Here is a 1,096,836-nt window from a genome sequence, read left to right on the forward strand (position 1 = left end):
GTGGAGAGCCTAGGCCACTGAGAGTCCCAACTCCAGGGGTAAGCCTTCCTATTCAATCCCCTTCTGACTTCCCCCAAGCTACTTCCACTCAATAAAACCTTGCACTCATTCTCCAAGCCCGGGTGTGATTCCGATTTTTCCAGTACACCAAGGCAAGAACCCAGCATACAGAAAGCCCTCTGTCCTTGCACCAAGGTAGAGGATTTAACTGAGCTGGGTAACATAAGCCATCTATAGATGGCAAAACTAAAAGAGCAAAACTGAAAGAGTACCCTGTAATACACTCCCACTGGGGCTTTAGGAGCTGTAAATATTCACCCCTAGATACTGCCATGAGGTCGGAGCCCCATAGCCTGCCCGTCTGAATGCTCCCCTAGAGGTTTAAGCAGCGGGGCAACTTTTCCCATCTCAACTGGGGACGCATCCAGGATCTCAGAAGGTGAGTGTGAGTGAATGCGAAACTGTCGGGTTTGCCTTTCTTCCGAAACCCTGCCACGTCTCTCTCTTTCCTATGAGTAGGAGGCTCTCTTTTCTTTTCTCTTCTTTTCTCTTCTCTTTTCTTTTTTTCTTTTCTTTTTTGAGACAGGATCCTACTCTGTCACCCAGGCTGGAGTGCTCCTCTTGGCTCACCTCTTCCCCTCCCAGGTTCGAGCACTTCTCCTGCCTCAGTCTTCCAAGTAGCTGGGTTTACAGGCACACACCCCCATTCTCGGCTAATTTTTTTTTTTTTTTTTTTTTTTTTTTGGTAGAGACAGGGTTTCGCCATGTTGGTCAGGCTGATCTCAAACTCCGGACCTCAGGTGATCCACCCACCTCAGCCTCCCAAAATGCTGGGATTACAGGTGGAGCCACCACACCCGGCAAGCCTCTGTTGTCTTTTTGTCACTTTTTCTCTCTCACACAGTTTGAAATGGCTCTCATCTCTTTCTTTACAATGTTAAGTGTTTTGCTACAGGCTGTGTCAATGTTACTAAGTAAAATGAGTATTTGGCCCAGCCACCAAAGGTGCAAATCAGACCAACTGTTCCTAGAGGTGCCAGGTATGCCTCCACCTTGACAGCCACAGTCATGCATGGCTCAGGGCACGTCTCCTTACCCTTTCCCCTCTCAGCGCGGGTGCCTAGGCATGCCTGCAGCAGGCAAAGACTGAGTCCCAGGGGGGTGGGGGGGGGGTGGGGGAGGCAGGAGAAAACAGGTGATAGCCAGGACCCTACAGGATGCTTCTTGCCTGCCATGCCAACAGAACCTCCCCTTGCCAGGGAATTCAACCTGGTCTGAACTGGGGGAAGGATGGGAAAGTTATAAGGATTAAAAGAGCCCACTTGCACTAAGCAAGGGGTTCTTCTCCCAGTATCCCCCTTTTTTTGCCCCTTTTACCATTTTCCTCTTTTTTTCCTTTTCCAAGTGAGAGGGCTCCCCATGCCCCCCACATATTTCTGATAGGGAAGTTAACAGAGGAGCGACCCTTGCTGGCTGATAACTGCAAATTCAGCAGGGCACATAGGAGATACTCTAAACAGATACAAACAGCCTCTAAAATACCTTTTTGGTCCCAAACTCCATTTAAGCTTCGGACTGAGGCCCAAGAAAGAAAAACTGGGCCTGAGGAATCCAAAGCCGGGTGACAGACACAGTGTAAATGGGCAGAACCAATTCCCGCCAACTAAAACCCACCCCACGGAAGGAGGCCATGGATCATGGAATAAACAGGCCCAGGGAACTCAAAAGTTTGCCAATAGCAGGGAGAAAGGGAGGCATAGGTGAGGGCAGTTAATTCCTATTCTCTATGTTTTTCCTGCCTCATGGGTACATACCTCATTGGTACTTACGGCTGGCACCTGCCAAGGTCTCTGGAGCTCAGGGATAAGGGGTGGAGAGTGGAGGGAGGATGCTCGCTTTCTCTCTCCAACACACCCTGAGTTTTTCACTGAAAGAAGGAAGGGAAGCCTGGGTGTGGTGACTCACGCCTGTAATCCCAGCATTTTGGGAGGCTGAGGCAGGCAGATCACCTGAGGTCAGGAGTTTGAGACCAGCCTGGCCAACATGGTGAAACCCCATGTCTACTAAAAATACAAAAAATTAGTTGGGCATGGTGGGGCTTGCCTGTAGACCCAGCTACTTGGGAGGCGGAAGCAGGAGAATTGCTGGAACACAGGAGGCGGAGGCTGCAGGGAACCAAGATCATGCCATTGCAATCCGGCCTGGGTGACAGAGCAAAACTCTATCTCAAAAAAAAAAGAAAAGAAAAAAGAAAAAAAAAAGGAAGAAAAGAAAAAATAGAAGGGAAATGAGGGATGCCTCTATTCCCTGTCTTTCAGAATGGGCAACCAGTTCTCTTCACTACCCCCAACTTATACTCCTCTGGAGTATATCCTAAGCCACTGGGACTACTTTGACCCTCAGAATCTGGAGGAAAAATGCCTCATAGCCCTCTGCACAAAGGTTTATGCAAATTATGATTTACAGGAAGGACTGGCTTGGCCTCAGGAAGGGACCATTCATTTAAATATCATCTGGCAATTTGAACTTTTCTGTAGACTTGAGGACAGATGGTCTGAGGCCCCATATGTGCAAACTTTCTATACCTTGCAAGGTAATCCAGACCTTTGCCGACAATGTAGGATTGCTTCAGCCCTTCTGTTTCCTGTCTCAGGAAGGCTGCAAGGGGCAAGCCCAGCAAATTAAAGATACGAGTCCCAGAGGCACCCACAGCAAAGGAGCCAATTCCCTCAAGCTCTGCTCTTCTGGGTCCACCCCGACCTCCCTATCCAGCTTCAGCCTCTCACTTGCCCCCTCCTAGAAATCCTCACCCTAAACAAACCCCAGTCTTACTCTTGCCTCTCCAATTTATGCCCAGTGAATTTGGGCCCAGTAAGGTCCAGGTCGTCTTCTCCCTACAGGACTTAAAGCAAATGAAGGGGGACCTTGGCAAGTTTTCAGATGACCCTGGGAGATATATAGAGGCTTTCCAGAATTTCACCGAAATATTTGAACTTCTCCTGGAGAGATGTTATGTTACTTTTGAATCAGACCCTGACAGACACTGAGAAACACGCTGTTCAGCAAGCGCAGAGAGATTCGGGGATAAGCTTTGTATCACATATAGTGTCAGGGAAGGGGGCAAACATTATCCAACTAGAAGAGAAGCAGTACCAATGGATGACCCTAAATGGGATCCCAATGATGAGATGGGCAACTGGAAGAGGAGACACTTTCAGGTGTGCATAATAGAGTGCTTATGTAGGACAGGAATTTGATGAAAATCCCACTGCCTTCCTGGAGAGGCCTTTGTAAAGCACACCTCTCTATCTCCTGATTCAGTCAGGGGGCAACTAATCCTAAAGGATAAATTTATTACTCAGGCAGCTCCTCACATCAGGAGGAACTTGAAGAAATGGGCCCTGGGAGCAGATAGTACATTAGAGGACCTCCTGAAAATGGCCACCTTGGTCTTTTAAAATAGAGACAGGGAGGTCCAGGAAAGAGAGAGGAAATACAGGAAAAAAACAGAAGTTTTAGTGGCCACCAGGCAAGCTCACAAACCCCAGAATTCCCAGGGTGCACCTGTTAACTGCTAAGGATACGGCAACAACAGTTATCACCCTTCTAAAATTTAACTGCTCCCATACAAGGTTTAATTTCCTTCACCAGGCTGAAACAGCTCAGGGTACAATGTTGTTGTTGTTGTTGTTGTTGTTGTTGTTAGTATATTTCATTTCTTATCTCTGTAGTCTTTGGCACTAAATTCTTTCCCTGTGTAATACACATGTTTAACCCATGCATACTTAATCTTATAGAACTTGTTTTTTTTTTCTCTCCCATGCCTAAAAGCCATCAAATTCCAAACAATCAGGCAACCGGAGCCTCGGACAATGGCTCTCCTTTGCTAGGAACCCTTAGATAGACCTCTGGGAGGAGTCTGACTGCCATTTTTACCAAAACAATGCCCCCTGTCAGTAGGAAGCAGCTAAAACCAGTCATTGTCCATATTCTAAAGGCAGTTAGTTGTACCTCTTCAGAGGGGATAAATGATACGGAAGTGCTGGAAAGGGAAGAGCATGGTCCCTTTAAACGATACAGAAAGGGGAAACGGAAGTGCTGGGTAAAGGAGGGTGTGATCGAGAGCTAGGGTTTTACCCTCATGGACCTAGGTGAGGACAAGCATTGCCTGCCAAATGTTGCATTTCCCAAGACCACCGTAGCCTGTCATGCCCCAAACCTGTGCCTATAAAAACCTCCAAGACCCCAGCAGACAGATACAGAGGCAGTTGGACTCGAGAGGAGCACATCAGTAGAACACATAGGCGGCTGGACATCGAGAGGAACACACCAAAAGGCACCAGCACGCTGGCAGGCCACTCTCTGGCAGAAGTAGAACGTCGCAGCGTTTGGTTGGGGCAGTTGAGGGGAGCCCAGGCCGCTGAGTGGTCTGACTCCAGGGGAAAACCTTCCCACTCATCCCCTTCTGACTTCCCCTGAGCTACCTCCACTCAATAAAAGCTTGCACTCATTCTCCAAGCCCAGGTGTGATCCGATTCTTCCAGTACACCAAGGCAAGAACCTGGGATACAGAAAACCCTCTGTCCTGTGACAATGTAGAGGGTCTAATTGAGCTTGTTAAGACAGGCCACCTATAGACGGCAAAACTAAAAGATCACCCTGTAACACATGCCCACTGAGGCTTCGGAAGCTATAAACATCCACCCCCAGACACTGCCATGGGTCGGAGCCCCACAGCCTGCCCATCTGCATGCTCCCCTAGAGGTTTGAGCAGTGCAGCACTGAAGAAGCGAGCCACTGCCCCATCACACAACCTGACAGGGAGACAAGGGAACTTTACTCATTTCAATATGAGCAGAGGTGATATAAAAATATTTAACAATTTCTATGGGATGGATATTAAGCAATTAGAATAGCCGCTCCCAACTCAAAATGGACACAGACTGGGACATCTAACCCAAACCTCACTACTAGCTAAATGTCAATCATGATTGCAAGATAAAGACAATGGTAGTCTAGTTACATTTGACTGTAGTTTGCTCTTAAGCATTTATTTTAAAATAAAACAATTACAATCTAGCCTTTAAGGTAAAAGTACTGTTTTAACAAAAACATTTGCAGTTAACTGTTTTTGAAAAGACTTTAAGCTATGGAAGGAGTACTTGAAAAATGAATGTTCCAAAACTTATCTATTGATATGTGACTTCCATTTTTTGCCAAAACTACTATGTAGAAAACTTTTTATATGTAAAAGCTTAAAACCAGAATTTTAATTGAATTAGGGAAAGTGATTAGGAAATTATTATCAAGATTAAGTGAACTTAGCCAGAAATTTTTTCTATTTTAGGATTACTACTATTTTTGAAATAAAAAGCTATGGCAATATCCTTTTAATAAACTTTCCTGCTAAATCAGCCTATCAGTTTCAGTTAAATGGCTGAAAGTCTTGCTTAAAGTCTCAGTTAAATGACTAGCTACTATATAGTGTTAATATGTACATGTATATATATTATATATGTAACTAAATTCTTTCCTTTATATATTGTGCATTCTTTGAAGACTAGCACCGCACCATCTCTTCTTTGTTTTTTATATAAGCATAGTGTGTTGGAGTCACATATTGGGCACATAAACATGCCAGACTGGTGCTACTGTAACACGCTAGCACCAATTGTTATGACATGGTACTGGAATCTTTCCATTTTACAACTGATGTATTTGAGGTGATTTTTCGAAGCACAGCAATTAAGAAATAGTATTGAGATGTGAACCCAGACAGCCTGAACTCAGAGTCTCTGTGCTTAACCATACCCCACACTGCCAGGTTAAGAGAATCTAACACTTCAAATTACACAAAGCAAGCTCATTATTGATACAAATGAGCAAACAAGTAAAGGAACAGAACAACAATTCCAGGGTTTCTCACTAAACTTAAATTATTGTCATTTTCTTTGAAAAAGACATTACTGCTACGCATGGTCGTTAAATTGTAGTAGCAGCTATTATTGTTACTACTTTTTGAAAACTCAAATGAAAAGTTGCATAACAATGGGAAAATACATAGTTCAGCAGGATCTCCTAACTCAAAAGAGAAAGGAAAAAGAAACTTACATTTGGAAACTGGTGAAGAGGATTAAAATGAAACCTCTTAGAAGAAACTTGACAGAGGAAAACAATTAATTACTCAAGTGAAAAACAGAAAATAAACTAAATCATGATGCAAAAAATATAGATGAAAAAAGGATACATTGTGAGAGACTGTGTCTTGGCTTTTGTTTCCTTAACCTCCTTTCTCCAAAAAGGGTCCTATCAAGACCATGGGAGATTCCTAAAAAAGAAGTCCCTCCCACCCACGCCTAATCCTCATCACTCAGACCTCATCCAGCAGAGTGACTCCTACTTGTGAGAAAATATGAATTGCTATTGTTGGGTACTATGTGATGCTCATAGGGTTAGATGAGGATGACTATTAGGGAAATCAACCTGTGAAATTGTAATATACATTATTATCTAGATTTACTATGGTCTTCATGGCATTTATCCTTACATAGCACATTGTGCATTTTTTAGCCATTACTAATCATCTATCTTCCCACTCCCATTAGAATGTGAACTCCATAAAAGTAGGAACTTTGTTAATTTTATTAACTGCACCTAGATCAGTGCTGGTCATGTAATAGATACCTAATAAACATATTTTAAATGACTGGATGATATAATGAATGACATAATTTGAATGCCAAATATTTAAATATCTTTGGTTTAAATGTTTGGTGTTTGTGAAAAGGTCAAATACCAAACATTTGATCCTTTCTCTTCCAGAGCAACAATTAAGTGGTATGAAGAAAATAACATTAACTGGTTCCCTGTATTCAGTCAGCAACCCCTTCTCATTCCCCCATGTTTGAAACCAAGAAACGGAAGGATAAGTGCCAGGAAAAAGGATGTTTTTTGGTTGGTTAGTTTGTGCTTTAACATGTTGAATAAAACCCACTGGCAGCTGGAGGATAGGAGTATGTTTTTGCAATAGCCCTAAAAGATATTTTCATAGACCCAATACTTAAAATTAATAATTTGAGTACTTTTGTAGAAATATCTAATTGGATTATCCTCTATCTGGGCACAAGGTCAACTCCCAAAATTAAGTGAAAAAGGAGTAGGGTTCTGTGAAGAAACAGAAAAGAACAGTATAAATCAGGCCTACCTGCAAGTCCAAGGTTTCATTTACTTCAACTTTCAGTGTATTTGACATTATGCCAGCCACTGGGGTCAACTCAAATACAACTCCCAGGAGAGATATCATCAAGGTCCCACTACCTGTGAGTAGTGTACTAGTTACTGTGTAAATATATCCCTTCTTCAAGCAGCTTACAATCCTTCAGGGGTAGAAAAGGTCTTGCTACATAAGATAATTAGAGAATAAAATAGGACACCTTGCCATAAAGTGCTCATTTGGATATTTTGTATGCCCTTAGTCAACACTCACCAAGACTCTATACTTCTATTATCCAGTTCAAAGCACTATCAGGTTTTCCTGGTCTACACAGACTTTATTGAATGTACTGTGCTAACAGATTATTTTTCCTAAATATGTCTCTTTGATAGCCTGAATGATCTCTCCATCCTTTATATAATTCTGGACCATGAGGTTCTAGTTATGGCGTGTATGTGCCTACCACCCACAGTCACACGTGACTACAGAATGCCTCCTAAATGAGAAGTAACCTTAAGGACTCACATTCATGTGGCTTCTGTACCAAAATGAAGCTGCCATTTTTCAGTGTGAATATGTTTTTTTTCTCTCATGACATAGACAAATGTTGATGTTTACTACAAGTTGGTACATTAGTTGCTAATTAAGTTCCTAGCTGCTCCAGCCAAAACTTGCTGTATTGAATCCAAGAAAAGAATGGCAGCTATATCAAAAATAAGTTGTTGGGGGATTTTTTTGTTTTGTTTTATTAAAGGAAAGTTGTATATTAAAGAATATAGGGAACTTACAAGCTGGAATCTAGGAAGCCTTCAGTCTTGACTTCCGTATAAGCTGAGTTGGTGGTTCAAGGCCATCCACATCTGTTACCAGGTTCTGGTCAAAGCTGCATAAATACCAGCAATCTAAATATGAGGCAGTAAAGTTAACTGTTTATTGTTACTCACTTTTTCGTACCCAGCTGCAAATTCCCAGGGAAACAAGTTAGTGTCTGGGAACCCACGGGAGGTCAGGTTTATTTTAGGGAGGGCACAGAGGTGACTTCCTCCTGGCTTCTCCACATCTCTGCAAAGATGTCTTCTGAGCTTCATCTCTCACCTGTCCCTCGCAGTCTCACCAACCTCAGCCAGGCCTGCCTTGCTGCATTCACCAGCCGAGGGTAACTCCCTGTTCACGGCCGGGTCTGTGGCAGTTTCTGTTCACTTCCCCATTGGAAAGTCCCAAATCACAGGCTTCTATGCACTGCACGTTTTGACCTACAAAGGACCTGATTGTTAAGGCAGAACCCCGCTGGGAAAACAAAATAACCGCAGGAGGAGCTTTGCTAGAGTGTTGGTCTTGGTGCCAGAGAGAATTCGCTTTCCTTTTCTGTTTCCCGCGGTGTCCTTGACCAAAGGCCTCCCGTCTTCACCCGCCCCGACCAAAAGGTGGCGCCTCCCTGAGGAAACTCCCTCCCCTCTAGGCCGATTACGTTTGCAAAGTCCTGAAAAGAGAATCGAAACAGAAACCAAAGTCTGGGAAACTCTTTAAAAACTGCCTGACAGAAAGCTAGACTCGAAGCTCCTACCAGTCTGTGCAGCCGGATCGACCCGGTTCGGGACCCGGGGTGCACACCGCAGAGTCCAAAGTGCCGCGCCCGCGGCCCCGCGCGCCTCCCCGCTGCCCACCTGCCCACCTGCCCAGGTGCGACCGCAGCCCCGCGAGCCGGCCGGAGGGCTCTGCGGGCAACCTGGTCGTTGTCAGGCACAGAGAGGTAGACCCTTCTCCTCCAAGTGGGCAGCGGACAGCGGCACGCACATCTCACCTGTCCCGCAAAGAACAGCACCATCTGCTTGGGAGAACCCTCTCCCTTCTCTGAGAAAGAAAGATGTCGAATGGGTATTCCACAGACGAGAATTTCCGCTATCTCATCTCGTGCTTCAGGGCCAGGGTGAAAATGTACATCCAGGTGGAGCCTGTGCTGGACTACCTGACCTTTCTGCCTGCAGAGGTGAAGGAGCAGATTCAGAGGACGGTCGCCACCTCCGGGAACATGCAGGCAGTTGAACTGCTCCTGAGCACCTTGGAGAAGGGAGTCTGGCACCTTGGTTGGACTCGGGAATTCGTGGAGGCCCTCCGAAGAGCGGGCAGCCCTCTGGCCGCCCGCTACATGAACCCTGAGCTCACTGACTTGCCCTCTCCATCGTTTGAGAACGCTCATGATGAATGTCTCCAACTGCTGAACCTCCTTCAGCCCACTCTGGTGGACAAGCTTCTAGTTCGAGACGTCTTGGATAAGTGCATGGAGGAGGAACTGTTGACAATTGAAGACAGAAACCGGGTAGGTGTCTGTTCAGACGGAGCTAGCCTTTTAGGCAGATTTTGCAAAGCAGGTTTCCTTGTGCGTTTGCCCCTTTCCAAATGTGCATGACATCTTTGGGCACATCTAGTTTCTTCCTTTGAGAAGACAACATCTAGGCACTTTAAGACAATGTTGAAAATTTAAACACAAAAGAACTACTTTTCTAATCTTTTCACTGAACTAAAAAGGAGTTAACTTTAGAATTGTAATGTATATTAACAGGTAACATGTATTGAACACTTACTATGTGCACTTGGTATCATTTTCAAAATGTATTACTACAGTTCATGTTCAGAGTAACCCACTGAGGCTCCTAATGTTATTAACTCCATTTTGCAGATGAGAAAACCTGAGGCAGATTAAATAATTTGCCCAAAGTGTTGAATGTTTTTCTTATTTAATGTAGTTGCACGGAGCAGGGGTCAGCAAACTACGGCCCACGGGCTAAATCCAGCCTGCTACTGTTTTTTTCAGGCCCACAGGCTAAGGACGGTCTCTAGATTTTTCAATTTTTAATTTTCAGTGTTCATAAAGTTTTATTGGAACACAGTCATGTTCGTTTGTTTACATATTGTTTGTGGCTGCCTTTCTACTCCAAAGGCAATTGGATGGAGACTATGTGCCCTTAAAGCCGAAAATATGTATTATCTGGCATTTTAGAGAAAAAGTTTTCCAATCTTTGCCCCACATTACATATTGTGCCATTTATTCTTAGCCCAAATGGGTAAATTGCAATCACACACACACACACACACACACACACACACACACCCTTTTCTCTTTCTTTAATCAAAGTTTCTACATTTTCTGAGAATCAAAATTTAAAAACAATTCATTGAAAGAATGTGTTGCTAATTTCAGTTTTTCATATTAGTGAAGAAACTGGATTTTTCTTAAGGTGGCATTTTGACAGGGCGAATTTTACTGGTGACTTTACATTAAATGTGATATGAATTGTTTTTTGATAAGTGAAGATGTACTGAGGTGTGTATAAATGCTGACCTGTTTGCATTTGACTTACTCAGGCTCGTAAGTCAAAAGTCTTGTTTTGGAAGACATGTAGACGAATAAAGCCATGACTAAAAGTCAAAGGCTTTGTCTACACCACTGTATGATTTTCACATTTTTTTCCTCTCTTTTTGGTTCATCCATTGTTTGTGTATTCATTACTAACTTCTGGGCATTTGATTGATTGGCTATAGCCTATGATGTAATTTAGTCTTTAGTGAATAAAGTTAGTGATCTTTTGTAGACTTGACAGACACAGGGCCTGTCCAAAGACCCAAACATGCATCTAATTTTGATGGCCAGTTTTCCCAACAAGTAAATTACTTTGCACTGTTGTCTGTAATGTTTATGTCGTTTTGTGTATTGAGAACAAGCTAGAACGCATTATAGTAGTCCAGCTGGATATGACAAATGTGTACATCACTGTGGCAGAATCTTAATTTGGAAGAAAGTATGCAGCCTTCAAGCCAGCTGGAGATGGAAGATGGCATTTCCAGCCACAGTAGCTGTTAGAAGTCCAGAAGCAACAGAGTCCAGTAACACCACAAAGCTGTTTATGTTTGGTGGGTATGATGTCCCGATTGCCAGCGAAACAGCACTTCTCCCTATTTACTCTAAATACTTCTGCCTATCAGCATCACTTTTGTCTTGCCTGGATTGAATTTCCGCCAGCTAGATTTTATCCAAGTTCTTGATTCTGGCAAGCTTGGAGGCAGCTAGCAGTAATGCAAGGGATTTGACACAAAGAAGATATAGAGTAAAGGGACTTTCTTGTACTAGTAGCAGTTAAGGCCAAAGCAACCCAAATTCTCCCTCTGATTCACATTTCAAAGGAGGCCCCGAAAGACTAAGCAGCTATACATTTCAGGCTCTCTAGGAAGTAATAGTATCTCTGTGAGAGTCTGGAATAATTGTTGTGTGCATCATTTTACATATATTATCAGTTCCAAAAATAAGCTATGGTGGACAATGAGAAGCAAGCATTATGTTTGGAAGAATAATCTATATTGAGGTGGTGGTCATTGATGAAGGTTTATCTTACAGCAGCAAAGTGTGATAAGACTGTAGAAGGGGAACACATGGATCTGAGGTCTATCTTGGCTTCTTACTGTATGTGTTACTTCGGGCCAAATTATTTAAGTTCCCTGATGCTACATTTACCTGTGAAAATGGACATCATAAAATTTCTCACAGTATTTTATTCAACATCAAATCAGAAATAGTGTTTATGAAAAAGCTTATAAATCAGAGCTATTTGATATGATAATGGTGTTGACTTTTATTACTATTCATCAGATTACATTTCCTTGTAAATTTAAGTTTGAGAGATTTAGGTAAATTCCCCATGTTGCAATTGAGATATACTTCTTAAAGTCCCTAGATTATACTGATTTGAAAAAGAAATTACCTCTTTCATCCCAGAACCTAACCAGGATTAGGTATAGGGTTGGTGTTTAATAAGCATTGATTACTTGATTGATAGACTGATTGAATTTATTTCTGAAAGTGTCTGGAATAAGTATTGAAAACACATGATGTATTGAATTGTGTTGCTAGGCATTAAAGAATGGATGAATGATGAAAATAAGATTTCCAAATTTGCTTTTTTGATGGTTTAAAATAAGTAATCAAGACTTCCATAAAATGGTCTGGTATTTTTGTTCTTTTTCTGTTTTACCATAGACATTTTCTACTTGATCTATTATTTCAGTTTAGGATTCCCACCCCATTTCCTAGCCCCTGCCCCTGATTCCAGCAGGCCTTCTGAAAATGACTTTAGACATAGGTTTGTGTCCAGCAAGTACCCAAAAACTTATTCATTCATTCATTCATTCAGTTTGAATTTATTGAGTGGCATCTTTGTGCCAGATGCCATGCTAGTGGTGAAAAGACAGGAGAAAAACACAGAGACTGTTTTGTCCTTTCTTGAAGTTGTGTTATAGTGTTCATCAGTGTTGATGAAAGAATGTCTACTGTAGGCCGGGCACGGTGGCTCACACCTGTAATCCCAGCACCTTGAGAGGCTGAGGAGGGCGGACCACGAGGTCAGGAGATCCAGACCATCCGGGCTAACACAGTAAAACTCAGTCTCTACTAAAAATACAAAAAAATTAGCCGGGCTTGGTGGTGGGAGCCTGTAGTCCCAGCTACTCGGGAGGCTGAGGCAGGAGAATGGTGTGAACCCGCGAGGCAGAGCTTGCAGTGAGCCAAGATCGCACCACTCCACTCCAGCCTGGGCGACAGAGCAAGACTCTGTAAGAAAGAAAGAAAGAAGGAAAGAAGGAAAGAAAGAATGAAAGGAAGGAAGGAAGGAAGGGAGGGAGGGAGGGAGGGAGGGAGGGAGGGAAGGAAGGAAAGAAGAATGTCTACTGTATACAAGGGACTATTCTAAATACCAGAGATTCAGCAGTAATATATATGCCATTTTATCAATCATTATAATAAAGCGATCCTTGTACTGCCTTGCTCCTCTTTTAGGATGCTAAGTTACAACTTGGCATTGTTACAACTTGGCACACCCATCAACTTAGGCAGTCATGAACTCTGGGAACTGAAGTGATCATATAAACATTTCCATAGTGTCTTAATAATCAAGCTGAACAGCTAAAGAGAGGTGCATGTTTCATCCCTGGCCAGTTCAGAACACAAAGCATTTGTAGTCCTGGAGACTCCACACCCCTTTCTTTTACACAGGAGAACCAGAGATGCCATGACTAGTCCAGCTGAAAACAGTCCAGTTCTCCCAACATCAAGTTGAGTACCCAAGTCAATCTCCCCAAGAATATTGTATTGTCTGGCAAATTAGGAAGGATAAGAATTTCATTTGAAAAAAAAAAAAGTATGACTAAGAAATTAGCTATGTCAATGTGACAATAAATATTCATTGGGTTAAGATATTAACTTTTTGTGGGAAACTGGTTCTTTAAAATTCTTTATTTTTAACATACAGGTTTTGCTTCTTGATTTACTTTTATCTGAGAGTTGAACTCTGCTGGGTTAAAAAAATCACCATCATATTTAAATAGCTATCTAAGATTATTATAAAAGGAAGAAAACATTTGCATTAAACTGTACAATTGTGTTGGCAAGCCAGTGCTTTATGGAAATGTCATTGGTTTCTTCACTGATTTCTGTTGGAAAGAAAAAACATATCAAATAATTTAGAATATGAAAGCATTGAATTGTATTATCCCCAAATTAATTTTGTTTTATATTTCATAGTTTAGTTAACAATGTGTTAATAGACTACATAGTCATGATAACATCCATCCATTTTTAACTTCATAGAGAAAACTTCGAGTGGAGTAGGGGCATGGGTGACAATCGTTTTATGACTTGTTGCAGTCTCAAATCTAAATATTTGCCTTCCACGAATTTCTGTAATTGTGTTTACATATTGGGATCTAATATCTTTACAATGTTTTAGGAGAACAGATTAAATTTTTAAAATTACATAATTGCGTCAAAGGGAGTTGATGTACTTTCCAGCACCAAAACTGAGAAGATTTCTTAAAAATTCAGCATCTTGATGAGGCTGCTAAAATTGCACAGATATATGTAGTTCCACATTCAAATTGTAAGAATATGTTTAGGAAATAATGACATCATGATCCTTACATGCTTGGACTCAATAAAGGCAAAGAAAGCTTGACAAATATGATTCCACAGTAAAAGTTGACTTAATAGATTAGTAGTTGAAGAAACTTTTGTGGATAGAATATGCTTAGGGATTTTTTAATAACAGTATTTGTTACAGTGCCTCACTGGTTCTTTTTAAGGAAATCCTTCCTGATTGCTTCTTTCAAATGTATTTAAAGCTGATTAAAGGATGGGGTAATAAAATATGAGAATGGCTGAGTTAAAAGAAGGCACTGAAACTAGTCTTATTTACATCTATAGCAATTACTTGTTAAATTAGCAGATGATAATAAAGATGTTACAACACCAGGGAAGCCAAAGAATTTCCACTAGGAGACTAAGAGAGTTAGAAAAAAAATGGTAAAAAATGAGCAAAAATCTGCTTAGAAAATGTTGTGGATGACATGGACTGAATTCACTTGAAATTTACTGAGTTCAAATAGTTATTTTTAACCACTTCTTGCCAGAAAATGAACTAAAATTGGAGAAAATTATAAGCTATAATTATAGTTCAAGAAGGCAGGATTCAACCTCTAAATTCAATTGCCTGGGATCGAATTCTAATTCTGCCACTTACTGGCTTTGTGACCTCAGAGAGATAACTAAACATCTCTGTGCCTTGGATTTCTGATCTGTAAATGAGTTAATATTGGTACCTACTTCTGGGCTGCTGGATTAATACAAGTCCCCTAGAACAGCATTCTTAACTACTAGATATTAAGACGGAAATATCCCTTGGGTAGAGACCATGCAGCATGTGCTTGTGCAGGTGAGGTGTTTGTAACAATGACTCTTCCCAGTCATCCATAATAATTCTAACACTGAATTAGTGCCAGACATTGTTCCAAAAACATTAACAAATTGCTGACATAAAAGGTTATGGAATATATTTATAGGACTAGAAAATACATAAATTTGTAGGAAAGAACTAAACAATCCAAATTTTACATGTGGAAGATTGGCAAATGTTGAGAAGGACCTTTGATAATATCAAAGGCAATATTTCTTATCTGGGAGGTTGATAGAATCACATAAGATGCTTTAATTTTTCTTTAATATCTGAGTTCCTAACATAGATAAAATAAATCAGTATCTTTTAGGGGTGTTTCCTAGGCATCAGTATTTTTTAAAGCTCTACGATTGTTTCTAATGTGCAGCTAAGATATAGAAACTCCGAAATTTCTTTTCAGCTGCCTTGTTTTCCACATATTGTAATCGAGGTCTAGGAAGATGAAGTAAATTGCTAAATGCCACAGAAAGCTAACGATGTCCTGCCTAACTTCTTTCATGTCTAAACATGGCTTGAGTTCATCTTTCCTCCAAATCCTTATTGCTGTATTATGACCTAAGAAGATGCGCTGTAACAATGATTACACAAATGATCCACATTTAAAAAGAATTTACTAGATTAACCTAAAAGAGAAAATAAATGAAGTCTAAAGACTCTAATGAATGGATATAAAAATAATTCTGCCCCATATTTCTAAAAAAAGATATAAAAACAAATTTCCCATAACATTAAATAAACACAAATTTGAGAAAAATTGATTATAGTAATAATCAACTGTGCAAATATTGAATAGGAAAGAACATAAATCTGCAGTAGCAATTACTTATTTCATAATGGTAATCATGAAGAAAGAAGAATTACATAAGAAATGTTTGATTTCCTATTTACAGACTCCATAGATTGAAAAAATATAGCCAGTCCTAGATATACAGAAAGAAATTGGTGAAAACAGATATAACATGGCTACAAACTAAAGATGCTTTCTCTTCTACCCTTTATTCGGGAATGGCTGAGGTAAAATTTATTTTGTAGGTGTCAGGTTTGAATAATTCAATAGAGTTAAAAAAATGGTTCATATTTAAAAGGACACTTGGTCCAGAGAATTTTTTTTTTTTTTTTGTCCAGAGACTTTTTTTTATCCCTGCCAACTTCAGAATTGCTACAGGTAACATAGCTATTTTCTTCAATGTTTCAATGTAAGCCTTTATTTATACTTATGCTTAATTGCTCAGTTTTTCTAAATGGTATTTCCTGTTTAAGGTTATTCAGAAGATGTTTGATCTTACTTAATTCTAATTTTCTCTTACAACAGATTGCTGCTGCAGAAAACAACGGAAATGAATCAGGTGTAAGAGAACTACTAAAAAGGATTGTGCAGAAAGAAAACTGGTTCTCTGCATTTCTGGATGTTCTTCGTCAAACAGGAAACGATGAACTTGTCCAAGAGTTAACAGGCACTGATTGCTCAGAAAGCAATGCAGGTAATTTTACCTAGGAAGATTTTTCCAATTCTGCCTAGTGATTGAGAGTTCAATAAAGCAGACAGACACAATGCTAAACACCAAGATTTTTAGAATCAAAATTTTAAGAGTGGAACATATGTGATATATCATCATTGTAAAGGTGATCTATTTTATCACCTTTACAAATGAGGAAATTGATGCCTGGGAAAAAATCAACTGATCAAAGACCATTTTTAGTTCAACCAACACTCTTTCTACTACCTTATTTTAGAAATGATATGACTACCAGAAATTTTTATCAAGATTATTTAACATTGAATATACACAAATACCTTGGAAGAAAGTATTTTAGTGGTTATAAAAAATCTGCTGCATATTATTCTGAACATTTTATACATTTTTAAGCAATGTATTAAGCATTTGATAAAAGGATTGTTTTGTCAATATATCTCAACATTACCTAATGTGAGATTTTAAAAAGCATTCAACGACGGTAATAACATAACATTTTATAGCTCCTTCTCATACATTATTTGTAAACCTCACTTAAACTGCTCTCTTATTTTTCTTTTCGTAGTATGCATCCTATGTTTCCAAAAATATCATATGAAAGACAAATTGAAAGTTAACTATTAATTAATTATAATCATTGCAGTTTTGTTCTGGTGACCCAAACTAATGAAAACTTTGGTATAAAAAGTAGGGTGCTGCTGTAACAAATACCTAAACATGTAGAAGTGGCTTTGGAACTGGGTAATTGATAGAGACTTTAAGAGTTTTTGGTAAATGGTAGAAATATGGGTGTTAAGGGTGATTCTGGTGAGGTCACAGAAAGAAATGAGAAAAATGTCATTGGAAACTGGAAGAAAGGTGATCCTTTTATAAAATGGCATAAAACTTGATCTCACAAGTGATGGATTTGGATATTTGGCTGAGAAAATTTCTTAGTAAAATGTTTAAGGAGCATCTTGGTTTCTCCTGACTGCTTATAGTAAAATGCAAAAGAAGAGAAGTTAATTGAAGGAGTTGTTACGAAAAAAGGAACCAAAATTTAAATATTTGGAAAATCCTCAGCCTATTCATATTGCAAAAAATGAGAAACTGTGTTATAAAGAGAACACCAAGGGTGTGGCTGAACAACCAATTGATAACAAGATCATGGGTGCCACTCATGGACTTAATCAGTCATTTCAGCAGAAGGTAGGAATAGAGATACATTATACCAGCAAATACACTTTCAGTTTGAACTGAAGGAGACAGAGAAGGCAGGGAAGAATGAGAAAAGGATACTGGACTTTCTGGATTCTACAGAACCAGACCGTAGAGCTATTTGGCTGTGAATGTGTGCTGTTCTTCAAGGAAAGGAAAGAATGCCCCAAAAAGTGATTCAGAAGTCATCAGGGTTGCTACTTCCACCACAGGCCCAGGGGCCAAGGCAGTTTCCTTTTTGGTTTCAAAGGGCAAGCCTGTCTCTCAGGTTTTAGTGAGCCCTGCCCAGTGGGCAGGATGACCCTGCCCAGTGTCTTAGAAGCAGAGCTATCATCACAGAAAGCTGTGTGGATGGAGCCCTTAGAGAGAGCAGGCTGTCTTGCAGAGCCCTAGAAGTGAACCTGCCATTTCCATGGACCTGGAAGGCAGTGCATCAAACCAAACAGAGCTTTTCTCAAGCCTTATAAGTCTTAAGATACGATGGAATTTACCTTAGTAAGTTTTGGATTTGCTTGGGACCCATCACCCTTTCTTTCTTTCCTATATCTCCTTTTTGGAATAGGATGTCCATCCTATGCCTGTCCCACCATTGTATTATGGAAAAGAAACGTGTAGCTCCTCTGGTTTCACGGGTTCACAGCTGGTGATGAATTTGCCTCATCATGAATCACATCTCCAGTCTCATCCATGTCTGATTTAGACAATGTTTAGGTGAGACTTTGGCTTTAAACTTAGAGTTCATGCTGCAGTGAGTTAAGGCACTTGGGCTGATGAGAAGAGATGAATGTATTTTGCATGTAGTAAAGATACGAATTTTGGGAAGCCAATGGTAAAATGCTATGGATGGAATTTTGTCCTCCCGTTATTCATATGTTGGAGCCTAATATGACTCTATCTGGAGATAGTGATAGTAGGAGATAATTAAGATTAAATGAGCCAGACCAGGCATGGTGGCTCACACCTGTAATCCCAACACTTTGGGAGGCCAAGTGGGCGGATCACCTGAGGTCAGGAGTTTGAGACCAGCCTGGCCAACCTGGCGAAACTGCATCTCTACTAAAAATACAAAAATTAGCCAGGCATGGTGGCATGCAGCTGTAATCCCGCTGCTCGGGAGGCTGAGGCAAAAGAATCGCTCAACCCAGGATGGGGAGGTTGCAGTGAGCCAAGATTGTGCCACTGCACTCTGGCCTGGGTGTCAGAGCAAGACTCTGTCTCAAAAAAAAAAAAATTTAAATGAGTCATAAGAATATAAGAACAGGACCTTAATCTGATAGAATTGTGGCCTTTTAAGAAGAGGGAAAAAGAGAAACATCTGTCTCTTTCTCTCTCTCTCTTAACCATGTGAGGACGCAGGGAGAATATGTCCATCTGCAAATCAAGGAGAGAGCCCTCATCAGACATTGACCCTGCTGTCACTTTGATCTTGGACTTCCAGTGCCCAGAACTGTGAGAAAAGAAGTGTCTGTTGTTTAAGCCACTCAGTTGATGGTGTTTTGTTATGGCAGCACAAACAGACTAATAGGAGCTCAGACTCTGGGTCCTGTTGTTATGGCAGCACAAACAGACTAATGTAGGAGCTTAGACTCTGGGTCCTGATACATACCGGATCCTGATGCTTATCAAATCCTGGCTCCTTCCTTGAATGTGTGACCTTTGGCCAGGTTCTTGACTTCTCTGTGCCTCAGTTTACTCCTCAATAAAATGGAGATAATATTACTTATCACCTCAGTAAAATGCAGACAATAATATTACTTACCATGTAGGTTTATTTTGAAAATTAAATAACTTAATATATGTAAAATGTTTATATGGTGAGTTCAAAATAATTAACTAATATAATAGTCCCTAACATACTTAATATCTAACTGCAAACATTGCCAAGTTTTCTTCTTGTCCAAAGTCACAACAGTTTTCTTTAGGAAATTTTCCATACAAAGTGGGGCACATTTTCCCTGTGTTCTTTAAGATGAGATAATAAAAAAATGATATGTTAGAAATTTTTCCTTATGGCATCAGTCTTTGACAGATTGCAACTTCATAAAGGCAAAAACTCTTGATTTTCTTTTTAACCCACATAAGCCCTTAATAAAATACCCATTACATACAGTTGAAGTAGGAAAAGCTGGAAGGGAGGAATGGAGGAAAGAAGAAAGGAAGGACACAGAATATTTCATTAAGTTTTAAAAATCCCCAGAAATTCAGAATACATGAATATAGGCTGACATTAAAGCAGATGTACGTCTCGTGCAGAACACACAGTGAGGAAACAAAATGGCAAGAGCAAAGCTAAAGAAAACTACCAAATTTGCATTTTCATTAATTCAGCCTTAAATGTAACTTTGTGTCACTGAATAAGTAACTTACTTCCTAAACGTGATGGTCAGACAGGAAATCACTTTTCTTGTCATTAGCATAATCGTTACCTTTTTTTCTTAGCTACAGTCTAATCATTACAAAGAACTACTCATCGTGTTCATATTACAATTAAAAATACTGTACCATAACAGAAGCACGTTCAAAGCCTTTCGAAATATCAACATATTACAATATATTAAAGCAAATCTCTATTGGGGGCTTTCCATTTTGTTTTCAAAATAACAATAACAGCTATTTATATTGTATAAAATCTTCCATTGTAATACAATTTACATTCTGTTTAGAACTTCAAAGTATTTAAATATATTCAGGCAACCTCTATTAGGAACCTCCGGTTTGTTTTCAAAATAACAATAACAGTTATGTATGCTCTACAAAAACTTGTGTTGCCCTATGATTTGCATTCTAATATTGTTATTCACAGAGATTGAGAATTTATCACAAGATGATGGTCCTCAAGTGGAAGAGCAACTTCTTTCAACCACAGTTCAGCCAAATCTGGAGAAGGAGGTCTGGGGCATGGAGAATAACTCATCAGAATCATCTTTTGCAGATTCTTCTGTAGTTTCAGGTACTTGAAACACATACATACTTTAATACAGTAATTACTACTTCCAGAAAAACCAACTGGGCAGAACCTATTAATCAGAGGGAGAAAATGTGGGCACTAAGGTTAGTAAACTTTTATATTAAAATAATATTTTTAGAGGAGATTAAAATAAAATAATTCTTGGCCAAAATGCTTTCTAAAACTAATCCAATATCAAGGTGGTATAAATATGAACACAACTGCATCTAATTTTAATTTATAAGAAATCCATAGTCATTGTAAGATAAATATCATAAGAATGCCCTATATTTCATGGGTTTCAAAGTACTTTCAAATAGATCAGTCAATTTAATTCACCCAAAACCCTGAAAATAAAACAGAGCCATTACTTTTTTTCTCTGGTTTAAACTGGGATGGCTCAGAGAGATTCAACTGGATTGTAAAAATTAAAATCAAAGCTATAAAAAGGAAGATGAACAGATGCAGAACTAGGGTTTGGCTTGAATTGCCTTAACTAATCAGTGAGGACTGAAGACCACCATGTCCACCTTTTTGATACTGAAACAGCCCTGGTAGAAATAAATTACTTAATTATTTTTTCCCTTTCTAATCTGCTCTTAATAGGATAATCCACCTCTCCCCTTCACTGCCAAAAGGCCTTATTCTGTTTTCACAAGAAATAGTTGCTTAAAGCCTGTGGTGTGCTAGTAAATGTAACACGTAGCTCTCTGGGGAAAAGAAAAAGCCCTAGTTTGTAGCATTTGCCAGTCTCTGTGGTTTGAATGTTCTCGTTCAGGTTTATTTCAAGCCTCCAACATAAGCTCACTGAAAACAAAGCTGGGAAGAGCTGTGCAGTGGCACAGCATTGTACAGCTTTCCCACCATACAGATGCAAAAGACGGAGATAGCCTCCAGATCAAAGATGACAGTTAAATGATTAAGTGATGAGTTTTAAATACCTTATTACCTTTGCTTGGAAATAATTTCTTTAATCGTAAGTTTATATAATGTAATATAATTTAATTTTTGTAATGGCTATGGTTAAAAACTCAGAAAATTCCTGAAAAGTTACCAGTTAGCTCCTGTGAGCCCATATACACTAACTCTAGCACACCACTGCAAAGTTTATTATTTTTATATTTTATTTTGTTTTTGGAGTTGGAGTCTCACTCTGTCACCCAGGCTGGAGTGCAGTGGCATGATCTTGGCTCACTGCATCCTCCACCTCCCGGGTTCAAGCGATTCTCCTGCCTCAGCCTCCCAAGTAACTGGGATTACAGGCACCTGCCACCATGCCTGGCTAATTTTTGTATTTTTAGTAGAGACAGGGTTTCACCATGTTGGCCAGGATGGTCTCGAACTCCTGACCTCAGGTGATCCGCCCACTTGGCCTCCCAAAGTGCTGGGATTACAGGTATGAGCCACTGCGCCTGGCCTTGTTATTTTGTACTTAGATAAGTAATATGCATGCATTGCAAGAAATCTGTAATATACAGAAACACACAAAGAAGTCACCAATATTCCCAGAGTATGGATATTACACTTAACATTTGGTTATGTGTGCTTCTGGGCTTTTAAAATACCTGAACGTGTATATATAGTGTCATTTCTCTTATGTTCATTAAATATTCTTCTACAGCCTGATTTTTAATGACTAAATAATGGTCCCACCATTTGGATGCAGTATAATTAATTGACCAATTGTTGAACATTTAAATAATGCCTCGATAGCTCTCTTTGTACTTATGTCACAGTTTGCTTCTTAAAAACATATTATATAATTGGAATTTCTGGGTCAAATGATTTATACAATTTTAACACATTTGATACTTAATGTCAAATCTCACTCCAGGAACTTGTACCAATTTACATGTTCTCCAACAGTATGGGATACGAGTGCTTATTTCCCTGAATTCTCTTCTATGAGAACGAATAATATTATCATGTTCAATCTTTTTCAATTTGGCTGCTATTAAAAATGGTATTTTGTTATTTGAATTTACATTTTCTTATTTCTGCTGAAAAAGAATTTCACAACTTCATTCTCTTTGTTTCGTTAATTATCAATACTTTCAAAATTCATTTTTCTATTGGAGTATTCATCTTTTTGTTGGCTTATATGAGCTTCCTAAGTATTGCAAGATATCAATTCATTGTCATAAATAGCACCAATTGTTTTCACGGTTGGCTTGCTTTTTAGCCTGATTGTGGATTTTTCTCTTTTTCTTTTTTTTTGCGGGGGAGGGGGGCGGGCAGGGACAGGGTCTTGCTGTCTCTCTGTCGCCCAGGCTGGAGTACAGTGGCACGAACACAGCTCACTGAAGCCTTGACCTCCCAGACTCAAGTAATCCTCCCACCTCAGTCTCCCAAGCAGCTGGCATCACAGGCATATGCCACCATACCCAGCTAATTTTTGTATTTTTTATGGAGAATGGAGTTTCACTATATTGTCCAGGCTTGTCTGGAAACTCCTGGGCTCAAGGAATCCTCCTGCCTTGGCCTCCCAACGTGCTGGGATTATAGACTTGAGCTGCTGTTTGTTTTTTAATGTAATGCGATTCCACCTTTCTCAGAAACTCTGGTGATGCTGCTGCTGCTAATAGCAAAGCTTATACAGGATAGTTTTGTTGTTGTTGTTCTTGTTGTTCTTGTTGCTGCTGTTGTTGTTTTGCTTTTCATTTGAACAGCTGCACTTTCCTTTAGAAATCATGATTCTATAGGAATGCCAAAATCCACTATCTGAGTGTGGAGTTTTCATGTTTTAATAAATGTCCTTTACAGGCTACCCGACATCTCTATGAGTTACTGCCCATTTTCTGTAAATCCACACTAGAAAGAAGTGAAGATGGAGCTAATGCTGAGAGATGACGCTGCATCTTAAATGAGGGTTTATCATCAAAGATTACCAGACTAATGCATTGCATTAGCTTGTAGTTAATCTACTCTGAATTTTGAGTGAACAAAATTAAAGGCAAAAGTTTTAAAATTTTTTAAATTTTTACTTCTTAGTATAAAACTTAAAGATGCATCTTGTGAAAAAAATCTTAATAATGATATTAGACATTATATCAGAATATATATGACAGAAAAGGGACAGAAAAGGTTTTTATTTATTTTTTTCCTCTTGTGTTCCTTTCTCTCTATCTCCCTCCTTCCTTTCAGAAGGAAGTTTATTATTTTAGAAGTTTCACTCTAACTTCCTTCCCTCTCTTCCTTTCACTTCTTTAATTTAGCAACTATTTTCCAATCTCCTGTCATGTGCCAGGCACCTTGTTGTGTACTGTGAACTCAGGAACATAATAGAAATGGCTTCATGGCCACAGAGCCTAATATGACTTTATCTGGAGATTGTGATGGTAAGAGATAATTAAGAGTAAATGAGTCAGGCCAGGCGTGGTGGCTCACACCTGTAACCCCAGCACTTTGGGAGGACGAGGTGGGTGGATCACCTGAGGTCAGGAGTTCAAGACCAGCCTGACCAACATGGTGAAGCCCTGTCTCTACTAAAAATACAAAAACTTAGTTGGGCATGATGGCAGGTGCCTGTAATCCCAGCTACTCGGGAGGTTGAGGCAAGAGAATTGCTTGAACCCAGGAGGCAGAGGTTGCAGTGAGCTGAGATTGCGTCATTGCACTCCAGCCTGAGCAACAAGAGCAAAAAAACTCTGTCTCAAAAAAAAAAAAAAAAAAAAAAAAAAAAAATGGCTTCAGCCCCCATGGAACTTTCCACTGAGGGAGGTGTTGGCCCAGCAATAGTAACTGTATAACTACACTTGCAGTATGTGCCATGAAAGAATAGTACAGGGTATTAAAATATATAATAGTCTGAGAGCATGTAAGAGTATACAGTAAACCGCACAGTAATCCGAGGAACCATCCAATTCACAAACATCTTAACGGTCTTCTAGTCCTTAGATTCCTTATGGTATATGGATTTCGCATGTGGATTTGAGAGCAGGTTAGTTTAATCCATTCTGGCCCTTTCCAGAGCACTAGCAAAGGGTCACTTATTTATGAAAATGTAGTACTTTGCTTCAGACCTTTGCTTTAGAGACCGCTGCTGGCATTCCAAGTGTCTGTTTGTTTCCTTGTGATCTTCAGGACTAAGAATTACTGATATTAGTAACTTATAAAGTACCATTAGTCCAGAGAAATTATTGGAGTTCTTTTGATTGAAGTTTTTCTTGCAGAATTTACTATGGAAGGGTTTTGCCTGCATAAGCATTTTCTGACAGAAGTAACAATCGAGGTAACTGTGGAGGTACTCCATAGCTTCTAATAGGCATTTGTGCAGTTTTGTTTTGTGTATCTTCTTGATATTGATAATGTTTAGTCTTTATTTTGAATTCCATTGTATTAGGTTAAAGTTTCAAATAGTTTCCAAGATAGCATTGAAAAAAACTTGTCCCTTAAGCTGCACACAGTCTGTAAATATGATTTTTATATGTGTAAAAAGACTCAAATTATTTGTAATTTTAAATTAAGATATTTATAATTATTATTTCTGAACCAGTTTCTCAAATATTTTCTCAGTGCATAGTAGTCTTAGTGCTATGCAAATGTTGTTAATTATTTATAGCTTTAATGCAAAGATTATGTGTGTGTGTGTGTGTGTGTGTGTAACACATCTGATGGATAAGACACACCACCATCAGTAACAGTGGCCCACCTTGAAACTAATTTTAAACACATATCTCTTTGGCACTAGAGGTCATATCAGAGTTCTCTAGTGGATTGTTCTAGAGAGTGATTTCGTCATATCTCCAAACTTGGGGGTTGATATGTGTCCTTTTTCCTCCTCCCACCTCTGTTTACAATCAATTGCTTCTCATTACAAAAGTGGTTAGTAATTAAGATATATCAATTTTTTTATTTGCCCTTTTCCAAATTAACAAAATTTCTAAACAACATTTGAACAGTTCTCAGACTATTAATGGGAATTTAATGCTGGATGCTATAGTTCTGCTTTCTGAAGTCACCGGTCGTCTTATAACAAGAAGATAACTGCAAAACTTTGGTGTTTCTCTAGACCAGATTTCCCTAGGAAACATCAGAGGGACACAAAGCCTGCTTTCATTTTCTATTAAAAGCATTTTAATTATAGCAAATAATTGACTGGATTATTTGACCTCTATAAGTTTACAGTAAAATTAGTTGTGCAATCAGTCTTTAATTGTCTGCTACTGTTGCTTTGTCAAAACAAGTGAGTAGTTACTTCACATTAACCTTTTTTCATTATACTATTTTAGGAATTAATGCATTACAATAAAATCAAAGAAAATTAAGTGACATAAAACTAAATTAACTTTATTGCATTTGATATAAACTTTTATGCAGAGTGGAGCAGAAAATCCCCCTAAACTTCTTTAATCATTGTGTTAGAGCTGCCCTATTGTGAAAACTAGAAAATGCAAATGCCTCAGATTGGTCAGCAGAGGGCGCCTTTACATTTATAAAGCCAATGGAATTTCACTGTTTCAGCGTGAAAGATTATAATGTAACTGTAGAGTGTGCCATGTGTGAATATACAGTGCGCATGACTGTGATTGCATGTGTGTATTTTGATTTATATATTCGTTCACGTGAAGATTTTAAAATTCCACCCCAGCTAATGAGCTTACCAACCTGCTTGTTTTCAGACTTTAATACCTTCTTTCTCATATTTCCCCATATGTTCCACTCCTTAGGTTTATCCGGTGACATTATGCTTTGGAATATATTGTGGATATATTTTGCATAGATCATGTTCTGTAGGAGGGGTTTAAAAATTGACCTTTATAAAACAGCCTTCTTCTCCCTGGCCCAATCTGTTATAGCACTTTTTTTTGTTGTTGTTTTGTTTTGCCTTTTTATAGACTGAAGTCCAATCTTAGATTTGGTCTATACTAATTTCTGTAAAAGTGCCACAAAATTTATCCTTGCACTTGAGGACCAGAATAATGTTCTGTAGCACTAACCTCTAGAAATCTAGAGATTTTTAGAATCTCTAGAAATAAAACCATAGCATTTGAAACCTAAGTGGAAAAAAATAATTGATACAGTAGTTTACAATAAGACTGTTTCAGAATCACTCATGCTATATCAGAACTTGTTTGAAGTAAGATAGCACACTCCTTTACTTTTTTATTATTCTAAATTTAGTTATCATTGATTATTGAGAACTAGCAGTACTACTGAGGCAATCCAAAAGACAGATATTAATTTGAGCTGAGAGAAAGAGAGGGATGCTGATGCTGATACTGATATTGGTACTTGTTAAAGGATTATGTAAGTTTGTGTTTTATTTGCAACCTAGCATGAGGTATCTGGGTCAGTTATATGGCTTACAGTTGCATAATAGTTCTAGGAGGATTACCATTCATACCTCAGGAATGGGGACATAGATATTATGACAGAAAGACAGAAAGAAATCTCCCTAGTGTGCAGTTAATACGTGTTGGATTTATTTTCATGATACCCGTTTATGACTACAAACGTAAAGCTTTTTTTTTAGCAGAGTTTTAACAAAAGCAGTGATTTTAATTTAGACCATCAGATCTTCCCTTCACAATTTTAGGATGCGAATTAAGTCAGAAGCCAGAGAAATAGGAAGAAGGAGGTGAGTTGGTCAGATAATACAGTCTCATTGAGAGAACCAAGCACTGAGGAATTGCTCAAAAAGTTTATACTCTAATGCAGGAAAGCAAGTGACATGCCTCCACAAAGAAACCGTAATCTAGCCATGGTAAAAGAGATGCAAGATCTGTATTACAGGATGAAGAGACAAGATCTGTGAAAGAAGGAAGACTGATGAGAAAGCTTACCAGATGAGGAATATCAGATATTTCATCTGAGCCTTGAGAGCACTATGCTGGATTTGTAAACAGAGGCAGCAGGCAACATTTCAGGTTTCAGAAACATCATGAGCAAAAGCACAGGCACAAGAAAGCTCAAAATGTGTTCAGAGGAACAGTTTGATGAGAGAGAGCATTTGTGGAGAGGGCAGTAGGATTTAAGACTTCTAAGATCACTGGAAGTTAGTGAATTTCTCAGCAATTTTTACAATACTTTTCTTCACACACACACTTTTAAAAGTATACCATTAATCATTTGGATAATTATAAAATACCAGCACAATGTATGTGTGTACAAGCATCATCTTAGATGATGATTGTAGGGAAGTCCTTAGGTAGAGGAATATATCTAGCAGAATGCTGGAACTGGATCTTACTGGCTTGTAAGAGCCCAGCATGCACATCTCTTTCCAGCTCCACTCAGGATATCATGCTGGAAACTGGCCACAGTGCGAATATTTACACCATGGAAATTGACAAACCTTTTAAAAATCATATCTCCCTCCACCAAAGAGCCAGTTGTTGAACATTTACCTGGGCACCCTTAATGTAATCATATCTCCCTCCATCCTTTCATGTCTACTTAAATTTGCTTAACTCCTATAGCCTTTCCTGAAAGGTGCTTACCAGCCAAAGAGGTTTCTAATTCACATTCTACCTTGCCGTCTCCAAACCTTGTTATTGCCAAGATTTACTTCCCATGTGGTTATCTGGCTCCTCACTCTTAACTGACTCTACTCTAGGACTTTCTGCCTCCATTACTGACTGGCAGTGAATGAATGGGTCATTCTGGTGGGGGTTGTTATCCTTGAAACCTGTGCTTTAAAAACTACCTTTCTTTATTAGAACCTAAGTGCAAAGGCTAAAGGGCATCAATGATACAATCTAAGCCAACCTCATTACACACAATTCAAATTTAATTCTGTTAGAAACATTTCAGCAGTAGAAATTCTATAAACAGGAGCAGAGGAGCTCCATGGATAGCCATGTGGGCCTGTGGCTCTAGGAGAGTGATTTTTCTCTTTGGGGAACTCATTTCCTAGAAGCTTGGATCCAGGAGAGAATATGCAAGGTGGGTGGAGGTGGCTTCTCTCCATTCTGCGGGAACACATGTTCCCTGGCACGGAGAGGAAAATCTGACAGACCAAAATGTGAGTGTGTGTGTGTGTGCGCGCGTGCGTGTGTGTGTAGATCCATATACATAGAGCTGAAAATAAAAGTGATCTATTTCCTCTCAAAAAAGATTAAGTTATTTCAAAAGAAAAGGAAATATATATTATTAGCAGTATGAGTGTAAGCCCACTTGAGAAGCCCATGCAGTCTTTGTGTGTGTATGCCCAAACGTGCTCACATGTTTCAAGCTTTCAGGGTAGCTTGGACCTTCCAGGCATGAGGATTATGAAACTGGAGGGAAGGTGGGGATAGCTGCAAAGGTGAAGCTAAAATGCATCACAAGGTCAGAACTAGAATGAACATGAAATTATCATGAAAAGTGAAAGTGGACTAAAGACCTTGTCACCACTGACTCGCAGAACAGGAGCAGTTGGTGCTGTTCTTTCTCAATATGCACAGAGGCCCTTTCCCCTCACGTTTCCTGCTGTAATGCAAAACCACTTTTCGGGAAAAATAGTGTGTGACTGACTGAGGCCAGGGGAAAGAAAGGAAAGATATTCTGTGGGGTGATAAATGCCTCTAGGCCAAAAGTAGGAGAGGCACTACCTGGTAGGAATAGAAGCAAGAATCAATTTGAATTTTACCTAATGAAGCTTAGCTCGTTGAGTAAAGAATACCTACTTGTCCACTACTTGCTATGTTAGCTTTCTCCAGCAGAGGGCAGACTTTACATTGAAATAGATCTAAAAAGGCCTTCAACCTCTTGGTTTTTCTTTTTTTTTTTTTTCGGTTTGAATTTTTTTTAACTTCAATATTTTTGGTTTCTAAATTATTTTAAAACATTTTAAAGTATTTAAGGTCTAGAGTATGTTAAATAAGAAATTTCTTGGATTTCAGTTAATATTTCTGCCTTATTAGCAAAATACTCAAGATGTGATTGCAAAATAAGGCGTTTTTTTTTTTTCCATGGCTTTTGGGCTGGTCTTAGGCACTTTCTGTCATTGTAGGCAAAGCTGTTCTTCTTTGTGTTGTTTACAAAATTGCTAAAGAAAATCCTGTCTCTTAACTGGATAGTTATAATTTTCGTTCATTCCAATAGCTTTTGATATGAATAACTGCTTTTCCTTAACAGTTCAATTACTATCATCTTCTAATCTGTTTCATAGCTAGCTTTGATATTTTCCCTAGAGGAAATGACACCTACATAAAACTTAACTAAACTTATTATACAATATAACTTCAATATTCAAAGCTCCTCTAATGAGAATTTAAAATTTGTTTCTCTTCAAGTTTCATTTTTTTGGTCTAACCGAATCATTCTCACAATAAGTGAGAAAATAGAGACTACTACCTCTCTATATATATTTTTTAAAACAGGAGGTTAATTCGCTTGTAAGTAGTGGCTAAGTTCAGATCTGGAGACTGATCTGTTGGACTCCAAAGCACAAATTCTTTTCACGGCAAGGCCTGCCTCCAATTGACTCCATACGATCTACTTGTAAAATCATAAACGCAGGACTTTATTCATTAGGAGTTAAATCCAGACTGACATAGTCTGAAAAATACAAAGAACAAAACAAGATAAACCTAAATAAATCAATTTCAGAAATTCTTGGCATTTAAACTCAATAGGTTGGTTTAATTTTGGCTTCACGCAAGCACTTTCTTGATCTTGCTTTTTTGGGAGTGCGTGTATGTTTGTGTGTAATATACTTTTTAAAGTGAATGCAGGAGGAAGATCTCTGGGGAAGGCGTTCTCCCTATTGTAAGAAATACATTATATTTTCTTTTATTATTAAATTTTACTTACATTTCTATGAAAGCAAAAACATATCAAAATGCATAAGAATTTGCTGCCTAGGAAAAAATATTATTTTTATGTGGAGAAACTGAAGATTTATATACCCTTAAAATGACAAAGAAATCGAGCTCTATATATTCGCTTTCATTTTCATAATAATCTCTACAGGATTACTGCAATTAATTTTATGTAACAAGAACAGAGGTGTTCTTTTTATTTGAGTGCAGAAAAAAGTTTAAAAAGAAGTGTGGACGCTTAAATGTAAAGTTAGTGAAAATCTATCAACGAAACCAGAAATGTTAGCAAAGTAAAATCGTCTCTCTAAGTTCTTTTCTTGGAAAGATAAGCTCTGTTTCAAGATGGATAGAAAATGTGACAATACAATGAAAATGTCTCTTGCTGTTAAAAAACAACAACACCACAGCTCTTAACACTGTGTTGACAAAACTTCACCCAAATCATCAGCCATGCTTAGTGTTAGGGGAAAAAGCACTGGAACACTGGACTTAGATGCAGAAATAAGGATTCTGCCCCACTGTAGCTGTGTGATCTGGATATACCACTTAACCTCTCAGAGCCTTGGTTTCTCACCTATGAAACAGGAGATAATGGGTATCTACCACATAGAATGTTGAGAGATTAAAATGAAATTTACATTACATCTGTGAAATATCTGAGTTCAGTGTCTTCCTGACACATTGCAGATTGGTTTGTTAGATCAAAATAATCCAGATAATAGACTTTATTAATAATACCCTATTTTGGGTAGCAACTTTTAAAACAATTCATCAATTATTCGTGCACATTGCATAAATAGCTCCTTCCCAAAACTTATGGATGTTAAAACAAAGCTTGGGAGAAATCTTGACTCTACATGTAGATGAAGTAGGTTTAAGATTAAAGTTTAACTGATAGCGATTAGAAAATGAAGCGGAAATCAAATATAATTTTTATTTCTATTATACTTGGAAAATTTAATGATACAGTCTTAGATTTTAGATAATTGTTAGTATTTTTTCAGTAATTTTTATATTCTCTTCAGTTCTCAATATTACATTTAAAACAGCAAATGAAAAGCATGTCAAAATTCACTTTTTTGCCTCAAAAATCTTAGCCTATATTTCTAGATCTAGAATTATTCTTACGATGACATTTTCCCCATCTCATTTTACACCTTGCCTTTTGCTTACAAATCATACTCTCTTTTCATCAGTATATCTGCCCAAAACGCTGTTCTACTTGACAGTTCTATCCTACACTCGCCTCTGAGCTTCTAACAAGACATACCTCTGGGAATTGCAAAGTGCCATATTTTAAATCTCTCAGTGAGATATGCAGGTTTTCCCGTGTGATCATAAGGGATTCCTCAAATCTGAGTTTTAGAACTAATCTGTGACAACTGATAAGCACAGTATTTTCACATTAGTATATTTATGTTGTGCTAATATACTTAAACAGTATGTGTGTCCATTGAGAATTTTTCTACAAATTTCTTATCAGCTTACTTTTAATTTTTAAGAAAGATATCTTACATATTTGATTGGCATTGGCTATAATTCTGTTATAGCTCTTAAACTAAATAGGCTCATCCAAATTGGATGGGAGATGTAAATGTCACAGATTCTCAGTGGAATACTAGTCAGCAATAAAAAGGAACAAATTAGTAATACACACAACAACATAGATGAATCACAATTATTATAAACTAAGTTTAAAAAGACAGACATAAAGGCTACACATTGCGTGAATCCATTCATATGACATTCTGGAAAAGGAAAAACTATTGGAACAGAAACCAGATCAGATAACCAGAGGGATTTACTACAAAAAGGCTTGAGGAGACTTTTGGGGTGCTGGAAATATCTTAATTATGATGGTAGTTGCATAACTGTATACATATGTCAAACTCTTTAAAGTTGCAAAACTGTATACATTTGTCAAACTTCTCAAACTATAAACATAAAAAGAGTACTCTTTCTAGTAAGTAAATTATACCTTAATATGGCTGACTTGAAAAAATTAACTAGTTAAGGAAAAAGGAAATATTTGCAGTTTTGAGTATTATATCATCTCTTTTCAGAGAAGTTTATTAAAACACACTATGTGTCTATTTTTTCATCCATTTTTATTTCCAGCCCTAAATATGACACTCAAACTAGTTTTAAATAGCTAAGAGCTACCTCATTGGTCTGTTAAGGGGCTTTAGGATGAAATATTATCTAAGCATAAATATTATAAAATATTTTTAATTATAAGAAGAACATTAATGGAACTCCTATCCTAGGAATATATCATTTCTTGATTTTTATTTCATTTTCTAATCACCAGCAATTAAAGTCCTGTGCCAAGAGCTTATTGTACCTAATATTACTCAAAGGTTATCAAGGGCTGTGAAGTAAGTGGGATTAGCCTCATTTTAAAATAAGGGGAACTTGTTAGGTTCAGAACAAAGTGGATAGCAAATTTTGCAAGTCCTTCTGATTCCAAAGCCGATATTAGTAACCACCATTGCTTTATTTTTACCAGTTTAATGGTAGTTCTGGTGCTTGAGAATGAGATTGTGTTAAGTGTTTGGAAATAAACTGTAAGAAAAGAATTCTTCCCTTGAGGGAAAGAAGGTTTTCAAAAAGAATTGATCCTGAGTTCTGAAAACAGAATGTCGGGATTCATAAATGAAGGATGTGCACTGCCATCCATCCATATTAACCATAACTCTTTGATAGAGGCTTAGTCTAATTATAGTAAAGAAAAACAGTTATTTCCAACCTCACATGAGCTTCTAGTACAACTGTGATGCCAGACTTTAGTGATATTCTTTTTGAACAAATTCTCTTTAAGATTTTACATTTATGTTATTGCCAAACAATCATTTTCATAACTGATCAGTAGATCCAGGTACTTTATTACTTTTTTGTACTTCATCAATTCCCTATCATTTTGAATCAAAAGAGCTCAAAGGTTTCTATGTATTACTTTTGTTTAGAAGACATATCAAACCTAAATATTGTTTTCTTGGGCAACATTTACATGTAGCAGGACAACAAAAGTTATAAACCCTTAGGAATTTGCTTTAGCTCTCATATTGGATGTGTAGTACTTTAAGTAGGTAATATGTATTTGAATCACTACCCAGCAGCTGCTCATCCATAGTGGATTTTTTTTAATGTAGCCTGCCAGAAGCGCTTACCTTTTATTCATAATTGTCTGGGTGTGCCTTCCCCACTTGAATTGAACTGTATGTACTGTGTGCTGTAGAGGTGTGCAGTTAAAATACGTTTATTCTCAGAAATATTTTAAAAATATTTTAAAATGTTTTCCTTTGCAGAATCAGACACAAGTTTGGCAGAAGGAAGTGTCAGCTGCTTAGATGAAAGTCTTGGACATAACAGCAACATGGGCAGTGATTCAGGCACCATGGGAAGTGATTCAGGTACTGCCTAACTGTTGTGTAAACCTTAAAAAGTGTGAAATAAGACGCCATATAGTGGAAGCATGGGGGCTGTTCATACCCTCCCTAATGTATTTATGCAATTAAAGCAATTCTTTTCTACAGTGAAATAGTTTTGGAACTTTGCCATTCACTTTCTTTAAAAGTGTAACTTACAAAAGTCTTAGAACCAAACTCTCTAATTTTGATCCAGTACGTATCTTTTTGATCTGGCATATGCCACATTCCATAGAGTCATGTCATCTATTTTATTTATGAGATCTGTTTCAATTAATTTGACTGCATTTAAATAGACTGTATTCAATTTGGTACATTTATTTACTTCCAAACTCTACTTTTTAAATAAAAGTGCATTTTTAATAAAAAATTGATACTATCGATATGAGAAGTATGACTAACTAGAAATTACATATATAAGTAAAAGAAGTCAAATTATATAAATATCTTTTGATATTAGGCAAAATATTTCGGTCACCAAATGAAAATTTTACCAGGTTTTTCCCAAATTACTCTCCATATCAGTTGTATATTCTACCAGCAATAAATGAGTGCGCCTCTTCCTAATTCCCCACACCTTCATTAGTACTTTCTGTTATCAGTTTTCCTGATTTGTTAGTCTGATAGATTTCAAATTGTTTCTTTCTTTTCTTTGAGTGTGTATTTCCATGATGACTACTAAGCTAAAATGTTAACATTATTAAATGTAGCGATGGGTTAGTGGGTGTCTATTATATACCTTTCTATATTTGTCTAAGTGTTTGAAGTATTTCACAATTAAAATGAACAAATCACAAACAAAAAGAAAACGCTTTGCAAGGGGCCAGCTAAGAAGCATTGGAAAAATGATAAATTAAGAAACAGATTACTTTATTCTTCATTTGTGATTGAGTTGTTTCCCCTAAGAATATATTATATAATTCAGATTATCCTGCCTTGTCAGAAGAATTATAAAAATTGATATCCACAAGAGGCCTAAGGCGGCAAAATAGTTTATAGAAAGATGGTCATCAATCCTAAATGTTTTCCAAATTAGATTGTAGCACCTCTTTTTTCATATATCCTTTTATCACAATGACACTCCCAAATCCCTTAGAACGAATTAGTTTGAGGAAACCCAATTCATCAAATGTCATTCACAACTTTAATCTTCATTTAAAAGGGTGAATTCATTTTCTGTTCAATTCAGTCAGTGTTTATTGAGTTCTTGCCATGTGCTTATTTCTTTGGATTATATTTGTTTTTTCTATCCTTGTCATAAAATTGTTCAATTTAATAATTAACATTTCTATTACATGCTATGCTAGAACTCAAAATAGATACTCTAGCTAATATTTAACATCTTTATAGGTTGTTTAAAGTTTTTGGAGATCATGCTAATTTTCATTCGTCTAAGTAAGGGCTTTTCAACAATGTCCATTCATTCAATAAATATTTAATGTGTACCTTCTATGTGCAGGGCATCTTGCCTATTTAGAGCTGTTAACAAATGTATTTGCTGATTTTTAGTCCTCAATGTGGCATGAAACACATGATAAATCTGAACGCAATCTACTTTTGAAAAGCAAATACATTTTCAAGGCAAATACATTTTTGAAGACAAACACATTTGAAAGAACACCACTTGAAGTTCTAGATGGATCAGTACTTAGGAGCAAAGAATTACTTTGCCTAGTGGGTAGTCAATCTCTGAAATGGTAAAATTATGAAATTCCTTGCCCACAAGTGCCTGGAATAAGCTAAAGTAGGAATCAATTCAAAAGGAGGTTTGGATAAATTGGTGAACTGTTAAACACATATTGAGGCACTGAAAAATATTACAGAATCTGCAACTGTGCTTTAATCTTTGAAGCTGACATCAAAAGGGACTTTATTCTATATGTCCTTCCTCCTCCTCCAGAGGTCATATATGGGCCATAAGGTGTGACCTAAAGCAATCACGTTCTATTCCTTTGTGGAAGTGTTATGCCATAGTAAACATAATTACCGGTACTTTTAAAGTACAAATTTTCTAATTATATTATGAAAGGTTTTTTTTCTGTTTCCCATTTTCAGAAAGATATACTGCCTCTCAAAAAGTGGCAATATTTTTGGCAATACACATTGGCCTGATATGTAGAAAGTGTTTCCTTACTATTTCAAGATAATGCCTATTAATATTTGTCCAGCTGGAATGGTGTATTTTTCTGTGGTTACATACTATAGGTAAAGGAATACTTTGTAGATTTCAAACACATGCAGTGACAGACCTTTTCTCTCCAAGAATAACTCAGCTGTCAAAATCAATGTGAGAATGAAATTTGCCACATGGTGTAGTTCCAATAGAATATTATTATTTAAGCCTTATTTGATTTTCTTTTTTGACCATTTATATGGTATAATATAATTTTAAGTCTTTAATCAATACTTGTTGTAGAGGGAGGGCACAGTGTTATTCAAGCTTGTGCATATTTTAAATGCTATTTTCATTTAATTGATTATGCTTTTCAGAGAAAGCCAAAAACAAACAAACAACAAACAAACAAAAACCCAAACATTTATTTTATAAAGGAAATTGGCTCCTGGCTCATTGATACCAGCCCAGTTCTCTCCTTCTGGTGACAGAGAAGAGAAAACTCTCTTTTCATTGCTTCTGTGGATAAATTCTTCCATCCCTATGTCAGAGGATGTGATAAGGCAAGAATCAGGCTGAATATTTAGCACTCGCCCAGCTTTTATTCTTTGGATGCTAGTCTCACATTGAATCCAACTCTAATTTTTTCTGTATCCACACTGTGCTTCTTTTTAAACTTAGGGCCACCTATCAAATCTCCTAGTCTTAAATCAAAAATATGGAAGATTATTGAGCTATCTGTCTAACCAGGTATTTTTATATATGTAACAGCGGTATAGTGCCCCACACTCTGAAGTCCTTCAAGACAACAACTATATTATTGGGAGTGCCTGGCACATAATAGGTGTCCAGTCAATGTTGACTGAAGAATAAATTTGTGGTACATGCCTACTTAAGTAGCAGTAAAACCCCATGACTTCGGTTCTGAAGTTAAATTGTAAACACAATAGTCCTTTTAACATTCTAACTCTTCTTAAATGTATCAGCATAATAAATGTTTAGAATGCATGAGTAATATTAATATTTTACTCATTTGATTTGGTTCTATATTCTCGGGAAAGAGACTTAGGAAATCACTATATGTTTCTCTTGTTAATATTTCTTATCCAAGGATATAGTCGTAAGCATGAAAAATGGGGGAAATCATTATTAAAATGTACTCTTTTAATAGTTTACTCTGCTACTATTATGAAGGAAGCATCATTTTATTAGTATTCTTAAAATCTATGCAAAAATGTACCTTAGATGAAATTAAACAAAGAGGATTTATTGATATATTTAACAAACTTCCTAGATCAAATAAAAATTTAGCGGTAGTAAATTTCTGAGTCTTTGTTTAGACACTTTATAGTGCATCTTCCTTTGCAAATATACTGGCTCTTTTGGAAAAGTTAGGTGATAAATGATCTTAATAGAGGTGAAATATCAGGGTTTTGATAATCTATAAAAGCTACAGAGGGGTAACATTGTTCTTAAATAAATCAGAGCCTTACATAAATATAATACAAGATGACTTATTGTAAATAATGTAGAGTTCAAAACAAGCATGCAAACTTATAAAAGTATATTTTAAATGCTGGTGATTTTAAATGAGTTTTTCATAAAAATCATATTGAATGAATCAGCAGATGATCTAATGATAGCTTAAATGTATTGCATCTGCTTTTACTCATCCATACAGAAGGCAAATTTCCTGCCAGATTAGCAGATGATCCTAAGTGGAATTTGGTGTGAATTTTCCTACCTGTTCAGATAGTACTATCACAACAAGTTAAAACCCACTCAAATAGAATTATCCAGGGGCTGAAATGGAGCCATCAGCAAGTTTTTTTGAAGTTAATGGGACTATGTTAGTTTAGTTTTATTGCAATCATTGATAAGAAAAAGAAGTTATTTCATGTGTGATGAAATACTGGTAAATACTGTTATTCATTTTTTCTTGTGATTATATAAGGCATAAGATGGGCTTTTAAATTGGTGTAATATTTATTTTACTTCATTTCACATTATAAGCTATGCATTTTTAGATCTTTTTCCCTTGGTAATATAGGTTAAATATGGTCACTTCTAAATAAAATATATTCTAGCTAAAACAAGATACATTATAATAATTTTATTTTAATATTCATAAAGTTTATGTTAGAACTTACTTTATCAGTATTTTAAATTTAAAATCCATGTTAATTTAAAATATTTTCAATATATTATACTTTGGATTTTAGAAAAAGTAGGAATATCTGGAGCCATAAACATAAGAAAGTAATAAAGATCACAATTCACAACTAAATGGCAAAATTAGTCATAATTTAGTTTAAACCAACACAATTATATTTTACCTTTTAAGGGAAACCTACCAATTAAAGGCTAGCATAGGAAGAGTTTTTTCCCCTACTCTCTAAATATCACTTCTGTACAACGTAGTTGCCTCAGATGGAAAAAGGAACTTGAGATAGATAGGGTGTCTGTGTGTGTGTGTGTGTGTGTGTGTGTGTGTTTGTGTGTATGTGTGCTTTTTGGTATTTGATTGTCAGATAAAGTTTCCACAAATGAAAGAAAGTAGTATCAGCCGTAATACCTTCTTTGCAATAAAAAATAAGGGGAAATAAGGAACTGGGAGGACTAATGATTCCTACTTTCTCAGCTCCTCTTGATTTTGTAGGTGGAAGGGCTAGGTGAAACAAGCAGGGCATAATGGCTCCACAAAGAAATGGGAAGCCTGATGCCTTAACAACCATACCTGCCAATCCCGCACCACAGCCCTTTCTACAGATTTGCCTTGGCTTCACCCACTCTGCAAAAACACTCCCCCATGTTGCTCCTTCCCAGTCCTCTAATCAGTTGACTCCCTTTGCACCCCCACACCCCCCGACTCCTTCTGTGAGAGGGATCCTGGGTTGTATTCTGCAAATGTAGAGAGCAGACATTCATTGGTACAGAAAAGAGAAAATGAATTGGTTTGGACCACACGTGAAAAGGAGTTTAAAGCAGAAGAAGCCTACGTTCAGTTTCAGGCTTCCTAAGCTCTGTTATTTTGTTGTCCCTTCTCTTATTTTTCTTTTCGATCTTCTTCAGATGAAGAGAATGTGGCAGCAAGAGCATCCCCAGAGCCAGAACTCCAGCTCAGGCCTTACCAAATGGAAGTTGCCCAACCAGCCTTGGAAGGGAAGAATATCATCATCTGCCTTCCTACAGGGAGTGGAAAAACCAGAGTGGCTGTTTACATTGCCAAGGATCACTTAGACAAGAAGAAAAAAGCATCTGAGCCTGGAAAAGTTATAGTCCTTGTCAATAAGGTATTCAAAGAACATATAACATTAGTTGTTCATTTTCATTGTATTATTCTGAAACTTTTATATGATGGCATTTTTGGCATTGACTCACACATGTTCAGTTTACTTAAAAGTAATGTCAAAATAAGCTCTTTATTTTATTTTTAATCCTTTTTTAGGCATATGTAATATCTAAGTGATGAACCTAAACATAGAAATTTTCCAATAAAACTAGGACATTATACCAAATAACTATAACTTATGTAGCCCCAAAACCTGGGAGTTAGTTTTGATTCATCTGCTTCCTTTATTTCCCTTATCTGGTCACAGGTTATATTAACCCAGATATACTTTAAGGTTAACTGGCTAATTTATCATTGCAAATGAACATGAATGACCCCAAAATATCACTGGAATCAAGGATCAAATATTGTTTTTTACTTTCTCTTTAGCTGTTGACTCTTAGTCAAAGATGGCAAGTCCTCTTTATCCAGAATACATATAATGCGGTTTGGAGATAAAATTAAGTGAATGTTTGATGTCTAAATCAAGTTAAATAGATTTTAAAATGCTCAAGAAGTATATATATACACACACACACACACACGTATATACATATATATACACACACATATTACATTAAATGTAACTGAAGTTTTCCTTCAATAATTTATATCTTAGGGTATTTGAAGGCCATCTTCCTAAGTAAATATGTCTGCTTCCCTGTAAAACAAAATCTAGTTATTTGAGCTTTATTCAGATAAATGAGTTTATTAATTTATAAATATATGAACTGGGGATATGAATATTTACTATTTTATGGAACAAAAATGAGTATACTTTTCCGCCATCAGAAAGTCTTTTTTTCATTCTTATCTATTCCTTTATAAAAAAAAGCAGTAGACTGTAAAATATTCTATTTTTTATTTCTATTATGCCAAAAGTTTTAGTTACATCCTGTTTTTCAGTACTTAGAATCCATGATTTGAATGATTTCTATCATGTAGTTCCAAATGCATTTTGTGTGCATCTGCTAAGTCCAAAGAGCTCTCCTTTATACTTGTATACTCACTATTAAAACACTTTTATTTCTTTTGCTAGTAATGGTGACACATTCAAATTTGTTTGCCAATAGCCTTGCATATATTCCCTTTGTACAGGATTTTTTTTTTAATGAAATAGGTTTGAATCCTATTTCTACCTACCGGTAGTTTGAATTAGACAAATTAGTGACTTCTCTAACTTTGATTTCTTAATCTGTAAAATGAACGAAATAATAACTACCCTGCTCTGAAATTTCAGTTGGATTATATATGGCCTAGTAATGACTCTTTCTTTCACTCTGAAATACTAGCTTTCTCCTGCTCCTTTCTCTTCACCTTCATAACTCATGAAACTGAGTAACATAATCAGAGAGGCTCTTAAATGCCAAGTCCAGAGAAAAGAACCACGTTAACTGGATTCAAAGCTACTTAAACTGATAATTTTGAAACCATTTGAGCATCTGCCATTTTCTCAAACTCAGCCTCACCATCTACCCTCCCAAAGGCTCTTCTTCCCCATTTACCTGTCTCTTTGTTAGTAATACCACCTCCTCCAAAGCATGCAGCCCCCACACCTAGGAGTTAGTTTTAATTCAACTACTTCCTTTATTTCCCTTATTTGGTCACGGGGTCATAGGCTACTAGAGTTGAAAAGGGGCTTCGAGATTCAGTTTTCTTCCTTTGCAGAATGGTTCTCTCACTTCTACAGGGTAACTTCCTAATATCACGGAGGTCCGCCTTCTAACAAGACAGCCATTCTTTGAACAACTGACACTGTTAGAAAGCCCTATTTGTATTCATCCAAATCTGTTTCTCTGGAATCCCACAATCACCGGTTAGAGTTACTTCCTCTGCAACCACACGAAGTCTTAATTTTCCAGCCTAATGACAGCCCTTCACATCGAGAAGGCAGTATCATGTGGCTCCTAAGTTACTTTTTTTTTTTTTTTTTTGTCCCTTGGAATAAATGTCCACAGTTCCTTTAACTATTTTCCATATAACATGGTTTCTAAACCTGTCATCATTCCTAGTGCTCATACTCCTTCAGACATTTTTCTAGGACACTCTTAAATGCGGTGTCCAGAGTTGCACAAAATACTACAGATAAGATCTTACCAGTACAGAGCGTAGGACAGATGAGATGTGACACTCAGCTTATGACCGTGTTTGCCTCTGGCATCCACAGACTTATCTGGACCTTGTCATAAATTCAAAATCTGCAGTTCTTTTTTATTTGAAAATCTCTTAAAGTAGAACATTCTTAATTTATTTTTGTGCAGTCAGTTTTTGAGCCTAAATTCAAATACTTAGGTTTATTTCTTTAACTATTGATCTTTTCAAGTCTCATATTTTTGTATGTGTCTAATGCATCTTTCCTTCTATAATATTCCCTTCTCCTCTCAATGCTATATTCTAGCCAGGAATCTTTCATTGCATTGGATCTAGGTGATTCTTAGGAATGCACATTTATGGCTATGTGTAAATGTTAATTGATCCTCATTAATTATTCACATTCACTGCATTGTTGTGTGGACACCTGGGGACTTGACTCTAATTCCTTATCGCTTTTCTATTGTTTTTCTCCTTAGAATTACTAGAAATCCCTCCACTAATTCTTCCATCTATGTCATAATTGTTTACTATACCATCTTTTTGAATTTTAAATTAATTTCAGTTTTAATTCTTTTTGATTGAGTCAGAACACCTCTGGCCCAATAAGTCTACGTAACCTGAATCCTGTGTTTGCCCCAACAACAAGATATTGTTACCCTTGATCTAGAAAAGAGAAATCCTTTTCTTTAAAACCATTTACTTTCATCTCCCTTCCTCCGTCCTTTCCAAAGTTATAGCCTTCGAATGCAGGGAGAAATGAAAACACCACCTGTGTTCCCAGACTTTCCATTTCCTATCTAGGGCTTCAACATCATGAGAGATAAATCCCAGGTTCCTTCAGATGCTGCAATGCAGCCCCATATGATTCAGCAGAAGTGGGTAGCAGTTGGGTTTGATTAGTCTTGGCAGGCACTCTGTCACATCTCAGGAAAAGGCTCCAAGAGGACCACACACCTCCCAATTAGCCATGTCAGACTTGCATCTGGCTTTCTCTGTGTCCTTCAGTAGGAAGTCAACACCACCCAGAGCAAGTATCAGGATTTCCAGCACCTGCTCTCTCCTGTGACAACTTATTTTTGTTCTGTACATCAGAAGGTGCTGCTTCTTTTGAAGATTTTTGACTTACCTTTTATGGGCAGAATTTTGTGGTGCGATGTCACTCCATAATACAGAGATTCTTAATTAAATCATTCAGCATGAGTGTATTTAAAGACAAATCAAATGCAGATCTTGTCCTCAAGGAATATAGTCTAGAAGAGAGATGAGAGATATATGTTGATAATATGATAATTAATATTTTATTGTACTTTATAAAGCACTCTCAAATATATTATCTTATTAAATCTACACAGCGACCCCATAAGGTAGTCTTTATTATTCTCATTTTTTCCTATCAGAAAACTGAAGTTCCAAGACTTTAATCGGCAATTCAGGGATCATCCAGCCAAGAAACAGCAGAAATGAGATATGAACTTTTATCTTCTGAGTCGACTGGTCTTCCTTTGCCACTGCACCCTCCTAGAATAAAAGGATGGGTGAAATATCAGGGAAATTTTAGTACTGACAATATGGCACCCTCTATTTCATTTAATTTTCACAACCCTATAATAGGTTAACATTATCCTCATTTTATTAATCTGGAAAATGAGAGCATTGAGATGATTCAGACCTTGTCCAAGGTATACAAGAAGTAAGTGGCTAGAGTAGCTGTTTTCAGGGCTTTCTTCCTTCTGCATCATGCTACCTCTTTCCACTAAACTTAATTTCCATTCTTTTCCTCAGAAGTCTTCTGTCTTGCGTAAGTGGAATGGAAAGAATACTTCCAGAAAATGATTCAGGAATGGCTTTGTGGAAGAGAGAGAGAAGAGCAGAACCATGGCTCTCAAATTTTAAAGGCTTAAAAGTCATTAAAGTGAAGGTTTCAAGCCTCTGTCCCCATAGATGGTCCCTAGATTCAGTAATTCTTTAGTGGGACTTAGGAGTCAGCATTTTCCAAACTTCTCAAGTGTTTTTGTAACAGGTAGGTCAGAGAGACTTTACTTTGGAAAAAAAAAAAAGAAAGAAAGAAACGAACGAAGTGAAAGTTTTTCTTCTTACTCTTTCTGCCCTTTCCACCTTGTGGTTAGGTAATGTTCTTTTCCACTCACCAACTTAATTACTGATTTTAAGTCCACTTTGCTTCATTAGAATTTATGGATTTCATTTTAACTCTTCCCCACCCCTTCTTCTAGCCCCCCAGACATCTACTTTTGGAAGCCTCCATCATTTCCACTAAATAACAATGTAAACCAGTGTTCTTTATAAGGTGTTCCCCTGAGCCAGGGGGATCAACCATTCCTTATTTAACACCGAAGTGGGGCTTACCTCAAGTAAAAAGATGAATAACACAAACCCTACAGACTAGGAGAAAGGTAACCACTGATTGCATTTCCAGTAGAAATATGGAGAGTGAAGAATATAATGGGCATTCTTCAAAGCTTGCCCTTGAAACTCTTCCTGCCAACTCTCCGTTTGCCATATTGTACACTGCTGGGCTTCCATTGCATACATCTTTCTAGGATATTACCTTCAAGATGGCCTTGTATTTTTTCCCCTAATCCAGAAGGTATTTTGAGTGACTAGTAATGTGTAGCATTGAGGTATCAACCCAGCTACCTTTAGCAGATGCTACAATATACGGAATCAGCTGAAAAGGACCACAAGTTTCCACTTCTTTTGCCAAGTCTACTTGTGGGTTTGTTCTTGCTCAGCCACCACAGCTATTTCAGCAGCTCATTTCTTCACTTCACATCTGTTCTCCTAGTCAATGCCCTAATTCCTCACTTGTGGTTCCCTGATTCTTCCAGTCCTGTGGGCCTGTTGCTTCTGGTCTAATCCAAAACAAACAACAGGAATAAATCACTTCAACAGTACAACTTGTAGGGATCCTGTAAACTGCTATACTACATGTAAAATACTCTGCTTGATGTTTGCAGCCCTTTATAACCTGGCCCTGCTCTACAAATTTAAAAATGTATTTCTTATTCAACCTTAGCTTCAGTTTATCTTTTCACTTACTTGAATCATGGCTTACTAGATTCAAATTCCTTCAAATTCCCCTTTTTTGAGTGGTCAGTTGCTTCTTCTCTTAACTGTCACTTTGTGTGTGTTTCTAGGGGTGCATTATTACCTCGTGTTGTAATAATTTGTCTTGCTTTGTCTAGTCTTGGTCTGTATGCTCAGCTAGACAGAGTTCCTCAAAGTTGTCAACCATATCTTAAACATCTTTATGTCCCAGACATAAATGCCTATACCTAACAAGGGTATAATAAATACTTATTGACAGATGAATGAAAGGAATGATGAGAAAGTTGTTATGCCTGATTCACCGGTGATGTAAATACCTCTTTTATTGCTGGACGCCAAACAGGCCTCTGATCAACACTCCTTTGGCTTTGACTAACTTTCTCTCTTTTAAAAAAATCTTCGCACTTTTTTTTAAGGTACTGTTAGTTGAACAGCTCTTCCGCAAGGAGTTCAAACCATTTTTGAAGAAATGGTATCGTGTTATTGGATTAAGTGGTGATACCCAACTGAAAATATCATTTCCAGAAGTTGTCAAGTCGTGTGATATTATTATCAGTACTGCTCAAATCCTTGAAAATTCCCTCTTAAACTTGGAAAATGGAGAAGATGCTGGTGTTCAATTGTCAGGTCAGTTTAAGTGTTTATTTTTTTAAAAAAAATTAATAGTAATATTAATGATAACAAGTCTATATTTGTTAATTTTTTTAATGTTTATAAAAATTAACTTTGGTTTAAATTGCTTTTTATTGCTTATGGTTTTATTAAAATCCTTCTACTTCCTGGAGGAAACAAAAAAAGTAAGTTTTTAATTAGACCACTTTATTCTGCATAAGAATACCATTATTAAGGCAAGCACTTGCTGGATTTTCCATTTATTCTGACAAGTTCCTTTTTTTGCTAGTGAATGTTGTTAGATCTGCTTCCCGGAAACCTAGAATAAAAATACAAATCTTGTGTTTTGTGGGGTATAGGATGAGAACATAGGATAAAGAATGGGAAAAAAGTAAAAATAATTTATAGTAACTAAATGCAATGTTAAAACAAGGCAAAATTTTCCCTCTTTAAATAGTGTGGTTTTCACTTGATGTAATAAAAATAAAATTCACTAACCTAAAATTAAATATTTTATTAAAGAACAAAAGTATAATCCTGAGATTTGTTTTATAATAAGCCAGGATGTGAATTCCACATCTAGTGCTTTTTAGCTCTGCAAACTTTCTGAATCGTATCTATTAAAGAAGGAGAATGCCTAACAGGGAGTTTCATGATTAGTATATATGAACTTGTATGTGTACAGGTGCTAGTGTAGTTGGATCTCCCTCCTGAAAACTGGAAGTGGATTACTCTTGTGTCCTGCCCAAGAGAAGGCATCCCCAAGGCAGCTCAATTACTGGTCTAAAGTTATTTTCTCACTGTAGTGTGCTGGTATGGAGAAATGAACTCTTTGAATTTTCTTTGAAGACTTTTCCCTCATTATCATTGATGAATGTCATCACACCAACAAAGAAGCAGTGTATAATAACATCATGAGGCGTTATTTGATGCAGAAGTTGAAAAACAATAGACTCAAGAAAGAAAACAAGCCAGTGATTCCTCTTCCTCAGATGCTGGGACTAACAGCTTCACCTGGTGTTGGAGGGGCCACAAAGCAAGCTAAAGCCGAAGAACACATTTTAAAAGTAAGTCATAATTTTATGTATAACCAATGAAAGCAAAGCTAAAACAAACGCCAGGACTTCTTGGTCTTGTTCAATAAGGTTGAGTTCAAGTGTTGTGATCATCAGTTAAGTGAAATCTGTTTGCTTTAGTACAATAAATATACTCAGTCTTCTATAAAATACGAATATGCCTTAATAAATATCAATAACACAAAACAATATCATAAAAATGATGGAGAGTGATATAATTAATGCAAAGTTGAGACAAATAGAATGCCTTCTTTGCATCTACTCTTATAGTTAAACTTAATGATCTACTTGATATAGAAATATGCATAAACTGTGAAAGTTTCTCGTTGTCACACATGATAAAGTCTTGCTCCAAGAGTTTCAAAACTACATGTTTTCTGTGTTTCTTATGTGATTCTAGGAACCGAGGTAATTCAAATCAAAGGGAAATAGGGATATGAAGATCTTTAAAGATGAGCTTGTCAGCGGCCCCAAAATGGTAACACCGCGTACAGTGCTACTGTTAAGCTTGAGTGTTACATAAATCATAGTAGCCCAAGAAGTATTTTGGTACCAAGGCAATTGCATTTGAATTTTAAGTCCCTTACTTCAAGTTGAATTCAATACAAATTATGTAGAGTAGACACAACATTCAGAGATGCAATTATAGACTCCAAAATATAATTTATTACTGGGATTAAGGACTAATTCCAGTCTAATAATCCAGGAACATGGCTAAGGATGCTCCCAGCTTTGCATCGCCTGCTTTATGTGTAGAAGAAGGTGGTAGTATGATTCATGGATGTCAAGATGACTTTCGACATGCCTCATGTAACATGGTTATCTCAAAATCATTCTCTGTCAATGATGGTAAATTGTTATACTCTTTCCATGTCAGTTTTCCACCTGGAAAATGCAATTTAAGAACTGAATATCAATACACCTTTTTCTCTGGGATTATCCACCAACTTGATTTAGAAGCTCCTATTTCCTATATTAGGACAAATGTTACTGATGGTTGGTTAGTGAGATCCATAATAAAACAATGTTAAAATGCTATATTTAGCAAGCAATGCTACATATTACTTGCATGAAATTTTATACTACATATTTATACTACAATTTAATGCTACATATTTTTTACATGAAAAATAATTCTACACTGAATAAAGTGAACGGGAAAAATAATTGCATAAATATTTAAAAATGTCTCTTTTCCAGCTATGTGCCAATCTTGATGCATTTACTATTAAAACTGTTAAAGAAAACCTTGATCAACTGAAAAACCAAATACAGGAGCCATGCAAGAAGTTTGCAATTGCAGATGACACCAGAGAAGTATGTGCTTAACGTTTTATATCTATTTGATTGGCAATACCACATTCAGTTGAAAGATGGCAAAGACTATTTTATACTGACCATCTGAACAATATTGTTTAAAAATTTAAGCAAACAAGTTTCAGGTTTTTTTTTTTTTAATTGATGTTAGGCAGTGAAGCACTACATAGAATTCTCCCCTCTAGTCCTCTTTTAGTTTTCTAGTTTACATGAGGAATAGCTCATTCATTGTTTGCTACATATGAGTTATGAGGGACAGTGGGGGGCAATGACCAGGGGGATGTATAACTAAGCTGGAGGGGTTATGACAGTTCGTTTTAGCCTTTTTAATTTTCTTGGTGAATTCCAGGATTGATTTTCTGATATGCCACAGAGCCATTTTGTTGCTATCAAATTACATTTGGCAATGATAATGGGAATCCTACCTAATTTGCATACTTGCATATTTACTTTCTTAGGAAAACAGTGCAGTGGTAAACAAGTGAAATATTTACTGTAATGATGCCTTTCTGATGAATTTTTCAGGAATTATAAAAATAAACTGAGAGTCAATTTGGACATTATGGCCAGTAAATTATGTCAATACTTTGTTTTGTAAAATTTAGAAAGCGTTACAAATTCTGGCCATATGTACTTGATAATATCATTGAAAATAAGAATGTTGGGATCAAATGATATGATATATGAATAGTAGATAAAACAAAGATTGAAATATAGTAGGCACTAAACCAATGTTAGTAACTAGCCTCCGTATATCTCTTTTTTTTTAATTCTGAAAAAGACTGCTATCTACTCCAGCTGTACTATTACAGTTGAATATATTTTATTCACTTTCCCTTTTTTGTTACTTATTTGGTTTTACTTGATAATTTTAAATGCATAGTTCTACTCATTAAGATTTTCAAAACTACATTTCTCAGGTACATTTTTAAAAGAATTTGCCATTTTTTAAACTTACTTTAATTTTTTATATACTTTGAAGCATAACATACATACAGAAAAGTACAAATTCATATGTGTACTGATCGCTGAATTTTTGTAAACTGAATACACATATGTAAACAAAATCCACATCAAGAGATGGCACATTGCCAGTATCCCAAAAGCTCCTGGTTCCCCCTTCCAGTCACCATGCCCCAGGAATCACTACTATCTTGACTTCTCAAACAAAAATGAGTTTTCACTGATTCTGAACTTTATATAAATGGAATCATATAACATGCACTCCTTTATTTCTGGCTTTTATTCAGACTGTACTTCAACTTTTTATTTTGGTCGAAATAATACTGAAACCAGTTTTACAAAAGGGGAATGTTTCTTAAATTACATTGTAAGCTTTCTAAATAATTGTGGCATTAATGCAATATGTGTTTTCTAAGTTACCTTTAACATACAAGGTTTATATCATTCATTAACTTTACTTTCATTAACTTTTTAAGTTGGAGATTATGGCAGAGGTAACAGGGTGTTGGTGTGGGTGTGGCTTGATGGCAGACTTAAAAGAGAAGCTGACAAAAATAAATGTACAGACAAGTGATGGGACACTAACCTGTTACTTTGTCTAAACAAAGATTCCAAATCAGATTTCTTATAACCTAGAAATTATTTTAACAAAAGTAATGTTATTCTTTTAACAATAAGAATACGTAAGAATAAGTTTGTACTTTATTTTTAGGATCCATTTAAAGAGAAACTTCTAGAAATAATGACAAGGATTCAAACTTATTGTCAAATGAGTCCAATGTCAGATTTTGGAACTCAACCCTATGAACAATGGGCCATTCAAATGGAAAAAAAAGGTAATTTAGGTTTGGACCTAACACTTAGTTTATCCCATGTTTATGCCAAGATTTCAGATGACTATATCACAGATTCCCCCAAGAAATTAAAAGCAAAAGTAGTTCCAAATAGAATTTTTGTGTTTTGTGTAGGACAAGTATAATAAACATGTTCTAATTCCTTTTCTAAGAAAAGAGATTCCAATACTATCCAATTTTCTCTTTGTCTCCAGTCTTATATTTATTGTATATTTAAAGTATTGAGATAAATATTAATAGCTCTGTCTCCAAAGGCAAACTCAACTAATATATTTTCATGCCATTCCTCTGTGCATCAGCTACATGTTTTTGCTCAGGCAGAACTCAAGCAGCAAGTCTAGGAGTTGGAAAACTTGCCCTGTTTCAGAGCTCAGGACACATTTTGAGCCTTAACTTGCCCATTTTAAAACCAAGCCAGTTTTGGAGTTAGTAACATAAATATATTTAAGTCCATGGCACAATTTTAGGGGGTTTATATGCTTATTATTTCACTTACATAATATATTTTTTCACAGCTGCAAAAGAAGGAAATCGCAAAGACCGTGTTTGTGCAGAACATTTGAGGAAGTACAATGAGGCCTTACAAATTAATGACACAATTCGAATGATAGATGCATATAATCATCTTGAAACTTTCTATAATGAAGAGAAAGATAAGAAGTTTGCAGTCATAGAAGATGATAGTGATGAGGGTGGTGATGATGAGTATTGTGATGGTGATGAAGATGAGGATGATTTAAAGAAACCTTTGAAACTGGATGAAACAGATAGATTTCTCATGACTTTATTTTTTGGTAAGATTCAAAGTAGCATATACTGGTCTCATTCATTTACCTTTTCAACATGAAGTTACTGCTTCTCATAAGCTCTCCAAAAAGAGAAACATGTTTTGAAAGAAGAAATCCCACTCAGATTGGAACTATTTCTAATTATATGACCAGATTAACTACCAGTTATATGATCACAGTCAGTCATTTGGTCATTCAGTTTTATTGTCAAAACAATTGTAATGAATTTATTTATTAAACCATCCTAATTATTAGATATAGTGCAAGATTGGAGATGAGCCACAATTCATGAAACCTTCTAGTATAATTTGTTGTATGCTTTACTAAACTTTTCTGTCAAGTAGTTTTAAAATTAATTAATTTTTAATCAACAAAACTGAATATTTTTTGGTGTACAAAATGTTTGATATATCTATACCTTGTGGAATGGCTAAATAAAGCTTGTTAACATATCAACTGTAATTATTTCTTCAAGAAAACAATAAAATGTTGAAAAAACTGGCTGAAAACCCAGAATATGAAAATGAAAAGCTGACCAAATTAAGAAATACCATAATGGAGCAATATACTAGGACTGAGGAATCAGCACGAGGAATAATCTTTACAAAAACACGGCAGAGTGCATATGCACTTTCCCAGTGGATTACTGAAAATGAAAAATTTGCTGAAGTAGGAGTCAAAGCCCACCATCTGATAGGAGCTGGACACAGCAGTGAGTTCAAACCCATGACACAGGTATAAATATCCTTTTGGACTTCTTTTCTTTTCTTTCTCTTCTTTTCTTCTTCTCTTCTCTTCTCTTCTCTTATCCTCTTCTCTTCTCCTCTTCTTCTTTTCTTTCAGACGAGGTCTCCCTCTGTCACTCAGGCTGAGGAGCAGTGGCATAATCAAGACTCACTGCACCCTTGACCTCCTAGGCTCAAACAATCCTCCAGCCCCAGCCTCCCAAACAGCTGGGACTCTAGGTGTGCACCACCACACCCAACCAATTTTTTTATCTTTTTTGTAAAAAAGGGGTCCCACTATCTTGCCCTGGCTTGTCTTAAACTCCTGGGCTCAAGCCATCCTTCTGCCTCTGCATTCCAACGTATTGGGATTATAGGCATAAGCCACTGCGCTCAGCCTGAACTTCTTTTCTTATGCTGTTATTACTCTTCTCAAATTGTTTTTAGTCTTTTCCTACCAATCCTCTCACTATCCACAAATACATTTACAGGATAAAACATGTGTTCTTGAAATAAAATCTAAGTCTAATAGCAACCAAATCTGTGGTTTTTGAGAGGTTACGTGTTGTTTTAGGAGTCATTTTTCCCACATAGTAATTGGAAGAACTTTCTAAGTTTCCCTTGCAAAAATGAGTGACAGGTAAACTTAATAACAAAGTTCAGAAATGATTGCAATATAGTATCAAGTGGAAAATTCAAACTCCCACAAAAATGTGTGCGTTATAACTAGAACTATGCAAAATATGTTTACATAGAATGAGACCTATAGGGAAACTTGGAAAAATTAAAGAATTTGATACATTAGAGATTTGGGTTTCTGATAAGTAGGTTTTCTGTTCCTTTTTAAGGTGTTTTGTTTTATTTTGTTTACATGCTGCTTACTGAGAGCATAGTAAAAAACACTTGGGTAAGAAAAAAAGGCACTTGTAGACATAACAAGCATGCATAAAGCAATGATGTCTTGTTAGAGTAAAATATTCTTCTGAGGGATAAGGTCATATTGACCCTGAGTCTTTCTGGACAAATGGATATTTCCTTTCTATTACAGTTATCACTATTCAAGCCAATGGAGCAAATTAATTCTGTTTCAGTGTTTGCTGGGGAAAAAATTCTTGAAATGGTTCACTATAACTCTTTATATACCCTCTACGTGCACTCTTGTGAGCGCTGCCAATAAAATTAATGCCAGAGAAAGTACTGTTTTCCTTGGGTAACAAGTTTGCTTCCTTCTTTTTGATGAGATGTAGTTTGCTTAATATGTTTTTCTTTTTGCCTTAGCTTCCAGAAAGCTAGCAGGCAAAATTCAAGTTCAGTCTCACAGCGTCTGTGTTGATTCTTATGAGTCCTGTTTTTAAATTTCTTTTATATTAGCTTTAGCATTATGACTTTCATTGTAAGACGGCTAAGCTTCTCTTTAAAAAGAGGTAGAGTGCAAATGAAAAGCCTAGTTCAATCTACTTTCTGCTCCTTATTCATTTCAAACCTAGGGGCTGTATGCCAAAATTCAGAACATATTCCCTTCTTTCCCCACTCCTTGCATCCTCACCTTGTAAACTGGGGTGGATAAACTCCTTAGCAATGGTGTTAGGCATCTACGTGATGTGACTTGAAGATCTGACACTGTCTGGAATTTTTGTTATTAAAGTTACTCCTTCAAATTAAGACACAGGCATCTTCCACTAAAACCCAAGGACATGTAAGTTTTTATCGGGAGATGTGAGGGCAGGAGGGAGAAATTTTCAGAGAAGACTCAAAAGAGGCCTTTCTACAGGGTTCTCCAACAGTTAGGAGTCAAATAAGGACTCACGCTCCTCTGAGAAGAAAGGGAAGGGGATGGAAGAACATAGTTTTGGTCTGGCAGCTTTATTTTTGTTTAGTGTATGGGGACAAAACACAGTGTGGATGTGCACCAAATGCCCACTGGACCAACAGCTTTGATGAGAGTGGTTATGAAAATAAAACCACATTGTCCATATCAAGCTAGGTTTGTGCTCACTCATTTCTCCCATGTAAGGATAAGAGGGCATATTTTAATTTATTTATATTGACTTTAAAAATTCAGAGATTTTTCATTTGAAAATAGTTTTAATTACAGTTGTATAACCTCTTCTTTTATTTTTATTTATATTATCCCTTTGAATCAAAAATATATTTACCTCATCCAAAATTAATAAAGCACAAGGCATACCACTGACTTCTAGTCTTCCAGCTCCCCTCCCCAGATGCAGCCAATGTTTTCAGTTTCTCTTGTGTCCTTTTAGGAATATTCCATAGCTTCTCACTCAAATGGTTCTTAAAGTGACCAAATGCATATACAGTGTGCATTTTCTCTGTGACTGAAAACAATATATCAAAGCATCTCTGCATCTTATCCTCTAAATATTAAAGATTCTGAAGTTAATGTAGTGGGGGAAAAGCCCATTTTAGTTTCTGATTGTCATATCCTCTTCTCAACCGACAGCTCCTCCTTTCTTCCTCTGGAGTCACCCATCAGTTTATTTCCTTGGCATAAAATATGGTCTTCCCACCTCCAGACTGGATGATGGAAATATTTTTGTTATTGTGTGGTAATCCCAGATTGGAAATCAAATGTTGTCTCACCATTATGTCTTTGTTCAATGCCAAAAACAGATGGCAACAAATCCATGTATGATCTAATCCTTTGATTTACACTGACCAGTTGCAATTTATTATTTCTTCCTCTAATTAGAAGATTTTAATGTGTTTAGCATCACAAAATTTAATTTATTAAAATGTTTCTACAGAATGAACAAAAAGAAGTAATTAGTAAATTTCGCACTGGAAAAATAAATCTGCTTATCGCTACCACAGTGGCAGAAGAAGGTCTGGATATTAAAGAATGTAACATTGTTATCCGTTATGGTCTTGTCACCAATGAAATAGCCATGGTCCAGGTACATTCAAATACCTTTACTTACTGTGTTAATTTTTATTTGTGTGTTCCTATTTTAATTGCTTTCTTTTAGTTAAACAGCACAAAACATCTTTTTAGTTTTTAAAACAAAGCCCTTTTCCTGTTAAAAGAGCATTTTTTAAATGCTGTGCACTGTTGCCTTTCATATTGCTGTCAATTCATATGATAACCAGATACCTGTTGTATGTTTAAACAACAACTCCTCTTTGGCTATTTCTGTACCCTAAGGCTTTCCAGGACCATGACACCAGCCCCATTTGTAAGAGTCAAAAGCAGCCTCCTCATTCCTAGGATGTCTGTGAGCCCCCGGCTGGACCGGGAATCTAAAGTACGCTGTCCCACAATTGTCTGATGAAGTAACATGCCCAAACCTGAGGGAGCCCTGCTGTTTCTGCATTTTACTCCCTTATCCTTTCCAATTTTCTGTATGTTTAGAAGTTTTCATGATAAAATGTTGGTTGGGGGCAGACTTATAAATGCAAAAATAAATAAAAGAGTGAGGTGTTCTGTTTTCATTCAGATTTCACATTATCTCTTACCCACCTGTGTTAATGGAATTATTGTAACCTTCTGTTGAGTAGGCATAGGTTTATGCTGATTAATATACTATTCTTCCTATAAAATTAACTGAAGGGTTTTCAAAATAATTTAAATTGCATCCTTGAATAAAAGGCAAGTCATAGAAGACTAAGATAACCAGACTGCCATCAAATTAGCAAATAATTTTATTTCAGGAGTTTATTTGTAAGTCAGTGATAAACTTAGTAATAAAACTTAGAATACATTTTTCCTTGAGAATAATTTTATAGTTGATAGGCTCCTGGGCCAGGCCACAGAAGTTTCTATTAGTCAAAATATAGCTGAATATCAAGAAAGTTATCACCATGTTAAATATATTCCCATGGGAAAATGTGCTAAGAATGTAACGTAGGATGCCAGAAACTGACCTGCCTTCTTACCAGCCCTGGTGTCAAGGTCAGAGATGACCCTTCTCTCCATTCATTCCTCCCAGCTTCCTACCAAGAAAGACGACTCCTCAGTCCACGTCATTGATCATGGTTCTCATAGTTTGAGAGAGAATTTCTGAGAGCAAAAAGGCTGGACAGGATGATATTATGTCATTGAGGCCTAATCATCATCACTGTAGAACACCGTTTCTGTATTAAAGCTTATTTTAAGTTTCAAAGAGCTGACTTACAAGGATGGATTAATAACTAACTTTACCCATTTAAAGACTGGCATGCTGAACAACCCAATATCATTTCATTCTGAGCAATGAATATCATTCCCAGAAAAAACCAGGAAGATTTGTATCACAGCGTACCCTTTCATTTACTTGATTTATTTGTGTTTTCAGGCCCGTGGTCGAGCCAGAGCTGATGAGAGCACCTATGTCCTGGTTGCTCACAGCGGTTCAGGAGTTATCGAACGTGAGACAGTTAATGATTTCCGAGAGAAGATGATGTATAAAGCTATACACTGTGTTCAAAATATGAAACCAGAGGATTATGCTCATAAGGTATTGTTGGCTACCTCTGAATTTGATTTTTATTTAAAAATGGCCACATGTGGTTGCCATTGATATCTCTGTGGCTCATTCTCCAGAAAAAAATTGTGCTGAATTATAAGTTTCTGTTTAGTGAACTGTGCTTAATCCGGATTCACATGCAGAGAATCGAGATCCATAGTGGGCAGGAAATTATCGGGGAGCCGTTGCTCCTCCCAGTGAAACCAACCATAAATTTTGATAATATAAATTTACGCTGCCTTGTTCCAGAAAGACTGCTGCAACTCACTGATTCAATCCAACATGGTAATTTTGGTTTGACCCAATTTGTTTGTAAAGGCACCATTTTTTAATTTCAGAAATGTAGATGAAATGCTTACTGTGTGCCAGGTAACATTATAGGAATAGCCAACAGAGGCAAACAAAACACATAAGACTCCTGCTGCATGAAGTTTATATTTCTAGTGTGAGCCTGGTGAGATTTGGAGGACAGAAACGGTAAACAAACATTAAAAAACAAGAAATATAACATATCAAGATAAGTAAAGAGAATTAGAATAGGATGATATGAAACAACTGACTAGATGGATACTTTCTCTTTTTTTTGTAGTTTTTGAAATTCTTTTTTTTTATTTATTATGTTTTATGTTCTAGGGTACATGTGCACAACGTGCAGGTTTGTTACATATGTATACATGTGCCATGTTGGTGTGCTGCACCCATTAACTCGTCATTTACATTAGGTATATCTCCTAATGCTATCCCTCCCCTCTCCCCCGACCCCACGACAGGCCCTGGTGTGTGATGTTCCCCGCCCTGTGTCCAAGTGTTCTCATTGTTCAATTCCCACCTATGAGTGAGAACATGCAGTGTTTGGTTTTCTGTCCTTGCGATAGTTTGCTCAGAATGATGGTTTTCAGTTTCATCCATTTCCCTACAAAGGACATGAATTCATCCTTTTTTATGGCTGCATAGACTAGATGGATACTTTCAACTGGGTGGTTGAGGAAGGTCTCTTAGAAGGAGTGACACTGAAGCTGCATCTGAATGAAAAGAAAATACAGAATATGTCATATAGCTACATCTCAATTTACTAACGCACAGTTATTTGAGTTGTGCAAAGGAATGCAGTGAAGAAAGAATGTATTTCTATAGTATTTCAGGAAATCCCCCATACCACTGAATTAAAGACTGTAACTACTATAATAGCAAACAATCCATTTAGAAGAAAATTCACACCCTTGCATATGGGTGTGAATGTTAGTTTCTTAACATTGGAATTGGCTCTACCTTAAATAGAGTTTCACTAAAGGAATGCTTTCAAATTGGTGTGCATTGCTATTACCAACTCCAAGGTTTCCTGACCAGGTTTCTGCACAAACCTTTATTTTAAAACTGCTTTAAATACAAGGCAAAGCAAACATTTTAGAGTATCAAATCAAACTTTTGTCACCAAGTTATGCCACTGGAAAGTTACTGCCTCCCAGTTAATATCCTAAGAGAATTAATCAAGTAGATGTTTACAAAGACTGATATTTTAAGAGTAGTTGTTTGGGGGTCCACACTAGGACAATCTCTGGAGTTTAAGGGTTAAACTCTTCCAGACATTCTTTAGAGTAAGACACTGTCCCTTTGGAGGCCCCAGAATGGACTGTATTTTTAGGTCTCCTTTGGCCAAGAAACCTGCCCTCCTAAAACGACTTCAGGTAGATGAACTGAAAGTAGGAGTGGCAATGGGGAAGGAGGGGTACACGCCACCAGTAACCTGTTCAAAGCCTGTAGAAAACATTGCTACTGGGAAGATGTTTACTTTCTTCTAATTTGAGCATCCTTCTCAACACAATCTTCAGGCAACCACTAATGAATAATGAGAATTGACAGATAAGATGAAATATTTTTTCCATGTCATAAACACAGTTTATACATAACAGAGCTTCTTAAAATTAAATCAGACTTATAGGAGCAAGTTGATCATCATAAATGTTTTTCTCTAGCATTGATTCAATTTTTGCTACATTATTACACTCTATTTGGACTTAGGCTGATTGTAGCTCTGCCTCGTGTATATTTATTATGAGTTATTTTGTTTGTTTGTTTGCCCCTCTAGTTACTTCAAATTCCTTTGCTATTTTAGAGTTAGTCTTTTAGCTTCTGATGTCCTGATTACAAATCCATACACTTACCTTGGCTTTATTTTTTTCTGACTCATTCATACACATTTCTTAATTCCCACATGTATGTGATCCTATAATTACCTTATCAGCTCACTGAACTGTAAATGTCTTATAAAAGTAACCTATTTTAACTTTTAGGGAAAAATATTTCAATGTATTTTTCTATAATTTACATGGAAAATTCATCTTGGTACTTTTCTGATTAACCTATTATATAGCCTCCGAGCTTGCTTGCAAGGTTTTATTCTCTTTTCTATGCTATATGTGGCTGCCTTGAAGGGAGATCTAAAATGTAGAGTTAGGAGCCAAAGAGATGGGCTTTGTTCATCTGCACTGATGACTTACTTCTACTGAAAATTTCCCCTCGGTCTTAAAGAAAACAATTACTTCCTCCATAATTTAATATAAATATTTCATCTATGACAGGTCAGTTTGGAGGTAAATTATTCAAGAACCAGATTTTTCTACCATGAAGTTGTGTTAGTATAAACACTGGTCAGTCCCTATGTCAACTTTCATGTGTTACATAAACTAGATTATTTCTGTTATAAAATAAGTGCTGCTGCTAGTCACAGAGCCTAGAATAAAGATGTTTATGGGCATATTCTCTCACATAAGGAATCTAGGCAGTATTGGCTCCATGATGTTATGAGGAATCCAGGCCTTTTCTCTCTCTTTTATGCCATTATAGCATTGGGCTTTCATTCTCATGGTCGAAGATGGCTTTTAGAATTTCAGCTGCCACATCCTCATTCTAGGCAGGAAGTAAGAAGAAAATGGAAAGAGCGAAAGGTACACATGCCAGCTATCTACTTTTTGAGAAGATTTTCTGAAAATTCCACTCAACAGCTTTTTACATGTCATTGACTGCTGGTTTGGAAATGTAGTCATTTAGCTAGCGTATTTCCACCCAGAATAAAATTATGACTCTGTTAGGGAAAATGGACACTGAGGGCAAAACTAGCAGTTTCTGCCACAAATGTGTAAACAGTAGACTGATTAAGATGGTGAAGGGTCTGAAAATTGTAAAGGATGAAAAAAGATTAAAGGAATTTAGGTGCTTAGCATAGATTAGAGAAGACGTTGGTAATGTAATAACAGTGTTTAGTAAAGAGATTCCATGTGGGAGGAAGTTTAGACCTATTTTATGGAACAGAATTAAAGCAAATGGGTAGGCCGGTGCAGTGGCTCACGCCTGTAATCCCAGCACTTTGGGAGGCTGAGGCAGGTGGATCACTGAGATCAAGAGTTTGAGACCAGCCTGGGCAACATGGCAAAACTCCATCTCTACTAAAAATACAAAAATTAGCTGAGCATGGTGGCAGGTGCCTGGAATCCAAGCTACTCGGGAGGCTAAGGCAGAAGAATCGCTTGAACCCAGGAGATGGAGGTTGCAGTGACCCAAGATAGTACCACCACAATCCAGCCTGGGCAGCAGAGCAAGACTCCATCTAAATAAATAAATAAATAAATAAATAAAACAAATGGGTAGGCTACACAGAGAATTTTTGTTGAATATTGCTAAGGACTTTCTCACAATAGAACTTTTCTGAAATGGAATGGGCTACTTTTTGAATACCTAAAGATTGCATATTTTCATAGTTACAGGAGATTATTATGTACCAAGTTCTTTGCGGGGAGGGTTATTACCTCATTATTTTCATTTCCTAGACCATGAGCTAACTGTATATTTTCACAACTAAGACCTCCAAATTTCAGGAGACTTACTTCTATGAAACTGAGAAAAGAAAACAAACCTGAAACCACTAACTATTCCTTTCTCTGTCCAGATTTTGGAATTACAGATGCAAAGTATAATGGAAAAGAAAATGAAAACCAAGAGAAGTATTGCCAAGCATTACAAGAATAACCCATCACTAATAACTTTCCTTTGCAAAAACTGCAGCGTGCTAGCCTGCTCTGGGGAAGATATCCACGTAATTGAGAAAATGCATCATGTCAATATGACCTCAGAATTCAAGTGAGTCCAGAAAGACCTATCTTTAAAATTTTCCACAAGGGGTGAGGCAGGTTGCATTGTAAATGTTCTTTCAAAATAGTGCAAATGAGAATCATTTATTTTACAACTTCCTCTCCTTTAGCCTCTCAATTATATTCCTATTTTAAATGTCTATGTTTTAAATAAACTGCACTGGTGCAGGAAAAGAGAAGTGTAAGAACCAAAGCCATTTTGATCCAAGGCATGTATTTTTGTATGCTCATCATTTGTTCTCAAATTTTTGAACAACTAAAGTCAAGTTAATATAACCAACAGACTTGAAAGAAGTTACAAAAGGTAACATGCCCCTTGAGAGGTATGTGTAGAAGAGAAGCATTGCCTTAGTTGCCATAACAAGCCTGGCAAGCAGGAGGGAAGGAAGGAATGCCATGTATACTGCAGGCATGTGGTTGAGCTCCAGGTCCAAAAACCCATGAACTACACATTGGTATTTTGTCAGTTCTCTGTGATGATTCTTTCCCTTTGATACTTACAGGGAACTTTACATTGTAAGAGAAAATAAAGCCCTGCAAAAGAAGTGTGCTGACTATCAAACAAATGGTGAAATCATCTGCAAATGTGGCCAGGTGAGTAAATTGCTGTGGGCCTGATTTTACTTTAGCCAAAAGGAATGTTTAATTGCATGTGCATTTAATTTTCCTCTTGCTCTCTCTTTTGTTTTTCAGGCTTGGGGAACAATGATGGTGCACAAAGGCTTAGATTTGCCTTGTCTCAAAATAAGGAATTTTGTAGTGGTTTTCAAAAATAATTCAACAAAGAAACAATACAAAAAGTGGGTTGAATTACCTATCACATTTCCCAATCTTGACTATTCGGAATGCTGTTTATTTAGTGATGAGGATTAACACTTGACTCAAGATTCTTTTAAAATACTATCAGTTAAACATTTAATAAGATTATGATTAATGTATTCATTATGCTACAGAACTGACATAAGAATCAATAAAATGATTGTTTTACTCTGCATTGAACTTTTTAAGAACACAATATATTATGCATGATCCATCTTGTTGGTGGGCAGGGGTAAGGAAAATCTCCCAATAATTCTCATTAGTGTAGAGCATTACAGTCCTGTGGAAAGAATGCTGAAGTACAAATGAAAATTCAAGGTATCAGTCTCAGGTCTGTCACTAATTTTCAGAATACAATTAGGAAAATCAGTTCATCTTTCGGAACCAGTCTCCTTATTGATGAAATGGTCATAACATTCCGTGGTTTTGCTTTTTATTAATTTTGTATTGCTTTATAACCAGTTGCCACAAATGTAGTGGCTTAAAACAACACTTATTAATTATAACACATATCCTGTTGGTCAGAAGGGCAGGGTTCTCTGCTCAGGGTCTCACAAAATTGAAATTGAGGTGTCAGCCAGACTGTGTTCTCATCTGGAGGCACTGGGGAAAGAATCCACTTCCAAGTTCATTCAGAGTTTTGGCAGAGTTTGTTTCCTTGCAGCTGTCTGACTAGGATGGCTGTTTTGCTGTCTGTCCATTGGGGATCGCTCTCAGCTCCAGCAATGCCCCTACCACACAGCATGCTCAAGGCTCTTTCCCAGCACAGATATTTGCTTCTTCAGGGTCAGAAGAAGAATCTCTCTTTCAAGTCTGCTCAGATAGAGTCTTAAATAGGTTAACTGTAAACATAGAAGTGACTGTCTCATCATATCTGTAGGTTCTGCTTACACTCACCGCAAGGGGATTATTCAGGGAGTCACCCCAGCCAGTGGAAATCATGGAGACCATCTTAGAGCTTTGCCTCCTACATCACTTGCCCAGTCTTTGCAACTAAATGATATCATAGGAAAGCACTTTAAAAACTATGAAATACCATCAAAGACCGGTTAAGAAGCAGCATCAAGTAGCTTAAGGCTTCCTTCCTAGATCTTCCCTTCCACGAACATAGCACTATGCTGCAGAACTACCTAACGACAGAGTAGTGGCTAAATTCAGGCTGACCATTAATGCCAACAAGATTACTCGTGTCCCTGGACAGCCATTCACCTTCCACTCTAGGATTCACACTGGAGTTAGCAGGGAGTAGATGCTGAGTGTTATTAGAGAATAAAGAGAAAAATGTCTGCCTCTGCCCCTCCCAGAACACTGCGGACAATTCTCCCAGTAGAAAATCAGCCTCTTTTGACAAGGAAGAGCCGCATGATTCAGACAGAAGCCACAATTGACCATTTTAACCAAAACTTAGCAAGTCTCACAGATGGCTTGCTCCAAGGGAACAGTTACCTCCTGTGACTAAGGAGAAACAAAATGTTGGAGGGTGTGAAAAGAACATTCTTCTGAAGCTTTGATGGATTAATTGAGTTGATATTACAGTAGTTTTGAATCTTTCCTTGATAACGCCTAAGCAGAGATCAATATTAACCAATGAGATCTCTTGGGTATACAGGAGGACAAAAGAAGACACACATAATTGATAGTTTTCTTAAAATACTTTTTAAAACTCCAGCTGACTCCATTTAAAGTATTGCTGTCTTCTAGAATGTTTTGGAAACTATGCAAGAAACCAAATGCATAAAATAGCTAAATGTACTACTGTAACATATGTAGACTGTTTTTGAGGTGTCAACAAATATCAGGTTTTTTCATCTATGTTTTTCAGTAACTTTTTTCAATTAAAAAAGTGTTATTTCTACTTTAAAGTTTTAAAATACATGTTTCAAATAGTGTGAAACTTAATATGTGATGGTACCTGAAAACTTGAACTATGGTGCATATGTTTCATTCAAAAAATAATGATGATTATTGTAGCATTTCAGCTGATTGTCACTGAACAGTTCAATACTCGTGATATTTTAGGGTCACTTACAGAATATGTTAGACATCAGCCTGTGAGAATGCCTGAGTTTTAGTTTCCATAAGACTTTCGGCCAGGCCCAGAGGCTCACGCCTAGAATCCCAACACTTGGGGAGGCCGAGACAATGGATCACTTGAAGTTGGGAGTTCAACATCAGCTGGCCAACATGGTGAAAAGCCATCTCTACTAAAATACAAAAATTAGTGGTAGCAGGCACCTGTAAACCCAGCTAACCAGGAGGCTGAGGCAGGAGAATCGCTTGAACCTAGGAGGCGGAGATGGTGGTGAGCCAAGATCGTGCCACCGCACTCCAGCCTGGGCGAAAGAGGGAGACTCTGCCTCACAAAATAAAACCAAAGAAAAGACCACCTTCAACCGGTGGGTAACTTTGAACAACCTTAGTTCGCAGTATTCTCTCCCCTGGAAAATGAGAGATTGGATTAGATAATATCAAAGGACCCTTACAACTATAGCATCCTCATAGTTCCATGCTTCTGGCTCACTTCCTGCTTTCAGTTTAAGACCTTGTCCATTCATTAAGACCTTGATATTACTTGTAGTAATATCAACCGAGGCTAAATACCTGCTCAGTATAATACATATTGAAATGTAGCTCATGTATGTTACAAGGCATTGTAAGGATCTCACAGAACAGGTACCCTGTCTGGAGTCACGTGTCTTAGGGCAGTTTCGAAAGGCCCACAAGTGCCAGGAAATTATAGAACAAGTATTTTCAAACCAACAGATTATTGACAGACCTGGTTGATAAGAAATATAAAGCATAATATTTCAGACCACATGAAATTAAAATACAGCAACTTAGAGTTTATGTAAATATCTTGAATGTAAGGCGTTGATTATGGCAACACAAACATAAATAAGATACGATTTTCCAAAGGATGATTAATTAGTGCATGTCACAAGTAATTGTGAAAGTGCATAATGCTATAGATTCCTCTCTGCAGTCTAATAGTCCCTATAGCAGAGTGGTATGCCTTAGAGAAAAGAATTCTGGTGTTTTCAATTCAGTTGACCATAAAGCCAAAGAGGGTTGGAGTTTCTCTTATCATTGTTGCTTTTAAGATTTAAGAGACTCAAACACACATATGTGCCAATGGGGAAGAATAATAGAGAGTGATAAAATATTAGCATTGTCCGACTCCAAAATAAATTGCTTATTGGGTATTATTGATACATTCTACCAAATGCTCTTGCTATAGTCTTTTCTGGTCTCCCTTATCCTTTCTCAAATGAGTGCCTCTGCACGTGGTTAGAAGTTGTTCTTTGCCAACTCTTCAGCAGATACCCTTTATGGTCTTCAAACACAAAACCCAAATGTCACTTCCCAGAATCTAGCACGTTCACATTTTCTAAACTGGAATGGAGAAAAATGTATGGAAGGTATCTCTCCCTCCTCCTGAGCGTGATAAAACGCTCACTCCCAAAATCTGGCTAACAATTATGTGAGTCATAACAATAAAGAAATAAGAAAATTAGTTTTTTCCTTCTAAGACTTATGAAGTTTATTTGAAATTTCTTCTGCATTCTTCAGTTTGTGCATTTCTACTTAGTCTTACTAGATAGATGATTTTATATATTTTATAGGGACAGCCTTTTTATAGGGACAGCACAGAGTGAGACAAACTTGGGTTTGGATCCTCACTGGCTTTGTGATTGGGCAAGCCACTTAATCTCTCTGAGACCATAGGGAACTATAATAATATCAACCTTGAGGGACTCTAATGAAAATTTGGATATTTCATGGAGCATGTTTAGTTGTTGTCACCTCATAGGAATTAATGTATAGAATATAGGAGCAGGAGTTGCCCGAAGAATACCAGCAATTGTAGTAGCCTCAGCTACTACTATGAAAAACATAGATGAAAAAACCTGATATTTGTTGACACCTCAAAAACAGTCTACATAAGTTGCAGTAGTACAAAATAGAAGCAAAAAGAGCAGTTAGATGACACTAGGCAAGTCTACTGTGTGGATAGGGTAACGGTATAGCATACTAATAGTGAATTTTAGATCTATGTTTAACATTTAAGTAGGATATAAACAAGATTGGAGCCCTCTCCCTTTCATCAATGGTTAGCTCAAAAGACTCATCCCAAAAAAGTAAGTAGTATCTGTAATGAAATATCGTTGCTATGAATATGCTATTCAGTGTAGCCGGGGGACAATTTAATGTCCAGATCTTCTATGGACATAACAAAAAGATACATATCATCAATATATACACATAAGTGTTACTTTCCAAAAATGGTCTTCTTCCCATAGCCCCATCTACCATCTGGGCTTTAACTTGGATTTAAAAGTTATGAATTAATAAATAAGGCTCAGCACTTTCCAATCTCATCTTCAAGTAGATCTGCAATGCTTTAAAATGTTGTGATCAGTGTAACCCAGTTGAAGCTGGGCCTCTTCGTGGTTTCTCTCAGCAGGGAGTTGTATTTAGAAGAAACTCAACAACAGTGTCTAAATTAATATAAAACCAACTTAAAGGTTTATTCCTGACATGCAAATGAAAAAGTTCCAAAAAAAAATTATATATTATACAATATTTTAAAAAATTATTTTAACTCTGTATTTCCCAAAGAACCATTTAGTATAGCATGAACACTACTTCTTAGTGTACTTCTCCTTAAAATTATGTTCCTAAAATCATCATGTGTAGCTGTTTATCTCCCTGGCCCCTTCTCCCAAGGTCTCCCTGGTTGCTTCCTTCATAATGTAAATCAATATGGTTTTACTATGTTTATTTCTTTGCCTCACTCTGTTCAGTATCCCAGACTTGATGGATGCCTGAACCACAAATGGTTTTTATATCTTAGAAATGGGAATGGGGGAGGGGGAATTCTGTGAATATTCATATTAATATTTTTAGTCCCTACAATATCAGAAAACAACAGTGCCAGTTATCAATTTGTTGACTTTTATCTCCAAATTCAACCTTTTTGTCAGGTCTCTGAAAATGCATCTGGGCCCTTTAAATATTTTTTCTTTGCCTCCTGGCAAGATATTAGGCTTTGCAAGTGGGAGGGACTGGAGAGACATTGCAGGAAAAAAGGGTTGGGTTTTGCTTCCTGCTTCTTGTGTGCTTGCTTAGCCAGCTCCTGCAGTGTGGGTGGCTTCTCTAGCATCCAGTTCCTGTAGTCTATGTGGCTTTCTCCAGCAGCAAGGTCTTACAGTGCACTGCAGCCAGCAGTGTTCAGTGGCCAGCAACTCTGCTGGCACCTCCTCAGGCAGTTTTGTGTTGAGTGCCTCAAGTGACACCTCTTATGAACAGCTTTCCCTAGCCCCCTAGGGGGAACATTTCCAGCAAGTTCCATTGGCACCACAGCAACTTCTCCACCATTCAGTGACCCACACCCATAACTGCCTTCTCCAGTAACGCCTTGATTTCAGCCTTGCATACTCTCTCTCAGGTCTAACAGTGGTGGCTGCTTCATATATCTGCTATTTCTATGTCCTTTATAATTAGTTTTACTTCTTATTAGGTAATCCTCTGTTACTTCAATACTGATATAGTTCATAATTATTTATATCAAATTTTATCTGTTCATATTACTATGTGGTTTCTCTCTTCAGACTGGACTCATACTGATTCAATCATAACTAACGAAATATGAGAATTACTTCATAAGAAGTTATAATTTCCAAAGAGCCAATTGCTCTTATGTATGAGCATTCAATTTCACACAGGAAATGACTCAAGTACATCTGACCAATTCTCTAACCAAATAATTTAGAAACATCACAGAATGGATTTTATAACAAGATAGTTTAATTTTCTCAATCCAAACACCCCTTTTGCAATACTAGTAATGGAAACAAAAATTTCTATCTCCTATAAAAGACAATGTTACTGAACTTCTTGTTTTTTAAAAATTGTATTTAATTTTTTTTTTAAGTTCCAGGATACATGTGTGGGATGTGCAGGTTTGTTACATAGGTAAACGTGTGCCATGGTGGTCTGCTGCACCTATCAACCCATCACCTAGGTATTAAGCCCAGCATGTATTAGCCACTTACCTGGACGCTCTCCCTCCCCTGGCCCCCTGTTACCAAACTTCTGTACCTGCTCCTGTTCAAAACATGCAGGTTACAACTGATAAAGGTAAAATAAAACTATAGAGGATATTGAATTCTCAAACCATGATTAGTGGAAAAGGAACCAATTTTTACTAAATATACCATATGTGCCAGGCACTATCTGTAGTGTTGTACACAAATTATTCATTTAAGGATTCCTTATTTTTATGAGACATATTAATGTTCCCTTTAGAATCCCAAAGCAAGCATTGCGTCTCTTATAAAGAATCACTGTATTGTGACTTTGAGGACAGAAATCCCTTAGGGATCTCTGACTTGACCAATATAGCCAGTTCTTTAAAATGACACTTTTCTTTTTATAAAATCTGCCTATTTACATGCAATACAGGTGTTTAGAATCTTATGAGCTAAGTAAAAAATGGAGCTTAAAAAAAGCAGGAAGAGTTTTTTTTTAATTTTTATTTTTTAAGAACACCAGAACCCATATTTGTACATGAAATTTTTTCCCCCTTGGGAGGTGTATTCAAATTCCAGTTACGCTGAACTCCCTCACTAAGTCTTGGAATGTCGTCAGTTGTAAGCCCTTCTGAGCACACTATTGACATATTAAATAGATTAACATATTGAATAGATAGTTAGATACAAAGGCAGATAGATGGAAAACTAGCTAGATATAGATAAAGATATTAATATAATTAGAGTGAGGTATTACATTTGACCCTAGATATGAGTAATAGCATATCACCATTTCATTCACTGGGTTTGGCTCTACATAACTTTTGTCTATTTTCAAAAATGACATTAACGCAAAAGAGCAGAAATTTGCTAGAGGAAATAAATGAGAAAAAAATTGAAGAAAAAAATGCGTATCATACTCTCTGGGCCATTTCATAGGAAATATTCAAAAATCTTTTGAGCAACAATGACAGCATTAGACTGTGAAATTTCTACCACACTTTAAAAAAAAAATCAATCACTAGGCCGGACGTGGTGGCTCACGCCTGTAATCCCAGCACTTTGGGAGGCTGAGGCAGGCAGATCACGAGGTCAAGAGACAGAGACCATCCTGGCCAACATGGTGAAACCCCGTCTCTACTAAAAATACAAAAATTAGCTGGGCATGGTGGTCCATGCCTGTAGTCCCAGCTACTCGGGAAGCTGAGGCAGGAGAATCACTTGAACCTGGGAGATGGAGGTTGCAGTGAGCCGAGATCGTGCCACTGCACTCCAACTTGGTGACAGGGAGAGACTCCGTCAAAAAAAAAAAAAATCAATTACTAACATAAATTTACAATTGCTATATGAACATGTCACTTTCTGTGTCCATCAAAAATTGACCCCACATTATTATTATTATTACCTTCCAGCATAACCTCTCTGATCCTATCAAGTTAGATCTCTTACAGTTTCCCTCTATGCATAAAAATTTCCTCCAGTACAAAACCATGCAGTATTTCACAACAAAGTCTCCCAACCTCCAATAAATCATCTCTGAGTAAGCCCCATGTTAATCTTCTCTCTTTTATTTTAGCTTCCCTCACACATCATGCTTTTAAACTGTACACACTGACATTTTTTACATATTACCTTAGACTTGTTTTCTAGTCATTGTATGTACTTTTGCTTTATGTCTCCAATGGATCTAGTAGTCATTGCACTTATTTATCTGTTCAATATCATCTGTTTTATATACCCATTCTCCAGTGGATCTACTCACCATTTATTTATCCATCTATTACATAAGAAACAGAGATGGCATGTAATGAATATAAAGGTTAAGGGAGGACTCGGAATGGAGGTGACATTTTAGAGGGTGACTTGGAAAACAAGAAGAGGAAAACAAGAAAAGGACCACCTTAAAGGGTGGAGGGAAGAGGCTTCCCAGACAAAAACAACTGCATAGGCTGAGTCCCACGTGAAGAAAACCTGGAATGTTCAAGGAACTGCAACAGGGCCAGGGTGGTTGAAGAGTGATGAGTAACGAGAATGACCTAAAATGAGGTTGGAAAAAAGGGCAGAGCCAGCTCACACAGGGCCCCGCTGGCCACTGTCTAGAGCTGGATTTCAGTCTGAGGATAATCAGAAGCCGGTGGAGATTTTCATCCAGAGAGTGACAAGAAGTGATATACACTCCAGCTACTCTGACAAGTTGGTTGAAAGGGACAAAATAGAAGCCGAGAGAGCAGTTAGATGGTACTAGGCAAGTCTATTGTGTGGAATGGGGGATAGTGATGGAATGGACTAGAAAAGAGGCATACTGGTGGCAAATTTGTTGATAAACAGGATATGAGGAAATTAAACAAAAGGAGAAATTGAGGGTAAGTCTTATAAAAGTACTGACCTCCCCTTCAGATCTCCATGAATTTAATATACACAATTAAGTTACATTAAGTACCTGTTGGGGAAGCCAAGTGAGGGCGACAAGGGAAGGACAATAATGCTTTCCCTAACAAAGCAAAGAATGGAACACGAGACCCTGGCAGCCAGAGCAAGGACTTCAGTAACATTAGTCACCATCCGAGTGACCACAGAAGATCACTTAATCTCTTATGTCTGCTTCCTTCTCTGTGGGCCAGGACAGCAACATCAAGGGTTTGGGCTCTGGAATCAGACTGCCTAGGTTTTTATTCCAGCTCTTTCGCTTACTCTTAGACAAAGTGCTTATCTTCACTCCAAGTCTGTAAAATGTGAATAATAACAATACCTGTGTCTTGTGTTTATAGTGCAGGTTAAATGAAATAATATGAATAATGCACTTAGAATAGTGCCTGGTGCATAGTAAGCATTAAATGTGTATCACTAGCTGCTGTGAAATGGATTGTTGGGAGGATTAAATGAGAAAATGTTTGCATAGTAATTTTTAAAAAATTATAGCTTGCAAAAAACTAAACTGCCTTTGTTTTAGGGAGAGAAAGAGAGAGACAGAAAGAGAAACTGTCTTTGCTTTAGAAACCCCCTAACAGGCGAATTTATTTTTTAAGATGAGACCTTGTTGTGACTCTACTGTGAATGAATCAAAGAAATAGCTTACCTGTTTTGCACAAAACAGGATCATTTAGAAGGAGATAGAAAGGAAGCAAGAAAATGTTGAAGAAAGACAAAGTCCTTGGAACAGGCAGGAGTCTGGAACCCAAGTAGAAGAAATAAGTAGTGGAAATTCCAGCATCATTGTCCTAAAACACTAGTAAACTTGCTACTTACTTGGTTTGCTGTTATTTGGCATGAGTAGTCAGGGCTGTCTGGCAGGGCAATGTGGAAATGATGAAGGGAGAGCATGCACACACACAAAAACGTGGACTCAGAGAATTCTGAATAACAAATGTTGAACGTTTTACAGTTACTGGCACAGAGGAGGCATTCAACAAATATTAATTTCCTTTTCTGATTTGAGATATAAAATGTAATCTCTGACCTGGGAGAGTTAACAAATTGGTTGAGAGGCCAATGATTATAGGTATAAAATTATTAGAAAAAATATAGGCATACAACAACAACATGGGATACAAATTATAGGCACTGTAGAGTTTATAAAAGTCAGGGATCAATCAAGAGAAGTTCTAGATTATTTTAGAAAAGATTCTGAATTAGAATAAATAAATAATTCAAATGATGAGGTGTTAGATCCATATTTAATATAATTTAAAGATAGGAAAGGAGTAAGAAGTGTTTTCCAAAAAGAGATAAAGAACAAGAAAGAAGAAGAAAGCCTAACACATTTTGCTTGTGTACTAGAATGCTATACTGTATCTGGGTTTGATTGGTAACCAATATGAAGTTATTCTTGAGCAGGAAAATGGCATGTTTTAGAAAAGATGACCCACAAGGAGTTAACAGGCTAAATCAAAGATTGAAGAAAAAAAGTGGAAGGAAAAAGATCAAGGAAAAATCTGGTTGCATTCATTCTAGCTGAGGTTAACAAAAATCTGGATTTGGTCATTGGCAGTGGGAGGGGGAATGGGAGGAATGAGTGGTTCTGGATGACGTTCAAATAAAATCATGAGCTGGGGAAAGGAGGCTAGCATGACATTGATGGCAATAAATAAAATAAATATGAAAGTATAGCACAGTTGGTGATAGAAACAAATGCAAGTAATTTATTTGCATCACCTTATTTTTGCCCTAAATATGACTCATAGTTCTGCTTGGTCATCAACTAGTGCCAAATGTAGTCATATTCCTGGCATGTGGAATAACTATTTTATTGTACCCAAAAACTTGCTCACTGGGCTCCAGCTGTTTCATAGTCTATCCACACTGAGCCATGGCAGATATAATTCTCTTGTCCTGAGGAAAATGTTTAAAGCAAGTCAGAATCTCTTTTGAATAGGAATAGAGCAAACGTTTTTACTTCCCAGAGATTCTGTTTCCCTAGAAGAGTGACATAATGAGTCTTGAGTACTTACTATGTTCATTGCCGCTCTATCAATGGGGGTAAACTAGTGGCATGACCTAGGTGCTATCTTGGTCTCTGTTTTGAACTGAATTTTTTTTATGAACTCCAAATTCATATACTGAAGTCTTGACTCCCACTGTGATGGTATTTGGAGATGAGTCCTTTGAGAGTTAATTAGGTTTAGATGAGGTAATGAGGTGTGGCCCTTATGATGGGATTAGTGCCCTTGCAAAAGAAGAAACCAGAGAGCTCCTCCTGCTCCCCCATCCTTCTGCCTTGTGATTATATAGTAGGAAGGTGGCTATCTGCAGGCCAGGAAGAGAGCTCTCACCAGAACCTGACCATGCTGACACCCTGATCTTAGACTTACAGTCTCCAGAACTGTGAGGAGAAAATTAATTTCTGTTGTTCAGGCCACCCAGTCTTTGGCATTTTGCATGGCAGCTTGAGCTAATACAGCCTCTCAATAGCCAAATGAGGACCCCAAAAGGTTACCAATTTAGAAAGGCCAGGGAAATGTGTTACTGAGAATGTTGTGTAACGAGAATGTCCATTATGTTGCTTTTTCCATTTTTACTCTGCTATAGTCTGTGGCCTGAGATAACAACTTTATCAGACTTTAAGGTTATCCTGGACAAGCTCTGTCCAATAAAACTATGGTGGGATACACATAACTAATTTAAATTTTTTAATAGCTACATTTTAAAAAGTCACAAGAAGTAGGTAAAATTAAATTTAATAACTCATTTAATTCAATATAGTCAAAATATTATAGACATGCTACCAATATAAAAATTATTAATAAGATAGTTCACTTTTTTTCCTACCAAGTCTTTAAAAATTGTTGTGATGTGCTATTTTACACTTATAGCACATCTCAATTTGTACATGCCACATTTCAAGTGCTCAATAGATACATGTGGCTAGTGGCTACTGTACCAGATAGTGCAGTTCTAGACATTTCATTTTTTTAAGAAAGACATAGACACAGTTTGTTTAAATATGAAGTCCTAGTTTTCTTCTTGAGGGTTATTAGCCGGCTTTAAAGTCCCTTATTTTTCTCCTAACTCCTTGAAGTCTTCTCTTTCTGGTTGCGCCCATCTTTATATCATAAAACAATTAATCGTAAGACTACATAATGGACACTGTGGTCCTGCTATGGTTTGAAAGTGTGTGTCCCCTAAAGATTTACATGTTGGAACCTAAGACCCAATGTGATAGTATTAAGAAGGGTCTGTAGGAGGTGATCAGACTATGAGGGCTCTGTCCTTATGAGTGGAATTAATGCCCTTATAAAAAGGCTTATGGGAGTGAGCTTTTAGGCTCCTTTTGCCCTTCCACTCTTTGTCATATGAAGACACAGCAAGAAGGCCCTCACCAGACACCCAAATGCCAATGCTTTAATCTTGGGCTTTGTATCATTTAGAACTGTGAGAAATAAATTGCTATTGTTTATAAATTACCCAGTCTCAGGTATTTTGTTATAGCAGAGGAATGGACCAAGACAGATTTTTTGTGAAGATTCCCTCTTCAGGGTCAAGGTACTCACCTTCCTGGGGCTACGAATATGGCTGCTGACAGTTCACAGCTGCCTCTCTTGATGGGAATTGTCGTAGGCTGTGGGGAACTACTTTCCCTCAGGCTATGCCCTCTGGAGGGTAGCCTGAAGCCAAATAATGACTGATGAGGGGCATAAGTCTGTTTCATTTACTCCACTTGAGACAACTCTGAAGGGACAGTCCAAATCCTGAAGTCTCTAAAGGGTTGACGGAGGCCTCCTTTGCCACTGTACTGCAGTTCAGCTTTTCATTCTGCCCCATCCTGTTTCCTTCACTTTCCTACAGGTGTCTCTTGTAAGAGCAACCCCCCCTTACTCCTTCCAAAAAAATAAACTAACTCTGTTTGCATCTCTTCATCTCAAAATCTGTTTCCAGGAAACTCAGTTTAAAAGAGAATATAAAGTAGTCTCTTTTTTACCAAGGCAAGATCATTAGCAGTGTTTGAGGTAGGGGAGGAAAAGCAGAACAAGGCTCTGATTCATTTTTATGTCTTATACTTCCCCACATGCAAGCAAGGCTAGGACATACTCTGACCCTCTGGCTCTTCATGTCTGCTCACTCCCATTGCCTTTCTTTCCCTATATTTTTCCCAAAGATCAAAGTGACAACTGAGTAAAGGGCATGGTCAAAACTGAATTTCAGCAACAGCATTGGGTCAAAGCATGAGAAATATATCCCCAAATGAAAAAGATATCAATGGCACAATATGGTAGCCCATACATGTATTGACACCACCAGAGTACTGTCTTGTCTTTACTTTTCCTGACTCTCCAGGGTTGATCTGCATGGGTAGAGATGCAGAGCAGTTTTGCCATTGACATTAGTAGCTTCATCTTTTAATGCAATCATTGCCTTCATTTTCTTTCTTCTTCCTCAGGGAAATTCCACCCTTCTAGCCTTTATATTTATGACCCCATGCTGGTGTCTGTGGGTCCCTGCTTTCCCAAAACACTCTCTTCACTGCCTTAGACTGGTAGTCTAGTCCTGTCTGGTAGTCTTTTAACACTTTAAAAGATGGTGTGTAGGGAGATCAAATCCTCTTTGTCTTAAAACTTGGGCTTGTCTGCTACACAAAGTCCTGCCCTTGGTAGTGGCAGTCACATAATAGGACAGTAAATTAATGCCTGAACAGATTGTGCAGTTCCAGAGAGTCCACCTTCCCCGGCTTTCCTTTCTCCTGCCTACTGCTTCCTCCATCCTTCTTCACAACTCCCTCCCCTGTGACGCTTTCTTCCAGAGGATGAGTCTGGAGGAGGAGGCAGCATGAAAGGGAGAACTTGCTGCATCAGAGTTTGTGCCAATTGGAGGGAAAGCTCAATCCCTCAGCAGCCTGATGGTCCAGATGGCCCCATAGGCTTTGCAGAGCTCAGAGGCCCCCAGACAACTCCTTGTCTACATTAGCTTAGCATTGCTACTAAAATTGATGTTATACCAAGTCATCCCCCAAGAGCATGGTAAATCACTTGTTAAAAAAAGAGTTCCACAGTTTTGGCACATGAACCTGACAAGGATTTTTTGAGATTTCTAGCATTTCCAGAATTTAATCAAATGATTGTTATTATAATTAATTATAGTATTCTAGTACTACCGTATATTTTTATATAAACTACAAATTGCTGAAAAGAATCACATTGGATCACAGTATTATTAGATTATACATTCATTCAAATTTCACTAATTAAAATGTCAAAAGGAAGTAGACATGGAGTTCAACTAATTCTCACTTTACTAATCCATGAAACAGATACTTCCCATAAATAGCTGGTAATCTTTCCTCAGTTCTCAGGAAAAATAACTGAATAGCTGCAGTAAACTCTCCTATTACTAGTTCTCCACATTACAATTTTTTTAAAACCTGCAATTTATCTTGAAAGGCACCCTGAAGCAGTAGCACAAGGATTAAATGACCATTTTTAGATAATAATGGTTAACATCTAATCATTTAATTAAAAAAAGGAGCTTGACCCTTTCCTGGTCACACTTGGAAGTGCTCCCTCTTGGTGTCATCTAGCTTGGGCCACAGAGGGCTGCAGGACAGCTCCGTATCCTCTCTGTCCTTCATTCATTCATTCATTCATTCATTCAGGCAACAATACTGATTAAATACTTATTTTATGCCAAGCATTGTTCCTCAGCTCTTGGGATATATGAGCAAAACAAACAAAAGTACTTGCCCTCATGGAGCTCCATGCAGGGAAAAGAGGCAATAAGCAATAAAAATAATAAATGTTATAAGATGTTGGATGGTAGTAAGATATATTGGGGGGAAAAAAGTAAGATCAGAAAAATGGGAAGCTAAGGGGAGCTGATTTTAAATGGGGAATTGGGCCTAATTTAGAAGGTAACATTTGAGCAAGGACTTAGCCCATTTTGGTAATGTCTTTATTATTTTTTCATCCATAAATCTTAAGTTCCTATCATTCTCTTTTTCTTTCTCAGGGCCTTCTACCAGACCCATAAGAAATATTATGTATGTATGGGCTTAAAACTACACAGACCTTGAGTCAGGGCCAGTTAATTTTTTTATGATAGTATCTCATTTATATCTGGAAAACCTGAGGCCTGGCCTTACTCATGGTAACTGTATGATATGATGATATGATATAAGATGTGCTACACAAATTTCTGTCTCCTCCTTTCCCAGACTCTTTACTGCCTTAAAATCTACTTCCTGAAATAGTTACATAACTTTCCTATCAGCCAGCCATGCTGCCTGAATTCACCACTGTTAAGATATTCATTACTTTAGATTAAAGCATGGCATTTTTAGTGATTCTCTTTTAAAATTCAAACTTGCCACGGGAATAAGACTTTTAAAAAAATCATTCAAGCTCATGAAAGAAAAAGGCTGCATTTGTGGCATGGCCGGCAGGTTTGTGGAGAGTGGACCCCAGGCTCCCTCTGATGGGCCAGGGGCCAAACTGGAGGACAGGGAGTCCAGGAAGTCCACATGGCAGACCAGGCAAGGACTGGAAGGTCCTAAACTTGACCTGGTATTTTTTACTTACACAAAGAAATATGTTCTATAACTTTCTTGATCAGCTCGCCCTCTTACCTAATTTTATTTTCTCACTAGGATACATATTTTTGACCTCTGATAGATTAGCACACCAAGGAAGGGGTACAGTAGGAGCAGAGTCATCTGCCTCAGCAGGAAAAAGTGTTCTATCTTGAAAATAGTTTAGAATTTCTGGACATGGTGATAATAAACAGAAGACCAACTTTTAGTGATATTTACTACTATTTATAAATATACCGTAGGCATTGCACCGCTTTTCTTATCTGCTTCCAGGACGCACCATGGCACCAAGCCCCACCTTGGTCCTCATGGCTCTGAGACATGTATGTCTAGAGTTTCCACTATGTACACAGATACATAAATATTTCCTTCTTCCCCTCCACAAAAATAAAGTCATATTGTATATACTAAGCAACAGATTTTAGACATTTTCCATGTCAACCAATTTAGACCTGTATCCTTCATTTTTATGTGTTACATAATTTATTTGTCTAATTTTGTCTGGATGAATTCTCAAATAGTTTTAATTTCTGGATACTGTAAACAGAGTTTCAAAAAATATTCTTGAATTTGCATCTTTGTACACTTATCCATGTTAACCTTAAAGCACATTCCTAGAGTTAGGTTTGCTATACCAAAAAATATGTGTAATTTTGACGTTTACTCCTAAATTTCCCTCCAGAAAGTTTTCAGTCCTTCTTCTACCACCAGCTGAGTATGAAAGTGCCAGCTTCTCTACAGCCTTGCTACCAGTAGGGTTCTCTAGTCTTTTTAATCTCTGATAATCCAAATTAAAATGATCCTATTTTGAAATATTTAACATTTTTAATTTTATATTTTCACCTTTTGTGAATGTGTGGATTTGCCTGCATGAACTGCCTGCTTTGGTCCTTTACCCATTTTTATTATTATTATTTTTTTTTTTACTGCGCTGTGGAGCAAATGTTCCTAAAAAGGGAAAAAGATGCCAAGCACAAATTTCATCTATAGTATAAGACTAGTTAGGAATAGACCTAATATCCATCACATGAGTTTGTAGACTTATTTTTGAAGTTCTGAAATTACATTTAAAAATCTTGTGGCTTCTGTATTTCTATGAATGTATTTCCCTTCCTACAATGTGTTCTCAACACCATTTGGTGATATCATGGCAGGGACTGTTATGTGTGCCTCCAATTCTTATTCTGGTCTTCACAGGTGAGATCTCTTCACTATCTGCTTTGGGAGATGAGGACATGGGCTTTCCTGCCCTCTGTCTTCCTTACCTACCTTTCTTCACTCTCTTTCACTTCCCAACTTTGGTTACATGTACATTTACTTTTATACTTCTTAAGATTGACAATTTCTCTGACTATAAAGGTCTCAGTGACTTCTAAAAATTTTAAATCAATAAACAGTTTAAATTACTATGACTACTTAAGCACTGCTCTTGAGCTAACTGGTTTGGTAGGATCACATTTCTTTCTCTGTGGCACCAATTCCCATGCTGTTCATCGAAGAAGGTACTTAGAGATTCTGCTTTTACAGTCCATCTAGTATCTCCAAACATTATTGTGACTACCAGGACTCTTGGTTCCAAATGGTATGAAAAACAACACAAACTTAGAAAAAAATTACTTACTCAAGAAAGTAGATCTGACTTCAGAAGTGGCTGGAGATAGGAAGTCACACAACGTTTGTTGTTAGCATCTGGTCTCGTCATTTGCTCTCTGAGTGATGGCTCTAGTACTTTACTTCTTTATTTTGCTGAAATACACCCTTGAGTTCCTTTCTACAAAAGAATGCTCGGAGTATAAACTCTGATTTATCACACATCTGAAAATCTTTTATTTTGTCCTCATGTTTAACAGTGTCTTAGTTAAGTAGATTCTAGTTTGATTAGTATTTTATTTCAGAACTTTGAAAAAATAGATCCATTGTTTCGCAGAATCTGACTGGCAGTGACAAGTGTGTGGTCAGTCCAATTCTTGATTCTTTCACATGATACTTATTTTTTTTCCTAAGGAAGAATATAAAATTTTATCTTTATAATCAATATCATAGAATTTCACAATTATGTGTTTAGGTATAAGTCTTTTATCATATTTTGTGCTGGATATTTTGTGGGCCCTGAAAAACATATTTTCTTCTACAGTTTGGGGAAATTCCCTTGTATTCATCCTGTAATAACCTCTTCCCCTCTGCCTTCTTTGCCCTTTATTCCTCAAACTTCCTGAGTTTATATTTTATGTCTCTTAACTTTCCATTATATTATCCAACTTTGCCTTTCTGTTCTGAGGGGCTTCCTCGATTTTATTTCACAAAACCTATTTTGATTTAAATAAACTTTGGTGATCATATTTTCAATACCTTAGAGCATATTCATCAAGATTCTTCAGAGAAATGAACTAATGGGAGATAGATAGATAGATAGATAGATAGATAGATAGATAGATAGATGATAGATAGATGTTAGATAGGTAGATAAGAGGAGACTTATTATGGGTAGCCTTATGCAATTATAGAGGTTAAAAGTGGGGAAAGGCCCTGGTGTAAGTTTCAGAGTCAGAAGGTCTGAGAACCAGGATCTTAGAGCAGGACAAGATTGATGTTCCAGCTCAAGAACAGAGAGAGAATCATCTTTCCTTTGCCCTTTTGTTCAATCTAGACCTTCAGTAGATTGGGAGATTTCCACCCACACTGTTAAGGACTGATCTTCTTTTCTCGATACTGATTCAAATGCTAATTTCTTCAAGGAACACCCTCAAAGATAAACTCAGAAATAATGTTTTACCTGCTATCTGGGCATTCCTTATCCTGGCAAGTTGACACATAAACTTATCTATTATCCCAGTAAGTTGACACATAAACTTATCTATCATAAGAAGTTTTTTCGAATGTTACATTTTTTAAACTTGGTCTCTAAATTGTGGCAATATCTTGTTGAATCTCACTGAGAATGCTAATTCAAACATTTTAAAAGGCCTCTGTTCCCAGAATTATCTCTATGGTCATTTTCAAAATTTATTCATCTTGCTTAAAAAATTGTTTTTTCTTTCATGTTTTGGGGTTTTGATTCTTTTTCTTTTTTCTTTTTTAAAAATATTATTCTTGTCTACTGATTCTTATTTTTGTTGCAGATTAAGAATGAGGTGAGACTGGAGAGATCCTGGTATACAATTGGTGGGTTTAAGGATAAAGGTCAGAAAGCCATTAAACTGGAGGACTGGATTGACTTTGGTGCACTGACTCCTATACATGCTCCTAGGATAAATGCTTAGCTGCAGATTTTTTTTTTTTTCACCCAGAGGTGAAGAGTCCATGTATGGATTTCCAAACAGTCCTCTTTTTTCAGCCCCCATCTCCCTTTCTTACCCTCAGTGGTAAATGCCATCTCAAATATGGAACTGTTTCATGCTTCTGCCAGGCAAAAGGATTCCTTTCTAGGCGTGGTCCAGGCAGCTGCTATTTCTGTTTTGCTTTATCCATTGATGATACTTCTTCAGTCTCTTCATTGTCATGTCAGTATCCTTTTCGTCCTTTACAATCAGCTTAATGGAGTTTCCAAAGGCAAAGAGATCAATGTATATGTTCAATATGGCATCTTAAACTGGAAATCTCTCCATCCATTTTATACAGAATTGGGGATATAACTCAGGGCATTTCTCTGCTGCCCTTAATTATCGACATAATTTGAGGTGAATTAAGTTCCCAGATGAACATCCCAAAGGATACCTTAGCCTCTCACTGCTTTGCCAACTGTATCTCTAAGGACCTTCACTTCTTTCTTCTATCTCAGCTACTTACTTCTGTGACCATACCTTAGGTCTCGTTGTAACTTGAACTGAAATCTTAAATACAACCTGCAGCTATCTGGTAAAAAATCTCTTTTATTTCCTATCCTACTGCTAGTTACTACTAGGACTCATACTTTGAACTCATCAAAATGTCCAGTTTTTTAGCCCATGTATTTTTTCCTTCCATCTTCATCTCTTCCTAGTTCCAGCTGGATCATACATCCCAATCACTGTACCAATATATACCCTCCTCTGAGAGCCCTAAGCATGGGTCAATCCAATTGTGTTATAATGTGAGACTATCTGGGTTTATCCCATCCCTACCACTCATAAGTTGTGGGACTTCGGGGAAGTTATTTAGATTTTCTGTGCATCCGTGTCCTCATGTGTAAAATGAGGATAATAATAGTATGAATGTTCTGGGGATGAAAGGAGATAGCACATGCAAAGTGCTGAGAAGAAACGTCATGATCAATAAAAGTATTCAATAGACATTAACTAGTAGTAGTAATATTCTTTAACCTGAAAATGCTAGTGAAAAAGCAATATGTGTTAATAAGTTATGTTAAAGTCTATAGGTGCTTAAACATTCTATTTATACTGTTTAAATAGTCTTCTTGTAAGTTAACCACTTCTAAAGAGATGTAGTATTTCCCTGTTTAAATGACAATGAAGCACTGATTTCTCTTCTGAGTCTTTGTACCCTCAGCACTCAAAAAAATGGGTTGTGTCTCTGTTCTGTTTCTTTTCTAATCCCATTTTGATAGTTAATCCTTTGGGTCTCCAAGGAGCCCTTGCCCTAATTATGATAGGATAATGAAACACTGACATCTAATTACAACTTTTATGAAGGTAGCAGATACCAATTACAAACTGGGAGTCATGTGGCTTTATATTCTTCCTTATGTAACACTGTGGTTTTAGAAAAGAGATCAGATTCAAAAAATAGTTTGAGCTATATCATTTCCCACTGATGCTATATTATGCCATTTCTTCCAGATCTATAACTATGTAATAGTTATTTTGAGCTTTGAAGACCTCAGGACTCTTTCTAGCTTGGAACTCAAAAATCTCTTTGTTGATGGGTATTTTGATCAATCCTTTGATTTAAGCAAGTCCCTGGAGGAAGAGCTTTTAACCCAGGCACTGTATAAATAATTATCTGATTACTAGACCCCAATTTCAAGAAAACTCTAAACAAATTAATATTTTGAACACAGTCCTTGTAGAGTGAAATTGTGTTCTTTTGAGACATATGTAACAAGGTACTTTCAGGATGTGAAGATCATTAATATTTTAGCCTTAATTATTTTACCCTCACAACCTTAAGGTGTCCCCCAATAGCAAATTGGTGAAATGTCAATTATAATTTTAAAACATATATGTTTATCACTTTGGAATAAAATTTTAGGAAGTATCACAAAGAAGCAATGTAAGATAGCAACACTGGATCCTGTTAAAATCTTCGGCAAGTTATCCAGTTTTTCTAGGCTGTTTCCTAATCAGCAAAATGAGTTTTGGTATGGATCAAATGAAATAATGCATTAAATCACTTTGTAGATAACAGTAAACAGTAAATGTTCATTGAATCTGAGGAATCAAATGGGTAGGATGTTAGGAGCTTTTAGGTTTTCTAGAAGCAAATTTTTACTTTAGAGTATAAAATCAGGCTTATGTTTACTGCACTTCTATCATTATTCCCCTTACTTGTAACTTGTCTTTAAAATAATTTGTCATGGCTTTTGGTTAATAAACACATCTCTCTTTCATCTCCCCACCATAAAATAAAAAGATAACATCCTTATGCTCTCAGCATGGTCTTACCTTCAGACTCTAGAAATACACAGCTGAATGTGTTTTCTGGGAAAACATATAAATTAAAATCACTTTTGGCAGACATACATTGGCTATTAATAAACTGTTCTAGTAAGCTCTCCTCCTTATAACCTAAGGATTTATGTTATAGCTCATTTATCCAGCAGGCTTACCAGAATGCAGTCATATTCCAAAGTCAGTCTTACAAGGTCCCTCTCTGGAAAGAACTCAATTGATGAGCCTCTACTCTCCTAATTGCTGGCCTTACCTTTGTACATGCCAAATCATCATCCTTTCTGCTTTTGTAGCATTTTTATAGACCCAGAATTGCTTTCTGAGAAAAGTCTCAGTCCTAACAAAGGTTACACTTGAACTGAGGATTACATGCATGTGATATGTGTCCTTTCCAGTCCTCTTCCCAGGTCCATGCAGAAATCACCAACCAGTGAGAACACTCCTACAAAACACAAACTCAGCTTCAGGCTATTTCTGAACAAGAGCTTTAGGAAGCAAAAGGAAGCAAGTATGTAAGAATGGACCTGCCATATTTGTACTAGGATGTAAGTTCCTTAAGGGCACATACTGTGCCTGATTCCTTTTTGTTTTCTCAACAAAAATGTTGATTGGGTGTTAACTAATTGTATAAAGTAGGAATAAGAGTCAGTTTCCTAAATGTTTTTAAAAAGTTAACAAAAGCATTTTCACTTTGACTCCAAAATTTTAAAAAAGCTAATAAAGATGTTATAATATTTTAAAAATCCAAATTTTATGGGAGTTCTTGTCTGGATGAAAATTAGAACACATTCACATTGTCTCAAACGAACGAACATGTGTAACTCTATAAAAACAATACCTCCCTAAAGCATGAAATCAGATGGAAAAACTCGACATCTTTATTTCTGCAGTCAGTCTCATTTTTCTTAAAACAGTTCAAACTAGTAAGAATTTTCCAGAAGTTACAGCTTGACTCACCCAACCTTCCAAGGAAAAAACAAAAAAACTTAAACAGACATTGTTTCACTCTCATCATTTCCCCCCCTTACTAATAGTTGCAACTTAAATGTGTTTTAAAGCACTCCAACTTCTTCATAATGCCTGTTAAATAAGTATCCTGTGGACCCCCACACACAGTCATAGAATCCTAAGTGGTGCTCAGACCAGTCACATGTCAGTGCATTCTTAATTGCTACAGCTAATATGCTCTCAGCATGGTCTGTTAATTACACCCTAATAATTTATTATAGTTTCTTTCTACAATGTAAAGTCTTGGAAATCACCCACTAAAAAGTACCTGTGTACTCTGGGGCTTTGGCAGGCTAGGACAGAACTTCTGAGAACACGGTGTGTTCCAGAGAAGATAATCTGAGAGGACTTACAGAGAAACACTTCATTCAGGACCTGGCTGCTGGCTTTTATCTCAGATCTGAGGATTTCACAATCACTTGGAGATACCTACAAGTGTATAGCACACCTTGGATATTACTCTTAATGATTACTTCAGTTTGTAAAGAGGTGACTCCACCAACAGCAAAGGAGAGGGCCCAGCCCCAAGCCACGAGGAACACAGTTCTCTGCCAGTAAGTGCCTAATGACTCATTTTCCTCAACAGAAGTTTCATAAGGCTGGAATTCAGGGAGGGATGTCTGGAGAATGTCTGAAAGGAAGTTCACAAGCCACTGTCCTGCTCTTTGCTGGAGAAACTGTCCCATGGTAGCCAGACAAGTTGACGAAGGCAAACAGCAACATGTTTTGGTAACATTTCCCCATTACCTTTCATGTACAATCCAAGAAAGGTTGCCATGAAGTGTTTTAATCAGGTTGGGAACATTATAAACTTCCAAAAAAGAAAACCATTAGTGGAAAAATTAAGGACACAGTAGATTTAACAACTGTGTTTACGTGGAACCACAAAATCTATCCAAGTGAATTGCATTAAAACAGACAGAACACTCCAAGAAACTGTTGTATGTGTATTTTTTTTAATTCAGTCAACCATTTTACTAATCTGTCAAGATGACCAATTTCTTTGGAATTATGTAGATTTAGCCCAAACGAAATTGTACATAAGATTTACTTCTCTTTTCAGATGCTTTTTTATTTATTTTTAAATCTTTATAATTACTAAATGTTCTCTCTCTCAGAAGATATTCTGAGAGGAAAGCAAAAATACCACTCTTGTAAAGCCATTTCCATTCTTCCAAAGGTCTGCTGGTAAATTATTCTTACTGATCTTTCCATCTTTCTAGCCTGTGCATACACACCTAACCCATACTAAATTTCACCAGATGGCATTTTATTTCTTTAAAGTAAAGCAGCCGTGGGTTTAGACAGTTGAATTTTTAAACTTCTGTATTTACTGAAAGTGCATATGGTGCTATATGGACAAAGAAATTGTGCTGAAAGAAAAACATTTCTGTCTGCAATACCTCAGAATCTTCCAGAGGAAAAAAAAGTGCAGTTATATGGTGCATTTCTCACAAAATCTTATGTGGCTTCAATGTTCTTCCTCTGTTAAAAAGTAGATATATGTTTAATGTACAGACCTGCAAGTTTCATTATTTTAAATTCATCTTTTAGTGGCAAATAAAAATGTTATAGGAAACTCAATGACTTGCTAAAGCGATCTCTCAGTGAATTCTAGAAGAAAATGCAACATAAACCTGTACTTGTAAAAAAGAAAAAATAAAAACCTCTGTATGTCAACGTAAGCAGATGTTGGTGTAGAATTTACAAGGATGAGAAGGCTATAAAACCTTCCCTGAGTCACTCACAGTTCATTTGAGGGCCAAGAACGCCCCCAAAATCTGTTTCTAATTTTACAGAAATCTTTTGAAACTTGGCACGGTATTCGAAAGTCCGTGGAAAGAAAAAAACCTTGTCCTGGCTTCAGCTTCCAACTACAAAGACAGACTTGGTCCTTTTCAACGGTTTTCACAGATCCAGTGACCCACGCTCTGAAGCAGAATTAGCTAACTTTCAAAAACATCTGGAAAAATGAAGGTTAGTATAAGCAACCTCAAGTATCGTTAAAAAAATTAAGGTTGGCTGGATTGAACGTGATCAGAGTTTTCTATTGTTTAAAAGGTGAGGATTTGTACATAAGTATTTACTTCCTGAATGGGTTGGGATTGGAAAATTGTTCAAATATACTATAGAAACATTTGTCCTTGCAGAGCTGGAAGAATTCCAGCAATTATAGCCGGATCAGTGGAAGACAATCAAAAGCTTCGTGGGGCGAGAGAAATAGGATTTAGGTGTAAACAAAATCTTGCCATTTCTACTATTTAGCAGGAACTATGTGTATGCCTAATTCTCTTTATTTTATGTAGACTTGGGTAAAAATCGTATTTGGAGTTGCCACCTCTGCTGTGCTTGCCTTATTGGTGATGTGCATTGTCTTACGCCCTTCAAGAGGTAAGAACTTTCTCTGATTTGCTCTATCTGCCTAGAATAGCTTGGAAAATGTACTAATGCAAGATCACAAGTGGCTGAACATTTCCTAAGTGCTTATGTTCCAAAGTAAGTCTGTTATTTCTAAGAAGACATATAAGCTCACAGATATGTTGTTGTGCAAGACCAGAAATACTGAGGAATTTAAGGCATGGGTAGGAAGAGATTTACAGTGTTATTTCAGCAATAGAAAAACCTAAGAACTATGCTGCATCACCCCCACAACCCCCAAAAATATATGCTAAATACAAGCTTTGACAGGCCTTTAGAGACAACATTTTTAACTAACATTGCTTTTCATTATTAGGTTTGTCTCGTGGAAAGTAAAAATGAGTAAGAATGGAAAAGTTAAAACAGAATCTATGGACTTTTTTTATTACTAAATAGTCTTTCCAAAAATTTAGGGAGGAAGTTGAGAATACAGATCTCAGGAATAGCTGTATAGAAAAAGCGAAGTTGTTGTTTTAGATGTAGTAGCACTGCACATCAAATTAGAAAACTAAACATTGTTAAGCAAGCATTATGATCAGTCATAAATTGTATCCTTTTACAAAAAAGGCTTAGATTGACATTGATCTCACTTTACTAAAAATTGGAAGGTACTATGGGCTGATACCAGAGCTAGTTTAAATATAAAGTAGGACTATGTTGATAGATAATCCAGTGATATTAGGGGAATAGCTTTTTATGAAAATATTTATGAAGAGAAACTCAAGCTTCTAAAATAGAAAAAAAAATCCAGTAATAACAGATCTTATGTCTTTGTGTCTAGGAAAAGGGGAAAAATTTGTACTGATAAATACTAAAAGTTTATGATAACAAATGTGGGAAATATCTTGGTTAAAAGTTAACTGATAGTAAAGGAAGATCAATAAAATAACTTCAGCTAAAGAATGTATGAGTCCTGAACGACTATTGCTATTAAAAAGAACATAGAAAAATGTTTTGGAAAATTGAAAATAATCATGAGATTTTCACAGAATTACAAAATAGAATAGGTGAATCCATAAGATGAAGTCAGCTTATATCTTCAGTGTTCATTTCAGTCTTTGTTTCTGTTCTCTGCCAGCACAAGATTCTTCTTAGGCAGTTGAGAGGTATGTTGTGCGTGTACATATCTTTCATAAATTTTCATGTTAAAATTATTTTCAGACCCATCTCTCAACTCAGTGGTCTTGGGGCCACATTTCCCTCATACCAGCAGTTATCAGGTAGTGGATTAGGTCATATAGATCCTTTGAATGTTAATTCATTAAAAATTAGCTCCTGATTTTAAAAGAAACTCAATCTTGAAATTGATACTCTGCACTCTCAGAAATAAACGTTCTTGGAACAAAAGTTTGTTAATTTTATAGGGCACTTGCCACCATGTCCACAGGGAAGGACGAATTTCACTATGGAATTCAAGCTATAATTTCTAATAAGAAATACGTTATATTTACATATTTACAAATGATGTATAGAGATACACATACACAGATATTTGTGTGATCACAAATAATCTCAATCCTACCCTCTTTCCAAGTTTAGTTATGTATAGCTTACATATAAATATATGTTGTAAACTATATACAGTATAAAAGTCCTATGTAATTTATAATACAATTATCTGTTTTCAACTAATAGGAAAATTCTAAGAATAAAGTGATTTCTTGATAGGGTGAAATAATCAAATTAAACTCGAGTACTCAATGAAATTTGAGTACTCATTCAGAAATAGAAAAATCATAACTAAGGTGAGAACTGCTGTTTTTTGATCCACTATATCATTCTCCTTCTGTTCTAAATTTGCTTAATAACTTCTTAGAATGTCAGCTAAACAGCTTGTGAATGGCACCAGTCATTCCCCTACTTTCCTGAGCAGGACCCGGGCAAGTCAGTGCCACGGGCAGCCCTGAAGTTAGGCGTGGTGGCCTCCTCCTGACTTTCCTCCTTTCTTCTCACATCTCACTCGTCAATCATCTCCCATCTGGAGTGCCAGGTCCAGTCCTCACTCTCACATCTGCCCAGTGCCTATGAGAATAGGATCTGAGATGGCAAGGCAGGAAAGGGAAGGAGGAAGGGGTAAAAAGAACAGAGAATTCAAAGCCAAGTGAACTCCTACTTAGCCTCCTTCTCACACTTCATCAGAAATCCCATTACCTCAGATTTGCCTTAGGTGCCCTCGTATCCTCAGCCCAGAATTTCATCAACCAGTGTATGAACAGTCTTCTGAGAAACTTAAAGCCACACTCAGGAAACATTCATTCACTCATTTACATATTAGTGTATTAGTCCTACTAACTTCCTGCCCATCATCATGCCAGTTGCTGAGGATATGGAGGTACAGCAGTCTAGAATTTCCTCTGCAAGTTGGGGAGTAAGAATCCAGTGCTTTCTGCACCCAAAGATGCATGGTCAACACCACAGATACCTGAGAAGGATTTCTGTTAGTTCACACCAGGTCTAAAGGAAAAAAAAAAGAGAAAGGCTCTTCCATCCCAGGAGAACCAGCCTCAGGATTAAAAGCGTTTAGGAATAATTAAACTGGATTGTAGGAACAAATATGAAATGTAGTAGTGAAATGAGAAAATCCATTTAGCTCACTTACAAAATATTAACTATAAGGAAAAACTTTCTTCGAAACTTATAAAATATTCCCTTTTTGGTTTTGCCAAAGTGTGAAAAACACATGAGTTTCTACCCCTTATTCCCAGGTTGTCTTCAGCTTACACCCCTTCAACTGACTCCTTTCCTCTCTCTTACCTCCAATCACTTTTTCTTTTGAGGTTCTTCTTCACAAGCATCACTTCTCTTCCTGTGTGAATATGCAACAAGGCTGAGAGTGGAAACTAAGGCTCCCCTTATTTTTGTTCACCCCAAAGACAAACATACATACTTTCTTGTTTCAAGAGATTTAACAGATGTTACAAAAGCAAAAAACTGGAAGTGAAAAGTTACAGAGGTTGCGGAATTTTGCAGGTAAATTCCACACAAACTTGATTCATGATTTATATTTTCTGAATACCTGGACCAGTCCTCCATGGCTTACAGAAAGAAATTGTAGGAGCTATTTGACCTCGTTTGAGATTATTTTCAGTATAGAGTTCCCCACATGGTGATGAACAAATACTCAAATGTTAGTTACTAGTTTTCTAAAATTTCTAACATGTAGTAAATGATAGCTAGCATTTGTGTCTGTGTTCTCCATGTTGAGAATATATACTTATACACTCAACAATAGCAACTATTCCATTCTGTGTGATGTATTTCAATTTCAAAAATGTCTTAATTCTGAGAGTAGAGAGCCTTTATCCCAGAATATCATCCCCGTTCCTATCCCCAACTTTTTTTTTTTTAACCAAAAACAACAAATGTTTCAGAAACTTTTGTGTCTGAAGAACTCATACAGAACATTGATGGCTGTAGGGCAAAAGCAAAACAAAAGGAAAGAAGAAAGATATAAGAAGTTGAAGGGTGGAGGAATGGAGAATAAGGCTAAGTGAGAGTAAAAAAGGAAAGGGTGGGTGGCTGTGTTGGCTTATGGCTGTAATCCCAGCACTTCAGCAGGCCAAGATGGGAGGATTCCTTGAGCCCAGGAGTTTAAGAACAGGCTGGGCAACATGGTGAAACCCTTTCTCTATTTAAAAAAAAAATACAAAAATTGGCTGGGCGTGGTGGCATGCACCTGTAGTCCCAGCTATTTAGGAGACTGCATATCAGAAAAGTGTTTGGGAAGTTCAGGAAACCAAAAGGAAACTGATAGAGCATGACGCCAAAATTATTTAAACAAATGAACAAAGAGAATATGTATATGCATATGTAATTGTGATTCTACATACATACACACACATATATACAATATGTAGTAATTATTTAGCTGAGTCCTGCCTTTTATAATGCATTGAAGAAAATATGTGAAGGCCACAGACAATTTGGATAGAACAGAGATCAATATTTTTTAAGAAGAAATATCATTTGGGAAGTCTGAATTTTAGTCAGAAATTCATTGTTGTTGTTATTATTACCATTACTATTCTGTTACTACTATAACTTCAACAATCACCTTTGGTAAAATAAGATATAAGTGAGATAAAATCATCTTCAAAGGAGATATAAATATGTAAGTTGTAAGGTTAAAATATTTTCCCAGGACCAACATTCAGTCTGTGAAACAGATTCCCTCAAACATCTTAAGAATTTTAAGTTTATTTTTTCACTATTCTTCTGGAGAAAATATGGGAAAGTCTAAAAGGTTAAGGAGAAGTTTCAGAAAGTTTATGAATATAAAAGAGTTTTTAAGTCAAGATAAAGAAATCAAGTTTGCAGTTTATAATTCTCTAATTTGCACGTGAATTTTAAAATCACAGATGAATCTTGGCAAACTCCGTTTGAGTTTTGCCAAATTCTAAATAATTTAAAAAGAAATCCAAATCTTTGTATGATTCTCATAATGGAGAGGCGTTTACCTGTCTGAGATTTCCAAAGCAAACTGAGTTACAACTTCAACGAGAACATCCAGTCATAGATATACCTTGAAAACCAGATTCAAAAGTTTGAGCCAGAGGTGTGGAATCAGGACTTAAGAACCAGAGACAGTCAAACTGAGCCATAAAATACAGCAATAGTTGACAAATGCAATCTAATTTAACTAAAGAGCTTCTGCACAGCAAGAGAAACTAGCATTAGAGTGAACAGGCAACCAACAGAATGGGAGAAAAATTTTTCCAATCTCTCCACCTGACAAAGGGCTAATATCCAGAATCTACAAAGAACTTAAACAAATTTACAAGGAAAAAAAAAAAACAACAACAATCCCATCAAAAAGTGGGCAAAGGACATGAACAGACACTTCTCAAAGGAAGACATTTATGCGACCAAAAAACATGTGAAAAAAAGCTCATCATCACTGGTCATTAGAGAAATGCAAATCAAAACCACAATGAGATACCATCTCACACCAGTTAGAATGGCAATCATTAAAAAGTCAGGAAACAACAGATGCTGGAGAGAATGTGGAGAAATAGGAATGCTTTCACACTGTTGGTGGGAGTGTAAATTAGTTTAACCATTGTGGAAGACAGGGTGGTGATTCCTAAAGGATCCAGAACCAGAAATACCATTTGACCCAGCAATCCCATTACTGGGTATATACCCAAAGGATTATAAATCATTCTACTATAAAGACACATGCATATGTATGTTTATTGCAGCACTGTTCACAATAGCAAATACTTGGAAGCAATCCAAATGCCCATTAATGATAGACTGGATAAAGAAAATGTGCCCCATATACACCATGGAATACTATGCAGTCATAAAAAAGGATGAGTTCATGTCCTTTGCAGGGACATGGATGAAGCTGGAAACCATCATTCTCAGCAAACTATCACAGAAACGGAAAACCGAACACTGCATGTTCTCACTCATAAGTGGGAGTTGAACAATGAGAACATATGGACACAGAGAGGGGAACATCACACATAGGGGCCTGTTGGGGGTTGGGGGGACTAGGGGAGGGATAGCATTAGGAGAAATACCTAGTGTAGATGACGGGTTGATGGGTGCAGCAAACCACAATGGCACATATAATATCTATGTAACAAACCTGCATGTTCGCAAATGTATCCTAGAACTTGAAGTATAATAAAAAAAAAGCAATAATTAATACAGTAGGCATGTAATAAAACGATCTTCTCATAGAACAGTTAATCAAATACTAATCAGTCTCTTTTTTAAATTTTGTTTTATTATTATTATACTTTAAGTTCTAGGGTACATGTGCACAACATGCAGGTTTGTGACATATGTACACTTGTGCCGTGTTGGTGTGCTGCACTTACCAACTCGTCAGCACCCATCAACTGATCATTTACATCAGGTATAACTCCCAATGCCATCCCTCCCCCCTCCCCGCAATCAGTCTCTTTTTATTTTATTTCTCGTGTATAGAGAACCAAGAACTTATTTTTCATTTCCAGTATCCTTCTTAATTGACTAATATTATGCAGTAAGAACAGAATAACGTATAATATTTATTAATATTTATTCCCATTAATAATAAAAATAGTATTACTTAGTATCTAAATTAAAATTTTGAATACAGGTTATGATTTATACTTGGTGGAAAAACAGATATGTTAGGACTTTTTAAGGAACAGGACATAACAATTGTATGTTAAAAAAGAAAACATCAGATAACAGGCCAGGCGTAGTGGTAATCGCAGCACTTTGGGAGGCCAAGACGAAGGATCACTTAAGGCCAGGAGTTCAAGACCAGCCTAGCCAACATGGAGAAACTCCCTCCCTACAAAAACACAAAAATTAGCAGTGGTAGCAGACACCTGTAATCTCTGCTACTCAGGAGGCTGAGGCAGAATTGCTTGAACCTGCGAGACAGAGGTTACAGTGAGCTGAGATCGTGCCATTGCACTCCAGCCTGGGCAACAGAGCAAGACTCTGTCTCCCCACCCCCCACCAAAAACAAAACAAAATCAGATAACAAATGAAATAAGCAGATAGAAATAGACACATAGAAAGATGCTAACTACCAATACTTAAGAAGAAACAGAAAACATGAATGGTGCTATAACACCAAAAAAGATTGAATTAGTAATTTTAAAACTTCCAACCAAAAAAAAAAAACTTCCTAAGCTCAAATGGCTTCACTGACAAATTCTACCAAACACTTAAAGAAGAATTATTACAAATTCTTCACAAATGTTTTCAAAAAATGAAAGAAAATATTTCCCCACTCATTCTATAAGGCCAGTATTACCCACATTGCTATAATGCCAAAACCAAAGATGTCACAAGAAGAGAAAATTATAAATCAATATCTCTTATGAATATAGATGCAAAATTTTTCCACAAAATACTAGCATGCCAAATCCAGCAATATATAAAAAGGATTACACACCATGACAAATTAGGATTTAGCTAGAGAATACAAGGTTGGTTTATCGTTTGAAAATCAATTAATACAATAAATTTCATTAATAGAAAAAAGGACACAAACCTCATAGTCATTATAATAGATACAGAAAAAGGATTTGACGAAATGCCACCCTTTCATGATAAAATCACTTAATAGATTAGGAGTAGGAGGAATTCCTCAACCTTATCAGAGACACCTACAAAAAAAAATAAAAAAACATAGCTAATATCACACTTACAGATGAAAGCTAATGTCACACTGTTTTCCTGCTAAGATCATTAACAGGACTTGATGTCCTCTCTCATCACTTCTATTCAACATTTTATCAGTGGTTCTAGCCAAGGCAATTAGGCAAGAAAAAAATATATAAAGTATCCAGATTTGAAAGGAAGAAGTAAAACTCTTTGTACTAACAGATAACACAATCTTGTTTGTAGAAATCCTAAGGAATTCACTAAAAAGCTATTAGAACTAACAATAAAGTTCAGCAGGGTTGCAGGATACAAGATCCACGTATAAAGACCAATAGTATTTCTATACACTCCCAATGAGCAATCCAAAAAGATCTAAATAAGTGGAAAGACATCCCATGTTTATGGATCATAAAACTCAATATTTTTAAGATGGCAATACTGCCTAAATTTATCAACAGATTAAATGTAATCTCTATCCAAATCCTGCATAGTTTTCTTTTTTTGCAGGAAGTGATGAGCTGATCCTAAAATTCATACAAAAATGCAAGGCACCCAAAATAGCTAAAACAATATTGAAAAAGAATAATAAACTTGGAGGAATCACACTTCCTTATTTTAAAACTTATTTTAAAACTTACTACAAAGCTCCGTAATCAAGACAGTGTGTTACTGGCATAAGGATAGATATATAGATCAATGGAATAGAATTGAGTGTCCAGAAATAAAGCCTTATACTTAGTTAATTGATTTGTGATGAGGATGCCAAGACAATTCAACAGGAAAAGTCTTTTCAACAAATGATGGTGAAACAATTGGATATCTATGTGCAAAAAAAAAGATGTTGGACCCAATTCCTCACACCATACACAAAAATTAACTCAAAATGGATCAAAGACTTAAATGTAAGAGCTAAAAACTATAAAACTCTTAAAACATATGGATACATTTTTATGTTTTTGAGTTAGGTAAATTTTCTAAGATATGACCAAAAATGCAAGAAACAAAAGAAAACATACATAAATTGGACTTCATCAAAATTTAACATTTTAGGATGGCCAAGAATACCATTTAAAGAGTGAAAAAACTACCTACAAAATGAGAAAAAATATTTGCAAATATATATCCAATAAATAACTCCATTAAAAAATGGACAAAGGACAGACATTTTGCTAAAGAAGATATGCAAATGACTAATAAGCACATGAATGATGCACAATGCCATTAGACATTGCAAAATGCAAAACAAAACCACAACAAAATGCCAGGAATGAAATTGCAGAGGAGCAATTAGGCATCCATTAAAGCCTACCGATTGTGAAATGGCTTGTCCCTGGGGTGCAGTAGAAATAGAGACAAGCAGTAGACAGGGTTGGCAGGCCTGGGAGCTGGTTAAGGAAGAGGAAGGTCAAGGATCACACCAAAATATTTGTATTGAGAAACTACATGAATGGTAGGTGGTGCCATTTACTTGGATAAATTTGGAAGAGAAGCATGGAATTTTTTTCTTAGCATTAAACATACTGATTTTGAAGTGCTTGTGAGATATATAGTGGGGATTTTAAAGAGGAAGTGTAATAGACATGTCTGGAGATAAAAAGACAATCCAGTGAAAGTCAGGTGTGGTAGTGGGGTCAGGGGGTGGTTCAGCCCAGGGGTATGTAGTAGAAACCCTGGGAGAATGAAATGACCTGGGAAAGTTGCTCTTTCTCCAGCCCCATGTAGCAGCAGAAACAGCCATGACAAAATGTCAAATAGAGATTAGAGGAAAATGAGCTGGCAAAGGAGACTGAGGTCTTCAAAAATAAACAAGGCTTGCTTTCATCTTCAGGGTCACCAGAGGGTCATTTACCATTCATGTTCTTACACATTATGTTGATTATATCTTAGGATCTTTGAAAGCCTTAGTTATCCTGAAAAATAAATGAACCCTAATTAAAATAATGTAACACAACAGTAAAATAACACACAAATGGGCTATTTTTAAAAGCCCAGCAAATCCTTTGAATAACTTATGTTATTCAGTGTTGTTCATAGAGAAAACCATGGAAAATTGCTATTAGAGCTGAGACATTCTTCAAGTAGACAGCAATAATAGTAGCAGTAAGTAGCTTTATAATAGCTAGCAACCTATTTGCTTTGAAAAAGCTCAAATTGCCTCACTTTCTCTTAACCTAAGTTTTGAGGTGTAATTATTCTACCCCTTTGTTTGTTGCTTGGTTCTTGCCTATTTTTGTGTTTGGTGTATGTTGTTGTATGTGTACACTTACATTTTAATTATAGTATAGTGGCAAAGTATCTAAAACCAGATACAACTGAATTTAAACCCCAGCTTTTCTCTGCATTAGGCAAGTTAGCTCACCTTGCTAATTTTCATTTCCTCATCTGTAAAATGGTGTCCACAAAAGTATTTACCTCAGATGGTTGCTGTGAGGATTTAACTCTACACTCTACATGTAGAGTGCTTGGTACGTACAATAACTTATAAATTATAACACTTTCTATTACTCCTTTAAAGCCTCCTCATGTACTTGTTTTTCAAAGTTGTCAGTCTTGTTCCAATTTGATCATATTAGCTTGTAAATAGTATCTTTCCTGCCCTAATATTTACTGTCCTTGCCCCTGTGGTACGCACTCCAGAAACAAACAAAACCCAGTGTGATGATTGGAGATGATACCTCCCCATAGGTAGCACCTCTGCAGAGCCATCAGGATGTGTTTTCCCTGGGAGCCCTAGTTCCTTTCCTTGGTATGACCTCATATGCATCAATTACAAATCAAGTGCAAAAGTGAGAACAAAAGGATCTGCCAGCCATTTGTATGCCCACTTAATTTTCTGATTTGGTTTATGCTGAACGTTAGAACTAACATCCAATGTCTCTGCTCTGACATCCATTCCTAATTTTTCAGTACTAGAAAATCACATGGCAGAAACAGACACAGAAACCTAATAGAAGCACAACATTTTAAGAAAGAATTAAGAGAATAGTAAATCATTACTTGCTTGTGAATCATTTCTGTGAATTGTAATTTCTTGGATTCATAATTGAAATAATTTTCAGCTTTGCTTTAATAAGTTGAAAATGCAAATAATTAAAGTATAGTTAATTAGAGTGTTTAAGCAATGTATGAGTAACTATGCTAAAGATGGGCCAAAACGAAGTTAAGAGCACTGGCAAAACTTAAGAGCTAATCAAGTAAGTGTTAACATATACAGAGGAGAGATATGCTTTCAGAATTCATGTTTACTTTTGTTCAATAACTAGAATTTAAAAATTGTAGATGTCAAAGCTAACCTTCCAAAATCATCAAATAATTACATTTAATATTAAAACATTATTTGGAAGGGGACATGAAAATTCATTTATTCATCCAATAATTATTAATGGAATATTTTCTGGGTGACTAGAACATTTAGTGTATTTGGTGCTATGGAGATATATTTTATACTGATTTACACACAGACACACACATACACACATTCCAAACATTAGACAATAATGACCCCAGTGCTTTTTCTATAATCTTACTTAAGTCTAGTCTAGGGCAGAATCAGTCCCCTTGCCTTTTGTCCACTTTTCCGGGTCTGGGAAAGGGAATATACTTAAAAAGGAGAGCATTTGAAGGCAATGAGCAAGGTCATTGAACAGGGGAACAAACATTAAAGTAGGCCATTTACATTCCTTGAAAGCCATGGTCAACACTCAGTTATGTGGAATCTCTTCTCCATGACATGTGGATTGCTTCACAGGCCAGCCTCACCCACCTACAATGAGTTTGTAGTCAAGGAATGATTCCTATTGATAGGCACAGGAGTGCATTGAGCAAAATAGATTCAGTGAAATCATTAAACTGAGATTCTGAACCTTTGCAGAAGAATCATCAAAGAGGCTGGGTAAAAACTAAAACTACCAGGATCCCACCCCCAGAGATCTGGATTCAGTAGGTTTGAGATAAGTACTAGGAATCTGTTTTTTATATAAGCACACTCCAAGGGGCTCCAAGGACCAAGTTTTTATAATATTTAAATGAAGGCAAAAGAGTCTACACATGAAATTTACAACTTGTAATAGAGGGTAGAAAGTAAGGGCAGATATATTCTCGGAGGAATTATCCAAAACGAGTGAACACAAAATCTGTCAAGTTGGTTTATTTTTTTATTCAGCAAATATTTATTGAGCCCCCGTGCTATGTCAAGGACTGTCCTAGCAGCTGAACATATAATAGTGAGAAAAATCAATCACTGCTTCTACTTTTATGGGTGGAGACCTATGTCTTATACAATTCTTTGCCACACAGAGATGAAAAAAAATTCATGTTCAATAAATTTGGATAAATGTTGAGAAAGCAAAATCCCATATGTACAAAGAATCAAAGTTTGGATTGAAAATTCTAAGTAATCTTTATGTTTTATTCTTATTCTAACATGTGACACATTACTGCACTGTGTTTATGAATACGTGGTCATGTTTAGCAGGAAGAATGCCTAATTAAATTTCTCTGATTATATTGGGGATGAACTTAATGTACCCAGCCTGACATCAACATAATTACACTTTCTAAGCCCTGGATACATGACATATGATATGGTTTACAAAGCTAACATGAGGTTAGGAGTAATCATCCCAGCCCAATCTGTGCCTGAAATCCATTCCCACATACATGTAGCTGGCTCATCTGGATATGTTATTCATACATCCACTCATCACTTCCTGGGGGATGGTGAGGATTATTCTCATTATGGCAATCAGTAGTACAATTAGTACATGTTTAAAATTGCTTTACAGATATTTTGAGTCATATGCTAAGTTATCTATATTGATTGTTGCCATTTATAGCTACTGTGCACTCATATAAAATTAATTGCTAACTAGGAAGTAATATAAAATATAGTATCAAGTCCAACCTTCCTGAATAAACAAAATTAGAGGTTTAAAGGAATAAATAATTAATTCTTAGAATCTTTTTGAGAAATCTGATAAGATCAAAATGCTTTTTAATGATACGAAAAGGAAAATGAGTAGGTATTTAAAAAGCAATTTGAAACTCTTGTTTTTTATGTTTTATTTATTCATTGTACAATATTAGTACTAATTACACTTATGATTTTAATTGTAACAGTTCAGTTATGGAGCTAGGCAATAGACAAAATGTTCATGCATAACTGATGAATTTCGTTAAACTAAAATAAAAGTAAAGCTTAATTGTATATACTAATAGCTTTGTCTGGAACTGTGTTTCTCAAACTGTGGTTTTAGTAGATATTCAGAAGCAAAAATCCCAGTGGACAAATCTGTTTGGGAAACACTGATCTAAAATATTTATTTGAAAAATACTGATGAGTTACAATAATGCGAAAAGGTAACATGTATTGACTGCTACCATGTGCCACACATAGAGCTAGATGTTTTAGTTGAATTATCTCACTTAATTTAGCCTTCTATGAAAACGAAGATTAATTACAGCTATAAATGTCTCAATTAAGCATAATACAAGGAAAATTATATGCAAAGATGCTTCAATAGGGAAAACTATGTCACCAGCCATAACTGAAGCATTATTTATACTTTCTAAAAACTTACTAAGGTTATATTCATTTATTGAATTAATATCAAAAACATTCTTTGAAAAAAAATGGTGATCTTGGTATTCACAGTAAAATGACTTAATACATTTTTAAATTTTCCATCTAGATATTCAGGATTGTGTAGGCACAAACTAAGTGTGTTTCAAATGGAAAATAAGTTCCACTATAAATAGTGTTATAATTTTCCCTTTATTACATTAGAAATGGATTGCAACTTGTTCTTAGGAAAATTAAATAAAATTGCATTAAATACAATACTTGGCAATTATTCTAATGCTATTGTAGTAAACGGTCTTTTATTCACTGAATGAGAATTAAAAAATCAATGGTACGAATTCTACATAAGACCATTTCATTAAACAGAAGATATTTCATTACAAATAAATGTATAGTGTACACAACCTTGTTTATGATGCACAGATAATACAGAAAGATAATTATTTAAAAAATAGAATAACAATTCTATTAAGTATTCAGTGTCTAGTTGCAAAGGGGCTCACCAGCCACTATTTTTACAGCCATGGAATAAGTTGCCGCAAATTAAGGAAAGAAATAAACTCCTGGTCCTAATCAAATGTGTGGCGCATACATGCATCAGTATAAATCAGTTAAAACAACAGAAGATATTATTATTCCACTTTATTATTTTGATCTTACTACATACATAGCAGAACATTAATGTAACTACAAGGTTAATAGAGCAGGTTGAGTTTCAGATTTCAAAATCTAGCATGGCATAGCTGAAAGAGATTGCCAACACCTTTTAGTCCAGTACCTCGTAATACTGGTGAGCAAGCCAAAGCACCAGAGATCTTCTTACCAAAAACCATGCAGGGAATTCAGAAAAGGCACACATCTCATCCAGCCAGCCAACCAATCAGCCATCCAGCCATCCAGCCATCCAGCCAGTCTTCATTTCATGCATTCATTCGTTCAACAACTATTTATTAGATGCCTGTATGTGCTAGAAGTTTGGAGTGTGCTATGAGAAAAACAAAACATGATTCCTGGCCTTATGGTAACTTTGGGAAAACATTAATCAAATAATCACTCAAATATACACACGATTACAAACCAAGACAAGTGTTCTAAAAGCAAGGAACATGGTATATGGGAATGTGTAAAAGGAAACCTGATCTAAACCAGGGGGTCAGAAAGGGCTTCTCAGAGGACGTATATAGCTTTTGGACTGAGTAGTAAAGGTGAGAGACTAGAAAAGGCTGTAGACACCTTACAGAAAGAGTATTTGAGGAAAAGAAAGCCTGGCTTGTTAGTGTCTAGAAAGTAATGAGAGAGGAGCGAGAAGAGCTGACAGGGTAGACTGCCCCACACCAGCAAGTGCCTGTAGTCCATCCAGATCATCATTTGTGATCTTTACCGGAAGAGTCATGGAGGGCTACGAAAGAGTTTTATAGCAGGATAAAGTTACAACTCCCATCTTTGACAGTTTTGTTTTCACCTGGGCAAATGCCAGATTCATAAATGGCATTCAAGGTATAGGAACTTCCTGTAAGTTTTAGTGGCCTGTGGAAGGGGTAAGGTGGGAGAGATGGAGAATGGCAATATGGATATAAAAGGGCATTGGAATTTGGTTGCCTTATTATCTGCCTGGTGTATCTGACTGCTTCAGGGCTCTGTAATGAATATTTGTTCTGAGAATAAGATCATGTTTGAAAAACACAATGGTTTTGAAGGATTCAAATATAGATTGAATTTGTTTGTGGTTTGTGAGCTACATTAGATTAGCTTTTCTACAGAAAACCCTCTACTCTTGGGACTTCTAAGATATTTTGTATAGATCAAGGGGTTTTCTTTCCTTTCTGTCTGCTTTCCTTTTCCTCAAAGTCCATAGTATGAGAAAATAGCCTATATTCATAATACCTCTCTTGAGATTTCTGAAGGCAAGGGTTCTGGCCAATCTCATTTGACCAACTGGGATGCTAAAATACATCATTGATAAATCAGTTGAAATCTGAACCAAACCTATGTGAGGAAGTACAGTGAATTGCATAAGAGAGTGAGATTTTAGCCAAACCTACCTGGTCTGTAACCCCAGCTCTGCAAAGACTAGAGTTGTTGGAACCTCATCTCATCTTCCTTCTGGAAAACCTTGACAACTCTTCACTGCCTGAAGAACCATGCTCTGCATGGCCTTCCTTTGTAATCTTCATCTTCCCCTACAGTTTCCAGCCAGTTTTCCCTTCCAGGCAGTGAAACTACCTCCCTAATTCTTACTTATCCTATCTACAAAAAAGGAGATACTATTATTAATAATTAATAGTTATTATGAAAGGAGTTCAACAATCACTTAGCAAATAGCAGATATTATTATATTAGAAAGAACAGATGAAGGCCAGGCTTAGCATTTATTTGAGTTGTTAACCTTCTTTTTAATAAGGATGTGTTTGCTCTTCCCCCAAAGTTCATAACTCTGAAGAAAATACAATGAGAGCACTCACACTGAAGGATATTTTAAATGGGACATTTTCTTATAAAACATTTTTTCCAAACTGGATTTCAGGTAAGTGCATTATTTATCTTTAGGGGTTTTTTAAAATGTATTTTGTTTGGTTTTTATTTCAGTGCCAATGCATCTCTATAGTAACTGAAGCCGTATCAGTTGAAATGTACAAAAGAACAATTATCTGAATGGTTCAAGTGCTCAAAAAAGCGCTTTTGACGAAACCATTCATACTGGATTTGCCCCATAGTAATGAGGCCAATAGAGTTTTAAATAGAAAAAGAAAAGTTGAAAAAGTATTGTTGAAATAATTTGAACGTCTGTAATCACTTTTCAGAATGGTAGATATATTTTTATTTAGGAGAAGCCACAAAAATTTTACCAAAAGAGAAATTCCATTATTAATCTGGATAATCTGGAGAACAGGCAAATCTCAATCTGACAATGAACCCTTTAAGGGTCATGAAATCGGTATTTTCATATAGCTTTTCAAAATAGGATGTTATAAAACAAATCTAATCAAATAAATAGTGAGATCAACTAAATAGTCTATGAAGTTTTAGTTGCATATCTTAAGTGTCACTGAACAAAATGGAATATTTTAATTTTTTCTCTTAAGAAAATAAAACTAATGCAAAGTGAGTTTTAAGTTGAACCAAACACAATCTAAATGTAATTTATGTTTATTATTGCAAAAGAAATGTACATTTCAAACTAGTTTATCCCCTTTGTAACCCAGAGAAAACAAAATTGTGTTCCTAAGCACCCTGAATCAGCTAAAATAGGGCTGCTGTTTGCAAATGTGGCATCTTCGTGTGAAGTAGAAGAAAGCATTCTACCTTCTTCCTTCTACCACCAACCTACGATTTTACATCTCACAAAGCAATGTGTACTGGACAGAGAGGAAAAACAAAGTAGGTCTGTGAAATAGGAGAGGTTTCTTTTGTTAGGAATGCATTTCCTGTTAAGAGAGATCATTTAAATTTTGTTTTCTTTCTTGTTTAAAGGACAAGAATATCTTCATCAATCTGCAGATAACAATATAGTACTTTATAATATTGAAACAGGACAATCATATACCATTTTGAGTAACAGAACCATGGTATGTATCCAACATCATCTTCCCCCTCAGAAACCTTTGCCAGCTCTTCATTGACCAAGAAACAGAGTTCAAAGTCTTAGCACCTGATCTGGACACAACTTGCCTTCCCAGCTCCATACTCCACTAGAGTCTTCCAGTTCTGTCTGCTAATCCTATTAGACTACTGTCTTTGGCTTCTTCTAAATCACCTAACATCTTTACATCTTTCCTCCTTTTTGAATATAGTATAGCATAAGATAGGAGTTAAGAACTCAGTCCTTAGTGTCAGGCCAATTGAGGTTCAAATCCTGGCTCAGTCCCTTACTGGTCGTGAAACCTTGGGTAAAGGGTTTTACTACACCAATCTTATTATGCCTCAGTGTTTTCCTTGGTAAAGTGGGAATAATAATGCCTCTTTTGTTTAATAAAAGAATTAAATGAAATAACATTTGCAAGTGCGTAGGGCAGTGCCTAACATAGAATAAGTGCTTAATAAGTGGTAGCTATAAAGTATGGGCACTTAACTGTTCTGTCCCTCGGGCTGCCAGTCCTCCAACTTTCTCCACTCTGAAAAACCTACTAATCTTTTAAAACCAAGTTTAGATCATACTCTCTTTCTCTTTGCAATCAATAATCCTCTGATTTGAGTTTAATCATTTCTTTCTTAATAATTTTGCAATGCTATATTGAATCTTTTATAGGACATTCTAATTTGTAGTATGATACTCCTTAACAAGTTCATAAGTTTCTTGAAATCACAAAGTATATATTATCTCTTGCATCCTTCTCCCACAGTATCTAGCAAATTTCTTTGAATTATAGTTTAGTTCCACAAAATATTTTTTTCAATTGCATTGAAAGCCTATGTATGTAGGAGTATGTTAATAATATAATATTCTTTTAAAACTACAAATTTACATGGCTCTTTGTTATCTTTTCTGTATTCTAATCAACCTCTTCATTATTTCAGAAAAGTGTGAATGCTTCAAATTATGGCTTATCACCTGATCGGCAATTTGTATATCTAGAAAGTGATTATTCAAAGGTATCAACTATTTAATTTGATTATATCCAATTATATCTCCTACTAATCCACAAGGTGGTTTAAAAAAGTGAGAGAAAGCAAGAGTCTGTCTTTACCTCTAAATGGTCACCAATAATCTTCAGCAAGACACGTTTCAATCTTATGGAGCTTGTTTAAGTGTGAAAGTGCTTTAAGGAACAGAGTCCAAAATAATACTTGCATCATTCATTAACAACAGCACAAACATACTTAACAAGAAAATGAAGAGCTTTGTTCACGAAGAATTATAAGCCAAATATTCTTATTCATTTGTTTCAATTATTATTTTTAAAACTATACTCAAAGAAAGGCAAGCATTTTGCAGCAAAAATACATGTTGAATGAAATTCTCTTTACCCAATTTTAAGGGGTATAATTAGAATGAATTACCCAGGTGCAGGGTATTCCTTATGGACTGTGGAAATCATTGTGGTTTTACTTCAATACAGGTAAAACATGAAGGGAAAATTTCTGGGATAGAGTATGCAAAGATAAGCTTTTTATGTTAGGAAATTTCTTTGGGTATGCTTTTTATGGAGTGAGGGTTGAATCACTGCTGAGATTAGTTCTGGAACTTGCACAAACGGCACAAAAGTCCACAGTAAGACTCTTTAAATGAAGACTCATTTGGAATTGAAACATATTCTTCCTTGTGCCTTGTGAAAGTAGTCCTTTTATAATTCTGAACTTTGAATTGGATGATATATGATTATACATTATTGATGTAAGCTTTCTAACAATTGCAATTTGTTTTTTTGTCTTTCTTCTTTCTGACAGCTTTGGAGATACTCTTACACAGCAACATATTACATCTATGACCTTAGCAATGGGTAAATCACCTCTGTTTATCAATACTACTTAAATCTAATACCTAGAATGTTTTCATTCCAAACTCTGATTTGGTGTTAAGAAGACTTTATCTTCTTACTGATCATTGTTTCTTACTTTTTAGTAATACAGTATATATGTACCCAAAAAGCTTACAAAATTCAAGAAAATACTTATATGGGATACTCACCTCTTTATTTGACTAATGTTTTGTATTTTTATTCACAATATTGTTTTGGATTTTCTGTTTTTGAAGATCAAATTAAACATGTGCTATTTATGAAAAAAACATATATAGGAAAGCACAAAAACATTCTTGGGAATGAGACACTATTTTTAGGAGAGCGGCTATTTCACTGATGGGAGGAGGAAGGGAGGGAGAGAGATGCAGCATTAGTTGTGTCTGAACACATACTCCATTAATTGTTTTAAAATTAATTATTATAAAAATGACAAAATATTAAAATTATTTTTAAAATGGAAAGATATTTGACATGTAAACTACTAAATGTTCTTTTGAATTAATTTAGTTGGTAGATAAATTGTCAAATACCATTTTCCATATATATATATATATATATATATATATATATATATGTTAACTGTTTGAAGCATTTACCGTTTAAAAGAAAAAATTAAATGGATGTGCAGATAGGCGAAGGATTGACGAAGAGAATTTCTGGCAGCAAGAAGAATATGTAAAGGCCTAAAAGGGGGAGGGAGAGCATTGTGCTTTTGGGAAATGCAAAGTAGGTCAATTTGTTTGAAATTGAGGGAGGGGCCTGCTGACTAGTAGGAGGTGGTGTAAGGTTGGGGAATAGCCAAGCCAGGAAGCATAGGCCAATTAATAATGAGGAAATCATTAAAATGAGTTTAGATCTTTCTTTCTGATGACAATAAGGATTCATTCAAGGGTTTTAAATGGAAAATGACATGATCAGATTTGCACTTTAGAAAAATCACCCTGGCTAAGTTTGGACAATGAATTGCCTTAGCTACTCACCTTAATGTGATATCCTCTTTGCTGTTATATAAAAGGGGAAATAATTATATGGCTTGAAGAGGTATTGAAAAAAAACTTCTGGTCTATTTCCCCTTTTGTCTAGCAAGAGCACAATTTTTTTTTAAAAAAATTATCTATCTGCTTCTTTCAAATGTTCAGAGAATTACTCTGATCTACTTAAACTGTCAAATTAAGAAATAGCAACTGCTTCTTAAAGTAGAATCTCAAATCCATCTAATGCATTCCGAGTCCTTCTTGCCTCTGAATCCATATCATCACCAAATTTTAAAAATATTTATTGAGCCCCTTCTATGTGAAACACATATAACAATGAGATGCAAATGAGCTTGGGGCACCAGCCCTACCTACTCTTAAGATCTCTTTCTATTAGTGAGTGGGGAATCTTAGTCTTTCAGTCCAGTTTCTCAAGGCTCTCATCATGTCTTTGTTTTTCTTTTAATCATTTTGAAATTCTTTTGTTGAGGCTCGCCAAGTTGAACAGCATTCAAAAAAATGATAATCTTAATATTTTAATCATGAATTAGATAAGCTTTATGGCCTAAAATCGCATTAAATATTTAGTTTCTCTGCAGTGAATTTAATCAAATCACTATTTTTGTTTGTTTGTTTCTTTGTTTTCTGCACAACTATCTGGTATTTCAGATTTGGGGAGGGGGCGGTCAGGTAAATACAGCATAACTTAGGAAGTGAAGGATGGATGGCAAACTTGTTTGAGATTCCAGGCCTCCCTGAATACCACTAATTTCAAGTCTTTTTTATGCCTTTGAAGACTCTATAAAAATCTAGCATAGAGAAAATAAGACAGTACTGGTTTCAAGCTAGGTAGGCAAAACTGAGGAGATTAACGCCTTTGTAAAGCATCCTCCCTCGCCTTTTCTCATACCTTTACTGACTTAGAAAACAGAAAATGGCAGCTGTGGTGGCTTGAGACATGCGCTGAGATTTTTAGCTTAGTGCTGCCTGTGTGATTGCATAGATGATTCCACTGCATACAGAAAACTGAGACAATGTTACAGTATCAAAGGTAACAGGAGCTTGAGAACAAATTGTGAACCAGGTGAAGAACGTCTTCTTCTTTTGTTTGAGACAGGGTCTCACTCTGTCGCCCAGGCTGGAGTGCAGTGGTGTGATCTCGGCTTACCACAACGTCCTCCTCCCGAGGTTAAGCAATTCTCCTGCCTCAGCCTCCTAAGTAGCTGGGATTACAGGCTTGTGCCACCACTGCTAATTTTTGTGTTTTTGTAGGTACGGGGTTTCTCCATATTGGCCAGACTGGTCTCGAACTTCTGGCCTTAAGTAATCCGCCGCCCAAAGTGCTGGGATTACCGGCGTGAGCGAGCGGGCCAGGCCTGGGTCAATCTTTTAACCCGGCTCTCGCATCCCTTTCAACGTATTCCCGATCACCCAGGTGCCTGGTGCTCATGTACTGCCCTCTGGCGGCCAAGACTCTCATTGCAGAGCCAATGGTCACTTTCCACGGGAATCACTTTCCCCACTCAAAACTATGCCATGTTCCCTTGTTACTTGCTAGGTCTCATGCAAGCACCTAAAAAGTTACATCAAGGCAGTGTGTGTTACAGATCTTCACAATTGTCCAAACATTAAAAGAATGGGAAAGGCAGAAATGTCAGGCACATATTAGGTCCAGGTTGGAGAGCTTTTTTTGGAGAGGTTGGGCTTTTTTGAGTCTCTTTTTTTTTTGGAGAGGTTGGGTCTTTTTTGAGGCTCTTCAAATTGTGCTTTGGCGGCAGGTCTTGCTTTGCTTTCCCATGAAGGCAGTCTTGATGAAACTGTTAATCCAATCTTCAAGATGACAAAAATCAAAAAGTAAGCATGACATCCTATGACTCTGTAACAGTTATAAAAATCTGAATGCATTCTTGCTGAAGAACTACAAAAGCTCCACAATGCAAGTCACTTAACTGAATACTTGCAGAGTGACTCTAAGCATCAAAGTGAGAGTTTTGGCCAATAGACTATTTGAAATTTCCCCATGGGTGGAGGACTTTACAAGCTTAAGGCATACTGCCCAGTATACAATCCGTTTTTCAGTTTAGCTTGAGATCAGATGTTCCTTTCCTTTTCTGATTTCAAGTCAGATCCCTGGGGAGATTGTCAAATGGCATCTTATTTTCAAAAATTTGAAATGCATATGCATTCACAGAGATGGGGGTTGTGAATGAGAATGTAGAAGAGCACATACTAAACTTCAGCACAATTATAGAATTTCAGAGCTGGAAGGCACTTCAGTGACCATTTCAGTCTAGTGTGTGCAAATTTTACAATCCCAGGGGTTAAAAGGACTTGAGTTTATTTCAAGGTCTGCCAAGAACTAGCAATGTGGTCTGAAAAAGTTCTATCAGCTCTCTAAGCCTCATATTTACTTTCTATAAAATGAAAGGATTGTATTAGATAATTTCTAGAGATGTTCTCCACTTTGACAGTCTGTAAGTATTTAATCCATTCACCTCACGATAAAGGTCAGAAAACTGACACCCAGAAAAGTTAAGTGACTCTTAAGTAACTACTGGAAGAACAGAAATCAACACCTATGTCTCCAGTTCTTCATTCCTGTATTCTTTTCATTAGGTTTGTAGGTGCAGAGGGAATGAGCCTTAATTTTAATTGTTTGTTTATTTTTTCTGTTTATACAGATTATTAATTTTTTTGCATTAAACAGCAAGATTTGTTGTTTTTCTTTCTTTCTTTCTTTCCTTCTAGAGAATTTGTAAGAGGAAATGAGCTTCCTCGTCCAATTCAGTATTTATGCTGGTCGCCTGTTGGGAGTAAATTAGTAAGTGTTTAAATTTTTGAAGTGTTTAATCATGTAAATAAAAGAGGAGCCATTTGATTTTGGCCTTTGTTAAATTTCCCTGCCTGAAAGAAAAAAAAAAAAATACATTCATGACTATTTTAGTGGTTAAAAACGGGAAGAGTTTTGATAAATTGAAACCCATCTGAGAATTCCGCAAAATCTCAAGCTCATGGATAGACTTCTTTAAATATAGCAGTCAAAAACTTTATCCTTATACTCAGCCAGAATGCGTTGTGCCAGAAAGCTCAGGAAAAATATGGTTTTCACAAGTTTCCCAGACTAGCTTCAGACAACATGAAATTTGGTCCAAGCTCTTATTTAAGGACTCTAAATAAAGATTAGATCTGGCTAGCTATTAATATTCAGAGATTTATTCGACTTTCTGTCAATATACATAATTATTTATTTGGGGGTAATGAAACAAGTAAGAAAATAATAGGCTTTACTTTTTATTTCATTCAGACTTTAAAATTTATAATTGATGTTAATGTAAGGTGGTTGGATTTTTTTACCTATTAAAATGATATTTTAGTTGTGAATCTTTTTCGTATCTTTATTACCACTCTGTTTAAAGGTATTAGAGGAATAACTAAAACAAATATACAGCCTTCATTTAATTTGTTGGGGAATTTCCCCTTACCACCACTTCTAGGCATATGTCTATCAAAACAATATCTATTTGAAACAAAGACCAGGAGATCCACCTTTTCAAATAACATTTAATGGAAGAGAAAATAAAATATTTAATGGAATCCCAGACTGGGTTTATGAAGGTAAGCTGTATTCCTTTTCTACTGTTAATGCTTTAGGCTTTTAGTTTAAAATAATTTCATATATTTAGTAAGATTTAGATGAGTAGTATCTTATTTCCATGAAGGGTAGCATTGCTGAAAATTGTCTGTAGGTTACAAATAGGGCATACGTATTTTAAAAGAACAAATTGTGGTTATCAGAAGACTGGTAGAATTGATTTTCATTAACATTACTATGAAGTAGTAGTAATGATTTATAATCCAAAAACGTATATGGTCCTCAGGTGCTGCATTAGTACATTTTTTCATGTTTACTTTTTCTTTAGAAAAACAATTTTTTTTTCAAAACTAAACAACTGTCTATATTATCTTATGGGAAAATATTTTTACTTTCTGATACTCTGTTGATTTTGTTCTCATTCTTGGTAATGTAGAATTCAGGAATTAACTGGACTTTAAAAAGACTTCTAGTCTCTATCTATCTATCTATCTATCTATCTATCTATCTATCTATCTATCTATTTATCTAAACTAACTCTGTTTTTTTGCTTTTTTTTTAATTCCTAGGAGGGAAATGTAACTTTCAATGTTTATGCCACTCTCTAGTACAATTACAGTTCTTTCTGTTTTGGCTGTTTTAGGTGACTAAAAAACCTGAAGCTGCCCTGAAAGAAAAAATTAATTATTGCCGATGTGTTTATTATTCATTTAAAAAATTACATTTCTGATTAATGTCATTTTCTAACAAGGCTAATTGATGTTTGACATAGAGTAAAAGGTTAAACTATTCCTCTTAACTCAGATTATGTAATTTTTTAATAACCAAAGTATGACATATGTCACATCCACATTAAATAAATTATTTCAGTTGATAAATAGCTATTCAGAAGTATTTACAATGATTTTAAGAGTAAGATGTAATTATAGTTAATATCCTAGTACTTATTTTTCAGAGGAAATGCTTGCTACAAAATATGCTCTCTGGTGGTCTCCTAATGGAAAATTTTTGGCATATGCGGAATTTAATGATACAGATATACCAGTTATTGCCTATTCCTATTATGGCGATGAACAATATCCCAGAACAATAAATATTCCATACCCAAAGGTATGTTGAATACTTTCAGCAGATGCTTTCATTTTCCTAGTATCAAAATGAGCAATGATTTACCATGAGTGAAGGTGGGATCAACAAGTTTGGAGAGCTTCTTATCCTTGTGCATTGTAAGGCAAACATTGTACTGTGCTCTATTATTTATGTGGACATCTGTTGCTTTGGACATCTGGTTGTGCTGGATGAAGTAGTCTTTGCAAAATCTATTGCAGAATCTTTGAAAAACATATGGTCTTGATCATGGAGGAAAAACAAGCTTAACTTAATTTTAATTTTTTTTCATATTTCATGCTCCAAATTCAGGGTAAAGTTCTGTTTTGCAATTCTCTCTTGAATTCTCATGTAAATGCAAACTAGAATAAGAAATACAAATGTTGAATTTGATGTTTCTGTCAGGTAGAAGCAGGCATGGGTTATGATCTTTTCAGGATATACAAGATAGGTTAAATTTGCAAGTCTCAATTTCTCCCTTGAAGGAATTAGATATGGTGTGAGCCCATAGTTTTTTGAATATTTAACATTGTAGAGTTGTTATACATTCTTTTTATCCAGTCTTACGTCTGGAGGGAGGAGACCTCAGTGTGCAGTAGGAGAATGGGTTATGTCTCAGTGAAGAAGCATTATATCCTAATTTCAATGTAAAAATGGTATCAGAAAAAATGGAATCAAAGTACAAATTCACCTCTTGCACAAGGAATCGGATGCGATTTTAGAATTACTTCTTTGTTCTTTGGATGCTATTCCTTTTACTCGCCAAGAGGAACATTGTCATGGATGGACACAGTGGGTCCCTGTGTGACAAAGATGGATGGATGTGGCATACACACAAATGAATTCTAAGCAAGCCAAAGTGGCCATAGAGAAAGAAATAGAATTGCAGACAGTCTAATATTTATGTTAAAAGTCTAAAAGCTGTGTAAAAACGCTAAAAGCTGGAGATGTTTGGGAGAGGCCTAGCATTTTGGGGGGACCCAAGATGTAAAAGAACTCAGATCTTTGGGAGGACCTAAGGGAGCAGGAAGAGATGGGGAACCCAGAACCGAAAAGTGACTGGCACTGATTGGGAAGTTGGGACCCACATTCTCATATTTCCTTGAGGCTTAAAGTTGCTAAAACATCTGGCATTAGGTGGAGATGTGGGACAATTCCAAAAAACTAAGGGAGCCCCTGATAAACTTGGGAGTGAAACAGGGAGGTCTTAAGGGAGATTGAATGGTTCTTTGGATGAATTCAAACAGCACTGAGTCATTAAATACTGTGTACCTACATTTCATAAATTTAAGTTTTATTACAACTGCAAGATTCTCTCTTTCTACGGTAAAATAACAGAGAAACTCTAAGAAACTGTCTAGGTATGAGCTATACTGTCATGTAAATTTTAAGTATGCAGTAGTATAGAAAGCACAAAACAAGAAAAGTGTAAATCTCATGGATACTTCATTTGGAGGTGAAATTTCCCTAATCTTTTGGAGATGGTGGCGGTAATAATACAAGCAGGTAGGAGACTGAGCATTTGGTGATTGTCCTAGACCAAATCATATGGCAAAAGCAAAAAATGTCTTTCATTTATTTTTTCTTTCTGTTCTCCTCTCAAATTAATCCCCCTCTGAACTCTCCTTGGTATACAGAGATATGATTATTATTATAATTATCCCAACAATAAAAATGAGAGAGCTCTGTCTTGGAAATCAGAAAAGAGAATATGGTTCACAGAACTGCACTTTCATATCCAAAATGATTTTCCCTATAAATTAAAGCTCTCTCATTAGGCATTTAAAACACCTATTTTCACTCTGGTTGACGCAACATTTGTAATTGCCCTGCAGGTAAAATTGAAATGAAATTCTTGTCATGTTATAAATAGAATGTATTCCACAGTGATATACATAAGATTATTCACTTAGAAAAATGTGTCTAAATTCCTACAATTTATTTAAAATGTTGGTGATAATTGGAATTTTAGGAGGTTATATATCTCAATTTTTTTGGCAGGCCGGAGCTAAGAATCCTTTTGTTCGGATATTTATTATCGATACCACTTACCCTGCATATGTAGGTCCCCAGGAAGTGCCTGTTCCAGCAATGATAGCCTCAAGGTAATTCATCTCAGATCCCTCCCATCTTTCTATCCTACATTCTAGTGAGTTTATGCTGTGCATGCTAGAAGCAAAAACAAATAAGTAAATAAGAGTTGCACACAAAGCTAAAGACATACAAAATTAAAGGTGACAAATAAGTTTCCTTAATTGGTTTTACAAAATTAGCCCTTTTACACATATAAATGTGACCTCAGTGATCAATCTAAGTGAAACCTTCCTCAGATGTACAGATGTGAACTTGGGACAAGCAAGCAGATAGTAAAATTATGCATGCCCTTACCCTGGCTTCTTTCAAGTTTGGCTGACTTTATCTCAAGCCAGGATTTGGGGATCTATGTGGATCACATGTGTACGGTAAATAAGAGAAGATAAGCTGACCCTCTCCAAAAATTAGCATTTTTCGCTATGAAGCAGGATATTCTCATTTATCTGGTTTTAGAGTTGTCTAGAGATGAACTGTAGGCAGGCAGAGACGTGAAGAGTTCTCACTTCCCTAGCATGATGCCCTATGTCTCATTGTCTGATTAGTCCAGATTACAGCAAACTTCAGTCAGTCCTCTGTGGTCTTTCTGGTTGAAGTGGCTAAGGGGAAGAGGTGCCCAGGCCCTGCCTGTTGGGCTTTCTTAACACTTCCCAATGCCTAGCGGGCCAAGCTTGGGTCTTCTCCTTCTGCCTTATGAAGAATAGCCAAGATCAAGTGACTGATCATTAATAGGGTTTAAAAGAACCCCATGAGAGGCTTCCACTGGGCCTTGCTGAGTCCACTCATGTATAATCAAACGTGACTTTACATTTTTTAATTATCTGCTCTTCCCCACCCTGATCGAGTGGATAAAAACTTAACTCAATACATCATTTTTTTAAAAGTGTCATTCTCCATAGGTGGCAAATGAGCAAAATACAAGGATTCCAGAGGCTTGTTTGAACAGCTGTAAGATACTAACAATAAAATAGTAGTAGCAAACATATTCTGAACACTCATCATGTAGCAGACATAGTTCTTAAGTGGTTTAAGCCCTGTCAGCTAATATTTACAGCAATCTTTAAAACAGGTAATATTATTATTCTGATGTTATATAAAAATAGAATAGTTAAGTAACTGGCCTAAAGGTATATAACTATTAGGACACAAAGCCCAGATTTGAGCCTGAAGCCCCTTGCAGCTCTATGATTTCCTTTACATCAATTTTCCAGAAGTTTGTGATTCATTTTATGTTGATGTTCTCTACCTACTAGTTCATCCTCAGAGTCATGGAATCATTGCTGCCATTCACTGACATCTAGTATGTGCCAAACACTATTTGAGTTGTTTCGCATACATCATCTGTGATTTATTCCACAAGCCTGAATTTCAATACCTGACCATAGTCACAGCTAAAACAGCTTCCAACATGAATCCGCCAGGAGACAAAGATTATCCTTTTATCACACTTGTCTCTCTCTCAACTAATTATAAGGTGAAAAATTGAGTTTACTTGTGCAAAATGCCAGTTTAATGCTTTTTTTCCCCTCTAGATTGATCAGTAGCTTTGGCATTATGTTTTAAATTCTTTTCTAAGATGTTAAAATCCAGAAACGGGGAGAAAACTCACATATGAAATGATTTCATTAGATGAAGAAACTCTCATAGAAATTTTTTAAGTAGAGCTATTTAAACTTTCTCTCCAGAGAAAGGAATGTTTTTTCTTCCTTAGCTATTAAATAAGTATTGTATCTTAATGACATATATTCTTCAGAAAACAAAAATTAAGAAATTATTGTTTGTGTGAAACTGGTTTATGGTTGTGACTCCCTGTTTCTATTTTATTTGCAGTGATTATTATTTCAGTTGGCTCACGTGGGTTACTGATGAACGAGTATGTTTGCAGTGGCTAAAAAGAGTCCAGAATGTTTCGGTCTTGTCTATATGTGATTTCAGGGAAGACTGGCAGACATGGGATTGTCCAAAGGTACGGTATATTAAGATCACAGATACATATTTCTGAAGATCAAGGCACAATAGTGGGGATTCATCTACAGCTAACATTTTATGTTGTAAAGCCAGGATTACTGCATTCAACTATCAACTGCTTTGCAAAAAAGCACTCAGTATTCACGGGTCCATCTTTTTATTAAATAAATAGGATGCCTTTTATTTTCTTGAATGACTTAAACCTTGAAATTGAATAGCCAAAAATTAAAAATGGGACAACATGACATTGGGAAAATCAGATATCTGGTTCTCAATTATGATGGTAAACCAGCCTTTTGACATTATAACATTGGCAGTCCAATAAACAGCAAAATAATGCAGATGAAACCATAACATGGGTCTACTAGGTAAATATATATGTTTTAAACAAAAGAACCAGAGAAGAAATGCAAATGGGGCATGCATGTTCTATTCAATATGAAAAATGAAAAATTATAAAGGAAATGGATATTATCAAAGGAAATCCAGATATTCTGATTTCTTTTTTTTTTTTTTTTTTTTTTTTTTTTTTTTTTGAGATGGAGTCTCACTCTGTCGCCAGGCTGGAGTGTAGTGGGCGATCTGGCCTCACTGCAACCTCCATCTTCCAGGTTCAAGTGATTCTCCTGCCTCAGCCTCCTGAGTAGCTGGGACTACAAGCATGCACCACCACGCCCAGCTAATTTTTTAATTTTTAGTAGACATGGGGCTTCACCATGTTGGCCAGGATGGTCTCGATCTCTTGACCTCATGATCCGCCCACCTCAGCCTCCCAAAGTACTGGGATTACAGGTGTGGGCCACCACACCCCACCCAAATATTTTGATTTTAAAATCAAATGAGAATTACTGAGAATGTGACATAAGATATTAGACCAAATTATTCTGTTATCAGGTTATCTTAGGACAGTACCCGATATCTACTAATTTTGGGCAAGAAAAGCCTTGAAAACTAAGCACAGATTTATTGTTGAGTTTTAATTGTTTCTATTGCTCAAATTCAAACATAATCTGTTGAATTAATGAGTCAGAAAAACTGCTTAACCAATGTATAAACTTTAAAATAAGCCTGTTCTTAATTACTCACATTAGAGTCTAAGAGATACAAAATGTTTTCTTTAAATAGGATATTTGATGGGTACATTTTATGAGGCTTCTAATTATGAAGAAATGTTTCATTAAAGCAAATATAGAATAATCATATTTTATAAAGTAAAAAGAAAAGCACAGAACAATCAAAGTAAATCACTAAATTTCATCTAGAAATTAGGACATTATGTTTTGCAAGAAAAAAGTCATATGAGTCTGTTTGGAAATATATCAGGACTATAATAGTCAACATTACTCAGGCTAAAAATATTTTTTTAAATCACTACTGTGTCTGTGAGAGGCTTGACTAATTTTGATGGAATATGCTAGAAGCGTATTTTTATCTTATATATATTTTGATATACAAAGCAGGAAGATTTTGGCTTTAATGCAGTATCATAGGCAAAGAAAGGATAGACTAATCTTGATTATGCTAGTTAATTAGAAACAATTGGTCTGATTAGTCAGCTTTGGGTGACTATATCTTTAAACTTTTCAATGAATCTAGGTATTAGGGACTATTGCTTTAATTTTATTAGTTTGAACATGATGAGATTTATAATTTAGACACAATTTTTAGCTTCTAAAACTAGGAATTTTAAAACTGTGATTGCTTTGAAATCTGAAATTCTAATTTATCAAAATCTGAGACAACTTTAATCCAAACTGACAGAACATTTAAGATGCTCATTCAATGAGGTGTGGAAGTCCCTGGAATATAAACTTTAGTTTTGCAGCCAGAAAACAGTGCTTAAATTTAGAATATCATGTTTGAATAACCTTAGAATTTCTAAACACCTCTGTTTCAAAATAGTTTGATAAATACATGCAACACATTTTGAGATTTGAGAACAACAGTGTTGAATTTCCCAGAAACCATCCTCATGACTGATGTGTGTGTATGTGTGTGTCTGTGTGTGTGTGTGCACGCACTATGAAAACAATATTTAAGGTTAAGTGACCCAGCAACGTTTTATTCATGCTGAGAGTCACGCCCAAAACAAAGAGGCAAAGAAAACTGATAACAATGACTTGTAATAAATTCTAATAGTGAGATTTATTAAGAAGTTTGTAGTTAGGGGAAGAAACATCTTTTATATTATGCTTCCTCCTCTGAAAAGGGAATTAAAATTAATTTTACTTTTATGGCTAAAAATAATAAATCCAAAAAGTTTCACTATTTTTTCCAAGTCTTATCTTACTTGTTCTCTCTGAGGCATTGGCCTATCCCTATAAGAGAAAATCCAGACTGTGTTCTTAAAATTTGTTATTCCCCTGCCTTTTATGACAGTACACCCTCTCATGGTTCTCCTTCTGCTTCATTGACTGTTCTTTTCCTTTCCAGCTCTTCTTCTGACTTCTCTAGAAATCTTATTATTCTCCAAGTTAATGTATTTGCAAGGTAGGCTAACTGCTGTAACAACAACAATAAAAACCTCCAATCATTCAGTTGGTTAATACAGTAGAAATTTATTGCACATTCATGTAACCATCCAATAGTGAGTCCAGGTAAGTGGGGTATGGTGGGGGTTGGGGAATGGTGTACTCTGCTCCATATAGTCATTCAGGAACCCAGGTGATGGCATTTCTGCTAACTGGCTTCCAACACTATTCCAAAGTTGGTCAAACATGAGCATCAACATCCAGTTGAGGGATGGAGAAAAGAATGAAGGATAATGTAAGAGAGGCTTTTATGGGTTAGGCCCAAAAGCAACCCATTTCTGTTCACACACCATTGACTAGAACTTATCAAATAACCACAGTCAACTGAAGGAAGGCTGAGAAATACATTTCCTACCCGTATCCCTAGCAAAAAGAGGAAATGGTCTGCTGATTATCCTCCTGTCTGTCTCAACTCTGTACTTATTCACTTTGGGTAATTTTAATCTATACCAGAGTTTTTTGGTATACTTGCCAATAACTCTCAGACTCATTTCTGAGGATTTGAACTTTTCAATATGCATGGCTTCATTTTCTCTGTTCCATTCTCACTGCCTTGAGCTTGATTAGAGTCTTTATCATTCTTTTCCCAAACATTACAATAGCCTTCCAGTTGGTCTCTCTACCTCCTTCCCTCTTACCCACTTTTAGTTTATCTTCTGCATCATGTTCATAATTTTATTTTCCAAATTGTGAATTGGAAGACCTTCAAAAGATTTACCAAACAGGAGAAATTGAAACTTTTTAGGGTGCCATAAAGTTTCTCCAAGATCTTGCTCATAAACATGCATTCTCCTTCATCTTCTAACTCTTTCCTGTAGTCACTCTCCACTCAGCCATACTGAACCATCTGTTGGGTGACTAAGCTGGTCTGGTCTCTATGCTATTTATTTTACCTAGAATGTTCTTCTTTTTCTAATTATTTGTCTAGAAAAGTCTAGTCATTCTTTTAGGATTACTAAATGTTTGTTCAGTAAATAATCAATTACATTATGTTAAAATATAACCCAAAATAAGATTCAGTGCAAATTTTAAAATTTTAGCTACTTCATGGGACCCAGAAAAGAAAGAATTTAACCTAAACTCCACTGTTTTACCTACACCACATCAAGTGGATTGTGCTGGGCCTCCATAGATGTTGTGATAATTCCAAGTCACTGCCTCATGGAAGGTTTAGGCATAATTATTAAGGATCTGCAATAAAATTACCCATGTATATACAACAGTGCTGTTATATGAGAGTTTTAATATTATCCTTTTAAACTCAAATAAGTTAGTTGACTAGTAATGGTACACTCTGATCAGGCAGCTTAACTGTTTCCAAATGTCCAGATTATATTTAGGAAAAAAATGTTCTCCTAATACTGTGTTCGATGTGATCTTTTGTCTTTTAGACCCAGGAGCATATAGAAGAAAGCAGAACTGGATGGGCTGGTGGAGTATGATTTTGCTATCTTTTTCTTATGTAAATTTCAAATGAAATTTGACAGATTCTCAGCTATCAAAGGACTATTTGCAATGTACCCAAACTGGCACTACTTATTTTCATAGAAAAAATAGCAAGGTATAAAACATATAGGTAGTGATCTCTTGAGTGATTTTGTGCCAGACAATTTCAATGTCCATCTTTTTAGAATTCTATTGAAAATAACTCATACTCCTCATGTTCCAATTTTAAGTTTGTCAACTGAATCCTTGATATCTAGAACTAATATTACTTTTTAAACAAATACAATATAGATCATTTTTCAAAAGTAAACAAAATCCCTGATCTGTTAAAATAATCTTAATAATTACTAGCCATCTGAATCTAAAAAAAATAAATACATTGGGTATCCTTGTAATTTAAAGACAATCTACCTCTTATTAAATTTCATATAACATGTACTAAATTTCATATATGTATACTCCTTCCAGTATTTAATGATTTGGTAACAAACAGGAAAACGTGTGTTTTGTTTTTTGTGATCATTTATATTTGGAAGTTTAGGATAGATTTATTCAATAATTGATGAGGATTTTTAAGGTAAAAATGATGCTTGAGGTAAATACCAATTGTATTTTATATCATATATGAAGAATAAAAATTAAGACAAGAGAATAAGTGAAGGTTAGTAGATGCTGCCACTTACCACAAACATGAAATTCAATTCAATTAGTATTTGAAGACGAAAGGCTACTTCTCTAAGATTTGGACGCATTATGCAATGAAAAAGGAAACTCTTAAGACCTGGTTTAACACATTAGCTCATGATCCAAGGACAAAAAAAAGGTCAGAAATCAATTATAAGAGGATAAATTATATAAAAATTTAAACTTAAATTGGCTGGGAAAAAGATAAATTATAAAGTGATAATCTTCAAATATTAAAAACTCTTAATTGTACACTTTTCTGGATCCAGTTGATTTTGGCTTACATGCTGTTTAATTTATACTCTGTGTTTAATTAAAGATACTGCAGTTTTATTCATTAACTAGGGAATAGTTACTTTATTTATTATATACAGTAAATGTAAATTACATTCTGTGGTAAAAAGATAATAAAGATAAGTATGTAATTCAGAAAAAAAAAACCACTCCTATTTGAACTCACTTTTTCTACTGTGCTAAATATCACAGGAAAAAAGAGTAGTATTCAGTGAAAGAAAAGTAGTCTCTCAATTTTATGGATTCTTAATCAATCTGAATCTCTGACTCTCACCTTTCAGAAAGGTAATTCTTAGATCGGTATTTGAAATTTTGAGGAAAAAAAGTTAATCTACCAATCCATTCCCATTACAAATATTTCTAGTAAAGAATGAAGAGAAGAAATAATGCTTGAAAATATTCTTTAGTCATGTTCTCCAAGATGATAATATAACTAGATTTACTATACAGTTATATGAATAATGTAATTTTATAATTATATCAGCAATGATACCAACAACCCTTTCAAAGACATTATCTTGAGCGTCTATACACATTTATTTTGAAAATGCTGCAGTGTTCAAAACACTCTGAAACACTTTAGAATGCATCTTTTGAAAGTTCATATTTATAAGCATCTTCAGCATCTTATATTTAAAAATCTGTATTGCACTAACCTTGCATTCTCATCAAATTGAGCTGAATGAATGAATGAATTGCCTGCAAAGCTTTAAAACTTTTTTTTTCCCTCCCGCGACGGAGTCTCACTCTGTCGCCAGGCTGGAGTGCAGGGGCGTGATCTCCGCTCACTGCAAGCTCCGCCTCCCGGGTTCAAGCGATTCTCCTGCCTCAGCCTCCCGAGTAGCCGGGATTGCAGGCGCCCGCCACCACGCCCAGCTAATTTTTGTATTTTTAGTAGAGACGGGGTTTCACCGTGTTAGCCAGGATGGTTTCAATCTCTTGACCTCGTGATCCGCCCGCCTCGGCCTTCCAAAGTGTTGGGATTACAGGCATAAGCCACCGCCCCCAGCCCAGCTGTAGAACTTTTTAAAAAAATACCCTCAGTGTCAGGAGATCGAGACCGTCCTGGCTAACACGGTGAAACCCAGTCTCTACTAAAAATACAAAAGAAATAGTCGGGCATGGTGATGGGCGCCTGTAGTCCCACTACTCTGGAGGCTGAGGCAGGAGAATGGCGTGAACCCGGGAGGCGGAGCTTGCAGTGAGCCCAGATCGCGCCACTGCACTCCAGCCTGGGCGACAGAGCGAGACTCCACCTCAAAATCAATCAAACAAACAAACAAACAAAATACCCTCAGTGGAGGCACATATGCCTCCTTTGAGAGAAGATGAGGTCCTTACACTAAATCAAAAGTCATTCCCAACTAAATGGCATGAGCCACCGTGCCCAGTCCAGCTGAAGAACTTTTTAAAAAAAATACCCTCAGTGCGGGCGCATACCTCTCCTTTGGGAGAAGATGAGGTCCTCGTATTAAATCAAAAGTCATTCCCAACTAAATCTACAGAGTAAATGAGTTACTTATCTGGGACTTGTGATTTTTGTGCCAGATCATTTTAATATTCATAGTTTTATAATTCTATTGGGAGCAACTTATTTTTATATACTAATCTCAATCTCTTCACATGTATTCAGTAGTCAGTAAAACTTCTAAATTCCAGAAGACAAATTATCAAAAATTATTTGCAATGATTGTTTTCAAGAGTTTAAGTTTACACTCTCCCAAGACACCTGCTTTAAATAGATTATTAATTAGCTTTTGTAAGTTCTGACATGCCTTTTGAAAAAGTCTGGCCACAATTTTGTATAGCCATAACTCATATGTAATAATGTATTGTATATTTAATAGCTTCCTTTGACCTATAATGAAACTAGTGGCTTAATAAAATTAACCAGAAAAAAACTAGAAATGTGTATGTATTTCAGACATTCGTTCAAGTAACATTTATAGGGTCTTTAGATAAAGTATACATGCTAGTCATATTAATATAAATTTTAAAAGCTATTTTTGATATGTGGTTTCTTTTGAACTTGTCAGAGATATTTAAAATGGAAGAAGACTCTCAGAAATCACCTAATGAATTAGAAAAGGGAGATTAAATGTCTAGTTAAAAGTAACTGGTCTGTTAGTTGCAGGCACAGAACTAGCAAATAGGTTTGCTGAGAACTTTACTTACCACTTTTTCCCTCCAGCACTGGCACATCCAGTCTCTTAATTTAGGATTAAAAACCTAACTTCTTTTTTGGTATTTAATCAGGAAAAATAACAACAAACTTGCTTTTGAAACATTTTTTGTTTTGTTTTGTTTTGTTTTTTTGCTCTGTAGAGAACAGACAGAAAAGTGAAGAGTTAATCAAAGGAACCTAGTGCTTAGTTCCTTAAATTTGGAGAACAAGCACTGAAGGCATTATGCTTAGACTGCAAAGTCACACCAATTATTTTAAAATAATTTAAGCAACACACTACACCTTCTTTAGGCAGCTGGCAAAATCCCTTGGTTCAAAAAAAATGAATTTTCTTCTTGATGCTTGAAAGCTTGTGCTTTTGATTGAATGTGCACTCAGTTTAGGGCATCCGCTTTAGGTCATTTAACAGCTATGGCAAGATATTACATGGCAGTAAATAATCTCACCTTCCAGGTAAAATATTTTAAATGGCTTTGCACTTCATATAGAGATGAGTAATCTATCAAAAAATCTAAGCATGATAAAGAAACCAGTGTAAGGGCCTCATTAAAACTGAGGACAACTTAATGTGGGTGCTTATCTAGGGTCCAGGTATGACTTGCAAGAAGCACTTAACTCGGAACACTTTATGGGCCTAGCTCTAGCAAAATGAATGTGGACATATTTCACACTCTCTTTACCTCACCCAAGTTACCTGTTCATCTAAAGCAGCTGTCTTCAATGTATGCAATGAAAGGGGAGAAGATAACAGTCCTTGCTTATCAGAAATATTCTTCCTGTTTGCCTGATTCTAATATCTTAAAACATAATGCTCTGCCCTGTTTTTTTTTTATTTTCAATAAAAATGAGATGTTAAGTTTTAATCTAGAACAAAGCTCCTTCAAAAGTCCTTTACTAACTGACTGCAGGCTTGCAGACAATTTTTCTTTTTACTGTGGTACCTTAAAAAATGTTGTGACTCAGGTTTCATTTTAGTAATTAAGGCAATGTAGAACCAAATTTTGTGTTTCACAACGAGGAATAAGAAGGAGACATAGGCTGGGTGCAGTGGCTCACACCTGTAATCCCAGCACTTTGGGAGGCCAAGGTGGGTGGATCACCTGAGGTCAGCCTGACCAACTATAAATTAGCTGGGCATGGTGGTGCATGCCTGTAATCCTAGCTACTTGGGAGGCTGAGGCAGGAGAATCACTTGCACCCGCGAGATGGAGATTGTGATGAGCCAAGACCATGCTCTTTGCACTCCAGCCTGGGCAACAAGAATGAAACTCCATTAAAAAAACAGAGGAGACATTGAAAGAGGTTACTAGTATGTATATTATCATTTAGATAAGAGGGTGAAATTTCATTCTGAAATGAAAGAAGGATTTTGTCAAACACTTATAGTAATAAAATTCTACCTACAAAATTGCTAATCAGAGTTTTCTATTCCTGGGCCTCTTGGTTATAAATTTCACTTGGAAGCATTAGTCTCAATATGCAAAAGCCTACCAAAGTTGGTCTTATTATTAATGAAACTAACGCAGGAATCATGTAAGGAGGCAGCTGTTTCTCGTTATTGCATTTTTTCATTTTAAAGAAAAACTTTAGACAAGTTAAAAGTAGTAGAGTTTATTTGAACACAAACAATTCATAAATCAGGCAGCACTCAGAACCAGAAGAGGTTCTGAGAGTTCTGTCCAGCAATGTGAGCTGCCACCTTTTATAGGCCAAACACAGAAGCAAGGTAGATAAATCACTGGTTGGCTACACTAGGAATCAGCCTTATTGGGTCATAGAGCCATGAGGCATCTACCTTATTTGGATGTGGTGTGATATGATGGCTGCCTATGATTGGCTGAAACCCTTTTGCTGGACTTGTAGTTAGGTTTTGGATTGTATACGTACTAAGGTTGTGTTTCATTATATAGGAACTCAAATTATAGAGACAGCCTCAGGTTAATGGCCTTTTGCTTATTTGATTTAACTGATTTATTGATTCTAGGTAAATGTGGTAAGACTTAGGGTACTGTATTTGTTTCCTAGGGCTGCTATAAGTTATGGCAAACTTTGTGGCTTAAAACAACAGAAATTTATTCTCTCGTCATTCTGAAAGCTGGAAGTCAGAAATCATGGTGTCAGCAGAGCCATGCTCCCTAGGAAGGCTCAAGAGAAGAATCCTCCCTGTCTCTTCTGGCTTCTCATGGCTCCTAGAAATCCCTGGGCATTCTTTGGTTCACAGCTGTGTCACTTTAATCCCTACTTCTGTCTTCACATAGCCTTCTTCCCTGTATCTCTCAGTGTCTCTTTGTGTCTTCCCCTCCTATGAGGACACCAGTCGTTAGAGTTAGGGCCCACTTTAATCCAGTATGAGCACATCTTCAATTTCTTCCTTGATCACATCTGCAAAGACCCCATTTCCAAAATGGTCACATTCTGTGGCTCCACGTGGACATGAATTTTGGGGGAACTTAGTCCATTACAGACATCACATCAAATAAGTTGTATTTTAATGTCACATGATTATAATTATTTCATGAGAAATAATGATCAGTTGTATCAAAAAGGCATCAAATATGGGATCATCATTAAAGGAGCCTACAGTGACTTCCCCCGCTCTCTTCTTGCTCCACAATGGGTCTCACGTTAGGTCTCACCAGGATAGGTATTTTAGCTAAAAGATACTGGTAGCTTTTTGTTGCTGTTGCTTGATGCAGTTCTCATGTGGAGGGATACCAACTAGAGCGAGCTGGCTTTAAATTTGCTCTGCATGATGTAGAGTAGCTCTTTCCTCATGTAATTCTCTTAATGATTTGCCATCATTTCACCAAACAATGACCAATGGAGAAAGAAAAGTCAGCAAATGTAAGACAAGCCAATTAATTTTTTAATGGGAAATGTATGAAACTATTTTCAAAAATTTAGTGTAAGAACATTTGCAGAATTTCAGTTATCTCTATCATTTAGAATGTTGAAGTGTGACTTGTTCTGTTTCAAGGCACACTAAAGAGCCTAGCGTGCCTTAGGTAGTTAAGTGGTTCCCAGCAAGTTCTGTGTGGGGTTACCTGTTAGAGGTCAAACTAGGGCATTGAGGACAGTCTGCAGTCTGCTTCTTGTGCTCAAGGAGTAAACCTCTCCCAACGTAGGCAACCTTTTTCTCTCAAGTCCAGAAGCCCCTCCTCACCATTAAAAACTGTGGCTGGCAAGTCATGATCTTTTCATCTTCAAAATGTCTTCATTGAATGATTGGTATTAGGTGCTTGGCATCAGACAAATCAAGAATTAAAAGAGGTATAAGTCTTAACGAGCATCAGACTGTGGTCAAATACCTCATTTGAAGTTTGGGTTGGTTAAATATCAACATTCGTTTGTGATTCTTCCAACTCCGTTTCAAACCACATAACCTTCGACTTAGAAATTTAATCAAATTAAGCATCATGAATCCAGGGGTATGCAGTAGCAGCCAAGCAGTGGTTGGGATGTTCAAGTGCCTGTTAGAATCACTACAGAAGCTGTTTATCTGAAAGAATGAGATTCCAGATGTGAATGACAGAAGACAGAGGAGGCAAGACATTCTGATTCCTCTAACTATGACCATACATTGCTTTTATATATTAAAACAAAATCTATGGTTTTAGTTTGGTTTGTCTTTTGAACATAACCTCTGTTAATTTTTTTCAGTTCTTTGTTTCAACACCAGTTTTCAGCTATGATGCCATTTCATACTACAAAATATTTAGTGACAAGGATGGCTACAAACATATTCACTATATCAAAGACACTGTGGTACGTTCCTTCCAAGATTTATCTCCTCAAAGATCATTCACTTGAGGTTGCTCAAATAACGCTCGGTTTCACACAACATAATGTTTGTCTTTTTATAGGAAAATGCTATTCAAATTACAAGTGGCAAGTGGGAGGCCATAAATATATTCAGAGTAACACAGGATTCACTGTAAGTATTGCACGAAGCGCGATGCACCATTCAGGTTTTAATTGGCACCGATGGACGTAAATGATACTGTACCAACTCTCTTAGTTAAGAAGATTTTTGTTACTCTATAATTCAGACAGTTGTGAGTTCATTTACAATTGTACATTTTAAATAACTAGTCAAAATGATTTTCTTTTGGAAAAAAGTCTTCAGTAGGTGATAATTTCTCTTCTGATATTTGGTAGGTAATTATATAAAAAGTATACAAATTTTAAGATAATAACTGGTTCTAAAGGCAAATTTTACCCTTCAGCACTTGAAGCAATGAGCAAGTTTCAAAATTCCCTGGAGGGCAGCCCATAGATATGGAGCATCTTTTGTAGTGATTCATTGTTATATAAGTTGAACATTATTATTTATAACAGCTATCATTTATGGAGCAATTACTGTGTACCAGATACTGTAAAGTAGAAATGGTTATCCTAAGTTTGCAGATGAGAAAAGGGATACTCATAAAATTTAATTAACTTGGCCAAAGGCCACAGTTAGTTAGTAGCAGACTAAGATTCAATCCTAAAGCATTAAATCTAAGGCTGTTATTGTTAACCTGAACATAGGACTGCTTTCTTACAGTTCTTTCCTCTTCAGTCCATTCTGCTTACTATTTAAATAAACCATCTTCAAATAATCATTTATGATAAAACTGCTCTAATCACAAAAGTATACTTTCTTTCTATAATTTCTAATACAATCTGCATCTAGGGATCCTCTCTTAGTGCTGAAAATCTGCCCGCTATTAGCTGAAATTCTAGGAGCAAAAAGGTGAGGACCATTAGTCCAGGCTCATGGAATAAAAGCCTGTCAGAAATCTATTATCAATCTTTGGAATTCTTTGAAAGGAGGGTAAAGGTGTTTGGACTTTCTTTGGAGCAGCCATTAAAATCACTAGAGTAAAGGGAAGGGACATGCTCAAAACTGGTGGGAGATTCGTTTCAGACATGATGTGTTGAGGAGGTGGGGAAAAACTGAAGGCGGAGAGCCCTAGCTCTGGTCATAAGAGACTTGGACTAGAATAGTGGCAATGCAGTAGATGCACTGAGGACAAAACTGCACCTCCTTCTTTGTTTGCGTCCTTAGCACTTAGCACAGCGCCTGACACAGAGGAGTTCAACACACATTATCTAAATGGAAGAGAGAACAGAATAGACAGTAAAGACAGATGGAGGCTAAACAGGACTGGCGAAGGGAGACTGTCTGGGAAAACAGAGAGAAAAGAGACAAACTGGACCCAGCTGCAAAGGTTAGAGAGGGAGACAATCAGGGAAGCTTCCACATAACAAGGAAGCGGCAGGGGGCTGCTGGGGAAAGATCCTGAGTCCTTTATTCACAGATTGTTTGAGATTATGTGGGGAGGGCAAGGGAAAGGGATGATGGGAGTCACGCAAAGTTACTAAAGATGCATAGAAAGGTGTTAGTTTGGGAGATAAATTTGGTGCTATAAACAAGTTGTATTCCATTGCTTTTTTCTTCTACTTGGTGCTAATAAGATTTTCAAGATACCTAGGACAGAGTGAGAACTGGACTGCCTAATTGTCCTGAGAATTAAATCAAATTTCAGTTATCCCAAACTTTTCACATTCGTGGGGGGAGAATAATGACAGTTTCTGATACTCAGATGAACATACAGCAGAGTGAAAACCACGTCACAAAACTGAATTTCCCACTTCATGGCTATTTTAAGACGGTTAGAATCAGAACCTGGATACTTAAGTAACAAGCATGTTCTCTTCTGACTTGTTTTACATTTGGCTAAATTTACATGCCCTGTGTGTGGTATCCAGTGTGATATCCTCAATTTGTAGCAAACCTATCTATTGACAGGGTTTCTATAAAATAAATTCAAGGTATGTTCAGAATCACAGATAAAATTAAATAACATAGTACAGAGAAACAGGTAAACTGTTCTTAATCATGGAAAAGGCAAAGTATGATATTAATACAATTTCCTAGTTAATTTGCATGGCTCATAATGAATCAGAATATAATATACCTGTAATAAAAACAGTATTCAGCATAATTGAATCTTCCTCTGATGATTTGGAAGTCAGAATAAACATGCAAAGTTCAGGTTATTAACAGCAGTTATTTGTGTACCTAAGCACCAATTAATAAATAGTTTCATTAGATGAATGCTTACCTATATTGATACTATATTAGTATTAATACTAACAATTCTATTATCACTTATTTATCAATACTTAATAATTTCTGAATATATTTTCAGGTTTTATTCTAGCAATGAATTTGAAGATTACCCTGGAAGAAGAAACATCTACAGGTAATTTATGTCCATTCATTCTGTTATTTCTGTATATTGACATTTTAACATAAAAAGTCATCATCTCCAGGAGATGGAAAATATTTTTAAATTGTGGCACGTAATAAAAATTATTTATGAATTGAGAGAAAACATTTGGAGAATGTTGTATACTACATCAGTATAAAAAACACACACTCTCAAAATGTTAGCCAATTCAAAGTATTTGTTTTCAAAAGGAAAAAACAAGAAATTCTAATGCTCATATAAATACTAAATACTATTTTGGTACTAAACACTTTAACTACATATAGTTAAATTGAGGACATTTCTTTATTTAACACACATTTGCTGAATACCCAGTATGAACCAGGCATTGTTTTTATTCTGATAATATGTGATTTCCTTCACTCTGGCTCACTTTGGCACCACCCATCCCTGTCCCTATATTAGTGCTTAAATTCAGTCCAGTTGTCCCCTTGATGACTGAAATGGTGCCCTCGACAGCCCTTTCTGGATGTGGAAAGGAAAGCGATAGTTACTACATGCCAGTAGTCTATTATATGCCAGGCACCTTTTAATCTGACTGACATATGTAATTTCATTTAATTCCTACAGCACTATGAGGCAGGTAATGTTGTTGGAGCCAGGATTTGTACCTGGGCATGCTGATCTCTGAGCCCTTGCTGTTAACTGCCTGCCTAATGTTTCCAAGGTCACACCCAAATAGGGACATACGCTAACATACTAACCCTAACAGAGGAAATAAATTTGCCCTCTGTCATATTTCTCTGTTCCCTCCTGGATCGTGATCTTACTTTATGCGTGAAGAAGAATCACTCTCTGGGTCCAGCAATGTCTCTGGCCTGGCCACTCTCTGCCATGCCCAAGGCAAAGTCAGGGACAGCAGCAGAAGAAACTCAGAGGTGGCACAGGAGACCCTGACAGCCACCATGGGGTCCTGACCTGTCCAGACCCTGGCATGACATCATCTAAACTCCTCCACATGGAATTCTGATTCTGAGGGTGTAGGATAAGGTCCCTGAGTTTGTGTATTGAAGCCAATCGCTCTGTTCAGGAACCACACAGATGACTCTGCAGAGTGAGTGTGGGGGCAATGTGGGCAGGACAGATTGGCTTGTGTAGACTGTGTGGAGGGGGCATTCCTAGCCTGAGCTTCCACGAGCCCAAATTTCCTGCTGAAAGGAATGAAGGCACAGGAGGCACTTAGAATTGTCATTTCTTATTTCTAATTTGCCTATTATTAATTTACCCTTCCTGATATATGGTAAGAACAGGGACTCTTTCTTGATAATACTGCCAGATTTTCCTTCTATGTTTTGCCATGGGGTGGAAACAGAGAGATAGGAAGATGAAGAACTATGCATTCCCAAGCACTTTGTAAAGTGTAAAAGATGAATGGTTATGGGAAATGACTACCTCACTGCCATTTGAGGTGTTAGATATTTCTCCCACTCCAGGGAAACCACATAGGGCTTCTTCTTCAAGGTTTGTGCCTATTAAGGCAAAGATGGATCAAAAATCAAGCTACATCAAAATACTGTGATTCCCCTTTACTTTAAATGATATTGGCAACAGAAAAATAGAGTGGGTTTGATGTCAATATGTAAATTAGTCACTTTACATGGAGTAGTACATTTTGATAAATACAATCTCAAAATTTCAGCTTAGTTTTATTTTCATTTCCCTCTAGAATTAGCATTGGAAGCTATCCTCCAAGCAAGAAGTGTGTTACTTGCCATCTAAGGAAAGAAAGGTGCCAATATTACACAGCAAGTTTCAGCGACTACGCCAAGTACTATGCACTTGTCTGCTATGGTAGGTAACGGACCTCACACAAGCACACCATCCCCACGGGCATTGTTGTCATCCTCCTCACCTCTATCTGATCAATTCTTAGCTACAGTTAATGAGCACTTGTTATATGTAAGAATCTTATCTTGTGTTTATAGAAAAAGAAATGAAAGGAGGATAGGAGGGTATTATTACCTTCACTTTTTTGCAGCTGAGGAAACAGAGCTCGGGGAAACAGAGTAACTTGCCAAAGGTCCACACTGCGGCTAAGCATCAGCCAGGATTGAAGCAAGGGTCTGTTGCCTCTAAGTCCCATGCTCTCAACCACCGCATTCCACAGCACTAAGATTGCATGCAGAGGCAACCTATCAGCTAGGCTTCACAGGATTTGAGCAATAGCAATAAAAGAAATGTTCTCTGATAAAATGGTTGCTGGACTCTCTGCCCCCTTCTCCCAGAGAAATATCAAACTCTCATAGCCGGGGGAATGGACAAAGGCTTAGAAACCTGAGATCCCCACCTCGGAGGTCAATCATTCCTCAAACTGTAATTTCAATGGGGATAGAAAATGAACCTTTGTCACTCAAGATGTCCTTTCTAAATTTGGAAAACATCGTGAGTAATACATTCAAATATAACAAGCCATAAGTAAGAAAATCTACGAAACATTTCCTGATTGTTTAGGACATACGTACATTTAATGAATAATTTCTACCCATACAATTTTATTTTATGCACAACCTTTTATCTATATCTTGAGCATGTGGCAAACAATAAAACAGGTTAGGTTAAGAGGCCAATATAGATCAATGAAATATATTGGTGTCTAAGTCATTATGGAGATTTGGAAAACTGACTTGGGAATCTCTAATTCTCCAATCTCTGTCACCTCCCCCAGCTTATTCCTAATTTGGAGCTGGGAGTTAGAGTACTTGGAAAAAGGTATTACAAAATGTATACTACCCTCCTATTTTAGTATCAGCTCCCCTGGTGGGGGTATGTGGCTTAAAGAACAAATGGAATCTTTGGCTGCTTGATATCCCGGTTTAGTTGCAGAGGCCCTGAAGATCCCATAAAGGGAACCAGAGTGAAGGCTACCCTAACATGCCACTTCCCTCAGTCCAGCCACCTGGCCCCTGAACCTGAGCTGCAGCTCATTTGACTATGTGGACATGAATAAGCATTTTAACCCAAATGCTCCCTTCAAGATAGCACAAAGATGTCAGTTTGAAATAACACTTTCATAAAATGTTTGGTCAGTGGCATCTTTGAAATGTCAAGAGATTGTTGTTCATGACCATATGTGCTGATTGTGGTTACTGACATTTAAAGGTATGCATTAAACGTCCCTCTCAAGTTCTATGCAACATTTTTCAACCTAAGCTATGTATTTATGCAACATAGATTGAAAGCTTACATGCCAGGCACATAGTATCATTGAGCTAACCATACTGAGTCATCTGTTTATCTATCTTTTTCTTCTGGAAGGCAGGGGCTACTTTCTTTTAATCTTTGTATTTCTAAGACCAAGAAGAATGTCTAATACATAATAGACATTCAATGCTTGTGGAATTAACATAGATATGAGGTAATATTGCCGTCCCTTGCAAAGTCTACCAAAAAACTGGTTTTATACTGATGTATTTGCTGATGAATGCATCAGTGACACTACATTTACATCCATGCATTTATATGTGTATGCATTCTGCATTTCTATAATGCTTTAATGTTTTTGGAAGGCACTATCTCACATTTTATATTAGTTTGTCTTCCTAATATATACTTGAGCCTGTGTGCCCACTGAAGAGATGAAGAATAAAAGCCTAAGCTCTCATCAAAAGTTGGTGGAAGAGTCCTTTCTAGAACTTGAATCGCCTGACTTTTCCACCACTCACTCTTCCTCGGCAGTATGGTAATTTCCCATTTAGCAAAAAATATACTGTGTGGGAAGCATCACATCGTCTGGTGTTTTTGAAGCTCCAGTAAAATGAGTCACTGCGCCATCATAGGAAAAACCTTGAAATCTTTCCCTTCAGGACTAAGAGTAAAGCCTCATTATGTAACTTCAAACTCTCCCGAGGGATGGTTAGTAAGTCCCAGATGATAGGATCAAAACAGGTAAAATCATATCGATGATGCTGATGGAACAAAAGCATGCAAGGTAGGCTTCTCAAGGATTGATGTTTAGGCCACTAGGATCACACCTTCCGTCCAGTGTCAAATGCAGTCAGTCATTTATTTATCTCATTTTTTAGGCAAAAAAAAAAAAATGTGCAAGTTTCCGTTATTGAAACTACACACCCACGAAAATTCCACAGGGTAGATGCTGGTTGATTAGACTCTAGAAATTTATATTCATGTCTCATTTCTTTGCACTCTGGCTGAAAATATAATATGTGTGTTTGTCCTTTTTCATAACTTTGATGAAAAACTGGCCAAAATGAAAATCTCTGCAATAACATTCTATAAAATTCTGAGATTCCACACAGGAACTTTTGGGTCTTGAGGGAGCCTAATAAATACTATCCTTTTTCCTCATTTCCAAATTAGACTAGGATTCAAGCAGGAAACCAAAATATTATCTTTATTACTTGTAAAGGCTAGTTGGAAAATGTGGTAAAGCTGTGTGGTTTCCCAATATTGCATCCCAGAATTATATTTACACAAATACGGGTATGACAGGGCAGCCACCATCTTCCTCCATGGGGCTTGGCACTGGCACAGGTACAGCACCGAGGAACAGATCAAAAGCATGTTCTCTGCAGGCAGAAAGATGCCAGAGGCAAGACAGAAGGAGCTACTCATACCCAAGTCTTCTCAGAACTCTACAAAAAATTCATTTCTCCTCTGCTTTGCATGGGCCAAGCATGCTACTCTAATGGGTTCCCTCCACATAGAAGGTAGCATCCTCACCCTATCTTGGGGGGGGGCAAATGAACATGTACCTCCAACCTCCACATTTGTTGCTTTTAACCTACTGACGGAGCAAATTTATGCTTAAAAGATTTATTTCCAGACATTATTTGATCCTGTATTTCAAGTAAGGAATAATTCGTTTTTAATTATTTGTATATCTTGCTAAAAATGGCCAGTTTCTGCATAGAGAAGCTGAATGCATGTTGGAATATGTAGTGGACACTGGTGTGCCAGCCAGATCCCTTCATCCCCATCTTCAGGACTGACTCAGTCATTTCTTCAGCTATGAGAGTGCTAGTGGCTGACAGCTTACAGCTGAACAGCCCCCTAACCCTAACTCTCCCCAACACACTGGAGTTTTCTCTTCTCCCAGGCCACATCCAATGACTGCTCCATGCTAGGGGGTAAAGGCCGGCCTTGTTGCCACATTGGAGACAATTCTACAAGCCATCTAGGAGTCTCTATGTGACAGCAGTGACATCTACCTTCCTCCCCTGCCCCATTCTTCCTCCTCTTCCCCCACAAGTGTGTATCCCAATACCACCCCCACAAACCTCCTTCCAGGACTGCTTCCCAGGGACCTGCCACAGCATATTTTAAAAGGAAGTGTATCTCATATAGATTTCTGCATGTATTACCACATGGAAGAAATACTAGATTTTACCCATCTCAATAAGCTGAACATTGAACCAAGAAACCAGATTGAAAATACAATCTGGGTACTGGTGAAGGTTGTTTGTTAATAAAGACACAGCCAAAACTGGCCTAATACAGCATGACATCTTCCCAGAAGGCCATTTGTCACTGCAGCTTCTGGGGTGCATTTGTGTAATTAGATATTAACGATTCAGGATTAGTCTTGGAAAAGTGCACAGGCGAGGCCTCTCTCACAGCTGTTCTTTGAGTGGGCTTTGATCTCATGTATTGTTTAAATGTAACTTAAAAGTGATGTTTTCTTCTCTATGGGGAAAAAAATAGCTGCAGAATTAAAAGATGTACTGGCACTTGACACTAATCACAAATACTACCAGCAGCCCGTCTTGAAAACAAAGTGTTATTTTAACACTAAGCCATGATTTTGTTTTCATCCTGCACACAGGCCCAGGCATCCCCATTTCCACCCTTCATGACGGACGCACTGATCAAGGTACTCTCTCTTGCATGCTATTTATCTTGTCTCAAGTAATCCTGAACTCTCTGCGATGCTCCGCAAGAGAAAGCAGGACAGTTTCTCCACACCACCAAGGGAACTGCGGTGGAATCCTGTTATCACACCACTTATTATTGCACAGATTTGGATATTATTTGCGTCAAACAAGATCCTTTGAAATTTAATAATTCTTTGCAGTGAGAACCTGGCATAACACAGATGAGTTATATCAGAGGGTTTAATTCTATCTTCTCCAATCAGCCTTATAAAAAGCACAGATTAGAATTGGGAAAAAACTTAGCACATTCAGTACGATCTTCCTTCCAAAATAGAATTTCTAGTTTTTTTTTTTTTTTTTTTTTTTTTTGCTCAGGGGGTTGGGGGTAGGGGGTTGTTTGTGTGTGTGTGTGTGTGTGGTAACATCCCAAACCGGAAACAAATTCTACGTGTAACTTCTTCAATTCAGAGCAGAGGGTGACTGTCACGCCAGCTTTTTTTGTTTTAACAGCTACATCACATTGTTGCCACGTATGAACGCCCTGAAATTTGGAGGCTCTTTCCATTTTCAACTGCTATCAAGACAGTCCTCCTCTATCCTGTATTTGTGATATTGGTTCAAAATAGTTCACATCTCAAAGACGACTGGTTTTGCTCTCAACAGAGTTGTCCGAGTGTCTAATTGCTCTGATACTCTCCTGCTGGCTCTCCATTATCTTTTGATTTACTATTAAACAACATTATAGGGTTGGAGTTGTTGGAGGCCAGGGACAATGAGGCAGATGCCACTTTCTTCAGCACTCATGCCTGCGATTGCTCCTGGACAGCTTTGGTGACAAGTCAGGAGACTGCCTTGGGATTAGTTTGGCTGTCAGCTCAATGGCTCAAGTATAGGTGAAAATAATGAGAAAAAAAACCAGAATCAATTTGGGAACTCTGGACAGGACAGGCATTGTGATAATGGGACTGTGAATTTAGTTTCATTTTAAGATTTTTTTTAAACCTTGTGTCTAATAAGGAAATACTTGTAAGAATAACGATTATGTTTCTTAATTTGACCATCTCAGTCAGTGAAATGGATTTCAAGTCGACAACGTTTTGTTTTAATAGAAATCACCATCAGTGTATAATTCCCATTTTATCAAGACTCAAAATAATAGCCAGCCTTTCTTTTTCCATAGCATGGATTTCTACTTTCTTGAGATCCTTCTTAGATTCCTGGCAGGTCTCTGTACTGATTTTGAAGTTCCTTTATTTCACTCACTATTTACAAAATAGGTACATCCTCAGATATGTCAGATGTAATTAAATAAGTGCTAACTGAAAAAATAGAATTCAAATTCTTTCAGAGCACAGTTCCACAACTTACCTAATGTGAAATTATTCTCCTATGTTCATTATAAATACAGATTCCTAGGCCTTCCCCAAAGATTTTAATATGGTATATCTTAAGTTATGCTTGGAAGTTTGTATTTTTGATAGTAAATGTTCAACTGCTGTTTTGGAGCAGATGCTGTGTCTCTTGTTTACATCGCATTTGGTGTCAGCAATCTCATTTAAAAATATGTATGGAACTTCTACCACATTAAGCCAGGCACTGTGCTAGGTCCTGGATCTATCTATAAAATAAAGAGATACTGGGTTAGATGATGTCCTTGTCCTCAAGGAGGTTATAGATGAGTAGGGAATATGAACATGGAAATGAGCAGTTACAATACAGTGGGGTAAGTTCTAAGATAGGGGAACTACAGAAAGCCTGGAAGCCCACAGGAAGAGCAGCTCATCTGAGTTTGGGGGATTAGGAAATGTTTACTAAAGATAGCTACCACAAGCCCAAGACTTATGAATATGAAGTAGGTGTTGATGCTGTTTGGATGATTGGCTTGATAATGGTTTTTTACTGAGATAGAGGATTCACTGTGGAGATCAGGTTTTGGGAGGATGATGAATTTTGTTTTAAATGTTGAGCTTGAGGCACTGATGGGATGTCTAAGTGGAGCTGCTCTGTAATGACATCATTTTGGATCTGGATGTCAGAAGATCAGTTTGGACTGAAGATACTGATGAAACTCATTAGTTTATGGAGCATGTGGTAACTAAGGCCTTGGAAGTGGATGGCATGAGCAGAGTGACAATACAAGAGTGGATAGGGTTAGCGGGGAGTGAGCCTACAACAAAACTGTGTGGAACATCAACGCTTGAAAAATGGAAGGAGAAAAATGAGCCTGGAGAGGAGACCAAGAAGGAACAGAAGGAGGGGAATAAACTTGAGAGTATGGTATTGTGGAAAGCAGGGGAGGAGAAGAACTCAAGGAGGAGGAAATAATCATCCGTGCCAGATGCTGCAGAGAGTGAAGGAAGACTTGCTCTAAATTAATGGACTTAGCAAGAGGGAGATTGACATTAGCTTGGTCAGAGCCATTTCAGTGGAGCAGTGGAGGTGGAAGCCAGATTAAAGCAAAATTAGGTCTGCATAAGTAAGTTAAAAAAAAAAAAAAAAGCAGTATTTCCAGTTGGCCTGAGTGTGATGAGAAGAGGGGATCGGTGGGATGATGGCTGTAAAAAGTTGATGTAGGTTTAATTTTGGTTTTGAAAGAGGATAAACATTTGATTATGAGTGAATGTTGATAGAGGAAATCAGGAGAAAAAATGGAATGAAAACATAGAGGAGGGAGGTCCCTAAGAAGTTGAGAAAGGATGAAGATCAGAGACAGATAAGAGGATTAATCTCTTGTGATGTGATGGGAGAGAATAAAGAAATTGTTGGTATAATTGTATGAAAGTTGGAACACAGTGAAATGGCTTCCTTTTCCCTGCAAAGAGGGGGAGGGTTATTTGAACATAGCGGGTAGTACTTGAACCAGATTCTGTGGGAATCCAGAAGAGCTGGAATTGACAGGGAGGGCCCAGTTAAAGCTTAGTTGCTTTCGGCACAGAAAATGCTCATTAAAATTAACTAATTCATGACAGGCCCTTATTAATCAGCCTTTCCATGGATTCTTCCCATAATTAAATTAATGAGCAATGTGGGATTTTAAAATGATTCAAACAGAAATCAAGTATAAGGTCCATCGCTGTTATAACTCAATTTCATCACAATGAAGAGCCTACAAATACATGTGGAGCAGATACTACATGCCAGATACTAGGTGCTGTGTGTGCTTGGTACTGAGTATACAGTGATGGATGAAAGAAAGTAAAAGGTATAGTCTGACCTGTACTCCCCTTGCTAGGTTATAGGTTTTTAATTCACAGCCTTACTGAGAAGCCCACCTGTCAACTCTCACTCTCCCCACTGCCCCCTGTGAGATTCTGTTTGTGCTCCAAGAGGTGGAAAAATTGCCCACTCACTATCCATAAAAATGCAACTCTGAACCCTAAAAGCATTTAGATTAAATTTGGCATTTCATTAAGCCATGTATCAGAAAAGTTCAGGAGCTAAGAACAGAACAGAGAAAGAGTCAAAGCCATAAGCACGTGACAACACCCGGATACTGTCTCCCACTTCCAGTGCTTGTGGTAAAATAATACAAATAGTAATCAGTCAATCAATCAGCCACTCTGTGCGCTTGATCCACACAGGAGTCTATTTATCCATGGCAGCTCCACACATAGAATCCACGCAAGAATGAAGGGTTGGCTCTACTGTACTTAGAATTGTGTATTCATTTTACTTTTTTGGTTTTAACTTTTAAGGTGTCACAAGTATCTCTTCCCTGATGGATTACCCAAAGTTAATGTGAAATTCATTATGTATCTTATACAAATCATACCCAAAACATCTATACTTGTGCTAAGATTAAATATAACATGTTGGAGCAAAATGCCATGAGTATATGAAAACTGAGAGTTACAAGAGAAGTGGTTTGGCAAACTTAGTATAGTTACAAGCACTCCTCCAGCTCTCTCTCTTCAGAGACCACTCTTTCAAAAAGGCATAAAAACAAGAAGTCCATGGACATCTTTTGTAGCAATAAATATACCTCACAAGTCATCCAGCCCCTCTTTTAAAATATAAAGCTAAAACTCCACATACTATTTGAAAGACTAACTTTTCCCTAGAAAATGCTGATGTCAATCCCAAGTTCAAAATAAAGTCTATAAAAAGCCCTCTATTGCTAGAAACCTATTTGCATGTATTACCAATCTACAGATTCAAGAGATCAATGGATTTCTTCCTTTTCAAATATTAAAGTGTGAAATATAACTGAGCTGAAGTATAAATAGCAGGTTTTAGATTTTTTAAAGATTTAAGACAGAGAAAGAGCATAGTGTGTGTGTGTATACACAATATATATTGTTGTCTTACTCAGATATATCACTACCTTGAGAGAAAGGATCTGAAAGAATAGCATACACAATAATTCAATTTCCAAAAAAAGGAGAATGTCCTATATTAATCAAGTACAACAGGAAAGTGTAAGAAAGAAAGATTTTAAAAATCACAGAAATAATATTCAACTTTACACATTAAAAATTAAAAAACAAATTTTGAAATTACACAATTAATTATTTTAAATTTGAGGCCCCAGTAATCCAGATTGTATTTCCACTACATTTTTTTTAGTATATGATAAAATAAATATCACGTGCTTAGGTCATGGCTTTAAACTTAAAAACAAAACAGTTTTAGATGGGAAAACGTGATTGAATAAACATTGTTGCTCCTGTGATCTTGCTCAAAATGTGTTTTGATGCTGTTAGAATTAGTTAAAGACACAGTGATTATAATGTGATGTCCTTCCTAAAGGCTGATTATGGTCTAAAGGCTGATTATAAATACATTTGTCAATATGAAACGTCACTTCTTAAGCAAGCTTTTCACAGTTTCAGTTTCACCCATATTGAAGTCAAAGGAATTTAAGGGAAAAAATTGTTTATGGAAATACTATTGATTAAAAATGAACATTTAACTTTTTTTCAGAAATTAAAATCCTGGAAGAAAACAAGGAATTGGAAAATGCTTTGAAAAATATCCAGCTGCCTAAAGAGGAAATTAAGAAACTTGAAGTAGATGAAATTAGTAAGATCTTTTAAAAACTTCTCGTTTATAGATATGAAGCTGAGCAATTTTCTTGCTTTTAAAAAAGCATAGGGTGAACGTTACAGTGCAAATTCTGTGATCTATTAATATTACAGGATTTCATTTAAAATAATGTTATGGTAACAATTTTTAGTTTTACTAAATATCTTTAATATGTTTGTAAACATGGTTGATCTTATACATTTTCAATAGCTTCCTTTCCACATTGACATTTTTCAAAAAGAGCTTATCTAATTTTAATTTTAAAATGTGTCCTTCTAGAACAAATAGTAATTCAAGATTTCTAGTCATTTATACATTTAACACAAAAATTTAATAAAAGTTACTTTCAATATATCCTCAATTCTTAACAATTTAGTAGTTGAAAATTGATTTTATGGCATATATTGCTATTAAAGATAATAAATGATGCTATGAGTACTGTGGAATGAAGATTTTTCTCCTTTTTTTTTCCTCAAAGCTTTATGGTACAAGATGATTCTTCCTCCTCAATTTGACAGATCAAAGAAGTATCCCTTGCTAATTCAAGTGTATGTAATATTTTCTTTGGTGTAAAAACTATTTACTGAAAATATGTTAGATGAAATACACATTTATGAAATAGAATGAACCATTCTCCTTGGTAACAGTTCCTATTGATGCTGTTTTTATATATTCTTCAACTAATCAGAGTAAATAAAATATGGCTATTTAAAATAGATTGAGGAAGTTTTGAGATTTTAGCTGGACTTGCTTGCATTGGCTGTGTTAAATTTCCTTTGTATGGCAATTTGCCGAATGTGTCAGAATACCTTGGAGATAGAGAAATTGCAGCCAAAAAAATATTGTAAATCATCTTCACATCTTATGTAATTGAGTTAGAAATGAAATAAAGGAATAGAATACATTTAGTGGAATCACACCCAAAATCAGTGCTGACCTACACACAATTTGCTTAAAACACCATGCATTTTTTTTAGTATATCTTATGTCTGCTTTTAGCAAGTGGCAGGTGGCAGAAATGACGAAAAACCCACACATATTCCTTGAAATGCCAACCCTAGATGTATCCGTTTTGGGGAATAGGAGAGGCTGTGTCCCAAAACAACTTCCTTGTAGCAAACCTCTGGGAAAAGCCTGGACTCCTCTTGATTTTGAGCCAGTTCTAACGCCATTGTTATTTTATCACATAATTGTACTGGAATTACTAGAAGCAATGCTTGGCCAGGATGGGAAATAGAGTTTTACAAAGAAATCAAAGATTCTTTTTTTTTTTTTCCTTTAGGTATGGTGGTCCCTGCAGTCAGAGTGTAAGGTCTGTATTTGCTGTTAATTGGATATCTTATCTTGCAAGTAAGGAAGGGATGGTCATTGCCTTGGTGGATGGTCGAGGAACAGCTTTCCAAGGTGACAAACTCCTGTATGCAGTGTATCGAAAGCTGGGTGTTTATGAAGTTGAAGACCAGATTACAGCTGTCAGGTGAGCACCTTCTCATTCAAGCAGATGTCAACATGCAACAAAAGTCATGCAATCACTATTGTGTTTCTCCATTCTTCATGACTTAATTCTTTTTTTTTTTTCTTTTTCTAACTTAGTCTAAAATTATTACTAATCTTACAGGGGTATTTTTGCCAAATGTGAAAAAAAAAAAGTATTCATGGAAGAGCACTGATAAATGTGTAGAAAAATGATTTCAAGCGCTAAATCACAAATACCCTCTTTTGAAGAGTTGTCATTCATTCTAATATCTTTTAATTTAGTTCCATTTCTTACAATTGATAGAAAAACTTTGAACTCTAATGATGATCTTCAGGGAAACAAATATCTGAATTTGCTCAAGCATTGTGGATTCTACCTCATAAGTTTAGAAATAGCTCAAGATTTTATCAGCACTACATGCTTTTAGATGTCAGGCATTCATTTGGGGTTAAACTTGCTATCAGTCAGCCATTGTAGCATGAAAGTGTTTGCCTATTTTCATTTGACAAAAACAAAGTCATTTTACACACAGAAATTATATTATGAAAACATTTAGGGGAAAGACAGATTCATAATCTGATTTCTTCTTCTCAACTACATATATTTTCAACCATGATTTATGGTTCAATCATCTTTTCCTGAAACAGGACTACATAGGCACCAAAATTGTGGCTTTTTTAGAAACACTGTGCAAATAATTCTTGCAATGTCTCTATAGTTGTTGAATTTCTGTTATTATGTTATGAGTAGGTGAAGCTAGAGAATAATAGTTCGTAAATCTAAAAGGTAGCAGGCTACTTGCACTCTCAGTCATGAATATATACGCATGTGCGGATCTAAAGGTCAAACACTGTTTCACAGGCAAAGAGCAATTTAGAAATTTCTTTAGTACATTTTTTATCTCCTTAATGTCCTTAATACTTAATGAGTTCACTGCAACATGCAGAACAAAGATTGTATTTAACAGCCAGGAGCCAGGCCTAGACAACACTTTTTTGTAATTTTGTCTCTAATCAAAGCAGAAGAGTTTAGACTCACAAGTAATTATTTTTAAAAATAGAAAGGTGTCCATAACCCATACATTTTCAAGTGCTTCTTTCATTCTGGGAACACACAAAATGCTCAATAAAAAACAAAGTCTATCTGAGTACGATATAACAAATTAGTAAGTAGGTTACTAACACTAAAATCTGTAGCTATCACTCAATTTCTGGAAGCTCCCTCTTTCTTACGGATTCAGACTTTGGCCTTTCAACTATTCACTTGTTTGGAGGAGATAGTTCAAAGAAAAACCCCACTGAGGTATCAGTTTCTCATATAAAGACTGTAGTGTGCCTTAATGAGAATATTAACGCCATCCTCAGAATTATAGCCTAATTCCATGAGGGACTTATTTTTAGCACCATGGCTTACATCTATTTGCATTTAAACCATGCAATAAACATCAAGGACATGTAATCCTGGTACTACATGAAAACAGAGATAAAAATATGCCTCATCTATAATTTATTTAGATCTTTTCCAAAGCTAAAAGAGCTAAAAAGTGGTTTATTTTGGCATTGGTTAAAAAATCATTGTCTTCATCATCATTATCATCACAACCCATCAGTAACAACAAAATATGTCATTATACTTTTATGCATTTATTTACCACCACAAATGCACCATTTGAACCTAAGAAGAAATAACTTCTTAATATTTTCCTTGTATGAAATGAAATTTTAAACCTGAGCCATGATGTTCAACACAAAGGACACAAAGCCATAAATTCTACCTTCTACTGATTTTCGCAGTAATACCAATTTGTCTTTGGCATTTAGAATTGAAGACGGACTAGAGGTGGTAATTGGATACCTTTACTTTCTCTGAGCCATTTTTAGGATGGAATCTGAAGAAAGTCTTCCTGCTGTAGGGAAAACATATGTTCACCCATATACTCAGCCATTTAACAACATATCAAATATTAATGTTAATACATGCCATTGCAGTACATTTTGTATAAAATTGTGCAATTTGCAATCTCTGTTTTCAATGTGCTTACAATCTGGTAAAAGTAAATAAGCCACCTACACTCTGAAGGGACAACATTGTCGTTAGATCAAACTTTTAGTAAACACCCCAGAGAGTATGGGCAGCTGCGTGGACCCATGCAAAGCCTATAAACAACAGTGGAGATGACAGCCAGAGCTGGCCTTGGTTTTTGCTTGAAATCATTCTTATGCAACTGTGAAAAGGAAGCCTTATAATCCAATGCTTTGAGAAAACAAAAGCAAAATAGAATTGATTTAGAATAATAATCCTGGGGATGATTCAATATACCTCCTAAGGAAGTGTTTCAGGAATCAGACACCAAATGCCTGACCTGGGAAATTGAGATTACAATCCTTCTACTGTAGCCCTTAAATTGTCTCTCAGAGAATAAAATTTGTCCCCTGAATCTTTTATAAAATGCAGTCTGGCTAAGCTTTTGACATACCAAAAGAAAATCGTACGTACATATTTGGAAACAACAGTAAATACTACTCAAGGGCAGCAAATAGATTTAAACAAAGCAAAGTAGGGGAAAAAAAGAAGTCATATCATCTTATAACTTCTGTCTATATGAAAGAAAATGCTTCAGAAGAGATGCTTGTGAAGCTACAGACATAAGGGAGACTGGAACCTGCTTTCTTTAGGTTTCTCTTCAAATAGTACATATGTGAGACCCTTAAAACTTTGGTGGTTATAAGGGCAACTTTGCTCATTTGGAGTATATTTGGCGTTTTTGATACTCCCACAACTTTAAAATTTGATATAGCTTGAGGGTTAGTGGTGGGGAAGAATTACATGAGATGAAATTTTCTATCATGCTTTTATAGATGGTATGAATAAGAATATTTATAAAATAGGATAATAATTGATCACTAGGATTCCAAGTTTACCTTGGCCTCGGGCCATCTTTATGAGAGAAAAGTTATAAAGTTCATCCAGCCTCCAAAATTAGAAAAACATCCTTTTCATTTGTTACTGACATTTTGTTGATATAACCACATTATCAACAGTATTTACAACCCTCTGGGAAACTCTTCATAATTTGAAGGTGAATTTTATAGTGCCTCATTGGTCTGGAAGTGCTGAGATTATCTAGCTAACCTTTAACCTAGTCCTGCCACATTCAGTGTTAATGTTTCATTTCCATGTTAACTATTGCACTACCCTTTCCTGTAAATGTCATCCTTTCAGAATAAACCTAGGAAGAGAGCTGTTAAGAGTTTCCTGTTCCCATGTATCACCTGTTATTTGCTTTTTACCCCAGATGTAAGGCGGTATGATTGCTAGCTTCTGGGAGATCATAAAATCACAATTGACTTTATTTCTCAGAACTGTCTTCAAGCCCTAGTAGCAAGATTTTTTTTTTTTTAACGAGAAAGTGAACCTTCTCTTCTTTCATTTGGTTTTTGAAGTTTGTGCAAGAATTGCTCAAGTGTCACAATTTGCTGCACATTTTCTCTTCCATACCATGAGCAGCATCCACACAGGTAGCAACTTTCCATTTGCTACTGCATTTCTTCTCTGTAGACTCCTCAGTGTCCTTCAGAATCAGTGTCGGGTAAGCTGTGACTAACGGGGCCTCTTCCCATCTGTTTGTCCCGGGCATTTGCCCAACTCCTCTGTGCATCGGAAACGTGCATGTTGAATCAATGCAAGAGCGAAATGGTTGCTGTGAAATCCCTTTAAGAAACTACATTATTCAAGTAATGAAAATCACTCAGTTCTACTTCCAGAGAAGAACTGATGAGGAAGGTCATTAACAGTACTTGAATGGAACAAGAAGATAGTATTTTTCTGGGACTATATGTCTCCCTTTGGTCTTCTCCCCTCCTTCCTGTTACTGTTGCATACAGTGTTTACTGCAATGGCTGATACAGTTTGCTACATTCCACTCCGGCTTCTGTTTCTCTGAGATTTTCTTGAGTTTTTATGAAATCAATCCGCAGATAAATCACAATTGCTCTAGAACACTAGCCCTCAGGGGAGCATGTTAGAAATTAGCTTGAAACCCTCAATTTTGAGGGTTTCCCATGACTTTTTAAAGGTTGTCCTTCAGTGTAGCCCCTTGCTCCTAAGGAAAGAGTTATTATCAAAATAGTTTTCAAATGAATGTTCTTCTGGGATGGAGCTACAAAGGAATTATTTCCATATTCTAAAAGACACATGTAATGACCCCATGCAAGATGAATTGAGGATGCCTAAATATGAAATGGAAGAGAGTTGTGTATTTCTCTCAAGTGTCACTCAAAATGAAGTGGTGATTATCAGTAACAACTCAACAAACAATATGATAAGAAATTAATATAATTTAAAGCAGCAAGAACAAAATCCTTCTTTCCGATGGCTGGGGATTTGGAAATTTGGTCCTGCTCGATGGTACTGCTACTTCTTGTGTCACTATGACCCCGTATCTTGGCCTCTCTGAGTCTCAGGTATGCCCCCACGATTAGAATACAAGGCCTTATCGCTCTGAGATTACCACTCAATAACTGTACGATAGAGTGTAAGAGAATCCTTTTATCTCTTAGCAGAAAACATGATAATATTATTTTAATTATTTGTAAATGCAGCCTTATTATGCATGTGTTTAAACAAAGAAAATGTAGCGTTTCTATTAAATCTTTGGATTAAATATGCTTGTGTAATGAAGTAAATGTCATGTGTACACACTTAACATTCTAAAAATTTGTTTCTTTTACTTTAGAAAATTCATAGAAATGGGTTTCATTGATGAAAAAAGAATAGCCATATGGGGCTGGGTGAGTTGTTTTATATTTTTTTATGCCTGTTATTCAGTTCAGCAATCATCATTTTCTAAAGTGTTCGTTTAGAAGGTTTCTCATGAAATGTTAATGTTGCAACATAATTTAATCTGTCAATGGAAACAGTCAGTTTGGATAATCTGGGCTTCAAAATGGTGGTTTTAAGTGTTTGTTCCTTTTCTTTCTGTACAGTAAGTTAACTCATAATTAACATATTTTTACTTAAGTCTTTGTTACTAGATTATAGCATACTGAACTGAACCATATCCATCAGAGGGTGAATTTCCTTCGTTATTTTAAAGTTAAATATATATCTTTTATTTTATATTTCTATTTTATAAAAATCGGAGCTACAATTTGAAATCACAGGGACTTTCAGAATATAAATTCCTTAGTACCTAGCCTAGCAGTCATATCTTAGCTGTTTAATTTTGTTTCTTTTTATTTGGCAATCAAATTATTTTACTAGACCGAATGCTCATTTGTACTAACTGGAGAAAAGTACTATTTAGTTTCTTAATTATAGGTCATGAAGATAACTTTTCACATTTGAGGAGCTGTACATATTTTGAAAATACACATTTCAAGGAAGTGGCAAAACTTATCACTTACGGGCAATGAAGTCACTGGAAAGTTTAGAGAAATATTGGAAAGAGTTTAAATTTGCCCATTATAAATTATGATAATTACCCTTCAAAGAAGATTTCCTGTTTCACTTTTTGGTCTGAATTTGTACATTTGCAAGTCAATTTGCAGCCATTTGTGCCTGGGTTGTTTTTCTTGGCTGTTTTCTCTGAGAGCGGCCTGCACGAGAAGAAGGGAATGAAACCCAATATTGAAGGGAATCTGCAGGATTCAGCTCCACTCAGCTCAGTGACCAGATGAAGAGCTGTTAGGAATTTGAAGAAAGTTGTTACTTCATGCCATTTGGTCCTTCTTAAAACTATCAAATGTTAAATATCTAAACAGAATGAAATTCAAATGAGTAGAAATAAATGAAATATTTCTATAGTGAAATATTCCAGATAATACCTTCCCTATCATCCATTTTTATAAATGGTTTCCTAAAGCAAATCCTTGAAAGATTCTAATTTTAAGTTGAACATGTACATATAATCATTAACATTTCTCTTAGAGTTGGACTTTGCTTTTGCTGCAGGCTTTGAAATAACCATAAAGTAGAACTTTTTATTTTATTTATAGAACATTCTAGGTATTAGTTTGGTAGAAAACCATCTACGTGGGATGATTTTCTAAAAACCCACTCATCACCCAAAAATATATCCCTATCAGCCTGAAATTCTTCAATAATAGATTCTCACTGCATCTAGTTGGGCAAATGCCACTGAAATAGTACATTAAAACCCCCACCCCTCAATTGCTTACTTTCCAACATGGTGATGACTATAAGGTCGACTCTGAGAGCAAGTCTGAGCAAAGAAAGTAAGAAATGGGCTGCCACGTGATATAACATCTGAGCAGAAGGAACTAGTGTGTGGATAAAGACATTAATACTATACTGGGTTTTAAAATCAGCTGTTCAGGTTTAAGACATGTTTATTAATCCATCTGTCTAATCACTGACTTGTTCATTCTTTCATCTACATAGTACATTTTTTACAAGGTCTTCTACTAGGTTCCTTAAGGGATGAAAAGATGAGTAAGTCATAGTCCTGGCCCTCTTGTGGGGGAAACAGACAACAAAATAAGCAATGGCTCAGCAATGTTCCAAGTGTTAAGAGAGATGCAACTTGCTGTGGAGTACAGGGGGACAAGAGTGGATAATTATGGCTGTGGGAGCTAAGGGAGGATTCCAAAATAAGTTAGCATTTGAGATTGGTGAAGATAGCTGAGGAACGGAGCATTCCAGGCAGAGTGAAAACCACATTGCCCAGGACCTGAGTTAAAGAGCATGGTGCACACGGGGAGACTGAGCTGGCCAGGGATGCCTGAAACTTTGAAAGTCTAAAGTATCTTGAGGAAATTACAGGAAATGAGTCTGAATAAGTAAGTACACAGACAATACACAGTCTCTTAGGCCACCTAAAGGAGAGGGGGCTTTGTGCATGCCTGTGACACCTTTCTCTTTGTTCTTCTGTGCCTCTATGGTTGTTATACCTTTTTTTTTTTTTCCTTTTTTCGTTTTTGAGACGGAATTGCTCTCTGTTGTCCAGGCTGGAGTGCAGTGGTGCGATCTCGGCTCACTGCAACCTCTACCTCCCAGGTTCAAGCGATTCTCCTGCCTCAGCCTCCCGAGTAGCTGGGATTACAGGCACATGCCACCACATCTGGCTGATACTCCTTTTTTCGTTTTTGAGACAAGGTTTTGTCATGTTGCCCAGGCTGGTCTTAAATCCCTAGGCTCAAGCAATTCACCCACCTTGGCCTCCCAAAATGCTTTGATTACAGGCATGAGCTATGGCACCAGCCTCCATTTATTATTTAAATATTGGTGTTTTTCTGGGTCTGGATCTCACCTTGACCCTCATTAGTCTTCCTTTCCTTCTGCAAACGCTTGTGGTGTCAAAGATGATGACGACTTCCAGATCCCTGGCACCAGCACACACCTCTCTTCTGTGCTTCGTGTTTCAAATGCCTGCTGATTATCTCTCCCACATGTCTCATATGGTCCTCAACTTATGCCTAAGGTAAACTTGTTAAGGCCTATTTTAAAACAAGTCTTAATCTTCATTAAGGCTTCTCCACACACTTATTCACCCAAATTAGAAACCTCAGAGCTGTTTTCAACCTCCCCCTGTTCCTGACTTCAACATTCCATTGATTAATAAGTTCTGTCAATTCTACCTTTAAACATCAAAGTCTGTTCTCATCATCCCTACTGACACTGCCTTAGTTTGAGTTTCTTCATTTGTAATTTAAGCCAGAAATTCTCAAACGTTAGCTTGCACAAACATCACCTGGAGAGCTTGTTAAGACACTAGAGATTCTGAGTCTGTGCTTCTGGGGTGGGGTCCGAGAGTCTGCGTTTCCAGCAAGACCCCAGGTGATGCTGATGTTTGGGTCCATGGAGCACAGGTTGCATGCTTCAATTTAACTATTCTAATTGCTTCTTACCTGTCTTCCTGCTTTGGCCTCACAAGCTCCAATGTGGTTAATGAAGTTATCATTCCAAAATAATTTTTACTGTGTGGCTTTTCTGCTTATGTATTTTATAGGACTCTGCATTGCCTGCAACACAAAGCCCAGATACCTTTCATGGCATGCAAGGCCTTTGGCAATCTGACTCCAGCTTATCTTCCAATCTCATCTCGTGCTGCTTTTCCCTGTACCTTAAGTAATTTAAATTATGGCTGGGAGCGGTGGCTCATGCCTGTAATCCCAGTACTTTGTGAGGCCGAGGCAGGTGGATCATGAGATCAGGAGTTCGAGACCAGCCTGACAAACATGGTGAAACCTCGTCTCTACTAAAAATACAAAAATTAGTCAGTTGTGGTAGCATGCACCTGTAATCCCAGCTACTCAGGAGGCTGAGGCAGGAGAATTACTTGAACCCAGGAGGTAGAGGTTGCAGTGAGCCGAGATCGTACCATTGCACTCCAGCCTGGGCAACAGAGCACGACTCCATTTCAAAAAAAAAAAGAAAAATTATATCCGTGCTTCCTCGTTCCCACATTTTGTACATGCTGTTTCTCGCATCTGTAGTGTCCATTCTTGTCTTCCATTCCCCACGTTTTCCTCACTCCCAAATGGATAACTCACGCTTGCTCTTTAAGATTCAACTCAGATATTATTTTCTTTGTGTTCCAGAAGCTCTTTGTATTTCTCTTACAGGAATTACTATGTTGTATCTTGTCTGTCTGTTCGTTTCTCCCATAAGAATGTAAGTTCATCAAAGGAATGGACTGTGTCTCATTTTTGCTTTCTTTCTGAGCGCAGAGTTAGAATTGTGCTTGTTTAGCACAATGCCTGGCCACATCAAGCATCTATGATGTTGTTTAAACTGACTTTAATCCTATAAATCAATGTCTCCCCTCAAATGTATCCCACTAGTACCAGGAGATTTTTCAGGAAAATGTTCTATAGTCTAATACTTTGGCAAATCATGAATTCTATGTAACAGTGTATATAGGCTCTAGAAAAACTAGTAAAAAATACTGTCAAGTTTTGTTTAACACAGTATTACCAAAAAGTATTTGATTCCATAATTCCTTATTCCTCCACCATCCCAGAACACATATTGACAATGTTTTCTATGGACATCAACTTTTTAAGTGCTCTTGAAGTCAATAGGGCGAGGTATTGGTGCCTTAGAAAGATAATCTTGGCTGCAAAGTGGAGGATAATCTGAGATGTGGGAAGAGGATGGGCCAAGGGGCTAGAAGAGCAGTAATACCAGGGACAGGTATTAAAGGCCTAAATTAGTCAGTGAAGTAGCAGTTGGAAGAGGTTATATCTCTGTGTGCTCTTATACAATATAATAAGCAGGGACCTATGGCAAATTGGAGATGGAAAGGAGAAAGACATTGAAAACTACCGTAAGGGTTACTTAGCTCTTACTGCGTTTTGTATTAGGGAAGAATATATGTGTTTCTGTGAAGTATTAGACAGTATAGTGGTTTGGGAAATACGTCATACCCAACAATATTTTTTGAAGTCGATTGATCAATAAGCTCCAAATCCCACATTACTCTCCATTATCGAGTTCAAGAAATGGGGAAGAAACCTTTTTATCTTTCCCTTTCATTTTCTGGCTCGCATAAAACAAAGCCCACTAGCCCTGGTTTTAGCTCCTTGATAAATATTCACTATGTGCCCACCACAGTGCCTAAGAAGTATCAGTTTATGACAGTGGTTGTTAACCAGGACGATTTTGCTCCTTGGGACATTTGACAACGTCTGGAGGCATTTTTAATTGTCACGCGGGGGGAGTGCTACTGGCATCTAGTGGGTAGAGGCCAGGGATGCTGTTAAACATCCCACAATACACAGGACAGCCCCCTATAACAAAGAATTATCCATCCCAAACTGTCAATAGTGTCAGAGTTGCAAAACCCTGATATGCAGTGAAAACTCAACACAATTATTCTGACAATTGAAGAGCAGCGAGGGTTTTGCCTAAATTATTAGAATAACAGCCTCATTTCTGGGCTTCGCTTTGTTAATATAGGCCTAGCCAGGTGGTGTTGAATAAGCATTAGTTCATGATTTAATCTTAGTTCCTTTCTCTCCCAGTGACTAATTATAAGTAATTTGAATTGCTATGTGTGATCAACGATGTAAAAGTAGGACAAATGCACCTCTAATGAGACTATATTAGACTCTGAACTTACAGTTTCCCCAAAAGAGGTTGCCCTAAGTATAGGGATACAGAGGAAGGGGCATGGGTTGGTGAGTCAAGTGTCCTGGGTTTGAGTCCCAGCTCTGCTGCTTACTGACTCCATAGCCACTATAAGTTTACTCTGAGCCTCAGTTTCCTCATTGTGAAATGCAGCAGTAATTTCCTCACCAAGACACTGTGAGGATTAGACATAGTAATAGCAAAGTCATATACTCAACAAATATTTATTCCATTCCTATTGTGTGTCAGGCTATATTTTCAGTGCCAAGCATACATTCATTGACAAGACAGACAAAAATATCTACCCTTACAGAGTTGGGAATGGTTGGGGAGTAAGACAATAAACAAGATAAATATGTAAAATATAGAGAGTGTTTAATGGCATTAAGCGCTATGGAAAAAGACAAAACAAGAAAGAGGAATGGTGCAAGTTGGTACAATTTTAAATCAAAACGGCAAAGAAGGCTCATTTGAGGTGACATTTGACTTTGAAGAGGAGAGGAAGTGAGGCATGCCAGTGTCTGTGGAAAGAACATTCCAGGCAGAAGGTCACAGCATTTGCAAACGTCCTGAGGCCAGAGCATGCTTGGAGAGTTCAAAGAACATCAAGAGAGCCAGTGAGCAAGGGGAAGGGAAAGGAAGGGGAGAAATGAGGTGGGAGAAGGGAGACAGATTGTGTGAGACCATAAAGGCCATTGCAATAACCCTGACCACATAAATGTTAGCGAGTTATTATTATTGCCTATAGGTAAAATGTTCCAGTGTGCATTATGCCTCAAATAAGAGTATTTCGTAAACCTTCCTTCAAAATCCTGTGCCCTTCTAAGAATGTTTTTAAAGATATCCTTCATTTAAACAAAATGGCAAGGCGTCTAAGTGCAAAGGACAAAATTCCAGAATTCTCATGGCCAATCTGCTCTGTGGGTTCTTTTCTTGCAACAGCCACCCACTCTGCCTGGGAGCCCCACTCATGGAGGGGGGGCAGGAAAAAGTCAACTCGGGTTTTCTTTTTTCCCCCTCTTCCTTTCTACAATAGGAATAGCTTTTCCAAGCTGCCCGAGAATTTAAAGTACACCTTCTTTTGTTGTGCTGCTGATACAGTCGCTTTTGCTCTTACAAATTCCCAGAGAAAATTTGTATTCATTCTGAAAACAGGAAAGTTTTGTTTAAATACAACACTCTCACCCAATCACTGAATAGATACAGATTAATAATTCCTAAGATTTTCAACAGAAATATTCAAAAACCTTTTCATGATATGCAAAGGCTTTTATTTTAATCTCAGGTCTCACTTTATTTCCTGCTCTGGGGCATAGGAAAGGAGAAGCAGGAACCAGTATTTTTATTTGCAGTAAACACACTTTGCCAATAAAACCATAAATGATAATACTTTTTTTCTAAAGGTCTCTGGCTTACTCTGCTCTCATTTGAACTTGAAATTAAGAAGGAAGGAAAGCCCTCCCATTTCAGCAGGAGTTGCTCCAAACCTGCTAATCAAAACAAGTCATTTTTAAAATTATAAGTGAAAGTTTAAACCAGACAGAGAATTTTCACTTGCAATAAGGATTTTCAAACCCAAATGTATCTTCTGTTTTTAAAATATACTTTTTCCCTGTTAAAACATGGTTCAATTCTCCTCCAAGTATAATGAAAAGAGGCCATGGTACAATCGGAGCTCCCTCTTTTATTCTGTGTTTTGTAGCTAAAGGTCTTCAATAAAATTCCCCAGAGCTAAAAACATAAAACTGTAAATTAGTTTGAGAATTCTTCATTTAACTGTTAGATTCAGCAAGATTGTTTAGCTGATTCTCCCATTCCATGCATTTCATGAATCAAAAATAGACCCCTACCACTGACCTATTACCAGCACCATGTCTGTCTACATCTCTCTCTCTCACACACACACACTCACTCATTCTCCCTATCTAAAGAATGACTTTCTCTGGTAAAGATGATATGATCTGTCCTGATCTGAGGGAAGTGATTCCCAGAAATCTGTGGTCATAAGGTCCTAAAAACGCGGTTTGGCTTTAGCTGGAGAGTCACGCTGTCCCCTTATGATTTTTAGAGACGTTCTTGCATCAGGGCAAGAATAAACACAGAGAATCACTTCCTCATCTAGTGCACACATTTTTTTTTGGTCCATGTCCCAGACAACTGCTTAGTCCACGTTCCCAGGAGAAGCACCTCTCTCACAGCATGTTTGTACAGACCAAATTTGCTTCTCACGAGGCAATGCAACTTTATTTGGATGCCCTGTTCATTTCTTCATATTTAAGAAAATGTTCAAATTTCCAAATGACATGGTCAGAGATCTCTTTCTCTTAACAGGATCCCATTTCTGAATCACCTCTTGATTCCTTGGAGAAGGAAATCTATGAGAGCTAAACCTACTCCTGACTCTGCAAATTGCATCCTGCTTTGTATTTATTTCCTTTTCCTTAAATTTGCAGGAAGAAGTATAAGGTTTTTAAAGACACCGATGACTTTTCCTCCTTTGAGCTGCTGTGTCAGAAATCCTTAAAACAGAATATGTACCACTACGTCATACACAAACTATGGCCATGTCTTAAATTATCCAAAAAGTTCTTATGGCCTTCCTTTGGTATTCTGTTGTGAAAATAAATAAGTAAATACATAGATACATGTTCTGCCTCACAGGACTTTTGCAAACTGCAAGGACGTATCTTACATTTAAATTTTGGTAATTTTTTTTTCTGTGCATCTCTTTCAAGTCATCTCTTTCAAGTAAAATCCTGTTTTTGTTCCAGCACAGTCCTAGTTGGAAAGATATAGAGAAAAAAAGAAGTTTTTTGCAAAAAAAAAAATTGAAATTCTATCTCTTAAACTGCTCCTACCATGTTTTAAGAGGGTCTGTTATGATCAGCACACCAAGTATTTCTAATGCATTAGGGATGAAACGATCATTATGTCTGGTCATTTATCTGGAGCTTGCTGCTGAGGATGCAAGATAGACGTGTAATCCACCCTTAGCCACATTCTCCAGCTCCCTTCAGTCCGGATTGTGAGTAGAGTTGCTATAAACACATGGAGGAAAGCTTATGAAAGTAAATCTGAGTCTGACTCATAACAATGTCTCTACAGTCCTATGGAGGATACGTTTCATCACTGGCCCTTGCATCTGGAACTGGTCTTTTCAAATGTGGGATAGCAGTGGCTCCAGTCTCCAGCTGGGAATATTACGGTATGGAAACATTCATGAATGTTACCGTGAAAGCATTTAACACGTAATTACTGTACATTTGATGTTGCTAGAAAAATGGATTATGCAGTAAAATTCACCCCAGCATCACTGGGGAAAATATAATTTATAAACAAAGTTGTTTATATCATTTATATAAACATACTGTAACAATTGAAGAAACCTCAAGAGTGAGGAAAAGCTCTTCTTCCATAATCCACTATATCTTATTTTCTCCCAGAAACCTTGAGCCCCTGCCGAACCAAATCTTTAAAATCAGAGCTAACTCTGTTTTTGCAGGCACACAGCTACAGCATAATTGACTTTTAAGCACATCTTCTGCACAGTCAGGCCAGAGGCCAAGCAATTCACCTCCATGCCACAGTTAGCAATTGCCAGCTCTGTTGCCCCAGAAATCAAAGAAACAAAAAGTTTGTTGGAGAAATACTCCTGTGTGCTCCTATTTTTATCATTACATCAATGCAGGATGATTATTTGGAAGGAACTCTAATAATTATACAAAAATTAGCTTCATCGGATTCTCTCCTCTGTATTGGGGTAGATATAAAACAATTGTGACTTGTAGGGGATCTTGATTAAGAAAAAAAGTGTGTGCATCTATGTATGTGTATAGGGGGGATGGATTTGGGGAACATATTTTCATTCCAGATGAAATAAGACACCAGTAAAAGTCCTAAAGATGGCTTGTTTTGTGATTTCCTTTAAAATATATTGAGACCATTCTACAGGTCATTCCTACTTCAACATTCTTCCTAGGAGGATAGAAGTGAAAAATATTAAGACTAGTCATAGAAAGAAAATATTTAGATGCTCCTGTTTCCATAATCTCTTCCTTCGTACTTCTCCAGCTCTGTTGAGGCAAATTGCAGAGATTATACATATTCTTTGAGACCAACCATTACAGCCAAGTAAAGCAAGAATTTACCTCAAGAGCTCAGGATGGGAAAATTGAGAAACAGTTATTAAACTAGAAGGTCTTGTTGGTTAATGAAATGACATGCATCACATGCAAACAATGTATATTCTTATATATTTTATAGCGTCTGTCTACACAGAAAGATTCATGGGTCTTCCCACAAAGGATGATAATCTTGAGCACTACAAAGTAAGTGTTTCCATTTTATTTAGGTTATTAATTAATTTCTAATATGCTAAATAATTTAAAAGCCGTAGTTCAGAGTTTAGAGTTTTAATTCTGGGTCCCCAAGCAAATATAATCTTTTGTTAATTGCAAAACCCTTCATTAGAAAGGGTTTTACTCCTTTTGGATTCTGTTCTTGCTTTTCCCATCCTCCCTTCCCTAACCTCTCTTTTCTCAATCTTCCTCCCCACCCCCAACCCCTACACAGCTTGAGCGGGCATCATTTATGCCTAAGGTCTCACTCATATGTAACATATGACACATAAACTTTCAGTTTTTCAAACTAAGAATCAGATGGAAGTAATGCAAATGATGATGAAAATGTGTTGCTCTGACTCTTAAATATTTATCAAGCAAAGCAATACATAATTTCAGTATTGGTGCTAAGTCCATTGCACAATGATTTAGCTAGTTTTCTATTAGAACTTGCAGCAACTAAAATGTTAATTTTTTTCTCTTTTCCAGAATTCAACTGTGATGGCAAGAGCAGAATATTTCAGAAATGTAGACTATCTTCTCATCCACGGAACAGCAGATGGTGAGGTTTAAGCAAGACTCTTACACATAAAAATACTGAGCCAGCATCACTTTGTTTAAGAAACATTAAGCATCCTCCTATGCCTATGCTCAGGGTCAGTACCTAAGAGTCAGGGACATTTCCATATCTGAGTGTGATTCCTCACTGCTGACAATGTCAAATGCATGACTAGATAATTGTTGGTGTTCATTTCCAGGCAGTACATTGTCACTCTATGCTTTCTGGTATTTAGCCGCACTTTAACTCTCTCTCTTTGTTGCAGATAATGTGCACTTTCAAAACTCAGCACAGATTGCTAAAGCTCTGGTTAATGCACAAGTGGATTTCCAGGCAATGGTACATAATTTTGTTTTACTCTTGTTCATGGCCTTAGACCCTCAAGCTAAAAGGAGGGGTTCATATTTTTATTTTTTTTAACTTTTAAAGTAAAATCTGACAAAGAGACTGCAGGATAGAGTAGGCAGAACATTAGCAAATGAATCTTGGATCTTTCTTTAACTCCTGAAGGACCCAAGGCAAACCAGATCACCTCTCGTGTTCCCAGTTGAGTCATGTAAAATAAAGGAGTTCACAAGATTAAATGATCTTCTAGTTCAAACATTCAGTAGTTCTGAAATCCTATGTGAATAAGCAGCTATATGTTTAGAGTCCCTGCAAAACCTGAGCATCCTTAAGCAGCTAAAAGATGCTGTTTGTTCAGGAAGAAGCAGCTGCAGAATGTCATCACAAACCTACAAGGCTCCCTGAAATCATATGGCTCCATTTGGGGTTAGAGGACTTTTCACCTATGTATTCTCATCCCCTGGCATACACCTGGCCTATCACAGATGCTCAGCTTCTTACTGAGTGAATGAATGAATGAGCTAAATGTAAAATCCAGGTTTCATGAGGAATGAAAAATGGAACCAGAAAAGAAAATAAGGTGAAAGCCAAAGTTGGGGGAGGGGGCATTCTTGGTAGCTACCTTTTCCTCTCACAAATGCTCCCTCAGTTGCTTGAGTTGAACAAGAACCCCGAAAAGGAAACCCCCATCTTTTCAACATTTGTTTAAAAAAATGTACTGGCTAGGAAGGAAATGGGGGAGGGGGTATAAGGAGAAGGCGGTTGAGGGGTACAAAAGACAGTTAGATAGAAAAAAATAAGTTCTAGTATTTGAAAGTTCAGTAGGGAAATTATGGTCAATCATAATTGATTGTATAATTCAAAATAGCTGGAAGAGAAGAATTATAATTTTCCCAACATAAACAAAATTTGTTTGAGGTGATGGGTATTTCAGTTATCGTGATTTGATCATTACACATTGTATTCAGCTATCAAAATATCACTGTACACCCAAAAGATAATACAACTATTATATATCAAATGTTTAAAAACATACAAAGAGTGAGGTGAGTTTTTTCTGACCTTTTTTATTGTGATCCCCAAAGTAAATTCAACTTAGTAAATATATATGTTATTACATGGTGACCACTGCTACCTTTATTCAGTGAAAGCAATAATGTTAGTGGCATCTCTCCAAGAGTGAAGTTTAAAGTTATAATACTATCTTTCACTTTTTAAAATGCTATTTTTAACTCCTATAAATGGTATTTATGGCTATATGTGAATACATTATATTGTGGATTTTCTGCAACAGAGACGAATTAGATTCACAAGTTGAAAGCCTCATGGAATTTTTGAGCTACAAGGAATCTTAGGGAAAATCAGCTCCAACCCCTTTGTTTTTCAAATGAAGAAACCAAACTCCAAAGAAGCAAAGTAACAGACTCAGTGCATCACTTCTGGTAACTCTGATTCCTGATCCTGATCTTCCAGGATGCTGGATGATGTGAGATCTCAGCCACTGAGATCTAAAATATGTTTAAAGCATGTGAAACAGTAGTGGAGGTTAACGAAAGCTCTTCCTGCTGTAAATATTTACATGTAAGCTATTTTATTTATTCGAGTGTTCTTAGATAGAATTTCCCCATAATAGAAAGATTATCAGGTCCTAAGAACACAAAAAAGTCCAAGCTAAATGCATTTTGTGACTGCAAGAATAAAACAAGATTCTTTCTTTGTGTTTCAGTGGTACTCTGACCAGAACCACGGCTTATCCGGCCTGTCCACGAACCACTTATACACCCACATGACCCACTTTCTAAAGCAGTGTTTTTCTTTGTCGGACTAAAAACGATGCAGATGCAAGCCTGTATCAGAATCTGAAAACTTTATATAAATCCCTCAGACGATTTGCTTGTTTTATTTTTTATGTTGTAAAATGCTGGTATAAACAAATGAATGCTGTTCTGAAGGCTGGTAAAAAAATGATGAGGACTAAAAAGTTCATGATAAATATTGTTTACATTTTCTGGTACTCTGTGAAAGAAAAGGGAGTCATGCATTTTGCTTTGGACACAGTGTTTTATCACCTGTTCATTTAAAGAAAAATAATAAAGTCAGAAGTTCAAGGGCTATTGTGCTGTCTGTATTCACTGATTTCAGGTTCCAGGTTCTATCACAGAAAGAAGTGTTTGTGCAAAGCAAGGGCATGAATATTAGGGTGGTCGTGGAGGAGAAGAATCTAGAAGCAGTTCTGGATTTCTGTCATGAGAACTCCAAATACTGGAACCAACAGCTCAGAGTAGGCAAAAGCATTGTTCAGAAAATGCAAGTGAATCACGTTTGAGATGTTTGCACTCTATGCTGTCCCTCCAAGAAATGTTTATTTCATTTCTCCCAGAAGATTTCTTCAACATTGCCAAAAGCATTTGATAAAGATAAAGTCAGACTTTTGAATTCAGGCTCCTTTTAAAAAAATGCTTCTAATTTGGAAGTGTTCCTATTTTGAATCCATTTTTAGAATTAGTAATGGTAACTGCTTTCAGATTGCTAACCCATAACCAAATCAAACCAAACAAAAATCAATCAATCAATCAATAAAATGGACATCAATGGCTAGAGAGGAAAATTTTATATCTATGAGGTTTTTCTGGGGTTTTAGTTCTACATTATAAAGTTCATATTGAAAAAAAATAGCTGTAATGCCTACAGTCCTAAAGCAACGCATTGCCAATTACTACCACCTACATTTAGAAACTACCAGTGACCTGCCATCTCTGTGACTGCCTCAGAATTAAAAGATCCATACCAGGTCACCAGAAGATATTTATTGAATGAATGTTGGAAGTATCCACCACACTGCTGTCTAAGGGACTTTTCATTGTGTGATCCCCAGCACTGGATTGCCCTGGGTAATTTCTCCCCATCCCTAGCTTGATACTTTCTTTCCAGTTGCAGGTTGAATCCCCTCATGCCTTATAGCCAGAAGAATCAATCCTGGCCTGGAACATTGCAGCAGGAAGACCACAAAGAGCACAAACAGTCTTCTCTAGAGTTTTCTGACTTTTCCCAATCTAGCATTCTTTCCACTTCAGCTTTCTGAAACCATTGCCCCCAACTCAGGCCACATAGCTCCACCTCACACATCAGGAAGGGACGTTTTGTGGTGGTCAGGAATTCTGGACAACACCTTCCCAGGTTCACGACTGGCCACAGCCCCTCTTTTCTTCCTCCATGCAATGGCTGTTGCCCTCAGGATCAGAGTAAGCTACCACCTCCCTCTCTGTTCTGCACAGAGCAGCCTCTGAAGCAAGCCCAAGAGATTTTCTCATAGTTTTCTCATCATTCACTCTCTCCATCTAGGGAGAGAAAAACAACCAGTCATTGTCTAATACTCTATCTAGGGATACCACACGGTCATTGCAAATAGAAAGAACAAAAATCCTATTTCTCCAACTTATTTTCTGCCTTTGTGAACTTTGCAAAACTGGATTCTAATATCAATGTGCAGTAAGTGGTCTCCAGTCTCAGGCCTTTGCTCCCACTGCCACAGAGGGAACTGCTGAGACAAAATTAATAGTGCCATTTTCCCACTTAGAACCCTTTGGTGATTCTCCATTGTCTACAAAACAATATTCAAAATCAGCGTGACAGAGAGAGCCCTTGACAATCTGTCCCCATGCATGTTTTCCAAACCCTTCTCCTGACACCAGCTTCTATAGACTGTTAGATTAAAATTAGATAAAACTACAGTTCATCTCTTCAGTCCCACTTGCCACATTTCCCTGCTCAGTAGCCACATGGTTAGTCAGCACTATACTGGACAATGTCAATGTAGAACATTTTCATCATCACAGAAAGTGCTGCTGAACACCTTAGTGCTACCTTAGAGAAAATCTTCCTAATGCTACCCTGGAGAAATCTTCACCGCCCTTGTCTTGAAATGTGGCATATCACAGAAAGTCACCAATTGTTGAATTAATGAAAGACTTTGTGTTCATGGATGATTCAGGTTTTCTACTTACTGTTGATGAAGCCTTCCCTGACCCCCTCAGGTAGAATCTCCCAGGACTTCCTCAAAACTCTAAATATGTTTTCAGTTATTTATTCATTCATTCATTCAACAAACATTTACTGAGTCTGACTGTATATCAAACACTGTGCAAGACTTTGAGGATGTAGTAAGAGCAAGGCAGCAACTTGCATGGCAATCTTTTAAGTGTTCATCTTTCATGCAGCTTTATTAGATTCTTATTTTGGCTAGAAAGATAAAAGGTACATGAAGTACAAAAGGGAGAGATTTTAAGTAGAAAATGCCAAACTAAAAGAAAGATTTAAAAATATCTTGCCTTTTCTGTCTATAAGAGGCTGGAGTATAATAATAATTATCATTTACCACATTTTATTCTTGGATATGACACATGGGAAAGGGGGTATCCCAATAACCTAATTAAAGCTGCAAAGTATAATCATCCTTCACATTCGACAAACAAGATTTTCATTCATTCATTCATTCATTCATTCATTCGGTGACTGCAATTGCAGGCCACTATTTTAGGTACTGTAGGTAAGAACTCTCCCCCAAAAAAAATCTAGTGCAAGAGGGAAGTCATAAAACAATTAATTTCTAAACATTATTTCATTTTTTAGTCCCATAAGGCTGGCCTGAGGGCTATTTTTAAAGGTTTCAAAATTCTAGATGAGCATCTAATATTTCTTAGAGTAAATAAGATAAAAAGGAGCAAGCAATTGAGTATTTGGTTAAATTTAACACAAATGAGAGAACTTTTATTGGAGTTTTAAATGTTTTTTTTTTTAAAAAAAAAAAAAAAAAAACCTTCCCTTATTTATAAGATGCATTACTTATTTCCTTAAGAAAACATTTATTGACTACCTATGCTGTGCACAGTAGTATTCTGGGTACTTCAGGGGTTACAAAGATGAATATATATGACAGTTTCTCCATTTCTAGACTGTTTCAGTAAAGGCGACTTAACGAATCTGATTTTCCCAACATTTGAGCATTTTTCAGAAACTGACAGATCTTTATGCAAATGTTGTTGCCAAGCTGTTTGTAATGGTGAAATTATACTTTGACAGTAACTCTTTAAAATATATTAAACCCAGCTAAGGTTTTTTTGGAAATGTTGCCAATTAAGTGACTTTAATGAGCTTCTTGATGGTAATGTAATTAAAATTCAGATGTTCTAATTGTAAAAAAAAAAATAGTTCTGGGAAAGTTAACAGTAAAATAAGCAAATGTAAAATGAATTGGGGCTAATTTAAATGGTGATAATGTGGTCTTCTGAGAAGATTCTACCAAAACAATGCTTTCAATTATGCTGTTTGTAAAGAAGAAAGAAGGCACCTAACAGAGATTTTGAATTTATCCAATAAAGCAGATATTTTGAGTTTATCCAATAAAACAGATTGAAAAATTCTGAACGCAGTAAATCATTCTCAGTCTGTGAAGGGGAACTGCTAAAACACTTCCTTGGCATTATGGACAGGTACCTTGGCAATTTGAAGTGGAATAATTTTTAATTCAGGAAGAAATAAGTGCTTAGACCTTACCAAGCTATTCATGGGGAAAACGATCTGGCTTCTAGCATAAGCCTCTAATGACCACCTGCTCAGATTACTGGCATGCAATACTAACATGCTGGTCATAAACACTTCTTTTGACACACAGGTAACATCTTTGGCAAGCTAGAGCAGTCTGATTTTATTCCATTGGTTTCTAATTAATACTCCATTTTTTACTTACTTAAAACATTGTATTGACAGTATATGTTTTAACAGATACTCGTTGGTATAGCACTCCATCCTTTGCTCTGTGGTTATAGAGAATCAGTATTGTGTGAACAAGAGAGAGGTACAATCAAGGTAAGGTCATGCCACGATGGCTTGACAACTCATCTTCCTTCTTTCATATGTACTATCTGTTGACAAACAAAGATAGGAACATCTTTGCTAGCCATTAATTTTTAGGGCCAGGAACTTTTGTCAATGCTACAGAAGGTGAATTTTTGAAATAAGTGTCATAATGAAACAGTAGAATATTAAGAAGTGATTTGTATGTTAAAAAACTACTACCCATTTGGAAAATTAGGCTTCTTATTGAAACATCCTTTTAGATATCCATGAACACAACAGAACATTATAGATATGTGATGAAATTTCCTTATACCCCACTGGTACTACACGAAATTTCCAAATTTGAGAAATGATCATTAAAAAGTGAAGATGCTTTAACATATATACAAGTGCTTTGTACACCCACAGGAAACAATGCTGCTCTCTAATTTCCTTCGGAAGATTAAGGCAATACTTTGCAATGTTATAAATCTCTTTCTTTCAAATGAAACACAACATAGCTCACTTGTCAATCTTGTAAACAGAACATGTTCACGACAGCGCATTTTAGGGACAGCACTGTAGTGGGTAAGGGAATGGAGGTTAAAGTGAATCTATCTGGTTTGAATCCCAGTTCAGTAATACATAAGCTATGCAACTTTGATAAATTTTCATAAATTCTCTCTGTTTCAGTTTCCTCATATGTAAAATTGAGATAATAACAGTTCTTACCCCATGGAATTGATTGTTGTTTTCAAATAGTTATCATTTGTAGAGCAGTATCTGACACATAGTAGGTCTTTTGTAGGTGTTTGTTAGATGCATAAAATGAACTACTTTTTAATGGTTATTTTCAATGAACTAATTCTCAAGAAATTAATAGCCTCAGTCAGAAGCCAATAGTTTCTTTCCCATACCAGAGAATGTAGTATAAGTGTCCTTGATCATTTATACATGAATCTTTATTTTATGTTTTTTATGAGTCTTTATTTCTAAAACAAGGTCGCCTTTTAGGAATAACCAATATTGAAGTCGTGCATATCCAAGGAAGCTCATCTTCCTTGGTACTTATCTTAAATGAGTTGTTCATCCTTGTATCTCACTCAACACCTGTCTAAGGAGTCTAATATTTGATAGCAGTGATTGAAACACCTTTGAGAAAGACAAACAGCCAGGGTAATGTGTAGTTGAAGGACATGGGCAGTAAATTTACCCACCTTCCTGTGAAGACTGCAAAGCACCACAGTGGCCGTCCTCTCTGGCCCTGTCTCCACTGCTCTCTCATCACCTACAAAACTCCAGTCACCCTGGTCTCCTCTGTGGATTTTGTGTGGACCAAACTTATTTCTGTGCCAGGGTCTAGAACATCTTTTCTCAGTTTTTCACTTGGCTGTCTCCTTCTCATTTGGTTTCAGCTCAGGTGTCATTGTCTCAGGGGGAATTTCCCTGATCATTGGATTTCATATTGCTTCTGCCACAGTCAGAGACTTCCAATCACATTATTTAATCTTGTTTCCTTGACAGCACTTAGAAGCATCAGAAATTCTTTGATTTATGTTTATGCTGGTTGTTCCGATTCTCCATTCATGTACAAGCCCCCTCTGAGCAGAGAGCTTGTCTATTTTTTTTTCACCTCTCTGTCTCCTAGACAGTACCTGGAATAACGTAGGAGGACCTAAGTCAGTATTTGCTGAATGTATCCTCACATTCTGTGGATGAGAGAGCCCATGAAACTGGAATCCTGATGTGCAATCTGACAGTGGGTACAGATCATGCCCTTTCTGGAACTTAGTATATAATAGGAACTTGCTGTTGTCCTCCTCAAAGCAAAGAGAAAGAAAAATCCCTGAGCAGCAGGTGTCCCGGTCAGGAGAATAAGGTTAGGGAGGACATGAATTTTAGCCAGAGATCTAAAAGAAGTTAGTCTTTGAAACAAAAATAATTTGGATTAGGAAATGGAAACACAGCCTACTTCACTGTCCTAACTTAGATACTTGCTGCCTCTAGATGAATCACCACCGGGACACTGCAGGCTGAGGAAGTTTGGCACAAATGTTCAGGCTGGAAAATGACAAATAAATATCTGGAATGTGATTGATTACTCTAGCAGCTTTTATTTAAAAAACAGCACTAGTTTTTAAAAATATATTTTACTTAATAAGTATGTTTCAAGTACTAGTGATTTTTTTTACATTATAAAACAAGGATACCCATGCTTATTCTGTTTCTGTCTCATGATCAAATTATATGTTCAAACCCTGAAAGTCTGGTTGGTTTGAAAAGTTGGTTCTTTTAAATTCAGATTGTAAACTTGGAGTCATGAAAAATAAATCAGTGAAATGTCTCTTGTAAAGGTTGTGCATTTTAGATCATATTTTTTAGTTGATCATTCAACATGGGTGAACTGAACTTCCTAGTATCCCATTGATGCAACTGAATGTAGTCCTGTGTGCCTGCAAAGTTGCCAAACAGATTCAAGAGAACTGAGTTCTAATTCTTGTAATTCGGGCAAGCTCCTTCTCTTCCTGAGATTCAATTACTCCCTGTATACCACAGATACTGGGCTAGATCTATGGCTTTCAAATCACATTTTGCAAGCCCTAAGAATTCTTCTCTGTCCCTTTAGGGCATACTGCAAAACAATTCCTGATCCCTAAATCATCTTCCACAACTGGAGGCCTGTCAGTTAAATAATAGGAGTCAGTCCTGTGTTTTCATTTACTATTTTCTCTCCTGGATCTCAACATCCACTGGGATTACAGTGGTTTCTCTCAATATGGAGGTCTCATGGGTCTCTTTTTAGGCCATATTTATGGGGTTGGAGTGGGAAATATTTGGTTGGATGGCAACCATAGATCCCTTAGAAACACTGAGGTTGGAGTGTGGTCTCTAACTACTTAGGCAGTAAAAGTGAGGGCAGGGACCCACCATGGCATCTTGTTTGATGGTCATATGATAAAATTTTATTTTATTTTATTTTATTTTATTTTTGAGACAGAGTTTTGCTCTCATCACCCAGGCTGGAGTGAAATGGCACGATCTCGGCGCACTGCAACCTCCGCCTCCCAGGTTCAAGCAATTCTCCTGCCTCAGCCTCCCAAGTAGCTGGGATTACAGGCACCCACCACCACGGCAAGCTAATTTTTGTATTTTTAGTAGAGACGGGGTTTCACCACGTTGGCCAGGATGGTTTTGATCTCCTGACCTCAAATGAGCCACCTGCCTCAGCCTCCAAAGTGCTGGGATTACAGGAGTGAGCTACCATGCCCGGCAATAACATTTTCAAAGGGATTGCCATCACCATCACCATCCAACATCTTATTTCATAAAACTTATTTTATATGAGTTAAGTTGATAGCTGAAAATCTTGTATTGGATAAATGTAACAGGAGTCTTGGAGTAGAGTTTCCAATCTCAAGAACTACTGAGTTCAGGCAGGTGATCAGAACAAATGAAGCAAACCAAGAAAGGGGTCAAGGAGGTTCCTGGTAAAATAAGGCTGGGACTCTAATGAGCTGGTGACTGCACTAAAGGGATAACAACTACTGACTCAAACTGCTGCCATTGGAAATATGGTGTTGCCAGACATTGTGATTTTTGTCGAGAGAAACCGGAAAACTGGAGTTTTAAATGTAAATTCCCTCTCAATTTTGAACCCTTGACAACTAATTTATGAGTAAAGGAAACTCATCTGCGTGCCAGATTTGGGCTTTGGGTATCAATTTCTATTTTAAGGAATAATTTGATTGCTTTCTTTTGGATGTGAATTGTATACCGGTGCTCCGTATATATTCTTCCATTTAATTTTTGAAACTCTGTAAATTAGAAATTAAAATATATGTATTTCTGACTAGGAAAATAAGGTGTAAGTTATAGTACTCACCTAAGATTCCATAGATCCAGGTCAATTCAATTACTCCCTGTATGCCAATTGAATTGGCATACAGTTTCTGTACCACAGTGGCAGTGTCTCTTCTTAGGTATTCTAGAAGAAATATGTGGAATGCCTTTTCAGATAGCTTTTTTGCCTATTAATGTCATTATTCAAATAATGAATATATAATGGAGTATCAATAAACACGACCCTAATAGCAGGCCCTTATAAGCCATTATTAGAATTTAAGCACACATAATGAAATCACCATTAAGTGACTGCTAAACAAACATTTGAAGGTTGCTTTTGAAACTGAAGTTTTGTGCCTCCGTCTATAACTTAATAACTTCTACAGGGTCTACATCTTGTTTCTGGCCTCAGCAAAATTGTGTGTATGTCCAAACAAGTCAATCAATATGCAAATCCAATTCATGACTGAACTCTAAATGGCGTTGGCTTTCCAGTCTTCCCATGGCCTCTCCTCCACGCGTCGCTGCTGCTTGATGATGTCTTCTCACCAATGTCACCTCTGCACTGTGTCTTCCCACACTTGCTCTCCTGCCAACTTCCACACCATGACTGTGGAACTATAGATGGGTCAGGGTGGTGGGGGACACTTGCAAGATATCACCCAGGGATGGTCCCCAAATTGGCATTGAGTGTGTCATGCCAACTGCACCCAGGCCGCCAAAGCAGAGGCTCCAGAAATAAGGAACAATGCGTGTATAAACCTGAGGCTTTATTCCTCTAGATTAAGTTTTTAGAAGAACAAAAAGGTACAATTTAGAAGATTACAGGTAAAATGTCTTTTATGGCCAGGCACGGTGGCTCATGCCTGTAATCCCAGCACTTTGGGAGGCCAAGGCAGGTGGATCACTTGAGGTCAGGAGTTCAAGACCAGCCTGGACAACATGGTGAAACCCCATCTCTACTAAAAATACAAAAATTAGCCGGGCATGGTGGCACATGCCTGTAATCCCAGCTACTCGGGAGACTGAGGCAGAAGAATCGCTTGAACCCGGGAGGCGGAGGTTGTAGTAAGCTGAGATCACTCCATTGCACTCCAGCCTGGGCCACAGAGCGAGATTCCGTCTCAAAAAAAAAAAAAAAAAAAAAAAGCCTTTTATGTCTCCCCGCCATTTTTAGTTAGTGGCTATCAATTTATGATTTCAAAGGGTCACACACGTACCTCCAGGTTGCAAAAGTACTCCCAACATATCCGGAATACTTTTGCTATTTACTTTTTCAAGTTACAGTATCAGGAGTCATAAAATATTGTTGACATAATCTTCTTTGATGAAAAAGCCGTGCTCAATGAAACCTGCTAGAGGAAATCCTATCAGTTTCTTGATGTAAACTTAGAGCCTTCTGCATGTGTTTTTCTCTTAACAAAAATTAGGAATCTATCACTATCAAAGTATTACAATTTTATAATAAACTTTATAAATAGCAACTCAATATTCAAATCATCTTTGTGTCATATTTTCCAGAAAGTAAGTAAAGTCATGGAAACTATGAATGTAATTATTAAAAATGTATAATTTTTATCATTAAAATTTTATTCATTTTTTATAAAGAACTTATACATTATATATATATTTGTATGTATGTCTCATAGCTATATATACTTACATATTTACATATATACAAATATAACTTTATTTGTAGGGTTCAGTATCCAGAATATATTAAAAACACATACAATTCAACAATAAGAAAAGAGACAGCACAATTTTAACATGGGCAAAGGATTTGAGGAGACATCTCCCCAAACAAAACATACAAATGTCCAACAAGCACATGAAAAGATGCTCAGCATCCTTGGTCATGAGAATAATACCAATCAAAACCACAGTGAGGTATATTTATGCCAACAAAAAAGGCTATAACTATTCCAGAAAAAAACAAAAAATAAATATTGGCAAGAATGTGGAGAAACTGGAACTCTTGCGCATCGCAGGTGGGAATGTAAAATACTTCAGCCACTGTGGGAAACACTTTAGCAGCTCCTTAAAAAGTTAAACATAGAATTACCATATAACTCAGCAATTCCACTCCTACATATATATATATACACACATATATATATATATATATATATACTCAAAAGAATTGAAAAGAGGTACTCAAACAAATGCATGTACAAACATGTTCACAGCAGTATTATTCACCATATTCAAAGAGCGGAAATAGCCCAAATGTCCATCAATGGGTGAATGGATGAACAAATTGTAGTATATACATACAGCAGAATATTATTGCACCACGCATGTAATGAAGTACTGACATATACTACCACATGGATGAATCTCTAATGCATTGACACAAAAAGCTATTGTATGATTCAATTTATCCGACATGTTCAGAATACGTAAACCCATAGTGACAGAATTCAATGTGGTGGCTGCCACTGGATGTGGGGAGAGAGATGTAAGGAGAAACTTCTTATTGAATATGGGTTTTTATTTTGAAATTACGGAATTGTTTTGGTACCTAATAGAAGTGGCGGTTGCACACATTATGAATGTACTAAATGTCACTTAATTGTTCACTTTAAAAGGATTTATTTTGTTATGTAAATGTCACCTCAATAATTTTTTTAAAACTTCTTTTAAAAATTTTATTTATAATAATTTTCAGTATAAGTAATCTATAATAATTATTGCATTATTCCTGGATCATAGACTAAAGCTTCTGTTATAAGAGAATAGACTAGTCCAGGAAATTAGGCTCTTAGGTGCTTTAGAAAAATCTATTGTGATCCATTGTTGTTGCCAATAACAGGAATATTTTTATTCTCAATGAAAGAAAAAAATTAAAATTTCAGTTACACTTGTTTTACCCAGTTGCCACTCACACCACTATGTCTCTGTACAAAGCACAAAGGAAACCACAGGATTTACCCCACCCCCGCCACTTATTCCAGATCTACATTTTACAGCCCATGAGCACTCAAAATGCTTAAACCTATCATATAAGAAAATCCCTTTTCTGACCCCTACATTTTCATCTTTCAGTTTTCTGCTTAACTGCACTCTGCAGAGCAGCTCTTCCAAGGAGACTTTTTCCAACATCCAGCCTCATCTTGCCTCCTTCTCATTGACGCTCCAATTCAGTCTAGAGGAAACAAAAGCAAAGTCTCTCCTCCTTACCAAGACCTGCCCCACCACTGACCTCTCGATCTTATGCTCCTTTATTGTCCTCATTGAAATCTGTAGCTGTTGAAAAGGACGAAAAAGTCCATCGTTTGACATATCCAAAATTCGTGGATCTGATTCTTAAAAAACAGAATCTCCACTGTCGCTTTGGAAAGCAGTTGGCAGTTCCTCAAAAAGTTAAACATAGAGTTAGCATATAAGCCAGCGATTCTACTCCTAGGTATTTACCCAAGAGAATTAAAAACATAGCCCAGACAAAAATTTGTGCATGAATGTTCACAGCAGCATTATGCATAATAGCCCCAAAGTGGAAACCATCCAGATGTCCATTACTGATAGATGGGTAAACTAGATGTGGTAAATACATACAATGGAATCATTTCAATCATAAAAAGGAATGAAGTACTGATTCCTTCTACAACATGGATGAACCTTGAGAATATTATGCTAAATAAAAGACATCAGACAAAAAAGATTATATGTTGAGTGATTCCATTTATATAAAATACACAGAACAGGCAAATGTGTATACAGAAAAAGTAGATCAGTAGTCAAGAGCTGGAAAAGAGGGCAAGGGGGAGTGACTGCTGATGAGTATGGGGTTTCTTTTATGGGTGATGAAAAGTTCTGAAATTAGATAATAGTAATGGTGACACAGCATTCTGAACATACTAAAAACTATTGAATCATACATTTTTAAAAAACTAAGCCCGGCCGGGCGCGGTGGCTCAAGCCTGTAATCCCAGCACTTTGGGAGGCCGAGACGGGCGGATCACGAGGTCAGGAGATCGAGACCATGCTGGTTAACACGGTGAAACCCCGTCTCTACTAAAAAATACAAAAAATTAGCCGGGTGAGGTGGCGGGCGCCTGTAGTCCCAGCTACTCGGGAGGCTGAGGCAGGAGAATGGCGTGAACCCGGGAGGCGGAGCTTGCAGTGAGCTGAGATCCGGCCACTGCACTCCAGCCTGGGTGACAGCGCGAGACTCCATCTCAAAAAAAAAAAAAAAAAAAAACTAAGCCCCAAAATACCTCAATCACCAATTGTTTAGCATTTAGGTGTCTTGCTATCTTAGCTATCTGGAAGTTCTGAATAGATTTAGACAGCAGTCAACTCTGATTTGAGGAGATTTTGCATGTGCTTCCAGGACTACTTTGCAAAGCCTTACTCTAGAAAGGTTACAAAGTAGTGGGGTCCTGTATTCGGACCCAGATATGGCTTTAAGCAATTTGGTTGCCTGTTCTAAGCCCTTGTCCTGTTATTTGTAAAATGAAGCCAAAAATATTAAACTCGTTATGTATTTCGAGTATTAGACAATAATATACTCAGCTTTGCCTTTAGTACATATTCAGGAAATGGTAGTTACTTCTATTCTTAGAGTGCTTGATCCTCATTTCTCAATTGTAAAAAATACTGGTGCTCATATTATTCTTCTTAAATCTGTTGCTTACAGTTAAATCTCCATATAAATTCCAGATGAGAAATCAAAAAAGTAATAAGCTAATCAGCTGGTTGAAGTTATGTGCTAACCAATGGAAGGAATGACTATTACACTTTACCCCTGGTGTTTAGTCAAATAGTCAAATGTATCTCTGAATTTATAATTTTTACTTGATTCTTTGCATCAATGTCAAGAGTCTTCAACAATACACTTATTAGGACAAGTGTCCATAAAAACATTAGATGCAAATTGATGTTTAATAAATCAAATAATTTTTTAAGATATTATTTGCATCACCTTTTTTTCCACTATGAGTTTTGCCTATTATTTCTGGGGAAAGAATGCAAACAAATTGGGAGGCCGAGGCGGGCGGATCACCAGGTCAGGAGATGGAGACCGTCCTGGCTAACATGGTGAAACCCCGCCTCTACTAAAAATACAAAAAAAATTTAGCCGGGCATGGTGGCAGGTGCCTGTAGTCCCAGCTACTCCGGAGGCTGAGGGAGGAGAATGGCGTGAACTCGGGAGGTGGAGCTTGCAGTGAGCTGAGATCGTGCCCCTGCACTCCAGCCTGGGCAACAGAGCGAGACTCCGTCTCAAAAAAAAAAAAAAAAAAAGAAAGAAAGAAAAAAAAAAAGAATGCAAACAAAGGTATAAAAGCCATGGTCTTCAACCTCTAGAGTTTGGTTCATAAGTATTTATGGAGGAGAATGCTGGCAATCATGGACTAGACATATAAGAAACAAAGGGAGATTCTTTCTTCAGCCTTAGAAAGGACTTGTGGTTAGTCGACTGTGCTTTATGAGGAGAAAAGAATTTTTATTAAAACGGACGTGAAAAGTCAGCTTTTACATCTTCTGACAACATGGCAACAAAGAAATGATTTACCTTTCAGTAAGAGCCAGGACTAGAACACAGATATGAAATACTTTTGGCCATAGAAATGTTTCTAACTGCAGAAATAAATTATTTTGGTCATTTCTTGCAAAATGGAAATGTAGAAATTTATTCTCCAGGTTTGAAGAATAAAATAGCCAAACAATGAATTGTAACAAATTAAATAAAGCTCTGCTTTAAAATAGGGTAATAGCCTAGATGGCTTTAAGAATTTTCCTCCCTTCTATGATTATATCATTTCAATTTCACCAGAAAACTGGGCATATCTTGATAATACATGTGATAAAATACAAATTGGCAATACTGAGTAGGTTTCAGGCAGGGGGCAAATCTTACTACAAGGTATAATGAACAAGAAAAAGTCTTTATAACTTAGGTTTGCATTCTCTGCATTTTCTTACTATACAGACTTCAAATTTTAAATTTTCTAATGGCTGAAGTTACTTCCTTTTACAGAAGACTTTAAAAAATTGCAATGTTTTAATTGGTTCACATTAAAGACTCTTAGAAGCTTGAAGAAAAAAAGTCTTTCCAGATGAGCAAGAGGTTGGATAAATGTAATGACATATGGTTTGTTTTTTATAGCTACAATATGCGAAAAATAGTAGCATAACACATGTATTCAATGATATATATGTATTTATACATATAAATATATATTCTGCTTGTAAATTATGAGATAAGATTCTTTTGTACAAATATGATTTTGTTTTCTTTCTCTTTCTTGTTCCCTTTAGGAATAAAAATAACAACTGAAACTTAGAACAATTTTAAACATCTCATTATACCAGAGATCTTGCAAAAGATAAAATCAACGAATGCAAAGCCATGATGCCACAAAGTCCCCTACACAGACTTGTGAGCGGGCTGTCTGCAGGGTCTCGGAGCCTCAGGGCAGGAAGACTGTCCGTTGATCTTATTACTGAATCTTCCCTCCACCCCAGCAGGCTTCCTCAGAATCCTTCCAGATGGATGGGTCATGAACTGATTTTTAAATATCTCTCAGGAAGGGTATTTCTCACATCCTCTGGCAAACTCAGAACTTCCCCTGAAAGTTCTTCTTTTATTACCCCTGGATCCCTGAGCCTATTAAGTCACCCATAGAGATGTGAAGGACATCTGATTATTATATTGTATGTACTTAATTTTTAGCTTTTCAAATGCTCTTGTTAAGTGGCTCTTGATCCTTTTATCTTCAAAGTTAAAACTAATCAATAAAATTTTTTCCTCAAATGCTATACATAATTTTTCTTTGATCTTTTGAAGGTTCACACCTATTTTCAGAAGACCCTTGTTATGGACCCTTGGATGGTATCTAAATGCGTTGTGCTCTTCTAGGTTAGAGCACAGGGTATTAAAATACTGTCCAAGAATCAAAAACAAACCTCAAGCATATCAGGAAAGCTTGACTGGTCGCTACTACAGTTTTATCAAACAGAGCTGGGCAAATCCTAGGGATGGGTGTTGAATAACATTGAGAAGAAGGGAGCAGTGATTTTGATTCCATTACCTCTGAGTGGTATCTTCCTCTCTCTGCCTTCATTGCAGTTGTTTTTCCATTACCTTCGCCCTGTCCTATGCTACTGTTTTCCATCCAGGCTCTGTTGCCACCATGTGTCTGTGAAGTTCACTTATTTTACCTAGCTAATCCTTAGTCACTGAAAAGTCTAACTCTTTGACTTCCAAAGTGATAAATAACCAATTAGTACTAATGCTCCATCCCCACAATCATTCTATTATGGCTTTAACTTTTTAATATGGGAAATTTCAAACATAAAGTAAGCAGAATCGCACAATGAACCCTGTTTATACATGAGCCAGCTTCAACAATTATCAGTATTTTGCCATGGTTGTGTCATCTGTACCTCCACCCACACCTCAGACTTCTTCTTTTTGTAACTATTCTTTTTTTTTCCTTTTAGGTAAAATTTACATAAATTAAAAATCACGAATCTTAGCTGTACTATTTTGATAATCGGATAAACCTGGTAACACATACCCATAATATAGAATATTTCCATCTCCCAGAAAGTTCTCTCTTAGGCAATCCTCTCCCATCCTCTTCCAAGAAACAACCACAGTTCTGAGTTTTTTTAACTTCAGTTTTGCCTGTTCTTGAACTTCTATAAATGGATTCATACAGTATATAGTTGTTCATGTCCATCTTCTTTTATGCAGCATAATGTCTGCAAAATTCTTCCACATTGCTGCCTGAGTCAGCTGTTGCTTAACTTTTGTTGCCGTATGAATTCCGTATCACAATTTGTTTATTCTTTCTCTTGTTGATGGATAGTTCAGTTGTTTCCAGTTTTTAAGTATTGTAAATAAAGCTTATTTGAACACTTTTTTACAAGTCATTTTGTGGACATATGCTTTATTTCTCTTGGATAAAATACCCAGGAGTGGATTGCTAGGTCAAAGCGTAATTGTACATTTAGCTCTAAAGTTTTACCTTTTTCCAAAGTAGTTGTACTGTCACTCCTTTTTAAATTACATTTTGTTGGTTTGTTTTGAATGGATAATTCAATCAAATGGTCAAACAATCCAAACCACATAGCAGGTATATATAAAGAAGTATTCTTTGCATCCTGTCCCTGTCCACATGCACCTCACTTATCCACACTGCCCCCTACAGGTAAGCACTTTCATCAGCTTCTTGTTTTTTCTAATTTTTTGACGCAATTACGAAAAATAAACATGTATTTCTGCCCCTCTACCTTCTAAAACAAAAGGTAGCCTACTACATACCCCTTCTGCACTTTCCTGTTTTCAACTAACAGCATATCTTGGAGTCTTTCCATATTGGTAAATAGACAGCATCCTCATTTTTTTTCTAAACAGTGCTCTATTGCTGACCCCTTGGATTAGTTCCCACCTGTTACTATTGTACTCAACCTTGTACCTAATCATTACATATCTACATAGCAATATGTACGGGATAAATGTTCAGAATAGTGCTTTAGCTTTACTGGGCCAAGAACTATAGGTATTTGTCACTTTGATAAGTATTACCAAACTGCCTTTCAATGGAGTTAATATTTTGTACTCCAATCAGCAACGTCTGAGAGTTCTCCCTGACCATAGACTTCCCACCACAGCTCACTGTGAACCTGGATCTCTACCATACTCAAATATTCCTAAGTATTCTGAGCAGCTACAGAAAATAAACATACAATAACCCCACAAGGCATGGTTTTGTGTAAATTATTAAGAATTTCAAGATGGTAAAAGCATTAAGGCAAGCATGAGGTCCTGCATGCAGCCTCATGCAACTGGACAGATTGCAAATCTGTGGAAATTGTCCTTAGGACTAAACATCATAAAGAAATCATATACGACACTAGTCATAGAAATACAGGGCTGCCACTTTCCTTGCCTCACATCTAAATCAATGAATAACTGTATTGATGGGAATAGGCCAAGTAGAGGCTCATGCTGGAACAGTCATTGAAAGAAGATCTGCAAGTCCAAATTGCACTTGGGTTCTGTCTTAATTTCTGACAGTGCGGTGTCCATGAAGAAGCCTGATTGCCCCTCCTAGAGAGGAGAGCAGGGCACAGTGCAGTGGGGTTCTTATTGCTTATACATCTTCAGAATGCTTACCCTTATGACACTGGGAGCCCCAAGAAGCAATGTCAGTGGGCTGGAGATAAAGTCACAGGAAATTTTCTGAAACAACTAGGGATAGTCACTTCTAGAATAATGGAAGCAAGTAGAGTGGAGGGAAAGAAAAATGTTTGGTAGTTAAATACCGGAAAAGGATAGTTACTGCAAGACCAGTGCTTTCTTGAAAGTTTTATATACATGATCTGCAGATCTTCTTTCTTAGGGCTGCTCCATAAACAAGTACAGTCTGAAAAGGAAAGAGGGAGACAGAGACAGAGACAGAAAGAAACATTTACTTAAATAGACAAATAGACAACAGGAAAAACAGAACTGAATCTGCCAAAACAATTAAAACTATAGCTAATAGCTATGTGAAGATTTTAGCCAAACAGAAAGACAAGCTAATCATACATTAAATCAATCCACTCTTTCAAACTATTACCGTATTTATAAGTGTTACTCTCTAGACTGACCTGGGGCGTGACACCTTTCTCTGCTCTTTCACCCCCTCTGCTGGTAGTGCCAAGAAACCGGTCTCAGATCAAGACACCAGCAGTACCAACGAGGAGATAAAGTGAGAAGGATATTTTATATAGCTGTGTTTCTCAAATTTTAATACGAACACAGATTTCCTTAGGATTTTGTTAAAATACAGATTCTGATGGGCATGAGATTCTGCATGACTAGCAAGCTCCCAAATGATGCTAGTCCTTGGACCACACTTTGCAAAGCAAGGCTTTCTAGCATCAATAATCACCAGCACAAAAACCCCTCAATGAGGTCTTCCAGTCTGACTTGAAACTGATCTCTATGGCCTTTAAGTAGCTCTACATTCCAACGTTGGTCTCATGCACAAATTGAACAGTTAAGTTCATTTGGAATATTTCTCCAGTTGCCTCAATGATTTACCTCCATGCAAGTCATCAGTTACATCATGCGGTTGGTTATATTAGAATATTGGAATCTAGTTAGGAAACATTGTGATGAGTTTGCAATATGGAATAAACTTTTTTATTTTAGAAAAGACATTTGCCAACCCCTCTCATTTTACAAATAAGGAGGGAGAGACACAAAGAGAATGTGTGACTTGACCAAGGTCACACAGCTGGTCAATAACAGGAAAACTAAAATCGAATTATGCTGACACTACGTCTTATGCTCTCTGTCCAGACTGTTTACCATTTTTCTATTTCTCTACAGTGACCAGAACAATTTCTGCTAAATCTTACAGATCATTAAAGGCCTATGTGGTCGGTCACAAAACTCAGGAAACATGACAACATGCATCTCATCTCAACAGTTTTCCTCATCTCATTCTTCTGTAACTTAGTACCCCACTCTCTTATCAGTAAAATTAGATTTTAAATGTACATTAGAAGGGAAAAAATGCCAGATAATTTCCTATTAGCATCAGCTATCTTGGATGTTTAATCTTCATTTGGCTCCATCCTTTCTGCCTGAATTCCATTTATTAAAACAGGACACATTGGGATTTAATCAATATCCTTAAATTTTCCATAAACACAACATAAATAAACTCCATGTAGTGAGGGAGAGGATTTTTAATACTTACCTGTTGAATGAATGATCATTTTTTGGATAGAAGAATGACTGAAGTGATTGTTATATTCAGGTAAATTCATCATGGCTAGGTAGCAAACCAAAAGACTTACAAGAACCTCAAATGAGGCCATGCACAAAACAGGGCTGGCCATGGGCTATGTAATTTCAAGGTCTTTTGTCTTCAACATCAAAATTCACTTTAGAGAACTTAAGTGGTTTTCATGCGTGACTGAAAGTGCAAGGTGAATTTCCAAGCTGCTCTTCCCATTCCCAACCAAAAAAAAAAAAAAAAAAAAAAGACACAAGAGTGCATAAAAAGTTTCCAGGTCTCTGAGGTTTGTCACCCAATGTAAGCGTAGAATGCAGATGAGCAAAGTGAGTGGGCGAGGGAAGTCATTTGTAACAAAAACTCATTATTTACAGATGAGAAATTTATATTGTCAGCGTAATATCTGTGAGGCTAAACAGAGCTGGAGAGTATATAAAAGCAGTGCGCCTTGGTGCAGAAGTGCAGAGCTTAGGACACAGAGCACATCAAAAGTTCCCAAAGAGGGCTTGCTCTCTCTTCACCTGCTCTGTTCTACAGCACACTACCGGAAGGTAAGATGATTATAAAATTGTAAATCCTGTTTGGGGGACAGTTAAGTGTTTTTAAGGGATCAAAGTATTACAAATTAAAATGTTGTTCTTTCATCTTAGACTTTATTACTAATAGCAGACAGAGAGGAACGGAGATGAAAAGGTTATATCAAATGCATTTACGTGTACTTTAATATAGCGAAGTTGCAAAGCGAGTTGGAAAAATAATTCCACGCAAAAATATAAAATAGAAAGAAAAAAAAAGATTCAAATCAATGCACTTGTTATAATACTTAACTGTTATAAGAATTGTATTTTAAAATAATTGGTAACATTTTGAAGAATAAATATTTTTCTTGGACTTGATAGATGTGTACACTACTTTGAACAGAAGGCGCCTTTTAAAGTAAGCAGAAATGTGTCCATTAGGGAGCCTATAACAGAAATTGCTTTTTACCAATTAAAATCTCTAGTTTTCCAAAAGAGCAAATTAAATATCATCTTTCAAATATTCAAATTTCAGACATCTATCAGAAAGCCAAAGTCCGTGAAATCTACTCTTTGTAAATAAAACATAGCATACTTGGTGCGGAGAACAAGTATCTATTTGGGGGTTTTCTTTGGATGGATCTGAGTGAAGTCATAGTTAATAACTATTTACTATGTATTGAGGACAAATAGTAATAAAATCTAAAATAGCTACCCTCTGGAATAAAATTTTAATTTGTCTTTTTAGATTAAGCTCCTAAAGACAAAACACAAATTTACAAAGATCTTCAATGGAGTAAATGATTAAGTGGTGTATTTTTCCATACATACTGAAGACCTATTACATAAAATGAGCTAACCAGTTTAAAAAAGGATTTATGTGGACTACAATGCCAATATATTTGGGGATAGAATATAATGTCTTCTTTTTTAGGTCTAAGATTAATCTTTCTCTAAGACTTCCTACTTATTATTGTTACCACACTTTCCTTTAAATTTAAGTGGAAATTTGTAGTTCTTACAAAACTGTAGCCTCTCTTTAGACTACCTAAAGAGGGGGAAATTTGGAAATTATTTTCTTATCGAATAAGATTTTGATACTAAAATAACATAAATATTTACTTTCTCAGCAATTGTATTCAAACAATTAACTCTATTCTTATTTTTTCCCACAATTTGGTAGACTTTCACAAACAAATAAGTGAGATTTCTAAAGCCAGGTCTTTCTTCAGAAGAAGCCATTTAATGTTGGTAATATTATAAGATACAGAACGCTCACTTCTTTATGTTGTTTATGGTTGTTCTTTCTTCCATCGGTTCCTGAAGTGGCAGGATACCTTCTGCTCTAAATCTGCCTCAATGGAACATAATAGGAGATGTTGCAAAATGCTTAGGACTTTGGGTGGAATGAGTATTTTTTCAGTCTTGTGAAAGACTAAAGCTTTTACAAGAAACTTTCCAACAGTGGTATAATTGTAAAAAGAAGTGCTTACTTTAATATTTAAATATTCCTGAAAGCATGGATATAACAATTGAGAGTTATAATCAGAAGACACTACCTAAATATATGGCAAGGTTTCCAACGTCTGCCAACTGGTGAAACTGAAACATAGCAAAATGTCAAATGGTAATTTGATGTTGATGAATGAAGAAGGGTGAATATATCATTCCTACTATGTTCCTTTGTCTAATCGTCCATTCAGTCTACAAAAATACTTAATATTTCAAAGAAAAAAGTTACTGCTGCAGGTATTACAGTGTCTATCTTTTATTGCCAGTGATAGCAAATACAGCTAAGATGTTAAGGAAAAGATTGATAGTTTAAAAATGATAATATTTGTGAAATCCTTATTCCAAACAAATGTCATTTGCTAAAAATACTCATTCAAATTATTTGTGGATAAGCATAGTCAAACTTGGATTGAAATGCCCACTTCTCAAAGGAAACACCATTGGGTTTCAAAGTAGCAGAGATCCATAACAAATACTGGACTTGATGTCCCCATTCAGAAAATTGAAGAGCTTGCTCTGTGGGGACACTCTGTCCCACATTCATGTTGGTCCCAGTCCCCATCCACACTGCATCATCATGTCCTTAACATACTATGGCTTCACAGGGCATCCGCTTGTGACACAAGGACAAGCAATTAGGTGTATCCTATAACCAAGTCTATGGTGTCACTAGCAGTGAATAACATGTCCTCATCTAAGTCCAATTAGAAAACAACCTGGGGACTTTTATGACTTTAGAAGTAAGCTCTAATTTTCTTTTAGATAGTAATCTCTTAGTTTTTTAGTTGTGATTGTTCACGTTGCCAGAAGCATTAGTTCTTGCTGCAAATTGCTTGTCTTTAAAATGATTTTTTCCCTTTAATTTAGAACAGGTCAAAGCACCCTAAAATACCTCAAATCTGTTGGCCGCTTTATAATTACAAAGTCTAGACCAAGTTACACTATTTAAAATATAAATGAATAATACATCTGAACCGACAGCTGGTATGCCAAGTTGTAGCCTGAGGCTGCTTTAAGATAGTTGAAATGCAGTATAATGTAAATGCTTGGAAGTGAAGGACTATTAATTGAAAGCCAGACTGATAGTGAGGGGGGTGGCATGATGGATAAGGTGCCATTCAGGCTAACCATATGTAGCATATCATCTACAGTGGGTATTTTAAATGTTGATTGTGGACATTTTAATTTCCAGTCTGGAAATGAGCCTTCTAATTATTAAACAGAAGTGTCCCTACATTAATGAAAAAGCTTAATGGTGGAACACATCTTTTGTGTCCTTTTTTGCCTCCAAAAAATCTGGGGGAAAATCATAATCCACTATTTAAAATTAAGCTGAAAATATAATCAGAATAAAACTGATAACACTAGCTTTTTCTTTCTACTTACGATATTTATCTAGTCGAATCTAACTAATTTAGCCTAACGTGTTTAAAAATGCTTGCCTGCCCCCCTTACCCTACCCCCATTCTGTGTTCTGACAGACAGCAGAAATGAAAAGCATTTACTTTGTGGCTGGATTGTTTGTAATGCTGGTACAAGGCAGCTGGCAACGTTCCCTTCAAGACACAGAGGAGAAATCCAGGTATTAAATCCATAGTCTTGAACTAACGTATCAATATGGTTGGAATAAAGCCTGTGAAAACTATGATTAGTGAATAGGGTCTCAGTAATTTAGAGTAAATGTTCTGCACAATGATCAAATGTTTAAAGTATCCTTGTGATAAAAGCAGACTTTGTTGGAATGTAGATCAGAGTATGTGTTTTTTATAATCAAAGGAGAGAGAAATGTTGAAAAACATGTTACATGGGAAATTATAGCTCTTTGAAATCTACAGATGATTCTATCTGTCAATTCATTACTCACACACTGCATAATAGATTATTTCAATTATTCACACCAACCCTTTTCTCTTTTTTCCTCCTTTAAAAAATAACATTATTTCTTCCTAAATGTAAAAGCCATACATGTTCATGATGGAAAGTATGAAAAGTATGCAAAAAATACTAAGTACTCAAAATTCCACTGTCCAAAGAAAGCTGTTCAAAGTAAACAAATTTGGTGTATTACTTTCCTGTGTTTTATGTAAACCGTACATAAATATCTCTTGGCTCATTATATGGCTTTGTATCATGCTTGATATCTTAATGTAGTATTATTATATAATTTTACTGTATTATTAAAAATATCTATTAAACATATGATATTTAATGGCTGCATACTATGTCATCCCATAAATGTACAATATTTGTTTAGCTATTTATTTGGGAAGCTTAAGAGGTCTTCAGATTTCTTCCATGAAGAATGTTGCAAACAACATTTTATATACACACTTTCCTACATTTCTTACTATTTTTTGTACATAGGTTTATAGTTGTAAAAATACTATATCAAAGGGTCTGAATGAGTTTAAACCTTTTATAATATCTTGCCAACTTGCTTTCCAGAAAGTTCATATACATGCACACTCTCATCAGCAGTGTAGAAATACTCCTCATAATATCCTCCTCAGCATTCAATGTTTGCTAATTTCATAGGTAAAAATAGTATCTCATTTCTGAGTATTAATTACATTGACTATTTCTCCGTGTATTTACCATGCCAACCAACTGTTGATTAGTGGCATATGGATTATTCATGATACAGTTTCAAATTAGAAAGTGTCCTTTTTCTTGCCTTTCTTTGAACTTTTAATTGTCTTCTTTCCACTATTAGCCACCATATAACTAGATAATTGTGCTGTTTTCATATTAATATATGCAAAACAAAACTGGGAACATAAATCTGCTGCTCAAAGAAATGATTTGGGATTCTTCACTCTTTTAAAACATTCAAGTCAATACTCTCTTCTGTCACTATTAGCATAATCATGGGTAGATTAATTAGTAGAAAAAGATTTGTTTAATCCTATTTCAGGAAAAAAGAGGTCAGTTGAGAAACATGTTACTAGAATTCAGAATAATAGCGTATGCAACTATACGAAAACAATGGGATCTCATGACAAGCTGAGGAAGATCTCTCTAAACTACCTATTGAAATACTCTAGATGCCTGCCTTACTGTTTTATATGGTCTTGTATTTTTGTAGTGAAGATGCTTCTCAAGTGAGTCTACTCTTGAAGAGAGATTTATGTTGTACCAATCACTGTTCTTCACAGATCAGTCTCAGCTTCCCAGACAGACCCACTCGGTGATCCTGATCAGATGAATGAGGACAAGCGCCATTCACAGGGCACATTCACCAGTGACTACAGCAAGTATCTGGACTCCAGGCGTGCCCAAGATTTTGTGCAGTGGTTGATGAATACCAAGAGGAACAGGTAAGAGTCTAAACCTGGTTCAAACTTGCACATAAATGTATTAAATAGGTCTAAAATTTCTATTGACATTATTAAGTTCTTATGCTCGTCAAATAGTGCCCATAAGCTCTGATCATTTTGAAGATATTTAGGGTTGTGGATGCTCTCCTTTGTATTATGCCTCCGAATGTCTTAACCCGCACCCCTCTAAACCACTTACCCAACCTCCAGTGTGACATAGACTTTAAATTATTTTCCCAGTGGTAGTCCTAGCAATATTTACTTGCTTACTCACTTTCCCTTAAAGTGAAAATTTACTTTTGTGGACCTACGAGGTTACCAATCTAATTTCTACCGAAAGATAGAGCAAATGTAACATTCTTTTGTGGGGTTCAAACCCAACATTAAAATTATCCCCCAGCCAAGGGTAAGGACTGGAAACAGATGCATTCTTTTTCTTGTAGAATAAAATCCAAGACATGCATTTAAAATTACAGCCTAGCTGCACAGCATAGAGAGAGAAGGCAGCAAATAAGAACACAAGCCTATCGGAAGGCATACATTTTAATGTTGGATTTTCTTTGACGAGTGTTGGGTTTTTTGCTGCATCTAGGCTACTGGAGGAAATTATCCGCAAGGGTTTCACAGAGATGGTGGAATTTCACAATTTTTTTGGAGGGTGGCCCACAAGGGGAAGGGAGTTATGCATAGAAAGTAGCTGAAGAAATCAAAAAAAATCAGGAAAAGGACATAGATTTGTCTGGATAGAATGGAGAAGAGAGAGAGAGAGAGTAAGAAAGGGAGAGAGAGAGACAGAGAGAGAGGGAGAGAGAACAAGCAAGCAGGAGGAATAGGAGAAATAGAGTTGCTAACCAAAGGTTCTTAAAATAGAGGGTACAACCACAGGAAGATGGCTATCATGGTCAGAGCAGACACTGGGAGAGGTCCCTGTTAAGGACTACAGTGAAAGGTGAGAAATCACAAATTTATAAAAATGCAAACAACTGTCCTCATTTTGTAGAATGGGAATGCCACAACTTGGTAAATTGATGTAAAGCAATCCTCACACTCAAGCAGGGTTGGCTACATGTTTAAGATGAGGTGATATGGCATAATATGTGCCAGGGAGACTGACAGCAGCTGACGGCTCACCTCCACGGTGCTCTGCACATACTTGATGTTGATATGGGGTCATCTTCTTTGCTTTCCTTGTTGCTAGCAGATCACACATTTTCTTTAATCCATTATCAAGTGGTCCTTTTGGTGACAATTCAAGATGGTCCTTTGCTTTCCCTCAAATCAATTAACTAACTCTGACCCCATACTTACTAATAATAAACAGCTGCCTTGCTTGCAAGTCACATAGCACAGTGAATAGCCTGTATTCATTGAGGCTAACGTCAAAGGTAAGGCAGCTTTAATAACCAATGGCATACACAAGCAGGGGATTGCAGATGGGTATGCTGGGAAGGGAGGGGGAGCTTTAGCCCACCGATTGTTAGTAGCCCTCTTCCACCAGTTTCAATCCAGAACATTAACGTAGCTTCATGACAAATCCCCTAGCAACCCTCATCGCCTAAACTCCCTAAGCCCCTTCTATATAGAATCCTGAACCCAAAGTTGCCACTGCTTATAGGTGAGAACCATATTGCCAAAGAGACAGATCTTCAATTTAACTTTCACATTTCTTTCAGGAATAACATTGCCAAACGTCACGATGAATTTGAGAGACATGCTGAAGGGACCTTTACCAGTGATGTAAGTTCTTATTTGGAAGGCCAAGCTGCCAAGGAATTCATTGCTTGGCTGGTGAAAGGCCGAGGAAGGCGAGAGTAAGTCTGTACATTCTTATTTGACATTTTTTGCCTTGATGCAGAAAATTTAAGACTACAGTTATCTATATATGGATCTGGATTACAGAAGCAATTAGTAGTCTTGCAAAGTAAGGAAATAATTCCTATTGATGAGAAACAGTATACAAAAGTTGAGTCCATTTTGTTTTTGGTACTAAGTATTAATAATAGAGCCAAACAAGTTACATTTTTATCCCCCTTGTAGTTACATTATAATTAGGTATTAAATCTTTGGCCAAACCAGGCCACCTCTGAGAGTAAATAGGGTGTTTTTAATAACTACACTGAGACAAGTTGAAACTAGGACTGTTCCAGGGGAGCTAGAGATAAGGAAAAAGAAGAAATGGTGCTGAAAACTTCCAATGTTTAAAGAAAACATGTAATATTTAAAGCTTAACTTTAAATATTTACATATGTGATCAACATATATTTATATGTTAATAAACATTCAGATAAAAATTTGATGAAGATTGAAAGTGACCAAACATAAAATGTTGATAAAATGATATTCAAAGTACAAACAGGTAAAAACATCCATATATTTAACTACATATCCAATTTTGTATGGGGCTGTCATATAGATATCTATTAAACAATCAAAGTTGAAAAACAACCAAGACCATTCATTACTTGCTTGGATCTTAACACAACCAAACAGACCCGTGAACCATCTCATTTTCTCCTGATTTTTTTGGAGAGATGAAATATGAGAGACAGAGAATATATGTTCAACTCTGATTTTTAAATTAGATTTAAAACAAGCTTACTGAAATTTAAAGAGATCTCAAGATGAAAGAGAACTAGCATAATGGTTGGTTTTTAAAACATTAATAATTAAACTTATAAAACCAGTGGTAACATAGTTTCTTACTCTTGACGGTATTTTGTAGTGTTTTAAAGGGATAGCAAAAATTCTGCAATTGTAAACCAGTGAAAGAGAAAAATCTAATATAGATGAAGCTTTAACCTCTTAATACTGCATTTTGTAATGCTGTTTCAGCAATCTCTGATTTTATAGGATATGCTATATTTTGTTGAACTACAGACAAATTAATAATCTCAACAATAGTTCCTGTGTTGTCAATATACTAAAATCTTCAAAACAACCTGGAAGATTGAAAGGGGCATGAAATTATGCAGGCTTGGTATTAGATCTCAGCTCTACTACTTTCTCTTTCAGGCAGTTACTGGTCTACGTGAGTTTTTATCAGGTGTTTCATAATATGCCCTTTAAAAACAGAATCCTTTCCTGTTTCCTCAAGACACTTGTGCATGTTACCAGTGGTAGACAATCTATGATCATTTATTTAAAATGTCTAATCAAACGCTAATTTTAACCCTTATTTTCTTAGTTTCCCAGAAGAGGTCGCCATTGTTGAAGAACTTGGCCGCAGACATGCTGATGGTTCTTTCTCTGATGAGATGAACACGGTTCTTGATAATCTTGCCACCAGGGACTTTATAAACTGGTTGATTCAGACCAAAATCACTGACAGGTGATTGCTTTTTAGTTAATTCTGAAAACCATCAAACTTTCATAAGTACTGATTGCCATACTGCTACAAGCTATTCCCCATGTAGGGGGAAAGTCTGTAATCTCTCGTTATATAAGAAATAATTATGCGCGTTTAAGTCATATAAGAGTACATCGTTATGTTTGTTTTGTATCATTACAGTTTGTATACATTTATTCATTTATTCCAGAAACATTTACTGAGTGTCTATTAGAGTCAAGAAGCTAGAAACACAGATAGAAATGAAACATTGGAAATATTACATCATTCACATATTGTCGCATTGAAAATTGCTATGTATGCTGAAATTTTAGCACAATGGTGAAATGCAGCATATACAATATTACATGCTTAATAAGAAGAGTAGTGAGAACTGGACACCAAAAAATACTTATCTTGATGAATTTTTATTTTTTAATAATTATTAATAATTGATAGCTTTGATGGGCAGATTTTAGGATAAATAATCTTTAAATGGAAATATTTTAAGACTCCAAAGGATGGAGAGATTTACAGGCAAAGGGATTAATAAACAACTTTTATCAAAATAAATCATTGAAATACTTTCTGGATAAGTTAACCATATCATCTTCTCATTGTAATTATGTTAAATCATTTTCTTTTTTCAATCTCTAGGAAATAACTATATCACTATTCAAGATCATCTTCACAACATCACCTGCCAGTCACGTGGGATGTTTGAAACGTTAAGTCCTGTAAATTTAAGAGGTGTATTCTGAGGCCATATTGCTTTGCATGCCAATAAATAAATTTTCTTTTAGTGTTGTGTAGCCAAAAATTGTAAATGGAATAAAGTTTTGTGAAAATATTGCTAAAATATCAGCTATAAAATATGAAAGTGCTAGATTCTGTTATTTTCTTCTTATTTTGGATGAAGTACCCCAACCTGTTTACATTTAGTGATAAAATTATTTTTCTATGATATAATTTATAAATGTAAATTATTCCAATCATGACATATCTGCATTATAATAATAGGAGAAGAGAAGAACTGGTAGCCACAGTGGTGAAACTGGAAAGATAACTTTCTTCTTGAAACCTTTGTCTTAAAAAATAATCAGCTTTCAATGTATCAAAGATACAATTAAATAAAATTTTCAAGCTTCTTTATCATTGTCTGTTTGCTTTTTATGTCCCCCTTTTTCATGCCCCACTCCTTCCAAGCACCCCTGTTTTCTAAGCTGCAGTCCACAAGTCAAATCTGGTGCACAGGCATGACTTCATGCTTCAAATGGCTGCACAGAACTTTTAACATTTTGAGCCAACATTGAAAAATCAGGGTCTTTCATGGAAAACTATTGATTTGTAGCATCTCCTGAAAATGTAGGTCATCAGGCAATATTAGACCCAAAAGGCAAGTCTATCCTGTAACTAAGTAGCAGCTGCCTCTTACTAAAGGATCAGGTGCTCCCCGGCTTGTGTAGGTCCCCAGCACCTGCCCATGCATGCTCCCACACCTCACCTACATAATGGAGACATCAAGGAACTTACCTCTGGCCCACTTCACTTGCATACTGCACTTGCAGGCATTTGAGTTTTCCCATCATGCCTTGTACCCTGTTCTCCTTGTCCTGCAATGGCCAATATCTTGGGACAGTCTGACAGTGATTGCCAAGCCTGAGACTTTTCTTTGCTGTATTTAGCATTGCCAACTCTCTTTCTCTATCTCTATAGTGCTCCCACAGGGTAGACTTACCCACCAATAAGATTCTAACGTTTACAAATTACTTATATATTTTGATCAGCAGTAGTGAATTTGAACTAATACCTGTAATGATCACTCTTATTTGTTGACATAGTGATGAGCTTTTCCCGAAATGGATAGAAATCTTAAGACCAGAATTGTCTAATTAAGGCTACTGCTAGCTGTAGGATCCTGAGCAAGTCACATAAACTCTCTGGAACTAAGTTCCTCATGTGAAAATATAAAGTTAAAATTGTCCAATCACCATCATTTCTTAAAGAAGTCTTCGATTATAACTGATTTTTTGCCTTACAATGAGGTTTCAGTAAAAATAGCATCCTGAAGTATTCATCCTAAAATGGTGGTCATGGAGCAGATCAGGGCAGAAGTTACCACTGTATGTGTCAAAATTATGTCTGTCAGCTTCTCCAGAACCCAAACCATCATATCTTCCTCCAAAACACCTCAATGAGGGAGGCTCACAGGCTACAAAAGCATATTCACACATAGGGTTTTTGTTTGTTCATTTTCTTATTTTTTAGGTAGAAGATGGCTATGTTGATTGTTAAAGTATTCAATTGGTAAGATCAAAGTATAGTATTTTTCACAGTTCTCACTGAAGGAGCTCAAGGCAACTTTCAGATGTTCACTATGTTTTCTTTTATGCAAAGTGTTATATTTACCACCCCTACACCAATTATCCACAGGTGACCTAAAATGTCCCATTTATAACTAAAATTTGATTTGGAAACTGAATATATACCTCTGTGTGCGTGTATGCATGCATGCATGTGTGTATGTGTGTGTTTTCATGAAACCAAAGTCAAAATCTTGAGAACACCTCAGGACACACGCAGTGAGGCATCATCCTTCAGAAAAAGACTCACACAAAGGAGAGGAGGTAGTCCACAAAGAAAACTGGCACGTAGTAGAGGTAAATGGAAGGGAGACCATAAGATAGTGAGTGTGAGTCAAGCCCAAAAGAGTGCCAAGGGTCAAAAATAGAAAAGATAAGTCTGTCCTGAATTTCAAGAGGCAAACGAAGGGATGTCATTGAAAAAGGAAGCTAAGGAAGTGAGTGAGGAGTCATTCAAGTGTAGAAATTAAGTGAAATATATCAGTTAGGTGTTATGTTTGACTGTGTGTAATATAAATCTAGCCACAGAGACTAAACTGATAAAAGGGTTATATGTTTCGCAAAATCAGAAGCCCAGAGGCAAGAAGATCAAAGGTAAACATGTCAGGGATAGCTTGTGGTCTTTTTCTTTCTGCTCTGCCATCTCTAACAAACGGCTTTCCTCCCATGGTAGCTCCAGATTGAAATGTGGCTGCTCCATCTTCAGCTCTTATCTACTTTCCACGGAAGACACAAAAGGAAAAGGAGAAGGAGAAGAAGGAGAAAGAGGAAGAAGATAAAGACAAAAAAGAGAAGAAATGTAGGCAAGGAGAATTGATAATCAGGATGGTGATGTACCAATTTAGAGAAAGCAAAACACTCCCAAAAAATACCCAACAGATTTTCAATTATGTCTTGTTGGCCAAAAATGGGTCCCATGACCCATCCTGGCTACAAGGGAGGCTGGGAAATGTCTCTCAGCTGGATATATTGGATCCCATAGAAAATTCAGGATTCTATTGTAAGAACAAGGGAAAGAATAAATATTATACAGACAATTAAAATTAAAGGGCATATTTCCACAGTCAGAGTTGAAATACCCAGGGCTCACTTTACTGTCATGTTTGTAGTGTGGGGATGTGTTGGCCTGATTTAAGTTCAAGCAGGTTTCCGGAACCTTGGACTCCCTCAGAATGGAATAAAAGTAAAGCATCCAACAAAGAATTATTGAAGAGGCGGGGCGTGGTGGCTCACGCCTGTAATCCCAGCACTTTAGGAGGTGGAGGTGGGTGGATCATTTGAGGTCAGGAGTTCAAGAACAGCCTGGCCAACATGGTGAAACACTGTCTCTACTGAAAATACAAAAATTAGCTGGGCGTGATGGTGGGCACCTGTAATCCCAGCTACTCAGGAGACTGAGGCAGGAGCATCGCTTGAACCTGGGAGGCGGAGGTTGCAGTGAGCTGAGATCACCCCATTGAACTCCTCCAGCCTGGGTGACAGGAGAGAAACTCTGTCTCAAAAAACAAAACAAAACAAAAGAAAACAAATTATTGAAGAATATTCAGCATAAAACTTTTACAGCATTTTATATCCTTAATTATAGGCAGATTAAATAATGAGCATGAAGGAGTAAATGAATCAAGTTGAATGAACATATAATATTTTGTTAATAGAAAATGAGGAGGTAGATACATTCAAAAATATTCAAAATATATTTTTGAATATAAAATGTCATAGGATTCTTGCTGGAGATGTCCTCAAAGTATTTCCATGTGAGTTTAATATGAGACCACAGCCTTGATCCTCAAAGAGTGGACCACACAGCAGGTCAGATACATCAATATCCACAGGGAAACAGTTACAAAATGCAGAATGTCTGGACCCATCCTAGAAGCCCCATATCAGAATCTACATTTGAACAAGATCCCCAGTTGAATCATATACGCGTTGAGGTTGGACATATTCTGGACAGAATAGCCTCTCAACCTCCCCAGTGTTAACATTTTTGCTACATAGTTTTTGTGCTGTGGGGTGACCTGCTCATTGCAGGCTGTTGGTCAGCATCCTTGGATTATTTCTCATAATCACATGAAAAAAATAATATTATTTGACAGGTCAAATTAGGAATACTCAAGAGTTTTAAATTGCAATTATTCCCTTTCTGCTGAGACTGAGTATACAGTATTTGCTGGTTTGTCACGCTTTTACTTTCTCTATTGCAAATTTTGCAAGTTTTTTGCTTTTATGTTCTAGAATCTGAGTGTTTTTATTCTTTTGATTGCATTGTTTCAAATAAAGAATTAGAGATTTTTCGCTAAAAAAAGAAAAGAAAAGAAAATCTGCTTTTCCACATAATCTTTCCCCACGTAACACTTAACAGGTATTTTAAAAATTCTTCTGCAGCCTCCTGATATGCAGAAGCTCCCTCATTCACCTGCAAGTTTAACACTTTTCATGCTGTATCACCTTTTGAAATATACAAGCCAGGACTACCTAAAAAGCATTTAACGCCGGGCGCCGTCGCTCACGCCTGTAATCCCAGCACTTTGGGAGGCCAAGGCGGGCGGATCACGAGGTCAGGAGATCCAGACCATCCTGGTTAACACGGTGAAACTCCGTCTCTACTAAGAATACAAAAAATTAGCCAGGCGCGGTGGCGGGCGCTTGTAGTCCCAGCTACTTGGGAGGCTGAGGCAGAAGAATGGAGTGAATCCAGGAGATGGAGCTTGCAGTAAGCCGAGATCGTGCCACTGCACTCCAGCCTGGGCAACAGAGTGAGACTCCGTCTCAAAAAAAAAAAAAAAAAAAAAAAAAAAAGAAAAAAAAGGATTTAACATTTTCTTGACGTTGGGTAATGTGACTACACAATTCTTTAGCTTTCAACCTTACAGCAGTGCTGTCCATTATGATTTTATAAATTAGCAGTCATTTTATGAATCCACAAATTCAGCTCCTTCTTGCAGTTACAGACACTAGACGGCACTTCAGCACTACATTTGGGAGCCTTTTTATTTTTTTTCTTGAGACAGGGTCTTGCTCTGTTACCCAGGCTGGAGTGCAGTGGCATAATCATGGCTCACTGCAGCCTTAACTTTCTAGGCCCAAGCAATCCTCCCACCCTAGCCTCTCAAGTAGCTGGGACTACAGGTGTGCACTACCATGCCCAGCTAACTTGTGTAGTTTTTGTATTTCGCCATGTTGCCCTGGCTCGTCTCAAACTCCTGGATTCAAGTGATCTGCCTGCCTCAACCTTCCAAAGTGCTGGGATTACAGGCGAAAGCCACAGCAACCAGCCAGGAGCCATTTTTAAACACAGAAATCACCAAAGAAAGTACAAAAATGTGAAAAAGTGGTACTGAACTGACTGCTCAAAGGACACTTGTTTATTGCCTGAGAGCTGAAACAATAAGGCAGAGTGTCACCTTTTTTCTAATTCAGCTGGGATTGTGTGCATGGAGGGACTTAAGTTTTCACCACTGTGTACATGCCTGTGAGTAAACATGAAAGTGCTCTGAGTATTGATTGGGGGTTACAAATAAATTTTAGAGAGTAGGTGAGTTTGCAAATATGGTGTCTGTAAATAATGAGAATCAACTGTAGTTCAAACAGAAACCAGAGCAAGGTGGCAGATATAATCCAAAATACAATAAAACTAAACATACTTTGTTGTAAACTAAATATAAGAGGATTAAATACTCAAATTGAAGACAAAGGTCATCAACTGAGTACAAACATTCAACCAACAATTAAAAGAAATATATTATATATATACAAAAACATAAAAGGATTTTTATTAAAATCAATTCATTAAAATAAAAAGGTTTTAAAATTTATAACATGCAAATACTAACACAAGAAAGTGTATGTGGATATATTAATATCAGAAAGTAGACTTTTTAAAAACTAGCATTCTACAGATAAAGAGGAGAATTTAAAAATGATAGAAGAATCAATTCACCAGTAATAAATAATCATTCTAAATATTTATGCAACAAATAACATAGTTTTAAAAATAGATGAGGTTTAAAATGGCTGAATTGTTTAAAGCTGACGAATCTGTAATTATAGTGGAAGACTTAAACAACTTGTTTAATAGCTGACAGAGAAAACAGAAAAGTCTGTAAGATTCAATAACACAATCAACAAGGTAAACAATATTTATAAATATCATACCCAATAACAACAAAACAAACATTTTTTTCAATGTGCACAAATAATGTTTACCAAGATTGACTTTATGCTGGATTTTAAAATTTCAACGAATTTCAAAGACTGAAATCACTCAGACTATGCTCTCTAACCACCATGGGATTAAGCTAGAAATCAATAACAAGATATCTTAAAATTCGCAACTGCTTAAAATTAGACAATCACTTCTAAATAACCCATGGGTCAAAGGAGAACTCATAAAGAAAATGTTAAAAAATACTTCTGTACTGTCTGCTAATGAAGATGCAATAAAATTCAAACTTGAAATGCAACTAATGCAATTTTTAAGGGAAAAGTATTGCTTTACATGCAATGGTAAGAAAGAAAAAATTTTGAAAATCAATAGCAAAACTTCTATCTCAAAAGTTTGGAAAAAAAAGGGACAGAAAATCTCAGAAAGTAAAACAAAGAAAATAAAAAAAGAGGAGAAAATAAAGTAGGGAAAATCTATCATAAAAATAAAAAACTGTAAGTTAGTTCTTTGAATAGATTAACAAAATTAATAAGTTCCTAGCAAGACTAGTAAAGAAAAAAAAAAAGAAGAAAAATGTCACTACGTAATAAAGGTGGCATCTCTAAAAATCTTATGGACAATAAAAGGGCAATAAAAATATATTACATACCAATCATATGCCTGATAAATTTGACAGTTAGATGAAATGAAAAAATTATTTTAACAATGTTACTGAAACAGATTAAAAAATAGAAAAATTTTAATAGTCCTCTATCTATTATGGAAATAGTATCTGTTATTTAAAAAATATCTCTGCAAAAAGAGTTCCAAGGCCAGATGGCTTTCCAGGTGAATTCTTCTAAACATTTTGGAAAAAAAAATACCAATATTACATAAACTCTTCAAGGCATGGGAGGAAGAAAGGGAATACTTCTCAGCTTATAAAACCAGGATAACCTTAATACAAAAATCTGACAGATTTTACAAGAAAGAAAAACAACAGACCAATCTAACTCATGAGAATAAATGAAAAATCCTATATAAACATCAAAGAATCAAATCCAGCAATATATAAAAGAAATAATACAGTAAAGACAAACAAGGTATATTCCAGAAATTCTGGGCTGATTTGTAATTTGCAAAGCAATTGATGTAATTAACGGAAATAGAAATGATAAAATTATATGATTGTCTTAATAAGTGAAGTAAACAGATTTGTTGAAATTCAAAACCTATTTATGATTTTTAAAACTCTCAGAAGGAAATAATAAAAGTAAAAAAATAGGTTGAAAACAAAACAAAAACAATAGTGCTAATAAATCAAGATAATTCTCTGAAGAGAAACAATAAAAGAGAAAATTACTAGTCAACCTAAGCAAGGAAAAAAGAAACCAACAATACTTAAAATAAAATGAATTGAGAAACAACCATTGAAACAGAAAAAATCAAAACAAATGGACTATTAAAAATGTTGAACAAATGTACTTGAAAATCTGGAAGAAATAGGTAAAATATTTTACAAAATGTAATTTTTGAAAATTGAACTTTGGGGCCGGGCGCGGTGGCTCAAGCCTGTAATCCCAGCACTTTGGGAGGCCGAGACGGGCGGATCACAAGGTCAGGAGATCGAGACCATCCTGGCTAACATGGTGAAACCCCGTCTCTACTTAAAAAAATACAAAAAAATTAGCCGGTCGTGGTGGCAGGTGCCTGTAGTCCCAGCTACTCGGGAAGCTGAGGCAGAATGGCATGAACCTGGGAGGCGGAGCTTGCAGTGAGCCGAGATCGCGCCACTGCACTCCAGCCTGGGCAACAGAGCGAGACTGTCTCAAAAAAAAAAAAAAATTGATACCAGTGGAAAGTGAAAAGTAAACCAATTTACATAGAAGAAATGGAGAAAAGAACCAAAGAGCTATCTCATAAATAGGCACTAGGTCCAGATGGTTTCCCATGTAACCTCTACCGAACTCATAAAGAATGGATAATTATGCTATATAAATTGTTCCAGAGGCCAGAACAAAAAAAAAGTCGTAACTCTTTTTATAAAATGAGTATAACATTGATGCCTAAACTTGATAAAGAAAAATGGATTAATTTCACTTATGAATATTGATTTTTAAATCTTTTAAAATTCAGAAAAAAAGAATTTAATAGCATATTAAAATTTTTAATAATCCACTATGACCAAATGTAATGTATTCTAAAATTGTCAAGGGTACCTCAATATTAGAAAATCTATTAATGTAATCTATCATATTAAGAGATCTAAACAGAAATTTTTATCATGAACTTCACACGTACTGCATAGACCTCTGACAAAAATCAACACCTATTCCTCATTAAAGTGTCAGTAAACAGAATTAATGCATTATATACTTATATCAAATCTGCATAAGGCACCAGACTAAATGGTGTCAAGAATGTAGAATAACTGGAAGTGTCATATACTCCTGGTGATGGTATAAAATTGGACAACTGCTTAGGAAAATTGACAATTTCTTATACAGTTAAACATACACCTATCTTGTATATATAAACAAATAGAAATATATAAACATCCTAAATTGCCATCTGTAAGATAGATACTGGTTGAATAAATCAAGTTACATCAACAAAATTGAGGAATACATAGTCATTAAATGATTTGAATAAGAATGTTCTCAGTGGCCTTCATAACAGCCAAAAAATTAGAAACAACCCAAATGTCCATCAATAGAAGAATGGGTAGAAAAGATTGTACATATAAAGTTTAAGAACAGGACAGACTAAGCAATGGTGGTAGAATAGTTTAATGGTTGCCTCTGGGAGAAGGAAGTGTGGAACTGAGTAGAAATGAGAATAAAAGAGTTTTCTGGAGTGATGGAAATGTTCTATTTCTTGATTGGGGTGTGGATAACCTGGGCAACCCCATACATTTATCAAAAGGCAACAAAATTAATGCTTAAGACCTGTGCATTTCACAATCGATAACTAAACTATGCCTTAATAAATAAATTTAAATACGCAAACCCTATATAAATAAAATGAAATAAAACTACAATGAGTTAGTATTTCTAATTCGAAAACCTAACAATACTTTCTGTTGACAAGTCTGTGAGTACACAGAGCCTTCCAAACAGTGAAGACTACCATGCAAAATGTAATCATTGCTCAGGGAGGGGAATTTGACTGTGTCTGCCAAAACTACCCAGCAGCCTCAGTTCTAGAAATTCACCCTAAAGATGCACATCCAAACATTCAAAACTACATATGCACAAGGTTATTCTTTGTGGGTATTGATCATTCATTGTGAAAACTGAGAAACCATCAAAACTGCCATCCATAGGATACTAATTGAATGAATCAAGATATGTTCACAAAATGGGGAACTATGTAACCATTAAAAAAAAAAAGGATGAGTATCAGTTCATAAAGATAGGTTTGGTTTTTACTAGTGTTATTGATACACTAATTCTGAAACTCCTCCTTCATGTGTGGTGGATGAGAGAACAAATGAGTAAATATATTGAGTTTGTTAGGAAGGGAGAAGAGAGAAACATACATGGAATAAAAAAGGTGAGAGTAAGTGCTATGTGGATTTGAATTGGTGATATTAATATAAATGTATATTCATGAATATATGTGTATTTGTGTACATACATATACATGAATATATGTCTGTAGATGTGTGTGTATGAATAAATATGTAAGTGTATATGTACATATGTGTATACACACGTACACACGAATACACACACACTAATTCTGGTTTCAAAACCCTCTAAAAAATCCAAGTCTCCTTAAAGAAATGCTTGTATCCTCCAAGATATGTAAAGTGCAAGGTGAGTTTGGAATATCTTGTGGTGCCAGAAAACATGGAAGCACTCAAAGGCCAATGGAGGAAGAGGTATTAATGTGACAATGCTACTAATTGGTGTACCTGGAATGTGAATAGCATATAAATGTTCATTATACTATTCTTTCAACTTTTCTTCAGGTTTAATTTTTTTCTATAAAAACTTTTATATTTGTATTTATTTATTTATTTATTGAGACGAAGTTTCACTCTTGTCGCCCAGGCTCGAGTGCAATGGTGTGATCTTGGCTCACTGCAACCATCGCCTCCTGAGTTCAAGTGATTCTCCTGCCTCAGCCTCCTGAGTAGCTGGGTTTACAGGCACCCACCACCACCCCCAGCTAATTTTTGTATTTTTAATGGAGATGGGGTTTCGCCACATTGGTCAGGCTTTGGAACTCCTGAGCTCAGGTGATCCACCCACCTGGGCCTCCCAACATGCTGGGATTACAGGTGTGAGCCACCATGACTGGCCTATAAAAGCTCTTTTAAAAACTATTTATTACCATTAATGATTGCTGAGATACCAACTCATTACTCTAAAAAATTATAGATATAGGAAAAGAGAGAGGAATTTGTTATACTTTTTCTGCACCAGTTATTATTCAGAGTAACTAAAAAGTTGGCGAGAGAAAGATTTTTGTATAGAAATGCAGCTAAAAAATAGAAAATAAAATTATAGAATTAGAAAAATACCATAAATACCATTTTGCAATCTCAAAAAAAAAAAAAAACTGAATCCAGATCATGAGAAGATACTAAAACTATTAGGTGAAAAACTGATGTGGAACTGGGTAGTGCATGGATCAAGCTAGCCATATGTGAACCTACTAATTACGATGTGATGTGATAGAACACACCACCCTGAGCTAGTGCTGCCTAAAGACTTAAACTTGAATCTAATGGAAACTCTTAATCTAAATATCAGTTAATAAAGAATATCGAGGAAGCTGTGAACTAAATGCAAAATGTGTAATACTCTACAGGACACATTATTGAGTTTATCAAATAATTGTAAAAAAAAGAAAAAGGAAAGAATCTGTTACAGAAACAAGAGACGGTAAAAATATAGCAAACAAAGGCTGTAGAAAGGCACTGTGTTAAAATTTGGGAAATTTGAAAATAATTTGGGTGTTAAATAATATTATGGAATAATCATTAATTTCTTAATGAGTAATAATCTCCTGATATAGACTTAATTTAGAGATGAATATTAAGAATTTGAACGAAATAATATAGAAATTTTTTTCAATTACTCCAGCTCCTTTCCCTCTAGTAACAAAAAAAAAAGCAGGGAGTGGAGAATAAATAAAACAATACTGGCAAAATGTTGGTAATTATTGAAGTTGGGTAATGGATGTACAGGAGTTTATTATGCTATCCTCTCTATTATTGTCTGTATTTGAAACTTCTTAATTTAAGAAAAACAAAAAAGAAAAAGCTAATAATGGTTTGGCCAAGGATGTAGCAATAGATTTGAGATCAATGGGCAGAATTGAAATACAATCAGGGAGATAACCAACAGAACTAATTGGATGTGGAAGACGAGCAGTGGGCAGTACTGTGCAGGTAAGACCTTTCTCCTGGGAGGGTCAAGGAAGATCCCTGATTTGTAGTATTTGTCAATTTCCATGATGTAACTACTCCCACCATGGTGATCTCAAACTGAACGTGGATTTAGGAAGAGATGTGCACAACTGCCTCCCCTCAGTAGGCAAGCTCAGTGCCAACACACCCAAGAATTTAAAAAAAAAAGTGATTAAACAAGAATTAGGCCTAAGTTTCTGCTTTCAACGGATGGGTAGAGTAGCTGAGATCCTACATTAGGTAAGTGAGAGCCCTTGTAAATAGGGGCATTAAAAGTAAATATACATGAGAAGGAGAAAGAAGTCAAATTTCAGAATCGGGGGAGTGCAGGGGAGAAGGGGGCACTGGGCACAGGTGCTCCAATCATTACTGTATTTGGAATTTTATATTTTAAGGTTGGTGGTAAGTAAATGGGTGTTCACTTAATCATTCTTTATCTTTATTTGTTTAATTTTTTGAGAGAGGGTCTCACTCTGGTACTCTGATGCCCAGGCTGGAATACAGTGGCATGGTCTCAGCTCACTGCAACCTCCACCTCCGAGGTTCAAGCGATTCTCCCACCTCAGCCTCCCTGGTAACTGGGACTACAGGCATGCACCACCATGCCCAGCTAATTTTTCTATTTTTTCGCAGAGATGAGATTTCACCATGTTGTCCAGGCTGGTCTTGAACTCCTGACCTCAAGTGACCTGCCTGCTTTGACCTCCCAAAGTGCTGGGATTACAGGCATGAGCACCGTGCCTGGCTTAATAATTCTTTATATATTTTTGAGTGTCATAAGTGTATCATAATAAATTACAAATGAAATAAAAATAAAGAGAAAAAGTAAAAAAGCTATCATGTTCCAAGTTAGTAATAAAATACCCATGAAGACAAAATAATGATAATATTGAGTAATAATAACTCATTATTTTGAAGCCATAGCTGGTGATTCCAGTTACAATTCTAAAAACTCAGCTCTTTTCACCACCACAAGCATTCATGGAATAATATATGCTCACATAGACTACATTTTATCTACCAGTGTTCAATTATAGCATAATATTCTGAGAGGTGAGTGTTTAGGAGCCCACTAGTCCACATATGTTTCAAAGCTGTCCCCTACATTTCCATGTCTTCAGTCTCATTTCAATTTCTCTGACCATTAAAAATAAAATTCTTGGCTGGACGCAGTGGCTCACACCTGTAATCCTAGCACTTTGGGAGGCCGAGGCGGGTGGATCACCTGAGGTTGAAAGTTCGAGACCAGCCTGGCCAACATGATGAAACCCTGTCTCTACTAAAAATACAAAACATTAGCTGGGCATTGTGGCGGGCGCCTGTAATCCCAGTTACTCAGAAGGCTGAAGCAGGAGAATTGCTTGAACCTGGGGGCAGAGGTTGCAGTGAGCCAAGATCACACCATTGCACTCCAGCCTGGGCAACAAGAGTGAAACTCCATCTCAAAATAATAATAATAAGTGTAGTAATAAAATTCTTCCTTTGGCCATCTTAATAGCATAGGTGCCTTTTGCTTTGAACATATATATCTAGTCACCTCCACCTAAGAAGTTCCCATTGGTTTCATAAAAACAACAACAGCAACAACAATAACAACAACAAAACTTAAAAATTAAAGGAAAGTAGCAGTTTGGGGAGTGTTTCAGTAATTTAGCTGAAAAATGATAAAGACTATTGAAGAGGACACCAAAAAGTGGAAAGATATTCCATGTTTATGGATTGGAAGAATAAATATTGTTAAAATTTCCATACTACCCAAACCAATCTACAAATTCAATGTAATCTCTCAAAATACCAAAGACATCCTTCACAGAAATAGAAAAAAATCTAAAATTTATATGGAACTGCAAAAGACCCAGAATAGCCAAAGCTATAATAAGCAAAAAGAGCAAAACTGGAAAAATCATCTTATCTGACTTCAAATTATACTACAGAGCTGTAGTAACCAAAACAGCATGGTATTGGCTTAAAAATAGACACATAAACCAGTGGAACAGAAAAGAGAATCCAGAAACAAATCCAAACATCTACAGTGAACTCATTTTTAGCAAGGGTGCCAAGAACATACATTTGGGAAAAGATAGTCTTTTCAATAAATGGTGCTGGGAAAACTGTACATCTGTATGCAAAAGAATGAAACTAGATGTCTATATCCCACCAAGTACAAAAACGAAATCAAAATGCATTAAGAACTTAAATCTAAGACCAGAAACTATGAAAATACTAAAAGAAAACATTGGGGAAACTCTTCAAAACATTGGTCTGGGCAATGATTTTCTGAGTAATACTCCACAAGCACAGGCAACCAAAGCAAAAATGGACAAATGAGATCACATCGAGTTAAAAAGCTTCTTCACAGCAAAGGAAACAATCAACAAGGTTTAGCGATAACCCACAGAATAGGAGAAGATATTTGTAAATATTAATCCCATCTGACAAGGGATTAATAACCAAAATATATGAGGACCCCAAACAATTATCTAGTAAAAAAGTCTAGTAATCTGATTTTTAAACAGGCAAAAGATCTGAATAGACATTTCTCAAAAGAAGACACGAAAATGGCAAACAGGTGTATGAAAAGGTGCCCAACATCACTGATCATCAGAGAAATGCAGATCAAAACTACAAAGAGATATCATTTCACCCCAGTTAAAATGGCTTTTAACCAAAAGACAGGCAATAACAAATGCTACAGAGGATATAGAGAAAAGAGACCCTTGTACACTGGTGGTGGAAATGTAAATTAGTACAAGCACTATGGAGAACAGTTTGGAGGTTCCTCAAAAAACTAAAAATAGAGCTACCATATGATCCAGCAATCCCACTGATGGGTACATACTCAAAAGAAAGGAAATGAGTATATCAAAGAGATTCTGCACTCCCATGTTTAATGCAGCATTGTTCATAATAGCCAAGATTTGGAAGCAACCTAAGCGTCCATCAACAGATGAATGGATAAAGGAAATGTGGTACATATACACAGAGTACTATTCACCTGTAAAAACGAATGAGATCCTGTCATTTGCAACAATATGGATAGAACTGGAGGTCATTATGTTAAGAGAAATAAACCAGGCACAGAAAGACAAACTTCACATGTTCTCACTTATTTTTGTGTGCTAAAAATTGAAACAATTGAACTTATGGGGATAGAGAGTAAAAGGAAGGTTATCAGAGGCTGGGAAGGGCAGTGGAGGAAAGAGAGGGGAAGTGGGTTAATGGGTACCAAAAAAAATAGAAAGAATGAATAAGGCCTAGTAATTGAGAGTGAAACAGAGTTACTATAGTCAAAAATAATTTAACTGCACATTTAAAAATAGCCAGAAGAATATAATTGAATTGCTTGCAGTTCAAAGGATAAATGAGGTGACAGATATCTCATTTATCCTAATGTGTTTCAAAATATCTCATGTACCCCATAAATATACACACCTATAATGTACCCACAAAACTAATTTTTTTTTAAAGATGAAGGGTTGAATTAAAAAACCAAGAGTGAGCAGAAGGAGGTAAGTGAAATTACTTTTTTTTTTTTTGAGACAGGGTCTCGCTCTGCTGTTGCCCAGGCTGGAGTACAATGGCACAATCTTGGCTCACTGCAACCTCCACCTCCCAGGCTCAAGCCATCCCCAACCTCAGTCTCCCAAGTAGCTGGGAATATGGGTGCATGCCACCATGCCCAGCTAATTTTTCTATTTAATGTAGAGACGAGGTCTCACTATGTTGCACAGGCTGTTCTTGAACTCCTGGGCTCAAGCGATCCTCCCATCTCAGCCTCCCAAAGTGCTGGGATTACAGGTATAAGCCCCTGTGCCTGACCTAGAATCACTTCTTTTAAGGTAATGAAGATGACATAGATAAAAGAAAGCAGTATAGGGTTACATCCTAGATTTCTGGCTTGACTTCAAAATTGTGTCATTCACTGAAAGGTAAAAACAGGTCAAAGAGTGAGTTTTAGAGGCTGAAGGGGAAACAAGAGGTTTAGCTTGGGACACATAAAAGATACCAAGTTGACATCTACTCCCACTGCCACCCACAAGAACCCAAGTTTTTGTGAGACAAGTTTCATGGTCTCACAAAGGAATCATGGGGCAGAGTGAATTACAGTACAGTAAGAAGAGACAAGGAAGTAAGGGATGCAGATAACAGTATAGATCATTGTGGTCTTTTAAGATTTGCCAGGAGGTACAAGAGGGAGGGAAGCTGTCAGATTTATGTATCAGGGACATAGGTGCAGCAGTGTGGTTGGAAGAGAGGCCGAAATTGAAGCTGTATCTGCATAGTGTTTACTATGATATTAAGAAAATGTACTAATTGGTCAGTAAAAAGGGAGAGGGAGAGGGATAATTAGCAGAACCAAGGGGAGGTTGTTGGCTGATTAAATATTTGCTGGTCAGTTTAAAATAAGATGACTTGAAAACAAATGTATATATGCTCCCAGCCTCAGCAGACCACATGGAAAGCGTCGTTGGAAAAGGTTAGTATTAAAAATAAAGTTGCACTCTCCTCGCTCCCAAACAGAGAGAACCGAGAAAAGGAAGAGGATCATGGAAGCAAAATAGCATCCCTCCTTGTCTCACATGTCAAATTATGTAGGCAACAAAATTCAACTGAAGAATAACACGATGTCAGAAACTTTCATAGGACAGAAGATTTAAAGCATACTTTGCTGAAAACTAATTCAGAAGTTTTGCTCCTTAGAAATGATATTTCCCCAGGGAAATTATAGATTCCTGCCAAGACAGAGAGAGCTTTTGCTTTCCCCACTAATGTTTTTGAGTGATCCCTCTCACTTTTCAACAATTATAATTTTGGTTTTGGTGTTTGAAATCATTTCAATCTGACATCTGGAATAATTACATAGCGTTTCTAGGAAACCAGTTTTTTTTTCCCCAAGAAAATTACATATAGTAACACATCTTCCTTGAAAATTCAACGCTTCAGATTCTTCACAATTTTACACTCCACTAGAGAAAGTGAGCACAGCACAGTGGCAGGTCATCATGGTAGAGAGAAGATAGACTTTAAAATCAACAGACTGGAGCTTGACCATCAGCTCGTCAGCAACTAGCTGCTCTGCTGCACCGCTCCACGCCCCAGGAGAACGGGGCTCGGATAATAATCTCTGCCTCGTGGTTTTGTTGTCACGCTTAAGTGAGATAGCACATTCCAAGCTCAAATACGTGGTACATAGAACCTGTTCAATAAATGGAATCATCTAGTACATAAATTACTTTAAAACAGTTGATAAGAAGTTCAGGTTATCAATAGTCTAGTAAATACCCACTCATTTTGATGTGGTTTTGGATGATGAGAACACAGTATCAAGAAAACCTCTATAAATCAAAAAATGCTCTGTTGAATAAGACCATGAAGTTCAAGACAAGCACAGATCATTACATTAGTTAATTGTATGTTTCTTATTGCTGTTTTAACAAATCACCACAAACTTAGCTGCTTAAGACAACACGAATGTATTGCTTTACAGCTTCGCAAATCAGAAACCCAAACAGGTTTCAATGGGCTGCGATCAAGGTGTGGGCAAGTCAGGGCCATGCTTCTCCATGGAAGTTCCAGGGGAAAGTCCATTTCCTTGCCTTTTCCAGCTCCTGCAGCTGCATTGCTTGGCTTGTGTCACCTTCCTCCATCCTCAAACCCATCACTCTCATCTCTGCCGCCATCTTTTCTCTCCTACCCAGATCCTCCTGGCCTCCACTTGATAAGGACCCCTGTGATTACACTGGGCCCACCTGAATAATTCCGGATACTCTCCCCATCTCAAGGTCCTTACTCACATCTGCAAAGTCCCTTTTGGCAGGCAAGGTAACATATTCACAGTCCTGGGGACCAGGACACAGACATCTTTGGGGTGGGGAAGCATTACTCAGTCTATCAAGAAAACAAAGGCAAATGACGCAGATATGGCATGTAGAAAGTAGCAGTTTGACAGTAAAAGGCTCGAGGTTTATTGTGGAACCTAATCTACACCACAAACAAAAAGAAAGTGCTGTGATCTAAACAGCAAATATGATACTAGAGTAAGTAAGACGCAAGCTTTGCTGTTTATTTACAGCTGATTAGGACTTGAGGAGAGCTGGTATTACTAGTTTTATATAATGAGCTATGGGACAGACTCTAAGGAGAAAAAGTATAAATTACAAAAGTAATTGAGGAGGAAAAAATAAGTCTTGTGAAAAAATTAAGGAATTGCAACTGTGTAGCTTGGAAGGGGGAAAATAGCACAAATCCTAATAATTAATTGCAAGGGTACAGGTGTGGGCCAGAGGTAATTAGCAGGAAAGATTGGTCATGTGTTCTCCATGTTCACAGAGAGCTGAAAAAAAGAGGAAATGAGCCAAACTGCAGTGAGGAGCTGGGCTTTTAAAAAAGGAAGTTCTTGACCATGAAGATCAGACTACCAAGGGAAGCTGTGTAATCTCCATCCCTAAAGAGCTTTAAAAATAGTATAAACAGCCATCTGCACAAGATGATTTATGCATTGACCTTCAGGAGGCGGGCCCAGATCATCTCATGAAGTCCCTTCCAAGTGTGGGATTCTATGATTTAATCAGTATGTGATTTTTCTCAGCTCTACATTTTGTGAGATAACCAGCAGATGGAAGCCACAAATTCCCCAACATCATACCAAAATCATGGTTCCTCACACTGGTAGGGCCCAGTCAAGCTTGCCAAATTGGCATCCGTTGTAAAAATCATTGAAGGACCCACCTCAAACATTTATTTATCTCCTTGTGGGTGTCTGGACCACCCATGTCCACAAAATGCAGATAATCCTTATATCGATTCATGTGCATTTCACTCTGATTTTGCATAAGAGAAAGTTGCATACATTAAAAGCATTTGTCTGGTTGTGAAGCCTGAGAGAGCAGCCCTCAAAAATGTTATCAGAGATTTACAGACCCTAGTCTAAGCAGAAATGAGGCTGATTGGACACTTCCCTGAAAAAAAGTTTACAGCACACTTGGGCCTCAGTTGTTCTCACTTAGATAGCAGACATGGTTCTCTGTATATATTTGTTTGTTTATTGAACAAATATTTGGGCGCAAACTGTATTCTAGGTAAAGTACAGAGCATTGCAGCGGGGGTGGGGGATTCAATAATGAGGCAAATACTGTCCTTCCCTTACAGAACTTAGTGTCTCCTCCAAATAAACAGGCCATTTTGATGCCAAGCAATAAAAACTATAACACAGTCACGAACAAGGTGCTACGGGATAACATATGATGAGCAACCAACCCCGTTTTCGGGGACCTAAGAAGATTTGGGAGGAAATAATGCCTAAGCTGGGATCTGAAGGACGAATCAGTGCTTCTGGGGGAGCAGGAGTGGTGGAAAAGTATTTCATGGAGAGGGAACAGTGTGGTGAGAAGCTGGCAGAATGCAGCAGTATGGGAGGTGAGAGGCATCGGGGTATGGCTGGAGCATGGAGAACGGACAGGGAGGAGAGAGTGGGGCTGGGAGAAGGGAGAAAGCAAGGGCAAGTCAGAGATGAGGCTTCAGAGGTCATGAGAGGCCTCAAAGGCCATGCTAAAGAACTTGCACTTGATGTGCAGGTAATGAGCAGCTGTTGAATGATACAGATCAGATTTGTCCTTTCAAAAGATTTATTAGCACACTTTTGAATGTAGAGGCAAGAAAAAAATCGTTTACATTTGCTTCAGAAAATGGAAAGGCTTATCTGAGGAATACTGGGAATCCAAGGAATCCAAGGAGAAACTGAGCATCCAAAAGGAGCGAAGCAACAGAGCTGGGGAGGGGGAGCACAGTGGTGCTGCCTCGTTCATCGCCCGCTGCTGCTGCTTTGGGCTTCATCCTCTCCACTTGCTCTTTCTGTTTCTCCAGCTTACACTAATGGACACCCAAAGCTTCTGGGTTTTAAGCTCCCAGTCTTGACAATCCAGAGATAGACTGGCCCAATTCTCTTGTTTCCAAATTCAAAACTCCAAGGAAGAGGACTTATAGGCCCAACTTTAGTCTAGGAGCTCATCTCTGGACCAAGGAGCTGGGGCCAGGAAGCTCTGTGCATTCCAACAGGGCAGCTGGTGCTGCAGCCACTGAATGGGAAGGAGAGTGCGTTCCCAGCGATGGAAGGCAGGGCTGCTTTCTAGATGAGCCATGTGTCCTTGCAGCAGCCTCCATGGATTGACGGATGGGAAGACTGGAGGCATAGAACCAGTGTAGAGATGGTTGCGTGTGTACAGCTTGTGCCTAAGGCCAAAAGGGAGATGTGCGGTCTCCACTGACGCCAGAACTACCCAACCGCACTGGCCACTGGCCCAGGGCAAGCTCTGGCCCTCCATTCGTCCCCATGGGCCAGAGGATAGGTTGCTCCCCTGGTGTTCTTTATTCAAAACTATAACTGCTGGAAGGCTCTGCTCTCATGTATGAATTTCCAGTCAGCATGCTTTTACTCAAATTGTTCTTTTGTTTCATTGTGTTACTAAAAAAAGTCTGACAGGTTGGCATGCTTGTTTATGTGAATGTCTGGAACTGCAATTTCTTGTATGTTCATGCGGGATCACTATATAGGCTACCGTTTATAATATTCTCAGAAACAGTCAGTATTTAAAAATGTTTTCTTAAATTAGTGCTGAAGTGTGAGATGTAAACCTTTTTATTAATGAATAATTTACCTCCCTTCAAGTCTCCATCAGGTTTAAATTTCTGCCATTAGACTCCACGTAGAACAATATGTATGCAATTACATGTTTAACCACTAGATGGCACCATACATCTTTTATTCTAATTATCTCAGTCACTTAAACGGGATTTGCGTTTTTGTTTTTGTTTATTGCTTTCCACAGAGTTAATGATATTTTCGCACTAGTTATTGAATATTCATTAGTGTCACTACTTATTTGTGATACTGCCTTTAATCATATACTAAATTTTTAAATATGCTAGACAATATTTCCTAGGAATTTCCTTCCTTTATCTGTCAATCCTTACTATAAAACCATGCTGTTTTAATTATTTTTGTTTTACAATACCTTCTAAAACCTGCTGTCACCACTATTCATTTTCAATTATGTCTTCATTTTCAAAATATTTTTTAATCCATTAATTTATCCAAATGAAATTTAGGTTTATTTAATCAGTTTTTTTTAAAAAATCTACAATGGCACTTGTACTGGAATTGCTAGTAAATTTAACAATAGCAATAACAATAAATATAAGTCAGTTTGGAAGGAAGTTCCAACTTTGCAGTATTTATTTCCTTCAGCAAAATGAATGCTTTGAACCAGTGATGTAGACAACTGCATATACATAGTTTTTGGCGTGTGTGTGTGTGTGTGTGTGTGTGTGTGTACATGTGCAGAATAAAGTAATATATAGAGATATAGAGAGAAGCATATTCAAGCATACATTATAACAGATGAAAAAAATGGAGGGGAACCTTTTCACATCTAACTAACTATAGGTAGATTGACTAAATTTGTTATTATATAATTCAAATGGGATATTTTGCTCCATTAAACATAATGATTTCAAATTATATATACAGCATGATAACATATTTGTTTAAAAAAGAGAGACAGAAGAAAACAGGTAGTAAGCTAACTCATTCTCTCTGGGAGGTAAAATTATAACTAACTCCTATTCTCTTAATGCTTTTCAGAATTTTCTACATTTTAGACAGTGACTTATATTGCTTTCATAATCAAAAAAGAAAAGCAAACTTCTAAACCTTTAAAACAATTGAGCTTTATTGAAATTTCAAAGATATACCATTGTCTTATACAGATTGATTTATTGCTCAATTTTTCATAACAATTACTAATTCATTAAATATGTCTAATGATATTCAAAGTAAGGAGAACTTCCATAGCTAGGAGAGACACTTTATGACTTGTGCATGTCCCCTGCTAGAGCCTCAGGGAGGTGATGTTATAACATGTTGCAGGTCACAGTGGTTAGAAGTGCTCATGCAGGACTCTTCACCTCCATTTCTCTAGATACGTCCAACCTCTCAGCCTTCCCAGTCTTTGCCTTCTAGTAAGTGACAAAAATCAGAGTTTCTTAAACTCTCTGGTCTCAGGCCCCTTTTAAAAATTGGCTATCCCCAAAGGACTTTTGTCTATTCAGGTTATATCTATTAACATTTAACATATCCAAAATTAAACAGAAAGTCCTAAATATTCATTTTATTCATTTAAGTTAAAAGAATAGTTCCATTACAAGTTAACATAAATAATAATTTTTATGAAAAAGATTGTGTTTTCCAAAACAGAAAAAATATCAAGAAAAATGGCATCGTTTTACATTTTTTGAAATCTCTAATTGCTGACTTAATAGAAGACAGGTAGATTCTCATGTTTGCTTCTGTACTCAGTTTTTATCATATTTTGCTATCATATGTTATCTAGCCTCTGGAAAACTTCACTGTACACTCCCAAGACAGAAAAAGCAAAACCAGCAAATGACATCTTAGTTTCATTAGGAGAATAGTTATGATCCGAAAAAAGGTCTTAGGGAACCCCAGGAGTTCCCAAAACTTTGAAATTAATTACTGAGCTGGATTAAACTAACTGAATTATCATCACTCCACATTCTTTCCTTTTTTCTTTCTTCTCTATTATTCACGAGATTCACGAGCTCAATTAAAACTGAAAAAAGAATAATGGCGAGAATAAGGACACTAGCATGAAACAATGGCCCCTCATTACCCACTTGCTTGTGTGGAATGACCAGAACATTTTTTTTTTTTAGACGGAGTTTCGCCCTGTCACCCAGGCTGGAGTGTAGTGGCGCGATCTCGGCTCACTGCAAGATCCGCCTCCCGGGTTCACGCCATTGTCCTGCCTCAGCCTCCCGAGTAGCTGGGACTACAGGTGCCCGCCACCATGCCTGGCTAATTTTTTGTATTTTTAGTAGAGACGAGATTTCACTGCGTTAGCCAGGATGGTCTCGATCTCCTGACCTCGTGATCCGCTGGCCTCAGCCTCCCCAAGTGCTGGGATTACAGGCGTGAGCCACGGCGCCTGACCTGACCAGAACTTTTTAAGCCAGATCTGTATGCATTCTGGAAGTGACTGGGTTTGTTGAGGTCATCCCTAACCTCGTGCCGCCATTATCACCAGCACTTCCTGGTTACTCCTTGTTAGTCTTTGGAGATAATTAACTTATGATTCATTCTGTCTTCCTCTAATTCTCTTCTACTTATTAGTGAGCTCAATATCCCTATAGATGATCATTTCCAATGTCTGTTCTCTCAGTTCCTTGGCCTCCCCACTTCTAGAGATCTTGTTCTCCTCTTTACCTTGGCCACTGATTCCCATGGATAAACTCTTGTGCTTTTACCATAACTGCAAACCCTCCATAATATCAATTATGAGCAGCTTACTATTCTGGTCAATAACTGCTATTTTTTCAACACATTTCCTGAACCCCAATTCCAATAGTCGGCCAGCCTCACAAACATCTACAATCTGCCTGGAGCTCTCTTCCCTGATTAGTCACTTGGCTAAATCCATCCTGCCATCTTCTGTCTATTGATCCTGTTGGTTTTCCTTGCAGCCTCCCTCACTTCCTCATTATCTTGCTTACATTTCATGGTCTGTCGTTATAATCACTCCCTTAAATTTGCCCCCAATTTCTCTACCTTACTCTTGTTCATCAAACTCTCTTGGATAAAGCCAAACCCTAGTTAAATTTGACATTCTGCCTACACTGTGACTACACTCACACAAATGAACATATCTAGAGTAAAATCCACTAATGACATCAATATAGATTAATGATCATTAACATTACGAGAGTGATTAACACTGCCTAGCAATTGTACTGTATATCCCTAGATAATTTACTGTTCTACTCTCCTATGTGGTTATTTCTTACCTTCCCTCTTCTCAGATTCCAACACCTCCTCCTCCATCCTCATTCCCAGCTGATGGCTTTGCTTCCTGTGTAACTAAGAAAACTGAAGCCATCAGAAGACACCCTCCATGTCCTCCCCTGATGCATGTGTGTACACATGTTCCAGCTCTCTTCCTGTGATATAGTTGAGCCATCTGCATTTCAGAAGGCCAGCCCCTCCAGTATGGCTCTAACCTACTCAAGTCATTGTTCCAGCAATTTTCTTCTCTCCTGTCTTATCAATGTATCCCTCTTTTTTGTCTGTATTGTCTGGTAAAACCTTTCATCATCCTATTGTCTTTCCAGCTATTGCCCATTCTTTTCCTTATCTTAAGAAAAAAAGTAACAAAACAAAACACAGTTCTTTGGAAGAGCTGTTTATCATTGCCTCTAATTTAGTTCTTCCTGCTCTCTGTTGAATCTACTCTAATTGAAATTTATTTCATTTTTTCCCCCAATTTGCTCCTATCAAGCTCACCAGTAACTTCCACATTGCTAAATTCAATGCTCAATTCTCAGGCTTCACCTTCCTTGAAAAGAATTTGACATTCGACAGAATTTTTCACTCTCTCCCTCTTAAAAATCTCTCCTCACCTGGCTTCCAGAACATGTTGCTGTCTTGGGTTTTCTCTGTGTGACAGCTATGAAGGAAGAAAAGAGCAGAGTGTTGGTTGAACTGGAATTGCACAGATCTCCATATTCATTAGGACATTAGGTCAGAAAGAAAAGTAGTTGAAGAGAGAAGGCTCAGGTGGCTCACCTGGGACTGAAAGAGAGTGAGAAAATGACCTTTGCATGAAGCGATAAGAAGACATTGAGCCTGGTAAGATCATCTCAGTGAACGGATGGATATTGACATTCAGCACATCAGGTCCTGAAGATCAAGGATCTAAGCAAAAAGCCAAGAGATGCAGTAATGACAGGGAAGGGTAAAGATAAGGGTAATAATATCAAAAATCCCAACTCCAGTGTGGTAACCAGATTGTACTAATGCATACATATGTACTACCATGCATATATTTACTGTCTAACTTTTACAAAGTGTTTTCACATCTATTGATTTCTTCACAGTATCCCTAAGCAATACAACTATTTTTATCTTAATTGTATAGATGAAGAAACTGAGGCTTGCAGAGGTTAAAACAACTGTCTAAGATTATACTGGAATTTTAACAGAGTTGGGACTAGAAGCCTGATCCAGAAAAATCAAGAAGAAGTTCCCAGGCAGTTCCTTTCTAACACAGAAATCCTGGGCAACTGAGTCAGAATCACCTGATGGCTTGGTCGAGAGAGATCAGAGAATCAGCATCAGATCTTGAGACTGTATGCCAGATATGGATGGCACAGGGCTGGGTGAAAATAAGTAGCAACACTGACAAGCCAGCATCTGTGAAAGGGGCACTTTATGAGGGTCAGGACCGCAGTAGAAGCAGATGAGCTGAGCTGAGCTGAAACAGGTAGCTGCAGCAGGTGGGTTCACCTGATTGAGGGGGTACGGTGGAGGTAGAGGAAAACAAGTAATAGCTGACAGTCATCCCAAAGAATAAATGATCCCACAATTCTCTGTGGAAAATCTGATATTTAGTTCCTGGAGTTGTTAGGCCTCCAGCCTAGGGAAGAAGAAAATATTTGATGTTTAATAGCTGTTGGAGACTGAGCGAGAGACGGGAAAGATGGATTTCTTTCCCTCTTTAACTTAAATTCATTATTTGAGGAATTTTAAACAGTCCATGGAAAGTGCATAATCTTTACAAAGTAGAGGAACAAACAAGTTATTTCCTTGACCTGTCATTTGTCACTTCACATTGGAGCAGGATTTTTGAAATTTCAAGTATAAGAAGTATGTTGAACGAGGACAGCCCATCGTGAAATCACAGCACTCCCCTTCATGTGTTCAGTAGAGTTAAGCTTCCCTTGCCCCTACTTGAACATTCAGGTGCATCCCAGGACTTTTCTAGATACTCTTGGATGTGTATATGAGGACAAGAACATCCTACAATCCCTTTAGTAACAAGTGAGTGGAATTCAGTAATCAGAACATCTTACATAACCAGAAACTGAAACTGATTTAGCACTAAACCTTTTCCTGTCCCTGTACCTCAGCTGCTCCACTGTGGATGGCTTATGCTTTATTCTCCACCTAGTGCTTTCCCTCCTCCCTTCTGATGCCCTCCCGCAGCTTGCTAGCCAGTTTCTGGGTTAATGCCAGAGCCAGAAGAGAGACATGGTAAAGGGCCAGGAAATGTCCTTCTTGTGCTGGCTTTGGGCTTTCCAGGCCTGGCAAACGTTTGCAGATGAGTCTTTCTTTCATGGGCGCTTTCACGGGCATCCTGTAGGGTCCCTGGTGGGCCCCTGCCCTGCAGTCCTGTCCTGGGCTAATGCATCTTATTATGGGTGGTCCAAGGTAGGTAGGGTGACCATCCATCCCAGCTTGTCCAGGAATATTCCCATTCTAGCCTAAAGGTCCCACATCTTGTGAAACTTCTGAGATCTGGGCAAACCAGAATGGTTAGTCAGGGGTTACTCATGAGTCCTTCTGCAGCCCTCAATTATCTGATATTAACTTCAACTTCTGGCTTCTGGCCCTTCAACCATCTAGGGCCCTTGGACAAATTCATAAAAAACCCACACTGTCTCACTTGCCCAATCACCCCACACAGAGCTAGTCCACAGAAAATATTCCTTTACCCTTTGGAATCTGAAGGTATAAGCTCTCCATTCTGCCTGGATTCAATGTTTGTGAAGGTCATCTCCATGTGCATAGGCAAAGCAGCTCCCTGGCCGCCCTTCCACTTTTCTGGAGAGGATTCAGGATTGTCCTGGGCCCATTAGAACAGATTCCTTCCCATCACCTCTGAGAAGGCTTGGCAATGGCCTAGGGACCTCAAGGGGTGCCTAGTCTGGACTTCTTGGAAAGATGAGTATTTTTTGTAGATGTGGTCAAATCTGCTATCACCTTTATGTTGTATCAGCTGAGCCTACAAATTACCTTCCCTAACCATGGAGGCCCCTATCTGGGTCTGTTTTATATGGTGATAATAAATACCTTACTGATTAAATCACCTTGTAAAAACACTGATTTTAAGCTGGGCACAGTGGCTCATACCTGTAATCCCAGCGATTTGGGAAGCCAAGGTGGGCAGATCACTTGAGGTCAGGAGTTCGAGACCAGCCTGGCCAACATGGTGACAACCTCGTCTTTACTAAAAATACAAAAAAAAAAAATTAGCTGGGCGTAGTGGTGCTCACTTGTAATTCCAGCTATTCAGGAGGCTGAGGCAGGAGAATCAATCACTTCCCAGAGAAGGAAGTTGCAGTGAGCCAAGATCGTGCCACTGCACTCGAAGCTGGACAACAGAGCAAAAACTCTGTCTCAAAAAATAAAGAAAGAAAGAAAAAAATGCTAATTTTAATAAAATAAAGCTGTGAATTTAAATGAAAAAATAAATACAAACTTTTAATAACATACAAGATTTTTAATAAAAAATAAAGATAATGCCTTATCCTCTTGCCTTTACCCTTTTTGACTTTTTACAGCTTAAGTTGCTTCTAGCTTTAAGGAAGGTGATTCAGAACTTTCCAAATGAACTCCTGGAGGTCTCCGTTACTAAACATGGGGTAAACCTGAATGGAGCAACTGATCTTTCCAAATAAGTCATTTCAAAATTCTCCTCCACGTCAACTCTTTCCATTCTGAAAGTGGTTGAGGGGATTCAAGTCATGGAATGTAAATTTCACACACTGTGATCTGGCTTTGGAATATCACATCAATTCTATCTTGGTGTCTCAGTCTCTAACTTTAATTTTAACACTCTATTACACAAGAAACAAAATAAAAACTACCCCAGTAGGTGGCACCTGCAGAAATATATGCAGAGCATTTGTGGCAGATTGTATTTTCCAAAAATGGCCATAGCAATATTTATGTTCCCACATACTCTCCCAGAACCTTGACATCCTTCCATCAAGCAGTGGAATCTATTATCTCCCCTTTGAATATGGGACACCTCAATGACTTGCTTCTAACAAATACAATGTAGTAGACATGATGCTGCCTGACTTCCTAGATGAAGTAAAAGAAGGCAATATAGCTTTTGACTAGTTCCTCTCCCCGACCCCTTCTATTTTTCTCCTCTCTCTCTCTCTCTCTCTCTCTCTCTCTGTCTGTCTTAATCTGGACCAGTGATGAAATTTGTGGAACCCAGGAGAAAATGAAAATGAGCAGCCTCTTATTCAAAATTAAGACTTCCAAAAGAGTGGCAAGCACAGAGCCCTCTTCTGTGTGTTAGCCTTGTGTAACTACACAGGACACAAACCCATGAAGCCATCCCTGTTTAAGATGCTTATCTTTGAAAACCAGCCACCATGTTGAGAGGAAGCCCATCCCAAATGGAGGAGTTATGTGTAGCCATTCCACTTGACAGCTGCTTAGTCAACTTGGACGGCTCTAAATACCATAAACTGGGTGTTTCAAACAACAAACATTTATTCCTACAGTTCTGGAGGCTGAAATTCCAAGATCATGGTGCTAGCAGGGTCAGGTTCTAGTGAGGGATCTCTTATTGGTTTACAGACAGCCACGTTTGGCTATGTCCTCAGATGGTGGAAGGAGAATGAGCTGGCTCTCTGGCCTCTTCTTATAAGGGCACTAACTCCATTATTGAGTTTTCCTTGCTCCTGACCTAATGACATGCCAGGGGCTCCACCTCCAAATGTCATCCCACTGTGGATTAGATTTGAACATACACATCTGTGGGAAACACGAACATTTAGTCCACAGCAATAGTCCTAGAAATACCCTCAGCAACAGCCAGAAGCACCCCCAGACATGTGAGTGAGCAAGCATTCAGATGATTCCAGCCCCAGCCTTTGAGTCTTCTGGATATGGCTCCTGGCCTCATAGAAAAAAACTGCCCTCGCAGTCCCCTGTCCAAAGAATCCATGAACATGATAAAAGTTTGTTTTCCACCTCTAGATTTGGGGTCATTTGTTACTCAGCCGAGTAACCAGAATAGCATGACTTAGAGACAGGACTTATGAAGGATATGCAGCCCAGTCACACCTGCCCTGTCTCTGACATGGCAGCATCTCCCACAAGCATGTCTTCTAATACCATCCGAGTCTTCCCTAGTGTTGCTCCAAGTCTCTGGACTACAACTACCACAACACCCTAGCAACAGAACCCAAAACTCTCCCTCTGCAGCCGTCTGCTGCCTGAAGCAGCTGCTGCCTTTGACACCTTTTCCAGAATCGAACCTTTGTGATCCTCCACACGAGGCTGCGCAGCTCCCTTCACAGGGCTTCAGCCTCAGGACATGAGGACCACGGAGACCACTCACTCAATACTACAAACAACCCTTCAAGTACAGTCATCACCAATGAGACAAGTCCCCAACTTCAGACTTGGGGTTACCCTTCCAGCAACCATACCCATTAAATTGGGAATTTACGTGTCATTTACATCAGGGTTTCTATGAAAATGAGTCTGAGACTCTAACTTCGTAGTTTTGAAACTCAACCTTTGCCTTGGTTCAGAACGACAATCCAAGCTGTGATCACATACGCTCCATTTGACTTAAATAACTGCTGGGATTCAATGACTCTGTCCTTTCTGCCTGCTTATTTGAGTGCCTTTGGAAGCCATATCTGTTGGAATTTAAAACACTCAATCCATAGCAAATTAATATGTCATAGCATAGAATTTTGTACTTCTAAAAGAAGTACAAAAATAAAAACTAACTAGAAGGTTAGACATTTTTTAGGTTTTACAAATTATGAAACCATGACCACTAAAAGAAACTCATCCATTATACAAAATGATGTTATGAGTTATTTTGAAAAATATAGGAATGTTCTCAAAGTAAATGGTGTTTTTACCATAGTAAATTTATTCCATGCAACAACTAACTGAATTATTTGCTTTGCTCTTGTTAGTTCCCAAATTCAGCTGTTCCTAAGTGAAGATGCCTTTTTCTCTAAGTTTTCCTTTCAGTCATACATTAGTGCCTGTACCATTTCAAAGCCATGTAAACATTAACTTACATAATACATACTTTTTAAGAACCAAAATGTTCTCAAATTTTGAAAATATTTCTTACATTTGTCTTTGGTATCCAATTGCCAAACAAAGTTAAATTCAAATTTCTATCAAACTTGTTTTCTGTATCCAAACCACTCTAATTAAACACACCAAGCATAATAAAAACTAAAATAAAAAATTAAAATAAAATAGCATTGCATCCTTAAAGGATTATGTTGAATTATTAAAAAAAAAATCTGCAGTGTTGCTTTTTCTGTTTTTTTTTTCTCTTTTCTTTTTCCTGAATCATGTCCAAATTAAACCAAGCGTGACCATAAAGAAAGGTTATCAAAATACTCACAGTTCAGGCTCCCTACAGGACCGTTCATAGTGCTATAGTATTACAAAGTAGTAATATAAGTATGTTATGAGGAAATGTGAATTCCTAGCTGGAAAATCTAAAAACAGGATGTTAGAGAACAATGGAAAGCCACCCTGCCTAGTGGTGTATGTACAGTTAGAGAAATTGGCCAACCAAATTCTATTATAAAATAAAGAGAAACGATATCATTTTTAAAGCGCTTTGGAATATTTGTACAGTATTTGCCTCCAAGTAGACACTCAATTATATATTTGCTAAATAAAATAATACAGATTATCTCATTGTTTTACTCCTCAACAACCTTGCAAAAAGGATAATACTATCACTACTACTCAGGAGAAGTTCTGGAGTTCTACAGCTACCATTGTGGTCATTGCTCTTCCAATATTACACATCTGACACCACATTCACTCATTCATTCATTCATCCATCCATCCATTCATGAACTCTTCAAAGCCAAACTTGTGATTAGTGTATTCAAGGAGAACAGGAGAAAGAAATGCAGTGGGGGAGCAGACATCTAACCACAGCACTGCATTGCACAATAGTGGTATAATAGAGATAAACTGCTCTGGGTCAGATAAGGCTCCCTGGAGCAACTGACACTCAGCTGAATCTTTAAAGTGGAGACTAAAGATATTGTTTCAATCCATTTTGTCTAAATCAACACTTCTCAAACTACACATGAAGGAACACTAATATGAGGCTTAATAACAATAAATATTCTGTGGATGATAGAGTATGCCTATAGCAGCAGTTGCTCTGGGCTTTGACCTGGTTCGTCATTCATTGCAAATGATTCATGTTGGCCCACTGTTCCACCAAGGGGCCTGCTGGGTTTGACCATTCAGAACTAGCCTGTCATGATCTGGCCCTTTTTTTTTTCTCTCTTTTCTTTTTCCTGAATCATGTCCAAATTAAACCAAGCATGACCATAAAGAAAGGTTATCAAAATACTCACAGTTCAGGCTCCCTACAAGACGTTCATACTGCTATAGTATTACAAAGTAGTAATAAAAGTATGTTACGAGGAAATGTGAATTACTGCATGCAGTAAGACTCCGTAGGTGGCCAGTTAACTGAATATTCTGCATTTTAAGACTAAGGGACAAGACTCTGGAGCAGAGGGGACCCTGAAAGACATTGCATCACACCACAAGTCTCACCCTTGCTGCAGCTAATAACTTGGGTGACTTTTCTTAATTGTTTAAAGAGAACTTAAACTTTCTTTAGATGGATTTGAAGGTGTGATAAAGGAAGAATTTATTTTAAAAACAAACTGGAAGTGATAATAAGCTGGATTGCTCTATATTTAAGTAAGAAGCCAAAACAACTTATCAAAGGGCCTTTTGAAGTTGTACAAGGCAAAGTCTTCTCCGCTTCAGGGTGAGACCAAGTAGCGCATATTATGGAAAGCCACTCAGCTTCCACAGTTTCTGGGAGAACAGAGAAGAAAGCCCATGGGTTGCCCGTTTAAAGTGAATAATCTGAGCACTGAAATGTTGAAAGCTGAAATCAGAATTAGATTAGTTAGAAAAAAAGTTAAAGTGAGAAGGAGCCTCTCCAGGCATCTCCCATTGTACACAGCAAGTGGCCAGGACTCCATAACAACCCTGAGAAGAGTGCAAAACTTTGTGAATTAGAAATTTGGCAGAAACCTAGGTAGGCCCACCTTTTCCAATGTGTTTCATGTCGTTTTTATAGAAGTCTCAAGTTGGTGCTTGTAATTTCTACTAAAATTTTCCCTCGGAATGAGATTTGTGTTTATGGGAATTGTTTGTGGGAGTTCTAAGGTTTGCTTATGCTTGCCACATTTCTCAATGGTTGGGGCAAGATGGTACAAGTTCAGAGTGGAAGGGGTGCCCTCTCATACATGACAGAGCCCATCTCAGGGCCTGCGCTAACATCTAAAGAGACTTTGATATTGAGTGGCATAGAATGTTCTTTATTTTAGGTGATGCTTCAGATGTGCAGAAATCTCCCTGGAAGTTGTAGAGTGTGGTTGTGCGAACACTGAGGCTCCTGCAACCAGGAGTCTGAACAACAAGAAATGGTAATACTTGCTGAGCCTTTGCTCTCCACTGGGCCATCCTGTAACACATTGCCTATCTCATCAAAGAAGTGGGACTCTGAAGAAAGGAAAAATTTCAGCCATTTATGACATTTGGCTCTACTGTGTTTGTACAAACACCAACTCAATGTTTATTGACCCAGTCAGTCCAGTGGAAAATGAAACTGAGAAAAACAAGAAATAACAAAATAGAAAGTGAGTTATTTTCTTAGCCTTTAATTATAAGGAAATTTCATAATTATACACATATTATTTGTGTGTGCAAGTAATCTTGTAAGCTTATTTACTCATGTAACAAATGTTTTTGAAGTGTTTACAATACACCAAGTACTCCAGCCTCATGCCAGGTGCTGAAGACATAGAAGTGAAGCAGTGTTTTGATTTTCTGTTTCTGTGTAACAAACTGCCTCAGAACTCAATGCCTTAAAACTACAATTCATTATGCTCTTTCAGTGAATTCACTGGACTCAGCTGGACAGTTCCCACTTGGCATTGCTCATGTAGTGACAAAGATATAGTGGTTGGGGCTAGAGGCATATGAAGGCTTGACTGGTCTGGACATCCAAGTTGTTTTGTGTGCCCGCAGCTGAGATGGCTAGAAACATCTGGAGCTGTCTAGACCATTCTCTCTCTCTCTCTCTCTCTCTCTCTGTCTGTCTCTCTATCTCTCTCTCTCTCTCTCTCTCCCCCTTCTTCTCTCCCTCCCTCTCTCCCTCTCTCTCTCTCTCTCTCTCTCTCTCTCTCTGTGCATATGGCCTATGCACCTGGCCAACGTGGGCTTCCTTAAGCAAGGCAACCTCAGGTAGTCAGATGTCTTCCAAGTTTTTCTGGAGCACAGAGACCAAGCCAGAAGCTGTAAGGCTTCTTACAACCTAGCCCAAAGTCATGCACCCTCCCTTCCACTGAATTCTATCGACTATCCAGGACAAGCCCAGATTCACTGTGGGAGAAGATGACCCAAGACTATGAATGTAAGTGTGGTTAGTTAAGGGACCGTCTTTAGTGAGTAACCAGGACAAACAAGCATCATACCTAGCCTCAAGTATTTATAATAGTTAAATAAACATTGGATTCAGAGCTGTAGTCCTGACTACTAGCTTAGGCTTCGCCATGTGATTGTCAAAGTGATTACGCATTTAAAAATAAAATAACAAAAGGATTTATAAATGTTGTGTACAACTAAGTACTTGGCAGCAATTAAAAACTATGCTTTCAGCCAGTCATGGTGACTCACACCTGTAAGCCTAGCACTTTGGGAGGCCAAGGAAAGAGGGACATTTGAGCTCAAGAGTTCGAGACCAGCCTGAGCAAAATAGTGAGACCATGTACCTAAAAAACAATCAACAACAAAAACAAAACTATGCTTTCAAAGAATCTTTGTAAATGGAAAGTATTCGAGTTAAGTAAACAGCAGACCACGTAACCAGTGTATGTAGAGCATCCCCAATCTTTGTTAAAATACACATGCCTATACACACACAGGTACATATATAAATACACTCACAGAAACAAGACTAGAAAGAATCCCATGAACATAGTTAAGATGGTTGGGATGTGGGTGATTTTTCCTTCCTTATGTTTTTCCAAATTTACTGTAATGAACATGTATTGCTTTTATAACAAAAATTATGGTATATCATATAACTAACATCCTGAGAAAAAAGGAAAGTGAAGAGTTAATCTTTATACCTATTTCTGGAACTTAAGCTGTCCAAAACTCTACCATAGGAAGATGTCAAATAAGCATGGAATCCTAGTATGATACTTGGTAAAAATTGAGACTTTAAGGTAGTCTGTAGATTCTAGCTGCTTGTCCTCAATTTAGAAGACATAATTTACATTGGTGCTGAAGTTGGAAGAGTCCTATCTGGACAATAAACTAAGTTAAAGCTGATGAATATGTTTTAGCATGTGAAATGTACTAAGTTAGTGATAATAACATTGTTTTGCTTGCTTTAGAGCTTTATATAAATAATATCATAATATCTCATTTTGTTTTCTGCCTTTCTACTTATTTTCTCCATAGCACTATTTTATTATCTTTTAAAATGTAATATTTGATGCCTACAAAATAACATATTTTTTTTCTTTTGAGATGGAGTCTCACCCTGTCACCAGGCTGGAGGGCAGTGGCATGATCTCAGCTCACTGCAAGCTCTGGCCTCCTGGGTTCAAGCGATTCTCCTGCCTCAGCCTCCCTAGTACCTGGGACTACAGGGGCCCGCCACCAAGCCCAGCTAATTTTTGTATTTTTAGTAGAGACGAGGTTTCACCATACTGGTCAGGCTGCTCTCAAACTCCTGACCATAGGAGTTTATATATAAAAACTATAAAGAATACCAATAAAATAAACCCTTATGAAGTCCACCACCAACTTCAGAATTAAAAGATTTTAAATACCTGTCCTCTTCCTCATAGCATCCCTGACATATATACCATGACAATATTCACAATGATATGCACAATTATAACACAAAACTGAAACCAATACAAATATCCATCAACTAAAGAATAGTCAGGGCTGGGGCAGTGGTCATGCCTGTAATCCCAGCACTTTGGGAGGCCAAGGTGGGTGGATCACCTGAGATTAGGAGTTCAAGACCAGCCTGACCAACATGGAGAAACTCCGTCTCTACTAAAAATACAAAATTAGCCGGGCGTGGTGGCACATGCCTGTAATCCCAGCTACTCGAGATGCTGAGGCAGGAGAATCGCTTGAACCTGGGAGGCAGAAGTTGCAGTGAGCTGAGATCGTGCCATTGCACTCCAGCCTGGGCAACAAGAGTAAAACTCTGTCCAAAAAAAAAAAGAAGAAGAAGAATAAGAAGAAGAATAGATATATTCACCCAATAGAAGACACATCAGGGAAATGAGTGAACTACAGCTATACACAGCTGACTACAGATAAATCTTAGAAACATAAGTGGAACAATTAAGCCCCTGAAGACCGTACATTCAACCTTTGCTCTGTGCTGGCCTCTTCACGTTACTTATTGCCTTTCTTAGAAAAGTGGGATTCTCTGATTCCAAAGAACCAAAACTTTGATGGCCATGCCTGAAAATTTGTCCCCACCGCACCTGACCCAGGACACAGTAGGAACCTGCCTCTTGTGCCTCAGCCAGTCCCACAGTTCTTTTCTACAACTCACCTTTCCATTTCAGTGTATTTAGAGTGTCTTTCTCTCTGTTATCTAGGAGATTGTTTTTGTTTGGTGTTTATTTCAATGATGAACTTCAAATCAATAAAATATGCACATAATTAGTTTATCAAGCAGTCTGAACTGGAAACATTCAAACCTAAAACAGTTTTTTTTTTTTCTTTTTCTCCTCCAATTTGCTGCATTCAATTGTGCTAGGATAAACCTTCCTTATCAGGTACTTTTAGGTTACTTCCAGCCTAATTTATTTTAATCCAGTTAAATCATTATTCTCATAGAGTTCCCTCCTCTGCCCAGAGCTCATGCTGCTTGACCCATGGCCTGAAACCTGAAGGACATAAAAGGTGTGGTCCTTACTTTCTTTTGGTGTCCCCACTGTCTAGGTGACTGGGTGGGTGGAGGAATAGGAGTTATATAAAGGGATAATTGAGTCCTGCTTAATAAATGCTGTCATATGGTTCTCTCTGGGCTACACTTTCTTGATGTGGTAGAAGTCCAGACACTAGCTCTTTGGGGGGACACAGTGCAAATTCACTTTGGGGCACAGTGTGTTCTTGTGGGAGAACCCACTCACCTCATTGTTTTGGGTATAGGATAGCTGTCCTGATTCCACTTATTCCAATCTCTTTATCCAGTTATACACTAAAGTTGGCTCCTATCAGCCAATTGTTAAATTTTCAGGAATTTTGTGAGCTGGTTGTTAATCCATTGGTAGCTTGAAATCGACCATGGTGAGAAAATTTACACTACAGAAATCAGCAAAAATTACAACTCTAGTCTACTTTCTTTTTTCTCTTGGAAAGTCAAACATATACTAGCACTTACTGGAATGTCCATGGCTTTCACCTCCTTTCCCGAGTGACCTACCCCACAGTCTCTTGCAGCTTCATCCAGAGGACAGCCCTTTGGGAAAGGGGTGCTGGCAAGATGACTGAAGCTTGATTATTGCATAAAGCATTTGAGTGGCTCAGGAAAACCATGCACCCTTCCCACATCAATGAACAGGAGTGCCCACAATTGCATTGTTGGCTCTTCACACCACCCTGTCATTTCTCTTCGAATTTCTGCTCTTTCTGCTCGGATTAGCATAGTAGCAGTTCAGCAATCAACTACATAAGCAGGCATGTGCTCAGGAAAGAAATATTGCCTCCCCTTCTTCTTCCCTTTAGAGTACCCTCAATCTCTGGAAGCAATTGTCTCAGAGGCCCCTCCCACTCAGAGAGAGAGTCTCATACAAACAGCACTCCAAGGTCTTCTCTCTTTCTTGATTGTCTCGAGGCAGCAGTTCTCAAACTTTTTGGTTTCAGGACTTCTTTGCCATCCTAAGAAATACTGAAGATCTCAAAGAGTGTTTGTTTATGTGGACCATGTCTATTGAGATCTACTGTATTAGCAATTAAAACAGAAACTTTAAAAACATAGCCATCATCTCATTTCATGTAAGCCTCTAAAAATCTCCACTGTAAATTCATGAAAGAATGAAAGTGAAAACTGAAAATAATATTTTAGCATAATTATAAAAGTTTTGGCCTAATAGGGTCCCCATGTAAAGGTCTCCTGGACCTTCAGAGATCCCCATCAACTGTTGGGATATAATTCTCCATTAATCTCTCATGTTTCTGTGTGCCTTTCAGCATAGGCGCCAACTGTTTTTGATGGAGACTATCTTTTCAAGGATGTTTATATAGTGAACAATCTTGGGAATATAGACAATATTTACCTCCAGAGCAAAGGGCAGGTTTGTTTACTGTCAAATAAAAATAGAGAGAATGTCTCCCTCTGTGACAAAGTTTATTTTATTTTTTTTTAATTTTAATTTTTTTTTTTTTTGAGGCGGAGTCTTCACTCTGTCGCCCAGGCTGGAGTGCAGTGGCACCATCTCGGCTCACTGCAAGCTCCGCCTCCCAGGTTCGCGCCATTCTCCTGCCTCAGCCTCCCGAGTAGCTGGGACTACAGGCGCCCGCCACCGCGCCCGGCTAATTTTTGTATTTTAGTAGAGATGGGGTTTCACCGTGTTAGCCAGGATGGTCTCGATCTCCTGACCTCGTGATCCGCCCGCCTTGGCCTCCCAAAGTGCAGGGATTACAGGTGTGAGCCACCGCGCCCGGCCCCAAAGTTTATTTAAAAAAAGACTAATACCCGTTATAAAAGATTTTGTTTCCCACAGCTTGGAGTTCCTCTCTTAAAACACAGTCCATTGCATGTGGAGATATCACCTGATACTTTTCATGTTGCTATGTTGGAAATGGGCTTTCATGAACTTAGTGCAAAACTGATGGTACTCTGGCTACTGCTATGGTTGTGAATAATAGACTGTTGTCTCTGATACAGGAATCTCATGGCTGCTGCCAGCATCTGTGACTGTGCCAGGCTGACCTACTAGCTTGAAGTAAGATTAAATCTCAGATACTTCATAGTTCTTGACATCTACGTTTTGAAAACCGTGTCCTAGAGATTTTTCAATATCTCATAAACATATAAAATGATATTAGTTGTGGGCACGTCATGAATGAACCTGAAGGTTTTCTGGGGACTGGTACAAAATTTATTACATTATTTTTATATTATACCATTATATCATGATAAAACACAATACAATGCATGAGAGAGGATACCAAATATTGAATTTTTGTAAAACTTCCAAATGAAATTTTTTCAAAATATTCAGTAAGAAGTGAAGGGAGTTTGCTTCTTTGAACAGAGTCTTTATACCAGATTTTTTGAAATGAAGTGCCTCCATGTACTTTCTTTTTTTTTTTTTTTTTTTTTTTTTTTTTTTGAGATGGAGTCTCGGTCTGTCGCCCAGGCTGGAGTGCAGTGGCCTGGATCTCAGCTCACTGCAAGCTCCACCTCCTGGGTTTACGCCATTCTCCTGCCTCAGCCTCCCGGAGTAGCTGGGACTACAGGCGCCCGCCACCTCACCCAGCTAGTTTTTTGTATTTTTTAGTAGAGACGGGGTTTCACCGGATTAGCCAGGATAGTCTCGATCTCCTGACCTTGTGATTCGCCCGTCTCGGCCTCCCAAAGTGCTGGGATTACAGGCTTGAGCCACCGTGCCCGGCCTCTCCATGTACTTTCTAAACATGGCTTTTCTAGTAATAACTATTAGAATGATAAGTTTCTATACATGCCACATTAATATACTAATGTTTTAAAATAAATTATTTTGTTATGAAAGAATAATGTGCATACAGGAACGGTGAGTAAACCTACTCTGAAGGTCATCGTTCCTGTCACAATTTTCATTTCTATGCATATCTTTCATTGTTTGATAGAACCATGATTTTTTTTTTTTTTTTTTGAGACGGAGTCTCGCTCTGTGGCCCAGGCTGGAGTGCAGTGGCGCGATCTCGGCTCACTGCAAGCTCCGCCTCCCGGGTTCACGCCATTCTCCTGGCTCAGCCTCCCGAGTAGCTGGGACTACAGGCGCCCACAACCGCGCCCGGCTAATTTTTTGTATTTTTAGTAGAGACGGGGTTTCACCATGGTCTCGATCTCCTGACCTTGTGATCCGCCCGCCTCGGCCTCCCAAAGTGCTGGGATTACAGGCGTGAGCCACCGCGCCCGGCCTAGAACCATGATTTTTATGTACTCCTATACACATCACTGAGAACTAGGATTTGCATAATGCCATTTTGTCTTTTTTGTGTATTTTTTAAAGGTAAAACTTATTGAAGTATAATAATCATACAGAAGAGGAGGTAAATTGTAAGTACCTAATAATTTTCACAGAATGAATACATCCATGTTGCCAGCAGCCAGATATTTTATAAAGCTCTCTAGCTGGGCATGGAGGTATGTGCCTGTAATCCCAGCTACTTGGGAGACTGAGGAACGAGAATAGCTTGAACCCAGGAGGCGGAGGTCCCAGGGAGCTGAGATCATGCCACTCACTGCACCCCAGCCTCCAGCCTGTGTGACAGAGAGGGAGTCTGTCTCAAAAATAAAATAAATAAAATAAAATAAAACTCTCATCAGAGCCCACTTGGTGCTTCCTTAGTCACTTCTCCCCTCCACAGGGAATCCATTTTCCTGACTTCTAACTTCAGATTACTTATGCCTGAATAAGGTTTTTTAACAGCTTTATTGAGATATAATTCATATGATATATAATTTGTCCATTTAAGTTGTGTACTTCAGTGGTTTTTAATACAAGTTTGATATCACAGAGTTATGTAGCCCTAACCACAATCTAATTTTAGGGCATTTTCACCATCCCCAAAAGAAAACCCATACTCATTGGCACTCACTCCCTGTTCTCCCTCACTGCCCTCCATCAGCCCAGAATAAGATTTTTATTTTTTTTCTAAGACAGAGTCTCACTCAGTTGCCCAGGCTAGAGAGCAATGGTGCACTCATAGCTCACTGCAGCCTTGAACTCCCCAGCTCAAGTAATCCTCCCACCTCAGCCTTGTGAATAGCTAGGACTACAGGCATGTACCACCATGCCTAGCCTAGCTAACTTTAAACAAAAATTTTTTTGTGGGGATGGGGTCTCATTATGTTTCCTAGACTGGTCTTGAACTCCTGGCCTTAAGGGATTCTCCCTCTTTACCATCCCAAAGCACTAGTATTGCAGGTGTAAACCACTATGCCAGGCCCAGAATAAGATTTTACAATCTCTCTTTATATTTTTTGGAATTTGGCATCAATAAAAACTTTATTCTTCTAAGTAGGTAAAAACGTAAATTCATTTATTTACAACTCATCAAATATTTCTGACAGCTAAAATTATAATATAGAATCTGAGAATCTAAAGAATCTAAAAGTCATTTCTTCCTTAATAAATCTAGTATTAAAATTTCCTATGAAAATGTAAATAGACTTTTAAATATTAATAAACTTTTCCATTTTGTATTATCTATTGCTGGGTAACAAGTCATCCCACAATTTAATGGCTTACAACAACCATAAAAAACAAAATAATAAAACAAACCAATATAACAAACAACAAAAGAATACAAACTTTGTATCATCTCACAAAGTTTCTGTGGATCAGGATTTTAGGAATGGCTTAGCTGGGCATTTTTGCAGTCCAGCTGTCAGCAGAGGCTGCAAATCATCTGAAGGCTTGGGTGGTGACGGTAGGTCTGCCTCCAAGGTGGTTCACTCTCATAGTTGGTGTGGTAGACTGAATAACGGCCACATCAAAGATGTCCCTGTCCTAATCCCCAAAAATTTGTTAATACGTTAAAAGGGTTTTTGCAGGTGTGATTATATTAAGATCTTGAGGTGTGATTATATTAAGATCTTGAGGTGGAAGATTATACTGAACTATCCATGTGGGCCCAATGTAATCATAGGGATCCTTTTAAGAGAGAAGCAAGAGGAGTAGGGTGAGTAGTAGAAGATGTGAAGACAGAAGCAAGAGGTTGGAGTGATACAAGGGAAGATTCATGAGCCATGGAATGAAGGTAGCCTCAAAAAACTGAGAAAGGCAAGAAAACACATTCTCCCCTAAGAGTCTCCAGAAGCCCTGCCAACCCCTTCACTAGCCTTGTAAGACTGATTTTAGACTTCTGATCCCCAAAACTGTAAGATAATAAATCTGTGTTGTTTTAAGCCACTGAGTTTGTGTAATTCATTATAGTAGCAATAGAAAACTAACACAGCTGGTAGGTTGTTGCTGGCTGTGGGCAGGAGGCCTTGGTTTTTTGCCACATGGACATCTCCACAGGGCTTCTTGAATGTTCTCATGACTTAGCAGCTGGTTTTTCCAGAGCAAGGGATTCGAGAGAGCAAGGTGGAGGCTACAGTATTCTTCATGACCTAGTCTTGAATAGAACACTTGATGTTGTTTCTGCAATATCCTACTGATTAGTCAGTGAGCCTTATCCACTGTGGAAGGGGACTGTAGGGCATGACTTTGAGGAGACAAGAACCATTAGAGTCCACCTTGGAAGGAAATTACCACACATATTAATTATTTTAAATCATATTGAAGTTCTAGTTTACAGAATACATTTATGCCTTACAGAGTAGCCACCTTGTCTAGTTTCCATGCCACTAATGAGCACATCAGCCAGAAACGGACAGATATGCAGTACAGGTGAAGACAGAGACTGGGGCCTTAAGGTCACAGGAGCCCCAGCCTAGCTCTCCTGGCACCCTCTCTTTCCCCTCACTGCTGGTCTTGAGTTGGAGCCATGTTCCTTGAGCACCTATAATATGAATTCCCACCTGCAGCTGCAGCTCCAGCTCCATGGACTTTAGCATAGTCTGGATCTCAGAAAGAAGACCCTGAAATAAAGGCTTGCATGTGGGTAGTTTATCTGGGAAATGAGTCCGGAGTGCAGGGGTTAGAACCTGGGAGAGTGAAACAAGAGAAAGGGAAAATCAATCAAAGGGTGTGTTTACAAACTGGCTGCCATTATGGGTGACTGATGTTCAATCCACAGGACCTTCTGGGGATTCTTCTGAAATGTATCTTAGAATGCTGCCACGCAATAAAAAGGGAAAGCATTGATTCGTCAGTTTCCAGCTCCTGCATCAGACATGGCTTTGTAGGCGTTCATTTCCGCACACCTCCAGGCTGTGCATGCATGAGTGCCAAGCTGGTCCTCACTGGAACCCAAAGCCATGGCACCTGAGAAGTGTGGGGCAGGAAGCAAGAGGCACATGGGAGGAAAGCTGTCTCAAGGAAAGCTGCTGTCTGGTGGTACCTGAGGGAAGCTACTAAGTCTGCGTGGAACTGTTCACCACAACAGTGGCTGAAGAGGTAGACTGAGGGGATTTGAAGTGATTCGCAAGTGCTGTTCAGTATCGGCCCTTGGCCAGAATAAGTGGTTTGCAACTGGCTGGTGAAGGAGATTGATGTCCAGATGGCAGAGTGCCACCTTGGTCACGTGACCATGCAGTGTGGTTTGCAGAATAGCAAGCACTATATGTTTCTCCATGCAGACCTCATTGTACTCTCTTTTCCATGAGAAAGGAGAAAACTGTCATTTTGCTACTTCTTATGTCCTAAATGGTGTACTTAATGCCTAATGATGAGCCCTTTAAAGTGGGAAATACTTACCACCACATTTGTCCTCAGCTTTTGGTCTTAATGACCATTTTTAAAGTTTAAGGAAAAATTCCCAACTATGATACTGTTAATGAGTATAAGCATCTGGGTCATTCAGATGGTCACCACATTACCAACAAAACAAAACAAAACAAAAAATATGCTTTTTAAGTGTCCTAAATCTGTATTGGTGTCTAACAAGATCAATTATCACAGACTGTGATAGTTTTATAAAGTAGCAAAAAAGCCTTTGACCATTTTCTCATCAAGAAACTGAGAGGTGGTCAGTGCCCCCTCACTCTAAATCTGGGTAGTTGTGGCTTGCTGTAACCAGTAGAATACAGCGGAAGTAACATCCTGTGACTTCTGAAGCAAGAATGGAAGACATGAGGAGACTTCTACTTTGTGAACCGCGACATTTGGAAGCCAAGTCTGGCTACCCTGAGGGTATGATGCTGAGGAAGGTGATGCTTCATGGAAAGGCAAGTGTACAGGCTTCTGCAACAGTTGCAGCTGAGGTCCCTGGTGACAGTCAAGATCAAAGCACCTGTCTTCCCAGCTAAACCCCAGGTATCATGGAGCAAAGACAAGCCATTCCCACTGCTCTCAGTCTGAATTCCTGACTCACAGAATCCATAAGCATCATATAGTCGTTGTTTAAGCAGCTAACTTTTGAGGGAGACAATAAATTAAATGAAGGTCAAATGACATCACAGCACATTGTACAGATGGAAGACACACAAAAGTTGCAGCAGTGAAAAGACTGGATAGAAGAAGTGAATCATCCTAAAACACAAGATATTACAGGCGCATTAAACTCCTTTACGAATAATGAACTCAATCATTTTTTCACACATTTATTTCAGCAAAACATCATCCTTTGCATGAAGTTAACATTAACTTGGATTTTAGAGTTTATATGGTTTTGTTTTTATCTTTTATGTAAGTTGATTTTGGTTCTTCAGCTGTGTAAAAATTATAAGGAAAATGAATTTATATATAACTAGTTAAAACCGACACATACAGGATACACGTTACAATAAAAACAATGTAAGTCAATCCTGAAAATGTCCACGAAAATATTTTCATTGAAAGGATTAACATAATAATTATATTTGAGAAACACCACTTTTTACTATTATCAGTTACCTTCTGCTTAAAAATTCACCAAAATACCCTATTGCATATATTCTTTATATTAAGTCTAAACAGTCCTTCCAATCCACACCCAAAATCATCTTAGTTTTTTTCTTTCTTTCATGTACCTGCCCTCTGCTCAAGTCCCTGGAGCTTCTCCCCTGTGCCCTCAGGAACTCCTACTCCTCCATAAAGACCCAGCTCAAGTGCTGCTTCCTCTGTGAAGTCTTTCTGGAATTCCTGCAGGATTTATTAGTATCAGTATCAGTCAGGGCCTTGCAGGAAACACATGGCACATTCCAATGAGTAATTGAAGGACATTACTAGAAAGGCATTGTGACTTCTGAGAAACAGATATAGGTTGTGGAAGAAGCTAAGGACACACTCAGTAACCCACCTCACACTTTTCCTTTCCTTTTATCTGCTACCAGGGTCCCCATTGGCTGAACCCAACTAGCAGCCAAAGGGCAAAGAAATTGTGATGGTTAATTTTATGTGTCAACTTGACTGGGCTAAGGGAGGCCCACATAGCTGGTAAAACATTATTTCTCACTGTTTTACCAGAAACAGAATAAGAATGTTTCTGGAAGAGATGAGTATTTGAATCAGTAAACTGAATAGAAAAGGTCACCTTCACCAGTGCAGCCGGGCATCATCTAACCTGTTGAAGGCCACAATAGAACAAAAAAGCAGAGGAAGAAAGATTTTGCTTTCTGCTTGAGCTGGGACTTGCATCTTCTCTTGCCCTTGGACATTGCACTCCTGGTCTTAGGCCTTCAGAACTTGGACTAGGACTTACTCTCAGAGTTCTCGGGCCTTCGTGTATATATGTGTATATGTGTGTGTGTGTGTGTGTGTGTGTGTGTGTGTGTGTGTGTGAAAGAGAGAGAGAGAGATTATACATTGGTTTTTTCCATAAAAGTTACGCTGAGTTTGTCTGCCTTCCCGCCTTTTCTTCTACCTCCTCCACCTCTTCTTCTGCCTCTGCCACCTCTGAGACAGCAAGACCAGCTCTTCTTCTTCCTCTTCCTCCTCAGCCAACTCAACCTGAAGGCAACAAGGATGAAGACCTTCATGATGATCCACTTCCACTTAATGAATAGTAAGTACGTTTTTTCTTCCTTATGATTTTCTTAATAACACTTCAATTTCTCTGGCTTACTTTATCATGAGAATACAGTATATAATACATATAACACACAACATGTGTAAATTGACTGTTTCTGTTGTGTGAAGTCTTCCAGTCAACAGCAGGCTATTAGTTAAGGTTTTGGGGAGTCAAAAGTTATACATGGATTTTTGACTGTGCAGAGGGTCAGTGCCCCTAAGCCCTGCATTCAGGGGTCAACTGCATATCCTATTGGTTCTGTTTTTCTAAAGAACTCTGACTAACACAAGAACCCACTGATACAGTCATATAAATCAGCCTCCCCAAGGAAAAGCGCAAAGATAAGAAGGATAGAGAGTGGATACAGGGATGTGAGAGAAAAAAGTATCCAGACTTTTAACTCATATTTCAATGACATTCTATTGCTATGACCTGTTTTCATGAGTATTTTTCCACTGGACCATGACCCTGACATTGTTATCTCCCTATTCTCTGCACTTGGCAATGGGTTTGGACTTTTAATTTAGGTCTCCTAAATTAAGGTCTCTTAATTAGTGTTTGTTGAGTTAACGAATTAAGTTAATGAATTAGCAAGAGAATGACATGGATATGCAAAGACATGTCCTTGAATGTTGCTCAATTTTTATTATAATGACTTTTCCTTATAGTTGGTTTATTTCTGTTGAAATCAAATTCTTTTTTTTTCTGTATTAAGTTCTTGTGATATTTTTTCTAAGCAAAGCAGTTGTTTATACTGTAATTTTATTTGTTTAAATCTTGTTAATGAGATTTTAGTTATTAGGCCAGCTAGAATCACATTTTAAAACAAAGTTTGTTTTAATCTGTTTTATTTTTGCATACATGATTGTGGAGCAATTTAATTTATAAGATAGGACACGTTTATGGCACATAGTTTTAAATTTTCCCTTCAGTTTTGTACTGATTTTCTAAATTCCTTTACACTATTTGTATGGATCTTGTCAATCAAATCTACTCTGTATAAGAGATTAATAGAGGAATGCTACATTATAAGCTTTCCAGTTTCCTTGAATGATTTTTAGTATTCTGTAACACTTTTTTGTAATTAAGATTTAAATACCCAATCCCTCAAGACTTGCCATACAGAGAGCTGTCAATCAAGAAATTGGCAGGCTCTATGAACTGCATGATGAAGTCTTTATCCCTACTCTCTGATGCCTTCAAGACCAGCTTTTGCGAGCTGATCCTTCATTTCACATGTCTTAGAACTCACTCACACTTCTTATGCTTGGAAATGTAACACACAAAGTGACAACGTAATCCACAGCTAATAAGTTAGCGGCTATAAAAATGAACATCCACATTAACTTGCCAAGCATGGAGAATAGAGGTGTTACACTGCACTCGTGTATATATGTCTGCCAGGGCAATAGTACATATGCCTTTGGAGATGCTTCTAAGTTATGCAGAGAAGCCGACAATAATTCTTGAACTTTGTTGTCAGGATCCAGTTTCATTTAAGAGCCAAACCAACAGCATCAAAACACTTGGCCATGATTAGCCACAATCCAGCCGGTGAGAAAAGCATGCAAAACTAGCCACTGGGTTGTAAATTTTGTGGAAATAAAGCTATCTCAGTACACTCTGTTGTGTCCTGGTTTAGGGTATATACTTTCACTGGGAAAATAATAGTAATGAAGAAGTTCTATCTTTTTTCTGTGTGTCTCTTAATTCATTACATAGTGAAATAAAGCAAATAGTTACTACCATTATTTAGAGAAAAAATGTAGTCTAAAATTTATATCATTAGTTACCATGTTTAAAAAGACAACTCCAATTTATATATTTTATTTCCATTGAAAATATAAAATTGTAAGAGTATTTTTTAGTTACAATGATATTTAAAATAATGCACTGTAAAATTAAGTAGCAGCATGGCCGGGCGCGGTGGCTCAAGCCTGTAATCCCAGCACTTTGGGAGGCCGAGGCGGGCGGATCACAAGGTCAGGAGATCGAGACCACAGTGAAACCCCGTCTCTACTAAAAATACAAAAAATTAGCCGGGCGCGGTGGCAGGCGCCTGTAGTCCCAGCTACTCAGGAGGCTGAGGCAGGAGAATGGCGGGAACCCGGGAGGCGGAGCTTGCAGTGAGCCGAGATCGCGCCACTGCACTCCAGCCTGGGCAACAGCGTGAGACTCCGTCTCAAAAGAAGAAGAAAAAAAAAAAAAATTAAGTAGCAGCCTAAAATTTGACCCTACATCATAGAACTGAGCTCTGCGTATTGAAATATTTTTTTTTGATGGGGGGAGGGCAGGCAGGGACTGAGTCTTACTCTGTTGCCCAGGCTGGAGTGCAATGACATAATCTCAGCTCACTGCAACCTCCACCCCCCAGGTTCAAGCGATTCTCCTGCCTCAATTTCTCGAGTAGCTGGGATTACAGGCGTGTGCCACCATGCCCGGCTAATTTTTGTAATTTCAGTAGAGACGTGGTTTCACCACGTTAGCCAGGCAGGTCTTGAACTCCTGACCTCAGGTGGTCCGCCCGCCTTGACCTTCCAAATTACTGAGATTACAGGCATGAGCCACCGCACCCGGACTTGAAATCTAATTTTAAGTTTACTTATCCTGTTCAACAGGGTATGACATTTGACACACAATGCTTTAAACATTTATAAGTTATTGATCTATGCATGTAATTTTAATGTATTACGGGTATCAATATTGTTTTTAATAAATATAAATTATCTTAATTTTTTCTTCAGTATGATTTTTAAAATTACGTAGGCTCGTGGTCACATAAATGATGGAGGAGCATCTCAAGTTCACTGACATGGTGAGCAAGGATGTGAGTTAAGTGGAAGCAGAGCTGGGCATTGGAGAGGGGAGGAGCCAGCATCTTTGAGCGCCTATTATGGCACACGTTTAACAGTGCTTACTTTAGTGCTCACAAGAACCCCACAGGAGGACATCTTTTATCCCTGCACTGATTTATATTTTGAGATTCAGGAAGATTTGGATAAATTACTCAAATTGACAGGACTGGCAAATTATAAAGCCAGGTCTAATTAAAAAGTTATTCTTTTTATTATTCCACATAATCATCCAATATACAGAAAGTAAAGCAGACTGTAATCTCTTCAAAAATAGAAGCTCTGCTCAAAGCACTATTGTGTATTTTCTAGGCCTGTCCTTATTCATTCATTCATTCATTCATTTGCTCATTCAACAAGCCTGCATTCAGTGACTACTGTGAGCTAGGCACTGTGCTAGGCCCTCGGAATACAATAGTGATATTTGCAGACTGCAGAGGATTGCAGAAAAGCAAAAAGACAATAAAATACAGTGCAGTTAGTGCTCTAGGAGGAAGGAGCTACAGGTAGCAGGGACACTCAGATTTTCCAGATCCAGGAAGGCAACTTGGAGGAAGCAGCACCCAAGCAGAAGCTTTACAAACAAACAGGGACTATACAGGTGCAGGCAACTGGGAGTGCTCTCAGGGATAGCGTTCCTGAAAGAGGATCCTGAATAAGCAAATGCCTGGGATGAAGGAAAGGTCAGGAAAAAGAAGGTGGCAGGGAGTGGAGGCGATATTGCAGAGGAATTTACAGACATGTTTAAGGGATTGGAAACAATAGGATCCCACTTGCATTTGAGGACAGTCTCACGGAGCAGAGTAGAGAGAATTGATGGAGCAGTAGGAAATGAGGTGGGCAAGAATCCTGGAGTCAGCAGGCCAGCTAAGAGAAGTGCTGGTAACCTGCAGTCCTAAGTGGCACTAGGGACTGGGATGTGGGAAGGCCGAGTCTGGCGACTGGATGTGATGGAAGGAGAACACACTGTAGGCTACTAGGAAGGTTGGTTGCGTTCCTCAGAAATATTGCAGGGAAAACACTGAGACAACTGATACAGCTCAAATCCCATCACACAGAACTCCACATGGAAACAATTCTGTTTTGTTTTTTTCTTGAGATGGAGTCTCCCTCTGTCACCCAGGCTGGAATACAGTGGTGTGATCTCATTTCGCTGCAACGTCCGTCTCCCAGGTTCAAGCGATTCTCCTGCCTCAGCCTCTCGAGTAGCTGGGATTACAAGTGTACATCACCAAACCTGGCTAATTTTTGTATTTTTAGTAGAGACGGGGTTTCACCATGTTGGCCAGGCTGGTCTTGAACTCCTGACCTTAAGTGATCTGCCCACCTTGGCCTCCCAAAGTGCTAGGATTACAGGTGTGAGTCACCCCGCCCAGCCATGGAAACAATTCTAAATGACCACTCCCCAGTGATTAAAGTAAAGATTTCTCATAAGTGCTAAAGTATAACTCTTCCATTGAAAAAATAAAAACAAAAACTGCAGCATCCAGAGGGAAAATCTCTAGTAATGAAGTAATCAAGTGTTTTAAGATATTTATCTTTGAAGGGATTGGGGAGTTTCAATCTGGCACCCTGGGATTGACAGAGGGGAAGTCCATTTTTTCTCTCGGATGAAGATGCAGTCATTCTATGATTTTGCATTTTCTTGCCTCCCACAGGATGCGATTTACCCCTAGATTAGTGAGCCTGTTAGGTGTCTCCTTATGTTTATGCTGCACCATGCCATCAGCTACTAATTAGTTCCTTTATTAATAAGACTGTCTATGAGATGCACACAGACTGAAGAAGAGCATTCACTGTTTTGGATAATTCAGAGTTGTAAATTATTACTGTACCTGGGACCAAAATATAAACAGGGGAGGGATTACTTTTGGACATTAGCCAGAACCTTTTCAAAACAAAAATATTTCATATATTGCTTGGAGTTCTTATTATAACAGTCAACCCAAATTATTATCAGCCATATTTCATTAATTTTACATGTTAGTACATTTTATTCATGTGCAGGGTAGTTTTAATTTTCTTACAGTATTTCTCATTGAAATATTACAGTGGACTAAATGTCTGTGTTCCCCAAAATTTATGTTGAGACTCTCATCTCAATGTGCTGGTATTTGGAGATGGAACAGTTAGGAGGAGAATAGGTCATGAAGGGGGAGACTCATGAATGGGATTAGTGCCCTTCCAAGAAGAAGCCAGAGAGCTAACCTGCTCCATGACTGCCACATGATGATCCAAAGAGTCCTAGCCTGCAGTTTTAAAGAGGACTGTCATCAGAGCTGAAGCATGTGGGCACCCTGACTTCAGATTTCCAGCTTCCAGAACTGTGAGAAATAAATTTCTGTAGTTTATAAGCCACCTGGTACATGGTACTTTGCTGTAACAGCCGGAACTGACTAAGACAAATGTATAGTCTCCGGGGAGATAAAGGAAGAGTTCCTAAACCTCGTAGAACACAGTTAAGAGTTGTTTCATAAAATGTTATTGACTCCAAGGCTTATGGTAAACTAATATAAATACATTCATTTATATCAGTTACCATAATTATAAGGCTTCTATTTAATTACTGGGTACAAAAAGCCATAATTTTGTCATCAATGACTGGTTTATTACGGCATTTTATAGCTGTATTTAAAACAGTTTCGAGCTTATCTTCTTAAGTGTACTATGCCACTATTCCAATGTCAATTTTATACTTGACATAATATAGACTGTATTGTTTTATGAACAAACCTTAACATATTAGGTTGTATTACATTAAATATTTATTTTTGTAGGTCAAAAAAGGTCAAGGATCACCAGTTTTGTATGGCTCAAATCTAATATTTCCATGCATTTTTAAAATCCCTTTCCATTATCAGGAACCACTGTCTGATAATCATTAAGTAAAATAACTAAAGCAAGTAACATCCGTATAGTAATACATCCCATATGTTAACCCCAATATCATTTTTTAACTCTCGTTAAAAGTAGTTCACCAATCCCTAAGAATTAACTTCACACAGGGGTGCCTGGGTAGATTCGAGGTCCAGAAATATGATTGTGTATATGCTTAAGAGTTTATGATTTTCACTAAAATAATAAAGACTGGTCTGTTTTACAGTAAATTCTGTGTTTGAATAAAATCTCAAAGGGCAATTGCTGAACAGAAATGTCCTAGTTACTAATCAATGCCTTTCAAAACAAATAGAAGAAAATGCTACTGAAAATTGTCCACCAGCAATGCCTTCAATGGAGTATACGAAAAAGAAAAAAAAAAAAAGGCTCTTCTTGGGAAAATAGGAAGATCCATGAATTTTAATTTGAGAACCTGGTTTGTCCAGGTTTTATTTCACTACCCCCAAAAGTGAGAATACTTTGGTCACTTCTCTCTCAAAGCAGCTGGAAGGCCTGGAGAGGACAACAGGACCTCAGAGGTAGATATGCTGGCACACTGGACCCTTGCACTGCTGAGATCCAAGAAAGCAGTCACATCTGCTGAGGACAGAGGTCTCTGAAGGGCTAAGGGATGCCATAATTTGCCACTGTAGCCAGAATACCAGGTGTTTCACAAAATCTTTGGGTAGAAACTCTTGCCGTTTATACCTTTTATGAATTATATTTATATGAAACTCTATACTTGTTTAGCAATAGAAGTAGCTTGAATTTCTAGATTTGTTCTATCCATATGTGCATTCTCAGTCCTTGAAAGCCCTGAGAAAGAAAAAAGAAAGTTTATAAATACAAATTAGACGAGGTAGTCCTTGCCCATAAAGGGTGTATATTCTACTTGGACAGAAAAGATGAATATACATGAAAGAATTACAGAATACATCTCCTTACACAATTCCCCTCTTCCCTAAGGGCATTCATTATTACAATACACTTATATAGCACCTCCTTTCCAATAGCCCAAACACCGGCTGTGGAACAAACTGTTGAATAAATACTTGTCACAATCCCCTTTTAACAAGTGAGTCCATCTGGAAAAACAATTCAGGTCCTTCATTCTAATCAAGAACTCTTCTGATTTTGGGATCTACTTTAATCTTTTTATGATAGGGCAATACTTCAGAAATTAAGAAAATAAAGCTGCTAAAAAATTATACTAATGACAACTTCATTCTCGTTCATTAAGCATATCATGTGCCCTTGAGGTAGTGTTTTAGATATTCTCTATACCTCTTTAGTATTTACAAAGCTATTTGCAAAGTGTTGCTCAAAAAAGACACTGAAGTAGAGCCTGAAGCAGCAACTTCCCTAGGTTACAGAACAGTAGGGGCCTCAAGTCCATGTTCCATCTACTACACCAACGTATCTCTCAAATGCCAATTGCTAGAGAAGCCAGAGAATGGAACATAAGAATTGTTTGCATATCCATGAAAGCCTGACCCACCCTTCCCACCCAAAGTTTTCAGTTTCTAGAAAAAAATCTACAACAAAATTGTTTAATCTACAGGGAATTGTAAGTGCTCATTTAGAAAAGAAAAATGCACAATACACCAATCCCCCAAGATTTACCATCACTCCTCCCTCTGCCTGGGTCACATGGAACCGAGGATACTCTTTTATAATGTTTTGCTGAAGCTCAGACTGTCTTGTTCCTGGTAAAGTTGTCCTCTTCCCCTTGTCTCAGATCCTCAGAGGGCCTCTAGGCCCTGTTGCACATCCCTCTTCTCTGTGAGGCCGGTGACCATTGGCTCACCATCCTTCGAACCAAAGCCCATTCATACACAGCCATTTGGGCCACTGGAGTGTTGACACCCAGTCTTTTCCTCTTCAAACTCAATTGCAATATATTTTTAGTTGTGTGGATCATATTTTTCAACACTTGAGTCATTTTTTGTGTCTCTGCTTATTTTCCTCCTATTTCTCCATGTTGTGTAATATTCCTTTGAGTTATCTTTTCCCAAGGAACTCAAAGAACTTGATGATTCAGCCCTCCACCCACACACCGCGTGAGGCAGGAGACTCTCCCCCTTGCTTTTCTGAGGTACAAAACTGGCTCAGGTACAGCTCTATTTTTCCAGCTGTCAAGCAGCAGCTGACCAGATTTTTTTCTACGCACTAAAAATTGACACACAGCAAAGTGTGCTGTGGTGTGGGAGGGTGAATACGGGGTCTCAGAAGAGCACAAAGGCAAAACAGAATCATGGATCTCACAGAGTAGCAAAGACCCTATGCAGACAGACAAACTTAACAATTTTCATATGTCCAGGATTCAAGCTAGCTGCTAGAAATAAATGGAATAAAGTCTAATCTCTGCCCATCAGGAAGGAAATGACACATTGAGTCAGCATTTGTTCACTCAGTGAGTCAGCAAACACTTAATAAGCAATTATTATTATGCCAGACATTATTCTAGGCTCTAGGAGTCCATCAGTGAACAATAGAGACAAAATCCTTGAATATTACTAGATAATAGTAGATAATTATACAGCTCTGGAGTCAGGCCTCATGGGTTCAAATACTTGCTGTGTAATACTGAGAAGAGGATGTACCTCTCTGCTCCTCAATTTCCTCATCTGCAAAGCAGGGATGATAAAGATACCTATTGCATGGGGCTGTTATGAGGATTAAATGAACTATTACAAGTAAAGAGCTTAGGGGAATATTCAGCACCTAGCATGGAGTCCTGAATCTTAAAAATTATTACATTAGATAATTGCATTACAGAGTGATGAGTGCTTTGTTAAAAAGCAGTGAGGCACAAGGCTGTTGGAGAGCACAGAAGCCATGTACCTTGCTAGGGCAGTGGGTGGGCAAAGCTTCTTGGATGAGATGGCACTGGAGTTGCAGTCATTGACTAGGACCTTAGCCACATGAAAAACAAAGGGAATGAACTCCAGGTGGAGGGAACGTTGTGTTTGAAGTTCCAAAAGCAAAAGAGAGAGCAAAACAGAGATTGCATTTCAATTCTTAGAAATGAATGCATGTAGCTTAGTGTGTAGGTGGCGGGACGCTGGGGAGGAGCCATGAGAAGGAAGGCTAAGCGGAGACCAGAACAGGATAAGGGATTTGGATTTGATCCTGCAGCAGGGGAAGCCACTAGTTTTAAGCAGGAAAGTAATAAAGGCTGCCATGGAGAGAAATGACAAGAGGAGAGCCAGTTAGATGGGCTGGGCAATGAACTGATCTGGAAGAGAGGAAGGCCTGAGCAAAGGTGCAAGAGAGACCACAGAGAGATGTGGACAAAGAGAAGGGAAATTAGAGAGGTCTGCGTGTGGGATAAGGAGTGAGCAGGCATCAAGGAGGACTCCTGGATTTCTGGCTTGGGCCATGTGGTGGTGATACTCTCATGGAGGAAGAGCATGATGGAGAAGGACCTAATTTGGTGACTAGTGGGTAGGGGAGTAGTGTTGGTAATTATTAACCCACTTTGGCTAAATTAGATTAATAGGCCTATGAGTCATCCAGGTGGGGAACTTCCGGAGGCTCAGACTCCAGAAGAGAGATCCCAGCTAGAGAAATACAAGCAGAAACCATCAGCATAGAGATATATTTGAAGGCTTGGGAGTAACTGAGATGACTAAGTTCTTATCTCATTAAATCTCTGCAACTCTGGGAAGAAGCTTTTTAAAAGACAGTCAAGGGCACATAAAGGTTTTTTAAAAACCGCCAAGGGCATATAATTGGATTGCAGACCCAGGCTTGTCTAACCATGAAGTCCTCGCTCGTTTCTCTTCTCCCCACGGCCTTGCAGGTGGCCTGGTGAGTGACTCCTAGGAGCAGCTGTTTCCGTGTTGCCAGCTTTGGCACATGGCTAAGTTTACTCTAGCCCAGCACTGGTGTAGTTTCTAGAAATACAAACAATAGAGCATGGCTGCCACACTGAAAGCAAGGTCAGAAAGACAGAAACTTAACAGATCATTTTAATAAAATATGCTCAAGGCAGTGAAGGAGATGTGAGCAGGGCACACATTTGGGACAACTTTTGAGAATCGGGAAGGGCCTCTCAGTCTCAAAAGTCCTGATAAAATGCATATGTCAATCCTATCAACCTCCATCAAGTCTGTATATCAGAATAGATGGTTTTCTTTTTTAATAAATTTTATTATGTATATAAAAGGTATACAATATAAGATATATACATATAGTAAAATGGTTACTATAGTGGAACAAATTAACATATCCTTTCATCTTACATAGTTACCAATCCCCATCATGGCAAGAGCAGCTATATCTAATCCTTCAGCAAAAATCCTGAATGCAATACACCAGTATTAACTAGCGGTCTTATGTTGTATATGAAATCTTTCAACTTGTTCATCCTACATTTGCTACTTTATATCCTTTGACCTACACCTCCCCATTTTCTCCCCATCCCCAACCCTGGTCACCACTGTTTTAGTCTCTATCTCTATATTTTGCATGCTGTCATTTATATATGAAATCTTAAAAAAATGAAATAGGTTAGAATATGAAGTTTGATAGCAGAGAAAGGGAGGAAGAGGTTGGGCCTTTGGAGGGGGACTGGTTGGAAGGAAATACTACAGAAGGGGATTCTTGGCATAAAAGAGACATTGAAAAAGAGATGGCAGGACCTAGGAGGGAAACAGGGCACTTACAGGATGGAGCCAGGAGGACCACTTCACTCTGAACATCAGATCCATAGCCCAGTGGATTAATGTGGCCTCCAGGAATTCTAATCTCCTCCCTCCGCTTCCTCTGAAAAATGCTTATGTGGGGTTGGGGTTGGGGGCAGTAAAGCCTAGTTATCTTGGACTTAGTTTTGTGTTGTTTTGCTAGCAAGCTCAGATGGATTAACAACTGTAAACTGGTTTGTAAACTGTAATCCTGGAGATGCTCCTGATTTGTTCAGCTTAACATTCCCAAGTCATTTCCTGGCACAGTAATTTCTCAATAAGTATGAGTCATCCTTCGGCTTCTCCTGAGACCACTTTTAGTTTATCTGCCAACATACTAATCCTAATACTCTGGTGGATATATCAGAAAGTCTTAAATATAAATATACAAATATTTCTAATGAAATCCTCAAAAAGTAGACATTTGAGCATGGGTGTTTTCTCTGGTCACCATCAAAGTAAAGCATTCAACCAGCTCAGTAGTAGGGTTTTTATGTGTAGGATTTCTTTTGAAAGACTTTGACTAGGTCTTTTACCAACTTCCTGCATTTCCAAGCACCTTTGACTATTACGGCTACTGTAGTCAAATAGCAGAGACACATCATCTGAATTATTAAAATACTGTGGCTGAAAAGGGTGAGATAAATAATGGTAACACAGTAGGGGTGGTTGAAAACAACGGAGACCAATGAATGAGACATGTTTGTTGCCAAAACACTGGAGTGTAACAATTATTATCAATGGTGTCTTAAATGTGTGAGACCTTGCATGGCTGCATCCCCATTTTGCATTGTGGAAATAAATGAAAACCACCCAAATGAGAACAAACAGGGTTACTTTTTCAATGTTTACTGTAGCAAGGGAGTCAGTCACCATCACTTAGCAGGTGGCAGAGATGCAAAGGCAGGAAGGGCAGGGGGAAAGATTTATAGAGAAAACAGGAAAGGGTTCAGGTGTGCGCTGATCAAAGCCTGTTGGCATAAGAAACAGGAGGTAGGCTAACTAAAAACAGGACATCTGACGAGATTGGTGTGGGGAGCATAGAAATCTTTTTCTGGTTGGTCCTGAGTTAGAATGTGGGGAGCATAGAAATCTTTTTCTGGTTAGTCCTGAGTTAGAAGCAAAGTTTATAATCCTGACTATTCTGGGCTGATTGCAATAGAGGTTGTGGGGCAGAGTCCAGTTGTCAGGTACAGTCTGACCACTGACTCTTTGCATATTCAGTCTCTCAGCATTAAGATTTCAGAGATGAGGCCAGGTGTGGTGGCTCGTGCCTTTAATCCCAACACTTTCGGAGGCCAAGGCGGGTGGATCACTTAAGGTCAAGAGTTCGAGACCAGCCTGGTCAACACGGTGAAACCCTGTCTCTACTAAATATATAAAAATTAGCTGGGTGTGGTGGCAGATGCCTGTAATCCTAGTTACTCGGGAGGCAGAGGCAAAAGAATCACTTGAACCTGGGAGGTGGAGGTTGCAATCAGCCAAGGTCACACCACTGCACTCCAGCCTGGGCAGCAGAGAGAAACTCCATCTCAAACAAACAAGCGAACAAACCAAAAAAGGTTTCAGAGATGAGCTTTCCCAGAATGAATTCAGTATTTCTATCATGTGCTAGAAGCAGCAGTGATACTCAGCTGATCCTGAGTCACTGACACGTTCGTGCTGGAAGCGCATGTGTCTCCAGAGCATGCATTCTGAATGAGGGCAACATTGCCCCCAAGGAATGAAAATTGGTTATTGAGGGCAAAAGCATCACTCTCCCTATAAGTGAAGCATAGAATAAATATAAATATATATGTATATATGTATGTGTGTGTGTGTGTGTATATATATATGTATTCCAGATAGTGCATAAACATAAATACAATAGAGTATATCTGTGCTATTAAAATTTCATGGAGGATGAGCAGGAGAAAAAAAAAGTCTAAAAAATGCTTGGGTCTGTAATCCCAGCACTTTGGGAGGCCGAGGTGGGTGGATCACGAGGTCAGGAGATCAAGACCATCCTGGCTAAAATGGTGAAACCCTGTCTCTACTAAAAATATAAAAAATTAGCTGGGTGTGTTGGCAGGCGCCTGTAGTCCCAGCTACTTGGGAGGCTGAGGCAGGAGAATGGTATGAACCCGGTGGCAGAGGTTGCAGTGAGCCGAGATCGCACGCTGCACTCCAGCCTGGGTGACAGAGCGAGACTCTGTCTCAAAAAAATAAAAAACAAAAATGCTTGGGTCAGGGAGGTTAGTGTAGAGACTAAATTAAAAACAAAACAAACAAACAAACGAAACAAAACCAACCAACCAAACAAGCAAAAAAAAAAAAAAACACTGAAACGCGGGCGCGGTGGCTCACTCCTGTAATCCCAGCACTTTGGGAGGCCAAGGCGGGCGGATCACGAGGTCAGGAGATCGAGACCATCCTGGCTAACACGGTGAAACCCCGTCTCTAGTAAAAATATAAAAAATTAGCCGGGCGTGGTGGTGCGCGCCTGTAGTCCCAGCTACTGGCAGGCTGAGGCAGGAGAATGGCGTGAACCCTGGAGGCAGAGCTTGCAGTGAGCCGAGATGCGCCACTGCACTCCAGCTGGACAAAGCAAGACTCCGTCTCAAAAAAAAAAAAAAAAAAAGAAAAAGAAAAAGAAAAAAACACTGAGAAACAGTCTGCAGAACCTAAGTAAATACTTCCACCCAAAACTGTAGTTTTCAGCTGGGATGCCAAACAGCATCTGACCATTCCCATTGGACTGCATTTGCCTTGTAATTTCTGGCTCTCCAAACATCTTTCCAATTGGTACTGTTTCTATTTGAAAGACTACAACTATTGTCATTTCTCCTCTCAAAACATGAGGAATCTCACCAGAATAAAGGTATTTGCATACACTGTAGAAAAGCTACTATGCGGTGTCACTAGGAAGACCCAACTTCCCATGTATTTATCATTTTCCCTCTTATATTTCCTTTATAAAGAGCAACTCAAGCAGCAGAAACAAGATGCCAGTTCAAAAGAGATATGATGTGAGTAGTTAAGTCATACTCTGCCATCTTGCCAAGAAAAAGGGGAGTCCTAGATGAATAATTTTAAGCTCTATGTTTAATTCACTAAAATTACATTATAAGCTTTAGATTGCTTTCATTAAAAAAAAACTGTACACTGTAAAACGGTTAAGATGGTAAATGTTATGTGTATTTCACCACTAATTTTTTTTAAAAAGAAATGGATGACAGACATTTTTCACTCTAATCCAATAATAAGCACGAACTCTCATTCCTTGATTATTGTTATTCACAAATCAGCACACATAAAAATTAGGAGGCCCTCTTATATACGGTTTTCTGATTATGTGATCCACCACTCAAGAAAGAATAAGTGTTCCCTGGCTTGGCAAATTAGCTGTCTCTTTTTAGTATAGTTTGAGGCCTGCCCCCAGCCCTGTTCTGGTCCTTGCTACTGGTCCTTGCAACTTCTTTCCCTAAATCATGGCAACTACAGTGCAGCTCCACCACTCCACCCTGATCCCAATCCCTGTCTTACAAACACATGCTACTGAACGAGTGAAGGATGTGCACACTGGCAAAAGGAACAATGCCAGTATCCACACAGACTCCACATATGCTCTCAGAGTCTGCCATGCTGTTGGCACAACCTGGCCACTCTGTGAACTGCTAACCTATGCTGGTACACCTATTGCCAGTGAACATACACTTGCTGCCTTATGACAGGCTATTCATCTTCCTGCTAAAATGGCCAGTGTTCATTGTCCAGCCCACAAAGGAGACTGATAGTGTATCTTAAGGAGATGATAGGGCAGACAAGGCTGTTAACTGTGCAGCCAAAAACAGGCCCCCTGATTCTTTTTCCACCCAGTTTGTAAACTTGCCTTCATCTTTGGCTGATATTAATGATCTTCAGATGGGAGATATATATATATATATATGTGTGTATATATATATATGATGATTTAGGTTCTAAAAGATAATTGGGATCTATAATTGCCCTGGGAGCTACAAAATTTCTGACCAAATTACTTTCTAGTGCATTACTTGTAACTCTCACCACATCTCTGGAAGAAACCAACATTCCTGAGCAAGTTCTCCAAGGCGCACACTTCCCTTGCAGAACTCCAGATAGACTTTATAGATTCACTTCCAGCTTTAGGCTTTTCTCACGGTTTGGTTATTGTCTGTATGTGTAGTGGGTGGACTGCATGCCATTGGACTAGACATGCTAACACCACAACAATGGTGAAGAAATGAGTAACAGATTATTCCTTGCTTTCACATCATTTTATGGATTTTAAGGAACTCATTTTATAGCAGAGATAAACCACTTGCTTGCAAAAACTCTGGGGTATTCACTAAAATTTCATACCCCATACTATCCCCAATCCTGAAGGCAAATCTAGACATTAAATGGACTTTAGAAAAAGATTTTAGAGAAATTGGACTTAAATTGCCAGAAGCATTACCTCTGGCCCTTATAAAAAGGCAAAATACTCCAAATAGAAAATATGGATTAACCTCTTTTGAAATAGTGTTTGGCTACCCTATGCCTACTGGCATCTCTAAACCTTCCATTCCTAGACTGAATAGACTGTATGTGGATTTAAGTAAACAATGTGATGTTATGTCTAGCTATGTACAGGCACTCACTGATATACTTGGAGCATATCACCATCAGGTAAAAAGGATGTGGCCTCTGCCAAATGACAGGCCTTGCTATTCTTTTCAACCAGGAGACGGAGAGTCGATCAACATTTTTAGAGAAAAGCACACACTGTCATTTCACTGGGAAGGCCCTTATGAGGTACAGCTGACTATCCATGCTGCCATTAAAAGAAAAACCCTCCTGAGTTCACAAAACAAGTGACCCCAAGCTAGATCCTGATCAGCACATCCAAGTCAATTGAAAGATCACCGCTACAGGTGACCTTAAAGTAAGGATTTCAAGGGCTAATTCTCAGGCCCCAGAAGCAGATGGCACTTTTTTGAAGTAGACAGCTTTTCCCAAGACCAGGGATGAAGAAATTTTACTCCCACCTATTTTCTCCCCCCTTTTAAGTCTCCCTAATACTCTTCCTTAAAACAAACAAGCAAACATAAAAAAATCTCTTCTTTAGTGACAAATGCTTCCCACCCCCATTTATCGATAGCCTACTTCAAAAGCTGACTGAAAACTGTCTCCCTCTACCTATCCTCCCTCTGCTCCTCCACTACCACCTTTCTTCAAACTGTGTCTCGCTCTCATTAGCCCTCACTATTTTTCCAATAGGCCAGGCATAGATGCAGCAGCTCATTGTACCAGTCTTCCAAACACTGGCTACGATAACTAATCAGTCTGACTATTGATTATGTCAACATCCAGATTATGCGGAGAAAAACCCTGAACTTATTTTTGTTCCTGACAATGCAAGTGTCCAGTGGATCAAGTTTGGAGAATGAATGTATGTCAAGGTATGGCATTCACCACCTAAACAACAACAACACATTATTTTTCCTTTCAGTGAGTCAGTTGGACACAGAGGAATCTCTGTAAGAGCTCAAAGACTGTCCTTGCTCTAATAAAGTCATTAGAAAGGAATTTTTCCCTCTGCAATATAAGCAGGGATAATGCTGGACTTTCCTTAAGTAACATACCAATGAGGCATGGCAGTCAAAGCCTGTGATTTGATTCCGCCCATGGCACCCTTCAGCCTTTCATGAAGGTCATAAGCAGCTCTGACACTGACTCTTATGATGCAAACACTTGCCAAATCAACAGATGTTATAAAAACTTCCAAAGTCAGCCCTGTGTAACTTGGGGAAACTCATTAGGCTAGCAGACACCAAAGATTACAAATAAATTGATCAAAATTCTAGACTGACTTGGCTTAATAAAATTAAGCCTTATAGCTGCCAAAACTGAACTAACAGCCTTCTATATCAGATATTTCACAACCTTTTGCATTCCTATGGACTGACAGAATTCATGGAGGATAGACATGAGCAGATGTCAATATGCTAGAAAACAAGGTGCAATAAACCCCAACCTGTGGTGTCACATATTCCACTCTGACCTTATTTGTGAACAATACTGGTCTTTTTTCTTGTGTGGTAACAAGGTATATGAAGGATTCCCACCTAGATGGTCCAGGCAATGTGGACTCATATATTTAACACCTCTGTCTCCAGGTACCCTACTTTAAATGCTAGCCAAATTACAAACTTGGGCTCTTTTGTTTATAAAGTGGTACCACACAAATGTACTAGATGTACTACTCAAAACTCACTTTTATGTCACAATTCTAAGTTCTTTTCAATATTGAGAGCTTCTTTCCCAAGCACTGGAGTTTATGAGATTAAAAAACCAATTCTAAATCTTTCCATAGTTATAGAATCAGAGCTCAGTATTTCTATGCAAGCATTGAAAGCACTCCAGTCAGAAGCTGATATTTAGCCATTGCTGTATTTCCCCATGTCCTTGATGCATTGACGAACACTGGAGAAGAACACTGCTTCTATGTAAATCCCTGGGGACAAATAGAGCCTAATCTGTACCATTTAAAAGACAAGACAAATACTCTTCGTCAAATAAATAAGGCTAAACCATTTTATTGGATAGAACTTTTCCCAGGATTAGGAGGCTGGTTTAATGGAGTGTGGGGAACAATGCTTAGATTGGTTGATTTCTGGTTTTGAAATCCTTATGACACAGTTACTAACTTGTCATTTCTTTCCACAACCATCACCTCAGCTTTTAATGTTGGAAACGTCTAGTGAAGTTTCAGACAGGGGAAATGGAGGAGTGAAGGATATGTCATCTCAAAGTATGTCAAATTGGTATATTGATTATTTCAAGTTGAAAGCATTGGGAGAATTGTAGCATCAGAAAGGGCTAGTTGACCTGTCTTTTCCTGCTTGTGGCAAGCCGTAGATTCCTCTGGAAGGAATATTTCTTGCTGGAGCAAGAAAATAGAAATATTTCTTACAGTGTGTTAGGAATATTTTCTTACTGGAGCAAGAAAATAACCCTTGTCAACAGAGACTGGGGATCGGAGGCTGCAATGAACCTGAATAAATATACTTAATGAAGTAGCCCTTATCTTCCAGTAGGTTTACATCCTCCCCTCATGTATCTCCTAGTGACTCCCCTAGAAATGTACTGCTCTTAGTCAGATTCCCTTTGTCCTGTGATTTCTTCTCAGATTTGTTATTCTTTGTCTAAAAAGTACGAAAGTATCTTGCTTTGGCCACTTCAGACTTCAATCTCTTGTGAAGATCCCCATGTACATGAAAAACCAATAACACCTGTTTGCTTTTCTCTTGTTAATCTGCCTGATATCAGTTTGGTTTCTAGATTCAGTTCTATGGCTGAATCTAGAAGAGCAACGTAAGAGCTACAGGGGGGTTGGAGGTGATCTCTGGCTCCCCTATCCTGCCACCACATCTAGCCCATGTTCACAGTTTGGAGAACACTAAGGAGGAGACATCATTAGAGCTACAGACACTTTGTGGAATCAGGCTCCACGAGTTTTAAACACGTTCTCTTCATTAAGTCATATTTTTTTCCATAAGTCAGGGGCTAATATAAGCAAATTCTTCAAATTACAAAACCCACAGACTATCCAAAGGATACCATCCAAAGAGGAGCACAAAGTGCCCTTACCCCTTGACTGGGTTCTAGTCTAAAAGGTAGAAAAAGCACTTCTTTATGGAGTGCTGTTAGAAGAACCCCTCATTTGGTATTACGGATAATTGGGGCAAGGAAAACACCATGACCATAGCTGAGAAACAGCTTTTAGAGTCATATTTCAACAAGAATAAATAAGCATGGTTTACATGCTTGTACAACAAACTTTGCAGAGAGGCACTTACCCAATTAATTTTCTAACACCAAGAGTTTATACTGATTCTCACCCCAATTTAAGTTCTTCCCTTTCTCATTCCATTCAACAGACACTATTGCCTGGTTTGTTTGTTTGTTTGTTTGTTTGTTTGCTTGCTTTTATCTAAAGTATAAGTCTCATTGGGTTTCTTTTCCAGGTAAAGCTTCAGTGACGGCCGGGCGCAGTGGCTCACGCCTGTAATCCCAGCACTTTGGGAGGCCGAGGCGGGCGGATCACGAGGTCAGGAGACCAAGACCATCCTGGCTAACACGGTGAAACTCCGTCTCTACTAAAAATACAAAAAAATTAGCTGGGCGAGATGGTGGGCGCCTGTAGTCCCACCTACTCAGGAGGCTGAGGCAGGAGAATGGCGTGAACCCGGGAGGCGGAGCTTGCAGGGAGCCGAGATCGCGCCACTACACTCCAGCCTGGGCGACAGAGCGAGACTGTCTGAAAAAAAAAAGAAAAGAAAAGAAAACAAAAGAAAAGAAAAAAAATTCAGTGGCTCCTTGGTACATAGTGAATATTGAACTTAAGACAAGAATATGTCCATGACCAACTTTCATTTCCCAATACTTTTTTGAATACTCTATATCCTGGCAAAATGAAAGTAATACATATTCCCTAAAAATCTTCCAGCTTTCTTACTCAAGCCCTTATTTGTGTTATCCCTTGGGCCTGAAACTTCCTTTCATCTATCAAAATCCATAGAATGATCTAGCTAGCTAGTTGCCATCTATTAATACATATCTCTTGGTAGAAATAAATTTTGTTAAAGGTTGCTTCAACCTGGAACACAAGCAGCGTAATCTTCCCGAGTATGGTTGGTAGGGAAAATAAAACAAAAACAGATGGTGAAGATAACATGGAAGATGTGAGACTTGATCTTCAGTCCAAAGGAGCTGAAATGTGGGGTTTGGCACTAAGGCTGCAGGAAGTCATTCCCACACAGGTAGAGCAGCGTTCTCTGATTAGGTGGAGGGCAAATATTCACTGATCAAAGGAACAATTAATTAAGTACCTTTGTATTGTCCTTTACTAATCCTTCAGAGCTGAGGGCAAGAAGTAAATCTGTTCCTTTCCCTCCCTGTTCCCCACCACACCTCACCTCCCCACCCTCCACCCTGCCATCTCTCCACATATGAGATCCTATTTCTTTCTGTCTTCTAGTTCCAGCCCCCAAGAACACAGAGAAGGATTTGATCTTAACTTTTCTTCGGTTATCATTTCATTTTTTAATTTATTTAACCAACAGTTACTGACCACTAATATATTTCAGGCACTTTATTAGGCACTGGAGAGAATGACGGATGAGAAGACAAAGGAATAAAGGGAACATTTCCAGTCCCCATAAGGAGACAGTTTAGCAAATAATAAGTACTATATGGAGTTGCCTGGTTATGTGGCTCTTTTTCAAGTTCCCCCTCCCTCTATCCACTCTCCACCCTTCTCTTCCCTGCATTGCACAGCCTTGCAGGGTTGATCCCTGAATATACATTCTCTATTAGCCAGGCTCCTTAGCCCTCTGTCTTTATTGGGCTCAACAGATGGGAAGCACCAGCAAGATACTGAAAGGAGAGAAGAGAAAGAGACTGAGGTATTTACTCCTTAAGCTTTTTATCTGCTTTGTTGTGCTGCAATCTGGCAGTGGCTGTATCCCTCCAAGGCTACAGTTCACCCTAGGTAACCCCAACTCCAAGACTCAGGTTCTCAAAAGGGGATATTGCCATAAACGGTGGCAGGAACAATATGATAATCAGGGCACTTGACTTCTATGGTGGTGGCTCATTTATCATGAGATACTTAAGAATGAAGTCAGTAGGTAGCATTCTAAATTATAGCTTGATTTAAATAATCAAAATAATTCTAGGTGTGATGGGCAGAAATTTGACTTAAGTTTTCACAGTAGTAATAAACGGCCTCTCACCAAGTTCTCAGACTCAAACCAGTTAATAGACCCAGAAAGCCTTGTTTGAAATGGAGGTCAGATCTTTTTCAGGAGGGACTCTGAAATGCTGTCACAGTATACACCTGACATATGACTTATAGCCAAGTTTGAAAATGCCCCATGAAAAGGGACATTCTCAGACCTCCCTGGAGTTTTTAAATATGAGCCCTGGGTTTATGCCAGTTTTTTTGGAGTTAAAAACATCACTGTTGTCCTTCTTTATGTTAGGTTTCCAATTGCTGCGGTAACAAGTTACCGTAAACTGAGTGGCTTACAATAATATAAATCTATTAACTTACAGCTCTAGGAGTCAGAGTGTGAAATAGGTCTTCCTGGGCTAAAATCAAGGCATCACCAAGGCTCTGTTCCTTCTGCAGGCTCTAGGGGAGAATCTATTTATTTGCTTTTTCCAGCTCTTAGAGCCTTCCTACTTTTCTTTGCTCATTTATCCCCTGACCCAAGAAGGGACATTAAGGTAGGAAAGACCAAGTGGAAGACCCTGGTACTGCCCCTGCACAACAATGTGGAAAACTAAAAGTAATACTGCATCCCTAAGTGCAGAAATTAGTGCCACTATGTAAAAATCTGAAAGATGCAGAGGTGCTGTTTCCCCCATCCCATACTTAATTAACTTTCACATTTAGCTTGTGCAAAACTAGGATGGATTATGGAAAATAACTCAGTTGTCATTTCAGATGAGTAACTTTGCTGAATCAAACAACATGGACATCTGAGCTGTTCAGCTGCAAACACTTTTTTCCTTGAGTCAAATAAGTAAGAAGTATTTAAAATAATTTGCCTTTACCTGGGAGGAAGAGCAGTGTATTTTCACCATCTTATTCCAGGGCTGTGACAACTCTTGCTTTCTGTCATATTAAAATCTCCAAAGACCTTGATCATCTTGCCATCCCACAGACCCACATTAGTCCACTACATTGATGACTATGCTACATGGACCTGAGGAACAAGAAGTAGCAAGTTCCTTACATTCTTGAGTAAGACAAATGTGGACAGAGGGTAGAGAATAAAATCCATGGAAAATTTGCGAAGTTTCAACAGCTTCAGTGGTCTAGAACATGTCAAGGTATCCTTTCTAATGTGAAAGACAAGTCACTACACCTTGTACATCCACCGTGAAGAGGAGCACTATTTGCCAGAACTCTTTGTATTTTGGAGACACCATATACTATGCTTGGTTATACTTCTCCAATCATTTACTCAGCAACTTGTGAGGCTGTCGGTTTTGAATGGATCCTGGAGCAAAAAAAGGGCTCTGCATGTTTAAGCTATAGTGCAAGTGGTACTTGGATCTTATGACCTAACAAGCACAATACTTATTTAAAATGTATGTGGCAGTCGGAGACACTGTATGAAGCCTCTGGCAAGCCCCAGTGGGAGAATCACAGAAGATATATGACTCTTAGAGCAAAGTCATATACTCTTTGCCAATTTATTAGCTACCTATTGTTGCATAACAAATTACTTCCAAAACTTTAGGGGCCATCTTGGAGGCTGCCTACAATAACCAACGACAATTCACTACTTAAAAAGCAGCAACTCTCTTGCTACTGGGCTCCTGTAGAGACTACATGATCATGGATCTAGTATATTCATTCGTTCACTAGGACTGCTATAACAAAGTGCCACAAACTGGGTGGCTTAAACAACAGAAATTTGTTATCTCTCACTTCTAGGAGCTATAAATTCAAAATCGATAGATCACAGGATTGATTCCTTTTGAGGACTATGAGACACAGAAAGATTCACTGTGATATGGTTTGGCTGAGATTTGTCCTCACCCAAATCTCATCTTGAATTGTAGCTCCCATAATTCCCACATGTTGTGGGAGTGACCCAGTGGGAGGTAATTGAATCATGGGGGACAGGTCTTTCCCATGTTGTTCTCATGATGGTGAATAAGTCTCACGAGATCTGATGGTTTTATAAAGGGGAGTTCCCCTACACAAGCTCTCTTGCCTACCACCACGTAAGGCATGACTTTGCCCCTCATTTGCCTTCAGCCAGGATTGTGAGACCTCCCCAGACATGTGGAACTGTGAGTCAATTAAGCCTCTTTCCTTTATAGATTACCCAGTCTTGGTTATGTCTTTATTAGCAGTGTTGAGAACAGACTCATACAGTAAACTGGTACCAGGAGTGGAGTTCTACTGTAAAGATACCCAAAAATGTGGAAGAGACTTTGGAACCAGGTAACAGGCAAAGGTTGGAACAGTTTGAAGGGCTCAGAAGAAGACAGGAAGATGTGGGAAAGTTTGGAACTTCCTAGAAACTTGTCGAATGGCTTTGGCCAAAATGCTGTTAGTGATATGGACAATAAAGTCCAGGCTGAGGTGGTCTCATGCAGGTGAGGAACTTGTTAAGAACAGGAGCAGTGGCGACTCTTGCTATGTTTTAGCAAAGAGACTGGTGATATTTTGCCTCTGCCCTAGAGATTTGTGGAACTTTGAACTAGAGAGAGATTATTTACGGCATCTGGCAAAAATTTCTAAGCAGCAAAGCATTCAAAAGGTGACTTGGGTACAGTTAAAAGCATTCAGTTTTATGCATTCACAAAGATATGGTGTGGAATTGGAACTTATGTTTAAAAGCGAAGCAGAGAATAAAAGTTTGGAAAATTCGCAGCCTGATGATGCAATTAAAATGAAAACCCCATTTTCTGAGGAGAAATTCAAGCTGCCTGCAGAAACGAGGAGCCAAATGTTAATCGCTAAAACAATGGGAAAAATGTCTCCATGGCAAGTCAGGTCTTCACACAGCCCCTCCCATCATGAGCCAGGAGGCCTAGGAAACAAAAACGGTTTCATGGGCTAGGCCCAGGGCCTTGCTGCTTTGTGCAGCCTTGGGACTTGGTGCCCTGTGTCCCAGCTGTGGTTAAAAGGGGCCAATGTAGAGCTCAAGCCATTGCTTCAGAGAAGCAAGCCCCATGCCTTGGCAGCTTACATGTAGTGTTGGGCATGTGGGTACACAGAAGTCAAGAATTGAGGTTTGGGAACCTATGCCTAGATTTCAGAGGATGAATGTAAACTCCCAGATGCCCAGGCAGAGGTGTACTGTAGGAGCAGAACCATCACAGAGAACCTCTACTAGGGCAGTGCAGAAGGGAAATGTGGGATATGAGCCCCCACACAGAGTCCCCTCTGGGTCACTGCCTAATGGAGCTGTGAGAAGAGGGACACCGTCCTCCAGACCCAGAAAGGTAGATCCAGGAACAGCTTGTTCCATGTACCTGGAAAAGCCACATATACTCAACGCCAGCCTGTGAAAGCAGCCAGGAGGGGGCCTGAACCCTGCAAAACCACAGGAGCAGAGCTGCCCAAGACAATGGGAACCCACTTCTTGCATCAGCATGACTTGGATGTGAGACATGAAGTCAAAGGAGATCATTTTGGAGCTTTAAGATTTGACTGCCTCGCTGGATTTTGGATTTGCATGGCACCTGTAGCCCCTTCATTTTGACCAGTTTCTCCAATTTGGAATGGTTGTATTTACCCAATGCCTATAATCCCATTATATCTAGGAAGTAACTAACTTGCTTTTGATTTTACAGAGTCATAGGCGGAAGGAACTTGCCTTGTCTCAGATGAAACTTTGGACTGTGGACTTTTGAGTCAATGCTGAAATGAGTTAAGACTTGGGGGACTGTTAGCATGGCATGATTGGTTTTGAAATGTGAGGACATGAGATTTGGGAGGGACCAGGGGTGGAATGATATGGTTTGGCGGTGTCCTCACCCAAATCTCATCTTGAATTGTAGCTCCCATGATTCCCATGTATTGTGGGAGGGACCTAGTAGGAGGTAAATGAATTATGAGAGTAGGTCTTTCCTGTGCTGTTCTTGTGATAGTGAATAAGTCTCATAAGATCTGAGGATTTTATAAAGGGGAGTTCCCCTACACAAGCTCTCTTGACTGCCATCATGTAAGACACGACTTTGCTCCTCATTCGCCTTCAGCCATGATTGTGACTCCCCAGCATGTGGAAGTGTGAGTCAATTAACTCTTTCTTTTATAAATTACCCAGTCTCAGGTATGTCTTTATTAGCAGCATGAGAACAGATGAATACATACTGCAAGCTTCTCCTTGGCTTATAGCTGCCATGTTTTCCTGTGTTTCTTCACATCGTCTTCACTCTGTCTCTCTCTGTATCCAAATCTCTCCTTTTTATAAGATTATCAGTCATATTGGATTGGGGCCCACCCTAGTGACTTCATTTTAAATTGATTAACTCTGTAAAAACCCTATATTCAAATAATGTCACACTCTGAAGTCCTAAAGGTTAGGATTCTAATATATCTTCTGGGGAGTCACAATTCAATCCATAACACCATAACACCAAAGTAACTGCACAACCTAGCTACCCTGATGAACTGAGTGTCGCCTAACACACCACATGATAAAATTGGGCATTTGCAGGAGCATTCTATTATTAAGTGAAAATGGTATCTACATGATAAAGGAGATAAGCCCACCAGGTCCACAAGACACAAGAAACTCAGACTAGCAGAAAACTTAGACTCTATGATGCCTTCTCCCACTGCCTCAATGTCTCTCAGTGCACACCTATAGCTTCACAAGGAGGTTCCTGTAACCAGGCAACAGATGAGGGAAAGGAGTCAACGTTACGCAAAGTAAGCTGGCACTAGCAATAAGTAGATGGCTGCTGCATCAGAGTCCCTCCCAGGGATGTCCTGAAACACAGCAGAAGGGGAAATCTTACTAACAAACAGAATTCTGAGCAGAACATCTGCTTTTCTATTTTGCAAGGAAAAAGAGATGGCCTGATGTAAGATCTACACTGACTCATCTTCGGTGGCTAATGTGTTGGCCAGCTGCTACCTTAAGGATTTGGAATAAACAAGATTGAAAGAGTGGTGACACAGAGGTCAAGGTGGGGGAGGCATGTGAAAGAGTCTCTTGAAATGGGCACAGGGTGTGAAGATATTTGCGTCTCATGGAGTGCCCTCCAGAGAACAAATTGACCTGTCCCGTAGATGTCAGCCAGCCTCCTGTCAGCTTCCTTGGAGCTTGCTGAATGTACAGTGAGTGCCATGGTGCTGGCATGGAGGTGAAGCACAGGCTCAACTCTCCGGACTTCCTTCACCGAGGCTGATGTGGCTACCACCAATGCTGAGTGAGCAAAATGCTGAGAGCAAAGGGCAGCACTGAGGCCCCTGTGGCACCATTCCCCGTAGTCCGTGTTAGATGGCCTCTCTTCACAGCATCGGCTCACAGGTCCAGTAACACCATTGACTCACCTTCATCAGCAGTTGGAAAAGGGAGGAGGAGAGTCAGTTTCAGCCTCTGGAGTTGGGGGTGGGTGAGGATGCGGATGTACCACAAGCAACTAGTGGGCAAGGGGGAAAAGATGACTGAGTTCAAAAGCTATGTCTGGATTGGAAATAAAAGATGGAAAATTGCATTAATTCATAATCATGTGGTAATGCCCCATAGGACTCTGCATTCTTAATCTTTTACCTCTACTGACAGAGAGGCTTTGCTTTTCACCTGCAGCGAACAAGCTGAAGAGGCCTGATCCTCTTATCTGCAAGAGTAGAAGGAATCAAGGAGGGGGCCCTAAAGGCAAATGTTTACCTGTGTATTTTATGGTGAAAGTGCCAAGGGTCCAGACCTCACCTCTCTTGTCCCACTTTATCTCCAGTACCTGGAAGGGAGGCTGGCACATTGTAACCTCTCAAACATCTGTGGATGAGTGGAATAAATGGGAGGATGCAGGAATGAATGAACGAATGAATAACCCTTCAGGGAATAACAGGGAGCTGGGGGAGGGAGAAGCCATACCTGATCTTTTATTCTTCTCCAAAACCCTTGAAAAGACTGAACGAGGAGAGGCCGCATAGACTAGCCATTAAGACCTTGAACTCCTAATTGAGGATCTACAACTTCCTAGCTGAATAGCTTGGCCAAGTTATTTATTCTCTGTGCACAGGCTTCCTTCCTGTAAAACAAACACAGTAAATGCTTAGAGCAGCACCTGGGAAAAAGTCAAGTTCCACATAAGTGTTACTGTCATTATTTTTGGCATTTTGATGAGTGTGTAAGCCTGCAAGACAATCGGGAAATTCTCTGGGGAGGGTGAATCCAGATACTCAGCTTCCAAGGGCCATTCATGAGGGAACAATCACCTTTTCTCTTTGCCTTTCATACAGCTTTAGACACCTGACTGCCTCCTAACATAACTTTCACTGGCAAGAGACAGAGGCCTGGGTTTTAGTTTCAGTTGCCAGCGGTGAGCTGTGTGAGTTTACCAAAGCCCTCTGCCCTCTCTGGGCCTCGGTCCCTCGCCTGTCCACGCGAGGTTGGAGGAGCTGAACGCCGACGTCCTTTTCAGCTAAGAGGGAGCAGGGTCCTCGCGTCGCCGACCCAGGGTCTGCGCATCTGAGGCCGCGCGCCCTTTCCCCTCCCCCACGGCTCCTCTGGGCCTCGCACCCAGCGCCCCGGCTGCCGCCCAGCGCCCCGCACCGCCCTCAGGGGGCCCTCGCGGCCCCCCCCAGGCCGGAATGCCCGTGCCCCGCGCCCCGCGCGCCTGCTCCGGCGCCGCCTGTCCAGCAGCCTACCCGCGGCGCCTTTATACCCTGCGGGCTGGGCGCTCACTAATGTTTAACTCTGGGCCGAAACTTGCCAGCGGCGAGTGACTCCACCGCCCGGAGCAGTGGAGCAGGACGCGCCTCTCCGCCGCCGGCTGTGACTTCTGCCTGCGCTCCTTCACTGAACGCACACTTCCGAGGAGACGCCGACGATGAAGGTGAGTTCCACGCCATGCACTTCCCCAGCCCACGGGGCGAGCTGTGGGGACCTCTTCGCCAAACTCCCCAAATGGCCCCAAAGCTGGCGAAACCGGAGCAGGGACTCCCCTTAGGCAGAAGCCCCAAGGCTACCCTCTGACAGGTGAAGGGACGTCCCAGAGCTGTCTCTTAGCTCTCGGACTCTGGTTTCTGCTAGGACCCTGGCGTCCAGCTTTAAATGTCCCGGAAAGCCACCCACAGATCGCACGCCTAAACTCGGGCAGGGGTAAAGAAACCAACACTAATGTGCTCTGAAGGCACAAGTTCAAGGGCACCCGCCTTAGAGAACTCCGACTGGCGCACTCCAGACGCCACCCCCACCCCCAGTCCACAGTGTCCCTCTTGTAACGCACTCCCACCTGCAAATCCTGCTGCCTCTGGAGCAGCTCCGACCCTCCTACGGAAACTGGGGCCACACGCTTCCCTCTAATTGGACTTGATCTGCCCGGCTTGCAGACAGCGTGGAAGGTTCTCCTGGGACTGCTGGGTGCTGCTGCGCTTGTCACCATCATCACCGTGCCCGTGGTTCTGCTGAACAAAGGCAGTAAGTTTGAAACATTTGAAACAGATAGGACAGTTGGAGCTCAGGTCAGCCTCCGTCTTACCATGCGAAGGGAAACGAGGGATTTTGCGGGAGGTTGGACCAGTGCCCCGAGATGTAGCTGAGAAGGCTTCCCAGGCGTTGTTGCTGCTTGCAGAGCGGCAGCTGGATTCACTTCGCGGGGTCTTCAGTGTTTAGGCTGCAACTCTTGCCGCTTTCACGTCTTGTTATGTATGATAAATGCATGCTTCCTGAAATTAGGGAGAGTCGGGATTTTAAAAATTTCAATTTTAAATTTACTTTGTAAAGTTTTAGATTTACATATAATTTTTAAGAAAAGTTTTTGGGTGTGATCTGCAAAGGAAAAAAGGCAGTGTTTAAAGAACCCAAAGACAGCAGTAAGGATATCTGAAGTGGATAGGAAAAATGAGAAAGCAAGCCCCAAAATACAGTTTAGAGAAAAGTCGTTGCACGGGGAACCCAGATTGTTTTCCCTCAGGGTGGTGAGAATTGAGTTGGAGGGTGGGGAGGCAGGGAAGTAATTATTTGACCAATTTAGTGGTATTGCAGAGCTAAATCATATAAAGCTGGTATACATGATAATATTTCAGAAGGGGCTGGAATCAGTGATGTTTTGGTGGATTCTTTTACTTAAAGACTTTCATGTCTTTTTAGCTTGCCTAAATATATAACACTCAGATAATGGAATACTCACTGTAGGATGCAAGCAAGTGAGAATTACTAGTTTCAGTCTCCCCTGGCCTTACTTTCCTTTTAAACACTTGCTTTCATTTCAGGATTACACACAATAAATTAGCCAGTTAAAGGATTCTCTCTGGATGGTTTAGCCAACTGAGGAATGTAGAGTCTGTGCTTGCATACTCACGGTATCTTATCTAGATTTCAGGATGACAGTTCAGAATTAGTTTGTGGAGCTATGAAAACCATACTTGCTGTGCAATTCAAGGCCAGGGCAAAGGTGCCAAAGGTTAAATAACTGAATGGGTTGACCTACTGCTGGTGAAATTTGAAGAAACCAGTGGTTGCTACTATTTTATACCATTAAATGACAGTCCACTTAAGCTTGACTCTTTTTTGTGGACTGTTAAAATATAATTATTTTCATAAAGCAACACTTTGTATAAACCATACATGCAAAGCCTCGTGGGAGAAGAATGTGCTAGTCGTACAATCGATAAATATAGGGCTTACAGGCTTACATTATGTTCCAGGCACTGTGTTAGTTGCTGCAGATACAAAGATTAAATTTTGTAAATATAAATATAAAGGCCCCTGACCTCAAGAACTGTATAAGCTGGTGGGAATATGCAAACAAATACGACTTGTTTTACGTATATATGTATGTATGTGTATGTGTGGATACACACATATATATAAATAGAAATAATCTGTATAGCCTGTTTGTCTCCAAAACATAAATGAGGCATCACAGCATTGCTGGAAGTTTGGGTAAAACTGTAATTATCAGAACTTCCGTTAAAGCAAGTTGAAAGGAATACTGTATTTTGATTAGCCACTTGAGATGGCCAGTGAAATGCCCTAGGGATCTGAGGCTTGCTGCAGTTAACTCTGAGGATTTTGTTTTGCTAGGTAGGGTATACAGGCCAGGGAGAGCTGTTTTGCCATTTCTGCTAAACAGCACCTGCTGTCTTCTCCAAATGAAATTTGAACACATTTCAAGAATGGTCTCTTGAGGAGGACTTCCTGAGACACTCACTTGTTTCCATATAACTACTCTTATGACTCAAAAGGATAACTTAGAGGTGTTTGAGCAAACTGCTCTGTAGGTTAGAAGGAACACTTCTGGGAAAGTCTCCGCCTCCCGGGTTCCTGCCTCAGCCTCCTGAGTAGCTGGGACTACAGGCACGCACCACCATGCCCGGCTTATTTTTTGTATTTTAGTAGAGATGGGGTTTTACCATGTTGGCCAGGATGGTCTCTATCTCCTGACCTCATGATCCGTCCACCTTGGCCTCCCAAAGTGCTGGAATTACAGGTGTAAGCCACTGCACCCAGCCAAGAGACTTCTTATAAGAGGTTTCTTTTGTGGAGAAGCTTGAATAGTTAACATCAGTTTCTGGATAACATCAGTTTCTGAAGATAGGATATTCCAGAAAATGTGAATGTCTTGCATTTCAACACAGAGGCATGAGATCACATCCCGTGTTAGGGGTTATGAAAGGATCCAGAGCCCCAGAGGAGGGTGGGAAACAGGCAAAAGAGTTTGATTCGAAGCTGGAGATGATGCAGTGAATGAGGTTTTGAGCACGCCGGAACTGTTGGCCATGACAGTGGGAAGGTGAGTTGCAATGGAGCAACACTGAAGGGGGAAGTGAGGGAAATGGCCCAGGGCACTTACAGTACAGATCAGAATATGGAGGCTCCAGAGCTACTCAGAAATGTGAATGACTGAACTTCAGTAACTGGTTAAACAGAGGGAGGTGAAGGAGAGTGTAGCTAAGGATAACTCTTGGACAACCAGGTGGAGATGTTGTTTCATGGTGGCTTTATTTATTTACCACTCTAGTTATTTCTTGTCTGTATTTCTTAATTTGTAGGTATGTTTGTTTAAGGAAAAAAGGGAAGTCATCTTGTTAACACTTCTGCCTTATCATAGGAATAAAGATAAAAGCTCAAGAATGCAGCATATTCACTAAATCAGCAATACCTTTCCTGGGCTGTGCCACAATAAAGGTCAGCATTCCTTACAAAAAACTCAAAGTCATCACCCAAGAAATGCCCTCTATGTTGTCAATCAAGCTTTCAAGTAAACAAATACAGAGAAGGAAGAAAGGAAGGAAGTAGGGAGAAAGGAAATATGAAGGGAAAGGAAAGGAAGAAGGAAAGAAGGATAGGAATTTGATAGAAAAACAAAGCAAATACCTAAATTACGGGAAAACTAAAGAATTAAACAGCCAAAAGGAAGGAGGAAGCAAACCCAAGTTCATCTCCTGAGAGGTTGATTTAAGAGGTCAAGTGTTTCCATATGAAATGCATACTTTAGCAAAACTAGACACACCCAGAACAGGAGGAGGGCTAGTGAGTGGGGAGCCAGAAAGAGAGAGAGAGAGCGCGAAAGAGAGAGAGACAGAGAGAGAGAGAGGCTTAATACTGGACTATTGCCATATATTTAAGAATAAAAACTCCTTGAATTCAGATTATTCATTTCACCAAGCACAATTAAAAGTTCACTCTCTTCTGTGTATATAATAAATGATTGTATGTTTTAAAATTTTCTCAATCCTCCTACTATAGGAGGATATTGCATATGTAAGCATTCAGTTTTTTCAAGAATCAGTGAGAAATATATAAAAATACTTGTATGGAATTGTAGAACTCTTCATGGCTTAGTGGTAATAAAATTCTCACGCAGCATTTATGATTTCTTTATTTTTTCTTTTACATTATATTATATGCTGAAATTGGAAATATTTGGTTATCTGTCAAATAATTTTATTATTATTGAATTTTATTATGGAATAGAATTATATCTCTTCTTTTGCTCTTTTCACTGCTTTAGTAGTACATTTCCTCTACACCTTCTTTCGGTGGAAAGGAAATTTGACTGCTCACCCATCAGTATCCTTCAGTAATAAGAGAAAACCCAAATGTGAAGGAGACAGGAATAATCAGAGAGAAAAGATAGCATCTATGAGGTTTGCCTGAGAAAGTCCAGGATCTCTTCCAGGTTTAAAAGCACAGAAACGAGCCTGAATGAAAGCTTTGTACATTTCAGGGGACAATTTCTAAACAGTATGCTCTATAAAAACTGGAGTTGACTCCAGCTTGCTCAGTTAACTATTGTCAACCTTTTCGGAATGCTCATGAGGTCAGCAGGTTAGTCTTTTTCAGGCCAGTTATTTTGGCTTTTCTCTAGCCATAACATATGCCTTAAGTTTCTCTCTCTTAGAAATATCTGCCTATCTTTTCAAAGGGGATCAGAAAGAGAGAGAAAATGAAGACTATTTATCCAGTTGATGGTCAGAGAAAGATAATATAAAAAGAGTGGAGCTGGATCGCGTCTTTCAAATTTTATGACTTAAGAAAGTACTGAGGCCCATGGAGAACGTGGCTGTAAATAACACGCAGGAGCGCCTTACTTGAGGAAGAGAAGGCATGCAAGCATACAATAATAGCGAATATGCATTTACTTTTACTAAGTGTTAAATTTGGGGCTGAGGGCTTTCAATGTATTTTTCATTTAATCTGAAGAACAACTCTTTGAATGAAAGGTACTATTACCCTCTCCATTCATACAGAAGATTTATCAGAACTTCGAGAGGGTACTTTAGTTATCTATAATTGCATAATGAATCACCTCAGAACTTAAAACAATAAATATTTGTTATCTCATAGTTTCTGTGTATAAGGAATTTTGGAGTGGCTTAGTTGGGTGGTTTTGCCGCAGGGTCTCTCATGAGGTTGTAATCAAGATGTTATCTGAAAGCCTAAACCTGACTGCAGCTGAAGGATCCCCTTCCAAGTTCACTTATGTGGCTGTTAGCTAGAGGCTTCAGTTCCCTAGTGTATGGGCCCCAGTTCCCCACCATGTGGGAATTATATTATAATTTCATGACTTCTAATCTCTGTGTGCTAAATGTTCTGAAGAAGAGCCTACTGCTGATGCCTTCATTCCTATATAAAGCCGCATATAGGCAATGACTGACATCTCAAGCTTTTGAATGGTTCTGTTTAATAGTATTAGTAGTAATAATAGGTCCAGATTTACTTACTTACACGAAATTATACTTAGGATAATATGGTAGCTACTTTCCCTTAGAATGAAGGGTCCAAGAGAGGAACTAAGCAGGAGGCTGAGTTGCCTTTTATGATCTAGCCTCAGAAGTGGCAGGTATACCATTCCTTCTGCTGTGTACTATTGGTCACACAGACCAACCCTGATACAATGTGGGAGGGCACTACACAAGTGCATAAATACCAGGAGGTGGAGATCGTTGGGAACCATGATGGAGGCTGGCTCCAATGACTATCAAAGAAGTTAAGGAACTTGCTTAAAGTTCCACAAAGTTGGGATTCATACTCAGGCAATGTGACTTTACAGCTGATACTCAGTACTGTTCAACTGCATATCATTCTGTCAGCTTGTAATCAAGTATAAAATCAACTTGGCCATATTGGCACAATTGTTATAACTTCTCATTTGCATAGCTATATTATCATTTCATGGCTTCTAATCTGTGGGGAAAAGAAAGATCAGACTGTTACTGTGTCTATATAGAAAGAAGGAGACATAAGAGACTCCATTTTGTTCTGTATTTGAGATGCTGTTAATCTGTGACCCTACCCCCAACCTTGTCCTTGCAAGAGACATGTGCTGTGGTGACTCAAAGTTTAATGGATTTTGGGCTGTGCAGGGTGTGCTTTGTTAAACAAGTGCCTGAAGCCAGTATGCTTGTGAAAAGTCATCACCATTCTCTTAATCTCAAGTACCCAGGGACACGTACACTGCCAAAGGTCACAGGGACCTCTGCCTAGGGAAGCTAGGTATTGTCCAAGGTTTCTCCCCATGTGATAGTCTGAAATATGGCCTCGTGGGAAGGGAAAGACCTGATCATCCCCCAGCCTGACACCCGTGAAGGGTCTGTGCTCAGGAGGACTAGTATAAGAGGAAATAAGCCTCTTGGCAGTTGAGATAGAGAAAAGCATCTGTCTCCTGCCCGTCCCTGGGCAATGGAACATCTCGGTGTAAAACCCGATTGTATGTTCTATTTACTGAGAAAGGAGAAAACCGCCTTAGGGCGAAAGGTGGGACGTGCTAGCACTACGCTGCTCTTCATGCACTAAAAAGGTTTATGGAGATATTTGCATATGCATATCAAGGCACAGCACTTAAACTTATGTCACAGAGATCTTTATTCATATGTCTTACTGCTGACCTTCTCCCTACGATGATCCTATTATCCTGCCACTTCCCTTTTTCTTTGATGGTAAAGATAATGATCAATGAATACTGAGGGAACTCAGAGACCGGTGCCGGCGTGGGTCTGCTGTATGCTGAGCGCCGGTCCCCTGGGCCCACTTTTTCTTTCTCTATACTTTGTCTCTGTGTCTCATTTCTTTTCTCAAGTCTCTGGTTCCACCTAACAAGAAACGCCCACAGGTGTGGAGGGGCAGGCCACCCCTTCATAATCTCTATGTGTTCAGTATCCTGAGGAAGAGCCTACCTCTGCTGTCTTCATTCTCATATAAAGCTGTATGTATATAGGCAATGACTGACATCTCAAGCTTTTGAATGGTTTTGATTTTTAGTATTAGTGGTAATAATAGATTCAGATTTACCTACTTACACTAAATTACACTTGCTTTGCTTCTGATGTAAGTTAAATTATTTCATTTGATCTTCACAGAGAAGTTCATGTTAGAGAGATATATTAATATCCTGACTTTTTACATGTGAAAGTTTAGGGGTTTGCAAGTAAGTACTGGATCTTGGGAATCCAAACTTTTTGGCTACCAACCTTCCCTGAGCCTGCTGGTTCCCATGAATGGCTAATTTATAGAAATGCCTTGGTGAGAGTTTTTCGGAGTTAATGTTTAATCATTACTTTATGGTTGGATGCTGATCCTTTCATTGCTGTAAATCAATATCTTGTAAATATTTTTACCTTTAGTCTTCACAGTTCCATTATGACCTCCAAAAGAGGGTGTGTCTCTCAATTTGAGAGTAACCTGAAACCATGAAATTAGAACTTCTGAGTAAACTGTTTTATTATTTGCCGAACATTGTATTGTTTTATATTGTTTCTCAAAATTGTAACTTCCTAGGAAGCTTTTAAATTTTGAAGATAAACTATGTGCTTTCTTCAACTGGGGGCATTAATGTGCACATTTCTTAATTATTTGGTTCAGTGAGGAAGCAAGTAGACCTATGAGTTCAAGTTACATAATTCAACATCTAAGGCCCTAGAAGAGGAGGTAAGGTAAGACAGAGCCAAAGCCACCAGATATTTTATTAATGGCACTCAGGAGCCATGGTGGGTCAGGATATATAATTGAGGTAGAGCGAGTAGGAGAGGTGAGTATCAAGCAGGTCTTATCATCCACCCTTTCCCTGACTTCTTAAAACTGGGGACCCCAAAACTGAGCTTAGTGGCCCCTGGGGCCCTAATGCCATTTCTGTGGAACCCTCTTTTCTTGTTTTCCTCAGTTGTTCTAAAGCCCACCCTGCTCAAACTCATCTCCATAAGTGTCATGGATGACTCTTATTTCTCTATTATATTCTTCCATTATTTGATTACAGGCATAAAACTCTTTTAGTATGAGATTTAAAACCTCTTCAGGGCCAAGGTCCTACAGTGGCCAGAGACAATATTTTTCAATTCAAAAACATATGTTGAATGCTTACTGCATGTCAAGTGTTACTGAAGGTATGGGAGTAGGGGGATATGGCTATTGAAGGCTTACTGCATGTCAAGTGTTATTGAAGGTATGGGGGATATGGCCTGCTATGACTGCATATTTGTCCCTTCCAAATGTCATGTTGAAATTTGATTTCCAGTGTTGGAGGTGAGGCCTAATGGGAGATATTTGCATAATGGGATCAGAGCCCTCTCACAGGGGTGAGTGAGTTCTTGTTCTATTAGTTTCCATAACAGCTGATTATTAAAAATAGCCTGGCACCTCCCTCTTTCTTGCTTTCTTTCTCATCATGTGATCTCAGCACATGCCAGCTTCCCCTTTAACTTCTGCTATGAGTAGAAGCAGCGTGAGACCATCATTAGATGCAAATGCCCAATCTTGAACTTTCCAGCCACCAGAATCATGATCCAAATAATCCTTTCAAAAGAAATAAACTACTAGCTTCAGATATTCCTTTATAGCAACACAAAATGAGCTAAGATCTGGCCCTAAGCAGTATAGATAATGTCCCTGTTCCACTGGACCTTTACAATCCATAGAGCAGGCAAATTATAGGCAAGTGCAAAAATAATTTCAGATGGTAACAAATGCTATGACAAAAATAAAGTGGGATAGAGAGGACTGACAGACACAGAAAGGAGTTTCTCTCTTATTCCAAGCATGATTTTGAGCTCCTGGAGGATTTCAACATGAGTGTGACATGATCTTTTCACATTTCAAGAATATGCTCTGACTCTTGTGTGGACAGTAGTTTGGGGTTGGTGTGGTTTGTCCAGGTGATCGATGATGGTGGCTTGGACAAGGATGATAGCACTGCAGGTGAAATTAAGTTGTTTTTTTTTTTTTTTTAAAGAAATGTAGGATGTATTTTGGAGTAAGACAGTGGGCAGGCATGCGAAGAGTGAGGGAAGGAGAGAAGGTAAGGATGGCTCCTTGGACAGCTGGCTAGATAGCTTAAGTGAAGAATTTCTCTTGCCTCCTGGCTGTTTCCTTTTTGTAAGAGCTTGTCTGCAGAGGTTCCTCTGGTTTAACTCCCCTTTCCTATGGGATCAGGCTTGCCCTTTCAAGGATGTGCTCAGGAACACCTCTTACTTCATATTTACCCAGCACAGACTTGTTGACAGAAGGTAATTCTCCAACTTGGCAAATATTTATTGAGGATTTTCTACATGCCAGGTACTTTGTGGGTCGTTAGGGATAGAAAGACAATAGATATGGCCTTTGTCCTCAAATTATTGACAGCATTAAAGGACGCATAAACATTAACTATAATCAGAGCTAAGTGCCCTTCTAGTAAATGATCAAAGTGCTATGGAAGCACTAGTGACCAAATGATAAATGCTGCCCCGGGAAGTTTCTACATAACCAACCGAGCATAAAGCGTTAATAATTAGTGGGTCTTAATACAATCCTTCCAATCCTTCAGCCACCAAACTGGCTCTGAGGCATGCAGTGCACCTCCATGTCGGTCCTCACTGACTTACAGTCCCCTGATGCTGTAAGAGGATTGTATCAGGATGTTTTGGGCTTCAAGGAACCCAATACCTGGCCAAAAATTATTTGAATGATAGCGTTTTATTATTGTGTTGTCATTAGCATCTTTTAAAATTGGAAGTGCAGAAGTAAAGTGGTTCTTGAGTTTGTTAATGTAATGGCCTGAACACATCAAGAACACGGGGTCTTTCCACCTTTCAGCTCTGCCATCCTTGGAGTTTTGTCTTTTGACCTCCAGTATGTCATCTCATGGTGGAGCATGGCTTCTGCAGCTCAGCCCAGCACTTGCTCATACAGCCCTTTCACAGGGCAAAAGAGGATGCTCTTCCTCATTCATGTTCTGCTGTATCAGGGAGGAAAGCCGTTTCCATAAGTCCTCTGACTGGACACAAACTTTCAGGTCTTACTGGCTACATTTGTGTCACTTGTCCATATCTAAACCAATCACTGGCAAGGAGAAAGAATTGCCGTGATTGAACTAGACTAATCAAGACTCACCTTTCTAGGACTGGAGAGTATCTTCCTTTGCTAGCACATGGAAGGAGAAGGGCAAATACCTAAGCTGAATTGAAAATTCTGAAAGACAGAAATTGGGGGGACGGCCTATGTAGGCATATTGTGTATTTGGTTATTACTCTCTTTTCATTACATTAGAAAGATTTAATTTTTCAACAAAAGAGGACAGATATCAAGCCAGCTCTGATCTCCAAAAATCTGGAGCGGCAATTCTCTCCTTTCCTTCTCACTTTCTTTCCTAACTGGGTTTATTGCAAACCAGTGTGCTTTGTTGCTGCCTTTCTGATCTCAAGGACATTTTGACCTCAGCCCTTTCTTTCTCTTGGCATCCAAAGTGACCAAGAGGAGGAAGTAATTGAATTGCAATATTAAAATATAAATCTGAGACAATAGAGCAGGTCAGAAATATCTGAGGGGAATTACTCACAATTTACCCCTAGAAAATCCACATAAACTGTCATATTTAATCCAGTTCGTAATAGCAGAAAGTGGCAGAAATAGTCAACATAAAATAAGATGGGCAAAGTTTTTAAAAAATGCTAAAACTTAGATCTGCGAAAGTCAACCCAGGAAAGTAGGACTTAAAATAATTAATAACCATAAAAATAAATAAATAAATAAATAAATAAATAAATAACAGAAGCAAACAAAATAACCTCACAAGGTCTAAAAGCTATAATTTAATCTAACAAGGGCAAAAAAAAATCTACTTGATGACTCAAATCTTTGTTTTAAAATTTCCAGGGAAAAAATTACTCTGCATGGTAATAATTTTCTTAAAATGAGAAGGGTTTGGCTGTACTGAAAGGAGAACCAAGAACCCAGCAGCCAGTGGACCTTTATTTCTTCCTGGCAATCCGGACCTATTTTCCCTGTCTGCTCACTCACTTGCTCTTCTGGTGAACTATTCCAGGTATCTCCTCTCCTCTCAAATTTCCAACATCTCCACCCTATGCAAATTCATAGCTAAAGACCTGGCTTCCTGGTTTGATAAGAAAACTGAAACCATTAGAAGAGAACTTCAATTCTCACCGGTTCATCAATGCATTCACCTGCATGGGCTCCCCTCCTAAGTTAGGGGAATGAATGCTCAGGCTTCTATCCAAGACCAAGCCCTCTGTTTGTGCCCTGGGTCCCATCCCTTTTGCTTACTGAAAGATTAGACTCTAGCTATCCCTTTGCATGTGGCATCATCATTTTTTCCATCCCTATTTGATCATGAACAGGCAATAGTGTCTCATATTCTTACAAAAAAAATAAGAAGGCAAGTATCTTTTTCCACCCTCATCCCTGCCAACCTACCACTTCCTTTCTCTGCTCTCTTTACCACAAAACTTCTTAAAGAGTTTCTATTATCACCATCTGTTACCCCTCTTCTTTTTTTTTTTTTTTCCTCTTAAGCCCCGTGGAATAAGGGTTATCCCCACCACACCACTAAAACAGCTCAGTTCTTGTCAAGGTCCCTAATCTCTGTGTTGCCGATCTGGAGTTGCTTCTCAGTCTGCGTCTCATGTGCCTGTCAATTAGTCATCCTTCTTCTCCACCTCCCCTCGGGGCTCTCACTCTCTCCTGGTTGTCCTTCTACCTCACTGTGCAGTCCTTCCCAGCCTTCTTAGGTACTCTTCCTGATATCTTCAACTTCTCACCTTGGACTACTCTGGGGCTCCCTTGGCAACTTTCCAATTTTATCTGCAAACCAGACCTTTTACTGAGCTCTAGGTGCAGTATACAACTGCTTACTGGACATCTCCATTCGGAGGTGATATTGGCATCTCGTACTGACATCTTCCAAAACTCTTTGTCTTCCCTTAGTACATTTTATCTCAGCAAGTGGCAATTCCATTTTGTAGCTACTGAGGCCAATATCCACGCAAGTTCTCCCCAACCCCTCTCTTTCATTCACAAGTCACATCCAATGTGTCAGCAGTTTTATCATCTGTATCTTCATATTCTCTCAGAGTTTGACCATATCTCACCACCTCATCTCCTACTACCCTGGTCAAAGACACAATTGTCCTTCCCCTAAATGATTGCCAACATCTCTCTTTCTTTTTCTTACTTCCCCCTGTGGTGTATTCTCAACACAACAGATAAGGTGATTGTGGTAGGCAGAATTCTAAGATGACCCCCAGGAACCCCCACCTCCCCTCCTGTGTACTAATCTCTGAGATTGTGGATATGATGGATTTTCTTCCTGTAGTTAAGTTTCATTATAATGCACAGTCAGCTTTAAGAAGGGGAGATTACCTGCTTGGGCCTGACTGAATCACATGAACCGTTTAAAAGCAGAGTTTCTCTGACTCGTCACAGAACAGGCAGTCAGGAATCCCAGGCATGAGAAGGATTTGACATGCCATTGCTGACTTGGAAGATGGAGGGGCCATATGACCAGGAATGTGGGTCATCTCTAGGAGGTGAGAACAGCCTGGCTTGTAGTCAACAAGTAAATGAGAACTTCACTCTCACAACCTCAATGAACTGAATTTTGCCAACAACCTGTGTGAGCCTGGAAGCAGGTAATTTTTCCCCAGAGCCTCCAGCTGACAACTCATTCCAGCCAAAACTTTGATTTTAACCTCACAATACTTTGGACAGAGAACTCAGCAAAATGGGCTGGACTGCTGACTTATAGAACCCTGAACTGATACATGTGTGCTGTATTAAGTCACTAAGTTTGTAGTGATTTGTTACATAGCAATAGAAAACTATTAATAATATAGTGATCAAATTGTTTTAATTTATTATTTATTTAATTTATTATTTATTTATTTATTTTGAGACAGAGTCTTGCTCTGTCACCCAGGCTGGACTGCATTGATGCAGTCTTGGCTCATTGCAACCACCACCTCCCGGGTTCAAGTGATTCTCCCGCCTCAGCCTCCCGAATAGCTGGTACTATAGGCATGCACCACCACACCGGCTAATTTTTTTTTTTTTTTTGTATTTTTAGTAGAGATGGGGTTTTGCCATGTTGGCCAGGCTGGTCTCATCCTCCTGACCTCAGGTGATCCACCTGTCTTAGCCTCCCAAAGTGCTGGGATTATAGGTGTAAGCCACCGTGCCTAGGCTGGTGATCGTATTTAAACATAAGTCAAATCATGTCCTTCTCTGCTTAACCCCGGTCATTGGCTTTCCATTGTGAAGGCTCCATGGCACTTGTTACCACCTAACATATGGCATTGCTTACTCATTGTCTGTTCATATGTCTCCCCCAGTTAAAATATAAGCTTCATAAGGGCAGGAGTTTTTCATGCTTTATTCACTGTGATGTCTCTGATGCCCAGAACACTGAATAACACAGTAAGTGCTAAGTAAATGTTTGGTGAATTAAAGAAGTTATCTTGGAGCTCAGGCAAGAAAAAATTTTTTAATGAATATTTATTAATGTTGCTGTAATTCTGATTAAAATTCTTATATTTATAAACCACTCAGTACTAAATTGTATATACCTACAATTTGTAAGTGCTAGCAACTGTTTGAAAAAAGATACAATACGTTCATGGCTCATGGCTTATTAATAGTTTAGTTAAGAAAAAACTGTTAAAGTAAGTACCTAAATAGATATAAAATTACTTGATTAATTGGCAAAATATGTGGTACAGAAAATAAGATGAGGAGAGAGAATGCAGAGGAATAGTAGGAAAATGAAGGCTATGAATGTAGATTGTTTGGTTGAGAAGTTTGTCCAGATGGCTTGAGGATGCAGCAAGATCAGGTAAGTATTTCTTTAAGATCGGTACACACCCTGCATGCTTAACCATAGAGCAGAAGTGAGCAGTGGAAAGAAACTGAAGATGCAGCTGGGCACAGTGGCTCACACATGTAATCCTAGGTCTTTGGGAGGCCCAGGAGTTCGTTCAAGGCTTTAGTGAGCCATGATAGTGCCACTGCACTCTAGCCTGGGTGACAGAGTGAGACCCTGTCTCAAGTAAGAAAGAGAGAGAGAGATGAAGGAAGGAAGGAAGGAAAGGAGGAAAGAAGGAAGGAAGGAAGGAAGGAAGGAAGGAAGGAAGGAAGGAAGGAAGGAAGGAAGGAAGGGAGGAAGGGAGGGAGGGAGGGAGGGAGGGAAGGAAAGAAGGAAGCTAGGAAAGAAGAACTCTAGGAAGGAAGGAAGCTAGGGAGGGAGAGAGGGAGGGAAAAAGGAAGGAAGGAAGGAAGGAAGGAAGGAAGGAAGGAAGGAAGGAAGGGTGTTTTAGAGGGAAAAGGTAAGATTAAAAAAATCCCTTGGGAACAAGAAGACAAGCATCTGAGTCACAGATTGGGGTGTGGAAGGATCGAGAAGGAAGCTCACCTCTCCTTCAGAGTTCTAAGGAAAGAGTTAAACAATGGCAGGAGGGACAGATACCAGAGAACTGATGAGCTTGGTAGAAAATAAGCTTCTTATGGTAGCTTTTGCTGTAAAGGAGGAATCATTGAATTTTTTTGTTGGCGAATTTTATAATTTTTTCAAAATGTATACTGCAGGACCTGAGTTGTTCAACGTTGTATAATATTTAAAATCTAGGAAACATGAAAAAAAGGGAAGAAAAGAACCCTGTTTTAAAGCTTACATGACTACTTTTTTATGAGTTCAGAAAAAGATGATAAAAGTTATTAGGTGTTCCCATGGAAAAGAGAATAGAGATGGTATAACTTCCTTTCTAGGAAGCCATAGTGTTGCCATCCTTCTTACTGTCCAGAGCAAACATTCTAGAGTTTTCTGAGAGAATTTGCACTCTTTTGACTTTGAAGCAGAACAAATTAAGTTTCAGCTGACCCAAGTCCTCATGATACTACCAACCTGCTTATTTTTTTTATTTTATTACTTTATTGCAACTGCTTAAATAGTTGCAAACACTGAATTTAAACATTCCATAAAGCCTAATTCATCTCCACCAATTCACAAAAAATGCCAAGAAAGCATTTACTACATGCAATCACTGTCCCAAAGATTTAGAGAGGTTTGGAAGAGTGATTGTAACCACAGGCTTTGGCACCATATTGCCTGGTCCAAATGTGGCTTTGGTGCATACAAATCACAGGATTTTAGTCTAGTTACTGGCTGTGCCTGTCTGTGCCTCAGTCTCCTTATTTGTAAAATGGGAATGAGCATAAGAAGAATAAATGAGTTGAAAGTCTGCATTGCCTAGAACAACCCAGCAAACTAGAAGAACACCGTAAGAATGTGTAATTATTATTCTTTATATATTTATAACATTTTTTGTTTGTTTGTTTTAACAGCTCCTGAATGTTTTGCCTGGCAAATACTGGGAATGGGGCAATTCCTGTCGCAGTTTTGTTTTCCAGTGATTGTTTTTTCTTATATCGGGGATGACAAATGCTTGTCACAAAGAATAGCCTTGTTGATTACACTTATAAATCTTCGAGAGACTTCAATGAGTCAGTGTTAGAGCTTTCAGTTTCCATAAATACAGATTTCCTTTACTCAGTTTTCTTTCAAACATGATCTGATCTTTCTTAGTTTGCACTCTAATACCCTCCACTGAAGTCCCACTACAACTGCTTTTATGTATATGTCAAGAGAAACTAGCCCTTTGCTAAAATAGTTGCATGTTTCATGGGCCTGTGGGTCATTTAGTCATACACTTAAGAACTTTGCACCTTTTAAGTGTTTATCATCACCTCGGATTACACAGCCTAATGCCAGTCAACTTCATGGGGCATAAAAGCCCTGTACATAATAGTTTGGGCCATTATTGTATCAGTCTTGTTTATTCCCAGAAAAGTTCTATCAAGAAAAGAGGGAGTGACTATAATCAGAAAAAAAAAAAACAATTTCATTTCACAAAGGGATAAAGCAGTCCTGCCACCTTGCTTAGTGCTGGCTGCCTGTGTGTGTAGAGCTTCCTGACCCTGCTGTGATAGCAGAGGGAACCAGGCAATGTAATCGGGCTTAGTTCAGTCTTAGCTTTGCATTTCTTTACCAACATGTTCATATTTGGGTTAAGATGAAAATAGATATCTGATGCTTGAATACTGAGGCATAAATATTCTGCCCACTTTCACTTTTCTGCTACATATATTGGACTTGTATACTGATACTGTTTCAGGGTAACTGGAGTTTCAATCTCAACATCTGTCTTTCAAATCCAGTCCTGTGAGAAGTTTTTGTTTTTGTTTTAATGTCACTCACAATTTTGAGGAATGTCTAGATGAGGTTGTCAAACTATAGTCAGGACTGGCCACCTGATGTTGTAAAAGTAAAGTTTGATGGGAACACAGCTGTGCCCACTCACTCACAGACTGGCTGTGGCTGCTTGTGAGTTACAATGGCAGACTTGAGTAACTACAACAGAGACTAAAGACTGTAAGGCCTACAAAGCCTACACTATTGACCAACCAGCCATTTAAGAAAATGTTTGCCAACTCCAGGTCTAGATGTTGTATTCTTACCACTTAAAAATACTTTCTTTATAATGTCTAACTTAAATAACAAGATTCAGAAAAATGATTAAGTGTAGAGTTTATTCAAGTGCAAAGCTTGAGGATGACCTCTCAGAAAACATACTCCAGACAAATGGGGTTAGCATTACAAAGTGAGGAATTGAAAGTTTCACTCATATAGGCAGTTAGCAGGGTTGCAACATTTTCCATACAAGGTCAGTATGTATATTATAGTGATTTTATTGGTGACAGATTGGTATATTCCAACTAAAATTCCTTTAACTTTCCATGAGCAGGGGTGATGATCTGAGGGGTTCCTACCTCTGGCACCACAAGGTCTTTTCTGGTCATTTACGGGAAAAAGCAGAAGTTACAGCTACATGATATGTGACTCAGGCCACATACCTCTCAAGGCTCAAAATAACCTAAAGTTCCAACAGCTTTAAGTTCTATTTAATTTCATCACAATAGGTAAGATGAATAAGTTCTTATGTCAGTTAGGGAAATCACACTAGAGGTCAGGCATGGTGGCTCAGGCCTGTAATCCCAGCACTTTGGGAGGCTGAGGCAGGCAGATCATCTGAGGCCAAGAGTTCAAGACCAGCCTGCCCAACATGGTGAAACCCCATCCCTACTAAAAATACAAAAATTAGCCAAATGTGGTGGCACACACCTGAAGTTGCAGCTACTTGGGAGACTGAAACGGGAAAATCACTTGAATCAGGAAGGCAGCAGTTGCAGTGAGCCGAGATTGCACCACTGCACTCCAGCCTGGGTGACAGAGTGAGACTCTGTCTCAAAAAAAAAAAAAAAAGAAATCCCACTACATATTTCAGCAGAGAGATTTAATATGAAAATTCGTTACACAGATAAAAGAGCAAAAGAGGAACTCTGAGGTAACTGAGAAAGAGTAACTGCAGGAAGGAGTCACCTCTAGGGCTTGGGAACAAAGAGGAAGAAGAGGATCACAGAAGATCTCAGATCAAAGCTCTAAAGTTTATAACACCCCCAGCTGCTACTGGTACCTCTGAGAGGCATGATGAAGCAGATTCTGGATATTACAAAGGAAGTTAAAGGCTAGAGCAGGTGCTACTGCTGGGTGCATACTGTCAGCAAGAAAGGAAAGGAGGAGCCCCTCCTCTAATTGCCATCTAATTTTTTCTCTCTTTTCCCCTATTAACAGAATCTAGCAAGAATCCTGCAGATGAGGCTTCTTGGAAATACAGCTTTAAAACCCTTCCCCAGAATTACTGAGCAAGGAAGGATATGTATATTTGGAGGTGAAAGCCAGTAGGTGACTGGCTTAGGCTTACAGAAGTGTGCTGACCTAACAGTAGCTAGTAGTGGTCTAGAACCTGAGTTGTAATAGCCTGACAGATTCTTCCTGCCTGCTGCACAGATAAAACCAATTCACTGTGACAGTGATATTGCAATAGAGAATTTCATAATCACAGGACCAGCCAAGTGAAAGGACAGGAGACAGTTCTCAAGTTGCCTCCCTCAAAGCTTGGAGGCTAGGGTTTTTAAGGATGATTTTGTAGGCAGGAGGCTAGGGAATGGGTGCTGTTGATTGTTTGGGGATGAAATCATAGGAGTGTCCAAAATGGTCTTTGTGCACTAAGTCATTTTCTGGGTGAGGGTCACAAGACTGCTGGATTTAGTTCCTTGGTATGAGTCACAGGTCCAGGTGGAGTCAGCAGGTCCACCTGAATGCAAAAGTCTGAAAAATATCTCAAAGACCAATCTTAGGTCTTGACAACTTGACAATAGTGATGTTATCTATAAGAGTAGTTGGGAAAGTTACAAATCTTCTGACCTCTGGAATGATGGCTGGTTATCATTTAACTACTAGCCTACATCTTGGCAGAATTCAGGCCCTTCCTGTAATCCTCAGTTGTGGCTTTTTCTTAGTCTTAGAAAGGCAGTCTCAGTCCTCAGAGTGGGCCAGTTGGGGGAGGGACTATTATCATCCTTGCTTCAAAGTTAAACTATAAACTAAATTTCTTCCATAGTTTGCGTGGCCTACACCCGGTAATGAGCAAAGGTAGTTAGCTTGTGAGGTTAGAAGCAAGATGGAGTCAATTAGTTTAGATTTCTCTCACTGTCATAATTTTTGCAAAGGCTGTTTCAGAGGCTCCTGTGCTCAATGTGTCTAGTCCTGTCTGGCTAAGATTACTCCTCTTCCTACACTACAGCCACTTGGAGTTCACATATTGTGTTTGGAGCTGTTGGTTCTTATTTTCAGATTGTCTGACTTTTATGTTTTCATTCAACAACTATTGAGTGCTTACTGTGCACCAGGCACTGTTCTAGGCTGCAGTAATATAATAGTAAACAGAATGAAACAAAATAAAATCAGTGCCCTCATGGAGCTTACCTCCAATTAAGGGATGCAGAGAGTGAACAATATAAAAAAGTAAAATGTATAATAAGTTAGATGGTATCATTGCTAAGGAAAAAATGACTAATGCTGGAAAGAGTAGTAGAGAATACCCTGGGGGAGAAGGCTGCAGTGCCAGTCCAGGGAAGGAGTGCAGCATTTGAATAAACACCTGAAGGAGGTGAGGAAGCAAGCCCTGGCCATATCTGGGGGCAGAACATTACAGGAAGAGCATATAGCAAGTGCAAAGTCCCTGAGGCAGGCATGAGCCTGGTGTGTCTGGCCACTGGGTGGCCAGTGTGGATGAAGTGGAAAGGCAAAAGAGGAGGAGGAGGAGGTGGAGGAGGAGGAGGAGGAGGTAAAGGAGGAGGAGATGGAGGAGGAGGGGTGCTAAAACCCATTAAAATGTTTTATTTTTTTCAAAGTGTTGCTATTTGGGGAAATGTGCATTGTACTATTTCAGGTGAACACATTGGAACGTGATTATGTCCCTAACCAAAGTTTGGTCACCTGACAGTCCCAACATTCTACAGCCTCCAGCTAGATGGCAATGCATTTATCATATGCCCCTGGATGTACCATGGTGTTCTTTTTTTTTTTTTTTTTTTTTTTTTTTTGAGACAGAGTTTCACTTTGTTGCCCAGGCTGGAGTGCAGTGGCATAGTCTCGGCTCACTGCAACCTCTCGTGCTTCAGTCTCCTGCGTAGCTGGGATTACAGGTGCCCACCACCACGCCTGGATGACTTTTATTTTTGTATTTTAGTGGAGACGGGGTTTCACCATGTTGCCCAGGCTGGTCTCGAACTCCTAAGCTCAGGCAATCCACCCATCTCAGCCTCCCAAAGTGCTAGGATTACAGGCATGAGCCGCTGCACCCAGCTGTACCACAGTGTCTTTTGTTGAGAAGGTAAATCTGCTATTGTGATTGTATTCTAATGTCTCTTATGTAATGAGAGAAATATCAGTCTTCAGACATCCTCTAATTCCATTAGCTCCAATGTTTTCCCTTCATACTCAAAACTGCTGACTTCCAATATGGATGCTATGGATGGTGTTAGGCATGTATTAATAGAAGGGAGAAAGTGATATGCGTTGGCCCTTAGGAAATAATTAGATTGCACTTATCCTAAATATTTTTCTCAATGTAATTATCTCATGCTTTTTTATTAGGATCAGTTTTCATTATGAACATAGTGAAACCTAACTGGCTCTTATTTTACTGTGGTTAAATTCTTAATCTCACTCTTAGGTGCTCCAGAGGAAAGACTCTTTTATATTCTTTTTTGTATTCTGGTTGCCTAGCATATGCTTGGAACAAAACAGTAATGCATAGTGTAAATACCTACAGGTGCTTCCTAAGTTCTAAGTCCTGAGCTAAGCATATAACATACGTTATCTCGTTTAATCATTGAAAATCTCCATGGGCTATTAGTCTCGTGTTATAGATTTTTAAAATGAAACTTTAAAAGATGTCTTAGTTTGTGCTGGTGTAACAAAATACCACAGACTAGGTAATTTATAAGCAACAGAAATTTATTTTCTCACAGTTCTGGAGATGGGAGGTTTCATATCAAGGCATTGGCATTTGGTGTCTGGTGAGGGCCTTCTTGCTGCATTCTCACACGGCAGAAGAGTAGAAAGGCAAAAAGGCTTAGGCTAGTTCCCTCCACCCCTTTTATAAGGCACCTAACCATTCATGAGTGGGGAGCCCTCACGACTTAATCACTTCAAATGGTCCCAACTGTTAATATCACAACAGAGATTTAGCTTCAAGACTTGAATTTTGGGGTACACTCGACCATAGCATTCGCCCTTGAATCCCAAACTTCATGTCCTTTTCATATGCAAAATGCATTCGTTCCATCCTAATAGCCTCCCAACTCTTAACTTTTTGTAGCATCAACTCAGAAGGCTAGAGGCCGGAGTCTCATCTAAATTAGTTTTCACCTAAATTAGGTGAAACCCAAGGTAAGCTTCACCCTGAGGCAAATTGCTCTCCAGCTGTGAATCTGTGAAATCAAACAAGTTGTGTGCTTCCAAAATACAACAGTGGGGTAGGCATAGGATAGATATTTCCATTCCAAATGGGAGAAATAACAAGAAACGGTTAACAAGTTCCAAATAAATCTAAAGCCCAACAGGGTAAGCAACATTACATCTTGAGGTTTAAAAATAATCTTTGACTCCATGTCCCATGTTTCAGACATACTAGGGTGGGGACTGGGTTCCCAAGGCCTCAGAGGACCACCCACGGCCCCAATATGGCTTTGCTGGGCACGGCCCATGGTGTAGCTCTCATGGATTGAAGTCTTGTGCCTGTGGCTCCCCCAGGCTGACATTGCATGCTGGTGACTACAGTTCTGGGGCCTCAAGGGTGGCCTTGCCCAGCAGCTCCATTAAGCATTGCCCTAGTTAGGACTCTGCAGTAGCTCCTGTGGCAGTTCTCTGCGTGGGCCACTAGCCTTTCAGAGGAATCTTTTGAAATTTAGGAGGAGGTCGCCATGCCCCCATGCTTGTGTACTCTATGCTCCTGCAAAATTAGCACCACATGGGTGCTGCCAAGGTTTATAGCCTGTACATGCTAGAGCGGCAGCTGAGCCTGCTTGAGTCACATATGTGGCAGCTGAAGAGTGCTGCACCAGAAAGCTGAGAGCAGAGACAAGGAGGTGCAGGGGAGTCAATGATGGGGTCCATGGGTGCCCAAGGCTCCTTTTCTTGACATAGTTCTTTCCCCTAGGCCAAGCTTGTCCAACCTGTGGCCTACGGGTGGCATGTGGCCGGACAGCTTTGAATGCAGCCCAACACAAATTTGTAAACTTTCTTAAAACATTCTGAGTTATTTTTGTGATTTTCTTTTTTTAAGTTATTCAGGTATCATTAGTGTTCGTGTATTTTATGTGTGGCCCAAGACAATTTTATGTGTGGCCACAATCCCTTGTGGCCCAGGGAAACCAAAATATTGGACACCCCTGCCCTAGGCCGTGGCACTCTGGGCCTGTGATGGGAGGGGCAGTAGCAATAATCTCCAAACTGCCTTCAGGGTCATTGTTCCATTGTCCTGATGAATAGCATCTGGCTTCCTATTCTCCATACTAATCTCCTTATTAAACTTAAACATTGCTTGGCCACACCCTTGGTATTCTCTCTGAACTTGCGGTTTTTGTCTTTCCAACCTGAGCAGGATCAGGCCAGGCTGAGACTTTTCCAAATCTTCCCTTATGATTATGAATTTTGTCTTTAATTTGTTTCTCTCTTCTCACGTTTTCCTATAGGATGTCAGGAGAAACCATTCAGCACCCTGAACGTGTTTTTTTCTTCTGCCAGACATCCTTGTTTATCCTCTAATTCTGCCTTCCAGAAGGGCACAGACACAATGCAGCCAACTACCACTTTCTGGCATGAATGACCATTTCTCCAGTTCTAATGAGATCTTTATTTCTGTCTGAGATCTCATCAAAAGGGTCCTTTACTGCCGTATTTCTACCAGCATTCTGATCACAATCACTTAGATAATTTCTAAGAAGACCGAGGCTCTATCCACAGCTCTCCTCTTCTGAGCCCTCGCCAGAATTGTGTTTAACACTCTGTAGATGTAATCTAGGCTTTTTCTGGCCTGCTCTTCAAAACTATTCCAGCCTCACCCATTACCCAGTTCCAAGCCACTTCCACATTTTTAGGCATCTGTAACAGCAACACTCCATTTCTCTGGTACCAGTTTCTTTCTAGGTCCATTTGTCTTGTTATAACAAAATACCTAAGAATGGGTAACCTTTAAAGAACAGAAATGTATTTCTCACAGTTCTGGAGGCTGAGAAGTCAGAGATTAAAGTGCAGGCAGGTCAGTGTCTGGTGAGATCCCACCCCATCGATGGCATTGTCTCTCGAGGCAGCATCCCTACATGGTGAAAGGTAGAAGGCCACAAAGGCAGCAGCGAGTTCCCTCGCTTTTTTTTTTTTTTTTTTTTTGAGACGGAGTTTCGCTCTTATTGCCCAGGCTGGAGTGCAACGGCGCTATCTCGGCTCACCAATACTCCGCCTCCCGGGTTCAAGCAATCTTCCTGCCTCAGCCTCCTGAGTAGCTGGGATTACAGATATGTGCCACCACACCCTGCCAATTTTGTATTGTTAGTAGAGACAGGGTTTCTCCATGTTGGTCAGTCTGGTCTCGAACTTCTAACCTCAGGTTATCTGCCCACCTCGGCCTCCCAAGTGCTAGGATTACGGGCGTGAACTGCAGCACCTGGCCTCCCTTCAGCCCTTTTATGAAGCACTAATCACTTCCCAAAGAGGCTCCACCTCTTAACACTACCACAATGGAGATTAAGTTTCAACGTGAGTTTTGGAAGGGACACCATCTTTCAAATCATAGCAAAGATTCAATAATTTTCCCAAGGCCCCAAGGCAAGAAATGGACCTGGTTTCAAATCCAGGCTCTCTGATTCAAAGCAACCAGCTGCTGAACCCCTTGACTGGTGTTTGTTGAATCTATGGAGATGGGTGGCAGCCTGCATGTGCTGCTGGAGGATATAGCCACAGGATGAGGGGACATTCAGTCAGTTTCTTCTTTTACCTCCTTGATTTTTCTTCTACCACCCCTGTGTCAAGGCTGTTAATTTGCTAGAGCAAATTTTGAAGTAACCACTCGTTTTATTTCTTTATACCCATCATGGATACAAGCATCAGTATGGAATGTTAGCTGATTACCATATGGAACACAGGAACTTTATAACCAGATATCTCTTTTGCCTGTTTTTAACAACTTTACACAGTTATGCGCCGTAACAAGCACATTTCTTTTTAGATGTATTTCATTAGCCATTTATTTACCAAAACAGTTTATTTTTGTGGAGTGGAAACATTATATGTTAATTTAATATAGACAAAAAAGTTTAGTATGAATGGATGACAATATTCAAAATATCTTGTAATCATACAGAAGCAATTGATCAAAGCAAGGATATCCCATGGAACTGTACCACTCTCTTATTTGGATTTTATCATTCTGGAATTATTGTTTTTCAGAAATAATTTTGACACTACAGCAAGGATTCATTAAGATACCTTAACACTTTGATAAGAATTTATTATTAGACTGAGCCATTTTAAATGCCGCTATTCTACCTTTTTTAACTAACAAAAATGGTATTTTCATATGGTTCAAGTTAATAGGTGCTTTAGCTAAAGAAGAAAAGTATAAAATTATAAATCTATATTTTTATTTTTAAATTAAAGATTTGAAACTCGAGTTTCTGTATAAACTGATGGGTAACATATGATTAAGTGCTTTACTTGGCTGCACAATGCTTTGAACTGATAAGTCAAATGAACATGTCCCAGGCCGAACTAAGAAGAAAACCATGCAAGCAGCCAAAGACCTTCATCTGCTGCCGCAGCAGTGCCCTGTCAGTGAGCAAGTAGACAAGGAAGACGAATCATGAGCATGTCTTATAAGAGTTTGACAAAATAGGTTGTAACTTGGCAGCAAACTATGAACTTGCTAAAGGTCAAAACCTGGAGTTGGCACTCTTGTCTCACAGAACTCGCGTATCTTGATGTTTCAAAACCGTCTTCCAATGTGCCCTGCTTATCAAACAGCAAGGCGAAAAACAAGGAACATTTGTGTTGCTCTGCTTGCTCCAATTTAGCCGCACTGCTCTTGGACTGGCAGCTAATATGTGGAAACTGGGTTGCAGGGTTATTCTAAAGCAGCTGAGTGAGCCTGACACAGACCAGGGTAAGCCTAGGGCTTGCAGGAATGTCCTAAGCTCTAGTAAGTGTGCCATCAGAGTTCATATCTGGAAAATATGCCTATGGATCCAACTCACAGGAAGCCATCATGAGCAGAAGGGAACCTGAATGTGATAGAGATGATGGGTTTTCAAACTGTGGACTAGGCCAGGTGCAGCGGCTCACGCCTGTAATCCCAGCATTTTGGGAGGCCAAGGTGGGAGAATTGCTTGAGCCCAGGAAATGGAGACCAGCCTGGGCAACATGGCAACAACCTGTCTCTACTAATAATACAAAAATTAGCCTGGTGTGTGCCTGTAGTCCCAGCTATTCAGGAGGCTGAGGTGGGAGACTCACTTGGGACTGGCAGGTCGAGGCTGTAGTGAGCCGTGATTGTGCCACTGCACTCCACCTTGTACAACATGAGCGAGATCCTGTCAAAAAAAAAAAAGCTATGGAGTTGTGAGAGAATGAACTGGACTTCTGAGAGATCGAACCCAGCAAGGTCTGAGGAGGGCAGGCAAGTTAAGTGCACAGAGAAGAGCACATCATGAATTCAAGATGAAGCACCCTGGGCAGCAGGCGCTGTCAAAGGAATTTTGCCTCAATTATTTCAACATTCCCAATGTAACTGTGTTACCTGAAAAACCTGGGTAAATACCTTTAAGTGAGATGCATTTAAATGAGATAATACTATATGTGATCTTTTATAGGTATTAAGTTAATTCCTTTCTTACAAAATCAAGAATTAATGATAGATGTTCCATGTTGATATATCTATTTTTTTATATATACATATATGTGTGTGTGCAGATCTGTCTAGATATCTACATCAGCAGACTATCAGGATTGTGGATGTCAATAATCATCTGTATTTCAAATTACACTAATTTGGGGTGTGTTTATGTACATTTTAAACTAATACCTCTTGATAACAGAGTATAACTCCTTAATAGTATTTTTCAAATAGTACTCACTTTTTAACTATTTGATGCATGAAAGAATAGTCGGATGAATACAAGCAATTGAGAGCATTTTGTGAACAAATCCAGTTCCTATTCCCAATATGAGTTTCAAATATTTTCTGTAGCATAAGGCTTTACTTCTTGTTTGAAGGTTGGCAAATTCAAGGACTGATTTTACCTGCTTGCTATATTTCTACTAGCAAACACGAATCTTCTACTAACTTTTAGGGATGAAATGCAGGAATAAATTGACCAAAAAAAAAATAGTTTGCTTTTTTAAAGCTCTCTTTAACTTATAAACTAAGAAGGTTTAAATAAAATCAATAAAGTAATAAAGTGAAATGTAGCATTTTTATTTCTTGAAACAAAGTTGTTTTAGGCAGACACAAAGTTATTATCAGATAAGATCTGAAGAAATAAAATCTTTTTTTAACCTTCAACTTGACCTGTATTTTCTTTATTATCTTTACTTATAATGATGAAAACGGAAAGCTTTGTCATTTTTAACCGAGGGAATGGCCCACCTCAGAAGTCTTCTTATCTTTTTTCTTTTTTTCTTTCAACTTTTATTTTAAGTTCCAGGGTACATGTGCAGGATGTACAGGTTTGTTGTATAGGTAAACATGTGCCATGGTGGTTTGCAACACAGATCAACCCATCGCCTTCGTATTAAGCCCAGAGTCCGTTAGCTAGTCTTCCTGATGCTCTCCCTCTCCCTACCCCCACCCCCACCCCCAACAGGCCCCAGTGTTGGTTGTTCCTCACCGTGTGTCCATGTGTTCTCATTGTTCACCTCCTACTTATAAGTGAGAACACGTAGCATTTGGTTTTCTGTTCCTGTGTTACTTTGCTGAGAATAATGACTTCCAGCTTCATTCACGTCCCTGAAAGGACACAATCTTTTTCCTTTTTATGGCTGCATAGTATTCCATGGTGTATGTGTACCAGATTTGAAGAAATAAAATTTTAAGAACATTGTTTGAAAGAGCATTTTCTGTAAGAAAATTACAAGGGAGGCATTTCCTGCAAGAAAATTAACAAGAGACAGGGCTGCTGGCTTCCTAGTCCCACAAATTGTAAGAACTGCAGCTATAGGAATTTTATAATGGTGGCTGATTATGTGAGTGTATGTTTGTGTATATGTGGAAAAAGTAGAGGATTTGAGAAAAAATACTTTAAGCTCTTTCATCGGTGGACAGACTCTGGGATTGGAGAAGAGGAATCACATTGGCTTGATTATGCTTCTAGGATGATATCTTACATCAACCAATAAAACCTCTCTGAGTATGTGCCTACTATGGAATTGAACTGTGTTAGCTGCTAAAGGTTGATGTAAAAATTAAAACGAACAAGCAACAAGGCCTTGTCTTCAAAGACTACATGGCCTAACTGAGGACACCACATGGGTAGACAGAGCAAAAGAGCTGTCAACTATTTTGTCATTAAATGACAAGAGCCAAATTAGTAGCGTTGGGGCAAAAGTCAGAGGGGGCAGAACTAAAGTCTTCATGAAAGAGATGGGGATTGGAGGGTAGTGATTCTGACAACCAGGAAAGCAGGGAAGACACTGCAGAGAAGTGGTTTAGAAAAAGGAGCAGAGGTGGAGAAGCCCAAGAAGATCTTCTGGGTTCAGTGTGTCGGTCATAAGAGTGAATGAGATGGTCCCTGCAAGGAGAGAGTGACATAAGACACTCTTGTGTCAATTGTGGAGGGCTGTGTCAGGCTAAGGAGTGTTAATCTTCTTCCTGTAGGCAATGAGGAAACATTGAAAAGTTTTGGAGAAGGGATCGCCAGAATGAAAGTAGTGGTTTAGAAAAATTATTCTAGTGCTGGTGCAGAGAATGGATAGAATTGGGAGAATCTAATGGCAGGGATACCTGAAAAAAAAGTTTCCAGGAATAATCAAGAAGGTCAGTTAGATGGGCATGGTGGAAAAACAGACAGGTATCAAAAATGATTTTCAGACTTTGAATTTGGGTCACCAGTAGTAGAATACAGAACCACACAAATTCTGTTAAGTTCAAAGAAAAGTGATGATATTGATGAAGATCCCTGAATTGGGTGATCAGCAGGTCCTAAGGGTCTCTGAGAAGCAGGAGGGCCTGAAACTGGGCCCCAAAGTGTCCGAAAAGGATGATCTATCTCCAGGCCATCCACCACAGTAGTCGTTGAACATGTGGTCACATGTAACTATTAACTTAAAATGTACCTAGTCAGATTGAGATATGCTGTAAGTATAAACTACATACCAGATTTGAGAGTTAGAATGAAAAAAAGAACACGAAAGTTCTCATAACATTTAAATATTCGTTACATGGCAAAATGATATTTTGGATGTATTGCGCTAAATAAAATATGCTACTAAAATTAATTTTACCTTAAGATTGTGTTTCTTATATAGCTACTAGAAAATATACTTACATTGTATTTCTATAGGACATTGCTGATCTAGACCTTCACAGTAAAGCGCACTAGTATAGCACAATACAGCACAGTGAAACAAACACACACACACACTTCATAGTTCAATGATTTTTACTCTATGTATTCAGTCTGAAGTCTTTTAAAATGTGTCTTGCATTTTGTGAGGGTATTTCTGAATTTTGTGAGCAGGGTTTATTGTAGTGATCCATTTGTTTATTTTATCCAAAACTTAGGTTATTCCATCTTACTGAACATTTGGCTCTTTTTCTCAACCAGCAGATGATGCTACAGCTGACAGTCGCAAAACTTACACTCTAACTGATTACTTAAAAAATACTTATAGACTGAAGTTGTACTCCTTACGATGGATTTCAGGTAAGAATTTTTTGGGTAGGGCAGATTTTATGCTTACGTTCATTCTAGTTAGGTTGAGATGTAGGGTGCTTTTATGGCACTCAGAAGAGGTAATCTTTGTTTTTAAAAAGTCTATGGAGAGTTTTTGATTTTTGTTTTTTGTTTTCTACTTGAAGTGCAAAGAGAGAAAGACTGAAAGAAACCCAAGTATTTCTTTGACATGTACAATAAAAAATTAAATGTGAATTGAAACCTTGACAATAATGATGAAAAAATGAATGAATGTTAGTATAATATCATTCATGTTTTCTCATCTTAGAAATGCCTATTTGGTATTTGTGAACTTAAATTGTATTCTATAATTTTCAGCTTATGAAGATGTTTAGTAACAACTTGAAATTTTGATCTGGTTGTTTTCTCTCTTTAGATCATGAATATCTCTACAAACAAGAAAATAATATCTTGGTATTCAATGCTGAATATGGAAACAGCTCGGTTTTCTTGGAGAACAGTACATTTGTATGTTTAATCACATAATTAATTCACGCATAGAATTCTGGGGATTTTTTTCATTACCTTTGAAATCACGAGTACTGTCATTTCTCAACCTGTTGGACTATTTCTACAGCATATGGCAAAGTGGATCTTTCTCTCCTTCTTGAAATGCTCCCTGCCTTGACTACTTTTTAGTCTCCTTTGACGATTCCTCTTCCTCTGCCCATATTTTTAAATGTAAGTGTTCCTTGGGGCTCTGTCTTCATTTGCCTCCCTCTTCACTTTGCATGCTCTCCTTTGGTGAATTTCATGCAACCCCACAGCATTACTGCCCTCCTCTCTGGCTTGACTCTCATATACACTCACTTAACACTAACCTTCTCCCAGATCTCAACTTTAATTTCTAATAGACTGCTGGCTCCTACATGTGGATTTCAAACTCAAAATCCCAAGCTAAACTGGTTATCTTTCCTCAGCTGTCCTAGCACACTGAAAGCATCTTATTCTTTTTCGTGAGTTCCCAGTATTGGTAAAAGTTACTTAATTCTCCTCCAAGCCACTTAAGCTAGAAATCTCAGAATCATCATTGACTCATGTCATCCCCCACAGTAGGTGACAACAGACCCTGTCAATTCTCCATCTGCACATCAGGTATATCGCAGTTTCCATTTCCACTGGACAGTCCTTGCTGAAACCCTCGTTTAATCTTGTGGTAGTGAGTGCTCTAACTTGTGTCCCTATCGCATTCTGCACTCCCCACATCCAGGCTGATATCAGCCCTCCGTCCTTCCCTCTCATTTCAGCCACTGTGTCACCAGAGTATCTTTGTAAAAGATAGATATGATTCTATCACTTGCAAAAACATAGGTCTAGTTCCACATCTTATATTTAGGTCCCAACTCTTTTTCTAATTTGTTGTCCTCTCACCTTCCACTGTCTGACACCAGCGCCCCCACAAACTATATTCAGGTTACACATGACCCTTAAGGAGTCTCTAAACATGATGTCCTTTCCCATGCCTGGCATTTGCTCTTCCCACTGTTGAGAAAGTTCTCTTTTCCTCATCCTAACTCTCGCAGGCATCTTTCCTCTTCGGATTAATCCTTCCCTTTCTGGCTTTCTAACACTGATCACCACCCACCTGGCATCACGGTCATTTGTGTGGGTGGATATGCCACCTCTGCTAGATTAGGAACTCCCAAGGCAAAAGCCACATGTCTAGAACAATACCCCCTATGAAGTAAGTGCACAGTGATGGCAGTGAAATGGAATTGTTCAATTTTTCTTTGTTCTTCTTGTTTGACAGGATGAGTTTGGACATTCTATAAATGATTATTCAATATCTCCTGATGGGCAGTTTATTCTCTTAGAATACAACTATGTGAAGGTAAAAGAAATGCTTTCTTACTGTAACATTTAAATAATCCAAGAGTATGCTATGTTATAACCAATTTCAAGTGTATGGATACTTAAAATTAACATCTAAGTAATGTAATGGGCACTAAAACTCATTAATTCAGAATCAGAGTCATTCTCATTCTTAAAGACAAGTCCAATATTTTAAAAGAAATTCATTTTTAGTGCTTTCAAATACTAAAAAGCACAGTTAATATTGTATTGTACTTATATATACTAATAACATAAGTCAATAAAAATTTTTCCTTATACACATATTTAAAAGTAAGTTTACATGTCTGATTTGTACACCTAATGGCAGAACCCTTTATTTCCTTTGTCACAGCTTTATGTGTAGTAAGATCCTCTATAAATATGTGTTTTTAAAAGAGTTAAAGTTGGGCATGGTGGCATGCACCTGTAGTCCCCTACTTAGAAGGGGAAGCTGAAGCAGGAGGATTGCTTGAGCCCACGAGTTGGAAGCTACAGTTAGCTATACTGTGCCACTGCATTACAGTCTAGGAGACAGAGTGAGATCCCGTCTAAAAAAAAAAAAAAAGAAAAAGAAAGAATTAAACTTTCCATCCTCCAGAAAAGATTCCACAAGATGGCCCAGACCGTCTCCTAACCTTCGGCCCCACCATATGCAAACTATTCTAAGGAGGAGAGCCTCACCACAGATCATAAAGATTCCACCATGAGCACTCAGCTTCCCCCAGTCACCCAGCCCCACTCCACATCCTAACACGTTCAGGAAAGGTTACAGCTTAATCATACATCCTCTTCATGTTTAGGATGGATGTGGATTGCCATAACTTTAATGGCAGCTTTTTGGTTACTCATGGATTTGACAACAGTTGTTCAAGTATAGGAAGTTTTGAGACATATAGTGAAGATTAAAAATTTGTAGAGATACCCTGTATTGCAAGCAAAATACAAAGCTGGGGATTCCCACCCTTGACCTTTCTTTTCCAGGATAAATTATATTGAGGACACACCAACACTCACACACCAACTCTGCTGTGCTCAGGCCAAGCAAACCATTCCCTACTGCATTGACCATCTCAGGATGGTGACTCTCAATCATAACATTTACCCTGGATTTGCTGGGCGGGGCTCCCTTTCCTGGACATGAAGACTCTATGTTCAGTTAAACTTAACTGTAAGTGAATCAGAATCTTGTACCAACTTTAACACATCTGTTGCCAATTAATGGATTATTGTTTGTTTAATGAAGTGCTTCTTATTACTATCTATAGAATACATCACTTAATCTACTTGAGAAACTTTTAAAACTTCCCAGTGTCCAGGTTCAATCCCCAGATCAGTAAACAGAAGTTTCTGGGGTAATGCCAGAATCAGTACTTTTTTCTTTTTTTGAGACAAGGTCTCGTTCTGTCACTCAGGCTAGAGTGCAGTGGTGTGATCATGGATCACTGTAGCCTCAACATTTTGGGCTTGACTAATCCTCCTACCTCAGCCTCCTGAGTAACTCAGACTACAGTTGTGCACCACCATGCCCTGCTGTGCCCTGCTAATTTTCAATTTTTTTTTTTTTTTAGAGATAGGGTCTCACTATGTTCCCTAGGCTGGTCTCAAACTCCTGTCCTCAAACGATTCTCCCACCTCAGTTTCCCCAAGTGCTAGGATTACAGGCATGAGCCACTGTGCCTGGTGAGCATCAGTATATTTTCAACTGTCATAGGTGATTGTAATGGCAACCAGGGTTGAGAACCACTGAATAACAGTTGTCCATGTTAAAGACTAACATATGAAGGTAAGGTAGAAAGAGAAAGATAATTCCAGCTCATCTTACTATATAGCCCAGTTCAGCAAAAGCCATTTGATGGGCACTAATGCGTGTATTCCCCTGGTGACCCTTAGTTGGCCAGCCAGGGTTGGAGATTTGTATTTGTTGTGTCACTGGAATTTACCCGTGTATTTAACTGGCTTTTGCTTTTTACACTCTGTCCCCTTCCCCCTGCCATCTGTACTTCAAACAGTATCCAAAGTACTACTTTTAAATTCTAAATTAGTTTATGCCACACCTATGCCACTTACAGTGGCTTCCCATCACACTCAAAATAAAACACCAGCTCTAACCCTGGCATCCTGAGTCCTGTGTGATTGAACACAGTCTGCCTGACTGAACACATCTACCCGCTTCTCCTGCACTCTGCATGCTTGGCCAGTGCTTCTCGCCTCACCTTCACCTGAGGAACACTTGAGGAGCTTTTGAAAAAACATATCTGTGGCCTACCCTAAAGCAACTAAATCAGCATAGCTGTGGGCCTCTGGAGATTCCACGGTGCTGAGTTGAGAACCTGTAAGTGCACAGCTCTTTCTTTTTCTCAAGCATCACCCTCATTCCCATCTAAGGGCCAAAGCACTTGCTATTGCTTCCTCATGGAAGCTTCTCCATCATCTTATGCTTCTCTCTCTTTATTAACTCAGGTCCATATTTGTTGGGTCACTTTGTCAAACATTGCCCGCTGCCACGCTCTTCCAGCCACACCCCACTAATCAGTCTCTGTCACGTTAACTCATTTTAGTTTCATCACAACATTTTGTGATATTTTGTCATTGATTTATTTGCTTATTTGTTGCCTGCCTTATTTCGTGCCATTTTCCCTGTGATTTATTCACTGCCACACCTCTGTGCCTAGGACAGGGCCCCGTAGCAGTTGCTGAAGATCATTGATAAATGAATACATGTTTTATTGCAAAGTGCTAAATGATAAAGCTATTGAAAGTAGGGATCTATATCTTCAACATTTTTTCCTTTTTTTTTCAAGAGGGTCCAATAGAATTTTCTGTACAGCATATATATTTTGACTAAGTGACTCTTATGAAACGTATCTAGAAAAAATAAAAGTCTAATTTGATTACATTTCCTTGGAGGTCTACCTTTTAGTGTTTTTTAGATCCTACTATGTGACTTCTCCATGACTGAGTTAGTGCTATCGCTTCTAAGTTGTGGCTACAAATAAATAAACAAGCAAGTGAGTGAGTGAGTGGATAAGTACCCCCACAGTCTGGTATGAATGCTCTCCTAGCATCTCTGCTCATTACCTAGTGCTCTGAAAATCCTGATAATAGTTGTCATCGATTCCATGTTGACAATGTTCCACAACCCTGCTAAGTGCTTCCCATGAATTCTCATGCATCTGAGATTGTTGCTGGCATTATCCTCATTTGTCTAAAAAGAAAATTGAAGCTTAGAGAGAAGCTTGCTTCACATTACACAGTGAAACCTTGAATCCAGGTTAGAAGACTCCAAAGCTTGTGCTCTTAAATGTGATCTTTTCTATCTTTGCATTCAGCTTCTCTTTGCTATGATGCTCTTTTACTCTTTCCCAGCCACCCTCTGTCACTAACCTCAGCCAAAGAATCTCTTTTCCATAATCCTCTCTGCCTCTCCAAGGCCTAATTTATGATTCCTGCGTCTCCCACCCACCTCCATGATATCTCTTGGCACATCCTATCGTGATTCTTTTATTGTCATTTACTATTGCATATCCTCCATTCCACTATAAGCTCCTCCACGGGAGGGACCCTGTGTTATTCAGTAATGTCTGATAGATGATAGCTGCCAGTGTTTATAGACTAAATAGAATAATGAATCTGTTTCAAAAGATGAAGTGAACATACCGAACATCATGGCTTTTCTTTTACAACCCGTGATGGTTTGTCATGCTCAATAATCTCAGTCCATCTTAATATTTTTAGCTGGTACCACACCTTTTGGCTTTAGTGAATATTTTGCTTGAGGTTGCCCAGAAACAAGCATGGGGTGTGTCAAAATAATCCAGGATTCAGGAAAGGAATGTATGACTAGCAAAAAGTAGAACTTAATAAATATTTGTTGACATGAGAGGATAGGAGGGTGAGAAGTGATAAACAGTGAAGGTTAGGAACTCTGACTTTGTGTCTCAGCTCTGCTGTTATATAGCTGGGTGTCCTTGGGATACCTGTTTCATCCATCTCATCCTCATTGGTACAATTTGAATTTTCCTGTAATTTGGTGTATTTCTTGAACACTCACTATGTGACTTGCACTAGAATAGATTCCAAGCATCCAAAGATAAATAAGATACAATTTCTTACCTCTAGGAGTATGGTAGAGAGGGCAGACATACAGACAAGTACCTTATTTGAAAATATCTTTAATTTATATATGCATCTATATTCAGACATAATTTTTCATAAATGCAAATATGTGATCATATACATTTTTATCTTCGGTCTTATTTTTTCCCTTTTTCACTTGGCTCTCTAAAGTCTAATATATATCTCTACATATTTTTATATTTTTCTTCTTGTTCATATAACTCTATGAAAATATATAGGATGTTTTTAGTTATTGCTTGGTCTATAAAAATAAAATCCTATACTTTTTTGTAAATTGCATTTCTCACTCAATGATACCATGTGAAACTCCTTCCAAGTCATCTGGTTAGCTCTGATTCATTTTTTAAAAATTAATATCACTTTATTTTTCAGAACAGCTTTAGGTTTATAGAAAATAAGCAGAGAGTTCCCACATACTCCCTTATCCTCCCTCCCCCACTTGCCCCTATTATTAATGTCTTGCATGAGTGTGGTCCATTTGTTACAACTGATGAGCCAATATTAATATATCATTATCAATTTAAGTCCATAGTTTACATTAGGCTTGACTCTTTGTGGGTTTTGACAAACATATGTCATGTATCTACCATTATAGTGGTGGATTCTGACAAACCTATGGCTCTTAACAAACGTATAATGACATGTATCACCATTATAGTATCATACAGATGACTTTGACTATGCTAAAAATCACCTGTGATTCCCCTATTCATCTCTTCCTTCCCCCAGACTCCAAGCAACCACTAATTTCTTTACTCTCTCCATAGTTTTACCTTTTCCAGAAACTCATATTGTTGGAATCGTACAATATGTAACCTTTCCATGTTGGCTTATTTCACTTAGCAATATGTGTTTGAGACTCCTCCATGTCTTTTTGTGGCTTAATAGCTCATTCTTCTTATCTCTAAATGAGGTTCCATTGTATGGATCTACTACAGCTTGTTTATTCACTCACCTGTTGAATGACATCTTAGTTGCCTCCCAGTTTTGGCAATTATAAATAAAGCTGCTATAAACATTTGTGTGTAGATTTTTGTGTGGGCATAAATTCTCAACTCATTTGAATAAATAACTAGGAGTTTGCTGGTAAAGGTATTTTGCCTTGGACTTTTCTCTATGTAAAGCTTCTTATATCTGCATTCAATTTGTTTATTAAATATAAGACTATTCAGAATTTTTCTCACTTTTGAGAAATTATTTTTTAAGAAATTTTTTCTTTATCTCTAATTTTTAAAATGTATTGGCAAAAAAATGTTTATAATAGTCTCTTATGATCTTTTAATGTCTGTGGAGTCTGTTGTAATGTCCCATTTTTCCTTCCTGATACCAGTCATTTGTGCTGTTTTACCCCTAAGTTTTACCACATTTGCAATTTTACTAGTCTTCTCAATGACTTGAGTTTTGGCTTTGTTGATTTTTTCTATTGTTTGTTTTCTACTTTATCAATGCTTTTACCTTTATTATTTCATTTCTTCTAATTACTTTGGATTTAGTTTGATTTCCTTTTTTTAAAAAATTTTATTTCCCTATGCTTCTGCAGTCACTGAAAGTTTGACTTTCATCTCTAGCTTTTTGAGATGGTTGTTAAAATATTGATGATACATGTATTTTAATTTTAATATGTCTTGCCAGGGGGCTTTCAAAAAATTTATAACACTTTACATTTCATCATCAGCGTATGAAGTTAAACATTTCTTCACATCACCATCAGCAATAGCATCATGTATCTTTGAAATCTTTTGCTGATAAGATAGGTGAAAAGTGAAAATTTACATTTTTCTAAGTAGGCAATCTTAGCATACTATGGTGAGTGCTAGGGATAATGTTTGTACAAAATGACATTTTTGGTGCACTGTGGTACTGGGAAGGCTCCTTGGAGGAGGTGGTGCCAGAGCTAGGTTGTAGATGAACTCCAGAGGAGTTTGTATGAGATGATCTCCAGGATACTTTTGAGTCCCAAAATTCTCAGAAGAAATGATAAGATATGAAAACATGTGAGAATTATACAATCATATATTGCCAAATCTATCGTTTTGGTCTCCTATAGTGAGTGGCCAAATTATCAAGAATCACAGAAGCCTGAAATGTCTGTTTTCTTTCATAGCAATGGAGGCATTCCTACACAGCTTCATATGACATTTATGATTTAAATAAAAGGTCAGTGACTTCCCAATAAAATCTATTAGGCTTTTCTACTGTCATATTTTTAAGGAAACCCCAATGTGAGTTATTCTTTTTGGTAATGTTTCCTTTCATCTTCTTTCCAGGCAGCTGATTACAGAAGAGAGGATTCCAAACAACACACAGTGGGTCACATGGTCACCAGTGGGTCATAAATTGGTTAGTGAGTCTCTCCAGTTGTCAGAAAAATATTGGCTAAATTTTTCATAGGCAGAAGTTACTAACCCTGATACAAAGCAGTCATCTTAGGAAGTCAATACTTCACTCTAGAATATAGTGTTATTGCCCAAGATAATATTTTACTAGCTTAACAAAATAAATATAATTCCTGAAAGTATCCATTGGGAATATTTATTCACGGGAAAATGCATATTGAACTCTTAAGTTCTAGTTATCTATTGTACTTAGATATTTTCTGAGTCACACCTGCTTTCTGCTAGTTCTGTGTTCTTCTGTGTTACTATAGATATACCTTTAGGTTCTATAGTGCTAGGAGAATGTCAGAAGTCCAAAAGAATCTTAACAAGAGGATCTAATGTTTGTCTGCAGTTGAACTTCTCTCTTCCAGAATGCAACTGCCTTCCCTCTACTCACTCTCCCAATAAAGAAATATACAAGCATATATCATCCTGTAGAAGTGGTCAGCCTTCTCGGTCTTCGCATATACTTTAGCATTCAAATAGTGATGGTTGTGTGCTTCTTATTTTTAACACATTATTAATAGTTTTAGGATTATTTTGGGTTTATAGGCTGTATACTTGTAATTTAAGAAAGAGAGGGAAGGAGTAAATGACTCTTCCTGTTTGAATGGAATATTTGACTATGGTAATCCTTACATTTGCAATAGATAAGTGTTTCTAAAACTCCAGGATAAAAATATAACATGTTATTATAGATATCAATGCTTGTTTTTTTCCTTCTAGGCATATGTTTGGAACAATGACATTTATGTTAAAATTGAACCAAATTTACCAAGTCACAGAATCACATCGACTGGGAAAGAAGATATGATATATAATGGAATAACTGACTGGGTTTATGAAGGTAGAAACTTTAAAGCTTTTTCAAATCAGAAAATCTATAAGCTTTTAAAATAGTTAAGTGTTTCTTTTGCAATGGGAAAATTTAAATGAGATTCAAAATAAGTTGCATTGTTTAAAACGGCATCAAACTTCTCTTAGAACTCACAGCACCAGGTGTCTCCTAGACCAAGAACTTAACTATTCCTAGCACTCCTCTGTCCTGACAATACTCCTTTTGTCTCTGGTTTATTGATACAAAGGGCTTTTCTGTGTAGATAGACCTTTTCTGCCTTTACTGGAACATAAAAGCCTCCAGAATAACATCAGATATTTCGCTAACTAGGCCTATCTAACCCAGAAGTTACTAAGGAAAGCTAAATAATCCCATCACATTGAGAAGATGATAAAATAATATCTACAGGTTGGAGAGAAAATGCCTATTTCATAGAGGATTTGTATTTATTTGAACTTGGACAAATTATGATTTCCTGTTTTTAAGAATGAAAAAGCAATTAGAAAGGCTTAGGAAAAAGTGACTAATAAAACTAAAAAAGTTAAAAAGGAATATTCTCCCTTTCAGGATACAGAGTTGTAGAAACTATTAGGAACACATTTTAGAAACTTAGAAAATATTAGAAAAACATTTTTTATGTCTGTATTTGCCAAGATAAAAGGCATTCTGGGGCTGTTCCAAACTGTTCACAAGGTTCCCTCATACTTATTAGAAAGACTCATCTATATTTCATCGTAATATTTTTTTCTTCTTTGTAGTTTAAAAAAATAGTTTTTCTTCATGACTTAATTGTAGTTCTTACCAAGTCCAAGTCAAGTTTGACTCATTATAACAGCAACAACAAATCACACTGAAAGAAAGATAAATTTTCATGTCCTAGAAATAAGTCCTTGACTAAAACTTACAGTGAAATTTACTAACACTAGCTACTTAGAGATTCTTTAACCCTTGGACAGCACAAACCAGTCTCCAGGATCATTGACAAGAGTGGCCTCTTTCCAAAGCTCTGACCCTCCCTCAGAAACAGCTGGCCCTGTGGAAGATAAGAGGGCAGCTAACACTTTCATTCTTTCTAAAGTAGATGATCGCTGGAGGGAGACTTTTGCATGTTCATGACGAGGCCATTCTCATGCAGAACAGCTTCACAGTTCCAACTTGGGCCTCTCTAATAGCTTCAGTTCCTAGAAGGAAATTACGATATTGTCAACACAGAAAAACATGTCCTGCATTCCAAATAACCACTAATTCAAGACAAAGATCACTACCTGCTACTTACACTTACAAGTAATTCTAAAAACCAAAATCTTGGTCTGATTATATTGATTTTATGTAACTGCAGCTGTGTTATAGACCGCAGTCAATGGGTAAAAGTTACAAAGAACGATAAGTCAACTCAGTATGAACAAGTTCTTAGTATAATAGCAACCATGACTTGGAGTCATAAGGGCTGGGTTCTAGTTCTTGTCTCAGGCAATTCACTGGATCACTCCATGCCTCAGTTTCCTTCTCTGTGCAATGAGCTATGAATCATCACTCAGAGATCTTTGTGGAGACTAAGTGTGATATGTTTTGTAAATTCTAAATTGCTACATAAGCGTGTATAGATCAATGATACAGATATGAGACAGTCAAAGGAAGAATAGGCTGCTTTACCCGGTAGTAGGTTTTCTGTTACTGGAAATACTAAAATAGAGGCAGGAAAGGGCAATATAGCACGGAGATGAAAAGCATGAGTCAAAGGAGATTTTGGTTGATTTTTGATTCTACCAATTCTTAGCCATGTGATCCTAGACAAATTTCTGATCCTCTTCAAGCTTGTCTCACTTTATCAATACAGTGGGTTATTGTGAGCCTTATGTCAATTGCTTATCAATACCTGGTGCATAGTTAGCACTCATTGAATGTTAGCTGCTCATCACAATAATTATTATTACATTTATTACAGTAATTATTTTTGCTATTATTCTTGTTGTTGAAAAAAAGCATTTGGAAATAACTTGTAAGGAAGTATCAGGCATCTGAAAACTGATTAGAATGCATGATTTTCCAACCCTAAGATTCTAGTTTCTATGCTTTTGCTTTTACATTTACACTTACATGAGACTTGTGGAATATATAGGAGTCTCCACTCAGTCTACTTAACTCCTCCCTTCCCGGTTGGTAAAGGAGTTTTCAACATATTAAGAGCCAGTGATTAAATGTCCCATGTGTAGATGCCATAATAATCATAGGGACGAGCTATCTTTCCCAGAGATTGAGAAGAAGCCCAACAATGTACTGGAAAGCAAGATCCTGTCGTTTATTTGCCTCCCTCTTTGATCCTCTTCTCTTACCCATCATGTATAAGACCTTCTTCTCTTATACACCAGAGCAGTGTGTTAATCTAAGGGAGTTTTCAGTTTCTGGGCTGGGCAAGGAGATGTTTCTCAGTAGGGGTCTCAATGGAGCTCCTTGCCGTTCTAAATCCATCCTTCCCACACCTTGTTTGTGCCAAGAGTAGTAAACTCTGGGCACCATATTGGTTTGATAGCCTGGAGCTACACACCACCCACCAGTACCCTGCGGGCTCAGTACAAACTGAGCCCAGTTGGGGAGAGTATGCTGGCATGTTGACTGTTTGAAAATTAGAAAGGAGAATCAGCCTCCTGTGTGAAATTTACTTTTAGTATGTTTTGAGGCATAAATTTAGAGGATTATAAGATAAAGAAAAAAATGTAGAGCTTATATTAAATATTGCATGCTAAAATATTCTAAAATGGTCCAACGGGTTACTTATTTTTACAATCCAGATATATCCTTGAAGATTTTATTTTTATTCATTTGTATTACTCTGATTTTGGAAGCCCAGCAAATGCAAAGTGGTTCATTAGTTGAACTCTACTGTAATTACTAAAGCTAATGAGAACAATATTTTGAATGCCAAAGCCAATTTATCAGCTACTTCTTGTAACAGAACAATTTATGTCTTTTTTCAGAGGAAGTCTTCAGTGCCTACTCTGCTCTGTGGTGGTCTCCAAACGGCACTTTTTTAGCATATGCCCAATTTAACGACACAGAAGTCCCACTTATTGAATACTCCTTCTACTCTGATGAGTCACTGCAGTACCCAAAGACTGTACAGGTTCCATATCCAAAGGTCTGTGCTCCCGTTCGTACAGTGGTTCCATGATTTGATGGGAAGAGAATGGTTTCATTTAATCCCTTCCTGCTAATGAAAATATTGTCAGTCTCTCTTCAACAGCTTGCTGTGATTACTCTTGCTGAAGTCAACAGCATCTGGCAATTTTAAAGTATTTTTATTATCCCAGGAAAGAGTGTGATTTAAGGTTTTGTAATTTCTCCAAAAACTTTGAGGAATGACAAGCAGAAAAAATGGGGAAAATGCTTTTGAAAGAGATAAGGGGAATGAAAATGTTTGAATGGAGGAAAAGAGAGGCTATAATTGAATCAGAAGCTCATCTCATTTGTAGAAGTTGGATTGTGCCCTAGACGAAGTTGCAAAGCTCGGTTATATATCAGATTGTATTACTAATTAACGGGATACATGACTAGTTTTAGTGGTTCTATTATAGATTTGGCACTAATGTAAATTTTTCATGTCCTACATTTGGAATAATAGTGTCACGTCTTGGTTTTCAAAGCTGTTCTCCCCCTCAGGGTTGCGTGTTTACTAAAATTGAAGAGCCTTGTTAAGCAGTGTAAGCCAGGGAAGATGGAGTTTAGAAGGGAACCAGGGATTCTTCACTAGTACCGTAATAATAATGGCTACAGTATTGTCTGCCGGAAAATCTAATAGTAAAGTGTTTTTTCTGTAAGAAATTTGGAAAAGGGGATTTTTATTTTTACCAACTCACTCAATTTGCTTTATGAAGAGCTGCCATTTTAGGAAGACAGAGGAAGTTAAAAGAAAAAAAAAGATCAGAGACTAAATATGGAGATGTGTTTTCAGTGGAATGTTATTTTTTGATGAGCGAAACTGGCACACACAAAAAAACTCCATGAAGTGTTCTCACTAAAAATATCATATTATTTCTAACTAATCTGTCAATCGAAGATCTATGTGTATATTTAAAAAGGTTTTATAGGTTTCAGTCATAATATTGATTGTAAAGCTCCATCATAGTGAACCTGAATTTAGAGTGGAAATGATGGCTTCCTAATTGACATCGTTGGCTCAGGTAAACTGATTTTTCTGGTGGATGGTGTCTTTGGCAGAACCCAAGGTGTTCTTCATACTGACAGGCGTCAAAGACTTTTGGTCTCAGGGAGACAGGGTATATTTGCAAATAATAGAGTTGATTTTAAGAGGTTTATCTTTGCTTTCTCAAAGTGATAAATTATAAAGGTATAAGCATTCATTATTTAAACAGAAGTGCTTTGGACCTTCCGGTTTTATATATATACTCGGTGTGTGTGTGTGTATTGTGTGTGTATATATATATATACACGTATTCTGTTTCTGCCTGACCATGAAAAGGTTGCATTTCATGACTCTCCCTTATGTTCATTTTATTTATATTAAATTGTTGGAATGTGTCTGATTGTGATAATTTTATGGCCATAATGCAGACATTTTGTGCTGTTTTAAAATGTGTGCAATGATGTTACTTTTTTTTTTTTTTGTCAATACCAATTCTGTGATTGTTTTTTCCTAGGCAGGAGCTGTGAATCCAACTGTAAAGTTCTTTGTTGTAAATACAGACTCTCTCAGCTCAGCCACCAATGCAACTTCCATACAAATCACTGCGCCTGCTTCTATGTTGATAGGGTAAGACTCTTGTCCTGAATGCTTGGCTTGTAAACAGTTTTACACTTTCTAGGGAGAACTTTTCAAAAGTGAATGGCAGAGTGGATCACAGCTGTGTCATGCCCACTGACAGTCATTCATTCTTCCCTTCAGCGACTCTTTCTTGAGCATCTTCACGTCTTCAGGCTGGGCACAACTCTAGAGATGAGGATGACGATGGACAGAGCAGCCGGTCCCTGGTGTCATGTAGCCTACATTCAAATTGAGGGAGACAGACAAAAACCAGATAAACAAAGAACAGTGTAAAATGCCAGTAGTGATAAATGTGGTGAAGAAAACCTGAGCAGAGCAAAACGGATGGGGCTGATGAGGGAGGGTCAGGGAAGCCTCATGGATAAAATGACCTGTGGCAGTGATGTGAAGAGCAGGAGGGCTCCATCCCCACCGATAGCAGGGGGCAGAGGAAGAGCAAGTGCAGAGGAGATGTGCTTGGGGTGTTGGAGGAACCGCGAGGAGGCTGGGGTGACTGGAGCCTTTTCAGTGAACAAGAGAGTGGAGCGGACAAGGTCAGGTCCCACAGAGCCTCGTAAGGCCTAGAGAAAATACAGGAAATCTGTGGGTTAAGTTTAGGGAGCTCCAAGGTCATTTTGTGCTCCAAGACTTCACTTGCTGGAATCATGTCAGTGGTTTGAAATTCCACCAGGGAGCACCTTCAGCCCCTTGTTTATTTTCCTGTAAAGGAACCAATGTACTGGGTACAATTTATGGCTGGCTGATAGCTCCATATTCACTCATTTCTGTTATTTATTTGGTCTTGTTGCTGTTTTTTTTTTGTTGTTGTTGTTGTTGTTGTTGTTTTTGAGACGGAGTCTCGCTCTGTTGCCCAGGCTGGAGTGTAGTGGTGCCATCTCGGCTCACTGCAAGCTCCGCCTCCCGGGTTCAAGCCATTCTCCTGCCTCAGCCTCCTGAGTACACCTGGGATTATAGGTATGTGCCTGGCTCATTTCTGTATTTTTAGTAGAGACGAGGTTTCACCACGTTGGTCAGGCTGGTCTTGAACTCCTGACCTCATGATCCACCTGCCTTGACCTCCCAAAGTGCTGGGATTACAGGCGAGAGCCACCGTGCCCGGCCTGTTGCTGTTTTTAAATAACAACTAGCATACATTGAGTACTCACCATGTGCCAGACACAGGGATTATCACATGCTTTATCTTAGGACTCTTCAAAGTCACTCTGTCTTTCCAACAACTATCATCGTGTGCCTGTTCACAGATAAGAAAATGAGGCCTACAGATTAAGAAAATGACGAAGTAGGAATCTGTATTCAAACCTGACTTTCTGGCTTGAAAGAACAAGCTATCAGACACTGCTTCGTGTCTCTCTCTGGGTGATTACGGCTGGTGCCCTAAGATTCCCGAAGGCACCGTCACAGCAGGGTGGAAGCATCCATTTTCTCTGGGGTTGCATTAACTACATCAGGAAGGCTGTGGGCTGTGCTCTGTGGTTAGTAATGCATTATTTTGGTTAGAAATATCTATAGTAACCCATTCATTTGGGGGAAAATCAATTAGTAAGTTTTTAAAAAATTTTCTGGGTTTGTCCAATGGAGTAAAATTTTACCCAAAGGTTTCACAGTTTGCCTTTTGGTTCCATCCAGTCACCTCTTTAATCATCATTGATGGGCAGCCTCTGTTTCTACTGCCAAATGTCCATAGAAAGCCTGTGCCCTTGTAGCGCTTATCATCAGTAGATGATAGAAAACATTCAGATAAATGCCCCCAGGAGTGATAGGAGACGTATGAGCAATAGAATGGAGGCATTCTGAGGAGAAGAACATGGGCTTTTCATGACCCCAGGACCAAAGAATGCCCCCTGGAGAATGTGCCGATTGAGCAGGCTGGCTTCCAGCAGGGCGCAGTGAGGAGGAAGGACACTGAGGTGGAAAAAACAGCATGGAAAAGTCAGGGCTTCCCAGGAGAAGACCAGTAGAGCCTGGTGTTGCCTTTTGGTCTGTCACCAATATCTGCCTGTAGGGAGGATGAGCCATGAGCACCTGCTCTGAAAAAGATTCCATCTGGAAGGGGCTTTAGACCTTATCAATGGTTTACAAACTTTTTAAGGACCTGGAACCCTTTGTTCAAGTGAGATATAATACAGAAGTGTATGGCCAGAAAGCAAATGGGAGATTGCTTCTCAGTTTTGGCAGGCCTAGTCCTTGTCCTCCCTCCTTCGCCCAACAGTCCTGGGAGCTTAGATAGAATCTGGAGTGGTTCCAGGACACAGTCACAACACCATTGTGAGGCACAGGTGAGAGAACTTCCCACTTTACCGAGAGAGGTAAAGTCATTTGCTCAAGGTCACACAGCAAATGAGTGTGGAAGCTGGGAAAAGGACCGAGGCCTATGCCTGCTGGACCAAAATATTTGAATAATTTAGTTAAAAATGTATTGAGTCCTTCTCATGGGCTGGGACTGTGCTCAGTGCTCTGCTCTTGCTGTCTCATTTATTCTCCAAAGAGACGAAGTCTTTCCCACTTAGAGATCCCTTTCCAAGGCACAGCTGTGTGAAGTGCTGGGCTCAAGAAACAAGCAATTCTCAGGACGGATTTTTGGCCTTATGTGAATTCGTCAATAAGTTCTTGTTCTCAGTAGTTCTTTAAGTCACACTTAAGCCTCACTATGGAGATTTTGTGTGGAATGTATATTACCAGAGAATATTGTTTTTTGGAAATGCCACAGGAACGTGTTTTTTAGGGAATTTAAAATATAGCTCTGGTCTCCGTTAACACTGGTAAGGTTGTGGTTTTTCTAGAACTAGACTCTAGATGCTCTCTGGAAAAAATGTGCTAGTACATGATGATGCACCGTTTTCTGGCCTCATGCAAAGATCCAGCAGGGCCAAGTAAATCCAGGTGAGTTATGCCTCTTATAACCTGCCCAGCCTGTTACCCGGTGATTTACTAGTTCCTGGAGTGGAAAGCCTGGCCAGGATCAGTGCCTCTCCTCCTTTCTCTGCCCATGTTTCCCTCATTAGTTTTCCTGTTAGGCCGTATGTCTTCACCACAGAGCCTGCAGCAAGTGATATCCACAGGAGTATGAGGCTGGTTTGTGATTTTGTTAGGAATTAGCAGAAATGGGTGGAAGCCCTGCTTCTCTGATAACAAGTGAGAAGGGCAGACAGGCTGCGTTTCCAACAACCAAGGCCTGAACTTGAACCAGGGTGAGTCTCCCTGCTACCTGCATTGATTTAGTGCTAAAGTTTAGATTTGCTATGCTTTAGATTTGTTATGCTGCTAATTTGTGTTCATTGTTCATAATGAGAACTGGAAAGCTCAAAAAGTTGAAGGAAAACAGCACATAATGTAAAATCATAAATCTCCTAACTTTTATCTAGAGCAGTACATTCATTGTTGACTGAAGTAAGACAGGTTCTATGCGGTAGAGGCCAATCTTACAATCCAGTGTGTAGCAGGGTGCCTGCGACATAGCACATGCCCAACCAATATTTGTAGAATAATAGATAAGCAGAGGATGGATGGATGGGTGGATGGATGAATGGATGAGTAAGTTATCTAGGTGACTGTGTGTGTGTATAATAGTGGTTCACGCTGCCAGCACCATGGATAGACTTCAAAATGACCTTGCATAGAAATCCCTCCTTTTTATCTCCTCTCTGCAAAATGTTGTGACCTGAATCTAGACGATTGGAGAGGGCATGTTCTACTGCGGTAACCCCACCCAACATCTGTTGAATGGCTCTCGGGCTCATCACACGCAGCTCATGACATACCCCGTCCCTTCTCTCTCTGCTCCTGAATGACACAATAGATATAAAGTCTTGCTATGCCTTCTCTGAACTGTTATGACCCTGGCCTATAAAGCTGCAACATCAAAGCCTCAGATTGTCACACAGGAGAAAAAGAAACTGGAAGCTAGTGACACCTGCAAGAGGCACATTAGGACTGGCATGCTACGAATGTGCGGGTGTACGGGTGCTGCAGCACTCAGATCTGCTTCATCTCATCCCACCCATTCCTCTCTTGAGGGATTTGTCAGCGAACCTGGGAGGGTTGGCATCCCCATCAGAGCAGAGGGTGGCATGGAGCCTGCGGCCAGCACTGGCAGTACGCCCGCTTCTTCGGGTGATTCACTGAATTAATCATTCCACGGTCGCAGTTGCTCTTGGTAGCATTTTTCCCTCCAGTATTATTTCCAGTTGGTAATAAATTCCTTATTTTAAGTATCCTTAATGCACCAAAAGAAACATTTACACAAATTAAGGGAATTAATAGTACCTAACAGACATTTATTAAATGCCTACTGTTTGCAAAGAATTATGCTGGGACAGGTGGTCACTTTACAAGGGGATTCTCTGTTGTGTGATTTTTAACAAGTCTTTCTCAGTGCATTCACATATAATTTGCCTTATAGAATTTAGTTTACACACAGCTCTCTAGGAATAGATTTCTTTAAGTGAGGAACTTTATGCTGAAAAGAAGCAAGAAGGTGAAGCTAGCTAGCAACATTTCCCAAATGGATGGGTGGAGGTTTCATAGAGGGAACGAGTATGAACAGGGAATCTGAAGCCAACAGCTTGAATTGAATCCCGGCTCCAACACTTCCCAGTTGGGTGATAGTGGGGAAGTTCCTTAAATCCTCTGCTGTTATATTTCCTTGTCTGCAGACAATGAACTGCAATACTCACCTTATAGGGTGGTCATGAGCTTATGTCAAGCACTTAGAACTGTTCCTGGCACATAGTAGACTCCACAGGGGTGTGGACTCATTATTTTACATCCAAAAATTACTCCATCATTTTAGTATTAAAATCAACCGTATTCCCGTTGGACTAATCCAGCTGCAGAAGGTAGAAGAGCTTGCTGGCTCATATGTCTAACCTTGGTAAGTTGTCCAGGCTCTGAGGAAGGCCTGGACTGCAGGGGCGGTCCCTCTTCCACCCCACCAAAATCATTACATAAGAAAACTACTCAATACTGGCCTGTTTTTGCAGAATAAAAGCAGCATGCAGTGTGCAAACATAGATGATAATACTGCTGGCTGGATTTTTCTGGTTTTAAGTGGGACTTAAACTTTTCAGTAAAAAGGACAATTGAGCCATTGGCTTTATTTATTTATTTATCTATTTATTTTGAGACCGGGTCTTGCTGTGTCGCCCAGGCTGGGGTGCAATGGCATGATCTCAGCTCAATGCAACCTCTGTCTCCCAGGTTCAATTAGTTCTCCTGCCTCAGCCTCCTGAGTGGCTGTGATTACAGATGCGCCCTACCACGCCTGACTAATTTTTGTATTTTTAGTAGACACAGGGGATCACCATGTTGGCCAGGCTAGTCTCGAACTCCTGACCTCAAATGATCCACCTGCGTTGGCCTCCCTAAGTGCTGCTGTTACAGGCATGAGTCACTACCCCCGGCAGGTTTTTTTTTTTTTTTTTTAAATGATTCTTTGACATCTCAGACTGGCATAATCTTGGCTCAGGGCTGCCACTGAAGAAAAGTATGTTTATAAGAAAATTCAAAAATTCCTGTCTGCGCCAGGGGTGAACTGCCTTGCTGAGCATGCACAGGGTGCAGAGTACACCTGGGGTCATGGAGAGTAACCCAGGCCATGCAGGGTCCAGGACCATGAACCTTTGATCTGAAAATGGGCAGGGAGGATGATTGATGCACGTGAGTTTCCTGGCTGACTTCCCAAATTCCATTACTCAATGTTTTCAAATGGGGAAAAGTTGCTTTTATATTGCTGATTTCTGAACGTGACATTTAACTTATGACTTTTAGTAGATAAAACTATTTAGTACTGGGTGATCCACTAATTATTGTTAAAAGTTTTTTCCCCCCATCACCTAACACTTCGCTTAACCAGAACACTTTAAAAAAAGAAGAATATTTCTGGAGCCTAAATTCCTCATCTATGCCCATGGAATTTTCAGATGTTGTATATATAACGGTGGAGAGGCTTTTCCCACCTAGAGGGAGGTACATCAGTTTCATCAGATTGTCCAAAGGGTTTTTGGCCTGAAAAGATAAGAACTACTGATATGGGACAGGGGTTAGCACACCAGGGTTTATGGGCCAAATGCAGTCCACTGCCTATTTCTCTGTGGTCCACAAGTAAAAATGGTTTTTACTTTTTTTTTTTTTATTGAGACAGAGTCTCACTCTTGCCCAGGCTAGAGTGCAATGGCTCGATGTTGGCTCACCACAACCTCTGTCTCCTGGGTTCAAGCAATTCTCCTGCCTCAGCCTCCTGAGTAGCTGAGGTTACAGGTGTGTGCCACCATGCCTGGCTAATTTTTGTATTTTTAGTACAGGCAAGGTTTCGCCATGTTGGCCAGGCTGGCCTTGAACTCCTGACCTCAGGTGATCTGCCCAGGTTTTACATTTTTAAGTGGCTGGGAACAAAAATCAAAAGAGTAATAATATTTCGTGATATGTGAAAATTTAATGAAATTCAAATTTTAGCTTTTCAGTGGAACACTAAATGAACTCATTCATTTAATTATGGTCTCTGGGTGCATTTGTGCTACAAAGGCAGAGTGGAGTAGTGACAGAGAAGATGTGGACCACAAAGCTTAAAATATTCACTCTCTGACTCTTAACTGAAAAACTTTTCCAACCTCTGGTCTAAAAAACTAATTTCAGAAAGCTTCGTTTTCTGTTGTGCTTTTCATACTTCCATTCTCTTTTCACGGATTTATTGCCTGTCTTGGGTAAAGTGTATTCGCCCTTCCGTGTTCTCATTTAGCTCCCCTGCATTGGGCAGACGCAGAAGCATCAGACTGGATGAGATGTCTGTATTCCCCAGCATGGAAAGAGGCGGTTGCACTCGCAGCCCCTGCAGCCTGGCGGTTTGTGATGAGTGCAGTGAGACCTGGGAGAGTGGTGTGGGAGAAGGAGGTTTCCAAGAAGACATCGTGAATGAGGGGACATTTAGGCCAAGACCTAAGGAAGTTAGAGCTTGGCAGCCACTTCAGGCTGAAGAGCAAGACTGAACAAAGAGGGAGCAACTGGGGAACCTCATGGTGTGTTGTGAGAATACTAGCCACCCAGACTCGGTAGTATATAGGTTCTCCAGAAGCAAGAAAACAGACTGAAATGAAAAGGGACCCCTATTTACGGAAATGCGGTGCTCTGCTGCTGAGTGAAGGGGTTCGGTCTTGTTTCAGTACCTGCGGCTTGCAGCAGGGTAGCATGGAAGCCCGTTATCACTAGGCACATTCGCACATTAAGTGTTCCCAGCTGTAAAATGGGGATGATGAAGCTGTGAGGGGCTTAAAGGGCTTTACCCAGCACCTGACCCATCCCAAGTGCCCAGTAAATGTTTGTTGTGTGATTAGGTGTCTGCGAAGGGAGTGGAGATGGGAACTGATCTATGAATTCCGAGGAAGGACAAAGCTATAGTCCTTCAGTATGACAATATGACAGTTCCCACAGGTCAGCAGAGGGCTTTCCTTTCTTCAGTGCTGCATTCCATGGACATATAATTAGTGCCTGTTTTGAGTCAGGCATTCTGCTAGGCCCTGGGGACACCCTGTAAAGAACTTGCAGTCAAGCAAGGAGAAGGGCAGGCCCAGTCTGTAAAGGAGAGAGCAAGTGGATCTTGTGAGAGCATCTGGGATGGGGACGAGATGCGGCCACCAGACCAGGCAGGAAGAGGGGGATGAACACACTCATTTGGAACCCTCTGACAAAAAAGAGCAAAGCTGCAATCAGACACTTGAGAGCAGGGATTTGTGAATAGTCATCCAAAACCACACTGGGGGAGGAGGAGGGAGCAAAAAACATAAAGCATCCATTGCCAATAATGTGAGGGAGGCCAGCAGAAAAGTAAATGATGAATTCCATGCACTTCACTATAAATCAGAAGGTGGTTCCAAAATTTTTTTTTCAGTATGTGTTGGGGAGGATGTACTGCTAGAGATACCTCTGTTTACATAAATTTATGTGAACATACCGCAGGGTTCTTTCATTTCTTTTCAGGGTTCATGGTTTGACTTTTGAGAAATGTCTTTTTACAGTATACTTTGATTTTCAAAGTTTGTGGAGGTGTGAGTCAATTTTTTCCCCTTTGAAAATGAAGTTGAGAAAAGGGTCAGCTGTAGTTTCACCCTAATAGAAAGAATTTTCTGGAGAAGCACGTAAAATGCCAGAAATACTCAAATCTTAGCCAGTGTCCATGGCCTCACTTCCCTCATGACAGCAGAAAGGAGATGCAAAACCACCACCCTTGAGTCCCTGGCACCACCAGCGGCCAAGTTGAGGACTTGATAAATCCTGAGCTCGTGGTTTGAGTCACGCGTGTTAAGCCACTGTAGAATACTGTTGCTGCTTTTCCTGTTGGATATATTTTAATTTTCATCCCAAATTAAATTGCACTTTAAGCTTTAAGAAAAGGTGAAATATTATATTAAATGGTTTCATTAACCATTTATAATTCTACTTCCCATTAAGATTGATTTCTTTTCACTGAATAAAATATCTATTTGTACCAAGGTCTGGCAATAGTCATATTCATTCTCTCGCTCTGTTCTTCCTTTCTTTCTTCCTTCCAGGGATCACTACTTGTGTGATGTGACATGGGCAACACAAGAAAGAATTTCTTTGCAGTGGCTCAGGAGGATTCAGAACTATTCGGTCATGGATATTTGTGATTATGATGAGTCCAGTGGAAGATGGAACTGCTTAGTGGTGAGACTGAATGGGGATGTTCGGCTTCTAAAGCAACATGTGATCAGAGGGTCTGTGCAGTCGGGGAGAGTGAAGGCTGGGACTCAGGAAATGAGGTTTGAGTTTCTCTTCTTTCTGACTCTGTCTGATCCTGAGGTAATAAAATCTTAAATAAAACTCCTAGATAACCTGCCATCCCGGGGTGCTTCTATTTCTCCTACACTGACTAGTCATATGTTTTAGTTATGGATACTATCACTCGGGAAGGGAGAGGGGGTGACTGGCCACAAGATAGAATCTGATGTCAATATTTTAAAAACCAAAGAGGGCCAGCAGCTGCAAGCTCAACAAAGTGTGTTTTAATAAAGATAATATAGGGAATGGGGAATAATTGGCTGAGTGTGTGTGAAACAAAACAAATACATGAGGCCACAAACCCATTACCATACTGTCACTGTCTTTAAGCAGGAAACAGCTTTAGAATGCAAATAAATAACTGCCAGTCTGAGAGGGTGGCAATCCTGAGGCCAACTCTGTTCATCCAACCTTGAGGTGCTGGGAGGCTTCTAGCCAGGAGACCACGAGGTCCAATTAAGATGATGGTCAAAGTTAAAGTCCCTCTGGGAGCCCACAGGCTCGGAGGGGTGGATCCTGGAAGAGGTTTGCTGGCATATGCCAAGGACACCTCCCCAATCCCCCTTATCTAGTCACAGACCCTGTGCCTACACACCTACCCTTCCTACTGCCATCCTGGCTAGGCTCAGGGTATATTCTCACCTCCCAGAACTGGAGCCCCACATAACTTGATTCACTTATTTATTTATGTAACAAACATAGAATTCCTGTTATGTTCCAAGCTCTGTGCTAAGCTATGGATTTTTTTCTAAAGTGAATTAGTTAGCATGCCTGCCCCCAAAAAGTTTCTGTTCTAGTTGGGAATATTATCAAAATAAATAATAAAAACTGCCACTTACAGTATACCAGGCATTGTGGAAGCTGAGGATCAATGTTTGAGGAGCTGGCTCAGGTCACAGGACACAGTCAGAATTCAAACTGCAAAACCCAAGCTCTTTGCTTGCTGCCAGTGAAATCCTCATAATACCAAGGTTGTACCATAAAAAGGGTTCAACCAAGTACCACAGAAGGAATAGAGGGCAAAAGAAGATGATCAGCTCTACTGAGGGCAGGCGGGGTGGGGAAGGAGATGATGTGGGAGAGCTATAGAGTAGCCTGGGATAAGTTGCCATGTGCTGAGCAGATAAGGACAGAAGGCCGTATGAGCAGAGGGCTGTGCAAAGGCATCCAATGTGAATAGCTTGGATGATGCAGGAACTAAGGACTGGGGGAGAGGCATAGTGGGGAGCACTGAGGCTAGAGATATAGGCAAAGGCTAAGGTGCCATTCTGGGAGTTTGGACTTATCTCGTAAGAAATGGGGAGCTGTTTCAAGGTTTTAAACAAAAGAGTATCACAATGGGACAGGCCTATCTATTGCTAACTAATGTAGCAGAGAAGAGTAGCAGGATCTCCAACAAGGAGATTCTGGCAACAGACCCCAGGCAACCTGCTGAGGACATGAACAAAGTCCTTAGCTGTAGAGAAGGACAGTGAAGTCAAAGAACTAGGTGACAGGGGCTGAAGGAGGTGACTATGAGGAGGGCAAGAATCTAGAATGACCCCCGGGTCTCCAGCTTGGGTGAATAGGTGCCACTAACTAGAAGAAGAATGAAGGAGTAGAACAGGTTGGTGGGACAGAGGAAAACAAATGAAATTCTCTTTAGTTCTGTGCATTCTGGATTTAAAGCACCAGCGGAGCTTCCAGAGGGACCCAGGATATAACTTTTGGCAAGAGAGGCAAATGATCTAATGTAAAGACTTGAAAAATACTAACATAAATAGAAATATATGAATGGATATAGTTTTCAATTATTATAAGTACAGTTCTATTTATATTACCACAAATTATGGCTATAGATTTCATCTTATTTCTCTTTGAAACGCTGTCATTGTGTCTTTCCCTTCCTAGGCACGGCAACACATTGAAACGAGTACTACTGGCTGGGTTGGAAGAGTAAGTATTATAAGTTGTGGGGTTTTATGGATGAGTCAGCTACTCAGCTATTTGATATGCAGTTATTCAAAACTAGGGCTCTAAGTGATACGTTATTAATAGCAATATTAGTTAACTTACTTCTCAAAATTTGTAAATGCTCCCTATAAAGATATCTTTTTGTAGAGAATATATAACACACACAGTTGGAAAAAGTAAGGGGACAAGTGAAAAATCAAAATCAGAGCAGACAAAGCGTAACGCACTCCCGGCAAATTGTAGCTCCCAGTGAGTTAAAGGGTAACCATGGCTGAAAGTCGGCCAAGGTGTCCAATGTGGTCGTTGACCTCACATTTGAAGTTATGTGCTTTAAAGACAGAAAACATACGTTCTGTCCCCATTGTGCACAGATGCCTAAGGAGAGGTGACTACAACCAGCAAAAAAATTCAGCAGCAACCACACACTGCCCACTAAGCACCTCTCTTTGGAGGAAATAATACTCGTGGGCTTATGCTTTATTAGGCATCCAGATGCAGAGCTTTGTCCAGGAAAGTGTGGTGACCCTTAGGGACTTGTCATGCTTCTCAGTCCCACTGAGTTATATACTCCTTGTACAGAATTACCACCCAGATTGCGATGACCATGGAATATAATGAGTTGATGAAGGAACTCCATTCATCATGTCGCCTTGCATAGTAGATGAGGAATGAATCTCACTTAATTTTTATGATCACTTCGATTAAGCCCCCTTTAAGAGGGAAATAAAGTGACCCCCAAAATGTAAAGATTTTACACCTCTTGGATCATAGAGGTGAGGTCCCCAGTCCAAGAAGACAACCCCTTCCAGCTGGGCTTGGAGCTCCGGCAGCATTCACACGTCCTTTTTCTTCAGGCATTGATTGGGCAGAGGGGAGAGGTTTGCCAACATGAAAAGTGGTTTCCTCCATGGCAAGAGACACGCTACACTTCCTCACGACTCTTTGAAAAAAATATGTTTTTTCCTCTCTGTATTTAACCAGACAGATGCCACTTTTCACACATTTCTACTAGGCACAACTCCATCCAGGGGAAACAGGGAAATGTATTAAAAAGATAAGGCTGTGAACACAGGTCTAGAGAGGGGAATGTGTTTCAAAGCTCTGTAATGAGAACACCAAGTGTACCGCACGCCTCAGCTTGCTCCATAAATGAATTCGCTTTGAATCACTAAATAGAAGAGGGAAGCAATTTTCTTCCTTCCCAAAATGGGAGCTGATGAGAGAGGAAACATCGAGGGCGAAGTGAACCAACAATTTTAAAAGACCATCTCCTACCTGCTCTCAAATGTAGCTAGGAAATCAAAATCGTAAACCAACATATTCCTTTCAGGCTGGGATAGACTCTCTTCTACTTAAACTGCATTATGTTCTGAGTACTGTATTTTATTGAACTGTAAAAAAACGGAAATTTGTTCTATATTTCTATACAAATATTTTTTGTAAATTGTTGATCATATTTAACAAAATGAAAAGGCTTATAATAAAAATATACGAATTTTTTCCTATGAAATATACAACAGACATTCCTTATAGTATGTAGTCCAGAAATGGTTAAATACTAAGTCTGACTTTCGAAAAGAAATATGTGTAAAAACAGGAAAGAAAAATATCCCCAAATTACAAACCACCCCCAACCTGAAACAATAAAAAATAATATGTCTGTTTCAAGAGAGCACATTTGTGACATTGAGGAAATTTACTGCTCCAAACTGAAAGGTTAATGCTATTTTCCAGGTGCTTGCAACCAGAAGTCATAGTTATCATCCATAGAGAAAAGATGTCTCCAAATCAGCAACAACTTCTATTTATTGTTTTCTACAAGCCTCTTTATATGCATTCTCTCATTTACTGCTCACAAAAATTATCTATGAGTATGGTGTTTTTGTTCACATTTTATAGAAAGAGAATTTTCTTTTTGAGGCACTTTAATTTAATTTTAATTTGGCGTATAAATGGAGCATGGATTTTTCAGCATAGGTATTGGAGAGGACTTTCTAAAACTAAAGTTGGTACTGAGATGAGACCTGTGCTTTAATGTTCTTTTGTTTTCTATTATTTTCTAGTTTAGGCCTTCGGAACCTCATTTTACCTCTGATGGTAATAGCTTCTACAAGATCATCAGCAATGAAGAAGGTTACAGACACATTTGTTATTTTCAAATAAATAAAAAAGTGAGTATTCTTACATAATTTTTATTTCATGTTGACCTCTGGTTTTTTTTTTTTTTTTTTTTTTTTTGGAAACCAATTTGATGTGGAAATCTTTTGGTAAGGCGGATCAATGTGTATAAAAATCAGATTAATTTAAACTCCTCAGTGATGTATTGTGTAATGTGGAACGAGGTGGGGAAACCCAACAAGAAAATCCAAGGTTATTTGAATTCCTGATATAAATGATTTAATCCTCCACTTTGAACAGAGAGAGTGTCGAATCAATCTTTTTTTTTTTTTTCCAAAAAAAAAACAAAACACATTAGAACTGCACATTTATTACAAAAGGAGCCTGGGAAGTCATCGGGATAGAAGCTCTAACCAGCGATTATCTGTGAGTATTGTAACAATTGACAGGGTATAAACCTACTTGTCATAATCGTGCCCTCTTTGCCCAGAAGTAGGAAAAAAATCTCCTACAAATAAAGAGTAGTCTTTTTGGAATGTGTTCAATACTTTTTTTCTTTTTAACATACGGAAGCCTTAATGATTTTCACATATGCTTAGCAGATTTGATACCATGCCACCAGACAGCTCTACCTCTTGCTCTTACCTGCTTTACATTACAAGAGCTGTATCCTCTTTTACTTGAACGTCGTGGAACGCTGAACTAGCAGTCAGGGGCGTATTGTTAAATTTCAACTGGCAGTGATTTTTTGGAAGGCTTGGAAAGGCAATTTTATCTGTCCATGTCCCGTCCTTACTCTCTGCAAAATGAAAAGCTTTGCAGAGGCTGTCAACTGCTATATATGAGTTGGTAGAAAAGGGGGTGTTATTTTTCATTAGAATCTTAGGCCCTTTTATGATTCTTTATTGGTCTAATCGCGGAGGAATTTGGCCGCCGCCCGAAGTAGCTTTTGAAGGCCTTCTTCAGCAGTGGCTCTGCCTCTCAGGAACGTGGGGCTCCTGCTGTCTAGTAGCTTATGTTATAAGACAGAAAATAAAGCAATCGGGATCAATGAGTGGGGTCTCAATTTCAGGTTAACTGTCCAGTCCTATTTTTTGACAGAAGCCTTCTTTTGAATTTTTACTTGTCACTCTAATTAAGGAAGAAATCCCTGGTTTTACATATTTTAGTCTCTTAAGAACAAGACCTTTCCGTGTAGAGATGACGGAGAAAAATGGCTTCTGGGGGGTGAGGGCCGGGGAAGCAATGGCGGAGGGCGGCGGGCACCCGTGCGCGTGCTCGGTGCACACTTAGGCTTGGGGTCTGAGTGTGGTGGATTGCCTCTGACTTCTTATAAAACATAATTAATATATATTTCATTTTTTTCTCTTCCCAGATACTACATTAGTAATGAATATAAAGGAATGCCAGGAGGAAGGAATCTTTATAAGTAAGAGCTTGACTTGAGTCATTTTAGCTGACGAACAATTTCTGAACTCCATTTTTATTTTTTGCCTTGTCCTAACTAATATTAACCTGGTAATGCTATTGAGCACTTTTTATTCCTTCATAAGTCAATCTGCATGTCCACAAAAGAGAATGGCTTTATTCAATGTTTTGCGATATTTCCAAACAATGGGAGGTTTGAGATTACTATTAATTCATGTATTTATTTCAAGTTAAAAAAAAAAAAAAAAAAAAAAGAGTCCTGAAGATTGCGTTGGCATTCTGCTGTCTTTGAAACTAGAATATGGCTTTATTCAGTTCCTTCTTTTCACTTATCTTTTCTTCAAGCACTTAATTTCCATTGTTGGTTTTACAGAATCCAACTTAGTGACTATACAAAAGTGACATGCCTTAGTTGTGAGCTGAATCCGGAAAGGTGTCAGTACTATTCTGTGTCATTCAGTAAAGAGGCGAAGTATTATCAGCTGAGATGTTCCGGTAAGTCTGAGCTCCCTGGGAGGGAGGGCAGTCGCCGCTGTTACTCACTTCCAAGCAGCTCCCTCTGTTCCTTTTGAATCTGAGGAGCTCTTGAAATCACCTAAGTCCCCTTCTCTCCACTCACATTTAAGTAGTGAGCATAAACAATCTTTTCTTCGCCTTATCACTGACAGACTTGCATAGCTTGCTTTAGACCGAACACACACACACACATGCACACACACCCTTGTGTATAACAGAAGCACTTCAGTCTTAAACACATACATATTGTGGGGTTTTAGATGATTATTTTATGCACTCGTCCCTTTCAGTGAGAAAATATATGTGGCTGGTGCATGTCACTCAACATGCTCACTGCTCCATCTTCTGTTGCTGTTGCTATTATTAATTACAAATGAAGAAACCCAGGCAAGGAGTGGCCAAGTGACTTATGCAGGTGGTCACACAGCGAGTTACAGGCACAGCAGGATTCAAAACAGGCCTCTGCCTTCCTAGCACTTCCTTTTAAACAGTATGCCCGGTTACTTCTCAAAATGAGAGAAAGGATCTGGATATTCTGAAAAGAACTGTCCATAGCACAAAAATAAATAAATGTTTTCAAACCAGTTATCTGAGTCTTCCCTCACTAGTATATTTTATTATTATGCTTTTCTTTATGGTTCTTTACTATGACTGTTTTTAGCAATTATTTCTTGGGCATGCACTTTATTCTAAGCACTGTGCTAAAAGCTTTATATTCAAGATCTTGTTTAATCTTTAAGAAATCTCTATCAAGTAGATATTATTATCCTCATTTCCTCATATGAGGAAATCAAAGCACAGCTCTGCTGTCCTAAGTCACAGAGCCAGTGAGCCAGGATTCATCCCCAGGTATGGAAAGTGCCTTCACTGTGTTTCTAACCCAGTATAAAAATTAATATTATCATCCAAACGCATAAAATTAAAGAGCTCACAAAGTAGCTTTTCTATACATTACCTTCCACTCTGCAACTACCACAGTTGGGATAAATAGTGACGATATGGGCTTGTGAGAAAAACACTTTTGCATGCCAGAAAGGAATCGCTTATCCAAGTCAGGCACTGTGCAGATGTGCCGCCTGGCTCTGGGACTCCGTGGGAGTGGGGGCAGCGGGGGGAAACCCATTCCTCGCTAGGGAGGCTGGCTCCAGAGCTCTGCAGCCCACCTGGGCAGAGCCTGAAAAACCCTGAGAGATCACGGATTTACAGTGGGGAAGGACGTCAGCTCACATTTTACTTTGCGGATGAATATATTAAGTTCGGAGATGATAATGTGCCCAAGTTGCCTAGCAGGGCACAGATTCATTTCCTACTTCATTCTACTGAGCCCTGTGCCTTTCCAGTAATACTTCTTACTCTCAAATTGCAACTATTTTAAAGAGGGAGGGAGGAGAAACAGCTAATATGTATTAAACTTCTTATCCATTGTAATATTTATATGTTCCATCAAAGTCAAATGGTAACAAATGATATTTTTGAAAAGTCATGTATACTGTCTTTTCCAAAGAAGTATTCATCCAAAACATTTTTCTCCTGATTGTGTTAACAGGTCCTGGTCTGCCCCTCTATACTCTACACAGCAGTGTGAATGATAAAGGTATTTTTTCATACTTTACTCTTCATTCGTTTTTAAGAAAATGTGTTCAATAAGACCATCATGTACTTAGCATTGTGTGATTTTCTTTGGCTTTGTGTCTTGACAGTGAGTTGAACACAAACCTTATAACCTGAAGTATGTGTAGTCCGTCAGTGAATTTCATGTTTGCTCATTATTGCACTGTATAATCCACATTTTTCACATTGTAATGAATGACTGCTGTCTCCTGTGTTTCTTTAGGGCCGAGAGTCCTGGAAGATAATTCAGCTTTGGATAAAATGCTGCAGAATGTCCAGATGCCCTCCAAAACACTGGACTTCATTATTTTGAATGAAACAAGTAAGTTAAATTCCTTTGAAACAGTACTTTTCATGGAAACACCAATGCACTCTAACTATAGTAATTTGATCTGAAAATATGTATTTTGTTATATATAAATCTAATTTAGAAGGTTATTTCTCCATGAAATGTCTTGTCAAAAGAAATACTAGTTTTATATCCTTTTGTCTTAAAATACAATACCATTCTACATAAAACTTATTCTGTCAAAAGGGAAATGATTTGGAGAACATAGTTAGTTCACTTTTATCCCATTAGCGACTCTATTATTCTACTAGTATTAATTGTATGTTTAACTTAATGACATCCTAACGTATTTCACCTTTAACCCAAAGAGATCAAGGATATCTGAGATGGTTGTATAAAACAATTCGTGTTTGCTATAAAATATTGAAACTTCAGTCTCAGAAGAGAAATTTTGAATTTTTCCAAACCCTCCTGACCTCCCATAGTGTGGTCCCCGGCCTGGTTGTGTAATCATGGATTATATTCAGAGACCAGTAAGAACAATGAGGTTCTTTGAGTAGAAAATCTTGTTATTTATTGTTTGTTTTTTTTTTTATTTTTTCCACTCAAGGCTAACAGCTTATATGAGAAGGAGGAATCAGTTATATTAGGATTGATTCATTTTAGGCTTTAAAAAAATTTAGGATACTAGAAAAGATTCAACACATCTAATTTTAAATATCAGGAAAAGCACAGGAAAGTATAGCATCCTCATGAAGAACAGTTTAGAGCAGTGCCACTCAAACTGAATGTGCATGTGAGTCACCTGGGACCTTGTTAACAAGGACATTCTGACCCAGCGGGTTAAGGAAGGTCCAGGATTCTGCATTTGTAATAAGCTTCTAGGTGATGCTAGTGCTACTGACCCTTGAGCCACATGTGAGGGGCAAGAGCTTAGAGTTTTCCAGAGCTAACATTGACAGCCTGGTACAGAAGGCACTGAATACTGAGATGTGACATTCTATTTCAGTCATGAACACTGGGGAACCCCTGCAGGTTTTCAGGTCAGGGAAGCCACATTAGTAGACGGATGACTTGAGACAGGATGTAGGATGGAGCTGTGGGGATGGGGATGTCCCATTGGGAGGTGGTTATAGCCATTCAAAGAACAGAAAGGAAGGATGAAAGGTAGGTCAGGGAGGAGGGAGCTGGGAAGGCGTGACTCTGAATAGAAAGAACCCCCCAAACTAAAGAGTGTACATCTCCAAAAAAGTGGGACTAAAACACCTTCCCATCAACTAATGCCAATTCAAACAAAGCAGAGATCAAATGATGTATTTTGCATATTCATTAAAAGTATCATGGTCAACTGATAGTTTGGTGTTCTACTGCAATTATAATAGAGACTTAAATTTTGCTCTTATAAGCACATTTAATCAGAAGGCATGACAATAGTCAGCAAAATATAAATTGAAGATAAATCTATCTATGTATTTTACTCCCAAATCTTTTTTTCTTTTCAAGTAAAATAATTGTAACAAACATAAACAAAAAGGAAGATAAATGTTAGATAAAAATAGCTCTAGAGATAAGAATTTTTTGCCTACAGTTTAAATCTCCTGAATCTGGAATAATTTTATTTAAATGTGGAAAAACACTTTTATAACTCATCTTTTATTTGGGAGCAAAGGAAACTGACTCATTATTTAGGGACAAATTTTATTAAACTGATGTTAAATCAAGCACAGAATGAAACAGACCCGTGGGAGATCATACAGAACGTACGCAACAGTTTGCTCCATATAAACCCGATCTCATTCTGTGAAACGCAGAGCTGAAAATGGGAACTCAGATTTGCGGTCTGGGATGGCAATAAGAATTACAAAAATGTTATTAAATCAGAATTCTAAAATAGAGTTGGGGCCAACTAAAAATCCTAAACAGCTTCAAGGAAATTCAAGAAGAGGAAAACATTTTGGAGGAAAACTTAGAACATAAGCCATAAACAAACTAGATCAGTAGATCGGATGCCAAAGAACAGAATCATAAAAACAAAACATTAGAAATTCTAAGATGCACTTTTATTTTACTAGGCACCAATGTATTTAATAGATACATTAGAAACAACTTTATGTTTTAACATTAACTAGTATTTTAACCTGAAAGAAAATGTTGTAATATCTTAAAAATGTGCTGAATCCAAGCAGTTCATTTTCCTTTTCTACTCTCATTTAACAAATTGTTAAACTCTAGAAATGACTTGCTACTGAGGGAGATGAGGAACAAAATCCTGTACTAATAATTTTTCTTACCTCACTAATTAATCTTTCTGTTTGTTTAGAATTTTGGTATCAGATGATCTTGCCTCCCCATTTTGATAAATCCAAGAAATATCCTCTACTATTAGATGTGTAAGTATTCAAGAGAAGGGAGTAACTTAGAAATATTGAGTCATATATATTTTTCTCAGTGCAGCTTACTGAAAAATGGAGCCAAATGCATCCTTTCCCTCTTCCTGAATCACTGTTTACTATTTCCTCCTTTCATTGTACAGCCACTAAACTCAACCTGTGTTTTCTCACATCTTCTTAATACAGAAGAGAGAGACTCCTTTTCTGTCATAATGGCATATAGATTTTCTTTTGTTTTGCTTCTCTGAACTCCAAGGGAATTTCAAAGGATTTCTTAAGTCTGCATTTTCATCCTTAACCTCGTGGACATTTTAACAAGCAAGAGATGGCCATTAACAGTCTTTACAGTTCCCTTACCCCAGCTCCCACTGGCTGCCTCATGTTTCTCTTCCTTTAGTTCCTGAAATATTACTGCCGGCTATTTTCTATTCCTTTTTTTGGTGAAGAGAAGTGATAGAGGAGAATGTTCATTATAAAAACTTTAAGTCTGTGAGAAAGTTATGAAGTCACAGGTCTTTGAACAGTGAATGTGAACTCATATGAATTCCAAATATGACAGCTTTGTAAAATATTTTTTATAATCATTAGGAATACACCCTACTTTAATTTTTCTAAAATTGCCCTACGGTCACCCATGATGCCATAATGTCAGACTCTTCCTGTCCTGGCTTGCATCATTTCCTATATCAAAAACAAAATGAAACAACGCTTGTGCAGGGAACTGCTGAATGCCGGGTGCTTGGCATCATTTGCCTTATTCACACAACAAGCCCATGTAGTAAGTTCTGTTGTTCCATTATACGGAAAAGACATTGAAGCTCAGGGACATAATGTCTCTGTTGTTACTAGTAAGAAAAAAAAAGTGGGGAGAGGAAGGGAGGACACAGATACTAGTATCAGACACAGCTTTGATGCACTATATTCACAGTTTCATGAAAACCAAACATAAAGAAAGGAAAAGACAGGTATTTTAAAATTCCAGTTGCACTATCTGATTTTTTTTCAAGTAAAATAATTGTAGCAAATAAAGTCAGTTCATTCGTGACACTAATTTGTTTTAGGCTTCAGCTCCAATGCTAAAAAAGCGTCCTTTAGAGTGATATTTTTATCTTCTTTGACTTCCTAGTAAGTAATGATTTGATCTCCATTAGAAAAGGTTTTTAAAAATGCTAACTTTAATACATATTTCTTTTCAGTTATTTTCCTTTTCCTCTTTTAAGGTCTATATATTTTTTTCTACTTTAAAAAATAATCTTGTTTAATCTTGGGGTTAGGGAATTTGATATATACCTAATATTAAGGCAAACTCTTAATCTACCAAATTTAATATAATTGAGAGGAGCAAGACATTTCACATGTTGTGAAAAAATGTTTGCTTGCTCAAGAAATGCATGAATGCATTTTCCTGTTTAAAGTTAGAATGTTATAGTATTTTGTTTAAAACTAAAGTTCTTTTGACTGACATCTCTAAGTAGAAGGAAAACACTAGCAAAGGTATGTAAGCAGGACTTGTCCTATCCTGTGTGGGGGACAGTGAGCAGATGAGTGAAGAGATGGGCTGGGGAGGGAATAAGCTATTGGAGAGTATCCATGTCCAGGAGTCGTGTAGATGGTGCAAAGATGACATATTTAAATGAATTGAAATGAGCTATAAGGAGCTCCTCTTGATTAACAAGCAGAAAAGAGAGCACTTCACGAGCTTTACAGAGATTGTGCACACAGCTCTGTGTACGGTAGTTGTAACCTGTGAAGACGGCAGATACAAGGGAGTTAAACTTGCTAGTAAATAGAATGCCCAATGACATGCCCGTTTTCCAATGCAACCTGTTTCTTCCTCTGAAGTTTTAAATATTAGCATTCATTCTTACTGCAATCCATTCCACAATGATTTACAGTCATTGTGAGCAAGACTGTGCTGGGTGCTATGGGATGGGAAATGCAAAGTATATGATGCAGAAGTCAAGTCCTAAAAGAAGGAAATAAACTTGTAGTCCAGGAGTATTTGTAAGCTGAGATGGAAAGATATCCAAAGCTGCATTTATTGTTGTCATCATCATTTTTTTTTTATAACACAACTCCCCTTTCTTAACTATTAGAGAAATTATTTCTTTAATTTCCAAGATTATGTTTACTTTTTAAATATTGGCCTATGAAGTCTGTGTTTGATAACTATCTTCAAAGACAAAACTGACAAGTATCTTTGAAGGAAATACACAACCATGGTAGTTGTATTGCTAAGTTTTAGAGGACTCATTCTGGACACCCCATAGGCTGGCACAGTTTCAGGCTCATGATTGGGAAGAATGCACAATTCTTGTTCACGGGGAAGAGAAATGTAAGCATTCCTCATTTGATTCAGGAAAACCATGAAAGCTAACAATTTGGTATTTTTCATAGGTATGCAGGCCCGTGTAGTCAAAAAGCAGACGCTGTCTTCAGACTCAACTGGGCCACTTACCTTGCAAGCACAGAAAACATTATAGTAGCTAGCTTTGATGGCAGAGGAAGTGGTTACCAAGGAGATAAGATCATGCATGCAATCAACAGAAGACTGGGAACATTTGAAGTTGAAGATCAAATTGAAGCAGCCAGGTGAGTGACTAGGAGATGAAGTCAAAGGTCATCTGATTTTTTTTCCCCTTTAAAATTTACATTTTAAAGCTGTAAAGTGTAAATAATTTAAAGTGTTCTGGGATGAATTTGTAATCTTTTATCTTTACGGTAGGTTTTAGTGAAGATGTTATGTTTAGATAAAAATATATTACATTATAGATTTATATGAAGTTAAAAAAAAAAAAGCATTTCCTAAATTCATCTCTGTATGAGACTCTAGAAAGGGAGTTGGCATATGTCCTACCACCTTCTAAGAACAGAAACTCAAAATTCATCAGACTCGGGGACAAACTGAGGGATAAATGTACCCTAGTAAACATCTGACTAAACAAGCCAAGCCCATTCCTTCACAGTCAAGAATAAAGAGAGGACTTCAGTGTACATTTACATCACAGGCAGTGACAACTATGAAGTCCTAGGAGTAGCTCCTACAGTCTGGATGAGGGTGACTCTGCTATTTTGGGAAAATTGTGGAGCATAGCCATCATCGGTCCTATGTATAAGGGCTCTGATAAGTATGAACCACATCTCATTCTTGTGCTCTTCACTTATGGGACTATAAACAGATGTGATCTGACTCAAGAGATGTTAACAATGAATGATGGTTACTCATAATATGCATGTTACATGGGAAGTGCTTTACCTACAGGCATTGTCGCTGAAGCCCTGAAAGGTGGGTTTTCTTACCCCATATTTTAATTAAATAAATGGAGACTATTAGGTTAGGTACCTTGCTAAGGTGAATCAGGATTTGAAGCCAGTCTCATTCCAACTCTTATATTTAATTACATTCAACTGGTATGTGGGAAATGTAACTTTGAGTTTCTACAACCAACAGCATGGATGTCTGGGGAAGCATAATTGGGAGGGTGGTTGAAAATGATGTTATGAAATCATAGACTAGGAAATGCAGAAGGATCCATGAATGATTAAGTAGATGGAGAGAGGAGATGACAATTTATTAGGGATTCCTGAGTGAAAGAAATTCTCTTTCACTAAAGTTAATGATTAGCTATTTTCCTTAACAATTAAAAAATAGAGATTTAGAATAAATGGGATACGTTTGTTCAAGAGTGAGGCTTTGATATTTTAAAAATAGACATGTATCTATCCAGATTGCTCCCCTGTGAGAGAGGGCATAGTTTCCAGGGCCTCTCAAATCTGACTAACGAAAGTCCTAAAATTACAAAATTGAGGATCTACTATATACAACCCCAGTTAAATAAGTAATGAGAAGTAGTGTGTTTATACAGTGGAACACACTATTGCAGCAACTAAAAAGAGTTAAGCATATAACAACATGGATGAATCGCATATACTGTTGAATGATTACAAGATCCAATTTATATAAAGATAAAAACCAGGCAAAAAAGTTCAGTGAAATTTTTATGGAATTCAATAAAAGAAAAACGTTTCCTTTTGTCCCTTTGCAAAGAGAGAAATGCCTTAGAGGCTTCTGATAACATGCACAGGCCATGATTTCAAGGATACGTTCACTTTGTAAAGGTTGATCAATTTATACACGAATGATCTGGTGCACGTTGCTGTATGTCTGCCTCCTTCAATTTTACAAAGTTTACATGGAAAAGATGAGTTGGAAACGGTTTTAATTTTTTTTCTAACACTGCTTAACTTAGGGCAACCTAGGACATATATCATTATGTGAAAACACAAAGACTCTCAAAATCAAGATAGGTTAATGCAAAGGTCTGCAACCATCCACAATGCTAAAAATTTGAGTTTCATTTATCAGGTATTTTTAAGTAAAAAAAAAAAAATTTCTTTTGATGTCAGGCTAATATTAAGAAATAGGTGCATAAAACATTTTTCTTATTTCTTTACCTGGATTCCAATTCTGAACACAGTTTAGTGGCAAAGAAGACTTCTTAATCCATCAAGGAAAAATTTATTTTTATTGAGTGCATGGTGCTGAGCTAACTAATCAACACCCAGCATAAGAAGGGATTTATTTAGAGAATGGTGTTTCAGTTCTCAGGTAGGGGGCCCAGAGACATTTCTAAGCCCTACTCAGAAGTTTTTCATGCCCTTATCTTTCTCCATTGCAGGGGCAGACTCTCCCAAACTGAAAAACATCTGGAGAGATTTACATTCAATTATGTAAAGAAAAGTGCATCTGGGCTGCAAATTTTTGTATAAAGCTGTGAAAAAAACTGCCAGGATTTGTTTTCTGTGAATCGTACACACACACACACACACACACACACACACACACAATTTTTATGAACAACGAAAGTAAACCATGTTCATCTGGATCTTAGGTTAAAATGATAGATATTTATCTTGGGTGTTTATTTGATTACTGGCAGCAATTTTTAGTCTCAAATAGAATGAAGCAGAGAACAAATGGCAGAGTTTCACATTTGTGCCTTATCTAAGTTTTCTATACACAATGCAGTACTGATCTGTGGACTTTTTCCATGTGTTTTAGACAATTTTCAAAAATGGGATTTGTGGACAACAAACGAATTGCAATTTGGGGCTGGGTGAGTAGTTGACTGATGAATCTGTATGCATTCGTTAGTGAATATCACTCAGAGTAGGTTAATTTATCTTTCGTATATACATATTTGGAGGTGAAAATCACATGTATCAAGTTTTAGGTCTCTGGGCAGTAACCCTACAGAATCTCCACTGAGTCAGGCTTACACCTTTGTTTATTATGATGAGCGAGTGAGGTGAGGTACAAAGAGCAAGAAGGAAGGAGTGAAAGGGAGGGAAGAGGGAAGGGAAAAAAGGAGGGAGACTTTTTCTTATGCATCAGTCAGTAAAGATTTCGTGTTATTGTTTTTAAATATTCTATAATTGGTACCACCCAGTCACTAGGGTCAGCAAATTTTCCATATTTTCCCCCGTATACCTACCAAGAAAGGGATCAGGGCTCTGAAAGTGTAGTCTTTAAAGATACTGTCCAATTAAGGCCAATTTAAGCCTCCTATACCATGCTTTTTATCTCTAAAGAGGCACAGTATATAAAGATGTGAGAAATGTGGAAACTGCGATTCGCTTACCATATGTCCTTATTCTTTTACCTCCATAAAAATAACTGTTTCCATTCCTTAGTCATATGGAGGGTACGTAACCTCAATGGTCCTGGGATCGGGAAGCGGCGTGTTCAAGTGTGGAATAGCCGTGGCGCCTGTATCCCGGTGGGAGTACTATGGTATGTAATTGCTGCCAGGTACAAAGAGATACGGAGTGTTGACCTCAAAATGCCAGTAACAAAGCCATTCCTTTCTGAGTTTCAGTGTTTTTACAGCGAATAATAGGCTGATTCATCTTAGAGGTTCTTTTTGGATACCTATAATAAGATGATCTCATTTATTCTGCTATTGTGCAAAGCTGGGTGGTATATTTTATTACACATTTGGTTTTTTATCAACAAATTCTGTTTTCCAAATTTCAAAACAGCCCCAATGCTACATTTCTACAGATAAATCGTTCCTTATCTTTACTCTAATTTGATTCTTGGGTTTCACATATTAGCAGAGTGAGAGAAGTGTGTATCTCTTTCCCTTCAATTAAATGTCAAATATAAGTAGGGCTTTGGATGGGAAGAGGAGAGGAGAAACAGTGGAAATACCTATCGGAGGGTTGGTTTCTTTTTTTCACTATCTCTTAATAGGTGAAAGCTACTCTAGAATATGCTCTTGGTCATTAAGAGACTATTATTTTGCAAGGCATCGTACACCTCTAAGACTGCAATTCTCAAAGGGGAGGGAGTAAGCGATGGAAGATGAGGGAGGAGGGAAGAGTCAGGGGTGGTAAGGAGATGAATGATTTTCCTGCACCTCTTCTGACCCCATCTGAAGTCTTCTGTCTAGTGTAAGAAAAGAATGGTTGATGATGAATAGCTCATTAAATATTTTATATCCAGAAATATGGTAGTACCCAGAGGAAAGACTCTTAAAGTCTCTCCCAGTCAAGATAAACCAATGTAGAAATATATTTCTATCTTTCTGTTAAGAAAATTGGAGGGCATAGTTATAATTTGATCTACACACAATGAATTTGTTTTCATAATATTTCTCTGCTTGATATTAATTGTTCTGTTGGATGGCTTGTTTTTGGAGACCTCTAGTGGTCAATAAAATAATGGAGTAAATCTTTGTAAGTTTAAAAATATGAAATGAGAAGAAAACTTCATTTAATGTATATAGACCAACATAATACATAGGAATTGTCTAGAGTTCTTACATATGTGTAAATTTAAACAATTTTATTCAAAGATGGGACAAAAGGAATACGTAAATGGTATTTTAAGGCATATTTTTAAAAAGTTTACAATTGCATTGTGCAGTATTTTTTAAATGTTATTTTTAAAATTTCAGATCTACTTATACACGTAAAGCTGGTTAGCATAAATAAGAAAGGAGTATTGTGTTCTATGACAAGCAGAATTAAAGTCTGCAGCTACCTGGAGGAAAATGTGTTTTGCCCTTTAAGGTCATTTTCCCCCATCTAACATACAGCCTGAGATATTAATATTTAAATACTAAAGTTAAAAAAGATACGAGCATTTCACGAAGATCTTATATTTCAAAGTATCTTTAAAAATATTCTATTTTTATATTAGTGTCCTTTAAGTACATAAAATTACATATAGTCGGTTTTCATGTTAATCAAAATGATAAAATATCACTGTTAGTAATTTTGGAGGAAAATATTTTGACTTTCATAGAAATGGCATAAAGTATACATATGGAGCAACTAACACTCATTAGTGTAGTTTCTAATCTACAATACCAGTCATTCAAAAAGTGTTAGAATGTTGAATTTAGATAATATACCCACTTTTAAAATTAATGGAATTGGCTTTGAAATACTTGTAAATTATAGTGAAATTCAAGCCACTAACCTATACAGCACAATGGCAAGATAAAATTCTTAGACTTTTTAGCTGTAATCTGGTCACTTAAGGAGGCAGTTTTCAAAGCAGTTATGTCAGGTTTTTAAAGTTTATTGCGATTTGGTCTCAATAATTTTTTTTTTTACTGATATTTTAGGCCAAATATATATAATGTATCATTTAATTTTTTTTAAATCAGGCAAAATATGTTTAACTATCCAAAATAACCAAACCAATTATGCAACCTGTTTTTCAACCATATTTATAGATAAAAAAGCTTATGTCATTTCAGCAGACAGATATTAATGTAATCTGTTTCACAATGCTCAACTGTTATACCACAAAAATTGAGGCTTCACCACAAAATGAGAGAAAACAAATGTTTAACTTCCATTATGATGGAGTAGCTGAGCCAATGTGAGGATATATAGCAAATAAATGATAACTGAATTATTTCTTTTTATTATAGTGAATTCCAGCCTGACCCCCAAAATAAAATATGATTTAAATCAGCAACTAGTAATTGAACATTATTAGGGGTCTCCAAAAGGAAATAGATGATCATAAATCAGGGCACATACTTGTATTATAACCAAAAAATTTCAACACAATTGAGGCATTAAGTGACTTCCTAACTAAAATTCTTTGAGAGGGTCATATGATAATGTTAAGATCCCTTACCCCTTAGCACTTCACATATGACTTTCCTGTAGGTGGATTATTGATTGGATTTTAGATCATCTGGTTTGATCTCCCTTTGCCCCACTGTAAGGGGAAAGTGAGAATGGGTTAGGGCTGAGTGTGGAAAGGTATGAGTATGCAGGGAGCTGGGAATTAGCATCTCTGGCTATATGAGCAAGGCAAGTAAAAAATTACCTCCCATAAGCTGCTTTAGCCACCCTTTTCCTTGTTCATAACCACACAGAGATACTTCTGAGAGTAACTCTATATTCCTATACATGAGTGAAGACATATGGAAACACTGAAGTGGCCCATTAAAAGCAAGAAAAGTTGTTATTGTATGAATTAAACTTTTTTTTTCTTTCACAGATTCAGTGTACACAGAACGTTACATGGGTCTCCCAACTCCAGAAGACAACCTTGACCATTACAGGGTAAGAGATGAGGACCTATGCCTATTTTATAACCTATTTATAAGTGGTTTAAGAACCTTCTTAAGTGTATCTATTCTAGAAAATATATATTTTTATTTCCAACAAAATTCTTGTTAAAAAGAAATAACACAGGTGGTTTAGAGATACTCCAATAGCTTCCCCTACTATATTCTGCATAATTACAGTCTTTATCGTATGCTATATAGGTCACAATATGCATTCATTTAGAAATACAAAGCAACATCAGATAATTACTTTAATTATAAAATTTCAGTTTAGAAAACCTATTAGAAATTCAACGTATTCCTTTAGAGCCCAGAAGACTCTCTAAACCTTTAGCTATATATTGAAATTTCTTACAGTATTATCATAAGATGTATATATGAGACTATAATTTTCTTACTCATAGCCAATTATGTACGGTTTTGTTCACACAAGATTTAAGTAAAGCAGGTGAGAGGTAGGTACAGTTGGGCAGTACCCTTAAAAAGCCCTAAACCTAAATCACTGAATAGCATCCAACAGGCTGGTTGCCTGATGGGAGAACCAGTGGGCAGGTTGCTCTGCAGATGGGCTATAGCATTTAAAATATGGTGTGGGTGCAACTATCATTGACAGCCCCCATGTGCTAGTGTAGATGCCACGGCAAAGCCAGAGCATTGTCTTTGGTGCCACATTGATGCAGCTGGAAGTGCTAGCATAAGTACTAGGGACCCTTCTGGCACTTTGATCATTCCAAAACTTTGCTGATTCTGTTTGTCATGTTAGGTTGGAAAAAAATTGTTTTAAAACCCTGAAACTTACAGCTGACAAGGTAAATCATCTATGATGTTTACATTTTCCAAAGAATGTTCACAATTTTTTCCAAGACAGTGAATTAAAGAGAAAGAAAAACAGTAAGAATAACTTAAGAACACAATTTCTTCTCATCTGTGTCATGACTTCATATTAATACATTGCTCCGAGCAATATCCTTATGTTTTTGTAAGATGTCATCACTATTACTATGGATGCTGAAGTCATCTGATCAAAACACAGTAAAACTCAAAAGTTTCTAGTTTTGCAAGACAAGTATAGACAATTTAGTTTTACCAATTACTTTCAGCTTAATGAGTAAGGGGTGTGTATGTGTGTGTGTGTCTGTGTGTGTGTGCGTGTGTGCAGGGAGCTGTGATAGCAATGTTTTTGTGTTAGTGGCTATATGACGGTTTTCCTGTCTGTTTATCAGTTAAGATAGAAAAGTAACAATCTGCAAAGTGAGATGCACAGATCATCTACCCCTACAAAAAAGTCCCATAATTACATTGTCCCCATTTCTGCTAAGGGTCGCATTTAATACTTAGGGCTCAATTCTTCCCATTCTTTCTCCTCCACCTCCCATAAGCTGCTTTAGACACTCATTTCCTTCTTTGTAACCACATTGCTATTGTCATATAACCTATCTCCTTTTATAACAATAACCCGATTTGTCTCCCCTTATCCTGTCTTCTCACACTCCAGTCTACTGCGCACAGAGCTGGGAGATTGACTCCCACCCACAACATGTTCATGGTTCCTTCTTGTGTACTCGACTAAGCCCAGTCCTCACTCTTTACCAGGTGTTCGGCGCCCTTCCTACAGTAGCCCACTTTGTCTGGAATGCTTGCTGTTCTCTGAATGTTTCCGTGGCTCTCCCTTTTGTGCCTTTGCCCTCTGCTCCTTCCACCTGGAGTGTCATTTCCCCTCCATCTCCACCCACTCAGAAACGTATACAGCCCTCTCAGTGGAGTAGCATTGTCTTTTGAATCCCCTTTTGATAGTTTCCTTGTATATCTCTGAATCCTCAATTTTATTCCACCTTGAACTGATAGGTATCTTGTACTGAATTTTCCCCTCTTCAGTACTGTTAGCTCTTCAAGGTGTACAAGCTATTCAACATTGTATTCTTTGCCTTCCCCTTTAGGGAGTATAAATCCCCAAACCTTTCCTGATTTAATTTAAACACTTTTTGAAGGGAAACATTGTTATACAAGAATTTCTCCATTGCCGCTTTCATTTTCCAGTTCAAATTTTCTTGTTAACGACCCAACCAGACTACTTAAATTTGATTGTCAAAGAGTTTTCTCCTAGAAAATACTGAAAGTTCCTGAAACATTAGAGGTGTAACTGCCTCGGATCCCAATCCCTCACTTGAACATGGTGGATGATGAATCCAAAACGTTCTTTTAAAAACTTATATTCTAAAAAGTGGAGGCTGGAAGCACAAGATCAAGCCCTAACCCTCACATCTAAGGAGGTTCATGGCACCTACCCTACTTCCTCAAAGAACATCAGCCAATGGGGTATTTCCCCTTCAACCAGCCCTCCCTATATAATGAGATAGGATAATTGGCTGTGGTCTGCCATTTCAACCTGCATACATTTCCAGTCTTTCCTATAGACTCCTCGTTCCCACATAGATCCCCCTCTTCTCCAGCTCTACCCCCCACTGCGGTGGCCATTTCCATCTCCCCCTTTAGGTGTTCGCTGCATGAGGTAGTTATGTAAATAGAAGTCACTTCCTCCTGCCAATGGCAACACACGCACACTGGGTGCACAAAGTCACTCTTTCACTTCACTGCACAGATGGCACCCGAGGACTGTTTAATCCTTCCACGCCAGGAGTCGGGTTTTCTTGGCACAAAATTCATTGCTGGCAATGGACACATTAAAACTGCCAGTACCAGGGAGCTAAAGGTTCTCAATGTGTTACTAAGAGGAATTATTTGGGAGGGCGATAGTTAAGGTGGGCAGGATACAAGTGAGGCAAATGCACTAACTGAATTGTCTCCACCGTGGTAAGTTGCTTCCTCCGAAATGTGGAGAACTGAATCTATGTGGAGAACTGAATCTAAGTGCCTATTTTTGGTGCACAGCAGGCTTTAGAATAAAGCTGCCCTCCTTTGTTTTTTAAATGAGCCTGTGCTTTTGTCTCTGGCAGGAATACATTCAAAGATTCTATTTTCCTCCAAGGCCCCAGCTGCCCCTCTGGACCCCATCTTTTACTTTTCTTTCCCAGGTTGTTTTTCTTTTCTCCTCTCTCTCTCACTCACTCTCTCTCTCTCTCCCTCTCTCTCCTTCTCTCCCTTTCTGTCTTCCTCCCATCCTTTTTGAAAAGACAAAGGAGACAATTCCTTAGAGGATTTCACCACCCTGTGCATTTCAGTGGATCAGAAGGAAATATTTTTAAAGCGGTTCACATTTAGTCTGGATCAGTGACTCTTTTCAGTACACTGAGGATTAGGAATGACCAAAGTGTGTAACAAGTAAGGCCTTGATCTTTGTCCATGTTTTCAGCTAAATAGCCACTGATACGGTGGCCAGAATTATAGCCTCTGGAAGAAAATGCAGTTTTTAATAAAACTCAAATAAGAAAAGGATTTATTATTAGGTGATTGTTGGTCTGGATTTGGAAGAATTTAGAGAAATCCACATCACCAAGAGAAGCACATCACGTGAAATCAAAGTCCCTCTCACCATTGAGGAAAGGGAATTAGAAGAGCCATTTGCATACATGAACGGAACAGGCGGGGATGCCATGTGCAGTTGTTCAGCCTGTGCCCTGCTGAAAGCCAGACCACACTCCATTTTCTAAGGCACACACCTCCAAGGCTGTGTCAAACCAGATGGAGCACCCTTTCCTATTCTTTCAAAGCTGCCATGTGGATTAGGGGACCCTGAGACTAAGGCTTAGACCCAATGCAGTGACACAAACAGTGACTCCATAAGACTCTTTTTGGAGATAATCATCCATCTACTGGCAAGAGGCAAGGGAGAAGCACTTTCAAAGGATATCCAGACCTCAAAGAGGAAAGGAGATGTTCATCCCCCCTTATCTCAAGGAGCTGATACCAGAAGCTCTAAATGGGCAGCTAAAGTGGAGGGGTGACAAATCTGAGCTAAAGGGCAGTATAGCTCTATGGAAACATCTTTTCTGCAATGTGTCTCAGTCCACAGCAGACAGATATGGTGACAGGTTTGAGCAAAGGAACCAGATCCAAAGAGGCAACCCTCACAACCAATGTCAATCAGCAGACAGCAGCTGTAGCCACACCTTGCGGAGTGGCCTCCTAACAGTGAGGAATGGTCTCTCATGTGGTCAGTCACAGGTCTTTTAGTCAAACTTGTAAAAAATGTTAACATGTGGTAGACTTTCATTCACCCATTCAAGGTGCCTGGCGTTTTAATCATTCAGAAGTTTATTCTTTGTCAGTTAGAGAAAACAGTATTTTGGGAGAGAAATAAAAGACAGTAGGAAATAAAAGATGAATTTGAATATGACAAAGTAGCCAATATGTATGAAAAAGACTTGTGGTTTTCCAGTTGTGACTATGAAGCCCCAGGAATTCTATACCTTAGGAGCATGTAGGAAGGGGAAGGGGAGTAGCCGAGAAGTTAGGGTTTCCCCTTCTCCACTCCCTAGCCAGAGGGGATCTAGTTTCACTTATTTCATTCATGTTTTCATTCATTTATTAAGTGCTTCTATGGCAAGTCATCATTGTAAGCTCTTTACATGGGTTATCAGGTTTAATTTTCCTCCCGATCCTCCGAGGTAAGTACTGTGTTTCTATTTTACTGACACAGAAACTGAGGCACAAAGATGTTATGCAACATATTGATATTGAGGGTTAGAAAAGGGAGAGAGGGCACTAATCTGAATCATTAGAGAAAGATTTCAGAAGATGGGGAGGATGAGCATGATGTTCTCAATAGGTTACACATTGGGGGGAGGCAGATCAGCACAGTAGACAAATGAATAGCAGGAAGAGTGGTTTTCTGGTGATGTGTGAAGCAGGTCCAATGAACTGAGGGATAACAGAAGAAGGGCTCTGAGAAGAGCAAGCCAAATGCTGGCCAAGAAGGCAGGACATAAGCCTGGGGAGGGGATGGATTTATGAATACACACAGAAGTATCAGATCAAGGGCAAGGGAAATAGGACCCAAGTCCTGAGCCTTGTTGCCAAGAGAAGAGGGCAGCCTGGAACACACAGAAGGGACTGATTTAACTTGTAGAGGAGATTTATTTTGCATTTTGCTCAAAATTTGATAGGCTTTTGGCAAGTGTATGAAACAGTCATAGATTTGGCAGTCTTCTGCTAGCAGATTTGAAATGTTCAATCCTTAAGAACTGCTGCATCGTTAGGTTATGCAAAACAGGGTGCAATTTTGTAAATATGCCATCTTGTACTGATTTGACATTTGTTCTATTATCCCAGAATATGCCAAAGGGAGAGAGACCTTCAGATTTAAGCCAAACCTTAACTTGTTTGTTGAGTGCTGATAAAATGTTGACTGCTGTGTGATCTTTAAAGAAGCCAGTGTTGCTTGGTGAGGCCTGAGGTAGAGCCCCCTGTCTGGGGTTGATGGGAGCTCTCCTTGGCATCCCATGAGTACAGTTGTTTGATAGATGTAAACAAGTAAAACATCTGATTTAGTGAGTTGAGTTCATTCTTTTCTTAAACATTTTCTGTGGCCCCTGTTGTGGCATTAATGGTGCTTCCCCAAATGGCATCATTTAATATTAATTATGGAGCTTTGGTTACGAGTAGGAGAATGCACAGAGCAAGCCGCTAAACCCAAGGTCATATCTTACTGAAGTGCTGGGTTGCTGTCCATTAGACCCAATGACTGTGTGCTCTTTCTATAAGATCTTATAAATGGGAGGAGTTGTTTGGTTGTGATGTCAAGTGCCAATAGAATATGACAGTAAGGGACATGGGCTTTTGGGATTAGGCCAACATGTCCTCAATTTCTGTGTCAACCACTTACCAGCAGTATGAGCTTGAGGAGGCTACTTAACCTCGCTGAATCTCAGTTTCCTCATCTGGATAATGGGATAATCAGACCTACCTCACAGGGTTATTGAAATCATTAAATGAGATGCCTGTGCCTGCCATGAAGGAAGCTTTCAAAACATGGCAGCTGCCACCACTATTATCTCCAGGAAGCAAAATGTCCTTATGGTTCCTAGATGGCACTAGGGGTAGTTTAAAAATTGTTATACCTTCTGTTTCTCATAGTACTCTCCTCCTCTTATCAGCTCTCTCTTTTAATTCAAAAATACAAAGATTTATTTGTTGGAAGGTAACTGAAGAACCAGCATGATCCAACGAGCAGCTACAGATGGTTCTTCTTGGGGACTGAAGGAAAAGCTCCTCAGAGATGCTGTGGAGTCGGCACTGCCACTGGACCGATCCTTCCCACTTCTCCTTGCCAGGCTGTTGCTGGCAGCGGGGCTCTCCGGAAGTTTCTAGCCTCAGGAGAGTGCCAACTGCACCACCATTGCATCCTTGCCCATTTATCACTCTGAGTTTCCTTTTTAGTAGTTGGTGATAGACTATTCGGCTTCTAACTTAGTCATCCATTTCCTTTTTTATTTCTGTTTCCATGGATAGGCAAAGAGGGATTATCCTCTTTTGGTAGGTTAAAATAGCACAATTAATTTTTTTCTAATCATTAATCATACCTTAAATTCATGCCGGTATTTCCTTTTCTGGCTTTGTGTGTTACCTTTACAGCTTCAAGTGTGCCATACAGTGGACTGTAAAGGGTGTTAATTGAGAAGCCAGGGTGCACAGTTGAGTAGGGAATGATCAATGGTTCCAGAGGCAAGGTGACACAGCTGCCTTTTTCTGGGGGAAAAATGTTCTGTGTAGCCTCAGAGCCTTAAAGTGGGTGTATGTCTCTCGGCTGCCTCTCTCCCTGTCACAGAGAGGTCCCTCTGGAGGCTTCTCCCAGTGAGCAGGGGAAGTGCGCATTTGAAATGGCACACTTATCTTGCAGTTGCAGGGGAAGCTTTTGTTTTATTTTTCTCTTGCTGCATTAAAGTATTTGTCTTTCTTTCTTTGTAGTGTAATATTGTTAATGTAAAACAATTTGCATCATGACACTTTTATCACAGTTTTCGTCTTTTTCTCAGTATGTTGCATTTCTCACCATGTCTAGTTCATCACAGCTACAGTGTGTACATCACAACATTTATCTTAGGCTCAGGGTTTTACTTGTTTATAAAAATTGTCTTCTTTCAGCCTGTATTCACTCCATTTAAGAAAAAAAAAGGCAGCCAGAAACTGTTTTGGTCCAAACTCCAGTAGTTATCACATTCCTTGCTAACTGTCCTGCGTATTTATATGTCTCCTAACTATTACTCTATGTTTCAATGACATTTCTCAGTTTCATGGCTCGGGGAGGTTGTAGGAGCAGCTTTTGCTTTTCAAGCTGCCAAGCAAGGCAGGCCGATGAGGCTTTTGGAGGTGAGGTGAGGTGGCACAGTTGTATATTTGGGTCAGGTCTGAGTGTTAAAGTTGACTGTCTTCTGCGAGCAAAGAGCTAAATTTAATTTGGAGAGAAACAAGGAGGCAGGAAGTCAGTGCAGGCTGAGAGCATGGCTAACGGAAAGGATCACCAAAGAGGACTCACACGAGGGCACCTGGACCTGCAATTCAGGCGATTAATGTTCACAGTCAGTACTCAAGCCTCAGCCTTTCTTGTCTCCAGCTTTGAATGCTGCACAAAACTGTCTTTTAGGGAGATTTATTTTGACCTATTCCTCTCTGAAGGACAGAGAATTGCTCAGAGTTCTATTGCCCCATTAGGCTATACGTCACTTGCGTAGTCACAGAATATGCCTCCCAAATCACCCAGGGCTGTGCAGAGCAATCTCTCTTCTGATTAGCGCAATCTGAGAAGGCATGGGGTCTTAGGAGGATCTCAAAGGATACCCACTATTATTGTGCACTTCAGATTCCAGGACTGTTAATTAACATTTTATTTCACACTGTTTCTTTGCCAGAAGATCACATCATAAACAGCTTGGAATTTTAGTAGAGACGCAGCGCAATGTAGGAAGTAAAAAGGACTTGCTGTCAGACTTTGTCCAGCTCTGACACTTGCTGTAGTTGTGACCTGGTGCAGGTTACTCACCTTCTGAGTCTCGGTGCCTCCATCTAGAAAGCAGAATTGGTCTAGACCTATTTTAAGTGAATATTGCAAGGATTAGATATAACAGTGCTTTTATAAACCCTTATTTATATGTGATGCTTAACACAGTGACAGGCACAGAGTAAATGCTCAATTGAGTGTTAGCTATTATCATGAATGGCATGGTGTATGGATTGAAAGTGGGCAAAACATATCTCAATACATTTCAGAATGAGCATATTTTATTCTGCCTACCACAGCTGATAACACTTGATTCTGCAAAACTAGGACCAAATATAGTGGACACTGCAAGTGCTTGATAATTTATTTCATTTACTCATTTAATTGATAAATATTTAGCATTCTCTTAGTTGTTAAGAGTAATGCACAATGTAGACAAATCTTTTTTCTTATGGATCTTATCATTTAGTGGAGTACATAATAAGTAAATGTTGATTGACTAGATGAAAAATGAATGGAGGGATGAATGGTGATGTTGGGATGGATGGACCGATGGATTTATATTTAGATTTATTTATCTGAGACATCTTACCAGACAAAAAAGTTTCTCAAAAATAAAAGGAGTCTCACTCAGGTTTTTATTCTGAGAGTTCATGAGTAAAATTCTCAGTTTGGGTGAGAAATGGAATATGGTCAGAACAAGTAGGAACTAGCCTGCACAGAAGAGGAAGCGCATTTGTTTGAAGCCTACAGGCCAGGATGACCTTGGGACATTCAGTCAACTGAAACATTTTGGGTGGCTCTGTCCTGAAAGTCATAGATAAAATGTCTTTTTTCCAGAAACACTGTTAAAGAATTCTCACATCAGCATCAGAAATTTAACCCCCAAAAATGCTTTTGCCATGCCTCTTGGTTCCTATAATTGTGACAGAGTAAGAGGAGTTACAGGAGCCCACCCTTATTTAAGGTGAATACATTCCAAGACCCCCAGTGGATGCCAAAACTGTAGATAGTACCGAGCCCTCTATACATTATGGTTTTTTTCCTCTACATATATACATACCTATGATAAAGTTTATAAATTAGGCATTATAAGAGATTAACAATAGTTAATAATAAAATAGAACAATTATAATGATAAACTGTAATAAAAGTTAATTGAGTATAGTCTCTATTTCTCAAAATATCTTATTGTACTATACTGCAGGTAACTGAAACCATAGAAAGCAAAACTGCCAATAAGGGGGGACTACTCAATTCCAATTTTATTGAAATCAAAGCTCAAAGAGCAGCGTATCTCCAGTTGCATAGTTCACTGATATTGAAACTGGAACTTGAATACAAACACGGTTACTTTAGCCCCATTCCCTTCCTGCCAGGCCACCAAGGTTCCCATCAAAAATATAAGCTGATATGAGCTACAGAGATATCTGTGAAATATAAACCTTGGCTTTCATAAAGTTGAATTTGATTCACCAAGGTGCTGCAGGACCAGCTGGCTGCTTTTAAACCCATGGAGATGCTGCTGCCCCTTTCCTGCCCAATCCATAACAGGACCATCAAAGTGGACTCTAGCTCACCCCCTCCCAAAGGCACTACAGTATTTTGTGGCATTTTTACCTTCATCCCAACTTTGGTAAATATCCTCAAAATTGGATGACCAGCTCTAGATGCTTTCAATGGCTTTTTCATTCAAAACTCCTGACCCTCATTATAGGAGCCCTGGCTCAGGCCACATAGCAGTCTCAAAAAGCTGAGTTCCCAATTTTTTTTTAATCCTATTTCCTTGACTAATTTGGGTATGACTTGATCTAATAGTATCTCCTCTAATACACAGAATGAGGCAGACAACAACAACCCACTGATTTTCTAAGGCCATTTTTGATCTTTTTTACCCTCTTCCCCTCCCATATGTTACATTTGCCTAGGTTTTTAACATCTGTTCCCAAAGAGGTAATATTTGCTTTTCATTCAGAGCTTAGCAATGTGGACCAAAGTTCACATGACATATTGCAGAGTATGTTTAGTTGCAAATGCTATGTACAGGCTCTTTGAAATGTAGCATGTATGGCACCATGTGACACATGGTTGCCATGGCAATACACTTTTTGGCTGAACTACAGCAGAAGCCCATGGAACATACATTGCTAATATGAGACTCTGCCCTGTGCTAATGCATAGGACACAGCCAATCTGGGATCTGGGACTCAAGGGGTTTTGCATGCAGGCTGGGTGGCAGGTGCCCTCTTCCTGCATGTTCAGGGAAGATGTGGCATCCTCCCTTCCAGTCCTGTCTCCTAGGCACAGGGCATGCTGTGCATTCTGCCATGCATGGAGACAGCATTTGCTTGAATATCGGTTTGCTATATTTTGTATCAAAGGGGGCCCCAGCTGAAAACATTTTATTTTGTAAACTGAAGTGAAAAATCAGTTTATGGCAGATCCTTTTTTGAATAATGACATTCTTTTTCCCAATTCCAGAATTCAACAGTCATGAGCAGAGCTGAAAATTTTAAACAAGTTGAGTACCTCCTTATTCATGGAACAGCAGATGGTGAGTTTCAGTTAATTAGACTTTTTAGTATCACAGACAGGTTTGCAATTTCACTACTGACAAAACAAAAGCATGAGGGGCAAGACTGTTACATTTACTTCAATAAAACAGTGTTGCTTTCCACAAGTCACTTGTCTTGGGCTAAATGGGATGCTGAGTCCTAGAACTTCAAACGGTCCCTTTCTTCTTGTGCCTTTCCCACCCCTTGGTACCAGAAAACTGGAGCGGCTATTAGCTACTTTATGTTTCCTTTCTCTCCCTGCAGATAACGTTCACTTTCAGCAGTCAGCTCAGATCTCCAAAGCCCTGGTCGATGCTGGAGTGGATTTCCAGGCAATGGTATAGAAAAACTTTGTGCAAGGGGAGGGAAGTTGCTGGTGGGGTATAGTTTCCTCTTTCTGGGCCAATTCTCTTAGCAGTGCCAGAGACAGGACAGAATAAAAACATTAAAACAATTTTTTTTTTCAACGTGAAGTCAGAAGAGTGGTATCCTTGAGCCATGCACAGAGTGATGTTCAATAATATTAGTGAGTTTGTGGTTAAGAAGCACAATATTGCATATCCTGGGAGTATCAAGACACTGCTCTCCTGTTCATGTGATTGTTCAGTCTCTCCCTATTTTGATTCAGAAGTAATCACTTATTCAGTAAATGTGTGGCAGAGTAATTCTAAAGTGAAACCAGCATGATAATAGCTCAGCTCAAATATGAAAATCCATTTCTGTCTGGTACGTATTACTAGCCATTTGAACAACAGTGGGATCTTAATAATCAGCATGCTTCAGTTTTTGCAATTGCAAGGTGATCTTTTGTTAAATAACCACAGTTTATTTATTAAACAATTAGGATTGTTTTATAAAGTCAGAAATGGCTAGAGCTGTTGTTGTCTATGCAGAGGATATTTCTGGTTATTATGTCAAATTCATTTTCTGCATTAGAGATTTTCAGATGAAGGAAAAAATACGTATTTTTATGTATGTATGTATGTATGTATGTATGTATGTATATGTATTTATGTGTCCTCTAACGCACGTGATCTGCTATGTGCTCAGTTCAAATGGTGCCCAATGCATAGGAGTGGGACAGTTACTTGATACTGAGAAAAACTGGCTATCTTTTGGGTCAGTGCTTTATAACAGTTTGAAGTTTATTTTTCTACTATTAAAAGGAAAAACACATGCTACTTAAATTAAGCTTTTTTTTTTTTAAGTTAACTTATGTCTCCGTAATTTATGTTTGCCCAGTAATGACTTCCCAATTATTTAATAAGGTATGAATTGATAAATTTTTGCCCCAGATCATAAATTCCTTTTACATAAATGTCAAATATACAGATTTTTAAAATACCAGTTTAAAATCTTAAGTGTTTGCAAATAATACATCTGACTTTTGACTTCACTTCTATTAAACACACATATGTAATATTGAAATAGATTTTTTTCTAGTTTCTTGGTGCTATATATTAGGCAACATTGCTTTTAAAAATCATTTATTTTAATACAGTTTATCTTACTAGAGTATACAGAAATTTAACACTTGATAACACTCTAATTAAAACAAGTGGGCTTAATGGGATAAGCATTCCTTCCTATGCATGGTGTATTTCTAAGTGACCTTTGAGTCAAATTTGGAAATGGATTGAGTGTTTTAATTAAAATTTACATATCTTTAAAGCACTATTCAATAAAGCCAAATTCACAGTGAGTTCTCTCAGCACCTGCAAAAGAGGATCAGAGACTTTGCAGGACAGAACAACATGCCCTGGAAAAGCTCTGGGGGAAAATTAGACACCCTCCTTGACCCTGTTTCAGTTCATAAACTGCTTCAGGAATTAAAACACTAACACTCTGTTTTATACCATGTATGCTCGTGAGAACTCATTTGAATTTACGTTTTTTTTTTTTTTTTTTTTTAAAGAAGACAACTAACTTCCTAATTCTAACTTTTTTTCTTTCTCTCTCTAGTGGTATACTGATGAAGACCATGGAATCGCTAGCAGCACAGCACACCAACACATATACACCCACATGAGCCACTTCATAAAACAATGTTTCTCTTTACCTTAGCACCTCAAAACACCATGCCATTTAAAGCTTATTAAAAGTCATTTTTGTTTTCATTATCTCAAAACTGCACTGTCAAGATGATGATCTTAAAAATATACACTCAAATCAAGAAACTTAAGGTTACCTTTGTTCCCAAATTTCATACCTATCATCTTAAGTAGGGACTTCTGTCTTCACAACAGATTATTACCTTACAGAAGTTTGAATTATCCAGTCGAGTTTTATTGTTTAAAATCATTTCCGCATCAGCTGCTGAAACAACAAATAGGAATTGTTTTTATGGAAGCTTTGCATAGATTCCCTGAGCAGGATTTTAATCTTTTTCTAACTGGACTGGTTCAAATGTTGTTCTCTTCTTTAAAAGGATGGCAAGATGTGGGCAGTGATGTCACTAGGGCAGGGACAGGATAAGAGGGATTAGGGAGAGAAGATAGCAGGGCATGGCTGGGAACCCAAGTCCAAGCATACCAACACGAGCAGGCTACTGTCAGCTCCCCTCGGAGAAGATCTGTTCACAGCCAGACTGGCACAGTTTTCTGAGAAAGACTATTCAAACAGTCTCAGGAAATCAAATATGCAAAGCACTGACTTCTAAGTAAAACCACAGCAGTTGAAAAGACTCCAAAGAAATGTAAGGGAAACTGCCAGCAATGCAGGCCCCCAGGTGCCAGTTATGGCTATAGGTGCTACAAAAACACAGCAAGGGTGATGGGAAAGCATTGTAAATGTGCTTTAAAAAAAAAACATACTGATGTTCCTAGTGAAAGAGGCAGCTTGAAACTGAGATGTGAACACATCAGCTTGCCCTGTTAAAAGATGAAAATATTTGTATTGCAAATCTTAACTTGAAGGAGTCCTTGCCTCAATTTTTCTTATTTCATTTCTTTGAGTGTCTTCATTAAAAGAATACTTTAACTTCCTTGGACTCATTTTAAAAAATGGAACATAAAATAGAATGTTATGTATTATTATTCCCATTCTACATACTATGGAATTTCTCCTGGTCATTTAATAAATGTGCCTTCATTTTTTCAGAAGTAATGACTTGTGTCTTGAATCAGACCTAAACCACACTGGCATATGGACACATTTATCTAGAAAGACTCTTGTTTATTTTGTTAGTAATCCCTTGTAAACATGGAAATAGTCCAGCTTTGGTAAAAAATTAGATATATAAAAATGTGTTAAGCTAAATAGTTCATAGGTTTTTGCCTAATAATATGCAATTCTCTTATCATAAATACATATAGCTTTTGAGAAATCAAATATTTTAGTTATTTATATCATACACAATTTATAATTTTATTGCAGGGAACTATGATGAGGCTCATATAAGAACAAATACGATCAGAAATATCATTCTGGCAGTTCTTATGGCTCAGGAGAAGTAGTCAAGTCAATTACTTAAGTGGTTGACTAATTATTTGTGGTTGACATTAGTATAAAAATAAAAGCATAATTTTTTTTTTTTTGAGACGGAGTCTTGCTCTATTGCTCAGGCTGAAGTGTAGTGGCATGATCTCAGCTCACTGCAACCTCCACCTCCTGGGTTCAAATGATTCTTCTGTCTCAGCCTCCCAAGTAGCTGGGATTACAGGTGCATGCCACCACACCTGGCTAATTTTTGTATTTTTAGTAGAGACGGGTTTTTACCATGTTGACTAGGCTGCTATGTTGACTTTTGACCTCAGGTGATCCGCCCGCCTTGGCCTTTCAAAGTGCTGGGATTACAGGCGTGAGCCACCATATCCGACTGAAAGCATAAACTTTAAATGCTGAATTTGGCCTAGCAAAGCAATGTCTAGATAACAGAAAACGTCATTTTTTTTCCAATTATTTGCAAAACAGCCTCATTTTAAAAAATTTGACTTTGTGAGTTTAAACTTAGCTTCAGACCATTTGCTAGACAAAGTTTTCCCAGACAGGGTGAGCTACAGCATAAAAACCTAAAAATGGAAGAAATGGAAAAAAGAAATCTATCAATTCAACATAAGACTGATGAGTCATGCATAGGCATGGACAGTGGATTGTGAAATCCGTCTTCAACTACAGCTTCAGAGTGTGCCATTGAGTAGCTTCACCTTAATTAAATCTCAACTCCCACTCCTCCACTGGAACCACAAACTGACCTTCCAGTCTGTAGGGCTCTTGTCAAAATTCTGCTCCTTAATACAGTTCAATCATTGTGAGTAGCTGGACCAATATTTGCAGAATTGTATATCAAGAAGCAGTAGTAATATATGTTCACATCCTGGACAGCATTAATGTTGACTAGGCTGCTATGTTGACTTTTGACCTCAGGTGATCCGCCCGCCTTGGCCTTTCAAAGTGCTGGGATTACAGGCGTGAGCCACCATATCCGACTGAAAGCATAAACTTTAAATGCTGAATTTGGCCTAGCAAAGCATATTAGCAAATTAAATAGATATTCTTCTTTTATCTTAATTGAAGCCAGACATTGTACATTGTCAGATATTGTACAACATCAGATATTATACAAGCCAGATATTATAATCATAATATCTAAGTCAGATACTATTTAATATTTGTACAATATCAAAATAATATAGATTAATATTCCTTTAGTTTCTAAGCATGAGTATTTTCTCTGGAGCGAGGTAATCCCAGCACATATTTTTCAGGCATTGAAGGCTGCAAAAGGTAATGATGTGAGTAAAGTCAAAGTAGTTTTCATTTGACCCTCATAGGACAAGTTTTCTTTTCCAATGAGAGTTTTAAATTAGCTTATGGAAAAAGAAGAAAATGGACAAATAAATTAGAGATAATCTGAGAATAAGTTTAAAACATACAGGAACCAGTCATATCACTAAGATGTGCAGACTTGTCTTGATATTCATAGCTGCAGCCTCTGCAGACACAGGAATGGCTAAGACTCCTTTCATAAACAACCTGTGAGAGTACACCAGGGCCCAGAGGCACATACCCGAAAAGAAGGGAGAAATGGCTTACATCTCTTCTATGGGTACAGGGTTTGTTTTTTAAGTTTCTATCAAGATTTTTAGAAAATGACTAGGAATTATTTTAACATGTTTTGTTGGAAATTTTGCTAAATATGATTACATACCTTCATACTTTCTTAAATATCAGGCACAGAATATAATTCAATGCATCCTTGATAACTCAGAGCCACTACCATATAAGTTAATGAACGTATTGGGCTTTGTGTCATTCTGCATACTTTGTTTCTTTTCTTATACGCAGGTAGTCACTGAGGCTACCGGTTCCACTTCTTGGCATTTGTTACTTTTGCTCAAAGTTGATGTGAGAATACTGATTTGTAAGACTACTAGATTTGCACAATATTTACAATTCAATAAACTCTAAATAAAAAACATACCAAAACGCAAGCATGGCTTTTTTTCCATAAGGTAAGAGGATTTTGTTGGTGCACTCTGTGGCAGTTATTTCAGTGGTGTCCAGGAACCCTCTAGTGTACATCCTGAGTGACCTAGAGTGTGTATTCAGGATGTCTGAGGGATACAGATGATTGAGAATGACAGACAAGTGGGAGTTATAAAGTATAACATCACAGCTGGGTGCAGTGGTGGCTCACGCCTGTACTCACAGCACTTTGGGAGGCCGAGGTGGGTGGATTGCCTGATATCAGGAGTTCGAGACCAACTTGGGCAATATGGTGAAACCCTGTCTCTACTGAAATACAAAAAAGCAGTCGGGCATGGCAGTGTGCTCCTGTAATCCCAGCTACTCGGGAGTCTGAGACAGGAGAATCACTTGAACCCAGGAGGCAGAAGTTGCAGTTAGCCGAGATCACACCATTGTACTCCAGCCTGGGAGATAGAGAGAGACTCCATCTCAAAATAAATAAATAAATAAATAAATAAATAAAGTATAACATCACTATCTCATGAGGAAAGCTCACAGCATGGTATGAATGAACCAATGTTATGCTCTGTAGAAATGTATCATCTTTCTGCACGGTCTTCTTTCTGTTACAATATTAACATTTACAATCAAGAATTTGAATTAATAGATAACTTCCTTACTTGAGAGAATAACATTTTTTTTTGGTTGCTTGCAGGCTTTAAGCCTCAACAAACTCGATAAATTCTTATTCTATATAGCCTTTGATCTGAACCAACTCTTTCAATTATTTAAAAAGCATGTGTGATTATGGAGTGAAGTGTGACCATCCAACAATCAAAACCCTTATTTATTGTTTAAGCTTCTTCTATCCAAAGTCCTGATATTTGTGACTCACGAGCAAAAAAGGTGTTGCATTGGGTAAGTTTGGTTTCCAATGTTAATAACAGAAAGATTGGTGGCAAAGAAAATGTAACACATTAAGCAGAAATATTAATCATCATAACCTGATTCTGGTTCCATGAGCCAGAATGAATAACCTGATAAGGAGGAAAGCGGTCACATCTCACCTCCTGCTGGAGACACAGTGCACTGCAGCTGAGGTCAGATGGACCTGGGTTAGAGTCTCAGTACCACTACTCACTAGTGGGAAACATTTAAAGAACAATACTTAGCCTCTTTGAACTCCAGTGTCTTCATTTGTAAAAAGTACAAAAAGACCTACCTTACAGAACTGTAGCATTGCTATGAAGATTTACATAGATACAATGCCTGACACCTTCCTTTCACCTTTTCCCTCCTCCTAGTAATAACCATTTAGCTGCTGCTTCTTGATGGCTCCATAGATTACACAGATTCTCGCCTTGGTCTTCTGTGTCCTCGGGTGCTGGGCACTTGAAGGTACTCATTAAGCACTTGCTGTGTTCCAATATTGACATGTCAGTGACAATTCCTTTTGGATTTGTAATCACTCTTAATAAACTGAGCAGCAGAATCTCCTGGTATATTTCACTTATTACATCAAGAGCCTTTGCTGGCTGGGTAAACAGCAGAGCACAGATCTGGGCTCTGGAGAGTTACAAAAGAGGGACAAAACACCAAACACCATCTCTACCTTCAAGGGGCTTATAAATAAATGGAAAAAAGAAGTCACATGAAAAAAATGTGTAACTCTACACACACCAGAAGGCAAGAGGCTCCAGACAGAAAGCTGAGTCCAGGGTGAGAATGTAGGGTAGGATTCAAGGGTGAGCATAGAGAAGGTGGTTTCTGGATTATTATGAAGCAGTCATTGTCTGAACTGTGTACCATGCTTAGGTTTAACAGTCTCAGGCTTGCTGTGGACACTGTGCTTTTCAGAACACTTTGTTTTTTTTCAACTACAACTATATACACAAATATGTGTAATATATATATATAGTCTCCATATATAAGGGAATGCACTACATAAAAGTAATTACAATAAAGCTATTGTGTCTGGAGTTACTTGTTAGGTGCCTAAGGAGTATACTTGAGCCTGTTTCATTTCTACCCTAATACAAATTTATACATCACTCATGAAAACTTAGTTTTGTCATCTGAGAGTCATCCTGGAAGGGAAATTCCTAAGGAGACGATTCCACTGTTTCCCCACTATATTCTCTACTGTGCTGCTCTATTAATCATTTCAAAATTCATTACTCAAAACTCTTAATGGGTAAAATTCCAACAATTCTAGGATAGAACTTAACATCATTTGTAATGTCTCTGACTTGTGTTTCTATCTTTTCCTACAAGTCTTCACTACCCTTCTAACACTCCACCATATTGGGCTGTTTGCTGGGTTCCAAATATGCCATACATAAAATATGCCAGGCTCTAGTTATGCCATATAGCTTTACTTTTAAATTTCATCTTTATTTCAATACTGACATAGGTTTGAGAATCTTTGCAGTTCCGGTGTTGCTGGAAAAGGGGTCCTGATCCAGACCCCAAAAATGGGTCCTTGGATCTTGCAAAGGAAAGAATTCAAGGAAAGCCACGGCATAGTGGAAGAAGCAAGTTTTTCAGAAACTGCTTCGTTACAGTGTGGGGTATTCTCAGGAAGCAAAAGGAGGAATGCCCTGTCCTTTGTCAGTGCCTCCACTTTTATAAGGAGTTACAAAGAGCTACAATGAAACTTGGAATATGCCTACATGCTCACTGAAGGCAGGGGCCTTCGGTGCGACTGATATTACATGACACTTAATCTTTTAACCTAAGCTTGCTCATTAATGTTACCTCTAAGTAAAGAGGGCTGAATTCTTAGGACATTGGGACATTCTGCAGGCATGGTGGGAGATGCTCTGTATGGTCATAAGTATTCTGTAATAATAGGTTGTAGCCAGCTTGGAAAGTGGCTGTTTTCAGACCATAAACATTAACCTTATAGGTGCCTTAAGAGCATTCTAGCTCTTCACTTCAAGATGGAATCATTCTGGTCATACTTCGTTAGACCAGAGGCCTAGTGGGCAGGGGTTCCTTCAATATCTGGAGTATATTTCCTTCCCCATTTCCATTCTAATTCATGTGCTACCTCTTCTATAATGTTTTCCTCAAAGTCTGCCCTATTCAAAAAATGGCTTTACTCATATGACCAACTCAGCACATGTCACATTATTTATAGCTATGTATCCACCCTGTCCTTAGAAGCAAGGATCATAGTCCTATTTCAAAGTACCAGCAGAAAGGATAGTATCCAGTACACCAACAGGAACTGAACTGGTGTGACAGTTGTATCAGTTAGCCACAGCTTTCCACAGAGAACATTAAAGGAGATCTCTAAAGTAAAAGTATTACCAGTAATCTTTGATTATTAGGCCTCTTCAAGGGGACTAAATATAATTAGCTTCTCAATGTAGACATTTAGAGAACCATCATATTATCCAAATGACTCTCATAAAACTTTCAAATGCCTGTAATCTCATTTCATTTCATTTCATTATGTGAATATATGAGATAGATACTAATATATTAGAAAAATTAGAACGCAATCTTGCAATGACAGTAAAATAGACAAGTGCCCAGGAGCAAATAGGCTAAAGTTAAGCCAAAACAGAGGTAGGTCAGTGCCATAGAAAACAGAATAAGTCACAATTTTAAAAGTCAAAAATCCTAAAAGATCTAGCAATCATGTTGAAATACAAGTTGCTTTTGGATCATTAGTGGAGAGTTTCTATCAAACTCTGGGTTTAAACTATATCAAGGAGACATTCAGATTATATGTTTCTATATTACATTATACAGGAAAAAACTTCCCAATATTGTAGGCTGTGAAACAGGAGCAATTACAAAGTAAACTCAGTAGTCAAGAGAAAAATACCAAGCAGTAGGTTAGATAGAATTCTGAATGCAATTATCTCCACAACACACTGCCAGATGGCTCCAAAAGAATAATGGTCCCATCTGACTTTTGTAAGAAACAGGGAGGAGACAAATTTTAGGAAATGCTTTCCCCATGGAAGTTAAAAACAGAAGTCTAAATAGAGTTCTAATAATGAGGAATACTACTAACGACCTTGGAGGTTTTTCCTAACATAAGAAACAATGTCATCTGCACCCATTTCTGGAAAAATGAGTAAATATATCCTTATATAGTTCTCATAATCTTCTGTTCATAAAGTTCAAATTGTTTACTCTTGAAACACACTCTTAAATTGTTTATATCACCAAGAGTTCTTAGCTTTGGGGGTGTCTAAATTTAAATATTATATTCAAACAATCAAAATGTTTTACACTGATTTACTAATTAAAACAAAGAAAAAAGACAAGACACTTTGTATCACAATTTAAAATGTGCAAGGAAATTAGTTAGGATAAATATTTATTTCCACATAACATTTCTTAATTGTGAAAAACACAATATCCTAGTCACATTTACACATTACTTAAACTTTTCGCTAAATTACATTCAAGATATTCAGTAATTTTGACCAGGAATCTGAAATTAGAAGTAAATATATAATACTACATTTTTCTTATATTTTATATGATTTCAAAATATTAGGATTAACATAGGGATAGCTTTAAAATTCACACAAGAACAAATTGACTATAAAAATACTCAGAAATACAGAATTTCATTGGATATGATTGCTTATTCAAATAGGTGATCATGTGAAGATTTAAATTCACTATGATCATTTTCAACAGAACAGTTATTAATATATTAAAACACTAAGAGACTGCTTTGGGGAATCACTGGCTAAATCATAAAACAATGAAAATGTTTACAATGTATCTGTATTATAAAATACACAAAGGCAACACATTTGGAACAGAAAGTTTCTGTATTTTTTCAGCACTTATAAATATGAACTTCATTAACTTAAAATTCTTCTTTCTATAAATTTTAGGCTCATGTTCCATAAAAAGGGGGGCTCCTTAAAGAATTGTGAGGGGAATTTTTAAAAGGTATCAAAATGTAGAACTTAATGGAGGCTTTGTTGATTTTATTTCCTCTCATTAGTTTAATCACAAGAGGAACTTTTCCTCACTTTTCATGTGCACTTCCAAGCAGAGTACATAATTAACAGTCTGTAAAAGCCACAGGGCTCTGAATTATTGTAACGGAATATTGGAGTATTATAAAGTTGATGATTACTGCTCATTCTTAGGAAGCAAGAGCATTATGAGATTTAGTTTTATTAACTTCACATTCATTGAAAGTGAAATGAAATACTGTATTTTTAGTAATGTCCAAAACTTAACTTTCTCTCTCCTTATATAAGTTTAGTAGAGATGTATTATTTTATATGGACTGAAATATCTACAGAACCTTCTCAAATAGAATCTGAAATTTTCTTTTAAAAGACTGTTTTTCCACAACATGCATTTAATTTAAAAGTGGAAAAAAAACTGCAGAAAAAAATGACAATTGGACACCTGTTGGTCTAACATGAGAACATGATTCAGGATCAGCATTAAGCAGTGCATGACCATTAGCCGCAGAGTAACTGTACAGGAGTGGAATTTCACATACAATGATTCACCATGTGGCATTCCACAAGTATATGTTTATTTGGAAAACATCTGTTGTCAGTGGGAGACAAACTTAGCATATTTCTGATAAAGGTTTATATTGAAAAATCCCACAAAACCGTTACAAAGTTTTTCTAAAGCATTTCGTACAAGCCTAGTATTTGATCATTAGTCACAACTTGAATTTTAAGCAAATACTACTTAACTCTGCATTATGTCTGATTCTCCTTAACAAGTTGTAAATAGGTTTCTATATAGTTTTTCAAGTGACTTTAAGTTTTAGTTACATACAAATTGTTAAGTATTAAATGTATCATATTAAATCAAGGAAATGCATAAATACAATTATTAAAAAATGCTTTCAAACTAACTTTTTGATTTGGGTCTTTTGAAATAAGTCACTAACACTAAGCTATAAAAACTAAAAAGAAGTAAGACAACCTTTCAAAAATTCTTCTGAATGAAATTATCAGGCATCTTCAGGTCACTAAAGTAGGAAAATACAAACTAGGTAAATATGACTTATCTCTTTAAGGAAGCTATTGCTCTCATAAAACTGACAATCAGAATCCAGTTTACAAATGTCTAAGGTACAGCAAGGAAAACACAGATTCTTGCCTTGGCTATTGTATCTGCTCGCAGGGGTGTCTCACTGCTCAGAAGTTTAAACACAGAAATGAAACAAGTATTGCACTACTTACAGTGTGAAGGTGTATTTGGGTTGAGGGACAGAATTTACACTACATGATCAAAGCAGTTTTATTAATAATTGTGACACTCTTCTCATATATATGTAAAAAATAAATTGAAGATCGAGTCATAGACAAGTCTCCCTGTCAACACCTTTCCCTGAGTCAGCTTTCTTCTCTTTTCGGCTTTCAATGCTACAGAAGGAAAAAAAGGAGACATTTATTACTGCAATCCAGCATGGCTACAATGAGATCTGCTTGCTCAGACTTAAAACCCATCAACCCCAAAGCACCACAAGAGCCCTTAGGCATTGCTCTCTCATGCTGCGAAGCACAGATAGACAGCAACAATTAAAATCCTCTGCACTCAGTGAGATAGAAACCAAGAACTGCAGAGAAGGGGATATTCAAAAACAGACAATAAACAACAAAAATCAGACATTTTTTAAACAGCTCCAGAAACATGCAAGATTAATACCATGGTCCTCATTTGGGCAAGTGACTCACTGATGATTGTTGGAAATGTCAGCCATGCCCCCAACTTAAGACAGCGCCAACTCTAGTAAATGACACAAACAAGATGTCGCAGGAGGCATTTCTGGGCTCTGCTGCAAATGGCTCCTCTCTTGTGCATGGACTGGATCTTGACCTTTGATGAAGACTGTACCTTGACCAGGTTAGACAGACAGCTCCACTGGCCTGGAGGACAGGGTACCATGCACGCTGCTCTCCAGACACCTGTGCTATCTTTTTACAGACAAACCTTTACCCTGTACATCAGAGGAATGATGCTTCTCATAAAACTCATTCATTCTCAGATAAACTCATTCCCAAATGGCTTCTGTTTAATCTCACCCTCTCATTAACTTTACCAATGAGCAAACTGGTCATGTGACTCTACCATTTTTGTCTATTTGTCTATTTGTCCATTTGGTTTTTCCATTGTATAGTTTTCTTACTCTCATGCTGACAGTTTTCATGGAAAATTCAAATAATGTCATTACAGGGATGAAGTTCACACCATGTTCCAGAGAGGGCAGAAATGCTTTCTCTCTGATACTTGCAGCGCACAGCAAAACCCTCCTCATCTGAGGCTTCTATGTGATCCTCCCCACTACTGACACAAAGGGCAGCCCATAGCCAGCTACTAAGGCCCTGGGCTGGACAAATCCATACATTTTTACTATTAACTTCGGCCCTTAATATAAATTTATGAAACACTTGATGATGGGCCGCACCCTTGGTTTTATAACTCTTCTCCAAGTAATAAAGTAATAAAACTCCATTTTTCTATTGGGACTCCCGTGCAGCTTTCTAAGTGGTCAATAACTTAGACACATTCTAAGAGTATGTTTTTTAAATTGTTTTTCCTCCAATTCAAGCTAGAAACAGCCCTTCTCAGTTGTCACCACCACCCGGCACCATCAGGTAAGAAGTGCCGGAGCTTCTGCCATCTGTGGCACGCTGCCAGCTCTGAGAGCTGGTGTGAGCACGTGTCTATGGCGCCCGGGTTTGTGCCTGCCACACTTCTCAGCACATACTACTTACAGGTCAGAGCAAAGCAACTTTTCTCCCTTTTCTTTTCTCCTTCCATGAGAAAAGATGACAGTGTGCACATGATGTGTTGAGAGCCTTAACTCGTATTTTTAACTCCTCTATCTGTATGACTCACTTTCTTCTACTTTAAGTTCCTTTTATATGACAAGTGTCTGCTCTCCTGCTTTCCAAATTAACTTTTCCTTAAGCTCTACCTGCCTTCCAGTCTCTTCTGCCAAACAAAGTCAATGAAAAAGGGCAGCACTGGGCTGGGTGTTGGAAGATCTAGGTTCAGTTTTCAGAAGCTCAGAATGAGCTGCATGACCTTGGACTAGTTTTTTAATCTCTCTGAGACTTGGTTTCTTCATCTGTAAAACTGGTTTTGGACTAGATGGCTTCTAGCTTCTCTTGTAGTGTGAATTCCAGAATTCTGAGCTGGTATTCCCAATTCCAATGAACTCTTATTTTTTTTTTTGAAAGATAGAATAACGGATCCTATCTGTAGGAGATTATAGGACAGAAACATACTGGTCTCTATACATGTGCAATTATTGTGTGCACAATACTTTGAAACGTAGGAGGTGTTCCACAACCTTTTGATAAATGAATGTGTTCCAAGTGGCACTATTAGTCACCAAGCCGTAAATAAAAATATTCATAATATCAATTTGATCCACAGATGTGCTTCCTCCTGATTCCTTGCTTTGGTGGTTTGGTTACAAAACGATAACCTATTAAAAGACTGGGGTTTTTTTTTCCCTCTTCATCATAACCATAGTTTTGGTATCAGATTAGATTTCACAAACTATGAAGCAGAAATTTTATAACCAGCTCAAGACCTCTAGGATCTATTGTTCTGAATTACTTGTTATGTTCACTTTTGTGGAGGTCAATCAATTTTAAGCTTTCATTGTAACAGGCATGTATTATGCATCTGTTATCTGTCATCGTAATAAACATACATTGCATATCTATTATATGCCAGGAACTCCACAATGACCTAGGAATACAAGATAGATAAGAGTGTCCCTGCCTTTGCGGAGTTAAAATTTAAAATATAAGGAAGTAATATTTTAAGAGAGGGCAAAAAGTGACGTGGTGCTAAGTAAACTATGAAACTATTACTTTTTAACGTCACTAAAATAGTGTTTTTTTGTTTGTTTTTGTTTCATTTGTTTGTTTTTGAGACAGAGTTTTGCTCTGTTGCCCAGGTTGGAGTGCAGTGGCACAATCTTGGCTCACTGCAACCTCCGCCTCACAGATTCAAGTGATTCTCCTGCCTTCGCCTCCTGAGTAGGTGGGATTACAGGTGTGCACCACCATACCCAACTAATTTTTGTATTTTTAGTAGAGATGGGGTTTCACCATGTTGGTCAGGCTGGTCTTCAACTCCTGAGCTCAAGTGATCCGCTAGCCTCGGCCTCCCAAAGTGCTGAGATTATAGGTGTGAGCCACCACACCCAGCCTAAAGTCGTTTTTATGAATAATATTTCCAAGAAGTCATGAGAGAGCCCAAGCCTAGGCAATCATTGCAAAGAAAGAGAATCTGGGATAGAAAAAGGTGGTGGGGGAGTGCAGGAGTGGGTGTTGGGGGGTAGAGCAGATAGTCCCAGAGACTAGCCTCTGTCACCAAGGCAAAGCTAAGTGCTGCTTTTCCTCACATTGCCAAGGACCTTCTCCAGACACGCTGATCTTGGGTATGGGTTTTATCAAATGGATCAGTTGTTAACCTGTTCTGATGCAATTTGGTCATTAATGAGCCCTATTTTCACCAGCCCATTGAATATGCTGCAGAGGCTCTTGTCACACATATGTATGACATCACGATCAAAATTAGACATCCTCCAGATAAGACAGAATTTGCAGTTAGTTCTCAGATTCTACTGTCAGTTAAACTAGATAAAATATTTTTGACAACAAAAAGTGAATGATATAATTGAGAAAATATAACTTGGATTCAAAATTCCATGAAAACAGGTTTCTAGGCTTCTCTGACACATATTATAGCACAGGATGGAAAACAACTCAGAACGGGGGGTGTCAAAGGTTGCATGGATGCCAGCTCAGGACTCAGGAGATACAGACCCTAGTAACCTGCTCTTTGGGCCTCTTTTTGCCAATGGATACTCTACCAGTTACTCTACTAAAATTTACTCTACTAAATTTTCACAGCTCCTGGTCATGATGTTTTAAAGCCTTTAACAGATACCATGAAAAGGAAGTGGCTTTGGGAGCCTTATTAGTATCAGTGGTTTTAGAATTCTGTAAGTCATACACTTTCTGCCAGAGTTTCTACTGTAATGAAGATAAAAGAGATTAACTACCTACCAAGGATGTTTCTCACATGGAAAACCACAAATGCGATCACATCAAAACGTAAGGAAAGCTGGATAAACTTTCATTCTACAATAGTTTGAATCTCACATTAGTGAAAATACATTTAAATAATAAGAAACAAGTAGTTCCATCTAAAGATAAAGGATAGTCTATTGAAAATTGGACCTCCTTTAAAGCACATTATATTGTTCACTAGAGTCAACCCATTGTATAAAGTCATCTAGATACATATTTTTAAAACAAAAAGATTTTTCTGGTGAAGAGTATCAATTGACTTTAAGGAGTAGTTAAAATATCATGTCACAAGACTTTTGCTAGAACCAAAGAAAAATAGAGGAAAAGTTTGGACTTTGAATCCATTTAATACAGGAAGAAAAAATTTTACAGGTTTGATTGTTTCAAATTTTCCACGTATTGACCATCAAGTGCATTTTATTTTGAGCTCATCAGCCTGGATTTAACCTTTTTTTTAAAAATCAGAAAAATGTCATATTTTTCACGTGACAAGTACACATTGCAATGGGCTTGAGAAACTGCCCTTATCATAATTCTGATTTTCTTCAAAAGTACTAGCAAAACAGAGAATTACTATGAGAAATATTTATCAGAACTGTAGCAAGGATCTTTGAGAAAAGAAGTTATAGCATGTTTTAGAATAAAATGTTACTTTGTCCTGAGCCAAGCAAAGAAATACATGAAAGTTTTAAAGTCCTATTAAGACAGAAAACACCAACCAAAAGCCTTTGAGAGGGAGCCCATTGAGTTATTTATTAATATATTATCTTCATTTGTAGTAAATATTAAAGGTGGTTGAGAGAGAGAGACAGAGAGAGAACTAATTCCCAGCTTCTGGGATGAAGAGTCTATACACCTGCTGTTTGTCTTGTCTTGTTCATACTGTTTGGTATAGAGATGACACTGAAGCAGCATGCCATTTTGGGGTGACAAAAACCAGCAATAAGAGATATATTCTCCAAGTCTAATGTAGCCTCTTTCTCTTGCCCCTGTTTCCAGTGATGTCTCATGAAGTAAGATACAGCTTGCCAGTTTGGAGGCATGGTGGTACATAATGGAGGCTCTCAGCTTTGTAATTTCTCTCTCTCTTTTTTTTTTTTGACAGAGTCTCTATTGCCCAGACTGGAGTCAGTGGCACAGTCTCAGCTCACTGAAACCTCTGCCTCCTGGGCTCAGGCGATCCTCCTGCCTCAGCCTCCCAAATAGCTGGGATTACAGGCATCCGCCACCATGCCTAGCTATTTTTTTTTTTTTTTTTTATTTTTAGTACAGAGGAGATTTCACCATGTTGGCCAAGCTTGTCTTGAACTCCTGACCTCAAGTGATCCGCCCACCTTGACATCCCAAAATGCTGGGATTACAGGCATGAGCCACTGCACCCAGTGAGCTTTTCAATCTCTTAAAGGGACAAATTTAATTTTCCCTATCCATAAATTTGATGCCATTACTAACTATAGTTCTGTGAAACTTTTTGATTATACATGATGCATCTGTATAAATCAAGGAAGGAATAAAGTTTATTCAAGTTTCAGACTAACTTAAAGAGCTGAGTCGTTACAGAAATACCATCAAACTTAGTCTGCTACTGGACCTGAGCCCAACACTCTCCATGCCTTTTGCCTCCCCAAAACTCACACAGAGGACATAGACTGACCAGGTTTCTAGAAGACACCATTTAACATAAGGAAATGCAACCAAGGAATAGGTTTGAGGGAGAGGGTCTTACCTTTGGGGAATCAGCTTCTAGAGTGATTAGGAAGGGGAGCTTATGACAAAAATGTAATATAAAAATTAAGTAGAAAAAGTTAATTTAAGGTTACGAAAATAAAGGAACTTAATAATTATAGTAAACACTGCCCCAAATCCCTCAATCACTCTCTAACAAAAAGAGATATTAGCAAAACATACAAATTCCTTTTTCTTCAGATCAGCATCTAAGAAGACTGGGTGATTTGAACTCTTATTTATAAATCCTGGAAAACTCAGCTGGAAATCCTATGATGACTGTTGATATTTAGGGACACACTCTTCCCCCAGCATGCACTTAAAACTACCATCCACAACTGCAGGAGTTGTTTGTACGTTTACACACAGAGAAGTAAGAATGGATAGAACTTTTAGGAGTTGAAAGTTTTGGGATAAGAAGTTTAGGGAAGACTTTTCAGGGGGTTGGAATCAGGACTAGGGCTACACTAAATATAAACATTTATGCATATTTATAAAATATAAATATAAAAACACACACAATGCATATCAGTCTAAAAAAGGGAAAATAAGGGAGTGCAAAATGTGGCCAGACATCTAAAGGGGTCCTGGGGGAAGTGAGTGATGAGGGAATAAAATAAAATCATACTGAAAAATAGTAGGCCAAGATGAATGTCCAAAAATGTCATGCACTGTGACTCATTTCTAGCACAGTTCCCCCACCACAGTAATAGCTTTGGAGTAAGTTATTAATTTGAAAAGGAGATGTTGAAAAACATACCAACATTTGAAATAATTACAATTTATATCCACTTTCAGAAAGAATTTTCTGGAATATTTTAGATCTAAATTTGATGGAAACCAATATTATTCTTTTGCTTATGGTTTATGTCAAAAAACAACTGGAATTAGTATAAATTCTTATTATTTTAAAATCCAAACCTTTTAGAAGGAAAGCTTGACTCCTTATCTTTTGAGTTATCGGCAGTGATCAGAAGGTTCCTCCACAAGGCAGTCTTTGACATTTCATCAGATATATTGATCACAGATGGATCATCTCTAGACAGGAGTTTCCCCAAATGAAATAATAAGCATTACATAGTAACTGCAGTTTTTCAATGACAGAAACTAAATATAAGAAAATCATGTATCTATGAAGAGCATTTTTCCCAATTTTTAAATTGTGGCAAAATACACACAACATAAAATGTACTACCTTAACTATTTTTAAAAGTACATTTCAGGGTTATTAAATACATTCATAATGTTGTGCAACCATCACCACCGTCCATCTCCAGAACTCTTTTTATCCTATAAAACTGGAACTCCGTACCCATTAAACCATAACTCTCCATTTCCTCTTCCTTCCAGTCCCTGGCAACCACCATTCCACTTTCTGTCTCTAGGTTTCTGACTTCTTTAAGTGCCTCATATAAGCAGAATCATACAGTATGTGTCTTTTTGTGACTGGCTTATTTCATTTAGTATAATATCCTCAAGGTTCATCCGTGTTGTAGCATATGTCAGAATTTCCTCCTTTTTAAACCCGGATAATGTTCCATTGTATGTATATGCCCCAATTTGTTTATTGTACAGTATTTTTGATAATTAAAAATGAAGAAGTATTGAATATTTCTCTTAATTATTGAAAACAATCTGTGAAAAATAAAAAAATCTAAAGAAAATATGCTAGTTGTATGGATACTGATTTGGCCTGTGGTATTCTTAATTCATTTCAAATTACAGAGAATGGGTTCCACATGTCCATTGCTTAAACTCTTGCCCCTAACATCATAAAATCCAGATTACTTCCCTCCTTTGCTCAGACCTTGCAGTGGCTCCCAGTCACTCAGAGTCAATGCCAAGTCCTTATAATGGCCTAAAGGCTCTGTCCCCACCTCACTCTGATTTCACCTCCTGCCACTGCACCCCTGCTCATTCCTTTCCACCACCAATGCAGTAGCCTCCTGACTGTTTAGGAACACAATGGGCATGGTGCTCCCTGGGGGCCTTGTCCTTGCTCTTCCCTCTTTTCATCATGTCCCTTCACATGAAGCAACTCTGCCCCTTCTTTGTTCAAATGCCACCTTTTCATATGACCCTGATTGGTGATAGGTCACAAGAGAGGAACAAATGCAACTTTTCAGAGGAGCAAAACCTTGGGTCTCCCTCTCTTGCCCAATCTGGAAATGTGTTCTTCAGTTCCTCTAAACCCTCCAACTGTTTTGGTCTTCATAGAAAGATAGTTTCCTGGTAATTCAAAGCATCAGATTGACTACTTTCTTAAAAAAAGCATCAAGTGGAATAGACATTTTTCATGATATTATGTGAGGAAGAGTCTTCTGAGCGAAAGATTTTTAAAAATACTTGATTGAAGGCAGCTATACAATTTTTTTAAATGCAGCACTACTTAGATTGTTTCATATGCTAATATGCATTGTGAATCTTCAAACTGGAGTGCAGTTTGGAACATTTTTTTCAAATTTATTTAACCACACAGCCCTTTTGAGAGTGGTACCACATGAGACTAGGTTTCTATTGAATACACTTGGAAATATGCTGGTTCAACTAAACAATCAACAGGATTTTAAAATTTAAATGTTGTAAAAAAGAAAAAAAACGGTAAAACATCTTATACTTGTGCTCCCTCTTAAGTGGGAGATGATTATTTTTTTTTTAAGTTCTAGGGAATATGATTTTAGAGTCAAACCCTAAAGATCCAGAAAATTCTCTCCTATTTTGGTTTTTAACACCATGACAAATTCCCTTCTCAGAAAAAGTCTCTGCATTTTTATTGGCATAACCTGAAATTATTCATAAAGACTTTGAGACTGTAAAATTCGGCACTAATTGATACTTAGAATTGTACAAGAAAACTATTTAAACTAAACTATATTGAGAGGGAGACAGAGAAGAGAGAGAGAGGGGAGAATTTTGGGCCAAATGTTTGCAAATGTTTTCTTTATAACTTCAGTAGTTTGCTTTCTTTTGCTATGTCTTTGTACATAAAGATGAGCAAATTTTGGAGAATTGCATAAATATTTCCTAAAATGACTGATATGACTGAATCATTTAACTTAAGAAATAGATTATCTTTTTGGAAATTCCTTTTTTTAGGGGCAAATTCCCAGAGATAAAACATTTAATTGTGATCAACTTAGTGAATACCTAGGTCATTTATACCAGAAATGACCCTTGATCTGTCTTCTGGTGCTACTTTCTGAGAATATGAAAGGGATCTTCCATACACATTATAAAACAGGAGAAGGAAAGACTTCAGACAACAGCTTCCTGCTTCACTTCATGTAATGCAATTTGATTATAGTCACACACCTATTATTGGCAAAACTTAGTAGTAGGACCCAGGTTATCTAACTCTTAGTTCTTTCTACTCTAATACAAATTCAAGAAACCTCTCTGAGGATCTACACAGTATGAAATTCTTAAATAAATTATATAACAATGCATTACTTAAATTGATGTGTTTTTAAATTTATGTCTTACCTATAGTGTCCTTCCAATGGGAGTTGTACTGTGCCCTCATCTTCCATAGCTAGCATACTTTGTTCTTCCTGAAAAGACAAATGTAAAGTGTATAAAGTGAACCTGATGAGTCTCCATTTTACATTAAAGAAGAAACACAGATTAATGTTTCATTATCTCATTAACCTCAAGACCTTCCACTCTGTTTGCATTTATTAATGTTAGCATAGGTCCTTTCAATAAAGTATCAGCTACCAAGAACATAAGTAATTAATGAGAGTCTCATAACACAAAGTAATTTAAATGCTAACAACAATCTCCTTCATGTCACTCAATAAAAAACATGTTAATTTCTAAGCATACTTTAAAAAAATTAATCTAATTTTCATAAGAAAAAAGTATGGGTGATATAATCAGTTTTATTGTTATAAAGGTGAAATTATATTCCTGGAATGTTCTATGAGGAGGGGTTGACGGATGTACTCAGAACAGTGGTTCTCAAACTTCAGTTTACATCGGAATTCCCTGGTGGGCTTGTTAGCAATATTCCCCAGAAGATCTGACTCCATAAGTCTGGAGTATAGAGGTCATAAGAAGTTCTAGTTCTAACAAGTTTCCAGGTGATGTTGATTATGCTGGTCTGGTGACCATATTTAAAGAACCACTACTTTAGAGAGTTGGAAGGAGACAGTAAAAGATATTAATATCTTCCTGTATGGATCAAAACACAGATGTGTCTTGAGAGAGGAGGAAATGGAAGGTTTGACTCCATTTGGATGTGTTTTAGGCTTTTGTTTCACACTTCAACTTTCTTCTTATAATGACAATATTCCATCTTTCCTCAAAGGGTGGAAATGATTTTTATATTCATACATGCATTTCTTCATACATAGCATTTTAAAACTAAATCTTTGGGATGAAGATAATCTTACGGCTACCATACCAAAAAATTCTGGTTTCGTTTTCAAATAATGTTATCATCAAAATTTTTCCATGAACCAAAAAAAGACAGTTATTCATAGATTATAGCTTTTATTTAATACATTTATTTAAAAATGGGTCAGTTCAGATAATTACTTCAGGCCATTTAAAATGTTAGAACTACTGGTTTGAACTCCAGAAATGGAATTTTAAGATCTATAAACATAAAAAATGAGTTGACCCGCTGCCCAAATAGAAACTGATGAAAGAAAATAGGGATGACCCCAAAGGCTCATTTCCTCTTTCAGTAGCTTAGCAGAGCTAAGCCGGCCTGAACCAGCTTCCGGAGACACCTTGATCTTTGGCTGATTTTATTATTCCCGGCATGCAAGACTTTTCCTAGTGTCCTTGGTAATCAGACCTTGATCCCCTCTCGGATATCCCATAGTCTGAATATTCCATGCCATATTTCTTGTTACCTAAAGAAACAAGTGTTTTCTAGTGCCTCTTCAGCTAACCTATGAACATACAATGCAATGTGGGAGCAGATCTCATTTCTCTCTTGGAGTACTCTCCCATGCTGGTCAAGGAAAGCCCCTCTCTCCTGGGACTTTGACTGTGGTGCATATGGAGTCTCTATGCCCGCTCTATGCTTCAGGATAATGGAGATGCCAGAGACTGCATGAGCTCTGCTACTTCCATGCTTAGAAGCTTTCCCCAGAAACCCTATGTTGTATTTGTTCTCTGTGAAGCTAATGGCATGTGCATTACCCTTTTTGGTAACTAATTTTATTTTCTCTCTTTGCTGTTCTTCAAGGAGAAAGTTTTCTTTTATGGCCTATCAAATGTATTCTACTTGTATATTGTGCCTATTCTCCTTGTCATTTGGCCACACTATCAGAACTAAGTCAAGGTGAACGGAGATTACCATTGGTTTGAAATCATCCATTCAGGCATTTTAGCAGAGCTGATCTGCAGCCTAGATTGAGGCTTGCCTTCAACTGAGTTAGTCATAATATATGAAATATATTACATACATAATATATCTTGTAGGCACATCCTGGCAGTCATGGGCAGAGCATATGTATCAGTTCAGGTAGAAAAGGTTCCTTTATCTATAGCAAAGGTTATCTTAAGATACATGGAGGGACATAAAAAGTAGACACTCAGTGATACCAAAGGCTACATAAGCAAAGACAAGATGCAATTCTTTCCTTGGTTGTCCACTGAAAGGTGAAGCCTGGTATATGATAACATTTCTGGCTCATCAAGAGTAAAATGTCAAGAAGCAAGGTAGAATGGTTTAAGAAAGAGTAAAATGCAAAAAAAGCTGAAGAGAAGAACAGTGCTGTTGGTGCTTAGGTTACCTGGCAGCAGAAAACAAATGTTCAAGATTCAATCTAACAGCAAAAAATTGGACCAAAGCTTTGGGAACAATTTTGGTTTTTCTTCAGATGATTTTCCACTTTTCTCTCAAATTGCTTTCAATAATTATTTTGCACTCTGTGGCTTGTTAGCATGTGTGGGCTTTATACTAGTCATAATTCTATCCAAACAAAAACTCATCACCTCTAAAGATAGCTTTTCCAAGCCATGCTTATCTGAAGAGAAGGGTGGCAGAGCAGCCGCTGCCTTCAGTGCCAGAAGGAAGCTGGGTGGGCCCCGGAGCGCGGGGATGGAGGGCCGGCTGCATCCCGGCAGCACTGTGAGAAAGCCAAAAATTGAGGCTTTCTGAGGAGGAGCAGTCAAATCAGGCAGTAGCCGTCACGACAGCCACAACCTAGGTTATCTCAATCAGATCAGAAAAGAAAGAGACAGTGAGAGCACAAAGCTGAGTAGTTGACAGCTTAGAAGTCAGAAAAGTACCTTAAAACAAGTTCCATTCAGCTCTTAATTGTTCTCTGTGAAGCTACAACATGGGGAAGATGTTAAGGGGATGATGATGAAAGTTTACCCAAGAACCTTTGAGAGAGTTCACCAATTTAACTAGGGGGGTGTTTATGCTATGATTTAAATGTCATCTTTTAATTAAGACAGTCAAAGCAGTTTTCAGATATAAAATAAGTGAAGGACAATTAATGCTACATCCAGTACAGGGCAAGAAAACTGAGGCTTAGAAAAACAAGTCTACTCCAGAACAGTCAAATATTTATTGAGCATGTATTATGTGCTATGCACATAGTTAACAAGAATAATCATCCAGGGGCTATTAATTCATTCAAGGGCAGGTAGTCTGTTAGGTACTGGGTGTATAACAATGAAAAGAAAGCTATAAACTCGACTCTCAGAAAATTTAAGGGATCATTATGAAAAGTACCAAAGTCAAGGTTGTAGCAAGGAAGAAACTCTAGGTGGGAGGAAACAATGTAGGCCAACCCTAAAAGTGAGGAATAAATAAGATGTGTTTGCATGACAGTGAACAACGAGCCTGGTTGGAGCCAAAAGTCTGTGCTGAGTAGAGGCGGAAGAGATAAATTGAAGTCAAATCCTGGTGTGGTCTGATAGTAGGGTGTTATGTATCGAATTACATCATGAATTCGAATTGTATTTAGTGATAGCATTAAAATTATGATTCATATATCATGATACCTAACAAATAACAAAGATAGTTATCTTTTAATTACCTTTAGTGAAATAGGTTACATTTACAGCTACATCCATTTTCAGACACAGTGTGTATCTATGTAGGAGCCCTCAAATATTTTAAAGTACAAACAACGGCAGCAGAGACCAATATTCACAAGTATGCTTAGAGTGTTAGAGAGGGAAAATATTCAGCAATTTTAGAATTCACATCCTAAGAAATGGAAGATTCTTCAGAAATTGAGCTCAACCCTTTTATTTTGCCCAAGAGTAAAACAAAGTCTACAGAACATAGAAGTGTCAAACCATTTTCTTCCTCAGCTACTAATAGAATAGACAATGCTGCAAACATTACATAAACATATAATCTTTGAAAACCTCAAGTATTATTTTTATAACAGGTATTACTTATGATTTCCAATGGATAGAAGAGCCAATACATAAGACTAACAATGAAAGTGGAAAAGGAAAAATGGAGGGCCCATATAGAGTTTATATCAATACATAAATGTGACATATATTTTTCATCAGAATATTTGATCCTGTCTCTCTAAGTAATTACGTAAATTACTGTTAAGTAAAAAATTCTGATAGAGTATTCTTGTATTTAGAAGATTATATTTGATTCTGTGGTTTTAGGAAAGGACTTATCTCAAACTTTAGCACCAGAATCACCTGGAGGTCTTATTAACAGAGATGGTTGGCCCCATCCCCAGAGTTTTGATTCAATAGGTCTGAAGTAACGCCCAAGAATTTGCATTCTAGGTTGCCAGGTGTTGGCTGATGTGACAGTGGTTCTGGAACCACACTTTGGGCAACCACTGCTTATGGAAGAAGAATATGCTTGCCCCACCCTAAGATTCAATTAGAAATGGCATTTCTCTGTGTAATAATTTGGCCATGCTTTCCATATCCATAACCAATTCTGATCTATCTTAGCAGTAAGACATCCTCTGTAATTTGTTTGGTTGCACTTGTTTTTGATTGCTTTTATGTTTTCTTGGCCTTTTTCATGATCCTGCATTGGGATCACAGGTTCCCATTTGCCCTCTTCTTGTTTTCCCCTATAGTGTATATGTTAGAGTGAACCCCCAGTAAATCAAGAAGTATCACTATCATGATCACTTCCACAGAGTAGAATTTCTAGGATTTATCCAACACTAACCCTCTTTCCTCCTACCCAGGAGCAAACATTCTGCTGGGATTTTCTGCCTTTAACAGTAAGTAGCCTTTTGTCAAATGTGTACAATGGCCTAGAGAATATTTAAGTAGGAAGGAAGGCATGTTGGTACTCTGAGCACATTTGGACATCCAGAATTTGATTCTGCAGTCTTCCCTTTACACAGAGCAATGTGCAAAATGTCAGGGTTCCAATATTCATTTCTACCCTGATTATAATCCTTTCTTTCTAAAAACTGAAGCATATGCATATGCATATGCATGAAGTACATGAAAATTTGGAACAGAAGCTCTGCGACCTTGGACTGGCCTGTGTAGCTATTTATTCTGCTTAACTCATTATTGAATTTTAAGGTCAAATGAATGTTTTCTCAGTGCCATAAGACCAGAAATGGGCTACTGATAGGAAAACCCTGGAGGCTAAAGGTACAAGCTTGTATCTATCATCAAAAGGACAAGAGGTGAGCCTACTTTAAATTCAAGTCTCAGGGAGCTGAGACATTTCTGCTATTTACCATCTTGCCAGTTCATGATCAAAGTTACTCAATTAATTTGAGCAATTGCAGAAATGCAACATTTCTGGAGAACTTGTCCATTTACCACCTTAACACACAATCTCCTAGAAGACTGGGCCTTAGTATAAGATGCCACGGTAAGATCACATCCTTCCACCGAGTCTGTAAGCCTCAAGAAAATAGAATACCAAGATCTGGGCAAACAAGTAGAAAATCAACCAGGAATTGAACTTTTAGTATAGTTCTTCCTAAATCTTCCTACTGTCTTTACTGACCATACTCTTTGAATACTAATTCTAAGCTAGAAAGTGAACCTCTTTAAACTTCCTTTTTTCTCTGCTGTTCGATGAAGAATTAGCTGTCTTTGCACTAGTCAGAGCTGTATTTTATTGTTCAATTATAGATTATTTATTGACTGTATTATTGGTTTTCTTGTTTCTTTCCACGTACTGAGGATCACATGAAAGTATCATCATATTAATCCATTTGAGATTTTAAAGATCTATAAACCTGCCTAGTTAATGTACTATGAGGCTTTTCCCTCTAACTTGGATATGAAGGATTTAGCAGTAAAATTGCCCAGTAAATCTTTAATCTATTTTTGTGTCTTTTCAGAAAGCATGAGTTCTAGGAAATTTACTAATATTTAGTTACTTCTAAAATCTTTATCTTCATAATCAGAGAACAGTAAATGCCCATTAAAGTACAGTGGGTATATAACATAAAAACATTAGACACTGATTACATATGTTCTCTGCCCTATGAGATTCATAAATTCCAAAATGGGCATATGGCACACACACATATAAGTACCATACATGCATAGCTATGTGAGTGGTTCTGGGAAGTGGGAATGGCAAATTCTAATAAATTCACAATTATTATTAAACTTGTTCTCTCCTATTTCACAGAAGAATAAAAGGAGAATCTGAAATTTTCTTTGAATTACAATCAGAAAAATATTAAACATTACATAACAGATTACATATCATTTTTCATTTTGTGAACTTCTAAAAGGCAAGAATATTTCACGGTATGAGTATGATCTAAGGAGAATACTGTGAAAGAGATGACTATATGTCTGGGGCTGTGTTCTTTTTTTTTTCCAGAAGCAATAAAAACAGTTAACAAAAAAAGCAGAAAAATGAAGCAAAATTACATATGTAAGTTACTGTTTGAGTATAATTAATAGTATAGTAAGTGCTCACATAAAGTTGTTGATAGCTTCCTGGAGACTGTGACATTAAGTAAAGAACAAATAAAATCAATTTTACCATAGGCTAATTGATATAAACAAGAGTTAAATTCCTATGGCAATTTCTGGTGACAAAAACATCACCAAACTTCTAACTAAAGACCCAAAATGTTTTTAATATTAAACATTGAAATAAATGTGAGCTATACAAACGTAAGAAAAATTAATAAAAGCACGTAAGATATTGAATTAACAAATTTCTGGTGAGTCAGTGAATGACTGAGGTCATAGTGGGGATGGATCAAATCAAGGAATAAATGTTTGCAAAGTGAAAATTGTAAGGAGCACAACCTACCACCAAGCACTTCAAAAACAATAGCAATATGGCTGTGTTCACTGAGCATTTTCATACCAAATTGTTCTTGTACATTTGTGTGATTTTCGTATACTTGATGAATTTTTATTTTACAGTCATTTATATTCATTTATTCATTCCTTTTCCAACTCACTTATTCCAGTTCAAGGTCGAGGGTGGCTGGAGCCTATCTTGGCAGCTCAGGGTACAAGATGAGAACTAAGACTGGCCAAGACGTTATTCCCTTGCAGCACACACTCACACACACACCCACATTCACTCACACTGAGCCAATGTAGGCACGCCAATGAACCTAATGGGCACATTTTGGGGATGTGGGAGGAAACTGAAGTGTCCAGAGAAAACCCACACAGATATGAGGAGAATGTGCAAACTCCATACAGACAGTGGCCCTGGCCAGGGATTTTTTTTTTCATCAACATTATTAAAAATGCTGTATTATTCAAGGGTCTGCTGTACTGACATTATCAAAAAGACTGGAAGGGAAGCTCATAGCCAAGAGCTTTTTCATCAAAATTAAATTAATTTAAACCTTCTTGGGTATTGTGTTTGATGTCAATAATTTTATTTACATCAAATACGGATAATTTAAGGTTTTAGTATTTCTGTGTTCTAGTGTCCATTTTATTTAAATTTAACTTGTGCCAAATTATACTATATTTTTCTTGAAGAGTATCTGAGGATGAAAGCAAACATTTACTAAAGCCCTAAAAAGAAATAGAGACTATCAAAATATCCTAGTCAAAGTTCTTTTTTTTGAGACGGAGTCTCGCTCTGTCACCAGGCTTACTTCTGCCTCCAGTTCAAGTGATTCTCCTGCCTCAGCCCCCTGAGTAGCTGAGACTACAGGTGTGCGCCACCATGCCCAGCTAATTTTCGTATTTTTAGTGGACATGGGGTTTCACCATGTTGGGTCTTATCTCCTGAGCTCGTGATCTGCCTGCCTCAGCCTCCCAAACTGCTGGCATTACAGGCATGAGCCACCGCGCCTGACTCAAAGTATTATTTTTTTTAAAAAGCACTAATATCTAAATAAGAATATATCAAATAGAAACAAGTAATAACAATTGTATAATATGATCTTTAGTGTTAACATTAATATTACTAGAAGTATGATTCTAAGTATTGCCGTCTACAATATTTGGAAAAATTGAAATATTCTTACAGAATTAAGACACATCATGATGATGATGAATCTATCTGTGGGAATCCATTGTCAGTGATAGAACACCATGTAGAGTAAGGGAATTACCAATCACACATTATGTAGCCATATTGGTAGAAATTTCTGAGAAAAAAACCTCATCTGATTTATGGCCTGATCTGACCTCACTAAATGACTAAGACCTCCGAAACATCTGCAAATGAATTTCCCAAAGGAAATAGGAGATATATCTATGGTTTGAGCAAATAGAAAGTTGATACATTTACTGACTACTTATAGAGAAAAATAGCGTAATTCTCATTGAATATTTTATTTCAATTTCATTTCTATTTATGTGAAAATTTTGTTGTGTTTTACATTGTATGGGCTCTTATTTTCCCCTCATTTACACTCTTTGTAATTTTTATACACTTAAAAAAATGTTGATTAAGTAGCTTTCAAAATAGACTCAGGCTTAGATATAAACTTTAGATATGCCATGAAACTTAAAATACATTGTTATACCATATAAAATAGAATAAAATAAATAAGTAGCCTGTAAAAATAAATTCCAGAAGTTTCTCCAACATCTACTCAATCTTAAATCACTTCAAAAGCAAATCAGATCAACATTTTTCCTAGTAAACATTTCACCTATTTCAAGAATAAATAATTCTTCATTAGAATATTTTGATTAAAACTCTGTTCCCTAGGAAAATGCCAACAGTAATAATGTCTCTTCTTTTTGTTCTCACATATGTAACAACGAAACAATGACTGCACGATCATAATTTGGAAATAGTTAAGTATCAGCAAGTTTCTGCCATCCATGGGGGAGGAATCAGAAAAATGAGCCTTACAATTTGGAGGGTTAGTACAAGGTATTTCTGTATTTCATTAGGATTTGGTTTCCTCCTGTAAGATCTTCTTTCTCTCTCTGTTCACATCTTTATGATTTTAAACATTAAACTTCCAAACTAGTCTACTTGTGGTTATTAGTGATCACTGTCTAAAGACACAACTGTATAGATATAAAAACAATAATTTAGTTTTGCAAAGAAATATTACTATGTTCCTTTTTTCTTTCTTTACGAAACATTGATTTTGCTCTTACTTCTTTTTCAGCATCTTCCAGTTTCTTTTTCTTACTCTCGGGCATTAAATCATCCAACCAGCTGAGTTCCCGCTTCGTGAACAACAAGTCCATCAACTTTCTTACAAATACCAGGGCTAACACCTGAAGTGAATAACAAACTAGTTTAAAGTGGAAAAATAATTAAAGCGAGTGGTGTAGATTTGCCGGTATGGTTTCTGGTAGAAACAATTTCTATTAGGCCTGAGATTAAAGTAAAAATTAAAGAGATATATATGTATAAAACATTATCTAGTCTTCTGCTTCCTTCATTTTCTTTTCTTACTACATCCCCAAAATAATGACTATGATTTTACCCAATATGAGAGTCAATTAAATAAGCTATTTAAAAAATATATATAACATGAATTTGACTATGTTTCCTTAAATACATGTAGTTAATAGTTTATACTATATTAAATTAACACTAGAACATTTTTATCTATATTAATAATTACAAAATTATTTAGTCATTCAAATTCACTATAGTTTTTGAAGTATTTGAAACTTGCCTGAAACATTTAATACAACGTTATTTTAAAAATCCTCCTAATTTTTCACATTTGCTAGTATCTTTAATGTTAAATTTTGGAAGGATGCATTTTTCCATCCAGCTTCAATTAATTCAGACAATCACAAACATTCAGAGTGATAGAGACAAAAATAAGAATCACTGAAATTCATAGGCATTCTCAAACCCTATCTTAGTCAATACTTTTAGTGCCAAAAGTTATATTTTCCAATAATTGTTCAAAATGACTCAGTTGTTCCAATTTCAGTTCATGTGTTTGTTTCCAAAGAGACCAGCAAATCAGAGAAAGAGAAAAAGAGTTGACAGAAGTTTCATACCATCATGGGAAAGACAATAGCAGCTCTTGAAACTTTTATTATCCACAAAAGGCCAAGGCAACTCATCTGAATAATCGTGAAGAGATGCACTTTTCGAAGTGGTACATGCCTTAGGTATATAAAATCTGGTTGATGTTTTGCAGGCATCCAGAAGAGCTTTATCCTATCAAAGAACTAAAAGATTAAACAGACTAAATTGTTTTTAGGTGTAAGACAACAATAAAAGTAGGACAAGTTGATGTTTAATATGGTTCAAAATTTTAGGTTAAATGACATACCTGGATAACACTAAGTTGATACCTGGGCATCAGGACAATGGGATTGTTACGCTTACCCTCTGAAACACTACAATTTCAGTTTAATAATAGCCCACATTTTCTTGAATATGGAGACGGGTTACAATTTAGAAGAGTTTAAAAATAGAAAGCCAATGTTAAATATTGCTACCTTGAAGAGTGGAGCCCTGTGAAGCAAAACATAACTACCATCTTCTTTTTCCTTGCCACATCACAAACTCTTCCTTTATTTGCCCCTCAATATTGGGATTTCTGGACTTGCATTCTCTGTCTTCTTTTCTCCTGGAATAGTTCATCCATACCCATGGCTTTGACCTTCACATACTTGCTAATGATTCACAGACCTACATCTCTGCCTGAGCTCTCTCTTGGGTTCTAGACCCTTAACCAGCTGCTAAGTATGGTATTTTAACCTCCTTATTTTGACTCTGCTGTTTTGACTTTGCCCGCTTAATCCCCAACAAAAGTTTAGATGCTGTCTTTATGAACACAAACATCTTAACCATAAAGATTTAACCTAAATAAATTTTTGTTAATAAAGTATGTTCCAGAGCAAATTTTGTTAACTCTATTTTTTCTTGATTAACTTTATATGCAGCACTGTCATTTGTATATTTTCAGTTGTATTTTATTAAAATAACTTTCATCTCAATCAATGTTATTTCTGTTTCAATCTTGCCATAAAGATAGTACATAGTATTACATAAAACTATTGTTATAGTACTGCATACTATTATGTTACAGCTTTGACTTTGAGGGCTTTTTTTAATCAAGCAAACCAATTTTTCTCAATTTGAATTTTATAAATTAAATGCACACAGGAAGGTTAAATCTTTAATCACAGTTTATTTATTAACAAATCATACTACATGATAGTTTTATTTTATGTAGATTGTTTGGTTTATTGTTCTTCGGCCAAGTTTTGCAGTTTTCAGTGTTTCCAACTAGAGGCGATTATTTAGAAAATAATGGTTTCAATCACTGTCAGTCACTGTTTTATTTCATGCCATCTCTACAGTAATATCTATTACGCATTTTCAAAAAGTAATATTAGATTTTATTTTTTAACTAATTTATTTTAAAAACTGTAGGCAATTCTCATCAAATATGTCAAATTAATATGCAAAGGAACAGTTGTCCATTGAGTTAAAATGTTAGAGTCAAAACACCCTGTTTTACCAGGACCTGCTTGTATATATAGTAAGAATCTCAAACTCAACATAAACCTATCTTCCCTTCTGTGTTCTATGTCTTACGGCATGACACGGCCTTCCTTCCCTCAGTTATCTAAATAAGAATCGTACATACATTAGTTCAGTCCCCGACCATTCATTTGTTCATATTTATTTATATATTCCAAAAACATTATTGAAACATTATATGCAGACTACTAAGTGTTGAACTCATTCCTGACTAATCTCTCTCCATTCTGTCCATGTATGTGTCATTAGGTTTTAAAATTTCTATTTCCTAAATATTATTTAAACTTAAAAGTCATTAAATAAACAAAAACTTGGTGCATGGTAGAGGTAGGAATAGGAAAGAAGTAAAATAAAATCTTCTGGCTTACAATGGAATATTTCCTTTTCTATAGAACTAGTTTTTCCCAGCCACCATTTCTCCATTTGTGAAGCTATGTTATTGCATAAGTGTACTTCAGTGTGTGGGTGCTTCAATTGTTATTGTTTAAATGGCACATTTGCTTTACTTTGGATTCCTGCAGTGTTGGAATGAATATAGATGTGGGTATATATCTGAATACAGAAACAGCATTCATGAGAACACTGTGATCTGTTTTTTCTGCCATGTTTCACAGTGAGAAGCTCAGATAATAAGTTTCTTAATATTGCCAAACAAGCAGGTAACATAGATTCCTTCAATAGGGTAAGAGAGTAACATGCTCCTGGAACTGTTGATATTCAGTATATGTTTAAATAATAATCATCATCATGACAAATGTATTCTGAGTTTTACATTTGGTTTTTATTATATCCTAGAATCAATATCACATTTCCCCACCCAGTTAGCTACAATTCCAAATAGGAATTTCAACTTCCTGGGCTTGGGGTCACTTACATTTTCACAAACCCTGTTTCTCAGTGTGAGACCCTGTTCGTCAACATGTGCCTCAGCTTGCTGTTTCATTTGTGTTCTTTAAAACTCATTATATTTAACTCGTGGGCCTTTCATAATGTTTTCTTCAATTTTCATTTAAAAGATTCACATCCCAAATAACTCCAAAACTTGACATTCTTGTTTAATTCTAAACCTCATGGGTATAAAATCATGTGGAATTAGAGGGAAAAATCTGTTGAAACCTATCATCAAAATGATTTTACTTTGTTTCTTAAACTTCTGCTGCTGTATTTATGTGAGCCTGGGGCCTAATAATAAATACTTTTCACTTACAGATGAGATTAGTACTCATGGAACTTTTGCCAAAGGCAAAAAAAAAAAACAAAAAAAGGAAAAAAGAAAAACAAACATAACAAAACCTCTTCAGTATTCTTCTCTAATGCCTTACAAAACCAATTCTATCAAACTACACTTTCCATACATGAAATTTTAAATGAGCAAATTAAATCTAATTTGAGTAAAATTAAAACACATAACATGGCTCAACCATCTCCCTCTCCCAGTTAATTGTTTCCCAGTGTCAGGATGAAGAGTCAGTCATACTATCAATTTTGGGTGTTCCGTGACCTGCAATGACTTCAAACTTAAGTTTGCCTCAGACTGGCACCCAGTACCGTCTTAAGGCCTAAGTGCTGCTGCTTCTTCCAAAGTCACAAGCTGGTTAGTTATTTGCTCAGGAACAGAGATCCTGTGCTGCCTGTCCTGCAGGTTAACTATCCTCTTACATGCTATGAACAGCAGTGAGTCTAGCTGTGTCACAGAAAAAGCCGCAATTTATTTTTGCTTTTCAGTTGACAAAATACTATATGATAAATAAGCCTCTAGTCTCTTTTTCAAGAACATTGGAGCGTTGGGCTAAATAATGTTAAATTATAAAACAAGATTATTCAAGGGACAATTTAAGTAGAAATCTATTAGTTTGCTAGGACCGTCCTAAAAAATTACCACAACTTGGTGGCTTAAATCAATAGAAATATATTCTTTCACACTTGTGGAGGCCAGAAGCCTAAAGCAAGATATTGGCAGGGCCACACTCCCTTTGAAGGTCTTAGGGGAGAAAACTTCCTTGCGCCTTCCAGCTCCAGGTGGCTCCTGGCACCCTTGATTAATGGCAGCAAAACTCTAATCTCTTTCTCCTTTTTTTTTTTTTTTTTTTTTTTTTTTGTGAGACAGAGTCTCCCTCTGTCATCTAGGCTGGAGTGCAGTAGTGTGCTGGGTTGAAGTGATTCTCCTATCTCAACCTCCTGAGTAGTTGGGATTGCAGGCATGCGCCACCACACCCATATAATTTTTGTATTTTTAGTAGAGACTAGGTTTTGCTCTGTTGGTCAGGCTGGTCTCAAACTCCTGACCTCAGGTGATCCACCCACTTTGGCCTCCCAAAGTGCTGGGATTAGAAGTGTGAGCCAACTATGCTCGGCCTTCCTACATCTTCATATGGCCTTCTTCCCTGTGTCTCTCTGTGTCCTCTCCTCTTCTTCTTCTTCTTCTTTTTTTTTTTTTTGAGACAGAGTCTTGCTCTGTTGCTCAGGCTGGAATGCAGTGGTGTGATTTCCGCTCACTGCAACCTCCACCTCCTGGGTTTAAGCAATTTTCCTGCTTTAGCCTCCCGAGTGGCTAGGACTATAGGCATCTGCCACCACGTCCAGCTAATTTTTATGTTTCCAGTAGAGATGGGGTTTCACCAGGTTGGCCAGGATGGTCTTGATCTCTTGACCTCATGATCCGCCCACCTTGGCTTCCCAAAGTGCTGGGATTACAGGCGTGAGCCATACCACACCCAACCCCTCTCCTCTTCTTATAAGGACCACAGTCATTAGATTTAGGGCCCACCCTAAAACCATGATTATCTTATCTTCAAATCCGTATCTAATTACATAGGCAAATAGTCTATTTCCAAATAAGGTCACATTTTGAGACGCCAGGTGGACATAAATTTTCAGGAAACACTCACTATTCAACCAATAACAGTATCATAAAAGAAATATGTGGGAAGAATTTGCCTACAGCTTCTGTAAACATTTAGAATACACTTGTGGAGGTTCTAAAATGTGTCCACAAATTCTTTGATACTCTTCTCTTCAAGAGATAGAGTCTCCCTTTTCCCTTCACTTGGGTGCAAGCTGGACTTAGTGGATAGCCTCTAACAAATAGAAAACGTGGAAATGACCATGTATGACTTTGAAGACTAAATCAAAAAGCACTTTTCATCCTTTCTCTCTCATTCTCTTCTCCTTCTTTCTCCTCTCTCTCTTTCTCACTCTCTTTCTTTCTCTCTCTCTCTCTTTCAAATTGCTCAGTCTGAAGGAGTTACATTCCATGTTTTGAAGACACACTAAGTATTCCATGGAGAGGCTACTGTGGCAAAAGACTGAGTCATCCTACCAACAGGTAGAAAGGAACTGATGCCCTCATGCCCACAGTTGTGGAATAGACATTTTGGAAGCAGATCCTCCAGCACTATCAAACCTTCAGATGCTGTGGACCTTGTCCACACCCTGACAGTGACCACATGGGACATCTTGAACCAGAACCATCTGGCTGATCTGTTGCCAAATTCATGCCTAAAATATTTATTTAACCAATACTTACTTAAATAATGTACAAAGTTCCCCTTATACTTGAAACTGCCTATATCTTTATTTTAGTCTAATTTTAAAATAATCCTATAAATATAACAGTAAAACAAACAAAACAAGGTGTAAAAACCCCAGGATATCACTATCTCAACAAATTGTTTTTATTTCTACACCTTCCTTTACAACCCATCTCAAACTCATGGCTTTATAAACCTATGGTCAGTAGTTTCTTACTGTGTATTATGTCATAAGCATTTTTGCCGTTACTTTTGTAGTTCCTAAAAGTACATTGGAACTTTAACTGATACAAAATTATCAATTTTCAGTGAATATACCATAGGTTACTTAATTATTTTATTGCTGTTAGAGAATTGGGTTGTTTCCAATATTATAACAGTATGTGTTAAAATGAACATCTTTGTACATAAAGATTTTTCCTATTCTTACCAACAGATGTCCATACACAAGATTAAAGTGTCAAATATTATAAATATTTGGATATGTATTGAAATATATTACTATGATTTTTCTAAAAATGCTGTAAAATCTAAGCCTCTTACAGTTTTAATATACTTACGATAAATAAAATACCATAAGTTTATGAACCTTAGATGCTGGAGAGTATCTTCTTTAACTTTTGTAACTCTTCAAACAAGTTTTGAAGAAAAACAAGTTTGAAGAAATTTAATTGTGGTCTAAAAGCTGTTCCTCAGGTGGCATCATTTTCTTAGCTGTCACATGACTTATCAGTAGATCTTAAGATAAGTCATCACAGATATGCCTGTAGTACTGTAAGTAATTTACCTGAATTCCCTTTAGAGATGAAGCACCCATATAAAGAAACACTCCATATAGCACTGGCATGGGAATAAACTGTAAAAGAACAATTGGAGAAAAGGTACAAATCATTTTCAAATATATTGTGGTTTTGCATTTATCAAAGAAAAAATGGAGAAAAAAGGCATTTTTAAGTAGAAACAGTATAGTACAGATTCAGAAGACATGGATTCAAGTTCCAGCTCTAGCACTGTTTAGCTGTGTAACCTTAGGGAAGTTACTTAAGCTCTCTGTGCCTTAGTTTCCAATATCTAAAAGGGGATGATAACAATAGGGCTGTTATAATTATTTAATAAGTCAAAATCTGTTTTTAAAAACCATGTAGTATATAATGAACAATAATACTATTATTATGCCACTTTAGAGACAATTTGAATTTTGTTTTACAAAGATAAGATATTTGGATTAAAGGTAAAGAAGGAAGCTAACATTTAGATGTGTTTCCTGCATTATGCCAGGTATTTGTAAATATATGGATTACTCAGATTTTCTCTTTTTATTGGAATAGTTCACCATCATCTTATGTCTATAAGATAATTACTTACATAACATAATTACTTACATAATTCTTGCAAAGGTACTTGTGTTAATGATCAAATACTAGTAAACTAGTAAATGATTAAATAATTTAATTAAAATGTCAAATTATTGGCAAATAAAATGTGTTGTAATTTATAGCACAATTAACACACCTTGGATATATCTGGCAAAATTACATGACAAAATAATTACTAGTTAATCCCCTTTAAAATAGATTTCAAGTTTTCTGTGGGAAAAAAATCAGTATATGCAAAGATGATGTCCAGACAGTGGTTTCATAGAGCACTTAAAATGGACCAGGCTCATTCCTTCACCTCTATATTTTATTAATAGTAAGTAATATTAACTGCTAATATATTTATCCATTGACAAGAAAATAGAATCTTTATGAATGCCTGTAATGAATTCAGGTCACAAGTCAGTCAGAAACAATGAGTGACTTTTTCCCATAGCTTGATCACCATTTCAAAATTGTTACAATAATTTACTCATCAAATTTTACTTTGCCAGACTAAATTTTTATGTATTTAACGGTTTTAAAATATAGGACATAATTTCCCTCCCTTAGGTTATGAAGAATTATATAAACATGGTTAAGAAATTCATCACTTTCATCACATGCCACACAATATTTGCAAATTTATGGCTCAGATTCAAATGAAAATATTAAATTATGATAAATATATTCTTCTTTCACTCAAGTTCATAAAGACAGATTTCGTTACCTTCAGAATACTGGTCATAAAGACTGATGAACCCATAAGAATAAAAATCATAAGCCCTGTAACCCTTTGCTCCCGAATGCCGAGAAATTTGGGTTGTTCTCCTGGAGCTGAACATTCTGATTCCAGTTTTAGGCTATTGACATGAGTGATGGAGAGGACTGTGGCAGCCACAAACCATGGCAGGCCCATGATGGAGCATACACCGAGCATGACAGCCACCATTAATAGGTCCAGATGGTACCCACAACCTTTCTGTTTAAAAAAGAAAGAAAGAGAGAAAGAAACTGTGTCAACAACAGGGCTAAGGATGGCCTGATTGCGAATAGAAACCACTTCCTGATGATACTCAACAAGCCCTTCATATCAGATCTCCTGGAGTAAACTCTTAAACAAACATTCAGTTTCCAATTGCCCTCTTTTGTCTCATTGGGTGACTTTTATTAGAAAAAAATAATATCATGGAGCCTAAGCTCCCCTGTATAGTCATTTTTTTCCTTAATATAGTGCTATCTTGTTCTAAATTGTTTAAGTTTCAACACTAGACAAATTAAGCCCCTCCTTAGAAATCACAGTTTTTTGTTTTCTATTTCCTCTGTTATGCTACTCCACTGTCAATAACCTCCAGGTGTTGCAAACTAAGTGCTTCCTAGGCCCAGGTAGGAAATGTAAAGGAGGAAAAATAGGTGCAGTGGGGTGTGTGGAAACTGCCCTCTTGCACAGACAGGGTGCTCTCGGAAGAGGGAAATCAAAGATCGGGAAGAGCACTCCCTCCATACCCTGTAGGAACCAAAAGTGTAGAGCCACAGAAGCAGCCAAAGGTTTGGCCTACTTTATGTTCCACCTTTCCTTTTTAATTTTTAGTGACTGCTTCATGAGAGGCAGTATAATAAAGTGGTTAAGAATATAAGTTCTGGAGTCAGACTGCCTGGAATGAAATGCTAGCTCAACCAATAAATCACTTAAGCTCTTGTGTCTCTTTTTCCCTATCTGAAAAATGATGATGATGATGACAGTAGAAGGCACCTCACTGGACCGTTGTGATAACTAAATTAGTTAATGTTGTAAATAATTTAGAATAATATCTGTTCAATAGAAAGCGACCAGAAAATGTTAGGTACTATTATATTCTAATGGTTAAGCAATAAATGTTTCTTTTGTACTCATTAGGTTTCAAGGCTCCTTAATAAAACTATTAATATGTTTCTTAAGAGCAGATAACTTACATAACTTCTCAGCATTTCCTCTTGTTTTTAGCACAATCATTGGCACACAATAAGCAATCAATAAAAGTTACAAATTGACTTTTTTGAAAATAAAATATGCATCAAACTTTTCAGAATCAAATTTAGTAAGTGTAATTTTAAAATAAATACAGCAGTTAAATTTGTTATTATGATCATGAGCAGAAATTACCAATTCTTCTAGGAGAATAATAGTCTGATTTTTAGCGGTAGTTTTATATAACTTCAAGCAGTTTGCAGTTAATATGAAAGCTCTTATAGCCTGGAGTGTGAAACACACTGTTGCATTTTGTCATGGTAGTCTTTCTCTGTGATTTTGTTTTCTTAGTAACAAGATTCTTAAACTCAGTTGTACTTTCTTTCCTTTCTGCTCATCCCTTCCAAATTATAAAAGTGCAAGAGATGATAGTGAGGAGAAAATGAGAGTTATGTACCTAAGGACCGGTTCCTCCTATGTTGGCACCAAAGCAGTGGTACCCTTCATTGGCTCAGCTTACTGGGGCAATGCTACAATTCACCAAAATGTCTAACTCAATTTCCTGAATGAATATGACTCTGGAAACTTTTCTTTGCAAGTAACTCAAGAAAGAATTTGATTAGTAAGAGCTGAAGAGTAGGAAGAGAAACTGCCTGGTGTCAGCATAATCAAAAAAGCATAGAAAAAAGCTTTGCCAGGACCGTAATATTGTACCTTGGCCTTTTGTAAAACATTTTGGAAGGTGTAATTCCGTAGAATAGAACTCAGATTTTGGTCCCTTTAAAGGACAACGTCTTAAGCAGCTTGAGAAGTGTTTTGTCCTATCAACTCTGGAGGGAGAAGGATGTAGAACAGTGAAGGACCTCATACTTAAGCCTCTGCCTCTAAGGGAGTACAATGTGAATGCTGCTCCCTTGGAGTTGTTTTGCAAAATTGTGGTACTGCTAAGAGAAAACGAAAGATGTAAGAGGAGCTAGTGGCTGTGAGATGAACATCAGAGGAGGGCAGAAGACAGGGGGCCTTGAGAGTCAGGCTTGTACTTTTTAGCACACCTGGACTTTCTCAGAGTCCACATTCACTACAGCTCAATAATATGAGGGAGACCTTCATCATGATAGTGATTTCCAATAGCTCTTATTGAATGTTTAAAAAATATGATACAAATGTAAACAGTGGGATTCTGAATTGCAGGAAGTGGGCAAAATAATTCTTTCAGAGGAAATAATTTCTTTTCTAAATTCATAAAGCTAGCTTTGTAATGTATAAATATATAACAAAAACAAAAATATAATTTCCCCTAATTATGCTGTACAACAATGGGAGCATCTCGATTCAATGTAAACCAAAGGAAATAAATAAAGCACTTCTTGCTCTTCCCCTAACTAACCAGTATCCTTCTTGCCTTTCATTTAAAATGTCTTTAAAAACTTGGACTTTGTAACAAAATTATTAGCTGATAGGCATGCCAGCCAAAGAGAAGTACCCCTTTGTCAGAGAGAGAACTCTACACCTTCTAACATATTTCTGTAGATTTTTTTTCTCAAATAAAGACAGAGCTAGAGCTTTTATTCTCACATTCATCCATGAATCACAGGAAATGGACATATGGGAGGAAAAGGGAGCATAGCAACAGGTGATGCTACACCAGACCCCACTAAAACCAACATGCAGCAAGACAAGAGGCCAGCCAAGAGGACCATCTGATACCCAGATGCCACTGCTGAAAAAATTCATTTCAAAGCTTGGCAGCAATTTCCTGCATCTGTCAAGTTAACCACATAAAAGACTATAGATTGACATGAAGAACCAGGCTGACAAAGAGGGCAAAAAAGAACATATCAAATGCCATAATCATCAAGAGAATATGGTGCCAAATGAATGTTGCAAATGCATTCATTTACTCAAGTGATCCGGGATTGTATTGCTGTTTATTAAAAATGATGTCAAAAGAAGCCTGAACTGTCTACAGAAACATGTAGAAAAGCCCACAGTTGTATCTTAACAGAAACTTTCTTTTTTATAAGATTATATCTCTCTTTTCACATTTAGAGAATGTGCTTTAAAAAACCCAAGTAGATATTTTTAATGCTTTTCAAAGGGATTCAGTTAACTTATGCCTAATCCACTTCTCCAAGGGAGAAACAAACAAACAAACAAACAAACAAATGCTAGAGAGAGTATGGATTTATATGTACATTTATGTATAATATACATGATACTTCACATTCTCAAATTTTTATATTTGCCTCTTCTTTCACTCTGGAGCCATCCGAAGGATAACAGAATGCAATGAGTTCGAGTTTTACTAATTTTGAGCTCCCGCATTCTTTGGGAGTAGTAAGTCACCAATACAGTGCAACACAGCTTTATTGTGTACATAGTGACACTCATGAAATGATAAAAACAGTTTTTTTTTTTTTTTTTTTTTTTTTTTTGAGACAGAGTCTCACCCTGTCGCCCAGGCTGGAGTGCAATGGTGCAATCTCAACTCACTGCAACCTCTGTCTCCTGGATTCAAATGATTCTCCTGCCTCAGCCTCCCGAGTAGCTGGGATTACAGGTGCCCACCACCACGCCCAGCTAATGTTTGTATTTTTAGTAGATATGGGGTTTCACCATGTTGGCTAGGCTGGTCTCTTAACTCCTGACCTCGTGACCTGCCTGCCTCGACCTCCCAAAGTGCTGAGATTATGGCGTGAACCACTGTGCCTGGCCAATAAAAACATTTTTATCAGCATGAGAAATATCGTCCAAAAGAAAACCAGCTACTAGTTCTGGCAATAGAGGTGAAGAAAAAGTAAAAAGATCTAAAATATGTTTGGGAGAGATAAAGAATGAAAAGAGGAATTCTGAGTTGATTTGGGTGTATGTAGACTTAGATACATGATGTGGAGTCTACCAAGTGTTTGATACACAAACTACAAAACATGATTCATTAAACAATTTCGGGGAATGCTCCAACTAAGGCAAAAATGGGTTTCTCAAAGTGAGAAAAGAAAATTAGTAAAAGCTGAAAATGCTTTCACAAGTGGTTAGCTTGTGGTCTGGTGATATACTCAAGAAACACATCTTTTAGTGAAAATGTGGTTCAAGTCAAAGCCAGGAGACTGCAAACATTTCAGTGAAGCGGGGAGAAGTACTATGGAACAAACCGTTACTCTGAGTAAATAACATTCTGAGAAGGTGATTTTGTTGTTGTTAACGGGAAACCCAGTAGCATCAGACCACACTCTACAGAAGCTTAAGGAGATAAGAGTTGTAGGCCCAATAGGGATTCAATGTAGACAAAATACATCTTCACTGGAAGAAATTTGCTTTTAAAGTATTCATATCTAAGGAGGAGGATGGAGAGTTCCGATTCGCAGTGGCCAAGAACGGGCTGACTCTTCTGCCTGTGGCCATATAGCAGAGTTTATGATTAGCCAGATTTGCTATATCACTTACTAAATCCAGAGTAGTAAGGGGCAAAAATATGAAACTTTTGACTACATAATCATTTCTTTGCACAATAAAACAGATTTAGTAATGTAGCCTTAGGTTTATTTCAGTGACAAAAATAGTTCTAGTTCTGCATTTAATTCTATAAATGCAAGTACTTGAAAGGACCACTTGAAGAATGCTTTATTACATTTTTGTTATTCCACAGTGTATGTGAAGGGGGAAATTAGTGTATTTGTCAATGTGGAGCTTTGGAAAGGCTATGAATGTCAAGGGCTCATGAAGAACATGGAGTAAGAGCAAGTGCCATGTGATTTATAAGGTTGAGGGCCCAGGAAAGGGCAAAGATTCAGAATGGCCAGGAAGGTAATAACAATCTCAGCACACATTTCACTTCCACACTTTGTTTTAATATGATTCCACTTACAACAAGAAAAAAATGCTGCCTGAATCCATTTAACTGATGGCCCTTACAAAGGATAATTTTTTCAGTGGACTCACTAGAATTTCTGCCTAACTATGAAGGCTAAAAAAATCTTTTTTGAAAGGCAAATAATAATTATATGGCTTGCTTTCTTCCTAAAACAGTTTTTTAGTTGATTTTTAAAAATGTGTCATTTAATAAAATACATAAAGTTGTGAGAATTCTGAAGTTACATTCTACAAAGAGAATGAAGAATGTCCTTTGCTTTCAGACACACATTCTCTCCATCATATACTCAAAATTCCTTCTTCATAAGATTTATTGCAAATAAGTGTGCCTTCTTACATTTATGTTATTATTGTTATTAAAAGCAATGGCAAAAACCACAATTACTTTTGCACTAACGTAATATATTGCATCAGAGTTTAATCAGAGATTTTTTTCATCTTTCTAACATTCTTACAAAAGAAATCCTATAAAGCATGATTTCTTTATAGAAATCTGACAATGATTTTTTTCTCCTAGAGTTTAAAGGGTATGTGAAAATAGCTGGCAATTTCTCCATGATACCAAAACAAAAACAAGATTGTGCATGTTCTGTTTTTACAAGGTTTGATGCAGATTATTTTTAACCATTTAATGATTTCATTGACTTTATTTAACATATTCCTGAAAGTAAGTGATAGTGCTTACATTACAAATCTCAGGCAAATTGCATACCAGTGAACAATTTTGATTATTCACAACTGCAAAATGGCAAGGTCAGAATGTAACCAAGACACATCTATATTTACTTATTCTTTTTATAAAAGAGACAGTGAAATCTGCAATAAAACTCAAAGATGTCACTTCCAAACTGTGACGTTTATGTCTGGATTTTGTTGTTATAGGCAGAAAGAAAAATAATTAAAGAAAATAAGAAATAGTTGAAGTTGTAATTTATTCTGATAATGAATTAAATGTAATAGATACACTTAGGGTTAAATAGAGGAATAGAGGAATCTCAGATGTAAGACAAGTTGGTATGGTTGTACTTCACCAGAACAGATTGTTATTTCACTAAAATATGCTAAATATGGTAAAGTTAGAACTTTGACAATGTTTTTTTATTTTATGCCTTGGAGGTGAGTTCTCAGACTTGAGCTCAGCCAAGTGCTACAAATAAGTAAATTCTCAAAGCATTGTAAGACCAAGTATCTTGTAAGACAATAAAAATTATACATCTGAAAATGTTATTTTATGTATTTCACTGTACAAATGAATAAGAATACAGGAGAAGTCAAATGAACATCAGTTAATATCAGTTAAGTCATAATGATTTACATTAAAATGAATGCTAAAATATACCTTTAGCTTATGCTCTTTTCTGTTGATGATGACAGCTGTAATCTGTTGGTCCATAAAAATTAGGATAGTACAAAGCAGAGCTGGAATTATAGCAGCTATTACTGTCCACCATGGGTTTGGACCTAAAGGTGTAACAAACCAGCCACGATCATCTCTGGTGGGCTGTATAAAGTAAAGGATGTGCATAGTTATGAACTGGATTAATGAATACTTGATCAAATTAAGTCTTACAGATGCTACCAGGAAAGCCCTAATTATAAACAGAGGAGCTGAGTGGGCTACAATAAATAATAATAATACTCATAAAGCACTTAAAACCATTTTAAGTGCTTTAAATATTTTAACTCATTTTTTTTCTTCACAGCACTCTAAAGATGACACAGAAAAGAAAATTGAGGCATAGAGAGATCCAGTAACTTGCCCAAGATCTCAAAGCTAGTACGTGGTAGAGATGGGATTTAAACTCTGACAGACTTGTTGAAAAATCTGTGTTCTTAATCAATACCTGTATTAAATAAAATAATATCAATATTTACCATTAACTATTGGAAAATGTATTGAAATTTACAAATAGCACATTGACACATAGAACACTGTGCTAGAACTGAGATACAAAGATAAATCAGAGGCTTCTTTCAGTCTAGAATCAGAGACAGACATCTAAACAGAATACATCATTATGGTATTGTAACTGTTATTTTTGATGTGCAGAGGCTATTGAGTGAAAATGGAAAAAAAGATACTTGGTCAGAGCAGAGGCTCAGGGAAGGGTTCCAAACATGACTGCTGTCTGAGATGATTCTCAAAATTTCATCTGACAAGAGTCCTATATAGAAGTCCCCAGCCCTGTTTGACAGAGAAAACAAAGGGGCACTCCTAATCTGAAAAGCTGAAATCTGAAATGATCCAAAATCTGAAACTTTTGAGCACTCACATGATGCCACAAGTGGAAAATTCACACCTCACTTCATGTGATAGGTCACATATATTATTAAGAATAGTGTATAAAATTACTTTCAGGTTATATGTATAAGGTATATAGGAAACAAAAATAAATTTTGTGTTTAGACTTGGGTCCCACCCCCAACATACCTCATTATGTGTTTGCAAATATTTCAAAATTTGAAAAAAAAAAAAAAAAGAACTCTGAAACACTTCTCATCCCAAGCACTTTGGATAAGGAATGTTCAAACTGTACCTCATTAGTAACACGGTCAGAATTCTATTTCCAATCTATTTTTATCTGTTTTTCAAGCCTTGTTCACTGTACAATTCTGCCAAGATAATCCTTTTCTCTTAGTTTCAAATGCTTCCTTATCTTTTAAGAATGTTATATATATATATATATATTTCAACTGTCAGAATTGACAGGAAATTTTTTCAAGCAATTTTTATATTTATAATTATTTATATTTTGTAATTCTTATTTTTTTAAACATTAGACCCCAATTTTAGCCATGCTGTGTGCATTTCATTTACTGCTCTTCTAATCTAAATTCTTTATATTTTCATGAAAATCCTAAGTACTAGGGTTATAGGTATCATCTAAATGAAGATTAGACTGAGAGAGATGGGGAGAGGGAGAGAGATAGTAAGTGCTATGATAAATTCACCTTGAAAACACTTGGTACTTGTAGTTTTGGAGATGGGATCCCAATGGCATAGTCAATTAAAACCATACACAGAATTGTAAGAAAGACAGCAAAGTCACTCACTATGGATCGAACCTAAAAATAATGAAAACACTTGTCACTTAAAGTAGCTATAAATATCAAGGAATACTCAGGAACATAATCTAGAGTCACACTTTATAAACACTTTATGACATAATATCATAATATTATATTTTATGCAAACTATAAGATTACCATTAGCTCTGTCAGAACCTGAATATATATTTATGTATCACTGTCGTTAAGATTGGTACACACTCAACCTTTCCAGAATGAGGCATTATGGAATAGCTACATCGTGGTTGAGTTGTTTTCAATGTTTATTTAAAATCTAACTTTATGATGAACCCATGCATGTGAATATTCAGAACACAGAATAAGGTAGCATGGGCAGAATTTGGCGGGTTTTAGGGATCTCTTTCACACAGGTAACATTTTAATATGATAAACTTGAAGCATCATAAAATAAAATTATCTGTTTTTATCAAAGAAACATAATGTTTTAGTTTATCTAGAATATAAGCATGACAGTTGGGAATGTACACAACAGAGTGGGCAAATTTAAAATTTATTCTATGTGAGCCAATTTTTAAAGCCATTTCTCATTTATAAAGCCAATTCTGAGCAAATATTCACATACAATTATTATCCAGATCTAGTCTATTTTAAGATGCCTTTATGACATACACACAAGCATACACAAAATGCTTAAGATTATTGTTTCAGCTTATAAAAATGTTTTTGTATTAATCAGAGTAAGTTTTTTGGGGAAATAAATGAATCTTCCACTTTAGGGAAGAAAGTGGTGACAAAAAAGAAGCTCCTTTCGGAAGGAACAGTTCTTGAAATATTTTCCCAGAGTGGAATTTTGATCATAATCTATAGCTCATCCCTAAGAAGCTTGTTTCCTTGTTTCTTTTCCTTTTTTTAAAATTTTTTTTGGCGGAATCAGACATTATAGGTGTTACTTTGCAGTGTTAAATATTGAACTAAGCTGTTTCTCTGTTTACTTTCCTTTCCAAATATGCAGATGCAAACGTAGTGGGTTAGGGGGAGGGACTGACGGTTTAAACACTGAAAAAGAGAATATTGTTCCAATGAGTCTTGCGGGGGCTTCCCCAATTAGAGAATGTAATATAGGCTCCTCTGAGGTATCTGTCAGGCTGGAATAGTTCCCACTGTTCACTGGGCAAAAAAGTGACAATCAGTAATGCAGTGTGTGCTGTGAATTTCCAAAAACGTCGGTAGGAAAGTAGGAGTTGATCCGCGGGGTTTGCAGTTAGGAGAGAAGCCTGCATATGCACTCCCAGCACCTGCATCACAAAATTCTTTCTCTTCAGCCCCTCATCTCACCCCACAACTAACCTGGCAGCTCACTCACACAAAAGCCTTTCAGTGGCTCCCTTTATTACACCAATTACTCTTTCTTTTGTCCTATGTTATTTTACACTTAGATCAAGAAAATTATAGTCTAAGTACCTTGGTTGGAAAATATCTGCTAGTCTTGAACTGCTTCAGGGTGGCTGACAGAGTAACTGTGGAAAAGAACAGGATCACCGACCAAAATAGAACATCTGGAACATATGGGTGATCATGGCCACAGGCCCGTCCAACATACTCTCCATGCAATGATTTGCATTCCTGCCAGAGGAAGTAAAACAAATGGAGCTACTAAGAAAAAACCAGACACATTTCTTGCAGAAAACTAACACCTTCTGATCAATTGTAGTTCAGATGCTGAGGCTTTTCCTTTATGGCTCTCGCAATGATTTAACAGGCATTACATTACGACTTTCAAGTTCAACTTGGATGGGTGGTGAGAAATATCAAAGGTTTATGAAAAATTTGAACATGAACCACTTTTTAAATTTAAATGTACAAGACTAATTGATTTACCAATTAATTAATGTGCATTAAATCTAATACCTACTAAGTTCCTAACACCAGATGTATTGAAAATATGACATACGTAATAGTGATTGGTTACTAAGGTCAGACACTATGCCCAGCTATTTAAATACATCATTTAAATTACTTTTCACAACAATCCCATAAAATAGGTTCATGTTATTATTTATATTCCATGTCTGAGGAAACTGAGGCATAGAGGGGTTAAATAATTTGTTGTGGCCTCACCACTGGGGGGCAGCCGCAGAGCTGTGATACAAACACGACTTCTGCAGTGAGATTATTATTGCTTATTGACGGACAACAATGTTTTGTAGAATTATCTAGTCCAAAAGCTGCCAAGAAAGATGAGAAAGGCAACAAGAAAACTATGACATACAATGACTGAAATGAAATTGTAAGTCAAAGATGGGACTATCGAACTTGGATTAAAGAACAAATGAGATAAAATTACTACATGAGCAAGGCAAAGCTCATATTTACTATGACTTCTCCATGGGTTATTTTTTCTTCTGTAAGAGCCTGAAGAATTATTTCTAATTACTGCCTTAGCCATGAGGTGGCAGCAAAGTCAAAAAAATTTTTTTTCTCCAGGAAAAACAGCATTTCAAACAAATATTTTGAAAGAAAAAAATTATTTTAAACTTACTTTGGTTTATCTTTCTAAAAATTAGATTACTAAAGTATTTTTACATTTCAAAACAGGAAATAATAGTTTAAACGATCCAGTGATCTCATTAGTCCTTGAGATATTCTTGCCCTGAACATAAATTGAATTGCAGAGAGATCTTGGAGAAAAATATGAACTCATAGATTGACCACAAACACAGAGTCTGCCTAACTTCAGGCCTGAAATCCTTGTAGAGCAAAAAGTAAATACATTCCAAAGATTGTAGAATAAATCACAAATAGCTACCCTGTCATCTGAAAACAAACAACTAGTAAAATCTACTTGGAGTTGCTAGTTACCCTAAGCCTGAGAGTCTTGAGAAATATAGTTAATATACCTTATCATTGTCTTAAAGAATCTGTCCCCTTTTCTAATTTAACTGCAAACATCTTCCTTGATAGGCAAAGTTAAATTCCAGTTATTCATGTTAAGCTAATGCAGAGCACAGCAACTTGGCTAATTGAAAAACCACAGAAAAATCCCCCAGGCCTTAATTAAAGTTTTAATTTTCCTTCTTTCAAAATGCCGTAAAAATAGATAAGGTGGCAAAAATGAATCCTTGTGTTTTTCTTCCTCTTCTGCACCTGTCCAGAAATGCTAGCAGAGCAATTATTAAGCAATATAATGGGTAGCAAAATGGTTACATAGAAAAAGGAGCTAAAAGTTCCATGATAAACACATTATCTATAAATTTGTGAGCATCTTTTGTCATTTCTACAGGTATAAAAGTCATTTGGCGGGATCTTGTTCTCAATTCTTAAGAACATAGATGACATTTAAAGGATCCCTTAGCTGTCTTACACTCTATAATTTGCCAATGGCCTGCCTAGTTACATTAATTTAAAGCATATTTGAAAATGTTATTTATTTTCTCTTTAGGAGTAAACAAAATGCTAACTTTAAAAAAGAAAAATTGTGACCTGCTAAATTCTACATTTATTTTCAGTTTTATACGAATTGTATCCCAAACACACACACGGAGGCACACACGCATGCACACATACATACATGCACACATACACACAGAGTAAGTCCTGAAATTTAGAAATGAAAACCAAATCCAAATCCTGCTCTCTTCTTTTGAGTCTAACATATGGTTTCAGTTACAATGGGTACTCAAAAAATGCTTGTTGACAAACTGATTTCTACTAATTACTCTTCAAACACATTCTAAGTTTCAGCAATTCTATAAGTTGGCAAAAATTAAGTTAGATAAAATAAGAAATTAAAGTTGGCATTAGTGTCCTGCCCCTTATATATGTACAAGCTAAATATGTAATTCAGGCAACAAAACACCAAACGCTGGTTAACTGCTTATGAATATTTTAAATCGTGCCTAAGGATTTCTTATAAAGGCTGATTTTTGAGATCATATATATACACACTTAAGTACTCTAGCTTGCCATAAATATTTGCATTAAATAGTAAGATGAAACTGTTTCAAAACAGACATTAAGTACTTTTATCAAATGATTAACACTTACTATGCATAGAGCAGTTTGGGAGAATCAAAGAAAGCTAAAGTTCTTTGCCCTTGCTGAGTTGGCAAGGTATAAATTATAATTCATGAGATATGTAACAACTCAATGAAACATTACAGGACCTGCCAAATAAATAATATGTAAATTAAATGTTATATCACTATTTTAACAAAATTAGTTATAAAAGCCACTAGTTCAGTGCTTTATTAATAAAATATTTTTGATGACAGTATGAACATATTGAGGAAAAAGTCAGCATAAAAATTAGACAAAAATTTTAATGGTCTTTTTTTTTACTTAAACATTACAAGATTGTTTTCCTTATATAGTATTCCCTCTGGTGATAAAGACTGTTTCTGGTCAAGATTAGCAATTATCCATTGCAAAAACTGCTTTTAACTAATGAAAAATAATATGAAAATTTCTGCCTGAATGTTAGCACCTAGTACAAAACTTTTTAAAATGACAAAAAAAGATAAAAACCCAACAACCCCACAATGCTGTGTTTGCTTCAATTGTAAAATATTTTTCACTATTCTACTTGACCTTAAAACTTACGGTATCTAACTCACAGCTAGCCTGATAACTGTGCTGTATGTCTGCTTCTTAGAACTCTAAAAATTCAGAAGTTTCTAATACATAGAATGAATATTATTATTTAGTATTAAATTATTCACATAATACAAAATACATATAGAATAAACTATCATGTTATATAACTTAGAGATGGGATCATTTGGGTTTTCATATTGAAGAAGACATCAAGAGGCTCTGTAAACATAATATAGTCTACCAAAGAAAATGTAGACAGAAGACCCACTACTGATTTCATTAATCATGACCCCATGTCTAAATTCTGAATAACTATAGCATTTTTTTTCTTGATCAGCTCATCAACTCTTTTATTGTTCAGTTAAAATGGCTCTTTGAGTGGAAGCAGCCTGGCGATGTTATTTTTCTAGGAAAAAATAGGTGGAACTGAATAAATGTTAACAATAACAAAACAACAAGAGTAACTGAAGGCTTATTCTACAGAATACAATTAGGGTAAGAATAGAAGTAGTAAAATATAGGACAAGATAGAATTTTAAATAAAGAGTAAGTAATTTGATTTCAATTTTGAAAGAACATGTTCAATAGAGAAAATCAAGAAAATAGTCAATAGATCATATGCTCTTTACAAGAATCATGTTTAGAGTTTTATAATATCTGTACAAAAAAAAAGATTTCTATGTTCCCTAACTGGACCATTTACTAAAATAGTATGCATTTGATCAAATGAACTAGAACTCATATAGTTTTTTGCTGATAGTCATAATAAAATTTGAGCCTATATGGGCAGGTAAAGTGGCAGAAGGTTTGAACCTGTAATGTTTATAACTGGGAAGAGTAGAAAAGAAAGTAGGGCTACTCAGATTTTAATACTTATTAAAAGCAGAATACATTTTCAAATTACAAGATTTTATTGAACCAGAAGTATAGAATGCAAATATTGATAGGTAAAGAGGCACAGAAATTATAATAGATTCAGAAAAATAGAGAAATGCAGGTATGAAAAGAAAGAAATTACAAAGCAGAGAAATGTCAAAGGAAATAAGACAATGGCACAGGATTTAACTGTTATAGGTGAAAAATATGTTGCCATGCCCTTTCTTGAGTGGGAGATAACAACAAAATGGAAAAAAGAAATATCTTGTTGAGGGAGGTGCCAGAATTTTGTGAAGAAAAGTGATATTTGTTCCTCCCAAAGACTTTAGTATTGACACTAGAATATTAGAAACATCCCCTTCCCCCCAGCAGATCCGGAACAGCTGGAGCAGCATTACAGAGTAAAGTAAGAGCATTCTGAGTTCTTTACACAGAAGGCAGACTTAGTTCTGCCATATGGTTTCATTTAGGTCAACACCACTCATATTTAATGTGCTTTCAGTCCATCTCAGTCACATAATTCTGTATAAATGAGCTTTTTGAGCAATTCTGGTCTTCTACTAGAACAACCTTAATAATGAAAGATAACCCCAGTTTACTGATGAGCATCTGAAATGATGAAATTAAAATTCAAACACAACTATTAGTTTTATAATATTATGCATTCAAACAAATTTTACTGTAATGGCAATAATTGAGTCACAATGTCAACAAAAGCTCTTAGGTATGACTTAATTTTCAATGTTTTACTTACTGACACAGTTAGATTCTCCCATATTATGTCAGAGGCAGAAATATTGGATTCCCTCCATTCCTTCAATGTATCATTGCTGGGATTATGCGGTTCCACACAGTTACAGCTGAAAAGGCAAAATAGTGTCTTTTGTGAAATAAGTAGCTTTTTGTGACTGTACCAAAGAATAATGTATAATGGCTCCATTTTCTCCAGTCACAGCATTCCTCTATTTGACAGACAAGTAGTTAGGTTATCCTAAACTACTCCACAACAGACTATTTTCAAAAATCAAGAAGGATGGACTGTTAGGATACTAGACTACTCTACAGTGTTTCCTGGAATGAGAGCTCCTTATGATACCCATTTGGCCCTAAATTATAAGTCAAATAGAAAAATGATAAATATCCAAATCTACTGTCACTATGTAGTTAATATTGTAAAATCGTATCAATTAAAATTAAAGGGGGTATTTAATTCATATTCTGAAGATCATTTATAACTGGCATATAATTCAAAATTAAGGTTGGCTGAAGGGAGAACTCTAGGTACCTGAGGATATATCAATGAGAAGAAGATATAGACAAAGATACCCACAAATTAATAGCCTTAGAAGTGAACTTTAATTTACAATTTGTTTTCCAAAAATTCATTTGTAAACTTGCTATTTGCCCTTCAGAAAGCATTTTTGTATAGAAGAATTTAATAAATGGTGGTTGGTCTCCCAGATTAACCCACATACACCACATAACTTGTAAGTTCATTGGACCGTTCTTTTAGTGATATTAATTGTACTATAGAACCGAATTGCCATTTCTAAGGTTATTACTACAGAAAAATATCATATAGTTTCTACTTGGTCTGCCTAAGCAACAGTCTTCTGCCTTCTACATCAGGAACTTAGTCTGTTTCACTTTACCACCACTTATTCATTCTTTAAATAGTTATTGTCTATTACAGCAAACAAACAAACAAACCTGAATTGGGCAGTACAGATAGATATGGTTCTTGCTCTCACTAGGGAAATTGGAGGATTCCCCAGGGAGGCTCACTTGGAGACCCCAGAGAAACCTTAAAAACTGAGCTCCTGACCATGACGGAACAGTAGGTCAGCCACACCCAGTTACACCCCCTACCTTGCTAACCACCAGTAGGCTTTCATTCCTAAGGGTTAAACAGAAACAAGCTCTTCTGAAAGACTTGCTCCATGGCTGATTTCAACCAACCATTTTACACTGCCCCTTGCTTTTTGTAGTTTCGACACAGCAACTGGCTAGCATTCCTTCCTGATAAGAGACCACTGAACATGGAGTGGTTCTGGCCAGTTTACGGAGACTGCATGCTGAGTCCCTTCATGTCCTCTGCTTCACCTTTTGACATATAGAGCTTAATTTTAGTACATTTAAATGTTGTTTCCACCACGAAGTGAACATGGGACATATGTAACAGACATGTTAGCTTACTACACGTGTGCCCCTTCATGAATATTCATAGCTCCTCCTATAGTCGATTGAATATGTATGCTAAACCAATCCATTCAGTATGAATTCCTGTTTCATTTTTCCTCCTTCGAAGCACCTGCTTTTCAGTTTTAACCAGAGGCTCCATTTCCCACTTGCAGGTTGTGATACCCCCTTTCAGAAATAAAGCTCTCCTCCGTAGATTTTGCTACTTTTTCAGTAGACATTATAAAAAGAAAAAAAAATTAAAAGTGGAATGATTTTGAGCCACTGGTGAAATGTTGAAAAGGAGAATTCATTTGATTGTGAAGTTAGGAACATTGTTGTTTTCTTTCCTTCACTATGTATTTTTCGAGTTATTTTCTTAGTGGTTGCTCTAAGGCTTATCACATATATCCAGCTATTCTGTTCTAGATTGTTCTGTTGTTTTTTACAATGTCCTGGGACATAAATTGCTCTGGGGGTCTGCTCCAATTAAATTCCAGCCTGTTTGCTGCAGTAGCCTTTTGTTTTTTATTTTTAAAATATAGACAGGGTCTTGTTATGTTACCCAGCCTAATCTCAAACTCCTGCGCTCAAGTAATCCTCCCACCTCAGCCTCCCAAAGTGCTGGGATTACAGGTGTAAGCCACGGTGCCCTGCCTGCTGTGGTCAGTGCTTGAGGTTTGTTCTGACCCAGGAGGGCTCTTCTTAGCTATCTCTTTTCCTGATTCTCTCTCATACACTAGCTGATCTGGTTTAGCTTTTCTTTCATGAAGCTACCAACCTCCTCTTAATTGCTTTCCACCAGAACTTACATTATTTGTGAGAATACCTTTATCTTGAACTTCCTTTTACTCTGCTTCAAATAAAGTTAGTTCCTTTGCAAAGAGCTTCAGTGTTTCCACTGGGGAAAATCTCGGATGCATGGCTTCAGAACTAGGGATGGGGACAGCATTGTGTTCCTCTGTAAGTGACTCCCCTGCTTTAGGAGCAGGGAGCTGAGCATGGGCAATAATCAGAGCCTCATTAATAATTGAGAACCCATACTATTCTCAGTGTCCCAGGCCTGAGGTTGAACCGCCACCCTACGGGTAGGAGCTGGGTGAGAGAAGGAAGCCCCAATCTCTTGGATTCATCTAGCCAGAATTTAGCTTCTGGAGGGGAAGGGTGAAGAGAGACAAGAAATGCTGTCAGCCTTCTCCTCTTGGGAACATACAGTTGGCCTCAACTGGAAGCTGAGGAAGCCCTGTGTTCTTGGCCAAAGTTGCCCAGAGTTAAGCTTCTGTCATGCTGAGCTGGGAGGAGAGGAAGGGAAGTGGGTTGTGACTCAAGTGCCTGGGACTCATTGTTCTTACCAAGATTTAGTACACTTTTTGGAATAAATGTTTCTTCATTTGCTGTATACCCTTAAGAAAATTTCCAGACTTTTCATGATTGCCTTTTAAAATTACTTTAACCAGTACAGTTGTTTCACTGGGGAGAGGGTCTGCCGAGCTTCTTATACCACCATTCTGGAAGTATATACTCATAACATTATTTGTAAAGTGCTACAGAAGTCATGACACTGGAGCCATGGAGAGGGAAGCACTGCACATTAACTTGGTTCTACAGTAAATAATACTTACATAATTATAATTACATAAAGATTTCTACATTTTTAAATTTTTTAGAATCAATCTTTAGGCAAATTACTTAACACTTACCCATGGTTACAAAATAACATATGTTAATAGCCATTACAATAGAGCCGGGGGTGGGGATGTAGAAGGCGAAGAGAATATTGGGAGGAAAAGTGAGAATTATTCATCTCCTCTTACAAAGTAGATTGTAAAGAGAGTTACCTATGGCTGATAGAATCAGAAATGGAAATCTACATATGTTATTTGTGGCTATTTACTTATAGCTACAGAGGTTACAGGGATGATGGAACTTAAGATGTGATATTATCATATTGAAAAGGGAGGTAGAGTGAAGAGGCAGGCTGGGGATGAGTGTAGAAAATTAGCTAAATCCGGTCAGGTGCAGTGGCTCGAGCCTGTAATCCCAGCACTTTGGGAGGCAGAGGCAGGCGGATCACAAGGTCAAGAGATAGAGACCATCCCGGCCAACATGGTGAAATCCTGTCTCTACTAAAAATACAAAAATTAATGGAGTGTGGTGGCAAGTGCCTGTACTCCCAGCTACTCAGGAGGCTGAGGCGGGAGAAGCACTTGAACGCGGGAGGCAGAGGTTGCAGTGAGCAGAGACTGCGCCACTGCACACTCTCCCTGGCGACAGAGCGAGACCGGTCTCAAAATAAAATAAAATAAAATAAAATAAAACAAAACAAAATAAAAATTAGCTAAATCTATATTTATAAGAGCAAAAAGTAAATTTGTCACACTTAACATTGGTAAAACAAGAAATAAAAATATAAGCATATTATTTAGAAATTTAGAGGCATCACTAAAAATAATTTTTTAAAAAACTTTATTAAAAATGTTGCCTTTGAGTGAACTGGTGCTTTTAATTATAATCTTCCTGTACTATTTGTGGGGGTTTTTTCCCCCAGGATGTGTATGGACTATTTTGATAACAATAAAATGTACTTGAAAAAAATAATTAGTTCTTCTTGTGTCAGCTCTAAGTTTGTTTTCTCATTTCAGAGTGTACAAATTATCTCAAAATCTCTCTTATATTTGCTTTGTCTCTTTTTTTCTCTTCTAAAAGTTTGAAAGGTTTGCAATCATGGGAAAGCCAGTTGAATATTTCTTTTGTACATACCATGCCCTCCTCAATGAGAATTATATGCCCAAGATATTTGGATTATTTTCAACAGCAGAAGGCAGCCTAGCATGTTATAGGTTATAGATTATTATTATCGATAATAATATAAATTATGTAATAATAATTCTTATATTTATTATATAATAAATACTATTATAGATAATAGTCTATAATCTATAATTATAATCTATAATAATAATCTATAAATATCAACTATTATACACAAACTCTGATGCGATTTTGCATGTAATGAATCTTCACCATTTGTATATAAACTGTGAACTCAATTGCTGCATTGGAACCGTCTGACAGAACTGATCCCAGGCAATAGGCCTTGGTCCGTAGTCCTCAGACTTCCAAATAAAGCTAACTTTTAAAAATGTAATTAATTAATTTTGGAGACAGGGTCTCTCTCTGTCTCCCAGTCTGGAGTGCAGTGGCATGATCTCAGTTCACTTCAACCTCCTCCTCCCAGGTTCAAGCGATTCTCGTGCCTCAGCTTCCCGAATAGCTAGGACTGCAGATGATCGCCACCATGCCTGGGTAATTTTTGTATTTTTAGTACAGGATGGGGTTTTGTCATGTTGCCAGCTGGTCTCCAACTCCTGGCCTCAAGCAATCGGCCTGCTTCAGCCTCCCAAAGTGCTGGGATTACAGGCATGAGCCAATGTACCTGGCCTGAAACTTTAAAAGCTTGATTTTTTTTTTCTTTAGTTAACAGGGCTTCAACATATGAATTTGGGTGGGGTATGGAGAAAAATTCAGTCTATAACAATAACTCCCTGTTCTTTACTTCTCCTCCTTAAGACAGAGTAACCTTCAAGTAAGCCTCCACTTCAGGCTGTGCTTTCAGGGGAACCTAGATTGCAGTAAGTTTTGTTCCACGTGTTTGGTAACATTGAAAGCTTAGGCATCTAGGCATTATGCACAATGCTTAATTAACTCAATAAAAAGTTAATGATTGTCATGCAATATACCATGCTAAGTGTAGTGTTGGATAAGACAGATATAATCTTGGGTCTTTCTTTAAATGCAGGAGAAAAATATTAAGTAGCCAATTACACAATTATTTGAATACATCTGTAAAATGTACTATAAAGAAGTCTGGGCTACTAAAAAGATAAACAAATAGGCATCCACACCTTGAGTCTGGGTGTTCAAGGAAAACAGATCTAAAAGAGGAACAGAATTTGGTAAGGCATAGTGTGGGCATGGCAGTGAGGGTGGGGAACTAGAGAGAGCAAACAGCGTTAATGTGGCTGAAACAGAAGGGGTGGAGGAAGAGATGGGGTATGGATCTGAGACAGGCAGGGCCCAGACTGTGCAGACTGAGTGCTGGGGGCCCTGGTAAGTATACTGCGTATTAAAATAATAACACTAAATAGCCTTTGGTTTGTGATTAACATTGATTATGCTGCCGTCATTTAAGGTCCAGATCATTAACTGAAATGATAGTTTAAATCATATTGAGTATCTTTTTTTTTTTTCTTTTTAACACAATGGTATGAGACTAGAAATCAATAACAGGAAGAATTTTAGAACATGCAGAAATATATGGAAATTAAGCAACATACTCCTCAACAACCAGTGGGACAATGAAGAAGTTAAAAGATAAATTTGACAATGTATTGAGACAAATGAAAATGGAAACACGACTTGCCAAAAACAAATACTTTTGTGGGTTGCAGCAATAAGAGTTCTAAGAGGAAAGCTCATGGCAATAAACACTTACATCAAAAAGGGAGAAAGATCTCAAACAACCTATAACATTGTACCTTCAGACACACAAAATAAGAAGAAACTAAGTACAGAGTTATTAAAAGGAGGAAAATAATAATCAGAGCAGAAATAAGTGAAATACAAAGTAGAAAAACAATAGAACTGTTCAACATTCTATTGTTGAAATAGAACGTTCTATTCTATTCTATGTAACAGTAGAACAGCTCAGCTAAAGGTTGGTGTTTTGAAATAATAACAAAATCAACAAATCTTGAGCTAGACCAAGAATAAAGGAGAGAAGAGTCAAATAAATAAAATCAGGAATGAAAGAGGAGACATTAAAACACACTACAGAAATGCAAAGGATTATAGATCCAACATATTGAATAACCTAGACAAAATGGATAAATTCCTAGACACATATAATCTACTAAGGTTGAATCAGGAAGAAACAGAAGATCTGAACAGACCAATAAGTAAGGAGATTGAATCAATTACCAAAAGCCTCTCCCAAGAAAGAAAAGCCCATGACCTGATGGCTTCAGTGCTGAAATCATCAACCATTTAATGAAGAACTAACACCAGTTCCTCTGAAACTCTTTCAAAAAATTGAAGAAGAGAAGTACATCCAAACTCATTTTATGAGGAAAGCATTACAATGATACAAAAGCCAGACAAGAACACTACAAGAAAATATTATAGGTCAATATCCTTGGTGAACATAAATGCAAAAACCTTCAAAATATACTAGCAAATTAAATGCAACAACACAGTAAAAGAATAATTCATTATGATCAAGTGAGATTTATCCCAGTGATGCAAGGATGATTCAGCATTTACAAATCTATAAATGTGATACACTACATTAACAGAATAAAGAACAAAAACCATATGATCATCTCTACAGACACAGAAAAAGCATTTGACAAAATTCAACATTCTTTCATGATAGAAACTCTCAAAAATTAAATATAGAAGGAAAGTACCCCAACACAATAAAGACCACATGTGATAAACCCACAGCTAATATCTTACTCAATGCTGAAAAGTTGAAAGGTTTTCCTCCAAGATCAGGAATAAAACAAGAATGCCTACTCTTGCCAATTTTAGTCAACATTGTACTGGAAGTTCTAGTCATAGCCATTAGGCAAAAGAAAGAAATAAAGGGCATCCAAATTGGAAAAAAAGAAATAAAATTATCCCTATTTGCACATAACAATCAGTAGCACTTTAATACCCTAACAACAAACTATCTGAAAAAGAAAATCAAGAAAACAATCCTATTTGCAATAGTTACCAAAATAAATTTAAAATACATAGGAATAAATTTAATCCAAAGGAGGTGAAAGACCTGTACACTGAAAACTATAAAACATTGATCAAATAATTGTCGAGGACACAAATAAAAGGAAAAATATCCTCTGTTTATGGATTGGAAGAACTGATATTTAAAATGTCCATACTAACCAAAACTATCAATAGATTCAATATAATCCCTGTCAAAATGCCAATGACATTTTTTACAAAAATAGAAAAAAGCAATCCTAAACTTTGTATAACCACAAAAACCTCTAAATAGCCAAATAAATCTCGAGTGAAAAGAACAAACCTGGAGGTATCACAATATCGAACTTCAAAATATACCACCAAGCTGTAGTAAACAAGGCAGCATGGTACTGGCATAAAAATAGACAGAGACCAGTGAACAGAATAGATAACCCAGAAATAAATCTATGTATTTAAGGTCAAATGATTTTCAACAAAGATGTTGACAGCATACAGTGGGGAAAGGACAGTCTCTTCAATAAATGGTGTTGGGACAACTGGAAGGAAGGAAGGAAGGAAAATGAAAGGAAAGGAAAGGAAAGGAGAAAGCAAGCAAGCAAGCAAGCAAGCAAGCAAGAAAGAAAAACAAAGAAAGAAAGAAAGGAAAAAAGAAAAACAGGCAGGAAAGAAAGAAAGAGAAAGAGAGATAAGTCACATATATACATTGTGGAATACTTTTCAGGCTTAAAAAGGAACAAAATTCTGTCATTTTGACAATTTGGATGAATTTCAAGGACATTATGTTAAGTGGAATAAGCCAGGCACAGAAAGACCAATACCTTGTGATCTCACGAATATGGGGAATCTAAAAAGATTGAACTCATGGAAATAGAAAGTAGAATGGTAGTTATCAGGGGCTCAAGGAGTAGGGGAAGAAAAGATCAGACCTAGACACATCTAGAGCAACTGTAGCTCCAACTCTCAAGAAATGGCATTAAAGAAAAGCACTTCAACACTGAGAGGTCTTTTGCAGAGTCAGTGGACCAAACTCCTTACGGTAGTAAAGAATTGTGGTAGAAAGATCCTATACTTTGCATTTTTCCAAAGAGAAGTAGGAGGCAGATCAGGTGAATCCTGAACTTCTAGAACCACCACAGATGCCTAATCCATGTCATCATCCATGTAAAAGTTGCATTTTCCTCCATGATCCCAATAGTGAGTGCCAGTTTGGGACTCAGAGGCAAGTCCTAATGGAAATAACCTTTCATACTTAATAAAGATACCCAGGTACTAGACTAAGAACTAAGGATAGTAAAGCTCAGTAGCATGTCCATAGTCTGAAATGAGATGAGTGCTTATTTTAAAAAGTAGAATCTAATGTCTCCATATTGATCTTGAATCCTGCTCCAAATGGAGGCTTATAGATTATAACCATGGCAGCAGCCTCCCTCAAAGTGTCAACTGGGTCTGCAATGTCTTGTTCTGAATGTCTTGCTTTGGTTTTACAGTAGTGGCAGTGTTAGGTAAAAGGCATTAGGTGAACAAGCAAGGATCATAGGTCCTCAAATGTCTTGCAACTGTTCTTCTCATACATATCTGAACCTACCAACCTCAGTCTGTAAGCCAGTTCACTAGTAGTATATTCCCTTAATGGGAAGACTCTCCCAAATTGATTTCTCTGTTACTTTTTTCTCAGAAAAAAAGGCCCAACACCATAAGAGTTTGATGGGAAAACAATTTCATACTCTGAAAACCTAGTGTAAGTATATTTATTAATGATAAAAAGGAAACTAAAATGCAAAATAGGGAAAATATGGCAAATTTCTGGCAGGAGTATCATAATAAGAGAGAACTAGCATTATAGTGGATATATACATGAAATGCATGTGTGTGTACATAAAGTATATGTATATGTACTTTTATAACATCTATAAAACAATTTTATTTGAAGATAGGTTGGGAACAAACACATTAGTCCTTTGATCTCCTTTATATTACTACCAAGGGTCACATCTATAGAGATTTAAAACTATCCCATTTTTATATTTTAGCAAAATCACTGTCAGTTCTTCTAAGTTATCTTACCCACCCAAGTAACAAAACCAGAGCAAATTGTAAGTTCTATTCATTTGAATAGTGGATTAGTAAACTGAAGACATAACTGATTCTAAATTAATTTTTTTAAAGCACCATCTTATGCTTTTACTCTGATGTATCCTGGGGGAAAACAATCTTCATTTAAAAGAAAATTAGTCATTGCTTAAAGATTTAAAAAGTATTAACACATTTTTAAAATAAATAAAAAAGGATGGATTGGGGTGATGCTTGGCTCCTGGGAACCAGTATCATGGTGTTCAGCTGTAAGACTGGCCCATTCATCCTCAACAGCAACCTGGTCAATTTAGGTACCAAGTAACTCCAGATGCTGGAGCTGATTATTTGCAACTGGATGAAATGTATAGGTATTTTGTTCCCAACATCACCTTTGGTCATTCTGTGGTAGAAAGTCCCTGAAAGAAACTAGGCCAGAATCCTGTCTTCAACATGCACAAGATGATATCCAGGCCAGAACAGCAGCTGAAGCCAATGGCTGGGGCAAGAGCCAATCAGCCAATCATCTCAGGATACTGAGAACACAGGGGCTTCGATTAAAAACATGTGGAGACCAGCCTGGCCAATATGGTGAAATCCCCTTTCTACTGAAAATACAAAAATTAGCCAGGAGTGGTGGTGCACACTTGTAATCCCAGCTACTCAGGAGGCTGAGGCAGAAGAATTGCTTGAACCAGGAAGCAGAGGTTGCAGTGGGCCAAGATTGTGCCACTGCACTCCAGCTTAGGCGACAGAGCGAGATACATCTTAAAAAACAAAACAAAAACATGTGGCAGAATGAGATGAAGATTAGATCTTACCAGAGATCTTATCTACTTCGTCAACTTTGCTGGAAGGGCAGGTTATTCAGTGATTTCCCTCCTTTCTTAATCTTACCTACCATTTTTAATTCCACCTACCATTTAACAACATTAGATAATGCTGTTGTGTTAGCTCTGAGTAGAAAGGAAAAGTATTACTTCTATAATTAGTAATACTCAGTAACACTGAATTACTTTCATTAGGAGGTAATATTGAGTTGAATACTGATTCTGCCCCTTTCTAGCTATTGATCTTAGCAAATCACCCAACCCCTGAGTTTCTATGAATTCATTATATAACTAATATAATTATAATATAAATTAATATAATTTATTCAGTAAGTATAATTATAACAACTGGGCAGGATTTGTTGAGAATTAAAAGAGACACCATTCTATATATAATGGTATATAAAGCTTCTAGTACTATTCCTAGAGTTTCATGGATGTTCAATACAAACTAACAATCATACAACTTTGTGTTTTATAGGTTAAAAACTACTTTGACATAATTGCATTAAATCTGCAGATCACTCCTATGAGTGGTAGGAGAGATTTTTGTTCTGTTTAAAAAATGAAGAAACTAAAGCTCAGCACAGGTTTTTCCCATGGAAAGAATCCAGTAGGGCATGTGATTTCTGGACTGTACTCTTTACAAATGGAGCCTTTGGGAGGTAGGTTAAACAAAGGAAGGTTCTCTTACTTAATTTATTGTCTTTTTTCCAGTCTAAATTTACCCTGTAGCAGAACCAGATGGCTATGAATATTGTGAAACTATAGATCTTGGTCCCATCAGGTATGTATATTTATTATTCCAAGAAGACCAGGTAGCTTAGGAGATGACAGGGTACAGAACTAACCCACAAACTAAAAGATTTATATAGTGTCTCAAATTATACTTAGATAACAAATATGTATTAACGACTTCCTTCTTATAAATATTATTGATATATAATACTATGGCAATAAATAAAAAAGTTAAAACCCAGGATGGATACTCTGATTTTTTTTTCTGTATAAATTGTGAGAATTTGAAAACAAATGTAAAAATAAATCTCTTAAGGCTCAGGTTCAGGGCCTCCAACTTTGTGAGGAGGAGATATTTTCCATTTTCTTAAAGTTTTAAGATCCTTGGAGATGTTTCCATGAACAAACTGAACTGAGCACAGTAAAGGGAGGGCCCAAAATGCTACCTGCCTTTGCCTCCCGACTGGGAATCCCAACTAATTACACATGTGGAATTGAGGAAGCAGAAATGGCCTGGAGAGCTAGCTGGTTGAAGATCTGTCATCTATCAGGAGCATCCTAATAGATGATGTTCAACTCATTAGTCAGGGGTCCCTAGCTTAGGTGCACGTAAAAATATGTTGGACTTGTTGAAACTGCCATATGCTCTCTAAAGTCTGTTAGAATTATAACACGTGTTTAAGCTGTTAGTGGAATAATGGAATAATTATTTTATATATTTGCCTAGGCACATAGATATAGTCCTAGAATTCTGATTCAAAACATCTGAACATAAAGAAGCACAGTGGATCTGCCTCAGTTCCTAACCCATCATTGTCATGAATTCAAATAATTGTATCACAGGTGACCATTGCACAGTAGTGCTATCAACAAAACAAAACAAATTGTGTAATATCATTCACCAGGAGCAAGACTCTCTTTCTCATTGAAGTAAATTAGTAATATATTGTCTGAATCTGTTTATTAAGTGGCAAACATCCTATTTTTTTTGGTAGCTAACAAAAAAGAATTCCCTAAGATGGTCAGTTAGTTTACCTCAGAAATAAAAGGGCTAGTACTATAGTTTAACGGAAAGTTATTTGCATATTTTGAAAATTTGTTAAAAGTAAATACATATATAAGAAACTAAAATATAAAATAAAGAAAATATGGCAAGTTTCTTGCAGAAGTAACATAACGAGGGAGAAAGATAGCACTATAGTAGATAATGTGAATACCTCCATGTACAAATGTATATGTGTATATACACACATATATGTTTTCTATAGCTACTGTATATCTATGCATATAGATATGGTATGCATACATTCACTATATGCATGGAATATAGTAGATTTTCTAGTCTAATAGTTTAATTGCTACGTTTTATAGATGGGAGGAACTAAATGTTTGATAACTTATCCAAGGCTACACTGATAGAAGTAGACTTGAATCCAGGTCTGTCCCAACCTGAAACACCTACTCTTTTAGGTATTACATGCTGCCTCAATATGTGACTTGGTGCCATTTCTATCAAGATAGCCAGAAAAGTGAGATGACTCCAGAACAAATGAAGTAATCTACATTTCACCATGTAGTTCTGCTAGCTTCCACTTTCAAGACCTCTCTTCTATAAGATATTTTTCCAAAACACCTGCAGCTCTGCCCTCCTATCATGAAAACTACACCATCCCCATTTTCCTCAGCCCCACTGTCCAGTTTCCTATAACCCCATCGAAACCTGATGATATGACTTCTCCATTCACTTTGCTTCACCACTCCCTCAAGAACATGGTCTCTGCTTTCCAAAGTGGTTATACTGTGTTAGTGAGTACAACGGCATGTGTTACTCCATTCCTGGTAGTGTGCTTACATTTTAACAGTGACTTTTTGAAAATGCTAAGTTAGAAATTTGATGTACAAATGTCATAGGAGAGACATTTTTTGGAGAGTTGAGTCTACAAGTGGATGTTAGTTACCTACATGCCTCCCTGTCAAAGCTATCTCTAGGTTATGACATTACTCACCTATAAATCAATTCCAAAGTGGAAAATACATTTTAATATACAAGTTTTATATATGTCATAAATAAATGAATTCAAATTTAAAAATAAATAAGTTAAAGATATGTTTGCATCTATATATGTATAAAATCACAGATATCACGTATACCCAAGCAAATTATTGTTCTTTCTTGAGTCTCCACCTCTGACATCTAAAATCTCAGCAAACAGTTCTCAGAGGCTGCCCAATTGTGTAACGACGTTTGACATCTCTGTCCCAACTCTTGGTGGCTCAAAGAAGACTTCTGACTACTTACTTCTTATGTTCTTAAACATCAAAAATAGATATGCTAAATAAATCAATTAAGAAAAACGTGAGAAAAAAATCCCGTTATCCTGTCTTTCCTCTGTATTGATGAACTTATTTATAAAACTACAAAAAGTCAAAGAAGAGAAATGAAAAAGAAAAAAAAAGGAAAGAAAGAGAAAAGAAAAATGGAAATAGCACTGTGAGGAGATAGAAAATGAGTTTGGAACAAGCTTTTTTGTTATTCTCATTGAAAATAATTTCTAGTGACTCTGGCAATAAGATGGAGTATTAATGCAAAAAATTTCTTTAGATGCATAGCATAGTGTGTGCTTAGAACACTGAGGTCTTCAGCCAGATTTCCTATGTTCGTTCAAATCCAAGCATTTAGCTGAGCAACCTTGGACAAGTCATTTAAACACTCTGTGTTTTAGTTTCCTTGTGTATAAAGTGAAGATAATGACAATAATCAACCTCATGGGGTTATTATAAAACTAAATGAATTAATATACATAAAAGCCCCTAGAATGGGGCCCTGACATAAGTAAATAGAGATTAATTGTTAGGTATTTCATTTTGGTTATTATTGTTACTATCACAAGCTCATAGACTGAAAAGTCCAACAATCATAAAGCAGAAAAAGGGTTGTATCTGCACTTCTCTACATGTTTAAAAATACCAGTATAATACGCCAATAATTTTCACTCGTGGTGCTGAATTATTTGGCTTAAAATACACTTTTTACAAAATACATCCTTTACTACCCTTTACTGCCCACAGAAAAGCAGTGCTCTAAGCGATCTTGTTTATATAAATGGCTACAGAGTGATTACATAAACATTATAATTAAATGCCCTCATGCAGAAGTCTTTGCTTTTGTTTCAAGGCTAATGGAAGTAATCTGTCTTGTTACACAAGAAGGGCCTGCGGCTGTCTTCTGGAAAACATAATTTGGTAGAACTCCCTTCAAAGTTATTACTAATTTTAGTCTTTAGGTTGCAGATGCTCTCCTTTTGCCTCTGTAGTTATTAATAGTACCTTCCTGTGTGCACTAAACAGTTATGGCTTGTGATTCATTTTTTTCAGTTCTCTTTAATGACTTGATTATCTCCCAGAGTGCTATATACCAAGCCAGGTATTAATACAAAACATACAATCAGAGAATCAGGATCTATCCATAGGAGCCAAATGTGTTGTTATGATTATTCTTTTTCTATTTCAGAACGTATTTTTAATTGCAATAATAAAACCACACTACAGAATGTTTATAAAAATAAAAAAGAAAAAGGTATCTCTCATAGTGTTTCTACCAGAGTTGTTACAAATTTTTGGTATACTTCTTTCAGTAGTTCTTATGAATATTTTCAACATATTTTTATGAGCATACAATATTTTTATTCTTTTTTTACATAGCACTATAATGCAAGCATTTTCCTATTGCTACATTACCCTTCAGAGCCATTATTTGTAAGGGATACAACATAGTTTACTTATTCTTGTATTATTAATCATTTAATTAAATTGTTACTATTAAGATGACTATTTAAATAATATAGGGACAATAGTTTTATGAATACACCTGTTTCCATATTTTGAGCTTATTCTTTGAAGAGATGTGCTTAGTACTTATACTTTTCTAAGATATCACTTAAGTATATAACCATAATATATCATGAGGAAAATAGCTTTTCAAAATATGCATCATAGCTTTGTAAAATACCACCACCATTAGCTAACACTAAAAATATAAATACTCTCTCCATTAAATTCCTAAACTTTTTCTCATCTGAAATTTATCTTCATTCAAATAGACATATCCTCCCCATAGCCTATAAATATGTAAGTTTGGAAATATTTCTCACTCTCTTGGCATCCTATACTTTTATATGATAAAACTCATGTCATTTGTGTAATGTAATTTTGTGTAATATTTAATGTCTGACTCTTTCAATAGACTATAAGTTCCATGAAGGAATCCTGTCTATGTGGTCATTTTTTTTAAATCAAGCACCTGGCACATAGCAGGCAGCCTTGTCTGACAATTGACTGATTTAACAATTTAAAATTATTTTATACAGATTACTGTGCTAAGTCCTACTGGAGATACATAGACATATATCACAGTCCCTACCTTTAAGGAGTCATAATCATTGCAATTGTTCGCTATTATTTTTACTTTAATATGTCAGAAAGTTTATGAGCTTTAAGACAAAATGATCCTGGGTTTAACCCCGTTTACCATTCATTGTATATGTGATATTGAGAATATTATTTAACTTGTTGGAGCCTTGGATTGATTGTAAAGCAGGGATAATACTTGTCCCATAAGATTCTCGTGAGGTTCAAATGAAGTCATATAGGCAAAGTTTTCATAATAGCTCCTAGAAATTAGAGATTATTCCATAATTACTTGTTGAATAAGTGAATAAATCCTTGATAATTTTTGCTTTTTGTTTTTTCCATTTTTTGTTTTTTTGCTTTCTTCCCATTACCATTGTCTCAGCCAGTAGTCAGGACTTAACCATTCTATGCCTAGGCTATTTATTGCTCCTTGCTCTGCTTCCTGGGATCACCTTCTAACCAAATGTCACATAAATCTTCCCAGAGCCTTGTCATGATCCCTGATGGCCTTTGTACCAGATAAAACTTAGAACTTTTAACGCTCTCTGCCAATTGGTCTCCAGAGGTCCATTCTACTCTGCGTAACTACTCTCAGCTCTAGTGATGATCTGAACATGGGAATTTACAGGTACAATGAAGACAGAGAGAAAGAAACATAGGTATGCCACATACAATAAACTCTTGTGGCAGGTACAACAGAAATGGAGGGATAAGTTCAGGTTTCCTTTTTCTGTGAATGTTTCTGAGCTCCCCAGGGCAGTCTATTACTTCTTCTCTTAGGTCTTTATACAGACATCTTGTATAGTACTTGTTACAATTATTTAACTGTGTATCCTCTAGCCTCCCTCCTCATTTATTAATTCAACAAATACTATTTGAGTGGATATCATGTCCAAAGGACATCTCCAGACACTGTCTGATAATCACTAAGGTCTTTGAGAGTAGGGACCATATTGCATTCATTTATACCATCAGCACTGACACACACAAGGAAGATCAACGGATGTTGAAGGAATGAGCTAAGTGAGTGAATGAGTAAGCACATGTGTGAACAGAACAGTAAACCTATTTACTATTCCTTGAGCATTTTGCCCTATTCTACTTCTGAGTTTTGTAGGTTGCTCTTTTCCTGAATTTGAAAATAAATTTTGTTATGTGGAAACTAATTTGAAGAGCACCACCTCGCTCAAATTAGCTCATCCTATGGTTTGTCACAGGACTTGAATTTCCCAACACAAAATTCATCTTTAGAAAGAAATGACAAAATAATGCATGCATACAATGCAAGCTGAACAATTCAAAATATGCAGAGAATAAGAAGCACAAGGCTTCCTTCACCAACAAGGTGAACTCTTTTGCAACCCTTTGTTTTGTCCTTTAGTACTGTAAGTTTGGTATTAATACAATACTTCCAGACTTCTTATTCCCTATGTATTTCCCATATTCTTCCTATTTTTTTTCTTGAGTTAGGACATTGTCTCTAGAGGTTGTTCTTAGGGGCTTACCCAAGGCCACTAATTGGGTTAATGTCATAGATCCCTATCCCAGGCTTTTAAGCCAAGTTATCACTGTCATGAGGTCCCTGGGGTGTTACTCTTCTAGCCAGAAGCCTCTGTGGCCAGTGGTGCCTTTGCCTGAGTTTCACTTGGGCCCTCTGGGCTCATTCTGCCCACTAGGCCTGGCAGGTTGTGCTCAGCTTGTGCTAACAGCCTGGATCCCAGGCCTGCCAAGGGCACAGAGGCAAGGGGTACATGACTGAGCAAGCATATGGTCTGGCCACTATGCACAGCCAGGCATGCTAGCTGCTATGGTGGGGCAGGCAGTTCCAGACACTGGCACAAGAGCCAGCTCTATGCAAGGCTGTGGCTGGACCAGGCATACTGCAAGCGGCTTACACTGCAGGCTCTGGGGAAAGCAGTAGCACCCAGAAGCTTGGAGATGCCAGGAACTGCAGAGCCCCATAGAGGGTGTCACAGCCATGGCTCATGGAACTCCTAGGTCTGGGCTTCCTGAAGGGCTGCAACTCTTCCCTCCTTCTGTCTTCTCTCCTCCTCACCTGCAACATGGTGAACCAGGGGTGTGTTTCAGCCCCGTTTGTGTTATAGCTCTTTCAGTGCCACTACTTGGTGAGTCCCAAGTTCTTGTCCTGCATCCAGGAAGAATGGGATATACAGACAACTAGAGGGTGAGCAAGATGAAGAGGTGCTTTATTGAGTGACAGTATAGCTCTCAGGAGGCCCAAAGTGGCTAGCTCCTATCCATAGACAAGTCATCCCATCAAGTGTGTGGCTCTCAGCCAAGAGGAGACCAGCGAGGGTAACTCCTTTCTGCAGGCAGGCAGGCAGTCCACTCGTCTGTCTGAGTCTGGCTGAGTCTGGGGTTTTTATGGGCTCCAGAGGGGTAGAAGTGTGTGCTGATTGGTCCATGGGTGGCCATGGATGAGCAGAAAAAGCACCATATTTCTCACTCCAGTCTACAGAACTGGCAGCCTGGCCCCCAGACTTTAGGCTGTCCCTGGCTTGAAGGTGGAGTTTCACTGGGGACCAGCCCCTTTGTGCCCAGGAGATTGTCTGCCTCCTGCTGCCATTCATAGTGCCCAGGCTGTTTGTGCTTGGCGGTGCCCACAGGCCTGCACCGAGCCACTTTCAGCCCCACCTTGGCCTCCCTCCCATGCTTGTCAGTGCACAAAGTCCAGAGGGGGCTGAGGTGGCAGGTGTCAGTACTACCCCAAGTGTGTGCAAACCTGGCCAGGTTGCAACAGCACCCGGGCTCGGCTACAACTTTGCTCCAAAATCAGAGGAGCCACCGGTGGGAGGAGAAGTCAGATAGCAGGAGCAAGTGCTTCCAAACCTGCGGGGGCAGGGGGCTTCCTGGTCCCTGAGAGCACAGGGATAACTGGGTCTGCAGCAATGGCTGGGCAGCTGCAGTTGCACTGGGGAGCACAGGGCTCCCGCCCCACCAACTCAGAAGGGGGCGGGGCTTCCACCTTTTCCTGGGTCCCACCTGCGCCACAGAGTATGCAGCCCCAGCCGTGCCTCCCCTGCTGCAGCTGGCATCTTTGCAGCAGCCACTTCAGATGGGCCACTGCTGCCATCACTACCAAGTTTCTCAAAGGAACAAGGTGAAGTGGAGCTTCAGTGTGATGCAGAAAAACTCATCTCCAGCCAAGGTATTTTGCCCTCCTTGTCACATACCTATAAGAGGTGAATTTTTATAATCAAAATAAGCACTATTATGTTCTAATAAGCTCTAAAATAAGAGACTATGTAACTTCATATACATATTATTTTAATTATGTTTTAAATCCTTCTATTCCTATATTTTTATTTCCTGTTTGAAATTTAAAACTTCTAGGCCAGGTGTGGTGGCTCACAACTGTAATTCCAGAACTTTGGGAGGCCAAGGTAGGTAAATCACTTGAGGTCAGGGGTTTGAGACCAGCCTGGCTAATATGGTAAAACCCCGTCTCTACTAAAAATACAAAAATTAGCTGGGCATGGTGGTGCACGCCTGTCATCCCAGGTACTCAGGAGACTAAGACAGGAGAATCACTTGAGCCCAGGAGGCAGAGCTTGCAGGGAGCTGAGATTGCACTACTGCACTTCAGCCTGGGTGACAGAGACAGACTCTGTCTCAAACAAAACAAATCAAAACAAAACAAACAACAACAACAAAAAAACTTCTTGAAGATATTTAAGTTACCTAAGTAAAATAATAATATATGCAAACTCTCCTATAATCTAAGTATTAATCATAGAATGAATTTATACAAACCAGTGACCTACAAGGCAGTGCAGTGTTGAAAGTGTTTGACAAAGCGTTAGATGTCTTGGGGTTTACCTTAGCTCTTTCATTTGGGCAAGCAATAAAACCTTCTGAATCTCAGTTCGGTTTTTAACTCTGAGGGGATAATCATTCAAAATTCTTTCATTTGTTTAAGAAATATTTATTGAACACCTACTTTGTACCAGGAATTGATCTGGGCACTGTGAAAGCAGTAATGAAAACATGCTAAATTCCCTACTCTAATGATCCCTTCACTCTAGAGAAGAGAGAGACAATAAATTAGATTGATAAATAAAAATATCACTACATATAAACACAATACTATGTGATAGTGAGGATGAAGAAAAATTGGAATATGATTTCATATACTGACGTTACAAATACAAAATGCTACAACCACATTGGCAGTTTCATTTTCTTTTCTCTTTCTTTCTTTTTTTTTTTTAGACAGGGTCTCCCTCTTTTGTCCAGGCTGGAGTACAGTGGTGCATGCAATCACAGCTCACTGCAGCCTCCACCTCAGGGGTTCAAGGCAGTTTCTATAAAGTTAAACATACACTTTTTATATAACTCAGCAATCTTGTTTCTAGGTATTTACCCAAGAGAAAGTTAAAACAGTCCAAATAAAGACCTGCATGTGAAGCAAGATAGCCCCCAGCCAGAAGTAACCCAGATGTCCATTCATTTGTGATTGGACAAACGAATTGTGGAACATCCATATAGTAGAATACTACCTGGAAATAAAAAGGAATAAATTGATACATGCAACAGAATCAGTGAATCTCAAAAGCATTATGGTAAGTGAAAGAAGGCAGGCATACTTTGTGGTTCCATTTATGTAAAATTCTAGGAAAGGGAAAACTTTAGAGATGTAAGTCATATCAGTGGTTGCCAGGAGGTGGGGATGAAAGATTGACTGCAAAGGGGCACAAGGAAACATTTTTGGGAAATGTACTATACATTGATTATGATGATATTTATTTGCCAAAACTCATTTAAGGGCATACTTCAAAGGGGTGAATATTATTGTATATAAATGATCCTTTAATAATTTTTACTTTAAAAAGATAAGTAAATTATATATGGTAGGTGAGAGAGAGAGAGAAGGGAGTTGAACATTTCATAGAAAGTTCTCAAGTAGGTGATTTTGAAGGAAGTAAAAGAAGCCACATAAATATCTGGGAGAGGAATTCTAGGCCAAAAAACATTTTTAAAAAGACAGTGTGAAGGGCTAGAGGCAGAAACATGTCAAATGTGTTTACAGAAGGGCCAGGAGATCATATTGGTGTGGCTGGAGCAGAAGGGCAAAGCAGCAGGAGGAGAGAGCAGAGAGGCACTGGGGAACAGATGAAGCAACACCTTAAAGGTCACAAGAAGCCATCAGTGGGCTTTGAGAAGCAGAGTGACATGACCTGACTTGAGTTTTGAAGGAATAATTCTTGCTGCGTCATAGAGAACAGTCTGTGGAAGAGTATGCATAAAATTAAAGACACCAGTTAGAAGACAATTGCAATAATCTAGACAAGAGATTATAGAAGTAGAGAGGGTAAAGAAAAGTGTTTGTATTCTATATAGAGAATTTGCTAGAAAATCTGGATGTGTGAGAAAGGGAATAGACAAGAATAAATCCATGATGTTTTAGTCTGAGCAGCTGAAAGGATGTGATTGTCATTTACTGAGGAGGAAACAGTTGCACGAGTTTGCTCATAACTTTAAACATAAACAGGACTAAAATATAAGCATTTATTCAATGTATTAGTTTGCTATGCCTGCCACAACAAAATACCACAGACTGGCTGGCCTAAAAACCAAAATTTATTTTCTCACAGTTCTGGAAATTGGAAGTCCAAGATCAAGGTGCCAACAGGGTTGGTTTCCTCTGAGGCCTCTCTACTTAGCTTACAGATGGCCACCCCCTTGCTGTGTCCTCCCATGGTCTCTTCTATAAGTTTGGAAATATTTCTCTCTCTTGGCATCCTATTCCTTTATACAATAGCACTTAGGTCAACTATAATTAAATGTACATTCCTAGTGTCTCTTTGTGTGTCCAAATTTTCTCTTCTTATAATGACACCAAAAAGATTAGATTAGGACCCCTCTCTCCAATTGAAGCAGGATATTTTCTTGACCCCTTCACAGGACTTGTGACACAGGTGCCTCATTTGCTCAGCCCACCCAGCTCAACCCTTGCAGGAAGGAGTGCATGAGTGAATGAGTGTGGGAACCAGAGCAAGCAAGTGCAGGAACCGGCTGGTTGCTTTAGTGCCTGCAAGAAGAAACTCTGTGTATGCTCTGTGGCAGCGTCCAGGTGGGGATGCCTGTGACCCCAAGGCCCCAGAGGGCATGTTACAATGGTCTCTTATCTCCACCATTCACAGGCAGCAGTGTGTTATCAGCTAGTGTGTCCTTTGCCTCTTTGTATGGGGAGGCTGCTCTCTATCAGTGAGAGCAGTGGGCTAGTGTGATGGCCTCTTTGAGTACCAACATTTTGAATTATCAGGTACAAAAGTTTTGAAAAGTTTCATTCAAAACTCAGGTCAAGTCTTGTAATTCACTTGGCATGTCATGAATTCTTGTCTGGTGCCCAAGAGGAATGAGGTAACATGGACAAATGGAAGGATAGCGAATGCAAATAATTTTATTGAGCACTGAAAGAGGCTTTTAGCAGACAGGGAGATGGAAAGGGAACAGGAAAGGTAGGCTGCTCTCCCTTGAAGTCAAGGTGCCTCTCTGTCTCTCTCCTCTGAAGTCAAGTTGCCTCTTTCCAACATCCAGCCACTGTCTCTGAAGTCAAGTTGCCTCTCCCTGATGTCTAGCCACTTATCCTCTCTACTGGCTGAGTCTGGGGTGTTTATAGGCACAGGATAAGGTGTGGGGTGCGTCATAGGTAGTTTTGGAAAAGGCAACATTTGGTAAAAAAGATATTATTCAGAACGAACCAATCAGGAGAGAGAGGCACACATGGATGGAAGTTCCCACTTTGGGCTGTGGGTTTCAGGCTTTTTGGCTCGAAGGTGGAGTTTGCCAGGGACTCACTCCTGTCTGCCTAGAATTTCTCTGCTTCCTGTTACTATCAATATGACTTCATTAAATCTTAATCATCTTATTAAAAGTCCTGTCTCCAAATACAGTTACATTCTGAGGTACTGAGGGTTAGAGCCTCAACACAGAAATTTGGGAGGGGCACAATTCAGCCTATAACATTGAGTAATATCATTTCAGAATGAGGAGAAATATTCCTGCTAGCTCCCCAAAACCTGCTTTTATAATTGAAAAAAATAAAAAACAAAAAACTACCATGAGTACTTCATTCATTTAGATATTAAAATGCAAAATTTGGGGAGGAGATAAAATTAGCCTCCTACTGATCATCTTTAGAACAAGTTTTATAGATGGTGAAGATACCAGCCACATTTGTAATGAAGAGAGAAGTGATATATTATAGTAGGGGGAGTTGAAGCAGAAGGACTGGCCTGGACGCAAACCTCCTTGAGCACGGCCATGAGTATTGCTTTACAGAACATATTTCGTGACCCTTCTCATAATATTTAAACAGTCTTGTAGACAGAGAATTAATAATGATAGTTTTTCTTTTGGGGGGTGTTATATAAAAACTGCCTTGCCTAAAACTGAGAGCTATGACCACAGAATGTTTTCATAAATTAAACTTTTCTTTTTCAGAGTTGTATTTACACTTCTTCACTTGATATTTTCCCACATGTTAAATAATAAATGTAAAATGCATAAGCTGAACGCTCTCAGGATCTGTGTTGCTCGGGCTGGTCGGAGTCCCCCGCAGGGATGTTCCACAGGGCAGGCTTAAGCCACCTAAGGAGCTGCCTCAACCATCCGCCATTCACCTTGCTTCTCGGTCAGGGAACCAAGAAATGTAGCAGGAGGAGTGGCAGAGAAAACTCCTCAGACACCGAGTTAAAGAACGAAAGGGTTTATTCGGCCGGGGGCATCGGCAAGACTCCTGTCTCAAGAGCCACATTCTGAAGTACTGTGGTACTTCACACAGTGGTCGAGAGAACAACAGCATAAGCAGCTGGCAGAGGCAAGGAAAGACCAGCAGAGCGAGAGAAGGGAAAGAGACAGAGAGGAAAAGAGGCAAAGAGAGAGAGGAAGAGATAGACAAAGAGGGAGTCAAGGAGAGAGAGAAAGACAGAGGCAGAGAGAGAGAGGAAGAGACAGAGGCAAAAGGAAAGTCAAAGAGAGAGAGACAAAGTCAAAGAGAGAAAGAAAGAAAGAGAGTACAAGCAGTTAAGAAAAAAAAAGTGTACCCTATTCCTTTAAAAGCCATCATACCCATCCTAATTTGGACAAAACAAGATCTTATTAATAGCAAAAGATAATTAAAATCCCAAACTTACAAGGTTTTCAACAAAAGTAAAGTTTGCTAAAAGTTAACAGTGTAATATGTATAATAGTAACTTCTAATCTTGTGGCCTTAGACAGTCTAGTCCACAGACATAAAAAAAAGGTTCGCTTTGGAAAATAATGGTTATCATCTTCAAAAAGGGGACGGAATTTATATAAAAAGAGTGTTATATGGTAAATTCTTGTCCTGAAATAAATTAATTGGTTGTTTAAAGAAATGTTTGTAATAAGTCAGAAAGTTAAGGCATGTCGAAAAATTGCCTGTAAAAGTCATGAAAGAAAAAAAAAGGTTATAAAAAAAAGTATTAAAAAAAGATTTTGTGCAAAAAAAAGTTGAATAATTTATAAGTAACTAGGCCTCCTGAATGTAAAACTATTGGAAAAAAAAAAAAAAAAAAAAAAAAAACACAGTTTATGTGCAAGATGTATAAGAAAAGTAAAATATACCTTTGGTAAAAGGATTATAAGGAGGCATAAGAATGTACATTTTTACCTACATTAAAAAGTTAAAAAAAATTATTGTTTTGCGGGTTTAAGCAAGTTTTAAAACGTTAATTTTAAAGCAAATTCTGTGTGTAAACATATTAGCTAAAGTTAAAGAAGTATCATCCAGTTTCTCTGTGAACTAGACGTTAAAGTAAAAGCATAACAGGTTTTTCTTAAAGCACCAACCTGCTCTTTAGCAAAAATTATAAAAGGTTAAAAAGAGTCTATAAAATTTTACCTTATCATCAAACATTAAAAATTAGATAAATATGTCTACAAGGTTTTATTAAAATTAGGTTTAACATTAATAACACACTAATATAAAGATAAAATTTAACTTATCTGGTGTAAAAATCATAAGAGAAGCATTGTTAAATGTAAAATGGTATTTGGCTTTCTTTGTTTTAAAAACTAATAAAAATAGGTGCTAAAGGAACTAAGGACTATAAAGTCCACTGCCGGCCGGGCGCGGTGGCTCAAGCCTGTAATCCCAGCACTTTGGGAGGCCGAGACGGGCGGATCATGAGGTCAGGAGATCGAGACCATCCTGGCTAACACGGTGAAACCCCGTCTCTACTGAAAAATACGAAAAACTAGCCGGGCGAGGTGGCGGGCGCCTATAGTCCCAGCTACTCGGGAGGCTGAGGCAGGAGAATGGCGTGAACCCGGGAGGCGGAGCTTGCAGTGAGCTGAGATCCAGTCACTGCACTCCAGCCTGGGCGGCAGAGCGAGACTCTGTCTCAAAAAAAAAAAAAAAAAAAAAAAAAAAGGCCACTGCCAAGGTCCCCACATTTAAAACAAAAGGTCAATTTCTTAAAAATCGTATACTTGGTTTATCTTCCACTTTCCTTTCTCGCAAAAACAAAACAAAACAAAACAACAAACAAACAAACAAAAAACTAGGAGTCTCTTCAGCACATGTACCACCCCTAGAATTTCTGGTAAACCAGCACCAGCCTGAAGATCACGTTCTCGTAGAAAAGTGGAAAGAAGAAACACTCGAGCCAGCCTGGGAAGGACCCTACCTTGTGCTGCTTACCACCAAGACTGCTGTTCATAGAGCAAAAAAAAAGGATGGACTCGTCACACCTGAGACAAGAAAGCGCCACCCCCTCCAGAGTTGTGGGCCATAGTCCCAGGGGAAAACCCTACCAAACTAAAGCTAAGAAAAATTTAACTCTTTTAATCTATTCTATTACTCTTTCTTCTTTCCTTGTTCTATTGCTGACCATCTAGTTATTAATATAACCAAGTCAATTTCACCTCAAACTATTGCATTTAATGCTTGCCTTGTTATACCCCGTGAGGACTTGCCAAGTCAAAGACAGCTTTCTACTTCAGAAAAGTACTTCTGTGCCTCCTGACTCTCCTCAGACTAGGCATTAGTAAACTAGGACCATTTAATCCAGGGAGATTTTGATAAAGATCCCAGTGCCAACCAGGAGTGTTGCCCCCCGATGTAGGGCTTTCATGCCATAGTTGGTCCAACATTCTGTGGACCACTAAAGAGTAAGGATGGATTGCCCCAACCGGTCCAGTTTTTGTAATTTCCCTAAAACCATACATTCATTTTACTAGAGGATCATAGAAGTTAAAGACTTAAAACAAACTTTAGCAATTAAGACAGGATACCAAGATGCAAATGCCTGGTTAAAATGGATCAAATATTCCATCTGCCCGTTAAACAAAAGCAATTGTTATGCTTGTGCACGTGGCAGGCCAGAGGCCCAGATTGTCGACAAGGCGTAGGCTGCATGGTAGCTCTTTTCCAGGATTCTACAGCCTGGAGTAATATGTTGTGCCAAGCTCTCTCTCTGCTATATCCCAAAGTCCGGCACCCTGTGGTTCAGCCCTCAAGGGCCATACAGCTTCCGTCTCCCAACACTAAGTTCGCTTCATGTCTCTCACGACAGGGGGGAAACTTAGAATTTCTTGGAGACTTGAAAGGATGCAGTGAGCTTAAGAATTTTCAAGAGCTTATCAATCAGTCAGCCCTTGTTCATCCCTGAGCAGATATGTGGTGGTATTGTGGTGGACCTTTACTGGACATTCTGCTGAATAACTGGAGGGGTACTTGTACTTTAGTCCAATTGGCTATCCCTTTCACCCTGGCATTTCATCAACCAGAAGGAAAAAAATAATAAGACATCATAAAGCAAGAGAAGCCCCTTATGGGTCTTTCAACTCTCATGTCTATTTAGACGCAATTGGAGCCACGAGGAATACCAGATCAATTTAAAGTTTGAAATCAAATAGCTGCAGGATTTGAGTCAACATTTTAGTAGGTGATAGTTAATAAAAATGTAGATTAGATAAACTACATGTATTACAACCAACAGCAACGAGCTTTTCATGAGTTAAAAGCAAAACTCCTGTCGGCCTGAGCCCTGAGGCTACCTGACCTGACAAAACTCTTTACGTTCTATGTGTCAGAAAGAGAAAAAATGTATGTTGGAGTTTTAACCCAGATTGTGGGGCCCTGGCCAAGGCCAGTGGCCTATCTCTCAAAACAACTAGACAAGGTTTCCAAAGGCTGGCCCCCAGGTCTAAGGGCCCTAGCAGCTAAGGCCCTGTTAGCACAAGAAGCAGATAAACTAACCCTTAGGCAAAACCTGAATATAAAGGCCCCCTGTGCTGTGGTAACTTTAATAAATATCAAAGGACATCATTGGTTAGCAAATGCTAGATTAACCAAGTACCAAAGCTTGCTATGTGAAAATTCCCACATAACCACTGAAATTTGCAACATCCTAAACCCCACCACCTTGCTCCCAGTATCAGAGTGCCCAGTTGAACATAACTGTGTAGAGGTGTTGGACTTAGTCTATTCTAGCAGGCCCAACCTCCGAGACCATCCTTAAACATCAGTAGACTATAAGCAGCATGTGGACAGGAGCAACTTCGCCAACCCCTGCAAAGTGACTCTGAAGAAGATGACAAGCCCTGCTCCAGTCACACCCAGAAGCTAACTGGTCCATGCACTGCTTATAGTCTACTGATGTTTAAGGATGGTCTCGGAGCCGAAGCATGAGGAAACTCATCGCAGAACTCATTTTCCTTAAAATCTGGACTTGCACAGTAAGGACTTCAACTGACCTTCCTCATACTGAGGGCTGTTCCCAATGTATACATCAAGTCACTGAGGTAGAACAAAAGGTTGCTATGGTCCTATTATTTTATGGTTATTATAAGGGTACTGGAACTCTAGAATGAACTTGTTTGTATAATGTTATTCTATGCAAGGTATGTAGCCCAGCAAATGACCAACCTGATGTGTGTTATGAGCCATCTGAGCCTCCCATGACCACAGTTTTTAAAATAAGATTAAGAACTGAAGACTGGTAGGGACTCATAAGCAATACGAGTAAAGTGTTAGCCAAAACAGAAAAAAAAGGGTGCCCAAATAAGTCACCTTAAAATTTGATGCCTGTGCTGTCATTAATAGTAATAAGTTAGGAATAAAGTGTAGTTCTCTTAATTAGAAAAGAGGCTATATGGCAGGAAATAACTACATCTGTCACAAATTAGGACTATGTGGAAATAAATGTAAATACTGGCCTTGTGTCATTTAGGCCACTTGTATAAAAAAAAAGAAAAGGATCCAGTCCACCTTCAGAAAGGAAAAAATGGCCCTTCCTGTACTAAGGGACAATGTAACCCCTTAGAGCTAGTAATAACCAATCCCCTGATCCTCACTGGAAAAAAAGGGGGAACGTGTAACCCTAAAAATTGATGGAGTTAGACTGGATCTTTAAGTAAATATCATGGTTTGAGAAAAAGTTTATAAATGCTCTCCTGAGCCAGTATTTCAAACCTTCTATGATAAACTAAAAGTGCCAGTACCAAAAATTCCAGGAAAAACAAAAAAATTTGTTTTTGCAATTAGCCGAGCATGTAGCCCAGTCTCTCAATGTCACTTAATGTTATGCATGTGGAGGAACTGTAATAGGAGATCAATGGCCATGAGAAGCCTGAGAATTAGTACCTACAGACCCAGTTCCTGATGAATTCCCGGCTCAAAAGAATCACCCTGATAATTTCTGGGTCCTAAAAGCCTCAATTATTGGACAATATTGCATAGCTAGAGAAGGAAAATAATTTGCTCACCCCATAGGTGACTTAGTTGTCTGAGACAGAAACTGTATAATGGTATGACAAAAACAGTCACTTGGTGGAGTTCAAATCACACAGAGAGAAATCCATTTAGTAAATTTCCAAAGTTGCAAACTGTGTGGACCCACCTGGAGTCCCACCAGGACAGGACAGTCCCCACTGGATTATACTGGGTATGTGGGCACAGAGCTCATGCCAAATTACCAGACCAGTGGGCAGGTCAGTTGTGTTATTGGCACTATTAAACCATCTTTCTTCCTACTGCCCATAAAAACAGGCGAACTCCTGGGCTTCCTTGTCTATGCTTCCTGTGAAAAGAGAAGCATAGCTATAAGAAATTGAAAAAATGATAAATGGCTCCCTGAGAGAATCATACAATATTACAGGCCTGCTACTTAGGCACAAGACGGCTCATGGGGATACTGGGCCCCCATTTACATGATCAACCGAATCATACAGTTACAAGCTGTCTTAAAAATAATCACTAATAAAAACAGTAGAGCCTTGACTATTCTGGCCCAGCAAGAAACTCAGATGAGAAATGCTATCTATCAAAATAGATTAGCTCTCGACTACTTGCTAGCAGCTGAAGGAGAGGCCTGTAGGAAATTTAACCTTACTAATTGCTGTCTACACATAGATAAGCAAGGGCAAGTAGTTGAAGACATGGTTAGAGATATGACAAAACTGGCACATGTGCCCATGCAAGTGTGGCATGGATTTAATCCTAGGGCCATGTTTAGAAAATGGTTCCCAGTGCTAGGAGGATTTAAAACTCTTATAATAAGAGTTATAATAGTAATAGGAACCTGCCTACTGCTCCCTTGTTTGATACCTGCACTTCTTCAAATGATAAAAAGCTTCATCGCTACCTTAGTTCACGAAAATGCTTCAGCACAAGTATACTACATGAATCACTATTGATCTGTCTTGCGAGAAGATACAGGTAGTGAAAATATTAGAACTCCCACTAATAAAATGAGTGAGAGTCCCAAAAGGGGGGAATAAGGGAGGAGACCACCCCTCATATCATCTTATGCCCAATTTCTGCCTCCAAAGAAAGAAGAAGTAAAAACTAAAAGACAGAAATGAAATCCGCAGGCAGACAGCCCGGCACCGCACCCTGGGCCTGGTAGTTAAAGATGGACCCCTGACCTAATTGGTTCTGTTATCTATAGATTATAGACATTGTATAGAAATGCACTGTGAAAATCCCTATCTTGTTTTGTTCCGATCTAATTACCGGTGCATGCAGCCCTCAGTCACATAGCCCCTGTTTGCTCAATCAATCATGACCCCCTCACATGCACCCTCTTAGAGTTGTGGGCCCTTAAAAGGGACAGGAATTGCTCACTCGGGGAGCTTGGCTCTTGAGACAGGAGTCTTGGTGATGCCCCCGGCCGAATAAACCCCTTCCTTCTTTAACTCGGTGTCTGAGGAGTGTTGTATGCTGCTCGTCCTGCTACAATATGAACAACGGGTGAGAACAAGTTGAGTGGAAGAAAGAGATCATACCATCTACTTAGAAAAGCATTACATTGAAGACAAAAAAAGGGTTCTACTCTTCACTATAATTCATTTGATTACTGGTAGGTCATAAGTCATAACTTGTTCAATAAAATAGATCTTATCTGTCCCAGAAGATTTTAGTAAATGTAAAGAGGAATATTCAGAGGGACTTTGAAAAGAAAATGTGCTACTTTCTGTGGAGTTAAAACTTTGGTGAAGTATGAACTATTTTTAATTGATGTTTTAGAAATTGAAATTGCAACAGAGTTACAAGAGCAAAGGTTCACAACTTTTCATAGCTATTGTATTTCTGTATATTCTGTCAAGTGGCTTTATTATTTATTACATTTTTCATTTAGAATGGTTATTAAGGATATAAAAAGCCAGTGAAATTTTTGGAAGAACTTTTTCCTATGAAAAACATCCCTTTAAACTCTTTAAAATTCTGCTTTTCAATGATGGTATGTGTATTAGTGGTTGAGAAACAGTGCTTAAAAGACATTTTAAAGTTCCAGCACTTGAAAGAAATATTAAGAAGCTGGATGATGTCACAGACTACAGGTAAATTATACTACAGTGTGTCTTGGAAAGGCAAAGATGAGGTATACTATTTTTTCAGTTACATAGACAGACATATATAGTAAACAAACATTTATTGGGAAATATGGGCAAAGTACTTCCTATAATCTGTTTCATTACTTTACTGAAGTTCCAACTCTTCTGTTTTTGATACTTTGACTTCATCTTGCATGAAAGATTTACTCAAAGATGATATGACAGTATTTCATAAGCAGGATTCTGGTATGGACATCCGGCACCAAAAATAGCTGGACATAGGATCAGTTATGAATTAAGCCTTGAGAATATCTCTAGGAGTTGAGACTATGTGATTCACCTGCTGGATTCTCATATCCTCTTCTGGCAAAACTAGAGAGGTCACAGTCAATCCACATATCCTGAGTACATTTAATTTTTACCAACACATTTCAGTATACTGATTAACAAGTCAGTGATATTGCCAATGAAAATCCATTTCTGACATCTGGCAAAGCATCAGTGTTGACTGAGATATGGCAAATAGTCTCGGGGTTTGTAGTAGCCTTTTCTGGAGTGTAGTCTCTCTGCTTTAATGCTAGCTGACCACTTCTAGAGTTTGGACTCCTGATCAGAATATTAGCTGACCATGGTTGTAACTTGACCTAACATACACATATTACTGTTGCGGGAAGTCAGGGACCCCGAACGGAGGGACCAGCTGAAGTCACAGCAGAAGAACATAAATTGTGAAGATTTCATGGACATTTATCCCTTCCTCAATCAATACTCTTGTGATTTCCTATGCCTGTCTTTACTTTAATCTCTTAATCCCGTCATCTTCATAAACTGAGGATGAATGTTGCCTCAGGACCCTGTGATGATTGTGTTAACTGCACAAATTGCTTGTAGAGCATGTGTATTTGAACAGTATGAAATCTGGCACCCTAAGAACAGGATAACAGCAATTCTCAGGGAACAAGGGAGATAATCTTAAAATCTGGCTGCTTGTGGGCGGGCAGGACAGAGCCATATTTCTCTTACTACCAAAAACGGGTAAGATAAATATGGCTGAATTCTTTCCCCAGTAAGGAATATTAATAATTAACAGCCCTGGGAAAAGAATGTATTCCTATGGCGGGGCCTATAAAATGGCCGCCCTGGGAGTGTCTGCCTTTATGCAGATGTAGATAAGGATGAAACACGCCCTAGTCTCCTACAGTGCCCCCAGGCTTGCTAGGATTAGGAAATTCCAGCCTGGCAAATTCTAGTCAGACCGGTTCTCTGCTCTTGAACCTTGTTTATCAATGACAATGCATGCATAGCTGGACATGGAAGTTCATTCATGATTCTAGTTTTGCCCTGACCTTGTGATCTTGCCATGACCTCCTGCCTTGTGATCTTTGGTCACCCTTGAAGCATGTGCTCTCTGTGACCCATACCCTATTCATGCACTCCCTCCCCTTTGAAAATTGCTAATAAAAACTTGCTGGTTTTATGGCTCAGGGGGCCTCACGGAACCCCACAACATGTGATGTCTCCCCTGGACACCCAGCTTTAAAATTTCTCTTTTGTACTCTTTCCCTTTATTTCTCAGACCAGCCAACACTTAGGGAAAATAGAAAAGGACTCACGTTGAATATCAGTGGTGGGTTTTCCCCTGATATATTACCACAGTGTCTGTGCTGAGGTATTTTAATGTAAGTTAAAACATTACTACATTCCACTTAAAATATTTCAGAATATATGCTTGAATCTAGATCAATTCAGGAAGCAAAGAGAAATGGGGTCAGTACTTCAAAGATTGTGAACTCCTCGAGAACACTCATCACATCTCACCAAAACATGGCCACATAACTATTTAAACTTCTTTAAAGAAAGAAACCAAGAAATCACTGTTACCTGTTTAGTACTCGCCCTCTGATATTGAGTTCTCATGTAAATAGCTGCCTTTTTATACCTATTTGACAAGAAAGTGTGAAATATAATTCCATTTAAGATCTGAAAGTAGACACGAAGAGTAACTTACTTGAAAGACACTTAATAAAGCTTTACTACTATCTACCAATCCCTTAGCTTTCTGTAGGTAGAAAGATACAGAAACACAAATTCTGTTCAAAAAGGCTCATAATTCATTAGGGACAGTGAGAATAAAACAAGTAAATAATGAACTATTATATTGGATACTACTGCTACTAGAAATGAGACTTTATCATTAAAATAATTTACTTTAAAAGCAGGAACAGAAAACAAGGATAGCAAGTGTTTGGATCAAGAATCAAGAATGAGGTGAGAAGCTGCTAAAAGTTTATTGAATCATAATTTACTGAGTGCCTACTATTATATTTATTTGAATCTAAGATGTCAAACAATCTAGCTTTTTTGGGGGAAGCAATATATGAAATGTGCCCATCAGTTGTGAGAAGCATTTTCAGAAATGTAAAAATATGAATAGACATGTTCATATAATATGTGCCAAGCACTTTGCTAGATATAGTAGGTACATAGATCTGCCTAATAGCCATGATCTATCATTATAAAGATAAATCTAGTGGAGGTACACAAATAAACACCTAAAAATATAATTATCATGTTATGTTGCAAGCAATTCTGGATAAATCCAGTCAAGTGTATACATAGCAAAAAATGTAATTTAAAAAGGTTGAAACAGATATTTCTCTAAATCTGTTTTATTCTCTATTTTTTGACTGGTGAGTACTAAAAAGGTTCATGCAGTATGATTACTCTGTTTCATCTTCTTTCTCCCCACATCTATCACCCTTGGGAGTTCTGCTGTAAATTGCACTCCTGTTTCTCTTGCCTTTTTTTTTCAGATGATTTCTCCACAATGTTGGCACCCTGTCTAAATTTTCAGTCATCATTAGTTTTATCAATTCAAATTTATATACCTTTATTGCATATTAAGAATTTCATAATGTGTCAAATTTATCCCAAACTTCTAGCTAAAATCTTTAAGAGTGCTGTTAAAGATAATGGAAACAAGCACTATTTTCTTTACTTAGAGAACAAGATTGGCAAAATAATGTCAATTATTTTGCAATATGTTCCATTAATCAGTATATATTAAGTATCACTTAACCGTATTTACAATATTATGCTGGGACTGTGGGAGATAAAATTAGGGACAGTGAGAATGAAATTCTCATTGTTACATGTTTTCTACTTTAAAGGAGGTTCAAATCTAGTTGAGAAGATAAGAAAGAGGATATTCTTCTGTATGTCAGTCAGTAAATAACATTTATTTAAAACAGGTCACTATCTTGGGTTATGTAAAGGGCTGGGTGTTGGAGAAACAAAAAAGAGGAAAAGAAAACAAAAAAAAATTCTCATAACCTGCTAGTGAGAACACTCCTTCAACAGCTTGTTAATCATTATATTTTATTTCACTCTAGTCTACATATATATCAGAAACGAGAGAGATAATCAGACCCTACATACTGCTTTGACCCAATTGATTACAAAACATTAATAAATACATTCCCAATTTTTCTTTAGCTAGTTGTCTTTCAAAAGTTTATTATTCCCAAACCTGAAAGAAACACTTCATCTTATGAAAGCACAACACTTCATTCTATTTTTGCCATTTCTTAAAATCAAAGCAACCAAGGAAAGATTATTCTCATAAACTTGTTTTTTATTGCTAACTTGGCATATTCAGCTTAATCGTCTGGTGCAATGTATGTATTCTCAAAGATAAATAGATGATCTTGACACTTGATCTTGGCACAATGAAAGAAAAGCTTATATTTTCAAATATAAGGTCTGTATATTACCATATTATAAGGTTAGGATGACAGAGGAGCAGGATATGTCTTCAAAAAGTCAAAGACATCTTGTTATTTGGTTGATAAACTATGAATTTAAGAAAATCTGATTGTAGGAGGCTAAGTATTAAAAAAAAACTGAAATACAGATCCTAAACATGATGACTTTTTTCAAATATCTTATACCCAAACAAATATGTACATTATAGGCATATTGCTTGCAAAGGTTGCAATCTCAGATATATTATGTTCTAGCTATAACATTTTCTAGGAATTTTTCTAATGAACCTGCATAGTATCTTATAACAAATATGAGGCCAGCCACATCTAATGTAGAAAACTTTAGGTGGACATTGTTATAAATGACACTGATTAAATGTGAAAAGGTCACAGTAACAAGAAAGCCACTAAAAGTGTCATCTGGACTTCATGAGACAAAGTAAATGTTTTGTGCAAAAGTATGAGATTACAAAATACATTAAAATAGCAGTAATTAACAATAATGTATTATTTTCTTTAATGAACATAACTAAAAGTACACTAATAAATATATGCATTCTATGCATAGCAAAAAAAGATCAATTTTGCTACTCCAAGGAGCAAGTGATGGAAATACCTGATCAGATTCATGTACACAGTGTAAGTGGTACTGGAAGCCAGACAATCAAGGCTTAACAACTGGAGTGAAGAACCAGTGCAATGAGGATATCTCGTCAGATCCCGTTTCCCATGAGACTGTCATTGTTTCCGTCACACACACCCATTTCAGGTGCCAGGTGGCACTAAAACCTCATGCCCATCAGGATGAACCAGTCTTTCCATCCCTTCTATCTCCCTAAATTGGGTTGAGAAGGGCACTTGGGCAATGGAACACAGTCATCAGCACACATTCATGTTCAGCCTTGGAAGAATTAGGTTTTAGATGCCCACACTGATCGAAGTAAAACCTAAACATGCAGGATCACTTTTTAAAAAGCAGAGATGGAAATGTGGAGAAAGTCAGGACCTCTGTCACTCCTCTTTTGATCACCATGACAGGCGGGGATCATGGCCACATAAAGCTATTTTAGCTTTCAAATTACCCTCTGAGCATTTGTCTTACTTAACCCCTTGATCTCATCATTTTTTTTGACTCCTGGGAGGTTGCAATCCCGTGTTTATCTACTCTTTCTCCATTTTTGCTGTCTCCCTTTCCTCAGTTTCTATTCTCCCATTTTTAAACATGCATAGTTCTTCTCTGTCACAAATTATCAATCTTATTATTTCATTGCCCTCTTCAAAAGGCATTCTGTTTCCCACTTTCTTTGACACCAACTGGCCTATGCAGCTTTCTCCATTTCCTTACCACCCACTTCCTTGTTAGTTTTTGCAAACTGACCTCCCATTCTGCCTCCTCTCCCACACCAATACCAGTTTTTAAAGTTACCAAGTATCTCTTTTCAAATGCTTTTCCTTGTTCTGTTTGATATCCAACCGGCTGTCCTCTCTAAAGACTTTGTGATACATTTCTTGTTCCTTGCCTTCTGTGACCTGACATTATCCATAGTTTCCTCTGATGCTTCTTTCTTATTTTTATTTATTTATTTGTTTGTTTATTTATTTATTTTTTGCCTATTGGTTGCATTTTTCTCATTCTACTTTTAAGATGTGAAAATTGTTCAGGGCTCAGACCTTGCTTTTGCAATCTTTTCCTTTCTAGACCAAGGGATTTTAAAGTATGTTCCTCAGTCTGAAGTACCTGAGAAGCTATCACTAAGGTTCAAAGAACAGCTGACAGGGTAGGCAATGGGTGCCTTCCTACCACTTGAAACAGAATAGTTCTGATTTTACCTGTTTTATTTGTTTTACTTGGTTTCTTTTGGAGAGTTTATTTGTATTCATCAGTGTACTGAAAATTATATCAGTAATAAAACCTGGATTTCATTTCTTGTTTTACCACTATCTATATAACTTTACACAAATATTTTAAAGCATGAATGCATCTCTTGCATCTAGTCCTGTGAATGCCCTTTGTCTGAACTACTTTTCTGCCCTATTCCTTAGCACCTTCCTAACTTCTACTGCATTTTTTATTCTACGTTATTTCCTCCAGGAAGGCTTCTCTGAACCTCAAATCTGGGTTAGGTGCTCTCCTGATGCGGTGCTATAGCATTTTGTACCAACATTTTAATCTGGCACTCATTTCCTCATGCTGTCTATTTGTCTACATTCCCTACTCAACTGGAAGTTCACTGAGGACAGAATATTAATCACCATGGTTTTCCTAGCACCTAGTATAGTGCCTGGCATGTAGTAGATCTGAAAATCCAACCAGAGATAATTACATATCTCAGCAAGGATATCCAAATTCAGTGAGATTCTCTTTCAGATAAGGATAAATGAAAAGGCATGTATCAATATTATCCCTGGTTTTGATCAAACTATCCTTCCCATTTCCTTGACAACTATGCTCAGTACCTTCTTAGCCCTATTTACAACATTCTCACTATTTGCTTTTATTGGGAAAGTTATTTTATATTTCCACTTTGATTTTTCTTATTCAAAAATGGGGGTCAGTTGTTTAAAGTTATCTCTAAATATAAAATAAAAGTGAAAGCACTAAAACTCACATTATTTTCAACATTATATCATTACATCATTCTTAACAAAATTATAACATTGCACGATTTTGGTCTGACTTCAACAATTTAAACTTCTTGTAGTAAATAAAGATTAAAAAATATTAAAAGGGTTCAAGGCCATATCTATGCAGTTTATATGGAAATCATTGGTGGTTGATGCAGAGATGATAACTGTCTCCTAAAGAACATATTGCTTCAGATATTTGCAGTATAAAAAACTGTATATAAACACAACAAAAAATTATACGATTAAATAATGGGGCCATTTAATGGCCACATATAGTCTGCAGACAAAGCCTGAGAGACATTCCAGACTGTTGATATACCAAAACTAGAAGGAGCAACAGATCCAATCACATCTTTAATCCTGGACTGTAACATCACTTTCAACAAGTAATACCTGAGTATTTCCATCACAAATGTCACACGTGCCAAAACCAAAATTAAATTTTTCATTCAGTGATTTATGTTCTTACCACACTTTCAAACATCTAGTAAGATTTAGACCCAATAAGTTTATTTTACCTTATTGCTCTAAATTTGAAACCTTATATTTTCATTACTATGTTTCTTTGAATTACTGTAAATTAAAAAGACCCTGAAATAACACCAAATAGCATATATTTTGCTAAAGTAAAATTGGTGTATATTAAGATGGACTTGGTTCCTTATCTACTTATTTTAGAGAACACTAGACAAATAGAACTTTAAAAAGATACTCTTGGCAGAGATGGTATAATGATAATGCAAGTATCAGATGAGTGGCTGATTAAATAACTTTTAAAATCCTGTTCAACTCTGAGAGTCAGGATTTAGGTCATGAATCAACTTAAGGCACATTCTCTGCTGAGTAATTTCCTCATATTTCTTGTAACAATAGCAATATTTGTAAAAAGAAAAGCCTCAAAGCCAGCAGGGGAAATGGTACTTACGAGTATTGTGTCAGCAGTTCCAGATCATTATGCATGTTGATTGGATAAGCTTCACTGAGTTCAAACAACTTCTCCAGGGCCTCATAAATGAAAATGATGCAAATCAGGGAAGCAAAAGCTTCTTCAGTAAACCGAGTGATGTAGCAGACAAGGGAACTAGCATCAGTGGCCACAAGTATGATACACAGAGTTGCTGTCCAAAGTCCAATGCTAGCTCTTAAAGATAGGTATGACAGCCCATATTCTCTGGGAGGAGGAAAAGGAAAGAACAGTGAAAAGAAGGTCATTCAACAGCTTGCTATCATTTTAAGCAAATGAAAATAAACCTCATTCAGGAAGTGAAAGTAAATAAGCTTCACATCCTATGAGTATCTAAATTCAAGACTTTGTCTAAAGTCTTGTTTAAAGCAGGGGTCCTCAACCCTCTGTCTGTGGCCTGTTAGGAACGGGGTTGCACAGCAGGAGGTGAGTGGCAGGCGAGTGAGCATTACAGCCTGAGCTCCGCCTCCTGTCAGATCAGTGGCGACATTAGATTCTCATAGGAGCACAAGCCCTATTGTGAACTGTGCATGTGAGGGATCTAGGTTGTGTACTCCTTATGAGAATCTAATGCCTGATGATCTGAGGTAGAATAGCTTCATTCCAAAACCATCTCCCCCACCCAATTTATGGAAAAATTGTCTTCCATGAAACCAGTCCCTGGCACCAAAATGGTTAGGGACCAGTGGTCTAAAGGGAACATCTAAAGGGACAAAATTAAAAGGGATTTCTCAGCGCTTATAACTGAGTCTTACTCTTTAAAAATATTACATAACAATATACATAAATCTTTTGCTTTTCCTCTGTTCCCATGATGAAGCAAAAATGATAAACTGAATCAAACCAGGCAATTCTGTCTCTATTAACAGACCTCCAAAAGTGATGTTGGGAGAAGTATAAATATAGTAAAGAGAAAAGGAAGAGGCTAAGGGCTGAAAAGTACATAACACTTACTTGCAAAATTTAAACAAAATCTTTTCAAACACCAAAACTGGTCCTGTACTGCCTAATATGGTAAGAGGCTGTCCACCAAAGAGAGAATAGGCTATCCCAGTCATGGATGCTCCAAAGAGAGATTCAATTGCACTCTGTGTAGAGATATAAATGGTTCAATTACCTAAGCTGTACAGGAAGCCATTGTAGCTAAGGAGAAGACATTTAAAATACACGGATATGTGCTTTCTCCTTCACCATGAAAAGCCTAGCAATCCTGGGCAACATGTGGGGTAGGATGATGACTAAAGGGGCTGACAGTAAGAAGAAAATGCATAGTAGCAAAGGTGGAGGTGTTCTTTTCACTTTCTTATCTCACATCTCTGTTGCCTTACAAAAGGTTTAAATGTATTCAGGATTAGCATCTGGACAGAAACATGGCCCAGGTATATAGCAAATGGACCTCTTGTGAGACAAGAACTGAGCCTAAACCTAGCTTAGGATTGGGGGGCTGAGGGCAAGGCATCAGATGAGAACCTTTTGTAAGACTCAGAACTAGTCATTCTGAGACATTCCACCCCCAGATTACAAGTTCCACTAGCCATCCAGGAAATTCATATAAGGTTTATCTAGCAGACCATATCTCAAATCTCTCCAAAATTAAATGCTTACTTATCTAACTGAATCTTAAAAATGGATTATGTTTCAAAGTTCAGAGAAAAGCATGATACATACTATACGCCCTTCAGTTGCTTCTCCCAGCAGTCCTCCAAATGTGATGACAGGAGACATACACGCGCAGTAGAGAAACAGAAAAGATGCTAAGCACTGCAAGCTGAAAGCATCTCTGAAGTCACTCCAGAAGTATGGAGCTTTTCTTTTGATATCTAAAATAAGTCCCCCAAAAATCCTAAGACAGGGGGGGAAAACACAATAGTGAAACCCAAATATAAAAAAACACACAAGTCAAAATGCTCATTTGCTTTGTTGCCAGGTCACAGTATACGTTTTCCATCAGCAGAGGTGAGACCCACATAACCTGCTGCATTGTATTATAATAATCTACAGGGAGGCACTGCACAACTATGTTACTCAATTCCTAACCCAATATCGTGTCAACCACCAAAAATCCCAGGTTCTCTTAAACAAGGTTCAGAGCTGTTCACCAATCATAATCCAAATAATGAGATTCAAGGATTACTCTAATCTCTGTGCCATTTCTACGTCAACCTACTCCTCCTAAACTCAGGCCTACCACCCTCAATTATTGGCAGTATTTCTAAATGTTTAATTCCATTTAGCATAGCAGGGAGGGAGGGAGGGAGGGTTAGCTGGCTTTTCTATACTCCAGTAGTGAGCATCACCCTAGAGAGAAAAAGCAATGTTTAACCATAGCTCCAGTTACCTACTCTCTCAGCCAAACAAACAAACAAACAAAAATCCCTCACTAGATATGGTTGCAGGACGACATCTAAATGTCCTTTTGGATGGCAGCAATACTTAGTAGAGACAGATAGGTTCCGGAGCTGTTTTCATTTTTAGAAAACTAGGAGGGAGTCCTTAATAATAATCAAACTAGATAAATGTAATTTTGATCCACTCTTACGTTAACACATCCCAACATCTGTGATTCACAAGACAATAGTGACCTTACTTGGTATAAATTCATTTACTCCAAATATATCCAAAACCATATTGAAACACTTGAAAGAGAATTTTTTTGGGGGAAAAGTATTAAACTGTGAAATGGTGCTTTAAATTTGAGAGCTTTTAAAAAAATCTATTAGAAATGAGACCATTAATAAGTAGGTATTCTCATTTTATGAACATCTAATAACAATATGCAGACTTAACATTTGTCTACTGTAAGTTGTTTTGTTCCGTGGAATAATGATGTGATAGCAAAATGAATTAGACTATGAGTAAGTTCCTACGTGAAGGTTAATGTTAATGGTGAAAAAAACTTATGCTCCAATAAACTGCCAGCGTGCTGAGTATACTTGGATCACACAAAACTGTTACATTTTTCTTATTTATTTTATATATAGGAATATTCATTTGGCAGTCCTAGAATCACTTCAGAAAGGATTGTTCTTTTTAGAAAAAAATTCTGGTTAGAATTTGAAATAAAAGATGTACATATTATGAATAATTAAAATATTTTACCATGTAATTTCTCTGATCTGATTTATCTGTAATAGTTACATAATAATAACTATTCTACTATTACGCAGGTATAAGATCACTATATTTTCCTATGATTGGTTCCATCAGAGAGCTATGGAGTAGGAGAGGGTTGAGAAGAATGAAACTTCAATTGAATAAAAGGACATTTGAAACTCAGAGAAGCTTGCAGAGAACCTGTGAAATATTTGTACACATAAAGATCACCTTAGGCTTCTCTACCCATGTTTAGTAAAACATACACATATATATTTTTTTATTTTGGGGATCATTTCTGAATAATTTGTTAACTTATCAAAGTCACAATTCAAAACAGATTTACTCTACCAGTCTATTTAGGCATTCATTTATGATTTATATCCCACCTAATCCCAAAAAGAATTTGAGGTGGTTATGAGCTATTAATTAGTAATTAATATTTATAGTTTTGATAGCACTTTATATTAGACCATTGATTCTAATCAATTACTTATTAGAGCATACATTAGTCTGAATAGTTGTTATAGTACTGTGTATAAATGTGCTTTTAGCAGTAAAAATCTAAATCCGGAAGTGGGAGTTCATTACAGAGAACAGTGCAAGAGCAGCCCAGATGTACACCAGCAACTCCAGGAGAGCAGATGAGTAATGGATACTTCAAGTCATGTCAGCAACAGAATCTGTGGAAGAACTCTGGAGAAGCGAAGATACCGGATATTGGTGACCTGGGAGGATTTAGGAAGCAGTAAGGAAAAGTGAACTTCGAAAAAAATCTAAGCTATGTGGCATGTTACACCTGAGAAAGAGAAAAAAATACCAACAAAAATAAAAAGACAGCATTCAAAAGTATGAAAGCAAACAGAATGAGTAACAAAGGTTCCAGTGAAGGGAAAAGGAAAAAATTGTTTGAACCATCTCAAATTAGGTATCAAGCCTGAGGAAGACATTAAAGGACATTTCTTCAGAGACAACACATAGATAAATGGAAAGAACACAGAATTAAAATGCAGAGTGCTCAGGAACTGGAAAGTCAGCTTAGAGGACACATTGCAAGCAGTACAGAAAATGGCCTTGAGGGGAGGGGAGCACCAATCCTGCAAAGTCTTTGCATCTGCCTTTAATTACAATGGAGGCTATACACATATTCCCTAAAGAGAGACCCACCCAAGGGTTTCTGATTTTCTGCTCACACATTGCTTAGAGAGAGACAAGCTGTCAAAAAAAACCATAAAGCACCATTTTAAGAAATAAATTGAAGCTTTCATCTCTTCAAAGATGTGTGATTAGAAAATAAATCATATAGCTCTTTCAAATCACAGCCGTAAAAATAAAAAATACCATTATATACCTCCTACTTGCATTGAATGAGATAGGGCCTACAAGACTGAGTTGTTGGTATTTAGTTTTATTTCTATCTTGAACTTGAAGCTTTCAATGGGTTCTTTTGGAAGGGTCAATTGACGGTTTTCCTTTTCATTCTAAGAATCTGGGAATGCATTTTATGCACAGCAAAATGAAAGACTAGGTAAAGTATAATGGAAGGGTGTCTCCACTGTTTTAGTTTAACAGTAATGACAATCATTAGCAACTTCAGAGAAATCAAACTAAATGGCATTTTCACCCTCAAAAAGCAGCTATTAAAAGTATAAAATAAATTAGATCTCAAAATAGCAATTCCTAACAGAGAAGAATGGTATGTCATTTGGTCGTTGAAGTCCCATAGAAGTGATTTTCACTAACCTTCCAGTTCTCTGGAGTTCAGGTCCACTATGCCCTCCGTGGGGCTCTGCTTCCCCATGAGCTGCTGTTCCATTTGGTACAGCAGGAATCTTCCTCTTCTCCTGTGGAGAGTTTCTTTGTTCGTGTGTTTTGTTTTATTTTAATTTCAGGTGTTAATTGTAAATAACAATAACAGTTCATTTTCCTTGAAGCAATATGCACAATAGCTGAGAACCTAGGCTCTGTACTTATTTGTTGCTTGACCTCTGGGAAGTTATTTAGCCTTTTAAAGTGTTAGTTTCTTCCTCTGTTTACTGGGGGTAACATCAGTATCTATCTTATAGTGTGGCTAAGAGAATTAAATGAGGTGATGGACACTTATTTATTCTTTCAACTAATACTGAGTGCCTAGTGTGTGCCATTCATTGTAATGAATGCTAGAGCTGCAAAGGTGGGCAAGAAAAAGCATCCTGTTAGTGAAAAGAGACAATAACCTTAAGATATCAGGTACAGATGGGAGCTATGAAGAAAAATGAAGTAAGGGAAGGGGAAAGAGAGAGATCAGGATGCGGGTAGGTTGGCGTGAGGAGGTGTTAAGTATGGTGGTGTTATATGCCTGGCATAGTTTAATTGTTCAAAGAACAGTAACCATCATCACTATTTTTAAAGTATATTTCCCTGTGTGATTCCAGCTAGTATCTTTCTACCCAGAAAATAGTTTACGATATGGGTCTCTTTAACTCATAGAGTGTCAAAGACGATTGTAAAAGGAGGCATCTAATTTAACCAATGACAAATTAGTGGAGATTCAGGTAAGTATTGTTTTCCCAAAGGTCTATTCCATCCACTTTTGTTGGTGAATATGATTTTTTTAAAAATCAGAAATTTCTACCTAAAATCCTACCTATGGTGATCTTAGAGCACACCAGTGTGTTCAAAAGCACTTCAAAGGATAATAGGAAAAATCTTAAGTGGTGAAATTACGATTTTTACTTGACCACCATTCCAAAATAGAATTAGTATAAACATGAAAAACAAAAGTGACTCATAAACTGATCTCACTTACCAGGAGACATCTAGGTAGAATGATACAGGTTTAACATATAAAAAAGGTTTTGAAAAATACACAATATAAGAAAGTTTATTGCTTAATATTTAACAATTTCCCCAGGTAAATAGATGGACGCAATAAGACTAAAGTTCAAAGATAAAAGAGAAGCATCTGTTAACTGATGAAGGAACTGTCTTTACAGGTAAATAGGATACATTAATAAAGGGATTTAAGAGTTATCCTCAGTACCTACTTCCCAATCACCCAGGAAAACAATTCATAGCTTTCACAAGTCTCAGAAAGCAAGTATTATTATGTGGTCTTCTGGGAGAATACTACTGACTAGATAAATTAACTCTATTTTACAATGACAAAACTAACAGAAGGTGATGTTTTGGGAGCCAAGCAAGGAATGTATATTAAGGAAAAGGGAGTCATCAACTCTTAAATGCTGTTCATTGATAGGTTAGATAAAATGCAGGTTGAGAATTGACCATGGGACTTAGCATTGTGGAGATCATTGTTCGCGTACATATTTTAGTGAAGTGGTAGGGGCAAAAGCCTCTTGGAGTGAGTGTTAAAAGAGAATTAGAGGAGAGTAACTGGAGGCAAGTAGTGTAGAGAACTCTTCTGTGGCATTTTGTTGCAAAAGGGAATGAATAAGAGTGGCAGGCTGGGTAGTGGTATCAAGAGAGTTCTTTTATTTAAGATTGGTAAATTTAATAGTATGTTGTATGCTAATAAAAGTGATAAAATACAGAAAAAAGGATTTGATGATATAGAAGAGAAAGAGGAGAATTGGTAGAGTTGCGCTCTTGAGTAGATGTGAAGAGATAGGCTCTTTCTAGTGCACAAGTAGAAGGCTGACTTTGGCTAGTTCATCAATAGTAATGAACAGGAAGGCAGAGTATGTGCATGCAGATGCTGGCCGGTGGGTAGGTATGATGGTAGCAATCTATAGGAGTTCTTTTTTGATTGTTTCAAATTTCTTAGGGAAGTAAAAGGCACATCAGCATATCAGAGTGAGGGTCAGAAAGGATGTGCTGAAGGCTTGAGGAGAGAAGAATAAGTGTGAATTAGTTATCAAGTGAGAATGATTGGACTAGGGAAGTGTAGTATGATGAACCTGCAACACGAAGGGCTCACTTAAGGTATGCGGTCATGAATTTATGTGAGACCAGTCAGTGTAGTTACATGTTTTCCTTCCGCTTCAGCTTCATCAATGTGGTACAGAGTGAAGTGTTGGAATTCTCACAGGGTTATGGTTTTGATAAGCAAGTACATGATATAAGAGAAGAGCAAATAAGTTGAGGGTACACAAAAGGGAGTGATTTTAATGACTGACACAAAGTTCTAATGAATATTTTCACAGTTATCCCTGGAGGTGACAGGTTAATCTTCTCTTAACTGAAAGGAAAAAAAGTATTTAAAATGCTGGGATTTGCACATTTCAAATGAATAAAAAAGATGGAAATTATCCCAATGGTAAAAATATTTGGGCCAGGCGCGGTGGCTCACGCCTGTAATCCCAGCACTTTGGGAGGCTGAGGTGGGCAGATCACGAGGTCAGGAGATCAAGACCATCCTGGCTAACACGGTGAAACCCCGTTCTCTACTAAAAATACAAAAACTTAGCCGGGCGCGGTGGTGGGCGCCTGTAGTCCCAGCTACTCTGAGGCTTAGGCAGGAGAATGGCATGAACCCGGGAGGTGGAGCTTGCAGTGAGCCGAGATGGCGCCACTGCACTCCAGCCTGGGCGACAAAGCAAGACTCCATCTCAAAAAAAAAAAAAAAAAAAAAAAAAAAATATTTGAATGAGTATGAGGTCAGAATGTTTAATACATATTAACTCATTTCACTCCATCTAATAGAAAACATAGCCTCATGCTATCTATTATTCAATTACAACATGCATTTTTAAAACATGAATGTTGAAAAGAAGCATAAAGCATATCTGAAATTCAAATTTGTTGTATAGAACTATGCTGTCTAATATGATAACCACAAACTGCATATGTCTATTTACATTTATGGTAATTAAACTGAAAAATTCTGTTCTTTAGTCACAGTAGCAACATTTCTAATGCTTACTAGTGGCCTGATTACTAGACAGCATAGATATAGAATATTTTCATTATTGCAGAAGACTGTTGGACAGTGCTGATATAGAGCATCAACAGAGAGGTTAAAACATTTGTTCAAGGTCATACATATATAGACAATTGCAGAACCCAGATGCCCTGATTCTTAATTCGATGTTCTTTTTACGACTGCCTCTCAATACCGAGAATCCAATAATTAATTCTGATTTTAAGGGGTGTCATAAAATCATAAACAATATTGGCCTCCCGTCACTCAACTTGCCTCAAAAACATTATTGTTCACAAAGCTGTTTTCAAAAACACTTAACTTCATCTTTAATGTTTCAATAGCTAATTGGTGTTATAGTGAATTTTAAAGCCTCATTCTGAATGTGTTAATATTTTGCTGAATTTCTCCAAATAATATTAATTAAGGAGTTTCTACATATTCAGGAAGCATTATATTGCCTTTTATAATATCATTAGTATAAAGATGTATTCTACAAGTACAGGAATGAGACAATCTATAACCCCTATAATTAATTATTAGGCAACTGTTTTTATTTTAGTAATAGATCAACTGAAATATGTGGTAGCAGTTACAGAATCACAAAATGGTTAAGTTTTGAGAAAAGGAAACAGTCTTTAATAATTATGAAATGACTTCAAAATGAAAATATAAAAATGAGGTATCCATAGAGTTTCTTTAAACTGACAGTGAAATTGAGATACCCTTTTTAAGTACTCATGGTTGAGTGGTACAACTGCTCATTTGCCCACCTCTGGCAAAGCAGGAAAATTTCTAATTCCAGAGCTGGGTCAATTAGACCATCTGTCGCTTCCAATAGGGCAGCAGAGTCAGACCAGGCTGAACTCTGCAGGGCAAAGGCCAAAGGCAAGACTAAGTACGTAACAACTTGGGAGGGCTGTGGGAGGCAGATTCAGTAGGCATAGAGGTGGCAGTGTGAGGAGTGAGCTTAACAAACATTTGGTCATCATTCTTAATAGTCATGACTGCAATTTAAAAAGTGACCCTAGAAAATAGCAATGCTTTATATTTCTATCTTTCTGGATTGTATGATGGGTAAAATATCCATTACATGTTCATAAGCAAAATTTAAAAAATCTTTATATCACACATCCACACAAAAGCAACACAAATATAAGAATTACAATTTTAAAATCTTCCCAATATTTACTGTGATTAGCAGTAATAAATGTGGAGTTTTCTACATAATATGATTAAGTCATGTCTTTGAATTTTCCTAATGCTTGCCAATTTCAAAGTGATGTATCAAAACATAGAAGGACAGTACTGGGCTTTCTCTCAGGCCATATTTTATATTGTTATTACAATTTTAATCTTCCTCTTGTATAATACATGTTAAGTAGGAGCTAAAATCTTTCCAGGTATATGGCACTGTTTGATTAGTAGGTTGTCATCAAACTGCCAAGTTTCTCAGTAATGTGTGTTGGAGAGTATTAAGAAATATCTTGTAACTTCATGCCCCTTCTGCCTTCGAGGCTATCATTTAAATCATTTGAATCTTCTTGATGGATTATGCTATTTTGAAACATGCATTTAAAAGACAAAAAATATTCAATTTCAAAGAATGTCTTCAAATATACATACCTGGGAAGGTACATTTTTGGGAGGCTCTATTCGGATGCTTGGATCCCATTCTCCAGGAGGGAGAACAGTAACCTGATCCAGAAACTCATCAATTCCTGATACCAAGTCATTACGATCTTTAGCTTTATAAGCCACATCATGAAATACCTTTAGAAGAAATAGAAATATTATTTATAGTTTAAAAATAATTATAAAATATTAATGTGTTCGGTGTTTTCAACACAGTTATCTCACATGTGATTATAACAATTTGAAGAAACAGACAGCTCTGACTCTAAAGAAGTTTATAATGTAAAATATTATAATTTATTTTATGGATCCATATAGGTAACTATTTTTCTTAAGATGTCAGATGAATGTTGAAATTTCTAGAGGGAAGGAGGAAGGGAAAGAAAAAGGAGGATGAAAGGAAGCTCATTAAACTAGAATTAGGCAAAAGTTATTTATGTATGGGAAAATCAGTTCCTGGAGGAAGCGTTTGCTTAAAAATAGAAATAAAAATTTGTAAAATGTGTTGGAAATTTCAGCAGTATTTATACCTGGCATAAATTAATTAATTTAAAGGGTTAATTTTATTTCAATTTTGAAAATAATACTAAGATTATAAATTAGTATTTTCTGGATATACAGTCATTCCTCAGTATCTTTGGGGGACTGGTTCCAGGATTCCCTGCAGATACAAAAAATCTATGGATACTTGAGTTCCTTATATAAAATGGAGCAGTATTTGCACATACCCTATGCGTATCCTCCTGTATTTAGAGGGTCCCCAACTTTCTATAGTTTCTCTTACAATCTTTTGATTTTATGATGGTGCAAAAGTGACATGCATTGAGTAGGCTCCTCAACTTTCAATGGGGTTAAGTCTGGATAAATCTATCACAAGTTGAAAACATTGTAAGTCAAAAACATAGTTTCCACTTACGATATTTTCAATGGGGGGACATAACCCCCCATTGAAAGTTGAGAAGCATCTGTACTTTAAATCATTTCTAGATTATTATAATATCTACACAGTGTATATGCTATATAAATAGTTGTTATACTGTATAATTTTTATGCATATGGTTTTTATTGTAACGTTGTTATTTTTTATTGTCCCCCCTGGAATATGTTTGATTTTTGTTTTTAGAGGCAGGGTCTCGCTCTGTCATGCAGGCTGGAATGCAGTGGCACAGTCATAGCTCACTGCAGCCTTGAACTCCTAGGCTTAAGCTCCTGCTTAAGCTCCCAGCTTCTGAGTAGCTGGGACTACAGGTGTGTACCACAAAACCTGGCTAATTTTTTAAAAAAATTATTGTACAGACAGGGTCTTGCTATGTTGCCTGGGCTGGTCTTGAACTCCTGGTCCCAAACCATCCTCCGCCTTGACCTCCCAAAGTGCTGGGATTATAGGTGTGAGCTACTGTACCCTGACTTTTCAAATATTTTTGATTTGCAGTTAGTTAAGTTCAAGAGTGCAGACCCTGAAGATACAGAGGGCCAACTACATATTATATCTTTGCAGTACAGAAAGTGTATTTCCACACAAAGTATGAGTTACATTTCATACTTATTCCCTCCACCTCCCCTCCACACACATGTGCTGTGTTAGTCATTTAGGGTGTTCACAGATATTCTAGGTTTTCTTCTAGACCACGTGGTAAGATTGTACTTCTTTGCCTTCTTTGATATTTGGATTAGGTATATTCTACTTGGGTGTACATATGTCACTTTTGAATGGAAGTTATGAGTACCAATGTGTGATTTATCACATTGCTTTTTTTCTGGTTTAGTGACTGAGAAAACACAGGTACAGATAGAGCTTCTATAAGTGCAGGGAGCCTAAGTGATTATAATGAGCAGAGTCTCTCTCCTAGATCTTGATGAACATTTAGCATGATAGAAATAAACCCTTATTGTTTTAAGCCATTAATATTTTAGTTGGTTATTCCTGTAGCCTAACCTAATTTATCTTAACATATACAGGAATTATGTACTTAATATAGTAAGTGTGGAAAATAAAAGATAAAGAGAAAAAATTGATTTACACTGAACATAATGTAAATATTTCTGGAACTTTAAATTTCACTTGGGATGAAATGATACAAGTATTTGAGACTAGGGACTCCTATAGTGTTCTTTATGCTGGCCTAAATTACAGTGACCAAATGTCCCCAAATTGCCAGGAAAATCCTGCTTTCAAATATTCTATTCTACTTTCAGACCATTTATTTCCATTTCTGGTTTGATACTCCATATAAACTGCTAAGTAATAATGATCATTTTAGAAAGCTTTTTCTTGACTTTCCAACTAAGAACACTTCACAAAACATTATTGGTCTGATAAACAGACTTTGCTTAGGATAATACAAAAATATCAAAGATCTATTAATGGTTTAGTTGTATTTTGAGAAGGAGATTTTTCAAATATTAAAAATACAGATTTCCATGCCACAGGCCTCTTCTAGAGATGGTTACATGGCCCTGAGACCTAACTGGAACACTTAAGAATTGCAAAAGTTCTTAGTCCTCAATGAGAGTTTAGCAACTCTACTATTTTCCTGTTAGTAACAACTCTCTTGAAATCTTTCTTAATTTGATCACATTTAATTAGAAAACTGCTTTGAAAGATCACATGATCCTATACCCTGTTTTAGGTAGACAAATATCCAAATTCATCCAGGACAACAGATTTCCTATTATTTTAAAGCTCCCTAAAGGTATAGATGCCATAATTTGTATAATTTTAAATCATACATAGTACTTACTATTGTTTCCCTATCACCAATTTTATCAATAACCTAATTATTTTACATTCCTCTTCTACCTTTTCTTTGTCTAGCTAACCTAACAGTCTGATTTCAGTTGACCCCCTGACTTCCCTGATCCCCTTCTCAAACAAGATGATATGCTTTGTTAATAATCTTAACATCATCTCCTTCTTGATAGCTTTCACTGTAATTATAATTATTCATTATAATTAATTATTAATTATATAATTAGTTGTTCAATGCCTGTTTTCTCTGATAAAACATGAGCTTTGAACGTTCACTCAGTAAATATTTATCAAACTATTTAAGTGCTAGTGATAGAGCAGTGAACAAAACCAAGAAAAATTCACCCCCTCATGGGGCTTACATTCTAAGGGGAGGGATGAGATGGAAAATAAACAATATAAATGAGTGTATATTTTGGTAGACGATGGAAAGTGTTATGGAGAAAAATGAAGCAGAAAAGGGGAATAAGGGTATGACTGGGGACTGTTGCAATTTTAAATAAGGTGATTAAGGAAGGTCTTAATGAGTAGACATTTCAGCAAGGACCTGAAGAAGGTAAGGATGCTTGCCCTGTCATTATCAGGAACAAGAGCTTTCCAGGCAGACAGAATTACCAGTGTGGAGTATGCTTTGAGAAGCGGCAAGAGGGAAAGTAGCAGATGACGTCTAAGAGGCAAGGTGGGAGCATGCTTTAAGAAGTGGCAAGAGGGAAAGTAGCAGATGACATCTAAGAAGCAAGGTGGAGGAGGTGGAAGGACATCTTGTAGGACTTTGTAGGTCATCATAAGAACTTAGACTTTTACTCTGAATGAGCTAGGAAGCCATTAGAAAGTCTTCAGCAGAAGAGGGATTGCTCTAGCTGTTGTGTTGAGAATAGGATGAAGTGGGGTAAGGGCAGAAAAAAAAAAGAGGCTATTGCAATAATAGAATAATAATGGTGACATGAACCCAGTGATGACAGTGGAAGCCAGGGGGTAACAGTGCAGAAAATGAGAACTGCAGTGGTAAGATTCTGGATCTATTGTGAAAGTTAACCCAGGAAGATTTGCTGATAGATTGGATTTGGGATGTGAAAGAACTAAAGCAGTCAAGGATTATTTCAGGGTTGTTCTATGAGGCCAGTGACCATGTCTTTAATTTCTACCACCTTATCTCTAATATATAGTAGGCAATAAGTATATACTAATCACAAAAAAACATGAAATAAGTACAATTATTATCATTCCCGGTTTAAGGATGAGGAAACTGAGGCAGAGAGAGTTCAGGTTATTTAACTTGTCCAAATTCATACCACCAAGAAATGCCTTTCCTTCTTCCCTCCGTTTCCATTCCTCTCCTCCTCTTCCTTGCTTCCTTTCATTTGCTTCTTCTTATAAGATAGGAGATTCTACATCATCCTTGTGAACAGATAGAAATGATATAGGAAGGAGGAAAAAACTTGTGATGAAGAAACCAGAATGAAAAATTAAGGAGAAAAGTTCTCAACAAGGAATTAGGAAGAAATTCCAGCATATGAGGTTTTATTTCATTTTCTTTCAAGAATGTTTTTACTATTCTTGGATTTTCAGATATTTCTGATAGTTCTTTCGGATATTAGAATAAGCTTTTCAAGCTCCTCAGTAAATCTTGTTGGAATTTGGATTGGAATTGCACTGATTTCTCTCTCACCAGCACTGCTTGCCTACACTGTGGCAATCACCTCTGAAGTGGTCTCTCTACTTTCATCCGTGCTCCTCCATGGTCTATTCTGAACACAGCAGCCAAGTGACAATTTTTCTTTTTTTTTTTGGATGGAGTTTCACTCTTGTTGCCCAGGCTGGAGTGCAGTGGTGCAATTTCGACTCACCACAACCTCCACCTTACAGGTTCAAGTGATTTTCCTGTCTCAGTCTCCTGAGAAACTGGGATTGCAGGCATGTGCCACCACGTCCGGCTAATTTTGTATTTTTAGTAGAGACGGGGTTTCTCCATGTTGGTCAGGCTGGTCTCTAACTCCCGACCTTGGGTGATCTGCCCACCTCAGCCTCCCAAAGTGCTGGGATTACAGGCATGAGCCACCGCGCCCAGCTGACATTGTTAAATGTAAGACAAATCATGTCAACTCTAATAAAAATCTTCCGTTTGCTTCCCAACTCACTCAATGTCCTTAGATGACCTACAAATACCCGGTACAGACTGACCCCCATCCAACAACCTCTCTGACCTCATCCCCTACTGCTCCCTCCGTTTCTCACTTCTGTCCAGCCATGTTGTCCTCCTTGTTCCCCAGATGTTCCAGGCACACTCCTGTCCCAAAGCCCTTGCCCTTGTTTATCCTTTTGCTTGGAAAGCTCTTCCCTCAGGTAACTACATAGGTCACTCTCTTTCTTCCTTTAGGATCTTTGTAAAATATCTCCTCAGTAAAATCTTCTCTGACCACTTTATTTTAACTTATAACTCTCCCCAGCCCACCTCTACCTCCCTTTTCTGCTTTCACGATTATTTTCTTCACAGCACTTATCACCAAAGGCCATATTTTTACTTTTTATATGTTAGTCTGTCTTTTCACTAGACTATTGGTTTAATTAAAAAAAGAACATTTTTCAGTACAAAAAGGCTGAAAATTCCAAAAACCAGAATGCCTCTTCTCCAAAGGATCACAACTCCTTGCCAGCAAGGGAACAAAACTGGATGGAGAATGAGTTTGATGAATTGACAGAAGAAGGCTTCAGAAGGTGAAGCCTTCTGAAGGCTTCTTCAAGCTAAAGCAGCATTTTCTAACCCAAGGCAAGGAAGCTAAGAACCTTGAAGAAAGGTTAGAGGAATTGCTAACTAAAATAACCAGCTAGAGAAGAACATAAATGACCTGATGGAGCTGAAAACCACAACACAAGAACTTTGTGAAGCATACACAAGTATCAATAGCTGAATCAAGCAAGCAGAACAAAGGATATTAGAGAGTGAAGATCTATTTAATAAAATAAAGCATGAAGACAAGGTTAGAGAAAAAAATAATGAAAAGGAAAGAACAATGCCTCTAAGAAATATGGGACCATGTGAAAAGACCAAACCTACATTTGACTGGTGTACCTAAAAGTGGTGGGGAGACTAGGACCAAGTTGGAAAACATTCTTCAAGATATTATCCAGGAGAACTTCCCCAACTGAGCAAGGCAGGCCAATATTCAAATTCAGGAAATACAGAGAACACTACAAAGATACTCCTCAAGAAGAACAACCCCAAGACACAAAATCATCAGATTCACCAAGGTTGAAAAGAAGGGAAAAATATTAAGGGCAGCCAGAGAGAAAGGTCGGGTTAACAACAAAGGGAAACCCATCAGACTAACAGTGGATCTCTCTGTAGAAACCCTACATGACAGAAAAGAGTGGGGGCCAATATTCAACATTCTTAAAGAGAAGAAATTTCAGCCCAGACTTTCATATCCAGCCAAACTAAGTTCATAAGCGAAGGAGAAATAAAATCCTTTACAGACAAGCAAATGCTGAGAGATTTTGTCACCACCAGGCCTGCCTTATAAGAGCTCCTGAAGGAAGTCCTAAATATGGAAAGGAAAAACTGGTATCTTCCACTGAAAAATACAACAAATTGTAAAGACCATTGACACTATGAAGAAACTGCGGGTAATCAATTAATGGGCAAAATAACCAGCTAGCATCATAAAGACAGGATCAAATTCACATATAACAATATTAACCTTAAATATAAATGGGCTAAATGCCCCAATTAAAGGACACAGACTAGCAAATTGGATAAAGAGTCAAGATCCATCAGTTTCTGTATTCAGGAGACCCATCTCATGGGCAAAGACACACACAGGCTCAAAATAAAGGGATGGAGGAACATTTACCAAGCAAATGGAAAGCAAAAAACAAACAGGGGTTGCAATCCTAGTCTCCAATAAAACAGGCTTTAAACTGACAAAGATCAAAAAAGACAAAGAAGGACATTACTTAATGGTAAAGGGATCAATGCAACAAGAAGAGCTAACTATCCTAAATATATATGCACCCAATACAGGAGCACCCCGATTCATAAAGCAAGTTCTTAAAGAACTACAAAGAGTAATTTAGACTCCCACACAATAATAGTGGGAGACTTTAACACCCCACTCTCAATACTAGACAGATCAACGAGACAGAAAATCAACAAGAATATTCAGGACTGGAACTCAGCTCTGGATCAAGCAGACCTAATAGACATCTATAGAACTCTCCACCCCAAATCAACAGAATATACATTCTTCTTAGCACTACATCACACTTATTCTAAAATTGACCACATAATTGGAAGTAAAACCCTCCTCAGCAAATGCAAAAGAACACAAATCCTAACGAACAGTCTCTCAGACCACAGTGCAATCAAATTAGAACTCAGGATTAAGAAACTCACTCAAAACCACATAACTACATGGAAACTGAACAACCGGCTCCTGAAATACTACTGGGTAAATAGCAAAATTGAGGCAGAAATAAATAAGTTCTTTGAAACCAATGAGAACAAAGACACAACATACCAGAATCTCTGGGACACAGCAGAAGCAGTGTTTAGAGGGAAATTTATAGCACCAAACGCCCACAGGAGAAAGCAGGAAAGATCTAAAATTGACACCCTAACATCACAGTTAAAAGAACTAGAGAAGCAAGAGCAAACAAATTCAAAAGCTAGCAGAAGACAAGAAATAACTAAGATCAGAGCAGAGCTAAAGAAGATACAGACACAAAAAACCCTTCAAAATATCAATGATTTCAAGAGTTGGTTTTTTGAAAAGATGAACAAAATAGATAGACTGCCAGCCAGACAATAAAGAAGAAAAGAGAGAAAAATCAAATAGACACAATAAAAAATGTGGGATCATCACTGATCCCACAGAAATACAAATTACCATTAAAGAACACTATAAACACCTCTACACAAATAAACTAGAAAATCTAGAAGAAATGGATAAATTCCTGGACACATACACCCTCCCAAGACTAAAGCAGGAAGAAGTTGAATCCTGGAAAAGGCCAATAACAAGTTCTGAAACTGAGGTAGTAATTAATAGCCTACCAACCAGAAAAAGCCCAGGACCAGATGGATTCATAGCCGAATTCTACCAGAGGTACAAAGAGGAGCTGGTACTATTCCTTCTGAAACTATATCAAACAATAGAAAAAGAGGGACTCCTCCCTAACTCATTTCATGAGGCCAGCATCATCTTGACACCAAAATGTGGCAGAGACACAACAAAAAAAGAAAATTTCAGGCCAATATCCCTGATGAACATCGATGCAAAAATCCTCAATAAAATACTGGCAAACCAAATCCGGCAGCACATCAAAAAACTTATCCACCACAATCAAGTCCGGTTCATCCCTGGGATGCAAGGCTGGTTCAACACACAGAAATAAATAAATGTAATCCATCACATAAATTGAACCAATGACAAAAACCACATGATTATCCAATAGATGCAGAAAAGACCTTCAATAAAAACCAACACCCTTTCATGCTAAAAACTCTCAATAAACTAGGTATTGGTGGAACAGATCTCAAAATAATAAGTTATTTATGAGAAACCCACAGCCAATATCATACTGAATATGCTGGAAGCATTCCCTTTGAAAACTGGCACAAGACAAGGATGCCCTCTCTTACCACTCCTATTCAACATAGTATTGGAAGTTCTGGCCGGGGCAATCAGGCAAGAGAAGGAAATAAAGGGTATTCAAATAGGAAGAGAGGAAGTCAAATTGCCTCTGTTCGCAGATGACATGATTGTATATTTAGAAAACCCCACAGTCTCAGTCCAAAATCTCGTTAAGCTGATAAGCAACTTCAGCAAAGTCTCAGGATAAAAAATCAATGTGCAAAAATCACAAACATTCATATACACCAATAACAGACAGAGAGCCAAATCATGAGTGAACTCCCATTCACAATTGCTACAAAGAGAATAAAATACCTAGGAATCCAGCTTACAAGGGACGTGAAGGACCTCTTCAAGGAGAACTACAAACCACTGCTCGAGGAAATAAGAGAGGACACAAACAAATGGAAAAATATTCCATGCTCATGAATAGTAAGAATCAATATCGTGAAAATGGCCATATCGCCCAAAGTAGTTTATAGATTCAATGCTATCCCCATCAAGCTACCACTGACTTTCTTCACAGATTTAGAAAAAACTACTTTAAATTTCATATGGAACCAAAAATAGAGCCCGTATAGCCATGACAATCCTAAGCAAAAAGAACAAAGCTGGAGGCATCACAGTACCTGACTTCAAACTATACTATGTGGAAAAACCACACGGCACTTGTATCAAAAGCGATACGTAGACCAATGGAACAGAATAGAGACCTCAGAAATAATGCCACTCATCTAAAACCATCTGATCTTTGACAAACCTGACAAATACAAGAAATGAGGAATGATTCCTATTTAATAAATGGTGATGGGAAAACTAGCTAGCCATATGCAGAAAACTGAAACTGGACTCCTTCCTTACACCTTATACAAAAATTAACTCAAAATGAATTAAAGACTTAAATATAAGACCGAAAGTCATAAAAACCCTAGAAGAAAATCTAGGCAATACCATTCAGGACACAGGCATGGGCAAAGACTTCATGACTAAAACACCAAAAGCAATGTCAACAAAAGCCAAAATTGACAAATGGGAGCTAATAACACTAAAGAACTCTGCACAGCAAAAGAAATATCAACAGAATGAACAGGCAACCTACAGAATGGGAAAAAATTTTTGTAATCTATCCATCTGACAAAGGGCTAATGTCCAGAATTTACAAAGAACTTCAACAAATTTACAAGAGAAAACAACCCCAGCAAAAAGTGGGCAAAGGATATGAACAGAAATTTCTCAAAAGAAGACATTTGTGTGGCTAAAAAACAAGAAAAAAAGCTCATCATCACTGGTCATTAGAGAAATGCAAATCAAAACCACAATGAGATACCATCTCATGCCAGTTATAATGGCAATCATTAAAAAGTCAGGAAACAACAGATGCTGGAGAGGATGTGGAGAAATAGGAACACTTTTACACTGTTGGTGGGGGTGTAAATTAGTTCAACCACTGTGAAAGACAGTGTGGCGATTCCTCAAGGATCTAGAACCAGAAATATCATTTGACCCAGCAACCCCATTACTGGGTATATACCAAAATGATTATAAATCATTCTACTATAAAGATACTATACTATAAAGATACATTCTACTATAAAGATATAAACATACTACTATGTATGTTTATTTCAGCAATATTCACAATAGCAAAGACTTGGAACCAAACCAAATGCTTATCAGTGACAGACTGAATAAAGAAAATATGGCATATATACACCATGGAATAGCATGCAGCCATAAAAAAGAATGAATTCATGTCCTTTGCAGGGACATGGATGAAGGTGGAAACCATCATTCTCAGCAAACTAACAAAGGAAAAGAAAACCAAACACCACATGTTCTCACTTATAAATGGGAGCTGAACAACGAGAACACACAGACACAGGAAGGGGAACATCACACACTGGGGCCTGTTCGGGGGTGGGAGTCTAGGGGAGGGATAGCATTAGGAGAAATACCTAATGTAGATGACGTGTTGATGGGTGCAGCAAACCACCATGGCATGTGTATACCTATGTAACACTATGTAACAAACCTGCACGTTCTGCACATGTATTCTAGAACTTAAAGTATATTAAAAAATTCAAAGAAAAAAATTAAGATTGATGATGATTTGGGGGTTGAGACAGCAACCAAACAATTTTTTTCTTCCTGATTTTATCCTAAATGACACTAAAAATTGTATAAAAATAAATTCTTTCAATTAAAAAAGATTTCAGAGATTTAGTGTCAAAACAAAGCACACAACAAAATTTAGCAGTTCTTATGGGAAAAAAGAAAAATGCGATGTTCAATAATGTCATACTGAACATGTAATAACATTCTTAGTCAATGATAATTTTATTGAGAGCAGTTCAAGTAGAATGGCAGTGCCAAAGTCAGACTGCAATATGATAAGAAATGAATGAATCTAAAAATATTCAGAATCAAGTAGAGACTACTCCTTCAAAACTCTCAAGATTCAGATTGAACCAACACTTCTTCAAAAGTATGTGCTTCAAAAGTATATGCTGTTCTAAGTAGTAAAGAATTTTTTTTAAAGGATGGGGTAAACCTAGACCTCATTTCATGTGTATTTCTTCCAAGTAGCTACTATGTGTTCTGCAGGTTTGCTGTCAGGGTTCACTTAAGATCTAGAAGAGAGAGGAAACTGTTAGCTCAAATATCCAGAAAAAGAAAAACAAGCCTCTCTTAGTATTTCGTTTGTTTTTGTTTTCATTAAAATGTATTATTTATGCTAACATGTAATGGTTTTACTATTGTTATTTATATATTTATTTTGAGACAACGTCTGGCTCTATTGCCCAGGCTGGAGAGCAGTGGTGCCATCTCAGCTCACTACAACCTCTGCCTCCCTGGCTCAAGCCATCCTCCCACCTCAGCCTCCCAAATAGCTGAGCAGCTGGGATTATATGCAGCTAATTTTTTTTTGAGTTTTTTTGTAGAGACAGGGTTTCACCATGCTGCCCAGGCTGGTCTCAAACTTGTGACATCAAGTGATCCACTCGCCTTAGGTTCTGAAAGTGCTGGGATTACAGGTGTGGGCCACTGAACCTGCCCTATTGCTGTTTTTAAATGAATTCATAAACACATATTTTAAAAATTTCTCTGTTTTAAGTTCTCCTATGGTAAATACCAACATATCTATGTACACAAAAGCTCTGGGGTGCTTAATAATTTTTGAGAATGTGAAGGGATCAACACATTGGTAGCAGTGTTGGTAAGCATAATCATATGATTTATTTCTAGTAAAGCTCAACAGAAATGAAGAAAATAAATTATTGGCTTGATTCAAGATAGAATATTGGTATGATGACTAGAATATTCAGTATCTGATTCATGTTTTAAAAATTTATTGAACCCTGACTGAGGGTCAGACACTGTGATACATCTAAAAATACAAAAGGAAGACAGTCTACCTACTAAGTGTTCAAAGTACAGAGAGGGGAAAAAAATAGAACTTAGCTCAACGAATATTTATTTGAGCACCTGGCAAAATCAGGGCAAAAAAGTGAATACTGAATGCTAAAATGGTAACTGTTCTCATGGAATTTATGTTTGATAATGCAATCCAATAAACTATTTTTTTAACCAAAGTAAATAATGAATCAACATATTAAATTCTATTCTTAATGAGTACAATTGTTCTTTTCCTTTTTCTTTTCTTTCTTTTTTTGAGACAGAGTCTCGCTTCGTCACCCAGGCTGGAGTGCAGTGATGCAATCGTGGCTCACTGCCATTTCCACTTCCCAGGTTCAAGTGATTCTCCCCTCTCAGCCTCTCAAGTAACTGGGACTACAGGCATACGCCACCATACCCAGCTAATTTTTGTATTTTTAGTAGAGACGGGGTTTCACCATGTTGGCCAGGTTGATCTCAAATTCCTGACTTCAGGTGATCCATCCACCTTGGCGATCCCAAAGTGCTGGGATTACAGTTGTGAGCCATTACACCTGGCCTAGTACAATTATTCCATAGCCTTCAAAGAAATTAGATAAGCAGAATACTTGCTTTACCTGGGCTTTGAACAATACAATCTGTTTTCTTTTTAAAAAAATATTTAAACAGTCTTTGATATTCAATCAATGTCCTGTTGTAATTACCATGTCCTATTAAAACTAACAGCTCTTATCTTTTAGAGTAGCTTTCTGGTTGAGTTTCTGCTTCTGTATCCTATAATCTACAAAGATTACCTAAGGCCATGCTCTAAAACTTTCAAGGGTAAATAATTGAAAAAATGTATTTTTTAAATCAGGTGACTGATGCTTATGCTCAAATTTCAGTCTTTATTATATGACTGATGCTTATTCTCAAATTAGGTAGCTCTCACTAATCAAATAAATAGATGGAAGCCCCTTCTCTGTTCTCATCCTAAATCTGAAATTTATAGAACATGGATATTTCCCTGTTCTGTGTTCACTTGATTAGTCAAGAAATCTTTAGAACTGACATCTTTCTGTTGAGAAAAATGCTGATTCCCAATTGGGGAAGTAGAGGATGAAGAGGAGAGAGATACACTGATGTACATGTACATTCCATGACACAGTAGGATTCTCTCTCACATTATCACATGTCTCATGCCCCACAGATATCTTAAAATAATGCCCTAATTTCTTAGATGGGGACACATTTTTTGTCTGAAATATAATAAAATATTAAACAAATGTATGTGAAAGTGATAATACTTAAATTGTAGAATACTAATACAAATCAATATGGAAATACTAAGAGCTTTTATACTGTGAGTGTTTTCTCAGAGAGAGTTCTGTTAAATCAGGTGTATGGCCCTCATTAACCTATTTTTTTCATTCTCCTGTCTTTTTGCAAATTTCCTAAATAGAATATGTTATTCATTATAGTGGATTGGATAATTTCCTCCCAAAATATACATCAACCTGGAGCCTCAGAATGTGGCCTTATTTGAAATAAAGATTTTGGAGATGTAATTAAGATAAGTATCTCAAGATGAAATTATCCTGAATTAGGATGGGCCCTAAATTCAACGATTTGGATGTATTTAGGATGGGCCCGAAATCAAATGACAAATAAATGTCTATCTTCATAACAGAAAATAAGAAGACACACAGAGATAACTGGGAGAAAGCCATGTGAAGATGGAGACAGAGAACAAAGGTCTGTTGCCACAAGCCAGGGAAGACCAAGAGCCACCAGAATATGGAAGAGACAAGGAAGGATCCTCCCCTAGAGACTTCGAAGGGAGTGTGGCTCTGCTGACACCTTGACTTCAGACTTCTAGCCTCAAAAATATGAGAAAACAAACTACTGTCATTTTAAGCCACCCAATTTGTGGTAGTTTCTTATGGCAGTCATTGTAAACTAATACACTCATTAAGTTGGTTCCTTTTAAAAACTGAGGGAACAAAATGTTTTTCTTCTAGCTTTTGCTTTCCTATGTGTAAATATCAAAAACTAATTCATATAACACTGTAAAACATAATTTGGACAGATTGAAGAATTTATAATATTGAACCCCCTAAACAAGTTCAAATTTTAGCTATTGTAAACATAGAAAAAGTAATATATAATACTAATTGGCTCTTTTTACAGAATTTTCAAATATCTGCAGCCATGTATTTCAATGAAAACATTATTACATTATTTAGATGAAATCTAGATGTATATAATCCCATTTGTTCATTTACAACTGAATTTTGATTTAGTGCCCCTTCTGTGATCTACTGCATCTGCTCTTCCTGTTAACAATAACAACAAATTTCCATAATAGGTTGGAGAATCTAAGTCAAGGAAAATAGTGGTATGATGCATCTTTTATGTTCTTACTTTAAAGATCTTCTACTTTTGAGACATACACCTGTTTGAAAAGCTGATGAAAGCTTTTTCCAGTCCCAAAAATCTACAGACAAATTTTTTACATAGAAAAATTTACATGCTCTATCACAGAAATCACAAACCCCTTGAAATCTATCTACAGCTTCTCTAATAGTTCCCAAACTCCCAGGTTAAAAACATCTATATTTAGGCAACTGTAGAGAGTTGACAGATGTTGCATGCATTTTGGGGTCATGTATACTATTCAGATAAACTGCTATTGTTCTTTCTTTAGACTTTGAAATTATTAACTCAAAACAAGATTTCCAAGGATATTAACAATGGTGCTTACTTTGGCAGCACATATACCATAAAGGGAATATTAATAATATATTCTAAGTGTCACTGAAAAAATTTCTTTACACTATGAAGTTTTAAAATATTATATTCATGGGTGTTAATTTATTATCCCTTTGGAAAACATTTTTCTAAAGGAGATTTTATAGTGGAGACATGGGAGAATGGGATTCAATACAGAGAAATCTGATTCACAACAAACTGTCTTGAAAAGAGGACCTCCAAAAGTTTTAGGTATACCTAGTGTGGGAAAATGTTCCCAATGAACTTGAATAAATACCTCATCTGTCATTAGGGTTGCAATTGATCTGCCAATCTCATGGTACTGTTGACCCTTTCCCAGGGGTCCCAGAAGAATGAACAAAAATCTGTAATTAAGAAGAAAAAAATGTTTTAAGGTAGAAATATAAAAATAATTTTAGTAATACAGAATCACTCATCTCAAAGGAATTACTGAAAATGGAGATTATGATGTCAAATACTTTCATAGTTTTTCATAGTTCATTATTATTTTCAAAAATTTTACCATGATTGACTCTTATGCTTAAGATCCTCAAGCAATGGGAATGCATGGTTTTCTGTTTTTTTGATTGATTTTTAATCACAGTGTTTCTCCGTTTAGTTATCTGTACAGTATGTGCAGTTGCTATTGGGAATTTTAAGGATTCTACGATCCTTAAAGAAGGAAAGTGTGAAAAGTAAAATCTGATTAGACCTTTCTAAATAGGAAGGAAGAAAACTCACTTGTATGCAAAATGGCGAACAGTTCAAAGGGGGCAAAGGTAACACAGTAGCAAAACAGAGAAAATATAGAGTCAAAAAACCGTGGGTGTATGTGCAATTTTCATTACAAAAAATTATTGTCAGGAATCAAAGATCAGCCAGGTAGAAGAAAATGGGGAGTTAATGATCTATTATTTGTAATGCTGAGGAATAAAAATAGTGTCTGCACTATAATATTCCATCTAAATTAGGTCGAACATTTGGCAAATTCATCATCACAAGTGGTGCTTTTAAAGAAATCAATAGATACTCTAACTTTAGCAGACTGGTGATTGTTCTGTCTCTGAGAAGGTCAATCCTTCTGGGAAATTGTGAAAATTAAAGAATGCCCTATATTCTGCCATATCATTCTATGGTGTTAATTTGTTAAATGGTTTATGCTATTAAGTATGAAGACTAATGGCTTTACAAAGTGTACTAAAATAGTTACTATAATTCTACTCCTCATATAGGCATAATCTTTAGAGATTGTACATGTTTTTACATGAGGCAAATATTACACAATTTTAGAGGATGTGACAATATTTTTGTGTGTGTGTCAGTGACAACTGAACCCAAGCCAATTTCTACTATGTAGAAATGTCCAGTTGACATTAAAAACAGGAATGGTTTAATTTGGTGGCAGGTGCTTTATCAACTATAATAGTTTTTTAAGAAACTTCCTAACCTATGTACATCTTGCTATTTTTCAGGTTTCCATTCCATGGGCTATTTTTAAAGTTCTAAAAGATTATTTTCTGACATTTCTACTGTGTGTTGCCATTGTATTAACAGGATGCCCTTTTGTCCTCCCCAAAAAAGGATAATTAGAAACCCTGAATGGCTTTCTTTATTCTGTTTGTCCAACTAATCTTCTTCTATTTTTCACCTTCCCTAACTAAATAGTCTTGTCTTTAAATCTCTTCTCATACAGTTGCTCTACAGTGGCCCTAATTTTTTTCTCCATTGTTCTCTACACATATTTTGCTATCTCCGTGTGAAATAAGGTCACTTAAACCCGACAGTTTTCAAATAAGGGTATATAACCCCATCACGGCTTTTTTCTACTTGTGGGAATTTTTCTTTTCCTTCTTTTTAAATACAAGAACTATCATTGTCATAAATAGCCATCATTTGCTCATAGTTCACCAGACACCTTCCTAAGTGGTGGAACACAAAGGCACTGCTTGGCAGACTGAAAAGAAATTTTCAACTGCTATAATAGTAACTCTACAATTAACAAGTTTAACATCTTACATATGAATCCCAGACTCCCAGAAACCTTGGATAGGTTACAGGTTGTCCATAGAAAATATATAACCTGAATCACATAGTCAGATGCCACTTTAATGTGCTCAGTTCATCCTTTCCCTTTGTACATAAAAGTTGATGTGTATCAGAAATCTCAATAACCCTCAAACAGGATAAATATAGACTTCTTTCTATAATCTGAACAGTAACTAGATTCCTCCCCCAAACCATAGTCAGACATAGGTACTTAAACACTGAATCCCATTCCAGTCAGCTGAGTTCTTACAAAATGAGGCCTCTCCTGGCTGTGTATTCCATAGTTGTAGAATATTTTATCCATAATCAAAGCAGGGAGTTATGTAATCTGCTATATTTTGAGTTAAGGCCAAAGATCCATAGAGGACATATATTCTACAGTTGATACAGTACTTGAACTTTTCATCAAGTAACTTGGCTAAGGCATTCAATGTTTGGAAGAGGAGGCACACTAACAGCTTTTGAGATAGCTGTAGCATCAAACAAAGGGCACCAGCCATATGGGAACAGGGCCCTAAATAGACATGTTTTGCTGCAGGAAAGGACTAGAGTAAAAGGCTATCTGCATTTTGGAATCACACTGATGGTAGGAGTATGGAAGAAAACAAGGTTCCTGGGTAAATTGCTTGGAACCTAATGTGCTAAAGTCGATATTCTGTTTTTCCTTCCTTTCTTTTTTTCTTTTTTTACAGTTTTAGTAATGGATAGCCTTATTCTAAAAAATGAGAAACAGCATAATTCAGTTTGTATTATCCCTAAGTTGTTATTTTATTGTTAAATGAGAAACAAGTTCCGATCATCAAATTAAATTTGTACTTTTAACTCTGATTCAACCACACTGCGATAATACTTCTACCAGTGATTCTACAGACCCTGTGTGTGGGAAGCCCACTATGCCTAGGATTGAAACATATATTTGATGCTATCCTAACGATGGCACTTACATGTATTTTGAAGGCCTTCTTATTCAAGTGTAAGCAAACCTTAGTAACTTTGCTATTTCTGAATTTGACCACACTCATACACAGGATCCTTTCTTTCTTTAGCAGACAATTTAATGCAACCTTTGAGAAAAAGCTAACATGTTACCACTTCTTTTACCAAAAATGTAAAAAAAAAAAAAAAAAAATTCATATGGCTTCAAGGTACCTTGAGATGAGGAATATGCCTAAAATGAAACAGAAGCTTGAGAGAAGGGAGGAAATAATAGAATAATTTTTAAAGCACTTTTCCCCTCCTCCACAAACAAAAATTAATAGTAGTTTTGTGGATTTCACATTAGTTTCTAGTCAAAACTCTAACAGAAAATTACCTTGAATCCTCATTTTCTTTCCACAAAAAGATAGTTTAAGAAAAATACAAAAGACGCTTTTATACTCTTTACCTGGTTGGGATTGGGACTTCAGCCAGTCCTTGAAGCAATACAGCTGGAGACAACCTGACAAACGCAACTACAGTTCGATCCAAGAACTCCAGTTCTCCCACTAAGATGTTTGATGCTTCAGCACCTGGAGGAATCTTTTTCATAAAGTGCAGATCAACCTGCAAGCATCACCAGGTAAATATGATAAATCAAAATTGGAAAAATCTGGTAAATCATATTCTTGCACAGTGCTTCACATATAGTAATCCATGAATAAATATAGTTTAAATAAATACACACAGTTAAACATCTCATTTGCCCTTTTTCTATAATAACCTTTTTTCTTTACTTGTGGATTATTTTAACTTGTCATCAATAAGATGAGCACTCTAGTTCTTCTACTTATTATTTTTAAACAAAGTTTCTCCAGTCTCAACAATCTTGAAATTTTAGACAGGTAAAAGTATGTGAGTTCAGTTAAATAACTATTCTTTAACCGTAATTTAATTAGCATTTGCCAACAGATTTAATATTTCTATACTACATTACCTAACTTTTGTACATAATACATTTTAATTAATACTCAAATATGCTTATGTCAAAAGAAATATAATCATGTTTCTCTTTACAGTATAAATTATGACTTTAACCTTCTTCTGTTTTCTAGTTGTTCTATATTCTTCACATTCTATATTTGGCCTGGTAATTCTTCAATATTGGTTTTTCATCTGAGAATTTAGATATGACACAGTAGAAAAAATCAGAATAAAATATTAACATTTGGAGTTACTGAAGAGCTATAGTTGAATTTCTGACATGAGATGTTTGTGATTGAAATGAATGTACACAAAGCAAAAGTGATCATTAACAAGAAGAAATGCTAAAAATAAAGGCTGAAGTCTAAAAAACGAATGCAAAATATCCTTAACAATAAGTATCAATTTTATGTACAGGGCCTCAGTGAAAGACAAGCAGTGACTTTAATGTAAATTGTACAAGATCTATGTCTTGTTTCTAATTCACTTGAGTTACTTTTTATGAAGCTCTGTTTTTAGGGGAATAAGAATTTATCTGCTCTAGTAATTGATCTTATGCTCTGATATTAATGAAATGAGGGCCAAAGATCAAAGTGAGAATAGCCGAGAGAGAGAGGAATGAGCTCTGGCAAATATGAGGAGGCTGAGAAGATTTTTTTAGCCTAGATAGTTCTTCTGCAGGTTTAATGATTTGAGAATATTTTTCTCAAAAATTTAAAATGAAAAAATCCATGGTAATACTTTAGTGACTACATTAAATATGTTTCTTTCTGAAATCAAGATCATAGTACAACTATTTGGAAGTTTTACAACTAATTAATCTTTCCAAAGAATAAGGATACCACAAAATATATAACCTAGTATATGAAGCATGTATTCTTTCACAAGGATTAAATATAAAAATATCCTACAGTACTCCATCAAAAATATTAAATAGAATCATTATTTTATTTTAAAGGAAAGGAAGAATGATTTAACAAAGCAAAACTGCCTATAAAAATGTATAATATTATACATCCAAAGTTTTTAAGCTACAAATGTACTCCCAAATATACATTTGTAAATTCATAATTCATGTACACTGGATTATATAGCAAATATTTTTGCTTTTGTGGACCTGATCTTTTAATGTATAGATAGCAAAAGTATTTATTTACTATAATAAGTAAGGTTAAATTTCATGCGATTTGTTGTGGTATTTTTGTAGGTATTTATCTAGCTAGGAGAAATGTACAGATTTAAGATGCTTTAAATTAGTAATGCTTTACATTTTCATTGTAATGCAAAAATTCCCAAGGAGGGAATAGAAGATTTCCCATAGACTGTTAGCTCTGTGAGGAAAACATAATAAATTTCATAATCCTTTCTATTACTAAAAGAATAAACAGTTTTCTCTCTCAATGGAAAGAACAATGATACAATATAAATATACTGAAATAAAATTTAAAATGAGAAAACATCTTTTTAAAAAATCTAGTAATTCTTTGGGAGGCGGGCAGATCACAAGGTCAGGAGATCGAGACCATCCTGGCTGATACGGTGAAACTCCGTCTCTACTAAAAAATACAAAAAACTAGCCGGGCGAGGTGGCGGGCACCTGTAGTCCCAGCTACTTGGGAGGCTGAGGCAGGAGAATGGTGTAAACCCGGGAGGCGGAGCTTGCAGTGAGCTGAGATCCGGCCACTGCACTCCAGCCTGGGCGACAGAGCAAGACTCCGTCTCAAAAAAAAAAAAAAAAAAAATCTAGTAATTGATAATATAAATTATATTGATAATGCCTGAAATTTAAATTCCACTTTGAAAATTCTATAAACTCATTTATTGCTTGACAAATGCCATTGTCTTAACTACTAAAGTCTGTGCCTCAGGGAGGTGGTGATCATAGAAATAACTTTTTAAAGATGAAATTTAATTAAATCAATAAGTACATAGTATGTTAAAATAGTTGAATTTTGTAAAAGAAAATATATGGTCATTACACATGATCTTTAAGCTTACAAAATAGCTAATATGTCATTGATACCTGTTATTTAGAGAAAACATTAAAATATACAGAATTTAATTTCAGGATAAGCAAATTCATCTTTTGACTTCAAATGGAATAAGTTATAGTTCTATAGCACATATCTGAGGCAGCCATTGTATTATACTCATTACATTATTCTTGAAGTAATCATATATTTTGGGAAGTAATTGATTATGTATTATCTAATTATATTATTCTATATTAGGTAAAATTATATATTATATTATTTATGGGGCAACCCTATATTTTGTGTTTGTGTACTATATACTTCATGAAGAAACTTATTTGACAAACAAACTATCTTTTTTTGTTTGGTTAAGTTTTTGAGACAGGGTCTCATTGTGTCATCCAGAGTGGAGTGCAGTGGTGCGATCCCAGCTCACTGCAGCCTTGAACTTCCTGGCTCAAGCCATCCTGATCCTTCCAGTTCAGCCTTCTGAGTAGCTGGGACTACAGGTGTGCCACCATGCCTGGCTGATTTTTTCTAGATTTTGTAGAGATGAGGTCTCACTATGTTGCCTAGCTTGATCTCGAACTCTTGAGCTAAAGTGATCCTCCTGCCTTGGCCTCCCAAAATGCTGGGATTACAGGTGTGAGCCACCATGCCCTTGGCCCCCTAAGCAACTTTTAATATAACAAAATATTATGTTTAAAGACCTGACTGTGACCTCTTACGAAATTATAAATACGTAAAGCAGGTCTAGAGAATCTAGGTTGAACTACATCCCTAAGACAATTGTCAAGTGGAACACAAACACTTGGAATGGACAAGAAGGAAATCCTGGAAGATTCTGGTCCTCTGGATAGGATCTTGAAGAAATCAAGCTATACTCTTCTGGGTCTGTATTTACACTCATGTTTCTGGGCTCTCCAGACCTCATCTTTATGTTAATAACAGAAAGATTTCTTTCTGGGCCTTTGATACTTAAGCTGTGGATGAGAAACAGTTACATTTCTAGGGAACAGGGAATGAAATTAGATAGAAGATCAAGGTGAAATTGGAAGTGTCTGGGCAAACTACACACTAAGAATTAAAGGAAAAACAGATGGAAATTTAAGGAGAAAGTTTAAGCCTTCAGCCCATTATAGAAAGTACAAGAAACATCACAGGGATTCTCTGGGGAGAAATGGTGTCTTGACACTAACTCGCCAGTGATCTTGAACAGCTCTCTTAATCACTCTATAATTCAGCTTTCTTGCTGACTAAATGAGGAGATGTCTAAGGTTTCCTACAGTTCTAGGATTAAATAATACAACTCTTTGTACTATGCTTCATACACTAAAGCTAGATGCAGAAGAAAGTTATTTCTATGTAGAAAATTATGTGAAGCCATCTCTGGGTCATTTGAAGTAAAAGAAAACACCATCAACATAAAATAGCTACGTTCTACTGTCAGCTTGAAAAACAAAAACAAATAGTGTTTTGAAACATCTGCTTTTTAAATGTATTATGGGAAGCTAAAACCTGATAATTTCAGTTATTTTCTAAATCATTACTTAAGTAAGTGTGACAGGTCTATACATTGGAAGGATTACAAATATGTAGGTTGAATGTAGATGGAATAAATATGATCAAATCATATGAGAGGAATAAAGACCTTGTTTTTCTTAACACCTCAAAATGTTTGGAATCTGCATATTAAGATGCTGAGGTTTTGGAATCTGCATATTAAGACTTAAAATATTAAAATAGAAAACTAACCAGGAAACTAGGTGAATTTTGATAAATTCACTACTAAAACTAAAATCATAAGGCTAAAAAAAATCAACTCATGCACCTGCAAAATCTGGCACTAAAATTTGTTTCCATAGTGATAGATCACAACTGCTCTTTTCAAACTCTACTTTTCTGCCTTCTCAGGCTTTAAAGTAAAAAATCTTACTCAGTCTTTTTTAAATTTCAAAATCAGGCTTACATTACTTTGGCTCTTGAAGGATTCATTCAACAAATACATACCAAATACTATTTAAGGCACTAAAGACCCAGTGGAGACCAAAACATTAAATTATGATCTGGTGTTTTATTTCTGACACTACTATTTCTACTACTACTAATAGCCACAATAATAAGTGTAACCACCTTTTATTAAACACCCGCTATAAGTCGAGCACTGTCCCAGGATCTCTCTATATATTATTTGATTAAATCTTCACAATGAAATTGTAAATAGTTTTCCTACTTTGCAAATGAGAAGGCTGAACTTTAGAGAACTTCTCCAAGATCAGAGAGTTTACAATGCCAGAGTTGGGATTCAAGATCTCACACTCTTTCTCAAAAGCCACATTCTTTCCAGTGTGCCATGCTATGAACAAGAGACTGAGGCCTAAAGGCAGTTGACACTAAGTAGAGGGCTCTAGAAATTTAACTTGCCTATTAAAAGATGAAACGGGCCAGTGATCACAAATGTGGTGAGAAAGAAAAGGATTAAAAGAAAGGAAATCGGTTTTTGACTCTTCCATAGTTTTAACTGTTTGGGGGGACCAGAAGATGAGACTCCTGCCTACAACTGGCAATCTTCATTTTCTTTCATATGTGATGAAGAATTCTTGAAGGCTGCAAAGACAGGTCACACAACCAAAAGCAAAATGATATGGAGATATACAATCAGTGTATAAAGGTTATATTATTTTTAAAAAGTTAAATCACAATTTATTTGAAAGGAGGAGCTATGTGGTTTATAATGATTGTTTCTGAGGATGTTAAATATGCCTTCTTTATGCTGTTAATGTGTTTATACATAAATATGCAGCTTGTTATATTATTGCTTTTAAGATCATTTCAAATTAAGAATATCAGAAATTAAATGTATGGCAGTTTGTGACAACTTTTTCCAACTTGCAGATGAATGAAGATGCAATGCTTTGAAAAGATAGCTCTTAGAGTGGCAGATGGAATACATTTGAACTGGCTTAATGTTTGAATCACATGTCTCCATACAGTGAAATGAGCTTTGAACCACTGTAGAAATAGAGCCCAAGTATGCCCTCACCTCTCTCTCTTGCTGGTGTGGAGGTCCTTTTTCATGCCTTTGTTTCATCCCACATGGACTAGTATGCCCCTTTTGTTGGCCTCCCAGTCCCTGCACGCATAATTAACAGACTTAAGCTGGTACACCATGCTCCCACGGAGACTCCGCCAGGCACCAGAGGGAGAGCATGCACATAACTAGATCTAGATTATTTAGGCATTGTCAGAGGGATTCTGAAACAGGTCCAAGGAGCTGATCACTATTAATCTTTTCAGAACCTTGGTTCAGGCTACTTTCTCTACTGCTTTCACCCATTCCCACTTCCTCCCACTACTACAATTATTGCCAGTGCTAAGGGCTTTATTAAAATATTACTCTGAGTTACTTCTATTTCAGCCACTCAGATAAAGAGAATTGTTAACCTGCCATATTTTCACCAAGTATTGAAACTCCTCTTTTGCATTGTCTTTATTTATTTATTTATTTATTTATTTATTTATTTATTTATTTTGAGATGGAGTCTCACTCCATCACCCAGGCTGGAGTGCAGTGACATGACCTCAGTTCACTGCAGCCTCTGCCTCCTGGGCTCAAGCAATCCTCCCACCTCAGCCTCCCAAGTGGCTGGAACCACAGGCACGTACCACCACACCCAGCTAGAAACTCTTCTTTTCTACTCAACTGTTACTTTGCCATAGCTTGCAATGGCACATATACGATGTCAGAAATTTGCTAATTAAAATCACATTATCGTCATTGACTCATTTTCTAAGAATACATTCAAGTTAATGATTTCATTTCAGTTGTCTCCAATTAGATGTATCCCTCAACACAGTCAGTTCTTAATATGTTTTTATTTAAAATTCTGCTCAGTTTTACTATGTCCTTCTAGGATTTCCTTATAGTAATGACTTTTCCTTGATTACATTAACAATTCAGTTTTATATTGTGATTTGCTTTCCCACAAATAGAGGAAAAGTGATTTTGAACACATTTTGAACACATACTAGCCAAAGTTTTTAAACAATAGATTAAACTTGGCCGGGTGTGGTGGCTCATGCCTGTAATCCCAGCACTTTGAGAGGCTGAGGCAGATGGATCACCTGAGGTCAGGAGTTCGAGACCAGCCTGGCCAAGATGGTGAAACCCCGTCTCTACTAAAAATACAAAAATTAGCCAGACACAGTGGCACACGCCTGTAATCCCAGCTACTCGGGAGGCTGAGGCATGAGAATCGCTTGAACCCAGGAGGCAGAGGTTGCAGTGAGTCGAGATTATGCCATTGCACTCCAGCCTCGGTGACAGAGCGAGACTGTCTCAAACAAAGAACAACAAAAACAGATTAAACTTTTGTTAAATTCCCTGTGAAGCCCAGTTATTCCTTTTATTGGAAGAGAGAACATTACACCAAGTGGCTGAAACATGAATACTATGCATAAAACTCACAGGTTCAGGTTTTTTATTTTTTATTTTTTTTGAATAGGCAAAATGTTACATGTGGACTTAATGCTAACATTATCTGTAACAATATCAAGCTTTGACAAGAAACAAAAAAAGTGCATGCAAAATATTGTGTCAACACCTCTTAAAATGGGTAGTAATTTCTAGTAGTAATTTAGCAACTTATTTAGATGAGAGGGAGAAAAGCTCACCTTGCTAAAGTCAACAGTGCTGTTTTCTCTGCTAACATCATTTTTATTTTCAACACAGGCTGGAGCAGACTGAGGAGAAACAACCTGACCTGCTAAAAGAGATTGTTGTGACAGAATACAAACAATTACTTACATAGTTGTAGACATACTGAGTGAAATAGGCACTTCAATTAAACTAGACTAACAGGTTTCTTAATGAATTTATGATGTAAGCATGAAGGGTCAATATAAATAGATCTATATTAATACAAACATTCTTATTATTAGTTACAGGTAGAAATGGGAGAATTCAGTAAAAAATTAAACCAATTTTCAGATAAAAACTCTAAAAGATTATTTTCAATAAGGATTATATACAAAAATATGTAAATGTTACCAGGATTTTGAAGCATCATTGATTTCTAGATTTCAACCAAAACTAATGGTATATATAAAAAGACAAGATAGACATCTGTTAAGATTTAAGCTCAGCCTGAATAATTTAAAATGTAAAGCATTAAAAAGGACGGATATTTATCAGAAAAATACACAGTATATTTTTAGGTTTTATTGCATCTAAAAAGCCAAACCAATGAAAAAAAGTTCTTTGGCCATAACTCTTACAGTCTATGTAAGGGGGTTCGGTTAGAAATACCTTTATTTCACATAGTATGAACACTACGGATATGATTTTATGCCTCTGATTATTCTATTATGTAAGCATACTGATATTAGTCTGTGATATGAGAAAAGATAAAAACTTGAATTGTATTAGTTTTGCATTAACACTAAACTAAAACATAATTATCTTGTAGCTCTTTTCCCTATTATAGGGAAGATGATGAGAGTTCAGTGGATAGTAGCACTGGGAGTGTGGCAATGACTAGAAAGGGTTAAATTCCATCATTCACTAAATATGAAACATTGTTTGCAGTAAGTCATATTAAATTTGTTCATAGTTAGCAATGCAATGAAAATTAAACGTCTCCCCATCTTTTTTTCTGTGAAATGAATAATGACAATTCAAATTTGAAGTCTTGCCCATATTTATGATAATAACTCAATGACTCAAAATAGTGCTTTTATTCACATCAGTTGTAGATGTTAGAAACACTCTCTCTGCCTGGCTCTTCTCTCTACTTACCTAAATCCCAACTTTATTCTAAATTCACCTTTAGTGTCATCTCTAATCCCTTTGGTCTCTGTCTGAACTTCTCTAAGCTCCCAGGGTAAATGCAAAAAACCCCCACAAAAACCCTTTCCTTTAAATTCTCTCCTGAAAGTCCACTTATTCTTTGTTACCTAGAAATTAACAACTGGGGTTAAAAATACTAATTATTTACTTTCAAAAATTACTATAAGTTTGCTTTTTAGACTAGTAAGCCTCTCAAGCAGGGGTCATTTATTAATAGGAATAATTGTATGGTTTAAAGTTGTTATAATGCCAGAAAGTCATAGGCTTAATATTATTCTAATATTATTCTAGAACTTAAGGATTTCACTACTTTCATTAAAAAATGTAAAATAATATATTTGGAGAAGATGAAAATAAAATGACTTTTTAAAATAAGTTCACCTCAAACCATGTTCACAAATTCTGATTATAGCATATTCTAGGGAAATATGTAAACTTCAGAAAAATGTCATACAAGCTACATAAATTATTTTCATTCTCCCATTTCTAACCGCAATGTGCAGCTATGACTGTGAACTGTTCATTAGCAGCCATTCAATTTACCATTCTCAAAATAATAACTATAGTTTTAAAAAAACCTTTTATATAATGCATTTGTGCTACTAACGGATGTCTTCAATCACCAGTTTCACATCATTTCTCCATATTTTAAAGAGTTAGAACATTAGATATATTTAAAATTAAATTTATTGAATGCTCTGTAAAATTGAGTGGTGAAATTCAAGTCATGGATAAATTAAATACACATATACCTGCTTTCTTATAATAAATCATTTCATGTGGTATAAATCTACACAGAAGAACAATTATTTAGTTATATCACCAAACACATACAAAACAAAAGTCAACCCAGTGCAAAGTCATTAACTTTGAAGAGATTAAATTTTGAATTGGATAGAAAATATGTGGAACTTAAAATTTGAACAAATTTGAATACGTTATGTATTCATTTGTATACTTTAAGTAGAGCATTTCATAAATTACCTTCAGCTCAGGCAGTATGTTTAAAATATTAACACTTGTATTTCTCCTTGTAAATAATTACAGTAATTAATAACTAATATTTATGTAATAATTATAATAAGTAATATATTTTGAGATTTATTGTTGTATGCTATTCTTGTTCTAAAATAAGAACAATTTTATAAAATATTACTTTATAAGGTTGATAATGAACAAGGGATTTAGAAACTATTTTTTATAAATATTTTAAGTGATGTTGATAATGACCTAGTTGAGAGTTTAACTAGCAGGAGACACATCAGATGACAGTAAACTTCTTGCTAGTCCTAGATTTTAGATATGTCTATAGAATGTATGCTAATATAGAAAGTCACGAAAACTAGCCTATGACAGACAAAAAGACCAAAAATTGTATATCTTTTATATTTCAGAGCAGTAGTTAAATAATAGGAGTTAATATTCATAGTTAAATATACTTAATGACATCAAAAGTCCTGCAAAGTTTAAATAGCATTTCAAATCTTGTTATTATTTCTTGTCTATTATTTCCAAAAATGTAAGTTAATTTGCTAAAGTTGAAACAATACACTTTAAATGTGTATATCCTCAAGGCAGTTTTCACAACTTGGTAGTATATAGAACAATGAAGAGATACTATTTAAAAATTAACCTAACAGGTTTGATTTGGGTTATTTTGAAAAAATAGAAGTCTTTTAAAAAGTTTAACATTTTATTTGCTGTATATATAAAACTAATATTCATGCATGAATTATAGTATATAGAATGAATTGAAACCTCATAAATTAAAAATAATTTTATAGTTCTATTATCAATTGTAATCATTGTTTAAATATATTTTTCTTTATGCCAATTAGTTTATGCCAATTATTACCACCTTTCAGAAGAAGATGATGGATTAAATTTCAAAATTAATTTCATTAACTGAAATGCTATTACACAAGAAGAATCAATAAATTCAGATTTTGGAAGGGCATCTCTTATTTTCTTGCTGATGTCTAAGGCAATAGTGGTTCACAGAATGATAATTTTCATGTACAGAATTTTATCTTCAGCCAGAAGTGAATATTTTCCTAATAGAATAACAAAGAATTTGCTAGGATATTTTCCCCTCATGGAAAAAATTAGTATAAGGTTATGATTTAGCACTCATATATGTGTGAAAGCTTTATGAATGCTAATTGTATACAGTAATTTTTTTAAAGTGCTATGCCACAGTACTTACAAACAAATGCTTTTTACCTGTTTCTTTATATTACCTTTGTCCACTAATCACTGCCCATATTATTTCCTATAAATGAATGTCACTGCAATGTTTAATTATTTCTGTTTTTATAATACATACATAATTTTGAGGCATGAGGATGACTATGAAAAAAGACACTAATTGAGTAATCTTATTATATTCAGGGTAAGTTATTTAAAAACTGATGAAAAGTGGATATCACTAAAGTTAACTAGTATCTGTGACTATTTAAATGTAAATGGAAACATTTGAGAAACCTAATATCTTCTTTGCTATTTATTAAACACATATTTCTGACCTGTTAAGCTCAAGAGCTCTTCACCTTAAATCAAAATTTCTAATATTTGTTTGACATCTTATCAATTAAGATATATATTATATAGTATTCATATTAGCACCTGTTTGAATTACTTTTCTTTGAGTTATGAATTCATTTTTTTCCTCTGAGCCTTCATGGAGAGATCACACGTGTCAGATAAAAATTATTATAGACTATGTATTTTTCTAGGGCAAATTATAATAGATATGGGGCTAGCATAGGAGAAAACTGAGAATATTTTGAGTAAATACTAACTAGAAAAATGAAGCTGTTTTTCTGCTTGTTACACCATACATTTTTCACTAAGTGTATTATGAGACTGGCAAAGTCATTTTCTTTATCATAAAGTTGTAGGGAAGGAACATGAGATTACATCAAAAGTACTATTTTATGACTTTAAGTAATAGCAGTATTATTAAAGCACCTCATTATTGGGAAAAAAAGGTATATTCTCAAAAACCCTGTTGAGTATTAGCTATAGTTCTCTTCTTTAAGTAAAGTATGCACATATGTATTATAAAACAGCAGCTTAGCAACTTTTAAATTTATATTTGGCCAAATTCATATCAATAGAATATATTGCATAAATGTATCATTATTTTCTACTGCTTAATCCACTGTAAATTACATGCACTAGAAGGAAACTGGGATGAAGACATGGAGGTACATTACTATTAACCTAGAGACCAAGCTGGTTTACACTACCTCAGAAACCTTCAACGCATTTAGAGTACCCAAAGGGTAGGAGATGAGGGAGTACAGAGATGAGATGAGCCTGTTAGAGACAGACATAAGACAGAGCAAAATAAAGAAATATAAAGATGAATGACAAAGTTACATACATGTGTAACAATACATTTATTCATGGGAATAGAAAACATAAAGAAAGAAGGGCTAAATATTTAGAAAATGCTGATTAGGTGAGCTACACTTCAAAAACATGAAAAGTATGCAAACAATTAAACTTGGAGAAAAATTAGTGTGCCTGAAAATCATTAATGCAATATAAGAAATAACAAATCCAAACACATCATACTAGAATTATGTTCGCTCTTAAGATCTAGTCTTGACATTCCAAAACTATAATGACAATATAGCCTCTGGGCAGGCCCATCAGTTGTGCCAACAATGTCATCTTGATTTTCTTGGAAGAGTAGAAAATATCATACTTATTAAACAATGTTTAATTATTTAATATACACAAATGTTTTAATAAGTTTCTCTCAAGCAATCTTAAGAATTATTATTCTAGCTTTATTTTTTCTTCAAAGGTAGAACATTATGAGGGATAAATTTTACACCTTGGATATCTTATTTATGAGACCATTGTATTAAAAAAGCAAGAAAGCATTTTTTAATATCTAATACAAAATACATAATATCTAAATACGTAAAGACAACATGCATCTGAAAATTAAAAGTACAGCATTTGTAAAAGAAGTAACTATAATGCAATAGATCTGATTTCCAAAAGTATAAATAAATATTATGCACAATACATATGTGTACATTGCTTTAAGGTCTGAAATCTACCCAGGCCTAAAGAGTGAACTTTATGTCCCGTCCTCCCAAGTCTAACTGTTTTTCAGTAAACTATGGCATTGAACAGTAGTTAGAGACTTTCTGCACTGTAACTCCTTTTGAGATCCTAAATAAAAGGTACAAGTGGAAAGTATTCAGATTATGAGAGACAAAAGATATGTGAAGGAAAACAAACAGAGTTAGAAATTATTAGTAAAGGACAGAGCAGAATAAAGACACCCTATACTTAACAAAACTAATAATCCCAAATTATCTTCAAAAAATAAAAGTTATCATAAGGATAATAATATTTTATAATAGATTTATAATCCCAATGTCTCAAAAGGTAATTGAATACATGACCTAAATGATAAATACAGATACTGATAAATTTTGCCTTCTAGATCACTTAACACAAAAGTCTTATTTTTAGTTTTAGAAAATCTTCCTAGTCCAAATAATTATTTTAATATTTTCAATATATTTATCTTGAGTGTTTTACCATCCATACCCTTTTCAGGGTGCTAATGTCAAAGTAGATATTATTTTTCTATTATTTTTGCTGTTGTTTTGCCAAATGTAACTGTCACTTTTTATTGAAATATCAGAATCAGATATTTAATTCTCACAGTTTTGATGCTTAATGAAAAGTGAAAGTTAAACACAGCATGGTGGCATTAAAAATGCATGGTGAATCCATAGCATCCTTCACATTAGCCCTGAAGAGAATGCAGAATACCAAGAAAAGTTAACTAGTGTGTTTTGAGATGAGACTGACAAATTATCACAAATCACTAAAAAAGGAATGGACAAAGAATGGTAGACTTGGGAAGGAGAAGAGCAAGGAAATGCACTATTTTATTAATCTAATCTATAAAACAGTGAAGACCCCATTTGAAATACAGTGTCTGAATGTTTAACCCCAGAGAGTATTAACAAGGTAACATGCTCAAGACACAAGTCAATTAAGGAAGTAGAAACTTTATTCTGTACGACTCTTTCAGGCTTATCTACATAAGCTTCCGTTTGTTTTTGAGACAATTTCAGCACATTAAACAAGAAACGGGGACTTATTTCTACCACTATGCTTAGGGAGGAAAATGTATTCTGTTTTAAAGTTTCTGGAAAAATCTTTGCCCTATTTAATTTCTATTCTATAATCTTTTTTAAAAAAGTCCATCTTTTTGCATAATGGATTTTACTAAGGATTTTAAAAAATTAATAGTATTACCTTTACTTTTTTGATGTTTTGAAATCCTTTTGCATCTCTCTGAACTATTGCACAAAATTTTAAATCTAGATTGCATATTTAGAACATAAGGTCCAATTCATATTTATGGCTATTAATTTCAATTTGTTTATATATCTAGAGTTTGTCAGGCCTTAGAGTTCCTAAGTAGATTGAGAACCTCAGTAGTAAAGGTCTTTCGTACTTTTTTCATTTTGGGGTAGGAGATTTATTTCTAAATTGGTGAAGTCTATACATATTTTCAGAATTCTCAACACACATAATTATGCAAAGTGTGTGAGGAAGCAAAACAGAGTCATAAGGAGGTGTTATAAGCTTAGGCTTAGAAAACCACTTCTGACAGCATACTCTACAACAATACTTAATTGGGTATATGAATCTTATTAGAAATGTTTCCAAGTTTTTATTGCCCTTACGTATGCCTCAAAAAGATTTGTATGTGTTCAGATAAAGGCTGATTGTACAGATGGTGACAGAATCACTTCAGAATCACTCAGATTCTAGTTTTCGGGAAAACTAAACCGTTTCTTAAATAAGACAAAAAGCGGGCTCTCAGAAAACCTTGTGACTATATGTAGATTTGTAATTCACAGTTATAATTCTACCATCTCCTCTTATGTTTAATAGAAGTTTAAAGCAGTAACAAACAGTGTGCCTAGATCTGCATATTACAATAAATCATTGATCCAATAAATTCTATAGCATCTTACTTCAAAAAAAAAGTCATGAAATTATTGTTAGAGTAAACATTATCTCCAGTGAAATTTAAGGTATAAATTTTAACTAGTTCAAAATGCAAGATCCTTGCCTCTTTGAAGAAACATACCTCTTTCTTAAAGACATATATCTTATTATCTGATTTCTAGCAAAAGTTATGAAGGCAAAAGTCCATTTTTATAAAATCTGCATGCATTCTTAGAAGTTAATTCTTGGGAATATTTTAATAAAGTTTTTGGAGTCATGTAGACATAAGCCCATAGCCAAAATTGTAAATAACTGACTCTGTTTTAACATTGCCATACCAAATAAATACTAGCATTATAAGCATAACAAAAGCACAGCATTTGTAATACATCTCTTAGAATATAAAAGCCTCAAGTTTTGTTATCTTATATATCACTTATTTTAAAGCAAATTGTGATTTAGAATAAAATATGTTTTAAATATATGATTTGATTCAAAGCAAGTTATACCTCCTCAGAATGTTCAGTGGACTCTACAAACATAAGTTGATATTTACTATAAAGTATTCATAATAATTTTATTGAACTTAATGTGTGCACAACTATAGACTCTTTTATGTAACAAAAATGACTTATATTCAGTCACTGAAAAGTCCCAAAAATCAAATGAGTATTTCAAAAATGATTTTGTCATTAAGAACTGGTTCTATGCTCTGAGACAAAATTACATCTAATCATCTTTATCTATTTAATAAAGCATTTATTCTACATTTTTTATGTATATTTGATTCAGTAGTATGGAAACTGATTAATATGAAGCAAATCTGGAGAAAACTAATTTTCATACATTTTATTTAAGGCATCTCTGAAGCTTTTGAAAATAGGGTGAGATTACATGATATTTCATGCTGTCACTACATGTGCTTTCATCCATTTGTGGAAATCAGTCTTTCCAGTAAAGCATTTGAAAATACTTTTCATTAATTTTTATCTTTTAGAACTGGAAACTTTAAAGCTGATAGAAGTTTAACAAATTCATACCATCTTCATGGTAACTTCATTTTCTTTCATGAGACTAATAGAAAGGATGGATGACAATAGGAGATTCCTAAGCAACTTCCTTAGTGCAAATGATCAGGGGTTAAATAATTGCAAGGAGAGAACAAAAAATACAGGAAAGATAAAAGAGTCCGAAGCATAAATCATAGAAAGTCAAGATTGCTAGGAAACAATGGTGGTCATCTATATTGGTGTATGAAAATGGTCAGTGGGGTGGCTCCATGGATGTTGAAGATGCCACATTACAAACAGCAATGAGCCCTTGAACCGGAATCAGCCATAATGTAGGTAAAGTCACAAGCAATGCACTGGCTGGTCTTTTCAATCATTTTCTCTAATGGAATTTGTTAACTATGAGCAACATGAAACCAATATCTTTTTTCCACAAACACTAGATGACGATCATGATTCCTTTAAATGAAAACACCATCTATGGCATAAGTCAAAGCCCCGCATTACATTTTTAAGCTACAGGACAGAGACTAGGACCTTATTTGTTATGCCACAGATGCTCTGTTTATATTTTCTGCAGCAAATCTAAAAGTTTTTTTTTTTTTTATTAAATATTAGGTTTTTTTTGTATTTTTTCCTGAGCCTTTCAGGAAACTTAAGTTCTTTTCTAAAAGTTTTACAATTTGATGCTTGATAATAAGACTATATCCTCATGTAAAAAGAATTCTACAATAATCTGAATTTCAAAAAATCATTTTCAAATAAAACAAATTTTAAAAGATTTAGAAGCACTTTGATATGTCAGAGACCTATAGTAGACATAAAGAGCACAATAAACAAACATTTACCATTTTTGTCCATGGAATTTGGTTCTGACTGTTTCTTGCCAATATCAGCAAAGGAACGAACAATGGGAATCCTGTTGGTGAGTTTTTTCTGATTCTGATGATGATGTTGTTTCATCAATGCCTCATGGACCCTGTGGCGTACATCTTCATTCAGCTGACCTGAGCTCACTTGTTGGTCAAGAACCATATCTGAAGAGAAGAGGCCGGAAGAAGATGAATACAGCTTTCCTCTAGAACATGTGCCAGCCATGAATCACTGAGTCCAAATATGCAAGCCCTAAACAATATTAGTCATCTTGAAATAGAAATAACTTCTTTAAAAAAATTCCTAAGCATGGTGTTATAAATGGAAATTTATGTTCCATTGTAGAAGTGTTGCACAAGAAAGATTTGGGCAAATTTTCATTATAAATCATTCTATTTTAAATATGTAATTCTTATGAAGTATTATTTTTCAAAGGGGAATAGTTGCATTGAGAAGAAAGTTCTTTATTTCTTCATTATTCACACTGATGGGTGGAATAGCTGTAGAGATGATATGAAAATTCATAATGTGTTTGAATTCACAATTCACAATGTGTTTGAATTTGGAAATTGGTTTTATACTTATATTTTAATATTTTTCCCATTTTCTAGTACAGACTAATTTCCTTGTTTCCTCGTTAAGTGAACAGAAGTCTATCTGTGAAAATCTGATGCAAAGAGGCCTATGAAGTGATATAGTTACTGAATTTGGAGAGTAAACAATTCTGTTTCATATGGATAGAAAATCAGCCCTTTCTCAAACTTTCCTGGAAACACACTCCCTTGAGAATGTTAGATTAAAAAGATATTCTATACCTGCAAAACAAAGACTGGAAGGTGAGATTTCAGAAGTCTATAATTAAGCAGATTATTTACCATACATAGTATCAAAAATGTCAATAAAGTAGATAAGCAAAGGTATTTTAAGTTTCTTAGTGATATAAAGATCACATCAGTGAATGTTTGTGTAATCAGTTTGCTTTCTGATTATCAAATATTAACTCTAATTGTTTTTAAGGCATTTAACATCTTATGTAAAGCAGATCGCAATGAGCTGCCTTCCACTGCCTTTTTGAGTACAATAAAGGTTTCAAAATTAGCAGAATGCTGCCTTACCAACAGTATTTCCCTTCAGTGTGAAGCCGAAATGAACTAGGGGACAGATCTGGGCCACTTTATGACATTCTAGCTAGATGACTTTGCAAAGTTGAATAACCTCAGTGTCCTTATTTATAAAATGGAGATAATAATATCTATATCACATGTTGGTGCCAAGACTGGCATAAGGCACCTGATGCACTGATTGGAATATTGAGGCTATCAGTAAATATTTCCCAGAACAGGATTTTCTTTGCAATTTTCATTACATAGATTATGGGTTCCTGGTTTGAAATTTGTGGTGGTTTCAATATATTCATATTTTATAACAGTTTATCAATTAGAGACAAAGCTGGGCTTATCAATAGCAGAAAACCTAAATTAAACTACCTAAAACAATTTTATTGGCTCACATAATAGAAAGATCAAAGTTAGGTTGGCTCTAATTCTGCTTCTCTGTGATTTTGTTAACTTCCCCCTCCTCTAGGGTAAGCTTTAACCTCAGGCTGATTTTCCTTATGGTCATAAGATGGCTTCCAGCCACAACAAGGAAATATATATTTTTGTTCATATGCAGTGAGAAATATATTTTTTGTGACTTTCTCTTAGATGAGTTATTTTTCACCTGGCCAGAAAAAATTATCCTAAGTCTTACTGACATAGCCCTGCCCATCTTGAACCCAATCACTGGCAAAGGAGATGGTATTCATATTACTGACAGGCTAATCAAGAACTGCACTTCAATCTAGAGTTAATTCTCTAAACCAGAGATAGACAAGCTCTTTTTGTCCTGAGCCAGATAACAAATATTTTAGGCATTGTAGGCCATCTGATCTCTGTCACAAATACTGAATTTTGCCTTTGTAGCAGGAAAGCAGCCACAGGCAACATGTACACAAATAAACCTGGTTATGCTCCAGTGCAACTTCTTTATGGATGCTGAAACTCAAATTTCATATAACATTCACATCACAACATATTAACTTCTTTTTTATTATTTTTCAACCATTTTAAATATAATCCCCATTCTTAGCTCAAATGCCCTATGAAATCAGGCAGTCGGCCATATTTGGCACATGGGATATAGTGTGCTGTATCATTTTTGTGTTTACAATGGAAAGAGGTAGAATGAATATTTGGAAGTCACCCATAATATATACCTGGAATGTTTGAAAGTCAGTCACTATAATTACCTCAAAGGTCCCTTCCAATTCTGAAAATGTATTATACTATAGAATAATATTTAAATCTATTTTTCAGTTCTTTGGAGATCAGTAGTTATAATACCCCTGGGTTAATCTGAAATAAAGGAAATAATAAATTGTCAACATATATGACATTACACTGAAACCTTGCTAAGATGGAAAAATGTATACAAAATATGCATATGCTTCATAATGGAAGTTGTAAAGTAGGTTATTAGAATACCAATATGATATTATTGTAAGGCAGTTCCAAATATAAGCCATGATATGAATTCCCAGTTCAATATTCTAGTCAGAATCAAAAGTAATCACATAATAAACCCTGCATATGTTTATGATTTTTAATTTCTATTAAAGCACAATGTTTCCAGGCTCAAACACTATAAAACCCATAGGTCACTATCTTCACAGTTTTTCAAAGATAAGATTTTTATTTGAAACAGTTACGTAAGGAAAAGTAAATATTAAAAAACACACTCATCTGTTCATTAGTTACAGAGAAATACACAGCAAACTTCTCCAAAGTATAACTGTATCAAATTATATCTTACTTGTCTGGAAAAAAATTACTCATTTTGCTTAAGAATATAACATATTAGGGTGACATTTAGGTACCAAAAGGAATCTGAATTAGTAATCACTCACATTGTTCTTTTCCCCACTACAATATATATCAGTATTAACTTGAAAAGTGTGAAAGAATAATGGACCATAATGACTTTTGGTCCAGAGTGAAGTCCTGCAATCTCAGCACGCTATGATGCCTACATAATACAGTCTATTCTGCCCCAGGATCTGGATGAAAAGCGAAAAAGCAAGAAAAAAAAGGACAAATAGGTCACACTCTCACACTCTGCTAACACTAAGCAGGTTCTAGAAAAATAGTAGCACTTTGAGACCATCCTGCCCAACATGGTGAGTTCCCATCTCTACTAAAAATACAAAAAATTAGCTGGGCATGGTGGCGCACGCCTGTAGTCCCCGGTACTTGGGAGACTGAGGCAGGAGAATCGCTTGAGCCCGGGAGGCGGAGGTTGCAGTGACCTGAGATCGCGCCACTGCACTCCAGCCCGACGACAGAGTGAGAATTCGTCTCAAAAAAGAAAAAGAAAAAAAGAAAAACTAGTAGCACTTGTGGAAAACGGCCTCAGAAAAATGAAAAATTGTTTTTCATCCTATCAAGTAACTATTTTATCATAACGTATCTTGAATGAAAGCCCCTAGAGGCTATGACATATTGCAGATTCTATATAAATCTCTGTCTTTTTGAAGATCATCATATCAATGCTTTGAAAACCCATTGTCTTAACTGTAAAATATATTGGGGGAGGTGGGGGGGAATATGATATGAAATTCCTAAATTCTGTGGTTTGGTTGCCAGCACTAACAGGGATGTGTGTGCTAAAGGTGTAAACTGTAATAGAATATTTACTTTTCAGACCAAGGATTGTCACAGTATAGGCATGTTAAAAAATATTGCATTGGGAGTTATACCTGATGTAAATGACGAGTTGATGGGTGCAGTACAGCAACATGGCACAAGTATACATATGTAACAAACCTGCACGTTATGCACATGTACCCTACAACTTAAAGTATAATAATAATAAATAAATTTAAAAAAAAAAATATATGGTTATTCCTATACTCCCATATCTACAGATTACATTCAGTGGAGCAAACTGCAGATTCTTCCTTCAATGAAAGATTTTAAACAACAAAGGTTGTTTAAATGAGTTGGGAGCTATGATTGATAATCTGTCCATGGTACTAACTTTGGTTTGGTTTTAATTTCTTCCTAACTCTCATTGACAGAATTAGGTTAAAGTATACACACACTGAAGAGAGGATATTTCCATCATTAATCTTTATAATGCTTAATTTCAAAGAGATTAACATAGACCATAAAATTCCCTGTAATTTATATGAATATAATTCAGAAGCATATTCAATATAATTAATCTCCATATCAGAGTAAATTGTGGTAAGAAGATATATCCGGAGAATTTTGGATTTGAAAAGGTTAAGTAATATTTTGAAGGATAAAGTTTAAATTTATTGAGTTTCCTGAAACATTGGGAAATAGATACATTTTAAATTAACTTTAGCCAAAAGAAAATCCTACTTTAATTATACCAGAAATTTTTGACAGACTTGCCAGATACAAATGGGATTTTCTGCTACTAAGTCTACGAAAATATCTTAAGGAATTATCTGAGTCTGTTAAAAACATATCAGAACATTGATATAAAAATCCTTGATCATTACAAAACAATATCTGGGTCATATTCATCTAGTAGGAAATGTCTGAAAAACATCAATACTGCAAAGCCTGTGCATTCACAAAGTACTAGGGATTGGAAATCTTAAAGGTAAACTGTGACACTTAGCTTTTGTAAAACTGAAATGAGTGACTAATGTATGTGAATTATGGCTAACAGAGAAAAATCATGATAAATAAGAGTTGAGGTAAAAGTTTCAGAGCTGACTGTTAATCACTGTGGCCACAAATGATCATGAAACAGAATAAAACAGAAATTATGGTTGGGCACAGTGACTCATGTCTGTAATCCTAGCACTTTGGGAAGCTGAAGCAGGTGGATTGATTGAACCCAGGAATTCAAGACCAGCCTGGGCAACATAGTGAGACCCCCATACCCCAAAAATTATGATTATAGGTTAATAAAAAAATTATTTCCATTTCTGCAAAGGTCATCTTTGATAAAGAACTTTCTATTTATCTGTTTACGGTGAAATAGTTTCTTTCCTACTTTATAAGTTGCTTTGATAATAAAACATAATTATGTGAAAATACTTTGTAAAGTTAGAAGTCTTAAAAACGGGAAGCATGCTTATTTATTACAAACTTAGTAACACAGCTCAATTTTTATAAAATGAAAATAGGAGTAAGTAAAAAATAAGAATATAATTACAAACTATGGAGAGAAAATATTTTAATGAGATTATATTGAGGGGATACATAAGTAACTTTTAAATTTAGTCAAATTATAGTTATCAATGAGAGGAAATCTCTTCTCAGTAATGATTGTAAAGGAATCTAAGGTAATAATGATCAACAGAGATATTTGTAATCATATTTTTCTTTGTGATGTTAGCATTAAACCACTGACATATTCTAAATGTCATTTTACAGGCTGCTCTGCACTGAAAAATGGGACATTCAGGTTGGGCTACTTCAAAGTCAGAAAGATACACACTAATTAGAAGAGCAGAAAGAATACTAAAAAGCTATTTAGGGTATCAAGACGTCAACTGAACTACTTTCACTGTAAGGATAGACTTAGAGAATGTAATTTGCTTGAAAAGGCTAGATTTAACCCAGTTAACCTTCACATATTCTACAGAATTGAGCTTGGGAAAGGGACAGAGTTAGGAAAAAGTTGCATAATTTTAGACAATGAAAGTGAACTAAGGTGATAAAATAAACAGTGTTTTAGTCAAATTACTGGGAGAAAATTTCTTCATAAGAATAACTTTCTGAGGAAAGCATTAGAAATTACATAACTTAAGAAATGTGAAGACTGGTAAAAGTGTAAAGGGTGTGTTCTGAGGCTAATTTTGCCAGGTGGTAGAATGTGACAGTTTCACTTCCCATTTCAAAATGTATTTGGATTAATCTATTTTCAAAGGTAGCGTCATCATCAATTCAAGCAGCGAAAATAAATCCCTTAGCACAAGGCCTCTAACCTTTTAAATCTTAGTTTCTTTCTTTATTAAATAAGGAAAACAATAATAACACTAAGAACCAGGTTTGAGTATGAAAAAGATAATTACAAACTTAAGAGCTTCCCATACTTCAAAGTACTGTGAAAAGCCCGGCTGTTTCATTCCTAATTAAAATATAAAAATGTTTAATGGGTATTAGCAAGACCATATAACGTAAAGCTAAGAAACTGAGCTGGATAGCTACCTATTTCAGCATTCTTAGAGAGTTTGTTTATTTCTGAGTTAATCATTTTCTCCATTTTTTCTTGATTTATTGCAGCTACAGTAGCCTGGATACTTCTGAAAATTATACATATATGTTTAACTTTATAAAGTATTTTAGGCTCTAGTTATGTAATTTAAAGAATAATCTCTTTACAGGTGTCACATGAAACAGAAGAGGACTGCTTATCTTTCCTGTTTGGGGCAGAGTGTGTGTGTGTGTGTGTGTGTGTGTGTGTGTGTGTGTGTGCGTGTGCGCGCGCGCGCACCCGTGTATGTGTTTTAGATTTTTTGGAATTTTAGTTTAATAAATCAAGCCAAAGTATCTTTTAGTACTTACTGTTCTTTTCACATATACTGCAATGCCTATCAGCACCAATGACTAAATCAATAATTTTTAAGGTGAGAAGTGTGCCATCAAAATTTGGGTGACATTCACTTCAAGACATCTCTTTTTCTTCAGACAGCAGTTGTAGTGTAACAGAAAAGACACCGGGCTTAAAGTCAGGGGCCCCTGGGTGAAATCTAGGTCATGACAATTTTAGAGTTTCTATTTTCTGATTGGAAAATGAGAATGACATCTACTTCATGGGGCTGTTCTGCAGATTAGAGTAGATATGTTATTTTTCTAATATATAATTCTCTTATATATATGATTAACACACATATAATTTATTTTTCATTTCTACAATGTAATTAAGATACTAAGTTTTTCCACTTCACAAATACATATCATATGGAACAAATTTTATTTTTTCCCAAACTAATAATTTTTAAACTGTCTCTTTTCTTTGTTTGTATTTTAAAACCTCCATCAATTATTTCATTTATATACCTTCAAAACTTATTTCTGTGTTTTTGTATTATTTTGTCTTTACTAAAATATGTTTGTCTTCTGGTCAAAAGATACAGGAGTTCTTTGACTCAATTTCTGTAATAATAACATTTCCTAAATATAGCTGTCTATATTATAAGACATCATTGAATTCTAATACTAATCATTTATCAGGTTGCAGTATTGAATTACAAAACAAATCCTAACTATAACACTTGGCTTCCTCTGGAATTCAAGGGTTTTAATTAAGTTTAAAATAAATGGCCATACTCTTCTGTGTCCATTCTAAACCAACATTTTTCTGTTTATTGAAATTTTTTCATTTGGTGATTTCATGTGTTTGCATATTGAAAATAAGTAGCTTTAAGGGTTTTTCCTTTAAATTTCTAATGGTGAGAGTCTAATAATGAAAATGAAAGGTGAATGGGAATCAAGATATCTAGGTTCTTGTCCTAGACTTGGCACTGCCAACCTAGAGCATATTTCTCTGAGATTCAACTTCTTTTATCTCGAATAACAGGGTAAAAGAAAATGACTTTTAAGGCCTCATACAGTGATTATGAGAATAGTTTTCCAAAGTTCATGCATATATTGAATTACAAGGAAAAGAGAATAACAAAAATGTAGTTGTACCTATAAAATAGACTAAGGGAGAAAAGATATACCTGCAATTTCTTCTAAAGTGTTGGCATGCATGTCCAGCAACACAGTTCCATTCAGAATACAACTTCTCAACTCAAACAAGCTGTGCAATGAAAGAGTAGCTACATAAGGCTTGCTCCACCTTTCTCCTCCATCTTCCACATCTTCTTCAAACTTCAACCACCTATATAAATAAATATTATCAGCACAGTTTATATTATATTGTAGGTGAATGATCCTTTATCCCAAAAATAAAAGGCTGAAATAGAAAAGCAGTCATATTGTGTCTTGGTTCATAAGTTTTGGAAGTATATAAAAGCTAGTCTAAGCCATTTGGCTTATTTCATTTTAATTCCATTTAGCTTACATTCTTTCTGTAATTAAAAAAATAATTGAAAATAAAGGAAAACTCATGTTATTTTGTTAACTTGTCTAACTCTGAAGAAACATTTAAATATAAGTGTTTAACCAGTGGTCACAGAAAATCTTATGTAGCACTAATAAAGAGTGTATCCTTCATGGAAAGTTAATGGTAATTGAAAAAGAAAATGAAAGAATACTTATTTTTCATTGGTGGGAGGTCTTAAACCTGAAAATTTTAGTCTCTTGGTAATTTTCTTATAAGATCTTGAGGGAAGCTAGCATAATTTGGGGCCTGTTGTATAGGAAAAATCTTTGTTAGGCTTGCTTGGATGAAAGCTAGTGATAGCAGTCACTTCATAGGGACTGAATATGTGAGAATTAAGCTCAGACCCCATCCCTGGGTGTTTCTGCCAGGATGGATAATCAGAGAAGAACCTTGATGTCATGATGTCAAACAGGAGACCATTGTCTTCTTGGACCGAAATGAATAGTAATACCTAGATTGTCTGCAAGCAAGATAAATGGAACAGATAAAGAGAAACCAATGATTTTATCACTCTGGCAAAAGCCACTTTATTCTTATCTGTTTAGGAACTTGGTCTCTAATCCTAATAGATGACCAATTTAATTTCACCATTTCTAATGAACCTTAGCCTAAATATTCTTGCCTACCTCCATCTTCACCATTTCCCTCATTTCTTTTCTCCTTAGTCATTTTTGACCACAATTTCTCTCTCCAAGCAATACGATTCAAATCCTCTATACGATATTATATTATTATTTTGTGTAACAAAATGATACAACTTCAACACAGAACAAATATGTGGGAGTAACTAGTTAAGGAATCAAGTGGATTAGCCAAAAGTAACTAACCAAAAGAGCCAGTCAGAATGATTAATGTCCAGAGTAGTAAGAGAGATCAGCAAAGCTATGGATCTGTCTCTAGTGTTTAGGAAGCAAAAAGAAAAAAAAAAAATGTCAGACGGTGAAGAGGAAACCAATAGAAAAGAATACTTATACCTGCCAAAACTTACAGTCAGGTAAGAATAGCAATGCCACATTGAAAAAGCGTACATTTAAGCCACAAATCACCAACAGTATCTCTTCAAGGCTGGGCATTTTATAGAACATTTTTGTCCACACAAAAAGTTTTCATATTAGTTATTCTTAAAGTTTTTCAGTACTAAACAGGGCCATAATACCTCATAAATCATGTGATGGTAATATCATGTCGTAACTGTTCTCCCTCTCTTCCTAGGAAAGAGTAAAATATCACTACCTGGCTTCCTTTTAATTGGGTGAGTCCATGTCTGTGATTAATTCTGGAAATGGGATGGGAACAGAAATTATGTGTGTGTCACTTCCAGACTGGAGTATTTAATTGTCAAGAGGATATCCTCTGGAGCTCACCCTTTCCTTGACATACAACAAGCAAAAGTTCAAGATGAAGGCTGATCTATCAGCTGAGGTTTCTAAGTTACTGTTTAATACAGTGAACAGACGAGCAAAATCCCAATGATCCATGATGGACATGAATTGTGAGCCATAAACAAATGGGTTTAAGCCACTGAGATTGCAGGATATTTTTATAGCATAATTTAGCCTATCCCAACTGACTTAGATCATCATTTTAGTTATTCATATCAGCATAAAAATCCTAATCAGAATTAATGGTGAAAGCAAATGTGATTTTAATAAATATAATAAATTATTATTTCTTGTCAGATATGAGAATAAGGCCATAGTCACACTATTATTTCAATATCACAAAGGAGCAACCTCTTGGCAGACATTTTAATGCTATAGTATTATATAAAGTGCCTTCAAATAGTTGAGAATAAAAAGAAATGTATATTTTTTCTATACTCTACAGCAAAACCACGTTGTAATAAAAGGAAAGTCTTTTAACTTCTCTGGGTCACTTTTCTCACAGGTAAAATGATGAGACAAATTAAACACATTAAATAATTTTCCAGAGATCACCTAGCCAGTGACCTTGTCAAACCAGGATCCAACTCTTAAGTTTTTTGTTTTTTTTTTAAATTTTGTTTTTCTCCAGAGTCTGTGCCCATTTCCCACCATAATACAGTAATTTGAATTGAACTTATAGTGCTTTTCAGCTCAAAGATCTTATGCTAATGCTTATAGTAGAAACAACTGATTTAACATTGAATTTTCATCCATGTCTGGAGCCAATCTTAAGTTGCAAAATATTCTTTGTTTTCACTTTTTCTTTCATATTATTCCAATTTGTTTTCTTTATTATCTACTATGCTAGATAAAAATAGATGGTTTTCCTTTGTGAATAAGACTCAAACATACTATTCTGTGGAAGGGCTAAAATGAAACTTTCCATAAGGAAGTGGCATCAGGGGAGTGGATACAACTTTTATTAAATCTCCTAATTAAATTATAATCTACTGACATATGCTGTGGATTTCAGATAAAAAGAGCAAAAGGAAGGGAGACTATATAATAGCACGTATGCTGGTGTTATTTTGACTGAAGAACTTTGTGAAGTTGGAAATTTACTTTCTAGTCTATTTGGTGGTATAGGAAACCTAGAGGTTTAAAAGGGTGTAATACTATTTAAGGAAATGTAGGTTTTCCTCTATGGAAAATGTCCTCAATTAAGGTTTCTAGAGCTATGGTACTTTCTGTCATCCCTGTTTATAAAATTGATTCTAAAATATTGTAACAGTGAGACGATGGTTAACAGTGAGATGATGTCTCTACAATAAATTAAAAATGTTAACTAGGTGTGGTGGTGCATGCCTGTAGTCCCAGCTGTTCAGGAGGCTGAGATGGCAGGACTGCTTGAGCTCAGGAGATCGAGGCTGCAGTGAGCCATGACAATGCCACTGCACTCTAGCCTGGGTGACAGAGTGAGATCCTGCCTCAAAAGAACAAATAAATAAATTAAATTAAATGTAATCTCCAAAAATTACACTCAAGTACAAAATCCTGAAAAGCCTTTGTACATTACTAAAAAATCATATTGTTTCCCAACTACTTAAGTGTAACTCTAGAAACTTACCCATACAATAATATTGTTTGTAAGCTGTAATAATATGAATAACAAATTCACTTTTAAAATACTCCTGGGCCTCTTGGTCTATATACCATGATAAAACCCTTTCTTATAATAAAATTTATAGTTAAAATTTACTACTGGATAACAGTGAAGATGACTAAATAAGTGACAAAGCATCTAAATCATTTCATCTTGACTCCTTTGAAAGTAAAATTTTAAATTTTAAGAATGCTGGAAAGGGGTTCCTGTTTTTATTTCGGAAAAAAATGACTTTAAACCAAAAACAATCAAAAAGTAAAAAGAATAGGATTACATAAAAATAAAGTGTTCAAACAAGAAGACTTAACTATCCTAAATATATATGCACCCAATACTGGAATACCTAGATTCATAAAACAAGTTCTTAGAGACTTATGAAGAAACTTAGATAATGACACAATAAGAGTGGAAGACTTCCAACACCCCACTGATGATATGGGACAGATCACTGAGGCAGAATACTAACAAGAGATATTTGGGACCTAAACTTAACACTTGACCAGACGAACCTAACAGACATCTACAGAACACTCCACCCAACAAAAACAGAATATACATTCTTTTCATCTGTACATGGCACATATTCTAAAATTGACCACATACTTAACCATAAAGCAATTCTCAACAAATTTAAAAAACCCAAAATCATACCAAACATAATCTCAGAACACAACACAATAAAAATATAAATCAATACAAAGAAGATATCTCAAAACCATACAATTGTATGGCAACTAAACAACCTGCTCCTTAATGATTTCAGTAAACAATGAAGTAAAGGTAGAAACCAAGCAATTATTTGAAACTAATGAAAACAAAGATAAATTAAAAAGTCAGGAAACAACAGGTGCTGGAGAGGATGTGGAGAAATAGGAACACTTTTACACTGTTGGTGGGACTGTAAACTAGTTCAACCATTATGGAAAACAGTATGGTGATTCCTCAAGGATCTAGAACTAGATGTACCATATGACCCAGCCATCCCATTACTGGGGATATACCCAAAGGATTATAAATCATGCTGCTATAAAGACACATGCACACGTATGTTTATTGTGGCACTATTCACAATAGCAAAGACTTGGAATCAACCCAAATGTCCGTCAGTGACAGACTGGATTAAGAAAATGTGGCACATATACACCATGGAATACTATGCAGCCATCAAAAAGGATGAGTTTGTGTCCTTTGTAGGGACATGGATGCAGCTGGAAACCATCATTCTTAGCAAACTATCACAAGAACAGAAAACCAAACACCACATGTTCTCACTCATAGGTGGGAACTGAACAATAAGATCACTTGGACTCGGGAAGGGGAACATCACACACCGGGGCCTATCATGGGGAGGGGGGAGGGGGGAGGGATTGCATTGGGAGTTATACCTGATGTAAATGACGAGTTGATGGGTGCTGACGAGTTGATGGGTGCAGCACAGCAACATGGCACAAGTATACTTATGTAACAAACCTGCATGTTATGTACATGTACCCTAGAACTTAAAGTATAATAATAAAAAATAAAAAAAAAAGAAAAAAGAAAAAGAAAAAAAAGAAAACAAAGATAAGACATACTAGAATCTCTGGGACACAGCAAAAGTAGTGTTGAGAGGAAAGTTTATACTGCTAAATGCTGACATAAAAAAAAAAAAACAACAACTTACATCTTAAGTTAACAACTTAACATTACACTTGAAGGAATCTGAAAAGCAAAAGTCAACCAATCCCAAATATAACAGAAGAAAAGAAATAACCAAAATAGAGCTGAACAGAATAAAATGGAGATGAAAAAAAATCACACAAAAGATCAACAAAACCAAGAGCTGGCTCTTTGAAAGAATAAATAACATTGATATACTGCTAGCTAGATTAATTTTAAAAAAGGAAGAAGATAAAAATAAACACAATCAGAAAACGAAGGAAACATTACTACTAACCTGACAGAAATACAAAAACCCTCAGAGATTATTATGAACACCTCTGTGCTCACAAACTAGAAAAGCTAGAAGAAATGGATAAATTCCTAGGAATATACAACTGCCCAAGATTAAACCAGAAATAAACTATTTTTATTATTTATTTATTTATTTGTTTATTTATTTTATTTATTTTTTTGAGACAGAGTCTCTCTCTGTCACCCAGACTGGAGTGCAGTGGCACGATCTCGACTCACTGCAACCTCTGCTCCTGCGTTCAAGTGATTCTCCTGCCTCACATCACAAGTAGCTGGGACTAAAGGCACACACCACCGTGTCTGGCTAATTTTTACGTATTTTTAGTAGAGACAGGGTTTCGTCATTTTGGCCAAGCTGGTCTCAAATGTCTGGGCTCAAGTGATCCACCCACCTCAACCTCCCAAAGTGCTGGAAATCAGAGGTGTGAGCCATTGCACCTGGCCTAACCAGAAATACATTGAAACCATGAACACACCAATAATGAGTTCCAAAATTGAATCGTAATAAAAAAGCAAACAAACAGAAAAAAAGCCTTGGATCAGATGGAGTCACAGTCAAATTCTACAAGATGTATAAAGAAGAACTGATACTGAAACTCTTCCAAAAAACAAGGAAGAGGGGTTCCTTTCCAATTCATTCTATGAGGCCAGCATCATTCTCATACTAAAACCAGGCAGATACACAACAAAAAAATCTTCAGACCAACATCCCTGATGAACATAGATGCAAAAATCCTCCATAAAATACTAGCAAACCAAATCCAGCAGCACATGAAAAAGCTAATCCACCATGATCAAATAGGCTCTATTCCTGGGATGCAAGTTTGGTTCAACATATGCAAATCAATAAATGTTATTTATTACATAAACAAAACTAAAAACAAAAACCACATAATGATCTCCGTAGATGCAGAAAAGACTTTTGATAAAATTAAACATCCTTCATGTTTGAAACCCTCAAAAAACTAGGCATTGAAGGTATACACCTCAAAATAGTAAGCATTATCTACAACAAACCTACAGCCAACATCATACTGAATGGGCAAAAGCTGGAAACATTCTCCTTGAAAACTGATACAAGACAAGGATGCCCACTCACACCACTCTTATTCAACATAAGTCCTGGAAGTCCTAACCAGAGAAACAGAAAAGAATAAAAAATAAAAGGCATCCAGATAGAGAAAGAGGAAGTCAAACCATCTCTCTTCGCAAATGATATGATACTATACCTAGGAAAGCCATAATCTCTGCCTGAGGCTCCTACATCTGCTAAACAAATTCATCAAAGTTTTAGGATACAAAATCAATATGCAAATAGTATACATTTATATACACCAACAACATTCAAGCTGAGAGTTAAATCAAGAATGCAATCCCATTCACAATAGTCATGAAAATCATAAAATACCTAGGAATACAACTAAACAGGGAGATGAAAGATCTCTGCAACAAGAATTACAAGACAGTGCTGAAATAAATCAGAGATGACGCAAACAAATGGAAAAACATTACATGCTCGTAGATAGGAAAAAAATCAAAATTAAAATGGCTATACTGCCCAAAGCAATTTACACATTCAATGCTATTCCCATCAACCCACCAATAACATTTTTACAAAATTAGAAAAAATTTATGCATTTTTACAAAATTAGAAAAAAAATCTAAAATTCATATGGAACCCAAAAAGATCCCAAAGAACCAAAGTGATCCTGAACAAAAAGAATGAAGCTGGAGGCATCACACTACCTGACTTCAGACTATACTACAAGGCTACAGTAACCAAAACAGCATGGTAACATTATAAAAACAGACACATAGACCAATGGAACAGGTTAAAGAACCCAGAAATAGAGCTGTACATGTATAACCATCTGATCTTCAAAAAAGCCAATTAAAAATAAGCAATGAGGAAAGGACTTCCTATTCAATAAATGCTGCTGGGATAACTGGCTAGCCATATGCAGAAGATTGAAACTGGACCCCTACCTTTCACCATATTAAAAAATCAACTCAAGATGAATTAAAGACTTAAATGTAAGACCAAAAACTATAAAAACTCTAGAAGAAAATCCAGGAAATACCATTCTGGACATCAGCCAAGGAAAAGACTTTGTGATGAAGATGCCAAAAGCAATTGCAACAAAAACAAAAATTGACAAGTGGAATTTAATTGACCTAAAGAGCTTTTGCACAGCAAAAGAAACTATCAACAGAGTAAACAACCTACAGGGTAGGAGAAAATGTTTGCAAACTATGCATCTGACTAAGGTCTAATATCCAGAATCTTTAAGGAACGCAAATAAATCAACAAGCAAAAAACAACCCTATTTCAAAAGTGGGCAAAAGACGTTAACAGACATTTCTCAAAGTAAGACATACTAATACAAGTAGCCAACAAGCATATGAAAAAATGCTCAGTATCACTAATCATTAGGGAAATATAAACCAAAACGACAATGAGATACCATCACACATCAGTCAGAATGCCTATTACTAAAAAGTCAAAAAATAACAGAAGCTGGCAAGATTGCAGAGAAAGGGGAACGCTTATACATTGCTGGTGAGAATGTAAATTAGTTCAGCCACTGTGGAAAGCGGTCTAGACATTTCTCAAATAACTTAAAACAGAACTATCATTCGTCCTAGCAATCCTATTACTCAGTATATAATCAATGGAATATAAATCGTTCTACCATAGAGACACATGCACGTGTATGTTCATTGCAGCATTATTCACAATAGCAAAGACATAGAATCAACCTATGTGGCTACCAATGGTGAAGTGTATAAAGGAAATGTGGTACATATACACCACGCAATAATACATAGCTATAAAAAATGAGATAATGGCCTTTGCAGCAACATGAATGGAGCTACAGGCCATTATCCTAAGTGAAATAATGCAGGAACAGAAAACCAAATACTGCATGTTCTTACAAGTGGGAGCTAAACATTGCGTACACATGGACACAAAGAAGGGAACAACAGACACTGAGGCCTAGTTGAGGGTAGAGAGTGGGAGGATCGAAAACTACCTATTGGGTGACAAAAAATATCTATTAGGTAAGGCGGAGGAGGGGGAGGATTGAAAAACTACCTATCAGCTGACAAAATTATCTGCACAGCAAACCTGTAAGTAACACACAATTTACCCATGAAACAACCCTGCACATATACCCCTTGAATCTAAAATAAAAATTGGAAAGAAAAAAGAATACTGATAAGATGTGGGCTCTGTGTGTGTGTGTGTGTGTGTGTGTGTGTGTGTGTAGTTCTATGCATTAAAAATTTTTTTTGAGATACAGTCTCGCTCTGTCATCCAGACTGGAGTGCAGTGGTGCAATCACAGCTCATGCAGCCTCAACCTCCCAGGCTCAGGTGATCCTTCCACCTCAGCCTCCCAAGTAGCTGGGACTATATAGCCAGGTACTACGTCTGGCTATTTTTAAATATTTTTTTATAGAGATGGGGGTCTCACTAAGTTACCCAGGCTGGTCTTGAACTCCTGGCCTCAAGTAATCCTCCTGCCTTAGCTGACCACCCAAAATGCTGGGATTACATGCATGAACCACCATGCCCGGCCTCTGTTCTATGCATTTTTATCCCATGTATAGATAGATGTAACCTCTACCACAATCAACATACGAAGCTGTTCCATCACCACAAAAGAAATCCCTTGTGCTGCACCTTTATATTCTCAATCCTCACTCTATTTCTGTCTCCTGGAAACCACTAATCTATTCTTCGTCACTATACCTTTGTCACTTTGAGGGTGTTATCTAAATGGAATCATACAGTTTGCAACCTTTCGAGACTGACACTTTTTTACTAAGCATAATGCCCTTGATATACATTAAAGTTATTGTATCAGTAGTTTGTTCCTTTTTTATTACAGAGTAATATTCCATTACAAAGATGAATGTGTCAGTTTGTTTAATCAGTCACCCATGGGGGACATTCAGGTTGTTTGCAGGTTTTGCCATACAGCCAACAGACACACGAAAAAATGCTCATCATCACTCGCCATTAGAGAAATGCAAATCAAAACCACAATGAGATACCATCTCACACCAGTTAGAATGGCGATCATTAAAAAGTCAGGAAACAACAGGTGCTGGAGAGGATGTGGAGAAATAGGAACACTTTTACACTGTTGGTGGGACTGTAAACTAGTTCAACCATTGTGGAAAACAGTGTGGCGATTCCTCAAGGATCTAGAATTAGAAATACCATTTGACCCAGCCATCCCATTACTGGGTAAATACCCAAAGGATTATAAATCATGCTGCTATAAAGACACATGCACACGTATGTTTATTGCGGCACTATTCACAATAGCAAAGACTTGGAATCAACCCAAATGTCCGTCAGTGACAGACTGGATTAAGAAAATGTGGCACATACACCATGGAATACTATGCAGCCATAAAAAACGATGAGTTTGTGTCCTTTGTAGGGACATGCATGCAGCTGGAAACCATCATTCTCAGCAAACTATCACAAGAACAGAAAACCAAACACCGCATGTTCTCACTCACAGGTGGGAATTGAACAATGAGATCACTTGGACTCAGGAAGGGGAACATCACACACCAGGGCCTATTGTGGGGAGGGGGGAGGGGGGAGGGATAGCATTAGGAGATATACCTAACATAAATGACTAGTTAATGGGTGCAGCACACCAACATGGCACATGTATACATATGTAACAAACCTGCACGTTGTGCACATGTACCCTAGAACTTAAAGCATAATAAAAAGAAAGAAAGAAAGAAAGAAATTTGCTGTGAACACTCACGCAGAGGTCTTTGTCTGAACATGTTTTCATTTCTCTGGGATAAATGCCCAAGAGTCCAATCGCTGGATCATATAGTAAATGCATGTTTAGTTTTATCAGAAACTGTCAAACTGTTTTCCATAAGTGGCTCTACCATTTTACATTCACACCAGCAATGTATGAAAGATCCAGTTTTTTCAAATCCTCACCAACATTTGTTATTATGACTTTTTTATTACTCTATTAGGTATGCAGTAATATCTCAGAGAAGCTCTAATTTGCATTTTTCTAATGACTAATGATATTGAACATTTTTCCATGTGCTATTTGCCATATGTATCTCTTCTTTGGTGAAATGTCTGTTTGTGCCTTTTGCCCATTTTTCTAGTTGATTTATTTTCATACTGTTGAACTTTGAGAGTTCTTTATATGTTCTACATATAACACTTTTGTTGAATATCTGGTTTGCAAATACTTTCTGTCTGTAGCTTGCCTTTTCATCCACTTAACAGAATCTTTCACAGCACAAACATTTTAATTTTGGTAAAGTTCAATCTATAAATATTTCCTTTTACGAATTGTGCTTTTGATGTTATGTCTAAAAACTTGCCACCTAGCCCTAGGTCCTGAAGATTTTCTCTTATGTTTTCTTCTAAGAATTTTATGGCTTTATGTTTGAAATTTAAATTTATAAACTATTTTGAATTGGTGAGGCTAATTTTTTGCCTGCAAAAAATTGTCTAATTGCTCCAACATTATTTTTCGAAAAGATTATTCTTCCTTCATTTAATAGTTTTTGTGCTTTGTCAAAAATCAGTAAGCTTTACTTGTGCTGGTCTATTTCTTAGTTCTCTATTCTGTTCCAGTGATTTATGTGTCTGAAATGACATTTTAAAAAATCCAATTATTCTTCCTTCCTTTAGAATAATTTTCTTCAAGTTGAGGGCTTAATTCTATGAGAAAAGAATGGAGTTCTTTTCAGGGAGTTTGGAACTTCAGGGAGTTCCAAACAGTTTGTTAGTTAAGATGACCAAATATAAGTTATATGCATGGATGGTTTGATGTACCCATAGGTTTTATGAGTATTATAGGAGGAGGCAGAAGGTACTTTCCATAAAAAGGTGCCCACATGTTACAAATATCAAGTTACTAAAGATACTAAACATTTCAAGATTCAGTGCTTTATGCCAGCTCCAGAATGATGCCAATTCTTTAAGAGATATTTAAATGAATATTGTTAAAGAGACTATTAAAAATAATACATACACATAAATACGTAACTATAGCTCTCTTTTCTGTTCTTTTAAATCCCATTTCATCCTTCAAAGATAGACATGAACAGATCTGGGAACACACCAGACACCGTTTCAAGATTTGTAGTCACTGAATATACTGTCAGTTGCAAAATGCCTGATTACAATTAATGACCTAAAGTGCTGCAATTTGTTCCAGTTTTCAAATAAACTCTGCTGACATTTGTTTGAATAGCAAACCAAAGCAAACAAGAGTTTCAAAGCATGAATGAGATGTGATGGATAATGCTAAAAAATAAATAAATAAAACTGTTGGCCAATTGCACAACCTCTTCTGTGGGGGGAGAAGGGAGGATTTAAACCCTGAGATTATTTTCATTTCCTTCAGTATGTCTGGATCTGTTTCATCCAAGATTAGCACATTGGAGTCTCTTTCCAATAAGCAACATTAAATAGATGTTTCACGAATTCTTTGAGGATTAAGTTTATTATAATCTCCTCTATAATATTCATATTAAAATATACAGAATAAAATTATTCTGTCAATTAGGTGCTTCTAGAGAAGGCTTTTTCTAGAGAATTTAACTCTTTCTGGGTGTTCTATTCTCACTAACTCAGTTTAACTTTTCTAAGATTTTTAATTCTCTCATTCTACCCAAACAAAAAAGAGTAAGCCTATCATCCAAAAGGAGTTACTACATCATCCAAAATTATAGCCTTCGGGGAAATAATGGATGTCTCAAGAAAAAACATCCTCTTTTAGGATAGTTGGGGGACATGGCTAGGGTGGAGCTAGAGAATAACATGTAATCAAAGAATACCTATAGTCATCTTAAGGGGAAATGAAATACATCCAAACTTAGTGTTTATAGACATTAACTGTTCTTAATCTATATTATTTTCACACCTGTTCTTAATCCATATTATTTTCCACTAAAAAATCCAGATGACTTAAACCATTACTAATTTTGAATATCAAATGCCTTCACAGCATCAATAAAATTGTTTTGATGTAATAATCCTTTTCTATGCTGCCATGTATGTACCAGAAGCCTAACTGCTACCCCCTGCTTTGCCTCTTCTGAGCTCATTTGTGGGAAGCTTTTATAAAGGGCAACTACAGTCAGTCAAACATGTTGTCACCACAATTGCACAGCTGTGGTAACTTTGCTCACTTTTCTATTAATAACATTACTTGTTATTTATAAGCAGGACATTGTAATTGTGTTGATTTCATTAGTCTCTTCATATGGCTTCTTTTAGGGTTTTTAAAAGTGAACAGCTGGTTTTTACAAACATTTATTAAATAATTATGATTCAAAAATTTAGCTTCAAAATCTAAAACTTTGCTTAAGTTTTACTTGGCAATGACAGTGGGCATAAATTATGCAAGATGTGATATGTGACAGGTGCAACGTGCTGATAAAATATCCTTTTTATTTCTGCTGTGAGGGTAGACAATTATTAATCCCATCTGGAATACTAATCAAAAGAAAGAAGTGCTTTAGGGGGCGGAGCAAGATGGCCGAATAGGAACAGCTCCAGTCTCCAACTCCCAGCGCGAGCGACACAGAAGACCGGTGATTTCTGCATTTTCAACTGAGGTACTGGGTTCATCTCACTGGGGAGTGCCGGACGATCGGTGCTGGTCAGCTGCTGCAGCCCGACCAGCGAGAGCTGAAGCAGGGCGAGGCATTGCCTCACCTGGGAAGCGCAAGGGGGAAGGGAATCCCTTTTCCTAGCCAGGGGAACTGGGACACAAAACACCTGGAAAATCGGGTAACTCCCACCCCAATACTGCGCTTTAAGCAAACAGGCACACCAGGAGATCATATCCCACACCTGGCTGGGAGGGTCCCACACCCACGGAGCCTCCCTGGTTGCTAGCACAGCAGTCTGTGATCTACCGGCAAGGCAGCAGCGAGGCTGGGGGAGGGGCGCTCGCTATTGCTGAGGCTTAAGTAGGTAAACAAAGCTGCTGGGAAGCTCGAACTGGGTGGAGCTCACAGCAGCTCAAGGAAACCTGCCTGTCTCTGTAGACTCCACCTCTGGGGACAGGGCAATAACAAACACAGCCGAAACCTCTGCAGACGCAAACGACTCTGTCTGACAGCTTTGAAGAGAGCAGTGGATCTCCCAACACGGAGGTTGAGATCTGAGAAGGGACAGACTCCCTACTCAAGTGGGTCCCTGACCCCTGAGTAGCCTAACTGGGAGACATTCCCCACTAGGGGCAGTCTGACACCCCACACCTCACAGGGTGGAGTACACCCCTGAGAGGAAGCTTCCAAAGCAAGAATCAGACAGGTACACTCGCTGTTCAGAAATATTCTGTCTTCTGCAGCCTCTGCTGCTGATACCCAGGCAAACAGGGTCTGGAGTGGACCTCAAGCAATCTCCAACAGACCTACAGCTGAGGGTCCTGACTGTTAGAAGGAAAACTATCAAACAGGAAGGACACCTACACCAAAACCCCGTCAGTACATCACCATCATCAAAGACCAGAGGCAGATAAAACCACAAAGATGGGGAAAAAGCGGGCAGAAAACCTGGAAATTCAAAAAATAAGAGCGCATCTCCCCCGGCAAAGGAACGCAGCTCATCGCCAGCAATGGATCAAAGCTGGACGGAGAATGACTTTGACGAGATGAGAGAAGAAGGCTTCAGTCCATCAAATTTCTCAGAGCTAAAGGAGGAATTACGTACCCAGCGCAAAGAAACTAAAAATCTTGAAAAAAAAGTGGAAGAATTGATGGCTAGAGTAATTAATGCAGAGAAGGTCATAAACGAAATGAAAGAGATGAAAACCATGACACGAGAAATATGTGACAAATGCACAAGCTTCAGTAACCGACTCGATCAACTGGAAGAAAGAGTATCTGCGATTGAGGATCAAATGAATGAAATGAAGCGAGAAGAGAAACCAAAAGAAAAAAGAAGAAAAAGAAATGAACAAAGCCTGCAAGAAGTATGGGATTATGTAAAAAGACCAAATCTACGTCTGATTGGGGTGCCTGAAAGTGAGGGGGAAAATGGAACCAAGTTGGAAAACACTCTTCAGGATATCATCCAGGAGAACTTCCCCAACCTAGTAGGGCAGGCCAACATTCAAATCCAGGAAATACAGAGAACGCCACAAAGATACTCCTCGAGAAGAGCAACTCCAAGACACATAATTGCCAGATTCACCAAAGTTGAAATGAAGGAAAAAATCTTAAGGGCAGCCAGAGAGAAAGGTCGGGTTACCCACAAAGGGAAGCCCATCAGACTAACAGCGGATCTCTCGGCAGAAACTCTCCAAGCCAGAAGAGAGTGGGGGCCAATATTCAACATTCTTAAAGAAGAGAATTTTCAACCCAGAATTTCATATCCAGCCAAACTAAGTTTCATAAGCGAAGGAGAAATAAAATCCTTTACAGATAAGCAAATGCTTAGAGATTTTGTCACCACTAGGCCTGCCTTACAAGAGACCCTGAAGGAAGCACTAAACATGGAAAGGAACAACCGGTACCAGCCATTGCAAAAACATGCCAAAGTGTAAAGACCATCGAGGCTAGGAAGAAACTGCATCAACTAACGAGCAAAATAACCAGTTAATATCATAATGGCAGGATCAAGTTCACACATAACAATCTTAACCTTATATGTAAATGAACTAAATGCTCCAATTAAAAGACACAGACTGGCAAACTGGATAAAGAGTCAAGACCCATCAGTCTGCTGTATTCAGGAGACCCATCTCACATGCAGAGACATATATAGGCTCAAAATAAAGGGATGGAGGAAGATTTACCAAGCAAATGGAGAACAAAAAAAAGCGGGGGTTGCAATACTAGTCTCTGATAAAACAGACTTTAAACCATCAAAGATCAAAAGAGACAAAGAAGGCCATTACATAATGGTAAAGGGATCAATTCAACAGGAAGAGCTAACTATCCTAAATATATATGCACCCAATACAGGAGCACCAAGATTCATAAAGCAAGTCCTTAGAGACTTACAAAGAGACTTAGACTCCCATACAATAATAATGGGAGACTTCAACACTCCACTGTCAACATTAGACAGATCAACGAGATAGAAAGTTAACAAGGATATCCAGGAATTGAACTCATCTCTGCAGCAAGCAGACCTAATAGACATCTATAGAACTCTCCACCCCAAATCAACAGAATATACATTCTTCTCAGCACCACATCGTACTTACTCCAAAATCGACCATGTAATTGGAAGTAAAGCACTCCTCAGCAAATGTACAAGAACAGAAATTATAACAAACTGTCTCTCAGACCACAGTGCAATCAAACTAGAACTCAGGACTAAGAAACTCAATCAAAACCGCTCAACTACATGGAAACTGAACAACCTGCTCCTGAATGACTACTGGGTACATAACGAAATGAAGGCAGAAATAAAGATGTTCTTTGAAACCAATGAGAACAAAGATACAACATACCAGAATCTCTGGGACACATTTAAAGCAGTGTGTAGAGGGAAATTTATAGCACTAAATGCCCACAAGAGAAAGCAGGAAAGATCTAAAATTGACACTCTAACATCACAATTAAAAGAACTAGAGAAGCAAGAGCAAACACATTCGAAAGCTAGCAGAAGGCTAGAAATAACTAAGATCAGAGCAGAACTGAAGGAGATAGAGACACAAAAAACTCTCCAAAAAATCAATGAATCCAGGAGTTGGTTTTTTGAAAAGATCAACAAAATTGACAGACCACTAGCAAGACTAATAAAGAAGAAAAGAGAGAAGAATCAAATCGACGCAATTAAAAATGATAAAGGGGATATCACCACCGACCCCACAGAAATACAAACTACCATCAGAGAATACTATAAACACCTCTACGCAAATAAACTGGAAAATCTAGAAGAAATGGATAATTTCCTTGACACTTACACTCTTCCAAGACTAAACCAGGAAGAAGTTGAATCCCTGAATAGACCAATAGCAGGCTCTGAAATTGAGGCAATAATTAATAGCCTACCAACCAAAAAAAGTCCAGGACCAGATGGATTCACAGCTGAATTCTACCAGAAGTACAAGGAGGAGCTGGTACCATTCCTTCTGAAACTATTCCAATCAATAGAAAAAGAGGGAATCCTCCCTAACTCATTTTATGAGGCCAACATCATCCTGATACCAAAGCCTGGCAGAGACACAACAAAAAAAGAGAATTTTAGACCAATATCCCTGATGAACATCGATGCAAAAATCCTCAATAAAATACTGGCAAACCAGATTCAGCAACACATCAAAAAGCTTATCCACCATGATCAAGTGGGCTTCATCCCTGGGATGCAAGGCTGGTTCAACATTCGCAAATCAATAAACATAATCCAGCATATAAACAGAACCAAAGACAAGAACCACATGATTATCTCAATAGATGCAGAAAAGGCTTTTGACAAAATTCAACAGCCCTTCATGCTAAAAACGCTCAAGAAATTCGGTATTCATGGAACGTACCTCAAAATAATAACAGCTATTTATGACAAACCCACAGCCAATATCATACTGAATGGGCAAAAACTGGAAAAATTCCCTTTGAAAACTGGCACAAGACAGGGATGCCCTCTCTCACCACTCCTATTCAACATAGTGTTGGAAGTTCTGGCTAGGGCAATTAGGCAAGAGAAAGAAATCAAGGGTATTCAGTTAGGAAAAGAAGAAGTCAAACTATCCCTGTTTGCAGATGACATGATTGTATATTTAGAAAAACCCCATTGTCTCAGCCCAAAATCTCCTTAAGCTGATAAGCAACTTCAGCAAAGTCTCAGGATACAAAATTAATGGGAAAAAATCACAAGCATTCTTATACACCAGTAACAGACAAACAGAGAGCCAAATCAGGAATGAACTTTCATTCACAATTGCTTCAAAGAGAATAAAATACCTAGGAATCCAACTTACAAGGGATGTAAAGGACCTCTTCAAGGAGAACTACAAACCACTGCTCAGTGAAATAAAAGAGGACACAAACAAATGGAAGAACATACCATGCTCATGGATAGGAAGAATCAATATCGTGAAAATGGCCACACTGCCCAAGGTAATTTAGAGATTCAATGCCATCCCCATCAAGCTACCAATGAGTTTCTTCACAGAATTGGAAAAAACTGCTTTAAAGTTCATATGGAACCAAAAAAGAGCCCGCATCTCCAAGACAATCCTAAGTCAAAAGAACAAAGCTGGAGGCATCACGCTACCTGACTTCAAACTATACTACAAGGCTACAGTAACCAAAACAGCATGGTACTGGTACCAAAACAGAGATATAGACCAATGGAACAGAACAGAGTCCTCAGAAATAATACCACACATCTACAGCCATCTGATCTTTGACAAACCTGAGAGAAACAAGAAATGGGGAAAGGATTCCCTATTTAATAAATGGTGCTGGGAAAATTGGCTAGCCATAAGTAGAAAGCTGAAACTGGATCCTTTCCTTACTCCTTATACGAAAATTAATTCAATATGGAATAGAGACTTAAATGTTAGACCTAATACCATAAAAATCCTAGAGGAAAACCTAGGTAGTACCATTCAGGACATAGGCATGGGCAAAGACTTCATGTCTAAAACACCAAAAGCAACGGCAGCAAAAGCCAAAATTGACAAATGGGATCTCATTAAATTAAAGAGCTTCTGCACAGCAAAAGAAACTACCATCAGAGTGAACAGGCAACCTACAGAATGGGAGAAAATTTTTGCAATCTACTCAGCTGACAAAGGGCTAATATCCAGAACCTACAAAGAACTCAAACAAATTTACAAGAAAAAAACAAACAACCCCATCAAAAAGTGGGCAAAGGATATGAACAGACATTTCTCAAAAGAAGACATTCATACAGCCAACAGACACATGAAAAAATGCTCATCATCACTGGCCATCAGAGAAATGCAAATCAAAACCACAATGAGATACCATCTCACACCAGTTAGAATGGCAATCATTAAAAAGTCAGGAAACAACAGGTGCTGGAGAGGATGTGGAGAAATAGGAACACTTTTACACTGTTGGTGGGATTGTAAACTAGTTCAACCATTATGGAAAACAGTATGGCGATTCCTCAAGGATCTAGAACTAGATGTACCATATGACCCAGCCATCCCATTACTGGGTATACACCCAAAGGATTATAAATTATGCTGCTATAAAGACACATGCACACGTATGTTTATTGCAGCACTATTCACAATAGCAAAGACTTGGAATCAACAACCCAAATGTCCATCAGAGACAGATTGGATTAAGAAAATGTGGCACATATACACCATGGAATACTATGCAGCCATCAAAAAGGATGAGTTTGCGTCCTTTGTAGGGACATGGATGCAGCTGGAAACCATCATTCTTAGCAAACTATCACAAGAACAGAAAACCAAACACCGCATGTTCTCACTCATAGGTGGGAACTGAACAATGAGATCACTTGGACTCAGGAAGGGGAACATCAAACACAGGGGCCTATCATGGGGAGGGGGAGGGGGGAGGGATTGCACTGGGAGTTATACCTGATGTAAATGATGAGTTGATGGGTGCAGCACACCAACATGGCACAAGTATACATATGTAACAAACCTGCACGTTATGCACATGTACCCTACAACTTAAAGTATAATAATAATAAATAAATTTTTTTAAAAAAGTGCTTTAAATGGTGATTCTAATGATTTACTAGAATTAAATTGCATTTGAAAAATCTGATGGAGTCATGGATTAACAAAAATTAGCTTTTTTAGATGAACTAGGGCAATCAGAACAAAATTACTTCTGCCACTTTAAAACCTGCTACTTTTCGAAATCCTCAATAAATATATTCTGCCTTTCCCTGAGGCATTGTGTCTCAGTTAAAAATTCATCTACCCTCCCCTTCAATATCTGTTATTATTTCCATTGCTCACCAGATGTCTCTCTGAAGCTCAAACAGCTATACCATGCATTAGATTCTAGAAGCTTGACTACAAACACAGGTCCATCTAATAATATTAGAGAATGTGAATAATTAACTGGATTATCTTTTTATTCTTTATAAATCAACAGCAATATATTTTGGTGGTTTACGACAAACATGTTATTGAGTTAATCCATTAGATTATAACAAAAACCTACTTGCTCAACTGTAGCAAAGTGAGAGTGCTACATTCTAGTATCACTTCTGCAATCTCCTAGCTTTATGAGAGTGGGCAAGTTACAAGAAGTTATTGGTTAAAATGAATGGATCACTATTTGATCTGTAAGATGAAAAATCACCAACCACTATAAGAATAAGGGAGTTTCTCTTGCCAAAATATATATTCCAATCTTACTTTTCAGCTCTATTATGTAGTATGAGGATAAAGAAGGAACTCTAAAAGAAATGCTTCAAAAAATTACTTCTTAGCAGTTGATTAAAAAGACTCTAACCAACTAGAAGTATCTAGTCACCACAATCACCAGATCTCCTTCCTTCAAGTCACCCAGGAACATCTGTTCCTTGTAACTCGTAGTAGACAGATGCTTCTGGTCTTAAACAGGGAGGGAGGCACTTTAACTTCCTTATCAAAATCACAAAAGAGCAAGTTATATCACTAATTTGTGGAAAAGATGATCATACATTCCTTTTCTTTCACCAAGAGGATGAGCACATATATTACATATTTCTAAAACTCCCAGGTAGTTTTTGATGCAGTTGGGACAAAAAGTAAGGTAGAAGTCTCTTCATCTTAATACGTACCAGGTTATATAAAACTATTTTAAATTTAAGTCTATATTTAAAATATTACAATACAAAACATTATGAGGAAACTTAAGTAAATTCTTTTATTAAAAAGATTAGTTCATACAGAATAACATGCCACCAATTTAAAGTGTTCAAAAAGGCAAATAAAGAAAACAATGAATGATTTGATACAAAACGGATAAAGGAAATGAATAATTGTCTGTTCACATGAAAAAAATAAAAACATATGAAAAGATATTGAACCTCACTAATAATTTGAATAATCAAATTAAAACAATGAGGTTTATGTTTTATTTATAAAACTAGAAAAGACATTTTAAGCAGTTTGATAATTTACTGTGAAAAGATGTGGAGGAAAAAAATAAGCACTCTCATACACTGTTGATATAAGTGTAAATTACAAAAACATTTTATGAAGGTAAGTTTACAGTATTTATCAAAGTAAAAAAATGTCTGCTCTCTTTGCTACATAGGTTCCCATTGTTAGAAATTTACTTTATAGAAACATCTACAAAATAATGACAAAATATTTGTATGAACAATCATTGCAGCAGTTTTTATGGGAAAATATAAACAACCTAAATGTCTATCAAGACTAGCTAATAAATAAATAAAGGAAAGTTCGTCCATATAATTGAATGCAATGCAATCATCAAATAGATAATGTAAATTTGAATTGCTGGTATGGAAAATGTTCCAAATATATTAAGTGGAAAAGATAAGATATGAACACTGTATATTGTATAATCCCTATTGTGTAAATTTAAAAGGGCATATATTTACATGCAGGTTTAGGCATTAAATTTGGGGGGAAAGATGCACAAAAAAGATTAACAGTGATTACTTTTGAAAAGAGATATTGCAAATAAGCGTAGAGAAGTACTTTTACTTTTCTGCCATGCTATACCTTGTGAATTTTAAATACTGGCAGTTATTAGTTTTATTTATTTTAAAATGTTAATAAGGATAAACTAGGTGGTAGCCATTTTGATTGTCTTGTTTTTAGTGTTTTTTAAATAAAGGAGAGCTGTAAAGACCACTGAAAATATATTAAACAAGAATTAATTGGGCCAGTGTTATTCACAAGATTCATTTTCATAATTGAGAATTGAATTCTACACTGTCTGAGTAAAGTCAATGAATAAATGCAACTACGAGTTTAACATGATCCAGTGGAATTTCTGTGGTTTTCAGACAGCAATTGCAATCCGAGGACCACTAAAAAATATGCTTAAGATAAAGATTTTCTAACAATAAAGCTGTCCTATGATGGAAAAGATAGCCTAACAAAACAATACAACCGGTGTTGGCAGGGGGATGGTGGCTCACACCTGCAATCCCAGCACTTTGAGAGGCTGAGGTGGGTAGATCACTTGAGGTCAGGAGTTCGAGACCAGCCTGGCCAACAGGGTGAAACTCCATCTCTACTAAAAATACAAAAATTAGCTGGGCATGGTGGCAGACGCCTGTGTTCCCAGCTACTAGGGAGGCTGGGGCAGGAGAATTGCGTGAACCAGGGAGGCGGAGGTTACAGTGAGCCGCTATCTCACCACTGCACTCCAGCCTTCGGGACAGAGTGAGACTCTGTCTCAGACAAAAACAAAAACAAAAACAAAACCACTAAACCGGTGTCAATGATGTGTTGAAGCACATCCTGCTATCTCTGCCTAGAATACTGTCCCCTCTGCTTTTCTGCCTAGCTAACTCCAACCCAACTCACAAGAGCCAGCTCAAGCATCGCCTCCTCCAGGGAAGCTACCCTGATAGTCTCTCTCACCTTGTGGTTTAGATAACTGCTACTCAAAGTGTGGTTCTCAAACCCAAAACATTTTGCACAACATCCTCATGATCTGACTCTATGCCTGAGGCCTACTAAGTCTACATTTTAAACAACACTCCAGGTGATTTGTAGTCACATTAAAATTTGTGAAACAGTGGGTAAATGACAACCCTGGGTGTGCCCACATTTTCTTGTGCATACCTGCATCGTAGCATTCATTATACAGCATTTACAATTTTGTGTTCTTGTCTAAATTAGACTGCAAGATCCCTAAAGGCAAGATCTAAGATTTTTGTTGTTGTGCCATATCCATTGCACCTGGCACATTATGGACACTCTATAAATGTTTGTTAACTGAGCAAATCAGAAAGAATGAACAAAAAGTAAACACAAAATTTAATTCCACCTTTACAGAACTCTATCAATGATATAGCAATGTAAAAATCTTAATTAGAAATGACAGAAAAAGTGATTTTAAAAGATATTTTTAAAAACCACTATACTTAAATGTATGCATATCCTAGAAATATATTACAAATTATTTTTATTCTCATGAAAGAGCACATGAAATCCAGGACTATACATAAAGCATCTTATGATATTTGCCCTTTCTTCTTTTAAAAAAAGCCCACTTTCAAGTTATCATATAATATCATAAATTTAGGTGCAAGCCAGCAGCTGAAAAAACAGAAATAAACTACTTTTAGATTTCTTTTGTTTTGTTGATGACACACAAATTATGTTACTGTTTATCTTTAAGACTGCAGCTGTTGCTGGCTCTGCATCACCGTTTACTGTAATTACTGCCTTCAGATTTCTTTCTGACCCATATCCCGTTATAGGATATGCTCAGGCTAGATGAGCAACTTCTAAAATCAGCAGCAATCGTGGATGTTTGCAAAATCGTTGTGTTAGAAAACTCTTTTTCTAGTAACATGAAAATTATTTAGTATGCCTTCACCCTTTAACAAAAATCCTCACCTGGCTGTTTCTCGCCACTCAGCATCCTCACCTTCACGCCAACAAATCTCATCCAGTTCTGTGAAAAGGTCATGAGGAATGTGTTCCTCGTCATCATCCTCGGTTCCAAGAATAAACTGTACCCTCTGTGATGGGGTGTCTAAAAAATCAGAGACATGTATTACCATGAACATGTATTACCATGACCCTGAGCTTAAAATATCCCAGTCACTGCCTTCAACACCACCCCAAGCTCACACCTCCCCTGCTCCCCACTGCAACACTCATCCAAAACAAACTCAGGAACTAAAACCAAATTCATCATTACATGAAGTCCAGTATAATTTGGGAGCATAAATATATAAAATGTATATATTAATGTATACATATAATAAATAAATAAATGATTATTTTGGATTATTTTTAACACTCATGGAAGCTATTCCTATTTCTCAGACACATATACTCATTTTCTCTCATCATATATGGTATATTTTATGGGTAATATTCAGGAGAGTAGATTATGATAAAATTCATTTATACTAAAACTATGCAGAGTGTTATTCACCAAAAAAAATCCCTTGTGATCCTCCTTTGTAGTCATTCCTATCTCCCTTTTGTAGCCCCCAGCAACCACTAATCTGGTCTCTTCTGCTAGCTTTGCCTTTGCAAAATGTCATGTAAGTGGAAACACAGCATATAACCTTTTGAGACTGACTTTCTTCACTTAGCAAATGCCTTTGAGATTTTGAGATTTATCTGTGAATGTGTGTATTAGCAGTTCATTCTTTTTCATAGCTGAGTAACAGTCCATTGTAGGAATGTACCACTCTTGGCTTATGCATTCACCTGCTGGAGGACATTTGGATTTCTAGCGCTTGGCAATTATAAATACAACTGCTATAAGTATTCTTGTGTAGGCTTTTGTGTAAACATAAATTTTATTTATCTAGGGTAAATACCTAAAATGAAGATTGCTAGTTACACAAAAAGTGTACATTCAGCTTTATAAGACACTGCCAAACTGCTTTCCAAAATGGCTGTACCATTTTGCATTCCCAGCAGCAATGCAAGAGAGTTGCAGTTGTTCTGAATCTTCACCAGCACTTGGTATTATCAGTTGTTTTGTAGCCATTCTATGTAGTGATATTTCATTGTGGTGTTACTTTACATTTCTATAATGGCTATTGCTGACAATTTTTCCTAAGTTTATTTGACTTCCATATTTATTCTCTGGCAAAGTGTTTATTAAAATATTTTGCTTATTTTTATTGGGTTGTTTGTTCCTTACTGTTGAGTTTTGAGACTTCTTTATACATTCTGGATACACGACATTTTTTGAACGTATGATTTGCAACATTTGTCTTTTTTCCCCATTTATAGTTTGTCTTTATATTCTTTTCGCAGTGTCTTTCATTGAGGAAAAGTTTTAAATTTTGATAAATTCTAATTTGTGTGTGTGTGTGTTATAGATTATGCTTTTGGTATTAAATTTGAAAACTCTCTGCCTAAAGGTCACAAAGATTTTCTTTTATGTTTTCTTCTAAAGTTTTGTATATTATATTTTACATCTTGGAGCTATGGTCCATTTTGAGTTAATTTTGGTATAAGATATGAGGTTTAATTCACGGTGGTTTTTTTTATTTTTTGCATATGGATGTTAAATTGTTCCAATATCATACCATTTATGGAAAAGACCCAAATAAAAGACACAGAAAAAGTGTATTCTTCATGCTTTGTGCTGTTTTCGAAAATCAATTAGCTATATTTGTTTGGACTATTTTTCTGGACATTCTAATATGTTCCATTGATCTAGGCCTATATTTCAGTCAGTCCAGGATACTATAACAAAGTACCATAGACTGAGTGGCTTATAAACAACAGAAATTTGTTTCTTGCATTTCTGAAGGCTGGATGTCTGAAATCAGTGTGCCAGTGTGATTAGGTTCTAGTGAAGGCCTTATTCTGGGTTGCAAACTGCTGTTTTCTCCTTGTAATATCACATGGTTGAAAAGGCTGAGAAAGTTCTCTGAGGTTCATTTTATACGGCACTAATCCCAATCATGAGGGCTTTACCCTCATGACCTAATTTCACCTCAAATGCCCAATCTCCTAATACCATCATATTGGGGTTGGAATATCAACATAGGAGTTTTGGGGGAACACAAAGATTTAGTTCATTGCTTTGTCTATTCCTTTGACAATACCACACTTTCTTGATTACTATAACTTTAGAGTAATTCTTCAAGTCAGATGGTATGAGTCTCCCAAATTTGCTCTTCTTTTTCAAAACTGTTTGGCTATTCTAATCTTTTTGCCTTTTTATACACATTTTAGAACAAGTTTTTCTGTATCTACAAAGTTCCTGCTTGGAATTTGATTGAAATTGCATTAAATCTATGGATCAATTTAGGGAGAATAGTATCTTAACTGTAATGATTTTTTCCAATCCATGGAAACTACATGTATCTTTATTTATTTAGGTCTTCTTTCATTTCAAAACATTTATTTCATCAGGTTTTATAATTTCCAGAACACAGATTTTATACCTGCTTTGTTAAATTTATACCTAGATATTTCATTTCTTGAGGTTATTATATTTTTTAATTTATTTCCAATTTTTAATGCTAGTATAAAGAAATGTTATTTTCATGTGACCTTGGATCCTTCAACCCTATTAAACTTACTTATTATTTCTAAAAATTTTTTTTGTAGATTCCATGGAATTTTCCAGGTAGACGATCATGTCATCTGTGAATATGAACGGTTTTATTTTTTCCTTTCCAAACCCTTTGTTTATTTATTGTACTAGATAGAATTACAGTACAATATTAAGTGGCAGTGGTGCGAGTGGCCATGCTTACTTTGTTCCTGGTGGCAGGGGGAAAACAGCCTTTTATGAATAAGTATGATGTTAGTTTCCCTTCATCTGAGAATGCCTTTATTTAACCTTCATGCCTAAAGGATAAGTCACTGGATATAGAATCCTGGACTAAATATTCTTTCAGCATTCTCAAATGCTATTCCACTTCCTTTTAGCCTTCATGTTTCTTAATGAGAAATCTGCAATCATTGGGATCATTGTTCCATTTTTCTCTGTCTACTATTAGAATCTTTTGTTTTTAGTTTTCAGAAGCTTGGTTATGATACTTTTGAATAATTTTGGGATTTGGGGCTTTGTTTTGGTGTTTGTTTATTTTAGCATCTATCCTTGTTTATTTTAGCATTTATCCTGTGGGAACCCTGAGCTTCTTGAATGTGTAAGTTTATGGGGTTTTTTTCCAGAAATTAATTCTTTCTTTCTTTCTCTTCTCTTTTCTTTCTCTTTCTCTTTCTTTCTTTCTTTCTTTCTTTCTTTCTTTCTTTCTTTCTTTCTTTCTTTCTTTCTTTCTTTCTTTCTTTCTTTCTTTCTTTTCTTTTCTTTTCTTTCTTTCTTTTTCTTTCTTTCTTTCCTTTCTTTCTTTCTTCCGCTCTCTTTCTTTCTTTCTTTCTTTCTTTCTTTCTTTCTTTCTTTCTTTCTTTCTTTCTTTCTCACTTGCTTGCTTGCTTTCTTTTTCTTTTTCTTTTTTTTTGAGATGGAGTCTCACTCTGTCACCCAGGCTGGAGTGCAGTGGTGTGATCTCTGCTCACTGCAACCTCTGCCTCCCAAGTTCAAACGATTATCCTGCCTCAGCTTCCCAAGTAGCTGGGATTACAGGCATGCATCACCACATCCAGCTAATTTTTGTATTTTTAGTAGAGATGGAATTTCCCCATGTTGGCCAGGCTGGTATCAAACTCCTGACCTCCAGTGATCTGCCCGCCTTGGCCTCCCAAAGTGCTGGGATTACAGGCATGAGCCACCACACCTGTTCTTCAGCAATTATTTCTTCCATAGTTTTCTATTTATCTGTTTGCTTCATACTCTTTCTCTTTTGCTTCTGATATACTGATAGCAGAATCCACTGAGAATGGTCATTAACAATAGCCACAGCTTGTTTTGACATCATCTTTTCTCTAATTTTCCCATAAATACGCCATCAATCACTTTAATAAATCTAACCAACAGAGGCTGGAAACAAACTCATCCACTTTGTCTCATACATGTCTTTACTTAAGGTTACTATCAACAGGACTCAAAGCAGAAGGATGGACCAATCTACAGTATATACCTCAACCACACTGCCGATGTATTCAGCTGCTGAACGCAACCAACTGAATAAATCCCCCAAACCATGAAGGTTTCCCTTACAAAGCCATGTGACTTTCTCCTTTAGTTTCTATATTAACCTTTCCACGTGGCTGGAGGCATTAGATCAGGTACAGTAGGATGTATGAGCAATTGCAGAGTTTCTTCCTTGGACCACAAGGAGGTAGCTGAGGGCAATTCTATCATCCATAAAAACCTTAGTCCCTGAACTGAGGCTAAAGAAGACTGCAATTGTATCATTAATCTTTTAGATTAAATTCAGGGGCAAATTTCTTACCAATTTTTCTAATTTGATGATTACCATTGTAGGGATAACTGTCTAGGGCACACATAACTAATAAGTCAATTATCCCTCCAGGAAGCTCATCCTCATAGCCAAGTGTAGATTTTGGAGTTCTCTCCAAAATCGTCTAAAGCTTACATAATCTACTGGTGGTGTTTGCTTAAACTTTCAAAGGTCTCTTACAACCATCCCTGTGGTTCAAGTCACTGTGTTTTATTTGATAGGAAGGGAAAATAACGCATGATTTGGACATAAGACATGCAGTCTTGGCCGGGCACAGTGGCTCATGCCTGTAATCCCAGCACTTTGGGAGGCCAAGGTGGATGGATCACGAGGTCAGGAGTTTGAGACCAATCTGGCCAGCATGGTGAAACCCCATCTCTACTAAAAATACAAAAAATTAGCTGGGCATGGTGGCACGTGCCTGTAGTCTCAAATACTCAGGAGGCTGAGGCAGAAGAATTGCCTGAACCCGGCAGGCGGGGGTTGCACTGAGCCAAGATCGCGCTATTGCTCTCCAGCCTGGGCGACAGAGCAACTCTCCATCTCAAAAAAAAAAAAAAAAAAAAAAAAAAAAAAAAAAAAAAAAAAAAGACATATGGTCTTATGGTCTTAAGGGCTCACACAATGGCCCTAGAAAGAATGTTATTTACAATGACTGTGTCCCCAAAAATGGACTGATGTCAGTTAGAAGACACAGGTTGGCAATGTCTCCAACAGGGCCTCCAGGCCAGCTAGTTGGCCTTGGGGTTCTCAGTTCAGTTCAGATAATTGAGATTATCCCTGTTTTTGAGAGAAACTGCTTGGGGACAGGCAGTCCAATCTGATCTATTTGTCCATGCCAGCCACTACGTGGCATTCATCCATCCCATGGAATGAGTGATTGATGGTTATAGAAAGAGGTGTAAAGAAGACACCCAAAGGTGTTAATAGGTTGTGTGTGTGTGTGTGTGTGTGTGTGTGTGTATGTGTGTGTGTAGGAGATACAGGATCTTTCCCTGCTGTTTCTAATAAACTTCTCAAGGTTAAAAGCGATGATGATCAAGATGCAGGCAGAGATATCTGATGAAGAATGTTAAGCCAGCAGGCAATTACATTTAAAGCATTTACCACAGTTTGACAGACTCACACCAAGGACTTTTCTTTATGTGGGAGTCTCCAGGGAAAGTTCTGAAAGATCATTAATTTTACTCCTGCACCTGAAACGTAGAGTGTGTTCCATTTCAGTAGCTACAATTTCACTTTTTGTTCTAACCATCCGCTATCATACCCAAACCTTTTGTTGGGAAGGGTCAGAATAAGGGAGAAAAGGGCATTTTTATAAAATTTACAGAGATTTGTTATGTCCCCTACATTAATGGTGCATTTGGGCAATTGTAGGGGGTCTTGGCAGGAAGTGTACTCAACTGAATGGTTACTACTCTTAGAATGTAGGACCAAATGAAGCCAACAAGCATATCCAGTTAGCTATACAAGAATTAAGTACAAATTCCTGAGGCCTCCCTTTAGCTAGACTAACATTTGGAGGATATATCAATCAGGCTGGCCTGAAGTTTCTGTAAGAAGAAAGAAAAATGCGTCATGCCCAGAAATAGTCATGGTGGAATACTAATTTTTCAATATAAGTTTATACAAAATCTTAACCCTTTCGTTCTGATTATTATCCGCTTAGAGGCTGAGAGGAGATGATCTCTTTCTGAAGAAGCCACATTCAGTGACCAAACCATTTTACTTCTATGTGTGCACCAGGAGGAGGTGAGAGAGGCAGAGGTGGAAACTTTTCTTAATTTTTGAAGAAGCCCTTCCAACATTTAACAATACCAGATGCCCATGGATGATAGGAAATGTGGAAGGTCTGTCAGATACCTTGACCATCAGCCAATTGTTGCATGGCTTTGGGGATTAAAAAGTGCATGACTCTCTGACTGCAAATGGTTCAGAAATCTGAATACATAACATAGATTTGTTTCAAGGTCACATGGTGTGTCTAGAATAAACTAATTGGCTGTAATAGCAACATCCTCAGACTAGATGTGTCTGCTGCCCTACTATCAATACAACATTTATTAAGTTCTTGCCTGGTTCCAACATAAGGGTTACAGAACTTTTCTAGAACTTCAGGCTGACCACAAGAATTCATCTGAATTTCTTTGTTGACCTTTTCATTCTCCAGTGGGTCTCTTATATCAGCATTATGAAACCAATCTGGGGTGTAATTAATGCCTCATCTATAGTTTCCCCTTGATTGTCTCCTCCAGAGAAATCTCCACAAAAGGGCCAAAGTTCTTTTACAGCAGATAGAACCCGTTACAGAAAATTCCAAGACTTTTTACTGTCATCTCCAGATGGATTACAATTTGGCATGATGGTAGGAGAGTCTGAGCAAAAAAGATATCCCAGTTTTGGCCATTCTTCTGTTACCAACATTACATGGCCCACCTCACTCATTTTCCAAGAAAACCAGTCAAAGTTCTAATGATTTGCCTTGTTTCTGTACATAATAGTCATAAATTTTCCTCTCATGCTCACTGTAGGTATGTATCTCTAAAATTGTTGTTTGAAAGAAAATGCGGCCCGGTGCTATGGCTCGTAATCCCAGCACTTTGGAAGCCTGTAATCCCAGCACTTTGGAAGACCCAGGCAGGCAGATCATGAGGTCAGGAGATCAAGACCAAGCTGGCTAACACAGTGAAACCCCGTCTCTACTAAAAACACAAAAAATTATCTGGGCATGGTGGCAGGCACCTGTAGTCCCAGCTACTCGGGAGGCTGAGGCAGGAGAATGGCGTGAACCTGGGAGGTGGACCTTGCAGTGAGCCGAGATCATGCCACTGCACTCCAGCCTGGGCAACAGAGCAAGACTCCGTCTCAAAAAAAACCAAACCAAAACAAACAAACAAACAACAACAACAACAACACAATGAAAAAAGAAAAGAAATAAAAGAAAATGCAAACTTGTTCCTTTCTCCCCACCCCACAGCCCAAATGAATCTAAGTACTAATTGTTACAATGGGTGAACCTGAAACTACTGCCAGACTGTAATCTCCCTGCCTAAAGGACAGGTAAACCATATCTACTGCCTAGTTCTCAGCTTTCAACTACCTCCCCAAATCCTCCTCATTAATGAGCAATAGAGTAGAATAATATTTATTGCTCTGCTTACTAGACAATTTGGTCCACAAGTTTGCTACCAATACCAATGGACTTCTTTCAAAGTCTATTAATTAACTGTGAGGCCATCACCCTTCTTTCTCCAAAAGCCACATCTCTGTCAGTATCCCTTCCTCACTGCCAAAACTGCCAAGAATTGTGAAGGGTATCAGCATTTGCCCTGCGAGTTTTATGGATGCTAGCAAAAGCCATGAGACTCTTGAGTCAGAAACAAAAGACAGTTTATTATGCACAGAATAGTAGTACCTAGAGTATCATCATTTGTGTCGCATTCTGAGCCCCAACTCCCACAGAAGGGTGTGCAAAGGGCCAGGAGATGCTGCACATGCAGTGGGATGTGTGACAGGGGAGAATCAAGGTAGGGAACTCAACTCTTTCATAATGGACAACAATCCTCGCTGATTGTTGCTCCATAAGGAGACATTATCTCTACTGTATAAAGATAACAAACCTACCCTTTGCTGCAAAGAGAGACACTATCTATATCTTCCTAGTGTGTTCATGATACAAACATACTTGTAAAGATAGACAGGCACAAAGTCAGTTAGTGCCTCTGCCCAAAAGATGTTTGGGAACATAAGAGATACATGGAGATTTGTCTTCCAACAGCCATCTTCATGTTCTGATCACTCTCAGAAAAAGAAAGAAAAATCTTTGAATTAAAGCTTTTTGTTAAAACTGAAACTTCTTTGTGAACCTTTTCACCACCCTTCTACCTCTAAATATTCCCAATTTTATTTTCCCATTCTTCAGTGCATTCTTTGAGGGGGGAGAAAGAATTCTTGGGATTTTGCCTTCATTATTTCCTTTTTCATTATATTCTGTACAGATTATATGATTGTTACCTAGAAATCTTCATGAGGTTTTAAACAGAAAATCCATACTATTTCCATATGGCAGCAAAAATTATTAGTCTAGCCAGAAAAAAATTCATTTACTTTAGAAGAAAAACAGAAGATTAGGAATAAATCCAGCAAAATTATGTAGTACATTTGTGATAAAAATAATAAACCTTTATTGAATGATATAAAAGAAGATCCAAATAAATGCATAAGGTATATTGATGGGGAAGGCTTAGTAATAAAAAAAAATCATGAATTCAATGTTAGTCCATAAAACATCTGGTATGTTTTAAACATTTTAAAACACAAAAGAATGAGTAAATTAGTAACAAGTATATAGTAATTACTGAAATCCATATTTATCATTTTGTATATGAAAATGAACCAATTAATAAGTTATTGAAATAATTAGGTTACAACTAAGTCATAAGTGAGAGGATTTCAGAGGGCAAAGGTGAAAAATAAACACACAATGATAAAACAGTGTCATATTGTTGTGTAAATAAATATCTGTGGTAACTCCTGCCTAACTCATTAGCCTCATCTGCTGCCAGTCTTTCCCTTGCTATTACAGTCTAGCCTTCTTTAAGACTCTTAAAAAATCATGTTTTTTCCCACCTCAGAATCTTGTAGTTGTCTTATACATCTACTCTCTGCTTAAGTGTAGTATACTTTGGCACACCTACCTAATCATCCTTGTAAAACAGACATATGAACACATACATATCCACATCTAAGCATATTCATATACAAACAAATCAGGCCCCTGCTATCCTAACTCATAGCACCCTACATTTCTTGTTCTACTTATCTCAATTTCAACTAATACTTAATTGTGCAGTAATTGACTTGACATCTATCTCTTTGCTAGAATAGATGAAATATAAAGGCAGAAACCATGTTTGTTTTATTCACTGCTATATCCTCAGTAAATATCAAAGGTTTAACAAGTATTAATTTATTTAAAAGATGAAACCAAGATGTATTTTGTACACTTTCAGCTTTTTTTTTTTTTTTGAGATAAATTTTATCTTGTTGCATGAACTTTATACATAGCTTTCTGGGTAAAGTAGGGTAACAAAATATATCTCACCAACATCTCAGCTTGTTTGTTTCTGGGTTGTTTTTTTTTTTTTTTTTAACAGAAAATAAGATTGCTCAAAGTTTCTAGTCTTATTCTGTAACTGTAATTACAATTAACAGAAAAAAAAAAACCTCACATCTACCTTAAGAGCAGCTATAAGTTCAGAGTAAATCCATCGGTATGAAAGGTAACCTTAGCCTGTTAAACTAAATATAACACTGGCATGTTATGAAAATGGATAGAAAAATAATAAAAATGTTTGCATTGATATTTCAAACCACCATTGTGTAAGAAATAATATTAGTTAACTGCACTAAAGAGGAAAACGAATTCTTAAGGTAAATCAGATAAGAATAAATGTGGTTATTAAAATATAGGGAAAAATATTCTTTACCTAACTCAATAAAACTGCCCTGTTTTTGTTTTTGTTTGTTTGTTTGCTTTAGTTCCTACAATACACATTCCTTGGGAGCTGAAACGTGCAGAGCACTTAGCACACTTATGTCAATTTTTAAACGCATATTCTATAGAAAGAAATTGGTATGGTTGGGCTGTGTCCCCACCCAAATCTCATCTAGAATTGTAGCTCCCGTAATTCCTATGTGTTGTGGCAGAGACCCAGTGAGAGATAATTGAATCATGGGGACATTTTCCCCCATACTGTTCTCGTGGTAGTGAATAAATCTCACGAGATCTGATGGTTTTATAAGGCAAAACCCCTTTTGCCTGGCTCTCATTCTGTCTTGTCTGTGCCATGTAAGATGTACCTTTTGCCTCCTGCCATGATTGTGAGGTCTCCTCAGCCATGTGGAACTATGAGTCCATTAAACCTCTTTTTCTTTGTAAATTACCCAGTCTCAGATACGTCTTTATCAGTAGCATGAAAACAGACTAATACATAAATATAGAAAAAAAGTAAAATATCCTCAAATAATATATTTACAGAACATGAAAAAACATTACCTTATTATTCAAGTGGAATGAAATTACAGAAAATAGTATAAAAAACAAAGTGAAATAACTTAGAGGAATTATAAGTTCAATTATATTGAGATTCATGAGAATCCATGACAATTTTGCTATCTTATTAGCCAAGAGGGTCCTGTAACTTGGCAACTAATAAAATGACGGCAAGCCAAAAAATCAATGAATCCAGGAGTTGGTTTTTTGAAAAGATCAACAAAATTGACAGACCACTAGCAAGACTAATAAAGAAGAAAAGAGAGAAGAATCAAATCGACGCAATTAAAAATGATAAAGGGGATATCACCACCGACCCCACAGAAATACAAACTACCATCAGAGAATACTATAAACACCTCTACGCAAATAAACTGGAAAATCTAGAAGAAATGGATAATTTCCTGGACACTTACACTCTTCCAAGACTAAACCAGGAAGAAGTTGAATCCCTGAATAGACCAATAGCAGGCTCTGAAATTGAGGCAATAATTAATAGCCTACCAACCAAAAAAAGTCCAGGACCAGATGGATTCACAGCTGAATTCTACCAGAAGTACAAGGAGGAGCTGGTACCATTCCTTCTGAAACTATTCCAATCAATAGAAAAAGAGGGAATCCTCCCTAACTCATTTTATGAGGCCAACATCATCCTGATACCAAAGCCTGGCAGAGACACAACAAAAAAAAGAGAATTTTAGACCAATATCCCTGATGAACATCGATGCAAAAATCCTCAATAAAATACTGGCAAACCGGATTCAGCAACACATCAAAAAGCTTATCCACCATGATCAAGTGGGCTTCATCCCTGGGATGCAAGGCTGGTTCAACATTCGCAAATCAATAAACATAATCCAGCATATAAACAGAACCAAAGACAAGAACCACATGATTATCTCAATAGATGCAGAAAAGGCTTTTGACAAAATTCAACAGCCCTTCATGCTAAAAACGCTCAAGAAATTCGGTATTCATGGAACGTACCTCAAAATAATAACAGCTATTTATGACAAACCCACAGCCAATATCATACTGAATGGGCAAAAACTGGAAAAATTCCCTTTGAAAACTGGCACAAGACAGGGATGCCCTCTCTCACCACTCCTATTCAACATAGTGTTGGAAGTTCTGGCTAGGGCAATTAGGCAAGAGAAAGAAATCAAGGGTATTCAGTTAGGAAAAGAAGAAGTCAAACTGTCCCTGTTTGCAGATGACATGATTGTATATTTAGAAAACCCCATTGTCTCAGCCCAAAATCTCCTTAAGCTGATAAGCAACTTCAGCAAAGTCTCAGGATACAAAATTAATGTGCAAAAATCACAAGCATTCTTATACACCAGTAACAGACAAACAGAGAGCCAAATCAGGAATGAACTTCCATTCACAATTGCTTCAAAGAGAATAAAATACCTAGGAATCCAACTTACAAGGGATGTAAAGGACCTCTTCAAGGAGAACTACAAACCACTGCTCAGTGAAATAAAAGAGGACACAAACAAATGGAAGAACATACCATGCTCATGGATAGGAAGAATCAATATCATGAAAATGGCCATACTGCCCAAGGTTATTTAGAGATTCAATGCCATCCCCATCAAGCTACCAATGAGTTTCTTCACAGAATTGGAAAAAACTGCTTTAAAGTTCATATGGAACCAAAAAAGAGCCCGCATCTCCAAGACAATCCTAAGTCAAAAGAACAAAGCTGGAGGCATCACGCTACCTGACTTCAAACTATACTACAAGGCTACAGTAACCAAAACAGCATGGTACTGGTACCAAAACAGAGATATAGACCAATGGAACAGAACAGAGTCCTCAGAAATAATACCACACATCTACAGCCATCTGATCTTTGACAAACCTGAGAGAAACAAGAAATGGGGAAAGGATTCCCTATTTAATAAATGGTGCTGGGAAAATTGGCTAGCCATAAGTAGAAAGCTGAAACTGGATCCTTTCCTTACTCCTTATACGAAAATTAATTCAAGATGGATTAGAGACTTAAATGTTAGACCTAATATCATAAAAATCCTAGAGGAAAACCTAGGTAGTACCATTCAGGACATAGGCATGGGCAAAGACTTCACGTCTAAAACACCAAAAGCAACGGCAGCAAAAGCCAAAATTGACAAATGGGATCTCATTAAATTAAAGAGCTTCTGCACAGCAAAAGAAACTACCATCAGAGTGAACAGGCAACCTACAGAATGGGAGAAAATTTTTGCAATCTACTCAGCTGACAAAGGGCTAATATCCAGAACCTACAAAGAACTCAAACAAATTTACAAGAAAAAAAAACAAACAACCCCATCAAAAAGTGGGCAAAGGATATGAACAGACATTTCTCAAAAGAAGACATTCATACAGCCAACAGACACATGAAAAAATGCTCATCATCACTGGCCATCAGAGAAATGCAAATCAAAACCACAATGAGATACCATCTCACACCAGTTAGAATGGCGATCATTAAAAAGTCAGGAAACAACAGGTGCTGGAGAGGATGTGGAGAAATAGGAACACTTTTACACTGTTGGTGGGATTGTAAACTAGTTCAACCATTATGGAAAACAGTATGGCGATTCCTCAAGGATCTAGAACTAGATGTACCATATGACCCAGCCATCCCATTACTGGGTATACACCCAAAGGATTATAAATTATGCTGCTATAAAGACACATGCACACGTATGTTTATTGCAGCACTATTCACAATAGCAAAGACTTGGAATCAACCCAAATGTCCATCAGAGACAGATTGGATTAAGAAAATGTGGCACATATACACCATGGAATACTATGCAGCCATCAAAAAGGATGAGTTTGTGTCCTTTGTAGGGACATGGATGCAGCTGGAAACCATCATTCTTAGCAAACTATCACAAGAACAGAAAACCAAACACCGCATGTTCTCACTCATAGGTGGGAACTGAACAATGAGATCACTTGGACTCAGGAAGGGGAACATCACACACCGGGGCCTAGCATGGGGAGGGGGTAGGGGGGAGGGAGTGCATTGGGAGTTATACCTGATGTAAATGACGAGTTGATGGGTGCAGCACAGCAACATGGCACAAGTATACATATGTAACAAACCTGCACGTTATGCACATGTACCCTACAACTTAAAGTATAATAATAATAAATAAATTAAAAAAATGTGAGGCTGATTTCTTCCTAGATTTATCGAGCAAATAAAGTATCTTTAAAAAAAAATAACATACTGCAGTCTTCAGCCTAGCTGTCCTTTGATTAGTTGCTTGGTCAATTCATTAACTGTAGGATAGTATCTATAAATGCTATACCATATTTACTCTTCTTAAATTGCTTATAATCTGGTTTGAAAAATAAGATGAATACATAGTAACAGACAATGTAAGGCAATAATAATTAAGCACTAACATGTCTGGTTCTTAGTGCTGTAAGGGTAATGAGGTGCAAAAATAAATGAAGGCTACAATGGTTAAGGAGGTTTTCACAAGAAGAGGTGGGATTAAGTCAGGCCACACCAGCATTATGAACATAATATTTTTGACTATAGGGTAAAAGAAAAAGATCCAGGATTACTGAGACAAAATTAATGGTTTGGTTTAGGCAACAGATTTAGAAATACAATAATACAGAATAACTTAGAAATAGAATAATGCAAGAAAACACCTCAGTAGCTGAAGTTCAAGATGAAATCCCAGGTCTGAAATCCACTGCATGCTCTAGAGAGGAATTTGATGCATATATCTATATATATAATCATATATATGCATGATGATATATATATATACACATATTGTCATATATATGATATATACATATATGAATTAGAATTAAAACCAAGGAAAAGCTGGAATCCAGCCAAACCTGAAGCATTAAGATCCCAGGTAAGCAGTAAAACAATAGCCAGGTTGTATGAATCAAACAAGGATGAAAAAATACCAGAGAGAAGAAAAGCAAAAATTCCAATGCTAGGGAACCAGAAAGAGTCCTTTCCTATGCATGTATACATAATATATGGTAAATAATATGTATATATTTATACATATAAATAAAAATAAATATATATAAAATTATACTACATATTTTAAATATATAGAAATATATAACATTTTAAATGAGGATTATACCTTTAATAATTAATGATTGGTTGAAATTAGTATGGACCAAACTGGAAGCAGTCAATACCAAGAATTCAAAAGCTCAAGAAAGAAACAGTAATTTAGTTTTGTAAGCAAATCCAAGGGTCAGTAGCACAAAAATGAAATTCCAAAAAGCAGATCTGCAGCCAGAAGAAAAGGAACAAGTGAGTCATGAATGCTGTTTTGTAAGAATGTAATAAAATACAATAGGTTTATCACACTAGTTTGTATCATGTAATAAGCACAAGTCTAAATGTGCAGGCTTTGCCTAGCAAAGTGGTTTCATCAGCGGAAAACTGGAGTGAATTAGAATATCTCATTAAAGGGAAACTTGGTTGCAAGACAGGAACATGGATAACAGAAAGAAGCAAAGAAATAATAGCACTGGAGAGCTGGGGACCAAAGTCAGAGGAAGCCCAGGAGTAAGATGCTTGCAATGGTGAATAAGCAATGTACTGATATTGGGCTCCTTATATTTCTACCTGCCAGAATTAGTCTCCCAGAAGATTGAAACAAGCCCCAAAAGAGGAAATTATAGATGTAAAAATACTTTTCAAGTGATAAAGAATCACATAAATATTACTGATGATGATATTAGTGGTAGAGGTGATGGTTATAATGATGATATAGAATTGCCTGCCAGAAATAGAGAGCTTTACAAATTGAAGCAGGTAGAATAATCATGCCATTAATTAAAAGAAAGTTGTCAGAATGAGAGCCAACATTGTAGGTTGGGTGCTCCAAAGATAACTTTTGCATAGCTAACTTTGAGGTGACTAAGGACCATCATATGAAGAAGGTCATAAGGCAGTTGGAGATTTGAGATCGGACGCTGGAAGAGAGAGCAGGGTTGGAGATAGAGATATATATAACATTTAACTAAAGATATCACATAATTACGATGATGATGACGACTCAAAAATGAAAGTCTTGAGAGAGAAGAAGACTCAACGCTGGAAAAGTAATAAGGTTTAAGATTTGGCAGAAGGAAGACAAGTTAACAAAAGAATCAGAAATGGAATAAATATGTAAAAGGATTATTACATTACACAAATATTTAATGAGCACCTTCTTTTTGTCAGATACCACTCTAATAGTGAATATGACAGATATAAACAGAAAAAAGCCTCTGCCTTCATGGAACATCCATCTCATGGAGAGAGTAGTATAAATAGGAACAAAGTAGAAAAGAATTTCAAAAAGAATAAGAAGTTAATAATGTCGAATCTTGTAGGGTAGTCAATAAGACCTGTGTAAAACAAAGAGGTTCTGGATAGCCTAATTTTCAATAGCACTGGAATTCCAAAGAACATGTATTACTGTTATAATCAGAAATAGACAAATAAGGTATTTCCATTTGGAATATGGACTATATTTTCAACAAATAATTAGTTAAGAAAATCAAATTTAAATCATTATACTATTTGAGGAAAGCCCTTGTAGAATCATAAATGGAAACAAGCAAAGTCCTTAGCAAACTTCTATCTTTGCATTATTAGCTATATTACTCATACTGCCTTAATAACTCACATACTAATTAACCAGGGTCTTAAAGAGATTGTTCCTAATAATCAGTGAAAATACTCTCCTTTTGCAGGCCTTCTCCAAAAGCACTCTATTTTTAGACCCTTTCTGGACAATATTTTACAAATACGTTGAGAATATTTATTTATCATGCCAGCATTACAAGTACAATGACAGACGTGAATTGAAAAACTTCCATTTTAATATGTGATCTTGCTGTCATGATGTACACAAGCCTTGGTTACTATGACACTTAGCTTAAGAGAACAGATTCACAAAACGCTTACCATTGTGCATTTCTGAATCACAGACACTTTTCTTCCTCTTTATCCTTGTTATACTTCAGATGAATCCATATTCAGATAATCTATCTTATGAAATTATGACAAGTTTGGTAGTTCTGTTCCAAATTTATGTCTCCAGTCTCCTTGAAGCTCAATAATATTTTCCATTTTTAGTTGAACTTTAAAATTTTGTTCATAGTATTTGAATGTCATGCACAATCTATTCATTGAAATTTCTATATTTTAATTCATTTACATAATTGAAATAATATAATATTATCAATACTAATTAGTAATTTCATTACAGGGTAATAGATTGATAAAATGAATGTTTCAGATGAAGCACCAAGAACAAACAGATATTTATGTCCATATGGGATAAAAGATTATATGCAGAATTTGCAAACCATGCTCTAAAAGCCTAGTTATGTGACTCTAATTTTTCACCCACACAGAGGCTATAAAGGGTCATGAGATGAAACAGACACATTTTAGAGTTCTTCAGAAAGAGCTGTAACATGAGTCTGACATTTCCTTATTCTCCTTAAAAGGGATGGTAGTAGGGGTATGATTCCTGCCTGAGAAACATAAAGTCAGCCTAGCTGCTGATGCCTGATATTGCTGCATTCAGTAACACACACTTTCAGGATTTATCAGAGCACTCAATCTGAGAGTGTGTGTGTGTCTTCTGTGAATCATACATAAGCCACACACATGAGAGGAGAGCGGGGAGAAGAGAGTGAGAGGGTGTGAAATATACAGTCATCTTGGTCTGCCACAGAGCACTGAGAAGATTTCAGCAGAGAGACTCTATCACTATAACTGAATGCCTAGGGGATGAAAAGGAATAAATGGTAAGGCAGAGAAGAGTGCAGGTGAGAAAATCTCCAGGAGAGAATGAGTAAACTCAAACTCTTGCTAAGCCTAGAGAGTGTGACATTAACTTGCCACAGTAGCAGTGAAGTAAGAACTTTCCTGCTTTACAACCATTAGAGAGATAAGAAACTAGAGCTAGGAAGATGATGGAGCATCTAGAGGAAGATGTTCAAGGTAGAAAAAAAAAAAAAAGCAACTACAGTTGACCCTTGAGCAACACAGGTCTTATAGGTGCTGATTTCCCACACAGCTGAAAATCTGTATATAACTTTCGACTCCCTCAAAACTTAACTACTAATAGCCAACTGCTGACCAGGAGCCTTAATAATAACATAGTCAATTAACACATAATGTGTATATTATATACTGTATTTTTACAATAAACTGGAGAAAAAAATAAGAAAATCATAAAGAAGAGAAAATATATTTACTACTCATTAAGTGAAAATGGATTATATAAAGGTCTTGATCCTCATTGTCTTCATGTTGAGTAGGCTGAGGAGGAGGAGGAGGAAGAGGAGGGGTTGGTCTTGCTATCTCAGGAGTGGCAGAGGCAGAAAAGGTAGAAGGGGAGGCAAGAGAAGCAGACACACTTGATGTAACTTTATGGAAATACATTGCAATTTCTGACCTTTTTGCTTTTTCATTTCTCTAAAACTGTTTCCATGAGATAGGATCCTTCTTCCACCATTTACTTTAGTTTCAGTGCACATATTATAGAGGGGTCATGTCGTAAAAGCAGTTGAACCTAGTCTTGAATAATTGTAACTCTTCTGCCAGATTGTCTAATGTGAATTCGTTTTCTGGCACTGCTTTTCCAATGTCTTTTTCCTTATCTTCTGGCACTGGTTTAGAAGTACTCATCTTCATCGAGTCATCTTCTATTAATTCCTCTGACGTGGTATCTGTTTGCTCTTTAGTTTCTCCAAGATCTACATCCTAACACCTTTTACCCCCGCCTTTTTTGCCATATTCACAATCTCTTTCATAATTTCCTTGATTGGCTCTGTTGTAAATCTTGTGAAATCATGCACACCGGAACACAGTTTTCTCCAACAGGAGTTTGTGGTTTCAAGCTTGATGGCTTTCATGGATTTTTCTGTAGCAATGAAGGCATCTTCAATGGTGTAATCCTCTAGAGTTTCATGACATCTTCTCTATTGGGGTTCTTTTTCACAGCATTGATGATGCTTTCCATACAGTACCGTGTGTAATGAGCCTTAAAGGTCCTTACAAAACCTGATCTAGAAGCTGATTACAAGTATTGTGTTTTGGGGCAAGTAGACCACTTTAACACCTTCATGAGCATTAGCTCCTGGGTTTCTAGACGGCCAGAGGCATTGTCCAATATTGAAAGGATTTTCAAAGGCATTTCCTTACTGGTAAGGTACTTCCTGACTTCAGGGACAAAGCATCGATAGAACCAAACTAGAAAAAGGGTTCTCATTGTCCAGGCCTTTTTGTACAACCAAAAGACTGGCAGGTAGTATTCATCTTTTCAAGGATCTGGGGTTAGTAGTTTTATAGAAAAGGTCAGTCTTAATCATAAACCTGGTGGCATTTGCACAAAACAGCGGAATTAGCCTACTCCTTCCTGCTTTAAATACTCATGCTCTCTTCCTTTGTGGCATTTCCCCCCAGAATTGGGCACTTTTGTCTGCTTTAAAAACCTGTTCAGACTGGATTAAGAAAATGTGGCACATATACACCATGGAATACTATGCAGCCATCAAAAAGGATGAGTTTGTGTCCTTTGTAGGGACATGGATGCAGCTGGAAACCATCATTCTTAGCAAACTATCACAAGAACAGAAAACCAAACACCGCATGTTCTCACTCATAGGTGGGAACTGAACAATGAGATCACTTGGACTCAGGAAGGGGAACATCACACACCGGGGCCTAGCATGGGGAGGGGGAAGGGGGGAGGGATTGCATTGGGAGTTATACCTGATGTAAATGACGAGTTGATGGGTGCAGCACACCAACATGGCACAAGTACACATATGTAACAAACCTGCACGTTATGCACATGTACCCTACAACTTAAAGTATAATAATAATAAATAAATTAAAACAAAACAAAACAAAACAAAACAAAAAAAACCTGTTCAAGCAGATATCCTTTCTCGTACGAAAATCATAAATAAAAGAAAATACACTTACATTACTGTCCTATATTTGTTGGTAAGTTTATGCATCTTTTTATATCATCTGCCTGAAACGGTGGGCAACCATAGCTGCAAACCTCAATCTGCAGTACATATCAAGCAATTCAACTTTGTCTTGTAATGTTATGACTTTTCTCTGCTTCTTGGGAGCACTTTGAGCATCACTGTGGCACTTTGTATGGGTTCCATGGTTTTATTCAAGGTTCACAATATTATACTAAACATGATGAAAAATACATGAGAACCATGAGAGATCATTCTTTTTATGGCAATGTGCTGTTTACTGGAGAGATGAACTGCTCAGGTAGAGATGATTAGCATCACCAGGTGTTTTAAGTGGACACTGGAAACACTTGGACTCACACAATAGCAACTGCAAGTGGCTACATTATTACAGTAGTACAGTAAGTACAATAGTAAATTGTATGCAGTTATGATTTAATACTGCATTTTTGCATTTGTTTACATTTCTCTCAGTTGCCAATGACACCATGCACAGTCTATAAGTGTTTGTGTACATAAGGCCTGATAAATTTCAACTTTTATAATAGATTTGGGTAGATTTTACATTAGTATATGATATAATAGACTAGCATCTACATATATGTTATGCATTCATGACATACTTTTTTCCTGACTTTTTTTATATTTCTAGGCTATGCAGTTTATCTGTGAGTTTTTTTCAAATTGTCACAAATCTAAGCTATTGCCCATCAAAAAATAGCTCTTTGAAGTCATGCTTTCTATATTTGCTTAATTTCTCCTAAAGTGTGTGCACAACTTACCACCTAAGACTGGCAAAATCCTATTATAAATCCAGGACTGTGTTAATTTATTCAGTATCTTTGCATACCATATTTTAAACATGTGTTTAATAGTCTGTATCTTTTATATTTATTTCCACTTCTTATAGATTAGCTAATTGTAATTGGCATAATCCTATCATCTTTCATATTAGATTCTTTTCTGGGAGGGTGAGGAAAAAAATAAATGTTAAATTGTTACAAATTTCCCCCATCATCTTTCATATTTTCACTGACTTCAAGCTTATGCTTCAAACTCACCAATTTAAAGCAGCTCATACATGTTCCCAGTTGAAAATATAATTTCAAATTATACAAAGTGAATAGAAGATGACATTAAAAATAACAAATGTGGGCTGGATGCAGTGGCTCACTGCTGTAATCCCAGCACTTTGGGAGGCTGAGGCAGGTGGATCACGAGGTCAGGAGTTCGAGACCAGCTTGGCCAACATGGTGAAACCCCATCTCTACTAAAAATACAAAAAATTAGCTGGGTGTGGTGGCAGGTGACGGTAATCCCAGCTGCTCAGGAGGTTGAGGCAGGAGAATTGCTTGAACCTAGGAGGCAGAGATTGTTGTGAGCCAAGACTGTGCCACAGCACTCCAGCCTGGCCAACAGAGTCAGACTCTGTCTCAAAAAAAAAAAAAAAATGTGAAATTTTAGCAGTTTTCTGTTACTGGGGAGTTGATTGCAATAGGAAGGAGAATTAATTAATCATCATCACATTCATATAAATAAATTAATATATTTATTAAGTACAGTAGCCAAAGCAGGTTGAACTTATTTGTGGCCATTAAAAGTTTTCTGTATGAGCAAACATCACCACCACCACTACCACACAGACCAAAAGCCGGTCTTTGTCGGACACACAGTCCCTCTTTAGACTCACCTGGGAATCCTAGCCCAACCATGACATCTAGTAGGCTGGAACCAGTCATTGTTTTCCTGTGACGTAAGCATAAACTCTTCCCGCTATATTAAAGGCCTATTCTTTTACCTGAATGCAACACTAATGCAACTAGGATGTTTTAACAACACTGTATTTTATGATTGGGTCTTATAATAAAGTAGGATTCTGCTGATGTTGCTTATACATTGGAGTAATAAAATTTTTTAAGAGTGCCCAAATTCAAACATTTTCCCAAAAATCGTTTTGCTAAATTGATGCTTGCTTCATAATTTGGGCCCAAATTATTCCATGACTTCACAGATTCATACTCTAATTTACAACATATATCTAGCTTTGTAGCAGAGAGACCTGATACTCTCTTAAATTCTCCTCTCTCCTATACTTCTTTGGAAGTTGAATTCCAAAGAATTTTGAGGAACCTGCAGAAATATCTTCAAAATATTTTTTTTGGAATGCTTCCAAGTAAAATAACTATTTCTTAAGTAGGCAGAAATTTTCTTTAATGCCTTCAGTATGGAAATATCATATATTTTCACTATGCAGAATATCAAAACCCAAATCCGATAGGATGGTGTTTAGGGTTTGGTTGAAGTCTCTGTGTGTGACTGAGTACTTACTATAGCAAAGAAACTGAGTGTGGAATAAGGATGAAGGTAGATGATTAGTACTAGAGAAATTGAAAAAAGTGAAATCTAGAAAGTTCCACTGCTTAGAAACCACCAAGTGCCAAACATTTGTCACTGATAAACCACATTCAGGTCTAAATGTCAGTAAAGATACTCAGAGGATTGAAGAAGGAAAAAGGTAGGTGGCATCCAAAAATAGCGGCTAAAATATAAGAGTGAGAATCTGGGCCACCGGACTTATTTCCACGTTTTACCAAATTGAGAGGCAGAAGCTTCTCAGAATCTGATTCTTGATCAATTATTTAAGTGGTTATTAAATAATTTGGGGTACTTTTAAAAAATACCAGTTCCTAGGGAAACACCCAAGATTAATTAAATGAAAATCCTTGAGGGTGAAGCCTAGCATCAATAATTTTTTAAAAGCTCCTCAGGTGATTCTAATGTGCCAGAAGGTTTGATAAGTAATGTTCTAGAGTGTTGCTTGTCGTCAAATTTTAAAATTCATATATGTTACTATATTAGTTTGTTTCACACTGAGATAAAGAATTTCCTTGAGGCTGGGTAATTTATACAAGAAAGAAGTTTAATTGTCTCACAGCTCCGCATGCCTGGAGGGGCCTCAGGAAACTTACAATCATGGCAGAAGGGAAGCAGGCACCTCCTTCACAACGCAGCAGAAGCGAGAGCGAGCAAAGAACAGGGACCACTGCCTTATAAATCCCTCAGATCTCGTGAGAACTTGCCATCACGAGAACAGCATGGGGGAAACCGCCCCCAAGATCCAATCACCTTCCTCCTTCCACACATGGAGATTACAGGTCCCTCCCTCAACATATGGGGTTTGCAAATGGAGATGAGATTTTGGTGGGGACACAGAGCCAAACCATACCAGTTACCTAAATATATTTTTAATGTACAGGTCCTGACTCAAGAGGTCTGGATGGGGCCTGAGATTCTGCATTTCTGGCAAGCTTAAATGTAATGCTAATATTATTGGCTTTATACTTTGTTTGAAGTAGAAATTTATTTTTACTATTTTTGTTATAAAATAAAAGGTTTATTTATTAAATAACTTTTAAAAGCTAGCAGTACAGCTTTCTTTACGTTTGGTGAGTTTTAAAAATAATTCCAACTCTTATTTTAGATTCAGGGAGTACATGTGCAGGCTTGTTATATGGGCATATTGCATGATGCTGAGGTTTGGGGTATGATTGATCCTGTCACCCAAGTAGTGGGCAGTATAGTACCTAATAGTTACTTTTTTAACCCTAGTTCCCCACGCTCCCTCTCCTCTCTGGTGGTTTGCAGTGTCTATTGTTGCCATCTTTATGTTCACAACTACCCAATGTTTAGCTCCCACTTATAAGTGAAAACATGTGGATTTGGTTTTCTTTTCCTGCAGTAATTCACTTAGGATAATTACCTCCAGTTGTATACATGTTGCTGCAAAGAGGACATGAGTTTGCTCTTTTTTAGGGCTGCAATGTATGCCATGGAGTACATGTATATTTTCTTTATTCAATCCACTGTTGATGAGCACCTAGGTTGATTCCATGTCTTTATCATGGTGAATAGCACTGTGATTAACACTCACATGTGTCTTTTGATAGAATGATTCATTTTCCTTTGGGTATATGCCCAATAATGACATTGCTGGTTCAATAGTAGTTCTAATTTCTTCGAGAAATCTCCAAACTGCTTTCCATAGTGGCTGAACCAATTTATATTCCCACCAACAGTGTGTAAGCATTCCCTTTTCTCTGCAGCCTTATCAGAATCTGTTGTTTTTTGACTTTTTAATAATCACCATTCTGACTCGTGAGAGATAGTGGTTTTGGTTTGCATTTCTCTGATGATTCGTGATATTGAGCATTTCTTCTTATGTTTATTGGCTGCTTATATGTCTTCTTTTAAGAAGTGTCTGTTCATGTCTTTACCCACTTTTTAATCACGTTGATTTTTGCTTGTTGACTTGTTTAAGTTCCTTATAGATTCTGGATATTAGACCCTTGATGAACCAAATTTAAATAGCAAAGTTTCCAGAACAGTGGATATCAACCTTCTGTGGAGCTATCAACAGCTCCACAGAAGAATCACCTGGGAGTACTTTTCAAAAAATACCCATGCTTAGGTCCCAGGCACAGAGATTCTGGTTGGTGTAGGGGTTGAGCATTAGTACGGTTTTAGAACTCTCAAATGCAGTCAATATTGAGAACCACTGTTCTAGAAAAACTGGAATAATGTATTCAGTTAGGGAAAAATAAGAAGAGGCACAGAGAACAAACAAATGACAAATACAGCTTATTTTTATTTGCTCATGAAATATTTGTAAGATGATATAAATGTATTTCTACAAATACTAGAAAATGAAGAAAACTCATCATTAGATCATAGCCCAACAGATAATCCACTCCTAGAGTCTAAGAGGGCATTTCTGCTAACTATAAGCAGATGGAACTTGAATGAGAAAAATATGCCAAATTGTCACATTTTTTACACTCTAAGACTTCCCCTCATGAAAGAGAAAACATTTGAAAATGCAGAAGATACCTAGTACATCCTACACTCTCAGCCCATCTGCCCATTCTTATGGACAACCATCCTTCTATCATGGTGATGCAGGATACCTAGAGTACTTTTCTCTACACACTCTGCCACCAACAACCATGCTGCCCCTGGCAGAAGTACAGGGCATTTGGATAAGTGTGATGTTTATTATACATACTCTTGGAAACATGAAGCATACTGACATCAACCTCATTAAGCAATCTTAGGATATAGCTGGGTAGATATAGCATGAATCTACCTTGCCTTGTTTAAAAATGGAAAAAAAAAAGGAAAAAACCTAGGAGTCCATAAAAAATACTAAAAATCAATGGAGAGTAAAAATAATCTGACAGTCCAAAGAAAGATCATAGCTCTGAAAATTATCTACTTTAGGATAAAAAGAAAATGTCTAGAAATCACTGGGAATACACTCTACCAAGCAGAAAAAAGTAAAAAGTATTCAGGAAAGGACAGGCTAAAATGTAAGGAAAACAGGATGAAATAAGAAAGAAATTCATGAAAACTAAAAATGCAACAGCAAAATCAAAACTCATAATAAAAGTAGGAAAATGCAGAATTTATACTGCCAATAATCAAATGGTAATATAAAAGACTAACATTAAACTACAGAGGAAAAGTATACAGAGCAGAAATCAGAAATCTAATGTGTACCTGTATGTTCATCTTAGTGCTATTCACCATAACAAATACATGGAATCAACTAAGTGCCATTAAGGTGAGGTGGATAAAGAAAATGTGGTACATATACACCTTGGAATGCTATGCAGCCATAAAAAGAATGGCATCATATCCTTTTGCAGTAACATGAATGCAGCTGGAGGCCATTATCCTAAGCAAATTAACTCAGGAACATAAAACCAAATACTGCATGTTGTCACTCATAAATGGGAGCTAAACATTGGGTACTCATGGACATAAAGATGGGAACAATAGGCACTGGGAATCACCAGAGCTGAGAAGGAGGGTAGGGAACAAGGGTTGTAAAACTAACTATACTCTATGCTCACGACCTGGGTGACAGGACCATCCATACCCAAACCTCAGCATCATGCAACACAATCATGTAACAAACCTGCACATGTACTCCCAAATTCAAAGTTAAAAAAAAGAAAGATATATATAGTTAAAATGTTTGAAGAAAGTAGAGGGATATGAGCAAAGAAAGTCTTCACAAAGAGATCAAAGTAAATGGAACAGAATAAAATATAATAGGAAAATGTTTCCTAGGTGGAAAACGATTAGTGTATGCAGGATGTAAAAGCTTTTTAATACACCTACCATTAGGTCAATCTTAGCAAATTTCTTCATTAAGGGACACAGAAAAAATGTCTATAAACATTCAGGATTAAAATACATAAACCCAAAAAATAAAATAAAAATAGAAAGACTATAGACTTATCTGCAATAGTTACTGAAGCCAGATATTGAATAAAGCAAATAAAGCAATATAGAGAGATATTTAAAAGTAAAATTGTTACCCCAAACATTTATATGTAGTTAACTTACATATCTGAATGAATAAAGGTGGGTTTGCAGGAGGTTGGGGAACTGCTTAAAATGGTGGAGACTCTATCATGTTTAAAAGATGATAAGAAAAATTCATCTGAAGAGGAAGAGGTCAATTAAATTAGAAATGGCATAAGTTTCCAGAGTGGTGAGAGGGAATAGAAAATAAACATAAAGAAAAATAAAACGTCCTTATTTTCTTGCAGTTTTAACTGTTTAATAGGAAGAAAGTTTGCAGCTATAACTTTTTAATAGGAAGAAAGTAAAGTGAGTTCTTTCTGATGATATATTTTCCCTCTGAAATAGAAAGCAAGATTACTATTAAGTAATGGTGAAAAGAGAGGATATTGGAGAATGATGAAGAAGGTAAAGAAAGTTGAAAAATAAATATTTCAAATGTCAGAGATACAAAATGAAATTAGGAGGAGATGTTGAAGGTCTCCTTGAGTCATAACTTTATAATGCTTACAATCTGCCTTGTTGGATGATGATTTCCAGCAGAGTATATCTGCTTGTGGAGGCAAGGAGAAAATGGAAAAATGGAGGAACCCCAACATAAGTATGGCTTTAAAAGCTAGCAAAAGAAAAGAAATTACTAAAATCAGAGAACAACTGAAAGAAACTGAGATGCAAAAGTCCATACAAAAGATCAATGAAAAGAGTTTGTTTTTGAAAGAATAAACAAGCTTGATAGACTACTAGTTAGATTAACAAAAAATGAGAATAAGCACAATCAGAAATGACAAATGACATTACAACCAATCTCACAGAAATACAAAAGATATTCAGAGACTATTATGAACACCTCTATGCAAACAAATTAGAAAATCTAGAGGAAATGGATAGGTTTCTGGAAACACAAAACCATCCAGATTGAACAAGGAGTACCGTGAAAACATGAATAAGCCAATAACAAGTTCTGAAATTGAATCAGTATTTTTTAAAAACATACCAACCAAAAAAAGCCCTGAACCAGATGGATTCACAGCTGAATTCTACTAGACGTACAAAGAAGAACTGGTACCTATCCCACTCAAACTCTTCTTAAAATTGAGGATGAGGGGATGCTTCTCACTAACATATTATACAATGCCAACATCATCTTTTTACCAAAATCTGGTGGAGACACAAAAACAGAAAACTTCAGGCTAAAATCCCTGATGAATATAGACACAAAATCCTCAACAAAATACTAGCAAACTGAATTCAGCAGCACATCAAAAAGCTAATTCACTATGATAAAGTAGGCTTCATTCCTGGGATGCAAGGTTGGTTTGACATACACAATTCAATATATATGATTCACCACATAAACAGAATCAAAATCAAAACCATATGGTTATCTCGATAGATATAGAAAAGGCCTTCAAGAGAATCTCAAATCCCTTCATGATAAAATGCCCTGAACAGGCTAGTCATTGAAGAAACATACCTCAAAACAATAAGAGCCATCTATGAAAAACACACAGGTAAAATCATACCAAATGGGTAAAAGCTTTAACTATTCCCCTTGAGAATCAGAACAAGAAAGTGATGCCTACTCTTCCCTCCTATTTAACATAGCATGGGAAGACCTAGTCAGAGCATTCAAATAGGAAGAGAGGAAGTCAAACTATCTCTCTTTGCTGATGGTCATAATTCTATAAATAGAAAACCCTAAAGACTCCACCAAAAGGCTACTAGAATTGACAATTTCAGTAAAGTTTCAAGATACAAAATCAACTTACAAAAGTCAATAGTATTTCTATACAGCAATAACATTGTATCAGAGAGCCAAGTTAAAAACTCAATCCCATTTATAATGCACACAAAAAAATGTAATACATCTAACCAAAGAAGTGAAAGATCTCTACAAGGAGAACTACAAACCACTGCTGAAAGAAATCAGAGACAACACAAGTAAATGTAAAAATGTTTCACGCTCATGAATAGGAAGAATCAATATCATTAAAATGGCCATACTGCCCAAAGCAATTTACAGAATTCAATACTATCTCTATCAAAAGACCAATGTTGTTTTTCACAGAATTAGAAAAACTATTCTAAAATTAATATGGAATTGAAAAAGAACCCAAATAGCCAAAGCAATTCTAAGCAAAAAGAACAAAGTCAGAGGCATCATATTACCTGACTTCAAACTGTACTCTACGGCTACATTAACCCAAGCAGCATTGTACTGGTACAAAAACAGACATATACACTAATGGAATAGAATAGAGAGCCCAGAAAGAAAGTTAAACACCTACAACCATCTGATCTTCAACAAAGTCAGCAAAAATAACTAATAGAGAAAGGACTCCCTATTAAATAAATGGTGCTGGGATAGTTATCAAGCCATACGCAAAAGAACGAAACTGGATCCCTACTTTTCACCATATACAAAAATTAACTCAAGTTGGATTAAAGAGTTAAATGTAAGACCTTAAGTTATAGTAATTCTAGAAGAAAGCTTAGGAAATAACCTTCCCAACATTAACTTTGACAAAGAATTTACGGCTAAGTCTCCAAAAGCAATTGCAACAAAAACAAAAATTGACAAGTGGGACCTAATTAAACTAAAGAGCCTCTGCACAGCAAATCTCAATAGTCTAAACTATTTTAGAGAACTTACAGAATGGGAGAAAATATTTGCAAACTATGCATTCAAAAAATGTCTGATACCCAGAATCCACAAGCAAAATTTAAACAAATCAACAAGCAAAAAATAATAATAATTCTATTAAAAATGGGCAAAGGACATGAACAGAAAAGAAGGAAAAGAAAAGAAAACATACAAGCTGTGAAAAAATGAAATGCAAGTCAAAACCACAATGAGATACCATGTCACACCAGTCAGAATGGTGAATATTAAAAAGTCAAAAAATAACAGATGCTGACAAGGCTGCAGAGAAAACGGAATGCTTACACACTGTCAGTGGGAATAAAAATTGGTTCAGCCACTGTGGAAAGCAGTTTGGAGATATCTCAAAGAATTTAAAACAGAACTACCATTCAACCCAGCAATCCCATTACTGGGAATATACTCAAAGAAAAATGAATTATTCCACCGAAAAGATGCATGCACTTGTATGTTCACTGCAGTGCTATTCACCATAGCAAAGACATGGAATCAATTAGATTCCATTATGGTAAAGTGGATGAAGAAAATGTGATACATATATATCATGGAATACTATGTGGCCATAAAAAGATTGACATCATATCCTTTTGCAGTAACATGAATGCAGCTGGAGGCCATTATCCTAAAAAAATTAACTCAGGAACAGAAAACCAAATACTGCATGTTCTCACTCATAAGTAGGAGCTACACATTGGGTACTCATGGACATTAAGATGGGAACAATAGGCACTGAGAATCACCAGAGCTGGGAAGGAGGGTGGGGAACAAGGGTTGTAAAAGTATACTCTGTGCTCACTACCTGGATGATAGGACCATCCATATCCCAAACCTCAGCATCACACAACATACTTAGGTAACAAACCTGCACACGTACCCCCTAAATCCAAAGTAAAAGAAATGAAAGACATATGTAGTCAAAATGTTTAAAGAAAGTAGAGGGATATGAGCAAGGCAAAAACTGTGAGCTAAAATATGAATAAATGAATTAGCTAAAATAAACACTTCAATGTCAGGACAAGGAAAAAATATAAAAGATGGATCAAAATAAATTGAAAATGAAATTGAAAGGAATAGGCCTAATGAATATTTGAAAAAACAAATTTAAATAAATGGGAGAGAAAATAATAGAAATAGGACAAGTTTAAGCATTTTAAAGAACTATTAATACACATTTTCATTAAATATCAACCCAGACAAGCATAAAAGGCATATATATGTGCCTGAAAATATCATAATAAATGTAAAGCTAAATACCAAAATAAAGGAAATGATTTAAACTCATAAAAATATAAAATCCAAATTAACCATAATGCAACAATAGATTTTTACCTCCTTTCTTAACAGCTTCATGAAATTGATAAATAGATATTATGTTCAAAGTTCTGAGTTAAAATACCTGTCAATTTGGAATTGCATACCTAGCTAAATTATTTTTCATGAATTTTTTTTTTTGGGGGTCAAATGATTAGTTTTTTTATTTATATAATTTTATGAGGTACAGTGCAATTTCATTACATGCACAGTTGGCCTAATGGTCAAGTCAGAGCTTTTAGGATGTCCATCACCCAAATAAAGTACATTGTACCTATTGAATAATTTCTCATCCTTCACCCCTCCTATCATCACCCTTCTGAGTCTCCACTGTCTGTTATTCCACTTTCTGTATCCATGTGTGGACATGATTTAGCTCCCACTTGTAGGTGAGACCATGTGATATTTGTCTTTCTGTGTCTGACTTGTTTCATTTAAGATAATGGCTTCCTTTTGCCATCCATGTTGTTGCAAAAGGCATGATTTCATTTTTTATGGCTGAATAGTTTTCCCTTTTGTATGTTCACTGTATTTTCTTTATTCAGTTCTCTGTTGATGAACAGGTAGGTTGATTCCATATCTTTGCTGTTGTGAATATTGCTTTGATAAACATGTGAGTCCAGGTATTTTTCTTTTTTTTTCCAGTTTTTATCTGAATATATTTCCTTTTCTTTTTTTTTTAATTAATTTATTATTATTATTATACTTTAAGTTCTAGGGTACATGTGCATAACGTGCAGGTTTGTTACATATGTATACTTGTGCCATGTTGCTGGGCTGCACCCATCAACTCGTCAGCACCCATCAACTCGTCATTTACATCAGGTATAACTCCCAATGCAATCCCTCCCCCCTCCCCCCTCCCCATGATAGGCCCCGGTGTGTGATGTTCCCCTTCCCGAGTCCAAGTGATCTCATTGTTCAGTTCCCACCTATTTTTCATGAATGTTAACAAAATGTAAATTAATTCATACAAGTAATATAAACTAAGTTTAATTCAATTATTTACATCTTTAAGAAATCTATTAAAAATATTTTAAATAAAATGCTGTTTCCTATTAAAAATGAAAACAAAAGAGGTAGTAAAGGCATGAATAAAACTAAAACTTAGAACCTAAGACATTTAAAATACTAGTATTACTAAATAGACTACTAGTAATACTGATGGAATACTAGTAATGCTAAAGTATTCCTAAAACTGCATGCTATGCAATCAGAGTAGGATAAACAAATAAAGACAAACTTATGGATAGAAGAAAAGTAGAGGGGTTAAGTAGCTGCACAGCAAGAAAGGAGTGAAGCTGTGGTCAGAAAGAAAGATAAATGAATTGATGACTTCAGGGATGGAATGAATATGGATGAGAAGGTGAACTAAGTGCAGTGACAGAGAAGGTCACAAGAGATGGGATGGTCAAGGAACTGAAAGCCAGGTTCTCAGTTATGTCATGTACATGGGCTCTCATGGCACTCAGAACCTTTTAACAACTACAAAAACACTTACTATGGTATTCTGAATATACTTCCAAAGAGAGAGCATTCACAATAGTAAAAGGTTCACATCTGATATGGTTTGGTTGTGTCCCCACCCAAATCTCATCTTGAATTCCCAGGTGTTGTGGGAGGGACCTAGTGGGAGGTAATTGAATCATGGGGACAGGTCTTTCCTGTGCTGTTCTCATGATAGTGAGTAAGTCTCATGAGATCTGATGGTTATTATAAGGGGGAGTTTTCCTGCACAAGGTCTCTTTACCTGCTGCCATCCACGTAAGATGTGACGAGCTCCTTCTTGCTTTCTGCTATGATTGTGAGGCTTCCCCAGCCACGTGGAACTGTAAGTCCAATTTAACCTCTTTCTTTTGTAAATTGCCTAGTCTCAGGTATGTTTTTATCAGCAGCCTGAAAACATATTAATATAGTAAATTGATACCAGTAGAGTGGGGTGCTGCTGAAAAGATACCTGAAAATGTGGAAGTGACTTTGGAACTGGATAACAGGCAGAAGTTGCAACAGTTTGGAGGGGTCAGAAGAAGACAGGAAAATGTGGGAAAGTTTGGAACTTCTTAGTGACTTGTTGACTGGCTTTGATGAAAAGCTTGATAGTGATATGAACAATAAGGTCGAGGCAGTCTCAGGTGGTCTCAGATGAAGATGAGGAACTTGTTGGGAACTGGAGCAAAGGTGACTCTTGTTATATGTTTTAGCAAAGAGACTGGTGGTGTTTTACCCCTGCCCTAGAGATTTGTGAAACTTTGAACTTGAGAGAGATGATTTAGGGTATCTGGCAGAAGAAATTTCTAAGCAGCAAAGCATTCATGAAGTGACTTGGGTGCTGTTAAAGGCATTCAGTTTTATAACGGAAGCAGAGGCTAAAAATTCAGAAAATTTGCAGCCTGACAATGCAATAGAAAAGAAAATTCCATTTTCTGAGAAGAAATTCAAGCCAAATGCAGAAATTTGCATAAGTAATGAGGACTCAAATGTTAATACCCAAGACAAGGAGGAAAATGTCTCCAGGGCATGTCAAAGGTCTTTATGGCAGCCCCTCTCATCACAGACCCAGAGGCCCAGGAAGAATAAGTGGTTTTCTCAGTCAGGCACAGGGTACCCATGCTGTGTGCAGCCTAGGGACTTGGTGTCCTGCATTTCAGCTGTTCCAGCCATGGCTGAAAGGGACAAATGTAGAGCTCCTGCTGTGGCTTCAGAGGGTGCAAGCCTCAAGCCTTGGCAGCTTCCATATGGTGTTGAGCCTGTGGGTGCACAGAAGTCAAGAACTGGGGTTTGGGAACCTCCACCTAGATTTCAGAGGATGCATGGAAATGCCTGGATGCCCAGGCAGAAATTTGCTTCAGGGGCAGGGCCCTCATGGAGAATCTCTTCTAGGACAGTGCAGAAGGGAAATGTGGTGTTACAGCCCCCACACAGAGTCCCTACTGGGACACCACCTAGTGGAGCTGTGAGAAAAGGGCCACTGTCCTCCAGACTCCAGAATGGAAGATCCACTGACAGCTTGAATAGTGGGCCTGGAAAAGTGACAGACACTCAACATCAGCCCATGAAAGCAGCCAGGAGGGGGGGCTATATCCTGCAAAGCCACGAGGGCGGAGCTGCCCAAGACCATGAGGACCCACTTCTTTCATCATCGTGACCTGCATGTGAGACATGGAGTCAAAGGAGATCATCCTGGAGCTTTAAGATTTGATTGCCTTGCTGGATTTTGGACTTGCATGGGGCCTGTAGCCCCTTTGTTTTGCTAATATCTCCCATTTGGAATGTTTGTATTTATCCAATGCCTTTACCTCAGTTGTATCTAGGAAGTAACTAGCTTGCTTTTGATTTTACAGGCTCACAGATGGAAGGGACTTGCCTTATCTCAGATGATACTTTGGACTATGGACTTATGAGTTAATGCTGAAACAAGTTAAGACCTTGGAGGACTGTTGGGAAGGCATGATTGGTTTTGAAATGTGAGGACATGATATTTGAGAAGGGCCAAGGGTAGAATGATATGGTTTGGCTGTGTCCTCACTCAAATCTCATCTTGAATTTCCACATGTTGTGGGAGGGACCCAGCGGGAGTTAACTGAATAATGAGGGCAGGTCTTTCCTGTGCTGTTCTTGTGATAGTGAGTAAGTCTCATGAGATCTGATAGTTATTATAAGGTAGAGTTTTCCTGCACAAGCTCTCTTTGCCTGCTGCCATCCACGTAAGATGTGACTTGCTTCTCCTTGCCTTCCACCATGATTGTGAGGTTTCCCTAGCCACGTGGTACTGTAAGTCCAATTAAACCTCTTTTGTTTTTTTTTGTAAATTGTCTAGTCTGGGTATGTCTTTATCAGCAGCGTGAAAATGAACTAATATAACATCCTAAGACTGAAAGTTTGGCACCATCAGTAAAAGTGCAAATGGGAACTAAATTAAGGCATTTTCTCCTGGATTTTCAAACCACTTTGAGTAATGATGATTACTTGTACAAATTAACAAGAATTTTTGAGCTTTACTCAGTTGTATTTCCTACATCATAAATCTTCATTAATACTCAGCTTCTCAAAGCAAATATATAAGAGAAAAACAAAGATCAAGCTTTATCTCTCCCACTTCTCTCCAACCTGCCCAACATACTTTAAAAAAGTATAAACAATTTTATGAGTATAAGGTATTACTCCTAATGATAATTGTACCAGCAAGTATATTACAATAATTAATTTAATAAAAACAAGGAGAAGGATTCTTACCAAAAGAAGGTGACTCCCTTCCATCCTCTAATCCTGAATCTCTCTCTCTGTCTCTCTTTCTGTGTTTATGACCACGATGTCTGTGACGTCGATGGCTTTTTCTTCCTCCCAAGGGCACATGTACTCCAATAAATAGTGTTCGATGACCTTCATATGGAAGTAAACACAAAAATTAAACTCTAAATTATTCCAGGGCACAGTATGATGATTTACATGTTAATGGAGACTCAATTTAATTTAATTCAGCAAGTCATTTTTGATGTTTGTGATACATAAAGCTTGGAGCTTGGCGCTGTCTTTTGGCATTTTACTTAAATAAGTGTACCATAGCTCTATCACAAACATGTATAACACTAATTATTTGGTTAAATATTTTGTAATCATCACTGTCTTTATAATCTCTGTGTATCTATTCCCCATGCTTAATTATACTCTTCTCATTAGAAACAAAAAAATTGTTTTATCTTCTCTCTACCTTCAGAAAATTGTGTTATCTCATCAATTCCCTTCCCTTCACAATTAAGTGTTTTTTAAAAATCACTATCTCTAATAAAACAGGTTTCACTAAGGTCTATGTTAATGCCAAATCCCACAGAGGTTTTTCTGTTCTTCTATTTCTATATGTTACACTTGATATTGGCCACTTATTATACTTAATAAAAGTCCCAAGGCACAAGACTTGTGACTCTGGCATATTGTTATAATTGTTCAATTTTATTATTATCTATTGTTAATCTCTTACTGTGCCTAATTTATGAATTAAATTTTATCACAGGTATGTATGTGTAGGAAAAAAACAGTATACATAGGGTTCAGTACTATCTGAGGTTTCGGGCATCTTTTGGGGGTCTTAGAATGTATCCCCTACAGATAAAGTGGGACTACTGGAAAAAGAAATGAGCTATCAACCACAAAAAAAGACATGAAAGAATGATTAATGCATATTGCTAAGTGAAAGAAGTTTTAAAAGCTACATACTATATTATTACAACTATATGACATTCTGGAAAAGTTAAAACTATAGAGACAGTAAAAATATCAGCAGTGGTCAGGGCATCAGGGAGAAGGTATAGGGATGAACAAGTGGAGCACAGGGCATTTTTAGGGAAGTTAAACCATCCTTGATACTGTAATGGTAGATACATATCATTAAACATTTGTCTAAACCAATAGAACTGTATAACACAGAATGAACCCTAATGTAAACCATGGACTTTGGTTGATAATAACCTATTAATGTTGGTTTATCAATTGTAATAAATGTACTGATCTAATGTAAAATGTTAATAAGAGGAGAAATTGTGTGCAGCAGGGAGAGGAAATATATGGGAACTGTCTGAACGGTCTGTGCAATTTTTTTATAAACTTAAAATTGATCTAAAAGGTAAAGCCTATCCAAGAAAGCTAACATTCATAGCTATTCATAGCACTAGTAGCTACAGAAAAATTTACTTTATGAGGAAACGAAAGTACAAGCAAACAAAGGGATATTTGTATCACCAAGTAGATTATATATAGGAGAGTGTCATATTAGGGAAGAAACCTCTAAAGAAAACATTAAATTACTAGGTTAGAAAAAAAATCTTACTTTCTTAAGTGCCAAAGTATACAAAATATTACAATGGCAATACTGTGGATGAAGGCTTATGTCCCCCTGACGTTTATATTTTAAAGTCCCAACCCCAAATGTGACTGTATTTAGAGATAGGGCCTTTATAGAGGTAATTAAGGTTAAATGAGGCCATACGAGTGGGGCTGGATCCATCCAATTAGTGTTCTTAAAAGAAGAAACACCAAAGAGCTACCTCTCTTGCTCTCTCTCCAAGCACACAAAGAGGTAACACAATGATGCAAGGAGATGGTAACCACCTATAAGCCAAGAGAGAAATCTTCAGAATGAGACCTGCCTGGCTAGCCATCTTGATCTTAGGTGTCCTAGCCTCCAGAACTGTGAGAAAATTTATTTCTGTAGTTTAAGCTGCCCAGCCTGTGGTATTTTTTTCTGGCAGCCCCAGTCAACTAATACAGCAAGGAAGGCCTAAAACAAAGCCTTACAATAATAAGTTTCAGAAGACATGTAATTGAAATTGTAAGATTTCTAAAATATTCAATGTATAACACTTAGGCTGATAGTGTTTCTTTGAAAGGGATAACTGAATTCTATTAAAATAAATTTGCCTACTTTAGTGGATATATTTGTACTTAAATTACATGATTTTTTCAATAAAACACAAAAAAGAAAATATTTATTTTTTATATACAGGGTTAAATTACCTCCAAATTCTAGAAGGATTGGAGGTGAGACTGGCATGAAACTATAGAATTAGTTACTCCTCTATTGCTGGAAAAAAATCCGATATTATATATATTTTAATAATGGATGTAAATCTTTTATAATCCTAAAAATAATTATAGATCAATCCTCTGGCAAACTGAAAGCTGAAAAATAGTTTGTATATTCAGGTTTTTGTCCTTTATGGATTCATGCAGGCAAGTGAAAAATTATAATTGGTTTGAGTAAATATAGACAATTAAAATGCACAAAAAGCCCTTTACCAATAAGGCTCAATTTTGGAAAAAGGAAATAAAGGGAAGTGAATTAATGTATATATATGTGTCTGGTCCTATTTATTATTTTATTGACCACAATATTAAGTTATATTATGTGAGAAACAATATTCATTAAAAGCATGATTTCTGAGATTGAGTCAAATGCTTACATTCATATCCAGTCTGTGTCACTTATATTTATGCAACCTTTTAAAAAAGTACTTTATCTTTCATTTTATCTATAAAATGAAAATATTAGTAGCTATATCATTCAGAAAGTTTTTTTTTATCATTCACGAAACAAAAGGTTCAAAAAAGTTAAGTCACATTTTAAGTCCCACAGCTAATGAACAAAACTACTTTCTCTTCCTTTCGAGTTTAAAACACATCAACAGAGCACAGAGAATTTGGGGAAGTAATAAGTTGCCACCTCTTAACTGTTGAAGAAAGTATCGAAAGTGTAGGTGGCAATGTTAGCATCAGCTGGGGAGAATACTGTCTTCTCTCCTGTAATTCCTTTTTGGTTAAAGCTTTCTTTGTTTGAAGTAGAGATGCTACCTGTCAAAATTAGTACTACCTGTGTGATGGCATATTGCACAGTCCCAACTACAGCTAAAGTGAGGTACCAGGGGTTGGAGAAAACAGCAGACAGTGTAATTTTGAAATAGAATGATAAGAGAAATAGTAAAGAACAAAAAATATTAAGAGAGAAGCTGGGCAAAAAAGACGAAGAGGTAAGTAGGATATGAAGAGACAGAAATGATAAAAAGAGAAAAATTAAAAAAGGAAAAAAAATACAAATGAAGAATAAACAAGTAGAAAATTATATGAGAATAAGAAAATGGCCTCAGGAAATATGGTAACAATGATTACAGGTGACACCATTTCTATATGATCAGATAAATCAAGAGAAAAGACAGTACATTTCATTAGTTTTGTAACACATTTAATACATGTAAAGTTACAAGCTGGTGAAAATTACCTTTGTTCTCTCCCAACTGCTGAAATCCTTCTAGTGAGCCAAAAATCAATTTTCTAAGTGTTCCCTTTACTTTCCTAGCTCAAACATAAACCTGTCTTTCTCTGGAGGAAAATGCCTCCCCTACAATCTCTCAGTGATGGCTGCTTCTCTCCCACAGTTCTTATGCAAGATGGAAAGGTGTCAGTCTTGTCCCTGTGACCTCCGGCTGGGTGAGTGGAATAAGCAAAGTGGCATTTCTTTGCTCCATTCTGACATTTTCAGACCATTTCCCCATATCCTTCCTGACATCCTTCAGATTTAAATCTCATGGTCGACATTACTCACTACATACTTTGCCTCATGGTTGCTGTTATCCACTAAGGTCCAGGTAATTCCCACTCAACCATTTGAGTTCTTTGTATACTGTCATTCTCTTTAGTACTGACTTAATTTGTAAGATTTTGAAACACATATAGATGATTCTTGTGATATTCTGGCCTTTCAGTTCCTTAAACTTTAATCTTCCAATGATATTTCATCCTAGGCTTTTCATTGGCAATAATTACAACCCCTCCATATAAGCAAGGCAGGTATCTTTGATTTGTCCACTGATATATCCCAAATACCTAGAACAATGCTTGACAGTTTTTGGTGCTCAATAAATATCCATTGAATAAATAGTTCTTTTACATAGGATGATTTTCAAGTATAATAGATAGATAGTAGACCTAATAATGCATTATGCTACTAAACACTTTATGAAAGGAATGGAAACAAGCTAATAGCCACAATTTTATAGCAACAGTACTCTAAAACTGCTAAAATTCATGATTGTGGAACTATGGAGAAAACGTTTTCATGCTTCTGCATGGTTAGGGACTTATAAAGCAAGACAGACTGAAATCTGGATTAAATGTGCACTGAATAGACAGAGACCTTCAGAGATATGCAGACATTTATTTTCTACAGCTCTGTGTTCACATTTCAAAGGAGAACAAAATCCTACAGCTACTGGTTTACATTTCAAAGGGTTTAAACTGGGACCTTCTCATTCTCTCCCCTGAAGATTTGCTTATTTTATATGAGGGAGATAAGGTTTCTCTTTCTCTTCCAGAAAAGAAGACAGGAGAAGACCATTTACTATATAAAGAGTTTATACAGCAATTCCTATATAAAGAGTTTATATAGTAATTCCTATGTAAATTCCCAGATTCGTAATTTCAGGGCTCCCCTCCTGTGTACGTAACTGTGTGCCTTCTTTCCAAGGTGGTTATTGCTATAAGCAATAATAATTGTCTGTCTTGATCCAAAAATCTCATTTGCTTTCAGGAAAAAATAAATAAACATAGATATTAAAGACTTACTAATAGATTTAGGAGATTTTCTACAAAGATTACATGAGCTAATATAATAAATATAAAATATGAAAGACGATGCCTGTTACATGGTAGACAATAATACATGTTAGTTCCCTTTTCCCTTCACAATGCTAGTGACTTAGAGGAAGGAATAAGAAGACAGAATGAGGCCTGGCGCGGTGGCTCAAGCCTGTAATCCCAGCACTTTGGGAGGCCGAGACGGGCGGATCACGAGGTCAGGAGATCGAGACCATCCTGGCTAACACGGTGAAACCCCGTCTCTACTAAAAAATACAAAAAACTAGCCGGGCGAGTTGGCGGGCGCCTGTAGTCCCAGCTACTTGGGAGGCTGAGGCAGGAGAATGGCGTAAACCCGGGAGGCGGAGCTTGCAGTGAGCTGAGATCCGGCCACTGCACTCCAGCCTGGGCGACAGAGCGAGACTCCGTCTCAAAAAAAAAAAAAAAAAAAAGACAGAATGATATTTTCCTGTCCCATTTCATTTGCTTCCTGTTTCTCTCTATATTACCATCTTTTCTAAATCCTAACATTATAACACTGGCCTAAAGAACTAGAGAATCCCCTCAGGTCCTATAAAGAATAGTACAGAAATAACATTTCAGATTAATATTACCATCAATTTTTCCAATATCCATAATTGAATTTTTTACCCTGATAGCTATCAGTTGAGAAGGCAAAAAATTCGAGAAATTTAATGATAGATATCATTGTTCTAAAATGACTTGACAATTATTAATCCCAATCTGATTTACTTTTCAAGAATATATAAAGAATAATTTTTATTTTATAAATAAAGCCCAAAAATTTAATTAAAGGAAGACATTTCTTAAATTAATAAAATAGTCAACAAAATTAACTTTATATAATGCTAAAAATCCAAAATTTAATAAAAATACAAAACCATTTAGATATGAATATGTTTTGAAAACATTAGTGAGCATGGAACAGTATCATTAAAATATAAGATTTTTTTAGATAAGCAGAGAATGCTAGAATTTATTCAGAATTTATCTGCAGTTAGTACCATTTCCATAATTCAGGCTCAGAACTAAAAATAAGTAGATTCTTTTCTTTTGTCTTGTAAAACCTTATCTAGAATGCCTTCTTCAACTAACACTTAACCAAAACAGTTAACCAAAACTTTTGCCTATAGAATCTCTGTTAGAAAGCCTGTATAGGCCTTCCAAAGGCCTATACAGAATTCATAATGAATTCTGAGAAAAATAAATGCAGGTAGAACACAGCTATTGATATGGAAAAGTCACAGAAAAATGTCAAGGTCTTTTCTCTCTTTAACTTAAAGATACATATGTCAATTCAGACAAAATAGAGTTTCATCATTAAGAAAATCAAAGGTTTGTATATATTATTTTCTGAGCACAAATGTTGCTAACAAATCCCAGATGTTTGACACTTCAGTTGTGTGTATATTACTATGTTCAACAGACTCAGAATTATTGAATATTTTAATTATATAATAAAGACCAGTATTGAAATGATTCTTGATGTGACTATGGTCACAGTATACTGAATGTTTACAAAATGCAGTGAGGAAAGAGATACATTTGGAAACTGATTAATAATGTTGTTGATAAACTATTATCCTTCATTTAGCTGGGAGGGAAGGGGTCAAGGTATCTACTCTTGAAGAGAATGGTATGTCTTTTGTTTTTGTTTTTTACATGAAATGAATATAACACAGCTGTTGCATAATGATTGAGTTGCTACAGAAATTTAGACGTGTCAATCATACGGAAAGGTCAAGTACATTAAGCTGAATAAGCATATAATCTTTAATTCCATGGAGACTCTAACAAAGTCAGAAAACACAAGTCATCATTGATCATAATACATCAAAGCACTCGAAGTCCAATGGAAAATTTCTACTAAGGGAGAGTAACAGAGAAACAAAGAGACTGAGAGGATGGGAATGAGTGTGCATTTATAGCAAAGAGGTATTATTAGGCTACTGCAACATTGTTCTTTGCGTTGTTTTGCTAAAAGAAAAGACAGTGTTAAACTAGTGCTGGTCATAGTCACTTGACCCTGGGAAGGTATTTGTAATCATTATAAAACAAAAGGCTTCATGTCTATGACTATTCTAGATAGAAATTAGAAATCTTGAAAGTCCTAAAGTTGCTCATCAAAAGGGCCACTAACTGAGATTTACTAGTTTAGAAGGTACTGTGGTACATTTTCAAAAATACTGTTTCTTACAAGTTTATAACACTGTCTTGAGCAAAATATAGCAACTAAATTAACTTGGTATCTTGAGATAGTGTTCATTTTTAATCTTGACACATAATAAGCATTTAACGTATCTTGAATAAGTGAATGAAACCTAATATGTGTTTTCTTAAAAAAAATGACATGAGAACTCCCAATTTTGGTATATTATAAAACAGCTTAATCCTGGAAATTTACACACTTAGAGAGCCAGGAGTGCAAATCAGTAAAAAAAAAAAAAAAAAAAAAAAAAAAAAAGTGGCTAATGAATCAAGCCCAGCAATGAAAACAGCAGCAAATAATACAAATTAAAAATACACATTAAAAGCATTAAACAATACCAACATGTAATGAAGCAAATGTTACTGTGTGGTACTAGCCATTAAATGCTGTGGGAGTTCACAATAGAGTAAAATCAAGGATAACCTGGGCAATCAGTGAAAATTTCATGGAAGATGTAGGACTTGAGTTGCTCTTAAACAATAAACAGGTTTTACATCAGCAGAGGAATGAAAAGTTTAGAAAAAGGAGATAATGTGAGCAAAAATAGAAGAGCAATTGAGGGGATAATGTGAAATTCGTATTAGAGCAGGGAAGAAAAGGCGAGATGAGATAGAGCATACATTTTTATAATCAGCAAAGCTTGCAATTTCACTATTATTTTAAAACATTTATTTTAAAACATTTTGTTGTTTTAATTTGCAAGGAAGAGAGAGAAAATAGATCAACATATGTCCTGAGATCCTTAAAAAATGAATGCAAAAGAGAAAGTGGTACTTCCTTACGTCCCCAATCTCATCTTAATTAAATTATAAATTCTGAACAGCCCTGTCACTTTGCTTCAGGGAAATAGGTTAGGAAATGAACAAAAAATGTAAAACTAAAATTTTCCAGATTTAGTTTTGTATTATATTAATTTAAAAGACATGTGCACATGTAGAAAGTAGCTCATTCTGAAAATTACAGTAATTAAGAACAGAAAGGCTTGCCTGGAAAAACTGAGGAGTTGCTGAGGAGAAAAACAGATTTCCATGAGGAAAGTTTATGAAATTCAACTGTGAAACAATTAAAATATCTGAAAGCAAAGATAAAAACACTTGGCATTTCTGTATAGATGTTTACAAATGAAAAATACATAGATAATGTGGTAGATTATTTTTAAATGGCCACAATATTTTAGCAGCTTCTTCCATCAAGAGTTGGAATATATTCCTCCAACCCTTGAATCTGGATAAATGGGGCATTAGCAAATGTGACACAGAGGTTTGAAGAGTTCTCATGCATAGCTTCTTACCCGCTGTTGCTTCTGGAACTTATACCACCATGTAAACACGCTCAGCCTAGCCGGCTCGATGATCAGAGACCATGGAGAGAGAAGCCCTAGCTGGCGGTCATCCGGCTGAGGACTTCACAAACCAGCCAGCCTCAGTTGTGAAATCATCAGCTGATTGTAGAAGCAGGTGCCAGCTGACTCACATTAGAAGAACTAACTAGCTGAGTCCAGCTCAAATTCACAACCTACAGAATTATGACCTAAATAAAATTGTTGCTGTTTGAAGCCACTGAGTTTGGAAATGGATTGTGACACAGCAATAGCTGAGTGCTAAAATTTATTTGGAAGAAAAAATTAAAAATTATAAAAGACAGATGGACAGGATATAAAATACAAAACTGAAAGTACCAGGAAAGTGATTCAAAATGGAAAATAATGGGAAGATGTTGACTTATGACCAATATCTCAATGGGCAGGCAAATTAAGAATCAGGAATCAAAAAGTATTGATACTATATTGTGATCAATGTTGGTAGGAACAACAAACTATGTGTAAGAACCTGCATAAAGGTACAAGCTGAGGATACTAGAGAAGGCAAACAAAACCCGAGGCAGAATATAAATAAATGCCGATTCATTTGGCACTTAAGATAAGAGTTTAGAGTTTAAAAAAAGAAACTAGCCTTTATAGAAAATCTACAATGTACCATCTACTATGGTATCTGTTTTATTTATATTTTCTCATTTAATCTTCACAAAATCCCTGCAAACTGTGGATGATTTTCCCCAACTTACAAATAATGAAATTGAGGTTCAAAAAAGTAACTTGCCGATAGATAGGTTCTAGAGATCTACTATACAGCATAGTGCCTATAGCTAACAATATTGTATTGTATACTTAAAATCTTCCAAGAGGGTGAATCTTATGTTGTATTCTTACCACACACACACACACACACACACACACACACACAAATAACAACAACAATAATAATAAAACAAAGGCATTAGGAAGTTTTGGGAGGTGATAGATATATCTGTGGCTTTGAGGCTGGTAATGATCTCATGGGTGTATATTCCAAACTCATTGAGTTGTATACATTAAATATGTACAGATTTTTACATGTCAATCATCCCTCAAGTTAAAAAACAAAGAGCAATTCCCCCAAAGCCACACAATCAGAGACTGAATCAAAGTTCAAAATCAGATCTACCAAATCTAAATTTATCACTTATAACTGCCAGTATACATTCTTAACACCTTTTGCTTCCTTATAAAACTTTTCAAAATTTCAATTTAGTAAAATTATACAACCAAGTGTATAGTGCCTATGATAGGCTGTAGCATGGTCTGTCTAACTATGTTTACATTCTCAGTACCTGGCATATTAACAGCTCAATAAGTGTTTTTTGAATAAATAAATGAATGACACCAAATCTAAAGCCTTTTCCACAGCATTTTAAGCTGGAGTAAGCAGAAATAGTCAAAAACAGAGGAGAGAAGTCGGTAAGGAAGACAAGATATGTATTGGCAGGTACAGAAAAACAGCATGCTTTGTGAAGGGAGGCACAAGAACACAGAGGGCCCAGGGACGTATATTAACATACTTCATCTGTTTTAGTCAGGAAGTTAAAAAAAATGTACCTCCTTCAATGTTCATTTCAATAAAAATTGACTTATATTGACACAATTGAAACTGTATTTCTCATTTTTCAATGTTTTTTTACAGGACACTTTTGATGAAAACTATGGCTTACACTCTACCATAGATAACCTGGCAGCAGTGGTATGCTAGAGCTGGCTTACCACAGCTCACCTGTGCTAGTTACGTGCATCTCTTCCTAACTTTATGTTCAGTGAAAACACCTCTGTGGTATAAAATTGGCCATAGAGAAAATATTTAACCACAGATATTGACAAATGCTACAATTAAGGCTATTGAGGAGGCAAGGGGGAAGAGCAGGAGGATTATTAGAACGTTGCTGCCTCATGCCCGGTGTGAACATAGAGACGAAACAACCTAATATTCCTTTTCTTGTTGACAATGTTCTATACCCAATTTACCTTAATTAGGCTAGCATATTAGACTTTTTCATATATCCATCTTCTTCAGTGTGTCTACCTTATGTATATTCAATACAGAAGGGCCACAGGACATATCTGGGGCACTTGAGTTATACCCATGTGAACTCTTATAGCACTTATACGTGGAAATATATCTATCACATCCCAAAGCTTCCTAATGCGTTTACTATTATTATTATTAATTGTATGTGCGTGGTAAAAATACAACATAAGATTCACCCTCTTGGAATACTTTAAGTATACAATACAGTATTGTTAGCTATAGGCACTATGCTGTATAGTAGATCTCTAGAACCTATTTATTGGCAAGTTACTTTTTTGAACCTCAATTTCTTTATTTGTAAGTTGGGGAAAATAGTCTACAGTTTACAGGAATTTTGTGAATTCAAAAAGGCTGAGGACAGAAGACCACTAGAGTTGGCAATAAATAGCACTACTTTAATATTTAGGATTCATATTTATAAACCCTAAGAGAAAATCAGTGCAGTAGCATGAGAAAAATAGGCCACTCACATATAAACAATGTTTCAATTTCATAAACATGACCTTTGTTTTCATGAACAATATTATTAACTTTATTGATGCTGATAGTTTTGGATTAATCACTGTGATGTCATAAAATATTTTTAATGCTATATCGTCCTCTAAGTCAATCATGGCAATTATCATTACAGGAAACAAATTGAATTATGCAACAGAAAAACAGGCATAATCTTATATAATTTAGCTCAAAATTAGAAATCATTTTGCTAATAAGGCTGTCATATTTTTGTATTACAAATGTACCTGAGGCATTTAGAAGCAGTTTGAAAGTGGCAAAAAAGAATATTCATAATCTTCCTGCCCCAGAGACCAGACAAAAGCTTATTGTACCAGCAGGAAATTAAAATTTTACTTTCTGCTAATAATGATTTCAATCATTTTGGTTTCTTTTATTATCTTCCCACCTGAAACGCATTAAGAAGAGAGAGAGAAGGGAAGAAAACATATTTTTCACCATGCTTTCAGCAGTTGTAACACACTGTGGGCCCTAGGAATGACTAGGTAGTGAGGAAGAGGGAAGATAGAATGGGGAGGCAAACACGTAGAACTAGAGAGTAGAATGATGGCCACTAGGGGCTGGGGCACTTGGGGGGCTGAGGAAGGGGCTGGGGTAATGCTAGTCAAAGGATATAAAATTCTAGTTTGACAGCAGAAATAAGTTCAAGAGATCTATTATATAGCATAGTGACAATAGTTAATAACATATTGTATTCCTGAAAAATAGTGAGAGTGGATAAGTATTCCCACTACAAAAATAATAACTATGTGAGGTAAGGCATATGTTTATTAGCTAAATTTAAGTATTCTACAATGCATATATATATATATATATATTTCAAAGCATCATGTTGTATACAATAAATACATAAAATTTTATCTGTCAATTTAAACAAATAATATAATTTCTAAAAAACAATGAGGAAGCAAAAAGTTTACTTGGAGAAAATATAAAAGAGAACACTCAAAATAGTAATCTCAGAATACTGATATTCCAAAATTTAATTAATCCTATTAGGGTTGCAATGATTCTGGTACTGCTAAGATTATGGGTATTATCCCCCAAACCAAGAATATCATCACTTTCAATTATTATTTAATATTTATTCATTATTATCAGAATTTATGTCAATTGCTATTTTAAATTTAAACATTTATGTGCAAAGTGGCCACAGTAATTTATTTTTCCCAATGGGTTCTAGAGCTCCGTCACCCTATTGGCAGCACCAGTATCTAAACCTCCTTGGAGAATGAAGAATGTGAAATGGAAATTTGGCTCAGTGCCCTCCGTGTTTGGCTCAGTACCCTATTAGCACTGAATTAATATTGGTGAGTGCTAATAATTTCTTGAGACATGTCCTAACTGACTGGTAGCTACACCTGTTTATATTGTGAGAGGACTGTATAGAAAGGAGATAACCTGTGAAGGCTATGTACTGTATGCAGCTGAGGAGTTTTAAGCTATAGTTCTAGGAGGAAGACAGCTGAAATAGAGATTTAAGAATTCAGTCAAAAAGTAAACTAAGTTGATCTCCTTCACAATGTCACCTTCACAGTACTACTCCCATACTATTAAACTCTTTAACTAAATAAGAACATATTTAAGTCTCAGATGTCTAGAAAATTCAAAACAAAAATATAGTGTTAATATAAATCTATGTGGTTAATATTAAGAGACTTTGGTCATTTGTGGCTTGTCTTAAAAGTATTAAATAATTTTCAAGAAAAATAATGATTAAAGGAACAAGTTCTTGCTATAAAACTTCCTCTTAATATGTATAGGATTGTATTTAATGTAATGAAAACAAGTTTCTTTTCATCTATTTTTTTCTCTGAAATAGTGATTGGTTGAAAACATTATATATACATATGCACACAAATACACAGTTCTCCTTATCCACAGAAAACATGTCATATGTCACATTAAAGAGAAAATATTCCAAATAGTGAGTTATTATGCCTTTGAGAAGCAGAAAATCGTACTAAACAGAGTTTAGTTATAAGGAACTATGAAGGGAGATTAACAATATGAGTTCCTAACCTAGAGATGTAAAATGTTTAACTAAGACCCCCAAATTATGAAACTACACTTTTGTAAGATTTCTTAGCGATTTGTTATTATCCACATGCAAACACATGCCTTTAAGTACTTGTAAACTGTCAAATAAGCCATGATCAAATATAGGAAAATACTTTATATTTTTCAAATTTACCTGGAAATAAAATACATGGTAAAGCAGAGTGTAGATAATTACCCAGTTACCTCTCATTTCAAATAAAAAAAAAGTCAAAATAAATTATATATCAAAATGAACTGATGTGAGTCACATACACAAATTATGTGAGACAATAAAATGATGAAACATGGAACATCTGAGAGTTAATTTTGTAACAAAAGTAAATTCTTTTTTTAATCTCCAACTTTTATTTTGAAGTTCAGACGTACAAGGGCATGATGTGCAGGTTTGTTGCATAGATAAATGTGCGCCATGGTGGTTTGCTGCACATATCAACCCATCACCTAGGTATTCAGCCCAGCATCCATCAGCTGTTCTTCCTGAAGTGCTCCCTCCTCCCACCTCCTACCCTCTAACAGGCTTCAGTGTATGTTGTTTCCTCTCATGTGTTCATGTGTTCTCATTCAACTCCCACTTATAAGTGAGAATATGTGGTATCTGGTTTTCTGTTACTGCTTTAGTTTGCTGAGGGTAATGGCTTCCAGTTCCATCCAGGTCCCTGCAAAAGACATGATCTTGTTCCTTTTTATGGCTGCATAGTATTCCAGGGTATATATGTGCCACATTTTCTTTAGCCAGTCTATCACTGATGGGTATTTAAGTTGATGCCATGTCTTTGCTATTGTGAATAGCACTACAATGAACACATGCATGCATGTATCTTTATAATAGAATGATTTATATTCCTTTGGGTATATACACAATAATGGCATTGTTGGGTCAAATGGTATTTCTGCCTCTAGGTCTTTGAGGAATTGCCACACTCTCTTCCACAATGGTTGAACTAATTTACACTTCTACCAATAGTGTAAAGGAATCCTTTTTCTCCACAACCTCACCAGCATCTGTTGTTTCTTGATGTTTTGATAATAGCCATTCTGACTGGTGTGAGATGATATCTTATTGAAGTTTTGATTTGCATTTCTCTAATGATTAGTGATGTTGAGCTTTTTGTTTTTCCTATGTTGGCCGCTTGTATGTCTTTTGAGAAGTGTCTACTTGTGTCTTTTGCCCACATAAAAGTAAATTCTATTATTTAAGACTTTAAAATAATTGTCTTTTATTTAGTTCTTATTCCTAGGATACCCATTGAAAAATAGAACAGTTTATTATAAGATGTGTCAAAGAAAGTTCAATAAAAGGCTGAAATTTACTATTGGCTGTATTTTCTGAAATGAAATATTCAGTATTAGTCCATCTCCACATTTATCATCCTAAGATATCCAGTGTTTGACAGGCAAAACCTACAATTTCAAATGAACCCTGTGTAATTAATTAACTCCACTGGTTATTACTAATGGAGCAAACACCCTTAGAATTGCTCCACCAGTTGATATTGATCCTATATCAACACTACTAAGTTGCACAAAAATTAATCAACCAATAATATCAGAAAAAAATGGTTCTTTCTTTTTCTTTTTTTTTTTTTTTTTTTTTTTTTTTTTTTTTTTTTGAGACGGAGTCTCGCTGTGTCTCCCAGGCTGGAGTGCAGTGGCGTGATCTCGGCTCACTGCAAGCTCCGCCTCCCGGGTTCCCGCCATTCTCCCGCCTCAGCCTCCCAAGTAGCTGAGACTACAGGCGCCCGCCACCACGCCCGGCTAGTTTTTTGTATTTTTAGTAGAGACGGGGTTTCACCATGTTAGCCAGGATAGTCTCGATCTCCTGACCTTGTGATCCACCCGCCTCGGCCTCCCAAAGTGCTGGGATTACAGGCTTGAGCCACCGCGCCCGGCCGGTTCTTTCTTTTTCAAAGAAAAAACATTTGAAATAAGGAAATTATAAGACTTTTTATTTTGTGGTACAGCAGACAAGATAATTTAAAGTAAGAGAACAGGAGGCTATAATAAAAGTAGTCTCCAATGGGAGGGTGGCTTTCCTAATTATGGGGATAAATCTTAGTTCAATGGGAATTTTCTAACTCTAAAACTTTTGCAAAAACATTTGTAAAACTATTGTGATATGGGTACTAAATATCAAATTCCTTACTGCTTTATAATAGAATATTCTCACCTTTTTAAAAATTGTCATGAAAAAGTCAATAAATATGTACAAGTCTTCCTTGTGCCTTAGTTTCTTTATCTGTGAAATGGAGATAATAATGTCCTTATCTCATAGAGCGACTTCAAGGATTAATTCATTCTCTACAATTTGACCTACCTCATGTAATGATTTAAACTTTATATCCAGTCACATTTTATGCCCTGAGACACAATCCCAATGCTTTAGCCACATCATATTTGCCATTTCCAGAATATAACAGATCCTTCCTTCTTTGCCTTCTTAACACCTATTTATCCTTCAAAGCCCACCTCTGTCTCTGTGAAGACAACACTGATTTCCAGAAGTAGAATCCACTTTCTAATTATATTGGCAATTTGTTATGTACAGTCATACATAATGACGTTTCAGTCAAATGATGGATCACATATAAAATAGTGGTACCATAAGACTATAATGAGGCTGAAAAATTCTTGTCACCTAGTGATATAGTAGGCTTTGTAACGTCACAGTGCAATTACTTTTATTTTTATAACCTTAGTGTAGCTTTTTTTTTTTTTCCCAAGATAACTGACTTGGGATGTCAGACATCAGTTTATAGAAAGATCAAAGTTACAGTTGAATGGTCATGATCCAAATGGAAAGCTGAAGGAAGAGAGCCATGAGCTTTCAGAGAGCCCACAGGAAGAAACTGGGGTGCAGACAAGGAAAGTAGCAAAAGTCTGGCAGACACTGTCCCATGAGGAACTTGGAGTCCCATGTAAAGGGTAGGTTGGGGTTCTTCTCTGCCCCTCACTCCTGTGACAAACTGCTGGCTGACAAATTGTCACAGAACGCCTCTGCCCTTGAAATCCCAGGCAATGCAGTTGGTGGCAATTTAGGAACTCTCTGGGGTGGGAGCCTCAGGTGGCCAGCTCGTGCTGGTGTTCCCACATTCCCCTCAGGCCCTAACTGACAGAGCAGGTGCCACACTGGTTGTGCACTCGTTATGGGCCACTGCCCTGTCCAGGGAACCTCAGTCCTTGTGTTGCCACACTACCAGATCCCCTGCAAACATACCTCAGAACCTGTTCTGACTTTGGCAACCACAGGAGACTGGCGGGTCTCTGGGGAGCTGCAGGTTCCATGGAAATCTAGCCCTCAGTGCAGGCTGCTCCTATGGGAGGGCAGAGAACAGTCTGCCGAAGCCCCACTTTGGAAAAGGAAACACAGCCAATGGCTGAAGGGGGTGGCAGTGGTGGCTGGAAACAGACGAGGAGAGCGAGTCATCTCCTGCTCCCCTTATGCACTGTTGCGGATGCAGCAGAGGCTTTTCCTGCTGAGGGCTGATGTGAGTGCACTTGGAGACAGCCTTTCCAACACTCTTCGTGACAGCTACACCTCACTGAAAGTGAGCCAATGCCACCCAGGCATGCATGAAGGGTGGGACCTGTCTCCCCATCCCTACACGGAATGGCAGTGTCCCAGCAATGAAGGGCAGACAAGTTGAAGAACTGTTTGCTCTGGGCCGTAGGAAGAGTCTCTGCCCTGAGCCCATTTTGGTGGTAGCCGCCAGAGGGGCAATTCTGCAGACCTCAGTCACACTTTAGCCTGGGAGCCGAAGAACAATGTCTATGTGCTGAAGATCATGAACCCTGTGACAGAGAAATGTGTGATAGGAAAACGGACCACATTCCTGCCTGCCCAGGATGAGGGGCTAATGCAGCCCCCTGCCTCTACCACCAAGACCAGTTCACTCCAACACAAGCTCCCCACACTAACCTCAATTAGGACCGTGTCTTCATTCATCATTAGACTGCCTGAGTGTGAGTGGATTCTTACTCTTAAGCACCATCTACTTGACTGGAGACTGAATTGCAACACCAAATAAAAAACCTACTGTCAGAAGGGTATAGCACTAGTGTACAAGATAAGTTTCCTGAGACCTCTGCTCTCCTAGTTACACAGAAGATAGTGTGTTGGCTCATATGCCTGATACATGTCTACAACAAGCAGCATTTGAGAAAGCCACCACATAAAGGCTACCCATAACCAAGGAGCCCATGCAGAGTCTTGGCACTGTGAAAGCCCAAGAAAAGAAGCCAAACAATCACACACAACATATACCACAGCCATACCCTCAAGGGAAAAAAGAATAAACATGCTAAAGTCCCATTCAAACAATAGCAAATTCAAAACTTAGAAGCAACAACTCCTTCGCATGAGAAGGAATCAGTGCAAGAACTCCAGTGGTACAAAAAGACAGAGTGTTTTAACATCTCCAAAGGATCTGGCTACCTTTCTAGCAATGAATCCTAAACAAAATAAAAAATGACTGATAAAAAATTCAAGATACGGATTCTAAAGAAGTGCAATGATATCCAAGAGAATGTTGAAAACCAGTAAAAGAAACCAGAAGAACAACTCAGAAAATGAAAGAAAACATAGCTATATTTAAAAAAATAGAACTTCTGAAAATAAAAAAATTCACAAAAGTAATTTCCAAATACAATTGAAAACATTAACAAAAGACTAGACCAAGTAGAAGAAAGAATTTCAGAGCTAAAACATTGTTCTTTCAAATTAATCCAGTCAGACAAAAATAAATAGAAAAGCATTTGAAAAATAAGCTTTGAGAAAGATGGGATTATGTAAATTGACCAAACCTATAGCTTATAGGTATTCCTGAGAAAGAAGGAAAGTAAGCAATTTGGAAAACACATTTAAAGGAATCATTCAGAAAAATTTCCCTGATCTTGCTGGGAGGTAGACTTCCAGATAAAAGAAATTCAGAGAACACCTGCAAGATACTATATAAGACAAATATCATCAAGGCATATAGTCATCAGACTAACCAAGGTCAGTGCTAAAGAAAAAATCTTAAAGAGAGTTAGAGAGAAGGGTCAGGTCACCTATAAAGGAAATTCCATCAGTCTAGCAGTGGATTTCTCAACATAAACTATATAAGCCAAAAGAGATAGGGGGCCTATTTTTAGCCTTCTTAAGGAAAAAAAAAAATATAGCCCCAAATTGTATATCCTGCCTAACTAAGCTTCATAAACAAAGGAGAAATAAAGTATTTCTCAAACAAGCAAATATTAAGAAAATTCATCACCACGAGACTGTTGCTATAAGAAATGTTCAAAGGTGTTGTAAACATGGGGGAAAAGGACAATACTCGTTGTCATAAAACAGTATACTCTTTTATGTCATAAAAGAATATAGGACAATACTCTCCTGTCATAAAAGCTCATATCAGTACAAAATTCAAAGATCATATAAAGCAATTATACCACTGAGACTACAAAGCAACTAGCTAATAATACCATGATTGGCACAAAACTTCACATGTCAATATTAACTTTGAACAGAAATGAGTATACTCTTTATGTCATAAAGTATAAACTTTGAACAGAAAAGAGTATACTCTTTTATGTCATAAAAGAATATAGGACAATACTCTCCGGTCATAAAAGCTCATATAAATACAAAATTCAAAGATCCTATAAAGCAATTATATTACTGAGACTACAAAGCAACTAGCTAACAATACTATGATTGGAACAAAACTTCACATGTCAATATTAACCTTGAACAGAAATTAGTATACTCTTTTATGTCATAAAATGTTAACTTTGATCAGAAAAGAGTATACTCTTTTATGTCATCAAATGATATATGACAATACTGTCCTGTCATAAAAGCTCATATAAGTACAAAACTCAAAGACCCTATAAAGCAATTATACCACTGAGACTACAAAACAACTAGCTAACAATACTATGATTGGAACAAAACTTCACATGTCAATATTGACTTTGAACAGAAATGACCTAAATGAAGATATAGATTGGCAAATTACATTTAAGAAACAAGACTCAACATCTGCTGACTAGAAGAGATCCATCTAATGTGAAAGGACACCTACAGGCTCAAAGTAAAGGAGTGGAGAAAGAAATATCACACAATGGAAAACAAAAAAGAGCATGGGTTGCTATTCTTACATCAGATAAAACAGAATTTATACCAATAATAGTAAAAAAAAAAAAAAAAGAAAGAAAGAATAGCATTATATAATGACAAAGAGTTCAATTCTACAAGAAGATTTAACTGTCCTAAATATATTTATACCCAATACCTGAGCACCCAGATTTATAAAGCAAATGCTACTAGACCTCAGAAAAGAGGGAGATGGATATACAATAACAGTGGAGGACTTCAACATCCCAATGACAGCACTAGACAGATCACTGAAGCAGAAAACTAACAAAGAAACTCTGAACTTAAACTGCACTCTTGACCAAATGGACCTAATAGATATCTACTGACCATTCCATTCAATGACCACAGAATGTACATTTTTTCTCATCTGCACATGAAAAATTTTCTTGCCTAATTGCTCTTCCTAGGACTTCCAGTACTATGTTGAATGGAAGTAGCAAGAGTAGGCATCCTTGCCTTGTTCCTGATCTTAGAGGAAAAGCTTCCAACTTTTCATCATTACAATGTAAACTGTGGACTTGTCATATATGGCCTTTATTATGTTGAGCTACATCCCTTCTATAGCTAATTTGTTGAGAGTTTTTATCATGAAAGGATGTTAAATAATCATATATTTTTTGTTCCTTACTCTGCGAATGTGGCATATCACATTTATTGATTTGTATATATTGAACCCCAGCCCAGGAATGAATCAATTGCTTCCTTTAATAAATGTCATATGACCTTTTAATGTACTGTTGAATTCAGCTTGCTAGGTTTTCTTTGTTGTTAAGACTTTTCGCATCTATGTTCATTAGAGATATTATTATGTAATTTTCTTATCTTGCAGTGTCCCTGTCTGGCTTTGGTATCAGGGTAATGCTGGCATCATACAATGAGTTTGGAGGTATTTCCTCTTCTTCAAGATAAAAATAGTTTGACATAAATCTTCTTTAAATATTTGGTAAAATTCACCAGTGAAGCAATCTGTTCCTGGAATTTTCTTTATTTAGAGGTCTTTTATTACTGATTTAGTTTTCTTGCTTGTTATTGGTCTGTCCAGATTTTCTATATCTTCATGATTCATGTTTGGTAGATTTGTTTTGGTAGATTTGGTAGAATTCCTATGTTCCTAGGAATTTATCCATTTTTAAGGTCATAGAGTTTCTTAGCATATAATTTTTTATCATAGATACTTATGAACTTTTCAACTTACGTGATATCAGTTGTAATATCTCCTCTTTCATATATGATTTATATTTATTTGAATCTTCTCTTTTTTCTTATTAAGTCAGGCCAAAGGTTTGTCAATTTCATCTTTTAAAAAAACTCAATTTCATTGATTTTTCCTATTGTTTTCTATTATCTATTTTGTTTTATTTCTGCTCTGATCTTTGCTATTTTTTTCTATCAGCTAACTTTGGGTCTAGTGTGTTCTTTTTTTTCTAGTCCCTTCAAGTGTATAATTAGGTTGCAAATTTGAGATCTTTCCTCTTTTTTCATATAGACTTTTATCATTATAAATTTATCTTTTAATACTACTTTGGCTGTATCCCATAAGTTTTGGTATATTATGTTTTCATCTTCATGTCTCTCAAGATATTTTCTAATGTCTCTTTTGAATTCTTTTTGACCCATTAGTTGTTCAAGAGTGTTTTGTTTAATGTCCACATATTTATAAATTTTTCAGTTTTCCCATGGCTATAGATTTCTAGTTTCACATTCCATTGTAGTCAGAAATAATAGTTGGTATAATTTTGATCACTTTAAATTTTTAAAACATACTTTTTGGCTTAATATGTGATCTATTCTGGAGAATATTTGGCTGCACTTGAAAAGAATGCATATTATGCTGCCATTGAGTGAAATGTTCATGTCTATTGGGCCCATTTTTTTCTATAAGGTTGTTCAAGTCCTTTATTTCCTTTTGGTCTGTTTTGCCCATGGATAATGGGTAATATGTTTTACCCATCATTGAAAGTGAGGTACTGAAATCTCCTACTATTATTGTATTGCTGCCTATTTCTCTCTTCAGTTTTGTCAATGTTTGCTTTATATGTTTAGGTGCTTAATTGTTGGGTGCATAACTACTTACAATTGTTATATATTCCTGGTGAATTGATCCTTTTATCATTATGTCTTTCTGAGTCTTTTGAGATAGTTTTGACTTATAGTCTATTTTATCTGATATAAGTATAGTCACTCTTGCTCGTTTTTCTTTAACATTTTCATGCAATTTTTTTTCCATTCTTTCACATTGAGCCTATGTATGTCCTAAATTCTAAAGGGAGTCTCTTGTTAACAGCACATAATTGGGTTATACATTTAATCCATTTAACCACCCTATGTCTTTGATTGGGAAGTTTAATTTATTTAATCTTAAAGTAATTATTGATAGAGAAGGATTTATTATTGTCATGTACTGTTTTCTGTTAGCCTTGTAATTATTTTGTGCATTTTTTTCCTCTCTTGCTGTCATTTTTTATGTTTTGTTGATTTTTTTGTTGGGATCTTTGATACCTTTCTTAGGTATTTTCCTATTAGATACCATGGGGCTTATATAATACCTTATAGTAATGATAGTCTATTTTTTTCTGATAACAACTTAAGTTCAATGACATACAAAAACATGTCCCTTTTTATTCTCCTTCCCATACACATTTTGTTATTGTTGTCACAGTCAACATTTCTTTATATTGTGTATCTATTACCATAGTTTTACTTATTAAAAGTATTTTAGTTATTGAAAGTATTTTGCTACTTTGTCTTTTAACTTTACTTGAATTAAAAGTGGTTTACCTACCACTATTGCAGTATTACAGTCCTGCATTTGTCTATATATTTGCCTTTACCAATACTTTTTATACTTTCTTATGATATCTTGTTCTTGTTTAGTGTCCTTTCATTTCAAGTAGAGGAGGTTCCCTTAGCATTTCTTGTAGGGAGGTCTGGTGGTGATGAACTTCCTTAGTTTTTGTTTGTCTGGAAAAGACTTTATCTCTCTTTCATGATTGATGGATAGTTTCATTGGGTCTACTTTTCCTGGTTGGCTTTTTTTTTTTTTTCCCAGCATTGTGAATCTATCATCTCATTTCCTTCTCATCTGCAAAGTTTCTGAAGAAAAATCTACTTATACTCTTATGAAATTTCCCTTGTACCTGACAAGTAACTTTTCCCTTGTTGCTTTTTCTCTTTGTGATTGACTTTTGACAATTTGATTACAAGGTGTCTTAGTGTTGATATCTTTAAGTTTTCCTTTTTGGGGGTCCTCGGATTGCACATTTCCTTTTCCAGAATTGGGAGCTTTTAGCTATTATTTCTTTGAATAAGACTTCTGGTTCTTTCCCTCTCTCTTCTCCTTCTGGAATTCTCATAATGCATATATTGATCCATTTGATGGTGTCCCATAAGTTCTTTAAGCTTTCTTTATTCGTTTGCATTATGGTGTCATTTTTGTTCTTCTGACTCAGCAAGTTCCAATGGCCTGTCCATAAGTTCACCGATTCTTTCTTCAGCTTGATCTAGTATGTTGTTGAAACCCTCTAGTGAATTTTTCAATTTAGTTATTTTATTCTTCAACTCCATGATTTCTGTTTGGTACTTCTAAAATATTTTCTATCTCTTTGCTGAAATTCTCATTTTGTTCATGCAGTGTTCTCCTATCCTCAGTAAGCATCTTTATAACAGTTATTTTAAATTCTCTTCCAGGTAAATTGTGTATCTTTGTTTCATTAGAGTCAATTTCTGCAGATTTTTCTGTTACCTAGTTTTGAACATATTTTCCTGTTTTTTTTTTTTCATCTTACTTGACTCTATGCATTGGTGTCTTTGCATCAGATAAAGCAGCCTTCTCTCTCAGTCTTCACAAAGAGTTGGCCTCATATGGAAGATCCCCACCAATAAGTCCAGACAGAGATTCTAAAGCCTCTTAAACCTATTGCTTGTTCAACTCATTTGCTTGTGTATTTATTGTAGCCCCAGGTGTCTAGGGTTTGCCAGGTCTTGTGAGTGCACCAGGATGAGTGAGACTGAATTCTTTGGGATTTCAGCCCATCCTTTGGAACACCCCTGGAAAGTTTAATGTATGTACCAACTCTTTCCATTCCCAGGGAGAAGCTGAAAGGTAGGGATTTTGTTTGCCAGCTCTATGCTCTGAGCTAGGGAGGAAAAGCTATAGTGGCTACCATCTCTGTTCAATCAATCTAAGCCACCATCTCTGTTCTCCCCCAGGTGGCTAGATAATTCCACACCATTAGCACTTTAAGACAGAGAAGACAGAAGCCAGTCCTTTGGGTAGCCCTCACCAAAGTTGGGGTATTGGATGCCCAAACCTCCTCTGGGAGAAGCTGAGAGCTGGGACTCTTTTCCCCATTGTATGGTGTTGCGTTGGGGGTAGAAATTTTGGCAAACAGCTGTCCTGAATATCCTCACCAGCTTCAATGGATCTGATTTTGCATTCACCCAGGGTGCAGGAGCCCTTCAATTAGTTGCTGAATTTCCCACAAAGGGAATTTTTCTGTGAATTGTTCCTGAATTGGTGTGTTTGTGGTGAGGAGGAAGGTTTCCTACTCCACACATGGGTGACATTAATCTTCTGTCATTTTTTCATTGACCATCTATGTTGCTCCCAGTGTCCCCAACTCTTCAAGCAACTGTTCTCACCTGAAGACTAATAGCATTAAACAAGTTTGTTTACCCTTGGCACATTTTTTTCAGCTACTATAATTAAACATGATTTCATCACCAACAGCAAACAAGTTCTTTTTCCTCATATTTAAATAATTTTAATACATATATAGGTATCTTATGAAACATTCATCTCCAAACCCAAGCAAAATACAGTTTTTATATAGAACATTTTCTGGTTGATGTACACACAAATTGAATATTTTTTTAAAAAGCATTGTACTGCATTAAAGGACATAAGTGGAAGATGTTTATTGAATATGTTTATCAAGATCGACTCACCAAATAAAGCACACCACTGATACTTCCTCTTGCTTATCTGATACATAAAATGACATTAATCCATCATTTCCTGCAGTTTATGCTCCATAACACGGCAGTTGATTAGAAAAATGTAGTTACTTCTGTTTGAAAATGGAGCTGCTACTCTGTCCTCTGACTCACTTTGAAAATTTGTGGTTCTGAAAGCTCAAGATACTATTTTTACTCTTAATATTTGGCTCTGACCTGTGTAGCTATGTTCCTGCTTCTCGTTTCCTTTGGTTTGGCCATACTGGTGGCGAGGGGGGCTGGTGGTGTGTTTTTTAAGGTTGGGGGAGGGGGTTGTAGTCACTCAGACAAGATTCCGATAAGTTCACGTTCAGGGTTGTTTTGACTGAAAATTAGAATTTATAATTTTACAAAGTCAGATTATCCTTTTAGAGATGCATTTTTTATTAAACATGTAATCTCTTCCTATGAAAACAGAAACATGGCAAATAATATCTAAATATTGTTGGGCACTTAAAAATATTTTTATCCAGGCTCAAGCTTCATTTGGAAGAAAATCGTAAACTATATTCTATTTGCAATTACTGTACATGAAATAAAGTAATTTTTTCCTGAGAATGAGATCTAAAGTATTAATAGATTAACTTGAAATGAAAGAATTTTTTTAAAAAATCACTAATTTATATGAGCTGCTCTGAGGAAAGCATTAGAAATGTGTAAAAGCTTATTTCAAAAGGGATCATAATAGAATAATAATGCTACTTAATTTCAATATAATAAAGGCTAAGGTTTTTAAATGGCCTGAAACTGGTACTGAGCTTTTCATTAAGGCAGGTATTGTGTGGGTGGACATTTTGATAGCCCTGCTTAGAGTGTCACAGTCTTGTAAGGGCATACTTGGCTAACAAATGATCCATTCAGAAATGTACATTGGTTGAAGTCTCACTGTCCTTTTTGTTTTGTGAGAAAACTCTGCTATAATGAGAAATTCCATTTTAAGCCTTCTAATATTTATGACTGTTGTCTTCTTGTGAGTCAGGAATATTGTGATGAGTGGTTAGTCTGGTTATGTGGAGATATATTCTTTTCTTTTAGCATAGCTATAGTGTCATTACATAATAAATAAGCATTTTGTCATCTATTTAAATAAAATAATCCATACTCCACTGTGCCATAAAAGCAAGACAATCAAAGTTCATTTTTCTCTTATTTTCTTGTTCTTACATGATGGATATGCACTGGTAATAAAAATAAATACAATGTTGTATGCAGTAATATGAATGGCACTCAAACTCACTATGATTTGTAGTACACTGAGTAGCAGTGTGAACCAAAATGGAGACACGTATATTCTTTGTCACAACGACACAACTCTACCATTGTAGTGCAAAAGCAGTTATAGACAAAATGTAATTAAAAACATGGCTATGTTCCAACAAAGCTTTATTAAGAAACATTAAAGTCTGAATTTCATGTAATTTTATGTCATAAATATTATTTTGATCCTTTCCTATCACTTTTAAATGTAAAAATTATTCTTAGCTCAAAGGCCATGCAGATAAAGGTGGCAGAAAAAAAATTTGGCCAATAGGCTATTGTTTGCCAATATCCTTGGCATAAGATTTTAGAGGCAAAATGTTAGAAAGTAGAGGCCCAGCCCTAATTTTTCACTTTTTTTCTTTATTTTTAAAACTAATTTTCACTTTAGTTGCAAAATATTATAATTACGAGATATGCACTTACTATATTTGGCTTTTTAGTCTAAAACACTTGAAATTACAATAGTTCTAGTTAGAAAACAATTTTAGTTATCTTTAAGAGCTCAAGAATGCACTGGGCGAAATGAGAAAAGTAGAAGAATACTGCCATTGACAGAATTATGTTGTATAATAGCTCAGTGCTAGGTGCTTTACTTATATTATCTTTGAACTTTGGGTCTTGCTATGGTTTGGATATGGTTTTTCCCCACCAAAACCTCATGTTAAAATTTGATGTGGCAGTGATGGGAGGTGGAGCCTAGTGGGAGGTGTTCAGTTCATGAGGGCAGATCCCTTATGAATGGCTTGGTGCCCTTCTCATGGTAGTGAGGGAGTTTTCACTCCTGCAAGATGGCATTAGTTCTCATAAAAATGGATTATATCCCTCAAGAGCAGGTTGTTATAAAGCAAGGATATTTCTTGAGTTTTGCCCTTTCACACATGGCCACTTCCATTTTGGCCTTCCACCATGTTAAGATGAAGCACAATAGCCCTCACCAGAAGCCAAGAAGATGCTGTTGCCATAGTTTTTGAACTTCTCAGCCTACAGGACTATGACCTAAATAAACTTCTTTTCTTCATAAATTACTCAGGTATTCTGTTTTAGCAACACAAAACAAACTAAGGTCTATAGTGTACTATTTGGCCCCAAAAGGAAATAAACTAGTAAGCCAATTATTTTTGCCCAAATGCAATAAGCAAAAGAATATCAAGATGGGGCATTATTTTCTCTATTAAACTTTTTTTTTTTTTTTTTTTTTTTTGAGACGGAGTCTCGCTCTGTCACCCAGGCTAGAGTGCAGTGGCGCGATCTTGGCTCACTGCAAGCTCTGCCTCCCGGGTTCCCGCCATTCTCCTGCCTCAGCCTCCCAAGTAGCTGGGACTACAGGCACCGCCACCACGCCCGGCTAATTTTTTGTATTTTTAGTAGAGACAGGGGTTTCACCGTGTTAGCCAGGATGGTCTCGATCTCCTGACCTCGTGATCCGTCCGCCTCGGCCTCCCAAAGTGCTGGGATTACAGGTGTGAGCCACCGCGCCTGGCCCTCTATTAAACTTTTGACTTAAAAGATATTAATATCTGCTAAAAGCAATATAGTTTTTTTAAAGTATCTTTAAATTTAATTTGCAGGCCAAGAATTTATTATTATTTTAACTTTTTCATTAAAGTTATACTTTTATGAATTCCTGAATATCAGATTAAAATGTAATCAGATGTATTTATCTTAGCATATGCAACATTATTAGAAACTTCTGTACTTATGTGTTAAATGTTTGAATATCTGATGAACATTAATTATGCATCTAATTACATTATAAATTAAAGTTATCACATGATCAGTAACGTATTATTGAAATATATATGAATGGCACTCAATGCAACACATTTTTTAGTACCTATCCAGTTTAAGTAAAAGTGCTGGATCCCAGGGAGAATGCAACAATGTAAAAGATGAAAATTTGTCCCTCAATGAGTTTATAATCAAATAACAAAGATGTATAGATATGTAAAACAATCATATAAGAAAAGGCATAAACTTTCATAAAGAGAGGTTAAGAGGAGAAAGATAATTCTTATTATGCGGGGAAAGATGATAACTCGTAGAAGCTAACACTAATGGATGGGCAGAATGAGCATTCTATTTTTGTGCAGAGGAAAACACTAGCAAATGAAGGATATGATAAGGCATTAATTTGGCATTGGACAATATAGAAACTTTTTTAACAGAAAGTCTGTAATAATATTCCTAATGTTTTACTACTTCTATGTTCTCAGACTGTAGAAAGTAGCAGAAATTATGTTATAAGCACTTGCTCAAACATGGGAAATAACATTCTCTCTCTCTAAGTAGGTTGTCTATATAACAATGATTTGGAAAAGAAATTCAACCTGTGTAAACCTAATGCAGGTTGTAACAAGTATAATGTTAAGAAACAAAGAGATACAATGAGTAAAACTGTTGGGGTCCTATACCATATGCAAAAATTAACTCAAAATGAATCAAAAACTTAAACTTCAAGACCCAAAACTATAAAGCTCTTAGAAGGAAACTGGTATGGTTTGGTTCTGTGTCCCCACCCAAATCTCATCTTGTAGCCCCATAAATCTCATATGCTGTGAAAGGAACCCAGTAGAAGATGAGTGAGTCATGGGGGTGGGTCTTTCCTGTGCTGTTCTCACGATAGTAAATGGGTCTCAGGAGATCTGATGGTTTTAAAAACGGGAGTTTCTTTGCCCAAGCTCTCTCTCTTTTTGCCTGCTGCCATCCATGTAAGATGTGACTTGCTCCTCCTTGCCTTCCGTGACTGTGAGGCCTTCCCAGCCACATGGAACTGTAAGTGCATTAAACCACTTTCTTTTGTAAATTGCCCAATCTCAGGTATGTTTTTATCAGCAGCGTGAAAATGGACTAATACAAAAACATAGGAAAACATTTCATTATATTGAATTTGGCAAAGATTTCCTGGCTATGACATTGAAAGAATAGGCAATAAAAGTAAAATATACAAAATGAACTGTATCAAACTAAAAAATGTCTGTGCATCAAAGGACACAACCAATAGATTTAAAAGGTAACATACAGAATAGGAGAAAATATTGACTAATCATATATCTGATAAAAGGTTACTGTCTAGAATATACGAAGACCTCCTACAACTCAGTAACAATAAGACAGCCATGTTAACCTAATAATAATTAATTAAAAATTTTTTGACCCTATTAAATTTTTTTAAAATTAAAAAGTTAATTTTAATATTTTTTTAAAAAGTTAAAAATTTGATAGGGTTAAATGTCCATTCAAGTCACTCGCTTATTAAAAAATTCGACAAAGGACTAGAATGGACATTTCTCAAAGTTGATATACAAGTGAGCAACAAGTACATGAAAAGATGCTAAACATCAGTATTAGGGAAATGCAAATCAAAACTACAGTGGGATATCACCTCACATCCGTTACCATAACTATCAAAACACACACACACACACACACACACCAGAAAATAAGTGTTGGCAAGGATGTGGAGACCCCTTGTGCATTTTTGTTGGGAATATAAAATGGTGCAGCCACTATGGAAAACAGCATGGCAGTTCCTCAAAAAATTAAAAATAGAATTATCACATGATCCACTATTCCCACTTCTGGGTGTATCTTCAAAAGAATTGAAAACAAGATCTCAGAGAGATATTTGCACATCCATGTTCACAACAACATTATTCACAATAGTGAAGCAACTCAAAAGTTCTACAGTTGAAAGGACAGGGGAAATGTGGTACATGCAATGAGATGTTATTCAACTTTAAAAAGGGAGAAAATTCTGACTCATGCTACAACGTGACTGAAACTTGAGAACTTTATATACTAAATAAAATGTCAGTCACGAAAAGACAAATAGTATATGATTCCATTTGCATGAAATATCTAAAGTAGCTAAATTCATAGAAACAGAAGGTAGAATGGTTGTTGACAGGAACTGGGGGCAGAAGAAAAGGGGAGTTATTGTTTGTATAGCAAGTTTCAATTTTGCAAGATGAAAAAAGTTCTGGATATTAGTTGCACAACAATGTGAATACACTTAACATTACTGAACTGTACACTTGCAATACTGATGAAAATCAGTATGCATCTGAGGGGGAATGGCAGAGTTTCTTCTCAAGTTCTGCTGCTTTTAAAGACCTAAAGTATGCATCAGTGTGGCCACAACAGAAACTTGTCACATCCTAGAGGATGATTGGACTACTTCAAACTCGACTTACTCGTAGCACCAATTTCAGCTAACGTTTAAGATAGTAAATCTTACGCTATTCCTATATGATCTACACAAAAATATTTTCAAATAATTAAGAAAAACAGTCCCATTTTTTTTAATAGCATCTCCTTGATTGGTAGTTGATCACTGCATTCAAAATGGCTGAAATTATAGCACATCACCTTTAGCTATTAAATTTTCTTTATGATCATTTAAGTAGTTAATAGATCATACTATTTGGGTAAATTTACCCTTATGCCTGCAGAAGATAAAACAATGTTCATATCTGAAAAAAATAAAATATCCATTAAATTTTAAAAAGTGCCATCATTCATTCTGAGAAAAACTGGACAGGACAAAGGTGAATAATGAAGAGAGAACTGAGGTGAATAAGAGTAACTGAAGGGGCACTGGGTTATTTTCACTGAGTTCCTATAGAAACTCACGTCACCTATCCATGCATTCACCCTGGAGCTGAAGGCTCAGTATTGAGTGGCATTCTCTTTCATGTTGTTTTTTAATCAGATTCACTGAGAAACAGAAACCGAAATGTGTCTCTCTTACCAAGACCTCCAACATACTTGCCACTTCCTGGTCATTGGGTTAATATGGTGAAACAATGTGATGTTCTGTATGACATTCACTCATCCAAATCCCCTTGGACTCTATTATGATAGAAGGTAGGAGAGTTAACATAGTCCTGGAACAAGACTATAAATATGCGCTGTTGTACTTCCCACAGGAATGGTAACTACCCCTGGTACTCCTTTTCGATAGTAATTGGGAGAAAAATGCATTTTCCAGATCAATAGCTGCATACCATGTTCCTGAGGCCATGTTAACCTGCTGTAGCCAAGATCCCACATCTGATACAGCAGCTGCAATTGGTGCTACCAGTTGGGTGAATTTGAAGTAGTCCATTGTCATCCTCCAGGGTGTGACAAGTTTCTGTTGTGGCCACACTGACACATACTTTAGGCCTTTAAAAGCAGCAGAAACTTGAGAAGAAACTCTGCCATTCTCCCTCAGATGCAACACTGATTTTCATTTACTATCATGGCCAAATCAAGTAGTTTAGAGTCCCCTAAGCCACTACAATAGTTCTTAACTCCACAAGCTAAATAATCAATATAGTGCTCCTGCCAACTATCAAGTACGTCTATCGGTACTATTTAGGGAACAGGGAAATGATCAATTGGAGGACTGGCTTCCCTAGGAAACAGATTCTGAGATATGTGTTCAGGGAGTTTGTTGAGGAGAACTGTCAGCAATAACAACACTGAAGGATTACGGGAATTTTTTTGGTACAGGGCGAGCTTGAAATTATGGTGCAATTGCAGTAGAGGTCTCAATAGATTCCAAATGGAACTCTGATGCTGGGACAACCCTTCAGAGTTGTCTCATATTGGGGCAAGGGGGCCAGACTTTTGTAAGCCTTCATTGACTATAGGGTCATGTACTCATTGAATTGTACTCATTCAGTAAACCACAAGGAAGGCAGCTCCCATAGGCAAGAGGCAGCTCCTTTCAGCTGAAGGTAATTCCTGGGGAGGAAGTAAGTATAAGCCATCAAGCAGGCAACACCTCTGGCAACTAAGGAAATAAATACCTCAGTCCTTAAAGGGGAATATTGGTGGTTCACTGTAATATCCACTACTAAGTTTTCCAGATTTAGCAAATAAAAAGTAATAAATAAAAACATTGCATGGGATGTTACCTATACTAAAAAGTTGTTTATTATTTACCTTAAATTCAAATGTATCTGGGTATCTTATGTTTTATCTGACATGTGTTAAAGGGCAAGTAGAAGAAAGAATTTTAAGGGTATTAATGTATTTCCCATTTTGTAATCTTATACTTAGATAGTACTCATCTCACATTGACATGGGAGGCCAAAAACAGAAATCGCTTAACCTCAACAATTTTTGCTCTACTCAGAATCCTGAAGTTATCTGATGACAGGGATTCAATACCCTTCACTGTTTTTATTGCAGGAAATAGAAGTAGGCTTAGAAAGAACACTCTGGCAGTATTAAGGAGGCTGTATAATGGGAAAGACTCAGTGCAAAGTACATAGGAGAGAGAGGGCAGTAGAGCAGTGGCAGTGGGAATGGAAGGGAGAGGAGATGAGTAGAGACACCACTGAGATAGAACTGAAAGAATGTACTGACTGACTACATGATTTACAAAAATAGGAGGTTAATAGAAGAATCTAATAAGATTGTTTTCTTTCTATTTTAATAGGAGGAAAAGACATAAAATTGTACAAGATATACATAAAATAAAGAAACAGACTTAGAGAGAGAAAATTATACACTTGATATATCATTTAGCAGAATGTATAATATACATATGAAGAAATTAACTAATATACCAACCTGTTGTTATTGAACAGGGGATCATTTCCCATTAAATATATTGCACCTGAGACTTTACAGATATTTTTAAACATCTGGCATTTCTACAATCTGTACTCAGGATGTTATATTACACCAGTAATTTTATTAAATAAATATATACACATAACTCCTGAGAAACACTCATTTTCAAATGTAAAATTTTAAGAGTTTACATATTTTTAAAATGTGTTTATGATAGCAATTCCCAAATCCATTTTATTTAAAATATTTATTGTGTATTAACTGCCTTAATAAAGAAGCTCTTTAAAAGTGGAGTTTTGTTCTTTTCCTTTAAATTGCACAAAAGGAGGACACTACAGTTTGAATGTGTCCCCAAGAGGCGTGTGTTGGAAATTTAATCCCCAGTGCAACAATTTGTGAGGTGGGGCCTAATGGGAAGTGTTTAGGTCATGAGAGCTCCACTCTCAGGAATGGATGGATTAATGTGGATTATCAAAAGGCTTGAGACTGTAAGCTCAATCTCTCTCCCCGCTCTCATCCTTCCACCTTCCACCATGGGATGATACAGCACAAAGGTCCTAACCAGATATGGACCTCCCAATCTTGGACTTCTCAGTCTCTGGAACTGTTAGATATAAATTTATTTTCTTTATAAATTATCCAGTCTGTGGCATTCTGTTATAGTAACACCAAACAGAAGATGAATTACCATAACACCAAACAGAAGATGAATTACTATCACCATTATCTCAATAATGCTACCTTTCTCCTTGGTGCTCTCCCACTTACTCATGTGATGTTCTGCTGCCAGCTGATTCTTGCTGAACCATGATACCCATCACCTCACTCTTGCACTATTTCCTGACTCTGGCTAATCGATCCAGAACAACTAATAGATCTATTAAATTTTTGTGTGCATCACAAGAGAACGCTCCATAGCATCTTCAAATGTTAGACTGTTTATTTAGTATGGGCTGTGTGTAAAACAAATATTAGAACGTCAATATAAATCAGATTTTTTCCTGTTTTCTTTCAAAATTCTAAAATTCAATGTTAATTTGCATTCTATAGTTAATTTTAATCACCAGTGACTTAATCACAGTTATTCACTTCTTGGATTCAATTACGTATTATTGAAATCAGTAAATAGAACAAAATCTGGCTAATCCGATTGTGCAAAACCAATCAGAAATCTCTTTTAGTAAGCATTGCACACTGTTATCTATATTTCTTAACTATGCCAAGCAAAGCATATGTAATATATGTAGGTATAACAATTAAAATGATCTTAGTAAACCCTATTTTTTAATTAAGTATTTTCCAACAAAAAGGACCATTTACCATCTTTAAACTCAAGATGATTTTTTCTTGGAACTGAGCATATTTCTAGGCTACCATCTTGCGGTGTTAGGTTTTCTTGGTGTGTGTTTAGTAAAGATAGGGATAGCTGACTTTTTTTGGGGCGGAGCAAGATGGCCGAAAAGGAACAGCTCCAGTCTTCAACTCCCAGTGCCAGCGACACAGAAGACAGGTGATTTCTGCATTTTCAACTGAGGTACTGGGTTTATCTCACTAGGGCATGCCTGACAATTGGTGCTGGTCAGCTGCTGCAGCCCGACCACCGAGAGCTGAAGCAGGGTGAGGCATCGCCTCACCTGGGAAGCGCAAGGGGGAAGGGAATCCCTTTTCCTAGCCAGGGGAACTGAGACACACAACACCTAGAAAATCAGGTAACTCTCACCCCAATACTGCGCTCTACCAAGGATCTTAGCAAACGGGCACACCAGGAGACTATATCCCACACCTGGCCGGGAGGGTCCCACGCCCACGGAGCCTCCCTCATTGCTAGCACAGCAGTCTGCGATCAAGGCAGCAGGGAGTCTGAGGGAGGGGCGCCCGCCATGGCTGAGGCTTAAGTAGATAAACAAAGCCCCTGGGAAGCTAGAGCTGGGTGGAGCTCACAGCAGCTCAAGGAGTCCTGCCTGTCTCTGTAGACTCCACCTCTGGGGACAGGGCACAGCTAAACAACAACAACAACAAAAAGCAGCTGAAACCTCTGCAGACGCAAACGACTCGGTCTGACAGCTTTGAAGAGAGCAGTGGATCTCCCAACACGGAGGGTGAGATCTGAGAACGGACAGACTGCCTGCTCAAGTGGGTCCTTGACCCCTGAGTAGCCTAACTGGGAGACATTCCCCACTAGGGGCAGACCAACACCCCACACCTCAAACGGTGGAGTACACCCCTGAGAGGAAGCTTCCAAAGCAAGAATTAGAAAGGTACACTCGCTGTTCAGCAATATTCTATCTTCTGCAGCCTCTGCTGCTGATACCCAGCCAAACAGGGTCTGGAGTGGACCTCAAGCAATCTCCAACAGACCTACAGCTGAGGGTCCTGACTGTTAAAAGGAAAACTAACAAACAGGAAGGACACCCACACCAAAACCCCATAAGTACATCACCATCATCAAAGACCAGAGGCAGATAAAACCACAAAGATGGGGAAAAAGCAGGGCAGAAAAGCTGGAAATTCAAAAAATAAGAGCGCATCGCCCCCTGCAAAGGAACGCAGCTCATTGCCAGCAATGGATCAAAGCTGGATGGAGAATGACTTTGACAAGATGAGAGAAGAAGGCTCCAGTCCATCAAACTTCTCAGAGCTAAAGGAGGAATTACGTACCCAGCTCAAAGAAACTAAAAATCTTGAAAAAAGAGTGGAAGAATTGATAACTAGAAAAATTAATGCCGAGAAGGCCATAAACGAATTGACAGAGATGAAAACCATGACACGAGAAATACGTGACAAATGCATAAGCTTCAGTAACCGACTCGATCAACTGGAAGAAAGAGTATCAGCGATTGAGGATCAAATGAATGAAATGAAGCGAGAAGAGAAACCTAAAGAAAAAAGAAGAAAAAGAAATGAACAAAGCCTGCAAGAAGTATGGGATTATGTAAAAAGACCAAATCTACGTCTGATTGGGGTGCCTGAAAGTGAGGGGGAAAATGGAACCAAGTTGGAAAACACTCTTCAGGATATCATCCAGGAGAACTTCCCCAACCTAGTAGGACAGGCCAACATTCAAATTCAGGAAATACAGAGAACGCCACAAAGATACTCCTCGAGAAGAGCAACTCCAAGACACGTAATTGCCAGATTCACCAAAGTTGAAATGAAGGAAAAAATCCTAAGGGCAGCCAGAGAGAAAGGTCGGGTTACCCACAAAGGGAAGCCCATCAGACTAACAGCAGATCTCTCGGCAGAAACTCTCCAAGCCAGAAGAGAGTGGGGGCCAATATTCAACATTCTTAAAGAAGAGAATTTTCAACCCAGAATTTCATATCCAGCCAAACTAAGTTTCATAAGAGAAGGAGAAATAAAATCCTTTACAGATAAGCAAATGCTTAGAGATTCTGTCACCACCAGGCCTGCCTTACAAGAGACACTGAAGGAAGCACTAAACATGGAAAGGAAAAACCGATAACCAGCCATTGCAAAAACATGCCAAAATGTAAAGACCATCGAGGCTAGGAAGAAACTGCATCAACTAACGAGCAAAATAATCAGTTAATATCATAATGGCAGGATCAAGTTCACACATAACAATATTAACCTTAAATGTAAATGGACTAAATGCTCCAATTAGAAGACACAGACTGGCAAACTGGATAGAGTCAAGACCCAACAGTTTGCTGTATTCAGGAGACCCATCTCACATGCAGAGACATACATAGACTCAAAATAAAGGGATGGAGGAAGATCTACCAAGCAAATGGAGAACAAAAAAAAGCAGGGGTTGCAATCCTAGTCTCTGAAAAAACAGACTTTAAACCATCAAAGATCAAAAGAGACAAAGAAGGCCATTACATAATGGTAAAGGGATCAATTCAACAGGAAGAGCTAACTGTCCTAAATATATATGCACCCAATACAGGAGCACCCAGATTCATAAAGCAAGTCCTTAGGGACTTACAAAGAGACTTAGACTCCCATACAATAATAATGGGAGACTTCAACACTCCACTATCAACATTAGACAGATCAACGAGACAGAAAGTTAACAAAGATATCCAGGAATTGAACTCATCTCTGCAGCAAGCAGACCTAATAGACATCTATAGAACTCTCCACCCCAAATCGAGAGAATATACATTCTTCTCAGCACCACATCACACTTATTCCAAAATTGACCACATAATTGGAAGTAAAGCACTCCTCAGCAAATGTACAAGAACAGAAATTATAACAAACTGTCTCTCAGACCACAGTGCAATCAAACTAGAACTCAGGACTAAGAAACTCAATCAAAACCGCTCAACTACATGGAAACTGAATAACCTGCTCCTGAATGACTACTGGGTACATAACGAAATGAAGGCAGAAATAAAGATGTTCTTTGAAACCAATGAGAACAAAGATACAACATACCAGAATCTCTGGAACACATTTAAAGCAATGTGTAGAGGGAAATTTATAGCACTAAATGCCCACAAGAGAAAGCTGGAAAGATCTAAAATTGACACTCTAACATCACAATTAAAAGAACTAGAGAAGCAAGAACAAACACATTCAAAAGCTAGCAGAAGGCAAGAAATAACTAAGATCAGAGAAGAACTGAAGGAGACAGAGACACAAAAAACCCTCCAAAAAATCAATGAATCCAGGAGTTGGTTTTTTGAAAAGATCAACAAAATTGATAGACTGCTAGAAAGACTAATAAAGAAGAAAAGAGAGAAGAATCAAATAGACACAATAAGAAATGATAAAGGGGATATCACCACCGGCCCCACAGAAATACAAACTACCATTAGAAAATACTATGAACACCTCTACACAAATAAACTAGAAAATCTAGAAGAAATGGACAATTTCCTGGACACTTACACTCTTCCAAGACTAAACCAGGAAGAAGCTGAATTCCTGAATAGACCAATAGCAGGCTCTGAAATTGAGGCAATAATTAATAGCCTACCAACGAAAAAAAGTCCAGGACCAGATGGATTCACAGCTCAATTCCACCAGAGGTACAAGGAGGAGCTGGTACCATTCCTTCTGAAACTATTCCAATCAATAGAAAAAGAGGGAATCCTCCCTAACTCATTTTATGAGGCCAACATCATCCTGATACCAAGCCTGGCAGAGACACAACAAAAAAAGAGAATTTTAGACCAATACCCCTGATGAACATTGATGCAAAAATCCTCAATAAAATACTGGCAAACCGGATCCAGCAGCACATCAAAAAGCTTATCCACCATGATCAAGTGGGCTTCATCCCTGGGATGCAAGGGTGGTTCAACATATGCAAATCAATAAACGTAATCCAGCATATAAACAGAACCAAAGACAAGAACCACATGATTATCTCAATAGATGCAGAAAAGGCCTTTGACAAAATTCAACAGCCCTTCATGCTAAAAACGCTCAATAAATTTGCTACTGATGGATCGTATCTCAAAATAATAAGAGCTATTTATGACAAACCTACAGCCAATATCATACTGAATGGGCAAAAACTGGAAAAATTCCCTTTGAAAACTGGCACAAGACAGGGATGCCCTCTCTCACCACTCCTATTCAACATAGTGTTGGAAGTTCTGGCTAGGGCAATCAGGCAAGAGAAAGAAATCAAGGGTATTCAGTAAGGAAATGAGGAAGTCAAATTGTCCCTGTTTACAGATGACATGATTGTATATTTAGAAAACCCCATTGTCTCAGCCCAAAATCTCCTTAAGCTGATAAGCAACTTCAGCAAAGTCTCAGGATACAAAATTAATGTGCAAAAATCACAAGCATTCTTATACACCAGTAACAGACAAACAGAGAGCCAAATCAGGAATGAACTTCCATTCACAATTGCTTCAAAGAGAATGAAATACCTAGGAATCCAACTTACAAGGGATATAAAGGACCTCTTCAAGGAGAACTACAAACCACTGCTCAGTGAAATAAAAGAGGACACAAACAAATGGAAGAACATACCATGCTCATGGATAGGAAGAATCAATATCATGAAAATGGCCATACTGCCCAAGGTTATTTAGAGATTCAATGCCATCCCCATCAAGCTACCAATGACTTTCTTCACAGAATTGGAAAAAACTGCTTTAAAGTTCATATGGAAGCAAAAAAGAGCCCCCATTGCCAAGACAAGCCTAAGTCAAAAGAACAAAGCTGGAGGCATCACACTACCTGACTTCAAACTATACTAGAAGGCTACAGTAACCAAAACAGCATGGTACTGGTACCAAAACAGAGATACAGACCAATGGAACAGAACAGAGTCCTCAGAAATAATACCACACATCTACAGTCAACTGATCTTTGACAAACCTCAGAAAAACAAGAAATGGGGAAAGGATTCCCTATTTAATAAATGATGCTGGGAAAATTGGCTAGCCATGAGTAGAAAGCTGAAACTGGATCCTTTCCTTACTTCTTATACGAAAATTAATTCAAGATGGATTAGAGACTTAAATGTTAGACCTAATACCATAAAAACCCTAGAAGAAAACCTAGGTAATACCATTCAGGACATAGGCATGGGCAAGGACTTCATGTCTAAAACACCAAAAGCAACAGCAACAAAAGCCAAAATTGACAAATGGGATCTCATTAAACTAAAGAGCTTCTGCACAGCAAAAGAAACTACCATCAGAATGAACAGGCAACCTACAGAATGGGAGAAAATTTTTGCAATCTACTCAGCTGACAAAGGCCTAATATCCAGAACCTACAAAGAACTCAAACAAATTTACAAGAAAAAAACAAACAACCCCATCGAAAAGTGGGCAAAGGATATGAACAGACATTTCTCAAAAGAAGACATTCATACTGCTAACAGACACATGAAAAAATGCTCATCATCACTGGCCATCAGAGAAATGCAAATCAAAACCACAATGAGATACCATCTCACACCAGTTAGAATGGCAATCATTAAAAAGTCAGGAAACAACAGGTGCTGGAGAGGATGTGGAGAAATAGGAACACTTTTACACTGTTGGTGGGATTTTAAACTACTTCAACCATTGTTGAAAACAGTATGGCGATTCCTCAAGGATCTAGAACTAGAAGTACCATATGACCTAGTCATCCCATTACTGGGTATATACCCAAAGGATTATAAATCATGCTGCTATAAAGACACATGCACACGTATGTTTATTGCAGCACTATTCACAATAGCAAAGACTTGGAATCAACCCAAATGTCCATCAGTGACAGACTGGATTAAGAAAATGTGGCACATATACACCATGGAATACTATGCAGCCATCAAAAAGGATGAGTTTGTGTCCTTTGTAGGGACATGGATGCAGCTGGAAACCATCATTCTCAGCAAACTATCCCAAGAACAGAAAACCACACACCGCATGTTCTCACTCATAGGTGGGAACTGAACGATGAGATCACTTGGACTCGGGAAGGGGAACATCATACACCGGGGCCTATCACAGGGAGGGGGGAGGGGGGAGGGATTGAACTGGGAGTTATACCTGATGTAAATGACGAGTTGATGGGTGCAGCACGCCAACATGGCACAAGTATACATATGTAACAAACCTGCACGTTATCCACATGCACCCTAGAACTTAAAGTATTAAAAAAATAAATAAATAAAAAAGATAGGGATAGCTTGTCATAGCATGACATAAATAGGAAGGTAAATATGTTGTTTAAAAAAATGTAATGGCATTTCAAACCCAAAGATAATTTTTAAAATATTATCCATTACCAGTCTAGATTTTTCAAGGTTTTGCTCCCTTAAATTTATGTAATGAATGTGGATAACATAGCAAATCAATAGGCCTACCCAGTAAGCATAACCTTCTTAGATCTGAGTATTTTTGTGCAACAAGAAAAATGTCAGGCAAAGAGTCGATATAGTTGTTGAGAGTTGTTTCTAAAGGTTATAGTAAGTCTCCTGTTATGTCAGTGTTGTGACTAAAGATAAGATCCAAGAAGAATTAATTTAATTGTACTATAAATGGTTACATTACAAGGCTTAAAATGAAAAAACTCTTACCTCTCAATTCAGTGCTTTATTGGGAGTTCTCTCTGATGACTTGTACTTAAGATCACCTTGCTTTTACTTTTCAATCAAAAGATGACAAATACTATACCTTGTATCTCATTAGTAACAATTTCTCATTAGTGACAATTAGCTAATCCTGTATGTACATTAAATGTTGGTATAACAATAATTGACAATATTTATACAACTCTTTTGCCAGGTACTATTCTAAGTAATTTTCCATTAATTCTCATAGAAAAACTAGGAAATGTATTCCATTATTATCCTTGCTTTAACAGTTAAGGACACTGAGGTGCAGAAAAGGTAACTAACCGGCTGAAGTTCCTATGATAAATAAGGGGCAGCACTGGTATTTGAATCCACTGCAGTCTGGTTTCAGAACTTTTACAGTTAACCACTGGGCCATACTACCTCCCTGTTGAATTAGTCATCCTTCTTCCTATTAAAGAGAACACACAAAAATGGTGCCTATATCTTTCCTATACATGTGTGTGTGGGTGTATACATATATATACACACATACACACACACACACACATATATATGAGTAAAATGAGAATTCCAATTGTTCTTACCTCTCTTCCAGTGACAGCCTACTCTGACAACACAGGCTGAGTTAGATGCCCCTCCTGTCCCACATTCACCTCTCATATAGCACTTGATATGCTGATCTGTCATCATGTCTCAATTGATTGTAATTACACGAAGCAGGGATTATTGAAAGATTGACACAGAGTACAGTGCTTAGAATATAGTAGGGGTTCAATAAATGTCTGTTTGATGAACTGATGCTTCTCATTGTTTTCAGGTCTGCCTACTGACATTCCAGACTGTACCAAAACAATCAGATGTACTCCTCCCCAATAAGCTACCATTACTCTGATATCAACTTTTGCAATTCTTCACAATGTGACAAACTACATTTATCTTTGAAATACTTTTGGAAAGCATACTAATAGCTATCCCAAGAAAAAAGGTCTTACCTTCTAAATCTTCTTTCTCAAAGTGTGTTTTGAGAATAGAACGAGTTCCACCTCTATCCACAACTGCTTCTTCATCATTTCTCTGTTAAATGAGGATAAGGAAGATTAAATGATAACACACGTATTATCTTAATTCAAAAAACAAACCTTGATAAAATCTGATATTTCAAAGTTTAATTCAGTCACTTAAATCTAGTTGTTCATGAGTAGTCTATTTGATTATTAAGTGTTGGCTCAAAAAGAAGACTAAAATAAATTTGACCATATATTTGAAGAAATATCATCTGGTTTTTTATAACATTGGAGGCAGTCAAACATTCCAGTTGGCACCATTTGTTAGTGAGATGAAAAACAACAACAAAAAAAATAGTTATCCTATCTATTTAGTAACATGCATTTTTATCCTTGATAAAGAATTCTTGTTAACAAGACGACATTTTGAACTATGCAAGGAAAATATGAAAATCAATAGTATTAACACCATTAATGCTATGGCAGGTAAAATAATTCCACTGTCATTAAAAATGGGGTTGGGGGATCTAATCTCTTGAAAGCAATTAGTAGCAATTATTAGGTAAAAGGCAATTCTAATTACTTTGCTTCAGTATAATGCATTTTATTCTAACTAAATAGTAAATTATGATCATGTGCACTAAACCTTCTAGTGTCTCTCTATATTTTTGCCAATTTAGAATGAGTGGATAGAGGCTATGTCTTCTGAGTACTAAACATATGCTCAAAATACTATAGTCACTAATTTGGTACTCAAAAAATAATGGAAGGGGGGCTGAGTATAATCAATCCATTTTGACAATGCAGGAATAGACAAAATACAAAATTCTGAAAGAAATAAAATGTAAACTATTATATTTCCAACTTTTATCTGGTTGTGCACACCTCTATAAAAATTACCTTAACAGTGAACACTGAGCACAAAAGGAGAAATAAAAAGATAGACTAAAGGTGAGTGAAGCTTCCAAGATCTATTCCTGTCTATTCTGGTATATGACTAGTAGAAAAAAGGTTTTTGTTTCTTCTTTGAAAGCCAGAGTATGCTGAAAAGAAAATAAAAAAAATAAATTTAAAATGTAAAAACTTTTTTTTCTTCTATCCATCAATACATTAGAGCATCAGACATTGGGGACCTGCCTTTCTTCCATTAAGGAAGAAATCTTTGACAGAGTGCCATAATATGTAGCAGTGAATACAAGAGTCATGGGAATCCAGAAAAGAAATAAATTACTGTTAATTTAAGAGTATGGACAGAACAGAGAGGGGGAGGAAAAAAATTTTCAATGTCTCAATGTTGGAGAATTCTTATAAATAAGGCACATGAAAATTAGAGTAAGGAGAAGAGAAATGAAAGAAGAATCAATAATGTCAAACAACATATAGACATTTTTTAAAATGATGCAAAATTATTTTCCAAAGTTGTTGAACTTGGACTACATGATCATTGGTAACTTTGTGAGGGGAACATATAAGGAAAATGCAAAAGTCAAAATCTAATCAAGCAAAACTAATGAGGTGATCTATCATGAATAAATGGGGCAAGAGGATATAGTTCTTGCCTTGCAAAGCACTGCTGATTCTCATTAGCTTACCCCCCACTGCATGTCTTTGCTTTTAGACCTTTGACTAGACTTAAGTTCCAGTGGGCCTTGAAAGGTGAGGTACAAAATGTGACCCACAAGGAGTTGAGCTACATTCCAAATAACTGCAAGATGTTTCCAATCTATACAGACAGAAATACAGGAAACATATGTGGGAATGGATATTAAGGGTGTTGAGGTAATAATGGAAGGAATATAACATTGGCTCAGGCTGACTTTATTGATATGGACCCACTAAACAGAGATCCTATATTTAATGTCATCACTCAAGGGGTTAGAAAGGACTCCAACAGTTTGGTTAGTTGGCTAAAACATGAACCAAAAAATGGGCTATGCTAAATGAAGTTGAAATTCCAGAACTGCTTTGTTACACTGCAGAGGAAAGTATATAAAGGCTTAGGAAGACTGAAATGTTAGAGTAGATTTATAATTTAAGGCCTGCTTGCCCATACCAGGAGGGTCCAGAAGACACATCTTTCACCAGGACTATGGGAAACGAATTTGTGATGGGAACCCTAGCATCCTTGAAGAGCTCTATGGTCTTTTTCCTCTGTGGGTCAGGAATTATAAGGAAACTGCTGTCATCAAACTGGAATCCTAAAATGGAATTGGATAATTAGATCCGAGGCAGGACAGGAGCCAAAAGACAGCACATAGTCACTAAAGATGGGTGTGGTTAACATATAAACAGTAGTAAAAACAGTAATCAGAATAGTCTGATTCAGAGACTATGGTATTTGTTAGTTGATCAAGGTGTCACTAGAAGTGAAATAGATGTGCAGTCTACTAAATTCTTACATGATCTGTAGAAGCACAAAAGGTCAGGTTCTAGGTCAGTAAACAAGTCTAACTTGAATCATAAGAAGAGTCATGGTCTCTCAATCAATGTCCATACTTGAGCCAATTTACAGACCCAGAACCTCTTGAATGAAGGAGAGGCCAGATCCACTAGAGAAAGGATCTTGCTACACTGCCAAAAATTTGTAGTCTTTCTCACAGCCTTCCCCAAAGAGACCTACCATCTTTTACCAGGATGACTGTGCATTGGGGAAAAGGAAATAATCGGACTTTGAGGGAAATAACTGGACGCTGTCTCTGAACTGACACTATTCCAAACAGACTGAAAATGTCACTTGGGCTCACCAGCCAGAGTAGGGACTTATGGATGTCAGGTAGTCAGTGAAGTTCTGGCTGAAATCTGTCTCACTGTGGATCCAGTGGGTTTCTGAACACATCTTGTGGTTGTTTCCTCAGTTCAAGAATGAATAATTGAAAGAAAAATAGATTATAATTGAGAAGTCTTCAAAATCAGAGTATTTGTTTTGTTTTCAAGTCAGTTAGACCTTTGCATATCTGAAGGCTAAAGGAAAGGTGTCAATATAGAAGAGAACTAAGATGCTAGGAAAGAAGTAAATAAAAATTACCCCTAGCCCAGGTGCTAAGAAAGAATATGACTCTGATCTAAGGAGTAAGCTATTAGCATTAAAGATAGGGACTCTTTTTTTCTGAGGTTTGGGGGAAAGAATATTGGAAGGGTTGTTATGTATTCAGAGATATTCTGAACAAAGAAAATGGTAGGTGAGGAACCTTCTACTAGGTGGCCTTGTTTTGGGGGCAAACTGAGAGGTGACATCATCTTCCAACAGTAACAGAGCAAGTAAATGAAGAAACTGAGACATTGAGAATACAAATTCCAAATCCTTTTTGAGAATGATATTTTAGCTGATGTTATCAGGGCCTTTTTATGGGTACTCAGAACAGATAACTATTCCCATCAGTTTTAATTTCAGATGACCAAGGCAAAGGATTCTAAGAGAAAAATACCACAATATTTTCTGCTTCCTTTGGATAACACATTAAAAACAATTAAAACCCCCGTAAGAGCAGAGTATAGCAAGTTCCACCATTCTTAGACATTAACAATCTGTTTCCACTTAGCTTTTCTGATTGGTTTACTACTGTCTTAGAAAAGAGTTCAGGGAGTTAGATACTGAACTGGTAAATGAGGTGTGAGGTATATGGTTAAGTGTTTTCCTACTACTTATGAGGATGGCATAAATAGCAGTGTTAAAACACAAGACGTTATAGTCAGGTGTCTGAAGTAGGGATAAGTACAACTAACACGCATTATGTTTTATACCAAATAAAGTTTAAAAATGCTCATGTCTGTGAAAAAGCCTGAATACACACACACACACACACACACACACACACACACACATAAAATATATATATAGATATGCTTCTTAATTCTTCAACATAATCTTGATAAAGATTTTTGCCTCCATGTTTTACAAATCAGTACTTTCAGGTAAAGGATTATAGATACATTTCAACCAGGGAGGTCAGCTCTCCTGTGCATCACACATAGCAAAATACATAATGGAAAGATATGTTTTTTAGCCTGTGGTCTTGTATCTTTCTGACAACATATGCTGAGACAGATCAGGGCTAAGTGCTTGCAATCAGAGTTAAAGAAATGTATGAATGGAAAAAAAATTTTTAATGAAAATAAAACAGGATTCATAGCCATTGCTTTGCTCTTGGGCAGTTTTTTAAAAAGACTTGGTTTGAGCAATAAAAGCAATAGAAAAAAACTAAAAATGGGGTTTATATAATTTTCCCGAACCAGACAAATACAAGTTGAAGCCTATTAAGATTCTGTTACTGATATATTTACAAAGCAAATTTATTATTTTTTTTGCAAGACATAGTCAAATATATGTCACATTAGAATGAATCTCTGCCCTCTGAGGTGGTGTTAGGCAGAATGCCAAAAGCTAAGTCATGTATCCATGTTCAAAAGTCAAAACAAGCACTATTTCACTGTATCTTACGATGGCAGTCTCTTAAAAACAACTGCAAAATGTAAACCTTTGTGTAAAAGGCCAGAAGATGTTTTCCCCTAAGCAGTGAAACATTTAATTTTTATTTCAAGAACCTGAATCAATTTTTAACTTATATGAATGATTTTTCTCTTTATTTATATAAGGCACCTATGCTATCCTCAACCAAAAGACAATTCCATTAAATAGTTGGAAAGATACTGAGAGTGAAATTTTACAGCAGAAGTAGAAGTAGAATCTAAATACGGAATAGTTGATTATTTAATTCCTGTACAAGTTGCAAGGAAAAATGACTTAATTGTAACATTTATTTGAAAGAAAAATACAAGAAGCTAGAATATGAATGTAATTCAATGTACGTGTCTCATTTTGAAGCTTCATATACAGTACCCCCTTTAAATACTCGTTGGATGCTTCACAGAAAAATCAAATGTATACTCTTTTAGGCAAAAAAAAAAAAAAAAAAAAAAAAAAAAAATCCCAAGATACAAATTAACACTAATACATGTACTAAAAGTCCTCTACTTTTGTTACAGTTTGAAAGATCATTTCAATATTGTTCAAAATTTTTAATAGAGCACTTCCCTTCCTCCTTGTTATCAAGAGCAAGTAAACATGGGACATGATGAAGGGAATGCAGAGGGACATACAGCACTGGGTGCCAGCCTTTTGGTTACCCCAAACACATAGTAAGATAAATTTTTATTTCATTTTGTACTGAGTTACTCTCTAGATTTATTGAACATCAAACACATTAATGCATCCTAATTTCCACATGTATTTGCTCATTTAGGAGTAAACTTTAGCACTGTGTAAGGAAGAAAACATGTAAACATATTGCATTTTGCATTGTCCCTTAGTATAATCTACCCTTGCTATACCATCAGGTAAACTTTTTTTTTTTTTTTTTTTTTTTTGAGTCTTGTTCTGTCACTCAGGCTGGAGTGCAGTGGCATGATCTCAGCTCACTGCAACCTCTGCCTCCTGGGCTCCTGGGTTCAACCAATTCTCCTGCCTCAGCCTCCCAACTAATTGGGCTTAGAGGCACGTGCCACCACGCCTAGCTAATTTTTCCATTTTTAGTAGAAATGGGGTTTCGCCACATTGGCCAGCCTGGTCTTGAACTCCTGACCTCAGGTGATCCGCCTACCTCAGCCTCCAAATGCTAAGATTACAGATGTGAGCCACCACGCCCAGCCCCACTGGGTAAACATTTATAAGATAATCAATTCCAGTAAGTAGTATAGGACAGTGTTTTAAAAGTTTTTTGGACATGACCCACAGTGAGAAATACATTTTATATCTCAACATAGTCACATATTTATATATGTGTAAACAAAACAAAAATTTCACAAACCAATACTTACCATTAACAATGCACCTTGGGAGTCCGAGACGGGCGGATCACGAGGTCAGGAGATCGAGACCATCCTGGCTAACACGGTGAAACCCCGTCTCTACTAAAAAATACAAAAAAAAACTAGCCGGGCGAGGTGGCGGGCGCCTGTAGTCCCAGCTACTCAGGAGGCTGAGGCAGGAGAATGGTCTAAACCCGGGAGGCGGAGCTTGCAGTGAGCTGAGGTCCGGCCACTGCACCCCAGCCTGGGTGACAGAGCAAGACTCTGTCTCAAAAAAAAAAATAAATAAATAAAAAAACAATGCACCCTGATATTTTCTACTCTGTGGTATTCTACTTCATTTAAAAATACTCATCACTATCCATTAAATTTTTTTCAAGACTTATTAATAGATTTTTACCTGCAAGTTAAAAAGCTCTGGTAAAGACTATTGCCCTGGAACACAGTAACAGTAACTAATCCGACAGAAATCACACCTTAAGTCCATTTACACAGGCTTCTAATCAAATGAACAAACTCGAATACATTACTTTTCAAGTTAGTATTTTCCCATTTTAGAAGAGTCAGTTGTGTTAATTTAGGAAGAGAAGAATTTTTTGTTGTTACATTTTACTAAGCAAATATTAGAGAGCAATAGCAAAAAAAGATTGCTAGCTCAACTTTCACATCTGAACCAGTGCATTCCCTAATGGAAGAGCAGCTAATATGGGCCACTGCATTTCACTGTTACAATGTTCACATAAAAATATCAACTATTTCTTCTGGAATTGTTTGTGAATATCATTAATCTCTTTATGAATATGTTAAAAATACATTATTCTGATTTACTATAACTCTTGTCTATGGTCTGAAAAAAATATGTTTTTTCCAGTTTTACAAAATAAAACTAACAATAATGCCATGAGCTGTAAATTTCAAATATTTTATATCCATTATGTGAGCCTTTTAGTAATTCTCTTTGCATTCTAGAATGAATAGAGGACAAAGCAGTTTATTTTCAATTCTGAATTCTTTCTTCAACTACTTCTAACTCTGTCCTTCTACTCTGTTCCTTTCCTCTGCCTATAAATCTCCATTTTCATTGATTTTTTATTTAGCCTTCCACTATTACCACTTGATAATCTCAGCAATTATATTTATAAGTTAATATATTATCCTTCCTTTAAAAAAAGATGGCATGCTAGAAACACTTTCTTGTGCCTTGCTTTTCTTACTTAACAATATATCCTGAAAATTATTTTACAGTATGTAGAGATCCTTCTTATTCATTTTATAGCTGTATAATACTCCATGGTATGGATGCACCATAATTCAGTCAACCAGTCTCCTATTGACAAGCATTTGAATAGCCACCAGTCTTTTGCTATTACAATTATTGGCAATAGATAACCTTGTACATATATCACTTTATATTTTTGCCAGTTTATTTTTTGAGATAGATTCCTAGAAGTGGATTGCCATGTCAAAAGATTAGATGAATCTGCCATTCTGCCAGATGGTCCAAATTCCCCTTCGTAAGGTTGTATCTCCCCGCTTTATTTATCATATCAATTTTTAAAAAGCAACCACCATTTCTGCCTTTTAATTCGCTATTAGGACAGTATGATGTACTATATATTCTCCATTAACCCTTATAAATCTGCTTAGCACTCTTTTCCCCACGCTCTCTCTTTATAAACTACATCACCAGATTCCTTGCCTTCCACCTTCTGGTTAAGTTCAGCCAAGGGGAGACCATGTCAGAGGGTTGGACCATGGGAGAAGAGAGGCATAGCCCCTGTTAGGCCATAGTATGGAAATTGCTGCATTCCTCTATCATAGACCAAAGCTCTTGCCCTATGACTCCTTTACACCTATAGCTCTTGCCAATTTTTATTAACTGCTCCCACACCTCATTCCTTTAGGCCTAGGGGTAGTACTAGATTCCTGTTGTTGCAGGTCTCCAAGATTTCATGAACCCTAGCTGATTTCCCTTTATCCTGCCTAAACCTTTATATGTATTTTTTATTTCTTATTTGCCCACACCATTACAAATAGTCCTTTCATTAAACTTGCTTTATCACCCCTTTGGAGTGACCATCTGTTTCTTGCTATGACTCTGACCTATACATATGTGTCATGTTTATTTTAATGACTGAAACTCCATGGATTCAAATTGTGTGGAAATGGACATGTAATTAAGATGGCAATCTATGTACATGACTTTGAGTAAGAAAAATCTTTCAAAAAAATACTGCTGAATGAAGGGTAGAGTAGAAAATGGCAGGGAAATAAAAAAGAGAGTATAAGAATAAACTTCTGGATGTGTGAAAGGAAGTGAAAAAGAATAACTAATAAAATACAAGTATGGAACACTTTCAAAGAAGTTTTCTCATAACTCAAGGAATGCATGGTCTCTCTCAATCTATGGGTGACTATCTTCATTAATATAAATAAAACATTTTCTAATATTAATTTAAGGAGCAGTAAAAATATATGGACACATATATTTTATAAACATGACCTAAGAGCTAGTTTTTTAAGTGTTTTTTATTTTCAAAGGTTTCAGACTTCGCAATTCTCATTAATGTTAAAATACTTCATAGAAAACAAAGGTTGATTTTACTCATTTCACTATGTTAAAACATGAATTTTCCAAACTTGTAACATCTCACGTACCATATTACTTTCACATTCAGATTTAATAATGTTTTGCTACTGTTTCATTAAATAACAGATACAAGAATTTAACTTCTTAGTTTTCTTTTCATCTTATTACTTTTATGTTAAATTCTAAAAATAAGAAAATTGAAAATTAACATTTAGATTCAATGCTAAAATTCAACATATGCATCCATTATTTACTCTAAAGTCATTCCATTTTGCTCATTACCATATAAGTTAAAGTGCAATACAAATATAAAAGACTCAACTGCTTAAGGTCTAATTGTATCATACTGCTTTAAATAGGGCAATATATATACAAACATCAGCTCAGAGATTGCTGTGTTAAAAGAATTTAAATATTAACTGAACTGAAATCTAAGCATAAGTCAAGCCTAACTTTTAATTTCACCTCATATATTATAGTGCCATAAAATTTATTGGAATATTATTTGAAATTAGGTTTTTAAACTCATATTTATTCTATGACATAGACTATACCATCTCATGATAATACAAGTTAAATCTGTTTCATCTACTGTATTAAGTAAATCATATAAAATATATTTCTTCTAAGGTGGTCCAATAAATCACTCTGTCTTATGTGTTTTTATTAAAGAAGCATTTAAGTTCCTTTCTAAATTGGGGTGTTGGAATACCAACCAACCAAATTAGGTTTCATTTATTTATGCAAAGCGAATGTGTTGTTTCATCTTTATACCTACAAAAAAAAAAATAGAACTGAGAATAAGAATTAGAGGGTGAAATCCTCTAATGTAAGAATAGTGTTTCATTTACTTGGAAAACTCCACCAATCCAAAATGGAAAGACCAGTTGAGGGACCACACAGTTAGGTCAGGGAGGCTCTGGTCTGTTGAAACGAAATAACCCAGGGTCAGGTTCAGGGTTCAAAGTTTCAGAGGTGAAAGTCCTCCACTGCTGGAGCTCCTTCCGGTTCAGGATTAAGTTCATCACAACATATAGTGTTATACTTCTGACTGTTGCTGTGACCTAAGGAATACTGTCTCTCCTAGTGGGCCTAACATCTACTAATTAAAGGATAAAAGGTATCTGAGAAGTTAAGAAAAGTTTTAATTAGTCAAAAGTATTTTAAAGGGTAGCGAAACCTGCATTTTTGCCTACCTGGTTTGCTCGTTTTTAATTCTAGATTTGATTCCTGACTTGTTCTTGAGGGTCCTTCTGGAACCTTCATTCTGCCTATGAATCCAATTTTGTACCCAGAACCTGATATTAACTGCTGCTAGATTTTCTTATTGGAACATGGACAGGATATTCCTGTCCATGCCGTGTTTACTCTCGTCATGTTAACTTGCTCATAAATGCCTTACCACAAGGCTCCATCTGTCTTGCAGGCTTTCATTTATTTGTCCTGCTGTGTCCTTCCCTAAGCATCTGCCATATATTCCTTGAGACTGATGCCCAAGTCCTCATTCTTTCTAGCATATCCTATCTCTCTGCTGCTATTCTCCCATTCTGGAGGGCATCAGAAAGCCAGTGCTGTATAGAGACTAAGAGTTTGTATGTGCAGCCACATAACATCTAGATGTAAGTCTTGTTTTAATAAATTTCTAGCTATGCAACTTTGTGTATTTTATGTAATCTCTCTGTCTTGAGGGACTTATTAACACATGTAAAATGTATGAATTTGCCTGGCATGTAGTAGGTTTTCAATAAATGTTATTATTGTTTTTTATATTATTTGTATATTGCAGGATTTCCTTCTTTTATATGGCTCAGGAATGTGACTCTGTGTGTGTACATGTGGTGTGTGTGTGGTGTGTGTGTATAGATATATACATATGTATATTTTATATATATACCACATTTTTTTATCCACTTATCCATTGATATATTCTTATGTACTATTGGGGCCACAAAAGCCAATAGGACATGGTTCCATCCTCAGAGAGATTACAGACTTGATGTAAGTGCAATAATACAATGGTATTATGAAGGAAATACAACAAGCAACACTCAATCATAAAGATTGTTAGTTTTTTTGGATAATGTCAGTAAAGGCTCCATTGAAAAAGACATTTGAGCTGTTTTTTAAAAGATAAATGAATCTTTGCTGGGCTGACAAAGGGAAAAAGTGATAGTTTAGTGATAAGTATCAAAACAAGAGCTGAGTTATTTGAAAAAGGGGGAAAGACATGAGCAGAACCCAGAGCAAGTCTGATTTGCTGCGAAACTTCCAAGCTAGTGATTTGGTTCTCCTTAAAATCTCAATGCCTGGATAGAAAACTTCTCTCAAACCCTGGGACAGGATTGAAAATACTGATGTAAAAAAATAGAACTTTGAGAAATTATATGTACATATGTATTTGTATATAATTCTTAAAATTGCAAATTCCATGGATGGGCAAAACAGTTAACTGAAAAGATGATATAAGAATAAGGGAACCAGGAAAAAGATCTAAAGAAATTACACAGAACATAGCATAGAATTACAAAAATATAAAAAATTCAAGAGAAACAACTAAAGAGATGGAGGTTAATATGAGAAAGTCCAACACATACCTAATTGAAATTGTATAAGGTATGAATGGAGAGTGAAGGAGTACTATTTTAAAATAATAGGTAAGAACTTTCCCGAATTGATAGAGGACGTGAATCCTCAGATTCAGGAATCACAAGAAGAAAACTGAAAGAAAATGCATGCCCACATGAAACAGCAGAATGAGACATTTTTAAAGCATCCAGGAAAAAAGCCACCTACAAAGAAACAACAAAATATCAAAACAGAAAAAACAAGACAATAAAATAATATCTGTATTTTTTTTGTTACTCTAGGAAAAATTTTTGTTACTCTAGAAGTATATGCCTAGCTAAGCCATCATTCAAGAAAGACATTTAATCTGCACAGCAAAGGAAACAATCAGCAAAATGAAAAGGCAACCTATAGGATGGGAAAAAATATTTGCAAACCATGTATCTGATAAGGGGTAAGGGGTTAGTATCTAAAAAATATAAGCAACTAATACAACCCAATAGCAAAAAAAACTTTTTAAAAACTTAATTTTAAAATGAGCATAGGAACTGAGTAAACATTTTTCCAAAGAAGACATAAAAATGATCAACAGATACACATTATGCTAAGCAAAATAAGCCAGACACAGAAAAGCAAATACTATATGATCATACCTACATGTAGAATCTTAAATAATAGTCAAAATCATATAAGTAGAAGGTAGAAGGTTGGTTGCCAGGGACTGAGGAGTATGGGGAAATGGGGAGATATTGGTCAAAAGGTACTAACTTTCAGTTATAAGATGAATAAGTTTTGGGGACCTAATGTACAGCATGGTGACTATAGTTAATAATATCATATTGTTTACTTGAAATTTGCTAAGACAGTAGATATTAAGTGTTCGCACCACACACAACACACACATGTAACTATATATGCTGATGGATGTGTTGATTAACTTGATCGCGGTAATCATTATAAAATGTATATCAAATCATCACTGTACACTTTGAATATATACAGTTTTTATTTGTCAATTATACTTCAATAAAGTTGAGGAAAGACACTTAATATAAACAGAAACTGAGAAAATTTCCCACCAAGACACCCTTGTTAAAGGAATTTCTAAGTATACGCTTCAAGAAGAAATAAAGTGATACCAGAAGGGATATCTAAAGTGGAAGATGAAATGCTGAGCCAATAAACTGATGGACCTAAATAAAATAAAATGAGTTTAAAATCAATTTTATTATTGCTAGATCCTTTTTATTTGTAAAATACTTGAAATTTTAAATTAAGTTGTTTTCTAGATGAAAGTAAGGGTCATATTTTGGTTTGTATTCAAGTACCTATCTTTGTTTCAATCTAAGATTATATCGTTTGTAATGCTCTCAAATATCAGTATCCTTGTCCATCCCGGACAAAGTTTATATATTATGGACTTGTAGGAGACGTAAGTGTCAATTGCAAGAAGGGGATGAGGATAGATGTATATATTTTTAAATGCAATTAACAAGTTCTACCTTCTCCATCATTAATAAAATGTTGCTGTTTGTAAGTTTGTAATAATGTACAATATCAGAATACTATACAATGTTCAGCCTTCTTATCATTAATTAGGACAGTTCTGAGTTGGCCCACATATACAAAAGTCAATGATGTGAATTATTTATACTGAAATAAGCCAAAAGTGTCTGTTATTTTAATGATTTACAGGTAAATAAGATTTGAACGGTCAATAATTTCAAAATGAAGCTGGAAAGAAGTTTCCTGGTACAAGTAAAACCAACAAATCAAAGCAGAGTAGAAATAATAAAATAATATTTGAAAGGCTTATTGATTCAGTAAATTGAGAAACTTCAAGTTTTTTTATATAAGGAGGGAGACAAATAAAACATGAGGAGACAAACTTCAATGATAAGTAAAACAAGCAGCAGAAAAAATACTGTATTTCAGGTATGAGTATAAGTTATGAAAACTGTAGTGTTTAAGTAATTAATTTTAAAAGCAAAGTAACAGCTCTAATCAGGATTGTTCTTTAAACCCAATGATTATTTACTAGTGATATGTTTTATCATATAACTTAAAAAGCAGTAGAATTATTAGTATACATGTAATTTACTAAAACAATGACACTACATTTCATTGCAATTTTAAGCAAAACAACTTTCTTAATGATACAAACACTAAAAATATCTAAAAACTCAAAATATATAGAAGAAATAAAAATACTCAACATAGAAAAAATAAAATCAGATTTGAAATGGGACATGAGGGAATAAAAAAGGATGAGTAAGGCCGGGTGCGGTGGCTCAAGCCTGTAATCCCAGCACTTTGGGAGGCCGAGACAGGTGGATCATGAGGTCAGGAGATCGAGACCATCCTGGCTAACACGGTGAAACCCCGTCTCTACTAAAAAATACAAAAAACTAGCCGGGCGAGGTGGCGGGCGCCTGTAGTCCCAGCTACTTGGGAGGCTGAGGCAGGAGAATGGCGGGAACCCGGGAGGCGGAGCTTGCAGTGAGCTGAGAACCGGCCACTGCACTCCAGCCTGGGCGACAGAGCGAGACTCCGTCTCAAAAAAAAAAAAAAAAAAAAAAAAAAAAAAAAGGATGAGTAAAAATATACATAGGATTCTTGATTAATAACTTCTTAAATTTCCTGCATTATTTATTCTCTTCATAAGACCAAAAATTATTTATTCTTTGTGTTAAATTTGTATGTAATTGAGGTGATAGAATTTTTTCTATTTAGAAGAACTTCAGTTACTGGAAATATACGTCATTAACCTGATCTCCTCTACTTAGCATATGACAGAAACAGCTAAAACTAATTTATAGTTAGCACTGTAGCTAGAAATAGTTCCCAAGTATTAAATTCATACTGTCAGTTGGCACTAAGCTTAGATTTATAAGAGGCAGTAGAGTGGTAGTAAGAAAGGTTCTGAAACCACACTGCCTAGGTTCACATCCAGTTCTGACACTTATTTATTTAGCCATGTGATTTTAAGCAAGTTCTTTGTGCCTCAATTTCCTTATGTGCAAAATTGGGATTATGTTACTTACTTGGATATTATGGTTATGAAGAGTAAATGAGTTACAAGTTGCTAATACGGTTATAATGCTATCTGGGAGTTCTATATTAGTGTTAGTGAAATAAACATACTTTATCTTATTTAATCTTCTCAAGAGCCCTAGAATGTAAATATTTTGATCCCCACTTCAAAGATGAGGAATCAGGAGCTCAATTTAAAAAGGTTAAATGACTTGTATTACAGCATAACTTGCCCAATTAATGTGAAACAATGTTAGGATTTGAATCAAAATTCTTTATTTAAGGTCAACTTTTATTTTAGATATACAGGGTACATGGGCAGTTTTGTTACATGGGAATATTGCGTGATGCTGAGATTTGATGTAGAAGTCCTGTCACCCAGGTAGGGAGCACAGTACTAAGTAGCTTTTTTAAACCCAACTCCCCAACTTCTAGTAGCCCGCAGTGTCTATTATTCCCATATTTATGTCCATGTGTACTCAATGTTTAGCTTTCGCTGATAAGTGAGCTGACTTTAAAATTCATGTTCTTTCTGTTGTGCACATACTGCCTCATTTTCTCAAAAGCTTAGCCATTTTTTTGTTTACATACCACATAAATAACATTAACAATAATAAAAATTCTAAATAGACAAAATAACATTCCAGATCTCTTTCTGAATCTTATAATCTTTCATATTTTTCCCTAATTCATGTCTATAAGAATATATATGCACATACAGTTATATATTTTGATTCTTTTAATCTGTAATTGTGGCTTATATTATTAATACTCACGGTATCATGCTATGCTGTCTTCTTTCTCTTCCTGGACTGTAAGAAGAGAAATAGTGATGACCCAAAAGGTATCAGCAAAAGTGATGTAATATGTAACATCTGGGCCAAAGTACAGGACAAAAGGTTTGACTTCTCCATGTTCCTCTCTTCCCAGGTACAGTGGGCAAGGAGATTACGTGGCCCAAATGGTGTAGCTATAAAATCTATGTAACCCTGGATTTCTGAGTGACTGTGTGGAACAGAAGTCCATAATCGTGCTCCTGACTCATCCTAAAAATGTATGTGAGCAAGAAATTAACGTTTATTGCATTAAGCAACTGATAATTTATAGTTGTTATGCAATACAACTTAGCAGATCCTAACTAATAAGAAAATAAACATTGTCATATTCATACTTCTCAAAATCATACTTTCTAATTGCTGCATACTGTTTCATCAGGTTAATATCATATAGTTTGTTTAATTATTCCTCTAGTGTTGACAACTTAGATTTGTATGTAATTTCTCATTAATATAAATAATTTTACAATATCCATATTTGTAGAAATTAAACACTGGAAAATTTAACAAAAGCATGTAGAAGATAAGTAAATTATCTTTAGTGTCTACTGCATCAATATGTGAACACAAATGGGTACTTAATTAAAAGCACTCCATCAAAATCCAATCAAATGGTACAGCATACTTTTAAAATGACATTTAAAAAACTTTTTAAAGGGGCAGGGTGCAGTGACTCGCGCCTGTAATCCCAGCACTTTGGGAGGCTGAGGGGGGCAGATCATAAGGTCAGGAGGTCGAGACCAGCCTGGCCAACATAGTGAAACCGTGTCTCTACTAAAGATACAAAAAATTAGCATGGTGACACGGGCCTGTAATCCCAGCTACTTGGGAGGCTGAGGCAGGAGAATTGCTTGAACCTGGGAGTTGGAGGTTGCAGTGAGCCGAGATCGCGCCATTGCACTCCAGCCTGGGCGACAGGGCAAGTCTCTGTCTCAAACAAAACAAAACAAATTTAAGGAACAAGTTAAGACAACAGACAGTAAAGAAAATAGTATTTGGCACAGAAATAGCTAAATGAGAGCAAGTATTCTAAAGGGATGAAGATATTGGAATTATGAGAAAAACAAATGTAAAATGCCTAAAAGACAGGGTCAATATTATGGGAAGAAAAGGAATGAAAACTCTCAATGCTCCCAAGGGATATTTGTGAGTATGTGAGAAAAGAGAGGGTGGTGTTGGCTTAAATTAACAAATAGAACTATTAGGTTAATGGACTTAGAAAATGGCTGCTGGAGAACCCTTGGAAATCACCTAATCTATGATCCTTATTTTAAAGATGAGAAAACTCAGCTTCCCAAAGGTTAAGCCAAAAATCTCAGCTAATCACACAACACAGCTTCTATTTCTTCTCCCTTTCAGATTCCTCCATCTTCTGTAGTTTGTAAAAGAAATTAATCTCAGTTTGGAAAACACATACCAAATGAAATGATGAATTAATGTGACATGAATATAAGTTTTTTTCATTGAGGCAAATAAAAAATCGCTGAAGCCCATAAATGACAACAAAGAAGAATTAGAGGAAAGATCTGGAAAGAATTTAGGGGGAAAACTGCATACCGATTAAGCGAAACTCCTTGTAGCAAAAATTGTATTCAATGAGTCTGATGTACAATTTATTTTTTTATATGAGTCAGTTCTTTGCTTTAAAATGATATTTTTCATATCTGAACACTAAAAAGAACAAGTTAGGGAGACACGGAAATTTTGTCAGTTATATTATTTTGGTGTCTAGATTCAAGTTTTTGCCTGCATCTGATAAATGCCAACTTGCCTGCTTTTGACATGCTAAATTCCTTAACATTGAGCAAGTAGTAGTTACATTTGTAATTAAAAATGTGAAATATTGAAAAATAAAACCTGTTCCTTATGAACTTGCTATTTCCAATGAATAAAAGCTCTTTTAATAGATAAAACATAAAAAAGTACATACATGAAAGTATATACAAGAATATATTTTATTTTCTTACATAGTAGTAACTTGAAAAATAATCCTTTAAAATGCATTGCACATATATCTAATTTATTCCTAATCATGTGGAGAAAAGGGGGATAGGAAAAACAAAGACAGACATATGACTTCAAATCCTACAGAAATGTTACATCCCTGTGACTCAGTCAATCACATGATTGGCAAGCAGCCAGATGCAATTAGCCACCACTGTCCTATCAAGTAAATGAGAAGAAATTTTGATTGCCTTTCTGCCTTGAAGAAGACACATTTTGGGCAAAAAGCCATAATTCATATGAGAACAATGTCTCAGAGTCTGATATTTAGTGTTTTTTCCAAAGCTCTTTACCCTAGCAGCCAAAAAAATTAATTTTATTGTTCATGGTTCCTAATTTTGTCACAGAGTTGTTTTATAGAAAAATTCGATTGCAATTTTTAAAAGTGTTATGTTCACCCTCCCACTCGGAATCTAAATCTGTTTACGGGCTATTTACAGGCTATTTAACAGTCCCTGAGATTAAACTAGAGGTTGCACTATTTAGAAGTTGACAATACAACTCAAGAGGTCAGCAAGACCTGGTGGTTTACAGCTGTAATCCCAGCACTTTGGGAGGCCAAGGAGAAGATAACTTCAGCCCAGGAATTTGAAACCAGCCTGGCCAAACCCCGGGGCCACATAGTGAAACTCAGACTATACTAAAAATACAAAAAATTAGCTGGGTGTGGTGACACATGCCTACAGTCTCAGCTACTCTGGAGGCTGGGCAGGAGAATCACTTGAACCTGGGAGGCAGAGGTTGCAGTGAGCCAAGATTGCGCCATTGCACTCCAGCCTGGGCAATAGAGTGAGGCTCCATCTCAAAAACAAATAAATAAATAATTCAAGTGTTATTTAACAGCAAAGTGAACTGTTGAAGATGGAAGTACCTTGAAGTTTCATGAAAGGGCTGCTTTTTTAAGAGCTTGAGAGTTTTATGTAAGAATCTGTGCCTGCAATTTATAGATGTATGTAGTTTACAGAAGGTAAGTGAAATAACCAGTAAAGTTTGATAATTTCTTCATTGGTCACTCTTTCATCAAAAGTTAAGACTATCACTACTACTACTACCACTACTACTACTAACAGCTATGACAATATTAGGTGCTTTTCAAATTCCATCTCATTAAACCCCATAGGATATTGTCTCCACTTTACAAACGGGAAACTGAGGCTTAGAGTGATTGAGTAACTTGCTCAAGATTATAGAACTCATAAGTGGAGAAGCAGAATTTGAACGTTGATCTGCCTAACTCCAAAGCCATGTTATTTGGCTAAATTTAAATCTTCAGAAAAATTGAGTCAGCCTATTTTGAAAAAGAGATAAAGTTTTTGAAATAGTGGAAAGAATGGGAAATGAATCAGTGTGATCAGCACACACATAAAGACACAGAAAAAGTTTAGCTTAATTGCTTAATTGGGGAACTCCAATTGATAGATATGATTATTAGAGGTCAGGGTGCCCACTGAAAGTATAAAAATGAAGCTGAAAAGAGAGAGTATATCTACATAATAAAAATCATGGTGAGACTCATATTTTATATCATATGAGCAAAGATTATGAATTGTTTTATAATTTAACACTTTGTAAATAAATTGTTTCTCTGCATAGGAGAAATATTTCATTTTATCCTCTTTTTTTTTATTACACTTTAAGTTCTAGGGTACATGTGCACAATGTGCAGGTTTGTTATATATGTATACAGGTGCCATGTTGGTGTGCTGCACCCATTAACTCGTCATTTACATTAGGTATATCTCCTAAAGCTATCCCTCCCCCCATCCCCGTCCCCACAATAGGCCCCGGTGTGTGATGTTCTCCTTCCTGTGTCCAAGTGATTTCATTGTTCAATTCCCACCTGTAAGTGAGAACATGCAGTGTTTGCTTTTCTGTTCTTGCGATAGTTTGCTGAGAATGATGGTTTCCAGCTGCATCCATGTCCCCACAAAGGACACGAACTCGTCCTTTTTATGGCTGCATAGTATTCCATGGTGTATATGTGCCACATTTTCTTAATCCAGTCTGTCACTGATGGACATTTGGGTTGGTTCCAAATGTTTGCTATTGTGAATAGTGCCACAATAAACATACGTGTGCATGTGTCTTTACAGCAGCATGATTTATAATCCTTTGGGTATTTACCCAGTAATGGGATGGCTGGGTCAAATGGTATTTCTAGTTCTAGATCCTTGAGGAATCACCACACTGTCTCCCCCAATGGTTGAACTAGTTTACAGTCCCACCAACAGTATAAAAGTGTTCCTATTTCTCCACATCCTCTCTAGCACCTGTTGTTTCCTGACTTTTTAATGATTGTCATTCTAACTGGTGTGAGATGGTATCTCATTGTGGTTTTGATTTGCACTTCTCTGATGGCAAATGAAGATGAGCATTTTTTCATGTGTCTGTTGGCTGCATAAATGTCTTCTTTTGAGAAATGTCTGTTCATATCCTTTGCCCACTTTCTGATGGGGTTGTTTTTTTCTTGTAAATTTGTTCGAGTTCTTTGTAGGTTCTGGATATTAGCCCTTTGTCAGCTGAGTAGATTGCAAAAATTTTCTCCCATTCTGTAGGTTGCCTGTTCACTCTGATGGTACTTTCTTTTGCTGTGCAGAAGCTCTTTAGTTTAATTAGATCCCATTTGTCAATTTTGGCTTTTGTTGCCATGGCTTTTGGTGTTTTAGACATGAAGTCCTTGCCAATGCCTATATCCTGAATCGTATTGCTTAGGTTTTCTTCTAGGGTTTTTATGGTTTTAGGTCTAACATTTAAGTCTGTAATCCATCTTGAATTAATTTTTGTACAAGGAGTAAGGAAGGGATCCAGTTTCAGCTTTCTACTTATGGCTAGCCAGTTTTCCCAGCACCATTTATTCAATAGGGAATCCTTTCCCCCTTTCTTGTTTTTCTCAGGTTTGTCAAAGATCAAATGGTTGTAGATGTGTGGTATTATTTCTAAGGGCTCTGTTCTACTCCATTGGTCTGTATCTCTGTTTTGGTATCAGTACCATGCTGTTTTGGTTACTGTAGCCTTGTAGTATAGTTTGAAGTCAGGTAGTGTGATGCCTCCAGCTTTGTTCTTTTGACTTAGGATTGTCTTGGCAATGTGGGCTCTTTTTGGTTCCATATGAAATTTAAAGTAGTTTTTTTCAAATTCTGTGAAGAAAGTCATTGGTAGCTTAATGGGGATGGCATTGAATCTATAAATTACCTTGGGCAGTATGGCCATTTTCACGATATTGATTCTTCCTATCCATGAGCATGAAATATTCTTCCATTTGTTTGTGTCCTCTTTTATTTCATTGAGCAGTGGTTTGTAGGTCTCCTTGAAGAGGTCCTTCACATCCCTTGTAAGTTGGATTCTTAGATATTTTATTCCCTTTGAAGCAACTGTGAATGGGAGTTCATTTATAATTTTGCTGTTTGTCTGTTATTGGTGTATAAGAATGCTTGTGATTTTTGCTCATTAATTTTGTATCCTGAGACTTTGCTGAAAGCTCATTAATTTTGTATCCTGAGACTTTACAGAGATTTTGGGCTGAGATGATGGGGTTTTCTAAATATACAATCATGTCATCTGCAAACAGGGACAATTTGACTTCTTCTTTTCCTAACTGAATACCCTTGATTTCTTTCTCTTGCCTGATTGCCCTGGAAAGAACTTCCAGCACTATGTCGAATAGGAGTGCTGAGAGAGGGCATCCCTGTCTTGTGCCAGTTTTTAAGGGGAATGCTTCCATTTTTTGCCCATTCAGTATGATATTGGCTGTGGGTTTGTCATAAATAGCTCTTATTATTTTGAGATACGTTCCATCAATACCGAATTTGTTGACAGTTTTTAGCATGAAGCACTGTTGAATTTTGTCAAAGGCCTTTTCTACATCTATTGAGATAATCATGTGGTTTTGTTTATATGCTGGATTACGTTTATTGATTTGCATATGTTGAACCAGTCTTGCATCCCAGGGATGAAGCCCACTTGATCATGATGGATAAGCTTTTTGATGTGCTGCTGGATTCGTTTGCCAGTATTTTATTGAGGATTTTTGCATCGATGTTCATCAAGGATATTGGTCTAAAATTCTCTTTTTTTGTTGTGTCTCTGCCAGGCTTTGATATCAGGATGATATTGGCCTCATGATACGTGTTAGGGAGGATTCCCTCTTTTTCTATAGATTGGAATAGTTTCAGAAGGAATGGTACCAGTTCCTCCTTGTACCTCTGGTAGAACTCGGCTGTGAATCCATCTGGTCCTGGACTTTTTTTGGTTGGTAGGCTATTAATTATTGCCTCAATTTCAGAACCTGCTATTGGTCTATTCAGGGATTCAACTTCTTCCTGGTTTAATCTTGGGAGAGTGTATGTGTCCAGGAATTTATCCATTTCTTTTAGGTTTCCTTGTTTATTTGCATAGAGGTGTGTATAGTATTCTCTGATGGTAGTTTGTATTTCTGTGGGGTCGGTGGTGATATCCCCTTTATCATTTTTTATTGCGTCTATTTGATCCTTCTATCTTTTCTTCTTTATTAGTGTTGCTAGTGGCCTATCAATTTTGTTGATCTTTTCAAAAAATCAGCTCCTGGATTCATTGATTTTTTGAAGGGTTTTTTGTGTCTGTATCTCCTTCAGTTCTTCTCTGATCTCTGTTATTTCTTGCCTTCTGCTAGCTTTTGAATGTGTTTGCTCTTGCTTCTCTAGTTCTTTTCATTGTGAAGTTAGGGTATCAAATATAGATCTTTCCTCCTTTCTCTTATGGGCATTTAGTACTATAAATTTTGCTATACACACTGCTTTAAATGTGTCCCAGAGATTCTGGTATGTTGTATCTTTGTTCTCATTGGTTTCAAAGAACATCTTTATTTCTGCCTTCATTTTGTTACATACCAAGTAGTCATTCAGGAGCAGGTTGTTCAGTTTCCATGTAGTTGAGCGGTTTTGATTTTCTTAGTCCTGAGTTCTAGTTTGATTGCACTGTGGTCTGTGAGACAGTTTGTTATAATTTCCGTTCTTTTACATCTGCTGAGGAGTGCTTTACTTCCAACTATGTGGTCAATTTTGGAATAAGTGTGATGTGGTGCTGAGAAGAATGTATATTCTGCTAATTTGGGGTGGAGAGTTCTGTAGATGTCTATTAGGTCTGCTTAGTGCAGAGTTGAATTCAATTCCTGGATATCCTTGTTAACTTCTGTCTCGTTGATCTGTCTAATGTTGACAGTGGGGTGTTAAAGTCTCCCATTATTATTGTATGGGAGTCTAAGTCTCTTTGTAAGTCTCTAAGGACTTGCTTTATGAATCTTGGTGCTCCTGTATTGGGTGCATATATATTTAGGATAGTTAGCTCTTCTTGTTGAATTGATCCCTTTACCATTATGTAATGGCCTTCTTTGTCTCTTTTAATCTTTGATGGTTTAAAATCTGTTTTATCAGAGACTCAGATTGCAACCCCTGCCTTTTTTTGTTTTCCATTTGCTTGGTAGATCTTCCCCCATCCCTTTATTTTGAGCCTATGTGTGTCTCTGAATGTAAGATGGGTCTCCTGAATACAGCAAAGTGATGGGTCTTGACCCTTTATCCAATTTGCCAGTCTGTGTCTTTTACTTGTACCATTTAGTCCATTTACATTTAAGGTTAATATTGTTATGTGTGAACTTGATCCTGTCATTATGATGTTAGCTGGTTATTTTGCTCGTTAGTTTATGCAGTTTCTTCTTAGCATCGATGGTCTTTACATTTTGGCATGTTTTTGCAATGGCTGCTACTGGTTGTTCCTTTCCATGTTTAGTACTTCCTTCAGGATCTCCTGTAGGGCAGGCCTGGTGGTGACAAAATCTCTAAGCATTTGCTTATCTGTAAAGGATTTTATTTCTCCTTCACTTATGAAACTTAGTTTGGCTGGATATGAAATTCTGGGTTGAAAATTCTTTTCTTTAAGAATGTTGAATATTGGCCCCCACTCTCTTCTGGCTTGTAGAGTTTCTGCCGAGAGATCTGCTGTTAGTCTGATGGGCTTCCCTTTGTGGGTAACCCGACCTTTCTCTCTGGTTGCCCTTAACATTTTTTTCCTTCATTTCATCTTTGGTGAGTCTGAGAATTATGTGTCTTGGAGTTGCTCTTTTGGAGGAGTATGTTTGTGGCGTTCTCTGTATTTCCTGAATTTGAATGTTGGCCTGCCTTGCTAGGTTGGGGAAGTTCTCCTGGATAATATCCTGCAGAGTGTTTTCCAACTTGGTTCCATTCTCCCCGTCACTTTCAGGTACACCAATCAGACGTAGATTTGGTCTTTTCACATAATCCCATATTTCTTGGAGGTTTTGTTCATTTCTTTTTACTCTTTTTTCTCTACACTTCTCTTCTTGCTTCATTTCATTCATTTGATCTTCAATCACTGATACTCCTTCTTCCAGTTGATCAAGTCAGTTACTGAAGCTTGTGCATTTGTCACACAGTTCTCGTGTCATGGTTTTCATCTCTATCAGGTTGTTTATGGACTTCTCTGCATTGGTTATTCTAGTTATCCATTCATCAAATCTTTTTTCACGGTTTTTAGTTTCTTTGTGCTGGGTTTGTAGTTCTGCCTTTAGCTCTGAGAAGTTTGATCAACTGAAGCCTTCTTCTCTCAGCTCGTCAAAGTCATTCTCTGTCCAGCTTTGTTCTGTTGCTGGCAAGGAGCTGCGTTCCTTTGGAGGGGGAGAGGTGCTCTGATTTTTTGAATTTTCAGCTTTTCTGCCCTGCTTTTTCCCCATCTTTATAGTTTTATCTACCTTTGGTCTTTGATAATAGTGACATACAGATGGGGTTTTGGTGTGGATGTCCTTTCTGTTTGTTAATTTTCCTTCTAACAGTCAGGACCCTCAGCTGCAGGTCTGTTGGAGTTTGCTTGAGCTCCACTCCAGACCCTGTTTGCTTGGGTATCAGCAGCAGAGGCTGCAGAAGAGTGAATATTGCTGAACAGCAAGTGTTGCTGTCTTATTGTTCCTCTGGAAGCTTCATCTCAGAGTTGTACCTGGCCATGAGAGGTGTGAGGTGTCAGTCTGCCCCTAGTGGGGGATGTCTCCCAGTTAGGCTACTTGGGGGTCAGGTACCCACTTGAGCGGGCAGTCTGCCTGTTCTCAGATCTCAACCTCCGTGCTGGGAGAATCACTACTCTCTTCAAAGCTGTCAGACAGGGACTTTTACATCTGCAGAGGTTTCTGCTGCTTTCTGTTTAGCTACGAGTTGTCCCCAGAGGTGAAGTCTATAGAATCAGGCAGGCCTCCTTGAGCTGCGGTGAGCTCCACCCAGTTCGAGCTTCCCGCCACTTCGTTTACCTACTTAAGCCTCAGCAATGGCAGGCGCCCCTCCCCCAGCCTCGCTGCTGCCTTGCAGTTAGACCTCAGACTGCTGTGCTAGCAATGAGGGAGGCTCTGTGGGCATGAGACTCTCCAAGCCAGGCACAGGATATAATCTCCTGGTGTGCCATTTGCTAAGACCCTTGGTAAAGTGCAGTAAAGTGTGAGTGACCCGATTTTCCAGGTGTTGTGTGTCACGGTTTCCCTTGACTAAGAAAAGAAATTCTCTCCCCTCTCGCACTTCCTGGGTGAGGCGATGCCTTGGCCCGGCTTTGGCTCTCACTCGTTGGGCTACACCCACTGTCCTGCACTGACTGTCTGACATGGCTCAGTGAGATGAACCCAGTACCTCAGTTGGAAATGCAGAAATCATCCATCTTCTGTGTCACTCATTCTGGGAGCTGGAGGCTGGAGTTGTTCCCATTCAGCCATCTTGGCGCCCCCCTCATCCTCTTTTTTGATGCTAATTTTATTTTATTTATTTAAGAGACAAATATAATTGTATATATTTATAGTGTAAAACATATCTTCCTATATGTAGATATTGTGGAATGGCTAAATCAAGCTAATTAACATACACACTGCCTTACCTGTCATTTTTTGTGGTGAAAACACTTAAATCAGCTCAGTAATTTTCAAGTATACAATAGATTGTTATTAAATAAAGTCACCATGATATGTCCTCCTGTCCACCAGGATATTCCTCCTGTTTCTGGTAACCACCAGTCTACTCTCTGCTTAAATGAGTTCAACTTTTTAGATTCTGCATATAGGTGAGATCATGCAATACTTGTATTTCTGTGCCTTGCTTAGTTCACTTAACATAATGCCCTCCAGATTCATCTGTGTTGTTGCAAATGACAAGATTTTTTTCTTTTTATGGCTGAATATTATTTCATTGTGTGTCTATAATACATTTGTTGATTTTATAACCTGGCTATTATGAATAATGCAAGGAACATAGAGGTGTATTTTATATCTCTTTGACATACCGCTTTCATACCCTTCAGATATATACCCAGAAGTGGGATTGCTGGATCATATGATGAGAAATTCTTTAAACAGAGGCCCACGCATTTAGTTCAGAGATGAAGGGCCACCTGATTTTAAACTACCAATTCATCACCTTAAGAAGAATATAGAAAGGCTTTTTAAATTTGAGCTCTTTGTGGGCCGAAAGAAATACAAGTGCTTCATCCTCTTGACCTCTTCTTCAAGAGAGGATTAATTAGATAAGGCAAAAAAATAATAATAATAAATAAAATAAAATAGGTCCTTACTGGAGCCAGAAAACAGTAAATTATGGAAGATGCATGTAAAACCTACTCAAGTGAGATAGGTCAGCACTTAACACAAGATGTACTTCCCTTTTGGAAATTAACTAATATTTCTTGAAAGATAAACAATTCGAATCAGATATTTAAAAGGTAAATACTAACCCAACCCTCCATTTCTTTAGCAGCAAAAAAGGTTTCCACTTTAATGGGTGAGCAAGAAAAATTGAATTGATCTTATGTATGACTAGCTAAGGCCTCTAGCTAAACTAATCAATTCATACAGTTTATTAACTAAAGGTCTGAGACATAGGGAGGTTAGGATTGTATAAAGATGTATCTGAGTAAACATGTATGCATTTAATGTAATAAAATTTCATTTATTTAATTAAGAAAACTCCTACTTGGAAGATACGTTTTTTTACCCAATCTATGACACTTAAGTCTTCATTTAGAAAAGATAAAAGGACCCTATATAACTTAATGACATTTTTCTAGAGAATCAAAAGGGATTAGATTATTTAAAAAGGAATTTGCAATAATAATAATAAATAAAGATCCAAAAAAGGAGGATGGTGATGTCAGCAAGATGGCACTATAGGAGGTTTATGACTTTCCCTCCTCCCACAAATATACTCAATGAATATCTATATATGATCAATTCCCTCCGAGAATTTTGACATTGGTAGCATATAATCAAGGGGAGAATAAAGGGAGTTTTTGCATGCAGGAAAAGTTAAGTTTTTCTCAGCTTAAAATAGACTATTATAACTATAAAACATCTCATGTAAGTACTATGGAAACCACAACAAAATACCTGAAGAAGTTATACAAAAACAAAAAGGAAAGTAATTAAACCTAGCAATACAAAAAAAAAAAAAAAAAGCAAAACACAACAAAGACAGCATAAAAGAGGGACAAAAGAACCTCAAGACAAACAGAAAACCAGTATCAAAAGGAAAACAGTACATACTACTTGTCAATAATTATTTAAATGTAAATGAACTAAACTCCCCAGGGAAAAGATACAGAGCAGTTGAATGAAAACAAAAAAACAAATAAATAAGCAAGATCCAACTGCATGCTGTCTCCAAGAAACTCAATTTAGATTCAAGGACATGTAGAAGTAGAAACTGAAAGAATGGAAAAAGGTATTTCATGCAAATGGTAGCCAAAGAAAAGCAGGAGTAGCTATACTTATTTCAGAGCAAAGTAAGCGTTAAGTCAAAAACTGTCTCTAGGGACACAGAAAGTTGTATCATAATAATAAAAGGTAAATACACAAGAAAATATAACAATTATTAATATATATAGATCCACTATCAGTGCAATTAAGTATATATAGCATATACTAACATGTCTGAAAGAAGAAACTGATAGCAACACAATAATAGTATGGAACTTCAGCACCCCATTTTCAATAATAGATAGAACACCCAGAAAATAAACAACAAACTTAACACCACCAAATGAACTCAACAGACATATACACAACTTTTTACCCAACAGTAGAAGAATACACATTCTTCTCAAGCACAAACAGAATATTCTCCAGTACAGATTACACGTTAGGTCACAAAACAAGTCTTAAGACATTTAAGAAGACAAATCATACCAAGTATCTTCCAACCATGATGTCATGAAACCAGAAATCAGTGACAGGAATAAAATGAGAAAATCCACAAATATATAGAAACTAAATAACATATCCTTGAATAATCACTGAAACAAAGAAGAAAACTGAAAGGTAATCTTAAAAATATCTCAAGGCAACAGAAAATAAAGCAAAACCTATGGGATGCAGCAAAAGCAGTACTAAGAGGGAAATTAATAACAATAAATGCCTACATTAAAACAGAAGAAAGATCTCAAATGAACCTAACTCTAGACCTCAAGGACTAGAAAAGGAAGAATAGACTAAACCCAATGTTAGCAGAGAGAAGGAAATAATAAAGATGAGAGAAGAAATATATCAATAGAGAAAAGAAAAATGATAGAAAAAATAATCAAACTAAAAGTGGTTTCTTGGAAAAATATAGAAAATTGATAAACCCCTCGCTAGACTAAGAAAAAAAGAGAGAAGAGTCAAATAAATAAAGTGAGAAATGAAAGAGAAGACATTATAACAGATCTCAGAAATAAAAAGGATAACGAGTGACTATTATAAACAATTATACATCAACAAATTGGATAACTTATAGGAAATCAAATTCTTAGACACATAAAGCCTACTGAAACTGAATCAAAAAGAAACAGAAAGCTTGAACAGACAGATAATAAAGATAATAAAGTAATAATCAAAAATCTCCCAATGAACAAGATAAGATGGCTTCACATCTGAATTCTTCCAATCATTCAAAATACTAGTATATACCGTTCTCAAATTCATCCAAAAAGTAGAAAGAGAGTGAACATTTCCAAAAGCATTTTATGAGGCAATACTACCCTGATACTAAAGCCAGACAAAGAAACCACAAGAACAAACAAACAACAACTACAGACCACTATCTTGGATAAATATACATACAGAATCCTCAATAAAATACTAGAAAATGGAACTCAGTGACACATCAAAAAGTTTATACACCATGACCAACCAAGTGGGATTTATCCTGGGGATGCAAGGATGGTTTAACCAATGCAAATAAATCAATGTGATATATCACATTAGCAGAATAAAAAATAAAAAATAAAAAAACATGATCATCTCAATAGATACCAAAAAAAATTTGACAAAATCAACATCCTTTTTATGATAAAAACTCTCACATAAATTCCCTAAACATAATAGAGGCCATTTGTGAAAAGTCCACAATGAACATCATAATCAACTGGGGAAAACTGAAAGCTTTTCTTCTAAGATCTGGTACAAGAAAAAGATACCCATTCTCATCACTTCTATTTAATGTAATACTGAAAATAGTAGCAAGAGCAATTAGACAAGAAATAGAAGGCATCCACATTGGAAGAACAATGAAAATTTATCCCTGTCTATAGATGACATAATTCTATCTGTAAAAACCCTAAAGAATCCACACCATGAAACTATTAGAATAACTAAATGAAGTCAGAAAAGTAGCAAAATACAAAATCAACACACAAAAATCAGTTGCATTTCTTTACATTAAAAACTATCTGAGAAGAAAATCAATAAAACAACCTCATTTACAATAGCATCAAAATAAATAAAATACTTAGGAATAAATTTAATCAAAGAATTAAAAGATCTGTACACTGAAAACTATAAAATGTTAAAAAAAAATATTGAACAAGATACAATTAAATGGAAAGATATCACATGTTCATGGAATGGAAACATTAATATTGTTAAAAATGCCTATACTACCCAAAGCAATATACAGATTCAACACAATCCCTATCAAAATTCCAATGGCATTTTTCATACACATAGAAAAACAATTCTAAAATTCATATGGAACCACATGAGACCACAAATAGCCAAGGAAATCTTGAGAAAGAAAAACACAGTTGGAGGCATCACAATTCTTGGTTTTAAGTTATATTACAAAACTACAGTAATCAAAACAGTACAGTATTTGCATAAAAACAGACACATGTCAATGGAACAGAGTGGAAAGTCCAGAAGTAAGCCCAGACATATACATTCAACCGATTTTTGACAAAGCGACCAAGATGATACCATGTGGAAAGAACAGTCTTTTCAACAAATGGTAGAATATCCACATGCAAAGGAATAAAACTGGAACCATATCTTACACGAAACACACACACACACACATACACACACACACTCAAAATGGATTAAGACATAGACATAAGATTTAAAATTGCAAAACTTTTGGAAGAATACAAAGAGGAAAATCTCCTTGACATTGGGCTTTGTGATAATATTTTTGGATATCAAACCAAAAGCTTAGGCAAGAAAAGCAAAAATGAACAGGTAGACCTACATTAAACTAAGAAGCTTCTGCAGAGCAATGGAAACAATCAACACAATAAAAAAGGCAGGCTACAGGGCGGGGGAAAATATTTGAAAATCATATGTCTCATAAGAGATTAGTTTCCAAAATATATAAGGAACTTATACAACTCAATAGCAAAAACCCCCCAAATAACTCAATTTTAAAATGAGCAAATAATTTGAAAATACATTTTTTCCAAAGAGGACATAAAAACAGCGAGCAGATATATGAAAAGGTGCTCATCATCAGAAAAATGCAAATCAAAACCACAATATGATATCAATCCGTAGACATAAGACATAAGGCAAATATTGGTGAGAGTGCAAAGAAAAGAGAAGCCTTGTTCACTATTGATAGAAATGTAAATTGATACTGCCATTATGGAAAACAGTATGGAGCTTTTCTCAAAAAATTTAAAATATAATTACTATATGATCCATCAATCCCTCTTCCAGGTATACATTCAAAGAAAATAAAATCAACACCTCAAACAGATATCTGCACTCCTATATTCATTGCAGCATTCACAACAGCCAAGATATGGAAACAACTTAAGCGTTTTGTGATAGAAATAGAATAACAGAATAACATCCAGTCTTTTGGGGAAAAAAAGGTGGAGGAGACAGAGGTAGAGCAAGATGGCCAAACAGAACCTTCCAATGATCATCCCACTCACAGGAACACCAAGTTGAACAACTGCCCACACAATAAAGCACCTTCATAAGAACCAAAAATCAGGTGAGTAATCACAGTACCTGATTTTAACATCATACCAAGAAAAGAGGCAATGAACAGCACAGGAAAGCAGTCTTGAATTGCTGACAAAACTCCTCCTCCAACCCCCGGCAGTGCAGTGTTTTGGAGAGAAACTATATGCTTGGAGGAGGAAAAGTGATTGTGGGACTTTGCATTGGAACACAGTGCTATCCTGTCACGGCAGAAAACAACACAAGGCGGAATTTGTCCAGCACCCACAGAGAGAACATTTAGACCAGCCCTAGCCAGAGGGGAATTGTCCATCCCTGCAGTCTGAACCTGAATTCTGGCTAGCCCCACCACTATGGGCTAATGTGCTTTGGGCTCCTAAATAAACTGGAAAGGCAGTCTAGGCCACAAGGGCTGCAATTTCTAAGCAAGTCCTGGTGCTGTGCTGGGCTCAGAGCCAGTAGGCTTGGGGTGCATGTAACCCACTGAAACACCAGCTGTGGCAGCCAAGGGAATGCTTGTGTCACTCCTCCCCCAAATCCAGGCATCACAGCTTGCAGCTCTGGGAGGAGAGGGAAGAGTAAAGAGGACCTCGGCTTGCAACTGGGATATCAGCTCAGCCACAGTAAAATAAAACACTAACCAGAGTCCTGAAACTCCCATTTCAGGCCATAGCTTCTAGACAACATTTCTAGACTGACTCTGACCCAGAAGGAAACCCATTGCCTTGAAAGCAAGGACCCAGACCTGGAATTCATCACCTGCTGACTAAAGAGTGCTTGGGCCTGGGATAAACAACAGCAGAAGCCAGGCAGCAGTTTCCTTAGGCCTTAGGCAAGACCCAGTACCATGCTGGCTTCAGGTGTAATCCAGCACATTCCCAGCTATGGTGGCAACAGGGAGATACTTCTGCTGAGGAAAGGGGAAGGAAGAGTAAAAGGGACTTTGGTAACTTGGGTACCAGCTCAGCCACAGTAAAATAAAGCACCAAGCTGACTCCTAAAGTCACTGATTCCAGGTATCAGCTCCTAGAGGACATTTCAACACCTGCCACAGACAGAAGGGAAACTGCTGCCCTGAATTGAGAGACCTAGGCCTGGCAGAATTTACCACCTGTTGACTAAATAGTCTTTGGGCCTTGAATAAACATCAGCAGTAGTCATGCAGTAGTCATCACAGGCCTGGGGTAGTGGTGACCACAGGAAGAGACTCCTTCTGCTTGAGGAAAGGAGAGGGAAAAGTAGAGGACTTTTGTCTTGCAGCCTGGGTACCAGCTCAGTCCCAGTAAAATAAATCACCAGGGATATTCCTAAACCTCCAAATCCAGGCCTTAACTCCTGGATGGCATTTCTAGATCCACCATGGGTCAGAAGGGAATATGCTACACTGAAAGGAAAGACCCAGTCCTGGGAAGATTTATTACCCACTTACTAAAGAGCTCTTAAGCCTTGAACAAACATTAGCAGTAGCCAGGAAATAGTCACCACAGGGCTTGGTGAGAGACCCAGTACTGCGCTGGCTTCAGATGCGACCCAACAAGATTCCAGCAGTGGGCCATGGGAGTGCTTGAATCACCTCTCCCCCAACTTTAGGCAGCTTAGCCTAAAGTTGTGAGAGAAACTCCATTTGTTTGTGGGAAAGTAAGGAAAGAGAACAAGAGACTCTGCCTGGTAATCCAGGGTAATTTTTTGAGATTTTACACAACACCACCAAGCCAGTACCTCTATTGGTCTGCAAGAGTCACAGTGTTACCGAGCTTGGGGTTTCCCCTAATGCAGATATGGCTGCAGCAATCAAAGGCTTAGATTACAAGCTTTAATTCACTTTGAATAATTGGAAAGCCTTCTCAAAAACAATGGGAACAAACAAGACCACACTGGGAAGATTAGAATAAACACATAACTCTTCGACATCCAGACATCAATAAATATCCCAAGCATTAAGACCATCCCGGAAAACGTGACCTTAGCAAGAGAACAAAACAAGGCACCAGTGACCAATTCCAGAGTGACAGAGGTATATGACTCTTCAGACAGATAATTCAAAAGAGCTGTTTTCAGGAAGCTCAATGAAATGCAAGGTAACACAGAGAAGGAATTCAGAATCCTAACAGATAAATGTAACAAAAAGATTAAAATAATGTAAAAGAATTAAGGAAAAATTCTGGAGCTGAAAAGTTCAAGTGACAAACTAAAGAGAGACTTTCACATGAGAGTCTCTCAACACCAGAACTGATCAAGAAGAAGAAAGAATTAGTGAGCTTGAGACAGCCTATTTGTAAACACACAATCAGAGGAGTCAGAAGATAAAAAAATAAAAAATAATGAAGCACACCTAGTGGATCTAGAAAATAGCCCAAAAAGGCAAATCTAAGAGTTATTGACCTTAAAGAGAAGGTAATGAGAGAGACTGGCATAGAAAATATATTCAAAGAGATAATAACAGAGAACTTTCCAAACGTAGAGAAAAATATCAATATTCAAATAAAAGAGAAATAAAGACTTTCCCAGACAAACAAAAGTTGGGGGATTTTTGTCAACACAAGACTTGTCATGCAAAAAATCGCTAAAGGGAATTCTCCAATCTGAAAGAAAAAGATGTTAATGAGCAACAAGAAATCACCTAAAGGTACAAAACTCACTGGTAACAGACAAATACAGAATATTACAACACTGTAATTGGAGTGTATAAATTACTTATATCTTGAGTAGGAAGACTAAAAGATGAACGTATCAAAAATAATAACTACAACATTTTTTAAGACATAGATGACATAGTAAGAAATTAATAGAAACAACAAAAAGTTAAAAAACAAGAAGGATGAAGTTTAAGTGTGGAGTTTTTATTAGTTTTCTCTTTGTGTTTCCTTTTTTAGTTTCTTTGTGTTTGCAATCAGAGTTAAGTTGTCATCCATTGAAAATAATGGGTTATAGATGTTATTTACAAGCCTCATAGTAGCTTCAAATCAAAAATCCTACAACAGATACAAAAACAAATATAAAACAAAAAATTAAAACATACCACCAAAATACTAGCAAATCAAATTCAACAATACATTATAAAAATAATCCATCATGACCAATTGGTATTTATCCCAGGGATGTAGCAATAGTTCAACAAATGTAAATCGATCAATGTGATACATCATATCAACAGAGAGAAGGACAAAAACTATATGATCATTTCAATCGATACTGAAAAAGAATTTGATAAAATTCAACATCCCTTCATGTTAAGAACCCTCAAAAAACCTGGGTATAGAAGGAACATACCTCAACATAATAAAAGCCATATATAACAGACCAAAATCTAGTATCATACTACATGGGGAAAAATTGAAAGCCTTTTTTCTAAGATGTGGAACATGACAAAGATGCCCACTTTGACTGCTGTTATTCATCATAGTACTGGAAATCCTAGCTAGAGCAATCAGGCAAGAGAAAGAAATAAAGTCCATACAATTGGAAAGGAATAAATAGAATGATCCTTCTTTGCAGATTAGATAATTTTATACTTGGAATAAAGTAAAGACTCCACAAAAAAAGCCTACTAGAGCTGATAAAAAAAATTCAGGAAAGTTGCAGGACATAATCAACATACAATATCAGTAGTTTTTCTGTATGCCAACAACAGATTATCTGAAATTCAAGAAAGTAATCCCATTTACAATAGTTACAAATAAAATATCAAGGAATAAACTTAATCAAAGAGGTAAAAGATTTCTACAATTAAAAAGATGAAGCATTGAAGCAAGAAATTGAAGAGGACACACACAAAATGGAAAGATGTTCCATGTTCATGTATTGGAAGAATCAGTATTATTAAAATGTCTATACTACCCAAAGCAATCTATAGATTCAATGCAATCCCTATCAAAATACCAATGACATTCTTCACAGAAATAGAAAAAAAAATCCTAAAATTTATATAGAACCATAAAAGACCAAGAATGGTCAGAGCTGTCCACAGGAAAAAAAAAAAAAAAAAAAAAAAAAACTGGAAGTATCACATTACCTGACTTCAAATTATATTACAGAGCTACAGTAACCAAAACAGTGTGGTACTGACATGAAAATAGCCACATAGAGCAATGGCACAGAATAGAGAACCCAAATGTAAATCCATACATCTACAGTGAACTCATTTTTGATAAAGGTGCCAAGAACATACATTGGAGAAAGGACAGTCTCTTCAATAAATGGTGCTGGGAAAACTGGATATTCTTATGTAGAATAACAGAACTAGACCCCTATCTCTTGTCATATACAAAAATCAAATCAACATGGGTTAAAGACTTAAATACAATACATGAAACTATGAAACTACTAAAAGAAAACATTGTGGAAACTCTCCAGGACATCAGTCTGGGCAAATATTTCTTGAGTGATACCCAAAAAGCACAGGCAACCAAAACAGGTAATAGACAAATGGGATCATATGAAGTTTAAAAGCTTCTGCACAGCAAAGAAAACAATCAACAAAGTGAAGAGAACAACCCACAGAATGGGAGAAAATATTTGCAAACTATCCATCTGACAAGGGATTAATAACCACAATATATAAGGAGTGCAAACAACTCAATAGAAAAAAAAATCTAATAATCTAAGTTTAAAAATGGGCAAAAGATCTAAGTAGACATTTCTCAACAGAAGACACAAATGACAAACAGGTATGTAAAAAGGCACTCAACATCACTGATCATCAGAAAAATGCAAATGCAAATCAAAAGTATGATTAGATATCATGTCACTCCAGTTAAAATGGCTTTTATCCAAAATACAGGCAATAACAAATGCTGGCAAGGATGTATAGAAAGGAGAACCCAGCTGGGCGCAGTGGTTCATGCCTGTAATCCCAACACTTTGGGAGGCAGAGGCAGAAGGATCGCTTGAGGTCAGGAGTTTGAGACCAGCCTGGCCAACATGGTGAAACCCCGTCTCTACTAAAAATACAAAAATTAGCCAGGTGTGGTGGCACATACCTCTAATCTCAGCTACCCAGGAGGCTGAGGCAGGAGAATCCCTTGAACTCAGGAGGTGGAGGATGCAGTGAGCCGAAACCAGTGACTGCACTCCAGCCTGGGCAATAGCGCGAGACTCAGTCTCAAAAAGAAAAAAAAAAAAAAAAAAAAAAAGAGAAAAAAGAAAGGAAAACCCTAGTACAATGTTAGGGGAAATGTAAATCAGTATAGTCACTACGGAGAACAGTACGCGGGTTTCCCAGAAAACTAAAAATAGAATTACCATATGATGCAGCAACCTCACTGCTAGGTATTCCTTTAAAAGAAAGGAAATCAGTGTATTGAAGAAGTATCTGCAATCCCTTGTTTATTCCAGCACTAGTCACAAAAGACAAGATTTCAAATCAATCTGTGTCCATCAGCAGATGACTGGATAAAGAAAACATGGTATATATACACAATGGAGAACTATTCAGCCATAAAAAAGAATGAGATCCTGTGAATTGATGCAATATGGATGGAACTTGACAACACTGTTAAGTGAAATAAGCCAGGCATAGAAAAATAAACCTCACATGTTCTCACTCATTTATGGGAGCTAAAAATTAAAATCACCGAACTCATGGAGATAGAGAGGAGAATGATAGTTACCAGAGGCTGGGAAAGGTAGTAGGTAAGGGGAGAAGAGGAATGAAGATGGTGAATGGGTATAAAAATGTAGTTAGATGCAATGAATAAGACCTAGTATTTGATAACACAACAGGGTGACTAGTCAGCAATAATTTGTTGTGCGTTTTAGAATAATGAGAGAGTAAAATTGGAATGTTCATAACACAAAGAAATGATGAATGCTTGAGGCAATGGATACTCCATTTACCCTGATGTGCTAATTACATATTGTATAACTGAATCAAAATACCTCATGTACCCCATAAATATATACACCTATTATGTACCCATAAAAACTAAAAATAAAAATAATTTAAAGGAGATCCTGCTATTTGTGACAACACAGATGAACCTGGAGTACACTGTGCTAGGTAAATGCCAGACACAGCAAAATACTGCATTTTTACACTTAAATGTAGAATCTTTTTAAAAAACAAATCAAACTCACAGAAACAGCACTATAGAATGGTGGTTATGGGAGTGGGGATGGGCAGGAAGAAGTGGGGAGATGTAGGTCAAATGGTACAAACTTGCAGTTATGTAAGATGAATAATAAGTCTAGAGATTTAATGTAGAGTATGACTAAAGTTAATAATATTTTATTGTACACTGAAATTTTGCGAACAGTAGAGTTTAGGTGCTTTTCTTTTCTTTTTCTTTTTCTTTTTTTTTTTGAGAGTTACACTCCATTACCTAGGCTGGAGTGTGCAGTGGTGTGATCACGGTTCACTATACCTCCATCTCCAGGCTCCAGGAATCCTTCCACTTCAGCCTCCCAAGTAGCTGTGACTTCAGGTGCCCACTATAACACTTTGCTAATTTTTTGTGGACACAGGGTTTCAGTATGTTGTCCAGGCTGGTCTTGAACTCCTGGACTCAAGCAATTTGCCTGCATTGGCCTGCCAAGGATTACAGGCGTGAGCCACCATACCTGGCCATTTAGGTGCTTTTGCCACACACATAAAAGAGGTAACTATTTGAAGTGAGAGATATTCGTGAACATGTTAATTTGCTTGACTGTAGCAAGCATTTCACTGTGTATATTAAAACATCTTAATATATCTTAAACATATATAGATATTGTCTCTAACTGTGCACCTAAAACATATAGAAATTGTATCTAAGGAATGTTCTCACTACCTAGTATCATAGAACAGAAAGCATGTAAATCTGCCCTTCAAGCTATATTAATTGGAAATGCTAAAAGGGAACGAGTAAGATTTCCAAGCCCATATAGTGAAGAATAAAAGTTGGAGTGCTAGAATGAGGAAATTCTCTGTGCAATAAATAGGCCTATGTGGAGCCTAGGCCTGAGCTTATAGCAAAAGCCTATGAGCACCTCCCAGTAACAACTCCTGGGACTTTGGACTACAGAATTCCCACTTGAGGGGCATGTACCACCTTGCTATCAAACATTAATTAGAGCTACCCCTATGATTGAAGTACATAAAATAAGCTTGAAACCAGAAATACCCATGCTGTCTTGAGTGATGTCAGAGAAATACTCTAATGGGAATGACAGTGCCCAGAAGAGTTCCATAATAAAATAGAAATGGTCTATATAGGTTCATGCTACCTGGGGAATGCAAAGAGGTGATACAAGCAGGGAGCTAGAACTGACTCTGGACTTGTGTACTAGGACTGACTCTGGAATTGTGTGAGGAGCTGGTGGATTTTACAGTGCCCTATAAATAGCTTTCAACTGACCAACCAAGAGCTGCTTGGTTTGTGGATAGGAGTTCCAAGGTGAACAGACAACATACTATTTGGAAGGATGCTACTGATCAAAGACGTTAAAAACAAATCAGCTCAGTGGGCTGAATTGCATGCTGTTTTCTAGCAGCGATGAAAGAATCGAACATCAAAAGCCTGATAAAAGCCTGTCTTTGGCTTTTTACTGACTTGTGGGCAGTAGCCAATGGCCTGGTCATACACTCAGGCAAGAGGATGCTGGGAACCTGGCCTATTGAAGGCATGCCCATGTAAGGCATGACCCTATGGAAATTTGAGAGGTTCATTAAAGCAGAGTATGTCCATTGAAAGAGTCCCTTCCAGGATTAAAAGGTCAAGCAGCTATCAGCAGTTGCTCATTAAAGGTGGCCACCTGGGTCCGTGAAATGGGGGTACTGCAACAATGCAGAGATGGGCTGAATCCAAGTATGTTCCTTTTGCAACTTCTCAGGCACATAATGCCAATAAGAACTGTTCTGTCTGCCAGCAAAAGACACAGAGACTGCTGATGGCTATGGGTCTACACTCCTACTGGGGAAGCCCTAAACATAGTTGGTAAGTGAGATTGATGCTGATAAGTATGGGGGTGCTAAAAATGGATCTTGATAGGAGTAAACACTGATTCTGGACTGGGATTTGCTTACCTGGTAGAAGATGCAAACGTTCAGAGTGCTATAAAAAAACACAGAAGATACTACACAATTTGGAAGACCAACCGTATGTCTTTAGACCAAGGAACACACTGTACAGCCCATAATATCCCATAGTAGGCAAGAAAATATCCTCCTAGAGTAATAGTTTGATAGAGAAGTGAAATGGGAAATTAAAACATTGGTTGGCCAAAATAGGAGGTGAGAAAAGCATGAAAGACTTGCTTACATGCCTTCAAAAGTGTATGCTCACACTCAACCTGAGTGGGATTAAAAGAGTGTTCCCACTAGATTTTCCTCCATTTTTCTGCTTAATCTGGGTAAAAGAGGATAGTGAAGGATGCAAGTATGACTATGCAATTCTTAGCAAGGAAGGAGGATGCTAGTATAATGATGTTACTGTTTTTCTTTCCTCCCCATATCATGTTCCCCCCACCCACCCACTCGATGCAGTGGTCCTAGGGCCAAGGATCAACTACAATTTCTGGAAACATAAATTATTCCTAAAAAAGAAACTGTAACTGTGTTTTTAAATCTTATGCTAGAATTCCTGAGGACCTGATAGAGATGGGTTTATATCTTCGCCCCATCTGGCAAAATTGGAGCTAAAAGTGAATGTAGCTATATATTGGTTGATAGTGAAGATGGCCCAATAGTTCTGCACTTACATAACCTTACCCTATCTAAATGGGAGTGTACTAAGAGGGAGGCATTTGCTAGACTGATATTGCTGTTTGCAGTCTAAACAAGCACAGTGGCTAAACCTAATGCCCTCTCCAAAGGTAGAAAACTTTGGGTACAAATGAAGAGAAAAAAGAATAGAAGCTGAGGGTAAAGGAATGACTAAACAAGTAAGGAATTGAGGGAAATCCAATATTACAGTAACACTTGTTAAATTAGGTTTAGCCTAAAGCTTCCTCCTTGTAGATTTGGCCTAAAGATTTCTCCATACACAGTGAACTGTAACCTAACTGGATGTGTAAACAAACTATGTAATCTGTTCTTGTACAAATCACAAAGTTTTGGCCAATCACAGGCAGATAACTGTTCAAACAAGACAAACACCAAACTATAACTAATGCAGATGTTTCTCTACCTTACTTCCATTTTCTGCGCAGCATTTTCTGTTTTCTGTCCATAAATCCTCTCCAACCATGAGACAGTGCTGGAGTCTCTCTAAATCTACTCTGGTTCAGAGGCCTGCCCAATTTGTTAACTGTTCTTTGCTAAATTAAACCCTGTTAAATATAATTTGCCTACAGTTTTTAACAGTCAGTGTCAGAAGAGGGATCCCAAGTAGAGCTTCTAGTGACCCCCAAGATCATCAAGTAACAAAAAGAAGTACCTTCCAGGCCATTTTGTCCATTGCTTTCTTACAGCGCTTGGGGATCATAAATAAGTTCTCTCTCAAATTCTGAAGCACCAAAGATTTGTCTTTTGGGCTGTCCATGGTTGTTTGAACAATGTTTTTAAATCCAAACTTGTTCAGACATCACAACAGAAACTGGTCTGGATCCAGTATCAGAATAAACCTGAAAACTAACTGACCTGGATCCACTTAGAGGCCTCAGATGTCTGACTAGGTCAGGCAGAAACTGAGAGTAAACAGAAATGCTGCAGAATGTGCCAACTCTGGCTTTCAGAAATTCGTGTTTTTCGTGTTCTATCCCCTTTGTTTCTTTTCCTTGAATGCTTAAGTGGGGAAAAAATCATTTACTAAGTAGATCAAGGGGATCTGAGAACCAAAGCAAATATCCTTAAGAACTCTACCTACTCTACCTACCAGCTACACCTATGTTTCCATGCATAAGTATTAGGCCTCAAAAGCAACAAATGCTTATAGAAATTTTAAAAAGCTTACTAATTTAAAATTACAGTAGAACATTCCACATGAACAACACTGTACTTGTAAAGGTACATTTTTAAATGAGGGCTCCTGAACTAGGTCTGTGAAGGAATGCCTATTGATGTAGAAAAGCTTCTAAAAAGATTTTAATATTTTTATTCTTTTTTTTTAAAGACTCTTTATAAAAGACAACTAAAAATCTCAAGTGATTAATTAATAAGAAAAACTACATCTGCTAAACATTTGGCTGTTACTACCCCATGACAAAAAAAAAAAAAAAAAAAAAAGCTATTCTGGATAAAGTATTTATAAAAAGTAGCCTTTCTTCTTTTTCAGAGCTATTTATGCGGAGTCCAGACATAGAGAATCATTTCTTTACCCTATTCCCTGATGAGCTCCAACCTGAACTCAGTAATTTTAACTAAAAGGCAAAAACGAAGTTAAAAAGACCACCTATTAAACTAAATTAGTCTTCAAATTACACCCTTCTAACATTTAGCTGGCTATATGAAAACCCTTTTGCAAAAAAATTTACATTTATAGAGAAAATTTTGCCAGGCATGGTGGCTCACACTTGTGATCAAAGCACTTTGGAAATCTGAGGTGGGAGGATTTCTTAAGCATAGGAGTTTAAGACCAACCTGGGTAACACGGTGAGACCCTGTCTCTATGGGAAAAAAAAAAATCACTGGGCATGGTGGTGCATACCTGTAATTCCAACTACTCTGGAGGCTGAGGTGAGAGGATCACTTGAGCCCATGAGGTCAAGGCTGTAGTGAACCATGATTGTGCCACTGCACACTGTCTCCAACCTGGGTGACAGAGTGAGACCCCTGTCTCAATAATAATAATAATAATAATACTTCCATTTATAAGGATGTTTAAGAGAGATGACTGAGTGACTAGAAACTCTTAACAATTGTTTTAAATTTACACAACAAGTCTGATATGGTTTGGCCGTCTCCCCACCCAAATCTCATCTTGAATTTTAGTTCCCATGATCCCCATGTGTTATGGGAGAGAGCCAATGAGAGGTAATTGAATCATGGTGGCATTTACCCCCATTCTTTTCTCATGATCTTGAATGAGTTCTCACAAGATCTGATGGTTTTATAATGGACTTTTCCCCCTTTGCTCAGCACTTTTCTTTCCTGCCCCCTTGTAAAGAAGGACTCATTTGTTTCCCCTTCAACTGTGACTGTAAGTTTCCTGAGGCCTCCCCAGCCATGCAGAACTGTGAGTCAATTAAGCCTCTTTCCTTTATAAATTACCCAGTCTCAGGTATTTCTCCATAACAGCGCGAGAATGGACTAATACAAAGTCTTACATTTGTTTAATATGCTTTTCCTGGCCATCTTGTATTAATTGGGATTTTATATAAAAGCTTTTTGATTTGAACAAATAATAGTACAACATTTAAGCCTGAAGTCTCAGCTCTGTACTTTCAAGGTACAGATTTTTTATCTTGTTTCATGTAAGAGTCATTGCTTTAAAGGACAAATTGTTGCCTATCAATTACTTAGGACAATAAAACAGATAAATAAAAGGTTAGTCATCTAAACAGAAAAAAACTATTTAAAAGCCAATTAATAAAAATTCTTTACAAAAACTATAAAATCTAGTTTTGTCTATGTCTATATGTATTATGTGTACAGAATACTTGGTAAATAAAACTAGTTTTAAATTATTATGATAAAACACAAATGACTTCAAAATTGTCAGTTAAATATAATTCAGACATTTTGTTGGCGTATACTGGTCAGAGAATTTTATACTACCTCTGACACATGTTTTAAAGCCATGAAACTACTGCTTCTTTAATATTTTTGATGCTTAATTTGACTGTAAGCTTATGTTTTTAGTTTTGAACCTCTAGATTTTGGGGTCTGATCGCTGGCCATGGTAAGATCTGGGGACATGTCCTCAGTGCTTTGATCAACAGCTACAGGACAGAGTCAAGCCCAATATGCCACTTCTTCCCTGGCTTAGATTTGCTTCCAGGCCATTCTACGAAGCATTGGATCCTTCAGACATCATCTTCATAGCTGTCTTCTGTCCTGAGTTCTACACCTGGTATGTAAACTCAGGACCCAGATTGGCCCTGCCCTTCATAGCTGTCCTGGATGCCATATAGTTATTTAAGACCCAGCATGACTGGGGAAGGCATTAGGAAGGGTACTTGTGTCATATTTTCAAAATGATTTTCTGTAACTTAAAATCCTAAAGTCATATTAAATTAAGTAATAGATAATCATGAAATGTCTGAATCATTTATAAGTAAAAATATTAAAATATTAATTATTAAAATTAATTTAAGTTTATGTACTTTGACATTTATTTTATATGGTACAAAAACCTAAATATATTTAGATTTGCTAATGAAAAAGTATTTTTTTAACATGTCTTTCTAAAAACTTCCAAGATGGTTTTCATCTACAAATACTAATATAAAACAGTTTGAAATTACTTACTTCCTATGTTTTCACTAAAAAGTAAGGTTACTAAGAATTAAAATTTTAATTAATATATGTATATTGTATATATGTATAATATATATATATTTTTTTCATACTGCTATAAAGATACTCCCTGAGACTGGGTAATTTAAAAAGAAAAGAAGTTTAATTGACTTACAGTTTCTCATGGCTTGGAATGCCTCAGAAAACTTATGTCTATGCTATTAATATATGTTCCAAAATTTTGTAAGATTCTTAAAATTCTGATATGTCAGTATATGTTAGCAGTCATAATTATGATTATGTTAAGTTATTGTAGGCCACAGAAATAACCACATTTTCTTGTCAATTGCATATTTAATCCTGACTATATTAAGTCTTTCCACAGTTAATTACTTAATTCTGATACATTTTCTAAAAACTCTTCTCTAGAAAATAAAGTGTTGAGTCTTCAAAAAAGTTCATTGAAAGGATCAAAAGGAACTGGAAAAGTACTCTTAAATACAGATTTCTGGCCGGGCGCAGTGGCTCACACCTCTAGTCCCAGCACTTTAGGAGGCCAAGGTGGGTGGATCACCTGAGGTCAGGAATTCAAGACCGGCCTGACCAACATGGTGAAACCCCATCTCCACTAAAAATACAAAAATTAGCTGGGTGTGGCAGCAGGTGCCTGTAATCCCAACTACTCAGGAGGCTGAGGCAGGAGAATCACTTAAACCCGGGAGGCAGAGGTTGCAGGTAAGCCGAGATCACACCATTGCATTCCAGCCTGGGCAACAAGAACAAAACTTCATCTCAAAAAAAAAAAAACAGGTTTCTCATGACTTTAGGATCATATCCTTTAGACTGGTTAATAATTCCCAAAACTCTAATAGATAAACTGATTTATAAAACTGCTAATCAAAAGAGGACAAAAATTAATTAAACACCAAAAAAATTACTTTGCTAGATTTTTATCAACCAGTACAAAATTGTTTAGATATGCAATTTAATAAATTCCATGGTTCAAGTCAAATTACCTATGATAACCCATATAATAAACAATACCATAAACCTAAATTAGAAAACAAATTTAGTATTTAAGGATATAAATCCAATGTTAAGCATAGACTCATAGAGAGCCGGGACAGTCTTTTATTTGGTTTGGATTTGTGTCTCCGCCCAAATCTCATGTTAAATTGGAGGAGGGGCCTAGTGGGAGGTGATTGGATAATGGGGGCAAATTTCCCCCTTGCTGTTCTTGTGATAGTGAGTTCTCATGAGATCTGATGTTTTAAAAGTGTGTGGCACTTCCCCACACACTCTCTCTCTCTCTTCTGCCACCATGTAAAGAATCTCTTTGCCTCCTCTTCCCCTTTGGCCATGATTGTAAGTTTCCTGGGACCTCCCAGTCATGCTTCCTGTTAAGTCTGCAGAACTGTGAGTCAATTAAACCTCTTTTGTTCTTAAATTAACCAGTCTCAGAAAATTCTTTATGGCAGTGTGAGAATGGACGAATGGTACCAGCACTGCTATAAAGACACCTGAAAATGTGGAAGCAACTTTGCAACTAGTTAACAGACAGAGGTTGGAACAGTTGGAGGGCTCAGAAGAAGACAGGAGAATGTGGGAAAGTTTGGAACTTCCTAGAGACTTGTTGAATGGTTTTGACCACAATGCTCATGGTGATGTGGACAATGAAGTCCAGGCTGAGGGGGTCTCAGATGGAGATAAGGAACTTATTGGGAACTGGAATAAAGATCATTCATTCTATGCTTTAGCAAAGAGATGGGCAGCATTTTTCCCCTGCCCTAGAAATCTGTGGAACTTTGAACTTGAGAGAGAGATGATTTAGTGTATCTGGTGGAAGAAATTTCTAAGCAGCAAAGCATTAAAGATGTGACCTGGCTGTTTCTAAAAGTATATGCTCATATGTGCAAAAAAAAGAGATTATCAGAAACTGGAACTTCTATTTAAAAGGGAAACAGAGCATAAAAATTGCCTGAAATGGTGAAGGTACATGTTTTCAGAGATCACTCCTGCTTTGGGGATGTGACAAGATCAATGGAAGCCTGCAAACTTGAATGGCCTTTCTCTGGGAGACATACTCATAAAATATGATCATGTACCATTCTAAGTATTAGTGACTGAATGGGAATCTAGCAATGTGTCAGTATTTTTTAAGTTTTACATTTTTACACTGTAAGGGATCTGTGTTTGAAAACCAGGGGGTAGATTGTGACATGGTAAAATACATATTCGTTCTTTGACTCTTGCATACAACTCCAGAAATACTTGGAATCTCCAAAATGTGAATCTTTTTGTATGCTAATGAGCTAACTAATGGCTGGCAGCCCCTAGGTAGCTTCAGGATGGACACTGGTCACTGGAAAGACCAAGGCAGAATTAGAGGGTTGGGACTTTCAGCTCCACCCCCCAACCTCTGTGGAGTAAACAGATGCTAAAGGTTAAGTTGATCACAAATTGCCAATGATTTACTCAATTATGGCTAGTAATGAAGCTTCCATAAAAACTCCAAGAAACAGCGATAAGGGAGTTTCTGAGTAGCTGAACACTTGGAGCTTCCTGAAGAGCACTGCATCCGGAGAGGGCATGAAAGCTCTGCACTCCTTTCCAAGCCTTGCCCTATGCATTTCTTCATTGGTATCTTTTGCCATATCCTTTGTAATAAACTAGTAAATATACAAAAATCATGTCATATACCTTAAATATGCATAATGATTAAGTAATTAATGAGAAACCACAGAAAATAGGTAACCTTTGAATATTGTCTGCATTACTGATTTGATATGTGTCTAATTCTCATTTTAAATTATATTGAGGGAATTTTGACAGGAAAACAGCCCAGAAAGAGTAAAAAATTTAAAAATAAGATGCAAATTTTAAACCATGGGTTAAGCATGTAACCCATCAAAAAACAGAGATTATAATGAAAGAAAGAAATTATAGGACTGATTCATTCCATTCATCATATTAGATCTCTTGACACCTATTCATTTAAATTACTTTCTGGGTAATAAGTTAAACTGAATTTAATTTCAAATAAAGCTGTAAACATCCATTATTTTCCTACCTTCATTTTTGTCAAAGTTATATATGTATGTTAAGTTAAAAGTCAAATAGTTTTACAGTGTTGCTATGAAGAAACCTGCCCCTACAATTCTTCCTCCGTAGAAGTAACTACTTCCAATTCTTGTATCTAATGTTTAAATTTTCCTTACTAAAGAGCACTAAACAACATGTACTTGTTGTTATTTATTTTTGAATATATAGATGTTAAGCTATAAATTTTCCTCTAAGCATGGTTTTAGCAGCATCACAAAAGATTTCCCCCTAAATGTAACATTTTAACAAGCATCACAAAAAATAGAGGAAAATATTCAAAAGACCAGTGGTACACTGAAACCATGAAGTCAGATAAATTCAACTACATAAATATTTTTTAAATGATATTCTCATTTAATCCATGGAGAACTCATGCATTCACATTTACTCTCAGAATACCTACCACATGCCAGGCATTCAGTAATTTTATGAAGAGAAAAACAGGAGGGCAGAGCAAGATGGCCGAATAGGAACAGCTCCAGTCTCCAACTCCCAGCGCGAGCGACACAGAAGACCGGGGATTTCTGCATTTTCAACTGAGGTACTGGGTTCATCTCACTAGGGACTACCAGACAATCGGTGCTGGTCAGCTGTTGCAGCCCGACCAGCGAGAGCTGAAGCAGGGCGAGGCATCGCCTCACCTGGGAAGCGCAAGGGGAAAGGGAATCCCTTTTCCTAGCCAGGGGAACTGAGACACACAACACCTGGAAAATCAGGTAACTCCCACCCCAATACTGCGCTTTAAGCAAACAGGCACACCAGGAGATTATATCCCAAACCTGGCCGGGAGGGTCCCACACCCACAAAGCCTCCCTCATTGCTAGCACAGCAGTCTGTGATCTCGCGGCAAGGCAGCAGCGAGGCTGGGGGAGGGGCGCCCGCCATTGCTGAGGCTTAAGTAGGTAAACAAAGCCCCTGGGAAGCTCGAACTGGGTGGAGCTCACAGCAGTTCAAGGAAAACTGCCTGTCTCTGTAGACTCCACCTCTGGGGACAGGGCACAGTAAACAACAAAAGCAGCAGAAACCTCTGCAGACGCAAACAACTCTGTCTGACAGCTTTGAAGAGTGCAGTGGATCTCCCAACACGGAGGTTGAGATCTGAGAACGGACAGACTGCCTGCTCAAGTGGGTCCCTGACCCCTGAGTAGCCGAACTGGGAGACATCCCCCACTAGGGGCAGTCTGACACCCCACACCTCACAGGGTGGAGTACACCCCTGAGAGGAAGCCTCCAAAGCAAGAATCAGACAGGTACACTCGCTGTTCAGCAATATTCTATCTTCTGCAGCCTCTGCTGCTGATACCCAGGCAAACAGGGTCTGGAGTGGACCTCAAGCAATCTCCAACAGACTTACATCTGAGGGTCCTGACTGTTAGAAGGAAAACTATCAAACAGGAAGGACACCTATACCAAAACCCCATCATTACGTCACCATCATCATCAAAGACCAGAGGCAGATAAAACCACAAAGATGGGGAAAAAGCAGGGCAGAAAAGCTGGAAATTCAAAAAATAAGAGCACATCTCCCCTGGCAAAGGAGCGCAGCTCATCGCCAGCAATGGATCAAAGCTTGACGGAGAATGACTTTGATGAGATGAGAGAAGAAGGCTTCAGTCCATCAAACTTCTCAGAGCTAAAGGAGGAATTATGTACCCAGCGCAAAGAAACTAAAAATCTTGAAAAAAAAGTGGAAGAATTGATGACTAGAGTAACTAATGCAGAGAAGGTCATAAACGAAATGAAAGAGATGAAAACCATGACACAAGAAATACGTGACAAATGCACAAGCTTCAGTAACCGACTCAATCAACTGGAAGAAAGGGTATCAGCGATTGAGGATCAAATGAACGAAATGAAGCGAGAAGAGAAACCAAAAGAAAAAAGAAGAAAAAGAAATGAACAAAGCCTGCAAGAAGTATGGGATTATGTAAAAAGACCAAATCTACGTCTGATTGGGGTGCCTGAAAGTGAGGTGGAAAATGGAACCAAGTTGGAAAACACTCTTCAGGATATCATCCAGGAGAACTTCCCCAACCTAACAGGGCAGGCCAACATTCAAATCCAGGAAATACAGAGAACGCCACAAAGATACTCATCGAGAAGAGCAAGTCCAAGACACATAATTGCCAGATTCACCAAAGTTGAAATGAAGGAAAAAATCTTAAGGGCAGCCAGAGAGAAAGGTCGGGTTACCCACAAAGGGAAGCCCATCAGACTAACAGCAGATCTCTCGGCAGAAACTCTCCAAGCCAGAAGAGTGGAGACCAATATTCAACATTCTTAAAGAAAAGAATTTTCAACCCAGAATTTCATATCCAGCCAAACTAAGTTTCATAAGTGAAGGAGAAATAAAATCCTTTACAGATAAGCAAATGCTTAGAGATTTTGTCACCACCAGGCCTGCCTTACAAGAGACCCTGAAGGAAGCACTAAACATGGAAAGGAACAACCGGTACCAGCCATTGCAAAAACATGCCAAAATGTAAAGACCATTTAGGCTAGGAAGAAACTGCATCAACTAACAAGCAAAACAACCAGTTAATATCATAATGGCAGGATCAAGTTCACACATAACAATATTAACCTTAAATGTAAATGGACTAAATGCTCCAATTAAAAGACACAGACTGGCAAACTGTATAAAAAGTCAAGATCCATCAGTCTGCTGTATTCAGGAGACCCATCTCACACGCAGAGACATACATAGGCTCAAAATAAAGGGATGGAGGAAGATTTACCAAGCAAATGGAGAACAAAAAAAAGCAGGGGTTGCAATCCTAGTCTCTGATAAAACAGACTTTAAACCATCAAAGATCAAAAGAGACAAAGAAGGCCATTACATAATGGTAAAAGGATCAATTCAACAGGAAGAGCTAACTAGCCTAAATATATATGCACCCAATACAGGAGCACCCAGATTCATAAAGCAAGTCCTTAGAGACTTACAAAGGGACTTAGACTCCCATACAATAATAATGGGAGACTTCAACACTCCACTGTCAACATTACACAGATCAACGAGACAGAAAGTTAACAAGGATATCCAGGAATTGAACTCATCTCTGCAGCAAGCAGACCTAATAGACATCTATAGAACTCTCCACCCCAAATCAACAGAATATACATTCTTCTCAGCACCACATCACACTTATTCCAAAATTGACCACATAATTGGAAGTAAAGCACTCCTCAGCAAAAGTACAAGAACAGAAATTATAACAAACTGTCTCTCAGACCGTAGTGCAATCAAACTAGAACTCAGGACTAAGAAACTCAATCAAAACCGCTCAACTACATGGAAACTGAACAACCTGCTCCTGAATGACTATTGGGTACATAACGAAATGAAGGCAGAAATAAAGATGTTCTTTGAAACCAATGAGAACAAAGATACAACATACCAGAATCTCTGGGACACATTTAAAGCAGTGTGTAGAGGGAAATTTATAGCACTAAATGCCCACAAGAGAAAGCAGGAAAGATCTAAAATTGACACTCTAACATCACAATTAAAAGAACTAGAGAAGCAAGAGCAAACGCATTCAAAAGCTAGCAGAAGGCAAGAAATAACTAAGATCAGAGAAGAACTGAAGGAGATAGAGACACAAAAAACCCTCCAAAAAATCAATGAATCCAGGAGTTGGTTTTTTGAAAAGATCAACAAAATTGACAGACCGCTAGCAAGACTAATAAAGAAGAAAAGAGAGAAGAATCAAATAGACGCAATAGAAAATGATAAAGGGGCTATCACCACCGACCCCACAGAAATACAAACTACCATCAGAGAATACTATAAACACCTCTACGCAAATAAACTAGAAAATCTAGAAGAAATGGATAATTTCCTGGACACTTACACTCTTCAAGCCTAAACCAGGAAGAAGTTGAATCCCTGAATAGACCAATAGCAGGTTCTGAAATTGAGGCAATAATTAATAGCCTACCAACCAAAAAAAGTCCAGGACCAGATGGATTCACAGCTGAATTCTACCAGAGGTACAAGGAGGAGCTGGTACCATTCCTTCTGAAACTATTCCAATCTATAGAAAAAGAGGGAATCCTCCCTAACTCATTTTATGAGGCCAACATCATCCTGATACCAAAGCCTGGCAGAGACACAACAAAAAAGAGAATTTTAGACCAATATCCTTGATGAACATCGATGCAAAAATCCTCAATAAAATACTGGCAAACCAGATTCAGCAGCACATCAAAAAGCTTATCAACCAGGATCAAGTGGGCTTCATCCCTGGGATGCAAGGCTGGTTCAACATTCGCAAATCAATAAACATAATCCAGCATATAAACAGAACCAAAGACAAGAACCAGATGATTATCTCAATAGATGCAGAAAAGGCTTTTGACAAAATTCAACAGCCCTTCATGCTAAAAACGCTCAATAAATTCGGTATTGATGGAACGTACCTCAAAATAATAAGAGCTATTTATGACAAACCCACAGCCAATATCTTACTGAATGGGCAAAAACTGGAAAAATTCCCTTTGAAAACTGGCACAAGACAGGGATGCCCTCTCTCACCACTCCTATTCAACATAGTGTTGGAAGTTCTGGCTAGGGCAATCAGGCAAGAGAAAGAAATCAAGGGTATTCAGTTAGGAAAAGAAGAAGTCAAACTGTCCCTGTTTGCAGATGACATGATTGTATATTTAGAAAATCCCATTGTCTCAGCCCAAAATCTCCTTAAGCTGATAAGCAACTTCAGCAAAGTCTCAGGATACAAAATTAATGTGCAAAAATCACAAGCATTCTTATACACCAGTAACAGACAAACAGAGAGCCAAATCATGAATGAACTTCCATTCACAATTGCTTCAAAGAGAATGAAATACCTAGGAATCCAACTTACAAGGGATGTAAAGGACCTCTTCAAGGAGAACTACAAACCACTGCTCAGTGAAATAAAAGAGGACACAAACAAATGGAAGAACATACCATGCTCATGGATAGGAAGAATCAATATCGTGAAAATGGCCATACTGCCCAAGGTTATTTATAGATTCAATGCCATCCCCATTAAGCTACCAATGACTTTCTTCACAGAATTGGAGAAAACTGCTTTAAAGCTCATATGGAACCGAAAAAGAGCCCGCATTGCCAAGACAATCCTAAGTCAAAAGAACAAAGCTGGAGGCATCACGCTACCTGACTTCAAACTATACTAGAAGGCTACAGTAACCAAAACAGCATGGTACTGGTACCAAAACAGAGATATAGACCAATGGAACAGAACAGAGTCCTCAGAAATAGTACCACACATCTACAGCCATCTGATCTTTGACAAACCTGAGAGAAACAAGAAATGGGGAAAGGATTCCCTATTTAATAAATGGTGCTGGGAAAATTGGCTAGCCATAAATAGAAAGCTGAAACTGGATCCTTTCCTTACTCCTTATATGAAAATTAATTCAAGATGGATTAGAGACTTAAATGTTAGACCTAATACCATAAAAATCCTAGAGGAAAACCTAGGTAGTACCATTCAGGACATAGGCATGGGCAAAGACTTCATGTCTAAAACACCAAAAGCAACGGCAGCAAAAGCCAAAATTGACAAATGGGATCTCATTAAAGAGCTTCTGCACAGCAAAAGAAACTACCATCAGAGTGAACAGGCAATCTACAGAATGGGAGAAAATTTTTGCAATCTACTCATCTGACAAAGGGCTAATATCCAGAACCTACAAAGAACTCAAACAAATTTACAAGAAAAAAACAAACAGCCCCATCAAAAAGTGGGCAAAGGATATGAATTTCTCAAAAGAAGACATTCATACAGCCAACAGACACATGAAAAAATGCTCATCATCACTGGCCATCAGAGAAATGCAAATCAAAACCACAATGAGATACCATCTCACCCCAGTTAGAATGGCAATCATTAAAAAGTCAGGAAACAACAGGTGCTGGAGAGGATGTGGAGAAATAGGAACACTTTTACACTATTGGTGAGATTGTAAACTAGTTCAACCATTATGGAAAACAGTATGGCGATTCCTCAAGGATCTAGAACTAGATGTACCATATGACCCAGCCATCCCATTACTGGGTATATACCCAAAGGATCATAAATCATGCTGCTATAAAGACACATGCACACGTATGTTTATTGTGGCACTATTCACAATAGCAAAGACTTGGAATCAACCCAAATGTCCATCAGTGACAGACTGGATTAAGAAAATGTGGCACATATACACCATGGAATACTATGCAGCCATAAAAAAGGATGAGTTTGTGTCCTTTGTAGGGACATGGATGCAGCTGGAAACCATCATTCTTAGCAAACTATCACAAGAACAGAAAACCAAACACCGCATGTTCTCACTCATAGGTGGGAACTGAACAATGAGATCACTTGGACTCGGGAAGGGGAACATCACACACCGGGGCCTATCATGGGGAGGGGGGAAGGGGGTGGGGGGAGGGATTGCATTGGGAGTTATACCTGATGTAAATGACAAGTTGATGGGTGCTGACGAGTTGATGGGTGTAGCACAGCAACATGGCACAAGTATACATATGTAACAAACCTGCACGTTATGCACACGTACCCTAGAACTTAAAGTATAATAATAGTAAAAAAAAAAAAAAAAAGTAAAACAATACTTTTTCTTTCATTAAAGTCGTTGTTGGATTGCTCAAACAAGCAAACTAACACAATTTCAATTCAAAATAGCATTTATTAAATGACTAGAAATGTACATCTTCATGATTCATCAATTATTATTGGAATTAGGATATCATTTTTGTTATCTAACTGTAAATACTATAGGTCAACCCGCAAAAGAGAAATAAAAATAATATCAGTTACTTCTTACGTGGTTAACCTCAGAGCTCTTTACCAGTTATAAGATGGTTTAAAATTAGGTTCAATAGTGTAATAGATAGTCTATGAAAAACGAAAGTGTGCCTTGAGATGTGGTTCTGATTCTATTTCACTGACACTAGTTCTTCCCTTATTTTCCAATGGGAAATTACACTTTGATGCTTTCTGGAAGTACTCTTAGAGATCATCTAGTCCAATGTCTCACCGTATCCAACTACGACATACCTAACTAACCTTTGCTTGAACAAAATTCAGGACAGAGACCTAACTACTACACAAGGAAGTTTGCTCTATTTTTGGAAAATTATAATATTCAGAAATATTGTTAGAATGTAAGACCACCCTACATTCTCAGGATTTATCACAACAAGGAAGATAATGATGATGATTGATAGATGATAGATAGATAATAGATTGTTTTATGAGTGAACAAATGAATGGACAAATGAAACCAAAATCTATCTCCCTATTATTTCAATGCATTTGTTTTATTTTTTTTCACATTCTGAAGTTGTATAACTAATTCTAGTCCTTCCTTGTTTGATGATGTTTTAAATATTTGAAGATAATACTGTTAGTCCTAAGTCTTCCCTTTGTCAAGTAAATGTTTAAGTTTCTAATGAGAAAGTATGAATTATGTTCATCTCCTCTCTGAGACCGAGATAAAAGTACAAGACAGTAATAAAATTATCAGTTGTTATTAATTTATTAATGTATTGTTCTGTAAAATACAGCTTAGACCTGAGGCTAAAATGCTCTCTTCACTCTTTCCTCTCATTTGAGGCCTTGGGATCTACGTGTTAGCCTGTTTGGGTTTGCAGAGCATTCAGTAACCCAAGCAGCCTTATCTTGGCCTGCTTTATATTCCAGCAAGCCTAATATGGATTTGGGCAGCCACATTAACTCAGTGTTACAAATAAAAGAGGACCAGTGAAAACCAAACTGACATGGCCTCACCAATCAAATAAGTCACTTCTCATCCTATGGAAAAGACCTAGTGAAAGGTGGTGAGAAGGCAACAACAGCTTCCTACTAAAAGTTCCTAATCTGACATTTTAGATCTTCCCTCTTTGCATCAACTTCTCTGGAAATTCTAGTTTGCTAACTTTTTTAAATGTAGGACCCAAATCTGAGCACAATTTTTCAGATACAATCCTATTCTTAAGGAATAGAGAGGTGTACTTCCTCTGTGAAAAAAAAAAAAATCCCTTTATTTTAAAACTTAGTCAAAAATTTTTGCATTCATTACTATTATAGTGCATCTTATAAATTGTATAATCTTCTCCTACAATTTTTTAAAAACTTTTGTGTATAGTTCCGTAAGTTTTATCACATGTATAGATTCCTATAACTACCATGACAATCAAAATACAGATTAGTTCTATCACCTCAAAAAATTCCTTTATGCTATACCTTTCTGAACACACTTTTTTGTGTGTTGATATCTGTGTTTAACCTTGTATCTGGAAACTTGGCTAAACTAGTTTTATGAGTTGGGGGGGTTCTTTGTTTTTTAGACTCCTTGGGACTTTTTACATAAACAATTATGCTGTTTGTGGATATAGATGGTTTTATTTATTTCTTTCCATACTTCATGGTTTTTCTTTCCTTGCCTTGCCTTTTGCTTTTGCTAGGTTTTAGTATGATGTTGAATAAGAGTGGTGATATTTGACGTCCTTATCTTATTCCTCATCTTATGTGGAAAGCATTTAGTCTTTTACCATTAAGTGTTACATTAGCTGTAGGTTTTGAGGGATGCCCTTTCAGATTGAAGAAGTTTCTTTCTATTTATAGTTTCCTGATTTTTTTCTAGAACAATTGTGAAATTTTGTCAAATGCATTTTTTGCCTCAATTAAAATGATCATATGGTTTTGCTTATTCTGTTAATGTGGATTACTTTGCTTGGTCTGCAAATATTGAACCAGCCTTTCATTCCCAAGATAAAACCTAATTGGTCACAATATATTAGTGTTTTCATAGATTTGTGGACTTAATTTGCTAATATTTTGTTGAAGACATCTGCATTGATGTTCATGAGGGATATTAGTTTGCACATTTTCTTGTATTGCCTTTGTATGATTTTGGTATCATGATTAATTCTGGCTTCATAAAATGATTTGGGAAGTGTCTTTTTGTCTTCTATTTTCTAGAAGAAATTATGTAGAATTGACATTATTTCTTCATTAATTTTTAATTTTTAATAGAATTCTCCAGTGAAAAATCTTGGCTAGTATCTGGAAATGTGATTAACTTTTAGATCAATAGTCTTTTTTTTTTTTTTTAAACAATTTGAGTCTCTTTTTGTTTGTTTGTTTGCATTTTGAGACAAAGTCTTGCTCTGTTGCCCAGGCCAGAGTGCAGTGGCACAGTCTCGGCCCACTGAGTCCTCACCTCCCAGGTTCAATTGATTCTCCTGCCTCAGCTTCCCAAGTAGCTGGGATTACAGTCATGTGCCATGACACTAGTTAAATTTTGCATTTTTAGTAGAGTTGGGGTTTCACCATGTTGGCTAGGCTGGTCTCCAACTCCTGACTGCAAATGATCTGCCTGCCTTGGCCTCCCAAAGTGCTGGGACTACAGGTGTGAGCCACCTCACCCGGCCAATTCGCTCTTACAGAGGTACCTGGTGCCTTTTCAGGTTGTGTCAGTGTAAAATGGATTGGATTTCAGCTTTTGCCACTGCCAATTCATAATTCTGATTTCTCAGCGGGCCAAGACACTTAGCATTTTCATTCTTCCTTTCTGCTTATAAAATTGTGTCAATTTTTTCCCTCTAACATTCTCCTCACATTGATTTAGTTTTGGGAGAGAGGAACGGTTTAAAAAAATACCCTAGTTGTCTTTTTAACAGGACTTTTGGAGATAGGAAAAGTAGCTGTGTATGTTGTATTAGCTAGTTTTACCTAAAGCCTCCTCATTTTACTTCATTTTTAATTTTATTATGTTTTCAGTGTAAATAGCCAAAATAATATATTTTTATCGCTATTATTTGATACTTAATATTCTGTTCTAATAGTTACTCTGTTACTATTATTATTTATTGTAATTGTTATTTTTCTAATCTGCACTTCACAGTAAACAACCCCTCAATGAACTTCAGAAATCTTCTTTTTGTTACCCAAAAGCATTTTTAAATATTCTTAAATCTATAAAACATAATCTATTGTGATACCATTAATAGATGATACTTAATAATCATTTAACATGTGCCACAATCTGTACTAGGTAATGAGAATACTGAATTAAAAGACACACTTGCTTTCTAAGACTTCACATTCTAAGGGAGAAGACATGCAAGTATGTGCTTTTAAATACTATACATGGTAAATGTTATGCCAGAAGTAGGTTTAGTATTCTAAGGGATATATAAGTGAGCACCTAATCCCACTAACTTATGCTAAAACCAACAATTAAAGGACAAACAGGATCAGGGTGAATAGGGTATTCCAGACAGATGACACAGTTTTGACAAAAGCATAACATTATCAATTAAGCCAATACATTAGGAAAATTGATTTCAAACGTTATAAATCCTCACTTTGTAAAATTTGAGTTTTTTTCTTTAGACATCTCAAATGATCACACCACCCAGGTGAGAAGAGCATAAATCTAGTAATTTTACTGTAATTTTTTTGTAGGAGAAATTAAGATACAATCAAGCCAATGGGAGAGCTAGAACTAGAACTGAAATTTTGGTTTTCTGACTGTTATCTGAGTGGTTAATCATTGAATTATTCTGACTCTGCATTCTGAAACTGTTAGTTCCTTAGCTGTCTTATTTTTTTCAGTGTTGCATATAATTAGAGTAATAACTAACATTCATTGTAAAGCTTACAATGTGCCAGGAAAAATGCTAAAACTTTGCATACATTATCTCATTAAAAATGTTTAAAACAGATGAGTATTCTGAGACTTAAAGCAGTGAAGAAAGTTTCCCAGGAGTAGTCAGCTACAAGAAGCGGAAAGAGTTTGAAGACAGGTCAATGCTTCTAGCCAATGTGCTACACTACAAAGGTAATATATTAGTTAAGCGTAAAATCTGAAATTCCTCAATTTCACTTTAAAGCACCTCAGAGTCTGGTCCAGCCATACTTACATACCTCAGACAATATGAATTCCTACTAGTGTTCAAAGTGATTTAGGCCATATTTGCTCATGAACATTTCATTCTTATTCAACAAAAAATTTAGTAAGCAGTAACTATGTGCCAAGCACCGTATAAGTTATGGCTTTAAAGAAATAAAAGATGCCTATTTAATGCCTTTGCCCTTAAACAGTTCATAGTTAAGAAAGAATAAAATCAATCACTATAATAATGCATATATGGTGCTTCAACCAAGGTAAATCCTGGAATCCAGAAAAAGCATGAGAAGAAAACGACTAAGAATTAGTTGTTTCAGGGATGTGGGAATGTTTCAAAAGGAGGTGTTGCTTAACGTCAATAAATCTTAAGGAATAAGAAAAGGTCAGTAAGACAAAAACAAACATAAATGAGGGGGCAATGGCATTAAAGACAGAAGGGACCACATTTTAAGAGGCTTGAGAGAGTCTGCCTCTTTCTATCTAAACAGTAGAATTTAAGACAAAACTTAAGATGACTGTTTAAAAACCACTACTTCAGAGAAGCTTTTCTTGACAATCCCCAGATTTGGTAAATTGCCTGTTTCAGATCCCCACAGCATGCTTCACTAAAGATTGTATCTATCTTGTTCACACTGCTCCCACAGCATTTGAGAAATAATAGATGTTCACAAAGTACTTGTTTAGCAAATAAATAAGTGGTGAATAAACATGTGAGGAAGCTACCAATGCCTCAATATAGATGAAGTGGTTGAAGGGTGTATTTGGGATGTGGCAGGAGATGACCAATAAGCACTAAGTGCCTTTATGCCATGAAAATAACTCTAAAAATTGTCTTAAAGGTAATAGTAAGCCTTTCAATGAGTTTAAGCAGGCAAAGCCCTGATCCTGGTTTATACGTTATAGAGAGTACTCTGGCAGCTCAGGGGTGAGTGAATTGGTTTTTGCATGGTTGAGGTAAGGGGAAGAAAAAGTCCAGTTAAGAAATGGTTACAATAGTCCAGGTGAAGAGAAAGAAAAGAACGGGAAGATTTTGAACTCCTTCAGAGAAAGAATCTACCTAACTTGCTGATTAATTGGTTCTGAGGTTGGGATAAGGAAGTTGAGGATGATTGTCAGGTTGTCATGCTATGAAAGACAAAAACATTTTGAAGAGAATATAGTATATTTAGTTTAATACATATCAAGTTTGAGATATTTATAAGACAAGTGAGCGGAGATGTCTACCAGGATGCAATGTCTACAACACTAAACAGAGGTTAAGGTACAGATTTCAGCTAAAGATATGGAAGTCATCACTATGTAAAGCAGCAATTCTCAATCTTGTCTGCTAATTTTTTTTTTTTTTTTTTTTTTTTTTTTTTTTTTTGAGACGGAGTCTCGCTCTGTCGCCCAGGCTGGAGTGCAGTGGCCGGATCTCAGCTCACTGCAAGCTCCGCCTCCCGGGTTCACGCCATTCTCCTGCCTCAGCCTCCGGAGTAGCTGGGACTACAGGCGCCCGCCACCTCGCCCGGCTAGTTTTTTGTATTTTTTAGTAGAGACGGGGTTTCACCGGGTTAGCCAGGATGGTCTCGATCTCCTGACCTTGTGATCCGCCCATCTCGGCCTCCCAAAGTGCTGGGATTACAGGCTTGAGCCACCGCGCCCGGCCTTCTTGTCTGCTAATTATATTTACTTGGAATGTTTTTCGAAAATATTCAAGCCTGGATTCTATCTCCATAGATTTTATTTAGTGCTTCTGAAATAAGTTTGGGGATTCAATGTTATTAAAAACCTACACATTTGATTCTGATGCATAGTCACTATTAAGAACCACCAACAAACAGTTCATTTAAATCATGGATATAGATCAGATTTGTTTTTTCCAAACAGTAGGTTGCACACATTGAGGAAGATTGAGACAAAATTATCAGAAAGATTATGATAATAATAACTGCAATTTATTGAGAAGCTATGCCAGGAACTGTGCTAATGGTGTTACACATATTATTTCTAGTGGAAAGGAAACCAGAAGGAAGCACAATGAAACCCATGAAAGTCAAGTCACGGAGAATAAAAACGAGTGAATCCGGCACCTTCAACTGAAGTATCCAGGCTCTCTCATTGAGACTGACTAGGCAGTTGGCGTGACTCACGGAGAGTGAGAAAAAGCAAGGTGGAGCGACAGCCGACCCGTGAGCCACGCAGAGCAAGGGAAGCTCCCACCCCCAGCCAAGGGAGGAGGTGAGTGATTGTACTACCCTGCCTGGGAAACCACACTTTTCCCATGGATCTGTGAAACCTGAAGATCAGGAGATCCGCTCATGAGCCCATGCCACCAGTGCCTTGGGACCCAAGCACAGGGCTGTGCAGACTTTCAGCAGGCTCAGGCTGTGACCACGGGAAGCAGGCTGGAGAGTGCCTAAGACGAACTAGTGGGAAGGGACAGCCACCATCACTGCAGCACCAGTCATTTGCTTTCCCCTACCAGTTCCAGGGATACTGAGTAGTTTGGACCTGGAGGAATTCCCCACAGTGCAGCCCAGCAGCTGTGGCAGATTGTGGCCACATTGCTTCTTTAGGTGGGATTTGGATCCATCCCTCCTCACCATGCAGGACATCCCTTTGGGAATTTCAGCAACTCCATCCAGGGGTTTACAGAGAGAAATATGATCTCCCTGAGATGGAGGGCCTGTGGGGAGGAGGGGATGCAGTCCCTTGGTTTCAGTGGACTTAGTCTTTCCTGCCTGCTGACTCTGAAGAGTCCAGGCAGACCAGACAAAGGGGATTTTCCCCAGAGCAGTGCACCGGCTCTGCCAAGGGGTAGCCAGAGTGCTTTGTTAACCAAGTCCCTGATCCCATGCCTCCTAACTGGGTGAGACCCTCCCAAGAGGGGTCTCAAGACACCTTATACAGAAGCATTCTGGCCAGCATCAGGTTAGTGCTCCTCTGGAACAGAGCTCCCAAAGGAAGGAGCAGGCAGCCATCTTTGCTGTTCTGTAGCCTCCACTGGTGACACCTCCAAGTGTGGAAGGGATTTAGGCAAATAGGATCTGGAGAGGACTCCTAGCAAACTACAGCAGCCCTATGGAAGAGGGGCCTGACTGTTAAAAGGAAAGCAAACAAACAGAAAGCAACAACAACAGCAACATCAACAGAAGAGAACCCCACAAAAACCCTATCCAAAGGTCAGCAGCCCCAAAGGTCAAAGGTAGATAAGCTCATGAAGATGAGAAAGAACCAATGCAAACATCCTGAAAACTCAAAAAGCCAGAGTGCCTCTCTCCTCCATATGATCACAACGCCTCTCCAGCAAGGACATAGAACCGGGCTGAGGGTGAGATAGATAAACTGACAAAAGTAGGCTTCAGAAGATGAGTAATAAAAAACTTCGCCAAGCTAAAGGAGTATGTTCTAACCCAATGCAAAGAAGTGAATAATCATAATAAAACATTACAGGAGCTGTTAACCAGAATAAACAGTTTAGAGAAGAACATAAATGACCTGGTGGAGGTGAAAAGCACAACAGAATAACTTCACAATGCAACCACAAGTATCAATAGCTGACCAAGTGGAGAAAAGAATCTCAGAGCTTGAAGACTATCTTGCTGAAGTAAGACAGGCAGACAAGATTAGAGAAAGAAGAATGAAAAAGAACAAACAAAACCTCCAAGGACCATAAAGATTATATAAAAAGACCAAACCTATGACTGATTGTGGTACCTGAAAGAGATGGAAAGAATGGAACCAAACTGGAAAACATACTTCAGGATATCATCCAAGGGAAATTCCCCAACCTAGCAAGACAGGCCAACATTCAGATTCAGGAAATCCAGAGAACCCCAGTAAGATAATCCATGAGTAGATCAACCCCAAGACACATAGTCATCAGATTGTCCAAGGTTGAAATGAAGGAAAAAAAAATGTTAAGGGCAGCCAGAGAGAAAGGCCAGGTCACCTACAAAGGGAAGTCCATCAAACTAACAGCAAACCTCTCAGTGGAAACCCTATAAGCCAGCAGAGACTGGGGGCCAATATTCAACAGTCTTAAAGAAAAGAATTTCTAACCCAGAATTTCATATCTGGCTAAACCACGCTTCATAAGTGAGGGAGAAATAGAACCCTTTTCAGAAACACAAATACTGAGGGAATTTGTCACCACCAGGCCTACCTGCCTTGCAAGAGCTCCTGAAAAAAGCAATAAATATGGAAGGGAAAACCATTAGCAGCCACTACAAAAGCACACTGAAGTACACAGACCAATGACATTATGAAGCAACTACACTAACAAGTCTGCAAAATAACCAGCTAGCATCGAGATGACAGGAACAAATTCATACATAACGATATTATTCTTAAATTAAATGGGCTAAATCCCCAAATCAAAAGACACAAAATGGCAATCTGGATAAAGAGTCAAGACCCTGGCTCATGCCTGTAATCCTAGCACTTTGGGAGGCTGAGGTGGGTGGATCACCTGAAATCAGGAGTTCAAGACCAGCCTGATCAACATGGTGAAACCCCATCTCTGCTAAAACTACAAAAATTGGCTGGGCATGGTGTCACATGCCTGTAATCCCAGCTACTTGGGAGACTGAGGCAGGAGAATGGCTTGAACCTGGGGGATGGAGGTTGCAGTGAGCCAAAATCATGCCACTGCACTCCAGCCTGGGTGACAGAGCAAGACTCTGTATCAAAACAAACAAACAAACAAAAAAGAGTCAAGACCCATTGGTGTGCTGTATTCAAGAGATCCATCTCACATGCAAAGATACAGATAGGCTCAAAATAAAGGCATGGAGGAAAAATTTGCCAAGCAAGTGGAAAGCAGAAAAAAGCAGGAAATCCTAGTTTCTGACAAAAGAGACTTTAAACCAACAAAGATCAAAAAAGACAAAGAAGGGCATTATATAATGGTAAAGGGTTTAATTCAACAAGAGGAGCTAACTATCCTAATTCTATATGCCCCCAATACAGGAGCACCCAGATTCATAAAACATATTCTTGGAGACCTATGAAGAGACTTAGACTCCCATACAATAACAGTGGGAGATAATAACACCCTGCTGTCAATATTAGCCAGATCATCAAGACAGAAAATCAACAAAGATATTCAGGACTTGAAGTCAGCTCTGGATCAAGTGAATTTGACAGTTATCTACAGATCTTTCCACCCCAAAACAACGGAATATACATTCTTCTCAGCACTACATGCTGCTTACTCTAAAATTGATCACATAAGTGGAAGTAAAACACACCTCAGCAAATGCAAATGAAATAAAATCACAACAGTCTCTCAGACCACAGCACAATCAAATTAGAACTCAAGATTAAGAAATTCGCTCAAAACTACATGACTACATAGAAATTGAACAACCCACTCCTGAATGACTTCTGGCTGAATAATAAAATTAAGTCAGAAATCAAGAAGTTCTTTGAAACTAATGAGAACAAAGAGAGCATACCAGAATCTCTGGGACACAGCTAATGCAGTGTTAAGAGGGAAATTTATAGCACTAAATGCTCCCATCAAAATGCTAGCAATATCTCAAACCCACATCCTAACACCACAACTAAAAGAACTACTTACAGAGAATCAAGAGCAAACAAACCCCAAAGCTAGCAGAAGACAAGAAATCAGCAAGATCAGAGCAGAACTGAAGGAGGGAGAGACACAGAAAATCCCTTCAAAAAATCAATGAATCCAGGAGTTAGTTTTTTAAAAAAATTAATAAAATAGAACACTAGTTAGACTAATAGAGAGGAAAAGAGGGAAAAAATCAAATAGATACAGTAAAAATGATAAAGACGATATCACAACTGACACCACAGAAATACAAACAACAATCAGAGAATACTATAAACACCTCTATGCAAATAAACTAGAAAATCCAGGAGAAATGGATAAATTCCTGGACACATACACCCTCCTCACACTGACCTACAAAGAAGTTGATTCTGTGAAGAGACCAATAACAAGTTCTGAAATTGAGGCAGTAATAAATAGCCTCCCAACCAAAACAGCCCAGGACCAGATGAATTTACAGCTGAATTCTACCAGAGGTACAAAGAGGGGTTGGTACCATTTCTTCTGAAACTATTCCAAACAATTGGAAAGGAGGGACTCCTCTCTAACCCATTTTATGATGCCAGCATCATCCTGACACCAAAACCTGGAAGAGAGACAACAAATAAAGAAAACTTCAGGCCAATATCCCTGATGAATATCAATGCAAAAATCTTTAAGAAAATGCTGGCAAACTGAATCCAGCAGCACATAATAAAGCTTATCCACCATAATCAAGTCTACTTCATCCCTGAGATGCAGGAGTGGTTCAACATATGCAAATCAATAAACATAATTCATCACATGAACAGAACTAAAGACAAAAACCACATGATTATTTCAATAGATGCAGATAAAGGACTTTGATAAAGTTCAACATCCCTTCATGTTAAAAGCTCTAAATAAACTAGGTTTGAAGGAACATACCTCAAAATAATAAAAGCCATTTATGACAAACCCACAACCAATATCATACTGAATGGGCAAAAGCTGGAAGCATTCCCCTTGAAAACTGGCACAAGACAAGGATGCTCTCCACCACTCCTATTCAAATAGCATTGGGAGTTCTGGCCAGGGCAATCAGGCAAAAAATAAATAAATAAAGCGTATTGAAATAGAAAGAGAAGAAATCAAACTGTCTTTGTTTGTCCATGACATGAGCCCATACCCAGAAAACCCCATCATCTCAGGCCAAAAGTTTCTTAAGCAGATACGCAACTTCAGCAAAATCTCAGGATACAAAATCAACATGCAAAAATCATAGGCATTCCTATACACCAACAACAGACAAGCATAAAGTCAAATCATGAATGAACTCCCATTCACAATTGCTACAAAGAAAACAAAATACCTAGGAAAACAGCTAACAAGGAATGTGAAGGACCTCTTCAAGGAGAACTACAAACCACTGCTCAAGGAAATCAGAGAGGACTCAAACAAATGGAAAAACAATCCATGCTCATGGATAAGAAGAATCAACATCATGAAAATAGCCATACTGCCCAAAGTAATTTATAGATTCAATGATTAAACTACCATTGATATTCTTCACAGAATTAGCAAAAACTATTTTAAAATTCATATGGAACCAAAAAAGAACTGGCATAGTCAAGGCAATCCTAAGCAAAAAATAAAGGCAATCCTAAGCAAAAAATAATAAAGCTGGCAACATCACCTTACCCAACTTCAAACTATACTACAAGGCTACAATAACCAAAACAGCATGGTATTGGTACAAAAACAGACACATAGACCAATGGAACAGAACAAAGAACTCAGAAATAAGACCATACATCTACAATTGTCTGATCTTCAATGAACCTGACAAAAACAAGCAATGGAGAAAGTATTCCCTATTTAATAAATGGTGCAGAAAATTGAAAATGGACCTTTTCCTTACATCTTATACAAAAATTAACTCAAGATGGATTAAAGACTTAAATGTAAAACCCAAAACTATAAAAACCCTAGAAGAAAATCTAGGCAATATCATTCAGGACATAGGCATAGGCAAAGATTTCATGACAAAAATATCAAAAGCAATTGCAACAAAAGCAAAAATTTACAAATGGGATCTAATTAAACTAAAGAACTTCTGCACAGCCAAAGAAACTATTGAGAAAACAGACAACCTATAGGGAGAATGGGAGAAGATTTTTGCAATCCATCCATCTGACACAGGCCTAGTATCCAGAGTCTACAAGGAACTTAAACAAATTTACATGAAAAAAATAACCCCATTAAAAAGTGGGCAAAGGACATGAACAGACACTTCTCAAAAGAAGATATATAAGCAGCCAAAAAACATATTTTAAAAAGCTTAATATTGCTGATTATTAGAGAAATGCAAATTAAAACCACAATAAGATATCATCCCACACCAGTCAGAATGGTGATTATTAAGAAGTCAAGAAACAACAAATGCTGGAAATAGGAACACTTTTACATTTTTGGTGGGAATGTAAATTAGTTCAAACATTGTGGAAGACAGTGTGGCAATTCCTCAAAGACCTGGAACCAGAAATACCATTTGACCCAGTAATCGCATTACTAGGTATGTACCCAAAGGAATATAAATCATTCTATTATAAAGATACATGCATGCATATGTTCATTGCAGCACTACTCACAATATCGAAGGCATAGAATCAACCCAAATGTCCATCAGTGATAGACTGGATAAAGTAAATGTGGTATAATACACACCCTGGAACACTATGTGGCCATAGAAAGAAATGAGATCATGTCTTTTACAGGGATATGGATGGAGCTGGAAGCCATCATCATCTGAAAACTAACACAGGAACAGAAAACCAAATACCACAAGTTCTCACTGGGAGCTGAAAGATGAGAACACATGGACACAGGGAGGGGAAAAACACACACTGGGGTCTGCTGCGGCATGTGAGAGAAGAGGGAGAGCATCATGAAAAATAGCTAATGCATGCTGGGCTTAATACCTAGGTATGGATTGATAGGTGCAGCAAACTACCTTGGCACACATTTACCTATGTAACAGACCTGTGTATCTGCACATGTACCCCAGAACTTAAAATAAAATAAAAGTCACAATTCTTCCATTAAGTCTTTCACAGTAGTTTCAGTTTACCTTCATGTCTTCAGTCTCAATTTGGCATTTAGAATATACTAATTTATACATAGCTATCTAATTCAGGTGTTTATACTCTAAACAGTATGAAACAGTAGTTAAGACCAACAGCTGTAGAGCTAGACTTTCTGGGTTTGAAACTTAAATCATCCTATACTTTGCTGGCAATTTTGATCTTGGGCAAGCTACTACATTTCTTTTTCAGTATACTATATATGCTTAAGGTAGAATGTAAACGTATGTATAGATATACATACATACTAAAATTGTGTTTACATAGGATGTATAGTATGTGTGTGTATATATATGCATATTTAATATATACATACATATTTGTAGCTCCTACCTAGTTCAGTGGGGATAATTATAATAACCTATGTTTATTAAGTTAGGCACTGTACCAAACACTCTAGGCACTGTTTGAATTATTAATTTATTAATTTATTTGATTTTCATTACAACTCTAGAGATTAACACATTAGTGTCCTCATTTCACAGATGAAAACACTGAAGAAAAGAGAGATTAAGTAACTTTCCTGAGTCAAAAATTGCCAGTAAAGTGGAAGATACAGGATTCTAACACAGGAGTCCCGCTCTGGAACCCTAGCTCCTTGCTACTGTGGTATACAGCTTTCCCCCATGTTATACAGTAGCCTCGATAAAATCTTAAGAGATTAAATTGAATTTGGGGAAAAAATGAGTAGTATACATTTGGTATACAAAAATAATAGTATACATTTACATGCCACACATCATAATATGCTTCACTGGAACCAGTCTCTGTTGCCTTTTAGAAAGAGTAATTTCATGGAGGAATACTGAATTCTCCTTTAACTTATTGTTGTTATTAATCTTCCTGTATTGCCATTTTTAAAAGTCTTAAGATGAAGAAAGGGTCCTTTTCCTCTAAATGCCTTTTATTTGCTTTTTGAGAAACAAAACCGTGTTTAAACGTTTAAAGCAACTCGAAGCCCAATGATATCCAAGGTTTCTTTCAGAAATGGGACTCTGATTCTAAAACAAGTACTGAAAATTTGTTGGGTTCCTACCAGGTGAATGGCTCTTTCCTAGGCAATGTGAAATTGCAAAGACTAATAAGTACAACTTCACAAGAACTTCTAGAAAATACGACTTTCAAATAATGTAGATTTATACAGGAAGTACAGAGTATTCTCCGTTATATGAGTCTCCTATTGTTCTAAAAATAGAGTCAGGTGAGCACCTGTGTCTGGTTTTATTTTAACTCTCCCTGTAGAATTCCAGGAGTTTTACTTCTGACATACTTTTTACGGATCATTTATACTAAGTGAGAGTAATAGGTTCCAATTTTTTCACAATTACCATGTACAAATGACGTCTTCCTGCATCTGATACCAAAAATCACATCCCAGCTGTCATATCTAAAGGAAATCTGCTCTTGGAAGGTATCCAGCTTTTTTACTAACCTCAGGCAATACTAAAATGCCTCTGGTGTATGGAGTAGAAGAAGGCGATATTAAAAGTATTTGCAAACATGGTTTACTTTATCATTTTTAAATGAACAAAGAACAAAGGTAAAATATTCAGTGACTTCCGTGATTCAAAATGGCAATTTTAATTTCCAATTTTCCCTAAGACAAAGTCCTTTTTATCCAACTATTCACCATAGTAACATGAGTATTCATTGTATTAAAATGATCCCACTAGATTGTCCTTGCTTTAGGAAATGTCAAAAACAAAGCCAAAGCTAAATCAGATTACGTACCAATAAAATGGAGTTTACATCACGGACAAGCAGGAGGTCTCTTAGGATCTGAAATCTAGGACTTTTGAGTGCTTGTGGATAGACTGAGAAATGCTCTCATGTGCAATTTTGATAGAAAATTTTATTAAAATCCTTCAGTTTGTTTTTACCCCCTACCTTGTCTACTAACTACTAAATCTACTCAGGAATTTAATTTTCATTCTCAAAGTCTCAAGAGGGTTAGAGCTCTGAAAATGACTTCAAAATATAGGTACTGCTCTTTTGTTTTATATTTTATTTTTTCCAGGAATAAGTACATCAGCAAAGAAATGTTCTCAGTTTAGAAATCATAATCTAGCATTCAAGATTCTATACTTATCTGGTCCCAAGAAACCTTTTCTGTGATAAGTCTAAGTTATCCCACTAGGCTATAGCCAAAATGAACTATTCTATTATTCGCTTTCTGCCTCCCTACCTTTAATGATGTTTCTTCTGCCTGAAATGACCTTTTCTCTATGTTGGCCAGTCTTCAAGACTTACCTCATGGCATTCACTACTTTCCATATTCTGCCATAGTTACTTGTATTTTGTAGTTACAACCCATTACCTGTGACCTCCTGAAGGCAGAGACCTACAGACTTTTATATCCTTGCCCAGTACAGTTCTTTCTAGAACATTGTAGAGTTTTGTATATTTGTTTTTAAAAATTGCACTATTCTGAGATTCAACTGACTCTGTGCCAATTTGGGGGAAACAGCAGCACACTGAGGAAATTTCTTCAGAGAAGAGAAGTGAAATTCAGAGATGTAACAAAATGCCATATTTAAGCAGGTAAATTTAATCCAAATATCGTATTACTCACTTGTCTTTGAAGTTTATTGAGAATTTTAAGCAGATTAATGTTTTTACATTAAATAATCACCAGCAATTTAAAATATTATACTCTATCAAATGGGAACTTGAATTGTTCTATTTATATATGTAGTATTCTATTTATAATATATTTCATTTAGTGTTTCATCTAGAATAAAAATGCCAAGAAATAAAATTATTAAAAACAAGTTGTGTTTGACTTTCAAATAATTTTTTGTCCTGGACACTTTTGATGACTAAGTATCACTAAATCTAGGTAAATTTGCCCCTATTATTTTCTTTAAGCCTTTAAAGAAAGGCTTTTTCTTTAACCCCTTAATTTTAGTCTTAAACAATAAACAAGAAAGACCTTAAGTTGCTGTTAAATTTTCCCAAAGTCCTAGTAATCTTTCAGTCATGAATAAAGTAGTTGGTATAATACAGAGAAGCAAAGAATCTGCACACAGAATTCTAAGAGAGTTTGAATCAGCCTGGTAGGTAGATGCAAAGTTTAAACACAAAATCTTTCATCAAGTCACAATTCTTATTGTCAGTAAATGTTAGAATTGAAATGGATATAGCATGTTGTTCTTTGTTTGCATTTTTATAACTATATTTCAGTGTAGCATATATAATTTCTTATTTGATAAAGAGAGTAAGGGAGAGGGAACAAAACTAAACTGCATGATGACTGTTACAAAGTCCTGCCAATAGCCCATCCAACCTCTTAGAATGTCTATAACAAAGTCTGTCGACAAAGGATGTTGACAATAATATATTTGCTATATGTCAGGTACTCTTAAAAGTGTTTCATATACATTAACTCACTTAATGTTTACCACAACTCTCTGAGGTAGGTGCCATTATTATCCCTATATTACATATCAGGAAACAAGCCAAGATGATACAGCTAGTAACTAGCATAGCTAAGATTTGAACCCAGAGAACATGGCAGTCCAGACACTGAACTATTGCACTAGCCTCTTACTGCAGCCAGCCGTTACAAACCAGAAGAATTTGCAAATCAACTTTCTATTGCTCTAATACAAGGAAACAGACACTTTGGAGGCACTATCAGGAAGCGTGTTCCAGTTTGGGATTCTGGGGAAACAAGCGCTTTGCATCTTCTCTACCCACCTTCCTGCAACTTCAGCAAGCATATTGGAATAAAAGAGAAGAGAACAATGGCCTTACTCTTCACCAAGCAGCAGCTAAGGTCCGCTTCCATAATTAGTTGGTCCTGATCTGCCTTCTCAGAGCCTGAGGTAAATCCTATTCCCCCATTTTATTCAAAGGACTCTCCAAATGACCTAGTTAGTAACAGACACTTCCATATTTGCTACTCTTTATTTCCAAGTTTTATCCCTATACAGTAAAAACCCCTTCCATAATACTGAGCCTGGAATTAGACAGGATTGATCAAGTCTCTATGTTGAGCTGAGACTTCTGCCTCCTGCCAGTGAACTAGGTCCACCTTCAGTCTCAAACTGACAATGATGGCTTATACAACATGCAAAGCTATTTTACTGATTCACAGTTTATAAAGCCCTATACAAGAAATCATGCACTCTAAAAGTCTTTAATGCAATTTTAAATAAAGTTATGGGATGCATAATTAAACAGTTTGACCTAAGCCTTCATTTATCTAATATCAAGAAATTTACATGAGGAAAAAGAGGTTACATGTAACTCCTTCTAGGATTAATCAGCTTATAGATTAAGTTAAAACTGACTGTAGCATACTGCCTACCAAAAGTCAATTCAAAATGGGAACACAGTTTATTGTATACATTTTCTAATCTCCTTGAAAGCAGGAAATGACTTTTTCTTTTCTGCATTCCTCATAACACCAAATACATACAGTATCATGCAATGATCAGCCTTTACTATGTTTACTGAATTGAAAAATTACTCAAATAGTTTTTTATTGGCAGCTTACCTTTAGAAACCTTTATGATATATCATGAAATGCATGTAAAATAGTATAAATGAAGGCAACCTTTGTAAGGAAGATGACCAATCATTACTGGGCAAGTTTACAATCAGTTTTATCATTCCAAAGGGCAAGATTATCTTGCCATGCAAGAAAAAAGATTGACATTGCATTTAACTACATTCTAACCAGTCTTTGCTTTTTATTGTAGTGTATTTTGAAATAGTAACAGAGAAAAATTTCTCTGATTTGTTACAGAAATGACAATTCTAAAATAGTAATTTTTTTCCACCTTACAAAATTATCAAGATATCCTCATTTAAATGCTACTAAAGGAAAGTAACCAAAAATCTTTACAGTTTGGTTCTCTTGAAAGGTCAGGAATACAGTGAAAAATAGCAGAATGCTGTGAAACCAATACCAAGAGGAATCCCAAAGCAATGCCAAGAAACAGAATGTACTCATAATGACTAATACATGCAAATACTGGAAATAAATTCTAACAGATTAGACAGGTTTTGTTGCAATTAAAAGGTATATTCAAATCATTTCAAAATTAATCAAGCTTAAGAATATGCCAATCTTCCCTACTAATAAGAATATAAGCTGGCTAAGTAGCCTGAATAACATATAAATTATAGTTAATATCAGTAGGCAGAATGTGTTTTTAATTAAAAAGGAGAAACTTACCCCTTAACTGAATCAATTCATTGTTTCAGACTTCCTTAAATATATTCATTTTTTAATCTATGTCATTTCACCCTGATAAAGGATTAAATTACAATCAGGCTACAGAATCATGAAGACAAAACCATCTTGCTGTTGAGAACTGCTGCAACATGTTTATCTCTTTTTGATTATTTTATTTAATATAAAGTACCTGAAAAGTTCTCTAACATTGAGGCAGAAGTATGTGCAATATTTTTAAAAATGAAATATATTTCCTTCAAAATCTGAATGTCAAATATAGGTAGTTTCTTACCCAAGTATATAATTCTGAGGATATGCTATAACAAATCAAAGTTAATGCATTATATATAACTTGATGGGTGAAAATAGTTTAAAATAAATGGCAGAGTTTCAGGACAAAATGGACATTGAAATCCAAATCATTTGCATGTTTAATATAGTCAAGTATTTTCAGTTTGAAAATGAAAGTAAGCAAAGGACGAAGCTCTCTGGGTAAAAAAATCTTCAACAAGCTTAAATGTCACAAGCTTTCTTTGTGAAAAACAGATTTATAGTCTGCTTTCATCTATGAACAATGCATTAGTATATATCTACCTTAAAAGCACCAAGAGCATCAGTATTTCAATAGATCTCAGAAATGATTAAAACCAATGTCTTTAAAACGGTTTAGATAATGCAACATAAATTTCAGGAAATTAGTTTATAGGTCAGATGCTGCAAAGACGATTCTATTCACCAAACTTTCATTGCTATATAGCATACTACAGTGGTAGCAGCGTCAGTTTCTATGCTTAAAAAAAATTCCAAATAATAAAAATATTTGTAATATATCACTATCTGTAAGCAGCTAGCTATGATGTATCCTTATCAGTTTGATCAATTTATACTATTTTTATCACTTGAAGTAAAATATAAAGATTGACTCTATTCAGGCTTACTCTGGAAAAATCTGAAGCGCCCCAAACCTTGCTTTTAATCACATTCAAAGAATCTCTTCCTTTACCGCCCTCTCCCCCAAAAAGCTAAAGTAAACACAAATTTAAACACATACACATGCACAGGCACACACATACACACACATTTCTAATAATCATATTGTTCAGCTGCCGTAAATCTTACTTGTTCAAATATCCTAAGGAAAGTCTGACAATAAACAATTACATTAGTCAATATATTTTCAATGAGTAAGAACTAGAAAAAACAAGCACCCTACATTCTAATATTATCATCATAATTCATGAGGTCATACCTGATGACTTAGAGATTGAAAAGGCTCACAGGTTCCAGACTGCATGACCTTTCTATTTCCAGAAACCCCTAAAGACTGCATTTCCTGTCTTACAAAAGATAATCACAGCGATCTCTATGTCTCAGCATCTTCAGGGCTAGTGAAAAAAATATCAAACAGCAGATCTGTCCATCAGTATCTGTTTAAGCCATCATCAAGATGTCAAATCATATACTATTTATCATCTCCCCTGTGCAGTTACAAACACCCCATACTAAGAGAGACTGACACAGTTGTATTTGCTGATGCTGCTAATGCTGTCTGAAAACAGTAAGCTTACTGCTTAGAGCAATTCTGCATCATCCAAACAGAGAATGAGCCACATCCTTCAGATTTCCCATTTCTGATGCTATGAAGATTTCATTTGCCAAGGAGAGTCAAATTTTTTCAGTCCTTTAAAAATAAGCAGTTCTCCTTTTAATTAAGTATCCAATGTGTCTGTTGCAAATACCGTGTTAAAATGTCAACTCTTAATTATTAGGCAGCTTTCTCTATACGTGACTAAGCTTTAGGCTTTATGACTTACCAAGCAAAATTATATTCTCTTAAAGGAATCTTCCCTCCAAACTCTGAATATCATCACTTATCCACCCATCAAAATGCTGAGTGCCTAAAAAGGATTTTTATTTTGGCAATCTTTGATAGTTGTGTAAATAGTAAATAGGTAAATACATATTCACCTTTTAATTTTCAGGAATTTCATTTATGTTTCAGATTCATCATACGAACATACATTTTATATTTTTATTTAATTTCTTTTTCTAAAGAGTTTAACATGCAAAAGATTTGCCAAGCAAAATTGTACTGTCTTGAAGGAATCTTCCTTCCAGACTATGGGTATCATCACTTATCCACAAATCAAAATGATGAGTGCCTACACAGGAGTTTTATTTTGGCAATCTTTGATAGTTGTGTAAATAGTAAATAGGCAAATACATATTCCCCTTTTAATTTTCAGGGATTTCATTTATGTTTCAGATTCTTCAGACCAACATACATTTTATCTTTTTATTTAATGTCTTCTAAAGAGTTTACATGTAAAAGATAATGTGGTATTACCAAATTCTAAAACTGCATAGTTAAGTCAAGTAATGAAACCTATGTAAGTTATTGGCATTTTTACTATGAATTTTCACTGTGTCTTAATTATCAAAGTTTGAGTACTGTTTTCTTTTACCACAACATAGCAGAATCAGGAAACTTTAAGATTGATAAAGTGTTCTAATAATAGAATCAATATCTCAAAAATTATAATTAGAAATGCTTTCTCTTTACCATGTGACAAAAGGTTGTGTTTTAGAAATAAAGAAAACACAAACCAAAAAAAAAAAAAAAAGACTAAGATTATACTCAATTCAACTACATTCAAAATTAAGACACCAAGTACAAGTACAACATATTATCCTGAAACGGCCCTCACATTACGAACAGCCTGAATTCTTGATTATGAACTCTTTATTTACCTGTGAATAGTTTCCCTTCTTTCACACACAACATTTGATGGAGACTAGCCATAATGAGTCTTAAGAAACCGGGCTGATCCAAATTATACCTTTAGAAAAACTACTGCCTCTAACTGCACAGGTTGGAGACACAGAGCTTGGTATTCTGCTGTATGTGTACTATAACACATCTGAATGAAAAATCACATGTAAACAAATATTTCTATCTATGTAGTATTTACCCTCTTTTAATCAAAATAGGTACTCATCCTTTAAGACCTATCCTCTTAATAAAGCCTCCCTAAGCTACATCATCTCTCTTTCTATATTCATTCTTTCCTGTAGAAAATATTGAACATCTTCTGTGTGTCAGGTACCGTATAGGTGCTAGGGACTCCATAACAAACAACACAAAACCTGACATCACAGAAAGCAGATAAATCAAACAAGTATGTTTTGTTATAACTGAAGAATTAAAAGTTGATATGAAAGCAGTAGCAAGGCATCCTACCCTAATCTAGGGATCAGAGAGGATTTCCCTAGGGAAGTACTGTTAAAACAGAAGATTCTGAGCTAGTCACATTCAAGGAATGGCAAATACAGAATAGGTTAGACCATAAAGTGTAAGAACAGAGGGGAGAGATGAGAAGCGAGGCCCAGTCACGGTAAGTCTCAGGAGCCATTTAAAGAGTGTGAGCTTTACCCTTAGGGAAATGAGAAACCGTCAGCATAATCAGGTTTAAAATATCCTGGCTACTCTATAGACAATTGAGTAAAACAAAACTGGAGGACGAGAGACAAATTAGAAGAATGTTACATAATTTCAATCAGGGGATGATGATGACCTGAACCAAAGAAGTGGCAGTAGGAATGAAGAGAAATGAATAGATTCCAGATCTTACTGAAAGATCCACATCTTACTGAAAAAAGGCAGAATTCAGGGACTGAATGTGAGAAATGAGGAAAAGAGAAACATCAAGCAAGGTTCATTCCTAATCTCCTATACGATTACATATCAAAGCTATTAAATGAATCAATAATGAAAAATAAGAAAATTGAACTTTTCCTTCAGGTATTTTCTCACAGCATGAATACAAACAATGATATTTTTATCATTCTCTGGATGTTATTAATTAGTATATATAATCTAATTTCCTTCAGTGTTTTCTTGTAAGCACAATTGATCTTTGCAATAAAAACATGAAACCTGAGTGCAAAGCAGCTCTTAATCTCTCTATTATCTAGTTGACAAGATCTATTTAAACCAAAAAATTACTTAAAATCTATTATTTGACCCTCTTAATAGTAATTTAACACAATTACTAAAAACTATGATACCCCATTTTTAGAAAACCATTGCTCTAAAACAAATTAATTATTCATACAGTATGTTACTCATACCAGTGTTATTAAGATATGGTCATACCAGTAAAGCAGAATACCTCTAGACTTTCCCTAATAAGACTTAACAAATATTTGATAAAAGAAATGAAAAGTAGCCAAAACCTAGCAGAACACCCTTGGACTGAAAGAAGAGAGAGCCAAAAGAGTGTATCTTTGTCCATTTGGGCTGCTGTAACAAAATACCACAACAACAAATACTTATTTCTCACAGCTCTCAAGGCTGAGAAGTCTCACTCTAACCTCACATGGCAGAAAAGGGGGCAAGGCAACTCTCTGGGGGCTCTTTTATAAGGGCACTAATTCGATTTATGAAGGCTCTGCCCTCACGGTCTAATCGTCTCCCAAATGTGTCACCTAATGCCATTATATTGGTGATTCCATTGTCAACACACGAACTTTGGAGGTGCAACAACAGTCAGACCACAGCAGGGTAAAAAGCACACATTGAAGGTAACTCTATTTATTTAATGACTTGCTGCACATGAGAACATCTCAAATAATAAAGGATTAGCATCTTAAAAAGAGCAAGAACTTCTTTATAATAATTACTACTCATTTAGCTCTGGCTTTTCATCTCTTAGGGATCATGTGATCCAATACACTTATTTTACAGATGGGGAAAACTAAACTTTAGGGGAGCTAAGTACATACCCAAGATCAGTTAGTAGGAGGGCCAAGGTCAAAATTCAGAATTCCTGTTTCCTGGTTTTCCCCAATAGAAGTCACTACTGTTTGAAATCATATATATATATATATATATATATATATATATATATATTTTTTTTTTTTTAAGACAGAGTCTCTCTCTGTCGCCCAGGCTGTGGTGCAGAGGCCAGATCTCAGCTCACTGCAAGCTCTGCCTCCCGGGTTCACACCATTCTCCTGCCTCAGCCTCCCGAGTAGCTGGGACTACAGGCGCCCACCACCTCGCCCAGCTAGTTTTTTATACTTTTCAGTAGAGACGGGGTTTCACCGGGTTAGCCAGGATGGTCTCGATCTCCTGACCTCGTGAGCCGCCCGTCTCAGCCTCCCAAAGTGCTGGGATTACAGGCTTGAGCCACCACGCCCGGCCGAAATTATATTTTTGTATAAATACACTATATCTTAGTCATTCGAATAACATTCATTTTAATATTTTTAGTTGAGAAACAGTAAAAAACTATAAGAATCAAAAGGTTTCTATATTAAAGTTTACTTTTATCATAAAGAATTTACCTTTTATTTGTATTCAAAAGTGACTTGCTTCAAATACCTCAGTAAATGCAAGTAATTCATTTTGTTTTACATACTATTGCTTTAAAAAGTATAAATTAGTTCATCTTCTCAAAATAACTTGGCAAAATGTATTGAGTCTTAAAAATGTTCAATCATTCACCTTAGTATTTCCTGTCTGAAGGCAATAGTGCAGATTAAGATATATGCTCCAAGATGTTTAGTGCTACATTATTTAAAAGTAAAAAAATATATATATAGAAACAATAAGAGAAAGATTAATTAAATTATGGAACACCAAAGCTGTAATGCCATGTAACCACTGAATATTAAGAACAAAGTAGTTAATGACAAAGGAAAATATATAGCATAATAGCATATTAAATGGAAAGTAAGACATCAATATATTTGTGGGGTACAACCTCAACTATGTAAAACATACACTGAAAAAAAAGACAAAATGTCTGATTTTGTAAAGATGGCTCCCAATATGACTTATCTTATAAATATTTACCTACAGACTTCATTGTTTTTCATAAAAATAGAAACTAGTTTCTTTGGAGTATTTCAACAGTTCAACAAATACCCCTGTTTCTCATGTGCTTCCTCTTTTCACTAAAAATTTTGCTTCAGATTTCAGTCTTTCTAATATTGTACTCAAATTTCCGGTCTAATTTCATAAAAATATTCAAATCTACTTTCATTGACTATCTAAACTTTAAAAAAAATCATTCCTTATGTGCCTCGCATATTATTTATTATGTGTGTGTGTGATTGATTGTTTACTTTCACACTTTATCTATACTGGGCTAAAGCTGGTACAGACTGTTTTTGACAAATTCACTCTCACAACAGTTTTAGTGCTATATGAAAAAACTGGAAAAATTGTATGGCATAACTTTTTGACACTATTTGTCTAACTAATCATTGTTAGTTAGATTTTATCTTAAGTGATTTTCACTACTAGCAGGACAATGGAAAGCACTGAGAGTGCTGCAGAGTACCTATTTCTCTTTTTTTGAGAAGTGATGAAACTACCATATTTTCACATTTACAAGGAATATGGTTGAACTTGGGGGCATAGGTCACCACGTATGTATAGTGTACAACAAAGCTATTAGGAAAGAACACCTTATAGATGGAGGCTGGCCATTTCTACTGAAATCCTAATTATTATGGCAAATAATCAACACCGCTTGTTGGGGTAGATGTTGTAGGGTGTCACAACATATAGGGTCAGTTCAGATGAAGTGTTTGTGCCTCAAATAAAACACCTTTGCTTTTCTAAACAGGTAAAGATATGGTATCCTTTCAATATACAAATGACTGCAGCAAACCTTAATAATACACCTTTTTTTTTTACTGCAGTTATTAATAGATTTCTTTTATTTCTAATTTCATCATCATCAGTAAAACTGTATAGTAGATCACACAATCGAGGAAAACAAGAGACGTAATAATTTTCTGGATAATACTGACTTTGTATTTGGCTAACTTTTTATACCAGTTATAAAAGTGCTTCATATCTATACAGACAGAAGAAAACATAAAGATCAAAAAGGTGGGGAGAATCACTCATAAAATTTCATTATACAAAGATAACCATTGTTGATATTTTAGTTTTAGTATTTTAAATAACATACACATAAAATGATAGTAAACTATTCATCTTTACCAAGTATTATATTAACATTTCCTTATGTCAGTAAGTATTTTTCTATAACATAATGTTTAATGGCTAACTAGTATTCTATAATATAGAGGTACCATACTTTATTGAACCAATCTCCTATTCTTAGACTTTTCTATTTTTTCTATTTTTCAATATTACAAACAACAATGTAATAAACATATTTGTGCACATAGCCTTACACATATCCTCTATTTTCTTACAATAAACCCCAATAAGTAAACTTACTGGATCAAATAATATAAATGTTTTTGAGGCTTTGGGTAAAAATTGCTGAATTTCCCTCCAGAAGGGTTATATCTATTTACATTCTGCAATAGAAATACCTTGTTTCCTCATTGTCTGGCCAAAACTGTGTCATCACACACTCTCTACATAGAATAATAGTCTCAAATAGTTAATATGAAAATGGGAAAGGAAAGGTAACAAAAACTTAGGATAAATAAAGCTTCCTTGTTTCTATGCTTATAGACAAAGATACACTGCTGATCCATAAAGAACATACCTAGGATTGTAAGACAAAACAACTCTTTGAATAGAAATTACTAAAAGATGGCAAAGCAGACTAATTGAAAACCAGCGCAATGATAAATGTAGACATAGACTTTATTTTTTCTCTGTGACATCTGTAGAATGAGCGGACCTAAAGAGAGAGTCATTTTCCCACGGCAAGCTATTTTACTCTTTGAAACAGAAAGACAGATTTTTGTAGCCTTAGGAAACCTTCCAAATGACTATCAAATATACCTTCAGCCAAGGAATAACTTGGGAGGACCAAAAAGCCACCAATAAGTCTCCAAAATACCATGTGTAAAGACAATATTTTTTAATGTGTCAACTTATTCTCTCCAAGCACTATTCCAGTGCTAAGTAAATGATAGGAATATATAAATAAAAATCTGCATTTAATTCAATCTTTGAAAGTTTTCATTGTTTACAAAATTCAATGAAATAATGATCCCTTAAGTGAAATTTTTTGATAAACTTAGCTATCATTAAAATGCAATCTTGGCTTATTTCACTTAACATAATGACCTCCAGTTTCATCCATGTTGCTGCAAATGACAGGATTTTGCTCTTTTTATGGCTACATAATATTTCATTGTGTATGTATACCACATTTTCTTTATCCATTCATCTGTGGTTGGACACTTAGGTTGATTCCATATCCTAGCTGTTGTGAAATGCTGCAATAAACATGGGAATGCATATATCTCTTCAATATACTGATTTCCATTCTTTTGGATAGATACTCAGCAGTGGAATTGGGTCATATGGTAGTTCTATTTTTAGTTTTTGAGGAACTTCCACACACTATTTTCCACAGTGGCAGTACTACTTTGTGTTTTTACTTACAGTGTACCAACATTCCCCTTTCTCTGCATCCTGGCCAGCATCCATTATTTTTTGTCTTTTTGATAATAGCCATTTTAACTGATATCTCATTGTGGTTTTGACTGGCATATCTCTGATGATTTCACATTCATATCTGGGAGCTAAAAATGTGGATCTTATGGGGGTAGAGAGTAGAATGGTGGTTATGAGAAGCTAGGAAGGGTAAAAGGCAGGGGGATAAACAGAAATTGGTTAATAGGTACAAAAATGAAATTAGATAGAAGGAATCAGTTATAGTATTCACTGTTATAGTAGGGAGATTATAGTCAACAATAACTTACTGCATATTTCAACATAGCTAGAAGAGAAGAATTGGAATGTTCCCAACAAAAGAAAAGATAAATGTTTGAGGTGACAGATATTGCAATTATCCTGATGTGATCATTGCAGTTGTATGCTTGGATCAAAATATCAAATATATCCCTAACTATGTACAACTATTATATATTAAATTAATATTATTTTAAAATTTTTAAATGAAAATAAATAAATAATTAGTGTGCAGTGAAAAATGCAATTTTGGCAACACTAAAATTCTACTTAAAGTGACAGTTATGAAAGCTAAAGACAGGTTTTGTCTTTTTAAAATCTAACATAGGTTCACAGATCATAAATAAATATGATTGTTAACAGCAAAAAACACCTAAAAGAAAAAACTAAAAACCCTCGAAACTCATCCTTTATTTGTCAAAAGGACTCATATGTCTGTGCTTAGAAGCACAGGCTATGGAGGCAGACTACCAGTTTCAAATCCTGGTTTTGACCTTGGTATCTGTATATATGCTTTCTGTCTCAGTTTTCTCAAATGTAAAATGATGATAACCCTAGTGGAATTGTTGTGCAAGGATTAAACGTGATTATTATGTGTGAAGCAGGTAGTGCACTGCCTGTCATAGAGTAATTACTGAATATATTTTTGCTACTATCACTCTAAAAAAGATTGACTTCTTATAGTATTAAAAAAAGAAAAAACTGTATAAACTAAAATTATGAAATAATCAGACTGAATCAGACACAAAATACATGGCTAAGCAGTAGTTTCTAAGATCTGAGAATAAGAGTGAAGTCCCTTCAGAGCTCATAGAGCAGAACCTGTTTTTTAAAAAATGCAGTGCTATAACATAGCTTTTATATTCTGATGACTTTGGAGTCAAATACTGACTAAATCTTGGATTCACCAATTAGTAACCATGAGCAAGTTGAGCTTCCAACCTTAAGTTTCCTCATCTGTAAAATACAGTTAATATTGTTTTACCTCATAAAGTTATTTTGAAGGTTAAAGAAGACAATATACATAAGGCAATCAACATAGTCTAGCAAATATAAGTTCAATAAATGATATTATTTTTATTATTGTTATCATCTTCACTAGTAAGAGAAGATCCAACGGATCCTTTAAAAAGTTGATAAGCTAAATGTAGGAGAGAAAGTACATAACGGAGGAGGATCAGTTCCTTCCTCTTTCCACATCCAATGGCCATTTCTCTATCCTAATTCTCAACATTGGCAACATTTGCCTCACAATCCTGGCACACAGAAATTACTGAATAAATGTGATGGCTATACGAATGACTACCTAGTCACAAAATCCAGTAACCACTCTTTAGCCTTATTTTCAACCTGTCCAAAACCACTATGTCACTAGCTAGTCAAAAACTCTCTACAGGTTTCCTAAGCTAGTATTTGATGACCTTCATAACTGATCCTGAGAGATCTTTCCAATCTCATCAACCACTACTTGCCTTTATTTGTCAGTTACTCTGCCTAAACCCAATAGCTCACCATTCCCAATAATCATTCTGTGTTTTAAGGCCTCAAGTTTTGTTCATGCTATTACATCTGACCTTGGTTCAGATCTTAGTGCTGCCATTTAATAACCCTCGGACATTTTACCAGTTACAAAATTTCTGTGGACCTCAGTTTCCCTATCAATATAGTGTAGATAGTAACAGTATCTATCTACATAGTGTTTGTTGAAAAATTAGATTAACTAAAATTATAAAGTGCTTAATTCATAAAGTGCCTCAAATCCAGGAAATAAGAAGTACTTAACAAAAGTTCTTGTTGTTGTTGTAAGAATGCAGGCCTCTCTCCTTCATCTCCATAGTTTTAAATCCTATCTATCCATCAAAGTTTAACAAAGAACATCTTCCATGAAACCTTCCTTGACTACATGTTTTTGGTTCCACCTCCCTTTCTCAAAGCCTTTTAATCCTCGATTTTAACTTTCTGACTACTCTGAAATATTTTCACTTTCTTTTGGGCTTAATCTTGTCTTTCATTTACAATTATTAAGATCCTTAAGACAAATCATCTGTATGATTCACTTTCATATTCCTCCATCACACCTAATAAATACACTGGCAACATTTGAACTTAATATGTCCTTAAACTATGCTGTGAATCGTTCAAAATGAAGACATTTTTCAGGCCACTAAAATTACCTTTCTGTGCCGGGATGGCTATTTCAAAACTCAAAACATACTTCTCTTGTTTGAGTCACCTTTGAAGCTACTCTTATGGTAAATAAAAGAACAATTTCAAAGGTGACTCAAACAAGAGAAAGATAATAAATGTCGTCCAGGAGCGGTGGCTCACCCCTGTAATCCCAGCACTTTGGGAGGCTGAGGTGGGCAGATCACGAGGTCAGGAGATCGAGACCATCCTGGCTAACATGGTGAAACCCTGTCTCTACTAAAAAAATACAAAAAATTAGCCAGGTGTGGTGGTAGGCGCCTGTAATCCCAGCTACTCGGGAGGCTGAGGCAGGAGAATGGCGTGAACCCGGGAGGAGGAGCTTGCAGTGAGCTGAGATTGTGCCACTGCACTGTGGCCTGGGTGATAGGTTGAGACTCCATCTCAAAAAATAAGAATAAGAATAATAAAATAAATAAATAAATAAATAAATACATGTGAGGTAGCCATGTAACTGCTATCATTAAACATTCGTTCCATTGAATTATTGTTCTCTTTAGTGTATATGGTTGTAGAATGCAGGAATTAGCCTATTAAGAAGCTCTTAAATGCAATGAAAGAGTGCTTCTTAAGCCTGACTGTAAATAGAACTATAATAATTTTAAACATTCTTACTCTTGAGAAGACATTCTATAAAAATAGCCTAAGGAATGACAGCACAGACATATAAGTGCAATGATGACTATAGCAACAGAATTTGTAACAGCACACTATTGGGAAGCCTCTAAATGCTAATCAATAAATGTTTTGTTAAACATAAGTGATTATACATATGTAGGTTAAAATCCTCAAAAAATGACAGTTAAGAGTTGATACCAGTGTAATTTTAGATTGAGAGGATGACCAAGGAGAATTTATCTCTAAAATCATACCTCCTGAAGGATGAAAATGCAACAGTATGCAAAAGTTAAAGAAAATGAAGTTTTAAAATTATTCTTCATTTCCCTCCAAGAACAACTAGTATTGGGTATATAAGAGCAAATTAAGTAGTATGAATGAAACATCAGCAAAAAGAGTTGATTTGTAAATAATATTTAAAATCAATGCTAATTATAGGTGTGCTAAAAATCAGTTTCAGTCCATGGCACAGAACAGAAAACTTCAGAAATACAGAATAAAGGAAAATCGAAAACCATTTTCTCCTTTACTCAGTTGGCTCTAGGGATTCTTAATTTCTCTGTATTGTGAAGTTATAATATTTATCCAGTCTATATTTTGTTGAACTCCAAATATCTTTCTAGGAAAAGAAGTAATTACTATATCATATTCACATATACAAATATTTATGCTTAGTTACAATTTCACATTCAGTCTTTTTTGTTTATAGATACCTGGAGAGTTAAACGGAATATTGAAATTTAGCTTAAGGTCATAATAACTTTGATTATGGGATAAAAAGATATAAAAAATTCAGTGTCGACATACTAAGATTTTTTAAATAATCTATCTCACTATCATTAACATCTAGCAGTAATTTTAAACTAAAATAATAATGACCAAAGGGGATGTGTTAACATTTCTTCCAAAGATAATTCTGCAACTTTATCTTCTGTTGACTGATGGTTACCATTTCGATTTAAAATTGGGTTAAGGTTTAAAGCCTGTTTTAAATTAATTAGGTGAACTAGCAACTCTTCAAAGAACATAAAATCAAACAGGAATCTGAATTATTCTGTCCATTAGCCTCAAACATAATAGTTTGTTATGCCCTTATGTTTCTCCACTAAAGCCTTAATCCTTTCTAAGTGAGAGGTTTTTTTTTCCTGTTACTTCTAAAGTAAATTCCTCTTTTTAAATATGTACAGCATATATAGGAACGGAACGGCTTTATTCCTGTTTTTTTTTTTTTTTAACAATCTGCTGTAGTTTCTGAATTTCATTCATTAAACATTTTATTGTATTTCTGCTTTAACATTGTGAGGTTTAAAGGAAGTAAAATATGGTCTTAGCCTTAAGCAGCATAAAGTATGTCTGGGGAAAAAAATACCTATGCACAAATAATAGCACAACATGTGAGTTGTACATGCAAGTTTTAAGGGAGTTAAGGTGTCTGAATCCTTGCCTTAATTAATGAGGTCTTCCATCATTAATCCCTAAATTCAAATAATTTGTTCCTCTGACCTTACAATTTTGATGTATTTATACTAAGCAACTATGATATCAGGTCATGAATAATAAATGATATGTCTCAAAGTCACACATGTTTTCAACAAAATTATTGTAGCATAAAGGTAAAGTGAGTAATAAAAGAAAAGGGGCTATCATCTGGTAAAGTGGATGACATCTGGAAAAGTCAGCTGTCTCTCAAGAGACCTCAATGATTGGTATTACTTTTGTGAATGTGCCAAGTTTTAAGTATTTCTCTTAAACCTGCACCCTAAGAAATACAATGTTGATATCTGCACTCCCATTTAGAATAATGTTACAGCATTATTCATAATGTCCACAATATGGAAACAACCTATGCATCCATGGATATACAAATAGATAGAGAAAACGTAGTATATATAGACAACAGGTTATTTTTTTAGCCATAAAAATGAAGGAAATCCTGCCATTTGGGACAACCTGAATCTGAAGGGCATTTTGCTAAGTGAAATGAGCCAAACAAAGAAACACAAATACTATACATATCACTTATATGTGGAATCTTAAAAAAAAAAAAAAAAAAAAAAAGTCGAATTTGTAGAAATAGAGTAGAATGCCGGTTGCCAGGGGCTGAAGGGTAGGGAAAATGAGGAGATGTTGGTCAAATGGTACAAACTTTGATTTTTCATTTGTTAATTAAACTCAATAGACCTGAAAAAAATAAAGCCAGATATAGCAAAAAAGGAAAACTGCTGCAACTCTTTGCTGGATGAGATCTTGTTACGAGCACAGTTGGCCCGCAGATTTCTAGGAAGTAGACAACAGTTTACACCTCAAATTTCAGATCCATACTTTAAACTGTCACTTTCATTTTGTCATTTTTGAGGATATTTTTGTTTGAGTGAATGCTAGAGATAAGATTTAAGTTAATATCCAAAAAGTTTAAATTATTTAAAATAAACAATAGTTCTGGAATTTCTGACCAACGCATTTGCCCCAGGGCTTACCCAAATGGTATAGAACAATACTGCCAGCAAACCACCAAGATGCTCCCTTTGTCTTTAAAGTTTCGAAACCATACAGAAGTTTTGTAATTTAGGGGCCATCTAAGGTGTAAAAATCGTAACAAAATTTAAAGTGATGCTACTCGAACTTGCCTTTTTCTCCAGTTCTGAGAGAATCACTCTTTCATCTGCCTTTGGAATAAAAGGGAACATGCCAATCATCTATGAAACACTGCTTATTTCAATTTAAGCAACCTGAAAATAAATAACTGCCTTTCTACATTGTTAAAAACAATACAATTTTTTTTGCTCACCAAGATTTGTTAATTTACAATACATGGCTGCTAAGGCTGCTAACTCCTCTCCAGTCCACCACCATGGAAAGTCAAATTGTAATGAAAATTGCTTTAGCAAATGTAGCATCGAACTTGGATGAGTTCGTTAAAATTTAAACATCTGATTATATAAGATAAAAATATACCATCTATATCTAGATAAGTCATTGGAGGTTTTTAGATCGAGTGCTCAATGCCCTACATTGGACTTGATAAATATTCCATCATTTGCCCCTGCGACCTGCCTTTATCCATGCCATCTTGGCTGCTGACGATTCCTCCACCTGATTGAAGAGTCTTTCATTAGCAATGTTAACGTTCAAAATGACTTCATTAAACTATTTTAGGCTTGGAGTCATTTGGTCTCTTTAAAACAATATTTCATATTACGTGTTAAGTACTGACTTAAAAGTTCAGTTCTCTTAAGGAACACTACTTTATATTCAAATATTTGGGGTGCAACTCACCATAACAACATTCTATAATCATGCAGACAAGGAATATTATTCTCACAATAAAGGGAATCAAGTATGCTCAACAATCCAAATTTCAGCCCATAGAAAAATGTATTATAACACTTAATAGTCCTATATATTTTTCTTTGAATAATTATCTGTCTATATATTTACATAAAAATTTTTAAGCCTTAAAAGTGCTAATTTATAAAAAGGCAGAGGATCATATCGAAAGGCAGAGGATTCTAACATGTGGAACCACATGTTTACAAGTCCCTCCTTCTGGAGTGTCCTTTCCACAGACTCCACTGCTCTTTTCCTTTCTTTTCTTTGTTTAAGAAGAATTTGTCTTATCTCCTAAATAAAATCCTCCCCAACTTCCCCCAAACTACATGACTAACATGTCCTCTAAAGCTCCATGTTATTAACCTCATTTATTTGACATGTAGCCTACATTATTTCACATGGACACTTTTCTTTTTATGTACATGACCTCCAAATGAATAATATTTTATTTGAACTTCTATTATGTCCGTTCACCATTTACAAACTTGTTTCATAACGTTTATGTATGTTTTGTCTCTTAACCTGTAAATTCCTCAAAAGAATGGATTTCTAATTTGAATATATAAACATTCAACAAATGTTTGATGAACAAAGGATGGAAGACTTGTTTCCTACACAAGATTATCTCCTCTATGAGATTCTGCCCTCCTGAGGGCAGAAACCATATTTTATGTTTCTTGAAAATCACAGAATTGAGTATATAAGAGCTCAATAATACTTATTTACTTTTTAAAATAATGACAATATTAATTTTTAATTTTGGGGTACACAGTAGTTGTATATATTCATGGGGTACCTGAGATGTTTTGATATAGGTACACAATACATAATAATAACATTATGGAAAATGGGCTATCCATCCCGTCAAGCATTTATTCTATGTGTTACAAACAACCGAATTATACTCTTCTAGTTATTTTTTAAGGTATATTTAAATTATTTTGACTATAGTCACTCTGTTGTGCTATCAAATACTAGGTCTTATTCATTCTTTCTATTTTTTTTTTGCACCCATTAACCATCGCCACCCCCACCCCACCCTGCACCTACCCTTCCCAGCCTCTGATAGCCATCCTTCTACTCTCTATCTCCACGTGTTCACGGCAATATTAAATTTTACAGCCATGGGAACATAGTGTCTAATTTTCTAAATTAAATTCAAAACTTTCTAGGGAATACAACTATTGGGTTAAATCTGTAAATGAGCTTTTGATTTTCTTGATGTATAATGAAAGTTTATACTTGTATCTCACCACATCACATTGGACTGTAGAAATTAAAGCACAATTTAAAAGACATGTATGTATCTATATGTACACATATAGTCTCTATATGCGTATGGAAATCAAATTAGAGATATAATTTGGTTTCACCACTTTCAAATTTCTTTTTTTTGAATTTAATATTATTTTACTTTAAGTTCTGGGATACATGTGCAGGACATGCGGGTTTGTTACATAGGTAAATGTGTGCCACGGTGGTTTGCTTCACCTATCAACCCATCACCTAGGTATTAAATCCAGCATGCATTAGCTATTTTTCCTGATGCTTTCCCTCTTCCAACACCTTGCCATAGGCCCCGGTGTGTGTTGTTCCCCTCCCTGTATCCATGTGTTCTCATTGTTCAGCTCCTACTTATAAGTGAGAACATGTGGTGTTCGGTTTTCTGTTCCTGCTTTAGTTTAATGAGGAGGCTTCCAGCTCCATCCAGGTCCCTGCAAAGGGCATGATCTCATTCCTTTTTATGGCTACATAGTATTCCAGGGCATTTTCTTTATCCAGTCTATTGCTGATGGGCATTTGGGTTGATTCCACGTCTTTGCTATTGTGAATAGTGCTGCAATGAACGTATGCATTCATGTATCTTTATAAAGAATGATTTCAATTCCTTTGGGTATGTAGCCAGTAATGGGATTGCTGGGTCAAATAGTATATCTGGTTCTAGGTCTTTAAGGAATCACCACACTGTCTTCCACAATGGTTAAACGAATTTACATTCCACCAAAAGTGTAAAAGTGTTCCTATTTCTCCACAGCCTCATTGGCATCTGTTGTTTCTTGATGTTTTAATAATCACCATTCAGGTGTGAGATGGTATCTCATTGTGGTTTTGATTTGCAATTCTCTAATTATCAGTGATGTTGAGCTTTTATTTATATGTTTGTTGGTCGCATAAATGTCTTCTTTTAAGAAGTGTCTGTTCATGTCCGTTGCCCACTTTTTAATGGGTTGTTTGTTTTTCCTTGTAAATTTGTTTAAGTTCCTTGTAGATTCTGGATATTAGACCTTTGTCAGATGAATAGATTGCAAAACTTTTTTCCTATTCTGTCAGTGAAACTTTTGAATTCATTTTGAACACTAGTATAGGCCATGAATCCACTATATTCTTTAGACAACAGAAAAGTTTTGAGGAGTCTGGGAGCCTGGTGTGCTCAGGGCAGAGCATGTCAAAAAGAGAACCTGAATAAAGAATCTGAATGAAAATGCACCAAAAGAAAAGGTGAAAGTTCAAAAGATATATATTTTTTGCTTCATGATTTTGCCAAGAGCCTGCTGTGCTTATTGCATGGTTGTCTTGCCCACTAAAGTGTTGATTTAACTAGTAAAAAATGTTGGTGCCCAAAAGCATTAATAGAAAATATATTATAATATCTGGAAAGATCTTATTTCTTTAAAGACTATGATTTCCAAATATTAATTACAGTACTAATTATATTAAGTACAGCCTCACTTAATGACAGGGACATGTTCTGAGAAATGTGTTCTTAGGCAATTATGTCATGATGCAAACATCATAGAGTGTACTTGAAACCTGGAGGGGATAGCCTACTACACACCTATGCTATCTGGTATAACCTATTGCTCCTAAGCTACAGACCTGTTCAGCATGTTACTGTACTGAATAGTGTATGCAATTGTAACACAATGGTAAGTATTTGTGAATCCAAACTTATCTAATCATTTAAAAGGTACAGTAAAAATATGATATAAAAAATGGTACACCTGTATAGGGCACTTGCTGTGAATGGAGCCTGCAGGACTGGAAGTTGCTCTGGGTGAGTCAGTGAGTGATGAGTGGTGAATGTGAAGGCCTAGGACATAATTGTATACTGCTGTAGATTTCATAAACACTGTACAATACACTTAGGCTACAATAAATTTATTTTTAAAACACTTTCTTTCTTAACCTTAGCTTACAATTTTACTTTACAAACATTTTAATTTTTTAAACTTTTTGATTCTTTTGTAACAACATTTAGCTTAAAACACAAACACATTGTACAGCTGTACCAATATATTTTCAATCTTTATATCCTTGTCCTATCATCTTTTTTCTATTTTTAAAATTTTTTGTTCTTTTTTAATTTTTACATATTTTTTGTTAAGAACTAAGGCACAAACACGCACATTAGCCTAGGCCAACACAGGGTCAGGATCACCAAGATATCATTAGGTAACAGGAACTTTTCAGCTCCATTATAATCTTATGGAACCACTATGGTATATGCAGTCCTTCAATGACCAAAATATTTCTCATATGGCACATGACCATAATAGAAAATTGAAAATCTATGGTAGGACAACCATTATCCTTACTTTCATGATTTTCCCACTAATGAAAGCCAACTATTAAATTACATTAGCTACATTGTGAATAGAAGTTATTCTTCACTTGTAAATGAAAGACTAAAGAAAGGACATAAAGGCACCAAAAGAGATAGTTAATTACTATCCAATAAAAATGATATTTCTTTGCATTAAAAAAATAATTCTAAAAACTTTTCAAAATATAGTATTGATTATGAAATTGTTTTACCTAACAAATTTAGAGAACAAACCCGTGAAATAATGTAATAGTTGTGGTCTTAACTATCAAACCTCAGGGAGTACTGATGCATCGCATACTTTATCCAAGAGATGTATTTAGACTCCATTTGGGTCAATAACTATAATCATTGCATCAAAAAATATTAATTATTCTACACCAAAAAAACAAGAAAATATTACTTATTCTAGGTTATAAAATTACAACATTATAAGAGATGGCAAGAGGTCATTAAGTCAAATGATCCTGTCTCAATAAAGATTTAACACCTAAACCTTCTAAAACAGATGATTTTTCTATCCTATTTTTAGACATAATAGAGAATGAAGAGTGTTTCTTGGGTAACACTTTTAGTGTTTTCTTTGAAATTTAAAAAAGTCTAAGTAATTTTCTAAGTAATTCTTTTACTATAATTTAAGCCTATTTCCTTTTATTCTTATCACTGAATAAAACACATTTCTATTGTCTTTTATGTATAAACAATAAAAAATAATTACTTTGGTAGAAAGCAGAACATTGCCTGCCATGTGTCTTAATGTGTAGGTGTTTGTATTAGTCCATTCTCACACTACTGTGAAGATACACCCAAGACTGGATAATTTATAAACAAAAGAGGTTTAACTGACTCACAGTTTCGCATGGCTGGAGAGGTCTCAAGAAACCTACAATCGTGGCAGAAGGCACCTCTTCACTAGGTGGCAGGAGAGAGAATGAGTGCCAGCAGGGGAAATGCCAGACACTTGTAAAATCATGAGATTTTGTGAGACTCACTCATTATCATGACAGCAGCATGGGGGAACTGCCCCCATGATTCACTTAATGTCGACCTGGTCCCCGCCTTGACACGTGGGAATTATTACAATTCAAGGTGAGATTTGGGTGGGGACACAGTGCCGAACGACATCAATATTGCTTAACAAATGTCCATAAGACATTTTCTTTGGAAACTGTATAGAATAGACAGAAAAAACAGTGAAATCAGGAAAGGCTATATTAAAGCTTTAAATTGTTATAATTCAGTTAATTATGTCAATTAAAATGAAAAACATTGGCTGAATTACTCTATGACTGTTCTCTTTTATAAATCCAAGACATCATTTTAAAATTATATATTTTTCTAACTCCTAAAATAATACTTGCTTATTACAGAAAGCATAGAAAACAAAAAGAGCACAGAGAAGAAAAACTCACCTGAAGTTTTAACACACATTCATAATGTGTTATATATATAATGATAATGTATATATTTGTAACTCTTTTTTCCACTTAGCAATTCATACTGCACAAGTTCTGGTATCGTTTTAAAAGTCTTCTTAAGGCTGGAGGTGGTGGCTCATGCTTGTAATCCCAGCACTTTGGGAAGCCCATCAGCTGAGGTTAGGAGTTCGAGACCAGCCTGGCCAACATGGCAAAACCCTGTCTCTCCTAAAATAAAATAAAAACCCTGTCTCTCCTAAAAATAAAACAATTTGCTGGGCATGGTGGAGGCTGCCTATAGTCCAGCTACTCGGGAGGCTGAGGCAGGAGAATCGCTTGAACCCAGGAGGCAGAGGTTGCAGTGAGTCAAGATTATGCCACTGCACTCCAGTCTGGGCGACAGAGCAAAACTCCATCTAAAAAAAAAAAAAACAAAAGAAAAGAAAAGAAAAGAAAAGAAACAATCAATAACAAAAAAAATGGGCAACCCAACCCTCAGGGCTGCTCTGCCTATGGAGTAGCCATTCTCTTACACCTTTACTTCCTTAATAAACTTGTTTTTGCTTTGCAAATGAATAAATAAAACAATTTAAAAAATAAAAAAGTCTTCTACAACCTAGTGCCAAAGGCAGGGCATCAATCTATTATAAAGGCATACGTATTAATTAACCATCATGATTTCTAATATTTTTCTATTGTAACCAAGTTTGTAATATAACTCCTATATATAATTTTGTCCAGACTTCTGATTATTTGTTTCCTTTGAATGAATTACTGGAAGTAAAATTTATCTGACATAAGAAATTGATGCTCCACATACATATCGTCAAACTGTCCTTTAAGAAGAATGAAACTATTAAAATCTGTACCTGTAAGTGAATGATAATGCTCTGCCCTTTATTCTTGCCTTATCAATACTAGTTATAATCAAACTTTTAATATTTAACAAATTGATATTTGAATAAACATATCTTAATTTTGTAGAAATTTATAATTTTTATTACTATTGTAGCCATTTGTAATTCCGTTGAGAATTGCTTGTTCTTTATCCATAAGAACATTAACAATGTACTTTTAAAACTTCATCTTTCATATCCCTAAGGGATTTGATTTTAAGATTGTTTCTACAAGTGGTTTATATACTAAAAATATCAACCCTTTCAGTATCATATATGCTACAAATCTTTTTCCAAATTTGTCATTTGGTTTTTATTTGTTCTATTTTCAATCAATTCCCCTTGAACTTTAGGCAACTTAGCTTTGACCTGCTTCTCTCTCTTCTGATTTTCCTTGCTCCACTTTCCTGTTGGGGGCTAACTCCTTTGGCCCCAGAATCTCGTGTTTTATTATAGCACTTGCTGGTCCATTTTCATCACCAGACTATGACCTCCTTGAGGGCAGAGACTGTGTCTTTCTTAATATTGCAAACTTCATAGCACAAAATCTCCAGTAGAGGGATTTTTTCCTTTAGTTAACAAATTTTGTGTAAATGTAATTGGAGTTAAGTCAAATAACCTTGGATGATACAGTTATCAGGACATAAAACAAATGAAAAATTCATCTTTGTGCAGCTGTTAAAGTACAGTTAAGTCAAAGTGCTTGAACTGAAATACCAACTTCACCACTTACCAGTATACAATATTGGACAAATTGTTCAATCTCCCTAAACTTCAATTTCTTTCTTTTCTTTTTTTATTTTTTTTGAGACAGACTTTCCCTCTGTCACCCAGGCTGGAGTGCAGTGGTATGATTTCAGCTCACTACAACCTCTGCCTCTTGGGTTCAAGCAATTCTCATGCCTCAGCCTCCCAAGTAGCTGGGATCACAGGCGTGTATGACACAAGCTGTATTTTAAGTTACGTAATTCCAAGCACCATGCCCAGCTAATTTTTTTTTTTTGTATTTTTAGTAGAGATGGGGTTTCGCCATGTTGGCCAGGCTGGTCTCCAACTGCTGGCCTCTAATAATCCACCCACCTCGGCCTCCCAAAGGGCTAGGGTTACAGGGGTGAGCCACCAATTTCTCTATCTGTAAAGTGAGAATGGTAACGGCAACATACCTCACAGAATGACTGCCAGGATATGAGATGACATATGTAATGCACTTAGTCCAGGGTCTAGAGCATACTAAATAATAAATGATAGCAGCTATCATTAGTTTTTAACTGGCCTATCCAGTATTGCTAAGGAGAATCATTAACCATAACTCAATAAATAAATCCCTGCTGGTAATCATCCTGAATCTAGCAAAATTGAGTTGCCCAGGCAGTAAGCAGATCAACTACAAATCATGCAAATCAATGCCTACTGTTAGGCAGACTGGCTTTATGCCTCTCTATGGGGTCCATATGCAAACTTGTTGCTTATCTTCCTACAGCATCTTAATATGCACACATCATCTGACCTCCTAACCAGCCTCTTTTTGTACCGCAGAATCAGCAACACAGGAAGATAACTGCCTATTTCTGGCTATACCACCTTCAGTGCCCTGAGTATGACACAACCTGTATTTTAAGTTATGTAATTCCAAGCATTCAACTTAAATTTGTGAAAATCCACCAGCCATGTTTTCCATGATGTGAGAACAAAAACACACACACAAAGAAACTTCATTTTATTTATTAACCTACTATGAGCCAAGCATTTTCATTTAATCCCTGCAACAAACTGGTGAGATTGATATTATTTCTATATTTTAGGGTTGAGGAAAGTGAGACAACTTCATTTTATTTATTAACCTACTATGAGCCAAGCATTTTCATTTAATCCCTGCAACAAACTGGTGAGATTGATATTATTTATATATTTTAGAGTTGAGGAAAGTGAGACAAAATCATATCAAGTACCTTGCCCAAGGTAACATAGCTACATAAGTGACGACATTCTTTCTCTTTCCTTTTATAATACCCTATCCCCAGACAAATATTTTCTTTTTCTCTCAAGTCCTTGCTCAAGCTCTTCTCCAACTACGAAAAAGAATGGCCTTGTTTTCTACCTATAGCTGGGAATATGTCTTTCACTGATCTCTCCAGGGCACTTTTCCAGAAATTTTCCTAAATGAGCACAACTAGAAAAGGGAATATGAAAAACTTAAATAGACTTCAAGGAGAAAAAAAATGCAGAAAAATGGTCATAATAATCAAAAGACAGAAACAACCCAAATTTCTGTCAACAGATGAATGAATAAACAAGATGTAATCTATTCATACAATGGAATGTTATTCAGTCTTAAAAAGAAATGAAATTCTGATACATGCTACAACCTGAATAAACCTTGAAAATATCATGCTAAGGTCAAGTGAGTCACACACAAAAAGGACAATTACTGTATGATTCCACTTATATGAAGTACTTAGAGTCATCAAATTCATGAAGAAAGAAAGAAGAACATTGGTTGTCCGGGCCTGAGGGAAGGAGGGAATGGGAGTTATTGTTTAATACACATGGAATTTGAGTATAGGATGATGGAAAAGTTCCGGAGGTAAATGGTGGTAACAATTGCACAACAATGTGAATGTACTTAAAGCTACAGAATTGAACATTCAGAAATGTTTATAATGGTAAATCTTAGCCAATGTACATTTTACCACAAAAAAAAAAAAAATTGAATGTGGTTTTCATTTCTAACTGTAACTCTAGAGTCTATTGTCTTTCTTTATCTTACTAGTTTTACTTTTGTTTTCCCTACCTATTGCTTAAGATGTTACAAAATGATAACATTTTACAAAAATGCTTATAAGTCAAATATTATTCCTCTTTCAGTTTAATTACCATAAAACAGATTTACTGGAGTCATTACACTATAAAGTACCTAAAAGCAAAAAATTTGACTAGAGATTTTAAAACCTAAGAAATCTCTAAACATTTCAACCAACCAACAAAAGAATAGAATAAGCAATGCCATTTGCAACTTCAAGGAATGCTAATAGAAGCCTATAGGCTTTTCTTTACCCCATTCTCCTTGACTTTTCTTCTACAATTAATACAACCATCCACTATTCTTTCATTTGAAACTGTCCCTTTGGCTGGTTCTCTCACTGTTCACTAAATACCCTCTCCGCAAATTATTTCTAAAAGAAGTTTCAGTATTTAACCCTCTGCTCTTCTCCTTTATATATTCATTTATTAAACAAACATTTATTGAATTCCTCTTAGGTACCTGGTACTGTATTAAGGGCTAGTAAACCAAATGCAGTCCTTGTTCCTCAATATTCTAATATGAGAAATAGACAACTAAATAGGAAATTTTCAAACTATTACTCAAGCTGATCTACTTTCTATTCTATTTGCCACATGATATCTGTGGTAGTCTGCTGTATAGGGGCCCCCAATCAACCATGCACCCTGTATTCACACTCTTCTGTAGTCAGTCCCCTCACCTGAATCTCAACAAGGCCTGTGACTCGCTTTAAGCAAAAAATGCAGTATTTTGTTATAAACTTATTTATAGATTATTTATGTTTATGTTATATATAAATGTCATATGAATTAAATATTGCATAACATTTTATGATTTTATATATTACAAATTCATTACAAATTATGCAGGGCCATCTCTGAGCTTATGCCTTTAGGAGTCCCAGCAGCTATGACTTTTGTACTATGGGGAGCCATGAACTGCCATATAAAAGATCTGTCTACCCTACGGGAGACACCATGTGGAGAGACCACGCAGAGGGGGAGAGATTCTCAGGCTACATCTAAAGAGAGAAAGAATACCTAGCCATTCAGCTTTTCAGCTGACCCCAGCCCCTACCCAATTCCAGACACCTGCAGCCACACACATGAGAACCCACAGTAACAGCCGAAAGGCATACAGATGAACCAAGCCTATACTGCAAAATGATGAGCAAATAAAATGATTGTAAGCCATTAATTTTAGGGTAGTGTGTCATGCAGTAATAGATAAACAAAACAGCATCTCACTGAACTCAAATCCTGTAAAATTCCATTTTTGTGTCACCATTACAATTTTAACACCTAAAAATTGAATTCATTTGCCTTACCATTCAAGTTCCACCTTGAAAAAGTTAACTTCCCTTTACCTGCAATACTTACGATTCTCATAAGCATAGAGCTTTAAAAACATAATGTATACTCACTGATTTGATAATATACTAGAACTAAAGGATATTAATAAATGCTAGAACAAAATAATTCCATAGGCAAGCAAGTTTTTACAACTCTGGATTAAATGAAATTATAAACATGTCTTTACTACTAGATTTCTCTGAGACTTAGCTTGTTAAAATTCGAGAGAGGGATGTAAAATCAATATTTCCCAAACATACTCGACACGGAGTCCTTTTCCCAAAAAGTATTTGGTGGGACTGGTATTTTATAAAACACATTTTGGGACTGCCATATTTGGAAAATGGACAAAGTAAGGATGAATTACATATTAAAGTCAAGAAAAAAGAGGACAAGTCTGATTGTCCCTGAAGGTCTTCATTCTCTCAAAAGTCAAAGCAAAGTGAAAACACATTTTTAAATGTATTAAAATGTATACTGTACTTTAAAAAAAAAAGTAGACAAAAAATAGAAATATCAGCTCAAGGCAGAGAGAAGGATAGGTATGACAATACTAAGAACAAACAGCATGAAACTGTAGAGGATTATGTCAACATAATTCCATGATCCCATTTTCCCTCAATTAGATTTGCATTCCAGGAAGGCAAATGCAGAAATTGAAAAGAGGAAGGAAGAGCCACTGTGACACATTAGAAGATTAAAATGTGAGAAAGCTTAGTATATTAATAAAGAGAGTATTTAAATAGCTCTAAATGTCCTGCAGGTGAAACAAGGAGTTATATGTGATCAGAAGGTGTTTATTTGAGTACAGTAACTCCTTAGGGCAGGAATCCTATAAAGTGGAGGAACTTGTTCAGTGAATATAGTAATACAAGGGCAAAGTTACTAAATTTTTGACCTAAGAAAAGGTTATCCATGTTTTGGGACATAGAAATTCAGGATTAGAAAATGTATATTAGAAATGTATATTAGAAATTCAGGATTAGAAATGTATACTGAATTAAAATTCAGAAGACTTAGAACTAACTAGCCATGTTTCACTAGCTGGTCATTTAATATTTCTGGCCTCAGATCCTCACCTCCAAAATGAATATCAACTGTATATTCCTGTCTCGTTTCAAAATTCTGTGAGTCTCTGATTCTAGCTGGATAAATGCCACATGATGATTAAGTTTTTAGCAGTGCATTTGTCACCATGTGAAATGGTGACAATGAGGAATTATGAGTCATGAGCATGAATGTTGGCAGCCAACTGCAGGGAAAGGAAGATTGAGAGTCCATTATGTTCTCTATGTTAGTTATAAATGGGTTCAGGTGGATAGTAAGTGATAATGAGAATTTGAAGTAAGTGGCATCAACTTCAAGCAAGGTGAAAAAGAGAGAAGGTTGCCATTTGATATTCTTTAAGTTACATTGCATAAGCCAGTACCTCCTGGCTTCTTACTGAACTTAGGAAAGTTAAATTGAAGTTATGTCTCACTTATTGCTAAGTCATATTAATTTGTCCTTCAAGATGTTACTTGTATCTATCTCTTCCTCTGTAACTGCACTGTTAATTACCATTGCCTGAGTTCTCATCATCTCATCTGGGTTACCATGAAAGCCTTATGTGATCTCACTAACTCTATCCTTTCCTCTAAAATTCATTCTGCAGACTGCTATTAAAATAATATTCCTTATTCATTTCATAATGTGTATATATATATATAAATAATACATTGTATACCATTAATATGTACAATTTTTGTCTGTAAATTATACCTTAAAGCTGGGAGAATAAATTAATAAATAATAAATCAAATAATGTTTCTTAAAACTTGCTTTCTTCACATTACTCCCTTATTCAAACTTATAATGACTCCCTCTTGCCATTGATATCAAGCTTAAAACTCTCTATCAGACCCTCAAGGTCCTCCATAATCTGACCTCATCCCACATTTTCAGCCTTTACTCCCATATTCTTTGACATAAACTAGCCATTCCAGTCCAATACTTCCAACACAGGCCATCTTTCCCACACCCCTTGCCCCACTTCCCTCTCCTATTCCCTGTACACACAATGTTAATTCCCACCTCCATTGTTTTGCTATATGTTCTATCTCTTGGAAATGCTTTATCCCACCCTGCTGATCTACTAAAATCCCATACATATCCTGGCATGTGGCTTAAATTCTAGCTCATCTAAATATTTATTTACTATTAAGTGTGAATGACAGCAACCTTGCCCTTAATAAGTTCACAGTCCAGTAGAGAAAATGAGTAAGTGAATCAACAACGACAACACTCTGTGAACAGAGCTCTCTGTGAGAGCACAGAGGAGGAACATTTAAACCAGACATAGACGGTGGATCAGAAATGGTTTCCTAGATGAAGTGAACCTTCATCCAGGTCTTTATGGAAAAGAAATACAAAGGGAAACACCACATGCAAGGGCATGAAATAGCATACTGAATTCAGAAAAACTAAAGTAATTCAAGGTATATAAAAAATTGCATGTACACTTGGGAGAGGCGGCAAGGTATAAGGTTAGAAATACAGGCCATGGCTAGAGTATGATAAAGTCCTAGGTGACATGCTGAAGAGTTTGATTTTGCCCCAAAACAATGTGAAAAAGTTGAAGAATTTAAGCAGTAGAATGACTACAAGTAACAAGACCTAGCTTTCAGGAAGAATATTCTGATAAAATAATAAATAAAAGAGGACTCAAAATAAAAGCAGAGAAGCCACTTGAAAGGCATTTTTGATATACTACACACACAAACACACACACACACACACACACACACACACACACACGTTGACCTACAATTGAGGTAAAAAAATAAAATAAAACCAGATTCCAGAGAATTAGAAAGCAGAAATGACTGCATATAGTGATTGATTCAACATGAGAAACTGAGGAAAAGAATCTCTAAAGGTAACTTTAGGAACACTAATTTCAATTCTTTCTTCCTACACTACTTACAGTCTATTTTACATGTCATCATGTAATTTTGGATTGCTAATTTAATGTACACTGTTTTTACCTCCCTAAACAGACTGTACAATCATTGAGGGCAAGGACTAGCCTTTCATTTTTACCTTTTATATCCTTCCCATTACTAAGTACACTACTAAGTACACTACTAAGTACTTAGCAAGTGTTAGTAAATATTTACTAAAAAGAATTTGTGCTCCTTAAGCAAAATATGATTTATTACCTTAGACTATGGGTCAGCAATAAGTGCATTTGCACACATTAAACACAATAAGCTTGAAATAAGTATTTGTTGAACTGAAAAACAACCTAGAGTACATGAGTCTTTAAATTTCCCTTGTACATAAAATATCCAAGTCACTAAACACCAGAATGACTAAAACATAAGACAGACAATTCCAAAGTTTAGGAAGTATGTGGAGCAACTGGAATTCTCATAGATTACTGGTGAGAAAAAATTGATAAAACTACTTTGGAAAACTGTTGGGTAATAGGTACTAAACTAAATGTATTCACATCCTAACAATTTCATTCCCAGTAATATACCCAAAAGAAAGGCTTCACATGTCTATTAAAAAGAAATGTTTGAAAATATTCATATTGGTTTCATTCATAACAGCCAAAAATGGAAAAATCCAATGTCCATCGATAGTAAAATAGAGAAATACATAAATTGTGGTATATTCATATAATGAAATACTACATAGAAAAAATAGTAAACCATTCAGTGTAAGAACATGGATGAATCTCACAGACATAATGATATGCAAAAGATGTCACACACTAGAGTTCATATATATTATTTCAATGTGTATGAAACTCAAGAAGAGGTAAAACTAATCTATGATGATAGACATTGGAATAATGGTTATCTGTGGTTGAAGGTCATTGACTAGAAAGAAGCATAGAGGAGTCTTTTGGGTGTGGGAAAAGTTGTATGCCTTGATCAGAGTGATGGTTACATAGACATACGTATTTGTGAACATTCAAATACACGCATAAGATTAATGCACCTTATTGTATGTATATTATAAATCAATAAAAGTTTTAAAAATATCTGTATCCTCTCTCACTTTGGCATTAATAAAATCAATTTTTTCTATACTTATTTAAAACCATTTCTGAGGGGAACTGATGAGCATTCAGCTTCATGTATACAGTACTTCCTCTCTATAAATAGCAAAAACGACCAAGTTTTTAAGGAGGCAAAGCATTTTATTTATCTCTTAGGAGATATCAGAAGTCTTCTGAGTTCAAACACAATGCGCTATTCTCGTTTTGTACCTTGTCACGTCCCAACTTCCCAGATTCATGATCTAAGCCAATAATCCAGATTAGGACAGATATGGGTCCTCAGAGGAATTCATCTGGGCCTAAAGGAAGTCAGGTTATGAGGAAAGATGTATCTCTCTAAAATTAGCATTTAAAATGCACAGTGAAAAAAGATAAAAACAAGAAAATGATGTGAGTGAAAATAATGGGCAAAAAAGGCCTCTTATCTAAGCCTTTGGAAGTTAACAGACCCCATGAGCAGGGTAGATGAAGAAAGGAAGGACAATGTGATTTCAGGATATACCTCTTGCCCTCCCTGTGATCTATTACCTTTTCCTAAAGTAACATTGTACTGCCACGGTAAGAATCATAGACAGAAAAGTCCCATGTGCCATTGTGAAACTGTCCACGTTCATTTCTGACTGTGTCATTCACTAGCTTTGCCAAATCTTGCTGCCACTTAGTTCTCTATGTATCAGTTTTATCATATATAAAACAAACGCAGTAACAGAACCTATCACATGACTTATTTTGAAGATTACATGAGATAACTGATATAAAGCCCTAAGATAAAGATTTGTACATAATAAGTGCTTGATAAATGCTACCTCCCACTACTTGTCCAAAAATTTATAGAAATTCTGGGAAAACTCTCTGAGTGTCTTCCCAATTCATATTGAACTGAATATTTCGAGGCAACATTCTGTAGCAGTATGTTCTTGAAAAATATTCTGTATCTCAAGAATAAGATATCTTGTTAAGTATATTTGTAATAGTTTTCTGGTGTTCTGAAGAGCACCAGCCTCATCAAATATTAATAGATATTTGTCTTAGTCCATCTGTGTGGCTATAAAAGAATGCCTGAGGCTGGGTGATTTGTAAAGAAAAGAGGTTTATTTGGCTCCTGGTTCTGCAGGCTGTACAAGAAGCATGGCACCAATATCTGCTTCTGCTGAGGCATCCAGGCTGCTTTCACTCATGGTGGAATGCAAGGGGAGCAACATATGCAGAGGTCACATAGTGAGAGAGGGACTGAGAGAGAGAGGAAGAGGTACCAGGCTCTTTTCAGCAAACAGCTCTCAAGAAAACTAAGAGTGAGAACTCACTCACTTCCACGAGAATGGTACCAAGCCATTCATGAGGGATCAACCCAAACAACCCAAACATCACCCACCAAGCACCACTTTCAATACTGGGGATCAAATTTCAACGTGAGATTTGGCAAGGCCAAACAAACCATATCAAAACCATTGCAATATTATGCATATTTTAAATTGTGTAATCAAATAAACTGTTACTGTAGAGCCTTTAATAGGCTAAGAGGTGATATATTTATAGCATTTACCCAGAATCACCAAACAGCTCACCCTGCAGGGTTCCATTTACATAGAACTACAAACATGAGTGCAGAGCATGGCAGCCCTGCATTTTCTAAATGTACCTGAAGATTTTTCTGTGAAGCAACTTAAGTTACAGCTAATTCTTAGAAACTTTGAATTAAGGTAAATTTCTCATATCAATTCTTTTCAACATGTAGATATATAAAAAATTAAATGCTCCAAAGTAAAGGGACAGCTCATTCCATTTTGTAATAATTACTCTCAGTTTATGTCAATAGAGTACTTAAAACTTAAATGCCTTAGCCTCTAGAATAAAGAACTTCATTGAATTTATAACATAGTTTTAAAAATCTGTCTCAGCTACAAAGTGAGTTTCCTAAATAGAAAATATAACCAAATATTACCATACCACCTAAATTTGCCATAAAATGTGAAAGTAAGAAAAAGAAATGAGAAGTTTGACATACAAATACCAGCAAAAGTCTAGCAAAAAATAGGCAATAAATGACCAGATTATTTTAAATGGCATTTCAACATCCGCATCCGCATTCCATGACAGAGCCCACAGTCTTTTCAGAAGGGATATAAACTAGTCATTCCCATTCTCCCTGATCCCATGTTATATTGTAAGGGCTACCAAGAATCTCAAAGTAACACTATTTTGCAGATCTGTCTGATGCAGAAAGTAGTTCTTAACTTTTGGTGGATTATGGGCTCCTTTGATCATCTGATGACAGCTTTCTGCCCACATAAGTATACAAGGCATACCCACAAAGTGTTTACCTACAATTTCAAGTGATTCCTGGAACACTTGAAATCCACCCATGATCTTTGGTCCTGAGGTTCTAGTGTAGCAATTTAGCATAAATGATGTTTTCCAAGCCCGGCTGACTAAAAAACAGAATTCTGATTTTAAATGAAAATCCAAAAGGAAAAAGTATATGATTTCATTGAGGGCTTCAAATACTTGTGGGAGAAGAATTTAAAATAGGCATAGAGGAACAAAGCCATCTTGATATAAGATGTTTATATTGAAATGACTTTTAAAAATAAACAGCATATGCTGTGCATGTTTTTCATGATTTTTCAGTAAAAGTGAAGAAAAATAACTATTTATAAATGAACTATTAACTATTTTATATTTAACAAAATGTAGAAATCATTTAACAGAAAATATTAGAAAGAAAGGTCCATGGAATTATAAAAGTATAGAATTCTTTAAGGTTTTAAAAAGAGCTTTAAAAAGATCTAGTAGTCCTCTTATTTTACAGCACAAGGAAAAAGTCAACCCATAGAAGTCAAGAGCTTTGCACAAAGTCATGGTTAACAGTAGGAGCATATGTGGTTTTTTTACGTTTACATCTCATTTTTTTAAATCCTATAGCTGTTTCCCAAAATAAACATTAATGAAGCTGATTTTTTTATTCTTGGAAAAATTATTATTTGAAAAATGCTACCAAGGCAAGACATGGATCCTGGGAAACCTGGGGTGCCGTTTCTGTGCTATCTGAGCTGGGCAGATGCCATGTGACAAGGCTTCAGGTCTATTCTCCCTCCATCAGAAAGATAATCACCCTCATGAAGATCATCTATGGCATCTTTGGAGAATAAAATACAAAAACAGAGTGGGAGGAAACTCATGAGGTTTCAAGAAGGCCTCAGGGTCACAATTAAGTCAGTGATCAGGTAGGAGTTGTCCCCTCAAGTAGCATTATCGATGCTACTTCATATTAAAATTAAATATTAAATGCAATGCCAATGCTACTTCACAATGCTATGAGGTAGAAATTTTTATCCCATTTACAGATAGAGGCACTGAAGTTCAGAGAGGTTAAGATATTTTTCTCAAGTCATACATCTAGGAATATTTCAAATTCAGACCTGCATAAAGCCACATTCCATATCAATTTAGTGCACCACACTGCCTTCTTAGGAGTTGATAAATGAATACATATCCAATTAATGATTCTTACAAGCATGTTTTTAATCATTTTAGCTGATATTAAATGTGATTGTTATATTAAAACTTACCTATTTTTAAATGTGGATTTTTTCAAATATATTTGTTAATGAACTTCATTTTGCTTTGTTTTGAGATGGAGTCTTGCTGTGTCACCCAGACTGGAGTATAGTGGCGTGATCTCAGCTCACTGCAACCTCTGCCTCCTGGGTTCAAGCAATTCTCCTGCCTCAGCCTCCAGAGTAGCTGAGACTACAGGTGTGCACCACCACGCCCAGCTAATTTTTGTATTTTTAGTAGAGACGAGGTTTCACTATGTTAGCCAGGCTGGCCTTGAACTCCTGAACTCAAGTGATCCGCCCACCTTGTCCTCCCAAAGTGCTGGGACTACAGGTGAGAGCCACCATGACCAGTCATTGTTAATGAACTTCTAATTCTCATTTTTAAAAATGTATAAATACTTAAATACTTTATACCCAAGATTCTTGTGTTTCAAGGAAAGCTTTTTAATTTTTAAGTGGCATTTTAATGAAATAGAGAAGCAAAGGTACATTGTTTATTTAATCTATTTGTCAAAGTAGATGATATTCATCACTGCTAGGAAAATCTTACCAGATTGTACCTTTTATAGAATTTTGAAAAAGTGTTTATTCTTCCCCTTCCCTCACATACTTCCAGTCAATTATTTTAAAATAATGCTAACTTCTCTTTTTAAAAATACTACCTACATTGGGAACCATGATTACAATTTCACTCAGGTATTTCTATCAAATATTTCAGAGTACACCCTGACCTTATGGAACTGACCCTCACAACAAATCCATCATCAACTGGAATCAAGGGAATGCATTGTGTGACTTATTTTAGAGACAAGGAAACTAAAATCCCAGGGTCATAGGGTGAGTTAGGGAGAGTCCAGATACAACCTCAGACTCTTTCAACACTCATCCATGAATGTTGTAGTGAATTCTGTTGTTAGCTATTCCACTACTTCAACAAGAGTGTTAGCTGGACATTTAGTGTATCAGTAAGTAAACAGTTAATCCCCCTCTCCATGGCGCAGTTTCCTAGTGCAGTAATACTGGACTCACATATGCACATGATATACGCATTAGCCTGAGACTCAGAAAGCTCCAGAATGGTTTGCCCTTTATTTGATGACCTACAAATAACTGTCCTCATTTCCAGAACTGTACCATCCCAAAATGTTTTTCTTTTACCTTGTACTTCTGAATACATATTTTTAACATAGCCAAAAGAAGGACAATTAAATGAAAAAGATCAAAAATCCATTCACATAGTTATACTTAAAGAAGTATAAATTTGGATATTCCCTTTGATATAATTTGGCATTGGGATTTATTTTATTTATTTATTTATTTTTTTTTTTTTTTTTTTGAGACGGAGTCTCGCTCTGTCGCCCAGGCTGGAGTGCAGTGGCGCGATCTAGGCTCACTGCAAGCTCCGCCTCCTGGGTTTACGCCATTCTCCTGCCTCAGCCTCCTGAGTAGCTGGGACTACAGGCGCCCGCCACCGCGCCCGGCTAATTTTTCTTGTATTTTTAGTAGAGACGGGGTTTCACCGTGGTCTCGATCTCCTGACCTTGTGATCCGCCGGCCTCGGCCTCCCAAGGTGCTGGGATTACAGGCGTGAGCCACCGCGCCCGGCCTGGCATTGGGATTTAATACTGACTCAGAATTAGATTAATAATTTAAATGATGAGGTTAATGCCTATGACGCATTTTGCTAAATTGTGAATTGCTGTTTTATATATAATCTTGAAAGGACAGAAGCTGATATGCACAAAGCTAAGTAATGCTGCATGAAATGTTTCTATCACCCCTCGAAGTAAAAGTTGATGAAGAAAATCAGTAAGACAAAGATATAATTCAATCAGAAAGACTGTGGTTTCTAATTTAAAAAAAAAAAAAAAATTTAGACAGGGTCTTGTTATGTTGCCCAGGCTGGTCTTGAACTCCTGTCCTCAAGTGACCCTCCTACCTCAGCCTCCCAATATGGTCTCTAATTTGAAAAAGCCAGGAAGCAGGAGTACATGGTCACTTCATTCCTTATTAATTTTTTTTTGTTTTTTTAAACATTAAATTTTGAAAGGCACTCTTTAGATATTTCTCAGGTTTGTAAAAATGCATGAAGAAGAAAAACTGATTATTATAATATTAAAGTTTCCTTTTCAAATTACTCAAATCTTATTTCATCTCTAAAGAGGTCACCAGGGCTGTTATGCTTAAACAGTTTAGACCATGTCATTCTGCTCTCAAAAGCCATCAGGTCTTTAATGAACTGATCCCAAACCACTTCACCCAACTGCACTTCTCAGTACATCCCACCATGTACCCTACATGCTTATCATGACAGCTTGTCCACACCCCCCGTTCTCTTTTTCACAAATTCCTTTTAAGAGTCAAAGCTCACCTCAAATGCAACTTTCTTGATGAAGCAATCCCTAATTCACACAATCAAAATAAAACAGTCCTTTCCCCTCATCACCAAAACACATTATCTTCCCATTCTTTAAGAACCTGTTTTCCTTTGGCTTGATTTATAGGGTTTTTTGATCATTCTCAAATGCAAGTTCCTTGATATCAGAGATAATTTTTAGCTATCTATCTGTCCCCTCTAGTACCTAGCACTATAACTATAATTTAAAAGCTATAAATTTCCTAAACTCTGAAATGCTATGAGAACGTTTAACAGAGTTGGATTATTTTCAGACAATGTTTTGTCTGTTTTCTTTTTTATTTTAGATTTAGGGGTTACATACGCAGGCTTGTCACATAGGCTTTTTGCATGATGCTGAGGTTTGGGGTATGAATGATCCTGTCACCCAGGTGGCGAGCATAATACCCAACAGGTAGTTTTCCAGCTCTTGTCTCCCTCCCTCTCTCTCTTCCCTTCTGATAGTCCCCAGTGTCAGATAATTTTTGAATTTACATTATATTTAACACAAGAAAGGTAAAAGAATTGTTCCTCGTGTCAACTAATCAAATCAACTGATTGTCTCAGTCTATTAGTGTTGCTATAACAAAATACCTGAGACTGGGCAATTTATGAACAATAGAAATTTATTTCTCACAGTTCTGGAAGTTATTACGGTGCTGGCAGGTTTGGTGTCTGCTGACAGCCCATCCTCTCTGCTTCCAATATGGCTCCTTGTTGTTTCATCCTCTAGAGGGGATGAAGCTGTCCTCACATGGTGGAAGAGTTGGAAGGGAGGGAACCTCTCAAGTCCTTTTATAAGGGTCTTAATTCTATCCATGAGGGCTCTGCCCTCATGGCATAATCATCTTTTAAAGGACCCACCTTTCAATACTATCACGCTGGCAATTAAGTTTCAACATACGAATTCTGGGAGACACATTCAGACCACAGAACTGATATTTACCAACGATCTGTTATCATTGTAGCTGTTCAGTACCAAATTATTGGGGAAAAGATACAAAGAAGTAACGGCCGGGCGCGGTGGCTCACGCCACCACTTTGGGAGGCCGAGGCAGGCGGATCACGAGGATCACGAGGATCACGAGGTCAGGAGATCGAGACCATCCTGGCTAACACGATGAAACCCTGTCTCTACTAAAAATACAAAAAAAAAATTAGCCGGGCGTGGTGGCGGGCGCCTGTACTCCCAGCTACTCGGGAGGCTGAGGGAGGAGAATGGCGTGAACCCGGGAGGCGGAGCTTGCAGTGAGCTGAGATCCGGCCACTGCACTCCAGGCTGGGCGACAGAGCGAGACTCCGTCAAAAAAAGAAAGAAAGAAATATTAAAATGGGACCTGCATTCAAAAAGAACACTCAGCAAGGAGCATACGCGTGGCTCAGATGAACACAATAGTCTCTTAGAGGAGGAAGCCATATCTTTACACTTAGTGTGGTCTGAGAAAGCTACATAGAAGAGGCAGGTTTGATCTGGACCCTGGAGAATTTAATTTCCTGACTACAGGAGATGTCATACTGAAGTAGAGAGAATTATGTGAGAAAAATATGAAAGTATGGAGAGAGACATGCTTAAGAGAAGTAAGATTTTTTTTTTGCAAAACTAAGAAACGGAAACTGGGTTGGACCAAACTATAAAAACACTTGCAGAGTTAACCTCATGACCTAATAATACCTTGTTAGTATTTATAAACCTATATTATAAATACCCCATAATAAATACCTTGTTAGTACTTATAAAAAAGATTACTAAGGGAGTAAATTATGTACCCACAAGATAAAACCTGGCCAAGCACAGAAAGGACTCAAAACTTGAGATGTAGGAAGAAGTGAGGGATCAAAAATTCTAATACCCTTGCCTCATTCATTCTGGAATGACTGGAAAACTCAAAATCTAGACCAGCAGAGTTTGCATATTTAATGAAAAGGGAAAAGAGAAATTGCCTCCCCTTATATCCAATGCCTAGACCATAGTAAATGCTCAATAAATCCTGTGGATGAAAAAAAAAAAACAAGGAAGATGAAAGGGAGGAAGAGAAGAAAAGAGGGAGGAAGAGAAAAAAAGAAAGGGAGGGCAAGAGAGCTCTGAATAGCAGCAACTTAAAAGGTGCCTTCTCAGAAAATTAGATACTGGGAAAGACCCTAAAGACTAAAATAATAAAGATAACATTATTCATTACTGTGGGCCAGACACTATTATAAGCACTTTACATGTATTAATTCATCTGATCTTCACCACAACCCACCAAGTGAGTATAATTATTACACAAATTTATTGATACAAAAACTGAGGATCAGAGAAATAGCAAGACACACACAGACAGTAGGCAATGGAGTCATGATTTTAACAGTTTAACATCAGATCTTGGATTTATAACTCTGAAAAAGAGGTCACAGTTTTCTTTAGTCTTTGCAGAATATATCAAACCACTGCCGAATATAACAAACCATGGCTTCATAATAAGTCTATTTAGTTTCACTGTGTCACCCAATTGGAGGCCTGGATTGGTATTCCAAATAATTCAACTCACTATTTTGTATACAGTGGAAGCAACAAGCCTCATCTTTAAAACAAAAATAAGAGCAACATATTTTCCTCTGCCTGCCCTAAATAAATAGTGATGGTTAATCATATTTTAAAATATCAACTATGCCCTATGTTTATATACCACATGATTTTATTACCAATTTACTATTACAAAATGTTGTCCATCACTATAAAATGATCTCTCCATCAAAGTATGTTACTAACATTAGCAATGTATATAATAGTATTTGTATGACAAATTAATTGTACTAAAAGTAACTATGGCATATTTAATTACCAAATTATTCTGCTTGAACCTGAAAAGAGGCAGTCCAATAAAACACTAATCCATATTTATGTTATATATGTGTGCATGTCTGTGTGTTATATGTACATCTCTATGTGTGTGTGTCTGTGTATATATACAAATCCTTAAATAAATGAAACAGACCAAGTGACTTTTTACTTGGATATATCCTTCACTGTTCCTCATAAGCAATGTTTGCCTACAAAGGCCATAAATCCTACATGATCCCATAATCCCAATTTGGTAGGAAAGACATTGAATTTAGCTGTTTCTTCATAAAAATAAAAGACAGTCAAACTAGAGGGCTAAAAATAAATTGTTTCATCTGATATACTGAAATTGTTACATAGTCATACAGTTTGTGTCTAGCATTTCAAATGATATTCAGAAGCTAATTTATCACAAATACTGACAGAAGGCAAGCTTCAACATGAGGCAGATATAAAATAATTCATTTAAAGTAGGGAAAATACCTTCTACACAAAATTCTTATCATAAAGCTTGAAAAGCTAGAACTTGATAGCATGACACAATGCACATTTAATAATGAATTAAGGCATTCTTTAGAACATTCAAAGTGAAATAAATTGAAAGGTGAAAATGCAGCCTTAGCTCTCTGCACAAACTAAATGTAGAGAACCAGGAATAAAGATAAATTAATCCATTTAGAAATCTTCTATAAAAGACTCCACTAAAAAGGGTGAAATTTTGCATATCCATATTCTCTGGGAATAAAAAAAAATCAAGTAATGTGTTCCAAAAGACTATATTATAACTTAAATATATTCCAACATATGAAAATTGAAATATATGTAACGAAAGTTATGGATTCCCTGCACCAGTAAAACATATTTTGGAAAGAAAAATCTCCAGATGTCATAGAATCATAAGGTTGATAAAACACTATCATCTAATATTTAAAGTCCCTGTTCAAAATAATCGAAAGTGATCACGTGTTCTCTAGTTGATTACTTCTAGTAGTGAGAAACTCACTACTTCTGAGGCTGCCTGCTCCACTTTGGGGTAAATTGTTTCTCTGTATAATCTACTCTCTGGCTCTAGTTTTGTCCTCTTGTCACAAACAGAGTCAACCTAATTCTTCTACATGAAAGTCCTCCAGATCATTTCAAACAGCTATCATATCCTTTTGGCATTCTCTCTTCTCCCAGCTGAATTTTCTTGATGCCTTCACCCATTCCTTAGAGGAATATTCAAGTTTCTTCCCCTCTTCCTCTCCCCTTTAGCTGCATTTATCTTAACTGCAAAATTCTGGGTATATAGTCAGACCTGAACAGAACTCATGACAATCTGACATTCCATACTTTAATCAGTGGAGTATTTCAAAGTTTTGTTGCCAGAGTTGTTTATTAGACAACTAACATATATACTGCAACTACAATTTTTCTGTTACCGAAGCAACATGTACCAGCATTGCTGCTATGAATAATAATACTTTTTCTGAAACTACCTTTAAAGTGAGTTTATAAGTATAGAAAATAAAGATCCTGTCTCATACCATACTTTTGTTTGATTGTGTCTTTATTATTCTATTATTATTATTTTAAACAAGAATGAATTTACTCTGTTTAGCTACCTCATACAACATATTTTATTCTGAGTGATTTTTGATTCTTTTAAGAAACTAAATATAACTTCAAAATACGAAAATCTGCTACTACAATCATAACAGTATATCATAGGACCTGAAGACAAGTCCCAAAGAAGAGCAAAAGTAGTTTGAATGATGGCAGTATTACTTGAGAGTTGCAATATACACACACACATGTAAATATATATTCAATACATAAATATATTTTCTCAAAGTAACTGCTACAACTCATTGTGATAGGTACATTTTTATCAATGTTATAAAAGTCCACAACACTAGCTTATGGCTGTAGATTACACTGGACATATGGCTGAAAAGTTATGGATGTCACAGTATCTTCCCATCCCACCCTGTGCAATGTCAAATTAAAGCTTACTTCTTGTTGCTGAATAATAAATGATTAAGTGTTTGTATCTGATAACCTTCTTCAAAGGTCTTGTCATACTTTATTGCAATTATTAATTAACTTATCTTCCCCACTAGAGTCTAAGCCCTTGGAAGGCAGAGACATTAGTTTTCACTTCTGTTTGACCAGCTCCTAGAACAGAATCTGGAACACAGTAATAATTTTTGCAAATATTTGTAATATTTGCTAAAATAAAATCATAAAATTAGACAATTTATCCATATTTCTCCTTGCCTCATTTTTCAGTAGGATGAAGAAAACAAGGTAGAAATAGAACCCAAACCCAGATGCGGGGTGCTTAAAATTCTGAGCTCGATTATATCACTCAACATAATGCAAATGAAAGGCTTCACATTGAGGTGAATACACCAACTGCACATCTACATTTATTAGCCCAATATCAATAACAGTGATCAATCTCATTATAGATACTCCTTCCAATCTCAACAGTTCAAAAAGTCAATTTTTAACGTTAGAAATGTTTATCATTCACATCTTAAAACTAAAAAAGACTGCATACCAACCCAATAGTGTCAAGGTAACCAAGTCTATTAATAGAATATAACTTATAAGCAGTAAGTGTTACTATTAAATGGTTCATGGCATTTTAAAAATCATTAACATGAGCAGAAATATATTTACATAAATTACATTGTTTCTTTCAAGCTATTATTAACTAGAACATGCATTTCAATAGACTTCTGGAAAGAATTATAGTATGTTCCAGTAAGTATATAGCAAATCTTTAAGAACTCCTTCCATATTAAATGTCTCATACTCTTTATTATTTGTTATCTGAGAAATACTAGCTCATGAATTATTCATAATATCAGCCAGCTCTGTTACATCAGGTGTCAGATTTATCTAGAGGTAGAAAGTGCTGAGTTTTACATGAAGTATTCATTAAACTTAGTGAACTCATTAAAGTATGTTAATTAGGTAGTAGACAAAGAAACTTGGTATTTGGTAGAGATTGGGCCCTATTAATACCTTGCTTTGTGCTAATACCTTGGCTGCAGTTTTTCCCCCTTAATGAGCACAGGGAAAAGCTGATTATTCCAAACGCAGAAAAAAAAAAAAAAAATCACATGTGTTACGTGTTGGAAAAATTGCCCCAGGTGACAAAAAGAAACACATACCAAAGGAACTGGCACTCTAACAAAGAGAGTATCATTTCAAAGCTTCTAAAATTTTATTTGGTACAATATTCTGTCATGAGAAAACTACAGGTTAATTTGGATATTATCAAAAACAGTTCATTATTTGCAATTGCTGTTTGACTAGTACAGCTTTTTCATCTCAGTTCAGATTGGCCTATATAAAAAATACATGATACCTGTCCTTCTTTTATTATTTTGGATTTTTTAACATTAAAAATTTAAATACCCGAGAATATATGTGTTCATTTATAGGTAAGGCAAAAGAAATAACAAGTAGCATCATTACAATAAAACAATTTCCTATTAAATGAAAGCTTTTCAAATACTATATTAATATAGCCTTTATATATTTTATATATATATATAATATAGTCTATATATAGGATTTTCCACAAAAAGACCTGAATTTGAATATAGAAAGAGCAAACATTTGGATGCTCGTGACAACCAACACACAAATTGTACTGAAAAGACGGCCTCTGGACTCTTTCTAGTTTTATTAGCTACCTCCAAGATTACCATTCAAATCACACAAGCCAATTTCTATGGCTCAGTGTTATATGTGAAGTTTGCTTGTGCAAAATAATTTGTATATTTAAATTAGGTATATTTTTGAAAATAAAAATAAACATTTCTTTCTAGCTATCAAATAGCTTAAGATTTGGCCATTTTTTAGAATTGTGTCTACTACTATATATTCAGCCCATAATTGAAATCCCCAGAGCCCAACATGAATAGTGAAATCAATCAATATTCAAATATGCTTTTTTTTCCCACAGGACTTCACTTATCTTGTTTTTTCCTATTTCCTCTTCTTCTTTGCAAAAATTAACACTTCACACAGAATTTAACTACATAAACAAAATGATTCCACCAACATTAGAACAAAAGTGTCATATTTAGTTAGTAATCCAGAACATCACAGTGGGCTCCAATCAAAATATTATTCCATTCATGCTGTAGTCAAGACTAAAATATCAATTTTACCTTTGTCATCATTACACTACGTAGCCTCTCAGATATATGATCTTGAAAATGCACAGAATTGAATGAAATAAAATGAACTCTTTTGGAAAGTCAAAGAGCATGATTATTTCAACTTACCAAAGTAGCATTGATCAAAAGCTGCTACTATTTTTGGATTGAACCCATCTTTCATAGGATGGCTTCAGTTACACTCCTGCAATTCTACTTACAGAAATACATTCTTCAATCTCTGAAATAACTTGCATACTAAATGTCATACAAGATTTTTCTAGAAATATATTTTAAATTTTAACTGTAGCACATTTATTAAAGTTAAATAAAAATATTAAATAGAATTTTGTGATGTTGCCTCTGCTTCATAGACTATTTGCCAAAGCTTCAAAAGCTCACATAAAAAATTATGTTCATTAAGGAAACCATGTGTATATATAAATAAGGTATATGAAATTAAATGCAAGTAAGCTAAAGGAGTTGGCTTTGCCCATAAAAGCAAATATGGGTACTATATAATTCTCTAATGTTATATCAACTCAAAACCCCAAAAATTGGAAAAAAACCAAAAAGAGAAAAATCCCTAAACTTAGACAATAAGTCAATATTTTCCATAAATATTTTCATTCTAAGTCCTAATATTCCTCTCACAGCAGTTTTAAAAGAGAGCAATATTATGGGAAAAGTCTATTTTCAAATATGAACTAAATATCTAAGTGATCTAATATAGTCTAGCAATGATGCCATAGCCTGTAAATATACTAAAAATACTTTATTTACAAGAAGCCACTGTAATAGAATGCATAATAGCTCCTGCATGTGTCATTATATTTGATTACAAATTCTAAAAACCATTTTTTATTGGTTCACTCATTACATATTACATATTCAATCTGATCTTGTATCAACATTGTACAATTCACCAAGGTTTAAATACAAATACTGTCCTGATTGTTTGTTAGCTCAAGTGACTTTTAGTTATGAGTTCAATGATAATATGGCACAAAAGGTTCAACTATTTTGTTTGTTGCTTCATAATAACTCTTATGACATGGTTAAAGAGATGACCAAAACTCTCATTCATTTTACTAAGAAAACAGTACTACAATGCAGAAAAAAAAAAAAAAAAAAAAAGAATCAGGGTTAGAATCCCAGAGCTTCTTGTTTCTACTTTTTTCATGTCCAGTAGACCACAGCCACTATTAAAAATATTCCCTAAATGAAGCCTAACATTTCACTAGTGTGAATCTAAAGCAAAACTAAAGAAAACCTTACTGAGAAATGCTCCCCAACATCATGTTTCCTTGTCTCAGGAAATTTCTTGGCAGGAGGAAAACAAATGTTATAAATATCTATTAACAAAAAATGTATGCAATTATGAAATATACAACCTCCCCAATGCTACAGAAACATCAAAAATTCTTGGTCAAACCAACAGGTGTTCAAGAAAATTCATATTATAACAACAATTTGACAAGATTATATTGTTTCAACATCTTTGGAAACCAATTGAAACAAAAAATATGCAGATAAAATAAATTTCATATTGCTACTCCAACTTTGTAATACCCTGCAACACAGATGTGTAATCATATTTCAGAGTGTCCTGCTTCCCCTTTTGTACTCCCATCCCCACCCCACACTTTCCTAGCCTCCACCTCCATTAAATAGTTTTATAATTTATATTTTCCTTCACTTTATATCTTCTTTCTTTCATTAATAAGTAACATGTTTAGATTCAAGTATGTTAAAAGGGAGTGTTTAATAACATTACATTTCAATGTGGTGCAATAGTCACAATATCATACCCAAAGCTTAACATATGGCCTTTAAAAGGTAAAGCAAAAACTCAGAAAGAAAATGAAAAGGTAGGTAATCTAAACTTAAAAATAATTGTGTAGAGAAAATGGAAATACAGCCCCAAATCATCAAAGAAAAAGATGAAAGGGTGTAAACACAAAATAAGCAAAAAGAAACACCTTCGTCACTTCAGGTTTTAAATTCATTTTTTATGTGTTTGGTATTCTTATTTCCCTTAAATGGATTTGTTAAATGGCTGTTTTCTTCTAACTTGGTTCCAGTATTTTAAAAATTGTTTTAGACCCTTCAGAAATGAAACAGGATATGGCTGTTATGAAAAGATTTCTTAGAAATTATCTAAAAGGCAAGTGAGGTGCTGTGAACAAGAGCATGATACTACAGTCCCTCATCTAATTTACAAGAGCAATTTACCACATTACCTAACGGGGTCCCATAAGGACACAAAATTAAGTGGGGTGGTGGGCGTGGACAATACACATGACCAAAACTGCCAGGTCCACATCTATCTTTCCTCTCAACTGGAAGTTAAAAACAAATGCATTGGCAACCTATCAATCATCCTCATCAACCAGCTACTCTTGCAGTAATATCCACTTCAAAATACAATGGACACTTCCAAGATTTATGTAGGACATACAGATATAGCAATGGTTGGTCAGCTTAGAGAGCAATAGGTAACTGTTACTGAGTGCAGTTCCTGAGTAAAACAAAACACAACAAAACAAAAAGCTTCGGAATATGAAGGCATTAAGGCCTAGAAGTAAATTTATAAATATATGCATATGACTTTCAAAGATCCTGCTGTGAGTGAAGCTGAAATGTACCGATTTCAATCTTAAATATACAGACATTCTCATGGCTAGTAAATCATATAGAAATCTGATTAACCATGAGTCAAGATGCCTGAAGGGAAAGTTCAGGGAAACAAGGGAATTACAAACAAGAGGAAAATTGTTGGTTTTTATTACTGCTATTATTGTTGTATTATTTTTGTAATACAGGCTACCTATTTTGATAGGGTAGAATAGTTTCCAGTCACAGAAATTACTGGAAGATAAAGTTTTTTTAAAAAAAATCTTGCATCTCCTTAAAGAGAAAACTCTTTTAAACACACACTAATTATAATAAATTACAATTTTAAGGAAACTGCAAGCCACTCCATATTTGTCTCCTCAAAACAATGAATAAAGAGGTTTGGTTGTTCTGCACACAGTTTTAAAAAAATGAATGCTTAAGCAATATTGTTTTTACTGTAGAAAAAATAAGCTGTAAAACAATTTAGATATAATCTAACCAGAAATAAGGAAAGAGCCTAGATGATCTCTTAGTCTCTTTAGCAATTGTTTATGATATAAAAAATATATATATTACCCAAACATTCATATTAGGTTACAGCATTAGGGAGAAATTAAAAAGTCCAAAGAGTCAGGATACTATTCATTTTAAATATAACTATTAATTAGTAGAATATCTCCATAAAGCATATTTTTTGAAACTACTGCTTTCACTTTTCAAAGTACAAGGTATGAGATCCCATGCTTAGCTTGAGAATATTATAAGTTTAACTAAAATTCCATTGCCTGAAGTAAGGTATCCTAAAGTACGAAAATATTCATTTATAGTGAAAAAAATATATATATATAAAATACATATAGCTGAAATCTTAAGTTTCAACACTTTTACTTCTTACTAAGATTGTACAAATTATGTTAACTATGCAGTTTGAATAATTCAATTTGAAAAATGGGAATGAAACCAACAAATAGAAAGCCTAAAAGTATTAGTGAATTCCTCAGAGATCCATAAACAAACAATGCAAAAAGGCAAAGCAGTACATTTTCACAGGCGTTCTAGGAAAATCTCATACAGTAAAATTCCATAAAGCACTTTCAAATAGAAAGCTAAGTATTAGACTATCCTGAAGATTTCCAAACTCAGTCTAATCAAAAGAAAGACTTCCACTCATTCTGTTTCAATACTGTCATTAAACACTATTCTTCTTGTTGTTGTTGTTTAGACACAGTCCTGCTCTGTTGCCAGGCTGGAGTGCAGTGGCACGATCTCGGCTCACTGCAACCTCTGCCTCCCGGTTCAAGTGATTCTCCTGCCTCAGCCTCTCAAGTAGCTGGGACTACAGGGATGCGCCACCATGTCCTGCTAATTTTTGTATTTTTAGTAGAGATGGGGTTTCACCATGTTGGCCAGGATAGTCTCGATCTCTTGACCTTGTGATCTGCCCACCTCAGCCTCTGAAAGTGCTGGGATTACAGGAGTGAACCACCGCGCCTGGCCAACATTATTCTTGTTTTGCCTTTTCATGATGTTCATATTACAGTAGAAGAGAAACAAATTAAATTGAAAGACCCTAATGAACAGCAGTGAGAAAAGGCAATTATATGATATAAATTTAAAAATCTTAAGGCTATAATTTTAAACTGACAATATGTGATCTGGGGTGCTCCTGAAATATTACTCATGTAATCAAAGCTTATTCATAAATCTAATTTAATAGAAAAATGAATACATGGCCAGGTGCGGTGGCTCACGCCTGTAATCCCAGCACTTTGGGAGGCCAAGGTGGGTGGATCACTAGGTCAGGAGATCGAGACCATCCTGGTTAGTACGGTGAAACCCCATCTCTACTAAAAATACAAAAAAAAGAAAAGAAAATAGCCGGGCATGATGTTGGGCACCTGTAGTCCCAGCTACTTGGAAGGCTGAGGCAGAATTGCTTGAACCTGGGAGGCAGAGGTGGCAGTAAGCCGAGATCGCACCATTGCACTCCAGCCTGGGTGACAGAGCAAGACTCCATCTCATTAAAAAATAAAAAGAAAAAGAAAAAAAGAAAAATGAATACACAAATTATTAATGTACTTTTGTTTTTTACTTTTCATCCAAAAGGATACATGATTTTTTGGCCAAATACGGTAGAAGTCCTGGACAACAATAATGCTCTCATATACTCCCACTGGTTCTTACTGAAAATGCATCAATACATAACTGTATTTTTCAATTTTGGATACTCATGCCTTAGCAGATGGAACATGCCATACAATAAAATATTCAAAGTCAAAAGAAGTAAGGAGAGCAGTAAATAATTTGGTTTCAGCAGAATGCTAGAATATAACTTAGAAGTTGTTAGAGCCGAAATAAACCTTTACTGTGGATTTAAAGCAAATGCTAGAATGCCATGCAATTCTTCATTTTTAGCAGTTATATTAAGATGTAATTCATATACCATACAACCCAACCATTTAAAGTGCACAATTCAATGGTCCTTAGTATGCTCACAGAGTTGTATTACCATCACTATAATCAATTTTAGAAGATTTCCATCACCCCCAAAAGGAACTCTGTGCCCATCAGCAGTGGCTTTCCTTCCCCCTCCAACCCTCATCCCCTCTTCACCCCAGGCAACCACTAATCTACTTCTGTCTCTATGGATTTGCCTAATCTGGACATTTCATATAAATTGAATCACACAATATGTGGTCTTTTGTGACTGGCTTCTTTCACTTTACATAATGTTTTAAGGTTTACTCATATCTTAGCATATATCAGTACTTCATTCCTTTCCAATATTAAATAATATTCCACTATATGAATATGCTGCATTTTATATAACAATTCATCAGTTGACGGGCATTTGAGATTTTTCACTTTTTGTGTATTATAAATGTTCTTATGAACATTCCTCTACAGGTATTTCTGTGGACATATGTTTTCCTTTGCAATTCATTTTTTGTTTATTTTTTATTTATTTATTTTGGTATAAATTGAAGGGGTACAAGTGCAATTTTGTTCCATTGATATGTTGCATAATAGCTTTCAGTGTGTCCATCACCTGAAAAATATACACATGTACCCATAAAGTAATTTCTCCTCACCCACTCCCCATTACTCTCCTACCTACTTTCGTTGCATAATGGCTTTCAGTGTATCCATCACCTGAAAAATATACACTGTACCCATAAATTAATTTCTCGTCACTCACTCCCCATTACTCTTTCACCTTTCCAAGTCTCCAATGTCTATCATTCCACACTCTCTGTCCATGTGTACACATTATTTAGTTCCCAATTATAAGTGAGGACATGCAGTATTTGACTTTACTTAAGATAATGGCCTCCAATTCCATCCATGTTGCTTCAAAAGATAAGACCTCATTCTTTTTTATGGCTAAATAGTATTCCATCATGTATATATACCATCTTTTCTTTATCCAATCAACCGAAGATGGACACACAGATTGATTCCATATCTTTGCTCCATATTACATCCATATGTAATAAACATAGGAATGAAGGTATCTTTTTTATATAATGATTTTTTTTTTCCTTTGGATATATACCCAGTAGTGGGATTGCTGGACTGAATGGTAATCCTAATTTTAATTCTTTGAGAAATCTCCACACTGTTTTTCATAGAGGCTATATTAATCTACATTTCTACCAACAGCATGCAAGTGGCAATTAAATTTTTAAATACTAATTTTAAAAAGAAATACAAAAACTGGCCAGGCACAGTGGCTCATGCCTGTAATCCTGGCACTTTAGGAGGCTGAGGTGGGCAGATTGCTTGAGGTCAGGAGTTTGAGACCAGCCTGGCCAACAAGGTGAAACCCCATCTCTACTAAAAATCTAAAAATTATCTGGGTGTGGTGGTGTGTGCCTGTAATGCCAGTTACTTGGGAGGCTGAAGGAGGAGAATTGCTTGAGCCCAAGATGCAGAGGTTGCAGTGAGCTGAGACTGCACCATTGCACTCCAACCTGGGCCACAGAGCAAGACTCCATTAAAAAAAAAAAAAGGAAACTATTTTCTTAAACACACGGTAAAAATATTTTATACTTATCTCAATACTTTTTGTTGGTGTTCATAGTCATAAATAAAATGTAAGCAAAATTCACCATACTATATGCAAATCCAGTTACCCTTTGATTTTGCTGAGTTCTGCCAAAATTACTATCCATTAAGCTGAACACCAGATTTGTTTCAACAGATACAAAACCAAGAACTTTTCAAGAATGCTGGGGGCATGCCCAAGACGGCTGAATAGGAACAGCTCCAGCCTCCAGCTCCCAGCATGAGCGACACAGAAGACGGGTGATTTCTGCATTTTCAACTGAGGTACTGGGATCATCTCACTGGGGCATGTCGGACAGTTGGCGCTGGTCCGCAGGTGCAGCCCGACCAGACCAGCAAGAGCTGAAGCAGGGAGAGGCATCGCCTCACCTGGGAAGCTCAAGGGGGAAGGGAATTCCTTTTCCTAACCAAAGGAAATTGAGACACAAACACCTGGAAAATTGGGTAACTCCCACCCTAATACTGCACTTTACCAAGGGTCTTAGCAAACGGTACACCAGGAGATTATATCCCACACCTGGACTGGAGGGTCCCATGCCCACAGAGCCTCCCTCATTGCTAGCACAGTAGTCTGAGATCTAACTGCAAGGTGGCAGTGAGGCTGGGGGAGGGATGCCCGCCATTGCTGAGGCTTAACTGGTAAAAAAAAAAAAAAAAAAAAAAAAAAAAAGCTGCCAGGAAGCTCGAATTGGGTGGAGCCCACCACAGCTCAAGGAGGCCGGCCCGCCTCTGTAGACTCCACCTTTGGGGACAGGGGATAGCTAAACAAAAAACAGCAGAAACCTCGGCAGAGGTAAATGGCCCTGTCTGACAGCTTTGAAGAGAGCAGTGGATCTCCCAACATGGAGGTTGAGATCTGAGAACAGACAGACTGCCTGCTCAAGTGGGTCCCACCCCTGAGTAGCCTAACTGGGAGACATACCCCACTAGGTGAAGACCAACACCTCCCACCTCACACCTCACACGGCGGGGTACACCCCTGAGATGAAGCTTCCAGAGCAAAAATGAGAGACCAACACTCTCTGTTTAGCAATATTCTATCTTCTGCAGTCTCCGCTGCTGATACCCAGGCAAACATGGTCTGGAGTGAACCTCAAGCAAATTCCAAAAGACCTACAGCTGAGGGTCCTGACTGTTAGAAGGAAAACTAACAAACAGAAAGGACACCCACACCAAAACCCCATCAGTACGTTACCATCATCAAAGACCAAAGGCAGACAAAACCACAAAATTGGGGAAAAAGCAGGGCAGAAAAGCTGGAAATTCAAAAAATCAGAGCACATCTCCCCCTCCAAAGGAACTCACCTCATCGCCAGCAACAGATCAAAGCTGGACGGAGAATGACTTTGACGAGTTGAGAGAAGAAGGCTTCAGTCGATCAAACTTCTCAGAGCTAAAGGAGGAACTACGTACCCAGCACAAAGAAACTTAAAATCTTAAAAAAAGAATGGAAGAATGGATAACTAGAATAATCAATGCAGAGAAGGTCATAAACGAACTGACAGAGATAAAAACCATGACATGAGAATTACGTAACTAATGCACAAGCTTCAGTAACTGACTCGATCAACTGGAAGAAAGAGTATCAATGATTGAAGATCAAATGAATGAAATGAAGCGAGAAGAGAAGTCTAGAGAAAAAAGAGGAAAAAGAAATGAACAAAGCCTGCAAGAAGTATGGGATTATGTGAAAAGACCAAATCTACGTCTGATTGGGGTGCCTGAAAGTGAGGGGGAAAATGGAACCAAGTTGGAAAACACACTGCAGGATATTATCCAGGAGAACTTCCCCAACTTAGTAAGGCAGACCAACATTCAAATTCAGGAAATACAGAGAATGCCACAAAGATACTCCTCGAGAAGAGCAACTCCAAGACACATAATTGTCAGATTCACCAAAGTTGAAATAAAGGAAAAAATATTAAGGGCAGCCAGAGAGAAAGGTCGGGTTACACACAAAGGGAAGCCCATCAGACTAACAGCAGATTTCTTGGCAGAAACTCTCCAAGCCAGAAGAGAGTGGGGTCAATATTCAACATTCTTAAAGAAAAGAATTTTCAACCCAGAATTTCATATCCAGCCAAACTAAGTTTCATAAGTGAAGAAGAAATAAAATCCTTTACAGACAAGCAAATGCTTAGAGATTTTGTCACCACCAGGCCTGCCCTACAAGAGATCCTGAAGGAAGCACTAAACATGGAAAGGAACAACAGATACCAGCCATTGCAAACACATGTCAAAATGTAAAGTCAATCGATGCTAGGAAGAAACTGCATCAACTAGTGAGCGAAATAACCTGCTAATATCATAATGACAGGATCAAGTTCACACATAACAATATTAATCTTAAATGTAAATGGACTAAATGGTACAATTAAAAGACACAGACTGGCAAATTGGATAAAGAGTCAAGACCCATCAGTTTGCTGTATTCAGGAGACCCATCTCACATGCAGAGACACATATAGGCTCAAAATAAAGGGATGGAGGAAGATCTACCAAGCAAATGGAAAACAAAAAAAGCAGGGGTTGCAATCACAGTCTCTGATAAAACAGACTTTAAAAGAGACAAAGAAGGCCATTACATAATGGTAAAGGGATCAATTCATCAGGAAGAGCTAACTATCCAAAATATATATGCACCCAATACAAGAGCACCCAGATTCATAAAGCAGGTCCTTCACAGACTTACAAAGAGACTTAGACTCCCATACAATAATAATGGGAGACTTTAACACCCCACTGTCAACATTAGACAGATCAACGAGACAGAAAGTTAACAAGGATATCCAGGAATTGAACTCAACTCTGCAGCAAGCAGACCTAATAGACATTTACAGAACTCTCCATCCCAAATCAACAGAATATACATTCTCCTTAGCAACACATCACACTTATTCCAAAGTTGACCACATAGTTGGAAGTAAAGCACTCCTCAGCAAATGCAAAATAATAGAAATTATAACAAACTGTCTCTCAGACCACAGTGCAATCAAACTAGAACTCAGGACTAAGAAACTCAATCAAAACTACTCAACTACATGGAAACTGAACAACCTGCTCCTGAATGACTACTGGGTACATAACGAAAGGAAGGCAGAAATAAAGATGTTCTTTGAAACCAATGAGAACAAAGATACAACATACCAGAATCTCGGGACACATTTAAAGCAATGTGTAGAGGGAAATTTATAGCACTAAATGCCCACAAGAGAAAGCAGGAAAGATCTAAAATTGACACTCTAACATCACAATTAAAAGAACTAGAGAAGCAAGAACAAACATATTCAAAAGCTAGCAAAGGCAAGAAATAACTAAGATCAGAGCAGAACTGAAGGAGATACAGACACAAAAAACCCTCCAAAAAATCAATGAATCCAGGAGTTGGTTTTTTGAAAAGATCAACAAAATTGATAGACTGCTAGCAAGACTAATAAAGAAGAAAAGAGAGAAGAATCAAATAGACACAATAAAAAGTGATAAAGGGGATATCACCACCGACCCCACAGAAATACAAACTACCATCAGAGAATACTATAAACACCTTTATGCAAATAAACTAGAAAACCTAGAAGAAATGGATAATTTCCTGGACACTTACACTCTCCCAAGACTAAATCAGGAAGAAATTGAATCCTCGAATAGACCCATAGCAGGCTCTGAAATTGAGGCAATAATTAATAGCCTACCAACCAAAAAAAAAAAAAAAAAAAAAACAGGACCAGACGGATTCACAGCCGAATTCTATCAGAGGTACAAGGAGTTGGTACCATTCCTTCGGAAATTATTCCGATCAATAGAAAGAGAGGGAATCCTCCCTAACTCATTTTACGAGGCCAAGATCATCCTGATTCCAAAGCCTGACAGAGATACAACAAAAAAAGAGAATTTTAGACCAATATCCCTGATGAACATCGATGCAAAAATCCTCAATAAAATACTGGCAAACCAAATCCAGCAACACATCAAAAAGCTTATCCACCATGATCAAGTGGGCTTCATCCCTGGGATGCAAGGCTGGTTCAACATATGCAAATCAATAAACATAATCCAACATATAAACAGAACCAAAGACAAAAACCACATGATTATCTCAATAGATGCAGAAAAGGCCTTTGACAAAATTCAACAGCCCTTCATGCTAAAAACTCTCAATAAATTCGGTATTGATGGAATGTATCTCAAAATAATAAGAGCTATTTATGACAAACCCACAGCCAATATCATGCTGAATGTGCAAAAACTGGAAGCATTCCCTTTGAAAACTGGCACAAGACACAGATGCCCTCTCTCACTACTCCTATTCAACATAGTGTTGGAAGTTCTGGCTAGGACAATCAGGCGAGAGAAAGAAATAAAGGGTATTCAGTTAGGAAAAGAAGAAGTCAAATTGTCCCTGTTTGCAGATGACATGATTGTATATTTAGAAAACTGTATTGTCTCAGCCCAAAATCTCCTTAAGCTGATAAGCAACTTCAGCAAAGTCTCAGGATATAAAATCAATGTGCAAAAATCACAAGCATTTTTATACACCAGTAACAGACAAACAGAGAGCCAAATCATGGATGAACTCCCATTCACAATTGCTTCAAAGAGAATAAAATACCTAGGAATCCAACTTACAAGGGATGTAAAGGACTTCTTCAAGGAGAACTAGAAACCACTACTCAGCGAAATAAAAGAGGACAAAATAAATGGAAGAACATACCATGCTCATGGATAGGAAGAATCAATATTGTGAAAATGGCCATAATGCCCAAGGTAATTTATAGATTCAATGCCATCCCCATTAAGCTACCAATGACTTTCTTCACAGAATTGGAAAAAACTGCTTTAAAGTTCATATGGAACCAAAAAAGACCCCACATTTCCAAGACAATCCTAAGCCAAAAGAATAAAGCTGGAGGCATCACGCTACCTGACTTCAAACTATACTACAAGGCTACAGTAACCAAAACAGTATGATACTGGTACCAAAACAGAGATATAGACCAATGGAACAGAACAGAGTCCTCAGAAATAATACCATACATCTACAGCCATCTGATCTTTGACAAACCTGAGAGAAACAAGAAATGGGGAAAGGATTCCCTATTTAATAAATGCTGCTGGGAAAATTGGCTAGTCATAAGCAGAAAGCTGAAACTGGATCCTTTCCTTACTCCTTATATGAAAATTAATTCAAGATGGATTGGAGACTTAAATGTTTGACCTAAAACCATAAAAACCCTAGAAGAAAACCTAGGTAATACCATTCAGGACATAGGCATGGGCAAGGATTTCATGTCTAAAACACCAAAAGCAATGGCAACAAAAGCCAAAATTGACAAATGGGATCTAATTAAACTAAAGAGCTTCTGCACAGCAAAAGAAACTACCATCAGAGTGAACAGATAACCTACAGAATGGGAGAAAATTTTTGCAATCTACTCATCTGACAAAGGGCTAATATCCAGAACCTGTAGAGAACTCAATCAAATTTACAAGAAAAAAACAAACAACCCCATCAAAATATGGGCAAAGGATATGAACAGACACTTCTCAAAAGAAGACATTCATATAGCCAACAGACACATGAAAAAATGCTCATCAACACTCGCCATCAGAGAAATGCAAATCAAAACCACAATGAGATACCATCTCTCACCAGTTAGAATGGCAGTCATTAAAAAATCAGGAAACAACAGGTGCTGGAGAGGATGTGGAGAAATACGAACACTTTTACACTGTTAGTGGGACTGTAAACTAGTTCAACCATTGTGGAAAACAGTGTGGTGATTCCTCAAGGATCTAGAACTAGAAATACCATTTGACCCAGCCATCCCACTACTGGGGATATACCCAAAGGATTATAAGTCATGCTGCGCTAAAGACACATGCACACGTATGTTTATTGCAGCACTATTTACAATAGCAAAGATTGGAATCAACCCAAATGTCCATTAGTGACAGACTGGATTAAGAAAATGTGGCACATATACACCATGGAATACTATGCAGCCATAAAAAAGGATGAGTTTGTGTCCTTTGTAGGGACGTGGATGCAGCTGGAAACCATAATTCTCAGCAAACTATCGCAAGAACAGAAAACCAAACACTGCATGTTTTCACTCATAGGTGGGAATTGAACAATGAGATCACTTAGATACCGGAAGGGGAACATCACACACTGGGTCCTACTGTGGGGAGCGGTTGAGGGGAGGGATAGCGTTAGGAGATATACCTAATGTAAATGATAAGTTAATGCGTGCAGCACACCAACATGGCACATTTATACATATGCAACAAACCTGCACATTGTGCACATGTACCCTAGAACTTAAAGTATATTAAAAAAAAGAATGCTTTCTCCTACTCTCTATCAATGAAACCAAAAAGGCATGAACCTATTAAACAGCAAGGCAAATCCTATCAATTGTTTTATCTCAAGTGTTTTAATTCATCTGGATTTTTCTTTAAATTAATTTTTTTCTGCTTCTGGGTTGAGGTTCTATGTTGAATCTAAACAGTAAAGATTCATGCTAAAGGTTTTTAATGCAAAATTTCAAGGCACTCATAAAATAGAGCTTCTCAATTTGTTTGTTAAATTATTTACAAGTGGAGACCAAAATTATATCAGTACAGTACTAAGCAGAATTTCAAGGCAGCCCCCATGCTTCCCAGCCCCTGGTATTCATATCTTTGTGTAATCCCCTCCCTTTGAGTGTTGTTGGGACCCATGGATGATTGCTGTCAAACAGAAGATGAAAAGTCAAATTGAATACCTTAGACAAGAACTGACATTTTTAATCTTCTTACTAGATGTAACTGAATTATTGCAGTGCTATTTTCTGACAATTAATGTAATTTCCCCTTAAAAAAATTTCAGAGCAAAAGAAGTTTCATATCTACTTCAAATTTTAAACATGTGTTATAAATTTTATTTCTTATGGAACAACATGATTATCTATATACTCATTAATACTTTGCTTTACAAGTTAATTATTTAACAAATATGGATACCTATAAAGTTCTGAATTTATATGTAGTATTAATAATTCACTCTGAGACATATTGAGAATAGATCCCATTTTAAACTAATAAAATAGCCATCAGGACTTGTTTTTAATTTCCAATATACAATAAAATTGGATTTATATGTCTATGTTTTCCTGCAAAAAAAACTGCTTAGAGATGTATTTTAATATCTACATAAACAGTTACTAAAAAGGGACTTGCACTTCTGGTAACAGTGGGCCAGGTAACTCAGACCACATGCCCAATGATAACTTTAAAATCCTTTATAAGAACTAAAATATGGATGAACTATAACATGTTTCTACAAGCACAGAAGAGCTAATCAGATAGTAAGGAATTACTGGGGAAACCAAACAGGTGAGTATAGCATTTGATGCCACTTGCTATTCTGGGCACTTCTTATCTGTTTGACAGACTGAACACTACTTCTGACAGCCTCTTGAGATTAGAAAGCAAAATTTGGAGGGCTTGCGGCTGTGATGTGATATCAAAAGGCTGTGCCCTAAATGTAAGGATGATAAGGAAAACAGCCTTCACATTGACTTCAGTCATGCACTGAATTATCTGGGTAGCACAGAAAATCACAAACATTGAATTCAGATAAAGATGATCCAGAATTGCTAGTTCCCTGGATGCCTGGCAATAGCAGCAGAAAAAAAAAATGTCAGAGCTATTATTATCATAAACCTTAAATTACTTCTATGAGTAATTCGACAAACACATAATGTAGCACACGGTCAAAATCTAACCAGCTATGATAACAAGAATAAGGGCCACCATAAATTATAAACAACAGAAACAGACCCACCAGTTGTCCAAGTAGAATAATTATCACAGAAACAAAATGTTTAAAAAAATGTGAAGCCTGTGCTCACTGTGATGATGGAAATAAAAGTTGAACTTAAAATTTCCAGCAATGATCTATAACTAAAAACTATAAAAAGTAGCACAGCAGATTTATAAAACAATCAACTAGAAATATAGGACTAAAATCTACCATGAATTAAGACCTCAGTGGATGAGGGATAGGTCAAAAGAAATTATTCATTAAATAGAAAAAAGGGTAGAAAAACAATCTGCAGAAAATACAGGAGGAGAAGAAAATACAGAAAATATAGATGATATGATGAGGCCTAACTTACATTAAGTTGAAGTTACAGAAGGACAGGAGATAACAATGAAAGAAATATTTGAAATATAATTGCTAAAAATTTCTCAAAACGAATAAAAACCACCAAGTAACAAAGTCAAGAAGCCCAAACAGACTTTAAATTAAAAGAAAGACTAAACACCAAGAACATTAGATCTTTTCAGGACAGCAAATCAATCTGTAAACATATGTTGAAAAGACTATCTCCTAAATTAACAAGTCAGTTAACATCTAAAAACTACTCATTGCTTGCAGGAAAAGAAAAAAATAAGTGACAAATTGTGTCATGAGCACATCATAAATAGAAAAGAAAAAAGCCACGCTATTAACTCTGTCATTTACAGTCATTGCCCTGAAGATTGTGTATTGTCCTATTATAATTTAATTAAGTAATTATAATTGCATGTTGGTCTATTATAATTTGGTATATTGTAATTTAACTCCAACTCAAAATAAGTTATAATCTCTCATCATTCATCTATATTTTCTACTACTCCTGTATTTTTTGTAGATTGTTATTTTAATTGCATATTGTTGTATTATAATTTCCCATTTTAGTTTTTTTAAGCTATCTCTTTAATTTCATAAAAAGATTTTATTTTCTCCCTATGTTAACAATTTTGAAATAACAGAAACAGCTTTAACAAATTTATCATATGTATCATAAAGGCCCATCATTCATATCATATAAAATTAAAAATTGGTGTATTTTCTTGATAAAAAATATTCACGGTCAATTATGAACATTTGCTTCATTGTTAAAAAAATAATAATAATCCTGATGAAATATTTATTTATTCTTCATGGGTATTCAGAGCAAGGTAAGTGGATAAAATATGACGAGTAGGTTATAATAACTTTACTCAACTAATGACTTAAATCTAGAAATAATTTAGATCAATATATTAGGAAACACGTTAATTTTATGAATTTTACCTGCTGTGGTAGAAAATAAAATAATTAACATTTTTGGATATATTTTTATGTGACAGGCTTTATCCTAGGGGACTTTAAAATGTCATCTCATTGATCCCCACAAAAACCATGCAAAATAGGTATTATATCTCTATTCTTCAGATAGATAAACTGAAATTCAGAGAATAAGCTTGATAATACTGAAAACTCATTATCTTTCTTCCCAATATTCATATATATTAAGTAATAACAAACAAATATTCAGAAGGGAAAATTATTTATTCTAAAATGCTGCAAATTTGTTGTGTTTATTATTAAAGCTTCCTACAATTATTAGACATTTTAATAATAATAGATTCACTGAAGTAGAAAGAAATCATCAGACAACTCTTGAATATCATTGAAATATTACATCTCAGAATCTAACAAATTATAAATCTTTGCAAATTTGACTACATAATATTTTTACTTCATGTTCACAACACCATTTTTAAGCTTATAATATTCTCAATTTTTTATGAGAACCAAATGAAATATGTAAATCCTAATGAAATAAACACCGATATTAACCAAGAACATATATACATTTCACAATATAGCTATCTACTTATAAAACAAAGTACATTTTTAGAAAATTCTTATAATAGAATTTCTAATTCTCAGGCCTAAGTTCTATTGGCTTGAATGCCAGTCAATGTAGAAATTTTTAAATGGTCAACTGGTGACTCACGCACCAAACATTAATTCAAAGATATCACTTTCATGCAAAAATACATTATTCAATTATCGAGTTATATTTGTATTTTATACATGTTATTAGAATACAGTTTCAAAGTTGAGCCATATTCAGAATACGTAATAACTGAGTAGTGATCACATTTGTTTTAATACATTCTACACCTCCTCATTTATTTAAAAATAAATAATTATACAATAGATAAGTGATGTCACTTTCTATGTTCTTGTGTGTGAATATTTTTAATTTAAATTGCCAATCTTTATATACAGTGAACAAGTCATTCACTACTTAATACTCTGCCGCTAAAATATAGACAGTAATATGTTGAAACAGCTTAAGAAAGATATCTCAAAAGACAAAAGAATCCTGAGAGTTTTTATCAGGAAAAGGTATCAAATTTTGTCAAATGTTTTTTCTGTATCTATTGAGATGATTATGTGATTTTTATCCCTCATTCTGTTAATGTGGTGTATCACGTTTATTGATTTGTGAATATTGAACCATCTTTACATCCTAAGGATAAATCCCACTCGGTCATGATGTATTAAAAGAATTTTTGGCTGTAATCTCAGCACTTTGGGAGGCCGAGGGGGGGGTGGATCACGAGGTCAGGAGTTTGAGACCAGCCTGGCCAACATGGTGAAACCCCGTCTCTACTAAAAATAACAAAAATTAGCCAGGCATGGTGGCACACACCCCGAATCTCATCTACTCAGGAGGCTGGGGTAAGAGAATTGCTTGAACCTGGGAGACAGAGATTGCAATGACCTGAGATCATGCCACTGCACTCCAGCCTGGCTGACAGAGTGAGACTCTGTCTCCAAAAAAAAAAATAAATAAAAAATAAAGGAATTTTTAATGTGCTCTTGACTACAGTTTGGTAGTATTTTGCTTTTCCATGTACTTCATCAGCAATATTGGCCTATAGTTTTCTCTTATAATGTATTTGTCTGGTTTTGGTAGCAGGGTAATGTTAGCCTCATGAAATGAATTTAAATGTATTTCCTCCTTTTCTGTTCTTTGGAAAAGCTTAAAAATGATTGCCATGAATTCTTTCTTAACTGTTTGATAGAATTCACCAGTGAAGCCACCTAATCCTGGGCTTTTCATTGGGAGGTTTTTGGTGACTAATTTAATCTTCTTGACAAAGTAAAGGTCATGTATATAAATCTCACAGCTAACATCATGGTCAATGTGAAAAAACTGAAAGCTTTTTGTCGAAGATCAGGGAAAATGCAAGGACGCCCGTTCTTGTCACTTCTATTCAAAATAGTACGGGAAGTCCTAGCCAAAGAAATAAGGCAAAAAAAGAAATAAAGACATTCAAATCAAAAACGGAAGTAAAATTGTCTATTTCCTGAGAACATGATTTTACATATATAGAAAAACCTAAATATCCGACCAAAAAACTGTTAGAATAAACAAATTCAATATTGCAAGATATAAAATCAACATACAAAAATTATTTGTATTTATACTAACAATTAGCTATCTAAAAAAGAAATTAAGAAAACAATCTCATTGACAATAGCATGGAAAAAATAAAATACTTAGGAATAAATTTAACCAAGGAGGTGAAAGACCTGTACACTGAAACTTACAAAAGATTGAAGAAGAAAATTTTAAAAGACACAAACAAATGGAAAGATATCCTGTGTTCATGAATTCAAAGACTTAATATTGTTTAAATATTCATACTACCAAAAACCACCCACAGATTCATTTCAATCGCCATCAAAATCCCAATGGCATTTTGTTACAAATAGAAAAAACAATTTTGCAATTCATATGAGACCACAAAGGACCCCAAATAGCTAAATCAATCTTGAGAAAAAAGAACAAAACGGGAGGCACCACACTCCCTGATTTCAAAATACATCATAAAGCTACAATAATTTAAATAGCATGGCAATGGAATAAAGACAGACATACAGACCAATGAAACAGAATGGAGAGCCCAGAAATAAATCCATGCCTATATGGCCAACTGACCTTGGACAAAGGTGCCAAGAATACACACAGGGAAAGAACGGCCTCTTCAACAAACGGTGATGGGAAAACTGGATATTCACATACAAAAGAATGAAAGTTGTCCCTTATACCATTTACAAAAAATTCACTCAAAATGGATGTAAGACTTAAACATAAGACTGGAAATTAAAGCTCCTAGAAAAACAACATGGAAAAGTTTCATGACACTGGTCTTGACAATGATTTCATGACTATAATAACAAAAGCACAGGCAACAAAAGCAAAAATATACAAATGGGACTACAACAAACAAAAAATCTTCTGCCTAGCAAAGGAAATAATCAACAGAGTAAAAAGGCAACTTACAGAATAGAAGAAAATATTTGTAAGTCATATATCAAACAAAGGTTTAATTTCCAAAATATATAAAGAACTCCTATAACTCAGTAGCAAAACTCTAATAACCCAATTTAAAAATGGGCTAAAGACTTGAAGAGGTACTTCTCCAAAGAAGACATACAAATGACCAGCATTATATGAAAAGATGGTCATTGTCACTAATCATCAGAGAAATGCAAATTGAATTATGTGAGACATCACTTCACACCCGTGATGGTGGCTATTTTCAAAAAAACAAAAGATAACGAGTGTTAGGATATAGAGAAATTGGACACTTATACACTGTTAGTGAGAATGCAAAAGGAGAATGCAAAATAGTAGTCACGGAAAAAAGTATAGAGATTCCTCAAAAAAATTAAAAATAGAATATAATCCAGCAATCCCATTTCTGGGTATATATCCAAAGGAAATGAAATCAGCATTTTGAAGAGATATTTACATGCCTGCATTCCCATATTAATTGCAGCATTATTCACAGTATCCATGATGTGGAATCAACCTAAATGTCCACTGATGGACGAATGCATAAAGAAAATGTGGTATATACATACAATGAAATATTCAGCCTTTAAAAAAGAAGAAAATCCTGCCATATTTGACAACATAGATGAACTTTGAGGACATTATGCTAAGTGAAATAAGCCAGTCTTGAAAAGACAAACACTGCATTATTCCACTTATGTAAGGTATTTAAAATAATCAAACTCATAGAAACAGAAAGCATAATAAATGGGGGTTCAATGAAATACCATCTCATTCCAGTTAGAATGGCGATCATTAAAAGGTCAGGAAACAACAGATGCTGGAGAGGATGTGGAGAAATAGGAACACTTTTACACTGTTGGTGGGAGTGTAAATTAGTTCAACCATTGTGGAAGACAGTGTGGTGATTCCTGAAGGATCTAGAACTAGAAATACCATTTGACCCAGCAATCCCATTACTGGGTATACACCCAAAGGATTATAAATCATTCTACTATAAAGATACATGCACACTATGTTTATTGCAGCACTATTGGCAATAGCAAAGACTTGGAACCAACCCAAATGCCCATCAATGATAGACTGGATAAAGAAAATGTGGCACATATACACCATGGAATACCATTCAGCCATAAAAAAGAATGAGTTCATGTCCTTTGCGGGGACATAGATGCAGCGGGAAACCATCATTCTCAGCAAACTAACACAGGAACAGAAAACCAAACACCACATGTTCTCATTCATAAGTGGGAGATGAACAATGAGAACACATAGACGCAGGGAGGGGAACATCACACACGGAGGCCTGTCGGGGCACTGGGGTATAGGGGAGGGATAGCATTAGGAGAAATACCTATTGTAGATGATGGGTTGATGGGTGCAGCAAACCACCATGGCACGTGTATACCTATGTAACAAACCTGCAGGTTCTGCACATGTATCCTAGAACTTAAAGTATAATTTTTTAAAAAAAGAAAATAATGTATATTCTGCAGTTGTATGAAGCGTTCTACAAAGGTCAGTTAGGTCAGAAAAAAAAAAAAAGAATAAACGGTAGTTTTCAAGGGGCAGGGTAAAGGGGAAATAGGAAGTTGCTGATCAACGATCATAAAATCTCAGTTATGGAAACTGAAAATTTTCTAGGCATCTGCTACCCAACGTTGTTCCTATAATGAACAATACCGTATTTTACATTTAAACTTTTGTTGAGGGTAGACCTCATGCTAATTTTCTTGCCACAATAAAATAAAATTTTTTAAAAGAGAACCCTGAAAACTGAAATGTCCTATATCACTTTAAGCCCTAAGTATTTTCAAAGGAAGAGGTCAATATATTAGAAGCGTAAATATATTTGTATATGTTATTACTTCTGAAGTTTTAAAATTCTTCGTGTATATATATATATCTTTTCTCTTTCATTCAACATGATCCCTCAAAACAAGAAAAAACTTCCAATGCCCAAAGCTGTAACAATTTGAGCAAGAAAATAAATAACATAGTATTGACTTATACCTCAACATGTAAAAGAAATATGCATGAGCCATACTGATATAAATAAATGATTGAATACAGATAAATGGAAGATAAGGGATAAACTTTCTTCACGGAACAAAAAGTACAAATAATGAATGAGAACAAATAATGCACATAGATACCTCCTCCCTTCCTGGAGGTGGAGCTTCCCCTCCCCTGAGTGTGGGCTGGACTTAATGAGTGTATTCTAAAATGTAAAGCGTGAAAAGGATAGAATAGTAACTTTACAGTGGAGAAAACTGGCAGACATCACTGTAACCAAGTGATCAAGATTAACATCACCAAGTGATAAGTCAGGTTGATATTGTCACAGGATCTTTGGGGTGTCACTTTGCCAACCAGAAACCTCTGTGGCCAGCGGCGCCTTCTGCCTGAGTATTGCTCAGGTCCACTGGGCTCATTCCGCCCATTCAGCCCAGCAGGTGCTGGATCCCACACCTGCCAAGGGCAAGCTAGGTGCGGAGCAGTGAGGGGTGTGTAGGTAAGCAAGCTCAGGGTCTGGCCACTGCACACAGTCAGGCATGCCAGCTGCTGTGGTGGGGCAGGCAGCTCCAGGCGCCGGCACAGGTGCTGGCCCCGTGCAAGTCTGCAGCAGGACCAGATGTACCACTAGTGGCTTCTGCTGTGGGCACCCACATCTGGAATTGGGGAATTTGGTGGCGCCCAGAAGTTTGAAGATGCCAGATACCACAGAGCCCCAAAAAGGGTGTCACAGCCCTGGCTCAGGGAGCCCATAGATCTGGGCTCCCTGAAAGGCTGAAGCTCTTGTCTCCTCTTGTCACTTGCAACGTGGCAAGCAGGGGGGCATGTTTCAGCCCTGTTTGTATTACAGCTCTTTCAGTCCTGTCATTGGGTGGGTCTCAAGTTCTTGTCCTGCATCCAGGAAGAATAAGGTACACAGACAACTGGAGGGTGAGCAAGGTGGAGAGGAACTTCACTGAGCCACAGAACAGCTTTCAGGAGACCAGCAGTGGGTAGCTCCTTTCCACAGGCAAGTTGTCCAGATGAGTGTCCTCTCAGCAGAGAGGAGACCCACAGTGGGTAGCTCCTTTCCACAGGCAGTTTATCCTGAACAGGCGAGGAGTCCCAAAGAGGGTAGCTCCTTCCTACAGCTGGTAGTCCCAACATCTGTATGAGTCTGGCTGAGTCCGGAGCGGGGGTGGGGTTATGGCCTCAGAAGGGAGGAAGTGCATGCTGATTGATCCATGGGTGATCATGGAAAGGCCTAGAAAAAGCACCATAAGTTTTCACTCCAGGTGGCAGACTCCACCCAGAACTGACAGTTCAGCCCCCAGGCTTCAGGCCGTCTCTGGCTCGAAGGTGGGGCTTCTCCAGGGACCTGCCCTTTCTGCCCAAGAGCCTGTCTGCCTCTTGCCGCCAACAACATGCTGTCCATGGCGCCCAGGCTGTTCCTGCTGAGGTACACCTGCAGGCCCATGCCTAGCTGCCCTCAGCCCCCACTCAGCCTCCCTCCCGTGCTCATTGGCACCCAAAGTCCACAGGAGGCCAAGGCAGCAGGGGGTTGGTGTGTAAGTGCCGCCTTCAGTGGGTGCACACCCAGCCAGGTTGCAACAGCCCCTGGGCTTGGTCTCAACTTTTGCTCCGAAATTAGAGCAGGTGTCAACAGGCGGGAGGAACAGGAGCTGACAATTCCAAGCTTGTCAGGGCAGGGGGTCTTCCCAGGACCCCCAAGAGTGCAGGGATGCCCACGTCCACAGCCACAGCTAGGCGGCTGCAGCTGCACGCAGAATCGCGGAGGTCCCCAGTCGGGTCAACTCAGTAGGGGGTGGGCCTCCTTCCTGCTCCCAGTCCCTGCTGGCTCCATGGCCAAGCACACAGCCCTGGCCAGGCCTCCGCCGCTGCAGCTGGTGTTCCTGCAGCAGCTGCTCCAGACGGGCCACTACTGTCACCATTATCACGTACCACACCACCTGATATGATGTAATGAGAAAAGACACTTCACCTTTGTGGTGTTCTTCCCAAAAATCACATAACCCCAGTCTAATCATGCAGAAAACATCATAAAGTCCAAATGAAGGAACATTCTACAACATATCTGACCAGTACTCTTCAAAAGTATCAAGATCATGAAAAACAAAGGAAGAGTGAAACTGTCACAAATCAGAGAAGACTAAGGAGATATGACTACTAAGTTCAATATTGTATTCTTGATGAGAACCTGGAACAGAAAAAGGCCATTAGTGGGTAAACTGGTGAAATATGAATGTAATCTATAGCTTAGTTGAAAGTAATACACCAATGTTAATTCCTTAGTTTGGAAAAAGTTACCATGCATGACACTAATAGTAGAGGAAATTGGGTAAAGAATATATGGGGGCCCTCTATCTTTGTATCCTTTCTATAAATCTGAATGTATTCCAAAATAAAAAGATTAGCTTTTTAAAGCGCATTAGATTTGGTTTAATAAGGTTAAATACCTGTCTTAAAGCACTATAAAAAAATGTCTATTTATGCCTAAAGACCAAAAAAGTATTAAAACATATAATACATATGAGAGAATATATTTTTGAACTTGACTAAAATACAAAAAGCAAAAATTGACAAATGAAAAAGATTGATAAATTTAACTACCCTATGAAAAACCTCTATAGAAAAGCACCACGAATATACAGGCAAAATAAAATAAAATTGATTTAAAAATAAAATAAACCTAGAAAACAAGATGTGAAATATAATTAATAAACAAAATGTCAGAATCTATAAGAAATCTTAAGTGTCTATAAGAAAAAGTAGTCTATGTTTTTAAGTGGATAAAACTATGAAGAGGCAATTCACAGAAAAAGAAATGGCCACTGAATTTGGAAATATATTCTAAAGAAATCCAATTTTTAAAATAGACACATATTGTTTTTCAACCATTAGATTGGCAAAAACAATTTTTTTTTGAGACAGGGTCTGGTTCTGTCGCCCAGGCTGGAGTGCAGTGGCACTCTGCAACTTGGCTCACTGCAACTGCTACCTCCCAGGCTCAAGCCATCCTCCCACTTCAGCTTCCTGAGTAGCTGGGACTACAGGCACATGCCTAGCTAATTTTGTAGAAATGGTGGTGTCACTTTGTTGCCCAGGCTGGTTTTAAACTCTTGAGTTGAAGGGATCCACCACCTTGGCCTCCAAAGTGCTGGGATTACAGGCGTGAGCCACTGTTCCTGGCCCACAATTTTTTAATAATATCACATTTGGGAGAAAGTGCAAGTTTAAAAATCTCAAAGACTGCATAAAAATTGGGTCAGCCAATCTGGAGGACAATTTTCTCAAAATCTAGTATAATTTTTAATGCAACTAGGGATCTCAATATCTATCAGGAACACACATAAGTTTTTCACTGAGGTATTACTTATAAAAGGAAAAAAAAAAATTTTAAATGACCTAAATGCCCATCAGTAGAGAAATAGTTACATAGACTATGGAATAGGCAACAGATAAACAATGAGATAGATCAATCAACCAACATGCATAGATCTCCAAAACATATTGTTTAAATAAAAAAGCAATTTATAAAGCAATAGTATACCATATTGGGGTACACCCACAATGTTATGTATTATATACATGCCAGGTCTGGAAGCATAGTCACCAAACTGAAACAGTGGTTAATTCTGGGAAAATTGGAGGAGGCTAGCACTAAGGGTTGGTGATCAATGGAAACCTTAACTCTCTATTTTTTACAACTAAATTATATTAATTGTTTCAAATATTTGGAATTTATTATTTTTAAAGAACATTTGGTCCTATTTATCAATTATTATAGTCTCAGGATGAACAATACTCCAATAAATATCGCAATAAGCACTTCAAAGTTCTTACCAAACAAGAACTAAGCTTAGATAGGAAATTGAAGTCAGCGGAGCCAAGTCCTTAACACTCAATAGCATATACCGTATGTTTTCAATAAATATTCAAATGGAGGGTAAGTGAAAGAGTAAGTAACCACATAAGATTATCTGTTTTGAAAAGTACAGTTGCAGCCTCAGATAAATAAAATATAAGAGAATGCTGCCATTTCACAGAGTAACAGAAAAAAAAATTAACCAAATTAAGATTCCAAACATCTGAGTTCTAGTCTGGGTTTTGCCATTGACTTATTGCATCACAGTTAAATTAGCCCAACTGAGCCTGATTGTGTATATCATTTTTTTCTGGAAAATAATGCTGCTGCCTTAATTACTCCATAGAGATATAGAGGACAGAGGCAGAAATGATGTCATAGACATAGTAATATTTTGAAAAATGCATGAATACTATACTACTAGTAAAAGAACTTTTGAAGAGCTTCTAAAAACCAGCCATCATGCCATTTATTTGGGTTGGTATTATTGCCCTGCAGCGAGTGGTAGTAGTAAAAAGTGGAACATGAGACTGGACCTGGTCATCTAATCCAACTTGCCTTATCTTTGTGACATCTGGATGACAGAGAGAAGATTTATAACGTATAAAATGTAGAACTAGAAATTACCTATGTTCAAGTGTTAAAGAAACTGAAGCTACAGAGAAAACAGTTTGAAAGAGAATTACTATACATTTCAATAATATCATGCTAAAACTTTTACGGTTAGCTGAGTCAACCTAGTTTTCCCTTTTTTCTCTAAGAACACAAGAAAATCATTCCATTACTATGTTGTGCTTCCATCTTTTTCCTGGAGTTCTTTCTTAAACATATAAATTCTAAGTTGGCTTTAAAATTCATTTCAAATTTTGGTGTATATCTACACTACTTTAATATATAAACTATTTCACAGTAAATGATCTAAGATTGATCAAACACAACATCAAAAAAATATTTTTATCATTATAGTTGTGAGCAGAAAAATGAGACGTACATTTATTTGGACATATCATCTTGATCAATTAATATTTCAAATTCTTCATAGTTTAATCTCTTCTAATTTGGACATGAAAATAAATATGTTCCTTGACAATCACCCTGACAGGCTGAAATGCCTGAAATTAATCTGTTCAATTACTTGAGGAAATATACTATTAAACATGATAAGCATGTAAATGTTGTTAACTATGGGATTACAAGGACATACGAGGAAGTACTAAGTTTCAATGTTAAATCAGGGCAGTGTGATTTCTCCAAACGAAAGAGGAACCACAACAGATTTCGTTAATAGTTTTCAATTAAAAAGATCCTGTATAATCATTCCAGAAGAAGAAAAAGTTGATTTTTTGAAAAGCCTACTCTAAAATCTCTAAGCACTAAAGATATGCCACTGCTACAAGAATAGTACCTATTTTAGAACTGCGAATAAATGAGGAAAAGTTAGAAATTATGCTCTCATAAAACTCTTGCTAACTAAGATAATGAAAATTTCAAAACAATACATATGAAAACCAGGTGAAAGGGAGGATTTCAACAAATGTGAAATGTTTTCCTATCACAGTAGCAAGGCTTTCCATAAACTTTTGTCACTGTATCAAGGATAAAAAATATCTATGACACTGGTTATGTCTAATTTTGAAGAAATTTATTTAATTTAAAAGGAAGAAATAATTTTCTAATTATAATTTTAGAGCATTATCAGCAGTGCTGATTACAAAATATATATTTACTTATTTAGATGTTTGAAAATATGTCCTAAAATCTCTTCTGATTCACCCATAGGACTTTCACATTTTAATGGGCTATACAAGGATGAATTTGAGCTCTAAAGTATAGGTATAAAGACTTTCACACTATCTGGAATAATAGTGTGGAAATTATTAATTTAGCCTGGTGTTTTCTGTCTCAGAGCTTCAAAATATTTCCAAGTTATTTATGATGCATAATTCAAACCAGTTAGAAACTTTGCATTGCTTTATTTTTAGTAACCATCCCTTTACAGTTGGTTTAAAGGCATCATCAAGCAAATTTCAGTTACTAAAACTGAAGAACATCACAAAAAATACCTAGTCTTTAATGGGATTAAACCAAGGAATCTAAACAGAGGGCACTCTAAGTTATCACTATGAGTCATGAAAATACTTTACTTTTATGCATCTCTAGCCTGATTCTGAATCTGACCCTATGGAAACTTAATCAATTTATCTGCTTAGCTGCATTATAAATAGATCATGAAATAACATACGCTTTTCCAAAAAAAGCTATTAGCACTAGAAGCTGAAAACTTTTGGTGTAATAGATAAATTTTGCACATGGTTCACTATTAAATTAGTGGGAATTTAAGCTTCTGTCAAACTTTTTTAAAAATATGATTTGATTCATAGTCATGTGCATTATTAGAAGTTATATAGATTGAAGTATATTATCACCTTTTTAGACTATTTTCTTTCCCCACCCATGGGTAAATGCTTACTAATATTAAAAAGGAGTTTTGTAAATAATACAGATTCTCAAAAGTGAACAAGAATTAAAAGGAAGTTTCCAAACATCCCTCGGCATTCAATAAATGTTCTTTTTTTTTTTTTTTTTTTGAGACGGAGTCTCGCTCTGTCGCCCAGGCTGGAGTGCAGTGGCCGGATCTCAGCTCACTGCAAGCTCCGCCTCCCGGGTTCGGGCCATTCTCCTGTCTCAGCCTCCTGAGTAGCTGGGACTACAGGCGCCCGCCACCTCGCCCGGCTAGTTTTTTGTATTTTTTAGTAGAGACGGGGTTTCACCGTGTTAGCCAGGATGGTCTCGATCTCCTGACCTAGTGATCCGCCCGTCTCGGCCTCCCAAAGTGCTGGGATTACAGGCTTGAGCCACCGCGCCCGGCCTCAATAAATGTTCTTTGCTCATTATTTTGACTGGCTCTCAAATTTATGTAAAATTACTTTACTTGGTTTTCAATTTGAATGTCCAGCCAACACTTAAATTCTTTGGGAATATTATATTTTTAAAAAATCTTAGCTTCTTGAAAATATAACCAAGTCCAAACAATACAGTGTGTTTCCTACTGCAGGTTTTATCCAAAATAACCAAAGGTGAACTTTTGCATCTTTATTCACATAATATAAAATCGCTGTAATAGCTTTAGAGAAAGGAATATGCATTTAGAAAGTCACACTAATATGACATAATTACTAGTTCACTAATTACTAAAACTGGAGAAAAATATCAGGATGAGGCTAACAAAAATTGTATGTTGTATTTTCTGTACATTTCTCTTTGTGGTTATATTGTTAAATGTTTTGTCATAATCCATATATATAAGTGTAGCTCTGACTATATTAGCTATGAGCAAATATTATAACAAGAACTCTTGTAGTATGAAAAATATTACTAGTATATTTGGAATTTTTAATAAGATTTCCATAGAAGCCCATAGTTTCGTGGGAACATATAAAGCCAAGAGAGAAAAAAAATTATAGGAAATTCCCGAATTGCTTCCAACACGTGGATGTCAATAAATAAAGTAGGATGTTCATACCTGGCCTGACACATACTTTTTTCTATTTCCTTTTTAAGGACAACTTATAGGTTAATATAGCATAACCATTTTACTTTTGGGAATAAAAACAGTCTCTTCCAACTATCAATTGCTTCTGCTTATTAAATTATTACTTCTGAAAATCAAATGGTCTGTAACTCTCTCATGCCTCATCATTTACTGTATAAAGCATTAGATGGGTTAAGATCCAGTCCTTCTTGTATTGTTGTAACTTTATTATCACTCCAAACTGCAGTCCAAAAAAGCTCCAAAATATTTTAATAAATAAATGTTATTTTGTTTCATTTGTATGTATGTTTTTTATTTGAAAAATAGTGGATAGAAATAAAAATTTTTATGAAAACTTCTGGCTTAGGACAGAAGATTCTGAGTATCTCCAAGATATCTCTAGAACAATTGGTAAGATCATAAACACCATTTCAAAGGTTATTAATGTCTTAGTTTAAATAAGGGATAGTTTGGTTACTACTGTGAGCACACCAAAATGTTGGCTGAGCCTGAAACCTTGCTGTAAGTCAAAAGTTGTATATGATCAAGTACTTACAGTTATTCAAATCCATTCATAGAGTCAATCTAAAAACAGAATTTTCTTAAAATAAATTATAAGACTTCACCACGATGTGAAGCAATTTTAATTCATTAATTTACTGGGGTTTTTTTGTTTTTGTTTTTGAGGCAGGGTCTCACTCTGTTGCCCAAGCTGGAGTGCAGTGGCAATCACAGCTCAGTGTAGCCTCTAACAAGCAATCCTCTCTCTTCATCCTCCTGTGTAGCTGGGACTACAGCAATGCACCACCACGCCTGGCTAATTTTTTAACTTTTGGTAGAGATGGGTTCTCACTGTGTTGCCAGGCTAGTATTAAACTCCTGAACTCAAGCGATCTTCCCACCTTGGTCTCCCAAAGTGCTAGGAATAGAGGCATGAGCAACTATGTCCAGTCGTGTTATTGTTTTCTATGGAACATAATCTTCCATTCTGTCTTTGATATTTCATGTATCTAAAACCTCTTAAGATATTTAACCCACTTTCCATATACACAAATAAGTATCTAATAAGTGTTGTTAAGAAAAAGAAAAAAAGGATCAGAGGCCAGAAGGAAAGGAGTGTCTTTGTATAGCATACATAAACCAGGACATAAAAGAAGGGTAAAGAGACAGGCAAACACACTGTGCTGCCATCACAAACATGAATTATACCACCCTAAATCCTCTTATTTGGAATCATCCCATCCTATTTTGAACCGTCTCTCTTATTTTGAATCCACTCCACCCCTATTGTGAACCTAATAGATTGCTATTAGGTTCAAAAGTAGATGTTCTACTTGAATCAATTCATTTTACCTTGCAATGAATAAAAGTTTTCCTTAAGTGACTTCATGATAGAATAGCATGCAAATAATAAAAACATGGACATATTTGAAATGGACAAATAATGGAAAATATTTAAATATCTTGCCTTATGCAAGTCTTCTAATGCAAGACCATGTCAGTCACAAATATAAGAACCAAATGTAGTTACCAGTCCCTCTCTTAGTAAAGTCAACCTGATAAACTTTTAAACTGTATACGAAAAAACTATCTCTTTTGTCATATGTAAGATATATATCATTTCTATGTAAAACATTTTTAAACATCAACTCATATTTGGATGTAGTTTTTCATCAAAAGTGTATATGCCATATTATAAGTAAATTACTACCAGTAAAATTGAATTAAAAGTAGCCAAAATACTAAGCACTTATTGGCATGCATAATTCAAAATTCAAATTAACTGATATTCAAACTATTTAAAGGGAATGTATGTTCATTTTGAATTAAGATTCAGTAAAGTGGCCGGGCGCGGTGGCTCAAGCCTGTAATCCCAGCACTTTGGGAGGCCGAGGCGGGTGGATCACGAGGTCAGAAGATCGAGACTATCCTGGCTAACACGGTGAAACCCCGTCTCTACTAAAAATACAAAAAACTAGCCGGGGGTGGTAGCGGGCGCCTGTAGTCCCAGCTACTTGGGAGGCTGAGGCGGGAGAATGGCGTGAACCCGGGGGGTGGAGCTTGCAGTGAGCCGAGATCGCGCCACTGCACTCCAGCCTGGGAGACACAGCGAGACTCCGTCTCAAAAAAAAAAAAAAAAAAAAAAAAAAAAAAAAAAAAGATTCAGTAAAGTAATGCTTTCTCAAATGCTAATATCCAAACTGCAACAATAAAAAGTAAAACCCTTTTGGCCTTTGCCTTCCTCAAGTCTGATTTCTATTCATTTAATAGCACAGCAGCACATTCCTCATTATTAAATTCAGTGGAAATGTAAGCTTCTATCAAATTTTCAAAGAAACATGATTTAATTCATAAAACAGTCAGGTGCATTGACATAAGTTATCTATATTGAATTACATATTACCTTGGCCTCAGGTTGTTTCCCTTTCACTATTTCTAGTTAGAATACTTAAAAATATTAAAGGAGTTTGATATGAAATACAGATCCACAAAAATAAATGAGAATTTGGATGAGATTTCCATTAGAAGATTTCATAGCTCAAAAGCATTAATAGTATAACCTAAACTGGAGAAAAGAAACCTCGAACGAAATGAGTTTTGTCTTCTCTACAAAAATCTTAGTGAAAAGTTTAAGAAACCAGAGGCTGAAACTATTGACTTAAAATGAGAAATTTAATTGAGTCTTATTTGTTTGTACCAACCTATTTTTCATGAATAATGGATCATCTGCACAAAGACATTACGATCAAAGCAGTGCAATATTTTTCTTATGCCTATGATTAGAATTTCACCTGCCTAAATGAGTTGAATTCCTACTGCATTACTTACAAGACAGGAAAGCCACTTCATTACCACTTCCATTCTTACTCAATAAAACATTAACAGAAATTAAGTTAATGTAAATGAATTAACTAAAATTTGATTCATTAATATATGAACCACTCATATTTTAACACTGTTCTAAATTTCAATTGCATTTTGCCAAACATTCTTGTGCCTTGTTTTCTAAATGTGCAGATCATTTTTAAGAGAAATGTAAATGTGTATTGATAAATTATTGAAACATAATCATCAAATCTTTTTTTATGGAACAATCTGAGATTCAGTAAACTTAAAGCCTTTCCATTCCCATTCAAGATACTTCACTTTTTGAACCAAGAAAAACATCAGAAAAAAAATGTATTTTTTCAAGAAAAGCTGATTCTAATGTCAAAAGTTTCAGTACAACTATGAAAGTTAGGTTCTAGGATTCAACCTAAAATATTTGGTCTATTTGAAATCAAAATGGCTACTTAGTTAACTATTTTTACATTGGGATATATCACTATACTACGGAATCAAAGATAAACATATCCTTTTTGTTCTATACCAGGCCATGCTACCATCTGAAAAGATGGGGGAAATGTGTTTAGATGGATGTGAAAGGTTAGGAATACTGAATTATATTGCTAAAAGAGATAGTGAAGATTAATTATGTGAAAAGAGATGGAATAATATCTTGAAATTATAAAAGGAAACAGATGGAATTATAAGATACTAAAAGGAATTTTGTGAAAAGTTGATTTTTTAAAGCAGCATTCAAGGCTGAATCAATACCTTCTAAATTAATATCATATAATTATAAGTTCCTGAATTATGAGGCATCTTCATGTGTTTTTAATGGATAATGTGGATATTAAGTTCACCTTTTCATTATCCTCATAAAGATTTAGAAAAATATTATATTACCTTATATTACACAAATGGTCTTTACTGGAGATTACAACTCCCTTTATTACACTAGCACTACTATCTAAACAACTTCTAATATCAGGCTAAGAGGATTGATGTTAGAAAATTGTTGTTGTTTAGTCTTCATGATAACCAATTATAATGAATATGTTAAAAATCTAAATAGAAAGTACTATTATTTTCACAATACCATAATGAATGTGAAACAATTACTACGGTATAACTGTTACAAGATTACTCAATTTAAAATAGATTACTCCTAATTTCAGCTCTTCAGAACTAATTGTTTTTTCAAACCACTTAAAGATTAAAAAGCAGGATTATTAAATCAGAGCATTATGAGCAAGGTTCAAATAATCATGCTTCATTTCATTAACAACATATGGTGAGGCCTAGAAATTTTACTTTTGTCAAATTTGTCACATATTATGGCTTTAGGGCAGTTCTTCAACGTGGTTTTGATGATACAAAAGCTACTGGATAGTTCAAATAAGAATATCTTCATAAGAAGTGATATAAATGAAAGTATGTAAAATAATCTTAATAGAATAAATAAAAATAAGTGTCTCTGTCTAGTCTATCATATTGTAATAAACAGTAAGCCTGGAAAAGGATAAGACACTGAAACACCTTGTTAATTGGATCTCTTTCAACTTTGCTCTTAAAAATTAAAAAGAATCAAAAAGAATGCCATTTTTGAGGAAGGAAAGGAACCATTGCATTCATTATTCAAAGACTGAAAATTGTCATGGCCAAAATGGTATCTAGTGAGGATCTGTAATGATGAGGCTGGAGACTTATAACTTATACCTTATAATGTACAAGGGAGTCAAGTATACAAGTATTTCAGTAATACCTTATTACTCATGAAATTCACCTTAGTGGTAAACTAAATTAAATAATGTTTCAAATAGTTCAATGTTTCTTTTGAGCTGTTATTTTTAAAGAAAAAAGAAAAAGCAGGCCAGGGAGGGTGGTGTGTGCCTGCAGTTCCAGCTACTTGGGAGGCTGAGGTAGGAGGCTGGCTTAAGACCAGGATTCGGAGGCTGCAGTGCACTGTGATGATCATGCCTGTAAACAGCCACTGCACTCCAGCAAGAGCAACATGGCAAGACCCCTTCTCAAAAGGAAGGAAGGAAAGAAAGGAAAGAAAGGAAAGGAAAGGAAAGGAAGAGAAAAGAGAAAGAAAGAAAGAAAGAAAACTTGTAAATGGAATACAAAAGAAACTTAGTAAAATGTTTACTGAGTTAATTGACAAAATTTGTTAAATACCATTGAGGCTTCTAGTGAAAGTGAAAACTGGTATACAATCTTTCTGGAAATAATTTTAATAATACTTATAAATAGCCTTGAAAATTAGCCCAGCAGCTCCTTAATGACATGGTTCATTCCAGAGTGGAGTCAGGGAAAATACAAGATGATGCTGAAAAACTCTGTGGTACCAGACTGTAAGGAAGTATTCACAAAAGGATGGAAGCATGTTAAAAAAACATGAGAGCTCTCAACTGACAGAATTCATTGAGAAAGAGTTCTCAATGTCCACAGATTAAACAATCTGAACCACAAAGTACTGGATTATGACCCAGAAAATAAACTAAATACCTTTGAGTCCATACTGAAATAAATAAATAATTGAATTAAAAAATGGAGAAGTAACAGGTCTTCTCTACAGATTTCCAATATCTAAATGCAGAAAGAATAAGAGAAATAGTCACCATGAGCTATTACAAACAGAACTGCTTTCTTGATTTATTTTTCAGATAGTTTCCTGTTGGCATATAAAAATGCTACTAATTAGCATTTTGTATTTTGTATTCTGCAATTTTACTGCATTTATTTTCTAGCCCTAACAGTATTTTGGTGAAGTGCGTAGGGTTTTTCATATATAAAATCATGTAGTCTGCAAACAGGGACAATTTTTGACTTCTCATTTCCAATTTAAATGACCTTTCTTTCTTTCTTTTGCCTAATTGCTCTGGCGAGGACTTCCAGAATTCTGTTGAATAAAAGTGGCGAAGTGGGCATCCTTATCTTGTTTTAGATTTCCGAAGAAAAGCTTTCTACTTTTCCCCTTTCAAGTATGATGTTAACTGTGGGTTTGCCATACATGGCCTTTATTGTGTTAAGGTATGTTCCTTCTCTATCTAATTTGGAAGGGTTTTTATCAGAAAGGGGTATTAAATTTTATCAATTGCTTTTTCTGCATCTCTTGGGATGATCATATGGTTTTTGTTCTTCTTTCTGTTAATGTGGTGTATCATGTTTTTTGATTTACATATGTTTGCATCCCTGAAATAAATCCCACTTGACTGTGGTGAATGATCTTTCTGATGTGCTGGGTTCATTTTGCTAATATTTTGTTCAGGACTTTTATGTACATGTTCATTAGGGATATTGGCCTGTAGTTTTCTTATTTTGTTGTGTCCTTGTCTGGTTTTGGTATCAGGGTATTGCTGGCCTCAAAGAATGAGTTAGGAAAAATTTCCCTCACTTCAATTACTGGGATAGTTTGAGAAGAATGGTATTTGTTCTTTATGTGTTTGGAAGGATTCAGCAGTAAAGTCATTAGGACCTGGGCTTTTCTTTGATGGGAGACTTTTTATTACTGATTCAATCTCATTACTTGTTATTGGTCTGTTCTGGTTTTCCACTTCTTCATGATTCAGTCCTGGCAGGTTGTATGTGTCTAGGAACTTATCCATTTCTTCTAGGTTTTCCAATTTTTTTTTGTTGTATAGTTGTTCATAATAATCCTTTGTGTTTCTTTGACCATAAGTTGAAATGTCTACTTTTTTATCTCTGATTGTATTTATTTGTCTTTCTTTTTTTCTTAATTGGTCTAGCTCAAGATTTATCTATTTGATTACCTTAAAAAAAAGAAATACCTATAAATAAATTTAACCAAGGAGATGAAATATCTCTAAAATAAAAACTATAAAACATTTAGGAAAGAAATTGAAGAAGACACAAATGAAGAGATATCCCATGATGATGATTTGGAAGAATTAATATTGTTAAAATGCTCATACTACTCAAAGCAATATACAGAATTAATGTAATCCCTATCAAAATACCAATGACATTCTTCACAAAAATAGAAAAATATCTTAAATTTTCTACAGAAGCCCAAAAGACCCTAAATAGCCAAAGATATCTGAGCAAAAAGAAGAAAGCTAGAGGTATCACACTACCTGACTTCAAAATATACTTCAAAACAATAGTAACCAAAATATCATGGTGCTGGTATAAAAACAAACTCATAAATCAATGAAACAGAAGAGAAAACCCAGAAACAAATCCACGTATTTACAGCCAAATTATTTTTGACAAAGGCACCAAGAGCACACATTGAAAAAAGCCTTGTCAATAAATGATGCTGGGAAAACTATGGCCACATGTACAAGAATGAAACTAGACCCCTATGTATCACCATATAAAAAAATCAACTCAAAATGGATTAAAGACTTAAATGTAAGACCTGAAACTATAAAACTACTAGAAGAAAACACATAGAGGAAATGCTTCATGATATTGGTCTGGGCAAGGATTTTCTGGATAAGACCTCAAAACCACAGGCAACAAAAGCAAAAACAGACAAATGGGATTACATTAAGCTAAAAAGCTTCTGCTCAGTAAAGGAAACAACAAGCAGAACAAAAAGACAACTTAATTGGACAAAATATTTGCAAACCTTGCATCTGACAAAAGGTAAATATCCAGAATTTATAAAAAATTCAAACAATTAAATAGCAAAAAATTAAACCAGAAACTCAATTAAAAAGCAAAAAATTAAATCACCTAATTTAAAAATGGGCAAAATATCTGATTAGACATTCATCAGAATAAGACATACAAGTGCCTAACTAGCATATGAAGAACTGCTCAACATCACTAAGAATCAGGGAAATGCAAATCAAAACCACAATGAGATGTCACTCCCCAGTTAGAGTGGCTATTACAAAAAGAGAAAAACAAACAAACAAATGCTGGCAAGAATGTGGAGACTTTCTCACAATTGTGAGAATGTAAATTTATGCAGCCATTATGGACAATATCCTCAAAAAGTTAAAAATAGAACTGTTATATGACCCAACAATCCAACTACTGGCCATATATCTAAAGGAAATGAAACCCGTATGTTGAAGAAATATTTGTACTCCCATGTTTACTGCAACACTATTCACAATATCCAAGACATAGAATCAAATTAAGTGTCCATCAATGAATGAGTGGATTTAAAAATGTAAGCCAGATAGGCTGGACACAGTGGCTCACACCTGTAATCCCAGCACTTTGGGAAGCCAAGGTGGGCGGATCACCTAAGGTCAGGAGTTCGAGACCAGCCTGGCCAACATGGTAAAAATCTGTCTCTACTAAAAACCCAAAAAAATTTACCAGATACGGTGGCAGGTGCCTGTAGTCCCAGCTACTCAGGAGGCTGAGGCAGGAGAATTGCTTGAACCCAGGAGGCAGAGGTTGCAGTGAGCCAAGGATCACGCTACTGCACTCCAGCCTGGGCAACAAAGTGAGACTCTGTCTCAAAAAAAATAAAAAATAAAATAAAATAAAATAAAATATATATATATGTAAAATAAAAATTAAAATGTAGGCCAGATATAGTGATGCATGCCTGTAATCCCAGTGCTTTTGGGAGGCAGAGGCAGGAGGATTGCCTGAGGCCAGTAGTTCAAGACCAGGCTGAGCAACATAGTGAGATCCTGTCTCTACACTAAAAAAAAAAAAAAAAAAAATTAATTAGCCAGGCATGGTGGTGCACACTTGTAGTCCTACCTACTCAAGAGACTGAGGTGAGAGGACTACTTCAACCCAGGTCCTTGAGGCTGCAGTGAACTATGATTGTACCACTAAACTCCAGCCTGGGTGACAGAGCAAGACCTTGTCTCTTAAAAAAATAAAAAGGCCAGGCATGGTGCCTCACACCTGTAATTCCAGCACTTTGGGAGGACAAGGCGAGTGGAACACCTAAAGTCAGGAGTTCCAGACCAGCCTGGCCAACATGGTGAAACCCCATCTCTACTCAAAATACAAAAAAGTTAGCCAGGTTTGGTGGTGGGCGCCTGTAATCCCAGCTACTCAGCAAGATAAGGCTGAGTGCCTGTAGTCCCAGCTACTCAGGAGGCTGAGGCAGGAGAATTGCTTGAACCCAAGAGGTGGAGGTTGCAGTGAGCTGAGACCATGCCACTGCACTCCAGCCTGGGCAGCAAGAATGAAACTCTGACTCAAAAAAGGTAAATAAATAATAAATAATAAAAATAAAAATGTAATATACACACACAATAGAGTACTATTCAGCCACAAAAAGAATGAAATCCTGTCATTTACAACATAGATAAACCTACAGAACATTACGTTAAGTGAAATAAGTTTGGCACAGAAGGACAAATACTGCATGATCTCACTTTTACAAGGGGTCTTCAAAAAGTTCACAGAAAATGTGTATTATAAGAAATTTGCATGAATTTCAAAAAACATTGCACCAAAATAAACTCATACTAAATTGTTATAACATGTCTGATGAGTATCTAGAGGCACCTAGAAAGATAAGACATGAGTTTGAAAATAGCCCATATCAAAGTAACACAAATTCTGCTAAAATTGAACCAAGAACAAACATCAAATTTATGGTGAAGACTGAGTGGAAGAATGCTGAAATCATTGATGCTTTATGGAGACAATGCCTGAAATAAGTCAACAGTTCACAAATAGATAACTCATTTTAAGAAGGGAAGAAACAACGTTGAAGCCCACAGTGGCAGATCATTTATATCAATTTTCAAGGGAGAAAATAATCTTGTTTGTGCCCTAATTGAAGAGGACCAATGATTAACAGCACAAGTGATAGCCAGCACCATAGCCATACCAATACTTCAGCTTGCACAATTTTGACTGAAAAATTAAAGTTTAGCAAACTTTCAACTAAAACTGTGTCAAAATCATTGCACCCAAATTATCTGCAGACAAGAGCAGAACTTTCAATTAAAATTTTAAACAAATGGAATCCAGATCCTGAAGCATTTCTTTGATGAACTGCAAAAGAGATGAAACATGGCTTTACCAGAATGATCCTGAAGACAAAGCACAATCAAAGCAATGGCTACCAAGAGGAGGATGTGGTCTTGTCAAAGCAAAAGCAGACTGATTAATAACAAAGGTCATGGCATCGGTTTTTTGGGATGCTGAAGTCATTTTGCTTGAGGACTTTCTGGAGGGCCAAGGAATGACAACATCTGCTTGGTATGAGAATGTTTTGAGCAAGGTAGCCAAAGCTTTAGCAGAAAAGTGCCCAGAAAAACTTCACCAGAGTCTTTCTCTACCACAACAGTGTTCCTACACATCCCTCTCATCAAACAAGGGCAATTTTGAGGGAGTTTCAATGAGAAATTATTAGGGATCCACCTTAAAGTCCTGGTTTGGCTCATTCTAATTTCTTTTTTGTGTAAATCTTTTAAAAAATCCATAAAGGGCACCCATTTTTCTTCAGTTAATAATGTAAAAGAAAGACTGCATTGACATGGTTAAATTCCAAGACCCTCGGTTCTTTAGGGATTAATTAAATGGCTGTTATCATCACTTACAAAAGTGTCTTGAACTTGATAGAGCTTATATTGAGAAATAAAGTTTATATTTTATTTTTATCTCTTAATTACATGTTTCTACAAACCTTTTGAAGTCTTGTTATATGTGGAATCTTAAAAAGTTATTTCCATAGAAGTAGAGAATAGAATAGTAGTTACTAGAGGCTGGGGAAGGTAGGGAGAAGGGAATGATGGGGAAAAGTTGGTGAACGGGCACAAAGTTACAGTTAGATTGGGGGAATAATTTCTGGTATTCTATTGTACAGTACAGTGACTATAGTTAACACTTATGTATTGTATATTTCAAAATAGCTAAAATCAAGGATTTTGAATGTTCTTATAATAAAGAAGTAAGTGTTTGAGGTGATGGATATGTTAATTACCCTTATTGGATTATTATATTATTATACAATATATACTTGTGTCAAAACATCGTATCATACATATTTATAGAATAAATATGTATAATTATTATGTGTCTATTAAAAACCAAATAAAAGTTTTAAAAAGTCATGAGGCAGACACCTCCATAAGTGAAACAGGAAATATTTACCAATGAGTGCTAAAATTAGTGTGCAAAAGTTTGAGGAGAAATAGGATAGTCACATAGTCTCAAAATATCTCCCCAAATATATTATTACAAAGGGAAACTTTCTTGAATTTTCAATGGGAAAAAAACAGAAGATAACTCTGTAATCAAAGTTAATGTCACCAGAAGTAAGATATGTATATCCTGATATAATGAATGGAAAATGGAATATCACTTCTACAGTATTATTGACAAACAATGCATAACCTCAATCTAACTATGAAAACCTCAAACACAAATTGAGTAACAATCTCCAAAAAATTGACCTGTACACTTCAAGAGTGGCAAGGTCATGAAAGAAAAAGACTCAGTAACTGTCACAAACTGGAGATTAAAGAAATGTGATATCTAAGCACAATATGGTACTCTGAATTGTATCCTAGAACAGAAAATGGACATTAGTGAAAACACTGGTGATATTCGAATATAGTAGTTTAGTTAATATAATTGTATCAATGTTAACTTTCTAGTTCTTATCATTAATAATACTTATGTAAGATGTTAACAGGGTAAGGTGGATGAAAAGTATATGGGAATTCTGTACTATTTTTGCAAGCATTCTGTGAGTAAAAATAGTTAAAACATGACAAAATTAGTTTATATTTACTTTTGATGCCTTCTAAACTATCTTAAAAAATCAAGTATTAATTTTATAATTAGAAAAAGGATTGCATTGTATTATAATTATCAATTTATATTATTGACATACTTCTATATTATTGCCAACTGGATAAATCAAGTTATTGAGTAAGCATTATTGAATCAAGGATTGAATTAATTGTGCATATCAGATAACGATTTTCATTCAAAAGGAAAACTATTAAGTCAAGAATAACAGCTACTGTTATTAAGTCCTTAGTCTAAATGATATAATATGTATCTTTTCATTGCTTCTCACAAACCTGGGAGATAGATATATTATTACCATTCCTATTTTATAGGTAAGAAAAGTAAGACTTTGAAAACCTAGATAACTTGCCAAAGTTGACATACCTCCTAACCGAAACCTTTAGAATTGTCCAACTTCAGTGTCCAAACTCTTAACAATTAATGTCTGCTAGTGTTGTTGCTTAATCTATTACCCATGATATATTTAACAAGGAGTTCCATGCACTTGGCTCTGTGAGAGCAGCACAAAAATTATCTAAAATAAGCTGCTTTCAAGAATCTAGCTACTGATTGAGGCAACAAGTTATATGTATTTGCATTTAAGCAAAATAATTTACATACAGATGCTTCTCAATTTACAATGGAGTTATACCCTGATAAATCCATTGTAAACTGAAAATTTCATAAGTTAAAAGTGCATCTTCCATATATGGCATTTTCCATTTACAATGGGTTTATCCAGAGGTAACACCATGCAAAGTTGAGGAGTATACTGAATGTCCATAGATTTTGTACCATGGTAAAGTTGAAAAATCATAAGCAACCAATCATAAATTGAAATCATCAGGATATATATACATGTATATACACAATATTGCAAAGCAATAGGTAATATGCTTAATAAGTAAATAAGCACTTAATTTTTCTAGCCCATTATGATTTATTGGTAAAAAGGCTGTTTTGTGGCAAACTTAGTCTCCCAGCATTCTTACAGTTAAAATAATTTATAAATATATGATGATCTTTCTATTTTGTTGATATTTAAGGCAAAAATTCTCAAGATTTAATGTACATAAGAATCACCTAGCAGTTTTTTAAATGCTGGTGTCCTTACTACTACCCTTTAACATTCTCAGACTGTGGGCTTAGATGAGGTCTGGAACTTGAATTTTTAACTAGCCCTCCTGACGATTCTGATGCAGGTGGTCCTCAAGAGTAAGGTTTTCAATAATCCCATTGTTTAGGAAAAAAATACCAAATTTTTATATTTACTATAAGTGCTCTGTCAATTATATATCACATGTTTTTAACAGACATTTATATCATAAAGTTATATTACAAAGTACATGGTTATACACTCAAATAACAAATTATATTATACCTTAAGGGTGTGTATTGCTGCTGACTCTGTGTTGGGTTTGTTGTGCGTATGTGCTGTTTTGTTTTGTTTTTTTTTTTTTTTCATTTTTAAACCACATTCATATATCTGAAAAAATCAGAAGCATTTGGAGAGGCTTACTCCCAGAAAAGCTTAAATATCAACAGAAATTCACCACTTTATGAAAAAAGCAGTGTGGATCTAACAATAATGAAATGTGCTTCCTAAGCAGAGCTATGTTTTGATCCCATCTGGTAGTTGTTATATACCTATTTTTCATGTCACTTGCTTTCTGAAATTTGACTAGGTCATCATCTTTGATATCAAAGCCTCATTACTCAAAAGGGGGAAAAAAGACACTAGAAAGAAATAGCCTTCTCTAAATAATTTTGGTTTTCCAGAATTAGCAAGAACAAGTGGAGTTACAAATAAATGTTGGAGGCACTCCAGCAACCTAGCACATTCAATATGCAATGGGAAAATTCTGCCTTAAAAACTTGCTTATTAGATCCTTAGAGCATAATTTTCATGATGAATGAGCAAGTCGTGCTGATGTTGGTAGAGGGACTTTGTCATTAATTCAAAGCTATACCAAGAGTCTTTGGCTATAATATATCCTCACTCTATCCAACTGAGTTTGTATATTAATCTCCATTTTCATCTTCTGAGAACACCTCTCGAGTTCTGAGCTACTTGGAATTCAACATGAATTTGGTATTTAAGCTCAATGTAGGAACCATTATATAAATGGCACTTCTGCATTTTCTTGTGTTATTCTTGCTATATTGCATAGAAATTTACACTAAGACAAGACTACAAAATATTGCCATAAGAAATTAAATATCTAAATACAGTGTGACTCAAGTGAAATAGTTATCTCTCTCTCTGGTACATAGAATGTACCATATATTCTCTTAACTCAGCTTTGAAGATATATTCCAAGACCTCTAGGTCTGCAAATAACCTGAAACCCTGACCAATCTCAGCATCATCTTGACAAAGAGAAGGAAATTTGTAGTAAAGAATTTCTTGTGGGGGGTGGAAGTTATTTTTATTTTGTGAATATTTTATTTGCCCTCTTCTTATAAGCATTTTAGATCCTCAGCCTTCTCCTTGTTCATGATAATGCTAAACAGTAACTTACTTTTAAAATAATTTTTTGAAATAAAATTTGCGTAACATAAAATTCACCATTTTACAGTGTGCAATTCATTGGTTTTTAGTATATTCAGAGTGTTGTGTAACCATCACCACCACGTAATTCCAGAACATTTCCATCACCACAAAAAGAAACTCTGTACCTATTAGCAGTCACTCCTAACTCTCCCCTATATCCCAGGTCCTGGCAACCACTAATCTACTTTATATCTCTAAGGATTTGCCTATTCTAGACATTTCATATAAACTGAATCATGAAATATGTGTCCAAAAAGACCTGACATTTTATAGCACCTTGTAGCAGAGTACTTTCATATTTTATTGGAGGGGAAGATGTGAAAGCTCATTTCATAATGGAATTCTTTTTTATTGTTTAATTAGCTTTAAGGAAGACAAGTTAGTTATTAACTAGATAAAATATTTTCAAATCCTAGCTTAGCACTTCTTAGCTATGTGAACTTGCATAATTTATACAACTCTCTCGACCTCAGTTTCTCATCTGCAAAGCTGGAAAACATTAGCAACTTTTCAGGATTATCCTGAGGATTACAGATGTTTGTACCTATCATGAGCCTGAGACAATATCTAGTATTACTTTACAAACATTGCCTAATTTCCATTTTAATTTGGAACTCAGCTGTTGATGCTATGATAGTAATAGAGACTATATAATAGTGGAAAGAATGATAAGTGAATAATCAAGAGATTTGGACTCTAGGCTGAGTTCTGCCACTAACTAGAATCATAAGTAGCATACCCTTAAATATATCTCTTTACATCTTTGATGTCCAGCTCCATCATCCATAAATTAAGGAGCCAGTCTAAAATCTAGACTCCGGTTGATCTCTACAGTCCTCTGGTCAAAACATATATGAAGCTATCTATTAAAAATGACAGTGTCAATAATGAATAACCTCCCAAAACAATCTATGTCAGAAAATAGAAAGGAGGAATACTCCCTAACTCAGTATGTGAGGCCATCACCCTAATACCAAAATCAAACAAAGATATTATAAGAAAAGACTGCAAACCAATATCCCTCATAAACATGAATGCAAAACTCTCTACAAAATATTACCAAATCAAATCCGACAATGTATAAAAAACTGACAACACCAAATGCTGGTAAGCGTGTGGAGCAAGAGGAAGTTTCATTCATTGCTGGTGAGAATACTAAGTAGTACTGCCACTACTAAAAACAACTTGGCAGTTTTTAAAAGTACTAAATACTCTTATACAATCCAGTAATAACATTTCTTAGTATTTACCCAAAGAAATTGAAAATATGTCCACACAAAGATCTGCACATGGATGTTTATACCAGATTTACTCATAATTGCCAAACTTGGAGGCAACCCAGATATTTTTCAGTGGGTATATGGATAAATAAACTGTAGTACATCAAGACAATGAAATATAATTCGGTGATAAACAGAAATGAGATATCAAACCATGAAAATATATGGAGAAAATTTAAATACCTATTACTAAATGAAAGAAGCCAATCTGAAAAGGCTATGTACTGTGATTCCAACTATATAATACTCTAAAAAATGCAAAACTATGAAGAAAGTAAAAAAAGTCAGTGGTTGCCAGGGTTTAGTGGAAAGGGATGGATGAATAGGCAGAGCACAGAGGATCTTTAGGGCAGTGAAGTGACTCTGTATAGTACTATAATAGTGGATACATGTTATTACAAATTTGTCCAAAGCTATAGGATGCCCAACACCAAGTCCTAATGCAAACTGTGGATTTTGGGTGATAATGTTTCATCAACTGTAACAAATGTACCACTCTGGTGAGAGATCTTGTTAATCGGGGAGGCTATGTATGTGTAAAGGGCAGGGGATATAGGGGAAATCTCTGTACCTTCTGCTTAATATTGCTGTGAACCTATAATGCTCTAAAAAATAAGACATACATATATATATATATATATGTAATTCCATAAAAGATGCCAAATTATTCCCTTTTTCTAAAAAACAAAAAAGCAGTACACCCCAAATAGTATCTGAGACAACTGTTTGTGGTGCGAGAATATATTAAAACTTCATTTTAATTTTATTTTACCTAAAAATAAAGCATAAAACTTAACTAATATTTACTATATAGATTGACAATGGTGTCCTCACAGAAAGTCAAGTGATCATTGTCATGTGTCCTATGTGATATCAGAAAGGAAGAGGTGAAGTCTCTCTCACAGAAGGGCTGAGAGGGGCATCAACATTTCTCCACTTACTTGCAGCACATCAAAATACACTGCAATCTATTCATGCCCAGTTTGGACTTCTGAAGCAAGCATTATTCAAGGTTAGAAAGAAATGATACACTGGCAGTATCATTGTATTCTGACCATGCTCTCTGACTCTATTTGAGTTCCAGACCCTGGCCCAGATATTTTCTAACTCTTCATCATAAACTAGCCTACTTCCTAATCTGATCTCAATATTTTATCATAAACATAATATTAATAAAGAAGTAAACTTAATTCCTATAGCCTTCAGATTCTACCACTCATTCCCAACCTTAGCATTCTATACATATATTTTATTTCTATAGTCACTTACCATGCTAGAGTAACAATTCAAATCATGAAAGTAGAAATGGGGATTAATTTCTTATACTGCATTTTGCCTCCTACTGACTATGAAGTGTAGTGAGTATGTTTTCTTTAAACTCAGATTATAATTTAAATTTCAATTCAAATTAAAAAGAAAAAACAATATTACTTAGCCAATCCATGTGCTCTTTTTGTTACTTTGACATTTTAGTCCCATTTTCCTTTCCCTGATTTAATAATATTAAAGACTTTTTATAACTTTTTTCCACAAATAAAACAATTCAATAAACTGGGCCACTTGGAAATATGGAATTAGCACTTTCTAAAAGTACTAAATCCAATCATCTATCCTATATTATCAGATTACATTTTAAAAGTGAACTTTACTGTAGTTTTATACCTTAGGGAAATGTTACGAGTAAGCTCAACTTAAGTCCTTTTTCAGACATCAGAATCTTAGAAGGGATCCAAAGTGAACTCACTATAGATCACCCAAGATTAAATGTCATGAGATATAAATATTTGTTATATATTCTCCTGGAAGCTTCTTCCATGGCCTGATAATTTTTAAATTGTTAGGTTAATCCTAAAAGCAAATTCAACATTGAATATCAAACGAAAATGTGAAATCATAATGTAATCCTAAATATTTGGCTTTGTACTTTTAAAAGGCTAATTTCATCCTTACTAAAATGATATCACCATTATTACTGTTACATATATTCCCCATATACATCCATCTCAAAAAGGTTATAACAATTATTAAACATTTGAGGAGAAAGCAGCAGTCTCTTAAAAAGGTAAATCGAGTCCTATTTCTAGTCTAGCTGGAGTGTGAGGTTTCACTTATATAGGGTGTTTGCCTGCCTTATTTATTGCTGCATCTCCAGCACCAAGAATGGGACTGGCCAACAGTAGGCACTTAAGAGAATGCATCTTTCTGGTACACTTTTTCTATAACTTCAGACATAACAGTCAGTTGCTACCAAAACCAGACTATACACTTAGCCAACAAGAGTGAACGCCCTAACCCTTGGAGTGATTAGAGTCTACAAAATGCAATGATGGCTTGTCCAGCAAAAGGAAATTATCACTGAAGCTTCCTAAGAAGCACTGGGAAAAAAAGAGAAACATGTCTAGGCCTTCTCTGCCCATATCCTTCAAATGTACTTTATATATACTATACTAAATGGAGGTAAACCCTGGGAGGCTTAATGAGAATCTGTTCCTCCATTTCACTTGACTCAGGATTAATACATTCACTCATCTGACATTCTTATCTATTCTTATTTTTCTTTCTTTTTCACTTCTCTAACTTTCTACCTCTGACTGCTTCTGTCCCATATCTAATACTGGCTTTTAATGCCTGTCCAATTGGCTCTCCAAGCATATTGCAAAGTTTTCATAATAATAACTAAAAAATTCCACCTCCCACCTCCACTATGAAGAGTCTTTTCCAGTTCTCCATTTTCCACTTTTCCTTCTTGGTAGACAGTACTGACAAGCCACTTTTCGTAAAAACCTGAAACCTATGCATCATCTCAGTATCTATATTGAGATGAATATAACCATAACATATTCATTTACAGCAAGATTGACAATGACAATAGCAAGTAAGTTTTATTGAACACTTACTAAATGTCAGAAACTTCATATAAGTTATTTAACTTGCTCATTCCAAAACTCAAGAGATATATAGTAACATTCCCTTTTCATTTTTCAGTTGAAGACACTATGACTTATAACTTTCCCAATATCATTTAACAAATAAATAGCAGTGTTGGGCCTTGACTGTGTTCTAAATATTATGCCATATTGCCTCTCACATAATTATTTGCAAAGTAGTCTGATTAATTTTCTAAAACAAAGCCCAAAGCTCTCTTCCAAGCATAAAAACTTCAGTCCAGGAACGGATCATGTTAAGCCTGGTTAAGAATGTAACGTAAAAAATATTAAATTTTTTTTAAAATTTCTGAACTAGTTTTAGATGACCTAAATTCTAGTCCTGGTTTCATCACTGGGTGATCTTAGACATGTTATTCAGACTCCCTGTACCTCAATTTCTCACCTTGAAAATGAAAATAATAAAATCTGCTTTACATAACATGTTTGTTTTGAAAACTAAACAAAAAAAGATTTTCATAAAAGCAACTGGGGGAGTTCCTATACAAGTATAAAACTGGACCAGTAATTCAGCATCCTCTCTAGCCCATCGGGCTTGTTTTTCTTGTAATGATCTGCTAATATGATTCTCTTTTACCATTAAACTGTCACCATTTTGTACTGACCATTAACCCCATGGCATGCAAATTTTGACTCTCGCTTTCAAAAATTTCCCTGAGATGTATTGTAGACCTTTTCTGGAAAGACTTTTTTTCTCTGCTCTTTTAAGCTATAAATTGGTTGCCCATCTAGCCCAGTAATGTCATCCTCTTAAATTCCTCTAGTTAATCCTCATTTGGTCCTAAACCCTTTAACTGTTCCCCACAAGTGACAATCCATAAGCCACATCAAACTGGCTTCAGCCTGCTTTTCTAGGACAGGTTTCAACACCCCACCCCACCCCCACTGCCAGCCAAAAAAAAAAAGAGTTGGGGTTTCCCTAAACCTTCCCTAACTCCCATACCACGATTCCTGTGTATAGTTCCTGTCTCATCCAGGGAACAAGAGTTCCCTGATATTCTTAACACTATTTATTCTGAATACTAACAGAATCCTAATTTATGTATTTGTTCAAGTTTGGGAAGATGGACAAATCTTTTACACTTTTTTTTATAACTCCACTTTGATGCCACAAAGAAATATCTCTATTTTTAGGCAGGCAGGATAATTGACAAACTTCTTTCTCCCGTTCCCTTTCTCCCGGCCCCCTACCCCCACGCTGCCCCTGTCCTCTACTGAGACTCTATTCTTGTGGTAACTCCTTGCATTCTTCCCATCACTCTGCTCCCTCCCTGCTCAAACCTGGCGTCCGCAGGAGAACTGGGCATGCTCAGTCGCCACAGCTGATTCCGGGGATGCAAACTGGAATCTTTTTGCAGCATGTGAGCCCGGCAGGAGAGGTAAGGCCCTGAAAATACAGTGGCCCAGAATTTGCCCACTCCTCCTACGGAAGCATTTTGTTGAAAACCTAGGAATGGACTCGGAAATGGACAGCTCACCGCCGGTCCCTTCCGTGCAAGGTGGGTCACCAACCGTAGTAACAGGGAGCTGAGAAACAGCCCCTCCGTCTGCTTTGGTGCAGGGAGGGGATTTCTGCTGTGGTAGCACTGATAGATGGCTGGAAGCTATGACTGTCATCTCTGTTGCATCAAGAAAATACTGTTTTGGTTTTTTTTTCTTTTTTCCTTAAACACAGCAACAGCAGCTGCTCCAGACTCAAAAAGATGTTGCCTGAAGATCTCCAAAGTCTGCGAGCCAGACAGAGAGATTGTGGAGAGGATAAGCAAATCAATCACTTATTCAAAAATTAAATTTAGGGAAACAGCTTAAGAACCCAGAGATAAACAGATAGGCTATTACCAAATGACAGTTCAGAAACCTTTCTGATATTCAAATCTGAATTGTGTGTCTGTCCCCCAAAAATGCATACCTTCTTTGTATAAAAACCATTATACATTTCCCTTTGAGAAAGAGACTGAACACACACACACGCACACGCGCGCGCGCGCACACACACACACACACACACACACACACACATATACACGATCGTCCTGTTCTTTCCCCTGGTTTCTGTGGAGACTAAATCTTTAGAGCTGCAACAGCAGCAGATTCCCTCACCTCACTGCCTGGGGATGAGGCAGGGGGAGGAAATTGGACAGGGATTAAACATGATAAAAGGGGGCTTCTTTGCAAGGGCTTAAACCAGTACACAGTCTGAGAAACAGAGAGATAAGCAGTAACAGGCAGGCAGAGAGACACATAACTGCCCCTGCTGCTAAAACCTAGCCATTTCTTCAAACAGCAGCAAACATGAGACATTTCATCACCGTAGTGCATCCATATTGAGAAGGGGGGGAGAATCGTGTGCTTTGCTTTATGCATTTCAGTCTCCCAAGATGGGAGGAGACCCCTGTCCATATGTCGTAGGAGCTATCCACCACCCCAAAAGTACACTCACTTCACCTAGCTAGCAGACCACTTGCCTAACAGGTTTTGCAGCAAACACGGTTAATCTATGTGATAGCAGGTTGTCTCTTACCGTAGGCAGCAGCGGCTCCATTTGGGCTCCCTGGTCTTTAATCTCCATGTTTTGTAACGCCTCTGGAATAAGCACCTTGCTCTGCAGTGTCTTCAGTGTCTTACACTCAGCCCGGCACTCGCTCTGCTTAGTATTCGGATCAGGTAGCTCTGAAGCAGGAGGCAATTGCACACTCCAACTCACCAGAGTCACATGGCTCCTACTCACTCGGGCTGCTGGCCAGGTTTTGCACTGAATGCCTTGGATCCCTGGGCCGGTAAGAGAGATCCCCCAAGCCCTATATCTCTGCCCACACCTGGCTACTAGCATAAAATACAGCAGACAATGCTACAAGTCTAATGGGCATTAAGAATCTCACCTAAGATGCTCACTTTTCATATATACTAGTCCAAGTTGGCCTCCAACCAAATCAGTCTGATTTTGACACTTTGAAGTAACTCACTTCATTCTCAGAACCCCATAGGAGACATAATTCAAGCAAGATGATGTCAATAAGGTTTACTAGGTGTTCTGCTCTGAGTACCTGGGGGCTTTTAAAACCGATAAGATGACCTTAATATTAGCAAGTCTTATTGAGGCTGAAGTATTCACCACCAACGACAACAAAATCAAGCATTTAAGTCACTGTTGACTCAATAAGGATTGGACAGATATTTTCAGCATTTTAAAAGTGAAAAACTTAGGTAAGTCACACATTATTAAAAATAAAGTATCTGTTTTTCTATGATTTCCCAACAAAAATGACAGAGAAAGAAAATATTTTGATAGCAGGAATGATTAAGATACTAAAGCACTTTGAAAAGACAATGAATCTGAAAAGAACAGCCCAAGCATATATCCCTTTGCCTAAAAATTTAAACAAAATAGGGGTAGGGGATTATTTAAATAATCCACAGAAGAAAAGATACGCTCTTTCGTAGGAAGAAGTAGTTTGTGAGGATCATCAAGTGACTACACATATTTCCTAAAAGTGATTATAGATCTAGAGTATTTTAAGTAATGAAGCCCATATATCACTGAACTCCAGACTAAATGTATGGAGGTTACAAATGAAGAGTAATAAAGAACTTTCGGGGATTGAAAGAGGTTGACTAAAAACTATTAACGTAGTTTACCTTAAATAAGAAAAATTTTACCAGATTCTAAAACCTTTAATAAGCAGAAATGAATAAATTTTAAGCAATACACCAAAATTTCCCATAATGCTCATTGCAAGTGGAATTATGGATAACTTTTATCTGCTTTCCTTCTCAATACAATTCTTTAAAACAAGCTTCTAATATTTTTATAAGAAAACAATTATTTTTAAAACCCTAATGATTAATATATTTAAGTGGCTACTTTGTGCATAGCATACTGAGTTGATACCAAGGGTTTACATAACAAGATATCTGACTGGGAATTTACTGATATGGGGGTCAATTTTATTTTCTACCACAGACTGATGAATAAAAGCTACCTTCCCATTCAAGTGACCATAATCAACAATCACAAACAATTTGTTAGAGTAAAAATAGTAACTTCACTTCAGAAAGATTGTTTCTATCCCATTGAGAAGCCTATGTTGTCCCACTTATATTTCTTCAAAATTAATTTAAATATAACTAAGAAAAAGTCTGGCCCTTAATTCCAAAAGTCAAAATAAAAGTAATATTGTATTTAAAATTACTTTTTATCAATATTTTCCTAAATGTGTATAATTAAACGACAAAGGTACTTTGCTGGAACAACCATTGCTTGAGTGCTTACGATATGACAGAGCTACTATTTCTGCCAATATAATAGGACTTAGCCAGGGTTGCAACAGCAGACAGTCTACTTCTAAAGATCAAGAAAGCCTATGGATCTAAAGTTATCTGATCCAAGATGTCAACTACCAGCCTAGCACAACAAAGTGGAGAAAGAGAAAATGATCCTCATTTAATCTGCTGCCTATCTAATAGAATATATTAGAATTAATGCCCATGACCTGAGAGAATGCATCCACATACTAAATAAGTCCCAATGAAGAAGATATGTATAAAACTAATAACTCCTAGGAGGAAAACAATGAGTAGGTAGTGAAATTTTTCCTAACAAAATCATAGAATTTTACAGCTCAACTTCTCCATTGATTTTCAAACTCAGAAAGTGAAGAGAAACAGATGGGAACAGGAAATACAAATTGCATGAACAACTTTTTCTCAACTACATATTATCTGCCTTGGAGATTCTTCTATGTCCTTGGTGGGGATGAGGAGAAGAAATAGGTGAGGATATACTTTTTGAAAGATATTCCCAGGTAAATATTATATTTCTTCCAGTCTGGAGCTCTTTCTACTACAGTAAAGTTTCCTTGGATCCGAGATGATAAAAATAGGTTCCTGTTTAGCCTGCTCCTATTTAGAAATCCAATGAGATTCTATTAGTACAATTTGACAGCAATGATTTCAATCATCACATTAAAGTAATGCAAGACTGAATTTGTCCAAGGAACTAAATGTTCCAGACATCCTACTAGAATAAGACAATAGTCTGATTTTCACTCAGTCAGTCCTACTATGTGTGAGGTACTATGCTACTTGCTGTCATACACAGCAATATTAAAGTGGAATTTTTCTCTCTGAAGAATGAAATAAAAGTAGGGATCGGCCACAAGCCAACCATACAGACAGAGGAATAACAGAAAGCACTAAACAGAAGAGCCACCTTCCTGTCCAGCTGCCCATGTTGTGACCAGTAGGAAAGGAATACAGCCACCATGGTGTGCTTCCTTCCTTGATCTTTCCTGTATCTTGGGACTCTTGCTGACCTCAAATTTTACTAATCCCTTAAGTATGCAAGTCAGTGTGGATTCCATGTACTTTCAGTTCCTACCCCCTTGTGCTATTTTAAGCCCCTGGTGTTAAGATATGCACATTAACATAATGTTTGTCTTAGAGAAAAGACCATCTACTATTGATTGTATTGGAAGAAAACACTGGATTCTAAAGGTATTGCCAACACTGGTATTTCAAGAAAACACTTTCAGTCCTGGTGGTATTGAGTTTCTCGCTTAGATCTGAAAGTTCTTTGCTTTGGCCCTTTTTAACATAAAATAACTAAATTTTAGGTTGCAATGGGTTCAGAAATATAGTCTGAACAGTAATACTATGTTAGTGGTAATTTACCAGTTCAAGAATAACATTTCAAAAAATTACTATTTTTCACATATGAAAATGCATCACTGCACTATTTATGTCATTTATTTATGTTTCATTCCTTTGTATCTCTTATCCCTTGAGACCTATACAAATGTTCTCAACAACTTAAAGCATTATTTTGAAGATTTGTCAAATACAGTTGACTCTTGCCAAATACAGTTGACTGAAGTTTGTATTAAAACTCTTAGTGATGTAGGGGTTAGAGGCACCAAGCCTCTGAGCATTTGAAAATCTGCATAATAACTTTTGACTACCCCAAAACTTAACTACAATACTGTTGACCAGAAGCCTTAATAATAACAGAAAGTCAATTAACAGATATTTTCTATGTTATATGTTTTATATACTTACAATAAAGTAAGCTAGAAGAAAGAAAGTGTTAAGCAAATCATAAAGAAGAGAAAATATACTTACTGTTCATTAAGTGAAAGTGGATCATCATCCTCGTCTTCACTTTGAGTAGGCTGAGGAAGAGAAGGAAGAGGAAGATTGGTCTTGCTATCTCAGGGGTGGCAGAGGTAGAAGAAAATCTACATATAAGTGGACCCATGCAGCTCAAACCTCTGTTATTCAAGGGTCAACTGTATATTAATATAAAAGCATTTTGTTGAATTTGACCAACTCAAGAAATACCAAAAACGCTTTCTTGACAGCTTAAAAATGATGGCACTTAACCATTAAGAAAAAGGGTAAGAATGCCCATTCTAAAACCTGGCATATCATAAGGAACTTCTTTATATAATACTAAAATTTAAAGGTGTCAAATGACACTACGTTTTTACAGATGTTCTTGGACTCCAACCTGATAGTGACTCTGGTCATCAACTATGAAAAGGAATATATAAAATAAGTAATTAGGGACCCCATTCCAACATTGGGCTAATGTCCCACTTCTCTTAGTTCATGACTGGTTTTTCTACTTCTGAAGATTGGAACAAAGACCTGATTTTCACTTTTTGTCCCAATTTCCTCCTACAGGGAAACTCATAGAAGGCCTACTCTCTAGTTCTAGATGGCAGCATCTTAATTTAATTTAACTCAATTCAATAAAAATTTGAGTACCTACCATGTGCTAGCAACTATACAGAAACAAATAATAAGACATAGCCCCTGGACTCAAGAGATAATTTAGAAGAGAACAAAGATCACATCATTCAGCAAGGTGCTATTTAAATTTTTAAAAATTCTGCAAAAATCACAGGTAGGCCAGAAAACAAAATGACTAACTTTTAATAGCATTTTTCTCACCTTTACTACAGAGATTTAAAATCCTTAGGGGACTTGTTTTTATGGAAAGATCTAATTTTCCTTTGCTTGTTATATAAACAAGAAATATATGCATGCCTCAACTTATTACTTCTCCAATTATCAGCCTTTAAGCCTAATTATCACTGTCTTTGTTAAATGGTCCACAATGTGTCATTTCTATTCCTAACTTGAAAATAATCAATATCACACTTACAGAGTTAATCTTGTAACCAATCCTTAATGTGTCCTTTTCTATCCCAAGTTATGAAAAATTATACTAAAATAAGCATTATTCACAGTGTTCTATGTGTAAATTTTAGTGTACATTCTCAAATGATGACAAACAAGAAAAATATTTGTGTTTATTATTGACTTTGCACTCTGCCTGTCAAAGAAAGATGGCAAATGTCATATGGGAAAAATATAAGAAAAAAATCAAAATGTACCTATAGCAATTTCTCACCTTCATCATAAGCAACCGAACTATTAGTGAACAAAGAGTGTTCAGATGCATTTTACATGGTCTTATATTACCTAAGAATCTGAATTTTTTTTCATTTTGCTGTAATTTTCAGATTGTACCACAATTCACATGTGTTTACGTATTATTTATGTAAAGGACTTTTTTCCTAATAGAGAGAAAATCTTATCTGAAACTGTACCTTGGGCAAAGCATAAAATAATCTTATGTAGACCTTTTTTATTAGTTGATTTAACAAAGATTAAGCACAGATTTTTTACTCTGTGATGGTACAAAGATAAGTAAGATAGGATCCCCGACTCTCTAGAATCTGAAACAGGTGATTATTTCAGTGTACTGTGGAGATAAGACAATGAGCTGTCCAAAATATAAAGGAGTATCAAATAGGGACATAATGCCCAACTAATGAGTTTGTAAATCAGGGAGATGAAACATAAACTAAAGGATGAGTAATGGCAAACCAAAGTGAAAAAGCCCTTTTATTATGGAAATTTTTCAAAATTCAGAGCAGTATAAAGATGAAAATGACAGTCATTCATAATCCCACCAACCAGAGATAGTCACTGTTAACATTTCAGCATGTTTCATTATAGACTTCTTTTACCAGTTCTGGGAGTGGAGAATGATATTCTTTTATATTTATTATTTCCATCACATTTAAAGCAATGGAATTATGTTGCACATATGAAATGGAACTTCTTACTAGAAAAATGTAATATCCAAATAACTTCTTAGATTTGATCCTTTATTACTATATGAATATGTCTATCCTACTTCTCCCAGCCTGCTTCAGGAATGAGGGAAACTTTCAAATCCTCTAACTGGGAATGGGACACAAGTTGTCTCTTCTTTAAAATTCTATAAACCTAACTGAATTACCTGTTATTTTCTCTCTTCCGAAACCCAAACCAGGGCTCAGTTAGTGGAAAAAGCACACAGCCTTTTCTTAAGGTTACACATTGACAGATGAAGTTCTTACTACTTCCAATTCTTCCTCTCTTCCATTCTGGAGAATCTTTTGATACGGACAGCCTGGCTCTTCATCTTTTCTCACAATGCTATTATTTGGAACCTGTGTCCAACTAGATTAAGACTTCTGAAACTTAAAGCCAGATTGTCTGCTGCATTATCCATCCTGAAATATGAAATGCCAATGATTAAATGAAGAAAACAAGGCACTTAAATAAATGTATGGGGGAAACTTCATTAAGATTTTTAAAATATTATCTTAATTCAATATTAATAAAATAGTAAAAAACAAAATAACTGAAATTTGCTTTTATTTTTGTGAGAAAATTAATTTTGATATGTGTTTGAATTAAATGATACTTTTCAGAAACATAACATCATACATCCAGAAAGATGCACAAAACTTGTTTATTCATTTAATAGATATTTACTGAATACCCTCTATGGGCTAAATACTATGCAAAGCACTAGAAAGGCAAAGTCACTGCCCCAGAGATCTGACAGTCTGGAAGGGAGACAAACAATCAGACATGTCCAAGGACAATATGACAGGTATATTACAGAAATAGAAGGGGCACCTGTTCCAGACTGGGGTGGAGGTATAAAGGTATAAAATGGATTATAGGAAAGAATAAAAGTATTCTAGAAAGGAAGAATAGCATGTTCAAGAACTATAAAAAGTTGTCTATAACTGAAACACTGGATATATCAAAGGATGTGGCAGGAAAGAAGGATGAACATGAGGGCAAGGACCAGATTACAAAATTCCATATTTGCCGTACTCAGGAGATTGGCTTTATTTTATAGGGGATATTAGAGAAGACTTCCCAATGGACATCATATCTGAGGTCAACTTTAAAACATACAAAAGAGTTTGTCAGAATAACCTGAGGTGCTTCAGAATAATCTCAGATGCTTCTGAAAATTTTTGATTCCTAGGTTCCATATCCAAAGATCCTAAGCTAGTAAATTGGGGTGAGGATAAGGATTCTGTATTTTTCAAAGGATATTCTGATAGAAGTGCCTATGCATCACCTATTCCAAATTTGATATACATACTTTCCATTACTCTAACTACAACTCTTAAAAGAAAAACACACACACTTGGCTTAAATATTTATAATTATTTAGAAGACAACATGTAGCACTATATTAGGATTATTAGGACAATGTGCCATCCGCTGTTTAAAAATGAAACCGACCATTTACTTAGTGTTTATTACATGTCAGGTATGTGCCAAATCTTTTATATAATTATTTAATTTACCATTCGTATCACCCTGAGAAGTATGCATTTTACCTCCATTTATATATGAAGAAACTAAAGCTGAGTGAAGTTAAATAACTTGCTGAACTTCATACAGCTATAAGCAGCAGAAATCCCAACCCAGGCTATCTGCCTCCAAGGCACTTACTTTCTGCATCATGTTATAACTGATCTCTAACTTGTAAAGGTTGCCAGTGAAATATTTGCTCCAATTCTAATTACCACAAAGAAGAATAAGAGCACCAGATCCAAACTCAGTGTTGTTACTATGGCCAGTTTTAAAAGAATGAAACTTGTCAAGCCAAAAATAAAATATTTCTATCAAGAATGATTTATGCCAATGCTGCTTTATATTTAGGCTTCTTCCAGTTCATTCAGAAAACACTGAGGAAGATGCATGGGATTCCATTTCTTGACAGAAAATAATTGGGCTGATAACTACTGTGTCAGGGTGAGAAATCCTACAATGGTAATCTCCTGAGCCAGGTGGTTTAAGTCTTTCTTTGGCCAAATAAGACAGAACATTGCTTTCTCCAAGTCTGCCACTGTCTCTCCTTCAGATATAACAATTCACACAATTCCAATAAATTCTGACTTAATGTAAAAGATAGTATTTGGAAGTGGAGAAAGACAAACATTTATTTAATAGTTCATATGATAACTACTGTAATAAAGGTGTAAAATGGATTATAGGGAAGAATAGAAGTATTCCAGAAAGGAAGAATAGCATGTTCAAGAACTATAAAAAGTTTTCTATAACTGAAACGCTGGATATATCAAAGGATGTAGCAGGAAAGAAGGATGAACATGAGGCAAGGACCAGATTACAAAATTCCATATTTGCCATACTCAGGAGATTGGCTTTATTTTATAGGTGATAGAGAAGCTCTTTAAAGATCTTAAACAGTTAGAAAGATCACTTAAGTTATAACATGAAAAATGTTGGGGCAAGGTTGGTGGCAGGGAGACTAGTTAGTAAGCTAATAAAAGAGGATAAGAGCCTGAGCTATGAAGCTGTAGTGATGATGGATAAAAGGAAATGGTCCCAAGAGATATAAGAGGAAAAATAGATGTGAACTGCTGACTATTCAGATGCAGTGAATGAGGAAGAGAAATATGTCTAGGATTCTGGCTTGATGGATAGTGGTACTGTTAAACAATACACACAAATAAAAAACAGTAAAAGAAGCAATTTGAGAGAACACCTGAAGAATAGTATTTTGAAAGTAATCACAGTGGTTGTGAATATAGGCTTTGCACTCAGAAATGTCACTTAATATCCATGTGACCTTGGGCAAGTCACAAGGATATTAAATGACTCCTGAAGACTGTTTCTTTATCTATAAAACTAAGGTAATAAAAGAACCAACTTAGAATTGTTCTGAGGGTTAAATCAACTAATCAAATAAAGCATTTAGAATACTGCCTAGAAAAAATGGTAATCCCTCAACAAACTGTGGCTATTAACATTGTTTAATTGAGTTTGAGGAGGCTAGAGAATGTCCAAATGCAGATTGTCAGAAAAGAGTTAGAAATATGGATTTGGGACCAGGAGAAATTCTAAGTATGGATGGTGTTTCTTTAAGAGGTTATATAGAGTTAGAATAACACAATGAATGGAAACACCAACATTAAAAGGATTTCTGACTTTGTATTGATGCACTAATTATCCTAAATTTTTGTTTCAACCATTGTTGGGTCACAGTTTGTAAGTCTACAAATATTTTTTCCAATAAATCAAACGTCCAAATCCTTTATAAGTATTCTTACAATCTATTCTTATGGTTTTTATTTGTATAAATCTGTGTTAATGTACAATCGTCTATTTCAATTTTCCTAGAAAACTACCATATCCTTTAGAGCAAGACTCAATAGGGCTCCATATGTACTAAAACACTTCTTTGCTGATACAAATATCATCCACATATTATGAGGAGCTATTCATGATTTCTATCTTCATGTACAATTTTGGCTCCTGTTGAAGAGCTATTGGGACTCACTGGCAGGTTAGCTCCAGAAAAAAAAAAATGTGACAAAAAGTGGGTTTGGAAGGAGTCCTTGTCCTTTGGCATCTGTCTGATGGCACCGCTTGCCGCAATCTCAGTCAGGATTCTCCTACATTCTAATCTAATAGTCTGCTTCTTAGCTTTAAGGTCCTCATTCACTTAAATTGTCAAAAGGGGCTTCTCTTGGTAATATTTCCTTTCCACTTTAAAGATATTAAGAGAGAACAACAGAGCTTTCTCAAGAAATTCAATACTTTTAAGGCCTAAAGCAGGGGTGATCACAAAGATAGGGATACTAGCCCTCAAAAAATATAATGCAATATTCAGCAAAAGAGACAAAGAATAATATGGGAAAAATGAGGAACAGCTGAGTTAACAAGTGAGCAGCTATCATACCCCAAGATGTCACTGCTCCACTTGACTCTGGGGTCAGAAAACCAGAAATCAAGGATGATGCCAAGGTTTTTGGCCTGAGAAAGTTGAAGGATGGCATTTCCATTGCCTGAGACAGATGAGTACTGAGAACTTATATGTAGAAACAAAAAAGTTGTTGGGGACTTTCACAAGAGCTGTTCAACAGAGTGAGAGAGGACAATTTAAGAGACAATAGGATGAGAGAAATTGGAGTATCAACAACTGTACTCCAGAAGATTGGAAAAGAGGAACAAAGAAAGAATTAGGGCAGGAGGCAGAGGGAGAAATGGGCTCAGAAAGAGAAAATAGTTATTGTTTACTTTGCAATCTACACAAGTAAAATGAAAATATGTAGATTATCTTGTTTTCTCAGGTTGTTTCACCATATCCTATTTGTGTTTCTTTTTACTTCCCTGTGAATAGCAAGTTAATATAACAATTGCTATTGGACTAGTTCAAGTCAAATTACAACAGTATAACAATAATGTCTCAAAATACTTCAAGAACAAGTACAAAATTAGCAGCAAATCATTTTTAGCAGCAAATCTTTTTTTTCCCACTAGAACATCCACTGGGAAAAGAGTTTAGTAGTATAATCAGCAATAAATAAGAGTTATTTCCTTTATTAAAAATGCCTGGTTACATAAGAAGGACACAAATATTTTTAAACTGTATCATGGTATCAGTTCTCTCATCATGAAATTTTAATTCCTGTGGTCCAGTAGACATAGATCTGCTGGAGACAGGAAGCAAAGAATGCCATTCAGCTGAATGAATGAACGAACCATTATGGTAAACCAAGTATAATTCCCAGAGTCAGGTCAGGACATCAGGGATAACAACAATGCAGCTCTCTTCATGAAAGCATGGAAGATTTTTTAGGTGTGTTTTTCCACCAAGAGGGAAAACAGATAGTGATTTGGGACTTCATTCAAAAGATTCCACTACCATCTATGTTCTATGATTGTATAGACTAAATCTGTCTTGTTCCCTGTTTTCCCAGGGTCTATCATGCTGCTGAATGCATAATAGGAATTCAATAAAATTTCTCAATAAGTGAATGAAAGCATGCAAAATCAGTTAAATGAATAAATGAGTGAATGCCACCTTAACTCTATGGAACTATAATAGATGATAAATCACAGGCATACTCAAGAGTCTCATCTGATAAATTGCTTCTATAATAAATAACCACCACAATTTATTCATACCGCAAATATAGAACACTTTAAAGACTACCCATATGGTATCTATTTTGTTTATCCAAAGAAGATATTATTACTGACCTCATTGATATGCCTGGTGAAGAAAAACTTAATTTGGCCTTGTTCATTTTATAAAACTAGCACGGGGGATTCCATCAGTTGCTGTTCTTAAGAATAAGACATATTTTGAGAGAATCATCATGAGGAAATCTGTGAAGTCACGATAAATATGAATGTTAGTGTTGAAGATTCAGATGTGTAATGTTTAAACAATGTAAACTGAATTCATCTTTAGCCTGACTGTGCCCTGCTAGAACAAGAGAAAGATGTGCTACATATTCATTCATGTTAACCACATAGTGTTATTTATGAATAAATAACACAGACTTTTAGAAGTATAATATTCAGTATTTCCATCTTCTTGTCTGAGTAATGGAGATTCAACCATACCTGTGGGTGTGGATGAGAATTCCTCTGAAAGAATTCTGTCAGCCATCATGGGGCAGGCTTTGGAGTGGGCATGAAAAGGAGTTTCTTTGAAATAATAGTTGAGGACTTAGGACTCTGGGTCTGGGATTCCTATAGATTTTCTTTGGCGGGAACTGAGCTTTCCCTGACACGTAATGCCACATGGGAGCAAATTAATATGAGGAAACATAGCTTGGAGAATTATGAGACTGTCTTTATTCATCACTACATCCCTGGAATAACAATGATTGAGAGTATGGACAGCTGGTAGGGTTCATAAAGAGCCAATAAGACAGATTAATGGAACATATTAAAATTCCTTTGGTAGTCTCACACATTAACTCGGTGAAGGAAACTAGTAGAAAAAAACTTCGCAACATGGCACAAGTATACATATGTAACAAACCTGCATGTTATGCACATGTACCCTACAACTTAAAGTATAATAATAATAAATAAATTAAAAAAAAAAAAAAAAAAAAACTTAACTAACCTATCTATGGGACGAAAATTTGTAGTCATATTTTGGATCTCATACTTAAAATGTATTGTTTTGCCAATCATGAAGATCAGTCCTTTCCTTCTAGAAAATGTCACACCTAACCTTTCATTCAGCCAGACTTATTGGGTCAGGGATGGGCATCTGATCCCATGTGTACCAATCAGTATCAGTGCTCTTTCCCTGCATTCTTCCACTTGATATGAGACAGATAGTCTCCCAACCTCTCTAATGGAGGAAATTTTAAGTTTTAGAGCAGGTGGAGACCATGTCTCTCACTAGAAGAAAAATCCCTGAGGGACAATGAATCTAAATCACAGAAAATAACTGAGAAGAAATGTAATAAGTGACAAATAATAATTATTGCTGAGATCTAGACACAGTCCAGCACTTCCTGTGGTTTGATCACCAAAGCCAATAATCCTTTTTCCTAAGCTAATGGAAACTGGATATCCATCTCTTACAATCAGAAGAATCCTGCCTAACAGAGGCATTAAAGGAAAGTGTCACTTCATTTTATTGCCACAGACTGGAAAGGTCTAGAAACATGCTGATTACATTTTTATAGGAAAACCGAAACTCAAAGAACTTAAGTGTCTTGCCCCCCCCCCAACCCCCGGTCAAAATGACCAGCAAACAATTCTGATTCCAAAGCCAATCCCCCTTCATTAACTATTACCCTATGAAAAAAATTCTGTAGTATGGGCATCTTGATAGTTCTGGAATATTTATAAAACATATTGCAAAGACTTGACAACTGATGGGTTTGGAGTTTGAAGAACTACATTATCTAGCAAATGGGCTAATCTTACAAAACTGATTAAGTTTCTATTCAATGTAATTTTCTAATAAAGGATTGGCAGTACACATCATACTTGACCTGGAAGCTTTTTATTCTCAATAAATACTTATTACTTGTTTTTCATTCTGGAAGCTTTTTATTCTCAACAAATAGTTATTCTTTTCATATTCCTCAAATACTTATTTAGTGTGATAACTCTGCACAAAGATAAAACACTAAACCTTTCTCAATTTATTCTCCCCAAAAAATAAAAAATAAACAAAACCAGTGCTCTGTGCCTATGAGCCACTTGGGAATCTTGTTAAATGTAGATTCTAGTTTAGTAGGTGTGAAATGGGATCTGAGAATCTGTACTTCTCAAAAGACCTCTGGTAATGGCAATACTGCTGGTATACAAGCTACATTGTGACAAGCCAAGTTGTAGATCCTCTGGGAAATAAAGCAATTAACGCATGCCAGATTTTTACCCTATGCCAGATTCCTCTGCCTCCAGATCTTTGAATGGCTTGCTACTTCTCACCACTCAGGTCTCAAGCTGAAAGTCAGTCCTCAGAGAGGTATTCTCTGAACACTCTCTAAACAACCCAAATCTGAATTTGCATTACTCATTTTTTTATTTACTATCTGTTTCTTCCTAGAAAAATATAAGCTCCACTTCCACTTCCAGCCATTATGAAGTAACAGTGACCCAATTTACCCTACTGCATGAAACTATTAATACATAACACCTGGACAAAATATATGAAACAATGGTTTTTGGACATTTGACATAAAGGAATGCATAACAGTAATCCCTGAATGCAAAAAACAAACTGAGCTCTCTGAGTGCCCCAGTTGCTGTGCCTGTAGTACAAGAAAAGGAAATCCAGACAGAATTTGATGCTCTTCTTGAGTTGAAGAGATGAAGCTGGGAGTCCAGACAGGCCCAGGTTTAACAAAGCAGATACCAAAGAGGAGAGAGATGCACAGAGAGAGAGATATGCAAAGGATCTCTCCAGTCTTCAGCTCCGTAATGCTTAATACTGGTATATGAAGAAACTACTTGAATTGGGGTGGAGATGGGGCATAGAAGAAATCACTTGTACAGAGCAAAGGAAGCAAAGGAATTATCATAATCCTCAGGACTCAAGCAGCGCCAGGAATACTAATGTTCCCGTCAGTCCAGTGGAAAACCCTGCAAATCACAGGACATTGGCTAGACTACTCAGAAATTTATTGCCTCAGGAATAAGGAAAATGAGGCCTAGTTTAAAGGCTTCTCTGTTTCTAACTAACCAAGCCTAATGGCAATGTTTGAAAAGATCAAGCTACTTCCAAGTAACTTAACAGTATCATGAAAAAAAAAGAAACAAGCTCAGGAATATTTATAGGAACAAAAGAATTTTCAGTACTCAATAGCGTACAACGCACAATTAGTCTAGTAACTAATAAAAACTTATCTGGCATACATACTGCCTAAAGCAATTTATAGATTCAATGCTATCTCTATCAAACAACCAATTACATTCTTCACGAAACTAGAAAAAAACTAATCTAAAATTCATTTGGAACAAAAAGAGAGCCCAAATAACCAAGGCAATCCTAAGCAAAAAGAAAAAAGCTGGAAGCATCACGCTACCTGACTTCAAACTCTACTACAAGGCTACAATAACCAAAACAGCATGGTACTAGTATAAAAACAAACACATAGACCAACGGAACAGAATAAAGAGCCCAGAAATAAGGTCACACCCCCTACAACCATCTGATCTTCAACAAAGCTGAAAAAAAAAAAAAAGACGGGGGAAAGGACGCCCTGTTAAATAAATGTTGCTGTAGCCATATGCAGAAGATTGAAACTAGATCCCTCCCTTATATCATATACAAAAGTTAACTCAAGATGGATTAAAAACTTAAATATAAAACTCAAAACTATAAAAACCATAGAACACAACCTAGGTAATATCATTCTGGACATAGGAACGGGCAAATATTTCATGACAAAGACACCAAAAGCAATTGCAACAAAAGCAAAAAATGGCAAATGGAATCTAATTAAACTGAAGAGCTTCTGTGCAGCAAAAGAAACTATCAACAGAGTAAAAAGACAACCTACAGAATGGGAGAAAAATTTTGCAAACTCTGCATCTAACAAAGGTCTAGTATCCAGCATCCATGAGGCACTTAAATAAAAAAAAAAAAATTAAAAAGTGGGCAAAGGACATGAACAGACACTTCTCAAAAGAAGACATACATGTGGCCAACAATCATATGACAAAAAGTTCAACATCACTGATCATTACAGAAATGTAAACCAAAACTACAACGAGATAGGATCTCACACCAGTCAGAATGGCTATTACTAAAAAGTAAAAAAAAAAAAAAAAAAAAAAAAAAAAAAAAAAAAACAGGCACTGGTGAGGTTTTGGAGAAAAAGGAAAACTTATACACTGTTCATGGGAGTGTAAATTAGTTGAGCCATTGTAGAATACAGTGTGGTGACTCCTCAAAGACCTAAAGACAGAAATACCATTCAACCCAGCAATCCCATTACTGAGTATATACCTGAAGGAATAGAAATCATTCTATTACAAAGACACTTGTATGCATATGTTCACTGCAGAACTAGTCACAATAGCAAAAACATGTAAACCACATAAATGTCCATCAATGGTAGACTGGATAAAGAAAATGTGGTACATATACACCATGGAATACTATGCAACCATAAAAAAGAATGAGATCATGTCCTTTGCAGGGACATGGATGGAGCTGGAGGCCATTATCCTTAGCAAACAAATGCAAGAACAGAAAACCAAATACTGCATGTTCTCATTTATAAGTAGAAGCTAAATGATGAGAACACATGGACACAGGGAGGGGAACAACACAAACTGGGGCCTTTCAGAAGGTGGAGGGTGAGCAGAGGGAGAGGATCAGGAAAAACAAGCAATGGGTACTTGGCTTAATACCTGGGTGATGAAATAATCTATACGACAAACCCCCATGACACAAGTTTACCTATGTAACAAACCTGCACTTGTACCTCTGAACTTAAAATAAAAGTTAAAACAAACAAATTAAAGAATATGCAAATAAAGGAAGAGACATTCCATGTTCATGAATCAGAAGACTTTGTTAAGATGTCTTCTTGTTAAGACGGCAAATGTTACATCTTATAAATCTAAGGCAATAAATCTAATTGACTTCTTTTAGACAGAAATTTTAAGGCAATTTCTATCAAACTCCCAGGAGGCTTTTTTGGCAGAAATTGACAAGGCAAACCTAAAATTCATATGAAAATGCAAAGGAAACAGAATATCTAAAACAGAATATCTAAAATAACACAAGTAGTTTGGGGTATGAACACATCTTAATCTTAAAGCTCACTCTAAAGCTACACTAATCAAGATAATGTGGTACTGGCATAAGAAGATAGATAGATAGATAGATAGATAGATAGATAGATAGATAGATAGATAGATAGATAGACAGACAGACAGACAGACAAGCCCAGGAGTAAAGTAAACCTTCACATTATACACAACACATACTTCTTATAAGGTGCAAGACAGTTCAATGGGGAAAAGAGGGTGTTTTCAACAAATCATTCTAAAACAATTAGTTATCTACATGCAAAAGGACTAATTTGAACCCTTGCCTTACGCCATATGCAAAAATTAATGAAAAATAAATCATGGACCTATGTGTAAGAACTGAAACTACAAAACTTCTTAGAAGAAAACATAAGGGTAAATCTTCATGACTTTTGGTTAAGCAACAATTTTTAGACAGGACATCAAAAGAAAAAATAATAAAAAGAAATGTAAACTTTTTGTGTTTCAAAAGACACTATCAAGCAAATAAAAAGACATGATCTAGACAGACAGAAAACATTTGCAAATTATAGATCTTATAAGGGACTCATCTATAATCCATAAAGAACTCCTAAAACTCAATAAGAAAGGACAAAATATTTGAATCGATATATTTACCTCCAAAAAAAGATATGCTAACAGCCAGTAAGCACACTAAAAGATGTTCAACATCACTAGTCATTAGGAAAGTACAAATCAAAACCACAATGACATACCAGTTCACATCCTCTAGAATGGCTATAATCAGAAAGACTGATAATAAGGGTTGGAAGGCTGTGGATAAATTGGAGAACCCTATATTGCTATTGGGACTGTAAAATGGTGCAGGCACCTTGAAAAAGTCTGGCAATTTCTTAAAATGTTAAACATAAATTTACTATATAACCCAGCAATTTCAATTTCACTCCAAGGTATACATCCAGAATTTTACCAACCTAGGTAAGACAATTAGGTATTTCCCCCAAAGTGAAAACATCTATCCACAAAAAGAATGGTATCCAAATATTAATAGTAGCACAATTCATAGTAGGCAAAGGGTGGAAACAACACAAATGCCAGACAGCAACTGATACATTATAAACAAAAAGGGGTATTACAACGTAATACTTTTTTATAATAAAAAATGAGGACGTACTGATACACAGTACAACATGAATGAACCTCAGAAACATTATGCTAAGTGAAAGAAGTCACATACAAAAGACCACATGCTGTATGATTCTACTTATACAAAACATCCAGTAAATTCAAATCTAGAGACAAAAAGTAGATAAGTGATTGCCTAAGACAGGGTGGGAATGACCGCAAATAAAAATGAAGTTTCTTTTCAGGGTGATGGAAACATTCTAAAGTTAGAATGTGGGGGTGGTTGCACAGCCCTTTAAATACACTAAAAATCATTGAATTGTATTCTTAAAAGTGGTAAATGTATGGATGCAAATTATACCCCAATAAAACTTTCAATAAAAAGCAAAGACAAATATAAAATAGATCTGACAAAATACAAAACCTTAAGGAGGTTATCAAATGACCATCACTACAAGAAATTAACTTAAAGGGAACTACTCAAAAAGAAGGAAAAATATCAGATGGAAAAGTAGATCTACACAAAGAATCAAAGTACTGGGAATGGTCAATATGTGGTATGTGTAAAACAAGCTTTTTCTTATTTTTTAAAACTTTTAACAGGTAACTGTTTAAAGCAAAAATATTATCAGTGTCGTATGGAGTTTATAACATAGGCAGTAATAAATATATGACAAAACTAGCACAAAAGAGAATAAAAGGAAATGGAAGTACACCATTCATTGTAGGTTCTTATCCAATATGTCAAGTGAAAAAAAATATTATTAGAAAGTAGACTGTGGCATGTTAAAATATAATCTGTAAATGCTTAAGCAAACACTAAAAACAAAACAAAAAGCATAGTTTAACAGTCAATAAAACATAAAATGTCATCATAAAAATTACACACTCTAAAAGAATACAGGAAAAAGAAAGGGAATGAATAGGTCAAATAGAAAAAAAATAGCAAGGTGGTTTAGGTATACTCCTCCATATCAATTACACATTTATTATAAGGTATTTTGTTAATCTGTTACATACAATTTCCTCCCTTATTCCCGGCTTTTTTATTCTAAAATATGCCCAGCACATAGCAGATGAGTAATAAATATTATGTCGAATGACAGCTGAATGATTTGAAGAATGGCCGACGGATAAATACAAATTTGAAAGCCACTCATATGGTTTTCTGAGAGTTATCTTTTAAGAATGTGGCTCCTTTCTGGGATGAAATAATAAAATATATAATTAAGAAAGAATTATTGATTTTGTGAACTGTTAAAAAATCTTTAACTTCTGTCTCAGACAAACTTCAGAAATATGAATTTTTAAATCCAACCAGGCAAAAAAAATTAAAAAGCAAAGGAATATATATTCCCAGTAGTATTTAGAATGTGGCCTTATATGCTGTGGGCACCTTCTCTATTCCTGCTAGACTGTCATTATTTTCTACTTCTATTAATACCAACAAGTATTATAAAAACCAAAACTTGAGACTGGCGTTTGGTTTAATGGGAAGCTTATGAAAATCATCACCTTTTATCAAAAGCATGCTTCAAAATGAAAGTCAGCTATTGCCTTTTTGGTTCCTATGAATTATCTGTCTAGATTAAAGTATCTGCCTTAATAGTACTTCATTATCTTGTTCTGCTAACTTGTCTGCCTAGTTTCTGGTCTTCTGCTTTCCCCTAATGTTCAATTGGTTTATCTATAAACCTGAATTCTGTTTGCCTCCCTGGTTTCAGATTCACTTCTTCACCTGGAGTCTCAATTCATATCTGACTCAAAAATTCCGATTATCTGCCTCTAGGCACATTATCTAGTATACCCAAATGCTAAGCTATCCCAGTCTCAATTCTGTTCTGCTCCCTGCTGCTTAAGCCCAAATGAATACTCTGAAACTTGTACCCTAAAATCCATAAAGAAATGAAGTCAGTTTAGCATTATGTATCTATATACAAATTACATTTATATTAAGACTAGAAACAAGTATTCAAGAACACTGAGCTAGAGTCAACAATCATTTTCTGTCACACACAGTTGAAAACCAACTGTACTCTCATACAGCCTGGTTTAAATAACCCAAATTTTGTTAGCACTCATCTCAGTTGTTTTAGCTAGATCTCAAATGGATATATTAGTATATGCTAGAGAAGTGTACAGATTGCTGCATGTGCCATGTATACCTTATATATATACTATCATCTCTTGAAATTATTATGTGTGTCAATTAACAAAAGCTAAGGGAAAATATCAATTGGAAAACATATTTTAATCTGATTACAAGATTTTATTTTTGGTTTACATGTAAAAGCCATACATACTTTAATATGTAATAACTCTCTGGGAAATACTTGGGCTCCAGTAAGATTTAGTGACTCTAAGTGTTTACATATTTCTACTTTTCAGCACAAGTTTGTGATAATATATAAACCATACTTTGAATGTTATGTGTAGTGTTCAGCATTTTACACAGTAAGTTCACTTCCTGTTAAAAACATTAAAAATATTATTTTAATTTTTCATTTAGCAAGTACAATATTCATTAAGCAACTCTCCAATAGTTAATATGAAAGCATATGGATCAGTACACTACTAAACTATGAGAAATTAAATGTTATAACCCCAAGTATTGCTTTATGAATAACACTTTAAATGTACGTTCCCCTTTAACATAAAATAAATGAATAGGCAACTCAGACCTAATGAAATAATCATATTTATAATTCAGCATAATAAGAGCTTTTTTATTTGGCTACAGCTTATATAATACTATAGAGCATATTTGTTAATCTCATTTAGTGAGACCCAGAGACTATTTACTATACAAAACACAATTTTTTAAAGCACAATTTAAAGATTAGGATGAAGAGAAAAAAGTGGCTAATTCATCCCAATAAATTTTATAAGAAGTTCAGGCATCTTACAATCAGAATACTCTATTGAGGTAAAAGTCATATAACATAAAAGACACCATTTTAGTCATCTTAAAGTGCATATTCAGTGGCATTGAGAACATTCACAATGTTGTGCAACCATCCACCAACATCCAGTTCCAGAACATTTTCCCCGCCCCAAAAGAAAGCCCATGCCCATTCATCAGTCAGTCACTCCTCATTCACCCCAAACCCCATGCCCTAGCAACCAGTAACCTTTCTGCCTCTACGAATCTGCCTATTCTGGATATTTCCTACAAATGGAATCATACCATATGTGGCCTTTTGTGACTGGCTTCTTTCAGTTAGCATGAAGTTTTCAAGCTTCATTCTTGTTGTAGCATGAATTAGTACTTCATTCCTTCGTATGCCTGAATGATATTGTGTTGAATACATATACTGTATTTTGCTTAGCCACCCATCTCTTGATAGACATTGCAGTTTTTCCACTTTTTGGATATTGTGAATAGTGCTATGAACATTCATTTATAAGATTTTGTTTGAACATCTGTTTTCATTTCATATGATTGTTTACCAAGGAAGTGGAATTGCTGGATCATATGGTAACTATAAGTAGGGCTTTTTGAGGAATTGCCAAACTGTTATCCACAGAAACTGCATGATTTTATATTCCCACCAGCAATGTATGAGGGTTACAATTTCTCCACATCTGCACCAACACTTGTTATTTGCCATTTTTTAAATTATAGCCATCCTAGCAGTGGAAAATGACATCTCACTGTGGTCTTGATTTACATTTCTGTAGTGACTGATGACTGGCCCATTGTACAACTTCTTGGAAGAAATGTCTATTTATGACTTTACTCGTTTTAAAAACTGGGTTGTCATTTTGTTGTTGGGTAGTTAGTGTTTTAACATATTCTGTATACTAGTTCCTTATCTGATAGAGGATTTGCAAATATTATCTCTGATTCTGTGGGTTGTCTTTTACTTTCTTGATAGTGTCCTTTCATGAACAAAAGTTTCTTAATGTTGATGAAGACCAATTTGTTTTTTCCTTGTGTTGCTTGTGTTTTTGTTGTGATATCTAAGTAGCCAAAGCAAAACACTAGGTCGTGACATTTACTCCTATATTTTCCTCTAAGAGTCGTATAATTTAGCTCTTACCTTTAGGTCTTTGATTAACTTTAAGTTAATTTTGTATATGGTATGAAATAAGAGTCAAACTCATTCTTTTGGGTGGGTGCAGTGGCTCATGCTTGTAATCTCAGACCTTTAGAAGGCCAAAGGTGGGTGGATCACTTGAGTCCAGGAGTTCAAAACCAGCCTGGGCAACATGATGAAATCCTGTCTCTACCAAAAAAACAAACAAACAAACAATCATTCTTTTTATCAGAAACATTTTTATTGAGATCATGTTCATGTAACATAAAATTCACCATTTTTAACTTTTAAAATAGTTTTTAGCATATTCACACTGTTGTGCAACTACAGCACTAATTCTGGAAAATTCCATCACCACAAAAAGAAGTCCCTCTCCTAATCACTGGCAACTACTAATCTCTAATTTTGTTTCTGTCTCTGTGGATTTGCCTATTCTGGACATTTCATATAAATGGAATCATACAATATATGGCCTTCTGTCTGGCTTCTTTTATTTAGTATAATGTTTTCAAGGTCATCCATGTTGTAGTGTATAGCTATTTCATTTCCTTTTTATCAGTGAATAACATAGCATTACATGGATATACTACATTATATTAAATAATCAATTAATGAACACTTCGGTTGTTTCCACTTTTTGGCTGTTTTGAATAATGCTGTTATGAGAATTTGCAGACAAGCTTTTAGCTAAAGATGTATTTTCCTTTGGCGAGGGTATACCTAAGAGTAGAATTGCTGGGTCATATGGTAAGTCTACATTTAATTTTTGAGAAACTGTCAAACTATTGTTCAAACTGGCTCCATCAGTTTAAGTTACCACCAGTAATACATGAGGATTAAATTTCTCAAGAGTTAAATATCATTCTTTCATATGTGGCTATCTGGTTGCCCCAGCATATTTATTGAAAAGACTATTCTTTCTCTATTGAATGATTTTGACACACTTGGTCATCTTGTCAAATAGCCATATACGTATGAGTGAGTCTATTTCTACACTCCCAATTTATTACATTTGTATATACATATGTCTATTCTTATATTAGTACCACATTGTTTTGATTTCTGTAGCTCTGTAGTAAATTTGAAATGTGAAAGTATGGGTCCTCCAACTTGGTTTTTTTCAAGACTGTTTAGGATATTTAGAATTCCTTGTAATTCTATATGAATTTGAGGATCAGTCTTTCCATAAATGCAAAAAAGGCTATTGAAATTTTGATAGGGATTGCAATGAATTGTAAAGATCACTTTGGAAAGTATTGCTATAGTAACAATATTGTCTTGCTCAAAAGTATTTCATTGAAATGAGAGAAAATACATAAGAAAAAGAATAAATCTGTAACCATGTTACAAAACAGGAAAGAATGAATGAGAATGGATGAGAAAATGTGAGGGTGAGAATGGATGAGAAATGTGAGGATTTTCTGGAAGCTAAAAGCTAATAGGATCAGAAAAAGAGAGCAATCAGAACAGAAAAACCACAACCAAAGTAGGTATGGCTGAGAGCTACTGAGAAGGTAGCATCCTTAAAGATTTTCAAGAAAAATTCTGGGTTAACAATCCGAGCAAAAGCTGACTGTAGACAAGCCAGCATTTCTCAAACCTGAATATGAACGCAATGCACTTATTTCTTATTAAGTATGGTTCTTACTAAAATACAAATTCTGAGGTGAGACCTGAAATCCTGCAGTCCTAAAAAGTTCCTCCCATGTGATAGGAATGCTACTGGTTCACATATAACACTTTAAGTCTGAAGGACTAATCCAGTGCACATTAAAATCACCTGGGGAGCTTTTTAAAAAATTCCTCTTTGCGGGTCACAGGCATTACCATTTAAATCAGAATATAGAAAGATAGGAACCAGGCATAGGTATTTTTTAAAGACCCAAGGTGATTCCAAAGTGCAGCACAATTTGAGAACCACTAGACAAATCAACAGTAAATTTAAAGACTGTCTGATACATGCTGAGTAAGATACACTCTTCTCATCTCCCTTCTTGTGACACAAGGCGATTTTCACTGTGATAAAGCTATGATAGTTCTTTAAACAAAGTGGAGATCCACCAGATTAGTAGGGGCAGGAAGAAAGGAGAAGGCATGGCTCCTAATCTGTATATAACAGCTGGAGAGAGATCCAAAGCAGAAACCGAGAAAGTGGCTCCAAATCATGACAAAGATTTGGAAAGAGGTACACACTCGAAAATGAAAGACCTTAAAATGCTTCATCTCCAGAGAAAAGCCTTCTTTGTTAATACTTCCTTGCCCACTCTCCAGCAACATATATGACTGCAATTGATCTTGATGAACATATTTGTAACACACTACTGACAAAAAAAAATTAGTATCTAATCTAAAATAAAAAAGAACTGCTAAAAGAGCAAAACCCAATTTATTAAAAAAAAAAAAAATTGGCAAAATCCAGGAATTTCTCCAAAAATGAAACACAAATGGCCTGTAAATATAAGAAAAGCTGCTCAGCCTTGCTAGTAATCAAGAGAATGCAAAATAAAACAAGGTACAATTTCATATCCACAACATTGGCAAGAAAAGATTTAATGGAAATTACCAAGTGCTGGGAAGAATATGAAGCAACAGGAATTTTCATTCTTTACTGCTGACTATGGAAACTGACACAATCATTTTGGAAAACAGTGTAGCTTTACCTAGTAAAACTGAACTTCTTAATATCTTATAATCCCACATTCCATCGTTAAGAATATGCCGTATGGATCCTGAGCAAGATGGTGGAATAGGAACAGCTCCAGCCTCCAGCTCCCAGCGCAAGTGACACAGAAGACAGGTGATTTCTGCATTTTCAACTGAGGTACCGGGTTCATCTCACTGGGGAGTGCCAGACAATCAGTGCTGCTCAGCAGCTGCAGCCTGACCAGCGAGAGCTGAAGCAGGGCAGGGTATCCCCTCACCTGGGAAGCGCAAGGGGGAAGGGAATCCCTTTTCCTAGCCAAGGGAAACTGAGACATACAACACATGGAAAATTGGGTAACTCCTACTCTAATACTGTGCTTTACCAAGGGTCTTAGCAAATGGCACACCAGGAGATTATATCCCACACCTGGACCAGAGGGTGCCACAACCACAGAGCCTCCCTCATTGCTAGCACAGCAGTCTGAGATCTAACTGCAAGGCAGCAGCGAGGCTGGGGGAGGGGCGCCCGCCATAGCTGAGGCTTAAGTGGGTAAACAAAGCTGCCAGGAAGCTCGAACTGGGTGGAGCCCACCGCAGTTCAAGGAGGCCTGCCTGCCTCTGTAGACTCCACCTCTGGGGACAGGGCATAGCTAAACAAAAAGCAGCAGAAACCTCTGCAGATGTAAATGACCCTGTCTGTCAGCTTTGAAGAGAGCAGTGGGTCTCCCAGCATGGAGGTTGAGATCTGAGAAGAGACAGACTGTATGCTCAAGTGGGTCCCTGATCCTTGAGTAACCTAACTGGGAGACATACCCCACTAGGTGCAGACCGACACCTCACACCTCACATAGCTGGGCACACCTCTGAAACGAAATTTCCAGAGCAAGAATCAGACAGCAACACTCGCTGTTCAGCAATATTCTATCTTCTGCATCCTCAGCTGCTGATACCCAGGCAAACAGGGTCTGGAGTGGACCTCAAGCAAACTGCAACAGACCTGCAGTTGAGGGTCCTGACTGTTAGAAGGAAAACTAACAAACAGAAAGGACACCCACACCAAAACCCCATCAGTACGTTACCATCATCAAATCAAAAGGCAGATAAAACCACAAAGATGGGGAAAAAGCAGGGCAGAAAAGCTGGAAATTCAAAAAATCAGAGCGCATCTCCCCCTCCAAAGGAACTCACCTCATCGCCAGCAACAGATCAAAGCTGGACGGAGAATGACTTTGACGAGTTGAGAGAAGAAGGCTTCAGTCGATCAAACTTCTCAGAGCTAAAGGAGGAACTACGTACCCAGCACAAAGAAACTAAAAATCTTGAAAAAGAATGGAAGAATGGATAATTAGAATAATCAATGCAGAGAAGGCCATAAATGAACTGATAGAGATAAAAACTATGACACAAGAATTACGTAACAAATGCACAAGCTTCAGTAACTGACTTGATCAACTGGAAGAAAATGTATCAATGATTGAAGATAAAATGAATGAAATGAAGCGAGAAGAGAAGTCTAGAGAAAAAAGAGGAAAAAGAAATGAACAAAGCCTCCAAGAAATATGGGATTATTTGAAAAGACCAAATCTATATCTGATTGGTGTGCTTGAAAGTGAGGGGGAAAAATGGAACCAAGTTGGAAAACATTCTGCAGGATATCATTCAGGAGAACTTCCCCAACCTAGTAAGACAGGCCAACATTCAAATTCAGGATATACAGAGAATGCCACAAAGATACTCCTCGAGAAGAGCAACTCCAAGATACATAATTGTCAGATTCATCAAAGTTGAAATGAAGGAAAAAATCTTAAGGGCAGCCAGAGAGAAAGGTCGGGTTACACACAAAAGGAAGCCCATCAGACTAATAGCATATCTCTCGGCAGAAACTCTACAAGTCAGAAGAGAGTGGGGGCCAATATTCAATAACATTAAAGAAAAGAATTTTCAACCCAGAATTTTATATCCAGCCAAACTAAGTTTCATAATTGAAGGAGAAATAAAATCCTTTACAGACAAGCAAATGCTTAGAGATTTTTTCACCATCAGGCCTGCCCTACAAGAGATCCTGAAGGAAGCACTAAACATGGAAAGGAACAACCAGTACCAGCCATTGGAAAAACATGCCAAAATGTAAAGACCATCAATGCTAGGAAGAAACCGCATCAACTAACGAGTAAAATAACCAGCTATTATCACAATGACAGGATCAAGTTCACAGATAACAATAATAACCTTAAATGTAAATGGACTAAATGGTCCAATTAAAAGACACAGACTGGCAAATTGGATAAAGAGTCAAGACCCATCAGTTTGCTGTATTCAAGCGACCCATCTCACATGCAGAGACACACATAGGCTCAAAATAAAGGGATGGAGGAAGATCTAACAAGCTAATGGAAAACAAAAAAAAGGCAGGGGTTGTAATCCTAGTCTCTGACAAAGCAGACCTTAAACCATCAGAGATCAAAAGAGACAAAGAAGGCCATTACATAATGGTAAAGGGATCAATTCACCAGGAAGAGCTAACTATCCTAAATATATATGCACCCAATACAGGAGCACCCAGATTCATAAAGCAAGTCCTTAGAGACTTACAAAGAGACTTAGACTCCCACACAATAATAATGGGAGACTTTAACACCCCACTGTCAACATTAGACAGATCAACGAGACAGAAAGTTAACAAGGATATCCAGGAATTGAACTCAACTCTGCACTAAGCGGACCTAATAGACATCTACAGAACTCTCCACCCCAAATCAGCAGAATATACATTCTTCTCAGCACCACATTGCACTTATTCCAAAATTGACCACATAGCTGGAAGTAAAGCACTCCTTAGCAGATGTAAAAGAACGGAAATTATAACAAACTGTCTCACAGACCACAGTGCAATCAAACTAGAACTCAGGACTAAGAAAATCAAAACCACTCAACTACATGGAAACTGAACAACCTGCTCCTGAATGACTACTTGGTACATAACAAAATGAAGGCAGAAATAAAGATGTTCTTTGAAACCAATGAGAACAAAGATACAACATACCAGAATCTCTGGGACACATTTAAAGCAGTGTGTAGAGCGAAATTTATAGCACTAAATGCCCATAAGAGAAAGGAGGAAAGATCTATATTTGATACCCTAACTTCACAATGAAAAGAACTAGAGAAGCAAGAGCAAACACATTCAAAAGCTAGCAGAAGGCAAGAAATAACTAAGATCAGAGAAGAACTGAAGGAGATACAGACACAAAAAAAACCCTTCAAAAAATCAATGAATCCAGGAGCTGATTTTTTGAAAAGATCAACAAAATTGGTAGACCACTAGTAACACTAATAAAGAAGAAAAGATAGAAGAATCAAATAGATGCAATAAAAAAATGATAAAGGGGATATCACCACCAACCCCACAGAAATACAAACTACCATCAGAGAATACTATACACACCTCTATGCAAATAAACAAGGAAACCTAGAAGAAATGGATAAATTCCTGGACACATACACTCTCCCAAGACTAAACCAGGAAGAAGTTGAATCCCTGAATAGACCAATAGCAGGTTCTGAAATTGAGGCAATAATTAATAGCCTACCAACCAAAAAAAGTCCAGGACCAGACGGATTCACAGCTGAGTTCTACCAGAGGTACAAGGAGGAGCTGGTACCATTCCTTCTGAAACTATTCCAATCTATAGAAAAAGAGGGAATCCTCCCTAACACGTTTCATGAGGCCAATATCATCCTGATACCAAAGCCTGGCAGAGACACAACAAAAAAAGAGAATTTTAGACCAATATCCCTGATGAACATCGATACAAAAATCCTCAATAAAATACTGGCAAACCGAATCCAGCAGCACATCAAAAAGCTTATCCATCATCATCAAGTGGGCCTCATCCCTGGGATGCAAGACTGGTTCAACATATGCAAATCAATAAACGTAATCCAGCATATAAACAAAACCACATGATTATCTCAATAGATGTAGGAAAGGCCTTTGACAAAATTCAACAGTGCTTCATGCTAAAAACTGTCAACAAATTCGGTATTGATGGAATATATCTCAAAATAATAAGAGCTATTTATGACAAACCACAGCCAATATCATGCTGAATGGTCAAAAAATGGAAGCATTCCCTTAAAAACTGGCACAAGACAGGGATGCCCTCTCTCACCACTCCTATTCAACATAGTGCTGGACGTTCTTGCCAGGGCAATCAGGCAAGAGAAAGAAATCAAGGGTATTCAGTTAGGAAAAGAAGAAGTCAAATTGTCCTTGTTTGCAGATGACATGATTGTATATTTAGAAAACCCCATCATCTCAGCCCAAAATCTCCTTAAGGTGATAAGCAACTTCAGCAAAGTCTCAGGATACAAAATTAATGTGCAAAAATCACAAGCATTCTTATACACCAGTAACAGACAAACAGAGAGCCAAATCATGAATGAACTTCCATTCACAATTGCTTCAAAGAGAATAAAATACCTAGGAATCCAACTTACAAGGGATGTAAAGGACCTCTTCAAGGAGAACTACAAACCACTGCTCAATGAAATAAAAGAGGACATAAACAAATGGAAGAATATTCCATGCTCATGGATAGGAAGAATCAATATCGTGAAAATGGCCATACTGCCCAAGGTAATTTATAGATTCAATGCCATTCCCATTGAGCTACCAATGACTTTCTTCACAGAATTGGAAAAAAACTACTTTAAATTTCATATGGAACCAAAAAGAGCCCACATTGCCAAGACAATCCTAAGTCAAAAGAACAAAGCTGGAGGCATCACACTACCTGACTTCAAACTATACTACATGGCTACAGTAACCAAAACAGCATGGTACTGGTACCAAAACAGAGATATAGACCAATGGAGCAGAACAGAGCCCTTAGAAATAATACCTATTTAATAAATGGTGCTGGGAAAATTGGCTAGCCATAAACAGAAAGCTGAAACTGGATCCTTTCCTTACTCCTTATACGAAAATTAATTCAAGATGGATTAGAGACTTAAATGTTAGACCTAATACCATAAAAACCCTAGAAGAAAACCTAGGTAGTACCATTCAGGACATAGGCATGGGCAAGGATTTCATGTCTAAAACACCAAAAGCAATGGCAGCAAAAGCCAAAATTGACAATGGGATCTCATTAAACTAAAGAGCTTCTGCACAGCAAAAGAAACTACCATCAGAGTGAACAGATAACCTACAGAATGGGAGAAAATTTTTGCAATCTACTCATCTGACAAAGGGCTAATATCCAGAACCTACAAAGAACTCAAACAAATTTACAAGAAAAAAACAAACAACCCCATCAAAAAGTGGGCAAAGGATATGAACAGACACTTCTCAAAAGAAGACATTCATACAGCCAACAGACACATGAAAAAATGCTCATCATCACTGGCCATCAGAGAAATGCAAATCAAAACCACAATGAGATACCATTTCACACCAGTTAGAATGGCAATCATTAAAAAGTCAGGAAACAACAGGTGCTGGAGAGGATGTGGAGAAATAGGAACACTTTTACACTGTTGGTGGGACCGTAAACTAGTTCAATCATTGTGGAAAACAGTATGGCGATTCCTCAAGGATCTAGAACTAGAAATACCATATGACCTAGCCATCCCATTACTGGATATATACCCAAAGGATTATAAATCATGCTGCTATAAAGACACATGCACACGTATGTTTATTGCGGTACTATTCACAATAGCAAAGACTTGGAATCAACCCAAATGTCCATCAGTGACAGACTGGATTAAGAAAATGTGGCACATATACACCATGGAATACTATGCAGCCATGAAAAAAGATGAGTTCGTGTCCTTTGTATGGACATGGATGCAGCTGGAAACCATCATTCTCAGCAAACTATGGCAAGAACAGAAAACCAAACACTGCATGTTCTCACTCATAGGTGGGAATTGAACATTGAGATCACTTGGACACAGGAAGGGGAACATGATACACCGGGGCCTATTGTGGGGAGGGGGATGGGGAAGGATGGCATTGGGAGTTATACCTGATGTAAATGACGAGTTGAAGGGCGCTGACAAGTTGATGGGTGCAGCACACCAATATGGCACATGTATACATATGTAACCAACCTGTATGTTGTGCACATGTACCCTAGAACTTAAAGTATAAAAAAAAAAAAAAAAAAAGAATATGCCTTACAGAAACTCTCCTATAAGTGTGCCTGTAGAAATGTACAAAAATGTTCATGGCAGCAAAATTTATAGTAGCAAAAACCTGGAAATAACCTTTAAGCCTACTGAGAGAAGATACAGATGGGAATAATTATAATGAAAATGATAACGATAAGTAGCAGTGAAATTATTATTATTTGCCAAGTAATATTCGAAGAATTTTATACAGATTATCTCATTTAATTCTCACAACTATATGAGATAACACAATTGCTATCTTCATTTTAAAACGAAAAAAAAAAAAAAAACCGAATAGAGAGAATTACACATACCCAAAGTATTAATTGGTTGAGTCATCATTTAAATCAAAGCCCGAACTCTTTTTTTTATTCCACTTTTATTTTGGATACAGGGGGTACATGTGCAGGTTTACTACATGGGTATATTGCATCCAGGTACTGAGCATAGTACTCAATATTTAGTTTCTCAGTCCACACCTCTTTACTGTACTCTCTTCTCTAGTATTCCAAAGTATCTGCTGCTCGCATGTTTATGTCCATGTGTGCTCAATGTTTCACTCCCACTTATAAGTGTGAACACACAGTATTTGGTTTTCTGTTGCTGCATTCATTTAGGATTATGGCCTCCAGCTCCTTCTATGTTGCTGTGGAGAACATGATTTCATTCTTTTTTTATGGCTGTGTAGTACTCCGTGGTGTATATGTACCACATTTTCTTTACCCAATCCACCATTGATGGGCATCCAGATCAATTCCATTTCTTTGTTACTGTGAATAGTTTGGTGGTGAATATACAAGTACATGTATGTTTTTAATATAATTATGTATTTTTCTTTGGGTACATACCAAGTAATGGGATTGCTGGATTGAATGGCAGCTCTGTTTTAAGTTCTTTGAGAAATCTCCAAACAGCTTTCCACAGAGGCTGAAGTAATTTATATTCCCACCAGCAGTCTATATGTGGTTCCTTTTCTCTGGAGCCTCGCCAGCATCTGTTTTTTTGCTTGTTTGTTTTTGGTTTTGTTTTTGACTTTTTAATAATAGTCATTCTGACTAGTGTGAGATGGTATTTCATTGCGGTTTTAATTTGAATTTCTCTGATGATTAGCGACAAACATTTTTTCATATGTTTCTTGGCTGCTTGTATGTCTCCTTTTGAAAAGGGATTATTCTTGTCCTTTGCCCATTTTTGATGGGGTTATTTGGTTTTTGCTTATTGATTTGTTTAAATTCCTGTTGCTTCTGGATATTAGACCTTTATCAGATGCATAGTTTGCAAATATTTTCTTCTATTATGTAGGCTCTGTTTACTCTATTAATAGTTTTTTTGTTTTTGTTTTTGTTTTTTGCTGTAGAGAATCTTTTTCATTTAATAAGGTCGCACTTGTTAATTTTTGTTTTTGTTGCGATTGTTTTTGCGAACTTAGCCAAAAATTCTTTACTAAGACCAACGTGGGGAAGAGTATTCCCTAGGTTTTTTTCTGGGATTTTTATAATTTGAGGGCTTACATTTAAATTTTTAATCCATCTTGAGTTAATTTTTGTATACAGTGAAAGGTGAGGGTCCAGTTTCATTCTTCGGCATAAGGCTAGCCAGTTATTCCAGCACCATTTATTAAATAGGGAATCCTTTCCCCATTGCATGTGTTTGTCAGCCCTGTCGACGATCAGATGGTTGTATAAGTGTGTGGCTTTATTTCTACTCTGTTCCACTGGTCTATGTGTCTTTTTGTACCATTATATTGTTTTGGTTACTGTAGCCTTATAGTATAGTTTTAAGTCAGATGGTGTTATTCTTCCAGCTTTGCTCCTTTTGCCTAGGATTGCTTTGCTTATTGGGGCTCTCTTTTGATTCCATTAGAACAGTTTTTTCTAATTCTGTGAAGAATGACATTTATATAATAGTTCGAGAGGAATAGCATTGAATCTGTAAACTGCTTTAGGTAGTATGGCATTTTAGTGATATTGATTCTGCCAATTCTTGAGCATAGAATGTTTATCATTTATTTGTGTAATCTCTGATTTCTTTCAGCAGTGTTTTGTAGTTCTCCTTGTAGAGATCTTCCACCTCCTGGGTTAGCTGTATTCCTAGGTCTTTTGTGTTTGTTGTGACTATTGTAAATAGGATCATGTTCTTTATTTGACTCTCGACCTGGATATTGTTGATGTATAGAAATGCTACTGATTTTTGTACATTGGTTTTGCATTCTGAAACCTTATTAAAATCATTTTTCATTTCTAGTAGCCTTTTGGTGGAGTCCTTAGGGTGTTCAAGGTGTAGAATCACATCATCAATGAAGAGAGATAGTTGGATGACCTCTTGCTAATTGCTCTGACTAGGACCTCCAGCACAATGTTGAATAGGAGCAGTGAGAGTGGACATCCTTGTCTTATTCCAGCTCTCAAAGGGAATGGTTCCAGCTTTTACCCATTCAGTATGATGGCTGTGCATTTGTAATATATGGCTCTTATTACACTGAGGTATGTTCCTTTGATGCCTAGTCTGTTTAGGGATTTTATCATGAAGCAATGTTGAGTTTTCTCAAAAGCATTTTCTGTGTCTGTTGAGATGATCATACGAGTTTTGCCTTGAATTGTTTATGTGATGAATCACATTTACTGATTTGCATATGATGAACCAGTCTTGCATCCCAAGCCTACTTGATTGTGGTGAATTAACTTTTGATGTTCTATTGCATTTGGTTTGGTGGATTTTGTTGAGAATTTTTATGTCTATTTCATCATGGATATTAATAGCCATGGTAATGAAATTAGACTTGGCAGCTATTCTCAAAGTGTGACTCCCTAAACCTACATCAGTAACATCATCTGTGAACTTGTTAGAGAAAGGTGATGTTCAGCAAATTCTATTTTTAAAAGCCCTCCAGGTGATTCTGATGCACACTAAAATTTGAGAAGCACTGGAACATGCAAGAATTTACTACATGAAAAAGAGGTAATCATTTCAAATGACAGAGGTATATTCACTAATTAATAAAGAGTTAACTGGCTAGCCATTTTTATCATTAAAAATAAAATAAAGCTAAATTATTATTTCATTTCTTACATCAATACATGTTCTAGAAGAAATACATATGTGTATGTGGGAGACAAAAACATAAGGCATACGTTTCCTTATAATTTCTCAGTAAAACAGAAACCATAAAAGCCATAAAGGAAATGACTGATATATTTGAATATACAAATATGTATAAAACATTTATACGGGGGAAGAAAAGCTTAAAAATTTAACACTTGCCTGAAGAAAAACTCAGTCATAATCACATTAAGGAAACCATCAATTTCCAGTAGGTTATACTCTGACCTCAACAAAATAATTTCCTAAGTAGATATCTAAAAATATTTCCAAAGGCAGAGAACCTGTCCCCTTTATCTCTAGGTTCCAAGTTAAACCTATAGATATAATTCCCATAATCAGCTAGAATTCACCACTGCTTTGAGTTGTTCAAGGTGCTTTCTCCACAGCACTCCATAGACATGCAACCATTCAAGTTTTCATGGACTTACACAGTAGGTGACTCATTCATTTATTAGAACTTGAATGTCCCTAAATTCTTTTATTTTCTGTGGCCTTTCCCTTAATAGCCAAATAAAATGAGTCGAGTTCCCATTCTATATAACCATGGGAAGTCTAGTACCCAACCCTTCCCTGAATATTTTTAAATAGTTCCAGTGGAAACTAAGAAAGCCTAACTTCCACCTTTAATCACATTTTGCTCTGAACTCCCACTTCTACATTCTCAATCATCTCTCACCATCTTACCTCCTACCTCTTACAACTGCAATTTTCTTTTCATCCTGATCTTCCCTAAGAAAGGATATAACCACAACTCCTTTGATCCCAAAAGCGTTACCCAGCCATTGTAACAGACATACACACACACACGTATATGTATACACACACACACACACACACACACACATACATATATATATATATTTTTTGTTGTTTGTTTGTTTGTTTGTTTTTTTCCTGAGTTCGGGTCTTGCTCTGTCATCTAGGCTGGAGTGCAGTGGTGCGATCCTGACTCACTGCAGCCTCCACCTCCTGGGTCCAAGCAATTCTCCTGCCTCAGCTTCCTGGGCAGCTGGGATTACAGGCACCCACCGCCATTTCCAGTTAACTTTTGTATTTTTAGTAGAGATGGGGTTTCACCATGTTGGCCAAACTGCTTTCAAACTCCTGACTTCAAGTGATCCACCCGCCTCGGCCTCCCAAAATTCTGAGATTACAGGCATGAGCCACCACATCCAGCCATAAAGGCTTATATTGATGTTTTGAGTAAAACACAACATATTTGTTCAAGAAACAACTTGAACTTGAATACTGGTATGATTCTTATAATACCTTATCCATTCCAACCACAGGGAATTTATTACACTCTGCCTCTTCCTTGGACACTTGCCTACTATTTTTATGGGCTACATTTTCCTGCTCAAGGTCCTTCTCTCATTTCCTCCATTATCCAAGCTCAAAATGAGTTCTTCATCTACTGTCTACCTGGCTGCTCAGAATAACTTTTTAAATTCCTATTTTTACATTCAGATTAACAAATTAACTTTTGTCTTCACTCTTACTTTATTCTTCACAAACCATGAAAACTGATGTAGCCAACGACTTTTATGTCCTTTAAGTATGGGAGATAAGAAAAAGTCCTAATATTTTAAACAAGCATGAAACTTTATCAACTGTAAAATATGACTCCAACCCCTGTTTCTTAATAGTTTTAGTCTTTTTAAAAATTTGTAGCATGGAGCAAGATGGCAAAATAGGAATTTTCTGGCTCTACTCCCCTAACCCACAGAAATCCAGTTAGCAACTACCCACAGGCAAGAATACTTTCATGAATATCCTAGACCTTGAAAGTGAGGCTGAGACACCTACTTAGAGTACAGAACTGAGAAAAGCCTAGTTTGAAGGGTAAGAGGAACAGTTCACATTGACTAGGCCGCCCATACCTCAAGTGACACAGTGCCACACAGAGAAGATTCCCTTGGACTTACAGTTTCCACAGTGGGAAAAGTAAGTTGGAGGCAAATATTCAGCTACCCCACCATTCTGGAACCCTTCACAGCAGGCTCATTCCTGTGTTGTCCCATGGAAATATTGGGAGTGCCAGCAGAGCCTAGACCACCAGTGGACAGTTAGAAATACAAGATTAGGATTCACAGCTGCCAGCAAACAAATCTTGGTCATTGCTCTGCATTTCAGCCAAGAAAGACATCACACCGGAGAGACTAGCAAATAGCATTGTGCTGCATAAAGTATAGTCCACAAGTCAAACAGGCTTGAGTCTCTAGCCAATTTCCCCACACAAATCTGGAATACACATTAAGTCTTCCCAAAGCTGGGAGGCAATGACAGGTCAGTGATCCCTCAAGGAGGGAGCATCTGGCCCCATCCAACCCTGCCTGCTGAGCAGCAACTCTACCAAGCTTCAGGGCTCCTTGCCACCGGCAAGGAACCAAGGCCAAATTCACACATATCTGTGGACTACAGCCTCTCGCCCTGCCCACCCCATATGGCCAAACAGCAATTCCAGACACTTCACTTAGCCTTAGAGCATAACACACAACCCTGTCTTGTAACTGCAGTTTATAAATAATAGTAGAGTACTGCCCAGTCGGGGAAGACAACTTGCATCCCTGCCCAATCAGAGACAATTGCAGAGCCCAGTCAGCAGCTCTACCTGATGGCAGAATCCATCCAGTGGTCTCTTTAGACAACAGAGCCCAGCCAGAAGTACCATTTGGCCTCAGAGCACAGGAAGCAATCCAGCCCAACTAGAGAACCCTGACACCAAGGTCTGCTTGCCCAGGGTCACTACCAATCAGCTCATCCATAATCCTGGACTACACTAAATAGTGAAGGTCTATCAACCATCAAAGAATACCTGCAGGGGCCAGAAGAGGTGGCCATCTCCTCAAATATACAGGCATCAACATAAGAATGGAAAAATTATGAAAAATCAGGGAAATATGACTCCACCAAAAGAAACTAATAAAGCTCCATAATGGGGCCAAAAGAAATGGAGATCTATGAAATGACTCACAAAAAGTTCAGAATAATCCTTTTAAATAAGTTCAGGAAATTCCAAGAAAATACAGACAGAAAATTAAAATTTGGGAAACAATTCATAAACAAAATGAGAAGTTTGACAAAGAAATAGAAACAATACAAAATAGAAAAATTCTAGAGAGAAAGAATATAATAAATGAAAAATTCAATAGAACACTTCAACAGCAGACTTGGTCAAGCAGAAGACAAAATCTGTGAGCTGTAATGTAGGACATTTGAAATTTTCCAATCAGAGGAACAAAAAGAAAAAGGAATTTAAAAAAATGAAAAAGGCCTATGGGAATTATGGGACACCATCAAACAAACTAACTTTTACATAATAGAAGTTACAGAACAAGAAGAAGGAAAAAGTCCTAGAAAGCATATTTAAGAAATTAATGACTGAAAAATGGTGAAATCTGGGGAAAGATGACAACATCTAGGTACAGGAAGCTCAGAGATCACCAATGAACTTCAACTCAAAGAGGAGTTCACCAAGATACCTCATAATCAAATTATTAAAAATCAGAGACAAAAAAAGAGAAAACTGAAAGCAAGATACACATGCACATATGTGTGTGTGTGAGTGTGAGTGTGTGTGTGAGTGTGAGTGTGTGTGTGTGTATCTCACTCAGGCCAAAAGAGAGTGAAATGATGTATTCAAAGTGCTGAAGGAAGAAAACTGCCAAACAAGAATACGTTATCTGGCAAAGATGTGCCTCAGAAATGAGGAAGAAATAAAACTTTCTCGGACAAACAAAACCTAAAGGAGTACATCACAAGTAGTCTTGCTTCATAGAAATTGTTAAAGACTATCATTTAAGCTAAAATAAAGATAAAGGCTGCAATTTGTTTTTTAAGAAAAAAAACAGATGAAAGTAAAAACTCAATTATGAGTAATACATAATCATACTCAGAATTCTCTAATTTTGTAAGAGTGGTATGTAAAGCAATTTTATCCCCATTACAAAAGTTAAAAGCCAAACTTTTAAAAAATAAATTACAGCTATAATAAATGGTTAAAGAATACAAATTACAAAAAATGTAAATACTGACATTAAAATTATAAAACATGGAGGGGAGTGAATGCATATAGTTATTGCATGCAATTAAAGTCAAGTTATTATCAGCTTAAAGTAGCCCGTTATAAGGATAAAACATTTTATGCAAACCTTGTGGTGGTTATCACAAAGCAAAAATCTATAGTAGTTGCACAAAAGATAAAAAGAAAGGATTCAAAGCATGCCACCAAAGAAAACCATCAAACACCACAGAAAACCATGAAACCACAAAAGAAGACAGTGAGAGAGGAAGAAAGACACAAAGGACCTGCAAAACAATCAGAAAATAAATTACAAAATTGCAATGGCAAGTCCTTACCTATCAATAATTACCTTAAATGTATTAAATTCTTCAACTAAAAAAAAGAGTGGCTGAATAGATTTTTTAAAAAACAAGACCCAGGCCAGCTGTGGTGGCTCATGCCTATAATCCCAGAGCAAAGGAGGATCACCTAAGGTCAGAATTTCAGGCTCAGCCTGGGCAATATAGTGAAATTCTGTCTCTACAAAAAAGTTAAAAAAAAAAAAAAAAAAAGCTGGGCATGGTGGTACATGGCTGTAGTTACTATAGTCCTAGCTACTTGGGAGGCTAAGGCAGGAGGATGGCTTGAGTCCAGAAGTTTGAGGTTACAGTGAGCTATGATCACACCATTGCACTCCAGCCTGGGCAACATAGCAAGACCCTGTCTCTAAACAGACACCCACATACACACACACACGATCCAACCATGTACTGCCTACAAGAGACTCACTTTACTTGTAAGGACACACAGTAAGTAAAAGTAAAGGGATGGAAAAAATATTCCATGCAAATGGAATCCAAAAAAGATCAGAGATAGCTAAACTTATATCGGACAAAATAGACTTTAAGTGAAAACTGTAAAAAGAGACAAAGAAGGTCTGTATGTAATCGGTTAATTCACCATCAGCATGTAACAGTTGTAAATATATATGCATCTAACATCAGAGCCCCTAAATTCATAAAGTAACAATTAAATGATCTGAAGGGAGAAATAGGATGCAAAGCTGTAATAGTAGGCACCTCAGTACTCGACTTTCAACAATGGTCAGATCATCTAGATGGAAAGTTAATAAGGAAACACCGGACTTGAATTACATTTTAGACCAAATGAAACTAACAGACATATATGGAACATTTCATTCAACAGCAGCTAAATACATATTATTCTCAAGTACACACAGAACATTAACATGTGGACAGATCCACATGTTAAGCCACAAAACAAATCTTAACAAATTCAAGAGGACTGAAATCATGTCAAGTACCTTTCTGGATGACAATGGCATGAAACTAGAAATTAATAATAGAAAAAAAGTTAGAATTACACAAATATGTGAAAATTAAACATGTTGCTAAACAACCAATGGGCCATAGAAGAAATCAAAAAGGAAATCAAAAACTACCTTGAGACAAATGAAAATGGAAACATAGCATACCAGAACTTATGGGATGCAGCAAAAAGCAATCCTAAGAGGGATATTTATAAGAACAAATGCCTATATCAAAAAAGAGGAACAATTTTAAATAAAAAATCTAATGTTATGCCTCAAGGAACTAGAAAAAAACTAAATCCAAAGTTAGAAGAAGGAAATCAATAAAAAAAGGTCAGGAATAAATGAAATAGGGATTAGAAAAACAACACAAAAGACTGAAGAAACTGAAAATTTGTTTTTGAAAAGATAACCCAAATTGACAAACATTTAGGTAGACTAAGAAAAAAAGAGGGATAATTCAAATAAATAGGTAAGATCAGAAATAAAAGGGGGGCATTACAATTGATACCACAGAAATACAAAGAATAATAAGAAACTACTTCAATAATTATATGCCAGCAATTTGGATAATCCAGAAGAAGTTGATTAATTCCTAGACACATACAACCTACCAAGATTGAATCCTGTAGAAACAGAAAATTTGAACAGACCAATAACAAATACAGAGATTGAGTCAGTAATTTTACAATAATCTCCCAACAAAGAAAATTTCAGGACCTGATGGCTTCACTGGTTAATTTTATCAAACATTTAATGAAGAATAAGTGCCAATCCCTCACTCAAACTCTTTCAAAAAACTGAAATGAAGAGAACAAATCCAAACTCATTTTACAAAGCAAGAATTAAACCTTGATACCAAAGCCAGACAAGGACACTACAAGAAGAGAAAATTACATACCAATATCCCTGATGAACATAGATGCAAACATCTTAAGTTACAAGCAAACAGGACTTAACAGCATATTAAAAGGCTCATACACCATTAGAATTTATCCCTGGGATGCAAGGATGATTCAACATACACAAATCAATAAATATGATATACTACATTAACAGAAAAGTATAAAAATCACATGGTCATCACAATAGATGCAGAAAAAGCATTTGAAAAAACTCTGTATCCTTTATGATAAAAAACTTCTCAACAAATTATGTATATAAGTTTTTCAACATAATAAAAGCTACATGTGACAGTCCCACAGCTAACATCATACTCAATGATGAAAAGTTGAAAGCTCTAAGATCAGGAACATAGTTCCTATCATGGGGAGGGGGGAGGGGGGAGGGATTGCATTGGGAGTTATACCTGATGTAAATGACGAGTTGATGGGTGCAGCACACCAACATGGCACAAGTATACATATGTAACAAACCTGCACGTTATGCACATGTACCCTACAACTTAAAGTATAATAATAATAAATAAATTTAAAAAAAAAGAAAGTTCAGATATTAAATAAGGTAAATAATTAAAAAAAAAAAAAAAAGAGAAGACTAGAGGACTCAGACCAGAACCATCTCTGAATGGGGGGTGGGGAAATATGAGGAAGAAATATTAAGAGAGCAAGAATTCTACAAAATCAGGATGCTAAAGAAAGGGACTTTCAAAAGGGGGGATTTTAGTCCTGTCCTGCATTATATTTTATATGTCTTGGGCTTATCTGTTTTCCTCTTAAAATAAAAATATGTTTCTATTTTTATTTAAAAAAAAAAAAAAAAAAAAAAAGATCAGGAACAAAATAAGGATGCCCCCTCTGTTGAAATGGCTGTTATCAAAAAGGCAAAAGATAACACGTTGGTGAGAACGTGAAAAGGATCCCTTGTACACTGTTGGTGGGACAGTAAAATGATACAGCCATTATGAAAAAACGGTATGGAAGCTCCTCAAAAAATTAAAAACAGGAATATATATGTTCCAGCAATCCCACTTCTAGGTATATAGTCAAAGATAATAAAATCAGTATCTTGAAGAGATTTCTATATTCCAATGTTCATTGCAGCATTATTCACAATAGGCATGGCATGGAATCAATCTTAAGTGTCCAACAGCAGATGAATGGATAAAGAAAGTGTGGGGTTTGTGTGTATATGTGTGTGTATGTTTGTATATACTTCTTTTTCCATATATCAAGCGTGTACTATGGAATACCATTCAGCCTTAGAAAAAGAAGGAAATTCTGGCATTTGCAACAACATGAATGAACCTGGAGGACACCATGCTAAGAGAAATAAGCCAGTCATAGAAGTTAAATTCTACGTGATTCCAATTGTCTGAGGAAGCTAAAAAAGTCAGACTCATAGAGGCAGAGAGTAGAATGGTGGTTGCCCCAGGGCTAGGAAGCTGGGGAAATGGGGAGCTGTTGGTCAAACAATACAAAGTTTCAGTTACGCAGGATAAACAAGTTCTGGAGATCTAATGTACAACATGGTGAGTATAGTTAATAATAATGTATTGCATACTTGAAATTTACTATGTGAGATCTTAAATGTTCTCCCCACAAAAAGATAACTATGTGGGGTGACGGATATTAAGCTTCACTGTAGTCATCATTTCACAATGTATACATACATCTAAATATCACGTCATACACCATATGTATATACATTATATACATTTTTGTCAATTGTACCTCAATAAAGCTGGAAATAAATAATGGTAACTGCGAGGTTATGTATGTGTTAATTAGCTTGATTGCAGTAATAATTTCACAATGTATATGCATATTAAATCATTACATTCTATACCTTAAACACATATATTTTTGTCAATTATATATCTCAATAAATCTTGGGAAAGATTATTTTAATTTTTTAAAGTTCAGATAAGTAACAAAACATATGATTTTCTTTCCCCTCCAGAATAACCAAATTTTGATTTTTTTCTAACTCAAATTATACTGACATTTCCCAAATTAGGTCCAATGTAAAAATACACATTTATAGGTATAAGTAAATAGTCTCAAAAGAAACCAGAGTTGAAAAAAAAATGTTTATTATGGGTATTGTCATCTATGGGTACACAGGAGCTTAAGGTTCAACATGCATATGAGTGCTTTCTATCTAAAAACCTTTTTCTAAGTATAGATTTTCCGTCCTTTCAAAGAAAAAGGGAAAATATTCAAGGATAGATGGAGTGAGATTAATCATCTTTGGTCATTTTAAGAGTGGTTTACTCCTTGCTTTTAAATAATTTGCAAATAAAAGCAAGAGAGTTTGGTTAAACTTCCAGTTCCCAAAAATAACTGATTGTAAAACTATTTTTTCTGTCTTCCTCTAAGCTCAGAATACTTTCTTACTAATCCTTTTATCACTTTTCCAAAGCCATTTACCCACCAATAGACCCCAAATCTGAGAATTTGAATTGACAATATATTATCTGTGACCTAGGCTTTAGTGCCACTTAGTGTTCAAATGATAGAATTACAGCAAATCAAACCAAATCTGGCATCGTTTAGTCTACTGCAGCCTCAAAATATCTCCTCAGGATTTACAGACATTAATTTGAGACTTCTGATTCCTACCTGCTTTACTCTGCCTGATATGTATGAGAAAGATAGGAAACTCAGCATATACTAGATACCTGTCAGGAGTTAGCTCATACGAAAGCAAGGAATGAGTGCCAGATATCTTTTTTTGTTCTTTCTCAGCTTGAATCATCTAGTACTGTGCCACGTCTCCAAATATAAATTGACTTACTGAAAGAAGAGGAGAGAGGGACATCATTTGTTTGGGGGAGGGGAGGTTTCACGAATTCAGGAACGAGACCTAACTAATAAGTCCCATATTAACAGAAAATTAACATATCAATAGAAGTTTATGAACAAATACCACCAGTTATTGAGAACTAGATTATGTAATCTCAATTCTGTTAAATAATATAAGGTAAAATAAGCAAGCCGGCATCTTCCATTTCACACAACAAATTTTGTGACAATTTTGCAAAATTTTTATTCTGTAGAAAAGAAAATTTTGAAGGATGAACACTGGTATATTTTATTACCAAGCAATGAATTTCAAAGCTAAACACTGGATACTCACGGACATAAAGATGCCAACGATAGACACTGGGGACTACTAGAGTAGGGAGGGAGGGGGACAACCAAAAAACTACTGGGTAACTATGTTCACTACCCAAGGGATGAGATGATTTGTGCCCCAACCTTAGCAGCATACAATACACTTATGTAACAAAGAGGCACATGTAGCCCCTGACTCTAAAATAAAAGTTAAAATTATTGTTTAAAATTTTTAAAAACTGGAGAAGCTTTTCTAATAAAAAACAATATAAGAAATATATTAGAAAGAATATAAATTGGAAAATATGAACAGCAAGAAGTTAAAGAAAAGAAATAAAGATAAAACTATGGCCAAAAAATGAGTCAAAAAAAATTCACATGGAAATACTAAATAAAACATCATTCAAGTTTACCTGGGAATAACATTATGATAACTACCCATTAGAAGACTAAAATAAAGATCCACCATGTACTATTCATTAGAAATTTAAAAAGTATGGAAAGATCAAAATTTTTCTCTTGCAAATCTGTGATTACACTTTTTTAAAATCTTACATGCAACAAGAAGTAAATTAAAGAAATTTTCTGGTAATCTTTTTTTTTTTTTTTTTTTCCCCAGATGGAGTCTCCCTCTCTGTTGCCCAGGCTGGAGTGCAATGGTGCAATCTCAGCTCACTGCAGCCTCCGCCTCCCAGGTTCAAGTGATACTCCTGCCTCAGCCTCCTGAGTAGCTGGGATTACAGGTGCCCGCTGCCACGCCCAGCTAGTTTTTGTATTTTTAGTAAAGACGGGGTTTCATCATGTTGATCAGGCTGGTTTCAAACTCCTGACCTCAGGTGATCCATCCACCTCGGCCTCCCAAAGTTCTGGGATTACAGGCATGAGCCACCATGCCTGGCCAGTAACTTTTGTTTTTTAAAAAAATAAAATTTCTTTATTGTAGAAAATTTGGAAAATTAAAAATAAGACCCATCATATTCTCACTAACTAGAGAAAATCACTGTTAATATTTTTATAAAAACCTTTTCAGTCTTTTATCAATACAATAATGTACAACTTTTAAGTGGAATCTTAATGAGTTAATGATCTGATTTATTCCCTTAACACATAAAATGCCATCAAAAATTCTTTATTTATTTATTTATTTATTTTGAGGCAGAGTCTCACTCTGTCACCCAGGCTGGAGTGCAGTGGCACGATCTTGGCTCACTGCAACCTCCACCTCCAAGTTCAAGTGATTCTCCTACCTCAGCTTCCTGAGTAGCTGGGACTACAGGGACGTGCCACCACGCTTGGCTAATTTTTGTATTTTTAGTAGAGACGGGGTTTCACCAGGCCAGGCTGGTGTTGAAGTCCTGACCTCAGGTGATCCACCCACCTCGGCCTCCCAAAGTGCTGGGATTACAGGTGTGAGCCACCGCACCCTGCCCAAACAACTCTTTAAAATACCACTTTAAACAACTACTGGCATTCCATTTTATAGATGTATACTAATTAATCAGTCTTCTATTGTTGAACATTTTGGTTGTCTACAGTTTCTAGCATTATAAACAAATATTGAGTTAATATCTTCATAACTAAATCTCATATATACACAGTTATTTTCTTAGGATTAATAACTAAAAATTAAATTGCAAGGTTAAAAACTATAACTGGGTTTTAAGGGATTTTGTGGGTAATTTTCCCAATGAAAGGATTTATCAATTGTCTGGTTTTTCCATATCTTGCCAAAAATGAACATAACCATTGTTTAAAATTTTTGTCAGTTTGATAGACAAAATGTTCTCTAATTATTTTCATTTCCATTATTTTATTTCCAGAGAGAAAATAAATATTATATGTTTACTAGCTGCTGGGTGTCTTTGTAAATTGCTTTTTCTTGTCTCTGGCCATCTGTAAGAATGGAGGGAAGTGTAGCTTAGTGGTTAAGAGCATAGACTTTGGGGTCAGACAACCCAGGTTTTAATCTTTCACTCATGACTAACTCTAAGACCTCTTTAAGCCTTAACTTCTTTATCTATCTATAAAATAAAGATAATAACAGTACCTAGCTCTCCAGATGAAAAGATGATCTGGTATGTACAATATGCTCTTATATTTTAAGAGCTCTTTATAAGAAGGATTTTCACCCTTTGTTCACCATATGTGTTGCTCCCATTGTTCCGAGTTGTCAGTTGCCTTTCAATCTTGTTTATAGTGGATTTTGGCAGACAGCTTTAAATTTTTTGTAGTAAAATCTATCACTCTTTTCTTCAGGATATTTGCCTTTGGTATCATGCTTAGAAAGGCAACAGATTTAGAGAAGGAGTAAAGATAGTACAACTTTTTCAGGAAAGCAAAATATATCTGGCGTGTGTATTGTGAATAAGATAAAAATCCAACATTCCTCTTCTTATGCACCTCTACTAAGCAAGCACCATTTTTAAATAACGTCAGTCTGAAAAAGAAATGCACAGAAATCACAATGTCAAGTCACTACACATACAACTTCCAATGATCATGGCCTATTGAGTTCCCTAGTTGGCCTAGATCTTTATCTTTGCCTTAAATAAGAGGGATATAAATATACATATAGACATACCATAGCAAATTAAATTAAGTTCCTCTTTTTTTAACCAATTTCCCAGAAGACTGAAATATTTATAATGAAATTAATCATTCCATAAATCAAGGAAGTAGCCAGAATCAATAACATCTGATATAATCTGGCATGTGAGTACAAATTGATTTACCCTACCCTCAGCAAATATAACAAAAAGACTTTCAAAGTTTAAGGAAAATAAATCACTAATAAATTAGCAATGTATTGATCATTTGAACCTGGATGATGTTTTCTTTCCAGCAAAGGACAGTGCACACAAGCTGAAATATCAAACTATAAGCTGAAATACTAAACAATGACCTGATTCTTATCCATGTCACACACAAGAGCATTATTTATCATGGTCTAGTTACAGGGACAGTATTTAATCAACTAATGTCTCTGAATTAAAACTATAAGCAGCTAAACATAATTGAAATATTATAATAATTTTTCAAATTTAGATTAATACTATTTGAATTTTAATGCCTAAAATATCTTAATAGTTAAACAATTTTTGTGATAAGTTGAAGTTCAATCCAATATGATATTTTTATTCCTAATTCATATAGCAGTTCAAACCAAATAGTTACCACTGGCCATATACAGGACATGTTTTTACTTATTACAAGAAATTGAATTCAAGTTTGCCACTTTGGAAACACTAACAGTAGCAATAGATTATGCTACATTTTAAAAAAACACACAAAGAATTATTCTTGAAATCTCAGTATTCCTATTGTGCAGATATTTGGAACAATTGTTTTCTTCTTTCATAGCTATAAAATTGTGGTTAAAAATCAGAATCACAGAAAAGGCTACTGGTTTTCTCAGGGTCACAAAAAAGTAAGTAATAGCATGTCAATGATAAATTTTTCTTAGTCTGCTACTCTATCCACCACAGTATGTAATTTCTGCCATAAACATCTTAAAATATGTAGAAAGTCATAAGAATTGCTAATACTACTTTTCAGCACTGTCATATTTTGTCCGCTGAGCCAAACATACCAGATGTCTTTAAATAAAAGATTTAGACAGCATAAAAATAAAGTGTTATTGTATATGGGCTTTTTAAAAATACACCAATACATTAGGGATATCATAAGGTTTGAATACATGCTATTCCAGAAGAGAGAAAGTTTACAGATACTAATACTGAAGGCAAGGAAAGATAATGACCATAGATGCAAATGAGAGTAAGAAAACAATGAAAATTAGCATAACACTCTGCATGATAAAAATTATTTTATTTATTTTAACATAATGAGCCAGACCATATATTCTCATTGATATGGTTTGGATCTGTGTCCCCGCCAAATCTCATGTTGAAATGTAATCTCCAGTGTTGGAGTGGGGCCTAGTGGGAGATGTTTGGATTGTGGGGGTGTATCCCTCATGAAGTATTTGGTGCCATCACCTTGGCACTGAGTGAGTCCACACGAGATCTGTTTGTTTAAAAGTGTATGGCACCTCCAACTCTTTCTCTCTCTTGTCCTGCTCTGGCCATGTGACATGCCTGCTCCCACTTCACCTTCTGCCACAAGTAAAAGCTCCCTGAGGCCTCCCCAGAAGCCAAAGATTCTTGTACAGCCTGCAGAACCACAAGCCAGTTAAATCTCTTTTCTTTATAATTACCCAATCTTAGGTATTTTTTATAGCAATGCAAGAATGGCCTAATACACCAGTTTCCTGGGTAAAATATGAGTATTTCATTTCCTAAAATTAATATAGTCCCATCAGTGTATAATTCTAGTAGATTCTATGAAAAGCTATTGTTGATAAGTAGGCTGAAATGACTGTAAAGGGATGAAGGAACTGTGATGTGACTATGAGGATTAACTGGATATTACTACATTTAAACACACACACTCACAACTAGTGAAAACAGAACTGTCTGTGAGAGCAGATTTAAAACAATAGCTTCATCCTGAGCTCCACTTGTGCATCTGTTACATTTACACATTTCTATCTAGTAACTCTGGTTGTTTAACCAAACATCTCTCTCCCCTATTTCTAGTCACAGATGTAATACGGGAATAGGTAGAAAGGAAAAGATAGATGAAGGCAGAGTGGCAAGTCTTACATCCAACACATGTAAAAGGATGTTAAAAGACATGCGTAGACATAGATATAAATATTAAGAAGTCATTATTTTAGTTACTTTTATTTTTTGACCTCTAAACTTTTTATTGGATTCCTGCTCCCCAAAGGGAACCCTGTTTCTGCTGACTCAGTGCCTCAGAACTTTGGTGGTGTTGGTCTCAGACACCACTTTGCCATCCACTGTCCTGCAGGCCAGGGTCTGTTGGATGGTTTGCATGGAATTGCAACCTAGAGAACTTCTACTCATACTTCAGGACACAGTTCACTTATTACAACATGTAATAATTTGCTTATTTGGGTGTTGCCCTCTACAAGACTAGATATCAAGCTTCTAATAAGCAAAAATTAATCTTACATATCCTTGTGTTCCTAGCACAAATCACACTCTTAGGCATACAGTGTTGAATTATAAACATTTGTTGAAAGATGGCCGAATAGGAACAGCTCCAGTCTCCAACTCCCAGCGCGAGTGACACAAAAGACCGGTGATTTCTGCATTTTCAACTGAGGTACTGGGTTCATCTCACTAGGGAGTGCCGGACAATCGGTGCTGGTCAGCTGCTGCAGCCCGACCACCGAGAGCTGAAGCAGGGCAAGGCATCGCCTCACCTGGGAAGCGCAAGGGGGAAGGGAATCCCTTTTCCTAGCCAGGGGAACTGAGACACACAACACCTGGAAAATCGGGTAACTCCCACCCCAATACTGCGCTTTAAGCAAACAGGCACACCAGGAGATTATATCCCACACCTGGCCGGGAGGGTCCCACGCCCACGGAGCCTCCCTCATTGCTAGCACAGCAGTCTGCGATCTAACCAGAAGGCAGCAGCAAGGCTGTGGGACGGGCGCCCGCCATTGCTGAGGCTTAAGTAGGTAAACAAAGCCGCTGGGAAGCTTGAACTGGGTGGAGCTCACAGCAGCTCAAGGAAACCTGCCTGTCTCTGTAGACTCCACCTCTGGGGACAGGGTACAGCTAAACAACAACAACAACAAAAAGCAGCAGAAACCTCTGCAGACACAAACGACTCTGTCTGACAGCTTTGAAGAGAGCAGTGGATCTCCCGACACGGAGGTTGAGATCTGAGAAGGGACAGACTGCTTGCTCAAGTGGGTCCCTGACCCCTGAGTAGCCTAACTGGGAGACATCCCCCACTAGGGGCAGTCTGACACCCCACACCTCACAGGGTGGAGTACACCCCTGAGAGGAAGCTTCCAAAGCAAGAATCAGACAGGTACACTCGCTGTTCAGCAATATTCTATCGTCTGCAGCCTCTGCTGCTGATACCCAGGCAAACAGGGTCTGGAGTGGACCTCAAGCAATCTCCAACAGACGTACAGCTGAGGGTCCTGACTGTTAGAAGGAAAACTATCAAACAGGAAGGACATCTACACCAAAACCCCATCAGTACGTCACCATCATCAAAGACCAGAGGCAGATAAAACCACAAAGATGGGGAAAAAGCAGGGCAGAAAAGCTGGAAATTCAAAAAATAAGAGCGCATCTTCCCCTGCAAAGGAGTGCAGCTCATCGCCAGCAACGGATCAAAGCTGGACGGAGAATGACTTTGACGAGATGAGAGAGGAAGGCTTCAGTCCATCAAAATTCTCAGAGCTAAAGGAGGAATTATGTACCCAACGCAAAGAAACTAAAAATCTTGAAAAAAGAGTGGAAGAATTGATAGCTAGAGTAATTAATGCAGAGAAGGTCATAAACGAAATGAAAGAGATGAAAACCATGACACGAGAAATACGTGACAAATGCACAAGCTTCAGTAACCGGCTCGATATACTGGAAGAAAGACTATCAGCGATTGAGGATCAAATGAATGAAATGAAGCGAGAAGAGAAACCTAAAGAAAAAAGAAGAAAAAGAAATGAACAAAGCCTGCAAGAAGTATGGGATTATGTAAAAAGACCAAATCTACATCTGATTGGGGTGCCTGAAAGTGAGGGGGAAAATGGAACCAAGTTGGAAAACACTCTTCAAGATATCATCCAGGAGAACTTCCCCAACCTAGTAGGGCAGGCCAACATTCAAATCCAGGAAACACAGAGAACGCCACAAAGATACTCCTCGAGAAGAGCAACTCCAAGACACATAATTGCCAGATTCACCAAAGTTGAAATGAAGGAAAAAATCTTAAGGGCAGCCAGAGAGAAAGGTCGGGTTACCCACAAAGGGAAGCCCATCAGACTAACAGCAGATCTCTTGGCAGAAACTCTACAGGCCAGAAGAGAGTGGGGGCCAATATTCAACATTCTTAAAGAAAAGAATTTTAAACCCAGAATTTCATATCCAGCCAAACTAAGTTTCATAAGTGAAGGAGAAATAAAATCCTTTACAGATAAGCAAATGCTTAGAGATTCTGTCACCACCAGGCCTGCCTTACAAGAGACCCTGAAGGAAGCACTAAACATGGAAAGGAACAACCGATACCAGCCATTGCAAAAACATGCCGAAATGTAAAGACCATCGAGGCTAGGAAGAAACTGCATCAACTAACGAGCAAAATAACTAGTTAATATCATAATGGCAGGATCAAGTTCACACATAACAATATTAACCTTAAATGTAAATGGACTGAATGCTCCAATTAAAAGACACAGACTGGCAAACTGGATAAAGAGTCAAGACCCATCAGTTTGCTGTATTCAGGAGACCCATCTCACATGCAGAGACATATATAGGCTCAAAATAAAGGGATGGAGGAAGATCTACCAAGAAAATGGAGAACAAAAAAAAAGCAGGGGTTGCAATACTAGTCTCTGATACAACAGACTTTAAACCATCAAAGATCAAAAGACACAAAGAAGGCCATTACATAATGGTAAAGGGATCAATTCAACAGGAAGAGCTAACTATCCTAAATATATATGCACCCAATACAGGAGCACCCAGATTCATAAAGCAAGTCCTTAGAGACTTACTAGAGACTTAGACTCCCATACAATAATAATGGGAGACTTCAACACTCCACTGTCAACATTAGACAGATCAACGAGACAGAAAGTTAACAAGGATATCCAGGAATTGAACTCATCTCTGCAGCAAGCAGACCTAATAGATATCTATAGAACTCTCCACCCCAAATCAGCATAATATACATTCTTCTCAGCACCACGTCGCACTTATTCCAAAATTGACCACATAATTGGAAGTAAAGCACTCCTCAGCAAATGTACAAGAACAGACATTATAACAAACTGTCTCTCAGACCACAGTGCAATCAAACTAGAACTCAGGACTAAGAAACTCAATCAAAACCACTCAACTACATGGAAACTGAACAACCTGCTCCTGAATGACTACTGGGTACATAACGAAAGGAAGGCAGAAATAAAGATGTTCTTTGAAACCAATGAGAACAAAGATACAACATACCAGAATCTCTGGGACACATTGAAAGCAGTGTGTAGAGGGAAATTTATAGCACTAAATGCCCACAAGAGAAAGCAGGAAAGATCTAAAATTGACACTCTAACATCACAATTAAAAGAACTAGAGAAGCAAGAGCAAACACATTCAAAAGCTAGCAGAAGGCAAGAAATAACTAAGATCAGAGCAGAACTGAAGGAGACACAAAAAACCCTCCAAAAAATCAATGAATCCAGGAGTTGGTTTTTTGAAAAGATCAACAAAATTGACAGACCGCTAGCAAGACTAATAAAGAAGAAAAGAGAGAAGAATCAAATAGACGCAATAGAAAATGATAAAGCGGATATCACCACCGACCCCACAGAAATACAAACTACCATCAGAGAATACTATAAACACCTCTATGCAAATAAATTAGAAAATCTAGAGGAAATGGATAATTTCCTGGACACTTACACTCTTCCAAGACTAAACCAGGAAGAAGTTGAATCCCTGAATAGACCAATAGCAGGCTCTGAAATTGAGGCAATAATTAATAGCCTACCAACCAAAAAAAGTCCAGGACCAGATGGATTCACAGCTGAATTCTACCAGAGGTACAAGGAGGAGCTGGTACCATTCCTTCTGAAACTATTCCAATCTATAGAAAAAGAGGGAATCCTCCCTAACTCATTTTATGAGGCCAACATCATCCTGATACCAAAGCCTGGTAGAGACACAACAAAAAAAGAGAATTTTAGACCAATATCCTTGATGAACATCAATGCAAAAATTCTCAATTAAATACTGGCAAACCGGATCCAGCAGCACATCAAAAAGCTTATCCACCATGATCAAGTGGGCTTCATCCCTGGGATGCAAGGCTGGTTCAACATTCACAAATCAATAAACGTAATCCAGCATATAAACAGAACCAAAGACAAGAACCACATGATTATCTCAAAAGATGCAGAATAGGCTTTTAACAAAATTCAACAGCCCTTCATGCTAAAAACGCTCAATAAATTCGGTATTGATGGAATGTACCTCAAAATAATAAGAGCTATTTATGACAAACCCACAGCCAATATCATACTGAATGGGCAAAAACTGGAAAAATTCCCTTTGAAAACTGGCACAAGACAGGGATGCCCTCTCTCACCACTCCTATTCAACATAGTGTTGGAAGTTTTGGCTAGGGCAATCAGGCAAGAGAAAGAAATCAAGGGTATTCAGTTAGGAAAAGAAGAAGTCATATTGTCCCTCTTTGCAGATGACAGGATTGTATATTTAGAAAACCCCATCATCTCAGCCCAAAATCTCCTTAAGGTGATAAGCAACTTCAGCAAAGTCTCAGGATACAAAATTAATGTGCAAAAATCACAAGCATTCTTATACACCAGTAACAGACAAACAGAGAGCCAAATCATGAATGAACTTCCATTCACAATTGCTTCAAAGAGAATAAAATACCTAGGAATCCAACTTACAAGGGATGTGAAGGACCTCTTCAAGGAGAACTACAAACCACTGCTCAGTGAAATAAAAGAGGACACAAACAAATGGAAGAATATTCCATGCTCATGGATAGGAAGAATCAATATCGTGAAAATGGCCATACTGCCCAAGGTTATTTAGAGATTCAATGCCATCCCCATCAAGCTACCAATGAGTTTCTTCACAGAATTTGAAAAAAACTGCTTTAAAGTTCATATGGAACCAAAAAAGAGCCCACATCTCCAAGACAATCCTAAGTCAAAAGAACAAAGCTGGAGGCATCACGCTACCTGACTTCAAACTATACTACAAGGCTACAGTAACCAAAACAGCATGGTACTGGTACCAAAACAGAGATATAGACCAACGGAACAGAACAGAGTCCTCAGAAATAATACCACACATCTACAGCCATCTGATCTTTGACAAACCTGAGAGAAACAAGAAATGGGGAAAGGATTCCCTATTTAATAAATGGTGCTGGGAAAATTGGCTAGCCATAAACAGAAAGCTGAAACTGGATCCTTTCCTTACTCCTTATACGAAAATTAATTCAAGATGGATTAGAGACTTAAATGTTAGACCTACTACCATAAAAACCCTAGAAGAAAACCTAGGTAGTACCATTCAGGACATAGGCATGGGCAAAGACTTCATGTCTAAAACACCAAAAGCAACGGCAGCAAAAGCCAAAATTGACAAATGGGATCTCATTAAACTAAAGAGCTTCTGCACAGCAAAAGAAACTACCATCAGAGTGAACAGGCAACCTACAGAATGCGAGAAAATTTTTGTAATCTACTCATCTGACAAAGGGCTAATATCCAGAACCTACAAAGAACTCAAACAAATTTACAAGAAAAAAACAAACAACCCCATCAAAAAGTGGGCAAAGGATATGAACAGACACTTCTCAAAAGAAGACATTCATACAGCCAAAGACACATGAAAAAATGCTCATCATCACTGGCCATCAGAGAAATGCAAATCAAAACCACAATGAGATACCATCTCACACCAGTTAGAATGGCGATCATTAAAAAGTCAGGAAACAACAGGTGCTGGAGAGGATGTGGAGAAATAGGAACACTTTTACACTGCGGTGGGACTGTAAACTAGTTCAACCATTATGGAAAACAGTATGGCGATTCCTCAAGGATCTAGAACTAGATGTACCATATGACCCAGCCATCCCATTACTGGGGATATACCCAAAGGATTATAAATCATGCTGCTATAAAGACACATGCACACGTATGTTTATTGCGGTACTATTCACAATAGCAAAGACTTGGAATCAACCCAAATGTCCATCAGTGACAGACTGGATTAAGAAAATGTGGCACATATACACCATGGAATACTATGCAGCCATCAAAAAGGATGAGTTTGTGTCCTTTGTAGGGACATGGATGCAGCTGGAAACCATCATTCTTAGCAAACTATCACAAGAACAGAAAACCAAACACCGCATGTTCTCACTCATAGGTGGGAACTGAACAATGAGATCACTTGGACTCGGGAAGGGGAACATCACACACCGGGGCCTACCATGGGGAGGGGGCAGGGGGAGGGATTGTATTGGGAGTTATACCTGATGTAAATGACGAGTTGATGGGTGCTGACGAGTTGATGGGTGCAGCACACCAACATGGCACAAGTATACATATGTAACAAACCTGCACGTTATGCACATGTACCCTAGAACTTAAAGTATAACAATAATAATAATAAAAAAAAAATTTGTTGAATGATGAATGAACAAATATTCAATCAGGACTCACAGAGTTTTTTAGGAGTGGTAGAATCTGTTTTTCTTTCCTCTCCTTTCTCTTCCTCCTCCCCTCAACTACCCCATTCTCATCCACTAAAACTCCTAACTTCAGCAGCAAATAAAAGATCTTTTCTATAAGACACATTATTCCAGGAAGATGAAATAAATGTACTTTTCCTTATTCCACCTATTAGGTAAAACTATTAGCCCTGGACATAATATGTAAAGCAAACACAGGAAGTCTCTGAAAGGTGGAGAGAAGATTGCTTGCTAGGAACATCAAAACCCAAAGAACAACATGGTCGTGTGTTCCTTGGGATTCATTTTTGCCTAATATATCTGAGACCTGCAGCTGAAGAAGCCAGAAACAAGAAAATATCAACATGCATGGGCAAAATAGCCTGAACAAAAGCTTGTTCTCTCTAGCTGAAGGCCAGGAAAAGGGTGGCCTAGTCAGACAGAAAATTTTTAGACAAGAAGAACTCTATTCCAGCCTAACCCCACAGAAAAAGCTGTTGCTCCACTCCCATCCAGGCCAATGAAGACCATGTGGGGAGCCTACATTTCCACCCTCATGAGACAGTAATGAGGTGCTCCAACACGCTCACCAGAGTGGTATCAAAGAAAGCCAAGTAGGGTGCCAGGACGTTCATCCCTCTGGCCAATAACATGATCTCCTCCTCCCTGCAGTGTGAGTAAAAACCACACAAGGAGCCAGAACTTCTGCCCCCATCAAGCAGTAATGAGGCACCCTCCTCACCCCACTGAGGTAGTGTTAGAGGAGGCCTACTAAAGAATCAAGACTTTCACCATCACCCAGCAATAATGAGGCCACCTCCACCACAGTGTCAATGGAGCCAGAATCCCCACCCTCACCCAGCAGTAATAGGTAGTTCCTCCCATTCAAGTGTCAACAAGGCCAATTGGAGAAACTAGACTTCCATTATGCATGATATTAACAAGGTGGCACCTCCCTCCTTCCACTACTAGAGTGGTGTCAGAGAAGGCCAGTCAAAATGGAAGGTTTAAATAAGATTTAGAGTCTCATAACATAATATGAAAATGTCCAGATTTCAATCAAAAATCACACATCATACTAACAACCAGAAAGGTCTCCACTGAATGAAAAAAAGTAATAGATGCCAACAACCGATGACAAAGGTGCTAGAATTACCTAACAAATATTTTAAAGCAGCCATTATAAACATGTTTCAATGAGTAATTACAAACAGGCTTGAAACAAATAAAAAATAAAAAGCTTTAGCAAAGAAAAAGAATGTCTCAACAAACAAATGAAAGACATAAAGAAGAATCAAATTGAAGTTTAGAACTGAGAGATATAGTAACTGAAATTTTAAAAAGCTCAGTGAATAAGTTCAACAGCAGAATGGAGGAAATAGAGGAAAGAAATCATGAACAGAAAGAATGAACAATACAAATTACTCAATACAAACAACATAGAGAAAAAAGACTTGAAAAAAGTGAACATGCTTCAGGAACCTTTGGAAGCATTTTTTAAATGTAAAATTTGTGCCACTGAAGTCCTGGAAGGAGAGAAAAATGAGGGCAGGGATGAAAAAGTACTTAAAGAACTAATGGCTGAAAACTTCCCACATTTAGCAAGAAACATAAAACTACAAATTCATGAAGTTGAGTGAACCCCAAACAAGATAACAAAATAATACACAGGAAGACACACCATAATTAAAATTATGAAAACTAAAGACAAAGTGTTGAAAGCAGCCATGACACTGTACATGTAGGGGAAAACAATTTGAATAACAGTGAGTTTCTCCCTGGAGAAACCATGGAGGCCAGAAAGAAGTGGCACAGTATCTTTCAAGTGAAAAGAACTGTCAACCCAGAACTTTACACCCAGTGAAATTACCCTTCAGGAATTAAGGAGAAAGCAGTACATTCTCAGGTAAAGGAAAATTAGGATAGTTTTTCAAAAGTAGACCTACCCTAAAATAACAGCTTTTAAAAGCTCTCTAAACACAAATGTTAAAAGAAGGAAGCTTGGAACATCAGAAATGAAAAAAGGATGCAGCAACAGAAATATGAGTAAATAAAATGGGCTTTCCTTTTCCTCCTGAGTTTTCTAAATTATGATAGACCATTGAAACAAAAATTATAAGACTCTATTACATGGTTCTAAATGTAGATATAGAGTAAATATGACAATTATAAACAAAGGAGAGGAAAAGGATGCAGGTAGCATTCATATACTTTACACAAACTGGTAAAACAATGATGCCAGTAGATTGTGATAAACTATATATGTTGCAACACCTAGAGCAAACTTTAAAAAAAAATTATACAAAGAGATACACTCAAAAACACTATAAATAAAACAAAATGGAACACTAAAACTTGTTCAAACAACCCACTAGAAGACAAGAAGAAAACAGAGAGCTGAGAAAAGAGAACAAAGATAAAAGAAAAAATATAGGGTAAATTTAAGTCCTGTTGAAATAGGAACAGTTCATATGCCGGGCGTGTGGCTCGCTTCTTCATGACCCGCTGCTCGAAACCCCTAGGGATAGCAGGCAGACGGGTAGGTCATGTGGAACGTGGGCTCTTACCCTATGGCAGGGTCTAGGGGTGAATGTTTACAGCTCCTGAGGCCCCAGTGGGCATGTGTTACAGTGTGCTCTTTCAGTGTAGCCGTTCAAAAGCGGCTTGTGTTAACCAGTGCAAATTGTCTTATCGCAAGGACAGAGGGCTTTCTGTATCCCAGGGTCTTGCCTTAGTGTACCAGAAAAATCGGATCACACATGGACTTGGAGAATGACTGCAAGGTTTTTTATTGAGTGGTGGTAGCTCTCATCAAGGTGAATGGGGAGGCCCAGAAGGGGGATGGAGTGGGAAGGTGGTTTTCCCCTGGAGTTGGGGTGCCCAGCGGCCAGACTATCCTCCAACCACTCCAGCCAAATTCCCCTCAGGTCTGCATTGTTCTGCCAGTTGATGGCCCGCCAGCAACTGCTGGTGCCTGTCAGTGTGCTCTTCAGCCAATGTGTTCTTCCCAACGTTCAACCATTTGTGTGTTCTTCCACCAGTGTGATCCTCTCGACGTCCAGCCACTTGCATCTCTGCCCACCAGGGTCTCAGGGTTTTTACAGGAACAGGATGGGGGCATAGCAGGCCAGGTGGTCTTGGAAAATTCAACATTTGGGCACGAAAACAGAAATGCCTGTCCTTACATAGGTCCATGGGCACAGGCCCGGGGGTGGAATGCTGGCCAGGGACCCCAGCCTTCTCCTCCTAGCATTTCCCTGCTCCCTATCCCATATCACTAATGAAAAAAATCAAAAAACAAAAAAACAGTGGATGAATAGATTTTAAAACAACAAAAACATACAGGCTAGGGGTAGTGGTTCATTCCTGTAATCCTAGTGCTTTCAGGAGGTTGAGGCAGGAGGATTGCTTGAGGCAAGGAGTTTGAGATCAGCTTGGGCAATATAGCAAGACCTCCATCTTTACCAAAAATATAAAACAAACTTAGCCCAGCATGGTGGTATGTGCTTATAGTCCCAGCTACTCGGGAGCCTGAGAGGGGAGGATCACTTAAATCCCTTGATCACTTGAGCAGTTTGAGGCTGCAGTGATCTATAATCACACCTCACTCCAGCCTGGGTAACAGAGTGAGACTCTGTCTCTAAAGAAAGAGAGAGAAGACACAAATCACCAATATCAGGAATAAAACAGGAAGTTTCACTAAAGACCCTACAGCCACAAAAACGATAATAAAGAAATACTATGAACAACACTACAAACATAATTTTGACAACTTAGATGTAATGAACCAATTCCCCAACAAACCCGAATCACCATAACTCACCCAATATGAAATACATAATTTGAAAATCCATATCACTACTAAAATAATTGAATTTTTAACTAAAAAAAAAGAAATCTGCAGGCCTAGGTGGGTTCACTGGAAAATTTCACAAAATGTTTGAAGAATAATAACACCAATTCTACATAATCTTTTGCAGAAAATAGAAAGGGAAGAAACATTTTCCAATACGTTTTATGAAGATAGTATTACACTTAGCCCAAAACCAAAGATAGGACCAAAAATAAAAAAAATAAAAACTACCATGTTAATGCATTGAAATAATATATTAAAGATGTTAATTCTCCCCAAATTGATGCATAGGTTTAATGCAATTCTTATCAGAATCTCAGTAGGTATTTTTTTTATATTTAGACAAGACTATTTTACTATTTATATGAATAATCAAAGAACTAGAAGAGCTAAAACAATTTTTTAAAAGAAGAATGAAGAAGAATCAAGATACCTAATTTCAGAACTATTTATATAACAATAGTAATCAAGACTAAGTGATATTGGTCTACAGATACATACATCAATGGAATAGAACAGAGAACACAGAAATAGAGCCATATAAAGATGCCCAAATGGTTTTCGACAGTAGTACAAAAGCAATTCAGGGACGAAAGACAGACTTTTCAACAAACTGTGTTGGAGCAATTGGACACCCATAGGCAATAAAATGAACTTCAACCTAAATCTCACACTTTGTATAAAAATTAACTCAAAATAAGTTATATACAATAAAATAAAGTATAAAATAGTAAAACTTTTAGAAAAAAACCATAGGAAAAAATCAAGATCTAGGGTTAGGCAAAAAGGTTCTAAGATTTGACACCAAAAGCATAATCGATAAAAGGAAAAAAATGACAAACTGGACTTCCTCCAAATTAAAAACTTTTTCTCTTTGACATACAGAATGGGAGAAAAAATTTGCAAACTATGCATCCAACAAATGTCAAGTACCCAGAATCTGTAAGGAACTTAAATAAATTAATAAGTAAAAAAACAACCCCATTAAAAAATAGACAAAGTACATGAACTGAAAGTTCTCAAAGGAAGTCATACACACAGCAAACAAGCATATGAAAAAATGCTCAACATCACTAATCATTAGAGAAATGCAAATCAAAACCACAATGAGATACCATCTCTCACTAGTCAGAATGGCCATTATTAAAAAGTCAAAAAACAACAGATGCTGGCAGGGTTGCAGAGAAAAGGGAATGCTTATATACTGCTGGTGAGAATGTAAACTAGTTCAGTCACTGTGGAAAGCAATATATAACCAAAGGAATATCAGTTGTTCTACTATAAAGACACATACACTTGTATGTTTATCACAGCACTATTCACACAATGGTAAAGACATGGAATCAACCTAGATGCTCAGCAATGGTGGGCTGGATAAAGAAAATATGGCATATATACACCATAGAACACTACACAACCATAAAAAAAAAGAATGAAATCATTTTCTTTGCAGCAACATGGATGCTGCTTGGGGCCATTATCCTAAACAAATTAATGCAGGAACAGAAAACCAAATACCACATGTTCTTACCTATAAGTAGAAGCTACACATTGAGTGCAAATGTACACAAAGAAGGGAACAATAAACATTGGAGCCTACTTGAGAGTGGAGGATGGGAGGACAGTGAGAATGGAGGGGGGGAAACTATGTATTAGGTACTTTGCTCACTACCTGGGTGATGAAATAATTTGTACACCAAACCCAAGAGACACACAATTTACCCATGTAACAAACCTGAACATGTACTCCAAAAACTAAATAAAAGTTGGAGGCATATCAGAATTAATGTACATTGTGTAATAAATTCTTGTACTCTGAGTTTTTTTAATGTTGCTCTTTGAAAGATTCTGTTACTAAGACGAAAACACAAACTATAGACTGTGAGAAAACATTTGCAAACCACATATCAAAAAAATGATGATACATTAAATATAAAAAGAACTCTTAAAAACTCAGCACTTAAAAAAATCTATTAGAAAATGGGCAAAAGGGCCAGGCACAGTAGCTCACACCTGTAATCCCAGCACTTTGGGAGGCTGAGGCGGGCAGACCACTTAGGTCAGGAGTGGCCAGCATGGTGAAACCCCATGACCACTAAAAATACAAAAAAAAAAATAGCTGGGCATGATGGCAGGCAACTGTAATCCCAGCTACTGGAGATGCTGAGGCTAAAGAATTGCTTCAACCTGAGAGGCAGAGGTTGCACTCCAGCCTGGGTGACACGGTGAGACTCCATCTCAACAAAACAAAACAAAACAAAACAAAACAAAAAACAGAAAATGGGCAAAATGGGCATGAAAAAACATTTCACCAAAGAGGATACACAGATGGCAAAGAAGCACATAAAAAGATATTCAATATCACCAGTTATTAGTGGTATAGCAAATTAAAACCATGAGATACAACTGCACACCTATCAGAATGTTTAAAATTAAAAATAGTGACAAAATCAAATGCTGGTAACAATGCAGAGAAACTCATACATACTGTATGGTACCATTTATATAACATTCTTGAATGATAATATTACAGAAGTGGAGAACATACTAGGGTTATTAGGGATTAAGGAAGGGGTGGGGAGCAGGAAGAAATTGGGTGTGGGTATAAAAGGGAAACATGAGGGACCCTTGTGGTGATGGAAATGTTCTGTATCATGACTGTATCAATATCAATCTCCCAATGTTACCCAATGGTTATATCTTGTAAAACTATAGCATAATATCACAATATTATAAGAGTAAGGGTACACAGGATCTCTCTGTATTATTTCTTATAAGTATACATAAATGTACAATAAAATCCAATTTCTAAGTTTTAAAAAAAAAACATCATTTTTCTTAAAGAACTAGAATAAGGAAACAATAGTGAGTATCCCATAGTCAACAAAATACATTTCCTAAATATAGTGTTAAATCGAAGAATGATTAAACAACTAGGCAATTCCTATTGGTCTATGCTTCATCTGATGGATAGCCCTGTCTTGACCGTGTAGGTAATTAAAACCCAACTCAACATCCTTGTTTTGTGTCATGATGGGCAACGCAAGTTTAGTGTAAAGGGTCACAAGGAACCTTAGAGGTCATCCAATTCAACTTTTTCATTTTACAGAAGAAAAAATTGAGGGAAGATGGGTGATCAGATTTTATGAAATTCAGGGAAGATGGCTGACTAGATGTAGGTAGTATGTGCCTCTTCCACAGAGAGGAATCAGAATAGTAAGTAGATACTCACCTTTTGAAGAGATGGTCTAGGAGAGCATGCTGGGATTCACAGAGAATAGATGGGAAGCATCAGAAGTAAGTAGAGGATCTGAGGCATCTTTCTCAGCCAGGTACTCACTAAGAGCTGGGAGAGGCTTCTAAACACAGGGAAACAGGAAGAGAGAAACCCCAAGGGCTTAGCTTTTATGACCTTGACTACAGGGGAGACCCTTGACCCACTAGGCCCTTGAGCCTGACGTACGGAGCTGCCTAAAGATTTCACAGAGACATTGCTCCAGAAAGGAAACCCACATGAAATCCCACAGGCATCCAGGCCTAGAGCAGCCTCAGCAAGGTGCCACTTTGAGATCTTAGCTACAGGGGACCTACAGATGTGGCTGCTGCCACTGCGCAGCTCCAAGCAGGGAAATGGGAGACTAGGTTCTCCCTTTCTCCTCTGGGAGGGTCTCTACTGCCCAGATGCAGTATGTTATTGAGACCGAGATGTGAGTGGCCAGTACTCTCCACAGCTTCCTGACCACACTGCCTGCCTGGGAGGGGCAACACCCTCTCTGGTCTCAAGCCCAAGGTATCATTTTAAGAGTTTAATGCTAAGTTAGGCCCCACCCTCGGGCCAAGTTCAAGTTGATGTGGTTGCAACCACCGCTTAGCCAAGGAGGGACAAGGAAACAAAGCTCTCTTACACATACCTAGAACAATATCCACTGCCTTGCCACAGGCTCCTATGAGACTGAGACTTGAGCAGACTACACTCTTCATAGCTTCTTCCCCATGATGTTCGCCTGAGGTGGGAGGGCCTACCCACTCTGGACACCAGCCCACAGCTGGCACCATTCTGAGAGTTTAACAGTGAGTTGTGTCCTACCTTCGGGCCAAATTTGAGGTGATGTGGTTGCAGCCACCACCCAGCAGTAGGAGGGACAGGGAAACCAAGCTCTCCTAAAGACAATACCCACTGCCCTGCTACATGCAGCTGTGAGACTGGGGACTAGACTGCTGAATGCATTGCTGCTTCTAGGAACACCAACACAGACTGTTTAAGTCCCAGTAGGTTGCTCCACCACTGCTACTGCCATCACCCACACAATACCAACAGCAGAGGGACCTGAGAACCCACCCACACTCCTGGCCCGCTGCTGCCACTTATAGCTTCTAAGAAAACTACCTGAATGCCCAAGAATCAGCCCTCCAGGACCCGCAAAGACCAGAGTCGGTATAAGCTGTTCTGAGTCCAGGAAAAAAAAAAAAAAGGCACGTTGCCCCACTGCTGCCACCATAGGCCCTGCTCAGTTAGACATCCAAGTCCCCAGCAAAACTTCACTACTACTTCGACTAATAACTGTAATAATAAATGTACCCTAATCCATCAGGAAAATCACAGATACCACTGACCCTGTGTACTGTTGAAGAAGTCAACGCAAAGATCACACTATCACAGGCACCCACAATCAAAGCTAAAATATCCTGTTCAACCAACAATATACACACATCTTTAGGAAAAAATTCTCCCCTATGAAAATAATTTTCAAAAAATTGGAATGGGGCTTCCCTGTGGGGGTCATCATGGGGGTTTCCTGGGCTTTCAGCTCTTCCAAGACTGACATGAAAACTGCCAAACTCTGCCAAACTCGGAAATGGTGATTAGGAAACATGGGGATCTGGGAGAAACAACTGCAAAATCAGTATCCCCCTAAAGGAGCACCAGAAGAGGATGAGTGATATTCCATCCAAAAGAGAAGGCTGTCTTTATTGTATGAAGCCATTTAGATGATTAAAATTCCATTTGCCATATTGTAAGATGACCACACCAATCATACCTGCTAATCAAAAAGTTCAAGCAAGCTATACTCCCACAAGCTAAAAAAAAAAAAAAAGGGGGGGGGGGTGGTGACAAACACAAATTTAATTAAAGCTAAAAGGAGAGAGTTAGAAATGGAGAGTGAGTGAGGTAAGTAATACTAAGTTGATAAGGGGCAAACCAGAATGGACAATTAAGTCCTTTCCACTGCTAGCCTTGGTTTGGAAAGAGCAAGTACTACAAAAGCAGACAAAGACATCAACAATCAAATTCCTTCAAAATGTTAAAAAGTACTGAGCCAAAGAGTACTTTCCAAGGAGAAACCAAGGCTCCATTTTATGCATCAGAGAACATTGTTCCTAAACTAGAACTTAACAAAGATTTGCCTAAATCAGGGGAATGTAGATGTAATCCTTCAGAAACTGAAGCACCTTTACTGGTTAGTTCAATGAAAACTTCTTTGTCAAAACAAGACAGAAAATATTCCTCAGCCATACTTAATGATGTGTAAGCAGTTTCTGTTGATCTGAAATTGAAAAAAAAATGATCCCCAAAGATAACAGCATCTAGTAAAAGTACTAGATATGCCTACTGGTGATTATCACCGTTCAAAGAATCTCACTGATGGAGTTATAACAGTAACAATCTCATTGTCAAGCAATGAGAGAGATTCCAAAGGTAGAGATCACCCCTCAAGAGTCTCCACTGATATTAGAGACACTGAGACTTGGGAAAAGAACATAGAATACTAATTAAGCCTTAAAAATAGCTCATTAGGCAAAATCTGAGTCATGGGGAACCAAGAATAAGAACTTAGCCTCAGAGTAGAGAAAATGCAGGAGTAAAGTGTGTCTGGGACAGAAAAGCAGTAATGGACTGCCATGAGCATGGCTCTGAGGACTTCAACACTGATGATTCAGCCACAGAGAAGAAATCTCAAGATGAAGACTCCATTTAAGCTTGTTCATTCCAAGGGCGATAACTTACAATGAGTTTCTTTCTGTAACACAACCAAGCAGCCAAAGTCTTGCCTCTCTGTCTACAAAATGTATTCAAGAAGAGAAAGTAAAAGACTGCAGTCATAATTGAGTCTCAGATGTAAAGGCATTAGTGGAGAGTAAAGAACAAGTCTCTCTGGAGCCCATATCTGGCTTCAGTTCCAAGCATTGCATATTTAGTGACAGGGCCCTTTAGGTTCAACCCAGGATCACACTTCTCAGAGCCCCTTCACCAATCATGCTACAACCGCTGACAGAAAGGACCTTCCAGCTCCATAGGGCTGGAGTTGTTTCCTGCCTATCTTGGACTAGGGGTGTTCCCAGGAAAGCCTCAGTGTTGGAATGCAATGGCCCAGAAACCACAGTTTATCAGTCCCCAGAAGGGAAGACTTTCACAATTCCTTTGTTGGAAAGAAATTTGACGATATAAGAAGTTTGAAACCCCCAATCAGACTTACAATCTCCAAATTCTCTCTAATGAAGCTCTTGGGAGTTGTACAAAAAGGCTGGACTAAGGGCAATACCACCATAAAGAAGAGTGGAGTCAGTGGTATCACAATGCTCTTTACAGGATACTTCATCCTCTGTGGTAGCTGGGGTTTCATGCATCTGAAGCTTCAGTACTGGTGTAAGTAGTGTTGACCTGGATATCACTTAAGAAATCTTTGGAACTACAAGAGGCATATAGTGGAGCTGACTTCAATACGTAGTTAACAATTTAAAATGGCATTTAGAACAAGAAGAGGGAGTGAAAAGAATAAAACTATTAAAATCTGTAACAATTATATAGAAAGTAAATTTTTTATTAATGTGGACAAGAAATATGAAAAGGTGACTGCTATACCAGAAGCACAGATATCAATGGAAGGACATAGGAAACATGAAAAAGTAGGGATTTATGACACCACCAAAGGACCACAACAATTGTCTGGCAACAGATCCAAATAAAAAATAATGCCTCAAAATGCCAGATAAATAATCCAAAATATTGATTTTAACAAAGCTCAATGAGGTGCAAGAGAAATATGAAAAACAGTACAAAAAAGTTCAGAATATGGATGAGAAATTTACCAAGGAAATAGGTATCTTTTTAAAAAATGCAGATATTGTGGATGTAAAAAATTCATTGAAGAAAATGCAAAATACATTTGAAAGCTTCAATAATAGACTAGATCAAGCAGAACAAATCTCAGAAATTGAAAACAAATCTTTTTTTTCCTTCAATTTTGATTTTACGCTCCAGGGTACCTGTGCAGGATGTGTAGTCTGTTACATAGGTAAATGTGTGCCATGGTGGTTTGCTGCACAGATCAACCTATAACCTAGGTATTAAGCCCATCATCCATTAGCTATTCTTCCTGATGCTCTCTCCTCCCACCCCCTACACTCTGAGAGGCCTCAGTGTGTGTTGTTCCTCCCCATGTGTCCACGTGTTGCTATCATTTCAGCTCCCGCTTATAAGTGAGAACATGTGGTATTTGATTTTCTGTTCCTGTGTTAGTTTGCTGAGGATAATGGCTTCCAGCTCCATATATATCCCTGCAAAGGACATGATCTCATTCCTTTTTTATGGCTGCATAGTATTCCATGGTGTATATGTGCCACATTTTCTTTATTTAGTCTATTATTGATGAGCATGTGGGTTGATTCCATATCTTTGCATTGTGAATAGTGCTGCAATGAGCACATGCATGCATTTATCTTTATAATAGAATGATTTATAATCCTTTGGGTATATATCCAGTATTGCGATTGCTGGGTCAAATGCTATTTCTGCTTCTAGATCTTTGAGAAATCACCACACTGTCTTCTACAATAACTTACATTCCCGCCAACAGTGAAAAAGTGTTCCTTTTTCTCCACAGTCTCACCAGCATCTATGCTTTCTTGACTTTTTAATAATCACCATTCTGACTGGCATGAAATGGTATCTCACTGTGGGTTTGATTCACATTTCTCTAATGATCAGTGATGTTGAGCTTTTTAAAATTTATTTGTTGGCCACATGAATGTGATCTCTTGAGAAGTGTCTGCTCATGTCCTTTGCCCACTTTTTAATGGGGTTGTTTTTTTTCTTGTAAATTTGAAAACAGGTCTTTTGAATTATTCCAGTCAGACAAAAATAAGGAAAAAAACAAAAGAATTAAAAAAGCCTTTGAGACATCTGGGACTATACAAAGTGACAAAATATGAATTATCAATATTCCCAAGGGAGAAGAGAGATCAAGAAGTTCAGAAAATCTACTTAAGAAAATAATCAGTGAAAATTTTCCAAGTCTATCAAAAGAGCTGACATCCAGATAGAGAAGGTCCAGCCATCCCTAAGCAAATACATTACAAAAAGGACTTTGCACAGCATATTATATTAAGAATGTCTAAAGTCAAAGTGAAAGAAAGAATTTTTAAATTGGCTAGAGAACAGCACCTAGTCATCTATTAAAAAAAAGAAAAAGAAAAAGAAAAGAAACTCTCAACAGACTAACAGTGGACTTTTCTGAAGAAACCTTACAGGCCAGAAAAACATTAAACGGCATTTTCAAAGTCATTTTAAAAAACTGCCAAAAGAAAGCCCAGGACCAGATAAATTTACAGCCAAAATCTACCAAACACACAAAGAAAAACAAAGAGGAATTATCCCAAAACTACACCAAAAAATTGAAGAGGGCATTCTCCCTCACTCATTCCATAAGGCCAAGATCACCCTGATACCAAAAGCAGACAAGGACACAACAAAAAAAGAAAAGTACAGACCCATATCTCTGATGAACACAGATTCAAAAATCTTCAACAAAATACAAGCAAGTTGAATCCAACAGCATATTAAAAAGAGAATATACCATGATCAGGAGTGATTTATACCAGGAATGCAAAGATGGTTCGACATTCCCAAATCAATAAATGTGATACATTACATAAACAGAATTAAGAACAAAACCGTATGATCATCTCTATGAAAGTGGAAAAAGCAATTGATAAAATTCAATGACCTTTCATCATAAAAATCCTCAACAACCTAGGCATAGAACAAAACATACTTCAACATAATAAAGGCAACATATGACAAACCTACAGCCAGCAACATACTTAACAGGGAAAGGTTGAAAGCATTCCCTCTAAGAATTGGAACGAGACAAGGATGTCTACTTTCACTACTTTTATTTAACGTAGTACTACAAGTCCTCACCAGCACAATCAAACAAGAGCAAAAAAAAAAAAAAAAAAAAAAGGCATCCAAATGAGAAAAAAGGAAGTTAAATTATCACTGTTTGCTAATGATATCATCTTATATCCAGAAAACCTACAGAGTCCACCAAAAAACTCTTAGATTTGATAAATGAATTCAGTAGTTTCAGGATAAAAAATTAATATACAAAAATCAGTACTATTTCTATACAGCAACAATAATCTAGCTGAGGACCAAATCAAGAAGGCAATTCCACTTACAGTGCTACAAAAAATAATAATAATAAAATACCGGGCATATATTTAATCAAGGAGGTAAAAAATTCTTATAAGGAAACAACAAAGTACTGATATAAAAAATCAAAATGACGCAAACAGAAAAACATACCATGCTTCCAACCCTTGGTCATGATTTGGAAAAATCAATATTTTTAAAATGACATACTGCCTGTATTAGTCTGTTTTCACATTGCTGATAAAGACATACCCGAAACTGGGCAATTTACAAAAGAAAGAGGTTTATTAGACTTACAGTTCCACGTGGCTGGGGAGGCCTTACAATCTTGGCAGAAGGCAAGGAGAAGTAAGTCACATCTTATGTGGATGGCAGCAGGCAAAAAAAAGAGAGCCTGTGCAGAGACACTCCCATGTTTAAAATCATCAGATCTCATGAGACCCATTCACTATTATGAGAACAGCACAGGAAAAACCCACACGATGATTTAATAATCTCCCACCTGGTCCCTCTCACAACATGTGGGAATTATGGAATCTCCAATATGAGATTTGGGTGGGGACACAGAGCCAACCCATATTATTCCATCCCTGCCCCCTCCCAAATCTCATATCTTCATATTTCAAAACCAATCATGCCTTCCCAACAGTCCCCCAAGTCTCAACTCATTTCAGCATTAACTCAAAAGTCCACAGTCCAAAGTCTCATTAGACAAGACAAATTCCGTCCACTTATGAGCCTGTAAAAGGTAAAGCAAGTTAGTTACTTCCTAGATACAATGGGGGTACATGCATTGGGTAAATACAGCCATTCCAAATGGGAGTAATTGGCCAAAAAAAAGGGGCTACAGGGCCCATGCAAGTTTAAAATCCAGTGGGGCAGTCAAATCTTAAAGCTCTGAAATGATCTCCTTTGATTCCATGCCTCACATCCAGGTCATGCTGATGCAAGAGGTAGGTTCCCTAGTCTTGGGCAGCTTCACTTCTGTGGCTTTGCAGGGTACAGCCTCTCTCCTGGTTTCCTTCATGGTGTGGTGTTGAGTGCCTGTGGCTTTTCCAGGTGCATGGTGCAATCTGTCAGTGGATCTACCATTCTGGGGTCTGGAGGACAGTGGCCCTCTTCTCATAGCTCCACTAGGCAGTGACCCAGTAGGGACTCTGTGTGGGGGCTCCCACCCCATGTTTTCCTTCTGCACTGCCCTAGCAGAGTTTCTTCATGAGGACCCCACCCCAAGAGCAAACTTCTGCCTGGGCATCCAGCAGTTTCCATACATTTTCTGAAATCTAGGAGGTGGAGGTTCCCAAACCCCGATTCTTGACTTCTGTGCACTCACAGGCTTAACACCATGTGGAAGCTGCCAAGGCTTGAAGCTTGCACCCTCTGAAGCCACAGCCTGAGTTATATATTTGTCCCTTTCCGCCATGGCTGGAGTGGCTAGGATATAGGGCCCCAAGTCCCTAGGTTGCACACAGTGCAGGGACCCTGGGCCCAGCCCAAGAAACCACATTTTCCTCCTAGGGCCTCCAGGCCTTTGATGGGAGGGGCTGCCATGAAGACCTCTGACATGCCCTGGAGACATTTTCCCCATTGTCTTGGGAATTAACATTCAGTTCCTTGTTACTTATGCAAATTTCTGCAACTGGCTTGGATTTTTCCTCAGAAATGGGATTTTCTTTTCTATCTCATTGTCAGGTTGCAAATTTTCCAAACTTTTATGCTCTGCTTCCTTTATAAAACTGAATGCCTTTAACAGCACCCAAGTCACCTTTTGAACGCTTTGCTGCTTAGAAATTTCTTCTGCCAGATACCCTAAACCATCTCTCTCAAGTTTCAAGTTCCACAAATCTCTAGGGCAGGGACAAAATGCCACCAGTCTGTTTCCTAAAATGTAACAAGAGTTACCTTTGCTCCAGTTCCCAACAAGTTCCTCATCTCCATCTGAGACCACCTCAGCCTGGACGTTATTGTTCATATCACTATCAGAATTTTTGTCAAAGCCATTCAACATGTCTTTAGGAAGTTCCAAACTTTCTCACATTTTTCTGCCTCCTTTTGAGCCTTCCAATCTCTTCTAACCTCTGCCTATTACCCAGTTGCAAAGCCACTTCCACATTTTCAGGTATCTTTTCAGCAGCGCTCCGCTCCCAGTACCAATTTACTATATTACTCCATTTTCATGCTGCTGATAAAGACATATCCAAGACTCGGCAATTTACAAAAGAAAGAGGTTAATTGGACTTACAGTCCACATGGCTGAGGAGGCCTCACAATCATGGCAGAAGGCAAGAAGCAGCACATTACATTTTATGTGGAGGGCAGCAGGCAAAAAAGAGAGCTTGTGCAGAGAAAATCCTGTTTTTGAAACCATCAGATCTCATGAGACCCATTCACTATCACAAGAACAGCACAGGAAAAACCCACCCCCATGATTCAATCATTTCCCACCTGGTCCCTCTCACAACATATGGGAATTATGGGACCTCAAAGATGAAATTTGGGTGGCAGCACAGAGCCAAACCATATCATCGCCCAAAGTTACTTATAGATTCAATGAAATCCCTATCAATTACCAACATTATTTTTCACAGAATTAGAAAAAAACAATCCTAAAATTCACATGAAACCAAAAAAGTGCCCAAAGAGTGAAAGCAATCCTAAGCAAAAAGAACAAAGCTGGAAAAATCACAGTACCTGACTTCAAATCATACTACACAGCCATGATAACCAAAACAGCATGGTACTGGTCTAAAAATAGACACATAGGTCAATGAAACAGAATAGAGAACCCAGAAATAAATCAACGAACCTACAACCAACTGATCTTTTACAAAGTAAAAAATATGTATATACACTCGGGAAAGGAAACCCTTTTCAATATATGATGCCGGGAAAATTGGATAGTCATATGCAGAAGAATAAAACTGGACTCATACTTCTTACCATATACAAAAATTAATTCAAGTTAAATTAAAGAACTAAATGTAATATCTGTAAGTATAAAAATCCTAGAAGAAAACCTAGGAAAAACTTTTCTGGACATTGGCCTATTCAAAGAATTTGTTATCAAGTCTTCAAAATCCAAATTAACATAAACAAAAATTGACAAATGAGACTTAATTAAACCAAAAAACCTCTGCACTGCAAAAGAAACTATCAACAGAGTAAACACAAAACCTACAGAATTGGAAAACATATTTGCAAACTATGCATCCAACAAGGGCTAATATCCAGAATCTATGAGAAACTCAAACAGCTCAACATGAAAAAAGCCAAATAACTCTACTAAAAAGTGAGCAAAGGACATGAACAAATATTTTTCAAAAGAAGACATACAAGTGGCCAATAGACATATGAAAAAGTGCTTAAAATCACTAATCATAACAGAAATGCAAATAAAAACCACAATGAGCCACCATCTCATACCAGTCAGAATGACTATTATTAAAAAGTCAAAAAAAAAAAAAAAAAAAAAAAAAAAACGCAAAATAGATGTTGACAAGGTTGTAGGGAAAAAAAAAAAAAAAAGGGAATGCTTATACACTGTTGGTGGAACTATAAAGTAGTAAAACCTTTATGGGAAACAGTATGAAGAATTCTCAAAGAACTAAAAATAGAATCATCATTCAATCCAGCAATCCCATTACTGGGTATATACCCAATGGAAAGAACTCATTATACCAAAAAGATACCTGCACTTCTTTCAAAACGATTCACAATAGCAAAGATACAGAATCAACCTAAGTGTCTATCAATGGAGGACTGAATAAAGAAAATGTGGTATGTGTATATATATACACATATATATAGGAACACTACTCAGCTATAAAAAAGAAGGAAATCATGTCTTTTTTGGTAACATGGATGTGACTAGAGGCCAGAATCCTAACTGAAATAACTCAAAAACAGAAAGTCAAATACCACATGTTCTCACTTACAAGTGAGAGTGAAACAATGGGGACACATGGACATACGGAGTAAAATAATAGACATTGCAGACTACAAAAGGTGGGAGGCTGGGAGAGGGGATGAGGGCTGAAAAATTACCTATTGGGTAGAATGTTCACTATCTGGGTGATGGGGACACTAAAAGCCCAGACTTCACCACTATGCAATATATGCATGTAAGAAATCTGCACTTGAACCCTCTAAATTTATTAAAAATTTAAAATAAATAAAAAATAATTAAAAGAAGAAATTTAAGACAAAAGAGATACATGATAAGGTCAAGGTTAAATACAGAGTTAGTAGTGAAACAAGGCCTAATGTCCCATTTCTCAATACAACACTTTTCTTTGTTTTTCCTTTCTTTCATGTCAGACGGGTAATGTGCCGAACTCATAATAAGGTTGAGGGTGGCACATTTCACACATGCGTGTGAACACCCAATCATCATCTCATGAACTACAAAAGGATTTACAACATTCTTTTTATCATAGTACTTTGTTTTACACATTCCCAAACGAAGAGACAGCCTCCTTTATATGCATTATTATTTAAGAATCTGTATACCATCTGAAGCTGAATACCATCTGAAGCTGAATTCCAACTACACACTCTCTGGAACAGAATGGCTTCTTTTATACAGGATGGCTGATCTCCAAACCCATATCTCAAAGCTATCAATAGCAAAAAGAAACATCAATAGTCTGGAAATGTATCCCACCCGGGCAAGCACAAATTAAAGCCCCACAAATAGGGGGTTCCCCTTGTCCCCAAGGGACTAGAAAGGAATTTCACTTTGCCTCATCCCACTAGCTCTATTCCAACATTCTGGCACTTACAAACATTAAATATTTAATGAGCACCTATTATATTCCAGGCACTGTGCTACATGCTAGACAGTGAATAAGATATACAACCTCAATCCTCAAGGAGGTTGTCATCTGTGAGAGATGACAATTAGAGGCAATTACAGTACAGTACATGAAGGATTAAGAGTAAATCCATATTACCCTGAGAGCACAGGCATCATCCACTACTGACCAGGGAGAGAGGATTCAAATAGCAAGGGATTTGAGAGAAGGAGGAGTGAGAGTGCAATGTAACCATTGAGTGGAGAATTAAGCTATTGAATTACTCGATTCACTCAACTGGGAAAGTATCTAAACTAAATAATTGTTTTGGATGTTTTAAGTGATACATGGTTTACTTCCAGGCTTTGGTAAATGCTTCTATAAACCTCATAATCACACTGTAACTTATCTATTTTGTAAAGTCAGCTTTTTACACACTGAATTTACTTAAAAGAGACTTCCTGCTACACTTGTAAAAGACTACTGTATCACCTCCCTCTTCCCACTCTCTAATTAAGTTGTCAAAAATGTTTTTCATTGTATTTGTTTTGGTTCTTAAAAAACCAATATGTAAGTCAAACAACATGGTTTACATATATTTCCATAACTGTCTTGCCATATTTTGTCACACCCACTAATCAGATATTTTCCACTCATCTCTCTGTTGTATGTGAAGCTGGCAGAAGACAATATTCTAAATTGCTTTCCAACTGCATCACCTCAAAAGACTTAAAAACACATTAACCTCAGGCAAGATAACATGCTTTCATTTTGCAAGAAAGTAAAACACTAATTATTGTCACAAAGCCTTCCTTAAAGGTCAAAAATAAATCCATAAATGCAATAAAATTGAGGGAAAACTTAACCTAAACCTTAAAGGAATAAAGTCTTGATCTTGGAGTAAATATTTTTAAAACCTCACTATAATTTTACTTTTTGTGTGCCATAGTACCAAAACAAAGGAATTAATTAGGACACATTAATCTTGTGTTTGTTTGTTTTGTTTTGTTTCAGTCTCACAAGTATACGTGTAACTTACTTGTCTCACTTAAGTTACTTGTCCATATTTTGGGTCAATAGATATCTGCTTAGAAGAAAGCATGCACTTTGAACAGTGCTATTAATAATATCTCCACTGTATTGTCATATATTTTTTCTAGTGAACTGAAATCAACAGCAAAAATGCCCCATTTATTTCAGTAGGACTGAAGAAAATTTAAAAATTTATGTAGTAAAAACAATATGTGTGAGCCACCTGTTTGCTTTTTAACTAAATGAATTGGTATGGAATGACAGCTGCTGCAAAACCAACACACTTCAAATACTGTATATTACTTTGCCAAGAAGACTAAATTTTGGTATCATTTACTTTATTACCATGGGACGTGTTAATGGAGATTCTTACAGAAGAGCACTGTAATGAATATTTCTAGCCACTAAGTGTCACTGTTCATTTAAATTTTTTTTTAACTACGCTGATGGGCATGGTGACTCAGAATCTTTTGAATGGGGTCAATCAGAAAAAATAAAAATGATTAGATTACATAACACACTTAAAGCAAAGCACAGACACTACATGAATGTAAACTGCTTAAGAGGAATTCCTAGAGATAGAGGTGTTGCTCTCAGTGGAATGCCAACTGATCATATCAGACATTTTGCAAGCTTAAATAAGGTTTGAGCTACACTAAGCCTTGTAATCTGTTTTTACCAATATAAATGCCAAAACTGAATTGCCACTATAAAGTCTGCCAAGTATCTTTGTATTGTATGTCAGTATGCTGTTTTCTTTCATAGTGCCATCAATAAACATGTCTGGGGATCAACTGCTTGTGATCGGATATGCTACTTTCATTGTTTCAAGCTGAGCTGATACTGCATGAAATGCCAGTGCCAGAGAGGTTCCATTCAGGCTTGAACATTTGAGGGAGGAAGTAAGGCAGGCTTCCCTCTACCCTGCATACAAAAATTTAGGTTAATGTAAGAATATCCCTGGTGCTCACAAGATACAGACATCATTTCCTAGACATGCATAAATTTTAGACAACAGCATAATGCTCCACCCCTTGCAGGGTTAAATAATTCAAGAGATACATACTCAGAGTTTTAGAGAGTAAGATTTTTAGCCGTTCTACTCACCATATGTAATGGTCTTGTTTTCTCAAGACAGCAATATCATCATATATTTTTCTGGTTATGCCGCTATACTATTACAGGATTAAAATGTATGTTGTTGCCGAAGTTCCACTTCAGCTAAAGAACCCTTTCCATTTTTTCCCCGAAATAAAGAACCTACACCTAGAATTGCTCAAATCTCTATCTCTTCTTGCAAGACAGAGCGCATCCGTTTTGAAATAACAGTTTTTGTAGCTTCTACTGTTCTCATCAAAGTGGGTGTGTTTGGGGGTCTTTTTGGTTTGGTTTGTTTTTTGTTCTGTTTGTCCAATCTGGAGCATTTTATCTCAGGCAATCTTTTATAGTTACAATACAAGACAGCAAAAGAAATGATGGTAAAAGTTAACATAAAAAAGTAAGTACTTTAAATGTTCACAGCTGAGAGAAGTGTTTGTACAGGGCAGGAATGGGCAAGTAAAACTTTATAAAAATAGTATGTTCCTGAAAAGTACACCTTAATAAGTAGATAGAATTTCCTGAGACCTAAAAGTGGAGAGAGGGCATTCTATGTAGATGAAATAGTATAGCAAAGATGTTGAAGTAGTATATTTTAAGATAGCGAGCAAGGATTTCACATTAGAAAGTAGTAGGTACAAGGATTAAAAGAACTTTTGGAACCAGACCAGAATAAAAAATTAATATTAGTTTTAACTCATCCAAACTAAGAGATGATGGGAACCATTAAAACTTTTTAACACAAGAATGACTTTTTTAAAGTGTGTTCAAAAGATTAATAGGGGTGTATAGGAAAGTTTGAAAACAGCAAATGACAATTTTAAAATATTTTTAAAGATATATTGTGGAGGCCGGGCGCGGTGGCTCACGCCTGTAATCCCAGCACTTTGGGAGGCCGAGGCCGAGGGTGGATCACAAGGTCAGGAGATCGAGACCATCCTGGCTAACACAGTGAAACCCCGTCTCTACTAAAATTACAAAAAAAAAAATTAGCCGGGCATAGTGGCGGGCGCCTGTAGTCCCAGTTACTCGGGAGGCTGAGGCAGGAGAATGGTGTGAACCTGGGAGGCGGGGCTTGCAGTGAGCTGAGATCATGCCACTGCACTCCAGCCTGGGCAGCAGAACGAGACTCCGTCTCAAAAAAAAAAAAAAAAAAAAGATATATTGTTGACATATTTCAAGAGTATTAAAAATGTTTAAATGTTTACAACCAGTAAATTCTTCTGTTGAACAAATAATCCACAAAAATTAAAATAAAGAAATTCAAAATTCACAAAAAGAAAATAATAGGTACACAAAAATTATAGCAACAACTCTAAAGGAAAAAAACACCTCAATGTCCAAAATTGGGAAAAGTATGACACATATTCCTAATAGAATTTTAAGTGGACTATGTAAATTATGTGGAAAATTTAAAAAAGTTATGATACATAAACAGAATATTACTTAACCATAATTTGGAGCGCAAAAATCATCTCAGGGGCAATGTTTGTTTGTCTAGGCCATTAGTAATAAGGTAGTTGAGGAAACAGTCTATCCCCACTGTAAGCTGTAAAAAGTATTACTGTTAGGTAAAAGCTGGCCTTGGCAGGAAGAAACTGAACCCAGAATCTAAGGCAGGAGCTCCTACTTCCATAACAATCTGAGTGCTTGGACAATACCTTGGACTGGTGGTAGTAAGTCTTCCAGAATATCATCCTATTATTCTACTCATGGAAGAGGACTTGCAGTCAAGTTGAACAGGGACTACTAGGTCCTGTAATTCCTTTCATTCCTTCCCTCAGTCACTTTTGCACAGTCCTACAAGTGAACATGGGTCAGGTTCGGGTGACAGTCAACATATAGGCATGAATCAAGATAAGTTTTGGGTTTTATGAAACAGGGCCTTTAATGGAACATGAAGGGCTAGGCAGCTGTAGGTTGAGACAGGATACAAGGCATTGAAGGATTTCATATTTCTCCCATTGCTGCCTTCAGCTGTACTAGCTCCATTCTACCTTTTCCCATCCCTGTCATTTCCTAACTGACATCTTGGAAGGACTGAAGACCTTTCTGGATCATTTTTCAGATATAAAACAGCCCAGTCCAGTTTGAAATTTCCAACTTAAGAGCTCACTTCATCCCTTCCCCTGAAGTGTTGTCCAATCCTTAGCCTGAAAGACTTAAGAGTAAGAAAGAAAGTAATCTGATCTTTCATTCTTCCTCCCCCAGCCCCATTTACAGGCCCCTTTGTCCTGGCTTGTTGTGGTAAGGAGGAAGAAGTTGAAAAGAGACAAGTGGCTTTTTCTTATCGGATCCCTGTTGTTATCCTTTCTTGGCCAAAGCTGGGTATTTATGAACTCTGTGTGGCAGGCATTAAAATGCTGGTTCTTTCATTAGGCAAATGTGGTTTCATAAGGTGGTAAATCTGTCTCCAGTTTATCCTCTTCCAATGCTCCCTCAGTGTGTACCCTGGAGAACAATTCACTTTACATCCTCTTTCTGCCAGATATACTTGCCTGGTGGCAAGCTGTCTTGGGTAGGCTTCTGTCAAGATGGCTAAGGCCCAGCTACCTTTCCACTTGACTCAAGAAACTCACACATCCTTTCTAAGCCTAACATGAGACTGCAGGCTGCTCCCCACTGCCCTTCACCCCATTATGCACTCTCTTTCCAATTATCTATCCTCCTGTTCAAATGGGAACCGGGCAGATCACCAAGTCAGCAGCATAAGCAAACTTCAAACCAGGAGAACACAAAAACCATTACACATAACTGTCCCCTTGCTTGGCTTTGGGGTGCTGAGTATCCCTCTTCTTCCCCTCGAGAAAAGAAAATAAAAACCACAGCCCTTTCTCTCTAGGCTAACGACTCATAGCTCCAATGCTTTTTTCACCCCAGTCTTCTGATCTGCTTCTGAGAGGGAGGAGAGGAGAGAGAATGACAAGGTTGGTGCTGATGGGATGATTAGGAACAGCAGAGTCTCTTTATTTCTTAATAAGCCCCAAGCAGGTGCAGAGTCTAGCCCCCCGTTTATGCCTTAAAACATAAAAGGTTGCCTGTACGCTCAACCTTATCATTAGGATCTTAGCAGGAAAAGTCCAACTCTATCCTGTTACAACAAAAATTCTCTAAGAAATGCCTGAACTAAAACAAATTTCATGGAAGCAAAATACAACCTAAACTCAGAAAATGTTTTCTGAGGTTGAAAAACTACCGCTGAAGGATAGAAACAGAATGTAGAATTGGAGCCTGCGTCCTCTTCTCTGAAAGTTGAATGTGACCCCTCATGTTATGCTCAATAAAGGCAAAATCATTTTTAACAAGCCCAAGTGCCAAATATTTCAGTTCTTAGGGCCCAGATCCAGGTTCACACATACAACCTCTTCCCATTATTAAAACTGATCCCAAAAATGTTGGAATTAGTTTTAGAATCCACTGCCTCAAAGATTCAGAACTACCTCCGTTACCACCCACTCCCACTCTCACATCTGTCTCATTCTGTCAACCAGGCCCATTCCCTTTCTAACTTGCCCTCCTCAGAGATGCCTTGTTCATTCCTGGAAGCTTTCTCTAACTTCAAATCACAAGGAATAACTTTGGGATCTCTTTTTCTCATCTCCCTCTTGAAATATTACCAAGTCTTCTGCTACATAACAAAAATGATCCGAGTCCAGTACAGTCTTCTTAAATACAACCGCCTTCACTTGATCACCTCCCACCCCAAAACTCAGAAATAACTATTAATAATTTTTTAAATAGAACTTTTTGGTTTTATCTTACTAACCATATAAGGTATTTTTCTAGTCACAAAAAAGATTTGTCAATCTCCCCAGTTCTATAAGGAAGAAGTAGTAAGTCCCAAAGCCATATATGTGAATTTGCCCCAGTTGTAACAGTTTCATACAAAGGAATAATTTTCCTTTTGAAAAAGTTGTCACCACAACCAGTTATACAAAATCACTTCATGATGTGCCCCATATTGCATATGTAGGAATCACAGAATTGAAGAAAATTCAAAATCTGCCATCTTCCCTGCCCCCTTAGCCCTAATTCTGATTAAATGAAAAGACTAGAAAGCTGTACTTAATAAATGCTTAGAGCTCCTCAACTAGAGATTGCTTCAGAAGACTGAGTGTTGCTTAACAGTATGCATTTATATAAAATTGTGGTGATTGGGTCAGCTTTTGATTTTCAGGGTGGAGTAGAATAGAATTTAAGAAATGTGGTGGTTTATAGAAAGAAAAATCTTAGAAACATAGTATCAAATAAAGTGGGGAAAAGAAACAAAAATACATCTTTAGTAAGCAATGAAGTCCTTTTTAGGTAACATCCTGAGCCTAATTCAGCTTCCCCGAGAACATTACCACAGACTAAGAGCACACATCATTAGATACTAACTGTAACAGCACAGCCCCATTGAACATATGTGCTGTCTGCATGGGAGGTCTGAGGGCTAAAGCTAGAGCATGCAGCAAAAAATGTACGAAAAGCAGTGTACTTCTGAAATACTTTACTGAATATTAACACCCATTAAAAGCTTTCTTTGTATTGAACACATCTCATAACCTTTCTCCATCTCTCCCCTCCCTCACTCTATATTATCTGTATTTTAAACAATTGAGATAGCTAAATAGTTCTTGAGTAACTCATTAAAATTATGCCTAAACACAATTATTTAATACAACGTATTCTAAGTACTTGTAAGCAGTAAGGCTTCTCACAAGAACCTGGAAATTAGAAAGTTAAGAATGCCTCATAAGTGTAAAACTTTAAATGCCTAATGGATGAGAGTAGAGAGCAAAGTCACCTTTAAAGATGAATGAAAGACAGGCCTGAAAGCCTTGGCTGCTATTTGATTAATTATATTACCATGCTTTATTAAATGTGTCAATCAAAAGGGGAATTGGCCAATCAAATGCAAATGGAAAAACAAGGCTTAGGAAGCAGTATTTTGGCAATGCTCATCCAAGCACTTGTACACAGGAGAATCTGTTTGGGCCAAAACCAAACCCACTGAAAATAACATTCTTGGATTCAATTAATCTAATTCCCTTGTTCTAATTAATGCTTAACAGAGAACATTATGACTATGCAAGTACTCAAAGAAAAAAATGGCTGAATACCTTTCAACCTGGGAGTGGGAAAGCCTTTCTAACTATGACTTAAAATCCAGAAGGCATAAAACAAATATGATGTTTGATTTTATAAATACAAAATAAATTTGCATGACAAAAGTATATACATCTGTATTATGTGTGTAGCCACAGATATATACCAAGAGATCTAAAAACCTAAGAAGAAAATGACCAAAAATCTAACAGAATAATAGGAAAATAACAGTTTACACAAAAAGAAATGCTAATGACCCATCAACAAATTAAAATATACTCTACCTATCTCAGAAATGCAAATTAAACTATACTGAGATTCATTTTTTTAACCAATCATATCAACAAAAATCCAAAAGTTTGACAACACACTCCATCGTCAAGGCTGTAGGGTAACAGGCACTCTCAAACATTTGTGGCTGAAGTACAAAATTGTGTGATTCCTACTGAGAAGTTGGTAATATTTGAAAAAAAAAAAAAATACAGATATATATATTTACCTTTGAACCAGCAATCCTACTTCTAGCAACCTTCCCTGAAGAACCACTTCAAGAAATACAAGACACCATATGAACAAGGTTATTCACCGTTGCATTGTCATACCGAACAACTGAAAACAATTCAAATATATCATTTAATAGGGATAGGTTAGCTGAACTATGATACTTCCACAAAATGTATAGATAACACCCAATTACAGAAAAGAATGAGGAAGACCTCTATATACTAACATGGGATGAACTCCAGGATCTATTTTATGAAAAAAGCAAGACAGAAAACATGCTACCCTTTTTGTGAAAAAGGAGATGCAAGAATGTGTCTGTGTGTACATATGTGTTTGCCTAGCTTGAAAAAAAAAAAAAAAAGCCTGGAAGGAAAAGTCAGAAACTCAGCCGTGCCCTGTGGCTCATGACTGTAATCCTAGCACTTTGGGAGGTTAAGGCGGGTGTTTCACTTGAGGTCAGGAGTTCAAGACCAACCTGGCCAATATAGTGAAACCCCATCTTTACTAAAAATACAAAAATTAGCCAGGTGCGCTGGCTTGCACCTGTAATCCCAGCTACTTGAGAGACTGAGGCAGGAGAATTGCTTGAAGCCAGGAGGAGGAGGCTGCAGTGAGCTGACATCACACCACTGCACTCCAGCCTGGGCAACAGAGCGAGGCACTGTCTCAAAAAAAAAAAGAAGAAAGAAAAAGAAAAAAAAAAGAAAGAAAGAAAAATAAGAAGAAGAAAGAAAAGAAAAAAGAAACTAATACAAATTGTAAATAAAGTTTAAAGATGGATGGGTGGGGGTAAGACTCATGAAACACTGAAGACATATTTTGCTTGCTTAGCAATTTTGCCTAAAGGCAGTACCCTCACCCAGTTATAAATTGGCAGCCACTGTGAAATCTAAACTATCTCTGGTAGAGATCCTTAGGAACAGTTTTGGCTCATATTTTGTGATAGTATTTTATCCACATCTAGTTATTAACTAGCACCATACGAAAATTTGGTGGCTGCTTCCCTGAACTGTGCCTTATATGAAATCGACAAATAGGATTTTAAAAGCTTGTATATAGTGCCTAAGTCGTTTCTGAAGAATATTTTTGTAATGCCGCTGAGAACGTGTACTATAGAAAAAGAAACAAAATTCATCACATTATCTTGGAATTATTTCCATACAGTTGGTAAAACTACACATTTCTAAAAGATCAGCTGAGTCTAACAATGTGGTTTGGATGTGTATCCCCGCCCAAATATCTTGAAGAATTATAGTCCCCATTGTTAGAGGTGGGGCCTGGTGGGAGGCAATTGGATCATGGGGGCAGATTTTCCCCCTTGGTATTGTGACGCAATAGTGAGTGAGTTCTCACAAGATCTGGTTGGTTTAAAGTGTGTGGCACCACCTCGCTCTCTTTCAGTCCTGTTCCTGCCATGTAAGATGCCTGCTCCTGCTTTGCCTTCTGTCATGAGTAAAAGTTTTCTGAGGCTTCCCCAGAAGCCGCCGTGCTTCCTGTACAGCCTGGGGAATGGTGAGCCAATTAAACCTCTTTTCTTTATAAATTACCTAGTCTCAGGTATTTCTTTATAAATGACCCAGTCTCAGGTGTTTCGTTATAGTAATGTGAAAACAGACTAGTAAATATTTTAAAATAGTAATAAAACACTAAAATATATAGTTACTCTCACTTTACTTCCAGAATAAATTTCATACTAATGAATTCTAAGGTACTATATCAAATGAAATAAAATCTATACCAAGGCTTACTTCAACACCATTGAGATATTTCAATTAGGTGTATCCTCTCAGAGATTATGCCATTTTAGATGCCATGGGGAAAAGGAATTAGGAAATGTACATTAGGCTATCCAAATGAAGAAACAGAGTTAACACCGTTTTTTCTCCTAGGAAAGATCTAGTAAAAATAGCACGATCTTGGCAGGGTGCGGTGACTAACTCCTGTAATCCTAGCACTTTGGGAGGCCCAGGCGGGCATATCACTTGAGGTCAGGAAATCGACACCAGCCTAGCCAACACTGTGAAACCCCTGTCTCCACTAAACATGGGAATTAGCCAGGCACGGTAGAGGGCCCTGTAATTCCAGCTACTAGGGTGGCTGAGGCAGGAGAATCGCTTGAACCCCGGGGCGGAGATTGCAGTGAGTGGAGATCACCTCACTGTACTCCAGCCTGAGTGACAGAACAAGACTCCATCTCAAAAAAAAAAAAAAAAAAAAAAAAAAAAAGCACCATCTCAACTATTTAGCTATTAAACTATTTTCAACATCAAACAAAATATTCTAAAGGTAAGAATATTATTTTTCATCCTTACTGGTGAATAAATATTCATACAGAAGAATGCAATCCAGCATTTGCCAGAAATCCTTCATAAATTCTATTTTAATTTCAATTTTAAAATAATTAATACATACCCAAAATATACTAACCCACCGGTTATTTTATGAATGAGAACATTACCCCTAGCATTAACACGGTGTTACCTCTTTTTTTTTTTTTTTTTTGAGACGGAGTCTCGCTCTGTCGCCCAGGCTGGAGTGCAGTGGCCGGATCTCAGCTCACTGCAAGCTCCGCCTCCCGGGTTCACGCCATTCTCCTGCCTCAGTCTCCCGAGTAGCTGGGACTACAGGCGCCCGCCACCTCGCCCGGCTAGTTTTTTGTATTTTTTAGTAGAGATGGGGTTTCACCGTGTTAGCCAGGATGGTCTCGATCTCCTGACCTCGTGATCCGCCCGTCTCGGCCTCCCAAAGTGCTGGGATTACAGGCTTGAGCCACCGCGCCCGGCCTGTGTTACCTCTTTGATCACATCCCTGCCTCCCTCAGTGACAACTATCCTGAATAGTACTATTCCCTTGCTTACAAAAAAAAGTTTTTTCCACATATATATGGATCACTAAGCCATGTAATCTTTAGTTTTCCCTTTTTTAAAAGCATTATAAAAATATCAAACTGTTTTGATTTCTTTACTCAACATTATTTCTAAGATCCATCTATATTATTATGTGAAGCTGTTATATTCATTCTTGCTGTGTGACAATGTAGTTTCTTAATCCATTCTCCGGTCAAATGACGATTGACTTATTTTCAGTTTTTTTGCTATCACAATGTTACTACAAGTATTTTTGTTCATGTATGCTGATGTACTTAAGAGTTTATCTAAAACCTATACCTACACAAAATAGCTAGGTATAGACCACGTGTACAATTTGAATTTAAAAGTTTTTTCCACAAGGAATGTACTTTACACTCCTACTAGCTATATATAAATGTTCCTGTTCCTCCATATACATATCAAGATTTTTAATTGCCAGACTTAATTTAACCAAACTAATGAGTGTAAAATAATATCTCATTATGATAAATCATCTATTACTAGTGAGGTTTAGAATCTTTTTCATTGATTTACTTGCAATCATAATTCCACTAAAATGCTCACTGTCTATATTTTCAAATTGCTTATTTGTTCTTATGGAATTATAAAAATTCTTTACATATTCTGGATAACAACATTATGCCAATTTTATGTCTTGTGAATATCTTCTCCCAGTATATGATTTGTTTTTTTGTTTTTATTTTCTTTACATGCTCTTGATTATAATGAAATCAAATTTATTGATCTTTTACTCTTTAAATGGTTAAAAATTTTTAGTTACATTTAGGAAATTATCTCTTACACCAAAATCATGAAGAGATTGTGTTCTATTTTATAAGTCTTAAATTTATGTCTTTCACATTTATGTCTTTTGTGCACCTGTAATTGATTTTTATATATGGTGTAAAGTAGAAATTCAATTTCATTTTTTTCTTTATGGTGAATCAGTTTATTTCAGTACCATTAATTAAATAGACCACTTTTCTGTTAATGATCTGTAGTGCCATGTTAGTACTATATCAAGCCTCAAACTGTTTCTGGATTCTGTAGTCCATCAGTCAATTTGTCTATCTCTGTGCCACATTATCTTCATGCAATTAGACATTTCTGTACAGCTAAGACAACATTTTCACCAATATAACAGAAACTCCTTAGTATCATCTAATAGCCAGTTCATTAAAATCCCACCCCCCTCTGCAATTTCTATCAAAATATCTTACAGCTGGTGTTCCAAAACTGCATCCAAAATAGAACCACACATTGCATTTGGTTGTTCAGCCATTAAGTCTCTTTTAAATCCTTCACTTTTTCATGACACCAACTGGTTGAAGCTATAGGGGCATTTGTCCCATAAAATCTCACCTTTCCAGATTTATCTGGTTGCTTCCTTGTGGTTTAGTTAGTTCAGTAACTATCCCTTGAATTTCCTGAAAAAAATCAACTAGAAGTTAGATTTAAAGATTTGCCTGGATTCAAATTAAAATTTTTTTTGGCTAAAATACATCATAAGTGAGGTTACATGGTTCATACTGCATCATGGCTGAAGATACATAATATTGTTTCCTACCATTAATCACTGTGCTAGTGGTGACAGCACAACACCTCCATTATACAGTTTCTTTTTTTTTCAGTGAGGAATCTGCATGTTATTACTTTAGCATCAAATGTCCAGTTTACTTTCAACCATTCACCTATTTGTTTTAACACCAATGAATACTCATGTTCTACTATAATAATTTTGATAGGTATTGTGAAATGGTAATTTTCTGGTTCTAGCCTTTTTCCCTACACCTATGCCATTGTTTTGTAAAACCGGAGCTTTCTTCTTTAAATGGGGCATCATTGTGTAACATACAATTTCCCTTTTCATTTGGTTACCTTGAAATATAGTTCCTATTGGAAAGACAAATAAATGCTTAATTATTTCCCTCAAGTTAATAATTTTCAAATTAATTATTTGGCTTAATAATAGCCTCCCATAGAGATAAATTGGTTTTATGGCATTATCATTTTATCATTAAGGATGTATGGATTTTTTGCAGATTCAAAATGCCTCAATAATTATTAAATAATAATTTTTATAAGAGTGTTCATAGCAGCTTTATTTGTAATAGTCAAGAAATGAAAACAGTCTAAATGTCATTAAGAGGTGAATAAACAAATTGTGGTATATCCACACGATGGAATATTACTCAAAAAGAACAAACTATTGCTGCACACAACAAACATGGATTAATCTGAAAATAACTAGCTGAATGAAGTAAGCCAGACAAAACAGAATACTTATAATTTGATTCCCTTTTTTATAAATTCTATAAAGTGCAAGTTATCTATAGTAATATGAAGCCATTCAGCAGTTTCCAAGGGATGAGAATAGAGCAGGGAGGAAAGACAATGAACGATTGGCCAGGGACTGAATAACAATCTTTTAGATGTTCAAATCATCACAACTTTGGCCAATAGAGTCCTTCCAACCTGGCTCCTGTGTCCTTTTTTAAAAAAATAAATTAATAGACTTCACTTTTAGTGCAGTTTTAGTTTTATAGAAAAAGTGAACAGAAAGTACAGGGAGCTCCCATACACTACCACCTCGACTCCTTCCCCTGCCCCACAGCCCCCTGTTATAAACATCTTTTTGGTTCTTTGTTTAGGAACAGGGTCTTACTCTGTCACCTAGCCTAGAGTGCAGTGGTGCAATCATAGCTCAGTGCAGCCTCAAACTCCTAGGTTCAAAGGATCTTACCATATAATCTTCCAGAGTAACTACAACTACATGTGTGCCACAAGGCCCAGCTAATTTTTTTATTTTTTTGTAGAGATGATCTTGCCATATTGCCCAGGTCAGTCTTGAACTCCTGGCCTCAAGTAATCCTCCCACCCTAGCCTCTCAAAGTGCTGGGATTACAGGCATGAGCCACTACACCCGGCCTGTTAACATACTGCATTAGTGTAGTGTATTTGTTATAATTGATGAATAAATATTGATACATTAGTATTAACAGGAGTCCATGGTTTATACTTGGGTTCATTCTGTCTTGGGGCCTAATACGACTTATTCTGCAGAATGTTCTGTATACACTTCAGAAGAATGTGTATTCTGTTGGCATACATCTTTTAGGTCCATTTAAGTCCAGTGTTTCCTTATTAATCTTCTGTCTGGATAATCTATCATTGAAAGTGAGGTATTAAAATCCCTTAATATTATTGTACTTCAATCTGTCTCTTCAGATCTCTTAATATTTACTTTCCATATTTCAGTGCTCCAAAGTTGGGTGCATATATATTTACAATTTTATATCCTTTTAATAAATTGACCCATTTATCATTATATAATGTCTTTTAAAATCATTTTTGACTTAAAGTATGTTTTGTCTAATGTAAGTATAGTCTCTTTTGTTTCCATTTGCATGGAATATCTTCTTCTACCCCTTCACTTTCTCTCTGTCCTTACTAGTAAAGTGGGTCTCTTATAGGCTGCATATAGTTGGATCTTGTTTTCTCTCCATTCAGGCATTCTTTTTATTAAAGAATTTAATCCATTTAGATTCAAGGCAATTATCGATAGAAAACACTTATTACTGACATTTTAAATCATTTTCTGGTTGTTTTATAGATACTTTGTTTCTTTCTTCCTCTCTTGCTGCCTTCCTCTATGGTTTGATGGTTTTCTGTAGTGATGTGCTTTGAATCCTTCTATTTTTGTCTTGCACAGCTACTGTAGATTTTTGATTTGTGGTTACCATAAGGCTTAAATAGAATACAATAGTCTACTTCAAGCTAATAACAACTTAACTTTGGTAGTATAAAATAACCGGACACTTTTATTCCCCCTTCCACATTTTATGTTTTTGATATCAGAATTTATATCATTCCATAATATGGTTTTCTTGGAAATTAATTTTAACTATAATTATGATTAATAGTTTTGTCTTTTAACCCTCATACTAAGGATAAAATTGCTTTAAACACCCACCACCATTACATTTCCTGGACTATTCTGAATATGTCCGTGTATTGCCATTGCGTTACGTGCTTTTGTAAGTTTTACATTATCAATAAGTGGTCTCTTGTTTAAGCTTAAAGAATTTCCTTTAGCAGTTTCTATAAGGCAGGCCTGGTGGTGATAAGCTCCCTTCATTTTTTTCATCTGAGCAAGTTTTTATTTCCCCCTCACTTCAGAAAGACAGCTGTACGGAGTAAAATATTCTCAGTTAGCAAGAGGTTTTTTTCTTCCTCCTTCAGCACTTTGACTATATAACCCCACTGTCTCCTGGCTTCCAGAGTTTCTGCTGAGAAATTCATCAATGACTGTATTGGGTCTCCTTTGTATGTGATCTGTTTCTTATCCCTGGAGGCTCTTAGAATATTTTGTTTTTGATGTTTGATAGTTTGATTATTATGTCTCTTAGTGAATTCCCTTTGAGTTAAGTTTCATTGAGATCTTTCTGCTTTCCATACCTGGATGCTAGTATCTTTTTGCAGATTAGTGAAGTTTTCAGCCTTTTTTTTTTTAATAATTTCAACTTTTATTTTAGATTCAAAGGGTACATGTGCAGGTTTGTTACATAGGTAGATTGTGTGACACTGAGGTTTGGAGTATGAATGATTCTGTCACCCACGTAGTGAGCATAGTATCCAATAGGTAGTTTTCTCAGCCTTGCCCCACTTCCATCCTCCCTGCTCTAGTAGTCCCCAGTGTTTATTTTTCACATCTTTATGTCCATGTGTACCCAATGTTTACCTCCCACTAGTAAGAACATGTAGTATTGGGTTTTCTGTTCCTGTGCTAATTCACTTAGCATAATGGCCTCCAGTTGCATCTGTGTTGCTGCAAAGAATGTGAGTTCGTTCTTTTTATGGCTGTGTAGTATTCCATGTTTTATATGCACCACATTTTTCTTTAATTTGTACCTAGCCATAAAAAAAGAATGAAATTATGTTATTGGATGGATACCTAAGTTGATTTCATGCTTATGCTATTGTGAATAATTCTGCCATTGTTCTTTAAATATGCTTTCTGGTCTTTTTCTCTTCCTTCTCCATTTTTAACTTCTATATGATGTTATCCCATAATTGTCATAGGCCTTTTTCAATCTTTTTCATTTGTTTATTCTTTCTACTCCTCTGATTGGATAATTTCAAATATTCTGTCTTTGAGCTCACTGATTATTTCTTCAACTTGATCAAGCCTACTTTTGAATCTTTCTATTATATTTTTCAGTTTGGTTTATCTCTAGTAGTTATATTTGTTTATTTTGAATTGTTTCTATGTTTTGTTAAACCATTCATTTTGTTTCTGCATTGTTTTCCAAATTTCATTTAATATTTTATTTATATACAGTACTTCTCTCTTATCTGCAGTTTCACTTTTCATGGTTTCAGTTACCAATGGTCAACTATGGTCTAAAAATATTCAATAAAAAATTCCAGAATAAATACCTCATAAGTTTTAAATTATTCACCATTCTGAGTAGCATAATAAAATCTTGCACGGTATGACTCCATCTTTCCTGGGACCTGAATTATCCCTTTGTCCAATGCAGTATACTCTATATGCTATCTGCTCATTAGTCCCTCAGTAGCTATCCCAATTATCAGCTTGACTGTGGCAGTATTGCAGTGCTTGTGTTCAACTAACTCTCATTTTACTTAATAATGACCCAAAGTGCAAGAGTAGAGATGCCACTATATTGTTATAATTGTTTTATTTCATTTTGTTGTTTGTGTTAATCTCTCACTGTTCTCAATTTATAAATTAAACTTTACATAGGTATGTATGTACATATAAAAGAAAACATAGGATATATAAGGTGCAATACTAGCCACAGTTTCACGCATCCACTGAGTATCTTGAAACATATCCTCTGCAGATAAGAGTGAACTACCATATTCTCGTAGTTCACTAAACTTCTTTAAGAGGATTATCCTGAATTCCTTGTCATTTCATAGATCTCTCTTTCATTAGGGTCCATTGATGGGGCTTTGTTAGTTTCTTTTGACTGTATCACGATTTCTTGAGTCTTTGTAATATCTGTGTTTTTCACATTGGTATCCGTGAACTTCAGGAGACAGCCACCTTTTCTGGCTGTCACAGCTATATCTTCACTGTTTAGTTTAGTCTGTGATTCTGGATGAGCCAACTGGTAACAATTCTGGGCAGGCAGAGCTTGCTTTGGGTTCTCTAGATGGCTGGGCAGCTGCCTTTGCTCTGACTTTGGATGGGGCTGCTGGCTGGGCTCTGCTATTCATTAAAAGCACTGGCTGAACAGTACAATCAGGCTGAGGTGCTGGATGGACACTACAATCACCTCTGATCAGGCTGAGCCACAAGGTGTATTCCCTGGTCAAATGGTACTACTATTTGAGTTCAGCAATTGGACAGGGTTACAGTGAGCCACAGAGATTAAGTGGAGTGCTGACTGAGTGGATGAGACCAGCTGTTATGATCTGTAGAAATATATAGTTGAGGTTTGCCTCCCTGCCTAGGTGGGGCCTTGGGATGACTTTGAGGTTGAACTGAGCACTGCTTGAACTCAGCAGGGGCAGATCTACCCCTTATTCTTTGTTTCACTGCAGCAGTTGTCTCCCAACCTGGGCAGAGTCTAAGGTGTGTTTGGGGCTGTGAACTCTACCTCCTTGCTTTGTTTCTACCTGACTTCAGATGGTCTAGCCATGACATTTCCTCCTGTATTCTCTATGAGGTGAGACTGAAGTGGGCTTCCTGGGAAATGTCTTGGAATGCTAGGAAGGCTGAATATCCATCTCTTGCTCTCTTTTTCCTCTATCTCTTTCCTCATTCTGCCAATTTGGGAGAGGGAAAGGGCGATGTGGTCAAACTACCCTTTCCATGCAGTTTTGATTACATTCTGTTAGCCATGCAGATGACTCAGGCCTTTTCATCTGTGGATAGTTGCTAGTTAAACTTTCTGTGAGGGGTAATAAAGTCTGGGACCTCCTATTCTGCCATCATGCCCCAAATAATGTGTATGCTTCTAATCTTCTTTCAAAAAGTGTAGCATTATATATTCTATTCTATACCTTGGTTTTATTTTTTCAGTTAAGTTCCTTTAGGTTTTCTAATTTTGTTATTAATTTCTAATATCATTGTACTATAATCAGATAATGTTGGTAAACTTTCTATATTTGTATTTTATTAAGGTTTCATTTGTGGCTTATCATATATTAATAATTAACTTTCATTGAAAATAAAGATGTATTTCCTATTGCCATGACAGAAAGCTCCATACATATCTGTAAAACATAACTTTCTTGTTATATTGTTTTTGTTTTCTGTCTTTAATTTTTAACTGCTAGATCAGTCTTGAGACAAGAGAAAGTGTGATAATCACTCCTATTTTTAATGTACTTCTATCTACTTTTTCTTGTATATGCTGTAATCTGTTGTTGGGTTTTTGGCACATAGATGTTCACAACTGTTAGATCTTCATTGTGAATTGTAATCTTTAACATTATGAGGGTCCATCTCTGTCTTATTTAATAATTTTTTGGTTTGAAATATTTTTCTGTGGTATCAAAATTCTGACTTCTGTTTTCTTTGTTAATGCTAATATTAATTTTTTACTTATTTAAAAATTTTAATGTTAATGCCCAACTTTTAATTTTCCTCCTTTCTTAATCACTTTAAGTGTATCTTATGCATAGCATGGGGTGGTTTTTTTCTTTGTAAGATCTGCAATTTTTCTTTTTATAGTTGAGGTAAGCTATTTTACATTTATTGTTGTAATTTGTCTGGACTTAATTTATGTATATTGTATATCTATTCTTAAAAACATGTGTTTTTTTCCACATTTTGAGATCCCTGATTTTGATTTGTGTACTACAACTAATGTTTTACAATCACTTTTGTTCATTTTTTCCCCTTTGAACTTCTCTGAAATTAGGATGTATGTATTTATGGCTTATTTGATTCAATCCAATATCATATTTTTAAAAACATTGCAAAATTTTCTTTGTTCTTTTATTTTTGCACTTTTCCTGATATTTAGGAAGGTTAGTAATTTTTGTCTAGTTATCTCTAATTAATGCCTTTATAAAATAAGACCCATCTTTCTTTCTTCAGACTTCTTGTAGTAGACAAAGTGGTGGCCCTCCAAAGATGTCTACATCCCAACTACTGGAAACTGCGACTATGTCACATTACATGACAAAAGGGACTTTTCAGGTGTGAATAATGTTAGAGACCTTGAAATGGAGATATCTTGAATTTTCTTGATAGACCCAATATAACTGCATGAATCTTTACAAATAGGATACAGAAGAAGGGCGGGTCAGAGAGATGCTATGTAAGAAGAATTTGATCTGTTGTTCCAACCTTTAAAAACGAAGGATAGGAACCACAGACCAAGCAAAGCAGTAGCCCCTAGAAAGTGGAAACAGCCTTCAGTTTATAGTAAGAAAATGGGAACCTCAATCCTATAATCTTGAATTCTTCTAATAATCCAAATAAGCAGGAAATGAAATCTCCCCTACAGTCTCTGTATTAGTCTGTTCTCACGCTGCTAATAAAGACATACTGAGACTCAGTAATTTATAAAGGAAAGAGGTTTAATTGACTCACAGCTCCACATGGCTGGGGAGGCTTCACAATCATGGTAGAAGGCAAAGGAGAAGTAAGACCCATCTTAGATGGCAGCAGGAAAGACAGCTTGTGAGCTTGTGCAGGGGAACTCCCATTTATAAAACCATCAGATCTCATGAGACTTATTCACTACCACGAAAACATTATGGGGGAAACTACCTCCATGATTCAATTATCTCTACCTGGCCCTACCCTTGACTCATAGAGATTTTTACAATTCAGGAGGAGATTTGGGTGGGGACATAGCCAAACCATATCAGCCTCCAAAAAGGAATGTAGCCTGACAACATCTTGGTTTCAGTCCTTTTGGTATCTGAATTAGATTTCTGACATACAGAAATGTAAAATAAAATTTTGTGTTGCTTTAAGCCACTAAATTTGTGGTGATTTGTCACGGTAGGAATAGAAAACTAATACACTTCATTTCTTGTGTGGCAATCCCTTCTCTGAGTTCTTTGTTTCTGCTTCATGATACACTTTCAAAGCTGGTACTTCACTTATGCTGGGGAGATGTCAGCAGGGGTAAGTGGAAAACCGAACTTCCACCCTCACCTATCAGCAATAAGATAGTGTGAGGCAGTTTTCTTCTTTTGCCAGGATTGTGTCAGCAGAACTCAGTGAGGAGCTGAATATCTACTTGCCCCTGGACCTACGCACTACATCTAAACATGAAGACTGTCTGTAAAATAGGATGCTGAGTCTTACAAAATAATGCTCAAAATCATCCAGGATACAGTAAAACAACAATTCATTATACCATAAACGAGGGAAATCTTAGCTTAAATGAGAAAAGATCATCAAAACAGAGATAATGCAGATGTTAGAATTACCTGACAAGGATTTTGAAGTAGCCATCATAAAAACACTTCAACAACTAATTACAGACATGCTGGAAACAAATAATTAAAAAAAAACAGAAAGCCTCAGGAAAAAAAAATAGAAGATATAAGAAAAAAACCAAATGCAAATTTTAGAAATAAAAAATACAATAACTAAAAATATAATAACTAAAAGTCTCATTGAGTGGGCTCAATAGCAGAATAAATATGACAGAGGAAAGAATTAGTCAGCTTTAAGATAGAACAAAAAACTGGCTAGCTACAGTGGCTCATGCCTGTAATCCCAACACTTTGGGAGGCCAAGGCGGGAGGATCACTTAAAGCCATGAGTTTGAGACCAGCCTGGGCAACAAAACAAGACCCTGTCTCCACAAAAAAAAAAAAATTTAAAAATTATCTGGGCACAGTCACATGCACCTGTAATCCCAGCTACTTGGAAAGCTGAAGTGGGAGGATTGGTTGAGCCTAGGAGTTGAAAGCTGCAGTGAGCTATGATGATGCCACTGTACTCCAGCTTGGGCAGCAGAGTGAGACTCCCATCTCAAAAAAACAAATAAATAAAAAGAACAAAAACAACCTGTCTAATCTGAACAATGAAAAAATCAGGAAAAATTGAACAGACTTTAAAGGATTTGCAGGAAAATAATAAAAGATCTATTATTCATATCATCAGAGTCTCAAAAACAGAAGATAAAGTGTGTGAAACTGAAAAGGTATTCCTAAAAATAGTGGCTTAAGGCGGAGCAAGATGGCCGAATAGGAACAGCTCCAGTCTCCAACTCCCAGCGCAAACGACACAGAAGACCGGTGATTTCTGCATTTTCAACTGAGGTACTGGGTTCATCTCACTAGGGAGTGCCGGACAATTGGTGCTGGTCAGCTGCTGCAGCCCGACCAGCAAGAGCTGAAGCAGGGCAAGGCATTGCCTCACCTGGGAAGCGCAAGGGGGAAGGGAATCCCTTTTCCTAGCCAGGGGAACTGAGACACACAACACCTGGAAAATCGGGTAACTCCCACCCCAATACTGCACTTTAAGCAAACGGGCACACCAGGAGATTGTATCCCACACCTGGCCCGGAGGGTCCCACGCCCACGGAGCCTCCCTCATTGCTAGCACAGCAGTCTGCAATGTAACCGCAAGGCAGCAGCAAGGCTGGGGGAAGGGCGCCCGCCATTGCTGAGGCTTAAGTAGGTAAACAAAGCCGCTGGGAAGCTCGAACTGGGTGGAGCTCACAGCAGCTCGAGGAAACCTGCCTGTCTCTGTAGACTCCACCTCTGGGGACAGGGCACAACTAAACAACAACAAAAGCAGCAGAAACCTCTCAGACGCAAACGACTCTGTCTGACAGCTTTGAAGAGAGCAGTGGATCTCCCAACACGGAGGTTGAGATCTGAGAAGGGACAGACTGCCTGCTCAAGTGAGTCCCTGACCCCTGAGTAGCCTAACTGGGAGACATCCCCCACTAGGGGCAGTCTGACACTCCACACCTCACAGGGTGGAGTACACCCCTGAGAGGAAGCTTCCAAAGCAAGAATCAGACAGGTACACTAGCTGTTCAGCAATATTCTATCGTCTGCAGCCTCTGCTGGTGATACCCAGGCAAACAGGGTCTGGAGTGGACCTCAAGCAATCTCCAACAGACCTACAGCTGAGGGTCCTGACTGTTAGAAGGAAAACTATCAAACAGGAAGGACACCTACACCAAAACCCCATCAGTACGTCACCATCATCAAAGACCAGAGGCAGATAAAACCACAAAGATGGGGAAAAAGCAGGGCAGAAAAGCTGGAAATTCAAAAAATAAGAGCACATCTCCCCCGGCAAAGGAGCGCAGCTCATCGCCAGCAACGGATCAAAGCTGGACGGAGAATCACTTTGACGAGCTGAGAGAAGAAGGCTTCAGTCGATCAAACTTCTCAGAGCTAAAGGAGGAATTATGTACCCAGCGCAAAGAAACTAAAAATCTTGAAAAAAAGGTGGAAGAATTGATAGCTAGAGTAATTAATGCAGAGAAGGTCATAAACGAAATGAAAGAGATGAAAACCATGACACGAGAAATACGTGACAAATGCACAAGCTTCAGTAGCCGACTTGATCAACTGGAAGAAAAAGTATCAGCGATTGAGGATCAAATGAATGAAATGAAGCGAGAAGAGAAACCAAAAGAAAAAAGAAGAAAAAGAAATGAACAAAGCCTGCAAGAAGTATGGGATTATGTAAAAAGGCCAAATCTACGTCTGATTGGGGTGCCTGAAAGTGAGGGGGAAAATGGAACCAAATTGGAAAACACTCTTCAGGATATCATCCAGGAGAACTTCCCCAACCTAATAGGGCAGGCCAACATTCAAATCCAGGAAATACAGAGAACGCCACAAAGATACTCCTCGAGAAGAGCAAGTCCAAGACACATAATTGCCAGATTCACCAAAGTTGAAATGAAGGAAAAAATCTTAAGGGCAGCCAGAGAGAAAGGTCGGGTTACCCACAAAGGGAAGCCATCAGACTAACAGCAGATCTCTCGGCAGAAACTCTACAAGCCAGAAGAGAGTGGGGGCCAATATTCAACATTCTTAAAGAAACGAATTTTCAACCCAGAATTTCATATCCAGCCAAACTAAGTTTTATAAGTGAAGGAGAAATAAAATCCTTTACAGATAAGCAATGCCTGGAGATTTTGTCACCACTAGGCCTGCCTAACAAGAGACCCTGAAGGAAGCACTAAACATGGAAAGGAACAACCGGTACCAGCCATTGCAAAAACATGCCAAAATGTAAAGACCATCGAGGCTAGGAAGAAACTGCATCAACTAACGAGCAAAATAACCAGTTAATATCATAATGGCAGGATCAAGTTCACACATAACAATATTAACCTTAAATGTAAATGGACTGAATGCTCCAATAAAAAGACACAGACTGGCAAACTGGATAAAGAGTCAAGACCCATCAGTCTGCTGTATTCAGGAGACCCATCTCACATGCAGAGACATACATAGGTTCCAAATAAAGGATGGAGGAAGATCTAACAAATAAATGGAGAACAAAAAAAAGCAGGGGTTGCAATACTAGTCTCTGATAAAACAGACTTTAAACCATCAAAGATCAAAAGAGACAAAGAAGGCCATTACATAATGGTAAAGGGATCAATTCAACAGGAAGAGCTAACTATCCTAAATATATATGCACCCAATACAGGAGCACCCAGATTCATAAAGCAAGTCCTTAGAGACTTACAAAGAGACTTAGACTGCCATACAATAATAATGGGAGACTTCAACACTCCACTGTCAACATTAGACAGATCAACGAGACAGAAAGTTAACAAGGATATCCAGGAATTGAACTCAGCTCTGCAGCAAGCAGACCTAATAGACATCTATAGAACTCTCCACCCCAAATCAACAGAATATACATTCTTCTCAGCACCACATCCCACTTATTCCAAAATTGACCACATAATTGGAAGTAAAGCACTCCTCAGCAAATGTACAAGAACAGACATTATAACAAACTGTCTCTCAGACCACAGTGCAATCAAACTAGAACTCAGGACTAAGAAACTCAATCAAAACCGCTCAACTACATGGAAACTGAACAACCTGCTCCTGAATGACTACTGGGTACATAACGAAATAAAGATGTTCTTTGAAACCAATGAGAACAAAGATACAACATACCAGAATCTCTGGGACACATTTAAAGCAGTGTGTAGAGGGAAATTTATAGCACTAAATGCCCACAAGAGAAAGCAGGAAAGATCTAAAATTGACACCCTAACATCACAATGAAAAGAACTAGAGAAGCAAGAGCAAACACATTCAAAAGCTAGCAGAAGGCAAGAAATAACTAAGATCAGAGCAGAACTGAAGGAGATAGAGACACAAAAAACCCTCCAAAAAATCAATGAATCCAGGAGTTGGTTTTTTGAAACGATCAACAAAATTGACAGACCGCTAGCAAGACTAATAACGAAGAAAAGAGAGAAGAATCAAATAGACACAATATAAAATGATAAAGGGGATATCACCACCGACCCCACAGAAATACAAACTACCATCAGAGAATACTATAATCACCTCTACGCAAATAAACAAGGAAATCTAGAAGAAATGGATAATTTCCTGGACACTTACACTCTCCCAAGACTAAACCAGGAAGAAGTTGAATCCCTGAATAGACCAATAGCAGGCTCTGAAATTGAGGCAATAATTAATAGCCTACCAACCAAAAAAAGTCCAGGACCAGACGGATTCACAGCTGAATTCCACCAGAGGTACAAGGAGGAGCTCTTACCATTCCTTCTGAAACTATTCCAATCAATAGAAAAAGAGGGAATCCTCCCTAACTCATTTTATGAGGCCAACATCATCCTGATACCAAAGGCTGGCAGAGACACAACGAAAAAAAGAGAATTTTAGACCAATATCCCTGATGAACATCGATGCAAAAATCCTCAATAAAATACTGGCAAACCAGATTCAGGAGCACATCAAAAAGCTTATCCACCATGATCAAGTGGGCTTCATCCCTGGGATGCAAGGCTGGTTCAACATACACAAATCAATAAACATAATCCAGCATATAAACAGAACCAAAGACAAGAACCACATGATTATCTCAATAGATGCAGAAAAGGCTTTAGAAAAAATTCAACAGCCCTTCATGCTAAAAACGCTCAATAAATTCGGTATTGATGGAATGTACCTCAAAATAATAAGAGCTATTTATGACAAACCCACAGCCAATATCATACTGAATGGGCAAAAACTGGAAAAATTCCCTTTGAAAACTGGCACAAGACAGGGATGCCCTCTCTCACCACTCCTATTCAACATAGTGTTGGAAGTTCTGGCTAGGGCAATCAGGCAAGAGAAAGAAATCAAGGGTATTCAGTTAGGAAAAGAAGAAGTCAAATTGTCCCTCTTTGCAGATGACATGATTGTATATTTAGAAAACCCCATTGTCTCAGTCCAAAATCTCCTTAAGGTGATAAGCAACTTCAGCAAAGTCTCAGGATACAAAATTAATGTGCAAAAATCACAAGCATTCTTATACACCAGTTACAGACAAACAGAGAGCCAAATCATGAATGAACTTCCATTCACAATTGCTTTAAAGAGAATAAAATACCTAGGAATCCAACTTACAAGGGATGTGAAGGACCTCTTCAAGGAGAACTACAAACCACTGCTCAGTGAAATAAAAGAGGACACAAACAAATGGAAGAACATACCATGCTCATGGATAGGAAGAATCAATATCGTGAAAATGGCCATACTGCCCAAGGTTATTTAGAGATTCAATGCCATCCCCATCAAGCTACCAATGAGTTTCTTCATAGAATTGGAAAAAACTGCTTTAAAGTTCATATGGAACCGAAAAAGAGCCCGCATTGCCAAGACAATCCTAAGTCAAAAGAACAAAGCTGGAGGCATCACGCTACCTGACTTCAAACTATACTACAAGGCTACAGTAACCAAAACAGCATGGTACTGGTACCAAAACAGAGATATAGACCAATGGAACAGAACAGAGTCCTCAGAAATAATACCACACATCTACAGCCATCTGATCTTTGACAAACCTGAGAGAAACAAGAAATGGGGAAAGGATTCCCTATTTAATAAATGGTGCTGGGAAAATTGGCTAGCCATAAGTAGAAAGCTGAAACTGGATCCTTTCCTTACTCCTTATACGAAAATTAATTCAAGATGGATTAGAGACTTAAATGTTAGACCTAATACCATAAAAATCCTAGAGGAAAACCTAGGTAGTACCATTCAGGACATAGGCATGGGCAAAGACTTCATGTCTAAAACACCAAAAGCAATGGCAACAAAAGCCAAAATTGACAAATGGGATCTCATTAAACTAAAGAGCTTCTGCACAGCAAAAGAAACTACCATCAGAGTGAACAGATAACCTACAGAATGGGAGAAAATTTTTGCAATCTACTCATCTGACAAAGGGCTAATATCCAGAACCTACAAAGAACTCAAACAAATTTAGAAGAAAAAAACAAACAACCCCATCAAAAAGTGGGCAAAGGATATGAACAGACATTTCTCAAAAGAAGACATTCATACAGCCAACAGACACATGAAAAAATGCTCATCATCACTGGCCATCAGAGAAATGCAAATCAAAATCACAATGAGATACCATCTCACACCAGTTAGAATGGCGATCATTAAAAAGTCAGGAAACAACAGGTGCTGGAGAGGATGTGGAGAAATAGGAACACTTTTACACTATTGGTGAGATTGTAAACTAGTTCAACCATTATGGAAAACAGTATGGCGATTCCTCAAGGATCTAGAACTAGATGTACCATATGACCCAGCCATCCCATTACTGGGGATATACCCAAAGGATTATAAATCATGCTGCTATAAAGACACATGCACACGTATGTTTATTGCGGCACTATTCACAATAGCAAAGACTTGGAATCAACCCAAATGTCCATCAGTGACAGACTGGATTAAGAAAATGTGGCACATATACACCATGGAATACTATGCAGCCATCAAAAAGGATGAGTTTGTGTCCTTTGTAGGGACATGGATGCAGCTGGAAACCATCATTCTTAGCAAACTATCACAAGAACAGAAAACCAAACACCGCATGTTCTCACTCATAGGTGGGAACTGAACAATGAGATATCTTGGACTCGGGAAGGGGAACATCACACACCGGGGCCTATCATGGGGAGGGGGCAGGGCAGAGGGATTGCATTGGGAGTTATACCTGATGTAAATGACGAGTTGATGGGTGCTGACGAGTTGATGGGTGCAGCACACCAACATGGCACAAGTATACATATGTAACAAACCTGCACGTTATGCACATGTACCCTAGAACTTAAAGTATAATAATAATAAAAAAAAATAGTGGCTTAAAAAATTCCCAAATCTAGGAAAAAAAAAAAAAAAAATATATATATATATATATATGCAACCTTACATATTCAAGAAGCTAAGGCAATCACAAATGACTAAACCCATACACATTTGTGCAAGGACACATCATATTCAAATTTTAAAAATCTAAAGACAAAGAAAAAATATTGAAAGCAATTAAGGGAGAGATAATAACTATAGAAGCAGAATGATTGAAATGAAAGTTTTTTTTAAATCAGAAGCCATGAGAGCCAAAAGGAAATGGCACATTTTTCAAGTGCTGGGGGATAAAGAGAACAAAAAAACTGTCAACTAAGAATTATATACATAGTAAGACTATTCTTCAGTAATAGAGGAAAAATCAAGACATCCTTAGACTAAAAAAAAAATAACAAAAGAACTTGTTACTAACAGACCTACTCAACAACAACAACAACAACAACAACAACAACAAAGGGCTAAAAGAAGCTGTCCAAACAGAAAAGAAATGATGAAAGAAGAAAATCTGGAATACTGAGAATGAAGAAAGAATGATGGAAAGAGTAAAAAATATGGATAGATAAAATAGATTACCCTTCTCCTCTTGAGTTTTCTAAATTATGTTAGTTAATTAAAGTAAAAATTATAATGTTTGATATAGTTCTCAATGTATATATACTAAGTATTTAGAACAACTATATTATAAAGGGGGCATAAAAAAGGTCTCAAGTGGAAGTAAGGTATCTACACTGTACATGAACTGGTAAAACACTGACATCAGTAAAGACTATGATAAGTTATGTATATATAATTTAATACATAGAAAACCACTAGTAAAAAGAAATACATTTATAAACTCAAAAGATAAGCCAAAATGGAATGCTAAATAATTTCAAGTAACCAACAGGACGACAAGAAAAGTGAAATAAAGAAATGAAAAGCAGAAGAACAAATAATAAAATAAAAGACCCATCAATAATTAAATTACAGGTAAATGACATAAATACACAAATTTAAAAATACAATTAGCATAATGCATTTGAAAACATAGCTCGGAGTGAAGTTACAGAGAATAGCACAATAGGAATCTCCCTATGGAGCTAAAAACCTAAAATTCCACTATTTCAAAACTGCAGTCTAGTCACACAATGGCAGCATCCAAGTGAGTGCTTCGTGAAGAAAGGCTGGTAAACTTTGATAAATTTCAGTGTTTTGCATAGCACCTACCATCACCCACTATTCCCCATCTTCCGAGCACACAGCAGGCAGCCATGGGGACAGCAGCCTGTTTTCTTGGTGCAACTGAATGTTGCCAAAATGGGCAATAATAACATTACCCTCCAAAAATCAGGGTATGTGTTTTTATCTGCCTGGCAATACACTGAGGGACTGGTACAGGGGCTGGACATTGTTTAAACCTCATTAATCTGAAGCAGTTTCCCAGGAAGTCTCTGTCAAAAAAATTTAAGGACAGAAAACCTTTTTATTTCTTTTATTTTCTTACTAGATCAGACATCTAAAGACATCTCTGCTTGATCATTGGCTGACCATGAAGTTACCAGAACACCGACCTCCAGATCATACAGGACAAAGAATATAGCTTTGTAAAAATAATATGGAAAATTCACTAAATAAACAAATAACTGCAGCCTCACAAGACAACAACAGCATTCTCTGGGAAGGGGGAACTTCCAGCTTCCAGAGTAGACACATTACAATATTTACAGTGTCCTCTTTGCAAAGCATATAAATAAATAGGAACACATGGCTCACTCACAGAAAAAATAAAATTTAAAGAAAAAAATCCTTGAGGAAACAGTGACATGGCATGGTGCTTGCTAGAGAAAAAGCTTTAAATTGTCTTAAATATGTTGAAGAGCTAAGGAACTCTGTATAAAAAAACTAAAGGATATCAAAAGAATAATATATGATCAAGTAGTGAATATCAGTTTTTAAAAAATAGAAGTTATAAACAGAAAACAAATAAAAATTCTGGAGCTGAAAAGTACACTAACTACAGTAAAAAATTCACTAGAGGCATTCAACAGCAAATTTGAGTAGGTAAAAGGAAGACTTAAAGAACTTGAAAATGGTCCAATGGAAATTGTACAATCTGAGGGGCAAAGATGTAAAAAGTAAAGAAAAATGAACAGGGCAGGCCAGGCGTTGTGGCTCACGCCTGTAATCCCAATGCTTTGGGAGGCCAATGTGGGTGGATCACTTGAGGTTAGGAGATTGAGACCAGCCTGGCCAACATGATGAAACTCCTTCTCTACTAAAAAAGAAAAAAACAACCAAAATTAGCCAGACGTGGTGGTGGGCACCTATAATCCCAGCTACTCAGGAGGTTGACGCAGGAGAATCGCTTGAACCCAGGAGGGGGAGGTTGCAGTGAGCCAAGATCCTGCCACTGCACTCCAGCCTGGGCAACAGAGTGAAACTCTTATCTCAAAAAAAAAAAAAAAAAAAAAAAAAAAACAGAGCATAAGGGACCTGTGGGGTACCAACAAGCATAACAACATATGCAAGGCAGGGCATGGTTGCTCATACCTTTAATCCCAGCACTTTGGGAGGCTGAGGCAGGAGGACTGGCTGAGCCCAGGAGTTCAAGGCCAGCACAGGCAACATAGTGAGACCCTGTCTCTACAAAAAATACAAAAATTAGCTGGGTGTGCTGGTGTGTACCTTTAGTCTCAGCTTCAGGAAGCTGAGGTGGGAAGATCACTTTAGCCCAAAAGGTTGAGGCCACAGTGAGCCATGATCACACCACTGCCCTCCAGTCTGTGTGATGCAGTGAGACCATGTCTCAAAAACAAAAAAAAATTGCAAGATAGGATGCCAGAAGAAGATGAGAGATAAAGAATATTTTAAGTAATAATGTCAATAACATGACAAACCAGATGATACTGAACCTGCATATCCAAGAAGCTAAAAAAATGCTAAATAAGAAAAACACAAAGGGATCCATACTGAGACACATTATGAGCAAACTGTCAAATGACAAAAACAGAATCTTGAAAACAGCAAAACCAAGCAACTTGTTATACACAAGGGAATCTCAACAAGGTTAACAACCAATTTCTCATCAAAAACTGTGGAGGCCAGGAAGCAGTGAAATAATCTAATTAAAGTGCTGCAAGGGAAAAAAATAACTGTTAATAATGAATTCTATATCCAGCAAAATATCCTTTAAAAAATGAAGGAGAAATTAACACATTCCCAGATAAACCAAAACTGTGGAACTTCATTACCACTAGGCCTTCTCTGAAAATGACAAAAGGCAGTCCTTAAAATTAAAAAAAAAGAGGGGGGTGGCTGGGCACAGTGGTTCACACCTGTAATCCCACCACTTTGGGAGGCCAAGGCAGGTGGATCACCTGAGGTCAGGAGTCTAAGACCAGCCTGGCCAACATGGCAAACCCCTATCTCTACTAAAAATACAAAAATTAACTGGGTGTGGTGGCGTGCACCTGTATTCCCAGCTACTCAGGAGGCTGAAGCAGAAGAATCACTTGAACCCAGGAGGCAGAGGTTGCACTGAGCCAAGATCGTGCCATTGAACTCCAGCCTGGGTAACAGGGCGAGACTTTGTCTCAGAAAAAAAAAAAAAAAAAAGGACATGAGATAGTAACTCAAAGCCATATGAAGAAATTTAAAACTGGTAAAAGTAGCTAAGTAAGTAAATATAAAAGCTAGTATTATTGTACTTTTGGTTGGTAACTCTTCTTTTTGTTTTCTGTGTAATTTAAAATGCAAATACATAAATATAATTATAAATCTATGTTAATAAGCACATAATATATAAAGTGGTAATTTGTGACAATGCAAATATAAAAGGAAATGAAATTATTAATAGAAGAGTTTTTGTGTACCATTAAAAATAAGGGCCAGGGATGGTGGCTCATGTCTGTAATCTCAGCACTTATAGGCAAGGTGGATTGCTGGAGCTCAGGAGTTCAAGACTAGCCTGGGCAACTTGGCGAAACACCATCTTTACAAAAAATTATAAAAGTCAGCTGAGCATGGTGGTGTGCACCTGTAGTCCCAGCTACTTGGGAGGCTGAGGTGGGAGAACCGCTGGAGCCCAGGAAGCTGAGGTTGCGGTAAGCCAAGATCATGCCACTGCACTCCAGTTCATACGACAGAGTAAGACCCTGTCTCAAAAAAAAAAAAAAAAAAAGGAAAGAAAAGAAGTTGCTATTAATTCAAACTAGACTGTGATGAATTTTAAATGTTGACTGTAATCCTCAAGTACAGCTAAGAAAATAACTAAAAAATACTCCACGAAAAAGAAGAGGAGGAGCAGGAGGAAAGGCAATCAAAACAGTATACTAGAAAAAGATTGATTAAACACAAAAGAAGGCAGTAATAGAGGAATTGAGAAACAAAAAAGATATGACACATAGAAAGCAAATAGCAAAATGTCAGAGTCAAGACCTTCCTTTGTCATTATTACTTCAAATGTAAATTAATTCAATTACAATTAAAAGGCAGAGATTGGCAGAATGAATTTTTATAAAATATGATCCAACTCTATGCTACCTAAATGAAACACAATTTAAATCTAAAGGCACAAATAGGTTGAATTTTTATAAAATATGACCTAAGTCTATGCTACCTAAAAGAGACACAATTTAAACAGACTGAAAGTGGAGGGATGAAAAAAGATATTCCATGCAAATAATACCAAAAGTAAACTGAAATGGCTATGCCAATATCTGACAAAATATAATTTAAGATAAAAATTATTTGAAAAACAAAGACATTTTATCTTGATTTAAAAAATCAATTCATCAAGGAGGTATTACAATTATAAACATACACACATTGCATACAGCCTCAAAATATATGCAAGCAAAAACTGTCAGAAATGAAGGGAGAAATGGGCAGTTCTACAATATTACTTGGAAACTTCAATACCCTACTTTCAGTAGTGAATGTAACATCTAAAGAGAAGATCAATATGGAAATAGAGAATTTGAACACCATAAACTATACCTCAAAAAGAGATACAGAACACTCCTTCCAACAACACAATATGCATTCTTCTCAAGTACACATGAAACATTCTCCAGGATGCACTCTTTTAGATCCTCAATAAATTTAAAAAGATTTAAATCATATAAAGTATCTTCTCAGGCCATAATGGAACAAAACTAGAAGTCAATAACAGAAGCAAAACTGAAAAATCTGCAAATGCATGGAAATTAAACAACACATTTAAACAACCAATGGGTCAAATAACTCACTAGGGAAATAAGAAAATAAGATTAATAAAAACAAAAACCCAATGTACAAAAACTTACAGAACACAGTGAAAGCAGTGTTCAGGGGTATATTTATAGCATATATTTTTTTAAAAAAGAAAAGATTTCAAATTAACAACCTAACTTAACTTAAAAAACTAGTAAAAATGGCAAACCAAACTCCAAACTAGTAGAAGGAAGAAGCAATAAAAGGGCAGAAATAGAAAAGTAGTACAAAGAATCGATGGAACCGAAGTTGGTTCTCTTAACTAAGATCAAGAGAAAGAAGACACAAATAACTACAATCAGACATAAAAGTGTAGACTTCACTACAGGATTACATAAATTAAAGAATTACAAAAGAATTATATGAACAATTGTGTATCAACAAATTAGGTAACCTAAAGGGAAGGGACAAATTATCTTAAAAACACAAACTACCAAAAGTATCTCAAGAAGAAAGAGAAAAATCTGAACAGACGTATAATAAATAAAGAGATTGAATGAATAATTAAAAATCCCCAAATGAGAACCTGGACCAGATGGCTTCTCTGGGGAACTCTACTAAACATTTAAAGAATTAACACCAATACTATTGAAACAAAAAACAGAAGAGATAGCAACACTTTCCAACACATTCTGGGATGCCAGCATTACCAAAGCCAGAAGAATATATCATGAGAAAAGAAAAGTATAGAACAATACCCTTTATGAATATAAATGAAAAATCCTTGACAAAATACTAGCAAACCAAATTCAGCAGCACATTAAAAAATTATACATTGTAACCAACTAAGATTTGTCCCAGGAATGCAAAAGTAGCTCAAAATAAGAAAGTTAACCAATGTAATGCAACATTAATAGAACATAGAAAAAAGAACACATGTTCATTTCAATCAACACAGAAAAAAGCATCTGACAAAATTTAACACACTTTCATAACAAAAATTATCAGCAAACTAGGGATAGAAGAGAACTATCTCAATATGATAAACAGCATTTATGAAAAACCCTCAACTAACATCATACTCAATGGTAAAAAAAAAAACTGAAGGATGTTCTCCTAAGATCAGGAACAAGACAAGAATGCATATTTGTACCACTGCTATTTAACATTGTACTGATAATGAGCAGAATATAAGCAGAGAGATGAAAATTATAAGAAAAAATGAAAAAATGCTAGAGATTAAAAATTCTGTTAATGAAATTAAAAATGCCTTTTATAGGCTTATTAGTAGACACTGCTGAGGAAAGAATCTCAGAGCTTGAGGATGTATTGATAAGAACCTCCAAAATTAAAAAGTAAATATTTTTAAATTGAAAAGAATACAAGAACATAATATTCAAAAACTGTGGGGACAACTACAAAGGGTGTAACATACACATAATGGAAATACCAGAAGGAGAAGAAAAAGCAAAAAGAGCAGAAGAAATACCTGAAACAATGACTGACAATTTCTCCCAAATTAATGTCAGAAACCTAGTAACAGACTCAGGAAGCTAAAAGGACATCAAGAAAGACAAACATTTTTAAAAATAAAAAAATAAAATGATACCTAGGCATATCATTTTCAAACTACAAAAAAAAAATCAAAGATTAAAAAAAAAGTCTTCAAAAAAGGCAGGAAAAAAGATACCTTACCTATAGGGAAGTAAAGAAAAGAATTATACCAGACTTCTTTTCAGAAACCATGCAAGCAAGAAGAGTGTAAAGTAAAATATTTGAAGTGTTAATAGGGAAAAACACTAATGTAGAATTCTGTACACTGTGAAATTATGCTTCAAAAGTGAAAGATAAACAAATGAGGGAATTTGTTGCCAGTAAACTTGCCTTGCAAGAAATGTTAGAAGAAATTCTTTAGAGAGAAGAAAAATGACATACATCAGAAACCCAAATATACGTAAGAGGAGCATGAGAAAAGGGACCAGTGATGATAAAATAAAAAATTTTTTATTTGTATTGATCTAACAAATAACAGTTTGTTCAAAATAATAATGGTAATAATGTTTTTGGTTGTGTATGTTATGAATATATATATATATATGGGGATATATGTATACATACATGTTTATGTATAACTGACAGCAATGACACAAAGGATGGAAGGGAAGTATTAGGATTATTTTGTTACTATAATAATTCATACTACCCATCAAGTGGTATAGTGTTATTTAAGAGTGCACTTGGGGCCAGGAGCAATGGCTCACACCTGTTATTCCAGCCCACTGGGAGGCTGAGGTGAGCGGATTGCCTGAGCTTGGGAGTTCTAGACCAGCCTGGGCAATGTGGCGAAACTCCATCTCTAGAAAAAAATACAAAAATTAGCCAAGCATGGTGGCATGGGCCTGTAGCCCAGGTACTTGGCGGGGGCCTGAGGCGGGAGGATTACCTGAGCTCAGGAGGTCAAGGCTGCAGTGTGTCATGTTTGCACCACTGCACTCCAGCTTGGGTGATAAAGCAAGACCCTGTCTATAACTAACTAAATAAATAAATAAATAATGTGGACTTGAATTTGTTGTAAATGTATATTGAAAACTTTAGGGCAAACACTAAAAAAGTTGAAAAGAACAAATGATATGCTAAGAAAAAAAGAGAATATGTCACAAGGAACAAAAGAAAAAATAAATTGGACTTAATAAAGTTTAATGTTCTCGCTCATAAGTGTCATAAGTGGGAGCTAAGCTCTAAGGACACAAAGGCATAAGAATGATACAATAGACTTTGGAGACTCGGAGGAAAGACTGGGAGGGGGTGAGGGATAAAAGACTACACATTGGATACAGTGTTCACTGCTCAGGTGATGGGTGTACCAAAATCTCAGAAATTACCACTAAAGAACTTATTCGTGTAACCAAACACCACCTGTTCCCCACCAAAAACCTATTTAAATAAAATAAATAAATGAATGTCGACAAGAAAAAGTGAAAAAAATTAAATTTTGAGCACCAAATGAGACAATATTAACAAAGTAAAAAGGCAACCCAGGAAATAGGATAAAATGTTTGCAAATTATATATCTTTTAAGTAATTAATATACACACTATATAGTGAACTTCTAAACCTCAACAACAACAAAAAAACCTGGTGTAAAATTGGGAATTTGACTTGAACAGACATTTATTTAAAGAAGATAGACAAATGACCAATAACCACATGGAAAGATGCTCAACATCATTAATCATTATAAAAATGCAAATCAAAACTACAATGAGATACCATCTCACAGCCATTAAGATAGTTACTATTTTCTTAAAAAACAAACAGAAAATAACAAGTGATACTATTGATGGCAAAGACATGATGTGGAGAAATTAGAGCTTTGTGCACTAATTGGTGGATATGTAAACTGCAACAGCCACTATAGAACACAGTTTAGTACAGCCTCAAAAATTGTAAATAGTATTACCATATCAACCAGTAATTCTACTTTTGGGTATGTATCCAAAAGAATTAAAAGCAAGGTTTATTTTTTTTCTTTTTAATTTTTTTTTTTGGGCGGCGGAGGACAGAGTTTTGCTCTTGTTGCCCAGACTGGAGTACAATGGTGCGATCTCAGCTCACCTCAACCTCCACCTCCCGGGTTCAAACAATTCTCAGGTCTCAGCCTCCCAAGTAGCTGGGATTACAGGCATATGCCACCATGCCTGGCTAATTTATTATTATTTTTTGAGATGGAGTTTCACTCTGTCACCCCAGGTTAGAGTGAGGTAGCATGATCTCAGCTCACTGCAACCTCTGTCTCATGGGTTCAAGTGATTATCCTGCCTCAGCCTCCCAAGTAGCTGGGATTACAGGTGCCCGCCACCGTGCCCAGCTAATTTTTGTATTTTTAGTACAGATGGGGTTTCACCATCTTGGCCAGGCTGGTCTTGAATTCCTGACCTCATGATCCAAAGGGACGCCTTGGCCTCCCAAAATGCTGGGATTACAGGCATGAGCCACCATGCCCAGCCTAAAGGCAGGGTTTCTTAGAAATATTTGTACACTCATGTTCATATCAGCATTATTCACAATAGCCAAAATGCGGAAGCAGGCTAAGTGTCCATCAACAGCTGAATGGATAGGCAAAATGCAAGATACGCCTGGAGTATTATTTGCCTTAAAAAGGAAGGCAATAATAATGTAATAATGGAGTAAATGTAACAAGTAATAATGGAGTATTATTTAACCTAAAAAGGAAGAAAATTCTAGCATATGCTACAACATGGAAGAACCTTGAGGACATTATGCTAAGTGAAATGGGATTGATGGGTTGAATGGTATTTCTGTTTTAAGTTCTTTCAGGAATCGTCACACGGCTTTCCACAATGGCTGAACAAATTTACACTCCCACCAGCAGTGAATAAGCACTCCCTTTTCTCCGCAACCTCATCAACATGTTATTTATTCACGTTTTTAGTAATAGCCATTCTGACTGGTGTGAGATGGTATCTCATTGTTGTTTTGATTTGCATTTCTCTAATAATAAGTGATGTTGAGCATTTTTTCATATGATTGTTGGCCGTATGCATGTCTTCTTTTTTTTTTTTTTTTTTTTTTTTTTGGAAACATTTCATTTATTTGTTTGTTTGTTTTTTATACTTTAAGTTCTGGGATACATGTACAGAATGTGCAGGTTTGTTACATAGGTATACACGTACCATAGTGGTTTGTTGCACCCATCAACCCATCATCTACATTAGGTATTTCTCCTAATGCTATCCTTCCCCTAGTCCCCCGCTCCACTACAGGCCCCCATGTGTGATGTTCCCCTCCCCGTGTCCATGTGTTCTCATTGTTCAACACCCACCTATGAGTGACAACATGTGATGTGTTTGTTTTTCTAATCCTGTGTTAGTTTGCTGAGAATGATGGTTTCCAGCTTCATCTATGTCCCTGCCAAGGACATGAACTCATCCTTTTCATTGCCACATAGTATTCCATGATGTATATGTGCCATATTTTATTTATCCAGTATATCATTGATGGGCATTTGGGTTGGTTCCAAGTCTTTGCTATTGTGAATAGTGCTGCAATAAACATACATGTGCATGTGTCTTTATAGTGGAATGATTTATAATCCTTTGGGTATAAACCCAATAATGGGATTGCTGGGTCAAATGGTATTTCTAGTTCTAGATCCTTGAGGAATCACCACAATATCTTGCAAAAGTGTTCCTATTTCTCCACATACTCTCCAGCATCTGTTGTTTCCTGACTTTTTCACGATTGCCATTCTAACTGGCATGAGGTGGTATCTCATTGTAGTTTTGATTTGCATTTCTCTGATGACCTGCGATGATGAGCTTTTTTTTCTTATGTTTGTTGGCTGCATACACGTCTTCTTTTGAGAAGTGTCTGTTCATATCCTTCACCCTCTTTTTAATGGGGTTGGTTTTTTTTCTTGTAAATTTGTTTATTTGTAGATTCTGGATATTAGCCGTTTGTCAGACGGACAGATTGCAAAAATTTTCTATTCTGTAGGTTACCTGTTCACTCTGATGATAGTTTCTTTTGCTGTGGAGAAGCTCTTTAGTTTAATCAGATCCCATTTGTCAATGTTGGCTTTTGTTGCCATTGCTTTTGTTGTTTTAGTCATGAGGTCTTTGCCCTTGCCTATGTCTTGAATGGTATTGCCTGGGTTTTCTTCCAGAGTTTTTATGGTTTTAGATCTTACATTTTAGTGGTTGTGATCAGTGATGATGAGCTTTTTTTCATACTTGTTGACCTCATGAATGTCTTCTTTTGAGAAGTTTCTGTTCATATCCTTTGCCCACTTTTTGCTGGGGTTGTTCGTTTTCTTCTGGTAAATTTGTTGAAGTTTCTTGTAGATTCTGGATATTAGCCCTTTGTCAGATGGATAGATTGCAATTTTTTCTCCCATTCTGTAGCTTGCCTCTTCACTCTGAAGATAGTTTCTTTTGCTGTGCAGAAGCTCTTTAGTTTAATTCGATCTTATTTCTCAATTTTGGCTTGTGTTGCCATTGCTTTTGGTGTTTTTGTCATAAAGTCTTTGCCGATGTCTACGTCCTGAATGGTACTGCCTAGGTTTTCTTCTAGGGTTTTCACGATTTTAGGTCTTATGTTTAAGTATTTAATCCAACATGAGTTAATTTTTGTATAAAGTGTAAGGAAGGGGTCCAGTTTCAGTTTTCCGCATATGGTTAGCCAGTTTTCCAACACCATTTATTAAATAGGGAATCCTTTTCCCATTGCTTGTTTTTGTCAGGTTTGTCAAAGATCAGATGGTGATAGAGGTGTCACGTTATTTCTGAGGACTGTGATCAGTTCCATTGGTCTATATATCTGTTTTGGTACCACTACTGTGCTGTTTTGGTTACTGTAGGCTTGCTCCCGCTCCCACACCCCACAACAGGCCCCAGTGTGTGATGTTCCCTTTCTTGTGTCCAAGTGTTCTCAAGGTTCAATTCCCAGCAATGAGTGAGAACATGTGGTGTTGGGTTTTCTGTTCTTGTGATAGTTTGCTGAGAATGATGGTTTCCACCTGCATCCATGTCCCTACAACTCATCCTTTTTTATGGATGCATAGTATTCCATGGTGTATATGTGCAACATTTTCTTAATCCAGTCTGTCATTGATGAACAATTGGGTTGGTTCCAAGTCTCTGCTATTGTGAATAGTGCCACAATAAACATACATGTGCATGTGTCTTTATAGCAGCATGATATATAATCCTTTGGGTATATATCCAGTAATGGGATGGCTGGGTCGAATGGTATTTCTAGTTCTAGATCCTTGAGGAATCACCACACTGTCTTCCACAATGGTTGAACTAATTTACAGTCCCACCAACAGTGTAAAAGTGTTCCTATTTCTCCACATCCTATCCAGCACCTGTTGTTTCCTGACTTTTTAATGACCGCCATTCTAACTGGTGTGAGATGGTATCTCATTGTAGTTTTGATTTGCATTTCTCTGATGGTGAGTGATGATGAACATTTCTTCATGTGTCTATTAGCTGCATAAATGTCTTCTTTTGAGAAGGGTCTGTTCATATTCTTCGCCCATTTTTTGATGGGGTTATTTTTTCTTGTAAATTTATTTGAGTTCTTTGTAGGTTCTAGATATTAGCCCTTTGTCAGATGAGTAGATTGCAAAAATTTTCTCCCATTCTGTGGGTTGCCTGCTCACTCTGATGGTAGTTTCTTTTGCTACCAGTTTAATTAGATCCCATTTGTCAATTTTGGCTTTTGTTGCCATTGCTTTTGGTGTTTTAGACATGAAGTCCTTGCCCATGCCTATGTCCTGAATGGTATTGCCTTGGTTTTCTTCTAGGGTTTTTATGGGTTTAAGTCTAACATTCAAGACTCTAAATCATCTTGAATTAATTTGCATATAAGGTGTAAGGAAGGGATCCAGTTTCAGCTTTTTACATATGGCTAGCCAGTTTTCCCAGCACCATTTATGAAATAGCGAATCCTTTCCCCATTTCTTGTTTTTGTCAGGTTTGTCAAAGATCAGATGGTTGTAGATGTGTGGTATTATTTCTGAGGGCTCCATTCTGTTCCATTGGTCTATATCTCTGTTTTGGTACCAGGACCATGCTGTTTTGGTTACTGTAGCCTTATAGTATAGTTTGAAGTCAGGTAGCATGATGCCTCCAGCTTTGTTCTTTTGGCTTAGGATTGTCTTGGCAACGAGGGCTCTTTTTGGTTCCATATGAACTTTAAAATAGTTTTTTCCAATTCTGTGAAGAAAGTCATTGGTAGCTTGATGGGGATGGCATTGAATCTATAAATTACCTTGGGTAGTTTGGCCATTTTCACGATATTGATTCTTCCTATCCATGAGCATGGAATGTTCTTCCATTTGTTTGTGTCCTCTTTTATTTCATTGAGCAGTGGTTTGTAGTTTTCCTTGAAGAGGTCCTTCACATCTCTTGTAAGTTGGATTCCTATTTTTTTCTCTTTGAAGCAATTGTGAATGGGAGTTCACTCATGATTTGGCTCTCTGTTTGTCTGTTATTGGTGTATAAGAATGCCTGTGATTTTTGCACATTGATTTTGTATCCTGAGACTTTGCTGAAGTTGCCTATCAGCTTAAGGAGATTTTGGGCTGAGACGATGGGATTTTCTAAATCTACAATCATGTCACCTGCAAACAGGGACAATTTGACTTCCTCTTTTCCTAATCAAATACCCTTTATTTCTTTGTTCTGCCTGATTGCCCTGGCCAGAACTTCCAACACTATGTTGAATAGGAGTGGTGAGAGAGGGCATCCCTGTCTTGTGCCAGTTTTCAAAGGGAATTTTTCCAGTTTTTGCCCATTCAGTATGATATTGGCTGTGGGTTTGTCATAAATAGCTCTTATTATTTTGAGATATGTTCTATCAATATTGAATTTATTGAGAGTTTTTAGCATGAAGGGCTGTTGAATTGTGTCAAAGGCCTTTTCTGCATCTATTGAGATAATCACGTGGTTTTTCTCTTTGGTTCTGTTTATATGCTGGATTATGTTTATTGATTTGTGTATGTTGAACCAGCCTTGCATCCCAGGGATGAAGCCCACTTGATCATGATGGATAAGCTTTTTAATATGCTGCTGGATTCGGTTTCCCAGTATTTTACCAAGGATTTTGTACTGATGTTCATCAGGGATGTTATTGCAAAATTCTGGTTTTTTTGTTGTGTCTCTCCCAGGCTTTGGTATCAGGATAATGTTATAAAATGAGTTAGGGAGGATTCCCTCTTTTTCTATAGTTGGAATAGTTTCAGAAGGAATGGTACCAGCTCCTCCTTGTACCTTTGGTAGAAATCGGCTGTGAATCCGTCTGGTCCTGGACTTTTTTTGGTTGGTAGGCTATTAATTATTGCCTCAATTTCAGAGCTTGTTATTGGTCTATTCAGGGATTCAGCTTCTTCCTGGTTTAGTCTTGGGAGAGTGTATGTGTCCAGGAATTTATCCATTTCTTCTAGGTTTTCTAGTTTATTTGGGTAGAGGTGTGTATAGTATTCTCTGATGGTAGTTTGTATTTCTGTGGGGTTGGTGGTGATATCCACTTTATCATTTTTTATTGCATCTATTTGATTCTTCTCTCTTTTCTTTGTTATTAGTCTTGCTAGCAGTCTATCAATTGTGCTGATCTTTTCAAAAAAACAGCTCCTGGATTCATTGCTTTTTTGAAGGGTTTTTTGTGTCTCTATCCCCTTCAGTTCTGCTCTGATCTGTTATTTCTTGCCTTCTGCTAGCTTTTGAATGTGTTTGCTCTTGCTTCTCTAGTTCTTTTCATTGTGATGTTAGGGTGTCAATTTTAGATGTTTCCTGCTTTCTCTTGTGGGCATTTAGTGCTATAAATTTCCCTCTACACACTGCTTTAAATGTGTCCCTGAGATTTTGGTATGGTGTATCCTTGTTCTCATTGGTTTCAAAGAACATCTTTATTTCTACCTTCATTTCGTTATATACCCAGTGGTCATTCAGGAACAGGTTGTTCAGTTTCCACGTAGCTGAGTGATTTTGAGTGAGTTTCTTAATCCTGAGTTCTAGTTTGATTGCACTGTGGTCTGAGAGACAGTTTGTTATAATTTCCATTCTTTTACATTTGCTGAGGAGTGCTTTACTTCCAATTATGTGGTCAATTTTTGAATAACTGCAGTGTGGTGCTGAGAAGAATGTATATTCTGTTGATTTGGGGTGGAGAGTTCTGTAGATGTCTATTAGGTCCGCTTGGTGCAGAGCTGAGTTCAATTCCTGGATATCATTGTTAACATTGTGTCTCATTGATCTGTCTAATGTTGACAGTGGGGTGTTAAAGTCTCCCATTATTATTGTGTGGGAGTCTAAGTCTCTTTGTAAGTCTCTAAGGAGTTGCTTTATGAATCTGGGTGCATATATATTTAGGATAGTTAGCTCTTCTTGTTGAATTCATCCCTTTACCATTATGTAATGGCCTTCTTTGTCTCTTTTGATCTTTGTTGGTTTAAAGTCTGTTTTATCAGAGACTAGGATTGCAACCCCTGCCTTTTTTTGTTTTCCATTTGCTTCGTAGATCCTCCTCCATCCCTTTATTTTAAGCGTATGTGTGTCTCTGCATGTGAGATGGGTCTCCTAAATACAGCACACCAATGGGTCTTGACTCTATCCAATTTGCCAGTTTGCCAGTCTGTGTCTTTTAATTGGAGAATTTACCTGATTTGCATTCAAGGTTAATATTGTTATGTGTGAATTTGATCCTGTCATGATGACGTTAGCTGGTTATTTTGCTCGTTAGTTGATGCAGTTTCTTCCTAGCATCGATGGTCTTTACATTTTGGTATGTTTTTGCAGTGGTTGTACCGGTTGTTCCTTTCCATATTTAGTGCTTCCTTCCGGAGGTCTTGTAAGGCAGGCCTGGTGGTGACAAAATCTCTCAACATTTGCTTGTCTGTAAAGGATTTTATTTCTCCATCACTTATGAAACTTAGTTTGGCTGGATATGAAATTCTGGCTTGAAAATTCTTTTCTTTAAGAATGTTGAATATTGGTCCCACTCTCCTCCGGCTTGTAGAGCTTCTGTCAAGAGATCTGCTGTTTATGTGATGGATTACATTTAATGATTTGCAAATGTTGAACCAGCTTGCATCCCAGGGATGAAGCGGACTTGATGATGGTGGATAAGCTTTTTGATGTGCTTCTGGATTCGGTTTGCCAGTATTTTATTCAGGATTTTCACATTGATGTTCATCAGGGATACTGGCCTGAAATCTTCTTTTGTTATGTCTCTGCAAGTTTTGGTATGAGGATGATGCTGGCCTCATAAAATGAGTTAGGGAGGAGGCCCTCTTTTTCTATTGTTTGAAATAGTTACAGAAGGAATAGTACCAGCTCCTCTTTGTACCTCTGGTAGAATTTAGCTGTGAGTCCGTCTGGTCCTGGGTTTCCCTTTGTGGGTAATCCGACCTTCCTCTCTGGCTGCCATTAACAGTTTTTCCTTCATTTCAACTTTAGTGAATCTGACAATTATGTGTCTTGGAGTTGCTCTTCTCAAGGAGTATCTTTGTGGTGTTCTCTGTATTTCCTGAGTTTGCATGTTGGTCTGCCTTGCTAGGTTGGGGAAGTTCTCCTGGATAATATCCTGCAGAGTGTTTTCCAACTTGGTTCCATTTTCCCCGTCACTTTCAGGTACGCCAATCAGATGTAGATTTGGTCTTTTCACATAGTCCCATATTTTTGGAGGCTTTGTTCATTTCTTTTTACTCTTCTTTCTCTAAACTTCTCTTCTTGCTTCATTTCATTCATTTGATCTTCAATCACTGATACCCTTTCTTCCAGTTGATCGAATCGGTTACTGAAGCATTTGCATTTGTCACACAGTTCTCGTGCCATGGTTTTCAGCTCTATCAGGTCATTTAAGGACTTCTCTACATTGGTTATTCTATTTAGCCATTCGTTTAATCTTTTTTCAAGGTTTTTAGCTTCTTTGCGATGGGTTCGAACTTCCTCCTTTAGCTCGGAGAAGTTTGTCTGAAGCCTTCCTCTCTCAGCTCATCAAAGTCATTCTCCGTCCAGCTTTGTTCCATTGCTGATGAGGAGCTGCGTTCCTTTGGAAGGGGAGAGGCACTCTGAGTTATAGAATTTTCAGCTTTTCTGCTCTGTTTTTCCCCCATCTTTGTGGTTATATCTACCTTTGGTCTTTGATGATGGTGACGTACAGATGGGTTTTGGTGTGGATGTCTTTTCTGTTTGTTACTTTTCCTTCTAACAGTCAGGACTCTCAGCTGCAGGTCTGTTGGAGTTTGCTCGAGGTCCACTCCAGACCCTGTTTGCCTGGGTATCAGCAGCAGAGGCTGCAGAAGAGTGAATATTGCTGAACAGCAAATGTTGCTGCCTGATCATTCCTCTGGAAGCTTCATCTCAGAGGGGTACCCGGCCATGTGAAGTGTCAGTCTACCCCTACTGGAGGGGTGCCTCCCGGTTAGGCTACTCAGGGTTCAGGGACCCACTTGAAGAGGCAGTCTGTCCATTCTCAGATCTCAAACTCTGTACTGGGAGAACCACTACTCTTTTCAAATCTGTCAGACAGGGACATTTAAATCTGCAGAGGTTTCTGTTGCCTTTCATTTGGCTATGCCCTGTCCCCAGAGGTGGAGTCCACAGAGGCAGGTAGGCCTCCTTGAGCTGTGGTGAGCTCCACCCAGTTTGAGCTTCCTGGCTGTCTTGTTTACCTACTCAAGCCTCAGCAATGGTGGGCGCCCCTCCACAAGCCTTGCTACTGCCTTGCAGTTAGATCTCAGACTGCTGTGCTAGAAATGAGTGAGGCCCCGTGGGCGTGGGACCCTCTGAGCCAGGCATGGGATATAATCTCCTGGTGTGCCATTTGCTAAGATCCTTGGAAAAGTGCAGTATTGGTGTAGGAGTTACCCTATTTTCCAGGTGCTCCGTGTCATGGTTTCTCTTGGCTAGGAAAGGGAATTCCCTTACCCCTTGCACTTCCCAGGTGAGGCGATTCCTCGCCCTGCTTCAGCTCTTGTTTGGTGGGCTGCACCCACTGTCCTGCACCCACTGTCTGACATGCCCCAGTGAGATGAACCTGGTACCTCAGCTGGAAAGCAGAAATCACCTGTCTTCTGTGTCGCTCATGCTGGGAGCTGTAGCCTGGAGCTGTTCCTATTTGGCCATCTTGGAACCTGATAATAAATAGCTCTTAATATTTTGAGACATGTTCCATCAATACCTAGTTTACTGAGAGCCTTTAGCATGAAGCGTTGGTGAATTTTATCACAGGCCTTTCTGCATCTATTGAGATAATCATGTGGTTTTTGTCATTGGTTCTGTTTATGTGATGGATTACGTTTATTGACTTGCGAATGTTGAACCAGCCTTGTATCCCAGGGATGAAGCGGACTTGATGATGGTGGATAAGCTTTTTGATGTGCTTCTGGATTCTGTTTGCCAGTATTTTATTCAGGATTTTCACATTGATGTTCATCAGGGATACTGGCCTGAAATTTTCTTCTTTTGCTGTGTCTCTGCAAGTTTTGGTATGAGGATGATGCTGGCCTCATAAAATGAGTTAGGGAGGAGTCCCTCTTTTTCTATTGTTTGAAATAGGTACAGAAGGAATAGTACCAGCTCCTCTTTGTACCTCTGGTAGAATTTAGCTGTGAGTCCGTCTGGTCCTGGGCTTTTATTGGTTGGTAGGCTAGTAATTACTGCCTCAATTTCAGAACTTTTTATTTGTCTTTCCAGGGATTCAACTTCTTCCTGCTTTAGTTTTGGGGGGTGTATGTGTCCAGGAATTTATCCATTTCTTCTAGACTTTCTAGTTTATTTGCACAGAGGTGTTTACAGCATTCTCTGATGGGAGTTTGTATTTCTGTGGGATCAGTGGAGACATCCCCTTTATCATTTTTTATTGTGTCTATTTGATTCTTCTCTCTTTTCTTCTTTATTAGTTTGGCTAGCAATCTATCTAGTTTTTAATCTTTTCAAAAAAACAGCTTCTGAATACACAGATTTTTTGAAGGTTTTTTTCTTGTCTCTAGCTCCTTCAGATCTTCTCTGATCTTAGTTATTCCTTGTCTTCTGCTAGCTTTTGAATTTGTTTGCTCTTGCTTCTCTAGTTCTTCTAATTGTTATGTTAGGGTGTCAGTTTTAGATATTTCCCTCTTTCTCCTGTGGGCATTTAGTGCTATAAATTTCCCTCTAAACACTGGTTTAGCTGTGTCCCAGAGATTCTGGTATGTTGTATCTTTGTTCTCATTGGTTTCAAATAACTTATTTATTTCTGCCTTAATTTTGTTATTTACCCAGTAGTCATTCAGGAGCAAGTTGTTCAGTTTCCATGTAGTTGTGTGGTTTTGAGTGAGTTTCTTAATCCTGAGTTCTAATTTGAGTTCACTGTGGTCTGAGAGACTGTTTTTATGATTTCCATTTTTTTGCATTTGCTGAGGAGTGTTTTACTTCCCAGTACATGGTCAATTTTAGAAGAAGTGTGGTGTAGTGCTGAGAAGAATGTATATTCTGTTGATTTGGTGTGGATAGTTCTGTAGATGTCTATTAGGTCTGCTTGGTCCAGAGCTGAGTTCAAGTCCTGAATTTCCTTGTTAATTTTCTGTCTCATGTATCTGTCTAATATTGACAGTGCAGTGTTATAGTTTCCCACTATTATTGTGTGGGAGTCTAAGTCTCTTTGTACATCTCTAAGAACTTGCTTTATGAATCTGGGTGATCCTGTATTGGATGCATACAGATTTAGAATAGGTAGCCCTTCTTGTTGCATTGATTCCTTTACTATTCATTATGTAATGCCCTTTGTCTTTTTTTAATTTTTGTTGGCTTAAAGCCTGTTTTATTGGGGACTAGGATTGCAACCCCTGCTTTATTTTGCTTTCCATTTGCTTGGCAAATATTTCCCCATCCCTTTATTTTGAGCCTATGTGTCTCTTTGCATGTGAGATGAATCTCCTGAACACAGCACACCAATGGATCTTGACTCTACCCAATTTGCCAGTCTTTGTCTTTTAATTGGGGCATTAGCCCATTTACATTTAAGGTTAATATTGTTATGTGTGAATTTGATCCTGTCATTATGATGCTAGCTAGTTATTTTGCTCATTGATGCAATTTCTTCATAGTGTCAATAGCCTTTACAATTTGGTATGTTTTTACAGTGGCTGGTACCAATTTTTCCTTTCCACGTTTAGTGCTTCCTTCAGGAGCTCTTGTACAGCAGGCCTGGTGGTAACCAAATCTCTCAGCTTTTACTTGTCTGTAAAGGATTTTATTTCTCCTTTTCTTATGAAGCTTAGTTTGACTGGATATGAAATTCTGGGTTGAAAATTCTTTTCTTTAAGAATGTTGAATATTGGCCCCCACTCTCTTCTAGCTTTCAGGGTTTTTGCAGAGAGATCTGCTGTGAGTCTGAAGGGCTTCCCTTTGTGGGTAACCCGACCTTTTTCTCTGCCTGCCCTTAACATTTTTACCTTCATTTCAACCTTGCTGAATCTGACGATTATGTGTCTTGGGGTTGCTCTTCTCTTTGTGCTCTTACCTTTGTGATGTTCTCTGTATTTCCAGTATTTGAATGTCAGCCTGTCCTGCGAGGTTGGGGAAGTTCTCCTGGAAAATATCCTGAAGAGTGTTTTCCAACTTGGTTCCGTTCTCCCTGTCACTTTCAGGTACCCCAATCAAATGTAAGTTTGGTCTTTTCATATAGTACCACATTTCTTGGAGGCTTTGTTCATTCCTTTTCACTCTTTTTTATCTAATCCTGTCTTCATGCTTTATTTTATTAAGTTGATCTTCAATCTCTGATATCTTTTCTTTCACTTGATTAATTCGGCTATTGATAGTTGTGTATGCTTCACGAAGTTCTTGTGCTCTGTTTTTCAGCTTCATCAGGTCATTTATATTCTTCTTCAAAATGGTTATTCTAGTTAGCAGTCCCTGTAACCTTTTATCAAGGTTCTTAGTTTCCTCGTATTGTGTTAGAACATGCTCCTTTAGCTTGGAGGAGTTTGTTATTACCCCACCTTCTGAAGCCTACTTCTGTCAATTCCTCAAACTCACTCTCCATCCAGTTTTGTTCCCGTGCTGGTGAGGAGTTGTGATCCTTTGGAGGAGAAGAGGCGTTCTGGTTTTTGGAATGTTCAGCCTTTTTGCATGGGTTTTTCCTCATCTTCATGGATTTATCTACCTTTGGCCTTTGATGTTGGTGTCCTTCGGATGGGGTGTTTGTGACGATGTCCTTTTTGTTGATATTGATGCTATTCCTTTCTATTTGTTAGTTTTCCTTCTAACAGTCAGGCCCTTCTTCTGCAAGTCTGCTGGAGTTTGCTGGAGGTACACTCCAGATCCTGTTTGCCTGGGTATCACCAGCGGAGACTACAAAACAGCAAAGATTGCTGCCTGTTCCCTCCTCTGGAAGCTTCATCCCAGAGGGGCACCCACCAGATACCAGCTGGAGCTCTCCTGTATGAGAGAGCTCTCCTGTATGAGATCAGGGGTCCCTGATCCTCCTTGAGGGGACAGTCTGTCCCTTAGCAGAGCTCAGGCACTGTGCTGGGAGATCCACTGCTCTTCTCAGAGCCAGCAGGCAGGAATGTTTAAGTCTGCTGAAGCTGCACCCACAGCTGCTGCTACCCCCAGGTGCTCTGTCCCAGGGAGATGGGAGTTTTATCTATAATCCCCTGACTGAGGCTGATGCCTTTCTTTCAGAGATGCCCTGCTCAGAGAGGAGGAATCTAGAGAGGCAGTCTGGCTACAGTGGTTTTGTGGCACTGTGGTGTTCTCTGCCCAGTTCAAACTTCCCAGGAGCTTTGTTTACACTGTGAGGGGAAACTCACAGTGTAAACTCACAGTGTTACTCCTACTCAAGCCTTAGTAATGGCCGATGCCTCTCCCCACACCGAGCTTGAGTGTCCCAGGTTGACTTCAGACTGCTGTGCTGGCAGCAAGAATTTCAAACCAGTAGATCTTAGCTTGCTGGGCTCCCCAGGGGTAGGATCTGCTGAGCTAGACCACTTGGTCCCCTGGCTTCAGCCCTTTTTCCAGGGGAGTGAACGACTCTGTCTCGCTGGCTTTCCAGGTGTCACTGGAGTACAAAAAAAAACTCCTGCCGCTAGCTCAGCATCTGCCCAAACAGTCGCCCAGTTTTGTGCTTAAAACCCAGGGCCCTGGTGGTATAGGCATTTGAGGAAATCTTCTGGTCTGTGGGTTTCAAAGACTATGGGAAAAGCCTAGTACCTGGGCTGGGATGCATCATTCCTCATGGCACAGTTCCTCATGGCTTCCCTTGGCTAGGGGAGAGAGTTCCCTGACACCTTGCTCTTCCTGGGTGAGGCACTGTCTAACCAGTCCCAGTGAGATGAGATGGGTACCTCAGTTGGAAATGCAAAAATCACCCACCTTCTCCATTGATCTCACTGGGAGCTGCAGACCGGAGCTGTTTCTATTCGGCCATCTTGCCAGCCATCAGCCGTAAACATGTCTTCTTTTGAAATGTGCATGTTCATGTCCTTTGCCCATTTTTTTAACAGGGTTGTTTGGTTTTGCTTGCAAATTTGTTTAATACCTTATAGATTCTGGATATTAGACCTTTGTCAGTTATATAGTTTGCAAATATTTTCTGCCAATCTGTAGGTTGTCTGTTCACTCTGTTGATAGTTTCTTTTGCTGTGCAGAAGCTCTTCAGTTTATTTAGTTCCCATTTGTCAATTTTTGTTTTTGTTGCAATTGCTTTTGATGTCTTTGTCATGAAATCTGTGCCAGGTCCTATGTCCAGAATGGTATTTTCTAGGTTATCTTTCAGAGTTCTCATAGTTTTAGGTTTTACATTTAAGTCTTTAATCCAGCTTGAGTTAATTTTTGTATATGGTGTAAGAAAGGGGTCCAGTTTCAATCTTCTGTATATGGCTAGCCAGCTATCCCAGCACCATTTATTGAATAGGGAGTCCTCTCCCCATTGCTTGTTTATGTCAACTTTGTCAATATACAAATGGTTGTAGATATGTGGCATTATGTCTGGACCCTCTATTCTGTTCCATTTGTCTATGTCTGTTTTTTTAACTGTTTTGGTTACTGTAGCCTTATAGTATAGTTTGAAGTCAGGTAGCATGATGCCCCCATCTTTGTTCTTTTGTTAAGGATTGTCTTGGCTATTCCGGCTCTTTCTTTGCTTCCATATGATTTTAAAATAGTTTTTTCTAGTTCTACGAATAGTGTGCTTGGTAGTTTGATAGGAATATGATTGAATCTGTAAATTGCTTTGGTCAGTATGGCCATTTTAATGATACTGATTCTTCCAATACATGAGCATGGAATGTTTTTTCATTTGCTTGTATCATCTCTGATTTCTTTGAGCAGTGTTTTGTAACTCTCATTTTAGAGATGTTTCACCTACCTGGTTCACTTCATTCCTAGGTATGTTATTCTCTTTGTGGCTACTGAGAATGGGATTGCATTTGTGCTTTGGCTCTCAGCTTGGATGTTCTTAATGTTTAGGAATGCTACTAATTTTTGTACATGATTTTGTATCCTGAAACTTTGCTGCAGTTGTTTATCACATCAAGGAGCTTTTAGACACAGACTATGGTGTTTTCTAGGTACAGAATCATATCATCCACAAACAGGGATAGTTTGACTTCCTCTCTTCCTATTTCTATGCCTTTTATTTCTCTCTTGCCTGATTGCTCTGGCTAGGACTACCAGTACTATGTCAAATAGGAGTGGAAAGAGAGGGCTTCCTTGTCTTAGTCCAGTTTTCAAGGGGAATGCTTCCAGCTTTTGCCCATTCAATATGATGTTCGCTGTGGGTGTGTCATAGACGGCTCTTATTTTGAAGTATGTTCCTTCACTGCCTAGTTTATTGAGAGTTTTTAACATGAATGGATATTAAATTTTATCAAAAGCCATTTCTGCATCTGTTAAGATAATCATGTGGATTTTGGTTTTAGTTCTGTGTATGTGATAAATCACATTTATTGATTTTTGTATGTTGAACCAACCTTACATCCCAGGGATGAAGGCTATTTGATCATGGTGGATTAGCTTTTTGATGTGCTACTGGATTTGCTTGGCTAGTATTGTGTTGAGGACTTTTGCATCTATGTTAATGAAGGACATTGGCCCAATTTCACCATTTCTATTCAACATTATATTGGAAGTTCTAGCCAGAGTAATTAGGCAAATAAATGAAAGAAATTATCCAAATAGAAAAGAAGTTTAAAAAAACCCTTATTTGTAGACAATATGATTTTGCATATAAAATCCTAAAGAATGCACAAAAAGCTAATACACGATTTCAGCAAAATTGCCTGATACAAAACCAACACTCAAAACTCAATTGTACTTCTGTACGCTAGCAGTAAACAATCCAAAAAGAAAATTAAGAAATAATTTCATAGACAATAGCAGCAAAAAGAACAAAATATTTAGAAATAAAGCCCACCAAGAAGGTGCAAGACTTTGATAACTACAAAACAGTGCTGAATTAAATTAAAGAACCCCTAAATTAATAGAAAAGATAGTTCTTGTTTATGTTCATGTGCAATGCATGAAAAGCAGTTCTAAACAGAAAGTCTGTAGAAATAAACATCTACATTTAAAAAGAACAAAGATATCAGAAAAACTATCCTAATATTACACCTCAGTGAAGCAGAAAAATAAGAATAAACTAAGCCCAAAGTTAGAAGAAGGAAAGAAATAACAAAAATAAGAGAAAAAAAATGAAATAAAGACTCCCCCCCAAAAAATAGAAAAGAACACTGAGAGTTGATTTTTTAAAAGATGAACAAAATTGAAAAATCTTTAGCTAGACTATCCAAGAGCGAAAGAGAGAAGATGCAAATAAATAAAATCAGAAGTAAAGATGAGACATTACAGCCAACACCACATAAATACAAAGCATCATAAGAGACTACAATGAACACCAACAAATTGGATAAGTCCCCTGAAGTGAAAGGATGGTTGAACATATGCAAATCAATAAATGTGTTACACTACATTATCAGAATGAAGGATAAAAATCGTATTGTCATCTCAATAGATGCAGAAAGGCACTTGACAAAATTCAACATCATTTTATGATAAAACGTCAACAATTAGATATAAAAAATGTACCTCAACACAATAAAGGCCATATATCACATACCCACAGCTAACATCATATGTACTAAGCAGTGAATAGTTGAAAGATTTTTTTCAAAGATCAGGAACAAGACAAGGATACCTATTCTTGCCACTTCTACTTAACATAGTACTGGAAGTGTTAGGCAGAGCAATTTGTCAAAAAAAAAAAAAAAAGAAAAAAAAAAAAAAAAGAAAAAGAAAATAAAAATCAAAATTGGAAAGGATGAGGTAAAATTGCCTCTTTTTGCAAATGACATAATTGCATAGACAGTAGATTTTAAGGACTCCACCAAAAAACTGCTGGAACTAACAAACAAATACAATAAAGTTTCAGAATACAAAATCAACATACAAAAATTAGTTGTGTTTCTAATATTAACAACAAAATACTGAAGAATAAATTAAGAAAGCCATCTCATTTACAATAGCATTAAAAAGAATAAAATACTGAGAACAAAATTCTACAAAAGAAGTCAAAGACTGATACACTGAAAACTACAAAACATTGATGAAAGAAATTGAAGACACAAATAAGGAAAAATATCTATGACCATAAGAACCAATACCATCAAAAAGTCCATACTACCCAAAATAATCTACAGATTTAATCAAAATTCCAATGTAATTTTTCACAGAAATATAAAAACAAACCTGGAATTCATATAGAAACATAAAACACTCCAACAGTCAAAGCAATCTTGAGCAAAAAGAACAAAGCTGAAGGCATCGCACTTGCTGATTTCAAATTACATTACAAAGCTATAGTAATGAAAACACTATGTGTGGTCTTGGTATAAAAGCAGACACATACACTAATGGAACAGAATAGAAAGCCCAGAAATAAACCCATGCATATACACTCAAATATTCTTCTATAGAGGCAGCAATAATAAACAATGGGAAAAGGATAATCTGTTCAATTCATTATGTTTGGAAAATTGGTTATTCACATGCAAAAAAAAAAAAAAAAAAAAGAAAGAAAGAAATTGGATCTTTATCTTACACCATACACAAAAATCAACCCAAAATAGATTACAGATTTAACTGTAAGACCTGAAACTGTAAAACTACTAGGAGAAAATATGGTGGGAAGCTCCACGACATTGGTATTGGCAATGAGTTTTTGGATATCGCACCAAAAACAGGTAATGAAAGCAAAAATAAGCAAGTGCAGCTACATCAAAAGAAAAAGTTTTTCCACAGCAAAGGAAATAATCAACAAAATGAAAAGGTAACCTACATAATAAGAGAAACTATTCACAAACCAAATATCTGATAAGGGGTTAATATCCAAAATATGTAAGGAACTCATACAACTCAATTGCAAGAAAACAAATAACTCAATATTTTGAATAGACAAAGAACTTGAATAGACATTGTTTCAAAGAAGACATAAATGGCCAATAGGTATATGAAAAGGTGCCCAGCATCACTAGTCATCAGAGAAATGCAAATCAAAACCATAATAATATATCACCTCACAAGGGTTAGAATAACTATTTATGTATCAAAAAGTCAAAAAATAAGTACTGTCCAGAATGTGGAGAAAAAAATAAAAAAAGAACCCATATATATTGTTGGTGGAAATATAGACTAATACAACCAGTATGGAAAACAGTATGGAGGTTTCTCACAAAGATAAAAAATAAAAAAGAACTATCACACAATCAAGCAATCCTACTTCTGGGTATATATCCAAAAGAATTAAATCAGTATCCCAAAGAGATATTTGCACTCCCATGTTCATTGTAACATTATTCACAATAGCCAAGACATAGAAACAAAGTGTTGCTGAATGAATGAATAAAGAAAATGTAGGCTGGGAGTGGTGGCTCATGCCTGTAATCCCAGCACTTTCGGAGGCCAAGGCAGGTAGGTCCCTTGAGGCCAGGAGTTTGAGACCAGCCTGGCCAATGTGGCAAAACCCTGTCTCTACTAAAAATTTTAAAAATTAGCTGGGCATGGTGGTGCATGCCTGTAATTCCAGCTACTCAGTGGCAAAGGCAGAAGAATTGTTTTGAACCTGGGAGGTGGTGGTTGCAGACAGACAAAATCACACCACTGCACTCCAGTCTGGGTGACAGAGCAAGACACTGTCTCAAAAAATAAAATAAAATAAAGAAAATGTGATACACAGATATTTAATGGAATATCATTCAGCCTTTGAAAAGAAGGGAATTCTGTCATTTGTAACATGAACCTGTAGGATATTATGCTAAATAAAATAAGCTAAGTACAGAAAAACAGACACTGCATGAGCTCACATATATGTGGAATCTAAAAATGTCAAACTTATGGAAGCAGAGAGTGGAATTGTGGTTGCCATGAAGGGTGGGAGAAATGGGGAGATGTTGGTCAAGGGGTACTAAGTTTCAGTTAGGATGAATAAGTTCTAGAATCTAATGTATGGCATGCTGACCATGGTTAATAATCCCCATTGTCTCAGCCCAAAATCTCCTTAAGCTGATAAGCAACTTCAGCAAAGTCTCAGGATACAAAATCAATGTGCAAAAATCACAAGCATTCTTATACACTAGAAACAGACAAACAGAGAGCCAAATCATGAATGAACTCCCATTCACAATCGCTTCAAAGAGAACAAAATACCTAGGAATCCAACTTACAAGGGATGTAAAGGACCTCTTCAAGGAAAACTACAAACCACTGCTCAGTGAAATAAAAGAGGGCACAAACAAATGGAAGAACATACCATGCTCATGCATAGGAAGAATCAATATTGTGAAAATGGTCATACTGCCCAAAGTAATTTATAGATTCAATGCCATCCCCATCAAGCTACCAATGACTTTCCTCACAGAATTGGAAAAAACTACTTTAAAGTTCATATGGAACCAAAAAAGACCCCGCATTGCCGAGACAATCCTAAGCCAAAAGAACAAAGCTGGAGGCATCATGTTACCTGACTTCAAACTATACTATAAGGCTACAGTAACCAAAACAGCATGGTCCTGGTACCAAAACAGAGATATAGACCAATGAAACAGAACAGAGTCCTCAGAAATAATACCACACATCTACAGCATCTGATCTTTTGACAAACCTGACAAAAACAAGAAATGGGGAAAGGATTCACTATTCAATAAATGGTGCTGGGAAAATTGGCTAGCCACAAGTAGAAAGCTGAAACTGGATCCTTTCCTTACTCTTTATATGAAAATTAATTCAAGATGGATTAGAGACTTAAATGTTAGACCTACTACCATAAAAACCCTAGAAAAAAATCTAGGTAATACCATTCAGGACATAGGCATGGGCAAGGACTTCATGTCTAAAACACCAAAAGCAATGGTAACAAAAGCCAAAATTGACAAATGGGATCTCATTAAACTAAAGAGCTTCTGCACAGCAAAAGAAACTACCATCAGAGTGAACAGATAACCTACAGAATGGGAGAAAATTTTTGCAATCTACTCATCTGACAAAGGGCTAATATCCAGAACCTATAAAGAACTCAATCAAATTTAAAAGAAAAAAACAAACAACCCCATCAAAAAGTGGGCAAAGGATATGAGCAGACATTTCTCAAAAGAAGACATTCATACAGCCAACAGACACATGAAAAAATGCTCATCATCACTGGCCATCAGAGAAATGCAAATCAAAACCACAATGAGATACCATCTCACACCAGTTAGAATGGCAATCATTAAAAAGTCAGGAAACAACAGGTGCTGGATAGGATGTGGAGAAATAGGAACACTTTTACACTCTTGGTGGGACTGTAAACTAATTCAACCATTATGGAAAACAGTGTGGCGATTCCTCAAGGATCTAGAACTAGAAATACCATTTGACCCAGCCATCCCACTATTGGGGATATATCCAAAGGATTATAAATCAAACTGCTATAAAGACACATGCACACGTATGTTTATTGCAGCACTATTCACAATAGCAAAGACTTGGAATCAACCCAAATGTCCATCAGTGACAGACTGGATTAAGAAAATGCAGCACATATACACCATGGAATACTATGCAGCCATAAAAAGGGATGAGTTCGTGTCCTTTGTTTGGACATGGATGCAACTGGAAACCATCATTTTCAGCAAACTATCGCAGGAACAGAAAACCAAATATCGCATGTTCTCACTCATAGGTGGGAATTGAACAGTGGGATCACTTGGACACAGGAAGGGGAGCATCACACACTGGGTCCTATTGTGGGGAGGGGGTAGAGGAGAGGGATAGCATTAGGAGATATACCTAATGTAAATGATGAGTTAATGGGTGCAGCACACCAACATGGCACATGTATACATATGTAACAAACCTGCACGTTGTGCACATGTACCCTAGAACTCAAAGTATAATAAAAAAAAAAATCATGTATTGTACACTTGAAGTTTGCTAAGAAAGTAGACCTTTAGTCTCACAAAAAAAGAGGACAACTATGTGAAATAAAGATGTTAATTAGTTTAATTGTGGTAAACATTTCACAATGTATACCCACACCAAAACATCACACTGTACATCTTGGATATATACTATTTTTATTTGTTAATTATACATCCATAAAGCAGAATAAAAGGCATTCTGTGCTCACACCTGCAATCCCAGCACTTTGGGAGGCCAAGCTGAGTGGATCACCTGAGGTCAGGAGTTCGAGACCAGCCTGGCCAACATGGTGAAACCCCATCTCTACTAAAAATACAAAAATTAGCTGAGTGTGGTGGCGGGCATCTGTAATCCCAGCTACTCGGGAGGCTGAGGCAGGAAAATCACTTGAACCCAGGAAGCGGAGGTTGCAGTGAGCCAAAATCGCACCATTACACTCCAGCCTGGGTGACAAGTGCAAAACTCCATCTCAAAAAAAAAAAAAAAGAAAGAAAGAAAAGAAAAGGCATTCTGTGTTCGTGAATTGGAAGATTTAATATTATTAAGATGACAATACTCCCCTAAAACAATCTACAGATTCAATGTGATCCCTATCAAAATCCCAACAACATTTTCTGCAGAAATGGAAAAGCTCTTCCCAAATTTATATGAAATCCCAAGGAACCCCAAACAGCCAAAACAATCTTGAAAAAGAAAAACAAAGTTGGAGGACTCAAGTTTCCTGATTTCAAAACCATGAAATTGCCATAATCAAAACAGTGGTACAGGTAGGAAAACAGACATACACATTAATGGAATTGAATTGATGGGTACGTAGATAAACCCATGTATCTATGGTCAACTTATTTTTGACAAGGGTACCAGAACCACTCAATGGGGAAAGTGTAGTGTCTTCAACAAATGGTGCTGGGACAATTAGATACCCATGTGCAAAAGAACAACGTTGGACCCTAACCTCACACCATATACAAAAATTAACTCAAAATGGATCAAAGACCTAAATACAGGAGCTAAAACTACAAACTCTTAGAAAAAAAACATAAGGACAAATCTTCATGGTCTTGAATTTGGCAATAGATTCTTAGATATGACACCAAAAACACAAGAAACTAAAGAAATAATAGATAAATTGGACTTTATAAAAATTTTAAATGTGTGTATATTAAAGGACATTATCAACAGAGTGGAAAGACAACTCACAGAATGGGAGAAAATATTTGAAAATCATATATCCGATAAGGGTCTAACACCCAGAATATTTAAAGAACTCTTACAACCTAACAACAATAAGACACAAAACTCAGTTACAAAATGGGCAAAGGACTTGTATAGACATTTCTTCAAGGAAGATATACAAATGACTGGCAAACACATGAGAAGATGCTCAACCCCCTTAGTCATTAGAGAAATGTAAATCAAAGCTGCAGTGAGATAATACTTCAAATACGTTAGGATGGCTACAAAAAAGATTTTAAAGAAAAAGAATGTAAGTGTTGACAAGGATGTGGTGAAAGTGGAAACCTCCTGCATTGCTGTAAAAATGTAAAGTGGTGTCCACACTGTGGAAAACAATTCCGTGTGGTTCCTCAAAAAGTTAAACATAGAATTACCATATGAACTCCATAATTTCACTCCTAGATATATGCCCAAATAAACCGAAACAGGTGTTCAAAAAAAATCTCATACACAAATGTTTGTAGCAGCAGTATTCACAATAGCCAAAAGGTGGCAACAACCCAAATGTCCATCAACAAAAGAATGGATAAATAAAATGTGATACATCCATACAATGCAATATTACTCAGCCATAAAAAGGAATGAAATGCTGACACATGCTACAACATGAATGAACCTGAAAACAATTTGCTAAGTGAAAGAAGCCAGACACAAAAGGCCATGTATTATATAATATCATTTACATGAAAGATCCAGAATAGGCAAATCCACAGATACAGAGAGCAGGCTAATGGTTGCCAGGGTTTGTGGAGAGAGGGAAATGAGGAGTTAATACTTAACAGGTCTGGAGTTTCCTTTGGGAGTAATGAAAATGTTCTGGACCTTAGAGATGGTTGCACAACATTGTGAATGTACTAAATGTAACTGAATTGGGTACTTTAAAATTATTAAAATGGTGACTTTTATGTTATACGTATTTGGCCACTATATATATATTCATTCAATGATCATGTTCAAATGGTAACAAATTAGTAATACCAACTTTCCTCATAAGTAAGTAAGGAAATTGGTAATCAGTTTTACAAAGGTTTTCAAAGTTAATACAAAGTATTAAACTTATTGTCAAGGCTTGATGTGGTAGCTCACACCTGTAATCCCAACACTTTGGGAGGTTGAGGTGAGAGGGTCGCTTGAAATCAGGACTTCAAGACTAGCCTGGTCAACATAGTAAGACCCCATTTCTAAAAAAAAATGTTTTTAATTTTTTTTACTTAGCCGGGAGGCCGAGGCAGGAGGATCACTTGAGCCCAGGAGTTCCAGGCTGCAGTGAGCATGACTGTGCTACTGCACTCCAGCCTGGGCAGCAGACCAAGACCCTGTCTATTAAAAAATTAAAAATTAAAATAAACTTACTGCCAAGACTTGAAGAGAGGGCAAAGTATAAGACAGTCTGGACCCTGTCTTTCATGGCAACAATGAATAATTTTTTTAAAGAAAGAATTACAATAGTAAGAAGTAGTGAATACATGGGATTCATTACTTAGAAGAATGTACAAACTAATTATACAAATATCTTCAAAATTATTTAAAGTGAAATATGATAGAATCATAAAGTCTTAAGGAAATTTACAATGATTTAGTTTGATTGATATGAGGGAGAGAAATGTTTGCCTCCTTCAATATGCTCCTTGGTTCTAACTAGTAGACTAAATATTGGGTCAGAAAAACTGTGGACCAACTCCACATAGTAGTTTCTTTATTCTTAATTCACTATATGTATATAAGTCCATTTGAGTCTTCAGACCTATTAGGTTGCTGCAAAAGTAAATTATGGTTTTTGCCACTAAAATATTTTATTCCAAGCCTGTCTACAAAACATTTCATTGACAGATGTGGCTGGTGGTAGGTTTCCATTTTTAACAAAAGTTAATTCCTTGTCTTGAGGAATGAGTTTGTTTGAAAATCTTTCTGTATTTTTTTCTAATTATGTTAGTACAGCCACTAAAATTCTGTTTTCATAACAACTACTATTCATGGATGTCTATTTTTGTTTTATATGAAAGGAAAACTGAAATTTAGAAACACAATGGCACATTTTTAAAATATTCATTTATAAATGGGCTAGCTTTGGACCACTGAGCTAGCTTTGGGGAAAAAATGTTTACATTTTTGTTTCATTTAAAAATTATACTAAAGTTATTCTAAATCATTGATTTACCATTAGGTTCAGAAAGCTTGCATCTGGTGGTGATACAGGTATCATGCCAGTGATTAAGACCCTGGATTAGCAATGCTAATAATAATTTGTACAAAGATGTTATAAAACCTAACCTCTTGTTATTCTAGTTGTGCTTATTTTTATGTAACACACAAAATTGGGACTTTTTTTAAGTAAACAAATGACATCTACATTTTAAACCCAAATAAATTTCTGGCTCAATTCCTACAAGTTGAAATCTACCCTCTGTGGTTATATCTCCTTTAATTCAATGACTACATTAAATGTAAGGAGTTCTGTGCCAGGCCACTAAACCTGTCAGGGTACCCAAGGAAAAAAGGTGATAGGCTTTCTATATAAAAAGTATATATAAAGTGTTAGCATGCATCAATTTATTCATTCCTTAAGATCTATTAAAAATCTACTGCTTGTCAGATAACAAGCAAGGCACTAATGATACATCTGAGAACAAGCACATTTCCTATTCTGAAGGAGGTTATCCTGTTGTCAGGGTATTAAATCATATTACTATTCAAATAACTAAATAATTTTAAAGGGTCATGACAGGCCTCCATTAAGGTATTTTTTTTAATTCCAAACGTTTTTAAATTTGCTTTGTAAAAATATTATTAAGACCTGAGACATTAAGATTAAACAGAGCTACCAGAGATTTTAGAGATTAAAGCCTAATGCTTGACAATTCTGCCAAGACTTTGGATTAACATTATAACATCAATAATATTTATGCAAACTTGGGAAGTACTCAGCAAAACTATATTAATTAGGGTCTTTTGCACTGCAGGGAATATAGGTACGCTGAAGTGAAACAGATTTACTATACAAATACACGAGGAAGAAAGAAAACTCAGGAAACCGAATCAGCAAACAACACTCAAACAACATGGAGAAGTATAAAATCAGCTCCTTCTTGTTCTGGATACAACGGTGGTTTTAAAGCCCAACTCTAGGAACCAACTAGGAGCCCTGAAAACTTGCTTATATACTGATCTCCTCTGTCTCAAGTATATGTTGCCTGTCTTACGGTAATTCTGCCATTTTTGGAATTCAGCCCTCTCTTTCCCTCACACACCACAAAAAAAAAAGAAAGAAAGAAAAGAAAAAGAAAGAAAGAAAGAAAGAAAGAAAAAAAGAAAGAAAGAAAGAAAGAAAGAAAGAAAGAAAGAAAGAAAGAAAGAAAGAAAGAAAGAAAGAAAGAAAGAAAGAAATCCTGTCTGTTCTAGCTTCAAAATATATTCTGAATTCAACCACTTTCATGACCCACAGCTAATACCCTATTCCAAACCACCATCATCTTTCCTGGACTACCACAATTCCCTACTAGCCCATCTTTCTATTTCCACTGTAAGTCAGTCAGCTCTCCCCACAGTAGCTCAAATAATCTTGTTAAAATGCATATCATATCATGTCACTTTCCTGTTCAAAACCCTCCAGTGACTTATCATTACATTAAAATAAAACAAAAGTTTCTTGCTATGGTTTGTAAAGCTGTATATAATCTGATCCCTAGAAACAACCCAGTCTCATTAGCTGTCAATCCCATTAGAAGAAGCCTTCTTCTTCTAATAGTAGCCTTCTTCTGGCTGTTCCTCAAATATGACAAGCATACTCTTGCCTCGAGGCTTTTCCACATACTATTTTCTCTACCTAGAAATACTCTTTTCCCAGATAGTCTCATGGCTTCCTCCTTATGTTATCCAAGTGTCTCTCTAACTTCTAAAAGGGGCCTTCCCTGGCCACCTAAACTAAAAAATGACTCTAGTCCCTTCTCCAATTTATCATTCTTCCAGGACTTATCACTACCTGAAATAATATTATAAAATTGTTCTTTTTTGGGGGGAGGACACAATCTCATTCTGTCACCCAGACTGGAGTGCAGTGGCAGTGATCACAGCTCACTGAAGCCTCGACCTCCCAGCCTCAAGTGATCCTCCTGTCTCAGCCTCCCCAGTAAGTGGGACCACAGGTACATGCCACCACACTTGGCATTTTTTTTTTTTTTTTTTTTGTAGAGACCGGGTCTCAACATGTTGGCCAGACTGCTCTTGAACTCCTGGGCTTAAGTGATCCTCCCACCTCAGCTTCCCAAAGTGCTGGGATTACAAGCATAAGCCACCACACCAGGCCTATAATTGTTCTTTATATAGTAGTCAGTCTCCCCAGCTAGAATTAAGCCCATGAAGGCAAACTTTTGTTTACTATTGCATCTTGAGCATCATAGAACCCAGCACATAGCAGACATTTAATATTTGTTTAAAAAACTAATTATTTCCTATGTCTCTCTGCCTTTCTCTCTACTAGTCTGCCTCCATTTATCTTGAACTCAAAACTCTCAAGACAGACGCTCGTTTCATGAGTTAATTACCATCTAATCGTGAGTGTCTATTCAGGTCAGGTCACCCAACAAGTAGCCAGATAGGTGGCTTGGCTACAGCAGCAGTATCTTGTCTTCAGTCTCTATTAGCAGAGTACCAGAGTCACATGGCATAAATCATGAAATCTTATATTCAGTGAGTCACCTGTGGCTATTTTCCTCAGGTAGAGTTTGTATAATAACATAATAGGCACTTAGATTCTTGAACTCTTCTCCAATATAAAAATAACAAAGTAGATCTTCCTCTTTGATTATTTTCTTTCACTCCTCTTCCCATTAAGGGCTACAGATTTTCAAACCAGTTACATAAGGCAACAAATAAGGCCAGAGATCCTAAGAAATTCCCTTCTTCTCCTCATCACAATGGTCATGCTTTCTGTCTACCTCTAATCAAACTCCTAACCTCAGATTCATTACTTCTCAGTTTTATGGGAGAAATTTTCTAACCTATAAATCCATATGCTATGCTGTGCTGTAGGTAATTTGTTACCTTTTTCTAAACATTTTTTCTCATTTTATAAGGAATCCTGTAGAAAGCAATACCTTAATTCAACAGCAAAAACCTCTGATATTCCATTTTAGGCAATATGATCTTAGGGATTATGAATTGGAGCAGGACAGCCTTTCTAAAATCCCTCAAATGACATCACTTAATGACTATTGCCAGACTATTTATGATACTACCCCTACTGCATGCAACTGTCATTCATTAACAGCCATTCAATAAACATCATTGAGTGCCTACTATCAGCAAGGGACCATGAAGTGTTCTTGGATCACAAATATATTGCCCACAGAAGAGCAGGCTTTCATTTCAACAGAAAGTTATCCCTCCTAATATTGTGTTATTAGGTGTTTCTGAGAATAAATACATTTCTGAAGCATTTTTTATGAGCAACAACCATTGTGGATTACTCAGACTTCTTTACTATGGAACACTTGTTTGCAGATTTACTGTAGGCAGTACAGATGTTATGAAATTATAAAATTTATAAGGGAACTTTTCTAATGTATAAATCTATGAGCTATAGTGTCACTGCGAGTTTAGTTAAGAAAGTTAAATTCACAGTATACTCCACCCAACTTGTTCAACAAGCTATTTTACACCATTTTTAGGCCACAACTGTCCAAAGCAATATTTACTCAAAGAGAGTAGTACCATGCTTCAGCATATACCATTTATAGAGATTTCATCAGAATAGGTACAAACACTTCACTGAGACTTCCATAAACCCCCATGACACCCATTTTATTGTTAATATGATCAAAATATGTTTCATTTCATAAATGGATCAACCATTCCTAATTTTGATAAAAAGGTAACACCTGTTCTTTGTAAAAATTTGAAAAATGTTCATCTTCACCAGCTTTAACATCGTCTCTTTAACCAGTTTTAGTAAGCCCAACAATATAGCCACAATACATTAATTACCAGCTGCACTAAATGCTATCCTCCCACTCTGCCTTCTTATTCTTACACCTAATCCTCTTTGTAACCCTTACACCTCCCACACTCTCTATCCTAACTTCATAATTGTCAAAAGGAAATGATTATTTCATCTCGCACACCATCATTTTCAACGAATTTTCCCATCCTGGTGATGCCTTTAATTTCAACGAGCAGACTGTATATATGACCTTTCTTCTCCTGCCATCAGTGGGATGACATTGATAAACTCTGTATCTCTACTATTCTAAAAAATGATTTCTATGTGTTGTTTGACTCTTAGACATATTGAACACATTTATAACATTCTAATATCCTCATGTTCACAGACATTATATCCACATTTTTATCTTCTGCAATGACATTTCAAAGATCAAATATCTAAGCCACTTTACTCAGTTGTGAAACCTTATACTAATTAAGCCAAGGGTGTGAGCTCAAGGGCTATAATAACCAATTAGCTAGGAAAAAAAACACAAAATTATTCTTCAGGATCCCAGACTATATCTCAAGGGTTGGTAAAAGGCCCACCATTTCACCAGTATTAGAGGAGGTCATCAAAGTATATAGATTACCAAATAGTATCACACTATATTTGAAAAGCAGTTCATTCACAGGCATGTCCTAGTGATAGTAAATCAGTAGTATCAACTCCACATGCTTAGGACAGTATATCATGTGCATATAATTCTTATGCAATATTAACGATATAAGTATAATTAGTTTGCATAGCATTCCTATCCATAGATCCTTGTTTAAGGTGATGGGACAAATCTAGCTTCATAGAATAGATCTGTAGCATAGTCTAGTGGAAAGACCAATGGGTTGGAAATTATAAGACTGAATCTTTTTCCTGATGCTTCTTTCCATTCCACCTGGTAACAATTAAATCCACATTTGTTCCAGAGGGTGGAAAAGGCTTGAAGGTGAAAAATTCTCTAAAATTCTTCACTTGAGGGGTAAATATCTGCTATGTCTAAATAGTGAAAAGAAGGAACACTTGAAAACCCTCAGAGTCCAAAATCAACTGACAGAAAATAAGCAGTTTGCCAAGGAATTCAGCAGTCAGTGTTAATAAAGGGCACCATGAAGGAATATATTCCTTCATATCTACAGAGCATTGACTATGATTTAGATATTATGCCAGGCTGAAGCTATGGAAATGAATGTGTCTCACAATGGGTTTATGGTCCCAGGGAGTCTCAACATGTATTTTCTGTGGGATTTTCTCTCTCTCTGTGTGTGTGTGTGTGTGTGTGTGTGTGTGTGTGTGAGAGAGAGAGAGAGAGAGAGGGGTCTCACTCTGTCACCCAGACTGGAGTGCTGTGGTGTGATCATGGCTTACTGCAATCTCTGCCTCCTGGGCTCAAGCGAACTTCCCACCTCAGCCTCCCAAATAGCTAGGACTACAGGTGTGAGCCAACATGGCTGGCTAATTTTTGTATTTTTTAGTAGAGATGGGGTTTTGCCATGTTGCCCAGGCTGATCTGGAACTCCCGGGCTCAAGCGATCTGCGGCCTGGGCCTCCCAAAGTGCTGGGATGACAGGCGTGAGCCACTGCACCGGACCGTGATTTTGTTTTATATATTCTAATTTACATGTTAATTTTTAGAAATTATTATCACCACTTTACTTATCATTTGAATGCTTGCCTTCCAATAATATTACCATATAATTTGTCGGGCATGGTCCCAGCACTTTGGGAGGCTGAGGTGGGAGGATTGCTTGAGTCCAGGTGTTCAAGACCAGCCTGGACAACACAGGGAAACCTCATCTCTACAAAAAATAAAAATAAAAAAATTAACCAGGGGTGGTGGCACGTCCCTGTAGTCCTAGCTATAGGGAGGCTGAGGTGAGAAAAATCGCTTGAGCCCAGGAGTTCAAGGCTACAGTAAGCTGTGATCAGGCCACTGCACTCCAGCCTGGGTGACAGAGCAAGACTATCTCAAAGAATACATTATATACTACCATGTAATTTCAGTACCTATGTTGGTTTTACTCTTTACAATTACTTTAGGTCTAATGAATCACCTAATATGAGAGCAATTTTGGCCTGACATGGGGCAACTCTAGAGCTCCCTGTTGAGTTGGATAAGACTTTGTCAGGCCCACTTCACGGTTCAGTTTCTTCTTCTTTGCAATACCACTTTCCCCTGCCCTTGCCTTTAATAGGAGTTGATCCCTAACAGACATCTTGCACCCCAAATTCCATCTCAATGCTGACTTCCAGAGAACCCAGCCTATGAAAATTGGCCCTGGGTCTCAAAATGAGCAGTAAGGTGAAACTATGGAGCATGAAATGACAATGAAGATTCCATCAGTGATTGGTAGGTAGAGCACAGACAGTCAAGTGGCATCCAGTTATTGAAACATTCCCTGGTAACAAATTGGGAGCATGTACTGATAGAAGGCAATACACTAGCATGGAGGAAACAGTAACTACAAGGGTAATAAATTTAGATTACTATTTCCAAGCCCCATTGATGCCCAATAGTAGATACCAAACGAATAAGAGTAACAGGCAATTGAAAGCCAGATGTGAAAGCCAGCAGACCTCTTCAATTGTATACTATCATTTCCCACAGTGGGAGGGCACAGAAAGCAAGAACTAAGCTCAGGACTTAATTGTCAGAGTGGCTGAACTTCAAAGACAATTATATATGCAACCAAATCAGGTCTGTGTACAAAGGCCAAGAACTTGGTTGAAAAAACGTAACTGGAGCACATGAAATGTGGACATCTTGGTGGATATTACCAAAGATTTTGACTCCTTAGACTCCTCTTAACCTACTGAGACTTTAAAAATAGACTTCTCCTCATTGAGAGCTAGTACAGCTGACCTCCATCCTCCATCCAGCTCCCATGCATCGCCATACCTCCCCACCCACCACCACCCCATGTGGTAGAAGATAATTCAGAGGCCTCTGCCCTGCAAGACAATATATGCCTCTTTAGTACCTAGCCCTGGCTCTCCTCTGAGCTATGAGACCCATAATTAAAATTAAGTTCCAGCCCAATCCAACCGAGGAAATTGTAGCCCTATAAAAGAAAAAGAATCCAGCCTGGGCTACAGAACAAGACTCTGTCAAAAAAAAAAAAAAGAAGGAGAAAAGAAGGAAGGAAGGAAGGAAGGAAGGAAGGAAGGAAGGAAGGAAGGAAGGAAGGAAGGAAGGAAGGAAGGAAGGAAGGAGGGAGGGAAGGAGGGAAGGAGGGAAGGAGGGAAGGAGGGAAGGAGGGAAGGAGGGAAGGAGGGAGGGAGGGAGGGAGGGAGGGAGGGAGGGAGGGAGGGAAGGAGGGAAGGAGGGAAGGAAATTATACTTGAAACAAGTGCAAAATCTAGGCGGTATATACCAACAAGAACCTCAGGAGTACATGTGGGACCCGATTCTGAAGGTGTTTAATTAAGGCACCAGAACATAAATTGTATCAGGAATAGTTTAGTCACCTAGGAAAATTCTCCCAAGATGCAGAATTTAACACCCTGGCTAGGACTCCTAGGAGATAATGTAAACTCATTACTAGGATGGCTCTTAGAAACATTTTAAAAAGTGATGGTACACACTAAGTGAAGTTGAAATGCCATAACGGCCATAGAAAACAGTGGAAGATAGGATTAAACGGCTCAGAGATGTATGCACACTGAAACTGATGTATAGCTAAAAGACCACCAGCTGATTATGTTCCACTGGAAGGCCAAGAAGACACACCATTTAACTTACCAAGGCCATACGAAATATACTGGTAAGAGAAGCACCAGCATTACTAAAATATGTAGTGATGACTCTCCTCTGTTGGCCAGGGACGGCAGTAGGAGAACTTGCTTCAGAAATAGCAATGGGAAAGTAAGAGTCAGGTGATGACACTTTACGGCCAGAAGCCAGGGGAGTCGTAATTGTTGTAACGACCAAAAGGGCAAGAATGGCAGCCAAGGGGGTCCTGATGTGTAGAGGGTTATAGAGATGGTTAATAGAACATTTATCTAGAGGAAAATTAGATGGGCAATTAAGTAGGGTACTACTCGGCCAGGCACGGTGGCTTTCGCCTGTAATCCCAGCACTTTGGGAGGCAGAGGCGGGCGGATCACGAGGTCAGTGGATCAAGACCACCCTGGCTAACACGGTGAAACCCCGTCTCTACTAAAAATACAAACAATTAGCTGGGCGTGGTGGTGGGCACCTGTAGCCCCAGCTACTTGGGAGGCTGAGGCAGGAGAATGGTGTGAACCTGGGAGTCGGAGCTTGCAGTGAGCCGAGATCGCACCACCGCACTCCAGACTGGGTGACAGGGTTGGGGGGCGGGGGAAGGGTATGACTCATATTGTACCAGAATCAATTAAATGTAGATAGAGACTGAGAATGATCATGCACACACACAAAAATTAACAACTCCTAACCTGGTTTTGGGATCTGAACCAATTTTCAGAGCTAAACCCCAATGATTGAAAAGGTGGCTAGGTCTGCAGAAGAAAGGACCCTGTAACAACACGAGAAGTTATACATGGTAATAACTTCCTCAGTCCTTCTCCGTAAGGGCCTAGGGACATTTACTTGGGAAACTACACACTGAGAAAAGAGGCATACTCAAACACTTTGAGGACTAGTGGACACAGAGTGCGAACTTCATAAATACCTAAAGACCTGAAACATCATCGTGTTTTTCTCATTAGAAAAATATGAATTAAGTAATAAATGCAATCCTGAGCAAGATCCAGCATACAGTGGATCCACTAGATCTGCAGACCCAGCCAGTATATATGTCCCTGGTCTTCAAATGTATAATTAAGATTGATATATTTGGCTGTTGCTCTAACCTCCATATTGGTCCTTGGTTTAAGAACTAGTGAGGAAGACCCTTCCCAGCTACTAGTATGGTCTGTTCTACTTTCTACTTCAATGAGATCAAAACCTTTTTAGCTTCTACATATGAGTGAGAACATGCAGTGTTGTCTCTTCCTGGTTTATTACACTTATCAAAATGTCCTCCAGTTTCATCTATGTTGTCATGAATGACAGGATCTCATCTTTTTTTATGGATGAATAGCATTCTGCAATGTATATAAACCACATTTTCTTCATCCATTGATCTGTTGTTGGATACTTAGGTTCATTCTTTATCTTGGCTATTGTGAATAGTGCTGCAATAAGCAAGAGGGTGCAGATATCTCTTTGATACACTGATTTTCTTTCCTTTGGATGAATGTCCAGTAGTAGGATTGCTGGATCATATGGTGGTTCTATTGGAGTTTTTCAAGGAATCTCCATATTGTTTTCCATAGTGGTTGTACTAGTTAATATTCCCACCAACAGTGTGTAAGAGTTCCCTTTTCTCTGCATCCTTGTCAACATGAGTTATTTTTTGTCTTTTTCGTACCCATCCTAACTAGGGTGAAATGATACCTAACTGTGGTTGCTATTTACATTTCCCTGATGACTAGTGATGTTGGCATTTTAAAATATATTTTTGGCCATTTGTATGACTTCTGAATAGAGAAATGACTATTCACATCATTTGCCCTTTTTAAAATAGGATTATCTGGGGGTTTGATGTTGAGATATTTGAGTTCCTTTTATATTCTAGATATTAATCCCCTGTCAGATAAATAGTTTGCCAATATTTTCTCCCATTCTGCATGCTGTTGTTTCCCTCTGTTGACTGTTTCCTTTACTGTGTGGAAGCTTTTTAGTTTGATATTATCATATTTATTAGTTTCTGCTTTTGTTGCCTATGATTTTGAGGTCCTATTCATAAAATCTTTTCCCAGACTAAGCATTTTCCCAGTCCTGAAGCATTTTCCCCTGTGTTTGATTCCAGTAGTTTCATCGTTTCAGGTCTTACATTTAGGTCTTTGATCTATTTTGAATGATTTTTGTATAGGGTGAGAGGTGGGAGTCTAGTTTCTTCTTCTGCATAGGAATAACCAGTTTTCCCAGCACCATTTATTGAACAGACTGCCCTTTCCCCAGTGTATGTTCTTGGCACTTTTGTCAAAAATCAGTTGGCTTTGGATATGAATTGATTTCTGGATTCTCTATTCTGTTCAATTGGTCTGTGTTTGTTTTTATGCCAGTACCATCTATTTTGGTTTGTATAACTTTGTAGTATATTTTAAAGTGTGCTAGTATGATGCCTCCAGCTTTGTTATTTTGCTTAGGTTTCCTTTGGCTATTTGGAGTCTTTCGTGGTTCTGGACAAATTTTAAGATTTTTTTCTATTTCTGTAAAGAATGTCATTCGTATTTGTATGGGGATTACATTGAATCTGTAGATTGCTTTGGGCAGTATGGCCATTTTAACAATATTAATTCTTCCAACTGATGAGCCTAAGCATAGGATGTTTTTCCATTTGTTTGCATTCAATTCTCTTCCATTTCTTTCATCAGCATTTTGTAGTTTTCCTTGTAGAAGTCTTTAACCTTCTCAGTTAAATTTATTCCTAGAGTTTTCTTTTATGTGTGTGTAGCTATTGTTAAAGGGATTATCTTTGTGAATTCTTTTTCAGCTAGTTTGTTGTCTGTGTATAGAAATGCTATTTATTTTGGTATGTTGATTTTGTACCCTGCAACTTTACTGAATTTATCAGTTCTAAGTATTTTTGATAGGATCTTCAGGTTTTTCTATGTAATATCATGTCATTTGCACACAGAGTCAATTTTACTTTCTCCTTTGCAATTCAAATATCCTTTATTTCTCTTGACTAGTTCCTCTGGCTAGGACTTCCAGTACTATGTTGAATAAGAGTGGTAAGTGTGGGCATCCTTGCCTTTTTCCAGTTCTTACAGGACAACTTTCCAGCTTTTCCCCATTTAGTATGATGCAGTTTGTCAGATATGGCCTTCGTTGTGTCGCGGTGCTTTCCTTCTATAACTGATTTATTGAGAGTTTTCATCAAATGTTGAATTTTATGAAATGCTTTTTCTGCATCTATTGAGATGATGATATCGTTTTTGTCCTTCATCCTGTCAATGTAATGTATCACATTTATTGATTTGCATATGTTGAAACATCCTTGCATTCCTTGGATAAATCCCATTTGATCATGGTGGTATTATCTTATTGATGTGTTGCTAGATAGGTTTGCTAGTATTATTGAAGATTTGTGCATCTATGTACATAAGGGATATTTGCCTGTAGTTTTCTTTTTTTACTGTGTCATTGTCTGGTTTTGATATCAGGGTTATGCTAGACTCATAAAGTAAGTTAGGAAAAATTTCCTCTGCTTTGATTTTTTGGAATAGTTTGAGAAAAGTAGGTATTAATTTCTCTCTAAAAGATTTGGTAGAATTCAGTAGTAAAGCCATCTGGTCCTGGACTTCTCTTTGTTGGAGGGCTTTTTATTACCGATTAAATCATACTACTTGCTATTTTCTGTTCAGGTTTTCTGTTTCTCCTTGGTTCAATGTTGGTAGGTGTATGTGTCCAGGAACTTATCCATTTCCTCTAGGTTTACGAGTTTATTGGCAGATAGCTATTCATAGTAGTCTTAAATATCATTAGTCACACACAATGGCTCATGCCCATAATGTCAACATTTTAGGAGGCTGAGATGGGAAGATCACTTGAGCCCAGGAGTTCAAGGTCAACCTGGGCAACACAGTGAATCACCATCTCTATAAAAACTCAAAAAAAAAAAAAAAAAAAAAATAGCCAGGCACAGTGACATGCACCTGTGATCCCAGCTACATGGAAAGCTCAGGCAGGAGAATCACTTAAGCCCAAGAAATCAAGGCTGCAGTGAGCCATGTTCAGGTCGCTGCACTCAAGCCTGGGTGACAGAGCAAGACCCTGTCTAAAAAAATAATAATAACAATAACTAACCAAAAAAGATCATTTCCTTTCTGTGGTACCTTGTTATGTCTCCTTTTTCGTGTATGATTTTATTTATTTAGATTCTTTTTTTCTTAGTCTAGCTAATGTTTTGTCTGTTTTATTTATCTTTTTAAATAACTTTTGTTGATCTTTTATATTTTTGTCTCAATTTCATTTATTTCCGCTTTGATCTTTATTATTTCTTTCCTTCTACTAATTTGGGGTATGTCTTGTCTTTCTTTTCTAGCTCTTTGAGATGCATTGTTAACTTATTTATTTGAAATCTTTCTTGTTTTTTTGATGTAGGAATTTATTACTATAAATTTGCTTCTTGATACTGCTTTGCTGTGTTTCATAGGTTTTGTATGTTGTGTTTGTTTTCATTTGTTACAAGGAATTTTTAAATTTTTTCTTAATTTGCTACTTCACCCATGGGTTTGTTCAGGAACATGTTGTTTAATTTTCACCTATTTATATACTTTCAAATGTCTCTACTGTTAATTTCCATTTTATTCCATTGTGGTTAGATATTTGGTATGATTTCAGTTTTTAAAAATTTGTTGAGATTAGTTTTGTGTCCTAACATACAATCAGTCCTAGAGAATGTTCCATGTGTTAATGAAAAGAATTGTATTCTGCAGCTATTGAGTGAAATGTTCTACAAATGTATGTTAGTCCATTTGGTTTATGGTGCAGTTTAAATCCAATTTTATTGATTTTCTGTCTATGTGAACTGTCCAATGCTGATACTCGAGTTTTGTTAAAGTCCCCAACTATTATTGTATTGGGCTCTATCTCTCTTTTAAAACCTAAAAATATTTACTTTATATATCTGGGTGTCCCAGTATTGGATGCATATATGTTAACAATTGTTATAGTCTCTTGCTGAATTATTCCCTTTTTTATCATATAATGTCCTTTGCCTCCCTTTACAGCTTTTGACTTGAAGCCTATTTTGTTGATATAAACAAAGCTACTCGTGCTTGCTTTTGTTTTCCACTTGCATAAAATATCCTTTTCCATCCTTTCACTTTCAGCCTATGTGTGTCATTAGAGGTGAGTTTCTCATGGGCAGCACATAGTTAGGTTTTGTTGGGTTTTTTAATCTATTCAGCCAGTCTATACTGCAGCCTCAATCTCCTGAGTTCAAGCAGTCCTCCCACTTCAGCCTCCCAAGTAACTGGGACCACAGCACATGTCACCAAACACTAATTTTTTATTTTATTTTTATTTTTTGTAGCAACAAGATCTCACTATGTTGCTCAGGTTGGTGTCAAATTCCTGGGCTCAGGCAATCCTCTCACTTCAGCCTACCAAAGCACTGGGATTACAGGCATGAGTCACTGAACCTGGTCTAGACTATATCTTTTAAATAGGAAATTTAATCAATTTACATTCAGGGTTATTGTTGATAGGTGAGGATTTACTCCTGTCATCTTATTTATTGTTTTCTGGTGGTTTTGTATATCCTTTCCTCCTTGCTTCCTCTCTACTCACTTATTTTTGTGGGTTGGGTAGCTTTCTGCACTGATACAGTTTGATTCCTTTCTCTTTCTCCTTTGTGTATCAGCTCTATGAATGAGTTGCTTTCTGTTGCTGTTGAGGTTTTTTTGGTTGGGTTTTGGTTGTTTTTTGTTTTTTGAGGCAGGATCTTACTCTGTCACCCAGGCTGGAGTGCAGCGGCATAATCTTGGCTCACTGCAGCCTTGACCTCCTGGGCTCAAGTGATACTCCCACCTCAGCCTCCCAAGTAGCTGGGACTACAGGCATGCTCCACCACATCTGGCTAATTTTTGCGTTTTTTTGTAGAGATGGGGTTTTACATGTTGCCCAGGCTGGTCTCGAACTCCTGGGCCCAAGCAGTCTGTCTGCCTTGGCCTCCCAAAGTGCTGGGATTACAGACATGTGCCATCACACCCAGCCATCAGTGAGTTTTACAGTTTCAAATATTTTCATGATGATGATTGTAGTCTTTTCACTTACAGATGTAAAGCTCCTTTGAGCATCTTTTTGTAAGGCCAGTCTAGTGGTAATTAGCGCCCTTAGTTTTTGCTTGTCTGTGAAAGATTTTATTTCTCTTTCATTTCTGAGGGATAGTTTTTCTGGGTATAATATTCTTTTTTTTTTCTTTCAGCACTTTGACTATATCATTCCATTCTCCTGGCTCATAAGCTTTCTGCTGAAAAATCCACTGTAGTCTAATAAGGATTCCTTTATATGTGACCTGATGCTTTTCTCTTTCTCTTTTAGAATTCATTATCTTTGACATTGGCAACTTGACTATAATGTACCTCCAAGAAGACCTGTTTGGGTTGAATCTATTTGGCATTCTTCGAGTTTCCTAAACCTGAATGTCCATTTATCTCCCAAGACTTTGGAACTTTTCTGCTATGATTTCATTCAATATGTTTTCCTCACCTTTTCTCTTCTCTTCTCCTTCTGGAATGCTTATAATGTTCACTTAATGGTGTCCAATATATCCTGTAGGTTTTGTTCTATATTTTTTTATTCTTTTCTCTTATTTTTCTTCAGCTATTCATTGTACATTTTTATTGCCTTTTTGTATTTAAGCTAGATCTTACACATATAGATGGTATATATGTAAAATTATTAAGTAAGGATTCCTAAAACCTGGATATCATGCAATAACTCACAACCCATTTTCTTTTCATATACATAATAAGTGAAAGCTTAATAGAATATTAAAACATAATTCAGAAAGAAATACCAGCTTACAACCCCCCACTACATAAACTGCTTCTCCATCCATCTTTATTTATAAACCAGTTATTATTTAAAAAGAGCAAATTTTCATATTATTAAAAATTTTAACAAAGCACAAAGAGATCGAACCTAAATATATTTTTATACCTTTTGCAAAGTTCATCTAAATGGTTCCTGGGAGAGTAATTCTTTTTTTTTTAATTTTTTATTATACTTTAATTTCCAGGGTACATGTGCACAATGTGCAGGTTTGTTACATCTGTATACATGTGCCATGTTGGTGTGCTGCACCCATTAACCCGTCATTTACATTAGGTATATCTCCTAATGCTATCCCTCTCCTCTCTCCCAACTCCACAACAGGCTCCGGTGTGTGATGTTCCCCTTCCTGTGTCCAAGTGTTCTCATTATTCAGTTCCCACCTATGAGTGAGAACATGTGGTGTTTGGTTTTCTGTTCTTGCAATAGTTTGCTGAGAATGATGGTTTCCAGCTGCATCCATGTCCCTACAAAGGACATGAACTCATCCTTTTTTAATGGCTGCATAGTATTCCATGGTGTATATGTGCCAAATTTTCTTAATCCAGTCTGTCACTGATAGACATTTGGGTTGGTTACCAGTCTTTGCTATTGTGAATAGTGCCGCAATAAACATACGTGTGCATGTGTCTTTATAGCAGCATGATTTATAATCCTTTGGGTATATAACCAGTAATGGGATGGCTAGCTCGAATGGTATATCTAGTTCTAGATCCTTGAGGAATCACCACACTGTCTTCCACAATGTTTGAACTAGTTTACAATCCCACCAACAGTGTAAAAGTGTTCCTATTTCTCCACATCCTCTCCAGCACCTGTTGTTTCCTGTCTTTTTAATGATCGCCATTCTAACTGGTGTGAGATGGTATCTCATTGTGGTTTTGATTTGCATGTCTCTGATGGTGAGTGATGATGAGCATTTTTTCATGTGTCTGTTGGCTGCATAAATGTCTTCTTTTGAGAAGGGTCTGTTCATATCCTTTGCCCACTTTTTGATGGGGTTGTTTTTTTCTTGAAAATTTGTTTGAGTTCTTTGTAGGTTCTGGATATTAGCTCTTTGTCAGATGAGTAGATTGCAAAAATTTTCTCCCATTCTGTGGATTGCCTCTTCACTCTGATGGTAGTTTCTTTTGCTGTGCAGAAGTTCCTTAGTTAAATTAGATCCCATTGTCAATTTTGGCTTTTATTGTCATTGCTTTTGGTGATTTAGACATGAAATCTTTGTCCAAGCCTATGTCCTGAATGGCATTGCCTTGGTTTTCTTCTAGGGTTTTTATGGTTTTAGGTCTAACATTTAAGTCTCTAATCCATCTTGAATTAATTTTCATATAAGGTGTAAGGAAGGGATCCAGTTTCAGCTTTCTACATATGGCTAGCCAGTTTTCCCAGCACCATTTATTAAATAGTGAATCCCTTCCTCAATTCTTGTTTTTGTCACGTTTCTCGAAGATCAGATGGTTGTTGATCATGATGGATAAGCTTTTTAATATGCTGCTGGATTCAGTTTGCCAGTATTTTACCAAGGATTTTTGCACCGATGTTCATCAGGGATATTGGTCTAAAATTCTCTTTTTTTGTTGTGTCTCTGCCAGGCTTTGGTATCAGGATGATGTTGGCCTCATAAAATGAGTTAGGGAGGATTCCCTCTTTTTCTGTTAATTGGAATAGTTTCAGAAGGAATGGTACCAGCTCCTCCTTGTACCTCTGGTAGAAATCGGCTGTGAATCCGTCTGGTCCTGGACTTTTTTTGGTTGGTAGGCTATTAATTATTGCCTCAATTTCAGAGCTTGTTATTGGTCTATTCAGGGATTCAACTTCTTCTTGGTTTAGTCTTGGGAGATTGTATGTGTCCAGGAATTTATCCATTTCTTCTAGGTTTTCTAGTTTATTTGGGTAGAGGTGTGTATAGTATTCTCTGATGGTAGTTTGTATTTCTGTGGGGTCGGTGGTGATATCCCCTTTATCATTTTTTATTGCATCTATTTGATTCTTCTCTCTTTTCTTCTTTATTAGTCTTGCTAGCAGTCTATCAATTGTGCTGATCTTTTCAAAAAACAGCTCCTGGATTCATTGCTTTTTTGAAGGGTTTTTTGTGTCTCTATTCCCTTCAGTTCTGCTCTGATCTGTTATTTCTTGCCTTCTGCTAGCTTTTGAATATGTTTGCTCTTGCTTCTCTAGTTCTTTTAATTGTGATGTTAGAGTGTCAATTTTAGATCTTTCCTGCTTTCTCTTGTGGGCATTTAGTGCTATAAATTTCCCTCTACACACTGCTTTCAATGTGTCCCAGAGATTCTGGTATGTTGTATCTTTGTTCTCACTGGTTTCAAAGAACATCTTTATTTCTGCCTTCATTTCGTTATATACCCAGTAGTCATTCAGGAGCAGGTTGTTCAGTTTCCATGTAGTTGAGTGGTTTTGATTGAGTTTCTTAGTCCTGAGTTCTAGTTTGATTGCACTGTGGTCTGAGAGACAGTTTGTTACAATTTCCGTTCTTGTACATTTGCTGAGGAGTGCTTTACTTCCAACTATGTGGTCAATTTTGGAATAAGTGTGATGTGGTGCTGAGAAGAATGTATATTCTGTTGATTTGGGGTGGAGAGTTCTGTAGATATCTGTTAGGTCCACTTGGTGCAGAACTGAGTTCAATTCCTGGATATCTTTGTTAATTTTCTGTGTCGTTGATCTGTCTAATGTTGACAGTAGGGTGTTAAAGTTTCCCACTATTATTGTGTGGGAGTCTAAGTCTCTTTGTAGGTCTCTAAGGACTTGCTTTATGAGTCTGGGTTCTCCTGTATTGGGTGCATATATATTTAGGATAGTTAGCTCTTCTTGTTGAATTGATCCCTTTACCATTATGTAATGACCTTCTTTGTCTCTTTTGATCTTTGATGGTTTGAAGTCTGTTTTATCAGAAACTAGGATTGCAACCCCTGCCTTTTTTTGTTTTCCATTTGCTTGTTAGATCTTCCTCCATCCCTTTATTTTGAACCTATGTGTGTCTCTGCATGTGAGATGGGTCTCCTGAGTACAGCACACCAATGGGTCTTGACTCATTTTTCAATTTGCCAGTCTGTGTCTTTTAATTGGGCATTAGCCCATTTACATTTAAGGTTAATATTATTATGTGTGAATTTGATCCTGTCATTATGATGTTAGCTGGTTATTTTGCTCGTTAGTTGATGCAGTTTCTTCCTAGCATCAATGGTCTTTACATTTTGGCATGTTTTTGCAGTGGCTGGTACCAGTTGTTCCTTTCCATGTTTAGTGCTTCCTTCAGGAGCTCTTGTAGGGCAGGCCTGGTAGTGACAAAATCTCTCAGCATTTGCTTGTCTGTAAAGGGCTTTATTTCTCCTTAACTTATGGAGCTTAGCATGGCTGGATATGAAATTCTGGGTTGAAAATTCTTTTCTTTAAGAATGTTGAATATTGGCCCCCACTCTCTTCTGGCTTGTAGAGTTTCTGCCAAGAGATCTGCTGTTAGTCTGATGCGCTTCCCTTTGTGGGTAACCTGACTTTTCTCTCTGGCTGCCCTTAACAGTTTTTCTTTCATTTCAGCTTTGGTGAATCTGACAATTATGTGTCTTGGAGTTGCTCTTCTCGAGGGGTGTCTTTGTGGCACTCTCTATATTTCCTGAATTTGAATGTTGGTCTGCCTTGCTATGTTGGGGAAGTTCTCCTGGATGGTATCCTGCAGAGTGTTTTCCAACTTGGTTCCATTTTCCCCATCACTTTCAGATACACCAATCAGACGTAGATTTGGTCTTTTCATGTCGTCCCATATTTCTTGGAGGCTTTGTTCGTTTCTTTTCTTTTTTCTCTAAACTTCTCTTCTCACTTCATTTCATTCATTTGATCTTCAATCACTGATACCCTTTCTTCCAGTTGATCGAATCGGTTACTGATGCTTGTGCATTTGTCATGCAGTTCTCATGCCATGGTTTTCTGCTCTGTCAGGTCATTTAAGGACTTCTCTATATTGGTTATTCTAGTTAGCCATTCGTCTAATCTTTTTTCAAGGTTTTTAGCTTCTTTGCGATGGGTTAAAACTTCCTCCTTTAGCTCGGAGAAGTTTGATCATCTGAAGCCTTCTTCTCTCAACTCGTCAAAGTCATTCTCCGTCCAGCTTTGTTCCATTGCTGGCAAGGAGCTGCGTCCCTTTGGAGGGGGAGAGGTGCTCTGAGTTTTAGAATTTTCAGCTTTTCTGCTCTGTTTTTTCCCCATCTTTGTGGTTCTATCTACATGTGGTCTTTGATGATGGTGACGTACAGATGGGGTTTTGGTGTGGATGTCCTTTCTCTTTGTTAGTTTTCCTTCTAACAGTCAGGACCCTCAGCTGCAGGTCTGTTGGAGTTTGCTTGATGTCCACTCCAGACCCTGTTTGCCTGGGTATCAGCAGCGGAGGCTGCAGAAGAGTGAATATTGCTGAACAGCAAATGTTGCTGCTTGATCGTTCCTCTGGAAGCTTCATTTCAGAGGGGTACCCGGCCGTGTGAGGTGTCAGTCTGCCTCTACTGGGGGGTGCCTCCCGGTTAGGCTACTCAGGGTTCAGGGACCCACTTGAGGAAGCAGTCTGTCTGTTCTCAGATCTCAAACTCCGTTTTGGGAGAACCACTACTCTCTTCAATGCTGTCAGACAGGGACATTTGAATCTGCAGAGGTTTCTGCTGCCTTTTGTTTGGCTATGCCCTGTCCCCAGAGGTGGAGTCTACAGAGGCATGCAGGCCTCCTTGAGCTGCAGTGGGCTCTAGCCAGTTCAAGCTTCACAGCCACCTTGTTTACCTACTCAAGCCTCAGCAATGGCGGGTGCCCCTCCCCCAGCCTCGCTGCCGCCTTGCAGTTAGATCTCAGACTGCTGTGCTAGCAATGAGGGAGGCCCCATGGGCATGGGACCCTGCAAGCCAGATGCAGGATATAATCTCCTGGTGTGCCGTTTGCTAAGACCCTTGGAAAAGTGCAATATTAGGGTGGGAGTGACCCAATTTTCCAGGTGCTGTGTGTCTCGGTTTCCCTTGGCTAGGAAAGGGAATTCCCTTACCTCTTGTGCTTCCTGGTTGAGGCAATGCCTTGCCCTGCTTCAGCTCTTGCTCGGTGGGCTGCACCCACTGTCCTGCACCCACTGTCTGACACACCTCAGTGAGGTGAACTCGGTACCTCAGTTGGAAATGCAGAAATCACACGTCTTCTGTGTTGCTCACACTGGGAGTTGTAGCCTGGAGCTGTTCCTATTCAGCCATCTTCTTTTCTGTTATTTTTTTTAAAAATTTTTATCTGTGTTACTTCAAATGTCAAGTCTTTAAGTATGTCTGGTTTGCTATTAAAGCTCTCAATGACTTTTTTTATTTCATTCAATGAATTCTTCAGGTGTACACTTTCTGTTTGGTTCTTTTTTGTAACATCTATCTCTTCACTGAATTTCTCAATCATGAATTGTTTACCTGATTTCATTGAATTGTCTGTCTGTATTCTCTTATATTTTACTGAGTTTCCTTCAGATTTTTTATTTGAATTCTTCTTCTGGCATTTAATATATTCATTATGGTTGGCGTCTGTTACTGGAGAATTAGTCTGTCCCTTTGGAAGTGTTATATTTTCTTACTTTTCCATGTTTGTGTTCCTACATTGATTTCTACATATCTGGTAGAAAAGTCATCTCTTCCAATTTTATGGAGTAGGTTTCATATGGAAAGACTTATTCATATTAATGGGTCTTAAAGTGTTAATTCAGTGGAGTGCATTGGTTTTGGCTGTAAGTGGATGCAATAGTGTAGTATTTCTTCAACTAATCCCTGCTATAATAGTAATGTTTGCAAGTGTCTCAGTGGCCTAGGCTGAGAGAGTTTGTGGCAGCAGTGGCACAGCTTTGTTGGGAGTGGATACACTGGGCTGTTTCTCAGGTTAGGAGAACAGGCGTGCCACAGTGGGTAAGCCAACTTGGGGATATGGGGCTGTTATTCTGGTCAGGAGCATGTGCACAGAGTCACTCTGTCAGCCTAGAGGTGTATTTTCCAGGGACAGGATGTAGGGCTGTTTCTCATTTCCAGGATGTGGTCACACAGCTTCTCAGCTGGCCTGCATGTGTGTCTTCTGAGGGTGGGTGCCCCATAAGGCTCTCTCTCAGGCCTAGAATGCAAAGCTGCTTGGCCAGCCTGGGAGTGTGCCTGCCAGGAGCAGCCCACAGGACTGTTTCTTAGACCTGGGATGTAAGCACAAGGCTATTTGGCCAACCTGGGGGAACGTCTGCTGGGGGATCCCACAGGGCTCTTTCTCAGGTCCCAGACACAGGCCCATGGCTGCTCAGCTGGCCTAGGGGCATGCACATGGCCCAGGAGGCTATTTCTTAGGCCCAAGATGCAGCTACATGGCTGCTCAGCTGGCTGGCCTGGGGATGTGTCTGCCAGTGGCAGCCTGTGGGGCTGCTTCTCAGGCCTAGGCGGCAGGCACATAGCTGCTCAGCTGAACCTGGGGCGCCTCTGCCAGGAGCAGCTCCCAAAGCTGTTTCTAAGTCTCTGACTACAGGCGCAAGGCCATTGGGCTGGCCAAGGGCTTGTCTGCAGGGGGTGAAGCACCACAGGGCTCTTCATCAGACCCTGGGTATGGGTACATAACTGTCCTGCCAGTTAGGACCATGTCAACTACTCAAAGGTTTGAGGGCCTCTCCTACCTGGGGGAGGCATGCAACAGCTTGGGCAGCTGTAGAGTGGGTTCATCTTGGGTGGGACTGCCAGGCTTTTCCTTCAGCTGGAAGTGAAGGCAGTGGGAGTTAGTTTCCCTGCTGTGCAGGATAAGCCAGTCTAGGTCCATGCTCCCCACTGCTGGGGTTGCAGTGTTCAGCCACCAATGTGGGTTTGGTGGAATGAAGATGTAGCCACAGTGCTGGAGAAGTGCAGTGGCTACTAACCCTCGAAGAGGGCACACTCCAGAGGTTGCTCTGATCTCAAGATAATCCCATGCCTGTACCAAGCTGCCAAGTATCTTGGCTTACAGCAGGTAAGTGGAGGGTGGGGAGTGCCCACCTTGTGCTGCTAATCAGGGCAATACGGCTATGTAAATTCCCAGCAGCTCTCCAAACTGGACTCAGGGTTTGCGAGGACTGTGGGGTTCTCCTGTAGTAAGAATTGTAGGTGTTTGTGATGGAAATTGGGGCTTATCTTCTGCTTACCTTTTCCCTGAAATGGGAAGTCTCTCCTGACTCCAGGCAGATTCAATCCAAGCAGGAAAGATGGGGCTGCCGAGGCCAGCTGCCTCCACTCTGCCCTCTTGGACTCCTAATCACCACAGGTGTTATCTCTACTCCCCAACTGCACTTCAGCACTCTCCCTTTGAAGCTTCAATCAAATTTTATCTGTTTATTCATTGTCTTGGTCCTTTTTTGTTGGCGAAACAACAAGCATCAGGTGTCTGTAATCAGCCATCTTGCTCCAAGTCTCTTCAACAATACTTTTCAAGAATGGAGTGTGAACCCTAAGTACAACACTTCCTGTATCGAAGACTTTTATATGAAGCAGTGTCACAACAGAAAGAATATGTGGTCTGGAACTAAAAGGTAGAAGCAGGAGTGGCCTCACTGTTACTACCAATGACCTATTGGAGGACTTCATTTCTCATCATTGCAGCTCTGGGCTGGGTAAAGCTAGGGGTCCTGCTCCCTAAAGTGGGTACACTTTCACCAGGGAACATGTTAAGAGTCAAGATGTTATTCATATACAAAGACAAGAGGCAGACATCACAAAATATTAAAAAACACAGAGATTACAAAACCATAACTCCTTCTTGCCAATGAATCAGACAATTAAAAGATGAATCAAACTAAAAAATTCAGGAATAAAGAAGCCATAGTGAAAAAATAATAAGATTGATGGTAAACAGTAAATTCACATATACTACAAATAAAGAACAATGAAACAACTGCAAGAATTACAGTAATAAATAGACTGTGAATATCATAAACATAGACAATAAAACAATGTAACTTATACAAGTTGAAGGGTGTTAAGCCAGGAGGATGTATAAGAGTGCTAATATTCTTATTTTCCATACCAGCGTATCAAGCAATACTGTCTGAAATTGAACATTCATTAAATAAAACATCATGCTTCAACTTCTTGGGTTTTTTAATAATACTATTTAACCATAAAAAGAATTTCAAAATAAATAAATAATTTGGTGAATAGGCTTAAAGGTCAACATTGCTTTATTAACTGCAGTCTCTTTTCCATCTATGAAATTTACATAAAATTAAATTTATTATTTTATTTAAAATAGAATAATATGATCCACTTTTAAAAAATTATTTTTATATCTTCCAACCTAAACTATTTTTAATGTCACATTTCTGCCTATACACACATGCATGCACACACACACACACACACACACACACATATATATAGATATAGACACAGTCATCCCTTGGTGTCCACAGGCTATTGGTTCCAGGACCCCCAAGCATTCTAAAATCTGCTGATGGTAAAATCCCGCAGTAGGCCCTACAGAATTTGAAATAGGAAAAGGGGATTCTCTGTGTCCACAGGTTCCACATCCCACAAATACGGTATTTTTGATCTGCACTTGGCTGAACACACAAATGCAGAACACAGGATATGAAGGGCCAACTTTACACATTAGCATTAAAAGATATACGGAATATTTACCTAATGTTAGTAATGGTAATTTCTGAATAGTGGAACTTAGACTATTTTCTTTAATTTTTGTACCTTTCTACATTTTTTGAATTATTTACAGTGAATATATATAATTTTTCAAAAGCAATAATGAAAGAAAACACAGACAAGAGATTTCAAATATTTTATGCTATGCTAAAACTATAGATTTTTTATAAATCTGTGAAGACCAAAGGTCTTGAACTTTTTTTTTTTTTTTTTTTTTTGAGACGGAGCTTCACTCTTGTTGCCCAGGCTGCAGTGCAATGGCACGATCTCGGCTCACTGCAACCTTCACCTTCCAGGTTCAAGCCATTCTCCTGCCTCAGCCTCCCAAGTAGCTGGGATTACAGACGTAAGCCTCACGCCTAGCTAATTTTTATATTTTTAGTAGAGACGGGGTTTTGCCATGTTGGCCAGGCTTGTCTCAAACTCCTGAACTCAGGTTATCCACCAGCCTCGGCCTCCCAAAGTGCTGGGATTACAGGTGTGAGCCACTGTCCCCAGCCAGGTCTTGAACTATTTTAAGGTGGAACTGAAAGTTGTAAGAATAGGTGAGCTCTTCCAAGATTACAAAAGGAAAGAAGATAACTAAATACATAATTTTTTATTCCTGCAGAACAGGTACAAAGAGATAGAAATCCATGAAGAAAATTCAGAAGTCATAGTAGTGAGAAGATACACTATCTTGACAGTCAAGAAGGAAACAGTGGTCAATATTGCCAAATGGTACAGACAGGTCATGAAAGATTAGCTGAAAATCATAAGCAAGAATTTACTAATGGTCATGATAAGAATGCTCTCAATAGCATGACTGAGGTGACAGCCACATTGTAGTGGTTCATGAGTGAATAACTGATGTGGAAGCATATACCACTCATTTGATAAGAAATTTCCTCCTTATCAAATTAATAGTATATGCTGATTAAGAGAGAATTTTTTCAATTATTTTCTTTTATTTTATTTTAAGTTCCAGGGTGTATGTGCAGAATGTGCAGGATTGTTACATAGGTAAACGTGTGCCACGGTGGTTTGCTGCACCTATCAACCTATCACCTAAGTATTAAGCCTAGCATGCATTAGTTATTTTTCCCGACACTCTCCCTCTGCCAGCAACCCCTACCGACAGGACCCAGTCTGTGTTGCTCCCCGCCCAGTGTTCCTGTTGTTCTCATTGTTCAGCTCCCACTTAAGAGTGAGAATAGGCAATGTTTGATTTTCTGTTCCTGTGTTAGTTTGCTGAGGATGATGGCTTCCAGCTCCATCCATATCCCTGCAAAGGATATGATCTCATTCCTTTTTATGGCTGCACAGTGTTCCATGGTGTGTATGTACCACATTTTCTTTATCCAGTCTATCACTGATGGGCATTTGGGTTGATTCCATGTCTTTGCTATTGTGAATAGTGCTGCAATTAACATACGCATGCATGTATCTTTACAATATAATAATTTATGTTCCTTTAGGTAAAAAATGAAGAAACAACAGATGCTGGTGAGGCTGCGGAGAGATAGGAACAATTTTACTCTGTTGGTGGGAATGTAAATGAGTTCGTTCCCATTGGGATTGCTGGATCAAATGGTATTTCTGGTTCTAGGTCTTTGAGGAATTACCACACTGTCTTCCACAGTGGTTGAACTAATTTGCATTCCCACCAACAGTGTGAAACTGTTCCTATCTCTCCGCAGCCTTGCCAACATCTGCTGTTTCTTGACTTTTTAATAATCACCATTCTGACTGACATGAGATGGTATCTCATTGTGGTTTTAATTTACATTTCTCTAATGATCAGTGATGCTGAAATTTTTTTCTTATGTTTGTTGGCCTCATAAATGTCTTCTTTTGAGAAGTGTCTGTTCATGTCCTTTGCCCACTTTTTAATGGGGTTATTTGTTTTGTTCTTGTAAATTTATGTTCCTTGTAGACTCTCAAAGTTAGACTTTTGTCAGATGGATAGGTTGCAAAAATTTTCTTCCATTCTGTAGGTTGTCTGTTGACTCTAGTGATAGTTTATTTTGTTGTGCAGAAGCTCTTTAGTTTAATTAGATCCCATCTGTCAATTTTTGCTTTTGTTGCAATTGTTTTTGATGTTTTCGTCATAAAATCTTTGCCCATGCCTATGTCCTGAAAGGTATTGCCTGGGTTTTCTTCTAGGGTTTTTATGGCTTTGGGTTGTACATTTCAGTCTTTAATCAATCATGAGTTAACTTTTGTATAACACGTAAGGAAGGGGTTCAGTTTCAATTTTCTGCATATGGCTAGGCTGTTCTTCCAGCACCATTTATTAAATAGGGAATCCTTTCTCCACTGCTTACTTTTGTCAGTTTGTCAAAGATCAGATGGTCATAGGTGTGTGCTTTTATTTCTGAGTTCTCTATTCTGTTCCATTGGTCTATGTGTCTGTTTTTGTACTCATACCATGCTGTTTTGGTTACTGTAGCCTTGTAGTATAGTTTGAAGTAAGGTAGTGTGATGCCTCCAGCTTTGTTCTTTTTGCTTAGTCTGGGCTACACGGGCAATTTTTTTTTTTGTTCCATATAAAATTTCAAGTAGATTTTTCTAATTCTGTGAAGAATGTCCATGGTAGTTTGATGGGAATAGCATTGAACCTATAAATTACTTTGGGCAGTATGGACATTTTCATGATATTGATTCTTCCTATGCATGACCCTGGAATGTTTTTCCATTTGTTTGAGCAGTAGTTTGCAGTTCTCCTTGAAGAGGTCCTTCACTTCCCTTGTTAGCTGTATTCCTAGGTATTTTATTCTCTTTGTAGCAACTGTGATTGGAAGTTCATTCATGATTTGGCTCTCTGCTTGTCTGTTCTTGGTATAGAGGAATGCTTGTGATTTTTGCACGTTGATTTTGTATCCTGAGACTTTGTTGACAGTTGCTTATTTATTTGTTTGGTTTTTTTAGAGACAGGATCTCAGTCTGTCACCCCAGCTGGAGTGAAGTGGCATGATCAAAGTTCACTGCAGCCTCAGACTCTTAGGCTCAAGTGATCCTCCCATCTGGGCCTCTGAAGTAGCTGGGACTAGAGGTGCACACCACCATGCTCGGCTAATATTTTTTACATTTTGTAAAAAAAAAAAAAAATCCTCTCACATTAGCTTCCCAAAATGCTGGGATTTACAGGCATGAGCCACTGCACACAGCCCCCAGTTATTTTGTAAGATGATAAAGACTTAAGAATGTGCATACAATGAAAGAAAAATGCCTATAGAAAAGAAAATACTGAAGGTAAAGAATAGAAGATGATGAATTAGGATCTCAGTAAGAAGGTAAGAAGCATGGATTCAAAGCACGGAGGGAAAAAATGAACAGCTTTTTGAGATAAAATGAAAGACACTAAAAATAAATCCAAAAGGAATTAAGTTCCACGGAGAAGTATAGGAAGTTGGCAGAAACAGTATGTTCACTGATTACCTCACCTATAACAATTGAGATTCAAAGGATAACTTTTTAGGATAACACATCACAATTTAAACATAAGCATATTTGGCCAGGCGCATGCCTGTAATGCCAGCACTTTGGGAGGCTGAGGCAGGTGGATCACTTGAGTCCAGGAGCTGGAGACCAACCTAGGCAACATGGCAAAACCCCGTCTCTACAAAAAAATACAACAATTAGCCAGGCATGGTGGTGCACAACTGTAGTCCCAGCTACTCAGGAGTCTGAGATGGGACACTCACCTCAGCCTGGGGAGTCATGGCTGCATAGAGCCAAGATTGTGCCACTGCACTCCAGCCTGGGCAATGGAAGTCAGACTGTATCTAAAAAAAAAAAAAAAAAAGAGAGAGAGAGAGAGAGAGAGAGAACGAAAAGGAAAGGAAAGGAAAATAAAAAGGAAAGAATCCAACAACCATTTTTTATTTAAAACAAAAATAAACGGAATAAAATAGAAATAGAAAGATACTTCTTTAATACAGTAAAATGGGTCATTGTCATCACTGTTGTTTAACATGGACTGAAAGTGCTAGCCAATACAATCACAAAAATGCAGGTAATTAAATATTTGGAAAACCCAAAAGAATTAACTGCAAAACTACCAAAAATAGCAAAATAATTCAATACATTAGTATAATGCAAAATCATTATCTATAAATCACTATGGTTTATATATAAAAACAACTGGTAGAAAATATAAATTGTGGGAGGGTTTCATTTTCAATACCCTTTCCCAAAATATGCGTAATAAACTTGACAAGAAGTGGTCGAGACCAATAAAAAGAAAACTTGAACACACTACTCAAAGACACCAAAGAACACTTGATGTCAAATGCTAAAACAAACTGTGTTCTTGTATGGGAGGAATCAACTCAAATCTCCTTCAATAGAGGACTCAATTTTTTAATATTATGGTATGTGCATGCAATGGCTTGTTATTTAAAGGAAAAAGAGTGAGAAAATTTGCACGTTCCTCTAATATGTAAGTTTTAAAAAATAGCAAGGTGGAAAGAAGTGAATATGGTATGATACTTTTGTGTTTTTTTAAAGGTGTCATATGCACCTACTATGTAACCATGAAAATTAAAAATAAATAAATTTAAAATAAGTATATAAAATAAATGAATAAATAAACTGGGTAAACAAAACTATATGTATATATTTGCTTAAATTTGCATAAAAGTGACTGGAAGGATTATAAAAATCAATAAGTAGTTAACTATGGTGGGGAAAGCACTGGGCAGGTGGGATGTGAGGAAATTTTGCACTCAGTACTATTTTAGCCATGTAACCACATTATCTATACAAAATACAATTTTAACATAAATTTTTTTCCACATCCATTTTTATCAAAAGAAAAAATCTCATGAAACTTTCCTCTTTCAGTTGCTTTGGAGTATGTTTCTCAATCACCTTTTTAAAAAATATACCAAATAGTAGCAATACTCAGTAGCAACTTTCAAAGCTAGGCATTGTATTCTATGGCAGGGGTCCCCAACTCCTGGGCCATGGACTAGTACTGGTCCATGGCCTTTTAGGAACCGAGCCACACAGCAGGAGGTTAGCAGCAGGCAGGTGAGCAAGCATTACCAGTTGAGCTCCGCCTCCTGTCAGATCATCAATGTCATTAGATTCTCATAAGAGTGTAAGCCCTATTGTAAACTGCACATGTGAGGGGTCTAGGTTGCATATTCCCTATGAAAACCTAATGATCTAAATCTGATGATCTAAATCTGATGATCTGAGGTGAAACAGTTTCATTCTGAAACCATCACCCCCTCAACCTCTACCCCACCACTCCCATCTATGGAAAAACTATCTTCCATGAAACTGGACCCTCCTGATACCAAAAAAGCTTGGGAACTGCTGTTCTATGGGACCTTTACTGATTTTTTTTGATGGCTAAGGAGGCATCAATTATCCCTGTCTTGAATTTTTCTAGGCTAATATTATTATGGTTTTGATAAATGAGACATAAATGTTCCTCTGTCTGTATATTAGAGCAAATTCATGAACTTTCTTTTTTTTTTGAGACAGAGTCTTGCTCTGTCGCCCAGGCTGGAGTGCAGTGGCATGATCTTGGCTCACTGCAAGCTCTGCCTCCCGGGTTCACGCCATTCACCTGCCTCAGCCTCCCAAGTAGCTGGAACTCCAGGTGCCCACCACCATGCCCAGCTAATTGTTTGTATTTTTAGTAGAGACGGGGTTTCATCGTGATAGCCAGGATGGTCTCAATCTCCTGACTTCATGGTCCACCCACCTCAGCCTCCCAAAGTGCTGGGATTCAGGCGTGAGCCACTGCGCCCAGCCTCATGATCATTTTTTAAAGTTCATAAACATTTTTAAAATGGACTCTTGGCCATGCCAATGGATGCCCCCACAACTTGCTTTGCACCAGTGGTGGCCTTCTAGTCAGGCCTGTGTCTACTTCAGAAAACTTAATTTACAATAGGCTATTAATCCTACACCCAATTCAACTCTCTGTTAAAGCAATTCAACTGTCTGTTATTTAATTGGCAACACTGACTGGCAGCACTCCAGGTAGTTGTCAGTAAATACAATCTTGAACTCATACTGTCCGATATAGATCAAAATCTTGGCTGAGATAAATAATACTTAGAAAGGGTTATTTGAAGGATAGAGTGGACACTTGCTGTTTTTGGCAGCTAAACATCTAAATATCCTTCCTGTATTGGGAGAATCCCAAGATATGGGGAAGCAGGACCTTGCTTCCCTCTGCAAACACCAAAGAACAAATATTCCCTCTCCCCATTCCCTAGAAGCTAGAGGTATACATGTGATCAAGGCTTGATAGGTTGGATGGAGGCTTAATCAACTAGGACTCTGTTGTTTTGTTTTGTTTCTTTTTGGCTCCTGGCAGGAAACATAGTTGGGGCTTTGTATCATGATTTTCTTTAGTAGTGGCAACAGAAGGAAGAATCAACAGAATGGGAGTAAGTTTATCTGCAACAGTACAATAAATGTCCTTTGTAGATTATTTTTATGATAGGATCTTTTCTCTGCCTTTCCTCCCTTGATTCCCGCCCATTTTTCAAGGTTTGTTCTCCAAACTTTTTATGAACTATTCTGTGTGATATCTTTCAAAAAAAAATCTCTTTTTGCTTCTAATTTAGACAGTTGGTTTTATTTTGTTTGCAATTGAGAATACTGAGTGTTTAAGATATTTTTTCATGGATTAAATTAGGTAAATTAACTACCCTAATCATATAATGCAGACCTCCTAAAATTGTCTTTAGTCAGGTAAACTTTCACGTGATACCACGATGGTATGTTGTGATACAACTCTAACATTCTCATTATTTTTTTTATATTTTCAAAACAACATGTTATTCTCTCTATGTGAACTTTGGGACCAATCTTTGTCTAGGCATAGTACCATGAAGACTTGGATTTCCATAAGGAATTGGTTGGCTTTACATTTTATATGTAAATATATATGTATTATTAACGATAGCACATTTCTATTATGTTTAATACTAATATTTGTGGTTGTTATTTTTTTCCAGAAACCCATATGTTGAAATAAAGAAGACAATCCCTACTCCCCTTGCTATTTTTGGCAGCACAGCTTCCAAATACCCTTCCTATATGGGGGAAATCCCAAGATTGCATTGTTTTTTATTTGTGATTGTGGAGCTATATACAGTGAAATGACAAACTGTAGGAACGTTGAGAATACTGACCAGAGAGTAATTGAATTTATGTACCCTGGTGTCTATGCTGGATAATAATACAACTAGAAGGGTGCTGATACTTTGAAAGGAGATAGAGCTTCAAGGACTCAAAGTATCAACATGTACCCAAAAAAAAAGTATAATGTGTATAGATGTGTAAGAACTAGTCTAATTTTTTTAAGTTAGTAAAAAATAAAATTTGAAGATTAAAATTTCAAATCTGGGCAGTTCAAATCTCAGGTATGGCCAAAGGAAATGTTTTTTTGTCTGGAGGGCAGATGAACATCACTGAAGTTGAGAATGTTTGAATGGGTCTTTGAAACTGTAGTTTCCAGGATCACAAGAATTGGAATACAGAGAAGACTCTGAGCCCAGTGACAAAATCATGAGTTGTGTGTGAGGAGGAAAATCAGGACTGTAAGAAGAACCATTTTCTCTTTCTCTTCAGTGTTCCTGCCTTGGCCCATGAAATGAAGCCCCTAGCCTCTCAGAAGTATTGGGGAATAAGATTCTGTCATTTCACCACCTCTCCTTAATGATTTTCTGGAAATATGATAGAAGACTTATACCCTATGGTACCTACTTCTCTTCTGAATATGATTAATGTACTGCACGTACATAGCACAGAAACTATTTGGCTCTCTACTTCAGAATAACCTGCCCAGTGGGTGTTCTTTTCTCTGATCCTCCCTCATCACTGATCAGCCTGTTGAGCCATGCCCTGCCACTCTTGAAGCGAAAGTCCTGCCCAACTGAATCTAAAAGTATCAATAAGAAAGAATATCCTGGAAGGACAAGAGTGGAGAAAAGTATACCAGGCAGAAGATATTGTGGTTACAAAAGTACAAAAGGATAAGAAAATGGGTTGTATGTGGAATCCCAATTAGAATATCTTAACACAGGATGCATTTAAAAAGATGGCAAGAGATGTCAGTGGAATGATAGGGACATTATCTACCATGCTAAAAATGTTGGACTTTATTTTGACAGAACAAAAGTCTTACAGATTTTTAGCTGACACATCAACAACCCATAGGAGGAAACCATTTTCCTTCCTTCTATTCAGGAGTTTGCTACTAATACTCCAGGTACCTCCAAAAGCTGTATACCCTGAGAGTGAATATAAGTAAGATTTTTAAAAACTAACAGTGTGCTTAATGTAATCCAAACAACTCAAGAAAAAGATCAAGAAGCCACTAATGAAAGAGAAATGCTAAAAACAAACAAAAAAAAAGGATAAACAACTAAAAAACTTTAACACAAAGATAAAAAGAATACATGAGATTCAACTATAACAGAAAAATAACTTTTTAGAATTAAGTATGATTTTCTGATTCCAAAATTCCATAGCTGAATTGAAAAGAAGTATTATCACTGCTGAAAATCAAATAAGAAGCGTAAGTGGAAGAAACAGCTCAAAACACAAAGCAAAACTACAAAGAGATGGAATTCTGCTTCTATCCACAAAAATGTAACTGCTCTGGGACTTATCTTTCTGCTATAAACAACTGTAAGAAAGGACAAAATATGTAAAACAGCTAATTTCAAATAGACAACAGGCAGTGCAGGACCATGATCCCTAAGAGAAGGGAAACAAACAAGAAAATCCCTACAGGAATGCCTGTGGTGCAAGGAGTAGAACCAAAACAGAGTCCATCAGTGCCACTGAGTTGGAGGCAGAAATTGGAATTCAAGTAAACTAAGAAGAATAGAAGTTATGGGGTAATACCACATAGGAGGAAGCTGCACAAAGAGCTCTAAAAACTTATATAAGGTCTTTGAGTTTCTGGCTGAATACTAATTTGTGTGCCCAGAGTGTGAAATTCCACAATGCCAGGTAAAAAGCTGCCAAGAAAAGAACAATTTCCAGGAAACTGCACACTGAATAATTTCCAAGTTCACTTAGGAGTGGGAACTTTTCAAGTTCCCACCAACCAGATTGAAGAGATCTTGCTGAAAATATGAGGTAGTCAGTAGAGATGCTGGATGGGTATTCTTTAGTACTAAGGCTAAATAAACTAGCCCTAGAGTAAAGGCTACTCAATAGTAACCCTATAATGATTTAAAAACAAGTCCTCTAACATCAAGCTACTACCCAAAACATCTAACTGCCTTCTGGAACAAAGTCCAACACACACACACACACACACACACACACACACACACACACACAAAGACCTATCACTTAAAACATAAAATTCACAATGTCAGACAGTCAATTAAAAATTACTAGAGTTCTGGTACTGTTATGGCAAGATTAGCTTCCCAAAGCTTATCTCTCCCACTGATTACAATTTTTTAAAACTAGGCAAAATACCAAAAAAAAAAAAAAAAAGGCAAAAATCTGTTAACCATGATAAGTGAACAAAAGTAATTAGGTTGTCATTAGGGCAATGCAAATCAAAACCACAGTGAGATTTTACCTCACACTCATTAGGATGACTATTACAAAAAAAAATAGAAAACAGAAAATAACAAGTGTTTGTGAGGCCATGAAGAAACTGGAATTCTTGTGCACTGTTGTGAAAATGAAAAATGGTGGTAGCTGCTATAGAAAATAGTATAGTGGCTCCTCAAAAATTTTAAAATAGAATTAACATATGATCCAGCAATTTCCACTTCTGGCTATATATCCAAAATAATTAAAAGCAGGATCTTGAAGAGACATTTGCACACCCACGTTCAAAGAAGCACTATTCACAATATCCAAGATGTAGAAGTAATCCAAGTGTCTATCAACTGACGAATGAATAAACAAAATGTGGCACATACATCACATATATATACAAAGGAATATTATTCAGCTTTAAAAAAGGCATGAAATTCTGACACATGGTACAACATGGATGAATGTTGAAGACATTCATCTAAGTCAAATAATCCAGTCACAAAATAAGACAAATACTGTATGATTTCACTTCTATGAGGTAGCTAGAGCAGTCAAATTCATAGCAAAAGCAGAATGGTGGTTGCCAAGGGGTTGGGGAGGGAAAAATGGAAAATTGTTGCTTAATGGGTATAGAATTGTGCAAGATGAAAAGGCTCTGGTGTTGGGCAGGCGTGGTGATTCACGCCTGTAGTCCCAGCACTTTGGGAGGCCGAGGTGGGTGGATCACCTGAGGTCAGGAGCTTGAGACCAGCCTAACCAACAAGGTGAAACCCCGTCTCTGCTAACAATACAAAAAATTAGCAGGACATGGTGGTGGGCACCTGTAATCCCAGATACTCGGGAAGCTGAGGCAGGAGAATCACTTGAACCCGGGAGGCAGAGGTTGCAGTGAGGTGAGATCACGCCATTGCACTCCAGCCTGGGCAACAAGAGTGAAACTCTATCTGAAAAAAAAAAAAAAAAAAAAAAAAAAGAAAGAAAAAGAAAAGGCTCTGGTGTCTGTCTGGTGATAGGTTGCACAAGAATGTGAGCATACTTAATACCACTGAACTGTATGTTTCGAAGTGGTTAAAATGATAAATTTTATGTAATACATATTTTACCACAATTAAAAATTTTCTACTGTTAAATAATTTTTTAGAAAATGACTGATTATAAAAAGTGATTCAAACTGGGACAAGCAACCTGCAAGAGGGTAAGCTTCCTACTTACAATTCCAAAATAAATCCTATCTTTCTGACCAGAAATACAAGGAACAGAAATCCCTCTAGGCCAGAAACTGTGAGGAGATTTCAGATAAGATAGAGCTGGATAAAGGGATTCTCACATTCTGTATACAAACCCACAAAATCATGGGCTCGCTTTTGAGGATGTGTGTGTATGGAAGAGAACCAAAGGTAGTGTAGCAAAGGCTTTAGAAACTGTTCTAAGCTTTAAATATCACCCATAATGGTTCATATGCAAGACAGACTAAATCAACACATCAAGACCTTTGAAAATTGAACTTGGATTGGAACTATGGTCCACAGAAGTTGTACAGGGCTGCACATATAGGAGAACAATAATTGAATTACCTAAATTTCTCATCAGAAACCACAAAAGTCAGGAGACAGTAGAATCATGTATTTAAAGTGATGAAACAAAATTACTGTTAACTCAAAATTCTATAGCCAGCAAAAATACCCTTCAGGACTGAAGGTCAAGTAAAGACATTCTGAGATGAAGGAAAAGTTCTTCTGACTGAAGGGAAATGATTCCAGCAGGAAATCTGAATTTCAGGAATAAGGGATAAATAATAAAATGATAAATATCTGGGAAAATCTAAAAGACATGTACATTTTGCATGAAATGGTACAATACTAAATAGACTATAAAATATTATATATGTATACTGTGATCCAAAGAAGCACTAAAATATTAACAAAACAAATATAATGAAAAAGTCAACAGATGAATTAAAATAAAAAACTAAAAAATATTTAAATAATTGAAAAGATGATAGGGAAAGGGAACAGAGGAACAAAAAAGAGGAAGCAAACTGAAAACACATAATAAAATGGTAAGCCTAAATCCAAAAATACCAATAGTTTCATTAAATATAAATAATAGAAACATCATTTAAAAGATGCAGATCATCATATTATACTGAAAAAAACAAGACCCAGCTATATGCTATTGAAAATAAATCCACTTTAAATGTAGATAGATTAAAAGTAAAATGGCAGAAAAAGATGTACAGTGCTAACACTAATGAAAAAATAGAGTGGCCATTTAAAATCATACAAAGTAGACTTCAAAAGAAGAAATATTAGCAAGAACAAATAGCGTCAAATATAATGTTAAAAGCATCAATTCATCAAGGCATAACAATCCTAAATGTGTATGTACCAACAACAGAACTTCAAGATATATGAAGCAAAAACTGACAGAACTCAAAAGAAAAATAAACAAATCCAAAATCATAGAAAAAGTAGACAGAAAATAACAGTTAGAAGACCTGAGCAACATTATCAACTAACTTACCCTAACTGAAATTCACAAAACTCTACTCAACAAACGCAGACACACATTCCTTTCAAAAGTGTAAATGGAACATTTGCCAATATAGATCATATTCTGAATCAGAAAACAAACCCTCTTCAAAAAAATTTAAATAATTAGAATCATACAAAATATGATCTCTAACCATAACAGTATTAACCTAGAGGTCAATAGTGAAAGACAAATAGGAAATTCCTAAATATTTGCAAATTAAAAAACACACCCCAAATTATTATGTAAAAAAAGAAGCCACAAGGGAAATTATAAAATATTTTGAATTGAATAAAGTGAAACATGTCAACATATCAAAATTTGCGGATGCAGCTAAGAAGTACTTGGAGACAAATTTAAATGTCCTAAATCAATGACATTAGTATACACACTAAGAACTATAAATCAAAGAAGAGCAAATAAAACCCAACAAATCAGAAGAAAATAAATTAGGCCTTCAAATAAGAAAATGTGACTCATAACTAGAGAAAAATAATACAGACACAGAAATAACAGAGGTAATTGAATTGTAGACATGAATGTTAAAACAGCTATTATAACTTGCTCAAATATTTAAAGAAAAACATCGGCCGGGCGGGGTGGCTCACGCCTGTAATCCCTGCACTTTGGGAGGCTGAGGTGGGTGGATCACGAGGTCAGGAGATCCAGACCATCCTGCCTAACACGGTGAAACCCTGTCTCTACTGAAAATACAAAAAATTAGCCGGGCATGGTGGCAGGCGCCTGTAGTCCTAGCTAGTCAGGAGGCTGAGGCAAGAGAATGGCGGGAACCCGGGAGACAGAGCTTGCAATGAGCCAAGATCACACCACTGCACTCCAGCCTAGGCGACAGAGCACAACTCAAAGACAGAAGAGAGAGAGAGAGAGAGAGAGAGAGAGAGAGAGAAGAAGAAAGACATCAATATCATGAGAAGAGAAAAAAAAAAGAAGTAAAAAAGAACAAAATATAATTTTTAGGGATTAAAAATATATTATTAAAAATAATGAATTCACTGGAAAGGATTAATAGCAGATCAGATAATGGGAAAATAAATGACCAATAAACTTGAAGATATATGGACAGAAATTATCCAGAAATGAAGCTCATAAAGAAAAAAGATTGTAAAATAATGCAATAACCTGTGAGACAATGTCAAGCAGTATGTCAATGTCTAAAACATACGTAATTAAAGTCCAAGGAAGAGAGACGTAAAGAAAAATAAATTAAGGGGACAAGTGCAGTGCCTCATGCCTATAATCCCAACACTTTGGGAAGCTGAGGGAGGAGGATCACTTGAGTCCAGAAGACTGAGACCAGCCTGGGAAATATGGCAAGACCTCATCTCCACAAAAAATGAAAAAATTAGCTGGGCGTAGTGATGCATGCCAGTGGTCCCAGCTACATAGAAGGTTGAGGGAGAAGATCACTTGAGCCCAGAAGTTCAAGGTTGCAATGAGCTAGGATCATGCCACTCCACTCCAGCCTCCCAGCCTGAGCAACAGAAAAGACTCTGGCAAAATAAATACATAAATAAATAAATAAATATTAAATTAAGGAAATACGGCCAAAATGTTTCTTAATTATGAAAAATATAAACTCATTGAGACCCCAGAAGCTTAGTGAACCCTAAGCAGAAGAAACACAAAGAAAACCACTGAGTACATCATGATCAAATTGTTGAAAACCAGTGATAAAGAGAGAAAAAAACCCTTAAGCCAGGTGCAGTGGTTCATGCCTGTAATCCCAGCACTTTGGGAGGCTGAGGAGGGAGGATGGCTTGAGCACAGGAGTTCAAGACAAGCTGGGCAATACAGTAAGACCTCATCTCTACAAAAAAATAAACAAAAACTAACACGCATGGTGACACATGTCTATGATCCCAGCTACTTGGAAGGTCGAGGTGGGAGGATTGCTTAAGCCCAGGAGATTGAGGCTGCAGTGAGCTGAGACTGCACAACTGCACTCCAGCCTAGGCAACAGGGTGAGACCCTACCTCAAAAAAATTAATTAATTAATAATATTAATAATAATAAAAGCTTAAAAGCATCCATAAAAAAAATACATTGCTTACAGAGATACCAAGATAAGGAAAAGAGACCTCTTGTCAGAAACTTTGGCTAAAAAACAATGGAATTATATTTTGTATGTGCTTTTTTAAAAGGGTCAACCAAGAACTCAGTACCTAGAAAATAAAACTTTCAGTATAAAAAAGGAAATAATAGTGTAGTGAAATAGAAAACAAATAATATAAAATATAATTAAACCAAATGCTGGTATTTTGAAAGAGCAACAAAATTAATAAATCAGTGGCAAGACAAAAAGAGAGAAGAAAAAAACCCAAATTACCAATATTATAAATAAAATAGGGACGTTACTATAAATACTACAGACATTAAAAGAATAATAATGAAATATCACAAATAATTTTATGATAGTAAATTCAAAAATTAATTGAAAAGGACATATCCTTTGAAAGGTAGAAATTACTAAAACTGACACAAGAGTAAATTTAAAACTCTGAAAAGCCCTGTACTCTTAAGAAATTTATTACTAAACACTTCCCCTCGAAGATAATTCCAGGTCCATGTGGCTTCATCAATAAATGCTATGAACCATTTGAGAGAAAAAATATACCAATTGTACACAAACTCAGCCAGAAATTAGAGAAAAAACAATTTTCAAGTCATTTTATGAGGTCAGCATTCCACCAATACCAAACCAGATTAAAAATAAAACAAATTCCTGGGCAAGACGGCCGAACAGGGACAGCTCAGGTCTGCAGCTCCCAGCAAGACCAATGCAGAAGGCAGGCGATTTCTGCATTTCCAACTGAGGTACCCAGTTCATCTCACTGGGACTGATTAAACAGTGAGTGCAGCCCACAGAGGGCTAGCAGAAGCAGGGTGGGGCACCGCCTCACCCGGGAAGTACAAGGGGTTGGGGAACCCCCTCCCTTAGCCAAGGAAAGCTGTGAGGGATTGTGCCATGAGGGATGGTGCTATCTTGCCCAGATACTACACTTTTCCTACAGTCTTCGCAACCCCCAGACCAAGAGATTCCCTTGAGTGCCTACACCTGGGTTTCAAACACAAAACTGAGCGGCCGTTTGGGCATATACCAAGCTAGCTGCAGATTTTTTTCCTACCCCAGTGTTGTCTGGAATGCCAGCAAGACAGCACTTTTCACACCCCTGGAAAGGGGGCTGAAGCCAGGGAGTCAAGTGGTCTTGCTCAGCAGATCCCACTCCCAAGAAGGCCAGCAAGCTAAGCTCCACTGGCTTGAAAGGCTTGAAATTCTGGCTGCCAGCACAGCCATCTAAAGTCGATCTGGGACGCTTGAGCTTGGTGGAGGGAGAGGCAACTGCCATTACTGAGGCTTGAGTGAGTGGTTTTCCCCTCACAGTGTAAACAAAGCTGCCGGGAAGTTCGGACTGGGCTGAGCCCACTGCAGCACCTTGAAGCCATGGTAGCCAGACTGCCTCTCCAGATTCCTCCTCTCTGGGCAGGGCATCTCTGAGAGAAAGTATCAGCCCCAGTCAGGGACTTATAGATAAAACTCCCATCTCCCTGGGACAGAGCACCTGGGGGAAGGAGAGGCTATGGGAGCAGCTTCAGCAGACTTAAACATTCTTACCTGCCAACTCTGAATAGAGCAGCGGATCTCCCATCACAGTGCTCAAGCTCTGCTAAGGGACAGACTGCCTCCTCAAGTGGGTCCCTGAAACCCATGCCTCCTGACTGGGAGACACCTCCCAGCAGTGGTCAACGGACACCTCATACGGGAGAGGTTGGGCTGGCATCTGGTGGGTACCCTCTGGGACAAAGCTTCCACAAGAAGCAGCAGGCGGCTATCTTTGCTGTTCTGCAGCCTCTACTGGTGATACCCAGGCAAGCAGTGTCTGGAGTGCACCTCCAGCAAACTCCAGCAGACCTGCAGAAGAGATGCCTGACCATTATAAGGAAAACTAACAAACAGAAAGCAATAGCATCAATATTAACAAAAAGGACAACCATGCAAAAACCTATCCCAAGGCTATCAACATCAAAGACTAAAGGTAGATAAATCCACGAAGATGAGGAAAAACCCATGCAAAAAGTCTGAACATTCCAAAAACCAGAATGCCTCTTCTACAAAGAATTACAACTCCTCGCCAGTAAGGGAACAAAACTGGACGGAGAATGAGTTTGATGAACTGATAGAAGTAGGCTTCAAAAGGTGAGTAATAACAAACTCCTCCGAGCTAAAGGAGCATGTTCTAACCCAAGCAAAGAAGTCAAGAACCTTGATAAAAGGTTACAGGAACTGATAACTAGAATAACCAGTTTAGAGAAGAATATAACTGATGTGATGGAGCTAAAAAACACAGCACAAGAACTTCGTGAAGCATACAAAAGTATCAATAGCTGAATCAATCAATTGGAAGAAAAGATATCAGAGATTGAAGATCAGCTTAATGAAATAAAACATGAAGACAAGATTAGCAAAAGCAGAACAAAAAGGAATGAACAAAGCCTCCAAGAAATAAGGGACTATGTCATTCAAGACACAGGCATGGGCAAGGACTTCATGTCAAAAACACCAAAAGCAATGGCAACAAAAGCCAAAATTGACAAATGGAATCTACTTAAACAAAAGAGCTTCGGCACAGCAAAAGAAACTACCATCAGAGTGAACGGGCAACCCACAGAATGGGAGAAAATTTTTGCAATCTACTCATCTGACAAAGGGCTAATATCCAGTATCAAACAAATTTACAAGAAAAAATCAAACGACCCCATCAAAAAGTGGACAAAAGATATGAACAGACATTTCTCAAAGAAGACATTTATGCAGCCAACAGACACATGAAAAAAATGCTCATCATCACTAGCCATCAGAGCAATGCAAATCAAAACCACAACAAGATACCATCTCATACCAGTTAGAATGGCGATCATTAAAAAGTCAGGAAACAACAGGTGCTGGAGAGGATATGGAGAAATAGGAACACTTTTACACTGTTGGTGGGACTGTAAAGTAGTTCAACCATTGTGGAAGACAGTGTGGCGATTCCTCAAGGATCTAGAACTAGAAATACCATTCGACCCAGCCATCCCATTACTGGGTGTATACCCAAAGGATTATAAATCATGCTGCTATAAAGACACATGTACACGTATGGTTATTGCAGCACTATCCACAATAGCAAAGACTTGGAACCAACCCAAATGTCTATCAATGATAGACTGGATTAAGAAAATGTGGCACATGCACACCATGGAATACTATGCAGCCATAAAAAAGGATGAGTTCACGTCTTTTGTAGGGACATGGATGCAGCTGGAAACCATCATTCTCAGCAAACTAATGCAAGGACAAAAAAACAAACAAGGCATGTTCTCACTTATAGGTGGGAATTGAATAATGAGAACACTTGGACATAGGAAGGGGAACATCACACACCGGAACCTGTTGTGGAGGTGGGGGGAGAGGGGAGGGATAGCATTAGGAGATATACCTAATGTAAATGACGAGTTAATGGGTGCAGCACACCAACATGGCACATGTATACATATGTAACAAACCGGCACATTGTGCACATGTACCCTAGAACTTAAAGTATTTTTTAACAAAAAGAAAGAAAGAAATATGGGGCTATGTGAAAAGACCAAACCTATGTTTGATTGGTGTATCTGAAAGTGATGGGGAGAATGGTATCAAGTTGGAAAATACACTTCAGGGAATTACCCAGGAGAACTTCCCCAACCTAGCAAGACAGGCCAACATTCAAATTCAGGAAATACAGAGAACACCACAAAGATGCTCCTCAAGAAACTCAACCCCAAGATACATAATCATCAGATTGACCAAGGTTCAAATGAAGGAAAAAAATGTTAAGGGCAGCCAGAGAGAAAGGTCAGGTTACCCACAAAGGGAAGTCCACGAGACTAATAGCTAATCTATCTGCAGAAACCCTACAAGCCAGAAGAGGGTGGAGGCCAATATTCAACATTCTTACAGAAAAGAATTTTCAACCCAGAATTTCATATTCAGCCATGCTAAGCTCCATAAGTTAAGGAGAAATAAAACCCTTTACAGACAAGCGAATGCTGAGAGATTTTGTCACCACCAGGCCTGCCATACAAGAGCTCCTGGAGGAAGCACTAAATATGGAAAAGAAAAACTGGTACCAGCCACTGCAAAAACATACCAAAATGTAAATGTTCTCAACACTATGAATAAACTGTGTCAATTAATATGCAAAATATTATCAACTAATATGCTAGCATCATAATGACAGGATCAAATTCACACATAACAATATTAACCTTAAATGTAAATGGGCTAATGCCCAATTAAAAGACACAGACTGGCAAATTGAATAAAGAGTCAAGACCCATTGGTGTGCTGTATTCAGGAGACCCATCTCATGTGAAAAGACACATAAAGGCTCAAAATAAAGGGATGGAGGAACATTTACAAAGCAAATAAAGCAAAATAAAGCAGGGGTTGCAATCCTAGTCTCTGATAAAACAGACTTTAAACCAACAAAGATCAAAAAAGACAAAGAAGGGCATTACATAATGGTAAAGGGATTGATGCAACAAGAAGAGTTAACTATCCTAAATGTATATGCACATAATACAGGAGCACCCAGATTCGTAAAGCAAGTTCTTAGAGACCTACAAAGAGACTTAGACTCCCACACAATAATAGTGGGACCAAGTGGAACTGATAGATATCTACAGAACTTCTCCACCCCTAATCAATAGAATATACATTCTTCTCAGCACCAGGTTGCACTTGTTCTAAAATTGAACACATAATTGGAAGTAAAACATTCCTCAGCACATGCAAAAGAGTGGAAATCATAACTAACAGTTTCTCAGACCACAGTCCAATCAAATTAGAACTCAGGATTTAAAAACTCCCTCAAAACCGCACAACTACATGGAAATGGAACACCTTGTTCCTGAATGACTACTGGGTCAATAACAAAATGAAGGCAGAAATAAATAAGTTTTTGAAACCAATGAGAACAAAGACACAACATACCAGATTCTCTGGGACACAACTAAAGCAGTGTTTAGAGGGAAATTTATTGCACTAAATGCCCACAGGAGAAAGCAGGAAATATCTAAAAATGACACCCTAACATCACAATTAAAGAACAAGAGAAGCAAGAGCAAACAAATTCAAAAGCTAGCAGAAGACAAGAAATAACTAGGATCAGAGCAAAACTGAAGGACATGGAGACACAAAAAACCCTTCAATAAATAAAAAAATCCAGGAGGTGGTTTTTTGAAGAGATTAACAAAATAGATAGACTGCTAACCAAACTAATAAAGAAGAAAAGAGAGAAGAATCAAATATACACAATAAAAAATGATAAAGGGGATATCACCATTGAACCCACAGAAATACAAACTACCATCAGAGAATACTATAAACACCTCTGTGCAAATAAACTAGAAAATCTGGAAGCAGATAAATTCCTGGACACATACACGCTCCCAAGACTAAACCGGGAAGAAGCCAAAGCCCTGAATAGGCCAATAACAAGTTCTGAAATTGAGGCAGTAATTACTAGCCTACCAACCAAAAAAAGCCCAAGGACCAGACAGACTCACAGCTAAATTCTACCAGAGGTACAAAGAGGAGCTGGTACCATTCCTTCTAAAACCATTCCAAACAATAGAAAAAGAGGGAATCCTCCCTAACTCATTTTATGAGGCCAACATCATCCTGATAACAAAACCTACCAGAGACACAACAAAAGAAGAAAATTTCAGGCCAATATCCCTGATAAACATCGATGTGAAAATCCTCAATAAAATACCAGCAAACCAAACCCAGCAGCACATTTAAAATCTTATTCACCACAATCAAGTCAGCTTCATCCTTAGGACACAAAGCTGGCACAACATATGCAAATCAATAAACGTAATCTATCACATAAATCGAACCAGTGACAAAAACCATATGATTATCTCAATACATGCAGAAAAGGCCTTTGATAAAATTCAACACCCCTTCATGCTAAAAACACTCAATAAACTAGGTAGTGATGGAACATATCTCAAAATAATAAGAGCTTTTTATGACAAACCCACAGTCAATATCATACTGAATGGGCAAAAGCTGGAAGCATTCCCTTTGAAAACTGGCACAAGACAAGGATGCCCTCTCTCAGCACTCCTATGGAACATAGTGTTGGAAGTTCTGGCCAGGGCAATCAGGCAAGAGAAAGAAAGTATTCAAATAGGAAGGGAGGAAGTCAAATTATCTCTGCATATGACATGCTTGTATATTTAGAAAACCCCATCGTCTCAGTCCAAAATCTCCTTAAGCTGATAAGCAACTTCAGCAAAGTCTCAGGATACAAAATCAATGTGCAAAAATCACAAGCATTCGTATACACCAATAATAGACAAACAGAGAGCCAAATCATGAGTGAACTCCCATTCACAATTGCTACAAAGAGAATAAAATACCTAGGAATACAACTTACAAGGGATGTGAAGGACCTCTTCAAGGAGAACTAGAAACCACTGCTCAGTGAAATAAGAGAGGACACAAAGAAATGGAAAAACATTCCACGCTCATGGATAGGAAGAAACAATATCGTGAAAATGGCCATACTGCCCAAAGTAATTTATAGATTCAATGCTCTTCTTATCAAGCTACCATTGACTTTCTTCACAGAATTAAAAAAAAAAAAACTACATTAAATTTCATATGGAAGCCAAAAAGATCCCATGTAGCCAAGACAATCATAAACAAAAAGAACAAAGCTGGAGGCATCATGCTACCTGACTTCAAATTATACTACAAGGCTACAGTAACCAAAACAGCATGGTACTGGTACCAAAACAGATATATAGACCAATGGAACAGAACAGAGGCCTCAGAAATAACATCACACATCTACAACCATCTGATCTTTGACAAATCAGACAAAAACAAGCAATGGGGAAATGATTCCCTATTTAATAAACAGTGTTGGGAAAACTGGCTAGCCATATGCAGAAAACTGAAACTGGACCACTTCCTTATACCTTACATAAAAATTAACTCAAGGTGGATTAAAGATTTGAACGTAAGACCTATATATTATACATATATATAAACCCTAAAAGAAAACCTAGAAAATACCATTCAGGACATAGGCATGGGCAAAGACTTCATGATTAAAACACCAAAAGCAACTGCAACAATACCCAAAATTGTCAAATGGGATCTAATTAAACTAAAGAGCTTCTGCACAGCAAAGAAAGCATCATCAGAGTGAAGAGGCAACCTACAGAATGGGAGAAAATTTTTGTAATCTATCCATCTGACAAATGGCTAATATCTAGAATCTACAAGGAACTTCAACAAATTTACAAAAAAAAACCAACTCCATCAAAAAGTGGGTGAAGGCTATGAACAGACACTTTTCAAAATATGTATCCTAGAACTTAAAGTATAATAAGTAAATAAATACAATACGTATTATGTATTATATTGCATACATAAAATATAATGTTATGTTTTTTAATCCATGATAAAAAAAAAAACCTTAACAAGGAAAGAAAACTACAAACGAATATCATTTACTAGACACAAGAATACCTTAGCAAAATATTTGAAAATCGAACTCAGGAATATGAAGTAAGGATAATATGGCATGATTACGTAGAGTTTATCCCGAGATGCAAGATTAGTTCAATACTTGAAAATAAATAAATGAATCCATCACATTAGCAGAAGGTATTACATGACAACCTCAATAGATGCAGAAAAAGTATTTGTTGAATTTCAGCACCCAATCATGATTTTTTTAATCTCAGTAAGCTAGGAGAAGAAAACTTCCTCATCTGTCTAATAAAGAGCATCTACAAAAGTCTATGGCTTACATCATATTTAATGGTGAAATACTAGATGTTTTCCCCCTAAGATCAAGCATAAAGCAAGGCATCTGCTCTCACTACTTCTTTTTCTTGGTTGGTGGAGTGGGGAGGGTATACTACTGAGATCCTTGCAAGTGCAATAAGACAAGAAAAAGAAGTAAAAGATATACAGATTATAAAACAAGAAGTAAAAATATGGTTTTTGCCATTTAAATTATCATGTACATAGAAAATCCTAAGTCATTATTTTAAAAAAAATCTACTAAACCTAATAAGTGAATTTAGCAAGACTGCAAAGTAGAAGGTCAGTGGCCATAGTTTTTTTAATCTACTAGAAATAAATGATCAGAAAATAAAATTTTAAAATCAAGACTATTTACAAAAGAAAATTTGCATAAGGCCAAATTTAACTAAATATGTATAAGATTTCTTTGAAACCTATAAAACACTGGTAATAAAAATTACAAGAGGCCAATAAATATGATATACGATAATCAATCATGGATTAACAGGCTCAATATTATTATATTAATCTACAGATTTACAGCAAGTTTTTCTATAGAAATTGACAACCTGGTTCTAAAATTCATATAGAAATGTAAAAAACCTAGAATAGCCAAACAACCTTGAAAAAGAATATTCCTGTTTTAGAGACTTATTATAAAGCTACAGTAATCACAACAGTATGAAACTGATGTAAAAATAGAGAAATAGATTAATGGTTGTACATCTGATATTCTCCCTAACCGCTTCGGAAATTGGTCTAGCTGTTTTTTTATAAAGTTAAATATGTGCTTAACCTGTGACCTAACAATTCTACTTCCATATATTTACTCAAGAGTAATAAAAGCATATGTACACAAAAAGTCTTGCACAATGACGATCATAGAAAATTTGTGATAGTACGTAAATGGAAAAAAACTCATATTCCACATAGGGAGAAATGATAAATCATGATATATCCAAACAATGGAACTATTCAACAATAGAAAGGAACAATCTCCTGATACATGCAACATCCATGAATAAACTTCAACAAATATAACACCCAGAAAAAAAAGATAGAAAAGAGTTATGTGATTAAATTATATGTGATTAAATTAAATTAAATGTGATTCTATTTATATGTAATTCTAGTACAGGTAAAACTAATCTAAGGTGAAGGAAATCAGAAGAGTGGTTGTCTGGTGGGGGGCTTTAAAATGTCTGGGAAGAAACATGAGGAATCTTTCTGGTATGATAAGAATGTTCTGTATCGTCTCAGAGTGTGGGTTACATTGAGTGTATCCATTTGTCAAAACTTACAAATCTGTACACTTAAAATCTGTACATTTCACTATATGTAAATAATATCTCAATGTTTTAAAGTTCAAAGGGTTTGTTTGGCTCCAAGGAAAAAATATAAAAAGAAATCATGAGGGGAAAGTTTAGAAACTTGGAGAAGAGATTGAGGAGGACTAAAATGTGAATAATCAAAAAACTGAAGTATAGAAGAGGGGCGATAATTCAAGAAATAAAAGAAGAAACTCTCCCTGAAACAAGAAAACATTCAAGTCTGCACTTAAAAGACTTCACTGATAGAAAGAATGGGAGGGATGGAGGGAAGAAGGAAAGAATTGAAGGAAGGAAGGAAAGAAATATAGCTAAGCATATGCTAATAAAAGTCTCAAGTTTCAAGGATAAAAGGAAATATATAATCAACTAAGGAGCTAAAAAGCAAATTTTTAATAAAGAAAAGGAAAAAGTCAGATTGATACCAGCAACACTGGAAAACAGAAAGAATACAACATTGACAGAATGCTGAGAAGTAATATAATTCAAAAGTCCTATACTTAGCCAAGATATCTTCAAATCTCTAGTTATTTACAATGGAAAAATTGTATCATTCACTTGTCAACTATAATAAAGATGGTTTGCATAGATATAAGAATACAGAGAACATATTATCAACATAAGACACATAAGGAAAAATATTAAAGATAGTACACTTAAAAAAACAGCACATACATCAGAATGACAACCTGAAGATATGAGAAAATGAAGAGGAGAGGGACACAGGTAAGCAGTAAGCCTCGTAATACACTTAGGTGTTTCTTAACCTTGGCATAATGGATCAGATAATTACTTGTTAGGGAAGAGGAGGAGTGGGCTGTCTATTGTGGGGTGTTTAGCCGCATCTCTGCCTTCTATTCACTAGATTCCAGTGGCATCTCCCCTTCCCAGTTGTGAAAATCTGAAATGTCTCCAGATATTGCCAGATGTTCCCTAGGGGACAAAATCAACCCAAGTTAAGAACCACTGACATAGTTTATAATTATTCATTTAGATAATAACAGATTGACAAAAGTTTGTAATGTAAGTGCTAAATAAGAATTCTTGAAATAGATGAGACATGCTGCTATTTAAAAATCTAATAATAATCTGGAACTAAAGTAATAAAATATTTCAGTAAAACCTGGGCATTGAGTGCAGACTGTGAATGCAATAAGAAAAAATAAATAAAACAATTGGTAAGGGAAAATAGAACAATATTTTTGTTAATGATATAATTATATAGCCAGAAAATGTTTGATTCTAGTAAAAAACACTAGAATTAATAATGAAATGTACTATGTCTTTTTAATACAGAAGGAACATATAAAAAGTAGTAACTTCTCTTTATCACCATAACCATCTAGAAATGGAAATGGGAAAGGCTTTTCATAACTGGAACAATATAAACCAAGTATTTAAAAGCATATTTAACAAGGACCATATAGTACCTATATTTTTAAACTTTTTAAATCTTACTGAAGGGCAGAGGCAGATTTACTGTGAAACTTAAAAAAAAAAGCTTCATTAGTTTCAGGGTCCTGCATTTGTCCTGTGGTAGGCTGAATAATGGCCCCCCAAAGATGTCCATGTTCTAGTATCCAGAACCGGTGGATATGTTACCTTACATGGTAAAAGGGGCTTGCAAATTTACAAATATAATTTAAGGATCCTGAGATGAGGGATTAGCCTGTGGCCTATCTGTAATCACAAAGACCTTTATAGAAGGGACACAGGAGGATCAGAGTCAGAGATAATGATTTGAAGACGCTATCTGGTGGCTTTGAAGAGAGAGGAGGACCACGAGGTGAGGACCACGAAGCAAGGACCACAAACAGCCCCTAGAAACTGAAAAGGGGAAAGAAATGGATTCTCCCATACCTGCGGAAGAATCACAATGCTGTTGACACCTTGATTCTAGCCTAGCAAAATACATTTCAGACTTCTGACCTCCAGAACTGTGTAAGCTAATAAATTTGTGTTAGTTTAAGCAACCAAGTTTGCGATGATTTATTACCACAGCAGTAGGAAATTAATACCCTTCCAAACTCCTGGAAAGGGTTTTTGCAATGGGCTCCCATGGTAATATTTTGTAACATTCACAAAAGTAATATATTTTAGCCACCATCAGTTAAAACCATTGTCTCTTTTCACTCCAGCTTCTTCACCACTTTCCTCACATTGGGTGGTGCTGAAGTGGCTTCAGGCATTTTGGGGATTCTGCCACAGGAAAGTTGAGTCAGGGACATACTCAGTTTTGGTTTTGTTGGATATATATGTGGTCATCTCCACAAGTTATTTCTAGCCATCCCACTATAGAAATGGCTTTCAGAAATACTTCTACCCCGCACTGTACTGACTCACCCAATGAAGGCGCAGAAGCAGAGGTCACATTGCATGATGAATGTGTCCTACAGCTCACACAGTGGAAATATCTGAGGAATAGAGGAGAAAAATGTTTGAAGCCACACATGGAACCTGATGCTAGTCTGATGGAAACATAAAACTAAGGGGAAGATTCAGTGCCCATTAGTTACTACTCAAAATTATCAATATTTTTTAATGCCCAATTAACCTTGCTAAAAGTGAAGAGCTATATTCCTGCTTCTGATGAACAATTCCCTTACTACCAAACCCTAGGATTATAAGCACTGTTAGTAAAAATTTTGCAAATAGATTATTATGTGTAATTGCAATAAGCACAAGGCTCACCTTGCTTTCATTACCAGGCCTGGGTAATCTAGTGATGGAAATACAGTACCATACATTGTCAATGGTCCCCTTCTATCTTCAAAGCCAGCAATGGTGGGTTTAATCCTCACATCACATTATTCTACTCTGCCTCCTTCTTGTACTTTTAAGGATCCTTGTGATCACATTGGGCCTACCTGGATAATCCAGGAAATTCTCCATCTCCAGTCCTTAACTTAATCATTTAGTGCAGGAAATCTCTTTTTTCATGTAAGGAAACATATTCACAGGATTCAGGGATTAAGACATGGACATTTTAAGGAAGCCATTATTCTGCCTACCCCATCAGTTGATGGCACAACCCCAAAGAAAGGAATATCCCACATTCCTTTAAAAGACAGTGATTTGACTATACCTACTTAATGGGATATATCCTAGGCATGAAAAGAACTATAAAGAAATCAGGCCAGGGGCAGTAGCTCAAGCCTGTAATCTCCGAACTTTGGGAGGCTGAGACAGACAGATCGCTTGAGGCCAGGAGTTTGAGACCAGCCTGGCCAACATGGTAAAACCCCATCTCTACTAAAAATACAAAAATTAGCCAGGCATGGTGGCGCACACCTGTGGTCTCAGCTACTCTGGATGCTGAAGCAAGAGAATTGCTTGAACCCAGGAGGTGGAGGTTGCAGTGAGCCAATATTGTGCCACTGCCCTCCAGCCTGGGCAACAGAGCGAGACTCCATCTAAAAAACAAAAACAAAAACAAAAAATCTTAAACTGTTTTCCGTGGTCATGTTATTGGTAGTACTGTTGGTATTGTTATTGTGAGTGTACTGTGGTCAAAATGCAAATAAGTAATTAGATCACTAAGGTAGGGAATAGGAATTTCAGCATGAGAGGAAAGAGATAAAAATTTAAGATTATAGAGATGGTTAAATAAAAACTCTAGAGTCCTACATTGGGAGTAGAAATATTGGTATGTTCAACCCAGGATGTATTTTATTTTATAATCTTATATGTGTGCATAAAATTCCCTAGCACAACCCTCTGAAAGGATCAATCCAGTAGCAATGAGCACCTGTAGCATCCAGATTGTTTTTCATTTCTATTTCCACAAAAATTAACTAGAGCTCCCTAGAGAATATGTTAAAGGTGGGAAAGGAGACTGGCACAGGGGCTCATACATGTAATCCCAGCACTTTGGGAGGCCAAGGTGGGCAGATCACTTGAGCTCAGGAGTTCAAAACCAGTCTGGGCAACATGGAAAACCCTGTCTCTACAAAACTACAAAAATTAGTTGGGTGTGGTGGCTCACGCCTGTAGTCCTAGCTACTTAGGAGGCTGAGGCAGGAGGCTCTCTTGAGCCTGGGAGGTGGAGGTTGCAGTGAGCCAAGATCATGCCACTGCACTCAAGCCAGAGGGAAGGAGGGAGATCCTGTTTTTTTTTTTTTTTTTTTTTTTTTTTAAAGAAACTAAATCTAGATGAACTATTTAGAATTCAAGATGAAGCTAAAATCTTGCTATACAAGAAAGGAAAAGATGCTATCAATGATTAGTGGAGTCCTGTCAAAAGGAGTCAAGAGTTACAATGAGTAGGCCATCACAGGCCAAAGACGCAATGATCTGATGATTACTACAATGGATGCAAACACATCAAATATGTTTAAATTCATGAATTCATGATGATAGAAGAAAATACCTCATTGTTCACCTTTGGAAAATATTAGAAGCCAAGTAATTATTTTCAAAACTGACAAAGAGAATGAATTAATTTACTTTGTTGTAACCAAATAGAGAGGGTAGTACTTTTTATAAGTATTCTAGGTAATAAATGAAGAAATGATAGAATTTTTAAAGCTCATTATGCAAAAATCAAATGAATTATTGGTTTTGACAATAATCATCTCAGCTGATAGACAAAAAAGACATCTATTTTGGCTGTAAAAAAAAAAAAAAGACAATCAGACATTATAGAAGTACAAAATATCATGTATGAAGTAGTTTTGCCACAAAAATCCAACCTGATTCTGATAAGGCTCATAGATCTATCGATGGATAAATGAGAGTTTCTTATATTATTATGCAATACTTAAAATTTTCTAAATTAAAAACCTTTTTTAAATTTAAGAATACTTTAGGCCGGGCACAGTGGCTCACACCTGTAATCCCAGCACTTTGGGAGGCCGAGGCAGGTGGAATACCAGGTCAAGAGTTCGAGACCAACCTGGCCAATATGGCGAAATCCCACCTCTACTAAAAAATACAAAAATTGGCCAGGTGTGGTGGCACATGCCTGTAGTCCCAGCTACTTGGGAGGCTGAAGCAGAAGAATCACTTGAACGCGAGAGGCAGAGTTTGCTGTGAGCCAAGATCGCACCACTGTACTCCAGCCTGGCAACAGAGCAAGACTCTGTCAAAAAAAAAAGACTATTTTATTATAAAAGCAGGCAAAGAATAAAATATCTCATAATCTATTAGCATGTAATTCTTTCCTTTTAAATATTCTAGGGCTGTTTATTTACTCTACTTTTTTTTATCATATGAGAAAGCTTCCTGTAAAACCTCCAAAATAAGCACTGTCACATAGAATCAAAGCAGAACACCCATACTATACAAAGTACAGAAGCAGCCTCCCTGTCTGCCAGAAAATCACAAGTTCAAAGCAAGACCTTTGTTTTCCATTTATTGTTATGATCCACATGCTACATCCATACTCAGAATCAGAAGATAAAAATGTGTATTTCAGTGAGTGAGCAAGAAAGTAGAATGGACAATAATGAAAGGGATAACAGAGTAGATATAGAAGGATACTTAAAATTTTCTATTTTCTAACCATTTACTATTAGCTAACTTAAGTAAATGTGAACTCGGGTATCTAGCTCTTCTGATACAATGTCTAGAGAAAAGTCCTCCTTGCATCCTTAGGTTTCTGCAATGCTGCTTTAATTTTACAAAAAGGATAAAGTGGTGTAACAGAAAAGTAGTGAGATAATGATAAACTCTCTCAAGTTTCTTAAATACACAAGAGGTAAGCAGCTAAAATGCAATGAAAGGACATGAGTGGGAAGTTCGTGACCCATGAAGTTGATACTGCAGGAAGCTTGAATGAAAAGTTGAAAGGCTTTATGGGTAGGCCAGACTAGATAGATAGTGAGGCAATTAGAATCATTCATTGCTGCCAAGGCATCAGGCCAACATGAATTACTACCCAAACTGAATGAAGCAGAATAGAAAATAGAAAAGCCTTTAATGAAAATGTTGGAGAACTCACAAGGGATGGGGAAAGTGCCAAATAACTGGAAGATGGCTAAGTAAACTAAAAGGTCTATTCTCCCATCAATGCATAAGGGATTTACAAGTTTAACTCTCATTGCTGTTAATAGGAATTCTATGTGTGATCCAAGGGTGTATTCATGGAGAAAATGCATCTATTAGTGTCTCGATTGGCCTCTCTTGAGCCAACTCTGGCAAATGCTCCAAATTGTGTGGTAGTTTGGTGACAGGGACTAACAGGGGCTAGAATGAAAACCACCAGCTTAGCTTCACCTTGTAATCCTCTGGTAGTACAAGATCCCTTATCAGCAAAGAGCAAAATATACTCTATACAATCTTATAACGTCTAATTTGGAAACATTTGGAAATTAACTTCCAGCTAACTAAAGTAAAAGAAGAAGACAAAAGACAGAGATTGCTATCCAATTGAAAAGACTGTCTTTGGAAAATAGAAGTACACTTTAAATCATTTTCTACCTAAAAATAATCCTTTTCCTAATTCAATAATTTAATTTAATAACAACAGCTACCATAGTCTCTAATATGTCCAGACATTGTATCAGATGTTTTACCAAGCTCTCTACTTAATCATTACAACTATCTATGAAATAAATAGTATTATCCCTATTTCACAGATAAAGAAATTGAAACTAAGACATTAAGAAATTTGCTCAGGATCACACACTTCAAAGTTGTTAATTCAAATCCAGGTCAGCATAGCTCCAAAGTCCATGATCTTGCCTTGACACCTTACCTACTACTGTAAAATAGCAAACTCCATCCTCCACCAGGTCACTTTGACTTAATGTTATGCACTTTCCAATCCAATGTGCATTTTCAAAAGCACTGAATCTCTTCATAAATTTATGTGTACATACCTACAACACAGTATAATTATATTTTCTAACAGTATACCTCCCCCAAAAAGAAAAAAAGTGATATAATAGTTTTTGTAAATGGCTAATATTTTTATCCAAAATGCAAAAAAGGCATTCACTGAGAAAATATTTATTCAATCTATTGTGTACCAAGGCCTACACCAGACTCTATACGAAGACAAATAGACACCCTGCTTTCAAGAACAGCCTAGTAAGATGAAAGTCTAGTAAGAAAGTCTGCTCACTAGTAGAAGAAATAGATATAAGCAATTCATTAAAAGTCTCAAGCTGCACACAGTGTAGTCCCAGCTACTTGGAAGGTGGGAGGATTGCTTGAGCCCAGGAGTTTGAGACCAGCCTGGGAAACAGGGAGACCCAGTCTCTAAAAAAACAAATATTTTAAAATTGTCTACATGATACAGGAAAGGTAACACAAAGCGCTATAGGGAAACATCACATTATGCCACTTGTGACTCTTAGTTTCTCAATAATATTAGCAATTTTTATTGCTCTACTATCTTTATAAGAAGATATCATTTTATTAAAAGATGTCAACCAAGCTTTACCGAAGGCTCAACAATATTTTATTTATAGGAAGATCTTCCTTCTCCAAATCCCTCTAAAATATTAATATGTGCAGGGCAAGCATCATTATACCCAAATCATTGGTGGAGAAATAGTGGCTCAACAAAATTAAATGACTTACAGAACTCAAAAGTCACTCCCAGTGCCATATTTTTTTTCTTTAAAAATTTTCTACAGAAATGCTACTTACTCCAAAGTAAATTAGGCTTTAAAGTCTCCTCAAATAAGCTTAATTTTTTGAGCCGGTTTGAACAAGTTCTATCAAGTAGTCTGAACAATCTTAGTTCAACCGAACAGCAAAACATTTTCTGAAACTATAGGTAGGTGCTGGATATTGCTTTCATTTGAGTTAATTAAAAGTATTTGATCCACTCTGGTGCATCTCAGTGTAAGATCTTTAAAAGAAAATAATAGATTAATCCATGTAAGTTTCAGATAACACCTAATCTAAATGCCAGGGCTTGTGACCAGATGTAATCAAGCTCTGGCTATTATTTATTGACTTACCCAAAAAATGGGAGTTGTTTTTATTTTTTTCAACAAAGGTATTTGAATAATGGATGAGCTGCCAAGACCAGCATCAATTCCCATTATATAATGTATTGAAATTTTTGCAAACACAAAGTAGGAATAGACTCAGTCAGAATAATTTGTCTTATCCCAAATACCAAATATTAGGAGAACTGACAATGTAGGCTGTCGGAGGTGGGAACAGATAAATCTGACCTCTTGTTTTCTTAATGTCAGCTTCTTGGGGATAATAAACACAAATGAAGCGAATTCCATAGACTATCGTTACAAACTGCTACACAGCCACTCCTCACTGGGTTACTGGCAACACCATGGCTAACCATAAACTAAGGAGGCACTATGTAATGTGAGCCTAGGATATCAGAAAGCCTTCAGGCCCAAAATATCTTCTTTCTATCCTATCTGCTGTTTCCCGAAGCAAGCATTCGCATTTCATCCTTTTAGCTCAGTGGTCCTCAACCCTGGCTAATTATTATAATTATCTGAGGCATTTCTTAAAAATATCAATGCCCTAGCTTCAGTCCCAAAGATTCTTATTTAGCCTGGGCATTTGGTTTTTTGTTTTGTTTTATTTTTGTTTGTTTTCTTTTGTAGCATGATAGGTGATTATAATGAGCAGCCATCGTTAAGAACTACCAGTAAGATATTCAAGCAAATTTGAATAAGTACAAGAGAAAGCAAAAGGATATGTAGTCACTGAAAAAAGACTGGAGAAGCAGTCAGTATACAAAATAGAGACAGACAGACACAGGAGGCTAGGGCAGTCAAAAGCAAGAGTTTTAATTTTGCCTTGGCCAACAATGTAAACCTACAACTTGCTCCTTGGGACAGTATTGGAATGGGAGGCATAGGGCAGTGCTACTGCCAAAAGAAAAGTGTAAAAATAAACTATTAAAGATAGTTACTGGCCGGGCGCGGTGGCTCAAGCCTGTAATCCCAGCACTTTGGGAGGCCGAGACGGGCGGATCACGAGGTCAGGAGATCGAGACCATCCTGGCTAACACGGTGAAACCCCATCTCTACTAAAAAATACAAAAAACTAGCCGGGCGAGGTGGCGGGCGCCTGTATTCCCAGCTACTTGGGAGGCTGAGGCAGGAGAATGGCATAAACCCGGGAGGCGAAGCTTGCAGTGAGCTGAGATCTGGCCACTGCACTCCAGCCTGGGGGACAGAGCGAGACTCCGCCTCAAAAAAAAAAAAAAAAGATAGTTACTAGCGCAGAAGTATTTACTCTCTTTTACAGCCTTATTTGAAAGCTGAAACCACAAAGTAAAACACTGTTCATAAAACATAAACATTTTTAAAATATGGGAGGAAATTTTTCTCAATTTGACATATATATTTTATTGAATCTGTAAAATAAGCCACATAAATAAAAAATAAATTCTTACTATTTCTTTTTTCACATGTCCTATTTGTTTTCCTTTTTGTTGCAATTGCTCCTCTTTTTAAGAAAAAGACGCATATTTACATTTTGAAATTAACAATAAATATAAAGCGCATGAAATGGCTGGGTGCGATGGCTCACACCTGTAATCCCAAGTACTTGCGAGGCCAGCGGACAGATCCCCTGAGGTCGGGAGTTTGAGACTAGCCTGGCCAACATGGTGAAACCCCGTCTCTACTGAAACTACAAAATTTACAGGCATGGTGGCGCATGCCTGTAATCCCAGCTACTCGGGAAGCTGAGGCTGGAAAATCCCAGGAGGGGGAAACTCCATCTCAAACAAACAAACAGAAAAATCATAAAGTGCATAAAATAGTCAACTTTAGAATGAAAACTGTTTCAAAAAAGCTTGATCTCTAAGCTTAAATACCTGATGATTAGGCCTACCAGCCTACCATATGTTCCACATAAGCATTTTAACTGACCTTGTGTTCAATAAAACATTCAAAACACTATTAAAACTTTTCCTTTTAGCAATCTCTTTCAGAGGTTCTGACCATCGTTATTGGCCAAATAAGGAACTAGATTATTCCACATGAATTTAACAAGATTCTGATTAACTCTTTTAAAATGTGCAATGCTACTGGTAAAAATAACTTTTCTAATTCAAAATTATAACTATTTTACCAAGGTATATTTTATTTTTTTGTACAAAGGAAGTTGTACAACAAAAATATCACTGAGGCACTGATAATTTTGAGCAAAAGTTGAAAAGTTTCTCTTCATTATTTATTTTTTTAAAAAAAGGTTACATAGCTTAAACTTTTAAAAATTCTTAAATAGTCCCACTTATTGTAAACTATAAAGAACCATGAGAGACCAATAAAGAGGAATCATTATTCCATTTGGAAGAAACAATAAATACTGTATAACTAAAATAAAAACCTAATTCTTTTTTGAAAAATAAAAAGCAGGTCGGGCACGGTGGCTCACACCTGTAATTCCAGCACTTTGAAGGCCAAGGCAGGTGGATCACCTGAGGTCAGGAGTTTGAAATCAGCTTGGCTAACATGGCGAAACCCGGTCTCTACTAAAAATACAAAAAATAGCCGGGCTTGGTCACAGGCGCCTGTAATCCCAGCTACTGGGGAGGCTGAGGCAGGGAGAATCACTTGAACCTGGGAGGCAGAGTTTGCAGTGAGCGGAGATCATGCCATTGCACTCCAGCCTGGGCAACAGAGTGAGACTCAAAAAAAAAAAGAAAGAAAGAAAAGTAAAATGAAAAGCAAATTATCCATTTGTTTTGTTCATATTTACATCATTAAATAAACTAAGGTTCTAAATAATATTACATTGGTGCAAAAGTAATTGCGGGGTTTTGCAATTGATTTTGCTGTTGTTTTTAATGGCAAAAATCGCAATTGCTTTCGCACAAATGTAAAATATTGCAGATTAGCTTTCTTCTTCAAGTTCTTAGCTTCCATTCGATCCATTATTTTTCTTCATACTTCTTGTAGTAATCACCCTGAAAGAGAAATCAGCTACCATCCCATTGATCTTAATACTACTGCTACTAATAGTCACGACTCTAATACCAGATTGCCAGAGTTCGAATTCTGGCTCAATTATTATTTACTGTGCCCTTAGGCAAATCACTTAACCTTTCTATACTTCAATTTCTTCAACTGCAAAATGGAAATAATAATAGCATTGATCTCATATAATTGTTGTGAGGATTGGTTATATATGTAGAAGAACAGTGTCACGAAGGACGCATTCACTAAGTATCATTAATATTATCACTATAATACTTTAGGTATTTCAAAAAAAATTTTTTAGTTGCCATGGTGTCTGAGATACTATGTTTGCTTGGTTTTTAAAAAAATCTGAGTAGTTGATTCTTAGATGCTTGGTTTGAATTTCAAATCCATTTTATGACAAACTAAACCCTGTGCATTGGTCTGAGATGAGTTGGATACATGATAAGAGTTTGAACAGAGGCAGATTTTTAAATTGTAAAATCAGCTTGTATAATCCCAGCACTTTGGAAGGCTGAGGGGGATGGATCACTTGAGGTCAGGAGTTTGAGACCAACCTGGTCAACATAGTGAAACCCCATCTCTACTAAAAATACAAAAATTAGCCGGGCATGGCAGCACACACCTGTAGTTTCAGCTACTCAGGCAGGAGGCAGAGATTGCAGTGAGCCAAGATCATGCCACTGCACTCCAGCCTGGGTGACCTTGAGCGAGACCGTCTCAACCAGAACAACAAAAAAAGACATAAAATCAAAATGCTACAGGGATTCTAGGAGGTCAGCCCTATTTCTTCTCTTTCAGCCCGAACTTCACCTTTACCATCTCACACCTATATCAAGCAGCTTCATGCTTCCAAGACTAAATGACATGATGTTGAGCTTTTAAATACTTAAGGTTTCATGTCCGCCTGACTAAATATTTGAGACAATAGTATAGTGAAGAGAACATGGTTTCGGGCAAAACAAATCTGGAGTTAAATTCTTGCTTTAACATTTGCTCCTTGTATAAACCATGGGAAAGTTTACATAGCCTAAACTTTCTGTGCCTCAATCTCCTTATCTATAAAATGAAGTTGGTGTTCATCCTGCAAGGTTGTTGCAGAGAGTAGGTTATAAGCTTTATACAGCATCAGGAATAATGTAGTTCAATACCATACCTGCAGATAAAGATATAAACAGAAAATATTTCTCAAAATTATACTATATGATCATTTCAACAGTAAGATGTTTATTCTATGAGGAAGCAAATGATAATAACTACACTGAAAAGTTTCAAATGGCTATCTAGAATACAAAAGTAATTGATGGTATGATTCATTTAAACAAATATTTTTAAGATACCACTGTACTTTGATTTCTAAATCTAAGAGATTAAAATGTAGCTTTGAGTTTTTATTTTTACTTCAATTTAAATACTTTGTAATAAGAGATAAATTTGTCAAGCCAAAATTTGTAATTTGCTTATCAAACCACTTTACTTTAGAAAAGAGAGTAATTAGTATGTAGATGTAGTTCATGATATCCTACAAAGGTTCTTACATCATTACCAGCTAAGAAATAGTGCATTAAAACTAAATATGGAAATTATCTGCTTGCTTGTTTTGTGTAAGTTCCTGAGATTTATTCCAGTGAGACCAATAAGCAGAGAGAATGAAAGAAAAAAGGCAGAAGGCCAAAGTGTCATAAATGCTGTTATTCGATAGAAGCTATTCACTTGAGGTTCACTACAACACATTGGAAAAAATGATCATCCCGAATTTAGACATAAGTGATAGCAAACCAAATACTCTGTAAAAGATGTGATACTGTTATACAACAACACACAGAACCATATTCATTTTATTATTACTACCTATGTGGCCTATAGTGTTAGCAGGAAACTTGATTTGATGTACATGATATAATGTTTAGAAGCTGCTCTGATTATTCTACCCTAATTAGCAGGATGTCTGGTAAAAGTCAGCAAACAACAAAATTCCTCAGTTAAGTACAAAAAATCTAAGCCTCAAATCTCCATAATATTTTTAAAACAAACAAACTAGGACATGAATTTTTTTTTCCTGGATTCATCTTTTTCAAAAATTTCCAAGATTCTTCCAGTTGATACATAAGATAGGGCACATATTGTCAAGGATAAGTTGTCAAAGTGAATATGAAATGTGCTTCTCAAAATATCGTTTACACATTTACCAGATGGTAAAATAAACATGTAAATTGTTATCAAGTATACACCAAGTTTGTATTAAAATTTTACACACTGTAGGAAGGGTGTAAAAATTATCACATATTGTATTACTTGTTCACTTAATAGTTTATCAGTGTTTCATAAATATTTTCTTTAAGAAAATTACTTAAATGGTCAGAGAATTCATATACTGCTGACCAGAACTAAAGAAGCTATGAGGGCCAGGCGCAGTGGCTCACACCTGTAATCCCATCACTTTGGGAGATGAGGTGGGTGGATCACTTGAAGCCAGGAGTTCAAGACCAGCCTGGCCAACATGGTAAAACCCCATCTCTACTAAAAATACAAAAAATTAGCTGGGCATTGTGGCAGGGGCCTATAATCCCAGCTACTTGGGAGACTGAGGCAGGAGAATCGCTTGAACCTGGAAGGCTGAGGTTGTAGTGAGCCAAGATCCGCCACTGCACTCCAGCCTGGGCTACAGAGTAAGACTCTGTCTCATATTAAATAAATAAAGAAAGAAGAAGCTATGAACTTTAGAAAATGCAGAGTAACCAATTCTCTCATCCATTCATTAGTTGAAGGTAAAAAGAACATTGTAAAAATTCTAATTAAATCCATAAGTAAATATAGTTTACTTAATACCTTTGTAAGATGTGGCATTAAACAAGGACACTAATTTGATGGACATGCGCACTTTTATATTGAGGATTATCCAGAACATTCCAGGTTAGAGTCCTCTGCTTATTAACAACTACTATAATAATTTAAAGTCCTAAAGAATGTTGACCAAAAAACAAAAACATTAAAGCTCTGTAAAGTTTAAATTTATAAAGCCTTTTCAATTTGATCTCGGTTCATAATTTTTGAAGATCAGTAGGAGCACTTTATGGCACTTCTAGCCTCCTTTTGGATTTAATCACAAGTTTCAATGCACAGAGTTGGCATTAGTGGCTTAGTCTATCTGTCACATTTCATTGCTCTCTGTCTATGTGGCCAGATTTATCTGTAACATGATCATTAAAAAGCGGTATTCTTATAACAGAATATTTAAGGCAGAATTCCTGGAATAAAGCTACCTTTAAAATGAATCAATAAGCCAATCACCAAAGCTTAACTTATCTCAGAAACACATGATCATTATTTTTAAAATGAGTTCTTTTTTAGCTTTTCCACCAGAGTTACTATTTTGGCTTAGGAGATCCTATAAATCAGGAGCACAGCCCAAAGCATCTAGTCCAGCTGTAAAATTCCCTTCAAGTCTCACGTTTTAAAATAAATCCATAAAGAAAGGATCAATGAATCACAATAGAAAAGTTCCTCAAGGGTCACAGAGGTAACTTATTATTATGTTTGCTCAGCTCATGGAAATCAATAAACAAAGTGAAGTTCAAAGACCTGTCTGCTTTCACCAAGAAACCTGAAAGCTAAAACCTTGGGCTTTTAGCTTTTCATATATTAAATTCAGGACTTATTGTCTTCCTAGAATAGACTACGGATTAATCCATTGAGCAACTAGGGCTTTTCTCTAGTGTCTCCTGAAAAGCAGGGGCATCAGAATCGCTTAGAAGAGCATTTTTCCTGCACTGTGTTCCCAATAACCTAGATATTGTTGGAGGCACGTTAGGAGTCACTGGATGAATTGAGCAAGAAAGGCCCAGTGACCAGAAGTCCAGGGACCTCACCCTGCTTCAACAGAACAGCTCTACATTTACATGTTTTATATTATGCATATCAACGCATTTTGATAAAGAGTTCTGTTGACCACCATCCTCCCTGGTAAACATAGACAGAAAATTCAAAATCTTTTTTTAGTGCTTCTTTATTTTGAATGAGTTATCTCTTTTTGTTTTGTTTTGTTTTTGTTTTGTTTAAGACAGGTTCTCTGTCGCCCAGGCTGGAGTGCAGTGGCACAATCTGAGCTCACTGCAACCTCAGCCTCCCTGGCTCAAGTGGTCCTCTCACCTCAGCCTCCCAAGTAGCTGGGACTACAGGCGCCCCGCCCAGCTAAGGCTGGTCTCAGACTCTTGGGCTCAAGCAATCCACCAGCCTCAGCTTCCTAAAGTGCTGGGATTACAGGCGTGAGCCACTGCACCTCGCCCTAATGTGTTATCTTAAACTTGAATTTAAATAAGTTTGAATTAGAACTGAGTATATGAGAAATGTGTAAGTAATTATGGCAAAAATAATAGACAAAAAATATTTTATTGATGTTGATGGAATTTTGCTGAGAAATTAGAGTCCTGTTTTCTGGGATTCTGCTAAGTACTTTTAGCCTGTTTCCTTCAGTTCATCTGCCAGTTAAGAGAGTTGTAAACTATATGGTGACAGAAAAAAAACTAATGCCTGCAACTGTAAGAAATGGCTTTTTCATTAAAAGCAAAACATGTTAACAAACACATATTACAATGAAGTTATTTAAAGCAATGTAAAAGTTTACAACGTGAAAAGAAAAAAGAGAAGCAGGTGTTAACTACCCTATGATACCTTCTGATTTGCATATGTGGCAACTCTATCGAAACATTTAAATAAATAAACAATTTGTCATTCCTTTTTCTTATATATTGACGGTTTGGTTCAGTAGTGAAAGAGATTTTTATAGTAGTTCCCAATATGCAAAGTGCTGTCAGATATATTATTTAATAGTGAAATAGAATAAATGTTCCTTTTATTAATAAAAAAAGAAATAACATAAAGTTTACCTTTGTATTTTTCAACTTGTTTTAAAATGAAATTAACATGCACTCCTCCCAAATCCTTAAGTCGAATTAACAATCTAGAAAGGTATGTCATATTATTCCTGTGCGTTTTCTCTTATATCATCCCATTCCAAGATTACACATCTCTCAGCATTATATGTTCCCTAGTTAATGAATGTCTTCCTATTTTAGATGCCAGTTTTTAATCTTATCAATGTGATCAAATATAAGTTGCACAACAGTTCACATGGTTCCTTCTACTGGAATTCATAATAAAAGTGAATTAAGTTTAATCAAACTCTTACTTCCATTTGATCAGAGGCCCAATTTGTCTTAACCTAACACTCAAAGTGTTCCATTATATGGCACCCAGCTTTTCTTTTTTTTTTTTTTTTTTTTTTGAGACGGAGTCTCACTCTGTCTCCCAGGCAAGAGTGCAGTGACGTAATCCCGGCTCACTGCAAGGTCCGCCTCCCGGGTTCACGCCATTCTCCTGCCTCAGCCTCCCCAGTAACTCAGACTACAGGCGCCCGCCACCACGCCCAGCTAATTTTTTGTATTTTTAATAGAGACGGGGTTTCACCGTGTTTGCCAGGATGGTCTCGATCTCCTGACCTCGTGATCTGCCCGCCTTGGCCTCCCAAAGTGCTGGGATTACAGGCGTGAGCCACCGCGCCCGGTCTGGCACCCAGCTTTTCTAGTCTTACCTTTCTTTTATCTCTTCTACTCACTCTGTTTCCCAGGCATGAAAACCTGTTTCTCAAATAGGTCTCTGCTTCCCTACCTCATAGACTTTGCTTATGACCTTTTTTCTGTCCAGAATGCCTTTCCACCCCAGGAAATCTGCAAGTACAACCTCAACAAGTATCACAGCCATAAAGGTTTTCATAGTTCTCTCAGGTAGACATAACCACACCCTCCCTTGTGCTTCTAAAGGATTTTTCCTATGCTTCTATTCTAGAACCCACTACTCTCACCACTTTTTATCTTGTAATAGTGTTTTCACAAATTATAGCGAATCCATATTTAATTCATCTTACAATCCCCAAGATGCCTTATATAATGCCTCAATCATAGTCAGCAATTAACAGAGGCTTGCTAATCAAAATAATCAAATCCATATAAAAAGTATTTATTATATCAGTTTATATGATCAGATAAAGGATCCCAAATCTTTCTATGAAGGGAAGCTACTTTCATTTCTCAAAGTTGTGAGAGCAAAGGAGGTAGAAAGAGAGAAAGGAAATTAATCTAAACCACAATAACCCTAAACAAAAACATGAAATGGGAGTGTAACACTGTCCATTATTGCTCTTCTCTCAACTGGCAAGCCACAGGAAAAAAGAGGAATGGTCAGATATTAGCTTGGAGGTCTATTGAACTAACAGCAGAGAAGTCCTGAGCTTTTGTTCAGGTATTTCTATCTTAGTTCACCTTGGTAAGTACATATTCACTAGGATTTCTATGAAATGAACTATTGTAATGTTGCTTGGAGTTTGCAAATAAATAAACTAGGACCTTTCTGTTTAATCATAGTTCAAACCAGCAAAAAAAGCAAGAATAAATAAAATATATTAGTCCAAAGATTTCAGTTTAGAAATATTTGTATCCTCCTTCTTGCCAAATTGCATTTACTGATATACAGATTTCATTTTTACCATACACTTATCTTTTTGTTGTCTAGTAAAAATAAGAAGTAAAAGTAACCAAAAGCTTCACAGATGGAGACAAGTGAGAAGTAATGTACACAGATAATTCAGAAACAGGAAATGCCTAAATAAGAAAACTTTGACATTTCATTTATAGAAAGAATGTCAATTGAACAAACAAAAGAAGCATAATTATACAAATAAATCTTGGGGATCTCAAAAAATTCTAACACAATCTTATTTTATTCTCTTAAAAGGTTCAATACGGTATGATTAGGAAAATAAAACCTAGTTTCAAAAAATATGTTAAATCTAAAACAAAGAATAAACTACAAACTGTGCATTTGTTCTCTAATCATTTTACCATTTTTCAATCTGGGAACACTTCTAAATTTAGGAGTAAGCTATAATAAGCCACGATCATATGACTGCCTAGTTTCTTGAACATTAATAAATACTTAATTCCAGCTTACGTGAAATATTACATTTGGAGAGGTGGGTACTATGTGGTATAAAAACTAAGTAGAATCAATAACTTTAACTTTTCTTCTGGTTGGTTCCCTTTTGTTTTTAAATACCAGAACCCGAAGCTTTCTAAAGATTGTATAAGCTGAATTATTTGTACATAACAAAAACTATATGGCTTTTCTAATACTGTAAGCTTAGAAAATCCCAGTATATTTAACCAAGCATTTTCCTTTTACCTTTTTGAATTTTAACGATTTTGAATCTTACAACTGGTGAATTTTCACATTATACAATTATGTTTCTCATTGCATTCTATCTTCTAGTTATGGTATAATGTTCCCACATATAAATATCACGTAAAACACAAATGCAATCAATTAATATTCACTTATTCCTAGGGATAATAATAGCAATAATAACTCTTCATACTTTAGTGAATTCTGAATCTGAATGAAACAAGAATAAAAAGCTTCTATGATATTTCTATTGCAATATACCAAATACAACAACTTCTCAAATATGTAAATCAATTTGTGACTCAGTTTGCTGGGTAATGTTCACATCATGACTCAAATAGATGCAACTACTTAAAAATGAATGACTTGGGAGGCTGCCACGGACTATGAAGCTATGTGAGTAAGTAAGCTGCTTGTATCTGGCCTATATTGAGAGGAAGAAATTTTTCCATCTGACATATTTAGAGGTAATCCCTCTGTAACAGAATTAAAATATGGTATATGGATGGCATTGCTTGTACAGACTTCCCACCATTAGAATTCTGTATTGTTCCATGGATTGGGACCATTCTTGATGCTCTGGCATTTATTCTTTTAAGAATGACATCAGATGTCAAACACACATTATTTACAGACAACCTTCCAATTTCAGTCTATCTAGATAAAGGCTACTTTATGGATGATTGCAGAGTTTCCAGATACAGCAGTAATCATCATGTTTAATCATCATCACATCATTGCAAAAGTGCAAATGCTTCTTTTATACAGAAAGTGAGAAGACAATGTACTTCAGGTCACTTTTCTCTTATAGTCAAGGAGATAAACTGCCAGTTCTAAAAGGTGACCATGCTACTCCTATCAAACTACCAACATAATTTTTTCACAGAATTAGAAAAAATATTCTAAAATTCATATGGAATCAAAAAAAGCCCCCAAAGCCAGTGCAATCCTAAGCAAAAAGAATAAAGCCAGAGGCATCAGGCTACCTGACTTCAAACTATACTACAAGGCTACAGTAGCCAAAACAGCAGGGTACTAATAAAAAAACAGACACATAAACCAATGGTACAGGTTACAGAACCCAAAAATAAAGCTGCACACCTACAGCCATCTGATACTTGACAAAGTCGACAATAACAAGCAGCGCAGAAAGGACTCCCTGTTCAATAAATGGTGCTGGGATAACTGGCTAGCCATATGCAGAAGATTGAAGCTGGACCCTTTCTTATACCATATACAAAAACCAACTCAATACGGTTTAAAAACTTCAATGTAAGACCTAAAACTACAACAACCCTAGAAGAAAACCTAGGAAATACCATTCTGGACATAGACCTTGGCAAAGAGTTCATGACAACGTCTCCAAAAGCAAATGCAACAAAACCAAAAATACACAAATGGGACCTAATGAAACTAAAGAGCTCCTGCACAGCAAAATAAACTATCAACAGAGTAAACAAACAACCTACAGAATGGGTGAAAATATTTGCAAACTATTCATCTGACAAAATTCTAATATCCAAAATCTATAAAGAATTTAAACAAAACTCAACAACAAAAAGCAAACAACCCCATTTAAAAATGAGCAAAGGACATGAACAGACACTTCTCAAAAGAAGACACACAAGTAGCCAACAAGCATATTAAAAAATGCTCAGCATGACAAATTATTAGAGGAATACAAATCAAAACCACAATGAGATACCATCTCACACCAGTCAGGATGGCTATTATTAAAAAGTCAGAAAATAACCTGTTGGCAAGGTTACAGAGAAAAACTTATACGCTGCTGGTGGGAATGTAAATTAGTTCAGCCACTGTGGAAATCAATTTGGAGATTTCTCAAGGAACTTAAAACAGAACTACTATTCAACCCAGCAATCCCACTACTGGGTATACACCCACAGGAATGTAAATCGTTCTACCAAAAAGACACATGTATTTGTATGTTCATCACAGCACCATTCATATTAGCAAAGACATGGAATCAACCTATACACCCACCAATGGTAGACTGGATAAAGTAAATGCAGTACATACACATCATGGGATTCTATATAGCCATTAAAAAAAATCATGTCCATTGCACAACATGGATGCAGCTGGACGCAATTATCCTAAGCAAATTAATGCAGGAACAGAAAATCAAATATCACGTTTCCACTAATAACTGGGAAGTAAACATTGAGTACACATGGATAGAAGAAGGGGAACAATAGACACAGGGGCCTACTTGAGGGGAGAGGTTAGAAGGAGGGTGAGGATTGAAAAACTACCTGCAGGGTACTATGCCACCATTAATAGCTGTTAAACTTTAAACACACACACACACACACACACACACACACACACACACACTACTGTTTCATTATAAAAACAAACAAAAAACCTAGAGTGTCTCCCAGACTTTGCATCGCAGACTTTGCAGCACACTGGAATCACTTAAGAATCTTTAAAAAATACAGATACGTGTATTTCAACACAAGATATTCACATACTGATTTATTTGGGATGGGGTGTGAATCTGGGAATGACAATTTTTAAAACTCCCCTGGTGCTTCTAATGTGAAGCCAATGACCTAGAGGATAGGAGAATTCACTGCTATTGTCTTCCCTCCACTCAGCTGTGCCTTAGTGTCAGGAAAGGGAAGGAGGTAGTTCATGCAAAGAACCACACTAACAAGTGTGGGCTTGCTTATCTCCAAGACCAGAAGTCACCTTGATTTTCAATAAATCAGTATGTTTGGAGGAAGTATGTGTGTGTATGTGTGTGTGTGTGTGCGCGTGCGCATGGTGGGAGGCAGGGAGAGAAAGAGAAAGGGGAGAAAAATATGAAATGCGAAAAAAAGAAACATAAAGATAAGATAAAGTCCTAAATAAAATAAAGCAATCTTAAAGAGAAATGCCTTAATGATTTTAAAAAACAAGCAAAAAACCCCTGCAGATCATCATGGAATATTGTAAAGAACAGTTTCTCCATCTTTACTCCCAATCACACTCTATGCCATACACTTAAGTGTGTTATTACATAAAAAGTGATTCCCACGGTTGCTAACATGTATAGTTTACCATTCTAGAAATGCAATATCAAAATGTGTGTGTAGAGACCTACAAGGCAACAGAACATTCTAGGCTAGTTAAATTAACAGTATCATTACGGCAATGTTTTTCAAACTTCAAGTCTCTATATATTAGAAAATCATGAAATAAATTTACTAGGTCATAACCAGAATTTTCTTTTCAAGGAAATTAAACACAAAAGAAAAATATCAGAGTATATCAAATGTGACACAGGGTAAACATTATTTTGTGAAACTTTTGTTTGTGGGCATGTACGTATGTTTATTACTGTGAGTCCCAGTTTAAAAATTTTGAAAGCCACTGCTCTAGAGGTAGTTCTACCCTAGCTCAGAACATTTGAACTCAAACTGCATAGGCAGTCAGAAGTCCACAAAACCCATGGCGTTTAAGTCTGGAAGGTATTTGAAAGATTAATTATAATTTCATTTTACAAATAAGGATAGTGGAAATCATTAAAAAAAAAAGCCTCTTACTTGTGCCCATAGTTTTTTACTGTACCATAGGAATCAAGTATCTTTGAAATCTGTATTTTCAAAACTAATTTAATATGATATCTTACATACTAAATTTCCATGACACTAATTACAAATTTTCAGTTATATAAACACTTTTTTGACATGGCATTTTTACCAACTTCTTACTCAAATGTAAATTGTACTATGTGCAAATTAAGTAATAATAAATTTAAAGACTCTTGATACTAATGTTAGGAAGCAGATCCTTATTTACACAAATACGAGATTATTAAAAGAGCACTTCGGACTCCAACAGGAGATCCTCAAAGAGCACACAGTCATGACAGCACCTAGAGCAGCAAAATGCAAGGAGTGTCAAAAATCCCCTATTTGCTTTTCTTGATTTTATGTTCTTTTTCTCCAGACTCATCAGGCTGCTATAGATACACACCAGACACACTCATACACACAATTTATATTTTGAAATATAACCCTAAAGCAAAAAGAATTTAAAATAAAATGTGTGTTACTTTAAAGTTTAAACTCAGGAACAGTTTCCTAAAGAAGTGGTAATGCAAGTAAAACTGTTTCTCATGATCTGCAAGGCCTGAATCTCTTAGGTTTTGTACCTTATTTTTTTGTGGCTATGTTGAGAAAGGGCTGATAGTGATGTATTTACTTAATAAGATATAGTGCAGATAATTGTAGAAACCCTTCCTATTTAATAGTGGCATGTACACTTCATATTGCAATCTTCTCAAGGGGTTAAATTAATATTAACTAAGAAAACTTAGCTTTTTAAAAAATTCCTTTTAATCTTGATCATGATAAACTTAGGTGAAGAGTACAGAGAAAGTGAATTGGTATCAGATGGTTCAAGGAAGGACAATCCAGAATGTCAATTAAAATGTATTAGGCTACAAGAAATAAGAAACCATGGAGTAGCGGAAGGCTGTTAGAAAATGGGTTGAAAAGACTATTAAGAAAAACATTAGCAGATCTTCTTTCCTCCACCTTATTCTTCCATATCACATGTCACATGTCTGGCAAGTTTTCTTAGGAGAGCCATATGAGGACATACCCTGTGAAAAGCAAACGCTATGGAAACCTGTAAAATAAATGAATGAATGAATGAGCGAGCAAAGTGAGAACCATGAAAGAAAAGCTGGAAGAAGGAAGGGAAAAGTGAAGGAGTTGCAGAATCTGTGATTCTCAATCACCCAAAGGGCTAATTATGATTTTAAATAGCTAAGAGAATAAAGATTAGCTTGTAATAAGGCCATTACATTTCGTTAAGAGGACACTGGTGAACTTAGTAAGAAAGATTGTAATGTCCGTGCAAATGAGAAAGCTGAACTGAAAAGGATCAAAGAAAGTATTGAAATATGGGTCCTAAGTACAACAAAAGCGAGCAGGGATAAATGCAGTGCCTCACCTAGCTAAGAATGTTATGTGTAAAGAAGAGAACAGAAATACCAATAAGAGACAAAAATATCAAGTTGTCATTTCACAAATACAAAAAAGAAACAAGATAATGGAGAAGTGACTATCAAGAGATGAAGTAATATAGAAGTTCATAGGAAAAAAGTATAATAATGTGAGGAGGTGAAACAGGAAAACATATTCTACCCAATGTTTGTCCCAAAAACATTGCTTTTTTCCCCCAGTTGCTTTTGGGGAAATAGAAAAGTTCTGACCTGAAATAAACACACTGATGAATCAAGCATAGATTTTATAAAGATTCAAGTTCAGGGTGGTAGCGCGAGAAAAAAAAAGAGTAGGTTACAAAAAAAAGTTGTTGGCAAGAGAGTCAACAAGGGCAAAATGAGTGTCAGAGAGAGCAGAGTTGAGGAGGAAAGAACAAATTTGTTGAGAAGGAAGTCAGTATGTTTCTTTGCCTTTCTCCACAGGAACAAAGCAGAATGAAAGCATAAATTAAAAGAGTGAATCCCAAAGGTGAGTGAACTCTAAGAATTATTAAGAACACAGTCATTTTAACAAATAGCAAATTAAGGCAGAGGTAGAAAAAAAAAAGATTTTATTTGAACAAAATATATAGCGTTAAATGGTAAGTAAACTGTGAAAGGATAAGTCCTCATTATAGTTTCTATTTTCTCAAAGAAAGGTGCTAAGTAGTAAACGTTGCTATTATTTGGTAAAAATTATCTCTGAAATTATAATTTTGCAATTCAAAAACACATTCGGTTATAAAAGTACTAGCCACCTTTTGAAACATATTTAATTAGGAGCAATACTTTGGCCTTCAGTAAATTCTCAATTGAGCAAGCCATTCAAAATAATAGAAAACTATATGACAACCGAAAAGTTCTCGTAAAATGTCCGTATTGATTGTTATGGCCTAACCTGAATCTGCATAACATGCATGTGTATTTTATTCATTAAGGTCAAGGATGTTGAACTAAAAAAACATATGTGACAGCTTAATATTGTCAATACAAAGATTAAACTAATTTAAGCAGTTGTAACTCCACAAAATAGCCTATAAATTGACTACATTACAAAGGGGTAAAAGTGATTTTGCAAATTCATATTTTAAATACAAAGAAAGTATTATCTCCTAGTGCACGGGAGAAAATAACAACATCCTGGAGTTCTACAAAGAATAACCTTTTGTTGATAAAAGATGGCAAATGTTTGAACGTTCACGGGTGTGCATATCACAACTCAAAGAGGATATGCATGCATGATTCAAACACACATAGTTATCTGAAGTACTAATGCTTTCTATTAGCCTTCAAAGGCAGACTTACGTGTGCCCACAAATGGCAACCCAGCAGGCAGTGACATCAGTCCTAGAAATGATGTGGCCTGTATAGTGTGCAGTGAAATGCAGTGCTCTACTTGTTTGCAATGGTTTTATTTTTCGACTAGTTTTTATCACACTTGGCATGAACAAGGGAACATGTGCTTTGCTAAATTTGAACTTTTAAGATGAAACTGAATTAACTGAGAACCAAAAAATTGCTTCTGAATTTTCCTGAGATTGAAAAATGCCTTCCCTCTTATACTAGGAATGGCAAAATAAATGACAAATACATCTTGAAAGTTTAAATGTGAGCTAGGAAGACCCTGTGGTTTGAGAACAACATTGTTGGCTTTTTTCTTTTTTTAGACACCTGAAATAAGACTGTAATGTAAAGGCTTTTTCCCACACAGTACCCTTTTGCTAACATGAAGACATGTATGAAATCTAAAGCTAAAGAAACCTAATATAAGCACTTAACCTAATATAAGCACAATTTGCTTTCTTTGTCAACCAAAAAGTTTAATTAATTTGCCATTTCTTAAAACTTAGTAACCATCAAAATATAGAGTCAACTCTTGCTCCAAAATTTAAACTTATATTCTTTCTTTTTTCTGCTAGTGTTGGAACAAAATAACTATATTGACTAAAACAACCAGACACATATCCCTAGAGACACCCTCCCCTCCTAAATTCCCTCTTCCTTCTCATAAAAGGCATGCCAGGGTACCCAAGTATAAATACTTTGTATATAAAATGAGTGCCCTGTCATGCTGATATTTTTAAGGATTTGAATTCAAAATAATTTTAATACACAATTCAAGTTCTAAATTGCAGGATATGTTTATAAGGAATCTAGTGATAAGTAATAGGTCAAACAACCTGTAAGAATCAGCTTATAGTACAAGCCTCATTGCATTAATAATGTCACAGTTAGTATGTTTATTAAATTAAATATTACCAGCAAGGGTCTTCTAAATGCCATGTTCCTAATACTAGATTACATATTTATTTCAGAGTTAGCATAGTAAGAGGGGGAGCTATCACTAGAAGGTCTATTAAGCCATGTGTTTTTTTTCATTGCTTTAATAGAACTATTCAAATCAAATTTTTCACGCCATGCCTTGAACACCACTGCAAACCATACTGTGGGTGTAAAATACACGCAAGGAAGATATAATCAGCTCAGATGAGACCAGTGACTTGTACACCATCAAGTTTACTTTATTGTGAAAGCAATGGAGTTTTCTTTCAAGTGAATATATTTTTTAATGTGTGTGGCAACCTAACATACAAACTGAGGACGGGAACCAGGAAAACACACAAATCTCAGAGCAACTGAATTAAACCAAATATAACGCAATGCCTAAAATTTTGCCTAGTCTTCTCTGGGAGACTCTTATTTTGTTCTGGTAAAAGAAAACCCGACTGTCCAAAAGTAAATCTCGTTGCACTCAGACTATAACTTCAATAAATCACATACATTCAACTTCCTTAAAAAGTATCAGTTACTTTTTTAAAAACTGATTTTACTGATATTAGGCTAAAATATTACTCTTTTAAACATCAAAATTAATCAAGCAATCACCAACATACCAGGGTCAATTAAATATGTTTAAAATTGATCACTACCTTTAAAGTTGCTGACTACTTCATAAGTACATTTGTCTAAAAATAATAATTGTTGCTGTTTCTTTCCCGGGAGTCTACATAGGTTTGTTTTCATACAAGAGCATGGGTTCTACGTTTTTTCCCTCGTCTCATGGCCAAAATGCCTATATGACAATGTAACTCAAAAACACACACAAAAGGTGCTGCACCAGATAGGACAGGCTGAATATCTTATAAAAATCACTCATGAACACATATGTTGTCCAAATACCTATGAAGCATTTTAAACTCTGGGAATAGAAACGGTCTCTGTTCAACGAAGCTTTTGTTCCAAACCTGCAGCTTAAGCAGAAAGCAGAGCATCCTTTAAAGCTTCAGTGCTAAAAATATAAATACTCAATATCACCCCCAAAAAAGATGGGTCACAAAGAGTTGTAGCAGTGATATTTATATGAAAATGTTAACTGCAGGAGATAAGAGGTTCAGAAAGTTATCTATAGACCCTAAATTGCTACAATTTAAAAGCTCCAGTGATGTAAGTCGGTCCTAAAAAGATGGAAACAACCTGATTTTTGAAACAAACTGTTAAGTAAGTTTCTGGTAGTCCGAAACAGAAGTCCACGCCCTCAATCCTATGCGGCTGCCAGGCCTGGCTCTGAAAGAGCAGCAGAGAGAGGCTGCGCGCTTAGGCCAGGGCCCAGGCCGCGGCCCTTCTCAACCGATGCTGCGGTCGGGGCTACTCAGAGAACTGTCTGGACCCGGGCTGAGACCCGCGGCCTGAGTTAGGCCTGGACTTCCAGTCTCGCCCCACAGCCTGCTTCTCGGCCTGGACCTCTGACCTGGATCCCTGACTGGGACAGCCCCGGGCGCCGCTGCCCGCCCGACGGCAAAGCAGGAAAGCCCCGGCCCAGGCCTCAGGAGCCACCCCGCACCCGGGCGAGCTCCCCGGACGCCCGTCCCCGCCGCTCTGGGCTCGGGTGCACCAGGGCCAAGCTGCAACCTCGCCTGCGGGGGCAAGACCAGCCTGCCTCCCACCGCCGCAGCGCGCCTTGTTCCCGCCTCTGTCTACCCCGACGGGCGGCGTCCAACCAGAAGGTTGAGAACCCAGGCCGCAGCATCTCCTGGCCCGAGCAGCACTCGCCGCCGGCACGCTCAGCCCCGAGGGACATTGAAAATTAGTTAAGATGGCGCGGATTGCGAGTGGCGGGAAGGCACGAGCCAGAATACAGTGCTAGCCGCACGCTCGTCGTCTTTCTACCTCTTTTTGAAAATACACTGTTAAAAACTGGGGAAATCTGGGTTTACGGAAAGGAATCGTCGTTCCTCTCAGGCTGTCTCAGGAGAGAAAAGGCAACTCTAACAGGGGACGCGAACTTTGATTCCCAAAGGGCCTCCCAAATCTAGACTTTGATTTCCTTGGAACAGCAGCAGCCTCTCAGACGCACGGACAGTGTCATTTCACCAGACACCCAAGACTTTTTGGAAGCGAGGAGAAATGATCATGTTTTAAAGGGACAAGAAATCACAATGCCTCCGAGAGGAGCGCGAAGCTGCAAATTTACCTCACGCTGACTCAGTCCACACAGCAGATGGTGGCAGAGCTGCAAGGGAAACGACCTCCCCAATTTTTTAAAAATACTTCCTAATATCAACCAAAGCGCGTCTTTCAGAACAAGGCACTACGTTCCTGTGAAATCTATCCTCGGCTCCTAAGAGCTTCGTTTACGCACATGACACCGGCTCTTTTGCTCACGGTGATTGTCCAGAGGGCGGCGGGCAGGGCCGGGCAGCGCCGGGTTTCCGGGCTCCTGGGCTCCCGCGCTCCAGCGCTCCCGCGACCCGGCCTGGGAGGAAAGGAGAGGGCGGCCCCCGCGGCCCCGCGGCCTAGAGCCCCGGCACCCCCCTGGCTCCCCGGCCCTGCGCCCCACCGACCGCACGTGCTCCTCCTCCTCGGCAGGAGTGGGCGGCGGGGTCCGAGGAGCGCAGCCGGGGTCGAGTAGGTGATGACACAAATGCACTGCTCCACTTCAGTCGCCACACATGCACCGTGTCTTGTACTTTTGTCCTCTTACTTAGTTCTTAGATGTGAGGAGGGAAAAGAAACACAAAGGAAATTCAGTCCTTGCTTTTCTATGTGGCAGACAAAACTCCACGGAACGCCGTCTAGTGGTGGAATTGTCCAGGGAAGGCAAGTTAGTTTTATCCTCCCACGAATTTTCATTTTAATTAGAAATTTGAGGCCTCTTTACATCCGTCAAACTGCAGAGAGGACACAGGACAATGTCTAGGTAAAGGTAAATTTAGTCCTGTAACCTGAGGCTGGCCCAGACTAAGCAAGAATATCTAACCATTTTCCGCCTCTTGCCTGGATCACCTTTCTTTGGAGACAAAAGTACAAAAGTCTCTTCTCCACGAGGTAAACAGTTCTGCGGGCTCCACTAAGACGCAGCGCCCTCCAGGTTGGAATTTTGCATTTCTGCATTTGTTCCCCAGGTGTGGATCTGGCCTGGATAGGACTGGCATAAGATTCCACTACAGAAGGGACAGAGCAGTGCCCCTACCCCCACCCCAGATACCTCCCAGAAGCAGTTCTAAGCTCAGTGGTTAAAAAACGGCCCTTTCGCGAGTTTGTTCTACGGGTCTTTCGCCACCCTACCCCTGCCCAATCTTCGGAAACCATCCACTCGAGAAACGTAGGCTGTTCTGTGTCTGCGTTTACAGATTCGCCACTCACCTCCAAGGCCTCGTATGTACAACCAGAATTTACTAAATCTGCGGTCAACATCCTATTCTGACATGCATTTAAATTACACCCTACTTTCAGCCAACGCCTCCCGCCTTACTCTGTGAAATTTAAAGAAATTCTTAACTCCTTATTTAAAGAACCTCCTTTTCCTGTTCGCATTACTTCCAACTTCAGAGAGAATCAGATAAATATGATGAGAAAAGTGCATATGTTTTCCTGAAAAAAGAAAATGAGCACAGAAAAGTGAAATTTGGCTCATAGGTAGCCAAATAATTATAAATAAGAAGAAAAAAGTAGTTCCTGGAAGTACTATAAAACAAATTTAAGGGGGGAATGGGAGGTGGCTTCCATTACACAGGCTGCCCATATTGGAGTGGGGACGGGCTAGTCTTCCTTAACCCTTAAATATCATCACCTATAATAATTAAATTATTTTCAAACTGTAAACTGCTTTCAAACACCATAGTTAGTGTTTTTACCAGGTTTATTTTACTTGTTATACACAGACGATACAAACGAGCAAAAAACAAAACGTTTCTCAATGGAGTGTGTTCTTGTATAAATTATTCAGTTCACAGACAAAACGAAACAAATATAAAAATCACAACATTAGATTTACAGAAGAGCCAAAATATACACACGTTTAGACCCTGAATTCCTATTAGGAAAAAATCCCCCCATGGACTGGAATCTAGATTGAATATTGTGTATGATGCATATTTCACATTAATTTTTAAATACAAAAAAGTATAGGTTTGCTACACAACATTAGAAATCCTACTAATCTATTTCCAGGGGGATTAATGCTCCTTATCAAATATAACAAGACTTAGGGGAAGATCAGTCTTACTTGCATTAATGCTAGTGTTCTCCCAAGGAAGTCAAATTTCAGCTGTTTCTAGGTGGTGGGGAAGTCATTTTCAAAACTAAAATGCAGTAAAATATACAACTCACACAATTCATCTTCACTAGACTACACTATAGTTACCAACAATTCAGTCATCTATATCATTAATAGAGTATTCATTACAAAGATTTACAGCATATAAAGGTGGAGGGGGTACTGAAAGATATTCAGAAACAGTTTGTCAGCATATTTGGCACCTGCACAGACCAGTAATGGATTTGGCACTTTGGGGAAAAACAAATAAGGCAAAATAATATTGCTGATGTCGAGCTATTCTATTTAGAAGGAAGGGGGGGAACATACAACTCCAGTTGACTTTGCTTTGCAGGCATCATGCCACTTAATCGACTTGCCTATGAACAGACACCTATCCTTTAAAGGTGTTTGGGTGGATTCTCCTTAGCTATTTGTGTGCATTAGGGCACATAGTAATTATTTCATGCAACGGATTGAGGAGAAGTGGGAAACCCATCACTGTTGAGTATTTCATGTTTCTAGAGCCTCTCAGAATATTATCTCACAAGAAAATTAAAAGAGAGAGAGAAGAGAAAGTATGAGAGAGGAGAGAAAGAAAAGCAAAGAAAGAAAAGGAAATAAAGGTTAAGCATGAACTGGTTTTGTGCCTTGACGAGAATAAAAACTAGCCATTCGTTACAATAAATTAACACTATGTACAATCATTTCACAGGCTTTGTTCCACTAAAATTATTAACATCCCTACCATCCATCCATCCATCCATCCACTCGGGGATAAGAAAGGACGCGCTGGGTGGGTCCAGGTTCTAGAGTCAACATCCTATGGTTAATGTGGAGGCCGAGACTTGGCGGGTCGGAATCGCTGCTGCCTGACAGGACTGCCCAGGTCTCCTAAAGGTGAAGAGTTTCATTACAAGAAAGAGAAGTAGGAGGTAAGAGAAAGACGAGGGGGAAGAGGATTGTAGGATAACTCCACAGAAGGAGAGTAAGTAGGAAAACCAAAAGGTTTACAGCAAAGTTGAAGGTCGGTGCGCTAATTGCAGAGACTGCTGTGCAAAAAAAGGTTAAAATCACGCTCGGAGACCTGCACTTATTCGCTGCAGACGGCCATCGAGGGTCAAATAAAATGAGGGGGTGCGCAAGGAGGAGTATGGGGTGGCGGAGCTGGGGAAGAGCTGTGAGGGGCTGGCTGGGGGTCCGGGCCGCGGCGGGGCCGGGGCGGGCAGGGACGGCCTAGCTGTGCGAGTAGAAGCCATAGTAGCCGCTAATGTCCTTGGCGCAGTTCTTCTCGCAGTCCCGCTGGGCCAGCACCTCGCTCTTGAGCGGGGACGAGCTCTCGGACACGGGCGTGTCGGCTGGCGAGATCCGCCTCCGCTTGGCCTGCTCGTAAATCCCCGAGTCGCTCGAGTCGATGGACTTGATCGAGGAGGGCGTCTCGATCCAGCTGGAATCGGACAGGTCCTTGGGCTTGGCGTCCTCGGCGGCGCCGGGCGGCAGCGGCGAGCGCTCGGCGGCCAGGCCCTCGGCCTCCTCGCCCAGGTAGGGGTTGGCGCCGGCCATGCGCGCGGCGGCCGCGGCGCTGTTGGGCCAGCAGGGCAGCACGGAGCCCGACTTGGTGCCGCAGTACTGCGGGGGGCTGCGGGCGCCCCAGCCCGACGGGTCGGCGTAGTAGCCAAGCGGGCGGCCAGTGCAGCCTGCAGCCTGCAGCGGCAGCGCCTTCACGCCCGCCGCCGCGTAGGAGAGCAGCGTGGCCGCGTTGCCCGCGAAGTCCGTGGCCGTGTCGTAGGCCGAGGCCGCGAAGTCCAGCCGGTTGTTGGCCGGCGTCACAAACCAGCGCTGCGGCGAGGGCGCGCCCGGGTCCTCGGCCTGCTGCGGCGACAGCAGCCCGTTGGTGTGTGGCACGCTGCGGTCCGTACCCGGCCCGGGGCCCGCGCCCGCGCCCGGGTGGAAGCGGGCCTTGGCGTAGTTGCTCACGAACTGGTCCTGCAGGAAAGAGCCGGCCATGGCGTAGCGGGCCCCGGGCACGATCTGCGAGCGCGGCGAGTCGTTGGGCGAGGGGGTCAGGCGGTCCATGTCACAGCCGGTGTAGATCCTGCGGGGTAGGGAGAGAGAGAGAGAGAGAGCCGAGGGGTGGCGCGGAGGTCCCTTGGGGTGGGGTGGGGGCAGAAGGGAAGGCCACCTCCACTTTTCGCCCACCCCCACACCCTCCATCTACAAACTTGCAGTCCAGAATTTCCTGGAGAATACAAGAGGCCACAGACCTCTATCATTCCCAAAATAAATCATGGTATTATGAAGGAGCCAATCTGTCTATGCAGGGACCTGAGCAAGATGCAGACCATCAAGGGAACGACTTCCCTCTTCTCTTGCTCTCGTCAAGTATACTGGGGTACTGAGAGAGGGGCACAAGCAAGGGCTTTCATCCCACTTCTCCAACATTTGTGTGCACTTTAAGGCAGATTTACCTAGGGACTAAGATGCTCTTTGCCCATTGGGCCTTTCCTCTGCGGTCAGAGTTTCTGGGTGAAATTTCTAAACAAGGTACTCACTCCTCCACCCTTTTAGGACCTATGTCCGTTTGATTGTTCAGGTCATTTCTCTCCTTTTTCTAGATTGTTTCAGAAACCCCTAGGGAAAAGCCGCACACGCAGAAATCATCAAAGACTGATCTTCACCCGTGTTCTGGAACTCGAGGTTTGCTGCTGGAAGCCTGCAAGGTACTTAGTGTCTATTGTTTCCCCTGTGTGAAACTTTCACTCCCACGTCTATTAATACAAACAAGAATTACTACTCAGAAACAGTAGTCATCAATCAGAAATACTCTCTTAAAAGAAAAGGTGTTCTTTACTCTGACCTGCTTTTCCTAGCTTTTAGTCCATTACGGCAGAAACTTCGGGGCAAACCTACGGTGCAAACCTACTGTGCACTTACCAGCCTACTCCGTGCAGTGGACCACTAATAATAGCTAACCTTTACGGAGCTTGACTATATGCCAGGCATTGCGAGCTAGGTAACTTTTATTATCCCACTTTACCGATGAGGAAATTGAGGCAAAAGGACGTTAAATAACTTGCCCAACCACCGACAGTGATTGTGTTGTTGGGAATTACCTTAGATAAAATAATCAAAGATTAACTTTAGGCCCTGGGCCTAGAAAATCACATTAGAATTGAGAGGAAAGCAAGGGTTGGATGAAGATTGGTAGAAGTGTTTTCTCATACACATGCACACATGCCTCCCTTTTTATTTAGCTCACACATAAATGTTTTAATCTTTAGTCAACAGACTGTTTTGAAGGAGAACCTCAGTCTTGTCAGACCTTAATCCTTCAGGGAGGAGATTCCCTGGTGAGTGGCCAAGCAAGCTCCTGGTACCCCATGAACCCTTATACTTCTCCCTCTTTCTCCAAAATTGAGCCATGCCCAAGTAACCAATGTAAAAGGGGAAAGGAAGAGTGTCATAAACCAGTCAACTCTTCCCTATCCCCTAAAGATATCAGGTGTTTTTTTGTTTTGTTTCTTTGTTTTGCTTTGTTTTTTTTTTTTGTAGAGGTAAAGAAGTTTTTATGAAAAATTTAAATTGATTTAACATCAAAGAGGAGTGGCTTTTCCAACAGAAGGCAGCCAGAGGAGGAGGGGCATGTGAGAGTTTTGCTGTGGCTGCTCAGGTCCATTCTGTTTAGTGCACAAAATTTCCCTCTTGAAATTGAATTCCAGTTTCAAATAAGAGAAGTAGAGGGAGGCAGGAAGGGAACATAACTAGCAAGGTGCAAATATCTTCTCTGTTTATCACCACAATATTTTAAAAAGAAAAAAGCAGTCTGCAAAAGATACAGTTTAGATGCCCATCCAGGTCCCACCCACTTGGGATTGCTGAATTGATTTGTGCAAAATAAAATGCTTTTGAACAGATGTTCACAACAGAATTAAAATCTCAAAATCTACAGGACTCTCCTCCAACATCTCTAGTCTCTTGGGCCACACACTTTCCACTGTGCTGGGCACACCTTTTTAGATTGTGAGGAATAGAGTAGCCAAGTTTTTATTCTGGGGAATCATATTGATGAGACTTGCTTCCTTTGGAGTACTTTTGAAGAATATATATAGTGGTTATAGGCAGTAATATCAATGACTCTCTTTTAAATTATTAGCAAATATCAGGAGGGATAGTTAGTATCCGCTTGGAGATGGAATAGAGGCAGTCACTTGTCCCTTTCTCCACACACTTAATCTATGCTAGTCAAAGGCAGCTTCAACTTTTTAGCTCTGTCTCCGGCGCTCAATGTAAGCCATGAAATTAAGATGTATGTACCCTTTCCTTTTATGGTCAGAAAACATGGGGGAACCCCACAATCCAGATTTAGATTTATAACACTATCTGAACTCTTAGGCACTATGGACCCTGAGTGAGAATTGCAGAACAAGCCCAGAAAGCATTCAGTTTACACCTACTGTTGCCCCCAGAGAACAGCCTTTTGATACAAAAGAGGGAGGTAAGGGAGGCCTAAAGAAAAGGGCACCAGCATGTTTAATTAAAACACACCTAGATACAAAAGAAAGAGGAAAATATTTTTCTTTTGGTTTATAAATAATACACAGCAACACCGTCTGAATCTTTCCAAAAGCCTAAAATGACCATAACAGCGGTTCTGCTCACGAACTCGCCTGTGGTGGGTGCACATTTGTATTCAGTCCATGGTAAACTTGCACAGGAAATGCTATTACACAAAACTTGGAAATAGGTAAATAAAAGTCACATATGCTAAGGAGACTGGTAACAACTGCCAGAGGAGCCACATGCACTTTTAGGCAGAATTGCCCGTTTCAGACATAGACAATCTGAGCTGAGCATCTGCAGCGCCACATACAGTACTCGCATCCGGGAACCAGGGCAGCCTCCCCAGCCAGCCAGCCAGCCCCAGAGGCCCGCCAACAACTTTGTAATCCACAGGAAAGCTAAAATTAGGTGGAGGAAACCTCTGACCAAAAACCACACAAGTACCAAGCCACAAGGTCACCAGAGAGAAGGGGAGCCAACAACAACAACGACGACCAAAAAAAAAAAAGAAGAAGGAGGACAAGAAAGGGAAAACCTCTAAAACAACCTTGTCTTCACACATTCCAGCTTTCAAAATCCTTGTACATAATAATCCACCTTTGACCTAAAGCCCAATTCCACAACTATTTGAAAAGGAAGATACAAAATTACTTACGTGTCATAATTATCCCGAAATCCTTTTGCAAAGGGGTTGTGATCTATTTTCAGTTGTGTAATCTGGCAAAGAAAAAAATGAATGTTATCTCACCTTTTTTACATGAAGACTGGGTGTTTGAGAATATATCATCTGCCACTTTTACAGGGGCTTAAGGCCTACAATTTATTAAATAGCAAGGTTTTCCTAACTGAAAAATTTGAGGGATTGAGTGGAAAGGAAGTATCATGAAAGTTATGAGGAACATGTTTAAATAAACGATACCTATAACTAAAGGACTGCTTTCAGTTAGCTCTCCTGTTTTTTCTAAATTGATTCAAAATCACATTTTTAAAATGCTTGTTACACACAGTGTACTTATTCAGACAAAAATCTTTAAGGAGAACTTGAATTCATCACTAAATGTTGACTATTTTAAGTATTTTATATTTTAAAACATTTGTCGTTTCTGACTCACAACCTGAGAAACCACAAGTTGCATCTTAAAATGAGGTTGGATTTAAAAACATGTTTTAATTTCTGATATTATCATTTAAGTAAAAAAAAAAAAAAAAAAGACAAACACAAAAACCCCTATCACTCCTAGTAGTCAAATCAGCCACTAAAATCAGTTTTTGCAAACTTGCAAAATCAGAAGAGGTTCAAGTGCTAGAAAGCTCAATCCATAGCCCTTAGTAATTTGATTTATTGTAGTTTTCACATATATGAATGTGTATGTTCTTTTGATCTCCCAGAACAGTGATGTTTGTTCATTTCAGCCATCAGTTCTGAGATGGAAAAAAAAGAGAGAGAGAGAAATTTTTTTTTTAGATGCCAAAGCTTGCCAAGAATAAAATGCACGGGGAAATCTGCTTGTTTTCTAAAGGAAAGAGAGACTTTAAAAAAAAAAAAAGATTTTAATCTGTTCTAGTTCGAATCCCAAATTAAAACTCCCAAAAGAAGAGTCTTTAGAAATCCTGGCCACCTCAAAGGTGGCCCGGGTAACCCGCGACGAAAACAAATAGAAAGCATTTTCCCACCGGCTTCGTGTTTAGGAAAGGTGCCGTGGGCAGGCCCCTAGCCCTAGGCCTTAAAACGCACAGCGGAGCCAGCTGTTGCTGATGTTAGCGCTGCTAGTACCCTAGACCTGCATGGCGGGAGGATGTGAGAGGGTAGGAGAGAGATGTCTGTGCCGCCCGCCTCGCGCCCAGCCCCTAGGTCTCCTTACATCCGTGTTCTGGTAGGCGGTGACGGCGATGAACTGAGTCTCAGGGAAAGTGAATGTCTGCACGCGGCCGGGCTGGCTGGTGTCCTCCGTGCCGTCCTCGTTCACTTCCACCACATGCAGGCGGGGCTGGTACTTGTGCAAGGACTGTAAAACCACCATCTGTCCGGCAGAAAGAAAGGGGAGCGCCGGGTGGCGTGTTAACGCGGTCGCTGTGCGCGTGGCTGTGGGCGCCCCGCTGCGCGCCCGGACTGGCGGAGGCAGCCTGCAGCCAGCCTCCCAGGCTCACTGACCGCGGGACTCGCCTGGCTGGCGGCTGACTGGCTGGGGCAGACCGGCCTTCGCACCTCTGGGAGCGAAGATAAGCCGGGGCACCGGAGAAAAGGGGGAAGCCGACCGCCCGATCCTCAGGGCCCTTCTCCTAGTCCTCCTGTAAGGAGGAACAAAGATTTCCACAACCTGCAGATCTTGTGGGGTTTCTTCTCAAAATCAATCAGTATTAGTACTTGGGAAGGTCGGGCACTCCAAAATTGGGCCGACGGGGATGTTGTCAATGAGAACAACTTCATAAATTTAACATAAATTTGGAGGGTGGAAATCCAATTTTTAAGTCTTTTTAATGAAGCAAAGAAACGTGTATCCAGTTCCATATGCTGCTTTGCACTGACGAACTGGATGTCAGGGAGGAAGGGGTGAGAGAGAAAACGAGCGCTTGAGCCACTGACCTGCCCATTGTTATTTGAAGCTCCTTTGTTGTTCGTAAGTTTTAATTTTCCAAAAGAGATTTCTTGGCGCATCCAGTGAGCCCCAGTGTTGGGGGAATCCGGATGCATATAGACCCGATTTCCTAGAGAAAGAAATACGTTGTTTACATATGCCCCCGGCACTGCCCAGTCCCAGCTCCTCACCACGTAGGACACACACACACACACACACACACACACACACACACACACACACCTTACTCCACCGTGAAGCCCATTAGCTGGGGCTTTTTTAGGCCGTTCTTTCTTCCTATTAACTGGGGGTGATTAAAATAGCTTTTGCATAATCCTCCCCCTTCTCGCAGCTCAGTCTGTCCCCCTGTCCCCCTCGTTTCCTTTTAGAAGTCATTGGCCGATCGTTTTAAAAGTCGCTCGAGCCAGTCCACAAAGGCTTTAATTAATCATTCTCACCTAAATAAGTGTCAAGAAAATGTGTTAATTGGAAGGACTTGCCTTGCACATTGGTGTCCGCTTTGCCGCAAGGAACCCATTTGCCTCCTTGAAACCTCCAGTGATTGGGATCCGCCAAAATCACATCCACAAAAATATTGTAATGAGCCGTGGGATCGAGACCAGAAATGTTAAAACTTAAAAAAGGAAACATGCGCCTATTTAAATTAAGGGGTGGGGGGAGAAAACAAGGAAAAAAGAAACATAAATGTTAAAGATTAAATGCAAGAAGCGGGGCGCCAGATAGCAAAGCAAAACTTGTTCTTGCAGCAAATAGGGACGAATATTTGATGGGTTAGAAAAAGGGTGGTGGGAGAAGAAAAGAAGTGCAACCCAAATCAGGGAGAGCGGCGGGTGAGCTGGAGTGGGAAGGCGGCAGGTATCACTGCCCAGGTGGAGAGAGAGGTTGGCGACCTGCGTCTCCACCTGTCCGTGCATGCCAGTGTTGATGCGTCCCTCCCATCGCCCAGCCGCTGGCCGGGGCTCTTCCTTTTTCTTGCCTTCCTCTGGCCACTGACTGGCTCTCCAGCCACGTACCTAGAACGGGGTGCCCCCCACCAACATCCCCGTGGCGGTTATCCCTTCCACTTTCCCCCTTTCCAAAACCAGCCAACTCTAGGGCGCCTTCCACTCCTCTACCGACCCCAAATCGTCGCTGCCGCGGCAGTCACAACCTACGTGCACTTGTCCCCGGCTGCGCCTGGAGCAGCGGCAGCCAAAAATGTAGTATTACCTTCCCTGTTTGGTGATGATCATCTCCGTTTGGTGCCGGTGAAATTTCAGCCAAAGAGGCCTGTTGCACAGGTACACCTGTGCTTTGCCGGGCACCAGCCCCGGCTGGGTGGAGGAGAACTGGTAGAACGGAGCTCCTTGGTAGGAGTGGCCGTACTGCTGTGGGTAGGGGTAGCCGGCCGTGGGGTATCCCTGCGGCGAGGAGTTGGACAGGAGGCTGTTGTAGGCTCCGTTGGTGATGACCGGGTGGTGGGCCATGTAGCGGCTGGGGCTGCCGATGGAGAAGGCGGGGTGCGCCGGTCCGTGCTGGCCGGGGTACGGGAACATGGCACTGGGAGCAGTGGCCGCAGACTGTGGCTGGCTGGACTGAGAGAGGAGGTAGCGATCTGCAGCAGAGCCATCGAAACTGTGACGAAGCTCAGAGACCCCGTCCAAGACAGGAGAGAGTTTACTTCTCTGGACGTCCCCTGGTGAGTCCTTGGAGTCAGGAAAATTGTCTGTATCTGACTGATTCGTCATCCCCCTGGTAATTTTTTTCAAAGGTGAACTTCTCTCCAGGTTGTCAGTGGTCGAGATAATGGGATGATCGTGCAAGACAAGCTCGGATCCGCCTGAATGTGGGTAGCTGCTGCTCACATTGAGAAATTTCTTGGAGAGCATGATAGAAGGAGAAAGGCAGTGCTCCAGCTGCATAGCTCTAGAACCTGAACACTCGCCCTCCCGTCCCTGGTTTTTAAAGTCCTATTTATCATAAACTAGAAATCCACAGACCCCCTCACTAGACAGAAAGCACTTCAACCAGCAAATGCTTCTCAAAGGTTTGATTTACTTTTTTTTTCCCTGGGAGAAGAGATTGGCCAATTGACACTATGCAGCAATCAGAAAAGGCTCACTTTTGATCTTGCTGCTTGTGCTGCCGATGAAACGGCTCCTGCCATTGGTTAACTGCTGACAGTAATTTAATTAGATAGACATTAATTAGGATAATCACCTGGCTCCTGGTAGCGACGATCATGGCAAATTGAAGGGGATGATTTTATTGTTGGCTTGGGGGGTGGGGAATGTGTGTTGGTTTACGTGAGCACTGTTGTGTCACCTTTAAGCTTTGTGACCACTGCTTTAGGAAGATTCAAAGATGTGCAATTTACTAAACATTTCCTACCTTCCCCCCCTTCCCCCATTTAGAGCGGAGGGGCGGAGGAGGGAATTCGACGATGCTAGGAGACTTTTCGGATCTGAATGAGCCAAATATTCAGTTGAATGTAACGATTTCAAGTGCAAAGTATACAAAGCGCGAGCCGGTGGCCTCTTCTCGCCCTGTAAAAGTTCCAGAGTCTGTCTTTTCCAGCTAATACAAAAGCACACAACACCTGAGCTGGTGCTTTGTGAGCAGGTCCTACGTGTCCTCGGCGCCCCCACCCCCACCTTTTAAACTGCAAACATAAATAAATAAATCCCTGCTGCTGAGAGCCACAGCGACAAGCAGAAGGGGGGGAGAAGAGGGGGCGAAAAGCAGCAACTCACCCACCAATCCACCCACCTCAGGAAGGTTCGGTTTCTTGTTTGAGCACAGAAACAGTGACAATCTATGATCTCCTTTTTAAGTTTTGAAATAATCATAAGCTGTCGGGCTAAAATGCCTTAATGTATTTGCAGTGATGTTTACCGGGTCTTTACTAAATATTTTATCAGCGAACTTGGTTGCAGATTATCTGAAGAGCATCTAACTGGGGGTAGGCGCCATGCATCCTTCTCGTCCCTCTGTATATCCTTCTCTCTGAGGTACTGGCTTGGCGACAGGTTCAAAAGCTTCGCCAGGAAAAGAGAGGGCCGAGTCCCCGTGCAAATGGGCTCGTCAGAAGCGCTGATCTGGGGAGACAGAGTGGAAGTGGTGTCAACACAGTAATCGCTACTGAAAACGTGTGTGTGTGTGTGTGTGTGTGTGTGTGTGTGTGTGTGTGTGTGTTTTAATGTTTATATAATCTGGAGGGGAGAAAAAGCATCCATGCCAGTAATTTTAAAAGGAAAAAGAATCTAAAGAGGAATAGAAAAAAACCAATTTAAAAGGATGTTGGCACAAATAAATAGCACGAGGCCCAAAGAGACCCCGAGGTGTAGGAAGGAGGTCTCTCAGCATCCGCTCTACAGAGGAGCCCAGCCCTCGGCCTGAGCCAGAGGGCCAACAGCGGCAGAGGCTTTTTATCTGCCCAAAACTGCCTCCCGCGGCCCGGCGCTCGCTGACCTGCCCTCCCGCGGCTTTCGTCCCGGACGCCGAGCCGCGCGGGAATGAGCAGGAGGAGCGCCGCCCGGAGCTCCGCTCGGCCCCGAGAGCTGGCCGGCCCGAGGGCGGGCTCCGCCCGGGGGAGTGAGGGAGCGCGGGTTGAGCTGCGTCTGGTGCAGACCCCAGGGGCACACACTCTTTCCGTGCCGGAGGCGCGGCCTGGGCACCTCAGCCGGGGGAGCTTCTGGCTTCGAGCGAGCGCGTCTGTCCTACCCGTACCTGGGGCAGCTCCCAGAGTGAGAGCAGCGCTTGGGGACATTGGGTGGGGTCCTGAGCATGGGCGGAGACGGGTTAACCAGACTCGCCGCTTCGCCACTGTGGTGCATTTTCAGAGCGGCACCTCGGTGGGCTGAGCGGTCAGCGCTCAGCCGAGACTGCGCCCCTCGAGGCGGGCTGGGCGCCTTGGCTACAGAGGGCACCAGCTGCGGCCTCCATCAGGGCGCCGCGGGCAAGGCCCTGCGCGGGCGGCCTGGACAGGGCAGGTTGATGACCAGATGTCCCAGACTAAAGCCGAGACAATTTTCTGGGATAAAAAGAGAGCCAGACCCATTTTTCCTTTCGAAAGCAAACCTCAGCTCTTGGTCAGGAAGCTTCATAAACAAGCAGTCTTAGCTGTTGAGTCGTTGGGGTGCGGGGGAGGGGAGTAGGGGATGCCATTTGACACTTGTTTTTCTGCCCTTGACCTTCTACCGCCATTTGCCTCATGAGAGGCTTTTGACCTCTTGACTACTTTTGGCTACTTTCGTTTCCGTCTTTCTCCCATCTTCAACTTCTCTGTCCCTGAGTGCCTCTCCCTCCGTTGCTTCGGAAAACAGTACTTTCCTCCGTTCTCAGTGGGACAGAGCCTTAAGTGTGTAAAGAGGTGAGACATCACCTGGGCTCTTTTTGAGGCTTTGCCATTCTGGACACCCTAAACTGCTTTTTTCTTTTCTTTCTTTCTTTTTTTTTTTTTTTTTTAAAAAGGAAGAATGCTAAAATGAGATGTTAAGGTGTTAAAGGATAGAAAAGGGAAAGAGTGCACCTTCTTCAGAGTTTTTAAGGAATTGATGTGCTCTCTGACCCACTTTGGATTATCAGTAACAAATTCAGTGACTGCTCAAATATAGGCTATGCCTTGAATTTATATATACTAAGGAAAATTAAGGCTTTCCTCAGAATCACCACACGTGCCTGTGAACCATACTTCTAAAAGAAGGCCAGGGCTTCTCAAACCTTAAAGTGTATATGAACCACACCAGAATTCTTGATTATGATTCAATAGGCCTGGGGTGGGGCTTGCTTTCTGTATATATAACAAATTTCCATAAGACCCAGATGCTATTGGTCCAGGCAGATGACACTTTGAATGGTGAGGCCAGAGCTTTCAGTGCCGCCATACTAGTCTGAGAGAAAAGCAGGGACATTTCTGCACTAGAGACAAACAGTTTTGTTTCCAGAGCTGCTTTACCTCTGCATGGTGGAGGGGTAGATATGCTCACATAAGCATGCTTGAATGCATGCACGTGTGTGCGCACACATAGTCTTAAACAGCTTCCTGAGTTTGTGATTAAACGCATCTTTTCAATGCCTAACTGGGCCTGGGACATCAGGCTGCTGTGAAAATAGCTGTACATTCCAAGACAAATGTGTTCACTGAGCCTCGCCTCTTAGGGCATCTTGATTTTGATCGACTCCAAATCTACAAAAATATAGGTTTTTGCTAGCAAAGATTTTGACAAGGTTCTGAAATTGGGAATGTCACCAACATGAACCAAGTGACAGTAAGTGGTGTGTGGCTACAGGGAGTCCAGGAAGATGGGGTGATCAAATAAGGGCAAAAACAGGCAAGGTAAGCCTTCCCAGTCACAGGATTCAGGATATTTTCAGAGGACTAAGTGGAAAACAAAAACAAAAAACCCTTTCAACCCACATATTGAGAATAGTTCTTGAAATGTTAAGGCCTTCTTCTGAGGGCACTGTGCCCCCCAGAAATCACTGACTAGCACTCATTAACAACATCTGCGAAATAAGTTAGAGAATCTTATTTGTAAAGGGAAAAATCATATCCAAAAAGCCTACACACAAGTTTGAATTAGGCAAAATAAAACTTCACTAACTTCCACTTATATTTTAATTTTAAATGGTTAAATGTAATCCCAACAACTTTAATACATTTTACATGTCCTACATAAAATATACTGTCACTATATCTGAAACAATAAACCACAGGACAAGCAAGAAATGCTCAGAATACTTCTTATCCACCAAAAAAGATATTGTGAAACATACTGGGAATTTAAGCCATTTCTACTTTCAGTTTCTGGTAACTTCACTAGGCAACCAATAAGAGCCTAGACTTGTTCCAGTAGGACAGTAACTTTATCTATCACAGCACTCATAACAGTTCTAGTAGGTTAAGTTAAATTCCAAGTCCCCATGTAAAACCTTCCTTTAATGAAGCCTTAGTAATACTCTCACCACATTTTCACAAGCAAGGGTGCAGACTAGAATTGGATCTTTGTCTCTCTATCTTTTGCCATACTCCTTGGTATTATCAGTATGGTTCTGAACCGTAAGTAATAACAGGGGCAGTTACTTTTGTACATCACATTAGAAGTTGGTATTAGCCATTTTTTTTCTCTATTAGAAAACTGGGTAGTCCTAATTTAGAAAAGATGAGACCAAACAATGACAAAATTATTGCTTATAAGCTTATATTAACCTCACATTATGACTACTTTTCTCATTTTGCTTTTTAGACATTATATACTTTCTGTGGTTATTTTAGATAAAAGTCCAGTAGAGTCTGCAGTAGCCAGTTCCCAGTTTCAAAACTGTTGGTAGAAATGTACTCTTTTAAAACATGATAAAGTCTAAATTAAAATTGCTCCCTTTTCTTTGTAAATGTACTCCTCCAAAATCCTAAAAGTATAATATGTTTATAAGAGAGTGAGTATACAATATTTAGCTTATGACAAATGCTAATAAAATGTCAACATTTTTTCTGAGTTACTAATTAGGTAGCCACTCATTAATGGAAATCATTATACATTTGTGAAAGTTTGTTATCACACTGATGTTTTATGTGTTATAAGATCTTAAAATGCAAAGGGAAACATATCTTTGTGTGAGATTTCTAGACCACTGTCAAACGTTATTCCATCAATCCCACCCATTGCCAAAAAGACCTCAGGAAGCATAGACTGTAAATGTATTTTATTTTGTAAGTAACAATCAAAATATATTTGTGCTACTGATTTTTTCAAATATTAAATGGGATCTTAACAAAATTTGTCCACTTTGATGTACTCATGTATAACTTTAGAATCTGCAAAGACCCTGACTAAAGAAACAGAAGTAATTGCACAACTGAGACTGAAGGTGTTACGGTGCTGCAGATGATGCCAGATGTCTTACATTTAGCCAAGTACACCTTCAGAGGTCCCTTGATTTTGAGCATGAGGAACAACAGAGGAATATACACTGAAAGCATCATCAATAGCGTTTTTCGTTGCTTTATTTAAATACAACAGTATCCAACATAGCTGCTAAACACTGGACAATATTTGAGGTCATAAGTACATCCACATGTTCCTCCAAATGACGTTTGGGGTCCTAAAAGAGCAAAAATAAGGAGAGAGAAAACAGAACCATATTATTGGTAGATAAATTACTTAAATTTTTTTCAGTAGCCGATGAAACTGGTAAAGAAAGCCAGACCTAACTTAAATATTTCACAATTTAACTTTACTAGTATATTGTTACATTCTTAGAATTTCTAAATCAATAAGTTAAGTAGCTAATAAAATAATAGATTACACAATGAAAGCTTGATTTACACAATGCAATGACTGTGTACCAGAGATTTTTATGAGGAGTAACAAGGAATTCTATACAGCTTACAATCATCTGATTTTTTTAAAAGTTCATTTACATATGTCTACCTGTCTGCATAGATGTGTATATTCTCTACCATTCATATATCTTGAATGTCTGAGGGAATGCTTAATTCAAAGCGGACATACCAATGGGTAAGAGTTCAGTGTGAATTCTCAGCACTTCTTCTATGTTTTATAATAGCAAAAATCAGAATTCTGTACAATCTTAATCTTTTAAGAGTAGTGCTTTAAATGATTCAGAAAATATTCTTGGATCAAAAGTTGCTGTTTGTAGTTGAAGAATTTAAATACAATTTGGATCAATTCTAAAATGTTAAGAATGTTTCATGTAGCTATTCTGAAAAAATGTATCATCGAAAATTATATAGGTACAATCCTTTAACTTAAACCCGATCATATCTATTTTTGAAATAGACTGAGTTAAAAAGGAGGCTTAAAATTGTATTGTAATAAAGGAATTTAAATTAAAATGCTTAGTATGTATTTATGTTTTAGGTGGGATTAAGTATTTGAGCAAAATTTGAAAGTTTTGAAATAAGGAATATACATTATACACAATAGAAAAATTATAATTTAAAGGATTATATTCTTACGGTTATTGTTAAAATACCCAAGACTCCTAACTTTAAACAAATGCTCATTATTGGAATTATTTCTTGGCCGTGCTTTTCTAACCCTTATTTTAATACACTGTTTTTTTAAAACAACCCAGAGATACAACATGTTACAAATAATTTCAAGTGACTAGACTACAATATATTTTTTATTTCAGAAATAAGTCTCAGGGCATTTTAGGTGAAAAAGACTGAGAAACACTGGCAGGAGAAAAAAAGATATTGGTTTAATTCCATTATAGACGGTTTTGCTTTTGCCACGCCGTAGGCCAAACCAGTGAGGTAATAACTATATTTTTAAAAATGACTCTGATGATTATTAAACTTTGCCAATTACATATTTTTCAGTTTCATTTTTTATTTAGACCTTTTATTTGCTGCTTTAAATCTGTATCAAGAAACTATGGCCTCGGAAAGACATTTATTCAAAAAACAGTTACTGAATTCCATAAAGTATAAGGCTCCAAGTTGGTGATCTAGTATTATGATTAAAATAAGTAGTGGAAAGATAACAAGGGTGATATCACATAAGATGAGAAAACAAAATGAACTGTATTTCATTTTGCTTTTTGGGGGTATTTGTTTTTAAATTATAATACTCAGAAGGTAGTGAAATTTGATTTTCTCATTTATGACATATGATAAAGTCAGACCTTTGCCCCTACTGCTCTGTTGGAGTAATTCATTTTATAGTGAATTGGTAACATGCTTCCCTCAGTTATCTACATTACTTCTTGTGGCAGCTGGGTGATTCTTAGAGATTTCCCATCCAAGAATGGTCCTGGCCCAAACCTACATAGCTTGTGAGATGTGATGGGATCAGAGCATATGGTAGGATGGCTGAAAGCAAAGACAGCTTAGTGTCTTGCATCTGAAATATCAAGATTCTGCCAACATCAGCAATATGATAACCATGTTCCATGAAATGGGGAAAAAATGTAATCGACATTCTTTAAAAAACAGTCTAATTAATCTGTAGATTCCTTTAATTGGTTGGTATCTTCCCCCACCCTCAGATAATAGAGACTAAAATATATATTTCATCTTAGAAAAGTGAAAGAGCAAATACTTAAAGCCCTTTCTCTTCACTCAGTGTAACCCAATAAGGCTCTAACCTTTCTCAGGAATATTACCTACATATTGATAAAGTACATAATTAACAAAACTTGTTACATATGAAATAAATCTACCCTTCTATTATCTTTTCTATTATCTTATTTATCTGTAGATTAAAATAATACTTAAAAAATTAATTCAGAACACAAGTGTCCTAATTTGTTCCTGGTAAATTATTTTCACTGAAGATAGTATCTCATAGGTATTTGTGATTTACTTCTCTATAGAGAACCTGACATCAAATAAATTTAGTGACCTTTACAATTAGTATCACATTTACATGACAGAAGAAAAATGTAGAGTGGACAGGAAAAAAATTATATAGGCTGTAAAACAGTTTTAACTCTATAAGAACACGTTATTATGCAACTGCATAACTTATTAACAGTATACCTCACCTGCTTGCCAACATTCTTTATTGCCAGCTGTTCAGGTGTCATCTTATCTTCTTCTTCTACAGCCTGTGAATGAAACACAAAGGACAGAGTTTAAAATTATAAATTCTCTATTCCCACTGCAGGATAATCACCAAAAATGATGACCAGAATTTTCATTCATAGAACTTTTATTCAAAGAATCTACTGAATAAAATTATGCTAAACTTCATAATAACCTTCAGGGCAATAAAAACTATCAGCAGCATCATTTTGAAAACAGACAAGAAATACACAGAAAGTACTGAAAATATCTAACAGGATCACTAAATGGTTGTGTTGACCATTTGCAACACAAATTGACCATTACTGAATTCTTCAGGAGATGGGAGATGGAAGTACCTGCAGTGGCACTTATGGCACTGTGGTACTAACTAATTCTGTTCTGTTGCCCTCTCCTTTTCCTATTTGCACAGTTCTTTCCCAGTTTCCCATTTCTCTGTCTCTTTTTTTCTCATCAATCCAGCCTGCCCATAACTTCAGTATCTATTTAACTATCAATAGCACTTAGGATCAGAGGAGCTACTGACTTTTGATCCACTAAACAAATCACATGGGTTTCTCTCTTAGTAATTTCACATCTTTAAATCTCTAAAAGTAATACATGTATTCAGAAAAAAATCTGAAACTACTCCACATGAGTGATCTTTAGTAACCATGAAGAAACTGTCATTTGAAGTTTTCAACAAAAAATTACCTGAACTAAAAACCAAATATAATCAAAATTAAATTAACCCAAACAATACATGAAAACCACTTTCCACTACTTTCAAAGTTAGCTACAAACTCTTCTATGTATGATCATAACTTTCTGGCAGAGTAATTCTGAAATAATTATAACATTTAGATTAGCTACCACTACTGCCCTCCTCTCCCAATAATGGCACCAATATAAAACCTCTTTATTGAGAATTTCACACATAAGAAATCTTAACAGTTTAGGTATGTTATGGCCTGAAGACAAAACTCTGTATCAGGTGAACTTTTAGTCTATGATTTATTCATAGCATCTGATAAATTGAAAAAACAAGAAAATGTAAGGATCACTAACCTTAAGAAATGCCAACACAGCATTTACCACAAAAAAGAGTTACAAAAGGGGGTGAGATGGTGGTGGCAGAAAGCAGGGAACCAAAATCCCAGTGAGGGTTAGATTTGGATACTCTGAACTTTATAGTCTCACAGCTGCCAAATTTCTTCATGTGCGAACAATGAACATGTAGGAAATGTAATCATCAGACATTCCCCATAAACTGGGAAGTTTGGCTGCATTTCACACCTTCTTAATAGTTTTGTAAACAGAGAACTTGAAAATGAGCAAAGATGGCAAGTGTCTAATTTTATAAATGGACAAACTATCTAGAGAATTTTCCCCAGTAGAACCTGCCTAAAGAGAAAAGATAGTGAATAGGTATTGTATCTACTGATTATCAGAAGATACTTATTTACAACACATCATTAGGAAATGCATTTATGACTCATAAGCCCAAAAGAAGAAAAAGTAAAAGTTAATAACATGCCAAATCTAGAAATCCCTAGACAGAGAATATGCTCATTTTCAGAGTCAGATGTCACTCTATTATTTTCAGTTATAAAAGTATTTCCTAACTGGGAAATGGTTCTCCCACTATTCAATGTTTTACATAAATGGAAACATTGACAAAACATATTAAGAGTATGTTTTTCTGAATTACTTTCACAAATTGTGACACTATACTTTATTGACTTAAAAGCATTTAGATGAATGGAACAATTCACTAAGTTTGTACTACATACCCATTCAGTGTTAGTTGTTCTACGTACATGCCAACAACAGTACTTACTACAGTATTGGAAGGAGGCAAAAATTTTGGAATTTGGCTCAAAATACCAATCCATGTAAAGAACAGTTATTAGGGAATATTGTGGAGTATTGCAAACAACAAAGATGGTAGATAGACAATGAACGATGAAGGTCAAAAAGCACTTGAAGTATTGATCTTATTTGAAAAGTTAAATAGGTATAAAAAGCGCTAATTCAAATTTTAAAAATCTTTTACATCATTTACCCACTTTACCAATTAGTTTTTCCATTCCCAATAATTAAAAGAGAGAGTTCACAAACTCTTTGAGAAGTACAGATGGTAAAAAGTACTCCCAGCCATAGATGCCATCTGGGAAATGAGGAGCAGCTGTAGATTTAGGCATATACTAAGGTTGCAAACCCCCATGACAAAAGAGTAAGCATATCTCTTTGATTCTAAGATATTCCAAATCAAATGCCTAAATATTTTCTCTATCTACCCAAGTTACCTGTATCTCATCTACCATCTGAGCAAGACCAGTTTGTCTTCATTCACAGTTCTAATCTGGCTAGTCACCAGGAAAAATGTAAGAAATGGTTGCAGCAGAAACAAATGAAATTCAGGCACAGGCAGTGTCCTCACTAGGGAACTTCTGTGTTTATGGCAACTTCTGTGATTTGGCGTCAAATTTTGCTTTTGCATTCGTGCTCTTCGGTTTACTCAACCAACAAAAAAGCACTGAAAATGTTTGTGGCTATTCACACTAGAAACGTTTTTAACAGTTTATCAACAAAGACCCCCAGATGGCTATCCCATCATGCACGGTCTGCACAGTTCTAAGAAATCCTTGGAATTTGGTCTGTTATGTGATCATAATCCCCTCCAATGTACCCCCTATCTTACAGAGGCTTTTACTAAACCCATTAACCTCATTCTCTTTTTTCTGCTAATAGTCAAGTTTCTTATATGGACAATCTGCATCTCAAATTCCATCACTTTATTTACCCTTTTACAAACACTGATGGGATCTTTAGCACTTCACTAACACTCTTAAGGATCTCCAGGAGGTCAATTCCAATGGACCTTTTTTTTTTTTTTTAACTTTCTGAACATACTTAGAGCTACTCCAACATCTGTTTTCTCTTCTATTCCCTTAGCCTTTGCTTTTGCCACCCTGTCACTTATTCCACATCATGCTTCTTTCACTATTCCTTTGGTTTCTTTTTCCCACATTAACATGTTAACTTTGTTCACACTATAACATGCCATGATCCCATTTAAATATCTTTTTAATATCACCATTACGGCAATTTTTACATAAGACAGCACAAACTGCTAAAATGGCATATACTAATTTTTCACTATTAAGCAATCAACGCATAACTGCTAGTGGATTTCAAGACAATGTATTTTACTTCTTTCATGATTTTTAAAGTATTGACTATATAAACATCATGTGTTATGGGATTGAGAATAAGTTTAAAGAACTGGCTTTGATAAAACATACTTGGGAAAGCAAAATTAACAAACATTTAGCAATTAGAAAACTGAGAAGGTATAAGAGGCTTACATATGGAGACATTAAAACTAGCTTTTCTACTACCATCACTAATTAAACATCAATATAGGCATGATTTTTACAAATATTAATTTACTGAATCCTTAAAACATCTCAATAAAGAAGTTAATCTACACTTCATATGTTAATGCCAGCAAAATTTCTAACATAAAAGGAATTTTTCAAACTCTTCTTGATCTCAAGGAGCTCACATTTGGGCTTTACTTGCCCATAAATCTCAAATCATAATGCAGTGTGAAACATACAAAAAAGGAGTGTGCACAAAGCACGATAGGGACATAGGGGTTAAGTAAATGTACCTAACTTTTTCTTGTGCATCACCTGAGGAAAGAGAGGGAAAGTCAGGGTGAGAGCACAAAGAATGCATTAGGGAGTAACACATCATGTGATACTTAGTAGTAATAGGGAAAGGGAAAAACCATGAGAGAATGGCTGGATGTGGAAGAAGAGCAAGAGAGACGAGTCCAAAGTTTCAGACCTACATGATGCCTAGAAAAATGAGTGTCAGTTATAACCTAATTGGTAGAGGGAACTGTCATGAAAAAGTAGAAAGTAAGGTAGACAATACTGCTTACTCTTGAACAGCAGCATCTGAAGTAATGAATATGTAAGTGGAAAGGTCTCAAACAGTGGAGATGATAATACATTTCAAATGAGAGGAAATGAAGAGATTTCAAAGTTGTTGGCATTGCTAAACTATGAAAACAGACTTTTAAAGAAAGGTATAAAAACAGAAGAGCAGAAAGGCAAGGGTTGAATCTTGGAAATGCTCATAGCAAAGGCAGCAAAGCTAGCTAGCAAAGGCAGCAGAGTGTGTAGTTGCCAAAAAGTCAGGAGAACCATGGGACTGTATGGCCATGGAAGTAAAAAGAAGAGACTTCAGAAGTTCAAAGGTATGATGTGAAGGCAAGAGGACAAGGAAAATAACTGAAAGAGATGCAAGACTCAGTGCACTAAGAAAATAAATCACTCATCTCTTTTAACAAGCTGGAAACAGCAAATTGTCATCAGCACTGTACTCTGTCATGAAAAGGTTATGACTCTGAGAACACTGGAGGCAGGCGGAAGGAAATGATCAATGATGTAGGAGGTTATATTTTATCCAGTTAGCCTTAAGGAAGGGAGAGGGGCAAAGGGTGCCATGATAGAGAACAGCTGAAGATTAGAAAGAAAGGTGCCCCTCAGAGGACATTGCATTTCCTTAAATTTTAGTTTATATTATGTTAATATTAGTTAATAACAGTGCTTATGATTGGCCACTTAATAAAGTTACATTTTTGGTAAAAAAATACAAGTATAGCATAATTCCATTCATTTAACAAATACTTATTGAGCATCTACCATTTATCTGGCAGTGTACTAAAGATAAAATGAGACAATATCTGAATTCACAGAGCTTATAGACTAGCTGTAAAAACCAGGAAATTAAAAAGTAGTAATTAGGCTGGGCATAGTGGCTCACGACTGTAATAATCTCAGCTACCCAGGAGGCTGAGGGGGGAGCATCACTTAAGGCCAAGAAGTTGAGACCACCTTGGGAAACACATCAGGACTTTGTATCTTTAAAAAAAAAAAAAAAAAAAAAAAAAAGCCAGGCATAGTGGTGAGTGCTTGGAGTCCTAGCTACTCAGGAGGCTGAGGAAAGAGGACTGCTTGAACTCAGGAGGTCAAGACTACAGTGAGATATGATGGTATCATGCAGCCCGCCTGGGCAACAGAGCAAGACCTGGTCCCTTAAAAAAAAATTAAATTCATTTGATAGAAGAACAAAGTTCTATTGGCAAATAAAGAAGGAGTAAATAGCACTCTTGGTGGTATGGTGAGGTCCTCAAAAGTGAGAAAGGGTTAAGCTGAGAATTGAATGAAAAGAAGGAGTTGGGATGGGGATATATTGGTAAGGAGTGCTTCAGTCCAGGAAGCAAGAAAAAGCATTATAAGTTAGAAGAACTGCAAATTACTCAGTATTTCAACAACATAAGAGTGGTAAGAAATAAAGCTACAGAGGCAAGCAGGAGCCAAATGGGGTTTGGACCTCATTCTAAGGCAATGAGAAGTCAGTCATCAAAGGCTTTTTAAAAGCAAGGTAGTGACATGAACGAATCTGCATTTTAAAAAATGAGGTACATTTCACATAACATAAAATTAACCATTTTAAAGTGTATGATTCAGTCACATTTAGTGCCCCAATCACCTGTATTCCATCACCCCAAAGGAAAACCTAGTACCCATTAAGCTGTTACTTCCCCATTCCCGCCTTGCCCAAGTCCCTGGCAACCACACATCTGTTTTCTGTCTCTATGGATTTACCTAGTCTGGTTTTTTCATATAAATTGAATCATATAATATGTGGCCTTTTGCATCTGTCTTAACTTACCATGTTTTAGAGATCCATCCATGTAGTAGCATGTATCAGCACTCCATTCCTTTTTATGACTGAGTAGTAGTATGTTGTCTGTATAAACCACAATTTGTTTATCCATTCATCTACTGACAGACATTTGGATTGTCTCCAACTTTAGCTAATGTGAATAGTGCTATGAACATTCGTATACATGCTTTTTGTTTGAATACTGATTTTCAGTTCTTTTGAGTATATACTTATGAGCAGAATTGCTGGGTCATATGGGAACTGTATGTTTAACCTTTTGAGGAACCTGTTTTCAACAGTGGCTGTACCATTTTATATCTCCACTAGTAATTTCTTCATACCCTTGGCAACACTTGTTATTTTTCATTGTTTTGATTATAGCCATTGTGGTTTTGATTTGCATTTTTCTAATGATTAATAATATTGATTGAACATCTTTTTTATGTGTTTGTAACCATTTTCATATCTTCTCTGGGAAATTTCTATCTTTTTGTTGCTGCATTGCAAGAGTTCTTTATGGTTTCTTTCTTTTTTTTTTTTTTTCCTATTTTAAATTCTTGTATACTTTCTTTTCATTTTTGTTTTGTTTTGTTTTGTTTTGTTTAAAAGACAGAGCCTTTCTCTGTTGCCCAGGCTGAAGTACAGTGGTATGATCATGGCTCACTGCAGCCTTGACCTCTTGGGCCTAGGTGATCCTCCCACCTCAACATCCTGAGTAGCTGGGACCACAGGTACAGGCCACCACACCCAGCTAATTCTGTGTGTTTGTGTAGAGAGAGGGTCTCCCTATGTTGCCCAGGTCTTGAACTCCTGGGCTCAAGTGATGATCCTCTCCTGGTTTGGCCTCCCAAAGTGCTGGGCTTACAGGCATGTGCCACCACACATGCCTTTCTATTTTCTAGATATTAGACCTTTATCAGATATCTGATTTGCAAAAATGTTCTCCCACTCTGTAGGTTGTCTTTTCTCTTTTTTAAATAGTTTTCTTTGATGCATGACCAATATGCATTTTAGAAAGATCATTCTACAGAATGGAAAATAGATTTGAATGGGAAAGACTGGAGATGCAAGGAAACCAATGAGGAGGTAAGGCAATGGAAGTGGCAATGCAAAGAAGCAGATTAACTCAAGAATTTAGTCAGAATGGTTTACTGATTGAGTAGATGTGAGAAAAAGAGAGAGGAGTCAAGAATAATATTAATAACATCAGAAGTGGTTGTAGCCATCATTTTATTAAATGCCTATCATGTGCCAGATGCTTCACATATATCACAATCCTTAACCTAATTTTAGAGATAAGGAAACACAGTTCAGAAAGGCTGACTTGCCTCTAGCCAGACACGCAATAAGCAGTGAAACTGTGGCTTAAACACAGTCCTATGTATCTCCAAAGACCTCAAAGAAACATTCATGGCAATTGGGGAAATCATTACTTTTCACTGATACAACTTGAGTAATAATAATAATGTCAAATGCATGATTTATTAAGTGGCCCTAAACAACACAGATGCTTCATAAAAATTTCACAGAGAATTCAATTTCAAAATGTAATTACATGAAATAGAGATGAACAATAAAGATCATACATGTATGTGCACACATGCTTGTGTGTGTGTACATGTGCATGTAAGAGAAACTGTAGTTAAGGTTGTTGGAAAACATTTCTATGGCAGAATCTGATAGTCACCTTCCTAATGTCCATCTTCCCCTTCTTCTGTAACATAACCCTGATTTTACTACAGGTATCAATGATCCCAGCTAAAATACCACATTGCATAAACTTTCTTGCAGCTAGTTGTGTCCATTTAACTACGTCCTGCCAAATGAGATATACAGTTGACCCTTGAACAAATGGGGATGAGGGTTATGGGGGCTAACCCATCACAGGTGAGAATCTGTGTGTCACTTAACTATTAATAGCCTACTGTTGACTGAAAGCCTTACTGATAATATAAACAGTTAACACATATTTTGTATGTTATATACATTATATACTATATTGTTACAACAATGTAAGCTAGAGAAAAGAATATGTTATTTGGAAAAGTGTAGGGAAAAGAAAATACATTTACAGTACCATACTTATTTATCAATACAATAAGTTTACATTATCTGTTTACAAGGTGAATTACCTGTCTGAAATGGCAGGCAACAGCAGCTGGGGACCTCAATCTATAGTACATATCAAGCAATTCAACCTTCTCAACTGAGCATGGGGCCATGTACAACTGTGTTTGTATGTATACGTTTTGACAATTTTTTATTTTATAATAGATTAGTGTATAGTTTATGGTAGCAAATGATAAAACAGACTAGTGTCTCCTATATTTTATGCATTTGTGACATGCCTTTTTTTTTTTTTTCCAATATTTCTGGGCTGCCAGGTGCTGTGGCTCATGCCTGTAATCCCAGCACTTTGGGAGGCCAAGGCAGGCAGACTGCTGGAGCCCAGGAGTTCAAGACCAGCCTAGGCAAATAGTGAAACCCCATCTCTACAAAAAATTAGCTAGGCATGATGGCACATGCCTGTAGTCCCAGCTACTCGGGGGACTGAGGCAGGAGGATTGCGTGAGCCCAAGTGGTGGAAGCTACAGTGAACCATGATCATGCTATTGCACTCCAGACTGAGTGACAGAGTGAGACCTTGTCTTTAATAATAATAATAATAATAATAATAATAATAATTCTGGGCTATGCAGTTTGTCTGAGGTGTTTTTCAAATTGTTGTACATCTCAAAAAAAATTCTAGTATATTTATGAGAAAAATCCATGTATATATTTGAATCTATACAGTTCAAATCCATATAGTTCCAGGGTCGGTTGTAATCAGGAGTGCTGTGTGGAACTTATGCAAAGGATCCTGAAAGGAAACTGATTTATCCCCCTTTTGCCCTTTCTTCTCTTCCTGTTGCATGAAACTTAGATGAGATGGCTGAAGCTATCGCAATCACAATGAATCATGAGGTGACCTAAAGGAAGAAGGCCAACACAAGGAAAGTAGAGCAGAAAGACAGAATGAACCTGGGTCTCTAATGTCTTTGAAGTTTTATATTGGCCTTGAAATATGAGACATACCTTTCTACCTTGTTTAAGCCATTGTTATTTTGAGCTAACACAACCTTACATATAAGTATTACTTGCTTAAAGCAAAAACTGAAAATAATTCAGGCATTACATATAGAGTCTCCTGCCTCACACATACTGCTACCAACACAATATGTTGACATATATGCAAGATAGAGATACTTTGAAAAAGGGAGAGAAGATAACGTGATAGGAATTATTTTCACATTGTTATACAATTTAATTTTGTACATCTAACAGCAGATTGTAGATATTTCTCTAAGTTAGTTTTTGTGAAATTTTATTTTTCATAATAAATCCTCTACAGAGAACATGTTGTTTAAAGAGTTATATGCACTTAAAACTGAAAGATGGCCTCCAAAAATGTTCTATCAATTACTTTCCCATTACTGCTATATTTTCCTAAAAAATTCTTTTTTATTTAAAAAGAAAAAAAAATTTTCTACTTATTTTAACTTTTTTTTGACTACTTAAAAAGGCTAGAACTTTTCCATGTTTATATACCATTTGTCTTTTTTGTCAGTGAGTTTTCTCTTTTGCTCAACTTATTTAAAAAAAAATATTTTATAGGCCAAGGCTACAAATTGGGTACAGTGTATACTGCTCAAGGGATGGGTGCACCAAAATCTCACAAATCAGCATTAAAGAACTTACTCATGGAACCAAACACCACTTGTTCCTCAGTAACTTACAGAAATAAAAAACAAAAATAAAATAAATATTTTATAGGAATTCTCTGAGTATTATGCATTTTTGGGTACTAGCTCACTCTGTGTTATAGGTAAAAATATTTTCTCCCATTCTGACTCATAACAAACAATAAATGCTAGTTGTTATTTTATGAAGATAAACTTTAACGTCACGTTATCAAATTTTTCAAAGCTCACATTAATATTCTTACTAGAATTATAGTAACTTTTGGGAAGCCTGACAGCAGCTTTACAATACTAAGTCTTCCCATTTGGAAACATGGTATGTCCCAATTTATTTACAAATGTTTTTCGTTTTCTTCACATAAGTCATACACACTTACACATTTACATTTCTTGTGATGGTTAATTCCTGAATATTTTATAATTTTAGATGCTACTGTAACTGATTTGCCTATTTTTCGACTGTTTTCAGTTTATATAACTGTGTTTACCAATTATATAATTCTTGATTAAAACAGTTCTAAGAGTTTTCTAAGTTTATTCTCTTAGATTTTTATATTTGATTGCAAACACATTCTATCACATCCAAATAATAATAATCTTACCTCTTTTCCCCAATATTTATATCTGTTGTTTTTATCATATTGTACTACCAAATGAGATATCTGCATTTAGTATAGCTACTGTATTAAACCAAATGTAATTGTATATTTACATATTTCATATGTAAGCATATAAAAGAAATATTCAAACTTTCTTTCAGGTTACTAAGTAGGTCAATATTTCCACCTGAACAGTAAACTGTCAGATCTCAGAATTTATAGCGCTACATGCTTGGGGAAAAAAAAGGTAAATTTTTGTTTCTATGCTATTCTTAAAATGTTCTTCGCAATTCATTTTTTCACCTGCACATTCATTTACAAGTATGTAATCAAACATTATCAAAATTTAAAAAAAAATAGCAGATGCATCTTGGCATGAATAAATTAGGAGACTTGGAAAAACAGAACTGTGGGTGTTGTGGTTCAGTAATTAGAAAAAAATCAAATGACTAATAATAATCAAGCAGAATTTGTGTGGAATTCAGACTTGAAACTGAAAACTTGCGACATAAGAATTTAATTATTTTCTAACCTTCTTTTACTTTAGGACCTAACTGGCATCCAACAGTAATTACCTTAGCTTAAAACACCAACCAATTAAAAAGAATACTATGAAGAATTGGTAGCATGGGCCTTTCTTTTTATATTTTAAGTGTTACTAAAAAAACCCACCGTATTTCTTTCAATCACAGAGGGAATTACATTCCCAAATTTGGACTCTTTCATATCACAGCTTACACATTGTTTTCATTTTATAACCAAACCTTACAAGTTTTTGAGTACTACAGAGATTTTTTAAAACTGTAAAATAGGAAAAACTTCTGTAGATGGGCAGCAGTAACCATAAATAGGTTATTTCCTGGCAGTGGTACCAATACAAATTTACTTAAACGTGTAATGTTACAGAGAAATGAAAACCATTCCTACAGTCTGCTGAATAATTACTTAAGTCATAACTTTTTTACTTATAAAAGGTTAACTATTTAAAATATGGTAAGTGATTTATTTCTCTTTATCTAATCTCCACAGCATGAAAACATACACTAGAAAGATAAGAAATATTTTCCCTACGATCTAGCACTAATGGGGATTTCCAGTTGAAACACTATAATCAGGGCATACTTTTCAAAGCCAACCCTAATTCTGCTGGGATTTCCATTTGCATGGGCCCATCAACTTTATTTTAAAGCTTAGTTCTCTCAAAAGTCTTCTTGTTACACTTGGTAAATGTTATATACTGTCTCTTGGATAAAAGATGTATTTATTTTTAAAAGGGAAATATTACGTTTTGGTGTAATAACTAACAACAATCTTAACTATGATCCTGAAATCTTGAGCTCTAGCCCTTACCATTAATTCCTAGTCCCACATTTCTAATTGCTTCCTTAAAAATAAACTCTTTACCTCCTTCCTCAATCCTTCTACTTGTACCTAAATTGAAAATGCTAGTGGTACTACCATACTACTGGTCACCCAGGCAGGAAACTTTGAATTCCTCTTTGATTCCTCCTCCTGCTTTTACTTCGTCTATCCAACCAGTACCATGCTTTTTTTATTTGCCTATTGATACCTCCATTCCCACTGCTACCATGGTAATAATACAGACTCTTCGTATCTTTTGTTTGGGTAGTAGCAAGCTCCTCTCAAACAGACTCTCCATTTCAAATCTTCTCTTGCAGCATTCCTTCTATACTGTTGTGAAATTATGTTTCTAAAGTCAGGTTCTAAGCATATCATGCCTCTGATCAAAAATAACTCTTAGGCCAGGCACGGTGGCTCATTCCTGTAATCCCAGCACTTTGGGAGGCCAAGGCGGGTCGATAACCTGAGGTCAGGAGTTTGAGACCAGCCATGGACAACATGGTGAAACTCCGTCTCTACTAAAAGATATAAAAATTAGCCAGGTGTTGCAGCGGGCACCTGTAATCCCAGCTACTTGGGAGGCTGAGGCAGAATAATCTCTTGAACCCAGGAGACAGATGTTGCAGTGAGCCGAGATCGTACCACTATACTCCAGTCTGGGTGACAGAGCAAGATTCCATCTCACAAAACAAACAAAACAAAAAACTCCTCAAAAAAACCTCTTATCCTGACATCCCAAGTGCTGTTATTTGACTTCAAAAACTTTTCAAAACTTAATTCCCCACTGTTCACCCTCAGGTACTATGCATACTAGCCAAGCATATTGTTTCCTAAACATGTCCTGTGTGTTGTTTTCTCCCCAACACCTCCCCACCCACCCTGTTCCACCCAAACCTCACATTCCTGGTAACCACAATTCTACTCTCTACTTCCATGAGTTCAACTTTTTTAGATTTCACATATAAGTGAGATGATGTGGTACTTGGCTTTCAATACTTGGCTTATTTCACTTAAAATAATGCCTTTCAGGTTTATCCATGTTGTCATAAATGACAGGATGTCCATTTTTTTAATGGCTGAATAGTATTCCATTGTATGTATATCTATATACCACATCTTCTTTATTCCTCTGTTGATTGACACTTAGGTTGACTCCATATCTTGGGTACTATGAATAATGCTCCAATGAACATGGGAGTATATACATCTCTTCAACATACTGATTTCATTTCTTTGGATGTGCAACCAGTGGTGGGATTGCGGGATCTGTTCTATGCCTTTTCTATCTCCTAGCCCTTGCCTGTGATGTTTATTTTGCCTAGGGTAACATTTCTTTGTATGTTCAAGCCTTATTTATGCTTTAAGGCCTAGTTCGATTGTTGTTTATCTGTAAGACAGCAACCTGAATGTTGGCCAGCTTCAAAGTCAGAGCCTCTGAACTCCTACAGGGCTTCCCATGGTCTTCTCTATGGTAGTATTTCCTAATGTCTAATTTCAAGAGTATACAGATCTCCTGGAGAACTTGTTAAAGTGTAGATTTTGAGCCAGTAGGTCTGAAAGTTTGCATTTCTAACAAGATCCTAGGTGATGCTGATATAGCTGGTCTGTGGACAATCTGAATATGAAGGTGTTATGGTACAGACTGATTTTTAACTAATGCGCTGATTATTTAGAAGCTTGTCTAACTGTTCCTGTTTTCCTATAAATAAAGCAAGGATTCATTTTTTTACTATAACTTGTATAAGAGATGTTCAATAAATATTTGTTAATGTAACATTGCATAATGTATAAATGTGTATTTTCAGATTGCAGGTTTTCAACCCATTAATGAGTTGCAATCTATATGTATACATGTATGATATGCCTGGCACATTCGATTTTTAATAAATAATTATTTTTTTGTTTGTTTGTTTGTTTGTTTGTTTGAGACGGAGTCTCGCTCTGTCACCCAGGCTGGAGTGCAGTGGCCGGATCTCAGCTCACTGCAAGCTCCGCCTCCCGGGTTACGCCATTCTCCTGCCTCAACCTCCCGAGTAGCTGGGACTACAGGCGCCCGCCACCTCACCCAGCTAGCTTTTTGTATTTTTTAGTAGAGACGGAGTTTCACCGTGTGAGCCAGGATGGTCTCGATCTCCTGACCTCGTGATCCGCCCGTCTCGGCCTCCCAAAGTGCTGGGATTACAGGCTTGAGCCACCACGCCCAGCCAATAAATAATTATTAAATGAAAAATAGAAACATTCATAATATAAATTATACACAGCAAGTAGTAAGTGCTGTTAATCGTTATCTATGTTCCCTTACTCCCTGTCCCCTTCAAGAAAAACATACCTTAAATAATGAAGAGATTTCAAATATGCAACTGTATTACATGGTCTTCAACAGGAGTTGAAAAACTATAGCCCATGGGACAAATCTGGCTAGCTGCTTGTTTTAATAGAACCCAAACACATTCATTCCTTTACATATTGTGTAAGGCTGCCTTTGCATTACAAAGGCAAGGGTGAGTAGTTGCAGACCAGATGAACTGCTAAGCAAATATTTACTATTTTATTTACAAAAAAGGCTTCTCTATTTTTAATTACTTATACAATGCTTGGCATCTAATCATATGTATTCCAAAGATTATAAAGAACAAATGGTGGAAGTAACTTTTACCTTATTGTAATTCTTGGCTAATTCTAACATCTCTTTTACCACTGATTCATTGTGTTTACAGTGTTCACTGTAGTCCTGAAGTGTCAAACCTTCCATCCAACTCTTCTTATGCAAATTTAGCAACATCTAAAAAATAAAGAAAAAGTAATTATTTTTCTGCCTTGAGGATACCCCCTTCATTGTCTAGAGAAAAAAAAAAAATTTGACTTAATGATTTAAATTTAACTTTATTAATGCAAATAAACTCCAATTAGAATGCTCCTGTATTTATATTAATATAACTTAAGGAGTACTCCAACACCAAGGCCTTTGCATTTGCTGTCCTTCTACCTAGAAGGCTATTCTCATCTTTGCATAACTTGCCTTCCTCTCTTCCTTATAGATAGATGTCTTCCCTAACAATACTATACCTAAAATAGTCGCACTACACTACCTTAAACAAAATCAAAATCTTTCTTCCCTTAACCTGCTGTATTACTTGTATAACGCTTACAAAGACCTGAAATTTTTGTTTACTTGTTTACTGCATTTCTCTCCCACTAAAGGGAAATCAAGAAGGCAGGGATTTTGACCTATTCATTTCAAGACCACTAGGGTCTATATTCTAGAACAATATCTAATAATAGCTCAATAAACATCTGATGAATGAAGGACATTCATATTAATATTACACAAAGTATCTCTAATTTTTCATATAGCCTAGCTTTTCAATGCTAAGATAACGAGATAAATGCCCTATTTACTGAGTGACCTTGTGTCAATCTTTCTGATCCTCAGTTTAGAGATCTATGAATTAAGGGCTTGTATTAGGTAATCTCAAAGTTTCCTTCACATTCTGGTATTCCATCTATAACTTCCTTATTGTTAGGATGAAAAGCCATGAAGCTGAGAATAAAAGATTTATCTAGGCTGGGCACAGTGGCTCATGCCTGTAATCCCAGCACTTTGGGAAGTCAAGGCGGGCGAATCAGTTGAGGTCAGCAATTCAAGACTAGCCTGGTTAAAATAGTGAAAGCCCCACACCGGGTCCTATTGTGGGGAGGGGGATGAGGGGAAGGACAGCATTAGGAGATATACCTAATGTAAATGACGAGTCAATGGGTGCAGCACACCAACATGGCACATGTATACATATGTAACAAACCTGCACGTTGTGCACATGTACCCTAGAACTTAAATTTAAAAAAAAAAAAAAAAAAAAAAAAAGGCGTTCTTGAACCACAAACAACAGCATGAGCCATCTGTGCCTTAAGGACATGCTCCTGCTGCAGATAACTAGCCAAGCCCATCCCTTTATTTTAGCCCATCCCTTCATTTCCTATAAGGGATACTTTTAGTTAATCGAACATCTGTAGAAACAATGCTAATGACTGGCTTGCTGTTAATAAATACGTGGGCAAATCTCCGTTCGTGGCTCTCAGCTCTGAAGGCTGTGAGACCCCTGATCTCCTACTTCATACCTCTAAAACAAACAAACCAAAAAAAATGGTGAAAGCCCGTCGCTACTAAAAACACAAAAATTAGCTGGGTGTGGTGGCACACGCCTGTAATCTCAGCTACTTGGGAGGCTGAGGCAGAGGAATCACTTGGACCCGGGAGACGGAGGTTGCAGTGAGCTGAGATCACGCCACTACACTCCAGCCTGGGTGACAGAGTGAGTGAGACTCCAAAAAAAAAAAAAAAAAAAACTCATGTGCAATCACACCAGCAAATTGGGGTTGGACCCTATATTACTGATCATGAAACTAAACACCTTAGTTCAACGTTTCTCAAATTGGACTTACAATTCTGAGTACTTATTCTTAGAAGTTTTTAAGTTTTCAAGTTTATATTTTAAGACAGTTTTTCTTAAAGTCCTACCCTACAAATTTTCTTCAATTGAGGACTATCATTAAATAAGTTTTCCCCTTTGGATGATTCACAAAACTGTGAAAAGTAAAAGAAAAAAAATGATGGCTATAAAATGATTGTTGTTTTGTCAATAGAACCGTTATACTTTAAATGAGATCCCTGACCCATGAGAATCTGAAGATGTACTTGGAGATATATGGGGGTTTCGTTTAGAAAAATTATCCTACTTGCTTAGAAGTTTACAGCTATTTGTGGTACAAATTTTATCGTATATTGGAAAATAAGCTGCCTGTCAAAATCACCTATAAGGCTTTTCAAGATACAAAACTCCTCCATTCCCTTCCTTTGGTTCCAAAGGCACTAATTCTCCCATTTTCTTACTATGGCTCCAGGGGCAAAGAGAGTATGCCAAAAAAAATTAGGAAAACCCTCCACAGATGATTTCAGTTTCTTTGATTGCTTCCTAGCTTCTCCACTGATACCATTCTAGAAAATACATGTTTGAGAAATGTGGATGCTGCTACAACTACCTATGCTATATAGCCACCTATAATTAAGTGTTGAGACTTAAGATTTCCCTACCACTTCAAAAGCAAACAAAGACAGTTCCCAAGGAGCAGCAGGATATTCCTATCATACCTGGACAAGGATTCCCTTGAGACCCTCAAGTAAGGCTTGGGGTTAAATATACAAGTTGTCTGGATAAGAGTAAAGGCAGAGCTTTTGTTACCAAGAAGGCAGTTTAACAGCTAAACTGTGCTATTAAGAACATAAACATAACATTAAGTAATTTATGTAAGTGCTTATATATTTGCTGTTTATGCCAAGGAAAATGGCTAAGTTTATGAGATACTCCCCCAAAAAAGAGAAAGAAAAAATTGATGTAATTAGCTAGACATTTCCGAATAGATGGGTATCAGATAGCAGTCTGATAAAATATTTATATTCTGAATTTTGTTTGTACCTGAGTGGTGCCATTTTTCACAGCCTGTACTCATTCCATGTAAAATTAAAAATAAGTGTTAAAAATATAGTTAATCAACTAAATCTATCACAGCAGAAGTAAACTGTGGTACACAGGCAGGAATTAGAAGACAGCTTTATAGGATCCCCTCAGGCCAAGGGGGAAGTAGTCCCCCACTCCCCTCGCTCATTACATGCTCAAGCACTGGGCTCTTCAGATGAGTTTATAAGTGGATTTCACCTTTTAAAACTCTAGTTTAACAAACTTAAAAAAAACAAAATTAGAATTCTTATTTCAAAGAAAATCTTATATTGCATACCCTCCCCCCCCAGTATATAGATTAGATTAAAAATGGACGTGATCTGGTTGAAAGAGGGGGTAAGCGTGGAGAGCCCAGCTCACTCCATCCGCCACTTGCCATGTACCAGAATCCCCGTCTAAGACACCTTGGTGAGAAACAGTTTGGGCTAGATAGAATGATCTTATTTGCTACTGATTACTTATCACTTTCAGACTTGAGAGTGGTCTCACTAACCAAAACTTACTGGCTATCAATCAACAGTAAACTCAGTGTTCTTTTAAAAAATGCTTTTAACTTTCTCAGAGAGAAATACAAGAAACTAATTAGGTGGGTGACTAATTGTAATAGTAAAGAGGGGGAAAGTGGTTCAGATTGTAATATCAAAAACAACAGGCAGAGTTAAATACTTGGCATTAGTTGAGAGAAAAACTATACTAGAAATAATCCTAAAATAGTAGAAACAAATGAGAATGCTAATTCATCAAAATGTCAGGTAATGTTAAAAACTAATCAAACTTGAAAACTGGTATAAAATGGGATAAGAATCTAGTACAAATTATCTGAAAACCCTATCTGTTTCTCCTTGACTCACTTTTAGTTTTCCTTAGAGTAAACATGGTATGTTTTCTAAAAGCACTAGGCTGGGTGCAATGGCTCATGCTAATGATCCCAGCACTTTAGAAGGCTGAGGTGAGAGGATCACTTGAGCACAGGAGTTCAAGACCAACCTGAGCAACAAAGCAAGAGTCCGTTTCTACCTCCCACCCACCACCCAAAAAACAGCCAGGTGTGGTGGTGCATACCGATAGTCCCAGCTACTCGGGAGGCTGTAGAGTGAGGATCCCTTGAACCTAAAAGTTTGAGGCTGCAGCGTGCCATGATCACACCATTGCACTGAAGTCTGGGAGACAGAACAAGACCCTCTCTCTTAAAACAAACAATCAAAAAGCATGACACAACTGCAATTTAAGTCATTCCTCTCAAATTTATAGAGCAATGTATTTACTAATTTAATTACAAAAAGCCTTTTTCTTGAAGAAGATAAGTTAATCAGAAAATCACAGAACTAAAAGAAATATTTTTATGATTTATCATAAAACCAAAGTGGAGTGTTTGATTTATTTCCTACTTCCTCTCCCACTTCAGCACCTACCAATAAGGTAAAATGTGTTTTTAAATAGTCCAATAAAATATTCCTTTATTTTGTGCTGCAATTCATCAATAATGGAATAATATTTGGAAACACTGAAAGAGGTCAAAAATTCAAATTTAAATCACATTCCAGGTAATAGTTTAAATGGTTTGAAAAAGACTTTTTTCCTCCTATAAGATAAAAATTCAAACTTACCTTCTGTTCCAGTTCATTTTTCCGATAGTTAATAGTAATGGAGTAATAATGTCTGTTTAGTCCATGAATTAATGCCTATATAGATAAATGATTTTAAAAAGGACACATTACTATTTTTCACCTAATAAAAATGTTTGAAACTGTTGATATTCTTACATAATACCTGTACCATCCTCTAATAAAGGCATTTTATTTTAAGTAAATTAAGACAAAATTAAAGTATTTTTCTTAGCTATAAGTTTAAACCTAAGGTTTAGAGGAATGGGTTACACATTCTTCAAAGCATGATATGGAGGAGCACAAATTAAGCAGTTTCAGTAGCCTTGCTCAGTCAGAGATAAGGTTTGATCTTATTGTAAGCTAAGTTTATAAATCATTCATAATTTATTAAATCTAACTTTATGATATCTAGGGGGCTCATGGGTATTTCAAATGAAAAGCCTAAAAAGCTACAATAACACAACTGTTTCTTTACCCACATTAATCTGGAGTTCCCCTTTTCCTCATTCAGTTATGATTGATTCAGATAATTATGTTATGCATGTCTCCAAATTAACAATGTGGATTTTGGTCTTTACTAGGTCTGTCTAGCTAATGCTCTTATCCAGTGACATGCAGTCTCACTAACCAGAATTTTTTTCACCTCACTCTATTTCCAAGGTGAACAGTCCAATCATAATAAAATCTTAAGCTAACGGCATGGCTTTATTAAGAAACAATAATCCTGGATGTCCTGAAATCAAATCACAACTGCCCCCATATCTAAGTCTAACAACATCAAGTGTTCAAATGAGGTTCAACAGTATTGTGGTGGACCTAAAGGACCCTCTGGCAGCCTAGAAAAACATGAAAGTACAGAAATACACCTTTAGGGATATTTTTAACAAGTATAAAAACAAAAAGGACTTTGGAGTTAACCCTCAGGAATCTAAAGACAAAAGCTAACCAAAATAATCACCACTTCTCTAACTAATGGACTTTTACAATGTAGGTCTTAAGATGTCACCGAGGTAGAGGAAGAAGGGGTAAAAAAGAGAACATTTAATGAGCAGCTAGTATCTGCTTTACACATTAAATCTTCTAATCTTCACAGTACTGTGAGGTAGGGCAATTCAATTTGTATTTTGACAGATGAAAATAAAATGCAGCATCAGGCTCAGTGGCTCAAGCCTGTAATCCCAGCACTGGATCACTTAAGCCCAAGAGTTCAAGACCAGCCTGGACAACATAGCAAGACCCCATCTCTATAAAAAACAAAAACAACAAAAAAGAAAATAAGACACAAATAGTAATTTGTCCAAGTTTATAGCTAGTGAAAGGCTAGATGGGGATCTGAACCTAGGTCATTCTTATTCCCTAGCCTATGTTCTTTCTAACATACTATGCTACAATACATGTCAGGAAATTCTTGGATTAAGTCTGTGTACTTTAAGGATCAGGATGAAACAAAGCATTATGTTAATTTTTAAGCTTTGCTAGCAAAAATCACTCCAATGAGTATGAAAATATTTTAGATGAGTACTTTAACAATAGATTCTTATTTTACCAATGTCTGTTATAAAAGTGAGCTATGAAATTCCATAGGAAGCAGTGACTGATTGTAAAGTACCAAGGGTATATATTAAATCCTTATTCATTTCAATAATCATCGGGAGCAATGAATTAAATTTTAGTGCATAAAAATGCTATTCTGTACAGACCAAAAAGTAGAAGTGATCAGGGCTTCCTTTAATCTGTGCTATTTGTGTACATTAGGAGATGAATCATCCTGGTAGAGAATTAGAAGAAGGTGCTCAGTCCTCTAAGCAGACATAGTCTGGCTGCAGACAGTGGAGCTTGAGCTGGAAGCTCCCTCATCCAAGCATGTTTGCGCAATGCACTCACTAATTGCACAACCCTACATGGTGGTCATAAAGCTAGTAACTGCTATAGCCAATACATACAGAAGCCAGTTGATGGACCCACAGATACTAGGCCCTATATTTTTGAGACTATCAAAATCAGATAGTCTCATTTTGATAGTCATGGTTCATGATAGTGACTCATGGGTTCCTGATAGTGACCACCAGCATGTGAGCTGATGGTTGTTATCAGACTTTTATCCCTATTACTTGAAAATCAATTTTTTAGATAAAAGCAATAAAACTAACACAGACAGCAAGAAAGATCAGCAGGTATAACAATAACAAAACAATGGTAAGTTTAAATCAAATGATATCCTCAAGTAGTCTTTCAATTTCACTTACTCACCTGCTGTGGTGCCCCCAGTGCCTTCCTCCCAAATCATAAGTCAACCAGCCATGTCCTTTTTGGGTTCATGTAGAACTACACACGACCAACTGACTTATGATTTTACCTCTATGCACTCACTGCTGTGGAAAAGCAGGCGCATTATAAAAACAGTTTACGAATTATATATAAGCTATTCATGGGTTCCTGATACGTTTTTAAAGTTTTCATGCTCCTTAAAAAGGTGTGCTTGGATCTAAAGACAAATTTGTTTGCCTTTATTTTATACTGATAAACTGAAAATATGGTGGTAACTGATATCCTTTAAATCACGTTCTAAAATGAAGCTTTCTGAATATAAATAGAATAACTGAAAAGAAACAAAATGTGTTTTGTGGTTCCCTCTAGAGTGGAGAACCGAGTTGCAGAAGGCGAAAGAGGAAGGGAGAGTTTTTGCTAAATGACTTTGTACTTTAAATTTTTTTTAACTGTATATATATTATCTATGCCAAAATTAATTAATTAAATTTCCAACGATAATATAAAAGAATGAAGCAATCTGGTTATGAGTACTAGTTCCTGCATTACCTCACTGGGCAACCTGGGCAACTCACCTTTATGGGCCTCAGGTTTCCTCATGTACGAAATGATTACAATGGCTCCTTTCTAGTGCAATTGTTTTATAACTTATATGTTCAGTAATTACTGATACAATGTTTTCCAAATAGCTTAACTCTATTAAACAATGCAACTGTACTCAACACTATACTTAGAGGCTCTTAGCCTTAGCACATGCATCTATGCATCAATATTTACTAAATTTCCATTAGACTGACTACCAATCTTCAAATTTACTGTGACACTTAAGAATCCAAAATGTCACTGAACAGTTTATAATGGAATAGTTTAAAAAATTTAGTCACTAAAATAAATGCTTGTTAACTCTCAATTCTAAACATTTGACAGTAACAGACAAATGTTCCAAGTGCAAAATAATATACATTATCATATATTAATATAAAAGCCTAGAGTACAGGCATTATACTTTCTCCTCTCTATGAAGATTATTAGTGGCTTCTATTATATAAAACATGAAAGTGAAAATAACCTTTGTCTCTTAGCTTATTTCAACACTGTCAATTAGTACTTTAAAAATAACATTTTCTAAAAGCAATGTATGTTTCACTGAACAAAAATTTAAGAAATATGGGCAAGGAAAGACAAAAAAATCTCACAATTCTACCATCCAAAGGTAACCAATGCTAATATCCTGGTATAAAATATACAGGCACCATCTATAAAATACACGCTTGCAGAATGCAGAACTGATGTATTCTGCTGTATAATCTTTTTCTTACTTAACGTATTTGAACTTTTCCCAAATTATTAAATAGCCGTCTACAATGAATCATAATTTTTCTCTACTACTTTAAGTATAATAGTAAAAAAAAAATCTGTTAGAAAATCATTAGTGACCACCAGCATGTGAGCTGATGATTGTTATCAGACTTTTATCCCTACTACTTGAAAGCTGGTTTAAGAGCAAGGCCCCTCTTAACACCAGCTAATTTCCCCTTCAAAATAAAAGGCATGGCATTTCTGAAAGGCTTCTGATCCCAGAGTTAAATATTCTGCTAACATAAAGTAAAATTCATTACAGATATTACTATTCCCTTCAGGCTCTTCTGGGTTGTTTTCTAGCTTGTCTTAGAAAAATAAGAAAGTACATTAAGATGTGGCTTTGTTCTGTGACTTGTTGGCTTGGTCCCATTTGTGTGTTTTAGTATTGAAATTGTCTTAAAACTATAGAGCACCCAGATAGATGTCATTCTGATGGGTGCTATATAAACTGTGAAATAAATATATTTAGAAGTTCTAATTGGAAGGTAAAACAAACTAAAATGAAAGGAAAAATAATGATGCTGTAGTTGTTATATACACATGTTGTTTAACACAGGTTTGGAACCTGCTTTATAAGGTGCACTTTAAATTACAGGCTGTAAAGTAAGATTAAAAAATACAAACTGGACTGGTATTAAAAAAACACATTATTAATATTGATTACAGTCGATTTTTAAGGTTAAAAAGCAGTGCTTTAATTTTAAAAAAGAAATCTGCAACAGGTGGTGAGTGAGTTGCAATTAGTAAAAACTTCTGGCAGAAACATACCATGTAGTAATCACAATGATCTTGGCTTGTGAGATGCTACTTAACCTTTTGCAAAAAATAATGAAGCAGTATGATGCTACTGGAGTTTATAAAAAAAGGTCATTATCACAGGCTAAACAGGTCCAATAATATATTCTCTTGGAACATGCAAGTACGGGCTTGTCTGTACCCAGTCAAAACCACTGGTAGCTTATTTCATACTCATTATACTTTGCAGTTTTCCTTGACTTGCAATTTTTTTTTTTTTTTTTTCAAATCACACCTCAATCCTTTAAAACAAAACACTACACTTTGATGAAGATTTCGGAAGAGTGACTGCCGCAAAATTAAGCATTTAAAACTATAAAGTTATCAAAGTGTAACTAAGGCTTAACCATGGTTAACTGTCAAAGCCATAACTCCCCAAAGACAACCTCATGACAGAGCAAGGTTTCAGAAGGGAGCAGCAATAACTACTAAAATGTCTTTGTTTTATGTATTCTACTTAACCAAACGTGGTATTTCTGCCCACTTAATTAATCTTTAGAGAAGTAATTAACTAGATAGCCACAGACTGTGGTGCATTTAAAAACACATTTAAAATAATTTTTGCAGACAATACAGATTTGTATAAAAACAACATGGCATGTGAATGATACAAAGAAAACAATCACTCAAGAGGATATTAAGTGTCTGAATATCGGTAACTGCAATTAATGGTAACTGATTATCACAATAAAAAACAAGATATAAACTCTCATCACAAGTAACACATGGAGGTCTTTTATAGGGTTTATTTTAAAGGTGGGTTTTTTAAAAAAGAAAATTTTAAGTATATTTAAGAATTATTTCTAGGGATATCTTAAAATATACAGCAATTTCTCCATTGTTTTCTGCTATGAAAAATACCTACTAATCAAGCAATGATAATAGTTATGTCCTTCACCTGAAACTCCTATTGGTCCTTCTCTATAATGTTAACCATGCAAAGCCAGAATGCTTTCAAGATAAAGGATCTACTATGCTCCCAAAAAGGGTGTCCTCAAATATGATAGGAAAATTTAAAGACCCCATTAAAAATTGACTCACACATGAGCAAATCTAACTTTTACAGTATTTCTACAATTCTCTTTTAAAACAAAAGAAAAATTAATGTGCAAGCAAATTAAAATACTAAGAATTAGAACTTAAAAAGACTACTTATAGCAGGCTTTTAAAATGTAAAACAGAGTTTTAACACATTATCAAATATAGGCAATACCTGGATAGATGGCTTGTTTAAGTGACCCAGATTTGAAGTTGTTTGTCTTGGTTCATGTCCTAAGACCATCATATTAGCATTGATCAATCTGAAGGCATCAATAACAACCTGTAAAAACAAGGTGTCAAGTCAATTCTTTTTTTAAAAGCAAGTGATAATGCCAAGCAACAGTGGACAAGGCATGATCAACGTGCATCTGTTTCTGGACTATATCCAGAAAATCATTTAATTATAATATTAATAAAAAAGAACCTCCTGCTGACTGTGCCATCAGCACACCACCCTCTATCTTGTAATGTAAGGTGACACCAATTATTGCAATTTTCATGAAACAGTAAAGAAAAAAATTAACTTTGCATCTTTATTATTGAAATATGTCATTACTAAACTTACACCAAACAGCCTTCACTGGTGTGCATATGTTTGTCACCTAAATTTTACCTAATCAAAATGAATGACAGAGAAACTAAAACTGAAAGTGAGCACAAGTTAAGGGACCACATCTAAAGCCCAGCCCTGTCACATCAATTACACCACCACAGTACTTGAAATGACAACAAAATTACAGCCAGCAAGGCACTTGCCCACGTATTCTCTTCTAGTCAGATACCTTTTACTTCTTGTGACTATGAAAGACTTTATACCTTGTCTGATGGCCTTAAATGTCCAAGCCACTGTCAAGTATAGAAGGCACAATATAAGAAAACCAAGGTCATCCATGCTTTAAGCCAAGAACATGGTATGGAATGATAAGGTCCTAAATTCATGGTAAAGAAATTACAATAGGTATATTCTTTTTGTGTGTACAGAAATACTTCAAATTCTTCTATGATACAATAACATCTGTTAGCTCTTACATATAAAGAGATTGACAAGAATCACATACTTGCTAAAGCTTTTCAACACTGTAAAGTTTTATGTAAAGTCATGTGACTTTAAGACAGACTGCCACTTTAAGGGAATTTAACTCAATAGATTTATCACATAAAACAATCAAAGCAAGATAGTATAGTAGCAGAGTATTTCTATATTTTGCCTTTAAAAGTGCTGAACAATCAATGTTTTAAAAGCTGTGTCAACTAGATTTGTTCTTATGTGTACAATTATTACTTGAGGATATTAAGAGATTAAAAATACTTAAGCCAACCAAATCTAATCAAGTCTGAAAATTCTGTTTGTAATAAGTATTACTGCATGCTGTAGGCTAAAGAACAAGATTTAAAGAAAGAAATCACCCTTTGTAAGGTTGCTATGATGGGTCCAAAGACAATAACAAAAAATACAAACCTAGACTAAAACATGATGGCAAGTGAATCAATCCAAGTTTCTGTCTACTCATTTGGCCTACAATATCAACTCTGAATTTTACTTTTATTTTGAACAGTTAACATTTTCCCAAAGATTCATTCCTCTTGCATCAAAATAAAGCCAAGTATCCCAAGAACATGAATGATTTAATGGTTTGTGAAAACTTTTTTCTTTTTATACAATAACCTCAATCCACACTTAACTTTCAGGTTTATATATAAATAAATACGGCCTACATTGCTTATACTTAAAATTTTTTTCTAAACATATTCTTTTTTTAAAAAAGCAATAAAAACAAGTACTAATATCAGACATATTTTAATCAGATGTTATCATAAATAACTTCAAACAATTGTTAAAAATACAGAAGTAAAATTTTCTCACACTCATACTAAATAAGATAAAGTTAAAATGTTGGCAAAGGAGGAAGAAGGTGACCATTTTCAAAGATAGGTATATAACTTAAACACAAAATTAAGAATTGCCACCCTAACTATTAATGGTAAATATTTAAGAGCAAAGCATCATTTTGGTCCATTTCAAGATTTCAGTAAAATCATTTATGAGGGGGAGAAAAAGCTGCTACAAAACTATGAAAATTTCATTATATAGCACAACAAAATTCCTGTATACTTTTTTATAGTGAATGCTTTCAAACTAAAACGGCAGACAGCTATTTTACTTGTAGAAGTCTGTATTATTTCTCTGAAATATTATAAGCAGGTGTGAAACTTCATAAAAAGGAAATGAAAATACCAGTTAAGTAGGTATCATGATCTGTTAAAAACAAATTTTTTAAATTTTCTTAAGAAATTAAGAGAAAAATTCAAGAAGTTAATAAAATGACATGCTTTCATTGACAATTCCTAAGTATCAATGATGGCCTATAGAAAATGACTACTTTACACTAAGATTAAAGGAATTTGCTGCCATCACTATAGCAACTGTCTTAAGGAAACTAACATGTTCAACAACCTGCAGACCAAAATTAGATTTAGTATGCAATAAAATATAAACATGGCAATATAGTCTACATTTTAATTTTTGTATAATTTTATCATTGCTTTTTGCGCTGTGAAAATAAGTGGATTTATCCCTGAGAGCAACCTATCAAAATAGACTCATTAATGTCCAGTGCACTAATGAGCAACGGGTGAAGAAGGTGTTAATTATGCCACAGTAAGATTTAAAAAAAAAAAAAAAAAGCCCTAGTGAGCACTCGATGGTGTGTATAAGCTGAAAGCGTTTCTCCATGTTTATGTATTTACAGCATGATGCAACAGAATGACAGCAAAATGATCACTCCATGGTTAAGAACAGAAATCTTAGATACAACACACTGAACAAAGAACCCCCAAGAATTAATTAAGGTATGGGTGGGTAGGGAAAATAATCCATTTTTTTGAGCTCTCTGAGTTTTCTAAACAGTTCATTTTGAAGTATATAGACATTAAATTAGTTCAGTTTGTATCTTATAAACTAAAGCAGTAATTAACCAAAAAACTTTACACAAAAAGTATTTCCTTAATATATAATAACAAAAACCTCTGAGTAAAGTATGAAGAATATTTTCAGGAATATGATGCTAGACTTTGAAAAATTCCTTTCCATACTGAAGGCCTACACACCACATTGAGTCTCTATTCACCAGCCTGACCATTTAATTTTTTCTGGTACAAGTGCCTTGAGACTTTTCAGAGGTCACTGCAACAGTAGACAGCTTATAACAAAACCATTAGCAGTTTGGCTAGCTTAGGGAAACCTCTTACTTTCCTTTTTTGTTTATTATCACTGCATGAATCTGCAGCATATGATAGTTTATAATTTCTCAGGCTTGTTAAATTCATGTTAAAGGTCTGTTTTCTTGTTGAATAAATTTTGTTCATATAATGCTGCCTATTTCATACACTCAGTCTTTAATAGCACCTTTGGTCTATGCGCAACTCACAGATCAAAACAGAGGACTAAAATAGGGGTTGATGATGCTATTTACATGTGTGATTCCTGCTGTCTTCTTGTTAGTAGCTTTAATATAATAGAAGACCTTGTCTGTTTTGTAATTAACACATCTTTACTGGAGAGATATTTGGAAGTGATTGCTGTGAATATACTGGTTAGTAAAATAAACACAATCACACACCACTTTCTGTTATCAGACAAATTTGTGAATTGTACACATTATACTCCAGATCAACAAACTGTGATATAACAGCCAAGTAGAAGACACATATTTATATAACCCTTTATTTTTCTGAAAATATGTATTCACTCTGACCTTGCAAATATAATTAGCTTGTGGGATGTGCAGATTTCAGTACCATGGTTGCTTTACTAATTGCAACTCTTGGAAATAGATACTAAATATTTGGAAGCTGCCAATACAAAATAAAAACTGCATGTTTTTTGTACATCTGTCTTAGATTATAAAAGCAAAATAGTTTTAAAAACAATACTGAGTTCCGTATTTATTCCAAGCATGCCCAAGGGTCAAGGATCTATCATTTCGTTTTAATGACGAATCTGGTTTATGACTTAAAACTCAGTCTAATCCATAATTTTTTGGCTTCTTTCATGAGTAGAATACAGTTCATCCAATATGCTATTTATTTTAAAATTCGTGTTTTCACATCAACTGCTAGGTCACTGAAAGACTAGACTAAATTTCTAAAGCACCAATCTATAGTTCCCAATTTTTACATCCAAAGGAAGCTATTTTTAAGCAAAGCTCTTCAAATTAGTTTAATACAAAGGTGTTTTAAAGAAAAATACACAAACACTTCTGGCAGTAGCTGTAATTTTTTTCTCTCTCTCTCTTTTCAGTAGTTGCCTTTGGTCCAGTTGTACTTATATCACAGTCAATGATTATGGGTATTTACAGAGTAGAACTAATGTTTTAAGAATTTATAATGCATTCATTTTCTTGAGCTTAAAAATGAAACAATCAGAATCTTCCATAACCTCAGGTCAGCTCACTATATATATTATATATATTATATATGTATACTTATATATTATATATAATAAAAATTATTCATCATATATACATGAACTGTAACTTGTATATATGCAATGAACTGAAATAATTTTTAAAAACTTGAAAAAAATTTTAAGGCCTCAAAATCAATGTCAAACACTAAAAAGAAAGTAAAAATTCAGTTACTAGTTAGATTACATATTTTAAAACATAAAACCATCACTATGTAAAGTAAATCTCTAAATGATTATAAAAATGAAAGGTGTGGAAAGAGAGGCAACCCATATCAAATACTCTTTATCACCTAGAAATGACCTGTTATCAACTGCTTAGGTTGTTCTAGATTCTTTAAAAATTAAGAGTGCATGTGACCTGGGAAGTACTGCTGGGGTTTGTGACCATTTCGTTACTTCTGCTGCCATGCACTGCCAGACATCTATAAGAGAAAAACATCTTATGTCTCTTGTAAGCCCACAGCATAAAAAATTCAGAGAAATCTTACTTTTTATGCCATTTCCAATGAAAAGCACTAAGAACTAAAACTGACTCATGCCAAATGCATATCACTGAATTGCTGTGATTTCTTAGTCTCAAGTTTGCAACACGGAAATTATTTATAAAATGTCAATTTTAGCTCTGGAAAAGAAATTCCTATGTGTATGTACATTTTCTTTCTTCATCCTCGGAGAATTGCTTACTGTAGCTAGAGATCTGTAGTACAACTTCAGTATATTGGGAGAAAAGGGGGATGGGGTGTAACTTGCATAATTTACTTTTTTTGACAAGTGAAGACATGCATCAAAATTCAAAGAGTAAATCCACAAGTTTTGAACATATATGCTTTAATGAAAACAAATCGATCTTTAGAAACTAGTATGGTAAAAGGTAATTAGACATTTTTAGATTCATGAAACACTGGGAAAAGAATTTACTTAAGTTATAATAAAAATAAAGTTTCACAGAATTTTTTCAACATATGCATGTAGTCAGTATGGTGTAGAGGTTTAAATGCTTGAGGCACTCTGGAGTCAATCCTGCCTAAGTTAGAATTCTGGGTCTATCACTTACTAGCTAAGGGACCTCAAACAAGTTATTTAACCCTTCAATTTCTCCATTTGCTCATGAATGACGATGCCTCACAGACTTGGTAATAAAATAATATATGTGTTTCTGCCACTATAGTTTTCACTGTTACTAACCGTGGCAGTGATGGAGTTGCCCAGCTCAGATCTTTCAACAGAACCTGCTATGGAGTGTATGACTGACTTACAACCTCCAGCTTTTACACCTTTGGATCCACTGGGCATTCACACCAGGTCATACTTCTTCTGGGCAGCTCCCAGCCAACAACTGAACACAGCAGTGGTACTAGAACCTAGTCATTCCTGCCAAATAAGGGATTCCTGTAAAGGCTAATTTTGGCTCAAGGATTCCCCAGCAGCCTGGCTGAAATTTTCTGAGCACTAGCTACAGTCTGTGGCTCTTCTACCCAATCTACCTTCACTTTCTCCTTTTGCAGGGTCAAACCTTCACTGCTGTCTGAAGGCTCTCCCCTTTCTCCAACATGGGTGTCTCCCCCAATAAATCTCTTGCATGTCTAATTTCATTTTGGCATCTGATCCACAGAGGACCCAAACTGATACAGTTAACAAAGCAGAGTACTGGTATCATGAGGAGTGTTAAAATTGGAAAAAAGTTACCCTAAAAATCAAGTTATAACTATAAATTTTGCTTCAGGAGACACCTGAAGTATTAAAAAACAATAGGAAATTAGAGAGTGACACTTTAAGATGTATTTCCTTAGGGAAATTCCTGATTACCATAAGAAAGCGTATAATTACACTGAAGGTTATTATCTCTCTTTTAAAAATGACTGAATATGCCTAGAATCTTGATACTACTCCTGCATGATCAGTGTTTCTAGACTCATAAGTGACAAACAGTGAGCTTAAAATTGAACTCCTCAGGGGACTACTAATAAGCTACAAGAGACTATCACCTATGGATCACTAATCTGATATCAATTCTATCTAGTGGCTATTCAGTCTACATAAAATGGAACCAGTGACTTCAGATCCCTTTCTAGTGGAAAAATTAAAACAAGTGGTTTGTCTGTTGGCAATTCCACATAAAGCAAAGGAATAAAGGGCCCTAGAGAACAAAGATGGGCTCAACTATGTTAGCATGGCAGTAGAGCATGTGGATGAGAATAAGGGATGTATATACATTGCTTGTGCTATAACACCACATTCAAAGAAAAATACAAAGTATATCCACTGAATAGGCATTTTAGTAGGAAAAATATGTAAAGGCCAGTTACTTTGCTGTGTATCACTTTTGTGTATTTTTATTTTGCTTATCAATTAAATATTATATAGAAATTATCTTGCGAATCCTCTCAACCAAGTTTAGGTATTAATATTATCAATCCATGGATGAGGAAACTGCAGTGTAGAGAATTTAAATCAATTAAATGAAATGACACAACCTAAATGATACCACTATGATTTGTACCTATACAGCCTGCCAAAGCCAGTACTCTTCATCATGAAGCTGTTTGTTATAATAGCTGTCCTGACACAAAAACAAGAAAGGATTACTACTAGGTTCAGTTGCTCAACAGCAAGGTTTGTGTCTCATTCGTCACTGAATATCCATTCTATAACAGAGTAAGTGGCACACAAAATACAGCGCAAAATAAGTATCTACTGAAATGAAAAACTAAAAAAAAAAAAGCACTTTTGGTTACTATGCTATAGAAATTTTTAACACTTATGTTTATTTTTCCTGAAAAAAAAAGGAAAGAAAAGAAAAATATCCATTATCTATAAACAAAATCTAATCACTAGCTTGTTAACAATATAGTTTTTACTTATCACTGCTCCGTTCTGAATTCATGAAATACTTTTTTGTGACCTGCTAAACTGAGAAACTCATAGACCACTGACTTGTATTTAATTTGGATTTAAAACTGCATATGGTAAAGCTATGTGGAATGTGAAAAGTGGCTGTAAGCATCTATTAATCAGCTTACTAGTAGCCTAAAAATCACAACCGAGGGATCAGTTATGACTTTGAAGAAAATTTACCACTTCATTTCTACCCTCTTCAGGAAATTACAATGACAAGAAGACATTAAACCTGACAAAACTAAGTCCCAGGTCCAGAAATATCCTCACAACTAACAATGGCTAACGTCACATCTAGAGTGTGATCTTTTAAAATTAAAATATATAGACTCTGAAAAGGCCTCTCAATCAAAGTCATAGTTTCCACGTTTCCACTTGCTAGTTCAAAACTGGCATTAAGGATAGGGAGTAAATCATATTCTTCTCTATAACTCCAATGTACTCTTGGCATAAAGTAGTGATCAACTGTTGAACCAATGACCAGGGATAATTAGATGACTACAGAAAGAAAAGCATTCAAGAAGTGAGAGTCAATAAATAATATTCTTACAGGTAATGAATGATGTATTTTTACTGAAACAGTTGGATTCAAACTAATTTGAAGCACATTTACATCATTCAAAATGCACAGCAAGTAGTAAAGCATAACAAATTAGCTCAGAGATTATATTATTAATCTAGAAGCTCCAGGTTAAAAGAACTCCATAGGAACTCTTACCTCTATATACGACTTATGCTCTTAGAATTTTAAAAGTAAAATTATTTCTACATTCCTAGCTGACAATTCCTTATATCAGCTAAATAAATGTGATAAACTATTACACGTGTTTCTATCATAAATAGTATAGGAACATTAGAACCTGTAATATTTTCTTAGGCATCCTCACAAGATCTGAAAGTGTTGTAAAACTTCAAACTGATAATAAGAGTGAAAGACAGGAAGCAAACAAAAGATAATACAGTAACAAAATGTGTTCCAAGAATACCTTGGAAGGGTATGCTCACAGAGCTATATCAGGAATGGAAATAGATTTTTTTTATGTATTCTATTTCCTATTTTTCTCTTTTTGCCTGGAAAACTAGACAAAGAAAAGGGGTGTGCATGAGTGTGCACAGTTTATGATTAGGACTACCCATCCCTAGCTGACACTTGTGGGATACTGATCAAAAACTAATCTTATAAATATAACAGCTGTGCTAAATATCTTTTCCTACTTTTAGAAGACAAATGACATATTAAACTTGAACTCTAGCTCTAATTTTACAGGGTCCAAATTGACCAAGGATAATGTTCATAAGTAAACTGGCTAACTGACCTTGTCAATCACATGTTCCAGTTATTTAATAAATGACTCTATGCTGACATATAAAAAATTAATAAATGTCACAAAATTAACTGCAGTTGTTTGGATATGCTAAAAGCTAAAAAAAAATAGAACTGGTAATGGCTGAACACTGATGCAAATTCATTCCTCAATTTTATTTTATAAACATTTATGAAAAAACTATTGCAACACACTAAATTCCAAGATATTGGTATCTCTCCTCAAAGACATCTCAGTCTTGTGGGGAAGACAACACAGACAGATGAATAAAACACAAAATGATTAAGTGCAATACATTAATCACCTCATAGGCCCAAGTTTCAAAGTAATATATTCACTTCAGTTTCATCAGCATGCCCAAGGAAAATATCTTAGAAAATGGTAAGTGCTAAATAAAAGTTGGCCAATCAGAAGAGTATTCCTAGATTAATTAGCATGTACAAAATATAAGAAGGGAAGACTTCATTTCTTTTGTAGTCATTACCATCTTCCTAAATGTAGCAAATTAGAGATTAATTTTTAGGCTTGTTCTTATCAAAATTTGCAGAAACATTCACATTCTATTTTTTTAATATTCTAGTTCTTGATCCTTTTTTTTTGAGATGGAGTCTCGCTCTGTCGCCCAGGCTGGAGTACAGTGGTGTGATCTTAGCTCACTGTAACCTCCACCTCCTAGATTCACACCATTCTCCTGCCTCAGCCTCCCGAGTAGCTGGGACTACAGGTGCCTGCCACCATGTCCAGCTAATTTTTTGTATTTTTAGTAGAGTCAGGGTTTCACCGTGTTAGCCAGGATGGTCTCGATCTCCTGACCTCATGATCCGCCCGCCTTGGCCTCCCAAAGTGCTAGGATTACAAGCGTGAGCCACTGCACCCGGCCGTTCTTGATCCTTTTAAGTATGAATTATGTTAATCTTCAGAATAAAGTATCATTTATTGCACACCTCCTAATATGACATGTGTACTCTAATCTCTACATATATTACCTCATGATAGTCATAATGCTATGAAATAGGTACTAAGATTCCTGTTATATAGAGGAAAAATCTGAAGCTCAAGAAAATTAGGTAACTTGTTCAAGGTCACACTGTAAAGAGGAGATAAAAATGAGATTTTAATGCAGGCCTGACCCCTGAGTCTGTGTTCTACATTACTCTATGCCCTGGCTATGGCCTACTACTAATATATATAATATATTATATATATATAGAGAGAGTATATATATACACACACATAGATATATAAAATAAGAAGCTCAAAATAAGACTAAAATTTGAGTAAACTATTTTGAGTACTTAAAAACCTTCGCCATCTTACAACTTTCTAATATAAAATTTCTTGGAAAAGTAAAATATTTGCTACCCACCCCTAAAAGAAAAGACACAACCTTCTAGATATCTGAAAATAAAGGGTACGCTCTTACAACATTCATTCGCTAACTTTTTTTTTTTTTTTTTTTTTTTTTTTTTGAGACGGAGTCTCGCTCTGTCGCCCAGGCTGGAGTGCAGTGGCCGGATCTCAGCTCACTGCAAGCTCTGCCTCCCGGGTTTACGCCATTCTCCTGCCTCAGCCTCCCGAGTAGCTGGGACTACAGGCGCCCACCACCTCGCCCGGCTAATTTTTTTGTATTTTTTAGTAGAGACGGGGTTTCACCGTGTTAGCCAGGATGGTCTCGATCTCCTGACCTCGCGATCCGCCCGTCTCGGCCTCCCAAAGTGCTGGGATTACAGGCTTGAGCCACCGCGCCCGGCCGCTAACTTTTTTTTTTATTTTAACTTTTTTAAAAACTAGTGACGGAGTTTCATCATGTTGCACAGGCTCGTCTCAAACTCCTGGGCTCTAGCGATCCACTCACTTTGGTCCCGCACAGTGCTGGGATTACAGATGTGAGCCATGGTACCTGGCCACATTCCCTAACTTTCTTCTTGCATTTGTATTTATTCTCCAAAGCCCCATCTTTTGTAAAATGCTAGTTGTTTAAACAAATTAAAACCAATGAAACCACTCCTTTTACATTCTAATATCTGTGGGAAAAGGAATGAACAAAGAGGTGAGTACCTCTTGGAATGATATTGTTTCTACATTCTTCCCATGCGGTACAAGCTCCTCTTTTCTGAGTGATGTCCCGCCTACCTCTCAAAACTCAGCCCAATCTTTATCTATTCTGTGCAACCTACACTGATTTTTCTCCCTTCTTCTAATTTTAATTTACATTTACTGTGTTTGCTATACAAGTAATACTTTATTGTATACTGGCACATACAAAATTCTGAATAAGTATTTGTTGAATTATTTCTGTCTCTAGCAACCAATTTAATACTTACAGAAACAAGCAATTTCAGTATATTTTGTATCAGTATGCAAAATATCAGTATAGGTTATCAGTATATAATTGGCAGAATGAGATCTTGCTCACTACTAACACTAAATGGATATAATTTATCTTCTCAAAGAAGACAAAGACCATTTTTAAAAATTTATTTTGTACCTTAGAATCATTAGCATACAGATCAGGTATCCTTAAGAAATACCTGCAGATAAGCTGACCTGCAGTTAAATAAACATCACATTTTTTAAAGTCTATTGAGTGTTTTGATCAGATTAAATAAAAATGTTTCAAGAAAACCTAACCAGTGGAAGACACATTTGGACATAGTCATTCCTTTTTTTATGTTTTCAAAAGAGAGAACAGACACAATGATTGTTAGGAGTTAGTTAGCTGGTAACAACTGAGCATTTTACAAATAGGAACCCCGTCAAGGAAAATGAGTTCTTTAAAGCAGTAATGCTTTTTAATAAATATATTACAATATCCTAATTAAGTTGTATGCTAGTTTTATGATTTTGCCCAAAGTGACCATTCTTTTTGCCTCAAGAAAGAAGTATAGTCACATTACAAGTTGAATTAACTTCTAAATTTGCTGCTGGATCTAGTTGTGGGCTGAGTATACAAGATAATAAAACATTCAGCAAGAGGTCCCCACTGTGCCATTTGAGAACTAAAGTTTAAAATATGTAAATATGTATATTTTACAAATGAACAAAATGCTGCAAGCAGATCTTATAAACTATTTCCCTGATTAGAGCAGAACTCACTGGTAACTTCTGTGAGCTTACTCTCCATTTAAATTATGAATGCAATTACCATTGATTTTCACCTGTATCATTTAAAAACATTTATAGTAGGGTTACAGACTCTTTATCATATAGTGTACTTCATTATTTATGTTAATTTCAGTGTTTACTCCTAGGGATGTCACAAAAGTCAACAGGAATAAATCTGTCTAAATTGGTTTTTAAAATTAATGGAACAACACATTTTTAAAAAATCAATTAATATATAATACATAATACCTAGAGAAAACTATGGAGAACTTAGAGGAAATGTACAGCTCTTTCCCCTGACTTATGCTGAAGAGAGTGACACCTATCCACAGTAACTTAAGGAATGGCCTCACAATGACCTCTGGTATTCATTTTGCATTCTGCAGTTACTCTGATTATATCATTCATAATGGTTTAATATTAAAGAATTAACGAGTCATTAAACAAGCCTGAGCTCTGAAATTTTACAGAACTGGATTCGTATCTTTGTTCTGCTGCTAACTCATGGTCTGACTTTGGCAAAGCAACCTCCTTGGCCCTAATTTTTTTTTTTTTTAACCGCTAATAACATGTAATAGTAACAGGTCCTATCTTTAGGATTATAACAAAGAATAAATAAGTTGAAATGGTTATTCACAATACCTGGCTCACAGCAATTATTCAATAAAAAATATAATCAAGTCAGCATAAAAGAAAATCAAACTAATTGTGAATGAATTGAGATTACCAAGAAAGAATCCAGGCTTATCTAATTTCTCAAAGACAGAAATATTGGAATTTATAAAGATGGAAATATACAAAACGTTCAAGAAAGAGGTTTTAAAAAAAGTGAACAGAGACCCAACTTAAATCATTTATATATAAAATGTCATTTTAATTCTTGATCTAATCATTGCCTTACTAAATATTTTGACAGCTTTCATAAATCACACACAGGGAAAGGAGAGGGAGACTCTTATGCTATTCTTCATTTTTATAAGTTTATATTCCTAAGTATCATGATTTAACTAAAACACCCTAAGGATTTACTAGCATTTAATCTGATTCATAGTGATGAGAGGACTTGACACTGAAAGAACCATAAATTACAATCAAACTCTGACTCCTTAAAGATGAAGTTGCATTACTGACAAAGAACTGGATCCTTATTTCAGGAGATATAATAGTATGAATCTAGACATTAGGTCCAACAAGTGATGCAAATCATCAATGATAGGTATTTACACTAAATTTTTTCAAAAAGATTTCTTCCTACTATACAAAAGTAGACAGTGATACATATGACTTCATAAATTTTAGATATATTATTTTTAAAAACTAAATTTAACATTGTTAAGACATGTGATGAATGCATATTATTAAATGAAATTCATCATTTTAATATAAATTACAATTAATTAGAAATAATGAAAATTCCAATATTATACAACACGTAAACTAGGTTTGGAAACTAAAATTGCCATTTTAAACATTACAAAAGGATAACCAAAAATAAAATACATACTCATTTATTTACATTTACATTTATTTACTGTATTTTGAGAATACTTTCTTTCATTGTGTTTGTTTTTACTCTCCTTTTTCAAAGTAGCCACCATCACGAGTCAAGATATCATAAAACCTAAGTTAAGCTAATTACTACGAAACAGAATTCTAATTATATTTAAAATTAAGCTTTAATTATTACTTGTAAATATTGTGGTAGAGGACTTTGTTAGATAATTGTTATATTTGTAAAACAGTAATCATTACTTAAATGAAATTACTTCCGAGTTACTAAAAAGGTACCTTAAAATATAGAATTAAACTTAAGAGATATTATACTGTAATTCATAAAGCCAATAACAATCAAGGATTTTTCAACCTCTTTTATCTAACCCATTTAGTTAAAAAAAAGTAAATAAATTGAAATATAGGCATATAGTAAGAATCAGAAGCTATCCATTCTGAATGGTCTAGTATATCAGTTTCTATTATTGTTTCTGTGGATAGTTTTTGCCTCTGAAAAGCTAAATCACACCAAATAAGATGACGATTTAGAGAAGACCTCAATTTTTATACATGATAATGGTATGATGTCAGAAAACATTCAACTTCAAATTTATGACACATAAAAACTCCATGTTTTAACAGCCATGTTTAGTTTGTTTGAGCTGGTGAGCAGATATAAATGTAATCTGCACTACTATCAAACTCCAGGTCTGATAGATAACAAGCTAATATTTATTTCTAAGTGCTCTAAAAATTATTTGTAAAACCTGCATAAAAAGGATTGCATAAATATCTTGTGATTTTATTTTAACAATTATTCTACACTACAATGGAAGTACATGCTCAAACAAGACACCTCAGCAGTATTTTAAAGCAGTAACCACCTAGCCAATTTCTGTATGTTCTGTAGTTTTTCTAATCCACTCTCCCTGTGGTTGAGCAAAATCGAATTGCCTCTCACATTTGCAGACAGCTCTGTGAAGGTGATAATAGAGCTGCTCCCTGCTGTCATGAGGCAGGAAATAGGAAAATGGCATATGGGGCTAGAAAGAAAGAAATAAAAAAAAAAAAAAAAAAAAAAAAAAAAAAAGAATGAACAAAAAAAGAGAAAGAACTAAACAAGAACAAAAGGGGTTTCAACAAAGAACTATAACACAATATGCTTTCCAAGTTAATCTGTTTTCAGAATTATTTAGCATATTTAATCATTCATTTGCATCCTCACTCCAAAAACGTGAATGGTTGATACCAAGTCTTTGGGCAAGTTTTCATTGTCTAAAATATTTGGAAAACACACCTCCAGAATATGTTCTGCACAATGTCTGCAAAACAATGCCCTTTAAATAGATTTTTAAAATGTTCTGCCAATTCCAAATTCATCATTTGAAAATAAAGGTAAAGCAATGTTTATTTAAATATTAATAAAATGTTTATAGCAGGCTTTGAGTATGGTTTAACTTTCCTAATTTTATGAAATTCAAAAAATTTAAAGATAAATATTCATGACAATTACACAAGTGATTAAAGAAGAAATCTCTAAATAAATTGCTAATAATACCAAGACACAGTTATCAACTTGTAAAGTTTTTTTGTTTGTTTGTTTTTTAAGTAAACAGATAGCAGCTTTCTGTATAATTAAGAATCCTGCTTTGAACAAAATGGATTTTTATTTAATGTATCTGTAAACAGAATGTGGCAGTAGATGGCAATAAAGATAGAATCTACTCTACCTTTCCTTTTACACTCTGAATGGGATCCACAACCACTGCCACAGCTCTCTCCGACAAGGCTTCAAAGCTCTGCTGAGTGTTGATATCCACACCAGAAAGCCAACAACCAAAGCCAGGGTGACTGTGATACCAACCAACAACCATCTCCGGCCTGAAACAAAGAGGGCATTCAGATGCTCAGAACAGAACAAGTAATACATTTATGATATGAAAAGAAACAACACACTAACGGGGTATAAATTAAGAAGAGATGAAAAACACACAGGTGTGAAAAAGCACCATTAGAAACCCTGAAATTGTACACCATATTATCCAGAAAACATGGAAATGAATATGTGTGACAAAGGAGTACTATCATTAAGAGATGCACATTAGCAGTGGTAGATAAGGCTTTCAGTTTTTCACCTTGTTACCACAGTTTCTCAGAGCCAGTTTTTACCCTTTCAGCATTCAAGTAAATATCTACTCTTTAACTCCTTAGCTCTGGGAGTTGGATTTTCCAGGCACAGAGTACATTTTTAACAATGGACACCAGGATCCACTGTTGTGAAAGGATTAAATATCAATTAAACCAGCAGTAGAACTAGGAACTCAGTCAAAAACCAATTTGCACTGTTCTGCTCAGCTGCTGAGCCTTTTGCTAACATTAATTTTGAAGTTTTTTCCACAGTAGAAGAATTTGAGCAAGAGAATGGCAACTTTGAGAGATTTGGTCTGAGGAAAAAAACTTCAGAATATTTGGATTATACTTTCTCTGTCTTTAAAACTATGCCTACAAACATAATTAAATATTCATAATCTCATTCAGTTGCAGCTCTCAAATACATGGAACATACAAGCTCTTTCAATTATAAGTGACTAGACAGTAACTCCATATGCTAAACAGAGGGAAGCCACAGCCCAAGCTTACTATGTGACAGTCAAGAATTTTAACATGAGGCAGTTCTCTGATGGGCAAATTTCTTTGGTTCTAAAGGGAAGACATACTAGACAGGCGGTGCATGGCACCGATATTTACATATACTTTTATGTCAACTATGTGACCTCTTTTTCTAGAAATGATACTGATAAACATCTATAACTTTGAGGTATGTTTCTATAAATATTTCCTATTATTTCTTTAGCTGATCACTTAAAATGCTTACCTTCCTGTCTGCTTCAACATATCCAACATTTTAGCTTGGAACACTGGATCAACTGCCTCCACACTTACACCCTGATTTAGAAAGAAATAAAAATTATTAATTTTTGTAAATTTGGAAAAAAAAAAGCTTCCCTATGTATATTATTTGGGGTTGCCAAAATCATTTTATAGGTTTTGATACCTACATTTGATACCTACTCAAGTCATTCAATTATAAACCTCACACCAATCAAGCTTCTAAAATTGCCAACTAACAAACTGCTGTTGGCTAATGAGTTAAGCCAACTTTCAGGATTCTTAAGAATATAATGGCCATTGCTATGTATATGTTTACCAGAAATACGAAAACAATTGAATCAACCATAGCTATTGGTTAGACCTATCTAGGCAAGCATACTTCCTAATGCCATCTTATCATAACTGATAACTAAAATGAGCCTCATCCGAAGTTCTACAAATATTCAGCTATCATAATGAAACAGCCTCAAGTCTCTTACGTACAGCATTATTTTGCTAGTTCAACCAAAATAAAATATTTGAACATGGAAGAATTAAAAGGTTCAGATCATCTCTCTGGCTATAGAGTATTGTCTTTAAAGCTCCCAGGGCTTTCTTCTAACCTCAGGAATCTAAATCAAATGTACTTAAAGAAACTAGTTAACATAAGCACTTCCTTCCCACCAAAACAAACAGTACGCATATTGAATTCCAACAGAGAGTACATCCTCAAGAACAGGGGTATGCAATCTGCTGCTTATAGGCTAAGAATGTTTTCGGGTTTTTTCTTTCTTTTCATATATATACTTTAAAAGGACTGTCTTAAAAAAAAAGAAGAAGAATATGCAACAGAGACATATGTCTTTATAGAAAAAGTTTACTGACTCTGGGGTCAGAAGGAAAACTTTCTAATTCTATGACACTAGGAAATAGAATTAGAGTGAATATAGGGATCAAAATCTTTTATTTTACATTGTCAAACAAGCATTTACATGGAAGTAATGATATTAAAGCCTAAGAACAATGTATTATAATGGATATCTACGTAAGTACCCATAACATATATGTCAGTTTTATGTATTTCATGTAGCCAAATATAAAAAGATAGAGACACGTAATAAATAGTCTAAGATTTAAATCTAAACCTTTAGTTAACATGTAGAGTGTTTCTCTATTTCCAAATGTATAAAATAAATATAATGGATATCGAGATGGATAAAATCAGTAGATCCAAATTAGTTTCCCTCAACAAATTCATCTATTTAGAGAAAACCTTACATTTATAAATATATTGCATTCTGTAGCAAATATTCTATTTTAAATGCTTATTTTTAATATACATACTATATATATTACAGTACTTGAAATTGTAATTTGTTCTCTAGCATCTACCTTATCAAAGTAAACTTACAGAGCCTCGAACAGAACAAACAGCTTTATAACACAATTTCTTTAATCCTTCTTTTACAAGGCTCAGTAAGAGAAATATTGCCTAGCAAAGAAGAAATATCCCTTGGAAAAATGCATGCATATTTTCCTAAACAAACAGGTGAGAAGGATATATGTATTATGTTTTTGGAAGGTAGATGGAATGGTTATTGTTTTTTGCTATTTTCTTTCAGTCAAAATGCACATCTATCAACACAAGTTCATCAAACAAAAAGGCAAAACAAAACAAAAATCTCTAGAAAGAATAATGTATTCTATACAGGTAATTTGTATGGAGTACGGTGCATATAAACAAAATACCATGCCTGGGCAAAAATACTCAGGTTTGCTATTGTTTTTTGTGTGTGTTTGTTTGTTTTTTAACTTAACATTTTAAATAAAAAAAGCTTAAAAGTCATTCATCACCATATAGAACATTTTTTAAATGACATATTTCAAAACAATGGGAATAAGACATAAGAACTAGTGCATGTGAGTTGAAAATCTAAATAAGAGAATCTCAAATCTTTTGAAAACTTGGTTCAAAATGAAACTAACACTCTGCTATTATAGGGTAAGTAACTTTTAAATCCAGTATTTTACCAGTTTAAGCTGAAGGCATGAGAAAATAAATTTAGCATTAGCATCATTCAGTTTGTAGACCTATAAGAAGTTATGCTGTGTTTTAAAGATTAATGATTTCATTCAATACAATCTAAAATTTCTATCAAGCTTACGATTAATTTTTCCTATTGGAAAGAGAAAATGTAATATGATGAGTTAGTTTGCATAGGAAAAGAAAAATGAAAAGAAACACATTTACTTGCAGCAGGCAACCATAAAAGTACTCACTGTTCCTGACTGTGGCATAGCAAACACATCAATCACTCTGACGGTATAATCATCAACAAATTCTCCAAGCATCAAACCCATAACTTCCATTGGAACTCCAGCACGGCCATGTTTTAACATCTGTAGAAAGGAAGAGATGGGGATACAAGCAAAGTTCGTTAAGGTCTCTGGTTCCTCTTTATAAAACAAAAACCAAATTTCGTTTCAGCGAAAATAAAAAACTCTTTTTATAAATGTAGCTAAAACAATAGCTTATTTATGTCTGAGAGGATTAAGGTGACAAATACTCCAAAGCAAATACTCCAAATGAAAGCAAAAGAGTTCTCTAAAGCAAGTAACTACATTCACTACTTACTTTTAACAGTGCCAGGGAAGAGATATAGACTTGTTCTGCTGTGTCCACTGCAGGAGCATCTGTAGGTGGCCCCTAGAAACAAATACATCAATTATTACAAACACACACAGAGAGTTTATGAGTTTAAAATTCAAGTTACACGTGGTATAAACTTGATATTTTTAAAATAGTTTTGAAAAACATGTCAAGTACCCTTTTATTTGGCTACGACACAATCAAAACACATTTGCAAATATCAAACCTGTAGAAAACAGGTAAAACTTAATACTAAGCCAAGGGTCTAACGGACACAAAGTTTAAGTCTTTCGGCAATGCCAATCTACCTTGGCTACAAAATGGCTATAATTTACCAATCAGCCACGTTTGTTACCACAGTGTGTATATGTGAAATGCTGTTGGACTAGCACAATTAACTAAAGCATCAACATCAAACAGCAAATTCTCTGAGCTTCTTGATTTTCAGCTAAAGACAGCATGTATTAATAGATTAAGGCTATGGGATTCCTCTGCAAATTCATCGCTACAGTGGAGGAGAAGGGGAAAGAAGACTTCTAATCCCTGGGTGAAAGAGCTGTGAACAACATCCTCTGCACGTCACCTAATGAAGCTGTTCCCCTCCCCCTATACAACAACAAATTTAACACAATTGCCCCAGGTGTGAACAAACCAGTTGAGACAGGTATAGCTGACGTGAAAATACTTCCAAAATCCTAACCACTATCTTTAAAACAAGTATTACTACCAATCTTATTACAGGCTAAGGAAGACACTATGTTTCTCCTCTAAGGATTCTATCTTCTTCCTGAAAGGAAGCAAACTTCTCTTGACTATAACATTCAGCTGCACAAGGTAACTGACATATAGTTCTTACCCTCAAGAGGCCTACAGTCTTATAAATGTGATTCTGCCCCACAATTAGTGCACATAGAAAGCTTCTTGTTTTTTAATATTGAACAATCTAGGAAATTAAAAGGAGATATGACATAATTGCCAGGTCCTGTTTTGCTTAAAGTTCCCTTTCCCTGACAGTAACCCTATTACAAATTAGGTAAACAACATGTTACCTTATCCAAATTGTAAGCTATGTTCTCTCTCCCATTTACACTTTTACATACTGAAAGTAAACAATCGCTTTACATTCCATACTTATAGGTCTATGTGTACCTCGTGCTTTTGTGTGTGTGTGTGTGTGTTAAATTCTACTACTTTATATTGTTTCAAAAGTTCATAATATTTACTGGAAGCATTAAGTATAAAAGGTTCTAGAATGAGTTTTCTCTAAATAAAATAATTTTGTTTTTTTATTTACTTCTGTTCAAAGTGGTGGAAAAAATCAAGTCCCTCAAATTTAATTTTCATCATAAATGCCAGGCAATAAAGTTGGAAACTGACCAAATTCTTCATCTATTATCACCTAATGCAGTTTTATTGCTTATTTTTCAAATAGCTAAGATCTCCTTCAGAATGAAATCTCTGCTAAAGTAAAGTAATATCAGGCCAAAGCATCTTGCTGAAGTCATCATACAAACCTAATTTTAGTGGTATAATAATTTTACTCATTTCACTTAGAAAGTTAAGAAAGATTAACGAAAAGGTGAGGACAACAATAAATTAGTTGTGATGAGAGGTTTAGGGGAAGTAGTAGTAGCCTTAAAAGGTTAGGATAATAGTAAGATTTCAGTTAAACAGAAGGAATTGATTCTTGTGATCTACTGCATAGCCTGGTGACTATAGTTAATAATAATGTATATTTCAAAATAGTTAAAAGATGACTTCAAGTGTTCTCAGCACAAAGAAATGATAAATATTGAGGTGATGGATACGTTAGCCTTATGTGATCATTCCACAACATACATATTTATCAAAACATTACCCCTACCAATATATATAATTATTTGCCAATTTAAAATAAAATAAAACTAGAAAAATAGGTTAACGAACACTGTATTCATAAAATTATTCCTAGATCCAGAGCAACCTTATACATTGCATATGGAGAAAGAAGTTAAACTGGTATCTTGACTGTAGCTTTAATACAGCCTTTCTCAACTTGCCCGAAAATATTTTTTTTTTTTAGAAAAAAAGGGAAATAAAACATCACACCATCACCAAAATGCGTTACTGACAGAATCCAGAAACTATTTCTGCCACCAAAGAAGGAAGAAACACTATTTCGTTTAATATTATATATATAACCAGTACCTAGAAAAGTACCTCGGCCGTAGTAAGAACTTAAGTACTGATTGAAAGAATGAATGAATAAATTAAGGTGCTACTGCAAGCCAATGGAACAGAAAAGAGAAATACCAGCTAGTTACCTTGAGAGACAGGAAGCAAGCCATATGTCAGTGGCCTTTCTTCTAATTCAGAAACATACTAACTCACAATGGATTTTCTTCTGATTCAGAAACATAGTAAACAAGAAAGCCATGTACTAAGAGAAGACTATGCAGCTGTTTATTGTATGAGTGCTGTTTTATTTTTGTTTTTTTTAGACAGAGTCTCGCTCTGTCGCCCAGGCTGGAGTGCAATGGCGCAATCTCGGCTCACTGCAACTACCGCCTCCAGGGTTCCAGCATCTCTCCTGTCTCAGCCTCCTGAGGCGCTGGGATTACAAGGGGCACGTCGCCATGCCCAGCAAATTTTTTGTATTTTAGTAGGGACGGGGTTTCACCGTGTTGCCCAGGCTGGTCTTGAACTCCTGAGCTCAGGCAATCCACCCACCTTAGTCTCCCAAAGTGCGAGCATTACAGGCGTGAGCCACCGCACCCAGCCATGAGTGCTGTTTTTAAAACAGCAGCCAGTGATACTTACTGCTGCCCCTTTCACTACTGTTGGCAAGAACTAGATAAAGGTTGGTAGCGGTGAAATGATGCCAGAGAGAGAGAGAAATCGCATATAATACACTGTCAATGGGACAGATACTAAAGACCTTGGCTAGCAGTGACTAAGGCTGTTGTTTTCCTACATGCTCACCTGTTCAGAATAGCAAAAACCAGGCAACAGAAGAAAACCCCATTAAAGACTCAAAACTAAGCTCAGAGAAGTACGTAAGAACATGAACAGCTGATATGGGGGGAGGGGAGCCAGGGCAGGGCTGGGTAGAGGAGGGTGTGGCCCCTGGCTAGGGCACCACCACCAGGCTTGCACCCATGGACCTAGGTGAAGACAGGCATTTTTGTTTTCCTGCCCAAATGTTGCATTTCCAAGACCATCCTGTGTCTATTAAAACTCCAAGACCCAAGCAGTCAAAGACACAAGTGGCTGGACGTTGAGAGGAACAGAACACATCAGCAGAAGAAGACACCGGTGGCTGAACATGAGAGAGGAGCACATCAGCAGAGGAACACACGGATGGCTGGATGTGGAGAGAAACCACCGGGTAGGAGCAAACCAGCATGCAAGCAGGCCATCAACCAGCAGAATGAAGCAGAGTTGGCCAAGGCAGTCAGAGGACAGCGGCTTGACTCCAGGTGAAAACCATCTCCCTCTGGCTCCCCCATCTGCTGAGCGCTACTTCCGCTCAGTAAAACCTTGCATTCATTCTCCAAGCCCACATGTGATCGGATTCTTCCAGTAAACCAAGGCAAGAATTCCCAGATACAGAAAGGCCTCTGTCCTTGCAGTAAGGCAGAGGGTCTAATTGAGCTGTCTAACACAAGCCACCTATGGATGGCTAAACTAAAAGAGCACCCTGTAACACACACCCACTGGGGCTTCAGCTGTAAATATTCAATCCTAGACACTGCTGGGGGTCAGAGCCCCACAGCCTGCCTGTCTGTATGCTCCCCTAGAGGTGTGAGCAGTGGTGCACTGAAGAAGCGAGCCACATCCCAATTGAATGCCCTGTGAAGGGGACAAGGGAACTTTTCCCGTTTCACAGCTACAGATCAAAGATGACCCAATTAGCTCCCAAGATGAGAAAAATGTGGGGCTGTGGACCATCTAACTACATTATCTTTTGGCAAACACTCCTGGGGGGCAGTATTCTGGTGATTCAAAAAGAAAAGTCACCTAAATATAGGAATCGTGAACAAAATTTTAGAAAACTATTTGACATCAGTAAAATAGAAGTTCCTTATCTTTGAAACGGAAAGCTGAAGGACAGAACAAGATAAAAAGATGAAAAATAATTAAGAATTAAAATCACACTAAGAGAAACAAGGGTAAAAGCATTATAACAAATTTAATTCAGTTATATACAATATAAATGTCTAGATGTCCCAAAATGTACAGTAAAAAGTTAGAGATGAAAACTTTTAGAAATACAATAAAATTAGGGCAGCAGTCCCCAACCTTTTGGTGCAGGGACTGGTTTCATGGAAGACCACTTTTCGAGTTTTGGGAAGGATGGTTTTGAAATGAAACTGTTCCACCTCAGATCATCCGGCATTATAGATGGAGCATGCAACCTAGATCCCTCACATGGGTGTTCAAAATAGGGTTTGTGCTCCTATGAGAATCTAAAGCCGCCACTAATCTGACGGGAGGTGGAGCTCAGGCAGTAATGCTCACTTGCCTGCCGCTCACCTCTTTCTGTGTGGCCCGGTTTCTATGGTCACAGACTCATATGGGGACACCTGAATTACAGGACAGACAAGAACTCTAAGCTAAAAAAAACAGTTGTTTCTAAGGATAAAATAAACAGAAACAACAAGCAAAGGCAAAGCTGAAGAAAACTTTCTTGAATTAAAAAAAAAAAAAAGTTCACTTTTGGGACCATCATATGTGAGGCAATAAGCAATGAAAGAAAAACTGTATCTTGAAAAATCTTAGCTAAATCTCAATTACTTTAAGTAAAATGTCTAAAACCATATGAGTAGAGAAACCAAACAGCCTGCTGGGAAAAAAATGCAACACAGGTTGACTTTGGATTTATTTGCAACATTAGATGGCAGAAAACAATGAAGCAAATCTTCAAAGTTTTAGGTAAAAAACTGAAAGTAAGAATTTTATATTCAATTTTTTAAAAACATCCAAAGGCCCACAAATATATTACTAAATATATATAAGGGCTCAGAAAGTAGGATTTCATGTATCTTCCCTGAAAGAGCTTCTTGAATAAAAGATCCACTTGAGCATCCCATTCCTCAAATAAAAATTAAAGGCTAAAAAATGGAAGAGTCATCATATAAAGAAATCTGTTACAACCAGTGAATGCAGTTAAAAAGATACAGATACAAATAATGTAATCAGGATCCAAACTCCCCATTATCCAGGTAACTATACAGGCAGGAGGGAGAAATGAAGTACATAATATGCTCTATCTTATATAATAGGAGAAAATACAGATGTAAGTGTTGACTTTTATTATTCTAGAAACATAAATTAGTTTTTTGAACAACTTTAACCACTGTAAAAATTAAAAAGCATGTAATCCCAGCTACTCAGGAGACTGAGTGGGAGGATGGCTAAAACCCAAAAGGCTGAGGCTGCAGTGAGCCATAGTTGACCACTGCACTCCAGCCTGGGCAACTGAGTGAGACCCTGTCTCGAAAAAATTTTTAAACTAAAATTAAAAAGCTATGTACACATTAGTAAGTCACTGGGGAAGAAAAACCAAACACAATACTGACAGTAAAACAACAGAAGGAAATCAAGAAAGAAGAAAAACAAAAATACCAAGCAACATAAGGTAAGATCAAATATATTGGTTATGAAAACATATAAATGGATTAAAGTCCCTTGTTAAAAGATAAAAGCCTCTCATAATGGGTTTAAAATGGAAATTCATGTGTATGCTGCTTACAAGTAACAATTAAAACAAAAAGACTGAGCAAAATTTGTCAATGAGATGCCAACATTTTTTGTTTAAAAGAAGCCACAATGGCTACCAGTTCATTCACCTTACCTTTCTTCAGTGGTGTATTACATTAATATTTCCCACTATTAAATCATCTTTGTACTGCTAGATTAATTGTTCATGTTTTCTTTACTATTTGTTCATTGATTTTTTTTTTCTCATAAGTGAGATTGCTCTGGCATTTTTTGTGTGTGAAAATTGCCAGGTTTTGATATCATTATATTAGTTACAAAACAAACTGAAAAATTTACAAGTTTCCCAATTACAAAGTTTTCCATTTTCTATGTTCCAATAAAATGTATGTGAATAAAAAATCTATCCATGTTTTTCAATTTTGGAAGTGTTCATTATTAAAACATTTGGCTTTGAGGCTGTTCTGTGGCTAAGTGTTATAACCTTTTCAGTTGTATTGATAAATTCAGGTTATCTATATCTTGAGGCCAGATGAACTATTATAGTGTTGCAGAAAGCTTCATTTCATTTAGATTTCAAAGTTATCACCATAGAATTGAACATATTCTATTTTAATTTTTCATTTTTTCTTAGTACTGGAAGCATTTAAAACTAAATTTCCTTCCCTATATCATGTTATACCACCACCCAGATGGATTAAAGAGTTACATGTTTTTTTAAAAAATTAAAGTGTAACAAATGCTATGCCAAAAATATTGGTGAATGTCTATTTGATCTGGGTGAGGAAGCACATTTTAGGTACAAACCCAACTGAACAAATAAAGGAACATAAAATTGCCAACATAATCTAAATTTCTAAATACTTAAAGAATTTAAAACAAAACACCCTGAAAAAATAGTTTTCCCATTTATGACTAAAAGTCAGTACACAAGCAAATTAAAAATACTAAAACCATAATGGAAACATGGGCAAAGAATAATAAAGAGACTAATTACATCAGAAAACGTGATGAAATAAATATGAAGGCCAGGCGCCGTGGCTCATGCCTATAATCCTAGCATTTTGGGAGGCCAAGGCGGGTGGATCATGAGGTCAGGAGATGGAGACCATCCTGGCTAACATGGTGGAACCCTGTCTCTACTAAAAATACAAAAAATTAGCCAGGCATGGTGGCATGTACTTGTAATCCCAACTACTCAGGAGCCTCAGTGAGGCAGGAGAATCGCTTGAACCCAGGAGGCAGAGGTTGCAGTGAGCTGAGATCACACCACAGCACTCCAGCCTGGGTGACAGAGTGAGACTCTGAGGGAGTGGAGGGGAAGGGGAGGCGGGGGAGGGGAGGGGAGAAATATGAAAAATGTTCAAGCTCCCTAGTTGATCTTCTTTAATTAAAGAAGTGCCAATTAACACATTAAGATATTGTGGGGGTTTGTTTGTCTACCAAACAAGCTTTACAAAGCCCAATTTTAGAAAAGGTATAATAAAAGAAACACTATCAGCATTGTTGATGGGAATGTAAAATGGGATAGTCTATCAGAAAAGCAACTGGGCAAGGTATATCGAGAGCCTTTCAACTGCACGAACTTTTTGACCTACTTTTTCACTCCTAGACATTATTTAAGTAAATAAGCAGAGATGTTTGCAGAAATCAGAGTGTTCATGATAGTTCTTTTAATAAGGCAAATAAACCTAGGAACTTAACCTATAATTAAAGAATATTGTTGAAAGTCTCCTTCTCTGAGATATCTGATGACTCTAGCCATTTTAACCAGTAATATAACCTTAAGTTAAAAGAACTCTAACCTACTCCTACACTGAATATTTTAATTTACAATCTTGAAGGAACCCTCCTCTAACTTGAAAAAGGTGATGTTATAGACAGAAGAGAACCTCATACACTGTTGGTGGGAACATAAGTGGAGATGGCCATGATGGAAACAGTATGGAAGTTCACCAAAAAATTAAAGCAGAACTACCATATGACCAGCAATTCCTCTTTTGGATACCCAAAGGAAATGAAATCAACACCATACAAAGATATCTGCAGTCTCTTGCTCACTGCAGCATTACTCAGAATAGCCAGGATGTGGAAACAATCTAAGTGTCTGTCAATGGACGAATTGATAAAGAACCTGTGATGCACACACACACACACACACACACAAACACATATACACACATACACACACAAATGGAATATTATTCAACCATAAAAGAAAACCCTGCCATTTGTGACAACATGGGTGAACCTCAAAAGCATTGTGCTAAATGAAATAAGCAAGACCGAGAAAAACACATACTTCATGTATACGTGCAATCTAAAAAAATTGAACTCATAGAAACTGAGAGTAGAATGGTGGTTACCATTAGCTAGGGGTGTGGGGAAAAGGGAGATGTGGGTTGAAGGGTACAAACTTCATTATAAGATGAATAAATTCAGAGGATCGAATGAAGTGACACATGTAAACTAACTTGATTGTGATAATCACATCATTAAATACATGTATATCAAATCACCACATTGTATACCTTAAGATCATATAATTTTGTCAATTATACCTCAACAAACCTGGGAGGAAAAAAAAAAAAAGCTAAGAGAAAGGAGCCTGGCTACCAAGTACATTCACATGGAGGCAGATTTCTCTCCTTTCTTGGAGGCTACAAAAACAAGAGGTAAATTACAGATTAACCCATGCAACAACCAGCTAGGCTTATGTTTACACATGCAAAGTATTTTAGGCACTGAAGGATACAGCTTTTTTTGGGCAAGTCTTGGCTCTTTAGAGATTCCACTTCAGAGAGTTCTTCACTCTCAAAATCTGAGCTACCCAGGACAGGAATGTGACTTCAAATCATGCATGATATCTAGGAAATGTTCAAAAGAACTTGATAAAGTCTGGGAAACAGAAGACCCAAGGTACAAAACACCTCTCTTTAAAATCTGAAAAGCTGTCAGATAGACAAAGTTTAGACTAACAGTTCTCAAAGTGTAGTCTCTGAACCCTTCACAGTCAGCATCGCCTGTGAACTGGTTAGCAATGCACATTCTTACTGAATCAGAAACTCTGGAGGCAGAGCCCAGACATGTGGGTTTTTAAAAAGCCCTCCAGGTGATTATGATGCTAAAGTGTGTGAACTACTGATTCAGACTACATTTTATGCAGAACTATGAGCTAATTGGAAGAAGCTATAGGACAGTGAATTTGGGTTCAATTTAAGAAAAATTTTGGGCCAGGCATGGTGGCTCACACCTGTAATCCCAGCACTTTGGGAGGCCAAGGCGGGCGGATCACAAAGTCAGGAGATGGAGACCATCCTGGCTAACACGGTGAAACCTCGTCTCTACTAAAAATACAAAAAAATTAGCCGGGCGTGGTGGCAGGCGCCTGTAGTCCTAGCTACTCGGGAGGCTGAGGCAGGAGAATGGCAGGAACCTGGGAGGCGGAGCTTGCAGTTAGCTGAGATCGCGCCACTGCACTCCAGCCTGGGCAACAGAGCAAGACTCCGTCTCAAAAAAAAAACCCCGCCCGCCCCCCCCCACACACACAAATTTTGTATTGGTCCAAACTATCTAAAGAAGAGTTTAAGTTAATAAGCTACCCATATATTTGGAGTTAATCAAACACAGGTGTTCAAATTGGTAAAAGTATTACAGAAAAAGCTTACACATTCAATGACTGATTAAATCAGATGATTTTTTTGGGAGGCCAAGGGGGGCGCAGATCATGAGGTCAGGAGATCGAGACTATCCTGGCCAACATGGTGAAACCCTGTCTCTACTAAAAATACAAAAATTAGCTGGGTGTGGTGGTACATGCCTGTAACCCCACCTACTTGGGAGGTTGAGGCATGAGAATCACTTGAACCCAGGAGGCAGAGGTTGCAGTGAGCTGAGATCGTGCCACTGCACTACAGCCTGGTGACAGAGAGAGACTCCATCTCAAATAAAAAAAAAAAAAAATTACATGATTTTTAAAGGTTCCTTCCTAATTTACTATGATCACATTCTTTCCCAAGGGAGAAATCTCAAATTCAAGGCCTTCAAAATTCAAACTCAACCATGTTTCTCTACAAACTAACTTGCCAACTTATTCTAATTAATACATTGAGTCTCAAACTATGAATCTAGGCAAAATTTTTGTTGACTTTCTCCTTCAGTCCTTATATTCAATATATCACCAAGTTTCATCAATTATTGGTTATTCTGCAGTGTGGGCAGAGATTTTTTAAATATTCATTTTTGAGAAATGAGTGGCAAGAAAATAACATCCAAAGAGTTCACTCCTAGGCAAGTAAGTTTGGAATATACTGTGTATCCACCCTAACCCCCAAAATTTGTTGTATTTTAGAATAGGGCTGGGCACAGTAGCTCACGCTTGTAATCCCAGCACTTTGGGAGGCTAAGGCGAGCGGATCACCTGAGGTCAGGAGTTCGAAACCAGCCTGGCCAACATGGTGAAACCCCACCTCTACTGAAAATACAAAAATTAGCCAGGCATGGTGGCAGGTGCCTGTAATCCCAGCCACTCAGAGGTTGAGGCAGGAGAATCGCTTGAACACAGGAGGCAGAGGTTGCAGTGAGCCAAAATCATGCCACTGCACTCCAGCCTTGGTGACAGAGCGGGTGAAAAAAACAAAAAACAAAAAACAATATGAAAGGCTCAGCCAGGCACAGTGACACATGCCTGTAGTCCCAGCTACTTGGGAGGCTGAGGTGGAGGATCACTTGAGCCCAGGTCACGGCTGCAGTGAGCCATGATCTCACCACTGCACTCCAGTCTGGGACACAGTGAGGCCTTGTCTCAAAAAAAAAAAAAAAAAAATATATATATATATATATATATACACACACACACACATATATATACACATACACACACACATATATATATGTTACAGGGTGTAATAAAAGCTGTTTATCTTTGTTTAACCTTAAGTTTTCTAAATCATTCCATGAGCCACATAGTCCTATCAGAGAAAATCTGGAATTTTTCAGGCTCTGGAAAAACACACCTTTTTTTTTTTTTTTCAAATGTGTGATAGATACCAATCCCAAACTACAAATAATACTTGTGCTGCCACAAACTGCGTGGTTAAACAAAAGCTTCGAGAAGCTTGTGAGGTAGTCAAAATATGCATCAACATATACCACAAGGCTTAAAAGTATTATAATCAGAGCTAAAATGCAACTTCTGACACTAGTAATATACTTTCCAGTAGAGTATGCCATCCCATTTTCAGATGCCCCAATCTACTTTTATTCTGGGAGCTTAGTTCACTTTCATTGTTTATAATTTTAGAAGTTTCTGCCTCCTGGAGCCATTTCCTATTAAAGAAAATGGAAAGAAAACTTGAGATGTCCTTCCTATTCAAAAGTAGTTAGTATGCTCACTGAGAACAGGGAACACTTCAGTGTCTCCCCGTATTTCCTGAAGTCTAGATGGGCACAGTGGGCTATAGAGAGCAAAATGCACTATACACTGTATAGATACTAATATAAAAATTAATATGCCTTTTTCCAAGTCCAATTAAAAAAAAGTCTTTGCCCTAAAAAAATAACTTTTTATTAAAAGCTATGGGAAATTTAAGTCACACAAAGCATTTGAGACTTTTTAAAAGTCACGGCATACAAATGATAGAAAAATAAAAAGCAGGCAAGCACAGTTCTCAAATATATTACCAGTCCAAAGAATTAAATTATGGATGCATATATATAAGAATATAAAATTATATTCTTAGTATTAATGTATTTTAAAGAACTGAGTAGGGCCAGGCACGGTGGCTTACACCTATAATCCCAAAATTTGTTGTATATTAGAATAGGGCTGGGCGCAGTAGCTCACACCTACAATCCCAGCACTTTGGGAGGCCAAGGCTGGAGGATCACTTGAGCCCAGCAGCTGAAGACCACCCTGGGAAACATAGTAAGACAGCATCTCCACAAAATTTTTTTTAAAGATTAGCCAGGCATGGTGGTGTGTGCCTGTATTCCCAGCTACTCAGAAGGTTAAGGTGGAAAGATTATTTCAGGTCAGGAGGTTGGGGCTGTAGCGAGCTGTGATTGTGTCACTGCACATTCCAGCCTGGGCAACACAACAAGGCCCTGTCTTCAGAAAAAGAACTGAATAAACAACAAAAATAAGACACTAATTCCTTGTAGAAACAGAAGTCTCAAATATGAAGGATTTTCAAGATACTTCATGTGCTAGATGGCTATGCCCTGAGCAAATATAGATATTGAGGTATGGCTCTATTTTTTTTTTTTTTTTTTTTTTTGAGACAGAGTCTCACCCTCTCGCCCAGGCTGGAGTGCAATGGCACAATTTTGGCTCACTGCAACCTCTGCCTCCCGGATTCAAGTGACTCTTCTGCCTCATCCTCCCAAGTAGCTGGGATTACAGGCACGTGCCACCAAGCCCGGCTAATTTTTGGTATCTTTAGTAGACATGGGGTCTCACCATGTTGGCCAGACTGGTCTCAAACTCCTGATCTCATGATCTGCCTGCCTCAGCCTCCGAAAGTGTTGGGATTACAGGCATAAACCACTGTGCCTGGCCAGACTCTGTTTTAAATATGAAAAAACTTAAGGGGAAAAACGTATGAGTCAAGAGTTTCAGTGAGGGGAAATGTCGAGTAGGAGTGGTCAGGTTAATGAGGTTGTAACGGGCAGAGACACAAAGTTTCAGGATTGGGAGGAGCTACCTAGTGGAAAGGAGACTGCGCATGGTTTTTATCCCTCACCCACAAGTAAGTTTCCAAGTCCCTCTACCCCAACGCTTATGTCTCATATTTCCAATCCTAGACTTCAATGAAAAACTAAAGATTTCACAAGTAGAAACTGTTAACATGTTTTCTCAAGTTAGACTTAAGTTGTAACTACTGCATTGTTAGTTTATATTTACATTCAACTAAAATGGACTAAGTGATCACATGAGGACAAATTATACATGTCTTATTTATAGGACTAAAAAAGACCAGAATAAATTTACAGAGTATCAATCCTTCAATCATCTTTTATTTATTGAGAAATTATTATGTTTAAGAAAGTCAGTGAAATGCTAGGTAAAGTGAGGTTAAAAAAATTATATAATGATATAAACCAAATGAAAACCTGGCCTCCAAATACTTTTTGAATTTTTAAAATTGGCTTAGGCTGCTACTACTATAAAAAACAGTAATGGAAAAAAAAAGTCTTTTTTCTGGTGCTTAATCAAGAGCATAGTTCTAAAATTATCAGCTTATGTAGTATGTGAACTATTCAAGTTAACTTTGTTGACCTTATAACAACTATTTCACCACCATTTAAAAAAAAAAGAACAGAAGTCATTTATTGGAGATTGAATGTGATGTAACTTAAACTTCAAGGTCACTTAATAATAACTATTAGAATAAACCAAGGCACCAGTATAACTAAAGAGGTACTTAAGCTATATAAATAGTCTGTCTTTCACACAATGCCACTATAAAATAAGCACACACATCACTGACAATAGAAAAGTAAATAAGAAACATCTGAACATTCTGCAACTTCACAGTCTGCTGCTAAAACTTAAATGAATGTTACCACTTGAAACTTGGAATATGATTTATAGTTACATACTTCTGTAAAAAATATGAAACTAAAATGCACATCTCCCTTGTAAAAATAAGGAATTGAAATAATTACTTTTGCTATATAAATCCTCAATACTAAATTCCTATAAGCAACTTTGAAATCACTTAAGTAATTCTGACTCTTGAAAATAAGTTTGTTATAAAAAGGGGGAAAATTCACACCTTTAAATAGACTAAAACTGTAAGTCAGTGATCTAACAGAACTGTAGGGTAAAGAGCTGAGCACAAGCAGTGTAATCAGCCTTTATTCATTCATGAAAATCTAAGCAACCAGTGATATAAAACCTGTTATTAATTCCGCAAAGGCAAATAAACCTCAGTACAATGAGTTTTGATCTGCCATATTTAGGAAGACAGATATTATCATCCAGGTTTACAAATTTTAAATGTGGTTAAATTAACTGAGGCATGAGGTGGATTTTTTTTTCCATTTGGAAGACTAAACTCTGATCTAGTATAAAAACCTGTGACTTTTACATGGGTAGCCCTTGTTGACTAAGTGCTAAAAAAAAAAAAAAAAAAAAAAAAAAAGGCATTTGCCATTATAACAGCATAAAAACTAACGCCTCAAAGTGTTACCTACTCAGGCCTTTTAACAAATTTGTTAACACTATTAGTTCTATTACTCCACCTTTCTCTTAGTGTGAACTGGTATCAATTATTTAGCCAATTGTATTATGTTATTAAAATACCTGCTGATTAAACATGAACTAAAGTGTCACTTAAAAGAAATGTAAAATAAATAGCATCACTGAATTGCAACATTCCAAAAATATCTAAAAATATAAATTTATCTCGGGAAATCACATTAAACATTTCAAAAATTTGTAAAAATAAAACAAAAAAAAACAGGAGTTTGAATATTTAAATATTACATATGGCTTATTTTTATAATGGCTATTTAAAAGTACATATCTAGTCCTGTGTTTTAAAATTATTTTTAAAAGTCTGTTAAAATATATGCTTTATAACAAAAAAGAAAATAGGCTTTAGGAACAAATGAAGGTGATTATATGTTTTAAAACAAAACCTAAACATATAATTTATTGAGTTGATGGAAAATAATTCTTAATTTTATGGTACCTAATATAACCCTCAACAAATTTTGTCATAAAATCAAAACTTTTGATGAAACCACTACATTGTTTCCTCAATTAAAAATTCTTTAAAAAAAAAAACAACACAAGTGAATTCAAACACATACAAATAACTACCATTGTATTGTTTATCTCTTACCCAGCAAGGTAAGAAACAACCTTTTAATACTTTAATTTTGTGAGTATTAAACAACTAGTGTGAAAAACAAGCTGCATGTAAACTATTTCTACTGCATGAGCTTCAATGACTAGCTAAGGCAACCTGTTATAGGAGGTGTTAATTGGCAATAGGAGTACAAGTCAGAAGCATGTTCCCCATCGTCCTAACCCAGCAAGGCTAGGTCATTAAAGTGGAAATGAATTCTTTCATGTCGACTTAACCCTTTCAATGCATGATTTCAGCTGTTTGCTTTCAATTAATTTAAAAAACTTGTTACTTTTTAGAGTTAAAAAAAAAAAAATGTTCCAAAAAAAAGATTCTTTGGCTGACAGTTCCAATGACTATATTATTCAGAAGAGAAGAACAGAGCAAGTTAATTGCAATGTAATACTGCAATCTCCCCTCAGAAAAACATATAAACTAATTGTATTTGCCTATTTTAACACTGAAAAGAAGATAGAGGAGATAGTGTTTAGAAATAGCTCAGAACAATTTAATCACATAGGGTTTCCATTTACATTTCTGTTTGCGGATCCAACAACTGTCCCATTAATCATCTTAACCTTGGGATAGAGAAGTAGTAATTTTTTATTCCCATAATGTCTATACAAGAATCCTCAATATAAAAGTGTTTTAAAACATAAACGAGTTAATACACCTTTCTAATTATGTTTTATTATTCTGATAAGGTGCATAATCACAGCATAGCCTGATGACTGGTTGCCAAAAAAAGCCCAAATTCCTTTTATGGCATGATCTCAGAGGTTTCCAGATGGTGCATTAATTCTTTAAAAGAAAAAAAGAAAGACAAAAAGAAGGAAAGAAAGTAAGAATGGAAATGTCAAAATAATGATGCATTGCTTTTGAAATGCTACATTTATAAATACTAATATCTCCATATATTTTAAGGATTATAGAAATTTAAAATAAAATGCAATTATATAATATTACAAATATTACAAATAAAAACATACATATACTGCATCTTTCATCTGAGTAATCCTGAAAGTACTGACTTTAGTAAAAACTCAGAATATCAGAGTAAGAATTAAACATTAGAAAACATACCTAACACTATGTACCTTGTATAATACATAAATAAATAAATAATTGCCAACATAACAACAGAGACATAATTTCATCCACTGCTGAAATATACCTAGGTTCTTGAGTAACTTTAACCAATGACATAGTTCTTTATTAAAAATCTGATTAGCAAGAGACAAGAAAACAATGGGAAATATAATGGTTCAAGGATGTCAAACAATGAGAAGTATACTATATTCCTATACCATACTCTATATCCCTTTCCTACCTCACCCACCTGCTCTCCGATTTTCTAATTATTTAACAAATTCGGTTCCTGCCTCTCTGAAAAGTTTCTTTTCCTAGGCCTACTGAGTTCCTCTAATATAGCACACCTAAGTTTGGTGGCCCTGCAGCCAGTATTTTGAGAATATAAAAACTGCAGCAAGAAACAGGCAGTGGGTGAAGCAATGTACTAGCAGGGGAGAGGGGTAAATGACACCATTATCTGGTTATAAGAGACCCCATCAAAGTAACATAGGGGCTGTCAGCCCAGTGCACAATGCCTAACTGATATTTCTTTCCCTTTAAGACCACCCTTGGTACTCACTTTGAAACAATTCTCACCTATTTAAAAAACGTGTGTGTATACTCCATAAATAAATATACCCACTATCAACCCACAAAAACTAAAAACAAAAAGTGTCTATGTGTGTGTGAAATATACCATGAGCACCAATCACTTTAGAGATCTATGAAATCTGTCTCATCAGAATAGGAAATGGCTGTCTCCCACTTTGGGTAACAATCACTATGCTCCATTGCAATGAGAAAGGACCAAGCACAATGCTCAACTACCTTTGTTATAAAAAAGCATCATTCAGCAGCCTGGGCAACATGACGAAACCCAGTCTCTACAAAAAACTACAAATATTAGCCAGGTGTGGTGGCTCAAATCTGTAGTTCTAGCCACTTGGAGGGCTAAGGTGGGAGGATCATTTGAGCCTGGGAGGTGGAGGCTGCAGTGAGCCAAAACTGTGCTGCTGCACTCTAGCCTGGGCAACAGAGTGATACTCTGTCTCCACCAACCCCTCACCACCTGACACACATACAAAAAGGCAGCATCATTCACGGAGACCAGTTCAAACTTCAGAAACCAGAAAATATAAACATTTAAGATTGGCAAAAACATACTGTCTTTTATAACTGGAAAGAGGGGCCCAGAATCAAGCAGAATGTGAATGTCTCATAACAGAACACTGAGGTATCAGAATTGTTTCACAAAAGACTGCAACTGGCTCTAGAGTTCTTATAGTGCCAGTGGCCTTTTTGAAAATACTGTTCAGCTATGGTACTATTTATGTATTTAAATTACAAAACATGTAAAAATAAATAAAAAATAAATTAAGTGGTTATTTTGGGAAGCACCCATAATTCATAATTCATTAACTAGACCATCTTCTAAATTATACTATGCAAAGCCATGTATGAAATGTTACACACAGAGAGACATACAAAGAATCTACATTTTTATTTATTCACTCAACAACTAGACTTGACAGCCCACGTACTATGTACTAGCTACACACAAGTAGGAAAGTCCTCGCCCTAAAAAGGTTTACAAAGTAGAGGGCAGGGAAGAAAGAGAAGAACCATAACTGCAATATAGAATAAGTACCAAAATAGATGCATAAATAGGGAACAAACACATAAGCGATAGCAATCTATTTGATAAAATCTTCCTTTATGCTAAGAATTAAGGAATATATAGACCTTTTCCAAGTAAGAAAAGCAGCAGGGGGATAAAGGCATTCTGGGAAGATAAAAACGACACATTGAAAGGCACAGAGACATAAAACACATTACCACTCAAAGCTTTTTAAACAATAAAATGGGCTAACTAAAGCATGGATTTCTAATTAGTCAAACATGAGTGAATACTGTTTAAATTTCAGTGGTTGTTTTTCTGAGGATGTGACTTTTCAAATAAGTAGGGTCATCTTTAAAGGAGACATGCTCTTCCTTATCCATACTTTTGGCTTTATGAAAAATATTCAGCACTTAAGAATATAAATCATTTTGGAGTTCCCTGACATGCCTAAAATAAATACGCAGTTATAAGACAATATTTGAAGGATAAGATGATATATTTTCCACACAAAATATTAAGTCTTAAGGACTCAAGATTTCACTATTATGATATAGAGCATCTTTTCAGTTTACAGAATTTGTATAAATGTTACATCTGACTCATAGTCTTAAAGCCAGATTATTTCTCTTTAATATACAGTTCTCAGAATAAAATATTCCTTTAATAAATAATATTATAAACAGCTGATTATCTGACATCCAAGCAATGGACACCAATGGATAAGAAGACACGGAGTTCAAGACTGGGGGATTAGCTGGATCACTGATCAAAGGAGCTGAAGGTTAAGTGGATGCTACAGTGATCAGCTGTTAGAGCCACTAAGCAGCCATAAAAGCTGGGCCCTGGAGGTGTTAACACGGAATACAAATAACCTTTCTGTTTGTGTGTATCTTGCTTTACATTTTTCAAATATAATTACATTTTGCTTTATTTCTCAAATGTTATTTTACCTCATCTAATGAAAGAAGAGAAAGACAAAGAAACAATACAAGAAAAAGAAAGCAACATACAGAAGAGAGGGAATCCAAAAAAATGGGTGAATGTGGGCATGAATATCCAAAAAAAAGGAAGAGAAAAAAGACTGGGAAACTGGGTGGCAGATACTATGACATGCACTGGGTATATGATGCTAGATGTGGTCCTAGTCCTTAAAATGTAACATAGGAGACATAAAATACACAGTATACATAAAAATTAATACTTGATTGTAACCCGGTGTAGTTTATTATTTTAGTGGCAAAATAAAAGGAAAGAGAGTAAGTCTTGGGAATATAATAAAAGCAAGGCCCTATTTCAAAGAGCCTCCTCAGAAAGCAAATAAGCAGTGAATGTAAGCCAGAGGTTCTTAACTGTATTTATAGCTCAGAATTACAAGGAGAGCTTTAAAAATTCTGATACCTGGGCCTACCCTCAGAGATTCTGATTTAATTGCTATGGATTGAGGCTCAGGAATCTTTTCTTATTTAGCTCCCCAAGTTATTCTAAATCAAGGATATAAATAACCAAGTTATTTATATCAAGGTTGAAAACCACTGATATAAACTTACAAAATAAGAATTTCATTATTGTGAGGTTAATGAAATGGCTACAGTTAGTTTGCCCAGCCAGTTGTCTAGGAATTTCAGAGGTCTAGAGCCAATCACCAAATGCATCAAATTCTGAATTACTACAACATTTATTATAATTTCAATTTAGTGAGATACAGAGGTTTACAAATTATCACAGAAATATGAAGTAGAGAGATTTATCAGGCTAGAGACATCATATGCACTAATTGCTGCTCTCCATGAAATATTTTTGGTTACTCTCTCAGGCACGTAATAGGACTGCACTTCCCTGACCTCTTGAGGTCAGGTATGAACATGTGACTCGCTTCAGCCAAGGAAATGTAAGCAGAGTGGCCAGTGTCACCTTCAATCAAAGCTTTTTAAGGAGCCAGTGTTCAACGATAGTGCTGTGTCAGCTTGAGTCCCACAGTAATGATACCACGGAACAGAGCACCCAGACGACCCATGTAGACATATAGTATGAGTGAAAAAGAAAGCCTTCTGGTTTTAAACCATTGAGATTTGGAGGTTGTTCCTGAAACATAATCAACCTTTCCTAACTAGCACACCACAGAAGACTTCCAGGGGAAAGAGGAGGGTAAGGGATCATTTTTAAGTAGTCTAGAAAGAAAGTAGTAAATACATTAAATACACAATGGGGTTAAAGGGCTTTCCTTTACAGAGAACACCTTACAAAAAGTAATATAATGGATAAGCAGAATAGTATGGGAAACTTGAGGACTTATAGAGTATAACATGGCTAGTTTGAGATATGAGAAGTTCAGAGCAAAAGATGAATGTAGAAAGAGACAAATCATGAGGACAGAAATTCTAGACAGTAGATCAACTCATAAAAGGGCCAAAGGAGCCATTCTGTGATACTACGCTGCAACTTTCTTTCTGCCCTAGTATAAGCTAAGTGATAAGGCCACTTTCACCAGCAACAATGACACACAACCATACAAATCATTTTAGAAAGCTCCCAGATGATCCTGATCACACCCAAAAGGGATAGGTGGCCCTCTCTTTCCCATCCCCTTTTCCCCATCCCCCTTCACTACACTTTGGCCTGAAGACCATAATTTTTATCCTAAACTGAAAATGATTGAGGTCTCATTAAGGATATTTAAACAAATAAATAAAGTAGTAAGTCCCACATTTTAAAAAGAACTATAGAATTTCTGGTGGTGGGAAGATTTACTAAGGAAGACTGGACAAAGGAGGGCACAGACAGGATTATAGAAAGGCTGAAATAAGCAGAGGCAATGACGAGAATAAACATTTGAAGCACACTCCACAGTACAATTGGGGGAAATGGAGAAGTACAATAAGATTGCAGGTTTTGCCTTAGGCAGCAGGGTAAATATCAATACCATTAACCAAGATATGGAATACCTTCAGGCCATATCCAAAATCTCCAAAATCTAACTGCTTCTAACCATACCTGCATTACAGCAATCTAGTGATTAACTATAAATGTATTTATGTGAACATGAAATCCACTTATTGTTCATTTTAGTTTGTTTTTACTCTTACTGGAAATGATCTGAGATCTCCTCTCCTTCCTGCTACCTTGATTAATCAAGACACAACATTACAAAGTTCAAAGTTAAGTCAACACAACTATAATAACATTTTATCTGTCTGTCTGCAAATGGCTGGTTAGGCCCTGCCCAAAATGGAATGGTTTAAGACTATTCAAAACCATTACAACAGTCAGTTATTCACTCAGAATTAAACATCATCACATCTAGTTTTAGGACTAGTTAACTTCCTTCTTGGTATAAATTACTGAAGTTCTTCATCCTCAAATAGGATTGCCAGATACATGATACTGAGTTAAATTTGAATTTCAGATAAATAAGTATTTTTATTAAGTACATCCCAGTATTTGGGACACACTTATATTAAAACTAAATGATTACTTATCTGAAATTCAAATTTAACTGGGCATCCAGTATTTTCATTTGCTAAATCTGGCAACACTATCCCCAAGTACTTTCTATTCTAAGTTCCTTACACATTTTATTTGTTCTGCCTAGCTTACTTAAGCCAAAGGTAACTTTATATTACTAAACATACCAACATTTATTTTAAAATGTTATCACATATTTGTCTTTAAATAAGCATACTTTTAAGACTTAAGTACCCTCACCAAATGGACATTCCCAGTTCCCTCTTATGAAAAGAATACAAATTAAATCTATATCTCAATGTTATACATATCGTATTTTTAATCTTGTTGGAAATCAATATCAAGTTTGAAGTATCTTCTCTCTCCAAATGCTAACATAATTATTCATTAACCAACAAATACGTCTTTTACTTCAGGCAAGAAAACATTCACAGTTTAGACCACACCTTGCAAGCCCTGCGGGTCTCTCCAACTCCACCCTGCTGGTCTGGCTCACAGAAGACTCCTCCCTCCTCTAAGCAGCGCACCTCAGCTGCCCTACATATTCTCTGCTACAGCTCTTCTCCTCATCATGTCATTAAGTCTCCATTAATTCAAACACTCTGTAAGGGTTTGGCATTCACTTCTTTGTAACTTCACACAGGATCTAGGTCATTGCTTCACAGACTACATCTGTTACCTGATCGAAAATCTTAATAGAAAAGTCAAAAAGTTTAGAGCAGGGTACCGAAATAATTGAAATAACTCCACACTAGGAAAGACTACCAAACACACACAAAAAAGATGCTCAATAAATAACTCTTCAATCTCTTTATAAATAAATGCAGTTTTAGCTTTTATTTTTGACTCACTATCTCACCCACAGACATGCCAAGCAGGCATTCTGATGCCTCTGTGAGCCAGGCATACATGAAAATGCCAAAGGCAATCCTTTGCCTGTGTGGTCTCCATTAAGAAATTTAGATCCTTTCTCTAGGAAGAGTAAGTATATCCAAAAGGCAAAATAAATGAGAGGCTAAAGAAAGGGAAACTATTAGGATTTGACGCATACTTATAAAACAAGAGACTGTGGCTACTACATTGGTGCAAAAGTAATTGCAAGTTTTGCCATTACTCTCAATATCAAAGTGAATTTTGCACCAACCTATAGTAAACCAATTTGGCAGCGGACTGAGCAAAAGGGTCATTTACTCAGAAAGCTGATCTGTCTTGGGCCTAAGATAGAAAGATGCCTCTCTGGGAGTGAGAGGCCAATGAACCAGGTATGTGAGCAGCAGAGAGGAAGAAAGAGCCACGCAACAACTACCTGGAATAGGAACAAATGTTTTTTCTAACCACTGCCATTTACTTTATTTCTTTTAAAATTTATTATGAAATACTTAAGAAATACAAAAAGGTCTAATGAATAATATAATAAGCTCACTCTACCCAGCCTATGAAATAAAACATCACTAAAGTAGCTGGGTTGAAGCTCCTGTATCCTTTTCCCTGACTGACTGCATCCTTACTCCATACCGTCAGATGTCACCACTATTCTAATCTTCGTGATCATACATTTCTTTATACCTTTACTACATAAGTATACACAGATAACATACAGTATCATTTTGCATATATTAAAATTGTACATAAAAACAATTGTATAGAATTATTCCTCTATGTGCTTTTTCATTAATATGAACTAATCATGTTAATAGGTGAGGATTATTCATTTTTCAATACTTTACAAAATTCTACTATTAAGTACAATTATGTACACATTCTCCTACTGATAGATAGTTGGGCCATTTTCAATTTCCTGAAATTATAAACTAGGGATCTCCAAACTACAACCTATCAGCAAACCAGCTGACTGTTTTTTAAAGTGAAATTTTATTGGAACATGGCCAGGTCCATTCATTTTTGTAATATATATGGCTGCTTTAGCACTACAATGGCAGAATGAGTAGTTGTAACAGATATCATATGGATATCTAAAGGAGTCTAAAATATTTACTATCTAGCCCTTTAAAGAAAAGATTATCAACCCCCCTTATAAGCAATGCTGTTATGAATGTCCCAGTATCCATGTGGGAGACATTCTCTAGGGAATGTAATTAGAAGATTTGCTGGGTTGTAGGTTAGTCAAATCTTCATTGTTAATAGATTCTGCCAAAAGTTTTTCCAAGAGGGTTGTATACTCTCACTAGCTTATACATGTTTATGGAACATTTGTGCTTCTACTAATGTTTGTATCTTTTGCCCATTTTTAAATGGATATCTTTTTCTTACTGATTTGTCAAAGCTCATATAATTGACTAATACCTTGTCAATTATATGTTAGATAAAACTTTCCCAATCCATAGCTCCCTGTTTGCTTTTTATGCTTCATGCCTCAGCTGCATCTGAAAAATGAGCACTGTGACAATAAACAAACTGCAAAGGGTTGTAAAGATTACATGACCTAATATATTTAAAGTAATTAGAAGAGTACCCGGCACACAATAAGTGCTCCACAAATATTAGCTGTTTATTTTTTATAGTGTTTTTAGATGAAAATGAACCAATCGTCCCTTTATTATTTGTGCTATCTTGTTTAAGAAATCCTGCCCTATATATTCAATTTTAAGTATCCATAAAGTAATATAAATCTAAACCTCATCTTATTTATTCACTATCTCTGAATGCTAAGAATAGCACTTTCTGTTAATCTGGTATCAATTAACTATTTAATTTGAACAGATTTTCTTAAAATCTCAGCACTATCTTAACACTGATTTCTCTAACATCTGAGTAGAGAGAGAACTCCATCTAGAATATTCCAACACAATTTTTTTCCCATTAAAAAGTAAATAAGCCAGGTGCAGTAGGCTCATGCTTGTAGTCCCAGGTACTCAGGAGACTGAAGCGGGAGGATTCCTTGAGTAGTTTGAGACCAGCCTATTGATATAGCAAGACCTTCTGTCTCAAAAAATAAATAAATAAAAGTAGATAAAAGGGAGATCTGCTTATGTCCAAGATAGATAGAGTAACAGAAACTAAATCTACATTCCCACCTAAAGCAAAGAATAAATAAACAAAATTCTATGAAACAATAGTTTTTAAGACACTGATCAGGCAACAAAGAACGATGATCTCCAAAAATTGGGAAACAAATGAGGTGAGCCTTACTACTGCCCTAGCTTACTGCCTTAAGAGACTTTTTGGACTGCAGTGCAGAGGGGAAGAAACCCAGGCAGAGAACAGTAGACTCTCTGAGTTGAGGTGACAGAGCTGAGATTACTGAGACCAAAACAGCTAGTAATCTGGACAGAGTACCACAGAAAAAATAGCTGCAAAGAGAGAAAACCCTAGAGATCTTCACAGGGTCCTCTTTGGGTATTTAGCTTAATAATGATCAGTGCATGTGTGAGGAGTCAATCAGTGCATGGTCTGGGGAAAGAATCACCCAAAAGGATTACAGGGAAGAGTATACCTACCTCCCACACAGCATTGGAAACAGTTCCTGTTCCCACCAGCCAAACTAGAAAATTTCAGAATTCACAAAATTAGAAGAGACAGAAGGGTCTAGCCTTAATAGTAGCAAATAATGACTCCTAAACAAGGCACTGCCCCAGTCTTAACTAGCAAGTGTTAAAAGCCAAACTACAAAGAATCAAACAGTTTCCAAGTAATTCAACTGCATCCCATAACAAATATCAAGAATATTTCTAAGAATAAAAAGTAGCCAGTGTATGAGATAAGACTCACAATGTGAAACATCAAGTAAAAACTATCAGGCATACAAAGCAACAAAACAAATATGACCCACAGTAAGGAGATAAGTCAGTCAATTGAAACTGAGCACCAACAAAGATGTTAAAATTAGCAAAGACACTTAAAAGTTTTTAAAACTGTCAAAAAGTTAAGGAGACACATGGAAAACATAAAAATGACCCAAATCAAACTTCTTGGGATGAAAATGACAATGTACCACTAGCAATAGGATAAAGCAGGGGGTGAGTTGAGAGAGGCATGACAAAACTTTATCTCTAGGCTGTCAATAGTTGGCCAGAAGAAAAAATGATGCAATATAAAAAAATACACTAGATGGGGTTAATAGAAGATTTAACAAAATAAATAAATAAATAAATGGCCGAGCACAGTGGCTCACAACTATAATCCCAGCACTTCAGGAGGCCAAGGCGGACGGATCGCTGGAGCCCAGGAGTTCAAGAATTGCCTGGGCAACATGGCAAAACCCTCTCTCTTCTAAAAATACAAAAAAATTAGCTGGGAGTGGTGGCACATGACTGTAGTCAGGAGCCTGAGGTGGGAGGATCACCTAAGCCTGGAAGTCAAGGCTGCAGTGAGCTGTGATCATGCCACTGTACCTGGGTGACGGGAGTGAAACCCTGTCTCAGAAAAAATAAAAATAGTAATAAAAATAATGAAATTGAAGATGTAGCAATAGAAAAATGAAACACAAGGCAAAATGATCAGGGAAAAAAATTAAGCCATCTACAATTATAAGCAATTATAAGCAGAAAAAATATACATATCTTTGGGATTCCTGGGAAGGGTGGTAGGACAATAGAAAAAATAAGAAACAGTGACCAAAATTTGTCCAAATGTGATTAAAATAACAGGCCTTCAGACATATGAAGTTGAATAAACCAAGGCACAAGAAACATGAAGAAAACTACATCAATGAATGTCTTAACCCAAAATCAGTGATAAATAAAAATATCTTAAATGTATTATACAACAATATGAACAGATATAGAGGCCAGGCACAGTGGCACATGGCACATGTCTATAATCTCAGCACTCTGGGAGGTAGAGGTGGGCGGATTGCTTCAGGCCAGGAGTTCGAGACCAGCCTGGGAAACACAGCGAAACCCTGTCTGTACAAAAAAACAAAAAAGAAAAATTAGCCAGGCATAGTGGCATGCACCTGTAGTCCCAGCTACTCAGGAGGGTGAGGTGGGAGGATCTCTTGAGCCCAAGAGACAGAGGTTGCAGTGAGCTGAGATCACGGCACTGCACTCCAGCCTGGGCGACAGAGAAAGACTGTCTCAAAAAAAAAAAAAAAAAAAAAAGATAGAGATCAAGAGAAAAAAATTGAAATTTCAGAAATAAATTCTAACAATTAACAGTCCACTGATCTTTAAGAAAGGGATCAAGACAATTAAATGAGGAAAGAATAGTCTTTTCAACAAACGGTGTTGAGACAACTGAGTATCTACATCCAGAAGCATAAATTTGGACTCGCACCTCAAAATATGCACAAAATGGATCACAGAACTCAATATAGGGGATAAAACAATAAAACTCTTGAAGCAAACAGAAGAGTAGATCCTCATGACCTTGGGTTAGACAAGCATTTCTTAGCATGATATCAAAAGCAGAAGTCAAAAAAGAGAAGAAGACTGATACACTGGACTTCATCAAAATTAAAACCTTTTCAAAGGTCGCCCTCAAGAAAGTGAAAAGATAAGCCATAGACTGGGAGATAATTTTCAGATATGAGGAGGCTTGTGTCTACAGATAAAAAGAACTCTTACGACTCAAAGATAAAAAGAAAAATAACTTAATTTTTTAAATGGGCAGCAGACCTCCTTACAAAAATGTTTTATCCTTCCAGCAGGAGGAAAATGATACCAGATAAAAATACGGATCTACACAACAAAAAGAAGAACACCAGAAATGTTAACTACATCATTAAATGTTATTTTTTTCTTATTTAAATATCTTTAAAAGATAATCATTCACTGTGAAAAACAATACGACATTTTCTCAAAAAAGTAATTTTTATTACGGACTGAATATTTGTGCCCCCTCCTTCTTATGCATATGTTGACATCCAGGGTGGAAGCCTCATGAATGAGATTTAGTGCCCTTATTACAAAGGGTCTCCAGAAAACTCTTAGCTTTCTTTCTGCCATGCGAGGATACAACAAGAAGCCAGCAGTCTACAACACAGAAGCAGGCCCTACACTGGCACCCTGATCTCCAACTTCCAGCCTCCAGAACTGTGAGAAATACATATTTGTTATTTAAGCCACCCAATCTACGGTAATTTGTTAGAACATCCCCAACAGAGTAAGACACTAAATGATGTATCAACTTCACTTCTGAGTACAGTCATCCCACAGTACCCTCGGGGCACTGGTTTCAGGACCTCCCTCAGGCACCAAGTCTCTAATATAAAATAGCCTAGTATTTGCATATAACCAATGCCCATCCTCCATATACTTTAATCTCTAGATTACTTATAATACCTAATACAATGTAAACGCTATTCAAATAGCTATTATATTGTTTTGGGAATAATTACAAGAAAAAGTGTACATGTTCAGTACAGATGTAAACGTTGGTTGAATCCATGGATGCAGAACCCATGGATAAGGAGGGCTACCTATATACCCAAAAGAACTAAAAGCAGAGACTCAAAGAGATATTTCTTTTTTTCTTTTTTTAAAGACAGAGTATCACTCCATCACCTAGACTGGAGTGCAGTGGCACAATCTTGGCTCACTGCAACCCCCACTTCCCAGGCTCAAGCGATTCTCCAGCCCTAGGCTCCTGAGGAGCTAGAATTACAGGGGTGGGATACCATGCATGGCTAACTTTTGTAATTTTAGAATAGACAGGGTTTCACCATGTTGGGCAGGCTGGTCTCAGACTCCTGACCTCAGGTATCTGCCCACCTTGGCCTCCCAAAGTGCTGGGGTTACAGGCATGTACCACCATACTCAATCCTCAAACAGGTATTTCTACACCAATGTTCATAGCAACAATATTCACAATAGCCAAAAGGTGAAATCAACCCAACTGTTCATCAATACATGAATGGACAAACAAAACGTGGTACACATACATACAATGGAATATTATTCAACCATAAAAAGGAATAAAATTCTGACACATACTACGACATGGATGAACCTTAATGACATTATGCTAAGCCAGTCACAAAATGACAAATACTGAATGATTCCATATATGTGAGCTCCTTTGAATAGTGAGATTCGTAACAAACAGAAAGTGGAATGCTGGTTGCAAGAGATGAGGGGGTGGAAGATGAAGAATTATGGTCTAATGGGTACAGAGTTTCAGTTTGAGAAGATGAAAAAGTTCTGACAGATGGTAGTGGTGGTTGCACAAAAATGTGAACATACCTGAACTGATCACTTAAAATGATTAAAATGGTAAGCTTTATGTTACATATATATCATCACAATTAAAAAAAGACAACTGACTATTTAGATAAAAATAACGAAAATAAAGCATGGAGTTTCAACATATAGCACAAAGGTCCGGAGAGTATATATGGAGTATATTATTATAACATTCACGTGCTATAAATAAAGTAGTGTATCACTTGAAGGTAGACTATGGTAAGTTAGAGATGTATACTATAAACCCTAAAGCAAAAAATAAACTAATAAACTAACAAAACAAGTTATAGCTAGAAATCCAACAAAGGGGATATAATGGAATCATTAAAATATCCAATTAATCTCAAAGGAGTCAGAGAAAGGAAAAAATGACAAAAGAACAAATGAGAAAATTATTAAGCAAACAGCAATATGAAAGATTTAAACTTAACCACATTCAATAATTTTGTGAAATGTAAATTACTTAAATATCTGAATTAAAAAGCTGAGGCTATGACTGGATTTAAAAAAAAAAAAAAGCAAAACACAATACCTCAAAATCTAACTACATGCTGCCTACAAGAAACTTATTTCCAATAGGTTAAATAAAGATCCAAATAGGTAGACAGTCAGATAGACCACATTAACACTAATGAAAAGAAAGCTGAAATGCCTATATTACATCAACCAATTTCAGAGCAAAGAATTGTTATAAGGAATAAAAAAAAACATCTTATTACAATAAAGGAGTCATATAATCATCTCAATACATGCAGAAAAGGTGTTTGACTAAACCCAAGATCCACTTCTGATAAAAAAAAAAAAAAAAAAAAAAAAAAGTCTCAACAAAGTAGGAATAGCAGAGAATTTCTTCAACCTGATAAAGAGTATCTATAAAAAATGTACAACTAATATCATGTTTGATGGTCAAAGAATGAATGCTTCCCCCTACGATCAGGACAAGACAGGAACGCTCATTTCACCATTTCTATTAACATTTTATTAAAGGTTCTAGTCAGATCAGTAAGGCAAGAAATAAAAGGCCATCAGGATTTAAACAAGTGGTGCTGTAGTAACTGGATATCCACATGCAAAAAATATTTTTTTAAACTGAGCATGACCCATATATTGCACCATATACAAAAAACAATTCAAAGTGGAACACAAACATAAATGCGACATTTAAAATTATAAAACTTCTGGAAGAAAACAAGAGAATATGTTTGTGACTTTGGGTTAGGAAGAGACTTCTTAATTACCACATCAAAGTATAATTTATAACACAAATTTTTATAATTTTTTTTTTTTTGGAGACACAGGCTGGAGTACAGTGGCGTGATCTCGGCTCACTGCAACCTTTGCCTCCCAGGTTCAAGAGATTCTCCTGCCTCAGCCTCCCGAGTAGCTGGGACTAGAGGCAGATGCCACCACGCCCGGCTAATTTTAGTATTTTTAGTAGAGACGGGGTTTCACTGTGTTAGCCAGAATCGTCTCAATCTCCTGACCTTGTGATCCACTCGCCTTGACCTCCCAACATGATGGGATTACAGGTGTGAGCCTCCGTGCCTGGCCCCAATTTTTATAAATTAAACTATGAAAATTAAAAACTCTGGTCTTCAAAAAAGTATTAAGAAGATAAAAAGATAAGCCCATGTACTGGGAGAAAACATCTGCAAATGATATATTTGATAAAGAACTCATATCCAGAACATATAAAGAACTCATAAAATTCATTAACAAAATAAACCACCCAGTAAAAACTGGGCAACACATGAATATATCCCTAAAACATATATATGAATGGCAAATAAGCACATAAAAAGATGCTCACCATCATTAGTCATCCAGAAATTGCAAACTAAAACCACAATCAGATACTATTTACCCACTAGAAAATGGCTAAATTTAAAAAATTAAACATATCAACTACTGGCAAGGATGTGGAAGAATGGGAACTCTCACACACTGCTGGTAGGAATATAAATGATACAACCAATCTGAAAAACAATTTGGCAGTTTTTGAAGAAGTTAAACATATACCTACCATATGGTCCAGCCAATCTAATCCTAGGTATTTAAGCAAGAGAAATAAAAACAACTGTCCATACAATGTCATGTACATAATGTTTACAGCAGCTTTATTTGTAACAGCCAAAAACCAAAACACACCAAATTATCCATGAACAAGTTAATGGATAAACAAAGTGTTATATATCCATCCAATGAAATACTACTCAGCAAAAAAAAAAAAAAAAAAAAAAAAACATTAATACAGGCTCTGAAGAACCTCAAAACAATTGCAGTAATGAAAGCTAGACAAAAAGAAGAGTACCTATTATATGATCCCATTGATTAGCATGCTAGAAAATGCAAAGTAATGTATAGTGACAGCAAATCAGTGGTAGTCTGGGGGTGGGGGGAGAAGTGCAAGAAAAGGGACTACACCAGGGGGCATATGTAAATTCTGAGAGTGATGGATGTTCACCATCTTGATTGTAGTGATGGTTTCCTGAGTAAATACAGTCAAAACTTAATAAATTATACACTTTAAATATGTATAGTTTACTGTATGTCAGTAATATCTCAATTAAGCTATTAAAAACATACAAAAGGCCTATAAATACTCTTATACTGAAATTCTCAAAATTCAAAAAGTATTATAAAGTTATTGAATGCCTTTTTTAGTACTTCCTGTTGTGATCATTCTCATATACAGTGATTACAAAGTAAAATGCTTTTCCAGTGATCATTCTCATATACAATGATTACAAAGTAAAATATTTTTCCAAGTCTAAAAGAGTAGAAAAAAGACTTACAGAGTAGATAATATGATTACAGCAGCTCAACAAATAAAAAATTTTTAAGACAAGTTTTTCTTTAAAAAAAAAAACTCTCCTAACCCTACCAACAATATAACTGCGTTATAGGACCTGTGAATACATGCTCACGCACGTGTGCACACACATACGAAGTTTCCGAACTTCATTTCTCATAATCTATAGCTCTAAATATAGTTCCAACGATTCTTTGAGAGAAATTTTAGGCAAAAAAGAAGAAACTACCTTAGGAATGCTTCATCAAGGCTCTACAACTCACCACAAGGCTATGTGCTTAGAGACCTTCATCTTTTAGGTTAAATTACTTAGTGAGTGCTAGATGATGTTACAAAATGTTTTTAGATTTTTCTCATCATTTTTTATTCTTATAACAATTAAGTAGCCAGAGCATATAATCATACTTTTTAACGGCATACAGATAGAAAAATAAATGTATATAAATAACTTGTGCATGCTACAGGTCAAGACATACATTCAGAACCAGAACCTGTATCTCCTGATCCATAGTCGAATCCCCTTCCTGCTACAGCACATCATCTCAATTACTGCAAATGTACCTATTTATACACTTTGAAAAATATACTACTTACTGTTCACAGTCATGTGCACTGGGAGCCATGGGACCATCACCATAAACTAAGAACAATCATTTCTGCACTGGGTAATTCACGTAAGTTCAGTATACAAAGATAGCAATGCCTATCAACAACCTGAATGACACTCTCCCAAACTAAAATATTGATTAGATACAGAGATACTTTGGAATTAGAAAGACCAAGTCTGAGGTTTAATCCTCTCTTAACCACTTAAAGCTATGACCCATTTTCCCTTGTGAATGGTGCTAATCATACTACATGGTACTGGTTAATGTAAAGATTAAATGAGATAACATATGTAAGGCATTTGGTATAGTGTCTGGCACACAGCTGCTGCTACTACTACTCCTAACAATAAACTTCTTTTAATATTTAGGTTACTGATACCAAAAAAGAGCAATTATAATTTCAACATAATATATATGATGTAGAAACAAATACTAAATTTAGGTATAAAATTTAACAATGTTTGTTTTTTCCCTTGAGTTTCACTCCCAAACGAGGCTTTTAGGTACTCAGATTTACCATTAAAAAAAAAAAAAAAACGAAAACAAAAAACAAAGCAAAGCACATTTCCCTCTTGCTCATACAGATACAGAGAATTCCTGAAACTGATTCTTAATCAGCATACTTGTAAAAATCTTGGTTAACGGTTTTTAAAAGATTAATTTTTCTTTAAATGACTTTGAATAAGTAGTTACTTCTAAAGTAACCATTCATATGAAAGTGTAAATTCTTGAAAAAAGACCTCACTTAATGTTTATAAAAAATGAAGTCAAGGAAAATTTAAAATGAGCTTATTAATAGTTGCCAGTGTATTAAGAATATAAAAATAACAAATAGGATGAGCTCACGCCTACAATCCCAGCATTTCGGATGGCTGAGGAAGTGGATCATTTGAGGCCAGGAGTTTAAGACCAGCCTGGCCAACATGCTGAAACCCCATCTCTACTAAAAATATAAAAATTAGCCAGGCATGGTGGCACACACCTGTAGTCCCAGCTACTCAGGAGGCTGAGGTAGGAGAATCCCTTGAACCCGGGAGGCAGAGGTTGCAGTGAGCCAAGATCATGCCACTGCACTTCAGTCTGGGCGACAGAGCAAGATTTCATCCTAAATAAATAAATAACAAATAACTGTGCTCAAGAAATCAAGTTACAAAGTTTACTTCTTCAATGTAATTCTGAAGGTTTCAAATAAGTAACATCACTGAAAATACTATAGAAAAAAATGATATCCAAACTCCTAATATGCTTCCATAATTTATCCAGTTTTAGAACCTATAGCTCCTTGTAAATAGTAATCAATATCTTCATTTCCCTGTTTTTGACCAATATGCCATAAAATATTCAAATACAAGCAATGATTTATTAAGATGGTGATTCTGCTTAAATTTAACTATCAGGTGACAGGCAGGGCACAACAGTTTTGCCAGTTGATATAAAAAAGCGATAAATTAGCACATGAAAAGTAATTTATATAGATGGCTATATAGATATATAATTCAGGCAAGTTAAATGAATAAAAGCTGGAGACCAAATGAATAAAAGATGGAGACCATATTTACAAACCTAAAATGGGCTAAGCAAAGCTATTCTGAAGGTTCTGCCGCAATTCAGCATTAAACATAGGCCTCTAGGCTTATAATGGTCTCCTTATTAGTAAAACAAGTAATAGTAGTAGGGCTTTCATTATCTACCATTCCTAATTTAAGCTCCTAATACCAGTTGAGAAGACCATTACATATATTACTTCTAATAATAACACAACCCTGGCAAAGTGGATTCTACCGTGCCTATTTTATAAATGGGGAAACTGAAGTTCACAGAAGTTAATCAATGTCTGAAAAGTGACTTAGTAAAGCCTAAATTCAAAGCCAAATCCTGTATTCTTTCTACCATATCAGGCTAACTACACTGATTAAACACAGTAATTCCACTTCTAGGAATTTACCCTCTGGAAAAATGCATGTGAAATAACGCTTTCAACGAGGGATTTACTACAACAAGGTTTGTAAATCAAAAGATAAGAAACAACCTAAGTGTATATCAGTAGAGCACTAATTAAGTAAACCATGGTTTGTCTAAAAAATGGGAAAGCAAGCCATTCTTTAAGAAAATACATGCAGCTTTATATCTATGGATATGGGATGAGACAATCTCCAGGATCCAGTTTTATGTACACTGCACTGTCGAATATAGTGGCCACTGGCCACATGCAGCTATGTAATTTAAACTATTTTAAATTAAATAGAATTTAAACATTTAGTTATTCAGTCATACCAGCTACATTTCAAGGACTCTGTAGCACCATGTGGCTAATGGCTGCCATACTAGGCAGCTAAATATAATATATTTCCACCACACAGAAAGTTCCACTGGACAATACTAACATAAAATTATCTTTGGAAGGACATAAACTGGTAACAGAGGTTGTCTCTAAAGAAGGGAACAGAGACAACAGGGAAACTTAGTATTCAACATATGCCCACTTGTAACTTTCTGAATTCTGAAGTAACATGTCATATACTGGTACCTATTTAAAAATAACTATTTACCTATTTAAAAATACCTTGTTTGTCATCTGCAAACAGGGACAATTTGCCTTTCTCTTTTCCTAATTGAATACCCTTTATTTTTTTGCAGAAGACATGACTGTATATTTAGAAAACCTCATCATCTCAGCCCAAAATCTTCTTAAGCTGATAAGCAACTTCAGCAAAGTCTCAGGATACAAAATCAATGTGCAAAAGTCACTAGCATTCTTATACACCAATAACAGACAAACAGAGAGCCAAATCATGAGTGAACTCCCATTCACAATTGTTTCAAAGAGAATAAAATACCTAAGAATCCAACTTACAAGGGATGTGAAGGACCTCTTCAAGGAGAACTACAAACCACTGCTCAATGAAATAAAAGAGGACACAAACAAATGGAAGAACGTTCCATGCTCATGGATAGGAAGAATCAATATCGTGAAAATGGCCATACTGCCCAAGGTAATTTATAGATTCAATGCCATCCCCATTAAGCTACCAATGCCTTTCTTCACAGAATTGGAAAAAACTACTCTAAAGTTCACATAGAACCAAAAAAGAGCCCACATTGCCAAGACAGTCCTAAGCCAAAAGAACAAAGCTGGGGGCATCACGCTACCTGACTTCAAACAATACTACAAGGCTACAGTAACCAAAACAGCATGGTACTGGTACCAAAACAGAGATATAGACCAGATATGGAACAGAACAGAGCCCTCAGAAATAATACCACACATCTACAAACATCTGATCTTTGACAAACCTGACAAAAACAAGAAATGGGGAAAGAATTCCCTATTTAATAAATGGTGCTGGGAAAACTGGCTAGCCATAAGTAGAAAGCTGAAACTGGATCCCTTCCTTACTCCTTATGCAAAAATTAATTCAAGATGGATTAAAGACTTAAATGTTAGACCTAAAACCATAAAAACGCTAGAAGAAAACCTAGGCAGTATCATTCAGGACATAGGCATGGGCAAGGACTTCATGTCTAAAACACCAAAAGCAATGGCAACAAAAGCCAAAATTGACAAATGGGATCTCATTAAACTAAAGAGCTTCTGCACAGCAAAAGAAACTACCATCAGAGTGAACAGGCAACCTACAGAATGGGAGAACATTTTTGCAATCTACTCATCTGACAAAGGGCTAAAATCCAGAACCTACAAAGAACTCAAACAAATTTACAAGAAAAAAACAAACAACCCCATCAAAAAGTGGGCAAAGGATATGAACAGGCATTTCTCAAAAGAAGACATTCATACAGCCAACAGACACATGAAAAAATGCTCATCATCACTGGTCATCAGAGAAATGCAAATCAAAACCACAATGAGATACACCAGTTAGAATGGAGATCATTAAAAAAATCAGGAAACAACAGGTGTTGGAGAGGATGTGGAGAAATAGGAACACTTTTACACTGTTGGTGGGACTGTAAACTAGTTCAACCACTGTGCAAGACAGTGTGGTGATTCCTCAAGGATCTAGAACTAGAAATACCATTTGACCCAGCAATGCCATTACTGGGTACATACCCAAAGGATTGTAAATCATGCTGCTATAAAGACACATGTACACATATGTTTCTTGCGGCACTATTCACAATAGCAAAGACTTGGAATCAACCCAAATGTCCATCAGTGACAGACTAGATTAAGAAAATGTGGCACATATACACCATGGAATACTATGCAGCCATAAAAAAGGATGAGTGTGTGTCCTTTGTAGGGACATGGATGCAGCTGGAAACCATCATTCTCAGCAAACTATTGCAAGAACAGAAAACCAAACACCACATGTTCTCACTCATAGGTGAGAATTCAACAATGAGATCACTTGGACACAGGAAGGGGAACATCACACATCGGGGCCTATTGTAGTGGGGGAGGGATAGCATTAGGAGATATACCTAATGTAAATGACGAGTTAATGGGTGCAGCACATCAACATGGCACATGTATGCATACGTAACAAACCTGCACATTGTGCACATGTACCCTAGAACTTAAAGTATAATAATAAAAAAAAAAAAGAAAATGTGGCACATATACACTATGGAATACTATGCAGCCATAAAAAAGAATGAGTTCATGTTCTTTGTAGAGACATGGATGCATCTGGAAACCATCATTCTCAGCAAACTGTCGCAAGAACAGAAAACCAAACACTGCATGTTCTCACTCATAGGTGGGAATTGAACAATGAGAACACTTGGACACAGGAAGGGAAACATCACACACTGGGGCCTGTCGTGGGGTGGAGGAAGCGGGGAGGGATAGCATTAGGAGATATACCTAATGTAAATGATGAGTTAATGGGTGCAGCACACCAACATGGCACATGTACATATGTAACAAACCTGCGTGTTGTGCACATGTACCCCAGAACTTAAAGTATAATAAAAAAGAAAAAATAATAATTTTAGAGGGCAATTGAACAAAATCTATAAATTAGAACATGCATGTACACTACCACATAATGCCATTTATAAGTGTGCACAAGGATGTTTGTTGTAACACTGCTCCTAACAATAAAATTGGTTAACTAAACTGTCAAAAAAAAAAAAAAATACCTTGTTTGTTTCTCATAAAAACTGCCTGAATTCTGTTAATGAGAAGCATAAACGGCTCAGAGTTTCTGAGGCATGGTAGAGTTTAAGAGACAGAAGTCATCTCTGAGGCTTCCTAGAAATACTGCTGACCACTACCCTAATTTCATTAAGCATTCATCTATTCACAATGTTATTTGAGATACCACACAAAAGATGACAGGATGCCTATTTCTGAGGAATTAAGGGAACAGAGATAGAAAGACACACATCAAACGGCAGGCATGGTGGCTCATGCCTGTTTAATTCCAGCACTTTGGAAGGCTGAGGAGGGAGAATCACTTCAGCTCAGGAGTTCGCCTGGGCAATATAGTGAGACCCTGTCTCTATTTTCCAAAAAAGAAAACACATCAGAAGAAAAATACTTAAAAAGGATGAAAAAGTAGCAGTAGTCAAAGAAGGGAAAGTTCTATTCTTCCATCAACATGGTCACATTTTCTTTTTCTTATACTTCCTTTAATGCTCTACACAGGAGCACTTGAAAGCAAGACAGTCTTCCAGTTCTGCTCTGAAGGCACTTTTTTTAATGTCTTAATACACTGAATAAGTTACTTAATTTCTACATGCCTCAATTTCCTCACCTGTAAAGGGAAACCTATTGATTAATCAAGGTTATCTATTAACTACTGGACATTTCTGCTATGGAGAGAGACCACACAAACCTTTGACAACAAAAAAGACACTGTGGCCAGGCAGTCAAAAAAAATTACACAATTTTTTTTTTTTAAATTGAAACGGAGTTTCACTCTTGTTGCCCAGGCTGGAGTGCAATGGTGCTATCTCGGCTCACCACAGCCTCCGCCTCCTGGGTTCAAGCGATTCTCCTGCCTCAGCCTCCAGAGTAGCTGGGATTACAGGCATGCAACACCATGCCCAGTTAATTTTGTATTTTTAGTAGAGACAGGGTTTCTCCACATTGGTCAGGCTGGTCTCAAACTCCCAACCTCAGGTGATCCGCCCACCTCAGCTTCCCAAAGTGCTAGGATTTCACGTGTGAGCCGCTGGGCCCGGCCTATTTTTTTTTTTTTTTTTTTTTGGATGGAGTCTCGCTCTGTCCCAGGTTGGAGTGCAGTGGCGCCATCTCAGCTCACTGCAACCTCCACCTCCCAGATGCAAGCAATTCTCCTGCCTCAGCCTCCCTAGTAGGTGGGATTACAGGTACATGCCACCATGCCTGGCTAATTTTTGTATTTTTAGTAGAGACAGGTTTTCACCATGCTGACCAGGCTGGTCTCGAACTCCTGACCTGGTGATCCGCCTGCCTCGGCCTTCCAAAGTGCTGGGATTACAGATGTGAGCCACCGCACCGGGCAAAATAACATAATTTTTAAAACATTGATACTTTTCTCTCATTAGGGGCTTGTCCACTTGAGGTTGAAGGGTCTGGGAATGATGCTAAATTGTGATCTATTCTGGAAGAAGAATAGGAACAAGATCCTAAACTATCTGCTTTCTTGAACATTTACACTGCATTCTCATTCTCTCTTCCTCTTCCATGGATCTCAGCCAGTGTTTAAATCTAGCCTAACTCCAGAGCCCTGGGTTTTCACCACTGCCCAATATATACTGCCTTTCATAGTGGTAGGTCTGAAACCTGTGCCTGGACAGGCAGAAGGCCACCCTGTTGTCCAAAAAGTGACATGGGCCATGAATTTGACCCCACACAGACTGGTAACCCAGAAGTGTGCCCAAATTTCAGGAATTTGGATTTACAGGAAAAGAAAAGCACAGTACAGTCCTACCAAGGAAAAATGTCACTCAGAGACTCTAATATCTAATCGCACGCACCGGCATTGAGGAAGTCAACTTACTAAAAAGGAAACTTCCCATAAAATGGAAGGATGAGCAATGAAGACATGGAACAGTGAGGAAAGACATACAACAATTATTTCCAGAAATTTATATTTCTATGCTATTATTAAACAAATTTTTAAATGTAATAATTACCTATAAGCAATTTAAATCCTTCAAAAATGTATAAGACAGATGCTAAAGTCATTTCACACAAGGGGTACACATAGAAATCTCAACACTTATGTGGCCTTAGGCTACTATGCTCCTATACATTTATTTAAGGAGGTGAGATATTTGAAAATGAGTTTATATTAATGGGAAAGTGCAAAGAAACTTGCCAAAGTGTGCCAGCTCCATAGCCCACAAGCAATGAGCATCACCTGCCTGTGCCAGTCAGATCCCCAACCAACATTACTGGAAAGGCTATGAAAGAAGCTGTTAGCACTCTGGTGTAATCCCAGCACAGGCCAGAGCAGCAGATTAGGCAGAACTTTACATCAGTGGCAGGTCTCCCAAATTTTCTTGATGCCACAGAATTCATAAGTGGGATCAGTATGTTCTAAAAAAACATGGTACTGCAAAAGGAGAAAAAGGTTCCACAGCATCAAGCAGTGTAATACTTGAAACCTCATCATTAAAGTGACAGTTTTCAAGTGCCATTTATGATGCCCTAGTCTGGAAACATCCCAGCTAACCCATCTGATCAACAATTTCACAGATGGAAGCACTTGATGGCTAATTGGCAAATCTATTATTCAAATAAAACAGCTTTCTGTACCTCTTTTTTCATTATTACAAGTCAAGGTACAACAAGACTGGTCACTGAAAGTAGCTTAACAAGAGAAGCCTTTTTCCCAAAATAATTTTTTAAAATAAAACAACGTATTTTGGCAATTAGAAGTGCTAGTCAGTTTCTGGAGTGTAAGGAAAATGTTTTAAAAACTTTAAAAAGTAAGAAATGTAAACCTTCTTTTAAAAGTTGTACTATTTTGTAACCTCTACCTTTACCAATGTGTCAAAATTCACATTATCAGAGGGAATAAAATGAAATATTCACTAATTCCTTAAATATTCTTAAAACATGGGCCAAGTATTACACGTCAGGATAAAGAAAAACCCTCCTAAATATTTTAGTTTCCCAAAAATTTTAAAAAGCAAGCATCTTACTTTCGATCTACAATAAAAATTACAAGACTATTTAAATTTTATTAATTTATGAAACAAGTAACCATGACAACACTATTGATTTTCTCTACCTAAAGAAATGTTGATGTAAATAGGCTGGGACATCAGAAAAAGTTGTGTTCCAACTCTAGCTCCGCTTCTTGTTAGTTCTATGACTTGACCCTATAATATGAAAATAATTATCCCTACCCATGTAGGATCGTTGTGAGGATTAAAAGATTGAGTGCATAACCACCTCATATCAGAATAAGGAAGGTACTCAACATCAATCCATTTGGCTCTCCTCTGCTCACCCACCCCAATTTTTAAAATTCTAGAGGAAAATTTTAATACAGTTTCAAAATATGTGGGTTCTCTTTATAGATCCATACATTTGTTCTAGATGTTACAATGACATTCCCTACTCACAGTATCTGGCTGTCTCCCTATATTACTATAATTTTCATACCATTTCAAGCTGAAAGCTCCCAAGGCAAAAGTCTTATAGAATGGCTGAGCTATAAAATATCCAAAGAGGCTAGGCCCGGTGGCTCATGCCTGTAATCCCAGCACTTTGGGAGGTCATGGCAGGCAGATCACCTTCAGGAGTTCGAGACCAGCCCAGTCAGCATGGTGAAACCCTGTCTCTACTAAAAATACAAAAAATTAGCCATGGTGGCACATGCCTGTAGTCCCAGCTACTCGAGAGGCTGAGGCAGGAGAACTGCTTGAACCCGGGAGGCAGAGGTTGCAGTGAGCTGAGATCGCACCACTGCACTACAGCCCGGGTGACAGAGTAAGACTCCGTCTTAAAAAAAAAAAAAAAAATCCAAAGACATCATCTAGTCTATACAGTAGAAATCAGGAAATGAATACAGTAACCAGAAATCACAAATGGGAGTGAAATAAACTGAAACCGTGAAACCAGGTACAAATTAAAGCAAAATCAAAATCATCTCTTTGTGGTGATACAGCTATACAATGACAACAAAAATGTATTCTACTAGGTAGTGAAATATATTGTTTCTTATGAAGTGAAAATTTTCCTTTTCTATAAAACAGAATGGTGCACTTTTCAAAAACTAGGTTTTGTCATTCTACTGTCTACTTTTGGTAAGCATTTTCCTTCTAATAACTCAGGCTCCAGCATTTACAACCCTAGGGAATAGAAAATTACCACAGGCAGGCAAGAACGTAACTGAGTAAAAAGAGGGGGAAATGTACAATGAGTAAGAGAAAAGTACAACTATCATAATTTTTATTATTATTATTATTTACTCTATTGTCCCTAAATCATTATGCCCTTCACAGGCATTCAGTCTTCTGAAGGGAAGAGCCTGTGCAATCACTGGCAACAGCTTAAAAAGCAGCACTGAGAGGCTGCCCAGTGGAGACCACTGCCCTGCTCTGGTGGCATACTTTCAGGGTACTCAACCCAGACAATATCCCACAGAGAACCACCTTGAGTCTGTGTTGTAAGAAAATCAGTCCCACTGCTTGGGTTTTAAATGAATCTGATAATTAGAGAACTTCCCAAATGATAAAATGAACTGAAAAATTACAAGTAAAATTATGCAAGTTTAAGATAGGAAACCCAAAGATCAATGTGCCAAATCAGCAACGTAACCAGTAAATCAAACATGTAAAACAATGTCGAAGGTAGGGAAAGAAAAGACACAGATGGGATCTTTGATCATAATATCCCATACATTTGGAATATTGAGATTAAGTTGCAATGTCTTAATTTCCCATATTAGATAGAGATATCTTCTTCTGTCTTCTTTCCCATATACTCTTTCTACCAAAAATGGTATCGGATGTAATAGATCCATCATATCCCTGACTTTATATTTAAAACTTTAAACATTTCATTACTTTTCACAATTTTTATTTTTTCTCTTATTTCATCAGAATGTGATTAATTTGAAGGACAGTTTCACTGTAACTGAAAATTTATCACCAATCCCCTTCTGTTCTAAAGAACTTGAACAAAATTGTTTAGCACAATTGCATATCAAAATAGAAATTTAGCATTCACAAGTGTCAAAGACCTTTCCTCCCAAAAGAAGACCTATCACAATTAAAATATTCAAACAAACTGACACAGGTTAACTATCATATACCTATGGAAAATTTATGTCCCTTTTACTTATCTGAGAACCCTCGAGACTAGATTTGAGGCCTCTCAGGAGCACCCTATTTTTCACAGAGTTTAATACATACTCAGAATAATCACACTACAATGACAACTAGAAAGAATATGCTCTAATTAGTTTGCTTTTAACCTGACCCCTTTCTTAATTTCCTATCGTATACGTATCAGAGTATATGAATAGAATGATTAGGAACTATATTTAATAAAATTATAACCTCACAAGAGCAGCAAATAAGAAAAACGTTAAAGGCATCTTGTAATGCTGCTTTGTTTCTAAAGCAAAATCACTATTATTTGTAGTTAAGCTAAGAAATAAAACAATTAAAATTTCTTGACCCTTCTCTACTTCTTAAGAGAAAATGCCCACATTAATCTACTAATGTTTAGAAAGGCTCTTCATAAATGTACACAGGATTACATCAGATACTCAAGAGTCAAAGAAAAAAAAAGGAACCAGAATATTCATGAGCATATAAATACTGTCAATACAGCTAAGCTAAAGAACTCAAGGAATATAAAGAAAACCTATGAAAAAATTTTGTAAAGGTCTGCTCATTTGCATACTACTATACCAGTGCTTATAGCAAAATTAAAGCCTGTATTTATGACAGATGTGACACATATAAATAAAGACTAATTGTACACATTAATCTATGATGGTTCACTACATGGCAGGATTGCTCTAGCAGATATAGAATAAAAATAAAACAATAATCTGTAATTTATTTTAAAACATTATTACGGTACCTTCATCTTCAGTGTGTCCAAGTTCTTTAAAAATGTATGTCTGATAAGCATAACTCCTTTGCTCAGCAATCTCTAATAGCTTCCCAAATCACTCAGAAGAGAACTTTCTACAGGGCCCTGCAAGATCTATACTGTGGTAACCTCTCTAGTATTATCGCCTTCAAATTAAAGAGTGGGAGAGAAAATGGAATACCTACGTAAGGCATTAAAAAAGTACTAAAAAATAAATTCAAATGAATTTCTGACTTTATTTGGTGGCTCTTCTAAAAAGTACTAAAGAAAAATGTTATTTAATGTCATTTAATGTTATTTAGTGTTATTCCACAACTTGTTCTTTTGCTTTAGTTTTATGTTTGTATACTAAAAAGAGAACATTATAAAGTTGAAGTTCCTTTTGCCTCCCTCCCTTTTCATGAATTTGTTGTGAGTTATCTAGACCTGCGCTGTACAATATGGTAGCCACTAGCTAGATGTGACCATATAAATTTAAATAAAATTAGAAGTTCATTTTTCAGTTAGACAAAGTACATCTCATGGGCTCAACAGGTACATGTGATTCTTTAAATTTAAGTAATATAACATTTAGAATTCAGTTCTCCAGCTGCTCCAGTCACATTTCCAGTACTTAACATGTGGTTAGTGGCTACTGTATTGAATGGTGCAGATATGGACACTTCCATCACTGCAGAAAGTTGTACTAGACAGTGCTTCTGTAGAACAACTTGTAATATTTTTACTCTGGAGTTATATAACCCTAAAAAAGGGTGTTACTTTATGTTTTTTAAATTTACATGCTTCCATGTTGTATGTATCTTTTTACAACTGAATTTTTCTCTTACTATGTTTATAAGATCTATTATGCATATTGGTATATAGAACCTAGTTCATTCATTTTAGCTGCTGCATTAATTTCATCATAACACATTTAGACATTTAAATATTTTGCAATTTTTAATATTGCAAATAATGCTTTAACAATATTCTTCAATATGTCTCCTGATATTGACATATAAAAGTTTCTCTAAAGTGAATAAATGGAATTATTGAGTAACAGAAGTTTGGTCATTTTCAACTTTACTAGATATTGTCAAATTGCTCTCCAAAGTGACTTTAACCATTTACCACATATGGTGTGTCCACTTAACATATATTTATTGTCTGTTATTTGCCAGGTAATGATCTAAGCACTGCGCTATAATTCCTAACCAACATCACACTCACACAAACACATACACACACACATGCACACAGCTTACATGAAAATTACTGCTTTCCTAAATTTTCATTAATACTTAATTCAACAGGTTGCTTTTTTTAAAAAACTAATCTAATAGTTGTTTTAGTTTTCATTTCCCTGATATAAAACAACACTGAGTATCTTGTCATAATTTTTTTTTTTTGGCCATTCTTATTTCACATTCTTTTGTTAAATGAGGTCTTTTTTTGTCTTACTTATCTATGGTTCTGCTGAATGAACCACATGGTGTTGCAGATTAATGTGTTGCCAGTATCTTGTCTCCATCTTTGCTTGTCTTATAAGTTTGTTTCTGTTGTCTTTTGGGGACAAGAATTAGTAACACTGTCTTGAGATAGTCAAATTATGAATCCTTTGAGTTGTGCTTTCTTATACTGAGGTCATAAAGACATAAAAATTTCTGCCCCCAAAAACTAGGGGATTGGGGAAGGGTATCTGCTATGCACCTGACTAGTTCATATTGGAGATTATTTAATCCTTATAAAGAACCATCTGGGTAGGTATTATCAACCTCATTTTAAACATACGGTAACTGAACTTTAAAATGTCTTTTTTGTAGTAAAAATATAAAATTTGCCACTTTTACTGTTTTTAAGTAACAATTCAGTGGCATTAGGTACATTAACACTGTCGCACAACCAACACCACCATCTCCAACACCAGTTCCAGAACTTTTTTCATCATCCCAAACGGAAACTCTGTACCCATTAAACAATAACTCCCTATTCTCTCCTCTTCCCAGCTCCTGGCAACTACCATTCTACTTTCTATCATTATGAATCTGATACTCTAGGTACCTCATGTAAGTGGAATCATATAATAACATTTGTCCTTTTGTGTCTGGCTTATTTCACTTAGCACAGTATCTTTTAGGTTCACTCATGTTGTAGCGTATGTCAGAATTTCACTCCTTTAAAGTTAATAATATTCCATTGTATGTACAATCAGCCCTCCATATCAACAGGTTCGTCATCCACAGATTTAACCAACCATAGACACAAAATACCGGAGGGAAAAAACAATAAAAAGTAACAATACAACAATAAAAAACAAAAATGTTTTAAATATATGTATTTACATAGCATTCACATTGTATTAAGCATTATAAGTAATTTATAGATGATTTAATGTATGCGAGAGACCATGTATAGGTTATATGCAAATACTATGCCATTTTATCTAAGCGACTTGAGCAGCCACAGATTTTGGTATCAACAAAGATCCGAGAATCAATCCCCCAAGGATACTAAGGAATGAATGTGTATGCATTTTATTTATCCATTCATTTGTATAAGGGACATCTAGGTTGTTTCCACCCCTTGGCTATTATAAGTAATGCTGCTAAGAATATTGGTGTACAAACATCTGTTGGAGTCTCTGCCTTCAATTAGTTTGGGCACATACCCAGAAGTAGAATTGCTGGATTATACGGTAATCCTATGTTTAATCTTTTAAGGAACAATACTGTTATCCATATTATCTGCACCATTTTACATTTCTACCATCAATGTACAAGAGTTCTAATTTCTCCAGTCCTCACCAATACTTATTTTGTTGTTGTTCTTGTTGTTTAATTTTAATAATAGCCATTCAAATGGGCATATCTTCAAAAATTATAAAGTTTGGACTGGGCATGGTGGCTCTTGCCTATAATCCCAGCACTTTGGGAGGCCAAGGTGGGCGGATCAATTGAGGTCAGGAATTCGAGACCAGCCTGGCCAACAGAGTGAAACCCTGTCTCTACAAAAATACAAAAATTAGCCGGGTGTGGTGGTGGGCACCTGTAATCCCAGATACTCAGGACGCTGAGGCAAGAGAATCTCTTGAATCCAGGAGGTGGAGGTTGCAGTTAGCCAAGATCATGCCACTGCACTACAGCCTGGGTGACGGAGCAAGACTCCATCTTTAAAAAAAAAAAATGTTATAAAGTTTGATTTCATATTTAGATATTCAATCCATTTGATACAAATATTTTTTGTATAGAATAAGGCTGGAATCTAATTTTAGTTTTTCCCCTTACTGGCTACCACTTGCTTCAGCATCATCTAATGAACAGGCCTCTCCTTCTCCACTATTTTAATGTCACTTATATTACAAACCAAGTTCCCATATATTGATGGATGTGTTTCTGGGTTTTTGATTATACTGGTCTACCTGATTATCTCTGCAACAATATATTACTACTTCAGTCATAGAGCATTAAAATATATTTTGAAATCTGGTAGAGCAAATTTCTTTTTCCTTTTTACGAATTTCTTTGCTATTCTTGAACTATTTTTTCATATATGAATTATAGAGTCAGTTTGCCTATTTCCATGAAAATTCTAGTTGATATTTTTATTGAAATTGCATTGAATGTATGATTAGTTGGAAAGAACTGGCATGTGGTGATAAAAAGACTCCTCATCCATGAAAACAGTATTATATTTTCATTTATTCCAGTCATTTTTTCCATTGCTATGCTAAATTAATTCTCTCTACCAAACATTAGACCAAAACCTGAGACAAACAATTGAAACAACATTTCTGGTCCAATAACCACAATAAGAAACCAGAAAAAGTTATTAGTGAATATACAAAAAATCCATACACTGTGAGGATTTGGGAGTTATAACAAAATACATCCTATTCAATTCATGAATTTCATTGTTTAAATCTAGCCACCTGAAATAATTCTTCAAAATGTAGACTATATCTCACCACATTCAGGAAGCCTTCTGGGATCACTCACCCACAGTATTTTGCCTTATTTTTGCATCTGAAATTAATGAGGTCTGTACCACAGACAAAAAGTGACAACTTATAGGCATTATATAGCCTGCTGCATATGTGCTTAGTTTGGCCTACACAGTGTTTGTTTTTTTTTTAAAGAGACCAAAAAAATTAGGGTATTTTACACAGAAATCACATGATTTTTAACTTTGCTTAAAACTTGCAGGTTGTTGGCCAGGCGCGGTGGCTCAAGACTGTAATTCCAGCACTTTGGGAGGCCGAGACGGGCGGATCATGAGGTCAGAAGATCGAGACCATCCTGGCTAACGTGGTGAAACCCCGTCTCTACTAAAAAATACAAAAAACTAGCCGGGCGAGGTGGTGGGTGCCTGTAGTCCTAGCTGCTCAGGAGGTTGAGGCAGGAGAATGGTGTGGGCCTGGGAGGCGGAGCTTGCAGTGAGCTGAGATCCGGCCACTGCACTCCAGCTTGGGCAACAGAGCGAGACTCTGTCTCAAAAAAAAAAAAAAAACACTTGCAGGTTGTATGTCATTTTCACTAAGGGACCTGGCAAAAAGAGGCTCCATGATCATGATGTTGTTTATTACCAGGGCAGACAAATCACATCCTGATTCTTAAAGCTTCCACCTAAAAGTGACCTATTAACCAATCACATTCCATTGGTCAAAGCAAAATCATGGTAATGCTAACTTCAAAGATGACAGAAAAATATAATCCTGTTATATGCCTGGAAGGTTGAAAGTCACAAATATTCATGTAATTGATGACTTTGCCTTTAATCTGTTCCCCTTTACCTATTCTCCAAACTACCACTAGAATTACTTTTCAAAAACACAGATCAAATTATCTCACAAGTCTACTGGAAAGAAAAAAAAAAATCTTCACATCTGAAAAAAAAAAAAAAGAAAGAAAATCTTCATGAAACTACAACACCTAGGGGAAAAAAGTAAAAATCACTAAGTACGGCATTCCAAGCCTTTCATAACCAACCTCAGAATCCTTTACAAGCTTCTTTTCCCAGTATTTTCTTATGTATTTATTCTCTAGCCTTTTGAATATGCCTTGACACATATTTCAAAACTCAGCTCAAACATCATCTCCTCAATTTAGTCTCATTTTTCCCATTTTTCCCAAGTTAGTCTCATTTTTCCCAAAAGAAGTTAAACTAACCTCCACTGCACTTACAAATCACATTATTTCCAATGAGCATTAGCTTTCACTGATTCAAAGTAGTTAATGTGTGGTAGGCACTTAAAACACGATTGCTTGTGTGTCTATTATAATGTAAGGCTCTGGATTAGGCATTGATATTCTTGTTCATCTTGGAATTCGTTATAGTATATAATACCTGATACACAGAAACTCCAAATATTGACTTAACAAATTAAAACTGAAGACAAGTTACTAAATGCCACTGTCATTCTGCGGAAGTTCCACCTACTTTCAAGCTTATATTGACTATTTCCAAAGCTAAAATGAACCCAGAGAGAAACCAAAATTTTTAAAAAACTGCAGAATATGCTTTGGCTATTCTCATCTCTTGGGCTCTGTTTTCACTGCTTTTGGAAATCGTTTAGATGCCAAGACCTAGGTGGAGTTTGTTATAAAGACAACGAAGTAGCCAAATTATAGTAATATATGTTTTTAATATAATAATCTCACACCTTTTAGTAATTTCAAGTTTGTAAGTACTTTAACAAAGAAAATCTAAAAATACATTTAAAATGTAAAGCTGTTACTTTACAGATTTTAATAGTACTAATAAAACATCTTTATTTCTGCTTCAAACTACTGGTAAGTTAAACTGAAGTAGAGGACTGAGGACAAATTTAATTATTTTAGCCTATCACTATTCAAATATTAACTTTTTTTCTTTTTTTTTTTTTTGAGACATAGTCTCACTCTGTCACCCAGGCTTGAATGCAGTGGTACAATCTTGGCTCACTGCAACCACCACCTCCTGGGTTCAAGTGATTCTCCTGCTTCAGCCTCCTGAGTAGCTGGGATTACAGATGTGCACCACCACACTCAGGTGATTTTTGTACTTTTAGTAGAGATGGGGTTTCCCCATGTTGGCCAGGCTGGTCCTGAACTCCTAGCCTTATGTGATCTGCCCCCTTGGTCTCCCAAAGTGCTGAGATTACAGGCGTGAGCCACCAGGCCTGGCCAATATTAACATTTTAAAATGTGATATTAAAAAATATAAAACTTAGTTGTTTTGTAGGAATGGATACCATAATGAGAAACAGGAAAAGACAGCATGATAAAAACAAATGGAAGAGAAAGGTTTAAGATAGTAAGTGTGGAATACTGAAGTTTAGTTAAAAGAGAACTAAAAATAGGCCAATAGACTTGGCAGTTTAAAAAATTCCAATACCGTAATACAGGAGTTGGCCAGAACGCATTCTCATGAGAGTGAATAGAGGTAATTAAGTAGATTATGGAGTTTAAGCTATTATTTCAGGAATTCTAGAAATAAATGGAAGAAAAGGTTTTATGGCAGTATGCAGTAGAGTTTTCTTTTTTGGATACAGGAGACTTAAACATCTTTGTAGGCAGAGAAAGGAGTCAATGGAGATAGGCAATGTGTCAAGAGAATGAGATCTGAGAACAAGGAATAGCCTTGGAAAAGAGAAAAGTCACCTCCTATTTAGAGAAAATTAAGAGACTAGAATGAATGGGGACTTTGATTATTTACAAGTTCCTTTTTTACCTACTAGCCCTACTACAACTCCCAAATAAAACAACGAAGGCCAAGTGGCCTCAAAAACAATGAAATATCAGTATAAACTGTGATTATAATACTGATATTCCCATATTACTACTATGAATTCCTCCATTAAAAAACATGACCAGGCCGAGAGCAACGGCTCACATCTGTAATCCAAGCACTTTGGGAGGCTGCAGTGGGCAGATCACTTGAGGTCAGAAGTTCAAGACCAGCCCAGCCAACATGGTGAAACCCCATCTCTACTAAAAATAAAAAAAATTAGCTGTGCGTGGTGGCTCATGCCTGTAATCCCAGCTACTTGCGAGGCTGAGGCAGGAGAATCACTTGTATCCACGGGGGTGAGACTACAGTGAGCTGAGATCATGCCACTGCACTCCAGACTGGGCAACAAAGCAAGTCTCTGACTCAAAATAATAATAATGATAACATAACCAATTAGCACATAGAGCAAAGCCCAAAGACCTTTTTACTACTATTGGGTTATATTAAAGGCATTGGGACTCAAGGTGGGATCATGTCTCTTGGAAACAGCACAAAAATCAGTATCAAATAATAGTACAAGAAAAATTCAAATGAAATATTGAATTGTTTCTACAAATAATGAAGTCAAGGCTGAAAACAAGTCTTTGTTGCAAAATAATCTGGTCTTTATCCTGAGTTTCTGGCACAAAGCCTCAAAAACCCTTGGAGTTTCTTTTGTTATGCTAACACAGTGACTCAGTGACCACCCCTACATAGCTTGAGAATGAGGGCTGATCACCATAAAGACCGTGGTAAATAGAGGGCTAAGACTTTGAGCCAGGCCCATTTCCAAGGAGGGAAGGAAGGATGGAGATCTTGAATTTTGAGTTTGATCACCCAATGATTTAATCAATCAAGCTCATGTATGCCGAGTCCCAATAAAAACTCTGGACACCAAAGCTACACCAGGTGGAGCTCCCTGGCTGGTAAACTCATTGATGTGCAGGGAGGGTGACAAGCCCTAATTCCATGAAGAGAGAGCACAGGAGCTCTGCATCTCCTCCCAGACCCCATCCTGTGTGTCTTCATTTCACTGGTCCTCCTAATCTGTATTCCTGGATAACAAAACTGTAATAATAAGCGCAGCACTTTCTTGAGTTCTGTCAGTTGTTCTAGTGAATTATCAAACCTGAGGAGGTTGTGAGGACCTCCAAATTTATAGTCAGGTCAAAGTGTCGGTCAGAAGTGTGGATGGCTTGGGGACACAGGAAGCTGGCATCTGAAGTAAGGGTAGTTCTGTGGAGAAGTCAGCCTTTAACTTGCAGAGTCGGACACTAACCACCAGGTTTGCGTCAACCAGGAGTGCAACAGAATGTCTTCAAGCCAGTAAAGTAGCAACTGTTTGGAGACTGATATAAAAAAAGTAAGTCTTGGACATTTCTTTCATCAAAGTTAGGTTATTCGTATAGATCATGATTTAAGGTGGCCTATTCACTCATAAAATGTCCATGGTTCTTGTTCTTCAATCAAGGAAATAAAATAACCTTAAGGGACTCTCAATCATATGAGGCCCTTACCTGTTCTGCTCCTGCCTACTGCCACATTTTAAGAGGGCCATCTACAAACTTACCAGCAAGTGACCTGCTCCTTATTTGGGAGGGAATTCTGCCTTTTCCATTAAATGGTAAGATAACATTTCCCACTGATTTCTAGAGAGAAGGGTCAATTTGTGTCTCCTTTTCTCTACTACTATTGGTGCCTTGCCTTATCTAATGAAAAGATAGCTATTATCAATCCAAAGATCTTTGACTTCTTATTAAAAATAAATAATAGTCTGGGAGTGGCAGCTCACGCCTGTAATCCCAGTACTTTGGGAGGCCAAGGTAGGTGGATCACCTGAGGTCAAGGAGTTCAAGACCAGCCTGGCCAACATGGTGAAACCTGGTCTCTACTAAAAATTCAAAAATTAGCCAGGCGTGGTGGTGAATGCCTGTAATCCCAGCTACTCAGGAGGCTGAGGCAGAAGAATCACTTGAACCCAGGAGGCAGAGGGTACAGTGAACCAAGATCATGCCACTACATTTCAGCCTGGGTGACAGAGCAAGACTCCATCTCAAAAAAAATTATAATAAGTAAATAATAAACAACATATTCTTATTAGGCAAAAAATACACTTAACATTTCATGTTGCAAAAGTAACATGATAGGTATTTGTCAAATTATTCCTGTAACAAGATAAAATAAAATTTTAGAGAAAAAGAAAATTAAACACCTAGTATAGGATAAGGGAGATACCATAAAAATAAGAGTTCCACAAATTATTTCCTTGAGTTTGTCATCTAATTGAGATGAAATGATTCTTAAGCAGATTTTTAACTTCAAAAAAGAATACAAACTAAGGACACAATGGCTGATTAATCAGAAACCAATAAGGTTACTGAGAAAACATCAAGTTTTTCACTTGATACAAAGGTTTGAAGTCGCCATTGACATATAATGTAGCTCAATTTGTGGTCAGTAAAACCATTATTTCATGTCCAGGGGTTTTCCAGCATGGATTTCCAAAATGGGTAATTTATTGTATCTATGCTTAAGGAAAGTTATTTTTATATTTAAATTTGATACAACTTCCCTTAAGAATTCTAAGGCAACATCTGTACCTATAATTTGCAGGTAAATTTGCAGTATCTACACACAACCTCTCCTCATTTCTCATATTTTCACATGCCTGAACATTATTACTACTAATTTCAGAATAAATTAGAGAAATTCTAGAAGCTCTCTAGAATGTTTACGAAAAAATGGGAATGGTTCAGGATCAAGTTCAAAGAGGCTTAGGCCTCTTGAGAGAATGAGTTATACAGGTGTTACAAAAATGAAGAATCATGAAGAAATAGGCTAACAGCAAAGAAACATGAGAAATCATCAAAACTAAAAGTAAATGAAAAAACTGAAAGCCATCCAAGAATGCAATACAGAACCACAAAAAGATTTGAACTTTCTAAAAGTCATAAACCATGATAGACCTAATCAAACAGTTCTTATGAAAGTTCTTCTAAAACACTGAGAATTTCATGAAGTCTCAAACAAAAACTGCTTCTTACAGTAAACATAGATTACTTTGAAGAAAGATGAAGTCACTGATAGCAATAAAGAAATGTGGGAAAGCTGGAAACTAAAGAGATTTTAAAAGGGACTATAAAAATATTTCCAGTATTTGGTCATAAAACAATACATTGCATACATAGAAGTCTTAGGAAGAGAAAAACACATAGTCATTTCTTTTGTTAATTAGTATTAACTCAACGTATGATTGCACAGAGCAAAAGTGTAGAACTCACAAGAGGCAGAAATTCTTGACCTGAAAGCATATAGACTATCCTGAGGCAGAAATCTAGAGGTCATTTGCTCAACAGCAAATGGAACAAGACAAACAATATTAAAACAACTGAAAGCTTATTTATTTTTAAAAAAGATTATAAAAGAAACCATTTATACCAAATTTAAAGGAAAGGAGAGAGATTACTCATTAATCCATCTATATATTATAATTACTAGCAGAAATTTACCAGTGTTAAGACTGTACATACAAACATTCTATGGGTCAGTTTTCTAGATCTGGCAAACAGGATGACGTGCTTACTTTTTCTTGTGTTACATCTAAAGTTTACATTGTAAATTCAGGAAGTTAAGCAATGTTGAGGGGGTTTTTTTTTCCCTAAAAGACAACTTTGATAATCTCACATATCTCAAAATTTTAAACAAAGCAAATAACAGAAAATTCTTATTCCCAGGAGAAAAGTAAACTAAGACAGTAAATGTTTACCACATGTTATCTAGTGTTGCAAGATAGCGAACATCAATAAGGTAAGATTCTTACCATAAAGTTATCCGTTAGGTGATTTTCTTGGGGATAATTTCTTTCTCTTTGGATAACTACAAAAAGGCTTGCAGTTTACACACAAGGAAATGCTCAAGAGACTATATACTAACCTGGCCTAGTCCAGGCATACCTCCTCCAAGTCTAAGAAGTCTGTCCATATTTCTAGAAAACAGAAACAAAGAAAAAACGTTCCTAAGCACAAAAGTGTTTATTCAATTGCTATCTATATAATTCACTTTCAGTCACTCAGTATGTCAAAAATATTGGTGGTAATTACAACACAACATCAGACTTCCTGTTAATTAACACCACATATTAATTCAAGAAGCTGTCTTCCATGCTAATTAACAGACCTTATTTTACTGCTTTGGTTTTGGGTTATCCCCAGTTTTAAAGACAAGCAATCTTAGCATACTTTCAAAACTTTGCTATCATTAAGTTAATTATATTTTCTTATTGTTATCTAATAAAGTACCTGAATGCAGAAAAAGTGCCTGAAATGCTTATCATATGTATGATTGAATTTCCTTCAATTTGTCCAGAGTGTACAAATAAAAATCCTCACTTTTAAATTAAATTTTAACATCCTCATTAGTAAGTTCTGTGCTAATTAACTTACAGCTTGTCAGTTATCATCAAAACTACATGTGAAAGACATTGTGAGCAGATTATGGATCTCTGAATTAGCATCAAAGGCTTTTAAAAACTGAACTCATTATACTAAAAGAAATACTATAGTGTAAACATTAAACGTATTAAGACAGTGTTCTAGAACCTACACAGATATTTTGTGTTATTTCAGATGTTGTAGAGATACACGACTTTTTCACTAAGGAAATTCAACTGTGCTTCTCAATTATAACTTCAGAGTTAACCAATACAAGGTGGATTTACTATACCAATCTGATTTAGTTTTAATGTTTGGAGTAACTACAGAAGATATTCTTCAAGCTTGAAAACCTCAGAGAAGAAGTTAAGAAATAGCAAGTGTATTTATATGGTCTTAAATAACAAAAAGAAGTAACCAAATTTTAAAAATGAATAGCAGTACAACTAAGTAATTTAAAAATGACAACAAAGCAATTTTTTCTACTTGAAAACTGCTATGTCCTTAAATAAAATTCCTTTTTCCTAAGTGTATGCTTTAGAAAATGGTATTATTACAAATTATATTCTAAATTAAATGCTAAGATTCATTTCATCCTTCATCCATGTTGTTTTACTAGTTCAAATTGCTATATAAACTAAAACTCAATAATGTACTTTATATATTACCCCCCCACCAATCACATTTGTTGAATCCTGGTAACAATTTAACAATGTTAATATTGCAAACTTTATTCAAGTCCACGTACAGAAAAGAACTTTACTCAAGTGCACATACAGAAAAGAACACAAACGATATAGCCATGGACTCTTCAAAGTGAACACATCCATGTAACCATCACCCAGTTCAAGAAACAGAACATTATCAGCACCTCAGAAACACCACCCAAGCCCCTCTTCCAGTCTATTCCACCCTGAAAAGGTAAAAATTCAACTTTCAACAGCATAGATTAGTTCAGCTGTTTTTGAATTTTATATAAACAGAATCATATATTTTTTGTATCTGGACTGTTTCATGTAACATGTTTATGAAACTCACAATTTTAACAATTTCTTTTTAAAATGAAAAGGCATATAAGAAAACATGGTAATACAGACAAAATTTCCACTTCACAATCTTAACGCATCCTCCTAATACCAACACTTACAACTAAAATCTCCATCAAATACTCATTGAAATTCCTCAAATCAAATATGGCATTCAACACGCAGCACTTTTTAAAGGCTGTAAACTGGGTGGGGGGCGGGGGCGGGGGATCCTGTATATTTTATAATATTAAAGCAATTCTCTAGAATAAATTACCAAAGAAGAAAAAAATTTCTTTTGGACCATTTCAACCTTACAAACTTAAAGAATCAACAGAAAAACAAACAACATACAGTGTACATTAGAATATATATATTTATTCTAGGCCAAAACTGATTCCCAGCTGTGTTCAGTTTATCTATTCCTCTGTGTTGTTTCTGATGACTTTACACAGACTCCAGATGCTGTGAATATACATGAGTGATGCAAGAAGCAGAAAGAAAGAAAATCTGGCAGGTCAAATTTGTTTCTGTAGCAAAATTAGATGTCTCAGCAAAGAGGAAACATATTTAACAAATTAAAACATTTAAGCTGAGATAACCAGGTTTAATAAAAATACTAACATTTGGGAATGAAGTATATTGATACATATTCTAAATCACACCACTTTTGAAAATCTGGTTATCTATCAAACATATTCATAATTTGACATCTGTTAAAAATAATACATTTTCATGCTATCTCTCTATCCACCCCTAAAAGAATAATTAAAAGTAAAATACATTTTTAAACCTTACCTGGTCAATAACTATAACGCTTAAGGTGTTAACCTTCAATTTGTTGAGTTTGACAAATTTCTTCTTAAAGAAAGCTCTTGCTAATTCTGGCAGGCACAATTTCCCCAAGTATATTTTATTTTTTCTTTCTCTCCTGAAAAAAGTAAACAAAATAAAATATAATTATTTTGATAATTTAAGGAGAAAAACTTTATACCAGAATCTTTAAAAGAATCAACATTCCTAAAAATGAAGTAGAAATCAAAACTGTTTCTTAATAATCATTTTCTGAATACAGAATAAGCTACTTTACAGGGAGCTACAGAGCACAGTGAGTAACCCTGTATCCAAATTTTATGTGTATGTTTCTCTCGTGAACACTAACTTTGAAGACAGACATTTCAAAACTTTTAGTCTTTCCAGACATTTTTCAAAGAACAAAAGAGGCCGGGCACGGTGGCTCACACCTGTAATCCCAACACTTTGGGAGGCCAAGGCAGGCAGATCACCTGAGGTCAGGAGTTGGAGACCAGCCTGGCCAATATGGTAAAACACCTTCTCTACTAAAAATACAAAAAAAATTAGCCAGGCATGGTGGCAGGCACCTGTAATCCCAGCTACTCAGGGGGCTGAGGCAGGAGAATCACTTGAATCCCAGAGGCAGATTGCAATGAGCCAAGAATGCACCATTGCACTCCAGCCTGGGCAACAAGAGTGAAATTTGGTCTCAAAAAAAAAAAAAAGAATAAAATAAAAATTTACTTATTTTTTAAATAGGACAGTTCATTCTCTCATATAATTACTATATAGGTTAATTGTACATTATTACAAATCTATCAAATATTATGGAATATTAGTGGTTATTTTTCTTATACCCTGAAAATTTGCTATTTTATCATACTAGGAGGCATTAGTAGTCCATCATTTCTTAATCAATTATTCCCAAAACTATGCCGAAAACACTAAAATGACAAGAATATGGAAAAATGATAAGAACTGTCTAAAATAGGCCGGGCGCCGTGGCTCAAGCCTGTAATCCCAGCACTTTGGGAGGCCGAGGCGGGCGGATCACAAGGTCAGGAGATCGAGACCACAGTGAAACCCCGTCTCTACTAAAAATACAAAAAATTAGCCGGGCGCGGTGGCGGGCGCCTGTAGTCCCAGCTACTCAGGAGGCTGAGGCAGGAGAATGGCGGGAACCCGGGAGGCGGAGCTTGCAGTGAGCTGAGATCGCGCCACTGCACTCCAGCCTGGGCGACAGCGTGAGACTCCGTCTCAAAAAAAAAAAAAAAAAAAGAACTGTCTAAAATAATGCAATAGTGAAAAAAAATTATAGTTATTACATCATCCTTTCATTCTTACTGTGTTGTCCAAAGCACTGATCCATCTTTCGAAAAGATATAGAACACTAGAGACTTCATCTTTGTAGTCTTTTTTTCAGTCTTCATTTAGCACGGTTAAGAAATCAGAATTTTTCATTTTAATAATGGCAAAAGGAAAAAAGCAACAAAGAAAATGTTTCACATTACTACAAAATCAAAGATGAATGTGAAGGAGACAGATTACAGCATTCTAGTCTCTAATGATGACAATAAAATTGACGGTACAAGCCAGGATTTACTAACTTCAGTACTACTGAGATTCAGAACCAGATAATCTGTTGTTGTTCGTGGGGCTGTCTTGTGCACTATAGGATGCTTAACATCATCCCCAGCTCCACTAGACAACAGCAGCACCTATCCAGTTGTGACAATCAAAAATGTCTCCAAGCTTTACCAAATGTTCCCGGGGGACAAATGTTTGAAGTTATTTTTGATTGTTTCAAAAATCACTCACAATTGAGAACCATTGATATAAACAAAATCTCAGACTCTCTTGAGATGATAATACCCTAGATTAATTTTCTCAAACTTAAGAACCAATGAGTGCTGGGAATAGTTTGGCAGTTTCCCAAAAAGTTAAACATAGAATTACCACTTGATCCAGCAACTCCACTCATCGGTATATACCCCATAAAACCAAAAACAAATACTCAAAATAAGTTCATGTACATGCATGTTTACACCATCACTATTCACAATAGCCGAAAGGTGGAAACAGTCCAAATGTCTACCAAAGAATGAATGGATAAACAAATTCTACTATAAACACATAAAGGAATATTGTAATATGAAATACTGTTTAGCTATAAAAAGGAATGAAGTACTACTGGTACATGTTACAAGTTAGCTGAACCTCAAAATATCACACTACGTAAAAGAAGCCAGGCACAAAAGGTCACATGTTATGTGATTCCATGTATATGAAGTATCCAATAAATCCACAGAGACAGAATGCAGACTGGTGGTTATCAGTGGGTGGGGAAGGAAGGAAAATGGAGAAACTGCTAAATGGCTAAGAGATTTTTTACCTTGGAATGACAGAAATGTTCTGGAACTAAACTGAGGTGGTAATGGCACACTGTGAATGGACGAAATGATACTAAACTGTTCAATTTAAAATGGTTAGTTTTACATTATGTGAATTTCTCAACAGATTATTTTTTAAAGGGTCAGTGAGTGAACAACATATTTCTAAAACCAAAAAAGTGACATTCTTACTCAGTTACTTATTCAACAAGAAAGGACTTCATCACACAGCATTTTGCAATGAGAACCTGTTTTCTAAAGAGATGTGTGACATATTTTTTGATGTCTTATGATGTTAATACAGTTCACACATGGAAAAATGCTAAAGTGTACACAAATGTGAATAAAAGGAAATGGATAATGTAGAAATTTTAAAAATCATTGGACTAATTCTAAATGGTGCCTATAAATCTAAAAATATAAATGTTTTGCAATTATGAAGGAAAGATGGCATCGAATCTTCAACAAAATTATGAGCTCTCAATGTTTTCAAAAGTAATTGGGAGGACAAAAAAAATTCTAGATATGGATGGTGGTGACAGTTACATAACACTGTGAATATACTTAATGCCACTAAACTGTACACCAGAAAGTTAGAATAGTAAATTTTATGTGATGTATATTTTCACATAGATACACACACAGGATAACAAATACAAGAACCAGAAGTAATAAGCTAGAGCCTACTAGAAATGTATTTGAAATATAGAACTGATCTATACAAGACAAGTATGTTCTAGGTTCATGCATGGTGGCTGATGAGCAGTTCATTCAAACCATGATGCCCATTCAAAGGATGACATATGAAGATATATGTACCTTCAAAACCAAGAAAATACAGAATACACACTTGTATTTAGTCTGGGTGTGGTGGCTCACGCCTGCAGTCCCAGCAATTTGGGAAGCCAACGCAGGCAGATCACTTGAGGTCAGAAGCTCAAGACCAGCCTGGCCAACAAGGCAAAACCCTGTCTCTACTAAAAATACAAAAATTAGCCAGAAATGGTGGCATGTGCCTGTAATCCCAGCTACTGGGGAGGCTGAGGTAGGAGGAGCGCTTGAACCCAGGAGGTGGAGGTTGCAGTGCACCAAAGTGGTACCACTACACTCCAGCCTGGGTGACACAGCAAGACTCCATCTCAAAAATTAATTAATTAATTAATTAATATAAAAATTTGTATTTGCTATGTTTAAGCTTTACTAACATTTCTAATATAGTTGTTTTTCACTATCCTTTTATGGTCTACTGGGCCTAGATGGTAAATGGCGATGACTAATGACTATTTTGTCTGGTACATCAGAGTCAAGTACTATGACTCTACAGTCAGAGTGCCAGATTCAAATACTGGCTCTAACACTTACAAGCTCTATGTCCTTGAGTCAATCACCTCTCTCCTCCTCAGTTTCCTCATCTGCAAAATAGAGATATATATCTCATAGAGCCATTTAAAAGATTAACAAAAACAATGGACCCAAAAAAAACCATTGAATACAATGCTTGGCATATAGTAAGCATATAATAAACACTAGCTACTTCATCAGCAACCCCATCCTGAGCATGGCTACCAACACAGATCCTTCTTCCTCACATAGTTCGCCACTTATTGGGTTTCAAAATGCTGGGCGTATTTCACATGACTAAATCACATTGGAGATAGGGACTTGCATTTCGCAGAATTTAGCAGAAAGATTCACAAAGTGAATGTGTTATACTTAACATAAAACAGAACACTTTCAATTCTTAGAAATAAAAGCAATAAAAAGGTTGATGGATCTAAACCAAGTTTTTACAGCTATCAAAAAGCAGAAGACTCAAAAGCTCATTCATGACATAATTAACTTTATGGAAAATATTATCAGACAATATGAATAAAGTGTTTATACCTAACATAATGTCATACATACAATAATATTTAGAATCGTAATTGGTAAAAATAGTACAAAAAAGGTATCAGTACTTTCCAAAGTTGATTACTTTCCACTTTTTCTTTCTCTCTTAATCTCTGATTAGAACCTGATATTGCTAGATCATGTCCATGCTGGATTTAAAATAAATCAATTTTTGGCCAGGTGCAGTGGCTCATGCCTATAATCCCAGCACTTTGGGAGGCCAAGGGGGGCGGATCACTTGAGGTCAGGGGTTCAAGACCAGCCTGGCCAACATGGCAAAACCCCATCTCTACTGAAAACACAAAAATTAGCCGGGTACGGTGCCAGATGCCTATAATCCCAGCAACTCAGGAGGCTGAGGCAGGAGAATCACTTGAACCCAGAAGGTGAAAATTACAGTGAGCCGAGATCGCACTACTGCACTCCAGCCTGGGTGACAAAACAATACTCCGTCTCAAAAAAAAAAAAAAAATTACTTTTCAGACTGATGCTCAATCCTTTTTAAGCTATTCCATATTTGTTATCTTGCTGTATTTCTAATTCCTCTGTTTTCTGATTTGTGCAAAGTAGTTAAAACTTTATACTCTCACTTTCTTAAGGACTTTTTTCCAGTGGAAGATCTTGAGTGAGTCGACATTAAATCTAATTATATAAACAGGATTTTGAAAACAAGATTTCTGCAACTTAGAAGAGTGAAAATGGTGGCTGGGCACGGCGGCTCACACCTGTAATCCCAGCACTTTGGGAGGCCGAGGCGGGTGGATCACCTAAGGTCAGGAGTTTGAGACCAGCCTGACCAACATGGCAAAACCTGGTCTCTACTAAAAATACAAAAATTAGCCGGGCGTGATGGCAGGCACCTGTAACCCCAGCTAGGCTGGCTGAGGCAGGCAGAATGGCTTGAACCTGGAAGGCGGAGGCTGCAGTGAGCCAAGATTGCGCCACTGCACTCCAGCCTGGGCAACAGAGCAAAGTTTCGTCTCAAAAAAAAAAAAGGAAGAGTGAGAATGGACTCATCATAAATAACCTATTATGGAGTCTCCCAATTTCAGCATTTGAGTACAGTCATCCATCTGTATCTGTGAGGAACTGGTTCCAGGACACCAAAATCATGGATACACAAGTCTCTGATATAAAATGGCATAGTACCCTATTTGCATATAACCTATGCACATCCTCTCATATACTTTAAAATCATTTTTAGATTACTTATAATAACTAATACAATGTAAATACAATAGAAATAGTTATACTATATTGCTTAGGGAATAATGGAAAAAAAATGTCTACACATGTTCAATATAGATGCAATTTTTTTTCCCCCTTTTTTGAGACCGCGTCTCACTCTGTTGACCAGGCTGGAATGTAGTGTTGCAATTTCGGCTCACTGCAACCTCCACCTCCAAGGTTCAAACGATCCTCCTTCCTCAGCCTCTCCAGTAGCTAGGATTACGGGCACATGCCACCATGCCTGGCTAATTTTTGTATTTTTGTATTTTTAGTAGAGAAGGGGTTTCGCCATGTTGGCCAGGCTGGAACTCCTGACCTCAGATGATCCACCTGCCTCAGCCTCCCAAAGTGCTGGGATTACAGGCGTAAGCCACCGTGCCTGGCCTAGATGCAACTTTTTTCAAGTATTTTCAATTTGTGGTTGGTTGAATCTACAGATGCAGAACCCAGAGATATGGAGGGCTGACTCAAGAAATTTAGTGGCATGCACTGACAGAATTTATAATCTACTGGGGGAGGTGGGTAGAAGAAGTTTGACATAAACCCATAAAAAATATGTAAAGGGAAAGGACAGCAGTATAGAGTGAAAAAGGCTCTTGAACCAGTTGACTTTGATTTGAATCCTGGCTTCACCACCTATTCACTATATGACACTAATTTTTATCTTCTTCTAGACTCTAGAACCTCATTTATAAAGTGGGGATAATACCTACTTTGCAAGTCTGTTGTAAAAATATGTTCAAAGCAACTTATAGTGTCTGAAACATTCAAGGTACTCAATAAATGTTGTCGTTGCTATTCTTATTGTTATAATTGTTGTTATTATCATTTTAGAACTAGCAGAGATTATTTAATCCAGTTCTCCCATTTCACAAATAAGGTCACCAAAGTACCACACACAAAGCAGAATATGAAATGTCAAAATGACTGCAACAAACAGGGAATATGACAAGTTCCTGAGCAAGAAATCACATGGATATTCAGGCAAGGCTTTCACAGGTGGACACTGAATTATTAAATGAACATTACTACAAAATTGAAAATTAAAAAAGCATAATTGCTTCTTGTTACTGAAATAAGAGGACTAGATTAAATAATCTCTTCCACTTCTAAGATAATAACAATAAAAACAGCAATAATAACTTTTATTGATTTTCATACATAGGGTTCACAAACTATATACTAACAAGCACATGGCCAGTATAAAAATAAGATAGACCCATGTCAAAGAGATTAAAATCCAGCTTTTTTTTTTTTTTTTTTTTTTTTTGAGACAAAGTCTCACTCTGTTGCCCAAGCTGGAGTGCGGTGGCGCGATCTCAGCCCACTGCAACCTCCACCTCCCACATTCTACCTCCAGCCTCCCGAGGTAGTTGGGACTACGGGCACGTGCCACCATGCCCAGCTGATTTTTTTGTACTTTTAGTAGAGACATGGTTTCACTATGTTAGGCTAGTCTTGGCCAGGCTGGATCACCTCATGATCCACCCACCTCAGCCTACCAAAGTGCTGGGATTACAGGTGTGAGCCACCGCGCCCGGCCTAAAATCCATCCAGCCTTTTAATTAAAATGGCAATATATTATTTACCAAACACTTCAGGCTCAAACAAACAAACAAACAAAAAAACCAAACTCCCAAAGTCAACAGGTGAAGCATCAATGAAAGATCATAACTTGAAACCTTTCCTCCCTTGGCAAGATTTAGGGACAAATTCAAGACAACATTCAGGCTTTTTCACTAAATAGCACTTCACTAAACACACCTTAACTGTAGTTAATTCAGAACCACTATATATCTTAACCTCTAAACTTCAAATGAGTCAGCTGGTAGGTAGGCTTACGTGACAGGAAGGCCACCATTATATTAATCATCTGCACTAAAACTGTGTTCATGTTTTTGTTATTTCAACAGTATCAGTGCATGTCTTGCTGCTTTTCTCAAACACATTAAGTCAGTAGCACTAAAAACATACTTGTGACCAGTGGAATAAAATCACTTTCACACTAGAACTCTATTTTATGCTAATTTTTAAACCCTCTCCCCTGCCTTTCCATAAAATTTTTATCAACTTTTGGTTACCATTTATTTTCTCGAGAATTTTTCGTTCAGTCACTAGGTTTATGGACTCAAAAGTTTACATTCTTTTTCTTTTGACAGACACAGAGCTACATCCCCAGGAAAATTAAGTTGCAAGATGGAACATACGGTAGCAGATTTCTACTTAACACGAGAAATGTAATCAATTCACCAACAATTACTCAATTAGTATAATATTGAAAGTAAGTTAACAGGCACAGTAGCACACTTTGTTTTTAAGATATTCAAGGTCCAAAACCAGTGTATCTGCAGGACTTTTGTTTATTTTTTGGAGGAAGTTGAAAACCTAACACTAACAGAAAAAGGGTCAAGGCTTACAGAAAGGACAGGAGATAAAACAAACGTATTCAATGGGAAAGTTAATTCTACTCTCTCTCCCTTGTTTCTCCGGTCTGCTTTGAAGTTTTTCAAGACAGGAACAACTACGGATAGAGCACAGACAAACAGGCCATAAACAAGGATTCTCTCAGAGAGAAGAGGTTCCCATTATGTGAATTCGGCCAAGCAGAAAAGAATGGAGAAAGGAGACAAGATGCACACCTGACCCAGACAGAGATCCCTGAGAGCAGGCGAAGAGAATGAAGGAGCTCGGGCTCCTCCCTCGAGGCCCAGGCCTCTAGTGGCAACTCAGCTGGGCAACGTGACTCAGGAAAGCACGGGGCTGGTGGCGGCCTAGCACGGCTGCCTCCCCGGACCTCCCAGGCCTGCCTTCTGGGTCTTACCTGAAGGCGGGCGGGAGCTGGATGCCGCGATCTGGACCCTTGTCTTGCCTCTGCGGTGACGTGAAGACAGAGACAACAGCAGCAGCGGCGCAGACCCGACGCGGTTCTGACTCTGCGAACCGGCGATGAATCAGCCCGATTCCATTCAAAAGAGTTGCCCGGGCCTCTGCCGCGAAGCACTTCCGGGTTCACTAGTCTGCTTCGGCTTCCGTTCCCCGACGGCCAATTGGAGACGACGGGGAGACAGGCGGGTGTCCAGGAGGAGAGCTTGGGACAGACGGCGCGGGCGGCCCGGCGTCTCCAGTCCTCGCCAGTACCGTGAGGCGGAACTTAGCCCCCTGGCCGCTCGCGCCCTGCCGACGCCTCCTTTTTCTCTCCCTACCTCTGCGCTCTCCGGCCGCCGCTGAGATCTAGGACGGGGGCACATCCAGCCCGGGAGGCGACTGGCTAGGAAATGGAACTGTTAGTATTGCGAAGCCCAGATCCCCTTTCGTTTTGGTGTTCACTGCTATTATGGTCCTCCTCAAAAACGAAAAGGTTCATTTGAACTAGATTTAACTGGTTATCTGAGAATAAAATGTTTTAAAAGACGGGGGATGATGTGATTAGAGGGGACCGGTAAGACGCCCTTTTCCATAAGACCGCTTTATCCACCTCTTGTCATAATTGCTTTGCAAGGATTGGATTTCAGGAAAAACTAATGTTTCCCAAATGTTCAAACCACCTATTTTACTCCGAGTTTAGTTTACAGGGTTTAAAGAGTCATTTATTCACATTTCTCCATGTAATTATCAACAATCACGTTTTACTCATGATCTACTTTGTGCTAGGTTTTCAAAAAGCAAAGTTGCTCAGGATATACTTGACAAGTTGATATTACACTCTAGGTCTAGGTACGATCTGTGTTTAAGGCAGCTTCTTTACCACGTTCCTCTCACTTTCTCAAATATGTTCCAAATAACAAGCATCTTGAAAGCATTCCTAAATCGAGAATGGCGACGAATCTACTGGACAGAGAGTGGGGAAAGATTACAGCGCGTGGATCCAAACTGATTTGAGTAGCACAATTGCATTAGACTTTTGCTTTAAGATATTCATACCTCTAAAAACACAAAGATTATTTTACTCATAGGTAATATTTGGATCCACATCTTTATGCTTCCCCCCCCCAAACCTGTGCCTCTCTATTCCTTTTTTTGGGGGGGAGGGGGTGAATAACCCCATCCTCCAAATAATTTTCCTAGTCAGAAACTTAAGAGTATAAACACTTGCCTCTTTTTCATCTCTCCCCACTGGCCTCCCAGTTAACCATTGTAGAAACCATGAAATGTGTAATTTCCATAACAGCTTTTCCAATCCACTACTTCCCCTTCTGAATACTCCCCACTTTGGCCTTAACTCAGACCTTCCTCACTTTATTTTATTTTATTTTATTTATTTATTTTATTTTATTTTATTTTGTATGTATTTATTAATGCATTTTTGAGTTAGGGTCTTGCTTTGTCACCCAGGCTGGAGTGCAGTGGCGCCATCTGGGCTCACTGCAACCTCCCCGTCCCTGGGCTCAAGCAACCCTCCCACTTAAGCCTCCCAAGTAGCTAGGGCTACAGGTGCTTGCCACCATGCCCAGCTAATTTTTTATTTATGTTTTTATTTATTTATTTATTTTTAGTAGAGACAGGATTTCACCATGTTCCCCAAGCTATGTTTTTAGAGTGCTCTTTGATCTTTCCGCCTTCAGTCTGCTTCCTTTTAATCTGTTCACCTCATTGGTAAAAATGTTTGTGCTATATATAGTCATGCTCCTTCTTTGCGTAAGATTCCACTAGTGGCTCCCCATAACATACATCATAAAGGTAAAACAAAAAACAAAAAAACAAACAAAAAAAACCCTTAAACTTTGTTTGGAGCACCTTTTGCTCCACCCATACTGAAGTATTTAACTGGGGAATAAGATGTTCATAGGGCTTTGAAAAATGCTAACATATTCCTGAGACTGTAGAAGGTGCTTAGGGTGTGCACATGCCTAGGGTTATGTGAACACTCAAGATAGGCCTGAGAGGGCCCTGAGCTCTAACTTCTGGGTGACTCGAGGCACTACAGAAGCAAGAAGTGAAGGCAAAGGCAGAATTATTTGGTTGGTAGGTGCAAAAAATTGTGGTTTTGTGATTTCAATGAAATTAATTTTGCACCAACCTAATAGAAAGTGCTTGACTGATGGCTGAAGTCCCAACGTAAGTACAAAAGCCCTCAGGAAAGACTGGGAGACTTTTTGGTTGAAGGTGTTTAAGGAAACCTGTCTCACTAATCATTAACTGACCGCTAAGCTAACTGAGCAAAAACCTGTGTGGTCACACACAATAATACAGACTTTAAAGAATTCGTTCATAAGCTAGGTGCAGTGGCACACATGTGTAGTCCCAGCTACTCAGGAAACTAAAGCCAGAGGATCCCTTGAGTCACCAACTCAGACCCTATCTCTAAAAAAAAAAGAATGAGTTCAGAGAAGTCACTAAACCAACAAATACTACAACAAACAGAAACGACAGTGAAGCTTGGGGAGCGGGTAGAATCTGATTTCCAGTGTCGCACATTATATTATTTAAAATGTTCAGTTTTCAAAATAGTTAAGATACATGCAAAGAAACAAGAATGTATGGCCCATACACAGGATAAAAATTAATCAATAGAAACTCACCCTGAGGAAGCCTACATGCTGGACTTACTAGATAAAAAGGCTTTAAATCAGATATTTTCAATATGTTACAAAGCTAAAAGAAACCATGTCTAAAGAACTAGAGGAAAGTATGAGATGTTTCATCAAATAGATGATAAAGACAAATCATTTTTTAAAATCAAAATAATTCTGGAGTTAAAAAGTATAATATGCCATGACAGAGACAATTTTTAATTTTTTAAAAAATAAAAGTAACAAGTTATAATAAAGTGAAAAGTTCACTAGAGGGGCTCAACCCCAGATTTTAGCAGGGAGAAAAAAAAATCAACAAACTTCAATTTAGGTCAGTTGAGAAGATCTAGTCTGGGCAACAGATTGAGAAGAGAAAGAAGAAACATGAACAGGCCTCAAAGTCCTGTGGGACACAATCAAGCATACCAACATGTGCATAATGGGAGTTTCAGAAGGAGAGGAGAAAAAGAAAAGGGCAGGCATAATACTTAAATAAAAGAATGTCCAAAACTCCCTAAATTTAATGAGAAATATTTATCTACACATCAAAGAAGCTTAACAAATGCCAAGTAACATAAATCTACACCTCGACACATTGTAATTAACTGATTAAAAGTCAAGGGCAAAGAGAGACTCTTGAAAGTGTCAAGAGAGAAGCCACTCATCACGTAATCCTCCATAAGATTTACAATTGACGCCATGAAAGCCAAAAGGCAGTGGGATGACATACTCAACGTGCTGAAAGAAAAAGATCAAGTAAGAATTTCACCTGCAGCAAAACTATCCTTCAAAAATGAAGGAGGTATTAATACTTTCCCAAAATGTATGTATATATAAAGATAGAATTTGTCACTAGGACATTTTCCTTCCAAGAAATACTAAAGGGAGTCCTTCAGAATTAAATTGACACTAGACAGTAATTCAAATCCACATGAAGGAATAAAGAACGCCTGTAAAACTTAACTACATAAATAAATATAAAAGTATATTTTTTTATTTGTGACTCATTTTTCTATTTGGTTTAAAAGACAATTGCATGAAGCAATAATTATAAGTCTATATGGGCTTATTGTAAGATATTAATATGACAATAACAGAAGGGAGAGGAAGGAGGGAAAGAATAATGGAGGAATGAAGCCATATAGTAGCAAGTTTTTGTGTACTATTAAAATAAAGTTGTTATTAATCCAAACTAGATTGTTATAACTTGTTAAGTATAATCCCCAGAGCAACTTCTAAGAAAATACTTTTAAAATATATGAATAAAGGACAAGGAAATTAAAATGGCATACTTGAAAATATATATTTAACACAACAAAAGGCAGCAGCAATTAAGAAATAGAGGAATAAAAAAGACACAGGACATAAAGAAAACATCGCAAAATGACAAATGTAAATTCCACCTTATCGATGTCAACAATCCACTTCAAAGGATTTTCCTTAAAAAAGAAAGACTGGGCACAGTGGTTCACACCTGTAATCACAGCACTTTGAGAGGCCAAGGCTGGAGGATTGCTTGAGTCCAGGAGTTCGAGACGAGCCTGGGTGACATTGTAAAACCCCATCTCTACTAAAAAATACAGAAAATTAGCCAGGTGTGGTGGCACATGCCTGTAGTCCCAACTACTCGGGCAGCTGAGGTAGGAGGATCGCTTGAGCCCAGGAAATCAAGTCTGAAGTGAGCCCTGATCATGCCACTACACTCTAGCCTTGGTGACACAGTGAGACCCTGTCTCAAAAAAAAAAAAAAAAAAAAAAAAAAAGACACTTTATTCCAGTGAGCAGTTTGCAGTCTTTTGTACCAAACAAAGGTGTGGTTCAAGAAAACAAAAGGGATTATCTTCTTTAGAGAAAGTTCCCACCCAGGTTCCCCCTCTGGTCTGCTAGGCAAATGAAGAATAAAAGCTTGTTTAGTTCTGACTGGTTGATGCAGGTCACAGTGTATCAGTTAGGTCCAGGTGGTGAAATGAGACTTTCTAGCAGTTGTTGATTGAGGCAGTAGTAAACAGGAACAGATAGCTATGAATGACCCGAAGTCTCATAAGCTTGTAGGTTCTCTCAGAACACAGAGTACATGTGTGACCTCTAGTCAGCAAATGGCTGCTTGGCTCCATTTTGAATTTAGGACCACTTAGCCACTCGGGATCCATCTTGAAAGATTAGCTCTTTCAGGATTCACATAAGTCAGTATATTAAATATAAATGGAATAAAAACTCCAATTAAAAGGCAGAGATTGGCAGAATATGCTAAAAAAAAATCTAACTATATCTGTCCACAGAGTCACACTTTACATTCAGTGACACATGTTGAAAGTAAAAGGATGAAAAAAAAATACCATATAAATAGTAACTAAAATAGCACAACAACTTTAGAAATTGTTCTGGCATTTACAAAATAAAAATGCCATTATCATTTGACCTAGCAATCCCACTTTATATTTACCAAAAATAAATGCAGACATGTGCCCACACCAAGACTCTTGACTGCAACAGTTCATAGCAACTTTACTGATAAAAGCCCTAAACTGGACACAATCTAAATGTTTGCCAACTGGTGAATAAATAATGTCTGGTATGTCTTTACAATGCAATATTAACAATAAAAAGGAAACTACTGATATATGCAAGAACAAGAATGAATTTCAGAAACATCATGCTGAGGAAAAGTAAGATGAGAAAGAGTGCATACCATACAATACCCCTTAAAGAGACTCTAAACAAATCAAATCAAATAGACAGTGACAGAAAGCAGATCACTTGTTGTCTTTGTGGTTAATAGTAGAGTTAGATGGGAGGAGTAACTGCACAGGGGCATGAGGGAACTTTTTGGTTTCTTAAAAATGTTCTATATTTTTATCGTGGTGAAAGCTTGTCAAAACACCAAATTGTACACTAAAAATGGATGCATTTATGGTTGATTATTTATGCCTCCATAAAGTTGATTTAAAAGAAAAAACTTCAAAGTTGTTATTTTCCCCCATTCTTTTAGCCACACCAAAGTATTTGCTATTAAATCATGCTATCATATGCCTTAGAATCTTCAGACCTATTGTTTCTCCACTCTGAATGTCTTTTCTCCCATCTCCTATCCCCACACTCTTTTCCACATTTTGTGGGGGGGTGTTGATCAGTCAATACCCTCCCATATAATCTACCCTATAGCCCTACTCTGTAATCCTTGATTTACTTGTCTGCCTTACCATCTAAACTTTAAAATTCTTAACAGCAAGGAGCATGGCCTGGTCATAGTAGATAATTTACAATTAATGTTGGATATTGAAGGTACTTGTCCAGATACTTTGCTTGCTAAGAATACTTTAAAAGATCAGGAACATTTTAAATCCAGATATAACTCCTCTTGAAATAATGAATTCCTTAAAAACAAACAAAAAAACAAGCAAATTTATGCAATTTATATAGCTACATAACTGACACGAATATTACACGCTAATGCCTTTTTTTTTTTTTCTTGAGACAGTCTCACTCCGTCACCTAGGCTAGAGTGCAGTAGCACAATTTTGGGTCACTACAACCTCTGCCTCCCCAGTTCAAGTAATTCTCGTGCCTCAGCCTACCAAGTAGCAGGAATTAGAGGTGTGCACCACCATGCCGGCTAATTTTTTTTTATATTTCTTGTAGAGACAGGGTTTTGCCATGTTGCACAGGCTGGTCTCGAACTCTGGGCTCAAGTGACCCTCCCACTTCAGCCTCCCAAAGTGCTGGGATTACAGGTGTGAGCCACAGCGCCCAGCCCACATGCTAGTCCTTAAAGCAATTACTGTTTGGGTTAGACGCAAGGTGGCTTTGGAAACCACCGCAGTGCACAGAATAGTGAAATATTTAATTTTCTAAAATATTTAGTTTTCTAAAATCATAAAATGACAAGAGTTCACATTATTAAATATGTAATGTAAGTGGTGTTGTGTCAAAAAGAAGCCTTCCTGCTCATTTGGTATCCACTGAATCTGGCAGGTTTATTAAATGAAGGACTGACTAGTGGCATTACTACATACATGTTCCAAACATTAAAATGCATCAACCTTACTGTAAATATTTCTTCCTATTTATAAAGAACTCTAAGGACAGCTCCTTTCATATACAAAGTATGACTAAATGTCTAGTACGAAATCGTAAAAGTAAATTTTCAGATTACCCAGATTTACAATTATGAATATCAAAAAGGGCTGTTGCCATTTGAATTTTTAAGAAATGTTTAAGGAATTGAATTTTTAAGAAATGCATTGTTTTCTGTTCAAAATTTAAAATCAACTTTGTCATATTTAATTATGTTTTTTTAGTTACATAGTTTGTGAGTATTATAAATAAATATAGATCCAGCAAAAGAAAAAGAAAAAATAGGAAAATATTTACATGTTAAAGTACAGTGAATTAAGTTAATGTATAAGGCCAATAGAATAATTGTTACTTCTGCCAGATGGTATTTTACATTTTGATAAAAAGATATATTCTTAATCATATATGTCAAAGAAAAGCGACCATATGTTGTTAAACACTTCCAATTTGTCATTTAATTTAAAAGGCACTACTGATATTGCCATAATTTTTTTTTTTTTTTTTTGGTGATGTAGTCTATCCTTGGTGTCAATAAAATATAATCTCTTCAAGTAATTTCCTTAGTTTTCTTCAACTGTTTGATCCAACAATTCAATGAAGAATTACCTTAGCATCTACAAAGAAAGAACACCATACAGTGGATAAATCAGAATCCAGAGTATATATTCAAGTTACTATTGGGCGAGAAGCATAACCTCTGTTTTCAAGAAGGCTCTAGAATTTAATTTACTATATTCTAGTAAAGTGAATAAAATATATAGAATAAATCAAATGATTACAAATTGATTTGCCTTAAAGTTAAGAAACCAGTATATTCTTTTTGTTTTGTTTTGTTTTTGAGACAGAGTCTCTCTCTGTTGCCCAGGTTAGAGTGCAGTGGCACTGTCTCAGCTCACTGCAACCTCTGCCTCCTGGGTTCGAGTGACTCTAGTGCCTCAGCCTCCCAAGTAGCTGGGATTACAGGCGCACACCACCACACCTGGCTAAGTTTTGTATTTTTAGTAAAGATTGGGTTTCACCATATTGACCAGGCTGGTCTTGAGCTCCTGTCCTCAAGTGATCCACTCGCCTCAGCCGCCAAAAGTGCTAGGATTATAGGCGTGAGCCACCGCACCTGGTCCAGTATATTATTAAGAATTAAAAAAAAAAAAAGAGGGTGACTATATTACAAAACAATTTTCCTCTTTACAAAAAGATGTTTAATGAAAAAAACATTAAGGAAGACACAGAAAATGGCATTCAATCTACAATAGAAAAAGGAAACTGGTATTAGATTATTATTAAAACAAAGATTTTATGTGCCTTTATTTCCTCTACTTTTTTGAGAAGGGTATCTCAGCCCCTCTTCCTCTGTCACTCTTCACCCATTTCTTTTCTCACGCTATAGGACTCCATGGATTATTTCTTTCAGGCTTAAAATCTGAATTACCATCTACAAACTGAAGACTTGCAGATTTCTATTGTCTGTGCATCTGTCTTCTCCAGACTTTTCACTGTTATATGGCTGTCACTATTTATCCATTCTTCAGTCGATGGACATTTGGATTGTTTCCAGTTTTTTGCTATTATGAACAATGCTGCTGTGAATATTCTGTGTGTCCCCTGGTGTATCACATCAAGCGATTCTCAAGAATATATATCTAGAAGTAAAATTGCTAGATTCTAAGACATACATGTCAGTTTTACTAGATAGTACCAAATTGTATTACAATGTGATGTTCAGAATCTCATGACTTTGTGCCATCACTAACAGTGTTGTTAGACTTGTTTATTTTTGACAATCTAATGAAAGTAGAGTGATATATTATTTGTTTTAATTTACATGTTTCTAATTACTAATAAGATTGAATGTGCTTCATATTTGTTGACCATTTATATTTTTTCTTTTCTGAAATGCCAATTCATGACTTGGGCACATTTTTTCCTCTAGAATTAGCTATCTTTTTTTGCATACTTTCAAACTCTTCATTCATGCTTAGTAAAATGAGGATACGTCGCATGGGAAAGGTAATGTAATTAGTAGCAGAACTCAAAATTCATAGTAACCAGTATGTGGGATTGGGGGAGGGAAGCAATTTATATGCAACCAATGTCATTTCCTTCTGTGTTATTTTTTTTTTTCTAAAGTGAACACAAATGAAATATTTCAGTGACACTTAAGATTGTGTTGCCATACATGGTGGCTCATGCCTGTAATCCCAGCACAGGAGACCAAGGCTGGGAGATCACTTGAGCCCAGGAGTTCTAAGCTAGCCCAGGCAACATGGTGAAACCCTGTCTCTACAAAAACAAAACAAAAATTAGCTGGGTGTGGTGGCACGTGCCTGTAGTCCCAGCTACTTGGGGGGCTAAGGCAGGAGGATCACGTGAGCCCAGGGAGTTTGAAGCTGCAGTGAGCCATCATTGTGTCGCTGTACTCCAGCCTGGGTGACAAAGTAAGACCTTGTCTCAAAAAAAAAAGAAAGATTGTGTTTGACACTTAAGATTGCATATGATCACCTCCTTTCTGAGCCAGACAGACATATGGGCTTTGCAGGCCAGTGAGATTGGAATGCTATTTCAGGGATGCTACACTCAGAGTGAGTCTTGAGAAGTCACAGGTCTGTTCATTATATTGGCAAATAACTAAGGAAATTTTCCAAACAAACTTTCCACCAATCCGGGAAACTCATATTTGGGTGATGGAGTGTGGAACTGTGTAGTGTAATAAACATGCCCATATGAGTCTGATCTGTCCATTACTTCAGATGTATCTACTCATTGTCTAAAGTGATTGAGACACAAAACCAAAATAAAGTGAATTTCTTATTGCCTGTCATGAATACCACAGGCAGAATGCAAGATAATTTCAGATAGTTCATGAATATTTTCTGTATTAATGGGAATATACTTATTTTGATGTATAATAGAAAAATACAAAAATAACATATCAGACCTGTGATATGATTTCTTTTATTTTTCTTTTTTAAATTTTTGAAAGAGGATTTCACTCTGTTGTCCAGGCTGGAGTGCAATGGGTGATCACGACTCACTGGAGCCTTGATCTCCCAGGCTTAAGTGGTCCTCCCACTTCAGCATCCCAAATTGCCCAGACTACAGGCGCAAACCACCACACCTGGCTTCTTTTAGAATCTTATATCTAACTTTTATCACCACACTTTATCACAAAGAAAAAGCCACAATAATAATTATTTTAATAATAGAACACATGAATAAAGATGAGAATAATTTGGGGTTTTTAACCTAGAAAATAAGACTAAGGGATGAATTCAAATGAATGCTAAATTATTTCAAGAAAAATGCTGAATGTCCTCTATTCCATAGAAGACACAGAATGATAATTATGAAGAGCTTTACTAATTATAAATAAGGCTTTATCAACTCTAAGGATAAAGTATTTCAGGGCTGGGCACAGTGGCACATGCTTCTAATCCCAGCACTTTGAGAGGCCCAGGTGGGCCTATCACTTGAGCTCAGGAGTTGAGACCAGCCTGGGCAACATGGTGAAACCCTGTCTCTACAAAAAAATGCAATAATTAGCCAGGAGTGGTGGTGCATGCCTGTAGTCCCAGCTACTTGGGAGGCTGAAGTAGGAGGATCGCTTGAGCCGGGAAGATTGAGGCTTCAGTAAGCCATAATTATGCCATTGCACTCCAGCCTGAGCGACTGAGTGAGGCCTGTCTCCAAAAAAAAAAAAAAAAAAATTTGTTCTTAAGAGCCTTGAAAACAGATGAATGGGGAGGTAACCAATTTTTTAATAATAATGTCCTATCTTCCATTTATTACTCAAGAAGTTGTATAGATGAAAGAAGCTAAAGTACCTCCCCTAAAATTACTAGGATGCAGGGCAGCCAAAGAAAGTAGAAGAGGGAGGAGACCTTACAGCCCAGTATCTCTGAACTATGACTTTTCTTTTTTTTAAACTTTGAGATGGTGGCCTCGCTATATTACTCTTCTGGCTTTAAACTCTTGGTCTCAAGTGACCCTCCTGCCTCAGCCTCCCAAGTAGCTGGGATTACAGACACGCACCACCATGAGACCTTTTTTTTAAAAAAATTATTTTTTTTTAAATTTTACTTTCAGTTCTGGGATACATGTGCTGAACATGCAGATTTGTTACATAGGTATACATCATCACTGGTCATTAGAGAAATGCAAATCAAAAACACAATGACATACCATCTCATGCCAGTTAGAATGGCGATCATTAAAAAGTCAGGAAACAACAGATGCTGGAGAAGATATGGAGAAATAGGAACACTTTTACACTGTTGGTGGGAGTGTAAATTAGTTCAACCATTGTGGAAGACAGTGTGGCGATTCCTCAAGGATCTGGAACTAGAAATACCATTTGACCCAGCAATCCCATTACTGGGTATATACCCAAAGGATTATAAATCATTCTACTATAAAGACACATGCACACATATGTTTATTGCAGCACTATTCACAATAGCAAAGACTTGGAACAAATCCAAATGCCAATCAATGATAAGACTGGATAAAGAAAATGTGGCACATATATATCATGGAGACATTTTTTTGAACTAACATGAGTGATCACTTGGAGACACTGTTTATGTGCCTTATTGCTTAAGACAACTACGTCAAATCACTACTGAAGGACTCTTAACCAACTGGTTTTTATTGTAGGATTCAGATAAGTATGGTATTGTATTTGGTTTTGTTTCAACATGCTCAGTTACTGTTTGCATAAAATTTTGCACCCTTCTTAAGAATTGGAGTAAAAAAAAATTTTCTTAATTCCATAAAATCCTCATACTGGGGCCAATTTGAGTGTTGAAGATGGGAGGGTGAGGATTGAAAAACTGCCTATTAGGTATTATGCTGATAATCTGGGTGACAGAATTATTGGTACACCAAATCCTCTCAACACCCAATTTACCCATGTAACAAATCTACACATGTACCCCTTGAACCTAAAATAAAAGTTAGAAAAACAAATAATTTACAAAACTAAAAATAAATAAAATACTTTAAAGCCAAAAAACAAAAAATACATAAATAAAATCCTCAGACTGGATTTTTACTCTTAAAAATACTTTAAATGAGGCTGGGCGTGGTGGCTCACGCCTGTAATCCCAGCACTTTGGGAGGGTTGAGACGGGTGAATCATTTGAGGTCAGGAGTCGAGACCGGCCTGGCCAACATGGTGAAGCCTCATCTCTACTGAAAAAAAAAAAATACAAAAATTAGCTGAGCATGGTGGTACATGCTTGTAATCCCAGCTACTCAGGAGGCTGAGGCAGGAGAATTGCTCGAACCTGAGAAGCAGAGGTTGCAGTGAACCAAGATCGCACCACTGTACTCCAGCCTGGGCGACAGAGCAAGACTCCATCTCAAAAAAATCTTTAAGTGTATTATAATAATAATAATAATTATTATTATTATTATTATTTGAGATGGAGTTTCATTCTTGTTGCCCAAGCTGGAGTGCAGTGGTGCGATCTAGGCTCACTGCAACCTCTGCCTGCCGAGTTCAAGCGATTCTCCTGCCTCAGTCTCCCGCGTAGCTGGGGTTACAGGTGCATGCCACCACGCCCGGCTAATTTTTTGTATTTTTAGTAGAAACGGGGTTTCACCATGTTACCCAGGCTGGCCTCAAACTCTTGACCTCAGGTCATCCACCCACCTCAGCCTCCCAAAGTGCTGGGATTACAGGCGTGAGCCACCGCACCTGGTTTAAGTATAGTTTTAAGCACATTTTAAGAGCAAAATATTTGTGACTCGTTGGTTAGGACTTACATAAAGTTTCTAAACTTTTTATAAAATAAACTTGATCCACTTACAAACATGAAGATTAAACAGAAATTTGTTAGGTATCAGAGAATATTGCTCAGTTAAACTGCAAAAGCTTCTTAGCCCCTAATAAGGTGGTTTCAGCAAGATCATCTTTGTTGGATAATATTAATTGAGTCTATAAAGAGTCCTATTTTTAGAGTATGACTATTTTTATAATGAGCTTATTTAATTTGTAGACTAGTTTACTTTAAACCTTTTCTAATCTTTGTATTGGTTTCTGAGCATTGTGTGATTTCTTTATGTAATTATTGTGAATTTAATACATTAAGCAATAATCTTAACGCTTTAAGATGTTGTTGTGGAACAGTCATTTCCTAACAATTGGGTGAAAATGAACTCATTCACAGAGACAATTTGATATTTATTCACAAAATGACAAGAATTTTTTAACAGATAAATGGTAGCTTTTAAAATCTCAGCTGTTGAATGAAAAGGAACAAAAGTGGTAATTCTGAGACTACAAAAAACTTGATTAATAATTAAGTAAAGGGAAGTCTTTTTTAAAATGAGAGATAAATTTTTATTTTGTGCTTCAAAACATAATTGGGCTAGGCATGGTGGCTCACACCTGTTATTCCAGCACTTTGGGAGGCCAAGGTGGGTGGATCACTTGAGATCAGGAGTTCAAGACTAGTCTGGCCAATATGGTGAAACCTCATTTCTACTAAAAATAAAAAAATTAGCCAGTCGTGGTGGCATATGCCTGTAATCCCAGCTACTTGGGAGGCTGAGGCAGGAGAATAGCTTGAAATGGGGAGACAAAAGTTGCAGTAAGCTGAGATGGCACCACTGCACCACTGCACTCCAGCCTAGGTGATAGAGTGAGAGTCCATCTCAAAACACAAACAAACAAACAAAACATAATTGGGCCATTAATGCTTAACAAGAGCAATCGAGCTATTAATTATTCTGACTGAAAAACATTATAATAATACAACATCAAATCTTATATATACATTTATATATTTTTTCATAAAGCAACTTTAATGAGACTAGAATGCAAAAAGGCTTGCTTGAGTTATAATACTAACAATGGTATGTATCTGTGCTATGGAATTGCTTCAAAGGTGACACTTTATAATAAAATGCTTTGGAAATTTGGATGACATCAATTCATTATGCCATATTTCACTAGTATGTAAAATGTTTCTAATGAATTTTAAATGCTTGGAGGAATTTAAAAATAACTCTTAAAAATCACGTATATTATATACACATTTTAAAATATATTCTGTTTTTTTCTAACCTGCATGTGTATGGACTCTGTAGTGCTATAATAAGTAATTAAATAATAATGGGACACATGAGAAAGATTTAAAACCAATCAAAACTACTAAGAACTATACAAACTAAAAACCCCAGCAGGGCGTGGTGGTTCACACCTGTAATCTCAGGACTTTGGGAGGCCAAAATGGGTGAATCACAAGGTCAAGAGATGGAGACCATCCTGGCCAACATGGTGAAACCCCATCTCTACTAAAAATACAAAAATTAGTCAGGCATGGTGGCACGTGCCTGTAGTTCCAGCTACTTAGAAGGCTGAGGCAAGAGAATTGCTTGAATCTGAGAGGCAGAGGTTGCAGTGAGCCAAGATCGTGCCACTGCACTCCAGCCTGGAGGCAGAGTGAGACTCCATCTCAAAAAAACAAAACAAAACAAAAACCCAATATGCTGTTGATTTGGTTAGTGTAAAAAAGGATTTATTTCAATGGCTAGTCCAATGTTTTATTTAATCTTCCCAAAAGTTTAGTAAAAAGAAAAAAAAAAAAAGCACAAAAAGTCTGGAAACCTTATGCTGCTACCTTTGTGACTTTAAGTCATTTACTGCTTTGGTCCCCAGTGTGCAGAGAGAGTGCTGTTTAACTTCTTATTCTTATTCTCACTCTTATTCTAGCAATGGAACATTTTGTCAAATGGAATCTTACATAGCGCACCAATATATAAAACAGATAAATGCAGAGCTGTTCTGCTAAGGTGGTGGGTGGGAAAACCTGGAGCCCTCTCCAGATTTGTTTATGCTATTTTTTGCTGTATAAAAGTTTCAAAAAACATTTAATGGCTTTGCTTTTGCTTCTGGGTTGTGTATATTCAGAAAAACATTTTATAGTGTAAAACTTTTAAAACATCTCTTCCTTCTTCAAAGACTTTCATATTTAAACCCTTCATCGATCTGGAATTTATTTTAGTGTAAGGGCTCCAACTTGACATTTTTCGAGGTTTCTACTTAGTTGTTCCTCCATTTATTAAGCAATTTGTCTTTATCCTGTTGATTTGAAATGTCACCTTTCTCACATAATAAATTGTTCATATCAGCCAGCCATGGTGGCTCCTGCCTGTAATCCCAGCACTTTGGGAGGCCAAGTCAGGCTGATCACGAGGTCAGGCATTTGAGACCAGCCTGGCCAATATGGTGAAACCCCATCTCTACCAAAAATACAAAAATTAGCTGGGCGTGGTGGTGCGCACTTGTAATCCCAGCTACTTGGGAAGCTGAGGCAGAAAAATTGCTTGAGCCTGGGAGGCAGAGGTTGGAATAAGCCTAGATTGCACCACTGCACTCCAGCCTGGGCAACGGAGTAAGACTCCGTCTGAAAAAAAAAAAAAAAAAAAAAAGTCCATATTATGGAATCTCTTTCTAATTTCTGGTACTTAAGTTTTAGGAATGTATTATCTCTCCCCATTCTGTTCTCTCCCCATTCCGCCATTCACCAATGACCAAGAAGGACAAATATCTTGTAGTCCTGTTTGGTTTTTTTTAATGTGAAGACTTTCCATTATGTACACAAATGGTTAGTTTTTTGTTTAACTTTGCATGTCACATTTACCATTCTTTATTGTCAACTGTGTAAAAAAATTGTCATCTATTACATTTGCAATCAAATAAGACATACAGTGGTCCCCCACCTTAGCCAAGGGGGATATGTTCCAGTGGATATCTGAAACCTCAGATAATACCAAGCCATATATATACACACACATATATATGTACAAGCCATATATATACACACATATATATGTGTGTGTGTGTATATATATATAAATAATGCACAAATTTCATTTTTCTTCTTCACAATATCACAGATAGAAGATTTGTTCTTATTGTAGATCTCCGCAACCTCAGCATATGATTTTCTTTCTTTCCTTATTGAGAACTTTCATCTTTTCACTTAAAAGGAGCATTTGATGGCTTCTGCTTGGCATAGCCAAATTGCCAGCATCACTACTCTTGCATTTTGGGGTCATTATTAAATAAAATAAAGTTATTTGAACATAAGCACTGTGATACCACAGCAGTCCATCTATAGCCAGTATGGCTACTGAGTGACTAATGAACAGATAGCAGTCTACAGATGGGGATGCTGGACACAGAGTTGATTCCTGTCTGGGTAGGACTGAGCGGGACAGTGTGATATTTCATCACACCACTCAGAATGGTGCATGATTTCCAACTTAAGAATTGTTTCTGTAAATTGTTTCTGTAAATTTCTGTACATTTTTAATATTTACAGACCATGGTTAGTCACAAAATTGCCAATAAGCGAGGACTACTATATATAAATTATTATCAGAGTGCTAAGAGCTTGAATTGTGGGGCCAGAATGGGGACAGTTATAATACTTATTTAGTAGGGTTGTTGTGAGGATCAAATGACTTAATATTTGTAAGATACTTAATAAGTATTATGTCTTATTATTGTTGCATATAATCTATAAATCAAATTATGTAGTTTGTAAGTGATACATTTTATCTTTTAAAAGTTGCTATCCTTAAATACTTTATTTTATTTTATTTTATTCCTTTTTTAAATTATACTTTAAGTTCTAGGGTGCATGTGCACAACGTGCAGGTTTGTTACATATGTATACATGTGCCATATTGGTGTGGTGTACCCGTTAACTCATCATTTATATTAGGTATATCTCCTCATGCCATCCCTCCCCACTACCCTCACCCCACAACAGGCTTCTATGTCCAACTGATCTCATTGTTCAGTTCCCACCTATGAGTGAGAATATGTGGTGTTTGGTTTTCTGTCCTTGCGATAGTTTACTGAGAATGATGGTTTCCAGCTTCATTTGTGTCCCTACAAAGGACATGAACTCATCCTTTTTTATGGCTGCATAGTATTCCATGGTGTATATGTGCTACATTTTCTTAATCCAGTCTATCATTGATGGACATTTGGGTTGGTTTCAAGTCTTTGCTATTGGGAATACTGCCACAATAAACATACGTGTGCATGTGTCTTTATAGCAGGATGATTTATAATCCTTTGGGTATATACCCAGTAATGGCATGGCTGGGTCAAATGGTATTTCTAGTTCTAGATCCTTGAGGAATTGCCGCACTGTCTTCCACAATGGTTGAACTACTTTATGGTCCCACCAACAGTGTAAAAGTGTTTCTATTTCTCCACATACTCTCCAGCATCTGTTGTTTCCTGACTTTTTAATGATCGCCATTCTAACTGGTGTGAGTTGGTATCTCATTGTGGTTTTGATTTGCGTTTCTCTGATGGTGAGTGATGATGAGCATTTTTTCATGTGTCTTTTGGCTGCATAGATGTCTTCTTTTGAGAAATGTCTGTTCATATCCTTTGCCCATATTTTGATGGGGTTGTTTGTTTTTTTCTTGTAAATTTGTTTAAGTTCTTTATAGATTCTGGATATTAGCCCTTTGTCAGATGGTTAGATTGTAAAATTTTTCTCCTATTCTATAGGTTGTCTGTTCACTCTGATGGTAGTTTCTTTTGCTGTGCAGAAGCTCTTTAGTTTGATTAGATCCCATTTGTCAATTTTGGCTTTCGTTGCCATTGCTTTTGGTGTTGTAGTCATGAAGCCCTTGCCCATGCCTATGTCCTGAATGGTATTGCCTCGGTTTTCTTCTAGGGTTTTTATGGTTTTAGGTCTAAGATTTAAGTCTTCAATCCATCTTGAATTAATTTTTGCATAAGGTGTAAGGAAGGGATCCAGTTTCAGCTTTCTACTTGTGGCTAGCCAGTTTATTAAATAGGGAATTCTTTCCCCATTTCTTGTTTTTGTCAGGTTTGTCAAAGATCAGATGTTTGTAGATGTGTGGCATTATTTCTGAGGGCTCTGTTCTGTTCCATTGGTCTATATCTCTGTTTTGCTACCAGTACCATTCTGTTTTGGTTATTGTAGCCTTGTAGTATAGTTTGAAGTCAGGTAGCATGATGCCTCCAGCTTTGTTCTTTTGGCTTAGGATTGACTTGGAAATGTGGGCTCTTTTTTGGTTCCATATGAACTTTAAAGTAGTTATTTGCAAGTCTGTGAAGAAAGTCTTTGGTAGCTTGATGGGGATGGCATTGAATCTATAAATTACCTTGGGCAGAATGGCCATTTTCATGATATTGATTCTTCCTATCCATGAGCATGGAATGTTCTTCCATTTGTTTGTATCCTCTTTTATTTCGTTGAGCAGTGGTTTGTAGTTCTCCTTGAAGAGGTCCTTCACATCCCGTGTAAGTTGGATTCCTAAGTATTTTATTCTCTTTGAAGCAATTGTGAATGGGAGTTCACTCATGATTTGGCTCTCTGTTTGTCTGTTATTGGTGTATAAGAATGCTTGTGATTTTTCACATTGATTTTGTATCCTGAGACTTTGCCGAAGTTGTGTATCAGCTTAAGGAGATTTTGGGCTGAGACCATGGGGTTTTCTAGATATACAATCATGTCATCTGCAAACACGGACAATTTGACTTCCTCTTTTCCTAATTGAATACCCTTTATTTCTTTCTCCTGCCTGATTGCCCTGGCCAGAATTTCCAACACTATGTTGAATAGGAGTGGTGAGAGAGGGCATCCCTCTCTTGTGCCAGTTTTCAAAGGGAATGCTTCCAGTTTTTGTGCATTCAGTATGATATTGGCTGTGGGTTTGTCATAAATAGCTCTTATAATTGTGAGATACGTCCTATCAATTCGTAATGTACTGAGAGTTTTTAGCATGAAGGGCTGTTGAATTTTGTCAAAGGCCTTTTCTGCATCTATTGAGATAATTATGTGGTTTTTGTCGTTGGTTCGGATTATATGCTAGATTATGTTTATTGATTTGCATACGTTGAACCAGCCTTGCATCCCAGGGATGAAGCCCACTTGTTCATGATAGATAAGTTTTTTGATGTGTTGCTAGATTTGGTTTGCTAGTATTTTATTGAGGATTTTTGCGTCGATGTTCATCAGGATATCCCTGGACTAAAATTCTCTCTTTTTTGTTGTGTCTCTGCCAGACTTTGGTATCGGGATGATGTTGGCCTCATAAAATGAGTTAGGGAGGATTCCCTCTTTTTCTGCTAATTGGAATAGTTTCAGAAGGAATGGTACCAGCTCTTCCTTGTACCTCTGGTAGAATTTGGCTGTGAATCCATCTGTTCCTGGACTTTTTTTGGTTGTTAGTCTATTAATTATTGCCTCAATTTCAGAGCCTGTTATTGGTCTATTCAGAGATTCAACTTCTTCCTGGATTAGTCTTGGGAGGATGTATGCATTGAGGAATTTATGTGTTTCTTCTAGATTTTCTAGTTTATTTGCATAGAGGTGTTTATAGTATTCTCTGATGGTAGTTTGTATTTCTGTGGGATTGGTGGTGATATCCCCTTTATCATTTTTTATTGCATCTATTTGATTCTTCTCTCTTTTCTTCTTTATTAGTCTTGCTAGCAGTCTATTAATTTTGTTGATCTTTTCAAAATCCCAACTCCTGGATTCACTGATTTTTTGAAGGTTTTTTGTGTCTCTATCTCCTTCAGTTCTGCTCTGATCTTAGCTATTTCTTGCCTTCTGCTAGCTTTTGAATGTCTTTGCTCTCGCTTCTCTAGTTTTTTTAATTGTGATATTAGGGTGTCAATTTTAGATCTTTCCTGCTTTCTCTTATGAGCATTTAGTGCTGTAAATTTCCTTCTACATGCTGCTTTAAATGTGTCCCAGAGATTCTGGTATGTTATGTCTTTGTTCTTATTGGTTTCAAAGAATATCTTTATTTCTGCCTTCATTTTGTTATGTACCCAGTAGTCATTCAGGAACAGGTTGTTCAGTTTCCATGCAGTTGAGCAGTTTTGAGTGAGTTTCTTAATCCTGGGTTCTAGTTTGATTGCACTATGGTCTGAGAGACAGTTTGTTATAATTTCCATTCTTTTACATTTGCTGAGGAGTGCTTTCCTTCCAACTATGTGGTCAATCTTGGAATAAGTGTGGTGTAGTACTGAGAATAATATATATTCTGTTGATCTAGGGTGGAGAGTTCTGTAGATGTCTATTAGGTCCACTTGGTGCAGAGCTGAGTTCAATTCCTGGATATCCTTGTTAACTTTCTGTCTCGTTGATCTGTCTCATGTTGACAGTGGGGCGTTAAAATCTCCTATTATTGTATGGGAGTCTAAGTCTCTTTGTAGGTCTCTAAGGACTTGCTTTATGAATCTGGGTTCTCCTGTATTGGGTGCATATATATTTAGGATAGTTAGCTCTTCTTGTTGAATTAATCCCTTTACTATTATGTAATGGCCTTGTCTCTTTTGAACTTTGTTGGCTTAAAGTCTGTTTTATCAGAGACTAGGATTGCAACCCCTGCTTTTTTTTGTTTTCCATTTGCTTCGTAGATCTTCCTCCATACCTTTATTTTGAGCCTATGTGTGTCTCTGCACATGAGATGGGTCTTCTGAATACAGCACACCAATGGGTCTTGACTCTTTATCCAATTAGCCAGTCTGTGTCTTTTAATTGGAGCATTTAGCCTATTTACATTTAAGGTTAATATTGTTATGTGTGAATTTGATCCTGTCATTATGATGTTAGCTGCTTATTTTGCTCGTTAATTGATGCAGTTTCTTCCTAGCATCAATGGTCTTTACAATTTGGCATGTTTTTGCAGTGGCTGGTACCTATTGTTCCTTTCCATGTTTAGTTCTTCCTTCAGGAGCTCTTGTAAGGCAGGCCTGGTGGTGACAAAATCTCTCAGCATTTGCTTGTCTGTAAAGGATTTTATTTCTCCTTCACTGATGAAACTTAGTTTGGCTGGATATGAAATTCTGGGTTGAAAATTCTTTTCTTTAAGAATGTTGAATATTGGCCCCCACTCTCTTCTGGCTTGTAGAGTTTCTGCCGAGAGACTTGCTATTAGTCTGATGGGCTTCCCTTTGTGGGTGACCCAACCTTTCTCTCTGGCTGCCCTTATTATTTTTTCCTTTGTTTCAGCTTTGGTGAATCTGACAATTATGTGTCTTGGAGTTCCTCTTCTCGAGGAGTATCTTTGTGGCATTCTCTGTATTTCCTGCATTTGAATGTAGGCCTGCCTTGCTAGATTGGGGAAGTTCTCCTGGATAATATCCTGCAGAGTGTTTTCCAACTTGGTTCCATTCTCCCTGTCAGTTTCAGGTACACCAATCAGACGTAGATTTGGTCTTTTCACATGGTTCCATATTTCTTGGAGGCTTTGTTAGTTTCTTTTTACTGTTTTTCTCTAAATTTCTCTTCTCACTTCATTTCATTCATTTGATCTTCAATCACTGATACCCTTTCTTTCACTTGATCAAATTGGCTACTGAAGCTTGTGCATGCATCATGTAGTTCTCATGCCATGGTTTTCAGCTCCATCAGGTCATTTAAGGTCTTCTCTATGCTGTTTATTCTAGTTAGCCATTCATCTAACCTTTTTTCAAGGCTTTTAGCTTATTTGCGATGGGTTCGAACATCCTCCTTTAGCTCGGAGAAGTTTGTTGTTACCAATTATCTGAAGCCTTCTTCTCTCAACTCGTCAAAGTCATTCTCCATACAGCTTTGTTCCGTTGCTGGCAAGGAACTGTGTTCCTTTGGAGGAGAAGAGGTGCTCTGATTTTTAGAATTTTCAGCTTTTCTGCTCTGGTTTCTCCCTTTCTTTGTGGTTTTATCTACCTTTGGTCTTTGATGATGGTGATGTACAGATGGGGTTTTGGTGTGGATGTCCTCTCTGTTTGTTAGTTTTCCTTCTAACAGTCAGGACCCTCAGCTGCAAGTCTTTTGGCATTTGCTGGAGGTCCATTCCAGACCCTGTTTGCCTGGGTATCACCAGCAGAGGCTGCAGAACAGCAAATATTGCAGAACGGCAAATGTCGCTGCCTGATCATTCCTCTGGAAGCTTCGTCTCAGAGGTGCACCCAGCTGTATGAGGTGTCGATCAGCCCCTACTGGGAGGTGTCTCCCAGTTAGGCTACTAGTGGGTCAGGGACGCCCTTGAGGAGGCAGTCTGTCTGTTCTCAGATCTCAAACTCCGTGCTGGGAGAACCACTACTCTCTTCAAAGCTGTCAGACAGGGACATTTAAGTCTGCAGAAGTTTCTGCTGCCTTTTGTTTAGCTATGCCCTGTCCCCAGAGGTGGAGTATACAGAGACAGGCAGACCTCCTTGAACTGTGGTGGGCTCCACCCAGTTTGAGCTTCCTGGCCGCTTTGTTTACCTACTCAAGCCTCAGCAATGGCAGATGCCCCTCGCCCAGCCTCACTGCTGCCTTGCAGTTTGATCTCAGACTGCTGTGCTAGCAGTGAGTGAGGCTCCTTGGGCATAGAACCCTCAAAGCCATGCGCGGGATATGATCTCCTTGTGTGTCATTTGCTAAGACTGTTAGAAAAGCACAGTATTAGGGTGGGAGTGTCCTGATTTTCCAGGTACTGTCTGTCATGGCTTCCTTTGGCTAGGAAAGGGAATTCCCCAACCATTTGTGCTTCCCAGGTGAGGTGATGCCCCGCCCTGCTCTGTGGGCTGCACTCACTCTCCGACAAGCCCCAGTGAGATGAACCTGATGCCTCAGTTGGAAATGCGGAAATCACCCGTCTTTTGCATCACTCACGCTAGGAGCTGTAGACTGGAGCTCTTCCTATTTGGCCATCTTGGAACCTCCTCCCTTTTATTTTTTTCTTGATACAAGGTCTCACTCTCTCACCCAAGCTGGAGTGCAGTGGTGCAATCATAGTTCACTGCAGCCTTGGTCTCCCGGGCTCAAGCGATCCTTCCACTTCAGCCTCCGGAGTAGCTGAGACTGCAGGTGTGCTCTACCATGCCTGGCTAATTTTGTTTGTTTGTTTGTTTTTGTTATTTTTTGGTAAAGACTGAGGTCATGCTATGTTGCCTAGGATAGTCTCAAACACCTGGGTTCAGGCAATCCTCCCACCTCAGCCTGGCCTGCCCTTGAATTTTTAATGTGCATATTTAACGTATCAATGTCTAAATTTAATCAGTATCGCTCTCATTTCTGCCTAAGCAGGAACTTTAAGATGCTTGAACTCCAATAAACTTCTCTTCTATCTTCCATGTTATTGTTGCTCAGTTTCATCTTGCTTTTGAAACTCTCATGATTAATCATTATATTTATTTTTTGTTTGTTTGTTTTTTGAGATGGGTCTCGCTGTCTCCAGGCTGGAGTGCAGTGGCGTGATCTCAGCTCACTGCAACCTACGCCTTTTGGGTTCCAGTGATTCTCCTACCTCAGCCTTCTCTGTGGCTGTGACTACAGGCACATGCCACCATGCCCAGCTAATTTTTCTATTTTTAGTAGAGACAGAGTTTCACCTTGTTAGCCAGGATGGTCTTAACCTCCTGAACTCATGATCTGCCCGCCTCAGCCTCCAAAAGTGCTGGGATTGCAGGCGTGAGCCACCGTGCCCAGCCATTGTATTTATTTTTTCAGTCAATGTTAGACTTACCCACATGATTACTGATTTCTTTGCTTACCATTGTTTCTTACATATGGACTTTATTGCCTTCTTATTGAAATACATCGTTTATTAGTTCTTTCAGTGAAAATCTGTGAATAGTAAACTTCTGTTGACTTTGAAAATATATTTTCTTTCACTCTTGTATGATAATTTAACTAGCTACTACATTCTAGGTTATTGGTTATTTTCCCTCAGAATATTAAAAATATTGTTCTGTTGTTTTCAGTCATTAATTTTGCTATTTTGTTGTAGGTACTCCATTTTTTTAGTTGTTGTTGATTTTGTGATTTTTTGTTTGTTTTTACTTTTGAGATTTTTGTCCTTGAATTTAGTATTTGGAGTGTCATTTTGATATATGTATATCTAGCAATAGATTCATTTTAATTTAATTTTTCAGATTTTCGTGTCCTTCTTCAGTTTGAGGAATTCAAGTATTTCATCAATTTCAAAAAAATTCTCAGCCATCTTCTTTTCTTTGCTTCCCCCTACTTCTCTCCACTCCTTTCATCTGTAACTACTATTAGAGATACACAGTTGGCCCTTACACAATGGGAGTGGAAAGGATTAGCAGTAGTGAGCCCTGTGCAGTCTAAAATCTGTGTATAGCTTTTGATTCTCCTCAAATTTAGCTATTAATAGTGTATTCTTGACCGGAAGCCTTACCTATAACATAAACAGTCAATTAACACATATTTTGTATATCATATTTTTTTTTTTTTTTTTTTTTTTTTTTTTTGAGACGGAGTCTCACTTTGTCACCCAGGCTGGAGTGCAGTGGCCGGATCTCAGCTCACTGCAAGCTCCGCCTCCCAGGTTTACGCCATTCTCCTGCCTCAGCCTACCGAGTAGCTGGGACTACAGGCGCCCACCACCTCGCCCGGCTAGTTTTTTGTATTTTTAGTAGAGACGGGGTTTCACCATATTAGCCAGGATGGTCTCGATCTCCTGACCTCGTGATCCGCCCGTCTTGGCCTCCCAAAGTGCTGGGATTACAGGCTTGAGCCACCGCGCCCGGCACATATGTGTTTTTTTAAAGGTGGAGTTTTGCTCTTTCATTCAGGCTATAGTGCAGTGGTGTGATCATACCTCACTGCATCCTTGAACTTCTGGCCTTAGCAATCCTCCTGCCTCAGTCTCCTGAGAAGCTGGAACTAAAGGGGCAAGCCACCTTGCCCAGTTGATAAATAATCTTTTGTTTGTTAAACCGCTAAGATTTTTCAGTTGTTTGTTATGCAACATAAGCCTAGCCTCTCCAAGGTGGTCTTTCTTGCTTAGTATCCCCCTTTTCTAAAATCTTGCTGGGACTCTGACTGGGAGTCTTCTATCCCTCAGAATCCCAGTAGGAAATAGATACATATTTAAAAGACAGTTTAATGAAGACTTCATTAAGAGATGTGGGAAAGTTTAGAGGAACTCAACAAGGGAAAGTGTTAGGAAGGAATTAGATTCCTTCAATTGTAGGAAGCCATTACTACCCTTAGACTTAAACGGGCAAAGGAAGTAGTTGTTACCAGGACCTGAGAGGAGATCCACAGCCACAGGTTATGGGCCATCTGACAGAAACTATGGCCTTAGTGGAATCCAGACATTCTCAAGCTGAGACCTGGCAGGGAGGGAGCCAGAAAAATGAATACGCTAATTCAAGCTTGTCCAATCTGCAGCCAGGAGGGCCACACACAGACCATGGCAGCTTTGAATGTGGCCCGACAGAAACTCGTAAACTTTCTTAAAACTTTTGAGATTTTTTTTTTTTTTTTTTTAGCTCATCAGCTATCATTAGTTTTAGTGTATTTTATATGTGGCCCAAGACAATTCTTCTTCCAATGTGGCCCAGGGAAGCCAAAAGATTGGACACCCCTGTGCTAATTTCCTTCTTTTCTTGCTCCCTTACCTCCTGCAATTAGCAAAACCCAACCAGAAGCCAGAAGGCAAGGAAGTCTTTAGAGGCCAGCCTCTCTGGGCAAACAGCAGAGTGGGGAGAGTGAAGAACAAATGTAGGGGAAAAAAACATCCAGTGCAAGCCTCATCAAGTCTTGACATATCATGCTCTAGAAAATTAACTCAACAAATGACATCTAAGGAGGAATTTCATGGCCAAACCACACTTGACAATCACTTTGAAAGTTATAAGGATTAGGAAAAATGCACTGATTTTAGGGGACATGCTGGGATATTCAGTCAATTTAGGGGACCATATGCATCTTCCCTAAGATTAGTTAAAAATTACTTTAGAATTAATTAAAATTAAAACTTGAAAAATAAAAACAGGAAATGGGTGTGTTTACATCTGAACTGAATAAAATTTAAAAAGAAGATGATCAATGTATTTTATCTTTAAAATCGCGTTCCTACCATCGCCGTAAGTTGTAATTTTGGATATCCGGCAAACTTCCCACTCTAGTTTATTGTGAGCTCTTTCAATACAGAAATCTAATCTTAAAACTCTAGTATCTTGCTCGGTTCTCAAGAAATAGGGTAAATGAATGAATGAATGTTAACCACAAAACGATTCTGCAGGATGGATAGTGAAGGAATTTATTTCATAGGTTACTTGAACAGAGTTTATATCTGTGCTGTAACAATGCAGCCCTATTTTGAAGGATGCACACAACTGTTGGAAACGGGAACAGAAGTTTATTCTAGCACTCCCCCTCCCCTTGTTTTTGTTTTTCTTTTAAGAACAATCGGTGAACTCAAATGAGTGAGTTATGTCATCATAGAAGTAAATTTATTTCTGCTGTAAGTTTTTGAAAAATTATTTGCAAACTTTGCTGCTCTTTTCCTTTCTTTCTTTCTTTTCTTCTTCTTCTTCTTATACTTCTTCTTCTTCTTTTTTTTACAGAGTCTCACTGTCACCCAGGTTAGAGTGCAGTGGCGTGATCTCAGCTCACTGCACCTTCCACCTCCCAGGTTCAAGTGATTTTCCTGTCTCAGCCTCCTGAGTAGCTGTGACTACAGTACAGACGCCCGCCACCATGCCCAGCTAATTTTTGTATTTTTAGTAGAGATGGGGTTTCATCATATTGGCCAGGCTGGTCTCAAACTCCTAGCCTCAAGTGAACCACCCATTTTGGCCTCCCAAAGTGCTGGGATTACAAGTGTGAGCCATAACACCTGGCCCTTTCTTCTCTTTTATTTTTGTTTGTTTTTTAGAGATGAGACCTATTTTGCCCAGGCTGGAGTGCAGAGGCATGGGTGGGATCATAGCTCACTGCAGCTTTGAACTCCTGAGCTCAAGCAACTCCCCTGCCTCAGGCTAGCTGCAGTTCTGTAGCTAGGACTACAGGTATGCACCACCACCCCTGGCAAATTTTTTATTTTTATTTATTTATTTTTTTTGTAGAGACAGGGTCTCACTATGTTTCCTACGCTGGTCTCGAACTCCTGGCCTCAAGTGATCCTCTAGCCTCAGTCTCCTCAATTGTTGGGATTACAAGCATAAGCCACCATTCCTGGCCTCTTATATTTTATTATTATTATTATTTTGAGACAAAGCCTCACACTGTCACCCAGGCTGGAGTGCAGTCACGGGATCACAATTCACTGCAGCCTCAAACTCCTGGGCTCAACCGATCCCACCTCACCCTCCAGAGTAGCTGGGACTATAAGCGTGTGCCACCACACCTGGCTAATTTTTTATGTATGTTTTGTAGAGATGAGGTCTCTCTGTGTTGCTCAGGCTGCTCTTGAACTCCTGGGCTCAAGTGATCCACCCTCCTCAGCCTCGCACAGTGCTGGGATTACAGGCCTAAGCCATAGGCCCAATTCACTTCTTGGCCTCTTGGATATCTTTAACCAGTGAAGCTTTAAGATCAAATGCTGTTTATTCTCTATTAGTAACATACTACTTTTGGCAAATCTTACAACCGTGGGACACCAACCAATGAATTTCAACATAGAGGTTAAGAACAACTGCTCTCCAGCCTGGGCAACATAGCCAGATCTTGTCTCTGACCAAAAAAAAAAAAAAAAAGCAAGGAGCAGTGGCTCATATCTGTAATCCCAGCACATTGGGAGGCCAAGGTGGGAGGATCGCTTGAGCCCAGGAGTTTGAGACCAGCCTGGGCAACATGGCAAAATCCTGTCTCTACCAAAAATACAAAAATTAGCTGGATGTGGTAGCACATGCCTATAGTCTCAGTCACCCTGGAGGTTGAGGTGAGAGGATGACTTGAGCCAAGGAGGCAGAGGTTGCAGTGAGCTGAGATGGTGCCACTGCACTCCAGCCTGAGTGATAGAGTCAGACTCTGTCTCAAAATAAATAAAAAAATAACCAGTGTGGTGGCCTATACCTGCAGTCCCAGCTGTTCAGGAGGCTGAGGCAGGAGATCGAGGCTGCAGTGAGCTGTGATTGCACTATTGCACTCCAGCTTGGGCAGCAGAGCAACACCCTGTCTCAAAAAAAGAAAGAAAGAAAAGAAAAATAAAAGAAAGAGAGAGAGGGAGGGAGGGAGGGAAAGGGAGAGAGAGGGAGGGAGGGAGGGAGGGAAAGGGAGAGAGAGGGAGGGAAGAAAAGAAAGAGAAAGAGAAGGAAGGAAGGAAAGAAGGAAGGAAGGAAGGAAGGAGAGAGAGAGAAAAAAGAGAAAGAAAGAAGAAAGAAAGAAAAGAAAAAGTAGAAAGAAAGAAAGAGAACAACAGCTCTGAGGCTTACAAAATTTACATTGTTAAAATATTAAGTGTGAAGTGTGCAAACATGAGGCCCATGTGCTTAGTTTATAAGAGGTAGGAAAAGATTGTGAATGATCAGTTATGTCTATGTTCTGCTGAAGAAAACTATAATCTAATACTTTTGACAGGACCTACTGTCATTTATGATGATTAAGAATCAATTTATTAAACATTTACCTAGAGATAGTTTTTTTCTCATTTTATTTTATTTTTCTAAGACAAGGACCATATTCAGGTAGAATGACTTACTTTAAATACTTTTAAGGGTGGATAAAGACGGATTGGTTAATGGGTGCAAAAAATGCAGTTACGTAGTAGAAATAAGATCTAGTGTTAGGTGGCACACTAGATTATTATTGTTAACTATAGTAGCCATAGTTAATGATCATTACTTTGGTTAGTAATAATTTATAATATATTTCAAAGTAACTAGAGGAATGGATGTTGAATGTTACCAAATAAGTAACAATGTTGAGGTGATGGATATCCCAATTACCTTGATTTGATCATTACACATTGTATGTTTGTATAAAAATACATGTACCCTGTAAATATGTACAAATATTATGTAGCCATACAAATTAAAAATTAAAATTATAAAAGGAATTTTGTGATGATAGATATTAGTTGATATAGAAAATTTAAATAGTGTAGCTTAGAAATATATGAATGGATTCATAGGTTTTGTTTTTGAGATGTCTTACTCTGTCATCCAGGCTGAAGTTCAGTGGTGCAATCATAGCTCACTGCAGCCTTGATCTCCCAGGCTCAAGCGATCCTCCCACCTCAGCCTCCCAAGTAGCTGGGAGTAGTGACCATGCCACCATTCCCAGCTAATTTTCGTATTTTTTTGGAGGCGGGATCTCAGTTTTTTGACCAGGCTGGTCTCGAACTCCTGGGCTCAAGTGATCCTCCCACCTCAGTCTTCCGAAGTGCTGGGATTACTGGTATGAGCCACTGTGCCCAGCCTGGATTAGTAGTTTTGATAGCCGAGGAAGATTAATATATCTAAATATTTTGTTTCCAGATACTGGAAGTAAAGCTGAATAACTGTTGCAGGCCGGGCGCAGTGGCTCATGCCTGTAATCCCAGCACTTTGGGAGGCCGAGGCAGGTGGATCACGAGGTCAAGAGTTCAAGACCAGCCTGACCAAGATGGCGAAACCCCATCTCTACTATAAATACAAAAATTAGCCAGGCGCAGTGGCAGGTGCCTGTAATCCCAGCTATTCGGGAGGCTGAGGCAGGAGAATTGCTTGAACCTGGGGGGCGGAGGTTATAGTGAGTCGAGATCATGCCACTCTACTTCAGCCTGGGTGACAGAGTGATACTCCATCTCAAAAAAAAATCAAAAACCAAAAACAAAAACAAAAAGCTGAATAACTGCTTACTCATTTTTTCCCTAAGAATTTTGATATACTTGTTAATAAAAATTAAAATGTTATTATGCTTTGCCTTTTTAAAAACTATTAAAACAATAAAAATGATGAATGAGAAAGAAACAGTAAGAAAGACAAAAAGAAAAAACACAACGATAGAGACGGAAAATGCTACAAATACATATTGAGCACTGCAGGAGTCTAGGAAAAAAGTAACCATTTTAACAAATCTTTTAGAAAGACTTTCCTTTAGGGTTTCTGACCACATACAGATATGAGGTATTTGACCCTCTTTTCTTTCTTCTTAGACTCACATATCACTCTGCAATTAGATTGAGTCAGTTCAATGGCAACATAAGGTGGAAAAATAGCTGTTTCAATATATTTCACTATTTTTCAAGAAAATACTGTGGTTCCCTATTGTCTATCATATAAAACAGATCTTTAAGGAATGATTTCTTACATAATCCTAATGCCATTCTCATGCTACTTCTTTTTACTCTCCACCTTGGCCTCTGCATCAATATTGCATGTTAATTTAAATTTTATGCTCCTATCTTTTTTTTTTTTTTTTTTGGAGATGGAGTCTTGCTCTGTCACCCAGGCTGGAGCGCAATGGCGCGATCTTGGCTGACTGCAACCTCCGCCTCCCAGGTTCAAGCGATTCTCCTGCCTCGCCTACTGACTAGCTGGATTACAGGTGCCTGCTACCATGCCCAGCTAATTTTTGTATTTTTCAGTAGAGACGGGGATTCACATACTGGTCAGTCTGGTCTCGAACTCCTGACCTCAGATTATCCACCTGCCCCGGCCCTCCAAAGTGCTGGGATTACAGGCATGAGCCACTGTGCCCAGCTTATACTCCTAACCTTTTGCTCCTTCTTTGTCACTTTATATCTGTCACTCTCTTCTAGCTCTTACTCAAAACATCTTAAGTCCTTCCTTGTCTAATCATATTCCATCTAACATATTTCCGTTCAGTTTTTACTATCGACTAGACTTGCATATCTATAGTAGCAAAAGGGTCAACGAATTAAAGGAACTAAAGCTCATTGAAAACTTACCATAGCCAGGCAATGCCATTTATGGTTTTACATAATTGACATTATTAATTCTTTATAGAACAAAAGGTTGGCTCAGAGAATTTGAATATTTTGCAAACAGGCTAAAAACTAAAAATTGGCAGAACTGGGGTTCAATCCATGGCCATCTATTTCTAAACACTATCTACTCTTCATCTCATATACTGCCAACTAATCCAAAATGGTGGCTGATTTAAAAAAGAATTCCTGTTTTAACTTTGGAAAAAATGTAATTTGTATTTACGTTTGAACATAGAGTGTCCAAAAGTACAGAAATATATGTCAAACCAGATAATAAGCCCACACTATAAACTTTTAATAGAGTTACTTTCTCTTAGGCTGGCACAAAGCACCAGGATAAGCAGGAACCCCCTTTCTTAAGCTTTGATTAGACAGTGGTCATAAGTTTGGAATGCCTTTTATATTATTTTTTCTATGAAATATTATCAGTTGTAATTAACCCCTTGTCATTTCAGCTATATTTTGTTAGATTATGAGCAAAGATTATTATTTCTTTCAATGTTATCCATTCCCTAGAATTTGTCTAGTTATATAGAGTAGTTATTTAATACATATTTGTGGGTTAACTATAATTAATCAGAAAATCCAGTTTGCCTTATGACCAGCTAATTTTTGAATGTATAATAATGTCCCATGTAACCACCCTCATCAAAGACAGAATTCTACTCCATATTAATAAAATATAAGGAAATAATAAAATGTAAGAAAACTGTTCCCCATAAGATGCCTGTACATAATAAATATATCTATAATCAATCTTCAATGAAGTTTTTTCTTAAACTCTGTTGGTATTGACTTTTGTTTTGTATGCTCTGTATCTTCCCTATTTATGTTAACGGTATCTTCATCATCTTTGACTTCTTCCTCACTTTGTTATCTTCAGCCATCTCTATTCCTTTCATCTTAAATAAACAATCTTTAGTTAAATCTGTGCAATTTAAAATAGACAATTTAAAAAAAGATTTTAGCAAGTCCTCTGGATACTATGCTCCCAGCTTATATGCCTTTTGCTCCTTCTTTGTCATTTTATATCTCTCACTCTTCCAGCTCTTACTCAAAACATCTTAAATCCTATCTTGTCTAATCATATTTAATGTACAATATTTTGCTTCAGTACCTGTTCAGTTTTTACTATTGACTAGTCTTGCTTGCTCATCTATATTAATGAAAGGGTGAAAGAATTGAACTAATGCTTATTGACAACCTATCATATGAAAGTCAGTTTCATATTACTTTTTGCCACTAGATGGCGCCTATGTCTAAGTAACTATCCCTATTCTTTAAGTTAAACTATTTGGGAAAAAACCTTGTCTTCCTTTGAGGTAAATCCAACTGGTGACTTTTCGTGATAGGTGAAATGCACCTCTTTAAGAATTAAAGTGGGCAGGCATGCTGGTGCACGCCTGTAAGCCCAGCATTTTGGGAGGCCGAGGTGGGCCGATCGCTTGAGGTCAGAAATTTGAGACCGGCCTGGCCTTCACCAGGATGGTGAAACCCCAACAAAAATTAGCTGGGCATGGTGGT

General features: G+C 37.0%; 7 protein-coding genes, 2 long non-coding RNA genes and 1 other non-coding gene across 25 annotated transcripts; 5 read left to right on the top strand and 5 right to left on the bottom strand.

The window, feature by feature from the left end:
• Positions 1 to 8,443: 8,443 nt before the first annotated feature.
• IFIH1 (interferon induced with helicase C domain 1) lies at positions 8,444 to 60,322 on the top strand. The gene is made up of 16 exons (XM_050752300.1): positions 8,444 to 9,530; positions 16,301 to 16,469; positions 20,464 to 20,610; positions 33,662 to 33,766; positions 38,967 to 39,187; positions 44,802 to 45,012; positions 45,847 to 46,064; positions 47,274 to 47,390; positions 49,066 to 49,189; positions 49,723 to 50,001; positions 50,471 to 50,730; positions 53,486 to 53,635; positions 55,013 to 55,174; positions 59,127 to 59,317; positions 59,832 to 59,922; positions 60,022 to 60,322. Exons 1-16 carry the CDS (start codon positions 9,078 to 9,080, stop codon positions 60,199 to 60,201), a joined length of 3,078 nt encoding a protein of 1,025 aa, XP_050608257.1. The 5' UTR covers positions 8,444 to 9,077; the 3' UTR covers positions 60,202 to 60,322.
• Positions 60,323 to 83,556: 23,234 nt separating this feature from the next.
• On the top strand, positions 83,557 to 155,319 carry FAP (fibroblast activation protein alpha). Of its 3 annotated transcripts, none has more exons than XM_050752270.1 (26): positions 83,557 to 83,786; positions 84,116 to 84,200; positions 99,353 to 99,451; positions 100,399 to 100,493; positions 101,443 to 101,517; positions 102,313 to 102,365; positions 106,109 to 106,181; positions 106,855 to 106,975; positions 107,908 to 108,062; positions 110,061 to 110,164; positions 111,981 to 112,116; positions 116,041 to 116,085; positions 122,919 to 123,023; positions 123,122 to 123,192; positions 125,456 to 125,509; positions 127,203 to 127,327; positions 131,319 to 131,366; positions 136,291 to 136,389; positions 136,871 to 136,940; positions 137,675 to 137,869; positions 142,605 to 142,659; positions 151,067 to 151,166; positions 152,225 to 152,289; positions 152,791 to 152,863; positions 153,126 to 153,199; positions 154,932 to 155,319. In XM_050752270.1, the coding sequence occupies exons 1-26, from the start codon at positions 83,781 to 83,783 to the stop codon at positions 155,031 to 155,033; spliced, it is 2,283 nt and encodes a 760-aa protein (XP_050608227.1). In that variant the 5' UTR covers positions 83,557 to 83,780; the 3' UTR covers positions 155,034 to 155,319. The 3 variants fall into 3 exon arrangements, with proteins under 3 accessions (XP_050608227.1, XP_050608228.1, XP_050608229.1); XM_050752272.1 differs by having other exon boundaries at positions 83,786 to 83,870; XM_050752271.1 differs by lacking the exon at positions 116,041 to 116,085.
• Positions 155,320 to 174,090: 18,771 nt separating this feature from the next.
• On the top strand, positions 174,091 to 183,446 carry GCG (glucagon). The gene is made up of 6 exons (XM_050752292.1): positions 174,091 to 174,179; positions 177,140 to 177,240; positions 178,814 to 178,975; positions 180,649 to 180,786; positions 182,160 to 182,303; positions 182,958 to 183,446. The coding sequence occupies exons 2-6, from the start codon at positions 177,149 to 177,151 to the stop codon at positions 182,962 to 182,964; spliced, it is 543 nt and encodes a 180-aa protein (XP_050608249.1). The 5' UTR covers positions 174,091 to 174,179; positions 177,140 to 177,148; the 3' UTR covers positions 182,965 to 183,446.
• Positions 183,447 to 251,236: 67,790 nt separating this feature from the next.
• On the bottom strand, positions 251,237 to 254,494 carry LOC126932951 (uncharacterized). Its single transcript, XR_007718385.1, has 2 exons — positions 254,391 to 254,494; positions 251,237 to 253,184 (listed from the first exon to the last, which is right to left on the bottom strand). It is a non-coding gene; the product is annotated as an uncharacterized LOC126932951 (long non-coding RNA).
• Positions 253,266 to 337,479, top strand: DPP4 (dipeptidyl peptidase 4). Of its 2 annotated transcripts, none has more exons than XM_050752268.1 (26): positions 253,266 to 253,991; positions 254,488 to 254,575; positions 282,140 to 282,238; positions 282,645 to 282,736; positions 284,019 to 284,099; positions 290,343 to 290,395; positions 290,506 to 290,578; positions 291,343 to 291,463; positions 294,430 to 294,590; positions 296,110 to 296,222; positions 304,775 to 304,910; positions 306,915 to 306,959; positions 309,041 to 309,148; positions 309,454 to 309,521; positions 310,471 to 310,524; positions 310,897 to 311,018; positions 312,586 to 312,633; positions 312,874 to 312,972; positions 315,260 to 315,329; positions 317,727 to 317,921; positions 320,392 to 320,446; positions 321,024 to 321,123; positions 323,860 to 323,924; positions 334,305 to 334,377; positions 334,643 to 334,716; positions 336,341 to 337,479. In XM_050752268.1, the coding sequence occupies exons 1-26, from the start codon at positions 253,986 to 253,988 to the stop codon at positions 336,440 to 336,442; spliced, it is 2,301 nt and encodes a 766-aa protein (XP_050608225.1). In that variant the 5' UTR covers positions 253,266 to 253,985; the 3' UTR covers positions 336,443 to 337,479. The 2 variants fall into 2 exon arrangements, with proteins under 2 accessions (XP_050608225.1, XP_050608226.1); XM_050752269.1 differs by having other exon boundaries at positions 253,753 to 253,991; positions 282,143 to 282,238.
• A 6,634-nt stretch (positions 337,480 to 344,113) lies between these two features.
• Positions 344,114 to 818,348, bottom strand: SLC4A10 (solute carrier family 4 member 10). Of its 10 annotated transcripts, none has more exons than XM_050752253.1 (32): positions 818,293 to 818,339; positions 795,339 to 795,465; positions 745,483 to 745,611; positions 740,420 to 740,675; positions 738,226 to 738,275; positions 644,887 to 645,022; positions 573,363 to 573,444; positions 532,313 to 532,459; positions 498,235 to 498,373; positions 475,339 to 475,499; positions 467,564 to 467,752; positions 458,532 to 458,623; positions 456,901 to 456,990; positions 451,370 to 451,527; positions 448,217 to 448,304; positions 433,402 to 433,548; positions 428,658 to 428,758; positions 425,490 to 425,664; positions 424,776 to 424,909; positions 423,783 to 424,028; positions 386,396 to 386,501; positions 381,634 to 381,795; positions 380,095 to 380,208; positions 378,482 to 378,643; positions 372,055 to 372,306; positions 370,757 to 370,825; positions 364,942 to 365,115; positions 364,075 to 364,197; positions 355,069 to 355,136; positions 352,507 to 352,623; positions 351,587 to 351,625; positions 344,114 to 346,167 (listed from the first exon to the last, which is right to left on the bottom strand). In XM_050752253.1, exons 6-31 carry the CDS (start codon positions 644,965 to 644,967, stop codon positions 351,613 to 351,615), a joined length of 3,390 nt encoding a protein of 1,129 aa, XP_050608210.1. In that variant the 5' UTR covers positions 644,968 to 645,022; positions 738,226 to 738,275; positions 740,420 to 740,675; positions 745,483 to 745,611; positions 795,339 to 795,465; positions 818,293 to 818,339; the 3' UTR covers positions 344,114 to 346,167; positions 351,587 to 351,612. The 10 variants fall into 10 exon arrangements, with proteins under 10 accessions (XP_050608210.1, XP_050608212.1, XP_050608215.1 ...); XM_050752255.1 differs by lacking the exons at positions 795,339 to 795,465; positions 818,293 to 818,339 and adding exons at positions 776,493 to 776,607; positions 778,976 to 779,238; XM_050752258.1 differs by lacking the exon at positions 456,901 to 456,990 and having other exon boundaries at positions 818,293 to 818,348.
• Positions 805,854 to 805,955, bottom strand: LOC126933294 (small nucleolar RNA U13). Its single transcript, XR_007718532.1, has one exon. It is a non-coding gene; the product is annotated as a small nucleolar RNA U13 (small nucleolar RNA).
• A 123,011-nt stretch (positions 818,349 to 941,359) lies between the features above and the next one.
• Positions 941,360 to 951,126, bottom strand: TBR1 (T-box brain transcription factor 1). Its single transcript, XM_050752273.1, has 6 exons — positions 950,140 to 951,126; positions 949,410 to 949,564; positions 948,918 to 949,039; positions 948,196 to 948,354; positions 946,989 to 947,050; positions 941,360 to 943,868 (listed from the first exon to the last, which is right to left on the bottom strand). The coding sequence occupies exons 1-6, from the start codon at positions 950,829 to 950,831 to the stop codon at positions 943,010 to 943,012; spliced, it is 2,049 nt and encodes a 682-aa protein (XP_050608230.1). The 5' UTR covers positions 950,832 to 951,126; the 3' UTR covers positions 941,360 to 943,009.
• On the top strand, positions 943,803 to 1,022,764 carry LOC126932950 (uncharacterized). Of its 3 annotated transcripts, none has more exons than XR_007718383.1 (6): positions 943,803 to 943,875; positions 944,389 to 944,493; positions 985,230 to 985,329; positions 1,000,106 to 1,000,183; positions 1,002,026 to 1,002,118; positions 1,022,413 to 1,022,764. It is a non-coding gene; the product is annotated as an uncharacterized LOC126932950 (long non-coding RNA). The 3 variants fall into 3 exon arrangements; XR_007718384.1 differs by lacking the exon at positions 1,022,413 to 1,022,764 and adding an exon at positions 1,003,347 to 1,003,431; XR_007718382.1 differs by lacking the exon at positions 1,022,413 to 1,022,764 and having other exon boundaries at positions 1,002,026 to 1,002,187.
• On the bottom strand, positions 955,598 to 1,065,266 carry PSMD14 (proteasome 26S subunit, non-ATPase 14). Of its 2 annotated transcripts, XM_050752290.1 has the most exons (13): positions 1,064,880 to 1,065,266; positions 1,060,301 to 1,060,350; positions 1,056,552 to 1,056,684; positions 1,054,232 to 1,054,283; positions 1,001,270 to 1,001,341; positions 1,000,915 to 1,001,034; positions 998,639 to 998,709; positions 997,494 to 997,644; positions 982,652 to 982,759; positions 977,014 to 977,088; positions 972,550 to 972,675; positions 958,426 to 958,488; positions 955,598 to 956,013 (listed from the first exon to the last, which is right to left on the bottom strand). In XM_050752290.1, exons 4-13 carry the CDS (start codon positions 1,054,277 to 1,054,279, stop codon positions 955,915 to 955,917), a joined length of 933 nt encoding a protein of 310 aa, XP_050608247.1. In that variant the 5' UTR covers positions 1,054,280 to 1,054,283; positions 1,056,552 to 1,056,684; positions 1,060,301 to 1,060,350; positions 1,064,880 to 1,065,266; the 3' UTR covers positions 955,598 to 955,914. The 2 variants fall into 2 exon arrangements, with proteins under 2 accessions (XP_050608247.1, XP_050608246.1); XM_050752289.1 differs by lacking the exon at positions 1,060,301 to 1,060,350.
• Between the last annotated feature and the right edge of the window lie 31,570 nt (positions 1,065,267 to 1,096,836).

This window comes from Macaca thibetana, chromosome 12 (assembly GCF_024542745.1).
Source record: "Macaca thibetana thibetana isolate TM-01 chromosome 12, ASM2454274v1, whole genome shotgun sequence".
NCBI lineage: Eukaryota > Metazoa > Chordata > Mammalia > Primates > Cercopithecidae > Macaca > Macaca thibetana.

What these genes read in the sequence shown, in the direction of transcription:
- SLC4A10 (XM_050752253.1), bottom strand. Translation starts at nt 644,967, where the DNA reads ATGCAGTCTTTAGGGGTTTCTGGAAATAGAAAGGTCATGCAGTCTGGA. An exon ending in TGAGAAAGAAGATTTAGAAG is followed by an intron (nt 532,460 to 573,362) that starts GTAAGACCTTTT and finishes TTCCATATGAAG; the next exon opens with GTCATCGAACACTATTTATT. An exon ending in GGGAGAATCTAACTGTGTCA is followed by an intron (nt 381,796 to 386,395) that starts GTAAGTAAAACA and finishes TTCCTCTGGCAG; the next exon opens with GAATGCAAATCATTGCATGG.
- PSMD14 (XM_050752289.1), bottom strand. Translation starts at nt 1,054,279, where the DNA reads ATGGACAGACTTCTTAGACTTGGAGGAGGTATGCCTGGACTAGGCCAG. An exon ending in CTATGCCACAGTCAGGAACA is followed by an intron (nt 998,710 to 1,000,914) that starts GTGAGTACTTTT and finishes TTTCTAAATCAG; the next exon opens with GGTGTAAGTGTGGAGGCAGT. An exon ending in TAAACAAGCCATCTATCCAG is followed by an intron (nt 977,089 to 982,651) that starts GTATTGCCTATA and finishes TTATCTATATAG; the next exon opens with GCATTAATTCATGGACTAAA.
- DPP4 (XM_050752268.1), top strand. An exon ending in CATTATTTTGAATGAAACAA is followed by an intron (nt 312,973 to 315,259) that starts GTAAGTTAAATT and finishes CTGTTTGTTTAG; the next exon opens with AATTTTGGTATCAGATGATC. An exon ending in TATCCTCTACTATTAGATGT is followed by an intron (nt 315,330 to 317,726) that starts GTAAGTATTCAA and finishes TATTTTTCATAG; the next exon opens with GTATGCAGGCCCGTGTAGTC.
- GCG (XM_050752292.1), top strand. Translation starts at nt 177,149, where the DNA reads ATGAAAAGCATTTACTTTGTGGCTGGATTGTTTGTAATGCTGGTACAA. An exon ending in GACACAGAGGAGAAATCCAG is followed by an intron (nt 177,241 to 178,813) that starts GTATTAAATCCA and finishes TGTTCTTCACAG; the next exon opens with ATCAGTCTCAGCTTCCCAGA. An exon ending in ATGAATACCAAGAGGAACAG is followed by an intron (nt 178,976 to 180,648) that starts GTAAGAGTCTAA and finishes CATTTCTTTCAG; the next exon opens with GAATAACATTGCCAAACGTC.
- IFIH1 (XM_050752300.1), top strand. Translation starts at nt 9,078, where the DNA reads ATGTCGAATGGGTATTCCACAGACGAGAATTTCCGCTATCTCATCTCG. An exon ending in TTATAGTCCTTGTCAATAAG is followed by an intron (nt 39,188 to 44,801) that starts GTATTCAAAGAA and finishes CTTTTTTTTAAG; the next exon opens with GTACTGTTAGTTGAACAGCT. An exon ending in CCGAAGAACACATTTTAAAA is followed by an intron (nt 46,065 to 47,273) that starts GTAAGTCATAAT and finishes TCTCTTTTCCAG; the next exon opens with CTATGTGCCAATCTTGATGC.
- FAP (XM_050752270.1), top strand. An exon ending in GAACTGGATGGGCTGGTGGA is followed by an intron (nt 116,086 to 122,918) that starts GTATGATTTTGC and finishes AATTTTTTTCAG; the next exon opens with TTCTTTGTTTCAACACCAGT. An exon ending in AGAGTAACACAGGATTCACT is followed by an intron (nt 123,193 to 125,455) that starts GTAAGTATTGCA and finishes ATATATTTTCAG; the next exon opens with GTTTTATTCTAGCAATGAAT.
- TBR1 (XM_050752273.1), bottom strand. Translation starts at nt 950,831, where the DNA reads ATGCAGCTGGAGCACTGCCTTTCTCCTTCTATCATGCTCTCCAAGAAA. An exon ending in AGCGGACACCAATGTGCAAG is followed by an intron (nt 949,040 to 949,409) that starts GCAAGTCCTTCC and finishes TTCTTTCTCTAG; the next exon opens with GAAATCGGGTCTATATGCAT. An exon ending in CTTCAAATAACAATGGGCAG is followed by an intron (nt 948,355 to 948,917) that starts GTCAGTGGCTCA and finishes TCTGCCGGACAG; the next exon opens with ATGGTGGTTTTACAGTCCTT.